The 1,153,433-nt window shown below is 34.8% G+C and overlaps 1 protein-coding gene and 1 long non-coding RNA gene across 5 annotated transcripts; one reads left to right on the top strand and one right to left on the bottom strand.

The window, feature by feature from the left end:
* The first annotated feature begins 439,345 nt into the window (after positions 1-439,345).
* SORCS1 (sortilin related VPS10 domain containing receptor 1) lies at positions 439,346-1,143,418 on the top strand. Of its 4 annotated transcripts, none has more exons than XM_031955810.1 (27): positions 439,346-440,577; positions 690,234-690,301; positions 822,540-822,639; positions 916,903-917,061; positions 945,600-945,673; positions 966,081-966,145; positions 985,488-985,606; positions 988,016-988,105; positions 995,686-995,865; positions 1,016,078-1,016,224; positions 1,023,807-1,023,909; positions 1,024,262-1,024,338; positions 1,027,386-1,027,477; positions 1,029,191-1,029,298; positions 1,030,913-1,031,030; positions 1,032,649-1,032,779; positions 1,041,110-1,041,223; positions 1,060,859-1,061,030; positions 1,093,182-1,093,368; positions 1,102,820-1,102,953; positions 1,106,944-1,107,067; positions 1,110,348-1,110,460; positions 1,112,259-1,112,390; positions 1,124,108-1,124,207; positions 1,137,501-1,137,606; positions 1,137,742-1,137,902; positions 1,139,831-1,143,418. In XM_031955810.1, exons 1-27 carry the CDS (start codon positions 439,972-439,974, stop codon positions 1,139,893-1,139,895), a joined length of 3,645 nt encoding a protein of 1,214 aa, XP_031811670.1. In that variant the 5' UTR covers positions 439,346-439,971; the 3' UTR covers positions 1,139,896-1,143,418. The 4 variants fall into 4 exon arrangements, with proteins under 4 accessions (XP_031811670.1, XP_031811673.1, XP_031811672.1 ...); XM_031955811.1 differs by lacking the exon at positions 1,139,831-1,143,418 and adding an exon at positions 1,139,568-1,139,650 and having other exon boundaries at positions 439,347-440,577; XM_031955813.1 differs by lacking the exon at positions 1,137,742-1,137,902.
* LOC116421889 lies at positions 912,191-920,128 on the bottom strand. Its single transcript, XR_004232473.1, has 2 exons — positions 920,011-920,128; positions 912,191-913,188 (listed from the first exon to the last, which is right to left on the bottom strand). It is a non-coding gene; the product is annotated as an uncharacterized LOC116421889 (long non-coding RNA).
* Positions 1,143,419-1,153,433: the final 10,015 nt, after the last annotated feature.

The following is a 1,153,433-nucleotide window of genomic DNA, read 5'->3' as shown; positions in this document are numbered from 1 at the left end:
ATTTAAGTTTTCCCTTGGGCATTGGGATATAGGCACCACAACCTTTTAGGAATGTTCCTTAGAGGAGAAGGAAAACATATTTGCAAAGGCTAAAAAATTCAGATGAGAAAATAAGCCCTTATTCACTCATGGTGAGAGTAATAAATTTAAGTTACAATGAGAAGAAGCTTAAATCAATTTCTGTGCTTTCATTGAGTTGCAAACTTTGTTATTGTTCCTTCAGCACAATAGAGATGTTATAAACCATGTCTCAGTGTGCAGAAGACAATGCTATGCATGGAGCTTTGAGAACCAGATGAGATTTTATAAGTGACTGTGTCCTACCTTTTAACTACATTTTAAGTGCATTTTTAAGCATGATTGAAAAAAATCCATTTCCTGCTCACTAGCCAAAGTGCTTTTATTTCTAAGCTAATTGAATATTTTTGAAAGTACACCCCAAATGCACTTAGTCAGATTTTTTGGATATTCAACTTTTAATTTTTAAACTTCATTTAATTGCACGGTAATTTTATAACTTTTTAGAATACCATGGCAAATGAAGTGCTTTAGAATTATCCAATACCTATTTAGCTGCATATTTTTAGATGAGCTTATGAAGAAAAAAGAGAAATGTGTAGATGCAAAGACCTCTAGGAAACTGGACAGAAGCATCAGAGTACAATAGAAAGAATCCAGAACTGAATATGGAAACCTGGATTCCAATTCTGATTTTTAAAATTAACTCATTATATAATCTTATGCCAATAATTCTCTCTCTGGGCCTCAATTTCCTCTTATAAAAGGAGAGAATTAGACTAGCTATATTTAAGGCTTGTTGTGCTTGCACTCTGTGATCAATTAAATTTAACAATACATATCCTGTATATAGAATCTTCTGCTTTCTTTCTGGGAGAGATGTATTTAGATAATTTATAACTCATGACTGCATGGAATTTAAAGTGTGGTAGAGGATATGACACTCACATAGAAATCTCTAATGGGAGACAGTACATGAAAAGTGCATTTGAGAGATGCAAAACAAGGTTCATCTAAGGTACTAAGGCTATGGTGGGAGAGATTCAACTATCTGACTTGCTACAGAGTTTCTAAAATCATTTTATCCCTGCTGAGCTTTTTCATAAAACCCTGTTCCCCAACTCTTTCAGCTAAATAACTCTAGTTATCCTTCTTTAAGAAAATGAAGGCCATTTCTCAAGGTCTCCATCTTCTTTCCTTCTCTTCTCATATCATTCATGTTGTTTGTCCTTCATTCTTGAAGAGGACCATAATACCAGAGAAATGACATGCCAGTGAGTTGAATTTAAGTGAGAGGGCTATGCAAGGTCACCTGCCTTATTTTCCCCTTCAGAGCCTTCTGGATCCAATGATAAGCTATAGATCAACTCCGACCCACTCAGACGTTTCTCTTCAGTTATCTCTTCTATCACTCCTATCTTGCACAAAGAAACAGCCTTCCTCATTGCCAAGGTTAATCCTTCTACACAAATGATTGGTCTCAACCTCTCCTATCTTTTTTTTTCAGAAGATTTTACCCACTATCATTTTCATTCTTTGTAATCTTCAATTTCTTTACTCCTTTTTTTGCTACCTGTAAGCACATTTATATCAAACCAAATTGTTAGTTCAACAGACATTTATTAACACCTACTATGTGCCAATGGCCATGATAAGTGCTAGAGATGCAAAGAGATGGTGTTAGAAAAGAACATTATACTTGGATCAAACACTAGCTATGTGACCTTCAACAACTCACTTAATCTCTGTGTAACTCAATCTGATAAATAAAACAATAGGAACACTTAGGGTTGTTGTGAAGATTCAATGAAACAATATTTGTAATGCTTGGGATTTTTTTTGGTGGAAATCTTAAATTGTTTTTATAAATGCTAGCTATTCTTACTGTTATTTAAAGACAAAAATAAAGGATGCATTAATCTCACAGTTTGGTGGGAAAGACAACATTAAAACAATTATGTATATACAAGATAAATTAAAAATGATCTCAGAAGGAAGAGACACTAGCATTAAGGGGGGATGGTAAAAGCTTATTGCAAAAGGTACGATTTTAGATAAGACATGAAGGCAGCTAGGCAGAGTCTAGGGTAGAAGCCTAGTCATGAGGAACAGCCAGTAAAAATGCCCCGAGTCTGTGATGAAATGTCCTGTTCAAAGAACAACAAGGAAGCTTATGTCATTGAATTGTAGAATACAGAGAGGGTAGCAAGATGTAAGAGGACCAACCAAGACATGAAAGATTTTTATGAACCAAATAGAGGATTTTTTTACTTGATTTGGGAGATAATTGGGATCCATAGAGTTAATGGAGGACTGTTATTGTCACATATAAGCTTTAGGAAGAATGCTTTAATAGCTGATTGGAAGAAGGATTGGACCAAGCAGAAGTCTTTGCAATAGTCCAGGCATGAGTTTTTGAGGACCAGTACTAGGGTGATGGCAGTGTGCAAAGGGGGTTTGTATGAGACATACTATGTATGTAAAATCGAGGACCTGTCAATAGTTCAGATATAAGGTATGAAGAAGAAAGAGAGAATCCTGGGAAAGAATATTATATGGACTATTAAAACATAAAATGGCTTCAGTAGGAAATGAGGGAGAAAAAAAATTATGATTTTTTTAAAGAAGAGCATGAAAAAAAGGAGCTGAATTTGAAGAAGTTTAAGAAGAATCTATTTAGTAAAGGATAGTTAGGATACATGAATAAAAGTTTGTGTTTTTAAATTTACTTTTTATTTGACATCCCTAAGATTATGATACATTGCAATTAAATTAAACAAATACTGTTTAAATGCCCTCTATGTGAATCACTGTTCTGGGTGATATTACTTGATTAATGTTTTGTTTATTGGGGAAAAGAGTACTGGACTAGTAGTCAGGGAAACAGACTCATTGTGTGATTTTGGGCATTTCCCCTCCTCTGAATTGTGTGATTTTGGGCATTTCCCCTCCTCTGAATGTGTTTTACTCATGTAAAATACTGACCCAAAAAGGCTCAGAAATCTCTTTTAGTCCTAATGTCTGTGACCCTATAAATACAGTATTCTCAATACTGAACCTGAAGTAAGATTACTTGTTCAAACCTGTATCACACACTATTCAATTCAGTTCAATAAACATTTTAAAATTGCCTATTTTGTGCAAGGGGTTGAGTTAGGCTTTCAGGTTGGTTGGTTGATTGTTGTCCTTCAAACTTGAAGAGGACCAAAATGACCTCACTATGTTAGAGTTGAATTACAGTGTGTCTGACAGTGAGACTGATTAGACCAATATGAGCTCGGAATGCTCTGCCATTGGTTGGACATAAATAGTCTCTATGAACATTTGGGGTAATTACTCTAATTTTGCACATCTCATGTTTTTAAAAATAAAGACAAAATAATCCTTGCCTTTAAGAAGCTTATACTCTATTATGGAAATACATTATGTACACAGATAATGAAATGAAAAGTAAATTGCTGAAGGCCTCAGTACTAAGAACTCAGAAAAGTGAGAACAGTTTCACATAGGAGATGATCCTAGAAAGAAGGTAGGGAATTCTAGAGATAGGAGAGTATAAGAAGTGCATTCGAGAATTCAGAGATATCAATCTGTATGAAGGCACACAAATGGAAAATTCTATATAGCATACTGAATTTGGGGAACACTAATAGATGGAACATTGAATAAATGAAGAGGAATAACAAAAAAATAAGCCTAGCAAAGTAGGTGACAGCCAGGTGGATGATTTTCATGTTTTATCCTAGAAGCAATAGAGAGCCACTTGAGCCATTTGAGGAGGAGAATGACATGGTTAAACTTGTCTTAGGATATTAGTTAGTGTTTCATTTAAACTCCTGGAGGCTCTTTATTCTCATTTGTAAAATGGGGATGATGATATTTGTACTACTTCACAATATTGTTTTTAGGAAAGTGCTTTGAAATCTTCTAAGTGCTATACAATAATAATAATAATGAAATATACTATAGCAATATAAAACAATAATATATAATAACAGTGAAAACAAACATTTATGTTATGTAGGATCTACGGGAGAACATACTAGATTATTGGACATATTCAGATGGATGTTCTGTGGTCATCATAGAACATGTAGAAAACTGAGTTCATTATATTTTCACTCTTTCTTTTTTTCCCATATATTTTGTATCACTATCATTTTTGTTTACATTGTTTCAACCATTTTTGACTCTTCACTTCCCCTCACACTCATACCCAAGTCTCTTGCCATATCTTACAGATTCTATCTTCACAATATCTATCATCTCTCCACTTTATGGCCACCATCCTAGTCCATCATCTCTTGACTTGACTGTTACCATAGTCTCTCTACCTTCAGTTTCTTCTCTCTCCCCACCATTCTCAAACTAACTTTCACAGGGATATTCCTAAAGTGCAGGTCTTACCATATCTCTCTGTTGCTCAAAAAGCTTCAAAACCTCTTTTTTTTTGTTTCTAGGTTAAGAGGTAAACTCCCTTTTCTGATATTTAAATACTTTGGTCTAGTCTGGGCCTTCTTAAACTTTTTCTACTCATCACCCCTTTTTGCCCGGGAAATTTTTACATGACCTTGGGTATATAATTATATAAAATAGATATGCAACTCAAACATTTACTCATAATAAATAATAATTCCACAATCCCCATATTCAGCTATATGACCCCATTGGGGTTGCAACACACAATCAAAAAAGTTTTAGTCTAGCCTACCTCTATGAATCCAGGCAAAAGGTTTACTTTTGAAGGTTCTTCATACACACAGAGTCTGTTCTATGCCTAGAATACATTCCCTCTTTTCTTTCTTATAGACTCTTTAACTCTGAAAACTTAGCTCAAGGTTCACTTCCTATATGAATAATTTTGTAATATCCCTAGTGGTAAGTGCCTTGCCCTCTCCTCCCTCCCCTCCCCACTATTGCTCATTTATTCTTTGTATAATTTGTATTTGCTTCTATACATATCTATTGAGAAGCTTTGAAGCAGGTAGCTGGTGCAAGGAATACAGCCTTCAGGAAGATCTGAATTCAAATGTAGCCTCAGATACTTGTTGCCTATGTGACACTAGGAAGTTTACTTAAACCACTGTCTGTTTCCTTAATTATAAAAAAAAACTTCCAGAATTATTATGAAGATCAAGTGAGATAATATTTATAGAGAGCTTAGCAGAGTGTCTAGATATATAGTGGATACTTAATAAATATATTTTTTTCTTTTTTCCTCTTATAAAGAGTGAGTGTTTATGTGTGTAATATTCTTGGGTCCTATCAGTTTCTATAGCATGAATCCTTAACAAATACTAGTTGATTGGTTAGTTACTAATAATAGGGAGTGGGTGGGTGTTATATAATTAAAAAAAACCATATATATAGGATTTAAGAAAAAAAAAGAAGTATATTCCAAAGACTGAACAAGGGTAAACTCAAGTGTGTGGAAAGAAGGAAATAAGTAATCTGATCAGAGAGCTAAGGGGATACCAGGTGGTAAAGACCTTTGAATTAACAGGAAGGAGATTTTGAACTTATTCAGTAGATAAAAGACCATCACCCCAAATTATAAACTCTTAGAAGGCATTCCCATCTAGAGTTTTTCTTTATAATACTTTGCTCTAAGTACATTCTTTCTGTCAAAGATTAAAAAAAAAACATTTTTCTGATAAACCAGTGTAGGTATTTCCATTTGCTTTCTTTAATGTTTCAGAGGGGTGTTGAAATAGGATCATGTATTATTGATTCAATTGTGTTCATCTGAAGACAGTTGGCTGCTTGCAAAATTGTTTTTCACTTTTTCTTAAAGAAGACCTAAATTTCTTGAGACCATCTTTTTTATGGAAGTAAAAACAGTGTCTAATCTGATTGCTTTTGCTCTAAACCACTCTAATAAAATAGTTATACCTGCACAGCTTCATTATGCTTCAGGAAAGGGCCAGTCTCTTCTCTGAACATCACTGATGTTATTTTTCATGGAAATCAATGAGCTCAGTAGTGTTGGGTGGGAGACTCAGTATGGTATAAAATCTCATGTAGGCAACATTGCATAGCTAGCTGAGCACTAGGAGCAGTCTGCTTAGTTGGGGAATGATTGGTGAAAAGGAAAAGTCATCCAGTTATTCAAAAACTGGGTTCAGGATGGCTTCTGGATGACTCTTTCCCCTTCTATGTCCTATTTTGTTTATTCCCTATTCCCAACCCTATAGCTTTTCAGATATATATATGTGTGTGTGTGTGTGTGTGTATAGATGATAAAATTTATATATATATATATATATAAACATATATTTAAAGAGATGTATTTATACACTTACTTATGTATGTGTGTATATATATATACCTATTCATATGTGTGTATGCATGTGTACATGCATGTATATGTGTGTTTTCTTCACACATTAGAATGTAATCTTGAGGACAGGAACTTTCTCCTCAGCTTGTAATTTTATCCCCAGTTATTAGTATAGTTTCTGACTCAAAGTATATACTTAATAAACTCCTTTCTCTGTTTCTGTCTCTGGATCTCTGTCTCTAGCTTTCTCCCTGTTCATCCATTTACATATTACATTTAGTCAATCCTCTTAATTGCATAGTTTTCAGTACTGTCACCATTCTTATAATCTTACTTTGAGAAAATTCATTCATTTTATCAGTACCTATAATATAATATTTTACCAGGACTGAAGACTGTAATTAAATGTATATATATATATATATATATATTTTTTTTTTTTTTTTTTGCCAGAGTAAAGTACAGTGGGAATTTCCCTTCCTTGTATATGATGCTATGCTTTGATCAATTTATTGTCTTATTGTCTTTTTTTTAGTTGTCATTTTTGGTAACATTTTTGAATCATATTGAATTTACCATCCACTGAAATACTGATGAATATTGCTAAATCATTCTCCTATCTTTTACTTGTGTAGTCAACTTTTTTTTAAAAAAATTCAAATACAGGACTTTATATTTATTCTTATTTCATTCCCTCTGATCAGTGTTAATTCATTTTTCTAACTGGTTGACATCTTTTCACTCCTCTCTCCCTATATATTAGTTTCTCTCCCAGATTTTTGCCATCCACAGATTTGATAAACAAGCATACATACCTTCACACAAGTCATTGATAAAATTTATTGAATACTTAAGCGTCAAGAAAAAGTCTTTGTAGTAAATCCACTTGAGACATCCCTCCAGAATGACAACTGTCTATTAATTACTATTCTTTGAGCCTGGGAATTCAACTAATTTCCAGCTTACCTCATGTTTCTATAATCTCTTCATACTGTCCACAAGAATATTGCATACAATTTTGTCAAATGTCTCACAGAAATCTGGCTATGTTATGTCTGCAACATTCCTCTCAAATATCAATCTAGTAACTCTAGTCCCCCCCCAAAAAGATGTGTGGAGATGCCATAAGCACTTAGAATTTGTTCTCAATCAATTGATGTTGACTTGTAGGGATTTTTGGTTTTATTTTTGTAAATTCTCTAAAACTGTTGCCAAAATTCTCTATTACTGTTAAAGGAACCACCATCTTCTTAGCTATCCAGATGTCATCTTCAACTTTTCATCCTTTCCTTCCACCCATCTCCAACCTATTGTTGAAATGTATTGATTTCATACTTAGAACATCTCTTACATCTTTCTTTGGACACTGCTATTACCCTGATGCAGGATCTCATCACTTCACCCCTAGACTACTGTAATAACTTTCTTGATGGCTTGTCTGTCACAAATCTCTCACCAATCTATTCAAGCCTCCTGTCAGCCTTCAGTAATCCTCCTAAAACACAGGGCATTTTATACTTCTCAACCCCTATTCAATATTTTTTGTAGTTCCCTATCATCTCCTGGATCAAATAAAAAACAATTAGTTTGGCACTGAAATCTCTTTATAACTTGATACCTCCCACCATTCCATTCTTCTTACACCTTACATCCATCTCTGTGCACTATTCAAACCAGTGGTACTGGCTTTATTGCTGTTATTCAAATTAGATACCCCATCTCCTTATTCCAGGCATTTTCCCTGCTGTCTCCCATTCTTGGAATGCTTTCCCTCTTCATTTTTGCCCACCTTCTATAGGAAATCTTTCCTTTTTTCTTTTAATTCTAATGACTTTGCTGATTATTTCCATTTTATCCTATATATAGCTTGTGTATATGTAGTTGTTTGCATATCTTCTCCCCATTAGATTGTGAGTTCCTGAAGAGAATGGCCACCATTTACCATTTTTTATCCTCAAGGATTAGCAGCCTGCCTGTCACATAATAGCACTTTATAAATGTTTACTGACAGAAAGAAAAATCAACATTGCTCTGTTTTTGCCCCTATCATCTACATTCCTTAATCTCAACAAACCCTACTCCCATTTTTACTCAATCCCTATAATCGGTACAAAGCTGCTTAATCAAGGCCAGAATTACATCCTGTACTTAAGGTAATCAGTATTAGTGGAATATTTACTTTTGACCTTAAAATAAATCTTTATAGATAGACTGGAGGAAGTATAGAAATCCTTATAGGTACATGATTTTTAAAATGAAGTTTATTGACTTTTTGGTAGAATTTAATACATTGTGAGCTTATCATAATCAACAAACATTCAGTGAGCATCCTTAATATGAAAAGTATTGTATTATATATTGAAGATATTTAATATTTCAAGACTAAATAGTTTTATTAGGGAGGATACTGTAGCTATAAATGCAAGACTCCAGGATCTTTATAATTTGGTAGAGGGTCTTTAAGAAATGTTGAGGTGAAAATAGTCATCACCTATAACCACTGGATATTAAGATATCCAAAAGAACACCAAGCCTGTCTTCAAAAACCTTATAATCTTATTAGCAGGAATTGGGCTTGGTAAGCATTAGGAGAGACCACACTTTATTGGTACGGAAAGACGTAGAGACTAGACAGACTCATTTGGGCCAAGGCAGTGAATAGGACTCAATTGTAAGCAATACAAGGAAATTCATATAAACATTTATGCTGTCACTCTCCTATTCTGTCGTCTGCTTTTCTATCATTAACAAATGATCTTTTATCTTAGATTTCTTCCATTTGCTCTCTTATTTCATCAACCAGAAACCTTGTTCCCCACAAGAGACATTTTAATCTTGGCTTTCCTCTCTAAGACTCATGTCATTTCTTATTCCCTAATCTCCCCCATCTTCAACACTAGATCTGGAGCAGAATTAAATGTATTTTGGCTCCTCCTGCCAGTTCCAGACCCTGCCTCTACCACCACCATGTAGTGACCTCTTGTCCTTTGAGGATCACTTCATCTTCCTACATCAATATAAGCAGATCCCAGTTGTAGTTATTTCTCAGACTCTACAGCAACCTTCATCCTTTATCAAAAAGTTCAATATATGAAACTCTTCCTCTCAGTATTATTTCCTGGACTTAGAGCTAAGGGATTTCATTTCCATATTGATGTTTTCTAAAATACTCTATCCTTCCAGTTCATCAACTTCACCTTCCATGATGTGTCTCTTTATTCTACTTCTATTTTACATAGGTATGATTATATTCTTGTTCTCACCATCCCCCTAAACTGTTCTACTATCTTGATCTAGAATTAAAACTCCTTTTTTGACAATAAATGCCTGTTCTTTAACCAATTTGCATTACTTCTCCTATACTAATTCTTCATTCTTCCTGTAACCTCTAATCACTCCATCCTTCTCTTCTCCTTTCATCTCACTATTCTTCCTTTCTAATAATGACTTTCTATTTCCTCAATTCAACTCTACTATTCATTTTCTTTTGAATTTCTTGTTACTTTGTTTTATTTAATAATAATAATGATAGCGAACATTTCTATAACACTTTCTATGTTCCAGGAACTGTGCTAAGTGCTTTCCAGTTATCTCATTGGCTCCTCACCCCTTCAATACTAGATTACTCCCACCATCTTCCTTCTCTACCTTTATTTCAATGATACTAAATACCATTGGAAGAAGGGAAACAATTATGCTCATTGTAAATTAATCTCAAATGAACTCTCACTGATGTATATAAATCCTTTTATTTTTTTTGCATTTGTTCTGTTGAACTCCTTACAACAACTTTATGCCTTTACATCTCTAGCATCACCCTACTCTCCCCCCCCCCCTTTTTTAAAATAACTTTTTATTGACAGAACCCATGCCAGGCTAATTTTTTACAACATTATCCCTTGCACTCATTTCTGTTCCGATTTTTCCCCTCCCTCTCTCCATCCCCTCCCCCAGATGGCAAGCTGTCCTATACATGTTAAATAGATTACAGTAGATCTTGGATACAATATATGTGTGCAGAACCGAACAGTTCTCTTGTTGTTCAGGGAGAATTGGATTCAGAAGGTATAAATAACCGTCTCCCACCCCTTAGCTAAGATCTCACTTCCTCCTTTACTGAGGAAGTAGATTCTTCTCCCTGATTCCAAAGCTGAAAAAATCCTTATTCTGAGTTCTTTTGCTTCAATTTTAGATAAAGAGATGACCATTCTTCTTTTTAAGGTCTACATATGCTATTTATAGGCCTTGGTCTTCTGATTATTCTTTCTGTAATCTTTAGTATCTTCTTGTGTACCATGTGCTCTGTTGTTGTCATATACATTCAGGTCTTCCTCAGTCTTCAGGGAAAAAAATAATATTTTAATAATAATTTTATAAATGATAATATATTGTATATATTAATTTTATATGTTATATATTATTTTAATATATACTATATTAATATATATTAGATATAACATCTATTAATATGTGTTAATATGCATTAGATATAACATATATTAATATGTATTAATATTACATATATAATGTTACATATTATATATATTAAAATAATAAAATAAACAAAACCCCAAACAATGGAACCAACTTTTACTTAACCCAATCACCCACTCAAGTCCTCTTCCCTTTTATAGTCAAATTTTGAGAGAAAAAAAAAAGGTCTGTAGTTCTTGTCTTCATTTTCTTTTCACAAACTCACTTTGCAGTCCCTTGTACTCTGACTTCTAAATTCACCACTCATCTGAAAGTGTTTTCTCTAAAAGTACAATTTCTTAATGTCTGAATCAAGTAGCCTTTCCTGTCTCCATTCTTTTTGACTTTCTTGATTATCCTTTCCTCCTTCATAGTCTTTGCTTTCTGAATTTTACATGACTATTCTCTCTCTTTTTCTCTCTCTTTCTCTATCTGGCTTTCTTTGTCTCCCCCTCCTAGAGAGAACCCATTATGCCTCCCAGTCCCCATTAACCCACTCTTTTTCCAAAGGTCCCTATTTCTGTGAATTGTATCACCAGCCCTCTGGTTTTCTAGGTTAGCAATCTTAAAATCTTTTTTTTTCAATATTTTCTGTTTCCTACTCCTATTCCAATAACTTGCCAAGTCTTGTTGAGCTAATCTCCCCAGTATAGATGCTATTATTTTCCTTTCTCTTTGCATAACTACCACCCTAATTCAAACCACTGACATCTCTCACTGGAGCATTCTAATTGACTGCTAGCATCTCTCCTCTTCAATCCATGCTCCACAGAGTTGCTAAAAAAGCTTTCTAAAACTCAAGGGAAATCATGGAATTCTTGTGCTTTGGAACTTTTAGTGGTTTTCTATTGCATTTAGGATAAAATGCTAACTTGTCTACTTAGCATTTAAAGCTCTTCATATTCTGATTCCCATTTACCTTTTTTGGTTCATTTAATATATACCCTCTTAATGCACTCTGGGTTCAAGCCATGTGGCCTACTTACTGTTCCCTAGATTTTTCATCTCATTCCTACATACAGTAAGCCATTTTCCTGTACCTGAAATGCCTTCTCTCATGTTTTTAGCCTCTTAGAATCCTTAGCTTTATTTGAGACTTAGGTCATATGCTTCTTCCTGAGGGAACCTATTCCTGAACACTCTTTATGTTAGTGTAATCTCCCTCAAATAATTATGAATATACTCATCTATTTGTATTTTTTATTCCCCTCAGAATAATGTAAACTCTGAGAAGGGGGATGGAAATTTCCAGTGTCTTTCATAGTGTTTTTGCTGCTCATAGGCACTTAATAAATGCTTACTTCATTGGAATTAGTATTAGCAAGGTCTGTGAGTGGATTTCCCGGCCATTATGTACACAGCTGCGGGGACTCTGACAGCAGGCAATAGGTAGAGCCCGTTGTTCTTTGTTATATAGATTTAGCAGAGGGCATAATGGGATGTTCTAGCAGGCAAATGGAGAAGAGCCTCAGAGGAGCCTGGCCATCAGAAAGTAGGCAAAAATTCTAGGTAGGTGGATGTTTTCAAATTTTCAAAGGTCTTTATATATCTTACCTCATTGATCCTCACAACAATTCTGTGAAGTAGATTCTGCTATCCCTATTTTGCAGATTAGCAAATTAAGACTGAGAGTTAAACAATTTGCTTTAGGTCTTACAGTTAGTAATTGTCCAGGGCAGGATTTGAATACAGTTGTTCTAACTTGAAATTCAATACTGTATCCAGTGTACTGTTTAATCTGCTTAGAAGCTCAGTTTTAGGACCATTAAGAATAGGAATTTACAATTATTATTTCACAGTTGAAAAATATAACATAGATATCAAAAGACTACTAATGATATAAGGTAATATATGACATGGGCAGCTGGGTGGTACAGTGGATAGAGCCCTGGGCCTGGAGTCAGGCAGGCTCCTTTTCTCAAGTTCAAATCTGGACTCAGACACTTATAAACTGTGGGACCTGGGCAAATCACCTAATCTTGCTTTTGCCTCAGTTTATCTAGCTATAAAATGAGCAGGAAAAGGAAATGGCAAATTACTCTTATAGCTTTGCAAAGAAAAGCCCAAATGGAGTCAAAGAAGAATAATAAATAACTGAATAACAATATATGATGCAACATGAGTGTCCTGAGTCGTACAAATACTAAATATTATGGAAATTCTGAGCAAAGAGCAGGGTTGGAGGCAGTAATGGTCAAGAAAGACTTTATGGAGGAGGGAAGAATATGAGCTACTGAGTTTTGAGAGATTTAGATGACAGGTAAATAATACACAAACAAAAAAATAGAGTTAAGAAATTGTAAGGTGTATTTGAGGAATAATGGACTCAAAATTGTCTCACCTCCAGAGTTTGTGCAAGCATGTAGAAGAAAAAGTTGGGCTAGACTATTATAGGACCATGACAAAAAACAAACAAACAAACAAAAAAAACTCTCATGAAGAGTTCTGACAACAATAAGAACAAATGTATTTAGAAATCCCAGAAATGTCTCCAAATAGACATTGCGTCATATGTCTTAATAGTTCTCTTTCTGATATAATGTACCCTAGATTCAATGGATATACATAATTAGGCATCTAGGTTATGCAATGGATATAATGCTAATCGGGAAGTCAGAACACCTGAGTTCAAATCCTGTCACAGATTCTTACTAGTTATATGACATTGAGCAAATCACTTCGCCTTACTTAACTTCAGTTTCCTATAAAATAGGATAATAACAGCACCTACTTTGAAAGATTGTGGGGAATCTAGTAAGATATTTGTAAAGTGCTTAGCACAGTCTCTAGCATATAGCGAGTACTCTTTCTATTTGTATTCCCTCTTCCCAATAGGAAATTTCTACCTTAGAGTGTCCCAAACTATCTTTCCCACCAACTTCTCATCAGATTATTTGAAGGTGCCTTTTTTCTATGATGAATTTTTCCTGCTATAGAAGTAGTCAGAAAATGAGTTAGTATAATTCTATTCTACCCTGAGATCCAGACTTATAATTTTCAGGGAAGATTGTGGCTAGTAGGGCAGAGGGCAGCTCATTAATCCTGACCACAAGTCCCTCTGGAGACCACGGCTTGACAGCATGACCATCAGGGGCAGGGCACATGGTAATGATATGGGATTCCTGCCCCAGGAGATGATTAAGTTGAACACTGTTCCTGGAGTTTCAGCAGGCCCAGGTAATTTCCCAATGCCTAATGGTATATAGGGTCATCCAACATAAGATAGCTAAAAGAGTAATCAAATATTCTTGTTTCAGAGCATAAAACAAATGCCTTGGAGGATCAGAAAGTAATCTCCTCTCTCATGGTACATTACTGTGTAATTTTCTGGTTGCCTCTTAGCTTGAAGTTGGAGATATTGTTGCTGGGGGGCAGATTTGTGGATTAGAGGAGCTAGTTTTCAGAAACCAAAAGGGTAAATTTAAGTACTAAGGAAAAAACAGGAAGACCCTCTCTCTAATTCACAACCAGCCCATAACCCCCAAACTCTTAATATGTAGAGAGCTTAATTGATTACCAACTGACATAGAGCTAAATTAAATAATTCCACAAATATCTATTAAGCATCAAAAAGGTACAAGGCCTTGTTCTAAGGGATAGAGATACAAAGATAAAAAAGCAAAGGAGTCTGTGCCCTCACAATACCTACCTTCTTCTAGGAGAACTTTGACACACATACACACACACACACATACACACATATACACAGATAGACACATGCATGCACACACAAATATACATAGCTATTAATATAATGCAAGGTAGAGAATGGTGGTATAAAGCAGACCATTAGTGTACTCTGGGAATAGTTAAGGAAACCTCATCTTTTTAGCTGGGATTTTCAAGGAAAGCTATATTTAGTCCAGGGCTTCTTAAACCTTTTCTTTTCTCTACTCCTTTTTGCCCAAGAAATTTTTACATGACTCCAAGTATATAGGTATATAAAACACATATACAAATCAAACATTTACTGATAACAAATGATAATTTCATGACTCCCACATTCAATTACAAGAGGACATAAAAGGTCAAAACCTATAGTTTAAGAAGTTGGGATCTAAGAGATGAGACTCGGGCTGACCCCTGGAGAAAGAGAGGGGTTTTGAGAAGGGAAGAGAAAGAACCTATATACTCCATGTTTGAAAACCTCTGATGGGAATACATAGAGGTTTGGGAAATAGAAGGCAACCAGGTGGCATCTGGGTAAATCATCGGGCCTTGAGTTCAGAAGACTCCAGTCTCAGACACGACTTCCGTCAGGCAAGTCACAATTTCTGTTAGCTTAATTGTTCTTAACTGTAAAATGGAGACAATAATGACACCTATTTTGCAGAGTTATTGTGAGGATGAAATGAGATATTTGTAATACATTTAGCATTATGTTGTTGTTGTTATTATTATTGATTCAATTTGGTTGGAACACTGAGTCCCTAGAAAGAAATACTATGAAATAAAGACGTACACAAATCTGATCAATAAACATTTAAGGAGCATCTACTGTTCAGGGTACAACCAAAGTCAACTATAGTAAATCATGAAGAGAGAAAGTATTTGGTCTGACCCTTTCTTCTGTCTACATCAAGATGAGGGAAATGGGAGATCAGATCTCAACAGTTGTTGAGAGAGTCAGCAACTGTACCACATTGTGATTGTATATAAAATTAGGTACAGAGATGATTCCTCTTGGGAAGCAAGAAAGATCTTTCCACTCAGATATTAGTACCTTGGGTAAAAGCCATGCTTACTAGAGACAGTTAAGTGGTACAAAGGATAGTGAGATATATCTAGAGTCAAGAAGATTTGAATCCAAATACTGCTCATGTGACTCTTGAAAGTTGCTAAATTCCACTCAGCCTCAGTTTCCACATGTGCAAAAGGAAGATTATGATAATAGCATCTACATTCCCATCTTGTTGTGAGGAAGAGGTGATAATTTATCAAGGGTTTTGCTAATCTTAAAGCACTATATACACATTACTGATCATAATGATGATGATAATAATTATATTCCTTGGCATGGAAACCAAAAACAGTTATTTTGATCTTCACCTTGATTTTAGTTTGTTTTGAAAGACGGTTCTCAAAGGACACACTGCAGCATGTTAGCATGCCATGAGTTTCAGCTAGGGAGGACATGAATTATATGGAACTCACATCTGCAGTCGTTTGTCTATGAGCTTATTTCTTATGAATTATAAGCAATTTACACTTGCAAACATATGTACCTATGAGTGTCCCAATTCTCTCATAGTGTGCCATAAATATTTAGTGCTAATATATGTGATTATACTGTGTTGTGAGTCAAAAAAGGTTTGAAAACCACTGGTCCTCTTGTGGTCAATATAGCTAGACTGTAACTGGAGTCTTGTGTTCAGTTTTGGGTGCCATTTTTCCAAAAACTGAAGATCTTCTCTGGAGGAGGAAGGAATAGAGATCATAATTGATCACAAAGTAGACAATTTTGATAATATTAAGTTAAAAAATTAGCAATAAACTGGGAAAACATTTTTACATTAAAAAGTTCTGATAAAAGCCTCATTTCTAAAATATATAGGGAACTGCCTCAAATTTATAAGAATTCAAGCCATTTTCCAATTTTAATAAATGGTCAAAGGATATGAACAAATAATTTTCATATGAAGAAATTGAAACTATTTGTAATCATATGAAAAAGTGCTCTAAATAACTATTGATCAGAGATATATAAATTAAGGCAACTCAGATACCACTACACACCTCTCAGATTAGCTAAAATGACAGGAAAAGATAATGAATGTTGGAGGGGATGTGGGAAAACTGGGACACTGATACATTGTTGGTGGAACTGTGAACAGATCCAACTATTCTGGAGAACAATTTGGAACTATGCTCAAAAAGTTATCAAACTATGCATACCCTTTGAACCAGTAGTGTTTCTACTGGACTTGTATCCCAAAGAGATTTTAAAGGAGGGAAAGGGACCCACATGTTTCTGGCAGCCCTTTTTGTAGTGGCTAAGAACTGGAAACTGAGTGGATGCTCATCAGTTGGAGAATGGCTATAATGGTATAATATGTATAATATAATATAATAATGGTATATGAATGTTATGGAATATTATTGTTTTGTAAGAAATGACCAGCAGGATGAATACAGATAGGACTGGAGAGACTTACATGAACTGATACTAAGTGAAATGAGCAGAACCAGGAGATCATTATACAAGACAACAATGAGACTTTACAATGATCAGTTCTGATGGACATGGTTCTCTTCAAGAATGAGATGATTCAAATCAGTTCCACTTGTTCAGTGATGAAGAGAGCCATCTACACCCAGAGAGAGGACTGTGGGAACTGAATGTGGTTCATAACATAGCATTTTCACTCTTTCTGTTGTTTGCTTGCATTTTGTTTTCTTTCTCAGTTTTTTTTTCTTGATCTGATTTTTCTTGTGCAGCAAGATAACTATAACTATGTGTGTGTGTGTGTATGTGTGTGTATTGCCTCCAATTTAGCATATATTGTAACATATTAAACATGTATTGAACTACCTGCCATCTAGAGGAGGGGGTGGGGGGAAGGAGAGAATATGTGGAATAGGAGATTTTGCAAGAGTTAATGTTGAAAAATTACCTGTGCATATGTTTTTATAAATAAAAAGCTTTAATAAAAAAAAAGATTAAAAAATTGAAAAAAATTGAAGATCTTCCATCAAGTTAGTAAGAGGACTGAAGCCTATCCTATAACAAATATCTAATTAACTAAATATAGAAACTGAACTGGACCATAATATCTCTCATTGGTGATTGAAGGGTTACAATATAGAAGAAAGAATTATATTTCTTCTTCTCAGTTCCAGATATTTCTAGGTAGCACAATGGATAAAATACCAAACCCAGACCTGCCTTCACTCACATCTAGTGTCAGAAAGTTACTAATTTAAGCAAATTACTTCTTCTGTTTGCCTCAATTTCCTCAACTGTAAAACTATCTCACAGGGGCTGTTGGGATGATCAATGCCTGGTACATAATAATGTACCCTTATGCTTATTCCCGCCATCCTGGAAAGCAGAACCAAGAACATTGGGTAGAAGATATAGAGAGATAAATTGCAGATTGTTGTAAAGAAAAATGTCCTAATGATTACAGTCATCCCAAACTGAAATAAGCTTCCCTTGAAAGGGTTTTTACCCTGTAAAGTCGCTCTGTGCATCTCTCCTTTCTCACATTGGGGAATTCCTTCTGGGGCCTCCAAACGGAGGCACAGCAGACCACATGGCCTCCATTCTCTGCCTATCTCTGTCCCTGGCTTCTGAATTTTGAAAACTATGCCCTATCTCATCAAGGTACCTTTATCTTCCTTCCACTCACACCTTCTCTCCCTTTTAATTCCCTTTGAGGGCTGTCTTTACCCATTAAAATGTAAACTTCTTAAGAAGTGTCTTTCTGCAATTATATATATGTATGTATGTATGTATACATATATAGAGATATAAAATTGTTCTTTTTCTTGTGTCTAACATCTATATCTATGTCTGCATCTCTCACATGTTATAATTAAAAGAAGTCTTCACGTGAATGTTATAGAGAAAACTTCTTTTCAAGTAGCAATTGTTATCAGATGCCCTCTGGAGTCCCTTCTGTCTCTGGAATTCTGTGTTTCTATATTTTTTTTAAGGTTTTTATTTTTAAAACATGCATAGCTAGTTTTCAACATTCACCCTTGCAAAACCTTGTGTTCCAAATTTTTTTCTTCCTTCTTTCCCCCCACCAGTTCCTCTAGATGGCAAGTAATTCAATATATGTTAACCATATGCAATTCTTTTGTATATATTTCTACAATTATCATGCTGCACTAGAAAAATCAATTCAAAAGGGGGGAAAATGAGAAATAAAACAAAATGCAAGCAAACAACAACAAAAAAGTGAAAATGTTATGTTGTGATCCACAATCATCCTCACAGCTCTCTCTCTGGGCTGTGACTCTCTCCATGGCAAATGACTCTCTCCATCACAACTCTATTGGAACTGACCTGAATCACCTCGCTGTTGAAAAGAGCTGTGTATCAGAATTGATCATCATATAATCTTGCTGTTCCTGTGTACAGCGTTCTTTTGATTGTACTCATTTCATCTAGCTTCAGTTCATGTAACTTTCTCCAGCCTCTCTAAAATCATCCTGCTGGTCATTTCTTATAGAACAATTATATTCCATAACATTCATATGCCATAACTTATTCAGCCATTCTCCAACTGATGAGCATCCACTCAGTTTCATGTTCCTTTACAAACATTTTTGCACATGTGGGTCCTTTTCCCTGTTTTATGATCTTTTTTGGGATACAGATCCAATAGAGACACTGCTAGATCAAAGAGTATATGAACAGTTTGATAGCCTTTGGGCATAGTTACATATTGCATTCCAAAATATTTGCATCAGTTGTGATTCTCCATTTTTCTCTAACTTCACAGGAGGGTTTGCAATTCCACTTTCTCACACAATCTTCCTGATTAACTGCTTGCTGAGGGTCTCACTAATCATATCAACAACCTATAACTAACCCTTTTATCAATAGATAATTTATTAAAAGAAATATTAAATTATATGTATATATACATATATTAATATGTATGTATATATACACACATACATATATGTACCATGGTTCAGAAATAAATATATACAAATACCCTGTATTGTATTTATATATGTTTATATATGTTTAGCTATATACATATGCATACTAATTGTTGTTCAGCTATTTTTCAGTCATGTTTGATTCTTCGTGACCCCTTTTAGGATTTTCTTGGCAAAGACACTGGAATAGTTTGCCATTTCCTTCTCCAACTCATGTTATAGATGAGAAAATTGAGGCAAATGGGTTAAGCAACTTGGCCAAGATCACATAGCTTGTAAATGTCTGAGGTCAAGTACTCCTGATTCAGGCTTTCCTGATTTCAGGGATAGTGCTCTATTATACCACCTAGTTTCCCTACACTTAACAAATACACAACGTGTATTTATCATATATGTTTTAAAGAGATTTGCTATAATTATATACACATATATTTGCATATATATGCATATACATAAATTTGTATGTGCATATATGTGTATATTTGATAGCAAATTTATTTAACTTGAAAAGGTTACAAGCCAAGAACAAAGTAAAAGAAAAGTTGGTGTGTTGTGCTACTGGGAGCCACCTAACAGTGGTTGCTGGAGATCCAACCCAGACCTGCAGAATGGATCTCCTCTTGTGAGAGGCTGATACAAGGAGTGTGAAAGGCAGTGGCAGTTCTCTGACCTCTCTCCTCTTCCCTCTGCTTCCAATTTATTTCATTCCCAGTCCACAACACCTGTGTCAGCAAAGCCTGCCCTATAACTCCTTAAGATGCTATGATCTACAGCTATGGAGGCTCTTGGAAGATTGACCTGTCCCTTAACATTGGTGCATCATTTCCACCCCACCCCCCCAGGTAATGGTACACTCAATGTAGTCTCTGAACTTGAGATAAAACAAAATATGGATCAATTCTCTGCTGCATGTGCTAATTTTGGCCTAATAATTGACATCAAGAAAACCAGGTGCTCCACTAGTCAGCTCCACACTATCTAAACAAGGAAACTTTGGTTACTTAAAACAAATGAAGAAGTTTTGAATACTGTGAATGAGTTTACTTACCTTAGCAGTATGCCTTTCAGGGATGTATACATTGCAATTTGGAATTAATTCTGTGATATAGGAGATGTTGGCAAAAGACTACCCAGACAGGTGTACCTGAATCAATTCTGTGCAATTCTGTGCTCTATGAGCAAAGCAGAATTGTGGTAGCTCAAAAGAAATGGGAGATTTTCAGATTTAGAGACATTTCCACTCCAAATGTACACAGGGACTATTGATACCGGAGCCTTTCCAGCTCATATTTGTCTGATCATCCAGTTGAATATTCTGTAACTTGTCTCCAACATAGTGATGTCATCTTGATCCTCTTCAAGAATGAAGAATGAGCAATCAATTAACCAGCCACCTAAGTAGCATGCATATATGTATATGCATCTACACATATGTGTTTACATGTACATGTATGAATATATAATTTGTGGCAGAATACAATCATAGTTATATATGCATATATACATAGCTATTCACATACAAATATGCATGTATATATACATATAATTATAGTACATCTCTAAAACATAGGATCTAGAGCATAGAAAGGGTTCAAGAAATGTTTTTGAACTGTTAAATTCATGTAGATATCAGAGATTTGAACACTTAGCAAGATTGCCTGGCATATAGGAAGTGCCTAATAAATAAGAGCTTGTTGACTTATTAATGTTTGATAGACTCAAGGATGAAAAGAGCATGAGAGAAGGCACCAAATATTATGAAATGCAACTAGTTATCCCTTTATCAAATTATCCTATTATAGATCATAAAGACATAGCTTTGTGCTATTTAACATATGAATATTACATCACTGACATCTTCTGCCTCCCTGCTAATCAAATGAATAAAGGTTTACCCTGAGAGATTGTCATGTCCCACTTTGTAATGGCATATCAGGGGGGGAACTGTCAAAGCACAGTAGGACAGAAAAGTCATGACTACTCAGGTATAGATAGATATTATAGGAGAATATATTTAGGGCTTAAGAAGACCTCAGAATATCTAGTTAATTGGTTTATTTTACAATGAAGATCCTGGCCTTCAGGGAGGTTAAGTCATTTGGGTAAGGTCACAAGTTGTCTGTAGCAGTTGAACTCATATCCTTTTACTCCAAATCTAGGGAACTTTCCATGACATCATGCTGAGTTGGAATCCCACTGCTGACAAATTTTGTTTCATTGTGAGTGTTTTTCTTTCTCATCACTAAGCAGCCTTGTCCTCAACATGGAAGTGATCTCTCAAAATCAATAATATATACAACTGGGCATTAGTCATCTGATGTAGCCACTTTTCTTAAAAATAATAGTTAGCATTTATATGGAATTTAAAAGTTTGCAAAGTGCTTGTGATCACTCATAGGAAGCAAGTCATCATTGAGAAATGGATTCCTCAATAGGAATTCTCATAAAGCTGGGTGAATAAGGGATTTCTTTTCCCACACTGTAAGCATGTTTGCCCTCTTAAATTATGTGTATTTCAGTATGGACCACTTGGGATCTGATCTTTTAAATCAGGAAGCAATATGTCATTGCTGTGTAGAGCATGGATAGCTGGTAGAGAATCTATTTTGTGTCTGTCTCTCCATAAATAGCTGTAGGAACATGGAGAGCTGACTTAAGTACCTCAGTTTAGGAAAAGAAGTTTATTGTTAAGTAGCTCTGATACCAGGTTGTTTTTCTTCTTATCCAAGACTACATTGTTCCTTTCATTGCACTCTGCTGTTCTCTAGTTTCTTGCCTAGAGCAACACAGACACCTGCACACACCTTAGACAGGACTCTAACAATAGTATAACTACTGTGGTCATTAATTTGTGAGTGTCCACACTCACATAGCCACTTCTCTATTCTTCTTCTACTCTCTACTTCTTCAGAAAAGCATCTGGAGATCAGAAGAAAGTACTTTTAAGTTGCTACTAGGACTATTTAAATGTATTGAAAAGCAGAGATGGACAAAATTAATACTTGGATATGGGGTATGGAAAATGATGCTGCTTCTTACATGAGACACAGAATAGCTTCATCAGAGGGTTTGACTTGACAGACACTAATCCAATTTAACCTCTTTCAAAACCAAAAAAAAGAGGCTACTTTAGCTGCTTATAGTCTTCAAAATATGATGGCCTTGGTATAGTTGTATATGGTTGCAATCCCTATTAACGGGAAGGTCAAGACTGATAGATAACTTGAATTAGGAAGTTGCAATGTACAAAAATTTGAGTAATTAATTAGGGTAATTAATACTTTTGTTAATCATGTTAGCATATAATTGATAAAAGGGTCTTGAATCCCAACCTCCCCCCCCCCCCTTCCATGGAACCTACTCAAGGCTTATATGCCCTTGGAAAAGTGGATGTTTGTTAGGGTAGCAATTAATTCTGGTTTGTAAGTAATGAGACAATGAATATTATAATAAGAGATGGACCCATTCTAATGAGGGCCTGGGGGACATGACTTTGAACATATCATTTACTTCCAAATCACCCCTAATCTTGAATAATCTTGACAAAATATCTATCCTCCCCCATCTGTGGAACACAATGGACTGGAATGCCCTTAGATTAAATCTTTGTAAGGTTTGCTAGTTGGGAGTAGGGAGGAGCAACAATTCATCTAGAAAAGATAATCTGGGAAGGGTAAATTTTGGGGAAAAGTCCCAGATCTCTCCAACTTGTTAATTAATAATTGTTTGTCTCAGAATTCTGAGCTGAAGTAGGGTTAAAGCTAATCAGATATTCATACTAAGTCTAGCATCAAACCCTGAGAGTAAAAGAGATGGTAGCTGGGGACACAAGGGATACCTGGAGAGGTTCAGGATAACTGACTAGTCCAACCAGAAATGGAACAGGTCAAACCCTTTATATCCATCAATAGTGGCTTTTGAGTCCATGAGAGGCTGCTGTCCTTCCAAATTGGGCAAAATAGGTAGAACAAATCTTAAAAACAAAACAAAACAAAACAAAAAAAAGATGCTCTAAAGATTTTAGTTTCTGGGTTTTACAGTGTTACTTCTCTAGTTTCCTTTAACCCTTTCAACTTTCAATTCAAGCTCCAAAAGAGATGGACTCAGTCTGAGTAAGGAAATAAAACAATCTAATTGTTCATTTGGGACTCTCAGACAAAGCCTCTTCTTCAGAATAATTCCATGGATTCTTGTATTTAAATGTGCTAATTCTGAACCTGGCCAATCAGCCTGGTGAATGATCTGGGCCATCATGGGAGAAGAGGTGACTCAGGAGTAACTGCATGGATCTGATGAGCCAACTGACTTCTTAATTCCCTGAAGCAGCAATACCTGTCTCCAGAATATCAGACATCTGTGTCCCACCGCAATGTCAAGTGTCTCTGATTTGTTCCAAAGCACTCAGCTGCCTGTAGCAATAACCCTAATCATGGTAAGGAAGCACTACCGACAATAGCAACTCTATCTGTAAATCTTGCCCCTGTAATTACGATGGCTTGTGGAGATACTGGCCTGAAGTTTAACTTTGGAATCAGCAGAAAAACAGCCGTTTTCCATTCTGGGGCAAGCACAATGAATGATTGGAATAGGTATAAAAATCACTTTCTGCTTTATGATGTGTGGATTAATGAAAGTATTAAACCATTCTAATGATAGATAAGGAAATTATTTCCACTGTAGCTGAAAGAAATAAAACTGCTCTGTCTTAAATTAAAGAGGTTTAAAACTTTGCAAGCTCATCAGAAGTGCCTGGGCAACAAAGAGGTGTAAGTTTATCACCCATTATGGAGTCCCTTAATTTCTGAACATTCATCATTTTTCTGCTTCATTACGGTGGGTGCATTCCCAAAGCTTGTGGGAAACATACATTCCTGCAGAAGAGAAGTGTAAATATGGGTCAGGCCAATATCTTTTTATAGGGAGTACTGGGATTTCCCCATTTTGTTAGCATGTTACGCTATTAATTTTATTTCATTGACATTGTTGCCTTTTGGAGCAGCTGTGTCCTGAGCTGGCAAAGCACAACTGAGTTCATTCCAATATTCATAGTATGTTGAGACTAAATGGTAGGCTTGGGGATGCATTGAATATGGCTATTTAGGTGGCTATGTGAGTGTGGGCACGCACAAATTAATGACCACCGTAGTTATACTATTGTTAGAGTCCTATCTAAGGTGTGTGCAGGTGTCTGTGTTGCTCTAGGCAAGAAACTAGAGAACAGCAGAGTGCAATGAAAGGAACAATGTTTTATATATATCAGGAGAGCTGATTTCTAATCCTATCTCTGCTGCTTATTCATTTATATGTCTTTTTATATTATTAATTTTATTTACGTTATATTATATTTTATTTATATAAGGTCTCAGTTGCCTTAGCCATCAAATGAAAGGTTTGAAATAGATCAGTGTTTCTTAAACTCTCATTGCTCAAACATGACACAATATTCTCTGCTATGAAGAATCATTCTATACCAAACCAAGTCAGAAAACTGGCACATGGTTTCCCCATAGTAAAAGCAGAGGTTTTTGTAGAGATGCTTGTAAGTATAAGGTCTAATATGATTTGAGAGTAATGGGCATATTGTAATCAGCTTTGTTTTGCTTGTTTTGCAAATACTGTTCTTTCTAGGAAAGGCAATGTACTGTGATGGATAGAAAAGTGATTTTAAAGGTAAAAAGAGATGAATTCAATTCTAGCCTTTGGCAAATACTGGTTACATGACCTAAGGTCATAAACTGCAGAAAAAGTGCTCCCTTAATCTCACCAGGGAATACCTTGCAGTCCTATCTCTATCCTACACTACCAGTTTAAATTTAAGAATAATCTAATCCAATTATTCGAATTTTAATTCTAATCCATTTCATGAGTTTTATTAGGCTGCATATTTTGGATGCTATGTTAATTCTGTTAAATCATTTGCTTTTTTTGTTGGTATTATCAGTCTGATAAATTTTTACTGAAAATGAAATTTCATTCACCTGTGTTTCATTGAATGGGAACTCCCTTCTGAGGAAAATATCTCTATTGATGTACTTCAGAGCCTTTTTTGCAATTTATAAATTTAGTGAGTTGCTAAAAGCACTGAAAAGTTATGTGTTTGTCCAGGGTCTTGGAACCAGGATATGTCTGGTGGCCCAAATCTTGGCTTTAAGGCCAGCTCTCTAGTCACTAAACTATATTGCTTTTCTTGCTTTCCATTAAAGAAGCAATGCAAAAGCTTCTCCTTTGAACTGTCTCTCCTTTACCTCTTCTCTGATCAAGAATAAATAAACAGGCAGCAATTATATAAAAAAAAATTGGTGATCATAAAACTATATTAAAAAGCAGCAATTATCAAAACCACTTGGTACTGGCTAAGAAAAAGAGTAGCTGATCAGTGAAATGGGTTAAGTTCACAAGACACAGTGGTCAATGACTATGGTAATATAGTGTTTGATAAACCCAAAGACTCCAGCTTCTGTGATAAAAACTCACTATTTGACAAAAATGCTGGAAAATTGGAAATTAGTATGCCAGAAACTAGGCATTGACACATACCTAACACCCTATACCAAAATAAGGTCAAAATGAGGTCATGATTTAGATATAAAAGTGATACTATAAACAAATTAGAAGAACAAATAATAGTTTACCTCTCAAATCTGTGGAGAAGGAAGAAATTTGTGGCCAAAGAAGTACTAGAGTACATTATGAAATTAAAAATGGATAATTTGATTATATTAAGTTAAAAAGGTTTTGTAGACAAGATTAGCAGGGAAGCAGTAAATTAGGAAATTTTTTTTCTTTTTACAAATAAGGATTCTGATAAAGGCCTGATTTCTAAAATATATATGGAATTGACTCAAATTTATAAGACTACAAGCCATTCTCCAAATGATAAGTGGTCAAAGAATATGAACAGACAATTTTCAGATGAAAAAATTAAAACCATTTCTAGTGATATGAAAAATTGCTCTAAATAACTATTGATCAGAAAAATGCAAATTAAGACAGCTCTAAGGTACCACTATACACCTCAGATTGACTAAAATGACAAGAAAAGATAATGATGAATATTGGAGGGGATGTGGGAAAACTGGGACATTAATACATTGTTGGTAGAGTTTTGAAGTGTTCCAACCATTGTGGAGAGTAATTTGGAACTCTGCCCAAAGGCTATCAAATTGTGCATACTCTTTGATCCAGCTGTGTCTCTACTAAGTCTGTATCCAAAAGAGATCATAAAAAAAGGTAAAAGGATGCAAATATGCAAAAATATTTGTAGCAGCCTTTGTAGTGGCAAAAACTGGAAACCAAGTGGGTGCCCATCAGTTGGGAAAAGGCTGGATAATTTATGGTACATGAATGCTATGGAATATAATTGTTCTATAAGAAATGATCAGCAGGATGATTTTAGAAAGGTCTGGAGAAACTTACATGAACTGAAGCTAAATGAAATGAATAAAATCAAGAGAACATTATGCACAGCAACAGCAAGATTATATGATGATCAATTCTGATGGACATGTTTCTTTTCAACAGCAAGTTGATTCAAAACAGTTCTAATAATCTTGCAATGGAGACAGCTATTTGTACTCAAGAGAGAGAACCTAGGGTTTGAATGTAGATCACCATATAGTATTTTCACTTTTTTTTGTTGTTGTTTACTTGCATTTTGTTTTCTTTTTCAAAAAATTTTTTGATATGATTTTTATTTTGCAGCATGATAATTGTGGAACTATGTCTAGAAGAAATGCACTTGTTTAGCACATATTGGATTATTTGCCACCTAGGGCAGGGGGTAGGGGGAAAAAAGGGAGAAAAAAATGTGAAACACAAGGTTTTGCAAAGGTGAATGTTGAAAATGATCAATGCATATATTTTGAAAACAAAAAACTTTAAAAAAAATAATTACCACTAAAAAAATGTGGTGGTCAGCAATAAGAAGATGACCATTTTGCCACACACTCCCTTTATTGTACCATATCTGGAATATGGTACACATGTTTTGGGAGAGATGTCCAGAGAAAAGGGACTGGAATAGCAAAGGATTGCAAATCATAGAATAGGATAAACAGCTAAATTAGCATTACCCAAAAACCCTCATCAAACCCTGCCTTCCAATAATGTGATATCAGGTATTATACATGTACAACTAAACTCACAGGCCCTATCCTCTAGAAATTTAGTACATTACATGATAATGACACTATCAGATATTCAGGATATATAAGTAAATATATATTCACATTACACATCAGTCCCTAAGTTGGGGTGTTGAGTATGTCTTTGTATGATAGGACAAGTGGGAACTAAGTGACAATGAGTAGATTATATTACCTTAGACAGCTAACTCTCTAAGTCATTCTAGCTCTTGGCACTCCTAAGAAAAATGGCAGCATACATACACACACACACACACACACACACACACACACACACACAAATGTTCCCCTTAATGATAGTACATCTTTTTGTCTTTTCTTCCTACTTACTAATTTCCTCTTTTTCTCATTTCCTGGAAATTCTACGTCCTCGTGTTTCTACATAGCTTTCCTTAGCATGTCACTTCAGGAATCTACTGAAACCTGCACTTCTCCAAAATATTTCATGGTTTAGAATTAACTCTTTTCCCTTCTCAACATCCCTTTTTGTCTGATTCTCCAACAAAACTTCTATCAATTTCAAGAAAATGATCTTAGTTATGAGTTAGAAGAAATATAACCCACTAAAACTGATTTGCTCCTAGGCCTGAAGTGATTGATGACTCATTCCTAATGTCTTTCTGGAGGAAGGGTCAATATTTACATTTTTATAATATTATCCTTTTTCTCAAATTTTCCAAAACACTTTTCCTCTTTTGCCCTGATTATACCTTAATTTACATTATATTGATCTGTGACCACATTATATGCCATGATAGAAAGAGAGTGGATTGTTGTTTTTCACTTTTATATTCTTAAAGCCTAACATTGTATCTTTTGTGTAGTAGGTGTTTAATAAATATTTTCTGAATTGAAGACCTTGTTAACCCAAATGAATTACTAATTGGTGGGATTCCAGGCAAAGTATTGAGCAGGGATGTAGATGGCTAAGGGAAAAAAAAAAACTCACATGAGAGATAGGATGCAGACAATCATAGACTAGTTTATTTTCTATACTTTAGTGACAATTTAATGAATATGTGGTTATTAGGGGTCAGAAATAGGCTTTGGATCTGAAATAGATCCAAAATAATTGAAATAAATTATAAATGCTTTCTTCACCAAAAAATTCAGATGCAGTCTAGCAAGTGCTCATGGGTAGGCCAAGCTAATATGATAAAAATGACAATTCTACATAAATTAATCTACTTATTCAGTTCTATACCAATCAAACTCCCAAGAAATTATTTTACTGAGCTAGAAAAAATAACAACAAAGTTCGTTTGGAAGAATAAAAGATCAAAAATTTCAAAGGAATTAATGAAAACAAAAAAGTGCGATTTAAGGTGGCTTAGCTATACAAGACCTAAAACTATATTATAAGCCAGCAGTCATCAAAACCATTTGGCACTGGCTAAGAAATAGAATAATTGATTAGTGGAATAGTTTAGGTTCATAAGAAAATTGCCAATGACTATAATAATCTAGTGTTTGATAAAATCAAAGACACCAGCTTTTGTGATAAGAAGTCACTATTTGACAAAAAAACTGCTGAGAAAAGTGAAAATTAGTATGGCAGAAACTAGGCATCTACCCACACCTAACACTATTCCAAGATAAGGTCAAAATGGGTTCATGATTTAGACATAAAGAGTGACACTATAAGCAAAGTAGAAGAACAATGGATAGTCTACCTCTCAAAACTATGGAGAAGGAATAATTTTATGACCAAAGAACCAGAATACCATATGAAATGCAAAATGGATTATTTTGATTATATTAATATTAAATTTGTTGTTAAATCTGTTATTCATTATATAATAATATATAATGATATATTATTATATGTAATATAATAAATATATTAACATTAAATTTGATTATATTGTTTTTATACAAACAGAATCAGTGCAGATAAGATTAGAAGAGAAGCAGTAAACTGGGAAATTTTTTATTTTTTTTTACATCCAAGGGTTCTTATGAAGGCCTCATTTGTAAAATATATATATAGAATTGACTCAAATTTATAGAACTACAAATCATTCTCCAATTGAGAAATGATCAAAGAATATGAACAATTTTCACATGAAAAAAATTAAAACCATTTCTACTCATATGAAAAATTGCTCTAAATCACTATTGATTAAAGAAATGCAAATTACAATAACTCTGAGGTACCCCTATATAACTCTCAGACTGGTAAGGTGACAGGAAAAGATAATGATGAATATTGGAGGGGATGTGGGAAAAATGGGACACTAATACATTGTTGGTGGAATTGTGAATTGATCCAACCATTCTGGAAAGCAATAGGGAACTATTCCCAAAGGCTATCAAATTATGCATACCCTTTGATCCAGTAGTATTTCTACTGAGCCTATATCCCAAAGAGATCATAGAAAAGGAAAAAAGGACCTACATGTGCAAAAATGTTTAAAGCAGCCTTTTTGTAGTGTAATTTATTTTTTAAGCTTTCTATTTTCAAAATATATGTAAAGAGAATTTTCATCGATATATATATAATATGAATGTTATGGAATACTATTGTTCTATAAGAAATAATCAGCAGGATGATCAGAAAGGCCTGGAGACTTACATGAACTGATGCTAAGTGAAGTGAGTGAACCAGGAGATCATTGTACATGGCAATAAAATTATATGACGATCAGTTCTGATGAATATGGATTTTTCAACAATGAGGTGGTTTGGGCCAGTTCCAATGGTCTTATATTGAAGAGAGTCAGCTGTACCCAGAGAGAGGACTGTGGGAACTGAATATGGATCGCTATATAGTATTTTCACTCTTTTTGTTGTTTGCATTTTGTTTTCTTTTTCAATTTTTTTCTTTTGTGATCTGATTTTTCTTGTGCAGCATGAATAATTGTGGAAATATGTATAGAAGAATTATACATTTAATATATATTGGATTACTTGCTATCTGGTGGAGCGGATGGGGAAGGGAAAGAGAAAAATATTTGGAACATAAAATTTTGCAAAGGTGAATATTGAAAATTATCTATACATATATTTTGAAAATAAAAAGCTTAAAAAATAAATTAGAGGAACAAGCAAATTTCAGAATTTAAGAATTCAGGTCAAAAGGTGGAGCTGACAGCAATCAAGGCAGAGGAATCTGAACCTGATGCTATTTAATTTCTGGGTTCCTTATACTGATTCCAGCCACTGATAGCAGAGTGTGGACAGGCCTAGACCCTACCGGAGCAATTAGTAGAGAGATGGTGGCAAATTGAGAAATGAATAATCGTTGAGTCTACTACTGTCAGGGAAAAAGAAGAAAAAAATTTGTTGACAGTGAGTATTTACCAGGGATGTTCTGGTAAATGTTTAACAACTAAAAAAAAAAAAAATGATGAAGCACATTTATTGACATTTTTTGTATTGACATTTTTTTCTCTCACTTTCTTAAGTTTACACAACCAGCATAATAATAAATCAAGCCCTGATTTATAGCATTTATGAATTTTCCATGTGTAACTGTTCATACTTGAAATTTAACCATTGGCTCTCAGGGGACCAGTTCAAACTGGCCTCTGAACCCCTCTGATTCTGACACAGGTTGATACTGAAGTAAAACATTACATTCAATGTAGAGGAAAGAGATTTGAGGTAAGAGAATCTTTCTAGTATTCCTCAACTGATGGAGATCATGGTGTCTTAGGGGAAAGAGGAGATCCAGTTTTTGGTAGCACCACTACCTACTAACTGGCTTTGTGACATTGGGCAAGTTGCTGCCCTTTCCTGAATCTTGTTTCCATATAGTAAAATGAGTAGACTAGATAATTTCTAAGAAACCTCTAAACTTAATAGTTTTTATAGGAAGCTCCTCATCAAATTGTATGTAGAAAACCCATAGGCAGCATAGCCTATTAATATCCTTAGCATGATGATAGGGAGAATATTAACAGTCAGCAAACATTTACAAAATGCTTACTATGTGCTAGAAACATTTAATTGTCTTCAACTTCATTTTACATTGTTTAACTCAGACAGGATCTGGAGGCAATAACCATGTATTTCTTGGTCCCACCTTTGGCCCCTAATGAGAATCTGCAGCCCCCTGCCTGGTGGATCATCCCATTTCCTTTGCTATTATTGGCAAAAACACATCCCTTCACAAACACTCCATTAGTTTTGATGTTCACATCAGTGCTCTGGTGTGTTTGAAGGGTTTTGCCAAGGTCTGTTGACATCTCCAAAGAGCTCTCCCTGGGCCTTCTACATTTTTCCCCAGGACTGTCATTCTTGGAAAGGTATTTAGCTCATCAATATCCTTTAATACCACATGCCTGTGTATATTTGTGTATCTGTGTATGTGTTCAAACAGCAGGGAATCATCAGAATCTCACCCAGGAGCTTTGGGAAGTCTCATGGACTTGTCCTAGTACAAGAGGCAGCCTGGGAATTTGTGTCTGATTAGTCTATCTTGGGATTGATAAGACAAAGGAAAGGAGAGAGGGGACACTCTTCAATTGGCAAAAGGACTGTGTTGCAAATCTCTCTGGCACAGGCTCTTGTTTTCAGTTTTCTGTCTCATTTCCCTGTTGAAGCACTGAATCTTAACCACTGAGTCACCGCCTAGTGACCAACCATATGGCCCCAAGAAAGATAGCACTTAGCATGTGTGCCCCAGTTAATCAGCCAGATAGGCAATCTGAACAGTCTCAATGGAGACGGTGCCAGATGCTACTTCCTGGGTCAGAATTCCATGTCAAAAGGACTACAAAATGGTATCTTGGGATTTCAGTCAATGTGAGTAGGAAAAAAATAATAAATAGAAAACAACCAGACATTTGGAATTGCCATAAAGCTGAATGGATTGCTTTTGAAGGAAGAGGGTTTCTCATTGATGGAAATTTTTTTTAAAGAGACTAAAAGACCACTTATTGGTAAGAGGAAATACTTATTCATGTATAAATTTGAGCTAGATGATCTTTGAGGTTCATTTTAATTTACATTCCATGAGACTGGTGAACTAAGTAGTCTATGGATTAAATATCATGTTAATGAGGCCTTGGACATTTTTTTTTTCATTCCTTAGTATGGGCCAAGTAATTATGAATAATTCCCCAACTCCTCACAATAGAATATGCTACATCACAAGGCAGTTAGATGACCTGATGGATAGAGTCCTGGATCTAGAGTCAGAAAAATGTGAATTCAAATTCTTTCCTTTGAGGGCAGGGTCATTATTTTGGCATTTCTTTGCTTGTATCCCTAGTACAGTTTCTGATACATGGTAAGTGCTTAATCAGTTTTTGTTGACTGAGTTACATACATTTTCATTCATCCATTCAGTAAATGAATGAGAGCCTTTGTTTTAGGAGGGGAAGATAATTCACAGACTTGCTTCTTCCTGTTAAATTATGGAACCAGCTCACTGTTTGCTGTGTTGATTCAGATATATTTACAACCATACAAATTTTAAATGCTGTCTATCCAACTACATATGACAATCTAATACAAAAATTTTTAACTCTTGTGTTTCATGGGCCCTTTTGGCAAGTCTGATGAAACATTTGAACCTTTTCTCAGATGAGTATATTGAAATACATAAAACAAAATAAAAAGGTTACTGAAAAATAAAGATGTCATTTTTTTCCCATTCAAGTTCATACACCCTCTGAAATTTATCCACAGATTCCTAATGGATTCAGGGACTTCAGATTAAGAATTCCTGGCTTACACAATGGGCATTCATTATCAATTTGATTTTTCCTACATGAATAGGTCAGACCTTTTTGAGTAATTATGAACCTTGATTAAGCAGTTACAATGATGTAATTCACAGAGGAGGAGCTGGAACATTTCACCATCTATATAAGAAAGGTTTTTGGAACTTTCTTTGTATTAGAGATCTCTTTGGCAATCTGTTGAAACTCACAGAGTCCTTCTTAGAAGACATTCTTTTGAGAAGAGATCCAAAGGCTTCATCACACTGCCCAAAAGATATATGTATATATGTGTATGTGTATATTTATGTATGTATGTATACACATATATATATATGAAATTATATACTTCATATAATATGGCATATATAATTGAATTTCCTCTTTTCCTTTACATTTCGTTTTGTGTATTTAAAAATAATATTCTAAGAAGTGCTCTGTCGATTTCAACAGATTGCCAAACAGATTTCTGATACAAAGAAAGCTCAAGAACTGAGTAAATCCTACTAGGCTGGAAAGGTCTCAAGTGTGGTTTTGGAAAAAAAGGCTATCTGTTTCCTGTGAACCAACTTAAGTAAGTACAGAGAGGATCATCACAAGTAGGCAAGCTGCTTGGTCACGTATATTTTGGCTATGGCAAACCAAGAAACAAAGATAAATTTTCAAAAATGATTCTCAGTTTTATATGACTCCATTCTGCTTCTGAAGTAATGCTAGTACTAAAAGCTAGCTATATATTTTACTTACTATGTGCCAGGAACTATGTTAAGCACTTCACAATTATCTCAATTGAGCCATCTAACAATCCTGGGAGATAAATGCTATTATTATCTTCATTTTACAACTGAGGAAACTGAGGCAAATAGTGGTTAAGTGACTTGTCCATGTTCACACAGCTAGTAAGTGTGTCTGAGATCAGATTTGAAATCATATTTTCCTGACTCTAGACCTACACAAACCATCTCAGTAATAAAAAAGAGTGTTTGCAAGGATAAAGAATCACACATTTTTTATAACATTCACTAAGACTTTGTCAACTCAAAATGTCATTGACCACTTACAGCATCATAATGAAGATAACAATCCCTTTCTCCCTACCTGGAAAGAAGATCAAATGAAAGGGCATATTTGAAAGTGCCTTATAATCCAAAACACCTTATAAATGTGAACCCTGACCTAGATCTTTGGTTCCTTCTCTTTTGTACTTTTCTTAGAAGAAGTGCTCAAAAATGTCAATTGAATCTTCATTCATGTATTAAATGAATGAATAAAAATGTGCATCTCTTAGCAAAAAATTGATTAAGCATTTACTACTACGTGTCAGAAAATGTGCTAGGGATATAAACAAACAAACAAACAAAAATACCAAGATAATGGCCCTGTCTCAAGAGGTTCACACTCAAGCTTGGAGAAAACTCATTCTCAGATTTTAAAACTACTTGTTATGTCTCCTATTGATGAAGAATTGGAAGTATCATTTTAAAGTATAAAGAATATATGAACATGGGATTGTAGAATTGGGAGGAACCTATGACTTAACCACAATGGTGTCCTGGAAGATATTTAATAACCAGGGGGAAGATGTACATAGGATGTACCTTTAAGTTTAATCTGAATTATTAACATTTTTTCGTGATTTGATTAAGTCTAAATAATTAACATAACAATAAATAATAGTCATAATGAAATCTGTAGCATTAATGATTTCCATTTCATATTGAAAATATAGCAATCTGTAGAGCTGTTTTGAGTTGGCTTTAGTACACTCTTGCATAATTCCCTCATTTTATGAGATCCAAAGGGTATAAGTGGTTTACCCAATTTTACACATGTAGGTAGTAGCCCTGATTAAATTTAGCTCTGGACTGCACTTTTACAATGCTCTTTTTGCTGTACTGGACTGTCTTCTCTGTTATCACTGTTTGATCAATTACGTAGGACTGATATAAGAACAAGTAGTTAACCCGGGTTAATCCTTGCAGCACTCAGGTCTCCTCACTCCTCATTTCATCCACCAGCTGTAGGAAGTTGATAAATTCTGAGGATATTTGTTGCTATATTTCTTCCACATTGCAGGGATTAGAAGTATGGCATTCCCAGAATCTGGAAAATTTACATAAAATTTGTTGGCCCTCCCTTTGTACCAAAGAAGAAGTCTGATTATTTTTCTTTTTATTTTATGGTGTATTGGCAACACCTTGTAAAACTTAGGTTAAATATTTTCTCACAGGCTCTGTGTCATCTTCTAGCTTTCAAATATCATGTGTAGCTTCCACAAAACTCCCCCAAATTCCCATTTGATTTTTTTACGTCATTCTGCAATATATTGAAACCATGAAAGAGAAAGTCATGATGTGGAAAGGATAACTTCAGTCTATATGTTTACCTTCATTTGATACCTCCCCAAAATAATTCCTTTCTGAGAAGCATCTCTCTTCTTGTTACAGAGATCTAAAGAAAGAAAATCTATATTACAATCAGACTATAACAGTTATTACCCCTTTTCAGGGGAAAGTTCCTACATTTAAACCCAATTCCTTGTGTTGTGTGAGTAATGGAAAAAAACAGACTTATTCTTGGCCAAAAAACCAATCAATACCATTCTTAGGAACCCTGAATTCTAGACCCTGCAGGTATCCTTTAAATAAGAAGTTGTTCCAACAGTTCAATCTTATCCTTTTGTAAATACTTCTGAAAGTGTGGTTGTTTCACTAAGAGCCTTGATTTCTCATGAAGGCCTCCAGAAACTTGGACTTATCAGGTACCTAAAGCTCTGTTGGTGGGAGAAAAATAGAGAAGCTTAACTCAGCAAACAACATGATTAGTTGTTTTGAGTTTGCAAAATGTTTTACAAAAATGTATTCTCCACATTTGTCACTTCCATTTAATATAACATTTTATTTTGTCACCTGCTCTGTTTGGAACAGTTACTGTGTATATATGATATGGTCACCATAATCTTCTGTTGAGATCCAAGGTGTGAGTTCCACTCTCAGCTATAATTGTGGCACATAGTAGTTTTTTTTTTTTTTTTCCCCAAGACTTCCAAGACTTTTAGGTTCGTGCCCAAAGGTGAAGGAGAGAAATTAGGTACAGTCTAAAATCTTCCCTTGACCTTAAAAGCTGTAGATAATTAATTAGCTAATGAAATATATGGCTGCTTCTCTGAAATGACAGAAATTAATCTTTGATGGAAGTCATATTGTATAATTACTCAATTCTTGAGTTGAATGTCTTGAGACCTTATCATCTCATTGGGTAAGAGAAAACTTTTGCTTCCCTTCATTGTGTAGCCCATTCAGCTTCAACACTTCTACTTGCTGTGTTTCTATTATCTGAGAGTGATCTCCTGTTGCTTGCTCTTATTAAAAAAAAAAAAAATCAGAAGATGATCATAGATTTACAATTGGAATGGATCAGAGGGATGATGTTTAACACCTTAATTTAACAGATTAGAATAACCGAGGCCCAGAGAGGTTCTGTTACTGTTCTGTAAAAACACAGCTTGTAAGTGTCTGAAGAGGAATTTGAATACATCAGGATATTCTTGTCTCCAAGTCGAGTAAGCTCTCTCTCCAATACAGCATCTGATGTTAACTAGTTATTGACAAATCACCTTAACTCCATAAGTCTAATTTTCCTTGTGTAATTTGGAACTCATAAGGTCAGAGATTTAGAGTTAGAAGTCATAAGAGTTCAACATCTTTATTTTGCAGGTGAATAAACCTTGAGAGGTCAAGGGCTTATCCAATTTAACAAGTATATAAGGGAGGAATCAAACCCAGAAGTTTCTGACTCAAAGACCAACACTGTATTCACAGTATCACATTGCTTTTCAGTATACTTGCATTACCTATTTCTTAGTACCATTGTGAAAGAAGTACTTTGTATGTTGTAAAGCATATTTTTAAAAAATATTTTTAAAAAAATTTTAATTATGGAATAAAACAAGCATTCCCGTGATTATTATTAATTAGTTTTTCTGAAATTGAGCTTCCTTATCTTACCTGTCCTACATAGTTCATAGGAATGTTGCAAGAAACAGAAGAAATAATGGATGGGAGGAATTTGTACTTAAGCTTTCTATCAATTCAAACTATCTGAAGATGGAATAAATTATCACTAATGTAGTATGTTCTACAGTTTTCCAAGTATAAAAGTTTATTGTTATCAATAGAAAAGATGGAAAAGGTGTTTTGATGTACCTATGATTCTAGAAAGAATTTTGTCTAATGTTTTCTCTGTGGTGGGGATATTTATTAAGTGCTTCCTATGTGCAAGGCATTGTACCAAACACTGGGGACACAAGAAAAAAATGAAACAAAATCTTACAGTTTTGTGGGAGAGATCACATATCTGTGTTAAATATAAGCAAAATACTAGTTTATATTTATGTACAAGGCCAAATAAGAAGTAATAATTCGATGATTTCTCAGTTTCCTCTGTGACAATCACTAGTTTTTACTAGTCATCTGATCCAAACCAAAACAAGATGTTATCACTAATGTCTGCTGTAGATACTCAATGGATGTCAAATTCAACTGGATTCATTAGCACATCACTGAGCTGTAAGATATGGAAAGTCAATCAGTCAATTTTAAGAAGCTCTTGGTATAAAGGAACGATTCCTCTTCCAAGCTTTGAGCTTGGTAGAACAGGAAGGGTTGGGACAGGGGACAGATTGGAAAAGAAGAAGGGTATTTTGTTGGATCAGAGTCCTTCCAGTAGTAAGAATATTTGTCCCAGTGATTAGACAAATTACAATGGCAAGATCCATAAATAAAGCAATTAGAGGTCAGGGGCTTTGGTTCTAGTCCTGGTCCTATGGGTAATTCATTGTAGGCCCTAGAAAAAAATGTTTTCACTTCTCAGAGCCTTCATTTTCCCTCCATAATAAGATGAGGTTGAACTAAATGATCTCTGAGGGATCTTCCAGCTCTAATTTCAATATCTAAAAAAATGTTTGGGAGACTACAAAGAACTATTTAAATGTCAGGCAGCAGTAAAATGAGGGAGTTTGACTAAGCAATATCTAAGATGCTTTCCAGTTTTAAAAATGTGAGTCTGTGGTTTGCTTGCATGAAACTTTCCTTTAAAGGAAATTTTAAAATTAAAAGCAAGACCCAGAGAGAGAGGACTGTAAGAACTGAGTGTGTATCACAACATAGTATTTTCACTCTTTTTGTTGTTAGCTTGCATTTTATTTTCTTTCTCATTTTTCCCCTTTTTGATCCCATTTTTCTTTTGCAGCATGATAATTGTGGAAATATATAGAAGAATTATACATGTTTAACATATATTACTTGCTGTCTAGGGGAAGGAGTGAGGGGAGGAAGGGAAAAAATTTGGAACACAAGATTTTGCAAAGGTGAATGTTGAAAATTATCCATTCATATGTTTTGAAAATAAAAAGCTTTAATTTAAAAAAAAAGAAAAGGAAAAGCTTTAATGAAAATAAATAAATAAAATTAAAAGCAAGAATTCTACTAGTCCTTTTTTGAGGTTCCTTTTGCTGAGGCCTCATTTCAACCTAATAACATAACCACAGGAGGCCTTAGGGCTCATTTAATACAACTTTTTATTTTACAAATGAGGAAACCAAGGTCCAGAAAGGGATAGGATACAGTGGGAAAAGTGTTGGTTTGGAGATCAGAAGACCTCAGTTCAAATCCTACCTCTATTAATTACCATTTATGTAACACTGAGACAGTCACCTCTCCTCTTTGGGCCTGAATTTTCTTATCTTTACCTTTGAACAAGATAATCTCTAAGGCTCTTTCTAATTAAAAAAATTAAACTAAGTTGCTTAAAGTCATTCAGTGAGAACTGCAATTGACCCAGTTCTCTGGAACCCAGTGCAGTGGTCTCTCCACTATAACAAACTACATATTTGTTTTCATATACCCTCTCTCCAAGATTATTTGGGCTCTCTTTTTCGCTAAAGCCAATTAACTTTTTTTTCATCCTTCTTGACACTTCTGGGAGATTTGACATTATTGAGCATACTCTCCTTGAATTTTCATGATTCTTATCTGTCATGGTTCTCTTCTGACCTATTCAACTAATCCTTTTCAATCTTCCTTTGCAGGTTCTTCATTCTCGCCTTTTGTATGTAGGGCCCTCTTTCCTCCCCTACTCTTTCTCTTGGTGCAGTCTTTTTCTGTCTTTTGTTAGCAAACTATGCCTAAAGGCCAAATGTGGCCTGCCTTCACTTTTGTTTGGCATAGGAGTTAAGCATGGTTTTAAAATTTTAAGATGTGATAGAACTTTAAAAATATAAAAATCATTTTTGGCTTGTGGAGTTTATAAAATATAGGCAGCATGGTGGATTTTGCCTACAGGCTATAATTTGCCAGCCCATGAGCTAAATAATCATCTCTACACAGATGACTCTCATATCATCATGAGCATCTCTCATGTCTCCCTGTTGGATATCCCCAATTGCTTGTTGATCATCACCCTTTGGATGTCTCATAAACATCTCAAATTCACCATGTCCAAAACTGAAATCATCCTTTTCTCTTCTTCCTCACTCAAGCTTTACATAAAATCAGTTGTTATAGCTTGTAGATTCTACTTCAATATTTCTTACATTCTTCCCATTTTCTCTAGTCAGGCCACTACAACCATCCTACTCCTGATTTTTATCACCTCTCTCCTGGGTGAATGAAGTCACCTCCTACTTAGCTTTTGTGAAATTCAAATGTGGTAAAAATTTCATGAAATCTTCCTTTCTCCAACATATCTTCTATATCATTGCCAGATTGGCTCTCCCATTTGACTTTAAAACCCATTATGAAACGACTCCAACTTCTCTTTCCAGACTGATTATTTCCAGACAGAATAATTATACATTATTCCATTAATGAACTCTTTTTTCTAATCAAACTTCACTATTTTCTGTTCCTTATGAATAATATTCCATTTCCTTCTCTGACTTTATACAGGTTATACAACATGCCTATATCATATTGTAGCTATTTGTCACCTCTTACATCCCCTAGTTCCTTTCAGGGCTGAAATCAAGGTGATATCTCTTTCTAGAGACTTTTCTTGATTTCCAAGCTGTTATTTCCCCTCCCTACCCTTAAATCATTATATATTATGTATATATGCTATAAATATTTATCTGTAAAATTACAATTCCCATGACAAAAAAAGAAAATTATATTTCATATTAATGGACATAGGGAGATTCTGAAGCTTCTTGAATAAGGGAATAAATATATTGCCAATCTTGTATTTAGAAATATAAATGTAGCAGTTCTGTAAAAAATGGATTAGAGACTGTAAAGACTGGATGCAGGGAGACCAATTAGGAAGTTATTGTAATGTTGCAAACAAGAGGTGATTAGGGCCTGAACTAAGGTAGTTACAACGTGAGAAGACAGAAGAGAAGGATGTGAGAGATTTTGAGGAAGTGGAATCCACACGAATTGACAACTGATGAAGTATGAGAATAAATGAGGGGAAAAAAAATAAAAAGTGAGTTCTAGACTGTGAACTTAGGCGACAAAGAATGATTGTACCCTCAATGCAAATAGTAAAAGTAGGAAGTGGAATGGGTCTAGTGGCTTATGACAATTAGATAATGAGTTCAGTTTTGGACATTTTGAATTTGAACTATTTATGGGAAAGTTAGTTGGAGATTTTCAACAGATATCTGGTCAAAGATACTAGATTTGAACTCTGGAGAGAGATGATGGCTCCATATGTAGATCTGAGAGCCATCTCCATAGTTTAATGCATGGGAATTTATGAGATCACTGTGGGAGATAATATAAAGAGGAAAAGAGGAGGCATCCCTAGATAGATCTCTGAGATACACCCATGCAAAAAGAATAAGGCATAGAGGATGATTTTACATATGATACAAACCAATACTGAAGGATTAAGAAGTGAAAGGAAGGCAAGAAAGTGGAGATGAAGAATATAGACAGCTTTTTCTAGGAGTTTGGTTATGGAATGAGAAAAAAAAGAATGAGTTTGAAGGGTTAAATCTTTTTTTTATTGGATGAGGAGAGAAAAGGTGATAATTTTGGGGTTTGAGGAGAAAATACAAGATTTAAAAGACAGCCCTTGGAAGTACTCTACAATAAGTGAGAGAAAAACAAAAGCATTGTTGTGCAACAGGGAGTAACTATTTGAGATTAGATTGTATAATGTACAATGGTTTTCAGTAGCTTTTATGTAGGAATAATGGTAGAGGTAATCTAGAATAGCTATTGTAGAAAGAAGAACAGCCCCAAGATGGGACAATAATAATCCTTTGATTATTGTCAAAAGATGCTGTAAAGCTGAATTTGTTAACCTCAAGATTTCAGAGACCTGAGGGGAGGCTGGAGCAGAGAGTAAAGGTAAGGAGATGTATAGGATGCCAATAAATTGTAGTGAGAATAAGAAACAGGCTTTAAAGACTGAACCATAAGAGAAAATGGAAATATGAGGCAATCACTGGAGGAATTTAAGAGTTTTGGATCTTGTAGATACAATACTTGTGGATGAAAATGCAAATAAGGGAATGGTCTTCTAGGTCCTCTGAGGTTAGAGGAGAGGAGGAAATTGATGACCTGAAAGAACAGCATCTTCTTTCCCCAAGTGTAAGGGTGGAGATTAGACGAGGTAGGATGTCTGTGAATCAGGCCTTGGACTCTTTGACAAAGGAAGGAGAATTCCTTGATGATTTGTTAACAACTGCTCCCAGGATCCAGATAGAATGGATGGATTGCATCTGGTTGGAAATGGATAGAATGATGAATAGACCTGAGTAGAAATCTAGATGGAGTAATACTAAAAACAAGGTAAAGGTATGGGAGGATAGAAGTAGGAATTGTCAGTGTGAAACAAGAAAAAAAAAACCTGTTTTTCCCCCAGCCCAAAATATTAGGGAGATGATGAGAGAAAGAGAAGTCAGTTCTGGAAAAGGTGACCAAGAACAAGAATCTTCGAAGAAAGTTAGGTTTCTGTGACTGAGGTAGAAATATGAAAGGTCTGAAGTAAAGGGCAATTTATTAATATACATAGAAGACTTATAACAAAGGTTTATTAATAGTGTAATTCAGAAGAAACTGAGCAAGATAGAGATTAGAGAGTATTTAATAATTTATTAAATGGGAGAGATTTACTGGGACCAAATGGATCTATGGTTTGGTCCCAGGGCTGAATGAGACTATCCTCTCAAAGAATGACAGATACAAATGAATCCAGATACAAATGAATGACAGATACAAGATTCTTTTATAGGATAAGAACAATGACGTAATGGAGGGAGGTAACCAGAGAGGCTCCTGATATTCTAATGATGTCTAAAATGGATAAAGACCTTTATCCCATCAAACATTAAGAGGGAATGATTATAAACTGAGGTAGAGTAACTGAATAGGACAATTAGGGAAACTGGGTCAGGACATTAAAAGAACTGTGGCACAACATGAATGGGTCCACAACTACAATTTTTATTAAAACCAGTTTCCCCAAATAATCATGGATTCAAAGTATTATGAACAGCACATTCCCAGCCTCCAGAGCTGGACTTCACACCTCTACTACTGTTGTTTTAATTTTTCTTCTAAGGAAACCACAGTCTCTGTCCTTTGCCTTAGTGGCAGAGATATTTCTGTTTCTGCTACATTGAATCCCTGCGGCTTCTCCAGCACTCTGAGCCTTCCCAGGGCTCAAGAAGGCATTACAATATTGAGCCCCAGTAATCTATAAATAAAAAGCCCAAACACAATGTCACATATGCTCCAACGCCCAGAACTCAAAAACAAACAGCACAGCAAGAAATATTAGCTTTTTGATTCTACGGAGCGTGAAGTAGCCAGATTCATTCCTCTCTTTCTTTTTTAAAAATCTACCAAGGGGAGAAACTGGCCATTTTCCATCCGCTCTTCTTGTAGGGAGGGATATCAAAATAAGCCAAGCAGTCTTGGAGAAACTCTTCACCTCCCTTCATTTCCCTAGCCCCTCACTTTCTCTCCTAACACACTAATTTCCTCCTCGACTGCAGCTTACAGGGATCTTTAGGGATTGGAATGGGCAAGAAAAATTCTGGGAAGAATTTGCATATGCTCTGCTGATGCATATGTTTATTTAATGCACTTTCAAACACTTTCTAGTGACCTTGAGCTCCACATTAAAAAACACAAAACACCCTTTAAACTTGCTCTCCATGAGAAGCTGGCAATTCTGAGAAGGCAGAATTATGGTAGTAATCTTTCTAAATGGTCTGTCATTGTAATGGAAATAAAGGTGGCAGTTAGTGAACCTGAGCATCAGAAGCAGCCAGACACTCATCAAGATAAGCATGTATGTATTGGGAACCCACTGTGTGTAGGCCCTGGAACTAAGCATTTGAACTGGAATCTGAAACTAATTATCTGGGCAATGGTGTACCAGACTTTCATTTCTCAGGACTCTTAATTATATCATCTGTAAAATGGAAATGTTTGAACCAGGTGATTGCTGTTTTATTTCAAATTTTAAAAATCCCATTGTTCTAGGGCTTGGTAGGGAGAATAGAAACCCAGAGCTTCTATCCTTAAGGAGTTTATAGTCTTTGATTTTAATAGTGTTTTATTTTTCCAAATATATGCAAAAATAGTTTTCATTATTTTGCCTTTGTAAAAGCCTTGTGTTCCAAAATTTTTCTCTCTTCCCCCTCTCCAAGACAGCAAGCAATTTGATATAGGTTAAACATGTACAATTCTTCTAAATGTATTTCTATATTGGTCATGTTGCATAAAAAAAAACAAATACCAGATCAAAAGGGAAAAAACCAAACAAAAATGAGAAAGAAAAAAAAACAAGCATACAAATAAACAAAAATAAAAGTTGAAAATTCTATTATTTGATCTGTATTCAATCTCCATGGTTCTCTTTATGGATGTGGATAGTACTTTCCATCACAAGTGTTTTGCAGTTGTCTTGAGTCACCTCACTGTTGAAAAGAGCCAAGTCCATCACAATTGATAATCATATAATCTTATTATGTGTATAATGTTATCTTGATTCTGCTTATCTCACCAAGTATCAGTTTATGTAAGTCCTTCCAGGCTTTTCTGAAGTCAGCTTGCTCATCATTTCTTATAGAACAATAATATTTCATTTATATTCATATACCATAACTTATTCAGCCATTACTCAACTGATGGGCATCCACTCAATTTCTAGCAAAAAAATTTATTTTTTTAAAGTGATGATCCACATATAAACAAATTAAGATTACATACTTTTTCAAGCAACAAGGATTTATAGAGTATTTATTAAACTATTTGCCTATTCTAAAAGTTACCATTTATAGAGATTGAGAAGACATGGTTTCTGTCTTTGAGGAACTCATAATCTTCCTTAAGACATAAAATTCGGAAATGACACAAATGAAGAACATTTTGGTTTTTTTGGGGGGAAAAGAGGGAGGTATGATAAAAGACTTCTTTGACAAAGGGAGGGGGCTAGAATTGAGGTCCTCAAAGGTAGCATAGAATTCATAAAGGAAAGAAAACATCGAGTTTGTGGGGATCCACATGAGCAAAGGCAATAAAATGGAAAAAAGCAATAAAAACCATATGAAGTCCATACAAATGTGGGGGAAAAAACATGATTGAAGCCCAAAAAGCTGCTAGTCTAGGAAGATTTTCAGAAGGAACCCTAATCAGGGACTAGAAGGGAAAGGATATAATTTGGCAGAAATGAGAGGGAAAAGAAGTGTGCCCCATCTAAAATTTTTGATTTCCTATCTTAATACCTTATTATACAACCTGTCTTCAGTGCCTGGAATGCTCTCCTTCACTTCTACTTAGAATCTCTAGCTCTCTTCAAAGCTTAGGTTAGATCACTGTGTATTAATATAATCTATATTTATTTTTATATAACCTATATTTCCTTACCTATGAATGTTTTTATATTCTTAGGAAAATGTAAACTACTTGAGAATAAGGTTTTGCATTTGTATTCCCAGTGTTTGATCCATAGTAGACATTTGATAAATGCTTCTTTATTGATTGTTATCCCAATTTACTCTAAATTTTTAGCAAGAGGGCTAGATTTAGCAAGAGGGCTGATCAACCAAATCTTTCCACTGCTCCACTAAAAAATGTTAGTGAGACTGCGGTCTTCTAAATCTTTTCAAGTAGAGATCTTCACTGGTTAAAATATGTAGTAGATCAAACAAAACCCATTAAGTAAGTGTACACAATTTTGCTTGAGAGAAAGAATGGTATTTGTTGGAAATTTTCATACACATGAACAAACAGGAGAAATTTATAGCTTAATGATGCCTAGACAATGAAAATAGAATTCTTAGCAATAATCTTAAATTGTAAGGCACATAGTTGGAAGGAGGATATTAATGAAAACCTCTCCAAAGTGTGGTTGAACCTATTTTGACAGAAGGCTATGTGGATTTTCAAACATGTAGAGGAGAAAGAGAGAGAGAGAGAGAGAGAGAGAGAGAGAGAGAGAGAGAGAAACAGAGAGACAGAGATCGAGAAACAGAGACAGATAGAGACAGAGACAGAGACAGAGAAGGAGAAAGACAGAGAGACAGAGAGAAGAAAGACCAAAAGATTATTGGTAGAAGGATAGTATCCAGGACTATCTCTAGTTGTCATGATCTGTAACTGCCAACTAGATGCAGATGGTTCTGGAGGAAAAAGTGAGACTATTGACCTTGCCCACTGTTCTTTCACTCAGATTCAATTCACTTGGATATCCTGGCCTCACCTCCCTGACGTCATGGTCCTCTTCAAGAACAAAGGACCACCAGCAACTACAAGAGCCTTTTGTCCATCATTGATCATTGAGATCAAGAACCACAAGGCTCCCTCTTGTTCCATCCTCTAACAGAAAAGATATGCAAGACAGAGAGTCAAAAGGCTTCTGCTCTTCTATTACCAGATAGAGAAGAGAAATCATAAAAGGAGACCCAAGTCTTTTTCTTCTTCACCTAAAGGACAGACAAAAACATCAAGTGGAAGAAAGTTCAGAAGAACCATTTCTTCAAACTCTGTCTACTACTTCTGACTAAATTAGGTCACATGCTTCTGGCAATGTTGCTTCTTGTTTGTTCCTCAGTTCCTCTCCGATGAGTATTAGAGACAATCTCTTGATTCCATATTGCTAGTATCTTCCAGATATGAAAATCAGTATGAGTGCTTTTTCTGTCCAAGAAAGGAATCAGATAACAATCCAGTGAAGGTCATACCTTTTTCGGGGCAGATAGCTGACTTCTCAATCCAGTTCATTGAAATACTAAGAACTATTCTTTCTTGAAATCCATTTTTTTTTTTCCTGATTGAAGCTGGAAGGAAAAGAAACATATGATTTCCTTCCAGTTCAAACAAATGAATGATAGGTAACTAGATATCTGATGTCCATTATAGTACAACCAAGAATGGCCAAGCGAGCAAATGCGCTGTCGTAATTATAGTGTGACGGTATCAGTCACCATTTCCACCACATTAAGGATCAATAGGAAAGTCATTACCAGATTCACCGAGGGGGCCTTGCCAAACTCATTAACTTTCATGGATACTTTTTTCCCCTTCAGAGTCATAAAGCAGACAACAGAGCAATGCATCTTCAATTTCTCTACCAATCCCTGCAAAGTTTGACTAACAAATACTGGTAAAGGACTTTGGGATCTCTGGGTGAAAGGTGCCCCCAGAACATAATATATTATTTATTATTAAACATCAAAAATGAGTGTTGTTCCACATTGTCTTATTTAGAGATATTATAGTGTGGTAGAGGCTGGGCAGAGATGCATTTTTCAATAACCAAACATCATTTATTTAACTTGCACTGGCTGTTTTATGATTTCTTTTATAGAAGTCATTTCACATGGTGCCATTTTCAAGATAGCTGCTCCCCTTTCCCTCCTTCCATTTTTCTCTGTCTCTCTGTATTTGCCTCTCCTCCCCCTGAGGAAGTAACCACTAACCTAAATTGGGCATACTACTGATTGAAATGAAATTGAGGTAGTTAACACTTTTGATGAAATGTTATAATTGGTTATATCCACTGATTGACATGCTCTCATTATCACTGTTAATTAATAATAATATAATAATACTAGCTGACATTTATATGGTACTTTATGGATTATAAAGTACACATTTCACATTATCATGTTTTATCTTCACAACAACTCTAGGAGGAAGGTGGTGCAATTTTAATTATCTCTGTTTTATAGGTTACTATCCTGAGAGGTTTATATTGTGAGACAACTTGTCCAAGGTCCCTCAGCAAGCCAGCAGCCACATTGGAACTGGAGTCTAAATCTCCTTATTTCAAGTTCATTATTCTTTCCTCTAAATTGCCATTTCTTCTTTTCATTCTTTATTCCACACCCAGATATCTATCACTGAGCTAGTTGCCTTTCCATGTTAAACTGAAGTAACCTTTTCCTCTTTAGTCTCTGATGGTCATAACTTACATTAATAAAGGTTGATGTAATGGGTGGAATAGAGGTAAATTTGAGTTTATAATGAGGACTATCTTTTATCATTCCCGACAGATCTTGAGCTCTGTGTAGGCAGTAATTAAATAAGGGCCTCAGGACTCGTAAAAACATAAATAAGATTCTTAGTAATAGCTCTTTATTACTGCTTTGCTGGGGCTGAGTTGGGGTGAACCCAGAGAGGCCCAAGTAGGGTCTTTTCCTCAAGGAACTATTCCTGAAATCAACTCAGCAATGGAGAAGTAAGATGAAGGATATTGAGTCACTTTTCATGGATAGCTCTATTCCCAAGCGTTCTCAGGGACATGGAGATCATTCACAGGGAAGCTACCATGGTGATGAAATGCTAAGAGAGTAGGACCTCTGAGAGCTAGATGAAAGCAATGGATTATTAAGGCTGGTCAAGAGAAATTCTAGGAAATGAAATATAATATGAAAGACTCAAAGTAGAAGCAAATGGTCTACTCCTGGTTTTTATAAAGGCAAGGTTGAGGAAAAAGATCTCACCATGTATTCTTATGGGATCATAAAATTTCAGAAGTGAGACAATTCTTGGAAGAGAATCCCTTCTAAAACACACCTGGCATCTGGTTTTCCAGTCTTTGCTGGAAGATCTGCATTGATAAGAAATTAATCAAAGCAGTTCCTTCTACTTTGGGATATCTCTCATTGTTAGTAGGTTTTTCTTTACATGTTTGCCTCTTTGTGGCTTCTACCTACTGCTACTAGTTGTAGCCTCTGAAAACAAAAAGAACAAATATAATACATCTTTTTGGTGATAGAATGTCAAATATTTGAAAACAGTGATCATGTTCCCTCAAAACCTCTCTTCTAAATATTCTCAAAACTTTGGCCAATCATCACTTGGCAGAAACATGAGGTCTATCAAGCTCCTGTTTGCTTTCCTTTTTTTAAGAGATTCTTTACCTTTACCTTGAGCTTCTTTTTGTTTAATTATTTTGATAACTATATTCCAATATAAATCAGTTCCTTTTTAATTTTAATTAATGTTAAATTAAAAACATTTTAGTTTATGTGTTTGAAAGTATTTTTCTAAATAGAAGTTTATAGTCTTTCTGTCAAAGGGGTTCATGATGCAGAAAATATGAAAAATCCCTTCTCTAGAGAATCTTTAGGTTATCCATACCTTTCCAAACATACGAGGTCTAAAACTCAATACAGAATTCCAAATAAGGTTTGATCAGGCAACAATATAGCAGAATATTTGCCTCCTTATTTTTAGATTCTGGCTTCTCAGGCCAGTCATAGATCACATTCAATGATTTGGCTGCCATATCCCATTGTTGATTCACATTGAAGTTTTAGTTTGCTAAAAGAAAAACAAAAAATAAAAACAACAAAAAACCCAACTATTTTTTCTGACAAGCTGCTGTCAAGTTAGATTGAAGAACTTTTGTTTAAAAAGTAAGTCAGATATTATAACTCCTCACCTCTTCCTTCAGTTTTTCTGGCCTTCTTATTCCATTAAAATCTCTAGAATCTGGAAAGGTCATCATCTACCTGACATGGAGAATATGGGTTGGAAAACAAGGACACCTAGATTTTAATCTCAGCTTACCACTTATTAGTTGTGTGACCATGATCAAGCTATTTAACCTATCCAGATCTCAATTTCCTCATCCTCATTTTGGAAAATAGGGATAATAACACTTGCTTTCCTCAAAGCAAATACAAGAGGTAAGTAGTTCACTTTGTAAATCTTATCTTGTCATATAAATGTGAGTTATTTTAAAAATTCACTGCCAAATTTCTAATAAAAATATTCTACACCCTGAGTAGATCCTGCGATGTAGGCAACTCAAAAGCTAAATTCACTACCTAATTTATATGTGTCAATATATGTATCAATGCCCCTTGGGATAAAAAGCATCTGTGGAGAATCAGAGCTGATGGGAATTTTTTGTCAGCAGGATAAGGAAATCCAGATTAGAGAGCTGTTCCTTTGGAAGGCAGAATCAAGATCAAAGATGTTTCTCTAATGAAAAGCTACACATTCATTTAGTTCATGTTCAATGCCATTCATTATCACTTGAAAACAACTCTTCTTCATCTCTTAGGGGCATACAGGATCACTCTCACAAAGTAAATATCATTAGAAGGCAGAGGGGAATAGACTTGGAAATAAGGGTACAGAACTGAAAGTTAGGAGACTTGGGTTCTAGGATTACTTTGGTCATTGGTCAGTTATATGGCAGTTTACTAATCATTTTTTGTCTTTGAATCTCAAGAAAAAAAGGAAGGAAAAAGTAACATTTAGTGTCTACTATGTATTATATACTATGCTAATTGATAAGTAAATATTTTCTCATTTTATATTCATAACAACCTTGGGAGATAGTGCTACCATTATCCCCATTTTACAGCTGAGGAAATCATCAGTGGTTAAGTAACTTGCCCAATGTCACTTTTAACTAGTAATCTGAAGTTAGATTTTGACTTGGGTTTTCCTGTTTCCAATACTCTCTATACTGCATAACCTAGCTGTCTCTCAGTTTCCTCCATTGTACAATGTAAGTGTATTTGGACCAGGGGATGTAACACTAATTCTGTCATCTCTAAGGTTCCTTGGAGCTCTGGATTTTTATTTAATTCCACATTTTTATTTAATGCTAGAAAATAATTCGACACGTTAGTCTGAGTAAAAATTATTCTGGATGAATATAGAGATAGACTATATATCCTCTTGCCTTTTGTTCAAAAAGCAGGACACAACCTGAAATTCTGAGACTGTGGCCAGACTTTCTGTCTCCCCTCTGTGACTCCTGCTTCAATACCATTTTCTTCTCTTTCTGAAATTTTGGCTTTGAGGGATGTTCGATCTTTGCCACAACAGAAAGGAAGAATGCAGCCTTATTTCTCCCTGCATTAAAGAGACTTGCCAGCTGTCATCCCCTGCCTCCCCCCCTGCCCCCAATGGCAAGGATAAATCCTGCTGTCATCTTTACAGCAGCACCTGTATGAATCTGAATATTTTATTATTTGAGCTTTTGCAATGACAAATTTCCAAAATGAGCTAATTTTATGTTCTTGCAAATCACCTTGCTTGGAGGAATGAAAGATGGGCATTCATGGCAGAGAAGAGGCCTGGAAAATGCTGAAGGGAAATTCAGTCAATCTTTATCCCCTTCTTCTCTGCCCAGTGTCTCCTTTGCTTACCCTCCTCCCTAGCCTACAGCTTTGAAACATGACTAGAGTTGGTACTTGGAGGACTCTCTAGGGAAAACTAAAGCATAAGCAAGACTCTAAAGGTCTGTGCTATCTAGTGAGGAGATTATAAGATCATAGATTGAGAATGAGAATGGAAAGTCAAGGTCATCCAGACCAATTCTCTCATTTTACAAATGAGAAAACAGTCCCAGAGGAATTGACTTATCCAGGTCACACAAATGGAAATGAACAGAGTTGGTATTTATTCCCAGATCCACTGACAGCAAACCAGAAATACTTTCTGATATACCATGGTGGATGCTATGGTTGGAAGAAGATGGAAGCCTGACATGAAAGGGTACATAAATGACCAACTGGAGTCAGCTCTCTACTTACTCCCTGGGTCACTTTGGGCAAAGTAATTTGAATTTCTCCATCTGTAAAAGTTTCCTCATCTGTAAAGTGAGGGCTTTGGTCTAGACGAACTACTCTCTAAATTTACTGTCTAAATCTGTGATCCTATGATTAGGAGAGACTCAAGAAGCAATAGACATTTCTATGAGCTATCTAAACCACAAAAATGGAAAGAACATTCAGAATGGAACTCGTGGGATTTGTGGCATGCACTGTATTTATATTTCTTTATGATCAAGTAGCATTATATTCCATGTTGTTGCAGGTAAATATTTTATGTAGCTGATTTGTGTTTATAATTCATTAGGTATCGCATTACTGTCCATTACTTATGGTTTATTTTAAAGGGCAAACAAAAGCAATTTAAAAAAATCTTTCAAAACAATAAGCAAGGAAAATAATCTTTCCTTTAGCCACTCTCTTACCACTAGTAACTAGTTTATACAGAATTTAGTTTAAATTATTTTCACTAAATCCTTGATTCTTGAATCTTTATTTTTTATTATTATGACAATTGCGTTCACACCATAAAGTTCAAGCTTAATCTTTTGCCAACGAAACTCATATGCAGATGGTCAAGTTCATGTCAGTAGGCAATGAACCATGTAAATAAGCTTTACAATTCAGACATTATTATTATCAGAGCATCTTGGTAATAAAGTGGAAGTTCTGAATAATTGCTCATTTCTCCTACTCTCTTTTATATTAAGACTTTTGGGGAGCATGAGGAACCTGCTTCATTATTCAATTGCTTCTTCATCTAAAGGGCAGTGAGCATCTAGGGGGAAAACCCCACTTGGTGGAAAATGAAGCCATATTCAGTACGGTGAAAGTGAATGGGAGTAAGGACTAAATATCGTACTTAAAAACGAGCACAATCTCTAGCTGGCTATACAAATGCAAAATAAATGAGAGAGAGAAAGAGAAAAAGATACAGAGAGACACACACACAAAGAGACAGAGTCAGAGAGACAGACACACACAGAGATAGAGAGATTGATAGAGAGACAGAGAAAGACAGAAGAAGAGAGTTAGACAGACAGAGACAGAAAGACAAAAAAAGAGAGACAGAGACACAGAGAGAGACAGACAGAGAGATGGAGAAATAGACAGATAGAGAAAAACAGAGACATAGATAGAGACAGAAAGAGAGAGGTCCAAAGGTCAATTAATCAGTTCAACCTTTTTTTCTAATAATTTCCTTTATATCTTTACTTATGTTCTCTTTTTTATATAAACAATTTGATTTCCATCTTTTATTTTTTTTCCAAATTGGATTAGTTAACTCTTGCTTTTATAATTTTTTCCAAAGAAGCTCCTACTTTCCTTTATCATTTCAATGTTCTCTTTTCAAATACATTATTTTTTTTCCCCAGAATTTCCCCTTGGGGATTTTTGATTTTTTCAAGTTTTTTAAAAACTTGTATTGAGAATTTGCTAAAATAATAATAGCATTTATAAAGAGCTTTGTGATTTGCAAAGCACTTTATAAAAATCATTTGAATTTATCCTTACAATAACTCTGCTAGGGCTTACTTTTATCTCCATTTTACAGATGAGGAAATTGCCTTAGAGTTCAAGTGAGTTGCCCATGGTCACAAAGTAAATGTTGGAGGCAAGGTATGACATTCACTTATAAAACCAAAATATAGAATTCTGAATTCTCTCTCTTGCTCCCAACCTTCCCCTACAAGTTGTAAAGGCAAGCAATATGATATTAACTATACATATAAAATAATACAAAACATATCCATCTGGGCGTTTTTTAACAAAATGATCAAATTACTCAAAAATCATGTTTCAGAATTTGTTGATCAACACATCAGATATGATTAAAGGATATATAGTTTTATGATCCTTTAGAAATGATTCTGAATTGTTCCCCAGAATGGTTGTTGGACCAGTTTGCAACTCCACCAATAGTTCATTGATGTCTTAATTTTCCATTTCCTCTCCAGAACTTGTTCTTATCCTTTTCTATCATGTTAGTCATTCTGATAGATCATCACCAGTTGTCCTGACCTATGTCTTGCCACTGGACTCTGATGGACTCTGATAACTCTGGAGGAAGTAGTGAAGCTGATTACTTTACACAACTCTACTTCACTTAAATCCAATTCACTTACAAGTCAGGACATCATTTTCCTGATGTCATTGTGCCTCTTTGACAATGAAAGACAAACAACAACAACATTCTGATAGATGTGAGTTGACGTCCCAGTGTTGTTTTAATTTGCATTTCTTCAATAAATGGCGATTTTGAGAATTTTTCATATGACTTATGACAGCTCTGATTTCTTCTTCTGAATATTACCTGTTTATATTCTTTGACCATTTAACAATAATGAATTTAATCTTAATAAATCAGTAAGTATTCATTAAGTACCAGCTATTGATACAAAGACCAAATGAAGGTTAATCAAGTCAGTCAAAGAGAATATATCATCTAGTAACTGGGAGATGCAGTATGTATATAAAATACAAACAAGACAAATATAAAGTGATTGGGGGGATGGAATCTGCTATTGGGGAACAATTACAAAATGCTTCATGAGGAAGGAAGCCCTTGAGAGAATCTTAAAAAATGAGAATTTTGAAAAATTAAGGTGAAAGGAAGAGTATTTTAGATCTGGGGAATAGGCAGTCAAAAAGCCTGAAGGTGGGAGATGGACAATTTGACTGGACTGACTAAAGAGCTCATTAAGTCAAGAAAAGTAAGTTGGGGCCAAATTGTGATGTGCTTTAAATGCCAGAAAAAGTATTTTGTACCTGAGTATGCAGATAATAGGGACCCACAGGAGTTTACTGAGGAGGGGAATGACATAGATTCATACTTTAGGAAATTCAATGTGGCAGCTGTGCAAAAGATAGATTGGAGAGGGAAGAGAGTGAAAACAGAGGAAACAATAATCTAACACAATAGTTAAAATCAGATATGATAAGGATCTAAACTAGGGTGACTCCTATGTGTAAGAAGAGAAGAGAATCAAGAGTGTTTGTAGAGAAAGAAATGGTAACATTTGGCAAATGAGTGGCTATGTAAGGTGAGTAAGAATAAGGAATAGAGGATGACACCAAGATTGTGACTATACTAAAGAATAATAGGGTCTAAGAGAGAAAAGGAAAATTCAGGAGAAAGGTCATTTTGGGGATAAAGATAACAAACCAAATTTTGGATGTGGTAAATTTAAGCTATCCAATTCAAAATGTCTGATAGGTCATTTATGAAGTAGAATTGAACTTCAGGAGAGATACTAAGTGGAAATATGCATGTGGCAGTCATCTCTGCATCCCTAAATAAACATGTGACAAAGGACCCCCTCTATTACTTATGAAGTTTTCAAATTTCCATAAAAGAATATCTCCTTTGAGGATAATTAATCATTGAAAGAAAGTTAGCTTGACTCTATTTTAGGATCACGAGTGGCACATTTTTTCCAGACAAGTCATTTTGTCCTCTCTTAGTGTGTGAAAGGGAACTTCACAATACAGAATGTACCACACCATGATGCTTCCACATAATTATTTATAATTTACATGTTATAATTATGATTGAAGAATGATGAACCTATTAAGGAGAAGCAATTATTAAATTCCCTAACCTCATTTCCCCTTCTTACCCTCTTTCTTCCTCATTTGTCTATCCCTAAATTTTTCCAGTTGCTTTAAAATTCCTCATCTTTTGACTATAAAGATAGTTTGTTTTTTATATTAAGATGGGGCTAGAAATCAGGTGGCATCCATCTCCACACTTTTAAAATTGTGCCCAAACTTAATTCTCAAGTGAATATAATAATTTCTTGTCTTCAGTTCTCTTTCTTGAATCTTTTCTAAATAACCATATTCATGATGTGACAGCTAGGTGTCCTAATGAATAGAGTGCCAGGTGTGGAGTCAAAAGGATCCTGAGTTCAACTGATCCCTTTGACAGGATCCTGTGTGACCTTAGAAAAATCACTTAATTCTGTTTCAGTTTCTTCTTCTGTAAAGTGAGCTGAAGCAGGAAATACGAAAGCACTCTACTATCTTTGCCAAAAAAAAAAAAAAAAAAGTCCAAATAGAGTCATGACTAAATAACAACATATTTTAGAAAGCTTTTAATACTTGAAAAAATTTTGTTCTCAGTGCAGCAGCACAACTTTTTAACTTTGTCTTTATTGTATAAATATAAAGTTTATAGTAAATTAATATACATACATTTATTAATATGCATACATATAAATACATGCTGTTTTTATTGTTGTTATTTGTCCTTTCTTCTCAAAGAGGACATGATGACATTGGGGAGGGGATGCCATGACATGCAAATGAGTTGGATTTATGAGGGAGGCTCGCCTCCCCCTCCAGAGCCTCTTGAATCCCGAGGCTAGATGTAGATCAGGATGACCGGAGATGACCCTGAATGCAAGGGGAGACCTTGGTCTTTCAAACTAAGGTCTTCAACAGGTTTTAGTCTGACTGAGGCTACACCCACTCAGTGATTAGGCAGCAAATGAGGCAAAAAAATCTCCTTTGTCACATAGTCCAAAAAAAATCTAAATAAATGAATTAATGAATGAATCTAGGAGGGAACATAGGAAGGGAGGGAGGGAGGGAAGAAAGGAAGAAGAGAGGGAGGGATGGAAAGAAGAAAGGAGGGAGAGGAGGGAGGAAAGAGGAAGTAGGGAAGGAAGGAGGCAAGGAAGGAAGGAGGCAGAAAAGGAGGGAGGGAGGAAAGGAGAGAGGAAAGAATGGAGGGAAGAAAGAAGGGAAAGAAGGAAAGGAGGGAAGGAGGGAAGGAAAAGGGAAAGAGGGAAGGAAGGAAAGAGTAAAGAAAGGAAGGAAGGAAGGAAGGAGTGGGGGAAGGAGGGAAGGAAGGAAGGAAAGAAGGAAGGAAGCAAAGAAGGAAGGAAAGGAAGGAAGGAAGGAAAGGAAGAAGGAGAGAGGGAAGGAAGGGAAGGAGGTGGGAAAGAAAGAGTGAGGGAAAGAAGTCTAAGCGACCAATTCCAGGCCAGCTTTACTCACAGAGGTTGTTGTTTGTCCTTCGTTCTTAAAGAGGACATGACGTCAAAGATGTGATGCTATGACATGCAACTGCATTGGATTTAAGTGAGGAAGGTCTAGAGGTGGAAGGGACTTCAGAAAACATTTTGTTTCACTTTCTTATTTTACAGATAAAGAAACCACGACCCATGGAAGCTAAGTTTTTTTTTCCAAGTTTACATGATTAGGAAAATTTTCAAATAAAATTTGATTTACTACTCTGTCATAATTTAGATGGGTTTCATGATTTAGGTAGATGGTAGGTCCTTTTCTATTTTGGGGTCTATGATTTTAATCTCTCATTTCCATTGATGAGAAGTTATTTTCCTTGACTCCTTAGTTTTATTGGGATCAAAGACCATCCTTCTTTTTGTTGCTCCTTACATGCTTACATTCTTAACCTAAAGATCATGAATTGTGTTTTTTAAATATATTTAGGTGAATATATTTCAATAAATTGATTTCTTTTGCAATCTTGTATGTTTTATTTCATGAACTTAAAAGTACACATTGTTTTGAAAGGGGTTCACCCATAGATTTCACTAGATTGTCAAAACAATCCATGACACATAAAGGTTAAAAATCCTAGGTATAGTTAGATTTATATTGACTTTGCTTATAATGTTTCTTAGATTATTATGGATATGCGGCCAATAGACTGTCACCAATGCAGTAATCCTTAACTCTTTCCTAATAGCAGGAAAAAAGCGGATAATTTTCATAGCTGATGATGCTCTAGAGGTGGAGACAAGCTATATATTTGCTGACTTTTTCTTGATGCCTGTGTGGGTTATGAAAATGAATCGTTGCTATTGCATGGTCCTAAATATTCTTATGTCTTCAAAGATGTTCATGCTTCTTCTTTCCAATGACAGTCCAGAGGGAATGCCTAGAGAACGCTTAAGAATGTGGGCTTAGTGCCAATGTGCAGAAGGGGCAGTAAGGGCTGGGTCATAGAATCCCTAGCATGGGTCAATATTGACATCTGTGAGGAATGGATAATTGGATCTCTGTGCTACAGCTTGGGAGAATGTGGGCTCTAGAGAAAAGAGAGGGAAACTTGCATAAGGGGAAATAAATATTTAATGCAAAAGTTTAAATTATCCTCACATTAATGGAATTGTCTGATTCATAATTCACAAATCAGAGCTGATCAGCTCTGCATTTTGTAATTGGATGCAAGCAAGCACAAATTGCTTATTGCCATATTCTAAGAGATTAAAACATTAGCATATTTTCTGTTTATAAGACTGTTTCTTATTTTTTCTTCCTTAAAAGTCCAGTTGGTAAATTCTTTTCTCCCACAGATTCCATATAGTACTTTGCTTTTCCTTGGTATAAGAATAAGATTAATGTGTGCTAAGTATGTGTCATATAGCCCCTTAGTAGGGGAATTTAAAATCTGGGGTCTTTGAATTTTTTAAAGCATATTTTGATAATCATATTCAATATAATTGGTTATCTTTGTAATCCCATATCTTTTATTTTATGTGTTTAAAAATGTTCTGAGAAAGGGTTAATAGGCATTACTAGACTGACAAATAAGATCCATGACTCAAGCAATGTTAAGAAGCCATGGAGACTGTAAACCTCTGGAAGGTAGAAACCCTGCCATTTATCTTTGCCTTCTCATAGTACCTAGAACAGATACAAGTGAGCAAAGAGATGTGTTGTGAGATCTTATGGAATCTTATGGTCCATTGCTGACAGGAGATTTAGGAGAGGGGCAGTAAGCCAAGGTTTCATCAATGACATATCTCTTCTACTTCTTGCTTTATGATCTTACCTGTAATCATGTAAAATTCACTTTCTTCCAAGAGCATGCATTTAATTATAGGAGAGACTTCATTTTTAGATTATAAATGCATTATTACCAATTCACTCAATTTTAAAATCTCCAAGAGGAAGATTCTATTATATGCAAAACATTGTGCTAAATTGGACATTTAAAGCCAAAGAATTGAAACATTCTGTGTCCTAAAATGATTTATATTCTATGAGGAGAAGAGGATAGTTTATGTTTTGAGAACCATGTGGACAAAGGCATGGAGGTGGAAATATATGGGGTATTTAGAATGAGTAGATTTATGTAGAAATATAGAGTAATAGAAGAATGATAAGACTGGAAATATTGAAGGGTTTAGATGGTTAAACAGGATGCTCTCTCAAAATTTCACCTGCCTATTAGAGGGTCTTGAGAGGAGTGATAGGACTAAAATTATGCATTATGATTATTAATATGGTTAGTCTAATAGAAAATGAATCATGGATTGGAGAGTGGTTAGAGAGGTTAGGTAATGGCAGGGGAAGTTAATTGTGGCAGTGAAGCCCAATAGGAAACTGTTATAATAGAATAAAATTTCCTAATCTGTCCTTTATTGCTTCCTTACTCTTTGGGATTGGGGGTAGGGGAGAACGGTATATATGAGTGTATCCACAGACGGACGCCTCCAATCTATTGCTTCATTTCTCTCTTGAAAACCAATGCTTTTGCTGTCAAGTACAGTGAAGCCTGATTGGTTGTCATTTGTGGTACAGATCAGGCTCAGAGGCAGATGCTGACCTTTTCATGGAGTCTGCCAGGGTGCTCCACATTGTTCTGAGAAAGGATTCTGGGAGCAGAAGAAAAGTTCTGTGAGTTTAGGGCAGAGCGTGCCTTCAAGAAATTCAGTCATGTGGAACAGAGCCTGCATCTGCCCTTTCTTTGCTCAGAAGTTTTCTTTTCATTTTGCATGTAGAAGCAGCTTCTTGTAATTCACCTCCTTTAAATGCCCTACACTGAAGCAGACACTATGAGCTAAAGATACAAAATTTGTCTGTCAGGGATGCTCAGCCCTGGTTTCATAAAATTCCATGATGTCTCCAATTCTTAATTTTAATTCCATTAAAGATTTCAAAAAGAAAAACATTCCATACATACATTTATAACATACATGTTCATTGCAGTACTCATGGAGATGAATATGAAAATAGAGATAGAAGTAAAGAAACAGAGAAACAACGAGGGATAGAGGTGGAGATAGAGATAGATAAACATGGAGATGCAGAGAGATAAAGATTGAGATATTCCTAGGAATTGGAACTTTTCATGCCCTTACATTGGTTGATGCTTGAAATTTTATTTTCAGCTTCTTTCCTCATTAACTGGAGGCTTTGAACCTAATGAAATGTAAAGATACTCAAGAGAGACTACATCTTAAGCTGTTATTATTTTTGTATATCTTGCTCAAGTAAAGTCAAGTGCTTTCTAAATGTCAGATACTAAGCTTTGGGTTATAAAAAACAGAAAGAAAGATAGCTTCTGCCCTCATAGAGCTTATATTATAAGAGGGAAGGCAACACATAAAAACGAGAGGAGAAATAGGAAATATCTCCATGGGAACAAGAAAAAGTCTGAAAAGAAATGAGAAAAACCTGAATGTTTTCCTTAAAATGGAGGTTCTGGAAGGAATGTGTTAACTAGAGGAAATGGACAGAAAATATTTCCAGTGTGAAAAATCAAGTGGGGAAGTGAATTTTCAGGATGAAGAAGTTTCTGTGGCAAAGCAGAATAAAGTCAGGAGTACAAACTAGAGTAGAATGATTTGTGTTTTTTTCCTTAGAATCAGGGAAGCACCTGGGCACAGGAATTGATAAAGGATGAAAATGTTCTAGTAGCTAAGAGGTTACCGTGGCTGGTCTGTTATATTTAAGGAGCTGCATGCAATGCTTCTAACAAAGAGAAGGAATGTTAGACATCACAGGAACTGACAGCCAACAAGCATGTATGAATCCCTTACTATGTGCCAAGTGCTAGGCTAAGCATGGCAATACAAAAAAGGCAAAAACAGTCCCTGTCCTAAAAAAAATGACACAATTCTGCACAGGACAGACCTCACCTATATTAATTTTCTTGCTGGTTAGTAGAGGACTTCTGTACTCCAAAGAGGTCAAGTTTGTTACTATCTCCTGTTATCCTCTCCATTTAGGAAAGGACTATTTTCAGCTCAGTATATCATTACTTTTTTAGAAATCAACTCAGGCTTTCCTCCTAAGTCCAAAAAATAATGTTATCTAAGGCAAGTCTTGTTTGTCCTTGGAATCAGGAAAGATGAAACTGTGAAGCTCTGATGTGAGCTCCTATTCACATACTTTCTTCCCTCCCTTGATTTAATCTTTCTACCATGTGGTCTTGGTATTATAGCTAAATGCTACCTATAGTCACAAAAACTAGAATGAACTCTTTAACTAATTGAGGTCAAATTAAAAAAATTAAATTAAAACCAGAGGATGCATCATGGTAGCTTCAACATGGAGAGCAGATCAGGATACTTATTAGCTCCAAATTGGCTTTCTGACAGAGTTCTCATCCCTGAGTTCCAGGTGGCCTTTTACTGAGTATTTATGAAGATTGAAGAACTTCTCTATGCCAGGAATACACATCTGTGGCAAAGTACTCCAGGACCCTAAACTTTCTCCTAGTGTTCTAAGCCTTATGTCATAGAAAGGAATAATTTCATGGCAGTCAAGACAGTCACTCTAAGTATTGTCACTAAAAACTAACAACATTGGTTTTTGCTTACTTTCCATTTTCTTTCAATTTTTTTTTTTCATCACTCGTTTAAGGTTTTAAGGTTTTCTACCATTGAGGTCCCTGTTGATTGATAAATATCCAAATATTTTACTATTACAGCTTCTTTCCTCTCCATCTTAATTTGATGGGGAGGGGGTAAAGGGACATGTGAGCAGGGCACTTCTAATCAGTTCATTCTCCCCAAGCCCACTTGACAAAATAATAAAAGATAAAGGATAGGTGAGAGCAATAATGAGGTATTATGGAAATAAAGGAAGTGCTAAAGCAGATCACTTTTTTGATGTGTAAAGGAAGTTTTCTAAGCAAAATGGTGGAATCAGAGGGCAGCTAGTCTTTGACAGTCAAAGGACTTCTCACAAGACTGCCTCATGCTAACATCTTAAAGAGAATTATTCTTGGTATGTGTGTGTGTGGGGGGGGTAGGAAGATGGGGGAGATTAATCATGTATAAGTAACTCACAAGGCTTATTGAATTACCTACTTTTTAATAGGAGGCAGGCTCATTATTTCTGGATCTGTGGATTTTGTAGAATCTTGAAATAAGAACCCCAATTCATGGTTAGATTACTGGAATTCTGAGCAATCAATAGTTTGAATTTCCTTCAGAAGAGAGTCAAACATAAAATGCTGTGTTTCTTTCTTGGACCCTCAAAATAAATTGAACCCTGGATGACTTCAGAATCTATTGTTTTTATCCTTTGTCAGAATGGGAGAAGTGATGATGAAAAGGGTTCCCCCTCATTATCTTGGGGTTTTGTTCCCTTTGTTTTGCCTTTTTCCTCCCTCTCTCCTCTTGCTCCATACTCCCAGATTTTTCCATCATTAAGGCACCTCCTGTCAATGTAGAACTCTCAGATGGACTGCAAATCAATCCCAATTAAGATCACAGCCAAGATTAAGGACTTCCCACCCAGTGAGTTTAATTAGACTCTTATTAATCGTTGAGTTGATACATTTACAAGAAGCTTTTTAACTAAGTAGAAATAGAATCAGAGAGGCTCTCAAGTCTCTAGCTCTGGGAGATGCCTGAATCTGCAGGAAAACAAAATGAATTCTTTTCTTCCACTCTTTTGCTGGGTCATTGGCATTTCCTGTTCCAGTTAGACCTTGGCTATGGCTCTGTAGGGACTTTAGCAATGGGCATGGCAGTAGAGTTCTGAGGGAAACCTTTTCTCACTCAATCTTTATTAGATTGAAATTTCATAGGACAACTAGGCAAAAAAGCAGGGCATGTATATTGTGCCTTTTCCTCATGGGATTAAAAACTTACCTTCTTTATTCATTAAATGTCCTCTTTTCTTTCAAGGACTACATTGGATGCTACTTTTTGTATGAAATTTTTCTTGCCTCTGACCTTTCAAGTCTCCTTTGTGAAAGTCACAAAATCATAGAATTCAGAATTGGAAGCCTCAAAGACTATTTTTACTAACCCAGAAGCAAAACAGCAAAGTAGAATGGAATTCATACTTCCTTTCTTCCATACACTGTTGCTCTTATAATGCAATTTAAGCTTGCATTAAACATTGTTTAGCCACTGTCACATTGTTGACTTGTGTTAAGCTTTAAGTTGATAAAAGTACCCAGATTTTTCTCACCCAAACTGTTACAGAGAAATCCTTTTTCCTCATTCTGTATTCTTACAGTTTGTGCTTGAAGTATAAGGTTTCATATGCATCCCTTTTAAAACAAATTTAATTAGATATGCTCCATTGAACATAGCATATGTTGATTTACATTTAGTCTCCATAGTTCTCTCACTGGAGGGGGGATGGAGTTTTCCATCCAAAGTTTATTGGGATTGCCTTGGATCACTGAATTGCCAAGAACTGTCTATCATAGTTGATCATTGCAAAATTTTGCTATTACTGTATTCAATGTTTTCCTGGTTCTGCTTGTTTCACTCAGCATCAGTCCATATGAATCTTTCCAGGTCTTTGTAAAATCAGTCTGTTCCTCATTTTTTATAGAACAAACATATTCCATTACTTTCATATACCATATCTTATTCATAGCCATTTTCCAGTTGATGGACTCATTTTCCAATTCTTTGCCACCACAAAAAGAGCAGCTAAAAACATTTTTGTATTTGTGGGGCCTTTTCCCTCTTTAATGACTTCTTTGGGGTACAGATCCACTAGTTGCACTGCTAGATCAAAGAGTATGCACAATTTGATAGCCATTTGGACAGAGTTCCAAATTGTTCTACAGAATGGTTGTATCATTTCATGATTCCACCAACTTGTGTATTTCTTAAATATGCCTTCTATGCCTTCAAACAAAAATCTGATAAAAATCTAAGAGTCAAGATGAGATGTTTTGCCTCTCATTTTATTTTGACCTATTAATGACTACTTTTGTGTTCTAGTCATTCAACTAGTTCTGAATTTGTAAATCTATGCTATTGTCTAGCCAGCATCTCTCCTTGTTCCCAAACAAAAAGTAAATTTCTCAAATGTCTTGTTGCAATCTTTAAATATATGAATACCTATGAAATTGGAACAAGAGGTTTGGCAATTGTTAACGCTGTAAAGTTACCCATGCATATAACCTGTAAATAAAAGGCTATTAAATAAAAAAAAATATGAATACCTATGGTATTCCTCTAACTGACCAGTCTAAAACTTTTTATTAACTGTGTGATCTTGGGCAAGTCAATTAACTTCTGTCTGCCTCAGTTTCATCATCTGTAAAACAAGGATGACAATAGAAGTTACCTCCCAGGATTGTAGAGATAAGGGCTGAAGTAGGTATTGTGGAGCACTTAGAGCTCATTCAGGCAGGCATAAAGATACCATGGTTATCCACTGCATCTCAGACCATTACCAGCAATCTTGAATTTTGTCCTGCCCCTAGACTTGATTGATTCTATAAGAAAGAGGGAGGCTGATGACTTTGCCCAACTCTGACTTACTTAAATCCAATTCATGTGCAAGTCAAAACATGATCCATGATATCATTAGGCTCTTCAAAACAAAAGATAACAACAGTGAGATTCAAAAGCAATAGGTTAGTCTGATTTGACCTGTTCTTGAAGCCACTCTAGTTCTCATAGATCATTGAATTTTTTCCCCATAAATGTTCACAAACCATTTCTTTAATAATTTTTGGAATTTCTCCAGGAAAGAAATATTTAAAGATATTGAAAATATTTACTCATATGTAAGCTTGGAATGTCTTTTTAAAATTATTGCTGACATTTACTACTGTTTTAAGGATTGTGAAGTACTTTACAAATATGATCTCATATACAATAACTCACAATAATCCCATGAGATAGGTTGGTAGGTGATACAATGAATTCAAATCCAGCTTATGCACTTGTCAACTGTGCGATCCTAGGCAAGTCACTTAACCACTGTCTGCCTCAGTTTATCATCCATTAAATGGAAATGATAATAGAACCTACTTCCCAGTTTTAGTGAGGATCAAAAGAGATACTTATAAAATTAAGTGCTATAAAAATACCATTACTACTATATTGTGATTACCACCACCACTACCCTTACCACCATCACCTATTACTATACTACTACTCAGTATTGTTGCTACTGCTATTACTAATAATAAAATTGCAGGTATTATTATCCCTATTTTACAGGTAATGGTTCTGCCCATAGTCAAAATTAGAATTTGAATTCAGCTCTTATTAATCACAAACCCAGTCTTCTGTCCAGTATCTCTTAGTGCCATCTTCCTGATGGTTTTTCAGACTCTAGTTCAATAATACAATTTGCCACCCCTTTTAATACTCTAGGTTACAGTTTGTCATAATATGGTGACTGGAATCCATTGAAGATAGGGTATGATTTCTTACAATCATTTATCTTCACTTTCAGGTCTTTGTTAATCATTTTTATTCTATTCATCTCCAGTATAAGATGATCCTCTTTGAGAGGGAAAAGTAGAAGCAAAATAAAAGCTGAATAACTCTGACTTTTCTTGGAGTCTAATGTTGTTATTGTCCCATTCAACCATGTAACAGGCTTATCCTTTCTTTGATCTTCTTCTCACTTCAATATGGCCAAAGAAACTTTTTTTCTAGGATCATCAATTTAGATCTGGAAGGGACTTTAGTAGTCAATCCAGTTCAACCCCTTATTTTAAATTAGCAGAAATTATATTAGCAGAAAATCCAAGGAAGTTGTGAACCATCTAAAGATAGTAATAAAAATGAATAAGGCACCATTTTTGCTTTCTAAGAATTTGTAGTGAAATTATACTTCATAAGTGCATATTCTATATTTTCAGAGAAATTTTGGGCTCTTGAATAGTGGAAAAATGTGCAACAGGAATCTTATATTTTCCTGTATTCTAGCACACTATTAAATAAAACAATATTTACATAAATAAATTTTGTATATTTGAAGTAAATCTACGGACTAGCTGTGTATCATTTAAAATATAAAATAATTTCATTGATGTTTTTATATTATTTAAATTTTCCAATGTATCTCTCCTCACTTCCCCTCCCTGAAAGCCATTTCTTATACCAAAAGATAAAGAAAGAACGTTTTCACAAAATTAAATAAAACAATCAAACCTGAAATTATATATAACATTCTATACCCATAGCTTCCCCATCTCTTCAAGGAAGTGAGGAAGATGCAGTCTCATTCATATACTTTTAGTCATTATTTCATTACTTATATTAAATTTAAATTGTTGTTTTTCATTCCATTTATGTTTTGTAGTAATTGGAAATTGTTTTTCTGGTTCTGCTTAATTTATTCTGCATCATATGAAAGCAAATATTTCTATGCTTCTCTCATTGTTTACATTCTCTGTATTCGTTGTTACAGTGAAATATTGAACCATTATATTCATGCACTACATCCCCAATCAAAGGGCATCTACTTTATTTCCACTTCTTTGCTTCTATAGAAATGTTGCTATTTGAGGTATATATGGAACCTATGATTTTTATCAGTCACCTCCTTATGGTCAATGATAATCTAGCAAGCTGCCATGAATATTTAAAAGCTAAAGCTCTTTGGAAAATAGCACCAGATTTAGAGTATATTCTATTACAGAAATGTGCAATTATCATAAAACTGGAAGAGATGTTAGATGTCATTTAGTCCATGCCTCTATGCAATTCATAAGTCCCTTAAACAGAAATCCCTGATGAAAAGACATTCAGCTCTGACTTATATACCTCCAGTAATGGGGAATTCCTTACCTTATGAGGCAATCCAATTTGATTATGGGCAGCTCTCATTGTTGAGGTTTTCTTCCTTTTGCTCAGCTCTATAATAAGTTTCATTGGTAATAGTTCTGGCACAGAATTTTTCATCTTTCTTCCATATGAGATTTTTGGATATTAAAAAAAATGATAGTAGAATTAACATAGCACTCAAAAACTTGCAAAATATATTTTAATTCATTTGACAATAATAATAAGTAACATTTATATAGTGTTGTACAATTACAAAGCATTCCTTATCTAATTTTATTCTCACCCCAACATTGTGAAGTTGCAGTGCAAATGTTATTTCCTTTTTATAGATGAGGAAAATGAGATTCAGGGAATTTAGGTGACTTGCCCATAGTAATAATATACTTCTTTTGTGTCTCTGGAAGGTATTAGATGTCCTGAATTTGGATCTAATTTTTTCTACTATAATCCCCTGACTCTCTAATTGCTATCAGGGCCTATTGCATTACCTTTTTCATCCATGAAGAGTCAGATCCTTTGTACTTCAAATGGTTAGCCAGCCATGATTCATACCCCTGAAATCAGCACTGAGTGAATAGGACTTTGTGACAAGGGGAGAAAGGATCATGATTAACTGTTTTTTCTTTTTGTTTGTTTGTTTTTGTTTTTTTTTTTAGTTTTTTTGGCAAAGTAGTTAGAATAATGTGACTTGCCCAAGGTCACACAACTAATGCATATTAAATATCTGAGATGGATTTGAACCCAGATCGTCCTGACTCCAGGGCCAGTACTCTATCCACTACACCATCTAGCTGTCCCAGATGATGACTAATTCTTCTCCAGGTTGGATATTCTCTTCTGTATTAGCATCTGGGGGCCAATTTACTATTTGACCAGATGGTACCAAAAGTAGATAGCATTGTTTTTGCTAAAGAATCTGAGGATATAAAAGTTTCTGGCTCCAGCCTGACTTCTTTAGGGAGAATTTAAGTGAAATAAAGACAATCCCACCTGTCTTTTATTTGGTTCCATTATTCTTCAATCTGTGTCAAAAAAAAAATTAGGGTAAGGATACTTTTGGTGCTGTCACTGTAGGACAGAAGCATATTAGTAGTAGTATTTTTTATATTCCTGTTTTCTATCCTGGCCTGTGCTCTGGTCCTGGGGCTCTTATCCATAAAGTCTATCTGACATGGATTGACAAGGGAAATCAATCTAAAGTATACAGGTTGTAATTCTGCAAAGAGCACTGAGAATTAGAGAACTGGATTTATGTATTACAATATGGGTGTATTATTCATTCAGAGGCAAAAATGTAGCTGACTGAAATTGAGGCTAGGACAAATTCAGTTGAAGGTAAGAGGACAGCTTCATCTCAGATGTAGTGCTTCTCCAGAGAATGCTGGACCTTAATCCAACAGGGATTTTGGCAGGAGGAAAAATGAATGAACCATGGGAGAAGAGAGACTTGTCAGTAGAATTCTTAGGATGGTGGCTGTGGAAGGCTATTCTCTGTCTCTAAAAGACTATGACATGAGTAGGAAAGATTCCAAAATACTTAGTTCTTGAGATCCCCTGAAGACTTGCTTATCTATTGCCTTTGAACTTTAGCTTATAGTTCATTAACTATAAAGGGAACTTGGGATAGGGGAATTGGGAAAGTTAGAAGAATTTAGAATATAAAAACAAAAGACTGCATGATATAGAAATAACATTGGAAGGTCATAAGTAGCATGAGCTTATGGCAAATCATTAATTTTTGAGTCTTAGTTTCTTCATCTGTAAAATGAGAAATTTGGGATAGATTATACTGAGCTCTAAGCCTGTATTGTTATGGCTGATGATATGGGTTTGACTCTTTAAGAGACTGGGATTTATTAGATGGATAAGCAATTTAATCTCGTGGGGTCTCAATTCCCTTATCTGTAAAATGAGCATGTTGAATTAGATGGCCTCTAAATTCCTTTTTAATTCTAAATCTCTGATTCTATGATCTCTAAGATCCTTTCCCAATCGAAATTCTACCATACTTGTGTCACTGGCCATTGAAGACTAATGGAAAATGAAGGTCAAGTATCTTTTTTTTTTTTTATTTAATAGCCTTTTATTTATAGGTTATATGTATGGGTAACTTTACAGCATCAACAATTGCCAAACCTCTTGTTCCAATTTTTCACCTCTTACCCCCCACCCCCTCCCCCAGATGGCAGGATGACCAGTAGATGTTAAATATATTAAAATATAAATTAGATACACAATAAGTATACATGACCAAAACGTTATTTTGCTGTACAAAAAGAATCAGACTCTGAAATATTGTACAATTAGCTTGTGAAGGAAATCAAAAATGCAGGTGTGCATAAATATAGGGAGTGGGAATTCAATGTAATGGTTTTTAGTCATCACCCAGAGTTCTTTCTCTGGGAATAGCTGGTTCAGTTCATTACTGCTCCATTGGAAATGATTTGGTTGATCTCATTGCTGAGGATGGCCAGGTCCATCAGAACTGGTCATCATATAGTATTGTTGTCGAAGTATATAATGATTTCCTGGTCCTGCTCATTTCACTCAGCATCAGTTCGTGTAAGTCTCTCCAGGCCTTTCTGAAATCATCCTGTTGGTCATTTCTTACAGAACAATAATATTCCATAATATTCATATACCATATAAGTCTCTCCAGGCCTTTCTGAAATCATCCTGTTGGTCATTTCTTACAGAACAATAATATTCCATAATATTCATATACCATAATTTATTCAACAGGTCCCTTTCCCTTCTTTATAATCTCTTTGGAATATAAGCCCAGTAGTAACACTGCTGGATCAAAGGGTATGCACAGTTTGATAACTTTTTGAGCATAGTTCCAAATTGTTCTCCAGAATGGTTGGATTCGTTCACAGCTCCACCAACAATGCATCAATGTCCCAGTTTTCCCACATCCCCTCCAACATTCATCATTATTTTTCCTGTCATCTTAGCCAATCTGACAGGTGTGGAGTGGTATCTTAGAGTTGTCTTAATTTGCATTTCTCTGATTAATAATGACTTGGAGCATCTTTTCATATGACTAGAAATAGTTTCAATTTCTTCATCTGAGAATTGTCTGTTCATATCCTTGATCAAGTATCTTTGAAAAGACACATTTATGCAAGGATTTTAGCAAGATTACTGAACTGTCCATTCCTGATGAAGGGTAGAAACTTGGATTATCTACAGCTTTTTAGTTCTGCCTTATTATAAAGCAAGGTTTACTTCTGTGGGTCTAGATTCCCAGAGGCTAATTCATAGATTCAATCTTTGCACAGGTATTTGATGTAGACTAAATGGATGACAAAATTTGTTCTGTTCACTAACAGCAGCTCTTTCCATATTATATAAGGTTCTGGTCTGTCCTTCTGATCTTATACAACTATAGTATTAATCCAATTCATTTATAACATAAAGGAATTGAATATCAGTGTTTCTGTGATCTGGAGAGCCCTAGTCTACTACAAGGAAGTGTTATAGAATGGAACAGACTTGGATGGGGGCAGAATGTGGAAAAAGCAAAACTAAAACCTTTTCTCTCCTTTCATTATATATAGAGAGAATGCATAAGATTTTAATCTTGTATAGGTTTTTCTTTTGATTTGGGATTTAGCATAAGAATTATTAAATGCAATCTGAAACCCTGAGAAAGAATGTGATTCTATGTTTTAGACTTATTTAAAATGAATGAGACTGCCAGTTCCCATTTCAGCAACAATATTTACCAGACTAAGCATTGAAGTTGATCCCGAGACACACTGGATTACTGGGAAGGTATTGCTTGGGTTTCCAAAGAAGCTGAGTTGTCCCTTGGGGCCAGGGTTGGGAAGGCAAGAGCAGAAGGTGAATCTCTAGTTTTCTTCTTGCTTTCTTTCTATTCCTTTTTGTTATTTTCTGATTTTTAAAATCAGGGTTTTTATTATTGCTATTTTTAATGCCTCTTTCTCTTGCATCTCAGAATATTCACTCCTATGCAAAATCTACAATATACATTTCCCATATGGAGTCCAAAATGAAAGAGGCACTGTGGCTTGAGCAACTTGAACAGATGGGAATAATTCCAAAACAGACATAAATTCACTATTCTGAAAACTATGGTTAAGCTTGGTCCCAGATATTGCTTTGGTTGACTTGAAATCAAAGTCTTGAGCCAATTCAACTCAATTAATCAATTGACATTTATTAAGCACCTAATATATAGTAGGCATTATCCAAGGTGCTAGGGATACTTTAGCTGCATCTTGTAGAAAGTGAAGCACCCTCTAAGGCAGAGTGAGGAATGGATACACTGTAAGTATGGGGGATAACCTAGCACAAACTCTAATTTGATGTTGGTTGTCTTTATTTAAAAAAAAAAAAAAACAACTGAATAGTTAAATAATACACTTCTAGCATTCATTGCTTTGTACCAAATTACTAAATCTAGGCCTAAAATCTAAATCATTGCTTCAAACAGTTATCTTACTTAGAGTTATAAATTCTTTGTTTAAATTCCTGTTTAAACTCTCATTGGTTAATCCCATTCATAGGGTGAGGGAAAAAGTTTTGCCAATTTGTAAAACTATTTCTTTTAGAGTCTTGAGTTTTTTTCAAAATCAGAAAGCCTGTGGGTCTCCCATATGAATGAAATTTACAGTCATACATGATCTGGAGTCTTGGAAACAAAATAAAACAAAAATAAAGAGGTGTTAGACTTTATCCTCAATACCATAATAATTATTGTATATAAATGGCCAGCAATAAGATTTTCAAACTTTGACTGACCTACAAGAAAAAGAGTTGATGCTCACAAAGCAATAAATAATCAAGAGAAAATGAATAGAATATGAAAAAAAACCAAAACACTCATTTTCTGGAAGTCAGATTGCAGAGGGAAGGTGCTGTTAATTTAAAGTAAGGTAGAGTTCCAAAGGTATAAAGGCTATGGAAAAAGGAACTGAGGATATTGTTCATCTTTTTAGTCCTCTGAGGCTCAGAAAATGGTAAGTCATTTAGCTTGGGTATGTATATTGGGAAAATAAAAGGCTGAAATAAATTCAGGTCTTTGTGTCAAAGGGCTGTGGGTATGAAATGAACCTCCTTTTATCTACTGGGCTTATAAATTGAATAGGGGGAGTTGAGAGAACACTTTCATGGAAAAAAAGGGACATAAAAAGAGTGTGTGAACCAAGATAACTCATGAAAGTGTGTGGAAAATATGGAAAACTGAAGAGTTCTGACTCCAGAGGTTGGTAAGAAGACATATTAGGGGGACACCAGTCATGGAATTCAAATGAAATTAAAAACTGTTTACATTTGGGCAAGTAAAGGATGTGGGAATTAATTCCTGAATCTGAAAGGTGATTAGCCACTGAGTTAGGGATAAAGCTGGAACTAGAGGAGGGTTCAATAAGAATGAGACTACTCATTTCTACTAAGGCTAGGAGGCTTGTGACAGATTCTATGCATTAGAACTACCTTAAATTTAGGTTCCTAGGCTTTATAACTTGAAAATTCTATATTCTATATGACATGAACTACTTTTCATTTTTAATTTATAGAATAAAACAAAAATTTCCATAGCATATTATAATAAAATAAGATGATTGGACATGAAACTGCAAATTTATTGTGTACAACTTACTGTCCTTTTAAATATATAATAGTTGTCTAAATGTCTTTTTTCCCTTTTTTCTCCCCCATACCCTAGAAATGTCTATCATTAGGCACAAATGTATATGTGTGTATATCTATATCTACAGTATACATATAAAATCATTCTACACATACTTTTATTTTACTTCTTTTTTTTTCTATTTTACTTCTTATACACGAAAATGTTGGTATTCTTAAAACTGTCATCATTACTAGGGTGGTTTGAAAGCAAGGTTGGGGCTTATTGTGGGATCCATGAAGTTGTGCTTATTTTTTTTTAACATTATGTTAGTTGTATTTCAATATAAATATCTTCCTTTGCAATTCTATTTTATTTTATGTATTTTAATATATTCTTCTGAGAAAAAGTCAATAGGTTAAAATTACCAAAGGAGTCTGCAACATAAAAAAATTTAACCTCTGTTATACATTTCCCTATTTTCCTGGCTTTTTTCATGCCAGGAAATCTTATCTAAATCTTATCTCATTTCCCACAAGAGGTCTTTTTCAATCTTCCTTAATCTCAGTGTTTTTTCTCTGTTGATTTTCTCCATTATATATATATATATATATATATATATATATATATATATATATGTTCTATATAGTTGTTTGATATTGTTCCCTCCATTTTATGATGTGCTTCTTGAGAGAAAGGATGGTTTTTGCCTTTCCTTTCATCCCTAGTACTCAGCATAGTATCTTGTACATAGTGGGTGCTTAATAATACTTGTTGACTTGATTCTAGTAGTTATTTAACACTGACCCTGTTAAGTATCAGAGAGAAAAACAGTTTCCATTTAGACATAAGTGGGGGAAACAAAAAGCTATCCATGCAAAGGTCAGAAAAATCTGAAGGAGCCAGGGTACACTGGAACCTAGGGCTAACTAGCAAGGATTGGAAGACACAGAATTCACTTTTATAAAAGCTTATTGTTCCATGTTGACACTTCAGGCTTTAAGTGTCTTATGTATAGGAAGATGAAATGTAACATATGCTTTCAAAGCATAGCAAAGATGCTTTCATCTTTGAAAGCTTGCTTTGCTTTCAAAGCAAAGATCCTCAAGATCTCAGGAAGCTTATAGTTTCCTTGGAGATATAACTGGTATATGCCAGGTCAACTACAAGATGGAGTGTGGTAAGAGATAAAAAGAAAAGTTTGGGCAAAGTACTCTAAGGAATGACAAAAAACAAAAAAACAAAAAACAAAATCTTGATAATTCAAGATATCATGGAAAATTTCATGAAGGTACATAGCATCCACGCTAAAACTTGGAAGAAAAGAAGACTTTTGATAAGTAAAGATGGATACAGATTTCAAAAGAATTATAAACAACAGCTAAGAAGTTCTCTATTATCAAACCCTTTCTTTTGCACTGACTTTCTGCTATCCTTCCAAGTCTTCTTAAAATTTATTCCTCTCTGTGTATTTTTTCCAGACACACTAGCTTTCTTATTGTGCTACACATACAATATTCAATCTCCCATCACCGAGCATTTGCACTGACAACTCTCCATACCTGGAAACACTTATTCCTCTCTTTTGTTTCTTGGAATCCATAACTTCTTCCAAGGCTCAATTTAAATGGTCCCTTTTAAAGTTTAAATGCATCTTGTTTTTATTCTCTGGATCAGCTGTTAGATAGATGCTTTCTTCCACACATAGTATTGGAAAATATTTTTCCTTCTGTAGAAATTCAATTTTCATAACAAAAATGCAGAAACAATAACATAGTTTTGAATTTTGAATATCTTTATTCCAAACAACATTTTTCTTTTTCCTTTTTTATGATAGTTTTTTATTTTTCAAAATATGTTCAAAGATAGTTCCCATTCACCCTTGCAAAACCTTGTATTCCAATTTTTTTCTCCTGCCCTCTTCACTTTCCCCTTGCCTAGACAGCAAGTGATCCAACATAGGTTTAATACGTGCAATTCTTTAAACATATTTTCCCATTCATCATGCATAAGAAAAATCAGATCAAAAAGGAGAAAAAACGATAAAGAAAAAACAAGCAAGCAAATAACAACAACAAAGGTGAAAATACTATGTTGTGATCCACATTCTGTCTCCATAATCCTCTCTCTGGGTGCAGATGGCTCTCTCCATCACAAGTCTACTCATTTCACATAGAATCAGTTCATGTAAGTCTCTCCAGGGCTCCTTGAAATCACCCTGTTCATCATTTCTTATAAATTAGTAATGTTCTATAACATTCATATACCATAACTTATTCAGCTATTCTCCAACTGATGAGCATCCACTCAGTTTTCAGTTCCTTACCACTACCAATGGCTGTCATAAACATTTTTTTTTTTTTTTGCACATGTGGGTTCTTTTCCTTTTTAAAGATCTCTTTGGGATACAGACCAAGTAAAGACACTGCTAGATCAAAGGGCATGTAATGCACAGTTTCATAGCCTTTGGGGCATAGTTCCAAATTGCTCCCTAGAATGATTGAATCAGTTCACAACTCCATCAACCATATGTTAGTGTCGCAATTTTCCCACATTCCCTCCAACTTTTGTCATTATCTTTTCCTGTCATTCTACCCAATAAAGAGGTATGAAGTGGTACTTCAGAGTTGCCTTAATTTGCATTTCTCTAATCAGTGGTGATTTAAAGCATTTTTTTCATATGACTAGAAATGGCTTTAATTTCTTTGTCTGAAAATTGTATATCCTTTGATCATTTATCAGTTGGAGAATGGCTTGCATTCTTATAAATTTGAGTTATTTCTCCAGATATTTTAGAAATGAAATCTTTATCCGAACCCTTAGATGTCAAAAATTTCCCCAGTTTTCTGTTTCTCTTCTAACCTTGGTTACGTTGGTATTGTTTGTACAAAAACTTTTAAATTTAATATAATCAAAATTATGCATTTTGCATTTCACAATGTTCTCTGATTCTTTGGCCACAACTTCTAATCTAAGAGAGTTAGATTATCTCTTGTTCTTTTAATTTGCTTATAGTATCATTCTTTATGTCTAAGTCATGAACCCATTTTGATGTTATATTGGTATAGGGTGTTAGGTGCTGGTCAAGGCCTAGATTCTGCCATAGTATTTAACAATTTTCCTAGCAATTTTTGTAAAATAGTGAGTTCTTATCCCAGAAGCTGGAGTCTTTGGGTTTATCAAACACTAGATTACTGCACTGACTTTTGTGTCTTGTCAACCCAGCCTATTTCACTGATCAACTACTTTATTTTTTAACCAATACCAAATGGTCTTGGTAAGTGCTGCTTTATATTATAGTTTTAGGTGTGGTACAGCTAAGCCACCTAGTATTTTTTCCCCATTAATTCCCCTGAAATTCTTGACCTTCTGTTTTTCCAGATGAATTTTGTTATTATTTTTTCTAGTTACACAAAGTATGAAATGATTCTTTTTGCAGACCTTCCTAATTCCCCTAGTTACTAGAGACTTTCCTTCTAAAGTTAGTTCCATCAACTCTGCATGGATGTGGTGTTTACCTATTTATTTATGTGTTGTCTCCTACTTTAGTAAGTAAGCTCCTTTAGGCCAGAGACCTTTCTTTGTGTTCCCAGCTCTTAGCACACTACCTGGCACATAGTATGAGTTTAATTACTACTAGACTATAATTCATCATGTTTAGTCTACATCTACTGAACACTTTTGAATAGTGGAATGACATTGTTCAGACCTGTGCTTTAAGAGAATGTTTTAACAGCCATGTAGAAGATTGATAGGCTAGGGGGGAGACTAATGACAGCACCAAAAGGGGTTTCAATACTGAAAGCTGGGGTAGAGGAACAACTAGGACAGGATAATAGGAGCTTTGTCCTGAGGCAGGCAATTTCCCCATCAAGATTTGCTTCGGGGCAAGAGATCCAAATGACTCACTCAAAAAAGATATTTATTCTATGGAAGAAAACAAGGGTAGAACCTAGTGGTGGTTATGGCCCAGAGATTAATACTGGGGAATGAAAATGGTATCCAGGAAGAAATAGTAACAGGAAATTATGAGAGGAGGAAATATACTCCAGATTAAACAGTAATTGGGTTCAAGTGTCCCCTGGCAGGACCCAAGGAGTGACCTAGATTAACAGCTGGCTCTGGTGACTTTCCTACTTAGTAAGTTTATCTTCTTACTTTCAGTAGCTGGAACCCAAACTTGAGGAAAGAAGACAGTTCAGATACTATCAATAGGCAAAAAAGAAATCACGTTCCCCTATTCATTATCTGTCTACAGAGAAGGAAAAATATAAGGAGAAATGTTGAGGAAATAATAACAAAATTTATATAACATTTACTGTGAGCCAGACACTATGCTATGTGCTTTACAATTGAAGCTAAGAGTTTTAAAAATTGACTTGTTCAGAGACTGGACACAGCTGTAGTCTCACATTGAGAGACAATTTGAACGAGTCTTTCTGACTTACAATACTACCATGCTACCTCTCTGGGCTGAGTGTTTAGGGATATTGACTCCCTCCCAAGAAAGGAGGAGATGCTTCCCCAGTACTAGATCCTCTACTGCCTTTCTTCATAGTCAAGACTGGTACTAGGGATACAAAATTTACCTGTCCTACCCACACATTGGTTGCACTTTGAATAGGTAAGGGAGGGAGATATAGCTTCCCAGAGATTTCTTTTCCATTCTTAGGAGTTTTCTTTCCCACAAAGCTTCGCCCTTCCAAATTTCATAAACTTTCTGAAGGAGCATAGGTGGGGACACTGAGCATTTGTCTGAGAAGACAGAAGGGATTCCCTCTTTGCATAGTTGGCGATCCCAAATCTTGCGACTAGCACATATTGCAGGAAGGCTTCCTTCATGGATGTTCCTGAGGGTGACAACATTTAACCGTCTGAGAGCCAGAAGAATTGGTTTCTAGTACTTTGACTAATACTAGCTATTTCCTCTTTTGTAATCTGAGGGTTGGATAAGGCCCTCTCTAAGGTCCCTTCCAGTCTTAATATCTAAGTATATGAGTCTTGGTCTCTATTTGACTCCACATAATTTTAAACTCATAATATTTTTGGAGAACAATCTGACATAATCAACAAGAAGTTACCAAAATGATCGTGCCTTTTGGATCAATAATTCCATTGTTGGGAATATATCCCCTTGGAAGTGTTATCAAAACAAACAATAAGAACTATCTGTTCAAAGATTTTTCTTAGCAGATTATTTTGCAGAAAATTGGAAATGACCTTAGAGTCTAACAATAGGGGAGTGTTCACAAAAATTACAGCACATTGGTGAAATAGAATACCAAAATATAATGGAAACTGACAAGAATGAGGAAAACAAAGAAAACTGTGAAGACTTTTATAAAATAATTCCAGGGGAAAAAATACAGTACAATACTATCCATAGCCATAGGGAAGAGAGGACGTAAATGAAAATGAATAGACAAAAATTCTAATGTTGTCTTGGAGAGGCTGGAATAGTCTTTACAATCTTCATGAACTGAAATTAGTGAATTCAACCACAAGTTGTTTTTAAATAAGTTGAGGTTTTTGAATTGATATTCAATGTCAAATATTTAATAAACTATAGGAAAATATGTATACCTTTTACTCTAAAACATTTCACCCTAAATTTTGGTAAGAATTGAAGGAGCCTGCTTCTGTAACTACAGATATTTCATGTATTCTCACTGAGAGGATTGTTTCCTTCTCTATAAAATCAAGTTGTTATACAAGATCATCTCTAAGATGATTCCTAAGATCATATCATTATACTTTGAGGTTTTGGTAGGTGCTAGGGAGGGTGATAGCAGCCCTCTTTTAGTCTCCCAAAGTTTCAATCTATTTGCTATAAATTTCAGCCCCTACCACCCAGAATCAAGCTTCTTGGGTGCCACATATAAAGAAACAATTGACCTGAGCACCTACTTATCAAGAAGTACTCAGCTCTACCAGATATATCAGTTCCCTTTTTCTGGGTATGTGTGGGGGGAAGAGTCATAGATATAGGAAAAGCCTCCTTGGCATCTGCTTTTGGTAATTTGGGATTTCTCTCACCACATAATATGATGTCCTCCTCCTAATTAAAGGTGTTTTCCGTGTTTACCCTGGTGACAGTTTTCAGTGTATTCCTAGTCATAAATCTGGATTTCAAGGACCAAGTCTAGAAAGATGAAGCTCAGTGTTTGGAGAAGGTAAAGTCTGGTATCTCCTCCTACTTTCTGTAAACTACCTTTGCTCTGACACTGTAAACATATCTTACCCCAGCTGGGGATGAGCAGAGTTTCTAGGCACTGAGATGAAGTCTGAGAAGTAAAAAATTGAGAAGTTACTCTGTTGCATTTCAAACAGCTCTAGCAGGGCCACGTTAGAGGAAGGGCTAGGGCCAAGCAACCCAAATAAAATACATTGAAATGGAGGAAAGTCAAAAATTAATAGAGCTCCTGGCTCCAGCACTTGATTACAGTTAGTCAGGTGGAATGGACATCTTATTGACATTTGGGAAACAACCATCACAAGCTCCTAGCCCTCCTTACCCAGGTTGTTGGGGACCACTTATGGAAATACCAGAAGGTTCAATGTGGCAGGTCACCTATGAATGCTGGAACTAATTATGACTGGACAATAAGATTGTGCTCTCTTCTGCTACAAATCTCCCTTCTACCTATACATAATTATTTATGTAATTAATATAAATGATTATGATGGAGGCAACACTATTAAAGCACATGTAAATGCTCTGCCTGTTATATTTGTAACTAAGATTTCATTCCTTTTTGAAGGTTACAAGCCCTTTGATACCTTTTGCCTGGTTTTGCTCACATTTTATTATAGGTAAATATGGATGTCTAAATTCATACCTGGATACATACAGGCAAGCAAAGAGAGATTGAGCTAGAAAAGGTGTCTAATCTCATTGCCCTCCCCCCAACCAATAATATCTGTCACCTTCCATGGGGCATACCCAGCTTAATCAGCATCTAGTTAATCAAAATAGTTACATTGAAAAGCTATGTCATATTTATCCTCCCTGTCACAATAGCTCTATTTATTTATTTATTTTGAAGAAAAAGGTGTTTGTATACCTTTGCCCCACTTTCTTTCCTTCAATTCTTTTTGGCACTGTGGCTTCACACCTGACCACTCGGTTGAAACACCTCTTTTCAAGGTTACAGAGAATATATTAATTGCTGAATCAATAGTTTGTTCTCAGTCCCCATCCTTTTTCATGTCTCTCCAGCTTCTGAAATTTTAACAGAGTATTCCTCCTAAATGTTCACTCCTGCTCCAGCTTCCCTGATAATGTGCTCTTCTCTTTCTCCTTCCACCTGACTGATCATTCCGCAGTTTCTTTTATTGTATCAACAGTGCCCTACTCTTAACAGTCTATATCCCCCAAAACTCTCTCCAGAGTCCTCTTCTCTTTTCTCTTGATACTCTATTTCTTTGAAATCTCTCTACTTTACCACTTCCCGCAGGTCTGCCATGTCTCCATTTTTCTCACAAAATCTTGATTTTATGAATATAGAGTCCTGTTAACTATAGTCCAATATAAGCCCTGAGTTTTGAAGTAAAACTCCTTGACATTATAAATGTCCAAGTCATACCCCAATTGATAAATGGTCAAAGGATAAGGAAAGAGTTTTCAGATGAAAAAATCAAAGCTATCTATGGTCATATGAAAAAATGCTCTATTAGCAATTTGGAATTATGTTCAAAAAGTTATCAAACTATGCATATCCTTTGATCCAGCAGTGTTCCTACTAGGATTATATCCCAAAGAGATTTTAAAGAAGGGAAAGGGAATCACATTTGCAAAAATGTTTGTGGCAGCCCTGTTTGTAGTGGCAAGAAACTAGAACTGAATGGATGACCATCAATTGGAAAACAGCTTAATAAAGTATGTATATGAATGTTATGGAATACTATTGTTCTGTAAGAAACGACCAGAAGGATTATTTCAGAGAGGATTGGAGAGACTTACATGAACTGATGCTAGGTGAAAATAGCAGGATCAAGAGATCATTATACACTACAACAACAAGACTATACCATGATCAATTCTGATACAGGTGACTTTTTTCAACAATGAGATTTAAATCAGTTCCACTTGTTCAGTGATGAAAAGAGCCAACTACACCCAGAGAGAGAACCATGGGAACAGAGGGTGGGACACAATATAGCATTCTCACTCTCTCTGTTGTTATTTGCTTATATTTGTTTTTTTCTCAGTTTTTCTTTTCCTTCCTTCTTTATCTGATTTTTCTTGTGCAGCAAGATAACTGTATAAATATGTATAGATATATTGGATTTAAAATGTATTTCAACATATTTAACATGTATTGGTCTACCTGCCAGTTAGGGGAGGGGATGGGGGGAAGAAGAGGAAATTTTGGAACAAAAGGTTTTGCAAGGGTCAATGTTGGAAAAATCACCCATGCATATGCTTTATAAATTAAATAATAAACAAATAAATAAATAAATAAATGCTCTATTGATTGATTAGAGAAATGCAAGTTAAAACAACTCTGGGGTACCACATCACAACTATCAGATTGGCTAATATGAAAGAAAAGGAAATTGAGAAATGTTGGGTTAAATGTAGGAAAATTGGAACATTGTTGATGAAACCATGATTTGGACCTAGGCCCAAAGGGTATAGAATCAAACTGCCTACCCTTTGACCAATCAATATACTGCTAGATCTGTATCCAAAAAAGATCATAAAAGGGGGGAAAGATCTACATGTACAAAAATATTTGTATCATCTCTTGTGATAAAGAATTAGAAATTGAGGGGATTCTCATCATCATCAGCTGGGGAATGGTTAAATAAGCTGTGGTATATGAATGTAATGGAATACTATTGTGCAGTAGGAAATTATGAGCAGGATGCTTTCAGAAAAACCTGGAAAGCCTTACATGAATTGATGACAAATGAAGTGAGCAGAACCAGACCACTGTCCACAGAAACAGCAACTGAGATGATCGATTATAATTGAGTTAGCTTTTGTCAGCAATACAATGAAACAAGACAATTCTAAAAGGCTCGTGATGGGAACTGCTATCCCTATCTAGAGAAAGAACTATGGAGTCTGAAGGTAGATGGAAGCATATTATTTTTACTTTCTTTTTTTCCATAGTATTTTCCTTTCATTTGATTTCTTCTTTCACAACTTGACTTATAGAAATGTTTTACATGATTGTACACATATAACGTCAAATTACTTTTAATTCTTGGAGTGGAGAGAAGAGAAAGAGGAAGAGAGAAAAACATGAAACTCAAAATCTTATAAAAATGAATATTAAAAATTGTCTGCATGTAATTGAAAAAAATAAAATACTTTTAAAATAAAAGACCCACCCCTTTAAATAACTGTCTACTTCTATTTCATCACCTTTAATTCTCTTAACTTTCTGCAGTCTGATCATCATCATTCAACTGAAACCATTCTATCCTAAGTTACTAATGAACTATTAATTACTAAATCTAATGGTGTTTTCACAATCCCCATCCTTCTTGACCTCTGCAGCCATTGATATGGTCATTAATCTCTCTTTCTTGATATTCTCTCTCTCTCTCTCTCTCTCTCTCTCTCTCTCTCTCTCTTTTTATTACAACTCTATATTATTGCTCTACTTAACTATCTAACCATTCCTTAGTTGCTCAATCCTTATTTAGGTCAAGCCCACCAAATATGGTTGTCCCACAGGACTCTGTCCTCAGTCCTCTACTCTTCTTCATGTGTACTATTTCACTTGGTTTCATGAGTTCCTAGAGATTCTATTATTATCTCTGTGCTCAAGATTCTCAAATCTACTTATCCAGCCTAATTTCTCAACTGACTTCCAGTCTTAAGTCTTTAATTTCCTATTAAATATCTCAATCTGGTTGATCCCCCAAATATCTTATATTTGACACATCCCAAACTGAACCTATTATCTTCTCCCCTCTCCTCTAAAATCTTCCCCTTTGAACAATTCCCTATTACTATTAAGGGTACCACCATCTTCCCAATTCTTTGGGATTAAAACCTAGTTAAAAGTCCTCAACTCCTCACTCTCTCTCACCTTCTGCATCCAATTTGGTTTTTTTTTTCATTCTTTTCAGTTTTCTTTTTTTATTAAAGCTTTTTTTCAAAATATATAAATGGTTAATTTTCAATATTCACCCTTACAAAATCTTGTGTTCTAAATTTTTTTCCTTCCCTTCCCCCCACCCTCTCCTTAGAAGACAAGTAATCCAATATATGTTAAACATCTACATCTAATTTGTTGTCAAGACCAATATTTTACTTTTATAAAATCTCTCACAAATGCCCCCTTCCATCTTCTGACACCCTAGAACACACTTTCCTTACCTACTATAAACTTGCACATATTAGACCCTTAATAAAAACTTGTTAGATTGGAAGATCTCCAATGATTCACGGCTTGAATTCTTCCTTGCACCTTGCTTTGTGTCAGAGGGTCTTGTTCCAGGTACAAAAATTCCTAGGTAAGGCTCTCACCCCACAAAGAGCAGCTCAATAGCTTCTGTTACTACAAAACTCTGCCGCCTCCCTGAATGTATATAAACAAAAACATTTGAGGGGCAGGAGCTAGACAAAAGGGCAAGAAAAAACCTAAACTGGTTGCTTTAAAAAAAAAAAAAAAAACTTCTCCAAATGGAATAATATTTATCAGATTACCGCCCCAGGCTGCCTGCCTATGTAGAATGCAAATCTGTGCTCAGAGCCAAAGCAAAACAGTTTTACAAGGAGGTAGATGGGTAGGAATGTGATGAATATGTATATGGAACCTAATAATACAAATAATTAGGGTGACTTGCTTCTGGACGAGGGGGTAGGATCATGTAGTTTGGTGAAATAAATTTCAATTGCCAATTTAAGGCCCTGGCAAGGTACCCTCAGAGAGCAATCTCCAGCCTATTTACCTATTTCTCTTTTCTTGCTCTGGGACAAGACAATGGAGCCATGCAAGTGAAGTCCACATTCTCCCAGCTCCCAGAAAATCCTATTTTGTTAAATTAAAATGCACTCTGGGTAAGTAAAGGTCATTTGGGCTCAGGATCTTTTTCTTCATTAGCAGCAAATCAGCATTGAGTAGTTGTTGCTTCCAGCTCTTGCACCAAATAGAGCAGCTTAGAGATGCCATCAGATGAAGCCAGTGAAGCATATAATATATTACCAGAATCGTAAATAGCTGAGGCAAGAACCTGTTATTACTTAGTTCAATATTTTTGCATAACAGCAACTGTAAATATACTTCACTGGGTTAAATATCATACTATTAACTCTAGAGATAATGATCTTTTTGGAAAGAACAATAGGACCATTCTGATGTACAATTCTGCTTACTCAGATACTTTGAGGTCTTGGAGATACAGAGATATTAACAATGCAAGAAATCAGAGAATGCTGGTGCAGAAAGGGATCTTGGGGACTCTCTAATTCACCCCCTCTCCTTCTTTATCAGATGAAGAACTAAGATTTAGGTGAATTTACTTAACAAGATATCATAGACCCAGTAAGTGACTATTCTTTTGAATGCAAATTGGGTGCTTTCATCAATACCTTACTTTAATATCATATCCAGACTTTGGGTATAAGAATGAAGATATATCATTTTATTTATTTATTTTTTATTTTTTTATTTTTTGCTAAAGCGATCGGGATTAAGTGACTTGACCAAGGTCACACAGCCAGGAAGTATTAAGTGTATGAGGTCACATTTGAACTCAGGGACCCTGATTTCAGGGCTGGTATTCTATCTACTACACCACCTAGCTTCCCCAAGACATATCATTTTAAAGAGGCAATGCCTCTTGGAAATTAGTCTCTCCCTCTTGTTTTATGGGACATTCACACTGAAACTCATGGAGTTATAGGGATTTGCACCAGAGAGTGATCAGCAAAGCCTGGATAAGAATCCAGATTTCCTCACTCTTAATTCAATATTATTTTTGCTCATTTTCACCACCTTCTTCAAAATATTTATATTTATTTGTGGCAGAAATAGGATGTAGCATATTCCACAGAATTCAAACCACCTTGACCACCTTCTCGCCTCTGACTTTGATGGAGATAGCCCAAGACCCTGACTCCCTGACCTTGACTCGGAATAGCAATGATTATAGCCTAGTGCCCTCAGCCATCATCTTTGGAAAATATAGGTATTATAATTACTGAAAGATCCTGCCACCAAAGTTCTTGGCGTTGTCAAGATATCAGAAACAGATATGATTTTTATCAGTGTAAATGATAGTAAAGAAGAGACTTTAGTGGTACCCCAAGAATCATGGGATCTTTCCATCTAGCTTGCTGCTGAAACCTTCCCCATGTGTTATATCACCTATTACAAGGCTTCTTAAACTTTTTTCACTTATTTGCAACCCTGGCTTATATAAGTATATAGAATAAGTATATAAACCAAACATTTGCTGATGATAAATCATAATTTTACAACCCCCACATTCAGTTATGTGGCTTCATATGGGGTCTTAACCCATCATTGAAGTAGCTTTACTCTATTAGAATGTGAACTCTGTGAGAATAGGGATGTCTTACCTTCTTAGTTGTATCCCCAGCATAGGGTTTTAGACACAGTAAATACCTAATGGATTTTTTTATTTATTAATTCTTTCTTTATTTTGTGTGAAGCCTCTAATGAATCCTTAATATTCATTTCATTTCAAGAACCTACTATGTGTCAAGCATTGGAGAGGCAAAAGAAGTCCCTGGCTTGATGGAGGGCCTATATTTTATTGGGAGAATATAACACTTATATAAAATTAAACAAAATAAGTTATAAGGGGAGAGAATCAGAAAAGTTCTCATAAAGAAGGTAGAAAAGATGACTTCTAGTATCCCTTCAAATTGTGAGATTCTATTCTTTTGTGATCTCTGATATCTTCTTTGGGTCTAAATCCCATAATTCTATAAATTATATGATATGAAGTAGTCTTATTATGGGGCACTTAAGTGGCAGAGCACATCTAGAGACAAGACCTGGATTCAGTTCCACTTCAGACACATACTAGTTGTGTGACCTCAATAAACTGTGTAACCTCTTTGAGCCTCAATTCCATCATATATAAAGGATTGTTCTGAGGATGAATTAAGTTATTACATGTAAAGTGCTTTGCAAACTCTTTAAAGACTATAAAAATGTTGGCTCTCATAGGATTAAAGATTATTAACCATCATTACTAAGTCTAACATTAAAATAGTGAACCTCTAAATGTGTGTGGAGGGGAGAGAAATGGTCATGGAATGGATAAAATGTCCCAAGTTTGAAACATGATAAAGCAAAACTCTGCCCTCTCCCACTTTCAGAGGTTTACCATCCTGGTGCTAGATTTGGTGAAGATAGCTAATCAACATTATCCCTAGAGTAGCTATAATTATTATTAGGTCAAAAGTTGGTTTGCACTATATAATATTAAACATAGATTTTTTAAAAAATTATTTTTATAACTTAATCCGCAAACACAAATTCAAAGAAAGAAAGCAAAGAATTGTATTAGAAATTGAACTTTTATGATGTTTTATTTATTTTTATTTTTATTAAATCTTTTTTTTTATTTTCAGAACATAGGCATGGATCATTCTTCAACATTAACCCTTACAAAGCCTTGTGTTCTAATTTTCCCCCATCCCCCTCCCCCTTAGATTGCAACTAGTCTAATATAAGTTAAGTATGGTAGAAATATAAGTTAAATCTAATACATGAAAACATGTTTATAAAATTATATGATGTCATTTTCAAAGAAATGCATGAAGGTAGTAACAAAATTGCTCTACATTTGTTATTATCATTATCTAATCCTTTTCTTGTCCTAATTCTTTTCCCTATACTTCTTTTTCCTCTCTTCTTCTCTCCTCTCCTTTCCTCTTCTCTCTCCTTTCCCCTTCCTTTCCTTTCCCTTTCCCTTTCCTTTCCCTTTCCCTTTCCCTTTCCCTTTCCCTTTCCTCCCTTCTTAAGCACAATAATGCTAAACTTAGTGAAAACAATTGATCAACTTTATTCTCTATTGTAACTCACAACTCCTCAATTCTGGGGCAGTTAGATGATCCAGTAAACAGCACCTGAAGTCAGGGGACCTGAGTTCAAATGTGACCTCAGATATTTAATACTTCCTAAATTCTACTGATTCCCCAGCCCTACCTTCCTAAAGTGGGAGGGATTATGGCCCTTCTGCACTTTTCTTTATTATGTGAAAATAAAAATGTTTTTCTTAACGTTCTTTCTTTTCATACCTATTAAGTCATCTCCCCTTATACTATATAGAAACCTTCCCTTGTTAAAAAAAAATATATATATATATATGCAAAGAAAGCAAATGAACACAATGATGATATCTAAGAAGTCTCATTTGATTCTGTTTGTCTAGTCAAAGTGATCTTAACCTGGAGTCTCTTGATTGTAGAGTGTTCCATAAACTTAAGAGGGGAAAAATTGCATGTATTTTAAAATAATTCTTTTCCTTTGTCATCTTATGTATTTTATTTTATGAATATAAAAACACTTTGCTGAGAAGAGGTATGTAGACTACCAGAATGCCAAAAAGTATAGGACACAACAAATATTAAGGATCCTGGGTCTATAGTTTCACATACTCTTCTCTAATTTATGGATATTAATTTTGTTTTAGGTTTTTTCTTTATCATTTTTTTACTGCAAAAAGTACAGCTATAAATATGAATGCTTTCTTCCCGTCTTTGATTTTCTTTGGCACTCATCTAATTGAAATATTGCTAGGTCAAAGAGTATGCACTTTCAGGGATATTGTTCCAGATAGTTTCCCAGAATCACTGAATCAAATCATAGTTTCACCAGCAGTGCATTAGTATGCTCATACACAAAACTTTTTTTAAATAAAATTTTGATTCAGTATGTGCCAAATGCAGAGATGGCAGTCTAGACTTATGGTTGTGAAAGGTGAAATCTAATTGTTAGAATCAAAGTCTCTACACACTCATGTTATTGTTTTCAAAAATAAGCTGGTATATTCAGGATGTTGCATTTTTATTTATTTTCCATAGCAATCCTTATACTGGTCTGGAGAGGCCTAATGTAGCTGTTGTCTTTCTTACTCTATGAATTTAGTCTTTCTTATTTGAAGAAAAGTAGTGGGGAGGCCTTTGGAAAAGGAAATCAGAAATTTGGGTGGTGTTAACACAAAGGAAAAGGATGGGAGAATAGGGAGGAAAAAAGAAAGTTGGAAGGATAAAATTCAATTCAACAGACATTTTTTTTCTCTCTTTTTTTTTTAATTTAATAGCCTTTTATTTACAGGATATATGCATGGGTAACTTTACAGTGTTAACAATTGCCAAACCTCTTGTTCCAATTTTTCACCTCTTACCCCCCACCCCCTCCCCCAGATGGCAGGATGACCAGTAGATGTTAAGTACATTAAAATAAATTAGATACACAATAAGTATACATGACCAAAACGTTATTTTGCTGAACAAAAAGAATCAGACTCTGAAATATTGTACAATTAGCTTGTGAAGGAAATAAAAAATGCAGGTGGGCATAAATATAGGGATTGGGAATTCAATGTAATGGTTTTTAGTCATCACCCAGAGTTCTTTCTCTGGGCATAGCTGGTTCAGTTCATTACTGCTCCATTGGAAATGATTTGGTTGATCTTGTTGCTGAGGATGGCCTGGTCCATCAGAACTGGTCATCATATAGTATTGTTGTTGAAGTATATAATGATCTCCTGGTCCTGCTCATTTCACTCAGCATCAGTTCGTGTAAGTCTCTCCAGGCCTTTCTGAAATCTTCCTGTTGGTCATTTCTTACAGAACAGTAATATTCCATAATTTTCATATACCACAATTTATTCAGCCATTCTCCAACTGATGGACATCCATTCAGTTTCCAGTTTCTAGCCACTACAAAAAGGGCTGCCACAAACATTCGTGCACATACAGGTCCCTTTCCCTTCTTTATAATCTCTTTGGGATATAAGCCCAGTAATAACACTGCTGGATCAAAGGGTATGCACAGTTTGATAACTTTTTGAGCATAGTTCCAAACTACTCTCCAAAATGTCAACAGACATTTAAACATTTTTATCTTTAGGGGGAGATTTGAGCAGGTCCTTGGGATATTGCCAAACAGGAATCTAGATGATAATAATTAGAGAAAAACGAAAGATAAAGGATGATAAGGAAAGATAGGAATGAGGAAGGAAGGAAGGAAGGAAAGGAAAGGAAAGGAAAGGAAAGGAAAGGAAGGAAAGGAAAGGAAAGGAAAGGAAAGGAAAGGAAAGGAAAGGAAAGGAAAGGAAAGGAAAGGAAAGGAAAGGAAAGGAAAGGAAAGGAAAGGAAAGGAAAGGAAAGAATAAAATGAAAAAAGAAAGAAAATATGGTACAAAGGAAAGGGAAAGAGGGAATATTGAATTTTTGTATAAGTCTCTCAGCATTTTACTAATTTGGTCTAAGGAATATAGTATATGTGCATTACTGAGTTCTTTCCTGTCTCCCCAAGTAGTCTCTGAGCTTTAATAGAAGGGTTTAACTTGCACCCACATTTACACTAAATCACTTCTATTCCTGATTTTTAGAAAATTGTTTTTATTGAGTTAAGTATAATGCAGTGCCATATAACAAATCATTACACAAAAAGATATCAAACATAAACATAAAACATCAAACTGAGAGGTAATGGGAGCTTATTGAAATTACCTTATAACGGGTTTTCCTTCTCTAAATGGATTCATCATTTATAATAAAACAGTGTATTGGAACCCAAATGCAATAAGCCATCCAATTTGTCTGTCCATGAATAAACGAGCAGGGCTGCTTGGAATTTCCCAGTTGGTGTCTCATTGCTTTTAGTGTGGGGGGCCATCAAAAATGTCCACGTGTTGGTGATATATTTTTGCATAAACGGTAGTTCAATTCTCTCTCTACAGGAAGGGGGGCATTAGATGACTTTGGCAGTAGTTAAGCATCATAGATCACCCAACTCCTCTGGAATTGGGACCAAACTGAATAGGAACAGCAGGAACAGAGAGAAGAGTGACTCTGGAATCACTTTAAAGGAAGATGGAGGAGAAGGCAAGATAAGCATAATGAAAAACCTGATTTTAAAAGCCACAATACAAATGGGAAATTATTTGAAATCTTGTGTAAGTTTTTGAATCCACAAAGAGCTATACCAGAGTTGCCAAATAAACCCAGAAACTGGGAGAGGATGACCTGCCCTGGTTGAATACAAACATCAGGGTTTCTCAAAATGATTCTCTGCACACTAAAAGACTTTCTTGGAAATGTTGGAGGCCTCAATTTATTTGTGAAATCCAGGCCCTAAAGCATTTCCTGATTTATGAGCAAGTTCAATGGATTCTGAGAAGAAATAAATGAGAAAGGAAACCAGTTTCTCCTGCAACAGCACCTGTTTATAGGGAGACTGTGTCATCCATAAACAAGTTTTTAAAATAGTGGATATTGCAATAGCAACTACAGTGGCTTTTGGTTGCTACTTTGGGATCTGGAATTAAAAGTTGTGAGATGAGGACTAACTCATGTCCCTTCACTGAGAGATGGAGAAATCACTGGTTCAATTAAGGCGGGGAATCATATTAACCTAGTCAGTGTAATATAGTTGTTAGGGTGCATGATGTGGTATCAGGAAGACCTGGCTGTTTGATCAAGTGAAATCGTGTGAAATTTAAGCTCAGATTTCTCTTCTGTAAAATGGGGATGTGTACCTGCAGCACCTCTCTCATAAGGTTGATGTAAGGTTTGAATATAATAATGCAAGTAAAGTGTTTTGCAAATTTTGGTCACTGAAAATGCTTATTATGCTAGTACATAACATAGCAGTGGTTCTCAAAGTCTGGTCCAAAGCATCCTGGGACTCTCTGAAATCCTTTCAGAGAGTCTACAAATACATAATTAGTTTTTATTTTTAATGTGATCAATATCTATAACTATAAACCACATAAACAAAAACTCTTTGGACAGGTCCTCAATCATTTTTAATAGGATAAAGATATTGAGAACAAAAATTTGAGGACCACTGACATAGGGCCTTATGCATAGTAGATTTTTAATGAATGCTAATTGAATTGAATTGGGTTTAAATAGAGTGGCTTTTGCATTTGCATAGACTGACAACAGCAGTGGCAAAATTCTTCAGGCCACATTATAGTTATCATTCCTCTGACCCTGAGAAATGTCTAAGGGGAGATTGAGCTTGGAACCAGCTGAATGGATCAGATTACAAGTCAGATATACTTGACAGGAACAGAATCTTGGCCCATCACCATACCCAAGAACCAGGTTTCTGGTGGACTGCCCAAGTTACCAACCCTTTGCTCTAGTTTAAGCACAGCTGATTCAACTCATCTTCCAAGTCCTGATCCAAAAGCTGATTGCCCAGGCAACTTTCAATGAGTCAGAAAATTGCAATCCCTTAGAAACCTCTCAGGCCCTGGTTACGTCTCCCCCGCCAGCAAAATCCCATAACTTCACACACACACACAGAGGAATCCAAATTCCTGATGTATATGTTTGCCATGGACTCTGGTGAAGTCTCCTGCATAAATGAAATATATGTTTGCCAACTCACTATAATTTTAGACAAGTACCAAAAAAGTCATTTATTTTTATCATGCTCAAAATTGGATTCTCCTCTCTACCAAACAGTCACTTTTTATGTGTTTACATATATTTGTGTGGCTTTGTTAAGTAAAAATGGTAAAGAAGAAGATGATGGTGATGGCTAATTTTTATTCAGGGATTTTAGTTTTGCAAGGCACTTTTCGTATATCACCTGATTTGATCATTACTAGATCCTGTGAAGTAAATGCCATTATTATCTCCACCTTAGAGATGAAGGAGTTGAAGTTGGCAGAGGCTTAGAGCCACAGAGTTAGCAAGTTTCTAGGATTGGATTTGAACATGGGTTTCCTTGGTCCTTTGGTTCACTACTGTATCCACTACTCCAGTTAGCTGTCGTGAGAATAAAACAGAATTCAGAGCTTGAAGGAATCTTTTTGGTTTTGTTCAGCTGTGTCAGACTCTCTGTGACACTGTGAACCATATCATACCAATACTGGCCATAGAGTTTTCTTGGCAATTTATCATTTCCTTCTTCAATGTATTTATTAGGTTCCTTGCCTGGGGTCATATTTCTAGTATGTATCTGAGGCTGGATTTGAACACAGGTCTTCCTGATTCTAGATCCAGCCCCCTATCTACTGTATTACCTAGTTGCTTGAAAGGAGCTCCAGGGTCCTTGACTAGGTTCAACAGTCTTTCTGGTTCACTTCACACCTGCTCTCAACCTTGGATTGACTGGAACCCATATTGTCATGCCTTGTAAAGTCAGTTCATTTCTCTGCTCCATACTTTTTTGTGTTATGGGGACAATTTACCTTTGGTTATATGCTCTTTGCATCTAGGAAAATACATTATAAATGTCTATTAGTTGGTTATTATAAGGGAAATGTTTTGTAAACTTTAAACCAGTATAGAAACATAAGATATTTGAATTATCAATTCATAAAGCAGAGGCATTTATCTCATACTGACCGGTGTTGTATACAATGCTTTCCTCATGAAAATCCTACTGCAAATATTATCCCCATTTTATGAGGAAATGAGGTCTCTGTGATCATAGGAATGGTAAAGTATTAGAAGTTGGAGTCCAACCTAGATTTACTAGGTACAAAGGCCCTGTGTCCAATATTGAGGAGTAGGTGGGGATAATGAAAATAATATTCTCTGCCCTCAAAGAGTTTAGAATCAAGTCATACCTACACCTACCTAAGATCACCCTATACAACCTCCCTAAGAAAGAGTCACCTGTTCTCCATCTGGAGACCTCAAATGAGCAATCTACTACCTCTTGAAACAGCACATTTTCCTTTTTTTTGACATCCTGAATTTTTAGGAATTTCTTCCTTTTCTGAAGTCAAGATCTTCCTTCTTTCAACTTCCATGTTCTTCCTTGTATCTTTTATGACTGAGCAGAACAATTCTTACTATTCCAAATAACAGCTTTTAAAATACTTAAAGAAGGTATAATGTTCCCTCTGAGTATTCTCTTCTCTTTGTTAAACATCTCCAAATCCTATCTACAATCCTTTCCATAACCATGCTTCCATTAGTTAGCATAGCGCTTGGTAAAAATTTATTCTCTTACTTTCCCCTGGTCACCCACAATAAATATGTGAAAATTCAAGAAAAAACTCAAAAGAAAGATAAGTCGTTTCACTGTTTTGTACAGATCTATAATTTGATTCCTCGTTCACTTGATAGCTTTTTCAAATGTCATCCAGGTCATAATCTCAGACCTTCCTGGAGTTTCCATGAGTTCTTACAATAATGAGTGACGTCAACCAAACACATTCATAGAACACCTACTTACAGCAAGTAGGGCTCTAAGCTAGCTGCTGTAGGCAATAGAAGAGCAAGACAGTAGGGAGACGTTCTTGCCCAAGAAAAGAGTTTTGCTTCCTGGTTTCTTAAAAATATCACCTGATTTCTTTCACTGGATAAATTCTTTTCTTTCCTAAAAAAATTGCCTTTCTGGTTCTTTTAAACAAATTTCACATTGAAAACTTTTGCTAGCAGTGATTCTTGTGTTTAAGTTTACATGCCTAGGAAGAAAAGTATATTAAATTTTTTTTCTTTCATTCAGCTAGCAGTTTGCAATTCGATAACAGGCAGGGCCTCATTGCTAGCTGGTCTCAACAATGATGCCAAATGACAGTGTTAGATGAGGAAAATAGACTATGGGGAAACTCATGCAAGATGAAAAGGACTTCAGTGATTTTTAATGAGAATGTGGAGAGAACAAAACATAGGCAATTCATCAATTAGTTAGAGCTGGTTGGGACCATCTGGTCCTCTATCTTTTTTTTTTTTTAAAAACAGACTGAAACCCAAAGATAAGTGACCTAACTGAAGATACACTTGAAAGCAGTGGCTAAACTGAGGCTAAAATCCAAATCTTAATAACTGCTTCCTCCAAAAAAATAAAATCCAAAAAGGTTGTGTGTGTAAGCACACATACACAATGTTTATGCATTTTAGAATGCACATAAATATGTATGTAGCAGATTTTCATATGCTTATTTATATGATTTCAGCTAGGTGAGGAAAGGGTCTGGATTTCACAAACTATTGACCTGTCAGGTAGCTCTTGTCATTTGGTGAGAGTTATAGACAAGGAGATCATTAGAAATGACATCTGAAGGCTGAAGAGGGAAGTCTTTTCTGCAGGTTCCTTGGTCTCACAGCCTTGCTTATAGACAGCCTCTGTGCCCTTCATCTTTCCTGCATGCTTCTCATAATTCACCTGATAAAGCATGAGAAAACAACAGATTCTCTGTGAAGATAAATGCATATCATCTTAAAGGTATAGTATTTTTCCTCCCAAGAAAGATACTCATCCCCCAAACCCTCTCAGGACATTACAGGGAAAAGAAATTTGGCTGACCACCCATGGAATTCTCCATTCTCTCTCCCTCCACTGTCTTTTAGTGCACAAGAAAAAGAGCTTATGTATTCCAATACGTGACTATGCCTATCTCAGAGCTGATGCAGTGGTACTTGAACCAAATCTATTCAGACATATTTGTGCAAGCCAGCCATGAAAGGAAGTATTCTGAGTTGAAACTGTACAGAGAAGGATGGGGGTGGAAGGTTGGCTAAGAGATATGAGTATGGTATTTGAAATTGTAATAGGAATTCTTTATTTTTTATTTCCTTTGACTAATTTTTTATTATTTGGGACTTAAATTTTGGTTAACTCTTAAGTTACCGGCCCAAACCTATCCCATGGGAGATGTGAAAAATGACTTAAGGCCCTTCAATTTCCTTAGATAAGAAGCTAGAAGAACAATTTCAGCTGTCCCTATCTACTTAGTGATGTATAAATTTTCTTCTTCTATCAGTTTATTTGTGAACTTTCTAAATATAGTTTAATCTGTTCCATGATTTAGTTTACCTATGGAATCTGTTTAACTATGCTTATGTTTGAGTTTGGGTAACTAGTAGCTAGATCACTGGCCCTGGAGCTGAAGAACCTGAGTTCAAATTTTATCTCAGATACTTACTTGTTGTGTAACCCTGGGCAAGCCACTTAATCCAGTTTGCTTCAGTTTCCTCATCTGTAAAATGAGCTAGAGAAGGAAATGGCAAATTACTCCAGTATCTTTATCAAGAAAATCTCAAATGAGTAACCAGTCAGATGTTACTGAAACATTACTGAACAACAAATATTTAAGATTATTACCGTTTCAATACATTTGTCCAACTTTTATGACTCTGGAGGAAGCAAGGGATTATGGATCCATCTTTTCTTCAATTTGTGTAGTTTAAGAGGAATATATAAGATTGTAATATTTAAAAGAATTATTTCTCTGTCACTTTGATATAATTTTTTCTATAAGTGGCTTTGTTAGAATCCTAATGATTATTTAGTTTTATTGTTTTTTTTAAGGTTTTTTTATACTTTAGCATAACATAACAAAAACTTAGGTTTTTACTCCTATACTTACTATATTATACTAAATCTATTTTGTCAGCAGTCTCCAACTCCATCAACTTATGAACTTCTTCCTAGCCAAATACTTTCCAGATCAAGCAATCAGTGAATTACTCAAGTATAGACTGAGTACCTAAAAAATGGATAGCACCTTGCGAGCCACTATAGGACAAATAAGAATTATATGAAAGATGGCATCTAATGTCAGAGAGCTTACTGTTAGCATCTGCCTAACATAGTAGGACCTTGGGTTCTGGATAAACCAGACATTACAGAACTAGGCACTGCCTCCTAGGCAGAGATTAAGAAACTTCCTTTCTGAGATTCCTCTTGTCCTTGTCACATTGAATCCATTTTGATTATTCGGACTGCTTGCCTAGGTTTGACTTGCTACTATGGGCCAACTTCCTGTTCAAAATCTAGATCACAGGTCTAGACAACTGTCTAAATCACAGGTCACTCTAGTCTGGAATTCATATATTGGAAGTCTCTTCCAGTCCTGCAACATTTAATGGGATGGCTCTTCCAAGAAGCTCCATTAGGGTATCCAGACTTTTAGGGTACCCAAACTAGGACTATCTGTTTACTACACAATAGACTTTTAACCATTCCCCCTCACTGAGTACTTTCATTTACCACCCCCATTTTTAAGCTTCTCTTTTTTGAGTTGTCTTTCCCCATTAGAATGTCAACTCCTTGAGGGCAAAGGAGTCTTTCTGCTTATGTGTATCTTTAAAGAACTTAGTACATTGCCTGGCATATAGCACTTAATAAATGTTTCTTAACTGATTTTGCATTAGATTAGACTTTCAACCTTGCAGTTACAGAGCTCAATGCCCTCACATCCTATAATTTGATGCATTTTCAGATGGTCAAGATTTGGCAACCTGTGGCTTAGATTCAGTCATGTCATGGCTCCTTTTTTGGGGGAGATAGCATGCTGGTAGGAATGGGGGGCAGTGCATCAGCACCCAAATCCAGAGGCAGCAGTTTAACTTTCCATTCTCGTATGCAGCTGTTATATAGAGGAAGGAATTTATTGTGTCTTTATGGCAAAGAATTTACCAGCTCATATATTACTCTTTGGAAATAGGCAGTATTTCTTGCTTTACTCAGCTTGCACTGACAGATGTGGACCTTAATATCTTGGGTACATTTCTCTAAAATGAAGACCTAGAAAGACTTGGTAGTTGCATGGGTTGAATGTAAAAATATAATACAGTTGGAGTTGTTTAAAAAATAAATCTCCTCCTATTAAGGTTACTTGAAATTTTCCATAATGGGTCTTTTCATTTCATTCTCTTTGAGAATGCAGAAGATGCCATCCATATGAGGTGAAATTTTGCATGGGGGTGCGGAAAATAAATTTCTTTAAAAATGTAAATAACATTTCTTTTTGTCTCTGAGAATTTGCTTTATAGATATATGGGCACCCTGGTATGTATGTAGTAAGTCAAAAATGAATTAGGTTAAAAGTTGATGGTTTTTCCTCCTTGATCTTCCTCCCTATGGATCATATACTTTTAAAAGACATGTAACTAACACTTATAAGAAATGAATCAGCAAAAGGACTTGATATAGTTAATGAGCAATCTACCTATCTCAAATGTGTTCATAGAATTAGAAGGCTCATCAGCTGGGATCTAGTTCAACAGGCTTAAGAAAAGTAGTTTTCTATTGATATTTGATAAATAACTGTGTTAATTACTCTCATTTCTCCTGTTCTTCCCTGACAATACTAGAAACTTACATTTTTCATTATCAATGACTCACTGTTACAGTATTATAAATATCACTCTCAGAGTCCTTTTGAGAAAGAACTATTATGACTGCAGAATCAAACCAATTTTAAATTAAATTCAGATGCTTTGGAATTAACAAAGAAAGCTGATATATATACCCCTTCCTTTAAGGAAATCTACTATATCATCATTTGAAAGATCATAGAATTTTAAAACTAGAAAATACCTTAGAGATCATCTAGTCTTGTCTAGTTCCTTCATTTTCTAGATGAGAAAATTGAGGCCCAGAGAAGGGAGGAAGTGACTTGACAAGATCACTGGAACAACAAAAAAATGAGTCTAGACCTGAAAGGGACCTGAGAAGCCATATGACTGCCTCTTTTTTACATGACTTTCCTATTTTACAGAAGAGATAGCTGAGGCCCAAAATGACCCAGTGAATTAGAATAATAAAATGTTAAAGTCACAAAACTTTAAAATTCTTCTGTTATAATTACTTTCAACAAATAAGGAACTTACACAGCAAATAAATTGAGATATTTTTATATTACAAAAGAATTATCTGATTTACAAAGGATAAACTCCAGGGTTTCTTTGAAAAAGATCTTGTCTAGTGTTAAGGCAGACATAATTTACAAAATTGGATTTACACCCACCTTTTCAGAAACAAATTTACTGCATAAGATGTGGTTCACAAGCATTTGAGAAGTATGCAAATTATCTTTCTACAGTTTAGTGGAGTCCCTTCACAAAAGGAAGATACTCCTTAATTAACTTTGTATTGAATGAAATAAAGCTAATATCTTAGATAGGGTTTCTAAACCTGAAATTCATAAAATTTCCATCCAAGATTGTGACAACTGTTTTCATTAATTTTATTTGCAATCTCATGGATTTTATTTGATGCCTTTAAAAATATTATAAGAAGGGGTCTGTACACCAGTCTATCAAATTGGTCTTTGACAGAAAAAATATCAAGAACTCAGTGCTCTCTTAGACATGCACTTATCAAAGTAGTCCTGGACACAGGACAGAGAATGAGGGAGTTTCTTTATGAGGAATATCTGTATCCTTTTTTTTTTTTTTTTTGAGACAGAGTTAAGTGACTTGCCCAGGATCATACAGCTAAGTTAAGAGTCAAATGTCTGAGGTCAGATTTGAACTCAGGTCCTCTTGACTCCTGGGTTGGTGCTCTACCCTAGCTGCCCCAAGTTCTGTAGCTTACTGAAATCACAAGTCTAGTTTCTATCTGATAATATTTTTGCAGGGTGTCCCAACAGTCTTAGTTCAGTTTTACGTTTTTATAACAATAATTTAGAGATAACAATTCAATAATTTAGAAACTATAAAGTTCCCCTATAAAGTTCTTAAGATTATAAGATTATTCATATATATTTTCTCATTTGTTTTTTCTAACACTTCTGGGAAGTAAAAAAAACAATGCAATTGATATTAAAAATCAGTGCATTAAAAATGGGAGGAAAAGGAAACCTTTAGTTACATAGGTAAAAAGTGTCAGAGGCAGGATTCATACCAATGTTTCCTAACAAGGCAATCACTCCATGTATTATGGCAAACTAGCAGTTAGAATTATTGGGAATTCTTTCAATAAGTTGTTTATTGAATATCTAATGTGTGCCTCAAATAACAAAATTACAGAATCTAGTACCTTCTGGTAATTCCAACATCTGTTGCAATATAGGGTAAAGAGCTCACTTTCAGGTCTCCAGCTTTCTTCTGGGAAGTCTCATCACTTCCCTGGGCATGTTATTTTAATCTGTAAAATGCCAAAATTCAACTATGTTATAAAATTTTGAGCTATAATGGGTGTTAGAGAGTACTTAATACAGTCAATCAACTTTACCGTTGAGAAATATGAATCCCAGAGAGGTTGCCCAGGATTACAGAGGTAACAATTAGCCACAGTGATACTCAAACTTATTTTGACTACAGATCCAAAGCAGATTAACCATTATGTTGAGAACATTAGAACGTGCATTTAGATAACAAATATATTGTAAATTAGATAAATATGATAGATAAATCTAAATAAAGTGGTCAGTTTCAAATGTGAAGTCATGGAAGTCTTCACAAAGGAGGTAACATCAGAACTAGTCCTTGAAAGAAAGAAAGGCTGTGAACAGATAGAGATGGGCATTGGGTAGAGGATATCAGCAGGAACAGAAGCATGGGGATGAGCATGGGATAGGTGTGTGGCAAGTAAAAAATTCAGCAGGAAAATAGTATTTGGGAAGGGGAGTTCTGGGAGATAGAGGCGAACATCTATTTCCAGATTGTGAGGTAATTTTAAAATGAGCTAAATGAGTGTTTACTTTGTTTGGCATTGGGGATTCAGGGGAGTGATAAGAATCATGGTGCATTAGGAAAGATTAGAGAGGGAGAGATTAGTTCAGAATTTATTAGTATATGTGAATGATGAAGAGGATCAGAAGTAGGGTGATGGCAGTAGGGATTTTAAAAAGTGGGGGCAGGAAAATTTCAATTCAAAACTTGAAAATTTAATTAGTCAAACATATGAAGAGTTCACTTTACACAAGATCCAATGGCAGCCACTGGAAATAATACAGATACATGCAGTCCCTCAAAGGAATTACATTTTACTAAGTTAGGAGGATACACAAATAAGAGTAAATTGTGGCAAAGGAACAAACTAGACTTTACTGTGAGGATGTTTGATGAGGCTCCTAGAAGAGTTAGCACTTGAGGTGAGCTCTAAAGCAAAAATAAGATATTAAAAGGCAGATGTTGAGAGAAATCTAAATGTAAGGGTGGTCAATGCATTGATGTTCAAGGAACATCTAATAGCCAAATTGGTATGGAATGAGTGGGGAAATTATAGGGAGAGAAATCATATGAAACTAGTCTGCAAAGGTACATTGGAATCAGAGTGCAGAGCATTTAAATGTCAATCTAAGGAACTTGTATTTTGTTTTATTCTAGAAGAGATCAAATTATGTTGCTAGAACTTTACCCCAGGAAGCTTCTTTTTGGCAGGTGTAGGAAAGGTGTATTGAAGAAGATATTGGAGGCAAGATTTCTGAGGCAACTTGAGTTCTGGAGTTGAAGGTAAGAAAAGCTAGATTCAAATTCACCATCAAGCATCTATGTGACACTGTGTAAATCATGTAACTCATGTGTTGTTATAAGGATAAAATGAGATTAGCCATGTAAAGAAAAGTATCAAATGCAAAGTATATAATTGTAACCCATAAATGTTAATTAATATCATACAATAGCATTGGAAAGTGGGAATGAGGGTCTGAAGTGGAGTGCTGATAATGTGAGTAAACTGAAGGGGATAGATGTAAAAAAATGTCATGGAACTAGAATAGGCAGGGCTTGGCAATTGATTGGATATTGAGAGTGAAGGAGAGTTAAAGATGACTGGTTTTGAATCTGAATGTCACTGGTTGTTTCAACAATAGAAATGGGCAACCTTGGAGGGTAGATTTAGGAGGTAAATAAGTTCATTATTGGCCATATTGTGTTTTAATTATAGAGATACGTTGCTCATGTGTAGCAGATCATTAGAGATATGAAATTGGAGTTTGGGAAGGATATTAGGGCAGATATGTAGATTCGGAAGAAATCTGCATAGAAGTGAGCCCTAACTAGATTTAAAGGACTTGAATCTCATCTTTCTCACTTTGTACTTATTATATCTTGGGCAAGTAAACTCCCTGAGTGTGTTTCCTCTTGATAAAATGAGAAGGATAGCTTCTTTAGCTTTGAGAAAAGGGAATTTTAAAAAGCTTATGTGGAGCAAATGAAAGAGGGTCAATCAGAAGTGAACAAGACTCCTGAAGCTTTTAGAATCCACTTGAAGTTGAACAGCTTAAATTTTTAGTGGACTTAGTTGTCATGGCTGTAACTTCCTCTAGCAAAGTTCATCAGCCTGAGATTAATTCAGAATGCAGGTTGCAGGAATGGCAGGTCAGAAATAGTGGAAATACAATGATACAGGATTACAAGACAATGTCTCATCAGAATGGTTAAGGAAGAACACTTTAGCTTAGCCTAGTCGTTCCCTCTATCCTGATCCATTCAAGCAGTTGATCCATCAGTATAGTCTCCAGATACTAGAAAGCTTGATTATGTCTGATCTAAATACTTGGGGCATTTGAGCTTGCAGGAGGAGAGGATTTGGGAAATTAGAATGAAATTGTTAAGTATTGCCAGTTTCCTTACTCCCAGCAGCAATAGCCTAAAACCGGTGCTTAAAGGAATCACTGGCAAATGGATTGTGCTTTCTGGTGGGATTTGGACTTCATATAAATAAATTTCCATAGTGAATGACAAAATTTTGTGATCTTAGTGATCTCTGAAATAAACCCAGACAACAACTAATGAGGAAGACAGCCCTCTCCTTTCCCCTAGTAAACACATAGCAGAGGTATCTTAGCCTGTTCTGGTTATGCTCTGGACCAGTCAATCAATTTAATCTTCTAACCCTTCAACAGAAGACAGGAGTTGAGAACTGGCTGGACATTCAAGTTTAAAATCTTAGGATTCTATAATTGAAAAGAACTTTACTATCTCAGGTACCTGGGGTACCTTACTACCCCCATTTTATAGGTGAGGAAACTGAAATAGAGAGTAACTTACTCAGTGATAGAAGAGCTAGTAAGTGGTAGAGCTATTTTTCAAAGCCAGCTCTGGCTCCCAATGCAATTCTCCATCTATTTGGAAACACTGCTGCCCTGAAGATAATAGATATACCCATAGGTACTCAATAACTATAGTTCCTGACAAAACTGTAAAACTGGCAGCTTTTCTCAGTGACCTCATCTCTCTTTCTCCTTTTGCAGACAAGAAGTATTTTCTGAATCTTTCTCCTCTTGCCTCCCTATCACAACTTGCCCTAAAGAAATATGTTTATCAACCATATGCACTTCTGGCATTCAATCATGTTTCAGGACCTGACTGTGACCCCATTTGGGTTTTTCTTTTTGGCCTAGATGCCATAGCAGTTTGACATTTCCCTCTACAGCTCATTATATAGATGGGGAAACTGATGCAAACAGAGTTAAGTGACTTACCCAAGGTCATATAGCTAGGAATTGTCTGAGAGCAAATTTGAACTCAGGAAAATGAATTTTCCTGATTCCAGGACTAATACTGCATCTATTATCCATATGAGCCATTTACACATGAATATAAATTTTAGATGGAAGTAAAGTAGAAGAAATGCTTTATTGGAAATCTGGAGACCCAGTTTAGGAATATGTCTATATCATGCCCATCTAGAATGATGATAAAAGGCAGATCCAGGTCTTGACTCTAAACAACCTTGTACAAGTCAGGAGTTCTCTGAGTCTTAGTTATGTTATATGTAAAATGGGGACAGTAATATTCACCCTGTCTGCCTCACTAGGGTGCTGGCAGGAACAAACAGCATGATGGGTTTGGAGGGACTTTTAAACTATAGAGTTCTTGGAATGCCCCTCCCCTTGACCAGTCTCTGCTTCCTAAGTCTAATGTTCCTTCCACTGCAGTACCCTACTTCTTTCTTCTCTGCCCTGGAACTAAGGGTAAGTTGATAAGTATTTAAGAACCTGATCTGAAGGGAAGGGGAGAGAGAATCTATAGTCAAAACAATTTTAAATTTAATTTGTATTATTAAAATTTTTTCTCTAAAATTTAGACAACAGTGAGTCAAGTCCCGATTTGTATCATTTGCTGATTTCTAAGATATAAATGCCCATACTGAAAATTTAACAATTGACTCTCTGGAACTCATTTGAGCTTCTTCTAGCATGCCCCTGACTAGAGATTTCTAGCAAGAGCACTTGATAGTCAAGCTGTTCCCCATTTTATTGGCAATACCTGGAAAGTAGAACCATGATTAGGGAAGTAGAGATAGGAGGGTTATGATTTTGTACTTGCCAAATCCCAAAACAGGGTCTGAGGGCAGTGTTGTGAATTTCTCAACGCTTATCCTTGTTGCCTTTCTCAATCTTATCTTGAAAGTTTTAGTTCCACAGGTGTCCAGGGTTCCCATATATCCCAACTGGATCTGCTTTTCTTGGATTTTTTTTTCTTTCTCCTTATCCCATTAAGACTTACTTATCACCCATATTCTTTTTCAAGTAGCAGTGGAAGATAATGGGTTTTAATCAAATAACTCAGCCATAATGTTTCACATTCTAGTCAAATGTATGCCACTGCTAGCAACTGGAAACTGAATGGATGTCCATCAGTTGGAGAATGGCTGAATAAATTGTGGTATATGAATATTATGGAATATTACTGTTCTGTAAGAAATGACCAACAGGATGATTTCAGAAAGGCCTGGAGAGACTTACACGAACTGATGCTGAGTGAAATGAGTAGGACCAGGAGATCATTATATACTTCAACAACAATACTATATGATGACCAGTTCTGATGGACCAGGCCATCCTCAGCAACAAGATCAACCAAATCATTTCCAATGGAGCAGTGATGAACTGAACCAGCTATGCCCAGAGAAAGAACTCTGGGAGATGACTAAAAACCATTACATTGAATTCCCAATCCCTATATTTATGCCCACCTGCATTTTTGATTTCCTTCACAAGCTAATTGTACAATATTTCAGAGTCTGATTCTTTTTGTACAGCAAAATAACGTTTTGGTCATGTATACTTATTGTGTATCTAATTTATATTTTAATATATTTAACATCTACTGGTCATCCTGCCATCTAGGGGAGGGGGTGGGGGGGTAAGAGGGTGAAAAATTGGAACAAGAGGTTTGGCAATTGTTAACACTGTAAAGTTACCCATGCATATAACCTGTAAATAAAAGGCTATTAAATAAATTAAAAAAAAAACAAAAACAAAAACAAATGTATGCCACTGCCTTGCCATCTTCATTGTGGCAGCTCCCTTTCTGACCCCTGGCCTGCTGAAACCCTTCTCTGGGTGACTTAATCCATTTATCTTTGGAACCATTGTCGCAAGACATAATGGCTGAGCCAACAGAGCAAATACAGATGATCCCTTATATCTAGAAAGCACTGGACACTGGATATGCTTCAAATTCTATTAGATGCTTAATCCTGATCATCTGCCATGCTAATACATATCTATTCTTTCTCTCTTTCCTACATCTTGTGCTAGGAACAGTAATCAAATCAATACTAACATTGCTTTTGCAAAGGAAAAAGATTAGACTCTTATGTGGTTCTATTCACCATCATTCTGGCTTCCAAAACTGACCATCCTTTCCTGACCATCCCAGTTTTCTATATGTTGTCTGCCTCTACTAGAATATAAGCTTTTTGCATCCTCCAGTACTCAGCATGATTTGGGACACATAGTGTTTAATAAATGTTCATCCATTCATTGTTTTGTTCATTTAAGATGTTGTCCCTACTAGATAATATAGTTTCTTAATCTAGTTAAAATACATAAATCTCTCAAAGGCCCATAAAGGTCATTGAGAGTAGTAAACTTGAGGCATTGTAGTGGACCAATGGGAAAGATAATTCTGAAAAGGTTGTTGACTTCATCTGCCAATACATTTGCTATTTGTACCATTGCCATTTGGTGAACATTAATTTTCATTTCAATGAATATTACAAAACTCCTATTTTATACAAAGTTAGTGAAATTGGGAGGGCCCATCTATTGTATGCAGTTTGTTAAACACTATGAGAAATACAAAGATAAATAAAATGATTCTAGCCTTTAAGGAATTTAAAGTTTAGTAATAATGACAAAAGTCCTCTTCTTTACACTTGAGAAGAGGATTAAAAAAAAAACAAATAAGTGTAAGATAAATTTCTATTTATATTAAGTTTTGTCTTCTCTTATAGATGAAATAGTTAGAATATGGGCTTAAAGTTAGGAAGACGAGTTCAAATGCCAATTCTGACATATACAACATATATGCCTCATATTCGTCAAGCATCTCCCAAGTACTTATTCATTAAGTCATAGATAAGCAATAAGCCACTTCAGTAAAGGAAGATTCCAACTCTTTGGAAATCGAGGATCTTTCATGTATTTACATAAATTTTCTTCCTTAGATTTAGCCTTGTAATCTAGCCTATTTAGCAATTTTGGGTTCCCAGAAATGTCATACAGTATGCTAGTGAACCTCTTTTGGTTTTTGTCATCTGCAAGTTTGAAAAGTGTATCTTTTGTGCTTTCAACCAAGTCATTGATAACAATGTTTAAAAAACACAGAGTACATTCATAAAGATTTCCCTCCATGGTTATATCAGCTCATTGATGATTGCATTTTCAGATTCTCACAGGTCAGAATCTATCTGATTGTATTATTATCTGTTTCATACTTTTCCATTCATCAATAAGGATAGCATGAAGAGACTTAATGAAATACTTTGCTGACACTCAGGTAAAATATGCCCACCAAATTCTCCTAATCTACTGTCTAGTAAACCTGTCAAATAAAGATACGTGTTTAGTCTGGCACACTCTATTCTTGATTAATTTATTCTGACTCCTGTTGATCAGAGCTTTTCCTCATAAATACTCATCAATCAAATCTTTAATAATAAATTTCAGAATTTCAATCAGAAAGAGTTCAAGTTTGCTTTTTCTACAAAAAGATGAAATATCTTTTTTGCTTCTCATTATTCTTCCTGTTCCATAGTCAGTCAGCACACTCAATTCTTTGGGATTCACTGAATCAGTATAATTTACCTGTCCAAATTTTTGACTTAGTCATATACAGTTCTCCAAGTTTTTTTCTTTCTTTTCTGAAGGAATACAGTATTCCTCTTCACCTTAACCAATATATGTATGTATGTATGTATTCATGTATATACGCATACATGGATAGATGAATTGTTGCTGTTTGATCCTATCCAATTCTTTATGACCTCAAATGAACTGGAGAAGAAAATGGAAAACCACTCCAGCTCCTTTTGCCAAAAAAAACCCTAAATAGGGTTACAAAGAGCTCACATGATTTAAAACAACTAAACATCAATGAATACATGTATGTGCCTTATGTGTCATATACACACATATGTAAGTATATATATATATATATATATATATATATATATATATGTATGTATGTATTTTTACATGTATGTATCACAAACTCTAGTTTCCCAGGTCAATCCTCCTGGGCTAAATCTTTATAGCAGCAGTTCTCAAAATGCGGTTCCTTTCTGGGCATCCATAGCATGAAAATTTGTTAAGGATACTAAGATCTTGGCAATGGGAACTCTCTCTTGCTTTTCTTTGAATCCTCCATGCTTGTCCCAATGCCTGGCACATAGTAAGCATTTACTAAATGATTATTGACTAACTGAGTGAATTGCTAAAATCCTCTTCCTCTTTCCAACTACATATCTGTGTGAGGCCAAATTTTTAACTAAAATAACATTATAACAGATTGAATGCAGAAGCAAATGTGAGAATCCAGCTGTCTTCTATTAAGTCAGACATTAAAAAGATTTGCAAAAATACATAAATCAATGCCACTTTTCTCACTATTTTTTGTTTTGGAAAAGATACTTATCTTTTAAAAATAAAAATTGATTATATGAATTGCAATGGGTATAATATTATTTAAAATTAATTAATAAACAAATATTTTAAATGTTAACAGTTTTAGTTTCTAATGCATTAAATATCAATGAATATAACCTACATTAAAAAAAAAGTCCTTTGGGGACCTTGACAATTTTTAAGAATGTAAAGGAGTTTTAAAACCAAAAAGACTGAAAACCTTTGCTTTACACAATTTCAGAGTTGAACAGAACCTCAGAAACCATGCCCTCTAACCTAAAACTCCTAAAACAGTAAAACTTAAATGTCTAAGAAGTGATCATCTAGCCTTTGATTGAAAGCATCTAATAATTGGGAGCCTACTATATCAAGATACAATACATTCCACTTAGGGAAAGTTCTATTTATGATTTTCTTCCTACCTCAGAACAAAAACCTGCCTTTTTATATCCAGTGTTTCAGATTTACTCTCTTTGGCTAAGGAAAATAATCATCCCTCCTTAAAATCATAGCCCTTCAAATACTTGAAGATACATCTATAACATTTCCTTCAGTCTTCTCTTTTCCCTGATAAGCACACCGGTTTCCTTCAAGTGGTTTATGGTTTATGTTCAAAGCATTTCATCATGTTACTTGGTATTATCTAGCCATGTTCTAGCTTATCAATGATCTTTCTAAAATTATAGTTCCCAGTACCACTCTAATGATCTTGATAGTATCTGACATATCAGAGTGCAGTGGAACTATTGCCTCCTTATGCTTAGAAGAAAAATCTCTCTTAATGAAGCATGAAATGATATTAGCTCTATTGGCTACCATGTTATGCTGCTAATATTTTATTTGCAGTCCAACCAAACTCCTATATCTTTTTCAACTGAATTTCAACTGAATAGCATCTAACAATGCTATATTGTACTAATAAAGTTGATTTTTTTGAACATTGAGTGTGAGCTTTTACTTCTATCTCTATTAAATTTCATCATATTATATTTGGCTCAAAAATAAAAACCGACAAGATAATTTTGAGTGCTATCATCTAGGATGTTAACTTTTTTTTTTTTGCAAATTTGTATCACCTGAAAACTTAATGAGTATACTAGATATATCTGTCAACAAGCATTTATTTAGCACCACCTATGTGCCAGATACTGTGTTGATAACTGAGACAAAAAAGCAAAAAACAAAACAAAACAAAACAAAACACTAATAGCAAGGTATCTAGATATCAACATAGATAGGTATTTAAATATATAGATAATATATATTTTAAAAGCTGACATTCTAGAGAGAAGATAATATATAATTAACTATGTAAAAACAACCAAAAAGGGCTTCTTTTAGAAGGTGGGATTTTAGTTAAGCATTGAAGGAAGCCAAGGAAGCCAGGAAGTAGAGATGAAAAGGGAAGGAGTTCCAAACATAAGAGAAACTGGAGAGATATAAGTTATAATGAGACTGGAAAGGTAGAAAGTGGTTAGGTTATTAAGGACTTTAAAAGCCAGACAGAGGTTTTTATATTTGATTGAGAAGATGACAGGGAGCCATTGGAATTTTTCAAGTAGGGATGGTCATACTGACACTTAAGAAGATGGCTTTGACAGCTGAATGGAGAATGGACTGTAGTGGGGAGAGATTTGTGGCAGAGAGATCAACCAGCAAGGTATTACAATAGTCCCAATATGACATGATGAGTGCTTGTAACAGAGTGGTAGCAATGTCAAGGGAGAGAAGGAAGTGTATAGAAAATATATTAAGAAGGTAGAAACATCAAGATTTGGTAACTGATTGGATATGAGAGGTAACAGTGAAAATTTCAGTGTGTATTCATCTGAGTCTTGATACTAAAGGTTAAGACAGATCTAGGGGACAATTTACTTCTTTCCAAGTAACTACTGAACAACATGTTCATGAGTTGTATTTGTGACTGGCCATGAAGCCAGTTTTATAGCCTACTTCATTCCATCTTTTCCATACACAAATGCACGTGCATATACACACAAAGAATATGTAAGACAGTATCTTTATTTTTCTATAGCCAATCATAGGAATAGCCATATCTGAGTTATCACTTATAATCATATTTCTTCCATGATTTTCAACTTAAATATTCCATTTCCCCATCTTCTTTCTTCTCTCTTTCTGTCTTATTCCTGTGCTCTTTGTCTCTACTTCAAATTCCTTTTCCCAGTCATCTAACATTTCTATTTTGGTTTTGTTTTCTTCCTCTGAAAACCTTTAATTTGTACTATTCTATGTACCCTTTCTATGTCTTTGTATACTTGACCTATATATCTGAAATTATTTCCATCCATAATTCTATCTCCAATGAGCTCTTTGAAGTTTAGTTCGGCTCCACTCACATGCCATATTTAAATGAAGCCTTCACTGATCAGTCCTGAGTCTTTGTGGTCTTTTTTTTTTTTTTTTTAAATTTATTTAATAGCCTTTTATTTACAGGATATATGCATGGGTAACTTTACAGCATTAACAATTGCCAAACCTCTTGTTCCAATTTTTCACCTCTTACCCCCCCCCCTCCCTAGATGGCAGGATGACCAGTAGATGTTAAATATATTAAAATATAAATTAGATACACAATAAGTATACATGACCAAAACGTTATTTTGCTGTATGAAAAGAATCAGACTCTGAAATATTGTACAATTAGCTTGTGAAGGAAATCAAAAATGCAGGTGGGCATAAATATAGGGATTGGGAATTCAATGTAATGGTTTTTAGCCATCTCCCAGAGTTCTTTTTCTGGGCATAGTTGGTTCAGTTCATTACTGCTCCAATGAAAATGATTTGGTTGATCTCGTTGCTGAGGATGGCCTGGTCCATCAGAACTGATCATCATATAGTATTGTTGCTGAAGTATATAATGATCTCCTGGTCCTGCTCATTTCACTCAGCATCAGTTCGTGTAAGTCTCTCCAGGCCTTTCTGAAATCATCCTATTGGTCATTTCTTACAGAACAGTAATATTCCATAATATTCATATACCACAATTTATTCAGCCATTCTCCAACTGATGGACATCCATTCAGTTTCCAGTTTCTAGCCACTACAAAAAGGGCTACCACAAACATTCGTGCACATACAGGTCCCTTTCCCTTCTTTATAATCTCTTTGGGATATAAGCCCAGTAGTAACACTGCTGGATCAAAGGGTATGCACAGTTTGATAACTTTTGGAGCATAGTTCCAAACTACTCTCCAAAATGGTTGGATTCATTCACAACTCCACCAACAATGCATCAATGTCCCAGTTTTCCCGCATCCCCTCCAACAATCATCATTATTTTTTCCTGTCATCTTAGCCAATCTGACAGGTGTGTAGTGGTATCTTAGAGTTGTCTTAATTTGCATTTCTCTGATTAATAATGACTTGGAGCATCTTTTCATATGACTAGAAATAGTTTGAATTTCTTTATCTGAGAATTGTCTGTTCATATCCTTTGACCATTTTTCAATTGGAGAATGGCTTGATTTTTATAAATTAGAGTTAATTCTCTATATATTTTGGAAATGAGGCCTTTATCAGAACCTTTGACTGTAAAAATATTTTCCCAGTTTATTGTTTCCCTTCTAATCTTGTCTGCATTAGTTTTGTTTGTACAAAAACTTTTCAGTTTGGTATAATCGAAATTTTCTATTTTGTGATTAGTAATGATCTCTAGTTCTGCTTTGGTCATAAAGACCTTCCCCTTCCACAGGTCTGAGAGGTAAACTATCCTGTGTTCCTCTAATTTATTAATAATTTCATTCTTTATGCCTAGGTCATGAACCCATTTTGACCTTATCTTGGTGTATGGCGTTAAGTATGGATCAATGCCTAGTTTCTGCCATATTAAGTTTCCAATTTTCCCAGCAATTTTTATCAAACAGTAAGTTCTTATCCCAAAAGCTGGGATCTTTGGGTTTGTCAAAGACTAGGTTGCTATATTTGTTGACTGTTTTATCCCTTGAACCTAATCTATTCCTTTGTGGTCTTTTCTTCCTCAAATTACCTTTTGTTCACTTATATTCTAAATTACTTGTCATTTATAATCTGCTTACTTATTCTATATATCAGTTGAATGTAAGCTCCTTAAAAGAAAGTATTTTGTTTCAGTTTTTGTGATGCCATTGCTTAGCCCAGTGCACTTGACTTAATTAAAAGTGGTTGTACTGAAATGCCTGTTAGTAATTTAAACACACACACACAAACACACATATTCTGCACATCCCTCCATAAATGGCAAGGACAATAATACAAAATAAAAGTTCATCATCTCCTCCATGTCTTTAAGTAGTCCCATTTATTCCAAATATTAGACTTAATCTTATTTTATCTTTGTGAAGACTGAGATTGGCTTAAAAAAAAAAAGTACTTTTGGTTGGTTTTAACATTCATCACCAGTGTTGACTCATTCTGAGCCTGAAGTCCTCTCCTACTATTTTTACAGGCACATGCCATTTTTGTATTCATCCTTTGATAAGTGCCATTGTTCCTTTCTTTTGTACTGGTCTTCCCCCCCCCCCCAAAAAAAAATCTAAGTAGTTTGATGTGTTCTTTGTGTAATCACATTGCTTTCTAGACAGTTTCAGACAGCTTCAAACCTTTTTTTTTCTGATTGGAATTTCTTGTGTGTGTCTTCAGAATTTCTTTTTAAGCTTTATATTGCTGTTGGTCTGAATTTTCTTAGAATTTTAGGCCATGGGGTAATAAAGGTTAGCCAAGTACTTTACCTTCACAACCTTGGGAGATAGGCAGTCCAAATGTTATTATCCCTATTTCACATATGAAGAAACTGAGGTTTTCTGAAATTAAATGATTAGCTCTTAATAATGCAACTAGCAGAGAGTAGTAGAAGCTAGATGACATACTAGAGAGGATCTTGGACAGTTAGGAAGTAATTCAAATCCTTTCTCAGATATTTCCTAGCTGTGTGATGTTGGGAAGCTACTTAACTTCTTTAAGCCTCAGTTTCCTCATTTATAATAGCACATGTTATATATTATTATATATCTATATATGTGTGTGTATATATAAAGCATAAATATATAATATAATATGATACAATGAAATAGAATAGAATAGAATAATAACATAACATAATATAATATAATATGATAATAGTATATAATAATGGTATCTCCCTCCCAGGTTTTTTCATGAGGATCAAATTAGATAAGATAGGTAAAAAGTTTGGCAAAACCTAAAGTCCTATATAAATGTTTCCTCCTGACAATAGAGGTAGTTATGTGAGGCAGCATTCAAGCCTATATCTCTTGATTTTAAGGTTAGGACTATACCCACTACACTTTGAATTCCCCTAAACTGAGGCACATGTTCAACCCAATTCTCTAAACATTTATTAAATATCTATTATAATCTAAGTATTTTGCCATGTGTAGAGAACACACTCAGTTTAGCATAGGCACCTCCAAATTAGGAATGGTTAGGGAAATTAAAGGAACATAATGGAAAATGTCACTAGGAATCCTGGGGACAATTGTCTTCTTGCAAGAAGAGGGAGGAATAGGAACTCTACAGCAGTCTAGGAATCATGGGTTCATAGTTTGAAACAACCAGAGTAATTCCAAGTTCAAGGCAGGTAACAGTTCAAAGGTAATGATCACTTGGGTGAAGGGGGAAAAGAAGAGGAGATATAGCTCAGGAATGTCTAATTGGATTCATACTTCTGATATCACAGGAAGGGAGATACTCATCAGGTAGGAGCCTAAAAGTTTTTAAACTGAAATGTTCTAAATATTAAAATTTCGTGAAGTTTTCAATATAGGGTTACAAGGATAGATGGACAGAAGGGAGAAGGTACCAGAATGATGTAGGGAGAGGGCTAGAAAATATAATATAAGACAAAGCCAAGGCTAGAAAAAAAGATTTATTTTTTTGTTTTTCTCTCAGATTCTAATAATAATCTTTTTCTACAATAACATCACTTTTATTGCCACTTACATTGATCCTTACCTAAATATTATTTGTACCCTACTCCTTGGCCATCTTCTCCTTCAGATCATAAACAATATGCAGGAGGCTTTAACCCTTTCACCTCTGAAATTCTTCTTTGAGGCCCCCCTCCCCCCTTATATGACTGATGATGATAGTCATACTTCACTTCACTGAACACTCTCTGGTCATCTTCTCAGTGGTTTAAACATCTTTGATGCTTTGAATACCTTCACTCTAGTTCCCAAACCATGACCAATCCATTGACTTTGGAAAGGATATGTCAACTTACTCCCAGTGGATCTTCATAATATTCAGGACCAAAGTGATTATTTGGGTCTACTCTATGCTTATGTGTGTTTTTTTCTCGAACACATAAAATCACAATGGAAGTTCCTTGAAGGCAAGAACCATATTTGCTTTTGTATCTGTATTTCCAGCAATAATCACAGGGCTTAGTACGTAGTAAGCATTAAATTTGATTCTTTCTGTCATAAAATATATTTTGTGAATGTGATTATAAACAGATACATACAAAAAGCATTTTTACTTCTTATTTTCTTTCATCTAGTCTCCTATGAATAATTAGTCCTTTTTGCTGATATCATTCACTCTGTTATCTGACATGGAAGAGAAATGTGGGCAGTTTTCTCCTCCCCACATTTTTCAGTTTAAAGTTTTCTTGATCAGATCCTCAAGATTCCAAGTAAACATTTTATCAGCCCTCATTAGGTGTACTCCATGCTTAGACAGAATTCCTTCATTTATAATATAAAGCCATTATTCCATTTTCGTATCCCATACTTCATCCAACTGTTCAAAATCAGTCTTTTTCTTCAGAAACTCATACCATTAGCAATGGCAAACACTACCTATAGCAATAAACTTTCCCATTTCTTACCCATGATTTTTCTAAAGATTCCATGTGGCAATATCAATTTCTTATGAATCACCAAGAATGAATTATAGTCCACAGTTTTGACAAGTCTCAAAAGATTGGATATCTGGGAAGATAGCAGATCCTTCAGTTAATCCTGATAGATCAAGCAATAGATATCTCATTTTTTTCTCAGCCAGTGGTTATCAAGCATCATTACATGACTGTTCTATCATTACTTAATGATCTCTCTCTTTGTGATACTTATAGGTTCACAAGATTATTGCTTTTAGAATAGTATATCATTTCAGAGTGCTGAGCTCGTCTTCTACCCAGGAGTCTCATCCTCATGAGCAAGTCTTTTCAGAGTCTCAGTTTCTTGATCAGCAAAGAAAAGATAAGCAGACTTTTTACCTATTACACCATATTGTTATGCTTTGTAAAATTTAAAGAATTTTGTAAATATGAATAATTCTTGTCATCATTGCTTTACTTCCATGTATAAAGAGTGCTGCTGGATTTAAGGAGTCAGAAAAAAACTTGAGTTCAAATTTGCCCTCAGATCTTTACTAGCTGAGCAAGGAACTGCCTGGGAAAGTCATTTAACCTATTTTTTTTTGTCTCAGATTTCTCAGCTATATAATGAAAATAATAATAACATATTGGCCATGATTGTTGTGAGAATCAAATGAAACAATATTTGCAAAGTGCTTATCTTAGTGCTAAAAATACAATTGCAGTGCTAAATAAATGCTTATTTCCCATTCTCCTTCCTTTCTCTGTATACTACATTCTTCTACCTTGTAATCAATTGACATAAAGTTGCTTTCTTTCTCCTTCACATCCTTTTTTCTTTTTTTCCTACTTGTACAAATTTTTTAAAAATTCTTTTGAGAAATGCTTAATTTTCCTTGACAGCTTGGAGAACAGAGATGAATTCCTCCTTTGACTTGCCCCTCTGGGAGGGAAACCAAGTTGCACTTTCTGTGTGAATGTCAATTCCTTGTCACTGGCAAAGACACAAACATACCACATTCTCTGCAGGTCATTGTATAATCTCCTTGGCCCTTTACCCTTCCTAGAAGCAAGATCTTTAGTTCTATATTATTCCTTTTTATCAACTTTTATCTGTCTGTGATGCATTTTAGTTGCTGGGGAATGGTTCTAGGTGAACTTTTGCTGTCTTATATAATTATTTGCTCAATGCCACATGGCTACCAAGTACTCAAGCTTGAATTCTAACCCGTGTTTGACTCTAGATCCAGGACTTTCTCTATTGTATAGCCTTCCATGAGTAAGTGAGCCTCAACACAAAGGATCCAACCCCTATTTGGTTAACTAGATGAGGGCATAAAGGGGAGCAGATTAGGAAAGACTTCTCCATACTCATCTCCAAATACTGCATTGAGGCTGCTGACTGGAAAGATTCCAAAGATGGGAAGATAATATTTGCCTCCAACATGAAGACTTTATCTTTGTTAACAAAAGTGCAGTGCTGGATAACATCTCAATAAAAATAAATGATGTTTCCACCATTGTAACCAGCGATCAGAAATAACAAATCCATTCTCCTACATTGCCAGCCTCAGTGACACTTCTATTTCCCTAAATAATCTGTCTCATTAACTGAAGCTGTCTATTTCCTTTGCATTAACTCACTTAATCCTGCCACTCAGATAAACACTAACTGCCGGAAAGATAGCTTTTTTATTTTTTTTAAATTATATTTTTATGCTCTCCAAACCATGCCCCTCTCTGACTCCTTTGGTTTTTATCGAGTGAGTTTTATAGCAGTAAAAAGGTTGCAAAGTGTCACTCATCACTTTCCAGTGGCAGTCATTTAACATCTAACAAGCTAAGCTCTGAAAGCCCCATGTAGGGCCAAGGTAGAGCCCTGGCAGATGATATGGGGCAGACTGTGGGATACAAGTGGGATCTTCTTTGGAAAGACAGCTTGGGCACATGGAAATCAGGCTGAAAAACGGCCCCTTGATGCATGCTTCAGAAACAAAGGAAAGAAATTTGACTATTCAAGCCAGTCTATTGATACTTTATAGACATACTGCTTAAGAATCTTTGAATGCTATCACATCTATTTGGATGATATTGCATCCAAATCCATTTCTCTTCCACTGGTCATTGTCCTCAATCCCAATTGTGGCTCCCTTAATTCAGTCATATATTCAGACACTTATTGAACACTTAATATGGGTGGTCCCCTATACAGGGTACAGTGGATCTGCCCAAATCAGTTTTCTCTCTCTCCAATATTTTCTCAGAACACAATTAATAAGCATTTTGGTCAATTCATAGATCATAGTGTATAGTTAATAATTCTTGTTAATCAATTCCTACTTTTATGTTCCTAGTTCTATGCATGATATTTTCTTGCTTGTAACTTTTCAATGGTAAGTCATTCACTGCTTACAGTGTAGTCTAGACTTCTTAGTCTGGAATTATAGGTGATCTATAATCTGGCATCAATCTAGCTTATTTCATATGATTCTATATATCTGTTAAAATAAACTACTTCTTTTCCCCAAAACACCCTTTCTTGCCTTTGCACTTTTGCTTGTGCTATGCCTTTGTGCTTTTGCTATGCTTAAAACATCCTCTCCTTTTCATCTGGAAATCCATTTATTCTTTGAAATCCAGAACAAATTCTATCTCCATTCTCAATGAAGCTTTCTTAGAATGTTCACTCATTTTCCCTCCTTATGTTTCTAAAAAGTATTCTTGTGCTTTTTCCTATATAATTATAACCTATTTGATATTTCCACCCAATTTTAACTCATTGAGGAGAAAATCTTTAGGATATTACAAAAGGATAGGAAAAGTAGTGGCTAGTATTATAATAAAACAAAGATAATTGAATAGACATCAGACACCAGCACTAGGTACTGGGGCAATCCATGCTTGCTTTCTAATCTCTACAAAAAATCTTCATAAAAACATGGTACACAAGAGATTCTTAACCATTTTTTGGTCACTATGAGCCATGTGGATCTGTCTTATTTTTTCCTAATATAGGAGCTAGCTGGGATAATCCAATAAATTTTACCCAGGATAGAGGAAACAGGAATAAACACAAGGACATTGAAAACAACCAGTATGAGTATGAGGGCATTGATTTTTTTTCACTGGTGGACAGATGTTTCTGCTACCTTCCTCTTTGGATCCCTGTTACTCATAAAATGACTCTCTCTTACTTAGGAAAAGGAAGAACTGAAATATTGTGATAGGTGAGATATATATAAGCATACTGAGGCTTATAGTAATCAGGAGCTCTGGAAAAATGGTATTACCCCAATGTAGAGAGAGATCTCAAGTATCCTGGTATAGAGAAGCAGGGTGGCTACTACTTGCTCTTGTCATGAACTCAGTGTCCAAATGTCTTCAACTGAATCATGACCATTTGAGAAAGGAAGAGCACAGGAAATGCACCCGGCACCAATGCTACTGCTTTTGGTCCAACTGGGAATAAGACACTGGAAAAAGACCGTTATTTGAAATATATAGAAGAAATAAGGGGAGAGGCAAAGTGACTTTAGCTGTCTCTGATGCCAAGAATAAAACTGGTACAATTCCTATTTCATTGTCCCTTTATGATGCTTTAGCTTTCACATTGAGCCTATATCCCCAGTTTTTATTTCTTTAAGAGTTGTTTCCTTTTTTATTTGGCATGTGTTTTCAAAAGAAAACTTTTTTTGCTAAGAAATCACTCAGTGTGTGTGTGTGTGTGTGTGTGTGTGTGTGTGTGTAGAGAAGAGATTAAATGCAGATGAGAGGGAAGTTATGATCAGCCAAGTATATAGGGATATAGAAAGACATAGGGACATAGTGGGAAAGAGGGTAAAATAAAGAGAAATAAGGAGGGAGAGAGACAAGAGAGAAGGTGGGAAAAGGAGCAGAGAAGAAAGAGGAGGAGGGGAGAAGAAAGAAAAAGAGAAAGAAGTTGAGAGGATAGAACAGGAGAGGAGAGAGGAGAGAAGAAGAAAGGAGAGAGAGAGAGAGAGAAAGAGAGAGAGAGAGAGAAATAGAGAGAGAGACACAGAGAGAGACAGAGACAGATATAGAGAGGGAGACAGAGATAGAGAGAGAGACAGAGAGACAGGGAGAAAAAGAGAGATGGAGACAAAGTTAGAGAGGGAGACGGATCAGGGAGACAGGGAGAGAGAGAGAGAGAGAGAGAGAGAGAGAGAGAGAGAGAGAGAGAGAGAAAGAGAAAGAGAGAGAGAAAGTGAGAGAGAAAGTGAGAGAGAAATCATTATGAGTTTTTCCTGAGTTTTTGAGTTGAACAAGAGATTATATATGTGTTTATATGTGTATATACATGTATATATATGTATATGCATATATGTACATGATTATTATAACTATTATTATTATAGATCCCCAAAAAGTAGAAGAGAAAAAAGTGAATTCAAATCTAGACACAGAATTAACCTAGCAGTTTGGCAAAGATTGAATGTGGACTTGGAGGGATGTTTCAGAGAACTTTACTCCTTTCCATTGTTTAGTTTTGGCCAAGATGATAAAAAGAAGTCTGTCCCCATTAGGGCTGGGCTCAACTTCTAATAGCAGTTTTGTATATTGAAAAGAACATTAGATTTGGAGTCATGGGTCCTGTGTCAGCCATCTCTGCTCTCTAGAATAAGTCATCACTTCTCTGTGTTTTGTTCCTCATTTGTAAAATAAAGAGATTGGACTAAATGACCTCTGAAGACATTATAGCTGTCAATGACTCTATAGTTTCTCACTTTCCCATTTCCTTATTGGAAATTTTGTTTGATTTTGGTTCTTTGATGAATATAGGTACTTCCTTCTTCATTGTAGATTGCAACCAGTCCTTGCCCTCTCCTTCTGTGCAATTCCGACCTCCATAAGAGGTCAGTCCAACATATTAGATACCTTCCTCTACTCCTCTTATCATTGCATAGATGCTGAATACTCAAAAGTCTGCTCACCATATGAGCAGCCCATCTTTTCCCCCAGTCAATACATTTCTCTAATTTAATTATGCTTCTTCTCTAATGCATGCTTCTTCTTGCTTGGTAGTATGTTACAGTATGTGTATACTGATCATTTTCCTTTGGGTTAGTTTCAACTTATTTTTCTGAGACTATTGTATTTTCATAAGTGATTTATAAACAAAAAAAAAGGACAAAGATACACATTTAAATTATCTAGAGAAATTCAATGTTCCTATGTTACAATCTTTCATAAGAATAGTTCTTGTCTAAGTATGTACTTTCTAAGAAGGCATTAACTTGTAGTCAAATGGTTTTGATTTAAGTCCTTCATCTGGCACTTAATTATAATGTGCCTATTATTACATCATTATTATATGACTAAAGTAAACATTCATTTTATCTACCTGAGCCATAGTTTATTCATCTGTAAAGTGGTAATTTTTTTTTAATATTAAGCTCACTTGGTATAATGGTTAGAAAGCCAACCTTGAAGTTATGAAGTTATCAGGTCTTGCCTCTGATACATATTAATTTTGTGACCTTAAATAAATCCTTAACTACTCAGTACCCTAGCTTCTTAAACTGTGGTTGCAACCCCATCTGGAGTCTCATAACTGAACATGGGGGTCATGAAATTGTGATTTATTCTCAGTAAATGTTTGGTTTGTATGTCTATTTTATATACCAATATACCCAGAATCATGTAAAATTTTCTTGGACGAAAAAAGGATCTTGAGTGGAAAAAAGTTTAATAAGCCCTACATATAGGTGACTCTAAGATTGTCAGTTTTGGAGAAGGTATAAACTTTAAATCATAGAAGAACTGTCTATATCTAGAATTTCTGTATAGCAATGAAATTGTAGGTCCAGTCCCTATTTATTTCCTACAAAGTATTTTTTTTCCAAAGATAATGTCTTGTCAACTGTACATATAAACGTAAAGAGTAGTAGCTAGTATAGTATAGTCTCTATTTCCTGTGCTAGTTTTGAAAAATGGGAAACATTTATAATATTTTGGATTTCTTTTTTTTTTTTTTTGAAAGAATGTTACCTTGTAACCTTATGTTGAAATATTCTGAATACATCTAGGTTTGAGAGATAGAATAGTTTAGGATTTTATATTAATAATCTTAGATTCACTAGAGGAAATAAGTGTTATAGTAGATTGGGTTTAGAGGAAGGAAGAACTAAGTTAAAAGGTGACCTCAGACACTTCCTAGCTGTGTGACTCTGTGTAAATTATTTAGCTTTTGCCTCATTTCCATCATCAGTAAAATGCAGATAATAATGGCACTTACCTCCCAGGGTTTTTATAAGGTTCAAATGTCATAATATTTATAAAATTCTTAGCCCAATCCTTGGCAGATAGTAGAATTTTAGAAATGTTTGTTCCTTCCCCCTATTTATCCTTCCCCATAGAATCTCAGAATTGGAAAGGATATTAGAAGATGACTTTATTTGTGGCAGCCTTCTTTGTAGTGGCCAGAAACTGGAAAGTGAGTGGATGCCCCTCAATTGGAGAAAGGCTGAATAAATTGTGGTATATGAATATTATGGAATATTATTGTTCTGATAGAAATGACCAGCAGGATGATTTCAGAAAGGCCTGGAGTGACTTACATGAACTGATGCTGAGTGAAATGAGCAGGACCAGGAAATCATTATATATTTCAACAATAATACTATATGATGATCAATTCTGATGGACATGGCCCTCTTCAACAATGAGATGAACCAAATCACTTCCAATAGAGCAGTAATGAACTGAACCAGTTACACCCAGGGAAAGAACTCTGGGAGATGACTATGAACCACTACATAGAATTCCCAATCCCTCTATTTTTGTCCGCCTGCATTTTTTATTTCCTTCACAGTCTAATTGTACATTATTTCAAAGTCTTATTCTTTTTGTACAGCAAAATAACTGTATGGACATGTATACATATATTGTATTTAACTTATACTTTAACGTATTTAACATGTCTTGGTCAACCTGCTATCTGGGGGAGGGGATGGAGAGGAGGAGAAAAGTTGGAACAAAAGGTTTTGCAATTGTCAATGCTGAAAAATTACTCATGCATATATCTTGTAAATAAAAAGTTATAATAATAGTAAAAAGAAATTGACAAATGTTAAAAAAACTACATAAAACTAGATCACTATTTCATATGTAATGCCTTATTTTTGTTTGTTTCTATTTATTGAAATGTTCCTGTTTAAACATGATTTTCAAGTTCAAAATAAAAAGAAAAAATCTTCTTAAAGAAATTATACCAAACTAAAAAGTTTTTGTACAAACAAAACTAATGCAGACAAGATTAGAAGGGAAGCAATAAACTGGGAAAATATTTTTACAGTCAAAGGTTCTGATAAAGGCCTCATTTCCAAAATATATAGAGAATTAACTCTAATTTATAAAAAATCAAGCCATTCTCCAATTGAAAAATGGTCAAAGGATATGAACAGACAATTCTCAGATGAAGAAATTGAAACTATTTCTAGTCATATGAAAAGATGCTCCAAGTCATTATTAATCAGAGAAATGCAAATTAAGACAACTCTAAGATACCACTACACACCTGTCAGATTGGCTAAGATGACAGGAAAAAATAATGATGATTGTTGGAGGGGATGCGGGAAAACTGGGACATTGATGCATTGTTGGTGGAGTTGTGAACGAATCCAACCATTTTGGAGAGTAGTTTGGAACTATGCTCAAAAAGTTATCAAACTGTGCATACCCTTTGATCCAGCAGTGTTACTACTGGGATTATATCCCAAAGAGATTATAAAGAAGGGAAAGGGACCTGTATGTGCACGAATGTTTGTGGCAGCCCTTTTTGTAGTGGCTAAAAACTGGAAACTGAATGGATGTCCATCAGTTGGAGAATGGCTGAATAAATTGTGGTATATGAATATTATGGAATATTACTGTTCTGTAAGAAATGACCAACAGGATGATTTCAGAAAGGCCTGGAGAGACTTACACGAACTGATGCTGAGTGAAATGAGCAGGACCAGGAGATCATTTATATACTTCAACAACAATACTATATGATGACCAGTTCTGATGGACCAGGCCATCCTCAGCAACGAGATCAACCAAATCATTTCCAATGGAGCAGTAATGAACTTAACCAGCTATGCCCAGAAAAAGAACTCTGGGAGATGACAAAAAACCATTACATTGAATTCCCAATCCCTATATTTATGCACACCTGCATTTTTGATTTCCTTCACAAGCTAATTATACAATATTTCAGAGTCTGATTCTTTTTGTACAGCAAAATAACGTTTTGGTCATGTATACTTATTGTGTATCTAATTTATATTTTAATATATTTAATATCTACTGATCATCCTGCCATCTAGGGGAGGGGGGGGGGTAAGAGGTAAAAAATTGGAACAAGAGGTTTGGCAATTGTTAATGCTGTAAAGTTACCCATGCATATATCCTGTAAATAAAAGGCTATTAAATTAAAAAAAAAAGAAATTTAATGCAGATAAATAAAACATATGTACAGATACTTGATTACAAAAAAAGATGGTATTAGACATGAACCTACCCATCAATCTGAAACAGATATATCATATACACAATCTCTGATAGATTATTAGCTTTTGCTTGAATATTTTTAGGGTAGAGAAGCTTACTTTTCCGAAATCAGCTTGCTTCATCATTGAACAGCTGTGATTATTAGAAAGTAAAAATGAAGAAAAAATTAAGTTAATGGATGCAGGAAAATTATTTATGTTAAGAAGTTCCTCCCTCAAATTCTATGCCTTCTGGAAATATATAGAACAAAGCCCATCTTCTACTTAGGCAACATTAAAGTATTTAAAAGTAGTGAATACACAAAAACCTGTGCTAAAGATTTAGGATGCAATTACAAAAAAGAAAGATAGTTGCTGTCCTCCAGGAACTTACATTTTTCTTGGGGAATTCAGTACACACATAAAGGGAAACTGGAATAGATTGGAAAGAGATTGTGCTAGGCAGCTTGGTTTGTAGGGGGTGTCCTAGAACTGAGATAGAGGCATTCTTCTATATAAGAGAAAGAGAAAACTCACCTATTAGGACCAGGGTGGTTCCTGGGATCTAGATCCTGTTTCAGTGGGAAGGAAAAAGAAGAAATGGCTAGAATTGAAGCAGCATTACTGACAAATAAAATAGCTAATTATTAGAGCAATAATAAGGGTGGAAAGACCAGCACTTTATTCTTGGGCTTTATAATTTAGAAAGCACTAACAGCTTTTGTAGTCTATCAGCCAGAGGAAACGCCTTGATTTAGGATCTAGTTAGCAACACTAATTAAAGTTATTAAATAGTATGTTTGTCCCTCCCCAAACTTTGGCCACAAGACAAATGAGTTCTTTATGATCTGGACTATTTCCAGATCTGAGCTCTCCTCTCTCTCCCATCCTCACTGAATTTGTCTTTAAAAGGTTTATTTAAGCATGCTTTTCATGCTTCTTGCTCCAAATGAATTCTTATGATGCTTGCCCTGGGTCTCATAATTGCTAGCTCCGGTTCTGGTTACTATTATTATCTGGTGGTAAGGAGTGGTGCCCTCCCTGCCCATCACTGGGGCTCTCATTTTATTTTTCTCCATCAATCAGATTCCCATCCGTCCAAGCTGGACCTTTTGAGTGGAACTTCTTTTGGCAGGGACCTTCAGGTCTGCTGTTTGTTTTTCTGTCCTGTGCCTTCTAGCCCCCTTCCTGGGCTTCTGTTAAAAGGCCTCTTCAGTTCATACTTGCCTCCTCCCACTTCTCCCCTCAACAAGCTATTCCCCATCATTGAAGTTGACCTGCTATCGGACAGGGCTCCAAATTGCTCTAAGCTGCATTTTAGCATGACCCAGAATCAATACCGTTTAGTTACACAGAGAAAATCTGCAAGGCAGATAGATACCAATACTGCACTGAGCTGCTAAAGCAAGTGATAATGTATGGCGTGTGTGTGTGTGTGTGTGTGTGTGTGCGCATCAGGGCAAGAAAACCCTGGGGTTATAATTATGGCTAAGGGTAAAGGGGATACAAACATACATAAAAATATTTAAAATAGAAATCCATTTTTCTGGCTATATTTCTAGATCTCAGGATTCTCTCATAAAGCATAAAGCACTATTCACATTTATTTATTGTCAAGTTATTTATTAGATTTCTTTAAATCACCTTTCTTCTAAATCTGGTCTCAGTAAGGACTATTGGTAATAGCATCCCTGCAGAATCAATGAGGAGCTTTGCTATTTAACAAACATTTATTAAATATCTACTATGTTCAAGGTATGAGCCTGCATATGTATGGGTGTTGGAGAATATGAGAATTAAACAAACAAGCAAACAAAAAGATACGATCCTTATTCTGTCTCTCAAGTACTGGACAGGAGCAAGAAAGTTGGATCTTGAATCAGAGAACCTATATTCAAATCCGATCTTTGCTTTTGACTGTGTGGTCTTGGCCAAGTGATTCAATTTCTCTTGGTCTCAGTTTCCTCATCTGTTAAAAGAGGATTGGACTAGGATTCTAGGTCTAGAGCAATGTATGATCCTGTAAAGCACTTTTGACTTATGAGTTGGGATGTAAGTAAGAAGTATACACAGGTTTTATACATGTATATATACATAAATGTATGCATGTACATATATAAATATACAATAACACATGTTATACAATATAATGTATATTGATAATATACACCCATACATATGCCTATATACCTCCCCACATATATGTGTACATATTATATGTGTATATATATATACATATACTCTATATACACATGTGTATGTGTATGTGTGAGTATATATACAGGGTAGCTAAGTGTAGTAGGACCCTATGCCTGCAATTAGGAAGAGCTGAGTTTAAACCTGGCTTCAGATATTTACTGTCTGTCTGACCCTAGGTAAATCACTTAACCCTGTCTGCCTCAGTTTCCTCATCTGTAAAATAAGCTGGAGAAAGAAATGGCAAACCATTCCAGTTCTTTGCCTAGAAAACCTCAATGAAGAGTTGAACACATTTAAAAAACTGAGCAACAATAGCAACACATACATACACATATACTACACATGTTCATATATGTATTTATAGCATATGTATTGCAATGTGAGATACATGTATATACATACATATGTATAGTAGCATGGGATTGAGTGCAAAGAAAGGAACCAGACAAAATATTTTAGGAAAATTTAAAAAGAGGGAGAAAATGTTTTCATCTACGGCTGTTTAGGATGAATTGATGGAGAAAGTGGCATGCGAGCCAACTTTTGAAGGAAAAAATGATAAAAGAATGCTTTGGGGCATGCCAAAAATTAATATTAAGCTGTATTATTTATAATAAGAAATATTACTCTGCAATCCATTCTTTTCTTCATTTTGTCAGACCTTACTTCTCAGTCTAGCTCACCAGGCAGTTTTTTAAGTAATAGGATCATTCCCAGCTTCCAAACCCCTCCCAAAAGGGACCCTCACTTCTGTGCTATAAACATAAAATGGGCTTGGGCTAAGCCCTCTTCAGGGGACAAGTCTCCTTGCCTTGTTTTTCCTCATCAGACTTAGGGATGTTTTGAACTGAGATGGCTTTTGTTTTTTTCCAGCCAATTTCTAGAAGTTGAGTCTCAAAAAGCATTGAACACCCCTCAAATGTCAAAAAAAAAAAAAAAAAAAAAGAGTCCAACCCACTTTTCCCAGGTGCAGAGGAATCATCTGAGAATTTCTCCCACCTCCCAAAGAGGAAGTAGTAGGGAAGAGCTGAGGTAACTTTTATCCCATATCCTCATTCAAATGTCTACCAAGTGAATTGTCTTAACCTTTGCTAGGGGCACTGAAATGACAATGTCAGGACAATCAGAAAGAAGACCCATTCAGATTTAAAAGAATCTCTCAATCCTCATTCAGGGTCTTGGGTCTTTTGGAGACATTATTCACCCAATTTCTTGGTAATTGCTAGCCTAACTAATAAATTAATCATGCTCAGATCTCTGGATCTTACTGAGGTGCCAGCACAACCATTTTACTAAAATATGCATGTCACTGTTAATAAAATGATAACTTGCTGTAGGGAAGACTTCTTCAGGGGTCTCTTTTTACTTGTTATAGGAACAAAGATTCAGAGACATAAGAAGTAGCACATCTGGAACTGGAGGTTACTAGAAGCCCACATTATTAGGAAGTAAGTGTGAGGAAAGGAGTAGTTTGACATAGAGATAGAAAAATATATTAATACACAATTGTAAAGGACGTTAAACACTAGGCTAAGTGCTTTGTATTTTATTTTAAACTTGGAGGCAAGGATAAACCATTGAAAGTTTTTGGCTTGTGAGAGAGAGATATAGTCAAACCTTTGCTATAGAGTATTGTTTTTCCAGCTATGTAGAGAAATATTGGACAGGAAGAAAGACCTGATCTATCACTGGAGATCCATTAAGAGACTATTACATTTCTTTTGCAGCATGATAAATGTGGAAATATGTTTAGAAGAATTGCACATATTTAATCTATATTGGATTACTTGCTGTGTAGGGGAGGGAGGAGGTAAGGAGAGAGGGAGGAGGTAGGGAGAGAGAGAGGAAGGGAGAAAAATTTGGAAACCAAGATTTTGCAAGGATGAATGTTGAAGACTATCTTTACATGTATTTTGAAAATTAAAATGCTATTTTTATAAAAAAGAGAGTAGTACAATAGTCTAAATGAAAGGTGATGGGATCTGAATCACAGAACTGGATGGATAGATAGGAGAGATTTCATGGAGATAAGAGCTGGCAGAATGTGACAGAGGAGAAAGACAGAAAAACAGAGAATGGAGACATGGAGGTAAAGATGGCAGATTTCTTGGAGGCTGGGAGTGTTAATTGACTCAAATAGGAAAGTTAGGAGGAAGATTAGATTTGGAGGAAGGATGTGGAAAACTAGGAAATTGAAGAAGTAAAATCTCAAATTCTAGAGTTGAAAATTTACTTGAAAATTTAAATTGGATTCTTAGATGATAATAGTAATAATAGTAGTAATAATAATAATAATAGTAATAATAGTAGTAGTAATAATAACAATATAATATAGTATAATGTAATATGACAATATAATATATAATATAATAATAATAATAACTTATAGATTCTGAAGTCTACAAAATGCATCCCCATTTTTTTTCATTTGATTTTGATAGCATATAGAAACATGCATTGAAGCTAATACCTAAAAGGAGGTAATGTCCACAAAAAAGAACAATGAAAAATCAAATAAATTATCCTTTTGTTTACACTTCAGAGCTAGCTATCACTGTAATTAAATTATAATATTCTTGTCAGAAGAATTATCCTATTAAATGTTTAAGTTTTGCTCCCCAGTGTGAGAAATGATTTGTGAAGACCAAAGAATATTTCATTTATTAATATTTATTAATAACTGATCTTAATAATTAAGGCCATTAATCAACAAATTAAAAAGAATGATAAAAATCATGTCATTGAGTTGAAAGAGATGTCATGGGTAACCTACTTTAACCTTTCATTGAAAAGTAATCCCTTCCACAACATTACCAATAAGTGGTCATTCAAATTCCATTTAAATACTTCCCAAGGGAGAAGTTATTATCTTGTTGATGGCTAAGCAGCAATATTTGTTATGAAGGTTTTCTCTGTACCAAGTCTAAGTAGTTTGATAGCTAGAATATTGGACTTATAGTCAAGAAAAAATGAATTCAAATTAAACACCAAACATGTATCAACAGTGTGATACTAAGCAAGTCACTTAATCTCTGTTTGCCTCAATTCTCTCATCTATAAAATGGAGATAATGATAGCATCACTTTTCTGTGTTGTTGAGGATAAAATGAGATAATCATTATATAGTTTTTTTGGAAAAATTTAAAGTTTAGTGTAAATGATAGCTATTTTTATTTATGTATATTTAAATCTGCCTCTCTGTACTTCCACCCTTACTACAAGTTCTTGTTTTTCCTTCATTTTCTTTTTTTTCTTCCTTCATTTTCAAAGAAGGACAAGGATATCATGGGTAATACCTAGATTCACGCATGAATTGGATTTAAATGTGACAGAGATGCACAAAGTTGTGAGTTTCATAACTCTTCTAATCATCAAAATCCAGTGCAAAGACAGATGTCGATATGACTGGTGATTGTCTGTGATGCAATGGATGGCTTTGATGTCTGTGATGTCTTTGATGTCTATGAGGTCTGTGACCAAGTTCTACTTATATGCTTTAACCATCTCATGGACATTGGATCAGATTGCTCTCATTAGTCCATTCTTCTGGTTATCCTGTCTGCCAAATGGTTTACTAGTGGGTGGCCACTGTGCATGCTACAGCTTCTTGAAGCCACAGGTTAGAGCTGAGTGCCATGATGAACACCAAAGATGGAGGAGCTCCTCTGAAAAAGGTTTCACAAGCCCTCACACTAGAGGTGCTAGTCTTCCTTGAACACTCCATATATACCTTTAAATTATACCCTCTGGGGAATACTGAAACAAGTCTAATCCTTTTCTCACACATATAGCTTCCTTTCCAATTCTTTAATGTAGCTATTAGTCTCTTTCTAAATCTTCCCTCTTCAGGACTAAATCATCTCAATCTTTCACCTGAGCTTTGTAGGGGCTTTCTAGTTCACTCATCATTCTCTTTACCCTTCTCTGGAACTGCTGTTCCTAAAATATGGCACCTCATACTAAATGTAATGAACCACTTACCTGGGCAGAAGACACCGCATCCTATCATCTATATGTGTGCTTTTAATAGTGCTAACAAAGATCACATTAATTTAAACTTTTAGAACCAAATTACAAATAGCAGGAGAATTTGTGAGTTTTTTAATTGTTTAGTTTTGCTGCTTAAGACATGATCTTTTGTATTTATGTAGACAAGATGGATAATGAGCTATTGTTATGGGGTTAATCAATTTACTAGTACTGCACAATACTTATTTGGAAGTGAACAGCAACCCTGGAAGGCAATATGATGAGATCATTTAGGTTTAAGTTGCAAGATGAATATATATATATATAGTATATATTAAATAACATATATACATACTTTTATCTTGCAACTTATATTGCAAATTATGAATTACATGAATTAAATATGATATATATTATATTATATAACATAATTTATGTAATATATAGTTTATATATTATATTTTATGATTTATATTTTACATAGTGATAAATATTGTGAATATGTATATTTGTGTGTATAATACATTATCTTTTTCTCTACCCAGATCTGTGGTTTCATTAGTGTAGAGAACTCCCATTATGGGAATTCCCTGCCCTGATACAGATTAGCATCTCATGTATAACTTGGGAGTAATAATACTTTATAGTTTCTTCACAGTGTTTTTTGTGTGTGAGAAAAACACTTTCTAAATTGCAAAGTGTCATTTAAATGTGAGTTATCATTGTTATTTTCAATAAAGTAGTATTTGGGGGCATAAGAATGTGGCCAACTCTTAATGTTGTGATGGTTCCATTGAGACACTCCTTTTTTTACTTCATTGTAGGGCTGTTCCAACTCCCGCCATGGGGTTGCCATTACAGAAGTAGTACCTATTTGTCTGTGTCCTGCTACCACTATTCAAATTGGTTTGGCCTTTATGCTGATTTTTCTTTCACAACATGACTAATATGGAAATATGTTTGAAATGATTATACATAAATAACCCAAGTAAGATTGCTTGCTATCTTTGGGATGAGTAGAGAAAAAAGGGAGGGCAAATTTTGGAACTCAAAATCTTATGGAAATGAATGTTAAAATTATATTTTACATGTAATTGGAAAAAATAAGGTTACTATTAAGTTAAAAATTAGACAAATTGATTTTGGCACAAAGAACAAATATTGGTCCTCAGCTTCCATAGTCTTTACTCTTCCAAGAATGTTCAATGAATTGTCTAATCTCTGTGCCCTTGTTCACACTGTTCTTTATTTCTGGAATGTCTTTATGTATCATTCTCTTTATTGAAATCTTACTCTGCTTTGTTGAATTGGTCTAGCCATTCTAAGAAGCAGTTAATCTAAGAAGGTAACTAAAATGTCCCAATCTTTTGATACAGAGATACTACTGTCTAGTCATATACTCAAGGAAAGCAGTAAGAAGGAAGGCCCCCAATACATTTATAGCAGTAGTAGAAAAGTAAATAAAATAAGTGCCTATCATTTAGGACTAGCAAAGCACATTATGGCACATGAATGATATGCAATATTACTGTGCTTGAGGTGTATTGATACAAAGTGAAGTCAAATCAGGAAAACACTATATATATAAAATAATTATAAAAATGAAAACAAAACAATAAAACAATTGAAATTAAATATTGTGAAATTATAGTGGCTAAGCTTGACCTCAAAACACAGACATGAGAAGTACCTCCCTCAGCTTCTTTGCAAAGAGATATAGAAAACTGAATATATGACTAATAAACATTGCATATATTATTGTACTTGGTAGTTGTGTTGATTAGTTTTGCTGGGTTTTTTTAAGTCTTTACTAGAAATCAAAGAATTCTAGAAGAGGAAAGGGTATTAATAAATTTGGGAGTATAGAAGATAAAATAACAAAAGAGAACAATAAGGTACTTAAAAGTAAAAAACAAATCCATCCTTTAAGGTCCAAGAAGCCTTTTCACTGAATGCCCAAAGTATTAAATTGATATTTCAGATCTGGTATCTAACACAAGTGTGTTATAATTATCTCTACTAAACTGTTAACTTTCCTGAATGTAGGACTCATGACCTCTTCTCCCCTAGTAGTTTGTCTGGTATATAATAAACTCTGAATAAATCCTTAATCAATTATTGAATTTGTGATTAAAAAAAGACCTTCTTTTACCAGGCTTCACAAAATGCTTTTTTTCACCTTGGTAATGCAATTAGAACCAAAGAGATATGTGTGCCTAGAAAGAAGTGCTAGTACCATATATTACCATTATCATTGATATACTACCAATGTATATTACCATTGTTCCACTCCAGGAAGGAATGAGCTTTCTCTCCCTCAGAAAAAGAAAGCCCACAATGAGATTACATATCTGCAGTTTGAGGGGCCTTTGACACCTTCAACTCTAAATGTCTCATTTTACAGATGAGGAAACTGAACCCTGGGAAAGATTAAATGACTGTCCCAAAGTCAAACAGTTGATAAACTTTCTAGGCAACATTTGAATTCAAATCCTTTGGCTCTAGAGTTAGTGCATTTTCTATTGTACCAATCATGATCTTTTAATGAAGGTCACAATTATTACTATTTGCATCCTATCAGCTTACTAGACTCAACCCCAGAAGGATAGGACATTTTAATTAAATTTTGTATATCCTCTCCAACATCTAGAACAGTGTTTGTGCATAGTAGGCCCTTGGTAAATGTTTACTGAGTTGAAAATAATTAAATTAAATAAATTAATCTACCACTTATATTCTCTCTACCTGCCAGCAACATGTGGACAGACTGAGCTTGCTTGCAGAAACTTAATTAGTAATTTTGGCACCTAGATAATCAGCACAAACAGGCTCTCATATGAATTTTGTAATTAATAATAGCAAAATAATGCAATTAATAATTAAGACATTCACTTGAGCAAGAAAAGAAATTAGTTATAATATTAGTTTCTACCTACTAAAGCAGTACAAGTGCTAAGTATCTACCCCCTTCTAAATTTTAATGCCCTAGAATCAAGCTCTTGTGTCCATCCTAATGATATCGCTCAATAGATGAAGTATGAGTAAAGTTATCTTTTAAAAGGCAATACCAGGGGAAGTCTCCCCATCAAAATGATTACCCAGATATATTATTGGATTTGGGCCACCAACCCAGAGAGAAGAAAGGAACAATAATAATCTTTCTGCTAAACCTTCTTTTTAAGAAGGCTTCCTGCACAGAAGCAGGGGTTGGTTGTCTCTAGCTCAAAGCTTTTAACTTAGCAGATGCTGAATAGGATTTAACACATATAGCCTTCTTTTTGACTTGGATTTAGTAATTGATAACCCTTCTTGGTATGAAATGTATTCCTGGCCCCCAATATGAGGATTCCATGAGTTTCTAATTACTGCTCTGGGGAAAGTGTGCAAATTGGAAATGATTCATACAATTGAAGCCATATTCCTCAGCTTTGTCACCAAGTCCTGCTCAGGGCAGAGGCAGGTGATACTAAGGACAGAAATAATATTATTGAACAGTGTCAGCCCTAGGCACTCTATAGGCAGCCAGGTCACTATTTGGCTCTTTAAGAACTCTTTAAGAAAATTATTGTTTGAATTCAAGCCAATGTTGGGGCAAATGTATTTCATTGGGTATGTGACCTAGACTTCCTAGAAACAAGACTTGAGGAGAGTTCATAGGATTTTTAAGTGGGAAATTGGAATAGAACTTAGAAACCATCAACTGGATCTCCTCATTTGTAACATGAGGAAATTGAGGTCCAAAGTCACACTATTATTAACACTTTACTTTTTTCCTACCACTTTTATGAATAGTTAAGGATAGTTGATAAGAGTACTGGAATGAGTTTGAATCCAGCTCCAGACATTTACTAGTTGTATTGTTATTAAATTAACTTTTCATCCTTATTTTCCTCAGAGTACTTACCTAATAGAATTTCAATAGCAAATGATAATGAATACAAATTGTTTGTGAACATTATTTGCCAAGGAGGAAGTTAATAATAATTATTAATTACTATGTTAAGCATTAAGTTGCAATAGGAACAACAATTTTCATTATGATGTCTTCTGCTTAAATGAATGTTTTTCCATCTTATGTCATCATATTAATGTCTTAGAAATTGAGTTTTTCAAAAGTATCTTTTTTGTTTGTTTTTAACTGCTATATTGAAGAAAAGTATAGGAACATAATTGTTAAAGAGTGGCAATGTGTTATAGAAGAAATGAAATGAACAAGCATCTATTAAGTACCTATTATATGCCAGAGTCTGTGCTAAGTACTTTATAAAGCTGTGTAAGTGTCCTGGATTTGGAGTCAGGGAACCTAGGTTTGAATCCAGTCTTTATCATTTCCTAGCTGAGACACTTTAAGTAAGTTACTTAAATAAGTTAACTTCTCTAAGCCTCAGTTTCCTCATCTATAAAATGAAGGTAGTAGAGTAGGTCTCCTTTCTGCTCTTTATCCTATGGACCTGTGAAACTGTAAATTCTTCTTATTTCAACACTATGTTGGTCAGAACAAATATTTATAATACTTTCCCTGGCAGATGGCAATCTAATTCAAGTAGATGCTCTCATTTTTCAACTAAAGAAAAAAAGGGAAACAGTTTATAAAGCACAGATTTCACCTGGGATCTTTCCTTTCCACAATGTTACGAAGCTGAAAACTGAGTAGCCTTCCTGAGGGAGAGTGATAAAATGATATGTGTCTCCTGAAACTATTGTCACCACAACAAAGCCTCAGATAGTGAAAAACTAAGCTTATTGAAGGAGTTCAATAAGATAAAACTAGAAGATATGGCTCAGTGGAAGGAGCACTGGATTTGGAATTAGGGTCTGGGTTTAAATCTCAGCTCTGCCAATATCACTACCTGGGTGATTTTGAGCAATTCAGTCAGCCAGTTAATAAATATAATCATACCAGGCATTGTATGTACACACACTGTGAATGTAAATTCAAAAAATAAGGATAGTACCTGTCATTAAGGAACTTACAATCTAATAGGGGAAGATAGCACATAGAAGGAATTAAAAAGGGGAAAGAGAATTCCCAAAGCAGGATCATGATAGAGAAATCCCAGAGAAGTTCAGCCAAGTGGGAAAAGAAGAGATTTCTGTGAGCCGCCTCCTCAAAATGAGGTTTTGTAACTCATGCCTTTGCTCTCCAATCAGAGATGCAGGAAAGTAGTAATGAGATGTTGAGTACCAAGGCTGATTCAACCCTCCAGGCTGATGAGGTCCTTTAATTTGCCTATACCTCAGTTTCTCCTTATTTAAAATAAGGATATTCAACTAAGAAATTGCCACTCTCAAAAATCACTTTACTTCTAAATCTATGGTACTATGATCCTAGAATATTGCTGCCAAAAATTACTAGTCATTTTGTCCTCCATTAACAACCTAAAGGCTTTTGCTTACATTTTTTTTTGGGGGGGGGTATAATGGGACAGGAAATAGTAAGTCAAGGGTTCCTTTTGAGCATAAGTACCTCAGTATTAATTGCAGTTGTTGTAAGTATTATTAGACATATCCTGGTTATGAGACCAGCTTTCTATCACTATTCCATGATGTATCATCATCTTCATCATCATCATCATCATCATTGTTGTTCTTTGTTCTTGTTTGGTAGAGTTCATATATTATGCTTAGAGGATAAGTTGCTATCATCCTAGTATCTTTTCATAGTTAATATTCTGCATATTATTAATAATAAAAGCTAGCATTGGGGCAAGTAGGTGGCACAGTGAATAGAGTACCAGCCCTGAAGTCAGGAGGACATGAGTTCAAATCTGGGCTCAGACAATTAACACATTCTAGCTGTGTGACCCTGGCCAAGTCACTTAACCCCCATTGTGTCATAAAAATAAACTAGCATTTATTTTATCTTTTATTTTAAAAACTAGCATTTTATGATTTACTAAGTGCTTTAGAAGAGAAAGGGAACAAAAGAAAAAAATAAACATTTATTAAGTGCCTACTATGTGCTATACCCTGTGCTAAGTATTAAAAATTTTATTTCATTTATCCTCATAACAACTCTGGGAGGGAAAGTCTGTTTTTTTCCCAAAATTTTTAAAAATGAGAAAACCCAAGGTAGGCAAAAGTGAAATGGTTTGCTCACATAGCTAGGGTGTGTCTGAAGCTGGTCTTCTTGACTTTGTCCAGTTCTTTTTTTTTTTAAATTATTTCTTGATATGTATGTGTATTAACTTTTAAAATAAGCATCTTTTTACGAATCATATTGAGAAAGAAAAATCAGAACAAAAAGGAAAAATCACAAAAGAAAAAAAAACAGAAAAAAGTGAACATAACATGTTGATTTTACATTAATCTCCATAGTTCTCTTTTTGTATGCAGATGATGTTTTCTATGCAATGTTTATTGGGATTACTTTAGATCACTGATCTACTGGTAGTCTTTCATATTGGTTCATCACACAATCTTGCTGTTACTGTGTATGCATCCCTGGTTCTGCTTGTTTTCCTCAACATCAATTCATGTAAATCTTTCCAGGCCTTTCTAAAATCAGCTTGTTCATCATTTTTAATAGAACAATAATATTTCATTACTTGAATATACCATAACTTATTCAGCCATTCCCTAATTGATGGGCATCTACTCTTTTTCCAATTCTTTGCCACTACCAAAAGAGCTGCTACAAACATTTTTCCCCCCCACATGGGGGTAATTTTCCCTCTTTTATGATTTCTTTGGTCTATAGACCAAGTAGTGGCACTTCTGGGTCAAAAGCACACTTTTATAGCACTTTGGGTATAGTTCCAAATTGCTTTCCAGAATGGTTGGTCATTTCACAACTCTACCAACAATGCATTAGTGTCCTGGCTTTCCCACATCCTCTCCAACCATTAGCTTTTCTTTTCATATTAGTCAATCTGAGATGTGTGCAAAGGTATCTCAGAATTGTTTTAATTTGCATTTCTCATCAATAGTCATTCAGAGCATTTTTTTCATGAGTATAAATGGCTTTAATTTCATTATCTGAAAAATGTCTGTTCATATTTACCATTTATCAATTGGGGAATGACCCATATTCTTATAAATTTATAAACTTGACACCATTCTGTATATATTTTTTAAATGAGGCCTTTATCAGAAACACTGGATGTAAAAATTTCTCCCCAACTTTGTACTTCCCTTTTCATCTTCTTTATGTTGGTTTTGTTTGTGCAAAACCTTTTAATTCAATGTAATCAAAGTTGTCCATTTTGCATTTCATAATGTTCTGTAGTTTTTGTTTTTTTTTTTTTGGTCATAAATTCTTTTCTCCAAAGATCTGATAGGTAACCTATTCTTTGTTCTCCTAACTAGCTTATGGTATCACCTTTTAGAGCCAAATCATGTACCCATTTTGACCTTATTTTGGTATGCGGTGTAAGAAGCAGGTCTATGCTGACATTATTTCCAAGCTTTCCCAACAATTTTTGTAAGATAGTAAGTTCTTGTCCCAGAAGTTGGAGTTTGGGGGTTTATCAAATACTGGATAACAGGAGTCATTATTATATTATGTGTATCTAACCTATTCCACTGATCCACCATTCTTTTTCTTATCCTGTACCAAATGGTTTTGATGACTGCTGCTTTATAATATAGTTTTAGGGCTGGTACTGATAGGTCATCTTCCTTTGCATTTTTTTTCATTAATTCCCTTGATATTCTTGTTCTTTTGTTCTTCCAGATGAATTTTGTTGTTATTTTTTCTAACTTTATAATTTTTTGGCAGTTTGACTGGTGTGGCACCAAAGAAGTAGACCAATTTAGGTAGAATTGTCATTTTTATTATATTATCTCAGTCCCAGGTCCATTTCTTTATACATGTCTTTATACATGCTTTTATAGCTGCCTTGCTGCTGCTAAGGATGATGATGATGATGATGATGATGATAATGATAGTATTGCCATCTGGATGCAAAATTCTAAGAGACTTTTATTAAATATGCTAATATTATATAACTATGTATAATATATTTAACATTGTATGCTACATTATATATTTAATATTTTATATACATATGAATAATTGATGTCAGGAGAATTCTACTTTTCATGCCAATTGTTTTGTGATCAGGCAGGTCAGGCAGACCAGTGAAGATTCAAAGGTAGTAAAATTTTAAAACACCATAGGGCACATTTTTTCCAACCTTGCCTAATGTACACTAGTAACAATCACAAAATAAAACCCACAAATATCTCGATCCACTTTACATGTATTATTCTACTCTAGGGCCAGACTTCTTCTAACACTGTCAAAAAAGTTAAGCTGAATCAGATCCAACACTTGCCCTCTACTTGGAAAGACAATCAAAGCTCATGTGAATAGTGAGTTAATAGTATAATATTTATGTATAGGAGGCATTCATATTGCATTATGTGCATGTTGTATATACCATTTATACAGGAGAACCTTATTAATGCTGCCTCAGAGGGAGGAAAAGCCAGTCTGAATTTGTTAGAAATCAGAATTATAGAATATGTTTACAGAAATGGAAATTGTATGACTTTCTAATACATATAACTGGAGCAAAATGTTGCCAAGTAGAATTCCTGAAGCCCCTTAGGGAATTTGCTCCAATGAATATGTCAGTAGAATTATAATTTGCATTTCAATTGCTCAAAGTGACTGAGTGCTTCCAAAATGCTTTCAGAGACTTGGAAACAGTTTGAGGTTTTTTGTTTTTTTGTTTTTTTAAAGATAGTTTAAATACTACCTCTTGCCCTCTCCATTACACTTCGTAATATGCCTAGGTAGTATATCCATTCTTTACAGAGTGTGGGAAGGTGAAGTTTGAGTCAACTTCTATCTGATGTAGCACAGATTTAGGAGGCTGTATGAGATCCATGCTTTAATTATTTTTGTTGTTGTTGTTGTTGTTGTTTTATTTGTTAACAATTCCGTTTAAAGGACTTGATAAAGGTCACATAGCTATTAATATCCGAGGTTGAATTTGAACTCAGGTCCTCCAGGGCCAATACTCCATCCATGGTGCCTCCTAACTGCCCTCAATTTTTCATTCTTAAAGGGCCTGTAATGTTTAAAGTATAGGTAGTCCCTCTATTCACCAGGAGAAATGGAAACTTAATAGTTAGTCTTCCAGAATAGCTATGGCCAAAAATTAATTTTATTGAGGCCAAGCTGACAATGAGTTTCTCTGTACTTAGTTAGCCTGGGGGTACTGGGATGATAGGCAGATAGTTCATCACTTAAAGTTATTCCAGCTATATTGCACTTACCAATATTTACATACTATTGGAATTTTGAATTCATCCTGGATTTCCCTTGTGTATACACACAAAATGTTGATTCTTTTGAAGGCAAGTAAAGAAAAGTTTCCTTGGTTTAAAAAAACCCACTTCTGTTGGATTGTACTGTAAGAAAATAAGGGCAGCTTTTATCCAGTCTCAAAAACTCTCAAGTTTCATCCAGGAATATGGGAAAGAAGAAGAATCTGGGGACACTAATGAATAAAGACATGTATCTTTTGCACAAGGTGAACAGTAGTTTCCCTTCGGGATCAGGAATAGAAAATAGCTTTCCCTATTGTGTGGGATCAAGTCAAAGCAACTCAAAAATAATTTATTTTTATATATTTTTTTCTATTATGTATAAAGACCATTATTAACATCCACTTTTTAAATAAAATTTTGACTTTCAAATTTTCTCCTTCTTTTCCTATTTCCCCACTCTCTTTCTTAAGATGGTAAAAAAAAAAACCGAGAAATGTAATTTATATGCAATCATCTAAAATATATTTCCCTATTAGTCATATTATGAAAAAGTAGTTTTCAAAGCAATCAACTTGCAAAAGGGGAAAAAAAAACATTAAAAATGAGAATAGTGTCCTTCAATCTGTATTCCAACTCCATCTCTTCTTTCTTTGGAGGTGAATAACATTTTCCATCATGTGTCTCTTGGAATTGTCTTGGATGATGATATTGAGAAGAAGAGCTAAGTCGGTCATAGTTGCTCATCTTACAATGGTGTTATTACTATGTACAATATTGTAATGCCAGAGAAAGTGAGGAAAGATAAAGATTAGAGAGTTTAATATTTTATTTGGATTTCTGAGAGGGAGAGATTTTCTGGAACCAAAGGATCCATTTTTGTCCCAGGTCTGATGTCTCAAAGCATTCTGCAGCAGCAGCTTCAGCCTGGTATCAGCAAGGAATGTGAGTTTCTAATGAAATATATGTTTCCATAGATTAGGGTGGAAAGGAGTGGAGTCCAAACTCTGGTGAGCAAGGGAATTTCCAGAAAGAAATCATCTGGTTCTGACAGGATGGGGGGTAGGACCATAAATTCTGATAAACTGGTAGTTGTTGGTTAGAGACAGAAAGTCTGGAACTTAGAGATAGAGGATACCAATTAGGTATTTGAGATAAGACATCTGAGTTTTATCTTTTGGAATGCCAGAGTGGCCAACTACAATCCTAATTATTTCAGTCCTAATGGTCAGGAAGGGGGGGGGGTTACAACCAGGGGGATTGGGACAGAACAATTCAAGGAACTAAGATAAAACAATTTAGGGAAACTGAGGCAGGACAATAAAAGGGAACAGAATCAATTCATCTATCTTTCTAGGTTTTTCTTAAAGCATACTTATCATCATTTCTTCTAGAATAATAGTATTTCATTACATACAAAAACCAGAACTTGTTCAGCAATTCCCCAATTGATGAGCATCACTTCAGTTTCCAATTCTTTGCCACCACAAAAAGAACTGTTATAAATATTTTGGATAAATATATCTTTTTCCATTTTAATAACATCTTTGGGATATACACCTAATAGTGATATTATTTAATCAAAGGATATACAGTTTTATAGCTCTTTGAGCAGAGTTCCAAATTGCTTTCAGAATGCTTGGATCAGTTCTGTATTAGTTTCCTAATTTTCCCATATCCTCTCCAACATTTATCATCTTAGCCAATCTGAAAGATATGGTGTGGTATCTCAAAGTCATTTTAATTTGCATTTTTCTAAATTAAGAGTTGTTAAGGGGCAGGTCAATTCTCCAAGAGTCTCTACAGCTGTGAATCATAATATCTGAAGGTGTTGCAGGGCAGCCTTTGCTGACACAGGGATTGGGAATGCAGATTGGGAATGAGATAAATTGGAAGCAGAGGGAAGAGGAGAGAGGTCAGACAACACAACGGCCTCTCAGTCAGAGAAGTCTGAGAACAGCAACTGCCTCTCAGTCTCCTTGTATCATCCTCTCATAAGAGGAGATCCATTCTTCAGGTCTGGGTTGTCTCAGGCAGCCACTGTCAGGTGGCTTCCATGTATTCCAACAGTTCCCATGTCTTCCAAGTAGTGATTTCGAGCATTTTAAAAATTGATATCTTTATCTAAAAACTTCCTTTTATATCTTTTGTCCATTCATCAATTGGGGAATGACTTGTATTCTTATAAATCAAACAGCCTTCTATATATCAAAAAAAATTTATTAAGTTCATACTATGTGTCAGGCACCATACAAAATGTTAAGGATAAACATAAAGTGAAAAATGCTCTCTGGCCTCAAGATGTTTATGATCTAATGGAGAAGATAAAATACAAACAACTATGTATAAGCAAGATATATAACAGGATAAATTTTAAGTAATCTCAAAAAGAAGGCATTAGCATTTAAGGGGATTAAAAAAGACATCTTGAAAAATATAAAATTTTACCTCAGACAAAGGAAATCATGGAAACTAGGAAGTAGAAATGAAAAGAAAGGGAATTCTGGGAATGAGGGATAGCCAGTGAATATACAAAGAGTTGGGAGATAGAATGTCTTGAGTGGAGTACAGCAAGGAGACCAATGTCATTGGATTGTAGAGTATGTGGGAAAAGTATAAGATGTAAGAATATTGGAAAATTATGAAGGGCTTTAAAAACTAGAATATTTCATTTCTTTAATTCTGGAAAGTGAAATGACATGAACATAGCCAGACTTATACCTTAGGAATATCATGTTTACAACTTAGTGGAAGATGGTCTGGTGTGCAAAGAGACTTGAAACAATGAGATAAATTCATTCATTTATTTATTTTAATAGTCTAGCCATAAGATCATGAAGGCCTATATCAGGGTATCAATAGATTGGATATAGGGGGTGAGAGGGAAGGAGGATTCAAGAATGATTTCTAGTATGGGAATCTATCCTCCAGTGAAATGAGTGGTTAACAAGCCACATTTGGCCTATAAGCCATAATTTGCCAAACCATGCCAAACCATTAGAAAGCATTTTGGAGTAAATGGTTTTAGTTCATCTGCTATTTTGGAGCTTATTACAATGAGAAAGTTACTCTCTGGGTTTTAGTTTCTTCATCTTAGAGATAAGGAGGTTGGACTACATGATCTCTATGGATCTTCCTACATCTCAATCCATGATTCTATATAGAAGGGGAGAGAAAGTAAGAAAATGATTTCACATAGTCTCTAGAAATGTTTAAAGAAAGATTAGTTGATCACTCTCAGAGAAGTTAAAGAAGTACTGATTGTACAGATAGGGATCATCTTAGATGACTTCTGAGGTTCCTGCCAATTCTAAGCAAATGGTAGCTCTGTAATTCCTTTATACTTTTAATAATATATGTATAGTTATATTGGCATCTATGTATACATATTACAAAAATAAAATGGAAGTTTTTGCTAATAACTAATCATAAAACCCCCTACCGTGGAAAATCATCTCCAGAATTTCTTGGTATGCTTCTAGAATGCTGAAGTGAAAGTCAGGAATTCTGAGGACCTGGGTTCTAGCTTTATCTCACCTACTATTTATCAGAATGACCATGGGTATGTCCTTTATCATTCTCTGATGCTCAGTTTGGATAAAGAGTTTGAATTAGAGAATTTCTAAAAGTCATTTTTGGTCTCAAATCCTTTGATTTTTAAGTCTCAGCATTCTACACATGGTGGAAGCATATGTGCAATGTGCAATTTATCATATCATTCCATTTAAAGTATGCTGCTTTTTGGTAGCTGGGGCATTCCAACTACCAAAATATATAATGAAGGAACAATTACTTTATCTTCCAATTTTTTTTCTCCATTTGTTCTTGGGAAAATGCATTTAAATCATATTCCATATGTCTGTGAATATATTACTTTTTAAAAGCAAACAAAAAGAGGAACAAATTTAACAAAAATGACATGCAGTCAACTATTGAAGAGGCAGGGTAAGAGTAAAAGTCCAGGAGTTAAAAGATTTGAATTCTAGTCTTAGTTCTGCCTCTAAGTGTTCAAGGTCTTGGTTCCTGGTGTCTTAAACAAATGGGCTGGAGTAAATGATAGTTCTGACATTCTAGGGTTCTATGAAATGCTTTCCTTTCCACTCCCTTATCTGGCTTTACCTATTTGACAGTCTCTGCCTTCCTGAAGAACTTTTCAAACAGCCTGTTTAGTTTCCATATGAAGCTTGTTTCTTGCAAATAGTAGCTTTTGTATTCAGCACCCTGGATAGCAGCCTTCCCAGAGAAAAGATTTTGCCATGTCTAGATCTATGTTTCAGAGCATGAAGCCAGTTTTCAGCAGAGGACTTCCTCTGCCCATAGCACACCTGTTACTTGCACCAAAGTTTTTGCTCCAGGGACTGAGTTGGACACTTTACCAATACTAAAAGCTCAGCTACAAAGCCAAATTTAAACATCTGAATTTCTTTTTCTTCTTTCACCCCTTATTCTTCTGTCCTGTCTCCTAATTCTTAGTCCTTTCCTTCATTCTTTTCTTTGCACTCTTTCTTTTTTCTCTCCAGCAATGTGGCACTGTTTGTACCTTACTCATCCTTTGTCTTATTTGCCCCTAAACACATCTTGCACCTTCCTGAGTTTTGTACTCCTTCCTATCCTTTCTGCTTACCCAAATCTCCTCAATCTTTCAAAACCCAGTATATATGCTTTCTCCTATATGAAGCCTTCTTTAACCATCCCACTTTGCATTGATCTTTATTTCCCCTGAATTCCCCTAGTACTTATTACTTATGTTGGTCATACTACCTGATGTTTATTGGTAGTTATATATGATTCAGTGTAGCTAAAATGCGAGTTTCTTAGGATCAGATATTTGGTCTCATATACTTTTGTATCCTCCATAATGCCCTGCATACCTTAGATACTCAGTAAATATTTGGGGATTGATTTCTGCTGAGAGGAAAATGATAAGTAATTTATGCTTCAAAACAAACTCCAGTTTCTATTATCCCCTTCATTCTATTTTTTCTTCTCTAATTCTTTCTTTTTCTGATCTTCCTCTTTGGTTTTTTTCCCCATGTTATCTTCCTATTTCATTAGATTTCTGTCCTCTTTTGTTATCTTTTTTTAGACTTCCCAAATCTACTCCTTCCCTCCCTCATCTGTTTTCCCATTCCCTTTCTTTCATACACCCACTTTCTCTCACATCTCTTTCATAGGATCTCACTTTCTGTGTAACTCACCCTCTCTCTAAATTTTTCTAGTTTTATTTGGAAAGTGAATAAAAATAAAAGCGCTTCAGGGCTCAGACCATGTAGGCCAAGCTTTTGCCTGGAGAAAATTTTTACAGCTGAGTGATAAATAGGGATTATTATCGAGGGGTTGACAGACTGTTAACTAAAGTGGTGCTAGGGATGTTGTCATAAGAATTGCTGAACATGGAAAAAGTTAATGTTTAGTGCTTGCAGTAAAATAAAGTTAGTAAACAATAACTGTTAGAGCCAGTGGGGTCAGCATGCAAGAGGTCCTGGAGAATGGACACGTGACTAGAATGTAGGAAAATAATACAATGCTCTTTATAGAACTGAATGTCATATATCTACTAGACAGTAAATTGATATTTCTTCAATTGATGCTATATAATTCACAGGTCTATGCATTTGCTTATATCATACTCATAATACCCTCCTCACATCATTTTCACTTGTTGAAATCCTTTCAATTCTTCAAAATCTTCAAAATGACATCTTATATAACTTTCCCTTATCACCTAAAGCAGAGAGGTATTCTTCCTGTCTAGGTGTCTCACAGTATTTGTATCTCTATGTCTCTTATTATGCTAAGATATTTTTAATATAGTTTGTGTAATCAAGGCAAGTTACTTAACTTTTCATTTTCTAACCATCCCCTTACATTGAGTTCCCCAAGATTAAGTCACATACTAACTGCTATTCATTATCAGTGAAGAGTTTCCACTCAAGGAACTTTCTAGGCCAAAGATAATATATGTGAATCAAAACTAAAACAGAAACAACATTATTTGTACACCTGTTGTTCTAATACTTTACTCAAGTTTTTTTTTCTTTGTTTGTTTGTTTGTTTTGACAAGCAATATTCATTGCTTATCCTTCCTTTCTCCCTTTCTTTCATGAGGCAATTGGGATTAAGTGACTTGCTCAGAGTCACACAGATAGTAATTTAAAGTTTAGATTTGTAAATTAGATTTAGTAAGTCTGAGGTTAGATTTGAAGCCAGGTCTTCCTAACTTCAGGTCCAGTGCTTTTTTCATTGCACCATCTACATACCTCTCCTTGCTTATCTTTCTATTTTCTTCATTGCCTAAGACAAAACTTTCATTCTGGGAGTGATTTATATCTCATCTAATATTCATTTGAATTCAACAAACAAGTAAGTACCTATTATGTGCCAGACATTGTACTAGGTACTAGATATACAAAGACAGAAGTAATTCCAACTCTTAGATATCAACTTTATTTTACATTAAATTTATTTTTGTAACTAATAAGTATAGCTGTGGAAGGCAAACTTTATCTGATAAACAGTTTCTCTTCTGACAACTGGAAAGTAGAAGAGATGGTTCTTCCAAAACCATATCTTATTTCTCCCATTGGGCCAATTTAGGGACATGATCTTCCTTTTTTGTTACTATTTTTGTGCCCTCTTCCACCTTTGTGAATGGAGGTTAGAGATGTCTGCTTTAGGTATTTACTTTTTTTAGTTCAACCTAGCTATAGAAAATACTGAGGTTATAATTTTATCTGAGGTATAATGACTCTAGTCATTAATTGCCATTACTAGGACAGGCAAATCAGAATAGTTTAAGCAACAGCAAAGGAAGAAACAGAAGCTGGTACATACCAGGTAACTTAAAGCACTGCCCCAGACCACTACTTCCCCTTTGACCCTAAGGAAAATATACTCTGAATACTAGAAATGACAGCATCTCATTCCCTTCCCACCCAAAGACCAATGATCTTTACTTGCTTTTAGCCTGATTGATTCATATCCATTATAGAAGAGGACAACCCTTACCACTTCCAACCACTAACTGAATGCTACCAATAGGCAGATGATCCCAAGAACTCCATGAATAGTTGTGGCTCTTATACTCTCCACTCTAATTCTAGCCTGACCATACAACCAATATTCAGATAAGTAGCTTTTTTGGAAATTCATTTTGGTTGGTAGCCTCTTCTGTTGGTATAGCCCTATCTCTTCAGCAGCCACAGCTGAGATCCCAGAAAAAGAAAGCTGTTGACAACAATTTCCTTGATACCATAGAAGGATTTAACATAAGAAATTCATGTGGTTTAATCAATAGAAATGACATTTAAAAAGGGACTTATTATTTGTTTTGCTGCGACATCCTAAGGACAACTGATCTTTCAAATTTTCCTAATTTTAAATATTGTCTCCCCTACTAGAATATAATCTTGAGATCAAGGGCTATCTCATTTTCCTCTTTATATCCCCTAGTATTTAGCATACTTTGCACAAAATAGCAACTTGGTAAGTGCCTATTCATTTGTTAAGAAAGTAATTTTTCCTTTAAGGAGACATGACTCCTCAAGGCTATGTAGTAAGCTCTGCTGATAACCTAACTAACTGTTGATAAAACATTTTCCAATTCTAAGCCTCAGTTTATTCATCTATAAAAGTATGGATATAAATTACATAATATCTAAGGCCTCTTTAGTTCTAAGTCTTTGATCCTATGAAATAAATTATAGTATGATTACATAAAAGATAACATTACCATATAAATGACAACAGTTGCTTAAAAGAAATTCTAGCACACATTAAAAAAAAAAAAAACCTACCTGGTAATTGGCAAACATATTATATATAATAGAAAAATAGAACAATGGAATCTAAGGAATTGTGATGAGTGGAACTGTAAGTGGTCCGTAACTTAGGAAAAAATCCCAAATTTTATTCTTGCAAACTTGCAGTATATTTTTAATTAGAAAGAATATCAATAATAATAGCAACTCATCTTTAAATGTGTCCCATAGTTTATAAAATACTGAGTTTTATGAAGATTAGATTTGGAAGAAATCACCTTTAGCTCAATACCTTTCTGTTAAAAATTAAAGGAAATATGTACATGGATCAATTAGTAAAGGTGCCTGAACTTAAAGAACATAGAATCTAGTCTTTAGGATCAGACATAAATACTAATATAGTACTTTAACCAACTTCAACCTAATACTATTTATACAATGTATTCAAATAAGTACATGAACATTTACTGAACTCTAACAATTCAACACTCGACAATAACTTATTAAGTAATATACCTTGCAGAAAGCACTGTACAATAAGAATAATTGCCATTTTCATAGTACTTTAAATATTTGAAAAACCCTTTACATACATTATTCATTTACATGCTTTTTTCCATTTACATATATTATTTCAGAACAATATATTACATATATTATTTCGGCACTAGTTAGCTGCTATTATTATTCCCATTTTATGGATAAAGAAACTGAAACTAAGAAAAGATTAAGTAACTTGTTGAGTCATGCCACTAGTAAATGTCTGAAACTGGATTTGAATTCCCATGTAAATGTCAATTATAATTATAAATGATAGAGTATTACTTTTATCTGAGCAATAATATTCTATTACATCTAGATACCATATTATTTTTCATATATGAGTGCTCACTGTATTTCTAATTTTTTTTCCCAGTTCTTACTATCTATCATGCTATCTCTCCTCAATATTTTGGCATGTTTTTGTGCTTCTGTATATATGTGAATATATGCAAATATACAAACACCTATGTGTACACACATACACATGAGTGCATGATGTGCTTGGCATATGCACACATGTGCAATATAACTTTATATGTGTACATTATATGTTTGGCATATGTGCGCTTGTACATATGCACATACACATGTGTATTGTGTGCATGTACTGATACACACATGTATATGTGTATTTATATATATATGTGTGTATATATATATATATATACACATTGTCTATATATGTATATATAATTTGGCTTTTATTTCCTTTTTTATCTTTTTGAGATCTCTATCCAAAAGTGAGAATATTAAGTTAAAGGGAATGAACAATTAAGTCTAATTTTCTTATAAAATTCCATATTGATATCCAGAATGGATGAACAAATTCACAACACCATCAGTAGATAATATACATGACAATTTTTCTATAGCCCCTCTGACATTAATAATTCCCCTAATTTTAAAAACCATTTTGTAGGATTCAAGATGAAACTTTAGAGCTTTTAAATTTTTCATTCTCTTACTATCAGTGATATAGAACACATTTTTATATAGTCATACTGCTTGGAAATTTGAAATTGCACAGTTCACATCATCATATTTGATAAAAAGAAAGCTTTAATAAGTGATTAAAAACTTAGGAGCATCCTGCCACTCAAACAAATAAATTAATATGATAGAAGAAATGTAAACCAGGCTCTAATTTATATATTTGAAATTTTTCTCTCTTCGTTTCAGCTTAACAAATGTTCAAATCCTGCCATATACAAAACTCCATGGTTCAATCCCCCCAAAATGTCAGATAGTTTCTACCTTCCAGGAGCTTCCATTCTCCAGGATTACCTCTAAAATCCCCTTTAATTCTACCTTCTAACTTCTTCTTCTTGCCCTTTCCTGGAATACCCTCCTAATATTTAAATGGAGCTTTCAAAACCAGGCTCAAGTGCTGTGACTCCTTTCAATTATTCTAGTGTGCTAGGAGTAATTTCTTACTGCATGAAGTGTCATAGTATTCCTGCCTTCATTGGACACTTTTATATCATGGCTTGTATTAGATAAATCCACTTGTCTCTTCAACCACTGTGAACTATAAGCTTCTTGAGGACAGACTTTGTGTCCTATATTTTCTTTGAATCCCAGCACAGGTCTGAAACACTATATTATTCAAGAAGGACCTGCTAGGGGATTGAATTTCTTCCTTGGTTCTCAATAGAGAGGGAAAGTTGATACATCATCCTGACTTGACTGCTTCATGCCTATTTTTTGTTCCTCAGCATTTGGAATAGATCAGTTTCCTCCATCGTTATTTTAATTATATCAGGGATTCTCAGTCTAGGGCCAAGTGAAGGAGAATGAGACTTCACCTTTTCATCAGTTCCAATAAACTTCCTCTCTCCTTTTCCAGCCCTGCAGGTTTCTGGGCCAAAAATGCTGAACAAGCCTTACTCCTGGCCAGAGATCAAGGGAAGGAACTCCATGGGGGGCAAGAGGGCCTGTGACCTTTCCTGGCAATACTGGCCACTCCTTTCAATCCCAGCATGAAGCTGTTACAGCTGCTACACCATGTATGAGTAGAATAGACTGTGAAAAATGAAGGCAGACTTTCCAGTCCTTTGCTCTCTCCACCCCAATGGAAACAGCAGGAGTTGAAAAAGCAGAGATCCAAGGCACATTAATGGTGAAGTTGTTATTATTATTACCCTCCTTGTCCTTTTATTTTCTAGAAAGTCATGTTAACCTTTTCACTTCTGAGAGGTTTTAATACTTCAAGTTTCTAAACAGGAACGTCCCCAGTCATATCAAAAAAGATCTCAGAGAATTCTATCACATTTCAAAGTAAAATAGAAGCTGTTTCCATGGCATAATATGGAGGACATTCGAATCCAAAATATTTTTCCTATTGATTTCTTTTTTCCTTCAAGGTACTAATTTAAATCACCATCATCACCACCATGACCATCATCATCATCATTCACATTTATATAATACTATGTGTCAGTCACTGTGCTAAGTACTTTGCAATTATTATCTCACATAAGGCTTTCTACAATGCTGGGAAGTATGTGCTATTAATATCCCAATTTTACAGATAAGAAAACTGAGATTTTTTTGTAGTCTACTAGCTTATTTGCTGTGCTGCCTAACTACCAAGAAAAATATCAAACTTATATTTCACTTTATATTTTTTAGAACACCTTCTTATTTTTTGCTGAAATGACTACACGTGGAAGACAAGTCTGACATGACTCCCATTTTATATGTGATGACACTTAACACTAGAAGAAAAGCAAAATGCTTCATGTTTAACCTGTATCATATTGCTTTATGTCTTGGGAAGGGAGGAGCAGGGAGGAGAGGGAGAAAAATTTGGAACATAAGGTTTTGCAAAGGTGAATGTTTAGAGCTATATTTGCATATATCTGGAAAAATAAAATATTTGCAAAAAAAAAAAAAAAAAGAAAAGCAGAATGCTTTGAATAAGGTCATACAGCTTAATAAGTGGTGAAACTGCTTTATCTTGTCACTACCTTTCTCAAAAGCTTTCAATGACTCTAGCTTTACTATAGCATAGAATAATTATCTACAAGGACCTTGGAGTTTCTATCTCTTATCCTATGCAGAAATACCTTAAAAAGCATCCCCTACAAGCACTTATTTGGAATTGCATAGAGTAGTCATTTAAATTGATCTCTTTCATTGATAGTCATTAACAGCTCACAAGGAAGCCTTTCCTTTTTGCTGGATTATTCCTTGGTAGAAAGCACTCCCTCATGGTGAGCCCCAAATTGACTATTTTCTAAACTTGTCATTTTGATATTCAAGATTTTGTGCCATCTGACCCTAGCCTATATACACAGATTTAACTGTTCTGGTTAAATTGATAGGATCTTGTCCTCTGACTATTCCTTCAGTGTATTCTGCAAGGCAAAAAGGATCTTCCCATTCATCTACATCTCTCCTTTAATTCCACCCATCCTTTAAGGCCCAAATCACATCACACCATGTCAAAAAAGTCTTTCTTGACCATCCCTGTGCATTGTGAATTCATGGCAGCCATTATTCCAAACTTCCATTGAATGGCTTATCAAGTAATATTTTATACTATTTCTTTTTTAATCTTTTTGATGTCTTTTTATGTATCTTCTCAACTATTTTGTAGACTCTTTCTCTATATGTCTTATCTACTTCGAATTCCCAATACCATGCCTTAAATAAAATATTTGCCTATCTATACCTCAACATAAAAAAGAGCTATACTTTTGATTTTATCAAAATTGAGTTTTAGCTGAAGAGACTCCCTCTACCAACATAGGCTAACACTTCTCTGAAACTTATTTTCTTATGTGTGTGTGTATATAGATATATATAAATATAAATATATATGTAGATGTGTAGATATGTATTCATCTGTATATATGTATATACATACATTTGTCTGTATATACATATGTATATGTACATGTGTATAGGTATATGTGTGTGTATCTGTGTGTACCTATGTGTATATTTATGTGTGTGTTTGGTATGTAATCGCCTGCCCAGATATGGGATCATGAATATTTGCATCCAAAGAAGCCTTGCATCCAAGTCCTCAATAAACACCTGACAGTGACAATGATGAAATGCTGAAGTAAGTATCAGAAATTGCTTCAGTAATACACACACTCAGGATGTCCATTTTCTTCAGGTAAAAACTATTGTATTTAAATTTGGTCAAATCTACCAGGGAAAGGTAGAGGGAATCACTAGAGCCTCTTCTGATAATTAGAAGTAGGATCCCAGCCATCTGTTGGTTCATTTTTTTAGATGTATTTTTTGTCTTCCCCACCCCCTGCTCTGACCCAAAGCCCCTCTTCATAATTACACACACTGGTTCCTTGCTAAACATGCTCAGTGCCTAGACGGCCTGAGTGGAATGTCATTTTCTGTGGCACTTCCCTCCCAGCCATAATTGGCCAGCTGGTAAATTTCCCCAGAGCATGCTTAAAACACATATTTCTTATCTGTAATGGAAAAGCCGTTTGTCCTATTATCCTCTCAAGCAGCAGGAGACAGAGCTCACAGCCCTACTTTAAAGATTGGTTGATGCTTCATGGAAAAATTTCAGAAACATGCTATTTAGGGTGAATTCTGCTTTTAGAATGCACGGCACTTTTCTTTCCCTCCTCACTGATGTTCCATCTCTGGAAATTCTTTAGTTTCTAGACCCCTGGGCACTAAATCAGAATTTTTTTTTAATCACTTGTAAGTTTATCTGTAATCATGGTTTATTCTGAACTCACAATGCTATTTTAAAATGCATTGCATTTCATTGATTTCCTTCAGTCCAGGATGTCATAGTTCTTTACTTGTATTAATTAATTAAGCCTTAAAATCATCCAGAGGGACAAGTTGATGTACTTGCCTCTGTTTAATAGATGAGAGCGTTGGCACAGAGAGGTTAACTCATCCAAGGTCACAAAGCAAGGACAATCTAGGAATAATAGCTTTATATTCCATCCTAGCCCACTGGAAGGAAGTGATCATCCTAGGACTCTAGAGTTCACAACAGGGTGATAGGGACATCACAAAGAAAAGCAAAGAATAGGATAAAAATAGGACTTCTCAAAAGAAAATAAAGAGACCTTGGATTTCAGGTTTGAAAAATTGTGATTAGAAATATATCAGGTCTATCCTCTTTCACATTATTGTAGAGAGTGCTCTAGATTGCTGCTTCATGATCCCATATCTGGGCAAGAAATTACATACACAAACATACACATTTTATTTCCAACTCACTGTGTCGAGCTACTTGATTTTTCTAGGTCTCTAAGCTGACTCATGAAAAAGTAAGGGATTCCCTTCCCTAGTGTTCCTATTCAGTAACAACCTCCACCTTTAGACCTTATACTACTTTGTTCTGTAATGTTCAAAGTAGTTAACCTTTCCATATTTAATAACCATACAAACATGGTGAGGGGCAGATAGGTGGCACAGTGGGTGGAATACCAGACCTGAAATTGGGAAGACTTATTCCTGAGGTCACATCTGGCTTCAAACACTTAGCAGCTGTATGACTCAAGTCAAGTTGCTCAACTCTGTTTCCCTCAGTTTCCTTATCTGTGAAATGAGCTGGATAAGGAAATGGGAAAGCACATTGTTTTTGGCCAAGAAAACCTCCAAATGGGGTTATAGGGAGTCACATATGACTGTAAAACAACTTATCTACAATGAAAAACCATAGTGAAGTAAATACTGTAGAATTTGGAGGCAGATTCCTGAGTTAGAATCTCTTCTATGTTTTCCTGTGCAATATTGTTAACCTATGTGGTGTCAGTTTTTTCATCTGAAAAAATAAAGCGATTAGATGAGAAGACCTCTAAAGTCCTTTCTAATTCTCAGTCTAAGATCCTCAGTATAACTATTTGTGTTAGAGTTCTCCTCGTCTAGTGCCTAACACAGCACTTATGCATTTCAATAATAGCTGACATACTATAATCGTAATAATAATAATAAAAGTAATTGCTTTACCAATTCTAAAGTTGGCAAAGAGCTATACATATGTGATCTCATTAAGTGCTCATAATAACCTTATAAGATTGATACTATTTTATCCTTACCTTATTTTATAGATGAGGAAATTGAGACAAAGAGGTTAAATGTCTCCAAGTCTAGTGCTCTTCTTCCCTGACATGCCACTAGCTTCCTGAAAATGTTTCTTCTTGTTTGAGATGATTTTGAAGCTCTCTTCTACCCCTGATTTTCTGTGATCTCTAATTATAAGTAGGAAGGGAAAATTCAAGACTCTTATTTCATCATGTTCCTTTCTCTGTGTCAGCCCCCAATCACAGTCCTTTATAAATAACAGAAAAGATTAAATCAAGAAAATAGGCCAAAGAGCTCCCCCAGAACTCCATGATTTATCAAGAAAATTGTCTCAGGATAGACTGGGCATCAAAATTCCCTAGTAGGACCTAGCAGCTCTTCAAGCTTTAATCATTTGCTTTTATTCCTGAAAACCAAATGCATTTCTTCCTTCCTGTGTAAAACTGACTTGTCATTTGTTACAGTGATGCAGACAGTGAGTCTGTTGAAGACAATTCAGGCTTCTCTTGATCACCCAGACTTCCTCAGCTTTCTCCCCACCAGGAACTTTTAGACTTGGGGTTGGGAGAGAGGAGTTGCCATATATGAAGGGCTAAGAGGAATTTATTCAATTAAATGAATCTGGCCCCATATCCTTTCCTGCCTTCCCTTTTGATTATCAAAGGGGCTTCTTTCGGTGGTCTCAGCAGTGATGTAGATGACTATCATTTAGATTTACTTGAAGGAAAAGAACCAATTTGCCCTAAAATATTCATTCCCTTCCAGTTTACTCGCCCTACTGTGATCTTACCATGGAGTCTTAATACCTAAGAATCACAGAATATCAGAGTCTGTATGACTCTGGACAAGTCACTTAACTCTGATTTGCTCAGTTTCCTTATCTGTAAAATGAGTTGGAGAAGGAAATGGCAAACTGTACCAGTATTTTTTGCCAAGAAAACCCCGAAATGGGTTTATAGAGAGTCACGTATGACTGGAAACAACAGGATAACTTCAGAGAAAATCAAGTCACATCTCTTGTTGTGATATATCTCATCAAGAATTCTTTCTACATCTTTTCATATGATTGCATTGATCATCTCATATTTGTGGAACTCTTTCCCTCCTCGTTTCTGATTCTTAAAATCCTTATATTCTTTTAAGATTCAATTCAGGTTCCACATCCTTTGGGAAATCTTTATTCATTCCCCTAGTTATTAGTGCTGTTTTCCTCTTCAAATTACTATGTAATATGTACTGGCCTATGTAAATATTATATCTCTACTCCTTCACAGAATATAAACATCTTGGGGACAGGAACTATTTTTCATTTGGTTTTATATCCACAGTATTTGGAAAGCATTTTACACATTAAAAAAAAAAAAAAAACAAAAACAAAACCCCTGTAACTATGATTTCATATGTAGAAGGAACTAACAATGAGATAACTCCTTTTATTAAAACATATCAGGGGTATGTAAGTGGTGTAGTGTGTAAAACACTGGCTCTGGAGTCAGGAGGACCTGAATGCAAAACCCAGCCTCAGACCCTTATTAGCTGTGTGATCCTAGGCAAGACACTGAATCCCAATTATTTCCAAAAAAATGAACCTCCTCAAAATATCAGCAATTGTCCTATAAATTATTATACTTTTACAAGTCTTCTGGGGATATTAAGAAGTTCAATGGTTTGCTAAGGGCCAATATGTGGCAGAGTTAGACACAGGCTCCAAATCTTTCTGATCCTGAGCCAAATCTCTTAATCCACTAAAGAAATGCTGGCTCTAGCCTTGTACCTATGCACTTCATGTTTGTTGAATTAAATTAAACATACATAAAAAAATAAGTGATCATCAAGACTTTAAATTCTCATACTATGCAATTTTAGATATTAATTATTACTTGAGAAACAGTGAATAGGTAAATTTGTTTCTTAGGTGGCAATTTGGAATCATGGAAGAAGAGGATTCAGATGACTGGATTTCTGCCTCTGGCTTTGTCAGTTATTGGCTGTGATCTTGTGTTATCTCTTACTAGGGTGGGGTGAGAGACTTGTCTGTTGAGAAGAGAATCACTAAGCCTGAGATGAAATCTTCCTCTTTGGCAAAGAAGGGTCAGGTACTTACCTTGAACTTAAATAAGCTAGATGAGACCATCATCTAGAGTTTCCAAAGAATGTTAATCAAAAGACTGTATTGGGAAAGGGAAATTGGGGATCAAAGTAGAAGTTTTAATTCAGGAAAATCTGCATAAAAATCAGTAGATGTGCTATTCAAAGTATCCTGGATCTTTGACAGTTCTGTTAATTCTGTCTCCTTGAATCCTTTTATTATGGTGGGGAATATTCTCTCTTATTATTGGGCTTTTATTTGGAGCCCTAAAAGTACTGACAAATGGATCAAAACCTATTTTCTAAAACTCTGGGCATAAATATCTGGAGCAAGTTATTTAATTTCTCTTAAAAACATAGGATCATAGGTACTAAAGATAGAAGGGGCTTTAGAAATCACAATCATAGACTTAGAAGTATTTAAAACAATCCCTCATTTTACAGAGGAAGAAAATGAAAACCAGATTGATTAAGTCAGTTGCTCAAATTTATACAAGCCGTGAATAATAGAGTCAGAATCAGAGATCTTCTGTACCATAATTTTTTTCTATGACATCAAGCTTCCAAAGTTCACCACAGAGAGGTCACTGACCATGTTAGAGGTCTTTTGTGATTTCTCTTAAGCTCTCAAAGGAACACTCTGGTTGTTCACATTCAAACTAATGCTCTTGCCACATATGCCATCCAGCTTCCCTTCTTGACATACAGTTATTTAATAATATCCTTTAGAATGAAAATAAAAGAAGGAAGAAGTAGAAAAAATGTAATTAATATAGTTTATGGACCCTTAGAATAGAAACAGATGAAGAGTTTAGGATATAATTTACCAGACTATTATTGAGGTTGTGATGTAGTAGAGATGTGATAGTGGACTTCGTTTATCTGTAAATATTCTGAAGATCTTTGTCCCCCCCCCCAAAAAAAGAGGTAAAAACTTCATGATTAGATGTTAAAAGGTGGGAGAACAAACAAAGAGTAAATTCTGTACTGGTCTTGATTTTCTCTGACATGAAGGTGTTGGATGGAAATGATCCTATCAATTGGGGGAACAGATGCTGATCTGAATGTATAATAGAGTAGAAAAAGAAAGCCAGGCATAAACACCCTAGATTCTGGGGAAAAATCAGATTTTAAAAGATTCAGAATAAACAAAGGTAGAAAGAATCTTGTGGACTAATGTTCTGTAGAGGAATTCAGCCCAAGATGACCAAGAATGAAATTCTGAAAACATGATAGAAAACAATCATCATAAGAAGAGAAATGAAAATTATCTGAAAAAACTGAAGCAACTCACTAATCAACAGATTTTTAAAAATCTACTCTGGAAGATTGAGGCAAGGATAGAAGTGTGAACATAAAAATGTACCATGGTACCACAATAATAATTTTGTCAGAATTTATGATAAATATCAGAATTAACTAAGTCTTGCAAGGAAAGATAAGAATATCAGAAATGGTTTGGTTTCTTTTATTAGCCATATTGGGAGAAGGAGAAGCATCAAAGAAATAGGACCATAGTTGGAGGGGGGATTCTCTGTGATCACCTATAACAGGGAGAAAGCAGAACTGCTTAAATCTTATTTTACTTGTTTTCTCTTTCAAGGTAAATAACCTTTGCTCTGGAAATGACAGCAAAAATGGCTAACAGGGAATTGATGCTTAAGACAAGTAAGTAGACAATAAGCAAGCACTTTTGTGGCCCTGAACTACATCCTCAGGTACTGAAATAATTGGTATCTGTGATTGCTGAGCTACTGTCAGTGATATTTGAAAAACCATGGACAATAAAAGTAGTGTAGCATTTGATAAGGATAGAGCAGTGGTCCTCAAAGTGTAGTCCAAAGAATTGTTGGGGTCTCTGAAACCCTTTCAGAGGGTCTACAAATTCAAAATTATTTTTTATTTCTAATATAGTAAATAGCTATAAATATAATCCATGTGAACAAAAACTCTTCAAACAGACCCTTGATAGTTTTTTTAACAACACGAAGTTACTGAGAACAAAAGTTTGAGAACCACTGGGATAGAGATTGTCCTGATTTTCAAAAGAGGATGAGGGGAAAAATATAGTTTTCTAATTAGAAATCAGTGAGTTTGATTTTGATTTCTGGGGAAATTCTTGAGGGATTCAAGAAAAGCTATAGCTGGCAAATATCTAGAAAGGAAAGCAATGTATAATTATAAAAGCTACCATGGCTACATTAAAAAGAAGTCATGACAGACTAACCTTATTTCTTCTACTTTTTTTCCTTGAGATAGGTACTAAGCTAGGAGATCAGCAGAATACTGTAGATCAATTTACTTTGATTTTAGCAAAGTGTTTGATTAAAATATGTCATATTCTTCTTGTGGAAAAGATGGAGAAATATAGAGTAAATAGTAATGCAGTGAGATGGATTAGTACCTGGATAATATATACTATTATAGGAGTAAGCTTTAGAACTGGAAAGGATATTTGAATCCAATGATTTTAACAACTTTATTTTACAAATCAGGAAACTCAGACCAAAAAAGGTTAAATAATTTGCCCCCAAGTCACACAGGTCATAACTGAGGGACTAAATATCAGAACTTCTGCTAAGTAACTAAATATGTGGGCTTAGAATTGTTCAAATGGCCAAACTGAAAGTTGTCACTAATAATAGGCCAGCTTGGCATGATGATTTCAATGGAGTGCTCCAGGCATCTGCACTTTGCCCTATGGTGCTTAATATTTTTATCAATGACTTGAATAAAGGCATAAATGGCATATTGACCAGGAGGGCCGCTTAGCACTCTCTTAAATGAGAATGGAGGCGTGTTTTTTTCCAGGAAAGGAAGTTACAATAGGAGCTGGACAGTGCTATAGAAACAAAACAAAACAAAATATTAAATTTGGGCTCAGTTCTAGTAGGCTTGCTGCTTGGAGGCAGTTCGATGAATAGCAATACACCTAGCATTATTAAAGCTAGTTCCAAACCTTGTCCTTGGTATTGAACAGTTCTATGATTTTGAAAAACTGACTTGATCTTTCTGAGCTCCAATTTTCTCATCTGTTAAATGGGAATAATCATATTTTTATATCACTTATTAGAAGCAGAGTCATTAGTGAGTTGGTCTCAGAGTTGGGAAGTGCTGATTTCACACTGCATTTCTGACACATGCTGGCTGTGTGACTGAACAAGTTACTTAATCTCAGTGCCTCAGGCAACTTTCTCAGACTGTAAATTGCAGAGCAGGGCTGTTTTGCATTAGTGGAGAGAATTTCCTATTTGGAAGTTTCTTATACTAATAAAATTATAAATTCTATGCAAAGGGAAAAAATAAAGAAAAACTACTTACATTATAGGGTTTTTGTAGTAAAGGTACATGCAAACCTTAAAATACTACAAGAATGCAAGCTATTATTATTAAAGATTGAGGGAGGTGTCATATAAGGCCTTCCTAACCCTCAAAATATTCATCTTTGTGCCTTTCACTCCATTATTACAATGGAGATCTTTTGACTCTTGATAGATTTTTAAGTGTAAATATCTTTGGGAAGTATTAATCCACTAATACCTTAATTATCAATTAGAAATTATCTCCCAAATAACAAAGTGGGTGAAAAAATAAGGAGATGAAAGGAGGGACTCTAATAGTAAAGAGTGGTTATTAATTCATTTTTTCAGTCACTCAAAAATTATTGAACACCTATGGGATATATGCAAGTCACTGTGGAAATATTTTTGCTTCCCAAGTAGGGAACTATTATCAGTGTTGGGACTACCTTCTGTGAAAACTTCCTCTATTCAGATTGGCAACTCATCTGTAACTCATTATCTTATAAAGTTGCTTGAAATAACTTAAAGACTAAATGACTAATTTAGTGTGACTAGAATCACACAACTATTGTGAGTCAGATGTAGGATTACTGCCTGAGTATAAGGTAAGCCCCCTATCCATTAAAACATGCTTATTATGGGGATACAACAATAATAAGATTTAGTTTCTGCTATCAAGGAATTAAGAATCTGGGGGGAGAAGGGGCAGGGTCAAGATGGCAGAGAGGACACGAGAGTCTTCCCTCTCCTTTTCCCCCAATCAATTTTTAATGAAATTCAGTCTCAGAATTAGTGCTTGATTGTCAGGCAGAATTTGCTCTTGTGTGGGGGAGGGAACAGGGGTAGGCCAGAGGCAGACTCAGGCAGGAAGTGAGAGCATGGGGAACAGCTCAAGGGGAGCAGACTCAAGGGGAGCAGACTCAAGGGGGGAGGGCATAGTCTCTGCTGGTAGAAAAATCTGTGAGGAGAACTCTACCACAGTGTGAGCTACTCTGCCCTGGCAGCAAGCCAGTAGATCAGCAAAGAAGATATAAACAAAAGGGGTAAAGACTATAACCCCAAAACACTAGAGTCTCTTGGGACCTGGCCACACCCACCCAACACCCAGAGTGACTTAGAGTGACCCAAGCTCAGCTGCAGTCACTTCTCCCAGTACAGATACTGTCTTCCCACTGCTGGTGATTTCAGCACAACTGTCCCAATTCAGTCCCAATACAGCCTATGGGTACTGTCCCACTGCTGCTTCACTGCCACCTCCTATTGTCTGTAGAGGCAGCTTGGAAATACCTCAGTACCCCTTAAGCAGACCTTAGCTTTTCTTTTTTTTTTTCCTTGTCTTAAAATGAGCAAAAAAGCTAAGCTGACTCTAAGTATAGATAGCTTCTATACGGAAAGAAAGCAGACTTCAAACCCTGAGGAGACTAAAAACCGTTGTCTCTAGATCCAAAGATGGATATGATCTGGTCCCCATAACACAAGGCTCTCATAAAAGAAATTAAAAAGGATCTTAAAAAGAGCTAGAAGAAGAATGAGGAAATGAAAGAAAGGCTTTGCAAGAGGGTCAGGATAAGACTCATTAAAAGATAAAGTGGAAAAAGAAATCAACACCTTGAAAAACAGAATTAGTGAATTGGAAAAGGTAAACAATTCCCAGGAAAACAGAAGTTGTGAACTTGAGAAAGAAAATAATTCTTAAAAAAAAAATGGCGAAATGGAAAAAAATTCCATAAAACAAAACAACTTATTTAAAAACTCAATTGGACAGATAAAAAAAGAAATAATAAAAGTAAATGAATGAGAATCATTCATTAAAAAATCAGACTTGAACAAATGAAAATGATTGACATGAGGAGACACCAAGAATCAGTTAAGCAAAACCAAAAAAAAAAAAAAAAAAAAAAAAAAAAAAGTTAAATAACTACTTGGGAAAACAACAGACCTGAAAAATAGATCTAGGAGAGATAATCTAAGGATTATTGGACTCCCTGAAAATCATGATGAATAAAAGAGCCTAGACACTAATTTTCAGGAAATCTTCAAAGAGAACTGCCAAGATGCTATAGAAACAGAAGGTAAAATAGACATTGAAAGAATTCATTGATCACTTACTGAAAGAGATCCCAAAATCAAAACTCCAAGAAATATTGTGGCTAAATCCCAGAACTATCAGACCAAGGAAAAAATACTAAAAGCAGCCAGAAAAAAAAAAACAATTCAAATACCAAAGAATCACAATAAGGATCACTAAGGATCTAGCAGCATCCACATTAAAGGGTCAAAGGGTCTGCAATCTGATATTCTGAAAAGCAAAAGAACTTGGCATGTAGCCAAGAATAACTTACCCAGCCAAACTGAGCATTTTCTTCCAGGGAAGAAGATGGACATTCAATGAAATAGGTGAATTCCATCTATTTCTGATGAAAAAACTGGAACTAAACAAAAAGGTTGACCTCCAAATATAGGACTCAAGAGAAACATAAAAAGGCAAATGGAAATCTTGGTAACTATATTTCTGTTATGAGTATACATAAAGAGTACATGTATAATTTGGTTTTCCTGTTATAATATAAAAAAGAATCTAGAGGTGGAAAGGAAATTGTACCAGAAAAGAGAAAAGTGGAGGTAGAACATCTCACAAAGAGGCAAAGGAAACCTATTATATCTGAGGGAAAGAAGGGAGGAGGATGAACATAGTGTGAATCTTACTTTTGTCAGAATTAGCTCAAAGAGAAAATATTAGACATATTCCATTTACAGAGAAACTTCTCCCACCTCATGGAAAAGTAGGAGGAAAAAAGCAAAAAAAGAAGGAGTAGGATAAATAGAAGGGAATACAGAAATTGTAAGGGAAAGGTTTAAAAAAAAGGGAGCGACTTTAAGGGAGGAGGTGAGGGATCCTAAAGAGGGAGGGCTACATGAAGCAAGTGGTGCTCATAAGTCTAATACTGAGGAGGGAGGTAAGGGGGAAAGGAAAGAGAAAAACATAATTTGGGGATAATAAGATTGCAGGAAATACAGACTTCATAGTTTTAACCATAAATGTGAATGGGGTAACTTCCCCCATAAAGCGGAGGTGGATAGCAGACTGGATTAAAAAAAGCAAGAATCCTACAATATGTTGTTTATAGGAAACACACTTGAAGCAGGGTGATACATACAGAATAAAGGTAAAAAGCTGGAGCAGAATCTACCATGCTTCAGGTGAAATCAAAAAATCAGGGGTAGCCATCCTTATTTCAGATCAAGCAAAAGTAAAAATTCGTCTAATTAAAAGAGATACAGAAGGAAACTATATCTTGCTAAAGGGTACCATAGAAGCAATATCAACACTAAATATATATGCACCAAGTGGTATAGCATCTACATTCCTAAAGGAGAAGTTAAGAGAGTTGCAAGAAGAAATAGACAGCAAAACTATAATAGTGGGAGATCTCAACCTTGCACTCTCAGAGCTAGATAAATAAAATCACAAAATAAATAAGAACAAAGTTAAAGAGGTAAATAGAACACTAGAAAATTAGGTATGAGAGATCTTTGGAGAAAACTGAATGGAGACAGAAAGGAGTATACTTTCTTCTTGGAAATTCATGGAACCTATATAAAAATTAACCAAATATTAGGACATAAAGACCTCAAATTCAAATGCAGAAAGGCAGAAATAGTAAATGCATCCTTTTCAAATCATAATGCAATAAAAATTTCATTCATTAAAAAGCCAGAGGAAAATAGACCAAAAAATATTTGGAAACTAAATAATCACATCCTAAAGAATGATTGGGTAAAACAGCAAATCATAGATACAATTAATAATTTCGCCCAAAAGAATGACAATAATAAGACTTCATATCAAAGTATCTGGGATGCAGCCAAGCAGTAATAAGGGGAAATTTTATATCTGTAGAGGCTTACTTGCATAAAATAGAGAAAGAGAATATCAATGAATTAGGCTTGCAACTAAAAAATCTAGAAAAAGAGCAAATTAAAAACCCCCAATCAAACACTAAACTGGAAATTCTAAAAATAAAAGGAGAGATCTATAAAATTGAAAGTAAAAAACCATTGAATTAATAAATACAACTAAGAGTTGGTTTTATAAAAAAATAGATAAACCCTTATTAAGTTTGATTAGAAAAAGGAAAGAGGAAAATCAAATTGTTAGTCTTAAAAATGAAAAGGGAGAAATTTCCACCAATGAAGAGGAAATTAGAGAAATAATTAGGAGTTTCTTTGCCCAACTTTATGCCAATAAATTTGATAACTTAAATGAAATGGAAGAATCCCTTCAAAAATATAGGTTGCCCAGATTAACAAAGGAAGAAGTAAATTGATTAAATAGTCCCATTTTAGTAAAAGAAATAGAATGAGCTATTAATCAGCTCCCTAAAAAATATCCCCAGGACCAGATGGATTTACATGTGAATTCTACCAAGCATTTAAAGAACAATTAACTCCAATGCTACATAAAGTATTTGACAAAATAGGGAATGAAAGAGTCCTACCAAATTCCTTTTATGATACAGACATGCTACTGATACCTAAACCAGGTAGGTTGAAAACAGAGAAAGGCAATTATAGACCAATCTCCCTAATGAATATTGATGCTAAAATCTTAAATAAAATATTAGCAAAAATATTACAGAAAATCATCCCCAGGATAATACACTATGATCAAATAACATTTATACCAGGAATGCAGGGCTGGTTCAATATTAGGAAAACTATTAGTATAATTGACTATATCAATCACCAAATTAACAAAAATCATATGATCATCTCAGTAGATGCAGAAAAAGCATTTGATAAAATCCAATACCCATTCCTATTAAAAACACTTGAGAGTATAGGAATAAATTGACTTTTCCTTAAAATTTTCAGTATCATCTATTTAAAACTGTCAGTAAGCATCATATGTAATGTGATAAACTGGAATCATTCCCAGTAAGATCAGGAGTGAAACAAGGTTGCCCACTATCACCATTACTATTCAATATTATATTAGAAATGCTAGACTTGGCAATAAGAGATTAAAAAGAAATTAAAGGAATTAGAGTAGGTAATGAGGAAATCAAATTATCACTCTTTACAGATGATATGATGGTATACTTAGAGAACCCCAGATATTCTACTAAAAAGCTATTAGAAATAATCCACAATTTTAGAAAAGTTGCAGGATACAAAATAAATCCACATAAATTATCAGCATTCTTATACAACACTAACAAAATTCAACAGCAAGAGATACAAAGAGACATTCCCTTTAAAATAACTGTTGATAGTATAAAATATTTGGGAATCTATCTGCCAAGCGAAAGTCAGAAATCATATGAGCAAAACTACAAAACAATTTCCACATAAATAAAGTCAAATCTAATCAATTGGAAAAATATTAAGTGCTTCTGGATAGGTCGAGGGAATATAATAAAGATGACAATACTATCTAAACTAATCTATTTATTTAGTGCTATACCAATTAGACTCTCAGGAAACTATTTTAATGACCTAGAAATAATAACAACAAAATTCATCTGGAAGAACAAAAGGTCAATAATTTCAAGGGAACTAATGAAAAAAAAACAATCAAATGAAGGTGGTCTAGCTGTACCTGATCTACAACTAAAACTATATTGTAAAGCAGAGGCCAGCAAAACCATTTGGTATTGGCTAAAAAATAGACTAGGTTAGACTCACAGGGCAAAATAGTCAATAAGTATAGCAATCTACTGTTTGACAAACCCAAAGACCCCAGCTTTTGGTATAAGAATTCATTATTTGACAAAAATTGCTAGGAAAATTGGAAATCAGCATGGCAAAAACTAGGCATTGACCCATACTTAACACCATATACCAAAATAAGATCAAAATGGGTCCATGATATAGTCATAAAGAATGAGATTATAAATAAATTAGAAGAACATAGGATAGTTTACCTCTCAGATTTGTGGAGGAGGAAAGAATTTGTGACCAAAGAAGAACTATAGGTCATTATTCATCAAAAAAATAGAAAATTTCAATTATATTAAGTTAAAAAGCTTTTGTACAAATAAAACTAATGTAGACAAGATTAGAAGGGAAGCAATAAACTGGAAAAACATTTTTACAGTTAAAGGCTCTGATAAAGGCCTCATATCCAAAACATATAGAGAATTGACTGTAATTTATAAGAAATAAAGCCATTTTCCAATTGATAAATCATCAAAGCATATGAACAGACAATTTTCAGATGAAGAAATTGAAACTATTTCTAGTCATATGATAAGGTGTTCCACATCATTATTGATCAGAGAAATGCAAATTAAAACAACTCTGAGATACCACTACATGCTTGACAGATTGGCTAAAATAACAGGAAAAGATAATGAGAACTGTTAAAGGAGATGTGGGAAAACTGGGACACTGATGCATTGTTGAAGTTGTGAACAGATCCAACCATTCTGGAGAGCAATTTGGAATTATACTCAAAAAGTTATCAAACTCTGCATATCCTTTGGCCCACCAGTGTTACTACTGGGCTTATATCCCAAAGAGATATTAAAGAAAGGAAAAGGACCCATATGTGCAAAAATGTTTGTGGCAGCCCTTTTTGTAGTGGCTAAAAACTGGAAAATGAATGGATGCCCATCAATTGGAGAATGGCTGAATAAATTGTGGTATATGAATGTTATGGAATATTATTGTTCTGTAAGAAATGACCAGCAGGATGAATACAGAGAGGCTTGGAGAGACATACATGAACTGATGTTTGCTGAGTGAAATGAGCAGAATCAAGAAATCATTATACACTTTAGCAACAATACTATATGATGATCAATTCTGATAGACATGGCTCTCTTCAACAATGAGAGGCTCCAAATCAATTCCAATTTACCTGTAATGAACAGAACCAGCTACACCCAGAGAAAGAACACTGGGAAATGAGTATGGACCACAGCATAACATTTTCACTCTTTCTGTTATTGTTTGCTTGCATTTTAATTTTTCTTCTCAGGTTATTTTTACCCTCTTTCAAAATCTGATCTTTATTGTGCAACAAGATAACTGTATGAATATGTATACATATATTTTATTAACATATACTTTAACATATTTAACATGAATGGTACTACATGCATCAAGGGGAGGGAGTGGAGGGAAGGAGGGTAAAAGTTGAAACAGAAGTTTTTCCAAGGTTTAAGGTTGAAAAAATTACACATGTATATAATTTGTATATAAAAAGCTATCAAAATAAATAAAACTATGTTTTTTTTAAAGGAATTAAGAATCTGGTGGAGGTAAAAAAATAAATAACTAGGTAACTAGATAACTACAAAAATGAAGCATAGTAAAAAAAATGAAAGTAGTAGTGTTATGGTATCATATGGTTATGGTCTGGTGGTCTGGAGGAAGCATCAAGAAATAGAACTTTAAGATGGATTTTGAAAAATGTCAGTAGGAATAGACTGATGTGAAGGAAGGATATTCCAGGTTTAAGGAATTATAAAAATGAAGTAACAAATAAGAGAGAACATGTGCTATATTCAGAGGTGACTAAGAAATCATTTTTGGCTAAAGCACAGAGCTCAAGAGGGAAGTTGAAAAATATTTCCAGTACATCCATACATTAGTCAAAATCTACAAAGAAAATCCCAATCACCTATTTTACCAGGACCTGGAACTCAGAGTAATTATATATCAAATCATACTAGTGGCTTGAGTTACATTGAAGAAAAGAAGTAGTATGCAATTCATAGGAAAAGAGAAGCCTCCAAAATGATGAATATAGTATATATAGAAGTATATATTAACACTGATGGTGGAAGTCAAGTAACCAACCATATAGATATAGGAGCTTGCAGGTCACAAATCATAAAACTGAAGCAAGTCATTTGATTTCCTATCTCTGAGTCATTTTCCCCACCTGCAGGTGTACTTCATTTACTTTGTGCAATAAATGCATTGTTGAAAAATTTTAGTGAATAAAATTCTATTTTAATTTCACAGGGAGATCTAGTTATTTAAAGATATTGCTGAGATGGAGCCAAGATGACAAGAGAGTAGAAAGAAATACAGCAAACCCTCTCTCCGCCCTCCCCCCCCCCCAATTCCTAAAGCCTTCAAAACAAATTTAGAAAAAGCACTGAATCTGGATGGGAAAATCAAAGGAAAAAAATTCATACTGGTAATTTTTTTTTCAGCTTAGTTAAGCAGAGGAAGATAGAGATAGAAAGAGAGGTCTGAAAATATTATGTGTATATCTAATCTCACCATGAAGAGCAAAACCCTAGAGCAGAGCAATGCTCTACACCAGGTAAAGAGTAGGTCCTATACCCAAACTGTGGCATGGCGACCTCATATAATATGGGGGAATAGGTACCAACTGCTTCTTTGTCACTCTTACTTCATTCCAGATGACAGATTCAGGATACTGGGGAAAGGAGCTACACCCAGAGATTATATCCTGGGATAAGTAATAGTCACAGCTTAGGCTATGTGCCTAAGAGTACATAGTGTGTGCCTAGAGAAGCAAGTTCAAAAGCAAGCAGCAAAGGTATGATTCAAACTCTAGAAGAAGAGTGGAATATTGATCTAGCTGACTCTGAAGCTTGCAGAGGAATAACCGTATTTTGTAGTTTTGTGACTAAATCAGATGATTGATAGTGCCTGAGTTTAACAAAACTTTATTATTGCTAAGATACAAACCTAGGTTAGGAACTTGCAGACCAGGTTGAACAAGGAAATTATTGGATGCTCCTTAGATTGGACAACTTTTGGAGTATTGATAGCTTTCAGTATCAACTGATACTGACCTAGTATCAACTGACTTAGATGATCAGTTAATCAACTAGTATGAACTGACCTTAAGAGAATGGAATCCCCAAACAGTTATTACCCCAAGAAAGGAACAACTGGACCAAATCATATCTTCCCTTCAGAAGCATACAGAGAATGGCCCTAACACTAAGTGTAAAGTCAAAAAGTAAGCTGGAGGAATAAGCAAACAAAAAAAAGTCCTTCCATTAAAGAAAAAAAAAATTATCATGATAGGGATATTCAAGATGCAAACCCACACAAGTGATTCTAAAATAATAAGCAAAGCCTCAAAGAAAAACACATCTTAAGGCATGAATTCTTTTTTTTTTTCATAATTGTAACTTTTTTATTGACAGAACCTATGCCTAGGTAAATTTTTTACAACACTATCCCTTGCACTCTCTTCTGTTCCGACTTTTCCCCTCTCTCTCTCCACCCCCCTCCCTTAGATGACAAGCAGTCTTATACATGTTAAATATGTCACAGTATATCCTATATACAATATATGTGTGCAGAACCAAACAGTTCTCTTGTTGCACAGGAAGAATTGGATTCAGAAGGTAAAAATAACCTGGGAAGAAAAACAAAAATGAAAACAGTTTACATTCATTTCCCAGTGTTCTTTCTTTGGGTGTAGCTGCTTCTCTCCATCCTTGATCAATTGAAACTGAGTTAGATCTCTTTGTCGAAGAAATCCACTTCCATCAGAATACATCCTCATACAGTATCGATAATGAAGTATATAATGATCTCCTGGTTTTGCTCATTTCACTTAGCATCAGTTCATGTAAGTCTCTCCAAGCTTCTCTGTATTCATCATTTCTTACAGAACAATAATATTCCATAACATTCATATACCACAATGTACCCAACCATTTTCCAATTGATGGATATCCAATTAAATCTCCAATTCATCTTCCAGTTTCTAGACACTGACCTAGAAAATAAATTCAGGAGAGAAATTTAAAAATTATTGGACTATCTTAAGGCCACAACAACAACAACAAAAAAAAAGAGCCTGGATAGAATTTTTCAAGAGATCATCAAGGAAAATTGTCCTAATATATTAGAATCAGAAAGCAAAATCATCATTGAAAAAATCTATCAATCACCTCTAGAAAGAGATAGCACAAGGAATACTCTTATTTTTGCAATAGGAACTATTATCTCAAGTTAAAAATACCGTAAGCTTCCAGAATTTATTTTTTAGGTCAGCTGTTTTCCCAATAAGGTATTTTGCATTTTCTTCCATTTCTTTTCTTCTTTTTAATTTATTTGACTGGTTCTTGGTATTTCACAGAGTCATGAGCTTCTATTTGCTCAGTTGTAGTTTTAAAGTATAGTTTTTTCTGTTAGCTTTTATAACTCCTTTTTCCTTTTGATTTATTCTACTTTTAAATATATTTTCTTCAGTGTATTTTTTTTTATTTGGCTAGTTATATTTTTTTAAGAAATTGATTTCTTCAGTGGATTTTTTTTTTTTTTGCTTTTGACCAATTATATTTCTTAAAGAATTGTTTTTCTTTTCTAAGCTGTTGACTTTCTCTTGCATACTTTTCATTCCTTTTCTCAATTTTTTTTCTACCTGTCTTATTGATTTTAAAAATCATTTATGAGCTCTTTCAACAAGGATTTTTGAGCTTGAGATGAATTCATATTCTCCTCTGAACTTTTGCAGGCCTCCATTTTGTCCTCTTCTGAATTGGTGTTTTGCTCTTCCATATCACCATAGTAACTTTCTATGGTTAAGGTTCTTTTCTGTTTCTTGCTTGTTTTCTTCTGTGACTTTTAAAGTCAAGGTCTGCTCCTGAGGAAAAGGGAACAATGTCCCAAGTTTCCTTTGCACTTTTGAGCCTTAGCTTTGAGCATAGAAGTTGCTTACAGAGTTGTGGTAGCCTGACCTAGTCTCATCTGTTGTTGCCAGGTTCACCGACCTGGTAATTTGCCTTATACTTTAATAATCTGACCCACTTGTCTGCTCTGCTACTCTTTTACTGAGCCAGGACTGAGAATCCCAGTTGCTAATCCTCTGTTACTAAATCCCTCCAATTGGATTTCCAAGACACCATATGAGCACCCCTTTTACAGCAGTGAGACTGACCTTTCTTGAAATCCTTCTAACCTATCTTCAGCTGGACAATTGTTTTCAGTCCATCTCTTTATTGGCTCTTTCATCCAGACTCTGTTCAGGGGATTGATTTCATGTGGTTTTTGAGGGAAACTGGGAGAGCTCAAGTAGCTTCTTGGCTTCATTCTGCCATCCCACCTATGTTACTAGATATATATTACTTCATATCTTTGAGCCTGAGTCTTATCATCATTATAACAGGGAGACTAATACATGGCCTATTTCATCTAATTAATATGGGGAATGCTATGGAATCCATAGAACACTTTAAGAATTTGAGTTATTTCTTATTCAAAGATATTAAACTTATAATTATAGGTGTAATGTCTGGAGTAGCTCTCTGGAGGATCTCTGGATGAGCCTGAGTCCTTGATCTTAGTGGAGGAGTGATGAAAGCAGGAGAGTCAAGAGGATGGTCAAATATGGAGTTCAGAGTCTTCTCTGTGTCTGTGGCTGAGAGTCCTCTTCTGTGTCTGTGCTTCAGAGAGTCCTCTGTGTCTGTGACTGACAGAGTCCTCTGTGTCTGTGGCTGAAATTCTCTCAGCTCCCAGAGCCGGTCCTTAAATACCCCAATACAATTACTCACTATAGCAACTGAGCATGTACAACCATTACACCACCATATATATATTTAGAGAACTATTATCTCACACTCAGTAGGTACTTAACTATAAGCACTCTGCTGTTCTTGATTCAAGTATACCTTTTCAGAGTTATGGTCCTCTACAGGTAAGTATCATAGTCACTGTGGAATTAAAAGATCACTTGTGAAGATGAAGCCCTATCTTACATGCCAAATTTTCCATCATGGGCTGGATGCCATATTTATCAGGGGGTGATATATTATTTCTTTAGGTTAACCATAACCATAATTTTCATAAGAATCTCAGGAAGATCTGAGAGTAGAAAAGGCATTGTGATAAAAGTTTTAAGTAGAATATTCCTTCATCCAGAGTTTAATAACCTAGGATTAGTAAAATAATTTAACTCTGTTATCCAGGGAAATATACTCTGTACTTCCTAAGAGTCCTGATCAACCTTAATGTTATTACCAGAACAGCCAGGACCATGGCCAGTGGTTGTAGGGAAATGGAATTATACTGCTCCATTTAGTCCTCAGGGTGGAAAATAGTTATTTAATAGTAGGTAGGGGGAGGCATGAGGATATCTAAGCAGTACAAATGACTATTTTAGTGTTGATCTCTTGGTCTCTCACAGGTAACTGTTCTGTTTAAATTAGGCTAGCCATATTTTGTATCTCTTTAGATAGTTAGACTGCCCATAGAGTAAAAGTAAGATATCAGTAAATTCGGGATTTGGACTATGCATTGTCTTGGTCTCTTTACAGAGAAAAAAAAAATGTTCCACCTATCAATGGAGCTTTGTATCTCTTTTCAGATGTACCAGTGACAGAAAAGAAAATGGAAGACAGTGTGTCTTCAACTCCAGATCTTAAAATGCCTGATCTCCTTTAAGGCTCAGCTTAAATGCTACCTTATCTATAAAGCCTTTCCTGATGCCCATTACTACTCGTGTCTTCTTTCCTCTATTATCTTATATTTCTTTTTTTTTAATCTCCCCACATAGAACCTTGGATTATTGAAGGAAGAAACTATTTCACTTTTTGTCTTTGTATCCTCAGAAAGTAGTGCAATAACTCAAAGTACAGTGTATAATTAAATGCTTGTTAATTGCTTAATTGATATCTACTCAATCTAGGAGTCTGACTTTTGATAGAAGGATAAAAGGATGCTGCAGGGTTAAAAATCAATAGCAACATGTCAGTGTAGGAGGATTGTGTGGGTATGGGAGGCAGAGAAATCAGTGCTTGATGTTCCCTGGACCTTTTTAAAAAGTGGCAGAAAATAGCTTGGAACTATCATTTGACCACTGTCAAATAAGCCTGGCCTGGTGAAAGAGAGAGTGTGAGGTAGCTCTTGAACTGAAGGATTATTCAGTCTTGATCATAGGGGCATGAATAGAGAGATATTTGATCAAGAGAATGTGAAGAGAAGTTTGATTGGGAGAGTTTGGGGGGGGGGGAAGAGAATGCACTGAGTGCTTTGAGAGTTCTATAGCAGTGTAGAAGCAGTGATTGAGGAAGTGTGAGACATTATATGGGATTATTGATTTAGTGGTTGTATGGGAAAGAGTGACTGAACGATTGTTTGGTTTGTGCCTAGACATATTTAAAACAGGGGATCCCTGCATTTTAGTCTGAAAAAAAACCTGAGTATGCATACAAGGTAGATCCCAGTCCAAGTATCATTGTAAGTACAATCAGAAAAAGAAATGATAAAAGACTATAAATCAGATTCTTCCTCATACAACATATCTGAGTCATAAGTTTCATGATATTTCAGGACAAAACAGGGAGGAAAACAAAGAGTAATTTGAGGCATGAGAAGTGACTTCAAAATAATAGGTAATCATTTTTATGATGAGGGATCAATATTCTGGGAAGGACTGTATCTATGATAAGAAAGCCTTTGAGAGACAACTTTGACTGTATTTGTGACATAGTTTTATTATAAGATTCTACCCCAATAGCCCAAGGATTTATTGGAGAACCTGGAGTTAATAACCTTGCCAACTGAGTTTAACAGCAGCTGAAATAAACACATGATTCACCTCTCAAACCAAGGCATTAAGTTGTCTATGGTGGGGCTAGACACTGAAGCCAGCTTTGCTATACTACAGCTCTGAAATGTATCATCTCATCCTTAGCCCCAGGGACCTGGGATAGTTGGTCTTTAAGGATGCTTCAGCTGGATCAGATTTGTCCTTTTGACTTCCCAGAAATGTATCCATTGAAGAAGCTTCCCAAGTCCTGGGGATACTGCATATTAGCAGTCAGAAAGGGAAATAAAACACCTCTGTAACAAAAAGGAAGAAAGACTCTTTTATTAATAGAAACCATTGATTGCATAATCATGGCTTCAGAAAGATCTATTAAGGAATAAGTAGTATCTATTACTAAAACAATTTAGGGGATGTAGTGTTAAAGGGTCTACTGTGTAAAGGCTTCAGGAATTGGAGGCAGGATTATAGAAACACACTTTTATAACCTGCTATTTTTAAATTAATTTAATGTAATTGCAATTTCTGTTCAAATACATGCCTCAAAATAGTAACACTGAGTTCCAGGAAGATAAATGGTAGAGTGAAGTGATTAGTGGAACTAAGATTAGTGGAACTGAGTCACTGCTGTTCCTTAGGGGATATTTGACAGATTCTTGCAAATATTGATGGGAGGTGTTTGCAGGTCTTCATTAACAGGAAATGAATGGCTTGGAGACTCTTTAAAGGAGCAGACTGAGCTAAAGAGAAATTATCATTTAGGGAGGAGTTAAAGCTTCAATCTATCCATCACAAAAGCAGTGATTAAACATCTCCAATGTACCCTTCATCATGCTAAGCATTGTAGTGGAAAACAGCAGCACAGGGCAGAGTTACCTGCCTGCAAAACCTTCACTCATAAAACAGAGAACAAATTGAAATTTCAAAAAGCAGTGCCCTTGTACCTAAGAATATTATATTATCCTGGGAACAAAAGAGAAACAAGAACTCTAATGTATCTTTCAGCTCTATCACTATAGAATACTATATGTGTGAGACAAAAAGAAAACAAAAGCAGAAATTCAGAGCTAGAGGGGCTCTTTTCAGTGGCCATTTCTTGTACTTTATAACTGCAAAAGGACCCCATCTACTATATACACAAGAGTATTCAACCTGTGTTTGAAGATTTCAAATGAGGTGAAACTATCTCCAGAGCAAACCTATTACATTTTGGGGAAAGATTTAAAAATCTTGCATGAAGCCCATTTGCCTACTTGAAATTTCTATCTGTTGAACCTGATTGTTCCCTGTAGGGACATGAACATGTCAAATCAAATCAAGAAATTATTTGAAAATATTTAGCCTGTTACCCTCCAGGTTAATCTTCTCCACACCAAAGATCTCCAGTTCCTTCACCTGTTCCTCATGTGACATGAATTTGGATGTCCTTCTTGTATATTGCTAAAGGTAGTTTGCTAAATGTAGTCCAAAGAATTAGAAATTGTGGAGATATCTATCAACTGTCATATGATTGTAATGGAATTCTCTTGTGTTATAAGAAATGATGAGGGAGATGATTTCCAAAAAAACTTGGTAAGACTTATATGAACTGATGCAAAGTGAAGTGAGCATAAATAGAAAAACATTATATATAGTAATAGCAGTACTGTATGATTATCTACTGTGAATTACAACTATTCTGATTGCTACAGTGATATACAACAATTCCAAAGAACTTATGATGAAAAATGCACCCAGTTCCAGAAAAAATAAAGAGTTAATGAACTCTGAGTAAGGATTGAAACATACTTTTGTCACTTATCTTATTTGCTTTTTTATTGTTTCATTTTGAATTGTGTTCATTTTTAAAACTCCTGTTCTCCCTTCTATTAGTCTTCCCCCTTTCTTTTCTCCTTTCCCCTCTTACTTCCCTATAGGGTGAGACAAGTTATTATATTAAAATACAAACGTATGATATTCCCTCTTTGAGCCAAATCAGATGAGATTAAGGTTCAAACAATGCTTATTCCCTTTCCTTCTTTCTTTCAACTGTAATAGGTCTTTTTTTCCCCTTTTTATGTGATATAATTTAGCCCATTTTACCTCTCCTTTCCTCTTCTTCCCATATAATTCATTTTCTACCCCTAGTTTCTTTTTTATTTCATCACAACAAAGTCAAATTATACTTACACCTTCTAAGTATACCTCTAACAAAGATACAGTTCTCCTGAGTTACATATGTCATATTTCCATGTAGGGATGTAAACATTTTAACCTTTAAAAAACATAGGTTTCTTTTCTTTCCTTTTTACCTTCTTATGTGTCTCTTGAGTTCTCTCTTTGAAGATGAAATTTTCTGTTCAGCTCTGGTTTCTTCATCAAAAATAATTGAAAATCCCCTATTTCATGGAATATGTACTTTTCCCCAGAATGATAGTGCATAATTTTGCTTGGTACTTGATTGTGGGTTGAAGTTCAAGTGCCTTTGCCCTCCAGAATATTATATTCTAGGCCCTTTGATCCTTTAAAGTGGAAGCTGCTAGGTCTTGGCCCGTCTTGGCTGTGGCTCCTCCATATTTTAATTGCTTCATTCTGGGTACTTGCTGTATTTTCTCCTTGATGTGATAACTCTGGAATTTAGCTATAATATTCCTTAGAATTTTCATTTTAGAGACTTTCAGAAGGTGATTCTTGGAGTCTTTTAATGGCTCTTTTACCCTCTTGTTCTAGGATATCAGGGCAGGTTTTCTTGATGCTTTCTTGAAAAATGTTTTCTAGGTTCTTTTTTTCATCATGGTTTTCAGGTAAAACAATAATTCTTAGATTTTCCTCTCCTGGACCTATTTTCCAGATCAGTTGTATACCTTCATTGAGGTATTTTACCTTTTTTCCTATTTTTTTCATTTTGTTTTGTTTGATTCTTGGTATCTCATTGAGTCATTCACTTCCATTTGTTCAATTCTAATTTTTAGTGAATTGTTTCTTCAGTTAGCTTTTTTTGTTACTTCCTTTCGCATCTGGCCAAATAAACTCTTTTAAATGATCACTGAAGCTTTTTTCCCATTTCACCAATTTTATTTTTAAAAAAATTGTTCTTTTTTTCCATTTCATCAAATCTATTTTTGAATAAATTATTTTCTTCAGTATATTTTTCCCCACTTCCCCAACTATATTTTTTAAGGAATGGTTTTCTTCAGACAATTTCTGTGTTTCTTTTTCCAAACTCTTTTTCAAAGCTCTCATTTCCTTTGCCCATTTTTCTTCTCTCTTGTAAGATCCTTTTAAAAGTTCTTCCAAGACAACTTTAAGTTGGAAATCAATTATATCTCCCTTTAAAGCTTCATCTGGAGGCATTTTTATCTTTAATGTCCTCAGGGTTTGAGATCTTTTCTTCCCTATTTCCATAATAGCTATCTATGGTCAGAGCTCATTTTGCTTATTTTATAAAACTTGAGGTTTTCTCCCTAGGGCAAAGGAGAGATTATCACAAGCTTCCATTATAAGGCAACTTTTTTTTTTTTTTTTTTTTGCTTTTTTGCTGCCCTGGAACTAGTGGTGCTGTCAACTGGGTGGGTGTGGTCAAGTTCAACTTGTTATGTTGGAGTTCAGGGGCTCACTATTTGCCTTCTGTAGTTCCATTGGAGGTCTCATAACTAGTCCAGTGATCCATTGGCTCCTGAATCAGGAAATAATAGCCAATGCTATTGTATTTTGGCTAAGAGGCTACCACTAGATTCCAGGCTCAAGATCTCTCCACCCTGGGCTTTCCTGCACTGTGCCTGGGCTGGGCTGTTACCCTTTACCTGATTGAGACAGATTTCTCCTGAAATCCTTCCAAAATGTCTTCTGCTGGATATTTATTACACTCAAAATATTTGTGGATTCTATCACTCCAAAAATCTGTTTAGAGGCATGATCTGATGTTGGTTCTGAAAGAAGCCAGAAAGAACTCAGGAAAAGTCCTTTCTGCTCTCTGACATCTTGACTTCACATCCTCCATTTAAAAACTCAAATATAAAAGCTATATTTATTATTGTTCAAGAATTTTTTGAATTCTGATTCTGCTGTTCAAGGCATAAGATTTCCTAAGAATACCTCAATGACTTTATCCAAGTCACTGAAAAATTGTTAAATAGCACAATTCTAGGAAAAGATTTATGTGACTCTTTCCTAGAGGCTTCCTTCTAAGCTAACATTAAATTATTAATGAATATTCTTTGAATTTGGCCATTCGCCTAGTTTAGGATATACTTAATTATGCATCATTCATCAGTAGCCTTTCCATTTAGAAGATCACTAAGCTTCCTGTGAGCTCTGAATCTCTGCTTTTATAGTCTTTCAGGGCTTTCCATATTTTAGTTAGTTGCTATACATTTTGTATATAGTTACTTTTTGTATGTGTGTGTATGTATATATATATATATATATATATATATATATATATATATATATATATTTGGTTGTATGTTCTCTTATCCAGTAGAATTTAAACTCCTAGAATATGACTGTCTATTGCCTCTTTTTTTTTTTTTTTTTTTTGCTCCAGCACTTAGTACAGTAACTGGAATAAAGTAGAGGTTTAATATTATTGATTGATTAATTTTCCATACAAGTAGCATTGCTTTGATAAATGCTTGGCAAACTATATCTATAAAATTCCTCTTTTTTTCCTGGTAAGTAATACTTGCAAAAATAAATAAAAATAAAGGTAGTCTGGCTTGACCTTATTCTTTATAAAATAGCCATATTGACTATTTATGATCACTGTTTCCTTATCTAGATGGTCAGAAATCATACTTTTAATAATTTATCCTAGAATTGTTCCATGCAGAAAAGAGTTAAGCTCACTGACCTATAGTTTGCATATTCCTTTAACCTACCATCTGTTAAAAATTGGGTCAAAACAAAGAAGAACTAGAGATCATTATTGATCACAAAAGCTATTAGAAATAATCCACACCTTTAGCAAAGTTGCAGGATACAAAATAAATGCACATAAGTCATTAGCATTCTTATATATCACTAACAAAATCCAACAGTTATAGTTACAAAGAGAAATTCCATTTAAAGTAACTACCGATAATGTAAAATATTTAGGAATCTATCTGCCAAGAGAAAAATCAGTTTTATGAGTAAAACTATAAAAAACTTTCCACATAAATAAAATCAGATCTAACCAATTGGAAAAATATTAAATGCTCTTGGATAGGGGAGAAAATATAATAAAGATGACAATACTATCTAATCTATTTATTTAACGCTATATCAATCAGACTCCCAAAAAGCTATTTTAATGACCTAGAAAAAATAAAACAAAGTTCATATGCAAAAACAAAAAGTCAAGAATTTCAAGGGACTTAATGAAAAAAAAATCAAATAAAGGTGGCCTAGCTATACCAGATTTAAAATTATATTATAAAGCAGCAGTTACCAAAACCATTTGATATTGGCTAAGAAATAGACTAGTTGATCAGTGGAATAGGTTAGGTTCAAAGGACAAAACAGCCAATAAATTTAATAATCTAGTGTTTGACAAACCCAAAGACCTCAGCTTTTGGGATAAGAACTCACTGACAAAAATTGCTGGGAAAATTGGAAATTAGTGTGGCAGAAACTAGGCATTGACTCACACTTAGCACTGTACACAAAATAAGGTACACAAAAGAAAACACAAAATTCATGACCTAGACATAAAGAATGAGATTATAAATAAACTAGAAGAACATAGGATAGTTTACCCCTCAGATCTGTAGAATAGGAAGGAATTTATGACCAAAGAAGAACTAGAGATCATTATTGATCACAAAATAGAAAATTTTGGTTATATCAAATTGAAAAGGTTTTGTACAAACAAAACTAATGCATACAAGATTAGAAAGAAAGCAATAAACTGGGAAAACATTTTTACAGTCAAAGGTTCTGATAAAGGCCTCATTTCCAAAATATAGCGAATTGACTCTAATTTATAAGAAATCAAGCCATTTTCCATCTGATAAATGGTCAAAGGATATGAACAGACAATTCTCAGATGAAGAAATTAAAACAATTTCTAGCCATATGAAAAATGCTCCAACTCATTATTAATCAGAGAAATGCACATTAAGACAACTCTGAGATACCACTACACACCTGTCAGATTGGCTAGAATGATAGGGAAAGATAATGCGGAATGTTGGAGGAGATGTGGGAAAACTGGGACACTGATACATTGTGGGTGGAATTGTAAATACATCCAGCCATTCTGGAGAACAATTTGGAATTATGCTCAGAAAGTAATCAAACTATGTCTACTCTTTGATCCAGCAGTGTTACTACTGGGCTTATATCCCAAAGAGATTTTAAAGAAGGGAAAGGGACCTGTATGTGCAAGAATGTTTGTGGCAGCCCTCTTTGTAGTGGCCAGAAACTGGAAACTGAGTAGTTGCCCATCAATTGGGAGAATGGCTGAATAAATTGTGGTATATAAATATTGTGGACTATTATTGTTCTGTAAGAAATGACCAGCAGGATGATTTCAGAAAGGTCTGGAGAGACTTACATGAACTGATGCTGAGTGAAATGCGAAGGACCAGGAGATCATTATATGTACTTCAACAATAATAATATATGATGATCAATTCTGATGGACGTGGCCCTCTTCAACAATGAGATGAACCAATTCAGTTCCAATAGAGCAGTAATGAATTGAACCAGCTACACCCAGTGAAAGAACTCTGGGAGATGACTATGAACCACTACATAGAATTTCCAATCCCTCTATTTTTGTCCACCTGCATTTTTGATTTCTTTCACAGGTTAATTGTACACTATTTCAAAGTCTGATTCTTTTTGTACAGCAAAATAACTGTGTGGATATGTATACATAAATTGTATTTAACTTATACTTTAACATATTTTACATGTCTTGGTCAACATGCCATCTGGGGTAGGGTAGGGGGAAGGAGGGGAAAAATTGGAACAAAAGGTTTTGCAATTGTCAATGCTGAAAAATTACCCATGCATATATCTTGTAAATAAAAAGCTTTAATAATAAAAAATTAAATTGGGTCAACATTTATTTGTCTTTCTGTAATAGTCTCCTTCTCTCTAAGAATCTCTAAGATCCTTCAAGGATCACTGATCAGTTCCTGAAGTTGTATAGTTTATCTGACTCAGGTTTTGGAACTTGTCAAGATTATATTAGGTATCAATTATGTTGGGTATCATCTTTTATGAAGTATATTTTACATGTTCTTTTTTGTTTGTTTTGTTTGCTTTTTGAAAAAGACTGAATCCTATCTTAGTCTGGCTAGAAGTACAGCAGCCACTCAGAAATGATCCCAATAGTGATTAATTTGAAAGGTTATATCATTTAACACCAGCTCTAGGAACTAAGAGTCATTGTTTACTAAGTTATTAAGGTTTTCATAATTTCCACTTGGAAACCAATTTTCTTTTTGTTGGCAAAAATTAGACATAGAACAAAATTTCCTCTTATTTGTTCCTCTCCTTTTTGAAAGATAAAATTGTGATTAACACAAATGAATACATTATTAGCTGCTCTACTTTTGTCACAAAGTATTTTCAAAAAATGTTTAGATAGTTCAAGTCCCAATTCAGTACTACTGCATGGCTGTGTACCAAGCTTATAAAATATTTCCCCAGCTCCTCATCTATTTCCTCTTTCTTTCAAATGATCTTTAGTATACTCTGACAACAATATTTCTTGTTTCTCCCTCCAATGATCTTCAACCAAATATATTAAACCATCTTCTCTCTCTCTCCCTCTGTGTCTCTTTCTCTCTCTCTCTCTCTAGCTCTCACTCTCACACTTGCTCTCTCTTCCTCTATCTCCCTGATTCCTATAATTCTTCAAATAAGTATATTCTCTTTATATGCCATATTACCTTTCCTTCTTTATACTCATGAAGCTGGAAAGGACTTTAAAAGCCAAGGAGCTTCCTTGTACTCCACACACCCCTTTACATACTTATATAAAATATGAGAAATCCAAGGGCAAACAAAGTTAAACGACTTACCCAAGATTTCACAAACAGTGGAAGAATCAGGGTTTGAACTTAGACTCTCTAAATCTAAATGCAAAGATCTTTCCTTAGTACAATACAGATACCTTTTGAATTATGAATTGAAATTGATAACTGAGGTCTCTTATAACTTCATTATTCTGTGTCTCTGTGATATCAGACTTTAGCTTTATCTCACATTACTCTTCCTTTTGTATTTATTTCAGATAAACTGAACCATTCACTGTTTCTTGTTCATTTCTTGTCCTGGTCCTGTCTTTATGTCCTTCATTACATTTGCAGTTTTTCTCCATTTTTTTTTTTTTTGTCTTTGATTAAAAAAATACTTATCGACTATCTATTGTATTGTCAAGGTCATGCAAAAATCTCAACCTATTAGAAATAAAATAGAAAGTTGTTCAATACTTTTGTTTAAAAATAAGGAATTTCTAGCCGAGGACTACTAATCTGTAGTTGCTTCTATAGAGACTGTTTTGAGTTCAGGTGTTCTGAGCTACAGCAGAGCTAAAGGTAAATGTTTATAGTAAGTTAGGCACAGATATGTCAATCCCCTGGAAGGAGAAGGTTACTGTGGACTAGAAAAAGGAAAAACGGACTCAATTTGGAAAACTAGGCAGGTTAAAACTTCTACAATACTCAGTCATTTTAAAAATTGGGTCCATGAAGGGCCAATATACTTCCAGATTGACTGGGTTAGGGAAATTTAATTTCAAAGAAAGGAGGTAGAGTAAGAAATTGAGCTTCAGAGAGCTTGTCCTATTTATTTTGTATAAAATAAAGCATACATTTTTTCACTTGAGAATGGCTGAATAACTTATGATGTATGAATGCAATGGAATACTATTATTGTATAAGAAATGAAGAGCAAGCTGATTTCAGATAAGATTGGAAAGACTTACTTGAACTGGTTCTGAGTGAAGTAAGCAGAATCAAGAGAACGTCATACACAGTAACAAGATTATGTGATAATCAACTATGATAGATTTAGTTCTTTTCAGCATTTCAGCTATCCAAGACAATTCCCATAGACTTGGGATAGTAAATGCTATCCATATTCAGAGAGAGAACTATGGAAACTGAATGGAGATTGAAGCATAGTATTTTCACATTTTTGTTTGCTTTTTTTTTTAATGCTTTTTCCCTTTTGTTCTGATTTTACTTTTACACTATGATTAATATGGAAACATATTTAAAATCATTGTATATGTATAACCTATATATCTGATTTCTTGGTGTATTTGGAGGATAGAGGTAATGGAAGAAGGGTGGAGAAAATGAAATTCAAAAATTATAAAAAAATGAATGTTGAAAACTTTCTTTGCAGGTAATTATAAACATAAAATACTGTTGAAATTTAAAAAGAAAAAAATTCTATCTACCTCCAGAGAGAGAACTAATGAACTCTGAATACAATTTGAAGTATAATTGTCTCACTTTATTTTTCTTGCTTTTTTTGTGATTTAGTTAATATGAAAATATGTTTTTTTAAAAAAGCAAAGGAAGGGAAAGAATCAAGAAATAGAAGTCAGCTCTTTTCTTACTTTTGCTATTATTATCAAAGTTGTGATTTCAGCATTGTTAAATCAGAAACTTTTTTTTCCTCTAGAGGAATTAAGTATTTCCTCGCTTATAACAAGTGCCATCCAAAAAAAAAAAAAAAGTCCTCATGCTTCACTATTGGTACATAGTAATCCTTGCCCTGGTAAGGTAAGGTAATTATGAGCAACCTTGAAACAAAAAATTGGAGTAACAAGTCATGCAGGTTTTAGTGAACTCTTAGTTATTTCAACCCTCCTGTTCCTAGATTAATCATTGATTTAGGCATTACCTAAGATATTACTTAATACTGTGAGAAAGGAGGAAGTAGATGACTGCTTCTTAGTATCTTCCATCTTCTAAAGTCAGCCTTTTCTTCCAACTCCAGCCCTAATTGATCTCCCTCTCTGAACTCCTCCACCACTTGTAATGTGTACCACATAAATTAACACTTAATTACCTCTTTTGTATCTTTCTCTGTTCTTTCTTGTTGTTGCTTCAAGGATTTGCTTCCCACTCAATTCAATTCAACCCAAAATTATTGAGATCTTTTTTTCTTTTTAATCCTTTTGTCAGACTATGTGTTCCAAGTCTTATTTCTATAAAGCATAATAATTGGTGTACCTGGCCTGAAAGGAGCTTACAGTCTTGTAGGGAAAATATGGCCCAAATAGCAAAGATGGCTAGAAAAAGACACATCAGAAAAGAGAAGAATGCCTTCTGTAATGAGAATGATGCTTTTTGAGTCACCGGGACTGGCTTGGAATCTTGGCTATCTATTTAACATCTCACAAGTTGATTTACTTTTCTTGGTTTTATTTTCCTCCTTTATAAAATAAGTTAATTGTATTTCAGGTCTAGATTACAATGATCATCCACTTTTAAACACAAACTGTTACGAGAAGACAAAGAAAGAGAATCTAGTCTATGTTTGGACAGTTCTGACTGTTACAAACTTTTCCCTTAAATTAGGCCAAAATCTGCCACTCTGCAACTTTTTGCCACTACTCCAAGTTCTGTCCCCTAGGGCCAAGCAGAACAAATCTAATCCCCTTGGACATGATGGCACTTCAAATATTAAAGACAACCATTGTGTTTCCCCAATGCAATCTTTTCTTTGTCAGGCTATTTGTTCCCAGTTTTTTCAATGTATTCCTTTTTTCTGCATAGTCTCCTCTTTGCCACTTTTTAGATAAATCATTTTCTGAGTTTCTGGTTCCTCCTTTAAATTGATGGAGTTGTACTAGTTGATTTCTAAGGTCTCTTCAAGCTCAGAACCACTACTTGCTTAGGATTCTGTTCCATTATGACATTTCTAATTGATATAAATTCTTGCTTAAACTAAATCTACCTCATTAGAATCTGTTACTCCAAGGTCCTTTTTTTCTCTATATCTATCAAGCCCAAATCCTTCTCAATATATGGAAGAATAAGAACAAAGGGTACTGGATTGGGAAAGTAGAAGAAGATTGGAGGGAGGAATTTGAGGCATGTGTTATGGTAGAATATAAAATTGAAAAAGCATAGAAGTTAGGACCAGATTATGTGGACCTCAACTGCTAGTCGATAAATGAAATTTTTACTATCATCATAAAAAAGGCCTAATCTGTAAAATAAATAGTTCACTATGGGCATTGAAGTACAAAGCTCCTCAGGTTAGCCCCTTGGCAATGTAAACAAGCCCAGCCAGATGTTCATTCAACAGAATTTTGAACCATCCAATTAGCTATGTTGATCATATTATATCAAGTTGAGCTCAAAGCAAAACTCCTCAGGATGTTTCTCTGTATAGCAGAATCAAACTCGGCCATCTCTTCACTCACCAAGAGGCTGCATTGTCAAATTAGTTTTTGGACAGTGCTTAAAACAAAACAATCACAGTCTCTTATCCATTCTGATTTTTCTCTTTACCACCAGAGAATGGCAGCAGAGAGCAAAGAGGCACACCTCTAAGATTTCCCCTTTTTCAAAATGTGTATTTACTTCCTAGTAATTGCTGAACTCCAATTCTATTCTAATAAATTTCCATTTTTCTCTAGGCATTCAGCAATTTTCAGTCTAGCAGATGACTCTTCTATAATCTTCCTTACTTCCTGCTATCTTCTCAAACTCAGTCCTTTAAAATGGTCATTCCACTCATTTCCTATGGTACTCAAAGATGCATCTGTCACTTATTAAGCTAAACTAAAAAAAATCCACCTTTTTGATAGTTATGAAATGAAATTTTCTTATTTAATCATCTCATGGTCTCCTATTATTTGCTTTACCAGTCTGTGAATTTTAACCTCTTAAATGCTAAAAATGGTCACATGCAAAGAATCAGAGATCATAATGCTTGGCAGTTCAGCCATTTTTCTAGCCTCAAAGACCTCTCAGTTATCTATTACATGTTCTTACTAATCTGCTTGCTTTCTTTTTATCTGAAAACTTTACTTTATCACACTTGAATTTTTACATCTTTTTCATAAACCAAGTTCCTTTTAATGTACCTTTTAACGGTTAAATGATGTTCAAAAGAGGATAGTGTATTAGATCTATCTCAAATTGAATTAATTCAATTTTTACCTAATTTTTCTGTTTCAAAACTTCACTTTTGCTTTTTACTAGAAACAAAAATGGATAGCTTATCATCTCTAAAGTCAGTCTGTTCTGCTGTCATTAGTCATTAAGAACTTTTGCCTTATATCTTCAGAATTTCTTATATTCTTCGTGAAACTTCTCAGCATTATTATCATTTCCCCCCTCATTTTATTTTGTCATCTGAACAAATATTTCCCTGCTTTTGACTATGAGTAAATGCTCTACCCATTTTTGATCATATCTGCCATTGCATCTTTTAAAATCTTGAGCATCAATTTATAAGAACAAAGGATAGTCTACCTCTTAGATTTGTAGAGAGGGAAGGAATTTGTGGCCAAAGAAGAACTAGAGTACATTATGAAATGCAAAATGAATAATTTTGATTATGTTAAGTTAAAAAGGTTTTGTACAAACAAAGCCAAGGCAGAGAAGATTAGCAGGGAAGCAGAAAACTGTGAAAACAATTTATATCAAAGGGTTCTGAAAAAGGCCTTATTTCTGAAATATATAGAGAACTGGCTCAAATTTATAAGAATACAAGCCATTCTTCAATTGATAAATGGTCAAAGGATATGAACAGACAATTTGCAGATGAAGAAATTAAAATTATTTCTAATTATATGAAAAAATGCTCTAAGTCACGATTGATCAGAGAAATGCAAATTAATATAGCTCTGAGGTAGCACTACACAACTCTCAGATTGGCTAAATGACAAGAAAATGTAATGACAAATGGAGGGAATGTGGGAAAAATGGGACACTAACATATTATTGGTGTAGTTGTGAACTGATCCAACCATTCTGGAGAGTAATTTGGAACTATGTTCAAAGGGCTATCAAATTGTGCATAGATCCAATAGTATCTTTAGTGGGTCTATATCCCAAAGAGATCATAAAAAAGGAAAAATGACCCACATGTGCAAAAATGTTTGTAGCAGCACTTTTTGGGAGAATGGTTGAATAAGTTATGGCATATGCATGTTATGGAAAATTATTATTCTATAAGAAAGGATCAGCAAAATTATTTCAGAAAGGCCTGGAGTGAATGTAGATCACAATATAGTATTTTCACCTTTTTTGTTGTTGACTGCTTGCTATTTGCTTTATTTCTATTTTTTCCCTTTTTGAGCCGATTTTTCCTGTATAACAGGATAATTATGGAAATATACACAAAAGAATTGTATGTTTATTCATATTTTTTTAATTTATTCATTTATTAATTTTTTAAAACACATTGTTTTATGAATCATGTTTGGACAAAAACAAAAGGGAAAAAAAACAAAAAGAACAAAAAGGAAAAACCATGGAAGAGAAAGAAAAAGAAAAAAAAAAGTGAGCGTAGCATGTATTAATTTATGTTCAGTCTCCTTAATTCTGGGTGCAGATGGTATTTTCTATCCAAAATCTGTTGAAATTGCTTTAGATCACTGAACCTCTGAGAAGAATTAAGTCTTTTATAGTTGATTATCATACATTCTTGCTGTTATTGTGTACAATGTATCCCTAGTTTTGCTTGTTTTGCTCAGCATCAATTCATGTAAATCTTTTCAGGCCTTTCTAAAATCAGCTTATTCATCATTTTTATAGAACAATAATGTACCATTACTTTTATATACCACAATTTGTTCAGTCATTCCCCAAGTGATGGGCATTTTACTCATTTTCCAATTCTTTGCTACCACATAAAGAACTGTTACAAACATTTTTACACATGTGGGTCCTTTTCCCTCCTTTATGATTTCCTTGAGATACAGACCCAGTAGTGTCATGTATATTGGATTGTTTGCTATCTAGGAGAAGTGGTAGGGGGAAGAGAGGGAAATAAAGAAGTTTGGAACATAAGGTTTTGCAGGGGTGAATGTTAAAAACTATTTTTGTATATATTTTGAAAATGCAGTGCTATTAAAAAAAATATAAGCATCTTTCTTCTTTCTTGAGTCTTCCACCTCTCTCTCTCTTTCTCTCTCTCTCTCTCACCATTTTATAAATATGTTAATGCTTCTCCAGTTAATAATTAAAAAAAAAAAAAAAAAAACTTTTGGCTTTTCTAGTCCAATTAGGTATTATTATCCTATCTCTGTCCTTCCCTTCACTGCTAAGGTTTTTTATAAAAGTTGTCTACAACTGATTCTTTTACTTTATCACTAACCACTTTGTCTTCAACTTCCTTCATTATGATTTTCCCACATATATTATGCTGTACTAAAGACAGATTTGCCATCTGTAAATCTAAAAGTTTTTTTTTTTTCAAATCCTTAATCTGTAATGGGCTGAGGTTTGAGTTGATGCACTGAGGTCCCAAGTACGTGAGGCTAAATAGTAATTGGACTACACTCTATTAATATACATGATTGGACAAAGAATGGCCCCTGTCCACTCTCTGTGCAAGTCCTGATGTGTTTGTGTGGTACAGCATTTAATAAAAAAGCTGGAGATATCTAGAAGCAAAGTGAAGTTTATTATACGTCCTTGAGAATCTGGAGTCCCACCCATCCAGCAGACAATCTAAGGGAGGAAGCATCGTAGGGGGAAGGGTCAACAATTTTTATCCCTAACGCAAATACCCCCTCCCAACACTGACCCTCATCCTTATTGGCTGAGGATCTTACATTCTAAATGCGGGAACTACCCAAGAAATTGAACTTGACCAATAAGTACATAGTTGCCCATATTTGACCTAACAGAAAGACACTGATGTCATAGGAGGATAACAAGGGGATTTAAGTATGCCCTTAGGGGATAGCAGGGAGGGAACTTAAGTATGCCCTTGACCTGATGCTTAAAGTTCTTCAGGCCTACTCAAACTTTGAAATAGATGAAGCCTTACTCGATTTTCACAACTGTCTTGAAAGATCTCACCTCATCTCATTCATGTTGTATAGGAAATGACGATTTTGGGGGATGGAGGCAGAGAGACAGGAAGAGAAGCTGGGAGAGATTGGGCCTGGGTTCCATACTCCTAGCTGTTGGTTGTGTGGCTGCTGGTCTAGCTAGCTTCTTGACTCAGCTACATGCATTGCTATTGCCCATTCTCTTCCACCTCCGATCTTTCTTCACTGAGAATAAAGACTGACGATTTTCCCCTAACCTGATTTCCTGACTCCTGCTGATTTTAAAATATGTGATCTTCACATTAATCAACTTGGTCTCTCTAAGATATGTGCTACTGTTATCATTCTTCTTCTTGTATATTCTCTGTTCTCTTAAACTCAAATATATCATATTCCCAGTTTTCTGTTGGTCTCTCTAATCACTATTTCTCCATTTTCATTTTTGGTATCCCATTTGCTTAATTCAGGTTTTCCCCAAAGATCTCAACTAGGCCTTTTCTTTTATCTCTTTACCTTAGCCTCTTTGGCAATCACATTCATTTGTACAGCTTCAACTCCATCTTCACAGCAGAGAACTTCCAAATTTATTTTGCCAGTTAACATCTCTTCTAGAGTCGGATTGACATTTCCTACAAGATATCTGTACTTGAATATTCCATTGGCATCTCAGTCTCAGAAAAACCAAAATGAAGCTTTCCAGCCTAAATCTAATCTGCATTCTGACAATTATTTCTATCTGTGGCATCACCACTGACCTCCATTTCCCTTATTCAGATCTTATATTTATATATACATCTTCCATTTTCCTCATCTCTCAGATCTAGGCAGTTATGGGGCTTTGTCAATTTTACTTCTTCAATATCTCTTACAAGCATTATTTCCTTTCTTACCTGCCATGAATCCTTAGTAGATATACTTTTTACCACCCTCCGACTTTTTAAAGCATCTTCTCTTCTGCTGTAACATTCTAATACACATATCATTAATAAGTATAAAAATAATTGTTCACAGAAATAAACTATTGAACTTTAATAGCTTAAAACTGTACTGAGATTTTGGGGACCCTCTATAAAGCACTTTAAGATTTATGAAGTCCATTGTGAATGCTGTCTAATTAAATCCCTATAATACACCCTGCAAAGATAGATGCTACAATTATTATTATCCCTCTTTTACCCAGAAAGAAACAGTTTTAGAAATAAAGTAACCTGTACTTGATTACATAACTAGTGAGCACTGGAAGCAGAATTCAAACCTAGATTTCTCCTGAGTCCAAGACCAACTTTCTTTCCATTATGTGAGGCAGGTAGGTACCACAATGAATAGAACACTGGACCTGATGTCAAGAAGAACTAAATAACTATGTGACGCTAGGCAAGTCACTTAACCTACTTCTGCTTTTAAATAGACAATAATAGCACCCATTGTCTAGGTTTATGAGGATAAAATAAGATGGTATTTATAGAGTGCTTTGCAAACCTTAAACAGCAACAGCAGCAACAGTATTGGTGGGATAGAAGTAATAGATGAAGAGTAATTAGATGGTACAGAGGATAGAGTGCCATATGAAGTTAGGAAGACTTATCTTCACAAGTTCAAATTGAGTTTCAGACATTTACTAGTATCCTGGACAAGTCATTTATCTCTGTCTGCCTCATCTATAAAATAAGCTAGAAAATGAAATGACAAACCATTATATTTTGCCAAGAAGACCCCAAATGGGGTCATGAAGATGAGACATAACTGGAAAATGACTGAACAACAACAAAATAGTAGTAGCAGCAGCAGAAGTAGCATAATATCTTATTGCTATGTTTACATTTATTTTTTTCCCCTCCCAAACTCTGAAGACTAAGAACCAGGGCTTGTCAAAACTTTTTACTTCCTCTAATACTTAGCACAATGCTTTGTACACAGTGAGTTCATAACACACATTTGTTGAATTGATATCAGCTGTCTCTTAGAGAGGGTATTTATTATCTGTAAAACAGTAGACAAGAACACAAGGTGATTACAGATCCTGTTTGATTTTCTACTGCAACATAAAATAAATCTTTTTCCTCATCTAAATGATGTAGTTTTTATATTTGTTCATAGTTTTAAAAGAGTAGCAGTGATCATTAAGAACCATCATGGATTTCTCCAAAAATATATGTTTTAACTTCAGTGATTAGACTAGTAGATCAAGGAAATGTCATAGTAGGTCAAGGCTTAAGCAAAGAATTGAGTAAGTCTCTCATGTGACATTTGAAAAGATGGAAAAATAGGCAGAACAGCAATTTAGTTTGGTTTATTTGGAACTGATAACTGGTCAGACTCAGTTAATTAATGAATCAATGGAAGCCTGGAGGGAATCTCTAGTAGAAGGCCTCAAGACTATAGTCTTGTCCTGTTCTTTTCAACAATTTTTCAATGAATTGGATGAAAACCTAGCTACAGTTCTTAATCATATTTGGCAGAATCCAACAACATGGAAAGGACAGTTATCACATATGGATATGGGGGATCCCATAATGGAATTGGGATTCAAAATGATTTTGATAGTTTTGAAGGATGTGATATCTAATAAGAAAAAATATATTAAAGATGAATATGATCACTTAATTTCATAAAATCAATTAAATATATTTCATTTTATTTGAAACCAAATTATATATCATTAAAATATAAGGCATGTAAAAAAGATCTGAAAGATTTAGTGAACAGCAAGCTGAGTATGAGCTTACACACTGACATGACTACAAGAATTGATTTAGTCTTAGGCTATATGAAAAATAGTGCTCAAAACATTAGATGTGTCATGCCCTGCCTCAAATACCACCTAGAGACTTATGCAAAGTTGTAGGTACTACTTTTTGAAATAGACACCATAGAGTTTTGGTAAATATTTAACAATTGACTATCTGGGGATAAGGGAGATGGACATGGGACAAGTTTAAGTTTAATTTGAATTATTCACATTTCTTCTCTCACTTTTCAAAATCTAGACAATGGAAAAAAACACAATAAATCAAGTCCTGATTTGTAGAACTTGCATTTTTTAAAGTGAATATTTACACTCAAACTTTAACAATCAGTTCTCAAAAATCTAGTACCAATCTGGCACAGCACACCATTGAACTGGAGTACGTCCAGAAGAGAATGACCAGAATTCTGAAGGGTCACAGAATCATATTACATCCTTATGTATTATCAGTTATTATTATTATATGTATTATCATTATTATATGTATTATCAGTTGAAGGATCTATGAATGTTTAGTCTTAAAGAGAGAAGACTTGGGAAGATAGTTTCAAATATTTTGGATGAGAGAACCCTTTTTTCTACTTAGTCTTATTGGGTAGAATTAGTACCAATGAATAAAAGTTAGAAAGAGTCAAATTTTGGTTCAGCACATGGGGAATATTAAAAAAAGAAAAGCAAAGAAAAATCTCCTAAACTAAGTAAGCCCAACTTATGTCTCAAAAGACATAGCACAGTTTTAAAGTTCAAGTTATTAAAGCTTTAAACTGTTCTAATATAGACATCTTATGTTGTTTCATATGTGCTTGGTCATTATATATAAATCCTCAAATAGATTGTCTTCCTTAAAGACAAGGATGTGTCATTTAGTACTAAGTTATCCATAAGTTATCAAGCACAAGGCACATGAGGGCTCCATGAAGACTTACCAAATTAGACTTACTTAACTGAAAACTTGGAGAGAAAGTGTAAATGTAAATAAAGTTAATCTCTCCACACTAGATGCAAGACATATTTGAGTCAAAAAGGAAGTCCTGATTGTAAACCCCTAAACCTGAGCACTAGATCATAGTTTGTCTCTAATAATTTATTTGTGAAATCCCTGAGCTTGTAAGGATAGGCCACATACAGACCTTGAAATAGAAACAAAGGATAGATAATATGTAGCTCTATATTTACTGCAGGAGAATGCAAACCACAGAAAATTGCACCAAGGAGATAAGCCTCATGTTCTCTGGCTGGGAACCTTCTGCAAGCTTCTAGTCAGGCAGAGAGACTATTTAGAAGAGAGGATGCTTTCTACTTTACCACTAATAAATAAATCACTGGTTGTTATATATTTTTAAGCATCTGAATGGCACCCGAGGGCTCAGTAAAGCCTGATTTCTTTGGTCCTATTGGCATGCCAGCAATTCCCTTAATTGTATACATAATCGTCTGTGTAAGGAGTGCCATAGATTTTGCACCCTTCTGCACAGCGGGTCCCCTAGATCTGTTTTCAGTAAAAGTGGCTGGCACGGTGCAATTAAAGAAGAAATAAATCTTGCTATCTTGATGACAGTCTGTGAAACTGAAACCTGGCGATGGAGATGGTGCCAAGAAAAAATGGAATCTTGTATTCTTTGACAGCATAATTATTATGCTCTGTCAAATTATATGGCTTTTTTCATAAAAATCACTTAAAACCTCATGTGGATATTACTTTTGCCATCAAATATCGCTCTTGGAAAAGTTAATAATTTAGGAACTTTTATATTTTAAAAAATGGCTAATTCAACAGATGCCCACATGCCATAGCCACAATAGATGATCTGTTCTTAAAAGTTTAACGTTTGCATTTTAAAGGGGAGCATCAAAGAAAAGGAGGTTACATTGAAGGGGAGAATGTTTCTAGTCTGATTGCCAGAGAAGCAAAATTTATTTATTCATTTGTTTGTTCACTCATTTAGCAATTATTAAGCAACTCCTGTGTGTGAGGCTCTTAGGATATAAAAATAAAAATGAAAAGCTATTCTTGTATACAAAGGGCTTGTCTTTTGACAAGTATACAGAGAAGTAAATCCAAATATATGTGAAATAAATTTAAAGTAATTTGGGAAGTGAGTAATAATTGGGAGGAAATGACATTGAGCTGAGTCTTGAAGGGAGTTAGGAATTTTAAAAGGCAGAGATGAGATGCAGAGCAATATAGGGATAGTATATCTTATACAAAGACAGAGAGGTGGGAAATGAGATGTTTTCTATGCAGAATAGCAATTCAAATGCAGATAGACTAGGAGAGAATGGTTGTGAAGATGTAATATGAAATCAGCCTAGACAGGTTGAAGTCATCCTGTCAAGGGCACAATATAAGTAGAGTTTATATTTTATCCTATAGATCAATAGGTAGTCACTGATTCTTTTTGGACATGAAAACAATTTAACCAGACCTGTACAGTAAGAATATCAGCTATATGGATAGTGTACTGGAGGTAGACAAATATATCAGGGAGCTATCTAATCAAGATATGATGAAAGCCAGAGCTAAAGTGGTGACCATCTGAATGAAGAGATGGAAACCAATGTGAAGATGTCATGGTGGTAAAACTGACAAATTTTGGAAACTGGTTGCTAAGTACAGGAATAAGGAAGAGAAAAGGCAGCTGAGTGGCTCAGTAGATAGAGCACTGGACTAGAATCAGGAAGATGTTAGTTCAAATCTGGCCTTACTAGCAGTGTTACTGTGGGCAAGCCACTTAATCCTGTTTCTTCAGTTTCTCATAAGTAAAATGAACTGGAAACAGAAATGGAAAATTATTTTGGTATCTCTGCCAAGAAAACCCTAAATGGGTCATGAAGAGTCAGATATGCTTGAAAACAAGGGAAATTGAAAAGCCAAAGTTGACTCTAACATTATGAACTTGGGTGAATAAATATGGTATTACTTTCTATAAAAATAGTGGAAAGGAGGTTTATGTCAGAGAAAGGACGATCAGCTCTATTTTTAACATGTTGAATTTGTTGTATCTATGGGAAGCCCAGTGGGAAATTCTGATTGCCAATTGCTAATAACTAACTTGAGGTAAAAGAGAGGTTAGTGCTATATAGGATATCCCATAAGTCTAAGTGCAGTTTTGACCTATGAAAGTTTGAAATTACACTAAGATTTAAGGGTATTCTGTATCCAGATCTGAAAGTCATCTATATCCATGGGAATTGATGAGATCACCTAGATATATCATCATTGGAACCTAAGGACAGCAGCTCTCTAGATAGGAAGACTATTGGCTTTTCAGTCATAGATACGCATTATTTATCCATGGCCCCATTGTCTTAGAAAATTCTGAGCAAAATCAAATGCATTGGTTTAGAAAGTGAACTCATATGTGTAAATGCCCCCATTACACATCACCATGGTAACACCTAATAAAATCACCACCACTCCTTTTTTCAAAATAAAACTTCTAAATCTAAGCCCTGAACATCTGACAGTGCTTGGTTTTGATGATATTTCAGGCATCAAACTTTTCACGTTTCCTCCTGTGACATTGCATTACTAATTCCCCTCTGCACACACAGCGTTTCCTGCAGTTAGAATGAGTTGTTGGGTCTCAGTAGAGAAAGTCTTGCGGGCTTCAAGATTAGATAATGAAATATATTTGGTACAAAAAAGACCTTGTCTCTATCTTGATTTATCTTTGCCTAAAGGAAATTGAAAGGGGGAAAAATTCTACATCCTGAAAAGAATTTCTGGGAGTTGAGGTGCCCCATGTGACTTTATATGCATTTAAACTTAGGGTCTTTCATTAAAAAGTTAAATCTTTATTCTAGAGTGAAGATGAAAGCACATTTTCATACTTGATTGCTTATATTAATGCCTTATCATGATCATCAGAAAATTAGTTATATCTCCTTCCAAAGCAAGAGGAGTAGTTGGTTGTATTTTTCAAGCATATTGATAAGAATGTGCTTTAGTCTCATTTTGTAGTAGAAAGCCTCAAAGCGCTTTACTCTATAAATTCAATTAACCCTTGCTTCACATTGGATAAAGGTATTAAATCAAAATCATTAAGGCCTAGCAAATGAGAAGTGAATGTTAGGTTCTGAGGTCAGAATTTTTGACCAAAAGGGATTTGTGACTTATTATAGAGACTGAACTTTTGGATGGATGGCTAGGACATAGAAAGTAGTAAACTCTGTTACCTGGCATTTTGTTATTAAAGTTTGTTATTAAAGTCATTAAATGAATTAATGAATGAATGAAAAAAAAATGAAGTGTTTACTAGATGCCAAGCACAATGCTAAACATTAGGGCTATAAACAGAGAAATCACTATAGTCCCTGCTTTCAAGGGATTCCCCTAAATAGGGAGAAAAGAAAGTTCAGACACAAGACTAAAAGAAAAACTTTCAAGACCTAAAAGGGTGAAGGGCAAGGCAGATGGCAACACCCGGTGGTCATTAGGTTCTCCTGTCCATTGGATTCTACAATATTTGAACTAGAAATGAGCATTAGTTAGACTGGCCTATCAAATGGTCTCTTTGTATAACTTCTCATCTCCTATTTCTCTTTGGTTTTGAGTAAGGGTTCCCCAATCCATGAAATTACTTCAGAATCTCCTTATTAATTAGCACTTTATTCAAGTTATTAACACTTTTTTCCTCTTGTAATGATTTTGGCAGTATTTTTGTACAAATTGTACCTGCCCAGTAGAATGTAAGCTCTTTGAAGACAAGGATTATTTAATTTCTGCCTTTTTATCCTCAGTGTCCAATGCGTTGCCTCAGTTAATATTCTTGGAATTGTTCAATTTAGCTCAATCCTCTCATTTTATAGAAGAGCAAATCAAGTTCTAGAGAGACACATTAGCTCAAGATTAATTAGTGTAAAACCTAGTTCTAAAATCCCCATTCTCTTCTTCTCAGACCTGGACTCTTTCCATTAGATCATCTAGGGTCATTTCCAGTCATCCTGATCTATAATTGGTCACTGGACCCAGATGGATCCAGAGGAGAAAGTGAAACTGGCACAGGCCTCCCTCACTCAAATCCAATTTCGCTTGCATGTCATGACATCACCTTACTCATGACCATAAGGTCATCTTCAAGAACGAAGGACAAACAACAAGAACATCCTATTGTATTAGAATTATAATAGAGACAGTATGGGAGCTTTGAACTTGGAGGTAAGAAAACTTTAGTACAAATCCTGTCCTGACATTTAATAGCTATATGATGTTGGGTATGTCATTTAACACCTGTGTTACTTGGGAGTTTCCTAGGATTTACCCACTAAATCATGGTCAGATTTCAATGTGAGTTTGTTGAAGGAATTTGCACAGGGAAAATTGCCCACAGAAAATAAATCGCAGAACTGTTGAATATTCCTGCATAATTGAGAGTATTCATATCATAATTGAGAGCCATAATGACATCCCTGGGAGTCTGTGATATCCTGAAGTACTTCCTGAGGCATCTATTCAAAATAACCTCACACAATAGATTAATCTCTGTTTTTCCATGTAAAGCATAGCTGATAACACTATTAACCAGAACATTCAATTAAGCATTCCTCAACTATGGTAAATGAGAGAACTGATGATTAATAATAACAGTAATAATAATAACCACAATTTAAACTTTGTATTATGTAATCCTTTAGGATTTTCAAAGCACTTTTGTATGTACATTTTCTCATGTGTTTCTCACAGTCTTATCAGGTAGGAAGGGGTATACAACTGGTCCAAAGTCAATTAATAATTATTAATAACACAATAGGGGGAAAGATATTTGTGCAGAGAACACATCATACTAATTCAGCCTGATTCAGATACTAAATTGTGTAGGAATTTTAAAAAAGGCAAAATTATGGTGCCCTGAGAGGGCAAGGGGATCAGAAATCTGATGAGAAAGGCCACAGGATATTTTTCACCAATTGTTCATAGGCTCTTATCAGTCTATGCCTCTTCCATTAAGTGATGACTGATTTCTATGTATAACATATCAACCACTTCAGGGCCCTTACTCTAAGACCTGAGGGAGACTGATAATACAATGAAAGTCATTTTTTAAATGTCTACTTGCAAATCCATGAGCCTCATTTGATAGTCTCTTTTTTTCTTGTATATTTTCTCTTTCCTAATCATCAGAAGATAAGCAGTGATGAAAAAATACTGGTTATAGAAGTCATGCTTAATGAGATGTAGGTTTAGAGTCTTCAGTCTTACTGTGAATGGCTTTAAAGAAATGTGTATATGTGTGTGTGTGCACACACATATGGATACAGGGAAATAAGAGGATAAAAAGGTTCATCTTAGAAAGACCCTAATTATGGTTCAACTTCTGAGAGAAATATGGACTTCCCAGAGTGCTCAAGACTCCAAGGTATGTGTGTGTATGTGTGTGTGTGTGTGTGTGTGTGTGTGTGTGTGTATATGTGTGTGGTTTGGTGAGAATTCATCAGATTCTCAATAGTGGCATTAAATGTTTTGTGATATTCTGTGATGAGCATATATATACAGTGACTGTGCTTAGTAAGTAGTAACATGTTTTTTCATTCATTTCATTCAGTCAAGCTTTCTTCCTGGCAGTCTAGAAGGAGGGGAGGTCTCTTGCCCTCATAAATAAGTCATTTCACTTAGATGACTTACATGGACCACTAACTGGAGCCAGATAAACTTTTTGATCAGAATTATAAAGTGGAAGTAACTAGCACTTCTCCCTAATCAGTGATTCTGGGCTGGATGAATATCATTCCTTATGATGGTACTTTTATAAACTGCCATCTTTCTGCTTTAAGGTTTTCTACTTGTCCTCAATGCTTACTTTAGCCCTATGTATGTTCCCATTTTCTCCTATGACCCTGGGCTGTCAACCCCAAGGATTTACTGCCATCATATACTTTTGCCCCAGGGTCCAATTTCCCCCCTGGTTCAAATGGTAGGAGTGGAGTTTTGAGGATTAGGTATCATTAACTGGTTTCTAGTAACATAGGATAGATTCCCCAGTAGATGTTCCAACTTCTCTTCCAGGAAGACTAAACCTAACTGGGGCCCCATCATAATGCAATTGGGCCTGGGTACCCTGACTGTGCCTTTCATGAAAAATGCCTAAAATTAGCAAGTATGTTAACATGTGTTAACCAACATATGCTCCTGAGGCCTTTTTAATAGTGCAGGAAAGCATTTCTAACATATTGTCTTCCCTACCATTCCACTGAATTTATTCTACACTATAGAATTCACAGTTACAATTCTGCTTTCAAGCTTGTAACTCTAGAAATCTTATTACCTAATACTATGACTACATATTTTTATAGAATTTCCAGGCAAAAAAGATGAGTTGACATAGTATTCAACGGCTGAAAGATAATCCAAAGCATTTGAGCAGGAGACACTGAGTATCTGGCATTTCATTGAGAATCAATTGGCTCACATCCAATGTCCTAGAAATAAAAGTTTCCATCCTCAGCAACGAGATCAACCAAATCATTTCCAATGGAGCAGTAATGAACTGAACCAGCTACGCCCAGAGAAAGAACTCTGGGAGATGACTAAAAACCATTACATTGAATTCCCAATCCCTATATTTATGCCCACCTGCATTTTTGATTTCCTTCACAAGCTAATTGTACAATATTTCAGAGTCTGATTCTTTTTGTTCAGCAAAATAACATTTTGGTCATGTATACTTATTGTGTATCTAATTTATATTTTAATGTACTTAACATCTGCTGGTCATCCTGCCATCTGGGGGGGGTGGGGGTAAGAGGTGAAAATTGAACAAGAGGTTTGGCAATTGTTAATGCTGTAAAGTTACCCATGCATATATCCTGTAAATAAAAGGCTATAATAAAAATTAAAAAAAAAAAAAAAGAAATAAAAGTTTCACAAGTCAAACATCAAAACTCAGGTACTGGATGTGGACTGGACCTAAACTATATGTAGACATCTCTATAATCAATATTCTAGCCTGTCCTGATCTTTTTTGTAGTCTGGCTTTTAAAAGCTTTTTTCTAGGGAAGAAATTCAAGTAGAATCTTTTTTTTTTTATTTTTTTAATAACTTTTTATTGACAGAACCCATGCCAGGGTAATTTTTTACAACATTATCCCTTGCACTCATTTCTGTTCCAATTTTTCCCCTCCCTCCCTCCACCTCTCTCCCAAGATGGCAAGCAGTCCTATACATGTTAAATAGATTACAGTAGATCTTGGATACAATATATGTGTGCAGAACCGAACAGTTTTCTTGTTGCTCAGGGAGAATTGTATTTAGAAGGTATAAATAACCCGGGAAGAAGAACAAAAATGCAAGCAGTTTACATTCATTTCCTAGTGTTCTTTCTTTGGGTGTAGCTGCTTCTGTCCATCCTTGATCAATTGAAACTAAGTTAGATCTTGTCTTTGTTGAAGAAATCCACTTCCATCAGAATACATCCTCATACAGTATCGTTGTTGAGGTATATAATGATTTCCTGGTTCTGCTCATTTCGCTCAGCATCAGTTCATGTAGGTCTTGCCAATCCTCTCTGTATTCGTCCTGCTGGTCATTTCTTACAGAACAATAATATTCCATAACATTCATATACCACAATTTACTAAACCATTCTCCAATTGATGGGCATCCTCAAGTTGAATCTTTAAGATTAAACTTAACAGTAATAAGAGTGGTCTTAAACATGGGTTCAAAAAATTGATTTCAGAAATACAAGATAGGGATGGCATGCTTAAATTGGTTGTTTGGAAAAGGTGGGTGATTTTAGTGGATTATAAATTCAATATGAATATATAATGTGATATGGAAGTCAATAAAAAAGTTATCTGTGACTAAGTAGTGTTCAGGGATGAGAATATAATAGTCCTTCCACATGCTGCCCTGGTCAGACCACATCTGCTCTGTTGCATTATATTCTGGGCAGCATACTTTAGGGAAGATATATTTTATAGGCTGAAAAAAGTCCAGGGGAAGTAAACTAGGATGGTAGAACAATTGAAAGAAACTCCCTTCTAGAAAAGAAAGAAGTCACAGGAAATGTGATAACTGCTTTTAATTATTTGAAGGTTTGTCATATGTGGGGAAAGGGAGCAGGCTATTTCTGGCTGATTTCAGAGGGTAGCACTAGGAGTTATGGGTCATAAATACTGCCACGAGAAAAATTTAGACCTATCCACAAATGGAATGGAATGGATGTACTTTGGAGAGTATGGAATGTGATAGGTTACCCATATACAAGAAGTCTTAAGCAAAGGCTATGGATGACCTTTTATTGACTTTCCTTATAAAGAAGTTCACCTTTTTCTGATAAAGGCCTTATTTCCAAAATATATATATCATTGACTCTAATTTATAAAGAAGTCTAGCCATTCTCCAATTGATAAATGGTCAAAGGATATGAATAGACAATTCTCAGATGAAGAAATTGAGACTATTTCTAGCCATATGAAAAGATGCTCCAAGTCATCATTAATCAGAGAAATGCAAATTAAGACAACTCTGAGATACCACTACACACTTGTCAGATTGGCTAGAATGACAGGGAAAGATAATGCGGAATGTTGGAGGGGATGTGAGAAAACTGGGACACTGATACATTGTTGGTGGAATTGTGAATACATCCAGTCATTCTGAAGAGCAATTTGGAACTATGCTCAAAAAGTTATCAAACTGTGCATACCCTTTGATCTAGCAGTGTTTCTACTGGGCTTATATCCCAAAGAGAGTTTAAAGAATGTTCATGGCATCCCTCTTTGTAGTGGCCAGAAACTAGAATCTGAGTGGATACCCCTCAATTGAAGAATGGCTGAATAAATTGTGGTATATGAATATCATGGAATATTATTGTTCAGTAAGAAATGACCAGCAGAATGAATACAGAGAGGCCTGGAGAGACTTACATGAACTGATGCTGAGTAAAATGAGCAGGACCAGAGATCATCGTATACTTCAAGAAACAATACTATATGATGATCAATTCTGACAGACATGGCCCTTTTTGGCGATGAGGTGAACCAAATCAATTCCAATAGAGCAGTAATGAACTGAACCAGCTACACCCAGTGAAAGAACTCTGGGAGATGACTATGAACCACTACATAGTATTCCCAATCCCTCTATTTTTGTCTCCCTGCATTTTTGATTTCCTTTACAGGTTAATTGTACACTATTTCAAAGTCTGATTCCTTTTGTACAGGAAAATAACTGTATAGACATGTATACATATATTGTATTTAACTTATGCTTTAACATGTATTAGTCAACCTGCCATCTGGGGGAGGGGGTGGGGGGAAGGAAGGGAAAAATTGGAACAAAGGGTTTCGCAATTGTGAATGCTGAAAAATTACCCATGCATATATCTTGTAAATAAAAAAGGTATAATAAAAAAAAAGTTCACCTTTCACACACAGACACATACACACACACACATATCCATATATACACATACACACACGCACACACACACATATATATATATATATATATACACACATATCTTAATATTCTGATTGAAAAATTGCATTGAAAATCTGCATTGAAAAATTGATAAATGTCCAAAGGAGAAAAAAGTTCCTTCTATAATGAGTTTTGATATATACTACATAACTCTCTATCTGAGGTGATTTTGAATCGGAAGATCACAAATTTGGAGAGGTGAAAGAGGTCTCAGAAAACAATTAAACTTTTTCAGTTTACAGGTGGTCTTATAGAAATTTTAGCTATAGAAAACTGAAAAGTTTTATTCTGATTCTGAGAAATTAAACAGCTCAAAGTATCTTAATTAATCAATGGCAGCTGGGAGTAGAAATATAAAGGAGTTCTTACTCCTGAATCAGGGCTGTTTTCACTAAGCCATTCACTTCTCCATATTGCTTTCTGCCAAGAAACAGATGGTCAGCATGAGAGAGAAGAATATTATGACCTCTTGAGTCACTTTCCAGGCCAAGCGTTCTGCTACTGAAAATTGTGATGTTTAAAACCATTCCTGAACTTTCTGTAGTAGCAAAAACTAGAATAAAAGAAAAACAATATGAACAATGACAACAATGGAAATGAAAAGAAAAATAACAAAACAATCAGAACTTAATGATCTGAAAATATGACCTAAGTTGCCTTGCAGAAGATATATGAAAATTTATCTCCCTCCCTTTTATGTAGAGGTAGGAAAATATGGATGTGGAAAACTGCATGTAATGTTGGACTTAGTTGAAATATTGATAATTTTTGCTCAACTCATTTTTTTTCTTCTGATTTCTATAAGCTTGTTCACTCAACAAGTATTTGTTAAACTTTACTATGTGCTAGGCATTATCCTCAACACTAGGAATACAAATATAATTTTTAAGGGATGGTTCTGTGAGAAAGGGAAAAGAAATCATATTGGAAAGTGTAGATCATATAAAAAACAAAGAATGTCCACTTTTTAGAAATCTAACTAAAATAAAACAATTAAAAAATTCTTGTTGAAAGTTTCTAACAGACCCTCCAGGAAAGCAGAGGCTTGTGAACCACATTGTAATCTTATCTAACGTCAAGGAGAAATATGGGACTTCTGGTTTTTACTTTAGTAACTTGACCAATCACAGATTTTTTTCTTTTAGAATTATGAGGGATTGGCTCCCAATATAACAAGAGAATTAGAAATGGTGTAGTATAATTATCAATTGAAGGAACTAACTTAAGAAAATAAAGTCATGGGAGAACAGAAGGAAAAGAAGGGAAGAAAGAGAGAGAGAGATGACAGAGAGACAGAGACAGAAAGACACAGAGAGACAGAGGGAGAAAGGAAGTAAAAGAGGAAGAAAGAGATGGATGGAGAGACAGACACAGACAGACAGAGAAATAGAGATAGAGAGAATTAATGAATTTTTGAATGACTACCTGTGCAAGAGATGTTAGACATGTTTTAATTAGACCCAGAAGGTAGATCTAGGGACAATGCTTTCCTTATTTGGATCCAACACAGACCAATCCTCTGGTAATTTAGCTCCAATTATGATATAAAACAACAACAACAAAAAGATTTACTTAGTCATAGCAAGAGAAGGATATTCAACAAGGATGGGCAATGAGAATCTCTTGAGTTGATCCAGCTGAGTAAATTTTCCAGCATGATCTACAAGTCAAGCATCTGAGAGTCTCTCCAGCTTCTCATGATTATAATGAAGTGACATTGACAACATGAATCTTTGGTACTCTGAGCCAACCAAGTCTCAAGGAATGTCTTAATAACAGCCTAGCCTGAAGTATGAGAAGAGGTTAAGATGTTGTTCCTATCCCAGATGGGAAAATTCATTATAAGGAGAAACATTTTAACTAGAGGAACTCTTCCAAAGGAGTTCAGGAGATCTGTTTCACCAGGAGATCTTGCTGAGAGGATAAATGAGTACTTCTCAAAGGTATTCTAAAGACCATTCCTATTTAATTATAGATTCAAGTGAATGATCTCTAAGGTCTCTTGCAATTCTGAGACTCTATGATTTTTTGATTAAAACTATTTGCTATTTTTAAGAAGCTGAGGTAATCCAGCCACTTTCTCTCAGTTTCTTTTTCTCTGTTTCTGTCTGTTTCTCTGTCTTTGTCTCTGTCTCTCCCCCCACATCCTCACCCTAAAGCTTCCCCCAGTGAGCCTTGCATGCCCAATTTTTTTCCTATTGTTATTTTGTTATTCCTATTTGTTATTTTGCTGTATTCCTAGCTGCTATTTCTTATACATATCTATTTAGGACCTCACAGAATTAGTCTCTCTCCCTAATCTAAATGGAATACAATATGATTTAAGAATCATTTGTATACTTGACTTACTTCATTTAGAATTAGCCTTTTCAGGACCTTAGTGATCTTTTCTTTTCTTTTCTTACCAATCAATTAGCTAACATTCATCAAATGCCTATTATGTGTCAGGCCCTATGCTAAAGGCTGGGAATACAAACATTAAAATAATACAGTTACCGAGTTAAAGAAACTGATATTCTCATACAAGAAACAATATTAACTATTTAACAAGTATTTATACAGTATTTACCAAGTGCAAGACACTGTGCTAAAAGTGGGTACACAAAGACAAAAAAGATACAGTCCCTGCCCTCAAGGAGTTTATATTCGTGTGTGTGTGTGTGTGTGTGTGTGTGTGTAATAATGATTGTATGTATAAACATGTGTATACACAATTCCATTTTATATTCAGTTATTTCAGTTGTGTCTGACTTTTAATGATCCCATTTGGGGTTTTCTTGGTAAAGATACTGGAGTGGTTTGCCATTGTCTTCTCTAGTTCATGTATAGATGAGGAAACTGGATAATCTCTAAAAACATCAAGAAGACTAATTTGTCAAGATCATATAATGCAAGAAGGAAAATGATGCAAAATTGGAATAAAATCGACAAATTGAGGATAAATTGTAAAGGGCTTTAAATGCCAAAAAATTAGTAAGGGCCGTAGATAGCCACTGAAAGTGCAGTAAAAGAAGGCATCTGTATCTCAGTAAATCTCTTTGGGAGTTGTATAGAAAACAAGTGGAAGAGGCAGCAAAATCAAATATGAGATCATTCCTAGGCAAAAGTAAGAACCTATACCATGGTGGTAGCTATGTGAAGAGAGAAAAAGTAATAGATGGGAGAGAAATTGTGAAGGCAGCAAAAACAAGATTTGGCAAGTGAGTTATGTGAGGCAAGAGGGACTTAAGAATCAAGAATGATACTTGGATTGCAAATCTGGGTGATCAGGAAGATGACAATGTCCTCCAAGAAAGTAAGAAGTTCAGAAGGTAAATTATCCACTTTTTTAAAGAATGATTGACTTGTCTGGGGAGGAGAGCAGGTTGTAATTTTCTGCATCTCAAATGTTGTTAGTTGTTTGAGTACCTAAATCTGCCTACACACTTGTCAACCCACTGTGAGTAAATGTGGTGTTTGTTTAACAGTGCATTTTATTTTGTTTCAATAATGAAGATGCTCTCTCCAATGAAAAATACAGTGAATTAGATGGGACAGCTGCTTAGGGCAGATGTGATCATGTTAATGACAGAAAATATTCAATTTTTATTTTTGTGGTAAATTGGGGAAAGAACAAGATAGGATGTCTCCTAGTTTTGACTTGCTGTGATGATACTTCCACACTACTCCAAAAAAGGTAAAGGAGGCAAGGAGAGGAAATGATGGCTCGAACTGAATTTGAACCTATGGAGAGAAACTTATTGCTAAAATAAATATCATGGGAAGCTAGAGGAAAATGTGACTGTACCATTTTGGAATTTGTCCATGGGGAAAGTGAGAAATGTGTTACTAAGTAAGGGGAAAGTAAGATTGAGTCAGATGCTTATTATACATTTGAAGAGAATGAATTTCAAAGAGTTCAGAATTAGGATTGAAGGGATCCTCGGGACTTATGGGGGAAGCTGGATCCCGAGGGATGGGATGCTTTCTAGGAGGAAATTCTAATGACAAAGACAAACAATTCCAGAAAAGAAAAGGTAGGGTTGTCTGAAGAGACTGATGCAGATACATAAAGAACTCATTGAATGTAGCTTGGGGGTGGGGAAGAACTGAATAGAAGGTGGAGACAATGGTAGATAACTGATAAGAAATACAAAAGATTGTGTCTATAAGAAAGGTGTCAGAAACAATAAAATCCAGAATGAATTGAGACTGATGATGAATAGTAAGGCCAGACAAAAAGTCCTTTCTGAACTATGTCTCAAAAGAAACTTTACAAAAGGTATAGGGCTCTAGGTGGAGGTGGATAGTATGATGACAGTGAAGGGCAGAAATATTCATATCTTATTAAGTTTTTTTTTTTTTTTTTGACAAAGAGAACTAAAATGGTTTTAAGAGGGTTGAAACACTTGCCTAATAAGCAAATATACAAGAAGAGGTCACTTAATTTCAATAACTTCAGTTCTCCAGATCTAGATGAATTACATACCTAGATAATAAAAGATTTTATAGAAGCTTACCCCGATCCCCTGAATTGCTAATACCTCCTTTTGGAAATAATTTTGCATTTTGTATTTTAGCTAATTTTGTATATTCTATCCCTCCACCCCAAATAAAATGGTTTTTGAGTGATGACATCATAGCAATACCTAGTTCAAAATAAACATGTGAAAATCTCACAATGACCATTTTCTTTGGCAAAAAGCAGGTTTATTTAGGAGAAGAGATTACAGACAAAAACAAGAGGTGAAATAGACATGTGGGATGGGTGGCAAATATGAAATAAAATTGGGAGAGCATATAGTTGCCAAGAAAAAGACAAATTCCCTAAGGGCATTCACACTTAACTAGGAGAAAGGAAATATTCCATGAAGTAGGAAGAAGCTGTTGGCTGGCAGATTAGATCCATGGAGTTTAGCAGACTAATTAGCACCATAGAATAAGGAGCCATTAAGGGGAAGTAACTATGAGGGAGAGAAAGACTACCTCATAGTGGGCTTAGTCCTGAAAAGATCTTGGCAAAGATCTTCATCATAAGCAGATCTTTTTATAGGGAAATACATCCTTGGAGTTTTCTTTGGGAATACCAGAGAAGCAAAGGCAGGAACTCAGAGGGAAGGGAAATCAAAGAGCTAGATGGAATGCACCTGGCAGACGAGGTCTCAGACCTGTTTAAAGATATGCTAATAAATATCTCAAAAGTTATTTTAAAATGCACAGAAGTTTGAGAGATAGACAAAAGAATTCCATCCTCACAATCACTCTATACAAACTGAATAGTCTGGGACCTGGTTATATCTGATAATAGACATTTGGGCTTCTTCCTGTCAGTAAAAGAGATAAAGTTCCCATCATGGTCAGGATGGTCAGGGAACCAAATGATGAGATTAGATTTAGGGAACCAAAATGAGATTAGGGTTCCTGGTGGTCAGGGAGTTAGATGATGAGATTAGTGGCAGGTTCAGGGTTCAGGGAACCAAATGAAGAGGTTTGGTTCCCCTAAATCCTCTTGGGATTCGGTGTATAGGTACGAAGTTTTGGGAACCCCCCTTCTGGCTGCATAGAGATCCTTTGCAATGGAATTTACAAACCGGAAAAACTACACTGATAAAAAGAAGTTTATTATAGGGTTATTATAGGGATTGGGAAATCAGCCTTTGCTATGCATGAATAGAAAGGCTGAATTCCTTAGTGTCAAAGTCCTAATAGAGAGATATAAAGTCTCATTAGGGAAATAGGTGAGGATGAAGAGAGGGTAATACTGGAAGAGAATATCATCCCAGTGGGCAGAGGTTTCCTTGGCATGGCCTGGCATATTAGATCCTCGGCAAGGAACTAATTTTTAAATTTTTAAATTTAAATTTAAAATTGCCATTTTTATAATTGAAGTCTTTGGCTATAAGCAAGGCCTGCTCCCCCTCCAGATGAGGCAGATAGGTGGAGTTTGAGCTGAAATTGAATAGAAAATCTTCAATTCAATAGGGCTGGAATTCTTTAACTTAGGACTCAACCAGTCCCACCTAGATAAACCACTTTATCTGATTCCCTGGAGCGGTCTCTCACACAGGCAGGGTTGAAGGAGAATCTCTCTTTCAAGGAGCTTCAAATGCTTTACCTCATGGCTCATTCTCAAAGTCAAAGAGAGAGAAAGAGAAAGAGTTTAGGGGTCCCTTCATTCTGACCCTTCCCTTCGGTGGAGTTCAAATTTAGTCTCAGATACTTATTAGCTGTGTGGTGCTGGGCAAATCAATTAGCCTCTGTTTGCCTCAGTTTCCTCAACTGTAAAATGGGGAAAAATAACAACACCTATTTCCGAGGTCATTGTGAGGGTGTAAAACGTAATATATGATGTGGGGTTTATCACTAAATTATGGCAGGCACCAAAAGTTAGATCATGTGAAGAATTCACAATGGCCATTCTCTTTGGGAAAAGGTAGATTTATTTAGGGGAATAATTTACAGACAAAAGGAAGGGATACAATGGACTCCAAAGGAAGGGTTACAATAGATCCCAGAAATGGTAAATATGAAAAAGAATGGGAGTACATATAAAATGTAAGTTCCTCAATGGAAATCACAATTACGCAATAGAAAGGGAGCTCCCCATGAAGTTAGGGCATGGCATTAGCTGGCAGGCTAAATCCTCCAAAACTCCTAGCATCCTAAAAGAGTTAGCTGTAAGGAAAAGTAGAGTTGGGAAGCATAAGATTAGATGGAGAAGATGGCCCAGAAATAGGTTTTGTAGGGAAAATTTAACCTCAGGGACATGACTGGAATTTCTACAGAGGGTGGATCTCAGGAGTTTGACAAAACTTGGATTTCAGACTAGACCACACCCCCAAAGCAGGGTGACATGGAGCTAAACTGATCTCTAGAAGAGCCTTCTGCCTCCTTGCCCAGGGATCAATTCCTCTACTAACCACACCTACCATGAAGATTTTATCACAATGAGATAATATTTGTAAAGAGCTTAACACAGAGCCTGACACCTAGCAGACAGTTTATAAATAGTTGTTCTTTCTTCCCTTCCTCTTCTCTACCAAAAGAAAGAAGAGCTAAATTTCATTATTTGTTCTACAGAGCCATAATTAGTTACTGTAATTACTCAGATAGAATTCAGCTTTATTTCAATGTTATTTTTCATTTGTTTTTATTTTCGTGTTTGTACAACTACTCATTCTATTTATTTCACTCTCTATCACATACTAAAAAGGCTCTCCTATTCCTCTTAATTCTCCATATCATGTCTTCCTGGACAGCTAAGTGGCACCATAGTGCACAGAGTGCTAGGTCTAAAGTCAAGAAGACTCATTTTCCTGAGTTCAAATCCAGCCTCAGACATTTATTAATTGTATGTTCCTGGGCGAATCACAAAACTCTGCTTCAGTTTTCTCATCTGTGAGATAAGCTGGAGAAGGGAATATCAAATCACTTCTATCAAGAAACTGCCCAAAGAGGTCACAAAGAGTTGGAGGTGATTGAAAAATAGTTAAACAACAAGAACAAGCTTTCTGTCTACTCAATAATATTCCATGAGAGTCAGCCCACCATTTGTTTAGCATCCTACAATGGGTTGGCATCTACTTTGTTTGCCATTCTTTGCTATTATATAGAAGGCTGCATGGAATATTTTGGTAAAAATTAGACTTACTGCCTTCAACTTCCTTGGGTATATTCCCAGTAGGAAGACTGCTGAGGCAAGGGGAATAAACAATTTAGTCACTTTTCTTTCCTAATTCCAAATTGTTTTCCAGAACAGTTGGATTAATTCACAGCAAGCACAATTAGGCAAAACCACCATTTAGAAGGAATGTTGCTCTTTTGTATGTTTGCTTCTGAAGTGTTTTGTGCCACCATCAGCCTTGATTCCAAGAATTTCCTAGTCATATTAGCCTGAGCAGCCGAAAAAAGAGGATGACAGCATGTCAGTTTCTATCTGCTTTAGACAATTAACCAAGTAATTCAGGCAAAAATTGTCTTTCGCCTGGATTCCCCTGATAATTGCCCCAGTCCTTTCTTTTGTGTGGGTGAGATGGGCCTGACCACAGAATGCTACTGAAAGGAAGATCAAAAGTACCATTTTCTCCCAATCTCTTTTATAAGTATCTTAAGCTTTATCTAGGAAAGGCAAAAACAGAAAACAAACTATGACCCTGAATAGCAAAAAAGATAGTAAGAGAGTGTAGTATGCTGGGAAGAGTCCTGAACCCAAAGTCAAAAATTTTGGATTCTAGGTATGGACCTCCTATGAAATTGCTATCTGCCCTCAGTCAGTACACTTCACCTCTCTGGGCCTCAGTTTCCCCATATGTAAAATGAAGAGATAATATTGCATGATCTCCTGTTATGCCATAGGATCCTAGAATTGTTCTACCTCAGTTATTCTGTCCCGATTCCCAGGCTCTTACACCATTGTTCCCTCTTAAACATCAGAATATTTGATAAGGATAAAGATCTTATATTTTAGAATATCAGGTGCCTCTCCCCATCCCAATTTATTAGAATATCAGGTGCCTTTCTCCATTCCAGTTTATCAGAATATCAGGTGCCTCTCCTCAGCTCTGGTACCTCTCCCCATTATGTCATTGTTCTTGTTACCCTATAAAGAATCTTTGTACCCCTCATTCGATACTGGATACTTGGAGACTAGAATCTGATCCAGTCAATTAATTAATTCTCCAATAAATTAGATCATTATAACTCTCTAACCTCTATCTTGCCTCAGTTTCTCTGGCATTATACTCCAAGGTTTCTTCTAGTTCTAATTCTCTTTGCAATTAAAATCACAATCATTGCAGCTTTACAAAAATTCAGCCTACATGAGTAAAAGACTATTTCTTCTCAAACAAAATAGAAGAAAGTAAAAAAAGAGAACATCAAAACTGAGAAATACTTTGGAAATAGTCACAGACTGCCAACTAAAAGGATCTGAGATTTTGAAATGGTGAGGAGAAAGAAACACAGAGAGACAGACATAGAAGGAGAGGGGGAAGGGAGAGAGAAAGAGAGAGAGAGAGAAAGAGAGAGAGTAATGCCTGAGAAACTGAGCAAGACAGAGATTAGAGAACAATTTAATAGTTTATTAAATGGAAAGATTTATTGGGATCAAATGATCCATGTTTGGTCCCAGGGCTGAACGAGACTATTGTTTCAAAGAATCCAGTCCTGAATGTCAAGCAGCAAGACTCTTTTATAGTATAACAAGAACAATGATATAATGGGGGAGGTACCTGGATGGGGATAACCTAATGGGAGGAGGCACCTAGACATAATGGAGGGAGGTATTGGAGAGGTTACTGATATTCTAATGATGTTTAAAATGGATAGACCTTTATCCTGCCAAACATTAAGAAGGAATGATTATAGCCTAAAGATATAAAACCTTTATCTCATCAAATATTAACAGGGAAAGGTTATAACCTGAGGCAGAGTAACTAGATAGGACAATTGGTAAACTTCCTGAGGACATTAAAAGGGAACTAAGGCACAAGGAGAGTGAGAGAGATTAACATTAATTTAACTTTTACAAAGTGCCATTTATTGTTAGGCACTGAGGATATAAATATAAAATTAAAAAGCCTCTGTCCTCAAGGAGCTTACACTTCAGTGACAAAGAGAGACAAGAAGAAAATGTTATCATTAAAGCAAGTCAAAGTTCCTGGTTTCTTGAAGCCTTCTTAGAGAATGAAACATTTTAAAAGAAAAAGAAAAAAAGGTTAGATAAGTAAAAAGAGTCATTGAGTTTTTGTCCTAGGGGTTCAAGAACAAAAGGCTCACTGAGATAGAAACAAATTAAAAACTCATACTTTAAAAGAGGGTGGATGATTGCCATATGAAGATTGTCCTCAAGAAGACTGCTTGGTAAAGAGGTGAATCCCTTTGGAAATTATATCTTGTGCTATCCCAGGCCTTATGGATGACATAAGATGCTTATGACTCATTGAAGAATAGAAGTCATAATTCCTGGCCACAGGATGCTTATGTTCATAGAAAGTAAAAGCAAAAGATCTCAAGTAGACAATCCATTATAATCACCTCCTTTTAATCAAGAAATTCTTGGTTAATGAGGGACAGTGACTTTATAAGGTCATACAGGTCAATGACAGAGCCAAAACTGGACTTTGGGTTTTCTTTCAGTCTAGTGACATTTCTAATGGATGAATAGGACATGCATATATTCCTGAAACATATAAGACATGAGGTAAGAAGACACAAAATATGAAAATACATGAAAAAGAAAGATACACCTAATAGTTGCTGCATGAAGGCTGTCTGTAGTTAGTGTCAGAGCTTCTAATTGGGATTGAATTCTGAGGATTTGGGAGGGATTAACTGAGGGAAAGAGTGGAGAAAAGTTTAGAAATTCATGTTGAGAAAAATGAAAAATAGACTTCTTGAGGAACTTGCCTTGAACCAATAGCTTCTTCAGAGGATTAGGGAAATCTCAGCTGTGATAGATTATTTAAATCTGAGAAACAAAAGTTACAAATCTGATTCAAGGGCTTGGGGGAAAATAAAAGCATTTTAGAAAGAAAGTGATAAACTCCCAAGTTTCCTATCTGCCTGTCTAATCATATAGAGGACCACAGACACCAGCAACTTCTGTGTATGAAGAATGAAAGAATGAAATGGTTTTTATTTTTTATTAATTTTTTTTATTTACAAAGCATATGCATAGGTAATTTTTCAACATTGACCCTTGCATAACCTTTTGTTTCAAATTTTCCCCTTCTTCCCCCAGCCCCTCCCCTAGTTGGCAAGTAGTCCACTACATGTTAAATATGTTGAAATGCATGTTAGATTCAATACATATATACATATTTATACAGTTATCTTGTTACACAAGAAAAATCAGATAGAGAAGGAAGAAAAAAAAAAGAGAAAGAAAACAAAATACAAGCAAATAACAATGAATGAGAATGCTATGTTGTGTTCCACACTCTGTTCCCATGGTTCTCTCTCTAGGTGTAGATGAATCACTTCATCACTCAAATAGTGGAAATGGTTTGAATCATCTCAGTGTTAAAGAGAGCCCTGTGTCAGAATTGATCATCATCATATAGCCTTGTTGCTGTGTATAATGATCTCCTGGTTCTGTTCATTTCACTTACCATCAGTTCATGTAGGTCTCTCCAAGCCTCTCTGAAATTATCCTGCTGTTCATTTCTTACAGAACAATAGTATTCCATAGCAGTCATATACCATAATTTATTCAGCCATTCTCCAATTGATGGGCATCCACTCAGTTTCCACTTTCTTGTCACCGTAAAGAGGGCTGCCACAAACATTTTTGCACATGTGGGTCCCTTTTCCTCCTTGAGGATCTCATTGGGATACAATCCCAGTAGAAACACTGCTGGGTCAAAGGGTATGCACAGTTTGATAACTTTTTGAACATAGTTCCAAATTGCTCTCCAGAATGGTTAGATCCATTTTCAGTTCTACCAACAATGTATCAGTGTCCCAGTTTCCTCACATCCCCTCCAACATTCACTGTTATGTTTTTCTGCCATTTTAGACAATCTGATGGGTGTGTAGTGGTATCTCAGAGTTGTCTTAATTTGCATTTCTCTGATCAATAGTGATTTGGAGCATCTTTTCATGACTACAAATGGTTTCAATTTCATCTAAAAATTGTCTGTCCATATCCTTTGACCATTTATCAATTGGAGAATGGCTTGAACTATTATAACTTTTAGTCAATTCTCTATATATTTTAGAAATTGAGGCCTTTGTCAGATCCTTTGGATGTAAAAATGTTTTTTCAGAACCAAATTATCACTCTTTGCAGATGATATGACAGTATATTTAGAGAACCCCAGAGATTCCTCTAAAAAGCTATTAGAAATAATCCACAACTTAGAAAAGGATACAAAATAAATCCACATAAATCATCAGCATTTTTATACATCACTAACAAAATCCAACAGCAAGAGATACAAAGAGAAATTCCATTTTAAATAACTATCGATAGTATAAAATATTTGGGAATCTATCTGCCAAGGGAAAGTCAGAAACTATATGAGCAAAACTACAAAACACTTTCCACACAAATAAAGTCAGATCTAAACTATTGGAAAAATATTAAGTGCTCTTGCATAGGTTGAGCAAATATAATAAAGATGACAATACTCCCTAAACTAATCTATTTAATTAGTGCTATATCAATCAGGCTCCCAAGAAACTATTTTAATGATCTAGAAAAAAATAACAAAATTCATCTGGAAGAACAAAAGGTCAAGAATTTCAAGGGAACTAATGAAAAAAAAAAATCAAATGAAGGTGGCCTAGCTGTACCTGATCTAAAATTATATTATAAAGCAGCAGTCATCAAAACCATTTGGTATTGGCTAAGAAATTGAGAAGTTGATCAGTGAAATAGGTTAGGTTCACAGGACAAAATAGTCAATAACTGTAGCAATCTAATGTTTGACAAATGCAAAGACCCTAGCTTTTGGGATAAGAATTCATTATTTGACAAAAATTGCTAGGAAAAATTGGAAATTAATGTGGCAGAAACTAGGCATTGACCCATATTTAATACTGTACACCAAAATAAGATCAAAATGGGTTCATGATTTATCTAAAATTAATCTAAAAAATTAGATTATAAATAAATCAGAAAAAGATAGGATCATTTACTTCTCAGATCTGTGGAGGAAGGAATTTGTGACCAAAGAAGAACTAGAGGTCATTATTGACCAAAAAATAGAAAATTTCGATAATATTAAGTTAAAAAAGTTTTTGTACAAATAAAATTAATGCAGATAGGATTAGAAGGGAAGCAATAAATTGGGAAAACATTTTTACAGCTAAAGCTTTTATAAAGGTCTCATCTCCAAAATATATAGATAATTGATTCTAATTTATAAGAAATCAAGCCATTCTCCGATTGATAAATGGTCAAAGGATATGAACAGACATTTCAGATAAAGAAATTGAAACTATTTCTAGTCATATGAAAAGCTGTTCCAAATCATTGTTAATCAGAGAAATGCAAATTAAGATAGCTCTGAGATACCACTACACAACTGACAGATTGGCTAAAATGACAGGAAAAGATAATGAGAACTGTTGAAAGAGATGTGGGAAAACTGGGACACTGATGCATTGTTGGTGGAGTTGTGAACAGATCCAACCATTCTGAAGAGCAATTTGGAACTATACTCAAAAAGTTATCCAATTGTGCATAACCTTTGATCCAGCAGTGTTACTACTGGGCTTATATCCCAAAGAGATATTAAAGAAGGGAAAAGGACCATATGTGCAAAAATGTTTGTGGCAACCCTTTTCATAGTGGTTAGAAACTGGAAATTGAAGGGATGCCCACCAATTGGAGAATGGCTGAATAAATTTGGTATATGAATGTTATGGAATATTATTGTTCTATAAGAAATGACCAGCAGCATGAATACAGAGAGGCTGGAGAGACATACATGAACTGATGCTAAATGAAATGAGCAGGAGCAGAGATCATTATACACTTCAACAACAATACTACATGATGATCAATTCTGGTGGACGTGGCTCCCTTCATCAATGAGAGGATTCAAATCAGTTCCAATTGATCTGTAATGAACAGAATGAGCTACACCCAGAGAAAGAAGACTGGGAAATGAGTATGAACCACAACATAACAATTTTACTCTTTCTGTTACTGTTTGCTTGCATTTTTAATTTTTTCTTCTCAGGTTATTTTTACCTTCTTTCTAAATCTGATCTTTCCTGTGCAACAACATAACTGTATAAATATGTATACATATATTGTATTTAACATATACTTTAAGATATTTAACATGTATGGAACTATCTGCCATTTAGGGAAGGGGGTGGAAGGAAGGAAGGGAAAAGTTAGAACAGAAGTTTTTGCAAGGGTCAATGTTGAAAAATTACCCATGTATATGTTTTATATATAAAAAGCTATAATAAAAAATCAAATTAAAAAATGTTTTCCCGGTTTATTACTTCCCTTCTAATCTTGTCTGCATTAGTTTTGTTTGCACAAAATCTTTTTAACTTAATATAATCAAATTTATCTATTTTATGATCAATAATGATCTCTAGTTCGTCTTTGGTCACAAATTCCTTCCTCTCCACAAATTTGAAAGGTAAACAATTCTTTGTTCTTCTAGTTTGTTTATAGTATCATTCTTTATGTCTGGATCATGAATCCATTTAGACCTTATCTTGGTATATGGTGTTAGATGTGGGTCTATGCCTATTTTCTGCCATACTAGTTTCCAATTTTCCCAGCAGTTTTTGTCAAATAGTGAATTCTTATCCCCAAAGGGGTCTTTCGGTTTGTCAAATACTAGATTATTATAGTCACTAGGTATTTTCTTCTGTGAAACTAATCTATTACACTGATCAACTTCTCTATTTCTTAGCCAGCACCAAATGGTTTTGGTGACTGCTGCTTTATATTATAGTTTTGCATCTGGTACAGCTAAGCCATCTTCATTTGCTTTTCTATTCATTAATTCCTTTGAAATTCTTGAAATTTTGTTCTTCCAGATGAATTTTGTGGTTATATTTTCTAGATTAGTAGAATAGTTTCTTGGAAGATTGATTAGTATAACACTCAATAAATAAATTACTTTAAGGAGTATTGTCATCTTTATTATATTCACTTGACTTATCCATGACCACTTGATTTTTTCCAATTGCTTAGATCTGACTTTATCTGTGTGGAAAATATTTTTGTAATTTTGCTTATATAGTTCCTGACTTTCACTTGGCAGATAAATTCCTAAATATTTTATATTATCAACAGTCATTTTAAATGAAATTTCTCTTTGTATCTCATGCTATTGGATTTAGTGATGTATAAGAATGCTGATGATTTATGGGAATTTATTTTGTATCCTTCAACTTTTGCTAAAATTGTGGATTATTTCTAATAGCTTTTTAATTGATTCTCTGGGGTTGTTTAAGTATACCATCATATTGTCTGCAAAGAATGATAATTTGGGTTCTTCATTACCTACTCTAATTCCTTTAATCTTTTTTTATTCTCTTATTGCTGAAGCTAGCATTTCTAATACAATATTGAATAGCAAAGATGATAGTGGGCAATCTTGTTTCACTTCTAATCTTATTGGGAATGGTTCTAGTTTATCCCCATTGCATATGATGCTTGCTGATGATTTTAAATAGATGCTACTGACCATTTTAAGGAAAAGTCCACTTATTCTTATACTCTTTTGTGTTTTTAATATGAATGGTGGTTGGATTTTATCAAATGCTTTTTTTGCATCTATTGAGACAATCATATGGTTTTTGTTAATTTGGTTATTGATATAGTCAATTATGCTAATAGTTTTCTAATATTGAACCAGCCCTGCATTCCTGGTATAAATCCTACTTGGTTGTGGAATATTATCCTGGGGATGATTTTCTGTAATCTCTTTGCTAATATATTATTTAAGATTTTTGCATCAATATTCATTAAAGAGATATTTTTCTGTTTTCATCCTACCTGGTTTAGGTATCAATATCATGTTTGTGTCATAAAAGGAATTTGGTAGGAGTCATTCATTCCCTATTTTTTCACATAGTTTATATAATATTGGAGTTTATTGTTCTTTAAATATTTGGTAAAATTCACATATAAATTCATCTGTTCTGGGGATTTTTTCTTAGGAGTTGATTAATAGCTTGTTCTATTTCTTTTTTTTTTTTAATGGGACTATTTAAGTAATTTATTTCCTCTTCTGTTAATCTGGGCAATCTATATTTTTGTAGGTATTCTTCCATTTTACTTAAGGTGTCAAATTTATTGGCATGAAGTTGGGCAAAATAACTCCTGATAATTGCTCTAGTTTCCTCTTCATTGGTGGATAGTTCTCCCTTTTCATTTTTGAGACTAACAATTTGATTTTCCTCTTTTTCTAATGAAATTAACTAAAGGTTTTTCTATTTTTCATAAAACCAACTCAGTTTTATTTATTAATTCAATAGTTTTTTTTTTTTTTTAGTTTCAATTTTATTGATCTTTCCTTTTATTTTTATTTTTAGAATTTCAATTTTGGTATTTGATTGGGTTTTTTAATTTGTTCTTTTTCTAGCTTTTTTAGTTGCAAACCCAATTTAGTGATCTTCTCTTTCTATATTTTATGCAAGTAAGCATCTAGAGATAAAAATTTCCCCTTATTACTGCTTTGGTTGCATCCCACAAATTTTGGCATGTTTTCTCATTATTGTCATTCTCTTAGATGAAGGTATTGATTGTGTCTATGATTTGCTGTTTCACCTATTCATTCTTTAGGATGAGATTATTTAGTTTCTAATTTCTTTTTGGTCTATTTTCCCCTGGCCCTTTACTGAATGTAATTTTCATTGCATCATGATCTGAAAAAAATGCCGAAAAAAATTCTGCCTTTCTGCATTTGATTTTGAGGTCTTTATGTCCTAATATACGGTCAGTTTTTGTATAGGTTCCATGAACTGCTGAGAAGAAAGTGCACTCCTTTCTGTCTCCATTCAATTTTCTCCAAAGATCTATCATATCTAGTTTTTCTAGTATTCTATTTACCTCTTTAACTTCTTTCTTTTTTATTTTGTGGTTTGATATCTATTTCTGAGAGAGCAAGGTTGAGATCTCCCTGAAAAGTTTTTTTTTTTTAAACAACAACTGAAGTTCATGACTGAAGCTGCTTATTCATCAGAGATAAATGGGTAACTAAGCAGTGAGATATAGAGGACAGAGCACTGGACCTAGAGTCAGGAAGATATCATATTCAGCCACAGATAATTTAGTTATCTCACCTTGAATAACTCACTTAAGCTCTATCTACTTCAGTATGTGCATCTGTAAAATGGCGATAATATTAGGACATAGATTGTCATCAGAATAAAATATGTGCAAAATGCTTTAAAAATCTTAAGATACTGTATAAATGTTAGTCATCATCATCAGCACTACCAGCAGCAGCACCAGCACCAGCATCTTCTTCTTCATCATCTTCTCCTCAGATCAGACAAAGAAGTCTTAGTCTTCCGTCTATCCTTGCTCATGTCAGCATAGTTGTCCTAACTTGACTTGCAGCTGTCTGGTTTCTCAAGTCCAGCATAGCTTCTTTTCCCACAAGGCATCTGGGATAAGATACTATTTTCAAGACATAAGATAGAGACCAGAACAGCCATTTGTGCATATGATTTTCACTATCTAAAACTTCAGTGATTGTTCATTAATTCATTCATTATTTCAGTTTTCTCTAAAAGAGACTTCTGAATGGGAAAAAGAAAAAAATATATATTATAAAGAAATTGAGGAATATATACACTTTCCTATTCATCATTTTTAAAAATGTTTCCTCTGTTCTCCACAAAGTAGATAAAATAAATAAAGCAGTCAACAATTTCTACTCTAGGATCAGATAGATTTTCTCCCCCTTCTTCCCTCCCTCCGTCTTTCCCCAATATAAGCTCTTACTAGAATTCTCTAGAGATCCTGAGGAAATGCTTTAGAAATCTGGACATTCAATGTGAAATTCTTCATAAATACAGATTAATAGAATCTAAGTGTTGTATTTCAGAGGTCATTCATTGCAACTTATGCCTTTAGAACTAAGTCATTTATAGTTGATCATATAATGTTGCTGTTACTGTATATAATATCAAAATATTTTTAAAATAAGTTCACAAATCCAATGTTAAGAACTCTTGCTTTATAATATTCTCCCAGATTGTCAGTAATTGTTCATATAAAGACTTCTAGTAACCATGAACTTATTCTACTTATGCTTTTCATGGAAGAAGCAGGATTAGGACCTAAGAGAAGAGAAAGAGAAGAAGAGGTAGTAGAAAGAGAAAAAAAAATCCAAATATGATTTGAAGGGCTTTGAAATTTTAAAGAAATCTAGAGATTGAATATGGGCAGAGAGAATTCAGGAGATTCTGAGAAAAAGTTGAAGGGAGCAAAGAAGTATTCAACCTGAAGAAAGGGAACTCAAACTGAAAGAACAGAATTTAAATGGGGGGAAGGAAATGCATCTTTTCTGTAATTTATAGTCTTTGATATGACTAAGACATTAAGAGGTCAAGTTATTTATCTAAGGTCACAGAAGCAGAATGGGTCATAGCTCAGTCTTTCTGACCAGAGGATAGCTAATTCTTTCTACTATGCCATGCTACTATACCTAGATGAGGAAAAATAAAAATTACAAAAATCAAGTTGGCAAGACAAGGAAAAATGTAAGGAAGAAAAGGGAAAGAATAGGTATGGTTGCCAAGATGCTAAAGAGATGAGAAGCAGAAAGGCAGATCAAATTTGCAATTTTCCAAATAGTTTGCTATGATCGCTATCTAGAAACATTACTAGCAAGAATAACAAAGAACTGAATAACTCACTTCCAGCAAATTTGAAGAAGAGAAAGAATTTCATATTTACCTTAAGGTAGTATGGGATTAAAAAATTTTTTTCTGCCATGACCAACAAGGGAAATTACATACAAGATCATGCAGCTAATTAAAAACAGAGCTGAGTCTAGACAGACTCCAGTTCTTTTGATTCCCAATCCTGGGCTATTTTCAAAAATTCATGCACACTGAGTTGTTAATGATTAATAACAGCTAACTCTATTACTTCTGCAGTGGCATCTAACTTGAAGTTGAAATCTCCTATCTATGTTTTTATCCCTATTAGAATGGGGACTCTGTGAAGTCAGGGATTGTCCTTATTTTTCCATTTCAAAATCTTTAAAATATAATCCATACAAACAAATGCTTTGGTGTGGAAACCAGTCTCTTTCCAGACATTTTATAGATATCTTGTGAACTAGTGTCAGAGAACTATGGAAGTACAAAATATCAAACTATGAACAGACTTTAGAATCATATACTTCTAGTCCAACCCTAAAATGAACTGCTGGTCAGCTAAGTGGAACAATGAGTAGAATACTAAGCATGGAGTCAGGAAGATTCCTCTTATTGAGTTCAAATCTAGCCTCAGACTAGTTGTGCGACCCTGGGAAAGTCATTTAACCCTGCTTGCTTAAGTTTCCTCATCTGTAAAATGTACTGGGAAAAGGAAATGGAAAACAAAGTCAATATATTTGCCAAGAAAACCCCAGATGAAGATACAAAAAGTCAAGACATGACTGGAAAATGACTGACAACAACCATATCATCTATATCCCAGAAAAGGACTGTGTTAGGCTTCTTCCTGGGGAAGAACAACCCCAACCAAGAAGAAAGAAATTCCTTATTCAAAAGTAGCAAGGTCTGAGTGGTGAGGAGAGCAGTTTAAAGACCAAGTTTGTTAGCAGCATCTCTCCAGGATACTGAGAGGCAACAGGTTGAACAGACAACAAGCCACCAATGAGAGAATTCAGAGTTGAGGGAGTTTGTAGGAGATTAAGAAGCCAAAATAGTAATATTAGTTACACGTTACTCCACCTGACTCAATATAATTCCCCACAGTTTAAATATTTTTACAATGTATCTTCTGCCAACAGCTTGTAGTGAGAGGGCATAGGAAGATAGGAATGGAGCCTGACATTAGCCTTTCTGATTGAGTCATTCCTGTTAATTCACAGGACTCTACAAAGTGAATTTCTGTCTTTGGCCTCCATGGAGAAATTCCCATGTGATACTATACATTATTGGCCAAAGGGACAGCAATATTAGGGAAAAGGACAGAGTGAAACCAATTAGAGAATTTAAGAATAGAAGAAACTAACATTTGCAAACTATATGCTCAACAAATGGATGAAGAACTTCTGCAGAAGAAGACTTTACCTTGCTTTCTCTCTTTTTTTCTGAGATGAAACTATAGGAACATGCTAGGAAATGCTAATACTTATTCTTTTCCAGATCACTAAGCCCCTGAAGGCAGGGGGAAAGCAGCATCTCTCACTTTTCTATAAAGATTAAGGCGATAATTCACCTTTAAAATGGAGAGTCTAGATAAAAAAGAGATAGGGAAGAATTTTATTTAGATTCTAATTCTGGGATGTTAATAAGGTTGTTGTTTTAACACATACATTACTACTCAACATAGTATGGAATGCCTGAGGACATATTATTTGAATTCTTGCAGTTTTTGGTGTAAAAACTGGAAATAGTCTATTTAAAAAAAAAAAATTGTTCTTCTTTAGAGGCTTTTCTCCTTGTTTGAAGTGCTCCCTTCCAATCCCTTCTCCTCCTTGAGTTATCTAGATTCCATCCTTCTTTCAAGACCCATTTCAAAACTACACTCCTCCAAACTATACTTTTTCCAGACAAATTTGAAGCACATTGGTCATTAGAAAAAAAATGACTACTTTTATATAAATTTTTTCATAGCACCTAATTTGCAAAGTTGAGCATAAATGAATTGATAAAGCATGATATAAATATAACCAGACATAATTTGGTAAACATCAATTCATCAAACAATAATGCTCACAATTTTGGGTACTGTGCTAAAAGCTGGGATTATAAAGAACAATATTTCCTGTGCTCAAGGAACTTATATTCTGTAGAGGGGAAACAATATGTACATAATTAAATATTTTTCTCTAAGCTATTGTATAGTCATGGCAGTATTAATGAAATACAGGCCCAAATAATTAGATTTACAAAAATGAAATTGCTTGCCCACCATAGATATCAGTTGGGATTTTTATATATACATACATACTTATAAGATACTTTTACATATCTACAAAAATACATACATACATATATTGATGCTAACTAAAGTTTAAGACTGTATAAAGGCTTTTGGTACACATACACATATGATAATTTTCAAGGGGAGGATACCAATAGCTTTTAAGGTCAGGATAAGCTCAGTGTTTTAAAATTATATCTTGTTTTGGTCCCTCTGAACTCTCCCACTTCTTAGAATAATAAGTTTATAAGTAGCTAGTATAAGATAACAATAGTTGGAAGTAAGATTACAAATAGGAATCTAGAAGTCATTTACAAACTGTCTCATAAATTAGGGGAGCATAGGAGCCACTGGCGATGGTCTTATAAATTAGCTGAGTATATAGCTCAGTATAAAATCCTGAGACTATGTGCTAAATTAGAGAAAGCCAGCTAGATCTTAATGTAATGTCCTCAAAGTCCTGCTAAATGCCCCTGCTCTGCAATTCTCAGATAAGCTTTAGACTTGTTTAGTAAAACTAGCAAAACACCAGTAAAATGGTTTATTAATGAACTAAGTTATTGCTGATAATTTTAAGGTGTCAATGAACTAAACCTAAAGTAGCATGGATAAGAGTTTCTTCATTCCTTACCACTCAAAACCTATAAAAACAAGATCCCTGATCCCCATCCTCCCTTAACACTTCTCCATCTTGCTACCTCAGTGCTCCTAATTTTGATCCACAATTGCATGTGATGCTGTATCTTCCTCCCATTTCCTTCCTCATCACTGTCAATTGCTTTCAACCATTTCATTGCTTAAACTTTCATTGTTTGCCTCTGTACTCTCTGTCCCTTAGTAAGGTATGTTTAAAACATTACTCCTCACTTGCTGCCATCATGGTCTTTCCTAGGGAGTAATGAAAGAACTAAGCATGCTTGCTCACCTTGACCTAAAAGACCCCTCTGTAGTACCTCTTTAGTTTTTCAATTGGGAGAATCAAGATTGAGACTATACTCTGCTTACAGTTGTCCCTATTGGAAACATACATGGAATGATAAGTTCATTTTTATAAATCAAAGTGAATAGATGAAACCCCCCTTTACAAGAAGAATTCCCTTTCCGTTAATTGGAAGACAACAAATCAATTAGGCCTATAACTTAATTAATAATTTAGTCAGTATGAAAGATATACAGATGGTTGAATAGGGAGCTATTCAGAATGAGCCTCAAGGATACCTCAAGGTGTCATTTCCCTCTGGAGAATCTAATGGCATCTATTTATTCACTGCTCTTTTGAGTGCACAGTTCCTCTGCTATAGATTTCACTTATAGATATTTGAAAAGGTACCTGGCCCAGATAACCATCAGCCTTCATTCAGGAATGGGACTTCCTCTATGGTCCAGGTAACTGAGCAGAAAGTCTTTAGGCCTTCAGAGCACGCTTTCCAGCATTATGATTCTCATGTCCTTAGACAATGTCTCCAGGGACATCAATTTACTCAGAAATGATCATATTTCTTTGCTTTCTTCCTTTCCAAATGTTAAATATTAACACAATACAGAACTTGAAGGGAATTATTAAACAGTGATGGAGCCTCACAGAGGGAAATAGAAGCTTTTAGGCTCCTTTTCAGATTATGGTTTGATTGAAAGTTCCTCTTCATCTTTTTTTTTTTTTTAAATGCATGTTTAACCCTTGCTTTATCCAAGGCATTATTCAATTCCATCCAGTTCATTTTAGCAAATATTCATGATATGAGCATTTTTTCAGTGCCTGGCATGCTATAATTATTGTCTGTGTGAATATGACCTCATTATAAAGGGACTTATGGGGATACAGATTGTACATAATATATCATCCTCATTCTTTAGGAATTTACAATCTGGTTGGGGACACAAGATTTGAAACATTAAAAGACAATAAAGGTAGAGATTATGATAAACACCAGAATGAGTAGTACTGAAATTAAGTGCCAAAAAATAATAATTTCTTCCCACTATTATACATGACATCAGTAAGAAGAATGTATTCTATAATGAAATGCTAGTTATATGTAGATTTCATGGATGGCTAAGATACAGAATTGAGGATACAAATGTTGGTCTTCTTCATTGTGCTAAGTGCTAGGGGTAGAGCAATCCTTGCTTACATCTTAATAGGGTTTATTTCTGGCTTGGTATCATGTATCCTGGGTCAGACTGGGACCGAGGTATCAAATCTTATCTCTGTTACTTTCCTCTTAGCTACTGAGCCTATGCTGCTTTCCAACTTCTCTCTTTTGGGCTTGAGCTAGAATCCTCAGATGAGTTGTTATTAAAGAAAGAGTGATTTCTGCCATCTCTTTTTAAACTGAGAAACCATAGCCTAAACTCCATTAGAAAGACTGAACTTTCAAAATGAGTAGTAATTCAAGTAAGAAAGAAAATTTCAATTGCTTTCTCTCCTTAAAAAAAAAAAAAAAAAAAAAAAAAAAAAAAATGTCAGTTTCCAGAGTCTTTTGCTCTAATACTTTGGGACTCAGATTAAGTAACCAATTACTTTTAACCTATAAGTCATTTATTCTCTTTTTGAACCTACTTCTTTCTGTTAGCAGAATCTGTACCTTTATTCCAAACCTCAATCTCATTTAGAGTTAGAAGGTGCCTTTTAACTCCTATCTGTTCCTGATTGAAAACCTGTATTGATTTTAAAAGTTTCTTCTTAAGATTGTTTGGATTTGTCAAACAGGTTTTACTTAGACCCTTATCTCTTAAAAAATTTGTTCTTACTATGCAAATGAATCTGAACAAGCAAAAAACCTACTACTACAACAAAAAATTAAGTTATTTGGACAAGGTCATAATATTGCTCTTGCTCTTGCACATTCCTGTTTTTGTTTTGCCCATTCCTACATATGGTCATGGACAAGTCTCTGAGGTTTTGAGAACAATGAGAACACTTTCTCCCTTAAGGATTCTAAGGCAATACGTTCTACCTCCTGGATCCTAAGGAATCCAGACTCTCATGATAAATTCTATATAAGCTTAGTAGCCAGGTCTTCAAGTCCCAGTTCTCTGCTAGACCAAAGACTATTGGGATTTTATTGTTTGTTTATCATTGTGATTCCTCTTCTACACATCTTATTAATTGGCTCAAAGTAAATACCCACCCCAAGATTACTGTCCTACTACCCTCTATATACACAAAAAAGTAGTGTCAATATAGTAAGGCAAATAAGGTATTTAATTGCAGAGAGGCAGAAAAGCATTAGGGACTCTTGGTTTAGAGAAAAGGAAATTCTCATAGGATATTCCCTCCTAGTAACAGCTGAAAAACAATCAAGTCACGGTTACTGAGGGTCCAATTGCTTCTTCAGCACACATAATAGAATCAGATGATGGGTCATTGTATGTTGTATAGAATTATTCTATACTTAGTGATGGATGATGTGTGATGGAAAGCTAGGAAGAACAAGCTCTTTGTGACTTCATTGTGGTATAGAATGTGTCTCTTGATGTCAGAATACTGTGACCAATGCAGAATTGGAGAAGTAAAAAATGAAGGACGATTGTCAGATATATAGGAAATTCCTCTGACTTATGCCAGATAAGTTTCCTCCAATCTTCCACCACTTGGAAAGAGTGTGAGCAAGAGCTATCATAAGTGATAATGTGAGAGGAGAGGTTAAGCTCACTTCTGTTTTTTCTTATGACATCCCTAGATTGGTCAAGCCACAGAGTGCCAGGAAGATTTTCCTCTTTTGAGAAAGAGGTGGGCATTAAAATACCCGTGTCAGTTCTCAATTTAAAGAGATAAAACTATTGATCCAGCAGTACTGGTCTCTTTAGTAATTGTTTTCTTACAACCTCTCTGTTCTTTTAAATATGTACAATATTATCATTTGCTTCCTGTTGTTACAAATAGCCAGTGTTCATTTAAACAAGTGCAAACTGAGTGAGATGTGAATTTCTAGCCTCTTTCTACAGGCAAGATTAGTGATTCTATCTAGCTCTTATGTATTTCTGTTACATTGGGCAGTACCAGAGAATATTTCCATGAATTCCACTTTGATAAAAGTCATTTCGCCATTTACCTAACTGAGGCTCTGAGCTCCGGAGTATCACAAAGTGCAGGGATCACTGAACCAATCAATACCCAATAAAGGCAAAGAGCTTGGCTTTAGTTCAGTAGTTCAGTGCCCCTTATGCAGAATGGAAATAATTTTTATCTCCCTCAACAGAATAAGGGAGTGGATGGAAGAAATAAAAAGTATAAAGGTCCAGGCTTTGTTTTTGTTCTTTTAAAGTAACTGTCTAGCGATCTAGGTATTCCTATTGTTACAAGATAGTGTTTGTGACATAGACTAATGAAAAGTCAAGAGAGCTAGATTTGTATTCTGGCTCCTATACTTAGTAGTCATGTGATTATGGACAATTCATTTTATTTTACAATGTCTCTGTTCCCTAATTTGTAAAGCGAGAACAATGACATTTGCACTATTTACTTCATAATAGATACTTGGTAGATTGTTGGGAGAAAAACACCTTACAAACCTTGAAGTAAAATAGAAATATGACTTTATTATTATTAATGTAGCTGAAAGAGTTCTGAATTTGATGTAGCTGAGAAAATTCTGGATTCAAAATAAAAAACTTGGTTTTGAATCCCAGCTCTGCTACTTATTAGCTATGGAAACTTGGACAAATCATCAATTCTCTAGCTTATAAATGTCTTCATTTATAAAATAAGAGAACTGAACTCAACAACTTCTGAGATCCTTGCCAGTCTAAGTCTACAATCTAAAATATTATCTTGTAGCTGGCATTGTATTTGAAGATGTGTAGAATATTTTATATACTTTATTTTATTTAAATTTCTCATCAACCTATGACAGTTTCCCAACAACCCCCATTTCACAGATGAGAAAACTGCCTCAGAGAGGGGAAATCATTTGCCCAGGATCACATATCCGTTAAGGTTCAGAAGTGTGATTCAACCCAAGTCTTCCTGCATTCAAATCTAGCATTTTATCCTCTATGCCCTGCTGAATCTTATTATAATAAAGCTCTCTTTTTAATTTCTTTATATTTTAAAGTATGTGTCAGTATGGTGTCATGGAGAGCACACTGGTTTGGGATTTATAGTAGCTGGCTTTGAATCCCAATTCTGCCATTTGATGTCATTATGACCTTGGATAAATCTCTTGACCTCTTTAAACTTCAGTCTACTAATTTATAAAATGAGAAGGATGGACTGCATGACTTCCAAGGTCCCATTCAATACTAAATTTAAAAAAAAATCTTATTTGTATAATGCTTTATCCTAGGAATGCTGTTGTTTTATTCCCTGAAAAAAAAATTCAGTTTCAGAGACATTAAGGTCACAATTGCTCAGGGTCACAAAGCCAGGCAGGAACAGTACTGAAATTAAGATGGAGATGGCCTTGTTCCGAGGCAAGTACTTTTTCTTCTGTATCATCATGCCTTCAGACAGCACTCCAGGCTCTAAAGCACCTTAAATGGCATGGAGAGCTGGTCACATCCAATTTTGTGGTTTCCTGTTTTCCTGAGCAAAGTAACTAGAATATGGGCCAGGATAGAGGTTCCCTTTGTAAATGCTAATGGTAAAGCTAATGTATTTCAGTAACAGATCCAAGTCAGCTTGGGCCAAGGCTCATGTTCTCTCATGAATGCTAATTCCTCTGCAATGTCACCACTCACTAGATAGAAAGGCATCCTGCTCACCCAGAAGCCTAATTACCAATGCATGGTATAGATGAGCTACTATTATCCTGACAACTTTTACTTCTGGATATCCTGACTTTGTGCTTGAGTCTCTCTATTAAATATTCCAATATTTACATAAATGAGTTTCTTGGTTATATTATACACACACACACATATATATGTATTCAGACATTATATATATATATATATGTGTGTGAAAGTATATACACACATGTATACTTATACACCCACACACTTATATAGATACATATAAATATATTTATATACACGACACTTTTATATTTAAATTAACAATAGTTTATATATATATACAAATATCCTTGTCATTCTGGTCAATTAAAAAAATAATCAGCCAGTTGATAGGCTCATAGAGAAGGTGCGTGTGTGTGTGTGTGTGTGTGTGTGTGTGTGTATGTGAGAGAGAGAGAGAGAAAGAAAGAGAGAGAGAGATGCTCACTTAAAAAGTAATTGGAAAAGATGAAGCATAGATTCCAGAGGAATTAAGGGGGCAGCAGTATAGAGACACAAAGAAAGATGCAGGAAAAATAATGATTCAAAACATATTATTTCAATTCAAAAAGCATTTAAGCATTGATTAAGCATCTATTAGGTGTAAGACAGTGTGCTAGGGATATGGAAAAATAAAGTGAAACAGCATCCTCTCTTAGAGGATAGAGCTACAAATTCTAGAAATGGATCCTTTGCTCAAAAATTGTATTACCAAAAAACTTTATTCTTCAGACTTCTCTGACATATACTCAGGGAAAAATCAGCTGTGGTGGAACTGAAGATAATCTTTGCTCTGCCTAAGAAGGAAAAGGTGTTTGCTGTCCAAATTCTAAACCCAACCGTGAAAGGCGTTTTGTTGTGGTAAAAAAAAAAGTAATAATTAAAGAATTTGAGGCCCTACTCTGCCACATTCTAGCTTTGTACCCTGGGATAAGCAACTTCCTCTCTTTAGGCTTGCTATCTCACTTGTTAAATGTTGTATATTTTCAATTATGCTTTCCATCTCTATGATCAGTTAAATTGATTTTCCTTTGTTTTTATTGATTTAATTGACCAGAATGTCACTTTATGTACAAACTAGCATTAATCAATGATAATCAATAGTCACCTACTATGTGCTCTTCAAGTATAAGTCTTTTCCCTCAAGGGCTTGTTGTCTAATTGAGAAGACAGATCCAAGAAACTCACCCTACTCCAAAAACATCTAGACAGATCCAATTCTTTAGCCACCACAGTTACTGATGACTCAAATAAGAAAGTTCTTACCTTTAAATTTCTTGGCATTATCAAAATCCACATCAAAAAGGGATATAGTTTTATTCAATGGAAATCACACCAAAAATGTATTTTCTCTGCCTAGCCATGTATCCTTAAGGACCCATGCGTTTTTCCATCTACCTAGGAACTGAACTGTATATTGACTACCTTATTAAGATGAAAGCAAGGATTGCTCTAACCCTAGCAGTTAACACAGTGCTTTGCATCTATTACCTTCTCAGTAAATGTTTCCCACCTTCCCCATGGTTTTTTTCATACAAACAAACAATACAAGAAGAACTAATTCAGAACTAATTTATAGGACATAGAATCATTGGAGTCCAAAAGTCTACAGAGATAGAACAACAGGTCTGGGATTATTGATCAGGAAGAGCTTTAAGGAGGTGAGGCTTGAGCTATATCCTGAAGAGTATTTACTATTTAGATTAAGCAAAATAAGTCATTCCAGACAGAAATTGAAAAAAGAGGGAGGCAAATATTATTCAAATTATGGTAGCAGAAATATATTATCTTTGTGAAACAAGAAGGAAATTGGCTTGATTCTAAGAGAAGGAATGTTTTAGATACTGTGTAGAACTCTCATAGAAAATGAAAACTGTTATTATTTATTAAGATTTTTAAGGTTTACCAACATTTAATTTAAGCATCATAACCTTAGGACAATAATTTAGGGTACTAAGTATATTATTTTGCTCATTTAACAAATAAAAAAACTGAAGCACAAAAAGATTAAATTATTTTACAGTTGCATAGCTTGTAAATGTCCAGAAACTTGATTCAAACACAGGTCTTCCAGCCTTCTTTCCAATATGGTGCTTTCAACTAACTTTTATCTAAATGTAATTATAGTAATAAGTTACTACTGCAAAAAGCCCATATCCATTAATAGAAGCATGAACTTTAGAATGGAAGGGGTGGGTCTTAGAGACCATCTGATTGATCTTCCTTATTTTGCAGAAAGGGAAACAGATTTAGAAAGATCAAATGATTTATTCAATATCACAAAATTTTTAAGTAGTAGATATGGGATCTGAATCCCAATCCTATGATTTTGGAGTTAGGGCTTTTTCTGTTCCCTAAATCCAATGGGACTAAGATGTACAATTAAATGAGACAGAATAGAATCTTTGTTTTGTGTAGCATTTGGAACTTTGTTTGATAGCTACATTTCATTTGACATCTCCATCTCAAATTTCTTATCAACTGAGACTACCTTGCATCAAAATATTCAACTTTAGTGTAGGTCTTTCTTATTCCATGCCTCACAATAAGATACTTATTTCCCTTCATCATGATTTCCAGAAACTCATCATCCTACAAGATTACACCAACTTTGAAACTCACACTTCCCCAGTAACCCCTGGCTCTATGTCCCTCCCTCCCTGTGATTGGAGAGATTAGGGGATGGACAATATGGGAAAGTTCTTCCCAGCTCTTCCATTCAAGGAAGGCACACAGGACAGCCATCTTAGTATTTCCTGTTAGGCTGCACTCCTATAGATTTCATCATGTCTTGGGGCTCAGTACTCTTCCCCTCACTGGCTCAGCTTCTTTTTATATGGTATCGTCTTTAAACAAATTATGAATTCCTTGAGAGAATTATTTTGCTTTTCCATAAATCCTCAGCTCTTAGTGACCAGTACATGACAGGTGCCTGACAAAAGAGAGTCTTATACTAGAGTTAGACATTAATAATTATTCTCTTTAGTCCCTTACCTTAGATTACCTGAGAAAAAGTCACATCCTTTTTCCCATCCCCTGCATAGGCTCTGACAAAGAAAAGCATTCACTCTTCTTACCTAAACTCTCTAAAGATGATGACTAATGAAGGTAGTGTTTTTTACTTATTCATATATTTATTTATTTTCTGTAATTGTTTATAGCTATTTTGTTCTTAAGCCAGGAGTCCATTTGGAAGGGTACTCTGAGAAAATAATAGGAACAAATAGCAGAGTAGGCATTTAATAAGTGTTTGTTGAATTGAAGGGCCATGGAAATCAGCCTTGGCTTTGGATCTGTTTTATTTTATTTTATTTTCATGTTTGGATTTGGCCAGCTTTCTTATCTAATGTTTGCTTTTACTTAGATTTAATTTGACCTTGCCAGTAAGTTTTTTGTGACCAGATTTGTTGTTATTGTTGTTCAGTCATGCCCAAGTCTTTATGATCACACGAAACATTCTGTCTATGAGGTTTTCTTGGCAAAGATACTGGGATGGTTTGCCATTTCCTTCTTTAGTGGATAAACTGTGGTTAAGTGGCTTGCCCAGGATCACACAGTTGCTAAGTGTCTGAGGCTACATTTGACCTCAAGCATTCCTGACTCCAAGCTTAGTGATCTAACCACTGAGCCATCTATTTGCTTCTGATATGATCAGAGACAACCTTCCCCAAAAAATATCTCAGCAGCTCCCACTCCTATGTCAATGCCTCCACCCCTCCACCCCTGTCACATACACATATAATAACAATCTTACAAATTCTCCCTTGCCAAAGAAACCAGGCAAGCAGGTATGGATGGGTCACTTCAGTGTACCCCAGATGCTAAAACTTTAGTATATTATCACTTTTAAAATGAAAGCTGTGCATAAGTTCATTTATCTTGGGAGCATACTTTCTGTGAAAGTTGATATAGATGATGGGGTTGACACATCAGAAGGTGCTATACCAATGAGCTAAACAAAATGGCAGTAGTAGCTCAAAAGAAATATGAGATGTGCAAATTTAGAGACATCTGCTCCAAATGTTCATATGGAGCAGTTGTGCCCAACTGGTGGTAGAGTCTTCCAAGCTCATATGAGTCTTGTCACCCATAGTTGGACCGACTATATCTTGAGACCAACATCATAATGTCACTTTGGTTCTCTTTAAGGACAAAGGACAACCATCAACCACTTTCAAAGTGAATTGTATATAATAATCCAATATGCCAAATAACCAAAAACTTTGGTTCCATCTCAAGTTGGAGATGGCCCAATCTCTATTCAGCAAATATCAAATGTCACTTTTGTGTTAAGAATTGTGACTTCAACTAAAAAGGTAGAAACACTTGGAATGAGGAAGCCTTAGGATGAGGGTGACAGCTAAAGAAAATCCATTTTGAATTCCTCAGCATAAAAAAAAACAGCCTACTTTGGAGATGCTGAGATGCAGCTAACTTTTTAATCTTTTTTTTTTAATTAAAGCTTTTTAATTTTCAAAACATATGCATGGATAAACCCTGTATTTCAATTTTTTCCCTGCCTTCCTCCCATCCCCTCCCCTAGATGGCATGTAATCCAATATATGGTAAAATATATGTTAAATCCAATATATGCATATCTATTTATACAATTATCTCACTGCACAAGAAAAACCAAATCAAAAAGGAAAAAAATAAGAAAAAATAAAATGCAAGCAAACAACAAAAAGAGTAAAAATGCTATGTTGTGATCCATATTCAATTCTTACAGTTCTCTTTCTGGGTATAGATAACTCTCTTCATCATAAGATCATTGGAACTGGCCTTGATCATCTCATTCTTGAAAAGAGCCAGATCCATAAGAATTGATCATCATATAATCTTGTCGTTGCCATGTACAATTATCTCCTAGTTCCTCTCATTTCACTTAGAATCAGTTCATGTAAGTCTCCAGACTTCTCTGAAATCATCCTGCTAATTGTTTCTTATAGAAGGATAATATTCTATAACATCCACATGCATAACTTTTTCAGCCATTCTCCAACTGATGGGTAGCCACTCAGTTTCCAGTTTCTTGCCACTATAAAAAGGGCAGCTGATTTTTTTGTCCAGTTATCCCTCATTATCACAAAAAAATGGACATTTTAAAGTTATTTTAGAAAGCTGACTTTTGTCAGCTTGTATTTGTCTAGTTTAAGGGGCACTGGATAGAGTGTTAGGTCTGTCGTCAAAAATATTCATCTTCCTGAATTCAAGTCTATCCATAGATATTAGCTGTGTGAACTAAGATAAATCACTTAATCCTGTTTGACTTAGTTTCCTCATCTGTAAAATGAGCTAGAGAAGGAAATGGAGAACCATCCCAATATCTTTGCCAATAAACCCCAAATGGGTTCACAAAGAGTCAGACTCAAATGAACAATAACAAATTTGACTAGTTAGCGAAGATAGGCTCTTAGAGGTGTAATAGAGCTGGAGGACACTTTAATAATAATTTGACTAAATTTCATTAATTTTACACATGAGAAAATTGAGACTCAGAGAGCAAAAGTGACTTGCTCTCTTGTATTTCTTTCTCATTGTTTGTATCCTTAGCATTTGGCACAGTTCCTGACTGTCCAAGATCACACAATGAAGAAGTAGAAGCATTAGGACTGAAACTCAAATGTTTTGACTTTTGCCCTTCCCACATTTCAAGTTATTCTTTTAGGGCTTCTCTTCTCTCTACAAAGTCAAGACTACTATGGACTTGGTGAGTTAATACTTTAAAGGGGAAATAAATAGTTTAATGAAGCTCAAATACTATGCTATCACTGAAAAACATTGGATTAGGAATCAAGAAGCCCGAGTTCTAGTCCTGGTCTTTTTTGTTTGTTTGTTATTTACTTCTTGCCAGACTTTGTAGCTTTATCTCTCTGTCTTCAGATTTTTCCCCCTAAAATTCAATATATACTCAGCTGTATTTGAATGAAGATGTAGCCACTTTGCACTAGCTGACTAAGTTTCCTTTTAACTCCACTATTCTATGAGATTTATTCTTCAGGTAATATGCAGTTACCTTCCAAGGACCCAAACTTTTTGTGTGTGTGTGTGTGTTATTCTTTAAGAAATTGCTCATCTTCTTCACCTAGGAAACAAACAAAAAATAGATAGGATCCACACAAAACTCTATTCAAACCTACACTCTTGAATATTTAAGTGGAGCTGTGATCTCATCAATATGGATGATCCCTCCAGACAATGATTCAGATCATCATCCCTCCATTCCTGACCATCAAGTGTACTTTTTGTCCATGCCCTTCCATAAATTTGCCCACTCTTAGAACACAAATTCCTTGAGAGCTTAGTCTGCTTTAATCTTGAATTTGTATCCTTACAGCTTAATCCAATGCTTTGCACATAATAAGAGCTTAATAACTACTCTTCATTCATTTTTTCATTTATTCATTTGTTTATTCATATTTACAAGTCTTCAACCTGATCAAATATGTTCACACAGAACCTGACCGGAGGAGGGCAGGGAATGGTGAATAAGAGCTTTACTGTTCAGTGAGGTGAATAAGAAGGCAAAATTGTTGTGTGAATTTCTGAAATCTCTGCATGAGTAGGAAACAGGATGTTAGAAACAAAGCCCAAGTTTATTTGCCCATAGCTATGCCAAACTTAAGCATACCTGGTATACTGTATTCCTATACCTCAGAAAATCTAAAATGAAGAATCTTTCATGCAGAAGAAAAGGCATTGCACAAGAACCCAAAAGACATTTGTTTTGTCACATGTATCTTAATGTAGATTTTGGAAAATCCAATACAAGAAAACATGGGACACATAACATATAAGGCAAATCCAGCTTTATTGGAGGAACATAATTACAATAGGAAGAGCAGTCTGAGAGGATGGTAAAAATAAGTGAGATTCCCTAGGGAACATGTGTGGAATTGTGTGGGCTCTGTTGGCATCCTGAAGGGGATGGGGTACCTCTGCGTAAAACATGGTAAATTTATAAAGGGTTCTCTTTTCTGGGGGTTTCAGGACAAGGCTTTAGGACGGAAAAGAGGAGGTTTAGGGGACTGCTGCTGAATTTATGCTAATTCAAATTTCCCACTCTCAATGGGAAAGAGACTTTGGATCATTATTGATGATATTACATTAACAGAGTAACCCTGGGGTTCTGAGTTTCTCAAAGGAATTTCTTTCTTTAGTAGAGCGGAAAGGCTTCATAGGTCACATGGGGAAGACAAGTGATAAATCTCAGCAATGCTAATGATTCCTGTGGGGGCATAGTAGATAGCCAGCCAGGCTAAAGTTAGTGAGTCTCATCTTTCATAGTTCAAATCTGGCCTCGACACTTATTAACTGTGTGACCCCGGGCAAGTCACTTAATCCTTTTGCCTCAGTTTCCTCATCTGTAAAACAAGCTAAAGAGAAAAATGGCAAAACACTCTAGTATCTTTGCCAAGAAAACCCAAAATGGGATCATGTAGACTCAGATATGAGCAGCAACTTGCTAATGACCAGCCACATGATCTAGGATAAATTATCTCATATCTCTGGGACTCAGTTTCCTTATCTATTGAATGTAGGAATAATATATGCCTTATTTACCTTTCTGAATTATTGTGAGGATCATATGAGATGAAGGATTCCAAAGCCCTTAGCCAACTAGAAAATATTAAAATATGAGTAGCATCACAGGATCCTCACAGAGCTGCTACATGGGAATAAACTAAAAGTGACCATATGAGAACAAACTGAATTCAGAATGGTTCAGTGGAAGGAGAGATAGAGTTTTGAACTGGAGGAACTAGGTTTCAATGATGTTTGTGATCATTTCTAACTGTATGAGTTTGTGTAAGTTGGTCAATATTCTTGGGCCTCAGTTTTCCTCATCTGTAAATGAAAAATCTCAATTAGTTGACCTCTTAAGGTTACATGGAGCTTGGAATCTAAAAGATCAACCTTCAACTTGAAGAAGTGAATACTGAAAACACATAATAGAAACCTACAAAATTATGCAGTGTATGTAAGTAGATAGAATTCTTTAGTAAAAGTAGTGAGGGAGTACGTCACATTTGTATTTATATGCTCAAGGCCTAACAGTGCCTGCCATATAGGAGGCATTTAATCAGCATTTATTAATTCATTTGCTAATTCCAGAATTAAGATTTGAGTGTCTCTGTTCAGAACTTGAGCAAGTTAGGTTTAAAGCAAAAATTTACATAGAGAACAACTTCAGATAAATATCTGCTTACTGAATGAATGGGTAAAAAAATCCTAAGTAATAAATATATGTGAATATACTAGGATTTCAGTCCTAGTAGAAATGCAGATAGATCAAAAGAGTGAACAAATCACAGGCTATAGAAGTTTGGATAAACTTTAAAAAGGCAAGAGTAGAAACTTCCTTGCTGATAGCAGGACTGGGCTATCTGCATATCAGGTTCTGGGATATGGGTTATTGATAGCTACTCCTAAAAGCTCTGGAAAGCTGATTATTAAAATTCTAGGTGAACACTTGCATCTCAGAAATTTGGAAAAGCTATAAATCAGAGCTTAATTGTTTGGTTGATTATCTAAAAAAGTGATTATTAAGAAAGTAATTGAGAAAATGTAAATAATTCAGATTAAAGTTTGTCATCCAAACTTTCCCTCTCCAAAGATTCAATTGTTAATTTTTTCCTAAAATAGTTCCAGAGGTTGTGATCAAGTGTGGCATCTGCAGTCTGAACTTCCAATGAGAAGTCCAGAAAGGAACTGAGACTGAAATTCTGGCTAAGCAATGGTAATAGCAATGGTGACTGATGGTGATGATGATACTAATGGGGATGGGGATGGTGGAATTGGATTTTAGGGAACATTAAATTTTTATTTGACCAAGTTCCTTAATGCCCACCCAGAATTCACCAAAGGTCCTGAGGTAAGTTTCTAATCTAACCTGCCTTTTCCCCATTTCCCTTTCTTCTCTGCCCCTATTTAAAGGAGACTTATAGGCACATAAAACCAATCCAAGTTAAAGCCCCTTTATTCCTCTCCAATAAAAACTGAACCTTTCATTTGATCCAGTAAAACTCTTAATAACCCTTTTTATTTCCTCTTTTAAAAAGTCATTTTTTACAAGTCTTAAGTAAAATAATTACTTACTACTGACAAATGTATTCCTAATCCCACAATTACTTTATTAAGTATCACTAGTTTAAAAAAAAAGCTTGAAGTCGGAAATCTGTCTAGAAAAGAAATTATTTTATTTAATATGTATTGTAATTTCCCCTCAAATAATTATTTCTGGTTGGTGGGTAAGTGGGGGAGAAAAATTAGTTGACTATGGAACGTGTTTATTTTTAGGTCTGATCTCCAACACATATATCAAGCAAAATTGATTAGGCTTGCCTATTTTATGTGGCCTATTTGTTGGGGGTGGGAGGGAAGAGGAAGATAAGGGAAGAATAATAAGGGAAGCTTTCCATCACCAGGAGATAGATGTTTTTGTCCAATAAATTCAGAATATAACCCCTGACTATAGAATTTCTCTTACCGATGTTGAAAAAGGAATGAGATTCCTTCCACAATATTTTTCCCACTGGACCTGTCATAGTACTTAAAATTCTACCATTAGAGTTACATTCATTTGAGTTTAGCATTGCCCACTTGGGTTTCTCTCTCTTTTTTTTTTTTAATGAAAATATTCCTAGGAAAGATGATAGATTAATTCTTAGTATAATGGAAAGAATATTATAGTAAGAGTTAGAGGTTCTGAGTTTTAATGCAGTTCTTCCATCAGTCAGTATTGTGACTTAAGGTAAATCATTACTTATCTTTGGGCCAGAGTTTTCCTATCTATAAAATTTTTAAAAATAAGTATATTATTTCAGATTTCTTTCACCTCCAAAATCCTCATTTAGAGGCCAGCTTAAAAACTTTGTGAGTAAAGAGAGAGTATGTGGTCTTCAGGGTAGCTCATACTGCAGGTATTGTTTATAATTATGGTGATTTTGGGGAAAGAAAAAATCACAGAATAACAGTTATTAAAGATCACCTAGTTAAACCCTCTTATTTACAGATAACAGATGGAGGCCACAGAAAGGATAAGTTTTTTTGCCCAGGAATTCAAGTAAATTAAAACTCAACTGTGGCTACCATCCAGATCTCCACACTTTTATTTTTTATTTAATTTTGTTTTTCCCATTGCTGTTTCTTAAATAATGATAAACATTTTTTCTTAGTCCCAATTAACACACACACACACACACACACACACACGGAACAAGTCAAAACTCTTTCCATTGACCTACATCAGCAATTTATATTCTTGCACATTTACCACCTAGAGGTGAAATAGCCCAGCACAAGTTGGTCCTTAATCTTCCACACCACAAACAGTAATAACACTACCTTCTACAATACAATAAGTAGAAACAGTCTGATTTGTGGAGAAAAAAAAACTTGAGGTCCAGAAAAAGGAAGTGATTTACCCAAGAAGCCATCATGGAAGGCCAACAGCTTTGAATGTGGTCCTTCTACTTTTCATTGTTTTGCTTTTTCCACAAAACTGTGTTCTCAGTAATAAGTGCTTTCCTTACAACTCTGAGTATCAGGCAGTGTAAATAACTTTAAACTCATTTTTAAAATAATGACCAAAAGCTCAGAGAAGTCTTAAGTTTACACAGGAGTAAAGCTAGGCTTTTACCCAACTTTTGATTCCAATGCTGTTACCCTCTTTATTATAACATATGTCCTGTAGATAAAAAAATCTCTTCTGCAAAAATCACAGAGATGCTTCTTCTATCCTTAGTTATCCTTTTCTCTTCCTATGAAAACAGTCCATCTTCTTTTTCAATTTGCTGAGAATTAATTTTACTCCCTGGAATACCCAAGGAACTTGCAACAAAGATGGATTCTCACAGCAAAATATTATCTTTGTTTCCCTCATGGGCTGTAAACTTTCAAGAGTCTCAGCAGAGGATCTAAGGTAACTAGTTGTCCTTCCTGGAGCTCACTGAAAAAAATTCATTTTATCAACTCCAGGTGTTATAAAAGAATTTCTTAATCACTCTTGAGTTTCTTGATTACTAGTTTGTGGCCCAAGAGTATGATACAGAAAGTGTACTGGGGGCAGGCAAAGAAGAAGAACAAATGAAGTAGAGATAAGGATACAAAGCTCTCCCTCTTGGGTCAATGATGTGATCCAGGCCTTCAGACTGAAAAATAATAGAATTCCTTTCCCAGAAGCCTGACATTTCCATTTGCCAGTGGGTGCTTGTATATTAATATGATTAAAAGAAAAATTTGCAGGAATTGTAAGGACAATTTTCCTGTGTCCCTGTTTTCCTATGACATGGGGCAAAAAAAAGGAGTCTTTCAGTATAGCTTTCAGAAAAAGTATGTTCTAAACTCCTTCAGCTCTTCTCAATTTCTGTTGCCAAAACCCCAAAAATGTTTTTCTCATGTTTTTCCCCATATTTTCTAGGCAATTATTATTTCTTCATGTCCTTCTTCCTTATCTTCTCTCCTTTTCGTTCTCTCAATTCTGCTACTTCTATCTAGATGCACCTAGCTAAATTATTTCTCTCTGAGCCTCAGTTTCCTTATCTATAAAATGAAAAATTTGGATTTGTGCAGAATTTTTAATCTGCAATTGGTGAATATCATGTATATATTAATCACTCTATTTTGCAATAAATTGTTTCTTATGAAACTATGTACGGGTATTCCAATTTTTTTGGTTTAGTTTTAAGCTTTAATAAAAAATATACTAAATTTTGGAACATCCTGTATTTTATTCTATACATTTAAAATTTTATTCTGAGAAGAATTCTCTAGGCTTCACCAGATGTCAAAGGGATTCACAATACAAAAAAGGTGAGGAATCTTAAACAAGATGAACTTTAAGGTCCTTTACAAGGACATTGCTTTTTGTTCACTTTTCAATTGATCTAGACTATTGGACTGATTGTGATGAGTCCAGACAGATTGTCTACAGATGCTTCTGGACTTTAGATCCACAGGATAACATTTGCTTTTTAGCCTGGAACAGAGATTTTAAGCTCTTTTTTTTCCCCTGCCATATTCTCTAATGTTGCCAGAACCACATTAAAAAGTAATTGGGAAATATTTAACGAAATCAAGAAAAATACAATAGAATACAGATAATACTAGTCAACATGTTGTCCAAAGGTATTGTTATGTATAGTTCAATGACCAGTTTCTCTTTGGGGTTGACAATACTGGATGAGAAGCCCTTAATAATCAATTATAAACATGGATTTACTTCTCAGCAGCATTATATTTCTTTGGGGATCTTTCCAAGTTTGTTTTTCCTTTATTTTAGCATGCTTGTCCTGATGAGAGATGAGTTCAGACTTCCATTTAGACTATTCTCTGTATTCTAGAAATCAAGCAGAAAAAATTTATTCAGAGTTGGAATCCCATGTGTTTCAGGGATGTCTTGAAAAACTATAGGGATTCAATGTGTTGTAAGAACTCCAAAGACTTCAACTAGGGAAGTTTGGTTCCTTTTTTGAAGGTAAAAGGTTAATTTCCAATCAACCCGAGGTCCTGTATTGCTTTTGGAACTTTTCTCTTAAGGAGGAGGAACAACTTTATTTTCCTCTTTTTCTTTGAATTGTAGAAATTCTTTGCAAATATCAAGGTAGGCGATGACCTATGAAAAATTTTTTTTAATCATTGTGTCCTTTCAAAAACTGTGTAACTATGCATTTGAGAGAGAGAATGCATAACATCCCTCCTTTTCCCCAAGTTCATCAGTTATGAGAGACCCAAATTCTCATAGGATTATTTATTTTTGGTAGGTTTAAAATTCTGTGGCAACAACTCTGCCTAGGGTCTTTAGTATAAGACATAGGAGAAGAAGGCATCAAGAAGACAATGTTGAAATCTCTCCAATTACTTGAGGGCTATCAAAATTTGAGACTGTCAATAAATATATGATCAAATACTCTGATTTGCTTGAGACAGAAAATATTAACTTGGAGAAAAGTATAAGAAAGTAGAATTTAATTCCCTCCTTTCTACCCCTCAGTTCAGCTCAGATGTAATTCCAGGATGTAATTAAACTGAAAAGGTGTTCATGTAATAACAAAGTATTAATATCCAGTAAGCTCTTTACAAAAAGTGAATACTTTTCTCTGATGGACAGTAGACAAGGCAAAAATTTGACAGAACTCTGGAGACATTCAAATAGGTAAGTCTGCCAGCTTTGAAAAGTAATCAGATGTGGAAGAACTCAAGGAAATGAACACTTAGAACAAGTATATAATGCAACTTTAGTACCTATACCAGAAGGTATAAAGTAAGGAAGCAGGGTGATGAGTTAAATCAGTATATTTTCTTGGACAACCATGAAGAATGAATGGGTGCATAAATGAAGGAGTAAGTGATGTAGGAGAAAGAGGGAAGTAGGTAAAAAATATCCTTTTCAGATCTGTGGGTGAACAATGAAGAAATGATAACTTCTATAGCCTGAAAGCTGGAAGAAAGGAGAGAAAGAAAAACTGAGTGACTGAAACAAGATATGGAAGTGTGAGATCTCAATCAAATAGGGGAGAGGAAGTCTCATTGAAGAATAGTTCCACTTAGGACAAGTTATGTAACTGAAATGTGACATAGGGATCTTGTGATGTGTATAATGAGGAGAACTGATGCATAGAGAGATTATCTTTTTTAGAAATGTCATTTCATCTCAGTGTACAATCTCTTACTCCAAAAGAAAAGAAATATGAGGTTCTAAGAAGCAACTGGAAGCTAGAAGGGTGGGAGACTCTAGATTGCAGCTGAGATAGTACAACAAATGGGAAGGAGAATGGACGTGGGGAGGGCAAGGCATACATCTGAACTACTCATAGAGAATTTTCCACCACGGACAATGTGTCCATCCATATTATTCTCTCTGGAATTGATATTTCTAAGATTAAGGTATAGCAAAACCAAAAAAATTATGGGGCAAAATATAAAAAAGATGATAACATAAAACTTTTAAAATCTTAGACCCAGCATTTCTGAAGTTTTAATTCCAAAAAGAAGATAAAAGAAATTAAAGAAAGAATAAATGACTAAATTGAATCATAGACTAAAATTTCAGAAGAGACAGAAAGGGAAGAAACTTAATAAAGAGAACAGAGCAAATAAATCATCCTTAGAAAAAGACGCAGTTAAAATTATAATCTATTACCTGAAAAGGAAAAAGAAATAAAAGAAAGAATTATATAATTAAATAAAAGAAATTTTTTTAAAAAATGATTTCACCAATCAGGAGGGCTATTGCAATTGTGCAGGTGAGGGCCTAAACTAGAATGTGAGCAGAGCAAGATGGATACAAAAAAAATTTGCAGAGATAGAGGGAAAAAGAAAGATTTGCCTACTGATTGGATACATGAGATGAAGGAGAATGAAAAATCAAGAACAATTTGATCAGACTTGACCATTAAAGAGAACTCCCTGAGCAGAATGTGCATAACAGATTGAATTGATGTTAAACCAGAGCTTGAGAACTGGGAAGGAGCAATAATGCTGTTTGTTGGTAGTAATGGGACTGGGTTGAAGATGATGGGCATAAAAAACATAGGAGAGTTCAAATCAGTGATACCCAGAAATTAAATGAATGTTAGATTTAAAAAAGAAAAGAGAGCATAGAATGTTTTGAGGTTTTGACTAATAATGACCAAAATGATTAGCAGAAAGAAGGGAATCAGGAAATATGTGTGAAGAGGCATTGGAGGGATGAAATATTGAGTTTGATTTTGGACATATTGAGTTAGTGGTGCCAGCAGAAATCTAGGCAAAAATGAATAGCAGGTGTTTAGTAATTGTAGAAATGGAGCTCATGAGATGGGCTGGAGCTGAATATCTAGATATTCATTTGCATGGAAATTATGGCTTATTTGTTGAATTTGAACATTCAGAACATTAAAAGACTAGAAGAGGGCAGAGCACAGAGCACAGCAGTTGCCTACAAATTCTATTTCTTGTAGTCTCCACTTAAGACTCGGATGCTTTTTATTTTCAAAAAGGTTTTTATTTTCAAAACATATGTATAGATAATTTTCAACATTCATCCTTGCAAAACCTTGTGTTCCAATTTTTTTCTCCCTCCCTTTCCCCCACTTCCTCCCTTAGATGGCAAGTAATCTAATATAGTTAAACATGTGTAATTCTTCTATACATATTGCCCCAATTATCATACTGCACAAGAAAAATCAGATCAAAAGAAAAAATGATAAAGAAAACAAAATGCAAGCAAACAACAATCAAAAATTGAAAATACTATGTTGTGTTCCACACTCAGTCCCCACAGTCCTCTCTCTGGGTGCAGATGGCTCTCTTTATCACAAGACCATTTGAACTGGACTGAATCATTTCATTGTAGAAAAGAGCCACATCCATTAGAATTGATCATTGCATAATATTGTTTTTGCTGTGTATTATGTTCTCCTGGTTCTGTTGATTTCATGTAACATCAGTTCATGTAAGTCTCTCCAGGCCTCTCGGAAATCATTCTGCTGATTGTTTCTTATAGAGCAATAATATTACATTATATTCATATACTGTAACTTATGCATCCATTTCCCAACTGATGGGCATCTACTCAGGTTCCAGTTCCTTGCCGTTACAAAAAAAAAGGTCTCCTACAAACATTTTTGCATATGTGGATCCCCTTTTCTTTTTTATGATCTCTTTGGAATATAGGCCCAGTAGAGATGTTGCTGGATCAAAGGGCATACACAATTTGATAGCTCTTTGGAGATAGTTCCAAATTGTTCTCCAGAATGATTGGATCAGTTCACAACTCTACTAACAATGTATTAGTTTCCCAGTTTTTCTATATCCCTTCCAACATTATCCTTATAGATAATCTTCATTATCTTTTCCTGTCATCAGATGCCAAATCTTATGTAGACCTTCAGAATGTGCTCAATTATTGATTTATACATACCTCCTAAATTACTTTGTATATACTTGTACTTATTTATCTTTTTATATATTATTTACCACATAGTAGAATATAAACTCCTTTGTGATCCTCGGTTTGGAATAGTTCCTTACACAAAGTTGGCACTTCATAAGGGGTTATGGAACTTAATCTAACCATGATCTGTAGATGTTCCCTATTCATGAAAAGACTGAATGGAGAGTGTGTTAGAAGAGGAAATACTAAGATTAACATCAGACCCAATTCAGTTGGGATTCTGGGTGACAAGTCCTCATTTAAAAGATTGACAAAAGCTTTCCTCTGAAATGCGTCCTGAATACATGGTCCAATTTATTTTAATAAACTGTATTCAAAGGCATTACGGTCTTCAATAAATGGCAGTTAGGAAGCAATAAGTTGAAGCCCACAGTACCCAAGACCTCAGAATTCTCAGCAGCAATATTATTGCCCTGTGGTGCTATTTTCCCTCAGCACAATGTAACAGGATATTAAAGATGTCAGGATTCAGGAAGAATAGGAGCCTATGAATTAGATAGCAATCAGTCCTGTTAACACAAATAACATTTAGATAAATGCAACCCCTTCTTTCCCATTAGAGGCAACCTTCAATTATAGAGCAACCTATAGTTAAAAGAAATAGGCTGTAAACAGTTCAGATTTGGAAGAAGAAACATTATTACATAAAGCACTGAGGGATTAAGGTAGCTCATTTTACTACATCAAAGAATTAGTAGATACAAAGAAATTGAGGCAGACCAAATTGGGTAGTTCATTCAGATAGTTCAGAAACAACTAAGGACTTAACCCTTTTGTAAAGCCCTTCAGGATTCATTGAGCAGGATTAGAACAAAAGGAGGATACTTCCCTTACTTCCCAATGAAGTAAGTTTTTATATTGTTCAGTCATGAATGACTCTTAGTGAGCAGTGGACCATCCCTGTCATGGGGTTTTTCACAAAGATACTGGAGTGATTTGTTATTAAGACAAACAGAAGGTCCTTAAGGGCCTAGTCCAAAGTCACAGAGCTATTAAGTGTCTTGGGACTAGATGAACTCCAAGCTCAGTGCTCTATCCACTGAGCCATCTAGTTGTCCCTAGCTGAAGCAAACCATATAAATATTCTCAAACTATATTAGAAGACCTAAGAATACTAGGACTTTGGACTCTCAGATCCTTTACTTCTTGAAGTATCAGAAGTCATGTAAAAGTGAATTAAAAAAAAAAATCTTCCCAAAGCAGTTGAGATATGTACAGTTCTGTTTTATAGTGTCATCACTATATAGATTCCTCTTCTTGATTTTTTTGGGGAATAGGACATGCACATCTGGGTTCTAATTTCAGAACTGCCACTAATTTGTCGTATTATCTTAAGCAAGTAAGCTTATTTCACTGATCTCAGTTAACTCATCTTTAAAATGTAGAAAGTGGACTTGATGACATCTGAAATTCTTTCCCCTTCTAGATCTATGATCTTACAAGGGAAGGAAATCATCTTTTCTGACTCTGTGACACTGGCACAGTTAGGGAGAAGGAAGACACTGAGTCAGCCAGCCAGATTATCCCAGTAAACCTTGACAATTTATGAGACAAAAGCCTCCCTTTTTTTGTTGTTGGGTAACTTTCTTAACAAATTGAGAACTATTTCAATGTATAATAAACCTTATGGTCTTGTATTTGTATAAAGTATTAAGTGCATAGTTGGGATGACCTTGAAGATCCCCTCTGGCTTGACCCATTCTATAGTTGTGAAAAGCTATATCACCATGTAAGAATCAGATGTCAATACAAAAGAACCATCCTTATGCCAAAGATGAATTATGAGTATGTGAAACACAGCTTACTTTTTAGAAGCTGAAGTATGAAGCCCCTATTGTGGGTCATGACTTTTCTTTTCAAGATTCAAAGGCGGGGGTGGGGGGGGGCAGCTAAATGATACAGTAGACATAGCACCAGCTCTGGAGTCAGGAGGATTTGAGTTCAAATCTGGCCTCAGACACTTAACACTGTTTAGCTATGTGACCCTGTGCTAGTCATTTAACCCTTATTGCCACACACAAAAAAAAAAAAAAATGATTCAAAAAGAAATCATTAATTAAACATGTATTGTTACTTTAGCATGGGTTATTTCAAATATTCCTTGAATATTAGTAGCACAAAGGATGGATTCTTATCTTATTTCACATTTATATTTGTGTGTATGTGTGTGGTTTAATTATTTTTCTTTAGCTTTGACAAAGGAATTGCTAATGAGAAGACTTAACAAGAAGAGAATATCTTCCCAACACTTTGTACATTCTTCTTTGTACTTATACATACATATATGTATGTATATCTTTATATTATCTAAGTCCACAGGGAGAGTGAGTCCAATCTTAGAGCAGTTGCTGCGAAGCATTGAGTCTCCACTCTCCATCTCACAGCCCCAAATTCACTTACCTCCTTAGCCCTCTTAGTTGTATGTGATCTACTGCTTTCCTGGGACAAGTAGTGTTCTTAGGATTTTGTTTTTTATTGAACTCAGCTATCTGCAAAATCTTCATGTACAACAACTCCCAGACCTTTGGGCAGCTTGATCTCCTGAAACCTTCACCAAAGAACAGAAAAGAGGCAAAGAAAAGAATGGCTTGTCTGTGCAAGCCATGTGTCAGCCCAGATGGGGAAAACAAACCACAGATACTAACTTTCCCTGCTTCACCTAGTTACAGTACTTTTTGCTTCCAACTACATAAAGATTAGATTTTAAGTATAATTGTCAATGCATAGTATTTGCATGGTGATTTCAGCTAGATGGCACAGTGAATAGTGTTGAACCTCTACCAGGAATCAGGAAGACCTGAGTTCAGATTTACCCGCAGACATTTACTAGTGTAAATGACTTTAGACAAGTCACTCAAAATGTATCTGCCTCAGTTTACCCAATTGCAAAAGGAGAATAATAATAGCTACTTCCCACAGTCATTATGAGAATCAAGTGAGATATTATTTGCAAAGTGCTTATATGTAAAAACATCTAGATACTTAATAAATGCTTATTCCCTTCCTTCCTCATTCCCCCACACCTCATGAAACCTGAAGTAGAGACTAGAACATCTTACCATGTATGCCACTTTGTTTTGTTTTATATTTCAAACTAAAATCATTTTAAAATTTGGCATCAGGAAGCTGACCCTGGATGATTATAGGATCAGTATAGAATCAAAGGACTGAGAACTGGAAGGAATTTTAGAACTTATTTCTCATTTTATTTTCTCTTTTAGATTCAAGTTACTTGAGACCTAAAGACATTAAGTGATTTGCCTTAAGTCTCCCAGGCAATATGTAACAGAACAAGGATTTGAATCAGTGGCTCCGTAGAGAGGCAGTCTCACACAGTAGATGAAGGCCTGTGCTGTAGTCAGTAAAACCAATATTCAAATCTTGGCACTGACACAAAATGAACAAATGACTATGGCCAAATATGTATCTCAGTGTTCCAAGCACCTCTGTAAGACTATATGTTACCAATAGGAAATTGCCATACAGAAAGTCCCCCATTCTATTACAATATGGAAAGGTCCAGACACTTCCATATGCTCTCTTCAAATAATTCTATAATCTAAAAATTGATTTAAGTTCTTTTCTTAACTTTATTGATCTTAGGCCTTCTTGCAGATAATGTTTCATAAGTTTAGCATATACTGTATAATCTAAGACTTGGTTTTGTTTGTTCTAAAAAGGACCTCTTTCAGCCTTTAGTGCTCTAGTACTTCAGAATTTAGTGATACCCTGTCTATACTTTTCATGGATTTATATACATTAATCCTATCTTAGAAGATAAGTAGTAGTTCTGACATTTAGAGCAACTACTGTGTAGGCAAGCCATCACCAATGGGGACTCATGAAATCATGTGAATTGATGATGTGAACATAATATAAAAATAACATACACTAATTTATTTAAATGAGAAGAATTAGTTACCATGGGGACTTAGAGGGTAGATTCTCAAAGTAGCAGGAAGGGATCCCAAAGGCACTTTATTCTACCCCACAAAATTTGAGAGCCATGCTTTCTTCATCAATCAAGTCTCATCAATGATTGAACCTACATGCTCTATGATAGTAGTGTTATCTTTCCCTCTCTTTGGGAAGTGTTATTGCTTCTAGAGAGATGTTATCACATGTAGAAAGAAGGCTAGGAAGGAGAAGGTGTATTGAGGAAGTAGAATGGAGTGAGTTGGGCATTTCTTTTTAGGAATAAGTGACTGATAAAGAAAAGAAATAGATTGCTGTCTATTATCTAATTTTGTTAAACAATCATCACCATAGCATTTATATTGGTAAATCATTTAAAAACTTCTATCTTATTGATCCTCATGATCACGCTGGAAGGTTAGTATCATTATCTCCATTTTATTAATGAGGAGACAATTTTACAGATAGAGGTTAGGTGATTTGCCCAGAATCATGCAGCTAGTAAATGTTTGAGGCCAAGTTTGAACTCTGGCCAATGCTCTAGCTCCCATGCCAATTAGCTGTCTCTGATTCAAAAAATCATTTTTCCTGCTCCATGACTGATGGATATTTTTTCTTACCTCCTAGTCTATTATAGAAGCATATATGTTTAATTCTTGTAGCCTCTAATTTTTTAAGCACTAAAACAAAGTCCTCATGACTCAGAACCAGCTCATGTCTATCTTATTTTTTCTCTGTTTTCATCAGAAAATTCTAATAATTATATATATTTTTTCTTTTTATCATCAACTTAACTGGTAAGCAGGACAGATATTATTTCTTTAATGTACAGAGAAAGAAACTAAGGCACAGATGATTAAGGGTTGCTGAAGATACTACTGACAACTTCCTTCTGAAGCCATACAAGCTCTCAGGTAGATGACTTTTCTTAGGTGTAGGATAAACCCATTAAAGAGAACTTTCGCAAGAATTTTGCCAGCAATGACTAAGAGAGAGACCTCCCCTGGAATTGTCATAGGACACTCTATTCCCTATACCTTTACAAAGATGGATAATAGAGGCATCCTTGAACTCCTGGGACATAACTTCTTGCCATATAATCTGGAAAATTTCAGTCAGCTTTTCTAATGAGCAATGGACTCCCCCATCTTGTAAATATCAGTTGGAATAGAATCAGCAACTGATACTTTTAGCACATAAAAGTAGCCTAATAGTTTTCAGAAATCTCTTCCTTAGTAGAAACTTTAGCTAAGGAATGATTGATTTCAACTTGAGGTAAAAGGTCAATAGCTTCAGCATTAGTCAATGATAAATAATTGATGAATAAGAACTTTATGGAAATGTTTAGCCCATCAGTGTAGTATCATGAGCACTGAACAATTGAGATGCACCATAGGGCTTTGGCCCATAAATAGTCTTAAGTGCATTATAAAAAACACTTTGGATTGTTACTATCAGTATAAAACTGAATTTCATCTACCTTTTTACTGAGCCATGAGTCCTGTATCTCTTTAAGTTTTGATTGTACTTTATTTTACATTTGATGAATGTTACCTTCTTAGAGATGGATGCTGGTACAGCCTATGGAGTTCTCATTTTTTATATAGCACCTTCTGAATTTCCCCTTGATTTTCAACAAACCAGTCTTGATGTTTTTGAGTGTTCTGATCCAGATGAGCAAATGCAATATTGTATAACAAATCCATAAAAGCTGCCCACTCCTTTTCTGCTCCATTGTTGCCAATTGTATGTTGGCTCAACTTACTCTCCAAGTTGGCAACAAACTATTCCCTCTTAGAAAAGCACTCAAATATGTTGACATTAATTTTTCTAGTAGTCTTTTTGCAATGGGGCCACCACTTTACTTGAATAAGAATATTCAAGGATGAGGATAAGTCTATGATCAATCCAACACTTTGCACCACACATTGCCTTGGTCATTCTCACATTCTGTCTCTCTCTTCTTATAATTACATAGTCTGTTAAGTGCCAATGTTTGCTGTAGAGATGCATGAAGTTTTATTTTGTTTAGGTAAATGGAATACAGCGTTGGTGATGAGAAGGTTATGAGATACACAAATCTTCAGTAGTAAATGATCAACTCCCAAGGACTTCCTTCCATGTCTGGTAGTCTGAGCCTACTCTAGTTTTAAAGTTACATAGAACTACAAGATTTTTTTTGATGATAAGGTCATCATAAATTTTTTTTTGACTTTCAATATTTGTCATAGTGGGAACATAGGCACTGATGATGGTGGTTTGGTGTTTTCCTGTGAGTGGCAATCACATTGTCATGAGCCTGTCATTCACTCTTTTTGGAAGGAAAGTAAGCTTGTTTACTAAATTAGTTTTCTTTTTTTTTTTCAAAACCTACACCAGCTTCACAGTGCTCCCTTTTACTGTGTGTGGCCACCCCAGAAAAATGTACATCCAGCTCCTATTTCTATCTTTATTTGTTAGCCTTCTTTCACTCAGGGTTACTCTTTGAATGTGATACTTATTGAGTTCTCTTGCAACAAGACTTGGTTTTTTTCAGATCTACTAGATTTTGTGTTGCCTATAAGTACATGCACATTCTATGTACCGATGGTGAGAGGAATCAGCTTTTCAAAAGCTTTTGTACATTTCTTAATGTTTTACCCACAGAGTGGGATCCCCACCTGCTGCAGTAATCAGGCCAAAGTTGGGTAAGCTGAACATTTTTAGAGCATTTTTCTAGCCTCTTCCTCACACATGGAGGTGAGCAATACAATCCTTAAAAGGCTGTTCATACACCCAGGAAGCTGCTGAATCCCACTGCTGCTTACAGTGAGAAGATGACCCTATGGCCTGGGCCGCCAGTGTGCACTTTGTGAGTAGAGGTCCCAGTGTATCCACACCTACTGCTTTTTCACTTACCTATCTCCATAGAACTTTAGAAATGGTAAAAGGATATGATGATATATTTTGATTCATACATAAATGGGATTTAAGTGAGGCAAAGTTGCATAAAGTCATCAGTATCACTCTCTCTTCTAAAGCCACCATTGTCCAGTGGCGGAACAAGAGTCAACACAACTGATGATGACTCAAGATGCAGGGGATGATCTTGGTGTCTTTGATGTCTAACCAAACTTGAAGTACTCCACAACACCTACTTTAATTTCACTTATCTTCACGGCCATTGGAACAAATTGTTCCAAGAGATCATAAAAGAGGGGAAAGGGCCCAAATGTGCAAAAATGTTTGTAGGAGTCCTTTTTGTAGTATCAAGGAAATGGAAACTAAGTGGATGCCCATCAGTTGGGGAATGGCTGATAACTTATGATCTATGAATGTAATGGGATATTACTGGTCTATAAGAAATGATAATAAGAAATAATAAGAAATGAGCAGACTGATTTCAGAAAAGCCTAGAAAGGCTAACTTGAATTGATGCTAAGTGAAGTGAGAAGAACCATGAGAACATTGTGCAAAGCAATGACAAGATTATGTGATGATCAGCTGGGATGGACTTGGCTCTTTTCAACAATGAGGCAATACAAGGCAATTCAAATATACTTGTTGTAGTAAGTTTATTTATTTTTAAAACAAATTATTTTATGAATCATGTTGGGAGAGAAAAATCAAAGCAAAAATGAAAAACCATTGAAGAGGAAAAAATAGAAATAAAAAAGAAATGAATATAGCATGTGTTAATTTACATTCACACTTCTTAGTCTTTTTCTGGATGCAGATGGCACTTTCTGTCCAAAGTCTATTGGGGATTTCTTTGGTTCACTGAACTGTAAAAACAAACAAACAAACAAAAAAACAATCCTTTCATTGTTGATCATTGCAAATTCTTACTGTTATTGTGTACAATGTATTCCGGCTTCTGCTTGTTTCCCTCAGCATTAATTCATATAAATCTTTCCAGGCCTTTCTATAATCAGCTTTTTTATCATTTTTTTAAAAGAAGAGTAATATTCCATTACTTTCATGGACCACAACTTGTTCAACCATTCCCCAATTGATGCACATCTACTCATTTTCCAATTCTTTGCTAACACAAAAGAGTGCTGCAAACATTTTTACACAATTAGGTCATTTCCCCTCCTTTACTATTTCCTTGGGATGCAAACTCATTAATGGCACTACTGGGTCAAACGGTATGCACAGTTTTATAACTCTCTGGACAGGTGGAACTATGGTTCCAAATTGCTTTCCAGAATGGTTGGATTATTTCACAACTCCACCAATAAGGAATTAGTGTCCCAGTTTTGCTACATTTCGTCCAACATTTATATCTTTTCCTATCATTTTAGCCAGTCTAAGAGGTTTGAGGTAGTATCTCAGGAGCTGTTTTAATTTTCATGTCTATAATCATTAATGATTTAGAGCATTTTTGCATATGACTATAAATGGTGTTAATTATCATATCGATTGGGGAATGATTTGTATTCTTATAAATTTGACAATTTTTTATATATTTTTGAAATGAGACCTTTATCAGAAATACTGGCTATAAAGATTTCCCCCAGCTTTTTACTTCCCCTTTAATCTTGTTTCTGTTGGTTCAAAAGCTTTTCAATTTAATGTAATCAAAGTTGTCCATTTTGCCTTTCATAAAGTTCTCTAGTTCTTTGGTCATAAATTCCTCCCTTCTCCAGAGCTGATAGGTAAATTTTCTATCCCTTGTTCTTCTAATTTGTTTATGAAATCCTTTATGTCCAATCATATATTCATTTTGATCTTATTTTGGAATGGGATGTGAGATGTAAATCTATGCTGAGTTTCTGACATATTATTTTCCAGTTTTCCCAGCAATTTTTATCAAATAGTGAGTTCATATCCCAGAAGCTGGAATTTAGGGATTTATCAAATATTAAATTGCTGCGGGCTTTGATTATTGTGTTATGTGTATTTGTATAGTTTTTTAAAAACTATATTATAGGTCTTGTTCTGCTAAGATATCATTCTTTGTATTTTTCATTAATTCCTTTAATATTCTTGACCTTTTGTTCTTCCATATGAATTTTGTTATTTTTTTGGCAGTTTGATTGGTACGGCACTGAACAAGTAGACCAATTTAGGCAGAATTGCCATTTTTCTTATATTAGCTTGGTCTAGCCATGAACAATTGATAATTTTTTCCAATTGTTTAGATCTGATTTTATTTGTATGAGAAGTGTTTTATAATTATATTCATATAGTTTTAGTGTTTTCTAGGCAGGTAGACACCACATATTTTATTTTGTCAACAGTAATTTTAAATGGGATTTTACTTTGCTGATGGGTTTTGTAAGTAATATATGGAAATACTGGTCATTTGTGTGGATTTATTTTATATCTAGCAACTTTGCTAAAGCTCTGAATTCTTTCCAGTAGATTTTTAGATGATTTTTTAGGATTCGTTAAGTATATGATCATATCTACTACAAATGGTGATAATTTCATTTCCTCATTGCCTATTCCAATTCCTTTAATTTCTTTTTCTTTTCTTATTGCTAAAGCCAACAATTATAGTACAATGTTGAATAATAGTGGTAATAATGGGAATCCTTGTTTCACCCCTGATCTTATTGGGAATACCTACAGCTTCTTTCCATTGCAAATAATGCTTGCTATAGATTTTAGATAGACATTGCCTTATTATTTTAAGGAAAGCTCCCTCTATTCCTCTGCTCTCTTGTGTTTTAATAGGATTGGGTGCGGTGTTTTGTCAAAAGCTTTTTCTGTATCTATTGAGATTATCATATGATTTCTGTTGGTTTTGTTATTGGTATGGTTGATTATAGTAATAGTTTTCCTGACATTGAACTAGCCCTGCATTCCTGGGATTCATAGTGTATTACCCTGCTGATAAGTTCCTGTAATCTCTTTGCTAATATTTTATTTAAAAATTTTTTGCATCAATATTCATTAGGGAGATTGGTCTATAATTTTCTTTCTCTGTTTTGGTTCTTCCTGGTTTAGGTATCAGTGCCATATTTGTGTCATAGAAGGAATTTGGCAGTACTCCTTTTTCTATTTTCCAAATAGTTTATATAGTATTGGAATTAATTATTCTTTAATTGTTTGGTAAAATTCACTTGCAAATCCATCTGACTCTAGAGAGTTTTTCTTAGGGAATTCATTGATGATTTGTTCAATTTTTCTAAAATGGGCCTATTTAAGTATTTTATTCCCTCTTCTATTAACCTGGGCAATTTATACTTTAGTAAATATTCATCCATTTTGATTAGATTGTCAGACTTGATGCCATAGAATTGGGCAAAATAGCTCCTAATTATTATTTTAATTTCTTTTTCATTGGTGGTAAATTCACCCCTTTCATTTTTGATGCTGATGATTTTTTTTCTTTTCTTTGATTAAATTTACCAAAGGTTTATCTATTTTCGTTAGTTTTTTTTTTCATAAAACCAACTCTTATTTTTGTTTATTAATTCAATAGTTTTCTTAATCTTTATTTTCTTAATCTTTCTTTTGAGTTTCAAAATTTCTAATTTGGTTTTACTTGGGAGGTTAATTTGTTCTTTTCCTAGATTTTTGAGTTGTATGCCTAATTCATTGATCTCTTCTTTCTATATTTTATTTACATAGCTATTTAGAGAGAGAAAATTTTCCCTAAGAACTGCTTTGACTGCAACCCATAGATTTTGGCATGTCTCATTATTGTCAATTTCTAGACGAAATTATGGATTGTTTTTCTGATTTGTTGTTTGATTTACTCATTCTTTAGAATTGAATTCTTTATTTTCCAATTGGTTTTTAGTCTATCTTTCCCTGGCCCTTCATTGAATATAATGTTTATTGCAATGTGGTCTGAAAAGAAAGCATTTACTATTTCTGCCTTTTTTGCATTTGACTTTGAGGTTTTTATGCCCTAATATATGATCAATTTTTTTGTAGATGCCATATACTGCCAAGAAAAAGTTGTATTTCTTTCTGTCCCTATTCAATTTTCTCCAGAGGTTTGTCCTATCTGGGTTTTATAAAATCCTATTATCCTCCCTAATTTCTTTCTAATTTATTTTGTGTTTAGATTTGTATGATTCTGAGAGGGGAAGGCTGAGATTCCACACTAGAATAGTTTTGCTGCCTATTTCTTGCTATAACTGGCTTAAAAATCTTCTCTAGGAATTTGTCTGCTCTAGCACTTGGTACATACATATTAATATCCTTACTACCTCATTATTTACTGTACCCTTTATCAAGATGTACTTTCCCTCCTGATCTCTTTTAATAAGCTATTTTTACTTTTGCTTTTGCTTTCTTTTACAACATTGCTAATATAAATATATATTATTGTCATGTGTATTATCTAATATCTAATCTTTTTTGCCTTTCCAAAGAGAGGAGAGAAATAGAAGGATGAGAGAGAATTTAGAACTCAAAATTTCAAAAAGTATTAAAATTGTTTATAATAACACAAATAAAACAGTGCTGTTACTACTAATAATTTAATTTTCTCTATGCTACAAGAGTTTTCCATTTATCAGAGATGAACAACAGTAATTTATGTAGAGTAAATATCCGGCAGTATTGCCTTGAAAAATACAATAAAGGATTTATTTTAGATAAAAGGACTACTGACTTTCTGATTCAATAAACTGTTAGATCTGGGAGTTTTTGATGAAATATCTCATGATAGTCTTGTGGAAAAGATGTGGGTTAAGCAATAGTCTAGTTTAATGGTGTCAGAAGTGATTGGATAGCCAAATACAAAGAATAATTGCTTATGATTCAATATTAACTTGGCATTAGGTTTCTAGTAGACCATCCCAAGAATCTATAGAAGACCAATTGTTATTTAACATTTTAAAAGTTAATTATTTTAGTTAAAGGCATAGATGGCATTCTTTGTAGTTTTTAGAAAACATAGCACGGGAAATAATAATTAACACATTGGATGATCAGTCCTGGTAAGGGGGCAACACGCATTTAGCAAACTCTTACTTTCATGGGTCAGGAATTGTGCTAAGTCTTGGGGATAATAAGAAAGGCAAAAAATGGTTTCTGCTCTCAAGGAACTTGCCATCTAATGGGAAGACTATAAGGAAACAACTATATACAAAGAAGATGTGTATATATATATATTTACACATATACAAACATGTTTATAAAATACATATATATGTGTATGTATGTATAAACATACAAGTGTATACATACATGTGTGTGTATATGTACATATATATATAATGTATAATCAGAGATAAGATAAGGCACTAGGGTTAAAGGAGATATAGAAAGATTTCACTTGGAAAGTGAGAATTTAACTAAATCTTAAAGGAAACCAAGAAAGTTATTAAGCAGAAATAAGGAGGGAGAGAATTCCAAGTATGTACTGAGGACAACCAGTGAGAATGCAAGAGTAGGAGGGGCAGTAAGATTTAAAAGACTATTACTATTGGTTTTGTAGAGTACATAAAAGGAAGTAAGGTATAAAAATTTTGGAAAGGTAGGATTGGGTCAGGTTATAAAGGGTTTTAACAGTTCAGTAGAAGGTTCTGATGTTTGGTCTTGATAGTAATAAAGAGTTACTAGAGATTTTTTTTTTTAAATAGGTGACATTGTCAGATGTAGGAATGATCCCCTTGATAGCTGAATGAAGGAGAGTCTAAAGTGAGGAGAATCCTAAATCAGAAAGACCAACTAAAAGGATGTTGCAATATTTGAAGCATGGGCTGTTAATCATCTCCATCAGGGTGGTTGGTTACAGTGTCAGAGGAGAAAAGGGAATGTAAATAAAAAATATATTATAAAGATAGAATTGACCAAACTTGATCATAGATTATGGAGTTGAGAGAATAAGGAATTGAGGATTCTGCCTAGGTCTCAAACTTTGGTGACTAAAAGAATAGTGGTGCCCTCTATAGTAACTGATAAGTTAGGCAGAAGGAAGGACTAAGGAGAAGAGAATAAATTCATTTTTGAATATGATCCGCTTAAGATATCTATGGGACAATTAGAAACCAAAAAAGATATGGATAGACTTTAATATTGGTCTAAATCTTGAAAAAAGAAAGAAATGTGAGTGGCTACTTTTTATATTAATCCATACATATACAGAGTAACATACAAACATACCCCACACAAACATATATTTTTCCTATCCCTGCTAACTCTTTCATTAAATTCTGGTCCATAACTTGGCTTACTATTATTTAACCTCCTCCATACAGGAATCCCTCCCTTGTCTTCTTACCTCACCTTTGCTTCCCCACCCATCTATCCCTTCCCCCTTGTTTATTTATAGATTTTAGATGGTGCTATACCCTTTATGTTATATATGTAGTATTGCCTATTGAACCCATTCCAGATATGAGTAGGTCTTCAGAACTACAAGCTTTCCTTGCCCCTCTAAGGCCTCCATGTCTCTTCTTTCTCTATACCTCATTTATATAACATGATTACTATTTTTATGGTTACTTTGCCAGTCTTTCTTTTGAACTTACCCTATTGTTGATGGAAATCTTAAACATAAAAGTATACATTTCCCATTTAGAAAAAAACATAAACAATGTCCATTTTTAAACAATTTGTCCATGTCTAGTTCCTTAAAATTACTCTTGATATTGGCTCTTATATATTAAGTTCTATTAAATTCAGGTCTGGTTGATGGGAAGTCCTGAAAATCTGCAAGTTTGTTAAAATCCGCTGAAAATTATAGATAATTTTGTTGGATATGATATTTTTGGCTGCAGTCCTAGTTCTTTTGCTTGTCTGTAGACATGATTCTAAGACCTGTGGTCTTTTTTTGTAACTGATGATAAGTCTTGTACGATTCCAATTGTAGCTCCAGCATATTTAAAGTTTTTTTCTTGTTTCTTGCAAAATTTTCTCTTTGATCTAAGGGTTTTGAAATTTGGCAAGAATATTGCTATGAGTCTTCCACAAAGGATCTCTTTGAGGTGATGATTGGTAGATTTTTTTCTATTTCTACTTTCCTCTCATATTCTATCACTCTAGGACAATTTTCTGGGATTATTTTCTGCATTACTGTGTCAAGATTCTCTTTTTGGTTACAACTTTCTGGAAGTCCAATTATTTATATATTGTCTTTTTTTAAAATTTGTTCTTCAGATCTCTTATGTTGTTTCACTTCTGTTCTATTTTCACATTCTTTATAATCTGTTTTGTTATTTCTTATTCTCTCATAGCTTCACTGGCTTCCCCTTGCCCATTCTAATTTTCAGAGTTACTTTCAACTTTGAAACTCTGTACCTCTTTTTCTAATTGGTTAACTTTTTTTCCTATAATCTTCTTGGGTTCTTTTGAGTGGTTTCTTTACTTTTTCCTCATTGTCTCTCATTTGATTTTTGAATTCATTTTTAGTTCTTCTATAAATTCTTTCTGGGCAGAGAGCCATTTCAAGTTACTCTTTGGAGTAGAAGCTTATTTTACTAACTCCTTCTCTCCTATTCTCCTTCTCTGAAAATGAACCCTGGGGTCTTCCCTGTTCCCATTATGTTTCAATGGTATGGGTTCTTTCTTCTTTGCTGATTCTTTTTTTTTTTAAATAAGAGTTAGTAGTGTAAGTACCTCTACTTGGGAGGTGGGAGGATGGTGCCTCAAGCTTTCCTTGAGCTCTCCAGTCCTCTGAGACCTGGAACCCCAAACAAAAAGCTCCACCCTCCTGCAAATGCCTTCAGCTAGCAGTGCCCTTGCCTACTGATTCTCACTCAACCAGGTGCTGATCCCTTCTTGCCCAGGGTCATGTCTTAGCAAGGCAGCTGGGCCTGATGTTCCCATTCAGCTGAGGTTCATTCTGTTTTACTGGACTCAAACTCAGACTTCACTAAACAGTCTGGTAGGTGAAAGTTTTTGTGACTTCTGCTGAGGCTCCAGCCACAACTAGTCAGCCCTGAAGGGTCCCCACTTGAATTTCTGCATAGCTAGTGGGGAGGTATTTGCTCTTAAGATAGGTTAATTCCTGCCCAGGATCTTTCTTCAGATGTTGTAGTAGTATTTCAGTAGGACCCCAGTTCTGCCCCCAAGTTTTCTTTGTTTTTCACCAATCTATGTTTGCCCTGAGGCACACATTTGTTCTATTTGTGGGGAAGTTGGTAGAGTTTTAAGTTTACCAACCTACTCCACCATCTTCCCAGAATCCTCCCCTAGATGGGCAAATTTAAAGCCATCTCCATTGCAAATGTTGGTCTGATGAGCCACAATTAGAAATATCATCCCTTGACCCCATAATGATGTCATTTTTCTCCTCTTTAGGAACAGAGGACAATAATAAAATTCAATAGATTGAAATTTGTTAGAGATCAATCTAAATAAGACATTACTCTTGGGCTCAAAAATAACATTTATACAAGTATAAAATGGGAGAAAGCATGGATAAACAGCAGTTAGTCCAATAAAAATATGGAAGTTATAGTTGACTGCTAAATCAGGCCAGGGTCATCAGTTTAATGTTGTTGTTCAGTCATTTCAGTTGTGTCCAATTCTTCATGACCTCCTTTGGGGTTTTCTTGGCAAAGATAATTATGTGATTTGTCATTTTCTTCTCTAGTAGATTTAAGTACTAGGTTTAGTGACCTGCCCAGGAGCACAGTAGATATCTGAGACAAGATTTGAACTCAGGTCCCTGATGCCCCTTCCAACTACTCACTCCAGGCTTGGAATTCTATCTATGCTATCACCTAGCTGCTGTTATTTAATGATTAAAGATATCTAAATAGATTTGAAAAAGAGGTGGATTCACCTTTATTGGAAAAAAAATCTAGAAATATTAGATTACCATTTGCTAGGGAGGATGACTTAAGGTTCCTTTTTTAGCCACTGGTTAGATGAAATGATTGTGGAGATGTCTTCCAACTAAAATTCTATAATTCTGCCAAAGATGTGTAACTAATATCTAACCAATTTTTATTTTCTATAATACTAGACAGAATTCTACTTGCCAGAGAAACAAAGGAGGGAGTGATGCAATTTACATATTTAGATATTTCTAACTTCCAGAGATGTCCATCATCATTAGAATGCATACAAAATGTTTATTAATGAATATTGGGTTTGGCAATTAGTCCTAAGATAAGTGTGTATTCAACTTCAATATTGCATATTAATAACTTAAGGAAGAGCAGTATGGTATCATATAGTTTCTTCTTGTTGCTGTTTTTTAGTCTTGTCCAACTCTTTGTGACCCCATTTGGGATTTTCTTGGCAGAGATACTGGAATGGTTTGCCATTTTCTTCTCCAGTTCAGTTTATAGGTGAGGAAACTGAAGCAAACAGGATTTAATGACTTGTCCAGAGTCACACAACTATTAAGTATCTGAAGCTGGATTTAAACTTGGGTCCTTCTGACTACAGGCCTGTTGCTTTATCCACTGCTCCCCTTAGTTCCTCCTATGTGAAGAGTCCTGAACTTAAAGTCAGGAGAGTCTTGAGTTCAAATCATCATAATGATAGCTGATAAGTATATAGTGACTTAGTTTGCCAAATACTTTATGTAAATTTTATATTGGGCCCAACAATCATGTAAGATTGATAAAATAGATATTATTTCCTCTAATTTATATATAAAGATACTGAGATCCTATGAATTTAACTGATTGCTCCATGTAAACAGACAACATATAGATTCACTCAATGTCGCTAATAACTGGGCACTGGAATCAGGAAGAGCTGAGTCCAAAGGCAACCTCAGATTCTTACTAGCTGTGTGATTCTGAGCAAGTCATTTGACCCATTTACCTTAATCCAATGGAGAAGGAAATGGGTAATCACTTCAATATCCTTGCCAATCAAACTTCAGATGGGGCCACACAAACTGAACATGACTGAACAACAATGTGCTGGGGACCTTTCTTTTCCCTTTGGTAATGCTGAACACAGTAGGCACTTCATTGGTTATAATTGAATTGAAATGAGGAATGCTTTCTATCTTTCTCAGAAACAGGAACTTATGCTTTACCTTTGGGAACGGAAAAGAGGTGCTCTCTGCTAACATCCAAGATTTACTGGGCAGAGGTCCAACTGTTGAACATTTCCATATAGATCATGCCTGTGTCTCTTTTGGAGGGGAAAAACAGCCCTCTTCTCTCTCCTACAAATGCCATCTGGGCTGCAAATTGTAAATAACAGCTGCAAATGCTAGAAATATGAAGGTTATCTACTTCAAAACAAAGAGCAGAAACCATTGCTTCATTAAGTAATGTACTATATGGAGAAACACTCTGGCCCAGTCCATTACTCTTCTTTGAGGCTATTGAGGAAGCATGAGCTAAGGTAGAGTTTGCTCCGGTCAGTGCCATTTGTATCAGCCCTTTGACTTGTCATCAGGAATGCTTTTTTATCTTGCCACAGCTGAACAGAGAAGTGGAACATTTGTCCTCTTCTTGTGGTTTTGACAAGGACACTAGTGGCAACATATGAATTGCTATGGTAGGTCTGATTAAGAGATTCCCCACCTGATGAATTTAGATTTTCCAGAGTGTTAGAAAACCCTATGTACAGAAATAGGAAAGACTCCAGTATGTTGTCACAGCATTACCTATGCTCATTTATGCCCAAGGCTCTAACTTAATTTGGATGCTCTCTACCTTCCATTCCCCAAACTCCTACTCTTCCCCACACAAAGAGATAAGTAAGTTCCAGTTCAGAAGACTTTCCATCAATTTTCTGATAAAACTTTTTCAATCTGATCAGGTTTTCTCAATACTGATTTTGCTTGGGGATTGGGTAGTGTCTAGGATGGACAACACAGATGTAATCCCTTCTGCACCCATGTACTCTTATAGCAAGTCCCTCAGGACTTATTATGATGGCAGTCTCAGGATCAAGTAACACTGAATTTCTTCTTCTAACTTAGAACTCCATTTCAATTCCCACTTCTTATTCCCTTTCCATTCTCTTTTACATAGAGCCTAATTCTGAGTGGATAGAATAAAGAAGTTGTATTAAGTAAAGCTATATCATAGGTGACAAAAGTGGATAGAGTGCTGGACCTGCAGCAGGAAGATTCAACTTCCTAAATTCATATCTGGCCTCAGATACTTACTAGCTGTGTGACCCTGGATATGTCACTTTAGTTGTTTACCTCAGTTTCCTCATTTATAAAATGAGCTAGAAAAAGAAAAGACAAACCACTCCAGTATCTTTGCAAAACAAACAAACAAAAGAAAACTAAATATAGTCAACAAGTCAGACATAACTGAATAGCAACTGAACAACAAAAATGTGATAGTGGAATAGTCTGTCTCAGAAATAGTGAGATCCTCATGATTTTTGTGAAAAAGACATGTCCTGTAATTTACTGTTATAGGGAACTCCCTCTATCAATGTATACTTGTACCTGCTCTGTAACTTGACCATTGCCTGGGGCACAGAGAAGCTAAAAAAAACGTTGTCTGAGGTCTACAGATTGAGAATGCCCCGGAGACAAGATTTAAAATTATATCTTTTTTTACTTTAATACCACATACCCCTCACTAGAGATCTTCTGATAAAAACTAGATGACTACTTGTCATGGTTTTTGTGCAAGGGATTCCTAGTGAGGGACAGGTTGGGCTAGATGAACTTTGAGGTCTACTCCAACTTTGAGTCATCCTTCCAACAATAATTCTGGTATACTTTCTTCATCACAGACAGATGATGACAGATCTAAGGTATCACTTCTTAACACCCTGAAATTAGCCAAGGCAAAAGGCAGATGTATGTTAGGCAGCCTCAGGTATACAACTATTTCTAATTTTTTATGATTGACATCTTTCTTAGCATCTGATACTATCTCCTCTCTAAGGCCCTTCTTCCCATATTTTTTTGTTCAAGGAAGTATGGAGAACCAATATGTTTTTTCTCTCTCTCTGGAGAAGAAGCCCACAGATCTGCTGCCAGCCTGTGTAGCTCAGATGCTGACAACTACATACGAGCTTTCTGCTAGTCTACCTTCCCTAGCTACTTTCTAGTGCTTTTACTTGTCACTCTTCTCAATGAAGATTGAATACTACAAAAGACTAGTTTAGCCTTTCCTTCTGTCATCGCTTTTTGAAGAAATATAATAATCTCCCCCTCATTTTCAGATGTAGTTTTCTCTTTCCATTCTCCTCAGAAGTGAAAGTATGTTAATCTACTGTTCCCCCTCTCCTCTCCAATCCATCCTTTGCTCAATGTCCAAAGTAGATTTTAACAATGTAGATGTGATCACATTACCTTCCTAGTCAATAAACACTAGTTCCTTATTATTAGATCAAAATATAAAATCCTCTTTTTGGCTTATAAATCCTTTCACATTTTGACTTCTTCCAGCCTTCTTTTTCTTTATTTCCCTCAATATATTTTAATTTTTTAAATTTATTTTGTTCCAAACTTTAGATATAAAACAAGCATTTCCATGACACAGTAGAATTTTAAAAAGATGATTGTACATGAAACTGCAAATATATTATGTATAATGTTCTATTCATTTTCAGTATGTAATAAAGGTTTTGTATAATTTTCTTTTTTTTCCTTTTCTTCCCTTCCCTCAACACTCACTCTCAAGATAGGTAACATTAAACACAAATTATATATGTGTGTGTATGCGTATGTGTGTATGTATCTATAAGTAGATAGATATACACATACATATATATGCAACACAAATACATATGTATGTACATATATGTGTGTATGTAATATACCATTCTATATATACTTTTCTCTAGATGATATTTCATCTCTTCATTTCATGCCTTTCCACTAGATGTTCTTTATTTTCATAATGTTCTCTTTTCTCATTTCTGCCTCCAGGATTTCTACAAAATTCAGCTCAGGATCCCACCTTTCCCCCAATCCCCAATTGTAGTGACTTCCCTCTTAAACTATCTCCCATTTGCCTTGTATGTAGATAATTACCTACAAGCCATCTCCCACCTTAGGTTGGGACCTCCTTTAGAACAGGAACTAATTTTTTCTGTCCTTTATATTCCCAGTAGTGCCTAATAAATTCTTTTTGAATGATCCATTCTTACTCCAGACTCCTTTTAAGCATTAATAGTATTTTCTTTCTGATGAACTTGGATTCAAGCTTCTGTAATAAGAAAAGCTTCTGTAATAAGAAACACTATAAGGGAGTATTGACCACCCTTCTACGTTTGGTAAGCCTGACCTGAAGGAGTGACATTTCCCAGACCAAATCATGACCCAAAATTAATAGTACCTATCCCACTGGTTCAGTGCCTCTGAAATCTGTAACAAAAAGTATGAGGTTGTGTAATTCAAGGTATAATGCCCTGGGGATTTCACATCATGGCTTGGCCCCTAATGTGTCCCTTCTCTTCTGAATTTTCACAGTTTCCCCATCCAAGTCCTAATGAAAAACCATCCTCAAAGAAAACAATCATACCCAGCTTAAATACCAAGAGCTCCATACCAGCTTTCCTTGTACCATGAGCCTTGGAGGTGCTTGTCTACCAACACAATGCAATGGAATGAGTTTTGGATTTTAAAACAAAGAGCTGGTTTAGTGTTTCTCTGCTCCTTGCTACCTATGTGGATCCTAGACAAATCAGTCTGTTGGACTAATTGGCCTCTAAGGTTCTTCCTAACTCTAAAGCTATGATTTTGTGACAATATGGGGTAGCTAGTTGGCACCATGGATAGACCACTGGACTGAGAATCAGTAATACTCATCTTTCTGAGTTCAAATACAATCTCAGACATTTACTAGCTGGGTTACTTGGTTAAGCTATTTAATTCTATTTGCCTCAATTCTTAATCTATAAAATGAAAAACAAACTACTGTAATATCTTTGCAAAGATTATTTATTTATTATTATTTAGGTCACAAAGAGTCAGATGCGACTGAAATGAGAAATGACTCAACAATATAAAAAATCACCTTCAAATGCATGGGTCTATCATATGACTGTCCATCTTGGCCCTTTCCTCTAGTCTTTTGGATCACATTTTTATCCTCTTCCTTGATGTCTACTGTCCAATCAGTTGGAGATATCCTACAAAACTATATAAGTATCAAAGGCAAGGTGCCCTACTATTTTGTCTAGGAGTTCGTTGCTCAGAATGTATCTTTAGTTTTCTCATTCTAATCCCAAATGACTCTCATGTGGCAGAATTTATTCAGATACTCTTCCTGGGGGTCTTATTCTCTATCTATTATTATTTAGTATTTATGTTGTGACAGCCTATATCACATGAAAATGCAAAAATACTTCATGTAACCCCTATTTTAAAGAACATGTGGTTCCCCATCAATGGACTATCCTCCTCCTTTGGGGTTCAAGGATGGCCCTCCCCATTTACCTGTGATATGCATTGAATTAGCTTACTTCAATAAAGCAATTATTCACTACTTAATAAGTACCATTAAGTTATCTATCATTTCAATTTGCTCTAGATTCTATCCTATTCTCTATCTAATTGTCACTCTTAGAAACCTTCAGTTTGAAACTGCCCTTTTCCCATTGATGGCTTCCTCCCTGGGATCCCTATTTTATGAAAGACCCAATACATGCACTGAATTTCTCTTCCTATCTAACTCTTTTGGGATTTCATCCCCATTTCTTTACTTGCTGCATTGTCCTCTGTTCAGGTAAATCACCCTCCTAAATTACCACCCCATATATGTGGGGTCTTCTCCCCTCAGAATGTCAGGTCCTTAAGGATAAGAATTGTCTTGATTCATTGAATTTGTAGCCCAGTTTAGAGTATAGTGTCTAGTGTATACTAAATGCTTCAGAAATTATCTTTCTCTCTACAGTAGTAGTAGGGAAGATTGTTCAACTCAGAATCAGGAAGGCATGAGTTTGAAACATTCAATCACTTAACAGCTATGTAACTCTAGGTGAGTCATTTAATCTCTGTCTCAGCTTCCTCTTCTATAGAATGGGTATAATAATGGCACCTAATAAGTGTCCATTTTGCAAACCTTAAGGTTTTGAAAAAAAACAAATGCTATTACTACTATTCTGTTTGTATGTTTGTCTTTCTTTCTTTTACATTTTAGCTTCAATGGAGAAAAAGAAAAATGAATATACTATGTCCTTCCAGGAGCCTTATTCTTCCAGTCCTCTCTGTCTTTTAAACTCTCTGTCTGAAAGAACTACAATATATGCCAGACTTCTTCTGGACAGTTAGTCGGATGTTCCATTGTGGTCTTATCTGTTCAGTCAGGCTCCTTGCTGCCTACAGTTTGGCATGTCATCTTGTTTGGGACTTATGGTCACATAAAAACAAGTTCAAGCATATTGGAGACCATCCAAGCTTGGAAATGTCACTGTTTATTCAGGCTGATGAAAGTATCAGCCCTTGGAGATATTCCACTGGATCTATACTTCCCAGACCATTTTTGCATATTTCTATGGTCAGGTTTGTTTATGAGGCTACAATGACAAAGGCCACATGATGGAGAGTCAGAAATCCAGGTTTAAGTCAGTGCAGCATCTATGTTTTCATAACTTCATTTACCTCAATATATATATAGACATGAATAAATATAAGTATAATAGATTGGGCCAGTGTTTTCACTTACATCATATATCAGCCTTACTTATTCTTCTTCTTTATTTGCTCCCACTATGATGCAAACATTCTGGAAAATGGGCAAAAATGGCCTTATAATTATGATGTTAATAAATCAAAATTGTATAATACTTTGCAATTTATAAACTATTTTATGTACACCTCATTGTCTCATTTTTACATTTATTGGATCCTTAGATCAACATTATTCTCACATGATAGATGAGAAAATGAGCTTCAGAGAAGGGAAATTACTTGGCAGAATCAATATAAATATTTTGGGGAAGAACTAGGGGCTAGAATACAGGTCTTTTCACTATACCAAGCGCTTAATCATTTTCTTCCTAGGATTTTAATTTAATTAGCTTTTCAAATATAGCCCAGGACATCTGTGAACATATTGCGTATAGTGGAAAGAACTCTGGACAGAAAAAGAAGAAAGGGTTGGTTCTAGATTCCACTACTGACAAGCAGTATTTCCCTGAGAAAGTTATGTCACTTCCTTTGCCTCAGTTTCCTACAAAAAGAAATGATTAGATTACTCAAGAGGAAGAGGAATCAATTAATTAAGGAGAATTTATTAAACATTTATGTGTCAAATGTTGTACTAATAGGTCATACAGAGATAAAAATAAAAGTCTGATCTCAAGGAGATGCCATTCTAATATATACATGTGTGTGCACATATATATTATACACACATGTATATATATACATATACATATATACATATATATACATATACACCATACAGGTTTATGTACACACATATATACACACGTATGTGCTTGTTTATCCATATCAACTCCTAGAATCTGCAGAGAGATAGATGTTAAGTCCATGTAAAGCAAAACTCCTAATAATTAAAGCTTTCTAGTGTGTAATGGGCTAACTCAGGGTAGAGTAGACTCTATTTCATTGGTGATCTTTGATAAAAGGCCAGATAACTGAAATTCAAGAATATTAAATTTTGAAGAGATCTTATAAACCATAGAACTGCCCTAATTATTAAAAAAAAAAGAAACTATTAGAGACCCAGAACTCCCATAATCACACTGCAAAATATTTTTGCTATTCTAGGTCCTTATCACATAGAATTCTTAGTCATTCAGAATTCTTTATCTCAACAGGACTTCTATCCAGACATCTCATCATCTCACTTCAGAAAATGCTGATACCCCTCTTTGGAAATGGGTACTAGAACTTGGGGAATACATACCTGATGAGCTTAAAGTCCTTGTAGAGTAGAGTGACTTCTATAAACCTGTTCACTGCCCTTCCTTCACATTGCAAACCCCTTAAAAATCTGAACCCAAAAGATTGAAAATACAATTCGGGAATATGCATCTGAATTAACTCTATCACTCAACTCAACTGTTTCTTATTCTCTGTTCAAATGTTTTCACTGAAATGGCATATCTTAAACACTGAAATATGCATTAAACATTCTTTCCAACCTGCTCTCTCATGTTTTCTGTTTCCTTCCGATTTTCCAAGCAAATCATTATATATCCATAAACAGCAATAGCTTTTTCTCCTCTTTACCTATCTTTATATTTTTAATTATCCTGTTATTTTATTGCTATTTCTAGTATTTTCAGAACTATATCAAAGAATAATGGGGCAAATGCAAATCCTCACTTTCCTCCCATATTTATTGGGAAAGATCTGTTGCATATGATGATGTTGATTTTGGTTTTAGATAAATACATATTATGATATTTTGAAAAGCCTATAATGGGGGTAAGGAGCAGGGGGGAGGCATTGAGTTTAATTCCATTGCAACATCATGGCTCAATTTATGGAGCCCATTAGCCAGAGTATAGTGGGCAGTGGATAAGGGGATGTTGAATGAATATATTAGGAATTAAATATTATTGGTCTTCTCTGCTATTATTTCATCTGACTTTCATCTCACTTGAGTTTTTAATATCCTAAACCAGGGAGATAACTAAAATGGCTTTTTCTTTGCATTTGATTCTTATTTTGGAGAGGTTAAAAGTTAGAGAAAATGTTTAGTCTTCCGTCTTTCTGGTCACATGACCCCAGAAGTCCTTTGTAACACTTTTTCAAAGAGAGATAGTATTCAAATGGCCAAAATATCCACTTTATTGATCCTTTGTTGAACCCTCTGACTTGAGATCAAGTCAGGGAAAAGAAGAATGGGTTTACAGGGTTATATTAGGAAGGTGTTTTTTAAGTCCTACTGCATTTCTAGGACAGAATTCTAATTTCTCTATCATTTTCAATTCTATTTTTTGTAAGACAGAGACCTCCGATTTTCTTTAAGAGTGGCTCAGAAACACCATTGTGACAGGGAAGGCTGTCTAAAGCCAGGATGCATGTTTTCTCTTCTATTACAACTTTCCAAGGGCTAACATTTGGTTTGTTAAGGTGTCTGCTTTTCCCCCAAGAACCTCAATAAGTCTGTGGCATATTGAACAGCGGATGGAAAGAAACCTCCTGGGAGTACTGTTAAGACACTGGAATGATGACAGGCTATCAGGGAGAGCAAACCCACCTTATAGGGAACAGAACCTGTGAGGAATTGCTGAAAGTCATTTATGTCACTGGATTACTTCACAAAGTAAGTTGCTGAGTACAGAGAGAGGCATTTGGAGCACAAATGCTTCAGGAAAGTTCTAAATATATTCATAGTCATCTCACCCTGAGGGTGTGGGTTTTGCTCCAGAGCTTGTTTCAGAGTGTTGTTTCAAATGAAAGCTTTTACTCAAATCTGTAATGCATTGTGTTATCCAGCAGGTAGAACTCATTGAGGGAAATTGCTTCCTGTGATGATATATGATTCATTCATTCACGTCTCTGAGCTATTTAGAGGAAATTATCCATGGGATTGTATCATTAGTTTAAAAGCTGCCGCAATTGTTTTTCTGTCAGGATAATTTTAAGCCATGGAAGAGCATTAGTTGGAAAAACATATTTGAAAAGGTGTCTAACTCTTTCTATATTGTCAAAATTGGGATTTCAAAGAGCATTTGCCTCTTCATTGGTTGCCAGTTGCATGATTAAGGTGTTGACTATAGCCAGATCTCTCTTAGACTTGTCAAAATCCATAAGCCTGATTCACGAGTCCTCCTCCAGATGCATCTAAGAAGCAGAGGGGGCACTGCTGCTCAGAGCTTTCCGAAACCAGGTTATAGTGAAAGAAAAATGATCCCCAGTCTCCCCGTGAGAAAGTTGGTCTGTGATTGGCCACTGAGGCAATGCAGTTACAACTCTGCATTCTATGTGGAACAAAAATTAGTCCTCTGTGCTCCATATGGAACCCAAATAATGTCTCTGAGTTCCCTATGAGACCCAAGTTATTCCTATGAGTCTCATATGGGATCAATGTTATTTTTGTTCTAGAGAACATACATGGAGAATGTTGCATTCAAAGGGGACATTACTTCATGATTCAGAGAAAAGCTGAATAAGGCAAAAATAAGTTCCCTAAGAAGGAAACAAGAAGATAAAAGAGGAGAAAATCAAAGATCATATTCATAAAAATAAGTTTCTAAAGCCCTGAGCAAGTGAAAACTTCAAGAAATCTCCTTACGAATCTCCTGCATTTTCCTCCTAGCAGAAATGAAGATACAAACTTAGCCAAAAAAGGAAATAAGGAAGAGGAAGAAAAAGAAGATGAAGAAGAAAAGAAAAACAAGAAGAAGAAAAGAAGAAAAAGAAGAGGAAAAGAAAAAAAAGGAAGATAAAAAAGAAAAAGAAGAGGAAAAGGAAGAAGATAATGAAAAGGAAGAAAAAGAGGAAGAGAAAGAAGAGGAGGAGGAGGAAGAAACTGGAAGGAATCTAGTCAGAGCTTTGAACATAGATCTAAATGGGTGAATAATCTTCTTTCACTTCCATACAAATGGAATCCTCTTTGTGCATTTTTTGTACTTCCAGCCAATTTAAGTAGTTAAAGGAAAACTGAATATTTTCTGCTTGTGTAGAAAATTTTCACTGGCAAATGATGAGCTCATTCAGATTGCAGACAGGATTGATTAAGCTCCAGACAACATGATGACTCCGGCGAAAGGTGATTGGCTTAGAAATTCACTGGAATCCCTTGTTCCACATGTGAACTCTGACTAATATAAAGGAAAAAAAACACAAAAATACAATGATGATAGAAAAGAGGATGGAGGTATTCTGAGACTTAGGTAGCTTGAAACAGTAGGAAAAACTCGGGACCTAGAGTCAACAGACCTGGGTTCCAATCATGTTCCTTTTGCTTACTATCTTTGTAACCTTTGGCAAGCAAACCTCTTTGACCCTCAGTTTCTTTCACCTATAAAATGAGATGAAGAGGAAGTGAATTATTAAGTAAGTGCCTTACAAAAATGAATCTATATAAGAGAAGCCTTTTCTTCTTTAAAAAAAAAAAAGAAGCCAAGATTTTGTTCATTATCTTTTTTCAGAATGTTTAAAAAATAAGGAGGGAAAGAGGTGACAGGGTAGAGTGAAAATAATGCTACTCTTGACATCAGAAAAATTCTGATAGAATAACATTTCTATCAATATGATTATTCAGTCTGCATTATGAATAGGGCAGTTATTATAAAGTAATAAAAAGCAGCATCTATGTCCTGGGACATCTTTTCTTTTTTATACTCTCTCACTTAATGACCCCATTAGCTCCCATAGATTCAATGATCATTTCTAGGCAGATAACTAGCAGGTCTATATATTCAGGCCTGGTTAATATTTCTCACCTAAGCTCCAGTGACACATCTCTAATTGTCTTTTGAACACCTCACACTGGATATTTTGTATGCATCCCAAATTCAACATGTCCAAACAGAACTCATTATCTTTGTCTCAAAATACAATCCTCTTCTGAATTTCTCTATTACTCTCAAAGACACCCCATCTCATTCAGATGTGCAACATCAATGGTGTCTTCCATTTTTCATTCCAATTCATGCCCCATATCCAATGAGTTGTTAAATCTTATCGTTTTTATTTTTTCCATATCTTTCATGTGTCTTTCTTCTCTTGTTTATAAGAGCAACACTCTGTTGAAGAGCTTTATGAACTCTTCCCAGACTATTGTAAGAACTTCCTAATTGGTCTTATCACAATTTCTTCCACTTCCAATCTATCTTCCTCAGAGCTGCCAAAGAGTTGGGGTTTTTGTTTTGTTTTGTTTTGTTTTGTTTTTTTACAATACATGTCTGACCATTCATTCTCCTACTCAATAAACTCTAGTGGCTCACTTAATCCTAGAAGAAAATATAAACTCCTCCCTTTTGCTGTAAAACTCTACACAACTTGTCGCCTTCCTATCTTTCCAGGATTTTTACATTTTACTCCCCTCCCCTCATAGAATTTACCCATAGTAGCTTGCTTCTCTCCTCAAGTACAGTTTCCATCTCCCATCTTCATGTTTTTATATTGGTCATCTTTAATGTATGAAATGCTCTCCTCTTTCACCTTTACCTTTTGTAATTCCTATCTTTCCTCACAATTCAACTTACAGACTGTCACCTTCTTTAGGAAGTTCTTCCTGATCCCCTTAACTATGTCCCATAATGTGATTTTTCATTCATTATGCATTTATTTAGGATTATAGATTTAGAGGTATAAGGTACCTCAGATGCCTCCAATACATCTCCTTACTTTATAGATGAGAAAACTTTGTATCAGAGATGTTTAAGGAAATCAAGGACATAGATAATACTGGCAATCTAATATCCTATCTACCACATACTTCTATGGGTACCTGATACTGTGAATAGAGCAGTAGGACTGAAGGGAGGAAGACTTGAGTTGAAACCCAACATTGGATACTTATTATCTGTGTGACTGTGCAAAAATCAGTTTCCTCAATTGTAAAATTAAGATTATTATAGTAACTACTGAACAGGATAGCTGTGAGGATCAAATGAGTTATTTTTTTTTCCTTTGTGCTTTGCATACTGCTTAGCACATAGTAAGTAGTACATAAATGTTAACTTTTGTTGCTGTTGTTGTATCCCCCATTAAAATGTAAGCTCCTTGAAACAGGGATAGTTTATTTTGTCTTTGTACTCCCAGTGTTTAGAACAATGCCTTTAACAGAGTAGACACTTAATAAAAGGTTGTTGACTGGTTGCATTCCATGCACATTATTGGCAATACACAATATCAGTGACCAATAAAAACTTTTTGTTGTTCAATCATATCCAACTTTTTGTTACCCCATTTGGGGATTCTTTTTTTTTTTTGGCATAGATACTGAAGTGATTTGCCATTTCCTTCTCCAGCTTATTTTACAGATGAGGAAACTGAGGCAAACAGATGGAATGATTTGCTCAGGGTCACACAATTAGTCAAGTGTCTGAGGTCAGATTTGGACTCAGGAAAATGAGACTTCCATATTCCTGGTCTGGTGTGACCTAGCTGTAACACCTCCAAATTGTTGGGACTTTTTATGAATAAAATGTTACTTCTGTACTGAGGACCACAAAAATACTACTGCTGTTGTTACTCCTAATACCAGTGTCATCCCAATTACTACTACCACCACTACTACTGGATATCTTATATGTATAATTTAAAATTTACAAAATATTTTACTAATAACATCTCATTTTGTCTGCACAAAAACATTGTGAGGTAGGGAGGTCCTATTGCCATCCCAATTTACTAATGAGGAAACTGAGGCAGATAAGAAACATCACAATGAGTGCCTTAGGTCATATTTGGACTCTGGAATTCCTAACTTCAAAGCCAGTGTTTGATCCAGTGTGCCAGCCAGCTGCCAATTACATGAGTTAGACATAATACCTGGCCCCAAGGCACTTAAAGTCTAATAGGGGAAATAAAGTATAGTCAGAGATAACTAAAATCTCAGATGGACTATGGTGAAAGGTACAAGCTATTGTGGAAGATCAGGGCATATCAAATGATCCTGATGAAAGGCAGTGAGTGAAATGGAAGAGGTATTGAGTGGCTCAAGATAGTATCCATAAATTTAAACTGAGCTTTGAAGGCTGATTAGAATTTCAGCAAATGAGAATGGTCATTTAAGATACCATTTCGAGCCATAGGAAAAGTATCAATGAAGCATAGAAATAGGGAACCCAGTAGGACATTTCAGGAAAGATGGCAAGTTCTATCCATGTGTCAAAGAGAGTATGAGTATATGGAGGGAACAGTGCAAAATAGGACTGAAAATCAAGCTTGTCAATAGATTCTAGAAGGCTTTAAATGCCAGGATAACAGGGTTGGGTCTTATTGGGTGGCAGTAGGCATTTGACCAGAGAAGTGAAATGATTAGGGTCATGCCTTAGTAAGATTATTTGGGCAGAATGAAGACTGGCTCTGATTGGTCGATGTTATTTCTAAAATTGTAGCATCCAGAACTAATAGGGGCAAAGAATAATCAGACTGTGGCTCCCTTCATCTGGATAATATGGCTAGCAATGAAATGATTACATTGTCAAGATCTGCCCTCTTCTCATTTCATAACCACCCCCTTCTAGACAGATACATTAACATGAGAACTCAGGAAATGGTGAGCTTTCCCCAGTCTTAGTCTTTTCATCTGTAAAATGGGAATAATGATACTTGTACTACTTATCACACAGAAGTATAGTGATGTTTTTTATACTGTAAAGAGATTACTGACATAGAATAATGGGACTTTTCAGGAACGTATTTAGGAAACTCTGGGCCTGTTCTCTTTCTTCCCCTAAGCTCAAGCTGAGTAAAATCGACTGAATAGCACTTTTCTTATTTCAAAACCAGTTATGCAAATAAAAGGACTACCCAATGTCCTTTTATATTAGCCAAAAATGAGAAAGAATATTTCTCTTTCTTTTCTGTTTGTTTAATGAAAACATCACAGATCCATTATAAAGCACTTGTGATTGGAGCCAAATATTGCAGCTGCAAGGGGGAAAATGACTTCTGGATAACCCCAGGAGGAGAGGGACATCTGGAGTAGTCAGCATTCACAGACTAAGCATGGCATGCTTGAAGACAGTCTGGGAAGTCTTTTGGGCTGGGAGTCACCTGATGGAGGCTAGAGTCTCAATTTCAGTCCTGACTTACTATGTAGTCATGGACTAGTAAAATCAAGCTAGTGTTTCATCTAAATATTAATCAAATACTTATTAAGTACCTATTATGTGTCAGATATCACTGTACTTGGAAGAAAGGAAAGAAGCATTTTTTTAAATGCCTCCTTTGTGCCTGGAACTGTGCTAAAGCCTTTAACAATATGATTTCATTTTATCCTCACAACAATTCTGGAAGGAAGGTGCTGTTAATATTCTCATTTTGCAAGAAACTGAGGCAAACAGGCATGAAGTGACTTGCCCAGGATCACACAGTGAACATTTGAATGTGGGCTCAAGCTTCCTGACTCAAGATCCAAAGTTCTATACACAGTGATGTCAGCTAACTGTCTCTAAGTTCAAGGAATATAAATTCAAAAGTAAGAATTTCTGCCTTCAAGAAGATTACTTTTTATTAGCAGGATAAAATGTATACTGGATAAAATATAGGAACAATATCCCAAAATATACTGTAATAAAGGGAGAGGAGAAGGTCTTAGACACCTAACAACTGAGGGAATTGAGAAAAGTCTCCTAAAAGAGGTGACACTTGAGTTGAGTCTCCAGGGAGCTTGGGAGTTCTAAGGAACTGAAGAGGGAAAATATAACAGGCACAAGAGCAGCCTATTTAAAGGTATAGTGACAAAAGAAGGGATTGGATGTATAGGGAGAAAAGCATAGGCCAGTTTGGATGAAAGATAAATGTATATGACAGAGAGTAATGTGAATATGTGCAGAAAGATGGACTAGAATGTGGGTGAATGCCTTTAAATGCCAAACAAAAAAGTTTGTTTTATTCCAAAAGCAATAAGGAGCTACTTATGTTTCTTGAGCTGTAGAGGGAAATAGACAAACATGAATTTTAGGAATAACAATTTGGAAGCTCTTCGGAAAATGTTTTGGAAAGGAGAGAGTGTAGGAGGCTATTTTAGTTATACACATAAGAGATTATGAAGGCTGATTGAATTAGGATAGCTGTGAAAAAAATGGAGAGGATAGAATCGGGTACTCCATTGTGGATGATAAGACATGCATTCCACTAGTGAGAGGCAACAAATTTAAGGGCAGAATGAAATACACCCACAGATCTGTGTGTGTGTGTGTGTGTGTGTGTGTGTGGTACCCCCACAGGGGAATTTGTGTGATTTGGAACATTTGTTATAAAAAAAATTCTTTTCAGTTTTTTTCAGTGGGTAGAGGGTAGAAGGATAATATAGATTTCTATTCATTTGTCTCAAAAAATAGAGAAGTTATAGAGGATACTACATGTGTGAAATGTTACATACCCCTTCAAATGAAGTCACAGTATTGATAGTTTTATTACCTGTTTTACTTTTATAATCTATGTATTTTGTAATATTAAAATAAGACACTTCAATAATACTTTATTTTTATTTTTTTTTATTTTGCTCTTAAGTTCTGAAATCTTTCCCTCCTTCTTTCTTCCTCACTGAGGAGGTAAGAAATTGATACCCGTTGTATATAAAGTTATACAAAACATTCATTAATGTTTTATTTAAAGAAGTCAAGAATGAATGAAGAGAATGGATGAAGTAGAATTTATCTAAATTGGCAAATTATCAAATTTAGAAGGTAAGAAGGAAGGGACAAGGATGACTTCTAAATTTTGAATCTTGTTATTCTTTATACCTTCTTGAAAAGGATCAGTAATACCACAATGATGACTTGACTTGTGAATTGGGTTTAAATGAGATAGAGTTGTGAAATTTCATCAGTCTATGGAAGGAAGGAAAGAAGGAAGGCAGGAAGGAGGAAAGGAAGAAGGAAGGAAATATGGAAGAAAAGAAGGAAGGAGGAAAGGAGGAAGGAAGGAAATATGGAAGAAAAGAAAGAAGGGAGGAAGAAGGAGGAAAAGGAAGGAGGAAAGAAGAAAAGAAGGAAGGAAGGAGGAAGGAAGGAAAGAAGGAAGGAAGAAAGAAGAAACAAATAAGGAAAGAAGGAAGGGAGGGAGGAGGGAAAGAAAGATTGAAGGAAGGAAGGAAGAAGGGACAAGGAAGAAAAGAAGATAAGAAGGAAGGAAGGAAAAACATGTATTAACTACTTACTATGTTCCAGGGACTATGGTAAGTACTTTTATAAATCTTATCTCATTTGGACCTCACAACCATGTGATAGAAGTATTATTATTATTATTATTTTACAGATGAAGAGAATGAAACAAACAAAGGTTATACATGACTTGCCAAGGATCATACAGATAATTTCTCAGTGCAGATTGGATCTCTGATCTTCTTGATTTCAGGCCCAGTACTTTATCCATTGAGACACCTAAATCCCTCTGAAAACAAAATAAAATCCCAGTTTTATTTATTTTCTAAACAGACAGATTTCTAATTTCATGTCAAAACCCAGTCAATCCCTACTGGATAGGGCATCTCATATCTTATGAATTGATTAATGAATATTTGTTGAATGAATATATCAGTGAATGAAAGTTGAATGAAATAAGATAACTGTGAGATATCCCAGGTAAGGGACAACCTTGTAGCTCCCTAAGCATCTCCAAGGAAAAAAGGAGTAAACTCTTGTTGAGATTTGCTTCTAACTTGCGTAGTTAATCCAGCTGCAAATACTTACTGAATACCTCTCAGCTTCTCAGTCCTGTACTGGCTGCTGCTGCTTCTGTTTGAAGTCCAAGAGATAATAATAACTCATTTTCCTGTGGTATTTTAAGGCTTGTATATAGGGGTGGATTGGTTTGTATGTGGGAGTAAACACAAAATACCTTAAAGTTTAATCTGTATTATTCAAAATTTCTTCGTCACTCTTTAAAGTTTAGACAATTAAGAAAACAGTAAACCTTGCCCTGCTTTATAGTATTTGCTGATTTCTGAGGTGTAAGTGATCACTCTAAAAATTTAATGATTAGTTCAGGTTAAGATGACTTTAGCATAGCTCTGGCTGCAAAACTTGTCCTAGAGAAGTAAATAGTATAATTAATTAGATTATTCCCACATAATAGCCAAAGAAATAAGACCATAATGGTGAAACAAACTCTTCATAGTTACATACTTGAGTGTTATAGTTGGGACTTAAATCCAGGTCTCTTAACTCTGTGTGACATCGTTTCCATTCTATTAGACTATCGTTAGCAGACACAAACTGGAAATTCAGTGTTGAGTTGGAACCATGGCCTAAAGTCAGGAAGAGTCATCTTCCTAAGTTCAAATCTGGCCTTGGACACTTACTAACCGTGTGTGTGAGACCCTGGGCGAGCCACTTATGCTTATTTACCTCAATGATCTCATTTGTAAAATGAGATGGACAAGAAAGTGGCAAATAACTCTAGTGTCTTTGCCAAGAAAACTCCAAATGGGGTCACAGAGAGTTGAATATGACTGAAAAATGACTCAAGCAGTAGAAACAACATTTAGAGTCAGACTTTGAAACCCAATTTTGCTAACTAAATTAACAGTTTTGTTTAAATTTTTTCACTTCTCTGGAACTCTGGAACTTAGTTTCTTTCTCCTTTCTAATGAATTCTAATGAATTAGACTAGATGACCATGTAGATTTTAAATCCCATGATTTTATGAACTATACATTAGCAAAACAATTGTGTGCCTATTCATACAGTACTGATAATTAGTTTAGTAAGTTTAGTAAGTTTAGACACAGCAGAGATCTGCATGGATTAGAATAACCATGGAAGTCTCATAGAAGGGTACTGGTAACAAGCTTTAAAAGCTGAATAGAATTTGGACAGCCCAGAGGAAGGGAGACTTTAAGGACTTGGAGGTTGGAATACCTATGAATGAAAGTAATTGATCTTGAAGGATTGTTGAGTCTTCATATGTCCCTAAGATAGGGAATGAGCCAGTTGTGCCAAGGACGTACAGATCTTTAATTTGCTCAGCCTTTCACTAGAACAACATGAGTTATGTCAGATAAACATAGCTCTGGAAATTAGACTCAAAGCCATGAGTCATTCTCAGGGATGACAGATCAGCCACTCCTTTCTTGGGAAACACCTCTTTGCAACCGGCATGGTAATTCTTGAACTGACAGATATCCATGAAGCTTAACAATGATTCTCAGGGTCCAGAAAACCAAGTTGAACATATTTCCATTATAGTATTGAAATAAATGGTAGTATAAAGTATAACTCTGTCAGTTCACTCAGCAAAAAGCTGAGAAGATATTGAAAAACCTCATTACCCCAACAGTGGGTAAGCTGAGCTTTCTAAGTTTGGTGACATTCTCAGGGTCTTTGTCGGTGTCTGTATTTTGATGCCTTCCTTGGCTAGGAATTAAGAGATAGTTGAAATGTTATAAATAGACCCATACATATAGCTTCAGGATCAGAAATTTAAATCTTATTTCTATATCATTTGCCTCTTGCTTCATCACTAAAAATGACTTCTTTCCTATCTTTATAGGCTTCTTGATCTTTACTTTCTCCAGTGTATTCTGGGATCCCAGGGCATTGACCTTCTTGCTATTCCTTGTATAAAACACTGTCTTCTGAATCTGTTCATTTTCATTGGTTGTTCCTCTCATCTCCACTTCTAGACTTCCTGGAAGTTTCTTAAAGTACTTTATAAAATCTCAGCTTCTACCAGAAGCTTTAGCCATGCCAGTGTCTTTCCTCTGTATCTCCAATTTATCCTTCCATAAACTTGGCTCATATAACTGTTTGCATGTTGTCTTTCCTCATAAACTATGACCATTTTTGGACTTTTTTTTCGTTGACAGCGCTTTCTTTATCACCTGGCACATAGTGGTTGCTTAATAAAGACTTATTGCCTTGATTGGGGAGGAATCTCCTAGCAGATTTAGATGATGGCCAGTCAATAAGAAGCCAAAAAATCAAGTTATAAGCATAAAAGTAAATGTTTGTGGCCTGCTACTAGATATAGGTGATAGTCTTTGAGGAAGCTGCCATGTGCTGAGCCAAAGAGGGCTCATAGCTAGTAGCCTAAATAACTCTCCACAACCGCAACTACAGGAGACAGGTTATTTAATCTAAATTTACAGTTGGCATAGTTGGCAAAGACAGAATTGCTATTTAACTCAAATATGTGCAAGTAGTAGGTGGAACTGTGATTTAATCCATGTGGATGGGGTATAGATTAGTGTATATGATTATGAATCCATCTGAAAGTGGATCTGTTTTGACAGATGGAGCTCCACACAATTTGAGGATGGGTTTTGCTACTTTGTGTATAGATTTCTTGAGATTTCAGTACAACGGGGGTAGGATCTCTGGAAAACCATCATCTGAAGGAAGAATTCTTTACCTGGGTTATATTGACTTTTTAATATAGTTTGATAACAGTATTTCAATGAAATCCTATGTTTTTGAATGTGTGTGTGTGTGTGTGTGTGTGTATAAAACATTCTGAGAAAACGTCTAATGGGATTGACCAACCATTGAAGGGATCCATGTTAAGAACTGCTCTAATTCTTTAAGTTGTAAAAGTAAAGGTAGGAAGGTGGTATAGAACTAAAGTAATTCATGAAGGCAAGTGCATGCTTTGAGCAAATGAGCTTTTTGAGTCCTAAGGTGAATTTCCACCTCAGGATTTGAATATTGAAATGCTTGTCATAAGAGTCAAATATAAGATAATTATATTTGACTACTGGAGTTCTGGGTCTCCATTAGCACAATAGTGAAGAAAAGAAAGTGGCTCGAGTTGAATTTAAGTCAGGGGATGGTAGATAGGAGAGGACACACCACACAAGAAGACTCAGAATATGATGAGTAGTCTATGCTATCTATTAGTGGAACATTAGAATTACTCTCTCTATATTGGGGCTTATACCCTCTCCCTCTTTCTCTTTGGAAATATTGGCAAGGAAAATATGGAATTTGGAAGAACAGATAAAGGGATCATAGCTATGTATTTTGGAACCTGTGGAATGGATCATATACCTGTTTTAAATTTTGTCTCAAAATATCAGAATTTGGCTTTTGTCTCAGTTCCACGATGAAAGGAAAGGAACCTTCAATTACTGTAAGACAGTAGTTTATACTACTAACAATACACTGAGAAAAAACAAACAATGAAAAGCTAAAGGAATCCTAAACCTATTATTAAAGACAAAACAACTTGTTTTCTGTCTTCAGTGGGTTTTTACCTCAGCAAATGACATGTGCAGTCAATTGGACTTATAGTTACTTGCAGAATTATAATCTGTTCTACTTCCATTAGCAGCCACCTTGTCTTTCTAAGGATAACTACTTCCTAAAGCCAATTTAATAATTGGTGAGTCCTTGTGTTGAATTACCATGGGTCCATGCTGCTCCCTTCTTCTCCAGTTTACTCTCTAGTCTGCTCTACCTCCATACCAGCTGACTTGCCTCTGCTTCAGTATGCTTCCTTCTCCTCTCTTTAGCTCCCTCCTTTATTACTGTCTTATTCCATTGGCTATAAACTCCTTGACACTAGATGCTGTCTTGCTTTCTGGTATTTGCATCCTCAGAGCATGAAACATTTTAAGTATTTAATAAATGCTCTATCATTTATCTATCTTTCTACATATCTATCTATTTGTCCATCTATCTCCTATCATATATCTATCTTTTTGTTGTAGAAACCTAGCATTGACATTCCACTATATTATTAGAAAGGGTAAGGAAATTCAGTATGTGTGATCAACTATCTTCTCTCCAAGCATCTCAGCTTTTATTTTTTCTATGTTGTCTGTTCTCTCTTCCCTTTAAAAGTTAAATCCACAGGCTTAATTTTATAGCCAAGCATTACTTGGAGTAGTGTTAAAAGAGAATGAATATCCAGGAAAGAAGAGTTTTTCCTTTATCAAAGAAAAATGATCAAAGACGTTGTTAATGTTGATAAGAACATAAACATCTCAAGGGAATCTCACAGAAGGAGAGCTTAATGAATTTTTTACAATTATAAATCACTGAAATAAAGGAGGATTGATTGATTGACTTATCTTACTGCTAGATTACATCCCTGTAATAAGGACATTGTCTTATAGAAATTACAGGTTTCCCCTAGTATGTAGAATACTTATCTGTAAAAAAGTATGCATTACATAAATGCTCACTTGAATACTCTAAGTTAAGTAATATGTCCATTTTATGCATGTGCAAACTTAGGGCAACAAAAATGAAGTTCCTTGCTCACTTGTCCAAGGTCATCTAACTTGAAAATGGCAAATTGAGGCTTCAAATCCCAATCTCATATGCCCAAGAATACTCCTCTTCCTGCTACATCATATTGCTTCTCCTATTTTTAGAAGAGCAATCTCATGACAAAATTGCATTTTCTGAAAGACAGGTGTAATGATTTATTCTTCAGGGCTGCAAGGAACTATAGAATGTGTCTACTATGTTATAAAGGAAAGAGTACTCACACTGTTGGGAGTTACAACTCCTGAGGTTCAGTCCCTTTTCTGCCACTTACTATCAATGTGACCATAGATAAGTTGCTCAAAATCTCTGAATCTCCCTTTTTTCTGTATTGAAGAAAAGAATGTCTATAGTATTCATGTGACTTATTGTTACTAATAAAATCTTATCATGCAATAATTTATATTAACACATGCAAATAAATCCATCAGTACAATTGTTTTGCATTTGCTTATAAGCAATTTATAATTGATGAAAATGATTTATAAATGATAAATATATTTTGAAAACTCAATAAGACCTTTGAATTCAAGAAGAATTCTCAGTTTTAGAGAGTCTGTTTCATTTATGTAGCTCCATTGTTCCTTGAAAGCCATCCTAGTTGCCCAGGATAAACAGCCCTATAATTTCTCCCTCTGATTGGTAAGGAAAAAAGAAAGAGCATTATTCCATGCATGGATTACTTCAGTCAGTCACATCTAGAGTATTAATAAAGTTATGTAATATCAAAGAAGGTACTGAGGATTTTTAAAATAATTGACTTCAAACCTCTCATTTCAGTGAAGTTCATTATGGGAAAATAACATCTAAGAGCACATATTTAGTAAATGACAGGACTAGAACGAGAACCCAGGATTCCTTATTCTTAATCCAATGTTCTTCCTTTTCAAAAAAAATTATTTGTAGTAAGTTTATTTATTTTAATACACATTGCTTTATGAATCATGTTGGGGGAGAAAAATCAGAGCGAAAAGAAAAAAACATGGGAAAAAATTTAAAAAAAGAAACAAAAGAACTAAATATAACGTGTTGATATACATTCAGTCTTCTTAGATCATTTTCTGGATGCAGATGGCATTTTATGTCCAAAGTCTATTGGGACTGCTTTGGATCTCTGATCCACTGAGAAGAACCAAGTCTTTCATGGTTGATCATTACACATTCTTTCTGTCATTATATACAATGTATTCCTGGTTCTCCTTTTTTCATTCAGCAGCTGTTTATGTAAATCTTTCCAAGTCTTTCTATAATCAGCTTGTTTGTCATTTTTATAAAATAATATTCCACTACCTTTATGTACCACAACTTGTTCAGCCATTCCCCAATTAATGGGCATCCATTCCTTTTTCCAATTTTTTGCTACTACAAAAAGAGTTGCTACAAATATTTTTGCACAAAAGAGTCCTTTTCTCTCCTTTGTAATTTCCCTGGGATAAAGACCCAGTAATGACATTGCTGGATCAAAGGGTATGTACTATTTTATAACCCTCTGGGCATCATTCCAGATTGCTCTCCAGAATGGTTGAATCATTTCTCCATTCAAGCAACAATGCAATAATGTCCCAGATTTTCCACATCTTTTCCAACATGTATTATCTTTTCTTGTCATCTTAGTCAATCTGAAAGGTATGAGATGGTACCTCAAAATTGTTTCAATTTGCATTTCTCTAATCGACAGTGATTTAGAGCACTTCCTCATATTACTAGAGATGGCTTTAATTTCATCATCTGAAAATTATCTGTTTAATCTTTAACCTTTTACCAATTGGGGAATGACTTGTATTCTTATACTTTTGACACCGTTCTTTATATATTTTAGAAATGAGACCTTTATCAGAAACACTGAGTATAAAGATATTTTTTTTTCCTGTGGCAATTGGGGTTAAGTGAGTTGCCTAAGATCACACAGTTAGGAAGTGTTTATCTGCAAACCGATTTGAATGCAAGTCCTCCTGACTTCAGGGCTGGTGCTCTATCCACTGCTCCACCTAACTGCCTCACTGTAAATATTTTTTCCCAGCTTACTTCCCTTTTTGTCATATTTCTGTTGGTTTTGTTTGTGCAAACCCTTTTTAATTTAAGGTAATCAAAATTGTCCATTTTGCCTTTCATAATGTTTTCTAGTTCTTCTTTGGCCATAAATTTCTCCCTTCTCCAAAGATCTGATAGGTAAATTATTCCTTGTTCTCTTAATTTGTTTATTATATCATCCTTTATGCCCAACAACATATCCATTTTGACTTTATTTTGGTACGGGATGTGAGATGTAGGTCTATGCTGAGTTTCTGACATATTATATTCCAGTTTTTCCAGCAATTTTTGTCAAATAGTAAATTTCTTATTCCAAAATCTGGAATTTGAGTGTTTAACAAACACTAGATTTTTTATAGATCTTGATTATTGTGACATATGTATGTAATCTATTCCACTAATCTACCACTATTTCTTAGCCAGCACCAAATGGTTTTGATGACTGCTATTTTATAATATAGTTTTAAGTTTGATACAGTTAAGCCAGCATCATTTGTAATTTTTTTCATTAATTCCATTAATATTTTTGATCCTTTTGTTCTTCCATATGAATTTTGTTATTACTTTTTCTAGTTCTATAAAATAATGTTTTGGCAGCTTGATTGGTATAACACAGGATAAACAGACCAATTTAGGCATAATTGTGATTTCTATTATATTAGCTTGCCTTAGTCATGAACAATTGATATTTTCCCAATTATTTAGATCTGATTTTATTTATGTGAGAAATATTTTATAATTGTCTTTATATAATTTTTGGGTTTGTCTTGGCAGGTACACCCCAAGTATTTTATTTTTTCAACAGTAATTTTAAATAGAATTTCTCATTCTATCTCTTGCAGATGGACTTTGTCAATAATATATAGAAATGTTGATGATTTATGTGGGTATATTTTATATCCTGCAACTTTGCTAAAGCTGTGAATTGTTTCCATTAGGTTTTTTGGATGACTTTCTAGGATTCTCTAAGTGTATATTATCATATATCTTCAAAGAGTGATACTTTTATTTCCTCATTGCTTATTCTAATTCCTTTAATTCCTTCTTCTTTTCTAATCATTAGAGTCAACATTTTTAGTACGACATTGAAGAATAGTGGTGATAATGGGCATCCTTGTTTCATCCCTGATCTTATTGGGAATGCATCCAGCTTCTCTCCATCACAAATAATGCTTGCTGTAGGTTTTAGATAGATACTGCTTATTATTTTAAGTAAAGCTCCCTCTATTCCTGTGCTTACTAGTGTTTTAATAGGAATGGGGACTATATTTTGTCAAAAGCTTTTTCTGCATCTATTGAGATTATCATATGATTTTGTTATTGATATGGTAGATTATGGCAATAGTTTTCCTAATATTGAACCAGCCTGGTATCCCTTGTATAAATCCCATTTGGTCATTGTGTATTATCCTGCTGATAAGTTGCTGGGATCTCTTTGCTAATATTGTATTTAAAACTTTTGCACCAAGATTCATTAAGCAATTGGTCTCTAATTTTCTTTCTCTTTTGGATCTTCCTCATTTAGGTATCAATACCATATTTGTGTCATAGGAGGAATTTGGCAGTACTTGGTTTTTGCAAAAATTTACACAGTATTGGGATTAATTGATCTTTAATTGTTTGGTAGAATTCACTTATGAATCCATCTGGCTCTGGAGATTTTTTCTAAGGGAATTCATTTATGGCTTGTTCAATTTCTTTTTTTAAAATGGGTCTATATAAGTATTTTATTTTCTCTTTTGTTAACGTGGGCAATTTATATTTTTGTAAACATCCATTCATTTTGTTTAGATTGTCAGACTTGCTTCCATATAGTTGGGTGAAATAGCTTCTAATTATTGCTTTAATTTTTTTTCATTGGTAGTAAGTTCATCACTTGCATTTTTGATTCTGGTGATTTGTTTTTTTTTTTTTCTTACCAAATCAATCAAAGGTTTATCTAATTTGTTACTTTTTTTTCCATAAAAACAACTTTCAGTTGTGTTTATTAGTTCAATAGTTTTTTAGTCTCTGTTTTATTAATCTCTCCCTTGAGTTTCAAAATTTCTAATTTGATATTTAATTGGGGTGGTTAACTTGTTCTTTTTCTAGCTTTTTTAGTTGCATGCCTAATTCATTTATTTCTTTCTCTATTTTATTTATGTAGCTAGAGCTATAAAATTTCCCCAAGAACTCCTTTAATCACATCCCATAGGTTGTGGTATGTTGTCTCATCATTGCCATTTTCTTGGATGAAATTATGGATTGTTTCTGTGATTTGATGTTTGACCCACTCATTCTTAGTATTAGGTATTTAATGTCCAAATGGTTTTTAGTCTATCTTTCCCTGGTCCTTTATTAAATATAATTTTATTATAATGTGTTCTGAAAAGGAAGCATTTACTATTTCTGCCTTTCTGCATTTGACAGTGAGGTTTTTATGCCCTAATACGTGGTCAATTTTTATATAGATGGCATGTGTTTCCTAGAAAAAGGTGTATTCCTTTCTGTCTCTATTTAATTTTCTCTAGAGGTCTATCATGTCTAGGATTTCTAGGATGCTATTAACTTCCCTAGTTTCTTTTTTGTTTATTTTGTGGTTTGATTTGTCTGATTCTAAGAAGGGAAGGCTGAGGTTCCCCAGTAGATTAGTTTTGCTGTCTATGTCTTCCTGTAAGTGGCTTAAAATCTTCTCTAGGAATTTGTCTGCTCTAACACTTGGTGCACGCACATTTAGTATCCTTACTACTTCATTATTTATTTTACCCTTTATCAAGCTGTACTTTCTTTCTTATCTCTTTTAATAAGTTGTTTTTTCTGCTTTTGCTTTATCTAAGATCAGAATTGCTACCACTGATTTTTTTTTACTTCAACTGAAGCATAATAAATTCTGTTTATTTTTTACCTTTACTCTGCATGTGTCTCTCTGTGTCAATTGTGTTTCTTGTAAACAATATATTGTAGGATTCTGTTTTTTAATCCATTCTACTATTTGTTTCTTTTTTATGGGAGAGTTCATTCTATTCACATTTTGTAATAGACACATTTTTGTGCCTCTTCTTGTGAACTAATGGTCCCATTATAACACTCTATCCTTCTTTTTCCAGTACAGATATATATTTTTTCCATCCCTTAATGTCTTGTTCTTTGATGTCATCACATCAGGGGCCATTCACACCCACAACCACAGTACATGTGATACCTCCCTCTGTCTGCCCTAGTGATGGATACAGTTCTTAAGAGTTTCAGATAGAGTTTTCCTATGTAGGGATGTAAACAATTTAACTTTTAAATATTATATATATATATATATATCTCCCTCTTTACCTTTCTATGCTCCTCTTGTATCCTGTGATTATAGATTAAATTTTTTGTTTAGTCTGGTTTTTTTAATAGAAATGATTGAAAGTTTTTTTGTTTTTTTTTTTTTTTTGTTTTGTTTTGTTTTTTGTTTTTTTTTTTTTACTTCCTTGAAGCTCCATTGCCTCCCCTGAAAGATGGTGCTGAATCTCACTGGGTAGCTAATTTTTGATTCTAACCCTAGATCCTTTGCCTTCCAGGAAAATGGTAATCCTGACTATTGTTTTTTGATATTTGACTTGTTTTTGTCTTGTACCTTGCAGTATTTTTTCATTGAGATTATAGTTTTGAAGTTTTACAACAATGTTCTTTGGGGTTTTCCTTGTGGGATCTCTTTCCAGAAGTGATCCATGGATTCTTTATATTTCTAGAATATTGGGACAGTTTTCCTTAATGACCTCTTGTAGAATGCTATCCGGGCTTTTTTTTTTTTTTTGGTCCTGGCCTTCAGGTATGCCAATAATTTAAAAATTATCTTTTTTAGATCTATTTTTCAGGTCAACTGTTTTGCCTATGAGGTATTTCAAATTTCCTTTCATTTTTTCATTCTTTTTAGTTTGACTGATTATTGCTGTCTCATAAAGTCATTGGCTTCCATTTGCTCTGTTCTAATTACGAATGTGTGATTTTCTTCTCTTTTTCCATTTGGTTTATTCTACTGTTTAAGTAGTTATTTTCTTCAGACAATTTTTTCCCTTCCTTTTACTAACTATTGATTCTCTCATGCATACCTCTCATTTCTTTTCACATTTTTTCTACCTTTCTTAATTACCTTTTGAAGTCTTTTATGATCATTTCTTTTCTTTCCTTTTCTTTTTTTGCTGAGGCAATTGGGATTTAGTGATTTGCCCAGGGTCACATAGGTAGAAAGTGTTAAGTGTCTGAGGCCTCATTTGAATTCAGGTCCTACTTACTTCAGGGCTGGTGCTCTATCTCCTGTGTTACCTAGCTGTCCCTTTTATGAGCATTTCTAAAAAGCTTCTTTGGGCTTGAAACCAATTTATCTCACTTTGAAATTTCTTTTGTGGACATTCTGTCCTCCTCTGAACTTTTGCTTTGGTCTGCCCTATCTCTATAGTAGCTTTCTATAGTCAAGTTTCTTTTTTTGTTTCTTGCTCATTTTCTTTCCTTTCCTTTTGCTATTTCCTCTTTTTTACTTTTAAGGTAGAGCTCTGCTCTTAGGGTAAAGGTGGTACTGTCCCAAGCTATCTGTGTAGCTCTGAGGCTTGGCTTTGAACACAGAGGCCCCTTGTGTTTGCAGAGAGTAGCTTTGCCTGCTCTGTTCAGGAAACATCCTGAATTCCCAGGGTTTGCCTTGTGAACTGGGACTGAAAGCCACTCCACTGATTTGTTCCTCAACTGTTTCAGGACTGAAGGTCTTAGTTGCTGATCTCCTTTGATTAAGACTCTCTCACTGGCTTTCCCAAAAGCTATCTGACCTGAACTGAACACTCTTTTCACCCCAGTGAGACTGATCTTTCTTGAAGTGTTTGCAGTCTATCTTGACCTGGAGTGTGGTTTCATTCTTTCTGACTCTGTTCAGAGGCTTGGTTTTATGTGTTTTTTTAAGGGACTGGGAAAGCTCAAGTAGCTTCCTAACTTTACTCTGCCAACTTGGCTCCACCCCTGGATATCCCAATGATCTTTCAACTAGCAAAACTTCCAAGTGTTCATTAAGAAAACAGAAGCAGTGCTTAGCGAGTTCTTCTCATAGATAAGAAAGGAAAGTTTAAGGGGGATGTTTCTATATGACTACCTAAATTTCCAAATTACTAATATGATCAGAAATTATTGACTCACTCTTCTCACATAAGATGGGCAATGAGATGTAGTTCATAGAGGGCCTGTCTTGGAGATCTAAATTCAAGTCCTGCTTTAAATACATATAGCAATTTGTGACCTTAAGCAAGCCATAACTCTCAGTATCTTTTTTTCTTTCTATTTCATCTTCTTATTTTTCTTCTTTTTTCTCCTCTTCTTCCTGCTTCTCCTCCTCTTCTTCTTCCTCTTCCTCCTCATTTTCTTTTTGCTCTTCCTCCTCCTTCTTTCTCTTCTCTCTAACACAGCACTAACTCACAGGCTTTATTCTCTTACTAATCAGTATAGGAACCAATCCATTTCATTTTTTTATCTAGAATGATTTCCCTCACATTTGATAGCCCAATGGCTCCTTTCTTTCTAGGGGATTATTAATGTTGAAATTCATTTGGTCACCCTTCTCAGATTTCCTGATCTCAAGGGATTCGCCAAGGTTAGCATCTTCTGGTAGCGTGATTTACAAGCATGTGTTACCACATCTGATAGCCTCCCAATGCCAAGACAGTTCTCTAAAATTATAATTTACAGATAATTTTCATAGGTAAAGAGAGCATCCAGCTTCCAAACAGGGAACTCCCAATATTAAAAAACAAAAACAAAAACAAAAAACTTCTTGCCTTATTTAAAAAAGAAAAATGCACCTCACAACATACTATGTTTGAAGCATCCAATCAGAGGATCTGAAATTAAATCCAAGCTTTGGAAATAACTGCTTGTTTGAACTCAAGCAAGTATCACTCTCTTGACTTTACTTGTCTCATCTATAAAATGTTAGGATTAAATTGGATGGCCCCTGCCATTTCTTTCAGGTCAGAATTGGATCTTTTAACTTCTAATATCCTCTCCAAGTCTACATGTATGATTCAATTATGATGGAAATAATGCATTTCTCTCTGTCTTTTTATTTTCATGAATCAAAGTGATTTCTTAGTAACTTTTTCACACTGAGAAACTGATAATTAAGAATTATTTCACCATTATCTTTAATTCTTTAATAAAAAACAAGTAAGGAATTGTATTATTTGGTGAATTCATACCTCAATTGAATTACTATTTTTGTTTATTTTGCTACTGCAAAAAAAGAAAAAAAAAGATTGATTGGTTGTTGTCCTTGGTTCTTGAAAAGGACGAAAATAGACATGACTGTATTAAAGATAAGTTACTGTGTCTGGTTGTGACTGATCAGACTAATATGAGCTAAGAATGCTCTGCCTCAGGTTGGACTCAAATAGTCTCTATGAACATTTGGGGTAGATCCTTTAACTGTGAATCTCATGTTTCTGCTGAGCTAATTCAATTCTGCTTTGCTCATAGAACACACCCCTCTCTGATGAAGGCACACCATTCTGAGAAGTCCTGTGCCAGTGTCACCCATGTCATAAATCGATTCTAAAGTTCTTAAGAGAGACCTTGAGAATGTTCTTGTATGGCTTTTTCTGATCTACTTGTGAGTACTTGCCCGTAAGAGTTATTCATAAAATAGTGGGGGAGGGAGGGGTTTGGCAAGAGTATATTTGGCATTTCGAGCAGGGCCAAGAGATCATTATATATTTCAACAATACCATATGATGAGCAATTCTGATGGACTTGGCCATCCTCAGCAATGAGATCAACCAAATCATTTCCAATGGAGCAGTAATGAACGGAACCAGCTATGCCTAGCGAAAGAACTCTGGAAGATGACTAAAAACCATTACATTGAATTCCCAATCCCTATATTTTTGCCCACTTGCATTTTGGATTTCCTTCACAGGCTAATTGTACAATATTTCAGAGTCCAATTCTTTTTTTACAGCAAAATAATAGTTTAGTCATATATACTTATTGTGTATCTAATTTATATTTTAACATATTTTACATCTACTGGTCATCCTGCCATCTGGGGGAGGGGGTGGGTGGAAGGAGGGGAAAAATTGGAACAAGAGGTTTGGCAATTGTCGATGCTATGAAGTTACCCATACATATAACCTGTAAATAAAAGGTATTAAATTAAAAAAAAAAGCATATTTGGCATTTGAGCAATGTGGCCATCCCAATGGAGTTGTGCTCTCAGCAGTAGAGTTGCAATGCTTGGCAGTTTAGTTTGAGCAATGACCACAGTATCTGGTATCTTAACCTGACCAGTGATCTTCAGAATCATCCTAAGACAATTCAAATAGAAGGACTTCAGTTTTCTAGCATGGCACTGTGGTATACTGTCCAGATTTTACAGGCATAGAACAATGAAGTCAGCACAAACAACTCTGTAGACCGTCAGTTTGGGAGTCAATTTAATAATTATTCCCTTTTACACTTTCCTTCAGAGTCTCACAAACACTGAGCTAGCTCTGGCAATTCATGTTTCAATCTTATTATCAATATGTACATAGCTGAAAAGTATAGTGCCAAAGTAAGTGAATTTATCCACAGCATGCAAAACTTCCCCATTTGCTATAACTGATGATTCCATAGATGGATGGTGGGGTTCTGGCTAATGGAGTACCTATATTTTCTTTGTGTTAATTATTAGACCAGTATTAACATAACCAACAGAGAACTGATTCATCCTTTATTTCATCTCAGCCTCAGAGGCAGCATTGAGTGTGCAATCATCTGCAAATAAAAAATCATGGATCAACACTCATTCCACTTTTGTCTTGGCCTGTAACCTTTTCAAGTTGAAGAATTTACCATCAGTACAATAATTGACTTTGATGCAATGTTTGTCCTCATTGAAAGCATTTGACATCATGGCTGAAAACATCATGCTAAAAAGCATGGGAGCAAGCATAAAGCATTGTTTCATTCTGTTGGTGAGACAGGGAAAGTTCAAGAGCATTGTCCAGAGCCCAAAAGAAGTATGCCATAATGAAACTGACATATTATGTTAATGAAACTTTTCTTGGCAACCAAATTTTGACATAATTTTCTATCAGCTTTCATGACTGATGATATTAAAGGCCTTGATCAGATCTACAAATGTTATATACAGACCTCTGTTCAGCTCCTAGAATTTTTTCCTGAGTTGTTGGACAGCAAACACCATATCAACTGTTCCTCAGTCCCTTCTAAAGCCACACTAGCTCTCATGTAGATGACCCTCCTGGTGTAGGATCAACCTATTAAGGAGGATTCCATCAAGAGTCAAGAATGAATAAGAGAGAGACAACACCCCCTTCCTAATTGTCAAAGGACAATCTATTTCTTTTACCTTTATAGAGATAGATAATGGAGGCATCCCTGAACTCCTGGGGTATAACCTCCATTTGTCATATAATCTGGAAAATTTCAATCAGCTTTTGTATGAACAATGGACCCACGTACACACCTTGTAAGTCTCAGCTGAAATAGAATCAGCATCAGGTGCTTTGCCACATGAATGCCACATGGCACTTAAAATCTCCTCTAGTTGGAATTTCACCTAGAGAGTGACTGATTTTAAACTGAGATAAATTGTCAATGGCTATTTATCCATTGATAATTCAGTTTATGCTGATAGTAACAATCTGAAGTGTTTTTATAATGCACTACAAGCTTTTTTGGGGTCAAACATCTATGGTGCTTCTCAACTACTCAGTGCTGATGGTGCCACACTGATTACTGATAAGGACATAGTCCTGGAAAGATGGGCTGAACACTTCCATAGTGTTCTGAAAAGACCATCAGTAACCTATGCTGAAACTATTGACTTTTTCTCTCTTCCCTTCCAGCTGACCATATGAGTTCTTGAAATCTCATCAGACTTGATACTGCTAACTAAAATCAAAATTATAGGATGTGGGAAATGCCTGAGCAGCAACTTTGAGATGGACATACTCAGGCAGTGACCTTGTAAATGTCCCATGGTCTAGCCCGCAGGGGTCCTCAAACTATGGCCCACGGGCTGCTGAGCTGAGGACATATATCCCCCTCACCCAAGGTTATGAAGTTTCTTTATTTAAAGGCCCATAAAACAAAGTTTTTGTTTTTATTATAGTCTGGCCCTCCAACATTCTGAGACTCCACTCCAGTGTCTTTGCCAAGAAAACCCTATAGACAGTATTCTAATGCTATGGTTCATGGGATCATAAAGAGTTGGACAAAACAATAGCAACAACAACAATAGGCTTTAATCTTACGAAATACAATATATTTTTAATATATCATTCTAATTGGCCTTTTACTTTGCTTCCTTTCTTCCCTTCTACTACCATTCTCATGAAATGGAAGATCAGTTGACTTTTGAGGGGTTATCATTATCATTATTATTATTTCTTTCACCATTATTATTTTCATGTTCTCTTTCATTAATTGTACTATAAACCAGGAACCTTCAAGTAAATCCTATACGTCTGTCTTAAATATTCTGTAATCTGATTTTATATTGACACCTCATTCCTACTCCTATATATAGGAGGTATTCAGTAAAAATTTGCTATTGTAGATAATGGCAATTATCATAATGATGATGCAAATAAATATATACATATATAGTATATGTATATAGATAGATTTATAAATAGTTATAAGTATACCTATATACATTTTTATTTCCATGTCTATATATCTATATCTACCTAATCTCAACAATTCTCACAATAAGAGATCCTTAAAATTTTTCTATCTTTTCCAAAAAAGATACTCTCAAGTTGTCCTACTACTTATATATCTGTCTGGAACATCTACATCTGAGAGAAGTATGAGGGAATAGAGGGAAGAATGTCAAAGTCCCTTCCTGAACCCAGACCTGCAATGCAGTCCCATTTGGCTCAAGACATGGCCCCAACTTATTCAGGCAAGACAAGGGGGCCAGAAACAGAAACCCGCAGAAGAGGTATGTGGGAGGAAAAGAGGCAAAGGATGACCCCAAGCAGACCTTGGGCTGCTCTCCTTCTCTGCCAGAAAGGAAGAGAACAGCTGCCAAGAAATAAATCAGATTTGCAAGTGTCGATTGGTCTAGGGATTGTTGGATCAGTTCCTCTGTCCTAGAATTCTATGAAAACTGCAGAAGGACACTAGACCCAGTCTCCTCCCTTGCCTAGGCAACAGTTTCTCAAATTGCAAAGTTTCAGGAAGGAACCCCGTCTTCTTCCCCCCCCACACACACACCAAAAACCACCTGTACAATAGTGTGCAGCCTTTGTTCTGGGAGGGGGGAATGGATAACAGCAATTTCTAAAATCTTATTCCTTCTTTGTTGGGCATTGCTCCTTTCTCAAGGCACTGCCATAGGATCTCTTAATATTGCTGTAATTAATATATTATGTGTAATGCCTCATTTTATTCAAAGTATACTTATTGTGCCCTGCCAAGACGCAATAAAAGAAAATTAAAAAAGCTAGGGCGGCATAATTGATGATAAAGTTTTCTGCAGCCCGGTTTTAAATAACATTCATTCACTGCAGTGTCATCTGGGGCATTTGGGGATTACACAGTGTATTATTAATAAATCGTTTGGCTTCAATGAATCGTATTGGCAAAGGCAGGGCCACTTAGATGTATCTTTCATGCAGTGTGAAAAAGTGAATGCATGTGAAAAATGTAGGTTGCAAAGCATCTGTTGGTGTATTCACCCCCAGGAAGAGCTGTGGGTGTGGAGTGAGGGAGGGAATCAGAGACTTCAGAAAATCCATAGAGATAGGGATTGAATTAGCAGATGCTTTCTGAATGTCACATTCCTCCATTACATTCATTGGGATGGGGAGAAATTGGGCTCCAAAAGCCTAAGAATTCTGTAACACAATTGGCAAACAAAGAAAATACGGAGTTAAATGACTCTTAGTTTGGCTACCAATAAATTATGTGACGTTGGGCTAGTCATTTTAGTTCTCTGTGCTGTTTTCTGTTTCTGATCATTTAAAGGAGAAGAATGATCCTTACTGTGAAATAGGTAGACTGATCCCTACCCGTCTTGTATTCAGATGTACCTGATGTATTCAGAGCATCTTCTCTCCTAGGAGTCATCATTAGGATTAGCAAATTATAATAGAAACTCTAATCTTAGGAGACTTAGTGGTTTTGTAGTTGCCTCACACACAGCTCACAGAAATATAACTCACAGGTTATATTTGTACTGTTAGCTTGATTCTATCTTTCTGTATAAATTCATTTCTGAGACATTAGTTGAAGAATGCACCATTAAACAGCATGGTGGAGAGTACAAGGAATGTAGAAAGGGAAGAGAAAAAGAATAGGGGATTGAGGGAAACATATTTACTTTCAAGGAGATCTAGAAAGAACTAGAGGATGATTGGACTGGGAAAGGCATTAGAAATATGTTATAGCAGGCAAATATTTGAACAGAGGCGATGCTGAGACTAATGGGAAGCTGACAGTGGGAATAAGCATAAAAGCAGCTGATGAGAGACAAGTAGCAGCAGGACAAGGGGAAAGTAGAGGGAAGGAAGAGGCTTGTAAGGTCAACTGAGTGAAGCCTGGGTCACTGTCAAAACAAAGGACTAGATTTTTGTTTCTGTTCTTTTATGTCTAGGTTGGGTGAGAGCTCTATGTTAAGTATAGAGAGGAGAATTTGTCATAACTTAAAGGAGGGGAGGCTTGCTATCATCAAAGAAGGTTTTATATAGAGAGAATGGAACTTAAGCTAGGCCTTTTAAGGTGGAAAAGAATTGGCTAGCTGGAGAAGAGCAAGAGCAAGGGGAGCAAGTATATGAATAAATCTGAGCAGGGATTATGAATCACTTGGTGGCATATACTATATTTCTTTGATTCAGCAAATAAAATTATAAAGAAAACTCATTAAGTGCTTCTTAGTGATTATGATTTATAAAAGAAACTAGTAAGATGAAATTGGATTGGTTGAACAGAAAGAAATACTGAAGGTATTCTTCTGAGTAATTTGGAGAGTTAATATAGAGCCTTGAGTGTGAAAATGACATAAAATTGATGAATTGGGAAGCTTCATAGAATCAGAGCTGGTAAGGACCTTGAAGAGCATCTAGTCCAAACTTCTTTTTCCCCTTTGACAGCTAAGGTAATGGACTACCTGCCAGGTTAAAAACTTATCAAAGATCACACGACTAGTGACAGAATCAGGACTAGAACCTGGGTCTGATCACTCTAGTACTATGCCTGTCATACTTGCTATTCATTTGCTTCATACTTCATACTTGCTATTCATTTGCATAATCTATATAATTCACAGTTGGGAGAGGGAAGGGAAGAGGACCATAGGATGTTAACCTAGTCAGCAACTTGTTTTTTAGGGGAAGTATTGTGATAAGGAAGGACATTTGGGCTGAGTCAAGAGACCAAAATTCTTGTCTGAGTTCAGGTGCCGACTCTGTATGACTTTTAGCAAATCATTGCCTCCTCTGGACTTTAGTTTCCTTCTCTGTGAAACAGAAGTTTGTATAAGATAAATAGTCATGTCCTTTATAACTTTACAAGTCTGTGATTTTAGTCTCTGTGACATACCACCATGAGAAACATAGATAGCAATGACCACATTTTCTTACATTCTTCTAACTCCTTTCCTTTCTCCCTGTGCTCTTTTGCACTGGGCCATTTTCAGGAGTGCAGTGGAAATTATATTTGAGCTGAGTTACTATGGTGATCTGTGCAATCAGATTCCATAGACAGGAGTATTGCCTTTTGTCCTCAGTGTTAATAATACTTGCCATTTCTGTTGCATCTTGAGTGCAAGGAGCTTTCAACCTGATGTCTGATCTTATTTTAGAATCAGAGCCTGCATGATTGAGATAACTTTCTTGCTATTCAAATGGAGGAATTGGAGGCACTGGAGTGGACGAGAGTAGGGTACTTTAATATGAGAGGCAGCATGGTGGAGTGTTAAGAGCCTTGGCATTCTAATTGGAGGAGTTGGGCTTGAATCACAACTGCACTAATTACTGTGACCATGGACAAGGCCTTCCCCCTCTGTCCTTCAGTTTCCTCATGTGTAAAATTAAGAAGTTGGATTAGTTGTTCTCTAGTGTTCTATGTAATCCTAAATCCTATAAACCCATGAACTCAGAATTATACACAATGACTTTCTCTGTAACTATCTAAATACCACTTGGCCCCTTTATGCCAAATAATTCATCAGTTAATATTTATTAAGATTAAATGAATTCATATCAACTCATGGTATCTTATCTGGTATATAATGATCTCCTCGCCACAACGTTGTAGGGTAAATAATGTAAATATTTTATCCATATTTTATATATTAACAAACTGAGAAAGGTTAAATGATTGCCCATGGTCATATAACTAATAAAATCTGATAACTGTGAAGAATCAGGCATGGTTCTTGCCTTTGAAAAGCTTATGGTCTATATGTAGGGACAAAACTAATTTAAACTAAAATGATAGAGAGATCAATTGAATGATTGTAGATATATTAGGAGTTGGGAATTTGATCTTGATGATGAAATGGTTAGGAAGAGAGGTGTGGAAGAGAGGCATATTCTATGGTAATTGATAGAATCTGTGTGGGTATGTTTAGAGCAATGAACCCCATCAAGTTGGAGTACAAGGTGAAGAGTAGGAAACGGTAAGGAATAAGCTTGGATAAAATCTTAAAATCTTGAAAAAATCTTAGAAGCCAGCTAGAGTCATTTATACCATTTTAATGAACAATAGGGAGCCTTCAATAGATTGTTCAGAAATGGATAGAATAGCTATTTTTTTTTCTAACTAGATTCATACAACTAATGATAAAATGCTATTTAAAAGTCTTGAAGGACAAAACAATTAAGGCAGAAAGAGTGGGGAATATCGAAGTGGGAAAGACTATATAACTGAAAACAATTATCACCTTTCTTGTTCCTTATTCAAAATTTCCTTACAGAGTTGGTAAAATGGACTTCTTCATTCTTTTCTTTCTCAGATATTCCTGCTTAGTCCTTCTTTCAAATATCCCAACCATTTATATTTTTCAGCTGGAAAACCTGAGGCACAATTTGAAGAAACCTAGATTATTTTTGTGGGGAATAAATACTATGAAGTAAATAAGATTCCTCTGAAACAATGAGAGCAAAGACATTTGCATTTGCTCTCCTGCTGCCTCCATGGGCCATAGACAGAACTACCTACTTTAATAACATCACTGTTTTCTTTTAAAAGTGTCTTTTTTTCTCTCTAACTGGAAATCAGAGAATTTCAGTCTTGCAACAGTTGAGTTTATTATGCTTTCTTCAAACTATCCCCAGCCAAACAAATATTTCAAAGAATAGTAAGTTAAGTGAACAGGTTGCTATTGTGTTTTCATTTTACAGATGAAAAAAATGAGGCTTTAAGATAGTTTGAGTGACTTATCCAGGAGTACATATATATCTAATGAGTGGCTCAGGAGGGAATAAAATTCAGGTGTTCCTGATTCCAGGTTTAGCTCTCTGTTCACTAGGAGCAGTTACTCTCTCTAGAGTATTCCAAAGTGGAATCGGGTATTTCAGAAATTTCTCTATCACTTAAGATTTTCAAAGAAAGCCACGGGTAATCACTTGCCAAAAGTGTTGTAGACAGGAGGCCAGTTCAGGTTGTTGTTATTGTTGTTTCGTCATTTCAGTCATGTCCGATCTCCATGTCTCCATTTGAGGTTTATCTGGCAGTAGTTTGACATTTCTTTCTCCAGTTCATTTTACAGATGAGGAAACTGAGGCAAAAGGATGAAGTGACTTATCCAGTGTCATAATTACTAAGAATATGAGACTGAATTTGAATTCAAGTCTTCTTGACTTTAGAGCTGACACTATATATTTTATGGGTCCACTTAGCTACCTCACAGTGCCCCTACTGCTTTCCAGTTCAGTTTAGGGTTGGACTAGATTCCTCTTTGTTTTTTCTGTGCTTCCATAGTTTTCTGACATTATTTATCATTTATGAAATGTTTGGAAAAAAGGACTGATTTCCAGACCAAAACACTGTTTGTGTGAATATTATTGTAAAGATCTCCAAGCAATGTTCTATGCAGTTACAGTACATAATACAGTCAGAGACGAATGAACCAAAGTTCCTAAAAGAACCATGAAGGTGAGGAGGAAGGAAAAAGTTGAGACGAGACCTACTGAATTCTGGAACAAAAAGCAGTTAGAATGAGAAAGTAATTGTTGTGCAAGGTGAGTACAAGACTATGCTTTAGAAGGACTTTTGGATTAGCCATCAGGGAATTTGGATTCTAGTTCTACCAATATTGTTCTTACGATGGGCAAGTCATTTCCTTTTTCTTTCATTGTTTCCCCAAGTCTAGAGTAAGGGGATTAGACCAGATCATCTCTAATTTCCCTTTCAGCTAAGATATAATATAACTCTATGACTTTGGGGGCTGTAAATATCTATATAAAGGAACATTCTTCATAGAGTTTCCATTTTGTCCTGGATATGGTTTCATCGGGATAAGGGACATCCGATGTAGAAACTCTATATTAATGTGGACTGAGGACTCCTACAGACCTGACAATCTTAGAAATTTACCTAGAGGTACTAAGGGGTTAAGCAATTTACCCACAGTTGCAAATTATTTAATATTTGAACCTAGCATCTTCTGATTTTAAAATTACCTCCTCTCCATAATACAATAGCACATTACTTTTATATTTCTATTTAAACATATAAATAATCTCACATTGTATTCAGAACAATCTCAGTAATATTCTGTTAAACCTTTTCACTAAGTTTCTCTTAAGTAACACAAAGTTGCCATATAATTCTACTAAATGACATATTGCATCCTAGGTATTCTGCCATCCAACAGAACTATGATGTTAATCATATTATGATGAATAACTGGAGAATTATAAATTGTGAGATTAACTGCTCATTGCCATGGAATGACAGATGTACTCTATCTCCATACACAGCAGTAGCAACATGTTGATCACTGCTTCCAGAAATAACAAACACAGTTGTGATACACAGAGGCATTGCTGATTATAATGAAACGTAGTTTCCATTGCACTTTTCAGATGCCTGACTGCCCCAGGGATGAGGCAAGGTTTGTTCTCAGCATCCTTTTGCTGGTCCATTTGGTGTCATTTACCTCTCTGAAGTATCTTCCTCACCACTATCCAAATTCATGTCCTTGTTACAATTGAGACAGAAAGAAATGTGATAGGTCCAGTGTGATTGTATTGGACAAACACAGTATAGGGACTGGAGATATACAAAGACACTATAAAAGGCTAAAATTTTGGAGACAACTAAGGCAGACAAGCAGTTAAATTATTGAAATACACAAACTTTGGGATCCTCCCACTGCACAGAAGATTGCTCTCAGGTGATGACAGTCTCTTATTTCTATAGGTTTCTTAGGCTCTCATAATTCTCCTGAAGATTTGGATTTTTTTTTAAATCTCTACTTATACTCTTCATTCTTCCTTTTGCTGATGTACCATCTTTCCAGCTTCCTCTTGGTCACTGACCAAGGCATTCCTGTGCCTTGTATTCATTGATCTCACCTTGTTGTTGAGATAGACTAACTGAATCCACACTAAGGGAGGCCAAATGTTTAATGAAATGAGAATTGGCATATCAGGTCCTCCGAGTTCTAGTTCTTCTTCTGTGTTTAGCTAACTGTGTGACCTTGGAAAAATCATTGATTCTGTCTGGGCCTTAATTGTTTCATCTGTAAAATTAGAATATTTTAGGAAATGATTTTTAAGTCAGCTTTCCATTCTACTCTATGAATTTGTTTCCTGACCTGGCTTTTTAACAATGTTTTCTTTTAGCCTCTGTAAGACATCGTCTAGAGAAATAATGACTTAATTCACAGTAAAGTATAGGTGGACTGGTAATTTAACTTGTTACCCATCATAAACATGCAGTATTTACATTTTAATAGATGAATCCAAAGAAATACATCTATGATGGCAAAATTGTTGCTGTCCATTGTATATTAATCTATGGGGAAATATTTATGAAGGATCCTTCTATGTTTCCTTTTTCTTTCATTTCTCCCTTCCACTATGAAATAGGAATTACTTTTCTTTTTTACAGGATCATAGAAGTGGAGCTGAAAGAGAACTTCAAATGTCAACAGCTTCAGTGAGAGTCTTCAAAATTCTCATTTTTCAAGTCAGGAACCTAATATTCAAAGAACCTTGCTTAAAGTCACTCAGCTAATGAGTAGCATTAGTCAGGGTTGGAACTCAGATCTCTTGACTCCCAAGCCAACATTTTATTATGTTACTGTCTTTTCTCCTTCTAGTTCTTACTTCATTGGGGTAAAATATAATGTTCTTGGAAGTCAGAATTATCACAAAATATTTTCAATTGGGGGAAAAAGTAGTTGGGATTGTTATATCCGTGGAAAGTGGGGAGAGGCACAGATTAGGAAGCAGTGACACAAATAGTATATTATATTTATTATATATTATATTATTTGTTTTATTTATATATATATTATTTATATGTTATAATATGATGATAAATTATTCAAATGTACATTCTGATAGCTATACAAGATTGAGGGAGATTGATTGCAAGGCCAAGGTAACACAGAGTTGCTGGCGTAGGTGGCAGTTCAACTCCAAGTTATGTAGTAAGTTAGTTTGTTCTTTCCCCAATTCCCAAGGGAGTAACTAGCCACTCTCTCAATATTGACATGAGTGACTGGATAGCATTGTTAGTCAAAACCAGCAGAGGAACACATGACTAGATGTGAGGATACTAGTCATGTTTAGGAAGGCCCCTAAGGAAGGGGGCATATTTTCTCTCCTTACCTTCCCCAAAGCTAATGTTCCCAGATTAAAACTCATTCATCCTTTGTTAGTTAAAGCACTGACAGCCAATGATTTAACTTACCACTTGTACCAATCACTCTATACAGTTGAAAGTGGTGGAGACATTTAGAGAAGTTAAAGTTAATTACTCAGACAAATTGGTCCAGGACATTGTGGAAAATGCATCTTGAAAATTTTTATTGACTACAAGTGGCTAGGACCTTGGCTTTATGTCTCCTCTGAATGACAGCTGCTCTCACCATGTGGGATCATTAAGATGAAACAAACAACTGTTCATACAGGGCTGGCTCAGGGTAGGGACTGTTTGAACTGAGAGAAGTGAGACACTGTCTTCTTCTATGAACAGTGACGTTCCTTCCAGGGCTTTGCCTGATCTGAGGATAGTGCTCTTCACATAAGGTATTTAAAGCAGAGGTAAATTGTATTGAAGCAGGGAGTAGGCACTCTTTTTTTTTTTTTATAACTTTTTATTGACAGAACATATGCCTGGGTAATTTTTTACAACATTATCCTTTGCACTCACTTCTGTTCTGACTTTTCCCTTCCCTCCATCCACCTCCTCCCTTAGATAGCAAGAAGTCTTATACATGTTAAATATGTCACCGTATATCCTAGATACAATATATGTGTGCTGAACGGAACAGTTCTCTTGTTGCACAGGAAGAATTGGATTCAGAAGGCAAAAATAACCTGGGAAGAAAAACAAAAATTCGAACAGTTCACACTCATTTCCCAGTGTTCCTTCTCTGGGTATAGCTGCTTCTGTCCATCACTGATCAGTTGGAACTGAATTGATCTTCTCTTTGTCGAAGATATCCACTTCCATCAGAATACATCCTCATACAGTATTGTTATTGAAGTGTATAGTGATCTCCTGGTTCTGTTCATTTCACTCAGCATCAATTCATGTAAGTCTCTCCAAGCCTCTCTGTATTTATCTTGCTGGTCATTTCTTACAGAACAATAATATTTCATAACATTCATATACCACAATTTAACCAACCATTCTCCAATTGATGGGCATCCATTCATTTTCCAGTTTCTAGCCATTACAAAAAGGGGTGCCACAAACATTTTGGCACATACAGGTCCCTTTCCTTTCTGTAGTATTTCTTTGGTATATAAGCCCAGTAGTAGCACTGCTGGATCAAAAGGTATGCACAGTTTGATAACTTTTTGGGCATAATTCCAGATTGCTCTCCAGAATGGTTGGATTCATTTACAACTCCACCAACAATGCATCAGTGTCCCAGTTTTCCCACATTTCCTGATTCATCATTATTTTTTCCTGTCATCTTAGCCAATCTGATAGCTGTGTAGTGGTATCTCAGATTTGTCTTAATTCGCATTTCTCTGATTAATTGTGATTTGGAATACTCTTTCATATGAGTAGAAATAGTTTCAATTTCATCATCTGAAAATTGTCTGTTCATATCCTTTGATCATTTATCAATTGGAGAATGGCTTGGTTTCTTATAAATTAGAGTCAATTCTCTCTATATTTTGGAAATGAGGCCTTTATCAGAATCTTTAATTATAAAAACGTTTTCCCAGTTTGTTGCTTCCCTTCTAATTTTGTTTGTATTAGTTTGTTTGTACAAAGGCTTTTTAATTTGATGTAATCAAAATTTTCTATTTTGTGATCATTAATGATCTCTAGTTCTTCTTTGGTCACAAATTCCTTCCTCCTCCACAAGTCTGAGAGGTAAACTATCCTATGTTTCTCTGGTTTATTTATGATCTCATTCTTTATGCCTAAATCATGTATCCATTTTGATGTTATCTTGGTATATGGTGTTAAATGTGGGTCTGTACCTAATTTCTGCCATACTGATTTCCAGTTTTCCCAGCAGTTTTTTTTTCAAATAATGAATTCTTATCCCAAAAGTTGGGATCTTTGGATTTGTCAAACACTATATTGCTATAGTTATTGACTATTTTGTCTTGTGAACCTAACCTATTCTACTGATCAACTAATCTATTTCTTAGCCAATACCAAATGGTTTTGGTGACTGCTCCTTTATAATATAGTTTTAGATCAAGTACAGCTAGGCCACTTTCATTTGATTTTTTTTTTTAATTCATTCCCTTGAAATTCTCAACCTTTTGTTATTCCATATGAATTTTGCTGTTATTTTTTCTAGGTCATTAAAATAGTTTTTTGGGAGTCTGATTGGTATAGCATTGGATGAATAGATTAGTTTAGGGAGTATTGTTATCTTTATTATATTTGCTTGGCCTATCCAAGAGCACTTCATATTTTTCCAATTATTTAAATCTGACTTTGTGTGGAAAGTGTTTTATAATTTTGCTCATATCATTCCTGACTTTCCTTTGTTAGACAGATTCCCAAATAGTTTATGATATCAACAGCTATTTTGAATGGAATTTCTCTTTGTATCTCTTGCTGTTGGATTTTGTTGGTGATTCATAAAAATGCTGAGGATTTGTGTGGATTTATTTTATATCCTGCAAGTTTTTTAAAGTTATGAATTATTTCTAAAAGCTTTTTAGTAGAATCTCTGGGGTTCTCTAAGTATACCATCATATCATCTTCAAAGAGTGATAGTTTGGTTTCCTCATTACCTACTCTAATTCCTTTAATCTTTCTTAGCTCTTATTGCCGAGGCTAGTGTTTCTAATACAATATTGAATAATAATGGTGGTCCTGGGGAAACTTGTTTCACTCCTGATCTTATTGGGAAAGGTTCCATTTTTTCCCCATTACATATGATGCTTACTGACGGTTTTAAATATATGCTCCTGGCTTTTTTAAGGAAAAGTCCATTTATTCCTATCCTCTCAGGTGTTTTTATTAGGAATGGATGTTGGGTTTTATCAAATGCTTTTTCTGTATCTATTGAAATAACCATATGTTTTTTGTTAATTTGGTTATTAATATGATCAATTATACTAATAGTTTTCCTAATATTGAACCAGTCCTGCATTTCTGGGATAAATCCTATTGATCATGATGTATTATCCTAGGGATGATTTTCTGTAGTCTTTTTGCTAATATCTTGTTTAAGATTTTAGCATCAATATTCATTAGGGAGATTGGTCTATAATTTTCTTTCTCTGTTTTCAACCTACCTGGTTTAGGTATCACTACCATGTCTGTGTCATGAAAGGAATTTGGTAGGACTCCTTCATTCCTTATTTTTTAAAGATAGTTTATATAGCATTGGGGCTAATTGCTCTTTAAATGTTTGGTAGAATTCACATGGAAATCCATCTGGTCCTGGAGATTTTTTCTTAGGGAGTTGGTTAATAGCTTGTTCTATTTCTTTTTCTAAAATGGGACTGTTTAGCCTATTTATTTCTTCCTCTGTTAATCTGGGCAAGCTACATTTTTGAAGGTATTCTTCCATTTCATTTAAGTTACCAAATTTATTGGCATAAAACTGGGCAAAATAATTCCTAATTATTGCTCTAATTTCTTCTTCATTAGTGGAGAGTTCTTCCTTTTCATTTTTAAGACTAACAATTTGATTTTCCTTTTCCTTTTTTAAATCAGATTTAATAAGGGTTTGTCTATTTTGTTGCTTTTTTCATAGAACCAACTCTTAGTTTTATTAAATAATTCAATAGATTTTTTTACTTTCAATTTTATTGATTTCTCCTTTTATTTTTAGAATTTCAAGTTTAGTGTTTGATTGGGGGCTTTTAATTTGTTCTTTTTCTAGCATTTTTAGTTGGAAGCCCAATTCATTGACTTTCTCTTTCTCTATTTTATGCAAGTAGGCCTCTAGAGATATGAAATTTCTCCTTATTACCACTTTGGCTGCATCCCACACATTTTGGTATGACATCTCATTATTGTCATTTTCTTGGGTGAAATTATTAATTATGTCCATGCTTTGCTGTTTTATCCAATCATTCTTTAGTATGAGATTATTTAGTTTCCAATTATTTTTCTTCTATTTTTCCCTGGCTTTTTATTGAATGTAATTTTCATTGCATCATGGTTTGAAAAGGATGCATTTACTATTTCTGCCGTATTGTATTTGAGTTTGACATTTTTATGTCCTAATATATGGTCAATTTTTGTATAGGTTCCATGAACTGCCGAGAAGAAAGTGTACTCCTTTCTGACTCTATTTAGTTTTCTCCAAAGATCTATCATATTTAACTTTTATAGTATTCTATTTACCTCTTTGACTCCTTTCTTATTTATTTTGTGGTTTGATTTATCTAATTCTGAGAGTGCAAAGTTGAGATCTCCTACTATTGTAGTTTTGTTGTCTATTTCTTCTTGCAGCTCTCTTAATTTCTCTTCTAAGAATTTGAATGCTACACCACTTGGTGCATATATGTTTAATATTGATATTGCTTCATTATCTATGCTACCCTTTAGCAGGATATAGTTTCCTTCCTTATCTCTTTTAATTAGATCAATTTTTGCTTTTGCTTAATCTGAGATGGGGATGGCTACCCCTGCTTTTTTTTTACTTCATCTGAAGCATAGTAGATTCTGCTCCAAGCTTTTACCTTTACTCTGTATATATTGCCCTGCTTCAGGTGTGTTTCCTGTAAACAACATATTGTAGGATTCTGACTTTTAATCCAGTCTGCTAACTGCTTCCTCTTTATGGGGGAGTTTATCCCATTCACATTTATGGTTAAAATTACCAATTCTGTATTACTTGCCATCTTGTTAACCCCTGTTTATGCTTTTCTCCTTTCCTTTCTCCTTACCCCCTCCCCAGTATTAAACTTGTGAGCACCACTTGCTTCACACAGCCCTCCCTTTTTAGTATCCCTCCCCCCACCTTAGAGTTTCTCCCCCATCTTACTCCTTTTCCTCAAAATTTCTGTATTCCCTTCTGCTTAGCTTACTCCTTCCCTTTTCACTTTTCCCCTCCCAACTTTTCAATGAGGTGGGAGAAGTTTCACCATAAATCAAATATGTCTAATATTTTTCTCTTTAAGCCAGTTCTGATGGCAGTAAGATATACACTATGTTCACCCCCCTCCATTCTTTCTCTCAGATATAATAGATTTCCTTTGCCTCTTTGTGAGATGTAGTACCCCCACTTTACCCTTTTCCAGGTACAACTTCCTTTCCACCTCTAGTTTCTAGAACAAAGTATACATGTGTTCTTTATATATCTTTATAGCAGAAATATAGTTGCCAAGATTTCTTTTTACTTTTTAGGTTTCTCTTGAATTCTGTATTTGTAGATCAAAGTTTTTGTTTAGTTCTGGTTTTTTCATCAGAAATAGATGAAATTCACCAGTTTCATTGAATGTCCATCTTCTTCCTGGAAAAAAATGCTCATTTTGGCTGGGTAAGTTATTCTTGGCTGCATACCAAGTTCCTTAGTCTTTCAGAATATCAGATTCCAGACCCTTTAATCCTTTAATGTGGATGCTGCTAGTTCCTAAGTAATCCTTATTGTGACTCCTCTGTATTTCAATTGATTTTTTCTAACAGCTTGTAATATTTTTCCCTTGGTCTGATAGTTCTGGAATTTGGCCACAATATTTCTTGGAGTTTTGATTTTAGGGTCCCTTTCAGTAGATGAATGATGAATTCTTTCAGTGTCTATTTTATACTCTATTTCTATAACATCTGGGCAGTTCTCTTTGATAATTTCCTGGAAAATAGTGTCCAGGCTCTTTTTTTCATCATATTTTTCAAGGAGTCCAATAATTCTCAGATTGTCTCTCCTAGATCTATTTTCCAGGTCTGCTGTTTTCCCAAGAAGGTATTTGACATTTTTTTCCATTGTTTCATTTTTTGGGGGGAGAGGTTTGCTTGACTGATTCTTGGTGTCTCCTTGAGTCATTCATTTCCATTTGTTCAATTCTGATTTTCAATGAATTATTTTCTTTTTTTTTATCTTTTTCTAATTGTCCAATTGAGTTTTTAAGTGAGTTGTTTTGTTCTATGGAATTTTTTTTCCATTTTGCCAATTTTATTTTTTAGAGAGATATTTTCTTTTTCCAACTCACTAATTCTGTTTTTCAAGGATTTGATTTCTTTATCCACTCTATCTTTAAATGAGCTGGATGACTTATCCAGACTCTCTTGCCAAGCCTCCCTTTTCTTTTTCCATTTTTCTTCTATCTCTCTTGTGAGAGCCTTTTTAATTTCTTCTATGAGAGTCTTGTGTGTTGAGGATCAGATCATATCCCCTTTTGGAGATTCATCTGGAGACAGTCTGTTTTTAGTCTTCTCAGGGTTTAAAGTCTGCTCTCTATCCATATAGAAGCTATCAAGAGTTAGAGTCCATTTAAATTTTTTGCTCATTTTGTCAGAGAAGAATCAAAGAAGACAAACTAGCAAAACAAAAGTAGCCTGCTTTTTTTTTGGGGGGGGGGTGGGGGACTGGATAGTATTACCAAACTTCCTTTACAGATTGTGGGGGAGGTGGGGAAATGCAGCAGTGAGGCACTATCAGGACAGTAATTGCTGCGCTGCATCTGCGCTCTGAGACTCTGAGATACTGAGAGCGTGCTGAGACACTCTGGGTGGGTGTGGCCAGGTCCCAAGAGATGCTAGCTTTTCAGGGTTATAGTGTTTACCCCCTGTGGTTTAGCTTCTCTGCTTGTCTACTGGCTTGCTGGCAAGGCAAAGTATGCAATCCTATAGCAAAGCTCTCCCCGCAGAGACAGCTGATATCACACCCCACCTCCCTCCTGTCTGCTAGGTTGTGAGCTGCCTGCTGTGCTTTCCTGTCGCTGCCTGCCCTCAGCCTGCACCCAATCTAAAATGGTCCCTGCCCTTGAGCAAAAACAGACCTTTTCTGGTGAATTTCAAGGATGTCTTCTGTTAGTAATTATTTTTGGAGTTTTTTTTTTTCAGTCAAGAACTAATTCCAAGGCTTGTCATGAAATAAATTCTGAGAGCAAAGACTGAGATTAAGTAGATGAGTGTGTCCTCTCTGCCATCTTGGCTGGAAACCCACTCTTTTCCTATAAGAAAACTCAAAGAAGGGGAAAATCATAATATGGCAGCAATTGAACTTTATATAGTCTTTTTCTTATAGTCTATTAAAAGCAAAAGCACCAAGCCAAAACTAGCAAATTGAATATCTGAGGCAAATGACACAAAACATACCCAAGGACCCAGCAAATCCACATCTGGGAAGACTTCCCTGGGGATATATGTGTAGGAAAGAGCCATGCTGTTCAGGAGCTCACTTAGGGTATGGCCCCCAGGTGGAGGAACTGCCATCTGGTAGATCCTATTTTAGGTAATCATTTTCCATAATGAGATGCAGTGTTCAGTTCCTGCTGAAGGATAACAAATACTGTCAGCACCTTCTAAATTTCCCCACTATAGGGCAAAGCTCATGTCACTCTGCCCTAGCTTTGCCAATTCTGTTGATGCTGATAAATGTGTGTGTATTTTTAATCAATTGTCTCTGAATTATTTATATAAGAATCAGAGCATGAGAAGGGACCTTAGATAGATCATCTAGTCCAATAGTCAGAAGAAGAAATTGGGTCCAGAGAAAAAAAGGTGTTTGCCCAAGGACATAAAGTTAGGGGCAGAGCCAAATATGGCTTCTAGAGTCATTTTTCCTGATTTAAAATCTAGGGTTCTTCCCATTTTGCAATGCTCCCTCCTAAAGAGAAATCCAGTGTTTTAGCCCTGAAGAAAGTATACATTTCAAAGACTGGTTAATTACATCAATGATTTCAGCACTTGCTAAACTGCACAGACATATATTAGAAGGCCAGGGAAAGGAGCTGAGAGATATGGGTGAATAACATATGGGGAAGCAGGAGGTAGGGCATTTGTTAAAATACTGTCTCAAAAGTATTCCAAATAATTGTCCATGGGCACAGTGAAAGCATAAAGTGATGGTATTTGTCTAGTATGGTTGAGAAACACCATGACTCCTCAGACAAAAAAAGAATAGTTTGACCTGAATGATCCAATTATTTATCTACAAAGCCTAGATACTTAAATCCTTGCTATGGGACTCACCCCTTAGTAAGTACAATAAGTGCTAAGAGCTGTGCCAAAAATAGAATATTATTATCCAAATGTACATTCTGACAGCTGTCCAAAATTAGGGGAGACCCTGATCGCATGGCCAAGGTGATGGGCCTTTCTCATAGACTTCCTTGCTCCTACTTTAGTATCTATGGCTTGAGGAAAGTGTCTACCAGGCAAAAGGCATCCTCATATTTCTCAGGGACTCCAGCGGTACCATGACTGTCCAGAAAATGACAAGAGAGAGAATTTACTGTTTTAAAGGGCTCTCAATAAGTCATTGGTTTCAGTGGAGAAGTGTTTCCCTAATTTATCGAGGAAGCAATCAATCATTAGAAAATACGTCCCACACATTAAAGTGAGTCATTGGACTTCTGCCTAACTCATCCCATTGACCTGGAGGTCTGTGTGAAGGTAACCCAGGACAGCTCTTTTGCCATTGTTTTTCAGCCTGAGGTCTCAGAAAACTACGAATGGCTCTGCAGTGGAATTAAGGGAGTATATCATCCAAAGGCTGCTGACTGCAGAGATCTCTATTCCCACCTCACAGATCAGGAAAATAAGGATCATATAACTGATTTATCTCTAAGTGATACTTAATTACAGAGCCAGGACTAGAACCCAATTCTTATGAGACATGCCAGAGCGCTTTTAACTATATCATGAAAGAGATGATAACTGTAGAGAGATAGAGCATTTCTGTGTTACAAGCATTTATTCTGTAATAAGCCCTTGAAATACAAATATGAACAAAAAGTAAGGTTTTTTAAGTAAGTCCTAATAAACTTTACATTCCAACTGGGGAAGATGACACAGAGGAGAAAATTAAAGTTGGAGGAACATATTAAGGAGAGGGAATTGAGAGGTTATTTTGAAGTCATGAGCTGAAATGAAGTGAAAATGACTGGCATGAGATGGGTGTTTCCTCAAAGAGATCTTCTAAGAATGAACTCACTAATCAAAGGAGGGAGTAGACATCCATGCAATCAATGAAACTTGTGACTTTTGTTCTTGTCTCAAAATATCCAGAAAAATTAAGCACGTGGGTATTTGGTGAGGGAGAGACAAGATGAGGTTGGATCATGTCAGAAAAGGCAAATACAGTGAGGACAATAATCATTGCCAATGAAGTAAAAACTAATTGCAAGAGATGAGTGAGAAAGAGTGGAATCAAGAAAATGGAATTAGGAGCAATGTAAGAGCAGTGAATAGGTGAGTTCATGGCTTTTAATATTACTGAACAAAGGAAAAGGTAAGAAATAAAATAAGAAGTTTGGATGGCATAGGTTGTAGAGTGCTGGACCTGGCATCAGGAATTCCTGAGTTCTAATCCTGCCTCAGACACTTACAAACTATAAATTTTAGGCAAGTCACTTAAGCTATTTGCCTCAGTTTTCTCATTTGTAAAAGTGAGGATGTGTTTTGAGAATTAAATGAGATAATAACTGCAAAGTGCTTAGCACAGAATTGGGTACTTACTAAGCACTATATAAGTTTTGTTATGAGAAAGATGGAAAGAAAAACAAAGAAATCAAGAAGGAGGAAGTTTGTTATGGTGGAAAGAGCACTGAATGTGGAGATAATCGATCTGGGTTTTATTCTAGGCTATGTCACTTTTGACCTCTGTGATGTAAGACAAATCACCTAAACTCTTCAGCTCTTAGACTTCTCATTTGTAAAACAGGGGCAGAAGAGATTAAATGACATCTAAAGTTCTATAAATTGTGTGATTTGCAAATGGTCTTGGAATAGAACGGGGTGCTGACAAGAACACTAAATTATCAAGAATGGATCTTTGGGGGATGAAGCAATTCCAGAGCTTTCCACCAATCTTCAATCTGTGAGTTAGTTACTGGTGTACAGTTTCTAGACTCTAGACTCAGTTACTGGAATTAGGTACTCCTAATTAAGGTACCTGATAAAGTGTGAGCCAAGGCTAGTCTTTATCTCCTCCTCAACCACCCTATTCCCACTCTCTCTATGAAGACCCTCTTATTCTGTTCAAATACATTTCTTTGGCTGCCTGATCTTCTGCTCTCTTTGTGTCCTGTGTCATTCTTACATTCAAGATGTTCGAGTTCTCAAAAACGTCTGTTTCTCCTCTTTGACAATTTATGATACTAAGAAAACCTCCAGTCATCATGGTGGCTGGAAAGCATTCCTGTGTCATGCTGACCCAGGTTGCCTCTGACTCCTGATATCATCAAAGACAACACCTTGGAACTCACAGGTCACATTATTGAGTCTCTCTCACTCAAAGAGAAGGCAAGTAAGATAAAAAGATTCTTTAACAATTGTAATAATAGGTCAAAGGATATGAACAGACAATTCTCAGATGAAGAAATTGAAACTATTTCTAGTCATATGAAAAGATGCTCCAAGTCATTATTAATCAGAGAAATGCAAATTAAGACAACTCTAAGATACCACTACACACCTGTCAGATTGGCTAAGATGACAGGAAAAAATAATGATGATTGTTGGAGGGGATGCGGGAAATCTGGGACATTGATGCATTGTTGGTGGAGTTGTGAACGAATCCAACCATTTTGGAGAGTAGTTTGGAACTATGCTCAAAAAGTTATCAAACTGTGCATACCCTTTGATCCAGCAGTGTTACTACTGGGATTATATCCCAAAGAGATTATGAAGAAGGGAAAGGGACCTGTATGTGCACGAATGTTTATGGCAGCCCTTTTTGTAGTGGCTAAAAACTGGAAACTGAATGGATGTCCATCAGTTGGAGAATGGTTGAATAAATTGTGGTATATGAAAATTATGGAATATTACTGTTCTGTAAGAAATGACCAACAGGATGATTTCAGAAAGGCCTGGAGAGACTTACATGAACTGATGCTGAGTGAAATGAGCAGGACCAGGAGATCATTATATACTTCAACAACAATACTATGATGACCAGTTCTGATGGACCTGGCCATCCTCAGCAATGAGATCAACCAAATCATTTCCAATGGAGCAGTAATGAACTGAACCAGCTATGCCCAGAAAAAGAACTCTGGGAGATGACTAAAAACCATTACATTGAATTCCCAATCCCTATATTTATGCACACCTGCATTTTTGATTTCCTTCACAAGCTAATTGTACAATATTTCAGAGTCTGATTCTTTTTCTACAGCAAAATAACGTTTTGGTCAGGTATACTTATTGTGTATCTAATTTATATTTTAATATATTTAACATCTACTGGTCATCCTGCCATCTAGGGGAGGGAGTGGGGGGGGGGTAAGAGGTGAAAAATTGGAACAAGAGGTTTGGCAATTGTTAATGCTGTAAAGTTACCCATGTATATATCCTGTAAATAAAAGGCTATTAAATAAAAAAAAACAATTATAATAATAGCTAACATTTATATAGCACTAAGTTTTGCAAAGAGCTTTGAGTATGTTATCTCATTTGATGCTCCCAACAACCCTAAGATGATAGGTGCCATTATAATCCCCATTTTACAGATGAGGAAACTGAGTCCCAGAAAAGGTAAGTGATTTGTCAAGTATTATAAAATTATTAAAATGACTGAGGCAGGGATTTGAATTTAAGTCTTCCTAGCTCTGGAGCCAACATCCTTGGTGTTTAATCATTTTCAATCATATCAGACTCTTTGTGATTCCATTTAAGATTTTCCTGGCAAAGATAGTGGTTTGGCATTTCCTTCTCCAGATTATTTTACTGATAAGGAACTGAAGCAAAGAGGGTTAAGTGACTTGTCCAGGATCATATAGCTGGCATATGTCTAGGGTCAGATTTGAACTCAAGTCCTCCTAACTTTTCTGTCTACACCACCTAACTACCCACAATATCCTTACCACCATATTCACTGAGTTGTTTTATTTTCTCCTATGTTTGTCTGTTTCAAAGGTGTTACTATATAGTAAGCCAAATATTGCTTTAACTCCTAGTTCTTTTATCTTTTTTCTTCCAAATATCCCCTTTCTATTCACCAAAACCAAGTCTCAGAACCTTTATTGACTATAGTGTGAACTGTTAGTAGCTCAAAGCATTTATCTCTCCAATATGAGAATGGGGGGATTAAGCTAAATGAATGTATCTTAAATGGTGGCATTTCAGATATCAGCCAGTGGCAGGTATAGGAAATTAAGGGAGTTTAGACACGGGAGCCTTCCTTGCCATGGTTTTCTATTTTCCTTATAAATATCAATATAACTTTTTCACTTCTGAGAGCATCTTTACTCTTGTTGATTTAACCACTCACCCACCAACCTTATTTTGGAATTCCTTCTTTTATTCTTTCCCCAAATTATGTCTTTCTGTTCCTCCCATGACACTCCCTTCACGAAGCCATCTTTAACAAATTTGATTTTCATATAAATCACTTCTCTGTTTGAACTTCTCTCCATGCTTAGGCATATAACATCTACTCAAATTATGTCCCTGATAATTGCTTTTCTAAGTATGTCTTTTCTTACTTTCCAAATCAGTCTGTAAGCTCAAGGGATCAAATGTGAAAATACACTGATGTCCACAGGGATTGCTTGACTGTTTTCTCCCTAGGAAGCAAATCAATTTTTTGTGACTCCCTTGTTAGAAGGAGCGATTGATTTTGTTGCACGTACCATTGGCTTAAGATATTCACTGAATAGAAAACAACCTTAAAACCTCCTTTCATAGGATTGAGACCTTTAGTGAGAAGTTTGGAGTACTCTGAATTGAGGGTTTTATTGGTTCTTCCTTTTGAATAACTCTTCCTTCTTCCACTCCTCCATCTCCACACCCCAAACATCTCTTATGGTTTGGATATTATTGGTTATGTTAAAGCCCTAACCTCTTGACCCTAAGTGCCAATGATCTCTTTAAAAAACAAAAAACCAACAACAACAACAACAAAAATTATCCTCCTTACTTCCTGACTCTTAAATGTTTCATTTTTGTTTTTGGAAATACTCAGTTTTAAAGAGATTTTTGTTAAATTTCCAACAGAAATTTTCCTCTAATTTTTGAAATAATTCATCAGCAAGGAAAAGACATATTTTACTCCTGAATGATATCATAATTTATACTCTTGGACATTTACCATACTAGAATGTGTGGTATTTTGATCTGTTCTCATGTCATATTTCTATTTCTAAATTGGAAGCTCCTTAAAGACCATGATCTTATTTCAATTTTCTTTGTAACCCCAGTTGTTTCTTAATAGGTACTTATTGAAGGAAGAAAGTGAAGTAGGTAAGAAACAGATGTAGAAGGGCTTTTTTAATAAATATGGAAGAAAATAGGAAATAAGGGAGGAAGGGAAAGAAAGAAGGAGAGAAGGAAGGGAAGGATAGAAGAAATGAAGAAAATGTTCCACCTTTCCATCACAATGGACAAACTAAATATTTTATGTTCGGTTTATTTTGTTTTGCTCCCCCTCTCCCCCCACCCTGAGTCCATCATTCTTTATCTGGATATAGATGCATTTTACTTCATGAGTCCTTTGTACTTGTCTTGGATCATTGTGCTGCTGAAAAGAGCTGAGTCACACTGCTCCTCATACTGTGGACAATATTTTCTGGTCCTGCTCATTTCACTTTGTATCAGTTCCTAAAAGTCTTTCCAGGTTTTTTGAAATCTGCTTGTTTATTTCTTATAGAACTATAGTATTCCATATTATTCATATGCCATGGCTTATTTAACCATCCCACAATTGATGGGTATCCCCTCAATTTCCAATATTTTGCTACCTTGAAACGGGAAACTATAAATATTTTCTTCTTTTTATGATCTCGTTGAGATTCTGATGTAGTGGTAGTATTGCTGGATCAAAGGGTTTGCAGTTTGGTTGCCCTTTGGACACAGTTGCAAATTTTTCCCAATTTATGTCCTTCCAGAATAGATCAGTTCACAATTCTACCAACAGTTCATTAGGAAAAAACAAGTTTCCTACATTTTCTCCAACCTTTATCATTTTCCTTTTTTGTCATATTAATCATTCTGGTAGGTATAAGATGAAGTAGTACCTCAGAATTGTTTAAATTTGCATTTCTCTAACCAAAAGTGATTTAGAGCACTTCATATGCCTATTGATAGCTTTGATGTCTTCATCTATAAAGTACCTGTTTATGTCTTTTGACCTAACTGGGGAGGGAGTTTCCTCTCCTAGGATTTCTTTACAAGAATGAAACTCAGGTACAGTTGCCTTTCCCTGAGCTACTGAATCAGAGGACATTAGAGTATAAGATCATAGTCTGAACATAGGAGGGACCTTAAGAAACCATCTAGTCTATAGCCTTTCATTTTATAGAAAATGAAACTGAGGACCAGAGAGCATAAGTGACTTGATGATCACAGTCATTCATCAAATGTCAAAGCTCTAGTTCAGGCTCTTGTTCTTCTCAATTCAAATCTTTCATTCTTTCTGCTGAACTACAGTGCTTAAAATTATTGTTTCCAGGCTTTATATTTGAGAAAACTGAAGTGTTTAATAACTTACGTTCATACAGTTAAAGAATCCTTAGATTAGTTAAACTATACTTAAAGCTACCTACTGTCAAGTCGTGATTTTATTTTATTTTTATTTATTTTCTTAAGCATTTTCTAGTTTCTTTTTAAAAATTTAATTTACATCATACTTGCAAGTATTATAGGCTAGATGTGGATGCAACTTTGACTAGTTAAATTTACTCATTTTTCAGGTCAGAGAAGAAAGGTGACTTCTTTGAAGTCATACATTAAATATAATGTAAGCAAGCAACCAGAGTTCCTGCAGTGCTTCCCACCCAAGTGTATTTCATTGCCATCCGAGGGTCAATAATAGTTGTAGGAAAAAGAAAACTAGATTTATGTGAAATAAATTAGTTGATATCAAATAGTTTATAATTGAGTTAAAGAGATAAACATGAGCATATGTTTTCTTTTTTGGGTTTCTAAAGTTACTTTTTTAATTTTATTTTTCAAGTAACAATTTTCTTTTTTTTTCTCAAATTATCCTTCCTTTCAACAAATTGTTAAAAAAAGGAAAAACAAATTCCTCCATACACATTTATATGATTGGCAAAAAATTTCCATATTAGTTATGTCGAAAAATATATGACTCTTCCTTCATTTAATTCATCACCACTCTGTCAAGAGGTCAGTCCGTCAGTCAATAAATATTTATTTATTAAGCATTTGCTATGTGCTAGACACTGTGCTAAGGGCGGGGGGGGGGCACAAACAAAGATAACAGATAGCTCCTGCTCTTGAGGAAATCATAATATGAAGGGAGAGACACTATGCAAATACCTATGTACAAACAGATTATATATACAGGATAAATTGGAAATAATCAACAGAGGGAAGGCACTGGAGTTAATAGGGATTAAGCAAGGCTTCCTGTAGAAAATTTTAACTGGGACTTTACAGAAGCCAAGAGGCAGAAATGGAAAGAAAGGGAGAACATAAAGGCATGGAGGTAATAGCACTATTAGTATAAGGCCATATTTTCTAATTCTAACCTGGTGTCCAGAGAAATAAAATAAATTGATCAAGGTCACAAAAGGAGTAAAAACCTGAGCAGAACTCAAATCTAGTTCTTATGACATGATATCCAAACCCCTTTTTTCATTAGATCATATCACAACTCCCTTCAATCCAATCATTAGTTATTAAACCATCACTTGTATCTAAGATCTTATTTTAGGACTATTGGTTTTCTCTTCTAGGCCTTGGGATATGGAGAAGAGTTATTACATTTCTACTTTTCAAGATGGAGATAGGAAAGATGGCCTCTAGCTGAGGATGAGGTTGAATTACTGAAGTCATTGTGTAGATTATTTGATTGTAGCTATAATAGCCAATTCTTCCAAACTGGCTGTTTGTCTTTGGAGCTCTGAGCTTCCTTTGCTTAATCATTTTACCCTCCTTTTCCTTTTTTTTTTTCCACTCCAAGGCACCTATTACCATCCTATCCCTCTTTCCTATCTCTCCATGCCAATATATTTCAACTCTTAAGTAAAAAACCTATGACAAATGATTACTTAAAATGAGACCATTCTCAGAGAAATTTACATTTAACAAGAATCAAAGAATTTTGCTAAACTGACAAAGTTCTAATGGTAGATTTCTTTTTTTTTTTTCTGTCTGCCCCTGACCTCTTTTTTTTTTAATAGCCTTTTATTTACAGGTTATATGTATGGGTAACTTTACAGCATTAACAATTGCCAAACCTCTTGTTCCAATTTTTCATCTCTTACTCCCCACCTTCTCCCCCAGATGGCAGGATGACCAGTAGATGTTAAATATATTAAAATATAAATTAGATACACAATAAGTATACATGACCAAACCGTTATTTTGCTGTACAAAAAGAATCGGACTCTGAAATATTGTACAATTAGCTTGCGAAGGAAATAAAAAATGCAGGTGGGCATAAATATGGGGATTGGGAATTCAATGTAATGGTTTTTAGTCATCTCCCAGAGTTCTTTCTCTGGGCGTAGCTGGTTCAGTTCATTACTGCTCCATTGGAAATGATTTGGTTGATCTCATTGCTGAAAATGGTCACGTCCATCAGAATTGGTCATCATATAGTATTGTTGTTGAAGTATATATTGATCTCCTGGTCCTGCTCATTTCACTGAGCATCAGTTCGTGTAAGTCTCTCCAGGCCTTTCTGAAATCATCCTGTTGGTCATTTCTTACAGAACAGTAATATTCCATAATATTCATATGCCACAATTTATTCAGCCATTCTCCAACTGATGGGCATCCACTCAGTTTCCAGTTTCTAGCCACTACAATGAGAGCTGCCGCAAACATTCGTGCACATACAGATTCCTTTCCCTTCTTTATGATCTCTTTGGGATATAAGCCCAGTAGTAACACTGCTGGATCAAAGGGTATGCACAGTTTGATAACTTTTTGAGCATAGTTCCAAACTACTCTCCAAAATGGTTGGATTCGTTCACAACTCCACCAACAATGCATCAATGTCCCAGTTTTCCCGCATCCCCTCCAACAATCATCATTATTTTTTCCTGTCATCTTAGCCAATCTGACAGGTGTGTAGTGGTATCTTAGAGTTGTCTTAATTTGCATTTCTCTGATTAATAATGACTTGGAGCATCTTTTCATATGACTAGAAATAGTTTCAATTTCTTCATCTGAGAATTGTCTGTTCATATCCTTTGACCATTTTTCAATTGGAGAATGGCTTAATTTTTTTATAAATTAGAGTTAATTCTCTCTATATTTTGGAAATGAGGCCTTTATCAGAACCTTTGACTGTAAAAATATTTTCCCAGTTTATTGCTTCCCTTCTAATCTTGTCTGCATTAGTTTTGTTTGTATAAAAACTTTTCAGTTTGGTATAGTCAAAATTTTCGATTTTGTGATCAGTAATGATCTCTAGTTCTTCTTTGGTCATAAAGTCCTTCCCCTTCCACAGGTCTGAGAGGTAAACTATCCTGTGTTCCTCTAATTTATTAATAATTTCATTCTTTATGCCTAGGTCATGAATCCATTTTGACCTTATCTTGGTGTACGGTGTTAAGTGTGGATCAATGCCTAGTTTCTGCCATATTAGTTTCCAATTTTCCCAGCAATTTTTGTCAAACAGTAAGTTCTTATCCCAAAAGATGGGGTCTTTGGGTTTGTCAAAGACTAGGTTGCTATAGTTGTTGACTGTTTTGTCCCTTGAACCTAACCTATTCCACTGATCAACTAATCTATTCCTTAGCCAATAACCAAATGGTTTTGGTAACTGCTGCTCTATAATATAATTTTAGATCTGGTACAGCTAAGCCATAATGGTAGATTTCTAAGTAAATGGAGTGATTGAGGGTGAAACAGCAGGACACTGGAATCTTTATGCACTACAACTAGTGTTCTATGTGGGATTGATTGAGGAGATTCAGTAGAAATGGAAGGTCTGTCCTATACTGAAATAAATAATTATCCCATTAAATTCCAACAATCCGGAAGTAGCCAACATTAGGCTCTGGATACTATAAAAATATCAATAAGGAAGTAGTTTAAAAAAAAAGTATTGTGCTCCTTAGTGAAACTGATTTGAGTTTTACAGATGAATCACTCTGGATGTTGATTGGATGTATATTCTTCTGACATGCCTGTTTTGGGAATTATGATGGAAGTTTCATGAAGGAATATAGACAAGTTGGAAAACAGGGGAGAAAAACTGAAAAGGGAGAGCTAATATGAAAATGGAAGCTGCATCTAGGTCCAAGCTAATGCTTGAGCTCCCTGAAAGAAATGGGGACTGGAGTTTTCTCTTCTTCCTCCACATCACCATCATTGTTTCTGAAATAAAGCAATAAGTTTCTCAGCAGTGCTCCAAAATTTTCATGCAGACATTAAGGCACTATTGTTCACTCTGTTGAGAAGTCTCTATCATGCCCTTCATATTCCATAGCCTGCAGTGTCAATAAGTCAGCAAAGATTAGAGATATGAGAGAGCAAATGATCTAATCAAGACACTTATGGTTACTGACCCAAAAAAATCCCATAGCCAATTAATGTATGAGTGAAACTGCCCATGGACTTCTCCCATTGTCCAAACATATCTTCCAGTCTCTGAAAGTATAGGTGAAGTGGATATATCTTTGAGAAGTAGATAGTGAGAGTGCTTGATTTAATTCCTCATTAGTTTCCTTGTAATCTGTTTTAAATAAATGTTCTTTAAGATATCTAGGTTGTGAACTGATGCTGAGTGAAATGAGCAGGACTAGGAGATCATTATATACTTCAACAGTACTATATGGTGATCAATTCTGATGGATGCGGCCATCTCCAGCAATGAGTTGAACCAAATCAGTTCCAATAGAGCAGTGATGAATTGAACCAGCTACACCCTGCAAAAGAACTCTGGGAGAGGACTAAGAACCATTACATAGAATTCCCAATCCCTATATTTTTGTCCACCTGCATTTTGGATTTCCTTCACAGGCTAATAGTACACTATTTCAAACTCCGACTCTTTTTGTACAGCAAAATAACTGTTAGGACATGTATGCTTATATTGTATTTAATTTATACTTTAACATATTTAACATGTATTGGTCAAACTGCGATCTGGGGGAGGGGATGGGGGGAAGGAGGGGAAAAATTGGAACAAAAGATTTGGCAATTGTCAATGCTGAAAAATTACCCATGCATATATCTTGTAAATAAAAAGCTGTAATTTAAAAAAATATATATATCTAGGTTGTACAGATAGAGCACTGGACTTTGTGTCAGGAAGACTTGAATTCAAATCCAGCAAGAGACATTTACTATATGACTTTCTGTAATATTTATAAAGTGCTTTGCAAACCTCAGTGCTACATAAATGCTAGTGATTGTGATTATTAAATCATTATTATTATTCAAGTCAATGTTCTCTTTAGGATTGGTTGAGGAGGTTCAGCAGAAACGAGAAGTCTTTAGTTCTATACTTCGATAAATAATTGCCTCATTAAATTATAAGAATCTGGAATCGGCCAATATTGGGCCCTGGATACCACACAAGTATTAGCAATAAAGTATAGATTAAAAAAAGCATTGAATTCTTTAAAAGTAAAATTAATAGAGCTTTGAATTGAGTCCTAAATTCTAATTTAGGACTTGCCATAAACTATGGACTTTACTTCTCTGCCACTAAGTAGTGCTACTAGCCTACTAGCTCAGTATCACTCTACCTCTCTCCAGACTCAAGATTCCTATTGTATAAAATGTGAGGGGATCCCTAAGCCCTTATAATTAAACATTCTGCGATCTATCATATGTTTTTTTGGAGGAGGGATATGATACACTGCCCATACTCTCCCACCAATAGAAAATTACCTACTTTCCCTGCCTTAGGGCCAGGAGGACAGCCTGATCAGCAATCTTCTGATTGGCATCTGCCTCTCCTTTTCCTTCCAGGGCACTCTGGCTAAATGTCCCTCTGGGAGTGATGGACAATCTAACCTAGAGCTGATCACAGAAAAATAATTGGGGTTGGGGGTGGGAGATAGCCCTGAGTGAAGGGGTAAAATTAAAAAAAAAAAAAAAAAAACAAGGGAGTGGGAAGAGTGCTACTGTTTTCCATTGAATAAAGTATATTGTTTAGAGTTCTGTGTTTTCTTTCTCAGCCTTCTAGAGCACCAATCAGAAGGTCAGCCACATGTACATGTCAGGATATTTTAGGCAATAGTGATTCCACTTTCTTGCTATTCATATCTGCTTTCTTTTATTACAGGTACCAAGTTTTGTGAACTGGTTTCCTGTGATGTCTCTTCTATCCCTGTAAGGTTGTATACTCTGCTATTCATAATCTAACTCTAGTAAATATCTTGGGGAAAACAGGAAAGAAAAGGAAGATGCTTCTGAGTCAGGTATTATTTTTATCTTTATCATGTGGAATAGGGGGTATTTCAGTGCATGTGGCACCATTTGTGAAACAATAATCAAGACTTTTAAATATACAGATATTTATATCAGACATACATATCTGATATATATGTACATATATATATATATACATACACACATATATATATATCAATTAGATTAACTGCTTCCTATGAAGTTCAAATTTCTGCATTTAAGACCACAATTCTTCCAAAGTTCACATTTTTAGCTCTTGCTTCAGCCTCTAAGGTGAAATAATTGGGGATACACACACACACACATGTTTAATTCTAAATCAGGACTTCTTAAACTTTTTCCACCTGCTATGCCTTTTTTTTTTTTTTTTTTTTTTTTTTGATGAGGCAATTGGGATCAAATGACTTGACCAGGGTCACATAGCCAGAAAGTGTTAAATGTCAGACAAGTTTGATATCCTTCTGATATCAGGGCTGGTGCTCTATCCACTGTACCACCTAGCTGCCCCTATACCTTTTCATTTGATAATTTTTTATGTGATATACAGGTATATTTTTTAAAAAGTATAGAAATCAAACATTTACTGATAGAATCATAATTTTGTGACCTCCATATGGGGTCATGACCCACAGTTTAAGAAGCTGGACTCTAAATGAAGGGACACAGGTAAAGATACCACCTCACTTCAAGTCAGTCAACTGACCGCATCTATGGTGGAAAGGTCCCATAGGGAGCTCACTATGCCATTGAAATCACAGAATCAGTTTTTATCCTTGTCTTATTAATAATAACCATGACATTGGTATACTGTTTTAAGTTGTGCAAAGTGTTCTAGGCACATTATAATATTTGACACAAATATGAAAATTCAATTTCCTAAGACGGGAAGTGTCTTATTCAAATTCACTCTTCCTAATAAATGACAAAGCTGTGACTCATAGCCAGATCTCATGGCTCCAAATGCCATATTCTTTCTTCTGCACTCTTCGTGCACCATCTGTTTGTCTATGACATAGGTATTGTGAGTGTTATTATCCCTGTTTTACAGATGAAGGACTGAGAACTCAGAAAGCTTATTAGATTTCTTTGGGAGCACAAAGCTAGTTAGTAATAGTACCAGAATAAGAACTCAAGTCTTCTGACTTTGAGTTTAGGGCTTTTCTCACTCATGATTGTTCTATGCCACAAGACAAAATAATATTACATAATCACATTACTGCTTTGAAAATTTGGGATTCATCAGTGTGTGTGTGTGTGTGTGTGTGTGTGTGTGTGTGTGTGTGCCATCTACTTATACAGTTCCTAACCTTTATATCCTTCAGCAGAATATTTAATGAGTCCACAGGCTCATAGATGGGAAAAAAAAAAAAAAAAAAAAAAAAAAAACCAACTATGGGCATTTTACCTGGGGAAGAGAAAATTTAGGAGGAAGCAGAGTAGTTGTCTTCATTATTTGAAGGGATGTAATGCAGAAAAGGTATCTGATCTATTTTGTATCACCCCTGTGGGCAGAAGTGGGGAAAATAGAAACTTCAAAAGAGTAAAGGATAGACTTGATGTCAGGCACCAATGTCCACCTATTGGAGCTATCCAAAGAGATTGGGACTATCCAGGAAGATCTTGGAGATCTTCCAGCAAAGGTTAAATGACTACATGCCAGAACTGTGGTGGAGGAGATTCTCCATTAGACTAGGAGCTAGTTGGGGATAAGGATTGTTTGTTTGTATGTTTGTTTGCCTTTCTTTGCATCACTGGCACTGAGTGCCTGACAAGTAGTTAGTGCTTATTAATTCTTTTTGACTTTCTCATTTTACTTAACTCCCTCTGAGATTCTAGGATGTAGAGTGCTTTGACCAAATTCACATAAGAAAAAAAGAACAGAAGCAAACTTAATATATTAAATCTGTCCCTGCCTCCCTTTTAGTGTGTCTCTATGTTGCCATAATTATCATCCTTATCTTCATCCTCATTATCAAAAATCACTTGGTTATCAGTTCTGTGTTGATAAGCCTGCCCGTTTAGGTAGACTTTCCCTTATGTTACATATAGCCCTGTATTGTCTTATTATAAAACAATAAGTGTCCAATAAGTATTCTCTGGATTGATTTTATTTAAATTGAATTGATCTGCATTGAATTTCAATAAAATAAATGAAAATAAATGTAACAAATTGAATTGAGGGTGGGGGGAGAAGAGAGCAGAGATACTCAAAAGACAAAATAAAATCCTGACTTTTAAGACATTATGGTCTAATAAATTTTTAAAAACTGATAATAAATGTGCTTTTGGAAGTAATAGCTGAATCAATGGGAAAAAAATAGTAAGCAAATATTGACAAGAATCAAGAATTAGGTTATTGTGTTTCTGGGCATTTTTCAACTGCAACAACTCAAGGCTCTCTCTTCCTCTTGAGGGTAGAGCAGTCTTGCAAATGATTGGGGAAACCACATTTCTAGTGACTCCAAAGAAGTTGGTCTGCCACTGATACTTGCATTTAATAAGTTCCTGCCTATTCAGTGACCTCTATCCTCCCACAAAACTGAACCATTTTGAAAAGACTCTGGTCCTATCATTAATAATAATAACATCTCACAGAGCATTCTGGAGTCTGCCTCACTTTTCCATTTTAAATTGATTGCATTTTTTTTCTTCAGGTTTCTCTCTGTGAGTTTTTCTTAGCCATTCTTTATGAATTGTTTAAAAACAAAACAAAACAAAAAATAACTTTAGCTTTTTGATTGCAGTTGGGGGTCCAAATCTGTAAATTTGTTAGAGTGTTTTGTTGTACTCTGTTTCCTTTTTTAAATATCCTCCAACTTCCCAATTAACAAATAATTTTCTTCATTTTCTGACTTTTAGTATATCTTCATCATCTCCTTTCCCCTGCCCCAAGCTTTTCCTTTATTTGCAATTATGGCTTAATGGCTTTGTTTTGCTAGATCCATGATACACTCATCACATAATAATAATAGCTAACTAACATTTACCTACTTCTTTAAGGTTTGCCCATTGTTTTATGTATATGGTCTAATTTGAACCTCACAGTTCAGTGAGGTAGATGTGAGAATTATCCCAATTTTAGATATAAAGAAATGTAGCTGAGAGAGGTTGGATTAAATAGTTTCTGAGGTCCCTTCCAATTCTGTATCTATGCTTCGATAAAATCATGTCATTTGTTTGGGACCATACAAGTACTAAGTCTCTGAAGTAGAATTTATACTCGGGTTCTTCTGACTTCCATACCAATATTCTATTCACAACAACAAAATGATTGGTCCCCAGTCTTCCTTTTCCTCATATCCTGCCTTTATTGCTTTTAATTTGTGTCTACCTTAGCCAGCATCACCTCTTCCCCCAACTATGGTAGGCATTCTTTGCTAGGCAAAAGTTCATTCTGTATTTAATGAAATTAGAGAGATGTATGCCTGTGAAACTTAGACTTTCTTACTCCTGATAAACCTCCCCTTAAGCTTTCTAAGAAGATTTAAAATCCATTTACCATATAGAATTTTAAAAATACATTTATATATTTACATAGATTTTAAGTTACACATTAATTTATTATAATTATTAATTAACTATAATTATAATTGTCATTTATCAATTCAAATGTCTTGTGATAGGACAGTAGAGGAGTTTTTCCAACAGAAACTCTTCAAATTTGAGTTTTTCCCCAGGCTGGAAAGATTTCCAGTATTAACACAGGTAATATACTGTCTATTTGTTTTCTGAACAAGGAATGATTTAGCTGAACTTCATTAACAAGGTGGCTGCAGATTGGTGAATCATTCGCAAAAGCTCTCAAAGATTGTCAAACAAGATAGTAGGGTTAAGATATGGGGTAATGGAGGAAAAGCCCATCTAAATGACACCAAAGATTTTTCAAGTTTTGAAGATTATAGGGTAACAGCAGAAAGAAGTTAGTAAAGAAATGGTTTCTCTCTTTCTCCTTCCCTTCCTCCCTATTTCCTTCCCTCTCCCCTCTTCCTTCCTCCCTCCTTCCTTCCCTTTTTTCTTCCTTCTCTCTCTCTCTCTCTCTCTCTCTCTCTCTCTCTCTCTCTCTCTCTCTCTCTTTTTGTTTCTCTATGTTTCTGATAGCATTTACTTATACATTTTTAATGCCACAGGGAAGAAAAATTATAAAATACAGAGGACGATGGGCCTCAATTAGCTAGGTGGCACAGATGATAGTTGAAGATCTGAGTTCCTGATTATATTAGTTATATGTCCCTAGGCATGTCACTTAACTTTTAGCCTTGCTTTCTTCCTCTGTAAAAACAAACAAAGCAAAACAAAAAAACTGGGACAATAAAAGTATCTACCTTACATGAAGATCAAATGAAATAATGTGTGAAAAGACCTTTGCAAACTTATATAAATACTACTCATGTGGTTCAGGAATACCCAAAGGGGTCTCTATGAAATCATTGGCAAGAGACATTACTGGTAAAATAGAATACTAGACCTGAAATCAGCAACACTTCAACTTAAGAAAATACCTATGCCTTTGAATAGTTCTGAACAATTGATTGTTCTTTGAGCAATTCATTTAACTTCCTGAGCCTCAAATTTGTCATCTATAAATGAGAGTAACTAGCATTTTCCTCACAAAGTTGTGAAAAACAAACGAGACAAGGAATATCTTAGTACTCTCTCCTTTCCCAATACCCTGCTGTGCACCTCTTAATGTTAGTGAATGGTCATCAAAATTCCCATGGTTCTAGAGAAGAGAATAACTATGATATATAATGTTTCAAACAATAAATTAACTAGAGGTTTACTAAATGCTTATTATGTACCAAGAAATTTTCTACTTTCAGGGATATAAAACAAAAGTAAAAACAGTGCTGAATCTCAAAAAACTTACTTACTAAACACACATGCACACATATATATATACACACATTTGCAAATAATATCTTTAATGATACTGTAAAGAATTTGTGTGTGTGTATATATATATGCATATATATATATAAAACTCTACTACATATATATGTAATAGAGCTTTATCTCATCATCTGTCTGTCTATCTATCTATCCATCTATCTATTGTTCTTCCCCTGTAAGGTTGCCTATTATCTAATTTGTATGACTCATACCACTCTGTTTGTCTATTTATCTATCTAGCTATCTAACTATCTATCCATCTATACAGTTATATGTACATATCCTTTCCCCCACTAACATGTAACTCTGTGAGGGCAGAGATTATTTTTGCTTTTAACCTCCATTCTTAGCATAGTGCCTGGGAATAGAGTAAATGAAGTAAAGGTGAAGAGACAATTTATTTTATTCATGGGGGATGGATGGCACAATGGCCAAGAAATAGCTAGGTCATCCAGTGGATGAAGTGTCAGTCTCAAGAAGACTTAAGTATAAATCCTTCCTCAGATTTTCATGATCTCCATGATTCCTTGAATAGTTAGTTAATACCCCTCACCTAAGTATCCTTATTTGTATAATGAGGGGGTTGGACTTCATGTCTCTAAGATCCCTTTTATCTCTAATTTTATAATCCTGTGGATTGGAACAACATATATGAGGAATAGAGAGAAAATTGACATATATGGAGAAAATAGGAAGGAGAATAATATGAGACATCTGGAAAGGTAGATAGAAGCCCAACCAAAAGGGACTAATGTGATTCATATATGAGTCCTCTCACAAATATTCCCAACAGGATCCACCCAGTATAGGGTAGCCCTTGGCTGCCACTTCAGCCCCAGATTATCTACAGATGATCAACTCACTTTTATTAACCGATCATTTATTTCCTTTATCATGTCTTTTATTTTGCTTCTCTCATATTGGTTAGTATTGGTTACTGAAAGGTCAATGAAGAGATGCATACAAGCTCAGGTAGGCTGCTATATATTTTTAATGAAAATTTTATATTTATGTTATGCTTTTATTCCTGAAACACTTAAAATGCAGAGTTCCTTGTGACATATGAAATGCAAATGCTATTGCCATTTTTACATTTATGAAAACACAAGTTGAGTTAGCAGATAGAATACAACACAGAACACTCAACTTTGAATTAGGAAGACCTGGCACCTAATCTAGCCTCAAACAGTTATCAGGTATATGATCCATGGAAAGTTATTTAACCTCCACTTTTATTTCTTCATCTGTATAATGGGAATAATGATAACATCTACTTCTCAGGACTGTCATGAAATCAAAGAATGTGTGTCAAGTGCTTTTCAAACCTTAAAGTGATATTAAATGCTAGCAATTATCATTACTGTTGTAAGTGAGGCGCCCTGAGTCTGAGATAGAGCTCATATTCCCTGACAGCTACTTTAAAGGAACTGACCATATTACCTTTAATAGTGCACTTTTCACCCCTAGATATATCTTTTTTCTTTCTGACAAAAGCAACCATTTCATAAGACTGACTACTTTGAATGGTGGATCAGGATCAGTAAGTAGATTCAGTAGAGAAGCCAGTGACTGGATTAGTCCTAAAAGTTAGAAGTCAAGAGAACAGAGATATTCCAGCATTCCCCTGGACTGTTCTCTGTACTGTGCTTTCTTTTTGTCCCCAGGGCTGCAGCAGTCCTTCACGATCATGCAACTGATTTAGAAGCATTAAGCATTGATGAGATTCTTCTTGATGCTGTTAGACTTTTCAAGTTGAATGATTCTAAAAGAAATGGTCCCATTTCCTTTGCTCTGCACTTTGGTGACCAGACTTCATTATTATTTAAAGGCCTCTCTACATGATCCAACAATTTTCATGAACACAATAAAACAATGAGACATCCCGCCTCCTGTATCTTAGATTCATATTTTCCTTGAGAGTTCACAGGTGACTCATCCCAGCTGTTCTGTGCCTTGTTTTATCACCATCTGTTCAGACATGGAAGAAGGTGGTAACATGCCAGTATTTGGGTAATAGCAAAACAGGACTTGCTAGGCAAATAGACTTCAATATTATCTAGATCAGGAGAGTTCAGGACTGGTAGTACAGTTTATCATGGCAGTCAGTCTTATACATGTTATATATGTTATAATATATCCTAGATATAATATATCTTTGCAGAACTTAATAGTTCTCTTGTTGCACAGGAAGAATTGGATTCAGAAGGTAAAAATAACCTGAGAAGAAAAACAAAAATGCAAATAGTTCACACTCATTTCCCAGTGTTCTTCTCTGGGTGTAGCTGCTTCTGTCCATCACTGATCAACTGGAACTGAATTAGATCTTTTCTTTGTCGAAGAAATCCACTTCCATCAGAATATATCCTCATATAGTATTGTTGTTGAAGTATATAAGGATTTCCTGGTTCTCCTCATTTCACTCAGCTTCAGTTCATGTAAGTCTCTCCAAGCCTCTCTGTATTCATCCTGTTGATTATTTCTTACAGAACAATAATATTCCATAACATTCATATACCACAATTTACCCAACCATTCTCCAATCGATGGGCATCCATTAATTTTCTAGTTTCTGGCCACTACAAACAGGGCTGCCACGAACATTTTGGCACATACAGGTCCCTTTCCCTTCTTTAGTATCTCTTTGGGGTATAAGCCCAGTAGTAGAAAGGGTATGCACAGTTTGATAACTTTTGGGGCATAATTCCAGATTGCTCTCCAGAATGGTTGGATTCGTTCACAACTCCAGCAACAATGCATCAGTGTCCCAGTTTTCCCACATCTCCTCCAACATTCATCGTTATTTTTTCCTGTCACCTTAACCAATATAACAAGTGTGTAGTGGTATCTCAGATTTGTCTTAATTTGCATTTCTCTGATTAATAGTGATTTGGAACACTCTTTCATATGAGTGGAAATAGTTTCAATTTCATCATCTGAAAATTGTCTGTTCATAATCTTTGACCATTTATCAATTGGAGAATGGCTTGATTTCTTATAAATTAGAGTCAATTCTCTATATATTTTGGAAATGAGGTCTTTATCAGAACCTTTAACTGTGAAAATGTTTTTCCAGTTTGTTGCTTCCCTTCTAATCTTGTTTGCATTACTTTTGTTTGTACAAAGGCTTTTTAATTTGATATAATCAAAAGTAGGAAAAAGTAGTGCTACGGATGACAATAGAAAGTGTGGATGACATAATCTGTAGGAACCCATCTGTACTTCTGGGAAAATGAAGCTCTTCTTCCAAAAGCATCAAATCCTATATTATCCTAGCAGTGGCTGAATAATTAATTATATAGCATTTTTGAATGCCTTTTAAGAAATCACTAACTTGGTTTTAGAAATATTACCTTTTGTAAAGAAAGAAAATTAGAAAATTAATGAATATTAGGGAGAATTGTTTATATGGATTCAGACCGGTTTTCTAGGTACACTTAAACAAAAGGCTTTCCCAGATTCACTGATTAGTCTTACCACATTTCTCTATGAAAATACTAAGTAATGATTTATTTTTCTACCCAGGTATGTTGAACATGCATGATGTTGATTTAACTTTTAGTTTTTTTAAGGATCCATGATTTAATATTTTTTCCATTTTACTATTATTAGACATCTTATATTATTTGTTTGTATAAGTATTTCTTACCTCTTCCTTCTTCTGTTCCCTTCTCCACTGAACATTTTTTTAACTTTAACAAAGATATGTCCAAAGATATTTAACCTTAACAAAATAAATTCCCACACTGGCCATGTCTAATATATATATATATATATATATATATATATATATATATATATATATATATAATTAAGTCAAAATCATCACTTTTGTAGCAATGGTTGGGGAAGCATGTTTCCATGATTTCTTTATTTTATTTACTCTTTTTGCCAGCATAGATGGCAGATCTTACATACCTTAGTAAATGGAAAGACTATTCAGATAGTGGCTAATTACCTGTGCTAAACCTCTCAAACTCAGCTAGGTCTTTTCAGGGACAGTAGACTGGTTCTTGAAGCTTTTCAACTTGTTTGGCCTGTTGAGAGTAGGGTACTTTTTGTTATCAACATTAAAAACTCTGGTGTAATTTCCACCTGTTCATCTAATGACTTCCAGTAGTGCTTTACTAGAGATTTTGAAAGTATATGGGGTATTTGGGGAGAATTAACACCTCTGATGAGAAGATTTGCCCTTTTCAGACCTGTTTATCCATCTTTGGTGTCCACCTGGCACACAACTCTCACCTCTTACTCCAAGAAGCTGTATCATGCTCAATGGGCACATTCTAGTAAATCTTGGCAAATAGGCTACCAAGTGGAGGATAACCAATGGGGCTTAGTTTATTGGTGAACTAGAGGGATGTCAATCCCAAGCATATAAAGATCTTTCCTGCTATAATGGGCAAACAAGAACAGTTTGTTCCAAAGGTCATGAATATAGCTGATAAAGATACTGCAAAGAGCTTGGTAAGTGATTGAGCGTACCAAGGTCATTCACCACCTCCTGGACCATCTGCAAGCAGCTTTCCTCCTGCCATTGGACTTCAATGACTATGGAAGAAAGAGTGAGGTCATTGATTATATGTAACTCTGCCTCACTTAAATCCAGTTCATGGGGAAATTAAGACATCAGCGGTTCAAAGATGAAAGATGAACAACAACTAGAGATTAAACAACTTTATAAATTTAAGATTATAACCATATATATAATATGTAAATATATATTATAATCTTTGCTTCATATATTACAAAAGACTCATGCATGAAGAAATAAGAGAGCCTTTGGACCTTATGGGAAGCTCCTAAGCCTTTTCTTTTTGGGATTCCATGAAATGACCTCTGATCAATGTTAATGACAATGTAATATGATCCCAGACTTATGAGAAAGTACTGTTTCTTACTTACATTCCCTCCCTCCCCCCCCAATATCCTACTGCCCTATGGATGGAAGCAGGTACCTGCTTCAGTTCTATTCTCTGCACAGCCCTCCATCCATATGCAGCCCCCTGCTGGTTATCCTGTGTCAGGTGTAGTAGCGATCTCCCTCACTGCTTTTGTGTTATTAAATTCAACCACTTAGTATAAAATATGAAGTTGCTCCTGAAGTTAGCTTCCCTCTGGGGCTGGCTCTATTATTTACTATTTGCTTTTGCTCAGATTATGTTGTATGCTTTCTGTTTTTGCAGCTTCTCTCTGTATGGGCATAATGAAATCAAGGAAGGCTGGAGAGTACTTCCAAGTAAGCTGGCAATCATGGGGAGACAGCCTGTCCCCAGGAAAAGCCTTCCATACATAAAGTTACCAGTTAGGCTAACTTTTCCCTATCAAACCCTCAGACTGGTATCATATAATTTCATATTAGAATGGACTTTAGAGCTATTGGTTCCACCACATGTGTTTTTATAAATGAGCAAACTGAAGTCTAAGAAGTTTTATTCAAAGTCATACTAGTAACAAGTTCTAGAATCAGTACTTACATCAAGTTTCTTCTACTCCAAACTTTTAATTCTTTCTGTTTTACTATGATTTCCCTCTATACTAACATTTTAATCCTGGGGCCTACATAATTCCTAAAAGGTACAGAGATAGAATTCAAAGTATCTATATAAAATGCATATGTAAGAGCTGATTTGAAACTACTCTACCCCCATTTGGCTTCTTGACTATGTGAGAATAGTATTTTATTGAATTAAACAATCAGAACTGAGAATGGAAGGAGGCCTCCCTGAATCCATTAAACCCTCTCTCTAAATAACATTTGCAAAAGAGAGTTCTCTCAGAACTGGGAAGAAAGAGATTCTGAGTTAAAAGGTAGAAGCAAAGAGAAAACTAAATTGTGCCAGAAAAGGAAGATATCTTGGAGAGATATCTGGTTCTACAGTTATCTCAGAAAGGAGGGCTTCTTGGCTGAAGGGCTGAGAAAAGCTCAAGAAAAGGTCAACTCTTTCTTGACTTTCATTTGTAGCCATATATAAACATATATATATATATATATATATATATACACACACACACACACATATATATGCATTTCTAAATTATGAAATTTAGCATTTACCTTCAATTAAAAATATAGGCAACTATAATATAATCAGTGCCTATGATTTATTCAACAATAAAATCACAAATATTTTCATATCACATTATGTTTGTTACATTACTACTGCCCTTCTGTCTCTGTTTTTCTGTCAGTCTGTCTAACTCTGTCTTTCTCTTTCCTATATATATCATGTATCAATCTCATATTAATTCCCCCTTTTCACTTTCTTCAAGCTTTCAATTTCTATCCCATCCTTATTTTGATTTACTTCTATAGGTGACTACTTATTACTTCAGCAAAAATATTGAAGTGATCAAACAAGTGCTTATATCCTTCTTCCAAAGGGCAAATCCCCTCCTCTGCCTTTATCTTTGCTTTTCTCCTTTTCTCCTATCTCAGAAGCAAAACAATTCTTCTGTGTTTCATTCCCATCTCTTCCCTCATCCTACAGCTTCTAAAAAGGTATTTCTCTTCCACCCAATCAGAAAGTGTGCCACAATAGGTTTGGTCAGCACAAGCACATCATAGCTTTCCACAAGCAAGTTAAAACTGACATCTGGCCATCAGTGGGACTCATAAATTTTGAGTTATTTTTCTAATAATGGGGAATGGAGTTCCATTTATCTGCTTACTGACAGATTTGAGGGAGGTGGTCTGGTGCAAGGATGGAAATGAAGCTGATGGGGACACAGATTGCATCTATGACTTTGACCTCAGGAACACAGCACAGAATAAGCAACTACAGCTAAGTTAGCATAGACAGCAAGACTGGATCTACTGGGAGATATGAAGACAGTGAGAGGCATTTAGCCCTTTTGTAGCTATCAGATCACAATTTAGACAGAGTAACTTAGGAACAGACAGTGTCGTAACTTATTTTAACAGTACTCTGAGGGACTCAGGAGAGAGAATAGTGAATAATGACTGTCAGTAGTAATGATTCCTAACTGAAATTCTCTCTTTATTCCTTTTCATTGATCTTGATTCTCCCCACCTTTTAAAGCCCAACTTAAGGTTCACCTGTCCTGGGAAGTTTACTCTGTTACTATAACCCATAGGGAGCTGAAAGGATATGGAAAAAAACAATTTTAAGAGATCAGCTTTGCAGCATTGGCTTATGTGAACATGGACAAGATAGTTAACTTCTGAGCGGCAATCCGATATGGGGGTCTCTTCACTGAACAGGAGGGTCCTAAAATTATGACTTATTAGTAAATGTTTGATTTGCACACCTATTTTATGAAAAGGGTTCATGAGTGGAAAAAATTTAACAAACCCTAGACTAGGCCTTTTATTTCCTGCTCTGTAAAATGAGATGTGTGTGTGTGTGTGTGTGTGTGTGTGTGTGTGTGTTTAGTATAAAATGGGTTAGCTGAACTCTAAAGTCAGTTTCTTTGGTGTAGTAGATAAGACCAATGTCTTAGGGAAAGAAAACTTAGGGACAGGAAACTTGGGTTCAAATCTGGCCTTGAACTCTTACTAGTGTTATGACCCTGAATAGAATTTTTAAACTTCTGGACCTGAATTTCCTTATCTATAAAATAAAAGGCTTATACTCAATAGCCTCTAAGTTCTTTTCTTATTCCATCTGTAACCATATCATCTTCTGAAATACTCTGTTTCTCTGATCCTATGAACTCCTAGTACATTTATTGCCTATACCCTTTATTTGTTCTATAGCATAGGAATCATGGAATTGCTAACTTTTTATGGGCATGTTGTTCTCACTAGACTTCATGCCTTTTGAAGGTGTGGACTACATTTTACCACAGGGACTTAAGTATACACACTAGGAGCTCATCAAATTATTGACATCAATGATGATAATGAGGATGCATCAAAGGGATTATACCCCACACAGACAATGTGGTTTATTCCACTTGAAAAGAGTTCTTGATAAAACCCTGGGAAAACTACCACATCATAGAAATAGGTCAACTGCTTCATCACCCTTGCTCACATATTTAACATGACAGTCAGTTTATTTAATTGAAGAGGTATCTTTGTGGATAAGGAAGTTGTTTTGGAGTAAAGATGAACAATGGTGCCTCTTAAATCATGAATCCATATTACAAGGGATTCTTTGGTGACATCTCATTGGATCATGGTCCCTTCCCTGACTTACTCACTACATGAGTGATTGTGTTCCTAATGAGACTGCATAATTTTACACTAGAGTTGGAGAGCACCATAATTATCATCTGATCTAATCTCATTTTACAGAGGAGGAAACTGAGAGTCAAGGACCTCAAATGATCCACTCAAAATCTAAGTGAGCTACTGTCTTTGGAACCCAAATCTCCTGATTCCAAGTCTAGTGCTTTTTATAGTATACTTCAGCACTTCTTAACTCAGTATTTTAAATGAACAAATTGTCAATTATCTCTAAACTGGCTTTTTTCTAATTCTCCACCTAAAACATTTCTACCCAACCTGAGGCTCTACCCAGCCTCATTATGAGGCCTTAATCTTAAACTCATATTCCTATAGCCTTATGGGGCTGAGAGTCAAAAGGAGAAAAGAAGCAAGGAACAGGCCAAAGAAATTCAGAGAGCCAGATAATAACTGAAAAAACCCAGACCAGTTCTCACAACGCTGGCATTTAACTCATTGCATAGCATCATAAGATTTAGAGCTAGAGACTATTCAATACACTTCTCATTTTACAAATGTGGAAACTGAGGCCCAAGGAAGCTAAATGACTTACTTAAGGTTGCAGAGAAAGTTAGTGACAGAAACAAGATTTGGACCAAGGCCAGAATCCCAAATTTAAAATTCTTTCCTATAAATCATCCAAAGAGTCTCACTTAAAATGATCAGTGATGTGACATTGATCCACTCTGTTTTCATAATACAATCATATTGTGCTCGTGTTTTGTTTTGTTTATTTTAAGGGGAGGGGGGGAGAAATGTCCAGCATTGTTGTGAATTCCATGTGATGTGCCTTGTGGTTGCTGTGATGTTCCACCAGAGGGTGCCAGCTTCCAGCAGCAATACTGGTAAATTAACAGCTTCTGGATATGGGAATATTCAGAGCCAACCATACTATGAAGTGTAAGAAAGCCTTTGTGATTTCTCCAGCTGCAGGATGCTGGTCATGAGTGGAGTAGAAAAAGGGTGCCTTTAACTCTGGGGGTTGGGGGAGCCTGGGTGGGGAAGGGCATCCTTCTGGGATGTGGTTTGAGTTGTTGAGGTCGCTGAGAAAATGGTGAGAAAGTAATGATTTGTGACATGGCCTCTTTGTTCTGGAGTTCTTATAGTGAACTTGGAGTGACAAGATATCCACGAGTGTTCTCGTGCTTGTAGAGACATATCACGTATACCCATAAAAACACAAAAGGAGAATTCACAAGACAAGACAGGACTACACGAAGGTTTTAGGAGGTAAGAAAAGGATCATGGAAGTTTGGGGTCATAAAGGAAGGCTGGATAAACAAGATAGGATTGATTCCTATTCCTTGAACTATTATTACCTTATTACCTGTGTCATTGTCTCATCTCCATATATCCTTCCTCTATGAAGGTTTTGATCCAAGTTCTGAATAGTTAAATCCTATCCATTGCTGTTCTACTCTTTCTCGGTTAAAATTCCATGAAATAAAAAATGGATTTAGAAAGGACACATCTATCATCTAGTCCAATACCCTTCCCCATATATTCCTCCTCTAATGTGATAATATTTGTAAATTGTAAATTGCTGTATAAATGTATATGATTATAATTTTAATAATGAACTTTTCTCCTGAACCTATCTGTCTTTCATATGTTTTCTTTTCCTTATACTTCCAGCTTGTTTATCCTAAAGTTCATCATCAACTCACTTAACTAAATTAAAATATTTTTTATTCTTTTTACATCCTGTCCATGATTATATATTTACCTCTTTCAGCTCTGGTAATGCTGTTAACTCTCATCTTTAAGCTGACATTCTTTCTTCACAATGCCTCTAAAATGTGCTTCTTTTCTTCTGAAATCAGTACCCTGATGCTTCTCACATTGTTCATTTGCTACAATGACAACTGCAATCATTGGCCTTTCCATGTTCCAGTTCTCTTTCCTTCAGGCTGTGAATCATATTGCCTTGTAATGATGGATGATTTATGCTCATCTATATAACATAGGGAAATCTCTTCACTCTTATAATCCTCTCATAAACTTTGATTTAAATATCACAATGAGCTCTGTGTGGCTATATGGTGAAACATTCACTATGGACCCTTTAATTCTCCCACAGCTATGTTGTGGTGGTTGTCCTTAAGTTTTATGTGAAACATTCATTAATAGCTAAGTGGCTAAAGATATGAACCCCTCTCAGTGGGGTTTAAAATTAGGCTAGTAAATATATTTCCCAAAGTCATGGATATGTGAAAAAGAAAATGGACAGAATAACATCCAGGAAAAAAATGATTATTATGAACTTCTCTTTTGTGTGCAGAGAAGGATATGTGGGCCTTCATGGATGTATATCAAAACAAAGAAGCATTAGAAATCACCTGTGACAAATTTAGGCTTTGAAAAATCTTGCTTTGACAACTTTGAAATACAGATTAAAATAAGTAAGCATTTGAGTTAATGCTTATTTATACAGAACTTAATCTTATTTTTATGCTCATTCTACTTAACCAGATGGGATACTAATGGCCCTAAACTAAAGAAACATATATTAAGTTCCCACTTGTTTAGTGCCTACTAGGCTGCATGCCGTGGAGATACAAAATTTAGATTGGACATTATCTTCCTTCACAGAGTTAATGATCTAACAAATAGTTATTTCAATTCAGGTGATGGCCATCAGATAATTCTCAGAAATAATCTTTGACTTTATTAATCTAGTTCACCCTTCTTGTTTTATAGAGAAGAAAACAGAGACTCAGAAGTGTCTTTTTCAAGATTATGCCCTTTGTAAGAGGCAGAGCTATATTATAGCTATAGACTTTTGCCAAGGCCTGAATTCAAATTCCATTTTGGTATATTTCATGGCTATGTGATTATGTGATTATATATTTTTAAATATATTAGGGAATCAGAAAATCATTCTTTGTATAGCTTCTAAAACTATCTCCCTGAAATTTGAACCCATTGGTCACTTCTTTTGGTCAATATCTGGGCTTCTAGAGCACTAGAGTATACATGTATTTCTGATATTAGATGTACTTAAAATGAGTAAGGCATTAATTGAGATGGGATAGAACACTAGATCTGGCTGGAATTAGGAAGACCTGAGTTTAAATTCTATCTCAGACTCTTACCAGCTATGTGACTCTAGGCAAATCACTTTACCTCTGGCTTATTTTCTTCAACTACCAAAGGGAATAATATAAGCACCCATCTCCTAGGGTGGTTTCAAGGATCAAATGAGATACTTGTAAAATGCTTGACAAACGTTAAGGTGATATATGAACACATTATCATTATTACTATTATTATTAATGATCATTATTAACAATAAGAGAAATGACGATAAAATGTATAGAAATTTGTCTTTAGAATTAGGAAGCTCAAGTACTGTTTCAGATATACACCTTGGACAGCTCTTGATTTTTCAGTGACTCAGTCTTCTTTCTAAGGCAGAGGTTCTAAATTTAAGGTTGATGAATTAGTTTCAAAAATATATTTTGATAAATGTATTTAAGTGAAATTGATTTCCTCTGTGATCTTATGTGTTTCATTTTATGCATTTAAAAACATTATTCTGAGAACGCATCCATAGATTTTACCAACTGCCAAGGGAGAACATGACACACAAAGGGTTAAGAAACCCTGTTAAATTTTAGAGCTAGTACTTACCTGAATGTATATATTAGGTCTGGACCATCACACCAAAAGGAGGGGGTTTTAATTAAGGCAAGTCTTGTCTGACTTTTGTTACCTATTTTTGTATGTCGTGGGAATAAAACTACATCATGATGCTTTTCAGAGCATTTCCCAAAGGTATTCATTCTTTAAGTATTTCATATTCTTGTCTTTATCCTTATAGCATCCATCTAAAGAAGATAGAGTTTGGGAACAGTGGAATTATCTCCACAACTAGGTAGGGAACAGAGAAATCAGATTTGTTTATGACTATGAAATCAGAGAATTCCTCCATGGAAATGCCTGCCTTGATCTGAACTCTCTCAGACATTCAGATACCTAAGCCTCCACTGTTCAAATATCAGCGACCACAGGAATATGAAAAAGGGTGAAAAACAATAGATACAATGCAGTGCGGTGGGGAGGACCCTATCTTTTCCTTTGTCATTAATGTTCAAATGCTTGTTAACATGAGTAGAAATGGATTTTACAATGGATTAAATACCAATTTGAAGTTAACAGCCTGAGAATTGGCCAAATCCATAGAGATTACTGAAGTCAATGTCCAGATACATTTCAACACGGAGAGTTCCAGGCATCTGGTAGGGAATTTGCTATTGATTCTGCTACATCAGGTATATTATCATTCAGTCAAAAGGGCTCCTTTTTTCCCCTGTGGTTCCTTTTTCTAAGGAATGCCTGGCTCTACCTACCTCCCCTCTTTTCTATAGATACTATCTCCTCCCCTCTTTTCACTAGCCTCTTTCTTCTCTCTTTTTCACTCATATTGATTTCTTTATGGGATGAAATTGAGCCAAAGAAAATTTATCAAGAAATTGAACCCAGGAATATTGTATCAGGAAGAATTTCCTCTAACAGTCAGACCCATTATATAGTAGAATTGGTTCCCAGAGGTAGTGATAAATGACTGAGTTATTTAAAACTCTACTGGACAAAGTCATGAAGAATATGTTGTCCAAATATCCAAGCATCAGCTAAGAGGGGATGAGAAAAAATGATCAAAGAGAACTGATTTTCTATCCATTTTCTATTTTTTCTCTACACTAAATGAATTCAGCTGGGGTCAACCAGATCTCTGCAGAGCAAGATTCACCACTTTGTCCAAATTTACTGGCAACTAAAACAAAAGAAGAGGAGACACCAGTGAAGATTTGCTTAACCTACCCATCAAAGAATAGAAGAGCCAGATGGATAAACATTTTGTGTGGGGAGAATCAGAGACCCAGGTTTTAACCCTAGATCTGCTGCTGATTATGAACCTTGGAATTTTCATCTCAGTTTCTTGTATTCAGATAAAAATATATACATTCATACATACATATGTACATAGACACACAGTCATGTACACACATACAAAACCTTATATTTTGGAAAGTGCTTTGCATATATTATCTTAATGATCTTCACACACACAAGCATGAGGTAGTTGCTATTACCATCAACCTAATTTTACAAATGAGTAGTTGTTCAAAGTTCTACAGTGGATAAGTTGAAGATGGAGGGTATGAACCTGGGTTCTTAGCACTCTAATACTAATGTCCTTTCTGTATAATATATTGCCTCTCAAATACAGTGGTTTTCCCACAATATGCTACACCAAACTAATATCCTTTTAGTGAAGTATTCTATCTCTGTGGGAAGATATGATGACCTTTATCTTAACCTCAATAGGTCAAGGGAGTCCCTTAAATACCTCTAGCTTTCTTAATAATTTTTGATGAAACTGTCTTCTAGGAATGCATCTAAGCCTCCTTAAACATCTTTGTCTTCAGCCTAAACTTTAGATTGATGAATTCTATGCTGACTTTCTTCCCATTTCTGTTTTCCTCCTTCCATATATCTAAATAAATAATTCTTAAGTGGTAAAATAATTAGAATAAAGAAATAACCAGTAATTTCTATTAGTGGGTTGAAGAGCAAACTCCCCTCAGAATCAGCTTATTCAAGAGAAATTGGTCCCCTCTAAATTTCAGTAGCCTAGGTCAAAGCCCTTGTAGTCCTGTCCAGGTTTCAACTCTGTTTATGAAAACTCCACCCCCTCCCCTAAATCTGGTAGCTAAATCTGAGCAAACCAGTCTCTACAGGAGACAAAAAGGAACATAACTAGCACAAACTAATGCACCATTAAAAGAATGAGATACACATCATTACACAACAGCCTCTTTTACTTTGTAGACTCTTCTAAAGTTTTAGATACACTTAATTTGTTCTCCAAGTCCATAACCTCTACTTCTCATTATCATCTTCTTCTTCTGTTTTTTGTTTGTTTGTTTTGCTTTTAGCTCTGACACCTGATTCTTTATTCAAAACTCTCTTTGGGGGGGGGGCGGTGAATAGAGAGAAGTGAAGATGGTGGGAGGTGTATCAGGGTTAGTACCCAGTATCTGGCACATAATAGGTGCTTAATAAATGTTTATTGATTGATCCTTTCTCTCATTCTGAATTGCCTGACAATTAATAGAGCTTTGCAAGCCCAACATTATTCTCATATTATTATTACCATACACTGTTACTGTGGCTTACCATTTATTAATGAAGATAACCATCTACACTGTAGTTCATAAACTCCCAGTCTCAGATAGCTGCTTGAGGCACCAAGAGATTAAATGCCTTTTGCCTATGGTCACACAGACACTACATATCAGTGATGGGAGGCAGTATGGTGTAGCAAAGAGTCAATATTAGATTCAGGGACTATTCTTCAATCACAAAATGAAGCATGTCAATTTTCTTGAGCTTGAAACTTTAGAGTTCAGCGGAAGATAGTCCTATAGCTTGATAGTCTTTTCATCAGTCTCATTCCATCTTTCTCACATTTCCAAACTATCTTTCTCTCTCTCCTAACCTTATTTAATTTTAGTCTCTGACTGTCATTAGAATATTACATCATAATATCTTTGGACAGACCTAGGACAGACTTTTTAGGATCACCTTTTCCAAATTCCTCAGTTTACAAAATAGGAAAGTCATAAAATGACTCTCACAGGGTCACATAGGTTGAATAACAAAGTTGGGATTCAAATTCCAGTTTTTGAGCTATAAATTCACTGCTCTTTCCAGTTCATATACTAACCAGGTAGAATTGCTGCTGATCAGTGGGGATTATATTATAGTTGTAACTTGTTTTTAATTAGATTTAATTGAAAGTACAGGGCAAACATGCATTAACAACAGCATTTTAAGCACGTGTTCTCATAATACTCCTACAGCTAACTACCTCACTTTGCTATTGTGAAATACCTCAAAAATTTGAGTTTAAATAGACAAATTTTCTCTTTCCCCCCAACAACAGCCCCAAGCAAACAAAAAATTACTGGCAAATGTGGGGAAAGTATACTCTAAGAGAAAAAATAAAGTCCAACCTATTATCCCCCTGTCTCAACAAAATTCTCAATAAGAAAGTCAGTTGTCCTTCAAGGGTGAGCTAATCTACATCCACTCTCAAGGCTCCACAGCAGGCAGGTGTCTTTCTTTGTAACCTGCCAAAGTCATTATGTGCTGGGAGCATCTGTATCCCTCATCTTCTGCTGCATAGTGTGCCCTTGTGCATGCTGTGGTCTCTTTTGGATCTTAGATCTCAGTTGACAAAGGTTTTTACTAAGAAAAAATGAGAGATACCCACATAGAGAAAGAGGAGAGAGGGTAGACAAAATAGAGAGGAGACAGAGGGGAGAGGGAAGAAGGGAGGAAGAGAAGAAGAAGAGTAAGAGGGATTATTCCCTTTTTTGCATGATATTTTTAAAAAAGCTCATTTCCTTTATTAAAAAAATGTGTTATATTGGAGGTAAGACTGCCAAGTGGGGCTACTCAGAGGCCAGCTGAATTAGCAAGGTATAAATGAATGATGATGAGGGTGACAGGTGCTACCCCTTTATGAAGGAGTATCAGGTTTCTTTAGGAATCTTCTGAGGAAGGTTAGAGGAGTATTTGTGGATGTGTTTTTGCATTGGTGCTCATATGTAAATATGAATGACAGCAGAGTATTAGAAGCTAATCCAGATAAACTATCCTCATTGAGAATGCAAGGTGAGAGTTCTCTATTGTTGTTTGAGATTGGCCATATATTTCTAGTGTGCCCCCAAAATTTGACAGAAGATTTGTATCTATAAATTGAGTAGTTTTTATGTTTCTGGTCCAATGAATTCAGGAGAGGTGTAAGGCATGATTCCATACTTAAACAATCTAGATGGGGAGTTATTCCTAACATTACAATATTTACATCAATAAGAGACCATTTGTTTTAAAATGGAGAGTTTAATGTAATTTAGAAAGATGATTCAATTTCCAAAATATAATTCAGTCCACTCTCTTCCTATTCAGTTCTAGGTTCAATTCATTTTCTTAGGTATGTGCATTCTAGATGTACTAATTCACCAGACTGATCTTTAATTTTTATAGTTTAGAAAAACACCATTTTCATCCTTTTTTTCTATATGGAATTCTAGACTAATGTCTCCTAAGTAATCATGAGTATTACTGAGAAAAAATGTTATATGCAAATAGAATTTGTAGGGATTTGTTATCTAGAGGAACACCATCTTCCATTTGGATCATGATACCCTCTGTGACAATGCAAATAACTTGAGTAAGCATTAGTCTTGTTATATGTCTCATTTGATACTGGACATTAGAGTTATTGAACTGATTTATCTCTGTGATTGTACTTATTGAAGAAATTTATATGAACTCATGCATGAGAAATTTCTTTTTGGAGGAGATACTTTAAGACTTTTGCTCTACTCACTAAAATACTCAAGGTCTTTTACTTTCTTAATCAATGATTATTTCTTTTTCATATTTCTAAACTTTTTTATAGTATAATTGAAAAGATATGGTCTATCATAGAATATTTATAAAAAGTTATTTGTTCTCTTTTCATATTTTCATTAAGGATATCCTTATTATATGTGTAGGTCATTTTCATAAAAGTTTTATAAAGATAAAGTTTAAAATGTTTTAATATTTTTATCAACTTTTTATTTAATAATATTTTCTCTGATTTTAAATTTTATTTTGATATTTTTCTCTCACTGTGATACACTTTAAATGAGTAATTTCTGAATAACACAATTTCCTGATCAGATTTCCTTGTTGTGTACAAAGTCTGGTGACTATTTCCCGACTTTGTTTTCTTAAGTTCCACTTCTACTTCTCCACATAGCATAAATGTGCTGGACTTGTTGATATAGTCATCAGATGACTAGGATGAAAATATGTGCCCTTTGACCTGAAGGTTTCTCTTGTCTATCTCTGTTTATTATAGGAAATGTATTTGCTGATTAGGAATATAATTTGAATTGCCTTCTGTGTTTTGTAATTTAGACATAAACAACTCATTTTTTGGTTTTCCAAAAGAGATTCACAATCCTTCAAAAATGGCCCAGATATTCTCACCTCCCTGTGTTCATTCTTGAAATATTTCCAATACAAAATATAAGATGTTCAAACATAATGGGAAGTATAGGGAGATATTGCAAAAAAGCTTTTAAAAATGATGTTATATTTTAGTAATTGTAAAAGCCTCAATAGATTAGCAATACTCTCTTCTCTATAAACTGAATGAGAACTTGATTCTGATTCCAAATCTACCATGTACTTTTCATGTGGTCCTAGGTGATTCACTTCAATTTCCTCATCTGTCAAAGGAAGATAATAACGTCTCATCTGCCTAACTCTTGAAGAGATGTAAGACTCAAAGAAATCATTGATATGAAAATACAGGAAGATTCTAGGAAGATGGTGGAGTAGTAGAATGGTAAATTTCAAGCATTCCAGATTTTCTCCCAAATAGAACAAATTTGCACCTCAGGGCGAACATAGACTTCTAAACAAAACAAAACAAACAAACAAACAAAAACAAGAAGACTTGGAGCAGAATAGGGGTCCTCCTGGGACAACCTAAGAAAATACAAACAAAGATTCCAGGCCAGGGATTAATCAGGGTTTCCTCCCCCTCTCCAGGGACCTGTCAAATAGTAGGTGCCCAATAAATGTTTATTGAATGAATGTGGATGAATAAACAATGCATATGAAAAGCAATTAACAAATTCTAAAAGCACTAATGTCTTTTGATTGGAGCATTTTTACCCTAAGGAGCATCACACTCCCTGTCACTAATTAAACTAGAGCAGGTTGAGGGCATTTTTTCTACAATAGCCCTCCTCTTACTGCTGGTGTTGGCTCCCATGTTGTTAGCCCCTGGTCTATCTCTCATGACATGCTCTGCTATTTACGAATGTGCTTCGTGACTAAAGTGAAAGAGAAATCAATACATTGTCCGTCCAATGCTAATGATATTTGCTGTATGGCTCCTCTGTTTCATCCCAATTTGTGGCTTCAGCTGCCTTGCTGCCCAGTCTTATTACATCACTGTTGTCCTTTCTTGGGGAGAATCAGGAAAGCAGGGATTACTGCTAATTGTCTCCCTCTAGGTTCTCAAGCACTCATGAGTATTTTTGCAAGTTCAGGGTTAGGCAGGTGGTTTAAATTTTTCATTCAACAAATATTTGCTGACTTTTGCATGAAATCTTATGCTAGGCATTGAGGAAAATAAAGTCCTGGCCCTCCTGGAGTTTCTACCATTTAATTGGAGAGAATATGCCCTTTGCTATCAGGCAGGCTACATCAAACATTCCATCATAGCTGAAAGGATTATTGGGATAATATGACCAAGACCTTGCCCAGTGCTTCCTGACTTCAGAGAGCTACAATACTGCCCATCCAGCCTTTATCATTAGTCAGGTGAATAATTCTTTGAACTCCTGACTTTTAACCTGACAATAAAACTCTTTTCAAACTGTGCATTAAAATTCATCTTCCACTCACCACTACTCCTATAACTAGCCAATTCCTACTGTCTATTTTTCGCAACATCCCTCTATTGTTATTTGTTCTTCATTTGTGAGGAGGATCACTGATACCAGGAGGTGATATCTTGACTTTTGTATAAAGCTGGAGTTAAATGAGGCAGAGTTGCACCGTCATCAGTTTCACTTTTCTTTCTAGGGTCATTAAAGTCCAGTGGGCAGACAACAGTCAGAATGGACTGAATATGGCCCTGGATTCAGTGGATGATGATGGCAGTGTTAATGTTTAACCAAACTCTAAGCTCTCCACAGCTCCTGCTTTAGTCACCTTCAGGGCGAATACAATAAATTATTCTTATCGACCCATTCTGCCACAAAAAGTCTTCACATGCCTGGTATAGATATTCCTCTATCAAACTGATGAGTTTGAGGTCCATCGGTTACCCTCAACCTTGTTTAGACCTTCTGCTGAGATAGTTTAATGGGGTGTGACTATTGTGTATGCTAGTTTCTGGGAGCCACAAGTGAGTGTTGAATGTCAGGTGGACACTGGGCAAGCCCTCAAACAATTTGACTGAAATGACTGAACAACCACTACTAGAATGAAATTCCAACAATCCTACCTGATTAGCGTAGGTTGGATAGGCTAATGGGAGAGGGGAATCTTTATATTATTTAATCATTAATTACTTTATATTATTTAATCATTAACTATTAAGTATTAAATCCCTAAATTCACCTCCATTTCTATCATACCATATTCTTTAACTCTACACCAATTATTTTTCTTCTCTAAGACTACCCATACTTTTTTGTATGAGATGCCCATGGAATGTCCAGTCAGTATAAATGGAGGCAACAAATGTAGACAGCTTTTTCTAAGATACAGGTTGAGAAAAAGTACAGAATTATATCCAGTTGCTGAAATTGCCATTCCACAGTGAACAAGTTTCCCTTCATTAAAGACTTCATCCTCTTATACTCCTATTGATTTGCTTTTAAGGAGACCTGGCTTCTCTGAGTCTACACTGTATTCTTGACCATCCTTTCCAGCATTGGCTATACTTTCACTCTCAATAACCCCATCACACTTATCTCAGAAAGAAAATTGGAATGTTCCTTGCTCCTAGTATTCTAGATTCTAATTTTGAAGTCATTACTAAGAAAAAATCTCTCTTACCCTATACAGATAATGGTAGTTGCTGTATACTATCTACCTTCTTTCTTTTTCAAATAGTCTAGCAATTAATGTCTTATTTTCCTCTTCTCCCTAACTACTACCTTATTCCAGGGGATTACGTTCATTTCAGTATTACTTAAAAATTATTAAGCTCCAAATTTCTCAGTGTCTTCAGATCCCATGACTTTTACATCCACTTTCCCTCAGCCTCACACAAGAATGGTCATACCAGATATTTCACCATTACCTGGAAGTTTTAGACTTACTCTGTTTTTATTTTATTTTATTTCTTGAAGTAAATACAAAATAAGAAAAAAGAATGTAAAAAAGGCATAAAAAGAAAATAAAAGAAAACTTTGTCATGCACCCCGCAGAACATGGAGGATTCAAAATAATCTTCCTTTTGAAGAAAGCATATATAATAATAAAAGAAGCTATATTCATATGTGTCCATCTTTTCTTTGTTTCCTTGTAGATTATTCTTTTGTTCTCTGCTGAATACTTTCTACTTTATTCTTTTCCCCTCTTTTATGCTCCCACTTTCCCCAAGCAGGCTACAGTTAAGCACATATATACATACACAAACACAGATACACACATATGTGTGTGTGTGTATACACATTCACATCTACCCACAGACTTATACACACACACACACACTCATACACACACACACATATATATATATATAACTACACATACATAGACCTAATATGCATTCATATCCACATATGCTCAGATACACACACATATAATTGTCCATTTGTAAGTATGCATCTAAAACAATAATAACATGGCTGACATAATGTAGATTTCTCCCTTGAGAAATTTCTTTCTTGTCTGAGATCAGTGATTACTAGCTCTACTTTTTTTTTCTAGTAATTTTACTTTGATCCTTGTTATGTTTCTGTATATCTCTTATCTCCCATGTCTGCTAACTCTTCTTTAATTAACCTCCTTAACTTGCCTTGCTATTATTTAACCTCCCCCCATCTGTGAATCCCTTCCTTATCTTCTTCCTTCACTCTTTTCTTCCCCCTTATCCCATTCCCATTAATCTACATATCTTATTCCATCCAGTTAATCTAAACATTCTTCTATCTTATGCTACCTTTCTGTCTCACTTGTCCCAATGCCAAAAATCTTACCTTTATTCTGGTCCTTCCTCCCATCTTTCCTCCCTTTATTTCTTTTTAGATTTTGGAGGGTGCTATATATGTACTGTTGTCTGTTTAATCCATTACTGATGTGAATAGGTTTTCAAATATATGAGTCCTCCCTTCCCCCCGAAAACCTCTATATCTATTCTTCGTCTGTACCCAATTTGTATAACATAATTACCATTTTAACCTTTTCCTAGATAATTATACTTTTTAGAGTTCATCATATTCAACCCTGCTCCAATCTTTATTTTGAGGTATCCAGTTACTGATATCAGTATTAAACATTTGGTATACTTTTCCATGTTAAAAAAACAAACATAAAACATTTTTCCATGTTCAGTTCCTTCAAAATGATTTTGAATATTGAATCTTATATGTTAAATATTCTATTAATTTGAGGTTTGGTTGAAAGTCCTGAAAATTTTCAAGTTCATTAAATGTCCATTTTAAAATTCAATATTATGGATAATTTTTCAGAAAATGATATCTTCACTGCAGGGGTATATATGATTCCAGCACCTAAAGTCTTTTATTTTGGCTTCTGCTAAATCCTGTGCAATTCTAATTGTAGTTCAAGCATATTTGAATTTTTTTCTTGTTTCTTAGAAAATTTTATTTTTGATTTGTGTTTTTGGAAATTTGGCAATAATATTTCTATATGTTTTCCATAAAGGATCTCTTTGAGGTATTGATCAAAGGATTTTTTCCTATTTCTACGTTCATACTCATATTCTCTCCAGCACAATTTTCTTGGATTATTTCCTGCATTATTGTGTCAAGGTTCTTTTTTGGTTTGCAACTTTCAGGTAGTCCAATTATTCTTATATTTTCTCTTCTTGATCTGTTCTCAAGATCTATTGTTTTTCTGATAAAATGTTTCACATTCTGTTGTATTTTTCAATTCTTTATATTTTGCTTTGTTATTTCTTGGTCTCTTATACCTTCACTGACTTCCCCTTGCCAACTTGACACTACAATGTTCTCTATTCTGGTACCTTTCTTCTTGTTCTCCAATTAGCCCATACATACAGTAAAGCTTAGTTCTGCGTTGGTACTACTGTCTGCATCCTTCCCTTTTCACATTGCTAAACAGAGCTGGAGAAGTTCACACAACCATGCTGACTAAGTAGATACAAATTTATGTAATTCAATTTCAAAGAAGCTCTTGTAAGAGGAACTTTTTATTTTTCCCTAATTGTCCCTTCCCAGTTATCTCTCTCTCCACAGAATCTATTCCACACTTTCCCTTCTTTCCTCTAGTTTCTCATGCCTCTCCTTCCCCACTCTCTCAGTTGATTCTATTTTCCTCTGCTTTTCTTCATCTCAAAGCCCAATGACCTTTCCCCCCTAATATCTAGGGGGGAAATAAATAAATATTTACTAATATAACTGTATTAGCTTAGCAAATGAATAACACAGTGATGAAAGGTAAAGACAAAGAACACTGAAAACTCTAGAATAATAAACCACATACAGAATATGGCCTGCTATCTAGGATGTTAGGATGAGTGTGGAAGACACAATAGGCTATCTAGAGCATTCAGTGTATAGCATTAAGATAATGAGAACCAGACGCTGGAGGAGTGCTAGGAAGTGAAAGGCATTCACAAAATCAAATTTCCCTTCCTCATGCACATCCCATCTTATATTTCTATTTTGCTTTTGTTCAAATTATCTCACTGAATTGTCATAACACAATGAAATAGTCAGACTCCCAGAAGAGAAATGATTTGCCCAATGTCATTCAGTTAATTTATAACAGTGTGGACTAGATTTCATACTTTTTACTCCAGCTTCTTGTTTCAAAGCATTGTTCATTTTAAAGGAAGCATATCTATTGCTTCTGATTAAAGCTTATCCTAAAGTTTCTGAGATGCTGAGAAAAGTCTAGGCTTCGGAATTCCTGGTTGCAGCAAACTACAGCCAGATTCTGAGTGTTATTTTAAGGTGTGGAGTAGGTTTTTTTGGGTGTTTTATGTTATGACATGCTTTACTGTCTGAGAATGAGGCTGGCCTGTGAGACCGAGACTTAATGTCCTAATTTATATTTTCATAGAGCAGGGGATACATTTTTCTTCGGGACAACATGTCAGTTGACTGTAAAAAAGATTTTATTTCAAGATAACGTAAGAATAATGTGAACTCTGAGGCTGAAATTCACAGATGGAAAAACTGAGGGTCCAGGGAAAAGCAAAGGATAGAGAGGTCATGAACATTCACCTCTCAAAAGAGACTCTAGAAGAATGTATTGTTCTAACTCTGAAAACAAACAAACATTGTGAGGTCTTGTTATTTCAAGGGAACAAGAAGAATAGCCATACATGTTTGCTTGTCCTCAGACTCTTGGGTTTAAGGATGCTCAGTCCCTTAGACATTTTTAGTCATTCATTCAATTCATTTATTCTTTCATTCAACTACACTTTATTGAGTACCTATGCTCTGTGAACTATTCAAAAGAACTCAGAGGAAATTAACTTGCTTTTCTCTCATTTTATAAAAGATAGTCAAGAGAGGAAATTGAGAAAAATGAAAAAGGGAATTGTTCAAGATTACATGGCTGGCCAATATTAGGCACAAGAGCAGGCATCCTAATTTGATCTTAGATTATACATTTGTGGGAATTCTTAACCATTTATATTTGATGAATCACCCTTTGATTGTATGGTGAAGCAATGGACCCCTTCTTAGATAAATGACTTTAAATGCACAAAATAAGATACATAGGGCAGATCCAAGATAATATGGAGTTGTGAGCCTTCCCTAGTTTTCCTTGGAAACAATGCTAAATTAGGCCTCTACATGGATTCTGAAGTGACAGAACCCACAAAAACATGGAATATAACAATTTTCCAATGTATGATAACCTAGAAGGACTTCAAGAAACATCTACCTCACTTGGATAAAAGGGGAATGCAGGCCAGCACAAGCAAAGTACAGGGAATGTAGTAAGAGGCTCTTAGCCATAGCACAAATTAGCAACTAAAGTCCTGGTCTAACCTTGAGGCCTTCCATCCCAGGGCAGAAGGCAAATTTCAAGTCCTAGAACAATAGACATAACTACAATGGGCTTCTCTATAACAGTCTAGAGCTGGCTAGGCAAACCACCAGCATCTCTGGCCCCAATGTGGAAAGTCACAGATGAAGCCCCTGTCCCCCAGAAAAAAGAAGTTTGAGAGAATGTTTCTTGTAGCCTAGGAGCAGAGATAAACATTAAAAATGGAAAACAAAACAAACAACAAAAAAAAGAATCCTGACCATAAAAAAGTACTATGGTCTCAGGGAAGATCAGAACACAAACCCAAAGAGGACAGCAATGATAAAATGACTACATGTGAAGCCTCAAAAGGGAATATGAACTGATCTGAAGCTTAAAAAGTTCTCTTGAAAGAGCTCAAAAAAGTATTTTAAAAATCAAGTAAGAGAAGAAGGAAAATGGGGGAAAGAAATGAGAATAATGCAGGAGATTATGAAAAAAAACTCAACAGCATGAAAAAAAGGCAGAAAAATTTAATGAAGAAACCAACTCCTTAAAAAATAGAATTAGCCAAATAGAAAAGAAAAAAAATCTACTGATGAAAACAACTCTTCTAAAAGTGGAATTAGCCAAATGGAAAAATAAATTAAAAGGCTAATTAAAAAAATAATTCATAAAAATTAGAATTGGGCAAGGGAACTAAAGACTTTGTGAGACAGCAATAATCAATCAAATAAAATCAAAAGGATGAAAAAAATAGAAGAAAATATAAAATACCTTTTTTGAAAAAAACAACTGGCATGGAAAACAGTTCCTTGAGAGAGAATTTAAGAATTACTGGACTATCTGAAAGCCATGACCAGAAAAGAGGTTGGGGGTGGGGAAGAGAGAGAGAGAGAGAGAGAGAGAGAGAGAGAGAGAGAGAGAGAACACGAACACCTAGACAACATCTTTTAAGAAAAAAATTATCATTGAAAATTAATCTAGTATCCTAGAGCCAAAGTGTAAAAAAGTCATTGAAAGAATCCACTGATTGCCTTCTAAAAGAAATCCTGAAATCAAAACTCCAAGGAATATTGTAGTTAAATTCCAGAATTATCAGGTCAAGGAGAAAATATTGCAAGCAGCCAGAAAGAAACAATTGACGAAGGGTGTAAGTATAACTTTTATGACTTTATTGTGATGACATAAAAAACAATTAAGGAGTAAAAAAAAAAGATTGTACTGGGAGAAGAGGAAAAGAGGAGGCAGAATAATACAAATTACATCTCATTAAAAGGCAAAAAAAGATCTATTACAGCAGAAGGAAAGAAGGATGGGGTGAACATTGTTTGAATTTTGCTCTTATCAGATTTGACTCAAAGAGGGAATAATACATATTTAGCCAGATATAGAAATTTATGTAACCCTATAGGAAAGTAGAAGGGAAAAGAGGAAAGCAAAAAGGGGGAAATTAATAGAAGGAAGGATAGAAGCAGGAGGGGAAAGAGGAAATAAAAGGGAGGGGATGCTAAAAGGAAGGACAGGTTGAAGGAGATAGGGATCAGAAGCAAAACAGGGATGAAGAGGACAAGGTGAATGAAAAAAATATAAATGGGGAAAAATAGGATAGAGGGGAATATACAATAATCATAACTGTGAATGTGAATGGGAGGAACTCTCCCATAAAACAGAATTGAATAGCAATGTGGATTAAAAGCCACAATACTACAGTATAATGTTAACAAGAAACACATTTGATGCAGAGATATACACGCTTAATAAATGTTACAGGCTGGAGAAAAATATATTATGCTTCAGCTGATTTTTTTTAAAGGAGTAACAATGCTGATTTCAGACAAAGCTAAAATAAAATTTAAAAAATAGATCCAATGAAAAAGAGATAAAGAAAGGAAACTACAATCCTAAAGGCTACCAGAGACAATGTTACTTCTAAACATATATCCACCAAATGGTATAGCATCCAAATTCCTAGAAGAGTTCAGTAAATTATATAGGAAGAAATAGCAAAACTATATTAGTGAGGGACCTCAACCTCCGTCTCTCAGAATTAAATAAATCTAAACACAAAATAAATGTCAGAAGTTAAGGAGATAAATAGAATTTTAGAAAACCTAGCTATGATAGATTCCTGAAGAAAACTGAATGGATTTAGAAAGTAATATACTTTGTATTCTCAATGGATATAGCACCTATGCAAAAATTGATCATATATTAGTCTATAAAAATCTTATAATCAATTGCAGAAAGGCAGAAATATTAAATGCAGTCTTTTCATATCATGATGCAATAAAATTATATAAAATAAAGGGCCATGGAAAGATAGATCAAAATTAATTGGAAATTAAATAATCTAATCTAATCTTAAAAAATGAGTGGGCCAACAAATCATAGAAACAACAAATAACTTCATCCAAGAGAATGACAATAATGAGACAACATACCAAAACTTATGGGATGCATTCAAAGCAATTCATAGGCTAAATGTTGTATCTCCAAATTACTAAAATAGAGAAAGAGAGATCAATTGGGCATACATTGAAAAAAACTAGAAAAAAAATCCTAAATTAAATAACAAATTCTGAAATTCTGAAAATCAAAGGAGAGGTTAATAAAATTGAAAGTAAACTGGTAAAACTAAAAATTACTTTTATGAAAAAAAACAATAAAATAAACAAACCTTTGGTTAATTGATTGAAAAAAGAAAGAAGAAAAGCAAATTGCTAGTATTTTTGATACTTTTGATAGACTTAGATCTTCTCAGTGATATGAGAGATTTCAAAATAACTTGTGATATAATATGTCATCCTCATTCAGAAAGAGAATTATAAAGAATGAATGGAGATCAAAGCATGCTTACTTTTTAATAAAAATGTTTTTCTTCTTTCTACTAGGTTCCCCCCCTTAACATGACTAATGTGGAAATAGGTTTAACATGATTTTATATATATAGCTTATGTTAGATTGTTTGTTATTTGGGGCAAGGTAAAATTTACTATCAATGAAGAGGAAATTACAGTAACAATTAGGAGCTTTTCTGCCCAACTGCATGCCAGTAAATCTGATTATCTAAGTGAAATTGATGAATGTTTATAATTGTCTAGATTGTAATGTAAATTGTCTAGATTAACAGAAGAGAAAATAAAATATTTAATCCTATTTTTGAATAAACCATATTAAATAAGCCAACTCCCTAAGAAATAATTCCCATGGCCAGATGGATTTACAAATGAATTCTACCAAAGATTTAATAACAGTTGATTTCAATGTTGTTTAATGTATTTGGAAAAAAAAAAAGGTAAACAAAGAGCACCTTTAAATTCAACTTGTGTCACAAATACAGTGCTGATATCTAAACTAAGAAGAGTCAAAAGATAAAAATAACATTATATACCAATTTGCCTAATGAATATTGATAAAAAATCTTAAATATTATCAGAGAGATTGTAGCAATATTTCAAAGGATAATACACTATGGGCAAATGGGATTTATCCCAGAAATTCAGGTCTGGTTCATTATTAGGAAAACTATCAGTATAATTGATCATATCAATAGCAAAAGTAACAAAAATTATATGATTATCTCAATAAATCCAGAAAAAATACTTGTCAAAATACAACATCCATTATTAATTAAATAAAAAACAGTAGAGAGCATAGGAATAAATGGAGTTTTCCTTAAAATTTTAGTTAGCATATATCTAAAACCATTAGCAAGCATTATATGTAATGGAAATAAGCTAGAAGCATTCCCAATAAGATCGGGGTAAAACAAGGATGCCCATTATCTCCACTATTATTCAATATTTTTTTTGTAAAAAATGTTAGCTTTAGCAATGAGAAGAAAAAAGTTAAAGGAATCCTAGTAAAATAACAATTACTAGAAACAATCAAAATTTCAGTACAGTAAAGATGCAGTAAATACAATAAAGCCACATAAATAATCATTTCTATATGTTACTAACAAATCCCAGCAAGAGATAAATTTAAAATCATCATAGGCGATATAAAATACCTGGGAATCTGCATGCCAAAACAAAACTTAGATTATAAAACCATTTGGTGCTGGTTAAGAATTCGTGGCCAAAGAAGAACTAGAGAACATTATGAAATGTAAAATTGATCATTTTGATTGTATCAAATTAATTTTTTGCACAGAATTGAGTCAAAATGTAAGAATATGAGTCACTACCCAATTGATAAATGGTAAAAGGATATGAATAAATATTTTCTAGTTATATTTAAAAACTATTTTAATCACTATTGATGAGAGAAATTCAAATTTAAGACAACTCTGAGGTATCACTTCAGACCTCTCATATTGGCTATAATGATAGGAAAACATATTGATAAATGTTGGAAGAGATGTGATAAAACTTGGACACTATTGCATTTTTGGTGGAGTAGTGAAATAATCATGCCATTCTGGAGAACAATTTGGAACTATGCCCAAAGCACTATAAAACAATACTTTGATTAAGCAATACCACAAGTAGTTCTATATCCCAAAGAGTAATCAAAAGGGGGAAAGAACCCACATGTGCAAAAATATTTATGGCAGCTTTTTTGTGATGGTAAAGAATTGGAAATTGAGAAGCTGTCCATCAATTGGGGAACAAATTATGGTATATGAATGTAATGGAATACTATTATTTTTAAATAAATGATGTGCATTTGGATTTCAGAAAAACTTGGCAAGTCTTACGTGAGTTGATGCTAAGTTAAATGAGCAAACCCAGAAGAATATTGTACACAGTAACATCATGGTGTGATGATCAACTATGATAGACTTAGATCTTCTCAGTGATATGAGAGATTTCAAAATAACTTGTGATATAATATGTCATCCTCATTCAGAAAGAGAATTATAAAGAATGAATGGAGATCAAAGCATGCTTACTTTTTAATAAAAATGTTTTTCTTCTTTCTACTAGGTTCCCCCCCTTAACATGACTAATGTGGAAATAGGTTTAACATGATTTTATATATATAGCTTATGTTAGATTGTTTGTTATTTGGGGCGAGGTAAAAAAGAGAGGGAGAAAAAATTAGAAATCAAAATCTTGCCAAAATCAGTGTTGAAAATTATCTTTACATGTAATTAGTTAAAATACTATTAAGTTTAAAAAAAAAGAAATTGAACTTTAAAAATGCATAGGAATACAAAGAAAATCAATTATATATACCTTTTTTTTTTTTTCTATTCCAAATTTAGGGAACTCCTGAAATCTATCCCAGCACTTAATAGATCCCCCAAGTTAAGAATTCTGGCTCTAGATTAATAAAATACCTGAGTAGGAGAGATGAAAGAGAGGGTAGGAAATGGGGAGGAGGAGAAAGAAAAGGAAGAAGAGGAGGAAGAGAAAAACTTAAAGACAAATTTGCCTGCTTCATAGTTTTGTTCCACAAAGATTATCTGAATTCAAGCACCAGGACTAACTAGGTATGTGACTTATCTCACTCGACTTACCTGAATCTCAGTTTCCTTAGATGTAAAAGTAAGTTCTTTTTATGGATGAAGCCAATAGGGGAAGAGACTTGCCCAATATTATACAGAAGATTGTTGAGATAATTTAACCCATGTCCTGATCTATCCCTTCAGTCCAATGCTCTTAGTTATGTAGCAGATTATCTCAATAAAGACAAGATTATTGAATGTATAACAGGAAAGGACCTTAGAAACTATGGAGTTCATTCCCGCCCCCCCTTATTTATAAAGATGGTAACATTGAAGCTCAGGGAAAATAATATAATATAGGTGGTTAATGTCAGAGGTGGGTTTTGAATTCACATCAATGACCCAATGTCAACTCCCTTTCCACTGTATAGTACTGACCCAAATAACTCAAGAAATGTTTGTTAATCACCTACCATATGTTAATGTGTATAGTCCTTCAGGGAGTAAGAATAATAACAACAATACTGATAGCCATTTCTGTAGCATTTTAAAGTTTGCAAGGTGATCTTGTTACAGCCTTCAATCAAACCTGTGAAATGCTTCAGAAGAAAACAAATGAAACTAAGTAAAGTTCAATGACTTATTCATGTTCATAGAACACAGAGAAGCAGGAATTGAATCCCTGTCATTCTGATTCCAGTACCCTAGATCACCCATTCATTCATTAATTTTAATAAATAAATTATTTGAATTTGTAGCATGCATCAAGCATTGTTCTAGACTGTGTAGGAAGATACATGGAAGTAAGAGAGTTAAGGGCTATCTTCAAGGATTTTATAATCTGGAAATCTGTGTGTTATCTATGCCCTAATTAATTATTTTCATGAGTATAGATAAGCTCTTAGAGAATCAAACTGATAAACATTATGGGAGTGAAGGAGAAGTGACAGAATATTTGTATGAAGATAGAAATGATCCAGGAATATAGTATATATTAGACTTCCGGTAAAAGGGTAATCTTCTTCATGAAATGTCTTAGGTTCATAAACATAGCATAGTGATACATTAATTCAATTATTCCTCATTCAGCAAGTATATATCCTTTATTTAGAACACTGTACTGGAGAAAATAAAGAGATAAAACTTGCTCAAGCTTCTGAAGACCGTTTGGAATTAATAGCAGAGATAAGACATGTGCAGAACCAAAGTTATATAAATTAAATATGAAAGGCTTGTAAGAATATAAAGTATTAGGTGATCAGATATAGGAGAGATTACTACCATTTGAGTTTCTTTAAAAGACTTCATTGAGGAAAGTGGATTTCAAAGAATGGATCAGTGGATAGAGATGGGAGGAGGTAGATATTCCAAGTATAAAGTGCAAGCTGAATAAGGGCCTTAGTGATTATGAGAGCTTACAATTTTCTTGGGGAATATTGAGTATAGTTTAACTGTAGGGGTGACTTGGAGCCAGATTGTAAGTCAATGTGGTAGGGGGCTGGGATGAGAGGGATTTCTTCTGTTTATACCAACTGAGGACCTAGATGCTAACGACAGTGGGAGGAAGCATGTTTCCTTGTACTTGAAAAGAAACTTGCTTTTGCCTTTGATCTGCTGCCATCATAATGTTCAATTCATCTTTCCCATATGTTATATTATGATGATTGCACAGTTGACACAGAGAGTGTCAGTATGTGGAAATGTTTTGCTAAACACAGCATATTTTCTTAATGTTTGCTAATAAATATGAATGTAGGAAAGTCACATGCATTGTTAGATTTGAAGTTTGGGAATTTAGCAATCTTCTTTCATGTAGATTTTATTTCTGAAATAAAAGGACTCCCTGTCATTTGGAAGTCTTCCAACTTTTTTAGCCTAATCAGGCACACGGACTGGAATGGGTCAGGCAGGAAATTATTGCTTTCTTTTCCTCTCTGCCCCCCTTTTCCCACCTCTGGGGATGTCACTTAAGAAAGAAAGGTTTTTCTTGAAGCCAGTCACTTGGTAAAGTGTTCAAATATTAATTGGTAACCATGAGCTACAGTAGGATTGATTTGCTGAGGCCTAACGAATTTTTGTTCACATTTTCAAGGCCAATCCCCTCCTGGTGACAAGAGACAGTTTGTTCTGTTCTCTTTTCAGTCAGTTGAGTGATCTGTGACAGAGAGAAGGAGAGAGAGTTTGGATCACTGAGTTTAACAGGGATTGGAAAAAAGAAATGAGAGGGAGCATATTGGTTTGGGGCTTGGAATGGGGAAAAGACTATTTTTCTGAAACTCAGATGTTTTTTCTAGTGTATGTATGCATCAACAAGAGTCAAATAAACAAATCTGAAAATAGATATTTTCTAGCTGTGCCTAGAATTCTTTGTTCATTCTCTTATTTATTCTTAGTCCAATGCCCCACTTTGCTCTCCTCTGCCTTATCCTTATTGCCACCAGATAAAGCAAAAGAGTATTTCTGTCACCATGGTCCACTGGTTACAGATGAAATTTAATTATATGTCTTTAAAGTATAACATAAACCATATTTTTAAAGGGATTCTGGCCTGATAATGAAGGCAAGAAACTCTCATTCTGATCATTACTTTCAAATTTCAATCATAAAAGAATTAGCTTTTGAATCAGACCTATGCATAAAATTAAAATACCTATCTTATATAAGGGCCAGACATTTATAAGTTTTTTAGCCCAAGGGTCATGAAACATTGGAATATGTTTCTAGGGAAGGAAATAAAATCTCTGGAAATGTTTAAATGTGGAGTAATATTTAAGGATAGAGGTGATAACTTGTCTACCTGAGGTGTCATAAGTGTCCTGAAGGCAGAAGTTTGGCTTAAATATATGTAAGCTCCTTTAAAGCAGGTGACATAAACTCTTTGAGGTAGAAATCTGTTTTCTTTTTGTCTATATCTGCAGGACCAAACATAGAATCTTGTGAATCGTAAGTTCTCATTAAATTGTTATTAAATTGAATGAACTCTGCACTCTCCAAAGCTAGTTAGATGGCTAGTTAGATTTTTAATTGCCTTCATAAACTGTCTGAAAATGTTTTTGCAACTTTTGCTGAAAGGGACAGATTTTTTGTTTCTATATAAGGCCATGTTGAAATGAATCAAACATACAAATCAACCAACCACAATCATTCCAAATAGTTCTTATGTGTGACACAGAAAGAACATTTGATCCTTGAGGTTGAAACTCTAAGCAATGATCTATATATTTGGATGAATCTTCAACTGGATCAATGTTGGCTTTACTGATATCATGTATGGCCAAAATATGAACAAATATTGAGAGTTATCAAGTGAAGTCATATTTTCAATCTTCATATTGTTGTCATTTGCTTATTTCAGTCATATCTGACTCTTCAAGTACCCATTTGGGATTTTCTTGGCAAAAATACTAAAATGGTTTGTCATTTATTTTCCAGATTATTTTACAAATGAAGAAACTGAGGCCAACAGAGTTAAGTGACTTTCCTAGGGTCACACAGCTGGAAATTGTCTTAGGTTAAAATTTGAACTCAGGTTTTCCTGATTCCCAGGCCAACATTCTATCTACTTTTTTTTTGCATTTTTATACACTTAAATATATTATATGATTAACTTTATGTACTTAAATAAATTTATGTACTTAAATATGTAAATGTTTTCTTGTCCAATATGATGTAAGCTATTTGAGAGTAGGGGATGTTGTGCTTGATCTTTGTCTTTGTGTCTGGAGTGCTTAGCACAATACCTGGCATAAAGTAAACATTTAATATGTGCTTGATTATTGATTAACTAAATTCCTTTGCTTTGAGATATCATTCTCCCTAACAGACAAAAAATAGTGGCCTGATAGGAAATCAGAATAAATGTTCTTGGTGGCCTTGGAAACATTGTCATTTGTATTCTGTAATGTGTTGTCAAAAGCAGTGACACTTCCTTGACATTAATTCAAACTACTGTCTGTATCCTGGTTACTAACAATATTTTGGGGGTGCCCCTTTCTGGGGCTTCCATTTGTAGCTTTCTATACCAAGGAGAATAATTCTGACTTAACAATCTCAGTAATATCTTTTGTTGTTATTGGAGAAAGATGGACCCAAACACAACAATCCAAATGGTCTTTTTCTGTCCCCTTTAAATGAAGTTTGGGATAGAGAGGGAACCACTGACAAATTATTCAAAAAATGGGAAGAGGCTGCCAAAGTTCCAATGCTTAAGTAGCCCAAATATCCCCAAGAGCAGAGGATATAATTCTTAGCTCCAAACACTCATAATTATAAAACTAGTTTCTAATACAACAAACAAACAAAAAAATTCTACCTATGTTTTTTTTCAATGTCTTATTGTAGAGGAAAAAAAAATAGCCAGTGTGAACACCAAGACATTTTTTTTATGACAATGTGTATGTGCATGTGTGCCTACACTTATCAGGAAAAAAAAGTCTCTCAAGATTTTTTTTCGACTGTCCTGACCATGCTTGGTGAGGGTCAGAATGTCCCAGGAGAAACAAATTTAATTAATGAAGGTTATTTAGATGGAAAGGGCATGTTGCCTCAATACTCAGGCAATTTATACATGCACAGTGGAGACCCATTTAAGTTGACTGTAACCTAAACTTACTGATCACAGAGCAATTTGCTGCACAGAATCAGCTTAAGGGGAAGAAAGAGCAAGTCTGGTCTGGGAAAATTGGGAGTGACATTGCTTAATGCTTATTTGTGGAACCATAGAATACCATAGTAGAGAAGTACCTGAGAGAACATCTTGTCCCATCCCCTCATTTTGCAGATTTAGGAATAGAGGAAGTTGCTCAAGGTCATACTGAGAGTTAAATGGCAAAGGTAAGATTGAAACCCTGGTTTCTTGCCTCTCTAATGAGTCTTCTTACCCTTATAAAAGATATTGTTTTCTGTATCTTACCTGAAGTATGGCTATTAATAGACAAAAAATGGGAAGGAAGAAAAACTGTTTAGAAGAGGAATTGGATGTGGATTCCATTCCATTGCTTATACCTATTTGCTGCAGTTGGGACTTGGGGCAGAAACAAACACCCTTGACTAACTTCTCTAAATATAGTTTTATTTTCTCTTCTCAATTAAATTTCATACTCTTAAACTAATGTAATGGATGAGGAAATTGAAACTGAGAGAGTTCAAATGACTTGACCAAGGACACACAACTAATAGATATTTGAGACAGGATTTAAATTCAAGTCTTTCTAAGTCTAATATTCTATCCACTGTGCCATGTAGTCATCTTTAAATAAAACTGAGATTGGGGATGCCACTGTTAAAACTCATTCTGAACTGCTTTCTGAATGGTTCACCAGTAGGAAAAATTTAATTACAACACTGAATTATGTCATTCACTTTACACTGTCTGTTCAAATGCTTATACCTTTGCATTTACTACAGAGTTAGAATTTTAATGGAAAAATACTTCTGAATCCTTCATAGATTTTACTTACCCAAGAAAACTTTTCCTATATTAGTTTTGTTTTTATTTCTAAAAAGTACTTTTGTAGGAAAAATAAAACCTTCTATGGTCCTTGTTATATTGAAAAGTATCTCTAGATTGTCATTTTCTTAAATAGTATTTTATTTTTTCTAATTACATATAAAAACAGTTTTTAGCATTCATCTTTAAAAATTTTTTGAGTTCCAAATTTTCTTCCATTACCTTCTCCCTCCTTAAAATGGTAACCACTTATATTTGTTCAATCATGTAAATTGCATTTCCACATTAGTAATTTTGTGAAAGAGGAAACAAAGCAAAAAACACACATAGAGACACACACAAACACATATAAATACACACAATAATGAAAATGAAATAATATGCTTTGATCTGCTTTCAAACTCTGATAGATCTTTTTCTGGAAGTGGATAACATTTTCTATCATGAATCCTTTGGAATTATTTTGGATCATTGTATTGCTGAGAAGAGTTAAGTCATGAATAGTTGCTGTTGTTACTCTGTGTGTTTGTTTTTGTTTTTAAGGCAGTTGGTATTGTGACCTTTCACATCAGTAACCAGCATCTAGATATGAGGAAGCCCTTCAAATATTGGGACCTCAGACATTCCTTTGTCTCTTAATGATGGAGATTGCTAGCATCTTTAAACACTTATGTGATTCTGAAATATGGGTTTTTTTGGTTTGTTTGGATCTTTAATTTCATTACTGTGAGGCACTCCCGGTAAAGAAACTTTGGAAGCTTCCTCCATTAATGTGGAAAGACAACTCATATAACTAATAGCCTTTGAAAATTTCCTGGGAATACTGGGGAGGGTGGGGTTTGTGCTTCACATGTCCATATCCTCATAGGATTCTGCAGAAGTAGAAAGAACTCAGTTCTTCCTTACTACAAAGTCAACCCTCTGCCCATCACTCTATTTTCACTTCAAGATGATCCCCTCAATGCTCTTCCTAAGACTCCCCTTTGTAAATGTAGCCTGGTGATAATACTAGCTCTAATATGCAACAGCTCTAAGACTTCATTAATTGTTGGCTCTCCTTCTTTTGCTCTTTTCTGCATGGATCATGCCCTCCTTATTCTGCTGTCATGGTGAAAGCATTCAAGTTTTTATCTCCTCTTCTGGATTATCCTTAGAAGAAAGATTGGATTCAGATTTCTAAGGTGGCTTCAAGCAACCCTAAGAAACATCTACTCATAGAATAATAGATTTACAATCAGAAGAGACCTCAAAGAACACCTATTTCAACATCCTTATTTTGCAAATGAAGAAACTGAGAATAAATTACTTGCCCAAAGTCAAACAATTCATACAAATGAGAAACAGGATTTGGACTCAAGTGTTCTGACTTCAGGACCAGATTTCTTTTCATTTTACCATACTGCCTCACACATTCTTAGTTTCCTTCTGTGCTTTCTATAATATCTCTCTTAGAAAATCAAAATCTGCCTTCCATATTTGCTATTTTTAAAGCTCTGGTCAGTTGTGGCATTTTTCTATTTTTGCCAAGTTCTAAGGTGAACTTTTTTTTTAAATCTTAATTAATTTTTATTAAAGCTTTTTATTTTCAAAACATGCATAACTAATTTTCAGCATTCATTCTTGCAAATCCTTGCATTCCAAAAAGTTTTTCCCTCTCTTTCCCCTAGATGACAAGCAATCCAATATATGTTAAGCATTGTGAAATTCTTCTATACATATTTCCATAATCATAATGCTGCACCAGAAAAATCAAATCAAAAAGAAAAAAATGAGAAAGGAAACAAAATGCAAGCAAACAACAATAAAAAGTGAAAATACTATATTGTGATCCATACTCAGTCTCCACAGTTTTCTCTGGGTGGAGATGGCTCTCTTCATCACATACTTTTCAATCTAGGGTCTATGACTATATTTAAAAAGACATGTACACAGATAGATACATAGATAGATAGGTAGGTAGGTAGATTTTGACATAATTTGCTTCCTTTGTATTCCTTATGTATTTAAAAATATTCTTCTGAAATAGAAATTATAGTCTTCACCAAATTGTCAATTGGTTTATGACACCTACCTAAAAGTTAAAAGGTGGTATAGAGAAAGAAATTTGGATTTACAGTTGCATTAATGATCAATTGTACAATTTTTCAATCTGCCCTTTTTGGGGAAATGGGATGTGGAGTCCTTATTCCAATCAATTGTACATATTAAAGTTCTTTTGCTTTGAGATCTCCAAAGGGAATGATGCCTGTCCTGATTGTCCCTATTAAAGGTCCACCTCAGAGCAGATAATCATCATGATTCTTGGTTTTGAGCAGCATTTCTATGGGGGAACAATCTTTCTCTGTACTGGCAAATTGCAAGAGTTGAAATTGTGGTAATAATATCTCAAAAATAATCAAATGCAATTGAAACTAAAAGGCGCCGATTCAGACTGGATTTGAGCTATTGTAATGTGTGCATTTAAATTTAATGCCCTTTATGAGTCCCTGGAAGCTTTGACAGTCTGCCCTCTGCAATCTGGTTTTGTTTTGCAATTTATCCCCTGCATTGGAGAGGGAGGGAAACCAACCAACTCACTTTAATTTGATCATATGAAAACCATACTCAGGCTAAGGTAATGAAGGAAGAGAGATTTATAATTATCTTCATATCATTCTCACTGGTTGTTGAAGATTGGATTAGTATAAATAAATGCATAAATACCCTTTCTGGGGCAATTAGGGCATGTCTCAGTTCTTTATTACTTTCCTGAGGATGGCAAAATGGATCAGGGTTACTTGCCCACTTCCAATGGTGACACTCCTGCAGCCTGAATAATTTCCAGAGAATTGGTCTGAGACCATATTTTTTTCTCTCCCACAATAAGTGGAGCAAGGCAGGACAAATGGCTTAGTACTTATTGTAAACGAGATGGCTGTAAGCACATACTGTAAATGGCTTAAATGAGAGTTGACACTCAGTCCCCATGACAATTCCTGCCAACAGACTGGGGAGTCAAAATCTCCTTTCCCTTCCTCCTCTATCTTCATTTGTTTGTGCTAGACAAACAGCAAAATCTGTCCATGCTCTCCTCTCCACTTAAAGTCCTTTGGATGGTTCCAAAACTGGAAGCTTGCTGTAGTAACCTATTTTCTAACTGACCAATTTTCTAGTCATCAAAACATATCTAGTGCCAGTGTGAGGACAACAGATTGACAACATTGCAAAGTGAAATTGTCTACTTAGTCTATTTATGCACCAAACAGCTACTTGTGCTAAGGAGGTCCTGGCTACAGCAATTAAGATCCCATACCCCTGTCTACTACCTCTCATGCTCTGATAGCACTCACTTTTCAGAACCTCTGTAGCATTGAGTATTGGCTTAAATGAGAATAGACCCACAAAACACACTTATTTTGCTTTTCAAAATCTCTTGGATCAGGTGGTCATTTTAGAGATCCAATAAGATCTGTGCTGTTTAAGGTCCAAGAAATAACAAGGAACTAAGACATTATAATTAGCATCACATTTGCAGCTTCACACTAGCAGAAACAAGAGAAGATCTATATGCTATTGTGAGGAAGTCCTCTTAATGTTGGTGAAAAGTACTTTTATTACTATTATGAAACAGAGCTGTTGATAGGGAGACCATATTAGAGTCACTAAAATTTAAAGTGCCAATTCCACCTCTAATATATATCAGTTTTGTGAAAGTAAAGACCTCTTGCCCCAAGAAACTCCCTAAATCTCCAAAAGTAGAATTTCCTCACCGGAGCTTCCTAATGCCATTGGAATCACAGGTCTAATCTTTAAAAAAAAAAAGAAGGAAAGAGAAGAAATTGCTACTGCAGGTATGTTGATATTTTTTTCTTTTATTGCAAACATATAATCATAGGGTTAAGGAAATCCTTCCCCTCAGATACCTAAAGAATCAAAGTAGAACTTGGGAAGGGGGTAAAACTTGGAACTTGAAAAGGCATGATAATTACTGAGTTCCAGATGGGCCAGTGGCCTCTATTCTGCAAATAGTTAAGAATTAGAGGCATTTCTCATTTAGGGAATAAGGACTTAGGGTACACTCCAAAAGGTGATATATATTTTAAAACAAGAAAAGACAGAACTCCTATTTGGAACAACTGAAAGGAACTGATATGAGCCATATACACTACAGTGATAGTTATGTTTGTTATCAATTTTACATGGTCATGAGCTAGACTAGATTCTGATAGAGGGCAATTGCTAAAATAAATGAAGTTTAAGGATAGAATCACCTTATTCTCACTTATAAATATTCTTTGGCAAACTGAATTAGACAGAGTGTGATGTAGTTCTTGGCTTATAGCAAGCACTTAAAAATAATTAGTTAACAGATGAAGAGAAGAGAAGATCTTCTAGATTGAGTGTCATAGACACCTTTAGAAGAGATATATGAACCTGTTAGGATTCTTACAAAGTGATAAGTCGGTTGTCTAATTTAGCATGGTACTTAACAAGTTCTCTGGTTCACTAATGTGTTTATTACTCATTGGAGTTCTACAAGATTCACAAATCCAGGAGATTCCCAAGTCACAGATCCCACAATCCCACTCTCAGAGGAGGAGTCAACCTTTGAGTTCACACCTCTAAAAGAGCATATAAAAGGACAAATCTCAACCAGGAGTCAGTTGGGGAGACTCAGAGCCAGGATTCAGAGAGAGCTGGAGGCTGAAGCTGAAGCTGGAAGAGACAATAAAGGACTGAACTTTTAACTCCTGGCTGCACTTGAGGTGATTATTGCTCAGAACTGAAAGGAAGGCTGCCTCCAGAAGCCCTCTAAGAAACCTGCTCCCAGAGAACATTATATTATAGAGAAGAGAGCACTATAGGAACCGACAACAGATAAACTTAGACAGAATTTTGTGGTATCCAAAGATGGCACTGCCTTACTCAAGAAGGATTAGGAGTCCAGGAGAAGATCTACAGGAGTCTGCTACTGAGTTGAATAGAGCTCATTCCATGGCCAAAGACAAAGCCTGGGGACTTAAGCAAGAAAAAGAAATAGTAAAGGATTGTCAAACAGAAACTTTGAGTTACACCAGATCTTGCATTGGTGGCAATAGAAAGTGCCCTTTGCAAGGAGCACAAAAAATTTGTCCATATTACAATATATTCATGGTCAAGACATAAGAAAGGCAAAGTATTCCACAAAATATCCAATCCAAGGCAATGTTACTAAACCATAGTAACCTTGGGATAAGAGAATCTCTGCTCTATAAATTCATCCATTCCTATCTATTATCAATTAACAATTTAACAAAAAATTATTTTGTTTTAAATTTGTTTCTCCCCTCTCTTTCAATTCTTAATAAAGTTTTTGGGAACAAGAGAGAGTTCAACCTACTCCAAGATAAACTAATAGAATAAAAGGTATATCTACATTCAGAAAACACACACACACCAAAAACAAACAAACAAAAAACCAAATCATTGGTATCACATTGGTCCTTGAGGCTAGTTGGTACCTAGCTTGATAGTTGAAGTCTTTCTTTAGTTCCCTGTAATGAGCTAGAAGGGTGAAATTTCAGGATATTGCCACCTACCTGGGGTTTGCCCTCAGATGAGGTTGAATATCAATGCTTTGAATAAGAATAGAAAGCTGTATACAAATTTTTCACCTTGAAAGATATCTTTATCAATGTCAAAAATAAATGCAGAAAAGCAAAAATATGAAACATCTTTTTGGATCATAATACAATAATATTATATACAATAAAGGCTGTTAAAGAAAGGTTTAAAATTAATTTGTGTAAAGTCTGGTTCAGCCCCCTTGAGACCTCACGATCAGCCAGAGTCAGGATAGGCAAAAGTCCTTGGTGTTTAGGGGGAGAAGTGAAAGAGACAGGCAAAACTGTCAGGAGTTTTACCGAAGATCTCTCCTCCATTCTAGAATCCAGAATCTCCCCTTTCTCCCCCTCATCCTGCAGCCCAGTGAATTCTAGCCTCTGTCACGACCCTCCCCCCAATCCTTGCCTACAATTATCTTTTTTTTTTAAGCCCTTTACAAATTTGGGACTAAATTTAATCTTTCAAGAATAAATTTTATTGATTTTTTTGTTTTTTGTTTTTTGAATCCTCAAAATTTCTCCTTGAATTCCTCCTCCTAATATTCAGAAAGCAGGGAAAAAAATCAGTAACACTGGTTAATATTTTAGAAAAAATATCTGAAAATATATTCAATGTTTCACATTTGTGGTATCTTAATGAATAGGAGTAAAGGTATTTTCTCATGGTTCTAATTTAGAGTTGTGACCATTATTTATAGTATTCCATATTAATAGTTTATTTTCTTGAAAGTAATTAAATTCAACAAAAATATGTACTTACTATATACAGGGCACTATGCTAGATATTATGCTGATGATAAAATTATCAAAACAGAAGAGCTCCTGCCTTCTAGCAGCTTACATTTTACTTAAAATGTTTTATAAATCAACAAGCATTTACTAAGGCTCTTCTATATTATGGGCACTTTGCTAGAGACTGAAGATATAAAGACATAAGAGAAATAGTTATTGTGGATCTTATATTCTACCAGGGAAAGATGGGCATCATATAAATGTATAGGTATAAATACAAAATAAAATAAATACTAGAAAGTTTTTGAGGAAAAACACTAATATTGCAGGTGAAGTTGGGGCAAAAGCCATCATCCAAGATTTTGCCTGTTTTTCCTGTCTTGTTTGCCTTTAAAATCTCTACTGATCTGTACTTTCAGTTGAGCTTGAGAAGGAGGATAAAGTAGCCCCTGGTGAAGAGAAAATAATAAGGTTGCTAACAACAGAGTTCAGGAGGCAAAGGAAGTTAAGGTCACCCCCATCTCTCATCACTAAAAAGCACTCCATCATACTACAGCAATTTCTCATACTTTAAAATTTATTGCATCTTGCCCAAGCCTTTATTGTTGTCATCTGTGGGCATCTAGTTCATTCTCCCTCTGTCTTAATGAGTTTAGGACCTATGTCCTTCCTCATTTAAACTTTAGCCTCTTCATACTCATCAGCCTTTCAATACTTTAGCCTCCTAAATGCTCATGATCTCAACTATGTAGGAAATTAGTCACAATTTAGACCTCAACTAAATTTCTCCTAAGTGCTAGAATTCTTAGTTATGTTCTGATATAGACCACAGATCTTTGCCAATGTTATTTTAAGGTCTAAAAATTACCTCTAAAATTAATAAATGAAAAAGCATTTACTTATTTGTTAAGTATTTGCTATGTGCCAATCACTGTATTAAAAGCACTAAAAATATAAATACAAAAATTAGTTCCTGACCTCAAAGGGACTTTCATCTGAAGGGGGATATTCAATACATATGTACATGGAAGTAATTTCCTAGGAAAGAAGTTTGGGGATTCCTAAGGATGATAAATTTATCTGTAAAAGAGAATAAGTTTAAAGTGTCCTATTATGATAGGATTGATTTGATTAAGTTGGGAGTCTGGCAGGTGTCATCCCAAGATCTATTATAGTCAATGTGAAGTATCACATAAAGGAGTAAATTAAAGTTTTTGTTGTCTTTTTTTTTTAAATCATTGTTCGTTAATCATGACTTTATGGCACCAAAATGATACCTTCAAACCTGAGTGCATTACCTTCCCCAGGGATGAGGGGATTTTTTTTCTGAGGGTCACATTTAGAGGTGTTAGTCCAAGTAAAATAAATTAGCAAATGTTGGCAGGACATGTGGCAAGATGGCAACAGTAGGTGGCCAGATGAAGTTCTAGCTAGATGGCTAGAAGTTCAATTTGTTTAAAATTTGTTTTAAAATATAGATATACATAGTATGAGAAGGTCCCTCAGCTGTTCACACATTAATGTGAATTGTTCCCCTACACTAGTTAAGGGAAGAGGAGTTTTGATTAAGTTGAATATCACTGATTGCTACCATTACTAACTAGTGGAATGAGGATTTTAGTGTTTCATAATAACGCCTTCTGCTTTCTCTCATTGTCTTTCACTTGTAGATCTTGTGCCTCAGGAACAATGAAAAGCATTTGATTTTAGAATCGTTAATAAAGTCTTTCATGGGGCTCAGTTAGTAGGAGATCACTTGGGCAGATTCTCCTATTATCCCCCTCTAAGAACTTTTAAATGAAGATTCCTTCTTTTTAGAGTGGGCTGATGTGATTTAGTACACATTTCACAGTACTATTTCTGCCATTCTTGATAATAATGAGGTCAGTTTTAGGGCTGGAACCCTTCCAGGTCCCCTAATGGTAACATTTTAAAGCCGGGAAGAGGAAGAAGTCCTTTCTTCTGCTTTTATGCTGCCAGCATTCATTTGTCCTGACAACTTTACCTCCAATAACATGGGTTTCATTGAAGATTCTAATCTAAAATGGGGGACTTTGAAGCTATCAGAATGACTTTAAATTCAAAAAACTCTTAGATACAGGGTATGGTGGTGGAGCCATCCAGAACGATGAAGATTGACAGCTTAATTTCACTAAATACTATCAGAAAACTAACCAGCCACACTGGCTCTTGGACATCTCAGGTTGACGGGAGCAGACTATGACTTACTTTAGAGAAATTGAGTCCTTTTTTTTCTTCTTAAACAAACAGACAAAATCCCATAAGATTTTACACATGGGCTACTGTGATTTGAAGTCCTTTTTCCTTTGGAGAGAGACTTTTTAATATAGGCTACAGCTCATTGGTTTTTATACTATTTTCTGAAAGGAAAGTCCAATATCACCTGTGACTTCAAGTGGTTGTCAGCCACTTCTATAGCAAATTATGATACTGAATGACTATCAAAACTGACTCCTGAGTCATGGCACATACATTTAGCCTGCTTGGATTAACTCCATCAAAAACTTTCTTATTTGAAAATCTATCAACTGCCTCTGATGGAAGAAGAGATTCAAATAAACAGGCAAAGTATTAACACACACACACACACGCACACACACACACACACACACACACACACTTTTAAGTTCCATATAAGTGAGTGGAATTTTATTCCTGAGAATTTATTTGCTTGGATATGATGGAGTTGTCAATCTAAAAAGGATAAAAACAATTGATCTGTCTATATGCACTTTATTGAATTATTTTTATAGATGTTGAGGAGAGGAATACTATTAAAGATATGAAAGATAAAGTTCATACCAACAGTAACTGGCAATATTGCTGATTTTTAGCTAACATTTCAGAACTTTAAAAATGAATTGAGAGATAGCTTTCAAAATAGAAGACTGAAATTATGTATTTACTTTATTTTTCAATGCTTTATTTATGGCTTTATCTTTATTCTTTAGAAGCACCAACTTTTCCCCTTAGTTTGAATCTCCCCATTTCACAAAGCAAAACTTATTAAGCAAAAATTTAATATAGTGACCAAATCTGATTATATAAAATATTCTGGCATAATAGTTTCTTCATACCCTCCAAAAGAGAATATATTTCATTATATATTTTCTAAGATCATCATTGGTTTTTCTATTACTTAAAATTCAGCTTCTTTTTATAGATTTTTCTCATTTACATTGGTACAGTTTTCATATGTATTGTTATCATAGCTTTGTGTATTTCTTCTGCACAAACTGATACAAACCTTCCCATGTTTGCATTCATTCTTCACCTATTAGTGACAAACTGCTGCTGGGTCTGAGTTTAGAGCATTGCACTCCCTCCCTTGTCTCTAAGAACAAACATTGCTCTGGACTCACCTTTCATGTACAAGATTGACTTTAGTTCTTCAGATGACTATTCTCTGAATGACAGGGTTAGAGAATATGGGAGAGGGTTATACTCCTTTTCCTTACATACTTTGGTTCATAAAACTCACATCCCTTGTGTTCCAAGGAAAATATTTAAAATTTTGGTCTTGAAGTACATCTAGGGTTCCCCCCCAAAGGAGAAAAAATAGAAAAGTATTCATTGAACAATATAGATCAAGTACGGGATAGGGCAAGGAAAGGGAAACATCTACTATGTGGTGGACATTGTGCTAAACAATTTATAATTATTATGTTATTCGACCCTCACAATAACCTCATGAAGTAGGGGCTATTAGAATCCACATTTCACAAATGAGAAAACTAAAGCAAACAGAGATTAGGCGAGTTTCTCAGAATTATATAGCTAGTACACTAGTTAGTTCTTCCTGAATACAGGTTTATAACTTTAGGCACTACAATATCTATGTGCCTCAATTGTATTTGCTTCCTACACAAAAAAGAAGTCACAAAATATTCACTGGTCCCACTGATTGAAAGACTTAAAACAGAATTACATAATTATTGAGAATTGTCTTTTCATCTCCAAGCACCATATCACCTTCATACTGAGTCAGGGCTATGTATTTGACTAGAAGCACAAAATTCAGGTTTGTTTTTTCTGTTTAACTCACCATTTCTTATCACACATAGTTTCCAATAGTCCTTCAATATTGACTGTTCCCACATTTTGTAATTGTTGACAATGTTCATCATGTGAGTAGAATTTTTGGGATTGTTTTCATTTGAATTGCTCTTAATATTAGTGCTTTAGAGCATATTCTCATGAAGTTATTTATAGTTTCTATTTCTTCTATTGCAAACCATTTATTAACATCCTCTAATGACATACCTAGGATAATGCAACTTGCTGTCATATTTGTGTCATTTCCCTATATATTTTAGGCATCAGGTTTTTGTTGGCTATCTTTCATGAACATGTTTTCCCTTTCTATGATTTTTCTTATCATTTCATTTTCATTATTTTTTAACTTCATTAATTTATTTGACCAAAGTATTTTAATTTTAGATATTCTAAATTGTATTTTTTCATATTTTATGATTACCTTTACCTTTGGTATAGTTAGGAACTGCCACTCTAGGAGAGCATTCTGGGAAGATGATAGAGTGATCAGAAAATTCCAGGCTCTCTAGATCTCCCCCACAAAAATGATAAAATAGTGCCTCAGGGAAAACATAGAGCTGTGAAAAACAAACAAGAGTTGGGGAAGAATAGTGATCATTCTGGGACATTAAAGTAGATATGAATAAAAATACCAGCATTAAGGTTTGGCCTACATGGACTACTCTGTAGAGTAAACAACTCTAGGCTAAGTGCACTGAAACAAAATGCCTCAAGCCTTGGGTTGGGAGGTAGCCTCAGTCTCAGTCACAGGAATTTTCACATCCCCTACAGTGTGGGGAGCTGGGGGTCTGACTTGGGGACATTGAAGGAACCTCTGGGATGCCAAACCCAGCTATGCTGCCAAGAGGATCCCTGGATGAGAAAAACCCAGTATTCTTCATGTGAGAGCAGAAGCAATGGGGTAGGGAAGCTGCTGGCTGGGGCCACTTACAAGAGAATGGAGTTCTTGGTTTTGAGTTAGCAGGCCAGAGGGGAAAGTGAAAGAGAAACTGAGTCCCCAAAAGATGCTCCAAACCTCAGGACAAGAAGTGATTATACCAACAATATGCTACAATTTTTTTTAATGGACAGGCAAAGGAGAAAGAACTCAACCATAGAACGTTATTACGAGAATAGGAAAGACCAGAGTTCATCTTCAAAGGGAGATAATTAAGCAAAATAAAAAAAAAGAAAGAAAGAAAGAAAGAAAATAAAAAAATAAATAAAAAGCCTCTCCTATCCCAAAGAGTAATATCAAATGGTCAACTGCCCCAAAATAATTCACAGGACTTAAAAATACTTTCAAAATCAAGTGAGAAAGACTGAGGAGAAACTAAAAAAAGAAAAAAAAAGAACAATTGAGAAATACAAGAAGATTATAAAAACAAATGCAACCAACTAGAAAAAAAGATCCAGAATCTTTTTTTTAAAATAATAACTTTTATTTTTTACATGTATATTAACTTTTTAAATACACATTTCCTTATGAATCATATTGGAAAAAAATCAGAACAAAATAAAAACTCAACAGTTTATTCATCAATAATATATGATTACTTTCATATACCATAACTTATCCAGCCATTCTCCAATTGATGAGCTTCTACTCATTTTCCAATTCTTTGCCACCAGAAAAAGAGTTGCTACAAACATTTTTACACAGGTAGACCCTTTACCCTCCTTTATGATTTCCTAGGGATACAGACCCAGTAATGGCACTACTGGGTCAAAGGATATGCACAGTTTTATAGCTTTTTGGGCACAGTTCCAAATTGCTCTGCCCAACTCTTGTCTTTTTTTTTTTTTAATCAAGAATGCTTGGAATTTCTCTACTTTTTTATTTCATATTTCTCATGTAGAATTATTCTCAGTTTCAAGATGAGTTATGTTTTGTTGTTGTTTTGAGAGCCTGTATTATTTACCTTTGAGGCTACTGTATTCCAAGTTCTCTGCTCCTTCAAAGAGATTGTGGCTAAATCTTCTGTGATCCTGAATGCATTTGGTACTTGAAATCTTACTTTCAACTAATTGCAGAATTTTTACTTAAATTTGGAGGTACTAAATTTTTGAATGTGATATTCCACGGGGGTCCTCAAACTATGGCCTGCAGGCCAGATGTGGTAGCTGAGGACAATTATCCCCCTCACCCAGGGCTATGAAGTTTCTTTATTTAAAGGCACAAAACAAAGTTTTTTGTTTTTACTAATAGTCTGGCCCTCCAACAGTCTGAGGGACAGTGAACTGGCTCCCTATTTAAAAAGTTTGAGGACCCCTGCCTTAGTTTTTTTGGGGGGGATTCTGTCAAGAAATGGCCAGTGAACTCTATTTTTACTATGTCTTCTATTTTTAAGAGACACAGGTGCTTTTGTTTTATGAATTCTTATGGTATTAGCCTTTCTCTTTGAATCTCTTGTCTTTCTGTTTCTCTGTCTGCCTCTGCCTCTCCATTCCTGTGTCTTTCTCTTTCTGTCTTTGTCTCTTTCCCTCTCAACATGACTTTCACCTAGTCCAATGTATCTTAAACTATCTTTCTTTGATCTTTTTTTTCCACGTCAGTTATTTCTTCATGAAATAACTTACATTTTTCTTCTTTTTTCATTAGTTTGATTTTATTTTAATATTTCTTTTTCTTTCATGAAGTAATTCACTTTTTCTCAATTATAACTTTCAGTGTATTTTTTCCTCCTTGTTCCATGCTGTTAGCTTTTTCCCCCAAATTATTCTTCATAGCTCTCAAGTCTTTACCGAGTTTTTGTCTATGACTCTCATTTTTTTTTAATTTTTGAGAGGATGGGTTAAAAAAAAACTTGAAGTTTTAATCATATTATTTGGTGCAATTTAAAAAGTTAACCTGTAATTAATTTTAATACCTTACATTTTGAATAGGTGTCAATAATTTCAGTTTTAGGTGATTTTTACTGCAACAGCAAGAAAAAATAATTATTCTTTTGAAAATCTTTTGGAGGCTGAAAATAAAAACTTTATCATTTGACATTTTGATGTTCTTTATGTAGAATCTTCATGAAATGCTTTATGTAAATTCAACCTTTCAGAGAAGACATTCCAGGTAACATGATTTCATCAACTAAGAGAATATTGGTGGCAATTATGGGGCAAGATTGAAGACACAATAATCATCCTAGATACCAGTTTCATCTGCAATAACCAATTCAATTGTCTTCAAATCAATACCAACAAGTCATTTTGATTTTGAATGTCCAGGGTTTCCTGAAAGTCAAAACTAGAATCCTGGAAAAGAACTTTGGGAATAATGAGCGCTATCTCAGCAAAACCTTGAACTTCAACATGGTATTTTCTCTTCTTCTTCTTCTTCTTCTTCTTCTTCTTCTTCTTCTTCTTCTTCTTCTTCTTCTTCTTCTTCTTCTTCTTCTTCTTCTTCTTCTTCTTCTTCTTCTTCTTCTTCTTCTTCTTCTCCTTCTCCTCCTCCTCCTCCTCCTCCTCCTCCTCCTCCTCCTCCTCCTCCTCCTCCTTCTCCTTATCCTTCTCCTTTTCTCCTTCTCCTCCTCCTCCTCCTCCTCCTCCTCCTCCTCCTTCTTCTTCTACATTGGGCTCATGTTTAATGAGAACTTCATCTTTTGCTACTCATACTTCATCAGAACCAAGAACCACACAACAATATTCAATAGCATTCTTGGTAGCACAGACCATCTCTTACTGCACACTTCCTCTATATCAGTATGCACTTATTCAGTCCTTTGATCAACCATGCAACAGTTGCCACATCACTCAGAGAAGAATTTTCTTTCTCCCAATAGAAATTCAAAGCCATCCTACCACATGCAAAAATTAATTCCTTTTTGCTCTGTGGAATATTACTATACCTTAATTTGCAAGAACATCTAAAAATATGACTCAATTTTTTTCTTGATTAATAATAAAAAGTCTTTTGCCTGGATATCACACACTTGTCTTCCTAATTCTATTATTAAATTTACTTTATCTTCAATGATTCTCTTTTGCTTTTACAACTTTCTTTTGCTCCTTCACATTTCTATTTTAAAACATCAGAATTCACTTAAAAAAATTCTAATGATGCATTATAAATGAGTCTTTTATTCTTTCCATTCTGTGTAGATTTTGAGCGCAACACCAGTTCTCTGATCAACATTGTGTGTCAGTTTTAGATTTATATTTCATCACCATGATCTCTACCATGATTACCAAGTTCTGGATTTCTAACTACCAGACTATCATTGCCTCTCAATAATCCACTTGTTTATCATTCTTTAGTGTGCAGAGATATTCTATTTGCATTGATAAGTAGTTCTCTACTTCCTTTCTTATCTTGACTTCATCTAAAACTTCAAATGTTTTTGCCATTGCATCTTCAAATCCTCCTTTTATTATTCCAGGATACAGACCTTCAGAGACATAGAAATCTACCTGTTTCTGTGGCTGTCTAATGAAGAGAATACTTGAAGTAATACCATTACCTTTAATGTCATTTGGGGTTATGACTACTTTTGCTATCAAGAAGGCTATTGGGTATAAACTTTGTATCTCATATACTATCACATTCTCTTATTTGGTAAGGTTGATGTCACTAGTATCAGAAACAACCAGCTTTTCAGTGTCCTTGAAACCTAAACTTGTCTTCAGCATATTCTGTAGTCGCCAATGTTGCTGATATTTAATGATAGCATCACTTGAGTTCTAATAACTTTGGTTTCGGGGATAAATACTTTCTTGGCCAACATAGTTGGAGAGTAGCGGAAGAAGTGGATATGAGGAAATCAGCTTGGAAACTCCTTAGCTCAGTAGCCCATTTTTTAAAATACACTTTAGCATCTTAAAAGCAAATTTCCAAGAATCCTGGTTAGACTTAATCCCAAACTTTTTTTCTTTGAGATTTTACTTGTAAATATTTTTAATCATTCTCTACTTCTGAGCCTCTATTCTAAGTAATAATTATCACCATAATAACTTTTATGGTAATTTTTTGTTTGTTTATTTGATCATTTTTCCAAACTATTTCCTGACTTCTAACTTTATTCTAGGGACAGGCACTAGATACTTACTGGGAGCATGCCTGGATTAAATTTTAGTCCGCTGTGTTCTACCGTTGCTTTCTTTTTTTTTTTTTTTTTTTGATATATCAAGTGTTGTGTTATTCCAGAATCCCTAGGCTAGCTTAGATTATGGACCTGAAAGTTTTCAGTGTGTCCAAATTCATCAACCTTTCCCAGCAAAGTTTGACTACTGCCTTCTTGGACTCACTTCTTCAAGTTCCTAACTTGAGTTTGAATTTGCCTAATAGTCTTATGAGCTTTTTTTTCTGATACGAACTTCCACTAAATTGCTGTTGGATTCAGATTTAATAACAATCTGGAATGTTTGCAAGTTTATAACATAATATTAGCCTTTTTTTGGTCTCAGATTCCTTCCCTGGTTATCCTATTACAAAAAAAAAATATCCTATTATATTGAGTTGGGATCAGAGCCACATAGCTCCTTTTTTTGTTCTAAGTTTGTTCTTGCTTAGTATACAGTCTAGAATCCATTAACATTCATCACTCTGATGCTCTGGCCCTAGATCCCCTCTTTAATTCACACTGGATCTGTGCCCTGGAAATGGCTAGTGAATAAAAGAGTTGCCAGTTGGCACCTTTTCTCACCACCTACAATAGGTAAGCATCTTTCTGTAGAGGTCAGATCTTCTTGTCATGGCAAATAACATTCATTGCTCTTCCCATCCAACCCTGGCCAGGCCTGGTCCCTACTATCCAGAGACCTATATTGATCCAGGTTGAAAAAATTTTTTCATTATGTTTTTTTTGATTTCCTGATTAGGATTTAGTCTGATATATTTCCTGAATTTTTAAGGAGGAGTTTTGTTGGGGACCTCTGATGTTTAGCTTCCTGTTAACTCTGCAATTTGGGGATTATAGGATCTTAAATGTTCATAAATAAATCAGTCTTCTGACCACAAATGCAATGTATCCTGAATATCTTAATGTATTATATTTAATAATACTTGATTTTCCCCAATCTCATGTAAAAAATATTTTTTTAACGTTCATTGCATTTTTTTAGTTTTGAATTCCAAATTCCATTCCTCCTCCCCCTCCACTGAGAAGGCAAACAATCTGATATAGATTATATATGTGAAATCATGTAAATTATTTCCATATTAGTCATTTTGTGAAAAAAAGAGAGAGAGAGAGAGAGAGAGAGAGAGAGAGAGAGAGAGAGAAGGAAAGGAGGAAGGAAAGGAAAAAAGGAGGAAGAAAGAAAGAAGGAAAGAAAAGAAAAAAATAGCATGATTAAGTCTGCATTTTGATAATTATCAGTTCTTTCTCTGAAGTCAGATAGCATTTTTCATTACGAGTTATTTTCATTATGAGTGTCTTGACCTATTATATAACTGAAAATACTTAAGTCATTAACAGTTTTTTTTTATCATATGCTATTTTTATTACTATGCACAGTGTTATGGTTCTGTTAACTTCACTGTGTATCAATTCATGTAAGTTTTTCCAGGTTTTCCGGAAATCATCCTGTTTGTCCTTTTTTTCTTAAACAATTTAATAATATTTCTTTACAATCATATACTACAGCTTGTTTAGCAATTCCCAAATTAATGGGCATTTACTCAATTTCCAATTCTTACCTACCACAAAAAGATATGCTATAAATATTTTTGTACAAATAAATTATTTTCCTTTTTTTTATCTCTTTGGGATACACATGTAGCCATGATATTGCTGGATCAAAGGATATGCACAGTTTTATAGTCCTTTGGACATACTTCCAGTACGCTCTAGAATGGTTGGAATGCATTAGCAATGCATTAATATTGCAATTTTCCCACACCCCCTCCACCATTTATTGTTTTTTTTTTCTTTTTTTTATCACATTAGCCAATGTTGTAGATGTTTGGTGGTAACCTTGAGGTATTCCTGAGAACAAAAGTGTTACCTAAAAGCTAAGATTAACACTTTTCAAAAAAAGGAGATAAGAAATGTTCTCTGATGATGATGATTATGTTTGAAGTAGAATTTTATAATGCATTTAGGAGTAGAGTGGAGCTGGAACTAGGAACTCCACAGATAAAGGAAACATCTGCCAATGCAGATTGGCATCTTTTCTTCTTCTTAAATTCAGAATTAGGACTGTGGTGTTGAACTCAAATAGAAATGGAGCCACTAATTTGTACATAAGGATCCCCATAGGCTGTATATTAATTTAATTTTTAATATAATGTTATCTATATTTTACTTAATAAAATTTTTCTCAATTACATTTTAATCTGGTTCTGGACCACTGAAAGTGTTGTAACCATCCAACCCCTGTGATCCACACATTAGCCTTGGGCACTCAAAGGTTAATCAACTTGCCCAGAATTATATGGCCAGAATTTGCAAGAGGCTAGATGGAAACCCAGGTTTTCAGGCCAGGTGACTTATTGGACTTTTCCTGAACTCACTCTAAAAAATTTCTTTAAATCTAAGAAAATGTGTCTACTCTTCAGCTTTTTCTCCCCTACTCTCCTTGTCCCCCATTTCAACTGAAGGCAAAATTCTTCTCCTATCTTTTCTCCTCCTCTGGCTCCCTAGCTGTGACCTACTCAGTTGGACTGTTGAAATGAATTAGGAAGAAGAAAAAAAGAAAAAAAACTCCTCTCAAAGAAGACATTTCCTTTAAGGTTAATCAACTTAAATTGAGTTTTTAAAACTTGCAATACAAACCTCACACTGGTGGCTCTGTCACCTAGAATTTCAGCAGAGAAAATCAATGAAAATAAGATGTATAAAGTTATAGGAGCAGGGAAAGAGAAGTAGGAATGAACCACAGTAGAAAAAATGATAAAGGTCTCCTTGCTTGCTTTGGGGAAGTTCATTGTTCTCTGTTCCCACCAACCATGTGCATAGGAAACTAGGTGCCTACAAATTGTTTGCATATCCCCCACTGATGTGCATCTGTTGCTGGTTGGGTCAAGGCTTCTTAGAGGAGGAAAAGTTGATTTTGTAAATCCCACATTTTCCTGCAGTCTGAGCCATTTCTTCCCCTCAAAGCCCTTTCCTGTAGCAAGCTGGGATTTATCTTTTGTTCCCTACTCAGTTTGGGAAGGAGAGGCCAAGGGGCCCATGGCAAGGGAGGGAAAAAAGAAAGGAGATGAAGGGCCTATTTTCCATCCTTTAAAAAACTTTAATCTTTGCTTGATGTCTGGCCAGAGATTCAAATTGGCTCTTGTTTTATCTGAATTGGTTCATTTATCCCTAACAAATAGCAGATGACTATCTCTTAGATCTTTGGGGGAATAATAAAAAATTTAAGGCTTTAAGTAATCAAATCCTTGGTCTGTTTCACTGAGATCATTTACAATAAGTTGTTTTGCTACTGTTCTTACAAGGGGCCAGATTTTCATCCTAAGGACTTCATATGTTTTGATATACAACTCCCAGGTTCAAAAAACTGTCATGTTTTTGATTTAGTTTTATTCTTTTCCTTTCCCATTTAAAAAAATCAACTTTTTCTTTGTCAATGAAAAGTTTCATATCAAAGACCATAGAGCAAAGTGCAGGGTCATCTTTCCACATGTGCAGGCAGGTGACAACTGAACTGGCATGATTTCAGACCTCTTAAAAGGACCCCAAAAGGATTTCAGCTGCTGGTTTTCTTCCACCTGAATTTTTCATCATAAGATTGGACACTTAAGCTTGAAGGAATTGTGGAATTTATCTTATTTAATGGTTCTTAAGGAATCCAAGAAGAGATCTCAAGGGTTCAGTGAATATTGATATGGAAAAAGAAATTACATCTTTATTTCCACTTCTTTCTAACTAAAATGGGTAAAGGGCTGAAACTCTGAGTAGGTGCACTGGAATCAAACAACCAAGCACTTAAGGCTAATTACCATTGGACAATACTCTATTAGCTTATACTTGGAAAATGGCCCTTCCCACTATTCTGTGCTAACTTAATCTTTTGGTATATACAGATAATTGTAGGAGGGATTAGGGGATGGAGTAAAACAAGCCAGAGTCACTTTTATGGAGGAAGAGGAAAAGGGAGGTAGTGGAGAGCTTGTGTCCATTCCCTTCACTTCTACCCCTAAAGACCAAGGACTTTTGCTTATCGTGACTCCAGCTGAATTTAAGGCATCCAGAGTGGGGGTGGGGCTGAGGATGGGGGAGAATCTTTTCCTAATAAAAATGTAACATTTCCCCCAATTAAAAACAAACATTATTGTAATAAGGGGCCCACGGATTTTTATCATTTTGCTAACGGAATCCATGTCACAGAAAAATGATAAGATAATCCTGGGTCTAATTCAAATTCATAATTTTTACAGGTAACAAAGCCTATGGCACAGAGGGATTAAGTGACTTGCTTAAGATAACATAGATAGTTAGTGGCAGAGCCACAATTCAGACTCAGGTGGGGAAACCAAAATTCAATTCTTTTCTCACTATGCCACAATGCTTCTCTCTAAATTTGCTTTAACAGAAATAAGACCATTTATTTGTTCACTTATTCATCCATTCCATTAAGTGATTTTGAATGGCCACTTTGTGCATGCCACTGGGCTAGTGAACTTCAGAGATACAGGGATAAATTAAAAAATGCTTAATTTTTGCCCTAAAGAACAGACTTAAATTATAGCCTGTTAAACCTACCTCAGAGATAAGATGGGAAAATTAGTTCAGTTAATTTACAGTGAGACAGATTGTGTCTTAATAATAAGTGACTTTTTTGGAATCTTTCTTGAGGTCAACTAATGATATAAGGTAGGAGAGAGAGTATATATACACAAGGCATCTGAATGGGATTAGAAATAGAATATCACATAAAGGGGAGAGGACATAGAAAGGGGAAATTATTGTTAAAAATAGATGATGTCCATTTCCCCAGTTAGTGTACCATGAGTTGTATTTCAGTAGCATATTGGATCATTCAGAATACTTTGGGAAAATCACCAAGAAGGAAGGTGGTATGTTCTTTAGTCAGGGCATCTTCAGGAATTATTTCTTTATGCAATGTCAGTTCATTAATTTGATATGGTCATGGATTTTGCTGCAGATGTTTGGCTTTAAAAACTTGATTTCTCAAGATTTGTTTAACTTTTTTTCCCACTAAATCCATAGTAGTGCAGGGTAAATATATCCAGGATAAGAACAGTGTACTCTCTAGCCTGTCAGTTGATTTCTTTTTTTTTTTTTTTCTTATTATAACTTTTTATTGACAAAAAATGCATGGGTAATTTTTCAACACTGGTCTTTGCAAAAACTTCCGTTCCAACTTTTCCCCTCCTTTCCTCTACTCCCTCCCCTAGATTGCAGGTAGTCCCATACATGTTAAATATGTAAATGCATATATTAAATACAATATATGTATACATATTTATACAGTTATCTTGTTGTACAAGAAAAATCAGATTTAGAAAGAAAGCAAAAAAACCTTGAAAAAAAATGCAAGCAAACAATAACAGTGTAATGTTGTAATGTATATGTATATGCTATGTAAATGCTATGCTGTGGTCCACATTCATTTCTCAGTGTTCTTTCTCTGGGTGTAGCTGGTTCTGTTCATTACTTATCAATTGAAACTGATTTGGATTCATTGTTGAAGAGAGCCACTTCCATCAGAACTGATGCTCATATAGCATTGTTGTTGAAGTGTATAATGATCTCCTGGTTCTGCCCATTTCACTCAGCATCAGTTCATGTAAATATTTCCAAGCCTCTTTGTATTCATCCTGCTGGTCATTTCTTACAGAACAATAATACTCCATAACATTCATATACCATAATTTATTCAGCCATTTTGCAATTGATGGGCATCAATTAAATTTCCAGTTTCTAGTCATTACAAAAAAAGGCTGCGACACACATTTTTGCACATATAGGTCCATTCCTCTTCTTTAATATCACTTTAGGATATAAACCCAATAGTAACATTGTTGGATCAAAGGGTATGCACAGTTTGATAACTTTTTGAGCATAGTTCCAAATTGCTCTCCAGAATGGTTGGACCCATTCACAACTCCACTAACAATGCATCGTTGTCCCAGTTTTCCCACATTCCCTCCAACATTCATCATGATCTTTTCCTGTTGTCTTAGCCAATCTGACAGGTATGTAGTGGTATCTCAGAGTTGTCGTCATTTGCATTTCTCTGATCAATAGTGATTTGGAACACCCTTTCATATGAGTAGAAATAGTTTCAATTTCATCATCTGAAAGTTATCTGTTCATATCCTTTGACCATTTATCAATTGGAGAATAGTTTGCTTTCTTATAAATTAGAGTCAATTCTCTATATATTTTGGAAATGAGGCCTTTATCAGAACCTTTAACTGTGAAAATATTTTCCCAATTTGTTGCTTCCCTTATAATCTTGTTTGCATTAGTTTTGTTTGTACAAAGGCTTTTTAATTTGATATAATCAACATTTTCTATTTTGTGATCAATAATGATCTCTAGTTCATCTTTGGTCACCAATTCCTTCCTCCTCCACATATCTGAGAGGTAAACTATCCTATTTTCCTCTAATTTATTTATGCTCTCGTTCTTTATGCCTAAATCATGAACCCATTTTGATCTTATCTTGGTGTATGGTGTTGTGTGGGTCAATGCCTAGTTTCTACATACTGATTCCCAGTTTTTTCAAATAGTGAATTCTTATCTTAAAGGTTGGGCTCTTTGGGTTTGTCAAACACTAGATTGATATACTTATTGATTATTTTGTTCTGTGAACCTAACCTCTTCCACTGATCAACTAGTCTATTCCTTAGCCAATCCCAAATGGTTTTGGTGACCACTGCTCTATAATATAGTTTTAGATCAGGTAAAACCAAGCCAACTTCATTTGATTTTTTTCCCTTAGTTCCCTTGAAATTCTTGACCTTTTGTTCTTCCAGATGAATTTTATTGTTATTTTTTCTAGGGCATTAAAATAGTTACTTGGGAGTCTAATTGGTATAGCACTAAGTTGTTGGAATCCTTACAAAGTGTTAACTCATTAGAGTTGATAGAGACAATAATTACCTAATTTAGCATGGTTTAGTATGATTGATCTGATCCTATGAGGAGATGTTATGAGCCAGAACTTGAAACAAGGTACAAAGTAGAATCAAGGAGACAATGTTTAAATCTAGTTTAGCATTGATTTAATCATACAACAAATAATGGTTTCCCAGTGATATAATGATTGGTGTGTACCTAGTGAACAGCATATAAGCAAGAAGCTCTCAGGGCCAAAGAGCACTTTGGGAGATACAGAAGCCCACAAGCCCACTCTCGGAGGAGGTTAGATTCATTCCATCTTCCACCTTTGTGCTGGCTGGAGGCTGAAGAAATCAGATGCAAAGGACAAGCATAGGAACCAAGGAGAGAGATAGGCCTCTAAGAAAGCTAACTGGGCTCAAGGGAAGAGATAAGAAATAAACGTTTGGATTTTATCAGCTGTCTGTATTTGGAGTGATTATTGATCTGAACTGAAACTAAGGCTGCCTCCAGAAAACCTCCCCAAGAAACCTGCTCCCAGAGAGAACCATTATATTTTATTTTTTTTATATGTATACATTTATGTTTATTTACATGAGTATAGAAATAGGTTTTAGTCAAACTATAATCTATATCAAAACTAGAAACTTGGCTAAACTCTTCATGTGCCCTCAAATTTTCACATAAATTTGATGAAGTTAATTCCCTTTCTTTTTTTTTCTTTTTTTTTTTATTTAATAGCCTTTTATTTACAGATTATATGCATGGGTAACTTTACAGCATTAACAATTGCCAAACCTCTTGGAGAACCATTATATTTTAAAGAAGAGAACACCACACTAAATAAATTGATTAGTTTAAGTAGTATTGTCATCTTTATTATATTCACTTGACCTATCCAAGAGCACTTAATATTTTTCCAATTGTTTAGATCTGACCTTATTTTTGTGGAAAGTGTTTTGTAGTTTTGCTCATATGATTTCTGACTTTCCCTTGGCAGATAGATTCCCAGATATTTTATATTCTTGACAGTTATTTTAAATGGAATTTCTCTTTTTTATTTTTTGCTGATGGATTTTGTTAGTGATGTATAAGACTGCTGATGATTTATGTAGATATATTTTGTATCCTGCATCTTTGCTAAAGTTGTGGATCATTTCTAATAGTTTTTTAGTAGAATTCTCTTAAGTATACGATCATATCATCTGCAAAGAGTGATAATTTGGTTGCCTCATTACCTACTTTAATTCCTTTAATCTCTTTTCTTCTCTTATTGCCAAAGCTAGCATTTCTAATACAATATTGCATAGTAATTTTAGGTGATAGTAGGCAACCTTGTTTCACTCCTGATTTTATTGGAAATGGTTACAGTTTATTACCATTACATGATGCTTACTGGTGGTTTTAAATAGATACTACTGACTATATTAAAGAAAAGTCCATTTATTCTTATAGTCTCTAGTGTTTTTAATAAAAATGGGTGTTGGATTTTATCAAATGCTTTTTCTGCATTTATTAAGATGATCATATAGTTTTTGTTAACTTGGTTATTGATATAGTCAATTATGCTAATAGTTTTTCTAATATTGAACCAGCCCTGCATTCCTGGTATAAACCCTACTTGGTTATGTTATATTATCCTAGGGATGATTTTCTGTAATCTTTTTGCTAATATTTTATTTAAGATTTTTGCATTAATGTTCATTAGGAAGATTGGCCTATAATTTTCTTTCTCTGTTTTTGTCCTACCTGTTATAGATATCAGTACCATATCTGTGTCATAAAAAGGAATTTGGTAGGACTCCTTTAATCCCTATTTTTTCAAAAAGTTTAGATAGCATTGGAGTTAATTGTTCTTTAAATGTTTGGTAGAATTCACATGTAAATCCATCTGGTCATGGGGATTTTTTCTTAGGGAGTTGATTAATGGCTTGTTCTATTAATTACCATTTTTTCTAAATGGGACTTTTTCTAAAAATGGGACTATTTAACCAATTTGCTTCTTCGAAGCTTTGTTAATCTGGGCAACTTATATTTTTGAAGGTATTCACCTATTTCATTTAAGTTATCAAATTCATTGGCATAAATTTGGGCAGAGTAACTCCTAATTATTGCTCTAATTTCCTCTTCATTAATGGCAAGTTCTCCCTTTTATTTTTAAGACTAACAATTGGATTTTCCTCTTTCCTTTTTCTAATCAAATTTACAAAAAAGTTTATCTATTTTGTTGTTTTTTTCATAGAACCAACTCTAAGTTTTATTTATTAATTCAATAGGTTTTTTTTACATTAAATTTTATTAATATCTCCTTGTACTTTTAGAATTTCAAGTTTAGTGTTTAATTGGGGGTTTAATTTGATTTTTTTCTAGCTTTTTTAGTTACAAGCCTAATTCATTGATTTCCTTTCTCTATTTTATGCAAGTAGGCCTCTAGAGATATAAAATTTCCTCTTATTACTGCTTCGGCTGAATCCCACACATTTTGGTATGATGTTTCATTATTGTCATTCTCTTGCATGAAATTATTAATTGTGTCTATGATTTTCAGTTTCACCCATTCATTCATTAGGATGAGATTATTTAGTTTCCAATTACTTTTTGGTCTATTTTGCCCTGGCTTTTTATTGAATGTAATTTTTATTGCATCATGATCTGAAAAAGATATATTTACTATTTCTGCCTTTCTGCATTTGAATTTGAGGTCTTTATGTCCTACTATATTGGCAATTTTTGTATAGGTTCCATGAATTGTTGAGAAGAAAGTGTACTCCATTCTGTCTCTATTTAATTTTATCCAAAGATCTCTCATACCTAACTTTTCTAGTGTTCTATTTGCCTCTTTAATGTCTTTCTTATTTATTTTGTGGTTTAGAGTGCAAAGTTGAAATCTCCCACTATTATAATTTTGCTTCCATTTCTTCTTGCAGCTCTCTTAACTTCCCTTTAGGAATTTAGATGCTATCACTTGGTGCATATATGTTTAATATTGATATTGCGTCATTATCTAAGCTACCCTTTGGGAAGATAGAGTGCCCTTGCACATCAATTTTTGCTTTTCCTTGATCTGAGATCAGGATGGCTACCCCCTGCTTTTTTGACTTCACCTGAAGAATAGTAGATTCTTCTCCAGCCTTTTACTTTACTCTCTACCTATCACCCTGCTTCAAGAATATTTCCTGTAAATAACATATTGTAAGATTCTGCCTTTTAATTCAGTCTGCTATGCGCCTTTGCTTTATGGGGGAGTTTACCCCATTCACATTTATGGTTAAAATACTAATTCTGTATTTACTGCCACCTTGTTAACCCCAGATTATGCTTTTTTTTTACTTTCCTTCTCCTTTACCCCCCTCCCCAGTATTAAACTTGTGAGCACCACTTGCCTCACACAGCCCTCCCTCTTTAGGACCCCCCCCCCCTTAGAGTGCTGCCCTTTTCTTAAACCTTTCCCTTGCAATTTCTGCATTCCCTTCTATTTAGCCTATTCCCTTTTTGCTTTTCAGTGAGGTGGGAAAAGTTTCTCTGTAAACTGAGTGAATATTTTTACTTTGAGCCAATTCTGATGAGAGTAAGATTCACACTATGATCACCCCCCTCCCTTCTTTCCCTCAGACATAATAGGTTTCCTTTGCCTCTTTATGAGATGTACTACCTCACTTTTCCCAATTTCCTTTCTACCACTAGATCTTTTTTACATTATAACAGTAAAACCAAATTATACATGTACTCTTTTATATATACCCAAAACAGAAATACAATTCTCAAGAGTTCTTTTTACCTTTTTATATTTCTCTTGAGTCCTGTACTTGGAGGTCAAACTTTTTGTTTAGCTCTCATTTTTTCATCAGAAATAAATGGAATTCACCTATTTTATTGAATGTCCATCTTTTCCCTGGAAGAAAATGCTCAGTTTGACAGGGTAAGTTATTCTAGCTGCATACCAAGTTCCTTTTAGTTTCAGAATATCAGATTCCAGGCTCTTTGATCCTTTAATTTGGAGACTGCTAAATCCTGAATAATCCTTATTATTGTGGCTCTTCGGTATTTGTATTTTTTTTTCTGACTGCTTGTAGTATTTTTTCCTTGGTCTGATAGTTCTGGAATTTAGCCACAATATTTTTTGGAGTTTTAATTTTGGGATCTTTTTTGGTAGGTGATCAATGAACCTTCTGTTTCTATAACATCTGGACAGTTCTCTTTTTAAATGAGTTGTTTTGTTCTATGGATTTTTTTCCATTTCATCAATTTTATTTTTTAAGGAGTCATTTTCTTTTTCCAATTCACTAATTCTTTTTTTAAGGAGTTATATTGTTTTTCCACTCTATCTTTTAATGAGTTACATGTCTTTTCCAGACCCTCTTGCAAAGCTTCCCTTTCCTTTCCCCGTTTTTCTTCTAACTCTCTTTTAAGAGCCTTTTTAATTTCTTCTATGAGAGCCTTATGTGGTGGGGATCAGATCATATGTATCTTGGGGTTTTCATCTAGAGACAAACTATTTTTAGTCTCCTCAGCTATTGAAATCTGCTCTCTTTCAGGATACAAGCTATCGATAGTTAGGGCCTGCTTTGCCCTTTTACTCATTTAACAGAAACAAACAAACAGAAAAACACTACAGTCTGCTTATGGGGTAGTAGGGTATTTCCAGACTGACTCTATAGAAAAAAGAAAGTAGCAGTGAAGAAGCAATGGAAGACAACAGCCGCACTGGGATCAGCATCTGGACCAGCAGTTTCACTGAGATAGTACTGAGTCCCTCCTAGTGCTGGGTGGGTGTAGTCAGGTGCAGAGAGACTCTAGTGTTTGGGGGTTATAAATCTTTACCCTCTGTGTTTATCACTTCTCTGCTGGATCTACTAGCTTTCTGCCAGGAAGATTAGCCAACACTGTGGTCAAGTTCTCTCCATAGACTTTCTGCTGTTGAAGACCACACCCTTCCCCTCTCTGGTCTGCTCAGCATGAGCTGTTTCCCATGCTCTCACTGACTATTTGCCTGAGTCTGCGCCTGGCCTAGCCCCATTCTGTCCTTGTGCGTGAGCAAAAATAGACCTTTTTTGGTGAATTTCGAAATTATCTTCTGTTGGTAATGTGTTGTACTCCCAATATTCATGGGTTTTGACAGTCAAGCACTAATTCTGAGTCTGAGTTTTGTAAAAAATAGTTTAAGGGAAAAGGAGAGCTCAGAAAAACATGTGTGTCCTCTCTGTCATCTTGGCTCTACCTCCCTGTTAGTTTATTTCTGATAGGGTCTAACCCTAACCTTTCTGAAATCTTCCTGTTGGTCATTTCTTACAAAACAATAATATTCCATAATATTCATATACCACAATTTATTCAGCCATTCTCCAACTGATGGGCATCCACTCATTTTCCAGTTTCTAGCCACTACAAAGAGGGCTGCCACAAATATTCGTGCACATATAAGTTGTTTTTCTTATGAGATATTTTACATTCTCCTCTATTTTTCTTATTCTTCATATTTTGTTTTATTATCTCTTCATCTTATAATTGTGATGGCTTCCCTTGCTCAATTCTAATTTTCAAAGAGTTGTTTTCTTCCTTAAGATTCTGAATCTCCTCTTTCAGGTGATTGATTTTTTTTTCACAAATTTTTGTTTTCTTGGATTGTTTCATTTAAAAAAATGTTCCCCAATCTCTTTCATTTGATTTTTAAAGTCTTTTAAAAGGTGTTTGATATATATGTATATATATATTTTTGGACAGGTGACCATTTACTCTTTTATGTGGAAGAGTTATTTCACTTCAATATCATCCTCTGATGCTGAACCCTATTCTTCTTATTCCCATGGGAGCTCTCTCCTTTGGCTGTTCCATTTACATATATACATACACACATACACACACACATCAAATTGTTGATTCAATCTCCTTTAGTCTTAGGGTTTGGGGGATGGTGCTTCTGACTGCAGGTCCTCTTTCATTTCTTGACTCTGGCCTAGAACTGAAACCAAGAACTATGCTCCTGTAAGTGCCCACAGCCAGCACCATGCTTGGCACACTATTATTGCATTCACCCAACACATACTGGTTCCTTCTCCTTTTAGGAAAGAGAAAAGTATAATTTGGGGTAAATAACATGACAGGAAATACAGAATTAATAGTTTTAACTGTAAAGGTGAATGGGGTGAATTGTCCCATAAAGTGGTAATAGATAGCACACTGGATTAAAAGCCAGAACACTATAATACATTGTTTACAAGAAACACATTTAAGGCAGAGGGATACATACAGGGTAAAGGTAAAAACCTGGAGCAGAATCTATTATACTTCAGTTGAAGTAAAAAAAAAAAAAAAAAAAAAAAAAAGCAGGGGTAGCCATCCTGCTATTTAGATCAAGCAAAAGCAGAAATTGGTTAATTAAAAGAGATAAGAAAGGTGACTATATCTTGCTAAAGGGTACCATAGCTAATGAATCAACATCAATACTAAGCATATATGCATCCAGTGGTATAGCATGGAAATTCCTAATGGAGAAGTTAAGAGAGCTGCAAGAAGAAATACACAGCAAAACTATAATAGTGGGAAATCTCAATCTTGCTGCCTCAAAACTAGATTAATTGAGGAAAATTTGGGAAAACTATTAACATAATAGACTTTATCAATAACCAAATAACAAAAAACATGTGATTATCTCAATAGATGCAGAAAAGGCATTTGATAAAATCCAACATCCATTCCTATTAAAAACACTAGACACTATAGGAATAAATGGACTCTTCCTTAAAATAATCAGTAACATCTATTTAAAACCATCAGCAAGCATCATGTGTAATGGTGATGAACTAGAACCATTCCTAGTAAGATCAGGGGTGAAACAAGTTTGCCCACTACCACCATTTACTATTCAATATTGTATTAGAAATACTAGTTTTGGCAATAAGAGAAGAAAAAGAGATTAAAGAAATTAGAGTAGGTGATGAGGAAACCAAATTATCACTCTTTGCAGATGATATGATGGTATACTTAAGAGAATTCTACTAAAAAACTATTAGAAATGATCCACAACTTTAGCAAAGATGCAGGATACAAAATAAATGCACATAAATCATCAGCATTCTTATACATCACTAACAAAATCCATCAGCAAGAAATACAAAAAGAAATTCCATTTAAAATAACTGTTGATAATATAAAATAATTTTTTTTTAATTTTATAAAAGGGAAAGTCAGGAAGTATATGAGCAAAACTATGAAACACTTTCCACATAAATAACATCAGACCTAAACAATTGGAAAAATATCAAGCACTCTTGGATAGGTCAAGTGAATATAATAAAGATGACAATACTACCTAAACTAATCTATTTATTTAGTGCTATATCAATCAGACTCCCAAGAAATTATTTTACTTAACTAGAAAAATAACAACAAAATTTATCTGGAAGAACAAAAGGTCACGAATTTCAAGGGAATTAATGAAAAAAAAAAAAAAAAAAAAAGCAAATGAAGGTGGCCTAGCTGTACCTGATCTAAAGCAATATTATAAAGCAGCAGTCATCAAAACCATTTGGTACTAGGTAAGAAATAGACTAGTTGAGCAATGGAATAGCTTAGGTTCACAGAACAAAATGGTCAATTACTGTAGCAATCAAATGTTTGACAAATCCAAAGACCCCAGTTTTTGGGATAAGGATTCACTATTTAACAAAAACTGCTGGGAAAATTGGAAACTAGTATGGCAGAAACTACGCATTGACCCACTTCTAACACCTTATACCAAGATAAGGTCGAAATGGGTTCACAATCTAGACATAAAGAATGATATTATAAACAAATTAGAAAACAGGATATTTTACCTCTCAGATCTGTGGACGAGGAAGGAATTAGTGACCACAGAAGAACTGGAGATTATTATTAATCACAAAGAAGATAATTTTGATTATATTAAGTTAAAAAGTTTCTGTATAAACAAAATTCATGCAGACAAGATTAGAAGGGAAACAATAAACTAGGAAACTTTTTTACATTCAAAGATTCTGATAAAGGCCTTATTTCCAAAATATAGAGAGAATTAACTCAAATGTATAAGAATTCATGCCATTCTCCAATTGATGAATGGTCAAAGGACATGAACAAACAATTTTCAGGTGAAGAAATTTCTAGTCATATGAAAAGGTGCTCTAAATCACTGTTGATCAGAGAAATGCAAATTGTGACAACTCTGAGCTATCATTACACAACTCTCAGATCGGCTAAGCTGACAGGAAAAGATAATGACCAATGTTGCAGGGCATGTGGGAAAACTGGGACACTGATCCATTGTTGTTGTTGGAACTGTGCATAGATCTAACCATTCTGTAGAGCAATTTGGAACTATGCTCAAAAAGTTATCAAACTATGTACAACATTTGATCCAGCAGTGCTTCTACTGGGATTATATCCCAAAGAGATCATAAAGGGACCCACATGTGCAAAAATGTTTGTGGTAGCCCTTTTTGTGGTGGCAAGAAACTGGAAACTATGTGGATGCCCATCAGTTGAAGAATGGCTGAATAAATTATGGTATATGAAAGTTATGGAATATTATTGTTGTATAAGAAACAACCAACAGGATGATTTCAGAGAGGCTTAGAGAGACTTACATGAACTGATACTAAGTGAAATCAGCAGAGCCAGGAGATCATTATACACAACAACAAGAAGCTTATATGATGATCAATTCTGATGGACATGGCTGTCTTCAACAATGAGAGGATTTCAACCAGTTCCCCTTGTTCAGTGATGAAGAGAGCCATCTACACCCAGAGAGAGGACCATGGGAACTGAGTGTGGAACACAACATAGCATTTTCACTTTTTGTTGTTACTTGCTTGCATTTTATTTTGCTTCTTTTTTTTTTTACTGTTTTAATTTGATTTTTCTTGCAAAATACAACTGTTGTATAAATAGGTATGCAAACATTAGATGTAACATATACTTCTACCATGTTTAATATATATTGGACTACTTCCTATCTAAGGGAGGGCTTGGGGGAAGGGGGAGAAAATTGGAACACAAGGTTTTGCAAGGGTTAATGTTAAAGAATTGTCCACACTTTTTTTTTTTTTTTTTTGTGGCTAGAATTTTATTAAAGGCCATTAAGTGAGCAGTACAAGTATATGTTTTGGAAAAAAAAAACTTTAATAAAAAAAGAAAGAAATCAACTCCCTGCATGTATAGGAGGTGAAAATTCCTGTGGCTGGCCCTGAGACTATTTGTCAACTTGATTAGCCCTAGTGCTCACTGCTTGCTATTTCAATGGAGCTAGCCTAGAGTTATTTATACTTCACATGGGCCAAACCTCCATCTTGGGTTGTTTCTTAGGATTTTGTCAGATTATCCTAGGAGGACCACTGTTGTGTCTCAAATATTGTTTATTTTTACCATTCTACATTTACCCTGAGGTGCTGTTTTTTTCTTGTTTGTGGGGGGAATCTAGAAAGCTTGGAATTTTCTGATTTACTCTGCTACCTTCCCAGAACTCTCTTCTCAACCAAGTTTGATCTGACAGATCTCATCATATGAAGACATTCCTCCTCAAACGTTTTACTGTCTTTTTAATTTGTATGTATAGAGATGGTAAGTGAAAGGCCAGTTTGGCAGAAAATGGAACTTTTAACACTCCTCTCATTGCTTTACTTGTGCATTGTGCCTTATTGTGAAATGTTCATGATTTTGTAAGTTAGCAAATAGAAGAAAAATGAATGAAATACAGGATTGTAAAATTCATTCTAATGACTTATTAATGTGATTGCTTCCAAAAGAGAAAGTGTCTCTCTCGCTTACTTGCAGAAGTAGAGGACTATAAGTATGAACATATAATGATGGGGTCAGGTGATGTATTGTTTAAGTTTTGCTGACCTGATTTTTAATAAAATTCTTTGTTAAAAAAGATCACTCAGGCTGAAGAAAGGAGAAATATATGTTGGGAAATGAAGGGACTAGATTAGACAACAAGAAAAAGAAAATATAACAGTAAAATATTTTTATAAAAAAAGGATATTGAGTGAATGATTCAATTTGGCCAGTTGTCTTCAGAAAGATTGTCCAGTCAGCTGTCCAATACTTCATTCTAATGTTGCATAATATATTAATTGTATATAAATAATAATTAATATGTGCAAATAGAATATATGGCAATTAGCATCACAAGTCATCCAATGTTGTTTTCATTTTTTTTTTTTATTTAATAGCCTTTTATTTACAGGATATATACATGGGTAACTTTACAGCATTAACAATTGCCAAACCTCTTGTTCCAATTTTTCACCTCTTACCCCACCTCCCTCCCTAAATGGCAGGATGACCAGTAGATGTTAAATATATTAAAATATAACTTAGATACATAATAAGTATACATGACCAAAACATTATTTTGCTGTACAAAAAGAATCAGACTCTGAATTATTGTACAATTAGCTTGTGAAGGAAATCAAAAATGCAGGTGTGCATAAATATAGGGATTGGGAATTCAATGTAATGGTTTTTAGTCATCTCTCAGAGTTCTTTTTCTGGGTATAGCAAGTTCAGTTCATTACTGCTCCATTAGAAATGATTTGGTTGATCTCGTTGCTGAGGATGGCCTGATCCATCAGAACTGGTCATCATCTAGTATTGTTGTTGAAGTATATAATGATCTCCTGGTCCTGCTCATTTCACTCAGCATCAGTTCGTGTAAGTCTCTCCAGGCCTTTCTGAAATCATCCTGTTGGTCATTTCTTACAGAACAGTAATATTCCATAATTTTCATATACCACAATTTATTCAGCCATTCTCCAACTGATGGACATCCATTCAGTTTCCAGTTTCTAGCCACTACAAAAGGGCTGCCACAAACATTCGTGCACATACAGGTCCCTTTCCCTTCTTTATAATCTCTTTGGGATATAATCCCAGTAGTAACACTGCTGGATCAAAGGGTATGCACAGTTTGATAACTTTTTGAGCATAGTTCCAAACTACTCTCCAAAATGGTTGGATTCGTTCACAACTCCACCAACAATGAATCAATGTCCCAGTTTTCCCACATCCCTCCAACAATCATCATTATTTTTCCTGTCATCTTAGCCAATCTGACAGGTGTGTAGTGGTATCTTAGAGTTGTCTTAATTTGCATTTCTCTGATTAATAATGACTTGGAGCATCTTTTCATATGACTAGAAATAGTTTCAATTTCTTCATCTGAGAATTGTCTGTTCATATCCTTTGACCATTTTTCAATTGGAGAATGGCTTGATTTTTATAAATTAGAGTTAATTCTCTCTATATTTTGGAAATGAGGCCTTTATCAGAACCTTTGACTGTAAAAATATTTTCCCAGTTTATTGCTTCCTTCTAATCTTGTCTGCATTAGTTTTGTTTGTACAAAAACTTTTCAGTTTGGTATAATCGAAATTTTCTATTTTGTGATCAGTAATGATCTCTAGTTCTGCTTTTGTCATAAAGACCTTCCCCTTCCACAGGTCTGAGAGGTAAACTATCCTATGTTCCTCTAATTTATTAATAATTTCATTCTTTATGCCTAGGTCATGAACCCATTTTGACCTTATCTTGGTGTACGGCGTTAAGTATGGATCAATGCCTAGTTTCTGCCATATTAGTTTCCAATTTTCCCAGCAATTTTTATCAAACAGTAAGTTCTTATCCCAAAAGCTGGGATCTTTGGGTTTGTCAAAGACTAGGTTGCTATATTTGTTGACTGTTTTATCCCTTGAACCCAATCTATTCCACTGATCAACTAATCTTGTTGTTTTCATTTTCATTTTTGTTTTCTTTTGGTGTCTGAGAGACAGAGCTGCTACATTCATTGTAATTCTATTAACTATTAGCTCTGTTTAGAATGTACAGGCTAGCAAGCAGAGGTGAGGATATTTTCCCAAATGAACCAGTGGATCCAGGAAACTTTGGAATACATTAGTCATGAGTGAGCCAGATGATCTCTTCTTAGGTCAGTAGGCAGGGTCCCTCCATCCCCACCTTAGATGGTAAATTACTTGAAGAAAGGAATGTTTTTGTTTTGTATCTGAATCTTCAGCATTTAGCAGTGAATTATATTTTTATAGATACTTAGTAAATGTTTCTTGAATTGAATTGAGTATAAATTTTAAGAGAAAATTAGAATTAATAATGAAATCTCTATATTATCTTACTGGAATTTTACCTAGACACTTGTAATATCAGTCCATTGGGTAGTATCATATCTCTTGCTCTTGGAGAGTGAAATAATGGTCTGTCTTAATTTTTACAAAATGGGAAATAGTTAACTCCTTATAATAGAAGAGTTATAAAGGTGATACTTTCATGAAGGTGAGCTAATTTCATAATATACGACTTTCTCTACCAGGAGATGAGGAAGAAATCTTTGAATTCTTTAGATAGAATGAGGTATCAATAGTTATGCATTTTTAGCTTTTTCTGCCCTCTACCCCCACTCCCACCTTCATACCAATGCATAAACAAGGCTGGTGACATTTAAGCAACACACTGACATTTAAGTAACATGTGGAGGCATTCTTCAGGAAAAAGCATGCACTGGTGAAATGAAGAAAAAAAGTAAGTATAGCTTTCCTGATCATTAAGTCAATAAAAAACATTAAAGATGCTTATTCTGAAAACCATGGCTATTAGATGTGCTCTCCTATTATTATGATCATTATTATAATTACTATTGCTATTATTTTTTGTAGCCAACATAGATGAAGGTTCTTGCAGTTAAAGGGATAGCAAGATGCAGAAAAGATATTGCTTTTGCCTGAATTTTATGAAGCTGATATCAATCTTTTATTTCATAAACTTCAAGTCTGTTATTATCCTAAACACACTCGTTGGAGCATAAAATGCGATACTGACAAGAATACAAATAAAAAAGAATCAAATTACACATTGGAACATAGACAAAACTAGCTCCCCTTTTCTAAGTCATAGAATGGGGTTCAAGAAAGATCATAGAATAGCAGATCAGTGGAAGTAAATTTGAGCTTATTGCTGGAGTTAATAACTTAGGTAAGACAATTATTTGGTAATTTCTTATAAAAAGGAGGACAAAGTGTTTGTGTGACAAATGTACTTCAGAAAACAAAAGACTCTAAATAAGCTAGTTGGTGTTGTATAATGTGAAAAAAAAATCCCCAAACTGTATGGTCAAAAAACCTGTGTTCTTATTCCAAATCTACCATTAGCTTGCTTTGAGACCTCAAACAAGTCATTTGGCCTAGTCAACCTTAAATTCTTCATCTTATAAAATAAAGCATATTTCTCTTTGAGTTGTGATTTGGATGAGATGACCTCTGAGTTCTCACCCAAATTAAGATTCTCTAAATTTGTTGAATGTTGAATGAAATGTTGTATACTGAATGTTGTAGGGAAGAAAAAAAAAACAAGCAAAATCAACTAGTTAAAATACATTTTATGTGGTATCAGAAATTAGGAAAAAGCAATAAGGTGCCTTTGACTTCCAACATTCTGAAATCCATACACAAGAGGCTAAGAAAGAACCAAGTCTGTTTTAAGATTCATTGAAGTAAAATCTTTGGTGAGTTATACTCTATTTCTCTGAAAGAGAGTTTGATCCAGGCTACATTTTAAAAGTACAATAGAAGGGACCCACCATAAATGTCTGGATCACTCTTGTTTGGATTAAAAGAATATGAACATTAGACTGAGTGGTATTATTTACTTATAATTTCCCCATGTATTCTAAAACACTCTTGAGGTTCCCTTTAACCCAAAGTTATATTCTTTTATTATTTGGAGGATTTTGTGGCGATGATGGTTATTTGAAGGGAAGAAGAAAAGATCATTCAGAGTCTATGAATTATGTAAGTCATGAAAATGACTTGGTAGAATTTTAGTGAATTCTTTTGGAGCAATAGATAGGTAGGTAGCTAGCTAGATATATAGATATGATCAATCATTATTCTGATAGGTAGGTAGATAAATAAATATATATATGCATATAGATTCATAGACAGATACATAGATAAATGAAGTAAACATCTAATAAGAATTTACTATATGCCAGATACTGCAAGCATGCAAAATAACCCCTGCCCTCATGGAACTTACATTCTAATGGAGATTTGAGAGACATATGTATATAAGGAAGAAGTAGATAGGGAATAAGGATACATATGCAATGGAGTTTGGAGTTGTTTGGCAAATGTCTTGGAAGCCTAGGTCCAGCAATATAACACAAAGCTGACCCATCAGAACCTACCTATGGACCAAAGGACAGAGCCATAATTATCAATGGGAAGGAGGTAGAAATGATCATCTAAGTGTAGGCAGGTATTGAATAGAATGATAACAGAAAAGGTTTGGAGGCCTGAGCATCACATCAATAAGATAGTGCAAAGACTGGCCTAGTAGAGGTGAGGAACCCAGGGTCTAAAGGTAGTAAAACAAGCAGTAGAAATTAAACAGGTTAAATTTTTCTTCTTGAATTTGTAATGAAAATAGGATGGCTTCTTATAATTCAAAAAATAGGATGAGATTAGTATGGGATCTCTTTTTCAATGTTGCCTAAGAAAATAGATATTTTAAGTTCTTTTGGCAAAATATTATCTTTTGAAATGAAGATCATATGTGATTTAAATGCTTTGGCCACTTCTGAACTAAATATCTCAAGACATGAAAAGAAACAAAGGAAAGCCTCCAGGACTGAATGGAGGATTCAAAGCAGGATGCAGTAAAGAGGTGCCAATGAGAGAACACAATGTCAAGGTTGAAAGGAACCTTAAAGGACATCTATTTCAACCCAAACCTAAATAAGAATTGCCTCTGCAGCACATCTGTCTTAAATTGAAGACTTCCGGAGAGGAAAGAGCCACTACTTACTGAAGCATCACATACCACTTTTGGAAATTTCACATTATTAAACAGTCTCTCCTTATATTTAGTTTTAGCATCTTCTCACCACTTTTAGTTCTGTTTCTGGGATAAGGTAGAACAAGTCTAACCTATTAATATACAGTGGTCTTAAAAATACTTGAAAACATCTGTTGTGTCCCCTCTAAATCTTCTCTTCTCCAAGGTAAGTATCTCCAGTTCCTTCAATCAATCCTCCAAAATTCCTGGTCTTTCTCTTCTAAAAGATGTCTCCCATTTATCAGTGTTCTTCCTAAAACAGGCTAATGATGACATTGTACAGTGAGATTATCAACTCTCTTATTTTGGACATTATGCTTCTTGTTGTAATCTAAGATTATATTAGCTTTCTTTACTACCATATGAAACTGAAGATTCAATTAATTTGTACTCTGACAAAATTCCCAGATGTTTTTCAGGGGAAAAAAAAGACAAAACTGCTGTTTAACTGTACTTTCTTCAGCTCCTACTCGTGAAGATTTTTTAGGACAAGCATGAGGCTACATTTTTCTGAATTAAATTTTGCCTTATTAGATTTAACTCAATGTTATAGCCTATCAAAATCTTATTGAATCCTGATGTCATCCAGCGTTTGATCAGTTTCTCCCAGCTTCATGTGATCTAAAAATTTGCTAAACATGGCATCTATGCCTTTATCTGACATAGGTAAAAATGTTAAAGTATATAGGGCCAGTCATAGATCCCTGAAGCACTCCTCTGGAGACTTTCTTTCAAGATATTAAGCTATTAATAACTATACTTTATGTCCACCTGTTCAATTTAATTCATTTCAAGAAACAATTAAATACTTTCTATGTGTAAAGAACTGCTCTGGGTATTAAGGTTATAAAGACAAAATAAAACAATACCTGCCCCAACTAGGTTCTATTTCACTAGTGTAATGAAACATAAAACTAAGTAAAATAACACATGTATCTATGTAGACGCAAATTAATTTTAAGTTGGAGAACAGTTTTAACAGCTAAGTGGAGAGAGAGATAAGCAAAGCTTTCTGAAAGAGATTATGTCTGAGCTATGACTTGTAGGAAGTTAGGGATTCTGTAAAGTAGAGATGAGAAAGAAGTACATTTTAGACATGAAATATCATTTTGCAAAGGCAAAAGTATAGAAGATAGACTTTATATATGGGAAACAAGCAATTAAAAATACAATATTTGGGGAGAGAGAGTAGAGGAGACACAATTTTAAATTAATATGAAAAAAAAAGTGAGAAACAGATTGAGGAAAACTTTGTTATGCTATTGAGTTTATATTTTATCCTAGAAGCATTAATGATCTATTACAGAAAAGGCCTGACTCAGGCCAGTCCCATGATAATTTAAGTTCAGTATTTAGAGAAAACATTAACACCCTTAGAACATCTAGCCGTTAACAAAAGGAGATTCACTTGGCCATAGAAGGGGAAACAAATTCATCAAGGACACCAAGTTCATTCAACTAAGCAGAATTTCCTGGTGGTGATTGTGCTACCATCCAAAGCTTTTCACTTTTTTTTTAAATCCATGGACAATGGGGGCAGCTAGGTGGTGCAGTGGATAGAGCCCCAGCCTTTAAGTCAGGAGGCCCCAAGTTCAAATCTAATCTCAGACACTTAACACTGCCTAGCTGTGTGACCCTGGGCAAGTCATTTAACCCCAATTGCTTCAGGAAAAAAATCCATGGACAACCCTGTCAGTGGCTCATATCTTGATCCCCTGAGCCAAGTAAGGCCTGAAGTTAATCTGAATATTTTTTTAAGGAAATTAATTAGTTTAGACCACTTGATTGTAGATACTATTCAATGTTTCATACACATCCCACTCCTTAGGCAACATTCTGAAGGTCTCCAAAAGGACTCCTACCATTTAAATAGATTTAAGGTTGTTATTGAACAGGGATGAAGTCTTTTGCAATCTGTTAACAGGGTTTGTAGGCCAGAAGCCTACTCTTGTGTTTCATCAGGAACATAAGCAAATGCATTTCTCCTAAAAGCTTTTGTAATCACTAAAAATATCTTATTGGATTTTTTTTTTATTTGTCCTAACAAATTTCTTCCTATATCAGGATTAGCAATAGACAGAGTAGATTTCTATTTCCTTTTGGGAAAATGAAGGATTTAGAGTTCTTTGATCTCCTAGAGAACACTTGAATTTTGTGATATACAGATTAATGAAGAGAATCTCCTGGGCTAAAATGAACTCTATAGATAGGAAACACCCCAAGTTAACTGTTTGTTTTTTGAATAGGCAAAAGAGGCCATTCTTTGACTTATTTCTTACCTAGCATTAATCACTAAATGGACATTGCCTCAATCAAAGTGAGACCTGGGAAAGACCTTGGATAAAGGGGCAGTCTTCCATTGCATTTAAAGCCATCTCCAGTCATCCTGATCTGTATCTGGCCCAGATGTTTCCAGTGGAGGTAAGGCAAGTGACTTTGCACAGCTTTCCCTCACTTTAATCCAAATCCCTTGAAAGTCATAACATTACTTTGCTGATGTCGTTCTCTTCAAGGATAAAAGGCAAACAACAAACAGAATCTGGTACTGAAGAAGTGATAGCTAGGAATCAGGAAGGTCTAAGTTTGACTCTGCTTCAACACTTACCCTGAGCAAGTGACTTTGCTTTCTTTAGCCTTGGTTTCCTTTAACACTTCATGATTTCTATTCTCATTCAGCAAAGAAATCCTCCTGTGAGGCTCATACTATTCAAAATTATCATGCAATCCAGATTCTCATGGATATATCTATCCCCAGAACATTTTCTTTTCCTCCTTAATTTCAGCAAATGATTTATAGTCTTTCTCTGCTCCAAACTTTTACCCTCATATTAAATAATCTCAGCATATAGATTAAAACTATCTCAAAAACTAACCTTCCAGTTTCTCTACCTAATTTTAACGACCAATTCCTTATCTTACTTGTATAATATACTCCATTATAATCGGATATTACATATACTATAACATTACATAATAATATATTTATTGTGTCTATAAGTATACTCTGATTTTGTAGAGTATATCATGAATAATACTGCTGGCTTGTTACTTGAATTTTTTAATCTGTGAACATTTTGATGGACAACTAGTGAATAGCGTGCCAGGTGGAGTCAAGAAGGCTCATCTTTCTAAGTTCAATTTGACAAGTCACTTTACCTTGCTTGCCTCAGTTTTGCTATTGCCAGTATTCTTTCTATATTGTAGCTGCTATCTTTTATTATCTTCTTGGTGCATGTATATAGGTATCTATGTATATGGAGTTTCCTTAATCCTATTTACATCTCATTTTGCAGTCCTTTCCATTGCATCTGGAGACTCCAGTAAAATGTATTCTTATCAACCCTTATTAGGTGCACTTCACTCCTTATCAGGAACCTATTACTCCTTTTATGTTTTTTTTGTTATGTTTTTAAAAAAGCCACAAAAGCCAAAAGCAATTTTTAGACAACACAAATCAGCACAGAAGATATATTTATGTTCTTGTTTTAGCAATATAGAGAATATTCATACTTATGGCATTATAGGCACAATAGTGTATAATTTTCAGTAGGTACTATTATATGTAAAATTTATTTGCTCTCCTTTTTATTATGGAACAGATAAGGGGAGGCAATGATGAGATTGTTTATTTCTCTTAATAACTCCTATGGTAGCTTTTTCTTTTCTAATCTATATTCATCAACATCAGAGTATGCTTTGGGACATTAGCCATAGTTCTTGGGGGTCTCTCATACTTTTCATGCTACTTATGTGAATCACTCCTTGATCTCATTCTCTATGAATGCAATCCCAATTTTTTTCTCATTTTCCTTGGGTTGATGTTTAAATTATCCAATTATTTCATGACATAACTACCATGATTCTTATTATCATCTTTACTATTCTTAGTGAACTTCTTTTGATTAATTTACGAAGTCATATTTTATAAAACTGATAAAAATGTTAGAAATAGAAGAAAGCAATATTCCTATATCTAGTCCATTTGTTTTTCTGGAGCATGAATCAGCTCCCAGAATCAAGCTGGCCAAAAGTATCCCCAAATATCTCCCAAAAAGGAGTTGGCAGAAATTGCCAACAATTTTTCCAATTGTACAAAAATTCTGTAGTGGGTCACTGTCTATTCTGTTTGGTTGACTTAAAGAAAAATTGGAGACCTTCAAGTCTGTCCTGAAAAATTCTATAGCCTAGATAATCAGAACTTATTTGCTGTTGGGTTTCATTAACAAGCAGCCATAAATTTTATTTTAAAAAGCTATGTCTTTCCTTTCTTAAGCATACTCCCTCAAATGTAGTTTTCCCATTTCATGCCAGCTAAGTGGGAGGCCTTTGAATAGGAGAACACCAACTCCGTGCCATAGCAGAAAGCCAATTGTGTAGATAGAGCATTGGGCTTGGAGTCAAGAAGTCCTGAGTGCAAATTTGGCCTCAGAAACTTATTATGTATGTGATTCTGGACAAGTAAGGTCACCTCAAATATGGATTATAATAGCATCTAACTCCTTAGGCTATTGTGAGGATCAAAATGAAATAATAATTGTGAAGCATTTAGCATAGTGCCTGGCACATAGTAAATGCTATATAAATATTATTATTATTATCATTATATTGCAACACTTTCCAAAGAAATGGAGGTTGATCCGTGGTTTGTTTGGGTTTTTTTGTATATTTCTTTTCCTCCTTTCCTCATGTTTGGTTCGGTCCTTTTTAAAATGGATTCTTCTTTCCCACCCATCAATATTACTGCCTTTTGCCTTTCGTATTTTCAAGTTTAATTAATTTAATTACATAAACTGGGTGATGAAATTAAACCAGAATATAAATATTAGCCAGTGCTTGTTATATATGCAACGAGTTGTCCCTCAACTCTTGTTAATGTAGATTGATTTAATAACAACAATAATTTGCACTAGTGCATCAATACTGTCTTATTCCCAATTTACCAGGTAACCTTCCATTAAAATAAAGAACTTGAAAATTGTATTTCACCCCATACCAAAATAAAATGGCTCAAAATGGATACATGATTTGGGCATAAAGGATTATAACATAAACAAATTAGGAAAACAAAGGATAATTTATCTATCAGATTTTTGGAGAAGGGAGGAATTTATAAACAAAGAATAACTATAGAATAATGTGAAAGGTAAAATGGACAACTTTGATTACATCAAATTGAAAAGGATTTTCACAAACAAAACTAACAGAAACAAGATTAAAAGGGGATTACAAAGCTGAGAAAACATCTTTACAGACAGTATTTCTAATAAAGTTCTCATTACTAAAATATATAAAGAACAGTATCAAATTTATAAGAATCCATTCCCAAATTGATAAATGGTCAAAAGATATGAATAGATAATTTTCAGATGATAAAATTAAAGCTATTTATAGTAATATGAAAAAATGTTCTGAATCACTATCGTTTAGAGAAATAGAAATTAAAACAATTCTGAGGTACCATCTCATACCTCTTAGAATGGCTAAGATGACAGGAAAAGATAATGATAAATGTTGGAGGGGATGTGGGAAAACTGGGACACTGATGCATTGTTGGTGGAGTTGTGAATGGATCCAACCATTCTGGAGAGCAATTTGGAATTATCCCCAAAGGGCTATAAAAATGTGCCTATCCTTTAACTGATTATAGAGTCTGTAGCCCAAGGAAATCACAAAAGGGTGAAAGAATCTATATATGCAAAAATGATTATAGCAGCTCTTTTTGTGGTAGCAAAAAACTGAAAAAAGAGTGGATGCCCATCAACTGGGGAATGACTGAACAAGCTGGGGTACATGAAGATAATGAAATATTATTGTTTTATAAAAATGATGAACAAGCTGAGTATAGAAAGGCCTGGAAAGATTTACATGAACTGATGCTGAGCAAAACAATCAGAATCAGGAATATATTATACACAATTAACAGCAAGAATGTGTGATGATCAACCATGAAAGACTTGGTTCTTTTCAGCAGTTCAGTGATCTGAAGCAATCCCAATAGATTTTGGACAGAAAATGCCATCTGCATCCAGAGAAAGATCTAAGGAGACTGAATGTAAATCAACACATGGTATGTTCACTTCTTTTTTCTGTTTTTTTTTTTTTTTATCTCTCCCATGGTTTTTCACTTTTGCTCTGATTTTTATCTCCTAACATGATTCATAAAGCAATGTGTATTAAAAAATAAATGAATTTACTACAATTAAAAAAAAAAAAGAAAAGTGTATTTCATTGTTCTCATATGGGTTTTGTCTTTGGATTTCTCCTCTAAGCCTTACCTGTTTTGCTAATTTGTAATTAAAGTACCACTATATAAAAGGTTGGATCAAGCAAAACGCTCCCACTATAGTAGAAATGCATCAGAAGGCATGCCTAATTGATAGAAAACCTGTGTCAAGAATATCACATTATCTTTGCTTAATCTAGAAATAATAAATAATGATAAGGATAGTGTTTCACAATTCTTTACTTAGATTATCTCATTTGATCTTCACAATAACTCTGGGAGTTAGGAGCTATTATTATTTTCATGAATGAACTGCTTTGAAAAGTAGTGATTCTTCATTTGAGACTTTTCAAATGTAGGTTGGGTAATTGCTTGTTGGGAATGTTTTGAGGGGATTCTTAATAAAATATAGGTTGTATTGAATGGACTTTGAAGTCTCCTACAAATAGAGAATCTATAGTTCTATAATTAATGGCATACATGGAAGAATATTTTATTGGTTCTTACTTATTAACATAAAATTCCATCTGATTTATCAGTTTCATATTCAGTCAAAGATAATTCTATCCTAACAGGCTGTCCTAGTGCACTATACATCATTCAATAAATGTAACATAAATTGATTGTCCACTTAAAATATGACTGTCATTGTGGGGGTTATCTCAAAAAACATAAAACGAGACTTACAAACAATTAGAGAGTAAAATAAAGCAACATATAAATTAAATATTAAATTGAATAGAATCAAGTACCAAAATAGATGTCATAGGTTGTAATTGTTATGGACAGTGAGAAAACTGAGAGATCAACATAGTCTGGAGTCATTATGGAGAGTATAAGATTTGAGCTATCTTTATGAATAAAAAGAATTATTATAGGCAGAGCAGTATGGGAATGTCTTTTTTTGTATGAAGGGGAAGCTAGTTTTTGTTATTTTAACTTTTAAAAAATATCAAATAACCTAATCATATAAGTAGCTATATGGTGCTATATGATCATTCAAAATGCTTATTGGAAGGCTTTTGAAAAATGCCGATATAAACTGACTTTCTGAGTGACAAATATATGGCTATCTGTTAAAATATAATATATAGAAGATTCCTGCTTTGGAAAGGTAGTTGGACTAGGTGACTTCTAAGATGCTTTCCAATGATAAGATTTTATTCAATACTATACTATTTATACTTATATACTATATAATATACTATATACTAATATACTAATATACTATTAAATACAATAATATTGAATAGCTACTAATTGAATAAAATCTTATCATTGGAAAGCATCTTAGAAGTCACCTAGCCCAACTACCTTTCCAAAGCAATGGAGAAAATAAAATACAATTGAAACAATCTTATGATTTTTCCAAAAGTTTATGATTCTGATTCCATGATTCTCAAATTCAGTCTATGATTCTGATTCTATGGTTCTCAGATTTTATAAATCGCTGGTTCCTGATTTTATACTGATATTCTATTATCCTAAGGTTCTATAATTTCATAATTTTAAAAAAGGACAATATTTTGATTCTAAGATTCTGTTTTTTCATATCCCATGGATAGAACAGAAGGACTATTGAGAAATATAATGTTGATTTACATGACTCTATTATTATGTAAGTTCTTTATTTTTTAATGTATAAATGAAACTTTTTCTTGAGAAGCTGCTCAATCAGTAAACATTTGTTAAATCCCTACTGTGTGCCAGATACTTTTTTAACAGTTAGCTATGGCACTCGGATGAACGATCAGTTTTATGGCTCCCACAAAGGTGTTAAAATGAAGTGGCCTGATTTTCAGGAGTTCAGCTGAATCTTTAATCACCAAGGGGCTTAAGATACCTCATGCATTTCCTTTCCAGCCTCCTTTTTTTAAGAGGCCATTTGTTGACCTTGCATTTCACTATCTTGTTTGTCTGTTGTAGTGTCTATCCCACTGTGCCCTCTTGGCCCTACCTTCAGGGACTTGTTGGGTGCCAATTGATGAAGTGACTCAGGTCTGTGGCTTTGTGACAATTCAGTGCAGCTGCAGGAGGCAGAGAGCCCTGCCACTGGGTTGGAGAGGGCCTCTTGCCAAATGCCATCCCCAGCCAGGGTAGGAGCAGCTGAAGGAAAGAGCTTGTGCTTGTACCTTGGGCAAACTTTGGATTTATTTCAAGGAGGGAGTGTCCATTGGCTTCAGAGAGGGGTTGTGTTAGGAAGGCAAGGAAGCATAACTTTTTGCTCCTGCCCAGGAAATATACTTTTTTTTCAAAGTTTTCCTTCATTTGCATATAGCTCAGATAATTACCTCAGCTCTAATTACAATCTAAAAATAAATACACACATCCATTTTGGACTTTCTTCTTGGTAACTTAACACGGCATCTGGCACATTGTAAAAACTTAATAAACACTTGTAGATTGACCAATACACACAATTAAGTTCTTTCTGGTATGGGCTACAACATGTGCAGGAAGTTGGGAAAACACGCTATCCATCTGACAGAGTCTGACCCCTGGCATCAACCCAGCTTTCTGATTATCACCAGGATAAGGGGCAATATGCAATCTCTGTGAATTAAGACAGCTGCCAGCCCAGATCTATTGAAAGCTCTTCCTGAGTCGTCTATCACCCACTGTGAGCTTTATACATGCCCGCTGCACTCCACAGCCTCCTCCTTTTCCACTGGGGCTCACTGCTGGCTATGGTGCTCAGATGAACAATTAAAATTACAGCCCCCACAAAGGTGTTAAGATGCAATGGCCCGATTTTCAGGAATCTGGCTGGATCCCCAACTGCCAAGGGGATTAAGACAGCTGCTACTCTCCTTTCAAGAGGTCCTCAGTTTTCACAATAAATAGGTTTCCTCTTCTGTAGCTTGTAAATAGGCTTGCTTTTGCTTCCCCATTCTGAAACGGTGTGTTATACTACTTTTCAAAGGCTAAAGTAATTTCATTCTTTTTAGGAAGTGAGATGGTGCAGTAGGAAAGTGGACATCATCTGAATAGCATATATTTCTCAGTTTCCAAAAGAACAACCTCCCAATCCTATTTTAATACCAATGTCAGAGAATTTTTAAAAAGAATGTATATTTCTGAGTATTAAAAACAAGAGAGGCAAAATTTTGCATCGCAAAGGCCTAGGGTAACACAATCTGACTTTGTCATGAAACCAAACCCATGGTACAATCAGGCATTTTTTAAAACAAGAATTTACTATCTTCCCTTAGTAAGTATATCTATAATGGAAAATAGCAGTCAAACCTCACAAACTCAGCTCTAATTTCTAATGTGACCAGAGAATTGTGAATATTATCCTAATGAATGGGAGTCTAATTACTTTTGTGATTTATTTTTCTAAGACTCTCTTTCCTTTCCATGCTGGGTTAAAAAGCAAGATTTTTATTTTTCTCCTTTAAAACATTATTCAACTGAATACTAAAATACATACCTAATAGCAGCACATTTTTAAAGCCATGAAATATTTACAATGTGATGCCTAAGGCAGACGCCACATAGTATATTTGTTCTGCAGCTCAGTAAATTATGGATATAAAGAATGAAACTGATGCTTTCAAATAATCATGTTAATGCAGACAAACTTTATTTTAAAATATCATTCTTTATCTGGATATTTTGCATTTCATTCCAAAAGATGTCATTTTCAAGACACCTATTAGATATAAATCTAGGCCTTTGCCTGAAACCAAGTTTCCTAGTCATGCTATTCTTCTCCTGATTTAAGTTTTCCAACTATTCTTTTTCTACATTTCTACCCTTTAAAAGGAAAACTACTTCATATTTATTTGCTGAGTGATGAAATGTTCACTAGTTGAATTTCACAGGATTCCAGAGTAACGATCTATTACTATTTCAGCAGCTCATCAACAGAGTTTAACTCAATCACTTCTCATTTACTGAGCAACCACTGATCATTATTAATATACAGGGCTTGTAATGGGCCAGGTCCTGAGTCTCATGTTGCCAGCAGGGCCTAAATCCAATCTGTAAACTCTTTCTAGTTACTGCTATTAATGTTTTTTTAATCCACATTTTTATATAGCTTATAGGAACCACATAAATATTTATAACAATAGTAATAATGATAACTTAAATAAAGTGGTTTGGGAATTAATAGATTTATCGCAGTTAAGTCATAGTCATGTAATATAAGTGGTACAAATGTAATCTTTATGTCCAAAGGTCCCTTTTGACACTGTATATACCTTGGGGATATCTCACTTAGATGGCTCATTACCTCCACCTAAGTGATACCTGGTTACTTCAGTGTCTGGCACTGCCCCAGGGTTAAAAACCAATGTCCTTATAAACACTCAAGCTTATTTGGCTTCAAAAAAGAGTAGTTTAATTTATGTTGAATGGATGTAGGATTTACATATAAGCCGATAAAGCATCAAAACTCATCCCCCCCCTCTTCCAGTGGACTACTCTAGGGACCTGTATTAGTCTTAGGACTAGTAATACTGCATTACCTGAGACATGGAAAAGGGGGAAACCAAAGTCAAACGTATTGTTCTTTAACTGCTCTCTTTCAATTTCTGTTCCTCATTTTTACTCTATCTTCTGACTGGGCATTTTCATTGATTTGTGCCCCATGCCAAGAACTTTCTCCCTTTTCATTTCTGCCTCCTGGCTTCCTTTAAGTCCCACCTAAAATCTCAACTACTACAAGAAATCTTTCCCAGTCCTCTTCAATGCTAGTGCTTTCTCTCTTTGGATCATCTTAACCTATATGTATTGTTTGCACATGATTGTTTACCTATTGCTTCTTCTACTAGGCTCTTAGCTACTTGAACAAAGGGATGATATTTTGTTTGTTTCTTTGTTTGTTTGCCTTTATTGGTACCCAGTGGTTAACACAGTACCTGGCACAAAACAGTGCTTCATAAATGCCTGTTAATTTCCTTACCTTACCTTTCTCATGCTGCATCTGCAAATATCTTCAAAAAAGAGACAGGTTTCAAATGAAGAAAAAGAAAAAAATAAAATTTTAAAAGGGTGAAAAGGAGAAGTATAGTCAGCTTCTAGCAGATATTCCTGTTCAAATAAACAAAATACATATTGGAGAGAATAATTTTTTCAAAGTGAGAACCATATAGAATCATTAATTTAGTACTTGAAAAGACTTAGGAGGTTATTAAATATAGCCTCCTTTTACACATGAGGAAACTGAGACCCAGAAGGGTCAGAGAAACTAGTCTGTAACATCCCCAGGTTCTTTGATGCTACATACAACACTCTGCTCACTAACTTCCTCTGCTTCTGCAGACCAGTTATTCAACCTTAATTCTCTCTTAGAGAGCTGTCTGGTGGATATATAAATACATTTTCTATAGTGCTTATCTTGTGTCAGACATTGAACTAGGTGCTGGGGACACAAATGCAAAAGTAAGATAAGTCCTGCTCTCAAAGACCTTTTAATATAACTGGGTTATAAGCTCTTTGAGGGCAAGGACCATTTTTGTCTTTTTTTTTTTTTTTGTATCCTTGGAGTTTATTGCAATGTCTGACATGTACTTTAAAATGTTTATTATGTATATAGAGGAGAATGCTTCCTAGCAAAGGGAGCTACTGGAATGATGAGTGGAGCCATAGGGAATCAATTGTTAGACACTTTTCAGAAAGTCATGATTATTGATATGAATACTGTTCGCAGAATAAGAGGTGAAAAGAGTTATACGTAAGCAATATCAGGGCAGGTAACAAGCTACCCAAGGAAGATGGCAAAGGACTGGCTGGAAATAGTGGATTAGGTAAATTTATGTTCATTCAATAGTCAGCATTTATAGACAAGGCTAAAGCTTCATAACAGAGTGACTTAAGTTTTCCAAGAAGTGGAAAGGAAACATGTTCATTGGAGGTCTGGTAGGGAAGGTGATTTTTTAGGTCAGGAGATGGATGTGGGGAGTAAAAGGGAAGTCACATGGTACCAAGCAGGATGCCTTGATGGTTGGTTGGAATATGAAGAATAGTTCTGGGGCCAATTAGATATAGTGGATTCTGTGAGATTCTACTCATTCATTTCAACCAGAGAGGACCAAATGAAATAATACAATTGCTTCAAAACTAAAATTGTTATTCTTATAATATTTAATAGTATCATTTTTATATAGAAAGGACAACACAGTTATTAAAGAATTTTAAATATGTTAGTATGTTACTAGAGAATTGAGTTTAAAATCTATGCTTTCAAACTGTCTCATTGATAAGGCTGACTTTTAAGAAGTTTATGTTTGTGCTTCATTAACCACATCCCAATTACACCTACAAGATTCTTCTTATTTTCCAGGTGAGAAATTTAAGTAACTTGCTTAGGAAAAAAAAAGTAGGAAGAGAAAAAAAATTCAAATCTAGGTCTTCTGATTTAATGGCATTCTGGCAAATGTTTAACAATCATCTCTCTGAGTAAAAATAGACCACATTTTGACATACTTTATTTATTGTTATTAAAGCTTTTTATTTACAGAACATATGCATGAGTAATTTTTCAACATTGACCCTTGCAAAACCTTCTGTTCCAAATTTTCCTTCCTTCCCTCCCTCCCTTTCCACGTACTCCCCAGATAGCAGGTAGTCCAATACATGTTAAATATATTAAAATACATGTATACATAGTTCTTGCTGCACAAGAAAAATCAGAAATCAGATTAAGAAGAAAAAAAAAAGTCTGAGAAAGAAAACCAAATGCAAGCAAACAACAACAGAAAGAGTGGAAATGCTATGTTGTGGTCCAAACTCAGTTCCCACAGTCCTCTCTCTGGGTGTAGATGGCTCTCTTCATCACTGAACAATTGGAACTGGTTTGAATCATCTGATTATTGAAGAAAGCCATGCATGACATACTTTAAGGTTTAATTTGCATTATGACTATTTCTTCATTTCTTAAGCTTAGACAATTAAAAAAAAATCAAGTCCTAATGTGTAGCATTTGCCAATTTCTGAGGTCTTATTAGCCTCTCCTAAGTAATGACAGTTAATTCAGCTGCCTCCAGCACAATGCTGACAGACTTTTCACCTTACCATGGTATCTGTTTGTTATATATCAGGGATGAGTTTTCACTGAGTCATTCTCACTCTCTAAAAGTTTCCTCTTATAACCAAAGCACACATTTGCAACATGTCTAGCTATTTGTGGGGAATAGAGAATAATGCCTTCATAAAATGTAAGAACAGAACTCACAATGTGGCCTCACTGGCAATCAGACTGAGGTAACTGACATAGAATGAAATGAGAGAAAAATAGAATGGACTTTGAGTTTTTAAAGGAAAAATGCACTTTGGATCCTGGGCATTTCACCCTTAACTTCAGTTCTTCTAATTAGTGGTATATTTTGTGATGCACTAGAAATTGGTTTGGATGTGCGGTCAAGAAGATCAATGTTTGACTTGACCTGGTTTTCTTACATATCATCTGTGTAACTTTGGCCAGATCATTTCTACTCTTTGGATATCCCTTTCTACCCCTGCAAAAGGTAGGCACTGGCCCAGAAGATTTCCAAGTTCCTTTCCAGGTATAAATCCTGGTAAACCTTGGGGTTTATCAAAGAATAGCCTGTTTATTGGTTGAACGTTTGGACAGAAAGCTATCTGATCTCAGAAAGTTAGCTGAGTGACATCAACTGGGAAAATGGTTGTCTCTTATTTGCCTCAAAAATAGGGGGTAGAATTTTTCTTTTCTGGAAGATGCTTTTTCCTTCAGCTTATGCAGAGGTTCTTTATTGCAGAGTTAATAACAAATACAAACCTGAACTTATCATCAAAGAAAAACTCTTTTGCTGAGATGTTTTATTTTTATCCTATGTGCAAATGTGAAGAAATTACTAAAGATATTCACTAATGAGTATTATTTAATCTATATATGGCTTAATATAATAATTGGCTAATCATGTGTGTATGTATGTATTGTGTGTGAGTATTTGTTGTTCAGTCATTTCAGTTGTGTCTAACTCTTTGTGACCTCATTTGGAATTTTCTTGACAGAGATATTGGAGTGATTTGTCATTTCATTCCCCAGCTCATTTTGCAAATGAGGAATTGAGGTCAAACTAGGTTAGGTGTCTTGCTTAGGGTCATCAGATAGTAAGTGTCTGAGACTTGATTTGAACTTACGACAATGAGTCTTCCTGACTCTTGGTACATTATCCACTGCTCCACCTAATGTGTGTAAGTAAATCAGCTTATTAACTATCTCTTTAGCATTATAAGGAAATGATTGTTTCTTGAAGGCAAGAATTTTCTTATACAATTTTGTAATTAAGTACATTACAAAATATCTATGGGATTTATTTTATTAATTCTTTTCTGGGTCATATTGGTCTTTAAAATTTTTCAGTGTTTTTTTTTTTAATTATTGTTGTCTTTCCATTTATTGTCCTAGTCACTATATATATTGTTTCCCAGGTTTTTCTTACTTCACTTAGCATACATTTATAATTTTTTTTTTAATTTTGTCATCTTCACCACATTTTTTAGTGTGAGCATTGTTTGGATTTGCATTTCTTTTACTATTGATGACTTGGAAATTTTTCTCATGCCTCTTACTAGTCTGTAATTTTTCTAAGTATTTGTTTATATTCTCTGAATACTATTCCATCATGGGAGGGCTTTTGGTCTCATGTATTTGTGTGTTTATGTTTGTATATTTCTATATATCATATATGTATATGTATATATAAGTATCATATATCTATCTATACAATGAACTTGTGGATTGATTGGTATAGGTAACTCTCAGGGAAGAATTTCCTCCATCATTTCAGTTTAATACTGTGCTGTGCAACTTATGGTTTTAAATGCTTAGAACACTGAAAGGTTAAGATACTTGTGGCCACAAAGGCTGTGTGAGTGAAAAACAGACATGAACCCAAATCTTTCTGATATACTGACTTAGTTTGGCTCTCACACTGACTCTTGCAAGTCTTCCAGTTTTCCTAAAAATTTTCATATTAATAACTTCTTATCTCATAATAATATTTCATCACATATATGTACCATAATTTGTTTACTCATTGTCCAACAGATGGGCACCTACTTTAGTTCTAGTTCATTGTCACCACACATAAAAAAAGTGGTATTGCAGCTATTTGAATGTTTTTGGAACCTTTATCTTTGACCACCTTGGCCACCTATGTCTAGCTGGGAAATTTTCTGGATAAAAAGGTATGTATAATTTTGCCACTTTTTAAAAGCATAATTCCAAATTGTTTTCTAAAATGACTAAACAAATTGATGTTTCCATCAGTAGTATGTTATGTCATATCCTAGAAAGTCATTGAGTCCCACTTCCTAATTGTATAAGTAACTTAACTGAGACACCTCTTGAAGCAATAAGCAACCAGTGGTCAAGTCTCATGTAAGCCAAGTCCTTTGACTCCAGATCCTGAGCCCTTTCCTGTGGTAAGAAAGAAATTTGGAAAATGGAGGATGTTGACTGATTTAAGAAAAGCAAATGAACAGATGAAAACTATGGGAACTCTTCAGCTTGGACTTCTACCTCTTACTCAATTGTCTAGAGAATGGCCTCTTTGGGTTATAGACAGTAAGGATTGTTTCTATAATATCCCTCTAGATAAGGAGGATATGTAAAGATTAGCCTTTTTCAGTGCCCAGCATTAACTTAGCTGAGCCTTATAAAAAATATGAATAGTTTTGCCACAGGGAATGAAAAACAGCCCTACTACGTGTCAAATGTATGTTGCTGCTGCTCTTACTCCAGTAAGAAAAACATTTCCAAAAGTTATTACATTACAGGGATGATATATTGGGATGCGCACCTGAGGAACAAATGTTAGAAACATGTCTATAAAAGACCATAGAAACTCTAAGGAACTACAAATTGCATATAGCTCCAGAAAAATTCAAAGACATGCTCCTTTTCAATATTTAGGATATGAAATATACCCTAAAGTGCTTATACTACAGAAATTTTCCTTAAGAACAGAGAAGCTAAACACCTTAAATGACTTTCAGAAATTGATAGGAGATATCCAATGGATGCATCCAGTATTAGGCTTGACTACCTATCGATTGCAATTTTTATATGACATTTTAAGGGGAGACAGTGATTTGAATTCACCACGCCAGCTTGCAAAAGAAGCTCAAGGCTTTGAGAGAAGTTGAACTGGCTTTATCTAATGTGGCTGAAAGAGTCACTCAGAAACCCATGGAAATAGCAGTTTTTGCTACACAAGAAACACCCACAGCAGTCCTTCATCAAGGACATAGTGTGATAGAGTGGGTGAATGTCCCAGCACAACCAGAACAAAGCCTTATCCAGTGCTTATAGCTAGAATTTTATTAAAGGCCATTAAGTGAGCAGTATAATTATCTGGGATAAGTCCTGACAAGATATACACCTTTTATACCAATGCACAAATTAATGTGTGCTGTGAAACCATTCCAGAGTGGCAAATCTTATTGGCCACAGCTCCAAATTTTACACACGGATCTCCATTAAAGATAACCCAGCTATTATATAATTGACAATGGATTCTTGAAGAAAAGATTTCTAAAGTTCCTCTTAAAGGACCAACTATCTTTACAGATGTATCCAATCATAATATTTGTGCTGTATACTCTCGTTACTTAATTATAGAGTAGTCAGAACTTCTTTTCAGTCCACTCAGCAGAATGAATTGTATGCAATCACTCTAGTTCTTACTTATTATCTAAGAGATATAAGTATAATATCTGATTCAGCCTATTCAGTAGGTGTGGTACAAAGAATTGCCACAGCCCAAATGAAATTTGTAGCCTCTAATATATATCTTTAAGGAATTTCAAGAGCAAGTGAGAAAGCATCCAGGTAAGATTTATATTTTGCATGTCCACTCTCATAGTGGACTTCCAGGTCCTATTTTTGATGGTAATTCAAAGGTAGATAGCCTTCTAACTATGTCAGCCAAAACTCCTTTATTTCAGGCAGCCTAAGAATCTCATTCTAAATACCATCAGGCTGCTCAAGCTTTACGTTTACAATTTTGAATAATAAGAGGGGAAGCTAGGAGCACAGTAAAAGCCTATACAGCTTGCCTTCCTTTCCATGCTCCTCCATTCCCTCCAGGGAAGAACTCTTATGATTTGAGACCCAATGAAATATGGCAAATGGATGTGACCCATGATAAATCTTTTGGTTGTCTGTCTTTTATCTATGTTGTGATAGACACCTTTTCAGGATTCATTTTTGCAATACCAGCAGCAAAAGAGAGAGCCCGAGTAGTCACTGAATTACTTATCCAAACATTTGCAATTATGGGTGTGCCACAAGCAATAAAAACAAAGAATGGACCTGCATATACTTCTAAACCTTTTGCACACTTTTGTGCCCAGTATAAGATTTTACACACCACTGGTATACCCTTTAATCCTCAAGAACAGGCAATAGCAGAGAGGAGAAACAGAGTCATCAAGATGCCCCTCCAAAAACAAAAGAAAGGGGGAGCCACAGGTAACCCTAGAGAACTTCTAAATCTAGCTCTTTATACTATTAACTTCTTGATTTTTGACAAAGATGCACTGGCTCTGGCAGACAGGTTTTATAACCCACTGGAAGGACAGTATCTAGTGGGAGCAGCTCTACTATCTTTAGATAATCACCAGGTGATGTGGAGAGACCCAGAAAGTGGTGAATGGAAGGGACCAGATAGCTTAACTGCTTGGGGGAGAGGGTTTGCTTGTATCTCTACAGATGGAGAAAGAATTAGATGGGTGCCAACAAGCTGTATTCGCCTTGTCCATTGGAGAGAGACAGAACAGACCCTTGAAATGAAGGAGAAGATCCAAGAAACATCAGGTGGTTCCGTTGCTGACTGTGGCCACCACTGAAAGAGCCTGGCAGTTATGGCAATTGACTCATGGACATCAAAAATTGTTGGACATCAAAATCCTCAGGAATTATTGGAATCCTTGAGACATGATAAGATTGTTGTAGGACTTCAGAATCTGCAGGAATCATTGGATTCCCTGACACGTGATGAGACTGTTGCAGGACTACACTTTCTACTGTCCTACAATCTTCTATGATCACTCCAATATTCTCTATACCCATATTTTGTCATCTTCAACACATTTCTGAATGTTAGTATTGTTTGGACTTGCATTTCTTTTTACCATTACTGATTTAGAAATTTTTTTCTCATATCTGGTATTAGTTTGTAGTTTTTCTTGGAATCTGTTCATATCCTCTGAATACTTTTCAGTCATGAAAGGGCTTTTGGCCTCATGTATTTATGTGTGCATATATATATCATATATATGGATTATATATATATATATATATATATTATATATACAAAAAATATAATATTTCATATGTATTTGATACATATGAAATGATGTTATATAGAGATATATACCTATGCCTAGCACATGTATGTGTATATACATGCATAATTTTACATATATATATATACACATTATTTCATATATATGAAATGGTCTCTATCTATACTCACATGGATAAATATATACATGCTATACTCACATGTGTATGTATATAAATATATATATATAAAGATTTTTTTATATATATAGAGAGAAATATAGATATATGTATGTATATATCAAACCAATATCAGAAATATAGGAAGTAAGATTATTTTTTCTTTGTAATCAACATTTTCTCTTTTCTTAGCTGAATTGTTTTTGTTAACATAATAACTTTTCTATTTCAAATTTATTTGTTTCAGTTTCAAAACTATCTGTCTTACATTTTGAGATTACTTCAGTCTGTTGTTTGGTTAAGAATCCTTCATTCTCCCCCCACTAGCTATAGTTGTGAAAGGTCATTGTCTCTGACATTTCAGCATATTATTTAACTTCCTTGTTACTCAACTACTGATGTCTCTTTCTTCTTGAGATTTATGATTCAATGATTTAGTTCTATTCTAATATTTTTTAATATTATGACCTTTAAAGTTCAGGTCAGACATCCAAAATATATTTTAAATTTGTTGGTTTTGCTAATAAGTGTACTTTTTAATCTTAAGGAATCCTGAAAAAGGCAAAAAAATATAATGAAATAATCTTCAAATGACAGTTTGATTTAGTTAGGGAAATTTTTTTTTCTCTCTAGAAATTCTTCTTATAATTTTTTTTTGTAATTTTTGTAATTTGTAATTTGAAGAATGTCTCCATGTGCTGCTCACTTGGTGTTTTCTTTTTAACTTAAGGGGGATAGCATGGTATAGTGTGAATTAGAAGACCTAAATTCACATCTGGGCTCTTTGGTTTGCTCGTTGTGTGACCCCAGTATGTCATTTCCCCCAACCCTGAACTTCAGTTTCCTCATCTGTCAAATGAGAACATTGAAAAAATGAGAACATCTCTGGGTTTTCTTCCATGTATAAATCTAATGATCCTTTGAGGGTTTGCATTTCAGAAAATGGAAGTGCCCTCTAAGTTAGGACTAAACTCTCTTTTCCCTTCTTTTGGACTAAGACATCTCAGCTACTTAAAAATTTCTAAGAACCTAAAAGAAAGATATGATATGTAAAAGTTGCTGAAAGTGTTCCTTCAGATTATTTAACTGTTTGTCTCTAGCTAGATTAGTCCCTAATGCTTAGCACTAATTTGAAAATAACATTTTTTGCATTCTTTTCTATTTTTTTTTCCTCTCAAATCAATACCTTTTTTGCCTTACAGGCAAATCCAATACCAGGGGCATTTCTGAGCTTTTAAGTAAATGTGGATATCAACTTCAGGCGCCTTACTCTTAAAATGAGAAGGTTTAGTGAGCAGGCCAGTCCCCAATGTGGTAATTACTCTTTCCATTTTCTCTGGGTTCAATTCCAGGAACTGCTTCCTGAACTTTGTTTGCCTGAGGGAAGGAGGTAGAGAGAAAGAACAGAATTGTCCCTTTTAGTATTGAGGGTCCATCCCTGTAGAGACAAGTCCCAGGGGATTGGGGATTCATAGCAAGAAATGGACCGCCAACTCCTATCACTGGGAAATATGATAATCCTTTGGTAAAAAAGTAGATAAGCAAGGGTGTTTCCATAAGGGAAAAGAAAAATAGAATGCAGGAAAACCAGAGGTAATATAATATTTTATACATCACAATGCTGTAAACTAAACAAACAATAATTCTAGGAAGAGAATACCTGTAAGTATGCCAAAATACTCTCTGGAACTAATTAAAAGTTTTTTGACCAACAACCAATCAAAATAATTATAAACAGTAGATCTATAATATACTGGACACGGAAATAAGGACCAGAGAGATGACCTAACTCACAAAAAGCAATGTATCTTGTCATCTCATTTTATTTTTTCTTGCTTAGGAGCTACAAAAGGGACAAATTAGATGAAAATATCGCAGTTTATTAGCTCAAAGACTTCAAAGCCATGGATGTAATAAGGATGGGAGGCTCCCAGATGCCAAAAGTCTAGGTTTGATAAGAGAACTTTATTGTGCAGGCAGACAAGAAGTCAAAAGCAAATGTAAATGAGTTAATTGAATGGCTGGAGAGTGTTTTAGCTTGGGGAAGTTCCTGGCTATGCAGAAGAAAGCAATTGCCAAGAGAAAAGAAGGCTTTGGTGTGTGTTATTAGTGCCTCATCTTTTAAATAACCAAAACAAAAATTTTGGATTGAATTTTTTTTCTCATAGGTTCGAGAATGAATCATCCTCCTTTGTTCTTTCTGGACAAAATCTCTTTCTAAATTGTATGCGATTAATAGCCAGGCTCCGTAAGCAAAGTCAAGTGGAATACTGCAGCCAATGAACCTGCTAGGGTAACTAGAATAATTCCACTAGACACTGGAAGCACACTGCCATTCAACAAGGAAGTCCTATCTCTATTTTGGCTCAGTCTTCCTTCAGAGAGACTATGGGCCAAGGCAGGCACTGCTACACTGAAGGTTTTAGCAAGTCTTTTCGTTTGTATACCATAAATAAATAATAAAACTCTTTGATATATGGCTTTCACTCCTGCTTACAGATAATAAACATCACCATTAGACTTGTGAAGCACCTGAAAAGTAACTGAAAGAATTTATTAACCATTTTTTCTTGGAGATGTTTAAAGATGAATGTTCCATTTTGGAATGACTTTAATACTCATCCTACTTGATGGCAGAGAGATGTGGATTATTGATAACTATTATTTCTTGCCAGTCTTTAGTGGAATGCTTGAATTGTTCCTCAAATTTTAATCATATTTACATAATTTTGGCATAGCTATCACTATCAATAGAACAAAATACACTACACATGTATCATTTCAAAGTTTTCTATGAGCTGAGGAAAAAAGTTCCAATATACTGAATGCTTCATTTTTTTTTATCATTGCATATATGATGGCAAGGACAGGGTCTTAAACATAGTAGCTGTCTCTTAAATGTTTGTTGACTTGAATGAGTTTTTGCATCTCTCATTTTACTTTTTTATCTTTCATCTTATGTTATGGAGGACAGATGTTCTTGTCCACATTTTGCAGAAGAGGAAACTGTAGCATGGAAAAGATAAATGATTTGCCTAAAGTACCTTGGGATATAAGTGGCAGAGACCAGAATAGACATGATAATTACTCATTACTGCTTCTTTTTAAAAATATATGTTTTTCAAATTTGTTTTCTGTTTCTTATATCACCACAGTATCTCAATCATGTACCTCTCCCCCTTCCTATTCTGAGAACTATCTCACATGACAAACAATATTTTTAGAGAGAAAAAAAAATCATCATAACTGATAAATACATTGTGAAAATCTGAAAAAGCATGTGCATTGTGTAATATCTGCAGACTTCCAACCTCTAAGAAGAGTTATGTTAAAGGTAAATATATATATATATATATATATATATATATATATATATATATATTTCCTTTTGACTTTTATAATTTTGTTACATTTATTTTTCTTTTTTGGTGTCATTGTTCTTTCCATTCACCTTGTTGCAATTACTATGTATACAATTTCTTTGGCTCTATTGATTCATTTTCATCTGATTCATCATCAGATCATATAGTTCTTTCCATGATTCTCTGTATTCATCACACATTTCATTTCTTGAAGTGCAGTAGTTTTCCTAATGGAAAACTGTACTTTTACTTTCATGTAATAAAATTGTTTATCCATTCCCCAAATGATAGGTATCTGCTCTTTAAAAAAAAATAGTTATCATAAAAAATGCTGCTGCAAATATTTTGGAGGATGAGGCTTTTTTGTTGTTGTTGTTGTTATCAGTGACCTTCTTAAGGTGTAAGTCCAGTAATGGAGTCTCTGGTTCAAATGATGTGGATATTTTAATCACCTTATTTGCATAATTACAAATTGTTTTCTAAAATGCTTGTGTCATTTCATAGCGCCACCAACAAGATATTAGTGTGCTTATCTTCCTACAATCTCCTGTGTAGCCTAGAAAAGGTTCCAGTGTATCCCCATTGCATTTAATACTTGCTTTTTGTTTCAAATAAAAACTTTTAATAATATTTAAAAAGGATCCTTTTATGCCTATATATTATAGGATTTTTAACATAAGCATTATACTTTGATAAAGTAGTTTTGAATGTTTGATTTTTAATATGATTAATTATATTAATGTTTTCCTACTGTTAAATCATCATTGTATCCCTGGTATAGATCCCAATTGAATACAATGAATGCTTTCTTAGAGAATCTTTGTAATCTGTTTTATAGGATTTTTCATTAAAGATTTTTTTCAGTATTAATGAATACTATTGGCCTATATTTTTCTTTCTGTGTTTTATATTTCCTTAGTTTAGGTATTAGAGCTATAATTGTTTAATAATAAGATTTATGAAATAAGGATACTAGCTGTTATTTAAAAGTTGGGTAAAATTCTCTTTAAATTCGTGATATAAGGGGTATTTTCTCCTTTTTTGGTAGTTCATTTACAGCTATCTCTATTTCCTTTTTGTGGAGATCAGATTATTTTAGATCTCTACTTGTTTTTCTGATTGGGTATTTTATATTTTTGAAGATATTTCTCTATCTGTTTTATGTTCTGAGCAGTGACATATAACTGCATATGTTCTGATTATTCTTTTCATTTTTTAAAATTTTTGCCATTTCATCTTGTTCATTTGTTCTTTTATTTGCTTTTTCTATTCTCTTCTTTTTAATCTGATTACTTACTAATTTCATTTGTTTTTTTTTCCAAAAATAGTTTTAGTTTTATTTATAATGTCTATTTTTTGTTTCAAGTTTATCAATTTCCCCTCTAATTTTTAAGGTCTACTTTTTGGGCTTCTTTCATATTTATTTAGTTGTTAATTCTCTAATTTCTTAAGTGCATGTTCATTTCATTAATCATCTCTTTTTAAAATTTTTCTGATAGTGATCAATGCATGTTGATAGGAATATGATTTTTCCACTGAGGACTGCTTTAACAATATTCCAGAAATTTTGATATGTAGTTTCACTATTATAATTTTCTATTATATAGTTATTAATTGTTTCTGTGATTTGATGTTTGGCTCATTCATTATTGAGGATTTCATGTCTCCATAACAGTCCATGTCAGTCTGTATCTTATATTTATAGTCTTGCAAATATTGTATTGTATGCTGTGAAGGATGTATTGATTATTTACATGTTTCATGTTCAGTTTTTTAAAGTTCTGTATGGTATATAGAAATATGTATATTCTTTTGCTTTTCCATTTAGAACATGTCTTCCATTTAGAAAATAAACCATAAAACTTTTTAGCTTTTCTAGACAATTATTGAGTTTCATGTCTTCTCTTTTATTTATCTTTCTGTTAAAATTGTCAAAAACTGAAAGTGATGTTAAATTCACCTGTCATTATTGTGCTATTATCTATGTCTTCTTGAAACTAGGATGTTTCCTTTATGAATAAAATTCTAAGTCATATGGCACATATAAATTTATTATTAATTTTAGTACACAATAAATTTGTTCCAACCCTTCAAATTTATTTCATGTATGGGTCTTTTAAATGTATTTCTTGTAGGCAATATATTGTAGAGTTTATTTTCATATCCAATTTTAACTCTTTTTAAAAATTTATTTATTCTATGAATTAATCGATTCATATTTAAAGTTAAAAGAGGTAAGTTATATTTTTGTCCACTTGCTTCTCCAATTTATTTACTATGATTTCCTCACTTTTCTGATGTAAACACAATATTTTGTTCCTTCAGTTACTTTAATTTTTTTAAAGATGACCCTCATTTCAATGTCTCTCTTCCTCTCTATTACTCTCATCTTCTCCTGTGTTATTCCTTTCCCTTTGAAGTTTTCTTTATTAATTCCTTTTTCCTGCTTTCATCTTGTTATATATTTCTACTTTCCTCTTCTTTCCCCTTTTCACTTAGTTAAGGAGATTCTTCCTTCCTTTCCTCCCATTTAGCTAATCTTATTTATTAGGAGTTTTTTTTTTATTTAATTTTTCTGCACACCTTTAAAATTTTCTTTTACTTTCATGATATGTTTTCCCTTTTTGTTTACTTAGACCCTCATTATCTGATTTATTACCCTTATAACCATATGGTCCCTCTCTTTTTTTCCTGTGTTCTTCATACAAAGCATGCAGATTATTTATTCAAGGCTGTCTTCTAGATGCTTTCTATCATTGTTTTTGGATCGTACCTCATAGAGTCCCCTTTTCCACCATTCGTTTCTTTCAGAACAATATCAATTATTGCAGCGGTCAGAGAAGATTCTGCCCCATGATAAGGCACTTCTCCTTATCCCAATTTATACCCTCTTTTGTTGACTTTTTTTTCTAGATTTGCTATATCCATGATCTCTCCAGCTGGCAGTTGTGTCCATGTTTTTCAGCTCCACTCCCATTCTAGAAAAGGTGGACTTTTCAAACAACAAAACCTATCAATCTCATCCATTGTAAAATTTTCCTCTATCTTCACTCATAGAAGCATTCATCCAGGGAACCCCTTTCCCTTCACAAAGATATATACACTATGGCATACCTCCCAGGTAATTTCTCCTTTTCCTCACCTTTTCAATCTTCCTGCCTCCTCCTTATATACCTCTTTGGATTCTCTTTGATTTTTGAGACCACAGAGATACCTTTCTCTCATTGCTAGTTCTTGATTTTACCCTGGTACCTCATTCATTTACTTTATACCCCTGCTATCCTCCTTCTCTTTCATCTACCCTCCAAAATTATAATTCTACAAAAGAAGCATTTACCTGTAACAGTGATGTCATTAGATTCTGTCCATAGCCTGTTCACCTGCTCACTGTTGTATCTCTCATAGTTCCCCATCTTTTTCTTCTGTATATATTTAATAACTTTTTATTTTCAAAATACATGCAAAAATAGTTTTCATCATTCACCCTTGCAAAAACTTGTGTTTCCTCATGGATATTTTCAAAAAACAAAAAGGTTCTTACTTATCTTTCTGTTGGCGTTCTATTACTGTTCCTGTCTGCATTTATTCACTTCTCTTGTATTTCTATTCTTTTGGATGTTTGTGATGGGAATAATCTCTGAAATTCTATTTTCTCCCCAAAATGATTCGATCTCCATATCCAGTCTTTGATATCCATAAGTCTTGCTTTCATAGTAAATGTATTATCTTTTAATATTCTTGGGTTTTTTGCTTCTTTTCATCTAAATTGTCTTTCACTTCTATATATTTGTATTCCCACTCTAGTTTTCTGTCTTGTTTCTTTGGTGAAGCTTACCATTGTAGATTCAAGTTTTTCTTTTCTGCTTATTGTACCGTTCAGGATATAAACTCTGCTCTTATAATTGTTTGTTTGTTTGTTTGTTTTCAAACCGATCACCTGTGTTGTATTGTGATTCTAGGTTCTCCTCAACTTCCATAGGGTTCTCTGTTTTATTAAATGCTAGAACATTTTTCTTTGCTTTCCAATTTTTATTTGTAGATCTCTGAACTTATTTACTAGATCTAGGAGCCATATTTCCTTCTGTTGTTAATCTTTTTCCTGCTGATATATATGTTTATATTTATGATCTTTGGGTGCTTGGATCTGCTAATACAATCTCACTAATAGTAGCATGGAAAGTGGGACAAGGATGCTGAGTGAGCTTGGGTCAGTGAGCATCAGTTCCTACATTTGATTGTTTTAATTTCTTTTCAATCCTTGGTGTCCTAACACCTCAGAACAGTTATAACTGCTTTATCTTGGGTGCCTAGTTTCTGTTTTGGAGAGGTGTTGGAAAATTGGAAGAAAAACTATTTTGTTGCTCATATGAACTGAAAGCTGAATTACTATCTAGCTATTCCTCATCCCCCCCTTCCTTCCTTCCTTCTTCCTTCCTTCCTTCCTTCCTTCCTTCCTTCCTTCCTTCCTTCCTTCCTTCCTTCCTTCCTTCCTTCCTTCCTTCCTTCCTTCTTTCTTTCCTTCCTTCCTCCTCTTTTCTTTAGTAGTTTCAGGTTCTGTTTCTCTTTCCTCCCTCTTCCCTTTCTTTTATTATTGTTGTTATTCAATCATTTTGATCATGTCCAATTTTTCATGACCTTATTTGGGGTTTTCTTGGCAGAATTACTGGAATGGTTTACCATTTTCTTCTCTAGCTTGTTTTGCAAATTAGAAAAATGAGGCAGAGTTAAGTGATTTGCCCAGGAACATGCAATTAGAAAGAATCTGAGAGCAGATTTGAATTTACGAAGATGTGTCCTCCTGACTTTAGAACTGGCATTCTATCCACTATACTATCCAACAGTTTTTATTGTAATGATCAAAATTAAAAAGAAAATAATGTTTTTTTTTCACTTTAGAACATTGAATCTAAATATATGTTTGATTTCCTTTTCAGTTGTACAAAGAATATTCTTTAAGGCAGCACTGATCATACAACTAATAATGATGAAAAACTGCAAACATCATTCACAGACCATTACATTTGTAATCTTCTTCCCTTCATCATTATTCTCTTTCCTCCATTAAGCTCCTCTGGAGTCAAGTGAAGAGCTAAAGGTGACAGTGATAGACAAGAATTTTTATTGTCTTGTCAATACAAATAACCCCCTGGCTGGTAAAATGTCAAACTAATTTTCCAGCAATGACTAAATTCCAGTCATCTCAAAAAATATGGGTAAAAATGTGCCACAAATGATTTTCATACCAATGAATATTGTGAGAAAGAAGGGTATTACTCCAGTATGTTGCAATCATTGACCATAATTTCTATGTTTATGGCTTAATCACCATTCTGTAGAAAGACAGTAGTCATATGTGGCAAATACATTCACTTTGCATTATAGAATTTTTGTCCTCCCCTAGCGTATGAAAAAATTTTCCTGGGGCAGCTAGAGGGCACAGTGAAGAGAGCAACAGCTCTGAAGTCAGGAGGACCTGAGTTCAAATCCTCAGACACTTAACATTTCCTAGATGTGTGACCCAGGGCAAGTCACTTAACCCCAATTGCCTCAGCAAAAAAAAGGTGGAAAAAGAAAGAAAGAAGGAAAGAAGAAAGGAATGAAAGAAAGAGAGGAAGGAAGGAAGGAAAGAAAAAAGAAAGAAAGGAAAGAAGAAAGGAAGAAAGGAAAGAAGAAAGGAAGAAAGGAAAGAAAGGAAAAAAACCCTAAAATTATATAATTAATAAACATTTAAGGTGGAATTTGAACCCAACTCTTCCTGATTTTAAATATATACATATTGTATCGAAGAATTGCACATGTTTAACATATATTGGATCACTTGCCATCTAGAGGAGTGGGTGAAGGGAAGGGAGGGAAAAAATTAGAGCACAAGATTTTGCAAGGGTGAATGTAGAAAATTATCCATGCATATTTTTGAAAATAAAAATTTTAACAATAAAAAATGTTTATACATATTATCCCTTCTTCTAGCTCTTAGAAAACAACAACAACACACACACACAAATAAATGAAAACAACAAACAGGAAAACCAAATTTTTACACTCTTTTGGTAATGTAACCTGGGGCCAGAACTGATTTAAAATTGTTGGGTAGAACCTTCCAGGAGCCAAGATGGTGGAGACAACACACATTTCTTTGTGACCTTCTCCTATAAAACTCAGACTAATTAGCAAATCCAGCCTCTGAATTAGCTCTGGACCAGCAGAACCCACAAATATTGGGAGTGCAACAAATTACCAGCAGATGATAATTTCAAAAATCACCAGAAAAAGTCTTTTTCAATTGTTAAGAGAAGGGAGGCAACTAAGCACAAGCAGCTGAGCACAAATGCCAGCACAGACAGTGCAATGTCCCAAGATGGTGCAGACTCCACATGGTGGAGACTCTATAGGGAGGAATCTACAGCAGCAGTGTTGGCTACTCTGCCCTGGCTGCAAGCCAGTAGATCAGCAGAGAAGTTAAAAAAACATCCAAAACAAACAAAAATGGTAAGTAGTGAACCCTGAAATACCAGAATCTTTCAAGACCTGGCCACGGCCACCCAGGATCAGGAGTGAATCATCATTGACCCAGAATAGCTGTGGCCACTTATAAAGAAAGCTGCTGCTTGTAAAGGAAGCCTGAAAAACCCTCCTTCCCTAAAAGCAGACTTTAACTTAAAAAAAAGAATAAAATAGTAAAGAGAACTCTGATGATAATCAACTTTTATGGTGAAAGAGAAAAACAGATATCAAATCCTGAGGAGACTAAAGGCAGATTGTCTCCAGATGAAACCCCAAAAGGTGATAAAATTTGGTCCCCATCACACAAGGCACTCTTAGAAGAAATTTATAAAGAGAGCTAGAAGAAAAATGTGAAAAGGGAAGGAAAACTTTTCAAGGAGGTTTGGAAAAGGCATATAACTCATTAATAGGCAGATTTGATAAAATGAAGAAAAAAAAAAAAAACTCCCAGAAAAACAGAATTTGGGAAACAGAAAAAGAAAATAACTCCTTAAAAATAGAATTTGTGAAATGGAAAAAAATCCACAGAATAAAATAACTCATTTAAAAATGACAAATACAAAAAAAGTAAATGAAGAATATAATGTACTAAAATTAGAACTGAACAAATGGAAATAAATGAATGACTCAATGAGACAACACTAATCACTCAAGCAAAACCAAAAAAAAAAAAAAAAGTGTAAACTACCTACCTGTGGAAACCACCAACATGGAAAATAGGTCTAGGAGACACAATCTAAGAATTATTGGACTCCCTGAAATCCATGATGAAAAAAAGAGCCTAGACACTATTTTTCAGGAAATTATTAAAGAGAACTGCTCAGATGTCATAGAATCAAAATTTAAAATAATGATTCAAAGAAGTCACTGAATACCTCCTGAAAGAAATCCTAAAATTAAAACACCACGGAATATTGTGGCTAAATTTCAGAACTATTGGATCAAGGAAAAAAATATTACAAGCAGCCAGGAAAACAAACAAACAAACAAACAAACAAAAAAACAATTCAAATACTGATGAGCCACATGATAGGTATTACTCAGAACCTAGCAGTTCCCACTTTAAAGGATCAAAGAGCCTGGAATCTGATATTCTGAAAGGCAAAGGAACTTGGAATACAGCCAAGAATAAATTACTCTCCTAAACTGAGCATTTTCTTTTGGGGAAGAAGATGGATATTCAACGAAACAGGTGAATTCCATTTATTTCTGATGAAAAGAGTTAAACAAAAGATTTGACTGCAATATGGAACTCAAGAGAAGCATAAAAAGGTAAAGAGGAAAAAAAAAACTCTTGAGAATTATTTCCGTTATGGGTACACATAGAGAAATCATGTATAATCTGATTTTACTGTTATAATATAAAAGATCAACTAGAGATGGAAAGGGGATTATAATAGAAAAAAAAGGGGAAAGTGGAGGTAAAATAAAGGAATTTACATTTCAGGAAGAGGCAAAGAAAACCTATTATAATTGAAGGAAATAAAGGAGGGTCCAAATATTGAGTGAATGTTACTCTCATCAGATTTGGCTCAAAAAAAGAATATTAGTTATATTTGGTTTCACAGAGAAACTTCTCTTACCTAATAGAAAGGTGGGAGGGGAAAGTCAAAAAGGGAAGGGGTAGACTAAATAGAAGGGAAAACAGAAATAGTAAGGGAAAGGTATAAGAAAGAGGGAGGGTCTCTAAAAGAGAGATGACTGCTTGAAACAAGTAGTGCCCATAAATAAAATACTATCGAGGAGGAAAAGGGGAAAAGGAAAGAGAAAAGTATAATCTGGGGTTAATAAGATGGCAGGAAATACAAAATTAATAGTTTTAACTGTAAAAGTGAATGGGTTAAACACTCCCATAAAGTGGTAGTAGATAGCATACTGGATTAAAAGACAGAACCCTACAATATGTTGTTTACAAGAAACACATTTAAAGCAGAGCAATACATACAGATGAAAATTAAAAGGCTGAAGCAGAATCTATTATGCTTCAGGTGAAGTAAAAAAAGCAGGGGGTAGCCATCCTGCTACTTATATCAAGCAAAAACAAAAATTGATCTAATTAAAAGAGATAAGAAAGGAAATTATATCTTAACTAAAGGATCCCATAGATAATGAAACAATGTCAATATTAAACATATATGTACCAAGTAATTAGACACCTTAAAAGAAAAGTTAAGAGACTTGCAGGAAGAAATGGACAGCAAAACTATAATAGAGAGAAATCTGAACCTTGCTCTCCCAGAATTAGATAAATCAAACCACAACATAAATAAGAAAGAAGTTAAAGAGGTAAATAGAATGTAGAAAAGTTAGGTATGATAGCTCTTTGGAGAAAATTGAATGGAGACAGAAAGGAGTACACTTTCTTCTCCACAGTTCATGAAACCTATATAAAAATTGACTATATATTAAGACATAAAGACCTCAAAATCAAATGCAGAAAGGCAGAAATAGTAAATTCATTCTTTTCAGATCGCAATGCAATAAAATTACATTCAATAAAAGGACAGGGGAAAACAGACCAAAAAGTATTTGGAAACTAAATAATTTCATCCTAAAGAATGAATGTGTGAAATAGCAAATCACAGACACAATCAATAATTTTCATCCAAGAGAATGACAATAATGAGACCCCATACCAAAATGTGTGGGATGCAGCCAAACTGGTAATAAGGGGAAATTTTATATCTCTAGATTCTTACTTGTATAAAATAGAGAAAGAAAATAATGATTTGGGCTTGCAACTAAAAAAGCTAGAAAAAGAAAAAATTAAAAATCCCCAATCAAATATCAAACTTGAAATTCTAAAAAATAAAAGGAGAAATCAATAAAATTGAAATTAAAAATACTATTTAATTAATAAATAAAATTAAGAGTTGGTTATATGAAAAAACCCAACAAAATAGATAAACCTTTAATTAATTTGATAAGAAAAAGGAAAGAGGAAAATCAAATTGTTAGTTTCGGTAATGAAAAGGGAGGATTATGTGAAGGGGAAATTAGAGCAATTATTAAGAGTTACTTTGCCCAACTTTATGTCAATAAATTTGACAACCTAAGTGAAATGGAGAAATACCTACAAAAATATAGATTGTCCAGATTAACAGAAAAGGAAATAAATTGCTTAAATAGTCCCATTTTAGAAAAAGAAATATAACAAGGTATTAATTTTTTCAAACATTTAAAGAACAATCAATTCCAATGCTATATAAATTATTTGAAAAAATAGGGACTGGAGTAGTCCTACCAAATTCCTTTTATGACACAGACATGATACTGATACCTAAACGAAGTAGATTAAAAATAGAGAAGGAAAATTATAGACCAATCTCCCTAATGAATATTGAGGCAACAATCTTAAATAAAATATTAGCAAAGAGATTTAGAATACACCATGACCAAGTAGGATTTATACCAGGAATGCAGGGCTGGTTCAAAACTATTAGCAGAATTGACTATATCAATAACCAAATTAATAAAAACCACATGATTATCCCAATAGATGCAGAAAAAGCATTTGATAAAATCCAACACCCATTCCTATTAAAAACACTAGAAAGTAGAGGAATAAATGGACTTTTCCTTAAAACAGTCAGTAGCATCTATTTAATACCATCAGCAAGCATCATATGAAATGGGGATAAGCTAGAACCATTCCCAATAAGATCAGGGGTGAAACAAGGTTGCCCACTAATACTTTTACTATACAATATTGTATTAGAAATGCTAGCTTTTGCAATAAGAGAAGAAAAATAGATTAAATAAATTAGAATAGGTAAGGAGGAAACTAAATTATCACTCTTTGCATATGATATGATGGTAAACTGAGAGAACACTCAAGAATCAACTAAAAAAAACTATTAGAAATAATCTACAATTTTAGCAAAGTTGCAGGATACAAAATAAATCCACATAAATCTTCAACTTTTTTATTTATCACTAACAAAATCCAACAGCAAGAGATAAAAAGAGAAATTCCATTTAAAATAACTGTTGATAGCATAAAATATTTAGGAATCTATCTGCTAAGGGAAAGTCGGGAACTATATGAGCCAAACTATAAAACACTTTTGACAAAAATAAAATCAGATCTAAGCAACTGGAAAAATATCAAGTGCTCTTGGATAGATTGAGTGAACATAATAATGATGACAATACTCCCTAAACTAATCTATTTATTTAGTGCTATACCAGTCAAACTCCCAAGAAACTATTTTACTGACTAAAAAAAATAACAACAAAATTCATCTGGAAGAACAAAAGGTCAAGAATTTCAAAGGAATTAATGAAGAGAAAAGCAAATTAAGGTGGCCTAACTGTATCAGACCTAAAACTATATCATAAAGCAGTGGTCATCAAAACCATTTGGTACTGGCTAAGAAATAGAGAAGTTGATCAGTGGAATAGATTAGGTTTATAGAACAAAATAGTCAATGACTATAGCAATCTAGTATGTGACAAACCCAAAGGCCCCAGCTTTTGGAATAAGAATTCACTATTTGACAAAAACTGCTTGGAAAATTGGAAAATAGTATGGCAGAAAGTAGGCACAGACCCACACCTAACACCATATACCAAGATAAGGTTAAAATGGGTTCATGAGTTAGACATAAAAAATTATATCATAAACAAATTAGAAGAACATAGGATAGTTTACCTCTCAGATTTGTGGACGAGGAAGGAATTTTTGACCAAAGAAGAACTAGAAGTCATTATTGATGACAAAATAGATAAATTTGATTATATTAAGTTAAAAAGTTTTTGTTCAAACAAAATTAATGCAGAAAAGATTAGAAGGGAAGCAACAAACTGGGAAAACATTTTTACATCCAAAGGATCTGATAAAGGCATCATTTCTAAAATATATAGAGAATTGACTCAAATTTATAATAGTTCAAGCCATTCCCCAACTGATAAATGATCAAAGGATATAAACAGACAATTTTCAGATGATGAAATTGAAACTACTCATATGAAAGGGTGTTCCAAATCACTATTGATCAGAGAAATGCAAATTAATAAAACTTTGAGATACCACTACATACTTGTCAGATTGATTAAGATAATAGGAAAAGATAATGACCAATGTTGGAGGGGATGTGGAAAACTGGGACACTGATACATTATTGGTAGAACTGTGAACAGATCCAACCAATCTGGAGAGCAGTTTGGAGCTATGCTCAAAAAGTTATCAAACTGTGCATACCCTTTGATCCAGCAGTGTTTCTACTGGGCTTATATCCCAAAGCAATCTTAAAGGAGGGAAAAGGACCCACATATGCAAAAATGTTTGTGACAACCCTTTTTGCAGTGGCAAGAAACTTGAAATTGATGAATGCTCACCAATTGGAAAATGGCTGAATAAATTACAGTATATGAATGCTATGGAATACTATCATTCTGTAAGAAATGACCAGCATAATGAATTTGTAGAGGGTTGTAAAGATCTACATGAACTAATGCTAAGTGAAATGAGCAGAACAGGAGATCATTACACATGGCAACATCAAGACTATACAACAATCAATTCTGATGGATGTGGCCTCTTCAACATTGAGATCATTCAAACCAGTTCCACTTGTGAAGAGAGCCATTTACATCCAGAGAGAGAGCCATAGGAACAAAGTGTGGAACACAACATAGCATTCTCACTCTCTCTGTTGTTATTTGCTTGCAATTTGTTTTCTTTCTCAGTTTTTCTTTTTCTTCCTTCTTGATCTGGTTTTTCTTGTACAGCAAGATAACTGTATAACTGTATACATATATTGGATTTAATATGCATTTCAATATATTTAACATGTAATGGACTACCTGCCAGCTAGGGAAGGGGGTGAGGGGAAGGGGAGGTGGAATTTGGAACAAAAGGTTTTGCAAGGGAAAAAAATAAAATACATTTTTATGAATCAAAAAAAAATTTGTTGGTGGAACTTAAACCTGATGCTGAAACCACATAGAGACACCTGGATAGAGTAAATGGGTGAGGAAGTAGAAAACAAAGAGTTTTCACACTTCTTTAATGCTCCATAATGAAGCTATCAATCTTAGATTTATCTAAATTTTTTCCTGAATCTAGATCAGTCTTCAGACACTGTAGCTCTGCAGGTAATAAATTATATATTTTCATACCCTGTTGTGGTTAGAGTACTATTTTCATTTATTATAACAACTCCCTCCTTAAAATTAAGTTACTGCAACCCTCCCAGGATATGTAAAGCAGTTTAACAGATTGGTTCCACCCATTTAAAGCTGCCAGGGAGAGATGCATGTATGTTTTCTGATACCTTTGAATAAATTAAGGGATTTAGGCTAGATGATCTCCAAGGCCCTGAACTCTATGGATATGCAACAGGGCTTTTTTCAGAGACCTGACTTTAAAGAATACCTGAACTGGAAGTCACAATCCAAAGGTTTTTAGTGGGCTTGAATAATTCATTTACCCTTTCTAGAACTCAGCTTTCTTTTCTGTACAGAGTTGATGTGACTAAATGTGACTATATATATATATTTATTACATAGAGATGACTAGATTAGGTTCTCAAAGTATAATCAGGGGACCAGGAGAGGAGGGAAATTTTTTTAATACTCTTTCAGGCAGTCAATGAAGTCACACTACATTTATAATAATAGTAATTCTCTTTAATTTCTAAATATCAATAAATATTGATAAATAATAAGGATAAAACCCACATAAGCAAGGTCTTTAAAAATCTTCAGTATTATGTAAGAATGTAAAGGGTCTTGAAACCAAAAATTTTGAGGCACCCTGGACTATATGATCCATGAAATTCCTTCTGGTATTGAAATTTTATATTTAAAAAATTATTTTAGGGTAAATTTATTTCAGTTTTCTTGAACACAATGGTCCTCCCAGACCCAAAGAAAGTGGAAATACACATATATTAATTAATGACTGGTGTGCACAAGCGCCTTCGGTAATACTATCTAATTGGAACTAATACTTGAGGAGCAGGAAGATGGAGCTATAGGTTGATTGAAATAATAGAAATCCTTATCTCTTAGCTCTTGGCCTTACATTGCAGCTGTAGTGTTTCTGCTGGAAACTAAAGTACAAACTTTGTACTGATTTGAGAAGGGCTAGCAAAACCTCAGCTAACTCCATTCCACAGGCTCCAGATGAACCAGAGGATTGCAGATCCTCTGGAAAGAATTCTGGAAAGAATTTAGAGATATACTCCAACTTATTATTTTTTGTTTTATTTTTTCATCCCCAGTGCCCAACAGAAATATCTTATACAGAATAACACTGAATAAATTTGTTTTGCATTGATTTGAACTGAAATCTCTTATTTTATAAAGGCTCAGAAAAAAGCAATATGACTTACCCAAGATCACCTTTATGCCAGGATAGTCAGAGAGCAGGAAATTGGTCAAAGTTTGTTGCCTTCTGCTGCCTTATTCTTGGGTTGACTTCTTCCCTTTATTTCTGAGCCACTTTTTGGGGGTCATATATTTTTATAGGATTATAGAATTTTTTATTTGGAAGGGCTCATTTTTTAAAAATTAACTCTTTTTTGAAATGCCATAGATCCCTTGAATATTATGGTGAAGTATATATATATATATATATATATATATATATATATATGTATATATATAGTATAATATTATGTACATATGAATATATATGCATATACAGATTCTCATAATTACAAAAGAAATCAATTATATTGAAATATAAGTATCAAAAGTTGTTTAGTAATAGTACTTGTTGTTTTTTTAAGTTTCCTGACCTACTTCAATCCCTACTCAGACAGAAATCTCCTTTATGATATAGCTGGTAAATGGTCATAGCCTTAAGTAAAGATCTCTACAAGTGGGGAATTACTATTTCCTGGGATACTCATTATATTTTTGCACAGATTTAGTTGTTGGGAAGAGCTATTCTTTACAACCATCTTTCCTTACATCTGCTGGTCTTTGGGGCCAAGTAGAAATGCCTCTATTAATTAGACTCTCTCTCTAGGAGAAATAGGCTGCTACTCGAAATTGTGGGTTTCTTATCACTAGAATCCAGTTCACAGAGCTGGATCAGGAAGAACATTCTAACTCTGAAGTTAAGCATCTCTTTCGAAAACCAGAGTAAAACTTTTTGCATTAGGAGATATAGACATTAAATCTTTTGGGTTCTTGATCCTTTTCTACAACTTGGGAATCAGATACCTTAGAGCAGAGGTGTCAAACAAGCAGCTACAAGCAGGCAGTCTATGATCCACATCATTTCTGAATACTATGGGAACTAGATTAATAATACATTCTTTTCTGATGTAATTTAAAAAATAAATATATAAGCATATGATTTTCTAAGTCAATAATAGGTCTTTATGTACAGTTTAGTAGTCCCCATTTCTATAGTAGTTTCTCATCCCTGCCTTAGAGATCTTCAATTTCCCCACCTCTTCCCTTTTAGTATTCCTTAAGAAACCCTCAGCAAAAAAACAAGTGACATCTATTAAGTTTCCAAATTCAAGCTATAGAACATTCTTTTCTACTTCAACATCTCATTTGAAGAGGAAAGGATAGAGATGGGATTGGAATGAAGAGAAAGATTTTACAGTTATTTTCATGACCTTAATTTTCCCTGAAACTTTCTAAGTTGTCTGGCAAGTTGGAAAAAAAAAATAGAATGATTTCAAGGCAAATAACTTCTGCTTTCTGGTCCTCTATTTCTTCATCTGTGAACTGAGGGAGTTATACCAGATGATCTCTAAGATTCCATTAATGTCTGATTCTCTCTAATTCTATGATTCTGTGGTTCAGTTTGGGTTTTTTATAACCATTTTTAGATCATGTTAAGCCTATATTTTGAAATTATGTTAATACACCCTAAGGTTTTTCTATAAAGGATATATTTTTAAAAGTCTAATAATATCATCTCTAAATAAACCTACTTAGTCATGGCACATACTTCTATTTCACATTCCAATCAGTATGACTAGTTAAACGGGAAAAAATCTTAATTGGTTCACACATTGACAATGATATTATTTCATACTTCTCTTTTGCAATTTGATTATACAAGCTATTCCTTAGTAACTAGGAAGACATTTTGCAAATGGAGAATAGTAGAGCTGGAAAAAAGGGAGAAAAGTAAGCTTGTATAAATCTCTTTATAAAAAAAAATCACTTAGTGGGGAAAGAACTGGACAGCATTGGAAATAGGGACATTTGAACTAGTTCTATTCTTAATTCTGTCCATGACTCTGTGACCTCAGATAAGTCTTGTTTTCTCTTCTATAAGATACAGGTGATACCTGCCCCCTACCTATCTCTTAGAACGGCTGCAAACATTTATTACACTTTTTCTAAATCCAGAAATGATTTGGAAGTCTCGGATTGGTGTTACACAAATACAAGGCCCTAGTATTGTTATCTCGAAGTAGTTTACCAACTGGACTTAACTTTTAGAACATCCTTATGAGTTAGGTAGATAATCTAAGGTCCATTTAAAAGATAAGAGGGCTTAAGTCCCTCTTCTAAAACCATTCAGATTTGGTGCATGAGCAGGGATACAATTACTAGGTTGAGGCCATGAGGTCAAAGCTTGTGACATTTTACAGGATAATCTCAGGAGAAAAAAAAATCTCTTTTTCCCCCAGCAGGGGACAAGAACAACCAGCATCTTTATTCTTCCTAGTTTTCCATCTATGGCTCTTTATAAAATTGCTCCAAAATGCAAGGCACCTTTTCTCAATGCTATCCAAGGGGAGCCAAGTATTTGGAGAGCTATTAAAAGAAATTGTTATAATGATGAGACATATAATGTGATTTAATGCCAGCTAAAGCCAAGGTATCCATCAGGAAAAGAGAGAGACAAGAAGGGGGGTAGGGCTGTCATGAGGAAGCAATGGGGAAAAGGCAGGATAAAACTGTCTAAAGCTAGCTCAAGAGAATAATGGGAGAGGTGGGCAGACCTTAATATTGTCCCCTTACAAATAAATAAGAAATTGTTATAGGGAAGCAGGATTTAGCTGGTATTAGAGACTACACCTACTGACCATTTTATGACTTTAAGACCCAGATATGCATCTGTTATTAAGATAATCCATTAGTTTTTGGCTCTTGTACCTCTTATCCCTCCACCACAGACTAAAACCAATCCCAGACTGGTCTTCAGCCTTATTAAAGGAACTGCACGATCTTGTCCTCCTCCTGCCTCTCAGCATCAGCTTCCAACTGACTGGGTGACTCATTCATCTTGACCTCTTTCAATGAGACCTGCTGTAGGACTATAGTGGATAAGGCATAACTCCACAGCTGAGGGCTTTCAGGCCTTTAATTAGCCCAGTTAGCTTCCCCATTTCACATTTTGCATGATTCCCTCTGGGGGTTTCAAAATTTTTGGCAAAGACAGTTGGTTTGGGGAATTGCTGGTATTTTTCCTTGGGCTTGTTGACAGAGGTCAGTGGGGAGCAGAACAATATAAATTAAAATGTAAGATCTTAATAAAGCAATATTGAAACCAATTTAATCCTTGTCTTCTGGATTAACCCTTTCTTCCAAAGTTGGACTCAGGCAGAGTTTCTTGGATGACCCTTCCAAAGGACAAGTGAAATTGTGTATTAATAATAAAGAAAAAGAAAGAAAGGAAATGACCCTTCCTCAGTAAGTTGCTACTGAAATAGATTATAGGCTTTTCATCTACAAGGGTAAAATTATACTAAAGAATATATGTTTTGGGAAATGAAATAATTTATTTTTAGTGGAGAAGAGAAGATAGGAATCTCTTTTTCACCTAATTCTTCCAGGTAAAATTACTGATAAAATCATTTTTCTGGATGAATATGATGAATACAGGGAAACATGGGAAGGCTTTCATGAACTAATCTAAAAAAAAGTAAGCGGAGCTAAGACAATAAAATACACAAAGACTATAACAGTGTCAATAGTAAACCAAAAATAACAAACAAAACCACAACAAAATAAACAAAAATGAATGCTGCAAAATCACAAAGAACAAGTTCAGCCTCAAAAAAAAAAAAAGAAAAGAAGATTACATCTCAATCCACATCTTTGCAAGAATAGAATTTTGAGTATATTGTCTGATGTGCCCCCCTCCACATGGTGAAGTTTTGCTGATTTTCCTCTTTATCTTTCAATTTTTTTATTATAAGAAATGGCTTTCTGTGATAGAGGAGAGGGAAAAATATAAAAAAATTAATTTCATGGAATATAATAACATTTATAATAACATATACATGAACTTGATACCAATGTTATGGAACAACTAAATTAAGATTTGAGATTACTCTTCCCAGAGAACAAGGTGATGTAGAAAATATGACCCCAGGTATTGAGGGGAAATGTATGTGCCTAGATTCTTGCTATATTTTTAAAGTAAATATCTTTTTTTAAAAGCTAATTGAGGTTAAATGATAAATGGAACTGAATTGTTACGCACTGTCACCTAATACTAGGGAACATAGCCTGGAGAATTTGAGCTGAGAAAAGAGAGAAATCCCATAAACCTTTCAGAGTACACAAGAACTCTGATGAGCAATGGAACTGGATTAACTCTGGGAGAATGAACCAGAGAATAAAAATTTACATAACCACATAGTAACAGTGGTAGATGGATTTTAATAGAAGTTTAGTAGAAGTTCCATTTTTCTGACAGCTATCTAACTTGTTCTGCTCCCATCACTAATGAATTAACAATATTCTAGATTTGGTTAGAGGATTTATAAAGAGGAAGTTTTGTAGGGATCATCTACTTCAAACATTCATTACAAATAAGGAATTAATGTCTGGAGAAATTAGGTAATTTGCCCAAGGATATTTGTTATATACAGTGGTCTTTCCACTAAATGATATAACCACCATGAAAGTCTTTATTGAGTCATGCAAAAAGCTGTCCAGTAGAAAAGGAAACAAATGAATAAAACAACAGAAGAATGAGAATTAACTCAGTGTAAGAAGTTGTATTAAGTACTGTGAATATAAACACTAAACAGTGAGCAAGACATTTTCTTTTCAAGGAACTGGCATTCCAGTGAAGAAGACAACCCCAAAAGGGGAGCTAAAAAGTGGGAAGAGAGGAAATTTTGGGATGACTTGTCTTGCTTTGTCATAAAAGACAGAGCCTGGATCAAGTGATAAAGCTGCAGAAAAGCACATTTGTACTCTATATATATATATATATATATATATATATATATATATATATATAACAAAACTAACAAAGCTAACCAAAAATAGAATGAACTGCCTAGAGAGAGGTAGTTTCCTGTGGATGAAAGTTTTCAGAGGTTGGTTTACAACAAAAGGAATGTTATAGAGAAGATTCCTGCTCCAGCACAGGTTAGACATATGATCACTCAGTTTTCTAGGTTTAAATGATCATAAAATCACAGACTGAAAGCTGGAAGGGACTTAATAGTTATGCAATTCAAGTCATTTTAAAGGTGTATAAAATGAGCCTCAGAACAAGGAAATGATTTGTCTAAGATTACATGAGAAGGTTCTCTGACTCCAAAGCCAATGTCCTTTCCACTGTATCATGACTTCTTAATGGTCCTGTCCAACTCAAAAATTCTTTGATTCAGGTACAAGTTTGTTTTTTTCAACTACACAGATGGCACAGTGGGTAGAGCACTGGACATGTCAAAAAGACTCAAGTTTAGATCTGGATTTAGACACTTACTAGCTGTGTGACTCTTCAGATCTGGATTTAGACACTTACTAGCTGTGTGACTCTAGTCAAGTACTTAACATCAGTTTCCCCATCTATAGAATGAGTATAATAATAGCACCTATTTCCCTGAGTTATTATAAAGACAAAACATAATATTATAAAGACAAAATATAATTTGCCAATCATAAAGTACCATGTAAATACTATTCCAATCATTACAATTACTAGTAGTGATAGAGGGAAGACTTCTTCTAATGGACATTCATTTGAGTTAATTTAAATTTGTTTTCTCTTACCCAGAAACACATTCCCTTATTCTAAACAAAGTGTGGGGATGTGTTAAGAAAATGATTCTGCAAAACACTGAAGATCTTTCAAAGAGGAGGAAGAAGAAGCAACTCTGAACTGCTGAATTATCCAGTTATTTTTGAGCCCCAACTTAGAATCTTTGGGGCTTAACAAGAAGGTCAGTGAATCCCTCATCCTATCTATAAATCACTGAAAGCTAGAACACCTCTGTTCTCTAGGAATAAGATCTCTCCAAATGACCTTAGTATAAACTCCAGTCCTCTCAGGGCATTCATCTCAAGAGAAAGGGAAAAAAGAATATTTCAAATTAAACTTGTATATTTCACTTCTCTCTGCTGTTTTTCTAATTGAGAACATTTCAGATCCTTGGTCCCATTTTTCACTCATTGGTTTCAATACAAATAATACCTTGCTCAAGAAGAATAGTCACAACCTGACCTGGGCCCTATCAGAAACAGTTTAGCTATAAAAGGAAAAAAGTGATTTGGTAAATCAGAAGGCTATCTTTAAACTAAGGCTCTAGTATTGTAGTCACCATTCTGGTCATTTCAATTATCCTGACATGGTGACAAATGTCATTCATTCATTTATTATTTCATTCCACAAGTATTTATTGAATTCCTCCTGTCATTCCAGTTTTTCATTGACTACTGTAGACCTATAAAAGAGATACAAGATTCTCAATCCTCCTGACACTTCAAGTTTAATTAAAATATTATCTCCTTAGCTTTTTAAACTTGCAAAATGTCTTTAAAGATTCATAGAGTCATAGTAGTAGATACTATTAAATTATAAATTACTAAAGGTGGGGATTTTCTCGCTTTTTTTTTCCTCTTCTATGACAGTACATAGGCATTTTGTAGAGCTTAGTAAACATTTATAGGATTGAATTAACTAGTATTAAGAGATCTAAGAGACCTTAGGTCTGTCCAAATTTATGCTTTTGTATAAGAGGAAAGTGAAATCCAGAGAGATGAAGGGACCCATTTACAGTTCTCCATTTAGTAAGAGTAACCTATCAGGTTAGTATAAAAAAAAATTGGCATTAGAATTCTGAGTTTCTAGACCCAAGAAGTTTTATGACCAACAAAATAGCTATTTGGGCTTTCAATTAATTTAAAATTTTGTTGGGAAGCCAACCTATCCTAAGGAAATATTTGAACACACTCTTAGACTTGAAGTTAGAAGACCTCCAAATTTGGATTTAATGACCACTAATGTCCCTTTCAGATACAAAATCATCTATTCCATGACTTAACCAGAGAACAATATTAAATAGATTGTGACAAATCCGTTGTGCTAAAGATAATCAAATACCAAGAACAATAGGGAATCAGTATCTTCTTTTATATTTTTATAAAATTTTCCCATCTCTCCTCGGAAGCCCTAGAACATTTTGTTTGTACCTCAATGACAGCCATTCCACCTAGTTATACTTAAATGTCTGAAGTATTCAAAGAATATCTTCTCTACTAACCTATAATTTCCTTAAGGATAAGGATTGTGCATTTTTCATCTTTGTAGGGCCTTCTATGTAGCACAACTCAGTAAATGTGTGGGGTATTGGAAGTACATAGAAATAAAGAATGCCAGGAAAGTTGGAAAGGACATTAAACTAACACATGATCCAACTAACATTCTTTTACTAAGAAGGAAACTGAGGTTCAGAAAAATGAAATGATCTCCCCAAAGTCATCCAGTTAATAAATGGCAGAGGGGGGTTTCAAGTTCAGTTCTTACCAGGTCACCCCTGCTATCCAATAGACTCTAGTGGTTCTCTATTACCTTCAAGAGCAAGCATAAAATACTTTCTTTGTCTTTTAAAGTCCTTCATAACTTGACCTTTTCCTATGTTTCCAGTTTTCTTTATTTCAATATTCTATATCAATCTATGATTCAGCCTTGCATATTTAACCACAGGGTACTCCATTTCTTGGTCATTTTCACTGCTGACCCCCAGCCCCAGTTCCCTCTCCTTTGGATATCTTCCGGATGGATGGTACCTTCCTGGTTTCTCTTCAGTATTGGCTAAAATCCAGTCTTCTTCAAGAAACCTTTCCCAGTACCCCTTAATGCCCTAAGATTGCCTTAAATTTGTCCCATATTCAAATTGTATGTCGTTATTTGCCTGTTGTCTTCCTATGTGTGTGTGCTAGGCAATCAGGGTTAAGTGACTTGCCCAGCATCTCACAGCTTTTAACTGAGGCTGGATTTGAATTCAGTCCTCTAGATTTAAGGGTGGTACTTTCTTCCAGTGTACCACCTAACTGCTCCCGGGTAAGAACTATGTTTATCTTTCTTTCCCCTCCCTTTCTTTCCTTCTCTCTCTCTCTTTTTTTTTTTTTTTTCTCCTTCCTTCAACATGTCATTACTAACACAATGACTGAAAATGCTTCTTGACTTTTGTAATTCAGCAATTTGAACTCCAAACCAAGACCATTTAGAGTAGTGGAAAAGCACCTGGATTGGCAGAGCTTAATTCTAGTTCTGAATCTGCCAGCAGTTCAGTTTTAACATCTGGACAAGTTACTTTAACTGTGGGCTTCAATTACCCTAGCTGCAAAATGGGGTAAGTAGACATCAATTAAGAGTAGTAGCACAGTGCCTGGCACACAGTAGGTATTAGATAAATGTTAATTGATTGATAAATGGATGATATGATTTCTAAGGCTCTTGAAGCTCTAATATTCTTCAATTCTTTGAAATGAGCTAAATGGTCCCTAGTACTAATCCTAATTGTTTTGCTGTGCATACCCTTTGATCCAGCAGTGTTTCTACTGGGCTTATACCCCAAGGAGATACTAAAGAAGGGAAAGGGACCAGTATGTGCCAAAATGTTTGTGGCAGCCCTGTTTGTAGTGGCTAGAAGCTGGAAACTGAGTGGATGCCCATCAATTGGAGAATGGTTGGGTAAATTGTGGTATATGAATGTTATGGAATATTATTGTTCTGTAAGAAATGACCAGCAAGATGAATACAGAGAAGCTTGGAGAGAATTACATGAACTGATGCTAAGTGAAATGAGCAGAACCAGGAGATCATTATATACTTCAACAACGATACAGTATGAAGATGTAATCTGATGGAAGTGGATTTCTTTGACAAAGAGACCTAATTCAGTTTCAATTGATCAATGATGGACAGAAGCAGCTACACCCAAAGAAAAAACACTGGGAAATGAATGTAAACTGTTTGCATTTTTGTTTTTCTTCCCTGGTTATTTCTACCTTCTGAATCCAATTCTCCCTGTGCAACAAGAAAACTGTTTGGATCTGCACACATACATTGTATCTAGGATATACTAGGACATATTCAACATATATAGGACTGCTTGCCCTCTAGGGGAGGGGGTGGAGGGTGGGAGGGAAAAATCGGAACAGAAGTGAGTGCAAGGGATAATGTTGTAAAAAAAAAATTGCATGGATTGTGTCAATAAAAAGTTACTATAATAAAATTTTTTTAAAAAATCCTAATTGTTTTGAGTCTACCTTTTAAAAAAAATAAATCATGATGGCGATAAATCACTCGTTATTATTCCTCCTAGTGGCTCTCTTCCCTGACAGGCTACAGAGCTGTGCACTGGCTCAGGTCAAGGGGCTAGTTTGCCGACAGAGGTGGGAACTACTGGCCTCGTGGCCTTTGGAAACCCCTCCGACTGGAAAAGACTAGAAGAAAACAAGTTGGGGAGAGGGGAGAACATTCACTACCTTGGGAAAGTGCAGCGAGCTTGAGGCTGGCCGCCCCCGCGGAAAGGGCAGCGCGGGCGAGTCCCTGGGGGTTCGGGGTGGAGGCTGATTAGCGAGAGGAGAGTGCTGGGAGTGGGCAGCCAGCGCTCGCGAGTGGGAGGCTCGGGCGGCGGCGGTGGCTCAGCCTGTCCGGGGCGCTCGGGTTTGCCGAAGCGCAGCACGGAGCAGCAGCTCAGCGCAGCATTGGGCAGTGCCCTGCCAGGGAGATTGGAGAGCGGCACGCGGGGCGGCCGGGAGCCCCCGGCAGCTCCCCCCACTCCGCCGACCAGCCAGTCAGTCAGCTACCCCTCTGCCTCTGACTTCAGCTCAGCTCCACCCCCGTGTAGCAGCGGCTCCCTCTGTCAAAAACTGCGCTCGGCGGCACTAACCCAGCCCGGGCAACCGGCGACACCTGCCCCGGAGCCCTCTTTGCCTCTGTCCTCCTGCCCCCCCCCCCCCCCCCCCCCCCCGACCGGCCCATGGAGTTGGGGTCCTGAGCCCCCTCAGTAGCAGTTCAGAAGCGACTCCTTTGCATCCCCTCCCGGTCCGGGACCCAAGTCTTCTCTTGTCTGCTCAGCTCCAGCGATGGGAAAAGTTGGCGGCGGCGGCGGCGGCGGCTCCCCAGCCCGGCTCGGAGCGCTTCTCGCCCGTACCGGGATCTTGCTTCTCTGCGCCCGGGGCGCCTGGGGTGGGGGCGGCTCCTGTTGCCCCCCAGCATCTCCTGGATCGGCCCAGCGCTGGACACCAGCCCGAGCCGGGACACCCCTGCCGGGGCCCCAAGAGAAGCCGGAGCCGGCGGCTGTTCCTGGGGAGCAGCGGCACTTCGGGGCTCCTGCCAAGCCGAGTAGAGCGCCCACGGCTCCCATGCCATTCCCCCGCCGCCCGGTGTTTACAGTGGCCCCCGGGGACAGGGCTCTTTCCCTCCAGAGGGGCCCAGAAGGCAAGAGTGGAGCCGGAAGACCTCGCTCCATCCGGAGGAGACGGAGTGGGGTGGAACAAGAGAAGCAAGATCGGGACAACGGCGAGGGCAGGCGCCCACGGGGACACCCGGGAGACGGAGGGCACCGGGAGCCTGGCAAAGCCACCCGGTTCCGGCTGGAGGAGCTGAGACTGACGAGTACCACGTTCGCACTGACCGGGGACTCGGCACACAACCAAGCCATGGTCCACTGGTCAGGTCACAACAGCAGTGTGAGTAGCAAAGAGGAGGTCAAGTCTCCCGGGAGTATATGGGGGTGCGGGGTGTGTGTGTGTGTGTGTGTGTGGATCCCTTTCTGAGAATTGGGGTACGTCCCTGGAACCCAGATCTGAGAAGGAAATAGTTAAAACAGGCAGAGGGCATGGGCAGAAAATGGGAGGGGGGCTTTTGAATTTATGGATGCTATTGACCATCGGTTTTTCTCTTCGCTTTTCCTCCCTATTTTATTAATACAGAAGTGATACCTCTGGTTAACCCTACCATATTCACTCCCCCCAAACAATCTAGTGAACATTTCTGAATGCCATATTTTTTAAAGCACTTGCAGTTCAGATGAACTTCCTCCCTTGCCCCAAATTTATGATGATGGACTGTGACCATGCAGATGATAGCGTTTTCCCTTAAAGTATTAGGAACATGGAAAGCAAAGGGTTAAATTTGGGGGCGCAGCTTGAGATGCCTAGTTCTTTATTTGCAATACTTAGTTAAGGGCTTAGAATAAGAGACAGAAAAGTCTCTAGGTGTAAAATGACCGTGGTGTGGAACCCTGTGCCCTCCTCATTTTCCCCATCCTCTGAAGAACTGCAATGGCAAGCTGGTGCCCTTAATGTATTCCTGTTTCTTGGGAACAAGCGGATGCATGTTTCAGGGAGAACACTCCAGCATCCCCTAACAACATCCGCGTGTGTGTTGTCAGAGTTCGGGGTTTTCCAGCATGTGAATGAATGGTTGTTCTAGTCTAGTACTTCCTGGTCCCAGGAAGATCAGACACAGCAGTTACAACAACCCCCTGTTCTTCCTTCCTTTGCATTACCCATTTTGTGGGTGCAAGGGATGAGCTGGAATGCAAATGGTTGAAGGTAGGGAGAACTGGTGGCAGGTTCCTTTTGCAACATTTTTTCTGGCTAAGAAGTGAAGATTTATTAAAAAAAAAAAAAAACAACTAATTTAATGTTTTGGGCAAACATTGCCTCTTTTGAAGTAGAGGGTGCTGGGTACTGCTCAAGTTTAAATGGAACTTGGAAATTGTAACAGAAAAAAGAATTGTGAATAGTTAAAGAAATCTAAAAAAGTAAGGGAAGTTCTATAGGCTGTCATAAAGCAGATAAAGTATTAAAACAGGCGATGGGAAGTGGGAAGGAATATTCAGTCAGAAATGTGAGATTTTATTATTCATGCTACAAACAGATTATTCAGCCTCATACCCTTCACGATATTTTTCCATTGTAATGTAATAGCTAAAAATTGTTCCAGAGATTTGTCACTTAGGCAGCTGTATTCATTTTCAGTTCCTAATAAGAGGAGTTGCTTACATCCATAAGGGTATTATTTTAAAATGTTGTTTCCTTTAGTATTAAGGTAAATCAGGGTGAAAAATTTAGTGTTGATCGAAGCTGTCATAAACATCGGCATGGTTTTCCTTGGAATTCAGGTTTTATGAAGGGGACTAATTTTATCAAGTTTTGAGAAACTTCTTCAATTACTTTATCAAAGAAATGACATCACTTCAGATTCTGCATACTTTTGCCCTATTTCTTATATCTAAACTCTTGGATTTTTCATGCCATAACTATTTAAAATGCATCTCTTCCCCCCAACTAGAGTCTTTGTAAACTGATGGAATAACTTTCCTAGTGCTTTAAGTGATTAAGAAAAGCTTCTGGCTTTAAAGGCAGGTTTTAAATACATCAAACATGTAGGTCTTGTCACACTGGGAAGCAAAAGACTTTTGACTTGAAATATTTCTGGCTTTTACTGTTATCCAAGCCATAAAATATCACTTACCAATTAAAGCCTTGCTTTACTTCATCCCTCAAAAGGTCTTGGGAAGAATGAGCTAGGTATTGCCTTAGCAAATAAGATACCCCCCATTTAAGAAGCACCCCATGATCATTTATGTCTATATAGTTGAGACCCATAGGGCTATCTTTTCTTTCCCTGTCCATGGATGCAGAGCTAGCAGGGCTTAGCTGGGCTAGTAATTTAGAAGGGTAATATACAAAACCTTCTAAAATAATTGGCACTAATGCAATATAACTGCTGAATGTTTGACCATCCACAGCTACCTACTCATTGCCATTCCTGCCCTTTAAATGTTTTGTCTCTGGAGAAATAGCCAACTTGAGAAGAAACTTGGGAAAAGAGAAAATAGAATAGTCATTAGTCATTACTTTTTAGAAGAGGAGGATTGGTGTGGAAAACAAAGAACACTGAATTTGCAGCTGAAAAGCTTGGGTTCAAATCTAGTTGTTGCCATTTGTTATCTCTGTGACCTATGGCAAGTTACTTGATTTTTCTGGGATTCATTATCGTCATGTGTAAACATGAATGGATTGGACTGAGACCTCTAAATTTTCTTCTGGCTCTGTGATCTTATCAAAGCCTCACTTAAAGAGATCATTTACATGGAAGTGGTAGGGCTTGAATGGAAAGATATGCATACATACATATATATGTTACATATATGTACATACATGTGTGTATGTAAGTGCACATAGATATACATACTACTAAGGGAAGCATTTGTATATGTATATTTGCCCACACAAATCAGCTTGTTTTGCTCAGTAGTGAAACTTTGATTTGAGATAAATTTTGATGATCATTGATAACTGTACACAAATAACAATAGCCAATATTTAGATTATCACCCAAAGAACGGTGAAGTGCTAGTTCTTACTGCAACACTTTGAGGTATGAGGTATTTATGGATGAGGAGACTGAAACTGAAAGATTAAAATTCTTACTCCAGGTCATAATGTAGCTGGTAAGTATTTGGGGCAGGATTCAAATACAGCTCTTTCTGACCCAAGCCCAGTACTCCATTCTTTACCCCATGCCTATTTCTAAATGCCTAGCTTATAAATCTGTTTCCCCATTCTTCATTGCTACATGCAACGCATACCTTTTGAAACTGCTTAACCTTTAGCTAGAAGCCTTTGCCAAGAAGGGGGGCTGATTACTGTAATGCGGGTATTAGAGGTGCAAATTTATGGTAATTATAGGCTGCCTGTCAAACTCCTCAAGGAGCCTTCTGTGGTGCTCATGCTTCCCCTCTCCCTCCTACTCTTTCCAAAGATGGGCTCTGGGCGTAGTTTGGAGCAGGTAACAGTTTCAGCTTATCTGTGGGGGTGATGTTCTCCCCTCTACACTGCAGCTGTGGTTTATGAAAGCTGTTGCTAAAGTTCGTGGAACACCTTGGAATTCTTTGGCATGAAAGGAACTATGTATGAATCACTGTCATGAGCCTGATACTGTAAGCAAGAACACATTGCTTCTGCCCTACTCATATTAGACATGCTGTGCCCTGATCTAATTTTATATAGTGATACTCAGTATGTTAATATATAATGTGTGTCTCTAACTTACATATGTATAAACATATGATCTTACTTCTGAGGCGTTCCAGGATACCTAAGCTGTGCTACCTCATTAATTGTTATAATAGTCTGGTTAGATAAGTGATGAGCATTATTATCTTTGTTTCATGTCTTTATGCTAAAGTTAATTTAAATCTTTCATTACCTTTTTTCTCACATTGGTGATATTTATTTTTATTTTGCAGGAGACTGTAATTTTTGCAAATCTTGTCCATTATTTTATTGACTTCTATTTATAGTCCATATAACATTGTTGTAGCTAAGAGTGTCTCTTCAACTAATTCTTCTGACTTTATCTATCCTTGGATTTTATGCTTAATAAAGTGAGAATATTTTTCACTAGATCTTTCACATGCATATGATCAAGTTAGTGTGGACCCAGTTACACTGTCATGCATTGGATTTTCCCACTTCCTTGCCTTTGCTTACATCATTCCCTCTGACTCCAAAGTCCTTCCCTTTTAGTTCCATCTTTCTAATTTCTAGGTATTGCTTGAAGATCAGCCTAATGCTTATTTCTATTATGTGGACTTCCTTGACCTTCTCTACTACATAAACATGAAGTAATATCTTCTTTTTTCCTTTTTCCCACAGCATTTTATATTTTGTACCTCTCACTCAATAGACAATTATTGATTTATTTCCTATGCTAAACATTGGTAATAATACAAAGATACACATAAACACACATACACATATATAACAGTCTTTTGTAGTTGAGTAACTTTGAAAAATATGTTGAAAATTGCAATATGTTAATTGCATAAAAGAAGGATAAAGTGTTATGAAAAGAGAGAGCTAAGCTAGCAAGGAGAGATGGAGAAGAATGCTGGATGTGAGGAAGACCTAGGTTTTGTATGATACTCCATACTTATCTAATGTTACACTGGCAAGTCATATTTTGTCTATTTTATATATTTAAAAGGTGATAGAATTATGTTTGCTGTCTCTCAGGGTTACTGAGAGCATCAAATAAAACAATGTATATAAAATGCTTTTGAAATCCTAAAGATCTGTGTGAATTTTAGCTACTTTTTAAAAATGAGAGATCAATTCCACATGGACAAGTCTTTTATAATTGGTATGGGTGTTTTTGCTTTACACTTTGTGTTTTTCTATTTGAATGAATTCCTATCCGGGCCTTTCCATGCTATGGAAAACAAATAAACTAAGTTCAGAGGATGGGGAGAGCAGAGTAGGTTAAGCAAGAAGGGATTAAAGAAAGTTTCATGATGGAGGTGGCATTTTTAAGCTGAGCCTTAATAATGTGCCAATTCTACCTTGTGTTGGTTTACAAAGCATTTTTTTTCCTCACAGAATTCCTTTAGATAGTTTGTAGAAACAATCTTTCATGTATTTTCACATTATACCTTGTGATATAGATATTTTGGTTGCAGGTGTTATTTCCAAAAGTTAGAAGGAGGCTAGAGATCACATCTTACTTATTGGCTCATAAAATCTTTTAGTTCTGTGACCTTAGAGGTCAACTAATAATTCTTCCTACCCCATTCCAGTTCTGAAATACTGTGTGTTAATGCCTTAAGCAAACATGTGCAATTCTTAAGTATGTCCCTGACTTGGTGGTGGGCAAGTCTTTTATAATTGGTATGTGTGTCTCTGCATTATACTTTGTATTTTTCTATTTGAATGAATTTCTGTTGGCAGAGAGCCAAGATAATCATAAAGTATTAAGGTGCATTTGGTTTAAATCTGTTTTTGTGAATTTGCAGGGAAAAAGAAAAGTTATTTGACCTGTTATTGTTCATCTCCATATAATTTGCTTAAAAAAAGTTATCTCTGGAGACAAAAATTATCTTGAGAATGAAACAAAAGTATCTCTTGGATGTTTAATAATATCAAATAGAGGTAGTTTGCTAAAACAGAGCTGTGTATTTGTAGCCAGGGGATTCAGGTTAGTGTTGGTTCCATCACTTATTAGCTGTGTGATCTTGGACAAGTAACTTGTTTTTTTTTTTTACTATTATTTTCCTCTTCTGACTCATTCTTAGGTTGTATGGTATACCAAATGAGATAACATATGTGAAAATACATTGAAAACTGTAATATATTATAAAATACAAATACATACACACACATGTAATTGGTAAGACTAGCATTTGCCAAACCCAAGTTTACTGTAACCTAGTAGAAATTAAAACTTTTCTGCCTCATATTCCTTGATTCTCTGTAGCCTTAATATAGTGGTTCTCTAGATTCAAGGAGCAGAATTTGGGAGAAAATGCATATGACAGAGCAAGAGGCTATAGGAATCCTTAACCTAGTATTTGGAAAATACTTTTGTGAAGTGAACACAACATAAAATATGGAAAACTATCCTGACTAGCATTAAAGGGCTTAAATTTAAACCCCACCTTTGGTACTATTACTCATGGGACTTTGGATAAATTATATTAAATATCATCTGAGATGATTTTCACCTCTAGACATTATTTTTGTGAAATAAAACACTGGAAGGTATTTCTCTTTAATTTTTCTAAATATATAGAGGAACATGTGAAGTTCCTCAATAAGTGGAGTTACCAAAGCTTCTGGGCTATCTTTGTTTATTCATGAAAATCAAATTCATTTTTGTTTCCCAAATCAAAGTTCTGTTTAAGACATGGGGGAATGATTCAAAGATATAGTAGGTTTATTCCTTGTCTGTAGGAAACTTACAATTTCATTGGGAAAACAAAGTACATATACAAGTAACACCTGTTCCAAACATTTTCATGTAATAGAAAACAAGTACTAGAGGTTCAAAGGGTGGGAAAATGATGTAATCATGGAAGGCTTCATGAAAGAGGAAGCATTTTTTAAGAAGACTTTCTTAATAAAAAGTACCAGTTCTGTCATGGGTTAAGAGTTTACAAAGCATGTTTTTTGATGAACTTCCTTTAGGTAGATGGTGTAAGTATATCCTCCCATTTTATAGATAAGGAAATCCAATCTTAGAGAGATGAAATGATTTATGAATGATCCTATAGCTAGTGTTTGAACTAGATTTTGAATCCATGTTTCTAATCTAGCACTTTTTTCTTCCATAATTATGTCTTTCTTAAAGCACTAAAAGATGAGATAGGGTAGGAATGGGGGGAGTATGCAAAACATTCAAGGCAGAAGAAATAGCCCAAGCAAAGATATGAAAGGTTAGAAATGATAAGCCATAACATGTAGTGTCTTTGGATTTTCTCATGTCAAATGAAGACTGCATTTGCATAAGATTTTAAACATTAAAAGATGTCAACAAATATCCACAAATATTGGAGGAAAAATACTTTCCTTCACATTTGAATAGTAGTAAAACTGAGTATGATCTAAAGTCACTGAGAAAATTAAAAAAAAAACCCTGCATTATAATTTAAAATTTGTGAACTCCAATATTTGCATTTTTAAAATTTCAGCAGGTAAAGTCATTGTCTTGTTTTATCTTGACTTCTGTCCACAGAAATGATCTGTTTTCACAAGTGGATTTTCTTCTGTTTAATAAGCATCTGGTCAGTGAGAGCATCAGAAATTCTGTTCAGGCTATGAATTATCTTCTTTCTCTCTGCTTGCTTGTTTTATGTCTTCAAACATCATATACAAAATATTTGTTCTGTCTTTGTGTGTATTTCAATTACTACTATATTTTTCTGGCTGAGAAGTACAGAAAATATACCTGTATTTGCTGACAGGAAGCGATTGCTGAACAGCTTTCCTGCAGCGACTGAGAGAGAAGAAAGAAAAGAGATTCTGTTGGCATGTGAATGAGCCAATCCCAGGGGAAGTGTAATGGTCACCCCAAGGAGATATGTGCTTCTCTGTTTAAAATGGGTGGATATTATATACAAATGATCTGAACAAAAATAAAGGAGAAATCTCTATACCTGGTTTATAAAGAAGAGTAGAACCCTCTCTGAAGGTTAGTCAAAAAATGCTCCATGGGAAAACAAAGAAACAAAGAAACAACTCTACATAAATTTAAAGTGTATAAAAAAAAGAATATCTTTGAGTTTACAGGACTCTCAAATGTTTTTCTTATATTTTATACCACTTTTAATTTTGCAAGGTTTCACCTTAGTTGTATCATCTGATTATAATCCTTCTACGTACCTCATAAAATGGTTGATTGGCTGATTGATTTTTATATACACTTGTGACAAATCAAGTTTGGGAAATTCCCTTTACAAATTCTAATCCAAAACCCATCTGGAGTTGCCTGTGGCATTGAAAGGATATGTTAACTGTCCATATATACTTGAACCCACATTTATTTAACTCCAAAAGAGGTTCTCTGTCAATTATATTGTATTACCTCACTTTGTGGTTATCTCCCTTATCTAAGGTAGAAAAGTTGGTTTTGGGACCTTCAACAGTTTACTTAGTGAAATGATGCAATGAGGTCCCAAGACTATTGACTTCCACCTAGACAGTGACCTGCTAGACAGTGAGAGACAATGATAATATGGATCATAACTAGTCATATCTGGGTTAGTAATTCACACTTTGCTACTGAGTCCATCATTGGGTGACCCTAAATAAATCTCTTAACATCTCTGACTCTCAGTTTTCTTATCTGCATAGTAATGATATTAGATTAGATGATTCCCTTTTGCTCTTTCTTTAAATCTATGGTCCATTTCAATTTAGGAAAATATATTGAGCTTCTACTATGAACATGGAATACTAGAAACTTGCTAGGTCCTGTTGATAGTGAGACATAAAATGAAAAGAAACTTTTAAGACAACATTGAAAAGAACTTAATGTTATGACTTCATTGAGTTCACATTCTCTGATGGGATAGAAAGATAAGTTTGACAGACAGTTAACTCTCATAATTCGACCTAGATTTGTATTGCTGTGCCAGTCATTTTGGAGAAAGGTTTTAGACCTGGGCCTCCAGAGGCCTTTCCTCAGCTCCTCTAATGACTTGTTCTGGGATTTTGAATAAGCAGTTTAGTCTGATAAGTCATATAGTATGAAATTTAGTAGATTGTATTCTCCATAAGGGCAGGGACCATAACTTAACCCTTTGAATCCCTACAGAGCTTGTAGACAAGGCCCTCCCATATACAGGTCTCTCAAAAAGTACTTGTCAAATAAATGAAGGGATAGATTAGTCCCTTGTAAAATGGAAACGAGTGAAGATAGGTAGCATAGAGAATAAAAATCTAGTCCTGGAGTCAAGAAAACCTGAATTCAAATCCAACCATCTGGGTGAGACTGGGCAAATCACTTAAGTTTTTTACCCTTCTTTTCTCACCTATAAAATGAGCTGGAGAAGGAAATGGCAAACACTATAGTACCTTTGCCAAGAAAACCCAAATGGCATCATGAATAGCTGGAGAAATTTGGAAAATTAAACCACAACAACAGAAAAATGGAAATGACATATCATCTATTCAAAGAAGGTTATGGGATTTTGTGAAAGCTACAAAATAATCTGACAACTTCCCAATACATTGTAAATGTTTATGAAGTTAACAGCTATTGCCCAGTACCTTACTAGTGGAGATTGTACCCATATTCCCCTTTCCCACTCAGTATTTGTATGTATATTCTGTTTAAAGGGAGTATCAAGAGCAATTTTAAGGGATGGAATATAGGGGGAAAATATCCTATAATGATGTAGCTGAGAAGAATAATTACAGAAAAATCAAAAATAATCTCTAAGATATAAAAGGATTTGGATTGGAGATGGCCTAATTTACACACTGATGCTAACTGTATTTTAACATTAGCTATGTCCTTTTCTTTCTCTCCATTCCCTTAATCCCTCCTTAAAACAAAACAAAAAAAACCAGAACTTCCTTTGGAATTAAAGGTCATAGTACAGAGATAGAAACCATAAATTCAATCAATAAGAATTTATTAAATGCATACTCTGTGCCAGTTCACACCCTGGATTTTACTGATGTAAAAACTGAGTCCTAAGGAAGAAATACTTGCCCAAGATATTCTAGTAACCAGGAAAATCCTCTCTTTTTAGAATAGACCCCAAACTTGTAGATAGGAGTTGATTGAACACGGCTTTTGGGAAGTAATGGTTCTCCCTCAGTGGAGGCTGAGGGCTGACAAGAAGGCTTTTTGGCATAAACAGAGCTGTTTCTGTCCTGTCTGTTTCCATACTCTCAGGTCACTCACCTGTTGGGTTGGCAGTTTGAGAGGCTGCCCAAGCTACAGCTCTATCAAAGCCATGACTTCTGTCCATCTTGCTGTCTAGCTAGCCTGGAGTTATTAATGCATGTCATCTCAGGCTTGTTACCGGTGGAAGATATGTGAGTTGTGGCATTTTCTTTCTTCCCTGCTGCCTAATGACCCTGGAACCATCAGCATGAACAACTTGTACACCTGTTAAAGAAAGTGCTAATAAGAATCTTGTTATCAGAAAATCAGCTAATCATCTCGTGCCCTGGAGCAAAAAGGATTGATGGCTTTAGTCATTTTAACCTAGCCAGAGCAGCATATACTATTGGAACACAAAATCACAGACCATCAAGCCTTTTGCTTCTGGCAAGGGTTGAAAGAAAAGGCTCTTACCTAACCCACCTTTGCCTCAAGCTCACTTTCTGCCATGTTTTTCATCAGAAATACACTCATTTCTACCATGGAGAAATCTTATTAGTGACCACCTCCTATAAAGGCAAATGATAGGAATAATAGTCTATTTTCTAATTGTTCTTCATTGTATATTAAGGTGGTAGTCTTAATCAAACATCAAAATATGAGCTTTAATTTCTTCCAGTAATGGGGGAAATGTTCAATGGAGTCACCCACATTCCCTGCAATGGTCCTCTCTTTTAACCAAAGACATATTTTTGCAAGGGATGAACTATGGTTCTAAGTTAAGCTCCAGTAGCAGTTATTCTATAGCACTTATTATAATACCAATCATACATTTGGCACCTGTCATGTATTGCCATGAAGTAGTTAATAGTGTCAGCCTTGGAATCAAGAAGATCTGGTTGGAATCCTGCCTCTTGTAAAAATGAAGGAATAGATGTAGATGGACTCTAGGGTCCCTGCTTGTCTGGGATTTGTAATCCTCTGGCATATTAGCTATGTCAAAATAGCAACATTGGTGAACCCTTCATTTCCCAGGCATTAGTCATCTAAAACCATAAGCTATGCTTGAGTTGCTGATCTGCCAAGATAAGTGGAATGATCACAGTGGAAGCTCATTATTTCAGTGAAATCACAGAAAAAGATGCCTCTTCTCACTAGCAATATTACTCCTATGAATGCATGGAAAAAATGTTATTTACAAATGAGGAAACTGAGGCACAGAAAGATGTAAATGACAATTCTAGTTAGTGTCAAGCTAGGACTCAAACCTAGGTCTTTTAGCTACAAACCCAGTATTCTTTCAGATAAATCTCAGTGCCTTTTTGTTACCTCTCAAGGATATATCCATACATAGTATATATACATATATGTATATATGTAGGTGTATATGTATATATATTGTATATATACATATACACCTATATATATATATATATACATATACATACACCTATATCTGCTAGGTTCTATGGAACACACACACATACATGAAAATACATGTATACATTCTTATATGAAAATGTATATACATGCATATCCTACTGTACTAAGCAGGTGTGTATGTATGTATGCATGTATATATATATATATATATATATATACGTTTATATATGTAGTATATTATTTGTATGTGGGGATAATAATATTTATTTTGGAGAGTTCATTAGATTAAAAAATTAATATTTAAATGTTGCATATTTATATATCATATATTCATATGCAAACAGGATAAATATAAATATTGAGATATAAATTGTGTAAATATTGTAGAAGTATATATGCATAAGATGTATCATATTATATGCATGTATATCATGTGTACAACACATTTAATCAATATATATGCATGTTATATACATACATTTATGATACATATACACACATCCCATTGCACCTACCAGAAAACATTGTACATGGTAGAAACTCAGTAAATGATTTGTATTTGAGTAAAGTATTTCTCAGGGCAAATCAAACTGACTGATACAGAAATTAACCTCACAACCTTAGCTTCATTAAGACTGATTTCCAATCAAATGAACTAGATCAAACAGGCAGCTTTTATTAGTCACATCTAGAACCTTCATACCCCAAGTCCAGTGTTTGCAGAAAACATTCTTGCCTTCTGGTTCCTGCCAAGCTGTTTTAATAAAGAAGAGCCTTCTGCATTTTCTTTTCCTGACATGCATCAGCTGGCTTCTTCTCTGTGCCTTTGTTGAGTAGCCATTTTGTTGATTGGAGGAAAACCAGGTTTGTAGGCAATTATGTCACCCTGACACTTCCAGAGACTGCAGGTCTTAGTAAAGGGCACATGTGCTCATATTAACTGATCAAACATTGACTCACAAACAAAATGAAGCTCTCCATCCATGAAGGTGAGGATGTCAGCTGGCTTTGTGCATTGTAGATAAGAAAGAGTTCTGCTTAAAGCAGCCCAATCAAAGATGACTGTAAGCATAAGTTCAGAGGGATAGAGAGAACATTTCATTTAACCAGAGACAGGTATGTACAGCATGGAATTTTCTTCTCTTCAGAGATCAGGAGAAACTTGCCTGCTGAGAATATACTCAAAAGAATGCTGGCGAACAAGTCAGAAGTCCTGAGTTTGATTCTTGACTTCAATGCTTTCTAGCTGTGTGATTATGGACAGGCCAGTGGATTTCCCTAAGCTTGAGATTCATCACCTGTTACGTTGGAGTCATCATATTTGAATTCTCCACAGGGTTGATGTCAGGAAAGTGCTTTCTAGATCTCAAAGCCCCTGCAGAAATGATCTACATGCAAAGCTCTCTCTTGGTATTAAGCTCAGGGTCATTAATTAAATATTTTTGTGCATCTCAGTGATCATGGAGAGTCCAGGAGGAAGCATCACAGAATCACAGGATTCTCAATTTGGAAGGCTTCCCAGAGACTACTAGTTCCACTCATATGTGAATAAAAATCTTCTCTATGACAGATAAGGAGGTCATCAGTCATTGTCTGAAGACTTCTAGTAAGGGAGAACTCTTTATCACCCAGAAGAGTTTAGTTTTTAGTTAGCTCCTTTTGTTGGAAAATCTCTCTTCATAACAACAAATTTGTCTTTTTACCCCTTTTATTTCTTTTCCCTAATTCTGGCTTCTGGGAACAGATCTCTGAATCCTTTCACACTTCACAGTTCTTTGGATACTTGAAAGCAATTATTATGTCCCCACTAACTCCTCTCTTCCTTAGGTGAAACTTCTATTGATATTTCAATTGACTCTCATATGTCATGATCTCAAGGGCCTTCACCAATCAGCTTATTGCCCTCTGGAAATTTTTCAACTTCTCTAAGTCCTTCAGACCATATAGCTTCCAAAAGTGAACACAGGACTGCTGATAAGATTTGACCAACATAGAGTACCTTGCAATACCTAGACACTATCTCTCAAAATTATATTAGTTTTTTTTTTTTTTTGGCTTCCATATCACATTTTTAAACTTAAATTGAGCTTGCCATTCACTTTAAAATTCCTTTATCTTTTTTCAATCAAAATTACTGTCCAGCCATGCATTCTCTATGTTGTACTTTTAAATTGATTTTTAAAATTCAAATGTAAGACTTTGCATTTATCCTTATTAAATGTCATTAGATTCATATGCATGAACTGCCTGTCAAAATTTTTGTAGAGGCAGTGTGGTACAGTGGAGAGGGCTGCAGATTGAGAATCAGGAAGGTGAGTTCAAATCTCACCTCAGACTTACCAGCTTCATCTAACTAGAGGTTAATTTCTTTATTTTTCTAGACTCAGATCCTTATCTTTAACACAAAGAAATGAGACAAAGATTTCTAAAGTTTCTTTTACCTCTAGTTTTATGATCCTATAATCCTGACTCTGCCACTTAAATGTTTTTGCTATCTGTCCTAAATATCTGATGTCTTAATATCTTTAACTAAGTCACTAATAAAAATCTTAAACAACACTGTGCCAAATACCAACATCTGGGGCACTGGAGACCTGTTTTCAATTTGACTCATTTCAATTTGACTTATTATTAAATGAGTTCCAAATTGTACTTGCCCAAATTGTATGAGTTCCAAATTCTAGCCTACATCTCCACATCTTTCCCACAAGACTAGCTTGAGGAATTTTGCCAAATTCTTTGATAAAGCACAGGTAAATTATACTGACAACAGGTCTTAGATGTATTAGTCCTGGGAGAATATCTAAAAAGAAATGGGATTTGGTCTAGCACCATCCTTTCTTGATGAAGCCATGCTGCCTGCAGTCACCACTTCCTTCTCCAGCTGCCTGTTCACCATTCCTCTAATACCATACTCTAGAATTTTTCCAGGAATCAAAACCAGGTCAGCTATTCTAAGACTATATAAGTGAATGAATTAATGGACAGAGGAATGAATATGTAAATGAATGAATGAAAAACATAAATTATATTTTGTTAGGATTTTTACTGTGAGCAAAACACTGTACTAAACATTGGAGACACAAATGGAAAATAAGACAATAGAAAATAAGAATCTCACAGTTTAATGGAGGAAACACCTTAGAGAATGCTTTACCTGCAAGTCAGATGTAAAGGTGCTATTGTCCACACAATATAGCAACAAAGCAGATGGCAATGTACCATCTTTAATGCCATCTCATGAATGACATTATGAGTCATGAGAGTGTCAAGGAATTTGGTGGTGAGAACTTCATTTCTGGCACATATTGGGTGCTTAATAAATGTTGATTGATTCTTTTTCTAGGACTTCTGTAACTGTGATTATAGCACATGCAGAAGTATTATTTAAGCCACATCTCCACAGGTATTGATTCCTAGAATGATGGATGCATTGTAGGTTTAGAAATAGGACTAGTGATTGAGGGAATGGAGTTCAGATATCAGTGAGGCAGTTTCATTAAAGTAGGAGGATAAAATAAACCCAAAAAATATAATTTATATTTAACAACTAATAAATCCAATAGAGTTATTAGGAGAAATGAAATCCCATTCCTAATAATCATAAAATGCACAAAATATCTCAATCCACCAAGTCATTTTCAAACATAAAAATAAAATTACAAAACTCTTAAATAATTGAATAAATGTTAATTTGTCATGATTGGATGGTACTGATAAAATAAAAATGAAAGTGTAAATTAATTTACAAATTTATTGTTATACTAATCAAAAGATTAAAAAATACATTTTTATAGATAAATAACATAATAAAATTGGTTTTGAGGGGAAAATATCTAAAATCTCAAGTTAAATAATATATAAATGAAGATATGATAATAATTTCAGATGTCACACTATATGATAGAGCAATAATTAAGCAATCTATTTGTTAATTATTTTAAAAGATGAAAAGAGGTGAGTGAAATAAATTAGATAAGTAAGATTTGGAAGACATTATTTCATTGTTTAAAAAAAGTATTAATGTGTCCAAAGACATGGCTTAAATTCTGCCTGATGATTCCTGTAAGTAGAACCTTGGGCAAATCCTTTATTTAATTTCCTTTCCTAAAGGCCTGGAGAGACTTACACGAACTGATGCTGAGTGAAATGAGTAGGAGCAGGAGATCATTATATACTTCAACAACAATACTATATGATGACCAGTTCTGATGGACCTGGCCATCCTCAGCAACGAGATCAACCGAATCATTTCCAATGGAGCAGTAATGAACTGAACCAGCTACGCCCAGAGAAAGAACTCTGGGAGATGACTAAAAACCATTACATTGAATTCCCAATCCCTATATTTATGCCCACCTGCATTTTTGATTTCCTTCACAAGCTAATTGTACAATATTTCAGAGTCTGATTCTTTTTATACAGCAAAATAATGTTTTGGTCATGTATACTTATTGTATATCTAATTTATATTTTAATGTATTTAACATCTACTGGTCATCCTGCCATCTGGGGGAGGGAGTGGGGGGTAAGAGGTGAAAAATTGGAACAAGAGGTTTGGCAATTGTTAACGCTGTAAAGTTACCCATGCATATAACCTGTAAATAAAAGGCTATTAAATAAAAAAAAAATAATTTCCTTTCTGCAAAAATCAGAGGGTTTTATTCAAGAGATTCTCTTGTCCTTTCTATATCTAAACCTGATGCTATGAAATAAAAAATAATTGCTCTTAATTATTTTTTAAATTAAACCAAAAGGGATAGTTAGATGGTATAGTGAATAGAACACTGACCCTGAAGTCAGAAAAACTTGAGTTTAAATGTGGCTTCAGAAACTTAACACTTACTAGCTGTGTGATGTTGGACAACTCACTTAACTCCAATTGCCTGGCAAAAAAATAAAATAAAATAAACCACATAGCAAACAAGCATAGAATGGTCTTAAATAGGTGCATATGAATGCATATGTGTATATCTAGGTATGATTGTAGATATTTATATATATATATATATATATATGTATTTGTATGTTTATGTGTACATCTCTGTATGTATGTGTGTGGGTGTGGGTGTGTACATACACCCACACCCACACACATACATATATATATGCACTTAATTGTCTTCTGTAGGGGGAGGAAGAGAAAGAATAATAAGGTAAAAAGTGCACAGCAGAAAACAAAAGAAATCTTACAAAGAAACAAAGAAAAGATGGATAGTTTTGAACACAATGTAAAATGTTTATTATATAGGCTTTCTTAAAATGGAAATTCATTTATTTATTTATTTTTAAATGTCTCAATAGTATTTTATTTTTCCAAATACATTTGTACATGTATATGTACAAATAAATATATTTTCCAAATACATGTAAAGATAATTTTCAACATTCATTTCTGTGAGATTTTTGTGCTTCAATATTTTTACCTCCCTTCTCATCCTTCCCTACTCTCTAAGACAGCAAGCCATTTGATATGGGTTATACATGTACAATACTTATAAATATATTTTCATATTTGGCATGCTGTGCAAGAAAAATCAGACCAAAAGTGGAAAAATATGTACTATTCGTTGATTCACATTCAGTCTCCATAGTACTCTCTCTGGATGTGGTTGGCATTTTCTGTCCCAAATCTTTGAAATTGGCTTGGATTGCCGAGAAGAATTTACTCTACCACAGTTGATTATCACATGATCTTGTTGTTACTATATACAATGTTCTCCTAGTTCTGCTCACTTCACTCAGCATTAGTTCATGTTCTTTTCAGACTTTTCTGAAATCAGCCTGCTCATAATTTCTTATAGAACAATAATATTCCATTATATTCATGTACCATTCCTCAATTGATAGGCATCCACCCAATTTCTAATTCCTTAACACTACAAAAAGAGTTGTTACAAACATTTTTTGCACATGCGGGTCCTTCCACTCTCTTATGATCTTTTTGGGGTACAGATTCAGTAGTGATAGTGCTAGATTAAGGGGTATACACACTATTATATTCCTGAGTATAGTTCCAAATTGTTCTCTAGAATGATTGAATCATTTCACAACTCAACCAAAAGTTCATTACTGTCCCAGTTTTTCCATATCCCATTCAACATTTATCATTAACTTTTCCTATCATCTTAGCCAGTCTGAGAGGCATGAAGTGGTGCATTTCTCTAAACAACAGTGATTTTAGATAATTTTTATGTAACTATAAATGGCTTTAATTTATTCATCTGAAAATTGCTCTTTCATAACCTTTGACCCATTTATCAATTGAGTGGTGACTTGTATTCTTATAAATTGGATTCAATTCTCTATAAATTTTAGAAGTGTAGCCTTTATCAGAACCACTGGCTTTAAAAATTGTTGCCCAGATTTCTATTTCCCTTCTTATCTTGGTTGCATTGGTTTTGTTTGTGCAAAACCTTTTAAATTCAACATAATCATAATTATTCATTTTGCATTTCATTATGTTCTCTAGTTCTTTTTTCACCATAAATTCTTCCCTTCTCCACTGATCTGACAGGTATACTATCCCTTGCTCCCCTAGTTTTCTTATAGTATTGACTTTTTCTTGGTCTAAATAACAAACTCATTTTGACCTTAGCTTGGTATAAGGTGTAAAGTGTTGTTCTATGCTTAATTGCTGCCAAAATGGAAATGTATTGATTTATATTTTGATATATCTTATGTTCTGCTGTGCAAATCATGATGGTCATTTTCTTTTTCTATTTTGCATTTAAGCATAAAATATATAAGTAAAATTTTTAAATAAACCATATAATATGAACTATTTGGGAAATAACTTTTTATTTAACAAAAAAAGATTGGAAAATTAGAAAGCAGGTTGGCAAAAACTAAGTTGACAACCACTTTAAACCATATGCCACAAAACTCCCAAAATTCAAATGAAATCTGACTGTAAATATAAAAAAAAGGAGAGAGGGAGATTGTGGGAAGGGGTCATGCTCAAGTTACTTTTACAACTATGGTTACAGTGAAAGTTATTAATTATACAAGGGATAGAGTGCATCCTAAAAGATAAAGTAAATGCTTCAACTACATGAAGTTGAAAAGTTCTTCTTTCCTGAAAAAAAAATAATGTTGCTAGATAAGAATGGAATCATTCTTACATAAAATCATCATGTTAAATATCTTTGCTAATGATCTGCTATCAAAAATATTTAGATATGGCAGCCAAAGAGCCATTCCACCAATGGATAAATGGCTGAAGGATATGATTATTTATGATTAGAGAATTACATATCAAAACAAATTGCAAATCAAAAACAAATTAGCAAAAGATTCAAATTTGCAAATTAGCAAGATTCAAAAGCAGAAACAATTAACACAAAAAAAAGAAAGACATATGAATACATTATTAGTGGAATTGTGAATAGTCTCACTAATTCTGGAAACTAATATGGAAATATGCTAAATGGTGAATAAAGTGTTTATATCCTTTTATTCAGAGGTTCCACTTTTAAGTATAAATCCTATAGGATGTCAACGCCTAGTATCATCTGTACTAAAATATTCACAACTTCATTGTTTTTGTGCTAGCACAGAACTGGAAACAAATAAATACCCAATAAATGTTAAAATAAATTCTGGTAATTGGATATAATGGACTATTATTGCACTGTAAGCAATGATAAACATCAAGAATTCAGAGAAGCATGAAAAGGTGTGTGAACTGATTCAAAGTGAAAGAAGCAGAACTAGAAAGACAATATACATAATGAATAAAACAATGTCAATAGAAAGAACAAAAATATGAAAATTCCCACTATGTAGTTATAATGATTAAATCTGATTCCAAAGGAGAGTTGAAAAAATATATCTCTTTCCTTTCTTTCCAGAGGTGGAATACTGTGGGTTTAGAATACAACTAGGTCTAGATTAATATGAATAATGAATTCTTCTGAAGTGGTTGCATTTAAAAAAATCTCATTGCATATTACTATGGGCTGCAACCAATTACCATAATTTACATAATTATAACCTGAAACAGTAAGAATTTAAATACATATAAACAATTCAGTGTATTCATTATTCATATTAACTAGGACCTGGATGTATCACATATACTCTTAGACATGGTTGATGTGTTAATTTTGCTGAACTGCTTCCATTTATCGCCTTTCTTTTAAAATCTTTGTTATAAGGAATGGCTCACTGAATAATCGAGGGTAAAGAGACTTATTACAAAATGATGTGACAAAAATAAAAGATATCAGTAGTATAATTTTGTTTTGAAAAAAAGGAAGATTTTTAGATAAATGTATGAAATTTAGATTGGAGAAGGGGTAAACTACACGTAGGAAAACCAAATGACAATACAGTATAGATAAAAAGTACTATTGAATTGGAATAGTTTCAGTGGGAATTGAAAGGAGGGAGTAGATCTAAGAATATATAGAGGCAAAACTAACAATATTTGTCAATGGTTATATTCATTGGTAAAGGAAATGAGGAGGCTTCTGCCTGAGTGACTCAGAGGATGGTGGTACCATTAACAGAAATAGAAAATTGGGAGTAGAACAAGTTATTGATGAGAGATAATTAGTTTTATTTTGGATATATTGAGTTTAAGTTGAAAGTGTCAGAGCAGGCAGTAGGAAATAAGTGGCTGGAACTCTGGGAAGACCATTTAAGTATTACTTATCCTGACCTTAAAAACAAACCAAAACAAAACAAAAACTTTCCCCATTTAAGAATGTATTCAATAAGGATGTGTTTAGTTGAGTCTCATGTCACCTGACATTGGGAAGGAGGAGGGGAAGCAAAAAAAAAAAAAAAAAAAAAAGATATAGAGGTATTTTATGTTTAACCCATGGTCCTGAATCCCTTAGGGATGACTCCAACAATATTTTCAAAATGTTAACATGATACTTAATGGTGTCAATGGAACCTGTAGGTGCAAACTGTTGGTGGAAGTCTGGGAATGAAAGGATTTGATGAAGCTACCTTCTATAGGCTTTATCTAGTTTTATTATTGGTAAGTTCAGTAGTTCTTTGACCTCAGTTTTCTTACCTCTGCAGAAAGGAATATGGAAACATATTCTGATTCATTTCTGAAGGGAGGTCACTGTTTGAGATACATATTAAAGATGGGAAGCTCAAGGAGCATTTATTATCTTGATTTATGCTACCCAATTCAGAGTTTCTGGAGAATTATCCCAAACTAGAACTGCAGAGAGAGAAAAAGAAGGAAGCCATAAATTTGGCCCAAATAAATCAAAGTGTGTTAGGCTCTGCTATTTTGTGACAGGAACTTGCAGAAATGTGCCTTATTACAACTTGGATATTCTTCCACCTGGGGACTAGGGGTGAAAGTGAAGGTTAACCTGCTGCAAGATGGAAGAAGCATCTCTTGCTGATCAATCAAGGATGTACATTGAAAAGTGGCCTCTAATTCAAGTCTTTTCAGGTCCAAAAGATAGCAAATCTGTTGAGATGAGGCTCCATTATAATGTAAAAAAGGATTGCATTTTTGATAATAGTCTAAACACCCGGGCAATTAAAAAAAGTTCTTTATGTGCTTCTCTGGGAGCATATTTTTGGTTGATTACTGCTTGAATTTTCCAGGTGAATATAATAAATAAAAGTCTTCAGCTATCTATCTATAAAGGATCATATCCCAGGGTGTCATATGTGAAAGGTATCCTTACATGTCATCTCATCTAATTTTTTCAGTTTACTGATATAGGGCATAGTGGGCAGCTCTCTTGCCTAAGTTCTTTGGGCCTTTAATATAAATGTATCTTTTTACTACACTGTGTTGCCTTTGCCATTCTTAAGGAAGGCATTTCCAATCATGTTAATCTGAGAGACATTTCTTTTCAGGATAGTTCCAGCCTTTTTTGTTTATTTGTTTATTTTTTGACAGGTATTTGAATGGTTGTGGATTTATGTCTCTTTTAACAAGCCATTTTCATATACGCTCAGAAGCTTCCTTGGAAGAACCATCTTCTTAGAACCTAAATATTTTGTAAGGATTTTAGAAGAGCTGTTCTGTTTTTAGTGAGAGAGACAATTTCAGCAGACAACTAGAGAGATAGCTTATAGAAATTTAAGAATACAAATGTGGTCCATAAACCTTTAATAATGTCTGACATGTAAAAGGCACCATACTAGACATTGGGGAAAAGAGAACAGTCTTTTTCCTCAGGGAGTTTGCAGTCTCCTGGGAATTCAGGATACAATAGAATACAAGTAAGTAAATAAAAGTGATTTCAAGATAGAGAATAGCTATAGTGTAAAGAAAACTAGTGATCCTATGAGATGAAAAAGAGAAAAAAGTGAATTCCAGAGTTGGAAAAATCATTTGTATAAAGACAAGAGAGGGAAAAAAAATGAAATATTTTATACAGAGACTAGCTCACAGGCTAGTTTGGCTGATATTGAAGTATGTCAGAGGAGTATTATGAAATAAAGTTAGAAAATAAAGGATAAGTTGGCAAAGTCTACAATAAAAGCAAACTCAAGCTTTTAGCACACAGACCCTTCACACATGATAAAAAAAACATATCAGATTTACCTAGACAACATCATATATGCTTACTTATGTAAATATATTTTTAAATAACAGATTTGATCATACTATAATCTTTTACTTTAAATAACAAATGTTTGAGTCAGACCACATTAGTATGAAATAAATTTGTGTCTCATTATCTTGAAGAGACAGTCTGGCACAGCAGACAGACTTCTGGACTAATAGTCAAGAAGACTTGAGTTTAGATCTCAGTGAAGCTACTTAATAATGATGTGACCCTTAACTTTCCTTGCTTTCAGTTTCTTCATCTATAAAAAGAAGATATTGATACCTGGAGCACTTACCTTAAAAGGCTTAAATGAGATAATGTATGCAAAGTGCTTTTTAAATTTAAAAATATTATGCAAATGTTACTTATTAGTATTATTATTAGAAAACAAATCCGTGCTCATTCACCCCTGTGCCTATCATAGCTGTTTAGCATTCAGGAGAAAGCAAAGGGAAGCACACCTATCTCCTCTAATCCTCCATGGCAGTGCTCAAAGGGAGCATTTGATGGGCAGAGCTAGTCTCCCATCCCCCAGCTGAATAGCCAGGCATTCACAGTTCATGGACCACGATAGAGTACTCTTGGCTCCTAGCACAAACATAGAGCCTTCTTTTGATCTATCCCATTAATAACTCCATTGACTTTTACTGTAATTGATGAGTACCATTTTCTTCTGTCTTGGCTTTAAGGTCTCATTGCTTCCCTTAGGAAATTGTCCCTTCCTGCTGGCCCCTGATGGGCTCTACCGGATTTACTTCTGACCATATTGTCTCACTTGTTGCCTATAATAGTATTGTGTCCCTCAAGACTTCAGATTGATGCTACTTGTGAGATTTGTTGTGTCTCAATCTTGATCCTGGTGAGTGCAGGGTAAATAGAATAAAACCCTAGTTGGATGATTGAGCAGAAGTTATTTCACATAGAAGAAAGAGTTAAGAAGTCATTTATAAAAAGCCACAGTGTGAACCCTAGCACTATACCCAATCAAGGGCACATAGAACTATTAAAGCTGGAAAGGACCTTGGAGTGAATTGCATTCAGGCCTTTTCATTTTCCAGATGAGGAATCTGAGACCCAAAGATATCAAACATAATTTGATATGAGGAACATTTATTAAATGTCTGTTATGTAGTGCCCAGTAGTAGGCACTGGGGATAACGATATGAAAAAGAATATTCTTTGCCTTGAAGGAGTTTATGGTATCAAAGGAGGATAACAAATATTCATGTTTTGGAATTTACTTTTAACCCCAGTTTGATGTAAGCTGCATTGAGAGTTCTTAGTGTTATAGTGGATAGGAGGAAAGGATTTCTGAATTTGAATAAAGATTACTTCTATTCCCACTAAGTATATAAGAATGGTGGAATCACTTCAATCTTTTGGGTTTCAGTTTTCCACTGTGTAAAATGGAGATAATGATAGTATCCAATATTTCTCAGAAAGTTGTGCAGAGGAATGAATTCTTATGAGAGACATTGTGATCTCAAGTATTGTTGTCCAAATCAGAATGGAACAAGAACATGGGGAAGGTCATATAAAGAGGGATGACTATTTAGGGATGGAGGGAGAAGGATCAGGGAAAGTTCATTGAAGAGTACCCTGCTCTGAACCTTAAAAGAAGAGAACAGGTCTACCTGACAGAAATACAGCTAGAGGACAATTCATTTCAGGAAATGGAAACAGCCTATGAAAGCACAGAAATGCAGAAAAGGACTGAATTGAATCAAGTAATAACTTATTTCGCTGGGCCAGAGAGAGTACAAAAGGGAGCAGTGTGAAATTGTGCTGGCAAGATAGGGCTTTGAATGCCAGAATAATTAATTTATATGTCATTCATAGGATAATAAAATTGAAAACTTGAAGGGATATTAGAGACCATCTTGTCCAATTCCCATTGTTTTACAGATGAAGAAAAGGAGACTCAATCAACCTAAATTGGCCAAAATTACATAAGTAAATGTTGTAATCAGAATTTGAATTCCCGTTCTCTGATTTAAAATCCAATGCTTTTTCCAATAATTCTGTCTAATTCTGTAGATAAGTGAGGAGCTATTGGAGGTCTTAGAACAGGGAGAATAGAATGATCAGACCATTCCTTTAGGCAAATTATTTTGCTGTATTTTAAAGGGGAAATTAAAAGTCAGGGATAGCACCAGTAGAGGGGCAATTACAATACTCAGGAGTGGTTTTGAATTACATAGGTGATTGTGTGAGTGGGAAAAAGGGGATAGATGGAGGACACTCCCTGCTGTAAAAAATGAAGTGAACAAAACATCTACTTAGCATATAGGGGAGGAAAAGTATTGGAAAGATCTAAGTCCTCTTCCAAAGGTCTAAGCCTGGTTACTTAGGAGTTTGATGATATCATCAACAGAGAAAGGGGAATTAGAAAGAAGAGTGAGTTGGGAGTGAGGAAAAGGAGGGAAGGAAGATTGAAAGAGATCATAAATTCCATTTTAATCTTATTGAGTTTGAGATGTGCAAAGGAGTATCCAAGGTCACATATCTGATTGGGGTAAAGCCAGATTAGAGCCAGAAGTCTCCAACCTTAAACTTTCTTTGTCTTCTATTTCATAGTGTCTAATTTATGGGGAAATGTGATCTGTCCTTTTAAAAATTAAAAAGAAAAAAAGCTCGGCATTTAATTTTTTTCCTTATCCAAATTTGGTGTAAGATGGATTGGATTAGAGTAGTGAGTTTTAATTCAATCAGCTAAGAAAATCCAATTCTTTTGACCTTGATTTATTATTCAAGCTACCATGTAGCCACTTGTATTTTTAAAGAGCTTTGCTCATCTTTTTTAGGGCTTGCTGCTTAGATTCTGTTTATAGCAAGTTGCTTTCAAAAATTTTAGACCTAGAAAGATGCTTTTTATGTTCAACATTTTTTTAACTCTCCCCATGAAAACATATCATAATAGACAAATTTTTAGCTAAATTATACAACTCTACAAAGGAGCACAGGAATCAGGACTAGAAAACTAGACCATTGTAGAATTTGACCTTGAACAAGTAGGTCATTTATATCAACTATATCTGTTGTATGACTCATCTACAATATCCCTGAGAAGTGGTCATCTAGCCCCTCCCTGAAAACCTTCAGTGACAGCATTCTCACTATCCTGCTGAATCAACCCAAGCCCACTTTTGAATAATTCTAATTTTTAATATTTTTTCTTATATTAAACCAAAACTTCTTCTCTGTAACTTCTATTTATTGGTCTTAGTTCTGCCTTTGAGTCCAAGCAGAAGATGTTTAACCTTCCTTCTTACATGAGATTTAAGGACTGCTATTATGTACCCCTTTATTCGCTAGGTTAAATATCCTCCTGTTCCTTGAATTACTTAACCACTCTCACATTCTATAATAAGTGACTACTGTATAAAAAGCACCATTGAAGGGGCTGAGGAAAAGAAGTTTGAACAAGGCTTGAAGATTAAAATTTAATAGATAGAGATGACTTATGGAGAGAAGGGATAAGAGAAAAAAAGGCATATATATCTCTATATAACTTTATATTTCCATATAGTACATATATAGAGAGATAGATAGATAGATAGAATGACTACTATGTTCCAGACATCATGCTAAGTTCTTTATAAATTTTATGACATTTGATCCTCACAACAACTCTTCGAGGTATATTCATTTTACAGTTGAAATGGAGCAAGTGAGTAACTATCCAATTTCAGATTTGAATTCACATCTTTCTGAATCTTCATGTCCAGAACTCTATCTAGTATACCATCTAGCTGCTTCAGCATTTGAAGATAAGCAAAATTCTATGTGAAGTCTGAGAATTTAATAATTAGAATATTTAGGAAAAACTTCAGGGAGGAAAAAAATAAACATTTGAGTGAATCTTTAAAGGATGTGTAAAAGTGTAGCAAGGGAGGAGGACAGGAGAGGGCATTTCAAAGATCCTACTCAGTGTGAATCTTCTTGGACACTTATCAGAGCATTTGAGATATCTGGTCATATCAAAGCTGCTTTAGATAGAATTGCTATACCAGTATTCATTACTCCCATTTTTATCTCATGATATCATGAGATATCATGTTCATATCAGTTAACTGTATATACTTTAAGAAACATTCCAAGAGATGATTTACCCGCCAGTGACTTGTTTTTCAAATATGGTGCAATTGCCCTCCTTCTGGATCTGCTTACAATTCCTGATATATTATCTTTACTCATGAAATCTTCCTTGTATACTTAAAAATCTTTATCTTAATGAGAATTCTGCTTTCCTAGTAGAAGTTGTTGAATATATCTTTCCCACCTTAGTTTGGCTCCTTCATCATAATCATAAGTTAAGTTCTAGGAGACACCTTCTGGACTGCTAATTACTTCATGTGTTATAGGTGGCTCCATATAGGGAGATATGGAGGTGGGAAATTTCCAGTTGGTTTTCAGGAATAGTGAGTTGCTAGTAGGCTAATATAAATGGTGGATGGAGTATATGAGAGAAACAGTATGTCTTCAGTCTGAAAGAAAGGATGGTACTACATTTATGTCTAACCTTAAATATTCATAACACACAATTGAAACTCAAGATAATTAAAGATTTTCTGAGAGTACACTTATCTGCCCTTGATGGATTTGTCATCAAGCCCAGATGTATTATATCCTTTGGTACTAAAATAATTGGCAGGTGTGATTGCTGAATCACTATCAGGGTCCTCTGCAAGATTATGTAAAATTGGAAAGATGCCACAGGATCAGAAAAGTGCAAATGTCCTGAATCTTGGTTTTTTGGTTTCTTGTTTTTAAATAAAAGAAGATAAACAATAGATTAGTGAAATTGATTTTAATTCCTGACAGAATTTTGGACTTTCTGATTAAAGGAAGTGTTTGTAAATATATAGAATTGTGTTTCCCAGTAGCCAAAATAGCTTCATTAAAACAAGTTATGTCATTTGAAAGGAGGCACATAAGCTGAATATTAAAGATCATACCATACAAAACAAAAGTTCTAAAAGAAGATGATGCCTTTCACAAAATGGATAGGAGATTAATTCTTATCAAAAAAGGGATAAAGACAATTGCAAAAGATGAAACAGCTAATTTTCATGACCTGAAATTGAAAAGCTTCTGCACAAATAATATTGAATACATTCAGGACAAGAAGTGTTTGTACCAAATATCCCTAAGGACATGGTATTTGACATACACAGACATTAGAAACATATACGACCAAAAGTTATTTGTTACTAGATAAGATGGTTAAATATTGTGAACAGTCATCAAATGAAGAATTACAAACTATTAACAATCAGATGAAATAATATGCAAATCAAAGAATCATGAGGTTTCATTTCACAAACATCAGATTATTAACTATGACCAAAAACTGGGATGAGTCAATGCTGAAGGGGTTGAGGAAGGACAGGTACAGTAATGTACTAAAAATAAAGTGAATTAGTACAACCGTTCTAGAAAGCAATTTTGAATTATGCAAATAAAGTAGCTAAAATATCCATATCTTTTTATCCAGAGATTATACTGTTAGGTATATACCCCCCAAAGAACTTGTTGACCCAATGAACAGCTAAACAGCTTCATATTGACTCTAAAATTATAACAGCATTTTATTTATTTATGGTGTGGTAGTAAAGCATTGGAAACAAAGTAGATGTCTATTGTTCAGGAATAGGTAAATAGATTATGACTCATGAATGTAATATAATATTATTGTGCTATAGGAAAGGGTGAATAAAGTGAAATACAAGAAGCCTGTAAAGACTGATAGCCTTAAAAGCTAATGTGATCTTATTTCTCATTAAGAAAACACAATCACCTAGATTAGGGAAGAGATAGTCCCAGTGTATAGACCTAGTTGAATTTCATTTGGAGAATTGTATTTAGTTTATTTAGTTCTGGATACTACATTTTAGGAAGGACATTGACAAGTGAGAGAAATCATCCAGAGGAAATTGATCAAGTTGATGAGAGGTATGAAGACTGTACCATGAGAGTATTATCAATTGAAAGTATGAAGGATGAAAGTTGTTTAGAGAAAATAAAAATTGTAAGCAGCAGAGGAAAAGATAGCTGCCTTCAAGTGTTGAAAGGATATTATGTGGAAGAGGAATTAATTATATTCTGCTTAATCCTAGAAGTATAATTATAATGGATGTAAATTCAGGCTTCATGGGAGGAAAAAAAATTGCTAACAATTGAATCCATCTCAAAATGGAATAACTTACCTTGGAGCTTGTGAGTGTCTTCTCCTGCACGCTTTTCTACCACTACCTCATTAAATGGAGGTCTTCGAGTAAAAGCTAAATAACTAGTTTTGGCAGGAGAAGCTGTATGGGAGATTTTCATTTGGCTTAAGCTTGGACTAGAAAGTCTCTTAGGCCCCTTATCTTAGATCCCTTCCTACTCTTAAATTCTATGATTCTGCCAGGCTGAGGAATTTGAACTTTCCTTGGTATTCATTACAATGCCACTGGAGAATTTTGAGCAAAAGACTGATCTAACTTGGTTTTGCTTAAGTTTGTTTATTCTAAGCTGTAGGAATATAAAGTCCAACTTCCTCCAAAACATGTACCCCAAATGTATTATCAACTTCAGCTCCTATTTGTCTTTTCAATATGGAAACAATATCATAGAATTAATATAATATAAAAATAAAAATAAAACAATAAATTTAATTTAATTTAATAATTTATCTGTCAAGAGTTAAATTCTTATCCTTTAGATCTGTTATTAAAACAAGTAACCAGATATACTGCAAGAAGTCTCAAGAGATGCTTTGGTCTGGTTCCCATATCAATACCTTCAAGTAACAAATATAATTATGCATTCACTTCCTCAAAAGATGAGGAAATTGAGATCTAAGGAATGTAAGTGTTTTAACCAAACATTAGCTGGAGATTCTCATATTCTTGCTGCCTTTGGGTAATAGTTATTGGGCAGGAACTTTTTTAAAAGAGAAAGAACAATATGAAACAAAGATCTGGATAACTTAGTGAGTGGATCATCAAGTATGATTAATTGAGATTTGGATAGGATGGAAAAGTTAGGCTCCATGGTGTCAATCATTAAAAACCTATCTTTTGAGGGAGACTTCTTTCCAGAAGACATCAACACTCAAACCAAATGTACCTTATCTATGTTAGGAGAAATTGGGGGAAAAAAAAAAACAAAACAATTGTGGCTATAGGAAGTAGGACTTGAATCACTGATCAGAAACATTTAGGAATGTTGCCAGTCTATAGGGAGCAAGGCTGATGGAATTGATTATTGCCTAAAGTAGTTTATTTTTGGATCTCTCTCTTTTTTTTCTTCTGAATTTCTCTTCAGCAAACTGAACTTATTCAATTCTACCTGAAATTTCTCTTAACTTTTACCATTGGGATACAACCAATACTTATCCCACCTCTTCCCTACTAAACAATTTGGCTTTATTCACCATTCTCCCCAGTTTCGGGGCTGCCTCCCACCCACTAGAGCCACCACTGTTGCCTGGCAACATTGTTCGTGATAGACATGTGCAGTGAAACCTGAAGATTTCAACGGCTCCCTTTTTCCATTGGAAAGGAGAGATCATCACCACCCTTTCACAGAGGATGACAGCTTAAACAGCACAATGTATCATCATGCCTTGAATTATTAAAAAAAAAAAGTCACAAGTGAAAGCTCTGTTAAATGACATCATTGTTTCTCTTCCCTTCATGAGAGGTGGAGGAGATGTTTACAACTGACCTAAAACAAATCCTGTACATTACTCAACAGGATGATTAAGAAAAATGCCAGCTTTTTCCACACCTTCCCAGGCTGCCTTCACTCACTTTGAATAGAAGCCCTTCATGAAGAGGAAAGGCAGTACTTTACAGAAGAAAAAATTTCAGCAGAGGGCACTAGTTCTAAGAATCAGTTCTAGACTGGCAGCCTGTGACTTAGCTTATCAGACACATTACTAACTGAGACCAAGCTTCTAGGTCACATCTCTGAGGGGGACAGTTAGTCTTTAGTTTGTTCTATAAGTGCAGACTCCTAAATCCCAGTCAGCTCCCTTGCAACTGTACATGCTAGGTGACCAGAGGTGCTGGGTCATACAGGGTGATTGCATCTGTATAGAACCATCATCTCCACTTAGGGATAAAGAACAATATAAAGCTTGTACCCTATTGAAGGTGGGTTAGAAGCATCCTTTTTATATACTAAAAGCAACAGGTTACTATGGGGAGTAGGAGGAAGGAAAAGCTATGTAATTAGCGGCTGAATACAAAATGAATGATACATGTTAGTTGAGCTGAATTATAAGTCTTATCAGGTGGGGGCTCTTAATTTGGGGTTCATAGATTTGTTTTTTTTTAAAATACATATATATATATATATATTCATATACATATATGAATATATATGTAACTATTTCAATCTAATGAATTTCCTTTGGAATCCTATATATTTTATTTTAAGTATTTAAAAATATTATTCTGAGAATTAGTCCATGGACTTTATTAGCTGCCAAAAGGGCCCATGGGACACACACAAATTCACACACACACACACACACACAAATTCATCAAGTCCTAGCCAAAGACCTATATCATTTAGAAAACCTTTCCCGATTCCTTTTATCCTTCTGCCCTTCCGCTATTGGTTATTTCCAATTTACTTTGTATGTATATCTTTTACATAGTTGTTTACATGTTGCCTCCCCAATTGGGCTCCCCAATTCTATTTGTTTTCTATTTTGTGTCCTCAGCACTTTAGCTCAGTGCCAAGCACATAGTAGGTGATATCCCATCAAAGTACTAATGCGTGCCAGCCCTGCTTAGCTTTGAGATGAGGCAAGACTGGATGTGTTCTGAGTCCTATGTCCTTGTTTTGTCTAATGGGAATTTTTAAAACCATATGATCAAGATTCATATTGCTATCTCTCTTGATTCGCTACTCAGCATTCAGTCCCCTACTTTGTGCTTTTGCACAGGCTGTCCCCAATGTCTGTGATGTATTCCTTTCTCATTCCTCTCTTTTAGAATATCTAGCTTCTTTTAAGGATTATGCGCTATTTTCTCACGCAGAAAATCTTTTCTGATTCTCCCTTATTAGTACCTTATTTCTTATCAAATTAATGAGTATGTGTAGATATGTATATGCATGTGTACGTAGAGGATGTCTCAAAAGCCTTAGTGCAGTTTTAAGCATTGAAAAGCATATATAATTGTGTATATATATGTATATATACATACACATATATATGTATATATGTAAACATATTGTAAATACACACTTATATCTTTATATATTGTATTTCCTCAGAAGATTGTAAACCTCTCCATGGCTGGGACCATTTTTTAGTTTGTTTTTATATTTCTTCAGTTCTTCAGGACTTTCATGTAAAAAGACATTTAATTAAAAAATATTGGTCGTTCCCCAAGTCTAACATCCTTTCTACTATACCACACTGCCTATTATTTTTGTGTTTTGGGGAGGGCAATTTAGGGGGAGAAGATCAAGGCACAATTCCTGCCCTGATGGGAAGCTTACAGCTCAATATCATTATTGTTGATGACTTTATTTTTCTGAGCAGAGCTATATATCAAAGTGTAATCACTTTGATTTGGGCCCCTAGTGACCCATTTTGAATTTATCTCATGACATATCAACTCCTCACACTTCCGTCATGACCTTGTTCCCTTACCTCTTACCCCCAAATCCTCATCTCTTGACTATCATAATTAAAAATCTTTCCTTCAGCCTCATGATTTTTTCCCACCTTTATGTTGAGAAAATGAGGTATGCTCTTTGTAATTTTTGTAGAAAAAAAAGCCCAACTTCAAAGGTATATCTTAGGAAATGAGGAAGGGTTAGGGTTACTCCTAGTACTTAGCACAGTTCCTTGTACAGAGTAGGCACTTAATAAATTAATAAATGCTTATTAAATTAAATAAAATTCTACCATATAGCTCAATGCAGCAGGAGTCATAATCAAAGGGAAGCAAACCCTTTTGCTAAATCTATTCTTTAAAATAAACCCAGTTGTACTGAGGACCCCAGGGATCCCTGTCTTCTGGTCTTAGGATTTTCTTGTTATACATGAACAATTAAAAATAGTATAATATTTCCTTTTTTATTACATAATAAAGAGTCAGTAGCTATATTGAGCAAATGGCTCAAGTACTGTCCCAGAGTAAGTCCAAGTTACATAACTACCTCTTTCAGAAAAATAGTCTAATAATTGTCATTAGGCATGTTGCATACATTTGCAGCTTGCTTTGGCTCAGGGATGGGAAGCAAATTGGCATTGAGCCCTGAGAGGAAATTTAGAAGAGTTTGTTTAAGCTTTCTTCACTACCACCCACTTAGGCACTTGGCTAGGAATATTGGAATAGATGCTATTTAAATATGACACTTTTCTGTTACTTGTGTGGGTCATGTCCATCCTTACCTGACCAGTTCAATAAGTTCTTCAGTTCCCTTATCTCTCAATTGAAGGTTCTGGACCAGATGATCTCTTATACCCTTTTCAACTTGGCCTTTCTAGTATTCTAGATCGTAAATGGCCACCTAACTTTGGAAGGGATTTGACATTTTATTTCTTCCCTTCTCTAACTTTACCTCCTTCTTATGTTTAACTGTTCAGTTATTTTAGGTGCTTTCAACTCACCATAATTTAAAAGACATTTTTGGAGGGGGATGTTCTCATGGTTTTTTTTAAGATACAATTTTCTGGGCTATGAAGATATTTATTTGAAACAATAATAACACTATACACTTTAGGTGGATTCAGGAGTCTAGATATTTTTTCCTCTGTCCCTGATAGAGCTTTAAAAAGATTCACATTTATGAATATACAAGAAAATTAAACTTGTATGTAGTGTATGCACCTTAATAAACATTGGTACAAGCTTTCAAGAGAATATACTCAGAGCTTTTACTTCAGTCTTAGAACATATTCCAAAAAATTTGAGGGTTAGTTTGTTTGAAGATTCAAAGAATTACAGGTATGTAAGGGAATGTAATGGCAAAAAATAAAACTATGCAGGAATGATTAATAATACAAAATAAGCTTGTATCAAAGTCAACTGGTGGTACAGCTAAAAGATTACTGGATCTGGATTCAAGAAGCCGTGAGTTCAAGTATGGCTTCATGCATTTACTAGCTGTGTCACTCTGGACATGTCTGTCTGCCTTAGTTTCCCCAAGTACAAAATGGGAATAATAACAGCACTGATTTGGCAGGTTTGTTGTATTAGATGAGATAATATTTATTTAAAAAATTAATAGTCAATAGCATGTAGTAGATACTATATGAATACTTATTCCCTGCCTGACTTTGTAGCAGGACAGGAAAAGTTGGAATTTTAGCAGCTTTTGTCATTGTGCACATGTATTAAAGGAAAAATAGATAATCTCCATCTTTTTCTTCTTCTCCCCACTTCTCATCGCCACCTCTTGGAAAGTTCTCATCCTTTAATGCACGGCTCCAATTCTTCCTCTTCCAGTAAGCCAGCCCTGATCCTGTCGCTTAGAAATGATCTTTCTTTTTTCAGCTCACATGACACTTTGTAGCTCTCATATTCTATTAGCACTTTCTCATTGATGTGCCTTATATATATATATTATGCTACATAGTAAGAGGGCAATAGTTTAGCTTAGGTTATCACTTAGTACCTAGTACAATGACAGGATGTATTATAAGCCTATGAATAAATGAATTTATGAATCAGTGAATCCTTGGACTTCATAACATAGGAACAATTGTGATTGCTGTGCGACACATAACTCCATAGACTTTACATTTTCAGCAAGATGTGTTAATGAGGCTTTTCACCTTAGTAAATGACATGCTGAATTATATGCAAATATACAGAAGGCATACCTGCACATTGGAACATGAACACTGATATTTCGATTTTGTTCAGCAGGCATTTGGGGATTACCTTCTATGTGCCCAGCACTGTGCTGAGGGCTGAGAGGGCTACAAGAGTGGAATCCTATTTGGTTCCTGCCTTCAAGGAACATATTAAACAGGTGTAATATATGAGCAGTTCTACAGCCAGCATTATTGTAATATGGCGTTATTGTATTTAGTTAGAAGATTCCATTATAGTAGCTTTCCATCATATTTTCAAAGTTGGACTCCAAGGCATATAATGTCTTTGCAATTATGTGGATTTATATAAAAAGTCTAGCTAATCATTTGAACTAATTTAATATAAAGTTCAAATGGTACTTATAATAATCGGTTTGTTGTATGGAATATCTAAGGGCTTGGGTGGTAGAGACTGGAGGGGAGAGACAGGTGGGAAAGTGGAGAAAGGATGTGAGGAAGCCTTCTTAGTATTGAATGAACCAATCCCCCTGATCCATCTCTGCTGCATGCTTCTGATTTTTGTGTTTTTTTTTTTTTTTCCCTTCCTGCAGCCTCTATATGCTGGTCTTGCCAGGCTTTGAAGGTCGCTTCTCTTTTTGCTTATTAGTTTCCCTGAGGCTCTTGTAGGATCAGACTGCTGAGTCACAGATCGATTGCAGGGCCAGACCATGAGGTCTAGGTGGCCGTATCCTTATTAGGTTTGGAATGGACTTAGATGCATCAAACAGTAATGGGAATGTTTTCAGACGATGCTGGTATAAAGCCTTCTCTAGGAAGTTTGCAGCTATGGGAAAAAAAAAAAATAAAAGAGGTGTGTTGGGTAGGGACTATTTGCATTTCTGTTCCTGGTTCCATTAATTTATATTTTCAATACATCCTTTCCAAAGCCAACATTTTTGAAAGCCTTCCTTCTAACTGGCACCAAAGGAATCTCTTAAAAATAAATGAAAGAAAAAAAAATCCGGATGATTCAAGGCTAATGGGGATTTGATTCATCAGATTTAATCTTATTTCCATGCTTAGATTCATAGCTTTAATCTGTAAACAAGCACATCATTAGGGAGATAGGTAATTACACAAATTAGATTGGAGAAACTTTGCCAGGGGAGATGGATTTTGTTTATCCTCTTGTGTTTGGCAGGGGAGGGGTTTCTGTCTCCAGCAGAGCCACATCTTGCAGGAAAGAAAATGGGCCCAGAGCAGCAAGATTTGAAAGAGAGTTATCCTATAAGAACATTGTTGAGTTCAAGGAGAACTTGGAGATCATCTAGCGGTGGTACCTGAGGTCAAGACAGGGGAAAAGCCTTGTCTGCAGACTCATAGGTAAGAAGGAACAGCAACCAGGCTTCAGACCCAGGTCTTCTGGTTGCGAATATAGTGCTTCTTTCTTTTACCAAGCATACTTTTACTAAGCTAACCTTGAAACAAAGCAGTCAGTGGACTTGCCTTCTTTTTTTTCCCCTGAGGCAATTAGGTTAAGTGACTTGCCCAGAGTCACACAGGTAGCAAGTGTTAAGTGACTGAGGTCAAATTTGAACTCAGGTCCTCCTGACTTCAGGTTGATGCTCTATCCACTGTACCATCTAGTTGTCTTGGACTTGCCAGTGCTATCATTACTAAAGTATAAACCAGGGTCATGAAACAAGAGGAGGGCGTGAGTGCTTTAGATGAAACTACCAAAATTTCAGTGTTCTTGCTTTATTTTGTTTTTAAATTCACTTTACATATGTGGAAGAGCATCCATTATTTATTAATTAATAAATATGTATCCAGCAAAAATTAATTCCCTTATGTTAGATGAGACAGAAGAAAGTACCTAAGGAGAACATATAGATTTGCCCCAGCCAAGAAGGATGGAGTATCCTGAATATCAGATTGCTACCATAGCACCATGCTAGGTTCAGAGAAGCAGAATACAGTGATTTAAACTTCTTTAGATACCATCCTGTGCTAAATTTCTCATTCTAAAGATAAGACAGTTAAAGCCAGTAGTATTTCATTAGAAATCTTCTCATTGACAGATACACACAGGCAAAACTAATTCTTTGGATTCTGAATACCACATTGACATCATGGGATTGTGATATGGTCAAAGAAGGAGAATACATTGATCTTAACTCCTTTAGATTCTATTCCTTGCTGAATTTCTTATTCTAAAGGCAGATAGTTAAAGCCAATCATATTTCCTTGGAAATTCTTCTCATTGATGAATACACACAGGAAAAAACTAATTCTTTGGATTCTGAAGACCAGATGGATATCATGGGACCATGATATGGCTAAAGAAGCAGAAACTATTGTGATTCTTTACCCTGGTGGTAATGTGCCATCTTAGAAATATGCTTTAAACATGTTCCAAAACCTGGGAAAATGTAGTTTCACACAATCATGGACTCTCAGATTGGAAAGAATCTCAGAAATTGAGTTGTTGTATCTGTTCTTGAGTGGGAAACTTTTTTTCTCACATTGCTAAAAAATGGTCATTCAGAATGTGCTTGGAGGTTTCCATTGACGGGAAAGCCCCTGCTTCAAGAAGCAAATCATTCAACTTTTGGACTGCTCTGATTATTAGAAAGTCTTTCCTAACACTGAGCCAAAATCTGCCACCATGCAGCTTGCTCTCTTGCACATGGAAAGCAAATGGGGGGAGTGATGAAAGAAGTAAAGCAAATCTTGCTCTTTTTGCATGTGATCTTTTTAAATACTTGAAATATCATCTTGTCCTAACAACTCATAAGTTAAGAGAGTGAGGTTTGGGGATTTTTTTTTTAATCAGGGAAAAAATTAGACAAGGAACTACAGGAGTTTACAAGATTGTGATGGCTATGGATGGTCCAAAAAGCTAAGAAATCACTAATGTTCTGGCTTAGGAAATAGCCATTGATTCCTTCTATAATAGAATATTTAGAATGGATTTTGGTTGAATGAGTAAGCCATGGTCACAAGTCCATATTGCATAGTACAGAGAATGGCACAATAATGTGAAACTATGTTATCCCCAAATAATGATGGATGAAAATTACTAGACTTCCTAGCCCAACACCTAAAGTGAAACTAAGAAGGGTTTGGGATACAGTAGTGATCAGGTATATACTAAAGTAGTCTGTTACTTTAGTAGATTTTATCCATTTTACTTTGAGAGAGATCTCAGTGTAATAGAAAGAAGAGAAGGAAGAAGGGAGAAAAAGCTACAGCTTTGGATTAGGAGAAAAGAGACTTGAGGTCTAGTTCAAGACAGGCAATTAATTAGCTAACTGTAGGACCTTGGGCTATTTGTGCCATCATCTGAGACACAATATCACTTTCCATAAAAATGAGGAGATTTGATTAAAGAATCTTCAAGATTTCTATAATTCTCAAAATCTATGATCCTGTGATTTTCTAAAGCTAAAATTATCTATGTCTGAGGCTTTGGGATGATAATAATAATAATAATGACAGCTGACAAATATATAGTGCTTTAAGATTTTTAGTTTGACACTGAAGTATATTTTGTATGCTACCTAAGCAGTTAATTATGCCCCCAAATTTGTCTGGCAAAAATCTACCATTTTGAAGATTTGAATCCAGTATAAACCTTCTGCATTTTACTTTTTAGCTGCATGCTGCGTATAACCTTAATTTGTCTTGGAAAAATAAAGATTTATTGTTCATGTTTTATTTTCATTCTTTGCTCAATTTCCAGGATTTCAAGGAGATCACTTGCATAACGATGTTAGTCTTTCCCTTGCTTTGGCGTTTAAAATACCTGTATGAAAGCTCTCCAAGGAAAAATGTTCCCCTAGATTTAAAAAAAAATTTTCTGGATAATAGGGATTGGTCTGTAGCAACTAATTCCCTTGCCAACTAGTTTACATTTCTTTCTGTTTTTTTGTCTATTTTGTTTACATTCCCCAAGAGTATGGAGTCATTGCTACTAAAAAGGTGCCAAGGTTTTCTTTCATCTTTAAAAACAAAACAATACAAAACAACAACAACTTAAAAATAAACTGGAGGTTATTTATCTGAAAATAGGATCAGGGAGAAGGGAGAGACCAGGATACCCTTCTTTGTTGCTATAACAACCATAAGCAATATCTGTATTTCTTCTCTGTTTGCTCTTATTCTCTTATCCAGTGTATCAGATTGTTTTTGATTTTAAAAATCACCTTTGTTCATCTCTTTCTGCTGCAAGCACAGGTGATTTTAATAAGACTTAAAAGATGACAACAACAACACACAAAAAAATACATGATATGGGCAGGACTGGGAAATAAAATCATTATAGATGTTTTCTGAAATTTATTGATAAAAGTTACTGATCAGATTTCTTTGTGTCTAATCTCAGTGATAAATTAGATATTCTTATAACAGAACTTTTAGGTGGCTTCCTAATGGATCTTTTATTTCACATACCTTCTGTAATGAGCTCCAACCTTGTTTGGTAAACTTGGGTTAGATAAGTCAATCTAATTACTTTACTTTCAATATTTATCCTCAGACTTCTGTTCATTTCATAAATCAAAAATCTATTTTCTCACATAGTTGTCTGGATTTCTCTCTCTCCTTTAGTGGATGGAATCCAAGTGTTGATAACTCCTTTTCATAAAGAGTGATACTTATGCAGGAAATCCTTTTCCTGCTGTGAGTGCTCAGAAAACCAGAGTTCTATAAATCTCACATTTCCAGAAGATGTCTCCCTTTACATAAATAGTGACTGCTCACATTGAAACTTTTCAAGCTTTGATCATTGAATCTCAGATCTAGAAGAGGTCACATAGTTCATTTAAGACAATTGCCTTATTTTGAACATGACATAAAATGAGATTTATGGAGGAAATGTGATTTGCTCAAGTTCACAAAGATAGTGGCAGGTCTGGGATTTGAACTCTTGATTTCCTAGTGGACAGTATAGTTCTTTTCACACAATATCATGTTCCCTGCAAATATCTTCATTTCATGAAATTGATTCATGCTACATATGGAATAGTGAGTTCTTATAGAATATGAATCTTTAGTAACTCAAGAAGGGAAGGGTTTGTCACCACAAAAAAATAAATAAAAAGGTTAAGTGTAGAACAATATTTTAGGGAAATATACTACACTTGATTAATCTTTAAATTTTCATTTTGCATTTTACACCACTCATTTTTCCATTGGATCTCCTCCTTAAAACAAAGAAAACCAATTAAGCAAAACCAATAGATAATAGTGACATTGTCTGACAGAGTATATGTGTATAATTTTACATATGTAGTTTCCCACCTCTCTATGGAGAGGAGTGAGAAATATGTTTTAATAGAATGTTTTCCAGAACAAGGATGGTTCAGTAAAATAAATTAGAATATTTTTGACTTAGGAAGGGGGAAGGTAAGCATTTATTAAGTGCCTAATGTGTGCCAGACGTTGTACTAATTACTTTACATATATTAGTGTTATTGCTCACATTATTGTAGTCATTGAATATCTCATTCTACTTTCTTCTGCATTTCTTCAAACATTTTCTCTAAATTCCTTATATTTGGCCTTTTTTGGAGTGCAGTACATTTGAAGTACTTTGTTTACACATAAAATTTCTCCTCTACCCTGCCATGTACTCACCAATTCCAAATGGGAAAATTATGTAGGCATCTGTGCCTGGGTTCCCTACCACCTCTGGCAACCTTCATCTGTCTTTTTAAGTAGTGACTCAGTGTGTATTGTATAGTAATTGGTAGCAAAGTTAATTAGAGTCTAGATCTGCTAACATTTTTCTCCTCCTTCAAGAATTCCTCTGTGTTTGTTGTGAAAGACTGTATTATATAAGACTGTCTTATAAGAGAGGAGGGAAAGGGAAGTGATTTGTGAGTGACTAAAAGATAATTTCCACTTAGGATTTCCTTCTCCTTCAATCTTTAGGTTTAAGATTTTTATTGGTTCAAGGAAAGGACAAGGCTTCAGCTTGATGTTTGTGTCTTACAATAGAGTGGTGGTTGTGTCTAAGGCAGGAACCTGCACCTCCTTCCCAGAGGAGATAGGAAGGAAGCATAATCTAGTAAAAGGGGGTTGGTGACCAACTTGTGGATCATCCTTTCCCACCACTCAAATGAATGGCAAGAAAAATATCCCTTGAGGGGTAATGGATAGAGCACTGGACTTGGAGTCAGGAGGACCTGAGTTCAAATGCAGGCTCAGGGACTTAACACTTCTGAGTTGTGTGATCTTGAGCAAGTAACTCATTGCAGATTGCCTGACAAAGCAAAACAAACCAAAAAAAAAAAAAAAACTATGCCCTGCCCCCCTCTTTTATTTAACCTTTCATCTACCTTGTTAGAGACCACTTATTTAGAGAAGGCTCTCTGATTGCTTTTTCAGAGCAGAAAAAACATATTGTTAAGTAGAATATAGAACTTAGAAGTAGAATAAACTATGATATATATTATATACATATATATATAATATATATATATATATTCATTGTAATTTTCCTCTAAAATGTATGTGAGTGGAATGAAATACAAGTAAAGTTACAAATAGTAACCAAAATTACTTATAGTAGAAGGCTTGGGAATCTTATACATTTTTTTAAACAGGTATTTGTGATGAACATATTGGTTGACTGAAAGGAATGATTGTTATAGTCAAACTTGAAAATACATTTTACTTTAAAGTATTTTAAATTCCTTAGAGACCTCACAAATAATTTCTGAATAATCAGTCTGATGAGTGGAGGGTTGTAGAATACTCTGGAATTGGAATCAGGACAAACATAGATTTGTATCTGATGTTAACTTTGTGATTTTTGCAAGCCACTTAAACTCTCTGAATGCAAGTTTCCTCATCTATAAAATGGGACAAATAATCCCTGAGGTTCCTACCTGATACAGTTGGGAGGATCAAATGAGATCATTCACAGTAAGTACTTTCAAATCCTTAAATCCCTATATAAATGTTAGTTAATATCATTAATTAAGTACCCAGTGAAGGGCTTTGTGGGTAATCACTTTTTTAATACCTATTAGTTTAAGTGATTCCAATGACATAATCACCCAGAAATAATTTGTCTAGAAACTTGTATAGTGGCAAATGCGTGCAATGCACCAATGAGAACATCAAAAAGAGTAAAAATGGAGGTTCTTGATTTCAAGGAACTTTCACTGTCATAGGGGAACCCCTCTCCCCCCAAAAGAAAACAGCTCCCCTCTCCCCAAAAAAACCCCACTAATCTATGAAAGAGATGCAAAGTATTAGGTATTGGGAATAAGTTCAGTAGCAGCCCAGAGAAGGAATTGGTGGACTTAGGTTGAATGATTGAAGAAAGGTTCATGAAGAGCAAGACTTGAATTAGACCTTGAAAGATGCATAGGATTCAAGTAAGTGGGTGCAAAGAAGTGAAGGCCCCCAGATAGAGGGGAAATGAGGGATCCTGTCTGGAGGACATAATTAAATATATGTGGCTGAAATGACATCTATGTTTTGAGGAATTGCGGAAGCTAACATAATCTTCGTACCTGTCTGTGAGCTCCCTAAGGATAAGGGATCATATCTTTCTTAAGTTTTGTATCAGAGTAGGACACCTTTGCACACAGAAAGACTTAATAATTGTTAATCTGATTTCCATTCTCTTTATCTTTCTATTCGTTCTCAGGCCATCATCCCTGAAATGGCCATATTCTCCTTGGTTCCCCATCTTGATCCTTTGATGAGCCAGTATCAAAGATGTGAATTTTCTACTATCCACTTCTTTTGAAGAGGTAAAAAGGAATGAATATAGTCCCCCCCCCCCCCCCCCCCCCCCCCCCCCCCCCCCCCCGCTTTTCCCCACCATTCAAATGAATAATAAGGAAAATCTCCCCTTGTTTTCTTACTGACATTAACCTGCCTAGTCACAAGCTTGGATTACTCCCACTATTTACTGTCTTCACTCTGACACATGTGCTGCTGAACACAGCTGGAGAAAATCATGAAACTGCAGATTGTGTCAATTACACATTTATTTTATATAATTTTAGGTGGGTCTTCACTGCAATAAGGCAATACTTTCACACCTCTCTGATTGATTTACCATTCTATTCACCACTGAGGATTTTACAAATCTTTTTAGCCTTATTCAAACCTCCTACACTTCTCCTCTAGCCATTTCAAGTGAGAACCTTGTGGTATACTTTACAGGAATTTGTAAGGCCCCTTGAAAAGAAATTCCTCTTCTTTCCTCCTCATCTCACTTCCCTCAGAAGACACTAGGATCAAATATAAAACTTATCTTTCTTTTAAATCCCTTCATAACGAGCTACACCGACCTTTCCAGGCTTTGTATATCTATATAGCATCACTGTACTCTACCATCCTGTGGCACTGGATTTCTTGATGTTCTTCAAATAGGATACTCATCTTCTGACAGGGAAGTTTCACTGGCTGTCCCTCATCCCTGGAATGTTGGTCTTCCTTGTTTTTATTTCCTTTTTAATTTGAACACTCAGCTAAAGTGTCCATAAGATTTTCCTTGTCCTTCTTAATGTTAGTGCTTTCTGACTGAGTTAATGCCCCAATTTATCCTTTACATTTATCATTTATCCCTATTTATATACTAATATTTATATCTAAATATCATCTTCTTTGTCTGTCTATATCATCATCTCTATCTGTGTCTATATCATCATCTATATCAGTCTACTTTTACATTATATATCATACATTTCATGAATGTCCATAGTTGTTTGCATGCTATCTTCCCTCATTAGATGATGAGCTTCTCAAAGACAAAAACTGTTTTTACCTTTCTTTATATTCTTAATCCTTAGAACAATGCCTGGAGCATATTAAGTGCTTGATAAATGCTGGTTGATTTTACTTGATTTATACCTTTAAATCAGACAATATAGAATGATCAGAAATTCAAAAGGAAGCAGGCACTGCATTACTGAATTGCTGCACTCTTACTTGATTTTCGGAGGAGACAGCAGACAGATCAGAAAGAGATAATATATGTGAAAGTGCTTTGTGATCTGAAAAAATCTTATCAAAGTGTGAGTGATTATAGTAATAGCATCAGCATCAACAAATTTTCTGGTAAATGGCAGTTTAGGGAGACTGACTTTTGGAATAGCTTGCATTTTTGGCTCATAATCTGTAGTGTATTTAGGAGGGGATGAGTATACAGGGAAGGGAGAACTACAGTATAAAAAGGAAAGGAGAGAAGAGAAAAAGAGAGGAAGGATTTAATCTTTCTGTGGCCCAGCTGGCTTCTCTGTAAAATGGAAGGAAAGATATTCATCAACTTGGAAGTGAAAAGGATAAAGAGTTATACGTACAAAGATCCAGAATGAGACCTCTGTCTGGTATAGACCAAACCCAACATAACTTTACTTAACACAGATAAAGATTTGTTTATTTAACAAGTCACAATATTAATATCAACTCCAAGACTAAATTTTACCTAAAAGATATAATACTGGACCACAGAACTGGACAAATCTGGGAATCCAGAATAAGGGACAGATCTGGAGAGAGTTGTCAGAGACTCACTGCCACAGCTATGTGATTGAAGACAATCTGGAAGACTAAAGTCAGGTGAAGAGTCAGATATAGAAGCATATACAATGGGCCTGCTGTTCAGTCATATTCATGACTCTATGGACCATACTGTCCATGGGGTTTTCTGAATAAAGATAGTGGAGTAGTTTACCATTTCTTTTTCAATAATCGGCATGTGTACCAAAGTCTAAAACAAGAAAAGGGTCAAAAGTCTATGCAGTAAGAAAAAGAAATTGAAGAATAAGAGGAAAGAACAAAGAGACACAGACACAGACACAGAGAGACACATGAGAGAGACAGAGAGACATGCATAAAGGGAGAGACAGAGAACAGACAGACAGAATCATAAAGAGAGAGAGAGACAGACAGAGAGAATGAGAGAGAGAGAGAGAGAGAAAGAGAGAGAGAGAGAGAGAGAGAGAGAGAGAGAGAGAGAGAGAGAGAGAGAACAGAGAACGGTGAACCACTCGAGCAGTAATTACAGCATGCCAACATTATAATCCTTTTTTTTAATTTTATTTTTTATAAAGCTTTTTATTTTTCAAAACATACACATGGATAATTCTGTGACATCCACCTTTGCAAAACCTTGTGCTCCAATTTTTCTCCTTCCCCCATTCTAGATGGCAAATAATCCAATGATAATCAAACATGATACAAATATCCAATATCACAATCTTGACAAAGCCTAAGTTCCATAGTATCCAGGAAGCTTTTTCTATGATCATTCATAGAACATATGAAGTATTTGAAGGTAAGAAGGAACAAATGTGTTAGAGAAATGTATAATATAAAAGAAAAAAATAAAATCACATTAGGAAGTTTCAGGACATGCCTTGTTCCTTCTCTCTCTTCCCCTCATTTTCTCCCCTAGTCCTTTCTTTTATAAGACATTTTAGGAGATATTATAGATCTGTATTTCTGGAGACTGCCCCCATTGTTTTCCAAGTGTAGATGTCAAACATTCTTGATCATTGCTCTAACTTTATATCCAGCCACCCAACTCTCCCTAAACCTTAGTACTTGCTGACAACTTCAGCTCTAGTGGATGGTTCAGGGTACAATTTTGAAAATGGTGAAAGTTTAATTCATGTTCAACATATGATTCATTTCTAGGAACTATCCAATTCCAATTACTACTTCAAAATATTTCTGGTGATTTCCCCCATCAATTGTTATTCAACTTATAGAAAAATCATAAGTTTTATAAGTTGTTAATTGTTTTTTGTTGGTCCATATATAGCATCATTTAGATCAAAGCTTCATAAACTGTCAGTTGCAACCACATATGGGGGGTCATGAAATTATGACTTATTATCAGTAAATATGTCATTTGTATACCTATATTATAGACCTATAGACCCAGGGTCATGTTAAAATTTCTCGGGTGAAAAGCTAGTGAAAAATATTTAAGAAGCCCTAATTTGATAGGTAATATTGTAGATTATGGACTCTCACAGTTAAAAAGTTTCCTCATCCATTATTTAATATGATCTCAAGCTAAAAAAATAAATTCCTGCACAGTATTCCCAACAAATGATCATTCATTCTTCATAGAAAGACCTTCAAGTTTGAGGGAAGCCACTATTTCCCAAGACTGCCTAGTTTATTTTTGAATTAATATTTATCTATATGTCTATCTGCCCATATATGCACATATATATTATGTATATTTAAATTGTGCCATATTTGTAGATTTTATTTTACTTCATAATCATTTCATCATAATCATTATAGTAGCATCTTTTATTTAAAATTTTTATTTCTATTTATTTAAAAAATTGAGCAAAACTCTGCTATAAACATTGACACGTTAGTGTATAAATTATTCTATATACATAATCATTCTGAAATGAGAAACAAGCATATATTATATTTATGAAAGAAATTGTTCTAAGCACCAGAGAGACAAAGAAAATCAAAACAAAGTCTCTGCTCTTGAGGACCTCACAATTTTATAGAAGAGACAAATGAAAACAACTATATACAAAGAAGATACAAACAGGATACCTTGGACATCATCAACAAAGGAAAGGCATTAATATTAACAGAAAGTGAGAAACTTTCTTGTAGAAATTGGGACTTGAAGAAAATCAAGGAAATCGGAGGGGATGTTATTCTAAAAATTAGGGATAACCATTAAAAATTCATGGAATTCAAAGGTGAGGCATTTTGTGAGAGGAACAACAAGAAATTCAATATCACCAGATTTCCAATGTGGAGGGAATTGATAAAGTGTAAGGGACTAAAAAGGTAAGGAAGACAAGCCAATATTATTATCAATTATTTATCAAATTATTATAGCATTAATTTATTGAATCAAATATTAATCATGATGATGGTGATAGATAACATTTATATAGTATCTCCCTTGTGCCAGACACTGCTAAATGCTTTTCAAATATTTCATTTTAGGGTTTTGAACAACAAACAGAGCAGTGTGTGTATGTGTGTGTGTGTGTGTGTGTGTGTGTGTGTGTGTGATAATAAAGAATTAAGAACAAAGTAATCTCTCCTTGATTGGGGAATGAATAAATAAATTGAGAGCATATGTATGTGATTGAATAATATATGCTATAATGAGTGACAAATATGAGGAAGTCAGAGAACTATGAAACTTGAATGAACTGATGTAGTGTGGAATTATCAGAAAAATGCTCCAGTAATAAATTTGAAAATAATAATAGCTAACTTTATGTAATGCTTACTATATGCCAGACATTCTGCTAAGTGTTTTGCAAATATTATCTCACTTTATTCTGATAACAACATTGGGAAAGATAAGTACTATTATTATCCTCTCTTTACAAGTTGAGAAAACTGAGGTAAACAGAGGTTAAATGAATTACCTGGGGCAAATAATTATTAATTATCTGAAGCTAGATTTGAATTCAGGTGTTCTTTACTCCTAGCTCAGTATGCCATCCACTCAGTCACTGGAGCTCCCCTCCAAAAGCTGTCTAATGATGATATAAAACTTTGTCCCCAGAGAAGACCTGAAGGAATATATCTTTTTTTTTTTTCCAGGAGAAATAAGAGTAGATTATAGGTATGGAACACTGCATATACTTTTAGAGATGGTAAGTATATTATATGTTTTTGCTTTCACTCTTCTTGCCTTCTTTGCTGTAAGAAAAGGCTTACTGGGTGAGAGGTTGAGACTAGGGAGTGAATATTTGTGATTAAAAATAAAAGCTATCCACAAAATTTTACTTAAAAATTTAGTGTTTGGAATTTAACACAATATTCTTAAGATGATTTAATTGCTACTGAGTCTAGTGGAATTAGAATGCAGAGGGAGAATGTCTATGTCCTTGATGCTATACCACTCCCTGGAGCTTTCAATTGAGTTAACATTTTTGGCTAACTGTGTGGCTTACTCTTACCTCATATTACACTTATGTCCCACCAAAATGCCCTGAAATTTATGTTTTGAATCTAAGAAAGTAGAACTTGACATTTATTTCTATTAAATGTTCTGTGTATATGTGTAGACAAATTTGTAAAATGTGGGTGACATAAAAATATACATATAATTTATTTTCTAACATTTATTTTGTTAGTTTTGCTTCATTGTGATAGACTTAGGGTCAGTAAATTATAGGAAGAGGGACGAAAACAACCTTTTGCCTATTTTTTTTTTGTATTTTATGAGTTCAGAATGAATTTTACACTTCCAAATAAAGTTTTATTGTGTTTTAATATAAATAAATAAATAAACCATTCTTAGCTCTCCAGTGGTATGAAAATTGGCAGACCATAGTTTGTCAATATTTGTTATAGACTCTCATGTTCTTTAATATCTTATTATTGAATGTATTAGGGTGTTTTTTTTTTTGCATTTACAAACTTAATAAGCTTTACTTCATCTTGCTTGCACACACATAGAACATGAATATATACAAACATATATGAAGCAATATACATGTGTATGTATTCATATCCATGTGTATATGATTTAGATGAAGACAAGGGTATATAATGTACAGATATATGTATGTAATTTCACAGGTTCAAGGGAAGACTCCTTCCAGGGGTCCTCAAACTTTTCAAATAGGGCCAGTTCACTGTCCCTCAGAATGTTGGAGGGCCAGATGATAGTAAAAACAAAAACTTTGCTTTGTGGGCCATTAAATAAAGAAACTTTATAGCCCTGGGTGAGGGGGATAATTGTCCTCAGCTGCTGTATCTGGCCCCGCAGGCCATAGTTTGAGGACCCCTGCCTTAGACACTTAGAGACTTCTATTCAAGCTATAATAAAGTCATTGCTTACTGTAAGACACTATGCAATCTAAGCTACACAAAATTTCAAATTGTCCACAAGAATAGTGCAAGATACTTATCTTAATGTTTTGCCAAAATTTAGGCAAACTATGTTGAAAACATGCCTCTGTTGTCCCAGTCTTGTAACCCTGATAGAAGGTGAACAAATTTAGCCTGACATTGCCTGTTTTGATGAAGTTATGCAGTCCCTTAGAGGTCACCACTTCCTTTTTCATATGTTTATAATCTTTCCCTTAGGCAGGTAGATGGCACAGTATATAAAGTTATTAGCTACAGCATCAAATCCTTAATTTAGACTCACTATATTTACTTTGCCTGGAAGAATTCTCAAGAGACCATAAAGTTAACATTCCTTTATGTTCCAGAAACTTTGCCATGACTTAGGACTCTTTTTGATTCTCAGGAGTCTTCAGAAAAAAAAAAAAAAAAAATTCATAGATAGCTTTCCTGTTTTTTTTTCCTTTTCAAATGATTTCTAATATGGGCCATTATACTTCCAAACTAATCCAACAATCCTTAAGAATTCCTTCTCAAGTTAATAAATCTGCGTCCGATAACTCATGCATGTGAGAGGGCTTCCAGTTTGCACCAAGCATATCACTTAAGACCTAGAGAAAAAGAACTGTAACCTTTGCTGGAACCCTTCAATAACAAGGGTATGTGTGATGGGAAAAGTAAAATCAATAAGAAAAAAAAAAAAAACTCAGTTCAAGCATCAAAGTGGTTATTAGGAGTGGTGAAGAGAGCATATTACCCAAATAGTGAAAAACCCCTAAAAGATCCCTCTTTGAAGTCGTTTGCTCAGAGAAGAGACTTGAATGAAAGGTGACAGACCTACATTCTCATTTTCAAAGTCAAGTGTAAGCTGGGAAAGCTGGGAGAGAGTGTGAAAACATAAATCATGCTCACAATGAAACATTTTCCTAATTAAAAAGTGCTAAACCATCTCAGCTGAGTTGTTCCCTAATGAACAAAGGCAATTGAGTTATTGTTCCAGCTTCCTTGGAGCCTTTGATAACAACCAAGCTATTTGTACATACTTTTTCCTCCTCCTCTTTTTGCTGGTGAGCAATCGAGACCAATCATTGTATTCCTCTTAACTTTGAAGGAACTGGCAGCTCTTGCTGGAGCCTGACTGATTTATTCCATGTTTTTTCATCGCAGGGCAACTAAATTCTAGTTAAATTTGTTTTTGAACAAAGGTAGTCAGCCTCAAAGACATTCTCTTTTAAATGAATGACACCAGACAGTTCTGAGCCAATTCATTTGCTTATATCTATTTGCTGTATCTAGACAGCTATTATCATGCATGTGGTACTTCAGAATAATCGCTCTAAGTTGGCTGTCAGTAGCAACAGGCAGATGGAGCCTGTACCAATTGGACTTGAGTACCTAGACTTTTTGGCTAAAACTTTGTATGACTGTAACACAAAAATTTGTGCTTTCAACCAGCATGTTTCTTTCTTTTTGGAATTCAGAAAAGGACTCTGTTCATTGCCTCCCCACCCACACTCTTAGTGTCAATTGTTCTCATGCTTCCATAACAGTGAGTTTTTAATTCTGCTTTATGCCAGTCTCCAGGATTTGAAAGGGATCCAGTGTAAGGGTATTTCTCCTCATTCCTACCATTAGAACTCAGGGTTAGGTCTTGGAAGGCACTAAAAGTTTCTCAAACCCTGCCTAAGATGGATTAGAGAGAGAGACAGACACAAAGACAGAGATACAGAATCTAATTTATATTTTAATATATTTAACATCTACTGGTCATCCTGCCATTTGGGGGAGGAAGGGGGAAGGAAGGGAAAAATTGGAACAAGAGGTTTGGCAATTGTCAGTGCTGTAAAGTTACCCATACATATAACCTGTAAATAAAAGGCTTTAAAAAAAGAAGACAGATACAGAGATGGAGACAGAGACAGAGAAAGGGAGACAAACAGAGATACAGAGAGACAGACAGGAAGAAACAGAGAGACAGTCAGAGACAGAGCAAAGGGGTAGTTTAAATGAACATACAAAAGTGCAATCAAACTGATGGAAATTACAGATTTTTGTTCAATACAGGAAAAACTTCCTCACAACTTAACCTATGAGGCAATGGATTAAGCTACCTCACCAAAATCTTTAAACAGAGGCTGAATGTGGAATGAGGGAGGATTCAGACTTTTGAGGTACCCTGTAATTCCAAGACCTAAGAATCATGAACTAGAAGTCACAAACTCTAGAATGCCGGAAAGCAGATAGAAGGTGACTGACTGGTCTATTGGTTAAGCTTGTAATTTCAACTTCCTTGATAGGTGTATATTCCAATATTACCTTTCTGGAATTAATATTGGTTATTGTCTTTGACACTGTCTCTTAAACATATTATGCATTAAAAATGAATGGATCATATATATTGCCTTTGAGTTCCTTGGTTCATTCATTAAATAAATATTAAATACCTATATTATTAAGTCCTAAGGAAGATACAGAAGTCAATGAAATACAGTTGCTTCCTGTAAGAAATATCAAGTAGAAATTGTTCTAAGATGGTCTATATTAAATCTTGTAACACATTTCAAGGAAGTGTAGAAGATACAGCAGGCAAAAAAGAAAAAAAGAAAAAGAGTTTTTGCCCTCTAGAAAACTGTCATTTCAAGGAAGATGAAGATCATACAAGTGAAAGAAATGCCTAAACACATAATGATACTAGCAAATATAAACAGCACTGTGGCAATTAAGTGTAGATCAGAGTGTGATTAGGTCTAGATAGAGTTAATTAGGCAAAGCTTCCCAGAGGAAGTAAGCTCAGAATAGGATTTTCAAAGAGGACAGACTTAGGCTGATGAAGAAGAGGATCAAACAGAAGAAATCCTAGAGGGTGGGAGAGCAACTAGATGAGGTGATTCACTTATTCAATTTTACAAAATACTTATGCATTTATGTAAAATACCTATGAAGGTTTACAATGGTCAAAAAAGTTAATGCATTTCTGTAAAGCTCTTAAAGCTGGTAAAATCTATAAATGTCCTTGGAAAAACATTGTATTTTTACAATTATATATCAGGATGCCACATGGTCAGAAACTAATAGGAAATAAAAGCAAGGTTGATAGCTTATTTGCCAGCTGAACCAGTGAAGTTTTAATAATGTAAAGCGCTACTGAACTTGAATCCATGACCAGTAGGAAAAGAGTCTTATTAGCCATTGCAGAAAATCATGGAGTCTTCCTGAGCTCTCTCACTATTTATGGCAAGTGGAAGGTTTACAAATATTCTCTCAATTTGTTCATTAGCTCCTAACAAATCTTTTAGTTCCTTTTTTCTGTCATGGACAGACTGTGCTTCTTCTGCTTGGAATTGATTCATTAATTCAATTACGCTGAGGTCACCAATCTTCCCTCATAACTGGGATGCAGGGAAATGCCTACAATTAGAGGAGATAAAATTCACATCCATCAAAAAAAGTGTCCTAGCCATGAACAGAATTGTTCTGTCCTCTTTCTTCGGCTCCGGATAATGAGTGCAAAGACATGGAAATCAACTCTCCATGGGCTTGCAGGAGAATTTTCAGAAGAAAGAATTCTGCCTAGAAACCCACAGACATAAAGCAGTTTAGACTAAATTACTAGAATTCTAAAGATCACAGTGAGTCTGCTTTTTAAAGGTCAACAGCAGGTCAGAGCATATTTTTTGGTTGTTTTCATTAAAATTTGATCACAGACTCATCAGACTCCAAGTACACTAACGAGGCTGGGATACCTAGCCCTTTCAGATCTTTATTATGTCAAGGTTATTCATGTGAGTCAGCCACAGCATGCATGGCACTGTATAGTACATTCAGATCGCACAAACCCTATTTTCCTGGGTCAGTCTTTTCCTGACCTTAGAGCTGAATATACTTTCTTTTCTTCTTTGAAACTTCAGCTCCTACTGGAAGTTTCCTCCATAAAAGACTAGTCCTGATTCCTCATTTGGAACAGGGTTCTTAAGATCAAACTGGTATATCTGTATTTCTAGCAGGGTCCACAAGGAAGAAAAAAGGTCAGAGGTAGAAAGTTTATCTGTCCTCTGAGAACCAGCCTACCTATGGTCAGAGATATTTAACAGCAGAAGATTTACCCCTAGATAATTCTTTATTTATTTATTTATTTTTTTTACTAAAAAAAAAAAAAAAATCATTATTAAACCCTCCACTAGGTATGTGAGGGTTTATAGTTTACTCTAGTAGAGTACCCACTCAGATGAAATTCTGGGTCTCTGGTAAATTGAAATATAGAAAGCTGATTGTAGAAATATGATTGGTTGTGACTTTAGTAGGGTAAATGAGTATCACTGTTATACCTGTGGGGACTTCTAGAAGGAGCAAGTTTGGAGATGCGTAGAAAATAAAAAAGAAATAAGTACTTGGCAGGCTACTCCAGCAAAAAGATGTTAACAAGGGAAGCTAAAGTAACTACTAGGTCAAAGAAGAGATAATAAATTCAAGTTGAGTGAAATGTGACCTTATAGGTATGTAAACCAATTGAGTCAGGTTTAATTATATGCTATAGACATTGGCCCAACATGCCAGTTTGTTGGCAGGCCACCTTAGGGGTATAGGAAAGAAGGCCATTCCAATTTGAAAGCTTTGGAAGGATGATGTTCTCTTCTGGGACCCGAAGCATTTCCCATAATGATAGTTTAATAAAATCTTGGGCAATTACCTCTTCTGTGAAAACTAGGGATTTGTGCCACATTGAAGGCAACCCTATTAGAAAATTGAAAATCCCATTAAACTTCAATTATTAGTAGCAGAGGGGAAAAAAAGAATACATGAATGATTAAATTAAGACACAAGAAGGCCAGATGTCTGTGGCAGTGAATTATTTTTTCCCTCCCATTATGTCCAGTAAACACTTGTTTAAAGTTGACAAAATTCCAATTTTCTTCCCTTCCTTATTGTCACAGAACAGCAAAGCTTGTGATCATTTAAACCTCAAGGGGAGCACTTTCATTCCCTGTATCCATTAGTAGAGAGCTTGCATTGTGACATAGAGAGATGTAACTCATGTCATAATTGCATGAGGAAATTATCTCAGTCTAAGGGTTGAGTGATTTTGAACCATTTACCTGCCCCTTTTTCAAACTCCTTTGATCAGGGCTGTGTGCATAACATGCACTCTCTGTCCTAGATTCTTAGCATGGTACACTGGAAAGAGCTCTGTCTCTACAACAGGAACTATGGGGCTTTAAATTCTATAATTTGCAGTTATACTACCAGTGTGATCTGGGGCAGCTCTTTTGACTTTTGCATTTCACTTTCCTCAATTGCAAAATAAAGAATTTGGATTTAATTGTCTCGAGTCCCTCCCATCTCTAAATCAGTAATCTAACAGTCAGATTAGGGGGGAAAAAAAGCTTGGAGATCTACATCTAAGAGTTCTGATAAAAAACTCATTTCTATAATATATAGAGAATTGACTCAAATTCATAAGAATATAAGCCATTCTCCAACTGATAGTCAAAAGATAAACAGAAATTTTTCAAATGAAGGAATTAAAATCATTTCTAGTCATATGAAAAATGCTCTAAATCACTATTGGTCAGAGAAATGCAAATTAAGACACCTCTGAGGTACTACTACACATATCTCAGATTAAATAAAATGACAGGAATGGATAATGACAAATGTTGGAGGGGATGTGGGAAAATTGGGAACTAATGCATTGTTGGTGGAATTGTGAAATGATCCAATCATTCTGGAGAGCAATCTGGAACTATGCCCCAACTATGCATACTCTTTGATCCAGCAGGGTCTCTACTGGATCTGTATCCCAAAGAGATCATTTAAAAAAAGAAAGGGAAAATAACCCACAGATACAAAAATGTTTCTGGCAGCCCTTTTTGTAGTAGCAAGGTACTGGAAACTAAGTGGATGCCCATCAGTTGGAGAATGACTGAATACATTATAGCATGATTGTTATGGAATATTATTGTTCTACAATCAGCTGGATGATTTCAGAAAGGGCTGGAGAGACTTATATGAATTGATGCTGAGTGAAGTAAATAAAGCTAAGATAACATTGTTGCTAAAGCAACAGCAAGATTGTAAGAGATGATCAGTTCTAACAGACATGGCTTTTTTCAACAATGAGATGATTCAGGTCAGTTCCAATAGACTTGTGATGAAGAGAGCCATCTATATGCAGAGAGAGGACTATGAGGACTGAATGTGAATCACAACATAGTATTTTTACTTTTTGTTGGTGTTTGCTTGCATTTTGTTTTCTTTCTCATTTTTTCCCTTTTTGATCTGTTTTTTCTTGTGCAGCATAATAATTGTAAAAATATGTGAATAATTACACATATTTATTTTGCATTGGTTTGCTTGCTGAATAGGGGAGGGAGTAGGGGAAAGGGAGGGAGAAAAAAGAATTTGGAACAAAAGATTTTGCAAAGGTGAATGTTGAAAACTATGTATATGTTTTGGGGAAAAAAAAAAACTTTGAAGATCACTCATGTAGTCCAATGATTTCATTTTACTGATGAGTTGCTGAGGCCCTTAAATAAGATTGACTGTGATTTTTTTTTGCTAAGCATCCCTCTTGTGCCGAGCCTGTAGTTCCAGATACTATTCGAAATACAAAAATAGTCTTTACTCCTAAGAAGCTACACTTGAGTCAGAGTGTGTTTATAGTGAAATAAATCCAAAGTTTATACAAAATATTTTAAGGAAATTTCAGGAAGGAGAATTCTTAACTCACTAAGAAAATCAGGAAAAGCTTTACTTAGGAGGTGGCACCTGAACATTTCTTTAAAGAAATCTGGGAATGTTAAGAGGCAGTGATAAGGAGGCATCCTGGCAGTAATGTGCTATTTCTGAAGCCTAAATGCTTTACCAGAAATTTAATAATCCACTTTCATGAGTCTGTGTGAACTGGTTCTAGCACACCAATGGACCCCAAGGATTGCCTCCTCATAGCTGAAGAGATTAGAGATTGATTTGCTGGTACAGGAATGAACTAGAAGGAGGATGTGTATAGGGGACCAAATATAAAATAAAGCTAGACAGAAGATAGAAAGAATATTTAAGAGGAATTTTAATACCAGACCAATGGTTTTGAATTTTTGTTGGTGGCTATAGAGAACTCATGAAGATTTATTTTAAGGACCGTGACATGAACAGGTCATTATTTTAGGCAAATTAATTTGGAACCTTTATGGAAGGAAGATAGAATGACCAGAAGAAAGGTCAAAAGTGGGAAGACCAACTAAAATACTGTTGAAATCGTCTGGGTGAGGAATAACAAGTCATAATTTGGTAGAGATTGTATGTGTGTGCAGTAGTGAACATGGATGCAAAAGTTAGTATGGAAATCCATCAAGACTCCACAGTTTCTCGAATATGGACTTGGAGGGAAAACAAAGGAAATGTAAAGGTAACTCACCATTTGAAAATCCATGTGTACCTGGCAAGATAGTAGCACACTTAATTAAAAAGAGGGGGCTTTCAGAGAGGTATATGTTTTTGTCCCCAACTTCTTAAGGAACAAAAACAAAATAAAATAACTTAATTGGGAGATATGTCAATTAGTTCAAAACTCACTTGAAGAAACCCTGATCTCCCTGATTCTCTATTTACTCCTCAGTAATCTGATATGTTGTACAATAATATAACTAACTCCTTCAAAATCAACATTCTGAGATTCTGTGAAGATGTATTTGATCTTTTGGAGAGAAGAAAGATAGCACTGTTAGTTCATTTATTGTATCTGCACATACAGGATGCATATATAAAATGAATTTTCATATTATATGAAGTTTTTCTCTCTCATATTATATGAAGATACTTCACTCAGCATCAATTCATATAAGTCTCTCCAGCCCTTTCTGAAATCATGTATATGTATGTATATGTACACATGTCTAATCTGGAAAAGTTTTGTGTCTAATCTGGAAAAATCAATGCCAGTTGCAGAGTTTTTGTTTGTTTGCAGGGACTTTGGACACCATTATTTGGTGATTAGCTTGTAATTGTATTAATGTTATGTTGACTAAAATCAAACCAATCTGATTTAGCAAATGCAAGTGAAAATCAATAAACAACTCACAGCCATAATAAACAAAACAAAACAAAACAAATCTATCTTGTGGATTCTTCTTTGTGGGGAGTCCAGCAGTCAAAAGCTTTCCTAGGTGTAACAGTCCATAGAATAGTACCTTTCCTGTATTTCACAGAGAAACTCAAGAAACTCTTTCTGTAAGTTGACACTTACTTCTTCAAGTATTAAAGCTGGGGTAATTTTGATGTTATTGCCCAGGGCCAAATATCATTGTAATCATTGTGCTTTTCTGCCTGAACAAATTGGAAAAGCTTCTAGATGTGTCCAGAAACAAAGAAAATTGGCATTTTGTTTTGATGGATAGAAGGAGGGAGAGAGTGATGGAGAAGGGGGAAAAAAAACTGTTTATCTGGCCAAAAAACTGATGTTTTCTTGAATCAGTTTGCAGGAATAATGTCAGAATGTTTACCAGTTTTGTTTGTTTGTGTATTTTGTTCTTAAAGAATCCTATCTCAAATTGGCAATTCCTGACACTATTGACAAGATCTTAGATATCTTATCTATCAGCCCTGAGTCTGACAGCTAGCTGATCAAACTTACCCCTCAATAAACCATGAAATTCTATCAACAGGTAAAAGGGCATAGTGATTTGACCAAATGGTAGGTTTCTCCTGATAACTTGTGTTTTGCCACATTCTCTTCCTCTGTGTCTTTAGTTTGTCTTCTTCTTTCACCAATTTAAAAGAAAAAATGAATTTCAAAACTCATATACCCTGATTCTGCTTCATATCTGCTATCTGAGATGTAGAGTTTTCCATTACATATATCTCTTAAGAGAAGACAAAGAAGAAAGTGAAAATAGGTGACCTAAGTAACTACATTTCAGAATGATTTAGCCACCTCTATAGAAAGGCCTCCTCTTTTTAAGGTTGCCCCACTCTGCTATAAAAAACAAGACCTATTTTTAAAAAACCAACTTAAATATTTAAAAGGTCATGACTTCAATATCTCCAACCTCTATCCCTATCCAAAATAGAGGCAGGTAAGAGGGAAGGAAATGAACATTTATTAAGTGCTAAGTATTTTCCATAAATATTGTTATTTTTTAAACTTGTTCTAATTTTATTCAATTTTTTATTTTGTTTTATTACTTATAGCATTTTTGCCTGTAACATATATAGGCTGTGTGACTTTAAGCAAGTCACTTAATCTCTCTCATTAGTAGATGGAATTTCTTCACCCACGATTTCTCTCTACCAAGGAAATCACAAGTCTCTCCCCAATCCTTATTTTTAATTATTATCATTGTGATAGTACTGTTTTCTATTTGGTTTCTATTTATTATATAGTTTTTATGAGAAAGATAGTTAATATTCTAAAGAACTGGCTAATTAGTGTCTTTTTGGAATATCATACATAAACTGAGGGTGTCCTGTATTCTTTTGAAATATTAACAATTATGATAGTGACAATAATATTTCCAAATATTTGTATTTCAATCTAAGTTTTATAAATGGTCTCATTTGATGCTTACAACAACACTTTGAGGTGTGTTATTTTATAGACGCAAAACTAAAATTTATAAAGATGGATAAGACCTTTTCTGTGGTCTTTGTTTCTCCCAACTCTTAAATTCATCTATTTCCCATTACAAAATTCTGTCTGTATATTAAAGACTTTCTTAGTTAATTTTCTTCTATGTCTTCTTGTGCCTTTCTGAAATTAGCAAGAAATCTTGATTATGTTCTATGGTTTTTAGAACCTAGAAAAATGTGAGATACCTCTCAAGATTGCCTAAGATGACAAGAAAAGATCATGGTGAATGTGGGAAAACTAGGACACTGATACATTGTTGGTGGAGTTGTGAACTGATTCAATCATTAGTTTGATTGAGCAATCTGGAACTATTCCCAAAGGGCTATAAAAGTTTGCATACCCTTTGACCCAGCAGTGCCATTACTGGGTTTGTATCCCATGAAAATTAAGTAGGGAAAAGGACCCATATGTGTGAAAATGTTTATAGCAGCTCTTTTTGTTGTAACAAAGAATTAGAAAATGAATAGATGCCCATCCTTGGGGAATGGCTGAATAAGCTGTGGTATACGAAGGTAATGGAATATTATTGTTCTATAGAAAATGATGTACAAGCTGATTTTAGAAAGGCCTGGAAAGATATACATGAACTGATGCTGAGCAAATCAAGCAGAACTAGGAATACATTGTTCATATTAAAGTAAGAATGAGCGACGATTAACTATGAAAGACTTGGTTTTTTGCAGTGGTTCATTGATCCAAAGCAATCCCAATAGACTTTGGACAGAAAATGCCATCTACATTCAGAACGAGAACTATGGAGATTGAATATAAATCAATATATGCTATGTTCTCTTCTTCTTTTTTTTTTCTGTGTCCTTTTTTTTTCCCATGGTTTTTCTGATTTTGTTCTAATTTTTCTCTCTCAACATGATTCAAAAGCAATGTGTATTAAGAATAAATAAATAAATTTAAAATAAAAAAGGGAGAAATACTGAACAGAAGGGCTTTATCAAAATGATTGATATTGTTTGAGTGTCTTTAAGGGGAATGTCTAAAAAAACTTCAGCCACACACAAAATTTATTTACTTATTCTGAGAGTCTTTTTCTTTTGTTCCTCTTCATGCCCAATGCTTCATTTATCTCTAGTTCCAAGTTCACATTATAAGACAAGTGCAAAATTGGTACCTCATTTTGGACCATGAACTAGGGAGATTTTTTTTTTATTCACACTTTCAGTTCCATCATAAGATTATAGATCTTTCACGATGACGTGCTTTGTGTGAAGTAGTCATAAGACTATTAAGTTGACAATATTACTGAAAAAAAATGAATTTAAAATATATATATATATATATTTCTTTAATGAAAAGGAGCCATCTTCTTTCATATGAGCTTTCCACTTAATCGTTGAACTTATCCATTGTCCTCCCTTCATTCTCCCTGGATTTATCATGAAATTTTGGTTTAAAATATTGGTCATTCCAAAGTTGCTTATAGCTAATTTAAGGAAATTATCTGCACATCGTGTCTGATTCCGTGCTCCAAAGAGCAAGGCTCTGAACAAACACAATCCCTAATATGATTTTCTCAGCAGGTCACTTTCCGAAGGAATAAAAGAGAGGAAAGGAGAAAAAAAGCTTCTGATTGTTTGAATTTGGACATAGAGAAAAAATAACTCACATATTAGGTATGGCCAAGATCAATAAAGAAAGAAGTCTTACTTTATTGTAAAGGTTGTGAACAGGGAAATGGGGATGGGGGAAAAGGAGAAGATCCATATGAGGGGGGTGGTGGTTGTGGCAGCAGCTACATAGGGTATTTTCCTTAATCATTCCTCACTTCAATGTAACAGAAGTCATTCTGAACCTTAGAATGATTTCTCCTCTCTATGTCTTCTACCTGGTATGTTCTCCATATGTATTTCTTGAATTGAAGCCTGGAGCTAAATATAAATATCCAACACTTATGGATGCTCTTAGGGCATAATTTGTGAATGTAATTTGTGAATTGTGCCAGCAATACACATCTTAAGTGAAGTATTGACAACCAAAAAATTGGTATTTGAGGAGAACAGGGATGGGTAACACTCTAACTTTAGATTTTGAACTTCAGAAAGTATATTCTCTAACTCCTAGCAGGAATTATTTCCACAATACAAATGACAGGCATTCCTATACCATATTTGAACATTTTCAGCTGTAAATCATATGAGTCAACATTAAAAATTAGGAGGGAGCATAAATATCATTCAAATTCAGTTTAAGTATCTCTTCCTTTAACTCAAAGGATATAATTTCTTCTGTCAGTTTACATTTCTTCTACTTGGTACAATATGTGTTTTGGAAATACCTATTTCTGTACATGTGGTTTTCCTAATTAGAAAATAAGCTTTTTCAGGGCAAGGACTATGTTTTTTTTTTTTTCTTTGTGTACTCTGTGCTTAAGAGATACTTGTTAAGTAACATTCTCGCTCTTTTTGTTGTTGTTTGCTTGCATTTTGTTTTCTTACTCATTTACTTTCCTTTTTTTGATCTGATTTTTTTTGTGTAGCAAGAGAATTGTATAAATATGTTTATATATATTGGATTTAACATATATTTTAACATGTTTAACACATATTGGATTGCTTGCCATCTAGGGGAGAGAGTGGGGGTAAGGAAAAGAAAATCTGAAACACAAGGCTATGCAAGGGTCAGTGTTGTAAAATTATCCATGCATGTGTTTTAAAAATAAAAAGCTTTACAAAAAAAAGAAATACTTGCTGATTTATTGATTTAAAAATTATATTTGACAGGTAGGAACTCTGATGCTGTCTTTTACAAGATAGAAAATGACTGAGGTCATATTTTTACCTAGATTCCCTAACTACAGATCAAACTGTCTTTCTACTGCTGCCTCTTTTGATGGAGGGTGGAGCATTGCCTCTTGAGGCAGTTCATCTCTTTATTGAACAGCTGTCAATCTTAAAAGATTAGGTTTTTTTTTTAATGATGAGAACAAATCTATAATCCTATAATTTCCTTCCAAGATGGTTCCAATTCTGCCTTTGTGAGTAGAAATGAGCAAGTCTTCTTCTTCCATGTAACCATCCTTCAACTCTTAGAATATCAGTCATTCCTCATTTGGATCTTTTATTTTCTAGTTTGTTTCAATTCCTTTAACTCTCATTAAGCATACTTCTAAACCATCCTAATTACCCTCTTTTGGGGGTTTTGCAACATCTCACTTTTTGTTTTTCTCTTTTAGCAATTATTTTGTGTGAAACCCAGAAATGAACACAATATTAATACTACCGTGTGATATAATTAATGCTGAATAAGTTGGGCAATTATTTCTTTTCTTCCTCCAATCAATTTTCATGGAAATTGTTTCACAATGCTTCCTGAATCAGGGTGCCTTTCTTTAGATTGATTTAATTTGTTAGTTTCCTTCAAATGATGGCTGCTCTTACTGCACATATTTAAGATGAAGACTTGTTAGGACCTAGTCTAGAATGAATTTCAGAGTATTATTCAGGAACCTTCTAGGAACTATATAGCACTTAGAGCCATGATTTGGCCATGTGTTAAATAAAACTTGCATGGAAATTGAATTCTAATAAAAGATTGTTTTGCCAGGGAGCATTGGATAATTCCCCCTCAATTACTTTTACTTTGCTATTGCCTATAGTTGCTACATTCATATGATTTCTCTGTCTTCCAAAAAGCTTTTTCACAAATCTATCACATTTTTGTTGAACTGGAGGCAAGAAATAGATGTTGTAATTTAAGGTTCCCCACCTGTGGCTTCCCCCATGAAGATTTTGTTAAAATAATGGTTGATTTCTGGATATTAAATAGTTGGTTTGAGTGTTTTTATTCTTCTCTTCACATCGTCACATAACTATTTGGTGCTAGTGATCCGTGCCTAGTTTGATCAATCATGGTTTGTCTTCTCAAGTTAGTTATCTTTAGTTTCATAGAAAGCCTGCCCATTTAGAAAAATAACAGGTGAAAGAGGTCTATTATGCCCTCTACTGCATTACACAATTGCTTACTGCTGTGAATTTGCTGGGTCCCTATTTTATCCACATTCCCAGTGACCCATGTTATAAGTTTTTGGTCTCTTATAAAATAATCGGTTGAAAATAGTTTAGTTCAAATATGCCCTTAGTGATTCAGGTTCTGCCAAGGTTATATAGACTGTCAGAACCATGGAATATACTCATAGAATCTTGTAAAATCACCTGCTCCAATCATCCTCTTTTAAAACACTTTCGCTCAATTAATATTCTCACTTGATACTAAGTGATATTTTAATGTATATCAGCGAGCTAGGAATGGTGTAGAATACAAAGTATATATATTTTTAAAATCTTTAATTCATTTTTAATTTATTTTCAAAGTTAAATTTTAAATTCAGTTATATTGCGTAAGATAAAGATGCAGAAATACCTCATAAATTGAAACTAGAAGGGCTCTTGGGGTTTGTTTAATCCAAATCCTAACTTTTGTTTGAAGATAGCCCAGTTACCTTACGTCACCTGTTCCTTCCATGTAATCCTTGACAATTAAGACATTTCTTAATTATATCTACTTAAAGTGGATGATATCATGAGATGACTTTTTGGATCTTGTATAGTCCTTGGTGGACATATGCAAACTACTTGGCAGTTTTTGTTGTTCCATTTTTCATTCATATCCAGTCTTTGTGACCTCATTTGAGGGTTTTTTGTTTGTTTGTTTGTTTGTTTTTGCAAAGGTAAGTGGCGGGATTTCCCATTTCCTTTTCCAGATCATTTTATAATTGAAGAAAATGAGGCAAACACGATTAAGTGATTCACCCAGGATCACAGAGCTAGTAAGTGTCTAAGGCTATATTGAACTCAGGAAGATGAGTCTCCCTGACTCTGGGTCCAGCCCTCTGTCCACTGTGCTCCCCAGGTGTCCCAAGTGACAATGTTACAACCCAGAAAAATCATTGTAATGGAGTAGGAGTCTGGTATTGTAAACCTGACCCTTCTATTGATCAGTTATGTTACCTTGGACAGGTTACTTCACTTGGATTGGCCTGTTTCCTCATTTGGAGAATAAGGAGATTCTTAGAATCCTTAGCTATTAAGTCTAGCTCAGGTGCCACTTCCTGACATGAAGCCTTTGAATAAATTGATAGTTAATAGATGTTTATTAAATACCTAACATTTGCACTATAATATAACATCTAATTGTTAATATCTTCTACCTCCTGAAATTACTTTATGTGTGTACATGTTATATCTTCCTGTGAAAATGTAAGCTCCATAATTATAGGAGCCATAATTTTTTAGCAGCTCATGGAATAACAGATATTAAGCTGGAAAGATACTGAGAGTACATCTCTTGAAACATCCACATTTTGCAGATGACAGCTGACATGCTAAGAAGTTAAGTGATCTTCCCAAATCAAACAAGTATTAAGTCACAGAGTCGGGATTCAAATCCAGATGCCCAATTCTAAACACAACCCACTTTCCAGTATACCACATAGTCATATTGATTTAAGGAGATTGCAACTGTTGATCATTTTCTTCCATCATTTATGTTTTGTGGTCAGGCTTACTATCATAAAAGCTGAGATCTTTTTACTTATCCACTCATTCCACAAATAATTATTGAACGCCTGCTGCTGTATATACAGAGTCCAGTCTTGGGCACTGAAATTGGCAATCAAGTTTCTAATTAGTCTTTTTGGGCAAATAATTTGAATATTTTTAATTTGTTTTTTGAAGGCTTCTTTAATTCTCCTCCCAACTTCTCAAGATGGCAGTCATTTCCCCTTGTTCATATGTGTTTCAATTCATTGCATTTTTTCTCTCTCCTTTGCACCTAACTCATCCTTCCTTTTGTTGTAGATATTTGCCTTTCCTTTCACTAAAGTCTTTAAATGTAGGTTATTGTCTTCTATTTATCCTTTTGTCCCCTATGGCCAGCATAGTTCCTTGCCCATAGATGGCATTTAATATTTTTTTGACTTGTTTCAAACCTTCACTGATAGCTCTTCTTTCTCCCCTTTGAATTATTTTTGATACCCTTAAAATCTTAGAATTATGCAGGATAATACTAGAGCTAGGAAGAACCTTGCAGATCATACACTGAAAATTCTACTTTTTTTATGAAGGAGGAATTTAAGGGTCAAGTTAGTTAATTAGTGGTAGAGCCAGGACTAGAACCAAGGCCTTCTGAAATTATGGTCAGTATCCTTGCTTCCACACTATGTGTGTCTTACTTTGAATATTTTAAAGTTTTTCTACATCTGTTTAAATTATGGTAATAGCAATTCATACTGAATTTGAACCCTCCCTCCCTCATCCCTCCAGAAATTTTTAATTGCTTTGTAGGCTCATAGCACAAGACCTCCCTCCTCATATAGTCTTTGAATATAATATATTTATGTTCTGGATCGGTGTGATTAAAACCAGATTTTAATCACTCAATATAAGTTAACGTGGCATGGCTACTAAAACAGTTAATACCATCAAAGACTGAATTAATAAAAATGAAGCATCCAAAATTATTGTCCTATGACTGTGTTAGGAGATGCTAAACACTGCAAAGTACTATAATTGAGCAAAACTCAGAAGGTAATGGAGAGGTATGTAGTGAGTATGAGTAGGCTAGAATACATAAATAAAAAACAATGAAGCAGAAGGTAAAAGTCCTCCTCACTGAAATGTATGATTGAAAAAGAACCTGTGAAAATCACAAGTCAAAAGTGGCCTAAGTATTAGATTGCAAATGTATTCCTCCGATAGCCTTGCCCTTTTTTTCCCCCTGAGGCAATTGAGGTTAAGTGACTTACCCAGGATTACACAGTCAGGAAGTGTTAAGTGTCTGAGACCAGATTTGAACTCAGGTCCTCCTAACTTCAGGGTTGGGGGCTCTATCCACCACAAGAAATCATATTTTTGTTTGATATCCTGAAAAAATAAAGTCCCTGACTTTAGAGCTATCAAATATGAAATTTGTTGGCTTGGGAATAGTAAATGCAATTCTCCATTACCAGAGATCACTAAGCAAAGACTGGATGATGATCCCTTGTTAGGGATAGTTATGGAAGGGATTTCTGCTCCAATTTAGGATAAAATTGATAACCTTTGAGTGATATCTGTTCTACCACCAGGATTCTATTATTTCATCTACTCAAGTAATTAGTTATGAATTTTTCTTCCTTCCCTTTCTTCCTCCATTCTTTCCTTCTTCTCTTTCTTCCTTTTTTCCTTCCTCCCTCCTTTCCATCCTTCATTCTTTCCTTCCTTCCCTCCTCCTTCCCTCCCTTCCAAACTTCATTCCTTCCTTTGCTCCTTCCCTCCTTCTTTCCTTCTTTTCTTCCTTCCTTCCTTCTTTCCTTCCTTCCTTCCTTTTACCTTCCTTCCTCCCTCCTTTCTTTCTCCTTCCTTCCTTTCTCCCTTCTTTCCATCTCTTCCCCCCTCCCTCCATTCCTTCCATGCTTCCTTTCATCTTTCCTTCCTTCCTTTCTTCCTTCTATCCTTCCTTCCTTCCATCCTTCCTTCATTCCTTCCTCCCCTCCCTTCCTTTCATCCTTCCTTCCTTTTTCCCCCTCCCTCCCTCCTTCCTTCCTTCCTCCCTCCTTTCTTTCTCCTTCCTTCCTTTCTCCTTTCTTTCCTTTTCTCCTTTTTCCATCTCTTCCTCCCTCCCTCCATTCCTTCCTTCCTTCCTTCTTTCCTTCCTTCCTCCCTCCCTCCTTTCTTTCTTCCTCCTTCCTTTCTTCTTTCCTTCATTCATTTCTTTTTCCCCTCCTTTTCTCCATTTCTTCCTTCCTTCCTTCCATCCTTCTTTCTTCCCTCCCTTTTTCTCTCCTTCCTCCCTTGTTTTCTTCCTTCCTTCCTTCCTTTTTTCTTCCTTCCTTCCTTCCCTTCCTCCTTCCTTTCTTCTTTCCTTCATTTGTCCTTCCTTCCTTCCCTCCTTTTCTCCATCTCTTCCTCCCTCCCTCCATTTCTTTCTTCCTTCCATTCACCCTTCCTTCCTTCCTTTTTCCTTCCTTCCATCTTTCCATCCTTCCTTCATTCCTTCCTTCCATCTTTCCTTCCTTCCATCCTTCCTTCTTCCCTCCCTCTCTCTCTTATTTCTCTCTTCCTCTTTTCTTTTCTTCCTTTTTCCTTACTTTTATCCATCCTTCCTTCCTGCTTTCCTTCCTTTCTTGCTTCCCTCCTTTTCTCCATCTCTTCCTCCCTCTCTTCATTCCTTCCTTCCATCCTTGCTTTGTTTTTCTTACTTATTTTCTTGCTTTTTTACTTTCTCTTTCTTCATACATAAATACACATATATGTATAAAACAGCATACACATTTATGCGTGTATATGCATGTATGTATGTGCCTCCACACACATATGGATTACAGACATTGCAGTGTTTCCTGTATCCACTGAGGAAGTTCCCAAAGTAACTGATGACATTGTTACCAGATAACAACTTTTCCTATATGCTCATCCTTTTCTTATCCATTTTGTTAACCTTAGTGATACTGAATAATCATCTCATTCATTCCCATCAATAATTTATATTTACCATTAAAAACTGCTGCTTTTTTATAAAGCTAGAATGGGGTTAAATGGTCCCTGCCTTATTACTTTCACTTGTGATGACCAAAGAGAGATGGAGATTTAGCATGGTTTCCTATATCTGCAAAATGTTTTGACTGCTTTGGGTGTCAAGGAGACTATAGGAATGCTGCTATTGCACATATTAACTAAGAGGATTCCCAAATAATATGACTGAATGGGGTTTGGCTTCTCTGATGGACCATTGCTGACCCTTTCCCTTCCAGAGTCTGAAAATATTGCATTTGAGAATGTGATAAACAATCTCTCCAACAACTGAGATTTTCTCTCTGTCTCTCTGTCTCTGTCTCGTTCTGTGTCTCTGTCTCTGTCTTTCTGTCTGTCTCTGTGTGTCTCTTTATCTCCGTCTCTGTCTCTCTCCCTCTCTCCCATAAATCTATACCATCTATATCATTTATATTTATACCTATGTCTCCTTTGCTGAAAACCACTTTTCCGTCTCTTCCATCATAATCATTGATTCTTCAGCTTTCTCTCTACTCCCACCCAGTCATGGTTGTTTTATTTAGATCATAAACATCTTCTTGTTTGAATTAAACCTATGTTAAGAAAACTCATTACTTTGCATATGATCTGTCTGATTCTTTGTGAAAACCTCCTAATGACTAGAACATACATTGAGAGTTGGTTTAGGAGAAAAATGATATTTTCTAGGGTCAGTGACAGTTGACTGTCCTTATGATACCTTTCAAGAGAAAGCAGTACCAATAAAGTCCTCATTTCTCCTGATATAAATAAAAGGAACACACATTTGAGCTGTTCCTGATCTCTTTGTTTCTTTATCACTCAACAACAGGCATGATCTCTATGTTCTCTCTTGCCCACACACAACAACAGGTAGCTTAGATTGCCCATATATAGTAGGGTACATTCAACAATGGAGAAGTCCAACAGCATCAATCCTAGCATCAAAATCCTTTCATTGAGTTTCTGGAACATCATTGCAGCTATGTGGTTCAGTAGATAGAATTGCTGGAACTGCTGTCTGAAGACTCAAGTTTCTGAGTTCAAATCTATCTTCAGACAGGTACTGGCTATGTGACCCTGGGCAAATCATTTAACCCCATTTATCTTAATGTATAATGAGGTAGAGAAGGAAATGGTAAAGCAGTTCATTATTTCAGTCTGGAAAATCTCAAATGGCATCATGGAAACCGAACTGAGTAACAACAATGATTATTCATGCTCTCCTCTCAGGCTGGCCCTCTGACTTCTTGGACTCTCAATTCTGTCCTATTTACTTGTGGCACTTATCTGATTCTTTCTGCTTAGTGATCTCTCTTGGCTTTGCTCTGAGATTGCCTTATACCATAGCAAGGTGTCTTAACCTTTTCTGTGTAATGAACTCCTTTGATAGTCCAATGATACCTATGGACCCCTTCTCAGAATAATATGTATAAATATATATAATAAAATACACAGAAGGACAAATTAACTTCATTAGGTTAAAATAGAATTGTCATTTTCCTCATTTTCATCCAAGTTCATAGAACCCTCCTCAATACACATACACACATATTATATATATATATATATATATATATATATATATATTCTCAAAGGAATATATGTGGAAGTCAAGAAGACATCAATTTCAGTACTTCCCTGATCCTCCATTCCCAACACTTGTGGAACTGTTTCTGGCCACCTAACTTATGATGACAGCCAGTCCCTTTTCATCTCACAAAATCAGTCAAATCCCCAGTCCTGGTTCCTCCTGACTAAATCTGTCCTGTTTCTGTCCTTACCTTGTTGAGAAAACAATACTTTTTAGTTTAAGGATAGCTCTCCTTAATCCTTACAAGAATTTTGGAGAAAAGAATTGAGCCATACAGAGAAAGAGTATCATTCTTTATAAATCCTATGTGTTAAAAAATCAAAATCTTCCAGAACCTGATTTTTCTGTCCATTAATACTGAGAAAGGAGAATTTCATTCCAACCATTGTAATATAGAAGATATAGGCTGTCATGCAGTGTGGACATAATTATCTACTTGGAACTCGAATTTACCCAGCTTTAAAATAGGGGTGGTGACATTTGCCTTAGGTGGTTGGGCAGCTTTCATCCTTCCACAGTGCCAAGGGGAGCCCATGGGAGTACTGTTATGACTAACAGATTCCTCTTTGGAATTCCCATTCTCAGCTTCCTACAGAGATGTAAGAAGAGCTCGGCACAATGCAGATGGCATATTTCATTAATACAAACAAAAGTCCAGGCAACAGATGCTTCAGGGAAAGGGAAAAAAGGAGATCTCTCTATTGCTCCAACAGCAACAACTCCGATGACAAATTTCTCCCACCAAACATATTGAATCAACAGCAGAAAACATGTAGTTCTTAAGCCTTAGGCACTATATAGTATTTAAAAGGAGGAGGATCAAGCTCAGTATTTTTGGACAAAAGATGCTTGTGCAGAAAAAAGGAATCAACATGAAATATTACTGAATGCTTTGATTTTTGGGGGTGGTGGTGATAGGAGACTGCAGATTCTCCTATCCATCTTTCTAAGACCAACATCACACACATATATTAATAAACTTTAGCTGGTACTACTACCCTCAGTGACTGCAAAAGCCAAGCCAAGCCAATTATTTGCACATCAAGGCTGGGTTAGGATGGCTCTTGCTCCTTTGTTTCCTGTATTGTTTTGTAGATAATGTAATACAGAGATGATTAATTGCATTGCAGACCCGATTCTGTCTCTGCTTGTGATCTGTTTAAATCAAAATGCCCCAGCCTAAATTACTAAACTGTGTCATGTTGCAGTGATTAAAGAATTTTTTTTTAAGAAAATACTTTCTGAACATACTTTTCTCAGCTCATTGTGACTTTGGACAAGAGCCTAGGCAGAGGAGGAGGGAAAGAAAGGAGGTGGTGGAAAAGGAGGAAAGGAAAAAATAAAGAGTAAAGATTTGAAGGAAGAAAGTTCTGCAATATGTGGGCACTATTTCACTGAGGAATGAAGATTGATAGGAAACATTAAGGAGGCAAAATTACAGCAATTTATATAGCTCCCCAGTAGGGTAGACTTAATGCTAATATAGAGTTCAGGATTTCTGTTCTGCTCATAAAAATCTAAATCTACTATATGTACCTGTAGGTAGCTTTAGCATGTGTGTTTCTTTATAGAGGTATTACTCTATGTTGAAACACTGCCACATTTCTAACAATGTTAGATTTAGAGATCAAAGAGACCTTAGAGTCCATCCACTCTAACCTAGAGTTATTTTATACATGAGGAAACTCAGCTGCCCAGAAATTATGTAACTTGCCCAGGGCAATATAAAAAGTGACAAAGAAAGAATATGAACCCAGGTCTTTTGACTTATAATAATCCTATTGTTCACACTGTATTAACAAATATCTCTTAGTTAGAATGGAACTTACTTGAAATTGAATCTACATTACAAAAATATTTTATTTATATAAAACTAAATATAAAATAAGGGGAAAAACAAAATAGAAAAAAAGACAGGAAAAGAAAATAAAAACAAAACAAAATATTATCATGTGCTCAACAGTATATCAGGGAGGATTCAAGATATGGTGCAATAAATTTCCATTTCAGGAAATCATATATAGATGAGAAGTCCATCTTTTCTTTGCTTCCTTGTAGGTTATGCTTTTGTTCTCTGCTGTCCTTTTTTTTTTTTTAACTTTATTCTTTTCCCCTATTTCATCCCCCTACCTCCCCTAAGCAGGCTATATATAAATAGGCACTCTCTCTCTCTCTCTCTCTCTCTCCCTCCATACATATATCTATCTATCCCCTTACCCACACACATTTCTATATACATACCTACAAACACCTACATGCATACATGTACATACACATATATACATATCCATTTTCACATATGTAGACATGTGTCTAAAATAATTATTAATATGGCTGACATATAATGTAGATTTCTCTCTTAATTGATTGGATCTACATTTTAGCAGAAGTCCTTTTTCTACAATTCCCAGTAAATGCTCATATATACAGCCTCTGCCTGAAGACTTCCTGCCTGAAGTGTGGGAAACTCACTAGCTGTTGAGGGACCCCTCATTTCCATTGGGCTGGCTTTTATCCAAGAACTAACAGACTTTATGAAACAGTAGATGATACAGAGGAATCTGTGATATATGAGCCAGCATTGAAATACATTATAGTGTGGGATAAAGAACACTGGCTTTGAAAACAGGAAAACTAGGTTTGAGTTTCAGGTCTACCACTTAGATGAGCGACTATTAATAAATTACCTAGATTTAGTTTCCTTATACATCAAATAGACATGGCAAAATTTTATAGTCCCAGGATTGTTGTGAAAAAAATGTTCGAAGTCTGCAAAATCTTCCCTTGAGTATGAACTATTATTTTTCTTCTGAACTGTAAATAATAATTATAATTTGCATTTGTACAATGCCTTGCAGTTTGCAAAGTATGTTTCTCACAACTAAAGTGTGAAGTTGATACCCAAGAAGTTATGATCATCATTTCAAAGAAGAGGAAACCTAAGGCTTTAACCTTAAAAGATTTCTGACTTTGGGACTATTTAGCATCTGAGGTAGGATTCAATTCAAGTCCCTCCTGTTTCTAGGTCTGATATTCTTTTAACTATGGAATTCTGCCTCCTGCAGATTTTTCCCCTTCCCTCTGTTGTCCTTTTCTACTCCAGAGTTCCTGCCCTGTATTCCCGGGAGGATTTCTTAGTATTTTTCCTCCTGAATTTAAAGTGTTCCCCAGATCTCAGAATTGACTTAGCCATGATTGGTCCAGAGATGGAAAGTCTCTCATTACTTTTATGCTCTTTAAGTGTCTCTATCATCACATCTATACTAATACACTCCCTCTCCCCCCCCCAAAAAAAAAGGAAAAGAAAATAACAGATTAACAACAAATAAAATGTATTAATAGAGAATGGACGATATATTTATAACATAAAGGCAACTGTGTAACGCCATAGACAAAGATATAGACCTGGACTCAGAGAGGCCTGAATTTAAATTTGGCTTCTGACTCTTACTACTTATTGATGTGGGGCATTTCACTTAATCTCTATTTCCTTCTTTTTTGCATTATAAAATGAGGACAACAATAGCTCAGCACTCATAGGATTGTTATGGGGATAAATGAGATATTCGCATAGCACTTAGGCATAATGCCTGGTACATAGTAGATACATTCCTTTCAGGCAAGGCTTGTGCAAAGTTATATATTGTCTAACATCTTCCAAATTATGACTGTTAAATGGCATTTAAAAGTAGATGATAGATTTGGGCATTATATTCATTATAGCTATATATTATCATTCTAATGTTTTGGCTCTTTTTTTTCTCTTGGAGATTTGTATATATGATATTTTGCAATCTTCTTTCAGAGAGAAAATTTTGAGATTATAGTAAGAAAATCACCATAATTAGTTTGTTCTTATAAAGCCAAGACGTTGTTATTGTAATATGTGGAACCTTATCAGATATCCCTGTAGGAGGGTAGAAGAAGTCTCAGAAGATTTATTTTATTTTATTATTTTTAGATTTTATTTATTTATTTATATTACACTGCTTTGTGAATTATGTTGGGAGAGAAAAATCAGAACAAAAAGGAAAAACTATAGGAGAGAGGAAAAAAAAAAAACAGAGAAAAGAAGTGAATATAGCATTTCTTGATTTACATCCAATCACATGATTGTAGTTCTTTTTCTAAATGGGGTTTTCATCCAGAGTCTATTAGGATAGACTAATATTGTCTTGGATCACGGAACAACTGAGAAGAACCAAATCTTTCTTAGTTGATCATCACATGTTATTGCTATTATTGTGTTCAATGTATTGCTGATTCTACTTCTTTCACTCAGTAACTCTTTCCATGCCTTTCTAAAATCAGCTTGTTCATCATTTTTATAGAACAATAATATTCCATTACCTTCATATACCACAACTTGTTCACTCATTCCCCAATGGATGGATGATATCTACTCATTTTCCAATTATTTGCTACACAAAAAGGGCTGCTGCAAACATTTTTGCATGTGTGGGTCTTTTTCCCTACTCTAAAATTTCCTTGAGATATACATATCCAATAATGGCACTGTTGGATCAAAGGATATGCCAATTTATAGTCCTTTGGGCATAGTTCCAAATTGCTCTCCAGAATATTTGGATCATTTCACAACTCCACCAACAATTCATTAATGTCCCAGTTTTCCCACATCCCCTCCAACATGTATCATCATCTTTTCTTATCTTCTTAGCCAATCTGAGAGGTGTGAGGTGGTACCTCAGAGTTTTTTTTTTGTTTTTTTTTGTTTTTTTTTTTTTGCATTGCTCTAATCAATAGCGATTTAGAGCATTCTTCATATAACTTTTATATGGCTTTAATTTTGTCATCTGGAAATTGTCTGTTCATATCTATCACCATTTATCAGTTTATTATCACCATTTATCAATGACTTGTATTCTTATAAATTTGATACAGTTTATATATTTTAGAAAGGATATCTTTTTCAAAAACATGGATGGGCTGTAAAGATTTTTTTCTCAATTTTTTACTAGCTTTTTCATCTTGTTTTTGTTGGTTTTGTTTGTGTAAAAAAATTTTAATTTAATGTAATCAAAATTGTCTATTTTACCTTTTATAATATTCTCTAGTTCTTCTTTACTCATAAATTCCTCCCTTCTCAAAAGATCTCAAAAGTTCTCCTAATTTGTTTATGGTTTCATCCTTTATGTCCAAATTATGTGCCCATTTTGACCTTATTTTGGTATGGGGTGTGAGAGGTAGGTGTATGCCAAGTTTCAAATATATTATTTTTTGAGTTTTCCCACCATTTTTTTGTCACATAATGAGTTCCTATTCCAGGATCTGGGGTTTGGGGCTTATCAAATATTTAACTATGATTAGTTATTGTGTTGTGTGTATCTAATCTATTCCAGTAATCCACCAATCTATTTCCTAGGCTATATCAAATGATTTTGCTTACTGCTGCTTTGCAATATAATTTTAGGTTTGGTATTGCTAAACCAGCAAACTTTGTATTTTTGTTTTTATTAAATTGATATTCTTTACCTTTTGTTCTTTTTAAACTTTTGTTCTTCCATATGAATTTTGTTATATTTTCTAGTTATGTAAAAATAATTTGTGACAATTTGATTGGTATGGAACTTAAAAAGTAGATCAATTTAGGCAGAATTGTCATTTTGTAACATTAGCTCAGTCCAGCAATGAATAATTGATATGTTTCCAATTGTTTAGATCTGATTTTATTTGTGTGAGAAGTGTTTTGTAATTGTGTTCATAAGTTCTTGGTTTTATCTTGGCAGGTAAAACCTCAAGTATTTTGTTTTGTCAACAGTAATTTTAAATGGATTTTCACTATCTTTTGCTGATGGGTTTTGTCAACAATATATAAAAATACTGATAATTTGTGTGGGTTATATTATATCATTCAACTTTGCTAAAGCTATTGTTTCCAGTAAGTTTTTGAATGATTTTCTAGGATTTTTTAAGTATATCATCATTTATGTGCAAAGAGTGATTTTATTTCCTCAATGCCCATTCTAATTCCTTTAATTTGTTTTTCTTTTCTTATTTCTAATATAGTGTTGTATAATAGTGGTGATAATGGGCATCCTTATTTTACCTCTGATCTTATTGGGAATCCATCCAGCTTCTCTCTGTTACAAATAATGCTTGCTGTTGGTTTTAGATATATACAACTTAACTGTTTTAAGGAAAGCTCCTTTTATCCCTATTCTCTCTAGTGTTTTTAATAGCAACGGGTGCTAAATTTTGTCAAAAGCTTTTTCTGCATCTGTTAAGATTATCTTGTGATTCCTGTTGGTTTTGTTATTGATATAGTTGATTATGGTAATAGTTTTCTTGATAATGAACTAGCCCTGCATTCCTGGTATAAATCCCATCTGGTGACAATGTATTATCCTACTAATAAATTGCTGTAATTTCTTTGATAATATTTTATTTAAAAATTTTGCATCAATATTCATTAGGGAGATTGGGCTATAATTTTCTTTCTCTGTTTTCTGAGAATTTCATTTTCTGAAATGGGATTATTTAAGTGATTTATTTCCTCTTCTGTTAATCTAGACAATTTATATTTTTTGTAAATATTGATCCATTTCAGTTAGATTGTCAGGCTTGCTGCCATAAATGTGGACAAAATAGCTCCTAATTATTACTTTAATTTCTTTGTCATTGGTGGCAAGTTCACGCTTTTCATTTTTGATGCTGGTGATTTAGTTTTTATCTTTCTATTTTCAAATCAAATCAACCAAAAGTTTATTTTGTTGACTGTTTTCATAAAACCAACTCTTTTATTTATTAGTTCAATAGTTTTATTTCTTTTAATTTTATTGATCTCTCCTTTGATTTTCAGAATTTCTAATTTGATATTTAATTGGGGGGTTTTAATTTGGGGGGATTTAATTTGTTTTTTTCTAGCTTTTTTAGTTTCATGCACAATTCATTGATCTCCTCTTTCTCAATTTTATTCATGTAAGTATTTAGAGGTATAAAATTTCCCCCAAGAACTGGTTTGCCTGCATCCCATAAGTTTTGGTATGTTGTGTCATTATTGTCTTTCTCTTGGATGAAATTAATGGATTGTTTCTGTGATTTGTTGTTTGACCCACTTGTTTTCTAGAATTAGATTATTTAATTTACAATTGGTTTTTAGTTTATCTTTCTCTGCTCCTTGATTGAATATAATTTTTTATTGTATTATGGTCTGAAAAAGAATCATTTACTGTTTCTTTCTGCATTTGATTGTGAGGTTTTTATGCCTTAACACATGATCAAATTTTGTGTAGGTACTATATATTGCTGAGAAAAAGTACATTCTCTTTCTGTCCCTATTCAATTTTCTCCAGAGGTCTATCATATATAGATTTTCTAGGATTCAATTAACCTTCTTAGTTACTTGTTTATTTTGTGACTAGATGTGCTTGATACTGAGAGGAGAAGAATAAGGTTCCCCACAAGTATAGTTTTGCTGTCTCAAATCTTCTCTGGGAATTTGGCTGCTTTTCCAGATGGTGCATAAACACTTAGTATCATTACTACTTCATTGTTTATGCTACCTTTTATGAAGATGTACTTTCTTTCCTTACCACTTTTAATAAGATTTATTTTTATTTTTGCTTTATCAAAGATCCAAAGTGCTACCCCTGCTTTTTTTATTTCAGCTGAAGCATAATAAATTCTGTTCTAGCCTTTTATCTTTCCTCTGTATGTGCCTTTCTGTGTCAAATGTGTTTCTTGTAAACAATATATGGTAGCATTCTCCACTTGATAAATGGTCAAAGGATATGAACAGACAATTCTCAGATGAAGAAATTGAAACTATTTCTAGCCATATGAAAAGATGCTCCAAGTCATTATAAATCAGAGAAATGTAAATTAAGACAGCTCTGAGATACCACTACACACCTGTCAGATTGTCTAGAATGACAGGGAAAGAAAGATAATGATGAATGTTGGAGGGAATGTGGGAAAACTGGGACACAGATACGTTGTTGGTGGAATGGTGAATACATCTAGCCATTCTGGAGGGCAATTTGGAACTATGCTCAAAAAGTTATCAAACTGTGACTACCCTTTGATCCAGCAGTGTTACTACTGGGTTTACATCCCAAAGAGATTTTAAAGACGGGAAAGGGACCTGTATGTGCAAGGATGTTTGTGACAGCCCTCTTTGTAGTGGCCAGAAACTGGAAACTGAATGGATGCCCATCACTTGGAGAATGTCTGAATAAATTGTGGTATATGAATATTATGGAATATTATTGTTCAGTAAGAAATGACCAACAGGATGATTTCAGAAAGACCTGGAGAGACCTACATGAATTGATGCTGAGTGAAACCAGCAGGGCCAGGAGATCATTATATACTTCAACAATAATACTATATGATGACCAATTCTGATGGACATGGCCCTCTTCAGCAATGTGATGAACCAAATCAGTTCCAAAAGAACAGTAATGAATTGAACCAGCTACACCCAGTGAAAGAACTCTGGGAGATGATATGAACCACTACATAGTATTCCTAATCCCTCTTAAATGGTTGATGAGATAAAGGTTTTATGTCTTTAGGTTATAGTCATTCCTTCCTAATGTTTAACAGGATAAAGGTTTATCCATTTTAGATATCATTAGAATATCAGTAACCTCTCCAGTACCTCTCTCCATTGTGTCATCCTAGGTGCCTCCCCCCATTAGTACCTCTCCCAGGTACCTCCCCCATTATGTCATTGTTCTTGTTATTCTATAAAAAAGCTTGCTGTCTGATACTTAGTGCTGGATTCTTTGAGTTGATAGTCTTGTCCAGCCCTGGGACCAAGATCCATTTGGTCCCAGGATATCTCTCCATTTAACAAACTATTAAATTGGTCTCTAATCTCTCTCCTGCTCAGTTTCTCTGGCATTACAATATTAGTCAGGTTCTAAAAAAGGAGGATATATTGATTTAGATTTGAAATGTGTTATATTTCAGATAATTGAATTGCCCTCTTGTTCTCACTGAACACACTTATTCAACAAAACACAGGATGGGGATTCTTTGTTGTGTAGCATTTATAGCAGTCATATATAGCTCTTTAGAGATAATATTGTCTAGGAGAAAGATTGTTGAACTTCAAAGTAAGGTTTGGATTGTATTCCAGGTGATTATTTGTGTGATCCTATATAACATCCCTGAACTTTAGTTTCTTTTTTATAGGTTGAAAAAATACTATTATTCTATAGACATATTTTGTTTAGATGGGGGGGGGGGGGGGGGAAAGCATGCAATGTCTTTGATCATTATTTCTGTTGGTCTAAAAAATACTGTTGGAATCTTTTCCTCTGAAAGTGAAATTTATGACTTATAAAGTGTGACATCATTTATTTTTAACAAAAGATGTCATTAAGAAAAACAAATATGGAAGAAAGCCAAGAATAGATTACATGCATTTTGAAGACTTTAATGCTCACATTCCCCATCCCTTAGAATTTCTCAATCTAAATTGAGCAGGATTTGAGATCGACTTTTAAGATATGAAGTGAAAGACTAAGAGGTTTATACAAAGATAGGAGAGGGAATAAATTACTTTACTGAACTAGACTCAACTCCAGGAAATAACTAACCCCAAAGGTACCTGGGAGTTAAGCGCAAATGGTTCAAGTTCTCTCAACCCTTTCTGTCACTTGCAGGATAGTCACTTCATTAATAGCAAGGCATTCTAATGAATCTGGCTGTGTATCAGTTTCCTTCAGTAACTAAGACATTTTGTTATTCTATATGTCATACAAGATAATTGGTAAACACTTTGTAGATATAGATAGATATAAGTAGTTGACAAAGTGATTGTCAGTGAAGAACTGCTGCTATCTGTAGGAATAAGTGAATCATCAGTGACAAGAAGACAGACTGCTTCCCTCACCCAATGTTCAGTTCCTGGATACTGAAGTCATTTCTGGGCATCTCATTATGGAATGAGACTCAGTGAGTTCAGAGAAGAGTCACAGAAATGATTAAGGATCCAGGATAGATTGACTTGGGAGGAAGATGAAAAGAAATACATACAAGTTGGCAAAGAAAAGACTAATGAGTAATATAACATCCTGTTGATAGCTGAAAGGTGATATCAGGAAAGAAAGAGAAGAAATTTAAGATGCTGTGGTCTGGGGTGGGGATGGTATTAATATGGATCGTTCAGGAGTCTTCCAGTAAAGGCAGGTATTAGCAAAATTAGCGACTTTATGGCTGGGTTTGTGATTGTCTTGAGCTAAGATATAGTCTCCAAAGTAAAATATGTTATGTCAGTCCAACATCCAAGTCTACAAATGTTGAGTGGACAATATACATGTGGTTCATTAGCTCATTTGATCAGTAAACAAGATCAATGTAGTCAAGGACTCAAATCCAGCTCCTTCTTTGATTTCATGGCCACAAGGTACCCCTAATTTTAGCCTATCATATTGCAAAGCCTGGAGTCTATCATTAGAATGAATGCAAGAGAGAACAAATGAATCAGTGACAATCCATTTCTCTAAACTGGACAAAAAACTCAAAGTATGTGACTTACTATGGTGGGAAGAGTATCATCTTTATGTAAAAGATTGATATATATTAGCTGGTAAGAAAAATGTTAACATACAACAGAATTGTGAATGGGGACAATGAACTGCTCAAAGACAATTGACAAATTCTAAATATTACTTAGGATTGAGGATGTATTTCAGATTAGTTTATATTTCAAGGTGATGGGAAGAAGGTTAGAGCTCACAGCTGGAGAAATTTTGTTTGTTAGTTTTTGTTTTTCCTAAGGTTGTTTCCACGGAGCTTAAAGATTCCATTGAGACTTCTCTGATCCTCGTGCTTAGAAAGGAAATACAGAGGGACTTTTATTTGTAAGGGAACATGATGGGGAGCTAAGTCTATATCAATGGGAAAAATGAATTTTATATCTCATATGTTATTGAGTAAAGTTGTAACACTTTAGCTTATGTATCTAGGATGAACAGGGGGAAAAGTTCTCATGTCTCCGAGTCTTTCCTTACAGGTGCTAAGCTTATTGTTTTCCTATCTTGAGGCTGGGTTGGAGAATAAGTTATGTCTGCTATTTACTTATATTTTTTGAAAATGATATTAAGATATTGATGATGAGGAGGAGGAGGAGGAGACAGAAGGCATTTGGAGATATTGTCCCATCATTTTAGATTCAGTACTTCAAGGTGGGTGTTTGCTTCTTAGTATTAGAAGACAACCCATTTATTATTTCTTGATTGTGTCATTCTTGTTCATATTCTCTCATGAATACTCCTTAAAAATATTTATCCAACATTATAGAGGACTTATACTTTAAGTTATTTTTCAATACTGTTGCATACTTTTTCATTTATCCATCCATTCATTTATTTTTTCATTTTTTTCTTTTTTTTTGTGAATCAAGGGAATTCATATAATATTCAGGCACATATTGTTGACCTCAAAGTCTCTCCCCTTGTTGAAGGATAATCACATGGTTGAAGATAGCCTAAATTACCACTGATGGAAGTATATGTCAAAGATATCACTGAGTTGGCCTTCAGTATGTTTTCTTAGAGATTCAGTGGTCATTTTGCTGCAGAGATCCCTCATTTATAGCAAAGAAAAGAAGGAATATTCAAGCTTTCTCTCCAGCAAGCCTCAACAGGTGATTGATGACATACTTCTTTCTTCTTAGCTTGGCATTTATTTTATTCTGTTAGACCTAGCATAGCATCCCAATTTCTCTATGTTTGTGGCATCCATAACCTTCAAATTCTTGGGCTCCCTTACCCCATTCCATTTAGCTGGCTTAAGCGATAGCTTTCTTAATCTTTCTTCATAAATCAATCCCCTTGGACTCTTAAATCATTTTTGTTGCTATTCCCAGAATCTCCTCCAATTTATAGACATCTTTTGGTTACTGAGGAGCACCAAAATGTACGAATATGCAAACTGCATTTTGAGATGAGACTGCTGGGGATTAGCTCATACATAGTTATGGGATGATCCAAAAGTGAGTTATTAGTTAGGAAACCATGAGTTAGTGAAGTTTGAGATATTTAGAGATGATAGGACTTAAAAAAAAAATCTTGTATCACTTCCCAGAAACAGAAGAGGGAAGTTAGAACATAAAGCATAACCATATGGGCGGTTTAGGCAGTAAGGGGTAGGAGCCCAGCTGTTAGAGGCAAATGTAGGTCTCTGGTGGTTGCTGTGTACTCAGCATTCAAACGCTTTTAGGCAGGCGGCTATAAAGTAAGTATTGTTGTACAGGGTGATTGAATCTCTACGCATTATTCTCCACCTGGTTCTATAATGTTAGAACAGATGAACTTCTTCGTCACTGGAATATAGAACACACTTGCATACATATATTATGTGTTTTTTTTAAAAGATAAACCATAGAATGATTCATTAATCTTAGCAAGTTTAGAGAAGATTCAGAAGGCTCAAGATGTGCACGTGCGGGGTGCATTAGGAAGAGTTATCTGTGACAAAGTAAAGATTAATACCCAATCCTAACCTCCCCTATCATTCCTACAGTTTATATGATCCCATTAAAGATGAAACAAGGGATCGTCACATTCTAGAGACTGATGCCATAAAAATGGAAAGAAAGAAAAAAAAAAAAAAAAACAGGAGACAGCAGATGCTTATCTCAGTGTTCACTTTGGTTCCCAAGGCATCAGGAATCATTCATCATTCACACCAGTATCACATAAGTAGTTGGAGGGGATTATAGGATTTATCAGTCAGGAAAGAATCAGAGAGTATCTTGCATGACTTCATTGAGAAGATGATAATTAGGGGGAGACTAATTTGTAAGCAGTTAGAAGTGACAGCTTTGTGAAAAGATGTGGTTGAAGGACTATCTTGGGTCACTTTGACTACCACTAAGATTGTCCACCAGATGGCAGATTTTCTGAGTTTGCAGTGTATACCTTAATATATCCATATTTTCTAAGTTCTGTAATATCTAAATAGCTGTCTATAGATGATATCCCCACTCTCCACATAAGTTCTTCCCATCTCTACCTCTCAAAATAATATTGCTTGACTTTTTAGAATCTATGAAGTATCCAAGTCCATTCCTTTTATTTTCCCAATTCCTTCTAAACTTTTGGCCAGACATTTCCACATATTTCTCCTTTGACAAGGATGAGGGAGGAAATCATTTATATGGTTTCAAAAGTGATGCCATTGGCCTGACCCCAAGGGATATATGATTTACCATTCATCTAATGTGAAAATGGGTTGAATCCCATTTTCTTGCAATAGCTAATTGTAGGCTTGTTTCCAGCATAACCATACCCCCCCATCATCCATTATAGCTCAATACTCCCTCACTTTGCCACTTCCCACTTCTGTATTTTCATGGTTGAATTGTTACTCACATCAGCTGCACAAGCAAAATCCCTTTGCCACTTCTTAGCATTTTCATATTCCCCTCTGCCCCCATTACTATAGGTGGGCAGGTTCTGCCTTCTGAGACAGTGGCTGGTGAATAACAAATCCTACTTTTTTGGGGGGAAGAAAAATAAGTAACCCAAGATTAGTAACTCAGAATGAGCAGACACGGATGTTTATGATATGTAGTATAAATCTTTATTATCATTATCATTCACCCTTAAACGTGATCCTCTACTTCCTTATTTCCCTTGAAAACATCACTTTCTTTTCCTTTTCTTGGATTCTCAAGCTCCTCCTTGGGCATAATGTCTCATTTGGCTCAAAACTCTCCCTTCAAACTTACTATTTATTTCTTCATTGTCTTATCTGGCATACTTTTTCACTTCATTTCTTCTTCTTTTTTAAAAAATTTACTTATTTATTTTTTTATCATAATAACTTTTTATTGACAGAACCCATGACAGGGTGATTTTTTACAACATTATCCCTTGCACTCACTTCTGTTCCGATTTTTCCCCTCCCTCTCTCCACCCCCTCCCCTAGATGGCAAGCAGTCCTATATATGTTGAATATGTCGTAGTATATCTTAGATACAATATATGTGTGCAGAACCAAAGAGTTCTCTTGTTGCACAGGGAGAATTGGATTCAGAAGGTAAAAATAACCCGGGAAGAAAAAAATGCAAACAGTTTACATTCATTTCCCAGTGTTTTTTCTTTGGGTGTAGCTGCTTCTGTCCATCATTGGTCAATTGGAGCTGAATTAGATCTTCTCTTTGTCAAAGAAATCCACTTCCATCAGAGTACATCTTCAACCAACAATGTATTAGTGTCCCAGTTTTCCCGCATCCCCTCCAACAATCATCATTATTTTTTCCTGTCATCTTAGCCAATCTGACAGGTCTGTAGTAGTATCTCAGAGTTGTCTTAATTTGCATTTCTCTAATTAATAATGATTTGGAACACTCTTTCATATGAGTGGTAATAGTTTCAATTTCATCATCTGAAAATTGTCTGTTCATATCCTTTGACCATTTGTCAATTGGAGAATGGCTTGGTTTCTTATAAATTAGAGTCAGTTCTCTATATATTTTGGAAATGAGGCCTTTATCAGAACCTTTAACTGTGAAGATGTTTTCCCAGTTTGTTGCTTCCCTTCTAATCTTGTTTGCATTAATTTTGTTTATACAGAAGCTTTTTAATTTGATGTAATCAAAATTTTCCATTTTGTGATCAATAATAGTCTCTAGTTCGTCTTTGGTCACAAATTTCTTCCTCCTCCACAACTCTGAGAGATAAACTATCCTATGTTCCTCTAATTTATTTAATCTCGTTCTTTATGCCTAAATCATGGACCTATTTTGATCTTATCTTGGTATACGGTGTTAAGTGTGGGTCCATGCCTAATTTCTGCCATACTAATTTCCAGTTATCCCAGCAGTTTTTGTCAAATAATGAATTCTTATCCCAAAAGTTAGGATCTTTGGGTTTGACTTCATTTCTTCTTGATGTGTATTTCAAGTGACTACCAACCCACCCATCTTTTTTTGGATTTTTACTGTCTCCTCCCTGGGCTGCTGAAAATGATGTAAGAATATCACATAACTCATACTCACACATATGAATAATTTGGAAACAACTTGATAGCATGTTTAAAAATCTTCTAAACGAAGAGTTCCATTGGATTTTGAACCTGTATAAAACATAAAAATACAATAATTTCCAATTAGTTTGAAAGAACAATGGAGTGATGTCAGAAAAATGGAAATTTACTCACCAAATTTCAACAATGACAACAAAAGACAAAAACATTCATGAAATGGAATTAAAAATATAGTTTGTGATTTAATAAACATAGCTGATGGCACACTTCTTCCATTTGGGTCTCTATCTTTTCAAGGTATCTTTTTTAGCTATGGCAACTACTAAAACAAGTATTAAGCAGTTATGAAGCAGACCTTCAAATCATTGTGTATAACAGGTTTTTAGAGTTAACAAAACATATTTACCCATATTACATTTACCAAAATATCATTATCAAAATAGTATTTGAGGTTTCTTCAACTTTTAATCAGAAAAGTTACTCTTTTGGCAGAGATACAGTGAGACAAAGAAGATAGTTATATTCAAAGTTAAGCTGGCTCTTTATGACCACAGGGAGATAACCTCTCTGGATCTTAGTTTTCTTACTTGTAAGAAGGAGATAATAATATCATTTCTAGCTAACTCTAAGATTGTGAGGTTTAAAAGAGAAAATGCATTTATATCACTTTGCAGAACTTTCATGTTAGTTAAATGTCAGCTAATAGTAATGGCAAAAAAAAAAAAGTAGGGGAAAGGTGGTCAGCACCTATGTTTGGTTTTTATGAGAGAAAGGAATTTATTTGACAAATTTGGGATTTCAGCAGTTAAGTGATTCAGTCTGAGAAGGCGACGCTACCCCTCAGAACAATAGAGGAAGGGGCTTTGGAGTAGATCTTAAGGAGTGTGGGGTGATAATCTGGGGCAAAACCTAGGCTACTTTCAGGAGCCATACTTGGAACTACATGGATACAGAGAGGCACTGAGATTTATCCCAGGAACATTTGCCCTCTGCATGAAGGTCAGAGTCCCAGTATTTTTTAAACTTGCCAAAAGTTAAAGATGACCACCACTCAGGAATGGGAAAATTCTCTGACCTTGAGCTTGGAGCCCAGCCAGAGGTCAGCTACCACAAATGATGACCAATTCCTAGGGAGAAGTAGATCACCCTGATGGCCTCTGAATATGAGAGTATGGAGGCCCAGGGATCTGTGAGCCCACATCCCCCAGGGGCGGGGAGTAGCTATCAGGGACAGATGAAGTGCCTTGGGTCTTGATCCAGTAATCAAAGCAGTGGACAGGTGGCAGAGCTTAGACCAGCTATTGCTATTGCCAAGAAGCTACTGCCACTCCACTAGAGCCAAGTGGCAGATAATTCATATCCTGTTGTTAAACAATGGACAAATAATACAAATGAAAACTGTTTTGGCCATAAAATTTTGGTATTTTTGGAGGGAGAAAAAAATCAAGCATTGCCCTTTTCACCATTGGGACCCTGAAATTCTGTGTGCTTTGGAAGGGGATTGTAGGCGGGGTGGGAGTTGCTTAAGTCTATGGTAATTGCAGAAATTTCTAGCCAGTGGAATCTTTGTGAAGGCAGGATGCTCATCCTACCACAAATGTTAACAAAAATGAAATTTTATTTGAGATTCTACCCTCTTTGTCCAAAAAGAACCTATTCTATCCTTGTCTGCTTTAACATGCTGGCCTATGGCTATACCTACATATCTGCTGATCCCTTTCCTTCATTTACTTTGTCAATCAATGATCCTCTGGACTTAGTTACCAGTTACCGTTCCCTCACTTGTCTTCTTGGTATAACTTGTTGAGATAGCACTGATAGGACTCTTGTTTCTTTTTAGCCATGCATTTTGTATACTGCCTCTCCTGTTTCCAGTTACCCTGCGAGTTCATGGGTACTGGAGACCACCCTTTCATATTCATGATTCTTCTTGATCAGCTACCATCAGTGATGGTGCACAAGGATTCAGTTGATGTAGTTTGATGTAGTTCAGGTGAACAAGCCAAAACAAAGACCAGAGGGATACAGTGAACTCTTATTGTAAAGCTTACTTCTTCCATAGCACTTATTATTAGTGTTGGAGAAAAGGGTTTGTTAATCTGTCTAGTGTAAAGATTAGAGGCTAATAGCTAGATTGGCTTCTCTCTGGTGAACAGCTCCAAGAAGCAGTTAAAAGTTGAAGAATGTCACCCAAATCAAAAGGCATAATCTGTCTTATATGTTGGCCATGTATAAACTGCAAGGTATCTTAAATTTCTCACTTTTTCCTCCTTGACCCATGTTTTAATATGAGCATCCATCAGAATTAGCATCAGGTTAGGTTCTTAGAATAAAGCAGTTCCAGGTGGCCATCATTTAGGCTGTGTAGTCATGGCAGAGGCATGATGACCCACTTGTCTTATTTTTTAAACACAAGACTCTATGATTTCAACAAAAAGTTGAAGGGCCAGATGATTGCTTTCTTTGATTCTTTTCTAAAAACCTTCAGACTCATTATCTCTATATCTAATAACTAAACCAAATCTTTATGATAACACAATTAGCTCATATAAGACCATCTATCTTGTTTCAAATGCACTAAAATATCCTGATAACCCTGGTAATGGATAGGGCATCTGGGGAGAGCTTGAGGTTGAATATAGTATATGTAATTTTGCTCAATATGTTTTGTTCAAGAGAGCTGGAAGGTGAACTTCCCTTAATCCCATGTAGTGATTTCATTATATGGGGACAACCAATGGTTCCTTTGTATTACTAGGAAATACACACATACATACACATAAAATAAGTGGTTTTTTATTTGAATTGAATTTGCATGGCTCTCCATTTTGATATATAGGGACTTATTTTTATTTTTATTTTTTGTTTTTTGTTGTTACCAATTGGGTCCTCATTGATCTTTCTATTTGTGATAATAGCAGTAGAGAATTTTTGGAGCCCTAACCTTCTTGAGGCAAGAACAGAGTTCATCTCAAAGGCTACAGTTGGGATCTGAAATATATAAAAGTTAGAACAGGTGGGCTAGTGGGAAGTTTTGCAAAGTGGCTGACATAGGGTATCATGGGAAGGGGATAGTACAGCAAATCCTTTGTACATGATTGTTCCCTTGGAACTTTAGTTATCCTGGCAAGTGCTAGGGCAGAAATGATCATTGAAATAGATATTACAGTCTTAGATATGAAGTAGGAACCCTACTTCTGCTGGTGATTGGGACAATATGTTTAAATTTTCACTGTTGAAGTGAAGTTGAATTCTTCATTTGAGGTTTTCTTGGCAAAGATACTGAATAGTTTGCCATTTCCTTCTTTAGACCATTTTACAGATGAGGAAACTAAGGCAAACAGAGTTAATTGACTTGCCCTGAGTTAACAGTTGTTCTTTAAACAATTAAATTTTCCACAGCTAAGAGGTAAATGTCTGAGGTAAGTGTAAGGATTGAGAAGGAGGTCAGGCCCGATGCTGAAATTTCAAATTTCAGAGTTTTAGGAGACTGTTTTCAAGCACTGTGGTCCAGTAGAAGTCCACTAAACTTAAAACAGGAAGATCTGGCTTCTAGTCTGAGTTCCACCATTAATTACTTACATGAGTTGTTCATGGGTAATATGAGAGATTAGAATATTTCTGAAGTACCCTTCAGCTTGGAATCATAGATTCTCATGATGGCAAAATGGCAGTTTGTGGGGGGAAATATCTTCCTTTTCAGAAGCTCTGCTCATCCAAACTAGCTCTGTTTTGATCTAATTTGCCTGTTTCTACACCCCTGAAAAAACTGGGTTCCCTGAACATTACTATGGGAATGGACACTCAGTAGAAACAGCATAGTAGGTTACTTTGTTTTTATACATGTCTGTTTTGTTTTTTTCTTGTACTTTTAGGTAAAATTCTAATATACTAGTGTTATTTAGGTGGAGGGGGTGAACTCAGACTAAGTAATATACTACCTATCAATTACTCATTCTGGAGTTTTTAGAACGGGATTAACTCCCTTCATGCTTGTGTTTTGGGCTACTTTGTTGGTGTTAATATCACATGAAATGGATTACGAATTCTCTCTGAATTGTTAAACCATTTAAGTGATTATATGGCTCTAGAAAGCAATGAGCCCTCTAGGTATTGTACTTATGTGAGATTAGTCTGTTGCTTCCTTAACTCTCTAATACTCCTTGCTGTGAAAGCTTTGAAAATTTGTATTTTGACAGCATCTGTGGAAATGCACTAAATCCCAAGTCACTTCCTGTCTTTGGACTTCTTTATGCCATTATATTCTTCTTTGGAACAATATAGCTGGTACATTTGTTCAATAATGGTGAGGATTCCTTGGTTTGTTTTATTGTAAAATTCGGGGCATATTGTGAATAAATTTAAGACATGGAGCTGTTTGTTGTTTATTAGGTAAGAGTCCCAACATTATAAGAAATAGATGTTGATTCTTTTAGAAAAGACTTCCATGGAGCTTTTAAAGTAATCTGTTGACATTTCTATAGAAACAGGGAGAGACTTTGAGCATCTATCTTTGTTTCTTAGAATTGATTGTATGTAACCAAACTTCCTTATTTTCCAGAACTAGGAAATACCAAGAGTGCTATAGGAAATGAGTTTTGTTTGATAAAACAGCCCCTAGCATTATGTCTTCCACATTTCCCTGTAGTGCCCTTGTAGCTTCTTTATTGTTAGATTTAATGAAGATTTTGTTAGTAAATAAATTATTCAAAACTTTAATAAAATAAAGAAGGCAAGTTGTATTACTGAGTTGTCCAAAAAGGGCATATGTTTAAAAAGAATTTTAATCAAGCCTTTAATGTTTTGAATGGTAATTTTGCACATACTTGTAATATTCACACACACACACACACACACACACACGCTACTGCAGGAGTAATGTCATCCCAACTCTGCAGGTACTGTCCTGAGACATTCTGGGTGATTATATTGGTTTATGTGTGACCAGCCTAAATTTTATGAGGTCATGAAAGGACAATTTAGGGTTTTCCCTGAATTTGATAAAGAAATAAATATAAATTTTTTTTTTAAATTAACTGTTTCCTAGGGGTCTGGAATCTTTTTTTGAGAAAAACATGAGATTGTTCTGTTTAAGAAGGCACCATATAAAATTTAATCATTGAACCTGAAAGATGAAGAGGCAAAATTCAAAAGATACTTTTGGTAGAAAACTTGTTTTTAAATCTGCAGAATGTATAAATCTAGTTACTTGATTTCAGAGTGCTTGAGCCATTAGTATCCTGCTGCTCATATGGCTAAATTGGAATCCTTATTCTAACATTTTCATGGAGAACTGAATGGATCAGCAATCCAAATAATAGCTTTGGAAGAAACAGACTTTTAGCTAAATATACATTGTCTTCCAGTAACTTGTGATGATTGGATAGCATTTACTGAATGTCTCTGATGAGCAAAAAGCTCCCCCAAAATCACAATGAAAATTGAGTGCCAGGCTATCCCTGTCAAGTAAAAGCAGTAACTACATTCATGAATTTCCTTTCTGTTTACACTTTAAATAAACAAGCTAATTACTGGGTCTGTTTAGCTAGCAGCTTGTCCCTATGTTATAGGGTATTATATGTCATTAATAAATGGAACTTGTGTTTAAATTTCCAATTAAATTCCCGAAGTTTTGTATTTCACATTAGGGGGATCAAATTTAGTCAACATTTTAATCTGCTAATACATGTGATCAAAGCATAAAGCATGGAAAATCAAGTACAGCTTTGGAAAATGAAATATAGCAAGCAAAAGATAGTTACAGGCAGTGTGGTATAGTTAATACCATGGCAGGGTTCAGGAGCCCTGGATATGAATCTTGGTGCTGACATTTATTAGGTGAGTGACAAGGACTAACTCATTTCATCCCCTGAATCTCAGTTTGCTCATCTGCAGCCATCATCACCATCTAACTCATAGAAAGAGCAGAAGGAAAGGCTACATAAATTTAAATACAAGGATTGGTGATTTTAAATTCATCTCCATGAAGACCCCAACCTCCTACAGCTTGCTAGATGAGTTTCAGGCTCTATGATCAAAAAGAAATTCATCACTTTCTGTACCAATTGTTGATGAGTCCATCCAAATGTTGGTAGTCACATCCTCAAATGGCAGGCCCCGTTCCATCCCTGTGCCCAGCTTGGCAGACTTGACAAAGCCCAGAATGACATCCTCACCACAACAAAGCCTGGAATGGAGCTTTTAGTGGAAGACAAATCCATCCTTCCTTTCTTTTTGTGTCATAATTGAAAAATCATTCTCTTTAGCCAGATAGTGAAAGAAGAAAGGAAGGGAAAAGAATAAACATGTACATATAGCTCCTACTATGGGTCAGGACCATGTTAAATGCCTTCTCACATTTTTTTTGCAAACATTATTTCATCTAATTCTCACAACAACTATAAATTAGGTGCTTTTAGTTTTTCCATTTAGCAACTGAGGAAACTGATTGGAGATTAGGTGATTTTCCCAGAGTTACATAGCTTGACACCTTGGAATTCTGTACCTCATGATTATAGGTCCAGTACTCTATTTTTTGGCTACCAGTTGCTTCAAGAGACCACTGACTGGCATGCAAGCCCTTATTCCAAGGTAGTGTGCCTGCCTTCTCACAATGCACTTTTATCTTTTGAGTCTCTGATAGCCAAATCCAATTTTTTTATGAGGCCACTTCAGGAAAAGTTTGGACACAATTTTTAGTGAGAGAAGCATTTTCTTTCTAGCTTACCTATGCCCTTACTTAACAGATATCTGAATTTTCTTCCCAGCTCACTCTTTGATCTTCCTCTCCCACAATGTCTTCCACCCTCACTTTCTGCTTTTCTTAAGTAAAGTTATCTTTTGAAGGAAAGAATGCCTCACTTCACAACCATTCTAGCCACTCTCTGGAGATGGGAGTGTGGTGTTAGGAACTTTTGAAAATGCTTCCATTCTTAGATCAGAGCGTTATAGTATGTATTATCAGTCCTTCTTGAGTTCATAAAATAAATAATGCCTCAACAACAACAAGAACAAAGTCTCTTGAAGGCAATACTTGTTCAGTGGGTGGCCTTTGGGCACTATTTTTTGTTCTGTCAAATACAAAATGCCTTGGTTTATGTAAGGTTAAGAATTTTTAAATAGAAAACAACAAAGGGATAATAAAATAATCATTATTTGAAAAGAAATTACCTGAATGTTTAGTCAAAATGACTAAACTTATAGTGTTTACAGTATTTCCCCCAGCAAATTTTAGCCCCAACAACTAGAAGCTTGCCATAGGACATTGCTTTAGGCTTATAAAATGCCTCTTTTCAACTTCTTTCTATAGTTCATAATTCCTCCTTAATAAGAGGAAAAACAACTCTAACATACCAGGGTCTTTTGGTCTTTAGTAGTGTCTGCTGTGACTGTTAGTCATTTGTGTCTCACTTACTATGCATGGAGATACTAATTCCTCTACAGCTTGGTATATAAGCTTCAGACTCTGTGGTCAAAAAAGAAAAACATCACCTTATATACAGACTGTTGATGACCCCATTCAACAGCCAATAGAAGAAGGCTTCTTCTTTTAATCAGCCCCAATTTCATCCCTGTACTTAGATTAAAAATCTAGCTTGGCAGGACCTGGCAAAGTCCAGCATGGGCCCCTCATCACAATGAAACTTGAAATGCGCCTTTTAGTGGGGTACAAAACCATCTTAAATACACTGGCCTGGGGCTCAGAGGGTCATCATAGATCTGAAGGATGTCTCCTTAAAGGCATAGAAAATTAAATGTGTAGGGAGTGTTAGATTGAACTATATTAAGTTGTGATATTTTTCTGTATACCTTCTCACAAAAATATAGCACTCCTGGCACATTTCAGTCACACATACACACACACACACACATACACACATTCACTTCCATCTCCAAATGATGATACCTCTTTGATTTTCCAAATACATACAGACTGTGTGATGAATTATTGCTGTTCTTACAGAATCCTGAAATCTAAAACTGTAAACATTTAGGGGATATTTGAATTTTTTCTTCTTAGAGCCCCAAGGGCAGGATAGGCCCTTTTTCAACAGCTGGGAAATGATGCTTCAACTACAGGAGAATCTCTGCTAAGAGAGCATTGGGAAGTACAGGTGTGATTAAAAAACAAACAAACCCTGAAATGGTAATGAAGGAAAACGGGGCAATTCCACAACAAACTGGAGCATTTAGAAAATGCACTGTGGCTTCAGAGCTGCCAAATGGGAAAGAGCTTCCTTCTCTTGGTGGAATTTCTTGTTCATTTAAAACTGTTTTCTCGGGTGACTGAGAGGTAGAAAAAAGAAATGTAGTTTTTGGCACAATTTCCTTGGTGAATGTTGAAAGCCAACAAGGATTCTTAATTACTTCTGGGCCAAGTGGAGTGTACCTAGTTTTTTGTTGGCCGGTCTTGCTCACAAGTCACTGACTGGTGTTAATAACCTTGGCCTGGAAGGCCTTAGGATCAAAATCATTCTACCATACTTCTTTTTCTTCCTTTCTTTTCCTTTCTGTGTGCCATGTACTTTAAGAGCTCCTGGGAACAAGTTACTAGAATGAAAACACGGTCCATGGAGGCTTCCTGCAATTTGTGAATGAAGCTAGCTTCAAAGGTTATAAAACGTAAAGGAAGAAGGAGGCGATGAAGACTTCTAAGCCTGAGTCTTTCAGCTGTAATAGGCAGGTTAGGTGCTCAGGAAATTGAGGCCAGTTCTGAAATGCAATGGCCTTTTACTTACGACAAGGTACAATAGCAGAGACATTACAGAATCTATACTTCATAGGCAGCATTTCTATTATATTTAGACTCAATATCAGGTCAACTCCCTCTTACTATTGCAGAAGAAGTCATTGTGAAGGAAAATGATGAATTTTTAAAGATAAATTGCTATTAGGTCAGGCTTTTTGTCCCAGGGGCTACTTGTGTCTTTGGGAAAACTGGTGGGAGGTATTTCTTTATTTAACATACTCAACAGATTAGGAGAGCAAATATAAAATCATACATTTTCTAGTTGGAAAAAGGGCACATCATTGGAACAGGCAGCAAGGAGAAACAGAAAGAGATCCTCTAGGGACCATTGGAACCTGGAGCTTAGTTCCCGGTACTTTGTTTGGAATATTAGTGAAGCCAATCTGGATTGTCATGTTTAGGAGTAATTTGGGAGAAGATTGTGAGTTGTTTTATTGTTCAAATAAATGATAGCATTTTAAAGAAAAAAGTAAAGCAGTAGTCATTAAAAATTGCCCTCTTAAAAACCACAGCAGTGGGGAATATTTTTTCTAGAAATATGAGAAATGATGTCTGCATGCAAAGCATTTGATGAAAGCACAATAAAATGTTAATGTTTTGATTACAGAATCACTGGAAGCCCTTATACTGGGAAAACTCTTTATGAAAGGATGCACCAGATGATTAGCAAGCAGGCAATTGTGTCAATAAATGTATGTTGTACCAATTACACAGAAGTTGGGTTAGGAATGGGGGGCGGAAGAGCATGAATTAGTGTTGGCTGAGGGAGCACGTGGACATCCTGTGATCTAAGGGTGAAAATTGCTTTTTAGTATGTGGAATTATGAGTGTTTAAAATCACTGTCGCCTGGCTGATACTGGGATAACTTGGGTTCAGAGAAGATGATCTCATTTTACTAGTTGCCCATATATTACAGGAGATGTCTTGGGGAGATATTTAGTAGAGGGGGATAGAGCAATAAGTTCTCTCTTGGTGATGTGAAGGCCACATGCAGCATAACAACATTACATTTTAATGTGAGCCAGTCGGATGAAGCACTGGGGGTTTTGTCATTCATTGGAAGACTTTGAGGGAACTAATATAATATATTAGTGGCAGGTTGTTCAAAACGGTTCTAAAAATGGAAAATAACCAAAATGTTTATTGCAGCAATTTTATTGCTGGGAAACATGGACTTTAATACCCGAGTGTTTGTAATATATTCACTTGCATCTCTAAGGAATTACAGACTAGCAAGAATTATTTGGATTGTGTGAATATAATTATGCTACAATTTGGGAGTTAAATCTCCCTTTGTTTTTATATATTTTTTTATTAATCCCATGGATGGTAGCGGCTCATGAGGAAGATTATGAGCCAGCAAAAGACATGAGCTGGGATCAGTCCAAGATGCTTCCATAATTGACTAGTAAATCCAGACTGTGGTATCAGCTTGGAGTCCATTTGGCACTACCATCAACTCCTGTTGTGTCACCTGTCAGGTCACCCCGAATTAAAGCTATATAAGGTCACATTTCACTTGGTCAACTTTTCTAGCCCCACTTTACTTCTTTTGAATTCCTATTTCCATTTAAAGTTTAGATCAAATTATCTGCCATTTTTGTCTTTCAAAAACACTCACTTATTTTGTTAATTCCTCAACCCCCCTCCCCCCGCAAAGAAACTAGATTTTGCATGTGCTTTGTATATAGTTTGTATTTCCCATCCCTTCTTATAAACATGATGTTTTTTCATTCCTCCTCTCTGAGTAGATGGTAAGCTCTGTGGAGAAAGGGGCTGGGTTTAATAAACAATATTCTGTGTGTGTGTGTGTATGTGTGTGTGTATACTTTCCTTAGAAGGATAAAAAGGCTATTCTTCATGATGGATTGTGGTAGTTCCTTCAGAGTTTATATATATATATTAATATGTATTAATTGCATTATCACATTTTAAACACATTTTAACACTTTTCCATTTGGAAATAAGATTCTCTGGTATTCTTAATATTCTTGAATCAGATCTATATATTAGCCATGTATAAATAAGCCATATCAAGCGAAGGCTTTGTTATCATCAATAAAAGCAGTATAATCACATATGATACTATTGTTAGTATTGCTTATAATTATAGAATCAACAATAAATTGTTTTTTTCATAACCAAAAGAATGTATGAAAATATTGCTTTTACAAGTTCATAATTTTTAAATTTTTTTTTAGACTATAAGATTTGATTGCTTTATATAAATATATGAACATGTAATTGACCTATATTTGGAAGGGACACTCATGTTTTTTTCAAATTAATTAATTAATTAATTAATTGATTCTTTTATACATATTGCTATATGAATAATGTTGGGTGAGAAAAGCCAGGACAAAGCGGAAAAACAAAGGAAAAGAAAAAAAAAAAGACAAAAAAAAGTGAATATAGTATATGTTGATTTACATTCAATCTCCCTAATTTTTTTCTGGATGCAGATGGCATTTTCTATCCAAAGTCTGTTGGGATTGCCTTATATCCCTGAACCACTGAGAAAAACCAAATCTTTCATATTTGATCATCACATATTCTTGCCATTATTGTGTACAATGTATTCCTGCTTCTATTTGTTTTACTCAGCATCAGTTCATGTAAATCTTTCCAGGCCTTTCTAAAATCAGGTTGTTTATCATTTTTATAGAACAATAATATTCCATTACCTTCATACACCACAACTTATTCAGCCATTCCCCAAATAACAGGCATCTATTCATTTTCCAATTCTCTACACCACAAAAAAGAGCCGCTACAAACATTTTTGCACAGATAGGTCACTTATCCTCATTTATGATCTCTTTGGGATACATTCCCAGTAGAAACATTGCTGGATTAAAGGGCATACAAAGTTTTATAGCTATTTGGGCATAGTTCCAAATTGCTTTTCAGAATGGTTAGATCACTTCACAACTCCACCAACAATGCATTAATGTTCCAGTTTTCCCATATCCCCTCCAACATTTATTATCTTTTCCTGTCATCTTAGCCAATCTGAGAGGTGTGAGGTGGTACCTCAGAGTTGTTTTAATTTGTATTTCTCTAATCAATAATGGCTTGGAGCATTTTTAATGACATTAGATGGTTTTAATTTCATCATTTGAAAATTGTCTCTTCATATCCTTTTACCATTTATGAATTGGGGAATGATTTATATTCTGATAACTTTGATGTAGTTCTTCAAATATTTTAGAAATGAGACCTTTATCAGAAACACTGACTGTAAAAATTTTCCCCAGCTTTGTACTTCCCTTTTAATTTTGTTTCTGTTGGTTTTGTTTGTGCAAAACTTTTAAAATTTAATGTAATCAGTTGTCTATTTTGCCTTCTTTATGTTATCTTCTTTGATCATTAATTACCCTTTTCTCCAAAGATCTGATAGGTAAATTATCCCTTGCTCTTCTAATTTACTTATGGTATCTTCCTTTATGCCCAAATTATGCACCCATTTTGACCTTATTTTGGTAGGGGGTATGAGATGTAGGTTCCTTAAAACATATATTTTCATTTATGTAATCAGCATCATCAATTAACTTATCAGTGAGGGAGTGAATTGGTATAACCAAGAAAATCTAAGTGGGAGTTGGAACACTTAGGATTAAGCTTCTGTTCAGCATTATGTGACCTTGAACAATTTATTTCTTCTCTCTGGATATCAGTTGACTCATCTGTATAATGAGGGAATTGGATTAAATCAACTCTAAGGTTGTTTTTAAAAATTTCTAAAAATTATTTTTCTAAATATTTCTATTCTAAAAATTATTGAGTTCCCCTTATAAGACTAGATGCAACTATGCGATGCAGGGGATAGAGCAGGGGCATGGAGTCATTAAGACTCTTCCTGAGTTCAAGTTTGACCTTAGACATCAATAACTTTTGTTTCTGGGCAAGTTACTTAATCTTATTTGCCTCAGTTTCCTCATTTGTAAAATGAACTGAAGGAGGAAATGATGAACCATTCCAGTGTCTTTGGCAAGAGCATCCAAATGGGTTCGCAAGAAGTTGGATATGTCTGAAACAACTGAACAGCAGCAAAATTATGAAGCTAGCCTGATGATAAGCACAGTGGAGTCTAAAGAAGTAAAATGAAATACTGTTTCTACTTAGGAAGTCAAGGTTTAAAATATTTAACAGTATATGAGCATAATGTAGGCATCTAGGTGGTGCAGCAGATAGAATGTTGGCATAAAGGAGACAAAAGTTCGGATTTTTCTCTAATTCTGGATAAGTTATTCTCCCTATCAAAACTTCAGTTTCTTCATCTTTAAAATGGGAATAATAAGAACACCCAGCCCCCAAGAACTATTGTAAAGATCAAATAAGGTAATACATATAAAGCACTTTGTAGATCCTAGAGCACTGTGTAAATGTTAACTAACTAGCCTGATTAACCCAAAGGGCACATAAGGAAGAATAGTGGAAAACAGATTTGTGAATTTCTAAACTAGACTTGTTTGCTATTTGTTTTGGTACTTACTTAATACCTCAAAGAACAATAGGAAAGTGCAAATAAGAGAAGTTTATAGGCTGATTTACTCATCATTTCTGAACCATGATTTATCCCACCTACCCACCCACCCTTGGACATTCTTTTAGAATCTATCCATATAGATTTATGTTAAATATATAATATGTTTTTATAGCTAGGTCCTGAATTAGTGTCAGTATTCAAAATTATACTACATATTTCCCTTGACCTAGAACCAATTATCATATTTTATGTAATTCTGACTTTAAATAATTCAAATTCAAATACATATTATCATGTTAAGAGATTTAGGACCTAGTTGTATTATCAGAGCAATAATAAAGAATCTTTTTTTTTTTTTTTTTTGTCCCCATTAAATAGCACAAAACACATCTTCATTTAATGAATGTAGTTTGGGAAGGGACAAGAAACAGAAGGGAATAAACCTTTCTGTAATACCTATTAGGAGGGAGAAAAAGATTCTGACTGGAGACCCTGGTACCCTACAAGCCACTTGTCAAAGCAATAAGGCCAGGTAAGCCAAACCATGGAGGAACTCACTAGTGGAGAAATGTTTTTGTTATCTAGCAGCTTCCTATTTTAAGTGTTTTTGCTAACAAGTATAGTACAAAGGGAAAAAAAAAAGATTCTTGCTACCTAGTTTCTAAATTAAATTATTTCTCTACTGCTGTCAATATTCTTTTAATTTTGACAACTGGAGACAAAGTACTGGTTTCCTCACCCTAGTTGTAATTGTGCCTATTATTTATATATTTCTTAAATTGAACTGTTGAGTTTATTGAATTCTTGGAGAAAACATTGAAATTTTCCCAAGTAGTATTAAGGCGGTATAATAATGAAACAAATCTCAGGATTGGCTTAATTCAGAATGCTATAATCTCCCTACATAGATGTAGATTTTTCTTTTTCTTTCTCCTTCCTCTCTCCCTCCCTCCCTTACTCCCTCTGTTCCTCCCTCCCTCCTTCCTTCTCTCCCTCCCTTCCTCCCTCCCTCCCTTTGTTATGCCACAGTTCTCTTTAACTGTTCTATCTCGGTTTCCCTGAACTAGTTTCCTTTGTCTGAGTTTCCTTAACTTTTCTGTCTCAAATCCCCTAAACTGTAAAACCCCACTCTGGTCCATTAAGATCGGGAACCATTTGCCCTAAGGTTATAAATTGTTAGCAAGATAAACAAGGGAGCAGATCTCCTGACTCTTCCCTGTCCTCAAGAATTTACAATATCCCTCAAGACCTCACTGATATCTTTATCTCTGTGTATTCAGACTTCCTGTCTCTGGGTTTTTAGGATTTATGATCTCTCCCCATCCTGACAGAAGTTTTCCCAGGCTTCTTGCCCCTTCTTTGTTTCTGGAGGGTATTTAGGAAATTGGGTTTCTCCTATTCAGGGCTGGAGGCTGGCTACTGGCTATGACAGCCTCCTCCAGCCCTGGGACCAACATGGTTTCCTTGGTCCCAGTATATCTTTATCTCTGTCTGACTGGATAATTTGAGACAAGAGTCCTGTCCAGTCAATTATACTCTCCAATTAATAAAATATTGAAAACTCTCTAATCTCTCTCCTGCCTCAGTTTCTCCGGCATTACACCTTCTTCCCTTCTTTCCTCCCTCCCTTCCTCCTTCCCTTCCTTCCTTCCCTCCCTCCCTCCCTCCCCAGGGTCAAACACCTGGGAGGGAGGGAGGGAAGGAGGGAGAGTGTCAAGTGTATGAGAGCAGATTTGAATTCAGCTCCTCCTGATTCCAGGGCTGGTTCTCTATCCACATGACCACCTACCCAGGCAAAGATTTTCACTAAATTCCTAAAGATTTGCTTTACTATTTTATATATTTTTGAAACAGTCATTAAATTTGGGTAACTATTCCTTAGAAAATTAGCTTCATTTCTTTACCTCCATTAATGTATTTGGGCCTTGTCCACCCTGATCTATCTTACCACATGTTTTACTTGCCTAAAAGAATGTCCTTGGGGAATCATTATTTAAGAACAGAGCTCCATTTAATTAAAACAGCAGCTTTCATTGTAATTAAAGGTAATTGAGAACTTACAGTGGAAAGAATTTTAATAGGGGCACAGCAGGGGTCAGATAAGGAGGGCACCCTGGTGGAGGCTAAGCCCATTGACCTATGGCTAACCCTGGAGCCTTCCAGGATAAAGGGTTTTTATAGTGTTCTCTTCAGATAGCACTGAGCTTATATTGCATACTTATTTCAAACCAGGTTTTGTACAGAAACAGTAAGCACCCTAGAAAATAAACAACTAGAGACTATCTCTTTACATAAAGTAGCACGTAAGAATTTATACCTTGGGCAAAACTAACTTGATGTTTTTACCTCCAGATATATGTAATCTTGCTTCTGCCAGTATTACTGGCTATGGGACCTTGAGACCTGGACCTCAGTTTCCTTATCTATGAAGTGAAGAGATTGAATCAGATAGTCAACATGGCTCCTTCCAAGTCTCTGTGTGTGTGTGTGTGTGTGTGTGTGTGTGTGTGTGTGTGCCTATTGACTTGAACATTTTCCTCTCTCTATCTCATTTGTTTCTTTATCTAAATATATCTCTGGAATGCTTTGTATTGTCCTTATATGCCCATATTCCCGACTTGTCACCTAACTCAAGTTTTGTCAAAGCTATTTTTTCTTTATTTGTTATGTATGTGGATTACATGTACTTTGTTCTCAGACTCTCTGGTTTTTGTTTTTCTCTTTGTTTATCTTAAGTATTTTAAAGGTAATCATCATAACTAATATCACTTTCATTTGTAATATTGTTTTTACAATTATAAAATCTTTTAGGCTATCCTTTCTTCTTCCAAAATTATATGAGGAATATTACTTCTATGTTTAGATAATTAAGCTGAATATTAGAGAATCTAAATTGATTGCAATAAAATAATGACTTTTGTATAGCACTTTAGGTTTTGTTAAACGCTTAACAAATATGGTTTCCTTTTATCCTTATGATGACTCTGAAAGTTAGATGCCATTATTAGCTTCATTTGGCAGAAGAAGAATTTGAGACATGTAGCAATCCAGTAACTTATCCAGAATATCCCTAAAACTAAGGCGTATCCAAGGTCATATTTTACCACCAGGACTCTATTGATAGGTCGCATACAGTGAGTGCCACAGGCATTATTTGAATTTTTGATGTCTTCTGTTATGTAGTCCAGTACTTTCTCCTACATACTACCTATGTTTCAAAGAAAATGGAAAGACTTTAGCAGCCCGAGGGTAGTATAAAATGTTTTTGTTTTCAACCAAAATCATCTGGTAGTCTGATTTATTACCCTTACCAGTGTTTGGGAATTGAGAAAATTGATTCAGAAGGTGTGGAAATATTTTCACCTACTGACTTCTTAAAACAAACGTTAAAAAAAAAAGTCAAAAAGAATCTTTTATGTTATGTTCATCTTAGATGGGATATCTGAGAATAGTGGTAAAGAAATCAAATAGTCATGTTAATAGCAATATTAAGTATATGCTGAGAATAGGCTCCAAAACATAGTTTAGCTAAGCATATTTCTTGGATCAAAGGAAGTGGACTAATACCAAAGCCCTAGTTCCCTGAAATTATATTACTTGACTAATCAATACAAAAGAAAACCCTCACATTTAGTAACTATGCTAGAAAGAAATCCTTCACTTTGTATTGCATGTTGGGATAGAAAGTAGACCTGTAGACCTGTTTTTTCTCAGGATCCTGACTTGGACAATGTCATTTGAGGGCTTTGGACATCAGTTTCTTCATCTGGAAAGTAAGGGGATTTACTTAGGTGATATCTAAAGTTCCTTCAAGCTCTAAATCTCTGTCCATGTGAATCCATGTTGCTGGAACTCCCAACATTGTGGTATCTGTGTTTTTTGGCCTCACAGCCATCCATCCAGTCCTGTACTTCAATGGTAGCAAACTCAAATAGAAACAGATCCTTGTGGGCTTCATAGTGGTTTAGAATACCACAGATTAGCATAATTTCTTTTATATATTCTATTTATTTTGTTAAGTATTTTCTCAATTATTCTTTTTATCTAATTGGGGCCATACTTAGGAATTTTACTAGCTATCAACTTGTAACCTGTTGTTGAAAGCCAACCTTTAAATGATTCCATATGGGGTCTTGTATAGAATGTGGGGATCTCAAAAATGTGATTTTTAGGAGTATATATTTTATTTGTATACCTATTGAATATACTTAATGTACATGACTTGAAGTCATTTCTGGAGGGCAAAAGGGGCCACAGGTAAAAAAAAAAAAAAAAGTTTAAGAAGACTGGGATAGAGTTTGGGCTTCCCATTCTCATATATATTGGCTCATCAACTAAAACCACACCCCCCCCCCCTTCCAGAGAAGTTGCTCATTATAATGAGAACCATGGTTTTACAATCTAAGGAATTTCTTTCTAAGATAAAAGGGATAAAAAGTAAAAGGGAGAGAGAAATAATGTGAATAGAATTTACATATTCTAACAGAAAATAATACTAACCTGGAAAAATCTAATTAAAATTATATATAATATGAATATATAATATGTAAATATATGTATGTATATTTACAATTTTTTAACTTTTAATTTGTGGAATAAAACAGGCACTTCCATAAGATAACATTATAAAAAAGATAATTGAACATGAAACTGCATATTTATTACGTGCAAATTGCTATTCCTCTTGAATATTTTTAATAATATTTTATTTTCCTTCAATCACATGAAAAAAACAATTTTTGAAAGTCGTTGGGTTTTTTGTTTGTTTTGAGTTCTAAATTTTGACCTCTTTCTTTCTTCCCTTTTCCCCGAGAGAGTAAGCAATCTGATATAGATTATATCATGATATATTATTATAATAACAACAAAGATAATATTAATAATAATAATAATAGGTAGTATTTATATAGTACTTCAAGAATTTATTATATAATATGTCATCTCATCCTCATGACAAACTTGTAAGGAAGGTGCTTATCATTATTATTATTATCCTTATTTTATAAAAAATGGCAGTAAAATAATAAGTAACTTCCTCAGAGCCATAGAGACATAGTTAATGACTCAGACAGGATTTAAACTCCTAACTCCCAGTCCAGGACCCTTAATAGAATAATTTAGAGAAGATTCAATAACTTAACTTATAGCTGCAGATCCAAGTATGTGGGAGACTCATAAGCCTCTTCAGAACAAAAAGCAATTTTTGTGACACTGTTCATGAGGCATCTCACACATTTTACCACTGCACTGGGTATTGTCTGATCCAATCCAAGTTTGAGCTTCTGTGTGGTGGCTCCCCTCTCTTATCCAAACCTTCCCATGGAGCTATTGCTGCCAAACTGCAACTACCTTGGTAGAGAAGACCTTTGTGAAGACATCCAGGCCTTTTAAATTCACCAGTGTGTCTACTAAAGAGAATAAAAGAAAAAGAATAAAGAAAAGAAAAAAATAAAATAAAGAATCAGGGCATATAGGAAAACCCAGTATTGGCTTTCTGGTTTAAAGACCCCCATGATAGATGTCACATAGTGGGATTGCTATGACAGTGTAAGAGAGAATAGACCCTATCCTTTTCCTGGTGACACCCTTTATTAGTGTCACATTTTGGAAAATTACAGCAAGGAAGAGGCTACCAGAAAACTCTCTCTATTTCAGAAGGTTACTGGAGTACTCAGCCCTTCTATCTATGTAGTCAAGAATTTTGATGATTAATCAATCATACATGGTCTCCACAATTCTTCTGAGTTTAGCCAAAATGATTTGTGCACATTCCACCTGAGTATCTTCTGAAGTAGGATGGCAGAAAGAGCACCCTTAGTCTGGAATTTTTAAGTGGCCCTGAGAGGAAATATAAATGGATTCAAAATAGTTCAGGATAAAGAACCACGAATGAAAGAGAAACCAAGAGAGATCTAGTCTTTTAGGGTGATGTCACTCTTAGTGATCAAGTCATATCTCTCTATATTTCTAGAATCTCGGGGCTGAAATTGTAGATAGTGAAATTTAAAAATTTAGTTTTATAAGATCATAGGCTTGTAATTTATATTTAATATTTAAAATATATTTATATGTAAATCTATTTAATATATAAAATTATTTGTGTATAAGTATATTTAATACATAAAATATATTTATATATAATTTATAATTATAAAGATATGATTATAGGTTTATAAGATCAAAGAGGTATTAGAAATCACTCCTCCCAACCCCCCACCCCAATTTTACCTCTTTAGTTATTCAGTGTTAGATACATAGTAGAGACTCAGTAAATATTTGTTAAATAAGTCAAATATTAGTGTAGTGATTCCTCAACTTCATTCTTCAGACCTCTTAAAATCCTCTTGTAGGAAATATGCAGTTGTATTACACACAGAGTTGTATTACTAACTTAAATTCACATAGCATTGTAACATTTAAGAAAAACTCATACTTCAACAACCAACAGTGGTATACTATTACTCCCATTTTTCTTCCATTTTTCCTTCTGTCTTCTTTTAATTAAATGATGAGGTTTCCCTAGTTTAGAGATCATAGAAGTAGAGTTGGTGAGTGCCTCAGCTTACCATTTTTACAGCTACCTCATTTTACAGATGCCCAGAGAAGTCAGTTGCCCAAAGTCATTGACCCAAAAAGCAACTGATAAAGAACATGAGCCCAGTACCTCCTCCTCCATTTCCAGCTCTCATTCTTTTGTGTCCCTCTATTTTTCAACTGAGAAAACTGAAAGATTAAAATGACTTGATTATATGATCATTTAATATGCAACTCAGGTATGAGGTTCTAAATCTAGCACTTACCTCATAAAGTAGGTATATGTACATGTGTATGCATATATTCATATATATGTTAAAAATTAAACTTAAGTAAGATTTATTTTGATTTGGAGAATTTTAGAGCAGCTGTTGGTCTTCTACCTAGCGGCTTTCCCAATTCCAGTGTTTCCTCTACTTAGCTGTCAAATTAATCTTCCAAAAACACAGTCTGACTATATCATTCCCCTATTCAATCAAACTCAGTGCCTCCTTATTGTCTCCAGATTCAAATAAAAGATACTCTCTATGGCTTTTAAAGCCTTTTATAATTTGTCCCCTCCCCTTTACTTCCCCTCTATTTTGTTTCATGCATTGACATTGGTCACATTGTTGTTTCTTGCATAGAACACTTTACCTTTTCTCTCAAGGCATTTTCACTGGCTATATCTCATGCCTAGAAGTTTTTCCTTCCTCATCTCTGTATCTTGCCTTTCCTGACCTGTTTCAAGTCTCAATTAAAGTTCTGTCTTCAACAATAAACCTTTACCATTCTTCCTTAATCTAGGTCCCTTGCTCTGAGATGATCTTCAGTCTATCCTGTATATATCTTGTTTGTATGTAATTATTTGCAAGTTGTCTTCCTGGTTGAACTAAAAACTCCCTGAGATCAACAACTATTTTGGAAAGGTCTTTCTTTGAATTTTGAGTGTAGATCTTTACTAAATGCCTATTGATTTTATTTGGTGACCTCCTAAGGGATTACACAATAAATGTTTGGAAATCATGAGTCTGGATTATATGAGTTCCTTTTCGTTAAGGAATGAGTTTTTTTCATATTCAAGAAAGAATTATGGAAGTTGTCAGAGCACACTGTAGTCTTTCTCTGGAGCAGTATTCAAAGTTGTACCCAAAGAAATAGGAACTTCACAAGTTTATTTTACTCTAGCATAGCCTTTGAGAACAGCAGATCATCTCTGGGCCATAATGAGGAACCTAAAGAGGTCTTTAGTTTAGTAGAAAAAATTGAAAATCAATGTATTAAATGTTTTTTTTTTTAATTTATTTCTGACGGTAGATAAATTAAACTTCTCGTCATATGAGCACTTATTTTGTTCCAGTCCAGGCATTCTAGAACATAAAAAAAGAGACATTTGTATTAGAAGTTTTCTTCACCTTGTTGAGTTGTTTCAGTACTGTCCAACTCTCCATTATCCTATTTTATGATTTTCTTTGTAAAGATACTGAATTGGTAGCAATTTCCTTCTCAAGCTACCTTTACAGATGAGGAGCTGAGGCAAACAGGACTAAGTGACTTAGCCAAGGTCACATAGATAGTAAGTGTTTGAAATCAGGATTTAACTCAGGTCCTCCTGACTCCAGGCCAAAATCTCTATCCATTGCATCACTTAGCTACCTAGCTTAGCATGAGGGATAGATAATGAAATCTAACGCCAGCCTTGTCTTTCAGATTAAATACTATCCATGACTATCCATTGTACTGATCTAACATAATATAATTTCATAGATAGGTATATGAGGGAATGAGATTATGAATTGGGTCTTTGTGGAACAATGGTCTTAGTGTGTATTCCAGAACAGTGCTATGAGTGAATTTCAGAATATTTTTTATTATGTTATAGTAAATTATAGTAAAAAGAACAATATTTTATAATAAACTCTCCTGCCCTCCCACTCCTCCTCTACAACAAATATCCTGGGTATATAAGTGGAGGAATGGGAAGAAGGAAATGGAGAGAGTATGTATAATTGAAGAAATTCCAAGGCCCCTAGAATCTTCTTGTAGAATCAAAAGCAAATTTTTTTTAACCAAGAATTCAGTTTGTAGCTAGAAAAGAAATTGGGGAAATAAGTAAATGTAAGACAATTCCCTGCTTCTGAGGCTTTTGTAAATCTCTCAATACTACATTCTGTAGAGGCTTTGGTCTCATAGAATCATCAATCCTATAATTGCCTTGTATAATGTCTTTTTTTTTTCCCAACAGGTCACAGTGAACTTTCTTAATATTAATATTTATTATACTTGTAAAGAATGTAGGTTAACAACTCTGTTTCAAAGATGGAGGAAAGATGGAAAACCTAAAGCAATAGGAACAGCTAATGTTCAACTTTAGAGCTGGGAGATTTAGAACTGGAAAGGGTTGAAGTACATTTTCTACTTCTTTTTAAGATGAGGAAATTTCAGTCTTTAGAGTTGAAGTGATATGCCCCCAAATCAATACAGCTAATGGTTGAGCTGAAATTAGAACCTTCTTGTCCTGTGTTTGAATCTAGTTGTTTTTTTTTTGTCCTTTCATTTTATAGAACATATGCAAGATCAGCCGTTTTTTTGGTACTCTAAATGTGATCATCCCATCCATGTTAGTGCCTATTATTCTATAACTTTATGTTTGAATGACACAGTTTTCTTTGTGGGTTTCTCTTTACACCATTAGGTGGCAGAAATATAGTATAGCAGCTAGAAAACTAGGTTCAAGTTATGCCTTTTATAACTGCTGCTTTTAAAGTTTGGGCAAATCATTTTACTCTTGTGGATCTGAGTGCTGAAGTCATTAAGATTACAGTTTATAGGGGAGGGCTTGATTTGCATTGCCTCAGGAGACTCAGCTGTTAAATTTTCAGTGTTAAAAGTTACATCACAAAAGTTGACAAATGCTAAAAATCAGGGCTTGATTTTTTCCTTCATTCACTCTCTCACCTTAAGAAAATGCTGGGGAAATGTTAACAATGTGGGATAAAATAAAAAGGATTTTATGCATATGTTTTTGTTAAATATTTGCCAACTCACCCTTATCCATAACCTTTAAATCAGGGTCCTGTCAAATTTTGAGTTCCTTATTAAAATAATTTTAAAAGGGTAAAGAGGAGAACCACCAAAATTTTTAAATGTTTAGAAAACAGTACCAAGAGTGCCCAATATAGTGTAACAGTGAGGACTAAATAGGTATTCAGCAAATAACATTTGGATATTATCCCTAATTTCCTCTTTTTCTGAGGCAGCATTAGTATTACTCAGATTCCTAGGTACTGCAGTGGGCTTTCCACTTTGGAAAGCGATTTTTTCAGAAAGGGAAGAATATAGCAACCAAGTGATATTTCCCAATTTCTGTATAGTTTACATAACATGTTTTTCATTTGGTGTGAAAACATTTCTATTGAATCTGGTGATTGCAGGCTAATGAAAACAGTCCTGATTCAAGGAGAATGTTTCTGCCTGAAGGGTTTTGTAGTTCTTGAAATTCAGAGTATGTATGTAGTCACTCTAACCCCCCTCAGCTGGTCTAGAATGAAAAATAATAACAATCTGTTGAACAGAGAAATGACAACATGAGGTACCCAAGAAACTAAGAACTTATGAATTAAGGATGCTTTTTTGTTTGAGACAATATGGGAAAATCATCCATATTGAATTGGGGAGACCTTCAGACTAAAAACAAACAAAAAACCCTTAACAATTTTTTAAAAAGCTACAATTATGTTTATGAACATGATGAATGTTTGTATGACACCAGAGAAAGTTCTTCCAAGGAATGTCTTTTTGTGATTTGGATAAGACATTGCTAAGTGGAGTGAGAACATTTTGAGAGAACAGAGGAATGAGTGCTCTATCATAGAGATCCACTGTCTCAGGGAGCATTCAAAAGTGATGTTGCCAGAATCCTGGCTAGGAACTCTGTACTGGAAAATCAGAGATGGAAAGGAATCCTTTAAAATCCTTTAATATCATCCACTCACTTTTCTAAAGTCTAAAGTCCAAAGTATATAAGTACTTTCTTCTTAATAGTATTGTGGGAAAAAAATATTATGTTACATAAGTATTATAAGTGCTATCTTTCCAATTTTTCAGATGAAAAAACTGTGGTTTTGATTGTCACCTTCTAAGGGCCAAATCGTTAATAATCATTAAAGCTGGGATTTGAATGAATGAATGAATTTTTTAAGAGCTTGCCATGTGGAAAACATTGTGCTTAAAATCAGGGACAAAAAATAGAAAAGTAAAATAGTTCCTATATTTAAAAAGTTTCCATTCTTTTGGTGGACATAATATTTATGGAAGATACAATTGAAATGGCAAATAGTCTTTTTGATACAGCAATAAAACAAATGTTAATGTTTCTTCTTTAATGCCATTTCTGCTGATAAAACCATACAGCATTTGATAATAGCAAAGATTTTGTTGGCAAGAATTTTCTTTTCTTGGTGTCTGTGGCCATAGCCCCTGAAGATACATGTATGGGCTGCATCTTCATAACGGCTGCTCCCCAGGGTGATGCCCGAGGTCAATGGATTGGAAACATTGGCTCTTGGGTTCAGATGGACTTTAATTGATGGCTCATCCTTTCTCTTGTATTTCCCTCAGAGGAACTCACTGACCATCTATACCAGCCTATCCCTGAAAAGAATACTTGCTGTATATACCTAGCACACAAATCTTTAAGCTTCTATTTAATGATCTCCAAGGGAGGGGGAGAATCCACCACTTTTTGAAAAGCCCATTCTGTTTTTGAATAGCCCTAATTATTAAGTTATTTCTGACTTCAAGCCTAAATTTTCCACTTTAATTCTTTAATACATTGCCACTGGTTCTGACCTCCAAGACCAAACAGGAGTTTTATCCTTCTTATGACAGCCCATTAAATGCTTAAATATAACTTTCATAGGATATAAATCTAAAATCTTAACACCACCTTCCTTTAATTATCCTTATATGAAATGGATCCTAGAGGATCCTGGCTAACTTCTGGTTGTCTCCAGTTTATCAGGCTTCTTAATCTATGGTGTCTGGAGCTGAACATAATACTTCAAATGACTTTCTGATGATGACAGGTCACAATGAACTATCATCTCTCCATTCCTGGAAGCTATGCCTTTTTTCATATAGTCCAATATTACATAAGGTGTTTTTAGCTGCTTTATCACATGGCTCACTTATGTTGAGCTTGCAGTCCACTAAAACCCCCAGATTATTTTCAAACTATTATCTAAAAAGCTTATTTCCCAAAAGTGTAAAGGAAATAAAATACCTTTATTTGACAGAAAGAAGTATTTACTATGTGCCTATCATTATGCTAATCTAGTAAAGTATGGGGGGAAAAGGTAAATGAAATACACTTTTCACTTCTGGACCTTCTAGTTGTGAATGGAGATGACTTGTAAATTATTGGAGAATAGAACTCTATAGCATGAAGTCAAGGGTAAAATAAAGTTGTGTCGGCAGTCAGAGAGTGGAGAAATCAGTATGGACAAAATTGACCAGAAAAGGTTTCACTCAGGAGTTGATACTTGATCAGTCTATAACAGGGGTGGGGAATTTCTGACCAGCTCACAAAATCATTTGCTGCTGAGTTGAAAACTAGATTTAACAACCTCCCACTGCTTGAGTTCTATGAATTGACAATTTTGTATGGCTTAAAAATGATGTTATAAATATCTAAATGGCCCTGGGAAGCAAAAAAGGTTCCCTATTCCTGGTTTAGAATAACAGAAAAGATTTTAAAAACTAGTTTGCTATCTTGAGGTATTCACTGCATAATTGGACAGAGCAAAGCAACGCATAACTCAGGCTAGGTAGACTGAAAGAAAAATATCTATAGTATAAGAAGTAGAAATGAATATAATGGAATAGCAATGTGATACTGGAAGAGTACTAACTGAGCTGCCAGTGGACATGTTTTCTAAATTGAGGTGTTCCATTGGATATCTCCATGATTTTAGTCAAGTTACTTCTTCTTGGGCCTCAGTTTCTTCATCTGTAAAATATGAGTTGAAAATTTCTTAGAACCTTTTCATTTCTGCTACTCTGATTCCCTAATGTAGTCATTGAAGCAGAGGCCAGAGAATCAAGGGAGAGGGTCACTTGCAAAGTGGCATCTCTGTACAAAATAGGTATCTCCTCCTGTAACAAATGTTCTTTACTCAGAAACATCTGGTTTCAGCATAGAACTATCTCCCTGTAATGTTTATGGGCCTTCAGGAGTAATTATTGGTGCCTTTTGTAGCTTAGGACCCAAGGCTGGAAAGATTTTTAGGCAGTGGATGAAGCTGCCCCTACTATGTCTCACAGGTCACTTCCTGTTTTTAACCAACAACAACAAAAAATAAATTTGCAAATGCAAGTAACTTGCACTCCTAGTGAAGAGGAATTAATAACAGCAGGCAGTCTGACTAAAAGGTTTTAAGCACTCGGTGAACGTGCTGATCTGGGAGGAAAGAGCCATTCTTTTAATGTGTTTAGACACAATGGGGTTCACAAGTGTTGATCTTCAGCTGAAAGTTTCTAAGCAGTGATGCTTTTGGTCCATCCTACCCATGCTTAATTCATTGTGAATGTTTCAAAATAAACCCAAATTCCATTATCAGCCAAGTATGTCTGTGTTGGTCTTGTACAAGAAACCAGTAGATTTTTGTTTGAAATGCAGGGTATAGATAGGAAGAAAAGGATACTTTTGTAATTTAACTTGGATTAGAGAAGCCTGCAAATGAGCATAATAACAATCTTTATATATGCCTGAGTATTTATTGAGCAGCCAATGCAGTAGTAACTTGAATATAGTGGGTGCTCTCTGAGTCTCTGTCATAGCAATGAATACATAAATGCACGCATGCACGAATGAATGAATGAATGGTGTTCAATAATAGCATCCCACATTAATATATGGCTTTATGATTTATATACATTATTTATTTGATCTTTGTTAATGACCCTGTGAGGCGGAGTGGTATTATTATTACACCTATTTTATAGGTGAAGAAAGAGGGATTTAAAAAAAAAATTAAATGGTTTTCTGAAGATCCCACAGCCAGAAATTGTAAAACTTGGGACTTACCTCCATTGTCTTTTCCTTTTGGTGAACCCAAGTTAGCTGGTCTCAGAAACAGTGGAGACAGGAGAGATCTAAGTGAAACAGTGGCATTGAAGTAGGTAGAGTAAAAAGGAGATAGGAATACTAACCCCAGTTTTTCCAAACCTTTCTTTTTGTTGTTTTTGTTGTTGTTGTTTTTATTTTTATTATAACTTTTTATTGACAGAACATATTCATGGGTAATTTTTTACATTATCCCTTGCACTTACTTCTGTTCCAACTTTTCCCTTCCGTTCCTCCACCCCCTCCCCTAGATGGCAGGAAGTCTTATACATGTTAAATATGTCATAGTATATCCTAGATAAAATATATGTGTGCAGAACTGTACACTTCTCTTGTTGCATAAGAAGAATTGGATTCAGAAGGTAAAAATAACCTGGGAAGAAAAACAAAAATGCAAGTAGTCCACATTAATTTCCCAATGTTCCTTCTCTGAGTGTAGCTGATTCTGTCCACCATTGATCAATTTATCCAAATCTTTCTTAAAGTTTCATCGATGTAGAATTTAAGCAAAAAGAAAAATAAAAAAGCCAGAATTTTCCTCTTACTGTTCAATACAGTGAAAATTTGTTTCATAATGATGACCTTAAGATAGAGGATTTCCAACCTGTTTTTTTTTTTTAACCATCAAAGAGAGATTGCATAATGTTTAGCATTTTATGTAATTTATTAATTTTAGATTGGGCTTTTGAAAATTGATAATTTGTGTGCACAAATGACATCTTTTTATAGGATATCATTAACTTTCCAACAGAAATCAAAAGGTTTTTCCTGATTTTGTTACTCTTTCATTGAAGAACCTTAGATGGTTCTCTATTTTTACCACTTAAGATAAAGTACTAAATCATCTGTTTGACATGTAAAGCTTTTTATACTCTGACTCCAGCCTTTCTTTCTAAATTATATTAACATTAAACATACTCCAGTCAAACTTAGGTACTTGCTGATCTTCATACATGAAATTTCCCCTCATCTATACTGGTCTCCTATTGATCTAAGAATTATATTGGCAGATCCCAATTAGTGTGAATGAAAAAATTTCCCCAACCAACCAAAGTGATCACATTATTTGAATCCACACTGAATAGTTCCATTGAGTTGAAATCAATGTACACTACTGCTGTTGTCTATGTAAAACTGCTATGCTTCTACTTCCCATCCCCAAAACTTCTTAAACTAAAACATATTAGACTGTAAGCTTCTCCATGGCAGGGAATGTCTTTTACCTTTATTTTTCTAGTGCCTAGCTCAGTACTAGGAATCTAATAAATGCTTAATTTTGACAGACTGAAACAGCTTCCCCTACCACCACTGCTTTCACTATAGATATCTTCTTCCCTAAGTCCTTGAGGACATGGATGTCTTAATTTTGTGATTGTCTTCCCAGAGTGTACTATAAAATAAGTACTTAATATATGTTTTAAAAATCTTTCATTCTTGATATCTTATCTGTCTGTATTTGCATATGATATTCCCCACATCTTAATGGATCTTTGCCTCTTAGAACTCTTACTTCCCTTCAAGTTTTATCACAGGATTAATTTCTCATATCTGATTTTTTTCCTGATTCTCCTAGCTGATGGTAATACCCCTTTAACCATATTACCTTGTGCTGATTTAATACATACTTTTCTGTGTATATATTGTTTTTACTCATAAAATATAAGCTTCCTGAGGATAAAACTGTTTTACTTTTCCTTTTGTATCATTGCCAGTACATGAGTGACAGAAATACTTAATAAATGCTTTTTGACTGATTTGTGTCTTTTGTGTTTCCTTGTTTGTATATATTTTATTTCCCCAAAAGAAGTTTAAGCTTCTTATGGGCAAATTCTGTTTTATTTTGGTCTTTCTGTTCCTAGTGCTGAGCATAGTGCCTAGCACAGAGTAGGCTTAATGAATTCTTGTTAAGTGAAGTTGCATCACTGGTACTATTCTTATGCATATCAGACAAAATTAGTTTTCTCACAAATGGAATAAAGGAAAAAAGAGAGTCATTTTCTTGACGTAACTGAATAGGAGATTAAAAAAAAAAAAAGAAAGAAAGAGGGGAAAAATCTTAAATAGGATGTGAGTATTAGAAAGAATGAAATTATTTAAGGTAAAATTAACTGAACTGCCAGGAAGTAAATATAGAAGAAGAAGCATAGTACATTTAAGATTCTTCTGAGGCAGGTTTTAAAGAAGAAATTTCAGGAAAAAACAGTTACTTGTCTCAGCCACCAAGCAGAAAGGTTGACCTTGGATAGCTTGACTGCTGTCATCCAAATTCTAGGTAGGATATAGTTAGGAATACTGTGAGTGCTGCCCAAAAAAAAAAAAAAATTAGGGAGTCTACCACCAGTCATACACATACACACACACACACACACACACACACACACACACACACTTGAATGCACACCATAAACAATGCAATACTTGAAGCTATGGGAAATCATAATGCTAGATAATCTTTACATCTACTTGGGGGAAAAAAAAATTAGGCAAAGAAGGTTTAAATTTTAGCCAAGCAGGTAAAAGGTAAGATGGAGAAAATCTAAGTTGAATACAATGGAACTCTGTTATATCACTGGGGTTAGGAGACATAGTTGATATCCTCAGAATAGATTTTCTGTGTTTGAGGAAGAGAGAGACCAAAATCATTATGTCCAGAAGGAGCAAGATTTTACCCTTGACTTAACCAAATCTGATTGCTGAGCCACTTTATAAGAGAATTTTGTTAGTGTTGGCAAAAACTCCCCGATAGAAGTTTGTATGAGAATTACTGAAAAGGTTACTGGCATTTTTTTTTTTTCTGGACATTTTCAAGGAGGAGATACAGGATGTACCTGGTTGCCTGGGAAAGTTTTAAGACTAGGAGTGCTTACTCTCAAGAAATGAACTAGGTGAGCTCTCAGAGGCCCCTTCAGTCTTTATAGTTCACAAATGTATGATCTTCCATTTCTCTCAGGAATCTTCCTTTGCAAAATTTGTGTTCAAAATAAAAGGGCATACATCATTCAAACACAATCCTTTCAAATCTTTACAGTGCCTGGAAGGCATGCTATTGATTCTGACTACCATAGTGATCAGTGAGTTGTTTTTGTTTTTAGTTGTCAATTCAATCCTCATAAGAAATCTGGGTTTATTTGCTGAGATTTGGTATATGATTTTGAGCTATGTCCTCGTGTCAAGTAGCACAAATGCCACCCAGGTCAAGTAGAACAAAGCATGACTCTAGTTGAGAGTGAAATTAGAATTATTGCCTTTTGGAGAGAAGACAGGGAGCCTTAGCATCCAGGGTGAGTCTACATATGAGAAATGTGTGGTATAGTGAAATTGTGGAGACTAGAAAGAGAACTTCGGACATAAAATAGAGTGGATTGATGCATAAAGCCCTGATTTTAGAATAGGGAAACTGTATTCAAATTCTGCTTCAAATATTACTGATTTCATGATTCCTTTAATCTTTATAACATTTAGTTGATTTATTTATGAAGTGGGAGAGGTGACTTCTAAATTGTCTTTTAATTTTAAATTTATATCTTGGCTATAATCCTATGAACTCTGTGGGTTCACCCCCATGATCTATGTGGTATCTTCTTATATAAGCTAATTATTGTCTTGCTAGCTGAGTTATAATATTTCTTATTTCTATATTGCTGAAAGATTTCCAGCCTTCTCTAAATCCGGCACTCTGGGGCAAGGCACCAGTTCTTCCTACTCTCATTACACCTTTAATATCCCTTCTTCCATCAGATTATCTCCTGGGCTCCATCAGCAAAAATATATATTTTTAACCAGTATAAATCCCACTAATTTAATTGGTTTTGTCTTATGGTGTTTTTCAGGGAATAGAAAACTATGGAAAATTATGTTATGTGGGCAACTGCACTTGGCTTATTTCATGGTTAAAGTGAAACTATATGGCTTCCATTTGTCACTTTTGACAAAAGAAAAGTTAGTTTGTATGTGAAATTTGTGCTTAGCTTTATAATAAAAATTGTTTCTTTTTTTGAGTTAGTTGGTTCATCTGATCATAATCAAGTCTGTGAGGGGAAAACAACAAAAAAAGAAATTTCTATCTTCAAGGTTAGAAATGATTTAGCTTAGGTTATTATTTAATTTTTTAACTCTAGATATTGGTTATCAGGAACAAACCCAGATCACTAGTCATCAGACATAATAGAAAATTGGCTTAATACTTCATAAAAATAATCTCTTTTTGCCTTAGTTTGCTCCTTTATGAAACTGGTATAATGATATTTCATCATTACATCATAGGATGAGATAATGTACATAATGTATTTTGTAAACCATGAAGTACTACACAAATGTTTGTTGTTGTTTGGTCATTTCAGCTATGTCTGATATTTCATGACCCAGTCCTGGCAGAGATACTACAGTAGTTCGCCATTTCCTTCTCCAGCACATTTTGCAGGTGAGGAAACTGAGACAGAGAGAGAGTTACATGACTTGTCCAGGATAATACATCTACTAAGTATCTGAAGCCAGACTTGAATTCAGAAGTTCCTGAATTCAGACCTGGCACTCCATCCATGCTACCATCTAGCATCTTAGCTGTTTTAAGTGTCAGCATTATGAAAAGAATATAGGCCTTCTTTATAATTCAGTTCATACTCAAAAAGTGAGATCTCTTGAAATGAACAAATATATGTAGATATATGTTGAAAAATAGCCCTGATTCATAGGCTATCTCTCAGGTCTTATAAAGACTGATTTGGGGGAGATAGTGTGGCATCTATTTGGTTTAATAGAACATCATTATAATTGTTATGAGAAACAGCAGGAGTACTTTTCGAGATATTTCACTTTCTGGGAAAAAATGCATCTGAATGATTTTTATTTCAGTTTGCCATAGTGTAACCTTGTAATAACAGCCATGCTTATTAAGCTTCTGTGAATATGCTTTGGTCAGATTGTGTTCTTAAAAATCATTGTGAACTTAGCATATTGACCAAATTCTCCATCAGCCAGTGTTTTTACAAGTTTAAAATGATGATAACTGATATTAATAATGGTAAACCAGACAAAATTAAAGAACTTCTGAATCATCAGAAATATCTGTCATTTTGACATAACTTTATTGTGAAATTAAACATGGTAACTTGTTTAACATCTCTAAAAATTGGCTAGTATTTACTTAGGAACTTTTTATCAATTAGCATGGATTATTAACCAGAGACAATGTAATAATTCAATCCCATTAAATAACAACGTTCTTTTAATAGTAAAAATCTACTTACATTGTAAAGTAGGTTTAATCTTGTCCTATAGGAAACATATTATAAGGAAATTTCATTGAATTAGGTGTTTAATAGGAAAATGTACAGAAGGGATATTGTTTTGTTTATTTTATACCAAGCCTAAGCAAACAGATTAAAAAACAAAATACAACAAAACAAACCCGTTTCTTTAAATGTAAAAGCAGTGATTGGTCCTTGATAATTGAACGTTTTTAGAAAATCAAAGACTAATTCCATAAAATATTCTAAGAAATTAAAGTTTAGCTGGACAAATTTGAGGCCTATGTTGGTTAATTTATTGGAAACCCATGTCATTTCCTCAAAGTGAGCTGAACATTTTATTTATTGTGACTGATATACCGAGAAGTATTTATATTGAGGGTGTAATTACAGTCTACTACTTTTATTTTCATAATTAAATTTGTTTTAAAAAATCTTGATGTTTGGCATTTTGGATTAACTGAATCTGAAAGAAAAACATAGACTCTAGGTATCAGAAAAAACTTGTATTTATTATATAGGCTTTTTTGAAATGAAAATTTATTATTTAATATTTTGAATACTCTCTTGCTCTGTGCACATGGCAGTTTCTTTTTTTCTATTTTGTATTTGTCATATATGTATATATAATAATCAATATATGATATAATGTAACAAACAATATATAATATTTATATTTTTTCTTTTTTTTTTAATTTATTTATTTATTTTTTATTATAGTAACTTTATTGACAGAATCCATGCCAGGGTAATTTTTTTACAACATTATTCCTTGCACTCACTTCTGTTCTGATTTTTCCCTCCCACCCTCCATCCCCTCCCCTAGATGGCAAGCAATATTTATATTTTTAAAAAGAGATTTGAGATGTCATGTAGTCCAACCTAAATCTTAGTAGAGATAGATGCTCTGAGAAATGGTTATGCAATGCCAGAGAAACTGAGCAAGATAGAAATTAGAGAACAATTTAATAATTTATTTAATGGAGAGATTTACAGGAACCAAATAGATCCATGGTTTTGTCCAAGGGCTGAATGAGACTACAGTCTCAAAGAATCCAGCAGTGAATGTCAGATACAAGATTTTTTTATATGGTAACAAGAACAATGACACAATGGGGGAGGTAACTGGATGGGGATGACCTAATGGGGGGAGGCACCTAGGATAACATAATGGGAGGTACTGGAGAGACTCCTGATATTCTAATGATGTCTAAAATGGATAAAGACTTTTATCCCATCAAACATTAAGAGGGAATGGTTATAACCTGAGGCAGAGTAACTAAATAGGACAATTAGGGAAACTGTGTCAGGATATTAAAAGAGAACTGTGGCACAACAGTTAATCAGTCTCTCTTGGAAGAGCTCCAGTAATGCGGAGCTCACTCTCTTCAGAAATAACTTATTCCACTTTGCATAACTCTTACTATTTAAAAAGTTTCTCTCAACCTTTACTCCATGTACTATTAAACTGAATTCTTTCTCCCTAAAATTTATTCCCATAGTTCCTTAGTTCTGCCATCTGGGACCAAATATATTTGTTGGTGTAGTGTTAGAGTCTACATTTATTGCTGTTATACTTCAGCTTGTTAGATTTGGCCAATTTATCCTGTCAAGATCTTTTTGGATACTGACTTGGCATCCAAGACATTTGTTAATCACCTGCTGACTCCTAAAAACCATCTTATCTTTGCAGTGTAATGTGGTCATTTGTTTCAGGAGCTATCCAGCTGTAGTTTAGTTATGGGAAGATGGAATATGAGACTGACTTCATGTGGCATGGTATTGAATAATATGATCATTTCTGCAGGAAATAGTATAAAATTTTATGGGAACTCTTTGTTCTCTGACCAATATCATGCTTGTAATTTTTTCCTGAGTCAAAATATTATAAGAATGACTCCTTTACTCCTCTCTAGGATCTATTTCTGACTCCACAAACTTCTTTTTTTCATTGTGATCCAACAACTTCTTTTCTTGAAGATCATTCAATCCTTCAGTCCTTTCTTTTTATTGGAAATTCTTCCCAGAACCTCCATTTTAAGGACAATGCCCAGCTCCACTGCTGACTCCCAGATTTCTTTCTTTACTATATCCTATGTAGGGTCCTTTACTTCTTTTTTCAGGTTCTTCTTATGTTTTGCCTTCTGAACTTTCTGATTTTTTTGGTATGTATATTTATATTTCTAGCTCTTACCACAATGCATCTGGTATGTAATAAATACTTCATAAATATTGTTGACTTAACTTTTCTTTATTTCCCAGATAGGTAGGTTCTATCTTGAGAAAGGGAAGACCTTACCCTTATCCTATCACTTCTAGATGTGAATCTATAATAATAAATTTAAAATGTAATCTGTGCCTTTAGGTAAGAACATAATAAATAAAAACAGCAAAAAATACTGAACTGACTAGAGCAGGAAAAAAACCATGATGTCACTCTCCTGATGTGATATTTCTCTAGGTTGATATCAAACCTAGCCAGTTTATTTTACTATTTGGTTCTGTCTGGTACTCAATCAGTTCTAAATACATCCAGCTACCCACATCTATGTTATCCATCAGAACATCATGAGAACATCTAATGTAAGTATTATCAGATCTGTGGTTTTCCTTTATCTACAAGTCTAGTAATCCTGTCAAAGAATAAATGAGGCTAAATTAAAATGACTTTTCTAAAGTATCTTAAGATGAGGTAATACTTTGAGTAAGGAGTGTTAGGTTTAAGTCTAACCTCAGATACCATCAGGTCATGGGCAAGTAATTTAACCTCAATACTTGAATTTCCTTATCTGCAAAATGAAAAGAATAATGCTTGTTGCACAACAAATTTCACAGGATTGTTGGGAGTATTCCCCCCCTCCCTAAAATAAAAATCACACAATGATGAAATGATGATAATGATGTGATGAGGAAAATGATGATGAAGTTGAGGAGGAAAAGAATAAACTAAAATGTGTGAGCATATGCAAGTCTTTTAACCTCTTGGTGTTTCGGGAAACTCTAGGACTAAAAGTTGCAGAACAGTTGGCCAATCTGTATTGGTAGAAGGAGTTTCCTCAATATGGGTTATCAGTATTAATGAAATCATGTCTGAATTTTTTAAAAAATAATTATTACTGAGGAACACATACTGGCTCATATAGTTTTATTGCTCCATTAAGTGAATCTAAATTATCCCCTTACATGTATCTTCTTTGTAAGAAAAAGAAAAACAATTTTAAAACACTAAGTGTTATAACTTGGCTCGAAAGGGAAAATAGTCCCCTTCCTCTCTTTTTTGCAGAAGTACAGAGACCAAAGATGCAGAACATCACATATACTTTGTTCCTATTTTTTTCTCTTTTGTTATAAGGCATGACTTTCCAGAAAGGAATAGGTATGGATAAAAGCATAAGATGCTGATGTATATCTCTATATAGTTATATTGATATCTCTCTATATACATATCATTCCATAATTTGATAGGAATTATTCAAACTCATAGGACCATAGTCTGAAGGATCACATAATCTCAGAGGTAAAGGGGCCAACCAGAAGATATTTAGTATAGCCTGGACATTTATATATAAGAAAATCCCTCCAATATAACAAAAAATTGGGCTTAATCAAGTAACAAAAAAATTAATTTTCTCAAAGCAGCCTTTGGGTTTGGGGCAAGTGCTATTCATTGGGGAAAATTTTCTCCTTAAATTCACGCTAAATCTGTCTTTCTATAGCTTCTACCCTTAGTCCCTAATTTTTCCCTCCTGAGCCAAGTAGAACAAAGGTAATGGTTTTTTGTTTTAGCTTTTTAAATTCTTGAAAACAGGCATTGTGTACATTTTAAGTCTTCTTTATTACAGAATAAATGCCCATAGTTCCCTCAAGACTTAGGTGATGTAATTTTAGAGCTCTTCACCATCTCATTTAGTTTTTCTGGTTGCGCTAAAGTTTTTCAATATCCTTCTTAAAATGGAGCACCTAGGATTTAAAATAGTACTCTGGAAGTGATCTGATGAGGGCAGAATGGAGTAAGACTTCTTTCAGCGCTTAATGCCACCAGTGTTTTTGACTGCCAAATTATAACTATTGAGTGTACATTTCACTTAAATGCCTACATCTTTATCAGACAAAATTCTGCATAGTTATAGTTATAGCTCCCTTGTCTTTTACTTGCAGTTAACTTTTTGAACCCAACTATAAAGCTTTATATTTTCTCTAATAATTGCCAACTTATTAGATTTTACTCAACATTCTAGCCTACTGATTTTTTTTTTCAATTTTGGTTCTGTGAGATGTTAGCCAAAGTATTTTGAAAATGGAAATATGTGACAATTTCTAATACTAAGCTCCTTTTATCTTCTTGTGTGTGGGTATGTATGCATATATGTGTATGTTTGTGTGTGTGTGTTTGTATGTCTAAGCTTTAGGCTTATTCTCTCAACACTTTTCCTGGCAACTTGGCTACACCTCGTTTCAGAATTCTGGGGAGTACCTTTATGGGTTTAGAGGGTTTTAAAAATATTGTTAGTTTGAGCATCATCCAGTGTTTTCATCCCAGCATCAATCATCAGTGATTATACTCCCTATAAAAGTTGACAATACCAATTGGTTTCTCTTTATTATCATGTAAGCAGCTATTTTTTCCTCAATGTTATCAATAAGCAATTATTGTCAATGGATTTTTCAAAAGAATATTTACTGAAAAGATATAACAAAATTCTGAACTCATATTCCTTTGCTTCTTTGGTCACCAGAGAGATTGCATTTGAATTTAAAGTGACTGCTACAAACATTTCTTCCCATGAAATTTACTTCTGAGGTTAATATAGCTGATGGATGAAGGGGAAGAGACAATTGGGGTAGGTGAGATAAGAATTGCATAATCCCTTGTATGATAATAGAAAAAAAACAGAAACCAAGTAATCATATCCAGGCAACAATTTATTTGGCAATGCATATAGTTGCAAAATAAGTCAAGTTCAAGACTTTTGTTCATGCAAAGACCTAGAAGCTTGGTCTCTCACAGTTAATATATAATTTGGAGGAAGTAAAACATAGAAAACAAGATGATAGAGACTGAGTATCTGGTTTCTCCATGGTGTTGAGGGTTGGGAGACACTGAGGTGAGGAGAAGGGGATAGTTTTGTGACATTCGTTAAATCAGGTGACAGTAGATATAATATAAAAACCAGGTTATTTACATGAAGTTGAAATATAACTTTTTATAAAGGCAAAATAGAGTTACTCATGCTATTTTTAATGTAATATCTATTATATTTTATTTTTTGCCTGTTCTTTCACTAGGTTGGGTGGAGGTTGGACTATGATGACTTAAATTCAGTACAAACAAGTAAAATTCTCACTTTTCCATTTCATTTATTTCAGCTTACAATTCTTCTCCAAATTTTTATTCTTTCTTACTCTAGAGAGTACTTTGTTCATTAGAAGAGAGAACAGAAACAAAAGGATTTGCATAATTATGCCTCCTGCTATATATGACCTTTTAATCTATATGCATCATGTAATTTCTAGTTCTTCTTTGTTATTCCAATACAGTGTGAGTAAGGGATTGTGTGTATGTGTGTGTGTATGTGTGTGTGTGTTTGAGAGAGAAAGAGACAGGCAGACAGACAGACAGACAGACAGAGACACAGAGAGACAGAGTGATAGAGATGGGGAGAGAGAGGGATGGGGAGAGAGAGGGAAGGAGGGAGGGAGGGGAATGGAAGAGGAAAGGAGAGAAGGAAATAAGGACAGGGGGAGAGGTGAGAAACAAAAGCTGTAATCTTTTGCTCTTTTAGGACTTTTATGCATTTCTTAAAATTATTACAGGTGCTTTTCTTTTGTATTCATCTTTGGTTCCCTGTCTTTTACTTTGTTCTTTTATGCCTCTTTTAAAATCCAAGTTATTCAGTGAATTCCCAGGGTAGCCACATTGATCTCTTTAGATTACTCTTCTTTTTGTCCCTTAAGGAAATAATTTACAATTATATTATCAGCATTTCAATGTCACACTTACTTAGGTCAACTTTTCCTATAGAATCATGAGTCACAATATTCCACCTCTCTTTTCTCTGAACTCTTTATTATGTTCCCTTCCAAACCCGAGGATACCCAGTAATCTATGTTATCCTTATATGTGACAAATATATATATATATATATATATACAGATAAAATTCAAGTGTTGAGGTTTTTATCAAGTATGAATAAATTTCTTTGGTCCCATTGATTGGAATTAGATAATGGTTGATGTATGATTTTTGGGACACAAAGACTAGAATTTGTTCAATACTACAATCATAATTCATAGTGTTGCCTGCCATGCCACAGTTTTAAGCAGTGTCTTAACTTTTATTAGTAATCTTCATCAGTATCCTGATGTATCTTTTGTTTCTGTTCATACTACCTGATCTTATGACATAAACAAACCGAAAAACAAAATTTATTATTTTTATTAAAGCTTTTAATTTACAAAGCATATGCATGGAAATTTTTTCCAACACTGACCTTGCAAAACCTTTTGTTCCAAATTTTCCCCTCCTTCCCCCCACACCCTCCCCTAGATGGCAGGTAGTCCATCACATGTTAAATATGTTGAAATACATGTTAGATCCATTATAGGTATACGTATTTATACAGTTATTTTGTTGTACAAGAAAAATTAGATCAAGAAGGAAGAAAAAGAAAAACTAAGAAAGAAAACAAAATGCAAGCAAATAACAACAGAGAGAGTGAAAATGCTATGTTGTGTTCCACACTCTGTTCCTTCATGGTTTTCTCTTTGGGGATAGATGGCTCTGTTTATCACCACACAAGTGGAACTGGTTTGAATCATCTCATTATTTTTTTTTATTTAATAGCCTTTTATTTACAGGTTATATGTATGGGTAACTTTACAGCATTAACAATTGCCAAACCTCTTGTTCCAATTTTTCACCTCTTACCCCCCACCCCCTCCCCATAGATGGCAGGATGACCAGTAGATGTTAAATATATTAAAATATAAATTAGATACACAATAAGTATACATGACCAAAACGTTATTTTGCTGTACAAAAAGAATCAGACTCTGAAATATTGTACAATTAGCTTGTGAAGGAAATCAAAAATGCAGGTGTGCATAAATATAGGGATTGGGAATTCAATGTAATGGTTTTTAGTCATCTCCCAGAGTTCTTTTTCTGGGTATAGCTAGTTCAGTTCATTACTGCTCCATTAGAAATGATTTGGTTGATCTCGTTGCTGAGGATGGCCAGGTCCATCAGAACTGGTCATCATATAGTATTGTTGTTGAAGTATATAATGATCTCCTGGTCCTGCTCATTTCACTCAGCATCAGTTCGTGTAAGTCTCTCCAGGCCTTTCTGAAATCATCCTGTTGGTCATTTCTTACAGAACAGTAATATTCCATAATTTTCATATACCACAATTTATTCAGCCATTCTCCAACTGATGGACATCCATTCAGTTTCCAGTTTCTAGCCACTACAAAAAGGGCTGCCACAAACATTCGTGCACATACAGGTCCCTTTCCCTTCTTTATAATCTCTTTGGGATATAATCCCAGTAGTAACACTGCTGGATCAAAGGGTATGCACAGTTTGATAACTTTTTGAGCATAGTTCCAAACTACTCTCCAAAATGGTTGGATTCGTTCACAACTCCACCAACAATGCATCAATGTCCCAGTTTTCCCACATCCCCTCCAACAATCATCATTATTTTTTCCTGTCATCTTAGCCAATCTGACAGGTGTGTAGTGGTATCTTAGAGTTGTCTTAATTTGCATTTCTCTGATTAATAATGACTTGGAGCATCTTTTCATATGACTAGAAATAGTTTCAATTTCTTCATCTGAGAATTGTCTGTTCATATCCTTTGACCATTTTTCAATTGGAGAATGGCTTGATTTTTTATAAATTAGAGTTAATTCTCTATATATTTTGGAAATGAGGCCTTTATCAGAACCTTTGACTGTAAAAATATTTTCCCAGTTTATTGCTTCCCTTCTAATCTTGTCTGCATTAGTTTTGTTTGTACAAAAACTTTTCAGTTTGGTATAATCGAAATTTTCTATTTTGTGATCAGTAATGATCTCTAGTTCTGCTTTGGTCATAAAGACCTTCCCCTTCCACAGGTCTGAGAGGTAAACTATCCTATGTTCCTCTAATTTATTAATAATTTCATTCTTTATGCCTAGGTCATGAACCCATTTTGACCTTATCTTGGTGTACGGCGTTAAGTATGGATCAATGCCTAGTTTCTGCCATATTAGTTTCCAATTTTCACAGCAATTTTTGTGAAACAGTAAATTCTTATCCCAAAAGCTGGGGTCTTTGGGTTTGTCAAAGACTGGGTTGTTATAGGTGTTGACTGTTTTGTCCCTTGAACCTAACCTATTCCACTGATCAACTAATCTATTCCTTAGCCAATACCAAATGGTTTTGGTAACTGCTGCTCTATAGTATAATTTTAGATCTGGTACAGCTAAGCCACCTTCATTTGTGAATCATCTCATTATTGAAGAGAGTCATGTCCATTAGAATTGATCATTGTATAGTCTTGTTGTTGCCATGTATAATGATCACCTGGTTCTGCTCATTTCACTTAGCACCAGTTCATGTAGGTCTCTCCAAGCCTCTCTGAAATCATCCTGCTGGTTGTTTCTTACAGAACAATAATATTCCATAGCATTCACATAGCTAATTTATTCAGGCATTCTCCAATTGATGGGCATCCACTGATTTTCCAGTTTCTTGCCACTAAAAAGAGGGCTGCCACAAACATTATTGCACATGTGCATCCTTTCCCTCCGTTAAGATCTCTTTGGGATATAATTCCAATAGAAACAATGCTGGACGAAAGGGTGTGCACAGTTTGAAAACTTTTTGAGGATAGTTCCAAACTGCTCTCCAGAATGGATGGATCTGTTCACAGTTCTACGACTAATGTGTCAGTATCTCAGTTTTCCCACATTCCTTCCAACATTTGTCATTCTCTTTTCCTGTCATCTTAACCAATTTGGTGGATGTGTAGTGGTATCTCAGAGTTGTCTTAATTTGCATTTCTCTGATCAATAGTGATTTGGAGCACCATTTCATGTGACTACAAATAGTTTCAATTTCTTCATCTGAAAATTGTTCATATTTTTTGACTATTTATCAATTAGAGAATGGCTTGAACTATTATAAATTTGAGTCAATTCTCTATATATTTTAGAAATGAGACCTTTATCAGATCCTTTGGATATAAAAATGTTTTCCCAGTTTGTTGCTTCCTTTCTAATCTTATCTGTATTACTTTTGTTTGCACAAAAAACTTTTTAACTTAATATAATTAAAATTATCTGTTTTGTGATCAATAATGATTTCTAGTTCCTCTTTGGTCACAAATTCCTTCCTTCTCCACAAATCTGAGAGACAAACTGCTACATTCTTCTAATTTATTTATAATATCATTCTTTATGTCTAGATCATGAACCCATTTCAACCTTATTTTGGTATATTGTATTAGGTGTGAGTCTGTGCCTACTTTCTGTCTTATTCATTTCCCATTTTCCCAGCAGTTTTTGTCAAATGATGAATTCTTACCCAAAAGCTGGGGTCTTTGGGTTTGTCAAATACTAGATTGTAATAGTTATTGACAATTTTGTTCTGTGAACCTAATCTATTCCACTGATCAATTTTTCTATTTCTTAGCCAGTACCAAATGGTTTTGATGATCACTGCTTTATAATATAGTTGTAGATTTGGTACAGCTAGGCCACCTTCTTTTGCTTTTCTCTTCATTAATTCCTTTGAAATTCTTCACCTTTTGTTCTTCCAGATGAATTTTGTTGTTATTTTTTCTAGTTCAGTAAAATAGTTTCTTCGGAGTTTGATTGGTATAGCACTCAATAAATAGATGAGTTTAGGGAGTATTGTCATCATTATTATATTCACTCAACCTATCCACAAGCACTTGATATTTTTCCAGTTGTTTAGATCTGACTTTATTTGTGTGGAAAGTGTTTTGTAGTTTTGCTTATATAGTTCCTAACTTTCCCTTGGCAGTTAGATTCCCAAATATTTTATACTATCGACAGTTATTTTAAATGGAATTTCTCTTTGTTTCTCTTGTTGTTGGATTTTGTTAGTGATGTATAAGAACGCTGATGATTTATGTGGATTTATTTTATATCCTGAAACTTTGCTAAAATTGTGGATTGCTTCTAATAGTTTTTTAGTTGAGTTTCTAAGGTTCGCTAAGTTTACCATCCTATCATCTGCAAAGAGTGATAATTTGATTTCTTCATTAGCTACTCTAATTTCTTTAATCTTTTTCTTCTCTTATTGCCAAAGCTAACATTTCTCACACATTATTGAATAGTAATGGTGATAGTAGGCAACCTTGTTTCACTCCTGATCTTATTAGGAATGGTACCAGTTTATTGCCATTACACATGATGCTTGCTGATAGTTTTAAAAAGATGCTACTGACTGTTTTAAGGAAAATTCCATTTCTTCCTATACTCTTTAGTGTTTTTAATAGTAATAGGTATTAAATTTTATCAAATGCTTTTTTCTGCATCTATTGAGATAATCATATGGCTTTTGTTAATTTGGTTATTGATATAGTCAATTATGCTAACTGAAAAACAAAATTTATTGTACAAAAATTGTCTTTATGGTGAGCTTTGCTAAAATCACCATTTCCTTTTTTTATGGCCTTTTATCCTTACCAAATACATTGTTTAATTTTTTTTCTTGTATAAGTAAATCAATAAACATTTATTAAGCATGTACTATATGCCAGGAATTGCACTAGACACTACGGTTAAAGAGATGAAGAATACAATGATCTATTCTCAAGGAATTGTAAAGAGCAGGAACTTTGGAGAAACATACTTAAGGCTCAGTATGACTGATTCAAAGAAGGTGTCTCAAGACCTACAGAAAGCTAAACCAGAACCTTACAAGAAATTTTCATTTAATGGGTGATACAACAAATACATGTATACACATGTACAGCATAAACACAAAACCAATGACTAAATGAATGAAGAAACATTTATCAAGTAATTACTATGTACTAAGATCTATACTAAGCACTGGAAGTGTAAATATAAGAGTAACACAGAACCTTACTCTAAAGGAAGCCACATTCTAATAGGGGAAGATGACACATTTAGGGAAGTGTAAACTCAGAAATTCCAGGAATATGAATGGAACAATAGGGAAGTTTTCTGATTTGCTATTTCAGAAAGTAATAGTAGTGTTTACAATTCTTAGTGCAAGATGGGGAAGTCTTGATAGACATGAATAGAGCAGCATGTATAAGGTATAATGGAAAATGACTAGAATTAAGATGAAGTTGCATGGCTTCACAGCTAAATGCTTTAGTTACTGGTGATCCTGGTGCCTGGAGTTCTGGTTGTGAGGAGTTGCAGTAATAACAGAATAGAAAATAGCTGAAGTATAAAGAAGAGGATGCATGGGTGGAAGGACTATGAAGTGATCCAAACATTTTTATTCTCATTTTACACATCAAGAAAATGAGGACTGAAGACATGATATGATTTTCCACATTCATAGAACCAGTAAATAATTGTCAATATTCAAGCTCAGATCTCTTGACTGTAGTTCTAACACTTTCTACTATTTCCACAAATCCATAAAACCAACTGCAGATTAATAGTTTGACATCTACACTGAGCCAGGTTACATTAATTTGATGCTGTGAGGTTGTTTTTTTTTTTTTTTTTTTTTTTTGTGTGTGTGTGTGTGTGTGTGTTTCATTCATCATTTGAGCATTATTCTCTGAATTTTAAATGACTAAATTGTAGCAAAGAAAGGGTAATGACTAAGTCCATGGTGACTTTGGTTATAACAAACAGGTACGCTTAAACATATAAGAAAAGTTACTCAGGTCATTGTGACAATGAAAGTAAAATAAAAAAGAAGCATAAATTTGAAAATGAATGCTGTTTGAAAACTCTCTTTTTACAGGGATGTCATGTCACTATAGTGGCTCCATGCTGTGAGTCATTTCAGTCAGTAACTCTTCACATTAATCCATTGAGGGGATTACAAAGACAGCAGACAGAAGTCCTTTGCAGGGTCCTGGACTACTTTGATTAGAATAGAAAATACTTTCTGATCACTCTTTCCCTGAAGCCCTTTTCACATTATTGTTTGTTCCACCTTCCTGCACTTGTCAGATTTATTGAATGTAATATTTTGGTGGCCAAGTTTTCTTCCTCTCTGATAAACCATAAGCTTCTAGAGAACAGTGATCATGTCCTATTTCTTTTACCACCTTATTCAGTGGTTCCTATGTATTAGGAAGAGATCATAGGCAAATCACTTAACTTTTGAATACCCTAATTTCCTTATCTGTAAATAAAAATCAAAATTGTAGTAGTACCTACTTAAAGTCTTATTGTGAGGAAATTGCTATGTAAACTTTAAAATACCTTGTAAGTGTGAATTATTATTATTATTATTATTACCATTACTATTATAGATTCATGGAATAGAGAAAATAAACTTTACTACTGAATTTTGGAGGATTGACTCTTTAGGGATTTATATGTTGAATGACTTCTACATACTGATTTCCCTCCTTTCACACACACACAAACACCCACACAAACACACACCCACTACTGTCTTTCTTTTTAAAGGAAGCAAAAAAGGAAGCAAAAACAGAAAAATTAAGAAATGTCATTTTGTTTTGTGATAATTTCGGTCCCTACTTGTAGGCTTATTCAAAGTTACTCTCCCCTCAGAGCTCTGACTCTTAAAGGTTTCTTGCCACCTCCACAGTATGTAATGGAAAGGGTGAGAGGAGCATCGGTAGAAGACCTATACTCTTAGAACAGAAGGTTCCTGAAGTTAAGACCAAGAAAAGAAAAGCACACTGGAAAGAGCCAGAAGGGAGTCCTATTTTCTGTTGTGAAACTTTCCTCACAGTGCCTTGTATCTGATTTAATTAGCTCTTTCTCTCCATAACCTCATAAAATATGGTAGTTTTCACAGCCTTCACATTATACAGGAGGAACAAGTAAGCCATAGAGAGATGAAGAGACTTGATCTTCCAGTTTTTGGTGGTGAGTTTTGAATGCTTAATACTGGAACTTCAGTTCATTTCTTTACTCATGGAACCCCACAAGTAAATCATAGCATCCAGGTCCCTTTATGGGTCCCTTTCTTATTCCTGATTACAGTTTTCACAATGGCTGACTTGATATTTATCATGTTTAAAACCTCCAGACAGCTGTGGTCATTGTTACGGAGTCAATACATGAAGCAGATTCCATGACTTCTAATATACCTTTCTGCCAAATGTCATACAACAACTGCTAGATTCTCAAATTTAAAAAGCTTTATTTCTACATGAGTGGGTCCCAGATAGGAAAGAAATTTGGGGAGTATATAACAGGGTAATCTCTCAAAGTATTCCCTAAAGTATCATTTTTAGCTTTCAGGAAAAAAAAAAAAGAAAGGAGAAACAAATTAGCTTCTGATGATCATTAAAGATAAAATTTCCTCCAAACCACTCTGTTCTGATATGACCCTACTATGCTCCCATCAGTTTGGATGCCAACATACTCAATCTCTGTTCTATTTCTGGTACAGTCACAAGACAGTTCCAGTGGCTAATTAGAAGTGTCCAGAATAATATTTTCCTAGTGTTACAATACCCTGGTGGGGCTCCATTCCAAGTGGAATTACCAAGTGGAATTTGCTGAAGAAATTGGAGGGTTTTTCTACGATGTTCATTAATTAGAGACATCTTTACTATCTATTCAGAAACTAATATACTAGAATATTTACTAATATATTCAGCAATATATACTACCTTAGCTAAAAATCTAGGATAATTTGATATTGCCAAGTATTTTATTAAAGAATATATTTACATTTAAATGGAATATATTTAATTATATTTAAGTTGTATATATGTGTATATATATAATAAATGTATATACACATACACACATATATGTTTTTAATTGAAAATATGCTTGTGTGTATGTGTGAAGATGTACTGTCCATTGAAATTTCAGTTTCTCTCTCTTTTTTTAAGAAATGACAAAAAGATTTAGACATTTATTAGGCATTTAAGGAGTATAACAATTTTGCTTAGTAGAACTGTGATAAGATTAATTTTAAGTAAGGGTATACTTGTAAATGCTTAACAGTTGGTTCTCCGGTTGTTAAAAATATATAAAACATTTTAAAGTTTAATCTGAATTGCTTATTAACATTTTCTCTATCACTTTCTTAAGTCTGGATAATTAATGAAATAATAACTTGAGTGTTCATTTGTAGCATTGGTCAATGTTCAAAGATATAAATGCTCACACTGAAAATTTTAACAATGGTCTCTTAGTAGCTTACAATGACTGACTCTAGCAAAGTATTGCTTTCTTGATTATAAAATTTGCTTGAAATGATTCTTTTTTTATTCATAAAGCATATACATGGGTAATTTTTCCAACATTGACCCTTGCATAATCTTTTGTTCCAAAATTTCCCCTCTTTTTACTCACCCCTTACCCTTGCTGGCAGGTAGTCCAATACATGTTAAATATGTTGAAATACATGTTATATCCATTAAATGTATACCTTATCTTTTTTCTAATCAAATTAACTAAACATTTATCTGTTTTGTTGGGTTTTTTTTTTATAAAACCAACTCTTTGTTTTATTTATTAATTCAATAGTTTTTTTATTTTCATTTTTATTGATCTCTCCTTTTATTTTTAGAATTTCAAGTTGTATTTGATTGGGGAGTTTTAATTTGTTTTTTTCCTAGCTTTTTTAGTTGCAATCCCAATTCATTGATCTTCTCTTTCTCTATTTTATGCAAGTAAGCATCTAGAGATATAAAATTTCCCCTTATTATCATATTGGGATACCAATATTCCCCTTATTATCATATTGGCTGCATCTCACAAATTTTGGTATGTTGTCTTATTGTCATTCTCTTAGATGTAATTATTGATTGTTTCTATGATTTGCTAGGGTGGGGAAGGTTTTCCACATGGCTGCAGCTGGGCTGGGTCAATGCTGATTTACTCCTGGTGCTGGGTAGGCGTGGTGTTTGGGGATTCGCTAATGATCTCTTGTGTTTGTGTTGGATGTTTTATAACTTTTCTGCTGATCTACTGGCATCTATAGACTGGCATCTAATAGATGCAATATTCTATGCATTGAATACTTCCAGGTTAGCCAGATACACATTTGTTCTCTGCCCTAATAGAACTTAGTCCAATATAAAATACAATGAGGCAGAAATACAGGTAATTATAATATGTAATATTATGTTGATTCAATATAAACCAAAATGGTCTATGAGCTTTCATGAGGAAGTTCATTGCCAATAGTAGAGATCATGAAGGACTTCCTGGAGAAGATAACATTTGAATTAGGATTTCAAAAATGCATTGAAATGTAAAAGCTGAAACTGAGGAGAGAGGCCAGTTTACATGGAACTAAGTGAGCCAAAACATGAAGTAAGAATAGGAAAACAACAACAATATATTTACATATCAAAGAGTTTTCCTGTTGTTGGAAGTTGTTGAAGTGGAAAGTTGTGTTTGGAGTATTGAAGGAAATAATATGAAATAACTGGAAAAATAGAATAGTAACCAACTCTTGAGCAGGACCCTTTCTATGAACTTAGGTGTAAAAATTCACATCTTTTTATTCATTAGCCTCTAAATAAAATATAGCATTTTCTTCAATTGCAGGCAACACTATGTAGGAATCCATAGACTTCAGTATTTTTGTCAGAGGAATCCCTGCTTTTATCATTCACTTATTTTCAGTTGTGCCTGAATCTTACTGACTCCTTTTGGAATTTTTATGATAAAGATACTGGAGTAGTTTACCCATTTCCTTTTATTTTTACAGATGAAGAAACTGAGGCAAACAAGGTTACACTCCTTGGCCAAGATCAGATAGCTAGAAAGTGTCTGAGTCCAGATTCAAACACAGGAAGATGAGCCTTTCTGACTACAAGGTCTGCATTTTATTTACTGGGCAAGCCAGCTGCCCTGATTCCATGTTACCAAAAGGGTAAAAGCCTTTGCTTGTAGAATGTCTTGAATTCTATTCTCAATCTATCAACATTTATTAAGTAACTAGAATGTGCCTCGTTCTATTCTAATGGCTGGGGATAAAAACAGAAGCAATTCAAAATGGTATGAATTTTATTCAGAAGTCAGTGGAATGGGATGGGGAGAGAAGAAGGATCAGTGATTTTTTTTTTAAAAAAAACAATGAACTGATATGATCAGATTTATATATGAGATTATTTCATCAGTGGAAAGTTGATTAGAAGGAAGGAATGAAACAAACATTTATTAAGCACCTACTTTATGCCAGATACCATGCTAATCACTTTACAAATATTATCTCCTTTGATCCTAACAACACCCTAGGAGGTATGTGCTATTATTATCCCCATTTAATAACTGAGTAAATTCAGATAGACAGTGTTTAAGTGGCTAGCCTGCAAACATAGGTAGTGAATGTCTGAACCTGTATTTAACCTCATTTTTTCCTAATTTCAGGACCAGAGTTCTATGTATGATATTAGCCAGCTATTTTTATTTTGATAAGAAAACTGAGCCCCAAAATTTTCAGTATGAGAGAGTAAGTGATTGGAAATACAACTGACATATGTGATAGAGTCATAAGGTTCAACAGCTTTAAGGGGAAGACATTAAGTTTAGACATGTTGAGTTTAAGGAACTGGTCAAAAATTGATATAGAGATATATTTCAGTGGGTACTCACATCTGAAGCTGAAGAGGGAGGTCTGGAATGATGATTAAATACTGGTAATGATCTTCATAAAGACAGTATTGGAAGCTGTGAAAGTGAATGAAATTACCAAGGGAGAAAGCATAGCAAACAAGGCAGAGAAGGTCAAAGACAGTCTTAAGAAATTTCTTGTTAAACATTTAACAAAAAAATGAGGAATAAGTATAAACAGGAGTGATTAGAAATGGAGAAGAAAAAGATATAGTGTCTCTAAAACCAAGGAAGTATTCAAAAAAAAAAAGGATGGTAAGAAGAAAAGAAGGAAGCAAGGAAGGAAGGAAGAAAAGAAGGAAGGAAGAGGGAGGGAGAGAGGGAGGGAAGGAGAGAGAAAAAGAAAGAAAAAGAGTGGTTAACTGTCAAATTCTGTAGGGACATTAAAAGAGATTGTAAACAACAACAAAAATCATTAATTTGGGTGATAAAGAAGTTATTGATGATCATAAGAGAGCAGTTTCAACAGAATGAGGGATATAGAAGTGAAGTTGCAATTGGTTGAGGAGAGAGTGATTTTTTTTTTTTTTGAAAAATAGAGCAATCAAAACTTTTTTTTTTTTAAGGAAATCAGGGTTAAATGATTTGCCCAGGATCACACAACTAGTAAGACCAGATTTGAATTCCTGTCTACCATCAATGGATAGTGCTCTGTCTACTGCATCACTGAACTGTTTTATAGTATTTCGAGAGACTTTGTACCATAACCCATCTTAGTGTCTTGGGAAAAGTGCTAGACATAGATTCAGGAAGATTTGTGTTTAAATACTGCCTCACTGGGCATGCCACCTGATCACTCTCAGTCTTTGGATCCTTACCTGTAAAGTGGCAGGAATAATAATACCTTTCTCCCAGAGTTGTGAAGATCAAATGAGATCATATATAGAAAGTTTCTTGAGACTCTAAAACTCTGTATAATATTAGATACTAATACTGTAGCTATTCAACTCCTTTCTTTCTTAAAAGCACCAGATAATAATAACATTTACTGTTTATTCTTTTTATGTAAACAGCTCTTTCTCATTCATCAATTCATTCCTCCAATACAGCTTTACTATGGGAATGGCTTTGTGCTGTGGAAATCATAATGAGGAATACCAACTAGACTTCACTAGACCGTGTCTCCATTGTCCAACCCTGTAGTCAAAAGGATGATGAACAAAGAGTCAGGAGAAATACAGGGTCTCATTCCAATTTTTTTAAAAATTACCTTTATGGTCATGAGCAAGCCAATTAACATCTCTAGCCCTCCCTATCTATCTATGAAACTAGTGGCTTTTTATAAATTATCTTTAAAACCTTTTCTGAGAGACAATGTGGCATGGTAGATAGAGTTTTGAAATTGGAATCAGAGATAGAAATACATGTAGTAAGTACCTTATTTACACAGTTGTTATTTGATTTAACCCATCACCAAGTATGTATTAAGTGTCAATTATGTGCCAGACACTGTGCTAAGTACTAGGAATACAAAAACAAAGAATGAAGCAATCCCAATTTTTAAAGAAATTATGTTTTAATGAAGGAGATAGCAAGTGTTTTTATATATTTATCTATATATAAATGCATATGTACATAATAATAAATGCATATATGTGTGTACTGAAGAAATATGAAGAGAATAAAAAGTATGAAGTGGTTAAATACAAGATAGTTTGAAAAGGTGTTCAGTAGCAGTTAAGGGGATTAGGAGAATTCATATAGGACTTTATGCTCCAACTGCATCTTGAAAGAAAAGAAGGATTCTATGAAACAGACAATATGTGTAAGATGTTTTGAAAACTTGTAAATGCTGTACCACTTTGAAGTATCACTAATAGTTCAAAAAGTCTATGATCCCATGCTTTTTTTCTATCTTCTGACTTTGGTTCAGGAAATTTGGAGATCAGTTCTTTCTTTGTACAAAACATAGAGGAAAAAAAAGTCAATTGTGAAGCATTTATTACGTATGCCAGATCCTTTGCTAAATGTTGAGGATTCAGGTAACTTTCCAGGAGTTCATGATCTAACAGGGGAAACAAACGTAAAAACTTTGTTCAAATAAGCTGTATTCAGATTAATGGAGATAATAAGCAAAGAAAAGATGTTAGCATTAAGGAGGAAGAGATCAGAAAAGGCTTCTTGTAGAAAAAGTTCTTAAAAATAGTAAGAAGTTGAAGGACTTTCTTCTGCAAGGAACAGAAAGGAAGTTTGTGTTTTCTGGGATGCAGATATATGTGGGAGAAAATGAAGGGAATTAATGTGTAAAGAGAATGGAACATCTCTGTGTGGGGCGGGGTGGGGGGGGGTCAGATCATGGAGTTCTTTGAACAAGCAAGATTTTATATTCAATCCTAAAGGAGCACTAAATTTTGTAGTGGGGGGGTGACATGGTCAGAACTGTATTTTAGGAAGATGAGTTTGGCAGCTGAAAGGATAAATGAGTGGGAAAGATTTGTACAGGCAGATAACCAGCAAGCTATTTGCAGTGTCCAGGTGTGAGATGATGAGGGTCTGCACCACAGTGATGGCAATGTCAGAGAGATGGGGGAGTGTATGAGAAATATTAGCAGCTGATTTGGTAAGGAGGGTGAGTGAGAAGATGGGGAAAACATGTAGATTTTGAGCCTGGGTGGTGTCTTCAACAGCAAGCTTAGGAAGAGAGGACAATCTGGAGAGAAAAATAATTAGTTAGCAATGAAGTTCCTTGTCTTGGAAGCCAGAGTTTGTCTTGGAACTGTGGGTCATTGTACTGGTCTGAGAAGGTTTTCCACCATCCAGCCTTATATTAGCAAATTCAGTCTCTTACCAAATGTCTTAACAGTTTCTAAAGATAAAACTTATTCTCTTATATTCACTACTTGAATTTGCCATTACTCACTTTGCCAATTGTATCTTTTTAGATAGGTAGGCAAGGGTTTTCTGTGGTGTAATGTAATATTATTCCCTTTGGGTTTCTTAACATTTTCTACTATTTGAGTTTCTGTAGCTCATGCTGCAGTGATTTCCAGAATAGCTCTGCAGTAATGAAGTTCAGTCATATTGAAGGCCTTGCCTGTTACCAATGTCTCTATCTTTCTTAGGAGGTATAACCTGTCTGTTTTCCTGTTTTGTTTTGTTTTGTTTTTCCTTTTCATGGTACTTCCTTATTACATATTATTCCTAAATGTTCAGACAGTTTGTAATGTTTACTATTTAAGTGTTAATTATATGGCTTTGCATTTCTCAGTTCAACAAAAGGAAGCTTAATGCCAAACAATCATGGTACCTCTTCATAAACAAGAAATGTTTAATGAGTTAGGAGAAAATAATCACACTAGACAGAGCTGGCTTAATGTCAGAATTTGGAAAAAAGGATGAATAGAATATTGCAAATTTCAAGTGATGCCAGCAATAAATATTTTTATTTTATTTATTTTTAAAAAATCTATCTAATTTCTTTTAATCAAAGTTCACTGCCTTTTATGCCCCCCCCTTTTTTTTTACCACCAATATCAAATAAGAAAATATTTATTTAAAGTGCTTTGTAAACCTTAAAGCAATGTATAAATGCCAGCTATTTTTTAAAGTATGTACTGATTTAATAATCATTATAAGAGTTAGCATTTGCATAGCACTTTACGATTTCCAAAGCACTTTACAAATATCTAATTATTTTTCCTCACAACCATTTTTGGAGTTAGATGCTATTATTATCATCCCCATCTTATAAATGGGAAATCGAGGCCAACAGACATAAAATGACTTTTTCAGTGTTATACAGCTAGTAAGTGTATGAAGCTGAATTTGAACTTAAGTTTTCTTGATGTTAGTTCCAATTGTGCCAATTAGCTGCTTATTTTATTACTGTTTTTATCATCATCATCATCATCATTGTTTTTCTAAACATTGCAACCAATGAGGGGTAGAGCAATTCATACCATGTAGCCAAATGTTGTGACTTTTAAGAATTCTAAATTAAGTATAAATCTTCTTAAATTGGAATATTGGGATACTCCACAAATGCCTCCCCTTTTTTTGAAAAATCATCTTCCTCTTTATGAAAAAAAAAAAAAAACATGCAAAACAAAATGGTGGATGAATACCATTGTTGTATAGCTTCTCTATAGCTTACCTTGAGTCAGCCTGTGACTACCAAAACACTTAACCTTTGGATTTGCAAATTCATTTACCCATGGCAAAACATGACCTGTGATTTTTGAAGAAATAATGTTTTAAAATGCTTTTGGTAATGGGAAGTAGCCCACTAAAAGCTGCTGGTATTTCACTGTAATAAATCATAAAGGTATAAAGTGAATTTTTCTGGCAGTTTGCATTTTAAAATTTAAAGGGGAACATGCATTTGGAAAGAGTAATGTGTTTCAACTGTGCCAGTAGAAAACAATTTAAGATTTAAAAAAATAGGAGCCGTAAACTAGATTGTAGAAATCCTTAAGAGGTTGATTGGCACCAATAATGATCAAGAGAGCATGCAGTATTGAGGGATGAAGGGAAGAGGATTTTTCCTAGATTGAATCTGGGAATATGTGTTATAAATCATATATATATTACAATGTATTTTTTTTTCTTTAAATGATTAAGAGAAGTGAATATCCTTCTAATGGAATATGCCTGCAAAATGATAGCCTGACACATAGTCTGTCAACAGGGCAAGTCCACTGGCTGTTACAAGTACTGTCTCTTGGTATGGCTGAGAAACAGGGTGTTTCATTTTCTGTGGCTATTGATTTCAATGCCTTTCCCTATCACTAATGTGCTAACAGGATGATTCTGAACTAGAATGTTAGACTCTCACTTTGATGATAGGGAAAAAAAAATCCCTTTTCAGAATAGAATTTGACAGGCCATTGAATGAGAAATCATCAGGATAAGTGAGAAAAGGAGAACAAATCAGCTAGAGTTTAGGAGCATGTCCAACTATGTTTGGTAATACTGGCTCTTATTCTAATGGATTTTCCACAGTTTCTGAAGCTAGAATGAAACCCAAGTCCCCATTTCCTTGTCAACTTGACTCAGTTAGCAGTACTTGGACTGCCACTGACTAGGTTTCATTGTGGTCTTCATGGCAAGCTGCTCCTGAAATCTTAGGTATGGACGTTGGTTTGAATCAGAGCCCCATCTCTCAATCTCAGGCTCTCCTTTGGCCCATAATTGGAGATTCATAATAAAGGAATTTGTGTAGGATTGGCAAGGATAACCAGAAGAGCAACTAAACTATGAGCTTACTTAATATTTTGATTAATGATCTCAAAGACTGGGGTAAAGAGTTTATGAATGGAACTTGGGGATGAGACGCAATCGTCTTTGTTTTGAAGTATGTACTAATTTAATAATTATGATAAGAGTTAGCATTTGCATAGCACTTTAGGATTTCCAAAGCACTTTACAAATATCTCATTATTTTTCCTCACAACCATTTTTGGAGTTAGATGCTATTATCATCATCCCCATCTTATTAATGGGAAATTGAGGTCAACAGACAAAATGACAAAAATCAAAACAAGAATCAAAAATGTAATAAGAGGGGGATCCATAGAAATTATAAAGATGCCAATGGAATGAAGTTTTTTTCTTGGTTTTCTATTTGAAGTAATCATTGGCTATAAAATATTCAAGAAGAAAGAGAAACCTGAAGAACAATAACAACACTGGAGATCAAAATAATATCTGGCTGGACATCCCTTTTTCTTAGGGTTCAGAACCATTTTATATCCTGTAATAGTCTCTATTTCTTGTTTGTTCATAAATTCTTCCCTTATTCATAGATCTGGAGTATTCTATATTTCCTTAATTTGTTTATGGTAAGCATTATACATCTAAAATAGGAATCAATTTTGACCTTATTGTGCTAAATAGTATGTAATATCGGTCTATTCCTATTTCTGCTGTAATTGATGTGCCTGATCCCTTTGATTTTTGTTCTAGGAAAAATGTAAGCAAAAATGGGTGTGTTTTGAGTTATTTAACCATTCCCCCTCTCCCAGGATATAAGCATAAGTGAAAGTTTAAATTTTTTTTCAAAAGAATTAGGCCTTTCTTTGCTTCTGCTTCAAGCAGTATGCATCCCTACTTAAGAGCACTTTCTCAATCACCATGAAAGAACAAACACCATGTTTTCCCAAGAAGCAGAAGTTATAATCAGAATTGGGTGCTCAAAAGTTCTCTTCATATGTTCTCTTCATATGCTCATAGTTCTCCTCTTGAGCTCCTGGACTATAAAAAGCTTTCTGCTACTTACTGAATAGATAACTTCTTCTTATTATCTTGAATATGTAGCTTCATTATTTTTTAAAATGAACTCCCAGAACATTGGAAATATCTGCACACACATGCAAGTGCAAAAACATGACAGTTCAACATAAATTTGGAATTATGGGCACTTAGCATGATACCTGGTTTACAATATATTTTTAATAAATGCTTATTGAATTGAAGAGTTGGAGCTACAAGAACTTCCTCTCTTACGATAGATGGGATTTTTGTAAAGAATGTTAGGGTTGGGATCAAAAGAGATGTGGCTCTTGAGTGTCTGATAATTACTAACCCTATGACCATTTACAAAGCAGTTAACTTCTCTGCACTTCAGCTTACTAAACCACAAAACTGGGCTAAGAATACCTATGCTGTTGTGAGGATCAACTGAAATAATAGATGTAAAATATTTTATTAACATTGATATGCCATTTAAATGCCTAGTTTTCATAGATAACTAGCTGAAAACTAACAAGGTTTCCCAAACTTGATATGTGCATTGTCCCATGAGTTTTTTAGATAAGGACTTCAAACCAGATACTTTTAAGGTTTCTACTTATTTTAAAGTTTTGAAACATCTCCCATTTGAACAATAGAGCCCTGGAAAAAGGTCAGATTTATTTTTCTGACCTTTTCCAATCTGGTGAAACGTGGCAGTTATATTCCCATGTCAGTTTTCTGAGGGAAAGTTACTCATGCAGATGGGATCAAGGTTATTGGAGGGACAACAAACAATTAAATGAAATTCCTGCTCTCTTACCATATTGTTATCCATAAGAAATCTCTGGATGTTTGAGAATTTCAGAATCACCTTCTTAAAATCATCTTATCTTCTCAAAATGAGACTTTTTATAGAAAAAGATAATGTGAAATCAACATCACACATTCCTGCTATGACTTAAAAAAAAGATTTTATTACTGTCTTTTCTTCTTTCATTATAGTAATCACCCAATATACTCCTTTTTCAATCAAACTCTTTCTTGTCACAAAGAGAAGAAATTAAACAAAAACCATCTTAAAGCCTATGTAACATTCTGCATCATAATTCTGTCCCTCTCTCTTGAGAGGAAGGAAGTGGTTATACCAGCTCATTTCTAAGACTAAAACTGGTTGTTACAATTCATCTGAATTTAAATGTCTTTAAAATAAACTGTATTATAGTAATTATATTTATTATTCTCCAAATTCTACTTCTCTCTTCATTTGTTCATAGAGGTAAATACATTTTTAATGAATTCATCATATATGCTATTTTTATGATACAATGTTTCATAACACAAATATACTTTATTGTGTTTCATAACACAAATATACTTTAATTTGTTTAGTCATTCTCCAATCCATAGACACACATTTACTTTCCATTTTTTGTTTGCATTTTTCTATCATAATGTTATCTTGTTTATAGTTTTCCTATAGGTTTTTTTTTTAATGTTGGCTAGATTTTGACTATAGTTTTTTGTATGTTGTTTCCCTCAAATGGGATGTACTGTTTTTTGCCTTTCTTTTTTATTCTTAGATCTTAGTACAATGTCGAGCAAATAGTTGGCTTTTAATAAAATTTTGTTGACTGACTGAATATTATATTATAGATGGTACCATTTTCTCTTCCTGTGCCCTATTTCAACATACTTCTCCTGAACTCTGAACAGCAATTGTGCTTCTTTTCACTATTTTTATAAATCCTAAGCTATTATGATAATGTTGATCATAGGAATTTAAAGTTGGAAACAACATTAGAAATCATCTAGTGTGATCTAAGCCCTAGAGAAAGGAAGAATGGGTTGGAGAAAGGATCTCCTGATGCCAAAATTTGTGGAGCTTTTATTTTTCTTTTGTTTCCTGCTATGTCACATTTCTTTCAGATTTCTTAATTTAATTGAATTAAAATATTAAAATGATTTTAGAAGTGCACAAGAACCTTTGTAATAAATCAATACAATTTAAGATAAGCTGAGGAACCAGTACTTTAGGATGTATCATAAGTAGGGGAACAAATTGATAAAGGAATGCAGGTGGGTAGATATAAAACAGAAAGTGAAAACTGGCATATATAGAAAAAATGAACAAGGGAGGAGAGAAGCACTATTCAGTAAGAAGAGAACTTTGTATACTTGAGGCAAGAAAGAAATGTTTTTAATGTTGGGGAAGAAGTAAAAAACAACATATACTATACCACAAATGGATCACCCACTCTCCAGGATGTGAAAAGTAATTCAAAAGCATTCTAGTGCTTTTGTATGAGTGAAGTACCTTTCCTCTTAAAAGCTCAAAGTAGTTTTTGGGGGAGCTGCATCTTTCTCTCCACCAAGGGAACGTGATTTAATCTTACAGGCTGCAGCAGGGAAGTATTCAAAAGGCAAGTTCAACATTTAAAAAAAAAACAGTCACAGATTAGAAACCTGAAAGCCTGATGGAAATTGGTGACAGGAACCGACCTATTAGGCCATCCAGTTCCTCTCCCTTGGGGCACGAAAGGAGGATTCTCCTTTTTCATAGCTGCTTTCTAGTACTTTGTCTGGCCTAGTTTTAATGACTGAGGTGCTCCAAGTCCCAATGCTTCCCTGGGGATATGTTTTCACTGTCTAATAGGCTTGACTCACAGAATTTTTCCACCATCAGCCAAAGGTTTCTTGGCTTAATTTAATTTTGCATTTGCAGGGTGAGAAGACATGAAGGAGACTATGTTTTAAAAGCCAAAGATCCCAATATTTGTGAATTGTGAACTGCAAAATTTAATCCAGTCTTTTTAACAAACAGTTTTTGACTCAGAAAAACCATTGCATTTGTAGTAGGACTGTGATTTTATATAACTATAGTTGGGCGCTAAGCAAAAGTCATCATTTCAGGATCCTGGCAAGTGAGGGGTCTCTTTTTGAGAAATAATTGGTTCTCTCAAGAACTAGAGATCTTCATTAGCACCTTCTATTGTCAAGTTAGGTCATTAGTGACTTAGAGGTAGATGTTCAGGTATGCTTATTAGGGAAATCCAACTCAGAAGAGAATGGATCTTACTGCAACTAAGCAAGAGTGTGCTATTAAATGTTTAAATTGTTGGTTCATCAGGGTCTCAGAAAATAACAATAGCAACAACACAACTATACACAATGTCCTTTTATGTATTAACATATTCACCTTTACTTTCCTAAAATGAACCAAATCCTGATTTGTAGCATTTATGATTTCTGAGGTATGTATTCAAAAGGAAAATTTAACAATCAGCTCTAACAAATCAATGGGAATTGGATCCAGTGCATCCCTGATTCTAAGCCACACCAGATATTTACTAGGATCTAATTTGTCTGTCTTTTTACTTACTATGATTTATGTTGGACTATTCTGATTGGATCTAGGCAAAGCTATTTTACTTTTGAGGGTTAAATGTATCTTAGAGTGTTTTTATGAGTTATATTGGGGTATAGGGAGGTGGCTACATTTTTTTTCTAATTTGATTTTTGCTAGAGAGGCAGATAGTGGATAGAGAGCTAGCTTTGGAACCAAGAAGACCAGGGTATAAGTCCTGACTTTGATAAATTGGCTGTCACCTTGGTCAAGTTATATAAGCTTTCAATGTTCTAGTCTATAAATAGCAGGGCTGGTGAGGACCTCCACTGATAAACAGATTTTCCTCAGTTTTAAGGTTTTTATATCATTGAAATAAGTCAAAATGCATTCAATTCAATGTATATTCACTAAATACCAGGCTGGGTTCTGAGAATAAAGCAACACAAATGAAGTAGACTTAGGCCTCATCAAAGTTCCATTCTCTACTGGAGGAAAATTGATCTATACTCAGATTTGTGTGGCACTTCTTACTTTAACTTTACTGCACTATGAAGAAAGAAATGGCAAATAATAGGGTATCTATTTGACAGGCTATAACAACTGAGAAACAGAGACAATAATTAAGGGACTTAAAGTTAAAAAATTAGTTAGAGACAGAATTAAACTTAAAGATCCTGACAAATAACCACAATTAATTTCCCTATAGTTGTACGCACATACAGATCATTTTGATAAAAGGGATTGTTGAAATGTAACACAGAGGGAAAAAATTTTATATATATATATATATATATATATATATATATGTATGTATATATCCTCAAAGTAGAATCTATATATGTACATACATATTTGGTAGATTGTTCTAGATATAGATTCTTCTATATGTACATATGTATATAGAGAGAAATTCTAATTTAGGGAAATAGTCACTGAAAAATCCAGAGTCTAATTTACAAAAGTAACATATTTTCATTGGAAATTTCAATAGTAATCTAGAATTATTTAAAATTCATTCCTATGTAAAAATGTCATCTTATCCTTGTCCCCAAATTTCATATTGGAACACATTGGCCATTTTGAAAGATCAAAGTGTTATAGATCTAGAGCAGGAAGAATCTCATAGTAATTCAATTGAATCCCCTCATTTTTTCACATAAGGAATTTGAGACCTAGAGAGAGTGTTACAATACTATTGCATTCTGATTGGTCTCCTTTCCTCCTTTACAATCCACCTTTCACACAACTGTCAAAGTTGTATAACTAACTCATCTTATCATATAGATCATTTCCCTGCTCATAAAGTTCCCCCTTTGCCTCCTCTGTTTGGGATTTAAACCCTTTCATCACTTGACTCCATTCTGCATTTCCAGATCTGTTACATTTTACTCCCCTCTATGTGCTTGGTGGATAGCTAAGTGATATGTTAGAGTGAGCCTAGAGTCAGAAAGACTCATCTTCCCTAGTTTCCTTTTCTTCCAAGAGTTCAAATGCAGCCTCAGATACTTATTAGCTATATGACTGTGAGAAAGTTACTGTGCCTCAAATCTGTAACAAATGAGTGGTAGAAGGAAATAGTGAATATCTGGTAAGAACACCCCAAATGAGATCACAAAGAGTCAGACTAGACTTAAAAGAACTAAACAGCAATAACACATACTCTATAGTATAGTGTGTTTTTTCTCAATAAGTTCTCCTTGCCTGAACTACACCACCTCCTTGTCTCTGACTTTTGAAATCGCTATCTTACTTTGAAATCAGTTTAAGTGCCACTTCTTATATGAGATCCTTTCTGATTTCTTCAGTCACCAATATCTCCCAAACACTCACAAATTCCCTTGATTTTACTTCTCATATATGACTGTCTTTATACTACACACATGTTTGTATGTACACATGTGTATATGTATATGCTCACACATACCTATGTGTATGTACACATATGATACATGTGGTTTCCCCTGATAAAATGCATGTTTCTTTAAGACAAGAAATGTTTTCTTTTTTGAAAATTTGTATTCTCAGTGCCTAGCACAGTGTATGGTCCTTAGTAGCTTTTTAATAAATGTTTATAAATTGATTAAACAAGAGGTCATACTAGAACCCATGTTTTTAAAGTCAGCTCTTTTCCTTCCCACTTCATCAAATTTGATTGTCAAAATAATAACAGAATACAAAGGAGGAAGAAGAACATTGGGATAAGCCTTCTTATTACTCTGAATTCTCTGATAGATTATTTCTGAATTAGTTTGCAATTTTTCATATAATTAGTTGCCAATAAACATGTTATTGAGCAACTGTTAACAGAACATTTAAGGAAATAATGTAAAATTTTCAATTTAGTTAGGAAGAAGGGAAGGGGAGGAAAGAGAGAAGAAAGGAAGGAAGAGAGGGAGGGAGAAAGGAAGGAATGAAAGAAAGAAGGAAGGAAGGAAGGAAGGAAGGAAGAAAGGAAGGAAGGAAAGAAGGAAGGAAGGAAGAGAGGGAGGGAGGGAGGAAAGAAGAAAGAAAGGAAGAGAGGGAGGGAGGGAGGGAAGGAAGGAAAGAAAAAAGAAGAAAGGAAGGAAGCAAGCAAGGACATCTCAACTATATACTGTGCTAAGTATTTTACAAATATTTTGCCATTTTAGGTGCTATTATTATCCTGATTTTTCATTTTAGCAAGTGAAATAGATGGAAGATAAGTGCCTTGCCCAAGATAACACAACTAGTAAATATCTGAAACTAAATTTAAACTCAGGTCTGACTGGCTTCACACCCACTACTCAATCCACTATATCATCATATTGGTTCTGGACTTACTTTCCAAAAATAGCCAACAAAACATGACATGATTAAATCCTAATTGTTTAGCAAATAATAGGATTTTGTAACGAAGAAGAAAATATTTTTTTCTAACCTGGTGCATTGGATAGATCTCTAAATGTAGAGTCAGAAGATAGGTGTCCATAGCTAGATATATCACTCACTAGTCATTAAATTATAAATTCTTTAAGCCTCAGGTATTTCATATATAAAATGTGAATGATAATAAATACATTTTCTACCTATCTCATAGAGCAAATGGGAATGTTTATGTTTTCTTGTTCTAGACTTGTCTTTCTCTTTAGTGACCTCATTTGAGGTTTTCTTGGCAAAGATAATGGAGTGGTTTGCCATTTCCTTCTCCAGCTCATTTTATAGATAAGGGGAAAAATCTTCTAAAGAGTAAATACTATTTACTGTGTTATTTATTTTGCTTATTATGTTGTTGTTATTGTTATTTTTTTCTTGTTTGATTATTGTTTTTTGTAGCAGATTATAGTCATTGAAGAGAGAGTCCACTTTTTTATACCTTTACACTTCTCATTATGTGTGGCACAGAGAAACTGGAAACATTGGCTCTAACACCTCTGTCTTCCCAGTACTGTTACCTACTGGATACTCTAAACACTATTCATTATATTATTTAGCCTTAGAACTGCTGTAATGTTAATTGGATGTCTAACTATTTTATGGAGTTATTCCCACCCAAACTATATAATATGCCTTGACATAAACTCAAGAGAACAATAAGTGGTCTCTTGCTCAGAAATTGAAAACCTTTGGCCTTTTCTGTTCCCTGAATTGAGAGTGAGAATGGATGTATTTCATGCCATGCCAGCATCCAAGGGATTAATCACAGTTCCTTTAAAACCTCACCGTCTGGGGCCAGGAACTCTTTAGCTGGTCATAGAAGTTTTTTGCCTTGTGTGCTTGCTGTAAGTGATTGGGATTCTATGAGGTGCTTCTGTACTTATTATCTGGCATAATTAAATGTGGAATATAACAGGAAGTCAATAAAAGAAAATTGCTGCTGAGGTCTTTACTGAGCTAAACATAAGCACCCAGAGAAAATTAACATGGCAAGGGCAACCCTAGAAACAAAACAAAACAAAAACATGATAATTTATTTAAAATATATGGATTTCTTAAGGCAAGTTATATTTTTCAAAGTCAGTAATCATTGTTTAATATGATAGACTCCGTGACTCCATGGCCTTTCAAAGCTGCTTAAGGATTTAAATATATCTTTAAGTGGATCTTCAGGTTCTTAAGTTCAGTTTTGTTTAAGCAGGCTTGAAGAATGGAATCTTCTCCTTGACCTTCAGAAGAAACCTGCATATTGTAATTTGTGATTGTTTTATATAATGGTTTAATCTATATTGTTGTATATTCAGCATTACAGACAATACAGGGGTGGATTGTTTGCAAACAGTTGTGACAAAAGCATAAACACCTCCATTTGGAGAAGAAAACTTATAAAATCCTTTCCCAAATTAAGTCTATGGTCTTATTATCCTATAGAATTTATACAAGGGTCAGAGAATTATGGAAGACTGCCCCCGATGTCTTATAAGATCCCAATTTTATCCTCTGGGGCATGGGGGGAAGGATATTTGCTCCAATCCCCAATACCAGTCCAGTTTCACTTACAAGGAAATCAAGCATTATAGATGTGAAATCACATCTTTTCCTTTGGATAAGACAAAAAAAGTTTTGTTGAATGTATTTTGACTTATTTTCTAAATAGCATTCTGGCCTTGTCATACAACTTCTTTCTTTTAGCTTCTTTCCCTTAAAAAAAAAAATGGGACCAATGAGCTTCAAACTGGTACTTACTCAAAGACATTGGTGGGGAAAAATACTGAGCAGTCTATGTTCGGAGAAGTTCATAGTTTCCCTGAGTTTTGCCTGGTCTGATTTCATTTCTAAAGGGTACTGAGTTCTCTCCTGTAGCTCATTCATAAAATATGGCAATATTTATTCAAGACTCCTTGACTCCTGAAACTAGGTGGGAATGCATAAAAATCATTGTCTCTTAATATTGGGAGCAGAATGTGGTATACAAATTGTATGATCCATGCCCACTCAGTATAATTTTATATGCTTTCAGTTAAACAAATTATTAAAAAAAAAACAGCACAACTCAAGTAGCTGTTCTTTTCCACTTAAAGATAATTTTACATTGCTTTTGGTTGATTTTTTTTAAAGATCAGAAAGTCAACAAACAATTACTGAGCCCTCATTGCCTTCAGAGAAATCCTTATCCTGTGAAGTAAATTCCACGAGGAAGTACACTTAAAAAAGTCAAATTACATTCAACAAAATTTTTTTGTCTTATCCAAAGGAAAAGATGTGATTTCACATCTATAATATCTTGAGGACTTCCCAGACAATTTTTTTTGACATTTTAGGGAAGGGGAAACATATTTAGATGAAGATCTTAACTCAAGTTCTATCTAGTTTGTGCCCTCTCACTAGTGATTGTGATGGGATTCTTCTCACCTAACAGAGATAGAAATGAGGAAGGCTACATGTCTAGTGACATTACCTCTCTAATAAGCTGGAGGTTCTGAAAAGTTCATCTGGTTTGGGAATCAAAATTCATCTGCAGCACTCATTATGAACCCTTCCACTCCTAGTCTTCCAGTTTCTGAGCAAGAAAATTGGTTGGTATCACATTTTCTCCCCATGGAAATCACCAACTAATTGTCATTGCAAATGAAGGAGTTGGTCCCTCTGCAGCTCTGATTATTGAATTATAAAGCACCTGCATTGAAACCTCCCTGTGAACTGGATCAATTCAACAGAAATACATTGAGACCTGAATATGAATGTTATCCTATAGTTAGCGTACTTTATAGCACTTTAGTGCCTTGATAAAGCCAGATGATACAATAGCTATATAATGAGCATTGAACCTTATTCTGCCAGGGCATCAACAGGCACAAGTACACATGTAAGGAGAAAAAGTCCCAAACTCTAGATGATGTTTGCAATCAATCACTATTACCTTTGCCTTAGCTATACAAAATCTCATTGGAACATGGAAGTGGAGCCCTCAATGATTAAATACTCTCCCAGAGAGCCACTATACAGTACATTGATTACATTTTTTTTCTAGTGTTAATGAAAAATATGGGGTGTTCAATGCATCCTTTCTGAAGCTCTTTGTGTTGCCCAGTATTTAGGGACTGGGTGTGTAAAGATCTGTTGCAAAATTTATTAGAGGAAAACACCAGGTTTCCCAAGATTGTGCTAGAGAGAATTTTTTTTCTTTTACCTTTACAAATCTTAGGGGCATTGTACTTCCTAGATTTTCTTACAAACTCTGCAAGTAGGAGATCCATCCATCTTATAAGGCATGAATATGATTCTTCTTAGCCTTAAACACCTAGGTTTATATATTAGCAATGGTACTTTCAGACTTTCTGACATCCAGAAACTTACTTTGTTTATTTGGAATCCTGTGAATCATTAAAATTTGAAGGTGGATGGGATTTTAGTAATCACCTAGTTTAGCTCTCTTATTTTACAAATGGGAACTAGAAAAGAGAATTGATTAACCAAGATCACCCATCTAGTCAGTGCCCTATAAAGCAAGTTAATGTGTCCCAGGTTAAAAACACCTTAAAAATCTTTTCCATCCCTAAATACTCTAATAGAGCTAGTGATTGATGTAAAATAAGTAGAACTAGAATATTGTACATAATAGCAGCAACATTGTACGATGATCAACTATGATAAACTTGCCTATTTTCAGCAATACAATGATCCAAGAAAATTCAAAAAAACTCATGATAAAAATATTATCCACACCCAGAGAAGGAACTATAGAGTCTAAATGCAGATTGAAGTACACTATTTCCATTTTTTTCTTTCTTGTGGTTTTTCCCTTTGGTTCTGATTTCTTCTGATTTCTTCTTCATAACATAACTCATTTGGAAATATGTTTGGTGTGATTATATACATATATATATATATGTATATATATATACATATATATATATATATATATAACCATATCAGATTACTTGCTGTCTTGGGGAAGAGGGTGAAGAGAAGGGAGAAAAATTTGGAACTCAAAGTCTTATAAAAGTGAATGTTGAAAACTGTTTACATGTAATTGGAAAAGAGTAAAATACTATTGGGGGGGGAGGAGAAATCTCTCTCAGTATGTATATTATAGCTGATTGTAAGCTCTCCACCCACTCCATCAATGAGAGAGGGAATTAACTGACTTATAATTGTATTGCATATTTTCCAAAAGCATCAGGAGTGATTAATATGTCATATTCAGGTGGCTGACTCTACTCTTGAAAACATGACTTGAATATGCTCATCAGCTCTCATATCATGAAGTTCTGCTGGTGGCAGAAATTAATATAATGTATCCTGAATGATTATCTTAAGATAAAATGGGAAGGGAGAAAATTGTGGATTTAAAAGGTATTGACCATGGCGTAGGAGAAAGAGGAAGAGGAGGAGGAGGGGGAAGAGGAGGAGGAGGAGGCCCCTAAAGTTAAAATCTCTAATCTTAGTCTAGAAAAAGATAATGGTTTGTATCCCCTAAATTGTTCATGAGACAACAGTGATACTGCTGCCATTGGGGGAAGTTCAAAATTGACTTGGGGAGACAACAAACAAACAAAAAAATTGTACAAGCAAGTTATATACATGATGAATAAGGAATAGTTAACAGAGAGAAGGTGTTAGAATTAGCAGCAGTTGAAAAAAGCTTCTTGTAGAAAATATGGGATTTATAGGAAACCAGAGAAGCCAGCAGACAAAGATAAAAAAGAGGATATTTTAGACATGGGGATAGCCAGAGAAGATCCTTGAAAGCAAAGAAAAGAAGTGTGCTGTTCTTGGCATAACAAGGAGGCCAGTACCATTGTACTGAAGAGTATATAACAGGTAGCAATTTGAAAGAAAACCAGAAAAGAGGCCAAACAAAACATTTTGTATTTGATCCTGGAGACAACAGAGAGTCACTGGAGTTTATTGAATAAGAGGATTGACATGATCAGACCTGTACTTTAGAAAAATAATTTTAGTCACTGATTGTAGGATAGATTGTAGTGGGGTGAGACTTAAGAATGGCAGATCTATCAGTAGACTATTAGAGAATAATTGAATGCACCAGTGGTGGTGACAGTGTTGGAGTAAAGCATATTTCACAGATGTTGCAGAGGCAAAGTTGACAAGTCTTGGCAACTTGATTAGATTAGAGAGCTGAAAGACAGTGAAGAATCAAGGATGCTCATAAGCCTAAGAAACTATAATAAATACAATAATAAAGTGGGATAGATAGGGAGGGGTGGGAGGAAAAACAAGATCCTGAGTTCAGTTCTGGACATGTTAAATTTAAGATGCCTACTGAATTATACATTTCAAAATGTCTGGAAGCGAGTTTGAGATGTGAGATTAGAAGTCAGCATAGAGCTTGAGACAAAATTGAAAGATTTGAAAAGTGTCAGAGTAAAGATGGTGATTAAATTAAGTGAAATAACGTAGATGGAGAAGAGTACTCAGGACTAAACATTAAGGGAAGCCTATCAATAGAGGGCATGATTTGGATAGTGAAGCAGAAAAAGACATTGGAGCATCAGATAAATAAGAAGAGAACCGGGAGATGTTCTGGAAACCTACTAAGAAGGTAGTATCTTTATTTATTTATTTATTTATTTATTTAATAGCCTTTTATTTACAGGTTATATGTATGGGTAACTTTACAGCATTGACAATTGCCAAACCTCTTGTTCCAATTTTTCACCTCTTACCCAGATGGCAGGATGACCAGTAGATGTTAAATATATTAAAATATAAATTAGATACACAATAAGTATACATGACCAAACCATTATTTTGCGGTACAAAAAGAATCAGACTCTGAAATATTGTACAATTAGCTTGTGAAGGAAATCAAAAATGCAGGTGGTCATAAATATAGTGATTGGGAGTTCAATGTAATGGTTTTTAGTCATCACCCAGAGTTCTTTCTCTGGGCATAGCTGGTTCAGTTCATTACTGCTCCATTGGAAATGATTTGGTTGATCTCCTTGCTGAGGATGGCCAGGTCCATCAGAACTGGTCATCATATAGTATTGTTGTTGAAGTATATAATGATCTCCTGGTCCTGCTCATTTCACTCAGCATCAGTTCGTGTAAGTCTCTCCAGGCCTTTCTGAAATCATCCTGTTGGTCATTTCTTACAGAGCAATAATATTCCATAATATTCATATACCACAATTTATTCAGCCATTCTCCAACTGATGGGCATCCACTCAGTTTCCAGTTTCTAGCCACTACAAAAAGGGCTGTCACAAACATTCGTGCACATACAGGTCCCTTTCCCTTCTTTATAATCTCTTTGGGATATAAGCCCAGTAGTAACACTGCTGGATCAAAGGGTATGCACAGTTTGATAACTTTTTGAGCATAGTTCCAAACTACTCTCCAAAATGGTTGGATTCGTTCAAAACTCCACCAACAATGCATCAATGTCCCAGTTTTCCCGCATCCCCTCCAACAATCATCATTATTTTTTCCTGTCATCTTAGCCAATCTGACAGGTGTGTAGTAGTATCTTAGAGTTGTCTTAATTTGCATTTCTCTGATTAATAATGACTTGGAGCATCTTTTCATATGACTAGAAATAGTTTCAATTTCTTCATCTGAGAATTATCTGTTCATATCCTTTGACCATTTTTCAATTGGAAAATGGCTTGATTTTTTATAAATTAGAGTTAATTCTCTATATATTTTGGAAATGAGGCCTTTATCAGAACCTTTGACTGTAAAAATATTTTCCCAGTTTATTGCTTCCCTTCTAATCTTGTCTGCATTAGTTTTGTTTGTACAAAAACTTTTCAGTTTGGTATAGTTGAAATTTTTTATTTTGTGATCAGTAATGATCTCTAGTTCTTCTTTGGTCATAAATTCCTTCCCCTAAAGAAGATAGTATCAAGAAGAGTGTGATTAACAGTGTTCAAGTCTGCAGAGAGGTCAAAAAAAGAATGAAGATTCTGATAAAGATATTGCATTTGGAAACTATTAGAAATCGTTGGTAACTTTGGAGAGAGTCATTTCAATGGAATAAAAAAGTTGAAAAGAGGATGAAGAAGAGAGTGAAAAGAGAGAAAGTGAAGATAGTTAATGTAGACAATTTTTTCAAGTTTAGCCACAAAGAGCAAAATGTATATAGGATGTGAGTTGGAATGGGAGGATTAACTGAATGTTTTCTAATAAGGGAAGATATATTGGCAGGTAATGAGCCAATATCCAGGAAAAGACTGGGAAAAAATATTGAATAGGGATACAGAGATGTCAGTATATTGGAAAAGATGGCAAAAAATGGAATCAGTTGAGTAGGTAGAAGAGTTCTTCTTGGTAAGGAATAAGGCCACCTCATCATGTGAGACAGATGTTAAGGAGATATCGTGGCAGATTGCATATGATTGAGGAGATGAGGGAAAGTGGAAAAGGGAATTCATGCTGAATGTCCTTAATTTGTTCTGTAAAATATGCAGCAAGGACTTTAACTATGAGAGTGGAGAGAAGGGAGATATGGGAGCTTTTTGGAGTTTCTGAAGAATGATTTGCAGAGTGGGATAGTAAGTTAATAATGCAGGTGTGGAAATATTGCCTAATAGCAGTAAGGTTCCAGTGGAAGTTGTATAATGAAAATTCCCCCCACCTTCTTTAAGCAGTACATGTAAAGGAGCAGAGGTGGCAAATAGTATGAATGATGCTAGGTTGAGAATGTAAGGATGTAATTGGTGAATTAAAAGGGAGCTAGAGATTCAAGATGGGAGGACAGTGTAGAGGTGAACTGGTTCACCAAAGGGTCAAAATTGGGGAAAAGAAAGAAAGAAAGTGTAGATGAAGTGGCCTAGGAAAGAATTAAGGGGTCAAAGAATTGGAAGTCACAGTGCAAATAAAAAGTAGTGGTTTTTTAGGGGAAGGTGGAAAGAGGGGTGAAAAGCCAATATTATGATGAATAGGAGGGGTTTGGAATTCTTTAATGTGGATATGATAACTTTTGGTGATGATGACAAGATCAAGAATATGAATATTTTTGTGTGTGGCTGAGGGAGAGGGGTTTAATGAATAACTGAGGGGAAATAAATAGGTTGAGAAACTGAGCGGTAGGGTGTTTGAGAGAGAATCAGTATAAGTGTTGAAGTCTTATTGTAGAGTTGAGCAGGAGGGAAAAATTATTGATGAGAGTAGCTAAGTCTTTTAGAATTGATCATTCTTACAATATTTTGTTGTATACACTGTTTTCCTGGTTCTGCTTATTTCACTATGCATCTATTCATTAAAGTCTTTCCAGGTTTTTTTTTCCCTCCCAAAACCATCAAGTTCACCAGCTCTTATAGTGCAATAGTATTCCAACATAGTCATATGATATGGCGAGTCTGTTTGAAGAAGAGAATATGTTTTACCTTGGGGAATGAGGTTAGGGTATGAGTATAGGTGCTTTCAAACGTAAGCAGAGGAGCATATATATTGCTATAGAGAGCCACTGTAAAGTTTTTGATCAGAGGCATAATGAGATAAGTTTGTAGAAGTTTGTAATAAGTTGTGGGATGTTCAAGGAGAACTAGCATCTCTGATGTATCAATTTATGAAGACCTTTTCAAGACTGCTCATTCACCTTTGGCGTCTACTAGGTACTCAGCTCTCATCTTAACAGATGGATTAATCCAGGTTGAGGATAACTGATAGCCCTCAAACTTATTAGTGAACCAGGGGGATATTTATACCAAGCATGTGAGGACTTCCCCTGGTAAAGTGGGCATATGAGAACCATTTGTTCCAATGGCCACAAATGTGACTGAAGCAGGATCTCTAAAATGCTAGAGCTTGTTTATAAATTAAAGGCACCAAAGTTATCCATTGTATCCTGAGATATCATGAATCCTGCCTTTTATCTTGCCACAGGAATTCAATGATTTAGGAAGAGAGAGAGAGGCTGCTGATTTTGTGTAATTTTGCCCCACAAATCTAATCCATGCACAAATCAAGGCATCACCCTGTGATGTCATTGGTCTTCTTTTAAAAACAGACACACACCTACACTGGGATGAGAGGCATTTTAGTAAAATGAACCCAGAAATGGTACATAAAATCAATTAAAATAGAAGTTTTGTTCCCCCTCCCCAAGGGAATTGGTTAAACTATTATAGGAAGCTGGGCTTGAGGTGGTAAGAGTCCAGACTAAGATGGTACTAAGATAAAAGAAAAGGAAAGATAAGAATAAAATATACTTCAAAGAAAAAAAAAGAGCATATATTCAATAAAGATTATCTGGGGAAATAAAGGGGAGAAAAGAAGATACAGAAGAGTCAAAGATGACTCCCAGTTTTTGTTCCAGAAGATTAAGAGTGGGGATATAAGATACTTGGAAAGAATGATTTTGAGGTGATAAGGTCAGTGTTGGATATTTGTTGATTTTCATTACTAGTTCTGTATAAATATGTGATAGCAATTGGACTAAAGGTTAGATAAGAGGTCAGGACTGGAGATGTATGATAATTGTTGAGGGTTACTTGTATTCTACAGGTAATAATGCAGAAACCATCACTGCTGGCATTCTTGATACTAAATAATTTAGGAAGAATCTATCTTGAGCTGTAAGAAAGAAAATAGGGTCACTCAAAGTAGTTTGTCAAATGATGTTATTATAAATCTATGAAATCTAGATATTGACTTAACTACTAAGATAGCATTGATTCTAATCAACAAGTGCAAGATTGTCAATTTGAAGAATATTATGGATCACAATTGGAAACAACATATTAAAAATGGGGAAAAAATTCTGACAAGTGCAGGATACAAGTCTGGGGTGGGGATTACTCATCAGTGAAATCAATTTGAGTAGTTTGAACATTAATGTGAGTAGGAAAAAATCTTCATTACAATTTTTTTTTATCATCTCCTCTAATCACTGCATAAAAAAAGAAATGGTTTCTTAAGAGTTTTTAATACCTTAGATGAAATATAGATAACATCTGGCTCTAGGGTTTTATCACTCATTGACTTTTTACCTCTGTCATTATTGCTGTAATCCAGAAAATAATAATCATTCTCACTCACCTAGACTTCCTGTGGTCATCCCATTGAGAGGTTTCTTTGAAAAGTTCTTGATAAAGGATAGACAAAGAGCTGTGAAGATTAGATATCAAATAATAATTAGCATTTAAGAGAGGAATAATAAGAGATGATAACTACCTCAAGGAACAGGATATGAATAAAATAGTTTACTACATCTCAGGATTGACTGAGCTCTGTTTTTCTGTTTTTTCACTGCTTCATTTATTTCTCCTTCTCTATACTGTGCATTTCTTTCTTTCTATTACTTCATTTTTTTTTCCCTTCTGAGTATTACACTGTCTCTATCATTTCTTGAGCTTTTTAATGATAAATTTGTCATTATTTGATATTAAAGGCAATCATGTTGTTTGTTACATTTATTACATGAACTTATTTTTTAATTATTTTAACTAAATTTATTTTAAGTGTGTCCTGTCTTTTTATTTTAAGTCCCTGACTGATTTCTCCTCTACGTCCCTATCACTTAGTCATTGGTTTCATACCATTAAGTTAAATGCTTATTAGTAAGTTTTGAAACATGCCCAGTGATGATTATGATGTGGATGAGGAGGAAGGAGAAGAGGAGGAGAAGGAGAAGGAATTCATATATACATAGTACTTTGGAAAGTTCATTTCTACATAAAATCTTCTGTTTGGAGTTAAAAACTTGCCATAATCTAGCCTCCTCTTATATTTCTACTGTTATTAACCATTCTTTTACCTCACCACTCTGCCAATATACTCTCTGATGCAATGATACTAAACTCTTTGATGTTCTTTGTCCATGTTGTTCCATATGCTGACTCAGTGCATTTTTCATTCTTCATCTACTCCTCTTGGTTTCCTCAGCTTCCTTCAAATGCCAGTTAAAATTCTACCTTATAAAAGAAACCTTTCTTAATACCCCAAAATGCTGGTGCCTTCCCTATGTTGATTCAACCAATCCTCTATATATCTTATATGTATAGAATTGTTTTCATGTTGTCTCCTACATTAGACTTTGAGGTCCTTGAGAGTTGTGACTGTTGTTGGTTTTCTGTGTATCAACATCACTTAACATGTTGCCTGACATATAATAGATACTTAATAAATATTGACTTGATTAGGAAGTGATAAATAAAGCAAAATGCTTAGCCTTGTGAATTCTTTTGATTTGCTCCTTATTCCATTTCTAAAAACAATAATCTGATGTACTAGGTAGAAATGCATATCTTTTTTTCTATTTATAATTTTTTTCACTTCATCCTAAGAGAAGAGACACTATTTATGCTCAAACAACTGAGAAATAGAGGCTCAGAAAAATTAAATGATTTAAGCTAAAATCATTGATCTATCTGAGTCCAAGGACTATCTTGGTAAACAGGAGTCATCTCCTTCCCAAAGCACTGTGGAACAGATCATTACTTTATTAATATATTGGATTTAAAAGGACTCAAATGGGTTTAAAGAGACTCAATGAAATGACAGTCATTTTCAGATTACAAAAACTATTCTATTGCCTGATTACTATATCAGTTGAGAAATAGTAAATGCCATAAAGGAAATTGGATCATGAGTGTACAAGGCTGGGGGTGCCTCTCTGTAAACTTTATACCTTCTCGGTAAACCATAGCTGAGTTTTTAACCCACATCTTACTCCCTTATTTTTAAGGTAAATACTTTGTCATGCTGAAAGGAAGGGAAGAATTTTGTAACTGTTGGTAATATCAAAGTTGATTCTGCTCTCTGGTGAAATGTTTTATGAAGCCAAAGACATTGAACATAGGCACAAAATTAATGGAAGTCACTATGGATCATAGATTGAAAGCTGGGTGAACTCAGATCAAATGCAATGACCAATCAGGGTTTCTGAGGACAGGTGATAAAATGCACTTTTCTGCTCTTGGTGGAGAGTTGGGGACTCCAGAAATAGAATGTTTCAAATGCTGTGAGACCTAGTCACTGTTGATTTTGCTTAACTGTTTTTTTTTTTTTTTTTTTTTTTTTGGTGATTGTTGTTGTTGTTGTTGTTGTTGTTGTTGTTCCAAGGGAGGTTTTCTTTGGAGAAGGGTATTTCAGGAAATGACAGTGGTACAACAAACAAAAAAGAATCAGTAAAACTTAAAAAAAAAAAAAAAAAAAGATTTAGAGCAGGGAGACATCTCAAAGGTCATCTAGCTCACCCCTTTCACATATAATATTGGCAAATTAGAGAAAATGTATTGCATTGCCCATTGGGCTGCATTTTCTATTTGAATCTAGAGAGCAATAACTTATTGGGAAATAGTTGCAACAGCAAATCTCCTTATGAAGTATGGAACCTATATACAGGGGATAGATCTCCATGTGGAAAACATTGAAATCATGAGAAAGAAAAGAAAAATCAAGGAGTGACCATTTAGATGAATCTGATTTACTGGTATTTAGCTTCAACTCTCTCCTGAGACCCATGGAAAAAGAGAAGATCCAGAACTGCAAAGAATAGAGAGCAAAGTCAAAAATGCCTATTGTTGTGGGATCCAGCCTGAAACTAGGGGTTCCCTACATTGCAGACTTGGCCTACTATATTGTGATTATAGACATGAAAAAGAAAGGAAGCCAGAAGTCTGACACTTATTACAGGTTCTTAAAGCATGATCAAGACTCATCATCTGAATCTTACCAGTTCCTTCCTTATAACAAGAGCATAAGTAGATAATACAAATATCATTCCTATCTATGAAATTAGGATAAAGGCACTGAGAATGGACAGGAAAAGTGAATCTCTTTGAAGATTATTCTGTGGAAAAAATAAAATACTACTAAGTCAAAATAAAATAAGCAAAGAAGATTATTCTGTCTGTGAATCTGTATTTGCAGTCTAACTTGTGATTACTTTGCCTTAGGGAGTAGAAGGCCATTTAAAGGTGACTATGTAAAGCTTGCAAGAGAAGGCATAGAGGCTCACTAGCATATCTGACATGTGATCAGTGTAAGGTCACCTCTAATTACTTGGGACTGTATGCCTGGATGCACAATCTTGTTTCTGAGGGTGTTGTTCACTCATCTAGTGCTGAATACGCCCTCCTAGGGACAATGAAGAGCTAACCAGCTCATGAAGACCTTTCAAGAACACTAAAGATTCATTAGCAAGCAGCTCCTTGCTCTCTTAGAGCCCTAGTTTGGACTGATGACTGATTCCTTTTGAAGTCTGGTGTAATTGGACTATCAAGCAGTAGAAGGGGGGGGGGGGAAGGGTGAAGAAAATTTATTTTCAAGAATAGTCAGGTCCAAATATGACCAGATCATAGAATGTTAGCACTTCAGAACTAGAAGCAACCTCAGTGAAAGCAATCTAATGCTGCTAGTTCGGAACAAACATCTTTTCTACAGAATAACTGATGAGTGATCATTCAGCCTTTATGAGGTCTTATTTAACTTATTCTCTGTAATTTCTTTCAGTTTCTTTCCTATACATATGTCTCTGGTTTTATTTGTCTCTTCTCATGAAATAAAGCCATCATACTGATGATGGTGAGGCTCGTACTGACACATGACATTGATTATTGTGAGAGGAAATGGCACTTTGAAATGAGGTACTTGCTACAGTTGTAGGCATACACATTCACCTATGTCATTGGCCTGAGAACAATCCAAGCATCTTAATTAATTATTTCAAATAATATAAATAATTGATATTATCATTAATTTAGTGGTGGTATTTATTATTGTTATTTGTCCTTGCTCATACTTTTATTATATTTTATTTCCTCTCATTTGCATTTTCTCATATAATTCTCCATACAGATCAATCAATAAACATTTATTACTTGACTACTTTGTGCCAGGATCTGTACTAATTTCTGGATCTTATCATTCTCATCACAACTTTTTCCTTTCCATCAGGTCAGGATAATATCTGCTATTTAGTTCTATTTATGAAATTCTTGTAGTAAGGAGGGGAAATGGTTTAATCTTAACTCCCTGGTTTGTTTAGTCAAGAAACCATTTTTAACCATATAAATGCATAGTTGAAATTTAAAGAGATAGCAATGATGTGGCAGAAATTATTGGAACTTGAAAGATCAAGATTGGAATCCAGATCTGGTATTTAGTAGTTATATAATTATGCCCAAATTACTTGTTAGACAAAGGCACTTGGAGGTATATCATAGCACTATGGATGTGAATGGATGGGACTAATGATGATGATGATAACCTAGGTTCTGTTTCTGATATATACTAGCTGTGTTACTCATGGCAAATCAATTCACCTCACATTGACTCAGATATCTATGTAAAAATTCCAAATTGCAGATGTATGGTATTTTGCATGAGTTAAGGGATTTTTCACACAAGAAATTTTCTACTTGGATGAAATCTCAGACTACCCCCTCACAAGTCACTTAAACTCTTTGAGCCTCAGTTTCTTCACTTGTGAAGTGAAAGTAGTACTATACCTTCTTTTTCTGAAATGCTCTAAAGATCAAGTGAAGTAATGGTTGTAAAGGTTCTATAGATATAACAGAGGAACAGGAAGGATGACTGATGATGATTATCATGGAAATCAAGTTGATGAAAGGAGAGGGAATGGTGTATTTGTAGTCTCAAATAATCTTCTAGGTGAGCACTGCCCTGTTTGTCAGAGAAGTTAAGCATATGTACCTTTTCTTGCAGTGGTGGGCAATTTACACACTCCTGTGCCCTTGTGGTTACTGCCAATAAATCAGGTTAGCTTCACTGTGCAAGTTTCTGTTGCTGTCCTTGAAGACGAGTGTCACACAGATGCTTAGGAATGAGGATAATGGTTTATGACTTCAGCACCTGAAGCCCCATCACACAGCAAGTTCCCTGGAGATGATGATCATACAAAACTAATATTGCTTAGCTGGTGATAATGTCATGCTGCCATGCTGAGTTACATGGATTGCCTGATTCCAGAGGGTGAAAAACTCTTCACTGATTAATCCCAATTCAATGTAAATGTAGTAGGTGCCAAGAAGATGGTAAATAAGAAAATGGATGGACTCATGGGACATTAGTGTAGAATGGAAAGCTACAATCAACTTCAGCTCATCCCTCTGTTAGTGGCTGACAGCATCATTATGGGAATGGGAGACAAAAGTCTATTACTCATGAGAATTCTGGCTTTTTACCAAGCCCTTCCCCTACCACTTCCTAAACCCCTTGTCCATATGCCACATTTAATATTGAATATTGTATAGTGAAGGCAATGGCACCTTGAAGTAAGAGGTTCATCATTGTGGCAGGTACACAGCCTCCTAAAACATGCCCTGGAACCACCACTTTAATAATAACAATGACTTATTTATTTGAGACAACTAAATTACAATAAATTGCTTGCTGGATGTGGAATCAGAAAAACTTTGATTCAGATCTGTTCTCTTATACTATCTGGGCACGTCACTTAACCCCTTGTAGCCTCTCCATAATCTGGCCCCTTCCTATCTTTCCAATTTTCTTACATCTTACCTTTCTCTACATAATTAGAAGCTTATGATACTGGTTTCCTTGCTGACACTCTTATCTTCTGACTCCATGCATTTTCACAGGCTCAAATTCTTCCATCATCTGTGTTTCTCAGATGTCCTCATTTTCTCCAAGTCTCAGTGAAAGCCCCACTTTCATCATGGAGCCTTTTCTGTCCTGCTCTATTGTTGGTCCATTAAATTTTGAGACCCTTGAGATTAGGGATTTCTTTATATCCTTTATATCCTCAGGTAAGCATAGAGAGTACTTAAGAGGTGCTTGGTGACTTGGTTTAAACCACTCCATGCTTCAGGAAACTCCCTAAGACTTATATGGTAGAATAAAAACTCCTTGAGGAAAGAGACCTTTTATTTTTGTCTTTGTATTTTTGAGGTCAAGAAAAATTTTTGAAAAACATAGGTTCTGTAAGCGCTTATTAACTAATTGGTCTTCACTAATGGATTGTCCAGCCCAAGCAAAGGAAATCACAAATCAAATATTTATGTAAGCTTAAAACTCCTTTATCATATGATATTCCATGTGATTCTCAAAATATCCCTATGAAGTAGCAGATGAGAAAATTTGAGTCAGTTGTGCTAAAGTGATTTTCCTTAGTTTACAAAGTTAGCAAGTGATCAAAACAGTACTGGAACTCAGATCTTCTAACTCTTATGTACAGTATTCTTTTATACACCATACTAATTTCCCTACATGCAAATGTAGGAGAAAAAAGTAACCTAACATGGTAAATTAGGACAGTGAGTATTTGCATTTCAAGACTCACTGCAGGGTTCTTTGAAATAACAAGTTCCCTGAAAGCAATTAAAATAGGAAGAAGTCAACAGGAGTATGATTACTCTAAACTTTTCAGGAACAATTATCCAATGTGTCAAATGAAATACCTAAGTGACATAATGGATAGAAGTCTGGACCTGGCATCAGAAAGCAGTGAATATACATGTGGCCTTAAATAGTAGCTGCATGTTCCTGGGCAGATTACATTGTCTACCTCAGTTTCCCCATCAATAAACTGAGGGTAACAACAGCACAAAACTTAGAGAGTTGTTGCAAATGTAAAATAACGTAATATTTGCAAGGTGTTTGTAAATTTTAAAACATTATTGTTGTTATTGAAATATAATTGTGTTTGAAATAAAAGCCAGTATAATTTGAGGGCATATAGTGCTGTCCAAAGTTCTGAAGTCTTGCAAGTTTAACTATCTCGTCTATGGAGCAGGGGAAGTTCAAGACAATTCATTGGAACTAAACAGAGAAAGTGGATTGGATGACAGCATGTCTATTTATATAATTCACATTTTTAAATCTTTTTCGTATATCCCCTAGTTCTATATGGTTGGTTTTGCTGTGAAACCAAGCAAAAAAGAGCTATTTAGTATATAGCCTTCCATGAGAATGGAAGGTGAAGATAGTTTTATTTCCTTTAAAGGTTTGGTATCATTTCTTTTTGTTCTTTGCTATGGAATGTTGCTTCTAGTATATGCCATGAGTTGGTATGTGTAGACAGTATTGCTGGCAGAACAGTTCAAAAATGAACTATTTAAATAAAAAAAAGGAAGAAATTAAATCACCACAGGAAAATTTACACTGATGTTCATATAAGAATAACTTAATTCCAATTAAAAGCAAATTAGTTAATTTATGAATCAAGCATAAATAGATACATCAAATAAAACCAAAGGAAAAAAGAAAAAATAATACAAAAAATATATTATGTATCTTATTTCCTATGTCGTGAGAACTTTTCTTTTGCTCCTCTATTTGACTATTTTTATCTATTTTAAACAGTTATCAGGGTGACAGAATGTCAGTGCTTACTAAGCCCTTCAATGCCTTGGATCTTGCTCATTTATTTCTTAATTGCTTTCCAGAAAAAACAGAGGCTAATTAGCACTGTTCTTTATTTTTGGAATAGTATCAACTCTTCCATTCTCCTGAAGTAACTCTCCTTAACCAGTTTCTCTCTGTCCTCTTCAGTACAGTGAATTTTTCCAAAGCCCTTGCAAGGAGTTCAGAACATTGCAGCCTATCTTTTTAAAGGCCTTAAACTATTTTGAAAGTAGGCCGAATATAGTTAAGCTCTTTAATAAAATGATAATTTGAACACATAGTATGAAGACATTTAATCCCTAGATTATCTAAAAGCCTGACTTTAACCTCTAATCCCAAGCTACCTTTTCATTTCATTTTTATTAAGATGAAATGTATTGACTGATTCTGAGTGTCACCTCCATCTCTCCTGGCTCTGCTGATTCTTGTGAAAAATTGGTAACAAGCAGTCAAAAAGACCAGAATGTGAAGATAGCAGGAAGGTGAAGAGGTGGCAGAAGAAAATCAATAAACTAAGTAAAGATTTGTTTGTTCCTCTAACTCAGTAGACAAGAGCTTTCCCTACCTTCTTCCTGTGGGGGAAAAAAGTAGAAAGAAGTTAATAGAGAAGGAAAGATGACCATCAAAATTTTAGCCCATTCTTTTTGATATATTGGTCTCATCCCTAAGTTTCATAAGAATCCCAACTAGATATCATGCCATTTCACATATGGGTGAGTTTTCTTGTACTCTTATGGAGATGGGAATGGGGAGAAAAGAAGGCTTTGAACTTTGCCAAATATTTATATAGTACCTCTTATAGAGAACTCTTTGTCCTAGAAAGAGGAAAGTTGAAAAGGCATCAGTCTACAAAATACTCAGATAACTACATGTCTTTATTGGATGGCCCGTCATCACCATTAGTTGAGCAATGTCCAGAATTAAATCTTCTTTTCTTCCCCTCTGTCACAACCAGCCATGTCCTACCTCCTGTTTTCCCCATTTCTGTTTGGCAATAACAGTGCTGTCTTCTGGGCAAGAATCTTCAATCTTTTTTCTTGTTCCTTCCTTCCCAATATCTGAAGCAACATTGTCTCTTCTCTTGAAATTCCTTTTCTATTCATCTCTTTCCATTATCATTGGCATTATCCTAGTAAAGCTAATTATTTTGTGCTTCTACTAGTGCACCAGCCTTCCCTGTAGTGTTCTTACCTCTATTCTTTTTTTCTCCTCACCTTGCTGGGTTCCTTTGATGGACTAATATTGGTAAAACTCTGTTGGCATTAATTCATTCAATCACTTTCAATTTCAAATACTTGAATGTTTTCTCAATGTCTATAAAATTAAGTCTAAGTTTCTCTGCCTGCCAGATCAAAAGCCTTAATTAATCAATATTGCCATATCTACCCTTCTCTTCTGCTAAATTTATCTTTACCTTGGCCCTACCAAAATGCCATGCTCATTTTTTCTACAAGTCTCAGAACAGATATTTCCATTCCCTACTTCTTTTTTCATGCCAGTCTAAATCCTACCATTCTCAAGGATTCTGTTCATATTTTTCTGACTTCTTTAACCCTTTCCTGACCACTGTGGCCTGTTTGTAGTAGTGACATTATCTATACTTATTGCACCCTGCTTCTTCCCCTGTTCTGTAAGTATGCAAAGATAACAACAAAATTTGGAGACATTATTTTAAAAGAATTTTCCCAGATTTATAATGGGGAAAATGGCTAGCAGCTCAAATTGAATTTTCCTTCCTTTATTCAACAAGTTTGTTCTACAAATATTTATTCAGTGCCAACTCTGTGCAAAGCCCTTGAGTAGATAGGAAAGAAAAGAAAGGATTCCTGTCTTTCTTAAACGTAAAATTTGATAAAGCACTTTGAAATTCTATGGCTTTTGTAGACCCTGTCAAAAAATTTGGCATTCAATTGCATATGATTAATGTTGTTATTTAAGTACTATAAATGTGTATCTCTGTGTATGCCTGTATATATTATCACTCCAATGAGAAAAATAAAATTCTTATCTCAGGGATTACAACCCATACCTCCGTCTGCCTCGTACAATGTCCTTCAAATAATAGGTACCTTTATGATTTACACAATAATAAACATAGCATCAGGAGGACCTGAATTCATACTCTGCCTATTAGGTAATAACTGTATGGCCTTGGATAAGTCACTCAACTTTTCTTTATTTGTATAGTGAGATAACTTGAAGCGTTATTATGAGACACAAGATATAAGGTATGTGAAATGTTGTATAAACTTTAAAAACATTATGAAAACATCAGTTATTATTTAGTACTTGTTTTATTTGGGTCTAGAAATGGACAAATAGGACAAGGACTCTCAATCTAATAATACTGGAAAGAGAAGGATCCTAGAAACTTTACAATATAAGTCTTAAGAAAAATAAAAAAAGAACAATAACAAACATCTCAGTGGTAAATAACAGAATAGAAATTATTACCCTGAGAAATAGGACATCCTTAGCCATTTAAGGGTGATCAGCAAATGAAAATCCTGATATCCTTATATTTCACTAACTGCTTTTTAGTTTGGACTTCACTATCATCATACCTTCATTCTTTCCCTTGAGGACCCCATTCCACCATAAGCTGATAACCAAGAAACTCATTATCATGAAGCTTGTTTCAATTTTAACATTCATAATTTTTCAGAACCTTCAGATGCCTTTGTCCCTTCACTTGGAGGCCTGAAGGGTAGAACAAAAATGTCCTCCCAAATTCTTTATAGAAAGACGTTAATCCAAACCAGTATTTCTATTTGATTATAACTCCAATATCACACTCCCTATGCCATGTTCACTCTGCCCCTCCTTTTTCAATTTCCTTTAGTGTGATTTTATCCCATAAGAGTATAAGCTTCTTGAGTGCAAGAACTGTGTTAAAAATTAAAAAAAAAACCCAGTGTCCCTGGCAGATAATATATACGTATATAGTAGGTTTATTAATGCTTATTGTATTTTGCATTCCCAAAACTTCAGTCCAGTATCAGCTAATGATTGAATCCTGGAAAGGATTAGTGATCTGTTTTTCAGAGAGGCATTGTTTGGGTCCTGTTTATAAAATAGCCTTTTGCTTCTGATTGTATGGAAGTACAAAAGACATATAAGACATTCTCAACCTTTCTAGGCTGGATCTATCCAAATACTTCATCATCTAGAATGTTTTCAACTGTTCTTCATCAAAGCTCTAAGCAAAGAAAGCATTAGCATGAGAAAAAAAAATGAAAGGGATTTCCAGGACAGCCCCAGAAGTGACAGGGTCATTCCCAGACTACTTGGGTTCTGATTCCTAGTTCTATAAGCCTTCTACTACGTGGTAGTACAGATAGAGCAATGAATCAGGAAGAGAATTGGAATTAGGAAGATCAAAATCAAAAATCTGCCTCAGTCATTCTCTAGGTATATAATTGTGGGCAAATCATTTCTCACAACTTTATATCTATAAAATGAGGGGGTTGGTCTTAATGAATTAACTGACCTCTAAAATCCTCTACAATTTTAAATTTTGGTCTTATGACCCACTGCCTTATATTGTGTTCTGTGGCAAATAAGTGAGAAGCATTAAAAAAAAAAAAAAAAAAAAAAAAAAAAAACTCTAAGATTGCGCCTGTGAAAATGGGAATAAAATGTAATGTATGTATATGATGAAAAAGCAATGGAAATTAACATATTTTCCATAGATAAATAGGTAATTGGCAGCCTCTTACTCTCCTCACTTTTATGAATATGTCAATGTTTTAATGATGATAATTTAAAGATTTTTTTAAATTCCTCTTTTAAAAATTCCACTAGATCTTATCCAAGATCCTCAAGTAAATTAAAGGAAATTATGTATAGGGTTGACATTTTTATTTTTATAGAGAAAAGAGGAAATTATATCAAACCAAAGGAGGGGAAGTAAGAGTGAGAGGTGAAGAAGAAAGAAAACTCTTATAGGACAAGTAGGTAATTAGTGGGATAGACTGGTGAACAAATTCATCCATTTATTTAATAATCACTTATTAAATACCTAGTGTATGAAGTACTAGGGGAGATACAAAAGTTTTCTGGGTGTTCTCCTCCTGTGACTCACAACCTAGAAGGTACATGTAACATACATGAATCTATAATGACTGTTTACATCTTCACTGAAACACTACTCTAATGCTAATTATGGAGGGCCCATGGATTCTCAGAGATTATGCTGGGCTAGTGAAGCCTAAACTTTTGCTGCTTCAATGATACTGAAAAAGCTCAAGTGCAAGCCTGCACATTACTTATCCTAGGACCAGAACTGCTGAATTTGTAGATGTTTGTTATCAGATTTTGGACTGCCAAGTAAGTGATGATTTTTTTTCTTGCCACAGTCACTTATGCAGACTGCCACAGAATAGAGGGAGCATATATCTGGAGCTGACCCCTCCTCAGGGGCCATCTAATCCAACATTTCCACTTTATAGGTGGAGAAACTGAGGCCCAAAGTGGTTAAGCAAGATGTCCAAGATCACATGAACTTCAGAGGTGGGATTTAAAATCAGGTTTTCTGACTCTAAAACCACTTTTTGCATCGAGGAAGAAGTTAGAGGGATTAAATAACAGAATCCTAAAATGACTTTAAAATAATTATAAAACAGGATAAAATAGACAAAGGTATTTCAGATGAGGGTGATTTTAGTCTTAATATAATCTGCCTTGGTCATACTGTATTCTATGTTTGATGTCATAGTGTGATGAACTAGAAAGAATGGTTTGGATCTGTTAGTTAATTACCTTATGACCTTAGGCATCTAGCTATTAGTTAGCAAAGTGCATAGAGCATTGGTCCTGGAGCCAGTCATACCTGAGTTCAGATCCAGATTCAGATACTAACTAGCTGCAAGACATTAATTAGCTACAACTCACCTAACCTCTGTCTGTTAAACTTTCCACAGTTAAAAATGGGGATAAAAATTAAAATAAAATAGTACTTACTTTCCAAAATTGATATGAGAATCAAATGAGATATTCATTAAATGTTTAGCTCAATGCCTAGAACACTTGTGATGTTTTTATAGCCTCCATGATTGAGTCTTTTGAGTAGAAGTCTGCTAAGAAAGGTGTGCCTATGAAAGCGAGGCTACCTAGGATAATTGCCGATGAGGTGATAGGGAGAAGTGTATAGTAGACATTTAATAAATCCATGTTTCCTCCCTTTCTTAAGAAAGTTACTCAAACTATGAGAATTTTAATTTGATGTGTGAATGTTTAATCTATAAAATGAAGTAGTTAGAATTAGATGGCAGCTGTGTTTCTCTTGAGCTCCAAATCCTAATATATAGGTTTTCTCATCTCACTATCCCTTCCTACATAACAAACTCCAATGACTCCTAGTTCAAAATACTTTAATGTTAAAAGCCCTTCATATACTAACTACCTCATGCCCCACAAAACATACCTTTCCAGTCTTCTTTCACTTTATTCTCTTTGCCCACTTGCTCTTCCATCTCTCACCTTCAGGCATTTTTTCTTCCTGTCTTCTATACCAAGATGCTCTCCTTCATTTGTATCTCCTGGAATTTCTGGCTTCCTTCAAATTTCAAATAAAATTCCATCTTTTTATGGATCATTGCCTAACCTCTCTTCATTCTAATGTCTTCCCTTTCTTAATTGTTGCCTATTTATTACAGACACACACACACACACACACATATATATATACATATATATATATATATAAAATATGTTTATGTATCTGTTTGCTTGCTGTCTCTTTCACTAGATTGTGAGCTCCTTAGAGGTAGCAACTATCTTTTGAGTCATATTTTATTCCCATCTTATCAAAATTCCTGTACATAAAAAACATAAAATAAATGCTTATTGGTTGACTAAATATATGTTTTGCATTTTAGAAACAGCTTCTGCAAGACAGATCATGTCCCAGGAAGAGGGAGTAGGATGATGGGGAATATTCACAGTCACAAAATATGCACTTCATAGAAGAAAGTGAGAAATTTAATTTTGAAAAAGAAGCTATAAAAGGACATGATTACAATCTTTATATATCTGAAGAACAGTCACATGGAAAAAGAATTAGACTTGTACTGATAAGTACCCTAGAAGTAAATCTAGAGTTGGTAGGTAAACATTTGTGAAGTAAATTGAAGTTCAGTATAAGGAAAATCTTCGTAACAGAACTGTAGAAAACTGGAATGGATATAGGTAGAGATAAAGCATTTAACATATTCTTGTTATGTGCTGTGTATAATACTGAATACTAGGAACAAGAAATAAAAGCAAACAAAGCATTATTTAATCTCAAGAAATATACATTATAACACATAATAGGTATCTGGGGTAGGGTCAATGCAACCTCCTGTTGAGGAGGCTGGTTGGCAAATAGTGAAATGGAGTAAATAGATTGTTGGATGAAATTGACCATTATAGAAAGTTTTTTCATGGAGGCTGGATGATCATATCTGGAATCTTGCACTAGATAATCTGAGGTCCCTTAATTTCCAAACTTTTTTGATCCTATTACTCTATGATTAAGTTAAGAGAGGAACAGAGTCATATGGGAAGTCCAAGGAAGGGAAAGTCCTTTCTTTTTGTGAAGAATATGAAAAACTTTTTTTATTATAATAACTTTTTAATTGACAGAACCCATGCCAGGGTAATTTTTTTACAACATTATCCCTTGCATTCACTTCTGTTCCGATTTTTTCCTCCCACCTTCCACCCCCTCCCCTAAATGGCAAGCAGTCCTATATATGTTGAATATGTCGTAGTATATCCTAGATACAATATATGTGTGCAGAACCAAACAGTTTTCTTGTTGCACAGGGAGAATTGGATTATGAAAAACCTTTTAAAGGAGGTAAAATTTTTCTAGGGCCTTGAAGAATGGATACAATTTCAATTGCTATATAGATAATAGGAGAGTTTTCTTTGTATAAGGAATAGACAAGAAAAGGAACAGAAGTAGGAAGATACTGAAAATGGTCAAGGGGATAAGAGGTTGTCCAGTTTGCCTGAAGCTTAGTATAAGTGGTATATAATTAACATGAGACAAGTTTGAAAATGAAGAGAAGAACAATATGGAACAGAACTTTATAGTTATTATAGTTACTGAATAATAATTACATTTTTTTCTATTTATAATTTGAGAAATTATAAATATAGTAAATCAAGAATCTGTTGTGAAGGTCTTTATAATTTTCACAGTCCCAAGGCAAAAACACCCAAACAAACAAAAGCCTATAAATGAAATTTGGAGGATTAAAGCTTATTTGATCATAATGATTATGAAATGTGCTTTCCAGAAAGCTTTAAAGTAATAAGATGCACTTCTAGTTACTTACATGCTAAGTAAGAAGATATTTGTTGTTGCTGTTGTTATTACTATGATTTCTCCAAAATCACATATCAGATCAGTGAAGGAGTTGGAATAAGAATGCTACTCCATTTATGTCTAGTCAAATACACGTCTTCTTGAACCAGTTAATTAAAATCCACCTCATGGATCTGACATGGACTTACACTAAGTTTCAGGCAAACTTGACAACTTTTTTTTTTCTTGTCCTATTCCTTATATCTAGAATCCTCTCCTATTATGTATATATCAATTGAAATTCTACATTCTTTAAGGCCTTGGCATGTAAGATCCTCCACAATTTTATGATACCCTACTTTCTCAGCTTTATTTCATGTTATTTATTTCTTCCTCTAGATTCCAATCAAACTGAATTCTGCATCCTAAATTTAGCTTGCATTCTTCTGTATGCTCATACTTCCCCCTATGATTGAACACTTTCTCTCTTCTGATTATCTAGTGATTTCCTACTTATTCTTTAAATGATCCACATGAAATTTCTCCTTTTCCAAGATTACTCTGGAGTCTGATTGTTAGTAATAATCTCTCCCCACTAGAGTTGTTTGCAATCTATATAATTCCTCATATCCTCTTTTGCATTATACTATATTTTTTCCATTACTTGACTGTAACCTATATGACAGCAGAGATCATGTTTTGCCTTAACTATATATCTATCCTAGTACTTACCACCAGAAGGATCATAACACTTTGGAAGCAGTGAAAACTTATAGGTCCCAGACTTAATTTTGAAAGCAATAATACATAAAAGCCTGAAGCTCAGATCATTTCTCCCCATTCTCCCTGCCCAAATGTGAGCAAAATTTAATTCTTTGATAAAATCTTAAGTCAACAAATAGGTCTGAAAAATGATCAAGCAACAAAAAAGAACCTTAACATAAAAAGCTACTGTGAAAACAGAGATATTTAAAATGCAAACTCAGAAGACCATAACTTGAAAATATCTATAAAGAAAGCTTGAAAGAAAAATTTAGATTCGATAGAGGACCAACAAGAATTACTACAAGGACTAGAGAGAATTTTTAAAAAATCAAAAAAGAATTTAAAGATCAAATAAAAGAAGTAGAGGGAAAACTGGGAAAAGGTATGAGACCAATACAAGAAAACCACAAAGGAAGAATTAATAGCATGGTAAACTATTTAAAATCAGAACTGTCCTAATGATAAAATAAGCACAAAAATACTGAATAAAATAACTCTTTAAAATAAAAATTGGTCAAAATATTTTAAAAAATGTGATCCAAAACCTCAATGAAGAAAATAACTTTTAAAAATTAGAACTGGCCAAATAGAAACTAATAACTCTATGAGACAGCAAGAAATAATAAAGTCAAAGACTAAATAAATAAAAGAAATAGTGATATGTTTCATAGGAAAAAACAACTGACCTGGTAAGTAGATTAAAGAGAAACAATTTAAGAATCAATAAGCTACCTGAAAGCCATAATAAAAAAGCAAGAGCTTTAACTTCATATTTTAAGAAATTATAAAGAAAAACTGCTCAATTATTGTAAAACTAAAAGGCAAAGAGGAAACTGAAACAGTCTACTTATTACCTCATGAAAGAAATATCAACATGGGAATTCCAGGAACATTATAGCCAGATACCAGCTCTTAGGTCAAAAAGAAAATATTGCAAGCAATCTGAAAAAAAAAAAAAAAATCCATGGATACATAGTCAGGATTACACAGGATTTAAAAGCTACCATATTAAAGGAATGGAGGAATTGGAATATTATATTCTTCAAGGCAAAGGGACAAGGATTACAAGCAAAATTAACCTACTCAGCAAAACTGAGTATAATTTTACATGAGAAAATGTATATTTCATGAAACTGAGGATTTTCAAGCATTCCTATCCAACAATAACAACAGCAAACAGAACTGAATAAAAAGTGTGACATTTTGACATAAGACTCAAAAGAAGTCTAAAAAGGCAAATATGAGTGACAAATCATAAGAGGCTTAATAAAGTTTAACATTTTACATTCCTACTGAAAATGCAGAAAACAGTAATATCTATTTAAAACCAAGAGTTATCTTTATTTATAATGGGAATGAACTAGAAACTGCAATAAGATCAGGGTGTATCTCCACTACTATTTGACATTGTATTAGAAATGCTAAGCTATACCAGATAAGAAAAATTAATTGAAGAAATAAGCACATGCAATAGGGAAATAAAACTTTTTTTTTTTTTTTTTTTTTTTTTTTGCAGATGATGTCATGGATTATTTGGGCAGCCTAGAAAGTCATCTAAAAACAAACAAACAATAACAATGACAAGTCAATGAACAACTTTAGCAAAGTTCTAAGATGTAAAATAAACCCCACACAAATCATTAGCATTTCTATTTATTACTAACAAAACTCAGCAAGAAGAGATAGTAGAGAAATTCCATTTAAAATAACTGCAAATGATATAAAATACTTAGGAATCCACTTATCAAAGCACATCAAAACTATATGAACACAATTAGAAAGCACTTCACAGAAATAAAGACAACTTTTCGAAAGAAATGGGAAAATGTTACTTAGTCATGGATAGGCCAAACCAATATAATAAGATGACAATCTACCAAAATTACTTATTTAGTACCATATCAATCAGCTGCCAAATAACTAATTTATAGAACTAGAAAAAATAACAAAATTTATATGGAAGAACAAAAGGTCAAGAATATCAATGAAAAAAAATGGACCTAGCAGTACCAAATTTCAAACTATATTATAAAATGTTAATAATCAATATGATTAAACAAGAAATAGAGTGTTGATTAAAGGAATAAAGTAGCAACACAATATATACATATAAATGAGTTTAGTAGGCTAGTATTTGATAAACACCCAAAATCCCCTATATTGAGGAACAATAAAACTTATCTGACAAAGATTCCTGAGAAAATGGGGAAATATTCTAGTAGAAACTAGGGATAAACCCACAGCTCAAACTGTACACCACATTAAGTTCAACATGGCTACGTGATTTAGCTATAAACAATGACAGTAAATTGAGGGCACATGAAACAAATGTTTTGTCAATCTATCATGAGAGGCTCACGGGAGGTAATATAATAAATTTGATTATATAAAATTAAAGATTTTCCACAAACAAAACTGATGCTGCCAAACTATTTTCTTAAAAATAAGAAACTGGCAAAAAAAGTTTTTGAGAGTGTGTGTGTGTGTGTGTGTGTGTGTGTGTAAAAAGAGAGAGATAACTAACCCCAAAACCATATCCCAACTGATAAATGGAAAGCAATATGGACAGCTTTCAAAAGAATAAACAAAGCTATCAAGTCATATGAAAATGTTCTAAAACACTAATAATTAGAGAAATGCAAATTGAAACAACTCTGAGATACTGTCTCATTTATCACATTGGCTAATAATGGAAGATGCAGTTGTGAATTAATCCTTCTATTCTGAAAAAAAATATAAAGCACCATAAACTCTGCATAAAATATATATTGCAGCTTTAACTTAGCTTTATCTTTAACTTAGCAATATCAGTACTAGATCTATATCCTAACAAAATCAAATGAAAAAGGACCCATACATACAAAAACATTTACAGCAGGTGTTTTTTTGCTTAGTGGCAAATTGATAACATTTGACATTGATATCAATTGGGGAATGGAAGAACAATTCATGGCATATGAATGTGATGGAATAATACTATGCTGTAAAAATGATGAAGAAATGATGATATCAGAAAAATCTGGGGGAAATTATACCAGCTGATGCACTGTGAACTGAATTGAAACAGGAAAATAATTTACACAGTAAGAGCAATAATGTATAGCCAATCAACGGTGAAAGACTTAGTGTCTCTGATCAATATAGTAATCCTTCACAAATTTGAAGAAATTGTGATATCCACCTCTAAACAGAGAAACTGATAGACTCAGAATGCATATTGAAGCATTTTTTCTTGGTTTTAAATGCTTGTTTTTCTTGGAATATGGCTAATATACAAAATATATTTCTTTATGACTTTATATTTATAATGGGTTTCATATTTCTATCCTTATCAATGAGTGGGTTGAGAAATGGAAACAAAGGGGGGGGATGGGAGAGAGGGAAGGAGAGAGGAGGAGGGAGGAGAGGGAAGTAGAGGGGAAAAGAGGAGAGACAAGGAGAAGGATAGGAAGAAGAGGAAGGGGAGGGGAGATACTGAAAATGAAATTTTAAAAAATGTATACTTCCTGAAATCAAGGACTGTCTTTCAACTTGTATTTGTATTCCCAAGGCTTGATACCTAATAAATACTTTAAAAAAATTTACTTGGTGGCAAAAAGGATATGAAATAAAGGGATTATGAGTATGAAATGTTTGAAAATGTATTTTGAAGTTCAGATTTCAATCAAAATATTTCTTTAAAAGAATTATGTTAAAATGTAACAAGAATAGCAATTATTTATATAAACAAATGTTCTATGGTCTTCAAAAAATGATAAACAAGAACAGATGTCTATTTTGTGAAGATTTTTGCTTTGCTAAAGACATAATTAGATGGAATAGTCTGAAATCCTCTGTCCTGACCATTCTTTCTCCTCAAGTTGTCTACTGCATTTTAAAATAGCTTTCTCCAAGTCAGCTTCCCAATTAAAACTGTGAACTATTGTCTGGCCTTTGAATTCACACACACACACACTCACACACACACACACACACACACACACACACACACACACACATTTTCACTCTAGATCACTGGAGAATGCATAGATAAAACTCTTTCTTTCTCCTTCTCTCCCTCTCTCTCTCCTCCTCCTTCTCATCTCTCTCTCTCTCTCTCTCTCTCTGTCCTTTCCCTCCCTCCCTCCTCCCCTCTTTCTCTTGCTCTTGCCCTCACTCTTGCCCTTGCCCTCGATCTTGCCCTCCTCACTCTCACTCTGTCTCTGTCTCTTTTTATAAAGAACCTATAGCACAGAGAGCCATCCATCCCCATCATGGTTAGATTTCCAAGTTCAAAAATCTCAATAAACTCCAATAGACCAAGTCATTTTGGTTTGCTTGATTATATGCCATTCCTTTTACTATAAGTAATCTAGCAAAACCCAGAACATTAGGAAAACACATATTAATGAAATCTGAATGATTAAAAGTTGATTTGATCAGCATTTCTAGTTATCATAAAAGACAGAAACATGAGTCTTTTTATGTCTCAGTTCAGTTAGTCTCCTTTGATCAAGAATGTTTTGGTAAATTTAGGTGAAAAATATTCATTTCAAATATATTTTAGCTTACTATTCACATGACTGAGAATCATTTTTTTTCTTCTATGACTTTTTAAGAACTAAAGTCTTGATGTGGAGTAATGAGATGTGGCATTCCACATCTTCAGGAAGCCTTTTATGATCATTCAATCCATGTTAGGAGGGAAGACAGTATAATTAGCTTACCATCAGATATGAGGGCAGTGGTACTTAATGTCATTGAAGAGTACATGCACCTCTCTTATATTCTGAAACTGTCATGTCTGTCATTGCATTTAAGCCATAGGAACCAGGGATTTTATTGTTAGTATATAGAAATTAACAGTCACATAATAGTTTAAGGAGGGAGGAAGGAAATAGGGCACAAGACTGGAATGGGTTTCCTTGAGAGATGGTCTCACCTGTGGTCATCATGTAAAGAGTTCACTTGAAAGTGGTGCAGAGAGGAATTTGGTCAGATATAAATTCAAATACATTTATACTCATTTTATTGTGCTTCAGATATTGCATTTCTTCCAAATTGAAGGTTTGTGGCAACTTTTGGTTGAAGAAGCTTGTGGTGCCATTTTTCCAGTCATATAAGCTCACATCATGTCTCAGTGTAATAATGTAGTAATTCTGGTGTTTTTTTAAAGATTTTCATTTTTATTTTATGTTATAGTGATCTGGGATCAATGCTCTTTGATGTTACTGCTGTAATTGTTTTTGGATTTCATGAACTGTGTTCATAAGATGACAAAATTAATTGATAAATAGTTTATATATTATGACTACTCCACCAACAAGAGGCTCCTTGTCTCTTTCCCTCTTCTTGGGACTCCCTTTTCCTGGAATGCAACAATATTGAAATTAGGCCAATTATATTCCCTAAAATGTTATTTAAGTGTTCAGGTGAAAGAATCAATCAATGTAGCACATATCTCTGCAGTCTTATTTTAAGAAATTGCCATGGCTACCCCAATATTTAGTAACCACTACCCTAATTAAATAGTAGCCATCAACACTAAGGCAAGGCCCTCCATCAGTAAAAAAAAAAAATTATGACTATATGATTATTTTATTTTTTGATAATATGATATTAATCATATTATATTTTATTATAGATTATTATCATATTATTATGATCATCATATTATAAAAAATATGTTTTTTTTCCTGAGGCAATTGGGGTTAAGTGACTTGCCCAGGGTCCCAAACCTAGGAAGTGTTAAGTGTCTGAGACCAGATTTGAACACAGGTCCTCCTGACTTCAGGGCTGGTGCTCTATCTACTGCATCACCTAGCTGTCCCAAGATTATGACATTTTGAAGGCTCAGATGGTGGTTAGCATTAGCAATAATATATATGTAATCACTTATACATATATATATAAATTTAAATTAAGATGTGTACATTGGATTTTTATGATACAATACTACTATAGACTATAGTACAGTGAAAACATAATTTTAAAATGCACTAGAACAACAAAACAAAATGTGTGACTCTTTGTTGCAGTGTTTGCAAGGATCTGAAAGTGACCTCTCAATATCAATGGGGGATGGCTATAGATGGTCTCTGAAGTCTTTTCCAAATTGGTGACTGTGTCAGAAGGCAATATAGCTGGGAAGATTAGGTCTTACTGGATCTCCTTTTATATTGGTAGCTTATGTTTCTCCTGTTCCTATCTGAGATCTTGGTAGTAAAGAAGGCTAAGGAGATTTGACCATTGCATCTTTGTCAGAGGTATTATAGAGACCTTGATCTTTATTGTACCATCTGAACCTTTTTCTCCATCTTTGATCATGTCTGCATCAGAGGGAGGTATGGAAACTTGGACAGAAAGTCAAGGCATCTTTTATTCCAGGATATGCTTTTATATTCTGTTAATTTCTCTACTAAATAGGGATAGGATTTATATCTGGGATTTTGCTGTCATACGGGAATCAATATTTATTAAGTTATTTTTATTAAGCTTCTCTCTTTTAATTCACCTAGTGATGTCATCAACTGTGATGTATTTAATGAGCATTTCTATGATGATGATTTTCCAATCTACCCTATCCTGGTCCTATCCCTGCTAACCTCCCATTTCCAATCTCCAACTGTCTTTCAGACATCTCAAACTAGATGCCCTGTAGTCATCTTAAACTCAATATATCCAAAATAGATCTTTCTCTCTTATCCTCCATCCTTTCTCATTACTATAGAGGATAACACCACCTTCTCAGACTTCAGTCTCAAAGTCATTCTGGATTCTAAACTATCTACCATCCAATCTATTGCTAGTGTCTGTCAGTTTCACCTTTGCAACATCTCCTTTTTATTCTGTTTACTGTAATGCCAAAGAAACTGAGCAAGACAGAGATTAGAGACCAATTCAATAGTTTATTAAATGGAGAGAAATACTGGGACCAATGGATCCATGTTGATCCCAGGGCTAGACAAGACTATCATCTCAAAGAGTCTATCCTCGAATCTCGGGACAGCAAGCTTTTTATAGAATAACAAGAACAATGACATAATGGAGGTACCTAGGTGGGGATAACCTAAAGGAGGGAGATTACTGATATTCTAATGACATCTAAAATGGATAGACCTTTTATCTTGCCAAACATTAAGAAGGAATGTCTATAAAACCTTTATCTCAAACATTAAGAGGGAAAGGTTATAACCTAAGGCAGAATAACTAAATAGGACAATTGGAGAAACTGGGTCATGACATTAAAAGGGAACTTTGGCATAACATTTACATCTTGCTTCATATATATTTGCTGGCAAATTGTCTCCCCTGGTAAACTGTAAACACCTTGAAGACAGGGATTATCTTGCCTCTAAGTCTTAGACCAGACACCTAATACAAAATAGGTATATAATAAATACTTATTAATTAACTGATTCTGCCATAGAGCTAGAGCTAGATATATATACATATACATACATAAATGTAAATATTATATACATATTTGTTCTCTACACACATATGTGTATATATGTCACAATTCTAACACTATGATCAGGAAAAAATCACTTCCATATTTTGAGCGTCTATTTCCCCAAGTGTAAAATGGTCATTTTAATGTTTTGATAGGTTGTATGACATAGAAAATACAGTGGTGATCTTGAAAAATTGGTCAGTCTGCCTACAAATTGGCAATATGTGTATTTGCATTCAGATATGCACAAAGAACTACACACATATGTAAATAAATACTTCACATAGTTCATTTGTTTCAGTCATGCCCTATTCTTCAACCCCCTTTAGAGTTTTCTTGGCAAAGATTCTGGAGTGGTTTGGCACTTCAATTTGAACTCTGGAAGACAAATCTTCCTGACTTCTGGCTCAGTTGTCTATCAACTGTGGTATCTAGCTGCTCCAAATAACCACATCTGTATGTAGATATACATATATATGCACATACATATAGAATATACATATGTACTAAACTCATTCTTGAAGCAGCCAACATCAGCATAAATAAAAATTTAAAAATTAAAAAAAAAATACATAAGCCATCTTCTTGCTTTAAAAAAGCAATTTAGTTAATAGAGAACGTGCCCAGTTTAATCCAGGCTCTCACTTTGCAAATTTGTAGTTCTTTCTTTAACAGTGTGACTTTGGTTGTCTAAATTGTATCCATTCTCCCTACTTTAGCATTTCAGTTTCTGGTCCTACTAGTTAGCTCCCAGATTATCTAAATTGAAATAGGTGGAAGTGGTGTGACATTTCATGGACTGTCTGCTAATAAGGCCAGCAGTTATTTAAAAATCTATCTAGTAAATACAATGTTACTCTGCTTACATAAGGAGACTAATACTTTTCTTTTATTCATTCATTTATTCACCCATTCCTTCATTCACTCATCCATTCATTCATTTCTTTATTGCAGGCCTTTTATGTCTAATCAACTTGTTACAAACAGCATATTCAGCAGCTTAAACCTATGGTCCCAGTGACTGCTAATGCATTTAGCTCATTAATGCTAAGGGGCCTAAAGGGAATTTATAGTTTCATGGGGTGGGTGGAGATATTTATTTTATTTTACAACCACTGCCCAAATTAGTTTCCAAATAGGGGTGTTTCTGCATTCTAATAAATATCCTTAAAGAGCTCTTTATTCTTCACCTCAGCCTAATTACCATGTGTAAATATGCAGACAGCCTTATTATTGATGTTAATCCCAGCCTGATAACTGCTGGTAAAGAGAGAATAGAAATGAATGGCCATATGGGGGAAAAGCTGGCCTCTTGTCCCTTGAGTCTATTCAAGGTAATCACTGATCTTCTCTTTCTGACCATGACTTCCAAATACAAAGAGCACTAATTACCTTTGACTTGGTGGCTCTCTCTTTCCCAGCAATTACTTCATGGTATTTCTGTGTCTGTCAGAAAGCTTTGCATGTCATTTACCTTAGCACTCAAGAACCTCCTTGCTGAATTTCAACCAGTACCAGATATGGATTAAATGCCATATAGGCCCCCACATCCTCCCTGTTGACTTGACTTCTTGTGTCCCTCCAAATAAACTGTGAAAGTCAAACTTGCTTAAGGATAAGAAATGAATTTAAAACCTGCTAGCTGTCCCCATGTTGCATCTGCTTGCAGACTTATAATAGAAAGACTATTAGGCTCAAAAATATACAGTCAAAACAGATCTGAATTCAAATTCTGTCTCTCTTGCTTTCTTTCTGATCTATGATCCACATTTTCAGTTTTAGTTCATCAGCTGTGAAATGGGGATCACAATACAGTTCCATACTTCCATATTTTAACTTTTCCTATTGTGGTTTTGATCTATCATGGATTAGTATAAGAAATTGGAATTTGGGGGGATTTTTGCAAAAGCTGCAAAGGCCCGCAAATGACACAGAAAAAGTTTAGAAACTCAAATGCATAAGACATATGTATTGTATTGTATAATATCTTCTCTTGTATGAAGAGAGGGCTAAAATTTTTTGCATGGATTTTTCAAATTTCAGGGGCATGGTACCTCTCACCCCCACAATATGTAAAAGGTAACAGTACTTATTCATAGTGGTATTAAGTCATAATGAACAGAGTGTGGCTGACCTTGGAATCAGGAACACTTTAGTCAGGTCCAGCTTCTGACATTTATTATCTGGGTGTTCTTGGAGAAGTGAATTGATCTCTGTTTCCCCAGACAAGCAATCTTAGACTATAAGTTACAGATGAATTATTGATCTTCTTCAAGGAAGGAAGTTCACCAGTATCAGTTCCCAATACCAATTAAAATCACTGGTTTGGACTAGGAAAAAGAAGTGTGTGTGTGGGGAGAATCTTTATTTGAATTACCCACTACTCATCTAACAAGATTGTTGTGAAGAAAGCTTTGCACAGAGCTTAAAACCATGAGAGAACTTTCTGCTGATGGTTCCTTCTTGGGAGGGGAGAGGGGAAGTGATTTGAGGTATATTTAGCATCTATGAAGCATTGATACAAATAGTTTATATTGAAAAGAATGTTTGCATCCTGACTTTGATATTTGCGTGCTATCTGACCTTGCTAATTATGTCATCAGAGGATTGTGGGCTTTAGTCTTTCTAGGTCTAAATATATGCTACTATGTAGGAATCAAACTTTGAGAAAGATATAGGAAAGAAAAAAAGCAAGATTTCTTCCTTTGCATTAGGAATGAGCACAAAGGAAAATTTATCTCTTAACTTTGGTTTAAAAGCCTATCTATACAGAAATCCAGGCAGGTGGGTATCTTTTTGAATTCCAATTATTTTAAAGAGACAGCTTGGAATAGTAGAGAGCTGACTTTGGAAGCAAGAAAGACCTAAATTCAAATTCTGCTTCTGATACATACTGACTGTGTCACCTTAGTGACAGGGGTGAACCCTGAAACTGCCCCCCTTAACTTCAGGGGGGAAGCAAGAGGAGTAAACTCTGAAATTCTCCTCTGCCAGAGACCCACCCTTTAGGGCAATTAAGTGGTCTCATTCAGTTAGAAATCTTGGTGGGGACTAGTTGCAACCTCCATTGAGTTGAAGATTAGCCCCAAACTACTCCTAGTAGCTCAAATTCAAGTGGTCTCATTCAGTTGGAGATCTCAACCTGATATTTCTATTGAGTGGCTTGAAACTCCAAGATAAATATCTTTTTTCAACTGTAAATCTATGCCTGGGGGCATTTAGTGTCTTTTCAACTGGAACCTAGCCCCAGACCACCAATAAAAAGACAGTTTTGAACTCCAAATATCTGCAGATATCTGAAGTAGGATTATTCTTTGCCAACAAAGCTCTTTTGGCAAAGCTGCCTACCAGGACTCTTGCCCACTGTGAAGACATTCTCTTCTCAGTGTTAACCTTTATTTCCCTAACAAGACCTCTTGCCACTAAGGAGTCTGTCTTCCTAGCAAAGCTGGCTTCTCAGTGCCAACAATAAAAATCCTTTTTCTTGCCACAAACAGATTTTGAGTTTTGTGAATTCTTTCACATTGGACCTTTGATGGCCAGAGGGGATTTCCCACTCCAATTCTCTACCACTAGACCTGTATCACCAATGCTCATAGCTTGAACTTTGTGTGAAACTTTAATAGGAACAGATACCTGCCAGCTTCACTTTGACTTAGAAAATCAGATTGGAAAACTATTATCTGTGTCATATTTTTATTTACTTTATTAAGCATTTCCCAATTATATTTTAATGCCTCTCCTAGGAGTTTTTATGGGTTAACTTTGGTCAGCTGGCAGCAATTTGACACTATTACCTAGGTAACTCTTTGAGAGTATAAGCTCCAGCAGAATGCTGCTTACCTACATTTGGAGAGAGAATTTCCTCTGCTGGAAGTTCCTTATACTAAAGAAATTTGTTCCCTGTGGAACCATGAACAAATCACTTAACCTCTCAGAGTCTGTAAATTATACAAGGGTTATTCATTTGTATCAAGAAAGGGAGTTCACCATACTAGTTCAAAGTCCCTAGTCTAGGGAAAGAAGAGAAAGTATATTAACCATATTTGAAAAATTATTGGTGCTTTGTCAGTCAGTCCTGTGACATGAAATCAAAAACTTCCAACCCATGAGTTCCTAGAGAATTGAATTTATTAAAGGAGATTTGTGTTGCATATAGCAGATTAGATTAGGATAATGATAGTCTAGATAGTCTAGAGAGAAGAGAATTTTAGATGCTGACACTACAGCCAAACACAGGCTTCAGGTTTCAGTTGTTTCCTGTCCCTATGGTCAAGAGAAGTGATTGCTAAAGTGTTTAAGTGAACATTAACTAGTTTCTGTATGTAGGTAAAAATAAGAATAAAACCAGTCCTTTTTTTTTTTTTTTTTTTTTTTTTTTTTTTGTATGGAAGGAAGATGGTGAGTCTGAGAGGAGAAAAAAATCTGTAAACATTTTAATTCTTGCGAAGTCTAATACTTTGTTCCAAATCCTGGGGAGTAGAAAAGAATGACTTAAGTAATGATGTCCCTGCCCTCAAAGTGCTTACAATTTAATAGTTGAAGGAGATAAGACTCTTATAAAAACAACCTTTAATCCAAAGTAGAAGTTAGAATGTAAAAGAGATGTGGACAAACAACCAACAGTCTAAAACAAGGAAACAATATTTTCTCACTGAGGTCATCAGGGAAAGTTTCCTCAGGAGAGGGGGTAGCATTTGAGTTGAGAATTGAAGGGTAGGTAAGACTTCATTGGAAAGACATGAGAGGGTGGAGGAAAGAGAGAGGACTATATAGGTATCATAATATAAAGTGGGGAATGAAGATCACAGATTTAGATCTGGGAAGTGCCTTAGAACCTTAAAGGATATCTACAAATAAATCTGGAGGAAACCTCAGAAGCCATCTAGTACCATTTATTTATCATTTTATAGATGAGGAAACCAATGACTACAGGTTGAGACATGTCCAAAGTCATGGTCTTTGGTCTTTCTTTGCCTAGAATCTTTGATCTTCTATTGCATCATTGTCTTCTAGCCTTCACTCTTGATTTTGCAGTTAAAAAGGCATGGTCATGAAGGTTAAATTAATTGCTAAGAGTCACCCAGTTAGAAAATATCTGGGCCTAATAGTGTGGCTGAAGCATTAAATGCAAATTTGGAGAGACATGGAAGATAAAGATGGAAGAGTAAAATAGGACCAATAGAAGTAATATCTAGGGGAATGAATTTGGTCTTGATGTCATCCACTGGTGACTTTTACAGATGACAACATTTTTTTTTCCTGTTGGACTTTCAGGTCTACTAGGGATCAGCAATTTTCAGCTCTGTCTACCCTGATGAAATATCTCTTATATGGAGAGATTAAACATGTAATATATCTGAAAATAACAAGAGTTAGTATCCTATAGTGCAACTCATTTGTACATTTTCTGGTAGGAAGATGAAGTGTTATTGTGTTGCTATGTCTGCTGGGGAGCCCTGTTTTGAAAGATCAAGCATGCAGAAGCTCAAATTATCTGGAGAATGTGTTCAATCTAGTGGGGAAAAAAATAATAAAACATTTGGGACAGCTCTGCCAATAGACTTTCTCATACAGTGTTCATTATCACCCTGAACTGCCTTACAAAGTTGAATAGACAGCTGACTTACTCAGAGACTTGATTTCCTCCTAAATAGGATTCTTATATTAAGCCTGACGCTCCATCAACTCTAACTCAACTTTCTTAAGGAGTGTTGATTTTCTAAATTTTGTGCCTCGTCAGCTAAGAAAAGAGCCTTTTGAAGATTGAACCCTCAGTGCATGTCATATGGAGCTGTGGATTAAACAGATCTGTAGAAGAGATTATCAGGGTACTGAACATTTACTTGTGATGGGTATTTAACTCAATGACAATTTCTTTCCAAGAATCGTTCAAAGGAAATAGAACGAATTCTCAAGTTTCTGTAGGCTAGTGATTTGGCACCACTCAGATGTCTGCTGTGTATGTGAGCTATCTAAGAGAAGATCTTATCTGCTCTGTGTTCATCTAGAAGCATCTCTAACACTTAAAATCTTATCTCATTCTCAAAGACTGACTTTAGGTCCCTTTCTCCAAAAGAATAACGTGATTTAAGAATAAGAGGTCTGATAGGAGATATTTGGTACATATGCATTTTGTGCTTTTATTTGACATTCTTAAATAGTTTATTTCTGCCCTCGAATATTCTTGTGACTTCTCTTTCATCAATATGTATTAAATATCTACCCAGACAGTTTTTATTAGTTGTGGCTACTATGTAGGCTACAGTTGGATGAAAGGTGGACACCAAAAGTAGATAAGCATCCCTGAAAAGAGCTTGATGAGTCCTCAACCAGAGATTCTGTTCCTTCAACTCCCCATACATCAAAACTGCCTTGGCAGATAGGCTAAACCAAGTTAAAGGTAACCAACAGATCTCAAACCCTTTGGTGATTTAAATAAAATGAAGGCCATCTCAAGCATATGGATACTTCCCCTGATATAATGGATTAATGGAAACAATTTATTCCAACTGACATGAAAGTGGCTGAACCATATGGAGCGTCATCAAACATCAAAGATGCCATGTAATCCACTGCATCCTGGGCCATTGCTAATCATCCTGACTTTTGTCTTGCCACTGGACTTTGATGATCCTGGAAGAGACACTGAGGCTGATGACTTTGTGTAACTCTATCTCACTTAATTCCAGTTCACACATAAAACAAGATAACAACTGTGATGTTCCTGGACCTCTGAAATGAAGGATGAACAGCATTAAAAGCATGAACTATATAACCATTTATACCCCTTCCAACTAAAATTCTGTTTCTTTAACTAAAAAAAGAAGAAGAAGAAGAAGAAGAAGATTGCAATTTTAGAACAATTCTTCAAGTTACTAAAAGATTCACTGAGGGAGTTTAATTAATTAATGAGTGCCCTTTAAATGCCCTGACTAGACAGGGCCTACAAATTTCCTGGCTGATATTAGTATATCACTAATATGTTATGAATAGTCTAGGGTAGGAGAGTGAGGATAAGATTAGACACTTTAATTGCTAACTTTAAACTGAGTTTCAAAAATTTGGAAGAGTTGCAGGTATAGGTGACTTAGTCAAGGAATAAATGCTGCTTTGTGGAGGGTCAAAAGAGTCAGAAGTCTTTAGAAGATAACTTTTTTTTTTCTTGTTCACAGATTCAAGAGGTTTAATATTGCTTGCATGCAGGTGCTAACTTTCTCTCCAAACATAGTTTTTAGAGTCTTAAAAAGGTTACTTAAATGAACCAATATATGTCATTATGATTAAAATGTTCCCACTCACACACAAAAAATTTTTTTTATGATATTTCAGGAAGGTATCTAGTCTTAAAGCACTGTTCTGATCATGTCACTCTGTGACACAATAAATAGCAGTGGCTCCTTATTGCTTCTATTTTCAGGAGTGTAGGATCAAATATTCTTCTGTTTAACATATAAGCATCTTGAAACTTAGATCCACCCTAACTTTCCAAGCTTATTATATATTATTCTCATGTTTTCTTTGGTCCACCCAAATTGACCTTCTTGCTGTTCTTCCCTGGTGCAGTCAAACCAATATTCTTTTATTTATTTATTTATTTAATGGCCTTTTATTTACAGGTTATATGCATGGGTAACTTTACAGCGTTAACAATTGCCAAACCTCTTGTTCCAATTTTTCACCTCTTATCCCCCACCCCCTCCCCTAGATGGCATGATGACCAGTAGATGTTAAATACATTAAAATATAAATTAGATACACAATAAGTATACATGACCAAAACATTATTTTGCTGTATAAAAAGAATCAGACTCTGAAATATTGTACAATTAGCTTGTGAAGGAAATCAAAAATGCAGGTGGGCACAAATATAGGGATTGGGAATTCAATGTAATGGTTTTTAGTCATCTCCCAGAGTTCTTTCTGGGTATAGCTAGTTCAGTTCATTACTGCTCCATTAGAAATGATTTGGTTGATCTCGTTGCTGAGGATGGCCAGGTCCATCAGAACTGGTCATCATATAGTATTGTTGTTGAAGTATATAATGATCTCCTGGTCCTGCTCATTTCACTCAGCATCAGTTCGTGTAAGTCTCTCCAGGCCTTTCTGAAATCATCCTGTTGGTCATTTCTTACAGAACAGTAATATTCCATAATTTTCATATACCACAATTTATTCAGCCATTCTCCAACTGATGGACATCCATTCAGTTTCCAGTTTCTAGCCACTACAAAAAGGGCTGCCACAAACATTCGTGCACATACAGGTCCCTTTCCCTTCTTTATAATCTCTTTGGGATATAATCCCAGTAGTAACACTGCTGGATCAAAGGGTATGCACAGTTTGATAACTTTTTGAGCATAGTTCCAAACTACTCTCCAAAATGGTTGGATTCGTTCACAACTCCACCAACAATGAATCAATGTCCCAGTTTTCCCACATCCCCTCCAACAATCATCATTATTTTTTCCTGTCATCTTAGCCAATCTGACAGGTGTGTAGTGGTATCTTAGAGTTGTCTTAATTTGCATTTCTCTGATTAATAATGACTTGGAGCATCTTTTCATATGACTAGAAATAGTTTCAATTTCTTCATCTGAGAATTGTCTGTTCATATCCTTTGACCATTTTTCAATTGGAGAATGGCTTGATTTTTTATAAATTAGAGTTAATTCTCTATATATTTTGGAAATGAGGCCTTTATCAGAACCTTTGACTGTAAAAATATTTTCCCAGTTTATTGCTTCCCTTCTAATCTTGTCTACATTAGTTTTGTTTGTACAAAAACTTTTCAGTTTGATATAATCGAAATTTTCTATTTTGTGATCAGTAATGATCTCTAGTTCTGCTTTGGTCATAAAGACCTTCCCCTTCCACAGGTCTGAGAGGTAAACTATCCTATGTTCCTCTAATTTATTAATAATTTCATTCTTTATGCCTAGGTCATGAACCCATTTTGACCTTATTTTGGTGTACGATGTTAAGTGTGGATCAATGCCTAGTTTCTGCCATATTAGTTTCCAATTTTCCCAGCAATTTTTATCAAACAGTAAGTTCTTATCCCAAAAGCTGGGATCTTTGGGTTTGTCAAAGACTAGGTTGCTATATTTGTTGACTGTTTTATCCCTTGAACCTAATCTATTCCACTGATCAACTAATCTATTCCTTAGCCAATACCAAATAGTTTTGGTAACTGCTGCTCTATAATATAATTTTAGATCTGGTACAGCTAAGCCACCATCATTTGATTTTTTTTTCATTAATTCCCTTGAAATTCTTGACCTTTTGTTTTTCCATATGAACTTTGTTGTTATTTTTTCCTAGGTCATTAAAATAGTTTTTTGGGAGTCTGATTGGTATAGCGCTAAATAAATAGATTAGTTTAGGTAATATTGTCATCTTTATTATATTTGCTCGCCCTATCCAAGAGCATTTAATATTTTTCCAATTGGTTAGATCAGACTTAATTTGTGTGAAAAGTGGTCTGTAATTTTGCTCATAAAGTTTCTCATTTTCCCTTGGCAGATAGATTCCTAAATATTTTATATTATCAGTAGTTACTTTAAATGGAATTTCTCTTTGTAACTCTGACTGTTGGATTTTGTTAGTGATATATAAGAATGCTGATGACTTATGTGGGTTTATTTTATAACCAGCAACTTTGCTAAAGTTGTGGATTATTTCTAACAACTTTTTAGCAGAATCTCTGGGGTTCTCTAAGTATACCATCATGTCGTCGGCAAAGAGTGATAATTTGGTTTCCTCATTGCCTATTCTTATTCCTTTAATCTCTTTCTCAGCTCTTATTGCCAAAGGTAGCGTTTCTAATACAATATTAAATAGTAACGGTGATAGTGGGCAACCTTGTTTCACTCCAGATGTTATTGGGAATGCAAACCAATCTTCTTACTCTTGAGGATATCCCATTCCATCCCCTAACAGCCTTGTACAGCTTCTTTCCTCTACCTGAAATCTCCTGCCTCCTTGAAGTATGTGAAAGTCATGGTTCACAGTTTGAAAGAATTCAGAGATTCTCCTATAGTTACAAAAGAAATTATTTTCACCATAGCTGACAGACTAGTTTCTAAAAGAGTCTAGTACAAAGAGTTTGGGAGAAGTTTTACAAACTAAAATTTTAGTACTTAGCTAGTAAGCTAGCAGCCCACACGGTTTTGAATTAGGTGGTAAATTTCAAAAGAGAGATAAGGAAGGAGCCAGGATGTCTTTTCATCCAGGTAAGGAGAGCTGATGTTTTTTGGTAAGGTATTGTCAATCAGACAGGATGGAATTTCTGCAGAGGACAAATAAGGAGCAATAGATAAGAGGTTTTATTGCTCCAAATCCCTTAGTTAGGAATGTGTTTTGAATAGAACTTTGGCCCTTTTCCTCTAAAAATTCCTAGTTTTCCTTCAAAGCTCAGCTCAACACCACTTTCCTAGTGATGACTTTCCTCAGCTCCCCAGTTGCTACTCCCCATCCTCCAAATAGCCACAAATTTATGTGCATGTATAGATAAATAGATAGATAAATATCTAGCTAGAGATATGGATATAGAGATAGAGGTAGATAGACCTAGATATCTATCTCTATCCAGATGTGTCTGTCTGTCTATCTTTCTCTCTGTCTTTCTGTCTTTAACTATATTAGGGGCAGGTGGTTTAGTGGATAGAGTGCCAGGCCTGGAGTCAAGGAGATTCATCTTCCTGAGTTCAAATATGACCCAGACACTTTGTATTTATGTGATTCTAGGCAAATCACTTAACCTTCTTTGACTCTGTTTCCTCATTTGTAAAACGAACTAGAAAAGGAAATGGCAAATCTCTCCAGTATTTCTACCAAGAAAACCCCAAATGAAATCATGTAGTCAGGCATGACTGAAAATGACAGTATATCATATTTTGAAGATACTTTTCTATATATGTTGGTTTCCCAGAAAGAAAGATTCCTTAGGTATATATACTGCTTAATTTAGAAAATAATAGATGCTTATAAAATGATTATTGGCTAATGAATTAATACAAACTTTAATTAGATTAATCTTTTCTAAGCCGACTCCATAGCCCTAAGTATTATATTGATTGAGGCATCTATATGATACAGTGGAGAGGTTTAGAATTGGAGTCAGGAAGATCTGATTTGAAATATAAGCTCAGATTTTTATTAGCTCTATGATCCTGGAAAAGTCCTCTGTCTGCCTCAGTTTACTTCTCTATAAAATGAGGATAACCATTACATTCTACTTCCCAGAGTTTTGTGAGGATCAGATGAGATATTTGTACCCTCCCCCAAATACATATAATCAGCTTCCTCACTCAGTTGTTTTCAGTATTTTTTGACTCTTTCTGATACATTTGATATTCTGAACACAAAGCCAAGTGCTATCAGTCATTGCTTGCATTCATCTATTCCTGTCAGTCATATGAGTGGGAAATCCTATGTGCCAGACAAATTGCTATAATTGTTATTGAATTGTTTTGTTGCTTCTTATTCTTCTTGACTCTAGGGTTTTCCTAGCAAAGATACTGGAATGGTTTGCTATTTTCTTCCCAAATCATTTTATAGATGAAGAAATTGAAGCAAACAGGATTAAGTGACTTGTGCAGGGTAATAAAAACAAGTATCTAAGGATGCATTTGAACTCTGGTCTTCCTGACTCTGGGGCAGGAGTTCTAGCCATTATGTAACCCAGTCACAATGGGCAAAGTACTGCTTGAGCACCGTTCTTCTTCTAGATTGAGGAGCACACCTCAAACAGTACTCACTTCAATATTTGTTGACTGAATTAACACTTAAGATTGTCATGTATATATCTTTGAGTGGTAAGAGAGCTCCAGAAATCTTGCAAATTCTTGTTATCAGGCAGGAAAGGTGTTCCTCTCTGTATTTTATAGAAAAGATCATTGGGATATTATAAAATTTTTTGGATTAATAGGACTATGGGGACTAATGTGTATTTACAACATAGTATTTTCACCTTTTTTGTTGTTGTTTACTTGCCTTTCTTTATTTCCTTTTTTTTTCTTTTTGATCTGATTTTTCTCTTGCAGCATGATAAAGGTGGAAATTTATTTAGAATAATTGCACATGTTTAACCTATATTGAATTGCTTGCTATTTGGGGAAGGAAGTGAGGGAAAAGAGGGAGAAAGTTTGGAACACAAAGTTTTGCAGGGGTGAGTGTTGAAAGCTATCTTTGCATGTATTTTGAAAATAAAAAACTATTATGAAAAATGTTAAAAAAATTTTTTTTCTGGATTCGTGTTGCCAAAGAATTAGCCTTTCCTTAAGCATGGATATCTTAGTATTTGGAGTTTATAAAGTGAGGAGGAAGATTTTCTAGTTATGAAGAAATCCAGGAATCATATAGAATAAAGGAATCAGTGCTATTACTCTAGGGTGCCTAAATAACAGCAAACTAATAAATTCTGACAGTAAATAATAATAGGGTATTTTTTTATTCTATTATTTTTCAGTACCAAGAACAGATAATCTTTACTGATTCAAAATCATTAAAGGGGGAGAAAAGTCTGAATTAGTGGGGAAGCTGAAATGAATGTAGACTATTTGAAATATTTTTTTTCAAATTTTTAAATTTATTTTGGAGTGTATGTATATATGTAAATGTGCAGATATGTATATATATATATATATATATATATATATGAACATATAAACTTATAGGTGCATATGAAAGTTGCTTTGTAGAAGTGGTGCTGGATCAGATTTTAAAAATCAGTAATTGTAAACTAATGTGAAGATATGAGCAAGGATCTACAGGGATAGGCAGACATGGATGAGTTGAAATGAACATTGGTAGATCAAGTATTCAGAATGAAATCATAGATCCATTTGAGCATTTAATTTTTAATTAATTCATTAATTGTATCTAAGTGAACATTGATGAAAGAGTAGACAGCAATTTCCTCTTCTCTTTGAGTTGATTCATATTTGTATTATTGTTTCTATCCTACTTTGTATTCTATTCTATTTTCATAGGCTAGTTTTAAATGTCAATCTAGTCCATGCCTGAATTAATGGGATCTGAGGTTCCCCTTCTCCCTCTACCTCCCATGAGAAACTGTAACCTGTTTTGAGAACACCAGGTTCTGAAAGGTGTTTGTTTGCAATCCATTGTTGCAAATTGGCAGTCTTCTGTTATTGGCACAAATGGAAATGGTTTATCTTTTAAGCCAACTCAAAGTGATTTCTCTCCTGATAGAGCACAGGCAGTAGAATAAATATTCCCTCTGAACTCGAGAAACCCATTTCTACTGTGTAATTTAAGGCTGACGACTAAGCACAGTTTCTTAAATGAGATGAATGGGGCTATAAATGTTAATAGAAACAATGCATCTTTTCTTTCTGATGTTGTTCTGATGAGGTTGTGATAATGAAATGGGACATGTCAGAGGAGTGGGCTGTAGGGAGAGAGGATCCTGCTTGAAAAATAGGTTGGTGTCCTGATCAGTGACTTAGGATATAGATAGATAGACAAACAGATATCTATGTATCTATATCTATATCTATATCAAATAGATAGATAGATAGATAGATAAATCTATATATATTTAGAAAACCATCAGAAATAAGCAAAGGAAGCAGAGGGGAGAAAACAACAATAACCTACAAAGCTCCCTTCTTTTTTCAGAAAGATATTTCTAGGAAGCCTCAATTTAGCCGAGTCAAATTTCTTTCTTTCTTTCTTTCTTTCTTTCTTTCTTTCTTTCTTTCTTTCTTTCTTTCTTTCTTTCTTTCTTTCTTTCTTTCTTTCTTTCTTTCTTTCTTTCTTTCTCTTTTTTTCTCCCTTCCTTCCTTCCTTCCTTCCTTCCTTCCTTCCTTCCTTCCTTCCTTCCTTCCTTCCTTCCTTCCTTCCTTTCTTCCTTCCTTCCTTCCTTTATTTCTCTCTCTCTCTCTTTTTCTTTTTTTTTTTTACTTTTTATGAGTTCAGGTTTCTTCCAAAGTGATCTCTTAGTGACTTTAGGACCCAAAATTCTGCAATCATACACAAGCAAAGAATGTAAAAACCTTACCATGAGATGAGTATTAATTTCAAGTTTGTTGTCTCTGCTTTCTGATTGTATTGTCAAGAATGTTAGATCTTCTAACCACAGAAATTAATTTTTAGAATATTCATCTTGAGGTAACAGAATTCTAGAAGCTCAGTTCTCAAAGAGAGTACTTATAGGGGAACTACATCTGCATTGCTTTAAAATAAGTTAATAGGGAAGGAAGCAGGGGGAGAAGATTTGGAAACATTTAGTGTTCGTAAATAATTCAATTTGATTTACTGGAGAAATGAAAGGAGATGGCACTGTGCCCTTTCCTTAATGTAAAAAAGATAATGGCCGTTTAGCTTTAAAAGTATATCTGAAAGTATCTTAATACTGTTTTAAAAAAATTCTAGGTCAAGTCATCAGCATTTAAAAGTAGCTGAAGACCTGTCATATTAAAGTGCACTTTTGAAATAAGAAGAATCTACAAAGAAATCATAGTTATTAATTACCCATACCCACTCAGATCTAAACAAAATTCATTTCTTGGTTGAAAAACAATGATGGGGTAAAGTTATGAGGTTAAAAGAGAATGATGAAAGGAGTGTCTATCAAGGGGTAGTTTAACAAAATTTGCTTTAGAAGCCAAGCTAGGTTGCATTATACCCTTATGGTGACTATAAAGATAAATGAGTTTTGATGTGAATTTTTAGGCACAGGATGAGATTTTTCAAGTTGTAGAGTCAAAGCGCTTTTTGTTTACAGATGGTAAAACTGAGGTAAAAATAGAAGCTTAGAGAAGGAAAGTGACCTGTTTAATCAGAGAACCCAGATATTTCAACACCAAGATTTTCCACTGAATGACACTTGCTTTTCCACCATGCTAATATTAAAAACTGATCCCTAAGATCTTTTTGTTCTGATGGTTTGCATAATTACAAATCACTCAAAGTAAAGGCATATATGACAGTAATAATAATTACCACAATTTATGTGTTACTTGAAATGTGCAAAAAACCAACCAAGCAAAAAATAAAAACCAAAAAACTTCACATATATTGTTTTATTTGATAGTCAAAATTAATATTTGATTTAAATATTATAGTAGCTATAATCTCCATTTTATAGATAAGGAAACCAGTTAAAAATGGTAATGCAACTATTCAAAATCACACATTTAAGGCAAGTTGAAATCTAAATCTTCCTGTTTATAGGTCAAGTAATATATTGAGGAATCCTGGGCTTTGATAGGTGAATGTCGTTTATCTCTGATGGAAAATGGATCTATTAAGAGCTTTTCCTCTACCCCTTTTGTAGATTGTTTTTATATTGAATATATATCTCTATATTATATGTGTGTGTGTGTGTTCTATATTGTTTCTCCCCCCTAAAGTAAGGACTGTCTTGTTTATTATATTATCATCCTTAGGATTTAGCATAGTTCCTGGTACCTAATAAATGCCTTTTCATTCTTTCATTCCAACTATTATCTCTGCTTTATTGCATTGCCTTTAGTAAGAATGGAAAAGTAAGTAAAACTGAGTTTTTGTACATGCTACATACACTAAATTCCTAGTCTGGAAAAAGGAAAGGAAAAAATTAAGCATTTATATAAGCACTATAGGCATTATGACAAATGCTTTACAATTATTAGCTCATTTGATCTTCCCAGCAATCCTTAGAGGCAATTGCTGTTATTATCCCCATTATAGTAGAGGAAATTCAGGAAGATACAGGTTATGTGACTTGTCAGGGTCCCATAGATACTAACTCTCTGAGGCTTGGATTTAAGCTCAGATCCAAAGCCCAACTATCCATTGCTTACTCTGATGCTTCAATTTAGTGTGAGTTTTGAGTTTTCTAAGGGTATATAATTAATGCAAGTTTTTGTCTGGTCTCACCACGTAGTAAAGTTCCAACTCAGAGAGCAGAGATAAGATGACAAAGAGTAGACAGATCTTTGCCTGAGTTCTTCTTGGCATCCCTCAGATCAACAACAGACCAAGCCTCTGAACTAGTTTTGGATTGACAGAATCCACAAATATTTGGTGTGCCACAAATTTATAGCAGAATATATTTTGGAAGAACTTTAGGAAAGGTCTGTCTCAATTGGTTGTAGGGTGAGGAATGGGGGGAGGGGACGTGGCCTAGTACAGGTACAGTGCAGTGACCCAGTACAGAATCACCTCCATATATCAGGGAAATCAACTGGGAAGCTCTTAGCCAAAATACAGCAGCATTGGCTACTCTGTCTTGGTTCAGAAGCCAGTGGATCAGCAGACTATCTGTTAGACCTCCAAACAACTACAAAAGGAAAACAGTGAGCCCTTGGACCTCCTCATAAGCCAAGGGATTGGTCACACCACCCAGCACAGGCAGGAAATCAGGGCAGCATGAAGCTGCTGTCACTTGTAAAGGAAGCTTAGAACAATCACTCTTTTGCCCTAAGAGCAGACCTCAAGTTTTAAAATGATTAAAAAGCAGGAAGATCTTCGACCATAGATAGCTTTTATTGAGATAGGAAGAACAGACCTCAAACCCTGAGGACACTAAAGGCAAAACATCTCAGGATGAAGTCTCCAGGATTTCTTGGAATAATTCAAATTTCAAAAAAGGATCTTAACAGGCAGTTAGAAGAAAAATGGGGAAAGGAAATGAGAGCTTTGCAGGAGAGTTTGGAAAAGGAAGCAAATTATCTGAGGAAAACTCCTTAAAAATATTAGTAAATGAAAAAAAGAATACAGCTTCTTAAGGAATAGATGTGAAAAAATGGAAAAAAGAAAACAACTCAAGAAAAAAAAGAATTTGTGAAATGGAAAAAAATCCAATAAACAAAACATCTTATTTAAAGGTCCAAAAGGAGATTTAAAAGCTAATTAAGAAAATAATTAACTAAATTAACTAAAATTAGCATTAAACAAATGAAAGTGAATGCTCAATGAGATATCAAGAATCAGTCAAACAAAACCAAAAGACAATGAAAAAATAGAACAAAATATAAAATATGTCATCATATAAACTGATTTGGGAAATAGATCCAGAACTACCTGAAAACCATGATGAAAAAAAAAAGAGCCTAGACAATAAGTTTCAAGAAATCATTAAGGAAAACTGCCCTGAAGTGCTAGAACCAGAGGATAAAATAGACGTTTAAAGAATCCACCAATCACCTCCTGAAAGAGATAACAAAATGAAAATTTCTAAGGAATATGGTAGCTAAATTTCAGCATTATCAGATAAAGGAGAAAATATTACAGGCAGCCAGAAATGAAATAATTCAAATATCGAAGAGCCATAATCAAGATTACCGAGGACTTAGCAGCTTCTACTTTAAAGGATCAAAGGACCTGGAATATGATACTCCAAAGGGCAAAGGAGCTTGGAATGCAATAAAAAACAACTATCCAGCAAAATTAAGCATTATTTTTCAGGATATTCAATGAAATAGTGAATTTTATATATTTTTTATGAAAAGATCAGAGCTAAACAAAATTTGGCTCTTCAAATACATAAGAGAAGCATAAAAAGGAAAGAAAAAAAAACTTTTTTTTTTAAGGTTAAAAAGTTTACATCCCTATATGAGAAGGTGATATATTTAACTCTTGAGAACTGTATCTTTATTAGGGATATACTCCTGCTTTCTTTTTTATATAGGTATAATTTGACTTCATTGTGATAATGTAAAAAAAGAAAGCAGGAGTGTAAGAGATTAGAATGGGAGAGGAAAGAGCAGGTAAAATAGATTACATTACATGGAGAAGCTAAAAAGACCTATTCAACTAAAGGAAAGAATGGAGAGGGGATAGCATTGTGGGAATCTTACTCTAATTGGATTTGGCTCAAAGAGAGAATATGAGACGCATTTAGTTTGATAGAGAAACTTGTCTCACCTTATAAGAAAGTAGGAAGGGAAAAGGGGGAAAAGGGGTGAAGCTAATAGAAGGGAAAACAGAAGTAGAAAGGGAAAGGGATAAGAAAGGGAAAAGGGACTGTAAAAGGGGAGGGCAGTTTGAGGATGGTGATGGTCAGAAGTAAAACACTGGGAAGCAGAAAAAGAGAAAAAGGAAAGAGAAAAGTATAACCTGGAGAAAATAAGATGGAAGGAAATACACAAATAGTAATTTTAATTGTGAATGTGAATGGGATGAATTGTCCCATAAAAAGGAAGTGAATAGTAGACCGTATTAAAAGTCAGAATAATTTGATATGTTGTTTACATTCAGAGCAAAGGAGCAGAATCTATTTTGCTTCAGCCAAAGTTAAAAAATGCTTGATCTATAGATCAAGCAAAAGCAAAAAAAGATCTAATTAAAAGAAATAAGGAAGGAAACTACCTTCTTAAGGATACCATAGTAGTGAAGTAACATTACTATTAAACATATATGCACCAAGTGGTATAGAATCCAAATTCCTAGAGAAGTTGAGACTGCAAGAAGAAGTAGACAGCAAAACTATACTAGTGGAGGAATCTCACCTTGTTCTCTCAGAACTAGACAAATTGAAATAAATAAGAAAGAAGTTTAGGAGGTGAATAGAATTTTAGAAAAGTTGGGTATGATAGACTTTTGGAGAAAATCGAAAGGAGACAGAAAGGAATATACGTTTTCTTGGTGTATGTGGATGGAACCTACACAAAAATTCACATGCATTAGAGAATAAAAACTTCAAAATCAAATGCAGAAAGGCAAAAATAGTAAATGCATCTTTCAGTTCATGATGCAATAAAAAATAGAGGTAATAAAGGACCAGGGAAAAATACATAAAAAATTAGTTGGAAACTAAATCATCTAATTCTAAAGAATGAGTAGAGGAAACAACAAATCATAAACACAATTGATAATTTCATCTAAGAGAATGACAATAATGGAACAACATAGAAAAATTTGTGAGATGCAAAGTGGTTTTTTTATATCTCTAGATTTTATATCTCTAGATGCTTAAATAAAATTAAGAAAGAAAATCAAGGAACTAATTGGGCATACAACTAAAAGATATAGAAAAATTAATTACTAAATACTAAATTTGAAATTCTGAAAAAAAGAGGGAGTTTAATGAAATTGAAAATAAGAAAACTATTGAACTAATAAACAAAATTAAGAATTGCTTTTATGGAAAAACCAATAAAATAGATAAACCTTTAGTTAAATTAATTAGAAAAAGGAAAGAAGAAAATTAAATTGCTAATATCAAAAATGAAACAGTCAAACATTCTACTAATGAAGAAAAAATTAGAACAATAATTAGGAGCTATTTTGCCCAATGTATGCCAATAAATCTGATAATCTAAATGAAATGGATGAATACTTTAGAAAATATAGATTGCCCAGATTAACAAATGACTTAAATAGCTGCATTTTAGAAAAAGAAATTAAAACAAATATTTGATTAAGCTATTAATTAACTCCCTAAGAAAAAAATCTTCAGGGTCAGATAAATTTATATGTGAATTCTACCAAACATTTAAAGAACAATTAATTCCAATACAATGCACACTAATTGGAAAGATAGGGAAAGAAGGAGACCTACCAAATTCCTTTTATGACACATATATGGTGCTGATACCTAAACTAGGCAGGATCAAAACAAAGAAAGAAAATTATAGACCAATTTCCCTATTAAATATTGGTGCAAAAATCTTAAATAAAATAATAGCAAAGAGATTACAGCAAGTCATCCCCAGGATAGTACACCATGACCAAGTGAGATTTATACCAATAATGCTGAACTGGCTCAATATTAGGAAAACAGTTAGCATAATTGACTATATCAATAACCAAAGTAACAAAAACCATATGATTATCTCAATAGAGTCAGAAAAAGCATTTGACAAAATCCAACAGCCATTCCTACTAAAAACACTAGAGAGGATAGGAATAAATGGAGTTTTCCTTGAAATGATCAGTAGTATCTATTTAAAAACCACTAGCAAGCATCATACATAATGGGGATAAACTGGAAACATTCCCAGTAAGAACAGGGTTGAAACAAGGTGGCAAACTATCACTATTAATATTCAGTATTGTATTAGAAATGTTAGCTTTAGTGATGAGAAGAAAAATAAATGAAAGGAATTAGAGTAAGTAATCAGGAAACCAAATTATCACTCTTTGCAGATTTTATGATGGTATACTTAGAGAATCCTTGAGAACCAATTAAAAAGCTACTAGAAACAATTCACAACTTTAGCAAAGTTGCAAGATGCAAAATAAATCCACATATATTTCTATGTGCTACCAACAAAGTTCAACAGCAAGATATACAGAGGAATTCTATTTAAAATAACCATAGATAAAATACAATATTTGGGAATCTACCTGCCAAGGCAAAGTCAGGAACTATATAAACACAATTACAAAACACTTTCTACACAAATACAATAAGATCTAATCAATTGGAAGTATCTCTCTTAACTTCTCTAGGAATTTGGAGCTATACCACTTCGTGCATATATGTTTAGTAGTAATATTACTTCACTACTATGGAGTCCTTAATGACAATTCTAAATAAACTAATCTATTTATTCAGTATCATACAGCTAGAAAAAACAATAACAAAGTTCATCTGGCAGAAAAAAAAGGTCAGGAATTTCAAGGAAATGAATGAAAACAATGCAAATGAAGGTGACTTAACTGTATCAAACCTAAAACTATATTATACAGCAGCACAAAAATAGGTAGCAAAACCATTTAGTACTGGCTAAGATAGAGAGCAGCCAATCAGTGGAGTAGGTTAGGTTCACAAGACACAATAGTCAATGACTATAGAAATCTAGTGCTTGATAAACTCAAAGATACCAGCTTCTGGGATAAGAACTCATTATTTGACAAAAAAAAAAATCCTGGAAAAATTGGAAATCAGTATCTTAGAAACTAAGCATTAACACCTAACGCCTTATATCAAGATAAAGTCAAAATAGGTTCTTGATTTAGAAATAGTGATACTATCAGTAAATTAGAAAAACAAAGGGTAGTTTGTCTTTCAGATCTGTGGAGAAGGAAGGAATTTATGGTCAAAGAATAACTAGAGTACATTATGGAATCCAAAACAGATATCTGATTATATTAAGTTTAAAAGACAAGATTAGAAGGGAAACAGTAAATTGGGAAAAAATGTTGATATCCAAGATTTTTAATAAAGGCCTCATTTCTAAAATATATAGAGAATTAACTCAACTTCATAAGTATAGAAGACATTCTCCAATTGATAAATGGTCAAAGGATATGAACAGAAAATTTTCAGATGAAAAAATTAAAATCATTCCTAGTTATATGAAAAAGTATTCTAAATTATTGTTGATCAAAGAAATACAAATTAAAACAACTCTGAGTTAGTACTACATACATCTCAGATTGGCCAAGATGACAGGAAAAGATAATGATGAATGTTGGTGGGAATGTAGGAAAACTGGGACACTAATGCATTATTGGTGGAGTTGTGAACTGATGTAACCATTCTCAAAAGCTATATGGAGCTATAAACAAAGGACTATCAAACTATGCATTCTCTTTGATTCAGAAGTATGTCTACTGGACCTATATCCCAAAGAGATTATATAAAAGATAAAGGGAGCCACATATGCAAAACTGTTTGTAGCAGTCCTTTTTGTAGTGGCAAGGAACTGGAAACTGAGTGGATGCCCATCAGTTGGAGAATGAATAAGTTATGGTTTATGAATGCTATGGAATATTATTGTTTTATAAGAAATGATCAGTGGGAGGATTTAAAAGAGGCTTGAAGAGACTTATATGAACTAATGCTGAGTGAAGTGAATAGAACCTAGAGAACATTGCACACAGCAATTACAAGACTATATGAAGATCAGTTCTGATGGATGTGGCTTTTTTCAACAGCAAGATGATTCAGGCCAGTTTCAATGAACTGCTGATGGAGAGAGCCATCTGCACCCAGAGAGAGGTCTGTGGAGATCATAAAATAATATTTTAACTTTTTTTGTTGTTGTTTGCTTGCTTTTTTTTCTTTTTCACTTGTTCCCTTTTTGATCTGATTTTTCTTGTACAGCATAATTGTGAAAATATTTATAGAAGAATTGTACATGTTTAACATATTTTGGCTTGCTTGCCGTCTATGTGGAGACAATGGGGGGAAGGAAGGGAGAAAAAAATCTGGAATACAGGCTTCATCAGGGGTGAATGTTGAAGACTATGTATATATCTTGAAAATAAAAAGGTTTGAAAAATTACCCATGCATATATCTTGTAAATAAAAAGCTATATAAAAAAAGAGAATAAAAAGGTTCACCACTCCCTCCCTTAGACAGCAAGTAATTCAATATATGGTAAACATGTTGCAGATAGTTTTAGGTAGATGCTACTTATCATTTTAAGGAAAACTCCATTTGTGGAATGAATGTGCTTTATCAAATAATTTTTTGCATCTATTGAGATAATCATATTATTTGTGTTAATTTTTTTTATTGATATGGTCAGTTATGCTGATAGTGAACCAGCCTTGCATTCCTAGTATAAATCCTACTCAGTCATAGTGTATTACTTGTTGCTAAGTTGATGCAATTTCTTCATTAATATTTTATTTAAGATTTTTTTGCATCAATATTCTTTAGGAAAATTGATCAATAATTTTCTTTCTCTGTTTTGGCCCTTCCTGGCTTAGGTAACAGCACCATATCTTTGTCATAAAAGAAATTTTGTAGAACTCCTTTTTCAACTAATTTTTCCAAATAGTTTTGTTTTTTAAATGTTTGCTAAGATTCAAATGTAAATCGATCTGGCCATGGAGATTTTTTCCTAGTGAGTTCATTGGTAATTTGTTTGATTTTTTTTTCTCAAATGGAACTATTGAAATACCTTATTTTCTCTTCCACTAATCTTGGCAATCTATATTTTTGTAAATATTCTATCCATTTCACTTAGATTATGAGATTTATGGGCATAAAATTGGACAAAATAGCTCCTAATTATTGTTTCAACTTCCTCTTCATTGATGGTACTCCCTTTTCATTTTTGATACTGATATTTTTTTCTTTCCATTTTTCTAATCAAATTAACTAAAGATTTACCTATTTTGTTAGACCAACTCTTAGTTTTATTTATTAATTCAATAGTTTTCCTTCTTTCAATTTTATTAATCTCTTTGATTTTTAGAATTTCTAATTTGGTATTTACCTAGGAGAGTTTAATTGGTCTTTTTCTAACTTTTTAAGTTGTGGGGACAATTCTTTGATCTCCTCTTTCTCTATTTTATTCATGTAAGCATTTAGAAATATATTTTTTTCCTAAGAACTGTGTTGGTTGCATCCCATAAATTTTGGTGCATTATTTCATTATTCTCATTCTCTTGGATGAAATTGTTGATTGTTTCTGTGTTTTCTTTTTTGACCCAGTCATTTTTTTTAGGATTAGATTATCTAGTTTCCAATTAATTTCTGGTCTATTTTTCCATGTATCTTTATTAAATGTAATTTTATTGCATCATGATCTGAAAAGAATGCATTTACTATTTTTGTTTTTCTGCATTTGATTATAAAAGTTTTATGCATTAGTATATGGTCAGTTTTTGTGAGGTACCATGTACCACTGAAATTAAAAGGGTATATTCCTTTCTGTCTGCACGGAAATTTCTTCAAAGATCTATAATTTCTAACTTTTCTAAAATTCTATTCACCTCCTTAACTTCTTTCTTATTTTATTTTTTTTTTTTTTTGTGGTTTGATTTATCTAGTTCTGATAGAGGAAGGTTGAGTTCTCCTATTAGCATAGTTTTGCCATCTATTTCTTCTTGCAACTCACTTAACTTTTTCTCCATGAATTTGAATGCTATACCACTTGATGCATGTATGTTTAGTATTGATGTTACTTCATAATTTATGGTACCCTTTGGCAAGTTACAGTTCTTTCTTTCCTTATATCTTTTAATTGGATCTGTTTTTGGTTTTGCTTAGTCTCAGATCAGGATCACTACCTCTGCTTTTTTTTTTTTTTTTTTTTTTTTTTTTACTTTAGCTGAAGCATAACAAATTCTGATCCAACTTTTTACCTTTACTCTGTATATATCTCTCTGCTTCAAATGTTTCTCTTGTAAATGGCATATTATAGGATTCTTGCTGTTTAATGGGAGAGTTCATCCCATTCACAATCAAGTTAAGATTACTAACTCTGTATTTCCCAGCATCCTATTTTTCCCCATTTGTACTTTACTCTCTCCTTTCACCCTTTTCCTCCTCACCAGTGTTTTACTTCTGACCCCCATCTCCCTCAATACACCTTCCTTTTTATCAGCTCTCCCTTCTTTTCCCTTACTCCCTCTATTTCTGCCCTCCCTTCTATTAGCCTTACCCTTTTTTTCCCCTTTTCCCCTCTCATTTATTTGTAAATTGAGACAAATTTCTACACAAAACTATGTATGTTATTCCTTCTTTCAGCCAAATATGATGAGAGTAAGGTTCAAACAATGTTTCTCCCCTTCCCTTGTTTCCCTCTACTGTTATAGGTCATTTGTGCCTCTTCATATGATGTAATTTATCCCATTTTATCTCCCCTTTCTTCTACTTCCAGAGCAATCCTTTTTCTCCATAATTACTTTTTAATATCATCATATTAAAGTCAAGTTATATTTATACCCTCTACATATATCCTTTTTAACTGCTCTGACAAAGACACAGTTCTCAAGAGTTACAATCCCTACAAACATAGGGATGTAGATATTGTAAACTTTAAAGACCACATTTTCCCCCCTGTTTAACTTTCTCTGCTTCTCTTGAGTCTTGTATTTGAAGATAAAATTTTCTGTTCAGCTCTGGTCTTTTCATCATAAATTATTAAAAATCCCCTATTTCATTCATATCCATCTTTTACCCTGAAAAATAATGCTTAATTTTGCTGGATAGTTGGTTCTTGGCTGCAGTCCTCCCTCTTTTGCCCTCCAGAATATCATATCCAAAGCCCTCTTGTCCTTTAATATGGAAGCTGCTAGGTCTTGGGTAATTCTGTGATTCCTCAATATTGGAATAACTTTTTTTTTTTTTTTTTTTTTTTTTGCTGCTTGCATTATTTTCTCTTTGATTGGATAATTCTGGAATTTGTCTACAAATCCCTTGGAGTTTTCATTTTGGTCTCTTTCAGGAAGTGATTGGTAGATTTTTTTTCAATGACTATTTACCCTCTAGTTTTAGGATATCATGGCAGTTTTCCTGGATAATTTCTTGAAAGATATTATCCAGGCTCTTTTTCTGATCATGGCTTTCAGGTAGTTCAATAATTCTTAAATTGTCCTTCTTGGGTTTATTTTTCAGGTCAGTGTTTTTCCAGAGAGGTGTTTTATATTTTATTCTTTTTTTTTTTAATTGTTTGATTCTTTAGGTCTCATTGAATCATTCACTTCTATTTGTCCAATTATTAGTGAATTATTTTCTTCAGTCAATTTTTTTTGCTTCCTTTTGTATTTGGCCAATTGTATTTTTAAAAGGAGTTGATTTGTTCAGTAAATTTCTGTGCTTCCTTTTCTAAGATGTTAGTTTTCCCCAAAAAAACTTTCATAATTCTCCTACATAGCTCTTATTTCTTCCCCCACCCCAATTTTTTTCTTTCTTTCTTTTAAGAGAGCTCTTCCTAGACAGCCTTCTGCACTCAGGACTAGTTCATTATCTCCCATTGAAGCTTTACATGTAGGCATTTTGTCATTACTGTATTCTTCTGGGTTTGTGTTCTCATCTTCCCTGTCACTGTAATAGCTTTCTATGGTCAGAGCTCTTTTTGCAATTTTTTTTTTTCTCATTTAATAAAGTTGAACTCTGTTCCTAGGGCAAAGAGGTCAAGCTATTTCTTTTTTCTTTTCTTTTTTTTTTTTTTTGCAAGGAGACAGGGACCTTCAGTGACTGCACTGAAGTCAGCTAGGCTGCTGGATTTCATAGTGTGCTTAGTTGGCCTGCCCTAGACCTGCCTGTTATGCTGGGGTTCAAGGATTTACAATTTGCCTTCTATGGTTGCTTTGGAGTTCTCACAGCCAGCCTGCTGATCCTCAGACCCTCTAAACCAGGACAACATAGCCAACACTGTTATACTTTGGCTAAAAGCCTCCTACAAGATGTTCTATTCCAGGGCTCCCCTGGCTGGGCTTCTCTGCACCATGCTTGTGCTGGGCTGCATTCCCCCCTACCCAATTCAAACAGATCTTTTCTGAAATCCTTTCAAGCTAACTTAAGCTGGAAAATTATTACACTCCAAATTTTTATGGGTTCTGTCACTCTAAAATCTGTTCAGAGGCTTGATCTAGTGTGAATGTGAAGCTGGGGAGAACTCAGGCAATGTCCTGTTTACTCTCTGCCATATTGGCCCCTCCACCTATGCCAGCATTCCTACTTAGTAACTGTTTGACATGAGGTATAAGTCTCTTAACACATGTGGGCCTCATTTTCCATACAAATAAAATGAAAGTGGTTGGACTAGAAGATTCTACCAATTCTAAGTCTGATTCTATCGAATCATTGTGAAAACATGTCTTTCAGAAAATCTGAGGTTTTTTTTCAGGAATTCTCTTGTGAAATTATGGTCATTCTTTCTTCCTCTAGTTATTGGGGATCATAGCCCGGTACAGCTCCTTGCCTCTCAGTGGGCCTACTTCTAATTTTGCTTAATGGATATTGTATTTAGAATCATAGAATGTTAAAACTAGAAGAAACTTTAAAGATTGTCTAACCAACTATCCCTATTTTATAATTGTGAAATAACTTATCCAAGGTGACATAGCTACTATGTGATAAGGTAAAGGACTTGAATTACAATCCAGTTCACTTCCCTAAATCATAGAGGCCCCTTTTATTCTCTTACCCTCTCTCTCTGCCTCCCTCCCTTCCTTTCTCTCTCCTTTCTTCTCTCCCTCTCTCTCTCCTTCCCTCCTTCCCTTTCTCCCTCCCTTCTTTCCTTTCTTCTTCCCTCTCTCCCTCTGTCATCTCTCTCTCTCTCTCTCTCTCTTCTCTTCTCTCCTATGAAGCAGCATGGAACTCAAATTTTATTTTTTGGGTAAAGAAACTACCCTGTATTTTAAATGCTCAGTTCAAAACTCATGCAGATTGAATTTTCATTATTCTCAAAATTTCCCTATCCCAATCATATTATGAGTTGATTGTATAATCTGGCTAGATCATCCAGTATGATCACTACATGTCTCCTAGCCATTGTATTGCCTGAATGTTTCATTTGCAAAGGGAAAGTCTACAATTCTCAAGACAATATGCAGCTGATTTCCTGGTATGAAAAAATGTGGGTGGCAAACTCATTTTATTTTATTTGTGATAGACAGTCACCATTTTGCTAACATGGTCTTTTCCATCATGCTTGAACTTCAGCATTTCTACTATCAGTGTTGAGATATGAAGTTTTCTCCATTTCCTAGGCCAGTACTTGCCAGTATGACAATGAATAAGTTACTTAAATATATAGTCAAGTCTCTTAGACTATAATTTATAAATAGTTATGCTTTAGTAAAAGGATTTTTCATATTGGTAGTTCCCTGATTTCATGAAATCATAGGTCTATAACAACAAAACTATCTGAAATATTTAACTGGACATTGTTTTATTGATAATACTGTATTTAATTTTGCCAGTTTAACACAAATAATGTTTTTCCTTTTTCCATTAGTAGAAGAAACACAACATTTGCTGTGTACCTGTAAGATATCTGTCTTCCCTTTTAGCAAGATTGCTTTTACTGAATTAATTGCCTCTACATCTCCTCTTAGTCTTCTTTCTTCAAAAGCTTGGCTTTATTTTACAGTGATATTTGTTGATTCCTTCCACCATCTCCTTCTTGAAGTTTCATATTGAAGTAATATCAAATATCATGTGTGCTGGCAAAATTTAAATTGAATCTGGATCATTATTTTTACTTCAGGGCAAAAACCACTCATCAATGATTCCTTGTGTCTAAAATAGTTTTAATCAGCTACTAAATTCAAAATCACTATTAAAATGGGCACCATTTTCTACACAAAAGTAGTTTCAGAATCATTTCAAAAGTCATCCCTTCATTTAAATATGGGTCAATAGCTACCAATGAGTCAAATGGTCACTAATCTTTATCTGGTATGATAATCTCCTTTTTTGATGATTATCCAGAATAGTTTCATTTTAGATGGATCTAGATATTGGCATATTATTTTCACCCCCAATTCATTATAATTTTTTTTATTTTTATTTAACCACTTTTTTTAAAACATTCGCCTTGTCTGCTGGAGATATTTTCATGCTGTCAGTTACTTTACAAAATCATTTTAAGGATCCAGTTTTAAAATAATAATAGCTAACATGTAGCATTTTATAGCTTACAAAATGCTTTACATATATGAATTTAAATCCCCCTTAGATACTTTACTTGCTTTGGGATTACTTAAACTTTCAAAACTTCAGTTTTATATCTGTAAAATGAGGTTAATGAATGAATGAATAAATGAAAAGCTTTATAAAGTGTTTACTGTGTGCTAAGTGTAGGAATACATTCTGAATATTCTAATATGAAAATAAATATTTTCCCTGCATAAAAGAAATAAGCTTTTTAATAGGGGGAGGATCAGCAATGGGGCATTTTGATCCTGAAAGTTATTGGGAATATGGATCATGAGGAAGATCATAAGGAAGTTGACTGGCATGCCCACTCCTAAAACAATGGCAAACATGATTTGATTGTGTTTACAGAACCAGAGAGATGTAGCTAGATGGCGCAGTGTTGGAGCACAGGGCTCAGAATCAGGAATACTCATCTTCCTGAATTTAAATCTGTCCCCATACACTAACTAGCTATGTGTCTGTGGGCAAAAGACTGAATTAATTCTATTTGCCTCAGTTTCCTCATCTGCAAAATAAGCTGGAGAAGAAAATGGCAAACCACTCAAGTATCTCTTCCAAAAAAAAAAAAAAACTATAAAATAGGGTCATGAAGAGTGAAAACCAACTGAACAACAACAACAAAACCAGAGAAAGGGAGAGAGGTTAGAAAGGAGATAGTCCTGTCAATATGTTATCAGGTTTTTGAGATATTCAAAGATTAGGGAATTACGTGAATCTAAGTATGACTGGCCCATAGTCAAGCAGTGTAATAAAATAATAATAATAATTATGCTAATTTATAGAATTATAATGAAAATACATTGCAAATTTTAAAATGTTATCTGTTGGAATTTTTATTATTGTTATTATTAACTAATTTTCTCTATATGTACTCTTTATTGTAAAGGAGAGTAGGAATTATTTTCCACTAAAAAAAGAGTTTCCTTGAGGCCAGAGAGTATTATCATTTTTTTTTCTATTCCTAGCACCAAGTACAGTTCTTCATATATTAATGGTTAATAGAAGGACCAGAATTTAAGATTATTTTGAAAGGCCAACCTGAATTGGTTGACACAGTACATTTATTTTAATCCATAAGGCAAATGAAACAGAGATAATAAGTTGAAAGTTTCAATTTCAAAGTATAATTATAATAATTAACTGTAATTACTTACAGTTAAGCTGAATTTACTGAGTCAGGAGAAATATAGTAAGATAAAAATTATTTTTGTTGTTTATTCAGTTGTGTCCAACTCTTTGTGACTCCATGGACCATAGTATATCAATACTGTCCATGGACTTTTCTTGGTAAAGATATTAGAGTGGTTTGCCATTTCCTTCCCTAAATTATTAGAAAATATTTTTAAAAAAATTATATCAAATTACAGCAGTTTTTGTCTTTTTAGGTGTTAATTAATAACTACATGTTGCATGAAACTAATTTTACTATTGAAGAAAATAAGCAACAGATAGGTCATGACTTATACACAGGCACTTAAGTAAGTAAGCAATAGAACTGAGATTTTATCCCAAGTCCTCAGTCCAGATGTTAACTAATAACTAGAGGGTTCAGAGAAGGCCTCTTGAAGGAAGTAGCACTTGAGGTGACCCTTGAAAGAAGTGACCACAGAAGAGGGCAAAAATGCATTCTTAATCTGTACAAAGATTTAGAGAAGAGATGGGAGAATTAGAAATGAAACCAATTTGATTAGAATGGAAATGGTAGTAGTATGAAGTATAGAAAGATAAGCTCAGAGCCTTAGGATTTTAGATGCCAGAGTAAAATATTTATATTTTTCTCTAGAAGCAATGGGCCGCCATTGAAATTTCTTGAGCAAGGGAGTATTAGCAATGGATTAAAAAAAGATGGCATGCTTTGAATGTTGGAACAATATCTAATATGATAGAAGGTAGAATCAAAATTTCTCTAGAGCCCAATGGGCTAAAATAATAGGATAAATCTGATAGGAAGCATAAGCCCCATGAGAATAGGGATAGTTTCCTTTTGAGGTTACAACCATAGTGTCTGATGTGGAGTCTTATATATATATAGTAAATTCTTAGTGGATATTAGCTGAATTGAATTGAATTGAATAATTGTAAATAAAGTCTTACACTTATGTCCAAAATTCAATTATGCAAGTTCTAGAAGGGATAGGCCTAAGTAAAGAGATACTTATTGAAAAAGAAAAAAAAAAAGAAATGTTTGTTAAACAACAACAAATAGAAAGACCTGGAGATAGTTTGACCACATGCTCAATAAGTCAACACTGTAACATGACTTCCTCCTCCCCCCCAAAAGCCATAACAATCATAGAAAGCATGAATAAAGATATATTGTACAAAGCAAGGGAATAATCCTACTGTCTAATGCTCTAGTTGGAATTTCATCTCAAATATTTTTTCTAGTTCTGAGCACTGCATTATAAGAAGAATATTAATCCAGTCCTGTCCCTCCTACCATAAACACTCAACCCACTACTACTAGTGTATTCTTATTCCCATTTTACAGATGATGAAACTAATATTCAGAGATGTCCACAGTCACATATGATGTCAAGAGTGGGATATCCAAGTCTCTTCCTCCATTTTTAATTAAAGCAGCAGCCCCAAATTATAGGTGAGGAAACTGATTCCAAAAGTTTAAGACAACTTGACTTAGTAATGCTGATATAGCCAGTAAGTGACAGGGTTGGAATTTCAACTTCATCTTTTAACTCCAAATTCAGAACTCTTTTGATAGTGATATAACCTCTAGTCTATTTGAGTCACAGCTTTCACAACTTGAGACTTTGGATTTAATTCTCTTCATATGCACATTTATTAAGCAACTATAATATTTATCTGATGGGATATGTTAGAAAGGATGCTTAAGCTCATTTAGTATGTTTTCTTCCTTTAAAAAAAAAAAGGAAAATTCTGAGATCCAGAGATGGACATTTAACTAGATTCGGAGAAGTGGTTAGAGATTGAGTACAGAATTAAACTCTCTTCTTTTAAAATAGAAGATGATGATGATGGTGATGGTGATGATAGTGATGGTGATAGCTAGTATTAACATAGCACTTTGAGGATATGCAACACACTTTATACAAGTTATCTCTTTTGATTCAGTTAATAACTCTGTGAGGGAATTGCTATTATTTGCAGATGAGGCAATTAAGACAGGTTAAGTGACTTGCCCAGAGTCAAACACATAATAAGAAGACTGAGACAAAATTCAAATTTAGGGCCTTCTGATTCCAATTCTCTATGGTAGCCTCAGCAGATTCAGCTGCTAAGGACTGGACCTATGATTTCAGTAGAAGAAGGAACTCTGGGGAAAGAAACCTCTTCTATCAATGCTGGTCAGTATCAAAAAAAATTACTGATAGTGAAAGATATTATTGTTATTCTTTTAACTTCAGGATATAGGGAATTCCCTGTGTGGAAATCCCTGTGCCTATTCAGGTTGATAATTCTTGTAAAATTCATATTTTTAGAAAGTTGCCTAAGGCATTTAGAGGTTAAGTGATTTCCCATGATCAAACAAGCAGTATGTTCAAATAAATCACAAGTCAGTAATTCATTTTTAAAGCATTGAATCTATTCCAGACACTGCTAAGCACTGAGGAAACATAGAAAGACAAGTACAGTCCTTGCCTCTAAGGAGCTTACATTTTAATGGGGAAGTCAAGATGCAAATGACTTTGTACATAAAAGATATATACAAGATAAGTTGATCCTAGGTCTTTTTAAATAATATATTTGAATTATTTGTTAAAACTTTTTTTTAACATTACTTTTATTTTTTAAGTTTTGAATTCTAAATTAAGAGAGGCCATGAAAGATTTCATGGAGAAGGGAAGCCAAGAAGTAGAGAGTGAGGGAGTTTCCTAGGTAAAACTAGAACCCAGATCTTCTGCCTTTAAATGTAGCCCTCCTTCTCTATATTACATTACCTTTAATAATATTGAGATAATAATGATATTGAAAAATGATATTAACATTAGTATGATATTCATTTGTTTGTCCATTGCAGTAATCTGTTATAATAATTGACTAGGGTTGAATCTGAGAAGGCCTTAAAAGCATGTTAAGGATTTTAGATGAATAATAGAATTTAGGGATGAAAACAAACAAATTGCAAATAAATATCTTAATTCATCTCTATTTTTACCCTAGAACTGACTGTTCACCACTTGCCTTTTTCTTTCCAATATGTTGCTTTTCTTTTTCTTATTGAGATACAATATTCATACTAAATCACATCATAATACACAACACTTTTATTTGCATAAAAGATTTTATCTCTGTTGAATCTGTAATTGGTAGAAGTGGAGATTAAAAAGACCCCAGAGAGTAAATGAGTCCAATAGAACTAAATTTCAGATGCAGGAATTAATGAGAATTTCACATAGACATACATATGTATTTTAAATGAAGCTACAAAAAAAGAATCTGCAGAAATGATTTTATGCAACTACTTTATCTCTTTAACTCCCCTCCCTCTCTTTTTCTTTCTCCTTATATAAAATGTGCTTCTTTTCAGAACAGAAAAAAGAGAGATTTTCCTCCCTTTGGTTCCCAGTGGTACCTAGAAACAGCAAATCTGTTATATTTCTATAGTTAATGATTTTTGATCAACACTTGGATAATTATTGATGGTGAACTAGCAAGAAGAGACCACCCCAATTTACTCTCCCTTATTTTTATTGACTATTTCACAAGACATAAATGCCTTTGTCCAGAAAGCTTGCAGAAATAACTGGAAGATTCATACAGAAAAGATCTCTTGGGAGAAAATCCATTTTCAGATTGGAATCATCCCCTATAATTAGAGCTCATAAACCTTCATCAAGCCTAGCTTGAGGATGACATTTGGGAAGGGTGTAGTGTTAGATTTATTATATTGGGATTTTTTTTAAAAAAAGATTTTCATGTCTTTGAAGAATGGAATGGCTAGGTTGAGAGTGTTGATGGCTTCTCACTATTCAGCTTGTCAAACTCAGAATTCTAAGAAGAATTACTTACTCATTTACCTCCTGCAACCTGAAAATTTGGAAACTAAAATAATTCCATCTTTCTAGGAACAGGTGCTGAATAAGCATATAAGTAAAGGAGAAAAACTCCAAGTATCCCTAAGGGGGTTATGTGTCAAATGTAAAACATAAGTCACCAAGAAAAAACATAAAATTCTATTCTATATCTACTGCTTGACAAGTAGTTGAATATAAATAGGTATAAGTCAAATTAGTCTGTTTCTGGGCATGTTAAAATGGTGGTTTATTTAAGTAATATTTAGGAGAGTTAGGGTTGTATATAAATGAAAATGAATAAGCTTTACTTTAGCCAAAATAAGAGAAATCCAGATATGTGAAAAGCATGAAATGGATGGATCATTTTTATTTTCACAAGAGAATTCTTTAATAGCTAAGACAGAGTATTTCTTAAATAGCACTTATTATGTCCTAGGCAGGATAACAAGATGGCACAGTGGATAAAGTACTAAGCCTGTAGTCAGGAAGATTTCTCTTTCTGAGTTCAAATCTAGTCTCAGAGACTGTTATGTCACCCTGATAAGTCACTTAATTGTGTTTACTTAATTCTTCCTCATCCCTAAAATGATCTGGAGAAGGACATGGCAAATCATTCTGATATCTTTGTCAAGAAAACCCCAAATGGCATCATGAAGGGACAGATATGGCTGAAAAATGACAAACAACATGGGCCACTCATTATTAGGGACTGGGGAGAAAGCAAGCTAACATTAGAGCCCCTTCCCTCAAGAAGCCTCCATTTGGTAAGACAACACTTAAAGGAAAGCAGAAAGGTAGAGATGGAGAAGGATGTGGAGATGACTCAGAAATAGTAGGATAAAGTACTGATTCTAGTCATGATTGAGAGAAAGCTCATTTATAAAAGGCAAGGGGTTACAATGTATGTAAAATGTTCATTTGAAAAAAAGTTGAAAATGATGTCCAGAAAGCACTATGGCTGTGGAGATAGCTGCAAAGTCATTTTGTTTAAAAGGATTTTCTCTAGGTGCCAATCACAGTGTTAAATTCTATCTCTATCTCCATTCTTCTCACTCCTTTTTTCTCTGTCTCAGTCTCTGTTTCTCTGTCTCTTTCTCTCTATGTCTCTGTCTCTTTTTGTCTTTTTCTGTCTATCTATCTATGTCTTCTATGTGTCTGTCTCTATTATTTTTAATTGCTTTTTTTTTTTTTTACCATTTTTGTTTGCCTGTGACTTTTCAGAAAGACACACAATTTATCTAAAATCAGTTTTACCTTTATCAAACTTGAAATATACATAAGAATATGGTAGAGTAGTGAATTTCCAATCAGCAAGCCTGGATTTTATTTTCAAAATTGAAATCCATATTTTTTTGATCATATATACCATGTAATCATTTCACTAGATGTTGGTCCACTCTTGCACTGCTGGATTTAGAAACAGAACACCTAGATTCAAATCTTGAGCACTCAACTTACTATTCATATGACTTTGAGTTCCTTAACTTCGTAGAGCCTCATTTTTCTCACATGTAAAATGAGGGAGTTGGACTAGTTGACCTCTCTTACTAGATTCTGACCTTGGACAAGTAACCTTGTTTTGGGAAGCTTTCATTTAAAAAAAATGAAAAGTGGTAAAGTTTACCACAAGTTATATATAATGTGAAATTTGGGGCATTATATTTATACACACTAGAGATGTCAAACATACAGTCTGAAGTAGTACAAGTGCAACAGAACTAGACTAAAATATAATTGGGAAATATTTAATAAAGTGAAACTACAATAAAATATTATAGTTTAATTACATTTTAATAAATATTGCATTTTAAAAGTAAATAAATATCTAACCCACACAGATCCTTATATAAAATTAGTTGCCACCCAGTTCAATCTGAGTTTGCCAATATGGCAGATTAGATCTCTGGTTCAAGTTCTGAACCCTCAACTATTGCCATTCATAATTGAAATCCAAATGATTTTTTTTAGCTTTGATCACATATTTATGCAAATTGGCTGAGATGACAAACCAAGACAAAGTCTTGAAACAGTTCAAGAAAGGAATATTGATGCCTTCTTAGTGGAGTTATGAAGTAATTGAAATATTTCTGGATTTCAATTTGGAATTATTCAATAAAAGTGACCAAACTGTATATATCCTTTGACTCAGTGGTCCCTCTATGGGACATATGTCTTCAACAAGATTTGTTCTATATCAAAATATTCATCATAACACTATGGTGCTAGAAAGAACTGAAAGCAAAATGTGAATGGAGAATAGTTGAAAAAAAAGCCCTTATAGCATATAATATAATATAATATATATTATTTAATTTAATATATATAATTTATATTTTAATTTAATATTATTCTTTAAGAAATCATGAACATGAGAAATCAAGAGAAATGGGAAACAAATTGTATGAGATGGTATGCCACAAAATAAGCAAAACCAAGAGAATATACACACACAGAGATCTACACACACGACTGGTTATAACAATATAAGTGACTAGATTACAAAAAGGAAATTGAACTCAGAATAATAGGGGGAAATCCAATGAAGATCCAAGGAAATAGATAATGAAACATTTATTCTCTCTTTTTGGTAGAGAAACTGGAACCTACTAGAACAGAATATAATATACATCATTAGATGCAGGCATGCTATGTGATGTTTTTGCTTAATTGTTTTTCTTTGTTTCAGGGGAGAGATCATTCAAGAGTGCAGATGAGATGTGTATAGAAATAACTAAAATTTAAAGATATAAGTCATCAAGTATATTTTTAGAAAGGAGGTAGGAAAAAAAGGAAAAAGGAAGGAAGAAGAATAGAAAAAAATATTACCTGTTTTTAAGGAGACCAAATTTGGTGGTTACAACTATTTAGCATTCTCCTTACCTTCCATTGTTGTTTTCATTTATGTTAGTGGTTATTATGCATTTTATTTTCCAGGTTCTACTTATTTTGCTCTGTATAAATCCATAAAGACATTCCTATGTTTTTCTGAATTCTTTATATTTATTTTTTCTTATTGTGCAAAAATATTCTATTCTATTAATATACCACAATTTGTTCAACCATTGTGTTATTGATGAGTACTAACTTTGTTTCCAGTTTTTGCAACTGCTTAAAGTATTGTTTTCAATACTTTGGAATATATAGATCCCTTCTTTCTGTCTTTGACCTCCTTAGGGAATAGGCCTAATAAGTAGATTTTTTTTTCTGGTTTAATAACTGATAGAAATGTTTTGCATGACTACAAAAGTATAATCTATATTGTATTGCTTGCTGTCTCAATGGGATAGGTAGGAAGGAAAAGAATTTGGAACTCAAAACTTTAAAACAAATGTTAAAAATTGTTTTTATACACAACTGGGGAAAAATAAAATACTAACCAAATTTTTTAAAAAGCAACCCAATACTACATAAGAAATTAAGCTAGTGTTACATTCTTTGGGGCCATTGAAAACTCACAGGAATCTTTTTTGTCTTATCAACTTTAAGATATATATTCCTCAAAGAATAACTATAATGCCATTTATTCTTATTTATTTGTTTTTAAGCTATAGAACTTATTTTCGATCATTCCCAAATCTGAATGATATCTCTAAAATTCATCCATGACAGCGCCTAGCTATTGACAAGGTGTTGTAAGCATGAGGAGAATGAAGATTTGAACACATCAGTGTTCACAGTGATCTGTAGCAGAGAACAGTTTGTTCTGAGTACCAGTTATTTTGATACCTTCTTGAATCACTTTGACAGGCTGGAATACCACCACTGAGTAAATTGGAATGGAGGAGGGGATAAACAATATGAAAATGCCTCATTGGAATGAGATATGTAAATCATCAGAAAGAATACCAGCCTGTAAAATGTTATCTGATAAAGTGAGGGGCTGGTCAAAAGAAGTTAGAATCAAACTAAGAGCAGTTGATAAAGAAATATTCTTGACAAAGAAAAGTGGGCTGGTGGGATATGTTTAAAGACTGAGAAATTCTATCACTAGTGAAGTTTAGAGAGCCTGGGGTTCTTTTATGTAGAAAGGAACAAGGGAAAATACCAGTGCTTAGATAAGGAATGAGAGAAAGAGGTAATTTTCTATACATCAAGGTCACTGCTTACTGTCAGTGAACTTGACAGAATGGGGGTATTGCCAAGGGAGACAGGCAGCCTGAAGCCAAGCTTCATGAACTGCACTTACATTATAGTAACATCATATAAATTAGAGAAGTTTAGAGAAGAAAAGCACCTTGTGGGGGTATTTAATCCTTGTCTTATCAGCACAGGTCCATGCCTCCTGGAATATTCTCTGCTTTTTTGCTCAGGATATCATAGTTTTAAGTGATGGCTGTTTCCCTTGAGAGGTTATTACAAAGTTTCAAAGATGTTTCTGTGTGAAGATTTTTTTTAAGACTCATTTTGGGGCACAATTTTATTCCTCATCTATCACCATGAACTTTTATGGTACTCTAAAAGAATTAAATATTAATGTATTTGTGTATTATTTGGGAAAACTAGTCAAATACTTTCTGAATGCTTTCCAATGTTGTTCCAGTAAAGCCTTACCTTTCTGGAAACTTATAAATAAACAAATGAAAACCTTATTTTTCAATATAGTGTTTCACTAGAATGGGGTTTCTCCTGGGATGTAGGCTGGTTTCATGGAACATGGGAAGGATGTGTTATAGGCACTTACTACTGTTCTTTGCCTTCCAGGCCACAAATATACACACATACATACCCTTAGTCTTTATAATTGGCCAAGGAGAAATATTCTTAATCCCTGTGCTGATATTGGAAATGTACAGCATTTTCCTTTACTGGCACTTAGTTTATCCAAACAAAACTGGATCAATGGATAAAATTCTTTTGTTTCCAAAGAAGAAATTCTTCTTGATGTAGGCAGGGCCTAGTTACCATTGTCAAAAACTTTGGGCGTTTATTAAAGGAAAGTATGAAAGATGAAGAGTTGTTTTTCATTCCTATCCCTTCCCCATATGGTTTAATTGGACAGATAATATTGGAAGTTCACAAAATGCAGAAGGGATTGGCAGATTGATAATTCCTCTTATTCTTTTCAAGCATGATAAAAAGAAAGTAAAATATGTTTGGAGGGAGAGAAATGCCTTTTCCCTCTGTGTGTTTGGCTGTTATGTCATGTTCATGGAATACCTTGTGTGAAACAAATCCAAAATATGAAAAAAAAATCTGTTTTTGCAAAATGGGTAAATTAGAAGATGATTTAGTTTTGCCAAATAAAATGAAACATTTTTCTTAATTATAGCGAGGTTTCCCTAGTGCATTTTAAATAGTTCAGCTTGCCAAGATTCAGTTTGCAAATAGCTTTTCCAGAAATTTATTTTTTTATTGTAGAGTGAGACATACTTCTTCAGAAGTTCAGAATTTTCAGGTGTCAGTGACATTTTGTTTATACCCCTTTACCTATCATTAAGGTCAGAACAGAGACTACGTATAATTATAAAAGTTATAAGAAAGAAGACATGCTGTGTTATAAGGAAGAGGGCGGTACAACAGAGGATGGGAACATGAAATCAATTTCTTAGTCACAGGCCTTAGCTAAAAGGTTTGAAACAAAAACATATAATATTCTCTATTGCTGACACTATAGAATCTAAATTGAGAAACATTGGTACAGTGAAAATATATCATTTACACAGATATATTCTTAGCCCACTGGGCATGTGATTCATGTTTACTAATGTTGTTATCATGTAGATGTGTCCTTGAGATTTCAGGATGACACATATGTATAAATCAAGTTCCAGAATGTGTAGCTACCATGTGTTCCTCCTTCTGTGCCTTATAAAACTCTGACATGAAACAGAAAAAAAAAAAAAAAAAAAAGCAGTGAATTTTCTTGCCTCAAATTGCCACCCAATAGCCATCTAAGGAAAATTAAATTTGTTCATCTTTGCCCAGCACCATCAGCTGGGAATTGGAGCCATATTTCTAGCCTTTGTTGGCCCTTCATTTTGGTTAGCTTATGAACCCCTACCACTGGTCATAATTTAGTTTTTCTGAAGCCTGTATGTATGTGGGGAGTGGTGTGGCAGGGGCAATCCCTAATTACTTCAAAGACAAAATTGTTGTTCTATGCTCCCGTCCGTGGATTCCCTTTGGGATTTTTACTATAATGTTTTAGTGAGACTCCCTGTTCTTTATTGTTCTCCTTTTTATAATTGATTAAAATGCTTCAGTACACTTAAATATTCAGTCCTTCATTGTGTTCCAGTTCTCTTGTCATTAAAAGAGCTTTACAAGTTAGCCATCAGCCCAAGGACTGGGTATAAGCCATTAGTTCAGACATTTATAATTCCTTAATGACTAGTGCCATTGCATTTTTCTCACATAACTGTTATTACCCTATTTAGGATAGACAAGCTAAGCAGGAGTCATTGTTGGCTACCATTTTGATTGCAGGGAATTTTCCATTTGGTATCCAAGTAGCAGCATGTCTGGCATCTTCTGGCTCATTTGGATGAGTCATTGATACTAAAGTCATACTTACATTTCTTCTGCTACTGAGCCTATTGTTTGTGTTCCTACTTCAGTATTTGGGAAGAAAACCCAAATACAAAGACCAAAAAAATAAGAAATGCTCTAAGGATTATTCTTGTTCTGGCATTTTATAGTTATAGTTCTTTACTTTTGAGCACACAAGTACCCATACATACATGCATACATGTATACACTGATATATGTATGTGTGTAATATTCGTAAGAATAACCATTGATGAAGATAACTACATTTAAAAATCATTGGACTTTTATTATTGAAGAATATTATCTGTTCAGAAGCAAAAATACTGTTAGCAAATGATCAAATCTTTCCTAAACCAGGAAAACCAGCACAGGATTGGATGGTGTAATGGAAAAAGTGCTAGGCCTAGAAAAAGGAAGATCTGAGTTCAAAGGTAGCCTCAAACAATTTTTCCTAAACCTTATGGAGGAAAATAGAAAAACTCCATGGTTCCAACTTAAGCAATTTACCATCTTAATGTTAATGGCCTGGGTTTGTATTGGAAAAAATGATAAGAATTAAAATCCCTTTATCTGAGTATGGTCTGCAAAGCTTCTATGATGGGTGACAGGTTTCCTTTTCATGGAGCTGAGCAATGGATATTGTATTTCTCAGAATTCTATTTCCTTTCCTCAAAAATCCTCTTGGTGAGAGAGAGATAGATCAGTTAACAATTACAGTTAATAAAACAGCAATAATGACAAAATAACAAGAAGAAAACCATCATTAACAACCATCTGTAACTCTTCTAGCATCCAACATTCAGTGCTTTTTAACAAAACTTGCTGTCTCTCATTTTCTTTTTTAGAGATCTCTTCTTCCTAACAACAAAAATATGTTTTCTGAAACATTGGACTCCATAGAGAATAGACCTTTAACATGTATTTTTATCTCTTACCTGAATAGTGGTATTTTGATTGGATGGAATCTCTTTAAGCTTGTTAAAGGATTCTTTGAGATTCACCACCCCAATTGTGTGAAAAAATGAAACCTTTAGTTCTTGGTGCAAGAAGCTAGCTCAATAGAGCAGAAATGAAAAGTTGTTTTTTTTTTTTTTGGGGGGGGGGGATATAAAAGTTAAAACAGACAGAGAAGGTAGATAGTCTATTAGCACTACTGATTTTCCTCCCTGAATTATTGACATGTGATATTACCACTTTACAAATTACAATCTATGAACAGTTTAGAAAATATGACCTTTGCATTACAGTTGGTCTCACGATACCTTCAGCTTATTACAAACAGCTGCCACCAGCACATTTTCCTAGAGGTTGAGGGAAGTGAGTAGATGCCCATAACTAGAGATTTTTTGACTATCTAGAGAAATCTCATCAAGGATATTTCTCTGGGAAAAGGGATACACTATGAGTGACAGGACAACTTCTCTGCCAGAGTGAAAGTGTTAGAATTTTCTTGTCATTGATTTACAGTCACAAGATAGAAAAACTAATTAGTTAAAGTTAGTTGGCTTTGTACTTTGTCTCTCTTCAGCCTTTAAAATTGCTCTGGACTAGACATTCATAAACAAGGCTAGGAAATCACTGGGTAATCTTTACTGTTCCTTTCTCTTATTATTGTTCCCCAATATGGAATTTTTGAAGAGAATCTCAATACTACATTTTTCAATACTCTATGGCCTGGAGAACCAATAACTTTTTAATCTTGTTTTTTTTTGGTCAAATGATACGAAATAGAATTACCCCTTTATATTTATAGATTATTTGGCAAATTAACCGAAGGGTTTCCAACCTGTAGGTGTTGTCAGCTTTTTTGACATGCTACAAAGCATAGTATGATGCTGATAGATATATATACACACATACAAACAATACGTATACATATAATACATTTATTTATATATATATGATAGTATGATATGATAATAATGGGGTTGCCTTATGCACACATATATAGTATTTATTTTATATACTTAATATACTTATATAATATATATATAATTTATATGTAAAATAGTTTATATGTAAAATAGTGCATATCCATATGTGTGTATCTATCTATCTATCTCACCACCACCATTATCATCAGCTATACCAACTGTGGTATGCATCTTTTATTCTCTCTGTCTCTGTCTCTGTCTCTCTGTGTCTCTCTGTGTCTTTCTCTCTTTCTCTCTCTCTCTCTCTCTCTCACACACACACACACACACAAACACTCTTTTCTTTTCCAACTAAAAAATATAGTTGCTATTCACCTTGAATACATTGTTAATAATTTTTAAAAAGATAGAAATTGAAAATATCCTTAAGGAGCCTTTATGTAATCCTAGCAAGGCATCTGTCCTTCAGCTGTGGACAAAGTTTATATCAGCCAGCAAGGGTCAGAGTGTACAGATATCTCTAGTAGGAATATCCCAGCTATCATGGGTGCTTCAATAATAATATTCAACTAAGTGATTTAATGCTCTTTCACAGGCTCAGTGGTGAAGTTGCTTCTTTTCTAGCAGAATCTGAGTAGTACTTGTTTGAAAGAAAGCTATCTAAAGCAATCAGAGAGTGCACTTTCCCTAGAAACATTCAAAATGGTTACAAGGGAAAGCTGGCTCTCAGTTCAGAAGGTACTTCACTTGTCTCAGAGATTCTAGACCAGAAAGACTTTTCCAGACTGATCATATATATTGCAGCAAATCAATGATAATATTTTTTAAAATATTCTTTAAGAAAATTATTCTTCAGATGAAATGATAGAAAAGCCCCAAGATTCATATTTTTATTTTAAAGGCTCTGCTCTTTATTTTATGGCACTGTTGGCAAAAACAGTTTTTAAATCATGAACTGAAAAAATTTATTCCCCAAAGGAATTGTTATTATTATTTATTTAATTTTCATAATTTCCTGTGGAGTTCAAATAGAAACAATCCTAGGATAGGATTCTGTAGTGTTCTTTTTTCTCAAATGTGATTGTTCTCTGGGAGCAGGTTTCTTGGGGGAGGCTTCCAGAGGCAGCCTTAGTTTCAGTTCCAAGTAATAATCACCTCAAATGCAGCCAGCTGTTAAAGTACAGTCCTTTATTGTCTCTTCCAAAATAGACTGGTTAGCTTTCTTTGGTTCCGAGAGCTCTCGTTGCTAGTCTTTTGCCTCTGCCAGCTTCAGCCTCTCCTCTTCCGAATCCTTTTTTCTCAATCTGCCAAAAGTCTCTAGTGCTTGTACTTTTATATTCTCTTTTAGAGGTGTGAATTCAAAGGTTGACTCCTCCTCTGACAGTGGGATTGTGGATTCCTGATTTGTGAATCTCCCAGACTTGTGAACTCTAAAGTGTGAGCTAAGTGAATTCTCAAAGGTGTAAACTTAAGTACATAAACATTGTTTCTATCAATTCCAGTGAGTTAACATTTTGTAAGGATTCTAACAGGATTCTACCCTACAATTATTTTATTATATTTAATAAAATTATTATTATATCATTAATCTTATTTTTCTCATTTTTTTGATAGAATTCAGATAGAAAAGGTCTGAGGAAAGTAATTCCCTTGCTATTATTCTCTTATATTTAATGATCTGCAGATTGTTGCATGAATGGAGAAAATGATGCTCTTTTTGTAACTGAATGAGTATTGGGTTGTAGATTCATCTTCAGTAGACTAACAGAAAGCTTCTTTATGACAATTCCAATAACAATGAGAAGGCTGACAGATATCTTGTCCTTTTTCTATAGTGCTTTGCTTTCTTCCACTAGGACTAAATATTTTGAAATCTTTTTATCTCTTGTGGTTTAAAAGTGAAGAGTATTTTATATGGTGATATCTATTAAAAACATTGTTCTTCAGTTTTTATGGATGAATGTTATATATGGTTAGTTACTGGGTGACAGTTCTGTCTGAAGTGATACACTATTTCCAGTACATTTTCTTTATGGAATTCTCAAGAATATGTTGCAGTTTGTATTTGTAGCATGAGGATTTGTCATTTGTTGAATTGTAAAGGATAGTCAGTTTGTTATATGTAAAAATTTCCACCTAACTATATTTCTAGGAATCTGGCAAAAATATTTTTTTTTGCAAACTGCAGAGATACATTAAACTGTTTCTACCATTTCTTCACACCTATTCCAGGAGTCATTAAGGCTATCTCTTCTGCAATTTCTAGTGGGAGTAATCTTAACCGGAATGGCCACAATAAACTTCCATTGTTTTTATATGTAAAACTGCATTATGTTGTAGCTTAGCCCTTAATTTATGCTCCTTTATGGGAATATTGCTGCTTGAATTTATGTGACCATCACACATAGAAAACCTTTTGATTCTACTTTTGGATCTTTAGTGTTCCACCAACTACATCTAGAGCTAAATTACATACATACATATAAACATAGAGATAGATAGGTAGAGTTATTCCTTACTATACTGCTTTAAAACATAATGTTCTTCTGTTCCAAAATGTTTTTGAAAAGCTTTAATCTATTTATGATGTGCTCTGAGATTATCTATCATCTTTCTTTCTTTTTATAAATAATTATTAACCTTGCCTTCTTGAGTTTATGAACCCCGTGTTTCCTTCATTTTGTGTGTTTTTATCTGGACACTTTCTAAATCTATTGTCCATTCTACATGTAGAAACTATGTGATAAGACTATTATTGTATAAGTATTACTTGCTTTAAATATGTTCTTCTGGAAAGGGACTTGTATGTGCAAAAATGTTTGTGGCAGCCCTTTTTGTAGTGGCTAGAAACTGGAAATTGAATGAATGCCCATCAAATGAAGAATGGCTGAATAAATTGTAGTATATGTATGTTATGAGATATTATTGGTCAAGAAATGACCAGCAGGAAGATTTCAGAAAGGTCTGGAGAGACTTACATGAACTGATGCTGAGTGAAATGAGCAGGACCAGGAGATCATTATATACTTCAACAACAATATTATATGATGATCAATTCTGATGAATGTGGCTCTTTTCATTAATGAGATGAACCAAATCAGTTCCATTAGTTCAATAATTAATAGAACTAGCTACACCCAGCAAAAGAACTTGATGGGAAATGAGTGTGAACCACTACATAGCATTTCTAATCCCTCTGTTTTTATCCACTTGCATTTTTTATTTCCTTCTCAGGTTAATTTTTCCTTATTTCAAAGTCTGATTCTTCTTGTGCAGCAAAATAACTATGGATATGTCTACATAAATTGTATTTAATATATACTTTTACATATTTAACATGTATTGGTCTACCTGCCATCTGGGAGGGGAAAGGAGGGAAAAAGTTGGAACAGAAGGTTTTGCAAGGAGCATTGCTGAAAAATTATCCATGCATATATCTTATAAATAAAAAATTTAACTCATAAAAATATGTTCTTCCCATTAATCTTTGACTGTAGGTTATGATTTGGTCCTTTAACATATTTTAGTTTTCTCCTTAATACCCATATGTTTGAATGTGTTTTATCTGGAGAAGATCCAGATATTTTTAACTATCAATTTTCACTGCCTTAATAAAACTTCTGAATTCATGCTCACAGCTTTTTGTTTATCCTTTTCTGTTGTAAGTCATAATTAAGAATCTTATACTCATTGACTACAGTAACATTTAAATAAGATGACAACCATTTATTTATTTATTTTTGGATGCAACCATGCAAGTTGAGATCATTGATATATATCAAGTGATTAATACAGTATTTTAATATTATTTCCTCTGATCTGAAAGCCATATAGAAGTCTATTCAGGAGTGATTTGTAATGGGTTTCCTGGTAGAGAGAACCATATATACTAAAACTATTTTCCTGAAAAATATTATGCTTTCTATAAAATATCCTTAGCATAATTGTATCAGAAATGTTTTTTAATTACTTTTTTTTTTATCTGGATATCACATACTCGGCTGTTCTTGAATCTCTGTTATCTATTTTGCAATATATGATTAAGATGTCAGTACAGGATTGTCAAAGGCTTTTCAGTAATCAATCAAGATGATATACATATTATAGTGCTTTCAGGTAGCTTGTTCAATAATACTTAAATTAATCCTGAGTTACTCTTTATATCCTTAGAACTTTTTGACAGATCTCATTTGCGTCTCAAAGATAGAATTTATAGATTTTTTTTCCCTAAGCAATGCAAAATCTGGATACTTTGTATAAAATACATAAACATGCAATTTGGATATATTTGGAAGGATCCACTATTATATTTTGTGACAAAAAAGTAACATGATTTGTTAAGATAGACTAGATCAGAGGGTAGTTGGTAAAGAGCTTTTCTAGCAAAACATGCATCCCTGAGAAGTACTTGGTAAATGAAAATTATTTTTTATCTCTTCAATGGTGTTTCCCTTTTGCTCTGATTTTTCTCTCCCAACATGATTGATAAAGCAATATGTATTTTTAAAAGGGTATATTCTTGTTTATATTCATGTGGCTACCACATGTTGCTACAGATCACTGAACTACCCAGAATAAACAAGGCTTTCATCATAGATCATTACATTTTCTTGCTGTTATTTGGTACAATATATTATTGGTTCTGCTTGTTTTGCTCAGCATCAGTTCATGTAAATCTTTCCAGGCCTTTCTATAATCATCTTGTTCATCACTTTTTATAGAACAATAATATTCCATTACCACAGTTTGTTCAGCCATTCCCCAATTAATGGGTATCCACTCTTGTCCAATTCTTTGCTACCACAAAAAGCTGCTACAAATATTTTTGCACATATGAGTCCTTTTCCCTCATTTATGATTTCCTTAGGATATAGACCCAGTAAGAATATCCCTTTAAAAGAAGAAATCTGGGAAGATGATGGGGTAGTTCAGTAAATTCAAGCTCTCTATTTCTCACCCCTCCACAAACAGAACAAATTTGTGTCTTAGGGCAAAATTGACTGGTTAAAAAAAAAAAAAAAAAAAAAAAAAAAAAAAAAAAAAAACTTGGAGAGGGATTCTCCCTCCCAATTTGAGAAGACCAGAAGAAAGACCCTTGGATGGAGTTTAACCAGTGTGAAGTGCAAACACCTCTGGGATAGCTTTGCAGAAACAACCAGCAGGAAGCCCTGAAGCTAGTTGGGTTTGACTGGATACCCAGCCCAAACCACAAGAACTTTCACCTCCAAGATAACTTGAGGAATTGGAATCTGAATCTGGGAAGACGGAGGGAACCTAGGTTGACCAAGAATGCTAAACCCAGCTGTGCTACAGAGACTGGTCCTGGGCAAGAAGAAATCAACATCCATGAGTGCAAGGCAGTAGGGCAGGGTTGCTGCTGGTTGTGGGCACTTGCAAGAGGGTGGAGCAATTGGTTTGAAATTTTTGGATAAAGGGGAGAGCTGAAGTAAACTGAGAGGCACTATCCCCCTCCACCCCAAAACTGGAGGTTTTTACATGAATGCTTCTCATTAAAAAAAAAAAAAATGAAGTGACAAACAAGAAAAAAAAAAAAAAAACATAGAAACTTACTCTGAGGATGGGAAAGCCTGACCTTTATCTTCAGAGAAGGACACTCATGTAAAAAAAAAAATGTCTCTTCTATCCCAAAGAGTAACAATAAATGGTTACCTGATGAGAAAGAATTTGTAGAAGGTCTCAAAAAAAAAAAAAAGAAGCATGCAACAAAAACAAGAAGATTATGGGAAAAAAGATAATCAACTAGAAAAAATGATACAGATTATTAAACAAGAAAATGATTCTTTGAAAATTATAATTGGACAAGCAAAAGACAGTGAAGCTATAAGAGACCAAGAAATAAGAAAACAAAATATAAAGAATGAAAAAATATAACAGAATGTGAAATACCTTATTTAAAAAAAAAACAACCTGGAGAAGAGATTAAGAAGAAAATGTTTAAAAATAATTAAGCCATCTAAAAGCTGTAACCTAAATAAATAAATAAATAAGAAAACTTGACTCAATGATGCAAAAAAATTTTCCTGGAATGATAAAATCTGAGGGGAAATAGAAATAGAAAAAAAAATTCACTGATCATCAACTAAAAGAGATCTTTTGTGGAAAACACATAGGATCAAAGAGAAAAAATTTCAAAAACAAGAAAAAAAACCATTCAAATATGCTGGGGCTGCAAATTAGAATTGTTCAGGATTTATCAGTAGCTATAATAAAAGACTACAGATCCTGAAATCATATATACCAGCAAGTAAAAGAACTAGACCTGTGGTCAAAAATATCACATCCAGCAAAATTATCCATAGTATTGAATAAAACAAAAAATGGACATTCAAATAACTTGAAGATTTTCAGGTATTTGTCTCAGTAAAACTCAAAATTAATAGAAAATTTAATGTTTAAGAGCCATTTTAATGTTTTTGTTTTAATGTTTAAGAAAAAATTAATTTCAAGGAGCTTAACATGGACAAATAATTTCTGTTTCTTACATGAAAATATATACCATATGTTTAAGGGTGACACCAGTAATTAGGTAGTTCAAAAGAAAGATTGGGTCAGAGTTGAGTATGATCTGATTCTAAAAAGCAAAACTGTCTAAGAAAAAGTAAAAATAGTAATTATGTTATACAAATGAGAGGCAGAGGAAAAATAGACACTGAGGCATTAGAGGGATTAGAGGGGGGAGAAGAGCTCTTAGTTCTAAAAAAACTGTTCACATCAGAAATGGACTAAATAGGCAACACTGCATATATACCATGAAGGGTATAAAATTCTTCAACATCTATAAAGAAAAAAAAGGGGTAGGGAATAGGATAAAGTAAGGTATAGGATTTATAGATTTATGGCAGTGAGACAAAGTGTGTAGATTAATGAGCAAAGGATTAAGGATGAGATGGGTATAGAAGAGTTTGTAAAGTTATGGTAGTGGGATAAGGTGTATAAATTAATGAGAAAGGGATAAATGGGGGGAAATGTGACAAATGATAAGATGGGGTACAGAAGGATGATTGATTTACAAGAATGGAATAAGCGTGCAGATTAATGAGGATGGAATGGAGAGGCAAGAAAAGGGTGGGGAGACAAGGGATAGGTCCATAGGTGAGAGAAGAGAATTAAAGTGGAAGTGTTAGCAGAAATAAAAGATATGTGCAAAGGCTGCAACAAGGATCAGGAATATAATTTATTTAAAAAAAAAAAAAAAGAACCACCAAAAATCATTGATCTCAGACAAATCAAATTTAAAGATTCAATCATGAGAGAAATATACATTTTATGTCAGCCACATTGATATTGTTTTAGATGTATGTTTATATATGGATAAATGTGTATGTATATATGTATAAATGTATGTGTGTATATATATATATATATATATATATATATATATATATATGAGTGTGTGTGTATGTGTGCATGTGTCTGAGTTTAGGTGGATATGTATAGACGTAGGTATACATATGAGTGTATGTAGATATATGTCTAGGTGTAGCTGGAAGTGAGTGGGATGAAAGGAGAAAAAAGAATAAAATAAAAATTGCACAGCATAGAAAAAATAATAAGCTACGAAGATGGACACATATATATATTTTGAATCCTCCCTAATGTTCTGCTGAGCACATGACAATGGTTTTTTTTTTATTATTTTCCTTTTCTGTTTTTCTTTTTTCTATTCTTATTTTTTTCTAATTTTGTATTCAGTTCAATAAAAAATAAACAAAAGAATATGCTCTCATGAAAGTGTCAAGCAAATTTGTCAAACAATCTGAGTTGTATGAATTTCTTCATAGAAACATAGAGCTTTATGATGACAGTTCAGATCATTGGCAGCAGAAATTACAGACAGTTTGTCCTTAAGGAGCATAGACTTTTTAATTAATCAGTTTATACAAAGAAATAATAGAAAGTACTACTACCATTACTACAAACTACAAACATACCTCCAAAATATCTGGAAAGACAAAAGCTAATGATAAGGATTATATTAGCCTTCAAAAAACTAATTGATAACAAAATTCCTGTTCTATAAATACAGATCTCAAAATGTATTTCAGAATTCAACAAATAAACTTGAATCAGAACATTATCAAAATCAAAAGTGTTGCTGACCATGTTGCCAACACTGATGTGGTAAAAGTTTCAAATATTTTCAAAATACCCTGCATGCCAGGTGTTTATTCATAGTTTGAAACTATGAATAAACAGAAAGAAATATGTCATCCACCTTGTCTTTTCTGCTATTGGAGTTGTTCCAAAGATGATTTTAGTACTGTATAACTACATATAAGGATATTTCAACATTTTCTTTTAACTATTAAGAATCATTTTTGTATCTTTTTGTACAAAAGCTCACCAAACATTGCACATAAATGGACTATAGTAAGATAGCAACTTTTGCCCACAGTTTCTAGTTGAGCTGCATCAAATATAAAGGCAAATGACATAATAGTTAATGGGTATAGATATAGATAAATATAATGCTTTTACATTTTGCAAAATCCTTTACATGCTATAAATACATAGGTAGATAATAAATAGATAGAGATGTTTCTTTTCTTAAAATATTTAAAGGTTTTTTTAAAAAAAAGATTTAGATTTTTTATTTTGTTTTTTCAGAGAAACTCCAATAAATGTAATAGTTGAAACTTATAAAAAGATATATTTAGATCACATTTAAAATTACCAGAGCAGAAACAAAACAAAATGGACAATTCAATATTAATCAAAATATATACAGTACAAGCTTGAGAAGCAAAGAATAGAGAAGTAAGAAATCCCCTAAAGATAGAGAATATAAAAAATTTTTATATAATAAAAGTAATCCCACATAATAAAAGTACAAATTAACCAAATATAAAAGAGAAAGTTTATCTACCATTAATTAAAAAATGATGACAGAATGGTTGTGCTAAATAGGTAACAGAAATTCTCTGAAAAAAAGTGATAACTCTGATTTGTTCTGATGTGCCTGACATATGAAAACATAAAAAGAGTTCTTTTTTTTTTCTTTTTCTTTTCCTTACTGCTTTTGGGTTAAGAAATTCTTTTCAAGTACCAAGAGAGGCAGTAACTAATGAAAATTTTGAAAAATGATGAATTTGATAAGTTGAAACATGATATATTTGCATATTTGGAAGAATTTAAATTTTCAGATGTTTCTGATCTGCTATATATACCTTTTCTAAGACTATTAATAAAAGGCATTGAGGAAAGTTGTTCAAAAGTATGATGATTTTCAAATTCATTAGAGAGCTATCCAGAATCTGGGACTGTCAATTTTGCCATAAAGCAATTGAAGTAATTTTTTTCAGAGCATTTTGACAGATTTTAACTGGGTGGGAGGGACTATAAGTGGGAATTCTATACCAATTAATCACAGAAGACAATACATTTCAATTTAACCAGTCAATTGATCAAAAATAAACTAGGTGTAAGAATGTTCTTAATTTGTAAAGATCATAAGACATTTTGAATCACTGGATAAAGAGAAAAGGTACCATAGACAAAGTATCTTCAGTTCAGTAAATAGATAATTCATGCCTCTTGGCCTTTGTATAAAAACTTATTCTGTTAATTGAATGGGGGAGGACTCCAAATTTGGGAACTGAGCATTCCAGGCTACTGGCAAGGAATTGTTCTTAGGAGTGTGTTTCTTGGAGTGAATGGGGTGGGAGAGGAGGGAGAAGAGTTCCTTTCTCTTGCTCCCTTCCTTATGGGTACTATTGCTAGAGAAACTGTCTTAGGAAAAGACAATACATCTAGCTAGGACTAGAGAAATACATGTCAAGGACAAAGAGAATGTCTCCTAATAAAAGACAACCAAATGTTCACAGAAGGAGTTGACTAAGTTATGAGCTTGGAAAGTTTATTAGACATGAAGTCTTATTGTTGTAATAGCAGTGAATACCAAATATGGCCACAGTGCCCCTAGAGCCACAGTGACTCCATAGAGAACTGAGAGAAATACCAAAGAAAAACTAGAAACACCAAAATAAGGAGGTTTTGAAATTCTACAGGTACTCACCCTCAGTATTTAGCAGAAAGCTATACTCATAAGGACTTCACAGAGTAAAGGACTTCTAATAACCAAGAGCTGAGCTATCATTTTACTAAAAGTCTAAGCTCATTCTTTCAAGAGGTCTTGAGGGAATTTGGGAAGATTGTACCTGATTCACATTACCTGCTTAGTGAATACCTTTGTTAAAAGCTGATATTCAATGGGAAATACTCTATGGGGCTTCATAGGTGATAACATTAGAAACTCTTGCCACCTAAAGGATTATTTCTAGAACCTTTGCTGAGTAAAATCATCCTTTTAAGTAGCATCCTCTGGGGACTTGACCCACCCATACATTTAAGAATTGGGGACCATGTGGAGAACAGAATTCAGAGACTGATATACTACAGGGACTAGGATATACTTTGGTTATGAGACTCTGCCTTTCTGTTTAGAGATAAGAGAAGAAAAAAATATAAGATTGGGAACTGGGCATCACCCTCCTGCCCCTGAAAAACATCAGGATGATAGAATCTCAGATTTAGAAAAACAAATAGTAAAACAAAACAAAACAAAACAAAAAAAAAAACAACTTTTATAAGACATTTAATCCCAAACTCTCACTTCATATAGGATAGCTCCCCATGCCTTGGAACACATGCACTTACTCCATTCCCAACTAATCATAAGACACAATCACTGAGACTTCACATATAAGTTTCTCATGAAATGATTCTATCTTTTCCTTAAAAAGTAACAATCAGGCTTTTTTCCCCTTATGACTAGCAAATAGAAACCCAGTTATTGGATGAATATCTCAATCTTCACTGTGCCCACTCTTCAGGCCGAGCAATGCCATTCAATAATTCTGTCAAGTGGTATCTTTTCATGGTGACAGAGTGCTAAACAGTGATTTATTGCTTGAATACACATTGCTTTCATGGAAGTGATTTGTTTAAAACAACAGTAAAACATTAAATAAATTATTCATTGCATGCTAATTCTTTCCTTTTATGTGGTGTAGTAAGCTTCAAAATAAGTAGCCTGTGGGGCGTTTTATATTTACCACATTAATCCAGGACAGAAGGCAAGAAGTTTTATTTCCCAGGAAAGGTGCTTTTTTTTTTTTTCTTTTTTTTTTAACCCCTCTTCTTTTTTCTTCTTCTTCTTCCATATATGGGCAGTGGGATAGTGTTTGAGGAATCACCCTTCTGCTGGATGAGTGATCAGTTAGGATTGAAGCTTAGAGTTTCTGGGGAAATCTTTGTACAACCCCAATGGGAGTTCTTGAAAGTTTAGTCAGCACACTTCTCTTTTCTCTGTCCATGGTTTATTGTTAAATTTCCCAGAGTCTTCTTACTAGGCTCAGAGTTTCAAAGGGATAGATTTCTGACTTTTCCCTTGAGAGAAATGTTGTATTTCTTAGGAGATTTCCCAAAATGATGTAGGTTTAATTAATTAATGGGAAATTAATAATTTCCCAGAATGATGTAGGATTAATAGGTGAGAAGATTAGAGGTATACCAATGATTTGCCCTTTAAAAATTATTATAAATCCCTTTATATTTAAACTTTCTACTACATAAAGCAAAAGTATTAATGGCTTTACTTAGATTCACATAAAAATCATTCTAGCTTCTAATTGTAAGATCCTATTAATCTTTTCTTCTTTTTTCCCTCTTATACCTTTTTTTTTTTGTATTGTGAAATCTGTCATTGACAAAAAAAAAAAGTGGATAATCTACTGTGTATATTCTCTTGGTTTTATGATTGTTATTCAGGTGTAACCTGCTGGTACTTTGTTAACCAATAGATAATGAAGGTTTATTTTTGCCTCTGTCTTCCAGGAAGTGGAAGACAATTCTTCAAATGAAGAACTTCAATCAATAAGCATTTATTAAATATTTGCTATGTGATAGGGTCTGGAAGTACAGAAAATGAAACGGTATGTTTCTTGAGGAACTTAGGTGGCACATAAAACTCATTCAGAGACTCATTTTATAATGGAGCTGGAAAGGACCATTGAGATGACTCAGAGTAATTCTTACCCTGAGATCCACAGAGAAGTGTGTTGTGCCAATTTAAATGATCTAAAGAAAACATAAATTTTCAGATGTGAACATTTACACCATGGAAATTGACAGAAGATACAAATCAGGGCATGATTTTGTTGGTTGTTCAGACTTAGGAAGTGATAGAGATAATGTTAATAATTCAGATTAAACATCTTTAAAGTTGATTTTTTTAGCAGCATATCCCTGATTTCATGGAACCCTAAGTAGCCCGTGGATTAGTTTCAGGGTGTCTGTAAATTTAGATGGGAAGAAAAGTAAATCTCATTTTATTTTCACTAATCCCTAATTAAAATTTAGTGATTCCTCTAAATAGGAATTGAAAGAAAAACATTATTCTTAGGAGTCCATAGACTATTTTCCCTGCCAAAGGAATCCATGATTCAGAGGTTGAAAACTTCTGATGTAACTGTGATTTAACTCTTTTCAACAATGAGGTGCTTCAAGACAATTCTAATAGACTTGTAATGGAAAGTGCCATCCACATTCAGAGAGAGAATTGTGAAGATTGAATGTGGATCAAACCATATTTAAACCGTTTTTTGTTTGCTTGCTTGTTTGATTTTTCTTTCTCATTTTTTTTTCACTTTTGATCTGATTTTTCTTGTGAACAAATATGGAGATATTTTTAAAAGAATTGCACATGTTTAATCTATATTGGATTGTTTGCTGTCTTGGGCAGTTGGGAGGGGAAAGAGAGAGAAAATTTTGAAACACAAGGTTTTGCAAAAGGGAATGTTGAAAATTATTTTTGCATGCATTTGGAAAGTAAAATACTAAAAAAAAAACCCTCTTATCTAGGGGGATTCTCTAAATATAAAGATAAGAAAACTGAGGCTTAGAAAGACTAAATGATATCTTTGGGGAATAATGTGAAAGAAGGGTTTTACATGATTTCTGTTACAGGCAGTGTAGTATAATGAAAAGATAGCTAGCCTTCAATTGTGGAAACCTGGATTTGAATTTAGGTTCTGACATGTTACAACTGTGTGATTTCATGAAATCAGTTAGCATTTCTGAATCCCAGTTTCCTCATCTGTAAAATGGAGGTGATAACACCTGCACTTATGTAGTATGGTTCAAGTAAAGCAAGATTAGATATGTTATCAGATATGTAATTAGTCCAAATGACAGCTAATAAGAATGATGACGAGAGCTGTTTGTCCTTTGTTGTCAAAGAGCACCATGACTTCAGGAGGTGATGCCATGACATGCAAGTGAATTGGATTTAAGTGAGGGAGGGCAGTACAAGTCACCTGCCTTATTTCCCCCTCCAGAACCACCTGGGTCCAATGGTTAAATATAGATCAGGGTGACTGGAAATGGCCCTGGATGTCTTGGAAACCTTGGCCATTTTAAACTAAGGTCTTCAGGTCTCAGTTTCACCGAGGCTACATCCATTCAATGATTAAGGTAACAATTGAGGCAAATAATCTCTTCTTTCACCTAGTTAAAAAACTCTCAGAGATTTCTTTTTTATTTTTATTTATTTTATTTGATGGTATTTAGCAAGGTGCTTTACAGCTGTTTTCTAATTTTATCCTCACAACAAACCTGAGAAAGTAGATGCTAATTTCTGTTTTACAATGGCAGTGGTAAAGTGACTTAACTAGAATCTGAGGCTGAATTTTAAGCCAGGTTTTTCTCACCCCATGTCCAGAGCTCAGGTGTAGAGTTATCTGGGTAACAGAGTGAATAGCCCTGTAACTCATGAATGTTACTCTACTACCTACAATTCTATTCTTAGAAATCTCTAGACATTAACAAATATATTTCTTATATCTAAACCAAATTAACTTCTTTATACTTTCCATTTCTTGCTCCTATTTTTGGTTTCTGTCAAGTGGAATCATACCCTTTCAATTAGAGATAAACATATTCCTCAGACTCATCTATTTTCCAAGATATAGATCTCACATTACTTCAAAGAATCAATATACATATCACATTACTTCAAGGAATCCTCATCTGAAGATCAATTAGTATGATGAGATCAAATGAGATAATGTATGCAATGTATATAAAAGGCTTTCCAAACTATACACATACTGTGTACGTATTGGCTATTATTATTTCATTCTTCTCATCTTTGTGTTTGATTGAGCTTAGAGAGAAGCAGTCCTGGGTCAAGCCTCTAATATTCACTTATGGATAATGTTTGGCAAATATAGTGTCATTAAATAATTGATTTTTGTAATGGAATGAAAATATTCAGATGTAAAGATTTATAGACTTAATGAAAGCATTGTAAAGAGGCAACCTCAATAGCAGAATGGATAATGTGAATGAATAGACTTCTTCCTATTCTAATATGATTTTAATTTCCTTTGTTAAAAATAATTTTAATATAATTTTGTATTGCCTAAATTCCTCTCCCTCTCACCTTCCTAGAGAAATATCTTTCTACTTTTAAAGAAAAAAAGAGGAAGAAGAGGGTAAAAAATCAATCAAACCAATCAGTATAACAAATTTCACAAAATATGCAATGTTCTTTAATCCTCTTCAAAGAATTAGAGGGAGATGTTTACTTATATTTATTCATTGGAGATAACTTCTTTATAATTTTCTAATTTTTGTTATTGTTTGAAGTTGTTTTTCTTTTTAATTCTTTCCTTCAAGTTCATGTAAGTCTTGTTGTTTAGTTATTTTCACTCATGTCTGACTCCTTATGACTCCTTTTTGGCAAGGATACAGGAGTTTTTGCCATTTCTTCCTCTAACTCATTTTACAAATAGGAACTGAGGTAAATAGAATTACATCAGTTGCCCAGAGTCACACAGTTTAGTGTCTGAGGTCACATTTGAATTCAAGTCCTCTTACCTGCAGGCCCAGCACCCTATCTACTGTACTAACAAGCTGCCCCTGCTTCTCTGTACTCATCATATTTTTCTTTTTTTAAAACATAACAATTATTAATGTAGCACAATTTGTTTAACCATTCTCCAAATGAAGCATATCAACTTTGTTTCCAATCCTTTGCCACTACAGATGGAACTGTTGTAATAATTTGATTTATGGAGGTTCTTTTCTCAATAGCCTTCTTGATATGTATGGTGTATGGTAAATGTATGTCAATAATGAATAGAGTAGGTTTTTTAGTTACATAATTCCAAATTGCTTCCTTACATTTTGTATTCTGACTTAGTACAGACTTCTTCAGACATACATTAGGATACCTATCTTCATATTATCCTTCCAAAATTGATTATCTGTATTTTTTTTCATCTTTGCCAATTTGCATGAGATAAACTGCCTGGTTTGTTTCAATATGCATTGCTCTCACTATTAATAATTTAAAGTATTCTTTCATATGGTTGTTAATTGTTTTCAATTCTTCATTTGAGAAATATTTGTTAATGTCCTTCTACCCCTCATCTTTTGGAGAATTCTTTTCCCCCAGATATTTCTTATTAGTTGTCAGCATATCTTGAGTACTGAACAGTTACCTGACAAAGATATTTTCTCCATTTGACTGTTTCTTTTTAAGATGCATTAATTATGTTTTTGTAAAAGTATTTCAACTTTTGCCTATCAAAATTCATTATTTTAATTTCTCCTAAAAGCCATCTAAATTTTAAAAGCTTTGCATTCCAAATACTTTGGAAGTTATTTTGACATGTTAAATTTTTTTTTAAATGTTATCCTTAAACTTTTATAAATAATGTTATATAAGGAAGAAGATGGAAACTTTTTGCCTGACTTTGTATTGATTGTAATTTCAAGGATGAGAATTTGAGGTCTCCATTGGTTATTTTATGGAGCATAGTGAGATTCTGATAATTCTAGCCACTAGGTTATATCCTGAGATTTATTAGGTAGATGCTTTTTTTTTCATCCTGCAGTAAGGGGTTGCACATTTTTTAAACTAAGATATTCTTTATTTTTAAAACATTTTAGATATTATTTATTTAGTCCTTATAAAAATTCTACAAAGTAGGTGCTATTGTCTGTATTTTACAAAGGAGGGATGTTGAGAGGTTTCAGAGATTACAGAAGACTGAGATGATGCTGAGAAGTTAAGAGATTTTTCTCAGTGTTACATAATTAGCAAGTATCTGGGGCAGTTAGGTGGCATAGTGGATAGATAGAATCAGTACGACCTGAGTTCAAATCCAACCTTAGATACTTAATAGTTTTGTGACCCTGGACGAATCCTTTTACCCTTTTTGCCTCAGTTTCCTCATCTATAAAATGAGCTAGAGAAGGAAATGTTTGACTACTGCAGTATCTTTGCCAAGAAAACCCAAAATGGGGTCACAAAGAGTTGAAAATGACTAGATGAACAAAACAACAGGAAGTATGAAGTTGGATCTGAAATCTTGCCTTGATGACTCCAAGCCCAGAACTCCATTCTTTGTACCACAAACTGCTTCAAGGTTTCATAATTTCTTACATTTCTTTATATCAGTTGCATTAATCAAAAATGTTCTGACTTTTAAGGATAACATGTCTGCAAATTTTAGTGTCTGTGACCTATTTTTGAATTGCTCTAATGATTTCCTTAATTTCTATAAACAAATTCATATGACTTAATTGATGTTTTCTTTGCCTGACTCCTTTTTAATGAATTCATATGGATGTCACCTATAGAAGGGTTTGGATCTTAGCTATTTCTGCTACTCTTCCTATTCCTTCTCCTTCTTCCCCTTTCTTGTTTTTCTTCTTGTCTTTCTCCCAAGGATGTTTAAAATTCTAGTTGTTCTTCTCTATAAAGACTCATAAAATGTGGCCCCTTGAAATAATAGGTGCCTACAGATGTGATCTGACTAAAACTGAACAAGTCATCTGTTACTGATAGTCATGGACATTGTGCTTTTTCTTATACAATCTGTTGATCATATCAGTTTTCTTGGTTACCCTCCTACTCTTATGAGATATCTTGACCATATGGTCCATCAAGACCTCAAATCTTCAGACTGACTATTATTTAGCCATACATCTCCACTTTCTACTTGGTACACTGATTAAATCAAAATGTAAATCTTGATCTTTACTCTTAAACATTTAAATCTCCTAAATGTCAATTTTAGTATAACTGAATTATTGTTCTCACCAACACAAAAGGTTTTTTTTTTTTTTTTTTTTTTTTAATACTGATTGTTGTCTAATGGGTTAGCTAGCCCTAATAGCCTAGTACTTAGTAGGTCCTTAAAGATTGCTTATTGATGTAATTTGTCCTAGTAGTTTCTACAAAAATAACAAGGTATAGCTTAGGTGGTGCAGTGGATAGAGTGTTGAATCAGGAAGACTCATCTTCCTGAATTCAAATCTAGCCTCAGTTGCTAATTATGTGACCCTGGATAAATCACTTAACCTTATTTGCCTCAATTTCCTCATTTGTAAAATGAGCTGGGGAAGAAAATTCCAAATCACTCCAATAACTCGGCCAAGAAAATCCCAAATGAGGTCATGAGGAGTCAGACCCAGCTAAAAAAAATAACCGAACAGATTAACAAAAATAACATAAGAAAGCTTGTCAAATGTTTTGCTAAAATCAAGGTAAATGGCACATATAATATTCCATTGACTTGCCAGTTTAATAACTCTGTCAAAAAAAGTAAGGTAAGATGGCTTCTGTGACTGGCTCTTGGTGAATGCATGCTGACTATAATCATTGCTTCTTTTTCTGCATATTGACTAACCATCCCATTAATAAAATTGAACAGTTGGTGCAGGGTGGTATTAGGTGAATGAATGGTGATGCTGCCAAAGCTAGATTTACTTCTAGGTCATTCCTCTGATTTCTTCAATCAGAGGACCATAGCAGGCTGTCACATAATTAATTAAGAAGCTAATTAATTGTTCAGCTATAGAATGTAGTTTGTCTTTGGATCATCACACTGCATTATTTTCATACTAGCTAATCAGCAGCTATATCAAAGTTTTTCAGTACTTGTGTGAATGCTTTTTCAATGACTATCATATCCTTCATAGTTCACAGGATACTTTACGGGCTACATAGAATTATCCTCCTCCTTCCCTTGCACCAGGTTCTAATGTATCTTTAGAGAAAGATCCTGGAACATCTTTCAGATTATCAAAGTAAGAATCCTTTTTCTTCTGCTCTGAGAACATGATCTATTTTTAGGATCTTGCCTTCTTTGTTCACTGACCATTTAAGGAATATGGAATAGATCATTTTTAATAGATGATTTCTTAATGTGTACTATGATAACTAACAAGATTATAGCATGGTGAAATAAATTGTATAGAGCTTCTCAGCAACAAAGTAGCATGAAACTATTATTAGGTATTAAATTTTATTAACCTTTACCTACTCCTATTTGTTAAAAAGGGAAAAAAAGAATAGGGGAAAGGCCTTGCCTTTCAGGGTTGCCTTGACAAATGCTCTGAGAAAAGAAGTGAGGAAGACTCAGGAGAGCTAGCCTCATCTTTAAGAGTTTATATCCAAGGGATTCATTGTAGTCTGGTCTCTCTCACTTTGATTCAAACAGATCCAGATTCCATCTATTCCCTTCTGTTTTAGGTCCTCATCCATATCATTATTTTATGTCTATGTACCTGTGTGTATGTATATAATTCGGTTCTATATAAACTTGTATTTGTATATATTTTATCTGCTGATAAAATATAAACTCCTTGAGAGTAAAAGTTATTTCTTTTTCTTTCTTTTCCTCTTCTCTTTGTCTCTCTCTGTTTCTGTCTGTTTCTGTCTCTGTCTCTCTTTGTTTCTCTCTGTCTCTCTCTCTTCTGACTGCCTTTCTGTCTCTATCTCTCTATCTCTCTGTATCTCTTTCTCTCTGTATCTCTGTCTCTCTATCTCTGTTTCTGGCTGCCTCTCTGTATCTCTATCGCTGTTGCTCTCTGTCTCTTTACTCTATGTCTCTGTCCTAGTGTCTGTCTCTCTGTCTCTATCTTTATCTTTCTGTCTCTGTCTCTGTCTGTCTCTCTGCCTTTCTCTAATTTGCCAAAATAAATGACATTTTCTCAATCCTCATTCTTTTTTGACTTTTCTGCACCCTTTGACAATGTTAATCACTCTCATCACTCTCTCATCCTTGATACTCTTTTTTAAGTCTTTGGAACACTCTTTTCTCCTAGTTCTTCTCCTACCTATCTAACTCTTCCATCTCTATCTCCTTTGATAGATCCTTCTTCAGGTCATACTATCTAGCCACAGATGTCCTTCAGGGCTCTGCTCTGGGACCTTTTGTTTTCTTTCTCTATATTACTTTACTTGGTGATTTTATCAGCACCCATGGATTTAATTATTATCTTTATGGTAATCATTGTTAAATTTACCTAACTTGTGCCTCTGCTGACCCCCATTCTTCCATATCTAGCTGGCTATCAGATATTTTCAGCTGGATTTCTAGGAAACACCTTAAACATCAGTATGACTAAAACAGAACTCATTATTTCCATCCCTTGAACTCTCTTTATCTATATCTTTCATTGTAAAGGGCAGTACTATCCTTCTAGTTCCCTCACACTCACAACCTATGAATAATTTTTGACTTCTCACTATCTTTTAAACAGCACAGCCATCTCCACTCCGAATACACATTCTCTCCAATCTATTTCCTGGCCCTATTTCATTTTTACAACATCTTTCAAATATACCCCCTGTTGCCTTCTTGCACTGTCACCCCTCTCATGCAGGTCCTAGCCCCTTGATGATTGCAATACACTTATTGGTCTATTTGCAGCAAGTTTCTCTCCCTCTCAAATCCATCTTCCATCTAGCCATTAAAGTGATTTTCCTGAAACTCAAAATAGAGCAAAGAGCTTTATAACCTAGCTTCCTCCAGTTTTCTTACACCTTACTCCTCTTATTCTTCATTTCAATGACATTGGCCTCCTGCCTGTGCTAAGAATAAGACACATCTTTCAGGTCCAGACATTTTCTTTGGCTGTCTCCCGTATTTGGAGTGTTCTGCTTTTTCAACTTTGACTACTGTCTTCCCTTGGCTTCCTTTAAGTCCTAACTAAAATCCCATCTTTTAATGAAAACTTTTCCCTTTAACTTCTCCTTAATTCCAGTGCCTTTCCTTAACCAATAGATAGATAGATAAAATAGAGATAGATAATTACATCTTTTTGTCTATATAGACTTGCACATATATAATCTTACTTTGAATATATTTACTTGCATGTTTTCACCCTCATTAAATTGTAATCTCCTTGAGCAAAGGGACTATCTTTTGTCTCTTATTGTATTCCTGGGGTTTAGCACAGTACCTGGTGCATAGCAGACACTTAATAAATATTTATTTATTAGCTAATTGTTTTTTTTTATTCTCATTATTTAGCACAATAATATTTATGAAACACATAATAGGTGTTCAGTTAACATCTTATTTTTTTTTTTTTGGTAAATGTGCAACTCCTATATATTTCCACATTTATTATGATATACAAGAAAAATAAGATCAAAAAGAAAAGTAAATGAAAAAGAAAAAAACAGCAAATAACAACAACAACAAAAGGTTAAAATACTATGTTGTGATCCACACTCAGTCCTCATAGTCCTCTTTCTGGATGCAGATGGCTTTCTCCATCATAAGTCTTATTGGAATTGGCCTGAATTACCTCATTGCTGAAAAGAGCCACGTCCATCAGAATTGATGATTATGATCTTGTCGTTGTTCACTGTTCTACTCACTTCACTTAGCAGCAGTTCATGTAAGTCTCTCCAAATCTTTTGGAAATTATTCTGCTGATTGTTTCTTATAGAACAATTATATTCTGTAACATTCATAAACCATAACTTATTCAGCCATTCCCCAACTTAGTTTCCAGGTTCTTGCCACCACAAAAAGAGCTTTAACAAATATTTTTGCACATGTTGGTCCTTTTCCCTTTTTTATGATCTTTGTGGGATACAGGCCTAGTAGAGACATTACTGGATCAAAGAGTATACACAGTTTGATAGTCCTTTGGGCATAGTTCCAAATTGCTCTCCAGAATTGGATCAGTTCAAAACTCCAGCAACAATGAATTAGTGTCCCAAATTTCCCACATCTCCTCCAATATTTATCATTATCTTTTCCTATCATCTTAGCCAATCAGGTAGTAGTACCTCAGTTGTCTTAATTTGCATTTCTCTGATAAATAGTGAATATCTTCAGATTGATTAACTGAATCTTAATTTCTATAGTTTTTATAGTTCTCTTGCTATTTCTTCCTTCCATTCCTTTATCCTACCCTGTTGGGAGAGGTTGGGGGTGACATTATGGTCTTTTCTTCTCCAATGCCTTATAAAGACCATTTTTTTCCCCAGCAAGCATTAAAAAAACACATTTGAGCAGATAGTATCAAGAAGGAATAAGCATGGAATCTTACTTTTCTTCCAACTTTTTGTGGGTCCTTATTCTATGACAAATATATGTTAGGAAAGGAGATGGTAGACCTTAGTACAAATATGTTCTGGAATATTGCCCACAATCAAATCCAATGTAACTTAACCTATATGTTTCAAATCTATTTTTTTTCCTTTAAAAAAATGAGAAAATATTTGTCCTTCTTCACATCTCCCAGGTCTTTCAGTAATAGTTTTTGTACTGATGAAGTGAATTATTCAAGAATAGGTAGGTGCTCTCTTATTTTCATCTGCTAATCCTGAGAATCAGCTCCATGTTAGCCATTTTGCTCCATTCTTTTCTGTCTAAATGAATATTCTCCTTGGCAGGAAAAAAAAAAAAAGGTGGAAGCAAAATCACAATTGAGCATTTTTTCCTTCACCAGTTCATTGGTTGTCATCATCTCCTCTACTTCAAACAATAGCCCTGTCCTTCCTTTGAGTTTTGTCTTTTTATCCAAATGGGTTTTTAAAACATCCCTTTTCTTGTTCTTAGCTTTCCTCCAGAGTCTCATGCTATCTAAACTTTTGTATGTTTGACATTGTTCTTGACCCTATACTAAGCTTTTGTATTTATCTTTCATTACTTGCCTTTTCTTCAGTCCTTTGAGCATTTTTTTTTAGTAGATTAAGAGGGTGGCAAATTCCCAGTACACCCTTATCAATCCTTTCAGTCAACTTCCTCCTTTCCTCACCATAGAGATTGTTTCTTTTTTATCTTTATTATTTTATTCTTGAAAGCTTCTGATCTTTCTTGGGCTAATTTTCTTACAGACTTTAAGGTATGGGAACTTACCTAGCTTTTATCTAAATCTTATGGAAACTGCTTTTTTTTTCCCAAATCTAGCGTGTGAGTCAGATTATGCTTGACTTTCCTTCCTTCTCTATCACAAATTCTATAATGATGTAATAACTTCCCTCACTTAGAGGTATCTAGGAGGTGTAGTAGACAGGGTCCTGGTATTGGCGACAGCAAGACCAGACTTCATATCTGGCCTCAGACTGTTTAACTGTTTGACCCTGGCCAAGTCATTTAATCTCTGCTTCAGTTTCCTCACCTGTAAAAAAAAAAAAAAAGGTGAAAATAATAACTGAGTTCTTCTCTCTAAAATGGAAGTCAGATTGTGCCAAGGAGATTCAAATTCTGGTAGCAAAAAATTAGCCAATAGCAGAAATGGTTTACAAGCTAAAACTGTGCAAAAACTTGCAAGTTTTTGTCTATTTATGTGTATGTGTATAAATCCAGGCATAATACATATACACATATGTACACATATATACCTATGCATTTCATGACATCTGTCAGTTCATCCTTTCTTCCCTTGAAATGTTCTTCCATGAACACTTTCTAAGATTTAACTGTCATGTGTAACAATCAAGCTTTTCATATTTTGAAGCTATTTTCCCACAAATTACATCCTAAAATATCTTCAAAACCATAATAATAACATTATTTATATGTATGCATATACACATACACACTGACATCCCTTTCTCAAACTAAAATACCAGACATTCAAACTCTGATACAAAGAGTGCAACTCGAATTGGATTGGCCACAATGTTCAAATGTCAAATATATTCCTGCCCAAAAGACTATTTTATGGAGAACTCACACAGGACAAGTGCTTACAAAGTAGTCAGAAAAAGCAATATGAGAACATTCTCAAGGTCTTTCCTAAGAACTTCATAATTGATTGGACAACTTGGTAGTCATTGGCACAGGATCACCTAGCATGGTGTGCCTTCATCAGAGAAGGTGCTGTGTTATTTGAGCAAAGCAGGATTGAATTAGCTCAGAAAAAAACATAAGATGTGCAAAGTTAGAGAATCCACTCTAAATGTTCTCAGGAACTATTTGTGTTCAACCTATGGCAGAGCATTCTGAGCTTGTATTGGTTTTATCAACCATAGTCAGACATACTAACTAACACATAGTGGTGTCATTTTGATCCTCTTTGGGAATGAAAGACAACTAACCAACTAACATAACTAATAGATAGATAGATAGATAAAAAGAAAGAAATGTAGGTAGGTAGATAGATGAAAAGATAGGTAGATACAATAGATAGATGAAAAGATGGAAAGATAGATAGATAGATAGAAATGTAGGTAGGTAGATGGAAAGATAGGTAGATTTAAATAGATTGATGAAAAAATAGGTTGATAGAAGAAAATATAGATAGATAGATGAAATAGAGTTGGATGGATAAATAGATAGATGGACATATAGATAGATATACATGTAAAACCTCTTGCTTCAGCTTAAGTGTTTGCTGACAATCTCATTTGATAACCTGAGAGATAAGTGCTATTTATTATTCTCATTTTTACAGATGAGAAAATAAGACTGAAAAAAAGAAGCAATTTGCCCTAATCCATTCACACAACTAGTAGATGTGGCTGAGATGTGGCTGAAACCCAGGCTATCCTGCTTCTGAGGTCTCTCAGTTATGCCTTGCATCTTCTCAGAGCAATACAGCTTGTAGAAAAGTAGTATTAAGGGAAGCTGAATAGAGATTTTCCTTTCCTTTTTGCAATCAAAAAAGAATCTGGCCTGAACTTAAGTTTGTGTTACCATGTAATGTCCCTGGTCTTTGTTATCATTGCCTTTGTTTCATTGTACCCCTTGGTAAATGGAGAAAATAAACAATAATCAGGCTGGTTTTGTTATTTTTCATTTTTTTTTGGTCTTTCGTGACAGTCCATGTCCTGACATGAAGGATAACATAACAGGCATGTCTTTATTCATTAGACTTGCCTAAACTTTTAACTGTCTTCAAAAATGGCATAAAACATAACCCAAATAACACTGAGATGTGAACCAAGATACTATAATTTCCTATAGTGAAGTAGGAAGAACTAGGTTTGTTCTACCTCATCATATTGGAGGCAGAAAAAAAAATGAGCAGAGGAAAAGAAAGCTTCTGAACATAAGGAGTCTCTCATCATTAACACATGGTTTGGTGCTCAATGGCGTGTTCACTCTGTGTGCGTGTCCTAGTTTTAAAATGCCTTAATATTTAGATAGTGTCTGTAATTCAGATAGATCTCAAAGTTCTCATTTAACTACCATCCTCCTAGTGAACACACATCAGTGCATTAAAGGGGTCCCGAGGGTTCCTCTGGACCATTCCTCCACCTCCAAGCCAGGACTGCAGAAATTCAGATTAGTATAAACTTTGAGGTTGCAAGGAAAGGAGCTGTCAGTAAAAGCTTACTTCCTAATCTCACAATGGCTCCATGAAAGGATTTTTCTTTCTCTTTTTTTCCCAACTGTTTTTTGAAATATTTAAAAATACTTTCCCCAAAATATTTCAATGAATTTTATGTCACCTGATTTTTCCTAGAAAGAACTTCTCTAGAAAGGCATTTTCTAGAAAAGATGACAGCTTATCTGTAGTAGGTGGAAATGTCTGCTGCTCTTTTAGCAATATGATATAATGGAAAATTAACCAGACTCAAATGAGGAAAGCCCAATTCTATATCTCACTCTGACCCTAATTCTGTAGAAAATCTCACATAGATTATTCTCTTCCTTAGGGTCTCTCTCAGATCACCCATTTGTAAAATGAGGCACTTGAATATGTTCAGTGCTTGGCATAATGCCTGACACATAGTGGGTGCTTAATATATATTTATTGATTTATCAGGTCTAATGTACTTCCTAGTTCCAACAATTTGCAATAATACATTACATTTTCATACTTTTTTAGAGTTCAAAGCATTTTCACACTTATTCTCTCATTTGAGAGTCTTATAACATTGGAAGATAGGCAGAATGGGTATCCGTAAGAGGCTTACTCAGTTGATGTAATCATAGAAAGTTTCGGCACTTACTTCATTCAAACAATCTCAGAAATAATCACCAACTAGTAAGGTAGTAGTTGTCAAATTGAGAGGATTATAAGGTTTACTTATACATAGAAGACAGAAGAGTGATATAGGAAATCCTTGATATTAGAAGTCCTTTTTCCTTAGTGGAAGTCTCATGAAGTTTCTGTTAGTCATAGCTTTCTGCTGGTCTCTGACAATCTCCATATGTTTTTGAACACTAAAACTGGGACTTCTTTGCATCATTAGTAGAATCATATATATTTCCTAAAGTTGCCATTTTCTTGCGTGATGACCAACCACTGATTTTGAATTGTATCTGAAACTATCAAGCAATTTTAGACTGTTTTCTACATTATGTCAGCTATTTTTCATCCACTAGACAAATTTCTATAATTCTTTCAAATTAATTTTGGATTTAATCACACATTATAAGGTTGTTAGAACATTCTTTAACACCTACTACTTTGTGATTACTTTCTGGGATTGATTGATTCAAATTAGGTGTCTCAGCTTCCTGTAATTACATTAATTGAGATAGTAAAAGTGGAACTCTTTCTTAATATCATCATCTTTATGTTACAGATAAGAACTCAAGACACAAAAGTCTTATAGTTGGTCAGTGATAGAGTCAATACTTGAACCCAGGTTTTCTAGGCTTCCTTCTTTTATACTCTTTTGTTTCTGAGACTTGGTTAGAGTAGAGCATGGTAATCAGGCACCAAATGTTTAATAACCATGTGCCAGGTACTTGTACTTTGCCAGGCACTTGTACTTTGCTTTGGAAAACAGATAGAGAAGTAACACAGGGAAGTTATATTCTACCTGGAATAGCCATAGGGCCATAGGAGACATTAGAAGAATGAATGAAACTATCAGAAATGGAAGTGAACTCTTCATTCTAGCATATTGCAATTCAAGTAAGAGATAGTCCAGTAATCAAAGTTCAAATATTCGAAGCCTGATTCGGTGGAAAGGACACTGACACTGTCAGTGGGTTATTCTCCTGTGACATCTACTATCTGGGAGACTTTGGACAAGTCACATTCATTTCTCTGTATCTCTAATTTCATCATCTGCAAAAGGTAAAAATAGGACTAGATGAATTTTGATCCCCCTTCTTGCTTTAAACCTATGAATCTTGGATCTTATGAAGGATTAGTTATTTGAAGAGAGTTAATATGTTGACCTTGACCTCTGGTTAAAGATGAAAGAGTTGTCTTTGTGACTACTGATGAAAACAGGGCACAGAATGAAGAAGGATAGAATAAAACCCAACTTTGGAAAGCAGATAACTAATTGAGGTTTTTTTGTATATTCAGGGAATTGGTTCAATTGCTTACATATATTTTATTACTATGTGAGCACACTAATGTTTTTGCCTTAAAAATTCTTAGGGGGGGATTAACTTTTTCTATTCTTTTTCATACAATAATGGATTTTTTTTTTTAGTAATAAGCACTATAGCTTTTGAAGATGAGGGTCTTTGTGGAATGATCAAAGTTCTACCTTGGTTTCTAGGCCTTACTAACCTGATTTCTTTCATGGATTTTGAATTACTTGGTAATTTTCCCCAGTAGGAGCACTGGCAATTAAGGGCCAGGACTGTCTTGATTTTTGTATTTCTATGCTCAGTACTTAGCCCAGTACTTAGCATATAGTAAGCACTAAATACATTTTAATTCATTCTTTTATTCACTGCAAATTAATTGGGTTGTTCAGGATGGGTGGTAGTGGTAATGATCAATTGAGCTTTCCAAATTTAATAGTAGAATCCTAGATTTGGAAAGGATGTTAAGTTGCTTTAGTTCAGCTTCCTCCACCAGAGTCCCATTCCTTACATCCTTGAATACTACTCATCCAGTCTTCACTTGAATATCTCCCATTAAGGAAAACAATAAAAATGTTAGCACTTATATAGCACTTTAAAGTTTGCCTTCCCCTTTTATATATGTGAACTCATTTGATTTTCACATCAATCCTGTGTGTTAGATATAATTATTATCCTCATTGTAAAGATGAGGAAAGTGAATTAAAGGTAATGATTTGCTAAGGGTCACACAATTAGTAATTAAACAATGCCAGTCTTTCTGACTCTGTTTGTCTTATCAGCCTTTGAGTGAACCTGTTCCATTATTGGACTGTTCTATTCTAATTGTATTTTTATAATGTTTCCTAAAAACCTATGTATATTTCTTCATTTTATTATATCCCTCTAAAGCCTGACAGAACTAGTTGAAAAGTTCTCAAAAGTTTCTAGCTAATACCCCATTCTCCATTTGATGCTGTGCTTCTTTTTATTTATGTAAAAATCATGCTACCCCCATCCCCACTGGGTTGCCTCAAGCAGCACTCTTTCTCTTCTGCTTTTCAATTTCCTTTTATGAGTTGTTTTCCCACAAGATTGTAAATTCCTTGAGGACATTATCTTTCTTTTGTCTTATTTGTAGCCCCATCACTTGGTACAGGACCTAGCACATAATAGGTACATAATAGATGTTTATTAAATATTGACTAGTTAGGCAGAAAACCATTTTCTGTTTTAGTCTTTCTTGGTGAAACTCTTTGTGAAATATCTCAATTCTCTTTCCTAAGTGAATGGAATGGTTGGTGAATGGAAATGAATCTTTCCATATCCACAGAGTTATCCTTGTGATCATAGAGCCTCTTTACCTTTGGGCCATATAGTAAGGATAGAATAAATGAGAGACTGTATTGAAAGTGGATTAAACCTAAAATATAATATGAGAGTTGGATTTTTGACTTATTCTTAATTATGAATCAATAGACCTATATCCTTAAATGAATGAGTTTCTCCTCTCCTTCCAATACAAGATTCTTTGAAATCCTTCACAATGAACTCATTCTGTGGTATAATGTTTGTTCCATTGTTAACTGTTTTTTTTTTTTTTAAGTCCATCTGTTGGCTCTTCCAGACAATTGCTCTGGATTTGCATGAACTACTTTACCACCAACCATGAAGTAGAAAAACTGGCCTAATAATAAAATAAGAGAGTAGAAAAAGTTACATTGCTATTTCAAGTTCTCAGTCCTCTTGTATTCTTAATACAAGTGTCCCATCCATGATATAGTCTTTTGGACAATCAGTCATCTTGAGCAGAAAGAATTATGAATCTGAAAACAGTTTAATCTGTGAAGAGAAAGGGAAGAGAATGTGCATTTATTCAACACCTGGCAAATATGTGAGGCACTTTGCTAAGCATTTTACAAACATCTCATTTGATCCTCACAAAAACACTCTTTGAAATAGGTACAGTTATTCTCCCTATTTTACAATTGAGTAAACAGAGTCAGGAAGAGTTTTAGTGACTTGACATGGGTCATACAGCTAATGTCTAAGTCTGCATTTGAAGTTACATCTTCCTGATGACAACTCTAACATTCTGTCCACTGTAACTTTCAGCTGCCTCTGTGACATCTTCCATATCTTGCAATTATAGAAGCACCTGTTCAAAGTAGCCCCAACAAAGTGTTGTTGATCTTCCCTGGGGAAGAAGGAATAATAATACAAAGAAAAAATCTTCCCAATCAAATTCACTAAGTCCTGGATCCTAGGAATTTAAAGTCATTTTTATACTATGGGCATATCTTGTGTAAGCAAGCTTTTTTCCAGCACTCTCTAACACTTTCTGATCAGCCAGTCAGGTCTCACTGTCCCTAGTGCAATCAGTATTCATTCTTAACATCTTACCCTTATTCATATGGCTCTTTTCAATTGTAATTCTCTCTTTCCTTCCTTCAGTGAGGTTAAATATGGATCATTCTTCAAGGTATTACTTAGGTCCTACTTCTATAGGGAAGCCTTCCCCCAAAACAGCAGCAACTCACATTAATTGTACATCTACTCTAAAATCCTACTATAGTTATTATTTGTAATCCTTTGGTTACAAAGTGGCTTGCACTGTGTTTCTGCTTTTTAAAATTATTTTTAACATATATATATATATATATATTTAGGCTTCTAAATAGATTGTGAGTCTTTCGAGGGATGGGGGCCATACTATATTTCTTTTACTCAGCACAGACTGGTCATATAAAGAACTAATTTCATTACCTTAAGGATCTGCGATTTTATTGTTATGAATCTTCCTCTGCTTATTTGAATCATAAGAAACCTTGAATCATCTAATTAGATTTGCTTATCAAGTTTTAATGGGCAAAAATGTTCATCAGCTAGTGACAGTTTTTGATACATTTCTCTGTACTTGGCTATGCTAGTCCTCAGATGCTACGCTGCCTTGATAACAGAATCTAAAAAAAGCTCTGTATTGATTTTGTTTTTCTTCTTCATTAACACCCCAATAATGCCGTGGGGCTGTTCTATAGCTTCTCAGTCCAGGCTAAGTGTTTTGGCCCTTGATCTCTTTAACATGTTCTAATTCTGCTGAGTAGTTAACAGGATTGTTAAACAACCAGAACTAAAAGGTAAAAATTGCAGAAACACAGCTAAAGAGCAAGGCAGTAAGGAATTCGCAGATGCAAGGGAAAAAAGAGAATTTTCAAAAAATCAATTGGAAGCATAACGAAAGGTTAGTGATTCTCCTCTCTCTCTTGTTCTCATTCTGAAAACAGAAAGATTAAATAGACTGATTCAAACAGATATGCTTTGAAATGCCATAAAAGATGCTTCTCCTTGTGCTGTATTGATAAACTGCCTGACTATATCACTACCATTATAGTTTTACTAGCCTAGGAAGGAAAGGAAGGGAATGGACTCTCTCTCCTCTTCAGCCCCACCTCCTTTGCTCTGGAAATTGCTTAAACAATTTCTCAAGGTGTGTGTGTGTGTGTGTGTGTGTGTGTGTGTGTGTGTGTGTGTGTGTGTACTTTCATACAGTTGCATGCTGGGTTAAAGAGTTTCATTACAGGTGCTCCTCTTAATTCCCACTTCAGAGGAAGGATAGTTGTGGTGAGTCAAAGGCTGAACTTCATTATTGAGTTTACTGCTACATTGTATCAGGAGTGCAACTATCCAGAAATGCTTGATGTTCACACCCCCGATTTTCTTAGTGGGGGATTTATAGGCCTATTCGGCAAAATGTACTGAGGTAGAGAGGCAACATAATTCTGTATCTTCAAACAGCCACCCTGCTGCCTCTGATAAGTGTTCCTGGGATGGTGGTGATTGAAATTTAGCACTTAGAATACCTTAATTGGCAAACCTGTCTATTAAGCATATGTCCCCATGACAGTACTACCATCTGATGTCCCAGTAGGGTGCCCAGCACCTAATACATGTTTGCATTTTGCTAAAGGAGCAACTTTAAAACAAATAAATAACAACAAAAAGTCTGCAGCCTTGCTTGGGCCAATGGAATATTCGTGGATAATAGGAAATCCCAGAACTCTGACTTTCCTTAATGTTTCCACATTTTGTTTGTTTGTTTGTTTGTTTTCCTCTAAGTGTCTTTAATTCAGGAAATCTCAATATCCTGGGAAATTTGGTAGACTGCTATTAGAGAAGCACTGACAATTGCCCTGCTTGTTCAAACAGATTCCTTTAGTAAACTGAGAAGTGGAGAGTTAGCTAGTTGGTGGAAGCTCCTAGGTGAGTCAGTAGATAAAGTACTGAGCCTGGAGTTGGGAAGACCTGAATTCAATACAGCCTCACTTACCAACTGCAGGATCTGGGCCAAATCACTTACCAAGTCATCTACTGGAGAAGGAAATGGCAAATCACTCCTGTATCTTTGCCAAGAAAACATTATGGACAGGATTGGTGTATTATAGTCCACAGTCAAAAAGAGATGGACATGACTCAATGACTGAACAACAATAGATCGTTGGAAAGTGGAAGAAATCAGAGATTTTGAATTTAGAATTGATTATAGAATTCCCTCTAACAGTCCACAGCAGATAGAACTGATCCTATGGGCTGGAGAGAAAGGCTTTTGAAAAACTATCCTAGAAACTCTCTTATTGACTTGACAAGACCAAGACTATTATAGGCTTAGGCTGACCAGTTAGTCAAGGGCTGATAAGGCTGATTGTATGCTTTATGTTTGTAATTGGAATAAAATGAGATAGTGATAGTCTATTGAAGAGTTTACAAATGACTTTTTAGTAGCCATGTCCAAGGAAAGACATTCAGAGCAGGGAATCACAGAGGACACAGGAAGGATTGTAATAAAAGTCCTTTGGCTTCTGAATTGGGGATTTTTGTACTATAAATGGTGGTGTGAATTCTGCTCTGAAAAATATAATAATGATAATTATAATAACATGTTCTGGGAACAAGGTACTGGCTTGTATGTGACAGCAATTTCTATTTCATGGTTAACAGATTAAAAACTGGTATATTCTAATCAGATTGTAAACCTCTTATGGGCAAGCACTAAAATTTATATTTCTATATTTCTATGGCAGAGTGCTAAGCCCTCAATATTTGCTTATAAAATGAATAGATGAATGACTAAAATGGCATTGTTTCAGGCATAGTGAAATTAAAAAAGGAAATGAACTAAATTGAGTTTGCTAGTATTTTTAGAGTGAGTTGTAAGGAAAGCATGGTTGGAAGGGTACTTTCTTCATTCTTATTTGAAATAGGTGAAGAAGTAAATAAATCTAAGCCCAGGAGAAAAGATTTGTAGTTGTTTCTTCAGTAGAGCAATGGCCACCATTTAAAAAAAAAAAAACTTTAATGAAATAACTCAAGATTGGCTCAGGCAGTAGGCTTACTCAACTAGCTAAAAATGCTCAGAGCCAACATTTATCATAAAAAAATTAATCAAAGTATTAGATAGCCATTTGAAGTAGGGGAGAAAATTCTGTGTAGTTTAGCTCATGTCCTAGCCAACATTTCCCATGTCAGTTTAGGCAGAAAGCCTTAACAATTCATTCAATTATGTTAAGCTCCCATTAAAGGAATCCTAAGCCTTCCCACGGGCCATTTCAGTTCTATGAGATTGTAATTGTTTGAGACTAACCATGATTTCTTCTTTTGCCTTCAGGTGATTCTAATTTTGACGAAGCTGTATGACTATAACCTAGGGAGCATCACAGAGAGCTCACTTTGGAGGTAAGTAGATAAATTGAGCTAATAATTACTGCGTTACTTAAACATGAACATTCTAGCTATATCTCTTTGATTGAATTTAATTAGATTCTCTTCCATTCCCTTTTACATTGGAGAAGTTTCACCATGAATTCCTTTTCTTTCTTTAAGATATTTCAAATTGTCATATATCATGAATAGGGGAAGTATTAGAACTTATGCGTGTTTGAAGACAGAATTGTTGCCATGCTGTATTTTCTTGATTTTACTCCGTCTCATACTTCAAAATCTTTTTCCTTTTATTTACCATGATTCTAAGCTTCCAATAGATCCTGACTTTGGTGAAACAAACATCATTAAATCACCTTTACAGAGAGGTTCACCTGCACTTTTGGGTCTACACACAAAAACTTAGATGAAAACAAAATAGATTGTTAAATTTATTTGTGAAGATTGATAAAATTTCTTTTCAACTGACTACTTAACTTCCTTTATAATCAAAGAGAATAAATATTGGTGGGGGGAAAGAATTAGAAGGGACTCTAGAGGTTCTAAATATATCTGAAGCATGGATTCTTTCAATTTGAAAGGCTAATAAATAATCATCCACTCTTTTCCCCAAAATCTCCAATGGCAGACATCAAACCACATTATCATTCAGTTTTATGTCTGGCTAGATTCCTCTTGTGCAAAGTAGCTTTCATGGAGTAAAATAAATGCCATATCTTGAGTTAAAGAATTTGGGTTTGATTTCTGCTCTGTTTCTTACTACATTGTACTACTTATTACATATGATATTTTGTATGTCACCATATCTCTCTAGGGAGAATCCCTAACTGTTATGGGTCAGAACTTGAAACAAGATGCTAAGACAGTGGAATTGTTAGAGACAATGATTATGTACTTGGTACTTATTAGAGTTCACACCTTTAAGAGAGCATATATAAGCTAGGAGCCTCAACCAGGATGCAGTTTGGGAGATTCAGAGCCAGGATTCAGTCGAGGAGATTCATAAGTCAAGGAGATTCACAAGTCATTGGACAGAAGCCCACAAGACCACTCTTGGAGGCAGAGTCAGATTCATTCCAACTTCCACCTTTGTAGTGGCTGGAGATTTGGAGGGAGATAGAGGCTAAAGAAGCAGAGGCAAAGGACTAGAGGAAAGATTTGGAAGGCCTCCAGAAAAGCTAGTCAAGCCCCAAGTGAAGGAAAGAGAAAATAAAGGATTTGGACTTTAATCCCGAGTTGCATTTAGGGTGATTACCCTGAAGTGAAACTAAGGCTGCCTCCAGAAGCCACCCCCCCAAGAAACCTCTCTCGCTCCCAGAGAACATTATATTTTAGAGAAGAACATTACACCTAACTTAATAAATGAAAAAAAAAAAGCACTAGATTTCTTCTAGTTCTAAATCCTATGATCTATGTGGGAGTTACTGGACAGAGAAAATGTGGGACTTTATGTATTCTCATTCATTTTTGCTAGAAGGTTTTGGGAATGTTGAATTTGTAGGGTCAACTTCTCCATCAAAGAAGTTGGCAAACAAAGAAGTTGTGCATGTTAATTAGTGTATATGTAGCATCTCAGTGAGGTTTTTAGAAACACTGGCAGATCAATGCAGAAATCTTTTTTAGTCCCTTTTTTGAATGGGTCTGACACTCTGTGAATAGAGTAAATAATGGGAGAACAACACTATTATTTAAATACATTGTCATAGCATTTTTTTCCTGAGCTATGTTTCCTTGATGGACACCAAACATCAAACTCCTATAAAAATGAAAAGAGAAGCCAAACTTTTTTTTTTATCCATGTTCCTGGCCACATAAAAAGAAGTCAGTGTATTGGAAAATGAAAAGATAAGCTGCTCTGTTTCAATGTGTCAGTCTCTTACAGCAGTCATTCTCTTTCTTCCTGGAGGAATGAAAAAAAAATCAGTCTGAAACCTCAAATTAAGCCTGTTATTCTCTGAAGACACACCATGACAGTTTTCCCCACTTAGCAAAGAGTGCTCATTTAAAATATGTCTAAGGCAATAAATGAAAAAATAATTTATCCCAAATGCTGATCCCAAAGTTGTTTGTTCTCTGTAGTAGGAGCCAAAATGATATTTCAAGTGTAGATTGTACTAAAGGTAAGGTATTTTATAGAGTGAATCTATAGATTCCAATCTATAGATTCCTTTTTTTAAAGGCTCTGTCAACCCACCTGTCTTCAAACAACTGCTTATCATTATGCATGATGTAAGTAGGGACAAAGCAGCATTGAATTATTAATTCTGAATGGGATCTTTGAGATTATTTAACACAAATCCTCACTTCGCACATGGGGAAAGTGAGTCACAAGTGAATTTCCTAGTGTAATATAAAAAACAAATAGTGGAAGTTGAAGTTGTGTCCAGGTTTTCAGGAGCACATTGCCTCCTTAGGTCTCATGGAAGAGTTGCTCAGGAATGAACCATTACTTTGACTATATCATAAAATATATCATAAAGGGAAGGAAGAAGAAATAAAAGAATAAGAAGTGTTATAAAAATCCAGGGAGAAAAGAATATGTAGGAGAAAGGGGGGGGTCAGTGGTATCAGATGTTGATGGAAGGTCATGTGGGACAGAAAAATATACCACTGGATTTGGAAATTGGATTTTTAGTGACCTTGGAGAGAGAATACTATGTTAAATGATGATGTAAGAAGTTAAATTGCAAAAGAATTAAATAAATGGAGTTATGAGAAAGTGGAGATTGTAAATTTAGACAACTTTTTCTAGGAGGCTGTGAAAGAGAGAAAAGATATAGGATAGCTTTGAGAGAAGAGTAGGATTGATTTTTTTTTTTCCTTTAGAAATGGATGGGCTTCTAAGCAATAAAGAAAAATCAAATGAATTAGCTTCTCTTCTCCAAATTTTCAGTTACCTAATTTCAAAGAATCAAGTTCTTGGAAAGAGTAGGAAAGTATAAAATGAAGAGAGTATTTGCGTGGTTAGCATTTGCAAAAAGATCTATATCTCTCTAGTTCTGTCATTTGACACTTTTAGTCCCACTGCTACAGCCCTTTAGCAGGCAAGGCCTTATTGATAACTGCCTTGGTTTTTCAAAAGCCTTTCTAAAAATCTTCTTAATTGTACTCTTTCCTTCCTCTAAAATCACCTTCACATTGTTACTAGATTTAATTGTTTAGTACATAGATAAATCATATCACTCCAGTATTCCTTAGGTTCTCTGTGTCTGACATTCAAAGCCCTTCACAATTTGACACAAGTCTACCTTTCTGATCTTGTCTAATGTAATTTTTCCTTTGTATATTCTATGATTCAAACTATAATGAATTACCACTCCTGAAGATTTCTTATGCTTTTCTCTTTCTCTGTTCATGTTGTTCTTGATCATTACAAATGACACTTTTGAAAATAATTTCACTTTCAATTTGCTTCATTTTCCCAGCCAGTAACTCATGGTACATTTGTCCAGCAATGTTGTTTGTAGTTGACTGAAACTCTCTCAACAGAAGGAATGCGACTTTTCTTGTTAGTTGGGGAGTGTTTAACAAATATGTATACTTAAAAATGTAATAAAGCTTATTTTGCTTTTAAGTAGTATTCTGAAAGCACTACAGCATAGTTACAAAGTAAACTAGTATGTCACATCTCAAAATTCAGAGATATTTTAAGTGAGATATTTAAGAAAATGCAGCCTATTCTAATTGGATAATATTTTAAACTATTTCACCTCTCATTAAAGAAAGTAAAAAATTGTCAATGACAAAGTGATAGCACACACACACACACACACACACACACACACACAATAGATGTACTTGTACTTTTAATGAAATTTCTCATTCTAACTCGATATAAACTCAGTCTATCCAAAATGACTTCGTTAACTTAATAAAAATGTTTTATCTGTTACTCTAAAAGTAACAAATAGATAAACTTGTTTACAAAGAGAAATGGAGCAGATTACAAATCTTTTTTTCCCCAAGATCTTGTTTCATTTCTTCATATTATATCATATAGACTGGTGTTCCATGCACTAAACCCAAGAATGAAAAGCAAAGAAGAAACAGAGGGAGGTAGAGGTTGGAAGGGTAGGAGACAGAGGAGGGACAGGCAAGACAGAGAAATGACAAAGGCAGAGAGAATCAATGGTTTTTTTTTTTTTTTTTAATTTTTTTTATTTAATAGCCTTTAATTTACAGGATATATACATGGGTAACTTTACAGCATTAACAATTGCCAAACCTCTTGTTCCAATTTTTCACCTCTTACCCCCCACCCTCCCTAAATGGCAGGATGACCAGTAGATGTTAAATATATTAAAATATAACTTAGATACACAATAAGTATACATGACCAAAACATTATTTTGCTGTACAAAAAGAATCAGACTCTGAATTATTGTACAATTAGCTTGTGAAGGAAATCAAAGATGCAGTTGTGCATAACTATAGGGACTAGGAATTCAATGTAATGGTTTTAGTCATCTCCCAGAGTTCTTTTTCTGGGTATAGCTAGTTCAGTTCATTACTGCTCCATTAGAAATGATTTGGTTGATCTCGTTGCTGAGGATGGCCTGATCCATCAGGACTGGTCATCATCTAGTATTGTTGTTGAAGTATATAATGATCGCCTGGTCCTGCTCATTTCACTTAGCATCAGTTCGTGTAAGTCTCTCCAGGCCTTTCTGAAATCATCCTGTTGGTCATTTCTTACAGAACAGTAATATTCCATAATTTTCATATACCACAATTTATTCAGCCATTCTCCAACTGATGGACATCCATTCAGTTTCAGTTTCTAAGCCACTACAAAAGGGCTGCCACAAACATTCGTGCACATACAGGTCCCTTTCCTTCTTTATAATCTCTTTGGGATATAATCCCAGTAGTAACACTGCTGGATCAAAGGGTATGCACAGTTTGATAACTTTTTGAGCATAGTTCAAACTACTCTCCAAAATGGTTGGATTCGTTCACAACTCCACCAACAATGAATCAATGTCCCAGTTTTCCCACATCCCTCAACAATCATCATTATTTTTCCTGTCATCTTAGCCAATCTGACAGGTGTGTAGTGGTATCTTAGAGTTGTCTTAATTTGCATTTCTCTGATTAATAATGACTTGGAGCATCTTTTCATATGACTAGAAATAGTTTCAATGTCTTCATCTGAGAATTGTCTGTTCATATCCTTTGACCATTTTTCAATTGGAGAATGGCTTGATTTTTTATAAATTAGAGTTAATTCTCTATATATTTTGGAAATGAGGCCTTTATCAGAACCTTTGACTATAAAAATATTTTCCCAGTTTATTGCTTCCCTTCTAATCTTGTCTGCATTAGTTTTGTTTGTACAAAAACTTTTCAGTTTGTTATAATCGAAATTTTCTATTTTGTGATCAGTAATGATCTCTAGTTCTGCTTTGGTCATAAAAACCTTCCCTTCCACAGGTCTGAGAGGTAAACTATCCTATGTTCCTCTAATTTATTAATAATTTCATTCTTTATGCCTAGGTCATGAACCCATTTTGACCTTATCTTGGTGTATGGCGTTAAGTATGGATCAATGCCTAGTTTCTGCCATATTAGTTTCCAATTTTCCCAAGCAATTTTTATCAAACAGTAAGTTCTTATCCCAAAAGCTGGGATCTTTGGGTTTGTCAAAGACTAGGTTGCTATATTTGTTGACTGTTTTATCCCTTGAACCTAATCTATTCCACTGATCAACTAATCTATTCCTTAGCCAATACCAAATAGTTTTGGTAACTGCTGCTCCATAGTATAGTTTTAGATCTGGTACAGCTAAGCCACCATCATTTGATTTTTTTTTCATTAATACCCTTGAAATTCTTGACCTTTTGTTTTCCATATAAACTTTGTTGTTATTTTTCTAGGTCATTAAAATAGTTTTTGGGAGTCTGATTGGTATAGCGCTAAATAAATAGATTAGTTTAGGTAATATTGTCATCTTTATTATATTTGCTCGCCCTATCCAAGAGCATTTAATATTTTTCAATTGGTTAGATCAGACTTAATTTGTGTGAAAAGTGGTCTGTAATTTTGCTCATAAAGTTTCTGATTTTCCCTTGGCAGATAGATTCCTAAATATTTTATATTATCAGTAGTTACTTTAAATGGAATTTCTCTTTGTAACTCTGACTGTTGGATTTTGTTAGTGATATATAAGAATGCTGATGACTTATGTGGGTTTATTTTATAACCAGCAACTTTGCTAAAGTTGTGGATTATTTCTAATAACTTTTTAGCAGAATCTCTGGGGTTCTCTAAGTATACCATCATGTCATCGGCAAAGAGTGATAATTTGGCTTCCTCATTGCCTATTCTTATTCCTTTAATCTCTTTCTCAGCTCTTATTGCTATAGCTAGCGTTTCTAATACAATATTAAATAGTAACGGTGATAGTGGGCAACCTTGTTTCCTCCAGATCTTATTAGGGAATGGTTGCAGTTTGTCTCCATTACATATGATGCTTACTGATGGTTTTAAATAGATGCTGCTGATTATTTTAAGGAAAAGTCCATTTATTCCTATACTCTCAAGTGTTTTTACTAGGAATGGATGTTGGATTTTATCAAATGCTTTTTCTGCATCTATTGAGATGATCATATGGTTTTTGTTAATTTGGTTATTGATATGGCCAATTATATTGATAGTTTTCCTAATATTGAACCAGCCCTGCATTCCTGGTATAAATCCTACTTGATCATAGTGTATTATCTTGGAGATGATTTTCTGTAGTCTTTTTGCTAATATCTTATTTAAGATTTTAGCATCAATATTCATTAGGGAGATTGGTCTATAATTTTCTTTCTCTGTTTTCAGCCTACGTGGTTTAGGTATCAGTACCATGTCTGTGTCATAGAAGGAATTTGGTAGGACTCCTTCATTCCCTATTTTATCAAATAATTTATATAGCATTGGGGCCAATTGTTCTTTAAATGTTTGGTAAAATTCACATGTAAATCCATCTGGTCCTGGGGATTTTTTCTTAGGGAGTTGTTTAATTGCCTGTTCTATTTCTTTTTCTGAAATGGGACTATTCAAGCAATTTACTTCTTCCTCTGTTAGTCTAGGAAGTCTGTATTTTTGGAGGTAGTCATCCATTTCACTTAGGTTATCAAATTTATTGGCATAAAGTTGAGCAAAATAATCCTTATTATTTCTCTAATTTCCTCTTCATTGGTGGAAAGTTCTCCTTTTCATTTTTAAGACTACTAATTTCATTTCCTCCCTCCTTTTCTAATCAGATTTACCAAAGGCTTATCTATTTTATTGGCTTTTCATAGAACCAACTCTTAGTTTTATTAATTAGTTCAATAGTTTTTTACTTTCAATATTTTTAATTTCTCCTTTTAATTTTAGAATTTCCAATTTAGTATTTGATTGGGGTTTTTAATTTGGTCTTTTTAGTTTTTTAGTTGCAAGCCCAATACATTAATCTTTTCTTTCTCTGTTTTATTCAAGTAAGCCTCTAAGGATATAAAATTCCCTCTTATTACCGCTTTGGCTGCATCCCACAAATTTTGGTATGATGTCTCATCATTGTCATTATCTTAGTGAAATTATTAATTGTATCTATAATTTGCTGCTTCACCCAATCATTCTTTAAGATGAGATTGTTTAGTTTCCAATTACTTTTGGTCTATTTCCCCTAACTTTTTGTTGAATGTAGTTTTTATTGCATCATGATCTGAAAGAAAGCATTTACTATTTCTGCTTTCTTGCATTTTAATTTTGAGGTCTTTATGTCCTAATATATGGTCAATTTTTGAATAGGTTCCATGAACTGCTGAGAAGAAAGTATATTCCCTCTATCTCCATTCAATTTTCTCCAAAGATCCAACATACCTAATTTTTCTAATATTCTATTTACTTCTTTAATTTCTTTCTTATTTGTTTTGTGGTTTGATTTGTCTAATTCTGAGAGTGCAAGGTTGAGATCTCCTACTATTACAGTTTTGTTGTCTATTTCTTCTTGCAACTCTCTTAACTTCTCCTTTAGGAAGTTGAGTGCCATACCACTTGGTGCATATATGTTTAATATTGATATTGCTTCGTTGTTTATGCTACCCTTTAGCAGGATGTAGTTACCTTCCTTATCTCTTTTAATTAGATCAATTTTTACTTTTGCTTGATCTGAGATAAGGATGGCTACCCCTGTTTTTGACTTCACCTGAAGCATAATAGATTTTGCTCCAGCCTTTTACTTTTACTCTATATGCATCCCCCTGCTTTAAATGTGTTTCTTGTAAACAACATATTGTAGGGTTCTGACTTTTGATCCAGTCTGCTATCTGCCTCCCTCTTTATGGGGAGTTCATCCCATTCACATTTCAGTTAGAATTACTAAATCTGTATTTCCTGCCATCCTAATAACCCCAGATTGTGCTTTACTTATTCTTGCCTCCCCCAACCCTCTTTCCCCCTTTTAAACTTATGTACCCCTCTTGTATCACGATACTTATCCTCTTTATAATCCCTCCCTCCCCCCCTTTGAGTCTTTCCCCCTTCCTTCCCTTATTACTCTTTCTTTTCCTTTTCCTCTCCCCGTTTTTAATGAGGCGAGAGAATTTTCTCTAAAACAAATGTCAATTATTTTTCTTTGAGCCAACTCTGATGAAGTAAGATTCACAATGTTCCTCCCTCTCTAAATTCCCTCAGATATGATAAGTTTCCTTAGCCTCTTTATGGGATGTGGTTCCCCTCTTTTATCCCTCCTTCCCACCTTATTCTGCCATCATCCCTTTTCCATATCTACTTCCCTTTTTATGTTATATCAGTACAATCAAATTATACATGTATTCTTTTGTATATCCACAACAGAAATACAATTCTCAAGAGTTATTTTACCTTTTCTGCATCTCTTGAGTTCTATTCTTGGAGATCAAATTTTTGTTTAGTTCTGGTTTTTCTTCAGAAACAAATGGAATTCATTTGTTTCATTAAATGTCCATCTTCTTCCCTGGAAGAAAATGCTCAGCTTAGCTGGGTAGTTTATTCTTGGCTGCATCTCAAGTTCTTGTGCCTTTCAGAATATCATATTCCAGGCCCTTCTTTCCTTTAAAGTAGAGGCAGCCAGATCTTGGGTGATCCTTATTTGGCACCTCGAGTATTTAAATGGTTTTTGGCTGCTTGTAAAATTTTTTCCTTAATCTTATAGTTCTGAAATTTTGCCACAATATTCCTTGGGGTTTTTATTTTAGGGTTTCTTTCAGAAGGTGTTCGATGAATTCTTTCAATGCCTATTTTACCTTCTGATTCTATTACATCTGGGCAGTTCTCTTTGATGATTTCTTGTAAGATAGTATCTAGGCTTTTTTTTTCATCATAGTTTTCAGAAAGTCCAATAATCCTCAGATTATCTCTCCTAGATCTATTTTCCCAGTCTGTCGTTTTTGCAAGTAGATAATTCGTGGTTTTTTCCAGTTTGTCATTTTTTTGTTTTTGCTTGACTGATTCTTGCTGTCTCAATGAATCATTAGTTTCAATTTGTTCAGTTCTAATTTTTAAAGAATTATTTTCTTCAATAGCTTTTTTTACTTCTTTCTGTATATGTCCAATTGAGTTTTTGAATGTATTGTTTTGGTCTGTGGAATTTTTTTCCATTTCACTAATTTTTTTTTAGTGAATTATTTTCTTTTTCCAATTCACAGATCCTACTTTCTTGCGTGTTCTTTGTCTTTTCCAATTCATGGATCCTACTTTCTTGCGAGTTCTTTGTCTTTTCCAAATCACAAATCCTACTTTGTAGTGAATTCTTTATTTTTTCCAATTCGTATTTCAGGAAGTTGTTGCTCTCTTGTAAGGGCTTCTCTTTCCTTTCCCCATTTATCTTCTAACTCTCTTTTGAGACTTTTAATGGCCTCTTCTATGAGAGCATTATGTAAAGGAGGACAGTCTGATGCATTTTGCTGTTTGAGGTCTCTTCAGGTTTGCTGACCTGCTCTTTTCTGCATAGAAGCTGTCGATTGTTCTTTTCATCTTTTTATTCATGTTTTAAAGCCTTTAGGGTGGTCTCCTAGGCAAGGGGTTACCAGCTTCCTCTGCAGAATAGGGAGAGATGTAAACCGATTTCCGGCTCCAAGGTATGGGAGTGCTCTGTGTGAGAGTTTTCCTTCCCCAACAGGAGGTGGATTCAGCACTGGCCGAGCTATCAAACTGCTTAGTAGGGCTGAGTGGATTATCGATTGCCCTAGGCTAGAGACTAAGTGGTGAAAGTGTCACCGCCAGGCCAGGAGCCTCTTGTGGGACTGTGAGTATGTAGAGCTGAGCGCAGACCTCAGAACGCAGACAGCACAAACTCTGCCCAGGGTCTCTGCCTGATGCAAATCGGCCCTGGAAAAAAAAGCTCTATGGCCCCAAGCCGAGCTCCCCACTGCGCAGATTGGAGGCTACCCCGGGCTGCGTCCTCCTGCCGTGCAGGATCACAACTGCCCCAAGGAAAAGCCCTTACTGCGGGTTGGGGCTGCGCGCTTGTGCTGAGATCTGTGCCTTCACCCTCGGTTTGAGACTCTCCTCGGAACCTAATTTCTCTCCCGTCTGTCCGATCTCCCCTGGCCCCGGAACCAACCTTTTTGGCGAGACTGCAGATTTTTCCGGCTGGTGAGTTGTTCTACTTCTTATCTTTACGAATTGTAGCAGTCAAGACTATTTTTGAGGCTTGATATATTATTGATAAAGAGGGTAAGAGAAGAGCTTAGAAAGACGCGTGTGTCTTCTCCGCCATCTTGGCTCCGCCCCGAGAGAATCAATGGTAATTAACATTTACATATCATTATAAAAGTTTCCTATCCCATATTTCTTTATTTTCACTTTGAAATTCTTTCCCTTTCTCCCTTTCTCCCTTTTACCACCCATTTAGAAGACAAGAAATATGAAATCCATTATATTGGGGTTTTAGGCCCCAATGGATTGTAAAGTTCTGGATGACACATCAAAATGTCCCCTACTCAATTAATGAGCTTCCTTCTAGTGTGGAGTCTGACATTGATTAGGCCTTAATCAGACAGCATGTTGTTGACACTGTTTTGTTTGTATTGTCATTTGGGATTCAGAACAGGAAAAATGGAGGGAGAAAATAAAGATAATCTGACATAGACCAATTAGCTGAGATTTTTTACCCCCTGTATTCAGAGATAACTTTCTCATCACAAAGTGGATTAAGCTCTGAAACTTGGTAGAAAATGGTAGTTTGACTATATTAAAGCAAGATAAGCTTAAAGGTTGAGATAAATAAAATGTCAAAATCCAAATATACTATCTCTGAGAAGAAATATATTCATCTTCCTTCTCTTCCCTCTTTCAGGGCTGTACCAGGGTAATCAGAACTGTGCTGCTACGTGCTTAGCTAGTGAGAAAGCCCTGAGCAATTCTTTAAGGGGATTGGAATTGTACTGTCTTAAAGGCATAGACACTTCCATTTCCCTCCAGCCTAAACAGATGTTTCTCAGAATTTAATGTTTTTTTTCATAACCACATAAATAAAGTCTTTATTAGGACTTGCCCAAATGCTTGTGACTTCACTCTTTCCTCTAAATCTCTAAAAGCACCCTTTGGGGAGAATGTAGCATAATATTAGAATATGGAGGCTAGAAGTCAAGATTACATTTTTTTTTTGGTCTACTCTGGGTCTTGTTAATCTTGGGAAGGGCATTTGCTCATGTTTGTGTATATCAGAATAGGAAAACAATCCAGATTTTCTCCCAAAGATTTTAACCATAAAGTGTTTTAAGATCCTATAGTAGATAGAACAATCTGTGGGTTGAGTAACATCCTCTCTGCTCCCTAGAAGCCAGATATTCATGGTGTCTCTGACAGAGAAAAGCTGTCTTCTATGTATATAACAGGACTCACACATTGGCTTGACAGTGCCATAGGTGATTCCTCTTTTTTTTTTTTTTTTTCCCCCTGCTGCAGAGAGATGCAGAGTGAGGAAAGGAGGTGGGGGAAGGGGGTTGGTGGTAGAAGATAAAGGAGAGTTTGTACATGCTTCCAAGGACACTACAATAAAAACTGAGTGCTCAGTAACTCTAAAAATAGGTATGCTTTAGACAAGAATGTTTGCCCTGGGAAAACATACCCCAAAACATGGAGTGTTTTTTTTTTTTATATATATACTGTATATATATACTGTATATATATACTTTATATATACTGTAAATAATTTTCTTTCTTTCATACTATTCCACAAGGAGTATAACCATTATGCTCATAACTTGCAAGCTTCCTGAATACAGGAACCATGTCTCTTATTCCTCATAGGAGGTCACAGAATTTCTTCTATCACCAAACAATCTTTGTTGAATTTATTTGCTACATTTTTACAGTTGAGGAAACTGAGACTAAGAAAGTTAAGTGATATGCTTATGATTATACAGCAAATGTCTGAGGCTGAATTTGAACTCAGGTATTCCTAAGTCCAGGTTCCCTACTATGTCTACTATTCTTCTTAGTACTTCTTTTATGTACATACATATATATGTGTGTATATATATATATATATGTATGCATGTTTGTATGTATATGTGTGTATGTGGAGATAGGCAAATAGGTAATATAGGATAGATAAACTTATTAAGTCTACTGGCATTTCTGGAAAGGATAATGGTAATTATAATGAATGCAAAAGCTCACAATTATATGATAGATTGCATTAATTTAGAGTTGTTCCCTAGAAAAACTTTGAAGAAGGAAGTTTCCTTATTTTTTTTTTTTTGAGTATTCTTATTTTTGAGATAAAGATTAAGATTCAGTGACTTAGGATCAATCATCCTGATTTAGAGGAAGTAGTTTTAAAAGTAATCTTTTTCAACCTCTGTTTTTTTAAATTAGGTTTTATTTTTATTCTGAACTTAAACATTAAAAAAGGATAGGCATTTACTTACATATAACAAAACAGAAAAAAAGAGGATTATACAGATTACTATTATATACAGTTTATTTTTCTTTTTATGCATTTAATAGTTTATATATAAATTGTAGTATATATATGTATATATAGAATATATTTGTAGTATATATATATATATATATTTTATATATATATGAAGCATATTTGTGTATATATATGTGGGGAATAGATAAGGTGAATAACTTACAGGAATATATGAATTCTTTTTCTGTATTTTATTTTCATTATTTCTGTGTTTCCCCTATGACCTGTATAATATGTGTAGGCTCATATCTACTTGAGCCTTGGTCAGCTAGAAACATATTTACTTAACCTGAGCTGATGACATTTATTGATATTTGACATTTATCAATATTTAGTCTATTAACTAGACCACTATCTGCTTGATTAAGCCTGAAGGCCTGACTTTCTGTTTCCTAGAAATCGGGAGATTTCAGGGAAACAGAAACCTTCCATTCCAATCTCCCCAAATAGCAACAACCAATTAGATGTCTCCCCTCCCTTTCTCAATGCTCTCTTACTTGTGATGTAATTTCTTGTATAAAAGCTATGTATCTTTACTACTTCTTTAGCCCTCCTGTCGCAAGCTTTCTCTTTCTTATCTCACGATGGGACGACTCATCCTCTGGAGGTTTTCAATAAACAACTTTTCTCCCTTCTACTGAGTGATCTCTGAGTAGTCATTTTGGGTAAGGGTCTTCTATATCCCTCACATATACATATGTGATATGTATATAGTAGTTTTCATAGTTTTTTGGCTTGTCTGGCTTTCCTTCCTATTTTTTTTCTATCACTAAAAAGAAAAGTTTCCACAGTGATTCCTCTTCTTTTTTTCCCTTCTCTTCTTTTTCCTTTCCCTACCTCTCCTTGCCTCTTTCCTCACCTTAGGGGGAAAAGAAATGAAAAACAAAACTATTATAACAAATATACAGTCCAGCAAAATTAATCCTCATATTAGTGTGAAATCTTGTTCTCGTTTTATGTCTTATGTCTTATGATTACATCACATCTTTGTCAAGAGGTCAAGCCTTTTGGAATCATAGCCAAACTCCCTAGTTTTTGTAGATGATGGATCTGAGGCTGCTCATAGACTTATGTGACGGTCTAGTTGACTTCAAAAGTCCCTTCATGCTCTAAGTCTGTGACTCTATCTGATGCGAAAATGAATAAGTAAATGAAAAAGCATTTTAACACTTACTGTGGTTCAGTTAGCAAGTGTTAGAAAAAGAATTTGAATCCAGTCCTTTGCCATGATATTCTGCTGGGTAGCTAGGCTTCAAATATTGATCTCTGAAGTCCAAATATGACATTTTCCACATGCTGCTCAATAGTAAGTCTTTTTCCAGGACTGAGAAGTCTAGGGTATCAAGTCAGAGACTCCAAGCCTATCCACAGAGACTAAGGGTAATCTTTTCCAGGACATCAGGAAAGGAATTTCTATTTTTGACAAATCATTTTTACATAGCCAATAGGACATTATTTATGAAGAACTTGCTCTTCTTCCTGCCCAAAGAGATTATATACTTTGCTGAAATTATCTGGACTAGAATTGGAGTCTGAACTAGAACTCTAAGCCATCTACACAGCTCCCTTTTTAATCACCATGGGTCTGTTGAAATAGAATAGCAAGGATAGAACTACAACAAATGAAAATGAAATCAAGTATAGGTTAATAAATAAATTATTATCTGCTGTTCTCATATCAAATGAGATCATGAAAGTGAAATATTTTGTATTGTAGAATATAAGTATAAGGTGCTTAATCACCATTATTAAGTAGCATAATAAACCTAAATCTGATTCTTTCAAGAGCTATTCAAATTTTATAATCTCCCTTTGTTAGGATGCCCAATTCTGACCTTTTCCTCTTGATACAAAAATCTAATTATTTCTACCATTGTAGAAATTGCCCTATGGATTAACCAAAATCCCCCTCCTTGGTTACTACTTCTCTAGAGAAAAAAGAAGGGAACAAACATTTATTAAGTGCTTAAAATGTGCCAAGGGCAGCTAGTTGGCTCAAAGGATAGAGTGCTGGTCCTGCAGTCTGGAGGACCTGAGTTCTAATTCCACTTCAAACACTTACTACTGTGATCCTGGGCAAGACCTTTAATCCTATTTGTTTCAGTCAAGAATCTGTAAAATAAACTGAGAAAAGGTAAACTTCTCAAGTGTCCTTGCCAAGAAAGATTTCTAAATGGAGTTATACCTGAAATGATTTAGTAATAATAACAACAGTGAGCTAAGCACTTTGCAAATAGCATTTCATTTGGTCCTTACAACAACATTGGGTGCTAAGTGTTACTATTTCTATTTATAGTAGAGGGAACTGAGAATAATGAGATTAAATGACTTTGTTCATGATGAGTTAGTAATTGTTCTGAGGTAAATTTGAACTTCTTTCCTGAGTCCAGGGTCATTACTCCATTGCTCCACTTAGCTGTCTGTATTATTTATAAGTGTCATATGTATATATGTGTCTACACACACACACACACACACACACACACACAGATATACTCATCTATATTCTTTGTCTTTCCCTATTAAAATACAAACTCAGTCTTGTATCTGTAGTGTCTAACAGACTGTGGTATATAGGAGGTACTTAGTAAATGCTTGTAAAGTAACTGATCCATAGTAGGTGTAAAAATGCTTTTTCATTCACTTACTCTTATTCCCATAAAGGACATCTATCAGATAGAAGCATAGACTTAAAACAGGAAGCAACTTTTGAACTCAACTGGTTCAGTTCTCTTAGTTTAAGGAAACTAAAGACCAAAGGGATTAAGGGATTTGCCTAAAATTACATATGATAAATGGCAAAGTCAGGTTATAAACCCATATTATTTAGCCTCAATTTCAATGCTCTTTCCACTTAATCACAGAAGGAAACCTTTCCACAAACTACTTTTCTAAGCAAAAGTTTTTTTTAATTTTAAATTAAATTAAGTATCTGCATGTTCAATTCAACAGCAAGCATCTATTAAGTGCCTACTCTGTGGCAATGTGCCAAGTTCTGGAGTACACAGACAAAACTATTAAGTCCCTGTTCTAAAAGAATCTACATTCTATTGAAGTTAAAGCCTCAGAAAGTTACACATTACACCCTGACCTGTGATCTAAATGCCAGAGAATTGGGTTAATTACCACAAGCTGAACATTTCCTATGGGAAGAGTCATGTACTAGATATGGTGGTTCAATTAACACAAATAAAAGGAATACAGCAACATAAAACACTGGGAGCATAGCTAGTGCTAATGTGCAGTGTGAAGTTGGCAGAATCTGATAGAGTTAATCAGAGTAGATTTTGTTAAGGCAGGGCTAGATGAATCCTGGGTTCCAGGTTGCTGTGGTACTTAGCAATTTTTTGTAGCTTAAATGCATTTTCTTTGCCCAACTCATGTAATTGCTCATTTCACTATTATGAGTTTTTAAAGAAATTTTAAGCACTGGACAGCATCATGGCGGGGAGATGGGGAAGGAGGGAACAGAAGTAGCCCTCCAACTTTGCTGGATTTCTCAGCTGCCACTGAGCCTGCTTCATATGTCTTGATGTCCATGCCCTGAAAGTCTAAGGAAGAGGAGAAAAAGATATGATCAGAGAGAGATGGTGATGTTTGAAAACTATATCAAACCTTCTGCTTAAGTACTTTTCTCACTTAACAATTTACTAAGTAGCCAATGAATCCTTGACACTTGTTAGTACAGTTGTGCTCAGCTTCTATTTGGAGCTTTTGCATCATATCCTTTCTATAGAGCCTTTTGTGTTTATCTTTGGTGATTGTAATTGAGGTCTAGACTAAAGTTGGGAACCAAAGTCCTCTAAAACTATCTGCCATTTCTGACCCTGTTGTATTTCTTTTCTTGGGATCTAAAAAATTTCAATAGTGTCTGTACTTTGCTACTGGGGTTCTTTTATCCAAAGTACATGTTGAGCCCAGATACTGGAGAAGTAGAAGTTATTATTTCCTTTCTATGTGGAATTAATAAATCTGAGGGTTACCTGACCTACTCACCCTCATCATCAAGAGATTTTAGACTGACTCACCTCTTTAATTTTGGGGAATACTAAATCACCTTGTTTGTTTTGCCTCCGCGAATCCCTTACTCTGGAAACTCATTTATATTAAGCTGGAAGATTTGTTCTTTAGCATGAAGGCAGAGGATTAAATGATTTTTTGGAGATGTTTTCAGTGGATGCAATTTCCTGAACAATTTTGCTTAACCACTTCTGTCTTCCTCTCTCACCCCACCCTCTTTCAAACATCCCTAATATCTTTTTTTTCATTATCTTCGTCACTCATTTTTCTAGCATAGTTTTAGGACAATCTGATTTCTCTCTAGTCAGAAACAAAATTCTCAGAATAATTTTCTCAGAAATTTATTTCAACACATGAAATTCTTTCTCCTAAGCTTAGAGATACTGAGGGGCTCTTATGGACATTGTGCAAAGAGATATGAGGTTAGAATGAGATACTGCTCATGTGATGTAAGAGAGAGTAATAGGAGAAATGGAATAAAGAGGGGCAATAAGTTTCTACTGTATTGAGCAAAATGGTGCTTCACCATAGCAGGTCAGAATACTAGTGAGCTCCAATCAAAGTGTAGGACTACTCAGATCAGTGGTGAATTTTTTCCTGACCAAGAATTTAGAAATTTATGACTTGCTTTTCTAGAGATTCTGTCTGTCTTTAACAATAAGATGTATATTTAATCCAAAGTTTTTTTTAATGTATCCTTTAAATTTGCTTATTTGCTATTTTAATTAGTATTTCAAAGTAGTTTACCCTGGCTATAAAATAATGAATAACCATTACTTCTTTTGATTTAATTATTTTATTATCTGAGAACAGGAACTGGGGAAAAGAACGGTGGACAGTCATTAGTATAGGTTTTTATATAGAGAAAGACATTTGAATTTCGTTTAAATGGTATCAAACCAACAATAAATAATCAATACTATCTTTAATACCACTTCCCCTTATACTATAATGAAAAAAGAACAGGACAATAAGCCGAAGATTTTCAGAAATAACAATATCTCCAAACAATTAGCCCTGCTTCCAGCTTTGCCACCATCCAAGGGTGCAATTCTTGTAGAGAAAGGTTAGTCTATTCTTTCCGTCTTTCAAACTGTCCATCAACTGGGCAGTCAAGCAGCTTAGATGAAGTAACATGGAATCCTGAAAGAGAGAAAGAAAATATCTATGAATAAGTCAAAGCTCCACTGTCATCTTGATTGCCACTTTTCCTCAGACCATAATGGATATATGCCAGGACCCTGATCTCAGGAACCCTGAAAATACCAGAAATCCCTCCCCTCACACCACTAGTCCTACTTTCAGCCTTCTTCATATGGTTATTATTGAGAAGAGCAAAGTCTTTGGAGAAATAGCCTGCCAGCCTTGCTACCTCCAACACCAACTGCTGACTGTCACCTATAGATTATTTCAAGAGCCAGTGAAATGATCACATCTCCCAGAACACTATTCCTTCTTCCAATCTAGCTTCCATAGCTATTGACCATGGTAGCAGCTCCTGCAGAGAAATGGACAGCCATCCCCATCAAGGGAACTTAGCTAAAGTAAATGGGCAAACTGAATAGAACTCGAGAAAAATCAAAATCAAACTACTTTGTTCCACTAAAACTGTATGCTAGATAATCTGAACCGAGCCTTCCCTGCAGTATAGAAATGCTTTAATACATCATTAAGCAACAAACCTTTACATTCATCACAGTGATTATTCCACCTTTTTGTCCCTCTTCAAACCTCTCTTAGAGTTTTCTTCCAGCACTTCACTTTCCTCCAGTACCTCACATTTGGACTATTGCAATTGTTTTCTGGTCAGTCTTCCTGCCTCAAGTCTTTATCCTTTTAAATCTAACCTCTATTTAGCTGACAAAGTGATTTCCCTAAACTCTCCCATATGAATATGCTTCCCTATTTATCTCCATGATTAAATATGACATTTGTTTGGCTTTTAAGTTATTTTTTCCCACAGCATATCCCTTCCCTTTCCAGTCTTTTGTATTTTCTTTCCCTCCACCTTCTCTATGATTCATCAACTCTGACTTTCTCACCATTCCTTTCACACGATACCCATCTTATTCTTTTTTTACTGGCTGATTTCCATGCAGGGAGCAGAAACTGTCTTTTGCTATTTCTTGTAGCTTATTTAACATCTAACATTCTTTTGGGCATATAATAGGAAATTAATAAATGCTTATTGACTCATTCTCTGCAGACATAGAATCAAGTGTGTTAACTAGGGAACAGGAACTTCTCTATGAAAGGAGAATAGCATTGTGTGGACCTTGATAGTAGTTTCCACATTCTAAGGGTAGGAATTAATGATTACATCATCCTTTAATTTGAAATTTTACAAAAGGTATACTTCCATGTCTTGAAATTCAAAATTCAGCTCAAGCCCCATTTTCTATATGAGAACATTGTAGATCTATTCAATTGTCTTTTCTTTCCCTCCCCAAAAAATTACATCCACTTTCTATACATTTTATATTTTATTTTTGAACCTATTGTTTTCCTCCAGAAGTAGAGGGTATATTATTCTAGTCCCAATACCAGGAACAGCATCTATCACAGAATAAATAAACACACACACAATATGTAAGTATATTTGTATGCATATACATATATATGTGTATATGGGGGTTTATACATGCATACTTATGGATATAGTTTTACACACACAAATACATATACATATATATATATATATATAATATAGAATTATATATAGTTGAATTGACTAAATCCTTTAAAATTCACTGTCCTTCAGAAATTTTCCCTCAGATATGTGATAATGCACTATTTCCTTATTTCATTCATGGTGTCATTTGGGCCCTCAACTTTCTCTGTTCTGTTCCTACCCCTTCCCCTTTGGACATTTAACTCAGTGTTACTCAAAAGAAAAGCAGGGATGAGATAAATGAGAGAATCAACTGTGTGCTCTTTTATTACTTATAAAGGTTTGCTGGTGTAAGGTTTGCTGAGTGAGAAAGCTGACAATGATTGGTTCTAATGAGGTCCAGGGCTATTTCTCCATTTCATTTTTCTGATGTCCCCATCTGATCTCATTAAAGGTAAATGAAGGCTAACAGAAGATAATGTGTAAAGATGGCAGTACATGGTCTAATATACTGTCATTTTACATAAAAGAAATAATAAATATTTATTCAAATCATCACATGTATATTTTCATAAAAACCATAGGCTACCAGAATTGTAAAGCATTTATAAATTATATAATCTACAACTCCCTCCCATTTTACATTTATAAGTAAGCATTGCTAAGTTGCTTTTTCTGATTTTAAGCTTCTGTAAGTGCTAGATGTGTCAAGAAGAGTATAAATGACTCCCTATCATGTTTTCCTGTTTCATCTCCTTAGTGGCTGCTCAGGGAATTGGCAAAGTGCTAATGTTATGACTGACTTGTTTGAATTCCTATTCCTTCACCTTTACTCCTCACATTGTAACAGCAGGAGGGGATAGTTTTAGTTCTGCCTAGATGGACTCAACAAACTTCTCTGAAATCAATTCTATAGGCCAAATCATTTAGCTTCTCTGAGCCTCAGTTGCTTTACCTGTAAAATGAGAAAACTGGAATAAATGGCCTTTAAGTTTCCTTCTGCCCCTAAATCTATGCTCCTTTGAATCAAAGGAAGTTAGTTATATGAAGCGGAGCAGTGAACAATGCTGTGCCTGAGTTTCATAGATTGGAATTTTCTTAACCCTCAGCATCCAAGAACAAGGCATATGAAAACGGTCCTACTGGAGAATCTTTGCAAAATCCCTCTCATCCTTTTTTTCCCCTCCCCCACTTATTTCAGGTAAAGTTTTTAAAATACCATTTGTTCATAGATTAAACTGATGTACTTTTTCTTCCACCTCCAGTTTCCAAAGGGAAATGGCAGCTGGAGAGTTATTCCTCAGCACGGCATTATTTCTTCCTCCTGCTGTGATGTATTAGCAAGGTCATCACCTGTGCTTTATTGGCTTCAAATGGTCTGTGATTGCAGAGGATTATGACTTTTTAGCTTGCAGAAACAGAAGATGCAATCAATTCATGAAACACAAATGCATTTTTTCTTTCAAAAAAAATGTATATTTATTTCTGCCAGCAGATTGGAGGCAGGACTTGAAAGAGTTGTTTGAAAAGAATTTATCTTTGAATGTTCTGTTTCATCACCTCTTTCAGCCAAGAGCATTTGAGCTTGACCAATGTGAACTTGATTCTAAGTTTCTATATTTGAAAATAATAGAATTTTGCTAAAATCCCACTCCCTCACCCCCAACCAATAAATCACCTTAGGAAACAGACAACATACAGTCTTTTAACCAACATTGTCCACATTTTTTGAACTTTTCAAGAACATAAAGCAAAATGACTTACATATTTATGATTAAATTCTATATGTTACATTTCACTAGAAGGAAAATTTGTGTCTTTGGAACCTATAGAAAATATCATGTTAGAGCTATTAAGATACCAATCAACAAGTATTAAGTACCTGCTTGCTCCAGGAACAATTCCAGTCATCATGGACACAAGTTCCAAGAAAGAAACAATCCCCTCTTCCACAGAGCTTATGTTCTAGCGGAGGAAACAAGTACATACATGTGTTTTATATGTACATATACTATATAAATTTGTTAATAAATGCAAACATATAAGCACAGATAAGTGGCACAGTGCATAGAGTGCTGGGCCTGGAGTCAGAAAGAATCATTTCTCTGAGTCCAAATCTGCCTTCACACAGTTATTACCTGTGTGACTCTAAGCCAAATCACTTTGCCTCAGTTTCCTATTCCTAAAATGAGCTGGAGAAGGAAATGGTAAACCATTTTTGTATCTCTGCCAAGAAAACACCAGATTGAGTCATAAAGAGTCATACATGACTAAAACCAATTAAACAGCAAATTATATACAAACAATGAGGTTCTAAAAGTTGGGGGAAGGAATCAGGATTTGCTTCACAAAGAAAATGTGCTTGAAATTCATTTTAGAAAAAAAAATAGAAGGAATCTTTTTTGAACCTCTGCAATAGGTTTGAAGGTAAGGAAGGAATTCTATTCTAAAAATAAGGGGTGGCCAATACAAAAGTATAAAGACAGAAGGTTAAACGTTTGTGTTTGCAAAATAGAGACTGGATTTCAGAGTGTTGAAGCACAAGTAATATGGAATAAAGCTGGAAAGGCAGGTAAAGATTAAGTTGTATAGAGCTTGCAAAGCTAAATGAGTTTTTATTTCATCCTAGAGGCAATAAGAAGCCACTGGAGCTGATTATATAAGGGAGTCATATGATCAGACATGCATTTAACAAAATTACTTTAGTAGTAATGAGTAGGATGAACTGAGAGATTTGAGACAAGTAATCTAAGCAAGAGATAGTGAGGGCTTCAACTAAGGTGTGGAAACTGCACAAGCAGAGAAAAGCAGTCAGATATAAAAAATGCTATGAAGGTAGAAATACCTGGATTTAACAACTATTTGTTGATTGATTCAATTGGACCCAATCTACCTTATATCTACTTACACTTCATGTGTGCTTGGGATCTTAGTCCTTGCAAGACAGAGATTCATTGTGAAGCAATGTATTCTCTGTATGAGGGAGTGAGGCAAAACTTTGGTTCTTGGATAAAGTCCATTGAGTATCCTAATATATCTTAATCTTTGTAACTAAATTTCTGGACAATTGAAAATGAAGAATTTTGAATTCAACAAAGGACAAGATGACAGAATTTGAAAATTGGCAAGTATTTCTGTAATCACCTAGACCAATCCATACAACAGAAGAATTTCTACAGTATACATTATAAATAATTATTTACTTCTTCTTGAAGATTTTCAAGGAAGGACAACCCCCCACCCTCTTAGGAAACTCATTCTAGTTTTGGACAACTCAAATCAATTTTTTTTTTCTGACATTGAATCTAATATCGCCTTTTTGCAGTTTCTATGCATTGCTCCTCGTTCTTTTCTCTAGCGCAAACACAACAAATCTAACATTTTCTCTATACACAACTCTTTGAATACTTGAAGACAACTATCAAGTTCTCTCTTAGAATTAATTTCTTCACGTTAAACATGTCTAGTCCCTTCAACTATGACCCTACACCATACTGCTCCTCTGTACAATACTTCAGAGGAAATTGAATGAGGACTTCATATGAGAGGACTCTCTAGAATCTCCCATTTAGAATCTATACTCCTCAATACAGTTCAAAATTATATTAGCTCTTTGGCTTTCCACATCACACTACTGATTTATGTTTAGTCTATAAGCCATTAGTAATACCTTGAGATCTCTTTTAAAGCATCTGCTGTTTAAGCATGTATCCCCCATTTTATATTTGGGAACTTTATTTTTATATCCAAGTGCAAGGCTTTACATTTATTTCTATTGAATGTCATCTTATTAGATCTAGCCTAATATTCTAACTTGTCAGAATTACTTTGGATCCTGATTCTGTCTTCCACTGTTAGCTGTCTCTCCAAGTTTTATGTCTTCTGCAAATTTGATGAGTATATAATTTCTGCCTTTATATTTAAATCATCATTAAGAATATTAACTAGTCTAGAGCTATGTACAAATCTTTGGGGTACTCTATTGGAGACCACCTGATACATTGCCCCTGAATCATTAACAACTACCTTTGATTTCAGAATTGGACTTATTGATTTCATTGATAATGTGAACTATGTGGGGAAGAAACACTCTCTACCAATTTAGGTTGATCACTCTTTACAATTTATGGACTTGGAGAATATCCCAGAGTACTTGAGAAATTAATCAATTTTCCCAGGATCACTCAACCATTTTCAGCCATAGGTACATAATGGGTACAGAATTGGCCTCAAACCTAAAAAGAACTGGGTTTAAGTCCCATGTCTGAAACTGGTTGAGTGATCCTGGGAAAAGATTTTCTTAAAGCATACTTTCCCATACATAAGATACTAAAGAGAACAAGGAAATGTAATACCTTCATCTTCTCAAGGAATTGTCTTTCAAGTGGTTCAACACTGTTCACAAGAATAGTCAGCTTCTTCCTGAAAGAAAGGATCAGTGAGATTCTTTTGTAGTCTTAAAGATATTAAAACTAAAGCTGAGGAAAATTGAATCCCAAAGACATATTGTAGTGAACAAACTATACTTCTAGGAGTTATTAAATATTGGTTGATCATAATGGTGAGTGGTAATCTGAATTCTCATTTCTTGATACTAAAACTTTTGTCCTAGAATCCTTGACTTAGAAGATTTCTTAGTGACTTCAAGATACTTGCTAAATGTTGGTACTTGCTCACCTCTGGGGCATTAGAATTTAGGGTAACGTTCTCCATCTCTCCATTTGTCATGGCTAAAATATTTTGCATTAACGAGGACATAGATTTATCATCCACATTAAAAGTGTGCTCTCCCTTGCATCTAGTCATGAAATGTAGCCGTGCCGCTCATGTAAATCATAAGCTTAGATCTTTTTTGTACTGTGAAGGAAAACATGTAAATCAGGACTATGAATATTAATGTTGACATAGATCATCAATATGCCTTAAATAACCATGGCACGAACCTTGCACTGGTTTAAAAGGATGCAATGTTGGTAATTGTTCTCTGATTTTGTTAAGGGAAAGAGAGAGAGTGACTGGAAGCTAACTTCAAACACAGCAGGTTTCTTTTTAAAAATATTATTGTTTATAAAAACAATTATGTATCATTAATATATTACATATACATGTATTTTATAGTTCAATTACCTTCTGCAAGCATTTTTACAGAGCCTATTTGTGCCAGAAATAGTCCCAGCTCTCAAGAAGTTCATAAAGTACTTTTCTCCTAGTAATTCTGTGATATAGAGTATTATCTTTTTTTTTTGTCAGTGAATAAACTGAAGCTCAAAGAAGTAAACCTAAGCTGCTATGCTTAAAACTGAAAGGAGTCTAAAAGGTAACACGCAACCCATTTTTCTCATTTTACAGAAGAGAAATCTGAAGCCTGAAAAATCTAAGTGACTTGGCTGTGGTCAAAAAAGGTGTTAAATGACAGAGACAGAATTTGAGCCAGTATCTTTTGACTCAATATTCAGGGTTCTTTCCACTGAATTGTGTTGCCTCTTAAGATGGCATAACCAATGTATTAGGACCCAGATTCCAACTCCCTATGTTTGTCTGGGAGTCCAGTGATCCCTCATATTGCCTTTTGTTCTTATTAAATAAATGCCTGTTTGCTTGATTCAGCATAACTACTCAGAACTGAGATGTGATTTTCCAGGCCAGGTGCATTGTTTTGGAAGTCTCCATCAGAAATAGTAGTCTAAAGGCAACCTGGCATGTACACCAATTATATCCCCACAGTACTAGGTTCTTGGTGATTTTCTCACCCAACACATTTTTTTGTAGAGGGCCACAACTCTGGAGAAGTATACTTGAAAAAAGGTGTTAACCAATGGAATTGATGAGATGATGGTTCTCTAGTTCACATATATACTTAGTATGGTGACGTAATGGTTCTCTAATTCACACCTATTTAGTATTCTATAATGATGTAATTGTACTAAGGTATATAAGGGCTGAGAAAGCCTGGAAATGAGACATTCTATTTTGACCATCCTCCTGGTAGCTCTCCTGCCTCCTGCACTAAGATCAAGACTGGACCCAGAATAAAGTCTCTAGACTCTATTCTTGACCATTCTTGTGGTGTCTATCCTGCTGAGACCAAGGCCCCTCCGAAGGACCTCCAGAAAGCTAGCCCAAACATTACAATGTTTATTTTGAAAGACTCTGTTCCTTTCTGGTTTAATCTCCTTATCAAATTGCTGTTTTACTTCTGGAAAAGGGGAACAAAAGATAAGTATATCATCAGGAAGTATGTGAGTCTCCTAGTTTCTTCATCAGGAATTTTCTGAGTATTTATATCATAATAAGCCATGTGCACCATGCTAGGTAGCTTCAACCCCTAGGGATGCTTGTTTTCTTATTAAGAAGACAAGATATACCACCTAAAAAAGTAAGTAATCAGACAAGGGTTAATTAACCACATAAAATGACAATCCAGGAGGTACTATAAGGCATATGTGATTACTTGTTAAATGAGGAGTACAGGAAATAAATGGTGCCATGGAGTCCATGGGGATCTGTAAGCAGTCTAATGGAAGGGTATCTTGATTCAACCCAGAAATTCCTTATTCTGGTTTTACTATACTGGTTTTACAATTATTATGCATATAAGCATAAACAATACAATACATACATATAATGTGTTCACACATACAATGCACATGTGTATTTGTATGTATGCATATGTCCATTTGAGTGCATTGCATACATAATGCATACATTTATGCACATACACCAAAAGTCCTGATTATTTTAAGGAATGTTATAACATTCTAATTTTTTAAAACTTCCAATTTAAACAATATAAAATATCCTGCAGAACATGTAACAAGGAGGTCAGGGAGTAAAGTCCCATTTGATAGGATTGTTCAATTGAGAGGAGAAAGTCATGGAAAGAACACATTTTGAAGCCTTGGGTTTTAATCTTGCTTCTCACACTTATTTCTTGTGCTGCCTTAGAAAATCTACTTTTCCTCTCTAAACTTCAGCATGGTCAATTATAAAATTTAAGTTAAAACATTACCTTATTATAGTGCAGTAAGGTTTTTAGAATACTTAACATATATTTTCTCCTTTCAACATCACAACAATCCAAAGAGATAGGCATTGTAATCTTGTAAGTCTCATTTTACAGATGGATTAAGTGAGGCTCAATTAAAGATAAATAAATTACCCTATGGTCTGTGTCCTAATTAAGTGTTAAAGGATAGGATTTGAACCCTTGGCATTCCTAGTTCCAAGTCCAGCACTCTATCCACCAAAATAATGGATATCAAGAGGTGCAGTAGACATAGCATTGGGCTTAGAGCCTGGAAGACTCTAAGTGTTTGAATGAAGACTCAGATGCTAGCTTTATAATTTATGACATTAAGCAAGACTATTTACCTCAGTTTCTTATTTTGTCAAATGGAAATAATAATAGCACCTATTTCCCAGAGTTGTTATGAGGATCAAATGAGATTATATTTGAAGAGCACTTACCTTATTGCCTGGTGTAAATATTAGCTGCAATAATAATTATTATCAATTATCAAAATTATTTTTAAGTAACTTCAGAAAGGCGGGAAGATGTCACTGTGTCTCTTTATATGGGAGACCAGGAAAAATGCCCTAAGGCAGCCTTGCCTCAATCCCAATTCCTGCAGCCAATTGAGCTCTCCAAAAACAAGCAATTTTAGGACTATTCCCATGGCTCCTGACGAATCTGTGTGGGTTTCCAGGTATTTTCCAGTTGTTATCAGCATGCAAGGCCTGGTGTCACAGAGCATTTGGCATAGCTCATTTTTCTGTTTCTCTTTCCACTCCCACCTTTGATTCCAGAAATGTTTTAAAAATAATGGATGGGAGTTAATAAACAGCATGGCAGGCTGCAAAAAATGAACAGCAGTGTACTCATTTTGATAGACTACACTGTCTGCTGATAATTTACCAGGGCATAGTGCTGACATCCACAGCCCCACAAGAAGAACTTATCCCAGCTCTTAAACCAAAATCATTCTTGAAAGTTTCCATTATTCATAAGGCACTCTCCGTGAAACCTGCAGGAGGTTGTCCTATGCTGAGTCCTCTGGGCTAGTGACTTTTACTGCTTGGCATTTAAAAAGAAACAAGCTAGATTCATGTGATTGTGCCACTTGACAACTCTGGGGTGATGGATTTGTGATAGGGTCCAGAACCAGGTGAAAGGGATCTTTGATCTCATCATTGAATGGTTTCTGTTTGAATAGAGGCTTCAGAGGCTACAGGAGTCACTAGCTATAAAGTTCAAAGCCCTAGTTCATAGCTATGTCCTATGGGAAAGATTCTAGACTCCTACCTTCTCTGAGTATAAGAAACCTTTAAATAAAAGCTCAGAATGCAACATTGTTAACCAAGAGGCCAGATCTAAGCACTATGGTATTGATCCTTTGGTTGTTATCAAGGATGGAAGCACAAAATAGAGATTTTCCCCTTCTACCCCTCCTAGTTATAGTTCAGAGAAATTGGACCCAAGATCCCTCTCAGAGTCCATCTTTCAAAGGTGTCTTTTGGGTAAATCACACAGTTCTAGAAACCTCAGCCACTATAAACATTTTGCTTGATGAAAAGGTCACAGAACCTGCATCAATCATTCCATAATCACTACTATCATCTCTGATTTTAGAAATCCTGGTCCTTTAAATACCATTGACATTGGTGCTGGGGAGTCCATTTTCTCATATCTTATCTATCTATGTTTTTTTTTAACTCTTAAGCTGGGGATGGTTTTGACAGTATATTAGGTGGAACCTGATGTTTGCATCCTGGTCTTACTTTGGTACTTTCAACACAATTTAGCAAGTAATCATTCAATGTATGCTATGTGCAAGATACTGTGTTAGATATTAGGGATACAAAGACAAATAGGTAATGAAGGAAAAGAAAAGGAAAGAAAGAGAAGGAAAGAGTAAAACAGAACAGAGAAGAGAAAAGAAGAAAAGTTCTTACTCTTTGAAGTCTTACAGTCACCTGGGAGAATGCAATTATCTTTCAAGTAAGTAAATACAAAGTACTCCAAAATAATTTCAAGATTAGGTTGTTGATCACTGAGGAAGGTCAGAAAACATTCTAATGCAACATTTGAGATAAGTGAAATAAGATTTATAAATATTTTCCCAGTGCCTGGAATATATAGGTGCTTAACAAATGCTTGTTTATTGCCTCCCTCCTTCCCCTGCAGGAAAGTGTCACCCGAACTGTACTATGAACAAAACTTATAATTCTTCCTCATGGAGGTAAGAAAGAAGTACATTTCCAGTGATGGAAATTTTACACTGAAATTTGACTGAGCAAGATCATATACCTTGAGTTAACCAAGCAAAGTGAAATCAGTATGGTGGCCCATGTTTATCCAGATGCCATTTCTGAAAGGGGAATGTTGCTGGTCCGAAAGCCAAGCCAAGCATTTAAAATATGCACAAAAGTCTCGGATGCCCAATGAGGAGTCTCTTTTCATCCTTTTCATGAACTTTGTGATTTACTAAAATCAGGGGTATGATCACAAGCACACATATGCATGCACATATGCATGTACTCTCCCTCCATACACACATATATTCTCTCCCTGAATTATTTCAACAGAACCAAAGTAAGGCAAGGCTAGCAGAGGGTACTGCAGATAATTTGTATTCAGATTTACAGCAGCCCTGACACTTACTTTGAGGCTAAGCTGATGACTGTTTACTCTAAACCATAATGACTCCGTTAGGAGTGACCTTTCCTGGTGATTTTCTAACCAATCAGTCTTAACCCTTTAATTAATTAATTTTCTTAAACACCAGGAGCCTTCCCACCCTTTTCCTCCCTTAGCCATCATTCATTCTGTACCACACTCAGAATTATTAGTTAAGGAATTTTAATGACCAGACACAATTTATTCTCATCTTGCTTGCTGACATCTCAGCAGCCCAACATTTTTACTTTGCTCACGTGGTTTCTGATATTTGTTCATCTGGGAGGAACTTGCTGAGTGCTCCAAAATTCCACCCCATATTAGAAGCCCAGGTAACAAAGTTTGATTTTTCCATACAGCCTCTGTCTTTTAAAACAATAGAGTAAAAATGATTTGCCAAGCATGAATTATTACCTTTTTCAATAGGATCCTTCTTTTCTAGGAACTGATCAGGCCTCTAATCTGCCCAAGTGGGATTTCATTATTTAAGGAAAAAAAGGGAAAGATGGAGGAGAGGAAAAAGTTATTGTTTTTTTTTCTTTTACTAAAAGGAAGAAAGAATGAATGTGTACGCAAGACTTATATCTGTGGATTTTCATTTTCTCTAATAGACCACTCTGTAACCTCTTCTGGCCTCCTAGCCTAATCCCCCATATTCTTTCTTCTCTCCTCCTCCTCTTCTCTCTTTGAGGCTTTCATTAATTGCAAATAGAAAGACACAGGTTATCCATGTGGGAGAGGAGAAAAAAAGGCTATGAGAAAGAATCTCAGATGAGGATTTTTAAGTTGATCTATCCTGAAACAGGCATTCAGCCTTTTCTGTTCCCTCAGTATAATCCTCTTTTAAGTCTTTCCTCCAATATCACTTTTTCTTTGAGCTTGAAGCACTCCACTAATGGTGAAAAAGGTTTAAAGAAATCCAGATCTGCGGAGCAAGCTGTTGATCTCTCACTTGTGAGAGTTTGCACATTCAGAGGTGGTGTTTCAAATGCTCCATTTCACTGCTTTTCTTTTATAGCTAACTTGTTCTAACTACTCCTTTGATGCTGCGAAAAACAGCATTGCTAGAACTCTCTCCCTCTTGTTTTCAGAATAGATGGGCAGTGCGGTTATAGTATATTCTCTGAAAAGATTGAAAATATGGAGACTAGAATTGTGATTTTAGTAATATAGAGAATTTGCAGATGGGGAAACTCCTTCAGAACCCTTTCTAAAATCTTAAAAAGTTGACTAGCCAACTGAGAAGTTACTTGATTTGTCCACTCCCATTCAGCCAGTATGTGCCAGAAATAAGTCTTTTACCTATATTTTCCTGGTTGCAAGACTGGCTCTCTAGCTCTTATGCCATACTTCCCATTAGGAACTTTTACTTTATAGTGTAATTTTTTATTGGCTCTTTTACATTGTAAACTCTCCTAATGTATTTACAATGGTATGTGATGAATAAAAATGTAATTTGCATATAATTGTCTTTTAATGCTTTTATCATATAACCAAAGCACACCTGATATTGCATTGTTTTTCCATCAAGAAAACCTTAGGACAAATTATTATCCTTATTGATTTAGGAAGACAGTTTACCCAGGAAATGGTATATTCCCCCCAGATCTGTTTTTTTGCTCAAGAGATTCCAAACTAAATTTGTAATAATATTTCCCTAAGAGAGAAGAATCTTCTTATATTAAAAAATGATAATGAATATGATACAATTAAATATGAAATTTATAGCATGAATAAATGTAACATAAGCTAAACATTACTTAAACTGACATTTTTATAAGGAGGGAAAATATCTTTCAGAAAATTATTGTCAGTATATAATGATCAATTCTGATGGACATGGCTCTTTTCAACAATGAGATGATTCAGGCCAGTTCCAATGATCTTGTGATGAAGAGAGCCATCTGCACCCAGAGAGAGGACTATGGGGACTGAACTTGGATTATAACATAGCATTTTCACTCTTTTTGTTGTTGTTTGCTTGCATTTTGTTTTCTTTCTCATTTTTCCCCCTTTTGATCTGATTTTTTTTGTGTGCAATATGATGATTGTGGAAATATGTATAGAAGAATTGCACATGTTTAACATATATTGGATTACTTGCTGTCTGGAGAGGGAGTGGGGGAAGGGAGAGAGAAAAAGCTTTGGAATACAAGGTTTTGCAAGGGTGAACATTGAAAACTATCTATGCATGTGCTTTGAAAAGCTTTGAAAATAAAAAAAAAGCTTTATATAAAAAAGAAAATTATTATCAAATGGCAAAAGCTTACAGAGAATTTGCATGGCCACCTAGAGTTTTTGTAACTCATAACACAAAGTCATAACACAGAGAAGGGCCTACCAGATAAATAATAGAGTTTGAGACAATTAAAAAAAATCTATTTATTAGGATGTTATTTCAAGCCAATTTCATGCTTTGCAGGAAGCTGCAACAATTTGGGCTTCTATAGACAGGCAAGTTTCATAGTGGCTGTGGCAATAGTATTGAAATATCAAAGGGTCCGCAGGGCAGAGAGATGGGAGTTCTGAGGCAGGGAAGGGGGGGTATGAATATCTGCCCACAGTCAGCAAGTGGTTCAAATTCTAGCCTTATTTCTGAGATAGTAGCAGGAAGTAAGGAGAGGCAGTGTGTCCCCTGTGATTTCCAAATGAATAGTAAGCAGCTTAGAGGTGAATTATGAAATCGGCAATGTGACAGTTATCCGATGGCGGCATGTTAAATAGGGGCCAGATGGTCGTACTCTCTGTGCCCTCGAAGTTCTAAGGTCTCTCTTCCATCTCTAAAATTCTGTGCTAGCATCACTGCTTATGGCATTGGCTGGAGGAGACTAAACCAGTGGGACTCCTTCGTGATTATATTTTCATTCTCCTAGGTAGAAGCCAGCCCTTTTGCAACATGACAGCTAAAACCTGCCCCTAAACAGAGAAGATTATGATTCAGGAGCTTAAAAACAGATATTTATTTAAGGAAGTAAGCTGTGAAATAGACTTAGTCTTTTCCTTTCATTTTTCTTTTAAAGGTTTCAATCATCTACTTGAGCAAGTCCTTCTATTTATATTAATTGGGCTAAACTGGTCCTTTTGCAAATGGACAATTTTGTAGTCTCAACGTCTGTGTTTTTTCTTGCTGGTGCTGAGTGACCAGCAATTCAAAAGTAAAAAAAAATGGTAATAGATGTGACAATTAAATATGAAATTTATGACAAATGTAGTATTATTTGTAAATCTAGAGGAGAAGCTAATTAGTTGGAATGGAATATATTCTTGGAAGGACATGAAATCCCCTTTAGAAAGTGATTGTCAGATGACCAAAGCTTATCAAAAAATTGCATGGTCACCTAGAGTTAGAAAGACTGTGGTATTGGTTGAATTGACTCACCTCAGTGGGAGAATTAACCCCAGGAAATTGATTTCTGCTCTGGGTATAGATTCAGGACTTTATGGAGGACATCATAACACACCCAAAGCCAGAGAAAATTATTCTGTAAACTCCTACCAGTATTCAGATCATTTAATAAAGTATACATGATTTTAAAGTAATAGAGTTAGACCTCTTCAGATTTGCTAAATTGTTATGACCCTATTCCTGGTTCCTCCTGCATCAGGAAACTGATGAAATCTGTGCTAACCTGAAAAGAGTCTAAATCGGTCACATAAAAGATAAGATGGTTGAGATGGGTTAGTTGCTATCAATAATAATAATGACAGTGATAATACTATATTATATATATTATATAATGACTCAAGGTTTGGAAAGGTCTTTATAAATCTTGTCTCATTTTATCCATACAAAAAGCCTAGGAAGAAGATGCTATTTTTATTCTCAATATACAGATGAGAAAACTGAGGCACATAGAGATCGTTATACTGGATCACACAGCATAGGATCTGAGGTCAAATTTGAATTCATTTCTAACTCGAAATCCAGGACTCTACTCACTTGACCATCTAGGTTCCAACAGCCTCTATCTAGAATCTTATATACTATATGGACTCCTATATAAACCTATATAGAAAACTTAGATATCTTTCACTTTTCTGCCTGCTATCCCTAGCATTTAGCACAGTGCCTTGCACATAGTAGGTTCTTAGTGTTTGTTGATTCTAATTGAATTCAAACCTCAAACTGAAGAATTCTTGTGTTTAGAGTGGGAACAGATTTCTAACCTTTTCAGTTCTTTCCAAACACCATTTTTCCTCCATGTCACACTGAGAGCAGAACAGTAGTAAAGGAGAGGTCAGTGGGAATACCAAAGCCAGAATTAGAATTTTACAAGCTGTTTATTAGAATGCAGAAAAAAATGGTAATAGATGTGACAACTAAATATGAAATTTACAACATAAATTTAGCATAATCTATAATATTAGAGGAGAAGCTAATTACATGGAATGGAATATATCAAGTGCCCAGGCAAGACAGTGAAGAATTAAGGCACAAATATTCAAACAATATCAGGAATAGGCAAATTTTTAAGCTGCTTAGGTTTCTTCCCCATACCATAATAACCCTATTCTTTTTTCCCTTTTGTTTTCAATTTTTTATTGCCCATGTACATTCATTTTTTTTCTCATGAATCATGTTGGGAGAAAAAATCAGAGCAAAAGAGAAAAATTATGATAAAAAAAAACAGAAGAAAAAGAAAAAAAAAAGAAAGTGAACATACCATATGATAATTTGCATTCGGTCTCCATAGTTCTCTCTCTGTTTGCAAATGGAATTTTCCATCCAAAGTTTATTGGGACTGCCTTGGATCACTGAACTGTTGAGAAGAACCAAGTCTGTCATAGTTAGTTATAGCACATTCTTCTTGTTATTGTGTACAGTGTTTTTCTGATTCTGCTTCTTAAGCTCACCATCAGTCTATGTAAATCTTTCCAGATTTTTCTAAAATCAGCTAGTTCATCATTTGTTATAGAACAATAATATTCTATTATTTCATATACCATAACTTGTTCAGCCATTCCTCAAGTGATGGGCATCTACTTATTTCTCAATTTTTTGATGCCACAAAAAGATCTGCTCCAAAAATTTTTGCACATGTGGGTCCTTTTTGATTTTTTTTAGGATACAAACCAAGTAGTGGCTAGTTCAAAATTTTATGGATCTTTGGACATAGTTCCAAATTGCCCTCCAGAATGGTTGGATGCCAGCCCTATTTTTATTCAGATAGGTAATGTTCAATTCTATAATTTTTACCTAATCTTCAGACAGTGGAAAAGTAAAAGCTTGGTCTAGGACAAACAGCAATAAGCACCCTTAATTATCCCAAATCACATGAAAAAGGAAGGGATACCAAAGACCAAACAGAGTATTTCACTCTTGGTTTCTAATAGTCTCCCCCCAGAAATCCACACTCCATAATAACTACCATGTTTTCTTACAACCAAAACCAATCTCCATATGTTATCAAATTACTTGGACCCCAGCAACCATCCTTCCTTCTGGCATCTCTAAATGATTCTATGGCAATTCCTTGGCTTTGACACACTTCAGCTGCCTGCTTTTCATGGTGCCAGAAGCAAAGAGAACCCTTTGCAGCATGAAGTCAGTTACTGAGGAACAAATGGGGGGAGCAAGGAGAGGGGTTACCCTAGATGAGCAGATTAGGTTAGGCACTAGCAGTCTTAGTGATAGGAACTGAGGAAAAGTCTTTCCTTGAACACAATATTCTGATATATTCCTTTCTAGTATAAAATTCTCTTTTAGGGTATAGATGGGCCTATGTCTGGGAGAGTAAGAGATAATCAAGTACTGTATTAACTTCACAACATAAAAGAAAAAAAATCGTATACCCATGAGTTTAAGATAGTCTGAAAATATGAATATGAATTTCTTGCTTTTCTGCCCAACTGAAACTAGTCATTTGTCTACTGGGGGACAATCTCACTGACCCATTATTTAATCTTGGTGACAAACTTCAGACCATTTCACCCCTTCTTTTATGACTCTTTTGATTATGAAAGCATTCATTGGCAAAGTACTCCATAATCTGGCAGGAAGTGTGACAGAGATACAGGTGCAGATAGATGTTTTGAAACACTCGGGACATAGCCAATAGAAGGACAAAAGAATAATTGCCATGATTTGAATTTAATTGACAAGGCCTTATGAATAGTCAACAAGCCATAAATTCACCTGGTGTTCTGAGGATTTTGAAATGAGCAGGAGCTATTGAAAAAACAATTACTAAGTAAGAAGTTTGCATAGGACTAGTGCCAAGTTGGCATCAGTATTGGAAATGAGCACTGCTAAAGGGAGATGGAAGAGATTTTTAGATATCAATTCAGTTTGTTTGGCTGTAGTGGAAAATCCAGGGATTAAGTACAGACAAATACTGTGGGCCTGTATAGGTAGGTGGCCTAGTGGAGTTCAAATCTAGCCTCAGATGTTTATTAAGCTGTGTAACCCTGAGCAAGTCAAGTCACTCTATTTGCCTTCATTTCCTTATCTGCAAAATGAGCAGGAAAAGGAAATGGCAAACTACTCCAATATCTTTGTCAAGAAAACCTTATTTTCATGGATCATGGAAAGTCATATATGACTGAACAATGATCACCCTGTACAAGTCACTTCTCAGTACTTGGACACTTCTTGGGCATATAGATAAATTGTGGGTTTTCATAGAAAAAAGTAGTTTCCTTACTTTGGAACTCCTTACAGTGATAAAATCTCATGTCAAAAACAAACAAACAAACAAAAAAAGCATATAGTACTTAACAGTCTATAAAGTACTTCCATACATGTTATAGGATCTTCACAATATATCTATGAGGGAAATAGGGTGGATATCACTTCCATTTTACATATTAAAGAATCCAAAATTCAGTATAACATAACTAGTAAGTAGTAGAATCAGAATTAAAATTAAAATCTTCTGATCTCAAAGAAGCTTTGTTTTCTAGTGGGGATTTAGTATCAAGGACTATTGATTCAAATTCTATCTTTGAGATGTGTTACTTACTACAGGTGTGATCCCATAAATCAAGTTCTGTGATCATTCTGAACTTCTTCAGCTTTAAAATGAGGGATTTGTCTTAGATGATTTTTGTGGTACCTTCAAGCTCTGAATCAACGATCCCAGGACTTTTAGTAGAATGAAATTTTCATTATACCAAGATGCTTTTTTCTGATGATTTGAATAACCATATTTATTAAAAAGAAAACTGCGGGCCACTATAAAACCTCTCCATAAAAGAGAAAGTCTATGTATGTGTGTATGAATATATATTTATACACACACATATATATTTACATATATATATATATATAACTATACATAGATATCTTTCAAATAGACAAACTGAACTATACAAATAGTAAATGCATTTGAATTTAGAAGGGAAGCTGCAATGGGAGTAGATTCCTTTGGAAAGACTTCTAGGAAAATTTTTAAAAATATATTTTAATAAAAAAGATACATACACTTGGCCATAAAACTATTTGAATATCTGGAAAAGGCTAAACCATAAAGTATAAGATGAATTGAATATTTGTTGGAGAAATTATGTCTAAGTTTTATTCATTCATTTATTTGCTTTATTATTTGAGATATTTTGGTATAAAGAATTTAAGGTGGAACTTGAAAACTATTTGGATACATGGAAAAGACAAAATGTGGACAGAAAAAGGGAATAAGCAAATGGTGAAGGGGACTACTTCTAATGGAGGCTGCCTCTTGGTTTTATATTCTGATCTATTCTCTGTATATCTCATAGGAGACTAAAGGTGTGGAATGATGCATGCACTGTCAGATTTGTTAGATGGATTGTGTGTGTGTGTGTGTGTGTGTGTGTGTGTGTGTACCCAAATAAAAAGAGAAACAAAAAAATTTCTCTAATAAGAGAAATATGACAGTAGCTACAAGAGGAGAAAAAAGAGCTGGCTTTCAATGATTTTTTAAAAGGCCACTTTAGGTTACAGAGAAGAGATTATGATCAATGACTTTTCATAACAGAGAGGTGGGGGACACCCAAGGCACAATGTTAGATACATTATCAAATATATTAGATATTTTTTGTTTTTTTTTAATTCATTGAGTATGGTTTAATTTTGGAGAAAGTGGAAAGAGAAGTGACTGCTAAAAAGACAAAAGGCATCAATTAACCTTTTTTTGTAAATTGAAAAGATGGGATTTTTAATTGCTGATATTTTGCTTGAGTGAGAGAAGAAAAATCTAATTTTAAAAATAACATGGAATTCTTCCTTTGTATGGATGTTGAGGTTCAAGTTGGAGATCAAATTCTCTAAAGAAGTTTAGGAAAGAAATAGAACAGATTTAGAAGGTCTTCTCTGATTTGGACTATTGTACTTCAGAGTAGACTGGAGCATGCACAAAGACTGTCATCAGTAAGTGTTCAGTCAATCAGCCACATTCTCTTGTTTTATTAAAAGCAGTCTCCCCTCAGCAGCATCTGACAACTTACTATGTCAGTGATTCCTTTGTTAAGCTGTAGGCTTTAAAATGGGTACAATGTACTTAGCACTGCCAGCATCCTAGATTCATTAATCACTCCTTGAGTGAGCCAAGGATAGAATGGATTAGTCTCACATCCATTTTTAGCATCAAAGTTGGGGAAGGCAGAACAGAAAGGGAATAGTAGATAGGTTACCTTGTGTGATTTCCTCCCTAAAAGGGACATCTCCTAAGATGTAAGAAGGTGTTCTTACATCAGCCATTTGTACTCTAAGATAATGTTGCTTCATGCAGTTAGCAATTCATCTGACACATGGCATGGGCAAAATCTTCCCTTAATTCAGTGGTTGCTGAAGCACTTAGAGTACAGGCTGTTGTATTCTCCAAAAGGGTTCAGATGGTGTTAAGAACCTTAACTAGGAATTTAGCAGCCCATTATACAGTATACCATGTTTTATCTTTATTCTAGAAATAACCATTAAGAAATGGGTCAATAAATTTGTTTAAAACCAAGCATCTTCTTGCCTGCCCCCCCACACATTGTAAATTCCAAGCATTTATATGTTGCTAGGGGAAAAAGCTTGATGTCAAAAGTGTTTTAATAGTCTTTGATTTACATTGTAAGGATTTAATAGGATGATCAATGATGGTATTTTGAAAGCAATAGCAGACTTGGGAGACACTTGGACTCATCATTATCCTCCCACCAATTTCCTAACAGTATAATTTGTTTGTTGGTTTGAAGATTTGAATATAGAGCAGAGAACCAGCCGAGTGGCAAATGCCCCACCTCCTTCCCACCATGATCATTCATGATCACCCAAAAGAAAGCTGTACATAAAAACATCTCCAGATTGAAGGGTGACTTTTCATGCATAATTTCTAATTGTTTTCCAGAATAGTTGTACCTTAGCTCCCACAGAGTATTCACATTCCTGTTTCCTTGTAACCTCTTCAACACTGACTCATAAAGTGTTTTATCACCTTTGCCCATTTGTCCTTTAGACAAAAATCCATGTTTTTTAATTTACATTCATCTCATTAGTAATCTTTGAGTCTTTGTAGCATGGCTGTCAGTTGTGTACATTTCTTCTTTTACAAACTGCTTGTCCACATTTTTTATCAAAATGACTTTTAGTTTACATTTTGGTCCATTAGTAGGAGATATGAGTGTGGAATGTTGCATAGGTTGTCAGATCCAGTTCCGTTGTCAGCTGAGTTTTGTTCAACTTCTTTTTGTTACAATGCACAGATGTTGAGCCTACTATATGCCAGCAATTGTGCTAGGTACTCAGAATTCAAATAGAAAATTAGTATCCCTACCCTGAAGGAGCTTACATTTTACTGGTGAAATACAACATGAGAAGATAAACTGGAAGAGGGTGCAGTATTTGGTTGTGATGCAAAAAGCAAAAATAAAGCTTTATTTTAAGACACATTTCTACATCTTTTCCAAAAATACCTGCCCAGTGTAAATATGATAGTATATTCTGAGAAGGCTGAGCAACCTTAACCTTGCCTTCTCAAGTTATGATCAATTATCCATATAGATTAAGCTGAAGGAGATTGTTATTTCAAATATATATATATATATATATATATATATATATATATATATATATATATATATATATATATATATATATCAACTCTGGCTTTCATACTCCATAGTCTGTCTGAAAACTAACAAGAGCTTGAAGCAGTAATTGGCTTGAGTTTCTGTTTCCATAAGCCATGATATCTACTCCCATCCCCAATAGTGTGAGCTATAAAATCCCTCTCTCCTTTTATAGCAAGAATTAAGTTGCTTTTCATCCTGTGCTCATTCCTTAAAGCCCAGTTGACCTGCATAAATGAAAAACGTGTAGGAAGGGAGCAGGTTTTTGAGATGTAAATACGGTAGTACACGGAAATCAGTGAAGTCCATTGCTAGTTCTCTATGGGGGTTTGAGTTGAAGAGCAGGATTAGTAAGGGTCATCTTAGCAATTTTTCTCTTGCTTTGTATATAAAGTTACTGTCCATTTGACTGTCTGAAGATGCTAAGAGATCCTTCAGTTCTAGCACTTATTAAGCACACATGGATGCTGACAGTCTCTTTGGCTTCAAATGGTTTAAGTTAATCAGTCCTTCTTAAAGTTAAAAAAATGGGCAAATATATGGACAAAATATTTCTGTGTGAATTCTGTCTAGAACAAGAAAAAGAAATGAATGTGTGCTTGTACTTGTAATAGCTGGTTAAAAAAAAAGTTAAAGATATCTGGCAAGGCAATTGATGAGAATTTTCATGTTGTTCTAGCTCTGCATTGATTCCATTCAATTCAGATTTTATTAAGTGTCAGCTATATATTAGATGCTGTGCTAGGGTTTGGGAATATAGAAAAAAAATGAGAAAAAGTTCCTACCCCCCCCCCAAAAAAAAAACTTCTGTTTTATTGGGGAGGACTATATTCAAGATTGATCTTAAGGATGTTTAAGTTGACAGTAGCTGGCAAGCAGGGAAGGATGATTTGACATTTCTCTGATGTATTGGGTAAGTGTCACTGCCCAGACCTGTTAAAGTCTAAAATGAACTTTCTTCCCTCCCACTTTTCCCCTCCCCCATCCCCATTTTCTTCCCTTTCTCTCTCTCCCTTCTTCTTCCCTCCCTCCCTCCTTCTTTCTTTCCTTCTTTCCCTCCTTCCTTCCCTCTCTTTGTCCTTCCTTCCTTCCTTCCTTCCTTCCTTCCTTCTTCCTTCCTTCCTTCCTTCCTTCTTTTCTTCCTTCCTTCCTTCCTTCCTTCCTTTCTTCCTTCCCTTCTTTTCTTCCTTCCTTCCTTCCTTCCTTCCTTCCTTCCTTCCTTCCTTCCTTCCTTCCTTTCTTCCTTCCCTTCTTTCTTCCTTCCTTCCTTCCTTCCTTCTTCCTTCCTTCCTTCTTCTTCCTTCCCTTTCTTCCTTCCTTCCTTCCTTCCTTCCTTCCTTCCTTCCTTCCTTCCTTCCTTCTTCCTTCTTCCTTCCTTCCTTCCTTCCTTCCTTCCCTTCCTTCCCTTCCTTCCTTCCTTCCTTCCCTCCTTTCTCTCTCCCTCCCTCCCTCCTTCCTTCCTTCCCTCCTTTCCTCTCTCCCTCCCTCCCTCCTTCCTTCCTTCTTTCCTTCCCTCCTCCCTCCCTCCTTCCTTCCTTCCTTCCTTCCCTTCCCTCTCTCTGTCCTTCTTTCCTTCCCTAACACCACCACTTCCCTAACTATTACTACACATAAAGTTTCTGTGAGGATCCAAATGAGGTCATATTTAAATGGAAGTACTTTATAAATTCTACCTTTGAAACCTCAGCCAAGTGATATAATCTATAGGGCCTTGGGTTTTCTCTTTTGTTTCATTTTTTTTTTAAGACGGGGGAGATTAAATCCTCTTTAAAGTCCCTTCCAACTTTAAACGAATAGGCAATATCAAGGGAAAATATTTGTATCTACTTCAGTTATTTGCATTAAAAAGTTTGCTGGTTAGAGAGATGTCACCTTAGGTGCTGATTAAGAAGAACATGAATCTATAGGGAAGTCCCTAAGTGGACAGAACCCTGTGGGATGTGTTGGGTTGTTATCACAGACACAGAAATGGGAAAAGTTAAACTATCATTATAGATATTTTCAGTACTTAAAAGTGAGAGAACTTCTCCCTGTGGAGACTACACCTAGAATAATAAGTTCCATCATTTTCATTGTGTTGTGCCAGTGAAAATTAGGAAAATAAATTATAGAAGAGACAGAAAGAGACAAAGAGAGACACATCCACACATAAACAGAGACAGACAGAGATACAGAGACAGATACAGACACTGACATACAGAGTGAAACAAAGACAGACACATACACAAAAGGCAGAGACAGAGAGACAGAAACAAATGCACAGAGACAGGCAGAGAAAAACACAGAGACAGAGAGGCAGAGATCTGGAGACAGAGACAGAAAGAGACAGAGAAAGAGAAAAACATACACATAGAAAGACAAGACAGAGAGACATACACAGAGAAACAGAGACAGAGAGATAAACATATAGAGACAGAAATAGACATAGAAAGACAGAGAATGACAGGAGACACACACACGCACAAACACACACCGCAGACAGACACAGAGAAAAAGAGGAGAGAGAGACAGAGACAGAGAGAGAGAGACAGAGACAGAGACAGAGAGATAGATAGGGAGAGAGAGAGAGAGAGAGAGAGAGAGAGAGAGAGAGAGAGAGACCCCATAAAGGTATGTTGTCTTGGGAATTTTAAAAATAAATAGTAATGATAATAATAATAGCTAACATTTATATAGTGATTTAATGTTTGCAGTGTGCTTTACATTTTTTATCTCCTTCCATCCTTGAAACAACATTTGAAGTATTTGTTATTATCTTCACTTTAGAGATGAGGAAACTGAAGCTGAAAAAAATTAAAGGACTTGCCTGAAGTCACATAGCCAGTAAGTGAGAGACAATTTGAATTCAGAGCTTTCTAATGCCATATCCTGATGTTCTTAAAGTATTCTACCTAGCTGAATACATGAATCATGAGTTCTGGACTTGTAGACAAGAAGAGATGGATTTGACTTTCACCTCTGATACTAATTATGTGATTACAGCCTTCACCGAGTCTCAGTTTATTCGTCTATTAAATGGGTACATTAAAAGTGCTAGTAGAACTTAACTTGAGAATTGTGATGACACCTGTCAGATTGGCTAAGATGACAGGAAAAAATAATGATGATTGTTGGAGGAGATGTGGGAAAACTGGGACATTGATGCATTGTTGGTGGAGCTGTGAACGAATCCAACCATTCTGGAGAGTAGTTTGGAACCATGCTCAAAAAGTTATCAAACTGTGCATACCCTTTGATCCCAGCAGTGTTACTACTGGGATTATATCCCAAAGAGATTATAAAGAAGGGAAAGGGACCTATATGTGCACGAATGTTTGTGGCAGCCCTGTTTGTAGTGGCTAGAAACTGGAAACTGAATGGATGCCCATCAGTTGGAGAATGGCTGAATAAATTGTGGTATATGAATATTATGGAATATTACTGCTCTGTAAGAAATGACCAACAGGATGATTTCAGAAAGGCCTGGAGAGACTTACATGAACTGATGCTGAGTGAAATGAGCAGGACCAGGAGATCATTATATATTTCAACAACAATACTATATGATGACCAGTCCTGATGGACCTGGCCATCCTCAGCAATGAGATCAACCAAATCATTTCCAGTGGAGCAGTAATGAACTGAACCAGCTACGCCCAGAGAAAGAACTCTGGGAGATGACTAAAAACCATTACATTGAACTCCCAATCCCTATATTTATGCCCACCTGCATTTTTTATTTCCTTCACAAGCTAATTGTACAATATTTCAGAGTCTGATTCTTTTTGTACAGCAAAATAACGGTTTGGTCATGTATACTTATTGTGTATCTAATTTATATTTTAATATATTTAACATCTACTGGTCATCTTGCCATATGGGGGAGAGGGTGGGGGGTAAAAGGTGAAAAATTGGAACAAGAGGTTTGGCAATTGTTAATGCTGTAAAGTTACCCATGCATATAACCTGTAAATAAAAGGCTATTAAATTAAAAAAGAGAGAGAGAATTGTGATGAGGTTCAAATAAGAGAATATCTATAAAGTGTTGTAATCCTTAAAGTGCTACAGTATTGGTTGTTATTAGGGAAGGATCAACAATTACATCAAGAGTAGACATTTTCTACATACTGCAGTTTTAAGTCTACTTATAATCAGTAAAATAAATAAATCTTTTGAGGAGAGAGGCTGGAAAATGGGAGACAGGAAGGGGAAAATTAGGGAAAAATTACTCTGGGACATGGTAGTAAAAACTAGCAAGCAGCCTGGAAATTCATGAAGACATAGCTGGCTTGGGCATCCTTTTATAAATAGCGGTTCTTGGAGGAATCAGCCAATCATAGCTAAAAGTTTGGTGGGAGTTTCCAGTATGAGAAATATGAGAAAATGAAGAGTTTTCTGAAACATGTATGATGAAAAAAGTCTAGTCAGGTTTACAGTCTGGAGAAGAAGGATGTAACTTTAATTAAGTAGTTTCCCAATGTTACATAGCTATTAGTAATAATACTAAGAATGAGATTCATTTGCTATATAGTTATATAATATTTATAATTGGTAAGTATCAGAAAAATAATTTGAACATACATGCTTTTGATTGTGAAACAGCATTCTCTTCATTATACCATGTTGCTTTTTATTTAAAAAAAAATGGGAATTTAATGTTATAGGGTTTGGGGCTCTGCAGCCCTTTCTACCCCAGCATGGCTGAAAAAGAGAATTGAATTGTATACAAGTGATTTTTATAGGCTGCTGTGTGGTTAGAGCAGTAATTAGGATTACTTCTTCTGTATGATTTAATTGGCTCTCCCTTTAAGCATTCAGCTTCAGCATAGCCAATTGTCCCCAAATTAGTTAAAAGTAAATAATTATTGTTTTCCTTAATGATATACATTTATTGAATTTTTTGTTATATGAGGGACTGAGATAGGAAATGTGTTTTCTAATATTATTGGAGAGAAAAGCCATATAAGTAGCGATACAATGATCTAAAGAATCTATAATGAATCATACATTATAGATCAATGTATTAATTAAATGACATTAAAGTATAGATTAAGGGTCCTCAATTTTTTTTGTATAATTCAACCTTTTTGGCAGTCTGGTAAAATATATAGATTACTTCTTAGAGTAACTTTTAAAAAATACAAAATAAAATACATAGGATTTCAAAAGGAAAACAAAGGTCAGTGAAAATAAGTGTCATTTTTTTCCCATTCCGAATTCACAGATCCTTCTGAAATCTAATTAAATCTCAGTTTAAGAATTCTTGTTTTAGTAAAGAAGAATCATGGAAGGAAGGAATAGTCAGAGAATGCTTCTCAGAGGAAGCAAAATGCAATTTGAGCTTTGAAGGAAATTAAAGATTTCTCTGGGGTGAAGGACTTTTGCTCCTTGTTGTCCAGTCATTTTTAAGTTGCTTTTGACACTTTATGATCACAAAGGTACTGATGTGTTTTGCTATTTCCTTCTCTTGATCATTTTACAGATAAGGAAACTGAGGTAAATAGGGTGAAGTGACTTACCTGGGATCACACAGCTAGTAAGTGTTTTGAGGTCAGATTTGAATTCAGGAAGATGAGTTCCCTGACCAGAATCAACACTCTATCCACTGCTGCCCCTTTTTGCTCTTTATTATATCACTTTTTGAATGTGGGAGCTATGACTGCTGAAGGCTGATTACCCCATATCATTGCCTCTTTCTGATTAGGATAAGTAGGGACACTTGACTCTCACTTTACTGATGCATCTATTTTTCACTTCAGTGTTGTAGGGCTCACATTTCCTATTTTGTTGGTCATTAGTACTTTAGACTCTTTTCAGAAATAAATTTATCTTATTCTTGCCTTGTAAGTTCATGTTATAAATCAGAACAACAGATCTAGGATGTCAGTTTCCTTAAAGAAGATAAAGGGCTCTGTGATGAGGGATATTAAGAATATAATGTCATTAAATCAGACTTGACTCTGATTAAGATTCTCAAGGAGCCAGAGAAATGGAAAGATGTAAGGGGGTGATTTCCAGTTTATGAGTTTGAACACTGTTAGTAAATGTACCGTTTCTGGCTTTTCCTTAGTATAGAGGATTCCCAATAAGGAATACTTTCTAATAAAATAGATTGGCACCTGCTCTGCAACTTATATTCTTAGATAGTTTGGAGTGGGTTGAGAAATTAAATGATTGCCCTGGTATTACACAGTTATGAAACCATCATATAGCAAAACTTAAAAGGACTTCAGAGAATATTTGGTTTAGGGTCTTTTATATGATAGGAAAAAAAAAAGTAAGACCCAGTGAGATCTCCATAATTTGTCAGAGGTCAAACACTGAGCTATGTGATCAGAAGCAAGAGTACAATCCATTCCTCTGGATTTTCATTTCTGTGATTTTTCCATTCTACCCTTCTTGCTCTTGGTATTTGATTGCATAGAATGGCAGGCCACACAAAGGGTGTTTTAAGATCTGCATATTATTTTAAAATTAAAATTAATTTCATTTCTGATCATTTCAAGACACCCTTTGAAAGAAGTGAACACATGGCCTGTTGCTTAATTAGAAATGGGAACCATGCACTGCTGTATCATTCATCTTGGCCAAGGTAGAGATGTTAAGAAAATATTCTAGACTTGAATTCTAAGGACCTATTTCTAATCTGAGATCTAACACTTATCATTTGACTTTGGTCAGATCTCTTTTAATTTTCTCTGCCTTAGTTTTAAGGAAATATTGGGACACCAGTTGGTTTTGTTTAGTTCTTTGCAGAAGTAGTCTTAATTTCTGATCCCTGATTTGGAGAGGGAAAAATATCACTGACAATAAGACAGTAAAGATGGAACCATTCATTCTGTGCATCCAGTGTACCATGTTAGAATTCCTTCTGTCTTCTGATATTGTCCGGCATCTTATCCTTTGTCAGCTTTGCAAAGCCTGCTCAGACTGCTACCTAAAACTGAAACCAAGAAGGAATGAACTAGAAAGATTGAGCTGACTTTCCCTTTGCTAACTAATGGGCAATCTTGTAGTAACTATAATTTCCTTCCCTGGCCCCACTGAGAATGTTGTTATTAATGTAATTTAAAGGTAATTAAAAATACATTGGATTTGGCTGTTGCTTTCACTTCACGATCTCACTTTCTTTTCTGTATGAGAAAGTCCTGCTGAGTCAGTTTGCTCTTCAAAATCAAACAACTATCATTAATTTGCAGGATTCCAAGGAAAATTGCAAAGAGATAATGTAGATGGATGTGAAAATGGAGCCAAGTTCTGCCTATGTTGGCCTGTATTTTTAAATAATATTTTGTCTAAAAGTAATTATTTTGCTATAATACAACAAGGATAACAGAAACAAGCTCTTGTTGTGGAAAGAGAAACTGACTTTAAGAGAGGAAAACCTGCCCCAGCCTTAGAGTCAGGAGGATGTCCAGTCCCAAAACTTATTAGCTGTGTGACCTTGAACAAGTCACTTAACTCTCATTTCCAGAGAGAAGGAAAAGGAGAGAAACAGACAGAAGAAGGCAGACAGAAGAAAGACAGAGACAGAAAGAGGCAGACAGACAAGTCAGAGAGAAAGAGGAAAACCTGAGTTCAAGTCCCTTTTTACACGTGTACTGGCTGTATGACTTTGGAGAATTCCTAATCTATAAATTCACTTCTTAATCTATAGGTTCACTAAGCAATTCCCTAAAATTATTGCAGAAAAGGTTCTGACCTGCATGAGTAATGGAGATTTCCTTACCTGGTACTAGCCACCCCCAAGCAATGATCTATCATAATGATTTTCATTTTTCTCATCTTAGGAAATCATTTCTATACCAGAAATTCAGAGTCTTGGCTGTCTTTAATTTCTGAACTTGTCTCTTTATGGAATTCTACCCCAAAATAAAAAGCAATCAAACGTTAAATGAATAGAAGATAACTATATTCTACAAGACAAGAAACAAGATAATTTCCAAGAATAACTTGTTTTCTACAAGTTTACAAGACTGGTATGAAAGAGGATAAAAGAGGTACTATAAGAGAGACTTTGGCTAGCTTTGGATATTTTTTTACCATAAGAAAATAAAACCAGCCAGAAGGTCAACTTTTATTCAGCAATTCTCTGAAATCAGTAAATTTACCACCAAGGGGAAGAAAATCTAATTTGTTGTGAACAATATTATCTTGCATTTTTTTCCCCAGATTCTCATTTTAAAAAGAAATAACAAATTTTGCATTTGTCATTTTATTTGAAATTTGTTCAGGTTCTTTTTTAATTTCCCTGGGAATCATGCATTTTGGGGAAGTCACCAACTGAGGTCACAGCAAGCTATTCCAGATACAAGGTCCCCAGAGCGGGGGAATAGTTGAAAAGACTTTACACAATATTTTTGATCAACATTATTCTAATATTCATTTATTGTGTTTTGCCTTTTCACTACCATTATTTTTCTATAATATTCTCTACTTTTCCCTCATTCTTTTCCAAATCCTCCAGAAATAATTTTACTTCTTCCAGAATGATTGTTGACTTTTCCAGCCTTCAACATACTTCTCTCTTATTTTGAATACCTCTAGTAACTATTTTCTCAGCTACCTGGGATCCTACAATATTAGCTTTTGAATGAGAAATGACCTTAGGGATTGTATAGGCCAGCAAACTCATTTAAACAGTGAAGCGTAGGTAGAAGATTGCTGGAGTCAAGAGAGCTAAAGTTTGAATCCTCTCCTGAATAGTTACTAGGTGTGAGATCCTGGGCTAGTCCCTTAATCTCCCTGAGACTGAGTTTTCTTATTTGCAAAATGGAGATGTTACTTATCTCAGAGAATAATTGAGGGGAACTAATGAGATGTGGTGTATATATAAAGCAATTTGCACATTTTAAAGTGCTCTATAAATTTGAGGCATTATTGGAAGGCAGCCAGGAAGCTTAGTGAAGAGAGTGCCATACTTGTAGTGAGGTAACTTGGATTTCAAAACCTTCTTTGGGCACTGGACAAAGTGCTGGGCTTTGAGTCAAGAAGATCTGTGTTCAAAGCCCACCTTAGATAGTTATTAGCTATGTAAGGTAGATTGAGATAACACTGGCTGTGAAGTCAGAGGGCTTGATTTCAAATCCCATTTATAATAATTATTCCATATGTAATCTTGCATAAGATGCTTAACTTTTTCAGGCTTCTTTTTTCCCCATCTGCAAAATGGAAGGATTGGAGTTTCTGAAGCCCTATAAAGTCCTAGATCTATGATTTTATGAATCTCACAAATTAAGTAGCTTTTTCATAATCATACAGACTGTAAGAAGGAGCATCAGGCTTCTAATTCAGACCTGTTGCTCCAAATTCAATGCTTTTTCTAGTCAATATATCCCCAGGCTCCTTAAGGTTTTCAATTAATCATCATTATGCTTCTCATTGCTTCCTATTTGCATAGATTTTGTGTTCTGAAACTAGATTGTAAATTCCTCAAGGTGAGATTACAAGCCAACACTCTCAAAGAGAATTTAAAGACATCTAAGGCTCAAAGTATATAATCTTAGCATCTTTTTTGTTTTTGACATTCATTGAAAAATCCGATTTACAAATTCTCTCTCCCCCATTGCCTCCCCTACCCACCCCAACCATTGAGAAGAAAAGCAGCATGATGCTAATTAAACATGTGAAGTCAGGCAAAACATTTCTATCTTGTCATTACCTCCCCACCCGCCTAAAAGGCAAGGAAAATAAAATAAAATAAAATTTCAATCTGCACTTAGAGTGCTTTGGTTTTCTCTCTGGAGGTAAATGGTATTTTTCATCATGAATCCTTTGGATTTGGCTTGGTAATTATTGTCTTGTTCAAAGTAGCCATTTTTTTTCAGAGTTGACCATCCTTAAATTATTGCTGTTAGTATGTACAATGTTCTCCTGGCTCTGCTCATTTCACTTTGAATCAGTTCATATAAGTCTTCCCATTTTTTTTTCTGAAACCATTACCCTTGAAAAAATTTTAATCTACCTAATTCAGGAAACCTTTTTAACAACATCCAATACAGATAGTAACTTAACTTATGTTTAGGTACTTCCAATGGCAAGATCCAGTGGCAAGTATCTTACTACCTTCTAGGCTTGTTATTGTTATTAGAAAGCTCTGGAAAGTTCTTTAGAACTGAAGTCTACCCCTTTTAATTTCTATCCATGTTTGTCATTCTGAATTTCAAAGTGTGGCAGAAAATAGGCCCAATGAGCATGTGTAACATGCCTTTTATTTCCTTGCTACTTGCTGTTTGTCCCATAATGCCTAGTTAAATTTCCATACATTTAAAAGTTGCTCAATTAAAAAGTCTGTTGATTCAAAACACTATTTTCAATTCATTTTATTTTTGTAAGATGAAGAAGTGAGAAAGATGTGTAAGGTGTATATTTTCCTTTGATTCTTTTAATTTGGACAGGTTTTATTTTTCTTCTTTGATGGAAGAGGGAGGGACCTATAATTTCATTAGTATAAAGAATTCCAAGCAAGCCTGTATCCCAAAGATATCATAAAAAAGGGAAAAGAGCCCACATGTTTATGGCAGCCCTTTTTGTAGTGGCAGGGACTAGAAACTGAGTGGATGCCCATCAATTGGAGAGTGGCTGAATAAGTTATGATTATGTGAATATTATGGAGTATTATTGTTCTCTATGAAACAATCAACAGGATGGTTTCAGTGAGGTCTGGAGAGCATTACATGAACTGATGCTGAGTGAAGTGAGTAGAACCAGGAGATCATTGTACATGTACATGCAACAGCAAGATTATATGGTGATCAATTCTGATGGACGTGATTCTTTTCAACAGTGAGGTGATTCAAGCCAGTTCCCATGGTTTTGTTATGGAGAAAGTCATCTGCACTCAGAGAGAGGATTGTGGGGACTGAGTGCGGATCATAGCATAGTTTTTTTCACTTTTTTGTTGTTGTAGCTTGCATTTTGTTTTCTTGTTGTACTACCAGGAGCTGTTGGAATACATGGGAGCCACCTGACAGTGGCTGCTGGAGATCCAACCCAGACCTGCAGAATGGATCTCCTCTTGTGAAAGGAGGATACAAGGAGATTGAAAGGCAGTTGCTGTTCTCTGAACTCTGACTGAGAGGCCGTTGCATTGTCTGACCTCTCTCCTCTTCCCTCTGCCTCCAATTTATTTCATTCCCAGTCCGCAATACCTGTGTCAGCAAAGGCTGTTTTGCAACTCCTTCAGATGTTATGATTCACAGCTGTGGAGACTCTTGTTAACATTTTCTTTCACATTTTTTTTTCCTTTTTGATCTGATTTTTCTTGTGCAGCTTGATAAATGTGGACATATGTATAGAAGAATTGCACATGTTTAATATATAATGGATTACTTGCCATCTGGGGAGAGAGTGGGGGAAGGGAGAGAGAAAAAACTTTGGAACTCAATGTTTTGCAAGAGTGACTATTGAAAATGATCCATGAATTTGTTTTAAAAAATAAAAAGCTTTAAAAAGAAAAAAAAAAGAATTCCAAGCAAGCAACTTCCTTTCCCAATTCTGATTGTCATTTTTTCAACTTTTAATTTTAGATAGTTAAATCCTAGCTATTATGTGTGACAGAAATCAAGGCTATACTTGGTAGACTGGCTAGGGCACAATCACATCTGTGCTTCCTTTCCTATACTACAAAATCTCCTCTCTGACTAGGTCTGCGTCAGGGTCAGGCACCAAAGTAAGAAGAATCAGCATGGATTAGGGAAGAGAGAGCCAATCTTGGCTAGATTCAATGCCTAGATTCAAGTCTAGGCTTTGGAAAACTTTTAGTATTCCAGGCAACTTGCTTAGTATATAAGTTAAAGAGTAAATTTGCTTTGTTAGAAGGACATTTCTCAACTTCCCCTGTATTAATAAAACCTATTTCTCTCCCCCAAGCTCTAAAGAATTGATCACTGTAAGCTATCATTGAATATTGGTAGATAGGGATGGGGTTGCAGTAGTGGAAATGGGATTTAGGTTTGGGATCCAGATGCATCAGAGAAGACAAACAAACTGGCCATATTCTACATCCCTTTCAACAATCTTTGGTTAGATTGATTCCTATTTTCTTTTTGGTACTATGGGGAATGCAGGAAAATTGTTATGTGGGCTCCTTGTCTTCCAGGGTCCAAAGTCTAGCCAGGGAAACTAAAAAAAAATATCTGAAACAATTAGACAGACATCCCTGCTAGACTAAAATTCAAGACTATATAAAATTGAGTGTGATGGTCATTGTAGTTGGCAATGTTGATTCCTTCAAATAAAGCAAAGAAAAAAAGTGAAATTAGGAAAAGTAAATTAGTCATGCAAATAGTTCTAGGTCTATTCATAGTCTTCTCCTCCCCCCATACATACCCTTTGTAGGGGGAAAAAAATACAAAACTACTTATCTCTGAGCCCAGGAAAGGACAGCCTAAGGAATTGGCTGCCAGACATCTAATTAGGTTTGGAGGATTCTTAGCATGTTCATGCTGTAGGTGGATAGAGCTTGACTTCTTTTAATACACTTTGGGAAATTGTTGGGCTGGAATAGGTAAACACTTCACAGAGCAGCAGCCAATTAAATATGAATTTAATGGAAATCCAGAGTTAAAAAACAAACAAACAAAAAAAAAAAAAAAACAAATAGAGCAGAAATAGAGGAAATGTGGGGACATTTGCAAAACTACAATATGATGAAACAATTTGGCTATGCAAGATACTTTGAGAGTGAGAGAGAACACTGGCATTACCCTAGTCAGTAGCTAGTTCTGCTGTGACCATTTTGAAGAAGATATGGAAAAGGGCCAGATGGCAGGTCAGTCATAGCCCATCATCTAATTCTGGACTTTTCTGATGTGTACAGAGGGGACCTGTCCATTTTCTTTCTTTTTAACTTTTTTGCGTGAACTTATCACTTATTAAGAAACAAAAACATTTCAATATGCAAACAAAAATAAGAAAGGAAATTATATACAATGTATTCTAGAGATGTAGGATGAAATGTATATTTTTCATACATAGCCAATGTATAGGTTTGTTTTGTTGAATTATTCATATTTTTCTGTCAGAAAAATGAGATAGGTTAATAGTTAAATATACATATGTAAATAGATATATATGGCTTAAAACTTATATATATCTACTATATATAGATAGATAGGTAGTTTTAGATATGCAAAAAGGGAGGGCATTAAAAGATCTATCCATTTCCAGTGAAACTGAGATATAGAAGTTTGGATTAAGGGCTCTGGATGTTGGCCATATTCAGCTTTATGAGCTTGGGCAAGATCCCATATGCATACAAAAGAATGTCAGAATGGGCTAGGTTAGGTTAGACTCATCCCTTTACCTTCCATAAGTAGTTTTTAAATTAGTAAAAGTCTTTGAATAATTACTTTAAGACAGAAACAGAAAAAAATGTCCACTTAAATACATTCAAGAGTATTCAGTAAGAATTAATGATGTGCTTTTTGCAATTAGCTACCATGATCATTTTCCCAAGGAAATTCTTACCTCTTCCCAAGGAAATTCTGCTTCAAATGAGTACCATTTCACAAATGACCAATTAAGACCTTTTCTTAAGCATAGCTTATCCGTGATGATCCTGGGTACTGTTTTTTTTTTAGGGAACACATATGCACCTACCCTGCCTTGAACTAGTGGCTAATATTTCTAACCCTAGGTAGAGCTCTTAAAACTCATACAGTGAAGGGTAGGTTCCTTACTTCTGAAGATCCTATGGTTCTGTCAGATCATTGTGTTACAAACACAGTCCAGATGAAGAACAAATAAAATGGAAAACCCCAAGCTCAATGAACTGAGGAGGATGAATTTTTAGGAATAATAACCAACCATGAATAAAGCCTTGCCTTTACAATGTCTCTTCTTTTTTAGTAGCCACAATTGTACTTTATGAATGGATGGCAGCTTTTTTCCATGGCCTCGAAGTGATCTGTCTGTCCCAAGCCAAGTTTTTTTCATTCTATGTAACATTTATTAGGTACTAATTGCTTATTGCATATAAGTAGTATGATAGGCAGAGAGGATATAAAAATAGGAATAGAATAATACCTGCCACCCCAAAAGCTTCTATTTCTACTGAGGGAAATAGCAACATGTACATAGAAAATAAATAAGAAATGTATATAGCATATATACAAATTAATTTGAGTTACGTGAAAGTTCTAATACTTGGGAAGAAGGGTTCTGGAAAGGAGTTATGTAGGAGGTGACACTTGATGTGGACACTGAAGAGAGTTGGGGAGTCTAAGAAATCAAGGGGAGAGGGAAGATCTATGCAAACATGAGAGGGAGGGGGCAATACATGTAAAGGCACCGAAGTGAGATTGAATGTCACTTTTAGAGAACAGCAAGTTCTCCAGAATTTGGGAATATGCCTTGTTTCATCAGATTTAAATAAGATGGTGCCTCAGGTATTGGTGTCAACACAGTTAAGGATAATATTTGCCCTCAAGGTACCTAGAATATAGCTGGAGAAATTGGTTGTACGTTTGAGAAAGAAAGAAAAATACAATGCAATGTGGGATTAAGTGTTGCATGATGCAGATATATGTGTACTGGTCCTGTTTACAAAATAGAAATGAATGGAGTCTGAAGTAATTTCAGAAGACTTACTGAAGCAGGTAGCACTTCAACTGTGTTATTATTCTAAGGATTTTAGGAAGGGTCTACCTGAAGGATTTGAGTCTTCTATCCCTATTTTTCCAGAACTAGAGCTACAGAAATCATATCAGAAAGCAAACAAATTGAAGGAAAGGTCACTGGCTGTTTTAACTTACTTTATAAAGTAGATGTGCTTCCATACAGAGTAGCCTGGACACTGTTCTTCACATAAGATATTCCATCTCTATGTCTGTCTTTGCCCTGGCTATCTCCCAAGTCTGCATTGCTCTCTTGAGTCACCCTCATCTCTCAGATCGCTTGTCTTCCTTCATGTCTCAGTTTCTTTCTTCTCTAAGATTATTTTATACTCTGTGAATATCTTTTGTATAACAATATGCCTGCTCTCTCTCTCCTCTATTGGAATGTAAATTTCTTGCAGGCAGGACTGTTTTTGCTTTTTCTTGGTATCCCCAATCCTTAGAGTAGTGCCTGGCAAGCACATAGTAAACTAAATAAATATTTGTTAATCCTGTAAATTGTTAAACCCTTCTCATAGTGGATTAGTGACTCCCTGAGTTGCCTGCTTTGTAAAATTGGATTAATTTGGATCAGGTATGATGCATTCATACAAAAATTCATATGTACGTATATATAACATGTACCTATGTACAGCTGTATGTATGTACACACATAAACATAGTAAGATCTAAGTAAATACTTGTTAATCCTGCGATGTGTTGATTTTCACAGTGGATTAGTAACTCCCTAATTTGTCTGCTTTGTAAAATTGGATTATCCTTTATAAAAGAATTTTATAAATTTACACATACATATATAGATACGTATACTCACACATACAGACACATGTATGCAAATACAATATATACATGCATATATCTGTATATCTGTACACTTATGCACATTTATTTACATGTACACAGAAAGATTATATGTGTGTGTTCATGCCTTCCTATAATGGAACATACTGACATTTGAAACTCATGGGCAGCTACTTTTCTTGTTGAAACCTGCCAGATTGACAGTTCCATGGATTCCTGAACTTCAGGGAGAAGGGATGCAAGTATATCCTCTAGAGCCTTGGTAATCCTGCCCGGGAGGGCTGAAACCTCTCTGCTGTCGGTCTTGGGGTTTGTTATGGTGGGTTCTTACCTTGAAAGAACCTGGCTTTAGACTATTGTAGCTGAGTGGATAAAATATATTCCTCCAGTCATAATTGCTTTAGATTACTGCCAACACAGATTGGAACTGGTGACCTCAAAGGACCCTCCCCCTCCATTGGCTGATCTGTTCTCATGCCCCACAACCACAGGCCAACTGCCTCCATGCTGTTGGATTTTTCCAGTTTATTGTTCATCAAGTTATATCAAATGAGGAAATAAAGGGTGTCACATGGTCATGGGTTATTAGAGAAAAATGAATTTCCCACCTGCTGCTTCATTTTTTCCCTTGCCCTCTGGAAACTAGAAAGAATTGGATTTGTGAACAATTTCCCCGAATTGTATGCTTTTCTGCAAGAGGCTCCATATGTCAGGACGAGAGCTACAGCTGTAATGATTAGTTGCAAGTCCATCTTTTTTATTAATGGAGAAGTTATATGCAAATCAGAAGCTTCATTTTATAAGATAAACTTCCTGTTTACTTGCAAACTCATGCGCTGCATCAGAGCTAATGTTCACCCATTCAGCCCCATGCTGCTGGCCCAAGAGCAGGAACATAATTACTGGCTTTTGGAGGTTGTACAGCATGGAATCACAATGTTGAATTAGCCCCTTGGGCTGTCCTTGCCTTCACCTCTCTGTCTCCCTTTTTCTCTGCTGGATGTCTCTTTGTTGTGAAGTCTCCAGTAAAAAGTAAATCTCTCTCTTCCACAGCACTCCTCAGAGCATCTGTGTATGGATGGCTATTTAGTGTAACCTAACTCACTAGATGTTAGTGCATGGCCAACACAGGGGCAATAAGAGAAGGGTAGGTTGTCCTGAATTTTTTAGACTGGAGGATATAGAATTTTTCAATTCTGGAATTTTTCAATGACTGGAAGATTCCTCTATGAGTTGGAAGGGTTAATTGGGCTTGGTCAAACTTTGTAGTCAACTGAAGATTTAATTATAAGCATCTACTCTGTGCTATGTATTGTGTTGGGTTGGGGAGGTGAAATGCCATGAAGTAGTTTATATTCTGTGGGAGTAACTTTGGGAATTATATACCATTTACATAGATAATTATTTATAAGATGCCTTAAAGAAGGAGAGAATAATAACAACGAAGGGCAACAGGAAAGATACCTTATGGGAAGTAGTACATATACTGAACTTTGAGTGAAGCTAAAGATCCTAAGAGGCAGAGAAAAATAAGAAATACATTCCAAGCATAAGGAACTGGCAATGTGTTCAAAGCCTGATGGGGAATGAAATGCCAAGTAAATTTGGTAAGCCTCAAACTAAGTTTTCATTTTCTTTCCTTAGACTTCTCCTATTTAGGCTGAACATGCTCCATTTTCTACAAGTGAGATTGTTATTTGGGTTCCTAAATTCCAGCAATATCTGGAGAGTATGGGGACAGTCCTTAAATTAGGGAGTAATATCAATTTTGAAACAAAATGAATGCTGGGGAGGGTAATGAATGTGTTCCAGGAGTCAAATCTTTTGAGACTAAACCAAGTAGAGTATAAAGGTCACAGGTTTGAAGATTTTACCTTTGGGACATGGTAGTCTAAAGATGTGTATGCTATGGAATAATTCAATTGTCATCCCTTCAATTAATACAGGAGTTTCCTAAAACTCTTGTATATTTTTAACTTGAAATAACTAAGGCTTTGGGAATGATAGGGGTATTGAAGGATTCTATGTAGACATTTCAAAATAGCTAGTTTTAGGTTTAGTTCCATTATAGTTATATTCAGTACATTCTTTATTACTAGTCCTGGGCATATATTTGTGCATGTATAACCTATATAGAATTGCTTGCCTTCTCATTGTGGGGGAAGAGAGAATTCGGAATCAAATTTTTTTTTAAATGTTGAAAGCTAATTTTTAACATGTAATTGGGGAAAATAAATAAACGGAAACTCCTCTGACATGAAAATTAACTAAAGCAGATTAGGAAAGCATGTCACTGACTTCTCAACTGTCCTCAATAACCCTAGAATTACCTAAGAAGAAGAATAGAATTTCAGTTGGGTGGTACATTTCTGCTTGGTTACTGTATAAAAGGAGAAAGGATAAACTACATTCTGTGGTCAATAGGATTGAAGCATTTATCAACTAGAGGAAAATTTTAAAAATACATGTCTTACAAAAAGGTAAGCAGCCCGTCATTTTAAGTTATTAAAATTTGAAAATTTAAAAACTGTACTAAAGACTATGAAACCCCTCTAATGTACATTCATATTCTGCCAGGCTCCATACAAAATTTGAGTATAACTCCTCTTGCCCTTTGGAGGTACCTTTGTGTTATTGAGTTGCTCTTTATATTTCCCACTCTTCTCCCTTTCACAGAGATGAGAGATATAGAAATGAGACAAGTGATACTGTGTGGAGTATGTGTGTAGGTTTGTGAGTAAACTTAGCCAGGTTCAGTTTGCAGTCTCATTTCATTTAAATTTGGATTAGAAGTAACTGACTTGGAGTGGGAATTTGTTCTAGGAGCAAAGAATAGTAGAAAGGTATCACACTGCTGAAATTCTATTCTCCTTGTTATTTAACTCTAGGGTTATTGAGGATAGTTGACATGTCAGTGACATGCTTTCCTAATCCATTTTAATTTATTTTCATATCAGAGGAGTTTTCATTTATTTTCCCCAGTTACATGTAAAAAACAGTTTTTAACTTATTTTTAAAATTTTGATTCCAAATTCTCTCTCACCCCCACATTGAGAAGGTAAGCAATTTGATATTGATTATATATGCACAATCAATGCAAAACATATTCCTATATTAGTCATATTGTAAAAGAAAACACACATACACACAAACCATATATATATATTATATATATGCTTCAATCTATATTCATATTCCATCATTTCTTTCTCTGGAGAGGGATAGCATTTTTCATCACTGTTCTTTCAGAATTGTCTTGGATGATTATATTGCTAAGAATAGCTAAGTCACTCACATTTGATCATCAAATAATATTGCTGTTATTGTGTACAATGTTGTCCTGATTCTGCTCACTTGACTTTGAATCAGTTCATTTAAGTTTTTCCAGGTTTTATCAGAGGACTTTTTAGTTTAATCTAGACAATTTTCTTCCTTAGCCCAGCACAGGGTTCACTGAGAGAAAATATGGTGATCTACTTCATCAGACAGGACATAGTTTTGGATATGCAGAGCCAAAATTCAGATATACTTGGTCCCAAATAATAGATTTGGATAGCTATGAGTAATAGCAGAAGGGTATATGTATACGGTGTCTCCTAGAGTTAAGGAAGGAATAACCCAGTCTTAATAAGGAAGTGTTTACTTTTTAAGAAAAAATAAAACATCAAAGTAGATTTCTAAAAGGAAATCAGGAACATCTTTGAAATGTGTATAACATTAATTGGAAGTGGTTTAATTGTAGCACCATTCCTGAAAGGGGGCTGAATAGTTGGAACTTCTTATTTTTTCACCCCAATCTGGAGATTTTGTCTTATTCTATGTAATAAATTATTAAGATGTCCATTTTATATAAAGAACACATCTAAAAAAAATCAGAGAACCTCAATGTTTTGCTAAAGTCTGAGGTTGCACCAAAATTCCAGTCTTTAATTCTATGCATTTTCCCTCTTCTGCTAACTTGTTTACCTTTCAGCTAAAAAGACTTAATTTTTATTTTCCCCATTGCTGTCCTCCACCATATTCTACCAGGTGCATTGCAAAAACAGCTTTCTACCCCTCCAGGCCAATCATAGTCTTGATTAATTAATCTAATCAAATACTCCAATATGACAGTTCACCCTAATTAGATGATAAAATTCTATTCATCACCCTCCCCCAACCTGGAAGATTGATATTTTCATCTTTTAATTCATGGAAGATGTCAACCTGCCCCACTATTCTGGAAAATCTGCAGACTGCTCCAATATGGGACAGGCTAAAGTTAGTATGAACTCAAAGTAGTTATAGCTATTGGCTCATTATTAATTGAATTGTATTTTTGTTATTGTTAATTTAGTGAGTTTGCATCTTTCAAGACTGAATATAAACTAATTTTTTATAAAATTTCATGTTCCAGGATATTGGCCTTATCCTGGACATTAAGTCACAATGTACTTCGATAATGTTTATTACCAAAAAGACGTTATATTGGTGTCTTGCAAGTTTCCAATCTCTATTTTTTTATCCATTGCTCTTTTATCCAGAAAATATATTCAGCTGATCATTTCATGATCAACTAGTTCAGGTACTTGGAACCGCTTGGCAATCTCACATAGGCAACTCTCTCAGTGACCAAATAGTAAAAATTTATTCAAAAATCAAAATTAGAAAAACAAAACAAAACAAAACAAAACCCAAATCTATTTGCCCCTGTGCAAAAGAACATCACACAGAGTTGTCTTCTTTTCTCATTCTCCTTAATAGTGGAGCAAAATTAGTGTCAACTTCTTATCTAATTAGCATCATTTTTTGGATTCCATTTTCTTATGATTTCTTTTAGAGAAGTTGGGGTTTTTTTTCCCCATCACAAATGTCTCTCAGGGCTGTTCTTACATACTCATTGCCAGCTATCACTTTTTAATTGCAAAGGCCTTTGTTTTGTTTTCTGTTTTTTAATAAGTCTCTGCTGAGGAAATTTTTCCCTCTCTGGGTCCAATCAGGTTGTCAGATCAATTAAGGTAATTGACAACAGGTTTATCACATCCCTTAATCAGTATTGTAGCCATTTTATTAGAAGAAAACAACCCCCAAATGGTTTAAAAGTGGAAGAAAAGAGCTGCTCTTTAAAGAAGGAGAAGGGTAAAAAACAATTTGAAACAGCAGGTTTTTCTGACAAAGATGGAGGATGGGGAGAACACATCCATTTGTTTAGAGTTCTGACTCCATTCAGGGAATATGAGCAGGTGAAATTTTTATTATCGCCACAAAGTACAGCTTAGCATCTTGCATTTTTAGGTCATGATTTCAAGATATTTGCTGAGCTTGGTAGTGAGAAGGGCCACAGTCAAGGTTATGACTTCTGCCCCCAATCAATGGGCATAAGTTGGTTGTGACAAGTCCATGCCCAGGTTTTCCTGTCCTTTCTGTGCCCTCAGTGAGCTGTTTTCCTGATCTAGAAGCACCTCTTTGTATTGGAGGTTACTCCTCATGGGAGACAATTTTCGTCCAACCTGGATTCAGAAGAGCCTGACTTTGCATCTAAGTTCTGACATTTGTAACTTGTGTAATCATGGTCAATTAACTCCCAGTCTCTAAGTCTTAGTTTGTTCATTTGCAAAATGGGGATTGAACATGTACTATCTGGCTCTCTGCCTGTTGTAAAGAAAACAAATTGTAAACTTAAAAAAAAAGACTCTTTCTCCTTCTCCCTCTTTCTCCCTCCCTCTCCCTTTCTCCCTCCCTCTTCTTCTCTCTCTCCCTCTTTTCCTCCCTCTCTCTCTCCCCTCTATCTTCCCCCCTCTCCTTCCCCTCTTTCTCCCCCTCTCCTTCCCCCTCTCCCTTCCTCTCTCCTTTTCTCCCTCCCCCTCCTTTTTTGCCTCCCTCCCCCTCCCTTTCTCCCTCCCTACCTCTTTCCCACTCCCTTTCCTTCTTCTCACTCTTACTCTCCCCCTCCCTCCCTCCTCAGTACTTTCACAGCTCTGGGAACATAATAAGTACTAAATAAATGCTTTCTGACTAACCAAGATTTTACTCTCTTGAGCTACAAGGAATATCAAGCTAACTTTCTAAGGAGTAAAAAGAGAGAATAAATGATCTCTCACCTATGACAAAGGGGCTTGGGAAATTTTTCTTCTTCGCAAATGACTATTTCTCCCACATCTATTCAGTACACTTTTTGATGTTAGCTTTTACCACTCAAAGCACTTTCATATTTAATATGAAATACAGCCCTTATGTGGAAGGCCTTATGTCTTGGTTGGGAAAATACAAATACAAATACAAATAAGACACGATCCCTGCCCTCAAGGATTATATAGTCTAGAAGGGAAGATAAGCTCTCTACAAATTAAAAGTTATTATACTGTAAAAATCATCGAATCTCAGATTTGGAACAGATCTCTGGCCATTTTCTCATCCCATAACATAATAATGATCTCCATAATTTTGCTGTAGTAATAGCCTATTACTCAGATAATCTTTGTTAGAATAACTCGACCATATAGAAATACAATAGTAATAACGATTGGTGTTCAATTGTGTCCAGGTCTCTATATGGAGTTTTCTTGGCAAAGATACTAAAGTCGTTTGCTATTTCCTTCTCCAGTGAATTAAGGGAAACAGGGTTAAGTGATTTGCTCAGAGTAACACAGCTAATGAATATCTGAGATTGGATTTGAATTCAAATCTTTTTTACTCCAGACCCAATTAGGGTGATCATAATAATTGTAAAAAAAAATTACTATGATAATATTAGGTATCATGATAGAATGAAATGAGGATAGTCTTAGATTCAGGAAACCTGGATTCTGGGCCTATCTCTGACACATATTAGTTGTATATTTAAAATTCCATTTTCTATAGGAAGCTTTTCAAAATACTTCTTAAGTCTAGTGCTTTCTTTTCCTTAATTATTTTGTTTTTGTCCTTACATAGCTTGTTCATATATATTTGTTTGGTTGCCCCCCATTTACTTTCAAATTCCTTCAGACTAAGAATTGTCTTTTTTCCTCCAGTACTCTTTTAAGTACCTGACATATTAATAAATGTTTCTTGAGTTGATTGATTGACTGTCTACAAGGCATTTAACTACTTAATGCCCAGAGACAAATCTATAAGGCTTTAAGTTATAGACTGACTGTTGATTTATATTGGTGGAAGAATTTTCTACCCTGGAAATTCCATCTTGATAAAATAACAACTGGACCATCTTCATCATCATTACAAAAATATGGTCCTTTAATTTTTTTTAGATGAACTTCACAAATATGATCTCTCCTAAGCTTTACAGCAGTCCTGTAGAATAGGTACACGATTTTATAAAGGAAAGTTGAAATTGAGACTCAGCAAAGTTAAATTATTTGCCTATGGTCATGTAGACGATTAGTGACTATAGTGAGATCTTCACTGAGTTCCTCCTGACTCTCTCTGCTATACTGTACTACAGTAGTACAGTAGGAGTGGTAGTACAGTATAGCAGAGAGAGTCAGGAGGAACTCCATTACTTCCCAAGAGAACATACAGTGTTTCACTTTTAGAAAGCTTTATTTGATAAGAAGTTTTTTTCTGTACATCGAACCTAGATCTGCTTCTATGCCTTCTATCGATTACATTTAGTTCTGTCCTCTGTGGCCAAACAGATCGATGATATTCCCTGGTGTCATATCCCTTCAGATTCTTGAAGGCATCTATCAATTCTCTCCTGTCTTCTCTTCTATATATACTAATCATCCTCAGTTATTTCAGTTGATTATCATATGGAATACTCTCGAGTCCTGTCATCATCATGTTTACTCTCCTTAATGCTATTAATGTTTTTCCTAAGATAATATTCTTGGATCTGAACATCTGAGATGTTGTCTGATAAGGACAGAGTATAGCTCTCCCTTCTTTAAATTGTGACCAAAGATTCTCTTGATCATTATTGATTTTATTCTCCACTATATAGTGCCTTGTACAATTAGGTTCCAATTAATGAATAACAGATAATGAATCCTCTAGAATTGATAGCATGTATTTGAATCAATCCTACTCAAAATTATAATTATATAAATTATGAGAACTGGCATCATCTCAATGGAAATATGTAATGTGGATTTTAATAATGCTACCATTTCTGGGGATTCATTGTTTACACTGATTAAAATCTAGCTTTATTTTTCATTGAATGCCAAAAAAAACAAAAACAAAAACAAAACCCAAAATGGTATATTCAAACAGTGCTAGAGTAATTGTTTTCTTTCACATTTAAGTAGTATCTTCTGGTTTACAGATCAGATTTTATTCATGATGTAATTTCATCCTTATAACAATCTTATTAAGGTGGTAAGACAAGATTATTCCTCTCCCTTTTACAAAACTGAAGTTCAGAGAAATAAAATAACTGCCAATTGAGTTATTGATGAAGTAAGATTAGAACCCAGGTTTCTGAATCTCAATCTTGTTTTCAATTCACCCAAGACAGCTTTTAATTCGTGTGTGCCCAGCCAACAGTCCTATATGGCTTGACACAGGTCAGGGTGATTTTAACAAACCAAATCTAACCCCAGGAAGTTGGAAGCCTGGTGTATAGTCAGTCTAGTCATATCATGTTTAACTGATTTTACTTCCCAGTCTGTAAAGGAGGGGTACTTTTGTATCATTGTGCCATTCTGCAGATACTTTGTATTAATAATAAAATCTTAAAATGATTGTATATAAAAGTCATATACTTGCCTCTAAAGCATATTCATGGACACTCTCTGAATACTTACAACATTTGGGGAGATATTTACTCATTTTATAAAAAAAGAAAATTAAGGCACTGAGAGGTTGACTTTCTTAGATTTCTTTCACTCAAGCATTTAAGTGCCTGTTTTTGTCTTTGCTTTATCTAGTCAATAAGAACACTTTCATGTACAAAAAGAGAAGGGAGAAAAGGGAGGGAGAAAAAGGACAAAAGAGGAGAGAAATAGAAGTAGAGAATCTATGAAAAAATATAACATATCTCAAGAAGACAGATAAATATTGAGGTAAGCCAAAAACATATTTTGCTTGGTTAAAATAAAAAGGTGTCTATGTCAGTGGTTCCTTTTCAAAGGCAAATGTTCCATATTTCCAACTTCAGCAGTATTATTTTATTTTTACTATCTCTCTAAGTGATATGCCATCATTATTCCTCAAATATAATTTCACTATTTTGGATTTCAGCTTTTTGCTGATTGTTCTGTTATTAAAATTAAACATTATTGATGCCTAGACATCACCATTCTTTGCACACTTTTAAGAACTATGGGAAGATAGAGAATAACAGAATATTCAAGAAAATATCCTGCATGTGTCTCTATGTTACTAATCAAAGCAACTAGATCTCAGTAATGGTATTGTTTCCATTGATTCTTAACTTCTGGGACTTTGACTAAAGATTGTGCACCTGCCTATTAGAAATGTCACTGTTACTGATACTAATACTATTACTGATACTTTGATTTACAGGCTCTCCTACATTGAGTTTATGACCATAGACTCCTATAATCTTCTATTTCCCCCCCCCAAACCCCCTATTTTTTATATGCCTGGCATATGCCCAGTTTAATATTTGTTCTGCATACCAAATAACACAGTGCAAGGCACAAACTAGGGATCCAATAAATATTTGTTGATTTACTGATTGCTACTCTGTATATTTCATTTCTTTTCTCATTTGGCTTGAGTAGTTATAATATTACACTGAAAACTCCCTCCAATGACTTTGAGACATAGAAGTGACCTGAATCTTCAAAGGATAAGTGACTGGAGCCCAATGTATGGTACATTCCTCTTATTTGGAAAAGTTTTGAGTAATAGTCAAGTGATAGCTTACCGATTTATTGTGTGAGAACCAGTCTTTCAAAGTTTGGAGAGACTTATTGATACTTTAGTTGATGGGTGTTAATTTTCAGCATCAGTAAATTTTGAATCATCTGTTCAGTTTAAATGTGTTGCGATCTATATCAGTAAGAAGGAAAAGCCATACTTACAACAATACAAATACATAGACTCATAGATTTAGAAGACACAATGCACCCAAGGGTCCTCTCATTTGCCTTTTTATTTAACAGCTGAGAAAAAAAAGAGGCCCCAGAAAAATTGTAGCTTGTTATATATGTATAATAGTGGTGTCAATTTTGGGTCTAAGGGCTGCATGAGATGCCCAGTATTCCCTACCAAGAGGTGACTACACCAGAGTAAAATATAATTGAGAGTTATTTAACAAAATAAATAAAAGAAAAGAAAATATAAATAAGGTTAATTTGTTGCTTTCTAAGTTAATATGAGTTCACCAGAAATATATTTGTATTTGAATTTGACCCCCTGTCATAAAGCACAAAAGTAGGAAGTAGAAAAATTCATATTTGAACCAAAGACCTATGACTCCAGCACTGTTTTCACTATATTAATATTGCTTATTTATAATTAGCTGCTTCATCAGGAATTGCAGCTAACACACAAAATATGTTCCAGTCTGAAAAATCCTTTCCTTTAGGGTCAAGAATTCAAAAGGAAACAAAAAAAATTATCTACATACTATTCTTTCTGACAATCTGAGATTTGCATTTTGGGTCTGCTTACAGTGAATGATGCTCTCTCTAAGACTCAGACGTCATTTAACACATTCCATTCTCTTCACATATCCAGCCTAGCAAGGCTGAGTTGCAAAGCCAAGCAAATCAATAGTAATCATAGAATGCTTGGGAAAAAAAACAGCCCCCTCTGTAATCTAGGGGCAACTCAATTAATGTCACCACTCAAACCAAGGGCTGATTGTTTGTTTTTATTTGCTATATGTTTGTTTGATTTTGGCTTCATTATTATTGTTATTATTATTATTTTGGTTGTAAGCATTTTTGAAAATACTTTTTTTTTCTGTTTCCTCTTATTATGTTGTTAATTAAGATCACTCTTGCTCAATGATTGTCTTCCTTCTTATCCTGCAGAGCCTAGGATCATCATTCTCTCAGTCAGCCCTGAGTTTCTTTACACAGGGAGCTTCATTAGTGTAGGATCATTATTCTCTCAGTCACCCCTAAGTATCTACAGACAGAGAATTCCATAAGATGCCCTCCCAAACTTCTGATTTTCAATGTCAGTCTTCCCATCTGCCTGTGCTTCTAATCAAATATTGTTGCCACATCTATTTCAGATCAGAGATCATATGCCTTTTGATAGTATAAATTTTAGACCTTAAATAATTGTGAACTGCAAAAAGAGACAAACCAGGACATGAGATGCTTTGCAATCTGAGAGTGCAGATAGAAAAAAAACTTTTGTTTTTTTTTTTTACTAAGTTTATCTAGCTACTAGCTAATTAATTTGCCCAATCTTTCAAGAGTCAAGTCCCATTCACAAAGTCTTACCTAATCAATTCAACCCTTTCCTGATTGTCCATAAGACTTAAATGTCTTGCATTTGATTTGATTTTATGAGAGTATCAATTAGATTTCATTAGAGGCTGGTAGAGTATAATCTGTCTAAGATATGTCCTGGGTACTTGCCGAGGTCCATAAAAGTTAGATGCTCAGAATCACTTTTGGAGACTGAATTTGAACCCAGGGTTTCCTGACTCCAAGCCTAGCACTCCTCACAATATTGTACATTGATATTTGATAATTTCATGTATATAATTCTTGACTCCCCAGTATTACCACAAAGTCCTTGAAGATGATCACTGTTTCTACTCATTGTATCTTCTTTGTCTAGGACATTGCTTGATGAGTGACAAGTGTTCAAATATTTATTTGATTGAATTTATTTAAATTAGGAAGATGTCTTTTCTCCTACTATTCCAGATATATTCATCAGCAAGAGATAATCTCCTAGTTTTTAAGAAACCATCATCAGAATGCTGGAAAAGACTTCCAACTGGTTTTTTTGTTTGTTTGTTTTTTTTATGGATCCCCTGACTGACAGCCATTCACTGGTGGTCCTGAACAATGTTTGTACACTAGACAAGTAGGACAAAATCTAATTTGTCTGGAGTAGACCTTACTGGGAAATGTTAGAAACTGACCTTTTCAATAGAAATTTACTTGATAGGTTTTAGACAAAGTTCTGCTTTGAGCTAAACTTGTCACAAAATATGATTAAACTCTCTCAAATGAACAAAAATTGTACATATTATTAATAAGAATTGAAATCAGTCTAAATGGTCTCCATAAATTTAAAATGGACTCCCACAGGAAAAAAAAAAGTATGTGGAAGCTGGGAGTGAAGGTTAATTTGCCTTATATGTTAACCATATATATATATTTACATATAACACACACAGATATATATATATATATATATATATATATATATATATATATATGCCAACTTTATCTGTAGCTATTGAGAGTAATGGCCAGAAGTAGTGATCCTATCAGATGTTATATAATAGGGAGCAAAAACAATATTATAAATATGTCATGTGTGTTAGAGCCTCAACCAGTGGTTGATAGCTAAACATTAATGAATTAGCACATTAATGAATCCCAGTTATGTTTATACACATATTTTGGATAGTCAGTTGTTATCTAGAGAAGAAGTATATACTTTGATTGAAAATGTAAATATGTGAAAATTTGACTAAATGTAATTCACCAGGACAAAGTTTAAGCTATAAATTTCAAATACGCTTATGCAAATTCAAATATATTTTTATATACTGATGCTGTTAGTGACATTAGTGAAGACAAAGGAGCTTAATTTCAACTAGGGCCTAGAGCTGATAATGAAAATGTAAATAGGACCCTAACTGACAGATTTGTTTTTTTTATTCTTTCCTAGAGGCATTATCCTTTTGCCCTTGTCCAGCCTCTGAGTGTAACATAGATTTAAAAGGAAAGAGTGAATGAGACTACCTTTTTTAAAAGATAGGGGAAAGCTATAGTGTGATTTTTTAAAAATGTAAATATTTTAAAACAAACAAAATGCTATAGATTTATAAAATGGCAATAATTCCAAAGCTTACAAAAGGCATCCATATGTGAATGAGTTATATATCAGCTTGACTTCAAGTGTCTCTTCTGAAATCAAATCAATTTGAAAGACATATGCTTAGTATAAAATATCAGTGACATTCCACCAAGCAATAGAGGAGTCTCAAGAGCAACTATCTCTCTTGAGCCAATTTGGAAGACTTAGGAGCTTCCTCTAATGGTCTTTTAACTCATATATGCTTATCATTTGATTGCTTCTGCCCAGGGAAATAATTCTCTGATCTATAGATAGAGTAAACAGATCAGTTTTTATTAGGCTAAAGTCTGCTTCATTGGAAGTTTTTTCAACACATACTTTTTGCTGTATTCTTGGAGTCATTGTTTTCTTTATCTCTTAGAAAGGATGATGAATGATCTTTTAGTTCTAGAACCATAGATTATACCTATAAGATATGTAGTTCAATCTGAATCTGGTAAAAAAGATTCAAAAGAGTTGTTCAGCAACCATTGTGGTATGTTGTGGCTTTACCCTAAGACTCTCTTGAGGTGATGGGAAAAATACCTAGTCAAGATAAATGGTTACCCTCTCTTGTTGTATATCTCTAGAGGATGAGATTCCAAAACCATCTTTAGTAGGTTTTCCCACAATAGAATTATCTGTTTTGTTTTAAACATTTTCTGTGGTATCCAAGTAGGGATATATTCTAAGATTTGTTATGTAAACAAAATTTCAAAATAAAATTGGTAGAAGTAGATAGAACAATCATGAACAGTCTGAACAACCTTGATGTTTTCTTATAGCATTTAGTAGTGTTATATGCAGATTTGCAATGGAAGTAAGTGATCAAGGATAACTCTTTTCACAATTGTATGTTTAGCTAGTCTATAAGTGATAGGAAGTTTTGATAAAAGGTTCATTTGAGTGCTCTTTGTGTATGTTCTTGAGGAATGGTTGGCACCCTGGCAAATATATATATATATATATATACATATATATATGTATATATAAAATATATATAATATAAATTATATATATATATATATATATATATACACACATACATATATATAAGATTAAGTAAGATTTGGTTTTTTTAAGTACCTCTTCCTGAAATCATATAACCCAAGAAAGTGAAATCAGGCAGTTTCCATAGTAGTTTCTATAAGGAATTTTCTTGGGGAAATAAAAAAGGATATAGCTCATCTTGAGAAAAAGTATAGAGTGTATGTTATAAATTCTTTCCTGAGGTAGTTAGTAACTATTTTTTCTGCCAATGCAAGAGAGGAAGAGAATTATACTGCAATAGAGCAGCAGGATCCAGTACAAGAATTATTGGATGTAGAGCCAGAAGATCCATGATCAAATCCCAGTAGCTCTACTTGCTACCACATAGAAGCTTGCTATCTATATGAAAGCAAGTAGAGATATCCATATGTGTGGGCAAGTTATTTGTCTTCTCTGGGTTTCATTTTTTTATCTATAAAAAATAGAGTATTGGAGTAGACAATCCGTAAGATTCCTTCTAGCTCTATCTCTATGAGCTTATGATTAGTCAGTGTTCTTGATGGAGATGAGAATGCTTTTCCCCTTCATGACTAGAAAGGTTTAAATTCAGAGCTTTTGGTAAATTGGGATAAGTCTTATAGGAAATGAAGCATTGGTATCCATGTTGGGGGAGCAGAAAGAGGGTTATCATTTGTTGATACCTGGAATGAAGCATATTTCAGTGAAATCTTCAAGAAGGAATAAACTGAGGTTGTGTAATCTTTTTTTTTTTTTTTCAAATTGATAGACCTGCAGTCATTATAACAAAAGAAAGCCCTTGAGAAAGAAAAGGACCATTAACAGTGGCACAACAGGTACAAGCCAGAGACTGAGTTTTTTTAGGTTCCAAGCATATGAGTCTTACTGACGCATGTATTTTTTGTAATGACAGCTTTTCCCCCCTAATTTTTAATTTATTTGTTTTTAACATTTATTTAAGAAACTTTGAGTTTCAAATTCTCTTCCTCCCTTTTCTTCCTTCCTTCTTCTTCTACCCATTGAGGACAAGTAAAATATAAATTTTACATGTAAAGTCACATAAAACATACTTCTATCTTAGCCATGATGAAAAAAAGTAAATTAATTAGTTAAAAATCAAGAAACATAAAGAAAATTGGAAGGGGGGAGTACGTTTCAGTATGCACTCAGAGCTCATTAGTTCTTTCTCTGAAAATAGCATTTTTCATCGTGTGTCCTTTGAGTATTATTGTCGTTATCAGACTAAACTAAGTCTTCCAGAGTTAATCATCATTATAGTATTGCTGTTACCATGCACAGTTTCTTCTGGTTCTGCTCACTTTACTTGGCATCAGTTCATATAAGGGCTCCCAGAATCCTTCCTGCTAATTTTTTATCTATATTTTATAATTTGTGTAACAACATGTAAACAAAAGAAATCTGAAATGTATCTGTAATCTCTTTACAAGTCCCAATAGGAATCTAAAGGATTTGAGTATATGTTTTCCAATCTCCTTCCATCTGAAGGTCATAAAAATTGGAAGAGAATGGAGGTAATGGAAAGTGAACAGCTGGTTGAATATATGATATTGAAGAACAAGGTCTGTTGTTTTGGACCGTGTATTATTATACCAGGATTAAGTGCTTCTTGAATGCATCTTACAGAAACTTGAAGGACTTTTTTTTTCAGGAGACAATTTACCTGATGAAAAAATGTGGAAGTTGAAATTTAATGGAGAAGAAAAGTGGGATTTTCTGATAAAAATGTCGGATTAGACAGTATGGAAATGTTCCATAGAAAGAAGTGTCCCCATGATGGAGAAACTTGATTCTCAGGAAACAAGAGAAAGTTAAAAAAAAAAGTTGAGACTAATGCTTTTTCATTTCATTATGCCATTGTACAGAATATGACTAAGAAAAAAAAATGAACTTCAAATTTTTACACATGGAACTGAAACCCTTCATAGGCATTACATGAGATTCATGATGAATAAAACAATGAAAGGTAAGGCTTTGTTTGAAGGAAGCAGATGAAGCAGAAGAGAACAGGGACTATGTGCTTTCAGGAATTCTACAAATCTAGGGGTGAAAACACTATGGGGAGTACTTGAGTGAAAGCAGAAGGAACTAAAAATAAAAGTGATATCACCATGGGATTAACTACAGATCATTGGTCCAGATTGAGGTTATGGACTATGATTTCCCATTGTATATAATGAAACTAATATAGAGGCAAAGATAATAGTGATGGGAGACTCCAATTCTCTGCCATCTGTTTGTAGTCTTTTTCTATTAAAAGTAAAACTTTTTAAAAAAAAACCTTCATTCTCTGAAAGTAATGAAAACAAGGTAGGAAAATGCTATTTTGGACTTAGATCTAATAAACAGGTTGGTGACATGGAGGAGTCTTTGCAAGAGAGTAAGCATGTGGCTAAGTCATTTGAGCAATATAATATTAAAATATAGAGAGACAGAAAATATTTCAAAAAGTTAAAAGAAATGATTTGGATGGTCCTATGAACTGTCTGTCAAGCATTTACTCAGAGCATACTATGTGCCAAGCCCTGGGAAAATAGTAAAAAAATGAAAATGGCTTTACCTTCAAGGGGAATTATATAACATATGAACTTTATTTGTAAATACAAAATATGCACACACAAAAATGCAAAATAATTTGGTGAGGGAAGGACTAAGCACTGGGATGGGTAGGAATCAAGTAAGAGTTCATGGATGTAGGAGTGCCGTTTAAGATAAATTTGAAGGAACTCTAGGGATTTAGGGACTCTAAGAGGTGATGTTGAAGAGTGAGAGAGTTGTAGGCATAGGGAGCAAACAAAGAGATGAGAGAGAATATTGTATATGAGGAAGAAAAATCGTTTGATGGAAACAAATAATGCATGTGGAGACATAGAATGTGTACGTGTGCATTATGCATGTATGATATTTTATTATGTATTATATGTTATACCCATATAATTAAAATGGAAATGTAGGCTATATCTATATCATTAAAGACATTATTTTTCTTTTAATTTTTAAATTAAAAAAAACTTGTATTTTTTGAGTCACATGTCAATGCTTTTTAACATTTGTTTTTTTTAAAAAACTTTGAATTCCAAAGTCTCTTCCTCCTTTCCCAGTCTCCTCACCTCATTGATAAGGCAAGCATTTGATATACTATATACATATGAAATCATATGAAACATTTCCATTTTATCCATGGTGTGAAAGAAAACATAGATAAAAAAAGAAAAACTTCAAGAAAAATAAAGTTTTTTTAAAGGATTCTTCAATCTGTATTCAGATGTCATCAATAGCATTTTTGATTGTAATTCCTCAGAGTTGTCTTGGATCATTGTGTTGCTGAGAATGGCTGTCTTTCACAGCTGATCATTTTACAATATTGCTGTTACTTTGTTCATACTACATTTCAACTACAAAGTGTTGCACCAGTTTATGTGAATCTTTCCAAGTTTTTCTGAAGGCATCCTGATGAACATTTTCTTATGGCAAAATAATATTCCATCATACTCATTTAGCAGAATTTTTCAGTCATTTTCTGGGCATCCCTTAGTGTCCAATATTTTGTTTCCAGAAAAGAGCTGCTGTAAACATTTTTGTACATACAAGTATTTCCCCTTTTTTGAAATCTCTTTTGTGATACAGATCTATTAGTGATATCATTAGCTCAAAGGGTATCATGGTTTTATACCTTTGGACATAATTCCAAATTGTTCTATGGAATGGTTAAATCAGTTCACAACTCCACCAATAATGCATTAATGTTTTGTTTTTCCCACGCTCTTTATAACATTTGTTATTTTCTTTTTCTTTCCTATTGGCCAATCTAAAAGCTATGTAGTACTACCTCAGAATTGCTTTACTTAGCATTTCTACAGTCAATAGGAAGTTAGAGCATTTTTTTATATTGCTATAAATAGCTTTGATTACTTCATCTGAAAACTATTCATATCTTTTGATCATTTATCAACTTAGAAATGACTCATATTTTTATAAACTTGACTCAGTTTTCTATATATTTGATAAATGATGCTATTATCAGAGAAACTAACTTCAAATATTTTCACAGTTACTATTGCTAACTATATTTCTTTCTACTCTATTCCCTCATTACCCACCTTTATTTTTTTCTTATCTCCTTTACCCTAGTCCTCCTCAAAAGTGTTTTGCTTTTGACTACCTTCTCCCAATCTTCCCTCTCTTCTATCACATCCCTTCTCTTACCCTCTTTCCCTCCTACTTTCTTGTAGGGGAAGATAAATTTCTACATCCAATTGAGGATGCATGTTATTTCTTCTTTGAGACAATTCTGAGGAGAGTAAAGTTTACTAACTTCTCTTTACCTTCTCCCTGATCCCCTCCACTGAGGAGGGAGGGTAGTTTCTTGCTTCTTTTATATGAGATAATTTATCCCATTCTACCTTTCCCTTTTCCATTTTCCAAAATTCCCTTAATTTTGTTTTAGATACTCTCTCTTCATATTCAGATCACACTTATGCTCTCTATCTATATATGCACTTTCTGATTGCTCTAATAATGTTAAAGTTCTTATGAGTTACAAGTATAATCTTCCCATGGAGGAATATACATAATTTAAACTTATGAAGTCCTTTATTATTTCTCTTTCCTGTTTACCTTTTTATGTTTCTCTATTTGAACATCAGCTCTGTTCTTTTCATCAGGAATGGTCAAAAATCCTCTATGTCATTGAATATACATTTTCTCTGATATACTCAATTTAACTGAATAGATGATTGTCGGTTGTAATCCTAGTTCCTTTGTCCTCCAGAATATTGTATTCCAAGCTCTCTATTATTTTTTAATGTGGAAGCTGCTAAATCTTGTGTTATCCTGGCTGTGGTTTTCTGGCTTCTTGCTATATTTTCTTCTTGATCTGGGAGCTCTGGAATTTGGCTCTAATATTCCTAGGAGCTTTCATTTTAAGATCTCTTTTAAAAGGTGATCAGTATATTCTTTCAACTGCTGTTTTACCTTCTTATTCTAGAATATCAAGGCAGTTTTCCTTAATAATTGCTTGAAAGGTGATGGCCAGGGTCTTTTTTTTTTTATCATGACTTTCAGGTAGTCCAATAATTTTAAAATGATCTCTTCTGGATCTATTTTCCAGGATAGTTGTTTTTCACTATGAGATATTTCATATTGTCTTCTATTTTTCATTCTTTTGGTTTTATTTAATTGTTTCTTGATTTCTCATAATCATTAACTTCCATTTGCCCAATTCTAATTTTTAAGGAATCATTTTCTTCAGTGAGCTTTTGTCTGTCCTCCATTTAGTCAATTCTACTTTTTAAGGAGTTTTTTATTTCCCCTTCAGTCAATTGTGCTTCTTTTCCCATTTGGCCAATTGTACTTTTTAAGGTATTCTTCTCCTCATTGGTTTTTGGGATCTCCTTTATCATTTGTTCTAGTTTGTTTTTTAAGGTGCTATTTTCTTCAGTATTTTTTTGTATTTTCTTTATCAAGCTTTTGACTTATTTTTCATGATTTTCTTGCAACACTTTCTCTTATCCTCTCAATTTTTCTACTACCTCTCTTACTTGATTTTCAAAATCCTCTTTGAGCTCTTCCATGTTTTTTTCTTGGAGGTTTTGAATGTAGGTGTTTTAACTTTGCTATCTTCTTTTGAGTGTATGTTTTGATCTTTCTTGTCACCATAATAATTTTTTATGATCAGAATTTTTTTTCTGTTGTTTGCTCACTTTTCCAGCCTATTTTTTGACTTCTAACTCTTTGTTAAAGCTGAGTTGTGTTTTAACATTGGAGGAAACACTGTCCCTGGCTTCAGAGGTGTGTGCAGCTGTTTTCATAGATACTTCTAGGGACCTATAAGTTTTCATTTCTTCCAAGGTAGTACTATCTGAAGAGAGGTCTATTACTCTCCTGGCCTGTTTTCTGGTCTTTGAGCTACCCCAAGTAGCTCATTTTTGCCCCAAAACAGTTAGGATGGTTCCTTCTCTACTGTGGCTGCATACTCTGGTTTCCTAGAGCTCTTCCTCACTAAACTGAATTCTAGGATAGCAACTGTGATTGGAATGTAATTGAAGCTATGGAGTCCCTCCCCTACTGCTAACCAGATACCTCTCTAATCTTCTTCTTACAAGTTGTTCACTTGTGGGCTTAAGTAGATGCTACTGAATCAATGGCTTTCAAGGCTTGTTCCTGATAAATGGGATCAAGCCTATTCAGGACTGAACTTCTTTCTCACCTAGGTGTGATAGACCTTTCTTATTGACCTGATAAGTTGTGTTTGGCTGGAAATTTATTTCATCTAATCCTTTTGTATATTCTCTTGCTCCAGGTACTATTTTATGGCATTTTTAAAAAGTGTTCAGAGATTTTAGGGGAGAGCTCATTTGAGTCACCACTTTTTTTCCTGCCGAATTGGCACTGCTTTCAATGAAGGATTTTAAGGGCAAAGTAGTCTTGTATATGATTCTAAAGATATTGGGGAGTCTGGAATTTATTCAAGGAGTAACATGATCATCCATGTACTTTAGGAATATTACTTTTGGCAGCTTTGTGAAGCCAGGGTTGTGGGTCCCTCTCAATAATAAAATAGGTACACTTTATGAATGAACTTCAATGCTGAGTCAGAAATGGCAGCTAAAGAAAGAGATGTAATTCACTGGGAGCTCTCCAATAAGGGAAATTTTTAAAAGATAAATTTAGTGATTGAATCAGGGATATATGACTATGACAGAATACAGAAGAATGGCATGGACCTATAGGAAAATGTCAAGAAGACTAAACTCCAAGATGAACTGAAGCTTAAAAAATCACAAAGACAATGAAAGAGCTCTTTAGAATAAATAAAGAATAGGTCTACTGCTTGCAGATGATGGTAAAATTTTAATTGGGAACAGAGAATTGAACTCTCGATCTTCTTTTTTAAGGAGAATGACTTTCTGACTAAAAAAGTCAGAGCAAAAATGTTAAGAAAATGTAAGTTTAACAGGATTTGTTTCATAATTTTAGCCCAGACTTACATATAGTTTTCAGTTTATTAAGTACTTCCTTACGAAGAGAGAAAATGCAAATATAATTATTCCCATTGCACAGACAAGGAAGTTGGAGCTCAGAAAGACTGTTATTCATAAAAACCACAACTCAAAACAGAGAATTGTAACAAGGTTCATTGATTCCAGGTATAGTACAATGAACTTTCCACTAAAACAAGATGTTTCTCAGTTTGAACATTTCATAAGAGAGTTCTTAACTCTTGTCACTTAGAGTAAAGCTTTTGGCCAATTTCATGACAGTATATGGAAATAACTTTCAAATATCCAGAGTACTAATCAATTTAGAAATATGCTCAAAAAGTTATCAAACTGCACATACCCTTTGATTCAGCAGTGTTTCTACTGGGCTTATATCCCAAAGAGATCTTAAAGGAGGGAAAGGAATGCACATGTGCAAAAATGTTTGTAGCAGCCCTTTTTGTAGTGGCAAGAAACTGAAAACTGGATGGGAATCCATCAGAATAGCTGAATAAATTATGGCATATGAATGTTATGGAATATTGTTGTTCTGTAACAAACGACCAGCAGGATGATTTCAGAGAAGCCTGAAGAGACTTATATGAACTGATGCTAAGTGAAATCAGCTGAACCCAGAGATACATGGCAACAAGAAAATTATATGATCGATTGCATTTTATTTTGATTCTCTTTTTTTTTTTTTACTGGTTTGATTTGATTTTTCTTGTGCAGCATGATAATTGTATAAATATGTATACATATATTGGACTTAATGTATATTTCTACCATGTTTAACATATATTGGATTTCTTGCCATCTAGGGGAGAACATGGGGAAAGGGGGAAAAATTGGAACACAAGGTTTTGCAAGGCCTAATGTTGAAGAATTGTCCACACATATGTTTTGAAAAATAAAAAGTTTTAATTTTTAAAAATCTCCAGAGTACTGAAGTAATTTGCAAATATCATTTCTGAAGTGATGCTTGAGATCTTTAAGGATTTGTGGAACATAGCAACAATTCTCTGAATTGAAAATGGCAAATGTGCCGATTATTTCAAAATGGTAAGAAGGTGCCTGTATAAAAAAAGCCAGAAATGGTTCATAGTTGTTGCCCAGTAGTGGCTGCATTAAACAAATATTTAAATAATGAGCAGCAAAATGTTGATCCTAATTTGTCCTCTAAACCCAGCTTGTATTCTGTATCTACAGAATGATTAGTTGAAAGGAAAAGGAAGGAGGTAGATAGGACCTTAAATTCAGTGAAGTAGTGTGGCTGCCAAGGGTATGAGATCCCCAAGGGTTTTACTTGCATTATGTGTCATGTCTCTCATCCATCCTGGGAATGTATCCAGGATTCACATTCTCTGTATGTTTCCTTAGAGGCATCTCATGTGTCTGAGTCTATATTAACAACTTGTTCTGAGGTCTGGAGATGTAAAGCTCCATTAGGAGTCAGTCTGTCATGATTTCATACCTCTGTTTTTGCAAATAGTAGACACACAATTCTACCATTAGTATTGTATTACTGATCTTGCTTGTGGGTGGGGGCTCACTAAGAGAAAGAAATTGGTGTGGAGTTTGTCAAATTTCAGCCTGTGAATGTGACTACTAAACGAACTGGTGTAATTCAGGCTTATGTTAATATCCATTACAAGCGGTCAATAGTACTGCTTTTCCATGTACTAATCAACTCACATTGGAGTACTTTTATTCTGGATATGACTGAAAAACTGGAGCACATCCAGAAGAGGATGGCCAGCTTGGTGAGGGAATTAGAAATCATGTCATTTAAGAATCTATAAGCAGATAGAGGAGAAAACTTAGGAAAACATTAAACTTCAAATATCTGAAGGAATGGAATAAAGAAAATCTATTCTTTTTTTTTCTCTCTCTCTTCAAGAGACAGAAGTAGGATCAATCAATGATCAGTACAGAAAGTAGATTTTAGCACACTAACTACACTGCAGAGTTTTTTAAGAATCAGAACTGTCCAATTATAGAATGGACATTTTTTATCTATATTGAGTGGCCTCCTTTGAAGGGTTCAGTCAGAGACTAATCATTATTTCCTGTAGAAGAAACTCATGCTTTGAGATAAAAATGGAAGAAATGACCTCTAAGATTCTTTATTTTTTATAATTCTTGGATCATTCATTTTTGTGATTTTGGAAAGCAGAATGGATTCCATCCTGGAATGGACTAAATCAAGTTTTCCTTGATGACTTTGAGCTCTACATAAACATAAGCCTAACCCATTGAAAATGTTACTAAAAGCAGATTATAAGAATTTTAGTTAGACAAAACTAATAGGATCTGAAATGCAGGCAATCCAATTTTACACTAAAAATGGAAGAAAGCACAGATGTGAATAAAATTCTTACCCCATTCCTGGTTCACAGTCATTGCAGGCTCAAGTTGGCAGCATGATATCAAGCTGTGACCAGTGGGGAAGAGACAAGTTGGCAGTGCGTGTCTGCCAGGAAGTAGCTATGCCAGGAGCCCTGCTGTGCCAATGTGGAACTTTCCTTAAAAAAAAAAAATATTGGAAGGGTTTAGGCCATGAAGGATAGGGTGTTACTCTTTGTCCAAACAACATTGTCCTGAGGGCATGATAGAGAACATAAGGTAAACTTTTTTAATAAGAATCAGTCCTTAGTAACTGGGATTGACTCAAAAGAGGAAGATGTTTTCTTCAATTTGCTTAAATTACTCTGAAACTTCTTGGAATTTTTTGATTAATAATTATAGATTTTTGGAAATAATTGGGATTTAGGGGAACTGAGTAGTTCCAATTGTGCAAGTTGTTAAACTGGACAAGTTACTTAATGAGAAACTGAGACACAGACATCTAGGTGATCTCCACAGTCTTTTTTCAAATTTAAAATTTTATAGATCGCCACCAATTTTTTTTTTACTTAAAAAACTGAACTTAAAAATAATAAATAAAATAAACATTTCATATTTATTTAGGAAAAAATTGTTCATGAAACTGCAAATCTCTATTATGTAAAGCTTGTATTTTAGAAAAACACCATAGTTTCACCTCATATTTTGGAAAGACCACTTCATATGTCCCATAATGTTCATTTAATAATTATTAAGAATTTTACAGACACTGCAATAGATTCTGAACATAGAAATACAAGCCAGCAAGATGGTATGTGCCTGCAAGTTGCTTACAGTTTAAAACACAGTTCATGAAAAGGAAGGTAAAAAGGGATGGAGTATGTGATGCAGAGGAAATTACCTAGAAATAAAGTAAAAGTAGAGTGTTTAGGAATAGCATTAAGCAAAAAAGGAAAAAAAAAAAAAAACCTCAACAACCACTACCTTTAAAAGCTGTGAATCCCATGGAGTAGAGTCCCTGGTCTCACTGAGAAGAGAATGAGGAGGATAAGCCAGCAAATGTGATTCAGTTTAATGGGTCATTTTGAATTATTGTTCTCTCCCACAGTCTTGGCAACAGCCCTTCCTTCTTCTCTGCCATCCAGCTTCCTACTATGTGTACATCACCCTGTGATAGCTAGGACATAACTTTGTAACATTCATTTTCAAAATTATTAAATGTCTATAAGGAAAAGAGCATAATTCTAGTATTATGGTAGAAAGTCCTAGGGGATAAGCAAAATGCAAGACCTGAAAGCTGTCTCTAATCCTTCATTTCTTCAGGTTATAAGAGGGGGTAAAAATATTTGATTGGGATAAGGGGTGATGCTAGTGAAAAAGCCTGCTGAGCAGTTATGGAATGAATGACATAGAACCTTATGTTTGTGGTAAAGCACTTGACTGGAATTAGCTATAAGTGCAAGTCATTTCTAATTTAAGTGGATCCCCAAGAAAGATGGCTGTACTGAACCTTAGCTAAAATACTATGCTGTAGTTTCCTTATTGGAATCATAGGTTAGGTTGGTGGTGGAACACATCTTCTCACCACAGTCTTATTATTATATATGGTATTATATACTACTTTTATTCTTACTCCAAACTCTGGGACCAATTCTTTTTTTTTTTTTTTTTTTTTTTTTTTTTGTCTTTAAACTTTATAGTTTTTTTTTTATATAAATTTTTATTTATTTATTTTTAATAGTCTTTTATTTACAGGTTATATGTATGGGTAACTTTACAGTATTGTCAATTTCCAAACCTCTTGTTCCAATTTTTCCCCTCCTTCCCCCCACCCCCTCCCCCAGATGGCAGTATGACCAGTAGATGTTAAATATATTAAAATATAAATTAGATACACAATAAGTATACATGACCAAACCGTTATTTTGCTGTACAAAAAGAATCAGACTCTGAAATATTGTACAATTAGCCTGTGAAGGAAATCCAAAATGCAGGTGGGCAAAAATATGGGGATTGGGAATTCAATGTAATGGTTTTTAGTCATCTCCCAGAGTTCTTTCTCTGGGCATAGCTGGTTCAGTTCATTACTGCTCTATTGGAACTGATTTGGTTGATCTCATTGCTGAGGATGGCCAGGTCCATCAGAATTGGTCATTATATAGTATTGTTGTTGAAGTATATAATGACCTCCTGGTCCTGCTCGTTTCACTCAGCATCAGTTCGTGTAAGTCTCTCCAGGCCTTTCTGAAATCATCCTGTTGGTCATTTCTTACAGAATAATAATATTCCATAATATTCATATACCACAATTTATTCAGCCATTCTCCAACTGATGGGCGTCCACTCAGTTTCCAGTTTCTGGCTAAATCTTTTTTTATTATTATTATTTTCAAAACACATGCATAGATATTTTTCAACATCCATCTTTGAAAAAGTTTGTGTCCCCAATTTTTTTCTCCCTCCCTTCCCCCATCTGTCCCCTAGAAAGCAATCCAATATATGTTAAACATGCACAATTCTTCTATGCATATTTCCACAATTATACTGCACAAGAAAAAATCAGATCAAAAAGGGGAAAAAGAGAAAGAAGCCAAAATGCAAGCAAAAAACAACAAAAAAGTGAAAATACCATGTTGTGATCCACATTCAGTTGTCATAGACTTCTCCCTTGATGCAGATGGCTCTCTTCAGCATAAGACCATTGTTATTGGCCTGAATCACATTGCTATTGAAAAGAGCCATGTCCATCAGAATTGATCATCATGGTGTATAATGTTCCTTGTTTCTACTCATTTCACTTAGCATCAGTTCATGCAAAATCTCTCTAGGACTCTCTGAAATCATGTAAGAAATCATTTCTTATAGAAGAATAATATTCCATAGCATTCATATATCATAACTTATACAACCATTCCCCAGCTGATAGGTATCTTCTCAGTTTCCATTTCCTTGCCACTATAACAAGGACTGCTACAAATATTTTTTGCACATATAGATCTTTTTCCCATTTTTATGATCTCTCTCTCTTTGGGATACAGACTTTGGGTCCAATTCTAAATCTTCATAGTATCAGATCTTAAGCAGAGTGGAAAGAAATATTGGAGACTAGCTAATCCGACTCTATCATGTTAAATCTGGAGAAAATGAGTTTTATGACAGTTAAGAGATTTTCCTAAAGTTACGTGGGAAAGTGTCAGAGGTAAGAATTAAATCAAGCCTTTGACCTCCAAACTATTACTTTTTCTTCTCTTCAGCCCCTCCTTCTACTTGGGGAATACATTCTGTATAGAAATAAGGCAGAAATTGCTTAGAAACTTCCATTCAGAGATATTGAAATGAGTTTGGCTTTTCTCATAACAACCTCAATAATGGTGTGTGTGTGTGTGTGTGTGTGTGTGTGTGTGTGAAAGTACTTAGGACTCAAAATAAAGAACACACACTAATGCCCCTCTACACAGTCACATTCAGCCTTCTCCTGTCCCCACCAGAGCTAATAGTTGGACCCCTACTTAACCCCAGACTGTTTTCCATGCACAGAGTCCCTCTTCCTGAATTATTCTTCCCCCTTATGCCATCCCTCCTGCTCAGACTCCTATAATGCTTCCTACATGGTCCTTTCATCTTTTTTCCAGGTCACTGTTTTCTTTCTTTCTGTCACTCACACTATAGTTCCCTATATTTTTCTTTTAATCCTCCTGAAATGCTCTCTCTTTTTAACTCTCTGGTCTTACTCATTTGCTCAGGCCAGTTTCCAGATCCACTTGCATCAGGAATACTTGTTTGGGTTTCTGAGATAGCCTAGCAAATAATTAACTATGGTGAGCTAGGCTGTTTTCCTGTAGCCTTGACAAGTGGCTGAGACCCCTTTGTCCACATTCTCTGAACCTGACAGTTCAGAATGAGATGGAAGAAAGACCAGTTTCCAAAAAGGCCGTTTAAATGGGAGAAGGGCACTACCTTTTTCCTACCTAAGTTATTTGACAGCCTAGCTTTCACTTCTTGGAGCTTTGGGAGTGAATCTATAACATCTCTGAACATCTCCCTTAGAATGCTCATGTGCTTTCTAAACTAAACAAGCATTGCAATGTCTTTGAAGGATTGAAAATCACAATTGTTTTTCATTATCATTACTGTCAATAGCATTTATTAAGTGTTTAATTACATCTTTCATTGTGATAGGTATTCTACAAATATCTTAAACACAATCCTTGAAAATCAATTGAAGGTTAGAATCAGCTGTGAATTTTGGAATGGCAATTGTTTACATAGCCACAGTGCCTTACAGTTTATAAAGCTCTTTTCTTGAAATAACATCATGTGATACATGGGGCAGATGTCATTATTCCAATTTTGCATTTGAAAAATTTGAGGGTAAGATAAACTAAATGACCTGCCTAAATTTAGTCATAGGTAGCAAGTGTTGGCTATAGGACTTGAGCCTACAGAGTCAGAGGTTCACATTTTGCCTTTACTATTTCTTTACCTGTGTGAATTTAGGCTTGCATTCACTGGGCTTCTATTTCCTCAGCTTGAGGAATTAGATTAAGTCAGCTCAAAATTTCCTTCAAATTCTTAATCCGTGATCATAGATTCACAGATTTTTTTTCATGTTACCCACATGTTATGTGTGTGTGTTTCTGTAGGATTTAGAAGAGGAAGCTGAGTAAAATAAACACATTATTGTATTTTAGAAAAGCAAGCATTAGTGTATCAGAATGAAAGATTTCCATGTTTGAGGACTTGTGACATGTGTAAGATATTATACTCTTATCTGAGTGAGGCAGTGCCTGAATCAGATGACCTCTGAATTTCAAGTCTAAAAATTCAATGATTCTTTCCTAAGAAATTCATTAAAATGGTTTGACATTTAGGAGATCCCTTCCCTCCAGACCAAAAATTCTTTTTTCTTATATCAAGAATGCAGAGAGGATAAAGTGCTATCTCTTATGACAGGTAGAAAGTACCCTTTCTATTGGAGTTTCTGCACAGTATATGAAAGAAACTCAGCTCACTCTGAGAACATTAGATCTGAGCCATGGGACAGAGGAATACCTATCCTTTGGTTTATCTCTGCTTTGACAGTCTTCCTCCTTCCTTGTCCCACTTATCATATGCTACCTTCTAGTGTATCTTAGACATATAATGAGAATCACTGAACATTTTTCTCTCTGGGAGGAATTGGTGTGATCTCCTTCCTTGCAACTCCCAAATGAGTATCAATCTTTGCCTGCATACTTTTATTTCAATTCCTATAAAAATAAATCCTCAGGCACTGCATTTGACCTAAGGTTAGATGTCAGGGGAAGAAATTACTGATTTTTATTTCCTCCACCTGTGGTCACTACAAATAGTGTAACTTATAACCTGGGAAATCTTCGAGATACATAAAGACAAATGTGTTTCTGCTTATAAAAAATGAACTCATAATTCTCACTTTGCAACTTAAGTTCAAGTACAAAAATAATCATATTAGACCAAAAATCCAATCATTTATCCTGACTAAAATGCACTTACGTATATACATACATATGTATGCATGTAGCATATGCTAATTCTTAGGGGTTTAGAAATAAGCAAATCGATAAAATAAAGCAATTCAAGTTAAGAGGAAATCTTAAGTACCAGACAATAATAATTATTATAATTATAAAAACTCATTTATATAGAATTTGGGACTAGTTTTAAAAGATTCTTAAATATTCCAATAGTCTAAATTATTCTAGACCTTCCTATTTCAGATTGCACACTTATACATTAGGTCCCCCCCCCCCCCCAAATACTATAATTATTCCCAGCTTGGATGTCACTTCTTTCATGAAACTCTTCTTAGGCTACACTCCCATTGGAAATGCATGCTCTTTGTGCCTTTTTCTTCTGTTTCTTTATCTTGCAGTTTACTGGCTATATATATATATATATATATATATATACACATACACACACACACACACACACACACACACACACACACACACATATATATATATATATATATATATATATATATAATATATATATATTTTTTCCCTTAAGGAGCATACCTTAAACCCAAACCACTCTGTTTCTCATTGATTGGCCACCAATAGGTCTCAGGCCAAGCCTCATTTATTAGTTCTTTGGGTCCTGATTGATTCAAATTGGATGTAAATAGTAATTATTTCTGCTTTGAACAGAAACCCTGAGGATCTTCATCTTCCAGATTTATTTATTTAGATTTTTTTTGAACTAGGTAATAGAGGAAATTCTTTGCTTCAGTTGCTACCTATCCTTAATCACTGAATGGGTGCAGCCTTAGTCAAACTGACAACTACTCAAGGCCTTAGCTCAAAAAGGTCAGTTTCCCATTGCATCCAAGACCATCTCCAATCAACCTAATCAATATCTGGCCCCTGGACCCAGATGGCTTTGGAAGGGAAAATGAGGCAGGTGACCTTGCACAGTCCTCCCTCACTTAAATCCAATTTACTTGTATGCAAAAATATCACATTCCTGATAATATGGTCCTCTTTGAGAATGAAGGACAAAAAACAACAAAAATATATAGTCTCATTTATATTTTTTTTGTTATTTTGAGTATATGCCTTATCTAGGGATTGAATCTTATTCACTTTATATCCTCCTCCCTACAAGTGTTTAGAACAGGGCTTTGCATGGAGAATGTGCACACAAAAAAATGTTCTCTTAATTGTTATTGAAAGGCACCAAAAAGCTTATCTCATTCTAAGTCTTGTTACAAGGAATAAATATTCATGGAAGAAAATGATTGAGTCTAACAATTGGAAAGAGGTTTCCTGAGTTCCCTTTGACCATTTCCCCATTCCTTCACACAGGGCTACAGCTACACATTCTATACCTTGCTTCTTATATTATAAAATACATATAAAGAAAGGTGTAAGTTTTGACTCAGCTGTCTATTTTATTATGGTATATAACTATCACTATCTCTTGGCTCTAAAATGCAGTGAGCTCATTGTAAATTAGTAAATATTTATTAAGCACTTTGCATTTGACAATTTATTTCACAATTATGGTGATTAGTGATTCCTTCCAACAACATTATTAAAGCAAATCCCTGACATATTGGGCCACTTGCCCAAGGTCACACAGCAGGTCATTGGCAGACTGTGGTTTGGAGATTTCAGAGCCCATTACTTTGAAAACTCCTGGCATGAAATACATTTTATAAGAGTGAACTTAAACACTTTCCTTTTAAGATAGACACAAACACTAAATGTGTAGGCAGTTAGATGCTTTGGCTTGAAAGAGTTATTGATGTGATTAAAGTTACTAAAGCCAGGGAGTGCCAATCTGGCAAGACCATGTAAAGGGAGGTACATTTGGGGGTATAGATTTAAAGTAAAAGAACACATATTTTGGGAAAAGAGGAAGGAAGATAGTGAGGGGATTGATATGGAATAATAAGTCTGAAGGAAGAAAGGAAACATAGGTGTTAAGCTATTAAACCTTAAAACAGCACCAATACTTTGGGGACAACTTATCTCTAAATATAATAACAATAGCTAATACATATATGTCACTTTAAGGTATGAAATATATAGTTCATGTGATTGTCATATAACAAATCTGTGAAGTAGGTGCAAATGAGTAAAGGGAGGTTGAAAGAGCTGAAATGATAATCATGGTCACAACCAAGAATTTGGAACATGGTTTTAAATTTCAAGCCTTTTTAACTCTATCACCAACAAAGCAAATAATAATAATAATAATAACCCACCCCAAAGCAAAACAAAACAAAACAAACACTATTTTTGTCAAGGGATCTAATTCTAGTTTCAGCTCTACCTGAAATTAACTGAATAATCTTTATAGAACAAGGATTGTGGAGTATCTTCCAGGAGGCTGTGTACAGAATTCCTCAGCCATACTTGCTTCCTTTTAGCATTAGGAGTCAACCCAATCAATACATTAGAGAGGGCAGAGGGTGAATTTTTCCTGCCAAGACCTACCCTGGCTAGTAGAAGCCACTTGGCAGAATCTAGTCTGTTCCTTTATTCATTATTACTTTGTCTCAGTCAGCTTATCCATTCTTTGAAACACATTGTAGCACTATTTGGATATTTTCCATAGCTCCTTGAAAGTCCTTTATTTTCTTCCATCTCTAATTTCATCAAATTTTGTTCATCTCTAGACTTTACTGCCCTCCCCCAGTTGTGATCTAGGCTGACCCACAGTTTTCTATAATCCTCTTGCTTCTGGCATCTGAATCTTCATCAGAAACACACACACACACACACACACACACACACACTCATTAAAGTTGGTTAGCCACTCTAAGCTATATAATTCAATTCAATTACATTATATTCATTAAACATTTTAAAAGTACCTACTCTGTCCCAAACACTCTATGAAGTATTATGATTCTTGTTCTTATAAATTTGAATCAATTTCTTACATATCTTGAATATGGAACCTCCATAAAAGAAGTTGTTTATAAAGTTGCTTTCTTCCCCTCAATTGTTTCCCTTTATATTTCAAGTATAATGGTTTTGTTGTTTGTGTCTCCATTTCCTTTCTTCACTCTGTTCTTAATTCTTTGCAGCCTGGCTTCCAGTCTTACCAAATATAACCACTCTCTTCATATTTACTAATGATCTATTAATTGTCATCTTTTTTAACATCTCTGAAGTCTTTGACATGCTCACATTTTTGTCCCAGATGCCCTTTTTTTTTCCCTGTAGGAATATTCTCTCCTCTGACAATCCACCATGCTGGAACAGCATCATTTCATGCATGGACGATTGCAATAGCATTCTGGAAAATCTTGTTGCCTCATCTTTCCCCACTTCTTCCACTCAGTCATTAAATTTATTTTCCTAAAGTGTCAGAATGATCATGTCATCTTTCCAGTATAATCCAGTGGTTTCCCATTATTCCTGAATTGAATATACCATAAAATATAAAATTAATTCATAACCTTACCCCATTCTATATACTTTAAATTCTTTAATGCCTTACTCTTCACCAAGTGCTTTATGATTCAGTTTGCCCAGGATATTCCTCTAATTTGGAGCACTTTCACTAGTCTTTTCCTCACTTCATCCCCACTAATACCTGAAATGCTTTCTCCTCCTAAGCTATGACTCCTGGTTTTCCTGATCCCTTTGAAATCTCAGTTAAATTCTCATCTTTTGTAAGAAGCCTTTTCTAATATTTCCTTAATTTTACTACCTCCCTTCTGAGGTTACTCTCAATTTATCCTTTAGATATATTATTTGTATTTAAATGTTTTCATATTGTCTCTCCATTAGACGGAGTTCTTTGAAAGCAGGAAATGATTTATTTTATTTTGAATTTCTTTATATTCCTATAAAGTGTATAACACTTTGGTATATAACAGAATGCCTGACTCATAGTAAGCACAAGATGAATGTTAGTTCATTGACAAAGAGGCTGGCCAACAGAATATTTCACTGTAACTAAGGAGGTTTTTCAGAGTTTATGTTTTCTTAGTAGTGTCACCATACAAAGGATGGACTATTACAACACTTACAATTAGGGAGAAAGATATGTTTAGGTACAGAAGGGTTTCCAAGCTAAGTAAAGCAGTGAAGAGAGCACTTGGTCTGTAATTAGGAAGACCTGAGTTCTAATCCATCTCAGTTACTTACTAGCTCTGTGAACCTACATAAGTCACTTAACTTTTTGAGCCTTTTTCCTCAACTGTAAAATGGGGATAATAATAGTACGTACTTCACAGAGTATCAAATGAAACAATATATGTAAAGAGCTTATTACATTTGCTGGTATAATAGGCAGTTAATAAATTCTTAGTAGACTGCCTATCACATATTAGGTACTTAATAAATGTTTATTCTTACCCTTCCCTTCTTCCAAATGCCTATGTGAACCTAAAGCTAGAAGGTGAAACAGTACAACTTCAAGCAATAATGATATTTACAGGGACTGTAGTAGGAAATTTTCTTATCTGGGTATTAAGTATTAGAAAATAGCTAATATAAATCGATTACTAACACTTTGCTAAGTATTGTTTTTTCACTGAGTCTTGTGTATACAGAAAAATTTAAGAGTATAAACTGCTTGTCTCCAAGGAATTTATAATAAAATAGGAGATGAACTATATCTTGTGAATGTTTGTATCCTCTTTAATCTGTCTCACAACTACCTCTCCAGACTTACTTCCTATTCAGTCTTACTTCTTTTTACTTTCTCATACTCCTCCATTCTAGTTATATTGAACTACTTGGTGTTCCCTGGGGAATGTAAAAAGTATATCTCCATCTCATGGTTAGTCTTTTCTTTCAAAAAAAATAAATTATCTGTTTCGTTAAGTATTTGCCAATTACATGTAAATTTTTAAAAAATCATTTTTATAAAGTTTAGAGTCCTATGATTTCTCATTTCCTCCCAATCTTCCCTGCTCCTTGAGAAAGCAAGGGATTTGATACTGATTATACATGTAAAATGATGCAAATTATGTTTCAATATTAACCACGTGCTTGCAAAGGCGAACACAAAGAAAATAAAACAATATAAAGTTTTAAAAAGTGTGCTCCAACATGCATTCATAATTCATCACTTCTATCTTTAGAGTTAGATAGCATTTTTTTTTTCATCATAGGTCCTATGGAACTGTCTTGGATCATAGTCTTGATGTGAGTAGCTAAATACTTCACAGTTGATTATCCTTTCAATATTTCTATTACTGTATACAATGCATTTCTGTTTATGCTCAATTCCTTTTGCTTGAATTCAAAGAAGCATTTTCAGTTTTTTTCTAACTATTCTACTTATCATTTTTTATAGTACAACGGTATCCCATCACAATCTTAATCCACAACTTTTTTAGTCATTCACTAATGAATGGGCATCCCCTTAATTTCCAATTCTTTCCCACCATAAAAAGTACTGCTATGAATATTTTTGTATAGGTAGGCCTTTTTCTCTTTTCTTTGATCTTGTTGTAATAGTGATATTTCTTGGTGAAAAGGTAAATACACTTTTATAGCCCTTTGAATGTAATTTCATATTTTTCTCCAGAAGGTTGGACTAATTCACAACTCCAACAGTGCATTAGTGCCTCAAATTTTCTACATTCCCTCCAGTACCTGTCATTTCCCTTTTCAATGTGATGAATGTGAATTATTTTCATTTATATTTCTCCAATCAGTAGAAATTTAGAGATTTTTTTCATATGATTATTGATAGCTTTGATTTCTTCTTCTGAAAACTGCCTGTTCACATTTTGACCATATATCAACCGGGAAATGTCTTTTATTTTTATAAATTTGACCCTATATACTTGAGAAATATGTCCTTTGTCAGTGAAGTTACTATATATTTCTCACGTTTTTCTGTTGTCATTTTATTTTTGATTGTATTAGTTTTGTAAATGCAAAAATCTTAATTTTATGTGATCACAATTATTTATTTTACTTCCCATAATTCTCTCTCTATTTCTCATTTGCTCATAAACTCCTTATCTATGGATCTATAGGTACATTTTTCCTATGCTCCCCTAATTTTCATGATATCACCCTTTTGTCTAAATCATTTATTGATTTTGTTTATCTTGGTATGTATGAGGAGTCAGATGTTGGTCTATGCCTAGTGTCTGCCAAACTGTATTTTTGTTTTCCCAGCAATTTTTTTGTCCCCAAATGAGTTCTTACTCTCAAAACTTAGATCTTTGGGTTTATCAAATACTAGATTACTATGGGATTTTACAAGTATGAATTGTATACCTCTCCTATTCCATTGCTCTTTATTTTAGAGAGATACTACTTATTTTTAAAAGATTCCATTGATTCCTATTTTTTCTTGTGTTTTTAATAGAAATAAATGTATTTTGTCAAAAGCTTTTTTCTGCATTCATTGTTATAATAATAATATATTTGTTGTTTTTGTTATTGACATGGTTAATTATATTGATAATTTTCCTAATATCAAACCACTCTCACATCCCATTCTTGCATAAATCTCACCTGGTCATATGATATATTGCTATAATCTCCTTGATAGTCATTTATTTTAAATATCTGCATTGATATTCTTTAAAGAAATAGGTCTATGGTTTTCTTTCTGTAATTTTTCTCCCACTGTTTTAGATAATAAAATCAAATTTATTTCACAAAAGGCATTTGGTAGTAATGAGGTTTGTATCTCCTCAATTCCCGGTGGTAATGAGGTTATTGGCAATGAGAGAGTTGTTAAAATCCCCCTTTAGGTTGGCTGTAGGTTTAAAGTGAAAGAATTCATTTATCCCAAATTAGGCAGAGATGAAAGTTTATTGTTGGATAGAAACCAGTTTGCTAAGAGACTGACTTCTATAGTGACAAAGACCTATTAGGGAAATGGAGTTTTTTGCTGAGAGAATGCTTTCTCAGCGGGCAAAGGGTCCTAGCAAGCAAGGAGTGAGTTTAAGGGAACCTGTTATATGGGTGTATTGGAAAGGGACTGGGACAGCCTGAACTGATCAGACCAGGATTTCTCAATTGAATGAGAATTTAGAATTTCAAAAAGATCAATGGGAGTTGATTTGCCCTTGAATAGTGTTGCTTCTCTCATCCTGGGAAGATGGACCCTTTCTCTAGACTCCTTGGAGCCTGGGAGATCCTGATCTCTCAGATCAAAAAAGGGACATAATTTAATTTTAAAGGAAACATAGTTTAGTGATAATCTTAAAGGGAACAGTTTCCCTCCCCCTTCATTAAGACTCTTTCTTTACTATTTTTTTTTAAGTTTATAGTTTGGGAATTAATTGTCCCTTACATATACATACACATGTGACAAATGTCACATACCTGTGAATTGGTAGAATTCACATGTGAATCCATATGAGCTTAAGGATTTTTTTCTTACTCAGTTCATTAATGGCTTCTTTGATTTTTTTCTAATATAGGGTTATTAAAATATTCTATTTCCTTTTCTGTTAATATTATTTTAATAAATATATACTATATTTATATTATTATTCATCCCATCCACTTAAGTTGTAAATTTTACTGGCATATAAATGAACAAAATTATTCCTCATGATTGTTTCAGTTTCATCTTCACTGGTGGTAAATTCATCATTTTTCATTTTTTATACTGATAATGTATTTTGCTTCTTTTCTTAAATCAAATTAACCAATGTTTTATTTATTTGTTTGTTTTTTCTTTTTTTAACAAAAGCTGCTCTTTGTGTTTATTAGTTCAATGATTTTTTGCTTCCAATTTTATTAATCTCTCCTTTGGTTTTCAAGATTTATATTATTATAATTAATTGGGGATTTTGAATGTGTTTTTTTCCTAGATTTTTTGTAGTCATATGCCTGATAATTGATTTGCTCTTTCTCTCTTACTGATATATGCATTTAGAAATAGAAATTCTCCTCTAAGTATGTTGAACCTAAAAAGACCACTGTTGATTTCTCTGAGAACCCCAACTTGGCTTTCTCATACCATAGATCAAAACGACTAGTATAATTAAAAGAATGTCCCTTCCCATTCATGTTTTTCTGCTGGTTTGTTTCATAACACCTGCAAGGTTTTTCCAAAATAAGATCAGTCATTCTTTTATTAAATTACTGACTCTGGAAAGTCTCCTTAAGTCCATTCCCACCATTGGATGTATCCTAAACCCATTCCCACCATTGTATGCATCACAAGTCCATTCCCACCATTGTGTGCATTCTGTTATTGCTTTAGGTTGTGAAAAAAAAAAACAAAAACATATTTTCTTATATAACAGCTGCCTGATGATAAACACGTTATTCATTATTGATTATTTCTGTGATTTGTCTATGATCCATTAATTCTTTAGGATTAGATTATTTAGTTTCCAAATAACTTTTAATCTATAGCCCTTTTTTTAAAGGTAAATTTTTATGGCAGTGCTAAGTGTTTTCACACAAAACATCTCCCATGCCTAGAATGTACTCCTTCTTAATCTATTTCTTTCAGTTTTTTTTTTTTTTTTTATCTTCCTTACTTCAAGGCTCATCCCAGATCCTCCTCTTAAGCAAAGCCTTTTTCAGAACCCCTCCCAACTGTTAGTATTATCATCTACTATCCCTGATTGCTTTGTCTGATGCTCTTCTGCCCACTTTTATTCCCAATACTGTATTATATCACACTGTCTCTTCAGAGTGAAATACAAGGGCTTTGAAGGTCAGGACCTCCAGCCCATACCACAATGATTTAGAAAAAAATATATGTTAATTTGAATTTCACACAGGTTTTCCAAATATATATAAATATGAAATAAATAATAAAATTATTAAGTGATAAATTGTGTAGTATAGAATTCTAACTTCTGTAGGATTTCAGAAACAGTTGTTCTAGTTCTGTTCACTTCATTCTGCATCAGTTCTTATAAGTCTTTACAATCAACATTATGATAATTAGAGAGCTCTAGTCAAAGCCTCATGAAAGATATGAATAAGAGCTTTTGTTCTCCCTATAGATTTCTATTATTGGTGTGGAGTATTCCAAGTGAGAAAATTCACTCCAATGATCAGTCTGCAAACATTTATTAAGAGCCTACTATAGACTAAACACTTATGCATACAAATTAAATCTTACTCTTACAGAGCCTACATTGTCTCAGTGCTCACAATCTTAACAAGTTGCCTAGAACACTGGTAAATTAAGTGATTTGACTGTAATCACAGTTAGTTTGAATCTGAGATGGGAATTGAATCTATATCTTCCTTATTCCAAGGCCAGCTGTCTATGCACTGTGTCAAACTGTCTCTCAGAGGTATAAAACAAATGGACTTTGAACCATTTGTAGTTCACAATGGTCCAGAATGTCATCTGAATCAGATTAAAGTATAATTGGGAAGTATTTGAATAAATAAATAAATAATAAATAAAATAAATCATATGTAATATCAATAGGCCTTTTTAAAGGCAATATCTATTTAGTGGGCTCCATTTCTATTTGAATTTGACACAATTTTTCTAGAGCATGATCTTATCTAGGGTAAAAAGGATGGGTAAAATTTAGATGGGAAGGAGAGTGGGAAAAGGAAGAACATCCTGGGCTATGAAAGTGATATAAAGATAGTTCAATGGGGTAAAGTATAAGATTTGTCTTCAGCATTATCGTAGCTATACTTTGAGAGGAGGGATGTTTCTCATTTTTTTTTTTTCTTGGTTCATATTCTCTAACCAAGAATCCTAGAAATATTTTTGGATGTTACCTCCCCGTAATGAAATCGACATTCTAATTTATAAGCAGGTAATTAATATTAAAGAAGCAAATTTTTATTAAAATAAGAAGGGAAATAAAACATAGAATCCTAAATGAGTAATCATTAATCTTAAAAATTCTCATTATAAATCCCCAGTTAGAGAGTCATAAATATGATAGCTTCTCTTAAAGACCCATCATTAATTTTGTTCCTTCTTGTCCTCTCCATTACCCTCACCCTCTTTCTACAAACTACTTGTACCATTCAAAGGGCAGCAGGAAGTATTTATTTTGTTTTCTGTCCTCCCCCATTCCAACCAAATCTTTTCTCATGATTCTTCCCAGTTTCTATAGCACAAATTCACATGGTCTCTCAAGCAAGGCTAAATTACATATCTAAGTTTCTGTATCTTTTACTACCAGCTCTTCCCTTAATACCTCCAAAATTCTCTCCCTTTTTTTTCTATTGCTAATACTAAGTGTGTTGCCTCTGTCTTTTGCTCATTTCTTCAAATCCCTTTCTCCCTTGTTTATTCCAAAACCCTTTAGTGTATTTGGACATATTGCCTTTATATATAATAGACAATATGAACTACAAAATATTCATGTAGAGTAAATTATGTAATTTTACATGCATTTCTTTCATTCACTTAGTCATTCTCCCTAGGATATAGTCAGATGAATTGTGCCAGCGGGTCCTTGTATGATTTGTGGATGAAATCTCACTCATTATCCATAACATAATATCCCTGGAGTCTCAAAACATGTCACATAATTTAAACATGTCACATAATCTATGATTCTGCCATGGTCTACTTATACTCTCAGATATTCTGACTCAATAATAGGAAATGGGCTATTTCCAGACCTACTGATCAACTGCTTAGATTCTAGATCACTGGATACCAGAGAATTGTGGGTAGTGTGTGTTGCAGAGTCTCTCATACTCATTGTTCTCACATACAATTAGACTTTCTCACATGGTTGGGTCCATTTGTGACCTCTTTTCCTGAGATATCTACTAAGATTGTACTAAGTATTAACAATGGAACATCAGAATTTGGATTTTTTCCTCTGCCCTGGAGAATTGTTTGTTATATTGGTTCAAGTGGCTTTCTATACCTGAGTATTATGTCTCAACTAAGTTTAATCTTTATTAGAATATTGACCCATTCTCATCCTTCCCCTCTGGACTCCCCTAGGACATTGCTAAATGATTGTAACATATGAATGAAGCCTTTTTCTGGGTCAAATACCTTCTGTTTCTGCGTGACCTAATTCAAGAAATACTGTTTTATAGAAAGAGAGCTTGACTCAGAGCCAGTGCAAGATACTTTTAAGGTCCTTTTAATATAGTGAAGATTTGTGACAAAAAGAATGTTTTTTATAAAGGAAGTGATTTATATTATCAAAGGATATATGGTGTCACTATTGTTAAAGATCAATAATTTGATATCTTAGATAAACAGAGAAACAATTTTAATACATACTATTACATGTATTTGAAGAAAAAAACTTTCACATAGGATTTGAATAATTTGGGGTACAAAAAGAACAGTGATGTAAATATAAACATTTGAATCTCCTGGGGAACATTGTAGAATGATGCCTCACTTGACAGTTTGACATTTTAAAGAAGCAGTGAAAGATTTTTCTTAATAAAAAACAATGGAAGATAAATGAAAATGTATAGAAATAGTGTGTAGTTCAAAAGATACCAAAGAAATATTGAATTGTGCTAAAGCTTTTAGAACTGTATAACATGGTGCTATCTCATCTCATTTGCATATTCTGATAATTTTAAATCATGTTGAATCCCTCAAACATTTGGAGAATAAGGGATGATTAAAAAAAAAACTATTAACTTGATAGGGGGAAATTTGGAAGTTGTGACTTTAAATAGATTGAGTCACTGCAAGGACTAATTTAAATCCTTGAAGTGCAGAGGAACTGGATAAAGGAACCTGACAAAACTATGTAGAAGTGAAGATAGAGCAAGAGGAAGCTGACAACTGTTCTGTTGAAACTTTGACTATTAGATGTAGTCAACCCACAAAAGGCTTCAACTGAGTAATTATTGATTGGTGGGAAAGAAAATTGCTTTCATTGACCAAGAGTGTTGGTAATACTTATTAGCCTTCAGTGTCACCTTTAGTTGTATGGGGGTAAATGGTCTCAAGAAATCCTCTTTGTTCTTGCTGCCCTCTCTGACTTTAGAAGGAAAAACATAAGGGGATCTATTGGTATGGTGGTGAATTGGCTTAGAGTAGACAACCTGAGCAGAGATGCTTTGTTCTGGTTGGATAGCACACCCAGTTGAATTTAATAAGTAGGTGGAGTGCTCTGTATATCCTGTGAATTACCAGTTAGATCAGTTTTGCAATGCTTTTAATTAAAAAAAAAAAAAACTCCTATTCCCATTAAGAATGATGTTAAATTGAAAGAGTTTATAAATGCTAGATCTGAATAGAAAGAGGATTTTCCCAGATGAAGAATGGCAAGGATCAAATGTCAAGCAGAGAACAAAAAAAAAGCAGTTTTCTGTGGTTTAGATATTTCTGAATAGACTAATAACATTGAACTGTGCTACTCAAAATTATGAGTTACCCTAAGAATATGAGTTTCTCTCCCTCATATACTTCCTTATCAGGTTTCTGTGTATGACTACTTTTTATCACAGATAGGGAGTGCATTCCTGGGAAAGTCTGACCAGAGTTTATATGTATCATAGTATATTTGCATTAACCTTAATATATTAGCATCCACTATATATTTTTTGTCATTTTGTTAAGGAACTGGTTATACTGAAGATCTAAAAGTTTGATTATTGTGATTTTCTGGAAGTTTACATATTACATACTATATGAATGCATTATTACTCTGCTACATAGACAGAAAATGAGTTGGAAAAGGGCTCATGATTTAGAGTGCTAATGGGAAGCATATTGCTCTTCACTAGTTATTCCTAGAACTCTGAGAAACAAATAGTTTGAGAGTAACCACATGATGTTGATCTGTCTTTGGGAATCTTGACCAGTTAATGTGAGAACAGGTTGGAGTGAATAAATTGCCTCAGAGAGCAGTAGCCCTAGACATGCACAAGTGAGAGATGGGAGGCCCTAGGATAGTTTGGATTTTTAACTCTATCTCATTGTAGTGATACACCACATCTTATCTTATATCAAGAAGATCTAAGTCCAAGTCTTGGCTATAAAACATAATTATATTACCTTGAGCTAATCATCTAATCACACTTATGAGTATGTCACTTAATTTCTCACTGCAAAAGTCAAATCTCTGAGATTACAAATTACAGAAAAAATATTGGCATAAGAAGTTTCCTTACCTGGAAATTCCCCATGCCAATGAAATTATAGATCTAGGCCCTATCCCTATTCCAAACAGTTCACCTATGCATAAATAATAGGGATGAATTGTCTTGGTAGGGCCCCAGTCACTTTCAAGTTCAGCTTTGCAACAACACTAAGATTGAATATATGAACATTGGGATGAATCTGACAAATTTGAACTTTCTTCTTTAAATGATATACACACACATAAATACATACATATATATGTATACACACACACACACACACCATAAGTATAAGATGGAGGGGGCACAGTTTGAAGGCTGTTTTCCTGAAAAATATCTAGTGATTTTAGTGGACTCCAAACTATATATAAACCTAGCATATGATTTGTCACCCAAAAAAGCTAATGCACTCTTGGTAGCATTAAGAGAATCATAGATTTAGGAATAAAGAAGTTATAGTCCTGCTATACTTAATCCTAGTCAGATTGTATCCACATTATTGTTTTCAGTTCTGGACACTAGTTCAGTATGGACAGCGATAATCTGGAGGAGCTAGAAGGAAAGTAGCCAGAATGAATCATATCTTAAATTTAAATAATATAAAAGGGGGAGGGGGGCAATAGTTGAAGTTGCTGAGGATAAAGAAGAAACTTATTAGAACCCATGATATTTGCCTCATCGTGAAGGAGTTGTCATGTGGTACAGGTATTCATTTTTTTTTTTAAACCCAGAGACCAAGACTGGGAGAAACAAGAGGAAGTGGAAAAACAGGAAAATTTACGTTTGAATTACAGGGGAACCTTCCTAACTGTTAAGTCTATTGAAAGGTGAAATGTTTCTTTAGGAAGTTTTCTTTTTGTTAGAGATTGGATTTATAGCTTCTGTGGCTTGTTATTACTCAGAAAATGTAAGATTCTATGAATAGCAAGAATCTGTGACTTCCCTGATGTTTCTAACAGTAAAGTGTAGCATCCTCCCAATGTTTGTTCCTCTCTTTTTTATTCTAATATCAATACTATATTTAAGTGTTTTGCTTCACTTTCTGTCTCTGTCTCTGTCTCTCTCTTTTGGTCTTGTGAAAGATTGGTCATTGGTTCTTGCTGTTTTCTGACATCTGACACATAAAGTATAGGTCAAAGTGTGTGTGTGTTGTTGTTGTTGTTTTAATTCAGGCATCAAGTATGGGATAAATTCTGTGGCACCATTCTTTGGGTGTCATTATAGTAATATATTGGAATGATCATGATGTAATAAGGACTCTGTGTCTTCTTGATATTTGTGGAGAATGGGTTACTTGGCCTGCTGAAATTTCTAAAAATGATCCCCATCCACCTGAATCTTCCTTGGGAAAGCTACTGGTTTCCACAGGAAACTCCCACTTCTCAATTGATCTGGGAATCACTTTGGTTTGGGAAACAATCACCACCTTTTATAGATTTGAAAATTAGAAGGCTAATAAAAGACAAGATTCTCTACCCAAACATTTCTTAATTCCTATCAGGACCTAGCCCACCGAATGGTTTCTCAGTGAAAATAAACCCATTTTTTGCCAAAAACCTTGCTTACAAATTGAGACTATGAATTCTTTCGCAAAAACCTGTGACACCATCTTGGGGACCCCATTGCTGTTAGGGTATCTCTCACCCCTCATCAGTCACAAGCTCACTCCTCTCACCAAGCCTCTGCTTTGGTCTGAATGGGAAAATGTTTAATCCAGCACAAGTAAAGCAACCCAGCAGGGGCTCTTCCTAGGAGTGGTTTAAGATTCCTTAATTCATGTTTTATCAAGCTGGACAATTTGCCAGCTTAAAAAAAACTTTTGTTTTTATATTACTTTCATTTCCAAATCTTTCACTTCCCTTTCCAAAGAGCTTTCTCTAGTAACAAAAAAATTTAAGTCAGAAAAAATAAAAAGAAAATAATATTGAATAAAATTAATAAACACATTTACTGATTCTGATGAGGTTCAAGGTTGTGTCCCCTTGATTCCCCTAGGATTTGGTGCAGGGCAGGGACTTGTGGGAAGCCCTTCAGTTGGTGCAAAGGTCCTTCATAAAGGAATTTATGAACCCAAAAAGTTAGAGTAGAAAAAAGAAGTTTATTATTGGCATTGGTAAGTCAGTCTTTGTAGAAAGACTGAATTCCTTAGTGGAATCCTGACAGAGGAGTAAAGCTTCTAGTGGAAGAGCCCTGGCAGAAAGAGAAAGAGATAATGTTTCTAGCAGAAAAATCCCAACAGAGAGGTAAATAAGGTCTTGTTAGGGAAATAGAGAGATAAAGATAAAGAGGGACTCATTTCAGTGAGCAGAGGGTAGCAACTTATGCCAAGGGGAGAGAGAGGTTATTGGCATGGCATGTTGGGTCCTCTGCAAAGAAATAAGCTTAAAATTGTCATTTTTATAAGGAAATCTGAGACAGAAGTTTCAACCAAGTGAAATTCCCTCAGTGCTGTAACTGCCCCCAGGCCTCAATGATACCACTTATTGAGAGTGATTTTGAGCCAATTTTCAGCTCAATAGGGGTCAATAGAAATCTAGATCTCCAGCTAAATGAAATTACTTAAATTTGAGCTAAGTAGGGAGTGATCCTAGACTCAAACTAGTCCCACCAAGATAACAGAATGAAACCATTTTATCTTGATTCTCTGAGGTAGGTCTTTCCCAGAAGCAGGGTTCAAGGAGAATCTCTCCTTCAAGGAGCTTCTCAAGTGCCTTACCTCATGTCTCACTCCCAAAGTCAGAGAGAGAGAAAGAGAAAGAGTTTTGGGGCTCCGTTTGTCAATTCCAACAATATATTCAGTGTTCTCTATCTATTTTCCCTCACTTAATGAGAAGGAAACTAATTATATATTCCTCTCTTTTTCAAGACTATCAAACAGTAAACATTTATTATGTGCCTAATATGTCAGATGCTGTGATAAGTGCTGGGAATACAAAAGAAAAAAAAGGCCAAAAGACAATCCTAAACCTAAAAGAGCTTATAATCTAATGGGGAAGACAATAAGCAAATACATATATACAAAGAAAGCTGTATACAAGATAAAAAAGGAAATAAAACAGGGAAAACATTAGAATTAGGAAGAGTTGGTAAAGCTTTGTGGTAATCAAATGTGGCAGCGTGTGTAAAATGCTTTGTAAACCTTAAGATTCTATGTAGATATTAATTATTGTTTTGCTCTCCTAGTTCTGCTTATTTAATTTTACATCTATTCATATAAAACTACTAATACTTCTCTGCATCCTTCATTTTTTCATCTCTTTTTTAGATATCACGATATTTCTTTATATTCCAAATATATAAATATATGTATATATAGTATATATATATATATATATATATATATATATATATAACAATTTGTTTCATCATTCCCTTGTTGATAGACATCTAATTTGTTCCCAGTTGTTTGTGACTAGAAATATTTTTGTGTTTGTTTGTTTGTTGTGTTTGTGTTGCTAATATTTTAGTGTATATGGGACTTTCCTTCTCCCTATCTTTGATTAATTTACCTCCCTTTCTAGCCATACACACAAATATATACACATATGTTTATATTTAGGTATACGTATATATTGATGTGTGTGTGTGTGTGTATATATATGTGTGTGTGTGTGTGTGTGTGTGTGCATGTATGTGTTATATCCTAGACAGTATTTTTATTCCACTTCTCATGTGCAAAATATTTTTGTTAATATACTTTAGATCAGTCCCACATTTCTCTATTGCCTTTTGGGTCAGCTGCAATTTTGATTTTAGAGATTGTGGTGTTACATTTCTCACAGCCATATAGAATCTCCAGAATAATATCGGTGATCAAAAGATGGGTTTTTGTTTCAGAAAAAAGTTTGGGGTCATTCAGAGCATTGTGTAATTTCTCAAATACAATTCAGCCCACTTTCTTCTTTCTAAACAATCCTAAATCCTATTTGCCATTTGTGTGTGTGTGTGTGTGTGTGTGTGTGTGTGTTTCTGTGTCTGCCATATACATGGAAATATTTCTTTCATAGCACTTTGGCTACTAGATACCGTCTGATTCTATATTAGGGTGGGTTATGAATATTGTTTAAAGTGGTCAATTCTTGCTAGAATGTTGGTCAGAATTCTGATCATTTTTCCAAAATCAAAAAGAGTTTGTGTATTTTTATGTTTCTTTTGTCTCTGTCTCTATCTGTCTCTTTCTCTCCCTATTTCTGTCTTTGTTTCTCCCTGCCCCTAATTGCCATTTGTTATATGTTACAATATTTATTATTATTACTTGTAATATTCTTCTCTAAAATATAATGTTCTCTTGTTGGGGTTTCCTTGGGGTCTTTGGAAGCAGCCTTCATTTAAGTTCAATAATCACCCCAAATGCAGCCAGGAGTTAAAGTCCAAATCCTTTATTATCTCCTTCAAAGTTTTGTCTCCTTCAATTGGCTCGACTAGCTTTCTGGAGGTCTTCTGGATCTTGATTTCAGTGTTCTCCACAGGACAGTCTGCCACCACTTCTGTGTCTTCCTTAGTTCTGTCCTACCGCCTTCTCTGACTTCTGAATCTCCTCAACTTCCAAAGGTTTGTGCTTGAGTCTCCAGGCACAACAAAGGTGGACGATGGAATGAACTGTCTCAGATAGCTTCTAATGTGCTTTTCCTTTCTGCCCTGACAACTCCTCTTTATATCCTCCATACTGAGTATACACCAATCATTCTATCATTAGGAAACCATTATTTGTTGTAGGATTAAATCAATGCTAAACTAGATTTAACCACTGTCTTCTCAATTCCACTTACTTAGCACCTTGTAAGAATCTTAACAATTACTCAAGTTGGCAATACCTACTTTTGAATATATCCAGCATCTCATATGCATTTATCTTCATGCCAATCAAGATTGATGGAATGTACTTCAAATAATTCAAAAAAAGTTTTTTTTTCTTGATCTAGTTCTTGAAAATTAAAAACTTTCATAAATATTAACTCTAAAAAATGCTAATACCTTTCTTAGAATTTATATAAGATTCTTCCTAGTTGGTGATTTTTATTTGATTTATAAGTTTCTATTTTTTTTCACTCCTACCATGGATTTAGGTAAAGAAATACCTGTCTTTGAGTGTGTGTGTGTATGTGTGTGTGTGTGTGTGTGTGTGTGTGTTCGTATAGATTCAGGTTAAGAAATACCCATCTTTGTGTGTGCATGTCTTTGTGTTTAAGATATGTCATTTCTTCTGGTTTGTCAGAAATACAGTTGAGATTGCATAAACGAATTTTGATCAGTTATTCCCATTTAACCTGGATCTCAAACATTGATTCAGAATTTTATGTTCCTTTTTGAAATACTGAAATGAAAGTCTTTCCCCTAAAGGAGTTTTTATTCTAAAAGTAGATATTATGTATCCTTGTCCACATAAATATCTACAAACTAGCTCATATGTAATATGTGTGTGCATGTGTATACACACATAGAAGAAATACAGGTTCAAGGCATTAGCAGGTTGGGAGAATAAGGAAAGAGCTTATGTAGAATCTCATGTGGGAGGTAGTATTTGAGCTGCACTTTGAAGGAAACTAGGAATTCTAAGAGGCAGGGCTAAGGACTAATTGCTTTTTGGCTAAGGGAGGTAGTCTGTACAAAGACACAATAATGTCATGTTCAAAATGATGAGGTTCAGTGCAGGGCAGAGAGTTGTGGGAACCCCCTTCTGGTCAGTGCAGGTCCTTCATAAATGAATTTACGAACCCTAAAAGTTAGACTGGCAAAAGAAGTTCATTGGCTTTGGGAAGTCAGCTTTGCAGGCTGACTTACTTAGTGGCAAGATCCTGACAGAGAAGCAAAGGTCTAGCAGAGAAGTCCTGACAGAAAGGTAAAGAGGAGTAAGGTCCTGTTAGAGAAATGTGTGAGAGAGACAAAGAGAGATTAATGCTTCAGCAGGCAGAGTCCCTTTATGGCATGGGAAGTCCTTTGGCCTAGCATGATTCTTGCTTTGGCCTCTCTGCAAGGAATTGAGCTGAAGGAAGCTTGTTATATGGGTAGCTCTTGGTGGGGGCTGGGAGCAGTTTGAGTTGAAATCAAAATAAATCAGAATCATCTTCCATTTGAATGAGTGTCCCTGGACTAATCTCCAACTCAATAGAGATTGTTATCTAAATCTCCAACTCAGGCTAAATAGGAGCGGTCCTGGACTCAACTAATCCTACCCAGATAACAGAATGAAACCACTTTATCTTGATTCCCTGGGGTGAGTCTCTCAGGGGAGAGCTTCTCCCAGGGTTCAAGGAGTTTCTCAAGCGTTTCCCCCAAAGTCAGAGAGAGAAAGAGAGAGAGAAAGAGAGAGAGACAGAGAGAGATAGAGAGATAGAGAGAGAGAGAGAGAGACAGAGAGAGAGAAAGAGAGAGACAGAGAGAGAGGGAGAGGGAGTTTCGGAGCTCCCCTCATCACAAAATAAGGGTGATTTTTTTTCATCATTAAAAATTCATGAAGAGGATTGTTCATTTGTATGGCATAATTGTAAGCATTATGCCTATTTATAATCATATTTCTGCCAGACATGTTACTTTTACTGAGTCACATATCTCTTCTCTGTAAATAGAAAACACTGTTTTCTGATGCATGGGAGAGCTTATCTATACAGTTGCTTCCTTCCTTATATTGTGCAGTAGACTTATAATTGGACACTTACCCTTCTTGTCTGCTATCATCCAATTTGGCAGTTATTAGAATATAGTTCAAGGAGTTATGCTTCCTAATATGACTTTGTTCTCTGCATTATTAAAACTTTCTCATGACAGTCTATTTCAGGACCCTATATTCCAACTTTTGAATAGACTAATGAGACTTAATGTCAGTAAAGTATCTGTCTGACAAGTTCTGCTATCACATTTCTTCTACAAAACTGTTCCCAAGACAATGAAGTTGTCATTTGTTTGTAACAAAAAGAGCTTGTTTTGATCTGTAAAAGGTATCACCAGTATGTGGAGTAGTCAATTAATTAGGTCCCCAAAGGTTGCCTATATTCTACTTAATATTTATTCAGTACCTAATCCATATAAGACATTTTGCAAGTTAGTAGAGATAAAAGGACAAAAGAAAACCAATTATATATATATATATATATATATATATATATATTCCCTCCCCTCAATAAGCTTATGTTTTACCTATGGGTATATCTTTTACAAAGCTAAGTAAATACAGCATAATTTTAAGAGGATCATTGCACTAAATAAACACTCCTCTTTTTCATAAGAGATGGTCCCACAATTTAGGCCTTTCAAAGGACAGATTTCAAAAGGATACCTAGGAATTATCTATTTAATTTTCCCTTTCCACAGAGTCCCATTTCTAAACTCATCTATCTGTGATTTCTTCCAAAATGATATCTATGAACAAAAATGATTAATTTGTAATGATAATATATTTTTTCCTACAAATTTCTGATTAGTAACCACTAACTTCTGTTTTCACATCATGATAATTCCTTGGACCAAAGCAGATCTTTTAATTTTTCTGAATCAGTAGTAAAATTCTGCTGAGATATTAGAAACCCAAAAAGTTGATTATATACTGGGCAAAAAAATGACACTTTTCATTGGATGGCCTTAGGCCATTGGCCTCCAGCCTGTTAAACAGCTTTAGTATGTAGTCTGTCTGTGCCATAGATTAACAAGTCTAAGTAGTTCTTATTGCCAACAATTTTATTCTCTCCCATAAGCCTTGGAAAAATAATGACTATCCCAGAAATCTTCTTGGTTATACATTCAGCTAAGTGGAACCTCCTGGCCAAACAAAGAAAATTGCTTTATCTTTCAATGCCATAGGAGTCTGATATTACTCTCCAGAAAGGTCTAATACCAGGAAGCATTGGTGGCCTGGCAGACTTCCTGAATATATGATGTATTATACTAATCTACCTTAATTCATATATTCGAGATTAGCTAATCCATATACATTCTAATTTCTTAGGATTTTTTTGTATCATTAAAATTGTGGTCTTCAGTCCCTGACAGTATTTTTTAATATTACTTTTCAATTACTGGAACCTTTGTACATGAGTGCAGAAGTATATGTGTATGTTTAATAATAAAACAATCAAATAAACATATAAAAGGGTGAAGAACATCTTATACGATAACCTCATCATAATAATAGGACAAAAACAAATCAGTAAACAATAAGTACACAATGAAAATTATTCTGCTCTTTGTTCTCTTATAGGCTGGTTCAAAGTTTAGTCATCTTTTTCCCTGTTTTCCTTCTTCTACTTTATCTTATTTTTCCTTTTGTTTCTCTTTTTTATTTTCTATAATTGTCAATTTTTAGACAACAATTTCACCATATCATTTCATAGTTGTTTTCCCATATTTCTTTATATTTTATAACATTATAATATCCCATTACATTAATATACCATCATTTACTAAACCATCTCTAATTTCAGAATAGAAAATTTTCTTTCTCCCTCTCTTGCTTCTTTCCTTCTGTTGTTCTTCATTTTCCTATTATAAAGTGAGAAACTATAGCTATTTTATAGAGATAGATTCCTCCCCCCCTTTTAATTATGTTTTTGGGATGATGTCCAAGTAATTAACTAAATGGATTAAAAGCTGTGATCAATATGGAATTTTCATACTATATTCCCATATTCCTCTCTGAAAGAATTGTACCAATCTGAAATTCCACCAAAAATCATAGATGTAATTTTAAGTCTGATATTGGGTTCCCTTCATATTCACAATATTCTGTTTAGGCAATTTCTTTTTAATTCTCCTCCAAAGAATTTTGTCTTGAGAATTCATTTAGTGATTCTCATGCCCATTGGTAAATTTCTTAGAGCATTCATATTTTTTTTTCTTAAACTCTGAAATTAGCTCTCCTAAAATTTAGTATGCATGTCAGATTATGCTAAACTTTCATCTCTTTCATCACCAACTCTATAATGGACCCAAGGTTCCTCTCATTTTTACATTATCAACTGCTTTCTTCTTGCAATTCAGAAATTAATGCCAAATAACGATTGCTCTTACTTTTTCTTTTATCTGTTGTGGTTTTTGAAGATGAAATTATCTTAAAGGTCAGCTGCAACTTTATTATGTTTTAATTTTTGGAAGGAGTAATGGGAGAAAGGAGGAAATGAAGAAGGGAGATAGGAAAGGAGGGAGGATAAGAAAAAATGAAAGGAAAGAGGGGTGCTCTTTCTACATGGTTCCAGCTATTTATCACTGAAGTACTGTATTTCTATCACCAGATTCATATTTTACCCCAAATTATTCATATAATTCTTCCTTCCATCTTATTGATGTGTACTAAACATCTATAATTACATCTCTTCTGCTTTTCTTTTGAACTTCCATATAATGCATTTTTTTTTTAAAAACCATGCTTAGGTTTAAATACCCTCACTAGAATACTGTGCTATTTTTGAATAATAAATATTTTTTCAAAAGAGAAGTTATAGGGTTTGGTGGATTGACAGCCAGCCTTGGAATCACAACTATGGCTAAAGCCCTGCCTATGATACATGGTAGCTGAGTGTTCATAGACAAGTCTTAATTTCTCAAAGCTTAAGGCAACTCTATATGATTATAGGATATTAATGAATTGCCAACCTTCAGCAGCAGAGATAGTTTTCATACTAGGAATTCCCTTTGGAATCCTTGGTCTATTTTACATTCATGCATACATATTTTTAAATAGACTCATATTTACAATACCAAATTCTAGTCCTGAATCCCATCCTACCACATCTCAGTAATAATTATTAGATTTAATTTACTTGTTTAAAACTCTAGTTCCGTCTTCCTTTCTTCCTTCCTTCCTTCCTTCTTTCCTTCCTTCCTTCCTTCCTTCTTCCTTTCCTTCCTTCTACCCTTCCTCCCTTCCTCTCTCCCTCCTTTTCTTCCCTCTTTTCCTCCTTTCCTTCTTTTTTCCCTCCATTCCTCCCTCCTTCCCTCCCTTCCTGTCTTCCTCCCTCTTTTCCTCCCTTCTCCTTTCCCCTCCCTTCCTTCCTCAGTCCCTTCCTTCTTCTCTATTCCTCCCTCTGTCCCTCCCTATCTTTCTTCCATCTTTCCTAACCCCCTTCTTTTCTTCCTTCCTCCTTTTTCTCCCTCCCTCCCTCCCTCCCTTCTGATAAGTTTTAATCTACCATTCCAACTTAAGAATTTTTTGGATGAGGCTTCTTTTAACTAAGATATTAGCTATGTTTCTTAGCTTTGTGTCATAGAAAATAATTGATAAGTATATCATCTATGCTTATGGGAACTATTTGTAGATGATGCATATTTTAGAAACCCTCTTTTATATTGATATCAACACATTATTCTATACAATCTGGGAAGAGAAAAGCAAAAATTGTTAAAAATAAATTTAAGTCCAAGATTAGTAGAGAGAAAATAAGAAAGCACCTAGTGTTTGTGTGAATTTCAGTCTAGAAGTTCAAAAGAGCTACAAACTAGGATAGTGAGAGAATTTATGTCTGTTTTAGTAGTACATATGCAGTGTTGTGCTAGAACCAGCATGAATCTCTAACTGTTAAATTTTCATTGAGAGCTTTTACATCTTGGAAATCAGTAAATGCTACATATCAGATTTTGATATTTTTTTGTTTGGTGAATTGTCTAAACTTAAAAAAGTGTTGAAAAAGATATAAATAATGTAGCCTGAAACTTAAATGTGTAGTTTGTACATTTTTTTTTTTTTGGTTAAATCTTTACCAGCACACATCTAAATACAAATTTCTTGAATGTAAAAACTAGCCTTTAGCACATTACATGGCAACATGATAGGTGTTTAGTAAATGTTTTATTTGTTTATTGAATTATTTCATTTGTTTTCATCTCCAGCATCTTACATGTAATAAGTGCTTAATAAATGATGACTAAGTCATTATCAGCAATCTCCGTGGAATTATGGTGAATAAGTGAGACATCTGGAACTAGAGATGGACAAAAACTATTTGGTTTTCAAAAAAAGAAAGAAAGAAAATAGTTAAAAAGCCATAGAGATTGATTTTGTTGCCTGCTAAAATTCCTGGGAGAGGTGAAGGGGAAGATGCTTTATAAAGACTTGGAAAAGAAATAAACAATTAATAAAAACTACAATGAGGTCAGTAAAAAGATTCAGATTTCTTGTTAAAGAAACAGAATTGGAATAAGATTTCATTAGTTCTACCTTCCTTGCACTGTCTATTTTCATATTCCTATGCATTTCAAGTCAGGATATTATTTTTTTCAATACACCTTCTTGCACTTAAGACAACTTTAAAAGGTGCTTTTTAATGTTTCAGTTAATACTTGATTTTAGTCTCCCTGACATTATTTTTCTAATAACATCACTTTTATATTCAAACTCAGTTACTTATCCTCACTTCTAAGCTTCTTATAAAGCTATATTATTTGGTTTAAATATCTTTCCTAGTTTTAGAATAAGAAGGGACCTTAAAAAAAATTATCTAGTCTGATCTTTCATTTTGCAAGTAAGCAATTAAAGACTCAAAAATAGTCATCTTTTGCTTCTTTTTTAGTATCAAATGCAGATGGACATAGTGGTTCATGTCCACAATCCTAGAAATGAGGACAACTGAAGCTGTTGGATCTTTTGAGTTCAGGGGGGTCTGTGTGTCAGTGGGTTAAGATGATATAGTGTTAAACTCTTCAGTTTGGCATTAATATGGTGAATTCTCAGGAGGAGGGTTCATCACTAATTGGACAAAGAGTGATGAACTTGCCCAGATCAGAGACTGGATAGGTCAAATGTTCAATGCCAGAATGGAATGGACCCTGAATAGGCCTAGAACTTTTAGCCTTGACAAGATAAGAAAACCCATATGTTAGTATAGAGTGAGACTGCCAGCAGATCCCTAGATCATGAAGTTCCTATTGACAATTGTGTTCTACTATCATCCCATATCTCTCCTCCATTTCATGTCCAAACTCCTTGGAATCATAAGTATCACAATTTATTTTCTCCTCATTTAACTCAGTGTGCCTTTCAATTTCATTCAATAAATTATTCTCTTCAAAGTTACAAATGATCTCTAATCTCCAGGTCTATATGTCTTTTCTGAATCTGCATGCATCCTTTTTGATCTTTCTGCAGGTGTTGACACTTTCATTTACTTTCTTTTTGTTGATGCTCTCATTTCTCTAGGTTTTCATGGCACAACTCTCTTGGTTCTCCTACCCATTTTGATAGCTACTTCTTCATCTTCTTTACTAGACCTTCATTTATGTCACACCCACTAAGAGTGAGGGACCCGTAAACTGTCAGAATTCCTCTTTTCTTCTCTCTATATTTTCTCACTTGGTTATCTCATTGTTCCCTTGGTTTCAGTTATCTCTATTGAGATGATTCCTAGGTTTTCTTATCCAGTACTATTCTTTTCCCCAACTTCCATTTTCATAGCTCCAATTGTTTTTTAGGCTTCTCAAACTGGATATCTCCTAGACTTCTTAAATTCAACATATGTAAAAGAGAATTCATTGTCACTTATCCCAAACCTTTCCTTCCTCCTAAATTTCTTGTTATTTTAGAGGGTACCACCATTTTTTTAGTTTTAAGTTAGGTGTTATCCTCAATTCCCTACTCTTTCTTATAGCCCAACTCCCTTCCATATTCAATCTGTGGTCATCTTATTGTTTCTGCCTCTATGGAATATCCTTTTCTTCTTTGACATTGTATAGACCCTCATCACCTCAAGAATGGGTTATTGAAATAGTCTGCTAATTTATATTCCTGACTCCAAACTTTCCCCCTTCTAATCCAACCCCCTCTTGACTGTCATATGTAGAACTGATCATGTTACCTCCCTATTCAATAAACTCAAATGGTTCTCCATTACCTCCTGGAGCAAATATAAAATCCTGTTTGGCTTTCTAAGCCCTTTACATTGTAGCCCCTTCCTCCCTTTCCATTCTTCTTTATTTTGTTTTCCTCTACATATATGTCTGTTGCCTATCACATAACAGTCCATTTCTCAAGTCTAGGAATATTCAGATTGTTTCCATGTTTGAAACTCTCTCCCTCTTCATTTCTGCTTTTACGTTTCTCAGACCTTCTTCAAGTCTTAATTAAAGTCCGACCTAATACAAGAAGTCTTTTCACATTCCTCCTTAATCTTAGTAGCTGTCCTCTGAAACCAGCCAGATTTATCCTTTGCATATCTTGTTTGTATACATTTATTTGCATCTGCTCCATAGACTATATGTACTTTTAAAAATGTCTCTTTAAAATTGGATATTCTATGCAGGGCTGGTTCAATATTAGGAAAACTATCAATATAATTGGCCATATTAACAACCAAATTAACAAAAACCATATGATCATCTCAATAGATGCAGAAAAAGAGACAAAAATCCAAATCCATTCATTAAAAACACTTGAGAGTATAGGAATAAATGCTTTTCCCAAAATAATCAGCAAATCTATTTAAAACCATCAGTAAGCATCATATTAATGAGACAAATTAACCATTCCCAATAAGATCAGGGAAACAAGGTTCCCACTATCCCTTTAAATTTAATATTTATTAGAAAGTAGCTTTGGCAATAAGAGCTGAGAAAGAGATTAAAGGAATAAGAATAGGCAAGAGGAAACCAAATTATCACCTTTGCCAACGACATGATGGTATATTTAGAGAACCACAGATTCTACTAAAAAGTTATTAGAAATAATAAACTTTAGCAAAGTTGTGGTTATAAAATAAACCCAATAAGGCATCAGATTCTTATATTCACTAAAAAATCCAACAGTCAGAGTTACAAAGAGAAATTCCATTTAAAGTAAATTTGATAATACATTTAGAAATCTATCTGCCAGGAAAATCAAAACTTTATGGAAAATTAAGACCACTTTTCACACAAATTAATTGTCAACCAATTGAAAATATTAAATGCTCTTGGATAGGGGAAAATATAATAAAAGACAATTACCTAAATAATTATTTATTTCAACCAATCAGACTCCCAAAAACTATTTTAATGACCTAGAAAAATAACAACAAAATTTATATGGAAAAAAAAAGATCAAGAATTTCAAATTAATGAAAAAAAAAAATAAAATGAAGGTGGCTTACTGTACCAGATCTAAAACTATATTATAGAGAGCAGTTACCAAAACCATTTGGTATTGCAAGAAAGATTAGGACAGTGGAATAGGTTAGGTTAAGGGATAAAACAGTCAACAAATACAAACCTAGTCTTTGACAAATCCAAAGACCCCACTTTTGGGATAAGAACTTTTTTATAAAAATTGCTGGGAAAATTGGAAACTAATATGAAATTAGATTGATCCAATTAACACCGTACACCAAGATAAGGTCAAAATGGGTTAGACGGCATAAAAGAATGAAATTATTAATAAATTAGAGGAAACAGGAAGTTTACCTTCAGACCTGGAAAAGGACTTTATGACCAAAGCAAACTAGAGATCATTGCGATCAAAAATAGAAAATTTGTTATACCAAACTGAAAGTTTTTTGACAAACAAAACTAATAGACAAGATTGAAGGAAGCAAAAACAAAATTTTTTACAGTCAAAGTTCATAAAGGCCCATTTCAAAATATATAGAAATTAACCTTAATTTAAAAAATCAAATTCTCCAATTGAAAATGGTCAAAGGTATGAACAGAAGTTCTCAGATGAAAAATTAACTTCTATTGAAAAGATGCTCCCAAATATTAATCAGAGAAATGCAAATTAAAAAACCTTAAGATACCCCCACCTGTCAGATTGGCTAAGATGACAGGAAAAATAATGATGATTTTGAGGATTGGGGAAAACTGGGACATTGATGCATTTTGGTGGAGTTGGGAACGAATCCAACATTTTGGAGAAATTTGAAATATGTCAAAAGTTTTTCCAAACTTCATACCCTTTGATCCACAGGTTACTCGGGCATATCCCAAAGGAAAAAAGAAGGAAGGGACCGTCACGAATGTTTGTGGCAGCCCTTTTCGTGTAAAAAACTGGAAACTGAATGGAGTCCATCAGTTGGAGAATGGCTGAATAAATTGTGGTTATAAATTTATGGAAAACTGTTCTTAAGAAATGAAACAGGATGATTTCGGGCCGAGAGACTTACAAACTGATGGAGGAAATGAGCAGGACCAGGAGATCATTTATAACCAACAATTATATGATGACCAGTTCTGATGGACCTCCATCCTCCAAAAGATCAACCAAACATTTCCAATGGAGCAGTAAAACTGAACCAATCGGAAGAAAGAACTTTGGGAGATGACTAAAACCATTACATTAATTCTCAATCCCTTATTTTGCCACCATTTTAATTTCCTTCCAAGCTAATTGTACAATATTTGAGTCTGATTGTTTTATACACAAAATAATGTTTTTATGTATACTTATTGTGTATCTAATTTATATTTTAATGAAACATCTACTGGTCATCCTGCCACTAGGGAGCGGGTGGGGGTAAGAGGTAAAATTGGAACAAGAGGTTTTGGCAATTGTTAATCAAAGTTACCCAACATATAACCTGTAAATAAAAGGCTATTAAAAAAAAAGATACTTAAAAAAATAAAATAAAATAAAATTGGATATTCTAGGAGGACTCAGACATTGAAAGAAGAGTCCAAAGGAGCAGAAGATACTTAACAATGTTATAAGTATTGCAAGGATTGAGTAGACTTCCAAGAGAAATGTCAATGTCATGAATAAGCTCTGTTTTTCTGTTTGTAATTCTCTGTTCCTCTCTTTCTCAAAATCTCTTATATATACACATATATAATCATTTTGCCCTTTATAGAATGTTGAACAAGAAAACATCATCATTTTGCACAAAGGGAAATGGAATCATTACAAAATTAAAGCAGCTTGTTCACACTCACATTGGTGGCAGAGTAGGACCTTAATTTTATGACTCCTACATAGTCTTGATCATTTTATAAGTATGTGTAGGTAGGTAAAGCCTTGGGGGAAAGAAAGTTGTAATGTTGTGCAAGATTATTATGCTATACTATCAAGTACTATAGAAAAAAAGATTTCTTATTGGTCCCCAAAATCATATCCAGCTAGACTAGTACACTAGATTTTACACTCATAGTTATGTGAAATGTGTGGTTTCATCTATGGTTTCTCAACATTGGAAAATGTTTTGCTGGGCATTCTCATATCTTAGACCATTGGTAGGATGTTATAACACAGGATTTATCTGAATATTAGTAAATGTTTGGAGTTTAATCAATATATATTAATCAATGGGGGAGGTAACAAAAGGAGCAAAGGGAATAAGTATTTATATAGAACTCTGTGTCATTTGGGCATCTGGGTAGCACAGTGGATAGAGTGTTGAGCCTGGAATCAGGAAGACCTGAGTTCAAATTCAGCCTCAGAAACTTACTAGTTGTATGATTTTTGGCAAGTCATTTAACCTTATTTGGTTTAATTTCCTCATGTTTATGACCTGGAGAAAGAAATGGCAAACCACTTCAGTTTCATTGCCAAGAAAATCCTAAACAGATGTACCCTAACGGGTAGGTCACAACTAAGAAGACTGAATCAAAACATTCCAGTTGGTATTTTTATAAATAAAGAATAATATTAAATTAAATAATAAATACAACATGCAAGATAAGTATTTTTTATAAATATCAGTTCAATTGATCGTCACAATAACCTTGACAGCTATCCACTATTATTATGCCCATTTTACAGTTGAGCAGCCTGAAACAAACAGAGGTCCAATGATTTGCCCAAGTCGCACAGCTAGTAAGTAACTGAGATCATATTTGTATTCAAGTCTTTATTCTAAGCCCATTTTTTTATCCATTATACCACCAATTGCCTAGAATAGAAAGTAAGCTTTTTTTACATCAGCTGTGATTTTTTTGTTTTAATATTGCCAGGTACCATAGTGCCTTCCCCCAAATAAGGTTTAACCAATTTTAATTGAGTTGAATTAAAATCAATTGAATTCACAATTGATCGCTGAATAAAATAAAATATAAAGGACTGCTTTGTAGATAAAAGGCATTCAGAAATCTTACTGACTTCATCTAAACTGCTGCAATGCAGGTAGGAAGTGTGATGGATATACTCTTAGGATGTTGTACATAAATCAAATTTTATAAATGGACCTGTATGTTGGTGTATTTTCATTTCTGAGATACTCTATCTTTATTTCTGATTTATATTTCTCTTATCTTAACATTTTAGTTTTGTCTAAGCTCAAGTAGCCAAAAATGTATAAACAAATATTAAATGAAAAAAAGGCACCTTTGTCTTTTAAAGTATTCTGTTGTAAAATGACAAGTCTTGTAATCTTCCTATCCACATCTTTGTGTATTGGGTTTTACTAAGGAAGCAAACTCTACAGACTAAAAGATATATTTTCCATAGTGGATAGAAGGCTTTGTCAGAGGTCCCAGAAGATCTATGTTCAAATTCAACCTTTGACACTTAGTGACATCTCCCTGGGTGAGTCAATTAGATTCTGTGGACCACAATTTCTACATCTGTGAGAAGATTGGCATAAAGAAATTCTAATGTGCTTCCTGTAATTATTTCCAACAGAGAACTTCAGTGTAAGACAGGATGGGGAAGACAAGATGAGAAACAAGACATGAAAATTCTAATTGGTCCAGAATAAAGAAAGAGATAGAAGAGGGAATGATTTCATGGAAAGAATTCAGGGTAAAATATCAAGTGATCAAGGTTATAGTCCCAGCCATCCACTGATTCATTTTGTAAGCTGCACCAAAGTCATTTTTACCTGTTGGATCTCAGTAACCTCATTTGTACATGAGCTATCACCTTAATATTTTTATGATTTTAATTGAACTTTGGCTTCCTAATTAATAGTAGACATTCCCAAATTAGAATCCAGATTAAAAGCACTTCTGGATAGAGAGAGAAGCGAGACCACCCCAACTGTTCCCAAAGAATCTGAAAACTAATGTTGCTTGAAGAAACCAGCAACATTAAGGCAACAGATAAATGGTATGATTCTAACAATCAGTGTTCTGATTTCCAATGTATTTTTTTGGGGGGATCTCCGTGCTGACATATTTCTTTTGCTAATTTTCCTAGAGTAATGTAAATGTACTTTCATTCTGGACAGGCTTTTTCTGTGGAAAAGGGGATAATTATCATGATGATTCCATCAGTTGCCCATTTTCAAAATCCCTTTGCCATTAGAATAAGATAAATTTAGAACTGGAAAGGATCTTCATGTTAAATTGAAACAAATGGGGTTGAAAAATAGAGAGTTAGTTTCAAACCATCTCTGGGAACAGATCTACTCTTTAAACATAGGAGTGATTATTTGATAGAAGATATAGAATCGGTGATTTTCCCCCCAAGGATCAGCTAAAAGTGTCAGACAATATGTGGAAATGACTGAGAGGTTTCTCTTTCTCTTCCCAGAATATTGTGAACAGAGAGTCACACATACCACAGGGATACTTAGCTCAGCCCTGTGAGTGTGAAAAACCAAGCAGATATGATTATTTCCAGGAAAGATGTTTTGTTGTTGATGCTGGCCAAAATTATTTTTATTTAATTTGTATATATGGATGCTAGTGGGAGGCAGAACTTACTAACATTACCTTCAAGAGATAAATATTTCATTTTTGCAGATCTCCAGGAGTGGGTAATCACACACTGCTAGTCTGGCAATCTTGAATGCCATATGAGTACTCTGCAGTGCACTCAGTCTGAAAAAGCACATGACAATAGACAGTCACCATTTCAATTTATTTCTGACAAGGCTCCTTAAGATAAGGGATATGTATATGATACAGTTATTTCAGGCCAAGGACTGAGCATGCTTACCATCTCTCACTTACCTTTGGAGGGAAAAAAATTAATCTTTCTGAATTTACTCAGGTGCTTGGTAGCCTCATTCAGCTTACATTTATATCCTTAGGCAGGTAGGCATGTACTGTAACCTTTGACACCAAGAGAATATTTGAGAAGAGTTTCAAAGAAAGGAGGTAAGGTGAATAGAAATCAGAAAATATAGGCTAAATCCATTACTCTTCTGCCAACTCAGTGACTGTGGGCAAGTCACTTTTCAAGTTTGAGCTTTAATTTTCTTATTTACAGATAAGAAAAAGACTGAAGATGAAGGAGTTGAATAGGAGGAGGGGGAAGAAAAAAAAATAACCTATGTAACAAATAAGCAGAATTAAACAAAGTAAATGACAATAATGTTCACATCTAAAAATATGCTTCATTCTGTATATTTTTTTTTCTCTTTGTCAGAAACTAGACACCTTTCTTTGTCATTAGTCATCTGTAATCTTTATTAATTCTTGTGTTGATCAGATTTCTTAAATCTTTCAAGACTCTCCATTTTTTATAATGATGATATAAATTGTTCTTTTAATTCTTCCCACTTCACTCAATATTGTTTAATAGATTTTTTCCTACTTTCTCTGAAACTCTCATTCTTCATTTCTTATAACATTTATTAATAATATATGATAACGTATTTTTTATTATTCTTTTGCCCACAACTTCAAATCTTTGGAAACTGTTATCCCATGGTAAAAAGTCACATAGCATCACAGAAAAATATTTACATTAAAAAGACTGATATTTGTCAAGGAGAAGAAATTTGTGCTCATTGAAAGTGCTATACAGTTTCTAGGACTCAAAATACCCTGGGTTTTTCCTTCTACTTTTAATTCTGAGTTAAGTTTATTATTCATCAAAGGCATTTTTTTTTATCTACTTGTCTTTTTTTTCCTTGAGAAAATAGTTAGGCAAATCTTTTTGAATGATCATGGATCTCTTATGGAAGTCTTCTGCAATATTTTAGGATTTGATACTTTAGCACAATGTTATCTGCTGAGAGGAGCATCTTGAGGCTTTATCATTTGAAGGGAATTCTTTCATTTTGAGACCTAGAATAAAAGGATTTGAGTAAATTAATAAGCATTTATTGTTTTTTGTTTTGTTTTGCTTTTGCTAAATGCTTTGTTAAGCACTTAATGGATCTCAAAGGCTCAATCTATACTGTAAATACAAATAATCATCACCACAACATACCCCAAAATTCATTGTCCACTCTCTTCTTCAAAACCTCCAAACAGAAGGGGATCGACTACCTTTGAAACTCATTGTACTTTGGTGCCGTTTGACTTAGGAAGTTTGTTTTTTTCTTAAAATTAAGTCTAACTTCCAATCGTTGTTTCTGATTCTACCCTTTAGAATCAAACAGATCACATCTAAATGCTACTCCAGATAATTCATAAAAACTATCATGACTTCTCTGATATCATGACTATTTGAGGCTAAATATTTCCTGTTCCTTCAACCATTCCCCATATTTCCTTCACCATGCTGGTTGCTATCCTTGAGACACTCTCCAGTCTAATGATTTTGTTAAGTTATGGTGCCATCAGTTCTGTGTATTATCCTTATCTACTATTTGGTAATTTTGGCCAAAAAAAAGAAAAGAAAAAAAAAAGAAAAGAAAAGAAAAGAAAGGAAAAGGAACTAAAGTTAATCTGGCATGATTAATTGTTGATAACTACATGCTGTAAATACTATTTCCTTTTCTGTAACTTCACTAACTATCTTTATTCTGAAAATTTCCCAGGAATCAAAGTCAAACTCACTGACTTATAGTTTACAGATCTTATTTTCTTTCCTTATTACAAATGTCATATTTTTGTTCCTCTCCATTATTGTGATTTTTCTCCTTCTTCCTCCCCATAACCTTTCAAATATTGCTAACAGTATTTTAGCGTTCATATTTGCAGTTTGTCTTAGGACACAAAGATGTAGTTCATTTGACTGAGGTGACTTGAATTTCTTCTTAGTCATTTTGTTTCCTTCATTTTCAAAAGTCTTTCTCCTTTGCAAATAAAACAGGAAAAAAATACAATTGAGCAATTTTGTCTTCTTTCCATTGTCAGATGCCAATGTCTTATTGACCACAAGTAATTCTATCTCTTTTTATTCTTGAATTATAATTTTTTAGAAATGTTATTCTTAGGCTTCTTATGCATTCACATTAGACTTTTCTTTTTTTGTTTGTTTTTGCTGAGGCAATTGGGGTTAAGTGACTTGCCCAGGGTCACACAGCTAGGAAGTGTTAAGTGTCTGAGGCCAAATTTGAACTCAGGTCTTCCTGACTTCAGGACTGGTGCTCTATCCACTGCACCACCTAGCTACCCCCACATTAGACTTTTCAAATGAATCCAATTTTCGATCCTCACTGGAATTTTGTCCCTTTATGCCTTCTGAATTTAATTCTTAAATATTATTTCTCTTGGACTTGCTTTTCTTTAAGTATTTTAATCCATGTGATCCTACCTGGAACTGTCAACTTTATGTCACATGCTATGATTTAAAAACCAAAATCCCATTCTTTTCCAGAATACAAGTAAATTTCCCAAATCAATTTTTCTCTTCTATATTCTTTGCCAAGCAACAATGAAGAAAATACAACCTGTGTTTCTATAGTCTTCGATTTCTTGTCCAAGATTTCTTTATTTTGGCAATACCCTTTGATCATTATGAAAGTGTCATTTATGTCCACAAAGTGGATAGTTGTTCATTTTGATAACATATTTCTATTATTTTTATAGTAGACAAATAGCTGCCTTAGTACCCATAATCAAGTGAATCAGCAATTACAATCATTGTCTTTTTGTTCTGGCCCTTCCTAAACAGGCTTACTTCATACCTTCTTTGGAACTACTCTCTATTTCTTGAAAGTACAAGTAGTTCCTTTTTGTAAAAAAACAATTCTCTTCTTTATTTTATTTTATTTTATTGTTAAGAGTCTCACATCTATTTTTTAAGCTGCAATTGGAAACAATTCTTTTCCTTTCTTCTCTGTGTAATATTCTTCTAAGCTCCATCATTGTTAGGGTTTTCTCCTCTCCTCAATTTCAGGTATCTTTTCTTCTCTGCCCACACTAAACTTGCTTCTGTTTGTTTTTAGGAATCCATCATTTTCCTTAACACTATGGAGTGTGAAAGTGTTCCTCAAAGTCTACCTTCTTTAGGAGAGAGATCAGTCTACCCTTAAAAGACAGACTAAAGTCATTCAGTAGTGGCAGAAATAAATAACAGGATTCTTCACTGCACATCCTTCAAAATAATGGCAAATACCTTTGGAAAACATCTGTTGAATGGGAACAATGCTACCCCTTACAGAGTTTTATTTTAAGTACCAAGTTAGATAATATATTTAAAGTACATTGTTAAACTTTATGTGCTATCCATATGCCAAATATTATTGGGGATTGAGGAAGGACAAAGATATATTTTTGAAAATGAAATTCATTGCAGTAAAACTCTTGTCTAAATACTTACCTTTAGTTACTAAGAAAACAAGTAAATGACAAAGTGAATAGAGTTCCAGGCCTAGTCAGAAGACCTTTGTTCAAATTCAGCCTTAGACACTAATGGATCTGACCTTGTTTTAACTTTCTCACCTGTAAAATGATGTGGAGAAGGCAATGATAAACTATTTCAATATCTTTGCCAAGAGAACTCCAAATGAAATCATGAAGAGTTGGACACAACTGAAATGACTCAAGAACAAGAAACTACTAAGTAAACATCATTAATTCTGACAATAGCTGCTTAACTAGTAATAATGGCAAAGGACAAGGGTGCAATGTGTTTTTTATGATGTGTTTTTTTATTAGAGATAAGCATGACTTGTGTAGTTTAAGCTCTACCTAAAGAAAATTCAAAAAGAATGAAATCTTGGACTGCATTAAGAAATTATTAACAAGGAAATGAGGGTACCATTGTAATCTACTATAGTCCAAATGCATCTGCATCACTCTTCAATTGTGGACCCCACACTTTAGAAAGGACATTAAGCAAACTTTGTTAATGACATCTACAATGATTTCAATTTATTCCATATATTGAAGGCAATGATGATATTCAGCCTAGAAGAAAAAATACTTGGGGAAAGGAAGAATGACAGGTTCTTTCAAGGATTTGAAAGTATCACATAGAAGAGGAATTAGACTATTTTGCTTATCTTGTGAGGGCAGAAGTGGAAACAGTAGTTTACATTAGGTAGTAATGAAATACCATGGATAGAGAAATCTCTCTACAGTCAGAAGACCTGGACTCTGATCTCACTTTTGATAGCTACATGACCTATATGACCTTAATCTCCTGGAGCCTTAGTTTTCTTATCTGTAAAATGAATAGGTTGGATTAGATGCCTTCTGAGTTCCCTTTCAGCTCTAGAATCATTATGCCTAAATTACAAAGAGATAAATATGGCCTTAATACCCCTGCCTTAAAAAAAAAAAAAAAATAGAACTATCTGAAAGTAGAAGAGACTACTCAGGAAATACAGATTTATTTATTTATTATCAGATATCTTCACATAAAAAACTGGATGACTATTTCTCAGGTATTTTATAGCAGCAATTCTTTTTCAGTTAATTGTGGGACCATCTGGTCACTGGGGTCCTTTCCAACTCTGAAATTCTAAGAGCTGATGATAATCAAATCTATAGCCTTTGGTATCCCAATGTTCTCTCTTCACAGATGCCAAACTCTCCCTATCCTAAAAGGACCTTTTCCGGATTCTTGCTCATTTTGCACATTAAACTGAACAGTGTGGGAATTCAAGAAACATCGGACGGCCCCGAAAGCAGCACAGTGCCTTAGTCACCTGTTTAAATTATACATTTAAACTGACAGGTCAGAGCATTCCAGCACAGAATCCTTAGAAAGCAGGAGACAATTTCCTTCAGCTTTGAATCATCATTTGATGTAGATTGCTTGTTATATTCCCAAGATATTGTGAGAAATGGATTTGGAGATCTTTTCTTGACAGTAGGTAGACTAATGGAATCCGGTGACTGTATTTGGAACATTTGAGGTTTGTTATAACACGGTAATAGAAATATCAATGGCTCAGACAGGTTAAAAAAGCTGTCAGTGAATGATAATGAAGTTATTTAAATGTCGACTCACTTGCAAACATTTTACAAACCCTAAATTATTCTAGCTGTTTTAACCTCATGTGTCCTAAGTTATTAAGCAGCAAAGCCAGGGATTCAGCCAATGTATCCTTGGCATCAGCAGCTATTTTTATTCTGCCAAATGAACTAGCAGCAATGAAAGTGCCGTTCTTAATGATTTTAAAAATGAAACAAAACACAAAAGTCACAGCTGCTTGATTTGGAGGTGACTGGTAGTCTGCTGCTGGAATATGTCATTGGGTTTTATTTGGGTAATATTCTAATGTGTTCCCCTTTGGGAACGGTTTTACAACTCCCCAGAGTGACCCTCTGGGCTCTGTGACCTTAACAAACTTACTTGGCTTCCTTGTAGCATGGATTATGTATCATTAAAATTCTTTCTTCTACCCTCAGGATATACTGTGAGATTGATTTAGCTCATAGGCAGAAAACCTTCACTGAGATTGCCTGAGTACCTTAGGGAGGAAAAATGGCAGCACTGCTTTCCCTTTAGAGCATGAAGATTGTTAACATGATCTCATAAGTTTGTGTGGGACAGATAAAGATATTGAGGGGTAAGACGGAGACTAGAAGCAGTTCACCAATACCAACTTGCACTCAGTGTTCAGTTGACACTGCTGAGATTACACACTATTAATAGAAGTTAAGGTGTTGGAAATCTTTACCAAGATACATAAAAAATTCTGGAAGCCTCATGGAAATAGCCCTTCAAAATGTGAGTCAGACTTGACAGTATGTGAATAGTAGTCATAGGAGAGAAGGTGCTACCTTCGTGTTTTTGACAGACACCCCCTAGACAGCTTTTGCTGAAAGGACTATAGTTTGAGAGCTTTTGCTACATTGGGCACTGCACCAAGAATATCAAAAGGAACAAGAAGAAGGGAGGAAGAGAATCTAGCTAAAGAGTGTCTAAAACAGTGTAGGGTACTGTCTACCAGGAGAGAAGAGGGAACAGTAAGTAAAATCCAAATTTCAACCATCCCTGAAAACTTCCCATATTTCAGTGATCTGTAGTTTCAGATTAGTGACCTTATATCATCTGATTATCCTCCAAATGGATGGATCTGCAGAGAAGACTAACTTGGAATAAATTGATTCTTAGTAATTTCCCAGTAATGCTATGTGATATTAATGAAGTTTTTAAGATGAGAGAAAGAATAAGATGAATAAGAGACCTTACTTCATTTACATGTTTTTGGAGACTTTTATACATACTGTCTTGTAGTAGCTTTTCATGTTAATTCTTTCCTCTTCCCAAAAAGATCATAAGTTTCAGAAGGCAGAGACCATGTCTTATATATTTGGTGCATCCCCCATAATACTTGGCCCACTAAGAAGCCCTTAGTAGGTGGCTGGTGAAAACTTGTTGAATCAATATTCCTTTATTAGATTTTAAAAGCTCCTTTTTAAAGCAATCTTATAAGAAGAGAAAGAAATAGCTTAAAGATCAAAGCAAAAACAGGTGAGCTTTGCTTTGATCACTTGAATATTTATTTGCCTGAAATGCTTATTTTTAAAGCTGTTGGCTCTTACTGGCACCTTTATAGGTGTTGACAGAAGTACCATTTTTTCCTTTTGTAGATAATTCAACCTGTAAATAAAGCTTGGAACAACAAAAAATTGCTTCAGAATGTTGAGAAATGGAACACATTTAGAATTCTAGAAGGCTTGTGCTACAGTGTGAATATATATATCATTATATATGTTTTCAATATTTTGTTCCTTCTTTTTTTCTTTATGACAGCTGGCAGCTTAGGGACCAATTCCTAAGTGCCTTTGTTTGTGAATTGTAAATGTTTATTTGACTCAGTTCAGCAATGGAGGCACAGCTAGGTACCAGTGAGAGTAGAGGATGATCAAATTGTACTATTAGGTCAATGATGATTGTTGCCATGTCACATTCATGATATTTGTATCCATTTTCCTTCCAATGACACTTTGAGATAGAGAAAGCAAACAGAACCATAAGGAAGAACATTTTTATCTAGAAAGTTTGATTTTAGTGGTGCTGTGCAAAGAATGTTCTGACCACAAGTGTGACCTTAATGGGAAAAGGCAACATTCAAGGGGTGATTTCAATGGTACTTCCCCCCCCCCCAAATAAGGAGGAGAGGAGGATACTGAAAGAGGGCTTCCTGAGAACAGGATGGGAGAAGTGACCCCTTAGGGTTTTTTTTTCTTTCTTTCTTTTCTTTTTCCTTTTCCTTTTTTTTTTTTTTTTTTTTTTTTTTGATATATATGTATACATATTTCAACAGAAACCATAAGGTATTCCTCGGAATGGCAGTCTCCTTAAGAAAGTGTCTTAGCACCTTGAGACAAAGTGTATTTTTCCCATGGTAGTTAGGCATCTGAGTACAAGTATTATCAAAGTTTTACAATACAAATATATGAGATACACTGGATAGAACACAAGGACTGGAATTAGGAAAAACTGAGTTCAAATCTGACCTTGGACACTTATTAACTATGTGACCCTGAGCAAAACATATAACCTCTGTTTGATTCAATTTCTACAGCTGTCAGGGGTCCTCAAACTATGGCCCACAGGCCAGATGCAGCAGCTGAGGACGATTATCCCCCTCACCCAGGGCTATGAAGTTTCTTTATTTAAAGGCCCACAAAAAAAAGTTTTTGTTTTTACTATAATCTGGCCCTCCAACAGTCTGAGGGAGAGTGAATTGGCCCTCTATTTAAAAAGTTTGAGGACTCCTGTGTAAAATGATGATAATAGAATCACCCCACAGGGATGTTATAAGGATCCAATGAGACAATATTTGTAAACTTCTTAGTACAGTGTCTGGTATACAATAGGCTATTTTATATAAATAATTATTCCTTTTCTTTCCTCTTTCCTTTTCCCCCAAAGACAGAAAAAACTGAAGCTCTGGGAAGTCTGATTCAATTTTCAGTGCTATTTACATATTGCCTCTCAAAGGTGACAAAGACTAGGTCCTTGACAGCAGGAAACTTAAAAATACTTGATATATTTATCTACCTAGCTCAATTCCAAGTGTGTTAGTGCTTTTACATCTTATTTGTCTGCCTTTATTCTTTGATATTTGTTTGCTTCTGAGGTAGAACCAAATGGTACCCTCAGCAGGCACAATGATTCCTCACAATTCGTGTGTTTTATTATTATTCTCAGGATGTAGGGATATCAAGACTTCAGCGATCACATAAGGGCTAATGAAAGAGACATTCTGGGGACAGGATTCATAGATGCATAATATTATAAGGAAGAGTAATAGTGTCATATGATGTTTGCACAAAGGCAGTAATGTAGATTAGACCAGCAATTTAGTTGTGCTTTTCAGGAATAGGTGGAGATTAAAAATAATAATAATAATAAAGCCTAAAATTACAGCAAAAAGAAGAGATAAAGCCTATAGAAAATAAGACATTAAAGACAAATACCTCAGGACAATAGTCCTATCTAAAATTCATCTCCCATTGCTTCACAATAATTCTGGTCCTTGTGCCAGACCAGATTGATTTCTTCACTGAGCCTGAATATGCCATGATTATTCCTACACCTATATTTGTGACATTGTTCCTTCAGTGAATGCCTATCTTTTCTCTGCTAATTTGTTTCTTTCTCAAGAGAATGCATACAGGGTGGGCTGTGTGTTTCTAATCAAACCATTCTATCGCCCTGGACCCTCTAAAATGGAAAATAAAAATAACAATATTCAGTTTTATTAGTTAGTAAAACTTCTGTTGAATATCCCTATATATCAAGCATTATCTTAAGTACTGGTGATATAAAGCAAGACAAAAAACCAACTTTTTCCTTCAAGGAGCCCACTTTATAATGTGGAATCAACATGAACTTTAAGATAAAATAGGTAGACAATTACCTCTGAAAGGAAAGAGCAACTTGAAGATGACATTTGAGCTACTTTTTTGGAGGAAACTATGGAAACTAAGAAGTGAGATGAGGAAGGAGAGCATTTAAGGAACAATAAATGGTCAATGCAAAGGCACAGAGATGGGAAATGGGATGTTGTGTGTGAGAAAGCAAGGAAGCTATGTTCATAGAGTTCATGAAAAGTTTGACTTACATGAACTGATGCTGAATGAAATGAGAAGAACCAGGAGACAGGTTTAAGTGACTTGCCAAGGGTCACATAGATAATAAGTGTCAGAAGCAAGTTTTGAATCCAGGAAAATGAGTCTTACTTATTGAAAGTTCAGTGCTCTAACCATTGAGCCACCTACCTAATTGCCCAGATTACCTGCTAGCACCTCTTAGTGAAATGTGTTGCATATACCTATGGATCTATGGAGTTTTAGATCTAGTGCTATGACTTCTGTTAGGCCTTTGTTAACTGCTTCAGTCTATGGTGATGGAATGACAAATTTTCAGAGTTGGAAGGACTTTGTCTTCTATAAATAATAATAATAAATAGCTATCCAGCCTCTGTGCGAAGATGTCTAATGTGGGGGAACTTACTAACCCCTAACATAAGCCATTCTACTTTTATAGCTCGTATTGTTAGGAAATTCTTCCCTTCATCAATCCTAAATCTCTTTTTCTTCAATTCTATCTCTTTTTCTTCCTGTTGAAAGCAATTTAGAGGCTAATCCCTCTTGGACAGGATAACTTTTGAGATAGATGAAGACTACTATCATGTTCCCCTATTAAGTCTTCCATTCTTTAGGATGAAAAAAACCTCATTCTTCTTAATTGTTCATCATATGACATGAACTTGAGACCCTTCCCACTCCTGTTTGCTTCCTCTGGACCGTCATTTAGTATTTTCCCTTAAAAATGGCTTGCAGAATTGAACATAAGTATTTTAGTATGGTCTGATAAGTTGTAACATGGCCTAGTGAAAAGAGTATTACATTTATCATCAGAGAATCTGGGTTCAAATCTCACTTCTCTCCCTGATGACTTATAGAACACTGAGCAAGTCATGTTAACTTTAGTTTTTCATTTCATCATTTGTAAAATGAGAGCTTTGAAACTAGTGACTCCCCAAGTCTCTGCTAACTCTAAATCTATATTGCCTTGATTACAATCTACTGAATCCTGCACACTCTGCCTCTGTTAATGTAACTGAAAATTTCATTGGCTTTTGGGACTTCCACATCATATTACTGTTTCATACTGAGTGAGTACATTGAGGCTTTTTAGAAAGAAAATGTAATTGATATCTCCCTCATGTTGTACTTATGAAACTGATATCTGAAGTACAAATGTTAAACATTACATTTGCTTCTTTTCCATTTAATATTATTAGGGTTTCTTCCATGAAGACTTCACCCAAGGAAATAAGAAATAGAGTCCTTAGCCTAAATAATTGGTATATTCAGCCCAATGGGTATAACTTGTTGGTTAAGACTCTCTTGGAGCTTGTTTTTGTCTTTTACAAGGTTCACTATTTTTATATACCAGGAATGTGTTGTTCCTCCTCAAATTATTGTACCTGAACTTATATGTTATATTCCCCTCCCCCATCCAATTAAAATATAAACTCTCTGAAGACAAAGACTCTTCTTTTTTTCATCCTCAATGCCTTAGTTTCTATTAACTTACTTGATTATATGATTGGATTTATCTAAGTTGATAAAAAATGTCAATAACAAAAGGATAGATCCTGATGTCTGATATCTTTCTCTAAACTGACATAAAAGGATAAATAACTACCTGTCTGTATTGAGTATAGCCATTCGGCTAGTTCCAAATTCACCTCATCATACTAGGTGTACCTCTCTTTGCTGAATTGGATCACAATTATTGTCTATATCATTTATTTAATATTTAAAACAACAAACTATAAAATGAGCTGGAGAATGATGAAATGCCAAATCACTTTAATACCTTTACCAAGGAAACCCCAAATGGGGTTATGAAAAGTGGCATAACATGACAAAAAATGAATAATTGCTCCTTGAAATAATAGCCACTGGAATTTATTAGTAGAGGGTGATAAGGTCTGCCCCAAACTTTAGAAAAATTCCTTTGGTAGTTAAGTGGCATCTGGATTAGAAAGGAAAGGGACTTGAGGCCAGAATAATCTGAAGTTAATCCAGTTATTCAAGTGAAAAGCAAGTTTATATTTGTATGTAGGTCTTCTCACTTCAAATTTCTTATTAGCATTCCATACTGCTTCTATTTATGGGTCAAGAATATCATATCTCTCACCATTAATGGAAATGGATAGTGCTGTTTGCCCTTAGAAGTTCCAAATTTAATCAAGTATTTTTCTTTGAGGAATGGATACTAGTTAGCTCAAAAATGAGAGTATGATCTTTAAGGATAAAATAGATGCTCACTAATAATTTTCCATTCTTACTTAGGACAACTTAGAGATATTCTTTAATGAGTAGTGCAAAGAAAGCTAAATTTGGAGTCATATGTAGAACTTCAAATTCTTCCTCACCGATTAGCTATGTGATCTTGAACAAATCACTGATCTCTTGGAGATTGTTTTCTCATCTGCAAAAATAGGATGAGATGATGGATAAAGGCATTTCTAGTTCAAAATTCCATTTCCTTAGAAATTTTAAAAAAATAATTAACTGATAATCTAGGGAAATACTTCCAACTATATGGATTTAAAAAATAATAGCTTTTTATTTTCAAAATACATGCAAAGGTAATTTTCAACATTCCCCCTTGCAAAACCTTGTGTTCCAAATTTTTCTCCCTCCCTTCTCCCATTCCCTCCTCTAGACAGCAATTAATTCAATATATGATAAACATATGCAATTCTTCTGTACATATTTCCATGATTGTTATGCTGCACAAGAAAATCAGATCAAAAAAGGAAAAAATATTAAAAAAAAAAAGCAAAAATCAATCAAATAACAGCATTGAAAAGGTGAAAAAATTTTGTTGTGATCTACATTCAGTCCCCATAGCCCTCTCTCTGGATACAGATGGCATTCTTTATTATAAGTCTATTGGATTTGGCCTGAATCACCTCATTATTGAAAAAGCCACATGCATCAGAATTGATCATCACATAATCTTGTTGTGCACAATGTTCTCTTGTTTCTACTTACTTCACTTAGCTTCAGTTCATGTAAGTCTCCAGGTCTCTCTGATCCTGCTGATCATTTCTTTCTTTCTTTTTTTTTTTTTTTTTTTTTTTTTTTCCTGAGGCAATTGGGGTTAAGTGACTTGCCCAGGGTTACACAGCTAAGAAGTGTTAAGTGCCTGAGGTCATATTTGAACTCGGGTCCTCTTGACTTCAGGGCCTGCTGATGGTTTCTTATAGAACAATAATATTGCACAACATCCTTGTCATAATTTATTCAGCTATTCTCCAACTGATGGGCATCTACTTAGTTTCCAGTTCCTTTCCACTACAAAAAGGACTGCCAAAAACATTTTTGCACATGTGGGTCCCTTTCCCTCCTTTAAGATCTCTTTGGGATATAAAACCCAGTAGAGACACTGCTGGATCAAAGGGTTTGCACAGTTTGATGGCCCTTTGGGCATAGTTCCAAATTGTTTTCCAGATGGTTGGATCTGTTCATAACTCCACTTACAATTTTTTAGTGTCTCAGTTTTCCCATATCCTCTCTAACATTTATCATTATCCTTTCCTGTCACATTAGCCAATCTGATAGGTATGTACTGATACTTCAGAGTTGTCTTAATTTGCATTTCTCTGATCAATAGTGATTTAGAGTATTTTTTCATATGACTAGAAATGGTTTTAATTTCTTTGAAAATTGTTCATGTCCTTTGATCATTTATCAATTGGAAAATGATTTCTATTCTTATAAATTTGAGTCAGTTTTCTATATGTTTTAGAAATGAAGCCTTTATCAGAATGCTTGGATATAAATTTTTTTTTTGCAACTTTTCTACTTCCCTTCTAATCTTGTCTGCATGGATTTGTTTGTTCAAAAACCTTTTAATTTAATATAACCAAAATTATCCATTTTGCATTTTATACTATATAATAGTTCTTCTTTGATCATAAATTCCTTCCTTCTCCACAGATCTGAGAAGTAGACTATTCTTTGTTCTCCTAATTTGCAAAAGTATCTCTCTTTATGTCTAAATCATGAACGCATTTCAACCTTATCTTGGCATAGGGTGTTAAGTGTTAGTCAATACCTAGTTTCTACAATACTATTTTCCAATTTTCCCAGCAATTTTTGTCAAATAGTGAGTTCTTATTCTGGAAGCTGGGATCCTTGGGTTTATCAAACACTAGATTACTACAGTCATTGTTCTGTCTTGTGAACCTAATCTATTCCACTGATCAACTATTTTATTTCTTAGCCAGTTATCAAATGATTTTGATAATGGCTACTTTATAATATAGTTTTAGATCTGGTACATAGATCTAGGCCATTTTGGTTTTTTTATTTATTAATTCTCTTGAAATTCTTCATTTGCATTTTTTTCATTAATTCTTTGGAAATTCATTTGCATTTTTCATTAATTCTCTTGAAATTCTTCTTCTCCCAGAACAAGAATTTTGTTCTTCCAAATGAACTTTGTTATTATTTTTTCTAGTTCTATAAAGTAGTTTCTTGCCAGTTTGATTGGTATGGCACTGAATAAGTAGATTAATTTAGATATACTTGTCATTTTTATTATATTAGCTTGGCCTAGCCATGAGCACTTGATATTTTTCCAATTGTTTAGATCTGACTCTATGTAGAAAGTGTTTTGTAATTGTGTTCATATACTTCCTGACTTTGTCTTGACAGGTAAGACTTCCAAGTACTTTATATTATCTACAATTATTTTAAATGGAATTACTTTTTGTGTCTCTTATTGTTGGATTTTGTTGGTAGCATATAGAAATGCTGATGATTTTTGTGGATTTATTTAATATCCTGGAACTTTGCTAAAAGTTGCAAAAACAAAAAACAAAAAAAACAAAAAACAAACATAAACAATTTGTCCATATTGAATTCCTTGAAATTGATCTTTGATATTGGCTGTTAAATTTTCTAGTAAGTTCAGGTTTGATTGATAAAAAGTCTTGAAAATCTGCAAGTTCATTGAACATCCATTTTTTTCTCATTCAATTTTATAGATAATTTTGATACATAAGATTGGCCCAATTCTTTTAGCTGTTAGTAGAGATGATTCAGGACCTGTGGTCTTTTATTGTGGCTGCTGAATAGTCCTGTACAATTCTAATTATAGTTTCTTGAATTGTTTTTTTTCTTCTTGTTTCTTGCAAAATGTTATCTTTTATCTGAGGTTTTCAAAATTTGTCAATAATGTGTTTTCCACAAAAGATCTCATTGAAATGGTGATTGGTAGATTTTTTTTTCTATTTCTACTTTCCCCTCATATTCTATCATTCCAGGATAATTTTCTTGGATTATTACTTGCATTATTTTGTCAAAGTCCTTATTTTGGTCATAACTTTCAGGCAGTTTAATCATTTTTATGTTTCCTATTCATTTGTTCTCCAGATCTTTTATATATATATAAACATTTGACATTCTACTGTTTTATTTTTTTTCATTTTTTATCATCTGTTTTGTTATTTCTTACTCTCACATAATTTCACTGTCTTCCCCTTGCCCAATTCTAATTTTCAAAGAGTTATTTCCCGCTCTTCCCTGTTCCCATAGTATATTTCTATGGTAGGGTCCTTTCTTTGCTGGTTCAATTTTTTTTTTTTTTTTTATAAGAGGTATTAGTCTAAGTACCTCTAATTCTGGGGGTGGGAGTAGGGGTGGGATGGTGCCTATGGCTTCACCTTAGCTCTCTTCTCTGACCAGAAACCCCAAACCAAAAGTTTCCCTCTCCTGCAAGTGCCCACTGCCAACAGCATTTCTGCCCCACTGCCTCTGGACTCACCGAGTATGTGGGTTTCTTATTTCCCAGGCCCACTTTTCTACTGCACAGTTTCTCTAATTAGTCAAGATTTCTTCAGTGTTTCCCAATTCAGTCAGGACTCCTCTACACAGTCCAAGAGGTGAAAGTTTCTATGGTTCCTGCTAAGATTCCAGTCAAATGCAGTTAGTTTCAGGGGTCCCTGATGGCTATTTGTCTGGAGTAAGCCCAGATATTTTTGCAATTCACATAGGTTCAGTCTTGGCCTGGGGTCCTTCTTCAGATCTTCTCTAGTTGTATCAGGAGAACCCCTAAAAGCCTTAAGTCAACTTGGCTTTTTATCAGTTTATGTTCGCCTTGAGGTACAACTTTGTTGTATTTGTGGGGGAAATTGGGAGAACTTGAAATTTGCCAACCTACTCTACCATTTCCCCAGAATCTTCCCTCAATTCTAATTTTTAGTGAATTATTTTCATCAGTTAGCTTTTTTATCTCCTTTTGCATTTGATCAATTCAACTTTTAAATGACATATTTTGTTCATTATATATTTTTTAATTTAACAAATTCTGTTTTCGCCATTTTGCCAAAACTATCTTTGTAAGGAATGATTTTCTTTAGATAATTTCTGTCTTTTCTTTTCCAGAGCTCTCATTTTCCTTTCCCCATTTTACTTATATCTCTTTTTAAAGTTCCTTTATGAATTCTTCCAAGAGAGCCTTGTGAAATGGAGACCAACTCATATTACCCTATGAAGTTTTATCTGGAGATATTTTGCCTTTAGTGTCCTCAGGATTTGAGGTCTATTCTTCCCTGGCTTCATAAAAGCTGTCTACGGTCAGAGCTGTTTTTGCTTTTTTGCTTATTTTTAAAGGTTGAGGTCTGCTTTTAAAGCAAATTGGAGGTTGTCCCAAGGTTTTTCTACAGGAGACAGGGGCTTCTGGCTGCCCTGGGACCAGTGTTGCTGGCCTCCTTCTTAAGTGGCCAAGTCCCACTTGTTATGCTGGGATTCAGGGGCTCACCATTTGCCCTGTGGAGTTGTGTAGGAGGTCTAACAGGTAAGCTGTTGATCTGGCTTCTGAACCAAGACAGAGTAGCAAACACTGCTTTATTTTGGCTATGGGCCACCTACTAGATTTCTCCAGCTCATTCTTCTCCCTGGGTCAACCTGCACTACACTGTCCTGGGCTACTCCCCCCACCCCTATTGAGACAGACCTTTTCCCATGTCCTTCCAAAATATCCTTTGCTGGAAATTTATTACACTACAAATGTTTATGGGTTCTGTCACTTCAAAATCAGTTCAGAGGCTTGATCTTATGTTGATCTGAGGAAAGGCAGGAAGAACTCAAAGATCTGTCTGCTCTCCATTATCTTGGCTCTTCCCTTTTCTCTCCAGCCCCCTCACTCCCCAAATACCAACTATAACAATTTTTAAAAGTGAAACAAACTAGAACAGGTTACTGAGGAAGTTTTTTGAAATCTCAGTGTCCAGCTAGACATACATCAGGGATTGGGAAGGATTCTAGTCACAATCTATGTAACCTTATGCAAGTGATTTCCTTCTGTGCTTCAGTGTCAACACCTCTAAAATTATGGGGTCAAATTAGATGATTTGCAGGAGCTCTTTGAGCTCTAAAACTACTATTCCATCTTTCAGTATAGTTGAAATGGACTGTGTGACCCTCTGTATTCTCTGTAATTCAATAGTGTTTAAACAGCTTAAGGAACATATCTTGTCGATTAACCCAAAGAACCATCTCTCAAAGGATTCTAAAGATACAGAAGAGTATACCATCTCTCTCCAACCCAGTAATCAAGCATTACATCTGATTTTTAGCAAATACAACGGACATGCTGATCTCTTTTTTCTTTTGAATTAATCACACTCTTTATGCTATATGGATACGTTAAAGAGCAGTAGAAAGATTGAGTTTTAATTTTTACCAATCCAATTTAAATGCAAATGTTAACCACTCACATGATGCTACTGTGTACATAATTAAACATCATTATATACCACATGAATCATTCAGAAACCTCTTGAGAGCCATCCTGCTATGTAAAACATGCATTACATAGACAAGCAGCCAAATGATGTGAGCTTCTGCACTCATTAATGCTCCTTTTGAATTATAGGTCAACAGATTATGGGACAACCTATGAGAAGCTGAATGATAAAGTTGGTCTGAAGTCAATTTTGAGCTATCTCTATGTCTGCCCTACCAATAAGCGCAAGGTAAGAGACTATATTTTCAAATTGTTCCTTATTTATGATATGACTCCTGTCTGGGCTGGCTAACCTTCCTAGCTTCCTAAAAATCCATTATGATGAACCTGGGAATTAGAGATGCAAAGACAATGTAAAAAATATCTGACACGGAATAATTTTTCTATCAGCAACCGAGACTTTTGGAGGACAAGGGAATGGGTGAATCATTACCATTTCAGAAAGGCGGCCATGGGGAGTGAATCTCCAGGAGTGTGGTGCTTATGTTTTTCTTCTCAGAACTTAAGCTAGTTAGTTACAACGATCATAATGAGACCTGACAAGGCTCAGTGAAGAAGATGTGAGTGCTTTTCATTAGCTGTCTCTGCATCTTCCCTAACATGGAGTTAATAGCTTAATAAGAATTTAAGTGAATGCATTATCTCAAGGCAGATTTGAGCTTTCTTATCTAAACTTTGTTCAGCTTGGACACTTACATGAGAGTACTGGAGCTCCAATGAAAAAGTGAGTTCTTTTTTATAGCATATGTATGTTTCAAAGAGAGCACATAAATACTTCTGAGCAGTTCTTGTCTCAAGGAGAGCTAGGATTTTAAATCACAGAATCTCAGAGTTAGAAGTGGAGTCAGAAGCTTTCAGGTTCAGCTCAAACATATCCAGATTGTTCCCCAAAGACTCTGCTGAGAGGAGAACCACAAACTCTTAAGTATTTTACTTTTTTTAAGGAGTTTAAATTTTTTTTCCTCATGAGTAGCCTAAATTTTTTCTTTGCAACTTTTACCTTTTTCTCTTCATTGAATTGTCTTGGTTAAATGAAACAAGTGAAATATTTCTTCCATGTCATTGCCCCTCACATCACAGAAGTCCACTGGACTAAAGGTAGAAATTGATGTTTCGAGGTATGGGATTTAGTTTTCCAGTCTTAGTATAAATTAACATTATGAAATTTGAGCCGCAGACATTTTTTTCTGTACAAATACATGTTATTAAATAAGGGGACAAGGTATAGCCTTCTGACTTGAGAGGCATAGAGATCTCTCAGGTGAGCAAACTCAGTCTATTAATGCAAATTAGCACCTTCAGCACCTTCTCTGCAACCTAGTCTTAGAGATTGACCTAATACACTAAAAGATAATTGCTTGTCCAGGGTCAGGTAGACAGTATTTATCAAAGGTGATACTTAAATACAGGTCCTTTGTATTTTGTGGCCATTTCCCTATCCATTAAGTCATTCTATCTCTCTTAAAAAAAAAAAAAAAAGAAATAGTATTAAACTGGGTCAAGTCAATGAGACTCATTGATGACATTGTTTTATGATAGTAGAAGTATTATTTTTTTAAAAATAAGAAATCAGGGGAGCTGTGTTCCATGATGATGACCTGCTAAGTTTAAGAATGTGCTTCAGAAATGCCTTTTTCTTGACAGCTAGTTAGAAATCTATATTCTATGAATTGATCATCACCCCACATTATTAATCCATCCTAAATCGTAATTTGAAGAACTCCTTTAGGTTAGCAAAGACAATTTTTATCTTTAGATACTCAACTACTGGTTTCTAGAGAAGCTAGAAACTTCTGTTTGGAATGTTCATGCATGATGAAAAGGTAAGTGTAATTTTAAAATATGTAATCTCTAATTTTGTGTTTACAAAGCTATCATAACAGTTGTATTGACTTATCATGGTAATTTTCTTTGTGGTATAGCCATTGGGTTTATGGCTTACTTGGATAGAAGATAAATGGGATAAAACTAGCAAAGGCAGCCCCACCTTATCTTACTGTGACCTGATGAGGATTTATTTTGTTTCTTAAGAAATAGTATATCTGGCTAGTTTGGATTTTACTTGGTTTAGCTACATAGCAAAATTGATCAGGTTGTTGAGTTTTCCATGATTAACTGGGGAAGGAGAAAAAAGGCATTTATCATTGACTTTTAGCTTGGCAGATTGGAACATTCAGAAAATTAGCTCCTCTGACGGAGAGGACATATTGTTGTAGGCCACTCCTTTCCCAGAAGCAGAGGTGGTCCCAGGCTATTTAAGTCATGATACATAAGATGAGCCTAAGAGGAAGAATTTCTTCCTCTGCTGATGAATGGGACTTTCAGGGTCATTTTTGAGATGCTGATAGATAGAAGAAACATTGTAGGACAATGAAGGTCTTTACAATCTTGAGGAAATCAATAAAGTTGACATATCAGTATATTTGTGTAAAATTTCTCTACTTATAGTGTGAATTTATCACCATGAAATATGTATTTTGTACCCAGAGGGACATACTCAAAACAAAGTGAAGAAGCAAGTAGGCATTCTAATTTGGAGAATATTTCTCCCAATCAATGAAGTTAAAGGGGAAAAAAAGGAAATGGAAGGTTAAAATACTATTAATTATTTAGCATGACAATTTATTAAAGTTCTTTACAGACTTTGCTATTCCCAGATCATAAACAAGATCACTTTGGTAGTCATCTTAACTCTTCAGTGTCAGTGGGTTGCTCTCAAGTGAATTAATACCATAGATTCACTAAATCAGTCAGCCCACAGTTGTGTAGAAAGAAGAATGCTACAATACTGGAGAACAGAATCAATGTCCCAAAAAGTTTCTTTATCTAACAAGATGAAATTTAACAAGAATGAATGTAAATTCCTGAGTTTAATTTAAAGATAAATGAATACCTTAAGGGCATAATGAAGGAGACATAGCCAGACTACTTGCTGTTCTTAGGGCAGTGGAAGAGTTGGGAACTTTTTAGTTGACTTTTAGTTTAGAATGAGTGAAAATTGTGATTTTGAATGCCTTTAATATTAATGAAATCTTAAATTAACTTAACAGTAATAGAATGTGCACAAAGGGAAGTGATAATCCCACTATAATTAGCCCGTTTGCCTGCTTTTGGAGTACTGCTTTCACCTCCAGTGACTATATTTTAAAAGAGATATTTTATGGAATGAACATGCTTAAAGTAGAGGGGCCAGTACAAGAAAACTTAAAGAATGATTCTTTGAATAACTCTTGTTGAAACCAGAAATATCTAGCCTAGAGAAGGGAAGACAGTTGATTAATTAATGTGATTGCTGTTTTCAGATATCTTAAGAATTTGTAATGTGGAAGAGGAATTATATTTATTTTTATTGGGCTGAGGGCAAACATAGGCTCAGTGAGTGAGCATTATACTCATTGTGACTTCAGCTAACAACAACAACAACAACAACAACAACAACAAAAGTCTAATTTACCAGTTCAACATTGTCCCAAAATATAATGGGCTGTTTATTGGACTTCTTATTGCTTGAATAATAAAAGTTAAGTAACCTTTCAGGGCAGTTGTAGAGGGAAATTCATATTTATGATCAATCATCAATTAGGATTTAAGTGTTTTAAGCACTGAGGATAAGGAAAGAAAGAAGGAAAGAGGGAGAGATGAAAGGAAGGAAGGGAGGAAGGGAGGAAGGAAGACCCTATCATCAGAGAACTCAAATTCTAAAAGAAGAAATTATAGACAAAAGATTTCGGGCCTGTGTGTGTGTACATACATGTGTATGCAGTGTAAATGGGAAGTAATACCAAAGTGAAGACATTCCTGAAGACAGGAAAAGGAGGAGGGAAGGTTAAAGCAAAAGTCTCTTCTAGAATGTTAGATTTGAATTAAGTTATTAAGGAGATCAGGGAAGCCAGGCAGCATAGATTAGGAGGGAAGACATTCTGGGCTTTGATTAAAGCTAGGGGAAAAGTATAAAATCATTAAAAATTAAAACTGTATAGTTCTTTTGTTTGTGTGTTTGTTTATTCTAGAGATATACTGAGTAAAATGTTAGCCTTGGAGACACAAAGACCTGAGTTCAAGGGCAAGTGCTAACTCTGCTACATACTGACCATAAGACAGTAAACAAGTCAACTTTTCCTTAACTCAGGTAGCTCTCTAGAATACTAAGGGACAGAGAGCTCTTAGGAAACCACAAATCTGGTCTCAGCTCCCTAACCCCCAAATTTTTAAAGTGATTCTAAATACCTCCTGAATTCCAACTCACTTTGGATATACACACACACACACACACACACACACACACACATACACATGCAAATTTGAAGAATGTCTATTATTTTTCTCCCGGAAACATAGTTCTTCTTTCCTATTTTATATTTGTATTTTAGACTCTTGCTTACCATCCTCCATTATTTTTTGGGATTTGTTTGTTTGCTTTCATAACTGGGTTTCATTCTTCCATCACAGGTTTGCTTCTTAGTTAGATTACTTGAGAACTTTAAAGACATCATTGGAATTAAGTACAAGAATAAAGCATAATAATCAAATAAGCAATAATATGATAACAAATAAAATCTCAAATATCAGAGAGTCTCCAAAAGCTCCTTATTCTCTCTCTCTCTCCCTTTCTTAAAGTTACCCAGCTCCTGGATCTGTGACAGATGAGGTGGGCCAGGAGAATCAGCATTGAATGAGTCCCACTGCCGAATTTGAGGCAGGGGTATTATTCGTCATTGAGTCTCAGAAGGCACAAATCCCCAGTGCATGATAAATCCTGAGGCTTATTGGTGTCAGGTGTGGTTTATTGATTACATATGAACAGTCTGTTACAGAGAGAAAAAGAAAAGTCTTTTTTTTTTTTTTTTTAAATAGTTGCATATAAAGAGAGGCTTGGCAAAATGGAAGTTGAAGAGGAGGGGGATTTGAAGGAATAATACAAATGTAACTTTTAAAAAAGTTGATTCTGATATTGCCATTTCACTCTTAAATCCCCAAATTTGTTCGTATTCTGCCTAAGAAAAAAAGTTCTTTATATACCTATTGTTTTTCTATCAATGATTTCTTCTCCACTGCCCCACCAGCCTCAGCTACTCTCCATTCTCTATGTAGTACACAGCATCTTGATGTAGTACACAACATCTTGTTGTAGTAAAACATTTAAAAAAAAAACCCACAACATGAATCCAGTTTTTTTTTTAAAAATTATTTGCTTATTTTTAATACACATTGCCTTATGAATCATATTAGGAGAAAAAAAATCAGAACAAAAGAGATAAACCAATAGAGAGGGGGAAAAAATAACCAGAAAAAAAGAAGTGTATATACCATGCATTGATTTACATTCAATTTTCATAATTATTTTTCTGAATGCAGATGGCATTTTCTATCCACTGCCTGTAAATTCTGGACTAGCTCTCTGGAGACCTCAGGATCAGCCAGAGTCAGGATAGGCAAAAGTCCTTGGTCTTAGTCTGGACTTTACAGAAATCTATTGGGATTGTTTAGATTGCTGAACCACTGAGAAGAACCAAGTATTTCATAGTTGATCACAGCACATTCTTGCTGTTATTATGTACAGTATATTCCTGGTTCTATTTGTTTCACTCAGCATCAGTTCATGTAAATCTTTCCAGCCTTTCTAAATCAGCTTGTTCATTATTTGTTATAGAATGATAATATTCCATTATTTTCATATTCCACAATTTATTCATCCATTCCCCAATTAATGGATATCCACTCCTTTTCCAATTTTTTGCTACTACAAAAAGAACTGCTACAAACATTTTTGCACACGTGGATCCTTTTCCTTCTTTTATGATTTCCTTGGGACACAGACTCAGTAGTGGCACTTCTGGGTCAAAGGGTACGCACAAATTTATAGCCCTTTGGGCATGATTCCAAATTGCTCTCCAAAATGCTTAGATCATTTCACAACTCCACCAACAATGCATTAAATAGTGTCCCAGTTTTCTCATATCCCCTTCAATATATATCTTTATCTTTTCCTGTCATCTTAGCCAATCTGAGACCAATTTAGGCAGAATTATTATTTTTATTATATTAGCTTAGCCTACTATGAGCAATTGATAATTTTCCAATTATTTATTTCTGACTGTGTGAAAGGGTTTTGTAATTGTGTTCATAAAGTTCCCAGGTTTGTCTGGCAGGTAGATACTCAGATATTTTATTTTGTCTACAGTTATTTCCCATATATGGAAAATAACCTTTCTATTCTTCTCTTGAGTCCTGTGTTCAGGACTCAAGAGGAAATATCTGAAAGTTTCTTATTTCATTTAAGATCCATTGCATCCTTTGAAAGATGATGCTCAGTATCACTGGGTAGTTAATTTTTGGTTGTAACTCGAAGTCTTTTTCCTTCCAGGATATGGTATTTCAGGCCCTCAGATCCTTTATTGTAGAAGCTGTCAGATCCTAGATAATCCTGATTGTTGCTCTTTGATATTTGAATTGTTTTTGCCTGGAGCTTGTAGTTTTTCTTTTTTTTTCTTTTTTTCTTGAGATTGTAGTTTTGGAGTTTTGCAACAATGTTTCTTGGGAATTTCTTTGTGGAATCTTTGAAAGTTTTTTTCAATGTCTATTTCCCACATTTGGTTCTAGAATATTGGGGTAGTTTTCCTTTATGATCTCTTGAAGAATGTTATCCAAGCTCTTTTTTTGGTCAGGAATGTCAAGTAGACCAATAATTTTTAAATTGTTTCTTCTGAATTTATTTTCCAGGTTAGCTATTTTTCCAGTGAAGTATTTTGCATTTTCTTCCATTTTTTCTTTTTTTTTCTTTTAGTCTGTTTGATTGATTCTTCATGTCTCATAGTGTCTTTAGCTTCCATTTACACTGTTCTAGTTTTTAATGTGATTTTCTTCAGTTATCATTTGTATATCCTTTTTCAATTGGTTAATTCTATTTTTGAAGATTTTGTTTTCTTCAGTGGATTTTTTATTTTTTTTTTGAATTTGGCCAATTGTACTTCTTATGAAATTGACTTCCTTTTCCAAGGTGTTGACTCTTTCTTCCTTACCTCTCTTTCTTTTCTCATTTTTTTCCCTTCTACTTCTCTCATTTGCCTTTTAACATCCTTTATAAGTACTTCCAAGAAATCTCTTTGTGCTTGAGACTTATTCATATCATTCTTTGAGATTTTGTCCATGGACATTTTGCCCTCATTTGAGTTGGTGTTTTGGTCTTCCCTATCACCATACTAGCTTTCTCTGCTTAAGGTTCTTTTCTGTTTTTTTGCTCATTTTCTTTTGTTTCCTCTTATTATTTCTTTTCCTTTCTTTTCTTTTTTCTTTTTTTTTACTTTTATAGTTGAGTTCTGCTCCTGGGGTAAAGGTGTTGTTTCCTTCCTATGCAGCTCTGAGCCTTGATGTTAAGCACAGGAGCCCCTTGTGTTTGCAGGGGGTAACTTTATCTGCTCTTTCCAGGAAACAGCCTGGTTTCCCAGAATTTGCCTTTTGAGCTAAAACTGGAGATTGTCCTACTGGTTTGCTCCATTGAGCCAGGACTGAGGATTTCAGTTGCTAATCTTCTTTGATTAAGACCCTTTCACTGGCTACTGTTTTCACTCTCAGGCTGACTTTTCTTGAAGTTTTTTCAGTCTATTTTGAATTGGAGAAAGGTTTTACTGCATCAAATTCTGTTCAGAGGCTGGGTTTCATGTGGTTTTTGAGGAAAACTGGGAGAACTTGAGCAGCTTCCTGGCTTTACTCTGCCATCTTGCCTTACCCCTGGATGCTTCAACATGCATTCAGATAAAGAAAAAGCTTAAAGCATTACCACCTCTATTATTTACTGTTGGAAGACTTAAGCAAACATTGTTCTCAGTAAGGGCACAACCTTCAAAGTGTTTGTTTTGCTCTTTCTTCTCCCCCAACACTATGCTTTCTCTTATTAATAAATAGAATTACAGTTGATAGCATTTTCCACAGCCTTCAGTCTATAAATAAAAGCCTAGATTATCAGCAGTCATTGACTATTTCTGAAGAGCTTTTGGTGCAAGCCTACATTAAGCATGGTTTGCCTTTTCTCCAGATGCTTAAATGGCAATCACTATTCTCTATGGAGTTCACTCTGGTTCATTCATCTTCATTTACTGAATGTAGTTAGTTGTTGTTCAGTCATTTTTCAGTCATGTCTCATTCAGTTGAGTTTTTCTTGGCAAAGTTAATGGAATAGTTTGCCATTTCCTTTTCCAGCTCATTTTATAGAGGAGGAAAGTGAAGTAAATAGACTAAGTGACTTGGCCACAATCACACAATTAATAAGTATGTTTATTATATGCATTCCTTTGGATATCAAAACCATGTCTTGGGCATTGTTTTTCAAGATCCAAGATTCTTGTTGTTTTCAAGGGAGAGAGATATATAGATTGCCAAGAGAAGGGCAATAATGGCTAAAAGGGAGTCAGTACAAAATTAGGAAGGCAAGATGAAAGTGTACAAGTAGAGTGAGTGGAGTTCACTGTTTTGTCATACCTAGGAGGATTATCAAACCATAGCATTCAAGAACTAAAAGGGACATATTCCCTCATTTCAGACATAAGGACAATGAATCCCAGAGAGGCTAATTCCCTAATAAATTAATGATAGGGCTACTTTCCTTATTCTCACTCAGAGGCTATGGTATAGCTTATGGAGTCATCAGAAAGAGGCTCACAATCATTTATTTTTTCCAAATATTTCTAAATAATGTACTAAAAAAAAAAAAAAGAAAAAAATTAAAAGAAAGCATGGAACAAACAAAGAAGCAAACATTCCTTGTTGATTTGAATTTCTTCTGGCATAAAAGTTGAATTTTTATATACTTCAATTCAGGAAGAGCCTAATTAATATTCAATATGCTAGGATTTTTGCATAGTCCTTACTGAAAATTATTTGAAGAAGCCAAAGGGAACTGTTTTATTGTATAATAGATCAAAGGGATATTTGAGATTTCCCTGAGCTGACATTCAAGGCTTGCTTGTTCTGCTCTAACTCTTTTATCTTTCCCTTTTGTACACAAAAGCAGCCATTTGCTTCTAATCTTTTAAAAACTATGCATGTTTCATTGATAAAGAAGTGATGCATGCTAACTTAGGGAGACCACTATTTAATTTTCTTCCTCCCTTCCTCTTTCCCTCCCTCCCTCCCTTCTTCCTTTTTTCCTTCCTTCCTTCCTTCCTTCCTTTCTTCCTTCCTTCCTTCCTTCCTCCTTTCTTTCTCTTTTTTCTTTCTTGTTGTTTTTAAGGGAGAGAGAGAGAGAGAGATAGATTGCCAAGAGACGGACAATAATGACTAAAAGATAGTCAGTACAAAATTAGGAAGGGAGATGTAAGGCAGCCTTTTCCTATGGGACCAGATAAGCTTCATCCTTGATTATTGAAAGAGAGAATTGACAGATGTGATTGCTGAGCCATTTCAGTGATCTTTGAAAGGTTATGGAGAGCACAGGCTTGGAAAAGGGCAAATGTACAATTTTTTTTAAAAAATGGGGAAGAAAATGAAATCAATGAACTTCTTGTTTCTGACTAACTTCTAAAATATATTAAAGTGATAGTTAGTGAATATCCAGGAAAGCAAAGGTTGATCACAAAAAGCCAAAATGGATTTGTTAAGAACAAATTGTACTCACTTTATTTACTCTTGGATCCAAGTTTCCATATTGGCAAATCAAGACTATGATGTCAGTACAATTTGCCCGATTTTAGTCATAACATTTTAGGGTCTTTCATGTTCTCTTAAGGTAAATTTGCAGAGATGAGTGTGAACATGGTTAGATGATTTATACTCAAGTCAGTAATCATTTGAGGTAGTGGAATGCTGTGGAAAAATCAGGTGACTTTGAGATAGAGGCCAAAAAGTACTGGAGCCAACTCCAACCAGCTCTGGAGGACTGATAACCGGAATTCAGTGTGAGAATTTCTACCTCTGAAATGAGGAGTAAAAGCAACAATTCAGGGGTTTGTTTTATATTTTGGTTGATTATCTGGACTTAAGCAAGTGATGGGGAAAGTGTGAATTATGCAAATTAAACTGAGAGATGTATGCCATACAAAGTTTGGTAATTGTTTTTCTGGGTAGTCTTTTATTAAACCTTTACTAGAATGATACTGCTAAGAAGCCTTGGGTTTGTTTTCTACCTCTGATAGTTATTATTTGTTTGACTCTGGGTGAGTTATTTAAACTCTGGACCCTGGTTTCCTCGTCTATAAAATAATTTTGTCCCAAGTGTTAGATCCACATTTGACTATGTGCTCTATGATAGTACCTTAGGAGGTCTCTAGTGGAGTGCCTCAGGCATTTATTTTTGATCTTGGACTATTTAATATTTTTACTAATCCCTAAGATAAAGGCATAAATGTGAAAGTTGTTAAATTTTCATAAGATTCAAAGTTAGGAAGGAATAAACAACAGTTATTCTATAAATGCCATAAAATACATAAAGATCCTGACAGGCCAAACTACAATTAAGAATCTGACAAGATACAGGTTTATAAGGATTTATGTAAAATTGTCTTCTTAGCTAAAGAAGAATCATTTCCCAAATGCAAAATGAGGAAACATCATCAGATCCCAGTCGATGAAGCTAAAAAAGACCTGAGGATTCTAGTGCACCATAAAATTCACTAGGAGGATAACAGAGAAGAAGCCAAAATTTCCAATATCTCTTAGGCTGAATTGAGAGATGTAGCCACCAGGTTAAGGGAGATGATATCCCCATTGGACAATGCCATGGTCAGACCCTAACTGAATTATTGTGTTTATATTTCTGTAGCCACATTTTAGAAAGGACCCTAAAAAGCTGGAGAGTAAAGGATGGAGAAAAACAGTGAGATCATGTCAGCCTAAACCCAGTTGCAGTAGATGTTTAGCCTGGAGAACTGAATGCTTAGGCAGCAACCACCAAGTAATTAAAAGGCTGCCGTTATGAATAATTATTTGACTTTGCAAGAACCCAAGAGAGTAGAGATAGAAAAAGTAAGTAAAAGATGCCAAGACACCAAAAAAGAAAAAAAGAAAAAAAAAAAAAAGCTCTGATATAAGGAAACACTTTCCAAAAAGGACCATTGAGAAGTGGAATGAGCTACATTCAAACACCCCCATATTCTTTATTAGATGTTGCAGAGGAAATTCTTGTCTAAAGTCTTTTTGGATGAGCTGGCCTCTTAGCTTCTCCTTAAGTGTGAGATTCTGTTTCTCCATGATTTTGTTAGACTATTAGTTTAGCCATAAACCTACTAGAACCAGTGCCCTCTTATATCAGATTTGATGTTGGGATAAAATGAGACACTTGCAAACGTTGAAGAAAATGATGTCCACTTCACTTTACCTTAGCACAGCAACATATACAACAAAGTTACAAGAGCACTTAGTTTCTCTAAACATTATCCCCTTCTGTTCCATTTAGAAATGCACCTGGTCAGGAATTTATCAAGGTAGAGCAACTTGTATTGTCTCAGGTACCCACCATGGCTGAGAGGCAGCAACTACATATAGTTGGAATTATTTCTAGCCCTAGAGACAAGAAAAATTGGGGCTAACCAGATTTCATAGGAGTAAGCAGCTGCATCAAGGTTAAAGCAAATGTGTCAGGATACTGCTGTCCTACCATACAACATTTCTTGGTGTTAAGTTCTAATGGTGTTTTAGAGGACCTTCCATTGTTTGATTAACTAGACAGTTCTCCATCATGAGAAGTACCAAAGGAAGGAAAACGGGAAAAAACAAAACATATATAGAGAAAGACTCCAGAAGTCCTAAGCTTTTCCTTCTCTGTTCAGAAAAACTAAGTTTCAAAGTGTCACAACTTAGTCTGTATGATGAGTGTGGTGTGTGTGTGTGTGTGTGTGTGTGTGTGTGTGTATTTGAAAGAATGGTTTTGAAAATATTTTTCTTCCTTTTTTTGTTGGGGTGGGGAACCAACAACATTGTCTCTGAGCCTTTTTTTTTGGATGGAATTGAAATTGCTAGGATGCTACTGTTAATTTGAGCAAAATACATGTTGAAATACATATTTAAGTTTTTCTTTATATTGGAGTTCATATTGAGTTTTTCATAGTTTTATTTTGAGCTAGATTTATATAATGAAAAGAGCATCTATTCAATATCCTAACTGTTCTTTATGGCTATGTATAAAATATTGTATATGGATTATTTTGTTATGTAAATGAAAGCTCTTAATGAAATTATGTTAATATTAACTATCTAATAAATATTAAGTTGGCTTGTAAATTCAATTTTATAAAAGTATGTTGGTTTATAAATTCATTTTTATGAACATTGTACTTGAAACCCAATATGAACTAATTATTTAGTATATTTTTAATTAAGTAGCTCATTGGATGCTATTTTGTTATATTTTAACTAATATATAATGAGATGCTTAAAAGTAAAATGTCCCAAATTAATTATATTATTAATACAAGTTTGTATAAAATACATAATTACCATATATCTAAATATATTATATAAATATATATATAACTATGATATACCATAATGTAGACTGTATGTGTAATTACTATATATAATTGTGTTTACATTGGTTATTTTAAAATACATATTCAGTACATTTCTCAATTTAAACTAAGGTTCAGAAAAATGTTTTAAATAATTCTACCCATTACAACAGTATAATTGTACTATAGCTATTATTGTTTGATCCATATATGGGTCAAACATATATGGGATAAGACCCAAATTAAAATAAAAGTTATTTACCTGAAGTCATATAGCATATTAAAACAGAAAACAACCACAAAAAAGTTAATATTTATATAGTGCATTAAGGTTTGCCAAGTGCTTCAAATGTATTATCTCATTTAAATTCCCACAACAACCCTATGAGTTGATTGATATTATTTATCACCTTCATTCAAAAGATGAAAAAACAAAGATAGACTTAAGGTAAAATGATTTTCTCAGGTCATTCAGCTGTAAGTATTTAAGACAGGATTTTAAATGGGTTTTCTTGATTCTAAGTCTAAGACTGGCCTATACTAGTATGTCTTAAAAAAAACTTATATTGTATGTACTGCTGAAGTGGTCTTACTTTTAGGATGCCTCTATAACTTCTCTTTTAACTTGAGGTTCATAAATACTTGCTTTTATTATTTCATATATGAGAACTTCCAGAATCACCTGGATTGGCTGCTTTACTTCCTAAAACTAGAGGAATATTGATTATGTTCCTCTTCCCATTCTGGACTGATCTGGACTTAATCTCTTTGCTTTAATAGATTCTTTCAAATTCTTTGTCTTCGTAATCCTATTTCTTTCCTAACTCTATTTCATATTTGCTGCTCCTGGTGGCTATTTTACCCCTCCATTTTGTCTGTAACCTCTTCAGCTAAATAACCCTGCCTTTTGGTAAAGAGAATGGCCATTGTGAATTTGTCACATTCACTTTGAACTAGGAATTGCTACCCTGACCTCACCATGGGCCATTGATGATCAACTTAATGGTAGATAACTATCAATTATCCTTTCATAGAGATCAGATAACTTTTATTGTTGCTGTTTTTGTTTTCCAGAGTTAGCAGTCCTATTCACTTCAAGTTATGGTTTATTTAGTATCTATGTACCTTTTCTCCAATGATGGATAGAGATAGGTGTTGGCCAATATAATACATTTACTCTATTTACTATACTGGGGATGTTTCACTCTAATGTATCAGACCCACCTCAAGCCTTCTCATGATGCTATCAGTACAACAAAGCAAATGTCAATAAATCACTTAATAGAACTACTTTTCTTCCCTAGAGAATTTTAGAAAACAATGGCAGTCTCAGAAACTGCAAATAGTATCCTTTTATACTTATGACCTTTGTCAAGATGATAGCATTCTAACTTTTGTTGTTCCTTCCATTTTCCATTTGTTCCATCAATCCTCTAGGTATTTACCTCCATATTTTCCCAGATTACCTAATCTTATTTATTTCTCATTTCATAGACCTTGGGTCAATTGTTCCTTAATTGATTTTGCTATAGAACGAATCTAATACCAAAGTTTGTGAGGATTCAGTGCATTTAAGTATTGGTGGGTTGAAATAGCATGAGTTTTGAGATATGCAACATAAAATTAAGTGAGGGAAAGAAAAATTTGTTTCTCCTTGTACCTTGGAGGGGTGTGTGTGTGTGTGTGTGTGTGTGTGTGTGTGTGTGTGTTTGGAGGCCAGAATATTTAGTCTGTTTGCAAATAACAAAACAAATTTTGTGTCCAAAACCAGCAAAGAACTTCTGTAATGCTTAGGGGGAAAGGTCTAGATGAGGGGGGAACATGGATAAATTCAGTAAAGTGGGAAGGGTAGAAAAAAGAACAAAAATTCTTATCAGAGATAAGAGGTTGATGAAGAGACAGAGATGATTAAAGATAAAGGCCTATGAGAGGTCTTGACAAAGAAAAAAATTTCAGAGACTACCAAGTGAAATTTAAATAGTCATAAGCAATGACAAGAAGCAACTATGGCAAAAAAAAATGAAAATAATAATGTATGAGAAAGAGACATAAAAAAAATCAAGAAGAGACTAGAATAGAAACAATAGAGGATGTGTATGTGTGTGTCTAAGTAAATAAAAAAGAAATTTGAGGTAACAGTGACAAGAGAAAAAAGGTTACTAGAAGCAATGTAAATTAATATGAGATTTGATGCCTCTGAGAAGTAGGTATGGTAAAGTAAATGACAGGAATATATCTTGCCAGAGAGAAAAAAACAAAATCACAAATGATCCATGGTCCGGCTGCATCAGAATTTTGGAGGCAAGGTGGTTGGATAACGGCATTGGAGGTAGGGAAGGAGACCAGAGTAAATTGGTTGTAATCAGAAAAATCTTCAGGCTTTTTGTTATATTCTTTCACTATCCAACAAATTATTCCCTAGTTATGTCCCTCCTCAAGCCTGGTACTGTCTTACTCTGGAACTGTCTCTTTTCTGAAACCCTACATCTCTTGAATGTTCCTCATCTGGAAACTACAAAGATGCTGCTTGACCCTCTGCCTATGATCTCAGAGGTTGGAAATCAAGCAGAGTCATCTGAACTACACTGATCTCTGAGCTACTATGGCCTATGCAGCTGACTAAACTGCAGAAAAATAAAGCTGATACCTAAATGTTTTTGAGTAATATTTCTGCTTCTAGCCAGATTCCCACCCCCCACCCTTAGTGGAAGTATCTTACACTCTTTTCTTGAAATGTCACTTTCTGATAGGTAGACTTACATCTTATCTTGCCAATGCAAGGTAATCAGGCTATTGCACAACTTCCAGAACATTTTTACACCATGTCACTGCTCCTACCCCTTTACAAATTGTCTTCTTCCATAAGAATGCAAGTTCTATGAGGTAAAAACTTATTTTTATTTTAATTTAATTTGGGGGCTAATGAGCTAATGAATTTAGCCCAGGAAATCATATAATAATCACTTCAGAAATGTCTCATTTACCTGTTTTTCTAAATAAAACTTCCCTACCATGGCCAGATTTGGGGGAATGTTCCTGATTGAATCTCTTTCCTGCCCTTTCCAGTCCCAATTTGGAGGGTATAGTCCTCCTATAGTTTAAGGCATACCTTTGTACTCTAGGTTAGAAGTTTTATGTCCCTGTTTTGGGGGGCAGGGTTGATGCTTTAATCTGGTAGTGTCAAAATTGTGTGAGTGGCATATTGGGCTACCTTGATATCCTTCTCTAATTTCCCATCTCTTTGGGTTTTTCCAGCTAAGCTGCCTGGCCTTCCATTTGAGTCCTTCTTTTAAACACACATAGGGAAAGAGCCCATGGCTTTCACCATTGATTAGTTCATTTAATTCTTTTAGTTTCACCAGTGGATTTTGATAATAGTGAATTGTTAGTAGCAATATCACCAAAGGGAATGAAATTTGACAAAGATCACAGAACTCACTGTTTCCTGGACAAATTCTATGGCTCTAGACAATATTCCCCTCAAGCTCTTCCAACACCAATGAAGAGAAAAAAAAAATAAAAACAAAAAAACTGTGAGAAAATCCTGAAGGATTTTTGGGAAGAAGTGCCCTTCAAATGTATAGCCAGCCTTAGGATATCTAGTATTCGTTCTCTATCTAGCTCTGAAATTGGGCCCAGGCTCTTCCCATAAAGAACAGCTGACTGCTCATACCACACACTGCTGTGTTGTGATTCAGCAAACGTGAGCTCCTTTGGGATCTCTGTACCTTTTCCAAGAGGCAAAAACCATCCAAGTTGATTTGAATAATGAAGTTGTTTTGACTCACAGAGGCTGTCCAGGAACAAAACAGAGCTTGTGACTTGAAAATAAAGGTTGTGTCTTTGGGAAGCATCATCCAGAAGATGGAGAGAATCTATTTTTAAATTTTTTTTTGGTGTGCATATTCTTCCCAAGTTCCTTATAAAGGGATTATTTAACCAAGTTCTTATTATTACTATTTTTAAATTCTCTAGTGGCTAATTCTTTCATTGTTTGATGGGATTAGGACTTTTATTCTCCCATTTTAAAGTGCATTACTGACATTTACAAACTCCCACCAGAGAACTCAGTCAATTATCACTAAAGACACCCATTGTTCCTAGTAACTGACCTTTACCCCTCATGGGCACCAATTAAAATCTATTGCTTTTTCTTAGTAATGAGAATCCTGGCTTGGGGCCAGGTGCAAACTGATGCAATGTTGCCTATTATTTTTCTTTCCAAAATAAGAAGAAAGAAATACATAGGACTGTGTACTTTGTTGAATGGGGAGAACTAGACAGACACAGCTAATGATGATTTTCAATTGCAATCTTTTGTTAAAGGCAAAATAAAAAATAAATAAATAAAATAAAGAATTCAGCAAAGCCACTGAATTTTCCACTTAGTAAGTAATTCTGCTGAAGGTAGAGAAACCCTTTGCTTGCTCTGTGGAAAAGTAACAGAGGAATTTAATTTCCATGACTCTCAAAACCATACATGGGGTCAACAATCTGTTACAATTTGAGTCTCTAATAAACTTCCAGGATTCTGTACCTTGGTGTGAATGTATAATTTTTCAGTTGTTTTCAGTCATGTCTGTCTGTGACTCCTTTTTTTTATCTTGTCAAAGATACTGAAATAGTTTGCCATTTCCTTCTCATTTTACAGATGAGGCAATTGAGGCAAATAGGGTTAAGTGACTTATCCAAGGCCCCATGGCTAGTAAGGTTCTAAGGCTAGATTTGAAGTCTGAACACTCTAACCACTCTACCACTTAGCTGCCCTAAATGCTCTAAATTACTCTTCCTATAAAAGTTCCTGAACAATAGAAATGTAGAAGTAACAACTTCTGCAGATGCAATCCTCAACATATTATTGATTATCCAGATTCCCCTTGAAAATATCCAGTAATAGAAAATGAATACTCACTCCTCCCAAAGATAGTTTATTTCACTTCCCTAATTATTAGGAATTTACTTATGTTAATGAAGAATGATCTTCTTCCTTTTAGCTTCCACAAATTGGTCTAGTTCTGTTCCTTTTCTTTCAAGGAGATTCAATCTAATTCCTTTCAAACACAATAATTTTTCTTTCTTTTTTTTTTAATTTAATAGCCTTTTATTTACAGGTTATATGCATGGGTAACTTTACAGCATTAACAATTGCCAAACCTCTTGTTCCAATTTTTCACCTCCTACCCCCCACCCCCTCCCCTAGATGGCAGGATGACCAGTAGATGTTAAATATATTAAAATATAAATTAGATACACAATAAGTATACATGACCAAAACGTTATTTTGCTGTATAAAAAGAGTCAGATTTTGAAATATTGTACAATTAGCTTGTGAAGGAAATCAAAAATGCAGGTGGGCATAAATATAGGGATTGGGAGTTCAATGTAATGGTTTTTAGTCATCTCCCAGAGTTCTTTCTCTGGGCGTAGCTGGTTCAGTTCATTACTGCTCCATTGGAAATGATTTGGTTGATCTCGTTGCTGAGGATGGCCTGGTCCATCAGAACTGGTCATCATATAGTATTGTTGTTGAAGTATATAATGATCTCCTGGTCCTGCTCATTTCACTCAGCATCAGTTCGTGTAAGTCTCTCCAGGCCTTTCTGAAATCATCCTGTTGGTCATTTCTTACAGAACAGTAATATTCCATAATATTCATATACCACAATTTATTCAGCCATTCTCCAACTGATGGACATCCATTCAGTTTCAAGTTTCTAGCCACTACAAAAAGGGCTGCCACAAACATTCATGCACATACAGATCCCTTTCCCTTCTTTATAATCTCTTTGGGATATAATCCCAGTAGTAACACTGCTGGATCAAAGGGTATGCACAGTTTGATAACTTTTTGAGCATAGTTCCAAACTACTCTCCAGAATGGTTGGATTCGTTCACAACTCCACCAACAATGCATCAATGTCCCAGTTTTCCCACATCCCCTCCAACAATCATCATTATTTTTTCCTGTCATCTTAGCCAATCTGACAGGTGCATATACAATAATTTTTCAAATATTTGAAGGCAATGGTGACTTTCTTCAAATTTTCCCTTTCCTAGGCTAAACCAGTCCCTTCAACTTTTTCCCTTGAATGGCATCATTTCTAACTCCCTGATAATCCTGGTTACTCTTCTCTGGACATTTTCTATCTTGAAAATATCATTCCTGAAATAATGCATCTAGCAGTGAACACCATATTCCCAATGTAGTCTTACCAGAATAGAGACAGTTAAGTGGATAGGGTACATGACTTGACATCAGGAAAATCTGTGATCAAATCCCATCTAGATATTTACTAGTTTTATCACTCTAAGCAAGTTATCTAATATGAACTTCAATTTCTTCATTTGTAAATGGATATAATAGTGGCGCCTACCTCTGAGTAAGGATAAAGTATAATAATATTTGTAAAACATATGTAAAACTCTTTGCAGACATCTCTATATACATGAGAGCTGCTATTTTTCTTAATAATAATAATAATAATAATACACTCCACTTTCCTCATTCTATTCTTATTTTCACCATAATATCAAATCAGGCTTATTAAACTGACCTCATCACACAGTTAACCCATGTTGACTTCGAAGTTAACTAAAATTCACCAGTCCTTTTCATCTGACAATTGTAGTACCATATATCCTATACTTGTCCTGTGGATTTTTTGACCCTAAATACAGAATTTTATATAGAAGTAGTTGACATTAGGGCACTTTGAAATAGGACTTTTGTTTTGTTTTGTGTTTTCCCTGAGATTAAAACCATACATCTTTGGGAAAAGGTTTGGATCCTTCTGGTCAAGAGCATTATAAAATTCTAGGTTCATGAAGCCGCCACAGTGTTAGAAGGTTAAGCCCAGACCTTCTGCAATGCAAGAATTGGTATTAGCTTTTTTTTTAGGGCTGAGTTTTGCCAATAATTTTCTAAGCAGAAATAGTCTTGTAGTTAACAAAGTGATATGTGAAAAGATATGTTGATTTGAAAAAAAAGAAAAAGAGAACAATATCTCTTCTTAGATTTCCTCTCTAAATCTGACTCTTCCCACTCCCAACTTCTGGTAGGCTTAGAATTACAGATCTAAATGATTTAAAGCTTGGCAGAAAACATACTCATAGATGTTTATAGAAACATCATATCTCCCACTGTATCAAGTCTATATTGTTTGTTCTACAAACAGAAAAAATGCAATTAATTTTTTGATCTTCTGAAGAAAATAGCTCCAGCAGTCATGCTTTTTTTCCCTGTCTTACACAGCATGCACAACACACACACACACACACACACACACACACACACACACGCGCGCGCCCGCGCGGGCACTCACATCCATCCTACTGAGTTTTCATAGATTTAGGAGAATCTTATTTGTAAAAAGTTTTTCAATTTCCCAGAAGGGACACTATTATATCTTAATGTTCCTTCCTTGGGGTAAGCTGTTAAGTTGGAAGTTGTTTTTCTTGCCATCAATATCAGCTTGCTGTTACCTAATAATTGAAAGAAAAGAGCTGAGCTTGTATAATAAAGGAAACAGAGAAGTTATCAAACTCGGCCATTTGGGCCACTGTTTTTCCAAACATATGGTAAAACTCATGGTTCATTGGGCTTCTTCCTGAGAGGACCAACTAGGAAGAATCACAAAGGTGTGAGAAATAGTATAACCTTACCTGGGAAAGTCGATGGAATTGAACTGTTAAATTCTTAAATATTTCTTTACTTATTCTGAAAATATTTTTGTAGCAGCAGGAAAAAAAACGATGCCATTTTATGTGGCACAGTTTTGCTTCTTAAAGATCTTCCATGTATGATCTCATCTGATCTTCAGAATCTTTTTGAGGTAAGCAGGATAGGATTACTATACCATCACTGTATAAATGAGCAGAGTAAGGGTCAAAGAAATCAAGTGATTTCCTCAAAGACCTCCAACTATGTAGAGCAATAGCATTGGAACAGCAATGTAGGTCTCCTGGTTTCTAAATCCATGCTCTTTCCATGACAAATGTTATAATTTCCAATCATCATTTGTGTTTTCATAAGTTTGGGGGAGATGTATGAAGTACTGCTGTTTTACTGCCTTTCTTAAGGTTAAATGTTTTACTTCCCTGCAGATGCATACTACCCCAATAAACCTCACCTCTTCAAGTATGATTTATATTCTGAAAGATAAAATGCAGGGCACATGGGGGAAAAAAAAAGGCAAACAGTGTCTCATTTTAAGTCTGGTTGTTATAAAGCTATTCTGACTCCTGTTTATCATTTCCTGATTAAAGCATTTTGACAGTCTTGCAGGATAAACTCTTTGTGTATCCTCTGCAGAGGACACATTACAATATTTTTGTGGATGGGGTAAATAGGAAGATATTCTTTTCTCTTTGGGATGCTTTTGATGGAGGAATTATGTAGATCAAAGGACTATTTGAATTTTTAAAATTCCTTTAAATTTGGAGGGTATCATTATCATTTTAATTTTTAAGCAGCAAATTTTATTTTTTTAATTTTTTTTAAATTTTTTTATTTTTTTATTTAGTAGCCTTTTATTTACAGGTTATATGCATGGGTAACTTTGCAGCGTTAACAATTGCCAAACCTCTTGTTCCAATTTTTCACCTCTTACACCCCACCCCCTCCCCTAGATGGCAGGATGACCAGTAGATGTTAAATACATTAAAATATAAATTAGATACACAATAAGTATACATGACCAAAACATTATTTTGCTGTATAAAAAAGAATCAGACTCTGAAATATTGTACAATTAGCTTGTGAAGGAAATCAAAAATGCAGGTGGGCATAAATATAGGGATTGGGAATTCAATGTAATGGTTTTTAGTCATCTCCCAGAGGTCTTTCTCTGGGCATAGCTGGTTCAGTTCATTACTGCTCCATTGGAAATGGTTTGGTTAATCTTGTTGCTGAGGATGGCCAGGTCCATCAGAACTGGTCATCATATAGTATTGTTGTTGAAGTATATAATGATCTCCTGGTCCTGCTCATTTCACTCAGCATCAGTTCGTGTAAGTCTCTCCAGGCCTTTCTGAAATCATCCTGTTGGTCATTTCTTACAGAACAGTAATATTCCATAATATTCATATACCACAATTTATTCAGCCATTCTCCAACTGATGGGCATCCACTCAGTTTCCAGTTTCTAGCTACTACAAAAAGGGCTGCCACAAACATTCATGCACATACAGGTCCCTTTCCCTTCTTTATAATCTCTTTGGGATATAAGCCCAGTAGTAACACTGCTGGATCAAAGGGTATGCAGAGTTTGATAACTTTTTGAGCATAGTTCCAAACTACTTTCCAAAATGGTTGGATTCGTTCACAACTCCACCAACAATGCATCAATGTCCCAGTTTTCCCACATCCCCTCCAACAATCATCATTATTTTTTCCTGTCATCTTAGCCAATCTGACAGGTGTGTAGTGGTATCTTAGAGTTGTCTTAATTTGCATTTCTCTGATTAAAAATGACTTGGAGCATCTTTTCATATGACTAGAAATAGTTTCAATTTCTTCATCTGAGAATTGTCTGCTCATATCCTTTGACCAGTTTTCAATTGGAGAATGGCTTGATTTTTTATAAATTAGAGTTAATTCTCTATATATTTTAGAAATGAGGCCTTTATCAGAACCTTTGACTGTAAAAATATTTTCCCAGTTTATTGCTTCCCTTCTAATCTTGTCTGCATTAGTTTTGTTTGTACAAAAACTTTTCAGTTTGGTATAATCGAAATTTTCTATTTTGTGATCAGTAATGATCTCTAGTTCTGCTTTGGTCATAAAGTCCTTCCCCTTCCACAGGTCTGAGAGGTAAACTATCCTGTGTTCCTCTAATTTATTAATAATTTCATTCTTTATGCCTAGGTCATGAACCCATTTTAACCTTATCTTTGTGTACAGTGTTAAGTGTGGATCAATGCCTAGTTTCTGCCATATTAGTTCCCAATTTTCCCAGCAATTTTTATCAAACAGTAAGTTCTTATCCCAAAAGCTGGGGTCTTTGGGTTTGTCAAAGACTAGGTTGCTATATTTGTTGACTGTTTTATCCCTTGAACCTAACCTATTCCACTGATCAACTAATCTATTCCTTAGCCAATACCAAATGGTTTTGGTAACTGCTGCTCTATAATATAGTTTTAGATCTGGTACATCTAAGCCACCTTCATTTGATTTTTTTTTTTCATTAATTCCCTTGAAATTCTTGACCTTTTGTTTTGCCATTTGAATTTTGTTGTTATTTTTTCTAGGTCATTAAAATAGTTTTTTGGGATTCTGATTGGTATAGCGCTAAATAAATAGATTGGTTTAGATAATATTGTCATCTTTATTATATTTGCTCGCCCTATCCAAGACCATTTAATATTTTTCCAATTGGTTAGATCAGACTTAATTTGTGTGAAAAGTGGTCTGTAATTTTGCTCATAAAGTTTCTGATTTTCCCTTGGCAGATAGTTTCCTAAATATTTGATATTATCAGTAGTTACTTTAAATGGAATTTCTCTTTGTAACTCTGACTGTTGGATTTTGTTAGTGATATATAAGAATGCTGATGACTTATGTGGGTTTATTTTATAACCAGCAACTTTGCTAAAGTTGTGGATTATTTCTAATAACTTTTTAGTAGAATCTCTGAGGTTCTCTAAATATACCATTATGTCGTCGGCAAAGAGAAGCAGCAAATTTTAAAAGTTAATCTTTTCCTCCCTCTATTTCTTTCTCCCATCAAAGAAATTAAGAAAAATAGAAAACAAAATAACCTCAATGTATAATTACAAAGTTCAGCAAAACAAATTTCCACATTAGCTATGTCCAAAAGTATGTTTATTTCTTGTTTTTAAATTCGTTACTTGTCTTTTTGGAAATGAATAGCATATTTCATCTTCATCCTTTTGGACTTTGGGTCATTGGTTTGGTTTATCATAGCCATTTCACTGATGACTTTTCTAGGTCTTTTAAAATGGTTGATCTCTCTATTATGTTGTTGTTGTTTAACCATTTTCAATTATGTCAGACTCTTTGGGACCCTATTTGGGCTTTTCTTGGCAAAAATACAGGAGTGGTTTGCCGTTTCATTCTTCAGTTCATTTTACAGATGAGGAAACTGAGGCAAACAATGTTAAGTAACTTGCTCAGGGTTTTACAGTTAGTAAGCATCAGACTATAGTTAAATTCCCATCTTCCTGACTTCAGGCTGGTATTCTACTATGCCACCTAGGTGCTGTCTGTAATTTTACCGTTTTATAAGTTGTTTTATTAATAATGCTTACTTGACTCTGTAAAAGTTTATAGATATCTTCCCTCTTTCCTCTGAAATTGTGCATTTCATCATTTCTTATGGTACAATAATATTCTATTGAATCCATACAGCAAGAGTTGTTTAGTCTTTACCCATAAGGAGGATGCCCCTTTAATTTCCAATTTTGGGTTACTGCTGAAAGAACTGCTACAGGTATTTTTGGCACTTAAAGATCTTTTGTCTATTTCTTGGGGATCTTTTGCAACCTGATTGTTCTATCATTTTATGTGGCATCCTCTATTGACATTGCTGGTCTAGGAATTTGTATACTTTTTGTTGACCCTACAGAACTACTGTTAGAGTGACATGCATTTTAAGCTATTTTTCTGATAGCAGGAATTGATTTCCCTGAACAACTCAATGTCTCTCATTCCTGAACCATTTGTTACTTATGGGTTTCTGAGATGTCCAGAAGGGATTAGGAATTTATTATGTGAATGATATCTATTTTTTTTCTCCTGAGTAATTGGATTATATGGTATGTTCAGAACAAATGGGCATTCCATTGTATTCTCCCCATCTGGAGTATCTCATTTAATTACAAGCTATCCAGAAGAGGGTGGCCAGAAGGTTTAGGGGACTTAAAATCAGGACATATGAGATAAATAGAAGGAACTAAGGATGTTTAGCTCAGATAAGAGAAGACTTATAGAACATATTGTCATTGTTGCCACCTTCTAATGATTAAAGGCTTATCATGAGGACTGATTTGACTCATTGCCTTGGTTTAAGAGGGAAGAACTACTTCTAAGAGGTGAAAATTACTAAAAAAGCAAATGAAAAGAATGTCAAGAGAATGTCATTCATTTATTAAGCATTTACTGTGTGCTAGTCACTGTGCTTAGCATGAACAGAACATGAAATAGTCCCTGTCTTCATGAACTTCCATGGGAGAGAGCATTAATAACAGTGGATATCTGGCCAAGGAGAGGAGTTTTTTTTGCTTTGGGGAATAAAGTACCAAGGATAGAGAGCTGGTCCATGAGATGGTTGATTGATCCACCTTTTCCAGAAGCAAAGGTAATGATAAGTAATGGACCCCAGCAAAATATCATGTCCCTGGTAACAATCCAATATCTAAATGAACCCCAATTAGAAACAAGTTGATCCTGTGAAGTTATTTCGTACAGATAGAACTATCCTGTACTGACACCCAAAGTTACTGTATACTAGCAAGGCTCTCTTGTATAAACAGGATGACTAAGACCACCAGTTGAATTATTAATACATACAATTAGCATAATTAGCATACTTTACTTTGGATTCTTTCCCATTAAAAAGTCCCACCTACCCCTTTGTTAATTGAGTGCTTTAGGACCTTTATGGGCTTACTCTTCTTTACAAAATGGTTTGAGCCTGTGAATTCATTCTGGACAAGTTCTCATTTCATGACTTGTTGGACCTCATCAGTAATTTTGCTTAGAATCTTGTGCTCAGATAAATAAAATGGAGTAGTGGAATAGGTAAGAGTGGAAAAGAAGGGAAAGGAAGGAAGCAATAGAGATGTTAAAGTCTAAAGAAGGACCAACTAGATTGTCCTAACTAGATGACTAGATAGTATGTGATATATGGAAAATTAGTTAAATTTTCATTCATGTTGACCATTCAAAACAGATCAGAATCAGGTCCAAGAGATTAAATGCCCTAGGAACTGAGGCAGAGTTTCTAGGGGTTTGTTCAATAGAGGAAAGAAGAAGGACAATGATAAAATGGAGGTATCCAGCAATGGAAAGGGCTGCCCTAGTAGTTAATTGGTTCCCTACTGGTGGATGTTTTCAAGTCAAGTGTCTTGTACAAGATGTTAAATAAAATTATGGTCCATGTAGGGTTAGACTAGATTACCTTAAAGATTCTGATTCTTTGTTTCTATGACCTTAAGTTATTTGATACCATGTTCTTTACAGATGTTGACCTTGTCAAGTCATTTTTCATACTGCTTATTGGGGCTAAATTTACATCCCATACTGAGACTAACTATGCCTCTTAGAAGGACATAACTAATGCTTCCTTAGACACTTCTCTGTTCTGTGAAACTTCCAGGCTATCATTTTGCAGACTCATTTCCAGTTATTAAACAAGTAGTGATGCTGCCAGAAATCTCAAAGGCCATCATTAGACCTTTAGACCTAAACCTTTACCAATTAAGTTGACACCTACAGTAACTGTATAGGCAGCTGCTGACCTCACAATTTAGAAATCAAGCTCAGGGCTCTCTGAAAATGAGACCCTCTTTCTTCCAAGTAATTTTCTCTACAGCAAGACTTGGGAGGAAAAAAAGAGATTACATTTACTCTGGGGCTGATTGAATGTGAAAGCATTGGTAAGTGACCACTTTCCTTGTAGGAACTAGAAGGAACAGCCAGTGTAGTAAAAAAGGAAGAGGAGTAAAGAGTTTGATACAAAGGAAATAAAAGTTATCTAGGAATAAAGTCAAGGGAGAATATTCTAGAGGAAAAGTGGACATTTGCACTTTAGATATGAGAAATTAGAAACATTGGTGTTGGTCCCATAACTTTCTGTTACTACTACTATTCAATACATTTTTGTTAAATACTGACTATGAGTGAGGCACTATGGCATACAGCAGTGGTTCTCAAGTATGATCTAGAGAATCCTAGAGATCTCTGAAACTCTTTTAGAAGGTCTACAAATTCAAAAATAGTTTTTATCTCCAATAGGGTAAATGTCTATAAATATAATCCAGATAAACAAAAAACGCTTTGGAGAGATCCTCAATAATTTTTAATAGGATAAAGATACTGAAAACAAAAGTTTGAGAACCACTGGAATACAGAGTCAAGAACACAGGAGTCACTGCCCTCAAGAAGTTTATTTTCTACTGAAGGGATACAAAATAGACAGATTAGTATACCTAATATCATTTGAGGAATAGGCAGAGCTTTAACAATTTAAGCCATTGGGAAAGGCTTCTTGTATTCCCCTATTGCATATGAGCTGAATTTTTGAAGGAAATAAGCAATTATAAGGGGAGCAGAGGATAAAGGAGTGCTCCAGCTTATTGGGAGGGACAGCTTATTAGAAAAATCACAAAAGTAACTATTGAATTGCCACACTTTCAGATAAACAAATCGGTCATTTTGTCTTGAAAAATGAAATATGGGAAGGCTCTAAACATGAAATAATCTTGCAAAGATAGACTGCAACCAGATAATAAGGACTTTAAAATAGCAAACATTTATAGAGTCCTTTGTAGATTCTAGTGTCATATCATGCGTATCTCCTAATTTAAAAACACTGACTGAGAGAAAAGAGGAGGCCAGTTTTTTAATCTCCATTCTCCAGGTAGAAAAGATGAGATCCAGAGATGTGCAGTGTCTGGCTTGTTTACTGATGGATTCACTAAAAAGTGATTAGTGACTTGCCATCACAGAAATTATGTAGAATGTTCTGGCGAAGAGTACACTTCCCCTGAATCCATCCCAAAGAACATATCCCATTTAATCTGGCCATATTTCCTATGGCTACCTGGGGATTAACAGTTTCTACAAGCTTAATAAAAACAAGCAACAATTCTACAATGATTATGTGAGTAAAACAATATTAACTCTTTAATTGTGTTCATACTAATGATGAGAAGCAACCTGCTTTTAGGATAATTCAGATCAGGGTAATGTACTGCTTGGCTGTATTATGAGCTTTTTCTAGCTGAAACTGTTGAAAATTCTGAAAGTCCTAAAAATTATGGAAAATGGGTCCAGCTTCCATCTGTTAGGCATCAGTGGAATGAGCATAGTTGCTCTTTGCAATAGGCTTCTGTGTCAGCATAGCTCACCTGAGACCTTATGATATACCTCTAAGTTGCTTTTCCTCCCCTAATGAAGATGATGCATTTCTGCCCAAGGTGAAATGCTCATTTTTTGTGTTTGGGCCCTTCTGCCCTCTACTGGTCTCAGGAAGACTTGATGATCTTGCTTATTTGGGAAAGAATTGGTTATCTCCCATTTTGTCTTTTGTGCCTTTGGAATGGAGACCATCATTCATCGTTCTGACATACTGTGGTTAGCTGCTGTGTGGAGATAGAATCAAAGAGATCAGAACTCTGTAGGATTTCTTTGGGGTATAAGGAAATGGGCAGTGAGATACCTCAGGACAGTAAGTTGGAAAATAGTAGAAAACACTTGAAATCTTCCCCATCTGCGAGACACACATATATCCCAATATCACCACCAGCACTAACTGAACAACACTCAAGTTGTTTCCTTTCTGGAGTTAAATAGCTTGCTTGCAATTTAGATTTGGCCTTGTGAAGGAAGACTACTACAATGTTTTCAAAGACATCTCTTTGTTAAAATCAGATAGGGGGGCTTTCATCTGGGATTTCATTTTCAGGAGTTCTACTCTATCACCACAGGGTTTTAACTCCTTTCCTTTTGCGCAGCACGTGGCTCTGACTTGATATAAAACACAGACGGCTTACGCAGACTTATTTGACACAAGCTGCTATTCAGAGGGCTATTGAGAGGGAAAAAAGAGAAGTGTTTTGAACTTATAAAAAAAAATGGGCAAAAATCCTAGGTATATGAATTGCCATCAGTGTTGGGTAGAAGGGGTGGTAATAATGGAGTGGACATGATGTTGTTTTGAATTTCATCATGAAAAGGGGCTTTATAAAGAAAACCTAAAAGGTGAGAACCAAACCACTGAACATAAGAATTGTAGAAAATGAGATAGAATGATAATTATAGTTATAATACTGAATCTAGGGATTTGAATTTAAATTCCAATGTTTACTTCTGTGTATCTTGAAGACTTCATTTTAACTCCTTGAGCCTCATTTTCCTTATCTATAAAATGGAAAAAGTTGAATTAGATGGTCTTTCAGACCCTTTCCAATTCTAAATCTTTGATCTTAGATCCTAATTCAAAAGGCATTCCTAAAATAAACATAGTTCATTTAAAAAACAACAACAAGACATTTGTATTGTACCTACCTCTGAATACAAAATATTTTCCTTACTTTGTGCCAAAATAAAAGAATAAAGGAAAGGTGTGGGGGGGAAGGAAAAACACCAAGATTTAGTAAATAGGCAGGATTGGGAAAGTAAAGGCAAATTAATTAGGATAAAGATTGTAGAGGAGAAGGTTCTCCCAAGCACAAATAGTAAACTACATGATAGTGAGTCTAAAATCCAGGCTTTTCTTTATACAGATCAGGAGCAATCTAAGAAAAGTAGAGAACTAATGATAGACATAATTAGTTTGAATACAACTGGGTATTTTCCTGCAAATCTGTATACTTACATAGTGGACTTCTTTCACTTTCCTCTTCTTCCTTTCTGCTCTTTTTTTCTCTTTCTCTACTCCTTTCCCTCTCTTCTACTTCTTCTTCCTCTTTTTACATTCCCCAGATTCTCGTTTCATTCTCCTTCCCTTTTTTTCTTTTCCTCCTTCACTCCTTTTCCTCTTCTGTCTGTCTGCCTGCTTATTTGTCTCTCTTCTTTCTGTCTCCCCTTCTCTTTCTCTATTCACTGGTCAATTATTTCAGTGGGTTCTGTGTTGACAAATCTGAAAACAAATTAGTTCACTATGTGTTAATTTAAAAAGCTTCAAGAGATATAATTTCTAGATAATTTCATTATTTTATTAATAAGACCATTATATTATCAATAAAAGGATGGTCATTTAACTATCTTTCTCTTAGACCAAAGACCATGATGGTGTTGGACACAGTGCTTATATATTCTTTTGGAAGAGGAGTGACATTCAACTCTGGTCAACACAAAAAGAGGTTGATTATTTTAAGATGAAGGGCTAAAAGTGGTATTGTTGAGGTGTGGAACCAAATGGTGAGGTCTACATTTGGGGTACCTAAATGAAATTAGGGTTTAGTTAAGGTCTAGTGGCAGGTTTGGGGTACAGGGAGTCAAACAGAGTTCCCCTGCAACCCACTTCGATTCGGCGCAAGGATATGGCGGTATATGAGGTCTAGTAACGCGCGGATTCACAATAAAAGCATTTATTGTCCCAGAGAGCTAGATTAATAAAAGAGGTTTATTACTGAGTTTAGAAGTAGGAGACAGGTGAAGGTAGAGATAAGGAGGGCACTGGACAGAGGGTCCAGTGGACAGAGGGTCTTCACATGGCAACCATGTTTGGAATCTCTGCAAAGAGGGGTTCCCAGTGTGGTCCTTTTAAGTCAGAGACTTAGCTCGAGGAGCTTTGGGGTGTAGCCCCAAAGTTGGCTCAGATCCGGGTGGGGCTGGGACAGGTCCGGACCTTCTATTGGAATTCAAAGGGACCAGGATTTGTGAGTCAAAGGGTAATTTACATTAGCTAGGGGGGTTGGGAATCAAAGATTGGAATCTTTCCCGCATCAGTATTATAATCCTTGAACAGAAAGACATCTCTACCCAGACCACTCCAACCTTGGTCAATCTCTTCAGTTAATTCTTGCCCCATCCAAACCTGAGCAGAACACAGTGGCTATATCACCAAGGTGTGGTCTTGACCAAGAAAGTTAATTCAATATCAGTATCAGCAGGACTGTCCTTCAAGAGACTGAACTTTTAAAAATCAGGACTTTAGAAGAAAGGGAGGGGGAGCTCTGTATCTCCAGAAATTTCAGTTATTAACAATCATTTCTTTCAACTGTCATTATTTGTCACTTTTCTGTCAAAATGTAATTTTGGGGTGTCATCACATTTCCCAGAAGACAACAGAATCAGAAAGAGCTTGGCAAGAGGATTCTGGTATGATTAGTTTTTGCACATTCTCTTGTGTGGATTCTGCAGACCTATATGATGTTGAGTAGGAATGGGAAAGAGTGAGCTGCTAGTCCCTAGAAGTTTCTGTAACTGACTTGTGGTAAATATCAGTCACCCCTGATTTATAGGAAGAGATAATGTAATACTTTACTATTTCTGATCCATGAGTTCATCTGCTGACTCCTGTCACTCTTCTTTTGAGTAAATGGATTTATGGGCTGTATTAAGAAGAAAAAAAAAGGCTTCATGTGAGCTACAAACTTTCATATGATATATTTTTTTCAGGATTTAGCCAAGCTGATTGTCAGGGGATCAGAGGTTTTGAGTCGATACTCCAATAGGGCATCTAGTGTTGTGCCATGATTCTCTCTAACTGTCCTGACTCGGTTTCCCTGCACGAGTTTCCCTTATCTCAGTCTCCCTAACCATCTCCTTAGTTGTAAAAACCCACTTTAGTCCATTAAGACTGGGAACCATTTACTCTAAGGTTATATATTACTAGCAAGATAAACAAGAGAGTAAAACCCCTGTCCTCAAGAATTTACAATATCCCTCTAAAATATTCCAAGATATTTCACTGACATTTTTATTTCTGGGTATTCAGACATCCTGTCTCTGAGCTTTTTGGAATTTATGGCCTACCCCATCTCGTGCCTTTTCCACCTTCTTTGTCTCTAAAGAATATTTAAACTCCTAAGAAATACCCATTGGACACTGGATAATTTGGGCCGAGAGTCCGGTCCAGTCAATTATACTCTCCAATTAATAAACTATTAAAAACTCTCTAATCTCTCTCCTGCCTCAGTTTCTCCGGCATTACACTAGTCCAATTCCCTGATTTTACAGACAAGGCAACTGAGGTTCATAGAAGTTAAATGACCTGCTTAGGGTCTCAATGAGAAAGTGGCAGAGGCAGGATTTGAAGCCCAGTTCTCCAAATCAGCCACTGGTCATTATTGCATTCTGTTATGATTTTCTGTTAGAACCTCAGGTTACCTCCAGGACACCAAGAGTCATCACATTCAGACTTTACCTTGAGGATAAAAGAATTCAACTCAAGTCTGTTGACATTGCTTAAGTGTTTATTATAAAACAGATATTGGATTAGGTGGTGGGGATACAAAAAGAAAAATGAAAATGTCCACAAAAAATAAAATAAGATTAAAATGCACAGAAAAAAGGTAAGAAAAGAAAAAAAAAAAAAAAACAGGTTGGCTGAGGGGGAAAAAACATCATACAAAAGCTACAAATAAGTTTCCATTACTTGACTTCCCTATGTCCAGCTTGTTTGCTCTATAGCTGGCAGTAAAACGGGCCACTACTTCAAGAACTTCCCAGTATTTTCCTCAACAATATTCTTTTTATTTCTTTTACTACCTTGCTTTAGCCCTGAAGTTTTGTAGGGAGAAAAGAAACTACAGAGGTGATGTATATCTGAGAAGTGGCAGAAGTAGAGAATACAATAAGGATTCACTGAATTCAGATAGTCCAGGTTCCTGTTTTAAGTAGCTATTGATTTCAGCAGTAGCTAAGTGGCACTATAGTGCATAGAGCATTAGATATGCCATCAAGAAGATGACTTCTCTCATTCAAAACCAGCCTCAGCCAGCTGTTTGATCCTGGGCAAGTCTCTGAACCAAGTTTACCTTAATCTATTGCAGAAAGAAATGACAAACTACTCCATCATCTTTGCCAAGAAAGCTCCAAATGGGGTTGCAAAGATTCAGATGTGACTGAACTGACTGAACAACAAATGGGATCAGATTTAGTCTTGCTTTTCTTCCCTAATATTCTGCAACTGCATTACCCCAGTTGTTCTGCAGAAACTTGCTATTCTATCTACTGGAAATCTCTAGAGGTTCAATGAGAAAATGTGAATGCCCAAGATATTTTTCCTTCTAGATATTAATTTAAAATTTTACTTTAAATGTTTATATCAAAATATTAGAAATCAAATGGGATATATATATATATATATATATACCTCAGTTCCTGATATATGGTAACTTTACATATAGAGAGACTTAATTTCCTCTATTTTGGTCCAAAATATACATTCTTTTACACTGGGGGAAGATAGATATTCCATGTTGCTAGGTTCCCCCAGGGCAGCCTTCATTGATTTATGGGTTTTTTCAGTATATCCAGAACTCAGAAATATGCCCTATGACCATATAAGTTTGGGAAATAATATTCTTGAGATTACTCTCTCTTTCTTTCTTTGGTTTGTTTTAAATTTAAATTTTTCTTTTTGTAGCAGCTCCTTTACTACAAGAGCTTTTAAAAGGGATATATCCAACTTTTGTCAGAAGTATGATATGATGTAGGGCCTAGGAGACAAAAAGGGGCACAGAGATTACTGTAATTCCTGTAAAACCATCAGGGAATACGCTAAGGCTGATAGCATTGTTGGATTTGAAGGATGAATAAATGTTCTGGAACTTTAATCAAAGAAACTGGGAAGGCCAAATGTAAGTTGCCATGATAGCACTGATTGTCTATTAGAGTAAAACAGAAGAGTCTGTGCTAGGAGTGAATGTTAGCCACCATTCATATGGAGTTTCAAAGTTATCTAATTTTATGTCTTCACAACAATCTTGGGAGGTGGGTACACCTTTATCAACCCCTTTGTACAGCTGACAGAATTGGAGCAGTCAGAGGTAAAGTACCTTACCAAGAGGCACACAGCTAGCATAAACATTTTATATAGGATTTAGACTCAGGTCTTCAAGGCATGGTACTCTGTCTCCTAAGGCAGCTAGCTCCCTTAGTTGGATATATATAATAGAAAGGTGAGAGAATGAACTAGTGTACTGAGGATGAATCAGGAGTTAGGGAAGTTTCAGTACATGGAAAAGACTATAGATAGATAGGAAGGGTTAATTGTTAAGTTATTATCCCACCACCTCTTACTATGTGTATCAGGAATTTGTGAGGGATGGATAATGAAAGGGCCTAGTATAGATTCTGCATAGCACTATCTATTCGAATTGTGCATTTCCCTTCTCCCCCTGGTTCTCTCTTTTGGGAAGACATTACTCAAAGGAATGAACTACTAAAATGAAAAAGAGGGCACCATAGAGTGACCTAGGGCATGTAACTAGTCACAGTCTGTTCTTAGAGAGAAAAATAAAGAAGATAGAGTGGAACATTTAAAGATAGCAAACCATAATAATTTTAATGTATAGTTTACTGTATAAATATAGAAGTATATGGATAAAAAGCCTTAAAAAAAGAGGCCTGACTTTGAGTCAGGAAGACCTGGATTCATATGTTGCCTTACACATGCTAACTATATGTCTGTAGTCCAGTAACTCAATTTCTCTGTCCCCTGAGCAACTCTCTAAAACTATAAATTAAAGAAGAATTACAAAGGGAAAAATTTAAACTTAATGTTAAAAACTAAACTTTCTAGCAATTGGAAATATTTTTTAAAAAAAAAGTGGAATGAGCTATCTTAAGAGGTAGTGGCTTTGCATTCTGTGGACATTCTCAAAGAGATCTTCAAACAAAGACAGGGATGTCAAAGGGGATTAATTTCTAAGTATAGGTTGGACTGGATAGATCTTTGAAGTCCTTGCTAATTTCAACTGCAGACTGAATGTGCACTCAGTGTTGTGTTTTTAATAAGTGTTCTTTCTTTGAATAGATTGCATAAATGGCCACTAAGTTCTTTTCTTACAGTGCAATTCTATGGTTCTTTGAACAATTTCTTTGGAGGATATTCTCTATACTAAGAAATCAGAGGTCTAGAACACAAACACACATATGCACAAATACATATACATACATATATGCATTAATCCATCTATAAACATAGATGGAGATATCTTGCTACATATATATATATGTAAATCTATTTGCAGAACTTCAATTAAAATATATTTATATATGGATATATTATCATTTAAACATTTTCAATTATGTCCAACTTTTCATTAGGCTTTCTTGGCAATGATACTAAAATGATTTGCTATTTTGTTCTCTAGCTCATTTTACAGATGAAGAAACTGAGGCACACAGGGTAAAGTGACTTGCCCAATGTCACACAACTGTCTTAAGTCAGATTTTAACTCAGGAAGATGTCTTCCTCACTCTAAGACTAGTGCTCTATTCACTGTGCCCCCTAGCTGCCCATATATGGGTAATGGGATTGGTCAAAGAGGGCCTGGTCCTTACAGGGTGGCCTGAGTAACCTACCAGCCAGAGCAACTCCAAGCATTTTCTTAATTTACCTGTTTGGCCAGTCCCCTTATTACTCAAAACATGTCAAGATTTTGCTTCGTTGATAGGTTATAAAGAGTACAACCAGTTCCTTCAATACACAGAAAAGAAGATGGGCTTCAATAGATCTGGATTTGGATTAAAGCTCTATGATAAACTTAATATCATGCCATTTTACAAGCTATTTAAATTCTCTTGGTCTCAGTATCTCTATCTGCAAAATGGGAGATAAGAATGTTTAGACTACCTACTTCAAAGGATTTTTTTGAGTTTAAGATGGATGAAAATATTGATGAAAACATTTTGACAAGCTAAATGTGCTATAATAATTAAATAATGGATGAACCGTATTACTGAGACAATGGCCCTTCCACCTGCAATCCACAATGAATAGCCATTGCATCCGTATATATGTGAAGAACAAATTGGGAAAAGGAAAAAGATGAGGTTAGGTTACCAAACAGCCTAAAGAATCTGCCAGGTAGCACAGGGAGTAGAGTACTGAAATTGGAACTAGGAAAACCTGAATTCAAATTCACTCAGACTCTTACTAGCTCTGTGACCCTAGACAAGTTATTTAAACCCTGTTTGCCTTAATTTAGTTAACTATAGAATGGGAGTAATAATAACTCTCCCTGTTGATAGAAGGATCAATTGAGATGCTATTTGTAAATCACTTAACATAGTGCCTGACACATAGACGATAATATGAAAAAGGTAGGAAAAGAGCAAAACTTGCTAAAATGCAAGTGAACTGTGGTAATCCCAGAGGAGAATGTGTGTCAGGAAGAAGTAAAATAGTGGGTTTCTTATCTACTGACCTGAATAGTCTAGCTTTGTTCAGAATAGTCCCATGAATTCATCCACTGCTGTGAGCAGAAAAAAAAAAAGTCATTAAATATTTTCTCCTGCATTTGCCCTTCTAGGACCACAGATAGTATCTTACCTTTTAAGGCACTTCATTTTTCTCATCTGTAAAATGGGAATAATAACCTATATTCAGCTTACTCACTGGAAGGAAACGAGTGATAACAAAGGGACAGTTCAGGGAGATTACTGATTCTCAAATGCCTTGAATTGGGAGCTTCTAGATATAAAGGCATCCAGTTGGAGCTGCTCAGGAGACAATTCTTAAATTTATACGGCCTCTTCCCCCAACACACACACTCTCTCTCAGTGACTTCACCCAGATAATTCAGGATTCGCTGGAGCTTTGGCAGCTGGTTTATTGCTAGTGATGAAGCCTTAGGGGAGGGAATGGGGCAACACTACTCTGGTTTAAAGTACCAAGGGAATTTCAAGAGGCAGAATGCAATTACTTGGGATGGAATTAGGCCAGGGCAATGGTGTTAATATCACTACCCTTGCAGAAAGTTCCCAGAGAGTGTTAATGACTCAGAGTGGTCAGGACCTTTGTTTTACATCTCATTGGAAAGCTTGCAAAACCACAGTCACAAAACACGGGCCAAGAGAAATGACTTTTCTTGTCTGCGTCTGCAAACTTCCAGACTAAGCTCCAAGGGGGCAGGGGATGATGGGCCTAGAATCTCATTCTAGGGAGAGTCTGGCCAAAACTCTGGTGCTTAGTTAAAACAATTATTTATTACATCAAGCCTTAAGTGTCATTTAAAGGAACTTCCATATTCTTTGGGGGCAGGGTCACATGAAAAGCTGGATGCTCAGAGTATCCTGTCTTTGAGTGGCAAGAGGAAAGAGGAGAAAGAGAGGCTCCTGCCTCTCTCTCCCTCTGCTATCACTGTAACTCCTGGGACAATCAGATTGTCACATTGGGGAACCTACTGACAGCACCATTGACCGATATTGGAACACCAGACTAAGGAGTCCCACAGGGACTCTGAAAAGAGGGGGAAGAACAAAATAAAAGAAAACTAGCCTTGTTACTCTGATTTAACCTCATTGCACCAAGCTGCTGAGAGAGAAATAGAATAGCAAATGTCTCCTCTTATGATAGTATTGAGATTCTGTTCAGGACCAGACAAATTAAAGTACAAAGGCTCCCTCTGCTTACAGGGTGATGGTAAATGAAGAGGGCAGCCAGTTGAAAGGGGCTAAGCAATTATGTATTTGTGATGGGTAATGGGGAAGGTGGAGTTATCCTCCTCCCTTGAAAAGCTTCCTTTTCCTTCAAAGACTTTCATCCTCAGGGATTGCCTTTCCCTTCTGTTTCTGCCATTTCTGAGGGTTGGTACAAAGTTCTTGTAGTCCCTGCACAGTTCTGGAAATCTAGAGTACAAAGATGTTATTAGACTTGACATATGCCTGTGAAATAGCCTATCTCACTTTCCCTCAGATCCTTGAAATATATATTTATAAGCTTCAAGAATCCAAAGAAGCTTCATGCACAGATGGTACATCAGTTAGCTCCCCATGGCATGGTGAAAGTCAGGAATTCTGAACTCCAGTTCTCTGCAGGCCGGCTCTCCTTATGTCAATCATCAGATCCATTTCCCCACCTAGACAGACCAGCATATTTTTCTTGCCTACAACTTGGACAGATTAGCTATAAAATTATTTTCTGAGTAGTGGAAGTCATATTTGATGGCATAAAAAGGATTAAAAGTGACCATTTCCTTAAAGAATGTGTCTTTGGTGTGGATATAGGTCTTTTTTATCAGCAGGGTCTTATTAATATCAACAATTGTAAATCCTTTATTTGACCTTTATTTTTAAAAGTGAGAAACAATTTTCAGCTGATCACCTCCTGCATGACTTCCTGAAGGCATTCATTCTGTAATTCCTTTTAGGAGTAAGTTAATCTTTTCCATCTCTCTAGTTCCTTCCTTATCATCTTCAGAATTGATTATCAAAGGAGTTTGATATTATCTCATGTAATTGATGTACTATTTCTAACCTCCAATCCTTGTATAATAAGATGTTTCATTTTCATCCTTTGGAATGTTGTTTGGAGCGCATCCTGTCTAGTATTTACCCATTATAATAATAATTATTATTATTTAATGAAAATGTTTCATTAGTAAATTATTTAGCAGAAAAGGAAGGAAGGACATAAAAATTTATAAATGCTTACTATGTGCCAGTCAAAATATAATTTGAAGTCTGATTAAAATTGAATTTGAAGAATTTGAAGTTTGACCCTGCAAAGGAGGTACTATTATTATCTCCATTTTACATTTAAGGAAAATGAGGCAGACTGAAGGTAAATAATTTGCCCAGGATGACAAAGCTAGTAAATGTTTGAGACTAGATTTGAACTCCAGGCCCACAGTCCTCTCCACTTCATCACCTACCTGCCTCCAGTTTTTACAGTTGCTTAGAGACCTAAACATGATTGGTGTAAGTACTTTAATATATAAACCTCTTATCTATCTTTCTCCATAAATATTTGTTCTCTTTAAAGCATCCTGATAATTTATGGATCCAGTAAGCCAATGAAGGGACTAGATAATTGCTGATGCTAAGTTCAATTAAAATGACTTTTTAAGCAAAATCTCCTTTACTTGCCATATTAATCACAATATTTCAGGGAAAAGCCAGAATGTCATGCTGGAAATGAAAGTTTTATCAGCATAGGTGATTCAAACCTATCTTCCACCTCTGTATATGTTAGAATCATAGAATCTCAAATTTAAAATGGGTCTCCCAGGAATAATGTATATTAGTCCAGCCTTCACCTGAATAAGAATATCCCTCTATAATATCTTCAGCCAAGTATTCATTAGGCCATGTCTTGAAGATTTCTTATATTTATAATTGCAAGGAAGTTTTTCCTTGTATGGAGCACAAATCTCTCTGCATTTCTAACTATTGTTCCTGGGTCTGTACTCTGGGTTAAATCAAAGTCAAGCAAATGCAACCCTTCTAGTTTTAATGGGTTTTATTTTCATTTTGATTTTCTAAATCAGTGGTTGCAGTTCAATCATTTCAGTCTGTCTGACTCTTCAGAGCCCATGTGGGTTTTTCTTGGCAGAAATACTAGAGTGCTTTGCCATATCCTTCTCCAGCTTATTTTACAGATAAAGTGCTGAAGCAGAGTCAAGGGACTTGCCCAGAGTCATACAACTAGTAAGTGTTTGAGACTTCATTTGAACTCAGGTCCTCCTAACTCCAGGGCTCTGTCCATTCCCTGTACCCCCTTTATGTGATACCATAAACCTCGGAGGTGGAGCTCAAAGAAGAAACAAAGAAGAGCAAAGAGCCTTTGGAGTTACATTGCATTTACATCAGTGGCAGCTCTCTGACTCAAAAAGGTAGGATTGTTTCAGCCAAGGAAGACCAGATCATGGAAGAAAATTAGACTGATCAGATGCAACTGAATGAGCCCAAAGCTCAGGAAGTAGAACCAAAGGAAACTTCTGAAGATCCCTTGACCATTGAAGAAAAGAACTGGAGGACCCTCCAGAGCCCAAAAAGAATCCTTAGACTTCTGATGAGCAAAAGGACAAGCTGAGTACCCTATCTTCCCTATCTAGTCCAGAGTAAGAAGAGAATATTAAAGATGTCATTTATATAGGTTACCTCAGATATAGAAGGTACTGGCACAGGACCACCCAGATGGCATGCCCTTATCAGAGAAGGTGCTGTATTCCATGAGCAAAGCAGAATTGAATTAGCTCAGAAGAAGTGTGAGATGTGCAAAGTTAGAGAATCCACTCCAAATGTTCATAAGGACTATTTGTATCTGACCTATGGCCAAGTATTCCAAGCTCATACTAGTCTGATCAGCCACAGCCAGACACACTGTAAGTTGACTCTAATATAGTAATGTCATTTTGGTCCTCTTTGAGAATGAAGGATAACAACTACCAATTAACCAAGCAACAAACCAATCTTTTAGAGATAAGATCTACTCCTCTGCTTTCCTGATGGGAAAAAGTTTCTTCTTTTTTCTCTGGAGTCCATTTGCAGGTCTATATTTAGATTATTTACATTCTCTTCCTTCTACCTGTTTCTGTTGTTATCAAGATGTCAAGAAAATGGCAGTAGATTGAAAATACATTCCTTTAAGTCTAGGAGGGTTGTTACACAATCAATTCTGGATTGTTTTAGAGTTGTTCAGACTTACTGATTAAAATAGCCTTTTGCAGTTTAAAAAATAAGTGGTGTCAAATTCAAATAGAAATGGAAATCTGCAAGTAGCATTTCCACTTAGAAGCCAAAAATTAATGTTATATATATCACATTACACTTTAATTTGTTAAACAATTCCCAGTTATATCTTAACCTGGTTCAGACTGTGCTTGGTAGTTTTATGGCCCATTTCCAGCTTGGGCTTCAAAATTGACACCTCTGTAATAAATCACCATTTTTAATCCTGAAAAAGTAATAATGGGAAACTATCTACATATTGAACCCATGTTAGCTTGTATTAACTTCCATATAATCATAGCTAATATTTATATAACACTCTGGTTTAGAAAACTGTATCTCATGCTCACAATACTGCAAGGTGGATGATCATTATTATCCCTATTTTATAGATGAGGAAATTTGAGCTGAGAATGGTTAATTGACTTGCTTAGGGTTACACAGTTATGAAGTGTCTAAGTTAGGCTTTGAGCTTTAGTCTACCTGAGTCCAAAACCAAGATATTATTAACCAGGCTACTTCATCTGCTATGAGCCTCCATACTCCTCATGGGCAAGAGAATGCCAATTCTTTATCTGTCTCTTTGGTTCCTAATACATTTCAGGATAACCTGAAGGGTTTGGTAAACTTGTGACTATGCAAATAACTCACTATACAAATTGTAAATCTTTTAATAGAAATATTTTGTTCATTTTTGTTTCCAAAAATTTCAATCCTTTATTAAGTAGGACTAACTCTGAGTCAAAAGGCCTGTGTTCAAATTCTCCCTCTGATGCATACCACTTGTGGGAACCTGGGACATATTACTTAAAATCTCTCAGTCTAAATTTCCTCATTTAAAAATTAAGGTGATAGGATAGATAGGTAGGGTATATATCTAGCATAGCCTCTCAGATCCCTTTCAGTCCCAGATCTATAAGCCTGTTTCCTTAACTTATTTGAATGCTGGATTAAACACATTATGAGTTTAACAGCTTCCTTATTGATTGATTTTATTCAAACAAGTATTAATCTTTTTTGTTGACTCATATTTCATTATGCATACCTATGATTATACTCTATATCATAATATTATTTGTCCTTGTTTTAGTGTGGGCCCCAGATTGCTTTCCTTTTCTAGTTAATATTTGGTCAGTCTCTTCATCTGTTATAGCTTTTTAATATCTTAGCTTCTTGTGGATCTCCTAATTCCCTCAGCCTAATATAATATAATATCAGGGGAACGCTCTTAAATATTTAACAAGTGATTTAAAATACAGACACACACAAACACATATAGACACAATTGTAAGTTTAATCTGAATTATTGAAATTCTCCATCATTTTCTTAGGTCAGGGGTTAGCAAACTAGTCTGGGGGCCAAATCTGGACTGCAGCCTGATTTTATACTTGTACTATCTCAGTATTTTTTTCTTCCTAAATTTTTAAATGTGATAAAACTTTATATATGTGAAAAAGATTTCTAATTCATGGGCCATGTGGAAGGTCATAGTTTGTTGACATCTATTCTAGATAGTCTACAAAACAAGTCCTGATTTATAGTTTATGGTCCTGAAAATTGAAGAATAGGTTCACTAACTGACTCCACTAAATCCCTCACTATGCTGAAGCTTGCCAGAAGAAGTCAAGTAGCCCCACTTTTTAAGGCCCTTACCTTGGCACACAGAGTTATATTGGCTTATGAGCCTGTGTGGCACTATTCCTTTCATATGGAGTAAAGTGTATTATTTAGTGCTTCGAAGCTTTTTTTCCATTTTGACAAAATGGAATTTCCACTGGATTCTGAGTGGTTGAGAATTTTGGAAGATAGATCTCTAGATAAATAGGTTATTATTTTACTTGTTGACAGATTGGAGACACAATGTTGCAAATCATTTTTCTAACATTGTCTACCTCAAGGAATCATCCCTGACCAGCTTATTATAATGTCAGACACTTTCTTTGTGGCTTTGCCTTAAACCAAAGCTTAGAATTTTTGAAGGAAAAAGGAGAAAAACAAACAAATCTAAGAAATATATAATACCATCACATCATCCCTTGTCTGGATTCATTTCCTGGAGTAAGGTTCCTGTGTATGTGTATGTCTATGTGTGTATGTCAAAGAGAGAGAGAGAGAGACACATAGAAAGACAGAGACAGAGAGACAGAAAGACAGACACAGAGACAGACAGATAGACAGAGATACAGACAAGAATGAATCCCTTAGGCAGTCTCATGAAGCCAGTGGACCCCTTCTCAGACAAAAAAAAAATATACATAGGATTACAAAGAAAACTGAAAGGTTTTTTTTTTAAAATCCATGCTACCATAATTAGGAGTCTTATCATAGACTAGAAAGGAATATGGTGGATTTGAAGTTTTCAAGAATGAATAATCTATAGTATGTCACCTTATTTTCTCTGTGACTAAGGGAAAATCATTTAACTCTTCTGAGCCACAGTGTATTCATCTATAAATTGGGGATATGACAGTATCTGCCACAAAGGTCTGATAATTTTATAACAGGGTATTTCATTCTACAAAATGCTGTGTATATAAAAGTGAGAAATTATCAGAAACAATATTGGATCATCTTTGACAGTCTTTTATGAGTATCTGTTACTGCATTCTAAAATAAGCTGGTTCAGTTTGTTTCTCAGTCTTGTTTTTTCTCATTCTCTAAGAGAACCAATGATATCAGGATGTGTGTGTGTGTGTGTGTGTGTGTGTGTGTGTGTGTGTGTATCAGTCTTGACGTGTAAATGAATTGGATTTGAGTGTCCTCCGTAGAGATTGGAGTCCACTGGTAAGGCATTAATAGAATAGAGCATGTAATGTAGCTGGTTCAGGAGAGTGGGAAGGGATGTAGCTTATGCTAGGAAGGGAAGTGACATTTTTGCCGCAGTGGTGGATGTGAGTAACCAATATATTTTAATACTTAAGAGAATGAATATTGTTTTAAGTCAAGACTTAAATTGAACTATAATTCTGTTTATTAGTCATAGGGTTCTGGGCCTACACTTAACGTCAAATTTCATTTTTGCCCTTATTCCCCCTGCGGGATTTCTTATTAGGTAAAGGCAACCAGCAGGATGTATATGTTGTATTTGCACTTATGTTAGCTTGTCCCAAAAGCTGTCCCAAAACCCTGAAAAATAAAATACTAATAGGAAACAATTCAATACTTGTGATTCAGAATTCCAGGACATATGAATTGATATTCCTGAGACAATTTGTTATCTCTCATGGTAAGAATTTAGTTGAATAGGGCTATAATTGAAGTAGTAGAAATATCTGTTTTCAAGCTATTTGAGGTCTTCTGGGTCATATGAAGAACAACATTGAGGAATAAACATTTTCTACTATCTTCCTGACCTTTCATACCTCTTCAAAATGAAAATTATGCATAATAGATAAGGCATTTTTAGCAGTTCAACAGTTCTATGGACTAGACACCAAGAACCCAAACAAAGTAAAATCTTGATGAATTAACAATAGAGAAAGTTTACCTCTAACCCTTAATCACCCAGTACTCCTTATCCTCCCACCAACCATATTCTGATCAATTGAGAAATACAAGATATCACAGAGCTTAATTCTATAGCCTTCCCCTTTCCTCTTGCTTCTCTCTAGTACTTTGGATATCCAAAGGGCAGAAATAATTTACTCAGGCTTCAATAGCATGACAATGTTCTGTACCACAACAGAACTTGATCAGAGAAAGAAGGAATAGAAGCCACAGAGTAGCATTAAACTGGGACCAATTTTATCTCCCAAAAAATTACTTAGGGCAGAGACTGAGGCTGGTGAATCTGAATTGGTTATCATAGGAGGAAATTGAGATTCTGAGATCTAGCCCCCAGGGAAACTACCACCTAAGAGTCAGAATTTGGAAAGTGAGAAATAAGGGAAAACAAGGAAGAAAGACTTAAATTAATAAAGATCTCAGGAGGAAAAAAAATCAGATTAAAAACCTTGAGCATAAACAAATAAACTAAAAGGAAAGTTAATCAAGAAAGGAAATAGGCATCTATGAAAAAGTATTTCAAAGCAATGGGAAGTGAATCAGTGCCTAATGAGCCAAAGGAACCCATGAATTCCCAAGAGACCATGGAATCATAGGGTGTTCTGAATGATTTCAAAGAGAAATGAGAATTGTGAAAGGAGAACTTATGACTATACAGCAGAAATAATTGTCAGAATAGAAACAGAACCATAAGTTGAATCCGCAGTGGCAAGTCTCACCAAAGAAGCAAACCAAACCAAACCAAACAAACAAAAGACAACTGATAGGGAATGTAAACATAGAAGTGAAAGGCAATTTGGAAAAAGAGAAGTAAAATATTTAACATTAAGTGAAAGAATGATTTCTATAGAAGGAAAACATATCAGACTTGAAAATAGGCTATGTGGAGATGACTTAAGGGCTTTCAGAAGAATATGACAAGTCAAGTCTATGTGAATTATGATGATCAAAAATTTTAGTTTATAAACCACTTTAGCAGAATATAACTTCTAATCTCACCTTCCTTATGGCATTGTCAGCATGAAGTACAGTAGACATATCTGTTCTTCTGAAGATGTTTTCCTATTTACTCACTTTGAGCTTGCAATCCACTAAAAATCTTGAATCTTTTTCTTGTAACCTGTTATTATACATACCTTTCTCATCCTAATTTGATTCAAATTTATTTGAACAAAAATATAAGACTTTACAATTATCCTTATTAACTTTCATTATTTTACAGTTGGTCCATTGTTTTCTTGGCCAGCCAGGAACCTTTTATATCCAGATTCTCTGTCTCAATTTCTTCATATATGAAATGAGGAATATAATCTCTCAAAATATCTTCTAGCACAAATGCTTTGTCCTTATTGTTTTATTTTATAAATCATTATTTTGGAGTAAAAAGCAAAAAAATATAGATGAGCAGGTAGACTCAGTTTTCTGATTCATTTATCTATTTTTCTATTCACTTCCCATAAGGAAAAGTTCTTTAAATTACTATGCTTAGTTCACAGAAATTCCTGATAAAGTAGGAATTCCATCCTCTACTTCTTATGCTACTGATGTAATAAAAAATTATAGCTCTTTTCTATCTGGGTTCTAAGGCCAAGAGAGCCTTTTATATGGCGACAACTATTGAATAAGTGACAAAGATAGGAGAGGCCTTGAATGGAAAGTACAGAGCAAATGAGGAGAAAGTTAGAAAGTTAAGTTGTCAGCTTTAGGATCCCAGATTTTGTTAGCGGTACTGGTATTGGGTATGGTTAGTGGTACTTGGCTATGAGTTATTGACATGTTGTATTGAGCATCGAGATGAACAATGTCATTGGATTATGAGTTCACCTGAATGTAAATTTGTAATTCTGGGACTCTTAAGATTCTCATTGCCTTAGCAAGGCCAGGAGATCATTATATACTTCAACAACAATACTATATGATGACCAATTCTGATGAACCTGGCCATCCTCAGCAATGAGATCAACCAAATCATTTCCAATGGAGCAGTAATGAACTGAACCAGCTACACCCAGAGAAAGAACTCTGGGAGATGACTAAAAACCATTACATTGAATTCCCAATCCCTATATTTATGCCCACCTGCATTTTTGATTTCCTTCACAAGCTAATTGTACAATATTTTAGAGTGTGATTCTTTTTGTACAGCAAAATAACGGTTTGGTCATGTATACTTATTGTGTATCTAATTTATATTTTAATATATTTAACATCTACTGGTCATCCCTGCCATCTGGGGGAGGGGGTAGGGGGAAGGAGGGGAAAAATTGGAACAAGAGATTTGGCAATTGTCAGTGCTGTAAAGTTACCCATACATATTACCTGTAAATAAAAGGCTATTAAAATTAAAAAAAAAAAAAAAGATTGTCACTGCTTTGATCCAGTATAGATACTCAAAATATGCACATAAAATGGGAAGTATTTTGCCACTTCCTTGCTCCAATCACCCATATGTTGTCAACAGAAGAAAAATTAAATGGGAGAATCTCTTTTAATCTATGAAATTTAATTTAGCAGTGATATTGCTCTCCCTGTGAGTCAATTTCTCTTTTTCTATCTTTTCTATCAAAAAGACTAAGTTTAGTTAGCTTTGCCCTGGAATATAGTAGGTGCTCGTTGCATTTGCTGACCTCTCATAATATTCCTGTTATTCAGGCATTTTTCAGTCTTACCTACTCTCTTTGACCTCATTAGGGATTTTCTTGGCAAAGATATGAAATGGCTTGTCATTTCTCTCTCAAACTAATTTTACCGCTGAGAAAACTGAGGCAAATAGGATTAAATTACTTGTCTGAGATCATATTGCTAGTATTTATCTGAGGCTGAATTTGAATAAAGATCCTCTTGACGCCAGGCCCATTTCTTCATCCATTATGCCACCTGCCCTATCATGTGCCCACCTCTGTCAAAAATTCTGGGTTCTTCAAGGAATTTAAACTATTAAAGAAAGATGTGACATATGTAGTAACCTTTGGTTCACCTCCTCTGGGTTATCCTTTTTTATATTGTCAGTATTCTTCCCTGCCACTTTAGGGTCACCTACTTAGCTTATTAGGACTTGAGACCCTTTATCTTCATCAACTAATGGTATCTCTGTACTCATGATTTAGTAAGACTGATTTGGTATTAGATCCTGCTATGACTAGTACCATGGGCTAAGTGTTGAGGAAAAATTGGGTTGCCCTGGCCTCATTTTAAATCCTATATAAGGCTCCCTGTGTGGCCAAATCTCTGGCACCATTCTGTTTCTGAGGAAAATTCAAATTGTTTCTTGTCTGAATATATGATAAGTAAAGCTGCTTTTTTATCTTCTTTACACTACCAAAATTCTTTCTGTAATTCTTTGAGATATTCTTGACCTTTGGGCACTGTATTTGGCTTATATAATTCTGGACAATAAGGATCTGAAACTTCCAGCAGCCACATTTCTCTCTCAAGAATCTTCTTAGAAAGGAAGAACTGAGAATGTGACTCCCATGACCCAAGGGGGGGAACTTTTCAATTCTCTCTTTGATGCTGTGAGCTTTTTCTAAACATCATAGCCTTTGGTTACTCAAGTCTCATAAGTAGGACGAATAGGAGTGTGCTACTTACATACATGAAATATCCACCAGACAGTGTGAGTTAGGTAGTGTAGACCATCAAATTTATATTAGTATTTCAGGTGGAGTTTCACTAATCTGCCTATGCTGTCTTCCCTCTTTCCCTTGTGACCACTAGTACACATTTGCAATATGGTTTTTAAAGCTTAGGGGTGAACTCTCTGGCACAGGCCTCTCATTAACACCATGTCCTAATCCCCTGAGCTAATGAGGCATGGTTGTGCTCTAAGCTGTCTGATAGAAAACAGATTCATTCAACAACCATCAAAGGCAGATGGAGCTTCATTGCCAAGGAAGGCATATGGTGCTTATAGCTTAAACGTGTTCTTCTTTGGCCCAAGCAGTAGGGTTCCACATCAGTTTTTCAATGCAAAGTCGGATATCAGATCAAAGGTCAGATTCTCAATGAGGACAGGGAGATAAGAAATTGCTTAGTTTGTGATTTTAGTCATGGATTTTCATTAGCTATAGCTGGGGAACTCTGGAAAAACTCTCAACAATGCTGCCTCTATTTTCTTTTTTAATTGACATTCTCCATTTTCGGCTCCATTGGATCATTTCCCACCTTGCTGTGTGAAAAGTCATGTCACATAATTAAGAACAAAGTGGATCAAAAGCTTCTGACATTTTTGGGAGTAAAGAGGATCCTATTTTGTGTCCAGGAAGTACTAGAGGAGGGCTATTGTATATCTGATTTATCCACAGGTCAATTAGATCATGGACCAAGGAAATTTCAGAAGGATTGCTCTGGGGGAGAACAAACAGAGTGGTAAAATCATTTACAATGATCACAGAGGTCCAGATCTAGAGCTAGAAAGTACTCGAGAGATTTTTTATTTTAAATATTAGAGGACACTTAGGGGAGAGAGAAGACTTGGTTTGCACATAGTCCTGAAAAGAAATGGTAATAATTGATGAGATAGTCGTGACAATATGGATGTAAGGCTTGGAATTAGAAACAGATGAGTTGAAGTCCTGAAAAAGGCACATACTGGCTATCTGATTATGGGCAAACCCTTTAACTTCTGGGTGCTCATTCTCTTCCTTTCTCTTTATCATTAGTTTTTAGAGATAGGCACTTGGCAAAATTTGAGACCTGGGAGAAACACTGTCCAAATAATTTTTGATTGCTTGAAGAAGAGGAGGTATATAGATTCCTGAATCAATTATTGGTCAAATCTGGGAGCTGGGATGAATTTTTTAAAACCATCCCTTAGTCCCTTTGTTTTGGGCTTGTAGTAGCCATGTAAAGTAGTGTATTATTTTGACATGTCTTGTAATGCCTTCCAGTTGCTAGAAATTCCAGGGCTTAGAAGAACAAGACTTTTTTTTTAAGTTAAGATTTTGTGGGGTAGGGTGACAAAAAGAAGAAAAAGAGTTACCCTAACAATTAGAGGGGGATAATTATTCTAAGGATTTAGAGGGAAATTGAGTTTCATTTTTGTGCTTCCTTAGGGTGATGGTTTCAGTTGTGGGTCTTGTATTGATTTAACCCTAATTTACCTCCTGGTTTCGGGGAAGATCCAGCTGGGATTTGTGGCAGTAAAATGACTTAGAAATTTCATTATTCAGGACTAAAGACAATTTCCTTTTTTCTTTAATTCCAACTGCTAAACAATGTTATCTTCTGGACCTCTCTATAGAAAATTATTTGAGGGATAATCATACCCAATGCATGTAAGAATATAATAAATATACTATTGCTTTAGTTTCAGACTACCATGAAGTGTGGCAACTCTCCTATAGAATCTTCTAGCAAACTATCCTTTCTGTCTTATGTAAAAGGAAAGGTTCTTTCATGTACTATTTCTAAAGGTTTCATAATTGCCACTTTCTTTCCTTGCTCTCCACTTCTTGCTCTCTTGCTTCACCTCTGATTCATGTGCCTGACTTTTGCTCTCAGTAATGCCTATAGGTTCCCCCCTTTCTTTCCCTCTCCCCCTTGCTATGTGTTCCCACAAATTGGCTCCTAGACCTTTCTCTTAATTCCACTTATTAAGATCTGCAGATTGTTAAGTAGTTACAGGTCAGTTCTTTCTACATAAGTCAGCTGTGTAATTGGTAGTCTATGTTTGGAGATTCTGAGTTTTTTTTTAAAGGCTTTTTAGAAGGAAACTATGATAGTAAACTATACAGTAATTCTCAGCAATATCAGGCAGGGAACAAAGAAGAGGACCACACTTATCTCCCTCATTGCATCTCATGGCTGTTAAGATTTAGACATTCTATTCTGGACCTCCTTTTATCAGCTGTTCATAACTTTCAGAGAATGTTCTACTCTCCCTACCTTATTCTCATCAATCAATAAACAATATACAAGTTGGAGAGAGGCCAAGATATGTCATTGAGATAACGAGGACTAAAGAGCTGATAGATGTGTATAAGGAGATAGGGAACATTACAGTCCCTGGAACAGTCTGATTTCAGACTAGCAGCCTTCAACCCACAGTGTCAGCAGGAGAGAATCTAATAGCTCAAAGTTATGAGGGATTGTGAGAGTAGAAGCAAATACCAATTCCAAGAGAAAAGATACTTTTTTGCAAGTATCTGTGTGTGTATGAATGCAGATAAAGGAAGTTAGGAGCCATTCATGAAAATATAATGATAAAAATAATCCAGGTAGTTGAAATCAGAATTGTATAATAACAGCTGGATCTATTTACCTGTAAATGACACCAGGTCTGACACTGAGAACCTGTGAGCACATCATTCTACTCTTAATCTCAGCTTCCTCATCTGTAAAATGATAATAATAAACTTGCATTACCTATCTCCCAGAGTTGTGAGACATGGTGTCCTTTGTAAAGCCTAAAGTACTGTCTAAAATGAATCATTCTTAATATTGTTTTTTTAATTAAAGCCTTTTATTTTAAAAAACATATACAGGGATAATTTTTCAACATTGACCCTTGCATAACCTTGTGTTCCAAATTTTCCCCTCCTTCCCCCCATCCTTTCCCCTAGATGTCAAGCAATCCAATATATGTTATGCGTGTTAAAATATGCTAAATACAATATATGTAAACATATTTATATAATTATCTTGTTGCAAAAAAAATCAGATCAAAAAAGAAAGAAAATGAATAAGAAAACAAAATGATAGTGAGCAACAAAAAGAGTGAGAATGTTATGTTGTGATCCACACTCAGTTCCCATAATCCTCTATCTGGATGTAGATGGCTCTCTTCTTCACAAGATTACTCAGTACTATTTTTTAGCATGGTTGTCCCTGAGCCTAAATCATGAGACTGACACTTTCTATGTGTTTGAACTTGGTCAAATATTTTTTAACTATTTTAAATATTTTCCCCTCCAATTACATATTAAAACAATTTTAAAACTTTTTTTTTTTTAAGTTTTGAGTTTCAAATTCTATTTTTTCCTGAGTCCTTCTTACCTCCTGGAGGAGGTAAAGAATCAGATATAAGTTATGCATATGCAATCATGTAAAACATTTACATATTAATTATTTTGTAGTAAAAAGACTAATAAAAGAAAAATAATAAAAGAAAGAAAGTGAAAAATAGCATACTTCGGTCTATTCAAACAATATCAGTTCTTCCTCTGGAGGTAGATAGTATTCTTTATCATTTGTCCTTTGAGATTATCTTAGATCATTGTATTTTTAAAACATTTATTTAATATTTCATTTTCCACAGTTATAAGTAAAACAATTTTTTTATATTTGCTTTTAAAACTTTGAATTCCAGATTCTCTCCCTTCTTCTTTATCTCCCCACTCCCTGCATAGTTTTGCAAAACATTTCCAAATAAATCATGTTGCAAAAGAAAGCATAGATCTTTCCCTTCCTTCAAAAAAAAGAAAAAGAAAAAGAAAGTTAAAAAAGGATACTTCAATCTTTATTCAGAAGTTCTTTCTCTGTTTATGGATATCATTTTTCATCATAAATCTTTCAGAGTCAATTCTGATGGACGTGGCCATCTTCAGCAATGAGATGAACCAAATTAGTTCCAATAGAGCAGTAGTGAATTGAACCAGCTACAACCCAGCAAAAGAACTCTGGGAGATGACTATGAATCATAACATAGAATTCCCAATCTCTCTCTTTTTGTCCACCTGGATTTTTGATTTCCTTCACAGGTTAATTGTACACTATTTCAAAATCTGATTCTTTTTGTACAGCAAAATAACTGTTTGGACATGTATACTTGTATTGTATTTAACTTATATTTTAACATATTTAACATGCATTGGTCAACCTGCCATCTGGGGGGGGAGGGGAAAAATTGGAACAAAAGGTTTGACAATTGTCAATGCTGTAAAATTACCCATACATATAACTTGTAAATAAAAAGCTATTAAAAAAAAACAACAACTCTTTCAGAGTAGTCTGTAAAGGGCTGGAACTCTGAAGAAGTATACTTGAAACAAGGTGTTAACTCAGTGATGATGAGATGATGATTCTCTAGTTCACATATATACTTAATACTTAGTATGGTGATGTAATGGTTCTCTACTTCACACATATTCAGTATGCTGTAATGATGTAATTGTACTAAGGTATATAAGGGCTGAGAAGGACTGGAAATGAGACAATCTATCTTTGATCAGCCTCCTGGTGGCTTTCCTGCCTCCTCCACTAAGATCAAGGATTCTGGCTGGTCCCGAGATCTTCCAGAAAGCTAACCCGAACATTATAATACTCTTAGATCATTGTATGCTGAGAATGGCAAAATGTTCACAGTTGATCATCCCATTATTTTGTACGCAGTATATTCTCTTTGCTTTCCAGATTTTTCTAAGAGTATCTTGTTCATCATTTTTATAGAAGAATGTTATTCCATCATAATCATATACCATAATTTATTCAGCTATACCCTAACTGAGCATCCCCTCAATTTCTAATTCCTTGCCCTGAGAAGATAGCTGCTATAAATATTTTTGTGCATATAGTCCCTTTCCTTTTTAAAAAATCTTTTTTTGGGATTCATGCTTAATAATGTTGTTAGGTCAAAGGAAATGTGTGACTTTATAGCTCTTTGGGCATAGTTCCTAATTGGATCTCGATAGTGCTGAGAATGGCTAAATCATTCACAATTCTTCATTGTACAATATTGCTGACTCCTGTTGCTATTCACTTCATTACGCATCAGTTCATCTAAGTCTTTTCGGGTTTTTCTGAAATCATCCTGCTTATCATTCCTTGAAGCATAATGATATTCTATTACAATCATAGAATACAGTTTGTTTAGCTGTTCTTCAGTTGTTAGGCATCACTTTAATATCCATTTATTAGCCACCACAAAAAAGAGTTGCTATAAATATTTTTGTATGAGTAGGTCCTTTTCCCTGCCTTTTTTATGTCTTTGGTCAAGTATTTTAAACTCAGAGAGCCTCCCTTTACTCAAACATAAAATGAGGAAATCAACTTAGATGTTCTGTGGTCCCTTCCCAGCTATTTCCTCTTCTGTTATTGCATTCTTATAGTGCTATTTTTTCATATGTTAGTTTTGTCTTCTTAACTATATAATGAAAATTCCTTGAGAATAGAAACCATATTCTATATATATTGCTATCAACCACAGTCTTTGGCATCAATATGCTCAATAAATATTTGTTAACCATGGTAGTTGAGACCTTCCTGAATTAGTGAAAATTCTAAACTGTGGAATATTTTTATTTATTTATTTTTGTTGAAATATTTTAAAAGAAGTTGTACTTTTCTTATTACTTTTAAATAAATTTCTTGGAAAGGGTCTATTTTGGGGGCTTTTTGATCCATCTACCAATCTAGCACATTTGTGAAATTGAAAGATATAGATCTACTTTAGTAAATAACTAAGTGTATTTGAATAATTAATTTGTTAGTTGGATTTTAATGATTGCTTTCTACAATGTTAAATATACTTTAAATTGATTAAGGATTTCTCTTCTAAACCTTGTTTATATCTTTAGCATATTTCATAAAGGCTGTCATTAAAAGTACATAGATTTAAATTTAGTAGGCCAGACCTGAATTAATGATCAGGGAAGCAGTGAATTTTCACTTTATTAAAGGACTCTTCAAGCGCCAGCTAAAATCTTATCATTAATAGGAAGTTTTTCCCTGACCCTCTTAATTCTAGTGCCTTCCTTCTGTTAATTATTGACTATCCTCTGTATGTTCTCTCCTCCTTTAGATTGGGGGGGACTATATTCTGCCTTTCTTTGTACTCTATGGCTTATCACAGTTGCCTATCACATTGTCATTAGTTAGTTGTTCAGTCATTTTAGTCATATCCATCTCTTTCTAACCTATTTTGGCTATTCTTAGCAAAGATATTGGAATGATTTGTCATTTCCTTTTCCAGATCGTTTTAAAGATAAGAAACATAGACAAACAGGGTTAAGTGACTTGTCCAGGGTCACATAGCTAGTAAATGTCTGAGGGTCGATTTGAACTCAGTCTTCTGGATTCCAAGGTTGGTTGGCTATTCACTGTACTACTTAGCAGCCCTCTGTCTGTCACATACTAAGTGCTTAATAATTGCTTATTGAATGACTGATTCCCTAGATCTTTCTTTGCTTAAAATTCTATATACATTTTAGTGATTTCTTCATCAGTCATCGATGCCTTAATAGGGAAAATAGAGGCAGAATTTAAAGTTTAGGTATTAGGAGATGTCGTCCCCCCCATTTTTTTATTTCATTAAATATTTCTCAATTACATGTTAAAATAGAATAATTTTTAAAACTTTGAGTTTCAAATTTTCTCACCATTTGAGAAGGTAAATAGTTTTATAAAGATTATATACATGAAGTCATGCAAAATATATTCCCATATTATTTATATTGCAAAAAAAATACAGACTCCTTTCCAAAAAAAAATAAAAAAAACAAAAAACAAAAATAAAAACAAGTTTTAGAAGTATGCTTTGATCTATGTTTAGATTCATTATTTTTTCTAATATTTTTCATTCTAAGTCCTTCAAAATTGTCTTAGATCACTGCATTGATCAAAATTGCTAAATCATTCACAGTTGATCACTGTACAAATTGCTATTAATGTGTATAATGTTCTATTGGTTCTGCTCTGTTAATTTAACATGAGTCCATATAATTCTTCCCAGGTTTTTCTGAAATAATACTGCTCATTATTTCTTACAGCACAATAGAATTCCATCTCAATCATATCAGAACTTATTTAGTCATTTTCCAATTAATGTGTATTTCCTCAATTTTCCAATTCTTTGGTACCACACAACAAAAAAAGCTGCTGTAAACATTTTTGTACATATAAACACTTTTTGTTTTTCTTTGATCTCTTTGGATTACAGAAGATAGTGTTATTGTTGGGTGAAACAGAACACACAGTTTTATAGCCCTTTGGGTGTAGTAGAACAGGTATTCTTTGTAGTTTGTTTCAAGTCATTATTTATTTATTTAGAACATTCTTTTCTTTTTCAGTTTCTAGTTACACATTCTTTCCCTCCCTCCAACTCTCTTCCACCCACTGAGGAAGCAAGCAAAACGGTATCATTTATTCATGTGAAATCATGCAAAACATTTTCATATTAGCCATATTAAAAGAACAAGAAAAATAAAATGAGAAAATTATGCTTCAATTTACATTCAGACTTTCTCTTTTGAAGATTGACATATATGAAAATAGTCATTTCCCCATTATAACGTTAGGTCAAAATCAAACCCTTACCCTCCAAAAGCAGGGATCCCTGGAATTTGTGATAATCAGCAGTCTGTCTTCATGGAATCAAAATAAGATGAAACATATCTGTGACTCTCTAAAATACTTTGGAAAAACTGATGTTTTTCATGTATTTATCCTGTATTCTCTAGAACCAGAATCCTAGGCATATGTGAAGGAAAGGGAAAAAGGATAGAGAGAAAAGTAAAAGGATAGAGAGCATTCTTTGTTTTAGGAAACAAGAAAGGGGGGATAGGGGGAAAAAAGTTGATTGGTTTTGGCTCATGTTATAGGAAGAGATCCAAAGGAAATCTAATTGTATCTAAGGTATTGCACATCGTAATAATCGACTATTCCATACTTATTTGGAAGATTGTATGAAGTGACCTCTCTAGTTGAGTATCCATTGAACTGTACTTATTCCAAATGATGTCATGAATTGTAAAGATTTCAGGTGCTGTCTCTCCATCCAGGTTGTACATGAAATTGGGGATGGGGTAAACAAATTGGCCATCTGTCTGGTATAAACACATATAACAGAATGAAGTGTGGATTAATATTGATTCAAGGTTTGTTGGGGTTTTGTTTTGTTTTGTTTTGTTTTCCAGCAGACATCTTTTAAAAAATTCATGACTGCACCTGGTTATTTTTTCTATCCTCCATTCTTCATATATTTGGTGCAGCCAGAAGTCTCCTTAGCAAAATGTGGGAAGAGCTGTGCATTGCAAGTTCAGAAAGAAGGCTGTGGAGTTTGTACTTCTCTCACTTCATGGTATCAGAGGAGGGGAAGGTTGTATGAGTGGAACTTCCCAATGGTTAGCAGCATTATACAGGATGCTTAGACTGCTATCAGCTTTTGGGCAATGCACCTGTGGACTGCTTTAGATGTTTGGAAATGGAAATTTGGGTTATTTCCAATGAATTCTGACTGACTGAGAAGTTTGGAGTATTAGCTAGTTAGGAAGAGGCCAAGGGGAGGTATTGTTAATTCTATCTTTCTCCATTCATAACATTTGGAATGAGATGTCTTGGGATAGTAGTCACTTTTACTATGTTTTTGTGCTAGTCTAGCAAGCATAACTGATTTCTATTCTTTGCAAAATGTGCTTCATATTAGCATTATATAATCCAGTTTGACTGTGAGAGAATTAGCCTGAATTCAATTTGATTTCAATGCAGTCCAGGCAAATGACCAATTAATTTCATTTTCCAGTAATTTTTTCCAGTGGTGATTTTTAAGGGGAAAAAATAATTTGTAGCCTTAAAGCTGAATTTACAAGAAAGAAGATGGAGTCAAAACTTAGTGAGAAAACAGACTTTGAAATTTCAAATTTTAAGGGGAAAGACTGCAGATTTTTTTTTCTCTTCTTGCTTTCATCTATATCCCCTCCTCCCCAAACAAAAAGAAATTGAATAATGTAAATCTACAATGAGAAATACTGAAACAAAGAAACAGTAAAACTTTTTTTAAGTAGAACATTTCTAATGGAAAATGTGGAACCTACTTTTCCCTTAATTCCATCTTCTTTGAGTATTAGAAAGACTTTTTAGGTCAGGTTCTTTGAAAAGCTTTTTATACTCATTCACCCCTTTTTTAAAGTCATAATATAGAAAAGGTATTTAAGAAGGGGACATCTAAAGCTTTTTAATCTTAAAATTCTGGCTCCCTAAACCCCAACTCAATGATAAAATTGTTGTGTTGATCTGAATTGATGCCTCTGTTCTAATACCTTTTAAATGTAATTCCATTTCTGCTTTTCTTTATTCTTCTTCTAAACCTACAAAACAGCTGGAAATATATAGCTAGGCCTACTTTCTCAATACCATGTCTTTAACTTAATTTGAGCACAGTTATTCTATAAAGCCAATACCTTATTACTACAAATATACCTTATTTTTAGCAAATCTAAGAGTAAAAAGCTAGTTTCAATTTACAAAATAAGCCTTTATAGTTACAAAAAAATCACTATAAAATGCCTTTCAAATAAAGAATTCATAGCTTAAATAAATACTCAAGGATTATGAATTGCTTAAGCAGGAAGCAGAGACCAAGCTTTCTATCTGTTCCTCTCCTGTGGATTCATCTTTGTCCTTTACAATGGAATTGACTCCCCTAACTATATTTGTTTATGTCCACTTCTCCCTCCCAGACACAGTTCAGTTGCTTCTTCTTTCCCGATGTCCTCTTTCATACCATTTTGAAATTACATTTTCCTTTCCAATTGTCTAATAATACTTTTCCTGGACCCCTCCTTTAGAGTTCATTCTTTCAATTTTCAACTCCTCCAAAAGGAGACATGCTTTTTAAAAACTTTTCTTGATATCTGCAGTGCCTTGGACATAGCAGATGCTTATTTGATATTTATCGAATTGATTTCTCATTTTATTTTTTCTGTGTAGACAGAAAATACCCAACTTTGTCCTAATAATAGAAAAACTGAAAAATGTTATAGCAACATTATTTTAATAGTTTCATTGCTTGGTGTTCCATCTCTGTAACTTCATTTTGTTTGTTGTAGAACTTGGTAGAACTTTCATAAGGCATGTGGACTACTTGTGATAATAATGACTGTTCAATATGGAGAAGCAGATGTTTGCCTCTGTTCTCATCACCTGCTAGTCTCTTATGTGTACTAGTTATCAGCCTGTTCTAATTTCAGAACCAGCTGTTTGAAAAGTTAACAATGGTCATTCCTAACATCAATAGTTTTGAATTTGGTTTGAAATAACTACATAGAGGAATTAAAAACCTGAGGGGAAATTTTTAACCATAGCCTAAGGAACCTTGGAGATTATGTGTAATTTGATTACTAAATATGGTTTTATGATTTACACATATGAGTTTCTGAACATCTGGGTTGCCCTGGGCAATGTGTGAACTACATTCCTAATCATTTCACTGGGTCACCCAAATTGGATATTTGGGGGGGGGGGAGAGGGAAGGATGAATTTTAGAAAGTATTTATTTAAATTTGTTTTTGAAGTGCTTAAAACAGGAAGCTAATTTTTTAAAAAAAGATTCTGGAAGTATTTTTATAATCAAGTGAATTACCTTGAAGATAACAATTTTATTACTCTATTACCTCACTGATTAATTTAATTCAAGTAGTGTCAGAAAAGAAATATACATAGATACTATTTTTGTAACTAAATATGTAACCCTTTTGTCAAAGATACTTTTCCCCCCAAAAGGATAAAGGCAAACTTTAGGGTTTTCCTCTTAGTCTTGACTTATAGACCCTATGCAGGATATCTGAGATAACAGATGAATGGTACTTCTCTGAGAATGGTTCTAATCTTGTATGTTTGCACTTTATAATATTACAAGATATGATGTTGATTTTACATTTAAGGTTTTGCTGATGCTTTATTTGTCAGGCTATATAGGCACTTCAAAATACTCTTAGCTCCATGGAGCTCTCCCTTAAAAATTAATGTAGTTAAACTACATCAGATGACAACAGTAACCACATCTGACAACATATGCAACAATCTATACCTGTAATCTCCCTCCTTTATAATGAGAACAAATAAGTGTATTTTATCATTTGGTCTTTGTAACCAGAATTGGTCATTGCATTTAATTTGTATGGTTTTTTGTGTTGCTTTCATTCCTATTACTGTAATAGTAATACACTTTCCCCCTGAAGCTACTTCTTCAACACTGTTTTTACAAGGTACTCTGTGAATCTCCACTTATAAAGCTATACATCATGATCCCCAAACAGTAAGCTTATCTTTAACTGTCAGTTTGTGGGAATAATAAATTCAAATTTAAGGTTAAAATTCAAATTACAGATTTAAGTTCAAATTAAAAATTTGCTAAGGTGACCTAGTAGCAGTAGTAGCTAGAAAGCATGCTCCCCTCTCTCAAATAAATTTGTACTGCGTTTTGCTTTAAATTCAGTCTTTGGGGAAAATGGCACATTGAGAGTTAGTCACACAAATAGGACACATATGGGATCAGGACAACCAACTACCTGTATCTCTCACATTGTAGGGACTCTAATGTCCTTTCTCTAGATTTCCTCACATTACTTTCACATAAATTTAGTACTACTGAGAAAGTCAGTCAGTTGTGCCACTGAGCTTGAGCTTCTCCATAACTCAGCTCTTTTTAACTATTGGGGTTCTTGATTAGATGAGTTTTTTTCTTGTAAGCATAATTAGCCCATTTGATTTGGATTTTGATGAAACAAAAATTTTAAGAGATTGTCATAAAGATGAAGTTGATTCTAGACATTGAGGATAATCTGCACCCAATTATGGAGACTAGATGGAATAATACATGTGAAAAGCAGCAAGGAGACCATTTTATTTGAAACCTAGAGGTTGTGATGGGAAGTAATATGAATAAAGATTCATTTAAAAAGATAAATATAAAATAGAATATCTTAACAACAGTAAATTCCAGACTTATATGTAAACTTCTTTGAATCATTTACCTATCTATGTCTGCTTGTAAGACATTTCACTATCAAGTCCTATATAACCTCTACATCTCAAAGAAAAGGGTTATAATTCATAGTTTCATCTCTTTCTCTCTCTCTCCTCTGTTTTTCATTTCCTGATTTCCAAGCCCTGAGTTTGCCAACATTCCTAACAATATGGTGCTTTTTTTTAAAGAGTAGTTTGACCCAGGGACAGGTAGGTGATACAGTGGATAGAGCATCAGCCCTGAAGTCAGGAGGACCTGAGTTCAAATCTGATCTCAGACACTTAACACTTCCTAGCTGTGTGACCCTGGACAAGTCACTTAATCCCAATTGCTTCAGCCAAAAAAAAAAAAAAAAAAAGAGTAGTTTGACCCATCTCCTCAGTACAAAATGGTGGCAAAAATCCTCTTCTGTCTTTTTTAGTTACTTTTGATTACTTTCTCTTTTCTTACTTTAGGTGTTTTTCATTGTCTCCCTTTTGGTTAGGGTTTTTAAATTTTTTAATTTAAAATTTTATCTTTCCTTAGCTATATGTAAAAATAATTTTTAATATTTGATTTTAAAAGTTTGAGTTCTAGATTTTCTCCTTTCCTCCCTCCTCATCTCCCCTTATTGAGAATACAAGCAGTTTGATATAGCTTGTACATCTGTAGTCATGCAAAACATTTACATAATAGTAATATTGTGAAAGAAAATGTAGACCAAAACCAAAATAAAACAAACACAAAACTTCAAGAAAAAAAAATATTTTTTAATGTATGCTTCAATCTATATTCAGACACCATTAATTCTTTATCTGGGTATGGAAAGCATTTTTCATCATAAGTTCTTCAGAGTTGTCTTGGTTTATTGTATTGATGAGAATAGTTATGTCATTCATCAAATATCAATTTTCCCCCAAAAGATGATATTCAATTTTGCTGAATAGATTATTGCTTATATTCCTAGCTCCTTTATCCTACCAGAATATCATCTGTCAATCCCTCTGATCTATTAATATAGAACCTGCTGAATGTAATGTTGTGCTATGTCTCCACAATGTATGAAATTATTTCTTTTGTACTGCTTGCACTATTTTCTCCTTAATGGGGAGTTCTGAAATTTGCTATAACATTTCTGATAGTTTTCATTTTGGGATCTCTTTTAGAAGGTTGTAATGTTCTCTGTTTCGGTTTTCCTGGGGTCTCTGGGAGCAGCCTTCCTTTCAGTTCAGTAATCACCACAAGTGCAGGCAGGGATTAAAGTCCAAATCCTTTTTTAATCTCTTTCCAAATCTCTTTTGCTGGGACCTGGTTAGCTTTCTTATAGTCCAGATCCTTTATTATATCCTTCCTGGGCTGGGCAGCTTTCTGGAGAGCCTTTCAGTATGGCCTTGGTCTTAGTGGGGGAAGTGCAGGAGTCCAGGCCAGCCACCAGGAAGATCGAAGATTGAATTGAATTTCTTCCCTTGGTTCTGAGATCTTAAACTCCTGCTTCCAGTCCTTTGCCTTCTCTCCGAATGAATCCTGGCTGAGGCTCCTAGCTTATATGCTCTACACTGAGTATAAACCAATCATTATATCACTAGGAAACCATTTTTTATTGTATGATTAAATCAATTCTAAACTAGATTTAATCATTGTCTCCTCAATTCCACTTAGTATCTTGTAAGCATTCTTTATTTCAAGTTCAGAGTTCTGGCCCATAACATTCATGAATTCTTTCAATTTAAATTTTAACTTTTGGATCTAGAATATCAGAGTAGTTTTCTTTGATAACTGCTTGAAAGATGATGTCTGTCATAGTCTGACCCAGTCTCAGTTTGCCCCAGTTTCATCTACCAGTCTCAACAGTCTGCCAGTCTCAATCAGTCTCCCTCAGAGTCTGACTTTGTCCCCAGTTTAAATACCCTATTACAGTTACATCATTACAGTTTACTGAGTATAAGCCAATCTAGAGTGATTATGTCATTATATCAAACTAAAGGGATTATATCATTATATCATACTAGATATATATGAACTAGAGTACCATTATTTCATCAATTCCACTGTGTTAACACCTTGTTTAAAGTATACTTCTCCAGAGTTTCAGCTCTCTACACTCCCTGACTTCTCAGGAAGGGAGGTAAAAACACTAAAAAAAGAGGGTGATCACACTCTCTTTTTTTGGTGTTTTCTCCAAGGTGTCTAACCTGCTGAGACAGAGGCTCTTCTGGGGGATCTCCAGAAAGCTAGCCTGAACATTACAAGAGAGGGTGTGATCACCTCCCTTTTTTTTGGTGTTTTCACCTATCCTCCTGAGAAGTCAGGGAAGGCGTGACCACCTGTATTCTAAAACAAAAGAAAGGGAGAGATGTAGAGAGCCAGAACTCTGGAGAAGTATACTTGAAACAGGGTGTTAATTCAGTGGAATTGATGAGATAATGGTTCTCTAATTCACAGATATACTTAGGACTTAGTATGGTGATGTAATGGTTCTCTAGTTCACACATATTCAGTATGCTGTAATGATATAATTATAATAGGGTATTTAAACTGGGGGCAAAGTCAAACTCAGGGGAAGACTGGTTGAGACATGTCAGATAGTTGGATGAGACTGGCTCAGATTGAGACAGACTGTCTCAGACTGAGACAGACTTGCTCAGACAGAGACTGGGTCAGACTATGAAAGAAAGCTAGCCTGAACATTACAGGGCTGATCCTGATGTTCTCCAAAAAGCTAGCATGAAATCATGAATGAATTGTAATATTCTAGTTTTGCAGACATTGTAATATATCTAGTTTCTTTTTTTGATTGTAGCTTTCAAGTAATCCAATACTTTTCAAATGATCTGTCCTGTATCTATTTTCCAGGTCAATTGTTTTTCCAATGAGGTATTTTACATTGTCTTCTATTTTTTAATTCTTTTGGTTTTGTTTTATTGCTAAAGTCTTTAGCTTTCATTTGCTCAATTCTAACTTTTATTTATTTCTTCTTTATTGTTATTCTTTTTAATCACTTCTGGTTTCTAAGAAATGTTTATTAGTATTTTTTAAAATTTTATATCACCTTTTTAATCATGTCTCCTATCAAACAATATATAGAACTGTTTCATGGAGGGAAAAGAAGTACATTTTTTTCCTCTTTTTTAGGGTCAACATTGGTCATTATAATTGTAAAAGTTTCAGATTTAATGAAATTTTCTTGTTCTTTTTATTTACATTATTGCAGACATTGTATAGTTTTCCTGATTTTACCAAAATATTTTCAAAAACTAAATGTACCTATTCCATAGAACAAAACTTACTATGGCTCACATTAAATAGTCTTTCCTTTTTTCACTTTTACCTTGTTTTTTATATAACTTCATAGAACTTGTTATAATAAATACCTTAGTTCTCCTACTGGGGTTTAAAAAAAAAAGATGATCCAAATGGAGGGGGAGGGGAGAGAAGACCAAGGATAAAACCACTAGTAACACTTAATTTAAAGAACTGGAAAAAGGAAAACCCTAAAGAAGGGAAAAGGTAAACTTAAAGAAATGGTGGGAAAAGTCTGAATTGTGAAAAGGGAAAAAAAGGAAGAGAGGGTAAGGATGGATGGAGGAGTGTAATGACATCACATATTGAAAGGAAAGGAGTAAAGGAAAATATGAAATGCCTGAGATTTTCCATGGAAAAAAGTCTATCCTTCTAAAGATTCAAAGAGGGGAAAGCAAGGAGGAAAGCTACACATAGCCCTTAAGGGGTAGTGGCCAATATGAAAGGAAGCACAGATGAAGCCTAAGTAGTTTTAGAGGGAACAAAGAAGAAACCAATGGAGCTAGAGAGATGCATAAAAGAGGAAATGGATACTCAAGTTAGGTAGAAAAGAACTGGATAAAGTATGGATGCAGAAGATTTATAACTTAAAAGAGGAAGGATATTCCTTCCTCAGAGGCTAGAAGAAAGCAGGTAATGATTCTGAGAATGTTAAAAAGGGAGTTTAGAAGAAGAAGCTCTTGTCAGAACACCACAATATTTTCAACAAACTATTATAAGTTTCAATGTGATATATGAGAAAGGGAGTGGTTAGGAACTTAACTAGAGAAGGAAAAGCCACTGTGGAAAGTTATACATGGAATTTTTTCATCATTAGGGTTTCTCTTTATTTCAATTTCTCTAAATTTCAGTGCATGCTCTGGATAAAATCTTTCTCATTCATTTGCTTTATCAATAAAAAGCTGTTCTGTAGCCTTTATGTGGAATTATGTGACATTGACTTGCATTCTCTGATGATCTTTCTCACGGTCTTTGAATTTGTAATGTTTTTCTTCACCAAGGTGAATTCTCTTATGTCAAGAAAGCTGTGAATTGTCACAAAATGTATATTCATTACAATCATAAGATTTTTCATAAGATGTTTAATAAAATCTGTGATACATGTAATAGCTTTCCCACAGTCATTACATTCAAAAAGTTTCTCTGGTATGAATTCTCCGATGATAAATAAACATTGTGAACGGACTAAAAGCATTCCTACAATTATTGCATTTGTAAGGTTTGTCTTTATTATGAATTCTCTTCTGCAGAAAAAAATTCTAAGTTTTGTTTGAAGTTTTTGCCACATTTGTGACATTTTTGAAGTTTTTCTCCATTATGAATTCTATGACATATGGTGAATAGTTCATTCTCATGAAATTATATATATATATATATAATTTCATATATATATATATATATATATATATATATATATATATATATATATATGATTCATAAAGTTTCTTTCCGGCATGAACTCTCTGGTGTCTAGTAAGTTAAGAACTTTTATGGAAAGCCTTCTCACATTTATTATATTCATAAGGTTTCTCACCAATATGAATTCTTTGATATTGAGTAAGATGTGATTTGTGTAAAGATCTTCCTACACTTATTATATTTATCAGGTTTCTTTCCAGTATGAATTCTCTTATATCAAATAAGATCTGAAATTCTGTTGCAAATCTTCTCATATTCATTACATTTATAGGTTTCTTTTCCAGTGTAACTTCTATGATAATCAGTGAATCTTGTTCCCTGTCTGAAGGCTTTCCCATATTTGTTATATTCAAAAGGTTTTTCTGCAGTGTAAATTCTCTGATCATCCATAAGTCCTGTGCTTCTTCGAAAAATCTTTCCACATGCTTTTATATATATATATATATATATATATATATATATATATATATATATATATTTGTCAAGTTTCTCTGCCATGTGAATTCTCTGATGCAATGTAAGATGTGCTATCCAAGGATAGGCTTTCCACATACATTACATTCATAAGAGTCCTCTCCAGTATGAATTCTCTGATGTTGAGTAAGTTGTGAATTCTGGGTGAAAGCCTTCTCACATCCAATTCATTCATAAGGCTTCTTTCCAATATGAATTCTTCAATGTAGAGTGAGCTCCCTCAGAAAGCCTCCCTACATTCTTTACATTCATAAAGTTTTTCTCCAGTGTGAATTCTTTGATATAGAATAAGATCTGTCATCTGAATGAAGACCTTTCTTCATCCATTACATTAATAATGTTTTTATCCAGTATGAAATTTGTGATGCAGAGTAAGGTCTATGATATGTTTGGAGGCCTTTCCACATTCATTACATTAATAAGGTTTTTCTCCAGAATGAATTTTATGATGTACAATAAACTGTGAGCTCTAGTAGAAAGTCTTCCCATGTTCAATAAATACATTTCTAAAATTTCTCTCTAGTATGAGTTCCACACAGCTGCTCTGGGGATATTTCCCTTTGGCTTCCAAGGACCTTCCTCTCTCTCCACCTGGTAGATCACATGTGGTTTAGAAATCACAAGTTCTAGGCTGGTCAGGTACCCATAGTTTTCCAGCATCACCTCCTGGTATAGCTCTTGCTGGGGGGCAGCCAGGTATTCCCACTCCCCTGGGCTAAAGGTCACAGCTACTGTATGGAAGGTCATGGAGGATGACAGGGCTTGCCCAGTGCCATCCCCCATTACTGAGGAACAGATAGCCTAGGGCAGAGAGAGTAGGAAAGCAGGGCTCCTAAGAGGCAAAGGCGCAGAGTGCACAGAGTCACCTTGCAGAGAGCGATGGGTACTGGGATGTGGCTGGCAACTTGCTCACTTGGGACTCCCAGGCCAAGACTATTCAGCAAGCAGCAAAAGCTTGGGGCAGAGCTGGGACACAAAGTTCCTTGCTTGCCCCTAGCCCTCAGCAATAACTAAGCATAAAGTAGAAATGAAGAGGCCAAAAGAGCTACTGCATTCCTGATCAGTGGAAGTGGAGTTTCCATGGAAATCATGCCTGAACCCATCGGTCAGGACTCTGCCTCAAGTTCCTCAAATATAACTTTTAAGGAATTATTTTCTTCACTGAGCTTTTGTACTTCCTTTTCTCTTTGGTCAATTCTACTTTTAAAAGAGTTGTTTTTTTCAGTGGATTATTGTATCTCTCTTTCTATATGGTCAAATTCTGTTTTTGAAGGTATTCTTTTCCTCTTTGGCTTTTTTAGTATATAATACTTTCTTCACCATTTGGTCTACTCTCTCTTTTTTTAAGGTGTTACTTTCTTTAGTAATTTTTGGTGACTTCTTTATCAAGCTGTTGACATAATTTTCATTATTTTCTTGCATCACTCCTATACTTATCCTATTTTCTCTCTATCCTCTTACTTGATTTTTAAAGTTTTTTTGAGCTCTTCCATGGCTTGAGCTCAATTCATAGTTTTCCTGGAGTGTTGAATGTAAGAGTTTTGACTTTGTTACCTGTTCAGGGTGTGTTTTGATCTTCAATAATTTTCTATGATCAGAATCTTTTTCTGTTGTTTGCTCATTTTCCCAGCCTATTACTTTACTTTTAATTCTTTGTTAAAGGAAACATTAAAGCTAGGTTTTTACTTTCAACCTAATCATCAGTTCATCTGTTAAAATGTAAGTTTCTTGAGGGCTGAAGTGTTTTTTGTTTGTTTTTTGTATTCCCAAATCTTAGTCTAGTGTTTGAATGTCCAAAGTGTTTAATAAATGTTTCTTGATTGATAAATAGTTTTTTCCAAATCAAGATGTGTATTCATATTCCTCTCCCTTTTAAATTTAACTTCAGACCACTGACTTGTTATTTGCTTCAAAAACTCTTTAATGAGTACTCATCTTAGATACTATCCATTAAGTAGGGTTTATCTTCTACTTAATACCATAAAGTTGACTAGGAATGCTTATTTTCTTTTGCCAACCTGTCTTCATTATCAATTATTATCTGTGTTGGGCTTGTCTTGGCCCCCTATTAAGCATTGTAGAATGTTGTCTCCTGTCTCATATTCATTTAGAAGTTGGATATATGCCCCAAGCACAATTGTGTGATTGCCTGTTGGAATATCTTAATTAACATTTATTAATTAAAATGCTTTATGATATTTAAATATAAATTGAATGTACATGCAAAATAGTTCTGAATAATAGCTTAACTAAGATGAATTTCTCTTGTGCAGGAAACTTAATTTTTTTCCTTACAGCTTATAGTTTTAAAGATAAATGGTTAGCAGGAAAAAAGATTCAATGAATTGATGAAAGTGAGGGGTAAAGAAGTAATATTTTTCCTCAGCTTTTAATACCAGAGAATACAACAAATTATTAAAATGTAGAATTCTTTAGAGTTTCTAATCCCTAAACTGTCTCAATGTATGAAGTATTAGAGGAACAAGTATGTGTATATAATTTATGCAGCAAAATACATTTATTTTCATTTCCAATGGATTAAGAAGATGGATAGGAAACAAATGTTAAAGTACCCATTGTAAAGTGAGGATGAAATAAGCATGTTAATTTATACAGAAACATACATATATACATATATAAATTTCCTGTGAAATATCCTAAGAAATTAAATCTAATCAATTGATTATTTGAATATCAACGCTTTGAAATTTCTCATTGTTTTAAAACCTGTAAGTCCAGCATATGATCATTATTATCTTTTCAGGCTCAGAAGTACATTATATTATTTCATCCTGGGAAGATGAGGCTTTAGATTTTGGGACAAACTCCCAGGACATAGATTTATATACTAGAATGTCATAAATAGATATCTGAATTAACTTATTGATTTGTCATAAGAGACATAGCCAGGAAGGTAATTAAAACTAGCAATTATAGATCAGAAGACTTCTTGGTGAATATAGAATTAGGTAGAGGAAAATGAAGATTATTGATTGTAAATTGAATATTGGCTACAGGGTGACAAAGAGTTCGAATGTGGCTTTATACACTAGCTGTGTGACTCTGGGCAAATCACTTAACTCTAATGATCTTGATTTCCTCATCTGTAAAATGAGTTTGAGAAGGAAATGGTAAAAACACTCTAATATCTTTACCAAGAAAATTCCAAATGAGGTCACAAAGAATCTGAACTGACGGAAATGACTGAACAATAATATTAACATTGGCTTCAAATTAATATGATTTGTTGTGCTGTTACCTACATTAGGGTAATACTTATCTAGATAAATTTCATCTGTCATTAGAACCAAAATGCTCTTCCCTGGACAATGTAAAACACTCACCAACTATTTTTTTTTTTTTTAATCCAGCCTTTCTCTTTCAGTATTCCTCACCAGTCACCCAAAGATTCTGTCATTACAACATTATCACAGGGCAGGCAAGTTTCAATTAATTAGATTGTGGCTTATCTTATGTTAGTTACATTTTAGATTGGTGTCTTCCTGATGAGATTTTAGGGAGGTACCCTTGGCTCTTTGGTGAGATTTAGAAGTCTCTCTTGTCTCATCAGCCACATTTACAAATTATCTCATAATATGGATTACTTCCTTAGCAGTTTTTCTTGAGATCATCTCATCCATTTAAGAATTCTTCCTAGGCCATCAATGAAATTTACTGAACTTGTTCCCAAGCCTTGGGGATGAATACTTTTTGGCTCTTAGAGCTCAATATATAGTTACTATATTATTGGTTTTACTAATTGAATTCAATTCAACTACTTGTTAAATAGTATACCTGAAATACAATGCTTGGGTGCTAAGGATACTTATGGACCCCCTGACTTCCACTTAGGGGGCCCCTAACTTATAGTGTAATGCCAGAGAAACTGAGGCAAAATAGAAATTAGAGAGTTTTTAATATTTTATTTGAAAAGGAGAAATTTACTGGGACCAAATGGATCCATGATTTGGTCCCAGGGCTGAATGAGACTATTGTCTCCAAGAATCTAGCAGTAAATGTCAGATACAAAGATTCTTTTATAGGGTAACAAGAGTGATGACATAATGGGGAGAGGCATCTGATATTCTAATGATGTCTAAGATACAAAACTTTATCCATCAAACATTCTAATGATTAAGAGGGAAGGGTTATAGCCTGAGGCAGAATAACTGAAGTAAGACAATTAGGGAAACTGGGTCAGGTCATTAAAAGGGAACTGTGGCACAACATATCACACCATCTGTCTTCTGATATTCAAATCATTGAATTACCTTTCTCTAGATACCTGGAAGGTCTTAGCACCATAATTTTGACCAACCCTATCTGAAGTAAATAAATACCAAAATAAATACCAAATAAAAACCAAAATAAAGCTAGAAAAATGCAAGGACTTATGTCAAAGACAAGTCTCTCCCTGAAAATCCCAGAGTTAATCAGCAATACAAGGTTCTAGCATGTGAAGTCCTCTGCAGTTCTGGAGTATCTTAGCCAGAGAATCCAGTTTGAGAGGAGAGTTCACTATGAGTTAGGTGGTTTGCAGTCATTTCTGCATTTAAATCAGCCTCTGCTTATAGAGCAGCAAGGCTTACGACAGTCATGGTGCCCATTCAGAGGGGCCACCCACTTCAGGAGAAAAGAGTGAGGCTTGGGGTAGCTCCACCTGTCCCCGCCCAGAGGGACAGGGCTGCAGAAAGGATCCAGATTTCTGATCAGAGTATGCAAAGTTCAATCAAGGCAGGCAAACCCAAACTTTTAGAGGCCTGATACCAAACTGCAAGGTTGAGAATGCTGAAATACTAATTAAAGAACTGGGGTTACAGGAGTGGAGAAACAGATCACAGAGACTGCCAGTCCCAAGACATGTGTCTGATTTATGGTTGCTTCCAAAAAATAATCCCCCAAACTGAATCTGCCAGGGCAATTCCAACAGCAAATTTAAGGTCTTCCAATTCAATCTGACCTAGTGAGATAGGGGATGGGGCAGAAGTGCCTAAGGCAAAGGGAATAGGAACTAGGGGTTCCCATTCTTTCAGGTATTTTGAGAAAAATATACCAGTTTCCTTAATTTCCTATTTCTTCCTCCCTTTTTTTTTTCTCATGGAAAGGAATTATCAAATAACCATCCCACATATAAATCCCGAGAGTAAATCAAAATTCCTATACATGGCAGACATAACAGCAATAGTTACACAGTTTTAACAATTTCTATCCCAAATTTTAAACACACAGTAATAGATGACCCAGTCAAGTTTTAACAGTCATTCATCAACTATTAAATTTCTCCATATCAGTCCAAAGTACACTAGGAGCAGGTTCTATGATCTCTCAAAAACTGCTTCCTGCTGAAGATGGGTGGAGAAGCTCAGTCCAGAGAGGGGGATGGGTGTGGTGTGGTGTGCTGACAATCAAAGCTGATCTAGGTCCCAAAAGCAAGTCAATATGTGTAATTTGACCAAATCTAGAACAAACAAAAACAAACAAACAACCCCCCCCCCACAAATCTAACAAATAAAGGTTCGATTAGACTGATATTAAATGTGAAGAGGCCAGTATGAATTGGCCAGCAGCTTAATAGGTTTTCTTCACAGGACAGCAAACAGCTGTCAGCTATAGTCCCAGTAGATAAAACAGCAGTTAGGTTTCACAGACCATTGTTAATTGTGGTCTCATTAGTTAGAAATCTTAAAAAAAAACAAAACAAAAAAAAAAAACACTTCAATATCCAGACACCAGGCCCAAGGCAGAAACCCAAAGGTCTCTAATTTCTCCTCCCATTCTCAGTTTCTAATATCTCAGTATTTGGAGTAGGACCTCCAAAATGAAATGCTGGAGAAACTGAGGCAAGATGGAGATTAGAGAGTTTTTAATATTTTATTTGAAAGGGAGAGATGTACTGGGACCAAATGGATCCATGGTTTGGTCCCAGGAATGAATGAGACTGTGTTCTCCAAGAAACCAGCAGTGAATGTTGGATACAAAGATTCTTTTATAGGATAACAAGAGTGATGGCATATTGGGGAAGGCAGCTGGGATGACATAATGGAGGAAGGTATGGAGATGGGGAGAGACTCCTGATATTCTAATGATATCTAAGATATAAGACCTTTATCCTATCAAACATTCAATGATTAAGCAGGAATGGTTATAGCCTGAGGCATAGTAAGTGAGGTAGGGAAACTGGGTTAGGACATTAAAAGGGAACTGTGGCACAGCAAGAGCCTCTTTGTAAACTTTTTTTTCCCACTTTGTAAACTATTTTGAGCCTTTTGACACACTCTTGCAATACCCTAAAGTGCAAGTAAATGTCTCTGTCAGCTGGCTATTTTTGTGCATACTAGCCCCATGTTTCCTGATTATTCCTTTGGCCTTGTTACATACCTCACTGTTGAAAGTAGACATAGACCCACATCCTCATTCCCTATGTGGACCATTTGTCAGCTTTCTTGGCTTTCCTCAAAAAAAAAAAAACCTCTTAAAAGGTCTTCCCCCTTCTTAGTTATTTTGCTAGACCTCAATCAGACCTTCCTCTAAGTCTAGCCTGCTTTTGTTTTGCATTCACAAAGATTTATGATTATGATTACAGGAGAATTTCCTTAAGTTCTTTCAAACCCTCTCTGAAACATTTGGAGGCCTTATCAGATACAGAGGGGGAAAAAAATCCTTGCTTTGGAAAGTTTGCATTCTACTGAGAGGACTGGTGAAATGCAATATATACCCAAGTAAGCAAATAAATAAAAAATATAAACAAATTTCTAGAGAAGAATTACCATCCCAGTTTATTCACATCCTTAATGTCTTGTCTATGTCATTGCAGTTGTTTCCTAATTGTGACTTTCAGTTGCAATTCTTTCCTTTCTCCATTCCATCCTTTATGTCAATGTTATTATCCTAAGCTTCAAGTATTATTCCACAAACTTAGTACCTTTAGAACAAAATAACTGTTCTGTTTGACTTTTTATTGCAACCTGATCCCAAACTTTGTTTTTTACAAACTAATCCCCAACCCCAAATAATTATTATTATCCAGAAATATTATATACCATAAGCCAGACAAGCTAGATCTCTTGCTATTTTTCACCAATGACTTTTCTTCTGCTTATGTGCACTGTCTATACTCCTTTCCTGGCCTATACCCAGCTGTCATGTGAGTCTCTTAGAAGCCTTGTTTCCTGCAAAATTTTAGGCTATGTCAGTTTCCACACATAAATATTTTCATATTGATACCTAATTCCCCACAAATAAAGTTTAAAGAAGTATATGATGTAAGCTTTTTGAAGTCAGAAGCTGTTTCACTTTTTTTCAGAAGCATTGGTCATGGTATCTGGCATATAGTAAGTGCTCAATAAATGCTTGTTACTCGATTCATTATGGGAAAGGTATGACTATGGCTTATGTGCTTCACAAAGAAGTCTATTTCATCTTAATGTAAATATATTCCTGAAAATCTTGGTTATCTGCTCTCCTGATCCATATTATAGTAAATGGAGACCTTTATTGGCAATTTTGAGGAAAAGACACAAAGACTCCAACGAAGATCTGATGTTTCTGGATTTAGCTACTTTTCAAAAGTAATCTAAGGATTGGTTTCTCTTAACATGATTTCCCATTCCAAATTGTGATAATTTTGATATTTGTAAAACAAAACAAAACAAAACAAAGAGTAATTCCAAAACCAAAACCAAAACAAAATAACAACAAAAAAGATATGCATATCCTTTGATTTCTAACAATACTATTAGACACGAATCTAAAAAGAGATTTAAAAAGAAAAAAAAAGGAACCTAAGTGTATAAAAATATTCATAGCAGGTCTTTTCTCAGGGCAAATAATTGTGATGAGATTAGATTCAGGGAACAAAAATGATGAGATTAGGGTTCCTAGTGATCAGGGTGTTAATTTATGAGGCGGGGAACCAAATGAAGAAGTTTGCCCCCTCCCCCCCAAATCCCCTTAGGATTTAGTGCAAGATTGGGAGTTGTGGATACCCCCTCCTGATGGCGCAGAGGTCCTTTATAAAGGAATTTATGAATCCAAAAAGCTAAGATGCTAAAAAGAAGTTTATTATTGGCATTGGGAGGTCAGCCTTTGCTATATATGAATAGAAAGACTGAATTTCTTAGTGTCAAGGTCTGACAGAGAAGTCAAGTTGCTAGTAAAGAAATCCCAACAGAGAGGTATAAAGTCTTAGGTGAGAGAGTTAAGAGAGGGTAACACTGAAAGAGAATATCATAAGTTTGCAGTTATGCCAGGGAGAGAGAGTTTCCTTGGAATGACATATTAGGTCCTCTGTAAGGACTGAGCCCCAAGTTGCTGTTTTTATAAGGAAATCTGAGACAGAAGTTTCAATCAAATGAGATTTGCTCAGTACTGTCACTGCCCCCAGGCCTAGATGAGACCATTTACTGAGAGTGGTTTTGAGCCAACAATAGGGGTCAATAGAAATCTAGATGTCCAGCTAAATGAGATTACTTCAACTAGTCCCATCAAGATAAACCACTTTATTTGGGTTCCTTGGGGTGGATCTCACAGAGAGTCAGGGTTCAAGGAGAATTTCTCCTTGAAGAAGTTTTTAGAGAGTTTCAAGGTCTCCCTGTAGAGGGCTGAAACTATTGAGTTGATTCACTGAGGTCGGGACTGCTGAGCGCTTGAGGCTAACTACCGATTGGACAACTCTATGGGCATATGCTTGGAAAATGGTCCTTTCCACTATCCTGTGCTGGTTCAATGACTGGTGTATAGAGGATTGTAGGAGGGACTAAGGGGTGGAGTAAGACAAGCAAGGGACACACTCTTGGTGGTAGACAAGGGGGAAGGGGGGTCGAGGAGATTCTTCTTCCATCCTGTTCAATCCTACGTCTAAGACCAAAAATAAAGACAGGCTTTTGCTTATCCTGACTCTGGCTGATTCTGGGGTGTCCTGGGTGCTAGTGTGGTCATTACATCCCCGCTTCAGTTTCAGGTTCCCTTCATCATTTACCCCTCAAGTAGTCACCCCCAAATTCATTTGGGGTAAAGGGGCGGAAGTCTCTTCTTCCATAGCTGCTTTGAGCTGGCAAGGGTCATAGAGATGTCCCTAGTTCATTTGGGGTTCATGCCAGGAGGGGAGGTGTGAGGTCTGAAAACAGCAGCAGAGCATCTAAGGGGTGTTTGATGAGATTAGATTCAGGGAACCAAAATTATGAGATTCCTGGTGGTCATGGAGTTAAATGATGAGGTTAGTGGCAGGTTCTAGGTTCAGAGAACCAAATGAAGAGATTTGGCTTTCTTAAATCTCCTTTGGGATTTGGCACATGGGTAGGGAGTTGTGGGAACCCCCTTTTGGCAGCACAGAGGTCCTTCATAAAGGAATTTATGAACCTGAAAAGCTAGACTGATAAAAAGAGGTTTATTATTGGCATTGGGAAGTAAGCCTTTGCTATGCATGAATAGAAAGACTGAATTCCTTAGTAGCAAGGTCTGACAGGGAAGTAAAGTTGCTAATGGAGAAATCCCAACAGAGAGGTATAAAGTTTCATTAGGGAAATAGGTGAGGATAAAGAGAGTGTAATGCTGAAAGAGAATATCATTCCAGTGGGCAGAGGTTGCTGCTATGCATGACATGGCATGTTAGGTCCTCTACAAGGACTGAACCCCAAGTTGGCTCTTTTTATCTACAAGTTCTTGATGAGGCTGGGTACAGCTTGAGCTGAAATGAATAGAAAAATCTTAGAATCGAATGGGTGTCTCTTCAATTCAATAGGGTTGGAATTTTCCTCTTCAGAGCTCAACCAGCCTTACCTAGATAACAGAATGAAACTGTTTGTCCTTGAGTGGGGTCTTTTCAGAGACAGGATTCAAGGAGACCTCCTCCATAGTACATAGTAATAATAAAGTTGTGGAATGATCAGTTATGAATGACTTTGCTATTCTCAGCAATGCAATAATCCAAGACTACTCTATTTATGATGAAAACTGTTATTCATACCCAGAGGAAGAACTGATTGTGTCTGAATACAGACTGTAGCATACTTTTTTTTAAATTCATTTTTTTTCCTTGAGGGTTTTTTTTTGGGGGGGTGGAGGTAAAATCTATGTTTTCTCTTGCAACATGACTTTTTAAAAAATGTTTGCACAATTTCACATGGCCATCTCAGTGGGGTGGGGAGGAAGGAGGAGAATCTGAAACTCAAAAATTTAAAAAATAAATGTAAAACATTATTTTACATGTACCTGGGAAAAATAAAATTATTTTTTAAAAAATGATATAAATTTCAAATATGCCTTCCCTGGAATGATATATTTTTTTTCCACTTATATTTCGCTATCACTTACTTTCTGACTCCTCACTATTTTATCCTATGTTCTGGATCTAAAATGTGTCAGAGAATCCTCCCAATTTAGGGAGTTCACTTTTCACCAGCCTTGGTTCTTTTCATAGGTGATTTTGGAAGGGATAAGATTAACCTGAACTGTAGCTTATTCTCATTTCCTTCTGTCCTGGTGTAGCTTTGCATTCACTTTTCCCCTCTCTCAAATCCCTCAATTTTTTTAGGTCTTCACTTGATCCTGGCCATCCCAGACACAGCAAAATCTTTCCCTCCTATTTCTCCCTTTCTTCAAATGGATGAATAGAGTTTTGATCTGCTGCTTTTTTGTCAAGCAATGGTGGGATAAAGGCAGGGCAGGGTGGGTATGAAGAAGCAGGGATGAAGGGATTCTACTGCATGAGCTAATTGGTCTACTTGTACTCCATGAATAGGCTGAGAAGATTGGTAGGGAAGGGTGGTGTTGAGTGAGTGAGTTAGAAATTGATGGTTTCTGATAATTCGCAAGACTGTTACCTTGGCAGATTTCTTGGTGTTGTGCCCTCTGGAGATAACTGCAATTGCCTCTAGTTAATAATTTTTGGGCAGTTTTTGAGACTTAACTGGTGACTGGAAAAGGTCTCATTTTTCATTTTATTGGTCATGTAGCCCATAATTCCTCCTATAATTTCTTTAAGAAAGATACTGTAGGAGAGAGCACAAAATAGTTTAGAATTTTTCCTTTCAAAATTATTTAGCACTTCAAAAAAGTTCTGATGCTTAAACCAAAAATGAGTAATTTTCATTTATCTATAAAATTTATATTGAATAGTACCCAGTCATGCAGCATGCCTGCAATATAATTTTTAACACATTCATAAGGATCCAAACCTGGATTAAAGAAGGGTCTCATCTGGGCAGAGCAGCTCCTAGATCAAGATCAGCCAACTTGTCAACTTTGTATATAATAGTATCTTTGGATTTGCAGTCAGTGTACCATCAACATTAACCTTGACAGGGAAATTTATTTGTGTTCCACAGAATAGCCCCTCTGATAATCCTCTTTCACAATGTGAACTCTTAAGAATTCCCTTGTATGCTGCTATCTTTGTTAACAGCAGGAAGATGTATAAATAAAATTAATTGAGCAAAATAAAATCCTGGATCCTTTAAGATAAGTTACAGAATATTCAAAATTGAGCTGGTTACACATATCAGCAATATGATATGTACTACTATGTATGGTATACATAACCTTCCTCTTGAAATTGAAGGCCACCAGAACATAGGGGAGTTTCTCATAAGAACCTCTATCTCACCTAAAGTAACAATATCAATAGTATCTCCTGTTAAGCATAGCTAAGATTTACAAAGTGCTTTTCACTCTACAACTATGTGAAAGGGACTACAAATATTGTTATCCATATTTTACAAAGAAAGAAGCTAAGGCTAAGTTACGTAAAATAATTGATAAGTTCACATAACATCCACTGAATTTAACAAGCATTAATATTAAGCACTTCCTAGATGGAGTAAATAAGGTACACTAGAGACCTGATTTTGGAGATAGAACACTTGGGTTCAAATCCTACTCATTTCATTACCTTAGGTGAATCATTTAATTCCAAAAGGCCTTAGTTCACTATTTCATAAAATGATTCTAGATGACCTCTGAGATCTATTGTATCTCTAGGTCTATAATCCGATGAGATACTGTATCAGTACTTCCATTTTTGGATAATTTTTAGCACTAGGATAGGTGTCTGATAGGACAATAAATGCTTCTGCATTGTTTGTTCTTTGAGCCAAATCCAATGAGATTAAGGTTCAAACAATGCTCATCTTTCTCCCTTCTTTCCCTCTACTTTCATAGGTTTTTTTCTGCCTCTTCATGTAATCTAATTCACCCTATTTTATTTCCCCTTTCCTCTTCTCCCATTACAATCCTTTTTCTACCCTTTAGTTTATTTTTATGTCATCATATTTAATTTATACTAATTCTGTCTATCAATATATACCCCTTCTAACTGTCCTAACAAAGATACAGTTCTTAAGAGTTAGAAATATCATCTTCCTATATAGGGTTATAAATAGTTTAACCTTTAAATAAAATATATGCTCATATGTACACACACATGCACACACACACATATATATACAGACATATGATATATATGTGTATATGTGGTTTTTTATGCTTGAAATATTTTCTTCTTGACCTGATAGTTCTGAAATTTAATAATAATATTCCTTGTAGTTTTCATTTTGGAGTTTCTTTTAGGAGGTCATCAGTGGATTCTTTCAATGATTATTTTACCCTCTGGTTCTAGGATATTGTCATAGTTTTCCTTGATGATTAGTTTAAAAATGTTGTCCAGTCATTAAAAAAAATTATTATGGCTTTCATGTAGTCCAATAATTTTTAAATTATTTCTCCTGGATATATTTTCCAGTTTGGTTGTTTTTCCAATAAGCCTTTCACATTTCCTATTTTTTCATTTTTTTAAAAAGTTTGATTTTTTGATGTCTCATTGAGCCATTAACTTCCATTTGTTTAATTCGAATTTTAATGAATTATTTTCTTAGCTTTTTTTTTAATCACCTTTTCCATTTGATCAATTCTATTTTTAAAAGAGTTATTTTCTTTAGTGAATTTTTTTCTCCCATTTTGCCAATTCTCTTTTAAAAGTCATTTTCATCAGTGTATTTTTCCTCCATTTTGTCAAATGTATTTTTTAAGGAATTGTTTTCTTCATTCAATTTTTGTGTTTCTTTTTATAATTTTATTTCTCTTTATTCTTGTTATTATGTTTGTTGTTATTGTTGTTGTTCCGATTTTTCCTCTTCCTCCTCTTCCTTTTTTGAGTGCCATTTTTTTCTTTTTTTTGCTGAGGCAATTGGGGTTAAGTGACTTGCTCAGAGTCATACAACTAGTAAGCATTTTGTGTCTGAGGTTAGATTTGAACTCAGGTCCTCTTAACTTCAGGGCTGGTACTCTATCCACTGTGCCATCTAGCTGCCCCTGCCATTCTTTTTTTTTTTTTTAATTATTTATTTAAAACTTAAACACAAAATGAGGAAAAACAAAATAGAAAAAGAAATACAGAAAAAGAAAAAAATATATTGTCATGTGCCCAGAAGAACATCAGAGAATTCAAAATATGTAGCAATAAATTTCCATTTCATGAAAGCATATACAGTAAGAGAAGGCATAATATTCATGACTGTCCATCTTTTCTTTGATTCCTTATAGGTTTTCTTTTGTTCTCTGCTCTGCACTTTTTTCTTTCTTTATTTTTTTCTTTTAATACTCCCCTTGTCCCCTAACCAGGCTACAATGAATCATGGATACATTTGTATGTATATGTATGTATGTGCATGTGTGTATATGCATGTGTACATATACATATATATCTATATACACATCTTTTTCTTTGCTGGCCAAAGGTGCTGACAGCTTTCCCATTGAACTGGGTTAGCCTGGTCTACTTACTCCAGCTGTGCCAGGGTTCTATGGCTCATAACTGGTCTGAAGTTGGATGCCTCACAACTGATCTGCTGAACTAATACTGAGGAGTCTCAGTTGTTGATTTGTGCTGCAGCTACAAGCCTACAGCTAGATTTCTGCATCACACTTGTGGTGGGTCATATTTACTCAAGTGTGATAGACTTTTCCTAAAGTCCTTCTTCTATGTTATCTTAACATGGAAATTGTTTCACTCCATCTTTTTGTGGCTTCTGTCACTCCAGAATATGCTAGAGGCTTGATTTAGCATTGTTTCTGAAGGAAACTAGAGAGACCTGAAGCAACTCTTTGGCTGCTCTCTACCAAAAACAAATTGCCAGTATCAAAAATGAAAAGGTTGAACTTATCACCAATGAAAAAAGAAATTAAAAGCAATAATTCCAGAGGTGGGATGGGGAAATTTGGAAGACTTAAATAAAAGGGGGAAAAAAGAAAGTAAAAAAATAGCATGCTTCAATCAGTTCTTTTTCTGGAGATGGATAGTATCCGTTTTCATTAGTCTTTTGGGATTTTCTTGGATCATTGTATTGCTAAGAATTACTAAGTCATTCATAATACTCCATCAAATAGTATGGCTGTTACTGTGTACAATGTTCTCCTGGTTCTGTTCACTTCAGTATGCATCAGTTCATGTAAATATTTCCAATTTTTTTTAACTTGTTATTTCTTATAGCACAATACTATTCTATCACAATCATATATCACAGCTTGTTTAGCCATTTTCCAGTTTATGAGCTTCTCTTTGATTTCAAATTCTTGACCACCATAAAAAGAACTGCTGAATATATATATTTTAGAAATAGGTCCTCACCCCCCCTTTTTTGATATTTCTTTGCATATAGACCTAGTAATTGTACTGCTAGATCAAAGATTATTCATAATTTTATAACTCTTTGGTCATAGTTCCAAATTGCTTTCTAGAATAGTTATATCAATTTAAACTTCACCAACAGGTTCACACATTCTTGCATGGTTTCATATAAGATTTTTTTTTCAATATTCAATCATATAGCTTCAATTGTCTATTAACTTGAAACTAAACAATAGAACTATAGCTTTAGAATTAGGAAGAATAGTCTAGTGAGACATCCTATCATTTAACAAAGAAGAAAGCTTCTGACCTTTAGAGAGAGAGATGATGGATATGCATAATAATATGCATAATTTATATTTATATGGGAAAATGTAAGATAAGATTTTAGTAGTTTTGGACATAAAAATATGGTGTTAATATGAAAACTTAAATCCTCTTGGAGTTAATGTAGAAAGATATTTTACTTGTGTGAAAACAACTTGATGTTCTAAAGGAATAAAAAAGATTTTATTTATTTAAAATTGGAGAAATAGTAGAAAGAAAACACAGTTTAGGTATACCTAAAAGAGGGATTATAACGCCCTAATTCATTTGCATATATGCGTCTTATAACTAAATATATAAAAATGTGGCAACGTAAATCTTTGATGGCTGAGATTTATTTTTCTTTTTAAAATGAGCTATTCATTTGGCAAGAGAAATTTGGGGACTTTTAAGTTATAAATGAATCATGACTTATGATCCTCTTTACTCTTTATTGAGTAATTGGACACGAGTCTAATTCAAATATTTATTTATATTGTGATAAATCTTTATATTTATATAATCACTGACATACTAGTATATAATACATTAAAATGTGATTTGACTTTCTAAAAAAATAAATACTTGTATAAAATCTTAGCATCTCTAGATACTATTATGAATAAATTGTTGTAAATACAGTGAGTAGGTATGTTAATTTATAAATGGTTGTGTGGCTAGAAAATGTATTGGATAAAAACTCAAGATCTTTGATGAAGAAGTGCATTTCACTTCATCAGGAATATCCCCTTGAGAGAGCTGTACTATAATTATGTAGTAATGATTCGTCTCTCATATACTAGACCTGTCAGGTAAGAGTAGTTTGGAATGATCCACCCATTCCAAAAAGTAGTGGGTGACCGCATGTGCCATCTGAGGAATGATAAATATATTGTAATGTGGTATATTGTAATTCCTATATCACTATTCACATCATAACAGAATATCCATTATTATGATACTATACACATTGTCATTACAGATGCTCTAATGCCTTCTCTCTCTCTCTTCTCTTCCTCTCTTCTCCCCTCTCCCTCTCTTTTTCTTCCCCCCTCTTTCATGTCCCTTCCCCTTCTCCCTTTCCTCCCTCCATCTCTTATCTACCTTCCCCTCTCTCCCTCCCATTTTCTCTTCCTCCAGTAACACACATTCATACACATACACACACATATACACAAATATGTGTATATACATACAACATAATTTTTTAAGGGAAGTAATAATATCTGGGACATAGGTGCATAGAATAACTGTCCTCAAGTATATGAAGGACTATCACATGGAATAGAGATTGACTTCATGGACAGAACTTTTACAAATGGATGGAAGTTGTAAGAGATTCAATTTAGATCTGATATAAAAAACAATAGAATGGTCTTTTGGAGGAGGCAATTGATTCCCTCTCACGACAGGTTTTTAGGCAAAAAATTAAATGACCACTATTTAGGATTTACAAGAGATTCATGTTTATTCACCACTGGTATAAGTTGGTAATGATTTGAGTGAGATGGTAGTGACTACTCAAAGCACTTTTGTACTTTCACTTTACAGTCAGCTTCTTGGTTTTTTGTTTCCAGGATGTGTAACTACTAAAGCTAAGTCTGGGGACAATATAGAATCTTCTTTAATTAAAGCAGCAGGGAAAAGAGAAGGGATAATACAGATTTTTTTTTTTTTTTTTTTTTTGCTAAGAGGAAGGGCATTTTTTCCCTAGATTTGCCTCCCTTGTCCCCACCTTCTGTCTGAAAGTTTTGCAGTGGAGCTGAGGTAATTCAGTGATTCACACTCCACTAATCTGCAAATCCTGTTTCTGGTGAAATCCCTGGTGGTCTCCACATACTTCTTAGGAAAGCTTTAATAGCCAAATACATTAGTGAGGTCTCATATTGCTGAGGCTTCATTAATCTTCCCTGATATTCTTTGGTTTATTTGCCAGTTTACTGCAAAGTATTAGCATAAGAAAAACTAAAATATATTTGTCAAGATGATGAAGAAAGTTGAGTCTCAGACACTGTATATGATTATATTCTATTTACTAATTTTCCAAATGGGTTTGTTGCCAGTGGTTCTCCTTGTCCTTAGTGCAAATTAGTGACTTTCTGCACTCTTTCAAGTAGATATTTTGCCAAAACCCTGAAATCAAATTTCTAATTTTGATTCTTTGCCAAAAACATCCTTTCCCTATTTCCAAATCCCAATATTCAAAATTAATTATAGGTAAGCATCTCTCTCTCTGTCTCTATTTCTGTCTTGGTTTCTCTCTCTGTGTCTCTGTCTCTGTTTCTCTCTCTCTCTCTCCCCCCTTTGTCTCTCATTTCCCCCTCTTCTCCTGTCTCTTGCCCTCTCAGAACCCATGGCACTTTATCATCGCTTTCATACTAAAAAGATTTCTTATCATTAAATGAACATCATCATTTTCTGTAAACTTTCCCATGAGCAAAGAAGATGAATGTCAGCTTCTCCCAGCATCATGGATCCTTTCTGATAACAACTAAGATTTTAAGACAATAATAACTTCTTGGCATTTAGAGATCTTTGGAGATTCAAGAGAGATGTGATACTAAGGTTTGTGATAACCAAAATGATGTGCTCTGATTAAGGCTGAAATGAGAAAGTACGATAACTCTGGAATTTTAAAAATGCTTGAATATTCTTGAAGTAACCAACCAGTTTCTATCTTGGCTACAGTTATGGGCATTTCCTGTTGATATGGACCTCATTCTGTATTTTGGTTTTATTTTAGTAGTTTAATTACAATTGTACAATGGTTCATTTTTTTCCCCCTCACATTTTCAGATTTCAGCTTTGAATGGTTTCATCTTCATAGATAGTTTCATCATCATTTTTGCTTTTCTCCTTTCCCATCTGTCAAGATTTGTTATTACACTAAAGAATTTTTTTGTGATCTTTGCCCAGTTTAATCTGGTAATAGCCACTTTGCAAAGATGAATTGTTGTGTTGAATGGCTGGGCTGTTAGCTTTGTTATACTGGACATACTTGATGTCGATAATATTTCTTTCTGTTAACTTAAACAACTTTGATCAGTTTTTTGTGATGCCCCCAAGGCACATAAACCTTACAGTTTTTTTTTTTGTATGAATCCTTTTTTTTAAATTAATTTTTTTGTGATTATACATCCAGAACAAAGGGAGAAAACCACAGGAGAGAAAAAAGAAACATTAAACAAATGAACATAGTATATGTTTATTAACATTCAATCTCCATAGTATTTTTCTGGATGCAGATGGTATTTTCTATCCATAGTTTGTTGGGATTGCCTTAGATCACTGAACCACTGAGAAGAGCTAAGTTTTTCATAGGTTATCATTGTACATTCTTGCTGTTATCATGTACAATGTATTCCTGGTTTTCTTTGTTTCTTTCAAGATCAGTTCATGTAAAACTTTCTAGGCCTTTTAAAATCAACTATTTCATCATTTTTTATTATTATTTTATTTATTTTTTTATGATTATTTTATTTTTCTGTCCTTAATGATTTTCTTGGGATATAAACCCAGTAGTGGCACTGTTGGGTCAAAGTGTATGCATAATTTCATAGCCCTTTGGACATGGTTCCAACTTATTCTCCAGAGTGGTTGAATCATGTCACAACTCCACCAACAATGCATTAGTATCCCAGTTCCACATCCCCTTCAACATTTATCATCTCAGCGAGTCTCAGAACTGTGAAGTGGAAACTTAGAATTGCTTTGATTTGCATTTATCTAATCAATAGCAATTTAGAGCATTTTTTTCATATGACTATAGATGGCTTTAATTTTGTCATCTGAAAATCCTATTCCTATCCTTTAACCATTTATTGATCAAATTGAGGAATGACTTGAATTCTTATAAATTTGACACAATTCTTTATTTTAAAAATTGGAAATTATCAGAAGTACTAGCTATAAAATTTTTCCCCCAGCTTTATACTTCCCTGTTAATTTTGCTTATGTTGGTTTTGTTTGTGCAAAAACTTTTGTGTTTAATATGATCACAGTTGTCCATTTGATATTTTGTAATGTTCTCTAATTCTTTTTTGGTCATAAATTCCTTCCTTCTTCAAAGGTCTGGTAGTTAAACTATTCCTTGTTCTCTTTTACCTTTATACCCAAATTATACACCCATTTTGACCTAATTTTAGAATGGGGTGTTAGATATAGATTTATGCTGACTTTCTGACATTTTCCAGTTTTCCAGTGACTTTTGTGAAATAGTGAGTTCTTATCGCAGAAGCTGAAATGAGGGGGTTAATAAAATACTAGATTACTTTAGCCACTGATTATTTTGTCGTGTTTATATAATCTACTCCTCTGATTCATCAACTCTATTTCTTAGCAAGTACCAAATGGCTTTGAGACTGCTGCTATAAAGTTTTAGGTCTGGTACTGTTAGACTGTCATTCTTTGTATTTTTTTAAATCAATTTCCTTGATATTCTTGACATTTTATTCTTCCAGATAAATTTTGTTATTGTTTTTTCTAACTCTATAAAATGAAATTTTAGCAGTTTGATTGGTATGGCACTGAACAAGTAGACCAATTTAGGTCGAATTGTCATTTTTATTATATTAGCTTAGCCTACGCATGAGCAATTAATATTTTTCCACTTCAGATCTGACTTTATTTGTGTGAGAAGTGTTTTATAATTGTGTTCATATAGTTCCTGGATTTGTCTTGGCAGGAAGATACCCAAATGTTTTATTTTGTCTAGAGTTATTTTAAGTGGAATTTCTCTTTCTATCTCTTGCTGCTGGACTTTGTCAGTATTATATAGAAATATTGATGATTTGTGTCAGTTTGTTTTATATTCTGCAACTTTGATTAAAGCTGTAAATTGTTTCAAGTAGGTTTTTGGATGATTTTCTATTATTCTTCAAGTATATCATCATATCATCTGCAAAGTGTGATCGTTTTATCTCTTCATTGCCTATTTTAATTCCGTTCATTTCTTTTTCTTTTCTTATTGCTAAAGTCAACATTTGTAGTACAATATTGAATAATACTGGTGATAAAGTTTCACCCCTGGTTTCACCCTTGCCCTTACTGGGAATGCATTCAGCTTCTCTCTATTACAAATAATGCTTTCTGTGGGTTTTAGATAAATACTGCCTATTGTTTTAAGGACAACTTCTTTTATCCCTATGCTCTCTAGTGTTTTTTAATAGGAATGGGTGCTGTAGTTTGTCAAAAGTTTTTTATGAATTTCTTGAGATTAGATTGTCAGATTTGTTGACATACAATTGGACAAAATAACTCATAATCAATGATTTAATTTCTTTTTCATTGGTGGTAAGTTCACACTTTTCATTTTTATGCTGGAATTTTTTTCTTATCAAATTAATCAAAGGTTTATCTATTTTTTTTCATAAAACCAACTCTTAGTTTTATTAGTTCTATAGTTTTCTTAATTTCAATTTTATTACTCTCTTCTTTAAGTTTCAGAATTTCTAATGTAGTATATTTTAAATCCTTGAAGAACAGGTAAAGAATACTACATTTTGATGCATTGTGAAAAATTCTTCAAAATATTGAAAAAATGATTCTTGAGAATGCAAAAAAATTGAATTAGTAAACCTCTTCTCAATAAGAAAACCACATTTAAGGTTGTTTCAGACTGAATAATAATGTTAAAAAAATCAACAATTATTGCACCTCTTTACTTTATATAGTCTTGTCATAAAGTAAATAATACTATTTCCCTGATCCATCATTCCCCAAGGCCTAGAAGTGATAAGTTGGAAGAAAGAACTGGTAGAATATTAGATATCATGACTGTATTTTCTGAATAATAAATTGGAATACTTGTTCTGATAAAAATTGCTTATGTAAAGTCTTATTAAAATAATGCTATTTTTCCTTCCTTCCTTCCTTCCTTCCTTCCTTCCTTCCTATCTTCTCTCCCTCCCTCCTTCACTCTCTCCTTCCCTCCCTCCCTCCTTCCTTCCTTCCTTCCTTCCTTCCTTTCTTCCTTCCTTCCTTCCTTACTTCATCTCTCTTCACTCCCTCTCTTTCCTCCTCCTTGTCCTCTTCTTCTTTCTCCTTCTCCTCTTCTTCCTCCTTTTCTTCCCCCTTTTCCTTCTCCTCCTCCTCCTTTTCCTCCTCTTTCTCTTGTTCTTCTTTCACTTCCCTCCCCTTCCTTTTCCTTCTCCTTTTCCTTTTCCTTCTCCATCTCCTCCTCCTTCTCATGAGCATCATGGTACATTCAGACCATAAATATTTCTGTAACCACACAGGGTATCTTGTGAATAAAGTGATAAAATAAAGATATCTCAGAAAATACCCTCCTCCCATTTTTTCTCCAAATATCTAGGCTTTGTCATCAGTCATCAGAGCATCTATTTTGAGTTGTTTCTGGATTGGGTTACACTGCACTGAATGTGCCCTTATTACAATTTGTGACAAAGAGAAATACACATTGATAAGATAGGTGGTAGGAGCTGGAGTATATATGTCATCATGGAGGTAAGCAGTTCCAAGACTTCACCAGTTACTATGCTTTTATTTTTACCAACTTCTACAATCAGAAAGTTTCAGGACTTATGAAATATATTAATTTCAAGGACTATAAATCATCCACTCTTATTCTTCAAGTGGAGCTGAGCTTCTAGTGCCTACAATCTATATCTGTGTATCCTTCAATTCTCCTTTCTTCAATTAGCACTCTGGATCAACTTAAAATTCCTAGATGGAGGATTTTTATTTTTTTGGATAACATTTTCAAGAAATTCTTGCATTAAAGAATACATACTTTTTTTTCAATGTCTGTTGTATATAACCAGTTTGCTCTGGCTCTCCTGATTTTTGAATTCTAAGTGCTTATATATGCATATATATATATATATATATATACATGCATACATATTTATATAATTATCTTGCTACACAGGAAAAATCAAATCAAACCAGAAAAAAATGAGAAAGAAAATAAAATGCAAGCAAACAACAACAAAAAGAGTGAAAATGCTATTTTGTGATCCACACTGGATTCCCACAGTCTTCTCTCTGGGTATAGATGGCTCTCTTAATCACAAGATCATTGGAACTTGTCTGAATCATCTCATTGTTGAAGAAAGCCATGTTCATCAGAATTGATTATCATATAGTCTTGTTAACGCCATGCATAATGATCTCCTGGTTCTGCTCATTTCTAGCATCAGTTCATATAAGTTTCTCCAGGTCACTTGAAATCATCCTGCTGGTCATTTCTTACAGAACAATAATATCCCTTAACATTCATATACCATAACTTATTCAGCCATTCTACAACTGATGGGCATCCATTCAGTTTCCAATTTCTTGCCCTTATAAAAAGGGCTGCTACAAATATTTTTGCATATGTGGGTCTCTTTCTCTTGTTTAAGATCTGTTTGGGATATAATCCCAATAGAAAAACAGCTAGGTCAAAGGGTATGCACAGTTTGATAGTACTTTGGGCACAGTTCTAAACTGCTCTCAGAAGACTCTGGCATGCTAACTAGTTACGCGACCCCCGAGTGGTCGGCGTCCCAACTTCTTAGAGGGACAAGTGGCGTTCAGCCACCCGAGATTGAGCAATAACAGGTCTGTGATGCCCTTAGATGTCCGGGGCTGCACGCGCGCTACACTGACTGGCTCAGCGTGTGCCTACCCTACGCCGGCAGGCGCGGGTAACCCGTTGAACCACATTTGTGATGGGGATTGGGGATTGCAATTATTACCCATGAACAAGGAATTCCCAGTAAGTGTGGGTCATAAGCTTCCTTTGATTAAATCCCTGTCCTTTGTACACACCGCCCGTTGCTACTACTGATTAGATGGTTTAGTGAGGTCCTAGTTCAGCCCCGCCAGGTTGGCCCACGGCCCTGACGGAGTGCTATCTAGAGGATAGTCTTTTTTTTTTGTAAAAGATTACAAGTAATCCTTTTTAATATTAAATTATATAGACTGTATAAAGTATATTTGGTTTCATGGGTCTTTTGCATAAGTGACTTGCCTCAAGTAAGTTATATCAGAAAAGATGTGTAAAACTAGATCCTCTGATTACATAGTCTATGTCCTTTTTGTTGTATCACATAGTGGCCCTATGTTCATTCTTCTCCAGGACTGAATCATCCTAATACAGTATATGAGGCAGTTAGGGGCACACTGGATAGAGAGCTGGACCTGGAGTCAAGAATGCTCCTCTTTTTGAAATCTAGCTTCGATACTTACTAATTGGAGATCCTTTCCTCATCTGTAAAATGAGCTGGAGAAGGAAATAGTATATTTTTGCCCAACAAAAGAAAATGAAAAACCCTAATGAGGTCAGACATGACTGAAATGACTGAATGACAACAATACACTATATCTCTCTGATTGTCTGCATTTACTGATTTCCTTTTAGTGATCATTGTGAGGCAGTTTCTAACTTTCTGTACTACTCTCCTAGAAACAGCTGCCAACTGATAAGCCCTTAGAGCACTTCTCCACCCTCTTGCCTGGGATGGAAAACATTAATGCTCAACACACTTCAGGATTAGTCAACTTCCCACCCACATTGGTCAGAAAATTACTTGCTTGCTCTGATTACATTTTGTTTAATTCATTTTAATTTTGAGGCCAAAGGTTTGCAAATAGCCACTTAAGCTGTTTATAGATGGAAAATGTTTTCTGTACTGTTTAAATGAACTGATAGATGAGGACCCAGATTGCTACTATTACTGTTTTTTTTTTTTATTTGTTTTGTTTTGTTTTCTCTCAATGCACTCTTATCATCATCCAAAGCCCTTATTATGTGCCTGTCTGCACCTGGAATGGGGTTAAGATTGCACAGAACAAATCAAACAGCTGTAGTCTGGTCTGCCCAAAGATGACAGTTTTATAGGACAGGCCACAGAGCTGCATACACAAAGGTTGAGATTATGCATCAAGTCAAAAAGAACTCTTGTGTATAAAGAAAGGAAGATGGAACTTTCTGAGTTGTAATATATGTGGGAGTAAATGCTGAGAGCCGAAAGCTTAGGCAGAGTAGCATTAATAAGGGAATGGAGACTTCTTAGAGTGATATCCTTGCAGGAGTTTCCTGAAACAGAGTAAAGATTGACCCAGAAGAAGTGGAAGCGATTTTTCAGGACAGATTCATAAAGCAGAGCCCCACTTGGCTGGAGTCATTAGAATAGTATCCCTCACCATTCATAGACTCAGATGCTGTTATTATTATCAAGTCAGACACAGGCAAGTTGTGCTTGATTTTGAAACGCATCTTGCTGTCAATTGAGCTGAAAGAACAATGCAAAAAAAAGTGAAAAGAAAGTGGGAAAAAAGGCAATGTATTGAGATCTATAAATTTTATTTCATATTCATTTATCACCTTCAGGAAAAGCAAACAAAATTTCTTCTTTCTCTCACAGTCAGTGATGAATGAATGCTTAGAGTTTGGGTGTGAAGCCTTTGTGGCCATTATTGACTTTCCATGAAAAAACAATTCATCTGAAGCTTTAGTGAGGGCAACATTTGCACACTGTGCAAGGCAAAAGTAAAGTGCTTCTAATGACTTGTGGACTGATCCAAGCAAAGAATAATGACGTTCCTTGCTTGAAGCTGCATCTTTCCCCGTGTCTGCATCCTAGCTATCTCAGAGAAAAAACTCATTCACATTGGGGCTTGAGAAATAGTTTTTTTTTTTAAATTTATATTGACACAGCACTTTATAGTTTATTAAACTATCTCCTTTCATTGTTTCCTTTGACCCTCAAAATGTTCTAATGAACACAGGTTAGTCATTGTAATTCACATTTTATAAATGGGAAAATGGAGAACCAGGGAAGTTGTAATCTCGATCTAACTTCATCAAGTTAATATACCCTTTTTCTTGTGTGCCATTTAAAGGGTGAAACAGTGTTATAAGAAAGGGAGGATCTGAATTTAGAAAAACTCAGAAATATAAAAGGACTAGAATCCCAGAGATTTTTAACCTTTTAGTCATGTCCTCTTGGATGTTATCTGGATTTGTGGTAGTTACTAAAATAATATCCAATAATTGAAATGCTCCAGATGTAAGAGAATTAATTTGATTAAAGAGTATGAATTATAAAATATTTACAATTTAAAAAAAATATTTTGAAGAAGGGCCAAAAACTCAAAATAATGTTATTTTCCATTCCATTCAGATCAAATTTCCAGAGATGGTGAATTTGTGGGGTATTCCTCTGAGCTGTCCAATGTGTGGCTGTGTTTTCTCTAGAGGATGAAGGACTCACTGTTTTGTTTAGGTTCTTCCTTTTGGACTATGGCTTATCCCAGTATTACTGAACACAAGTCAGTTGTTTAGGAACAGCTTTAAAAATGAATCACTGAATGACTCAAATTTGCTTTATACAGATTCTCCACATCCCCATTCATTTAGGCAGTCATAATCGGAAGAAAAAAGGAAGGGGAAGAGGGAAGTTCTGACTCTTTAAGGATATCTTATGTCCATAAATGTTTGGGGCTGCTAGGAAGACTTTGTAGAACTTTATGTGCCTATATAGATATCATTCAGAGAAAGCCAAAGAACTAACCTGAGTAGAATTATCTAAAACATTTTGTTTGTGCTGTGGCAAATAACTCAACCTTTTAAAAAAAATTGGTCAATAAGCCTATTCTTTTCCAACTGTACCTGGGTGTTTGACATTATATAGACATAGCTGTATTTATGAGGATATCAATAGCCTCAGATTCCTGGGATAGAAAGCAATATAATTTGAGAAATATTCTGTAGGCCCCAGGGTTTTTGATTTGCATGGACTGGTTGGCCAGCAATGGCATGATTAATATTTTACTATGAGATTTGTGGATACCAGAAGAGATAGAAACAGGGCATATTAAAAGAGAAATACAGAAACAGGGAGAAGAAAAATTCACCTTGCCTCAGTCAATAAGTGCCCTATAAAATTGAGCCTTTCCATATTATCATGGAAATTACTTTTTGGTGGTAGTGGGGAGAGGTTGTTATACATTATTGTTAATTGTGGTTTGAGAAAGAAAACAATTTGATAATTTGATTGCATATTCGTTATTCAAAATATGACAGCTTTTATATCCTAGCAAATCTGAAATCTCCTGGATGTATGCCTGCTAGTTTAGGAGACATCTAAATGGCCTTGCTTAATGTTTGTGATAGATTTTAATGAAGCAGTGAGAGTTTATACTTAGCAGATCACCTGATGTCTGTCTTTGTGACAGTCAGCCACCGAGGGGACAATGGTTGCCTAGCGAGTACAAGAGAGAGGCGTGTAACTTGGTGAGAATTTATCACTGGCAAGCATTATTGTCATTGGACTATGGGATGGAAGGTAATTAAAGTCCTCACTTCCTTGGCGTATTTTCCAACCTGCTTTCCACAGAGTTGACACCCACACTACTCTTCTGCTTTCCTGCTGCTGGAGAAGGAGGGAGTGGGAAGACACGGACAGTGCTTTAAATTCATCCTGAAAAACATAAACACAGCTCCGGCTGAGCTTGTCTTATATATGAGCCTCATGTGCCATTTGCGGTGACAGCCCAACATTTTACACTGTGACACTAACAATCCTGAGTTTTTAATACGGTTGCCTCCAAATGCTTTTGAAAGCTCTGTGTGTGCCTGGTGCGATGCTCTTTATGGCGTAGACTCCCTTCCTCCCTTGCTTTTCTTCTTCCTTTTCCTGGAATCGTCGGTGTCCTTGACTGGTAATCTTTAACCCTGCGACTGCAATGATTTCTCTTCATATAGCCACACATCAGGCCTGTTGCTCATCCTTCTCTGAAACAAACACACTGAATGTCAATTCATAAGTAGATGGGATAGAAGTCATGAGTACCCAAATAGGCTGTACATCCAGACACTTCATTGAGGATTACATTTCTACTGAGGAAAAACAGACTCATGGGGACATGATGATGCAGCAGCACATTATGAATAATTTCTAGAGGTGTAAAATTAGAGGGAAAAAGGACTGAGTGGAAGCCCCCATCCCCTCCCTCCTAATCCCTTATCTAGTATGCTTTGCATAGCTTCTGGAGAGACTGATCTAACCCAATGTGAAATATTTTGATCTAAGAAATGTTAGCATTTTCCAGTGTCTAATAGATCAAGAACAAGTTCAGGGTTTTAATTATAGTTTCTTGGAGAAACGTTTGTGCCATTTACATAAGTGAGGCTTTGGGGAATGTCAGGGGACATATTGAAAGAAGAGTAATGAATTTCACTTAGTTCACCTTGAATTTGAGGTATTAGCAAATTTCTTAGTGGTTGTTAACCTTGCTGGCACTTATTTCTTTATTTTTCAAATAAGAAGGTTTCTTCAAAAATGGTTGCAAGGACTCTCCCAATCTTAATGGTCCATAATTCTGTAGGTAGCCAGGAAGGCCTAGCTTTCCTGAATTCTGCTAAGCATGCCTTCCAATCAATCAATCAATCAGTCATTTGCTTGATCACTTCTGACTTTACCCACTCCACATTTAGCTTTTTATCATTCAAATGTAGACAAGTGGTAGCATTTTTTTTGGTTATTATTTTAATGAATGTATTAAACACAGTCTACTGAATCCCAGAGCCTTTAACACTGCTCTTAAGCCAACATGCTGTAACAGATTCACAGTGACAGACAGACACTATGCAGAATAAACAGGCCAAAAAGAAATGCCATGAAACAGCCCCTTGGAGAATCAGGGTTAGCCATTAGGAGGAAGCACTTCATCCAAAGACTATTTAAATCCTGAAACTAGCTGCTGAGTTTACTGAATTTAGTGGTGGAATGCTTTCCTCTGTATATAATTGGTTTTTATTCACGTTATTAAACAGTTAATAACCTTTTTGCAAAGTCATGGCCGGTCTTAGGAACAAGTAGAAATTAGCCAAAGCTTGCCAATAGCCTCCTTATTCAGTATTCCCTCCCTACATTCCTTGTCTCCCACCAATGAAGGGTCCCAGAGAGCAGTTCTAGCCAGTTAAGGTGCTTCAGTGAATAAAGTACTGAAGTTGACATCAAGAAAACTTGAATTCAAATCTATCCTCAACTATTTCCTATTTGATTCTGGAAAAAAAATTATTTAATCTCTGCCTCAGTTTCCCCAACTGTAAAATGGGGTTAATAATAGCACCTGTTCCAGAGTTGTGAGGATCAAATGAGATATTTTTAAGGTGCTTGAACAGATTCTGGCACATGATGTACATAATATATATATATATATATATATATATATATATATATAAAATAAATGCTTGTTCCTGTCCCTCCTTTTCTCTTGTTTTTACAGGGTTCAGCTTATTGTACTAAAGGAAAATGCTTGATGACTACTTTTCTCCTGCTTACAAGTAGGAATGAATTCTGATTCAAAGGAATATATCTTGAATCTGGAATTTTGTGTGGAGATAGAAATTGGGACCTTTTTGGGACCCCACCAAAATCACAGCACAAAAACAATCACTTTTTTCTATGCACAAGAAGGTCAGCTGCCCACCACTCTGAAAGATTAAATAGGAGATATTGAATTAATAGAAAAAATATATTTTGCTCCTGAGAAACTGATAACTCAGTTAAACAGATAAAATTAAAAAACAGAAGCAAGTACTATGCAGTAGAAGACAACATGCAATTTCCTGCTAAATTTTAATGCACACAATTCAGAAAAAGAGTTGTCTATGAGGCCTAGGGTAGTTCCCTTATTTACATACTTTCTGGGCATAGGGAAAGGACAAAATCAAAGAAATACAGCTGTGTACTCAGACTTCAGTCATGAGTTTATTGTCTTAATAATTAACATAAATAATTAATTAAGTAGCTAAATAATCCAATGATGGAAATCTAACTCTTTTCTAGGCACCCAACTCTATTGTGACATGATGCAAATTCTTAGTAAATAGCTTTAGGCTTTAACATAAATCAGATTCTCTGTAGCTTTCCCTGTTGCTACTAGACCTGCCTTTTGGGACCAAGCAAAATATATTCAATTTCTTTTCAATCAACTTTTCACATATTTTTTAAGACAATTATATCTTTAAGAGTGAACTGGATGACCATTTGATGTGTATATTATAGTGGAATGCATTCAGAGGTGTGCTGTTGAATGTTTAATAACTGGCTTTGCTGAGTGGGGGAAGAGGGAAATATATGCATAATATATTTTTAAGTTTACTCAATTATATTAGCCTTCTTTATCACATCTTCTTAAGCCTAAACAATCAACAAAACAATAAATTTGCCAATTTCCAACGTGTAAATGATAACACTGAAAACTGAAAAATTAACTTATGAACTGGTATGCTGGCTCCAGCATAATCCTGGACCTTCTGGGGGTATGGACTAGACTGGATGGTTATGATTTTGTTTTTTTCATTTTTCGTTCTCTTCATAAACATGCTTTTTGTCAAATAATTTATCTGAGGCGTATTCTTATGGCTCTTCACCAATTTTGCCATTCTCATTTGAATGTACTTCTCAATATGTCTCACTTTCTTAAACTGTCACAATCCAAACTGAACATCATCATTGATGTTTTTCCCTGACCAGAGCCAATGTACCCATAACTTACCTCATTCAGGACCCATTCCTTTATTAATCCTTCCAAGTCTAAGGCTGGATTCAAGTTTCTTTCTACTACAACTAAACATGAAGAACAATTTCTACAACTACGGCAAATAAGAAAATATACTGTCATTTCTGTAAGTTTAGGACCACACCCAGAGTACAGACTACAATGTACTTATTACTCTGTATTATAGCTGGCTATGCATGCTATTTATTACCCTTTTAGATTATAAGTTACATGAAGTCAGAGACCAAAATTTATTTAAACTTTGTATTCCTACTAGGACTGATGTATATTCTATAAATAATAGATGGCTTGGTAAATTTTTGATGAATTTTGAATTTGAGCAGAGCTTGAAATATTCCTCTCCTACCTCCCCCTATATAAATCATATCACCTTACTTCAGCAAATCTACTTATTATTCAAAGAAGGAGAAAAGACAAAATTACACAGGAAGAAAAAGAGGTGGAAAAGCCTTAAGTGATAATACAAAGCAATCTCATTGTGGTAAAAGTAATGAAAAAAAATGTGATGTTTTAATTATGAGAGTCCTGGGAGAGAGCAGATCTGGATTTTAGTTTTAACTCCACCACTAACTTGCCCTTTGACTTAAATTAATTGTTTTCTATCTGTAGACCTCAAGTTCCTCATCTATAAAATGATGTACTAGGAGTTGATGATCTCTAAGATCTCTTAATTCTGCTTTTCTTTTAAGTATTGAAAGAATGGGAAAGTCATTCTAATGTCCTGCATCTAGTCCAAATATCCTGGTGACTGATTGTGCCTTAAAAATGTAGGCGGGAACAGAAGGGGTCTTGAGTTTACTTTAGGTCAAGTATATTTTGTCTTTTTTCTTTCTCTTCAAAGTTTATTTGACCCAAACCTTTTCCTTTTCCTAAGGTAGGTTTGATTTTCTGGTTTTTGTTTCTTTTCCCACCCCTCCAGATCATGTTACTTACAGACCCGGAGATTGAAAGCAGTTTATTGATCAGTTCTGATGAAGGGGCAACCTATCAAAAGTATCGGCTGAATTTTTATATCCAAAGCCTACTTTTCCATCCCAAGCAAGAGGATTGGATCCTGGCATATAGTCAAGACCAAAAGGTGAGTGTGTTCTTTTGAGACAGCTTGGCAGAGCTCTGAAGTAAAAGACCAATATTTAATTTTCCCCAGATTCTTGTCTAATGATTTCTTTTGTAATTCACAGAGGCCTGGATGTTGTGCCAAGTGCCCTGGCAGGGAAAGATGGGGATCTGAGGAAAGGTTTTGTTGATAGGGTTTAGTTTCTGAGAGAGATTCAGTTAAATGGCCATTCAATAGAGTCTGAAATGAATTTATTTCAACAAATTGTTGAGAGGCAGAATGACATAGTAGATAGAGTTAGCCTTACAGGAAGGAAGACCTGGATCCAAGCCTCCTTTTTGATCTGGCTCTGTGACCCTGGTTAAAGCACTTAACCTTCAGTTTTCTACCAATATTCTAAAATTATAAGTTGTAGAGAAAGTGCTGATCTGCTTTGGCAGAGGAAGTTCTCCATGAGATTTTCCTATATCAGTGGAATCAAAGGTTCAGTTCTATCCTATCCCATCCCTTAAGCATTTGTTAATTGCTAGTTATTGTTAGGCACTCTGTTAGGTATTCAGATAAAAAGGCAAAACCCAAAATCGTTTCTGTCCTATAAGATTATAGTTTTGAGCTGTAATGAATGTCTAAGTCTATCTAGTCCAGTCCCCTCATTTTACAAGTGAGGGAACTGAGGCCATATAAGGTGAGTTGTCCACGATCAGACAGGGTAAGCTTCAGAGGTAATTTGAATCCAGGTCCATAGACCTTGAGCTTACATCTTATTTGAAGACACATAATTCTCTCTGTCAAAGAGTGATGCAACGGAGAAAGCTCTGGGGTTAGAGTCAGAAGACCAGCTTCAAAACTTGGCATTGCAGCTTACAATATCAGTGACTTTTGGCAAGCCATGTCATTTCTCTTGGTCATTTCTCTTTCTTCATCTGTAAAATTAGGGTTTGGACTAGATGGCCTCTGAAGTCATTTCTAGCTTCTAAATTTGTCATTTCGTAATAAATATCAAGGAATTTTAGACGTGAGGTAGAAAGAATACTAAAAACTGGTGGGAGAGGGAAGGAGGGAGGGAGAGGGAGAGGATGAAAGGGAGAGAGGGAGAGGGAGAAGAAGAAAGGGAGGGAGGAAGAGAAGGAGAGGAGAGAGTGAGGAAGAGGGTGAGAAGGAGGAAAAGGAAGAGGGAGAGGAGGAGGGACAGGAAGAGGAAGAGGAAGAAGGGGAGAGAGAAGGAGAGGAAGGAAGGGAAGGAGGGAGGAAGGAGGCAGGAAGAGGAGGAAGGACAGGGAGATGGAGAGGGGGAGAAGGAGAGGGAGAGGGAGAAGGAAAGGGAAAGAGAGAGGGAGAGGGAGGGAGAGGGAGAAGGAGAGAGGGGATAGAGGGGTGGGGGAAGAGGAGGGAGAGGGAGAGGCAAAGGGAGAAGGGAAGAGGTAGAGACAAAGACAGAGACAGACATATAGACAGAGAAAAAAACAGAGAGAGAGGGAAAGAGAGAAAGAGAGAGAGAAAGAGAGAGAGAGAGAGAGAGAGAGAGAGAGAGAGAGAGAGAGAGAGAGGAAGAAGGAAAAGGAGAGGGAGAGGAGAGACAGAGAGATGGACAAAGAAAGGCATAGACACCCAGAGGAGATGCAGACAGAGAAACAAAGACAAAGACGGGGGGAGGGGGGTGGGGAGAGAGAGAGAGAGAGAGAGAGAGAGAGAGAGAGAGAGAGAGAGAGGAGACAGGCAGAGACATACACACACAGAGTTGGGGCATGAAAGAGGAATGAGGCAGAGGACAAAATGGAAGAATCAGAGGTTGTAATTAGAGTGAGGTATGTCAGAATCTGAATTGTGGAAGTGGATTTGATCATCTTTTTGGCTGACTGCAGTAGTATAAATTTACTAATTGTGAGAGTTCAAAGAAATTTATTACTAGTAGGTCAGATATTTTGTTGTTGTTGTGGAAGTGAAAGTGGAAGTGGAAGTGATAGTAATGGCTTTTTGTTTTTGTTGTTTTGATTTTTTTTTTTGTAGTGGACATCAATTATCTAAATATTGAAATCCCTAAGTAGGGGTTTGTTTAAGGGTCAATAGAAAAGCTAGCCAGCAACCAGGAATTGCATCCAGTGAGATAAATGGATAGTGAGAACCTCAAAGATAGAAAGTTTACTGAATGATGGTAGAGAAGAAGCATCAAGAAAAGTCCTCAGGGATCCTAGAATCTGCCAACTCTGCCTTCTGGAGCAGAATGTCTACAAAGGACTAGAGAAAGAATATCTAACACTGGGGATGCCATGTTTTCTGGGGAGAACCAAGTTTCTGTGTTTGCAAGAAGATGGGAGGAAGGTGAGAGGGGATAGTCTAATATAAAAGATCACAGGATTTCAGTTAGACATGGAGCTAGAAGGGAACTAAGAGATCATTTGAGATTCAGAAAAGCTAAGTGACTTACCTAAGTTTACTTAATATTAAGTAGCAGAGGCAGGTTTTGAACCTAAATCCATTGGTATTAAATCCATCATTCTCCTCCTCCTCCTCCTCCTCCTCCTCCTTCTCCTCCTCCTCCTCCTTCTTCTTTTTCCAATTGAGGTGAACTGATTTGCCCAGGGTCACATAGCCAGGAGGTGTTAAGTGTCTGAGGACAGATTTGAACTCAAATCTGAGTTCAGAGCTGAACTCAGCTCCTCTTGACTTCAGGACTGGTACTCTATTCATTGCACCACCTCACTGCCCCCATTATTCTTAACTATACCATGGGAACCCCATTAATAGTTGTATTAGTAGTCATTAGTCTAGTAGCAGTAGCAGCTTACATTCGCCGTGCTAAGCACTTTAATATTTTTTTCATTTTATCCTCACAACAACTTTGAGAGATAGGTGCTATCATTATCATTATTTTATATAAGAAAACCATATTGAACAAGGGTTAAATGATTTGCCAAGAGTCATATAGCCAGTAAGCCATATAGCCAAATCTAAGTTTGATTTTGAACTTACAGTTAACTGACTTCACTTTCAACACTCTCCATCGGAACTCCTAGTTGTTAGTTAATAAAATACAAGTTGTTCTAGAGAGAACAAAGGGACTGGAAGAAAACATTGAGGTAAATAAGGGTTAATAAGCATTGAAAAATAGCAGAAGTGACTTTTTACCCACATGACCTGCAGATCAGCTTTGGAGAAATTTTGGAGAAGACACAGCAAAAGAAAAACTTTATTGACTTTCTTTTTTAGGATTTAGGGGCAATTTTGTTCTAGATTGATCTAAATTCTTCAGCATTGAAGCTATAGAATGATTGATTGAGGTTGGATCTGGAGAATATCAATGGAAAGAGCTTGTAAATAATGAAATAAGTGACCAAAGGAGGTTGAAAATTTCCTTTCCAGGCCATCCTTGAAAATGGAGTCGGTTCCATTCTTCTGGTTTTAATAGGAACAAAAATTCTAGGAACCAGAAGTATTGAGTTTTACTTGGATTTGATACAGCTAGTCCTGTAACCTTTAGGAAAAAAATGTTTCCTCAACCTGGGCGCTTCTGGAAAATGAAATCCAGACTGAATCATTTCTGAGATTTCTTCTAAGTCTAATATTCTGTGATGCAGCAAGCATTGAATAAGATCCTGCTGGTAGATAAGAAGTATTTTTATGGTATCTCTGAAGTGGAATTGGTTGCTGCTTTGAATTGCTCACAAGCTAATTTGGGAAACAGGATACAACAGTCTATGTAGGTTGACAATAATTCAGCTTAAGCAAAATCAGAGTATAACCTAGTAAATAATCAATTGATCGCCAAGATTATCTTCTGTTTTGCTGATTGTGCATACAGTTTATAGGTTGCTCCCCATTAGTCCATAAACTCCTTGAGAGCAGATGATGTTTCATTTTCCCTTTCTTTGTATCTACAGCACTTTTTAATGGTTCCAGACACATAGTAAGCACTCAATAAATACTTGCTTACTTGACTTGACCTATATAATGTACAGATAATAGCATATGTAAATAGGAATGGGAGCAGAAGTTACAAAGTTAAGGTGTGATAAGGATAGAATGGGAAAAATTAAAAAAGGTCTCTAGTGGAATTTGGAATTATGAACTTTACCTTGAAGAAAGTGTTGGATAAGGATTGATAGGGAGAATATGAGCATATGATTCCAAGGAAAAGAATAGATTTCATCTGCCCAGGATATTGTATTTGTTTCATATTGCCTGAAGTTAGAGAAATAGTTTAGATGATCTCTTAGGGTCTATTTTGCTGCTAGGATTCTGAGAAAAGCAAATTGAAATTCTTAGGATTTATACTGCCCTTAGTGGCAAATAAAATGCATGTCAAGTCTAAAAATAGAGAAGATTTGCAATTAGTATTTTATTCTCCAGCAGACCAATGAGCATAATGCCTGATTTTCATTCCTAGAGCAAAGCTGTGGTCCATCTGGCCCAACGTTGTGCATTCAGTGAAAAGCAGGCCCAGTGCTGCAGGAGATTGAATATTTCTCCTTCAACCTGATTCATTATATTAATCAGTCCTTGAAAGTTTCTTTCATCTAACAGTGAAGCAGAGAGGGAGAAGATTTACAAGTTCTAGTTACAATTCTATGCCTCTAATGGAGGAGACACATAAAAGTATAAACCTTCATGGTTGGTAGAATGAAAAGAGTCCGGAATTTTAGAATCCAATTTACCTTAGTGCTAATCTGAGTTCCTTTGTGACCTTGAATAAATCAATTACTTTCTCTGGAACTCAGTTTCCTCCAGTGTAAAATGAGGGAGCTGGAATATTTGACCTAACTTCTTTACCTGTTTTGAATCTATGGTCCTCTGTTTTTGTTCTCCCACTTTCTAGTGGTTCTTATATAGAGGAATTGGTCACAGACCTCAACTAAGAGTCATGAGATTTGGTGGTTCTAGTCAAGGTTCTAATTTAATCATTAATCAGTTATTAATTTAACTCACAATGTGATTTAGACCTTAGTTCCTTCCCCTGCAAAATGGGGTTATTTAATATCGTTTCAGGGTTAAAGCCATATGATTTAGATTTAGAAGGGACTCAGAAATCACTTAGTTCAACATTCTTATTTTTGATTGAAGAGTTGGAAGAGGAAGGAACTTTAAAAAACTACTAAGGCAAGGCACTTTATGGATGGGCTTACTGAAATCCTGAGAATATTAAATTACATATCCAAGATCATGTGGTTTGGGGGGAAGAATTTCAATACAGTTTCAGCACTTTATCCATGATCCTCTACTGACTTTCAGCTCTATAGAAGAGGAAACTATTGTGTAGATAAAATAACATCAAATTACCTTTTAAAAACCAGTGACACTAATGTGCAAAAGTAATTTGTTCACATTTATATAAGGCTTCATAGGTACAAAGTGCTTTTAATATATCTTTTTATTTGATCCTCATCATAACCCTGCAGCACAAATATTGCCATTTTACAGTAGAAGAAACTGAGGTGATCTCATTTCCTCAGTGTCACATAGATAATGAGTTTCTAACATATAGTGAGAACTACAATTCTAACCTCAGGTTTGTTCTTAGACTACAGTTATTTGTTATGTGTTTCATTGCTTAGACTTGTTTCAGGAACATGATCCCAAAGATGAATAAAATTCTTATCCTTTTTGACCTTTGGGAATTATTTATTTGTCATCTTCTCTCTGTTCTCCCTCCTTCCATTTCCTTTGTCTTTCCCCCATTCTTTCTATTTGGCATTTAAAACAATTCATAATTTAGCTCCAGTATACTGTCCTATGTGATCTCAACCAATGCATCCTCAGTGACAAATTACTTCCACTATCCTGTGTTTTTCAACAAGCTCTATCCCATACTTAGAATCTGTCACTTGTCACCTCTACCTCTTAAAGAATCTCTAGTTTCCTTCAATGCACAACTCATACATCACTTCTTATAGCAAGTCTATCTCTAACCTTTTAGTGTTTGTCTTAGTGCTTCCTTCTTTCTCTTCAAATGAACATGTGTGTACTTATAAATTTATGTTCCTGTTATGCTATGTTACATTTTATTCCTCAATAGAATGTGAGCTCCCTGAAGAACTCTACCTTTATATTACCTACTGCCCAGACTATTTTAAAAATATTTGTGTAGATGTTATTTCCCTGGTAAAAGGGGTTTCCCTTACGTAAAAAAAAAAAAAATATATATATATATATATATATATATCTTTTACTTATACGAATCTATAGTTGTTTTGCAATTTACTATCCCACTTAGTTGAATGTTGCTGTTAGCTTAATTACTTGACCAAATGTCACATAGCCAATATGTGTCAGAAGCAGACCTTGAACCTAGTTCTTTCTGAATGTGGTACCTGCTCTCCATCCATTCCACTCCACTACTAAATTCACATTTTCCACATAGTAAATACTTAATATAGACATGTTGAATTAGATTGTAGAGCCTCCAAAGGTTTTGGAGAAGTCCTGAAAAGTAGTGGAGGAGAAGCTGAAGACAGGAAAATAATTTTGGAAACACCTGGAACAGTCCAAGGGTAGTAAGAACTATAGTGTAAACAACAGATTACAAATGAGAGCTGAGGTAAACTGATGCTAACTGGAACCAACTTTGTTGCTGAATTCTCCTGAGGAATGAGTATATTGAAAGTTTCTGAAGGAAGTTCAGTAAAAAAAGATAGATACATTATCCATCTTGGGCCGTATTAATCAGATAGCCTAAATAAGATTGTGGATTGAGGTGTTTAAATAAGATTGCGGATTGAGGTGTTTCCTTGGGGAGGGCATACTTCTGGGGATCTGTTCCTTTTTCCAAGAGTATTTAGTCTTGGAGACCATTCTGCTGCATCCAATGGATGCAATCCTAGATTGGGGCTGTGCTGTGCCCACGCAGGTGGGTCAGTGACACAGAAACAATAGTTGTTAATCACCCATGAACAACAGGGCTATTAGCACTGATGAGATGCAGCTACCCCGCACTGGGGAAACGTCAGTGATGTCCTTGATGGGGAGGCTGACAGCTAATTGCCCAATAAAGAGTGGAAAAAACCCCATCAACTTAAACTATATGAATAAGTGTCTTCAGTTGTTCATGACAAGCACTGATACTGTTGTTTCTGCTGCAGAATCCATAGTTCAAAATCTAGTCTCAGTTTTTGGGGGATTGCTGCTGGATCAATATAACTAAGAAGGTCCAAGACTGTAGATAAGGGCTATTGTCTTTAGGCACTTCTTAGTCAAATAAAATGCTCCCCTAAAGGTTAGACCTAAATAAAATTTTCTTCCCCTCCCTCCCATCCTCCTCTCCTTGTTTCCCTTTTCTTTCTCTTCACTTTTTCTGTTTTCGTTTCTATATGCATATATGCATGTCTCTCTGTCTCTGTCTCTGACTATGTCTTTCTGTCTCTCTGACTCTTTCTCTCTCTCTCTCTCTCTCTCTCTCTCTCTCTCTCTCTCTCTCACACACACACACACACACACACACACACACACACACACATATCCATCTTTATTGTGGCACAGTGAAAAGAATACTGGATTTGCAGTTAGAAGCTGTTTAATCTTAAAAAAAAATTATATGAATTCTCTAGGCCTCAGTTTCCTCAGTGAAAAATGCTAGAATCTGACTGAATGATTTATAAGATTCCTTTCTCTGGAGCAGTCTGGTTTTCTGTGATTTTTTTTCCCTTTAACCCGTCACCCTGCTATTGCTTTCCCTCTTTTTATTACTCCTCTCTTTTTCCTTACATCCTCAAATTAGGCTGTGGTTCAAGCTGAGACTGAAAGCTGCTGATGGATAGTGGAAAGATGCATGTTCTTGATTTTTCTCAGATGCCTGGGCCTGTAGAGGAAGTTTGAAAAGTGAACTTTTTCTGTGTGACTTCACTTACTTAAGTGAATCCACTTTTTTCAGTCTCAGTTTATTTATAAAATGAATGCATTGATCTAGGTGATTTTGAATGCCCTTTCCAATTCTAGAAGCTGTCTTCCTCTGACTAGTAGAGACATACTCTATGAAATAGGGCAAACATAGCCAGTGATTGTTGTTCACACAAAAACTTAATGTCATTGTCCTTTATCTTTTTTATATCATGGAGCCCTTGGATAGTCTGGTAAAGGCCTGAAAAAACCCTTTTCAGAATAATCTTGATGTTTTAAATTCAAAACGGCAAGAAATGAGAAAATTTACTTGCAGCTTAGTGAAAATAAAGATCCTGTTTTTCGTCAGTTAAATTGAGACCCTTTGAAATCTACTCATGTAAACGAACTGATGCTGAGTGAAATAAGCAGAACTAGGAATATATTGTACACCATAACAAACATAATATGTGATGATCAGTTATGAAAGACTTGGTTCTTTTCAGTTGTTCAGTAATCCAAAGCAATCCTCAAAGACTTTGGACAGAAAATGCATCCAGAAAAAGAACTATGAAGACTGAATGTAAATCAATACCTGCCATGTTCATTTCTTTTTTCTGTTTTTTTTTTTTTTTTAATCTCTCCCATGGGTTTTCCATTTTGCTCTGATTTTTCTCTCCCAACATGATTCATAAAGCAATGTGTATTAAAATAAATATATTTTTTTAAAATAAAGAAAGACATCTACTCATGTACTTGATTCCCAGATTTGCATTGTAGCTTAATGAACCATTGGCTCCTTAGTATTGTAAAAACCAACTGTGGTGAATGCTTGTGGAGAGACTTCAGTTTGAGTCTCATCTCATACACTTGTTAGCTGTGTGACCATGTATGTATGGGAAAGCCATTTGATCTATCTGAACCATAACTTTCTGATCATTAAAATGGAGATAATAATGCCTGAAGAACCTATGACACCATTTTGTTTTGTTTTTGAGGATCAAATTTGATAATGCATATTCATTGCTTTGCATTATAAGCTCTTATTATTAAGGAGAGATAAATGTCTAAGGACAGATCCATTAAAAGCTTCTGTAGTCAGGTAGTTTCCTATTGGATAAGGGGATTTGGTGACTGTCTGAATTGGACATAAAACTTGAATCGCTATAATTACTCACCAAGGAGCTCAAAGATGTTCCTGATGATCTTTCTTTGTAGGATGGTTGATAGATGCTTATGTTTAGAGCCCATGCCCCCTTAATCCATTGTGCAAATTCTTTTTAAAATCTCTTTGCATTGCCAGGAAAAAAAGACATTATGTAAATGCCAGCAAAATTTGAGAAGGGGGGGTAAGATGAAAGATGCTGGAATAAAGGTAAACTCATCTTGCTAGACCCTTCACAAAGGAACAATGGGCCACCCAGGACTGGAAGCTATAGAATAGTTCTGAATATTTATAAAGGATGCAATGGAAGCTTTGTTTTTCCTCCCACTTTCATCTTGTGCACTTAAGCTGTAGGCAAACCAAGCATTCAGATAAAAAGCTGTTTCTTTGCCTTTGGATGCTGAGAGGGAGATAGGAGACATAATCCTTCACCTCCATTCTTTTTTTCAACTTCTTTCTTGCTACTACACAGGGAACCACCCAAAGAAGGTTTAGTGGTAGGCTATGTCTGCCAGATTACATCTTTATTTTAATTTGGTAATAAAGTAATGCACAAACTGTGTTATAAACCATTGCCTCCAAACACATCTCACTCTGTCTTAAACACCTCACTAAACAGGATGTGTGAGGAAACATTTTAAAAGAGAGAAAACAACCAAAAAAAACCCTACTGTGACCGAAGGAGAAAAGGATCCTGATATTTCAACTTGGTGAAAACACCGTGCACTTGTACTTTAGTCATTCCCAATAGGAGATTGCCTGAAGCAGGGCAGATTTGGATTCCCACTGAGGATAGTTACAAAATTCCAAGTGTCACTAGGGACCTGAAAGATAATTCCAGCCTTTGTTCAGGCAGTTAGGTGAGATTTTCTTCTAGTTGGGTCATGGAATCAAGCCTTTTCCTGCTTTTCAGGGTTCTCCATCAAAGCTTCCTAAGATCCATGTACCAAAAAACTGCCCCCTCCCATTAGTTTGGAGGCAGAAATGACTCTTCCATTACAGTATCATGCAGTTTTATTACTTATCATTTGTCTAAGTATATAAAAAATTCGATACTCGGGGAAAAAAAGAAAGTGGGAAAAAATAATTGTTTTCTACTCCTTAACATATGTACCTTTCTTTTTAATTTTCTGCTTTTCACTCTTTCCTTCCCTTATTTTGCCCCTCCCCACCTCCACTTTTACTGTTTTTAATTTATTTCCTAACTGGTGTAATGCTGGAGAAACTGAGGCAGGAGAGAGATTAGAGAGTTTTTTTAATAGTTTATTAATTGGAGAGTATAATTGACTGGACCGGACTCTCGTCTCAAATTATCCAGTGAGATAGAGATAAAGATATACTGGGACAAGGAATCCATGTTGGTCCCAGGGCTGTCATCTCAAAGAATGAAGCAGCCCCGAATAAGAGCGGCCCCCTCCTTTAAATAACCCTAGAGACAAAGAAGGTAAAAAAGGCGCAAAGGCTTCTGTCAGGTTGGGGGGAGACCACCACTCCTAAAAGCCCAGAGACACGATGTCTGAATACCTAGAGATAAAGATGTCAGTGAGGTATCTTGGAATATTTTAGAGGGATATTGTAAATTCTTGAGGACAGGGGAGGTCAGGAGTTCTGCTCTCTGGTTTATCTTGCTAGCAATATATAACCTTAGAGTAAACGGTTCCCAGTCTTAATGGACTAGAGTGGGTTTTTATGACTAAGGGAATTTGACAGAACAGCTAAGGAAACTGAGACAAAGGAAACTAGTTCAGGGAAACCAAGTCAGAACAGTCAAAGAGAACTGAGGCACAACACTGGTATAATAAATAGAATGTTGAAATCAGAACGACCTGAGTTCAGATCCTTTCTGGACAAGTCAATTAACCTTTTTGAGATTCAATTTTTTTTTAATCTGTAAAATGGGGACAATAGTACTTATCACTCATGTATTGAATGAGAATATATGTAAAACACTTTGAAAAACTTAAACTTTATATAAATGCTGATTAAGATATTAATGAAGTATCCATTATGAGGTCTCTCTTCTTTCCCTTCTTCCTTCCCTCCTTCTTTCCTTCCCTCCTTCCCTCTCTCTTTCCCTTCTTCCCTCCTTCCCTCCCTCTTTCCCTCCTTTCTTCCCTCCTTTCTCCCTTCCCTCCTTCCTCTCTTCCTTTCCTTCTTCCTTCCCTCCTTCCTTTCCTTCTTCCTTCCTTCCTTCCTTCCTTCCTTTCTTCCTTCTTTCCTTCCTTCTTTCCCTTTTTCCTTCTCTCTTTCCTTCCTTCCTTTCCTTTTTCCATTAGTATCTTCCAAGTAAGAAACATTTTCTGTCCAAAACCAAACCTGAACAATTCAGGATCCCACATTATCTTAACACACCTGGATAAATTAGTGAACATCATTATGCTAAGGCATAAAATAATTTAATACATGTGGAATCCACTTTCTTTGCAATGTAATCTTAGAAAGTTGTTCAATCTTGCCCAAATCCCCATAGCCAATGTATGCTAGAAGTGAGACTAGGATCTAGGGCTTCCTATCTCTTGTGTTGAATAACTCTTAAGCCAGTATGCCATATTCTCTTTCAAGTATGGAATACAAAGGTACAAATGAAATAATCTTTGCCATTGATGACAAAATTGATTGTTTGTTCTCTCTGTCCTATTTTTCATTTTTCCCCCTTTCTTCTCTCGTCTCCTCATCTCTCTGATTTGTACTCATAGGCATTGCTTAGTTCACTTGATGGCTCTGAGAGTTTGAGAGGTTCCTTAGAAAAGGAAAGGGATGATACAATAAGCAATTTTATATGTTGGAATTACTACTGAAGTATGAATAAGATGACCTGGGTTCTAACTGTACTATTTCTTACTTCATATTCAGTGTGGCCATTTGGGTTATACAACTTCTGGTTCTATTCCTGATTAAATTGTAGCACTATAAAAAGAGACACAGAAATTCAGAAGTAAAAAGATGGATGTGGAAACATTAGAAAAACGTTAATTTTCAAGTGAACTGGTAGCAACATTATTCTTAGAACTTATAAAATAATTACTTCATATATCCAATGCATTTAGGGAATTTATAATATAAGTACTCTTTTATCCATTTGGTTTGACATCATAATACAAGAAGGATACAGTTATTTTGGGCAGGTTTGATGCCCTTTTCTCATTCCTCATTCTTCATTGACTTCTCTCCAGCTTTTAAAATTATTTTCCACACTCTTCTGAGCATTCCTTCCTTCTTTCTATATTTTCATGTTACCATTCTCACTTGATTTTTATAATCATCTTGCAAATTGTAGCCATTGGTCATTTCTCTACTCTCTGACCCTGTGTCCAAACAGGCATAAGGTCTAGCCAATGTGGCACTAGGTCACATTAAGTCCCAGAGCTGCTCTTTTTTTTCTTCTCTATTGCTTGGCTTTGTGACTTTTGTACAAGAGCAAATTCCACCCTTGCCCATACTTGGAAAAACTCTAGAACCTAGAAAGACTACTTGTTGTTCTATAGGCCCATTTATACTGCTCTTTGGTCCTCCAGTATTATTGTGATTTTGTTTATGGAAGTGGAATTAAAACTATACCATCACCTATGCCTCATACCCTCCTACATGGGGCCTTTTTTGATCCCTTTAGTTGTTAGTTACTTCTTACTCCCTCATTCCCCCAATTTGCTTGTATCCCTTTTCTACATACTTAAGGATACATTTATCTCCCACCTTAGACATGAGTTTCTTGAGTATATATTTTTTTCTTTATTTTTTTCTACTAACCAGCACAATGCCTTACATTTAATAAGTATTTGATAACTATTTGTTTAGAATAGCATCAGTGGTATACTTTATGGTGGAATGTCTTTTGGAGTTTCTTTCCTAGATATCTCTTCAACTGACTGATTATGAATCCTTGTTTTGGGGAAGCTATACCCATGCTTCTCTAACATACTTCTTCTGACAGTAATCCTCTGCTTGTTTAATTCATGTCCTCTTATACTTCTTGTTCTGGCTCTAACATCCCTCATTTTAAATTAGGCTCTCCTGACAATGATGCTTGTGTCACCACACTATATAGCTAAGCCAACCACTGTGAGAGCAATAATGACTTTTTTTCAATGAGTGATAATTTTATAAACCAGATATTTTGTAAACAAAACAAAACAAAACAAAAACCCTCAAGTTTGTGCCTATTTCATAGTCATGATCTTGTCTTCTTTTAAATCCTTAAATAAATAATTTCCTCTCTTTGGTCCTCAGTTTCTTTATAAAATGAAAGGCTGGTCTGCGTGGTTTTATGGAGTCATAAAATCATATAGCTAGAAGAGACCTTTGGGATCTTCTATTCCAACCCTTCATTTTACATATAAGGAAACCTAGTTCCAGTTAGAGGAAGTGATTTACTTAGAGCAAAGCAGTTTGGGAGTCTCTTAAGTACACCAGAAATCAGATCTGTCTCCCAAGGCAGTGTTCTTTTTCTTACGAAATGATCCTTGCTATTTCTATAGTTCTGTGTCTCTTGCAAAGTCCTGCTAGCTCCCAGAATACCATAGTTGTCCATACTTTCTTGGTCCATCACCAAGCTATTGTGTTGATGGGAATGGATAAGACTATACTGACTTAGATTCTTTTTATTAGCAAGTGATATTGATAATAACAACAGTGAAATAACAGATATCTTCTTTCTTTTTATATTAGATGGAATATGAATGGATCCAGTAGATAGATAGATTTTTTAATTGGCCTATCAAGCCCTTAATATTGAAAGGGCAATACTGAAATAGAGCAAGAATTAGTCCTTGAAGTACAGCCCTTTGGGGATTTTCAAATAATTGCTACTCCAGCATATCCATTAGGCAATTTCTGGCTACCTAATGCAGTCACACATCCCCTTGGAGCTACGTTAAGTAAAAAGGCTCTCAGTTATTTATAAGAAATATGTTGAACATTTATATACCATGCTATACAGCTTTGGCATGATTTTCAAGTGCTTGAAATTTTCCAATGTCATAGCTGATTTCTAATCTCATGAATATTTAAATGATTTAAGTATCCAAGTACAAAACTAGCAATTAGAGTGGAAACTGGGGAGCTTGCTAAATGTCAACCCTGATGGTTGTTTATAAAACAAATTCTCAGGCCTAAATGCCATCATATGCAAACAAGGGAGCCCTGTATTCACCCTCAGATATCATGTTTACTCAGGTTGTATCATTATTTTTCACTTGCTACATGAAATGGCTCTGTCTGCCTCAAAGGGTTTTTTTAATGGGGCACTGCAGGGGAGAAGAACAGACCAGCATCAAAAACTGGCCTGGGTCTAAGGGTTATGTTAGTTTACACACAGGTTGTGGTTTTAATCTTGGGATGACTACAGAACCTTGAATTTTTAACTCTGAGACTATCTCATCAAATCTCTCCAAGGGTTCTTAAAAAATAAATAAATTACTGTGGAGTGACTTGAAAGCTACGAGAAGAGGTTCATTGTGCTCATTGTGTACTAAAGTAAGGATAAATTCTTGTGTCTTTCAGCTCCCAGCAATTAATGAGAATTTTTTTCAGATTCTGACTGCTATTTATTAATCTCTCCCAGATTTGTGTCATGTATAAATGATCTTAGTCACTGATGAAAACAATAAATAATCTAGTGCTAAGCACAGATCTCTAGATTTATCTAAGGGAAATCACCTTTCAAGTGAATATTGAATCATTAATGAGTACTCTTTAGGTAAGGTCTTTTAACCAGTTCCAAAATCACCTTAGTATAACAGAATATTTCTTCCTTTCTTTTCCAAAAGAATAGCTTGAGAACTTGGCCAAATGATTTGCTAAGATCTAAGTAAATTATATCTATAGTCTCCTCCTTATTCATCAGTGTCACTACACTGTCAGAAAAGGAAATCACTAGCAACATTTTCCCCTTTCAAATACACCCCATAACTTTTCTGATTGTACTTTTTCCTACTACTCCTGTTTAGTTAATTAATATTTTTTAGACAATTTGAAGTTTGTTTTGTTTATTTATAGCCATTAATTAAAAAACAAAAAAAAAATTCAAGGGAAGATTTTTCTTTATTTTAGCACAGAGTTCTATTTAATATAAAAGTAATCTGATATGGGAAAGAAAAATAGGCAGGACCTTTGTCTTCAGAAAAAAAAACCTGGGAGAGGAGAAAGAGAGCTGAGTTGGTTTCTATTACTATTTTGCCACAGTGGAGAGTATGGTATACTATTAAATAGAAATGCTCAGGTAACAGAATCTGTGCTCAGATTGATAATAAGGAACCTCAAAAAGCTATTTATTTCAAGCTATAACTGATCCAGAATCCCTTCTATAATATGACTAGCAAGTAGATATTCTTCCTTTTCCTGAAAATTTAAAAATTCTTTGACTTCTGAGGTCCTGTTGTATGACCTTCCCACTCCCCTACCCTCATCCTATTTCATACCTCCTTTTGAATGTCTTCTGTTTTAGATTGTAAACTCTTTTTTTAGTTAATTGTATTCCTAGTACTTAGCAGTGATTCACAGTAGGCATTTAATAAATGTTTATCGAACTTATTGGAATAAGATATAGTATGTATACAAAATAAGTAAATACAAAGTGATTTTGAACGTTGGTGTTATGTGCAATCCAGGGAACAGTAATAGTTTAGCTTCTGTGAAATATAGAATGTGAGAAGTCAGAGAAGGTGAAATTTATCTGGAAAGGAAAATTGGACACATATTATAGAGGGCATTAAATACCAGACTGGAGCTTTTGCCTTTTTTCCTAGAGGACAGAGAAAATCACTGAAGTTGAGTGAGTAGTTAGACTACTTTATGTAACTTTTCCTTTCAGGCTTAAGGATCTCTACAGCAGCATCTGAGATTCCATTCAGATAATTATGCCTTCATAAAAATCTCTTTATAAAGCATAGTACTTTAGAGTTTCTTGAGTCTTTTCATACTTTTCCCCCCAGAAAAGGGATTTGACCCACTCAAGTCTTTTGATCTTATTTCTTCAACTACATAGCAAATTCTAAGTTCAAGAACTCTGTATCTTATTTTTCCATGATGATGAGTACTTAGTGGCTATATAGTAAACACTTGTTAAATTGAGTTCCTTTGGTTCAAGATCATATATTGATTTTTCTCATAGAGATAGTTCTAGGCACAAAGTATGCTACTGCATGGAGCACTGGATAATGAAAACTACAGATTTCAGTGACATCTAGGGAATGTTAGGTGACTATTTTGAGGAATCTAACTATAGGAGAGACTGAAGGATCTAGATAAGTGACCTTGCTAACAATTCTTAGACTTTGGGAATCAAAATACATAAATTAGTCAAAATAGTTGGCTTTGATGCAATTTTCATTTAGTTACAAAGAAAGGAAAAAAATAATTTCTTTTTATTCATCCATTTATTTTCAAAATTTTTATTATATTTTATTTTTCCAAATAGATACAAAGATAGTTTTCAACCTTTGCAAAACCTTGTGTTCCAAATTTTTCTCCCTTCCCTCTTTTCCCCTTCCCCAAGGAAACAAGTAGTCAGATATAGGTCAAATATGTACAGTTCTTCTAAACATATCTCCATCTTCATCATGCTGTGCAAGAAAAATCAGATCAAAAGGGCAAATAAACTTAAGAAGGAAAAAATTGCAAATAAATAACAACAACCAAAAGATGAAAATACTACACTTTGATCTATATTCGGTCTCCATAGTTCTTTCTCTGGATTCAGATAGCACTTTCCTTATAAGTGGATTGGAATTGCCTTGTATTGCCTCATTGTTGAAAAGAGTCAATTCTATCACAGTTGATCATCATATAATCTTGTTTCTGTGTATAATATTGTCTTGATTCTGCTCATTTTGCTTAACATCAGTTCATGTAAGTCTTTATGAAATCAGCCTGCTTATCATTTCTTATAGAACAATACTAATCTATTATATTTATATATCATTACTTATTCAATCATTCCCCAGCTCTTGGGCATCCACTCAATTTCTGGTTCTTTGCTACTACAAAAGCTATCATAATAACGAGAATGTTCTAATGAGTTACAAGAATCATCCTCCCATGTAGGAATGTAAACAGATAAACCTTATTAAGTCCCATATGATATCACATTCCTGATTACCTCCTTTTGATCTCCAGTGTTCTGTATTTGAAAATCAAATTTTCCATTCAGCTCTGGTCTTTTCATCATGAATGCTTGAAAATCCACTTTTTTATTGAATAACCACCTTTTCTACTGAAAGATTATACTTAGTTTTGCTGGGAAAGTGATTCTTAGTTTCAATCCTAGCTCCCTTGCTCTCCAGAATATTATATCCTAAACCCTCTAGTCCTTTAAGGTAGAAGCAGCTAAATCTTGTGTTAATCTGACTGTGTGGCTTCATTATACTTGAATTATTTCTTTTTGGATACTTGTAATATTTCTCCTTGGCTTGGGAGTTCTGGAATTTGGCTCTAATATTACTGGGAGTTTTTATTTTGGGATCTCTTACAGGAGGTGATGGGTAGATTTTTTTTTCAATTTCTATTTTACCCTCTGATTCTAGAATATCAGAAGTTTGAATTTCTTGAAAGATGATGTCCAGGCTTTTTGTTTTATCATAACTTTCAGGTAGACCAATAATTTTAAAATTATCTCTCCTGGATCTATTTTCTAAGTCAGTAGTTTTTTCCCATGAGATATTCACATTTTTTTTCTATTTTTTGATTTTGCTTTATTGTAGCTTGATTTGTCATAAACTCATCAGCTTCCATTTGCTCAGTTCTATTTTTTAAGGAATTATTTTCCTCAGTGAACTTTTGTACCTCCTTTCCCAATTGACCAATTTTGCTTTTTAACACATTTTCCTCTTCATTAGTTTTTGTATTTCCTTTTGCACCTCTCTAAATTCTTTTCCCAGTTTTTCCTCTAACTCTTTTACTTGACTTTTACTTCTATTTTTACTTTGAAAAGGTCCCTTTTGAACTCTTCTGTGACCTGATCCCAATTCTTATCTTTCTTGGAGGCTTTGGATATAAGAGCTTTGACTTTGTTATCACCTTCTGAGTGTGATACTTCTTGTCACTACAATAAATTTAAGTGGTCAGAAATTTTGTTTTGTTTTGTTTTCTGCTCATTTTCCTAGCCTATTACTCAGCTTCTTTTTAGAGTGGAGGGTACATTATCCCAAGCTTCAAGGGTTTTGTGCAACTATTTTCAGAAATCCATCTAGGAATCTGACCACAAACACTCTTTTCTGACCTGGAGCTATTAGGAGTGTCCTGCTCCACTGTAGCTGTTAGGAGTGTCCTGCTCCACTGTAGCTGTAAGATCTAATGTGCTGGCCAGGGCTGAGGCTCTGCTGACCAAGTCTTCAATGGGACACACAAAGCAGACTCCTACCCTGTTGACATAGATCCTCTCTATTCGCCTTCTGAATCCTGGTGTTCCCATACTGAGAGTTGCCTCCAGCCTTGCTGCTGATTCAGATATTCTGCCTTGTTGATGCTGGGGTCTGGGTTGGAGCTGGGTCCAGGGCTGTGCTGGTGTCCACCCTGGTTCTATAGACCTTTTCTGCTGACCTTCCAGAACCTCTTTGATGTCTCTGGGCTGAGAGGTCTGGGAATCACCAGTATCTCTGCTGATTCAGAGGTTGGCCCAAGCAGGGTTGGGGCTGGGGCTGGGTCTGCACCATGTTCTCCCAGCTTTTGTACTGAGTTTCTAAGTTGCTTTCAGCTGGAAAATGTTCTACTCCATATTTCTGGTATTCTGATACTCTAAAATTTGTTTAGAGTCATTATTTAAAGGAATTTGGAGTGGTTTGGGGGAGAAGTTGGGCAAGTTTCCACCTTATTCCACCATCTTGGCTCCACCCATGTCATCAGTCTTAACACAGACTCTGGGGAGCCTTAAATCCAAAAGCCCAGCCTGGAAAAGGCAGCAATCTTCCTTACCTGTCACTTATTTTGCAAATGGGAAACATGAGAAGAATCTAGGTTATGACTAGTCATAGCCCTGTTATCATCAAGGAGGAGGGATCACACATTGAGAACTTTGCTCTCTATATCTATCCCCTTAGTCAAAAGATTTGAAAGTCAAGTGTGGCTGCCAGTTATCTAGTCACTACTTTGCACAATGGTAAATACTTTTTAAAAATTGATTACTTTTTACACACACACACACACACACGTTTCATAACTACTCTGTCCCTCCAGTTCTTGTCCCACCCATTAAGACATCAAGAAATACAATACAGCTGCATTTTATTGTATGATCAGAGCTAGTACATCTTTCACTTTGCTTACAAGAAGGAATGTTGAAACTTATATTTATATCTATTTGGAAAAATAATACTATTGAGGAAAAAAACTATTTCTGTATGTAGATTGTTCTGATTCTATTCACTTCATTTTGCATTGGTTTCATATAAATCTTCCTATGCTTTTATGCAATCTTCTTTATAATTTTCATAGCACAATAATATTCCATCCCTCATGTGTCCTAATGGGCAGCTAAATGGTATGGGTAGATAGAACACTAGGCTTAGAGTCAGAAAGAGCAGAGTTAAAATATGGCCTGAGACATTAGCAGTGTGGCCCTGGGCAAAGTCACTTAACATATACCTGAGTAAAACTGGAGAATGATAATAGCAGAGCATTCCAATTTCTTTGCCAAGGAAACCCTATGGACAACATTGGTCTTCTGTGACTTGCAGGTTCATGAAGAGTTGGTTGTGATGGAACAATAACATATGTGCTATCCACTTATTAGTACAATTCACATAATTCTGCTCAAAGACCTTAGGTGGCTCCCTCTCACTATTTGATTAAATAGAAATTCCCTTACCTCCCTCTCATGACTTCCCATGGTCTCATCCAATCTATCTTAAAAGTTTGTTATTATTTGTCTTTTGCTCTGGAAGGCAACCAATGACATCAGGAAGGTAATGTCATGACATGCAAGTGAATTGGATTTAAGAGGGAGATTCTAGAGGCATCTGGGTCCAATGGCAGCTATAGATCAAGACTACTGGGAATGGTTCTGTTTTTTATACATGATATCCATTCAACTGAGCTATTTATTATCTTTCCCCGGACATACTTTGCTTCCTTCTGATAAGTTCATTCATGTAGTGCACCTATGATACCTGTAATATACTCTTTTCCCTACCTATCCATTGAAATCTTTGTTGTTCTCTTCCTTAAATGCTTAATTCAATACTCTCATTCACAAAATGAGGATAATATTTCCCTCACAGGCGTGTCCTGAGGATTAAATCAGATAACAAATCTAAAGCATTTTGCAAATGTTAAACATCTCTTTCTCTGTCTCTGTCTCTGTCTCTGTCTCTGTCTCTGTCTCTGTCTCTCTCTGTCTCTCTCTCTCTCTCTCTCTCTCCCTCCCTCCCCCCCTCTCTCTTTCTCTCTTTCTCTCTCTCTCTCTCTCTCTCTCTCCCTCTCTCTCTCTCTCTCTGTAAAATACATAAAATATAGATATAGATGTTATATATTATATTATTCTTTTTCTTTATATGTATCTATATGTAGCTATAATATTATCCCTCCAATATTATATAGTAACATCTAATGTTCTTCTGTTCCTGTGACTCTGCAATATCCTGATTACTGAAAAATGATTCCATTGTAGACCCTAGAATATTCTTGCTAAAGCCATCAGATGGACTTAATCTTGTCCACAAGGGATGTTTTTTTTTTTAAATTATATGTTCACAAGACATTTTAATTAGCCAGAAAATTCAAGCATTCTGTCCTTAAAAATTTTAATATATTTAGTAGGAATGCCTCAAAGACAGAAGAAAAGGAAGAATTAGATTATAAAATAAAAGGATCATAAAGAGATAGTTCCTAAAAAGAAGTTTATAGACATTTTCTTCTAGCAACTCCCATATAATTTTTCAATTTCTTCTCTTTCTCCTCCTTTTTTCTTCTCTCTCTCTCTCTCTCTCTCTCTCTCTCTCTCTCTCTCTCTCATTTCTCTCTCTTTCTCACTGTAGAAAATTGCTAATGCTCTCTCTGATGTAACAGATTGTAATGATAGTGTTTGGTGACTTGATGTGACATTCCAAAGAAACTACAGAGCCTAAGACAGACAGGGCTGGAAATAGATCTTATTGAGGGATTGCCAGAGCACTGACTTTTAGTAAAAATCTGGTTGGTTTTCCATGAAAAAAACTTCCATTACAGGCTGAAACTGTTATTCACTGGAATGCTTTGACACCCCTCCCTCCTTTACAGAAGGAAGCCTTGCTGTCAGGTTGGATAGGTTTAATTAACACATTAACTTGAGTTGTAGTGAGATTTTCCCCTTTCCTCCTGTAACCAAAGTCTAACAATTCACTTCCTGTGGAGAAAATGTTTGAAGTAGTGGGTGAACTTGAAAAAAACTCCCTCCAGTGAGGGTTAATTTATATTCACCTCTTGCCTACAGCTACAAATCTCCTGAAAACTTCAAATGCCCCAATATATTTAATCTTTAGGAGCAGGACTCTCTTAACACATCACAGAAAACCACAGTGTCCTATAGGATACAGGCACAAACTATCTATTCCATGTGGAATGCCCAGATGACTCTAGTTCAGCCCTGATAACATTGGTACAAATTTCATCCCATGGGGAAGTGCTGCCAATTGAGTCATGACATTGCTTGGGGTTCCTTAGAAATTCTATTGTTATTAGAAAATGTTTAATGAGTACCTCCCTTACTCTCAGCACTGTCTTAGGCACTGTGAGGATGCAAAAGAAATATAAAACACAGTGTCTGCCTCAAAGTAGTTATATTGTAATCAAAGAGTTTAAAATAAGACTCATAAAATTGTATCAGACAAGAAAATACAAAAGACAATACAAAGAACATCGAAATTATAAAGTCCTGCATTTAAATTCCTTCCTCATTATTTCAATTCAATAAACAGTATTAGTAACTGGTGATAAAAATGCATATTATCCCAGCCCTTAAGAAGCACTTTCTATGAGGGTATAATATTTACATGGATAACACAAAATTTAAGGAGAGTGAGTATATTTATTGATGTAGTGATGGAGGAATTAAGGAGGGTTTCATAGAAAAGGGGGACACTAGAGCTGTGCATTGAAAGAAGAGAGTGTTCCAAGAGGGGAAAATGAGAGGAGTGGCTGTGTATTCCAGCCATGAACAATTGCTTTTTCAATGCATTGTAGTGGAATACAGAAAAGAAATGCAATTATGGAATTGCTTTCTGAATAAACCTCAGCAGCCATCTTGTTGAAGGCAACTGTGTGGCCCAGTGGATAGAGTATCACCAGGAGTCATCTTCATGAGTTCAAATCCAGTCCCAAACTCTCACTATGAGATCCCAGGCAAGTCATTTAGCCCTATTTGCCGCAGTTTTCTCATCTATAAAATGATCTAGAGAAGGAAATGCCAAATCATTCCAATATCTTTTCCAAAAAAATCCCAATGGATTCAAGAAGAGCTGGACATGACTGAAAAACAACTGAACATTCATAAACCCCATCTTGTTTAACTGATATCTCCAAAATAATCTTTTTCTGAAAGATATATGTTAAGTAGTTATTCAGCCATTTCTTGTTTACTTCAAATGACTAAGAATCTTACTACCAGCCCCTTCTTCCTCACCTCCAAAGTGACCCCGTTAATTTAAAAAAAAAATCTTGTAATCTATTCTGATGGACATGGTTCTTGTGAACAATGAGGTGATTCAGGCCAGTTCCAATGGTCTTGTGATGAAGAAAGCCATCTGCACCCAGAGAGAGGTCAGTGAGAAATGAGTGTGGATCACAACATAGTATTTTCACTTTTTTTGTTATTGTTTGCTTGCATTTTGTTTTCTTTCTCATTTTTTCCTTTTCAACATGATTTTTCTTGTACAGCATAATATTTGTAGAAATATGGATAAAAATTGCATATATTTAACATATAATTGGATCACTTGCCATCTAGGGGAAATGGTGGGGGAAAGGGAGGGAAAAAATAGAACATAAGGTTTTGTAAGGATGAATATTAAAAATTATAGATCTATATACTTTGAAAATAAAAAGTTTTAATTAAAAATATTTTGAATTGTTAGAATGTTTTAAAAATCTATATCCAGTCTGTATTTGCTTCTTTATACCCTTCACCCATTACTCCTGGTTTTGAGGTATTTGTTCCAATTTGAAAAAAAAAAAAGATCACTCTTCTACATGACAGCTTTTTATAAATGGAGAAAACTGATTATATTTTGAAAACTGCCCTCCATTGGGTAATCATATTATTATTTCAGAGCCCAAGAAAGCATTTTCCACTTTTAGGAGCTATGCTTTAATTTAAGTGACACTTAGATGATTTTTAAGTCTTGTCCATACCATCAACTACTCTTTTTCAAACTGGCAATATTGTTTAATTAAACACTGAGCAATCTGACCTGTCAACCAGAGACATCATCCAGAGACAGACATGTTATATTGATATATATTGAATTTGCATTTCACTAAGCTCCTTTTTATTATTTCAAACAAAATACTTTCTTTTTTAAAATTTATTATAATTTTTATTTACAAAACATATGCAAGGGTAATTTTTCAACATTGACCTTTGCAAAAACTTCTGTTCCAAATTTTTCCTTCCTCCCCCTCCTCAGATGGCAGGTAGTCCAATGCATCAAACAAAATATTTTCTAGCCATGTCTCCCCCACTACTTGTTTCCACAATGCTGCATTGCCACCTGTTCTAGTCCTTTGAGGCTAACTTGAATACTTTAAGTTCAGAGATGTATATAACTCAGAGGCATGAACTGTGTCTACAAGAGTGGAGTTATATGATGCTCTCAGGTACAAATACAGAATGGATAAAATCTTATACATTATGAGAGCATTTATCTCTCATTTTTCTTATGTGTTCTCAAGGAAGGAAGCCAAGAAAACATCCCCAGGAATGGTGGGGAGTAAAACAAAACCTTAAATTGAAATAGGTCTCCTTGGCTGGTTCCCAAATGTTTTTCAGTTTGGATCAATTGAGTTGTTTGCTTTAGTAGCTGGTGATTTGAGCCTCTTATTTTGTTCTGAGAAACACTGTCTCAGAAAAAAAAAAAAGATCCTTCAAGGTTCACTGAATACGCGACATGGACTGGCTTAGTTTACCTGGAGTTGCCTGCTCATCTGCAGGCTCAATATGAACTTAGCCATTGGAGAAGCCAATAGTATTGATGGTATATCTATGCTCTGTACAGTATACTCTATATTCTATATAGGCTAGCTGGCAAGAAATACTATAAAAGGGATATAGACATAGTTGAGAACATTCTCTGAACTCTGTAGAAGCTCACCTTCAAAGAGAAAAGCAGCTGGAAAAATTTGGATTGGAAAAGATTGGAAAAATCAGCACCATCAAGGTCCTGAAGGAGACAAACAACCAGACAGCTCTAGCCTAACTTTAATATGAGATTATGGTCTCTCTTGGATCTTTCTCTCAGTTTCTGACAATCTATGAGGAAAACCAAAGATCCTTTTATATCTCTTCCTTCAACCTAGAGTAGAGCTAATCTTAAGATGTTGCATCTCAGGAGAAGCTAATGGACTAGGTCTGAAGTCAGGAGCACCTGAGTTCAAATCCAACCTCAGGCACATAGCTATATGACTCTGGCAAGTCACTTAACTACAATTCCCTTAAAAGAAAAGTACATAGAAGATGTAATAGTAAAAGTAGTAGTAGCAGTAGTAATAGTAGTAGTAGTAGCAGTAGTAATAGTAGTAGTAGTAGTAGTAGAAATAGTAGTAGTAGAAGTAATAGAAATAGTAGTAGTAATAGTAGTAGTAGTAGCAGCAGCAGTAGTAGTAGTAGTAGTAGTAGTGCTGGTGGTAGTAGTAATTGTAGTAGTAGCAATAGTAGTAGTATTTGTATTTGCATTCTTCCTTCTTCTTTTCTTAGTTTCCATTCTAAACTCTCCACCTTTTCAAAACCAAAAGTAATTCCCAGACAAAAGGCACTATTGAGGATAAAGATTATAATGTCTCCATATTACATTATAAGCCAAATGCCTCAGTGAGTCAAACTTTCTTCTTGGTCCAAGAGGCATTCTCAGACCAGAGGTCTGCCAAAACTTCAGTCTATTTCCCCAAATCTACCTTTTAGGAACAAGTAATTTTACCTCTTCCACCCTAGATGAATTCTACCTTTGCTAGAATCCTTTTAACTTGTCTAGTTTGGTAGTGACTTCTTTAAAGTCAGGACTAGCTCTCTGGAGGACCTCGGGATCAGCCCAAGTCCTTGGTCTTAGTGGAGGAGTGAAGGAAGCAGCAGAGCCACATGGCTGGTCAAAGATGGAATCTGGAATCTGGCATCTTCTCTTATGCCTGTGGCTGAGAGAGAATCTTCTGTGTCTAAGACTTCCTTTAAATACTCCAGTGTGATTGTGTCACTATATAACACTGAGCATGTACAACCACACTGAGCAAGTGCAATTATATCCATTATTGCACAAGTGCTAGCTATAGTAGCATTAAATCACCACAAAACATTAAGTATATATACTTAACTAGAGTGATTACATTATTAGCTAGAGAATCATTATCTCATCAGTCATACTCAATCTTAAGCACACCTTTTCAGAGTTCTGGCCCTCTACATCTCCAGCTTTCTTTTGTTTTAAAACACAAGTGGTCAAAATGTGGGGAAATATCACTACTATTAGGTGTGTGTATTAAGAGTCTGTATCAGTAAACCTGATGCTACAACTTCTCCTGGGTGATAAGTCACAATTGTCTACCTGTATTAGTGACTGGGATATTAGCTACACATTCCCCAGTTTCCCAAATCAGTGTATGGATGAACACTGTTTTGTAAGTGCTCTCAAGAGGTGAAATAGTTAAGCCTACTGTGCCTAGAGGCAAAGAATCCATAGGTCAGACAGGGATAGATTTCACCTCACCAGAGGATAGATATCTCAGTAGTCCCAGCTGCATACAACTCTATCCTCCCCAATTGTAATCCTTTTCTCCCATTAGATTGTTTCTTGGATGATTGGTCATGTCTGAGTACAGAACTTCTAAAGACTCTTTGGGTCATAACAGCAGCTGCCATCATGCCCCAAGTGTTTTTTTTTTTTTTTTTTTTTTTTTTGCCTGGGGTTCTGGACCTGAACCCTGATTCCTGTTTCCCTGAGTCAATCTATATTCTGAGTCTCAGTTGCATTTTGGACATATGGTTTTAGATCTTGTTCTCCCACCCTGTCTTCTATGCCAACATTGAGCTTTCAGATGCCCTACTTTACCACATTGAAAGCATTGACAAGTCTCTCTAGAAGTCCCTTGCCAAGAGACACCCTGTCTTCCCATGTTCAGATTTTGAGAAGTCTGAATTATATCTTGGGTATAAAAGGTTTTTGTGTTCACTGTGGCACAGTGTCTTATGATCTCCTCTAAAGGAGCATCCTTGTGTAGCCCTAGTATAATTCTCCTACAAACCTCATTAACATTTTCCTTAGTAAGTTGTTTTATCATTATTTCTGTTGTTGCATTTTTACCAATAGTTCATATGATAGCTGTCTGCAGACATTCCACAAAATCAGCAAAGGGTTCATTTGGACTTTGGTCTATTTTTGTGAAGGCTTCCCCTCTATCTTGTCTTCCTAAGAAGGTGCCTCATGCTTTGATACCACCAGCAGCAATTTACTCATATGCTATCAAAGGGTACCTTTTCTCTAATGTCCTTCAACTTTCAGCATGTGTCTTTGATGGTACTCCAGAATCACTCCCTTAAAATGCAGGGTTAGGGGGAACTTGCAGAAAATGGTTCAGACACATGAGATGCATGTGATAGTGCTAATAAAATGCTGAAATCACTATAGATTAAACCAGGGGTCCTCAAACTTTTTAAATAGGGGGTCAGTTCACTGTACCTCAGACTGTTGGAGGGCCGGACTATAGTAAAAAACAAAAACTTTGTTTTGTGGGCCTTTAAATAAAGAAACTTCATAGCCCTGGGTGAGGGAGATAATCGTCCTCAGCTGCCACATCTGGCCCATGGGCCGTAGTTTGAGGACCCTTGGTAAACCTTTCCATTTTCTTCTAAAATCATTGAGCTGACCATTTCTTTTTTTAATTAGAATTTCCCAATAATATTTTATTTTTCCAAATAAATGTAAAGATTGTTTTCAACTTTCATTTTTGTAAGATTTCACATTTCAAATTTTTCTCCTCTCACTTATCTCCTCCCTCCCCAAGACAGCAAGCAATCTGATACAAGTTAAATATGTACAATCCTTTAAAACTTATTTCCACAATTGTCATGTTGTGCAAGAAAAATCAGAACAAAAGGGGAGAAAACACAAAAAGTAATACAAACAAATAAATGAAAAAAAATTGAAAATACTATCCTTTGATCTATATTCATTTTCCTTATTTCTCTCTCTGAATGATTGCCATTTTCCATCCCAAAATCCATTGGAATTGCCTCGAATCACAGCATTGTCGAGAAAAGCCAATTCCATCATGGTTGATCATCACATCATCTTTTTGTTACTGTGTACAATGTTTTCCTAGTTTTGCTCATTTTACTCAATATCACTTCATGTAACTCTTTCTAGGGTTCTTTGACATCAGCCTTGAGCTCATCATTTCTCATAGTATGATAGTGTCTCATAATACATAACTTATTTAGCCATTCCCTTGCAATTCCTAGCTCTTTGCCATCACAAAGAAAGCTGCTTTAAACATTTTAGAATAAACAGGCTCTTCTTTCCATAAATTAAAAATAAAATTTTAAAAAGGGATACAATTATTTATAAAAGATGGGTTTAAATAGAATATTTTCATTTTTATTTGGATACATTAAAGTCTTAGGATAAAAAATAAATAAAATTAATAAAATTTTAACAATGAGTATGCATTCTAGAGGATTCTGAGATCTGGAAATAATTTAAATAAATAAAACTATACAGGATAGGTTTCTTATAGGAGTAAACAATCTCTTCAAGATTCTTCAATCTTGTAGATTGAAGCTAATCTTAAAATGTTGCATCTCAGGAGAAGCTAATGGACTAGGTCTGAAGTCAGGAGCACCTGAGTTCAAATCCAACCTCAGGCACATAGCTATATGACTCTGGCAAGTCACTTAACTTTAATTCCCTTAAAAGAAAAGTACGTAGAAGATGTAATAGTAAAAGTAGTAGTAGCAGTAGTAATAGTAGTAGTAGTCAAGATAAGTAAGTTTTTTAGAAGCCAACATATGTACATTGTGAGAGAGAAAGATAGCTGATGAATGGCTGGTATATAGGATTTGAGAATCACATTAAGGAATGTGATGGGGAGGGTGTTATATAGAGGGGAAAAGGGGAAAATTAAATGCAAGATATGTACAAAATAATATTTGAGGAAGTATATTACCAATTGGAGGAGAGGAGATCAGGGTATGTATCCTAAGAGATAGCCCTTTTCATTGTTTTGCCTGGTAGTCTCAATTAACTGATTCCAATTGTTCTGTCCTTATTTTCCTCTACTTTCTTATGCAAACCCAAAGCTTCAGCCAAAGGAATTTCAATTGAACATTGTAATTGTTGATGGATTGAACTGATATTTCAACTTCTGTCAGCTTGCACAACTGATAGTTTACACAATTGAAAACTCTTTCTCTTCTCTCCAGTTATATAGTTCTGCGGAATTTGGGAGGAGATGGCAACTTCTCCAGGAAGGAGTCGTCCCAAACAGATTCTACTGGTAAGAATATGGAAATGTTTCATGTTATATACTGAGAAAACAGCCCAAATGGCCCTAGATGAGGCCTTCAGATTTTTGGTGCACATTTATTGCTCTAAGGGGAGCTGCTGGTTGGGGAATGTTCTGGTTTCTAAACAAGCCCAAATGATGCTTTTTTATGTGTATTCGCAATTGATTCATCCACGATTTATTTTATCATATGCTGTGTACCAAGAACTATGCTAGAATCCCTAGCTTTCTAGAAGACTCAAGTACTGGCACCTCCATGAGCAGACCCCCAAGTTAATAATGCTGTTTCCCAAATTCCTTTGTACTTATTTCATATATATATAATTTTTTTTTTTTTTTTTTACTGAGGCAATTGGGGTTAAGTGACTTGCCCAGGGTCACAAAGCTATGAAGTATTAAGTGTCTGAGGCCAGATTTGAACTCAGGTCCTCCTGACTTCAGATCTGGTGCTCTATCCACTGTGCCACCTAGCTGCCCTTATTTCCATATATTTTAAAATTTATTTATTTGACTATGTGAAATATCTTTCATCAGAAATGAGAAAACATACATAAAAGCTTTTTGCAACTTGAAAATACTATGTAAATATTCACTATTACTATTATTGCTACTTTAATTATTAGTAATAAATTAAGTTTAAACTTCTTTCAGTGGTGTGAATATGATTCAGGGGAAATGACTATGGTATTAAAGCAAAAGGAAAAAATAAAATGAAGCTCGTTGAAGACAGAGACTGATTTTCATCTTTTACATTTTTTTTGTAATTTGTAATTTTAATTTTTTTGTCTCTCTGGTATCAGAATATAAGAGTCCGTAATAAATATTTGTTTATTTGAATAAAATGTAAAGAAATCTCTAGACAGAGAGAAATGAAAAAATAATTAAGATCTGATCCCTTCTGTCTTGGAGTTCATGGTCTAGAAGGGGAATTACAAGGAAAACGTACCTGTGCAACAGTACACCACTGTAGTATGAAAGGGAATAGCATATAGGTAGGAATTTTATGCTGAGTGATTGGGACAAAAAGGGAAGGTCAGGCCATCTTTGAGCCCAACTTGTCAAACAGGAAAGTAAGGTTCCTATTAGTAGTTCTTTTCCCTTTCTCTTCCTTCCTTTTCCTTTTCCTCTGCTCCCTCCATCCTTTTCTTTATCATTTTTTTTTTGGTCAGTCTTATGGACTTGACTCCAGAAAGACATTTTTGAAGTTGGAATTCTAAGTTGGAATACAACCTTTAGTTATGAGTATAGAACCAATCTTTTGAATATCCCTTTTCTCAGAAGTCTGGGTTCATTGTCAGAAGTGGGACATTTTGGAAGAGCTGTTCACATGAGCAGATTGTGGCTGGGCCATTGAAAGGTTTCTACCTATTTTCTTAAAAACGAATGTACCAAAGCAAAGCAAACATGCTGTTCATTTTTCTACACATTCATCTCAGGATGTAAGTATGACATGGTACCTATCACTAAGGCCTACCATTTCTCTGCTGCATACACTTAGACACATCCATGAGAAATACATTTTTATCTCTTTCAGTTTCAAATGCTACACTAAAACCCCTTCGAGAATTGAAAGCTAGAGAACAGCATTAGAAAAGCCGTTAAAACTATTGATGCCTCCTGAAAAGGCAGCCCATTTGGAGGCAAGCCTGGTGAGAGATAACACAGTTGTACTTCTGCAAGCTGGCCCTTTGTTTTCATCACTAGGGAACATGAACACTAAAAAGGGGGTTTCTGTAGCTTGAAAGTTTATCCTTCTTTCCTCTGCTACTGCCTAGATCTATGTGGTACCATTTTTAAAGATCAGATCAAATGAAGTCTCTTCTATCAGGAGAGATAACTCTAACCCATATTGACCTCCTTTGCTCTCAAGCTTGTAATATATTGGTGTAAATGCATGATACTACTTTGAAGTGATATATAACTATTTAAAGTCGCTGGATGTGATTTTTTTAACCTAAATAAGTTGCTTTTTTAAATCCCTTTAGTGCCTAGAATAATGCTATGATTGACTGACTGACTTAATAGCTCACATTTTATATTAATTTAAGTTTAAGGTACATTTTCCTTTTCTTTCTTTTCTTTTTTTCTTTTTTTGATCTTTAATGTCTGGTATGATCAAAAGAACAATGACTTTTATATTTCACTTATTTATGTATTCATTCATTTGTTAGCTTGTTTTGTGGCAAACAAAGTTAAGTAATTTGCTGGATCTCATGGCTAATAAGTGTCTGAAACTGGTTTGAACTCAGGTCCTCCAGACTCCAGGACTAGTGCTTTATCACCTGTGTGACCCAACTACCCCAAGAACAATGATTCTTATTTCAGAGGACTTGGGTTTAAGTCCTACCTGTGTGATTTTGGCTGTGTGAACATGGGCAATTTTCTTAACCTTTTCACGGCATTAGTTTTTCTCATGTATAAAAATAAAGGCATTGGACTAGATGGCCTCTGAGATCTTAGATTTATAATAAGAACGTTGATACTATTTTGATATCCCTTTAACAGATGAGAAACCTAAAAGATGGAGGAGTTGTGCCTTGCCAAAAATCAAATAGCTAAGTGTTTGTGTTGATATTTGAACCCAGGTATTCCTGACTTAAAGCCTGCACTCTATTCACCATGTCAAGCTGACCAGATGTATTTAGGCATGCATTCATATGTGTGTGTGTGTGTGTGTGTGTGTGTGCATATGCATGCCTCTTTATGAAGCACTAAAATAGATTTGTAAAGTTTCTTTAGGATACATTAAAAAGTAAGCATCCTAATAGTCATATCATAGTTAATCCTTATTCAAATTCTACAACATGACAACTACTATGCTCACTCAACTTGGAAATATAGGTCTCAACTTGAAATTTGTGAAAATTAGGTGTGAAGGGTGAAAGGGAATTTTTCATGTACATGAGTGTTGAATTCAAGCATATTGAAGCTGTTTTGTAAACCTTAAAGTACTATAGAAATTCTAGTTAGTATCATCATCATCATCATTATGTAAACAGTACATTTGTAAGTAAGCAGGAGCCATATTGCTTAGAATGGTGATTATTTGAAATCTTTCACATTTAATCATGGAAGGAGGGTGACGGCCAACTAACACTAGATTTGCCTTATTCTCATTACTAAATGTACTTAAAAATAACAGTTCTTGTTTCTTTCTGAATATTCCTCAGCTCAGACTTTTGACTTTCTGGATGCACTGTTTTCCAGTTATTCTGAATTAATTAAGTCTGCCTGATCATTCTAAGGAGAGATATAGTTAAATCACTAGTTTCTAAATTAAACTGGATTTCTCCACTCACAGGGGCATGTGAAGGAGAAGAAAGCAACAGTGCATCAAAACGTCTCTTGGGGGAAGCTATCTAGCTTGACTTTGTACACACAGTAACAAAGACTACTGATTTAAATTTTCCTAATTCTCAAATTAGCTTAAATTTTTGTAAATAGCAAAACCTTTTCCTTTTTTAAAAAAAATTTTGGTTGATGAAAATCACAAGGTTTTCTCTATATCTTCGATTGTTTATTATTTATTTAAAATATTCTTGTTTGATTAAATTTTGAATTCAAATTTCTCCCTCCCCTTTCCATTGAGAAAGCAAACAATATGACATCAATTATATTTGTGAAATCATGAGAAACATATTTCCTTATTAGTCATATTGCAAAAAAAAGTGAGAAAATTTTACTTCCAATTGCACTTAGAAGTCATCAATGCTCTCTGGAATTGAATAGTTTTTTTTTTTTTTTTTTTTTCCATCATAAGTCCTGTGGAATTGTCTTGGATCATTGTATTAATCAGAGTAGCCAAGTCTTTCACAATTGATCATTGTGATAATATTGCTGTTGCTGCGCACAGTGAACTTCACTGAACTTCACAGTAAACTTTCTCACTTAAATTTGCAATAGTTTATATAGATCCTGCCATTTTTCCCCCAAAATGCACCTCCTTTACTTCTTATAGCACAATAATGTTCCATCACAATCCCTAATTGTTGGGCATATTCTTGATTTCCAAATCTTTGCTATGACAAAAAACTCATACAGATATTTTTATACATGGAGATCCTTCTTTTTTGGTAGATCTTTTTGAGATACAGACTTAGTAGTGGTATTATTGGGCTGAAGAGTATACCCAGTTTTATAGCCCTTTGGGTATAGTTCCAAATTGTTTTGCAAAATGGGTTGGATCAATTCACTATTCATTGGACAGTACATTAGTGTACCTATTTGCCTTCATTCCCTCCAGCTTTTGTAATTTTTATTAAGTCTGAGCTGGTACTTCAGAGTTGTTTCAATTTAACTCTGATAATCAATAGTAATTTAGAGCCCACTACTCTTTTTAAAATTATTCTGATGCTCAGAAATTCTTAGGTGCTGATATGAAAGATAGAGATAAATCCAAGTTATTAGTAATTTTCCAAATAAGTTCTTTCAAATTGCACAAGAGTTTTAAGTATAACTAGAATTATATGGAGACTTTACTTTCAAAACAGATTGCTTTGATGATCTTGCATAAATTCAACTACAGGTATTTAGAAAGGACTAATATAAGCAACCTTCTTAGTAAAAACACTTGTCAATTGGCCCTCAAGGAGAATACAGTCTCTTCTTTGGGAAATTAAGAATTGTAACAAAGCTGGTGCATCTCTCTCTCCTTAGTACAAAGGCGGAGCTCAAAAGACAAGATATAATCCCATTCCATCATCCCATGTCTACCATTTTCCTTGATTTTTTGGGAATCACTAATAAGATACCCTTCCAAGTTCTACAGTCTTTGGAAAGCTCTGGGAACATTAACATATGTCTTTTTTCAAATGTGCTTAGTTAGTGTTTCCCTTTATAAGTATATAGGTTCGTAGGATTTGAAATATTAATAGATTTATTTAGAAGTTAAGAGAAATACAAAAGATTTAAATCTGAGCCCACGGTGAGCAACTATATCTTCCAAAGAACAATCTTCCTTCAGAGAGTTATATAGATCTATCACTTGCAATTTTTGACCAGAGAGGACTCTTAGTTCAAGTGGTCATGATCAAGGGCTCATAAATCAGAGTTCTTCTTTATATTTTTGTTATTGTTCAGTCATGTTCAAATCCTCATGACCCCTTTGGGGTTTTCTTGGCAAAATTACTAGAGCAGTTTGACATTTCCTTTTCCAGCTCAATTTATAGATGAGAAAACTGAGGCAAGCAGGGTTAAGTGACTTGCTCAGAGTCATCCAGCATAATGTGTCTGAGGCTAGATTAGAAATTTATTCTTTCTGACTTCTGTACCAATATTTTGTTCATCGTATCATCAGGCTGCTTCCCTCCTCCTTATGTATATTTTTCTGGATGAAGTTTTGTTTCTTACAGTTCTCTGATTATTGTTTCTCACTGATGAATTTGTTCAGAACCCTTTTCTATCATAGCTCTTTTATTCTCATGAAGTATCACTACCATTGATGTATTCCATACCCCCTCCTGATGGGAATCATTCCTCTCAACTGCATTGCCACTTAGGCCTACTTTGTAGTTGCCTTAATTCAGTTCTCCTTTAGTTGAGGATGCATCTCATCCACCTCCTCAATTTTTACTGAAGGTACTCATCACCCAACCATTCACTTTGATGGGTCCTCTCCACAGTTCAGCTTTATTCCCATAGGATCAAAGATTTATAACTGGAAGAGACCTCTGAGGTGATCTAGTTCAACTCTCTCATTTTAAAGATAAGGAAAGTTTAAAGGATTAAAAGAAGTTAAATGGCTCTCCCAAGACTACATCATAAAACAGGTTTGAATTTAGGTCTTCTGACCCCCAGGGCCACTGTTTTATTTTGGTGTTTTCCCTTCCCACTATCCAATATACCTTTCAGTGCCTTTCAATTGATGAAGTTAATGCCATTCCTTAGAATGCTGACTCCGGAGCTGACTTTGCTTTTATTACCCTTCATTTTTTCAAGTCATCTTGCAATCCTGGAATTTCCTCTTGTTTCAGTCCTGTTATTGAATACTCCTGTTTTTTTCAAGGCTTAGTTCATGTTTCAGTTTGCTCCATGACAATGTTCTTGACATCCCTAGTTTATTATTGTATGTGTCCTCAAATGACCTTGCTCTTATTGATCTACTACTGTGTTCCATCTTCTGAGGAGAATGTGATGTTTATATGGGCAGAGATCATTTTGTTTTTTGAATCTTTGTATTCTCATTTTCTAGTACAGTGTTTCACATTTCACAGAGGTTTAATAAATGTGGATTAAATTGTTTTGAATGACAGTTCCTTCACATTTTTATCTATAATCTTTATTTGTTGCCATGTTTGAAAAAAAATATTCTTTGGTTACTAGCCTTTAGAGGTATGTGGTAGATATGTGGTGAAAATATTTTCTGAATCAAAAATGTGGGACAAATAATTAAACAAAGGTGATTCTTTGGGAAAATCTTATGAAAATTGTATTTATACTTTTTTTTTCAAAATTGGGACTATCCTAGAAAGTCCAGTATATATGATTACCATAGATAATCCGTGACTCATGCTTTCCTAAATGACCAGTTGTTAATTTCTTTTAATTTTGGAGTTTTTTAATAATTAAAAAAATTATGGCTTAACATAGAACAGATTTATTAAAGAATAGCAATGACAATAAAAAACCAAAGACTATCTGCTTACATTTTAGTACTATTTTGACTAATGTTAATAGCAAATGTTTATATAATACCTACTATGTACAGACATTGTGCTAAGTGCTTTACAAATATTGTATTATTCTATCATTATAACATTCCATGGAGAGATAGATCTTTTTATTATTTTCATATTACAAAAGGAAGAAACTGAGGCAGAAGTCACATGACTTGCCAGTGGTCACACAGCTAATATCTCAGGCTGGATTTGAATTCATGTCTTCCTGATTACAGGTCCACTACTCTATGTCATCTGGCTATCTGTAATAATACACTATTTAGAAAATAATGTAGCAACACAAGTATACATAGCAACAGACTTAGCACTGCTTAATATGAGTTTTTCAGTTGAAGGATTAATGTCTTCTGGACTCTTACCTACTTCTTTTAGAAAAGAGTCTACTTATTCCTTCATCTACAACTATTCCCACTTCTACTGTACTCTTGGAGAGTATTTCTCATTTGTATATAACATTGTACATTTTATACACTGACACTCTTCATAAGGAATGAGGTGGATTTGGAAGGAAGTAAATAAGTATTTATATAGTGCCTGTTATGGGCCAGACACTGTGCTAAGTGCTTTACAATATAATCTTATTTGATTCACACAACATCTCTGCCAGGCAGATGCTATTATTATTATTATTTCAGTTTTACAGTTGGGCTAACTGAAGAAAAAAAGAAGAATGAATTGCTCAGTTAATGCCACATGTGGATCTGACCTTAGGTCTTCCTGACCCCAAGTATACCATTCAATCCACTGTATCACTTACTTCTAGCTAATAGGTCACTATTACGATATAGACAAAGTCCATTTCTAGAAACCGACCTGTGGTAGAATCATTTCCCTGGGTTGGGCTGACTGGCAAAGTGGTCGGGGGCAACTTCTCCAATTCCATTTTTCTCAAGGGTATAAGACAGCTGCTCCAAAGAGCATCCATTCAGTTTGAAGGAAAATATAAACAACTATTCTCCCTTGAAGGATATTGGTACTTAAACTACCATCATTAACATAGAACAGATTTATTAAAGTATAGCAATGAGTATAAAAAGCCAGAAACTCCCTACACTCTAGTACTATTTTCAAAAGCTAATGTTTAAGTAGTACATATTCTGTACCAGACATTGTATAAAGTGCTTTACAAATATTATATTATCCAATTATTATAACATCTCTTGGAGAGATAGGTGTTATTATTATTTTCATATTACAAATGAGGAAACTGAGGCAGAAGTCACATGACTTGCCAATGGCCTCACAGCAGTGAATGCATTAGCCTCTTTCTGGCTTGTGCAAAAAAAGATTAAATTGCATAACTAAGCCTGTAAGACTCTTCAGAGCCACTGGAGTTACTGCATTTAGAAATCAGTTTAAATTAAGGACAAACAACTATAAATAAGTATATCATACAAATAGATTTTCAACAATGTGTTCTAAGTTGAACAAATAATGGCCATATTAAATTTTTTTTCTTAGAAAAATGAAACTAAGAAGGGCATACTTCAGGGGCCCACTCCAGACAGGGATTAAAAATTTTAAAAACACATAAATCAGTAGGAAAGATGGGCCTGGGTAGTTGTCAAAGATTGTGATAAACCTTACATTTGATGCTCTTCACTTTAGACATCTGAAAAGCCAGGACATTGAAACAAAGGATGTTATTACAGTACTTTAAGGGTGGAGGTCACACAATGTCCTTTAAATTTGCTTTAGAGAACATTTGGACTTAAGAGCTAAACAGAGGCCTGATTTTGACATATGAGTCATTTTTTTGTTGTTATTATGCTAAATTAAAAAGCCATATGCCTTTATTTTTTCCTATCCTATTTTGTTTCTTGTTATTCAGATATCTCTTAGTGAAGGCAGAGATGTACAACCAAGTTCCATTTCCTTTGGGTTAGAAGAGATGCAATTGGTTAAAAAAAAAAAAAAAAAAGCAAATAGTGAAAAAATGTGAGCTTCATGTAATAAAGAAAAAGACAAAGTTTAATTGCTCCCATTAGTTGATGAAGACAAAGATAGAACCATCAGGCTCAGATTGCCACAGAGAAATTTTAGGTTAATTTGTAGAGATAACTTGCTTATAGTAAGTTTAGTTCAAATAGTGCATGAAGTAGCCAGGAGGTGAGCACAGAGCCCTTACATAGGAACAATAAAGACCAAGGTTATACACCCATCTCTTAAGGGTAATGAAATGTTTCTTGTCAAGTGAAAAGCATAGAGTAGTGCCAGAGGATAATCTGGGGAGCAATTTTTTGCAATGGTTCTCTGAATTGTTCAGCTAAAGGGGTGCGAAGGGCCATATTTTCTGCAAAAGGTAGGAAAGTAATCTGGAAGAAGAGACTAGAAGAAATATTTAGATGGATAAAGAGACAGTATTTGGGGAATCACTGAATCTTAGTGTTGGAAGATACTATACAGGTCTTGTAATATCCTTCTGAAAACAAGAATCCCTACCAGATGGCCATTTATCTTCCCTTAGTTTCAATATCTGCAGTGGCTTAGTGCCTATTATTTCTCAAAATGGCCCATTTCAACATTGTTAAATTATTAGAAACTATTTTCATCTGCTGTTGAAATCTTTAGCCTCATGATTTCTATCTATTCTCCTAGTTTTGCCCTGTGGAACAATGAAAAGATAGAACATACTCCCTTCCCTAATTTTGCCCTACAAAGATGGTAGTCATATAAGTCTTATATTCTCCAAGTTAAATATTCTTGGTTTCATCATTAATTGTGCAGTTAGAGTTTGTAAAACTTCAAGGACATCTTCCATTGGGCTTGCCTCATTTTTTCAATACTTTCAAAACATGACACTGAAAGTTAAGCAAAATACTTGAAATATTTTCAGTTTCTAAAAGAATACAATTACTTCTCTGGATTCTTTCATAGCAATAGACTAGCACCCAGCTTATGCTTCATGTATGGTCAGTGATTAAGTTCCGAAGGAGACTGGCTTTTTTTTTCTCTCAATATTTTTATGAGCCTGACCTTTAAGAAGATAGACCATTTCTCATTGCAGATGCTTCTTTACACCTTTACTCTGGACTCACCCCCAGGGAAAATTTCCTAATAGTTGTCATCTTCTTTAAGAAAAGTATAATGGCAGAAAATTCAGCCAATTCTAGCTGAAGGAAGTAGGGGTTCCCAAATTCTCTAAAACATGAGAAGGCTAGAAATACCCTCTAACTATTTTTGTTTTGTTACCCATGCTCAAGGAAAATAATGAAGAAACAAAAACAAACAAACACAAGTAGAATATCCAAGGTCCCAAGTCTATGCTTAAGTACTACTGAGAAGAATGCTTTTTGTGATATATGGGCTGTCCTCTTTACCCCTTTTTAGGAAGTTCCAGTAAGAGATTTCTGGCTTCAGAAAAGAGTAAGAAGAAACAGTAGGAAAGAGTTGTTTTTCCCTTTAAAATCTTTAACTATAGCTATTCCTGACTCAGCAACCATTCCTCTTTTAAAAGGTCTCCCACCCCCAATTGCTATCATATGGACCAAGAGGCTATTATTTCATCCCAAAATGTCAAGGGTTTCAGGGCTAAGCCATTATACATGTGGTCCACCAGGGGTGGTCTAATAGAAGTAGCCTGGGGGAGCCAAGCTCAGTTTCAAAGGAGTATGCTCTAGACAGAAGGGATAGGAGTTGAGTGATTATACTCATTATATTCCATTAATATATTTTAGGAAGGTATTGAGAAGAGAAGCATGAAATCACAGAATTTCCAGTTTTGAAAGACACTCAGAAATCATCTAGTGCCTAACCTAAAATTGAAGCATGGGCTTTTGCTTCAAAAATCTTTAATGAGGATCTGAGCTCTACCTGAGCACTTCTAATAACAGGGAATAGGTAATTCCATAAATAAGTTCATATTTATATTGAACAAAAATGGACCTTATGAGGCATATTCCCCATTGGTCCTAACTGTGCTCTCTGGAATTATGCATGATTAACATGTTTAGGAGAGATGGTTAGTTTTGTAATTTAGGAGACTAAAAGAAGATATAATGCAAAGGGAAGTTGTTCTAAAGTAAGAGAAGTTCAGAAATCAAGAGAGTTGTCACAGAAAGATGGTAGCTGAGAAAAGCTTACCTTCCCTGGGAGCAAAGAGAGACAATGTGGGACTCAGATATTTAATGTTTAGAGACAAATATTAGAACCAAATGATAGAAATATGCTTCCATTTGTGATACTGTCAAAGAAAGCAGGCAAGTACAAACCAGTTACCTAGAAAAACATATTTTAATGTTAGAGGGGGTGGGGGAAGAAGAAAAAGGTGACTCAGGTAGTATTAACTCTACCCAAAGCCATTGGAATCAAAGCTGTCATTGTCTATCTTTTTGTCCATTCTGGACTTTCTGTCTCTAAAATAGGTACAGCCAGGGAAAATGAATCTGCACTAACATCTTTTATCCTTATCTCTGCTGTTGGCATTTAAAAAACCAACAACTTCAAAAACAACCATTCCATAATTTAGAAAATGCTGTCAAGGTTTGAACAGGAATGGCAAGATGTGCCCTGAGGTAGGGGACAGAACCTGCTGGAGGTTTTATGAGATTTATGGTAAGGGGTTTTAACATGAGTGCAGAGGTTTAGAGCAGATAAATCCTGGAAGACAAATACTACCAATGATTGAATTACAAAGCCATTATCATGTGCTGAACAGAGCAACATTATGACTCTATTGTGACAAGATGAAACTTGTTAGAATATTTATGCTTGTAGACAGCTTGAGGTTTTGGATCAGGGAGTACAAATTTGCTATTCCACCTTTCTCTGGTGGGAAGTTGACTTTTCACAGTAAATCAGTAGCTGAGGAGACCAAAGGCCATTTTACAGCAAGACATTCTAAAAACAAAGACTTCATTGGCTCCCATCAGAGTGATAGTTTTCTTTGGATCCATATACCTTGGGCCCACAGTATATCCATATTGAGACTTGAAATCTGCTTCCTTGGTCACTGGTAGGGCTACTCCCAACCTCTCCTTGCCCCACAAAACCCAAACCAAATCTAACCTCATTGTTGTTTCTTCTAAAAAACCAGAGAACAAAATTGGAAGCGGCAACAAGCCTCTGTGCTTTTGTAGTTAAAAAATACAAAAAATACAAAGCACTTGTTATTGGTATTAATCTATATAGTCAAATGTTAACAAATTTAACATTTGTTGTCAGAGTTTAAGCACCTTTGACATCTAATCCTGGGAATTGGCAAAGATTGTTTAGAATGAGTTAACTGAATGGGATTATTGACAATATAGTTTATCAGTCAAATTTGTCTTTGGTGCTCTTTGTTCATCACTATTAATATTGAGTTTTTCATGCAAGAATTGCCAAATTCTTGATACTTTCTCCCATCTTTTTTTCTTTATATAAAGCTTGCTTTGGTTCTTTGAGAATTCTAATAATCCCCATGAGAAAGTTTAACTTTTAATGAAGATATTAAATGGTAATTAAGGTTTTGCTGTTAACATTTTAAAGTATAGCTCTGGAGTTGGTATTTACATTTTTAGAAGGTATTTTAAGGTCTGTACTTCATCCAGGCCAATGAATTCCATCTATCCTCCAAAGATGATTTCTCCAGTTATTTCCAACCATGTCTACCAAATTAGTGGTTCATTAAGGGGTTCACAATATGCACAGGTATATTTTGGGGGGTTTCACTTGGAGGTGTCTCTTTCCCATGAGACATCAAGAAAGAGGATGTAGGTTCTATAATTGCCCAATTCAGTTTCCAGAGGAGAAATAATTGATCTTCAAGTTTCTTTTCAGCTCTAATGGTTTCTGTAGTCAATAGTAATTTCCTTCTGAGGAGAAAGTACCTTAAAGAAACAATAATAGCTCATTTGTAGTGTTTTGGAGTTTATAAAATAATATATTTCTCTCTTATCTATCTATCTATCATCTATCTATCCATATATCAAATAATTTGAATCATAGGCCTGTGAGGTAGATATTATTAACTATATTTTTATAATTGAGAAAACCAAGGCTTTGAATTCTATTATACGCTCTGCTTCTCTATCTGATATTTATAAAGCAGCAGAGTGGAGTGAATAGCTTGCTGGCCTTGGAATAAAAAAAACCATAAGTTAAATATCATCTCTGACATTAGCTTTAATATTTTGAGCAAGTTAATTTTATTTCTCTGAGCCTAAGGTAAACAAATAACATATCTACCAAGTTCCTTAATTAATTTATGAAGCATGTTAAGGTTTTCAAAATACTTTATATATATTGTTATCCTCATAGCAACACTTTAGTTACTGTTTTACAGTTGAAGAAAGATTCAGAAACATCCCTGCCAATAATTTGGTTTTGGTAATAAAAATAATAAATGCAAGTGGTAACTTTTGAATCTAGGTCTCTTCTGACTACAATTCCAATGCCTTCATCTATTATACTACATTTGAGAGAGGCACTAGAACCTCCCTTGAGCAAAGGATTTATACTGTTCATTGATAATATTTTCCGTATAAGTCAGAGATCCAAAATTCAGAGGGAAGTAAGATTTAAACAATCACAATCAATTAAAGTGTTGATGGGTTAAGAGAAAGGAATAAGAAGGGGCAACAATGGAAGTTTTATGGATGTAACACCCTAACCTTCTCCTGAGTAGCCTTTTAGAAAAGGATTTCAAAAGGCTGAGAAAGGATGTTCTTTTTCCTTTCATCCCCCTCTATCAGTTTTTGCCACTGCTATCATAACTTTTAGGGTTGAAAGGGACTTCATTGGTCTCTAGAGCTTCCTGATTTCAGATGTGGCCTAAGATACCTAACTAACTGGGTGAACATGGGCAAGTCATTCAATCATGTTTGTCTAGTTTCCTTATCTTCAAAATGCCCTACAAAAAGAAATAGCAAGCCACTCCAATAAAGTCAAGGAAAGATCAAGAAGGCCTCAGATGAGGTCACAAAAAGTCAGAAACAACTAAAAATGACTGAATTTAACTGAGCTTAATCCTTTCATTTTACAGAGGAAGAAATATGGTTAGAAAGAGGAAATGGTGCCTCTAGATCACATAGTGAGTCAGTGGTAGAGGTGGAATAAAAGTCTAGATCTCCTGCTTCTGACTTCTTTCCACAATATTGTATAATGAACCTCATTTAATCTGCAATGACAATTCTCATAGATTCTCAAATCTCTTGTTTGTTTCTAAAGTTTTTATGTTGAAGTGATAGCTTAATGAATTAGAAGAGTTGGAAGAAATTGGTTTTAGTGACTGCTGGAATAGGAACCTAAAGTGAAATTTATTTCATAGCTAGGACATGGGAAATGGAGAAATAGACCCCACTACATTATATAATGGATTAGGATGCAGGAGTCCTAAGTAATCTAGATTCTGCTACTAGCTAGCTGTGTGATATAAGTAAGTCATTTCAACATTTAGTCCTTCACATTCCCCATTTTTTATAATTTAAGCAGAAGAATTAGATGATGCTTAATGCCTTTTACAATTTCAACAGTTCATTACTCTGTTTCTGAATGACTGAAAATGTCAATCTTCTTTGCTTCTCTACTTTTAGTCTCTTAGTGATCTTTTTAACAAGAAGGCCCATTTTAAGCTGGGGGAAGCAGAGAAAGGAAGCAGGGAAGGAAAGGAGAGAGATATCTATATCTTGAACAGTTTTCCCTGTATTTTTGAGAAGAGATATTGCAATGAGTTAATGATTTAGAATAATTTAGAACATTTATATATATATATTAGAATAATATAGAATAATTTGCCTATGAAAATGATAAACCAATATAAATAGCAGAGTAACTGTGAGCAGCTAGAAGTAACTAGGATGATGTCTTCCTATGTAGCAGAGTAGTGATGGTAATGAGGTTATGGCATATCTAGATCACTCCCATAAGGCACTTGGCAGGGTTATTTTATATCAGCAAGCATCAATGTGAATCTTCTGTGCTGCCACTGCTTTCAGTGCTTTGAAGAATGACATAGGCAGTTGCCTTATTCAGCAGGGGAAGTACTTTTCATTTGTTCATTAAAGGGCCCAGGATAGATGAGGAAACAGTCTTGGATGTTGGAGAATCAAACCTGAAGTAATAGATATAGAGCTTTCAAATTGAATAAGCTCTGTTTCCAGGGCTAAGTTAGTTCAAATGATCTGGATTTATTTACTAGTAATCTAAATAGAGGAGGGGGGGGGATATAATTGGAATTGTTAATGGGACTGACCTCCACTCAAGCTTTCTACTTGTTTACTAAGATTTTTTTTTCTGTCAATTCTGACCCTAGCCATTGTATGTTGTTAAATTGTGATAAGTGGACACCTCTTCTAGCTGCCCAGATACACTCCTTTTGCTGTGAGGAATTATAGATGCCATGTTGTTTTGGGGTTTAGAGGCCTTATTTATTTTGGGAGAATCCTTGGGTTTCCTAATGATCTGTGATCTAGAGGAAGGTAGAGTTAAGAGTCTTTAGTTTAAGGGTGCCATTTTGATCAGGATATCTTAGACATGAGAACTATGGGCATGGGAACATCTTTCTTAAGAAAACAGAAATCCAGGAGCATCTAGATGGCCCAGTGAAAAGAGTATCATGCCTCAAACATACTTATGGCTATGTGATGTTGGGCAAGTCACTTCATTCCAGTTGCACAAAAAAGGAGACATCCAGATACATGGGGTTCACTGTAGACTAGAGAAGAGAGATTTTCTTCTAGGTTGTCTGGCTTAGATTCCCTGGATGGTAGTGGAGGCAGTGATTCCACCAAAGAAGAATAGATATTGTGCACTTAAATAAAACTTTCTTTGAATATATGGGTGTGAGGGATAGGCCATTAGAGTAAGGTGATGATCAGTATTATCTTTTCCAAGCCAAAGGAGGAGAAGGTTAGGTATTTTGCTTAATTTCTTTAGGATCATATGTCCTGTTTAGTAGCACAGAAAACTGCTAAGCATCGAGATCAAAAATTGCTCGTATTTGCTTGATTTATGCACAGGGTCTAAGAGAATATACCTTTTATTGGTACTAACTAGGAAAACTGGCATTCAAGGTGCTTTCATTCTGCAATCCTTCCTGCTTCCTATGAATGTCATTAACTAGGAATTCTAAATCTGAATAACCAGCCTCCACTGTCACAGTGTTTATTTTTTAATACTTGCTCTGCAGTTATCAGCATCAGGACATTTTGTGACTTCACAGCATTTATTAAGCACTATATTAAACTAGTATAAACTGAGACAAAATGCCACAAGAATGATAAACTGGTGACATTTCTGAGCCTCTCTATAGAACACATCTACAAAGGCTGCATTTGGCTGATTATATTTTAAAAATCTCAAAGTCACATAACTGACATTACCAACATAGTATTTCTGAGTGATTATTATTATTATTTTAAAAAAATCTTTGGTAAATTTTGTAAGCTTTTCTGTTAAAATCATCAATTATTTAAAAAAAAAACCTTTAACTATGAACTCCTCCCCTTATAATCTCAGAAGTTTAGACATATAGGCTATGGATAAAAAGCAACTGGGGAAATGTTTCACATTTGTCAAACAGAAGTATATCTTCTCTCTCTGAATTTCTAGTACAGATTTTTTTCCCCTTTTTCCTTGATGGGGGGATAGTAAAGGAGAGATGGTAGTTATGTGACAATGTGATACAATGGAAGAACTCTGGCTCTTAAATCAGAGAATGGGGAACCAAATTCCATTTTTGATCTGAGTTTCCTAATTTGTGTAATAAGATTATTTGGAACACAAAGACTCTTAGGGCTGCTTCAGCTCTAAACCTACAATCCTGTGATTTTGTTTTATTTTGTAGTTTTCCTAAGTATATTTTAACCTCTGTGAGGTTATGTAAGTAACCTCTATGAGAATTGGAGTTATTTAATTCTTAATTATCTCTCTGTCAGTTCCAAATAAAGTGTTCTGAACATAGGGGACACTTAAGAAATAGTTAGGGAATAAATATAATGATACCTTTATTTATTAATGAGGAAAATGACCTGTTTCTAATAATGAAACTTGATTTGACAGGTGACTCTTTTTAGTACCATAACTTTCAGTAGAATGGGCGGATTTCCAAGAGGCTGGAACATTGGATTCTTAAAGACACACAATTTCCAATAGTAGGATCATTATTTACCAAAGTTATATATATATATCTTCCTGGTCCTTTCCCTCAATGGCAGAGGAGCTGTTCTAAAGACTTGATTGGGTCAGGAAGTTAAGACCCATGTAATGCTGTAGATACAGCTAGCTAGTAGACATGGGTCATATTGGTATGGATTTCCATTCACTTAAAGGCAAGAAAAGTCCCACCTACTTGAGGTGGGATCTTTTCAGACTTATTCCATGTAAAAAGGCAGAGGAGTCATCACATCCTATCCTGATAATCAGAACAGCTTCAGGGTCTGTGCTAAATGCAATATTCTTATTTATTATCTTTTCTAAGATATGGCAAAGTAGACTTTCATTTGTTCATTGTTATTTGACTATTCACAATTAGATTTAAACTGTCTAGGGGCCAGACTGTTTTAAGCCCAGCCAATGACATCTTCTTTCACTATTCTCATGCCTCAAGCTTCCCTGCAGTTTATGACGAGGAACCCCAAACTGAGACAAGTGCTCACAGCCAGCAGCGTCCCTGTCCTGCACTCACGGGGTGCTAGTTCCTTCTCACCCAGAGATGTTCCTCAGCAGCACAGCTGGGCCTGGAGTTCCAATCAGCCAAGGTTCACTCAGTCTTCTGGACTCACATGGTGACTCCACATGAGGTGAAAGTCTCTGGGTTCCTGCTGAGGCTCCAGCTCCTCCCAGGGCTCCTCACTTGTTTCTATGGAGCTAGCTGGTTTGCACTATCCTCAGATTAATACAGGCCTGGTGTCTTCAGATCTTGTTGGATTGTATGAGAAAGTCCTGTGTTCTGTCCCCAATCTTCTTGATTTTTCACCAGTCTATGTTTGCCCTGAAGTGCAAATTTGTTCTATTTGTTGGGGGATCTGGAGAGCTTGAAATTTAACAACTTATTCCACCATCTTTCCAGAATCCTCCCGGGAATTCCTGTCATGAGAACTTCTTATACCTGTTGAGATCACAAACTGTGTATGACTTCCAGTATTGTAGAAAATTGCTTAAAACACATACATAGTTACCTGACTTTCCCAGAGTCACTCAGCCTTGTTGTTCAGTTATCCTGACTCAACATGACCCCATTTGGGGTTTTCTTGGAAAAGATCATTTCCTTTTCAGGCTCATTTTACAGATAAGGAAACTGAGGCAAACTGGGCCCAGAGTCACACGTCTACTTAAAGGAGTGTTCCTCACTCTAGATTCAATACTCTAGTAGGGGTCCTCAAACTACAGCCCGCAGGCCAGATGCGGCAGCTGAGAATGATTATCCCCCTCACCCAGGGCTATGAAGTTTCTTTATTTAAAGGCCCACAAAACAAAGTTTTTGTTTTTACTGTAGTCTGGCCCTCTAATAGTCTGAGGGACAGTGAACTGTCCCTTTTTAAAAAGTTTGAGGACCTCTCTATGCATTATATCATCTAGCTGCTTTTTTATTCAATTAGTAAGATTAAGAATGATATTTTTATCCACTAGGTCATGTTGTTTTTAATTCAAAGCATTAAATGCTCATGTGAATTAAATAAGATAATTCTTATCAAACTAGTTTGGGGAGCTAAAAGCCCAATGAAGTTAGAGTGATATGACTATTCTGACTGGAAGCATTATTCTAAATCATGCTGAATAGTTCTTATCAGCGTAATACAATGGAAAGAGAGTTTGACCCAGGTTCATATTCTTTCTCAAAGTCCTTTAGCTAAGTGATCCTTGATAAGTATATCAGTCTTATTTTCCTCATATGTAAAATAAAGTTTTTGGACTTTTGATCTCCAGCCTTTGCCACCTTAAAATCTATGATCCTATGGTAATAAAAGTAGCCAATTTTCATATATCACTTTACAAAGCAACCGTCCATAACAATCTTAGATAGTTAAAGAAAATTCTATTGCCTTATGCAGATGAGAAAATCAAGGTGCAAAAAGGTTCTGACTTATCTGCAGTTATATATCAGTTAAACGTGGGACTGGAACTTGAACCCATCCTGCCAAAATACCCCTCTAGTCAATAAGTAACATTGATCCATTATGTGCAAAGGCATTACAATATACTGTCCTGGAGACAGGGGAACAAACAAACCATACTCATGGTCTATATTCTTGAAATTTTGGGGAGAGCTGTGGTTACAGTACAGGAAGATGCTGAATCTATCATGGTTCTGTGTCCCTCCCAAGACTGTGCTGACCACCTGTGGGTAAGAAATACAAAAAGATGAAATTCAAGCATGAACTTTTTCCACATTTTTTTTCCTGATAACTAAAGACTACGCTAAGGCAGAGAGTAGTCTCTGCATGTGGGAGGCAGCACACTAATTAAGAGGCCAGAAAATATAGATTTGAAAAGTAAGCCAAGAACCCACTGCCTCCCCCTCGTAGCTCTCACATAAGAGAAGTTAACTACTGGGCTTGTCAGCATGAGAGATGTCAGGCAGGCTTCTTTTCTTCTCTGATGGTGATGGATAGCTGAGGTCTCGTCTAGAGAGATCAGCAATGGATCCAATCGATCAGCTTTTCTGAAAATGGAAAAAACACTCCATGCCTTTAACCAACAATAGCCAGAGCACTGAGATAAAGTGATAACACTTTTTCAAAAAGCCACTTTACTGTCCAGCCTGTAACCACAACAAATTCTAACGATATTAAAAAATCCCTTTTTTCCTGCGTTTTGAGGAAATCACAAACTTATTTTTTCCTATTTCTGAGGACATGTTAACCATTGAATACTTAATATTTCTTCCAGAAATAAGAAAAAAATAAATGAATGTGAGAAGGCAAACCCTGAAGAGGTTGTTTTACAAAGAAGGTAGCCTCACCATACATTTGTTTATCTGTCAAGTAAGATTGATCAAAAGTGTCTGTGTGTGTGTGTGTATGTGTGTGTGTGTGTGTGTGCGCAAGCACATTTGTATGTGAGAGCTTGTGTGTGCACCATCCTTACCAAGGACAAAGCAATAGGAAAGCGAATCAGTAAGAGATAATATAGCAATATAAAAATAAGCAAGCAAATAGTGACTGAGAGGCAGGAGACTGGAATGTTAGAAAAATGATAGATTAAACAAGTCAAGAATAGTCAGTTCGGTGATCATTGTATTAATTTTCCATTTCAAATCAATTTATCAGCTTGGTGGCACAATGTATTGAATGCCAGTCCCAGAGTCAAGAAGACCCGAGTCCAAATTCTTCCTCAGACATTTATTATCTGTGTGACTCTGGGCAAGTCACTTAATATTGTTTTCCCTGGTTACCTTATCTGTAAAATGAGTTGGAGAAAAATAAAATGGTGAAGTACTACAGCATTTTTTCTAAGAAAACCCCAAAAGGGATCATGAAGAGTCAAACATGACTGAAATGACTATACAAGAAAACTGAGCTAGAGTCAATGATTAAAAAAAAAAACAACAACAATTTGCACCAAGTATTTTATATCTTAGTAGGGTACTACATGAATATAGATAGATGAGTAAATATGAGATCGCCTGAGGAGAGAGAGCGAGCACTAAAAGCTTAGGACATTGGGGGAAAAAATATCTTCCTGCTCAAGGAAACTAAGTTAAACATTCTTAGAAGTAGATAGAAGTATGGAGAGCAAGTAGTCTAGTCATGGGACAATTTTTAATGTTTTAAGTTCATGTCTATCTATCTCCCTTTCAGGTCAGTGATGAGGTCAAACAGGGAGCCAGACCTTGTGCATCTGGAGGCCAGGACTGTGGATGGTCGTAAGTACCCCAAAACCATTATTATATTAATTGAATCACTCTTCTGGGGAAATTATTGAGGCAAAATTTTGACTTACTTGGGCATGAATTCTTTTCCCCATTTTTCCAACTCCTGGTTTTTCTTGTGATAATAGATGGACCTCTATTTAGAGATCTCTACTCCAACCCACTTTGTGAACAACTTTCTTGGGAAGTAGAAAGACAAATAAACACATGGAGTTATCTAAGTTACCTGCATGTTAGTAACTCAGGCTCACAGGCTCACATGGGGGGTTTCACTTTGATACAGAAATTTTTTATTACTAAAATAAGTTTTTCTACTGGTATTCTTAGTTCTGTAAAAAGTAGGTCCATTCAATGCCCAGTTTCCTTTGTAGGGATTCACAGATTATTTTTCTTTTCTTCTTTCCCCTTGCATTTTGCTTTTCATCTGATTCATTACTTTTAATTTTCTCCTTCTGGGGTAAACTAGGAAAGCAGCAGCAGGAGATAAAGTTCTATGGAAGAAAGGAAAGAAAGAAAAGAAGGAAAGAAGGAAGGAAGGAAGGAAGGAAGGAAGGAAGGAAGGAAGGAAGGAAGGAAGGAAGGAAGGGAGACATACAGAGATAAAGAGAGAGAGGGAGAGAGAGAGAGAGAGAGAGAGAGAGAGAGAGAGAGAGAGAGAGAGAGAGAGAGAAGTAGTATTAGTTGTAAGTAGCAGGAGGGGGGAAAAAAGGATGAGGAGGAGGAATACTGGCCATTGGAGACAGAAGACTTGGGTTTGAGTTTAGCCACTACCATTAGCCAGTTGTGTGACATAGGAGAAGTTATTTAACCCTTCTGATTCTCAGTTTTCTAATCTACAAAATGGGAATTGTAATAACATCTCTATTTCTAAACTCATGGATTTCTGAAAACTATTAGAAAACTATTTATTTCTATTTCTATCATACCACTATATGATATTTAAAATATTATGTAAACAGGGTTCTTTGTTTCATAAGATAAACTTCAAGATCCTGATTGTCAAGGGAAAGGTTATGACAGTTTTTTTTTTTTTAAATTGTTGTTGTGATTGCTAAGTTACCCAGAAAAAAGGGAAATCAGCATGTCCCTGCCCTCTAGGAGTTTACATTCTGACAAAGTACTTATGAATCATGTAGCTACATTTGTATGAGAGTGTTGGGGTTCAAGAGGGATACGTGCTCAAGTGCTTTGCAGCTCTAAATCTGTGACCTTATGGCAGAGTGTGTTTGGTAGGGGTAGGGGGGGATTGGTATGATGTTCTTATATACTTTTTACTGTCCATGCTTTTCAATACTGTACACACATGTATTGCATTTTTATAGATGAAAATTCACTTTTTCTCTCTTGAGAAGCAGGTTTGTTCTCTGGCAAATTTAGATTGGGGCAACCTGGATTCTTTATGAAATGGTCATACAGGTGAATCTCTTTATCTGGATTTAAAAAGAACACTAAGAAGAATTTCTATGGATATTTTTTTTGGAATAAGGGAAATAAATGATTTTTGAAACAGTGCCCTCTCCTGTCCTTTGTATTATTTCCTTTTTCCATTTGAAGTCTGTAGTATATGCCTGTATTATCCCCATCTTGATTCTTATATGGATTTTTGTTCCCCTGTGATGGATGCACTTAGTGTGATTCTCATATGTCATCAATAGTAGACATTTTATTATAACATCCAATCTTGTTTTGTGTGGTTTATGAAAACTCCCTAACTTTTATTGGTTTAAATGTTCTCTTCAGATTACAGAAGAAAGTTTTAAAGAATGTCTGAGTTGGAGGGATCATGTGATTTAGAATCAGAAGAAAGAAAAATGAATGTTAGATTTGAAGCCAGATCTTAATATCTGGGTCAACTTGAACAAGCCATTTAACTATTCTGAGACTTAGTATCTTCATCTATATAATGAAAACATTGAACTAGTTGTTCCTATGACCTCTCATGTCTCTTCCAACTTGAAACCTATGAACTTGTTAAGTCCACCATTTTTTATTGAAGCTTTTTTATTTTCAAAAGATATGCATAGATAATTTTTCAATATTAACCCTTGCAAAGCTTTGTGTTCCATTTTTCCCCCCTTCTTCCTACCTTTTCCCTTAGATGGCAAGTAATCCAATATATGTTAAACAAGGTAACAATGTATGTTAAATCCAATATATGCATACACATTCATACAATTATCTTGCTGCACAAGAAGAATCAGAACAAAAAAGAAAAATAATGAGAAAGAAAATAAAATGCAAGCAAACAACAACAAAAAGTGAAAATGTTATATTGTGATTCCCACTCATTTCCCACAATCTCTCTCCGGGTGTAGATGAAAGCCCACCAATTTTATTTTATTTCATTAATGTATTTTCCTTTTAATTCATATTGAACACTCTTTTCTTTCACCAGCAAGTAAGATTTTCCTTGTTAATAAGAGAAAAATACAGTTAAGTAAAGCTGGCTGATTCATGGATCTCATCTTACCATATATACAGTATTCCAGATCATTAGCACCCTCCAAACTAATGAAAAGAAAGACACATATTTCTGAAATTTTTATTATTATTCTCTCTTAGGACCAGGATTAGTCATTATCACTCTACATATTCTGATCATTCTCTTAATTTGCATGTTTTCACTGTGAATATTATTTGCTTGGGTTCTAGTTATTTCACAGTGCATCAGTTCATACAAATCTTCCTGTGTTTCTCAGAATTTCTCATATTCATCATTTATTAGAATGCTGTATTATTATATTATATTGTTTACTATTTTTCCTTAACTATAATCCATGTGATTGGAATCTACTTTGTTTCTAGTTTGTTTTTCTTCCCTTTCCCTACCATAATTTATCCTTGTTTAGATTAAAGATTTTTAAGAAACTCCAGATATTCTTCCCATCCAAAATAATCCCTTCCATATCAAAGGTCTATTATAGCTTCTTGGAATCCTTTGAAGAAAAGAAAAGTATGGTGGGCAGTGTAGAAGAAATTTGTAGTGATCACAGTTCATCACCAAAGCAATGGTTATAGTTAGAGTTCACAAAGAGAAGAGTCTTCAGAAGTGAATGGAAAATCTAAGTGGAAAGATCAGGACAATGAACAGTTACATGGATATCTCCTTCTAGCTTACACAAAAAAGTAAGAGTCCAAATTTTCTATATTACCATTGCTCAAAAATAGAGTCTATTGAATCTGGCATAGTGAATAATTTTTGGCTATATGTTTATAGTTCTTTTACTAATGTTGCATCAAAAATGTGTGCACCAATAACTTTAGTAATATTGGTCTCTAGTTCTTTTTCCCTGTTGTATCCTTCATTCATTCAAATATTAGGGCTCTATTTGTCTAATAAGATTTTTTAAAATATTTTTATTTATTCTCAATCTTTGAGAAAAAATTGTATTGTATAGTTATAAATTGTTCTTAAAACTTTTGATATAATTTATCTTCACAACCATATGTACCAAGGGCTTTTTTTCTCTTTTGCTAGTTGCTTTATGTCCCTTATATGATCATTTTATGAGATGGAGCTGATGTAGATTAGAATTTCATGTTTTGTTATTTGGGGTAATTTATATTTTTATAGATAATCATTTTTCCCTTCAAATTTACTGTCTTTCTAACATATAATTGTATTTAATGTGTCTGGAAAACTTTTTATTTCTTTTCTCGGTTTTTTGTTTTATTTTGTTAATGCCATTTTTCTTTTTTTTTTTTATCACATTAGTTAAAAGTTTATGGGTTTTAAAAAAATCTTTTCCGTGAATCATCATTTGGTTTTATTTATCAGTTCTACAGCATTTTTATTCCTATGATTTTTTATTTCTGTAACTTTCAATAGTTCCCCCTTTCTGCATATTTTTTAATATGTTGATTCTATGGCTTTACAATTGCATTTTCAGGTCATTAATTCAGTCTTTTTCAATTTTGTTAATGCATGTTTTTAGAAATATGATTTTTCCTCTGAGAGATTCTTTAGCCATCTCTCCAACATTTTGGTATATTTTCTCATTATCATTCTCTTGCATATAATTCTTTTAAAAATAAATTAGTATTGACACAATATGTTTTTAATAAAGGGATAGTTTCTCTTAGTATGCCTCCTTTTCTCTCCTTCAAAAGATCTATCCCATATATAAAAATATTTTTTTTCATGACACAAAGAAAAAAATGAGTAAGACTAATCAATGCAATGAAAAATCTAAAAATATGTACAGCATATAAGACTGATACATCTCTGGCTAAGATGACAGGAAAAAATAATGATGATTGTTGGAGGGGATGTGGGAAAACTGGGACATTGATGCATTGTTGGTGGAGTTGTGAACGAATCCAACCATTTTGGAGAGTAGTTTGGAACTATGCTCAAAAAGTTATCAAACTGTGCATACCCTTTGATCCAGCAGTGTTACTACTGGGATTATATCCCAAAGAGATTATAAAGAAGGGAAAGGGACCTGTATGTGCACGAATGTTTGTGGCCAGCCCTTTTTGTAGTGGCTAAAAACTGGAAACTGAATGGATGTCCATCAGTTGGAGAATGGCTGAATAAATTGTGGTATATGAATATTATGGAATATTACTGTTCTGTAAGAAATGACCAACAGGATAATTTCAGAAAGGCCTGGAGAGACTTACACGAACTGATGCTGAGTGAAATGAGCAGGACCAGGAGATCATTATATACTTCAACAACAATACTATATGATGACCAGTTCTGATGGACCAGGCCATCCTCAGCAACGAGATCAACCAAATCATTTCTAATGGAGCAGTAATGAACTGAACTAGCTATGCCCAGAAAAAGAACTCTGGGAGATGACTAAAAACCATTACATTGAATTCCCAATCCCTATATTTATGCACACCTGCATTTTTGATTTCCTTCACAAGCTAATTGTACAATATTTCAGAGTCTGATTCTTTTTGTACAGCAAAATAACGTTTTGGTCATGTATACTTATTGTGTATCTAATTTATATTTTAATATATTTAACATCTACTGGTCATCCTGCCATCTAGGGGAGGGGGTGGGGGGGGTAAGAGGTGAAAAATGGAACAAGAGGTTTGGCAATTGTTAATGCTGTAAAATTACCCATGTATATATCATGTAAATAAAAGGCTATTAAATTAAAAAAAAAAAGAAAAAAAAAAGACTGATACATCTCTTTTCTTTACAAAGATATGTGGGTGGGATGTCTTCTCATATATCCTTTTTGGAGCCATTCTTGTCTTACCTTTTGATGGTTTTGTGGGTGTTCTTTCCATTTATATTAATTATTATAGACTTGGTGTATATTGTTTTCCTGACTTTTTACTTCACTCTCCATCAGATAATATGGCATTTTCTATGTATCATTTCTTAGAGTACAATGACATTCCACTATATTAATGTATTCTATTTTATTTAGCTATTCTATACTTAAAGGGTTTCTACTTTGTTTCTAATTCTTTATTACCATGAAAACTGCAGCTATAAATATTTTGCTCTTTGTGTGGACAATTTTCTTATTAATGAAATCTTTGAGGTATAATCCTCACAGTAGAATCTCAGGATCAAAAATTATGTACTTTAGTCACTTTATTTCCATAATTCCAAATTGTTTTCTAAAATATGACAATTCCACCGACAATGTTTTAGAATAGTTATCTTCATATATTTCATATAACTCTAAGTTATTTGTTTTTATTAATTTTTTTTAGTTTTAAAACGTATGAATGGATGGTTTTTTAACATTCACCCTTGCAAAACCTTGTATTCCAAATTTTTTCCCTCCTAGATGGCAATCAATTCAATATATATTAATCATGTGTAATTCTCCTATACGTCTTTCCACAAATATTATGTTGCATAAGAAAAATTATATTGAAGAGGATAAAAATGGAAAAGAAAACAAAACAGAAGCAAACAACAATAAAAAGAAGTAAAATATTATGTTGTGATCCACACTCAGTCCCCATAGTCATCTCTCTAGGTGCAGGTGTCTTTATCACAAGATCATTGGAACTGGTCTGAATCATTTCATTGAAAAGAGCCATGTCTATCAGAATTGATCATTGTATAATCTTGTGTTGCTGGGTATAACGATCTCCTGGTTCTCCTCATTTCATTTAGCATCAGTTCATGTAAGTCTCTCCAGATCTCTCTGAAATCATTCTGCTGATCATTTCTTAGAGAACAATAATATTCCATAATATTCATATACCTAACTTATTCAGCCATTCTCCAACTGATGGGCATCCTCTCAATTTCCAGCTTCTTGTTACAAAAAAAAAAAAAAAAAAAAAAGACTGTCACAAACATTTTTGCAAATGTGGGTCCTTTTCTTTTGGGATGGATCCCCAGTAGAGACACTGCTGGATCAAAAAGTATGTACAGTCTGATAGTCCTCCGAGCATAGTTCCAGATTGCTCCCCAGAATGATTGAATCAGTTCACAACTCGACCAACAAAGTATTAGTGTCCTAGCTTTCCCATATACCCTCTACCATTCATCATTATCTTTTCCTATCATCTTAGTCAATCTGAGAAATGTGTAGTGGTAGCTCAGTAACTCTAACTTATTTCAATGGCTTATTCTTTGATATACTTATTTTTCAGAATTCTATTATTAATTCTTCATTTATCTATTTTTGTATTCTCAATATCACTAATTTTTGTTGTTTTATGGTCTGTAAATAATGTATTTGTTATTTCAAGTGAAGTTATCAAACATTTATTAAGTATCTACAATATTCTAGATACTGTGCTAAATTCTAGGTTTTTTTGTTAAGGTCATTTTTACATTTATTTATTGCCTCTTTGGAAGTATATATTTTGGTTTTGTAAAGGTATAATGTTATTCTGAGAAAGTTATTTTAAAATGTTTCTTCAGGTAAATTTATTACTTTTTTCTAGCTCTATAAAGTAATTTTTGACATTTATATTAAATATTTAGAGATTGTTCAAATTTAATTTTCAAATTATTTATATCTTCCTCATTTGTTCAAATAACTATTGTTTAATATTAGCATAGTAAATTTTATTTCATTTTAAAACTCTTTTTAAAAAATAATTGTACTTAACTTTTCTTGGGACTTTTTGTTGGATTTTTGAAAATAAAATTTTCTAATAACTTCTAAAAGTGATTAGTGATTAGAAAATTCTAGTGATTAGAAAAAATTAGAAATTAGAAATTCTAGTGATTAGAAAAAAAAAAACCTTTGTTTATTTTGCATAAATGCCTGAGATGTCTGAATCGCCATCATTTTCATTGGCTATCAATCTCAGATTTGATATATTGAAACTTGAACTTCATTGTTTATTAAGAATATATTATTTCCTTTATCATAACAATGGAGTAATCCTGGGTCATTCACATTGAGATTTTCTAATAAACTATTTAATTACTCTTAGGTGCTTGCAAAACTTTTTTTTATGCCATTGAAATTCTGAAATTTCAACTCTATAGACCTTTAAGTTTTAAACATGATTTTTTTTTTCTAGTGATGAGTAATAAGGTAATTCAATTAGTACTTAGTTTTCTGTATTTTACAATTGTGGGTGTTGTTTTTTTTTCCTGCAACCTTTTTAAAAAATCATGTCTTTTTTTCCTTGGAAGACCACATGGTTACCTGAATGCTACTTGTTTTCAATTTTTGTGCCTTCGACTTGTTTTAAATTTTGAGGGCCAGAGGTGGGTCGTTACTATCTCCTTTCACTCCCTCCTCCAAGTTCTCCACCAATTGCTTCTAGAGTTTCTAGAACTTCCATTCTTTGTCTTCAGATATGTAATACACAAATATGAACATTCCAAGAACACAAATCCCTCCCTTTTAATTCTTATCCCCATCATATCTTATTCTCATCTCTCACAGAGACTGATCAGGTATAAGGCATACTATTTTGTATTGTATTTCTTTCCTTTTATGCAAAGATACTATCCTCAAAAACTAAATGTGGATGGAAATTCAATAAAAAGGATTAAATTTGAAAAGTTAATCATGTTGACATAAACCTAGGACCCTCTTCTCAAATGATCTACCTATTGTAGTATGGAATCCAGTAGGTATTTAGTAAACACTTATTGAATTGAATTTAACCTAAGCACAATACCTGGTTAATATATTTTTTAAAAGAATAAATATAATTTCATTCTCATGACATATCTATTTTCTTCTCTCTAGGAAACAGATTAGCAGTTCAGTAAGTGGCTCCAGATGAAGGAAAGAGAAAAAGCAAAATAGCAGCAGGGAAGAAGAAGTAAAGATGTCAGAGAGGAAGGTGTTAGTAGATGTAGTTGGCAGAATTTGTGAGATCATTTATCAAAATCAAACTCAGGGCTGACCAGTTGCTGCTGGAATACCAATATCTTTATATTGTCTCTTCCCTTTCTAGTTACTTGATAATTTTTTTTCTTTTTTCTCCACCCAAGAAAGTCTTTAAATATTTGGAATGAGAGAAGGAAATCTCAATATATGAAGCATATTATTTCAATATGAAATCTTAATCACTATGGGTTTTATGACAAGATAATATTTTGGTTTTATACATGGACATAGTATATTGGGTTTTTTTTAGCATGTCTGCTTAATGAAAAACCAACCTTTATAGAGATGCTGCTGACAGAAAACAGAAATCAAGGACCAAGTTGAAAATCTTTTGTGTTCTATCTACTAAATCCTTTAAAAAAATCTCTGATTCTTTCTTAGGGTTTGCTTTTGAGAATTCAGCCTGGCCCGATTATATATCCCCTCATCCTTTGATTTAAACATCATGATTTATTACAGTTTATAGCGCAGCTCATACATTTTAATGGATTTGGAGAAGATCCTGCTCCATTTCCCACAACCACATTCTGGGATGAAGTGATAGTCTGTGGCCAGATAGAAGTAGTGCTGATTCCTTTGAAATTAGTGTGCCTAGCATGTTACTGTTGTATCAGAGATGCTGCTCTTACTTGTACTCTCTGTCTGCATAGGGAGGTGTGCTGAAAAAAGCAATCTCAGATATAATCCATCATGGGCAGTATTATTAGGAGATTTTGATCATAGTTATTGGAAGTGACATTTGCCATTGGACCCAGTGTTTATCCAAAGGCAAACTCACAAATGAAAACTGTAAAAATGTCCTTTTCTCTGGGTTAGAGAGAAAAATGAAACAAGAAATTTGATTTTTAAGATGTGTAAATCATAGACATATGCATATATAGGAATGTATTATACCTTTAATCATATCTATGATTATCTTGTAATATATCTTGTAATATATAGATTACAAGAATCCAAGCTATGCAGCTTGTCCTTTATCTTTTCTTCCATTGACTTTAAAAAAAATACTTTCTCTCCATTGATGAATCCAGTGGATCTGTAAGTGTTTGAATAGTGGTGCCAATTATTGCTGGGGAATCACAGGAGACAATTACTCATTTCCATGTACTTTGGCTTGAGTTGAATAATCTTCTCTAACTTTCCCCTGCTGCTAATCTTTTTCACTTGCTGAGATTCATTGGATCAACTCTTCATGGGGGAAGTTTATACCCTGTGGTTTTATTGCCACTTACATTGGAAGTCCTTATTCAGAAAACGTTGCTTGAAATAAAACCCAAACTGGAATTTACAAACCATTCCTAATGAAAGAAGTTTTTCTCTACTCATCTTCATGTATCCAATTATATAAGAAGGAGAATTTAGAAAATGTCACTTATTCTCTTCACCTATTCAACCTGGTTCCCATCTTCCATGGTATGGACATGCTCTTTCATTTGTATGGGAATCGAATAACCAAAGTGCTAAGAAGATATAAAAGTTACATCAATTGTCATAATCCTTCCATTTGTTTAGTTTGGGGTTCTCAAAAGAGTTTCTTTAACCTAGCCTTCAGGGGCCACATAATAATTTTTATTTGCTTCAGTCAGTCAGCCAATAAAAATTTATCAAGGGCTTACTGGGTGTCAAGCACTATATTAATATAAGCAAAAAGAAAGATATTCCTAGTCCTTGAAGGTGCTTACATTTTAATAGGGATGGGGGATGAAAAATGGAGGTGGACAATAACTAAAAAGAGGGGAGGGAATAAAGTACCTGAATAGGGTTATAATATTGAAGTCTAGAGAGAGAGGCAGAAGCAGATCCGGAGAGGTATGGTTGGCCTGTGGTCCTTCTTCAAAATGATATTCCAGGAATAAATCAGTGAGGAAAAGGGCACAGGGACAGAGAGATGGTCCATAGTGAGAATATCTTCAGTATTATATCAGTAAAGAATGATATTTCTTTCAAGCCATTCTCCAATTGATAAATGGTCAAAGGCTATGAACAGATAATTTTCAGATGAAGAAATTAAAAGCATTTCTAGTCATATGAAAAGGTGCTCTAAATAACTGTTGATCAGAGAAATGCAAATTAAGACAACTCTGAGATATTGCTACACACCTCTCAGATTGGCTAAAATGACAGGAAAAAGACAGTGATGAATGTTGGAGGGAATGTGGGAAAACTTGGATATTAATGCATTGTTGGTGGAGTTGTGAAGTGATCCGACCATTCTGGAGAGCAGTTTGGAACAATTCCCAAAGGCTATCAAACTGTGCATACCCTTTGACCTAAAAATCTTTCTACTAGCATTATATCCCAAAGAGATCTTAAAGGAGGGAAAGGGACCCACATGTGCTAAAATGTTTGTGGCAGCCCTCTTTGTAGTGGCCAGAAACTGGATGCCCATCAATTGGAGAATGGCTGAATAAATTGTGGCATATGAATGTTATGGAATACTATTGTTCTGTAAGAAATGACAAGTAGGATATTTCAGAGAGGTCTGTAGAGACTTACATGAAGTGATGCTGAGTGAAATGAGCAGACTCAGGAGACCATTGTACACAGCAACAGCAAGATTATATGATGATCAATTCTGATGAATGTGGCTCTTTTCAACGAGATGATGCAGACCAGTTCCAATGATCTTGTGATGAAGAGAGCCATCTACACCCAGAGAAAGGACTGCAGAAACTGAGGGTGGATCACAACATAGCATTTTCACTCTTTTTGTTGTTGTTTGTTTGCATTTTACTTTCTTTCTCATTTTTTTATTTGATTTTTCTTGTACAGAAAGATAATTGTATAATTACGTATGCATATATTGGATTTAACATTTTTTTTACCATGTTTAACTTATATAGGATTACTTGGTATCTAGGGAAGGGGATGGAGTGAAGTGAAGGATAAATTGGGACACAAGGTTTTGCAAGGGTTAATGTCGAAAAATTATCCATGCATATCTTTTGAAAATTAAAAAACCTTAATAAAATAAAAAAATTAAAAATGATATTTCTCTTTAGAGATATTCCATTTCACAATGAAAAGAACACATTCTCTCACCTTAACCTTCCCCATTCTGAAAAATTACCACAACACCATTCACAAAAATTAAATGCAGTCATTTCCATATCTGGGGGGGAGGGATTTCTTTGTAAAGATTATGATCATACCATTCATTCAATGTTTATTGAGGATTTTGGGGGAAAGGAATTAGTAGGGGAAATATAGTTGGGATGTGAGAGCTTAATACATAAAAGACTGACAGGTTCTAGAAAGAAATATGATTCTTTCATTTTACTATCATTATTTTTGCTAAGGATATATTAACTGACTTCTCTCTTGTTTCATTCACAATCCTGGTGACTTGTTTCATGGAAACATGGCACTCTAGCCACTATGCCCCTATACTTGTTGCTTCCATAGTTATAATGGAAGCTCTGTATATCTATTGCTTGATCCAGGCAATCAGTAAGTGTTAAGTATTTACTATATGCTGGGCACTGTGTTAAGCACTCTGTATAAAAGAAAGGTTTAAAAAAAGGCCTTGTTTTCAAGATTACACTCTAATTGTGATTTGAAAAAGTAGACACTTAAGTACAAAAAATATAAATATAAGATGAAGTTAAGATACTCAATAGATGGAAGACATTAGACTTATGAGGAATTGGGAATGTCTTTTTAATCAATTCAACTGCTCTATCATTCTTACTTTCTTAGACCTACACATGTCTACAGCAGGGAAAAGTATAGATCAATAACAAACATTTACTACAGTTAGTCTTTTATTAGATAGCCTTCTTATAGAAATTGGGGATTTTAACTGGGACTTAAAGGAAGACAGGAAAGTCAGGAGATGGAGATGAGGATGGAGAAAATTACAAACATAGAACCAACGAAAGGTTTATAACCAATATAACCCAATTATACTACCAATGAAAATTCTTAGAGTTACATGCATGTAAATGCTTCATAAATCTTTTCATTTCATTCATTCATTCATTTACCTCCTAATGCACCTAATCATTTAATGTTAGGGAGTTCTTTTCTGATTTGAAGCCAAAGTTTTCTACTTTGTGCCTACTATCACTTAGATTTGTATTATGCAGGGCTCCTCAAACTTTTTAAATAGGGGCCCAGTTCACTGTCCCTCAGACTGTTGGAGGGCCGGACTATAGTAAAAACAAAAACTTTGTTTTGTGGGCCTTTAAATAAAGAAACCTCATAGCCCTGAATGAGGAGGATAAACGTTCTCAGCTGCTGCATCTGGCCCACAGGCCGTAGTTTGAGGACCCCTGACTAGAGCAAAACAGGAAAATGTCTAATCTCCCTTTTCTGTGTTAGCCCTTCAAATACATGCCGATTAATACTTCCCTACTCAGTCCATCCTGCCTTTCCCATCTCCTCTATTTTCTTTTTATCCAGTGTGATCATCTTCAGGTTCTTTAATCAATTCTTGAATGATCATAGATTCCTAGAGCTGGAAGGAATAATGGATAATAGTTGAATTTCTGATCTATAAGGATTTTAAAATTTAGTGTTGTAACATGATTAATGTGGAAAGATGCTTTATACTATTGTACATATATAACTGTAAAATGAAGGAGGGGAAAAGATATATAATCGCTATGGTCCCTTCCAATTTTTATGATCATTTAATTTGTTTGAACCTTGAAGATTATATATACCATTAAGGCAAGTATGATAGCTGTACTATGTTTTATTTCTCTGTTGTTAGGCACTGGATGTGCATCACATACTTGTACAAATTACCTTGCAGAAGAAGAAATATTTATGGCATGTTGTCCCTGTCATGTCTTAATGAAAAAACAGACTCAGAAAAATTATCCTTCCCTGTCCATTTTACACACACACACACACACATATACATACATATATACATACATGCACAAATTTACATATTAAATATGCACATAAACAAATGCATATGAATATTGTCAATGTTATGTGTATAAATGGTTTTATTTATTCATTTATATTGTTTATATGTTTAAAATACTTTTAATTTACTTTGCATTATTGATGTCATGTCACTTTCTTAAATCTGAAGAATAAATGAAATAATTTAAGCCCCAATTTATAGTATTTGCCAATTTATTAGGATTTAAGGATTAAAATGAAAACAACAAATAACTTACATGAGCTAGTATTAAATGACTCTAGCAAATCACTGGGTGTGTTGTTTGAACATATGTATGTATAAAATATACATATGTGTGTATATATTTTCTGTTTCTCCATCTGTTTCTCTGGTTCTTCCTTTGCCTTTCTTTCCTCTTTTCTCTCTTTCTCCTACATGCATTTTAACAGAAAATATTTATTATAATTACTATAAATTAGGAAACAAAATTAATAAACAGAAACTAACATATAAGAGAAGTGATTCCATTTAAAAATTTTATATACAGTATTTTTGATTATTTCAAACATAGAAAATCTTACATAGATTAACTGAAACTTGCACAAATGATGTTTTCTATATTTTGATCCCTCTTTGCCTTTTCTAGATTACTTTCTTAAAACCTATTCTTTTTTCCCTCTTTCTCTCTCTATTGGCATCTTTCCATCTCCCTGTCTCTCTATCTCTGCTTCTGTCTCTCAAACTTCCTCTTTAGCCCTTTCTCTCTCTTTCTCTTGTCTCCCTCCTTCCATTCTTCTCTCCCTTTTTGCTTCTCTACTGTTTCCCAATTTTCCCTATTCTTAAACAAAACAAAATAAAAAAATACCTCCCTATATCCTACCATCCTAGCCTGCTACCATCATATATTTATTTTTCCTTTTTCAGCCAAATATGAAAATTTATGCTTTTCCTCCTTGAAAGCAAAGAATTTCCTTTTTTCCCCTTTGTTTTCCTACTAATTAGTACAATGTTTAACATATGTTAATTGATTAATAAAAACATGTTGATTAACAATACCTAACATTTCTGTGGCACATACTGTGTTCATTCTACCTTTAATGTTCTTTTATTCCATAATTCTATTCTATGAATGAATGAATGATTCTCTTATATAAATTAATAAATGTGTAAGATCCATTTCTCTTTGTGGACAACTTGTGTTTACTCACTTCCCATGAAATCACTTATTAGGTTCTAAACAGAACACCCATATTTCTCTGTTGCTGTGTCTCTATTTCTCTCTGTTTTTTTCTCTCTCTCTTTTCCTTCCTTCCTCCCTTCCTCTTCTTCATCCCAAATGTTAGACTAAATAAATTCTGGAGTGTTTTGTGTTCTTATGCATTGATCTCTATGGATATTCTTTATTTATTTGAGGTAAATGCATTTCTTCTAAGCTTTTGAATTCCTTTCTGCATTCAAAATTAGTGTGACTGAGAATAGCATTTTACTAAAATTTCTCTACAACACTAAAAACAAAAATGGCAGTTTCTATCAGTCATAGAACTTTATGTCTGGAAGAGACCTGAAGAATCATTTAAATTCAACTTTGTCATTTTATAAATGGAATCACAAAATTAATTCTTTCAAAATTGGGACTAGATATTTAGCCAGAAATTCAGATACTTGAATCATATTTAATTGAGTCTTGATCTGGAGTCTCAGGAGAATGAACAATCACTGTTCTATTAGATGCTGTGCCATTGGATACAATTTCACCAAGTAGTTTGCTAACAAATGTTTATCAACAAAGCTATTCAAATGTAGCTTTAAATTATAATGTTTGCCCATTTCCTAAATGTATATTCACTATGAATTATTTATCCTGATAATTTAACAATCAGATCTATGGAGAATTGGTTTCAGTTGATTCTTGCACATAAGCTGCATCTACTGCAGTGGTGCTGGAAGTATGCAGGCCCATAAGTAGTATGTCATAAAAATTGGATCCTGGCTCAGCAGAAGGGGCAGTCTGGATCTGAGTGAGGGAACCAGGGTGATCAAAGCTAATATGTTAATGAAATGGTATGCCAGAAAGTAAATAGATCCTGAAATCAACTACCTTTAATGTCTTTGGGCACAGTACAAGTTTTTCTGTTCTTATTATTACTTTGATTAGGACTGAAATCCAAGTTTCTGATTCTCTTGTTTAGTGTACTTCTCTGATTACACCAAACTGATGTAATCCATAGCTTTCTAGGAAATTTTAACATCTTTGAGGATGCTTCTGAAAAAAACTAGAAGCACTTCAAAATGTGTCACCCTCCCCAGCATTTAAATAAAAAGAAAGAAAAGAAAGAAAAGAAAATATGTTAGAGGAGTATTTTGAAATTCAAAATGGGATTGAGTTGGATCATTAGCTATTGAAGAAGGGGGATTGGCTTGACTTTCTTTTTTGCCCCCTTCCTAGGTATGCAGCAAAGTTTCTTTAAGAAGAACTGGTTATTACATTATTCAAAGCAGCAGCTGTTGTAGAGGGTGAGAATGCTTGAAAAGAGAAGCATAATGTCCTAATTACCTATGGCAAGGAAAACATCTGTGCAGGAAAAGTAATGAAATTAATTCTGAAGCTTAGCAGTTGCATATATTAATTGACGTTAATTAATGCCAAATTACAAGACACTTCCTATGGAATCACAGCATATATCCACAGGAATTGAATATGGAAAGAGTTCATCATACTTAATGCTATTATGATGAGCCTCAAGGGAAATAAGAGTGATTGGTCTCTCATTATGAAGTACAGCCAATTACGTTGTATTTCCATTAGGAGGAGAAGGGAACCAAATTGGGAGCATTTTACCATAGGGGCAGCTATTGAGCTATTCCCTTAGAATCGATCATTTCACTTCTAACTTCACATTGAGTAAGAACTGGATATAGGGTCAAAGCCTTGGACCTTTCTCCCAAGTGCTGCTTGAGGAAATCTTAGACCCTATAACAAGGAGCATTTCAGGAAACCACATTTTAGAAACAGGTAAATAGTTTTAACCATTCAGCTCAGTTTTATAAGTAATTATTAAGTACCTGTCAAGTACAAAGTGTTGTGCTTATTAAGAAAAAAAAAAAAAAAAAACAAGACTGAGAACTCCTCAACCTAAAATAATTTAGATTTTTAGAGAAAAGGGATAGAGAACATGGGTATAAAAAGGAAGGATAACAGTTATTAAGATTAAGAAAAGAGAAGAGAATTTGAGGAAAGAGAGAACCCTAACAACTAGGGATCCTTAAAAAGGAAATTAAAAATTCTATTAAATCTTTCATATATATATATATTTTTTTCCTCAGTTACATGTGAAAACAATTGAACAAATTAAAAAAAAGTTTTGAGTTCTAAATTCCATTTCTCTCTTCCTCTCTGCTCCCCCCTTCTCTGAGATGGTAAGGACCTACTTTAAAGCATAGACAAAGAAGGGATGCATCCCAGGCAAGAGAAAAATTAGCCATTTTGCATGGAAACCTTTACCAACTGTAGTACACCCTTTCTTACTTTCTTATCATAAATAGCTTTTCCTTGATTTTTCAGGATCATAACTATTCAAATCCTGACTCAGATATTATCTCTCTGAATAAGTCACTTTCCTGAGGCTCAGCTTCCTTATTTCTAAAATGAAAGGACTAAATTCAGCGGTTAACGTCTAAGGTCCCTATTTATGAACAACTTTTAATAATTTTTTGCATTGTAATATTATAGAAAAAGCAACATGGTGCAGAGGAAAGTGACTTTAAATCATTAGGATGATGGTTCAGTTCCCAACTGTGGCTCTAGGAAAATCACTTAATCCCCATATGCCTCAGTGTCTTCATTTGTAAATGAGAGATAATAACTCTTATCTAATCTGTATTATAAAAGTTTTGTTATTTTCTGTGATGCCTTCTAGGTCGGCTATATAAGTTTATTTTCCCTCTTTTAAGAGGCAGAATGTGCTGTTTTTTGAGTTGTCTGGTTGACTTTTTATATTTGTTCTAAATCTTTATTCCAAGTAAATCTGTCAATTGTCACTTTGGTTTTCATTTTCCCTTTATAGTTGGGTCCTTTACTCTCTTCCAATTTGCTTCTTCTAATATGTACTGGATTTAGTTACCAACTGATAATCAATTCAACAAGAACTAATCTAATATAAAATTATAGTCTGAATTGGTACTTGAAGTGTTCGTATATGATAGAGATACACGAACTTTGTAATATTTATTTCTGACTTGTTTTTTACTGAGATCTTTTTTTGCTTTCTTCCTGATTTCCAGCTGAGCACTACATATGTAAGATGTTGCTGTAAATAGTATGTATTTTCTAGGTATCTTTGAAGAGGTGAAACTGACTGTTGAAAGAGAGAAAATGGTAAAGATAATTGGCTAAGAATAATTTCCAAGATAGGCGTATTTAGGACAAGCTGACCATTAAGCCATTTTAGGTCTGTTTTTTGAAAGAACTGGACAGTTTCAGTTGAAAAGTTGATTGGCATGATTCAATTAAATTAATTTCATTTCAATTTAACTTTTTAAAATTACCTTACGTGTATATAGCCTTCTCCTCACCACTGAAGATAAAAGATAAATGAGAAAGAAGAGCTCACACCTGTATGAGGTCTGCAGCATAGAAGGGAATTTTCAGCCTGTATTATAAATTAGAATCTGATCAGTGCACAGAAGAGATATAAGGACAGTAAATTTTTAGAAGAGGGAGAAATCATTTGCCAATGAGAAGACCAGGAAAGAAGACATGGAGATAAGAATTACTTCACAGAACCCTGAAGTCTGAAATTGGGTCCTTACAGAATGAGAAAGACCTCCACAGCCAGGGTATATACTTAGAAAGCAGGATAAGACAGTCAAATGTGATTCAGTGCATAAATATTGTAGGGATCTGGGCAAAGAAAGATCATCAGGCATTGAGTGTTGAATTGGGTCCCATTTAAAAAAAGAAGCTTTTGGTAAATGGAAGAGAAATTCTGAGCCCTGATTTCAGGATAAGAACAAAAAAGAAATGATTCACTGGGACTAATTGAATAAATCAGAAGAGAATTTACCTTCAGTTTCTCACCTTGGGCTTGTGAGTAAGTGAGGAGAAAAAGGACTGATGGGGCACATAAGCATTTTGTAAAGATACAACTGCAGAAATATCCTTCAGAAGCTTCTAATTGGTTGGGTAGAATATATGGGCATGTTTCCCCCTTGTGGCTGACATCTAGAGTGCAAGGGATCCCTTCAGTGGCAATGTTCTTGGAAAAAAGTTTTGCACATGTGGAATCTGGAAAGAAAATCTACAATTAATTCTTTTGTAAAATGAAAGGTTCCCTTGGTAATGTGAATTACCACTCAATCTTTCTGTTTTGAAATTTTGGAATTTCATGTTGTTTGAAGTGGAGTATACATGTATATTATGTGATTAATATTATATGACATATCTCAGTTTGTTTAAAGCACTTTAGAAAGCAAGAGGTATATGGAGGAAAAGGAAGGATTGTGATACTGCTGCTTGTGAAGGTCTCTTGATGTCTTATTTAATGGAACTGTCAAAGTAGAAATGTCCTTATTTTGGTTGTACTTGACATTGAAGGCAGAATTCCAAGTGAGTTTAAAAATCTTAGTTTGCCCATTTTCAGAATATAGGCAGTGTACTTGAAGGTCCCTTTCCCCCTCTTCTTTCCTTTTTCTTATGGAGTGGGGAAAAGACAGTAACAACCATTGTGTAGGGGCCCCCCCTTTTTTTCCCCACATGTTCAACCAATAGTGAAATAAAGCCTGAGAAAGAAACATATTCATAGAAAAAAACCTGAAATCAGCAAAAGCTGTCCATTTCTGTGTACTCCTGTTTCTATTTCTTACTTTCCTCTGTCTTTCTATCTCCCTGCCTCTGCCTAGTTCCCCCCATCCCCACCTCACAAAGGGAATAATTATTCTGACCCAAGAACTGTGACAATCTACTAGGGTAAAAAAAAAAAAAAAAAAAAAAAAAAAAAAAAAAAAAAAAAAAAAAAAAAAAAAAAAAAAAAAAGAATATTTGAGCTATGAGTAGAATTGCTGAAGGAAAAGAAAGTAGATACATGATAAGAAAAGAACCCACAGAATGGATAGCTATTGGTCTTTGGTGCAATGTATTTTTTTTTCTTATTCTTTTTGTTCATCCCTTCTTTCCTTCCAGATTCACAGTACTTAACCTGCCGGATGCACAACTGCACTGAAAGCAACAGAAATAAACCTTTCCCTGGCTACATTGACCCCGATTCTCTGATTGTTCAGGATGATTATGTTTTTGTTCAGGTGTGTAGTATCTACTTCTATGCTTGGTTTCCAAGAATTTTTTTTTCCACTCATGTATCCCCTTTGTCATTTGTCCCTTTACTCTCTTGATACACTGAAGGATCCTTTAAAAAAAAATACAATTTTCAATGAAAGGGACAGAGTTTAGTATGTCAATTTCCAAATCACCAGAATACTAATTAGCTTCTTCTGAATGGACCTGGAGGACCTTATCACCATAAGATCATAGGGATGCTACTCATAGCATCAGGAATAGGATCTGAATCTACCATCAACTTCCTCATCCTGTATTCCATTGCCAGCTCCCTATTATCATCGAGCTGGGCAGATATGTCAGTCTCTTGCTATCAGGAGTACAGCAGACCAATCAGCCTTTTTTTCTTTAAAAAAAAAAAGTATTTTCTTAAAAATAACAGACTGAGGGAGAGACTGTGAAACAGCTAGAGGTGGTGTAAGGGGAGATAGAGATGTACAGAAAGAATGTAATCAACCATTATTGTCATGCATTGACTATTATTAGGGGAAGAAGAATTTAGATGAGATAAAATAAAGCAAGTTTCTCACCTCAAAGAACAGTTTTTGAAATTAGGGTTTCATTTGGAAGGCCAAACTTTCATTTGAAAGGACAAGAAAGGCCCCTTATCATATTTTTGCTTATTGCTGTGTGCAGCATTCATTTGGAAAAAGGATTTTTAGAAATGTTTGGGTTGTAGATTAAAAGTAATCCAGCAGCATTTCCTGTGCTTAATGACAAAGGGAGCCTTTAACTGAAAATAACAATAATAATAATAATAAAGGAGATTTCAATCAAAGGAGCAATTCCCAATCCAAAATGCACTTAAATATCTACCATGAGTAAGACAATATGCTAAATATGCAGAAAATAAAGCTGGTTTTTTAAATAAAAAAGACCTTTTAAGTTTATATTCAAGTGTTACCTAATTTTAATTTTAATAATCTTTGTCCCTAATTCTATGAAGTTCATATTTCACAACATGAGTTGAGAAAGAAGATATAATGAATGTTTACCAATGGCTTTGACACATGTCATACTCTCATTGTTTAGCCTGCATATGTTTTGTTACCCTACCTTATTATCTGATATATCTTCCAGATAACTGTAAATTCACTTCTACTCTCAAACTGGATCATGTTACTTTGAAACTCAGCTACAGATGATTAAGTATAAAAGTTCATTCCTCTAGTCTCTTGGGCACCTTAGCAACATTTTTTATTTTTTAATAACTCTTTAAAATCCCCTCACTCATTTAAATCCCCTTGCTCATTTAAATCCATTCTGCCATTTTGAATTTCTACCTTTTCACTCAAGTTGGAATGATGCAGTCAGTAACACCAACTTATTATCTCATTACAGTTGTAAATTTACTACCTGTCTTATCACCAACATACTCTAAAAAATATGATGCCTTGAAACCACTGATATTTAATGAATAGAGATGAAAAAAAAAGGTGTTTGGAAAGAGGAGAGATTGATGACATAGCAGTTTGCCAGTCAGTTGGTACTCACATAAAAGAGATAGTTTTCCCTATCCCTTTTTTTAATTTAATTGCATGCACTCTTATCATGTAGAGTTACTTTCACTATATTTTGGAGATATCTATAGCTAACATGGTTTATAATCCAACAGATTAACAAATGTTTATTGATCACTAAATGTAGGGTACTGGGCCTATGTGTTAGAGATACAAATTTAAAAAAAAAAAGACATATTACTGGTCCTTAGGGAGTTTATATTCTGTTGGGAAAATAAAACATTTAATCAGCCCATGAGAAAATACAAGATAATTTGAGGAAAAAGAGAGTACCAACTACTTACAGGATCAGGGAAAGCTTCTTTTTAGGAGGTGACACTTGTATTGAGTCTTGAATGAAAGTCTTTTTTTCAGGGAGTGGGTGGGTGAGGGTTTGATGGGTTTCTTTTCCTTCAGGATAGCTCCTATTATAAAATTATGATGAACAGAGTCCCAGAAAATAATCTAGAAGGCTTGAATGTTTGGGTCCTTATTCTATCAACACTATTTTTGAGCCCCCTTTTTAAGTAGAAATGGGAGTCTGGTCTTATGTTTATGCTTTTGGAAGTTAGACTTCTAAAGATCTGGATGACTTTAATTCAATCTATATCATAAACCCATATAGAATTTATTGAGGCTTTGCCCTTGAAAGACACGTTGAAAGTTGAAGAAACTAATTTTTGACCAGAGATACATACCCGACCCTAATAGATCCCTATATAGTACTTCTTATTTTCTACCTTAGCTTCCCAATGATTATGAATCACAGACCTTCACATTATTGTATTGGAGGCTCTTTTCTTGCCTCTACTTGTTCACTGGCCTTAAGTAGTATTTGTAAAATTTCTTATTATATTCTTTTTATTTATGTCTCAGTTGACTTCAGGAGGAAGACCACATTACTACGTATCTTACCGTAGGAATGCTTTTGCACAGATGAAGCTCCCCAAATATGCCCTGCCTAAGGTACAGTTGAATAATCTTCTGTATATAGGTTTTTCTCCCTTTCTGCTTTCAGCTTATGGATATCTCCCTTTTTCCTCTGTCTATTTCTATCTTTTAATCCTATAGAACTATATAAGGATTCAAGCTAGAAGGGGCAGAAGGAATTGTAGACTTGCAAAATAAATAGCATAGGGAGGGAGCTTATATATCATCTAGTACAACTTTTTAAAATTTTACTTATGAAGAAATTGAGGTGAAAAGAAGATAACTTACCTAAGTTGATACAACAAACTAGTGGCAGAAGTAAAACTAGAATTTGGGGCTTCTTTTTTATTAAGCCACTATTGTTTCTGCTAAACCATACAGCTTTGCTGAGCTTTAGAGATTATTTTGTTTAGTTCCTTCAAGTTATATTTGTAGTACCTTAGTAACCCTGCCTGTCAGGTCCTCAGAAAAGCTACCTCTGGTGCAAAATAATCCATGATTATATATTTGCATGAAAACCTCAGCTCATGAGCCTTCCTTAATATGCTTAGATTTAATAGTCACCCAGAGAACACAGTTCAAAGTAAAGTTATTAAATGAAATAGCATAGTAAAAATATTAGCAATGGGACATTTTCCCTTAGAACATAGGTAATACTTTCCCACAAATATAAAAACTATCATTGAAAAGACAGATAAATATGAAAATCCCATTGAGTCACAGACATAGGGAGCATATGTAGCCTGGAGACATTCATAAAAGGACAACCCATGCCAGTATTATTGCAAGTGACACTATTTTCTGAGGATGTCATTGAGCTGCTTGTTCTGGACCTTTACATTGCTATCCATTGGGTCTTTACCTGAGTAGAACCACATAAATGTTATTCCTTACAGAATATCACATTCATAATTTTTCTTGTGTATGTTCTGCTTCCCCCTTTCCTTCTTTATATTTCTTTTACTCTTGAATTCTCCTATTTTTTTCTCTCTTCCTTTCCATCTTGCTTTTTCCTCCTTCCCCTCTTGAATTCATTCCCTCTCCTATTTTTTCCTTCTCTTTTCCTCTCCATTTCTCTTTCTCTCTCCTCTTCATTTCTGTCTCTTCTGAGTTCGCAGCTCAGCTGATTTCCTCCATTACTCCCAGATACTAATTTTTGCACAAAATCTCTTCAGGGCTACTTGTTAACTACCTAAACACCACTTTCCATTCTATTAGTGTATAGTGACTAGAAAGCCTCTTCCCATAAGTTTAGTCCGACATTTTCTCAGTTGGATGTTGGTTGTTAACCAACAGATTATGTAAAATAGAAAATTTTGACTAAAATCAATGTGTTCAAGGTCCTCTCTAGTTTAGAAAATAGATGAATTTCATTTCAGAAGAAAATATAAATGAAAGAGACACCATCCACCTGATTTACATTTATATCTCTATTGTGTATATGTGATATCAGCTGAATCCCTAAGTTTAGTGACTAATAGCCAGAATAAAACATCATCTCCCTATTTAGATTAAAAAAAAAAAAAATCTAGAGAGTGATTTTGACTTGTTCATATTTATAAAATGAACAGATAGTAGAGTCAGGACAAGAACTCATGTTTTCTGATTCCTAAATTAGTCCTTATGATACTGTGAGTAGATAATGTTTCTTGAATCCATCTAGTGAGTCTTATTGCAATTAGTGGTCAGACACTAGCTATCCATCACGCTTCAAAAATCTGCTTTTCTACTCTGTTAAGGTATTTGCGCCACCTAGTGGAGGGTACACTGACCTGAGAGATCAAAGCCCTATATTTAAAACCCCCATTCTTTTAGTAATATATCCTTGACATGAAATTAATTTACTTTTATATGGGGATATAGAGTTTACAGTTGGAAGAATATGAGATATAATCTTTTCTGACAACTTATTTTTACAGATGAGAAAATTTAAGACCAGAGAGGCTAAGCAATTTCTTAAATATCACACAAATAGGGAGGAACAGAGCCAGGATTTGAACCTCTGTGCTCTCATTTAAAATCTAATGATTATAACAGGCTGCCTCTCTCTTGGCTTGCTTATTCCCCCGGAGCTGACATATCTGGACTGGGATGTGCACAGGGTATAGGAAAATAACATATATTCTTAAAGATAAATAGGAGAGATTTAAAATCTTTGGAGGAAAAGATCCAGATGCTCCCAAAAAGAAAAAAAAAGCATTCTTTGTGTTTTGATCATCAGTCTTGTTAAGGCAATGTAGCCTACTGGGTTGCGAGCAAGATTTGGAGTCAGTAAAAATTTGGGTTTGAATTCTCCCTCAGATACTGACTAAATGGAAAAGTAGCTTAAATTTTCCAAACCTCAATTTCCTTATTTGTAAAATGAAGGATAATAACACTACTTCCTGAGGTTGTTGGGAAGGTTAAAAGAGTTTGTGTGTAAAAGATAACTTTGTAAACCTTAAAGCATTATGTAAATATATACTAATTGAGGTTGTGATGTTGTTTTGTTATTTTCACAGGTCTTTTCTATGGTCAGTTTTCAACAATCAACCCAAGAATAATTTATACTTAAGAATTTAGTGTGTAGGGTAATGCTTAAAAAGAGCAATATGATCTCCTGTTCTTTCAGGAGAATAGTGAGAGGAACAATAAAACTCTTGAATAAAAGTCTTGCCTTTTCCCTTATAGCAACAAATAGAAAACTGCAAGCTATGGCTCTGAAGGGTTCAAAGTCCAAAGATTTGCTCTATCAAAAACTTGGAAAGTGGCTATGTCCACCCCGATTCTACTCCTGAAATTTTGTTAGACAATCTAACTCTTTGCTGGCCCCCTTCCTTATCTTGCCTCTCTGTGTTCTTTACCCTTGAACACATCCATCTCCTTTACTTAAGGAAATAGGAGTGCCTACTAGAAAGAGAACACAAACAGCAATCAAGATTATATTACATAAGCTGTCATATCACCTCTTTATGCTTCAATTTTGATATATTGTAAAAAACGCTCTGTTTATAGTAAGAAAGCCTAGATGCCCATTCCAGCTCTACCATTTAGTATTTCAATTTTCTCACCTGTAAATTGAGAGGAGTTACCCTAGATCAGTGGTTCTCAAACTTTTGTTTTCAGTATCTTTTATCCTATTAAAAATTATTGAGGATCTCTCCAAAGCGTTTTTGTTTATCTGGATTATATTTATAGACATTTACCATATTGGAAATAAAAACTAATTTTGAATTTGTAGACTCTCTAAAAGGGTTTCAGAGATCCCCAGGATTCTCTAGCCCATACTTTGAGAACCACTGTTGATCTTTGAAGTCCCTTTCAGTTTTTAAATTATGAAACTACAGTAGTATATATCTTATTGAATTCCTGAGATTACAGAGTGAGAAGTAAGAATATGTAGAAGCTTTGAGGGATGTTAAAAGCATCACAAAATGTCAGACATGTCTTAACTGCTATTCCAGTGTTATTTCCAATATACTAGTATGACCCTGTGGACATTTGGGGACTCTTTCATAAGAAATTCACAAACAGATAAACAAAGCCAGACGTATTCCGTAGTGTCATAGGAAATGTCCCATCTGACCTGGGTAGCATTAGAAGTATGATTTGAAATGGATTTTTGAAATCTAAAGAAACCTCTAACCCCATCACTAGGTGACTTTAGAATAGGTACTTTGCAGTTGCCCAGGTTCAGCTGTCACTCTGATCACCAGTCTTGCAGCTCCCAGTGGGTGGCAGTTGGACAATCTGGGCTGAAAAAATTGCCTTTGAACCCCCAACACTCATCTCTCCCCCTTCCTCATCTCCTACTCTGGTAACATTCTGACAGTGCCTCTTCTGAGGTCTGAGAAAAGGACATTGTGATTAATTTAAATCATTCTCAGAGAAATAGAAGTCAGAACAGCCAGCAATGTATTATTTTGACCAAGTAAGTGTGTATTATTTAAGGAGATGAGCTATTTCATTACAAGCTCATTACACTTTCAAAGTGGAATCATCCCAGGCTTGTGTCAGAAGGACCATTTGTGCATATATTTAGAGGTTCCTATCAAACTCAGGAACTGGCCTGTTTGGAAAGGAATAAACCACAACATTTATCCTTAGGTTTGTTTGTTTGTTTTGTTTTGTTCTAATCTTACCATGCCATTGGAGAAACTCATGAAAGACTGAGGATAAACTGATGAGTAACAGAGAGATTAGATGTTGAGGAAAGAGGGTAGAGAGAAAGAGAACTTTACTGTTTGCTTGGGGCTTTCCAGACAAGTGGGATAAATAATAGGGAAACACACAGATGAAAGTCAGAGTGGGGGAAGCCTTTACTCTGAAGGAGCTTCCATTCTTCCAGTGCTATATGACAAGTAAACAGATAAGTAAATACCAAATAATGTGAGGAAATGGAGAACACTTAGACCCACAGAAATCAGGAGTATCTTTCAGCAGGAGAGACCACCCAAGTGTTGAATGAAGATAAAACTCCTAAAAGGAGAGAGTAAATTTTGGATCTGGAAAATATGTATTCAGTGATGTGGAGGTAGGGAGATTGATGCCAAATTGAAAGAATAGCAAATTGGTCAGTTTGACTAGAATTTCATGTGTAAAACTGGGAGAATGTGTAAAAAGACTGGAAAATTGTGAAAATATTTAAATGCCAATTTGAAGAGTTTATGGTTAAGGAGGCAAGAATCAATGAAAGTTTTGAACTTCACTGCCTAAATAACTTATCTAAGCCCAACAACACAAGCTTTTGAAGAATAAATTTCCCCCATTAACATTCCCAATTAAACTTTTTTTTTTTGGATGAAATATTGATTTCTCATGATTTGAATTCTTTTGAATTAGGGAGACATTCCTCCCTAAGTTTAGCCTGAGAAAACTTAAACCTATTTTTCAACAACCTTACAAAACTGAGGGATGCAAAGGAGTGGAAAAATGTTGAAGAATATTTTTCATTGGAACTATATGTTTCCATTGTAGATAAAGATCATGTTATATTTTTTTTCTTTTTATTTGTCCAAATAAGAAAATAAAAACTTAATAAAAAACCTTCCGGTTGATTAGGAGGAAAGTGATTTCAGCATGGAGATGAATTTAATTTAAATATGGGGAAGAATTTCCTAGCACTCTCAAGATCATGAGGTACACTATGGAATTTATGACTGAGACAAATTTTAGTATTCCATTTTCTGATTTTTTTTTAGTTTTAAGGAAAGGTTTGAGAGTGATCCTTCTGGGTTTATTTGATAACAGTCTCACAGAGAAGAAAAGGGATAATGTGGATGAAGTCTTTGTTTTCTCTGATCCACTGGACTGTTAAAAAATATTTGCTATCATTAGACTAGGGACTACAGAGGTAATAGGAAAATGTACCCCAGGTAATCAATAAACTTAGGAGTATATGATCTTTCTTCCCCTTACCCATAGTATCCAGAACACCATTCTAGAAGGAAAAGAGTTTGAGAAAGTCACTTCCTCTTGGGAAATATTGCACCAATATTGGACTCCTCCTACTGGGCAGGCCCTATGTGAAGTATTGTGAATGAGATGGAAATGAAAATATTAGAGGTCAGAAAACAAAAATGACAAATTCTGGAAGGAATGTATAGAAAATGAGACATAATTCACTGTTGGTGGGATTGTGACCTGCTTCAACCATTCTGTAGTCCAGTTTTGAACTATGCCCAAATAGCTGTAAAATCATGTCTAATCTTTAACTGAGTAATACCACTACTAGGTATTAACCCAAATGAGATTTTTTTAAAAAGGAAAAAGACTTATATGTACAAAAATATTTATAGCTCTTTTTTCAGGACCAAGAATTGGAAATTGAGAGTATATCCATCAATTGGGGAATGGCTGAATAATGTGTGGTATATGATTATGATCAAATATTATCATGCTATAAGAAATGATGATAAGGATGCTCTCAGAAAAATGTGGAAAGACTTCCATGAGCTCACACAAAGTGAAATGTAGTAATAATATCATAAGATGATCTGTTGTAAATGACTTGGCTCTTTTCAGCAATACAATGATCCAAGATAACTCTGATGTACTTATGATGAAAAATGCTACCCATACCCAGAAAACAAACCGATTGTGTATTAATACAGATTGAAGCATACTTTTTTAAAATTTTATTTTTCTTGAGAATTTTTGTTGGGGAGAAGGGGTTGGGGAGTCAATGTTTTCTTTCACATGACTTTTATGAAAATGTTTTACATGGAAAAAAATGTTAGAGGCACTGCTTTTTTTGGAGCTTATAGTCCAGTAATACTGCTCATTCAGATTTATATTTCTATTAGTGCTTTACGTTTTATGAAAATAGTTTTCCCCAAAGTGATCTCTGATATAATTTGTATAAGTATTGTTACACTTGTTTTACAAATGAAGAAATTGATTCTGAGAAGTGAGGTGACTTTTGTATGGGTACCCAACTAGTAGATATAAGAACCAAGATTTAAACAGTCTCCATCCCTTAAAGGACTTCAAAACCCTCAGCCCTTTACAGTCTCTGCATTGTTTTACATAAAACACATGAAAAAAAAACAACTATTGTCAATGAATTTAGTAAGCATTAGTTGAGTCCTCCCTCTGTACAAGGTCCTCTATTAGGATACAAAGACAAAATAACAAAGAGTCCCTGATTTCAAGGAGATTACTTTCTAGGGGAAAGAGAGGGGGAAATTAAGAGGATAATACAAAAAGAAATATAAGAAATACTGTGAACATTCCATAATAGTTCCATTGTACCTACAAGATAACTAATAACTCTTTATGAATGACTACATCATATGAGAGTGATATGAAAAAGTTTAGAAAAAATAATTTAGTTGTCTACTGTGTTCTAGGCACTGTGCTACATAGTAAAGATTTTAAAAAGCAAACGTTAGTCCTTTGTACTCAAAGTCTAATTGGCTTAGCAAGATTTGAAAAAGATTATCTATTATGCAAATTATAGCTCTATACATCATATATGCAAGTAGATAGGTAAAGTAATAAACAGAGTTATTTCATTTAAATGTTCTTACTGTTCTTGGGAAGCAAAGAAATAAATAAACTATGATTATTAAAAATGATCAGCTAAATTAGCCCATATAGCATTGGACATCTTCATGACATACTATGATGACCAAACTCAGGGAAAATTGTAATCTGACTTGGCTTACCATAGCTGAACATTCTCTCATTTTATTTTTTCCTTTCCCACTCCTCTCAGCTTTTTCCCTCTCAACTTTACTCTACATAAGCCTTTTGAGCAAGATCCATATTTGTACTTGGCAAATAAATTATGGTGATTGATTCTCCCAAGTCCCAGTCATTCAAGAAAGCATTTTTCAAGTTATTTAATAAGATATCCAAATTACACCCAAGTTCCCTTCCTCTTTCCCCCATTACTTTTTAATGCCCATCCCCACAAACACATCAAAATAAATATTTGATTAACACTCCTTCAATTAATTAATATCTTTCATATATGCAAAAGAGAGACTATTTGCAATCATAGTGCCTATTAAAGGATTTCTTATTAGATTGCAGATTCATTTTATTTTCCAGGCCTACAGAGTAATTTGAATGAGGATTGACAGATAGTGGATCTCCTGTACTCTCATCTCTCTTCTTTGTCCTCTCTCCAGGATATGCATGTCATCAGCACAGATGAGAATCAAGTATTTGCAGCAGTCCAGGAGTGGAACCAAAATGACACCTACAACCTCTACATCTCAGACACACGTGGTGTCTACTTCACTTTAGCTTTGGAGAATGTCCAGAGTAGCCGAGGGCCTGAGGGTAACATCATGATTGACCTCTATGAGGTATGTCACGTCTGGTGGGCTGATCTCTCTCTGTCTCTTTTCTTTTCTTTTTTACTAAATGGTATTTTATTTTTCTAAATAGATATGAGGATAATTTTCAACATTCATTTCTATAAGGTTTTGTGTACCAAATTTTTTCTCCCTCTCTCCTCCACCAATCTCCTTCCTAAGACAGCCAGCAATCTAATATAGGTTAAACATGTAGAATCCTTCTAAATAAATTTCCATATTTGCCATGTTGTACAAAAAAAACACACAAAAAGGAGAAAGAAAATCCATAAGAAAGAAAAAAAGCAAACGAAAAAGTGAAAAATATTATGCTTGAATCCACATTCAGACTTCATAGTTCTCTCTCTGGTCATTCTGCATACCAAGTCTATTGGAATTTTCTTAGATCACCATATTACTGAGAAGTGCCAAGTCTATCATAGTTGATCTCAGATAATCTTATTGTTCCTATGTACAATGTTTTCCTTGTTTTGCTCACTTCATTCCACAACAGTTTATATGAGTCTTTCCAGGATTTTCTGAAATCAGCCTGCTCCGTGTTTAACATTCATTGGATTACTTGCCATCTAGGGAAGGACATGAGAGGATGGAGGGAGAAAAAAATTGGAACACCAAGTTTTGCAAGGGTGAATGTTAAAAATCACCTATGCATATGTTTTGAAAATAAAAAGCTTTATTAAAAAAGAAATTAGCCTGTTCATCATTTCTTATACATTCACATGCCATAACATATTCACCCATTCCCCAATTGATGGGCATTCACTCATTTTCCAGTTTCTTGGTGGGCTGATCTCTTAAGGTAAGACTTTATATGCCTTCTGGAAATATCATTTTGCCCCAATACCAGTTACTTCCATAGCCTCTTTATTTTAAAGTTGTAAAGGGCTGAAACTCTTAAAAGGTATGCTTGAATCAGACAACCAAGCACTTAAAGCTAATTACCTATTGGACAATGACTATTAGCATATGTTTGGGAAAATGGCCCTTCACACTGTTCTGCACTGGCTCGATGTTTTGGTGTATATAGATAATCATAGGAGGGATTAGAAGGTCGTGTGAGATGAGCCAGACTCACTTTGCAGCAGGACCAAGAGAAAGGAGGTTGGTGGAGACCTTGTGGCAGTTTTGTCCATCTCCTTCACTTTTCCTCCTAAAGACCAAGGACTTTTGCTTATCCTGACTCTGGCTGATCCTGAGGTCTCCAGGATACTAGCCCGGAATTTACATAAAGTAGTACTAGAATATTGATTGATGAGAATCAAGTGCTTGGAATCATCCAAGAGTGGCACCAAAATTATACCAACAACTTTTACATCTCAGGCACATGTGACATCTACTTTATTCTAGCTCTGGAGAATGTCCAGAGTAGCCAAGATTGACCTCAATGGAGTTTGTCACATCTGGTAGGCTGATCTCTTAAGGCCTTATATGCATATAGGAAATATCAGCTTTTAATTTTTTTCCCAATACCAGTTACTTCCATAGCCACTTTACATTAAAGTAGTACCAGAATATTGATGTTGTTGTTCAGTCAGGTGGGTCCAACTTTTCATGATCCTGTGGACTATATCACGCCAGTATTGTCCATGATGATGTTTTGTTTGTTTGTTTTTATTTTTGGCAAAGATACTAGAGTGATTTGCCATTTCCTTATCCAGTGGATTAAGGCAAATGACTTGTCCAGGGTTACACAGCTAGTGCGTGTCTGAGACTGAAATTAAATTCATTTGAATTCTTCCTGACTCTAGGCCCAATGCTCTATTTTCTGAGGCACTAGCTGCCAAGAATATTTATATATATAACATTATCTACTAATTAACAATATAAGGAATAGGCAGAAGATTTTGAAAGTGTCCAAAAAAGACAATAAAAATAAATTAATTATACTGGAGATTCCCAATAAGGGGACCCTCAAAGAAAAGCATAGGAGTATTAGGATTACTTAGCCTGAAAGAAAAAGTGAGGCAATTTAAAAAGAGTCTCAAAATCACATATAAAAAAAATTTTAAAGAACTAAGGCTATGTGTTTTAGAAAAAAAAATTTTTTTTTATTTTCTATGTTTCTGGAGAAGCAATGTAGAATGGAAGAAAGACTATTAACATCAAAGTCAGGAAGACATGAACTCACACATACTGGCCACCTTATTGTGAGCAGCTTGTTTAATCTACTGGTGTCTTATGCAGCTCTCTAAGACCAGAAATTTTAGAGAAAGTGCTAGTCAGTTAGTAAAGGGATTTTTCTACACCCAGGAGTTCCCTATAAAAATGAAATCTACAGTCTACTTCAATTTTTATGTCTTAGTTACTTGAAGACCTATTATTTGGAAGGAGTGCAGTGGTTCTCTATAGCAACAGAGGGCTAGGATTAATGGGTTGAAGTTGAAGGGAAGCAGATTTGGTTCATATTAAGAAAGAACTTTCTAAAAATTACAACTGTAAAACAGAAGAATGGCCAGCTTTATCAGGTAGTTATCAGTGAGGTGGACTATTGACACTGTCATAAACCCAGGTATCAGAATTATATAAAGACTGCCCCAGCAGAATCAAGAGATATGAAAGACAGTCTACTTAACTTGTAAAAATATAGTTGTCAACACTGGACAAAAATCCATATTCACAATTATGATTCTGTTTTCTATTTTTGGTTTTGGTTCATTGAGGTTGATGAATTGAACACCAAGAAATTTCCGATGAATTGAACACCCAAAAATTTCCTTTTCTCTCCTTTTTACTATGAAGGCAATACTCAGCTATGGCCTATGTAACTTGAAGGGAGTAAAGAATCCATCAAATCTGACAAAACGGGAAGTTGTCTTGATGGGGACTGTTTATGGGTTTGGGATGGGGAGATATATCAGAGAGCATGCTATCAGTATTGGCCAAGCAAGATTTGAAAAGGTCACCTATTATTTAAATTATGTCTCTTATAAATAAAATAAGAAAATTTTAAGCTCTAGATGTATATTTTGCAAAGCTCCTGTAAATTAGCATCACTAATTCTTATATAATTTATGCCTTTAAATTTTTTCATAGTACTGGGACTTCCTATTTGGAATCTTATTTGCTCTCAAGTGCCTACTTCCTCCCTTGTTATATTTGTAGTCCTGATTATAGTCCTGGTTATAGCCCATCACTATAAAATATTAAAGCCAAAATTATGTCTATTGAGAATATTATAGTCTTTGCAGATTATAGTGATGCATATTATATTAGAACCTATATATATATATATTTATATATATATATATATATGCTATCTAATACCTCTCTTGACCTTTCCATGCATTTATAATTGCTTACTGGACATTTCAAACCAAATATTCCATATGCATATCAAATTCTGTTCATCAAAAATACAACCCAGTATTTTTCTCCCAATCTACCACCCATCTGAATTTTTTTAAATTATTATTAAAGACACTGTCATCCTTCCAGTTATATAGATTTCCATTTTTTCCTGATTTGTTCTCCCTCACTTTTCTCATATCCAAAAAGTTGTTAATGTAGTTACTACATCTTCTATGTTCCTCAAATTCATGTCCTTACCCTCATGACTAATACCCTCATTCAGGCCTCCATCATTTCTCACTTGGACTAATTCAAGATTCCTAATTGGCTTGTCTCAAGTCTTTCTCCTTTCCAGCCTATCTTTTGTATAACTACTAAAGTGATTTTTCTAAAGCCAGAAACATGATCATATCACAGCCCTGCTCAATAACCTCCTGTGGTGCTGTATTTTTTAGGAAAAATATAAGTTCCTCTGTTTGGCCTTTCAAGCCATTTACAACCTGGCCCTACTACTTTTCCAGTTCTAATATATTTTACTTCCTTTCCCTCACTCTGTGATCTGGCCAAACAGGTCTTTTCCTCTATAATGATATATCTTTCATCTTATACAGGCTTTCTCCTAGACTTGAATATACTCCCTCTTCACCTCTGCCCCTTAGAATCATTTGTTTCCTTTAAAACTCAATTCATGTACTTTGCTCTGTTGTTTTTTCAGTCATTTTTCAGTCATGTTGAACTCTTTGTGACCAAAAAGTCATCTAAGTTTTTGTTTTTTTGGGGGGGAAGAGCAAAGATATTGTCGATATTTCCTTCTCTAGTGTAGGCTAAAAGGGGTAAGTGATTTGCCTAAAGTCACCTAGCTAGTCTGAGGCCAGGTTTATTCTCAGGAAGATGAGTCTTCCTAATTTCAGACTCATTACTCTATCCATTGCGTCATCTAGCTGCCACCCTTTCTATATGAGATCTTTTCAGATGTCCCACATAAACTGTTAATGCTTTCCTTTCTTAAAATCATTTATTTTGTACCTATGTCATAGTCACAATCTAAATATATGCATATATGGAGATAAATTTATTTATGTACATCCTGTCTCCTCTAATTGAATATAAGCTTCTTAAGGGCAAGGACTATTTAATTTTTGTCTGTGTGTAACTTTTGTCTTGTACAGTACTTGATAAATGCTCTTTGATTTATTTATTCCTGCATTGAGTGAAAGTTGGATTATATGGCTCCATATTTTCCTTCCAAACTCTGTTTCTACTATTCTAAATATTTTCAAGGATATGTGAAAGATGATAAAGTGCTAGCTAGAGAAATTCCCTTAAATTGAAGCAAAAGAGACTAAAGTTAGATGAAAAAGAACTTCCTGATTGAATAACTTCCCTGGGTAATTGTTCTTTCTGCTGGATAGGAACTTAGATGACTTAGTAAATAACTTTGCCTCCAATTTCTTCACTTTGTAAAACAGAGAAAATCTAAATGAGGGGACATCAGAGTCTGTTAGAATCCACTCTAACTTCAATTGCTCTTGGTACTTCAGAATCAAAAGCTGTCAGTATCACAGAAAGTTCACCAAAGAATTTATTCCTATTATTTCTATTAATCTCAGGCATAGCTATTTGGAAAGAAAGTTATTCGTTATTGTGTAAGTTTTAGGCAGTTTTTAGAAGGCCCACCTAGTATTCTTCAGTATTCTAAAATGAAGAATTTAAAACTTCACTCATAATTTGGTGAAACTCAATTTTCCATGTATTTCCTACCTCACTTCCCTAAATCTAATTCATTTCACAAAAGTGACTCATTGCTCAGAAAACAGCATATGTGATTAGGAAGGTAAAAGACATAAGATTTGTTTTTTTATTTGCTTGGGAATGTCCAGGGGTTTCATTGGGAACTTAGCATTAAGCATTAATATAAAGGATCAGGCCCCATAACATCATAAATTTTACCTGTTGTGGTAGTTGGACCTATTGTTGCAAATCTGCAAAATGCTGTACATTTTCCAATCTTCCTTACTTTTATTAGAAATTCATGAGAATTTCCTTTGAGAACTTACAAAAGTACAGCTAAGAATACTCTATGAAGGAACTCTTGTTGGGAGAACAGAAAGGAGCAGGGGATTTTTCTCTTCTTCCTATCTCACTTTCTAATTGACTAGGCATCTAGAAACAACTTGCTCCAAAGGAAACACCCCATTCAAAAGTTCAGGTATTCTTTAATTCAGTGTGCAAATGAAGGAACAGTCACACTCCATGTAGCCACTAAAAAAGAATGATACTCAGAGTTACCTAAGGGAGAAGTAGTTTTGAGGAATGAGATACCTTGAGTTTCCTGGCTGACAGTTGACGGAGAACACAATACCTGAGCCTCATGAAGGCTTCTCTACTCACTAAGAGTAGTGGTTATCTATCTGGGGCTATTGTGTTAAGTATGCATTGGAAAAGAATCTAATATAAGATGCTACATGGTTATTTCAGTAAAATGCATACTTCAGTAACCAACATGGAAGATTTTTTTTTTATTAAAGCTCTTTATTGTTCAAAACATATGCATGGATATTTCTTCGACATTAACCCTTGTAAAACCTTGTGTTCCAATTTCTCCCCCCCCCTTTTCCCATCCCCTCCCCTAGATGGCAAGTAGTCCAATATATGTTAAACATAGTAGAAAATATGTTAAATCCAATACATGCATACATATTTATATAGTTATCTTGCTGCACAAAAAAAAATCAAATCAAACCAGGAAAAAATAAGAAAGAAAATAAAATGCAAGGAAACAACAACAAAAAGAGTAAAAATGCTGAAGATTTTGATGAAAATTATATTAGAATCTCATAATGCATAAAATAAATTTTCACAATGTCCACCATCAACTGTTATACATTGTTTTAAGATATGATAGGATATAATTCAAAACTTTTCATTTTTTCCCCTTCTCATTCCAGATAATCTAGTATCTAAAAGAACATGTCAAGTATTTTAGAATGTGAAGGGTACAGATTCAAATTCATGTTTTCAATCTCTTATCTTAATAACATTTTTAAACTTTTACTAATACCTAACAATCCACTTATATAATTTGACTATGAATGGGGATCCCGTCATTCTGATTTTCTGTTTTGAATACATATACATACATATAAATGCATGCATACATACATACATTGCATATATATTTGCACTTTTCTTCATATTGATAATTCCATTGTTTTTTCCACTGTTTGTCAAGAATTGAGATGACAATATCTTGCCTCTAAAGTTTCTGGGATACAAAAATTAGTACTCAGCTCCCCTTTCCCTATGAGTAATAGCAATAGCTTGTGTCCCCCTGACTATTCCCCATTGATTTTTAGGCTACTTCTTTTCCTCCCTCTCTACCTCTCTTCCCCCTTATCCTAATTTCTCAGTCCAACATGGAAACATGTTTCTGATTTTTTTCTTCTTTTTTCTGACCGACACAGAATACATTTTAATTGGCCCTAAGATGAGGTGAAATTTGGCAGATTTAGACAAGATTGACTCTGATTTGTCCTATTGTTAGAAAGCTATTCAAGATGCTTACTATAAAATTCAAATGTTTGTACTGAGTACAGAATGAGGAGGGGTAAGTATCAAGGTAGCCCTTAAACTTAGTTCAAACTTTTCCTGTTCCCCTCAGGATAGGTTCCCCACATAGGTCTGCCTGGTCATTGTCTGCCTATAGATAAACTGCTGCCTCCTATTATCAGTAGTCTGAACAATGGTTTGACTGCATTATGTAAAAATGTCCCATATCCTGGGATGTAGGGGTTGGGGGTGGAAAAAGAAGGCTTTGTTTTATTTTACTGACAGTTCACAGGAGCCTGGATTGAAACTGATGTGATCAGACTAGTGGTGCCGTATCTGCTGATTACCTAGATGGAAAGAATATTGGCTGACACTGAAGCTGGCACAAATGTTCCCTTAAATCTGATTGTTCTGGCTAGAAGGGAGCTGAAAGCCATCCAGAGAGAATCTCCCAGCTGAATTGCAATGAATGATGAGTGCTTAGTGATAAATGGAAAGTAAGGCAATCCATACATGAATTAATAAGGGGCAGAGAGAATGAAGCATCAGTGGTGTGGGTTAAGGGGTAAGAGAATATAGGATATACCAATCAGATCTGGGAGAAATAAATAAAAGAAGCAATCTGGGTTTCTAGCAGGTTGCAGGAATATTGATTTGGTTAGATTTTACAGAGCCATTTCTAAGGGAAGGGAATTTTTTTTTTTTTTTGTGTGTGTGTGTGTGTGTGTGTGTGTGTGAGAGAGAGAGAGAGAGAGAGAGAGAGAGAGAGAGAGAAAGAGAGAGAGAGAGAGAGAGAAGGGGGGTGGAGGGAGGAGGAAAAGAGGGAGTAAGGGAGAAAGAGAGGGAGGGAAGGGAAGGCAAAAAAGAGGGAGGGAGAGAGAAAAATAGCATAGTGGAATAAATAAATGGAAAGACTCATTTTGACACATAATGGTTATATGACCCTGAATACATAGTTTAATTAGCAAAAGCTAATCTACAATGATAGAGGGAATTTCTTCATTGGGAACTTCCTATTACCAGTGATATTACAAGTCCAATTCAATCTTTAAGGACCATATAGACTTGTTGTTGGTTTTTTATGATTTGTGAAGAGAATAGCATGTTACTCAGTAAAACTGTATATTTTTTTTCTTTCTCAAGCAAAGTCCTCAGATCCTTCCAATATCATTTTCAGTGAATTTTATATGAATTCCAGCCAATAGTAAACACCATCTCCTGAGTATTAGTCACAGGGATTCTAAATAGAATATTTAGGAGAAAACATTCAGACACCACTTTCAAAGGCAAGATTAGAGTGAGACAACACTAGGAAATAGTACCTTTGTTAAAGTCATTGTTCATTATTTCTTTGCCTGTAGTTTATTTTTCATGCCACCATTGGTATAAAATTTTTTAAACACAGGCAGTCCAAGATTATTAAAGGACAAAATATTGAAATGACTGACAATATAGGGATCATATTTATTTAGACTACAGATAGTAGATACTAAATAACTGAGAATACTTTATTAAATTAAATTGATTCTGCTTTATTAGTGATGAATTAAGGAGAATGAGGCAAAGCCTTAGAGTTTACTTGAGAGGGAAGAAAAGTATCTGAGAATGTATCATATAGGATGAAGGAAATAATCTTGGGAATCATTCGTTGCTGCTTCTATGTGAAGCACTTATGCCCATCATAGGGGGAAATTCGAAAATTAAATCAGACATTGCTACTATCCTTATGGAGACTGTGATATAGTAGATAAGTATAAAAATCAGAATATATTAGGTGCATAAGAAGAGTATTAAGTTGCAGGAAAGCCACTGGAGAGATTCTTCTGTGTGTGTGTATGTGTGTGTGTGTGTGTGTGTGTGTGTGTGTGTATACACACACTCCTTTCTAAACTTTTCTAAACTGATACACTGAATAGGCTGAAGATAGTTATGTGATTTTAACCATTGAATTAAGAGATCTCTGGGAATAGAAGCCCTTTGACTTCTGTTTCCTGGAGCAGGAATACCAAGTGATAAGTTTCTGCTACCCATGAAAGGGATGGATATCAGAAGGGCCTGTCCAGTGGAGCCAATGCAGACAAGACTGTGATGTGTGTGCCCGTGACGCATGTCACCCGCTATGTTTGCATTGGTGTGGATGACGGATGGTGATTTGACAGACTGGAGAATATCCACCTTCCTTTGGGAAAAGAAGATTAATTAATAATGATAAAGAACACTATGAATTAATAGACAGTGACAGTTGGCCCAGCAAGGATGAAAATTATTGTGATCATGCTGAAACCACCTGCTTGATGTGCACAGGATATACAAATCCTATTCAAGGCAAGATGAGGGGAAGAATAAACATATGTAACTAGCAAATGATATATATTATGTGCATGACAGTATGAAACATATTGTTTCTGTTGTCAAAAGAAATGCAATCTTTGTATTTTGGAAAATGAAACCATGCAGAAATGATAGTATAACTCCAATTAATTTAATTCAATTAAACAGCAATTTATTAAATGCCCTTCCTGAAATCTCCTTGCTAAGAACTAGAAAATACAAAGAGAACACACCAGAGAAGCTGTCCTCTGTGTTCTTGTGGTCTTGTGAAAAGAAACATAGCACATACATGACAACATAAATAAAAAAAGTAGGACATGAGAAAGTATTTAGAAAATTTGCAAACAGAAGAGCTATTTTTTAGGAAGTCTTTTCTGAACTCCCTCTCTGTTAGTATTCTTCCTCCTCAAGTTATAATTATTAATTATCTGTGTAGGTTTTATACACATAATTAGCATGCAGACTATAAACTTCTAAAGGCAAGGAAATTAAAAAATATATATCTTTTTCTTTGAATCCTCAATGCCCCGGACAGTGTCTTGTATATAAATATAAATGCTGTATAAACATTTATTGAATTTATTGGAGTAAATTAGGAAAGAACCAAAAAGGTAGAAATTGTTTGTGTTGATTGTTTTAAAGAAAGGCTCTGAGTCACAGTCCAAGATACAACATAGAAGAGGTGGAGACAACTTTATCATCAGATACTCAGATCTGGTCTCATCATTTAAGACTTAAATCTGTTTGGCTCTCAATATCATTTTAGGATAGTAGCAGAGGGGATTTAGGTGAAACTATAAGCTCAGAGATTCTCTGAAAATAAGAGCAGCACTGGGGATCCATCCTCTTAAGTTTACCTATTTATAGTCTCTGATACCAAGTCTGTCCCTATCTATTCCCCTACTTTTTCTTTCTTTTTTTTAAAAATAATTATAACTTTTTTATTAACAGAACCCATGCCAGAGTAATTTTTTACAACATTATCCCTTGCACTCACTTCTGTTCTGATTTTTCCCCTCCCTCCCTCCACCCCCTTCCCCAGATGGCAAACAGTCCTATACATGTTAAATATGTCACAGTATATCCAAGATACAATATATGTGTGCAGAACTGAACAGTTCTCTTGTTGCACAGGGAGAATTTATTCCCCTACTTTTTCAATGAAAATAGTCCATTTCCAAATCCCCAATTAAATTACACCAGTTGAAGTATTACCTAATTTGGTATAAATCATGGGATACCCACTTTCTGCCATTTCTGGGGTCACTTCAAATGCTGACTCTTGGATTTAGTTCCAGGCAGAATTCATTGAGAAAAAGTAGTTTCTTTCATTTAGCAGAGGCAGAAGTTGGCATGGAAGTCCAACAATTCAGTGAAATCAGAAGTCAGGTTACATAGACTTGAAAGCATTTCTCCATGAGAAACTGACCCCATCTTCAGGGAGGTTAATAGTCTTAGCACCTACCTTCTAGGGTAGCATGATAAAAGAAATACTGTGCTCCTCATCCCACTTCCTTTTTTTACTCCAAACACATTAATAATGCTATTGGAAAAAAGGAATATTTCCCAATTAAACATAAATAAACATTTCAGGGCAGCTAGGCGATTCAATGAATCGAACATGGGACCTGGACTTAGGAAAATTCATCTTCCTGCATTTAAATCCAGCCTTACACTTATTAATTGTGTGACTCTTGGCAAGTCACTTCACTTGTTTACCTCAGTTTCCTCATTTGTAAAATGAGTTAGAGAAAGAAAATGGCAAACCACACCAGTATTTTTCCCAAGAAAACCCCAAATGAGACTTTAGACATAAAAACAAAAGAACAACAAGATTATTAAATTCAGCAAATAATGAAAACTCACCATTTGCCTGGCATTGTGTGAGTATAGAAGAATTAGTAACATGTGACCTCTTTCCTCAAGGAAATTATGATGTAATTACTAAGAAGTATAAATGTATAAAAATTTAAACAACAATGAAAATTAAACAACACCAGAACAAATAATTCAGGACATTCCAAAAGACAGAACTAGATAAAAATGTCAATGAGAAGCATAAAAAATAAAGAAGCAAAAAAGCAATATTTGAAGCATGAAGAGAATCCCAGAATTTAAAAATGAATATAGAAATGATTTAAGCACCTAATAATTTTAAAGCATTGTGTTAGTACTGGATATTCAAAGAGAAAAGTAAGGCAATCCCTGCCCACAAGGAGCTCACATTATGAATGGGAGACAATGTAAAAGTTGTGAAGGTTGTTCAAGGCCATTTAGTATGACATATTCCTGAAAAAGAATATTTTCTTTTTTAATTAAAGCTTTTTATTTTCAAAACATGTGCATGGATAATTTTTGAACATTAACCCTTGAAAAACCTTGTGTTCCAAATTTCCTTCCCTTCCTTCCACTCCCTCCCCTAGATGAAAAGTAATCCAATATATATTAAACATGTTAAATATATGTTAAATCCATATTTATACATTTTTTGTGCTGCACAAGAAAAATAAATCAAAAAGAAAAAAATGAGAAAGAAAATAAAATACAAGCAAACAACAACAAAAAGAGTGAGAATGTTATGTTATGATCCACAACACTCAGTTCCTACAGTCCTCTCTCTGGGTACAGATGGCTCTCTTCATCACAAGATCATTGGAACTAGCCTGAATCATCTCATTGTTGAAGAGAACCAACGTCCATCAAAAATTGATCATTATATAATCTTGTTGTTGCTGTGTACAATGTTCTCTTGTTTCTATTGACTTCACTTAGCATCAGTTCATGTAAGTACCAGGCTGCTCCAAAATCACCCTGCTGATTGTTTCTTATAGAACAATAATATTCTTTAACATTCATATACCATCATTTATTCAGCCATTCTCTACCTGATGGGCATCCATTCAGTTTCCAGTTTCTTGCCATTATAAAAAAGGGCTGTCATAAACATTTTTGCATATGTGGGTCCATTTCCCTCCTTTAAGATCTCTTTGGGATATAAGCTCAGTAGAAACACTGCTGGGTCAAAAGGTATACACAGTTTGATAGCCTTTGGGAATAGTTCCAAACTGCTCTCCAGAATGGTTGGATTACTTCACAACTCCACCACAATGTATTAGTGTTCCAGTTTTCCCACATCCCCTCCAATATTCGATATTATTTTTTCCTGTCATCTTAGCCAATCTGAGAGGTGTGTAGTGGTATATCTGAGTTGTCTTAATTTGCATTTTTCTGATCAATAGTGATTTAAAGCACCTTTTCACATGATTGGAAATGGTTTCAATATCTTCATCTGAAAATTGTTCATATCCTTTGACCATTTATCAATTGGAGAATGGTTTGAATTCTTATAAATTTGAGTCAATTCTCTACATATGTTAGAAATGGCACCTTTATTAGAACCCTTGAATATAATTTTTTCCCAGGTTATTGCTTCCCTTCTATTCTTTTCTGCATTGATTTTGTTTGTACAAAAAACTTTTTAACTTAATATAATCAAAATTATTTATTTTGTGTTCAATAATGTACTCTAGTTCTTCTTTGAGCACAAATTCCTTCCTTTTCCACAGGTCTGAGAGGTAAATTACCCTTTGTTCTTCTAATTTGCTTATAATATCACTCTTTATGTCTAAATCATGAACTTCAACTTTAACATGATATATATGTGGTGTTAGGTGTGGATCAATGCCTACTTTCTGCCATACTAATTTCCAATTTTCCCAGCAGTTTTTGGCAAATAATGAATTCTTATCCCAAAAGCTGGGCCCTTTGATTTGTCAAACACTAGATTACTATAGACATTAACTATTTTGTCCTGTGAACCTAACCTTTTCCATTCTATTTCTTAGCCAGTACCAGATGTTTTGATGACTGCTGCTTTATAATATACTTTTAGGCCTGGTATAGCTAGGCTACCTACATTGGAATTTTTTTTTTCATTATTTCCCTTGAAATTCTTGGCCTATTGTTCATCTAGATGAACTTTGTTATTTTTTTCTAGCTTTGTAAAACAATTTCTTGAGAGTTCAATTAGTATGGCATTGAATAAGTAGATTTATTTAGGTAGTATTGTAATTTTTATTATATTCGCTCAGCCTACCCATGAGCATTTGATATTTTCCCAATTGATTGGATCTGACTTTATTTGTGTGGCAAGTGTTTGGTAATTGTGTTCATATAGTTCCTGACTTTGCCTTGGTGGGTAGACTCTCAAATATTTTATATTATCTACAATTATTTTAAATGGAATACCTCTTTGCATTTCTTGCTGATGGACTTCTTTGGTAATATATAAAAATGCTGATGATTGATGTGGTATATCCTGCAATTTTGTTAAAGTTAATTGTTTCTAGTAGTTTTTTTAAGTTGATTCTCTAGGATCTCTAAGTATATCATCATATCATCTGCAAAGAGTAATAATTTGGTTTCCTCATTACCTACTCAAATTTTTTAAATCTCTTTTTCTTATCTAATGCCAAAGCTTTCATTTCTAAAACAATATTGAATAGCAGTGGTGATAATGGGCAATTTTATTTTACCCCTGATATTATTGGGAATGGTTCTAATTTGACCCCATTATATATGATGCTTGCTGGTGGTTTTAAATAGATGCCACTGATCATTTTAAGGAAAATTCCATTTATTCCTATGATCTCTATTATTTTTAATAGGAATGGGTGTTGGATTTTATCAAATACTTTTTCTGCCTTTATTGAAATAATCATATGATTTTTGTTACTTTGGTTATTAATAAAGTCAATTATGCTAAATTTTTTCCTAATATTGAACCAACCTGCATTTCTGGTATGAATGCTACTTGATCATAGTGTATTATACTGGGGATGACTTGGTGTAATCTCTTTGCTAATATTTTCTTTAAGATTTTTTGCATCAATATTCATTAGGGACATTGGTTTATAATTTTCTTTCTGTTTTTATCCTACCTGGTTTAGCTATCAGTACCATATCTGTGTCATAAAAGGAATTTGGTAGCATTCCTTCTTTCCCTATTTTTTCAAATAGTTTGTATAGTACTGGAATTAATTTAAAAAGATATATATTTGCTAGAGTTCACATGTAAATCTGTCTGGCCCTGGAGATTTTTTCTTAGTGAGTTGATTAATAGCTTGTTAAATTTCTTTTCCTAGGGACTATTTAAGTAATTTATTTCCTCTTCTGTTAATCTTGGAAATTATATTATTGTAAGTATTGCTTCATTTTACTTAGATTATCAGATTTATTGATATATAGTTGGGCAAAATGACTGCTAATTATTGCCCTAATTTCCTCTTCATTGGTGGAAAGTTCCTCCTTTTCATTTTTGATACTAACAATTTGATTTTCTTCTTTCCTTTTTCTAATCAAATTAAAGGCTTATCAATTTTGTTGGGTTTTTTTCATAAAATCAACTCTTAGTTTTGTTTATTAATGCACTAGTTCTTGCTTTCAGTTTTACTAATTTTCCCTTTTATTTTCAGAATTTCAAATTTGGTATTTAATTAGGAGTTTTTAATTTGAATTTTTATAGCTTTTTTTTTTTTTTTTTTGGTTGTAAGCCCAATTCACTGATCTTCTCTTTCTCTATTTTATGCAAGTAAGCATCTACAGACATAAAATTTCCGTAATTATCACTTTGGCTGAATCCCACAAATTTTGGTATGTTGTCTCATTATTGTCATTATCTTGGATGAAATTATTGGGTTATGTCTATGATTTGTTATTTCACCTACTCATTCTTTAGCAATAGATTATTTAGTTTCGAATTAATTTTGGTCTGTTTTCCTCTGACCTGACAAAGAATCTTTTCTATAGGACACCCAGGCATTAACTGGAATTTGAAGATTTCCAATGAGGGGGATTATAGATTAGTTGTCTCTCAAAGCAGCACATTTCATTTATTGGCAACTCAGTTTTTAAAACATTTTCTTTAATGTGAGCCCCTAATTTCAAAATGCTGCCTGTCATTCCTGGTTCTGTCTCAGGAAACCAGATAGAATAAACCTCATGACTTTTCTGCTTTTCTGAGCACAACATTATTGATGACAGTTATTATGCCTGTCCTAAGACTTCTCTTCTCCAAACTAAGTATGGAATTCAGTTTTTCCCTTAAAGTGCTTATGGGGAGGAGGCATGGCAGAACCTAGTGAGAAAGAAAAGTTATATTTTGATTAAAAAAAAACAGAAAGTCATCTTGTTCAAAGAATAACAAAGGAAAAGGGGGGTAAGGAAGAGAAAGAATGAGGAAGAGCAGGCAAAGAAGAAAAAAGAGGAGAAAGAGAAGGGATGAAAAGAAAGAAGAAAAGAAAGAAGGAAAAGATAAAAAGAAGGAAAGAAAGAAGAGAAGGAAGAAAGCAAACAAGCATTTATATAAAGAGTTACATTTCACAAAGCATTTTACACATATTATTTCCCTTGTGGTAAAGCTGGTACATTAATTAAGGCACTGATAAAGTTGTGAAATGATCCAGCATTTTTGGAGAGCAATTTGGATCTATGCCCAAAGGGTGATAAAGCTGTGCATACCCTTTGATCCAGCAATGTAACTACTGCCTTTATCTCAAAGAAATCATAAAAGAGAGAAAATGTTCAAAAATGTATATAACAGCCCTTTTTGTAGTAGACACAAACTGGAAATTGAGTGGATGCCCATGAGTTGGGAAATGGCTGAATATTATGATATACAAATGTAATGGAATATATATATATATATATATATATTCTAAAATATTCTAAATAATATATATTCTAAAATAAATAAATATATATCCTAAAATAATATATAAAAATAAATATATAAAATATATAAAAATAAATAATATATAAAAATAAATAAATATATATTCTAAAATAATTCTAAAAGAAATGATGAGCAGGCTGATTTCTGAAAAGCCTAGAAACACTTACATGAACTGATGATGAATGAAGTGAGCAGAACCAAGAGAACATTGTACACAGCACCAAGAAGATTATAAGATGATCAACTATGTTTCCATCATCTTCTCAACAACGCAGTGATTCAAGGCAATTTGATAGATTTTAGATGGAAAATGCTAATCTCATCCAGAGAGAAAATTAATGCAAAGTGAATGTTTGTTTGTTTTTTTCTTGTTTTTCCCCTTTTAGTCTGATATTTTTTTATAACATGACAAATATGGAAATGTGTTTAAAAGTATTGCACATATTTAACTTACTTCAAATTGCTTGCTGTCTTGGGGAGGGGGGAGGGAGGAAGGGAGAAAAATCTGGTACACAAAGTCTGGCAAAATTAAAGTTGAAAACTATCTTTACATGTATTTAGAAAAATAAAATAATATTGTCAAAAAACAAACAGTAAATATTTCCTTTTCGCTTACAGCAACTCTGAAAATTAAATTCTGTTATTATCATCACTATATATATGAGGAACCTGAGGTATAAAGAAAGTAAGTGGCTTCCTTAGGATCACACAGCTAGTAAGTGACTGAGATAAATTTTGCACTCAGGTCTTCCTGTCTTCATGTTTAGTGCTCTATCCACTGTGCTACCAACTGTGTCCAGAATTTAAAATAGGCTTCAAAGGTCATTCTAGGAAAAAGGAGAAACATGACAAAAGGCACAGAGGTTATAATAAGTTAGATTTTAATATCAAATATAGATTGACTATTTTGACAGAACCAAACTACAGACTATATTGAGAAAGATTATCTTCCCCCTCTATCCCCCCAAAAAAAGCAAATCAACAAACAAAAACAAAACTAAGGAACTTGGAACTTAAAAACAGTGATAAACCGAACAAGTTTTCCAAAGAAAGGATTATTAGAGCAGGTGAAAGAAAAGGAGTATATGTTGCAGGATTGCAAATCATACTCCCTTTCTGGGCTTCAATTTCCCAGTCATAAATGTAAGGAGTAAATAGAGACTTGATGAATCTAATTTCCCTTCCAGCTCAGTTATTTTATTCTTCTTTTAAACAAAATTTCTATCTTATAGGAGTAGGTGTAAAAGAACTAGTGTTGTTTTGATAATTCTAAAAAAAATGAACAGCTCCTCTCTTGCTCTGACCTATACAGTCTATTCTATATCCCCTCAGTTTGGGGGAGAGGGAGTAATTGTTTTTTTTCCTTGATACTATGATATAAACTTGAAGGCTAAACAGCTAGAACTGAATTACAAAGAGAGACTTTCTTCTCCAGCATCATTTGAAATCCAATAAAGTGTAAATGACTGCATCTTCTAAACCACATGCCCCTGATGGGGGCCAGTGAGCCATGCACATGGGTTAGAGTGGTTTTTTTCTGTTTAATGTAATAATGCTCTAAATCAACATGTCTACTTCTGCCTAGGGACCATAAACTACAATTCATAGAGACCAAGCATTCAAAAATAAGAAGATAGTAATCCTACTATTAGAGAAGAATTATTGGTCAGACAACTTTGTGTTCATTTTTGTCGGTTATGAAGGACTTTGAGAACATATTAAAGAGGGACACAGAAGGTTCAGTTGCAGAAACTAGCAGTGTTTAAGATGGAGAAGAGAAACTTTGGGGATGTGTGTGTGTGTATGTGTGTTTATAGATGATGATAATTATCTTCAAATACATGAAAGACTGTCATGAAGAAAAGAGATTAGATTTATTTTGTTTGGCCCCAGAGCTGAGAAGCAACGGATAGAAGTTATAAAAGCCTAATGACCACTTGTCAAGTATTGTTAGAGAGGAGATTGATTTTTAAGTACAGGTTGAAGTATCTAAATAGCCCTTGAGCTCCCTTCCTTTTAAATCTATGAAATCATTAATTTGAATTCTAAATAAGGAAGCATAAGGCAGTTAGGTGGCACAGCATACTGGCCCTGGCATCAGGAGAATCTGAGTTCAAATTCCATCTCAGATACTTACTAACTGTGTGACCCTGGGCAAGCCATTTAACTCAGTTTGCCTCTTTTTCCTTATCTATAAAATGAACTGAGGAAGGAAATGGCAAACTAATTCAGTATCTTTACCAAGAAAACTCCATGGACATTATTGTCAAAGGGGTCACAAAGAGCTGAACACTTCTGAAGACTGAACAGTAATAAAATAAGGAAACATAATCTGAATGACTAAAAATTATGATTTATGGAATAATTTTGAATAAAGCTGTAGAATTATAGAATTATAATTTTTAAGCAAATAAAATAATTATATTTATGATATATACATATATATATATATATATAAATTAACTTTTTCCATTTCTTCTTGTAATAAGTATCTATTAAGTAGAAACTGTGTGTTCTTAGTGCATAGCTGACAGTTCTGAAAGCCCCAGGAGGTAAAGTGGGAAGTAGATACAAAAGATAATGGGATGCTACGTTGGTCACCTTAAAAGAGAGGTGCTATGGTGATAGGATCAAAGTGTTCGTGATTCATTGACTGATAAGATGTGCCCCTTCCCTGATTTAATTAAAACAACAACAATAATGATAACAATTAGCATTTCTATAGAACTTAAAGTTCTGCAAAATTTTACCTATGTAACTCATTTTGGTACCTTGGAAATATCCAGGTAATTCTACCTTAGTAATAGTTCTGTCTCTGGAAGATTGACTTCTCAGAATTCACTTCTATTGTAGTCCATTACCCTCCCACTCCCTCAAGACCATAACTGTGACACACAGATAAACAGATCCACCAGGGAAATTCATTCTCCCAAAGGACACAAAAAATAGAATCCATTTAAAGAACTTTAAAAAAAAAAAACTTATGTGAGAAAAAAGGCTTGGCTACTAGAGAAAATAGGCTTAGTATCTCTGGAAACAAGAACTACGTGAATTAAGAGTAAGTTCTACCAGAATAGCTATTCTAACAAGCACCCAGTGACATAGGAGACTTATACAATATGATGTTTGTTCTTCTTCTTCAGTGGGTCTTTATGCTCAAGTTTTGGGCCTATTATATCTCTGGGATATCTTCTGTACCTCAGATGTTTCACTCAAATTCTGAAAGTTTTTAAAAATAGCACCAATATGCTATTTTTTACATTATTGAATCTGTACCTGTCCATTTGCTTCAGTACTGAGCTGAGGCAGCTTTTTATTTTTTTTGGGGGGGGGAGGTGAAAGGGGATGGGAAAGGATGGTGTGTGATTCCTTTGGAAATGATGTGTCAACTGAATGCACTATGGTTCCATTATTTATTGTCCAGAACAAAATAGCTATCCTTGTCTACCACTCTTTTATATGGGTTGTCCTTTCCTATTAGAATGTAAACTCTTTGAGGGCAGGGGCTATATAGCTTTGGTATTTATATTACCAGTTGTAGCACAATATCTGGCATATAGTAAAAGCTTAATAAATGTTGATTCATTTTTTTGAACACAGATGCTTATTATTATCATCATTATTTTTGCTGGGGCAATTGGGGTTAAGTGACTTGCCCAGGGTCACCCAGATAGGAAGTGTTAAATGTCTGAGGCCAGATTTGAACTCAGGTGCTCCTGATTTTAGGACTAGTGGTCTATCTACTGCACCACCTAGCTACCCTCCAGAAGTTTATTATTTTATAGGGTATGAGGGCAAAATAAAGATTTGGAGGGGGAAAACAGGAAAGACAGATGGTTGTGGTGTCAGAGCAAATTACTTTTTAACTTTTTTTAATTGGCTGTTTTCAAATGATGTTATGAAATATATACTATCATTATAGAGCTGTACTTAAATAATGATGGAATTGTGAGTTTTATCTCATTTTTCTTAGCCATATGTATGAATAATCTAATTGCTAAAACCATGAACAATGTATAAATCATGTTCACCTGGTCTTGAAGTCATAGTATATAGTCAAAGAAAACTTGGAAGATTCCACAAGGTTTCCTGGGCAAATCCACACTGATTTATCTCTTGGTATGAATGTCATGCTTCCTGCCCAGTGGAATCCACTGCTTAGTCACCCTCAAATTTTGTGAACTGCTCATGGTTCACCTAGTCATAGTCTCTGGGCTACATCTGAGAGCCTGTTGTTTTATTCTGGGGGGAAAAATCTCTTTTCAAATGGATATATTTTTCAGCCATGTCAATTTCTCCCAGGTAGCAGGGATAAAGGGAATGTTCTTGGCTAACAAGAAGATTGACAACCAAGTGAAGACTTTCATCACATACAACAAAGGTAGAGACTGGCGGTTGCTACAGGCTCCTGACACTGATCTAAGAGGGGACCCTGTACATTGCCTGCTGGTAAGTTGCTTGCTACATTTAAACAAACTTTCCCCCAGATAACTGTGAATGCACTGTGTATCAGAGAGTCAATAGGCCAGCCTACTTCATCTTTTGAAGAAGGGCTAACTTACTCAGAACAGGAGGGTAGGAGGGAAGAGAATCCCAATAGGTATTTATATCCCCAATTTCTGGCATAGTACCTGGGACATGGCAAACACTTAATGGACATGAATTCAATTGCGACAGAACGTTTCTGAGTGATATAAATGACTAAACAATGTCACATTAGTGTAGTCTCTTGAATTGTCCCATTCAGGATTTTCTCTTTGAGTCATTGAAGGGGAATTTAGGGGGAAATTTAGTACTTGTCCAACATGACAGGAACATTCTACTAACATCCCCATTTTCTTTTACTGTTCTATTATGATATGATCATCCTAGGACTTCATCTAAACATTCTCAAACTTGCATTCTGGTCTGCTCTGAACTCCTCTGGGGCTAGTGGGCACCATTTATTTATTTTTTATCCTACATGGTACAAATTAAGGGAATAACATGAAAAGAAGCCTAGATTTGCCTTCAAGAAGTTCTGAGTTCAATTTTTGCCTCTGATAATTACTTAGCTATGTTACTATGAACAAGTTATTTGGTCTCTCTGAGACTCAGACAAATCTCTTAAAACCATTTAACTTTAGGGATGTGTCTGAGTGTGCAGGGATGGAGGAAAATTCTGCACTGAGGAAATCCAAGTCCTGAATGTATAAAGGTGAACTCCGTTTAAATTGTTTAAAAAATAAATCAATCAATAAAAATTAAGTGATCAATTACTCTGCTGGGAGAGGGTGAAGAAGAGCAAGAGACACACATACACATAGAGAGAGACAGACATTGTGGTATATGAAAATTATGGAATATTACTGTTCTGTAAGAAATGACCAACAGGATGATTTCAGAAAGGCCTGGAGAGACTTACACGAACTGATGCTAAGTGAAATGAGCAGGACCAGGAGATCATTATATACTTCAACAACAATACTAGATGATGACCAGTCCTGATGGATCAGGCCATCCTCAGCAACGAGATCAACCAAATCATTTCTAATGGAGCAGTAATGAACTGAACTAGCTATACCCAGAAAAAGAACTCTGGGAGATGACTAAAAACCATTACATTGAATTCCCAGTCCCTATATTTATGTACACCTGCATCTTTGATTTCCTTCACAAGCTAATTGTACAATAATTCAGAGTCTGATTCTTTTTGTACAGCAAAATAATGTTGTGGTCATGTATACTTATTGTGTATCTAAGTTATATTTTAATATATTTAACATCTACTGGTCATCCTGCCATTTAGGGGAGGGGGGGGGGGAAGAGGTGAAAAATTGGAACAAGAGGTTTGGCAATTGTTAATGCTGTAAAGTTACCCATGTATATATATCCTGTAAATAAAAGGCTATTAAATAAAAAAAAAAAAAAAAAAAAAAAAAGAGAGAGACAGACAAAAGAGACAGAGATAGAGACAAAGGTAGAGGGAGACAGAGAGAAACAGAGAGAAGGAAGGAAAGAAAGGGAGGAAGAAAAGAGAGAGGGTGAAAAAGAGAGAGAGGGAGAAAGGGAACATAAACATACAGCAACAACTTTAAGATATTAGAAACTCCTATGGAGCTTCTAATCTGGTTGAAGAAATGAGACTTCACTGTATGAACCAACCAGAAAACAACATAAGCCAGTGCACTATTTAGGACTAAATTATGTGGGGCAGACTAAAATAATTTAAGAATTCCTGAAAAGAGAGATCCTTCAGTGTCCAAAGAGTAGATCCAAGTCTTAATATTCTAAGATTTGATGAATAAGGTCACATTTATCCTATGAATATGATTACCCAAACCAATGATTCTTAACATAGAATATATGATCATGTTTTTAAAATATTTTAAACACTTTAAAATGTTTTGATAATTAGAAAGCAATACAATTAATTTCCTTTATAATTCTATGTATTTTATTGTATACATTTAAAAATGTCATTTTGAGAAGTAGCCCATAGGATTCATGATAGTGAGGTCTGTGACATAAAGAAAGGTTGAGGATATGATCTGTACTGTTCACATCTCTACTTAACTTCATTGTTTCTAAAGAAAGTATTCTTTTTGAAAAATTCATCCCATTGTTTTTGAGTTACTTTTGCTTATTATGAGATGCTAAAAGCAATGGTCTGACTTTAATCCTTGCAGTGAATATTTTCAATGTCATTGCATCCCAAAGGAAGAAGTCTCACTCAGCCTTCATCAGAATTACTGGGATAGTGATGGTGATGAACCCTACTCATGCCTTGCTGTGAGTGTGTTGTCCCAAGGGAAGGATAGAGTTGTTGGCAGCTCTCAATGCCTTTCCTGATAGCCATTCTGTGCTAGCTCAAATTAAAAGCCAGCAAATATTTCACTGGCACACCTTGATCATCACTATGGTCTTTCATTCCCAGGATGAATTATGGAAAACAATTGCCAAAGACATATATAATTGACCACAGTGGGAACAGGGCCCTGATTAGCCATTCTGGAGTAAGACAAAACCAAAGATGGAGTCTTGGAAATCATGATTGTATTTTATTTTAGCATATAGTACAGTTGACATATTGGGGGGGTCAATACTTATTCGATGACTGATTATTATTGGAAGGAAGAAGTTTGGCTAAAGAAAAAGATCCAAATACAAAACTCTTGATCTAACCAGAGTGTGCTGAATCTGAGCTCCTGATCTTAAATTGACCTTGAAGTTCAAAAATAATTGTTAGGGTCATTAAGACTGGATAAAAGATTAATTAAACTGACTAAGATAAACAGTTCCCAGGAGCCTTTCTCCTCCTTCCTCCCATTAACCTAGCGGTTTGCCTGCCTTAAATTTGTTTCACTGCAGGCTTTGGAAAACCCAGGGAAGGAGGGGGTGGTGAGTTGGGCTGTAGACTAAAATCACTTTGCAAAAATCTGCCAAAGACAGAAAATAGGATCGGAAATCTTTGAGCTCCAGGAGATTCAGAGTGTTAACAACCTACTTTGGGCCCAGGAGCTGGTGGCTGGCAGCAAGGAGATAAAAAGCGATTTGAGATTGTGAGTACTTGGAGAGTGACAGTGTCACTGCCAGCCCAGCCGAGTGATTAGAAAAGAGATTTTCCAGCAGGGCTGCCTCAAATATGGAACAAGTTCAGAATTACAGAACCAAATGGAAAGTTCCTTGTAAAATGTATTCTATAGAAATAAGACATCCAGGATAATTTGGGACTATATTTTAAGGCTTTTTAGACTGATTACCTACAGGGCTCAGCAGGAATTCTTTCCTCCACAGACTACTTTTTGTAATTAGACAGGGGTATTACTAGGGCAGGGTTCACTACCTTCCAAAGAATTGGGAATGGGCTCCTGAGGGGCAGCATGTGGGACCAGGTGAACTTATTACAAATTCTTGGTCCCTAGGGAAAATACAGCACTTAATAAAAGGAAGCCCCATTTTTTCTGTAAATATAGTCACTAGTTCTCTGAAAGGGCTAGCACTAGAAAACTGAATGCACTAGGGCAAGCCTCCATTGAGTATCTCAATCCCTCCCCTTCCTTTCCTTCTTATCCCCCAGTACAAATTAGTGTTGAGAGGTGAATATTACTCATTTATGCCTCATTAGCTATGAGCCTCCCTCCCTATTTTACTATTGACGCTTGGATTTTGTATTTGAAGCCTTATCTGGCCCAGTTAGGGGTACATTCTGTTTTTCATAATACCTGCTGCCCTGTGATCATAAGGTTTACAAGTATGGTAACTCTAAAGCCATTCCTTACTTCAAACCCATTGTTAGCAAATAGAATACCAGCCCTAAATCCTCCTGATTGTAAGGACACATTGATACTAGGGGGATAATACCTAAAGATTATGATTCCAGGTTAGAGGTTCTTCTATATCTTTAGTGGGCAGGGTCCACATCTTCAATTTCTTTGGATCTCTGCCTGAATTAAAATAAAGTTAATTTAAAGAAAGAATTTGAGAAGGACATTTATAGATCTGAATTTCAACACTAACAATCCATACAATCTTGGAACCCCATGTGTGAACCCCAATTTCCTGATACGAATACTAAGACTAAGCAATTTTTAATTTCCTGGTCTGAATAGTAAGACTAGGTCATTTTTAAGGCTCTTCTAGATGCAACAGACTTTGGTCCTCTGTCTAGCAAAGGTCTACATGCATAGTAGACGTTCAATATTTGATTTATTAGCTACTTGGTAATGCAGAAATACCTCTTAGACATCACTGATCACAGTGATGGGGTGGGCATGAGGGGCCAGTTGTATGGGCTATTATGTAAGATTAGTAAAGTAGTTTCTTTACTAAATCAGTTTCTGAAACTATTATGTGATTAATATTTTTTATGTTCTTATAGGGAGGAGTGAAAAACATACACAAATTCTTTAATAACCATTTTGATAGGAATTGAACTTCTGTCTTCTGGAGATTTTTCTCAACAGACAAAATAACACTTGCTGCCCTGGACAAGTGTGCTATGTGTGATATAGTATAGTACTAGACTTGAATTCTGGAACAACAGGATTCAAATCCTGCCTCTAATACTTACTAACTGTATAACCATATACAAGTCCCTTAACTAATCTGACTAAGTAGCTTAAAGTTTTAATTATTGGGTTGTTATCCATGTTATTGAAGTCAGTTATCATTGGAGATTTCTACTACATCAAAATCCAGTCCTTGACCAATGTATGTATATACATTGTATGTATGTATATACACCTGAAAAGGAGGATTGACAAATCATTGAATTTTAGTTGGTCTTCCTTTTCAGATCAGCATTCAGGGCTGGAAGTTGATTTCTCACATATTTATGTAACCTCTGTACTTTGATGCTGTGGGGGAAAAAGAAAAGTCACCGAACATTCTCCTTATACCAGCTGGGGGCAATCCAGGACCACAAATGAGAGTACAGAGGAAAGAGCACCACAAAGATCATTTATGATGTTTCTGCTTGAGTTGGCGTCGGTGTCTCTCACAGTAGCAGATCCAGACAGCCAAAAGCCATGGCAACCACGTCTCGTAGCAGGCATGAGGAAGGTCTGCTTCCTTTTAATGGCATTCCTAGTTTGCACATCAGCACAATGACCTGGATCCGATTTCATAGACCTGTGGGGATTTCATGTGATTGAGCTGCATTCTGGTTCCACAGAGCAAGAATTGGCCAGGAAATTCTAATGAAAGCACCTCTTCAGTGGGAGATGTCAGTTTTTGCATTCTCAGTATGATATGTCATATATGTCCCAGCCCTCATGCAACATCAATCTATGGTTGTGCTGCATACTATTAACTTCTGGGGAGGAGTACAGAGATCTCAACTCTGTGAATAGCATTTAGATCCAAGATTGTTTGGAGTTGAAAGTCAAAGTGATAAATAAATGAATGAATGAAATAGATATAGATACAGATATAGCATATATATACATACACACATGTGTACCGTATGTATACACACATATACAAAGTAAGGTTATATATATATATGTGTGTGTGTGTGTGTGTGTGTGTGTGTGTGTGTGTGTTTATATGAGTGTGCTATTAAACATACACATACAGAGGCAAATAGATGGCTCAGAGGATAGGGTGCTTCATCTGAAATCAGGAGGACCTGAGATCAAATGTAGCCTCATACATTTTACTAGCTGTGTAAGACTGGACAAGTTACTTAACTGTTTGCCTTAATCCACTGGAGAAGGAAATGGCAACCCCCTCTAGTATTTTTGTCAAGAAATCTCCAAGCATGGGATGGTACACAGCATTATGAAGAGTTGGACATGACTAAACAACTGAACAACAACAACTCATTTGCTAGATAGATAGGTAGATAGATATGTGGATATATGTATGTGTTTGTGTGTGTGTATACACACACACACAAACACACATACACACACACACATATATAATATAGCTATATAATTGTATTTTGAAATATCTCACATTAATTCAAAAAGGTTTTATAAAATTCTTGATCCTTCTTCCCATATTTGGCAGTCTCATTAGAAGAAATGAACTGGGTAGTTTCTACCCTCCCAAAATTAAACTCTCACCAGAGGGAAAAAAAAATCTCATACATAGACATAGTAGTTAAATGAAATTCAGAGAAGAAACAGAGAGGCAAGATATCTTTGAATGTAACATGTTGAATATATTATAGATGTTTAAAAAGCCAATATATTTGTAAAAACTTAGATATATTTATGATTTCAATTGTAGTTTCCATTCCTTGTATACATATTCATGTTTGTTTCTATTTTAAATTTCATAATCATCACAATTAAAAACAGAACAGCTATAATAGTTAAATAGCAGTACAGTAACATTTTCAAGAATACCATGATAGTGACAGAAAAGAAAATTTGACCACAGTTTCATCCATAATGGTAGATGGAACATCTATCTTTCAGAATGCCCAGCCTCTACATTTATGTGTATTAGGGAGAAAGGCATTGAGAGAAGGGTACTATAGAATTAGAATCTTGCGTGGAATGCCTTGAAGAATCTTTGGCCAGGAAAATATGACACGAGGCAAGACTTAAGAAAGTAATCACTATGGAGAGAAAGCATGACCTTCTGAGGAAAAAACACCTCTACCCTATAATGTACTACTTCCCTGATGTAGCAACTTATGGGAAAGCCTTATTTATCAGCTCTTATTTAACATTCTGGCCTTTGTAATTTTGGTAGAATACAATAAATGAAAATTATTATTTTTTCTTTTTAAGTTGAATAGGAAACTTTCAGGCAGAAGGAAGCCTATAGCTGGTAGTGGCCACTACTTTAATTGAGTGCCTCATTTCACCTCCTTTGTCTTTTTATTTTTTCTTTTCCTCACATTCATTTTTATTCTGTCATTTATCCTATCCCATATAAATTTAATCATTGTATCTCTGCCGCTCTCTGAATTTTTCCTGGCTGTAACTCCAACAGAGCAGAATAAAAGTAATAATGGAGCTACAGTGGTGATTCCAAAAACCCAAGCTGATAAGATTAGAAAGTAATTATCCTGATGGAAGAAAAGGAGTGGGACTTTCAAACATAAACTTTTATTTTTGACAATTTAGTAGCAAAGCACTCCTTACATAAATCCCTATGAGATTTATTGTACTTTTTTAGAAAGCTGCTGATACTTTAATCAAGAGACATGATTAAGACTTTTTGGAAGAGATTGATAAAAGTTACTTAAAATTTCATTGAAATTGTTACTGAGAACGCCACCTGTTTATTAAGATAGCTTCTATATTGAATAATACTAGCTGTAATATGATCCCAGTACTATGTTGATTGAATTTTAAAAACTTGTTTTAATTAAATTTGAGCCTTTTAACAAGCAATTTTATGCCTTTCAGAATAATCAAAAGTTCAACATTGTCTCTCAAAGTCAACTTATCAATTAAACAGCATTGAGATGGATATTGTTATTAAGTTGGAACTTAATACAGGATTTGACCACTACTACAAATACAGACTTTCGGTGAACTCTTTAAATCCTTTTGTGTCTGTGATGCCTTTGTTCTTGTTTCTACAGCCATATTGTTCCCTGCATCTTCACTTAAAAGTCTCAGACAACCCATATACTTCTGGAAATATTGCCAGCCGTGACACAGCTCCAAGTATCATAGTGGCTTCTGGTAAGAGAATTTCTCTTGATATTCTTCCTGTTGTGAAGAATACTTTTCAAGAAAGAATGTATCTCTCTTTGGTTTTTGATTAGCAAACTGGAAAGGAGAAAAATCAGCTTGTTTAATTTTCTTTTAATTAATAATTGTCATTATTATTATTATTATTATTACCCATGGTCACACAGTTAGTGAGTGCTAAATGAGATTACTTCATTTCATTGAATACATAATCTGAATATTTCTATTTACCTATATATTTTCATTCTGAAATAATGTTAGAGATTGTAATGTTCTAATACACGAGGCTCAGGCAACTCTTTTATAAAATATCCCCTCTTCTAAGGGTGTATTCTATTTTCAGGTAACATTGGATCTGAACTGTCTGAGAATGATATCAGTATGTTTGTGTCTTCAGATGCTGGGAACACATGGAGACAGGTAAATGACTCATGGCAGATCTCTATGGTGTAAAGAGCTATGCAGCTTCCACTGAGTCCCACTTGTAGGAATTATTCTGCAACACCTATGCATGTGTGTTTAAATGTTTTCTTTTTTACACTTACTTTGCAAAAGAGAATTTATGGTCTCAAAATAACACATTAGGGTTTTAAAGATGCTATGGATTCATAAATGGGAGGATGAATTACACCAATTTTGACTGCATTTACCCTCAGCCTCTTAGTATGTGATTTTTTTCCCATAAATAACTTTCAGCAACAAGGAATGATGGGATAGACTGTTATGGACCAGAACTTGAAACAAGGTGCTAACTCACTGGAATTGATAGAAACAATGCTTATGTACTTAAGTTCACACCTTTAAGAGTTCACACATTAGTGTTAGAGATTCACACGTCAGGATCAGTAAGGAGAGTCACAAGTCCAGGAGATTCATAAGTCAGGAATCCACAATCCCACTCTCTCGGAGGAGGAGTCAACCTTTGAGTTCACACCTTTAAGAAATCATATATAAGAAGCTCTTGAAGACTCAGTCAGGAGTCAGTTGAGGAGATTAAGAAGCCAGGATTCAGAGAGAATGAGAGGCTGAAGCTGGCAGAGGCAAAAGACTAGCGGCAAGAGCTCTTGGAACTAAGGAGAGAGATAGGCTTCTAAGAAAGCTAAACAGGCTATTTTGGAAGATACAATCAAGGACTGGATTTTAACTCCTGGCTGCATTTGAGGTGATTATTACTTTGAACTGAAACTAAGGCTGCCTCCATAAAGCAGAAATCCCCCAAGAAACCTGCTCCCAGAGAATGATTATAATTTAGAAGAGAAGAACATTACTATAATGCTTATTGTTGCAAAGGCTGATCTTGGTATATCACTTGAATTTGGGAAATCTGAACTACGTTAAGGATAAAACCAATTCAGGTGTCTGAAAAGAGTCTGGCACCAATATATTGAGCTCCCAGGAGTGTAAGGCCAATAGGCCACCTAAAGGTGATTAAAATGATTCAGGTGGAAAAAAATAGAATGTGTTAAAAATTCCATATCCATCAGTCTTGAGATCAGGTCCATAGGTAGCTCCTATACTACTAGCTTGAGTACAACCAGGAAAACTCAGTTTAAAAATTTGGAATGTTTTCCATTAAAAATTAAAACAAATCCATATAAATCTGTTACCTGGTATCCAGGGATACTATTCAAAGCTTCTTAATACTGTTTTATTTTTAGTTTTGTATTCACAGTTACATAGAACAGTTCCTGGCACAAAGTAGGCACAATAAATGTTGATTCATTAATAATAGAATCTAGTAATCCTGGTCTATAGATAATAGACATGCAACAAGGCATTATCTAGCTTTTATCAGAAGCCTTCTAGGTTGGTAAACTTTGGAATAATAACCTTTGAGAATCTAGACTTCCCTTTAATTGAAAACAAGGCATCAAAGTTGAGTTTTCATAGTCTTAGAAAGCCAATAAGAAATATAATAATCCTAGTCAGTTTTATTTAGTATTCATTTGTTAACTTAGTTTGGTTTTTATTAAGACTAAAATCTGTAAGTGACAATGAAACCAAATTAAATCAGAATGAAATTTTCTCATAAAGCCAAGTCGAATATCTAATGGCTTTGTTGTTCATGGAGCCTGAAGCCTGAAGGGTCTGATTATAAGCCTTGCTCTGAGTTACTTCCATAAATTCCTTCTGCCTTGAAGATAGAACATTGTAAGAATTGCAGCATAAAGAGATAGCCATTATACAGGTGGTGTTCTGAGATGTTTAAATCTCATGTGCACAAGACAGAGTAATAACCATCAGAGTGCATATGTCAGGAAAAGTAGAAATGGAATCTCTTTAAACCAGTGTGTTTAGCTCAAATGCTTCCTGTCTGTCTGCTGCATGTAAATGAGGTATCCATTGCTTATAAAACAGCCACTTAATGAGGTTTAGCAATCATAACAAGATATGTGTCTAATGCGTGGTTGTTACACTTCAATAAATATGTTTTAATAACCCACTGACGTTTAATTATCATACAATAACTAGCATCATAAATTGAAATCTAACATGCAGGTGAGTGCACTCAGCAGTGAGAATACTTTGCATTGCATTTCCTGCTGAGGGTGACCTGTTTTAGACTTTCTCTGCTAGATTTTGCATCCACACCATTTATAGGTGCAAAACTGTGAAGGTACTTCAAAAAATAAGAAAGTGGTTAAATTTAAAGACTGATAACATAGATGTGTATAGGAATATAAGAGTGAGATTAATGAAGGGGTCTCTGAGAGTTAACTAAGTTGTGTGGCTTTGAACAAGTTAGGCAGTTAAATATATGATAGTTAAACTAACCCCTTCATTTTATGGATGAGGAACTGAGGTCCAGAGATGTGAAGTTATTTCCCCTAATTTGAAACCTTTTACATTATCTTACTCAGAACCAAGCTATCACTCCCTTTCTCAACCAGTTTCCATTCAAACCCTATACTTGTACTCTTAGTCAGTCCCTTTAGACTTTTCAACTTTAATTTTCTGATAGTTGTCTTTCCCTATTGGAATACAAGTTCTTTGAGAGCAAGGACCCTCATATTTAGACCCCTTATTAGTACCATCCTTGGCCCATATTAAGCACTTAATAAAGTTTGTTTTTTTAATTCATTTTCCAAGGTCATATAGGCAGTAAGTGGCAGAGACAAAATTTGAATTTTGTTGTCTGACTTTTAATCTAAATCTCTTCCCCATAAACTATACCTTCATCTGAATGGTATCCTGGAAAATGGTGAACTTAAATAACACATAATCCTTATAATCCTTTGCAACTTAAAAAATATCCATTCTGTGTCTTTATACATTTCCTAAAATTTGAAGGTGTAGGGGAGAATTATCTCTATAAAATCATGTTGATTCATTGATTGGAATCTTCTTTGCATTTAATCTTTGATAATTAGATAAAGTGGATATATCAGTTTCTTTGTTTTGTTCTCTCTCTCTCTTTCTCTCTCTCTCTTGCTTTGTCTCTCTCTCTCTCTCTTTCTTTTTTTTAGATCTTTGAAGAAGAGCATAGTGTTCTGTACCTGGATCAAGGTGGGGTTTTGGTTGCTATGAAACACACATCTCTGCCGATCCGACATCTCTGGTAATGGTGCTGCCTGCTGTGACACAATGCTGATCATTCTGAGTTGCAAAATCCCATCTCAGAGTCTTGCTATCAGCAGACAGATTGTGCCGGTGTTTGTAGTAAAATGCCAGAATCCATCAGAACATAATTTACACCCTCATTTTGTTAAAGTGAGACTGTTGAATGCAGTTTCACAAAAAAAAAAAAAAAAGGCTGTCCTTGAGGTAAAAAAAATGAATTATGGTTTTCAGATATGACAATTCATTTCCCACTCCCACATAATTATGGTTGAAAGGATATACAAATGAAGATCCCCAGATATGTTTTTTTTAGCAGTTTTAACTCCCTGTAGTTAACATACAGTTTTCTGAAATGAAACTAGCTAGAATTGCAACAATTCTCAGTGACTTGTCTATATGTCTTATCACCTCTTCTATACAACTTTATTACCTAACCCTAGGTTCTTAATGTCTCTATTCCTCTTATCTGATCAGTTTTGCTTTACCCCCTGGGTTATAATTTATACTTTAGGCCAAATGCAATGTCACTGAGTCTGCACATGTGTAAGGGACAGGTTTAGAGCCCCAGGATTTCTTATGTTTTTTTACCTGCTTTCACAAAAGAGAAGCTCAGCTGTTCTGCCTCTGTTCAAGTCATAATCCTGTTAGCAATACCACTATGAGTTGCCGTGGCGATGAATTATTTAAAGGTCACAAATGGAGTCTTGTGTTTTCAGTTGGGGAACAGAATGCAGAAGTAGTAGCCCCCTTGCTGAGAAAAGGCTTGGTTCTCAGGCACATGCAGCAGGAGGGAAAAAAAAAAAGGCTGCAGGAAATGTGGCCTGGTGGTTGGTGAACTACAGGCTCTGGGTAAAAGGATGTTAACAAGCCATTATTTTCTCTCCACACTCTCAGGGTATCCTTGAGATTGTAACCTTTTTATATAGTCATATCACAAATACAAAACTTCAATTACGTTAAAATGAAGATGGTCAGCATGATCATTCATTCAAAAATATGCACTAAGCACCTGTTATGTATAATATATGGTTTTATGCATTGGTGGAGGTGATTAAGACTAGAACCTCACCCTCCAAGAGTTTACAAATTAGCAGAGGTATCAAGGCAAAGAAACACACATAAAATATAATATAATAATAAAATGAGAGACACAATATAGTGGGACAATTCAAAAGAAGAGGAAGAGTGTTTGGCTTAAAGATTTCCACTTAGAAATCAGAACTTTATCATATGCACTTAATAAATGTAGCTATGATATTTAAAAGATTTGCTTTTGGTTGAAAGACATCCCTGTAAGTAATAATATTTCTGCTTCCTTAGATGAAATTTCTCTAAAATTTCCTAAGTATTTGATATGCCTTTATTTGAGTTGTAGTGGAATTGTAGAGAACATTTCACTGAGGTCTAAAATTTTATAAGAGTATGACTGCCAGAATATTTCTTTTTAAAAATGTCTTATTCCATGTCAGCCACTATTTTTTTCTACTAGAGACTGTCTAATGTACCTGGGTTTTCTTAGATAAGCTGTCTTTTTATGCCTATCTCTTTAGATGAAGTTAAGCATAATTTGTTTCTTCTGAGTATCTGTTTGCTATATCCCTTTGACTTAAAAAAATACCTTATTCATCCCCTTTGTGGGGGGGAGGGAACGAGGAGGGGCCCTTAATTAATTAACTTAATTATGCCTATCTATATATTTTTTTGCCATTAGGCTAAGTTTTGATGAAGGTAGATCATGGAGTAAATACAGTTTCACTTCCATCCCTCTTTTTGTGGATGGAGTTCTGGGTGAGCCTGGGGAAGAGACCCTGATTATGACGTAAGTATGATTCTGTAAAGAGTTACTGTATTTTTCATCCTCATCCAAGATAGTTACTTAGTTTTTGCTGGATGTCTAGAAATTTGGTTTTATGTGCAAAGTCAGTGGAAGTGATCCTATATTACATAGTGAGGAGAGCTAATGTGTCCAGATAGAAGTTAACCATTTCCACTACCATTTGTTTCTGGTAATTAAAAAAAGAACATTAAGAATGTCAGAGGGCCAACCTTTGAGCCAAGAAGCCCTAGACACAAACATTGCTTCTTGATATATATGAGCATTGTAATCACAGACAAATAATTTAATCTCTCAATGATCTAGGCAACTAAGAATTTGATTTACACATGAGATACCAACTTTCATTGGTACAAGTTCCTGTTTAAGAGGCAGCTAGATGGTATGAAGGATAAAACATTATGCTTGGAGTCAGATAGGCTTGAGTTCAAAACAGATAGTTATTGGGCAAAGTCACTTAACCTCTATCTCAGTGTACTCAAGTGTGGAATAGGGATAATAATGCCATCTAATTCAAAGTATTATTGTGAGGAAAAAATGAAACAATATTTTAAAGTAGTTTGTAAATCTTAAAGAGCTATATAAAGGTCAGCTATTATTATAAAGTGAAGTTTTTATGCTGAGGAAATCTCAGATCCAGTTCCCTCTTGGCTCACACCCCAAAATAAAGAAGACTGTTATCTAAAACCTTTTCTACCATTACCTAGATACTTATGCTTTTTAATTCAAACCATTTTAGTATCCTGCAGCTTTCAATAATTACAAATGTGTAGCCACAGCAACACATGTAAATACACTCCATTTTGAGTATGAGAAAATAAGTTCCTTTGTAAAATGTAATTTTTTTTCCTTTTGATCCTGGTAATCAACCACATATATATCTAATAACAACAGCAGTATGTTTAAAACATTCTTATGGTTTTTCTTAACCCATTAAATCACAATTAATAATTTGAGAGATATATCATTAATGACTTAGGTGAATCTGTATTTAAAAGCATATATTCAACTTTTCAAAAGATAAAAATAAAAATTGTATTATTGTAGAAATAATAGAAAATAGGAAAGGGAAACGTAGTGAAATAATAATAAAATACATTGATCTCTGCAAGGCAAAAGTTTTAACAATGAAGCTAGATTTGTTTGAATCTGTCTTAGACATTTTCATTATGATTTTATTTTACCAAAAACACAATTATTCAACACACAAATAACTTTGTTTTGTGTGGACAAGTATAGATAGTTTTTCTTTGTTTTAAACTTTGGCTTTTTCCTTTTTTTTTTTTTTTTTTGGCAAAAGCACACAAACTGAGACAGCAAATCATTCACCTTTTGATAACACATGATCAGCAATTCCTAGCCTAAATTGTAGAGTTTCTCTGATGACCTTAAAGTATGGCTATGGGGGAAGGAACCTAGTGTTTGTTAGTAACAAACAGAATAGAGAATTGAGTTTCAGCTACCTGAGAGAGATCAGTATGGGGATTATGGTAGAATAGCAACCAGGATTCTAGAGTTGATAATCACCATTGACTCAATGGGAAACAAAACATATTGATGTTCTAACATGCCTGTATTCCCCATTACTGTGCTTTGTAGAGTGTTTGGACACTTCAGTCATCGTTCTGAATGGCAGCTGGTCAAAGTAGACTACAAGTCTATATTTGATAGACGGTGTGCTGAGGAAGACTACAGACCATGGCAACTTCACAGCCAGGTAAGTGTAAAGAGGACTGTAATTAGAGCTTTACCTAAAGTTGGGGAAAGATGCATCAGTTCACCGAGTCGTCAGAGTCATATATTCTTTCTGACAGCTAGTGGTGAAGTGCCGTTGGGGTTATCAAAACCATATTTCCTGTCTGATGCTTCCATATATATGTTTTTGTGTTCCACAGGAGTGAACAAACTAAGCCTTTATAGCTTGTTGTGAAGTCATTTCTGTTTTTATTATGCTGAGATATAATGAGATAAAATTCAAATGTGCTTGGCTTAGACTTACAACTAAAAAATGAAATACCAACTCAGCACCAAGATCTGAACGTAATTTGTCTTGGTATGTCATCTGGCTATGGGAGGGGGTTTGAAGAGGGGAACTTCAGCTTTATGCAACAGTGCAAAAAAACAGGAAGAAAATGGTGATATTAAACTGGATAAATGGAACCAAGAAGCACTTTTTTATTATCCTAATTCCCTTGTATCATGTAATATCTTTCTATTCCTTCCAAGATAATTTAAGTGCAAGAAGTACAGACTTATTAATAAGGCCCTTGTCCTGTCTTTGATTTTTCATCTCATAATACATGATCCCTCCCTTCTCTGATCTCTATAGATAGATATAATTCTATGCATTTTACAAAAAGACTAAAAAGAATCCTAGTATAAAATCATTGTATTTTGGAATCAATATATAATATGTCCAGAGTACACTCTAAGTGATTTATTTACATATAACTATTATAGATTCTGATAAAGTGAGTTAGTCCAAAGAAAGCAAGTTAGAAATAGATTGTCATACTTTTCAGTGAATTTCCAGTCATTAATAATAAAGCTGGATTTGATAATATAGTTGTATTGAGTTTCAAAGATGATTGGGTCACAGTTGTGTTTAGAGACTAAAAGATGAAATCATGGTAGATTTCAATATGGTTAGTGTATCTCCCTTTGGCATATGTTGTCATTGAGTTGTTTTAGTTTTTTAGATTCTTTTTGAGAATCTCACATACTTTTTTCTCATTATAAAAGAATACATGAAATTATTAAGTGAGGACATGTAGTCCAATGGAACATGATGGGGCTTATATTTCTCTGAAGCATATCTGCATAATCCCAGTTCATTCAGTTTTGACATTATGATATTATATATATATATATATATGTATATATTTTGTTTTTACTACTTTTTAGGTATATTTTGGGATATTTTTGTTGTTCTATTATGTCACTTTGTTGAAAGTTCCCTTTAGAGATTGCATTCCTTTCACAAATATAGCAAGGTTCCTCAGCATAAATAATGAATCCCCTGAAGTGGCTGCATATATTTGAATTTCACTTTTCAAAGTTCTAATTATGCAAAATATGGTAATTGAGTCTAACCCACTGGAAATATACAATGAGAATTCAAATAATGCAAACACTTCAGGGTTATTATTATTATTTGCAGTAATTAGGACTTATCTATATTAATTGAAATTATTAATTAAAAATCAATACCGCAAACTCTAACTTAATCCTGTATTAAAGTTTTTAAATGTCCATTTAAACTAGTAAGAACTTAATTGCACTGTGATCAAAAGTAGGTAACATGATTATTTTAAAATCTTTGTTTTCCTTCCTAGGGAGAAGCATGCATTATGGGAGCTAAGAGGATATATAAAAAGCGTAAATCAGAGAAGAAATGCATGCAGGGAAAATATGCGGGAGCAATGGCTTCTGAACCATGTGTCTGTACAGAGGCTGATTTTGACTGGTGAGCTTTCCCTATCCTTTTCAGTTTCTTTGCATGTTCATTTTGTGTGCGTGAAGTAAAGATACAAGATGATATTGTCATTTTGCCACATTTGTCTGTTAGATGCACTAGCATTTTACAGTGCTTGAAGATATGTGAAATGAAGTTCATTCCCCAATATGTAACCTGTTGAGAAAAAGATGTAATGTAGAGTAAGGCAGGGTCCTGGATGCAAATATCAATTTCACCCATATAATCTCTTCAAGAAAGTAGAAGAGTTTTAGTGTTTTTATCCCTTTTTCCTTAAGATAGAATTTTGTTTTGTTTTGCTTTGTTTTGTTTCAATCATTTTTAGTCACACACAGATATATGAAAATGCATGCATAGGAACATACAATTTAAGTGAAACAATTTAAATTACTTTTTAAAATTAGTCTACTTATATCTGTATTTGCTATTCTGTAAGAAAGATTCAAGGGAATAAAAAGTTTAATTCATTTATTAGCTCTTCACCCAAACCAAACCAAAGTGAAAGTTCTAATACTTTGTTAAGAACATTTTTACCCTACAAGATGAAGATGGTGATCATTCACCTCCAGTTACCTCTTGTTCCCTTCAGCTTTTGAGAGGATTTTTTCCCTTTTATTGACTAAAGATAGTCAAAGTTTTCAGGAAGCTCTATAAAATGATTATAATTACTGTAGTCATCTCCATCTCTCTCACTTTTTGCTGCTCTTTTTTTCTCTGCCTTCCTTCTTTCTATCTTTCTACTCTTGCCTTTTCTTCCTCACTCTACTAGACTCTATTCAGAATGACAATCTGTGCACCAACTCCTAAATTCACCTGTAGCCAACCTTTCTTTTGTATTTTAGCTTAGTGAGATAAGAATGAATGGTAAATAGAGAAAATATATAGGTAGAGAAAATATATATTAATTTTCTTGATAGATAGGATTATCCTAATTGAATAATTGGAAAAAATGTTTTAGAAGTTTGGACAGAATGATTTCCTTGGGTAGCTTTTCATCTTCTGAGGCTTTGTGGTTCTGTGTTCTATTGTCATGAAATAAGAGGTCATCTCTCCCCTGGCAATTGGCATGAACTTGCTTGTTATTTGCTAGCATTTATAAAATAAATCCTTGAAAGGGACATGGGCATTTCTATAGACTGTCAGACTAGCTGAAGGGTTCTTGGAATCATTGAGTCTGTTTTCAAGTCTTTTTGCCCATGCTGTTTGGAATCTAGTACTTGCTCCAGCTGGTCTGTGCAGAATTCCAAATGTCTGGTGTCTGACATTTGCTTCTTTAGCTGAACATCTACCTCCTTCTCCCCCAAACCACATGTACCATTGCTCATAGTACTCCAGGTTGAGCAGATTTTCTGCCACATCAATGAGCCAAATTATGCTAATGTATAGTGATTGTACCTCTGCTTTTTAAGGCCAATTTGCAGGCAGCAATCTGTGTTCTAATCTCACCTTCCCAAAACCAAGAAGCATGTATGATTTTAGGTCATCCTTTCCCAGATTCTCAGAGTCAGCAGGGATACTGAAACCTCCTTGCAGAGGAATCTAGAAGAGAAAAGTACATCCATGCCCATCAATGGAATGTTTATATTAATGATTAACATAGGACATTTCTTCAAGTGAGGGCTCCAAACCTTCCTGAAGCCATTTCAGTTTTCTACTGTGACTTTGAAGCATATGGCATGAATACAGATGGCACTGACTTAGCTTAATATATGGATCCAGAAGTCTTGGGAGAGCAACCAGATATTGATAGTAATGTTTCTTTGGCCAGCCCCACATTGAAATTATTGGAGTGCAACCACACTTTCCACAGAAGACGCTCAGATGTCTGCTAGGTGATTCTATCTCTTTTATGTACTTCCTTGCAAACAAAGGCAATTTGCTCAACCTCTCTGAACCTCAGGAAAAAGAAGAAATTGTTTCCAAAAGTCCATCGCTTTGGAAATCACACACACACATACATACACACACACACACACACACACACACACACACACACAAAATTGGTCATTAACATTTAGCTCCATAGGGATTTAATCATAGGCTCTAAAGAATCCTGTTTAGGGAAGTCAATTTGGTTACTCCTAAACACAGCAGAAGTGTTCTGTGTGTAACAGAACAAACTTGACTATCACAAAAATAAGGAACTTAGCCTCTTAGTTTTAGTCTTTTGTCCAGAACAGGATTCTATCTCTGTTGGCAGCACCAAAGAATATCTAATGAGAGTTCATCGTTTTTCTTGATAACATCATCTTCAAGAAGTTAAAATCGAACTTCAAACCTTCTATTGTGACATTAAAGGTGGTCTCTGTAGCATGAGCAATTATCATTAGCAAATGTTTTGGGGAAACAGGGTGGTTTCAGAAAATTATGTCAGGGAAGGTTCTACAAATAATTAGTCAGAGATTATCCATCCTTACTCTGTTATGATATCTCTAGCATTTTCTCAAGGTAGAAATGGACATTTGTGTGTTAATTGGGATAAACATGGTAAATCTTTTTCTATCTGCTTTCCCAGGATAAGAGGCAAAACACAACAAAATAATACATACACACACAGACTTACATATGGAAGGGAAGACACCTGCTGAGTAAGATTCACTGAAGCTTACTTATCCAACTGAAACAATGTCTCCCCACCTTCTTCTCTCCTTCCTTATGTTCCCATATTCTTGAAACAAAATTATGATGGCTTGTTATTTTTAATATTATTTTATTTTTCCTTTTATTATTCATCTTTGCAAAGCCTTGCGTTCCAAAGTTTTCTTCATTTATTCCCTCTTTCCTCCTCCCCAAGAAAGCAAGCAATCCTATATAAATTAAACATGTACAGTTCTTTTAAACATATTTCTGTGTTTGTAATACTGTACAAGAAAAATCAGATCCAAAGAGGAAAAAAAACATGAGAATGGAAAAAAATATATATACAACAACAACAAAAAGGTGAGAATACTATGTTTTGATCCACATTCAGTCTCCATAGTTCACTCTCTGAATGTGGATGGCACTTTTAATCACAAGTTTTTTGGAACTGGATGCCTGGTTATAAGGTAAACAGCCATATGCAATTTTTCCTTGATTTACTGAACTATTACTTCCAATGCAGAAAAACATTTTTGTCTGTCTCTCACTTCTTAAATATCTTTTCCCTGTAGCTGCTACATTAATATTTCTAGCGTATATATTTCTCCCCAAAGACTTGCAGCGACTCCATGGAACTCTCTCCACAATTACCAATGATCTCTTAATTTCCAAATCCATTGACCTTTTCTCAATTTTCATTTATATATCTCTTACAGCTTTTGACATTGTTAATTGGGATCTTCTCCTTGATACTCTTTGCTCTGTAGATTTTTAGAACACTGCACTTTCCTGGTTCTCCTCTCATCTATTAAATCACTCTTTTTTCAGTTTTCTTTGATGTATCTTCATGCAGATCACATCTTCCAGTCATATGTATGCCACAGCATTCTGTCTTTGGCTTTCTTCTCTTTTTTTAGTTATTCTGCTTCACTTGGTAATCTCATTAAATCCACTGAGTTCAGTTACCATCTCTATGATGATGATTATGAAGGTTATCTATCTTGCCCTAACTTTTCTTCTGGCCTCTAATCTTACATCTTCAACTGCCTTTTAGATATTTCAAATTAGATGTCCAATGATCAGCTTAGCCTCAAGATTTTCAAAATGCTATCCTCCTAAACTCTAAACCCAGCCACCCACTCATTCCCCTATTACAGTCAAAGGCAATTCCATCCTCCCAATCCTCTGGGCTCATATCCTACGTGTCATCCTCAATTCCTTATTCTTTCCGAACCCCATATTCAATCTGTGGCCAAGGCCTATTGATTTCACATTTATAATATTTTTCAAGAGTGTCCCCTTCCTCTGATACTGCCATCACTCTAATCCAGGCTTTCATCATCTCATACCTGTCCTATTGCAATAAAGTAATGTAGTTTGGCAGTTCCTTATTTGTACATATTTATTTGTTTGTTGTCTCCTTTATTAGATTGTAAAATCCTTGAAGATAGGGACTGTCTTTTTTTGTGTGTTTCCCCAATGTTTTGTGGGTGCCCCCAAAGCACCACTTTGTTGGTGCTTAATAAATGTTTATTGGCTGATTGACTTAAGCTTCTGGGGGAAAAAATGCAACTTTCACTGTTTGGCATTAAAAATCCTTCACAATTTTGCTACATCCTGCTTTTCTAAACTCATTCCACATGATTGTCCATCATGCTCTATATTCTAGATAAATTGGCATATTTGTTCTTACTTGTGTAGATCCATTTGCATAGGCTTGCCCTCTCTCCAGTGTTTAGAATGTACTACTTTCTCCTACCCTCATTCTGTTTCTTAGAATCCATAGTATCTTTTAGATCTTTAAATCCAACTCCCTCAAGAGCTGTTGGATCCTCAGATTGCTAGTGCCCCCATGAAATTACATACATATGTATGTGTATATGGGTGTGTGTGTGTGTGTGTGTGTGTGTGTGTGTATAAAGAGAGAGAGAGAATTGATTTATCTATATAAATAACCTTCCTCCAATAAACTGTCACTTTCTTGAGGTCTAGAAATGTTGAATTTTTATGTTGGTATCCCCAACATAAAGCCCAGTATCTGGTAAAAAGAAATTGCTTAAGAAATGATGAAAAACTAATGCAGACAAGATTAGAATGGAAACAATAAACTGGGAAAACATTTTTACAGTCAAAGGTTCTGACAAAGGCCTCATTTCCAAAATACATAGAGAATTGACTCTAATATATAAGAAATCAAGCCATTCTCCAATTGATAAATGGTCAAAGGATATGAACAGAGAATTTTTAGATGAAGAAACTGAAACTATTTGTAGTAATATGAAAAGGTGCTTGAAATCACTATTGATCAGAGAAATGAAAATTAAGACAGCTCTGAGATACCACTACACACCTCTCAGATTGGCTAAGATGACAGGAAAAGATGATGGTGAATGTTGGAGGGCATGTGGGAAAACTGGGACACTGATACATTGTTGGTGGAATTGTGAACATATCCAGCCATTCTGGAGAGCGATTTGGAACTATGCTCAAAATGTCATCAAACTGTGCATACCTTTTGATCCAGGACTGTTACTACTGGGCTTATATCCCAAAGAAATCTTAAAGAAGGAAAAGGGACCTGTGTATTCAAAAAATGTTTGTGACAGCCCCTCTTTGTAGTGGCTAGAAACTGGAAACTGAGTGGATGCCGATCAATTGGAGAATGGCTGAATAAATTGTGGTATATGAATATTATAGAATATTATTGTTCTGTAAGAAATGACCAGCAGGATGATTTCAGAAAGGCCTGGAGAGACTTACATGAACTGATGCTGAGTGAAAAGAGCAGGACCAGGAGATCATTATATACTTCAACAACAATACTATATGATGATCAAGTCTGATGGACGTGGCCCTCTTCAACAATGAGATGAACCAAATCAGTTCCAATAGTGCAGTAATGAATAGAACCAGCTATGCCCAGCGAAAGAACTCTGGGAAATGATTGTGAACCACTACATAGCATTTCCAATCCCTCTGTTTTTGTCCACTTGCATTTTTGATTTCCTTCACTGATTAATTGTACATTATTTCAAAGTTCAATTCTTCTTGTGCAACAAAATAACTGTATGGATATGTATACATATATTGTATTTAACGTATTTAACATGTATTGATCTACCTGCCATCTGGGGGAGAGGGTGGGGGGAAGGAGGGGAAAAATTGGAACAAAAGATTTTGCAATTGTCAATGCTGAAAAATTACCCATGCATATATCTTGTAAATAAAAAGATATAGATAGATATATATGATTGTTGAAAAAATGAATTAAAGAATGAAGAGACCAGGACAGGAAATATTCTTTTCCTATTCCATTAAGCCATGTTCCCTTTCTTGTTGTGTTAACACAATGAATATTTGTCAGGCTTTCTTTAATATGTTACAGTCCTTGAACCTCTCTGAATCTCATAGGTACAATGTGAGTTGTCTTGCTTTACCCACCAATTTTTCTAATGTAAGAATTTGTTTTCCTTTTCCTAAAACCACCTGTTTGGAAATTTAATGGCTATCTCCTATTTTTGATTATATCAGTGTGAATACCTGGTCATTTTCATTTCCTTCCAGGAGACATCTATAGGACAAATAACTTAGTGGTGAGTAAACCATAGACCACAGTAATCCATAATTTATAAAAATTTTGAATAATGTATAAAATCAATATGAAGCAACAGTGCAAAATGACAGTTAAAAATATGGTCTTAAGAAACAACGAGAGACATGGCTCTCAGAATATAAGAGGTACTAGTCCTACTAGTCCAGATGCATACATCTGGAGAAGTATTTAATTAATGGTGACCACATTTCAGGAACATTGCTGAAAGTTGAAGATTATCCCGACACAAAGATATCCAAGATTAAAAGTCATGAAGACTAATAGCCTATTGAATCAATTGAATGAATTGGGGCTAGTAAGCCTGGAGAAGTAATCATTATGATCTTCAGGTATTTGAAAATTTTTTTTGTGTGTGTGCAAGTAAAATTGGACTTGTTTTCCATGGATCCAGAGGGCTGAACTAGCCACAAAGAATAGAAGTTGCACAGTGACAGTTTTAATTTCAGTGTAAGGGAAAATTTCCTAATTAGAGCTCTCCAAAAAAGGAATGGCCTGCCCCCAAAGGTACTATTTTTACCCCTCAATAATCAGTCCATCAGTAAACACTTATTAATGACTTACTATGTGTCAGTTACTGGCTTAGCACTGGATCATTAGATATCTTCAAGTCAAGGTTGAATAACTCTTTCTTGAATGACTATGAGTTGAATTTGATGGCTTCTGAGTCTACCTTCCAAATCTGGGACTTTATGTGATTCTAAGAGAGTAGAGAGTATATTATTGATTTCAGCTCAATATAAGGGAGAAAAAAACTTTCTAACAATTAGACTGACACAAAATGAAAAAAAAAAACTAATTTAAAAGATAATGAGCTTATTTCTACAAATGATGGCTATGTATATATGTGTGTGTATGTATGTGTATACAAACACAATGTTGTACCTCAGGTAAGGATTGAAATACATAACTTCTAAGGTCTCTTCTAATTGTTCCATTATCAGCTGTGCATTAAAGAGTAGTATGTAAGAAAAAAATTGAAGAATAATATCTAAGTATTTTAAAAAATGTATATACCTAGTTATTTCAATGGGATTATAAACTGGATGTCAGAGGCAATAATTTTTACTTCTTCAACCATCTACTGGGTAATTGAATCCAATATTGATTCAATTAATAATAAGCAAATATGATTCCTTAGGGTTATATTTTGCCTGCTCTAAAGAACATATCATAGTTTTCTTTGACTTTGTTCAGAACATGCATAAAATATCTCTTTAGTTCTCAACCCAACTTTCCTACTTAATCAATATGTTTCATAATCACAAAGCATTTACTAAGTACTCGAATTATGAGAGCCAAATGGATTTTGTCTATAAAGAACTTATATTCCATTATGAAAGACAAAATGTGCATATATAAATTTGTAAAAAAAAATAAAGGCAAGGTAAATATATTGATATTTTACCAATTTTCAATGCTAACACAAAGTATGGCCTCAACAATTGTCATTTGGATCACAAATCCTCCTTTCCTGCTCTATTACTATCCAAATCAAAAAGTATTTCTCCCTTACTTGAACTCCTAGAGAAGTATGTACTTCTTTTGTATAATTTATGCTTTCTACTCTTAACATTATCTTAGTATATACATAGCATATTCCTTTTCAGACAAGCTAAAATTTATTCTAAAGACAGTGATGTGGATGATAAAAGAGCTCATGCTATAGAAGAATTAGATGAAAGGACTTGGGATATTAAACCCAGAAATGGAATTCTGTCTTTAAGCATTTCTGTCATGTGGAAAATGGATTAGATCTTTTTTTCCTTTGGACCCAGAAGACCAAAAACTAGAACCACTGAGTGAAAATTACAGGGAAACAGATTTTTATCTCAACATAAAGTGAGAGGAAACTTTTGTTGGAGAGACAGAGACAAAGAGACAGAGAGAGACAGAGACAGAGACAGAGACAGAGAGAGTCAGAGACAGGTAGACAAAGATATGTATGCATATTTTTATTAATATGTGTCTCTGAAACTTAGTACCAAGCTTTCCACATAGTTATTACATTTGTTGAATGAATGAATGGCTAGAAGGTGATGAACAAACAATTAATTTTTAATTGACTTAATAAAAGAAGACCTCTTTGATTGTGCATTGAAAGTATTTCCATGTGCTCTTTCTTTCACAGTGACTACGGTTATGAGCGACACAGCAATGGTCAGTGCCTGCCAGCATTTTGGTTCAATCCTTCCTCCCTCTCCAAGGATTGCAGCCTGGGACAGAGTTACCTCAACAGTACAGGGTGAGTGGGCTAATGGAATGCCCTTGAGAAGCTGACTTTTGCTGTGTTCAGCCAGTGCCTGGAAGCTCAGCTTCTGATCAAAGGGTGTTTGAAGACTTTTTTCAGTGTAGCATAATTTTCTGACTTTGTCCCTTTTAATAATGCAGTGATGCTTTGCATTTATAGTGCAACTTTAATCTGACAATTGTCAGATCCCAGTTGCATATACAGAAGTATGATATGATCTTTGGGTAATCATAGTAATAAATAATACTTTGCTGATACCATCACTTAATCTTTTACTTCATTTTATCCTTCCTTCAGTCCTATGCAGTAGGTAGGAGAGGGGAGTTGTCCCTCTTTTCCCTGTCCTCAAATTTATAAGAGAAAGGCCTGGTGATGTTTTCAAGGTCACATAGCTAATTGCAGAAACGTGTCTCCTTGAGTCAGCTTGGAGGTTCCCTGGCACAGGCTGAAACTTTTTGAATTAAGAAAAAAAAGAATGTCATTAGTCAGCAAGACTTTTGTCACAGAGGAAACTAGAAATCTTGAGCCCATCAGAGAGAGCCAGAGTTCAATTACCTGAGTTATAAGCAAAAAGATCTCAGGTAGGAAGTAAAAATATAAAGCAGTATGAGATAATCACAGTTTTCAATGGACATGCAAATACCATGATCTGGTTCATGCAAAAATAAAGAGAAATGATAAGAGAAGTTACATTTGAGTTTTACAATGTGCATGATCCTATCTACAGCCCTACATGTTATGCACATGTTTGCCTTTCTGAGCTTCAAAGTTTAGGGTTAATCCAGCCTTCAGAGGAAAGAATGCACAGGAGAGAAAATGACTGGTTCTGAAGATAGTGGACTTCTTTTCACTACTGGTCTTCAAGCCTATTCTGGAAAAACAAGATTTACTGATTCATTGCTGGGGACAATAAGGGGGAAAAAATTACAGGCTGAACCAGATGGACTCTGAGTTCCTTTCTGAATCTGAGATGTGATGTTCAGTAAAAAACCTGTGATTGAGTTTCTAAATTGTTCCTTCCCACATAAAACTACTCAGGTTAAAGGAACTACTTTAGAAGAAAGCCAGATTAAATCAGATGTATGTTACCCTAAGGAAAAAAAAATTAGAAGGCAGTTAATTTCTTTATAAAACAATTATTTTACACAAGGTCTCAGTCAACATGTTCTTTAAGTAGAAAATTCTTTCCAAATACTTAAATAAATTTACCAAAAATGTTTACTTTTAAAAAAATATTTGTAGATTTAACTAATATCATATTTATAGCAATTTATAGCAGTTTAACATATGACTTTTTGGTAATATTCTAATGGTCAAAACATGGTACATCCATAAGCTAGTATACTAAGTGGCCCTGAATTTATACCTAAATTATAAGATATTAAGAGGCTTCTTATCAGATTCTACAATTCTTTCCCTTATATTCATTATTATAGAATATCCCTAGGCCTGACCTAGAAGGAGTTAGCCCAGTTGTTTATGGGAAGCTATTAATTTTATGCTCCTTTTCCAAGATTTTCACTTGTAGAATTGGCATTGTAGAGTACACTGGGGAATGAGGATTTATGATTAAGCTTAGCCCTTGATAAAACACCTGCCATCGACCCCAGAGTCATCATTTTAACACATAAGGGCTGTCAGACTGGAGCAAGAGTTGGAATGTCCTATTGATCAGTGATTGATTGCTTCCTGGCCAAGTACTAAGCACTTCAAATCAAGTGTTCATTAGTTAGGACAGAGACCTAAAATTATTTATTTTCAAAAAAGGCCTTACTGCTTCATTTCTCTCTGCTAATACCTGTAAGCAACTCAAGATCTATTTAAAAAAAAAAAGGAGTACAGAAGAGAAAGATTCTGCCTTTTTCAAATATCAATATATTCCTGGATCCTAGTTGTACAGGGGATCCATGCTATGCCAAGGATGCTACAAACTTGCTTTCAGTGCTTTGCATTAGTCCTGAACTCTGGTACCAGTAACATTGTACTATTAAATTTAAAATATATTATTACCTCAGACCTCCCATTGAAGGGAGGCCAGTAACTTTGTTTTCCATCAGAATAGATGTGCCTGTGACCTAAATTCATACTGACAGTGAATAAAATGGGATCATTGTTAGTTTGGTCATTGTGACATTTGTATATACTAAGATGTATAGGAATATATCTTTATTCTGCTCTTTTTCTCCATTGATCATAGTATTATAGCTTTAGAGCTGGAAAGAATCTTAGAGTCTATCTAGCCCTAACTTTTTATTTCAATAATAAGAACACTGTGGTCCAGAAAGGTTAAGTGATTTGTACAACCTTATACAGTTAATAAGCCCCAGAATGAGGATTAGAATCCAGTTCATCTCTCTTCAGATCTAACAAGCTCTTTTCTGGCACACTGAATCTTCTAAATGTCTGGACTATGTCAGTATCTATCTATCTACATATATATTTATACATATACACATTCATATATTTGTGTGTATACATGTATATACACAATACACATTTACACATAATTTTGTCCAATAAAGTATTCTTTCCTATTGCTCCTGAACCAGAAAAAAAAAATTGCACATCAGAGAAAAGCTAAAATTAAGAAATCCACTAAGGTACAATTTAAACATCGAATAATGTAAGGTTTCTTTATTTCAAACAACCCACCAGAGCCTTTTCTAGGAGGCAGCTCTTTTCCTTATATTAACTTTGTGATCATCCCAGGAGCCATCTTTAAATAAGTGTTCTATTCAGAACAGCTATTGATAGATATGCAGCTATAGATAGATATTCTTACATATATATATATATATATACATACATACATACATATATCCTCAGAACTTATGTTTGTATACATGTTTATGTGTATAAACTTTTGGGGGAAGTATTTCCATAGAGGCAACTTGCATCTCTCCACAGAAAATGCTAGGCAACCAATGAAAAGTTTATATAGCAAACTGCTCTTCAGGGTTCTTGTTTAATAAAACAGTGGAAATATTTATTGAGAAATGAATACAAATTGTGGAAATGCAGCATATCATCATCATTAATAGATCTAGAGGGAAATAGTACAAAATTAACTTCAGTATATCAATGGAACTCCATAAACTGATGAAGATAGAAAGTTATCCATACTTTCTCATCCTAAGTAATTCATCAAAAGTATTCAGTAAATTCTCCATTAAAGATCCACTAATTGCATTAGGGATTTTGCTATAAATTTCTTGACATTTGATGGTCACTAGTGGCAAGCATGGATAATTTCTTATGTCTTTTTCCCTTTTCTATTCATGAAACTTTTTTTTACAAACCTCTTTATATATTAAGCCTACTTACTATGCATATTTTCATTGACTTTTGATTGATTCACAAATTTGATTTCTTAGAATTGTGGTAATCCGTGATTTTAAAAATACAACATCATTAAAAGAATGAAAAAGAAATGGATAAGATCTGTGATTTTCTCAGTGCAGAAATACCTTATAAATATATGTTGATAGCTTTTCTGAAGTATAATTTTACTCTAAAAAGTTTCCTAGAGTTCTCACAGGTTAAGTGACATCTGGAGAACAGCAAATTTAAAAGATATATTGTAATTGGTATTTTTATTTATTTTTATTTTTTCTAGTTTACACATTGGTATTGTTTTGATGGAATTTCCACTATTTTCCAAAATCAATTTCACTTTTTTCTTTCTCTTATGAGGTTCTGAGCTTGTTCCATTACATATCCTTAGAGGCAGCATGTCCTCTAAGTCTTAGTGTAGTTTTAATTCTTTAGAGACTTCAGAAATATAAATAAAATGAAATTGAAAAGCAAAGAAAAAAGCCTGAAAGTTGAATTATTTAAATTCTTTTAATTTTTTGAATTTTGAATAATTAGTCTAAATTTTAACAAGACAGGGAGCCATGCTATTATGCATTGCATGTGTGGCAGTTTTTTGATGACATTTCTCATCTTGACAAATTGGAAGAGAAGGTTCTCTTGCTTGGCCATATTGATCATCTAATCTATCTTCATTATAATTTTTTAGAGGAGGTATCACATAAAACTTTTGTATATACATCAAAACTTATTATTTGGATAATTTGAAGTTAGAGGTACAAATGAAATTCTTTTAGTTATGGAGGAGCAGATGATTTACAAAGTTTGAAAATGTACTAGAGAACAAGATGCTAGTTATGTTCAGTTTTAATAAGAAACATCACTTTTTAAAAAATATACAAACTAATTTTTGAAAATATTGGAATTCTTGTTGTAAGTTTGTAGAATGTGTATGTATACATATATACATATATTTCTGAAGGAATTAAAATTAAAACTGGACTGTATATAGGTTACTGTATATGCTCTAATGAACTATATCAATGTTCATCCAATTGTGTTTCATAGTTTGGACAATAGGAATTCTTTATCTATTTGGATTTTTCTGTATAGATGATAATAATAATATTGATGAGGTTGAGGATAGCTGAGGTTGTTATAGTGGTGACAAAATTGACAAAGCTGACATTTAAAATGTGTATCCTATTTCAGAGTAACAAATGTAGTATAAAGTACTATAGTACCTTGATATATACTCATTTTACAGAGGAGGAAACTGAAGTGGGGAACACAGCTCCAAAAAATTAAGTCTAAAATTTGAATGTCAGTCTTCCTACATGCAAGTCTAGCATTCTGTTCATTATGCCACAGTACCTAATAGTATGGTTAAAGTATTTCAAATGAATACAGATCTCATTCACTAGATTTTATAATGTTTGGAGATTTGATGCATTTCTGAAAATGTTATCCATAAATAGGAATATCTTTAGGATATTCCAGCTCTCACAGTATCACTTCTCTCTAGACAATACATAGGATATTTTCCATAAAGTGATAAACACCTTTGGTAACTTTGTGACCATTTGTATTAGAACTTTGTTGTTATTAATATTATTATGCAATCATCTATTATATACATATATATAATATGAAATAAAACATTACCTCAACATTATATAAGTATGTAATGTTATTATATAACATTACATATTAAAAACAGAAGAATTATCAAGGAAAACTATAATAGAAATTCTCAAAGAATCTTGTATGATTCTACCTTATGTATAGGAGAGTCTTTCAGGTCTCATTTTTGTTTTACTAAGTCAAGTGCTTTTTAAATAAGTGGCAAACAATAAACATAGTAGAATTTTGTATTCTTTGCATCTTTCAGTTCATCATATGACTATAAAGATATGGTTTTCCATAAAACATCATTTACAAAAGCCTGTCAGTTCCAAGGATATCTTTGATGCATGTGTAAATTATTTTCATAAAGATTTTGTGGCAATGGAAAAATAATCATATAAATCAGTATTTATTGATATCCTCTAGATCTCCTTGTTTGTGTAGTAATAACAGCTGTGGGGATTTTTTCCTAGATGTTTGACATCTTCACAACTTTAAGATATCATAAGAATTGATCCTTTAACATGCTCAAAAGTGTGTCACTACCACCTTATTCTTTTTCCGTTTATGCTTATACCCAACAATTCTTTTCATTTATTTTTAAAGTCATTTCTGTTTTTTTATTCAGCACTTTTTAACTATAATACTTAAGCCTACATTTAATTATTCCACTGTCAGTATCAATGAAGAAAAACAATTTTATAAAATTTTTGACATCTTTTGCATCTTTTGTTCTTCCATTTCTGTGAAGAAAATCTGGCTTAAACAGGTCTTGCACAAAACTTTATAAAACCTCTTTTTCTCCTTATGGCTACTCACTAATTTGTGGCAATATTGTTCATAGATTCTCTCCATCCTTCTCTCTGCACTTTTTCACATGAGTTTATATTTTGAACTAGTATTTCTTTCATCTGCCATATCTTTACTTAGCAAGAAGGTAAAGCTCATGTTAGTTAAGATGGTTTGTAGACTCATTTGGACTCCTCAGTCTGGTGGCTATTTTAACATGTGGTGAATCTTTCTGCGAAATAATGAGAGTCCATGTCAAGTTTGACTTCTTTTTCTCTTTCCTAATTTTCTATTTTAATAGCTTGTTTTAAAAGATCAAGTTGGAAATGTCATGATCTCTGCAAAAACAGCAGGGGACCATACAGGACACACATTTTTTTTTTTTTACCATTTGATAGATTGCTATAGCCAATAAACTCAGTACCTAGTGGATACTACATTGGTAATGAGTCTTTCTGAATTTATTTAGGCTAGCTCTTCAAAAGAAAATACAATTCATTTCTGGGAATGTACTCAGAGTCTTTCCATCTAAATAAATCCTTAATAAAAATAATATTTTTTTGGAATAGCCATTGAAAACTCATGGGTTCCTGTATACTATAATGACAATTCAGAGTAAGGTTTTTGCATGTGCACTATTATAATAAGGTATTATGAACCAGTGTTTCTCTCATCTCCCATATCTCTGTTTGGCAAGGAGAGTCAATTTGGAATCTTCTAGGAAATCATAAAAGTCTGTGGTTGTGGGAGTTCAAAGAGTATTTCTTTTAGCATCAAACCCTGTTCACACAATATGCTGAACAAATGATTTTTGATTTGTGGGATGTTAACTCAGAGAAGTTAAAATTTCCCTTGCATATGAACTTCTGATCTTTCTTACTATGTCACTTTTACCTGGAGTCTATTGATAGTCACAGTGAAAAATATTTTTGCTCATATTCCTTAGTTATCTTAATCTGAACCACAATAAGGTTTGGATCCCATGAGTTCCTATTTCTTTAGTTAGTAATATAATAGGATGCATATTGACAATAGAGATAATGCATTTATTTGTCATCAAGTATATTCTTTGTGACACACAATACTAAATTTTAGGGATAAAAAGAATGTCAAAACCACAAAAACCAGATGCTTTTTTCAAGGACCTATATATATATATATATATATATGTGTGTGTGTGTGTGTGTGTGTGTGTGTGTATACATATTTATTTTTTTAATTATAGCTTTTTATTTTCAAAATATATATATAGGTAATTTTTGACATTCACCCCTACAAAACCCTAAGTTCTAATTGTTCCCTCCCTTCCTTCCGCTCCTCCAGTAAGCAAGTGATCCTATATATGTTAAACATGTGCAATTCAAGGACCTATATTCTAAAAGAGGTACATACAAAATACAGAAGGAGCAAAAAGAAGGTATCCTTAGAGTGACTGGAGAAAACAAGGCCTCTTATAGAAGGTAGAAGTGGAAATGAATCTTCTAGGAATCCAAGAATGCTAGAGGTAGAGGGGAAAAGAAAGATTGAATACACATGTTTTGTAAGTGAAAAGCTTTAATAAAAATAAAAATAAATAAATAGCTATTGCTTGAAAAAAAAAAGAAAAGAAAAGAAAGATCGCAGGCATGGGGAGATATTAGAAGCCTAGTGAAAGGAAATTATTGTTTCTGAAGGTTTAATAGCTGAGGAGCTGTTTTTATGAGTGCTAACATGAAATTTTCCTGAGAAGTAACTCTGGCAACTTTTCCTGACAAATGATTTTCAAACTTTATAACTACTCTTCTATCTCTTCTACTAACAGGTACTGGAGGAATATTAGGACTGGAGAAACTCACAGAGAATATACTTAATATATAAATGTATGATTTATGATGCCTGCTGGATGTCATCTATTTATGTAAATCTATAAATAAATTCTAAAGATTTACATAAGATGTCTGAGTAATATGTCCATAGTGATTAATTAAGGAAACTGCTATAAAGATATTTGGGGAAAATGGTTAAATTTTAAGATTAGTATCAAGGAAGAAACCTGGATGTCAAAATCAGGAAATAGAATCCTGGAATGCAGAACATGAAAACTGACTCAGTGTTCGGTTTCTGGCATTCTTATAACCTATTAAATGATCTAACAGGCTAGACAGTACCTATTCTATTAATCTAATTTAGAACTTAACAGGTACAGAAGTAATTTTATGCTTATTTAAAAGATGGGAGATAGAGGTAAGACCTGAGATTTCATTGCAACAGAAAAATCATTGACAAGGAAACTATCTACCAAGGCAAGTTGACACCTACTTTACAATTTACAATCTTTAAGAATGACTTGGTGGGACAGTTAGATGGTACAATGGATAAACTACTGACCTTAAAGTCAGGAAAATCTGAATTCAAATCTGGCTTCAGGCATTTAACACTTCCTAGTTGTGTGACCCTGGGTAAACCACTTAACTCTAATTACCTCACTGAAAAAAGGAATTAAAACAGGAATTGTTTAGCACATAGCAGGGTTAAGGGAGTTGCTCAGAGTGACAAAACTAATATATGTCAATCACAAGACTTCTACCTAGGTTGTCCTGATTCTGAAGCCAGTCTTCTGTTTGTTCGCCTGTGCTGCCTTTTATCCTTATTGATGGTAACATGGCAGAGATAACCAGATGTACAAAAACATGGAGCGTACTGGATTTGGAGTCAGAAAACCTATGTTAAATTGTAGGTCTACTAAAGAACCTGTGTGAATTTAGGGAATAATTTAACCTTCTCAGCTTTCAGTTTCTTCATCTGGGAAATGTATCTGATGGTTGCTAATTGTCCTTTCAGTTCTAAATACCTAGTTCTTCTACCATTTTTTAGTCTCACCTGGAGGCAATTTTTACATATATTTCTAAATTCAGAAGAAGCACCATGGACAAGTCACAGTTCTCTAGGCCTTAGTTCCTTCATTTAAAAAAAAAAAAAAAAAGATAGAATATTAGGGATTATTTATGTCTTTCTTGTTAAAAAACAAAACAAAACAATAAAAAAAACTCCCTAAACTGAAGATAGTTTGTGTGGTTTAATACCTCTCTTTAAATTGTAAAACAGAACCAGATAAAACTGTCACATGTTCCACAATATCCTGGCTCCATAGGCTGCTCTCTTTATAGAGCTGCTACAGCTGGCCAATTATCATTAATGATCATTCTGTCCCAAGATTATCAGATATGTTGATCTCCATTCTGGTCATCTAAATGTGTCTATATCAAAGTGGCCCAGCTAATCAGCACTGCAAGTTTCCAAGGCACAGTCAGGATAATTAGCAATCACAAATGCAGGCTGTCATTCCTATTTGTGACATCAAGACAGGGTAATCTCCTAAAGGCTAATCTGTTTGCAGGTAGCAATTTCCCCTACTTTCCATCACAACCAGATATCTCAAGAGAAATTCCACAGAGGACAGTCAGCTTTACAGCATTTAATCAAAGAACTTACAAACAGACATGAAGAAAATAACTAAAATGGGCCCCTTCCACTGCTGTTCTCTACTAAGAATGCATTTCCATCATTTGAAATGCTACCCAACCTTCAAGTCTCAGCCCCAAAGCTATCTATGCAATAAAAACTTTTGTGATTTCTCCATCTCACCAGGAAGTAAAAATAAGACTGTTCTTTCTTTTCAATTCTCTTGGCATATTTTATTTCTCTTTTGTATCTTCACTATCTATGTAAGGATTATTCATTTGTGTGTGTGTGTGTGTGTGTGTGTGTGTGAGAGAGAGAGAGAGAGAGAGAGACAGAGAGAGACAGAGAGAGAGAGACAGAGACACTCCTTTGGTGGTCTTGTGAAACCTATGGATCCTTTCTCAGAATGTTTTAATTACATAGAATACATATGATTACAAAGAAACCCATTGAATTAAAAGAGCTGTTAATTTTTTTTTTATTTTTGCATACCTCAAGCTAAGAATCTCTCTTATCTATTGTATATTACAACTTTTGTGCCCATATTTTTCTACTGAGTGGACTATATTTTCTTGGAGGGCAGGAACCATGCTATTCTCATCTTTTTAGCTTTCAAAGTACCTAGCAGTGTCTTCTTTGTGATAAATATTTAGTAAAATTTTGACATTGAAATAGGTATTATACAGTGTTTAAATACTGTGTGGTTCAGACAGCATTTAATAATAATAAAAAAAAAGCTGGAGAGATATCTAGAAGCAAAGCGAAGTTTATTATACAATCTCGAGAATCGGGCGTCCCACCCATTGAGCAGACAATCGAAGGGAGGAAGCACTGTAGGGGGCAGGGTCAACACTTTTTATCCCTAATGCAAATACTCCCTCCCACCACTGACCCTCATCCTTATTGGCTGAGGATCTTACATTCTAAACTTGGGAACTACCCAAGAAATTGAACTTCACCAATAAGTACATAGTTGCCCATATTTGACCTAAACAGAAAGACACTGATGTCATAGGAGGATAACAAGGGGACATAAGTATGCCCTTAGGGGATAGCAGGGAGGGGACCTCCCTTGACTTGATGCTTAAAGTTCTTCAGGCCTACTCCAACTCTGAAATAGATGAAACCTTACTCAATTTTCATAACTGTCTTGAAAGATCTCACCTCATCTCGTTCAATACTTTTAAGGATATGTATTTAACATGATAGTATATTTTAAGACAAATTCAATCTAACAGTGTAGGTCTTTTAAGGTGCTTAGACTCATAAATGACATACTAAACATCTCCATTTTTCTCCAGAGAAACTGGAGGACCAAACTTTAAAGTTAGGTGTATAGATTGTAGATGTCACACCAGATTTATTTTTAATCTTGAAAAAGCCTCAAAAGAAAAGAAGCAAAGCTAGAGGAAGGCAAGCTGCAAAATGGAGTCAGAGGAATGATAAAGACCAAGGAAGCATCAGAGGAATATTATCTTGAGAGAGATGTAGATAACAGCAAATAATCAGATATATTGAAGTAATAGAAACTCTTTACTGATGAGCTTTGCCTACCTTAATATCTAAGACACATTTATAGAATGTTTCCTTTTCTGCAATAGTACAAAGGCTCCCTTTAACGTTACAAAGCATTTTCCACTCTTTCCTCCCTTTTCCCAGCAGATTGAAGAATGCTTTACCAACTAAATTCATCCCAGTAATAATCAGTGCTTAAGTCTAACATGATCATAAGTTCCCTTGTTATTACTGAGGTAGCAGCTCCATTTAATGACATATTAAATGCATTATTCATTTATGTAACTCTCAAACAGGAGGTAGCTGGTGAGACAAAAATAGAATCATTCTATAACACAGAAAACAGGTATATGCTGACTAGTGTAAATGAACTCTATTTTTGAACAATTTTCTTCTAAATTTCAGGGCCAGATCTGCTCAGGTTATTGCAGTATTCTTTTTAGTCAGGAAACAATTATTTCAGAATGGTTTTTAATTGGCCTTTTTGTTTTTTTTTTTCTTCTTAAAACTGATATTCCTTCTCTATGAAGCACATAACTAGGTGGAGGTGGGGATTATATTTGCTTTGCTTTTAAGCAGAGCTTCACTTGTTTCCCATAAAATATCATAATTGTGAATTGGTTAAGATAGTGCTAGATTCAAGAAAGACAATCAGTAAATATTTGCCAATCATATACTATATGTAGAAAACAATTCTAGACACTAAGTGATAGATTATATTTATGTTGGTCATAATTCTTGCTTCAAAAGAGCTTGTGCACACAACATAAGAGTCAATGAGTATAATAATCTACTGTTTGATAACCCCCCCCAAACTACAGCTTTTGTGATAAAAACTCACTATTTGATAAAAATTGCTGGGTAAATTGAAAAATGGTATGGCAGAATTTAGGCACTGACCAACATCTAATACCCTTTACCAAGATAAGGTCAAAAAAAGTTCATGATTTAGACGTAGAAGGTAATATTATAAGCAAATTAGGAGAACAAGGGATAGTCTACTTTCAGATTTGTGGAGAAAAGAGAAATTTGTGGCCAAAGAAGAACTGGAGAACATTATGAAATGTACAATAGATAATTTTGATTACATTAAATGAAAAAAGGTTTTGCACAAACAAAACCAATGTAGGTCAGCAGAAAGCTGGGAGGGGGTTATAGACAGTGTTTCTGATAAATGCCTCATTTCTATAATGAGAACTGACTCAAATTTACAAGAATACAGTCATTTCCCAGTTGATAAATGGTCAAAGGATATGATCAGATGATTTTCAGACAAAGAAATTAAAGTCATTTCTAATCATATGAAAAAAATGATCTTAATCACTATTGATTAGAGAAATGAAAATTAAGACAACTCTAAGGTACTGCTTCATATCTCTCAGATTGGCTAAGATGACAGGAAAAGATAATGATATATTTTGGAGGAGATGTGGGAAAACTGGGTCACAAATGCATTGTAGTTGTAGTTGTGAAATGATCCAACCATTCTGGAGAGCAATTTGGAACTATGCCCAAAGGGATATCAAACTGTCTCTTTGATCCAATAGTATCTGTACTGGGTCTGCATTCCAAAGTGATCATAAAAGAAGCAAAAGGACCCATATATGCAAAAATATTTGTAGCAGCCCTTTTTATAATAGTAAGAAACTGGAAATTGAGTGGATGTCCCTCAATTAGAGAAGGATGAATAAGTTATGGCATATGAATGTAATGGAATATAATAGTTCCATAAGGATGATGAGCAGGATGATTTCAGAAAAGCCTGTAAAGACATACATGACCTTATGCTAGATGAAGTGAACAGAAAGAACCAAGAGAATCTCATACATAATAGCAATAATATACATAATAACAACAAGATTAATTGTGAGGGATTTGGATCTTTCCAACAGTGAGGTGATTCAAGGTAATTCCAATAGATTTATGCTAGAATGACATCCACCTCCAGAGAGAGAGAACTATGGAGACTAAATGTGGATCAAAGCACAGTATTTTTACCTTTTGTCGTTGTTTGTTTTCCCTTTCTAGTATTTTTTTCTCTTTTGATCTGATTTTTCTCTTTTATTGTCACAACATAATGAATATGGAAATATCTCAGAAGAATTATACATGTTTTATTAGTATTGGATTACTTGCTGTCTTGGGCAGGGGGGAGAGAGGAGAGGGAGAAATATTTGGAACACAAGATTTTGAAAAAGTAAATACTGAAAACTATCTTTGCATGTTTTTGGAAAAATAATATACTTTTAAAAGAAAAAAAAGAAGCTTGTGGTCTAATAAGAAGAGAAACAATACTTCTTCAGAAGTTCACCACATTAGAAAGCTAAATTCAATTCAACAAGCATTTATTAAATGTATACTATATGTAAGACATAGTATTACATGCAGAAGATACATATAGAACTGATTCTTACTAATGTGGAAGAACCTGATATTCCTGAGATAGAAATAATTGGAACCCTGATGGAGAGTAACCACTTCCTTTTAGAATTTGTGATAGAGGAAAGGACTATTCTTCGACTGATTTGTATTTTGTATTTTGAGAGAGCAGATTTCAAAAGGTTCAGAAAAAAGATAAATGGGATCTTATCAAGTAAATGCTACACAGGAAGTTAGTCCAGGAAAGATGGAAAATGTTTAAGAATGAAATTTGAAGCCAAAAGAGAGAACAATTGAAATGAAAATAAAAAATGGGATAGATGTGGCAATGATAATTGACAAAAGAGAAAAAGACACAGCTCTTTGACTGGTATTTTAGTCCTGTTTTCTTTGCTAAAGAGAATGGGACTGCAAATGACAGATCCAGCATAATTAAATGGGAATTGATATCCAAGATAAATAATAAAAATAAGAGGGCACCTAGTTTTTCTTTATTAATTCTTTATTAATTCAAGTTTTCTGATCCAGTTTTACTGTCACCTCAGATTCTTAAAGATAAAATAACTGAGTCACTATAAGTGATAATTTGAAAGATCATAGAAAATAAGAGAAGTACTATAAAATTAGAGATAAGCAATATTGCTCTGATTTTTAGAAGAGAACAGTCTTCAAATAATACTTTAGTAATCTTGACTTTGATTTGTGAGAAAATTCTTTTCAAATAAATTATTGAAAAGATAGTTAATAAAACTTAAGAAAGAGAAGTAGAAGTTGCAAAAATCCAGCATGACTTCATCAAGGACAAATCATACCAGATTTTAGTAGAATAGAACATTGTTATAAAATGAACATACTTTGAGTCTGTGATACATGTTGACATATTGGCTTTGGGACCCTGGATAAGCCATGTAGCCCATCAATGTGTCAGGTAACTAGAAACTATAGATAATTCACTAATTTCATTGGTTTGAGAAGTTCCTCATCTACACTCCCCTTTAATAGAAAAGATTACAGATACAGTAAAAACAAATCAAATGAATCAATGAATAAGGTACAGTTAGTAAACTTGATTGGTGCCAAGTTGTGGAGAGACAAGCAAAAGGATTGCCGTGGGAGCTTCCTCAAGAAATTACCAAAATTTCTAAATAGAGAAATGAGATGACCAGATCTATGCAAGGAAGAAAGATTATTTGGACAAAGATATGAACAAAATATTGCAGTTAGGAAGTCCTGTAGTTAGGCTATTGTCTAGATGAGTAGTTATGGACAAATCAGAGAGGGGTGACAGATATAAGAGATGAAACAGAGGGAGGAGTTATATATAGCAATGAACATGATTAGGTAGGTAAATAGTGGTTCCTTCAACAGAAATTGGGATGCTAGGAGAAGGAATACTTGAGAAGAAAATGAATGAAATTTTCTGGACATAGGGTGATAGATCATGAACTGGAAGAGACCTGCAAGATCATCTAATTCAACCTTTTTCTTTTAAATATAAGGAGATCAGTCAACAAGAATCTATCAAGGACCTACTAGGTACTAAGTGCTGCAAATTTTCATGATTCTTATTCTAGCATTCTATCCACAACTCCAGCTAGGAGCTTCAGAAAAGGAAGGAAACTAACGTTTCTTAAGTGCTTTCTATGTACTAGATACTTTGCTAAGTACTAAGACTATAACCACAAGGAAAAAGAAAAATAGTCCCTGCCCTTAGTGAGCATGCATTCTATTGAGGTAGGATAACACAAAAAAGATCTGGGAAGCAAGATGAGGATGAGATGGTTTAGAAGTCCAGGAAATCAGTAGAAGGTTCAAGAAGGGAAGGATGTCAGGCCACATGATGGCCCTCCAAAAAAAGAGAAGTTAGAGGTGGAACTCACCAATGGAAGGAGAAGGGCAGGCCTTATAGAGAAATATTCAGGGTAAAAAGACAGAAAGGACTATTTATTCTAGAACAAGGAGACCACAGGTGCTGAGGGAAGTTCTAGGATTACATGTAGTAGAGGCATTTAAAAAAATTTTTTTTCTGCTCCTTAACTTTCCTTGTTTTATTTAATCTCCCCCCTCCGTGGATCCCTCCCTTATCTGTTCTCCCTCCTTTTCTTCCCTCTTTATCCCATTCCCATTAATCTACATGCTTTATTCCACACCTATTAATTTAAACACCCTTCTATAACCTACCTTATCTTATGCTACCCCGTTCCCTTTTTCTCCCTTTTCCAGTAATATACATACTTTGTCCCACTGCCATAAATCTATACATTCTTCTATATTTTACCTGGTCTTATTCCTTCCCCCTTAGTTCTTTATAGATTTTGGAGGGTGCTACACAGTTCATGGTGTGTGTGTGTGTGTGTGTGTGTGTGTGTGTATGTGTGTGTGTGTGTGTATTTATTTATATGTATATGTGCATATATGTAGTATTTCCTATAATACCCATTCCATATGTGATTAGTTTTTCAGAACTATGAGCTCTCCTCCCCAACCAATGCTTCAATGTCAGTTCTTCCTTTGCTTCTCATTTGTATAACATAATTATTATTTTTACCTCTTCTTTTCTTTTTTTTTCTTTTTTTTCTTTTTTTTTTTTTTGTTTTTTCTTCTTCCTTTTTTTTTCTGAGGCAATTGGGGTTAAGTGACTTGCTTAGAGTCACGCAGCCAGGAAGTGTTAAATGTCTGAGGCCAGATGTGAACTCAGGTCAGCCTGACTTCAGGGCTGGTACTCTATTCACGGTACCACCTAGCTGCCCTTTGTTTTTACCTTTTCTTAGAGAGTTTTGCATTTTAAAATCATATCATACTCAAGTCTACCCCAATCTTTCTTCTGAGCTACCCAATTACTGATATCAATCTTAAACATGGTATCCATTTCCATATAAAAAAACAAACAATTGGTCCATATTGAATTACTTGAAATTAGTCTTTGGTATGTGTTAAATTTTCAATTAAGTTCAGGTTTGCTTGAAAGTCCTGAAAAATCTGCAAGTTTGTTGAATGTCCAATGTTTTTTGTTCAATGTTATTTAATAGCCTTTTATTTACAGGTTATATGTATGAGTAACTTTAAAGCATTAACAATTGCCAAACCTCTTGTTCCAATTTTTCACCTCTTACCCCCCACCCCCTCCCCCAGATGGCAGGATGACCAGTAGATGTTAAATATATTAAAATATAAATTAGATACACAATAAGTATACATGACCAAACTGTTATTTTGATGTACAAAAAGAATCAGACTCTGAAATATTGTACAATTAGCTTGTGAAGGAAATCAAAAATGCAGGTGGGCATAAATATAGGGATTGGGAATTCAATGTAATGGTTTTTAGTCATCACCCAGAGTTCTTTCTCTGGGCGTAGCTGGTTCAGTTCATTTCTGCTCCATTGGAAATTATTTGGTTGATCTCCTTGCTGAGGATGGCCAGGTCCATCAGAACTGGTCATCATATAGTATTGTTGTTGAAGTATATAATGATCTCCTGGTCCTGCTCATTTCACTCAGCATCAGTTCGTGTAAGTCTCTCCAGGCCTTTCTGAAATCATCCTGTTGGTCATTTCTTACAGAACAATAATACTCCATAATATTCATATACCACAATTTATTCGGCCATTCTTCAACTAATGGGCATCCACTCAGTTTCCAGTTTCTAGCCACTACAAAGAGGGCTGCCACAAACATTCATGCACATACAGATCCCTTTTCCTTTATGATCTCTTTGGGATATAAGCCCAGTAGTAACACTGCTGGATCAAAGGGTATGCACCAGGCCTAAATTTTTAAAATTGCAAGTCTATAATATTCCAGGATCTGTGGCCTTTTATTGTAGCTAATGATAAAGCCTGTATTATTCTAATTGTAGCTTCAACATATTTGCATTGTTTGTTTGTTTTTGTTTTTGTTTTTGTTGAGACGTTTTTAAAGTCCAAACAATTAGGAAGGAGCAGAACTGAGAGAGCAGAGATATGAAAGAGTATTTGAATGGACTGGGACAGGGAGTGATGGTGAAGGAGAAGTCTTACTTACTTACTTACTGGAATCAGTAAGAAAACATATTTCATGATAGGTGATATAGAACCTTTTGCTCACTGCTGTGATCCAATTCAATTCAGGAAATATTTATTGTTATTTACCACATTTAGAATCCTTTACTAATTGCCATAGGAAAGCACAAATGAAGAACTCTTAAATCCCTACCCTCTATGAACTGATAGTTAGAAAGCCATGCCATATACCCAAACAAATATAGTAATTAATAATAGTAGTTATAGCAAAGGATTTGGGTGTATGAGGACAGTAGGATATGAATTAGATTAGGGCCACATAGTAGTGATCCTTCAATGCTTAAAAAAAAAAGGCAACTTAGACTACCTGCAGAAAGAAGGTAATAGAGAATCATTGATACATTGTGAGGAATGAAATGTCATGATGGTAGTGGAGCTATCAGTGAATTAGTCTTGCATTACTGAGCAGTGTGCATTAGCATTTAGGGAGAAGGGTGACAAGGAGGTAAGTTAGGGAACTATAGTAATATCATAGCCAGGTAATGAGAAGGATGGTAGCCGAAAAGTAATGAAAATGAGAAACATTGATAAGAACCCAACAGGTTGGTTTTGATGACTGATTACACATAGAGAAAGGAATGGTGGAGGAAGACAGGGAAAAAATGTGAAGTAGAGATGTCAATTGGGGAATTGAAATATTCATTTATAGAGAAAATAGTCACTTAATGAATGGATAACTTTTCAGAGAGAGGAAGATCAAGAGAAGAACAAAGGGTTAAGTGCTCAACCTTGGGTGATGTTCACAGTCAGATAGGTGGAAAAGTAATATTAGTCAGTGAAGTAGAGAAGGAATTTTTAGTGAGGTAGGAGGACAACATATAAGATAATACAGTAGTTTCATAGAAGGGAAGGGGGAGGTGAGAGTGTCATAAAAAATGATTGATAGTGTTGAACATTATGCAGAGGTCAAGAAAATGCCAGGAAACTAAATAAATTCTGATAGATTTGATGATTCCAAAGTAATTGGTTTGGTTTTAATAGAATGAAAGGAATAGAAGCCAGGTTTGGGGGGCTTGTGAAGGAAATGAATTTTTTTTTAAATATTGCTTTTTCCTGCCAGTAGCCTTCATAGGACTTTGTTACCCCATAGCCAAGTTTAAGTCCATAGAGTTAATCCCCTCCCAGCATCCATCTGCTGTGATATTAATCAAAGATCTGTCCAAAGAACCAGGGAATTGTTCTTGCAGAAGCAGAGAGAATCTGAGAAAAGGTATTATTTTCTGAATATGGATATATCATAATCTTCAGTTCAATTGTTTCAACTCCTTAAATCAAACTTTAATAGTATCTATCTATTTGCCCTTTGAAACCTGCAAGATACCCCATGATTACTTTCATTTTCAAGCCTTTTTTATGCAGTTCCCTTCTCTTCCCTCTTTCTAAATAAATGTCTTCTACCCCTTAAGATCTGGCTCAAGTCCCACTATTTCCATTCTCCCATAAAGTTTTCCCTGACTGACTTCATCTCCTCATAGTTCTGACTGCTCATAGTACATATAATCTAAACAACTTATTCTAGTACTCATCTATAGCCTTTACATTTTGCAGTAATTCATTTATTCATTCATCCAGTCATCCACCCGTTCACTAATCCATCCATTCATTTGACACATTTATTAGACACCAGCTATTTGCAACGCATCATGCTGCTAGGAATATAAAACTGAAATAAGATATAGTCACTTTACTCAAGGAACTTATAGTGTAGTAGTAAATATTTGACATGAACACAGATCAGTGTATAAATCAAATAATAATTTCAAAAGAGGAGAATAATATGCAGCAAGATTGCTTTATTCCAATTAAATAATTCAACAAACATTTGCTGCATGCTTATTGTGTTCAAGGTATTATGCTGATGGAAATCAAAGTCCACTACTCCTTAAGTACCTTCCATTTTACTAGAGGATTATGGAATCAATAAGTGTAATAGCAGGTAATAATTAATAATAGTAAAGAAGAATTCCATACAAGTTTCCCTAGGAAAGAGATACTGATTTCATTATTATAGAGAAAGATGCAGAAGTTCCTTCTCCCAGAATATGTTTGCAGGTTCTATGCCATTTACAGTCTTACAGAGTTTTCTAAAGAAATGAGAGATTAAGTAAATTGTTCATGGCAAAACCAGAGACAGGAGTAGAACTCACTTTTTCCTGGCTCTTAAGCCACTTCTGTCCACCACACTCATGGTTACTCTAGAGAAGGTGAAGCAAAAAAAAAAGTCATGTCACTCTCTGAGCTTGTGCCTTCATCGATGAAATAAGGATATCAAACATAATTATTTTTAAGATTACTTCCAGCTTTAAATCCATGATTCTAGGGATAGGATCTGCTATATCTTCTCTATTTCCCACAGTGCAACATAATGTGCATGGCACACAGTAAGGTCATAATAAATGTTCAAGGAAGGAAGGAAAGAAATTGAAGACAATGCTACAGGAATTAGAAATAGACAGAGTTCTGATATCCTGAAATTTGTTTGTGACAGAGGTCTTTCTACATTTAGGTACCGAAAGGTGGTTTCCAACAACTGTACAGATGGAGTGAGGGAGCAATATACTGCCAAACCTCAGCAATGTCCTGGCAAGGCTCCCCGAGGCCTCCGTATTATCACTTCTGATGGGAAATTGACTGCAGAACAAGGACACAATGTCACTCTCATGGTACAACTGGAAGAGGTAGGACAAGAAATTCATCCCTGTCTACCATTTGGGTAACTGGATTTGGGGCTGTGCTGAGGATGGAATGAACTTAGACTATCTGGAGAATTACCTTGGTGATTGACTTTAAAAGACCCAGTCATGAAGCATGCAATCCTCTCACAGTGACATTGATGTGGAAGAACCATCTCCTCTCATCCTCTTTTTTAAAAGTGGCTCCAAGTCATTTTCACTCTTCTCCAGTCATCCAAGGATACTTTAGAAAGGACAGTCCTGAGGAGTTTCATTACTGTGCTCCTCATTATCACTTGTTCTTCACTATCAGAAGCACTGTTTTGATTTCACAGTTCCTCATTAGCACCTCAGCAATGTGTTTTCCCCAAGCATTTAAACACAACACAACACACACACACACACACACACACACACACACACACATATTCACAATCTAAAATATAGTTACATTCCATCCTTTTTGTGCAAGCCTACTTTTATGAATGCAAGTGGTTGTTATCACCATTGAGTTTAGATGTTTGAAATCCTGGATATACCCTACAAAACTCCTTTGGGGTTGCATAACTTGCTATTGGGTATTCCCATAATTTGTCATTTTTGAGGGGGCTGAATTTTACAAGATAGTTTCCATAGCTTTACTGCAGTTATCTAATCTATGCAGGAAACTCCAGTTTATCTAACATAGTATCCAGCTAGATAAAAACTTTTTTAAGTAAAAATTAGAATCCATACTGTTTTCCAAAGAATGGGGATGCAATAACATATTTCAGCATGAAGATTATGCAGAAGGATTTTCTTTTACTGACAAAGAACAGTTCAGAGGGGAAGGGAAGAGAATAAACCTTTAAAATTGCTAAGCAGGTTCAATGCTCAGCATTTTACAAATATTTCATTTGATCCTCGCAACCTTGTGGGATAGATGCTATTATAATTGCCATTTTATCAGTTAAGGAAACTGAGGTATATTAAGATCAAATGACTTGCCCAGGATCACTCAGTTTGTATGTATGCTGAATTTGAACTCAGTTCTTTTTGAAGAACTTTACCCACTGTGCTACTTAGATTGGTGTCTTTCATTGACTCAGAATCAATGTTATGAATATAGCTTTTTATGTGTGAGAATCTTAAAAATTAGATTATCTGAGTTACATACTTTAAGACAACATGATATAATAAATAGAAAGAACTAAGTCAAATATGAGGTCTTATTCTGATTTCAGCAGCTTTGTAATTATGGGTATGCTACAAATATCAGGACTCAGGAAATGCAGGAACCATATAATCCAACCCTTTTCTGAACAAGTATCCATGTACATTTTACCCACAAATCTAGACATTGCTTGTAGACCCCCAGTGAAGTGGAGCTTCCTGTCCCCTGAGGTATCTCATTTTACTTTTATATACACACACATACGCACATATAGGTGTACATGTATATATGACATGCCTTTCCATATATACATATATATATATATATATATATATATATATATATATATATATATGTGTGTGTGTTTATATAGATGCATATGCTGGATATATCCATAGCTATCTATGTTTATATATTATATATTTATACATTTATTTTATATCTGTATTAATCTAGCTATCTTTTCTGGTTCTTCCAATTTTTCATCAGGTTATGTTTTCCCATGATTCTCCATGTTTATCACATTCTTACAATATAGTGATAGCCCATTCCATTCATGTACTATAACATAGTCATTCCTCAAACAATGAGTATCTACATGTTTCCAGGTCCTTGGTGCTATAAAGTACTTCTATGAATATTTTGTTGCATATTTCTTTTCTGTTTTTTATGTCTTTGCAGTATGTGCCTAGCAATGAGATCCTTGAGTCAAAGAGTATGAGTATTTTAGATAACAATATTTTAAACTCTTTAGATCCCTAAGACTTTAAGATGCAGAAAATATACCAATCTGTATTAATTGGTGTTTCCTCATCTTGGAATTCCTATGCCAGTGATATCACAGGTCCTTATCCTATCCTATACCATCTCTGTTTAGGAATGTATAAGGAAACATAATATGAGTTATAATTGGAGAGGCAACATGATATAGTGAAGGGTATATTAATGATGCTATCACTAAACTTCAGTTCTGGATCTAATGCTAGCTATGTGACAAATACCTTTGTTTCTATAAATGTAATTTTTCTCATAAGTAAAATGAGTATAATGTTTATATTTCTTCTTTTCCAGTTATAAGGAAAGTTCATTGGAACCTTTAATGTATTTGATAATTATGGGTTATTTGTTACTTTTAGTAGAACAAGTTAGAAGAGGAGAAGCAGTCACAGGTTGAAGGTTAGATAAGTGGAAGTTTGCTATGTGTAGGGGGCATGGCAGCAGGGAGGCTGTCATTTTTCCCAAAAATGAGGGAAAAGACTTAAAAGGCAAGCTTTTAATATATTCCATTTTTAAGTTGCTCTCTTTTAAACTTAGAAAATTCTATGTATAGATTAATATCTCATACCATATATCAAGATAAGGTCAAAATGGGTACCTGATTTAGGCATTAAGAATAATATTGTAATCAAATTAGGGGAGCATGGAATAGTTTGCTTGTTGGATTTTGGATAAGGGAAACATTTATGACTAAACAAGACAAAGAGAGAATTATGAGATATAAGATAGATAATTTTGGTTACATTAAATTTAAAAGTTTTTTTTTTTTTGCACAAATAAAACCAATAGAAGGAAAGTAAAAAACTGGGGAAATTTCGTACTACAAGTTTCTCTGATAAAGACCTTATTCTTCAAATAGATAGAAAACTGACTTCATTTAAAAGAATACAAATCATCTCCTTATTCATAATACTCAAAGGATATATATATAAGCTGCTTTCAGATGAAAAAAATCTAAGTTATCTATAGTTATATAAAATGCTTTAAATCATTACTGACTAGAGTTCTGAGGTACCTAATCACACCTATCAGATTGGTTGTTATAACAGAAAAGTGAAATGACAAATGTTGGAGAGGATGTGGGAAAATTAAGACACAAATGCATTGTTGGTAAGTTGTAAACTGAGGCATCCACTCTTTTTTTTTCCAATAGTATTTTAATTTCTTTAACATATGCAAAGATAGTTTTCAATATTCATTTCTGTATGATTTTGTGTTCCAAAATTTTTCTCCCTCCCTTACCCCCTTGTTTCCCAAGACAGCAAGCAATACGGTATAGATTATACATGTTTTATATTTTTTAAAGATATTTCCATAAATTATCCTGCTGTACAAGAAAAATCAAAACAAAAGGGGAAAAACATGAGGAAGAAAAAACAAACAGACAAACAATCAAAAAAGATGAAAATATTATGCTTCAATCCATGTTCAGTCTCCATAGTTTTTTCTTTGAATATGGATGGCATTTTCCATCCCAAGTCTATTGGGATTGTCTTTGATCATTATGAGGCTGCCATTCTGGAAAACAATTTGAAACTATATCAAAAAGGATATAAAACTTTACATATGTTTGACCCAGCAATAGCACTACTAGTTCTGAATCTCAGAGAGATAAACAAGGAAAAAATACTTAAATAATAAATAAAATAAATATGTAAATATAATATATAATAAATATATAAATATAATATATAATAATTATAATAAATATAATATATAATAATTATAATAAATATAATATATAATAATTATAATAAATATAATATATAAATATAATACATAAAAAATACTTAAATAATAAATACTTAAAATATGTAAAAAATATTTATAACAGCTCTTTTTGTGGTAGCAAAGAGTTTGGATATTAATTGACAATTGTCTAAACAAGTTGTGGTATGTGATTGTAATGGGATATTATTTTGCTAAAAAGAGAGGTGATAAGCAGGGCAATTTCAGAAAAAACCCAGAAGACTTACATAAACTGATATAACGTGAAGTCGGCAGAACCAGAAGAACAGCAATATTGTATGATGATCCATGGTGAATAACTGAACTATACAATACTCAGCAATAAAATGATCTAAGACAGTCCCAAAGGACTCATGATGAAAAGTGTTAACTACCTACAGAAAAAAAAAAAATATGGAGTCTGGTTGAAGATTGAAAAATACTTTTTAAAAAATGTTCCTTGTATTTCTTGTTTGTACTTTTTATTTTTTTTTTTAGTCTGTGTTTTCTTTCACAACATGTTTGACCAATATGAAAATATGTTTTGATAATTGTACACATGTATCCTATATCAAATTTCTTGCCTTCTCAATGAAGGGGGGTAAGGAGAGAATTTGAAACCCAAAATTTAAAAAAAAAAATTATAAATTTTTTTTAATTAAAAAAAATTTAAAAGGAAACTTAGAAAATCCTGGAAGCATCTTATGTACTGGGCTTAAGAAGGCATAGGTCAGTGGATTCTGGCCAGTTATTTAAGGTCTAATGAAAACTGAAATGATTTTTTTTTAAAGCTCTCTGACAAAGTGTCATTGCATCTGAAAAATTTCTTTCCAGTTCTTTCTCAGCATTAGAAACAGTAGTTTCCTTCCAAAATGGTATCAAGCTCTTGCTTAATTATGTCTCAAAGAACAAAAGCTTTTTAAGTTGTAGGCATTTGTGCTAGGACAACATTGTTGTTCCTCCTCTGGAAAAACAAGATGTAGAGATCTGCAACACTAACTCTCTCTAGAGAATTGTTCTGACCTGGAAAAATTGATAAGGATGGTACTCCAGGGATGAGAGCCAGAACCTATTCTGTTCCACTTGACTTTTCCTGTAATGGAAAGCATCAGACATCTCAAACAGGCCTGGATGTTGTGAGCATAAGTGATGACAGTTCAGTTTTAAGTTGTGCTCCTGGGAATAAAAAGAGAAAAAAATAACAAGCCATTTCTTTCCACTTTGGGGAACCCATCTCATAGCCACAGAAGTGAAATGTGTTACTCTCTCCTAACAAGTCTACCCATCTTCTCAATGCTATAAGTCTGTCAGATTGGCATACCCCACCAAAGATCCATTTTCTCTTGGGGTAATGGGAACACTGGGGAAATCATTTTGGATAATAGAATTGAGCATCAATGACCAAAGCACTCTCTATTTCCCTATGAGGATACATTACCTTTCTCAGTTCTTTGATACTGAAGCATTTGACAGAGAAATATAGTAAAGATTTAATGATAAAGATATAGAAAGAAGACCCTTTTTTGTTCATGAAGATCCTGGGAAAACAGAAATAAGCAGAGAAAGCTTTTTTGTTTGTTTGTTTGCTTGCTTTTTGTTTTGTAGAATCATAGATTTTCCTGGGAGTAAAAGAGTCTCACCTTTCATATACATTATAATCCCTGTGCTATTGTTACTGTGCTCCTCAGAAGCCATCCAACATGTATAAGAAATATTCTGGCTTTAGGTAGATTGTACCTTTCCATGAAGCGATGAAGATCAGTATGTTCATGTTTTTAAATAATACTGAATCCACAGTAATTTAAAACTGCAGAATTTTAAAGAGAAATCTAGAATAAGCTTTCTTTAGATATCCATTTTGATAGCTTTTAATTTTTTCAAATTCATGCAAAGATAGTTTTCAACATTCACCTTGGCAAAACTTTGTGTTCCAAATTTTTCTCACTCCATCCTCCCCTTCCCCACTCCCCAGACAGCAAGCAATCCCATATAACTTAAACATGTACTATTAGAAATCCTCCTGTAAAGAGCGATGCTACAGGCCTCTTCAGGACATCTTCCTCCTTACTCAATGCTTATTCTGAACCAGACGCCATTCTTGCTGGCCCTTTTAGGAAAAAAAAAAATGGATAATGCTGATCCTTGTCCTCAGAGATGACTAATTGTAAAGTTAATATAGGTACAATACAATACAAATAAAATGCATGCCTTTATTAAGTGTGTGCTGTGTGTACGGCATGCAATTAGGTGGCACCACAATACACAGAGTGCCAGATCTGGAGTTAGGGAGGCTCATTTTTCTGAGTTCAAATCCCGTCACAGACATTTGCTAGTTGTGTGACCCTGGGTTAGGTCACCTAAACCTTATCTGTAAAATGAGCTGGAGAAGGAAATGATAAACTACTCTAGTATCTTTATCACAAAAAGTCAAAAAGGGGCCATGAAGAAATGGATATGATTGATACAACTGAACAACTGATGTGCATAATATTATGGTAGAAACTGAGGATATATAGACAGCGATGAAATAGCCCTCCATGACAAACAAAGCTATTCTCCATTTGAATGAATTCTATAAATGAATATTCAACCTCTGATTCAAGTCATCATGTGATACATGTCAAATGAATGAACCATGTGATAATAAAAGAGGCTGATAAAAACAGTTTGCTTTATATTAGAATTTTAAAGGAGGTTGCTTAAAAGAGGCTTTTGAACACTTTAAATCTTTATCTTGAAAGCTGGGGTTTGGTTGATATCTAGTATTCAATAAAAATCTTCTTTATATGAAACTAAAAAAAAGTCTCCCCTCCCATATATACATACTTTTCTTCTGTTTAATGTTTAATATCTTCCTGCACAACAATCACAAATAAGGAACTATTATAGGATAGAGTAAATGGGTGGGCATTCAGCCCAGATCAATGAGAACTAGCCCCTAGATGTGACTTTGCTTCTGCATATAGTACAGTTTATATCCCGTCAATTGAGTAAAAATGAGACATGTGTAACAATTGGGAACCTAGTCTGGCACATATGATGGAGACTGTTCAGAAACCAAAACACAGTGGACACCTTGGACATTTCCTTCTTCTATCTCCCATGTTCCCAGATATATTGGAGATGTGACTAAAAGAATACTAAAGTAGTCACAACTCCTGAAAAAATACCAGTATTAAGGAGCTGCTCTGAATATTTCAGTGCCCTATGGCATATCCCAACTAAGCACTAAGGAATGTGAATTGTTGTTGCTTATAACAGGCAAGGGGCAAGAGAAAAAGCAGCTTTGTTTCTGTCTCATACATACAGTGTTATTTCCAGTTTGGAAATATGCTTGCTAATTATTTATGTGCTTGTTCATTTATTTATTTATACATTCATTCATTTATCTATCCATTCATTCATTTGTTTGCTGCCTACCAATCCATCCATCCATCTTTCCATATATCTATCTTTCTATCGTTTTATTTATCTGTACCTCAAGAACAAAGAAAATAATTGATCTAGAAGCTCCAGGAGAGAGGAGAGGAGGAATCTGGGAACTTTATTTTCTGAGGCAGAAGCTTCTTTAACTCTGCCTGTACTCTAGGGGGTCGATCAAAGATGTTTGCTCTGGGAATGTAGCATCCAATGAGAGGCAATATCCCTCTTCATCTCAAGGCAGACACAAGATGGATATCCTTGATTCAACCAACTAACGAGCATCTAATGAGCCTATGGACTTTTACAGGAACTCAAGTCTCTAGGAGAAATCCAATGGAAGGGCCTTGAGGCATGGTGTGGATGGAGTAAGGACTAATCAGTCTTAATGACTCAGCAGGGCAGATTCTGAAGACATTCATTTAAGAGGACTACTAGGCAGAAGTAGTGTCTGCATGTTGCAGAAGATAATTAAATCTGCTTTAAACAGCTGTAAGAATAAAGAGATGCAATTCAATGCATAATTTAAGACTTTTAAATTAAATCTGAGGCAAGGGACTAAAATTAAAATTTTGATCTGTATCTCATTGTTTTAACACTTCAATTTACATACAAAGACTGGCACTTAATAAGAAAAATTCATGATTATAACTTCTATGTGAGATTTAAATCCAAAATGCAGGGCTGAGTCCTCTTCAGATGGATTTGAATGAACCCTAATTTCAAGTACACTGACATACTAAAACAGCAGCATAAAAGTAATCACAATGTAATAACACTTGGTAAAATTGTATGAGCTGCTACTGATGTCAAGGGAGAAAGGAAATGGTTCTTGGATTGGTCCTTTCAGGGCCCTCCATTTATTTTCATTCCTCTAAGGAGTCCAAATGCTTGTCTCCAGAGAACAGAACTTGGTGGGGTTTTTTTTAATCATGATAATAAGTAAGTCAGTATCACTGTTTTCCCATCCCTGTTAGAACAACTATGCCAAGGTGTCAGTTGCATTTTTTTTTCTCATAAAGATGTAGCAGAAGCTTTTCTATTAATTATTTACACTTCCTCTCATGTTTATGTTCTTTTAATTCAGCTGAAAATAACTTCTTTCTTTCCACATGGTATTGAAAAGGAAATCCCAACTATGGCTGTTCAGCTCAGGAAATCTGGCCTCTGAGATTCATAAGGAATCTTTTAAGATTTTAGGTCCCAGCTATAATCAAATGTGTTCTTGAGGTCCCTGTCCCCGTGGCCTAGAACCATGATCAACCAATTAACATGAAGTATATTCTTTGAATGAGGCATGAGTTCTACCTTGGTGTTTTCCTCTGAGTGTATGAGTCCCTCAGGCATTTGAATTTATATTTCACTACTCTCCCAAGCATGCACAACTCTTCACCTCAGCACCTCTAGCCCCTCAGCTTTGTGGAGCATAGCACCAAAACACTGTGGGAGTTCTCTGCAACATAAAGGCAGTCAGCCAAAGTAGCTAGGAGGTATGCTTTTCCAATAGCATGTAGGAATTCTCAATAATAATATTAAAAACAATAATTTAATTTAATTCAATAGAAATTTCTTAAGTGCCTGATATATATGAGGGACTGGATCATGATAATAATCCAATTTTCATTTTAGCTCTTTATACTTATCCAAACACTCTCAATAATTCATTTCATTTTTTTTCTTATTCAACTTTATGAATGCCATGGATTTCAAAAAAAAATTCCTAAAGAAAATTTTAAGAGTCCTTTCATTTTTATACTCCCACTTAATAATTCTCATCAACTTGTAATATATATATATATATATATATATATATATATATATATAGAGAGAGAGAGAGAGAGAGAGAGAGAGAGAGAGAGAGAGAGAAAGAGAGAGAATGAGAGAGAAATGGAAGTTTTAGTAATGGATATTCTATTCTTACTTCATAAAAAAGGAACCTAAGATCTAAAGATTGTGTAACTTTTGGCAAAGTCACAAAATTTACCACAGTATGAACTTTTTGAAGTCAGAGACTAGGTTTTAATTGTCATTGCATCTTCCCCATAGTGTATAACACTATATATTTCAGGAAGGAAATATTGGATAATGAATGGTCAATAACAAAAGTGAAAATAGACTTATTATTTCCACTTAAATACACATTTCAGAATGTCTAGCATATGCTAAGTACTAACCTCAAACTGAAAAATAGAGATGTGTAAATCTACTGGGATACTTTTTGGCAATACAGTACAGAGATATGAGGGCAGGGAAGAAGTCAGGAAGGGGGAAAGCTTGTTATGTAGTTGCTACTATATACTAGGCAATGTATTAAATACTTTACAACACTGACAGATAAGTAATATTCTTATCCCAATTTTATAGTTGAGAAAACTGAGGCAAAGAGAAATTACATGATTTGCCTAAAATCACATAGCTAATGCATATCAAAGGCTGTATTTGAAGTCACATCTTCCTGACTCCAGGTTTGGATGCTCTACCCACTACACATAGCTGTTTCATACAGGATTACAGGGTCAAAAATCTTGTGGGGTTCCAAACATAACATATTTGCTATGTTAATGTTATGTTATGTTATGTTAATAAACTAAGCCCAACATAACAATAAAAGAAACTGAAGCTTTGAGTTAATGGCAAGTTATTAAAGTCTATGGTCCCCTCTAATGTAGTGGAGTGGACTTCAGACCTTCCTCATGATCTGAAATGTCTTCCCTTTCTCCAGGGATCTTGATAACTTAGACAATATAGATGAAACAAAGTAAAAATGCAGAGTGTCATTGATTCATAGACTTTGCCTTTGCCTCTCCATCCAGGAGGTTTTACACAAAGTACAGAATCCCATTTATTGCTATATGGGCTAATGAGCAGACCTTAACAGACCGATTTTGATTTTTCTCAAGGTCTTGATGAGCACACCCATGGACTGATAGAAAGGCAGACTGCAGGCTGACAACCAGGGTTACTTGTTGATTGAGTGCTCATGGACATCTCCCCATGTTGAACAATAGAAGGATAACAAGGGATGGAAGGGTGAGGGGCTCTCCATGTAATTGAGTCACTTTAATTATTTCTAGTTACTATAACAAGGAAAAACAAGAGTAGATGTCCTCTAGTAAACTTCCAATGATTAAGCAAATGAACTTATAATATGTAGTTCACAATTCTGAGGCCTAATATCAGAACTTTTAATCACTACTGTAATAGAATCATACCATACTGATTAATATCGATTAAAATAAAATAGGGGTTTAATAAATAATGTATCACAATCTAAAGCTGGAAGGAAATACAGAAGCCATTTGTCAACACTCTCATTTTATAGATGGGGTCCATAATTTATACTTAAGTGACTTATCCAACTTCCCAGCTATGAGAAATGACAGAGGTGAGATATAAAAAAGTTTTCTTTAACTTCAGAGCCAGAAATAATGCTGGCATAGTGCTATTCACTCCATGGGATAGTTTACAAAGATTTTCATGTTTATATTTAGCAACAAGTAAAAGAACTTAAGTATCAGCTTTCCTGTTCTCAGGAATGACCAATATAATATAAAATAAGGAGTCAACCTTATTATATTCACTTCCAAGTAAAATGTGATATATTATATGGTAGAAGTGATGTAAAAAGGAATGCCACATATGAAGATATCTAAGTCATTTTTTTAATGACTGTAGTAAACTTTTTTATTATAAGACTATGTAGGCTAATAAAAGAGTTTATCAAGGACTGGTATGTTTGAAATAGGGATTATGAAATCTACCACTTGGCCATCTATCAGAGGGTAGGTGTAATATCTAGAAAAGTTATAATTTGTAGTGTGTTAATTATTTTGACTTTCTGAAGTTATTGATTCTTTCAGATTTTACTTCATTTGCAAAATGTAATGATAAAACTCCTCTACTACCTTCTTTTACTGACTGTATATGGTATGTTGACACACAGAGGTTTCAGCTGTTAGCACCTCTCACTGAAAGCTTGTATTTTTAGACGGAGTCAGTACTTAAGAGAACCATCTCAACACAAGATAGGAGAGTGGAGAGTAAATTTTACATTTCTGCTGTAAGCAATATGTAGTCATCTGGGTCCCCTGGGAAAATTGCCAAGATCACAGCAGTCAGTTTTGGAACAGAAAATAAACTTGAGCAAGGCTATGGTAGATGATTTAAGACTAAATATCTGGTCATCTGGGTAACTGTAAACTGTTCCAGCTGACAAAGTAAGGAACTTTCGTTGATTTTCTACAATAGGAATCCCTCTGGGAAGGAATGCCAGAGAGGGAAGAAAACTTTTCTTAATAGAAGGCCAAGGTGAGGCCATAACATTTGTCACTAATAGACTCCCACAGAGAAGATCAATCCACCATCTCCTGAAATAACATCTAATAAGATCATTTGAGCATATATAGGAGCATTGTATGCTCCTGGGGATCTTTATGTTTTGGGGTTGTTTTGACATAGGCTTAACGATAATGAATATTACACACGGCACTAGTTATTATACTATTTATTCTGAAAGAAATTTAGCATAAAGTGAATTCTATCTTGGATCTTGTCAAGCAAGAGTACTGAATGTCCAAGAATACTATTCTACAATTCAAACTTTTGGAAAACAATATAAAACTAGAGAGTATAAACTATTAGAAAATAATATAAAACTTGAGAATATATAGAGAATATATTAATTCATTTTCTGTGGATACAATGGAGTATTTGTGTAAATGAGGAATGCCATGTTTTTATAAAACAAAGCCTAGTCAAGTTATTGTCCTTTAAAAATTAATTTCATTAAGTTTTCTTATTTTTTAGAACATCCCTGTGTTTCCATTGGTATGAAAACTCTCTGCCCACCAGTGTATCTCTGTAAACTCATTTTTAACTTGTCATCTTAGACAATTTCCTGTGGCCTGAGAGTTTGACTTGCCTGGGTCTTTCTGACTTCTAGTTTAGCCTACCTTCTACTAGATCATGATGCTTCCCTAAATGAACTTATTTTGATCTGTTCAAGAAGTGTAAAGAGATTCCATGATGTGTGAACACAAATCCTTTTGTGGGGGGGGGGGGTCTATAAAGGGTCTTTATGAATTAAAAAATAAATAAACAAATATATTTGCATCAGGCACTATATTTGCATTTGTTATTCTAGGAGGATATTACTAGTATAATTGCTACTGCTGAGTCATCTTATATAATTTCATAGCAATATAGGGAGAACCAAGGTCATTTTTTTTTTCTCAGTGGCAAATATCCATTAGCAATACTAGTGATCCTTGGGAGCTGAAATGTGCATAGACTATGGTGTTATGACCACTTGACCTAATATTTGCTTCTCCTAGATTTCACCTGTATGATCACACAATTCGACTTGTTTTTTGATCTCATACTTCACCAAGCGTGATCCCATACTTGATCTTTTTTCTAATCTGTAAGATTAATAGAGAGATGAAAATTGAGAACATGGTGAGACTTGGAAACCCATTGCACTTAGAAATATTTTCTCTGTCATCTTTTTGCAATAGTGAAATCAAAATGTAGCTCCACTTTTCAACATACAAAGAAAAACACACAAAATATGTGCATATAGATTTCACAAATCTTGAGTTTATCATTTTGCTAAGTGTGCATGAGACAGGTCTTTAAGGTAACATCATTAATGCAAGGCAAGTTTGAGAATTTTGAGCATGAAATTCAGAACAGAAATATCTAGATGTAAGAAAGTATCTTAATAACATACATTCTATAGATTTTGAACTGATATGTTCTATAGGTCTTAATATGTATCTAATATTCTCTATTTGACATAGTAGGATAGACATGGAGGATGTCATTTTATTCTGTGCATAGACTAAATCACAAAGAGGTCTCTATGATATCTTCTGCTCCTTCAAAAATGTCATTGTGACTATTTTTCTTATTCCTAGGATGTCAGTGTTGAGTTCCCATGGCATCAGTTTTCCCATTTCTTGCTGCAATCTTGCTACAAGAGTTGATAGGTTCACAAACCTTTCATTTCTGAGGTTAATCTTGGTTTCATTGCTGGCTTCTGATATATTTGTTTTTCCTATTAGAAAAGTCAGTGATATCCTCAGGGATTCATGGTATGACTTTCCTTCCTTTTTCTCTGCTGTCACAGAGCCCTTCTCCACAATGAAGGCTCTCAATTCTGTGATATTAGAATATATGAAAACAGGCCATTTCGATAGAAATAAAAGGAGAAAAGATACTGAAAACAACCCTGCCTTCTTTCTCTTTTTTCCCTCTTTTCATTGCCAATAAAGATTTTTCACCTTTTTTTCTGTCCCTCTTAAAACCCAATGTTGGAACTAAAGACATAGAATTTGAGGTCATGGCTATTTGTAAACCAATATTTAGAACTGATTCATAACTTACTAACTTAAAAGAATGTGCTTTTGTTCATATATAAAACTCAATGAAGCCTTGGATTTCCAAGAATAGATTACTTTCATTTTTGGCTACCTTTTTTTCTTTTTTATGTCCACCTAAAATGGTACTACTGCTTACTAGTTCCTTTGCCATTCATTCAACAATTATTAAAGTCCTATTGTGCCAAGAGTACAATACTAGGGACTGAGAGAGACACATAGGATACAAAGATGGTACTTACCCTTAAGTAGTTTAACGAGAAGTATACAATTTCAAAAATGAAACTGAAGCCAATCTATACATGACTTTTGACAAAGATATGGTGGACAGAGTTAAAGTTAATGGATGAAATAAAGTTCTTTGCTTAATTTCAGTTTTCTGTCTACACCAATTTTTATCATGACAGATTGTTGGGATCTGTCAAGGATGCAATGGTATATGGTAGTCTAGTACCATGGATAGAGCAGAATACCAACATTTCAATGCCAGTTCTACTCCATTGTTTCCAAGTAGCTATAATTTTAGAAAGAGTAAGCACTTTTCTTTTTCCTCAAGTATATTATTTATTTAGTGAAGACAAAAATTTATGCTTGTCTTTTCTACCTTACTGAGATATTGTAACCAGAAAACAAAGTAAGTGATATATATGAAATGGTTTTGCCAAGTTATAGTAATCCAAGTTGTTATCATTACAATCATGTAATTTTAATTTCAGTAGATATGTTAGTAAAAATCCATCTGAAAACCTGTGTGATGTAATGGAAAGAACATTGGAATAATCACATGATCTGGCTTTGAGTTCCAGCTGTTCACTTCCTAATTATATGATCTTAGGTATGTCTCTAATTTCTTTGAGCCTCAATTTCTTTTTGTCTAAAATGAGGAAAGTAAATGAGATAACCTCTAAAGTAATTTCTACCTTTAATGTCTTATGGACCCAGATAATATTTAATTTATGATACTCTATAGGAACTTACCTTTTATCATTTCCTCTACCATTCTTTCCTTTCAAAAAATGTCTTAATTTTCCTCCCATTCTTTGTGATTATTGAAATCCTGATACTTTACACCCTTAAACTTTTGAGTGAAACCTTATGAAATAATCTACATCCATAAATATACCATCATCACATGTTGAACAATTTCTCCATATGGTTAAGAGCAGACCCCCACTAGTTGGGAATAAACATTGATTAATCTCTAGTCTTCCCTTAAATAGTTTTATTGTGTTGAAGTAGGTATTTAAAATCTCCGAACCTTATTTTCTTCAAAGGCAAAATGAAAGTAATAAAGTAGATATTCTTCAATATTATGAGTTAAATGAGAAGTGTATATAAAGTGTTTGCCACCCATAAAGTGTTAAGTAAAAATTTTTATAAATTTTAATTTTGGATTCATATCAGGAAACCTTTAAAGCATGAATTGCTTTAGCATATTTTAAAAAAAAATATGATTGAATTTACACCAGATAAATGTACATACAAATTTTGTTGACATTTATTTATAAACAACCAATTATAATTAAAAGTAAGTTAATTCTTCATGGATCAGTCTATAGCAGTATAGGGTGATATTTGAATTAATTCAGAATGCTTTGTCACTAGGTTTGGCTCTCATTCTCTCATGGGCCATTTCTTCTTATACTTTGATGTCCTTATAGATGTCAGCCCTCCCTTTAGTATGTCACAACTCATTGATGTTTTATCATCTTTTAAAATATTTCATCATGGTTCCATCCAAGTTACTGGAGGAATTCCTCCAAGTTCTTTTTTACATTTTGGTGAATTTAATAGAGTACTCTATCTGCTGCCTTTCATATTTGATATATGCCAATTCTCCTTACTTTCTTCTTAATATAAGTGCTTGATTACATTCACGTCACATCCCTCATGAAAGATATCACTGATCACATGCTGTACTCAGCCTACTGATTATGCTTGTCACGTGCTTATCATTATGTTTTAGGTTAGTTCAAATTTATATTCTTCCAAGAGTGTTTTATTTCACAATTAGTTCCTGCAAGAATTTTAGTGTTAACGAAATGGTCTTTTGTGGCAGTAAGCATTTTGAAATTAGTAAATATGTTGGGTAATTTCCTAAATTCAAATGAGCCCATTTGTTTCCTACTCAATTTAAAATCCATCCTTTTACCATATGTAGGCATATATATGTACATATGTGTATGTATGTTTATCTACACACATATATATATAACTTTACACAGAATTTTTGACATACTGTGATTACGTATTGTGTAGAGATACTTCCAACGATGCTACAAATGGCAAATCATTTACTCTTTTGGATAGTATGACATGTTTACATCTTTCACAGGACAACTAACTTTCTATACAGAGAAAATAAAGTTGCTGCATATAGGCAACCAGTAGAGCTCATCTATCAGTGCATATAACTAGGAAAGACACTGTACATTGATAATGAATTAGACCAAATAAATACATAAGAAAAAGAAAGTGGGCTTGGTTGCGTTTGGGAAACAAAACTTTATCCCATAACAAAGAATCACATTTTTAACACTAATGTTTTTCCTGTGGTGCTATAGCTATCACAAAATAAAGCAGTCTCAAAAGAATTAAAGTTATAAGCCTCCCAAAGGACAATGGAAAGGCGCATGATGGATGTGAATAAGCTACAATATATTACCATTGAAGAAACATTTAGGAACAGTGTAAAGAAATGCATTAGAAAGAAGCATGTTGAAAAAATAATGTGGATTGATTTGTGCTCTTTTGGTATTTATGCAAGCTACCCATCAAGAGATCTAAAGGTATTGATTAAACTGCTGAGTACTATGAAGGTACTCTGGGTACTTACCATCACTTTAGACAATAATTTAAGGCCCTATAAAATGATATTTCCATTTCTGAAATAGAGTTTTGACAAAGAAAAACTCAAATAATTTTTAGATAATAAAGAATTATTTCGATGTTGTCTTTCATGTAGGAGAAATCTGTGCATGACTGGGACAAAAATGAGCATAGTAGTTAAAATTAAAGGGCAACCCTGAGAACAATAGTAGACATTTTCTTCCAAAGACAATTTTTGGGACTATTTAGGTATATTAATTAGGATAGGTTTTAAGGTGGACTAATTCTCAAAATTATAGACTGTTTCAGCAACCTTCAGTATTAAAATTTCTAGAAGTAATCAAATTGGCAAGGAATACTCTCAGTTCTAAGAACTAAGGAATCAGCAGTCATAGGAACTAACAAGGATAAAAAAAAAAAAAATGATAGGTCTTATTGGTGTGCCAAGACGTTTCCTACCATAGAACAACCACCGTCTTAAGTGAATTGATACAACTGCTATTTGACCAAAAAAAAATATTCATTAGGTGGATGAGCATCCCATCAACAGATGAAAATATTGAGCTAAATTGATGAAAATAATGAGCTAAACTGACTTCCATTTGTCCCTTTAGGTATGGAAATATTGAATTAATGAATCTCTGGGAAAATCTGGAAAGTTATTATAGAACCCAAATGGTATAGTTTTATTTTCACATTATGTACCAGGTCTGGAAAACCATTTTCAATTGCATCTTTATTTGCATCCAGACCATGCCATAAGTTCTATAGAGGCCCTGGTTGCTCTTTGCCAACTGATCCATTGTATTTGGTCTCAAAAATAGAGATTGCTAATCTCTGATGGTGTTGACATTCAAAATTTTATTTTTGGGTATAAAAGAATGGACAATCTTACCACCATCTTACTCGTGGAAACTAGATTGTTTTGTGGCTATCATACTCCCTGTGTGAAATTTCATGAAAAAGTAGCAAGAATAATTATAGTTTTCCTTGAACTATACTAAATCTCAAATTTTGAACTGATTCTTATACAACTGGGAGAATACTAAAGAATATCACATGGCTAGTAGTAACTGGAAGAAATCATCATTTAAAGATTCATCTTGAACTGGAAGGGATCTCTGTTAATTCATCTCATCCAGTCCCTTCTATTACCAAGTATAGAAATTGAGGCCCAGGGAAGTAGAGATACTTGCTTGTGATCATACAAGTAAGTTGAGTATCACAACAATGATTTGAATCTGTGAACTCTGAATCCAAGCCCATTGTTCCTTCCAATATATCCCAGTTGATATATACAAAGTGATAGATAAATGTGGACAGGGCTCAGTCAGGACCAATTATTCCATAATGGGTTTAGTCAAGCCCCTCTCAGAAACTGTTTTTTATCAAAGTGGTAATATTTCAAGATAAGACTAGCATATTCTATTTTGGTTGTATGTTTTCATCCAACCAATGTCAAAAACCTCTCAAATTCTTTGGAAAATAAATATCTCTGTCTTATACACTGAAATAATATTAGTTGTGATCTAATAGGTAGGGCAGAAAAGATAATCTTCCCTGTTAGAGAGGATACCATGAAGGCCACATTTGCCCAGGTCATATTGAATTCCCAGGAGTGGATGGATAATCACAAATGATTTTCATTGGATTAGGAATGTAAGGTCTTTTACCCACTAGACAAAGTTTGGGAAATTCCAGGTGGTAACTGAGACCCCAAACATTGACTCATCTAAGAATTGTCTGGGTTCCAAATGTTTCGCGATTGTATGAGCTGTTAGAATCCTTACAAAGTGTTAACTCACTGGAATTGATAGAAACAATGCTTATGTACTTGAGTTTACACCTTTGAGAGATTCACACATTAGTTCACACCTTAGAGTTCACAAGTCCTGGAGATTCACAAGTCAGGAACCCACAATCCCACTCTCAGAGGAGGAGTCAACCTTTGGGTTCATACCTTTAAGAGATCACATATAAGAAGCTCTTAGAGTCTCAGTTGGAGGTAAGTCAGTTCGGGAGATTGACAGAGCCAGAATTCAGTTGGGAGAAGATTCAGAACCAGAAATTCAGAGGGAGCTGGAGGCTAAAGCTGAAGCTGGAAGAAACAAGGGACAAGCTGCAAGAGCTCTTGGAACCAAAGAGGGAGATAGGCCACTAAGAAAATTAAGCGGGCTATTTTGGAAGAGACAATAAAGGACTGTACTTTAACTCCTGGCTGCATTTGAGGTGATTATTACTTTGAACTGACCTTAAGGCTGCCTCCAGAACCTCCCCAAGAAATCTGCTACCAGAGAATGATTATATTTTAGAAAAGAAGAGAACACTACAATGAGTCACCTGCTGTTATTAGCTATATAGTCCCTGGGGCCCTCTATGAGGAAAATGACCCTCTTCTACTTCAGTGACAAACTGCCTCTTTATAGATTTTGGACAATAAAACCACAGGGCCTCCTAAAACAGAGCTGGCAATGGCAACAAACAGGGAAATCTCCATATTATTGTGGGGTAGAGGTTGGGAATAAACTAATCTTTCCTGGAATGGAGCAATTGAAACACAATAAGAAGAAAATAAATGTAACCCAAGGGTCAAGGAAAGAGCAAATATGAGTGATGTCAAACCTCAGAAATTTAAAGGGTTAAGATGAATCAGTGAATTGGTTGCCAATTAGAAAATCCTAATGCTGAAAGACTATACCAATGATTAGAAAGCCAAAAATGAAGAAATTGGAGGGAGTTAACACTTTGTCTAAATTCAAACTGCTTCCTGGAAGCTTAAGTAAGTATTTTTCCCCCAGGCTTGTGTGCCTTCATTCCATTTTGTTCCAATGCCCAGATGAGCCCTACTGCCTAGTGCTGACTCAGGCCTGAATGGATCCAGATACTCTTCCTAACTTTATCTTCTTAAGTGCAACTGTCATTTATTCTCAATATACATCAGGTGCTGAGTTATTACAATCCAAATTTGGCATTTTCAATATTATCCTCAATGAAAATAGATCACTCTTAAAACCCTAAAAGATCTATTTCAATTCATATCGGTTATCTTCCTTCTAGTTTAATCAAATATTTTCAGGCTGACCTTGTTTGTTGGATCTCATGCCAATTTTTTTTTCTATCTTACTTATTTTTAATTGGATTTTACTGGTTTGTGACTTAGTACTTCTCTATAGTCTTTACTCATCCTCCTGTATAATATTTGGCAAATGATCTTGCACTCTAAATTAGTGTTATTCTTGGCTTTCATGGTTTTTCATTTAACAAAGAACTTAAAAGTTGACTGGCCAAGTTAGTTTCTGGCTTCTTCTAGACTCATTCTTAAAATGACCAATTTGCATTGATTAACTTCTCTAGGAAACGATGATAATCAGAATCATTTTTTTTCTTTTCACCATTTTTTCATAGTCAACAAGTGGTTTAAGCAGCTCAGTTTGGAGTTGTGCAGAATGATTTCATCATGCCTTTTACTCTTTTTCCTCATTTGATGATTACTTTCAACTTTGCTCTAACTAGGTTGTCATCTGAATATAAACAGAAAATTCATTCTGAAATAACTGCTATATCAGTAATGTGACTAGTATGATATGGTTAATATATCGTCCATTTCTTTCTTTTTAAAAATTAATGATATTTTCACATCTTTGCTGCAAGAAAACTTTCCAGCTCATTTCTTAAAGAAAATATTCATTGTTGTACATGCATTAGATTACTAAGTATTTTAAAAGTTTTGGGTCTCTTCTATTTGTGGATTTCAAACTACTTTTAAAGCTTTGTTTTTACCAAGCTCCCTTGTTATCAGGTTCTCATTGAAATAGTCAAATATTAAAGTTTAGAGCAACACTTTAGAAGAATTCCTTGATCTTAAATGAGAGAACTTGGAATTCTTGTTTTGCTTACTTGTGTGATCTTAGGCAAGGCAAAACAGCATTGCCTATCAAATGGCAAAACAGGTGAAAAAGCATTCATTAAGTACCCACTATGTGTCAGTCACTGTGCTAAATGTTTAGGGATACATAGAAGTAAAAAAAAGCCAGTCCCTGATCTCAGGGTGTAATGATAGAGATAATATGCAGACAATTGTGGACAAATTATTTATATACATGATAAATTAGAGGATCTCAACAGAGGGATTCGTGAAAGGCTTCTTGTAGAAGGTAAGATTTTAACTGGAACTTGAAGGAGCTAGAAGATGGGAGATGAATAGGAAAATAATTCCAGGCATGAGGATAGCCAATGAAAATGCCTGGAGTAGTATGTAGGCAGATTCTGTTGTATGAGCAAGGAGGCTGGTACCTCTGGATTTGTTTTCACCAAGCTTTTCTTGCCCTAGTCTATAAAATGAGGCTTTCATTTCAGCTCTAAAATCACATTTCTAGAATTGTTAGATCTTGATAATTGTGTGTGATAATTGTGTGTATATGTGTGTGTGTGTGTGTGTGTGTGTGTGTGTGTGTGTAGAATTTCTTGCCTTTAAACCAGTCAAGTCAACATTACTAAATCATCAAGAAATCCTGAGGAAAAGGCAGGAGACATCCTGTGTCATGCGTATACCACAATCACAACAACCCTTGGATTTTGATGGATATAATGCAAGATTCTGAATCCACAGTACCTGGAAAGAACAAAACTTCCAAAACAATGAACCCTCCCCCCGCCTTTTCTTTTTGTCAATATTGAGTCAATATTGAGGAAACTAATTACTTTGAAGAAGGTGCCCATTTTCCTTCTCACCACCAACTAATAATTACTATCATTAATCAGATAAGTCTAAGAGCTCTAAGAGTAGCACCATTCTCTCTTTTCATTCCTCCAGAAAATCACTCTTATTTCTAGCACAGCATTCTCAGCCATCATATTGAGATGCAAGCTCTATGGAAAAGCAACTTAAATGCTGGAATCACTGCTTCTTCAACTTCTGAAAATCCAGAAAAGAAAGTTCTTGTCACAAAGGTCCTTGGAATTGACAAATGAACATGGTTATCTATAGATGTGACATTAAAGAATATGTATTATCATTTACTTTGCCACTTCACCTTAAATATAATGGGAACTTTTCATCTGACTTACTTCTAAACCTGTGCCTATTTCTCTCAGCAGAATGGGAGTTCCTTGAGAACAGATACTTTCTTCCTTTTCTGTTTATATTCCTGGAGTGGCTCGATATGAATTATTGCACTGAGGCTTACTTGATGCTTTTTCATCCATTCCTTATCTTCTGCAAAGGCATGTAAGCTTCAGAATTTGCATAGAAGTCATTTTCCTCATTTTTGTCATGAGCACCATAAAGCAAGACGATGAAGTGTCATGGAAAATTGAGGCTACCAGATGGTTCAGTAGATAGAATACTGGGCCTGTAATCAAGAAGTTCAGATATGACCCCAGACACTTAATAGCTGCTGGGCAAGTCACTTAAGCTCTGTTCTCCTTACTCCACTGGAGGAGGAAATGGCAAATCATTCTAGTACCTTTGCCAAGAAACCCCATAGACAGTATTGGCATGCTATGGTGCATGGGATAATGAAGAGTAAGAACTACTGAACAATACAACCTAGAAAATCATGTTTTCTCATGTCTTTGGGGGGAAAAACAACTCTAGTTGGGAGAACTCACAAGCCATTTCCCCCATTCGTCTGCAACTTTCTTGTCTCCCTTGTGACTTTACTGACATATTTAACTTGGGATATGGTACAGGTTCCTCAGTTTATTAAGGTTTGGAACAAGAACTCACATTATATTTTTTCCTTAGGACCAGGCTGTGATTTCATCAATATATAAATAACTATTGATAGAGAAACTTAGGCTGCCAATGAAAATCAGTACCTGTTTTGTAATTTGTAGGGTATCCTGGGGATGCTGAGAGCTTTCAGATTTGCCCAAGGTCACACAGCCACAGAGAAGTTTAAACAAGGTTCTTTTCACCTAGTTCAGGCTTCTTTATCCAATCTGCTATATTTAGATTACCTGTAGATAAATGAATAGTTAGTCCATTAGTTCAGATGTATGATATCTAAACTCATTCCTCTTTTCTGCCATCCTGACACAGCTACATATATGGGAGGGAAGAAGGTAGTGGCACAGTCTAAGAATAATTTGGTATTTTTATAATTCATGTGTTAACCATGGACAAAAAAAACAAACCAAACCAATACAACAACAAAAAACTATCTAGCAGTTATCTTGGTGATGAGCTGGAGCTCCATACTTAGGTCAATTGGTCCTTGTGCTACAAATATTTCATTTGTTTCCAGACTTGTACTTGATATAACATGCTTGGTCTGGGCTATGCAAGTTAGTGCTGTTTTAAAAATTTGATATTAAAAGAGAGAGATAGAGACAGAGGCAAATAGAGACAGATGAGAAGAGAGAAAAGAGGAGAGGAGAGGAGAGGAGAGGAGAGGAGAGGAGAAGAGAAGAGAAGAGAAGAGAAGAGAAGAGAAGAGAAGAGAAGAGAAGAGAAGAGAAGAGAAGAGAAGAGAAGAGAAGAGAAGAGAAGAGAGAAGAGAAAAGAGGGGAAGGTGAGGGGAGGGGAAAGAAAAGGAGGGGAGGGGAAAGGAGGAAAGGGAAGGGAGGACAGAAAGGGGAGGGAAAAGGAGGAGAGAGAGAGAGAGAGAGAGAGAGAGAGAGAGAGAGAGAGAGAGAGAGAGAGAGAGAAGGAAGGAAGGAGGAAGGGAGAGGAGGAAGAAAGAGGCACAGAGACCGAGAGAATACATGAGAAAAAAGAATTTTATGTGAAAATGGTGTATCTATTATAAACTATTTGCTTTTTAAAATATATATAGTAAATTCAACAGGTTGATGTTAAAGCTCTCTTTATCTCTGATTCTCTCTGGAGTTCCTTTTGTTCCCTTTTGTACATTTAAATTTTAAATAAACATAATATAATATACATATAGTTTTTCATTGCCTAATTTTCTCTCACTATCCCTGTTTTTACTTCTCTTATCTGTCTAAAGAGTTATACTATATAATAAAGAATATATTAAGCAAAAAAAGGGAAGGGAAATTGTTGAAATTAACAAATAAATTGAAATAATCTGAAAATATATACAAAAATAAAATACAAATATGTAAGAAACACTTCTGAAAGATCTGATTCTTGTTATTCACCTCTAATCTTTGCAATGAATGGGTTTGATGTTTACTTATATCTTTCTTGTAATCATTCTTATTCTTTGTAATTTTGCAATATTAAATGTTCATATTTTTGATGTGTTTTTTCCAGTTACATTGTTGGAGCCATTTGTATATTGTTTTCTTTCCTTTGTTTAATTGGTTCTATATTATTTTCATGTAAGTACAGACAGCTTGGTAGTACACTGTATAGAACCTGGAGTCAGGAAGCCGTGAGGTTAAATCCAACCTCAGATAATTGAGAGTTGTGTTACCCTGGACAGGACTGAAAATTACTAGTTTTGTGACCTTATGTAAGTCACCTCACGTTTGTTTATTTTAATCCACTGCAGAAGGAAATATCAAATTACTTCAGTATCTTTGCCAAGAAAAGCCTATAGACAGTATCAGCAAGCTATGATCTAAGGAATCATGAAAAGTCGGACATGATTGAACCTCTGAACAACAACTGAGGGGACAAGGCAGTCTGGAAATTAGGGATGATGGAAATCTTCAAATCTGTGTCAAATCTAGTTCATGAGGCAGTGTGTATGTGTGTGTGTGTAGCAAGGGTGATTGGCTTCTCCTTTTATCCAAAAATCATTGCCATTTCTGTTCATGTATTTTATCTTCCTTTAGTTTCTTGATTCTCAGGGTTTCTAGGACAGTGATTAGTGTATAATCATGAACTTATTGATTGGTTTTAGTTCAAGGTTTTGGAAACATTTAGCAATGTCAACGATTAAGTGAAATGAGGATCATCAGAATAAAATGATTATTTTCCCTTTCTATAGTCAAAGTCCTTTCACATGGAGATGTGAAATCTTTTATATGTAATTCCCAGTTGCTTTGGGATTGTTTATGCCTAGATAGATATTATGAAGTCCTAATTTTTAGAGAAGACTACTTTCATCAGGGTTGGAAACTTACATACACAATCAAAAAAATATGGGAAACAATTAAAACTGTATAGTAACACAAAATAATAAATAAATAATGGGCATAAATATCCTAGGAGATGTCTCCATTTCTAAATTTCTTGCCATTATGAGGAGAATGGCCTCAAGATACCTTTTCAATTAAAGAACAGGCCATTTTATCAAGGGACTTACAGATTTTTCTCTAGAATTCTACATATGAATGCTGATCTAGTTTCTAAATGGAATTTGGCAGTAAGATTTCTAGAGCAAAGATAAACTACTAATATATATGAGGATACTAATATAGGGGAAATGAAGCATTCAGCTATCATTATAACCTTGAGTAAATGCATGTCCAGCCATATATAGTATCTAGTGGAACAATGTCAATTTATTTATATCACAAAGGAAGGATGGTATTTATATCTAGAAAAATACTAAATAGTATTCAGATCTTTACATATATCATGAGAATGGTCAAAGTAGCCACAGACCAAGTAATATAGAATTTATAGAAGCCTTAGTTGAGTAGATACTGCTCTAGAATGATAATAAAAGCAGTTTGTCTAGACAAGAAAGAACAATATTGCCTGCAGTTGTTCTTATCCCAATTAAAATTATATTTGGTCATATATATGTAATTATTTCCTTACTGTTCACAAAGGATAGGGATTAAAACTTTATCATCTATTGCTTAGTGTGGGCATACTACTTATAGTAAATGTTAAATCGTTGTTTAAATGAATAGATGAATAAGTGAATAGTAAGGAAAAGAAAAAAGAGGCTTTTATGTGTGGAATTGAGTCAAATCATAGCAAAAGGTCTACACGATAATGGCCTCAGTTTCCTCACTTGTAATATTAAGAGGTTAGATCAGATGACCTCTAAGTTCCCTTCCAACTCTATTTTTAAGAATCTATGACTCTATAGTCATTAACTCTATGATTTAGAATAGAATAAACATTTATTAAGTGCCAACTTAATATTTCATTTGACTTGAGCAGGCGGGACTGTAGTTGGATATTGGATAAGAGAGGTGGTCTGGACTAGTTGCCTTGGAGGATCTCATTGGGTATCAAAAAGAAGTGAATCAAATCAAAATTGAATGGAATTACATTTTTGTACCATGAAACCATATATATGCATATGTGTGTATATAGGTATACATATTACATAGGTATACAATGTATAGACATATATATATGTAAATAATATATATATGCACACATACTTATATGTATCTTCTAAGAAATACTGTTAAACAGAAGTTATTCAGTGGATCTTTTTTTAATATTTTGTAACAGGTTCTTGTATGTGTGCATCTGTGTGTGTGAGTGTGTGACAGTATCTCATAAATATCATCTACTAAGGATTTTGGGTTTGGGAGCTATATCGGTGAGAAAAGTAAAACACAGAGATGAAACCATGAATCTTAAAAAAACAAAACAAAACAAAACAAACAAACAAACAAAAAAACCAACTTAGGTCCAACAATAATGACTTTCTTAAAGAATGAGAAGTAACAAAGATACTTTGCCAGGAGGAATCTGTCCCTGCTTGTGGTCCTTACTTCTTTTCACTGCAATTTGTAACATGCATGCCTCTGTTACTGTCACACTACATGCTGACATGCATCTATTATACATTTGGGCATTAAGATCAGACTTCTTTGTTGTTCAGTGTAATTGGACTAGAGAATTGGAAGTCCAGAACTGTGGTGTCTTTGATATCAGGATCTTTGGTGTGGAAAGTAATTCAGCGATGCAGATAATCAGTAAGCCATTATTAAAGATGGACTACATCCCAAATACTATGCTAGCTCCTGAAGATACAGTAGTGGGATAATATCTGTACTCAATGAGTTTATTTGTCTTTTGGGAAGAATATGTGTTTGTATCATTAAGATATATGGCAGTGGCAGATGGGTTCAACAAGGTGGAAATGGAATCCAGAAAGAATTGCTGAAGAAGTGGTCCTTTAGCTGAGCTTTGTAGGAAATTAGAAATTCTAAAGGATGAAGGGGAGAGTTTTTCAGATTCTGAAAAAAACATGGAGAAAGAAGACAGAATGTTATTTAGACCTGAGGTCTCAAACATAGCCCACAGCAATATGTAACATGTATAATAACTAACATTAATACTGTGCTTATCATATGGAAAACACTTTACTAAAGGTTCTATGACTATTATCTCATTTGACCTCCACAGTCAATCTGGGAGCTAGGGACTATTATGATTCCCATTTTACAGATGTGAAAACTGAGGCAAACATAGGTTAAGTGATTTGCCCATATCTTACAGCTGGAAAGCATCTGGGGGCAGATTAGAACTCAGATCTTCTTGATTCTAAGTATGGCACTTTATCCACTGAACCACTTAACTACCCTGTGTGCCTGAGCTAGGTGAAAATGTAATTGAGAAATATTTTACAAAACAAATAAAATATCATAAAACAAATAATATCACATTTTGAATTCTCATGTAGCCCACAAGGATGCTTATATATGGAATAACAGCCTCACTTTCCATTTGAGTTTGATGCCACTGATTTAGAGGATTCATTGGATAGTATATTGCCTGAGAGAAAGTAATATTTAATCAACCTAGAGAGTTATACTGAAGCCAGATTGTGAATGGTTTTAAACATCAAAAAATGGGGTTTGAAATTTATCCTGAAAACAAGAATTAACCATTGGAAATACTTAAGCAAGAAATTACCATTAGTAGTATCAGAATATTGGCAGCTGTGTAAAGGACAGATTCAAAAGGAGATAAAATGAATACACAAAATTCAATTGGGAGACTATTATAGAAATCATCATCTTGTTGATTTCTTAGAGAATTATCTGAGACAAAGGGATAAAGGAGGCATTAAGTGGTTTGCTTGTACACAGTACTTGAACCCAGGTCTGTAACTCCCAGGCGGTTCTCTTTCCTTTCATAGTTATCTAAACATTGAAAGGAAGAGGGTGCTAGAAAAAAATTGATCATGGACCTGACTTCCTTTCTAGCCCAGTAAAATGAAGCTAACTGAAAGAAAAATCCAAAAAGAAACTGAGCAGTTTCTCTAACTTGCCTACACTGAATCAGCAGATAGGGTCCATTGACTAGGACAGCCATTATTTTTTGGCATAGTGGGAATTCCTGTAATATAATTTGTCTCTTGCTGACATTGTACCTTCTTTTTGGTCTTTAAAGGCATTTTCATTTCTGGATCCTGTCAAGGGTTTCCTTTTCTCCAAGGGGATTCAGTTTGGGGCTGTTCTATTTCTGAAACTGACTTGTTTCCCACCCAAGTTTCCTATGTGCAAATGGAGCTGAGGATCAGGGTCGCATATCTTTATAGGGTTTACTCTGCTTTCTCCTCCCTTCTGAAGTAGATCTTTTAAATGTCAGCATTTTAAGCTTGGCCTTTTCAAAAATGTGATGCTATGTGAACCTTACTTAATGGAAAATATACTTATAGTTCAAAGGTGTGGGTTATTTTCCCCCTCTTTTTCCTCCCTTTCAAACAGGAAAGGCTAAAACACATCTTGTTATGAAGCAGATGTTTTTATCAAGGAGATAAATTTTTGCAAATTGGTACTTCAGGAATTGCTGAACTCTGAAATTCTTCATTTTATTGGGGAAATTTTTGTTTGTTTGTTTTTTCTGAAAGGTTCAAATGCTTTTAAAAGTTTTTTGTTTTTTGGTTTTTTTTTGGAGGTGGGGATGAGGATCCTGGGAAGATGGAGGAGTAGTTTGGTAAATTTCAAGGTCTCCCAATTTCCTTCTCAAAGAGAACAAATTTGCACCTTAGGGAAAATATAGACGCATGAAAAAATCAAGAAGATCCTTCGGACCCAACAGGGGTCTTCTTGATACAACTTGAGGAGATGTGGAGAAAGGCCCTGGGCTGGGGATTAACCTACCCGAAATGCTAACATCTCCAGACTAGCTCTTTAGAAACACCAAGTGGGAACTCCTGGGGATGGCTGGCTGTGGCTGAAGCCTTTGTAGGAACCATAGGATTTTTACCTTCTGGACTGTTTGAAGAGTCCAGGTTTGAGTTTGGGAAGACTGAGTGAACCTCGGTTGATTGAGAACCTTAGGCTCAACTATGCTACAGAAACGTGGCCTTGGATGAAAAGAAATTAGCACCAGGTGAGTTCAGAAGTAGCTAGGCAGGGAGGGTGTTGGCTGTGGGCACTTGCAGGAGGGTGGAGCTCTTGGACTAGGGTTCCTAGTCAGAGGGGAGAGCTGAAGGGGGAAGCTTGAGGAATCATCCCTGCATCTCAAGATTAGAGGTGCTTACACTAATACCTCTTATTTTTAAAAAAATTGAACTGGCAAAGAAGAAAAAATCCCACTATTGAAACACATTATGGGAACAAGGAAGAATTGGATTTATCTTCAGAGGAAGACACTGCAATTAAAAAAAAAAAAAAGCTTCTATCCCAAAGAGTAATGTGGAATTGCTCCCTGCCCAGAGAGAATTTATAGAATTTTAAAAAGAATTAAAAAAGCAAATGAGAGACATTGAGCAAAAACTAAAGAAAAAAATTAAAACCATCCAAGAAAAAACAAGCTTATGAAAAAAAAAAAAAGCTAACCAATGAGAAAAAGAGGTACAGAATCTCAAAGATGAAAATAATACTTTTAAAAATTAGAATTGGGCAAGGGGAAGCCAGTGAAACTATGAGAGGCCAAGAAATAACAAAACAGATTATAAAGGATGAGAAAATAGAACAGAATGTGAAACATTTTATAAGCAAAACAACAGATCTGGAGAACATATCAAGAAGAGAACAATTGTATTCCTGAAAGTTTTGACCAGAAAGAGAATCTTGACAAAATAATGCAGAAAATAATCCAAAAAAAATTGTCCTGGAGAGATAGAACATAAGGAGGATCATTACCTTCTGTGTAATGAGATGTGGAAAACACCTGGAAATATTATTACCAAATTTAGAAATCCCTAGATCAAAGAGAAAATTTTGCAAGAAACAAACAAAAAACAATTCAAATATGATGGAGCTACAATTAGAATTGCACAAAACTTATTAGCAGCTATAATAAAATCCTGGAATCATATCTACCAACAATCAAAAGAACTAGGCCTGTGGTCAAAAATATCATATCCAGCAAAATTATCTATAATCCTGAATGAGAAAAAATGAATATTCAATGACTTTGCAGAGTCTCAGGATATTCTATCAACCAAACCCAAATTTAACAGAAAATTTAACATATAAGAGCTAATATGAAAGATCAGTTTTAAGAAAGTTAACATGGACAAACTGTTTAAACATGGACAAATTATTTAATGTTTTTATATATGTGTGTGTATACACACACACACACACACATATATATGATTCATATTAACAATAAGGTAGCTCAAAAGAAGGATTGGCAGAGTTAAGGTAAATAGCAATCATTTTATACAAATGAGGTGCAGAGGAAGAATAGTCACAGAGTCATGGGGGACAAGAGGACTCATAGTACTGAAAACCTACTTGCATCGGGAATGGGCTCAATAGAAAATACTACATATATACAATGAAGAGAATAGCACCTTACAAAATCTATAAAGAAATAAGCGGGGAGGGATGGGCGGATGGGGAAGAAAAGGGTAAGGGAAGAAGACAAGGGAGGAATCCTTGGGTGGGGGGAGGTTAAGTAATAGCAAGACAAGTTATGAAGTAAAATTTAATTGAAGTAACAGCAAGTATAGGAAAGATATGTGCATGTTTGTGGGATAGGTGTGAGTATACGTATGTATCTATATACATATATATAAATATTTTTTTTTCTTAAATGTAGCTTGCTTAGGAGTGGTAGGTGGGATGAAAGGGGGGAAAAAGGATAAATTAAATAAGGTGGGCAGCAGAGAGCCAAAGGACAATTTACAAAGAAGTCAAGAAAAAAATGGTCATTCATGAAAATAATTTCTTCTATGAATATATATATATACATATACATATACATATGTGTGTATATATATATGTATGTGTATATATATATATATATATATATATATATATATACACTTTCCTGATTTGGTAATTTGTTGTTATATATTTTAAATTCTTCCTGATGTTCTGATGGGCATGTGACAATGTTCTCTTTTGTTTTGTATTTCTTTTCTGTTTTCCTTTATTTTCTTACTCTGTTTTTTCATATAAAAAGTAAAAGAGGGGACAAAAGGTTTTTTTTTTTTCAAACTTTATTTTGCTCTGAATGTTATGCTTTCATATCACCTTCACTTCTAAATAGATTCCTTCTTCAACTCTTTCTCCCTTCAAGCAAGTCATTTTTTTATAACACAGCAGTTTAAAAAAAACCCCACCAAAAAACAAGTCAGAAGAACCAATCAACACATCAATTCTTCCTAATATTACATAATATACCATATCCATAGTCCCGCCCCCCCCCTCCACACACACATACACACACCCCTTTCCAAAGAAGAAACTAAGATAATACTTGTCCATCTCCATTCTGGAGATTAACATGATCATTCTCTTTAGAGGATTCATTAGAATTCAAGACTCATAGTTCTGAGCAACTTCAACAGCAGTTTTGTTCTTTCCATTTACATTGCTGTAATCATTATATATATTGTTTTCCTGATTCTGCTTACTTTACTTTCCATCAATTCTTGTCTTCTAACCCTATTTTTTTCTATAGGCACAATAACTTCCATTATGTATATATATTATGATTTGTTTAATTGTTCCATATTCAATGAACATTTTATTTCCATGCCAAATGCATATATATTTTTCTGTGTGTATATTGCTATAAATACTTTGGAGATATAAATAGGACTTTTCAACTTCTGTGGAGCATATGCCTAGGTGTGTCAAAAGGTATGATTATTTCATTTCCTATTAGCATAATTCAAAATTGCTTTCCAGAATGAATTCACAGTTCCATCAACAGTATTTTATTTTGCTTTTATTTCTGTTACCCTTCTAACACTGATTATTACTATTTTTTATCACCTTGGTCAATTTGCAGGATGTGACATAAAACCTCAACGTTGTTTTGATTTGCATTTTTCCTAAAAAAAAATTTGGAGCAATTTTTCATATGTTTCTTAAGAGTAGAAAATGCCTATAATAACAAACCATGATACAAATACAAATAACTTATTGTCAATAATGATAAATAGCAATATGTTAGACTTAATTTTTTTATCGTACATATCCTACTTAGGACTGCCTCTCAGCCATTCTTCAGCACACATTAAAAGTATACCCAAGTTAAGGGAAAAATGTAATTTTAATAGTTATCTGAACTATAGATATCCCCTGGGTTATTAATATAGGCAGAAACAGTTTAAGCCTTTTCTTCCTCTTTCAGACCCTAGAGATCTTTTACCATTTTCTGACACCTTTTTTTTAATTCATCAAGCTTATGAATGGGGATTTTTTATTAATGGTACCATTAGATCAGCAGTGATATAATGGACAAAGTACTAGATTTGGATTTAAAGGGTCCAGATTTTTATCTTAAGTGTGCTATTTATTACTTGGTCAAACAGTATTACTTCTTTTTGTGTGAGCTTCAATTTCTTCTTCTGTAAATAGGGATGATCAATGATATTATTCCAGTGTTAAAGTTGATGTGACTGACTACATAGGAACATATAATGTGTTATATAACTATTGGCTAATAAGTATTATTACCTAATTATCTTTGTACTAAAATAAAAACTTTCAATTATCTTGTATTTTACTTGGAGTTTCAGATGGGTTTAACTTGGTTAGGTTTAGCTATAAAACCAGTTTCTGTTACCTAAATTCAAGAAAAGCCCTGTGTATGCTAATTCTTCTATTTTTTGTTTTCCTCAGGGTGACCTACAAAGGACACTCATCCAGGTGGATTTTGGTGATGGCATTGCAGTGTCTTATGTCAACCTCAGCTCCACCGAGGATGGGATCAAACATGTCTACCAGAATGTGGGCATTTTTCGAGTGACTGTGCAGGTGGACAACAGTCTGGGGTCTGACAGCGCCGTCCTGTACTTACATGTAACTTGTATGTTATTACTGTTGTTGGTTTATGAAATACCTTGAATAGAACACCTTTAGAGCCTTTAGAGAAATTTAAAATATTCTGCCAAGAAGGAACTTCTTGATATTTTATCAAAAAGACAGAGATACAGAGAGAGACTTAGAGATGGGAAGAGAGACAGAGAGAGAAGGGAAGCTTAAGGCAGAAAAGAATGGAAAAGATGGAGAGAGAGAAAGAAGAAAAAGGAGATAATTTTTAACAGAGGACTTTGGTCTCTGCTTTCTTTCTGGATGAATTATCATTCTTCTTGTTTATTTCATACTGATATAGATCCATCTCTTAGATTCCCTTGACTTATGAACCCTTGATGAAGTTATATGTTAGACATTCCAGACTCTAAGAATTTGCCTGTCTAAATGCTGAAGCTAGAAATTTGTATCAGAAATCAGAAAGGGATTTCTCATCCCTTTGGTGATTTCTCTCCCTAACTTTGTTCCTCTCTAGTGTGCCTCTTGACTGTTTTAGATCCTTGTTTTCAAAAATTTTGTAGCTAAACATTCCTATATTCTGACTGGTCTAGTATATGGCTGATGCGTGTATAGGAAAGTAAACAATATAGATGATTATTCATAGCAATTTAGAAGGAAGTAAAGAGATCCTATTGATAAATTCTTAGCCATTGAGAAGAAAAACCATAGATAGAGAAGGAGTGACCTTCCAAAGTAACATAACTGGTAGGAATATGAGCAAGAACTAGAAATGAGTCTGTCAATGTTTTTTTTCCTATTATGCAACCTTCTAAGTCAGACAACTAAAATCACCAAAAAGATTTTTTCCCACAAGTTGTCATACTTTACCTTACAGTGATCCAATTTTCAGTCAAATGAGAATTTATCAAGTCTGTACTATGTGCTAACCACCATGCTAGATACTAAGGGATACAAATAAAGAGAATAAATCAATCCCTACCCATATAGAGTTTACAGTGATGAAGGAGGCAATAAGTACATATAGAACATATAAAGCATAAATGTAAAGTTATAAGTGCATTTAAATACACACACAAAGTAACTAAATATAATTGTAGTCATTTGGAAATGATCAAGTTGGAGTAGTTGGAGGAATTAAACAAGGCTTCATGAAGAAGTTATGCCTAAGGAGACCAATGATCTGAATTTAGCTACATGAATGTAGGAAATGTACCAATCTTTTGATGTCATCTGTTAAGCAGCCTTTTCCATTGAACTGTCATTTAGTGCTTCTTCACTGAGAGGCTCCTGCTATCAACTTGCTTCTTTACTTAATCACAACTATGAAAGAAAGTCTTGGAAAAGTCACGGTTCTGCTCTGCTTGGTGTGCCCAAATCAGAGAAGATGCTCTACTTCATGAGCAAAGGAGAATCACAATAACAGAAAGGAAACATGAGCTGTGAATATACAGAGAAATCTCTGTCCCAAGTTTTCTAACCAATTACTTTTAACCACCTGTGGTTGAGTCTTCTGAGTTTATTTTGGACTGATTAACCACAGTTGAATATATACTATACACTGACCACAGTATAGATATGTTTTTGGTTCTCTTATAAAACAAAGAAGGAACAACAATAACAGTTGTTAGGTGACTTCTTCCCACAGAAAAGTATTATAGCTCTTTTGTGACCATCACATAGCTTTAGGATTGTTCCCGTTCTTTTGTCAGGAAACTATTACAAGTCCTCATCAAGACTGATTCCTCCTTTGCAATTACCTCCACCAGTCTGCTTGGTATTTGGGTTCAGGATGAGTATGGTCCTTTCAGCTCTTAGAATCTGATGCCAAGACAAATTAAAATTTCTTAGAACGTCATATAGTAATATTGGAGTGCTAAAGTGGAGTTGGTACCATTTGATTTGAATTTGTTTAGTTTCCCCAGACTGAAACTTACCTTACAAAGTGATTTCATAGAGTAATTACTAGATTCTATAAAACTGTTGACAAACTTATGTTTACCCAACTTCTAGGTATCATAGACATCAGATTATTTTAAGTGTTGGTGAATGAGAGTTGCTCTCAAATAGGAAAGGTGGCTGGCTTTTTGTTGTTGTTTTTATTGTCTTAGTTATTATTTTGTTTTGTTTTTGCAAATCCCATATGTTACTCTGAAGAATTAAGTAAAAAGGATGACAATTAATTAACAATATTTACCTGTATATAAACCCAAACAGTGATTTCTGGGTCTAGCATATCCCAGATTTATCTAGGGTGTTATCAGCAGTGCAATCAGTAAAAGGCTTATTAGGTTTCCAAAGTTAACTTGGATTCTGACTATATTATCTATGCAACAATTCATTTTTCCTTATAGTTCAGGAAAGGGGATTTCTTTTTTAGAATATTCTCTTTTAGAGAGCTCTCATTTAAATTGCTCATAATCTCCCTATATTTCCAGAGAATTGATTCTATCAGTGGAATCTAATGACTCATCTGCCTGTGGAGTTAAAAGTGAAGAGCCATTAAAAACTGTCTAATGCAACTTCCTTATATTATAGAAGGGAAAAAAAAAAAATGAAGCCCAAAGGAAGTGACTTTCTGGAGGTCACAAAGCAAAGAAATAAGACATCTCAAATTTGAATACACATTTCCTTATTTCTAGTCCAAGACTCTTTCCAAAATCTGCAAAAGACTCTAAGCTTTTTTAATTCTAGTTATAATATCTTCTGAAAGGAAAAAACAACAACAACATAACCTACAACACAGGAATTTTTAAGAGTTTTGAAGCCATTAATTATCTCTAAGAGAAATAAGTTGGATCATAATTTTCTTAAGTTATTGTTGCCTTGCAAATTTGTCCATAATTGCAATTTGTATTGTTAACTTTATATATATATATATATATATATATATATATATATATATGTGACACACACATGTATTTTGTTTTTCTATCATATTTATTTCCACACATATTCTTCCCTTCTCCTTTAACCGGTGCAGTGAACTTTCCCTTATAACAAATATATATATTTTTTAAAAGTTCAGTAAAACTAACTAATAGATAACTATGCTCAATAGTATTAAGGAATATTCTAAAATCATTAGCCCTACCTTGGCAATGAAGGGAAGGAGGTACATTTTCTTACACTATTTCTTCTCCTGGAACCAATCTTGGTTATTAGCATTAACCTACATTCAATTTCATTTTGTTGTTCTTTTCATTTCTATAATTAGAATCATTATATATATATATATATTTTTTTTTTTTTGGTTCCCCAATTCTGCTTATATCACTTTATATCCATTCCTGTAAGTCTTTTCTTCTTTATATGAGTTTTTTTCATTTATGCTTTCTTATGACACAATAATAATATTATTATTAATTAGTTAATGCATTCTTATTGCACAATAGTAATATTTATTAATTAAAATTAATTAATAATTATATTAAATTGCATACCATGTGCTGTTAACTAATTTTGAACTTGCACTCTAAAGGAAAGGCCTGATAGTGATAGCTTTTTTGCATTCTAATTTTGTATCCTAAACCTGTCATGGGTTCCATATTTTAATAACTTCAATTAAAAATCATAATAGTGATAGGTAGGTGCTATGTGGGAAGTATAACATGAAGAGTTAAGAACAATTTGGATTCAGACTTTTATTCAAATATCTTATAATGTAATGGAGAAAGAAGAATGTGTGCCCATGACTAAAGTATGAGAGGAAAAAAAAATGATCACTTCAAAGGCGGCATCTTAACAGAGTACTATGAGATATTGAAAGAGGAAAAAAGTATTTTCAAATGAGATTAGGAAAAACTTCATAGAAGCAGAGTAGAACTGTGACTTTTCCAAGACTTTCCAAGACTTCAATGGAAAAAAAATTCAATAAACAATCTATCCCTCTTACAGAAAGTAGAAGATACAAATGCATGAGAAAGATACAGAAAAGGTTGGATGGTGAGTTGGAATGGAGAATAGCTCAATTTGGCTTAGAACCAAAAGATGGAGTTTCTTTTTAATGGAACAGTAAAGAGGATGGTGTCCCTGATTCAAAAAATACATGGCAGGGAGGAGGGTGTGAAACGAATAGTAAGATAGGGGAAAATTAGGTTGTGAATGGATTTGAATGCTGAACAGGGAATTTTGTATTTAATCATGGAGGTGGTAGTTGTGGAGGGGATGATATAATCAGAGCAGTACTTTAGGAAGACCACTTTGACAGCTTAGTGGAAACTGGTCTGATAAAGGGAAAGACTTAAGGTAGGGAAATCAATCAGCAAATGTGAGGAGAAGATGTGGTCAACCACAGAGTGGTAGAAGTGTCAGAGGAGAGAAATGGGTGTGGATGATTGATACTATAAAGGTTGGATTCACCAAATTTGACAGCTGGTTAGAAATGGATGTGACAGAAAATGAGAAGTTGAAAATGAGACCTAGGATACATCCTGGGTAACTGGAAGGTTGACAATTCTTTTGATAGTAGTGGCAATATTAGGCAGAAAAGAGGGCTTAGGATGATATTGTCTTTTTTATTAGTAGTAAAGTAAGAGATAATGTCACCTGCTAAGACTAAGGAAGGAGGCTTGAGAGGCTATGGGAAGTATGATAAAGAATCAATAAGAAATGGATAAAGGGATTTGCATGCAACTTGGAGGATCCATCTGAGGTTTTTTTGATGGATTCAACCACTGTGGTTTGAGGATTTTCTCCAGCAATATCCAGCTCCTCATGAGTAGGAAATAGAGTAGGCAAATGGGAAGAGTTATCAACATTATTTACACAGCAGAAAATTAAAGGAACATGACATTTATTTGAGGCTTCAGATACCAATATTATTGTCCTCACATCTAGATAGAGAGGGAATTGTGGCCAGAATCCTTCATTAGAAGAATAGGAAGAAATTAAGAAGTCTGAAAATTGTAAAGAGGGTGAAGAAGGGGGAGAGTAGGGAGTAAGGGGGTAAAAACAGATGGACTGGAGATTATGATCACACAAAAGAATTTCAGAGATCTTAGAGATGCAGTGGGTTCTGGTAATGAAATTTAGATATGACTTTCACAGCACATAGTTCTAATTGAACCATTATCGTTAATTAATCACACCTCCTTAAGCACAAAATTAGAGTATTCCTTTATAACACCAGCCTTGAGGGACAGAACTAACACATTTCTTATAAATTTAGCTTATCACATAAGTTTCACTCTAAACAAACAACTATTATTTGTTCCCAATACATATAAAAGTTTATGAAACAAAGAGCAGTGTTTATCAGGGCTACCATAATTTCCCCCAAAGCTCTTAGATCACTTTCTTTATCGATGACCTTATTTATGATCCTCATGTCCATGAATACTATAGATCAGACCCGTCTCCCAGTGGAAGATGATGAAGTACAAAGAAGTTCAGTAGTTTATATAGCATCACATGATACATCTTAGCTGCAGTGGAACTAGAATCCAAGTCTTTGGACTCCTTATCTTGTTTTATCTGAACCATTCCATGCTTTTATGTTAGTATTAAAGTATGTCCACTGCAGGCAGTTCACTCTATTAGCTGAGCTGATGTAATGTGAGTTTTGGTTCATTTCAAAATGACACCTGGTTTTAGATTTGTTCAGTCCTAAAATTAGGCAATAATTACTCTAGGCAAGCAGTTCAAGGCTGACAGAATGGCTTCTCTTCAGATCTCATCCCCAGGTAGACTCTTTCGGACAGTCTGCTCTGTGTCAACCTCTTCCATTCTCTGCTCTCCAGTACAGAAAGGTTAGTTGAGCCAGAATCAGAGGTTATTAATAAAGGTTTGCAAAGGTCATCAGAAACAAATGGAGAAAATGTTTCAGAGGTGCTATTTCCAGTACTGGGCTGTCAGCTTCTCACTAGAGCTGCTAGGTAATCAGCTGCTCCTTGACAGGAGGGAATTCCTTGGGGAGAGTGTCCACAGTGCTCTGTGAGTTTGCAAACTAATGAAACCACAAAATGCAATGACTGTTTCCTTCCTTGGGTAGGAATGCAGATTTCAGGAAGGCAAAGCTGCCTAGCTCAGCCAGTCCTGCAGTTAGCTCATCAGGGACTGTGCAGAGTTGCAGAATAAGTTAGAAAAAAAAAAAAAAAAAAAAAAAAGATGAATAGGAGATCTCTTTCCCTTCCCTAATCACCCCCTGAAAGATAGGCCATTTGTAAATGTCTTTCCCAGTAGGGCTAGGGGATACTGCCAATTTATGAATAATTCAGATGAAGAGGAGGTAGCTTTTTTATAAGTATTCAAATGATTTTTTGATTAGTCAGCAAAATAATTGAGTATTATCACTCCATCTATCACATTATTTTTAACCAATTCTCTAGGACTTATAAGAAAAATACTAAATCTTCCTTGTCCTATAAAATAATGGTAATAGTTTTATCTTGTAGAGTGCTTTGAGATCATAAGGAAGGGTAACAAAATGAGAACTCAGACACCACAAAGGAGCATGCTTAGGTTATGGGCTGCAATATATATTGCTGGTAGGTTGGAACTTAGAGGTATACAAAATTAGCCCAGGAGAGAAGAAAGGATGGAGAGTGAGAAAACTTGCTGCCCTAGTCCTAGTTGGATCAGCCCAGTTCATTAATTGAAGGAGTATAAATATAGAATGTACAGAACCCTGTCCTTCTTCATGTCTCCTTAACTATGAGAAATAATTTCGTCTCTCTAAAATTACAACTAGACATTTGAGAGGTTGGATTTTTATGTGTTCTTATTAGAATCATAAATCAATAATTAGTAAGATTTCCTACCATAAAATAAATCCTATCTTCTCTTTTACTTCATTTCTATATCCTCTGTCTCATTTTTCTCTCTCTCCTCTCTCTCTGTCTTCTCTTCTCTTCTCTCTTTCTTCTCTCTCTCTGTCTCTTTCTCTCTCTTTCTGTTCTGTCTCTCTCTTCTCTTCTCTTTCTCTGCTCTCTTCTCTCTCTCTTCTCTCTCTCTCTCTCTCTCTTTCTCTCTTGTCTGTCTTTCTCTCTCTCTGCTCTTCTCTCTCTCTGTCTCTTCTCTCTCTCTCTCTCTCTTGTCTCTCTCTTCTCTGTCTCTCTCTTTCTTCTTTCTCTCTCTCTCTCTCTCTTCTCTCTTCTGTTCTTCTCTTCTCTCTCTTTTCTCTTCTCTCTTTTCCTCTGTTCTTCTTCTCTTCTTCTCTCTTCTTCTCTTCTCTTTCTCTGTCTCTCTGTCTCTCTCTCTCCTCTCTCTCTCTTCCTCTCTGTCTTTTCTCTCTTCTGTCTCTTCTCTCTTTCTTCTTCTCTCTCTCTCTCTTCTCTCTCCTCTTCTCTTTTTTCTCTCTCTCTTTTCTTCTCCTCTGTTCTCTTCTTTTCTCCTTCTCTTACTCTTTTTCTTCTCTCTACTTCTCTTCTCCTCTGTTCTCTCTCATGTTTTCTCTCTTCTCTCTCTCCTCTCTCGTGTTTTTTTCTCTTCTCTCTCCTCTCTCTTCCTCTCTCTTTTCTCTCTACTTCTCTCTCTTCTCTCTGTTTACTTCTTCTCTCATATTTCTTTCTTCTCTTTCTCTCTCTCTTTCTCTCTCTGTCTCTTTCTCTCTTCTCTCTCTCTCTCTCTCTCTCTCTCTCTCTCTCTGTGTGTGTGTGTGTGTCTCTGTCTCTCTCTCTCTCTCTCTCTCTCTCTCTGTCTCTCTCTCTCTCTCGTTATCAGAATTTGAAGTTAGTCAGATGGCCCCCAAGTCCAGTCCTGCAAGATATATAATACTGACATAGGCATCTGAACCTAATTTTCTTCCCACAGGCAAGGAGGGAAGCTGAACTGGGAACCCAGATACCCCGGTTCTTAGAATATCTAAACCTTATTTTCCTTACATGTTAAATGAGGGGATTAAAGTAACCTGGAATTGTAAAGATCGTTCCTTCATGCTCTAACATCACACTGATTACAAACTGACTAAATTCAGCTCTTCTCTGATTCCCTAAAATTAGTTTTTCCTGTTTGTTATAGTGTGATATGGCACCACCTACTGTCTATTCTGTACACTGCAAGTAGTATCCAATCATAGAACATATATTGTCAGCATAAGTTGGTATGCCTTTTCTCATATATCTGGTAATTCCCCCTTTACTTCTGTGTCTAGAGATATATGTGCTGTACTGAGATGAGCTTTTGAGTTAGAAGCAAATGCTCACTTAGTCACAAGAAGAAATAATTTTATCACCTTCTCAGCCAAAGATCCCATTTAAAAGGCAAAGATGCTCCATCATTGGGCTGATAGTGACAGATCATGATCACATAGACACTTAGGTAGGAATACTTAGGTATTCAACCTAACAGTTTGTTTGTTATATACATTAAGGGATCTTGGCTAGAAAAAAGTCCAAATCAGTGCTCAACTATGGTTTTATTTCATCATTGATCCCTGAGGGAAATCCTTGATTTTTCAGCAGATTTTAGTAATCTCTTTCCAATTGCTACCAGCATTAAATGGAGAATTTTGTTTTGTTTTGTTTTAAAGAAAACTTTTACTTGGAAGAAATAGTATTACTATCATGTGAAAAAAGTTTACTTATAGGTAGAAAGTTAATCAACAGGAGTGACAGGATGGGCAGGTTTGTCATTACAAGAACAGTGTGACACTTGGGGCCAGCAAATGATCCTTATTAAAATGTGTAATTGCTTCCTCTGCTCTTCTTGTTCTATCACCATGGCATATAACATGAGAGAGACAGGAAAATGAAAACACTAGACAAAAAGGGTTGTGATCTTTGAAACTAAGATCACATATGAGCAAATTTAGAGCCAGAAGGAGCTTTGGACAACCTTTGGGTGAGGAAATAGGAGCCCAGAGCAGTTAAGTGACAGCACAGTGCATAGTACATACTAGGTATCTAATAAATTCCTGATATTCCCATAAGTGTTAAGTAATGAGTCAAATCTTTCTTTCCAAAGCTACTTCTGACCATGTAACCCTCAGAGTTGTTTCATAGTAGAATTAGCATCCTGTTGTTAATCTTTTTCTATTACTATGGTATCAAGAAATCTCCAAAAGAACCTCCATTTTGAAGGAGAACTGTATTTGAAATCCGAGGAACTGAGTTCAAACCCTTTGTTATTTACTCCTTATAGGAGAGGGAGCTAGTCATCTTTGTGACTCAGTTTTTCCATCTCTCAAATGAGGCCTTTTCTCATAGCTCCCTGACAGTGCAAAGGCCTCTAATAAAGGTTCTGTTCGCCTCTTAGAGCTAAATTGACCTTAGTAGTCAGAACTGGTAGTTAGGGAATTAGGTAAATGAATCATAGGGACATTCCTTTTTTAGTCTGTTTCAACGTGAGAAAGGATCTTCCCCTCTCACTTGTGTGAATAGTACTGATCATGATGTGACTGTTAGCATGCTGTGTCCTGTTCCACTTCAAAGACCAGCTGTATTTTGCTGGGGGAGAGTAGTGCACTCCCAAGCTGGGTAAGGAAACTTGAAGAGATCTATCTACAGGATCTTCTCGTTTGGGGCTTGTTTTCCCTTTTGTCTCCATAGGTCCCTTGGAACATGTGCATTTATCACTTCCCTTTGTCACCACCAAGAACAAAGAGGTCAATGCAACAGCTGTGCTGTGGCCCAGCCAAGTGGGGACCCTGACTTACGTGTGGTGGCACGGGAACAACACAGAGGTAGGTCACCAAGAAATTGCCTCCTTTCTCTGAAGCCTTTTTCCCATTTCTGAAGTGCAAAATGTCTCCTACTGATCCACAGCCCTATGTCTCACCCACTCTCGGAATCAAATGAAAGAAAAATTTGAAAAGAAAAAAATGAAGCTTCTCAGACTCCAAATACAAGAAGGCAAATTTGTAGAATGTTAATACCCTAGGAGGACTTTTGAGACCTTACTTTCTCCTTTGAAAGTTGGCGAAACAGACCCAGATAGAGTCGATGTATTGCCCTAATTCACCCAGATTTTGTTATAGAAACTGGACTAGAAGTAATTTTGTTTAACAAATTTTAATCCCTAAAATCTGATATTTGAGATGCTAAGTAGGGAGTGGGTCTTGTGCCTTTCTCAGAGAATATTAGAACTGGATGGACTTTGTAGATTGTCTTGTTCAGCTCCCCCGTTTCTTGGTCTAGAAAGAGTGAAGCAAAATGACATGAACATAAGTCAGTGACCAGAACCAATGCAAGAATTCTGGTGTCCTGACTCAGGCCAGAGGTCGTTCTGTGACAGAAGCTAGCTTCTTCTCAGTTGTACGTCATGGTCACCAAGTCAAATATGCCTGAAACATTTAAAACAACGTTTTCTTTATAACATTCTTATTTTATTCATGAAACTATTGTAGCAGTTGTATGGATGAGGATTGAAAGGCCCAAAGAAATAAAATGACTCTCAGGATCACACAGTTTCTTTTTCTTTCTTTCTTTCTTTTTTAAATAGCTTTTTATTTACAAGATATATGCATAGGTAATTTTTCAGCATTGACAATTGCAAATCCTTTTGTTCCAACTTTTTCCCTCCTTCCCCCCTACTACCTCCCCCAGATGGCAGGTTGACCAATACATGTTAAAGTATAAGTTGAATACAATGTATGTATACATGTCCAAACAGTTATTTTGCTGTATAAAAAGAGTCAGACTTTGAAATAATGTACAATTAGCCTGGATCATGCAGTTTCTAAGACATGATTCAAAGCCAGGTTTTTTTGACTTTTTAGTCCAGTGCTCTAGTACTACCCAATGCCAAAAATGATATGGTGAAACCAGAAGGCTATGGGCTTCTTGGCTATGTAATCCATGCAGGATTTGAAACATTTTCTCTGAAACTTCCAAAGCACAGTATTTCCCTCTTGCTAACTCTAGAAATGAAATAACTTTTGTGTTAGACATCTTGATCTTTGAGGAATGTCACTTTTAATTTGGAGACATTATCCTTTGGGCTGAGTGCATCTTATGTAAATCAGGAAGCCTCTTCACTAGAGCTCAATTTCTGTTAACTGGAGAGGTGTCTTTGCATAGCCCCAGGGAGTAGAAAGACTTATCTTGTACCTACCTAGTTATGCTTCTTGCATGACTATGGTGTAGAGCCTATCCCTGGCTTCCCTCCCACTTCTGAGGCAAATAAAGCACAAAGAAGGCCTACTTCTCTCTGTTAAATTATGTGTGCAAATGTGGCCCATTACCTCTCTCTGGTGGATGAAGAATGTAGTTAGTTTGACCCTCAGAGAGAAAAGGGGATTAAAAAGTCTGAAATTTTTCCTTTGTGTCATGGCAGAGCATTTTGTAGGTTTTTCCCTTTTGGACACACACACACACACACACACACACACACATCTTTTTCCCCAAGGAGCGTTAATATTATCAGAACTTAGTTTTATGCCTGATGTTTCCCTTTCCTTTAAATAGGCTTAAATGAATTTTGATTTAAAAATTAATTAAGTGAATTCAAAGAAAGACTGAAAAGCAATGTTTGTGGGAAGTGAGTCAAGGGAGGTCATAGGCTAATAATCTTTCCCTTCTGTACTCCCATGGCCAATTCTTTGGCAAGGCACCATACCAAGTGACTTTGATTCTTCTATTTTTCCATTTAGTTTCCCCAATCCACTATCCAATTAGTACCTACTTCCTTATTCAGAAAGAAGGGCAGATTTCCCAGCAGCTACCTTGTAGAAAAGTCCCCACAGGCCTACTCAGAGGAATCCAGGGCAGGCAAAGTTCCTGATTTTCTAGTCAGTAGCCTAGTTGCCTTGGATGGTCAAAAAATCTTGCATGGGGCCAGAGTAAACCAGGGTTTCTAGACTAGTCACAATCTCTTTTCAATCCAAGGGAATCACTTGACAATGGGATATTGACAAATACATTCCATATGCCAACCAACTGTGACCATTTTATTGATCTCAGATTGTACTTTCTAGAAATGGTTTTCACAAGGACAGTTTACTCAGACCTGGATTCAGAAGTCCTGCATTTCAGTTGTTACTCAGTACCTGTGTGGCCATGCAAGTCAATTAATTTTATTTGTGCTAGTTTTATCACCTGAAAAATTAAGGGGTCTACTGAGGCATAATATAAGCTCAATTATACAAGTTCTCAGAGACTCTACATTACAGTTCTAATGTTAAAATATTTTACAAGCATTGAAAAATACCTCTCTCAATTATTTCTTTTTCATCATTTCTGATAATTATGACTCTAGTTCCTAGCCCAGACAGACACTGGCACATTTTAATTTTTTTAAAAAAAATTCTTAATAATAGCTTTTTATTTTCAAAATACATGCAAAGAGTTTTCTTTTTTTATTAAAACTTTTTATTTTCAAAAGATATGCATGGATAATTTTTTAACATTGACATTCAACCTTGTTCCAAATTTCACCCCTCTTCCCACCACCCTCTCCTTTAGATGGAAAGTAATCCAATATATGTTAAACTTGTTAAAATATATGAATCCATATATTTATATAATTATCATGCTGCACAAGAAAAATCAGATCAAAAAGGAAACAAAAATGAGAAAGAAAACAAAATGCAAGCAAACAACAATAAAAAGTGAAAATGCTATGTTGTGATCCGTGTTCAGTTCCCACAGTCCCCTCTCTGGGTGTAAATGGCCCTCTTCATCACAAGATCTTTGGCAGTGGTCTGAATCATTCATTGTTGAAAAGAGCCACGTCCATCAGAATTGATCATCATATAATCTTGTTGTTGCCATATATAATGATCTCCTAGTTCTGCTCATTTCACTTAGCATCAATTTATAAGTCTCTCCAGGCCTCTCTGAAATTATCCTCCTGGTTTTTTCTTATAGAACAATAATATTTCATAATATGCATATACCATGAATTATTCAGTCATTCTCCAACTGATGGATGTCCACTCAGTTTCCAGTTTCTTCATGCAAAGAGTTTTCAACATTCACCTTTGCAAAACCTTGTGATCCAATTTTTTTCTCCTTCCCTACTCCCCAACCCCTCCCCTACACAGCAAGTAATCCATTATAGGTTAAAATGTGCAATTCTTCTAAACACATATTTCCACATTTATCATGCTGCACAAGGAAAATCTGATCAAAAAAGGAAAAATAAAAAAAAGCAAGCAAACAGCAATAAAAATGGTGAAAATACTGTTATGATCCACATTTAGTCTCCATAGTCCTTCTCTCTCTGGATGCAGAAGGCTCTCTCCATCACAATTCTATTAGAATTGCCTTGAATCATCTCATTGTAGTAAAGAGCCAAGTATATCACAGTTATTCATTATATAATCTTGTTGCCCTGTATAATGTTCTCTTACTTCACTTAGCATCAACTCATGTAAGTCTCTCCAAGCATCTCTGAAATCATCCTGCTGATTGTTTTTTACAGAACAATAACATTCCATAACATTCATATATCATAACTTATTCAGCCAGTCCCCTATTGATGGGCATCCACTCAGTTTCTAGTTCCTTGTCGCTACAAAAAAGGCTGCTACAAACATCTTTGTACATGTGGGTCACTTTCCCTTTTTTATGATCCCTTTGGGAGATTTTACTGGCACAATTTACATGCTTAATAGAAGATTATTGATTGACTAAGTGACTGACTAAATAACAATATTGACAGGAAAGAGGGAGAGACAGAGAAAGAAACAGCCTTGTCGTTCAACTCTGTGCTTCCCTTTATGTGATTATAGCCACTGATCACCCTGGAGGGAAGCAAATCATTTAAGTTTACTTCAGAAGGAATGAACACCATAACAGTACAGGTTTCAGCTGGGAGTGCTATTCTTCAGGATACAAAAACCATTGCAGTATATGGTAAGTACATCTTTGTGAAACAGTTGCTTTCAGGTCAAAGTGAGTAGCATTGGTGTGAGTCTGGATGGGACTGGGGACAGGACTCTTAGGTGTTGCCTGGGAGAGATTAGCAAACAAATGGATATAAGAACAAGGCTTAGGACAGGATTTTAGAGGTCATTTCTTCCAACAACCTCATTTTAAAGAGAAGAAAATTGATACCTTCTCAGAATAATATTTATTACATTTATATATATATATATATATATACATATACATATACATATATGAAGGAAATGCTGTTTCATCCAGAAGTTACTAAAAATAAAGATGTAATTTAGTTTTTCCATCCACATTCATGAAATTAACTTATCCTGAAATTCACTTAGAAGTAAAACTAAATATGGTCTGAAGGTAAAAACAGCTTCAGAAACAAGGGACTGGAATAACCACATGCTTAGCACACTCTTTTCATCAAAGTAGTTACTGGGAGAGACTGGGGAGTAGTTAAACCAATACTTCCTTCCTTTTTCCCTCTCTCTTTCTCTCTTTTCTTTATCTCTCCCTTTCTCCCTTCTTTTCTCTCCCTCCCTCTGTCTTCCTTCCCTCCCCCTTTTCACTCCCTTTTCCCTCTCTTCCTTCCTTCCTTCCTTCCCTCCCTCCTTTCCTTCCTTCCTTCCTTCCTTCCTTCCCTCATTTTGTACCCTATTTTACACTAATGCACAGTAATATACCCAGTGTCTGTCAAAGATGGGATTTGTGCACATTCAAGGCTTTCTGTTTGTAGAAAGTAGTCAGTATCACTATATGATACTGTTTTTCAATGTATCATCTCCTTTTGTAATTTTATTTTTTAAAGATTTAGTAGACAGTGTCCAGACAAAGTTCAAGGAATATGAAAGAGTTGGAGAAGCTCTATAGACCCAATATTTTCTCCAGTCTGTTAAAGCTCTTTTAAGTTTAGGGTCTAGGAATATGGTGTCAATAGAATTGGGGCTTAGGGCCATTCTGGGGAGTATTCTGAGTTGTATTCAGTGGGTTTTGTATTTAGCATTTCTGACCTAGAAGCTTTCATTCTGTAATAGCTAAGGCCTTTTTTTCAGGGACCTTCTCTCTGGCCTTTTTCACAGTAAGCTCAGCTTTACTCTCCTGTTCTGTCCCCATCATCTCGTAAATAGCTTTCCCCTTTCTTTTTTGTCTTCATATCATCACCACAAAGAATGTTTCTTAGTTCCTTTGATGACTCTTGTGACTAAATAATTTGCTGGCTTCTTGTTTTGAATCTGAATATTAGAGCTTAAGATGGGACCTTAGAGATTATTTCACAAGAGGAAACTAAGCCTTGAGAACAAGAGAGAATTGCCCAATGCCAGAGTGTCAGACAAAGTCAAAATAAGAACCAAGTCTCATGCTTCAGAATTCAGAACTTTTCCTGCCATCTCTTGCTTTTCAGGTCCTTCCCTTTTCATAACTTTAAAGGAGGTAGCATGTCACAGTGTTAAGTGTGTTAGATTTAGAATCAGATGATTAATTGTCAAGCTTGGTTCTACTATTTAATAATTCTTTGAGGTCAAGTCAGTCAATAAACATTTATTAAGTTCCTACTATGTGTGTTATGCCTCAGTTCTCTTTAACTGTTCTGACTTGGTTTCCCTGCACGAGTTTCCCTTATCTCAGTCTCCCTAACCATCCCCTTAGTCGTAAAAACCCACTCTAGTCCATTAAGACTGGGAACCGTTTACTCTAAGGTTATAAATTGCTAGCAAGATAAACAAGAGAGCAGAACTCCTGTCCTCAAGAATTTACAATATCCCTCTAAAATATTCCAAGATACCTCATTGACATCTTTATCTCTGGGTATTCAGACATCCTGTCTCTGGGCTTTTAGGAGTTATGGTCTCCCCCCAACCTGACAGAAGCTTTTGCGCCTTTTTACCTTCTTTGTCTCTAGGGTTACTTAAAGGAGGGGGCCACTCTTATTCTTTGCTGCATTCTTTGAGATGACAGCCCTGGGACCAACATGGATTCCTTGGTCCCAGTATATCTTTATCTGACTGGATAATTTGAGACAAGAGTCCTGTCCAGTCAATTATACTCTCCAATTAATAAACTATTGAAAACTTTCTAATCTCTCTCCTGCCTCAGTTTCTCCGGCATTACATGTGAAGGAACCATGTATGTCAAGTACTAAGTATTTAACAATCCCTACTCACACTCTCCTTACATTCTCATGTCAGGTATGGGGAGAGTAGGGAAGAAAAAACATCTTTCTAAAGTTATATTTTTCATCTGAAAGAAGGAATGAAGGAACTGGACTCTTAAGAAAGAAAAGCTGTGTTGATTTGTTTCTTCTAAATTTGCTTCAGGGCACAGGTTTTCTTTTAAATTAAAAATGCAAATGTGCAGAATCCATCTCTGTGAGCAGCTGTAAAAAAAAAAAAAAAAAAGTAATTGGTGTTTGCCCTTTTTGTTCCTCCCACAATGCTTTCCTATTTTCAAAACAGACTTTAGTGTAATGTTTCTAATTTCCCATCCTTACACCCTGCTGTTTAATACAGAAATTAGGGTCTCTTTTTTCAACTAAATTTCCCCCTATCCCCACTCTTAAACCCTTTTCTTATCATCTGTACACTTTACCAAAGCACCTTTACTCTGCAGTTTAGTAAACACAAGTAGGAAGGGGGGGGGGGGGGGGGGGGGGGGGTCGGGGGGGGGGGTGTGAGGATAATGAGGGGAAGAAAGTAAACTGAGGTTCTGAAGGTAAAATGTGGAGTCACAGTAGGTGGCTTCTCACTCTGGCATTTACTGAGCAACTTAATTAATATTCATCTCATTATTCTTAGTCAGCACCAAGGTAGTGATATTCATGTAGGTGACCAGTGGCTCATAAAATAGGCTTTGAAAAACACATTTATGGAATTGGGTACCAACCATAAAGGCAACACGGTCTCCAAAGCATGTGTTTGATAAGTCTTTAGTATTGTTAAGAAGTGTTTAAGTACGTTTTTATGTCTCCTGCATGACTAATAAGGAACCCATATGTCTGTCAGTCCTTCTGAAACTCAAACACATTATTTTCCACCTATGGATTTTGACTTCAAACCTCTCCCTCTGCTCATTTAATAATAGCTCATTTAAGTAAGTTTTACCTTCTCAAAGTTAAACAGGGGTAAAAAACACTTCCTGAATCATTTAAGTCTCTGGGTACATGTAAAGAGTATATTCTGTTATTGTTAAATGTTGTGGTTAACAAGGGACATAGGAACTGATTGACTGAGTGCTCCTGCTATCATGTCCACAGAGGAATTCCAGTCTCTTCGCTTGTCCTTTTCTCCAAACTTGGACGACTATAATCCAGACATTCCAGAGTGGAGGCGTGATATCAGCCGGGTCATCAAAAGAGCCCTAATTGAAGTGAGTGAAGAAGATTGTTATTCCTGATGGTCCATCTACAGTGTTGGAGAGGTTCATGGTGCTGTGGTACATGTCAGAATGAACAGCTGGAAACTGGGATTACAGTCAAATAGCAACATTTTTGAACCCAACTTCAGTGTAGAACTCTGTGTTGGGCCCCATGGGAAAGGGGGATAAAATGAAACAAAATGTGAGATAACTATCCATATCATATGGCATTAGGAATTAGGACTTAGAGTTAGAAATGAAATTAGGCTTAAGAGAATTATAGGATGTTGGAGCGGAGGATGATTTGTGATAGGATCTGGTCCATATTCTTCAGTATATAGATGAGGAAAATGTATTCATTTTTTTGAGTAATCAAAACACATCCATCTGCAAACCCCTGTGAAGAGTACTTAGAATTATTTAGCAAATCAATACAAAGCAAACCCAAAGTTAAAATCAGAAAGAAAAACTGACTCAACTGTGCTGGAGGCACACAGAAAACAGTAGGGAGGGACTAGGGCTGGATCATAGGAAATTACAGAATTTAGAGTTAGAGAGTTAGGCACCATAGGCCAGTGGAAAGACAAGTCACATCCCTTTGCTTGCCCTCAGATTCCTTATCTGTAAAATAAAAAGGATTTGACTGCATGATTTCAGCTCTTAATCATAAATTCTAATTCTTCTAATTTTTCTAAATCAAATATTAGCACAAATCTAACAGTTGTTGTTTAGTCATTTCAATCATATCTGACTTTCTACAAACCTATCTGGGATTTTCTTAGCAAAGACACTGGAGTGGTTTGCCATTTCCTTCTTTAGGTCATTTTACATATGAGGAAACAGAGGCAAACAGAGTGAAGTGATTTGCCCAATGCCATTAATCATTAAGTGTCTAAGGCCAGATTTGAATTCAAGTCTTCCCGGCTCAAGGCCAGACTACCTTAGTAGCCCCAATACTAGCAGGAGTCCCATTTTTTTTTCCTGTCCTCAAGTATCTCTCATAGGTAGTTTGAAAAGGACTTTCATTTGGCTATTCTCCCCTTACACAATCCACATTCCTGAGAATAAGTGAAAAGACATGTTTGAGAGATGTTTATAGAGATTCTCTGTATTAGGTCATGAGCTGTACACCCATTTTTTATTTTATGTCATCATATTAACATCACACAGCTGCTTCTTGCCCGTTGGATAACTGAACCTTAGTTATCTCTCAAGTCGCATTGATAACTAGATTTTCTGACAGCTACCTAGAAAGCTAGAAAAGGCTTTTAATTACCATTCCTGAAATGTGGAGTTCTATATTTTTTTGAGTATAGCAATAGGTGGGTTTCATTCTCCTCAGGAGCAAAGAGTTGAGGATGGCTTCTTAGCATATCTTTTTGAAAGTCAGCTGGACTTGTCTCAATCAAAGAGCTTCTCTCATTCAGCAGACTACTTTCAAGGAGATACAACCCACCTTCTGTGAACTGCAAAGTGTTCGATATCTCACTCTAATTTTAAATTACTGGAGAATAGAAGTACATTTTGGAAGTAGTTTCTTCATTTTATCCTGTGTGAAGTCAAATGTAGTTCAATGACATTCCACAAACATGTTTTAAGCAACTATAATACATGAAGAATGGTAATAGGGGCTAGAGATGAAGAGAAAAAAATGTCATTCCTTATCTGATGGAGCTTAGATTCTACTGCTACAATTCTATATGTTATGAAGCAGAATCCATCAAAAGCTTTTCTTGTCCAAAGGACATACTAAATAGAACATATTAAAAGGCACTCTTTTGATTAGAGTCTCTGTGTCTTCCCCCACCAGGCCACAGGTGTTTCAAGCCAACACATATTGGTGGCAGTGCTTCCAGGCTTACCCACAGCTGCTGAACTCTTTGTCTTGCCTTATCAGGATGCTACAGGAGAAAACAAAAGATCATCCGAAGACCTGGAACAGGTGAGTATCTTTGGGAAAGAACTGGAGCTTCCTCTGCATTATCTCTTGTAGCATCTAATCTCTTGTCCAATCTCTTGTAGCATCTAACTTTCTATTAGCCATCTGATCAATGCAAAAGTACAGGGCTGAGAGAGGGAGATTGAAATTAAAAGCTAGGACATCAGCTGAGACAGTGCATACACTAAGACAAAAAGAAAAGTCCCTTGAGCCTCAATTTCTAAATCTAAAATGGGAATGAGAATGTATATCTTCACTTTCTCATAGTATTTATTACTGAAAAATAGCATATGTACTTTGGTGAGCAGAAAGATGAATGGCCAGTTGCAGGAACTGAAGAGTTTATCTTGGGGAAGAGAAAGACCCAGTAGGGACATGACAGCTTTCTTCTTGTATTTGAAGGATTGTCATTTGTGGGAAGGTTTCAGGTTGTTCTATTTGGATCCAAAAGACAAAATCAGGAGCAATGAGTACAAATTGCAAAGACAAATTTAAGTTTAATGTGGGGCTGTAGGAATGGGGAGGGAACTTCCTGCCAATAAGAACAGTTCAGTTAGAACTGTTCAAAATGGAATAGTTTGTCTAGAGAGGTGGAGGGGGACTTCCCCCTCCTTAATGGTCTTCAGGTAGCGTCTAGTGCACTTGTTTTGTTCTGCTCTAGTGGGCATTTCTTTGGATATGGATTGACTAGATCAACATTTTCCCTTTCAACTCACAAGTTCTGTGATGGCTCCTTGACATCATTGGTGTGATTATGCCTTCCAGTATTGCCTATAGCAAGTCCTTTCTGCCTTCTAATCCTGTGAAATAAACAAGATTGAAATGCTTTCCACATTATTTGAAAAGATAAACATCTTATAGAAATGCATTATTAATTCAGTTCAACAGAGTTAAAACCTATTATGCATAGAAACTTTGGTAGGTGATATTGAGTGAAATACTAATGACTGGATTGCCCAGTATTCTCAGCATTGGCTCCTGAGAATATTTTTAAAGGGTATTTATTATGATGAAAACTGAACTGGTTTTCATTCTTGACTTTGTTATCTCCTAGAGTATCACCTTAAATTCTTTTTCTATCACTTTATTCTCCTCAAAGTCAGAAAACTTTTAGTATCACCATGATAAGGGATTGTACTTTGTTGTTAGACAGAATAGCTAATCTGATGTCCCCATGGAAATAAAACATAAGTCAAGGTTATTGAAATCTAAGAAGGCAATGGAATAAAAAGTATATTCCTACCAACTACTATGTACACACTGGCTTCCTTCTCTACCATGACCCTCTCAATAGACTGAGAGGGATGCTTAGGGCTTAACTTTGACTAAACTTATTATCTAGCCTCATGATTTTTAGTTTTATGAAAGAATTTCAAAATATATTTAACAGTCTTCTCAGAAAAAATAAAATAAAAACCCCTTGCTCCTCAAATCCACCAAATTATTTGATGCATTTTTTTCTTGAACCCTCTCAGTCACTCCATAGACTTTTTTTTTTCCTGATTCTGCCAGTCGTTTCACTGGTGTTGGCAAGTCCTGGTGAAGAAATCCTGGTCACTAATGCAAATCAGCACCTATTCTACAAGGTATAGGTTTAGAAAAGTGCCTAGGGGCACTGAGAAGTTTAAGGTTTGGCTGGGTCATTCCTTACACAAGGGCCTTCCTGACTCTGAGGCTGGCAATGGATTCACTCACCACACACCTGGCTGATTTTCATTAATAAACTTATCATCTTTATATTTTTCTACCTAAGTAATGGCAAACCTGCTTCCTTTGTGACTCTAAAATGAAGGCACTCTGTAAATCTGCAGATTTCATCTGCTTGTGCTCCCTTCTGACCCTCAGCTTCCATTAGAGTACAAGTGATTATGTCCACCTATAATATAGTGGATTATAGGATGGTCCACTGCTTAAGCTATATGCTTGAAGGAACCAAGGGTGTTTGGGTCCATAGGACTACAACTGTTCTGCCATCTTTTTGTATACCTTACTTAAATGAAGCTACAATCTTCCAAGATGAAGTTTATGTGTAGCTATTTCCCTTCATCTGCATGCTTTCTTTTCCTGTTTTTACCTTTCCTTTTTTTTTTTTTTTTTTTTTTTTTTTTTTTTTTTTTTTTTTTGGTTCTACTAAGTTTGATTAAAATTTCTTGAAAAGCAGAGAAGAAAAAACAGATATCTATTTGTCTTTAGGGTAGTTAATGTTGTCCTTCATAGTTTCTCTGTCTCTTTGCCTATGCCATTATTCCCCTCTCCTATTTCTGCCTTCATCCTGTTCTACCCACAGCCCTATCTTTTACTCTTTGCCATCAAGATAGTTATTTGCCCTTTATTGGTAGTGTCATAAATCATCTTTGCATCATTTAAGCCAAATCTCATAAAATGTTCATTTTATTTGGAGAGTTGAGTTCAACCTGTTGGCACATGAGTCCACAGTGTTCTGTACGTTGTATATAATTCTCTCTTGTTTTTCATGCCTTCTCTTATATTTGTCCATCACATTATTCAACATAAAATAAGTTATTAATTGAAGAGATAGAAGAGATTTCAGTTCTCACAGAATTAAATGTATGTTTAGGGAGCTAGATATAGCAGTAGAATCTTAGAACAAAAGATCTTAACACCTAAGGGATAGATTTAGCCTTTATGTATAAGATTTCAGGGAGTATATAACTGTTAATGGGGCAAATTGCATTTTAATTTCAATTTTTTTGTTTTTTGTTTGAAAATATTATTTTAAGAATGGGTCCAACTAGACTCGCAAAGGTATTCATGACACAACCCCTATCTTAGACATCTGTATTTAGAATTAGACAGGCCATACAGTCTTACCTCCTTTGTTTTGTACATGAAACAATTGGTGATAAGAAAAATTAAGTGATTTATTTGCCCAATGTCAGATAGGAGTGAATGACCAAGCTAGCCTTTGAACACAAGTCCTCTCACTCTTAACTCTGCCACTATTGGAAATATCTTAGATCTAATTTAACCATGCTTTATCCAATGTAGAAATCTTATCCCTATAACATTCATGATAGGTGAGCATCCAGTGACTACTTGCACGTTTTTAATGGTGGAAAATTCATTTTTGGCAGCCTGTATCATTTTGGGCCATATCTAATTTTTAGGGAGCTCCTTAATCTATTTCCATATAATTTTACCCCATTGATCCTAGCTATTGTTCTTGTTCTTTCTTCTCAAAGGACCAAGATATCAGGGAGCCGATGCAAGTGAATTGGATTTAAATGTGGGAGGGCAGGAGGAGGTCATCTGCCTCACTTTCTCCTCCAAAGCCATCTGGATCCATTGGCCAGATAAGATTGACTGAAGATGACTCTGAAAGCAGTGGGAGATTTAGAATTTTTTAAACTAAGGCCTTTTACAGATCTCAGTTTGGCTGAGGCAACACCTAATCTATAATTAAGGCTAAGTAAGAAATGAGGCACAGACTGGATCTTAAGTACCACCTATGAAGCTCTTTTTTCAAGAGGCTTTTCTCTGTCCTCCCAGCTTCTCCCCCTCTTCTTTTCAGAGATTATTTTCCTTCTTTCCAGAATTAAAATATAAATTCCTTGAGGGAAGGAGCTTATTTTTGTTTTTCTTTGTCTCCCCCCGCCCCCAGCATTTCCTACAGTGCCAGATAACTAGTAAACACTTAATAAAAAACTTATTAACTGACTCATTTCATTTTATAAATGAGCAAAATAAGGCCCAGATTGAGGGAAACACTTGCCTGGGGTCAAATCAAGATTGAATAGAGGTCATATGCCCTCAGAGAAAGAACCTTGGTTTGGAGTTTGGAAGACCTTCTTTTAGATACTACTTCTTACTCCCTATGTGAAGATGGTCAGCTAGATGGTACAGATAGAACAGGAGTTTTAAAGATCTGAGTTCAAATGTGACCTCAAACACTTATTAACTGGGAAAATCTTTAATTTCCTTATGGATAAAATGGAAATTATATAATTTGTAGTACCTACCTCTCAAGTTTATTCTGAATTTAAATGAGATAATATGTTCAACACTTTGCAAGCCATAATATTCAATGACAATGGAGTTATTATGATTTATAGCTGAACCCAGACTAGAACAACAATCTATCTCTATTTTTATTGTCTTTTTTATTGTTCTTTTCTTTTCTTTTTTTTTTATTAAAGCTCTTTATTTTCAAAACATATGCATAGATAATTTTCAACATTCACCCTTGCAAAACCTTGTGTTCCACATTTTTTCCTTTCCTTCCCCTTGCCCTGTCCCCTAGATGACAAGTAATTTAATATATGCTAAACATGTGCAATTTTTCTATATATATTTCCACAATAATCATACTGTACAAGGAAAATAAGATCAAAAATGAGAAAAAAAATAAAATGCAAATAAAAAACAACAAAAAAGTGAAAATACTATGTTGTGATCCATACTCAGATCCCATAGTTCTCCTTCTGGGTGCAGATGGCTCTCTTTATCACAAGACCATTATCTTCTATCACTAAATAAGAGATGCTTTCCTTCTTCACTATATTCCTTAAAGGAAGGAAAAAACCTTCTTAGACATAATTTTTTTAAAAAAAAAAAAGAATTTAACATATGAACCAAGAGGGATCAAGATTTTTATAGTGGAGAACAAACATCAAGGGGAAGCCAAAAGGGAGAAACATGCATATAGGGGAAAATACCACCACACCACTAATGTCCTTCTCTAGCTTTGAAACAGGCCTTAGGCAGGCTCACTTTTACCCATCTTTCATGAATCTTGTGCCTTGCTTGTAAAGGGTTCTTAGCTGTATAGGATTCTAGCCCAGACTTTTGTTGAGGAATGTGATGGACTCTCACACAGCCAGCCCTTCTGAAAGTGATGGCTGGACTCTCAGGCCAAGGCTATATGAGCTTCTCCTGACACTGTTCCCATGGAAGCAGGGGAGTTGACTTGAATCAGAGCTATTTTATCTGTGAAATAAATTGAAAATTCCTCACAGCGAGAAACACTTGACCCTGTTACTAAGCTGAAGCACTGGGTTAATCAAATGACCTGCTGTCTGGTATGGTTCTACTAGTCTTTGTTTTGTAGATGCTGGGGCAGCCAGAAAGGATTCAATCCCTCTGGTTAGGGGTATAGAAAGTATATTCCTCTAGAGGCAGTTGCTCAGGTATACAGAAAACCTCTTTCCACTCTCACTTCTCCTCATTTCTCATTAACAGGCTTACCCTTTTTCCCTCTATTTTCATTGATAGCAAGAATCCTGAAAGGGGAAAAGGATGAGGGAATAGTAATTCTGTGGAAAAACAAAATTTGAAATACCATCCTGAAAAAGGTATTGGTCCTTAGTAAAAGGTCTTCAGTGGACTAAATAAGGAAGGAAATTTTCTCAAGACATGTGCAATCCACCAAAAATAATGAATCTCTTCATCATATAGATATTACTATCCTCATTTACATATATATATATATATATATATATATATATATATATGAAAATGTCAAGGTACAGTGAAAGAAAATGGCTCTCACATACTTCTTTACATCCTAAAGCCTTTTTAAAAATTTCACACACACACACATACACTTATATGTTGTCCCCTATAGACTGATTCATCAAAATAGAAACACTAGACCATAGCATAGACATGAAAGACAATTTTCTATGGAAGACAAATAACATGAGAAGGTGCTTCTGGGGACTGAGATGAGAGTTTAGTAAATTTTTGGAATCCATAGGAAAGCTACCTATGACCAAAAAGAGGAAATGTGGATAAGGGTAAGGGTACAAGACTGTAGTTTTTGAAAGGTAGATAAAAATAAGGACAATTGATTCTTTTTTTTTCTCCCTCAGCTCAACTTCATTGTTTAAAGTGTTTAAAGAATATGCTATATTGGAATCTTTCCTCAGGGATGCTAATAAATTTGATTTTTTTGCCCTAAGAAAAATTGATTAAGCCAGGAGAAGCCAACATCAAACTGGAAATCAGGCTAGAATTCATGTGCCTTGGGTCAGATGTAAAATCTATTTCATGGAACAAAAGTACAGTGCAAACCTTCCTTCTAGGTTTGAGTAGGGGCTTGAGTAGTATTAAAACTGCTCACCAAGTTCAGTTCAAATAAAGATTCTTTCAGTGATGGATTCCTAAGGACCTTGTTGTAGGAAGAAAGGGCTATCCTCCTAGTTATCAACTCAAAAATTTGAAACCACAAAATTCTGGAGAAGAAAAGGGCCTTAGAGGTTATTGAATGTCAATCATTCCTGAGATATGAATCCTCTTGCTACATACTTTGCAAGTGATCAGTCATGTAGCCTTGGCTTTAAGATCTTCTGAGGTAGATAGTACAGTGGGTAGAGTCTAGAGGTATGAAGTTCAGTCATTTTAGTCATTTCTAACTCTTCATAATCTCATTTTGGGGTTTGTAGGCAAAGATACTGTAATGGTTTGCTATTTCCTTCTCTAGCTCATTTTGCAGATGAGACAACTGAGGCAAACACAGTTAAATGATCTGCCCAGAGTCATACAGCCAGGAAGCATCTGAGGCCAAATTTGAATTCATTCTTCCTAAGTCCAGGTTGGGAATTCTATCCACTGTGCAATCTAGCTACTCCAGAATGAAAAGCAAAACAAAACAAAATAGCTTTTCTTCATCCTTCCTTCCTTTCCTCCCTTCCTTCCTTATTTCCTCCCTCCCTTCTTTCCTCCTTTCCTCCCTCCCTTCCTTTCTCCCTCCCTCTCCTTTACTCCCTCTCTCCCTCCCTCTCTCTCTTACTTCCTCCCTTTCTTCCTTCCTTCTTTCTTTCCTTCCTCCCTTTCCTTTCCCCCCTCTCTCTCTTCTTCCCTCTTCCATCTGCTGATTTTATTTCTGGTCTCACAATCCAAAGCTGAACAAGTCAAATATTTCTTCTCTATGATAGCTTTTTTAAAATTCTCAAATGTAGTTACCATTGCCTCTAAGGTCTAGATTTGAAGGTTGTATTTTGAACAAGAGAGAAGGGCTGCCATTGCAATGAAGCGGAAGAAATTCTAGATTTAGCAACAGGATCTTATTTCTGACCCTTATTAGCTATAGCATATGAGCCTGAGTGCCCTCATGTATAATATGATGATAATACTATTCACAATACTGGTTTTTCTTAATTGTTTTAAGGAATGTGTTTTATAAAAGCATATATAAATGAAGATAGCATAATCATCTTAATTTCTCCCAGAAACCCATGATGGCACTATCATCCAGAATTTTGTCTAAACTTTTTGGGTATCTTTGAATTGTTTCTACCTTATGGTGGATGTGACTTCTCATTCTAATATCTGATATCATTCGTATATGGAACTCCTGTATGAGAAAATGTCCTCTACAAAAGTAAATCATTATCTTCTCTATAATTTCTAATATTTAGAGACTTGCCCAGAGCCCTAAGACTAAATGATTTTCTTAAGGTTACTCGGCAAATATCTAGATATTTAGATATGTAAAAATCTGTATGTATAGAATAACCATCTTTCCATTGATGCTTACCATTTGATAGTAAATATAGAGTTATAATGACCAAATTCCCTTTTTCCCTTCAAAATGACATTTATCAAGGAAGATGAAACTGGAACTATAGGAAGCTTTGAATCTCTGTAAAAATTCTGTGAAATAGGTATTGGGACAACATTAACATGTTTCTTTCCTGGAGATTATTTAGCAATAAGGGGGGGGGGGAGGAAAGCAGACAGTATGACTGAGGAGCAAAGAAGCAATGATCAATAGGAAGGATTAATGAGCTCTGCCAAGACAACAAATTCTGCACAGTAAAGAAGAGGGAGGTTTGGAGTGGAAGAAGCAGAGCTCTACCCCCTTATGCAGGTTGAATTCAAGCTCAGCTTCTTTCCCCAGAGCCTCTGGTGATGAGGCTTCCTTCCCTTTCTACCTGACATATTGCTAAGTATTTCCATCTATGAGTTTTTAATATCACCTTTTTTTCCCCCCATGACTACTTACAGGGATCCTGAGAATCACTTTGAACCAAATAATGGTCTTTTAAGTAAGTCTCAAAACAGCTCACAAATAGAATTGTGGAATTGCTATGCATCCCCCATCCCTGTTGAGATGGGGATAACTCGGTAAGCAGTATGGACACACAGATGGCAAAGGGCTTGCAGAGAGCTGAGCAAAATGGCATTTTTCTTATCAAGTTGTTATTCAGTCCACGCTCCACCTTTCATTTGACTCTAGCTCCCTAGCTCAATCATTTCAAGGGAGTGGTTTAGTTGTGTTACCCTGGGAAGGTCTAATGGAGAAGGCCAGAGGTGAAAGGCAAATAACCCTGACTATTGAGGGGTTTTCTTGAAGATACCGTGTTGTGCTATTTCTAGAAATCCACTTAGGAATGAAGGAATTGAGGGAGTGACCTCAAAATGCCCACACTTAAGGCAAGTGGGAAGAGCAGAAACCAAACAGTTGCTCAGTGGACTAAGAAGGTCAATTGAAACCAGGAGAGAATCTTAATATGGAGAGATAGATGATTGCTAAAATGGCAACAGAAAAGCAGAAGACCAACCCATAAGCAAACAAAGCTCTGGAATGTTAGCTACAAGTTGTCATGTGATGGAGATTAGAGATCCCACTCTGGCCCCTTTGTGAGGGAGAGCTGAGATGTGGTCCCCATGCCTAATGATGCTTCCAAAAGGCAGAACCATATGGGGATTCCTGGTTCTAACACACAATAAGGAGACCTAGGTTCTAGTTCTGACTCCCCTCTTAATTAACTGGGAAATCTTAAACAATGTTTTTTTGTTTGGTTGTTTTTATTTTTTTATTTTTCTTCAATTTGATTTCTTCAAATTTAAAATTGTGTAAATGTATCTATTCCAATAGGAATGCTGGATGACCCAAAGTCCGGAAGACTTAGAGTTCCAATATGGATTCAAACACTGATTAGCTATAAGATCCTGAGAAAGTCATTTAACCATTTTTGCCTCAATTCCCTCATCTGTAAAATGAGGTAGAGAAGGAATGGCAAACTATTTTAGTATCTTTTCTAAGAACTACCCCTTTCCCCCCAAAGGGAGGGGGTTTACAAAGAGTTAGACAAAATTGAAATAGCTGAGCAATAACAAGACCAGGTCTTTGTCATCCTAGAGCTTTTGCATATTAATGGGGGCAGGGTTAAAATAACAACACACAATTGAAAGGAAGTAAGAGTTGCTACTTATAGCAACCATGGCTAAGACTGAGAAAGACCTTACAGAGAATATCAATTTCTTAAAATGGGACTCTGGAAAACCAAGTTTTGGGATTCAAAAGAAATTACTTGACTGTTCCTTAAACCCAAAACAATCAGGGGCTCATTGACTGGCCAATGACGAGCCCCAACCTAAATTACTGTTTGGGTTTTATTGCCTCAGAGTGGTTGCAAATAGCAATTGTTTTTATTCTGGCTAAAATCTTGAGGGTTTTCCTCTCTAGGGGTTGATTCATTTGTTTTTGTTTGTTTGTTTTTCCTATTTTGTTTTTATTTTTGAATAGGTAAAAGAAGCCACTTTTTGTCTCATTTCTTTCCTAACCTTAATGGATGAGTATTGCCTCAGACAAATTGAGACCTGGGAAAGACCTTAGCTTAAAAAAGCCAGGTGTCCTTACACCCAGGGCTGTCTTTAGTCATCCTGCTCTATGTCTTGCTATTGGACCCAGAGAGTTCTGGAGGAGAAAATGAAGCTTTGTATAGCTCTGACACATTTAAAATCTAGTTCACTTGCAAGTCAAGACGTCACCTTCGTGATGTCATTGGTCCTCTTCAAGAAGGAAGGACAAGACAACCAGAGTCCTTGACTGGCACAAAGGACAGGTGGCTGAAGAGCTAATCACGGTGCTATATTTGGGTAAACCACCAGATGGTGCCACAAATCCTGCGCTTTCTGTAGTAACTGGTCCACCCAGACCTGACTTGGCCCCTTTGCAGTCTTGGGTCCTTTTCACTCTGTCTGTACACTTGTGAACAGGAACTACTTGTATTTTTCTTTTAACCTCTCCCCAGGTTGTTACATAGAATAGCATTTAATTCCATCCATAATGTGCTTGTTTGATTTTGCCCCCATTTTCATATGACCTTAATCTCTTCTCCAACTACACAAAGATTGCCTACTCATCTATAGATTACAGTGGATTTGATGAATGAAATTAAAAATAAGTAACAGGAACAGTATAAAAATGCTGGCTACATGAGTCACAACTGCTTTTATTCTAGTCTGAATTTTCTCTCCACCGTTTTCCTGTATGTTTTCTGCCTTTTACTATTGTCACCAAGAAAATTCAGCCTCAGAGTGGTACATACTCTTCTAGTCATAAGAAATGGGGAAAATGCAGTAATTTTCACTACTATTTTATTTACCAACTAAACAGTAGTTGAATAGTACTCTGAGTCTGCAGGCAGAAGACCTAAATTCAAATGCAGACTTATTACCTGGCCTGAACCATTTAACTCTGTTTGTCTTAGTTTCTTCAACTATAAAATGGGGATAACAGCACCTACCTCCCAGCATTGCTAGGAAGATCAAATGAGATAATATTTTTCAACATAATGTCTGGTACAGAGTATTTGTATAAATGTTAATAGGGCACTCTGTGCCCTATAATCATCATCTATTCTAGCAATGTTTTAGTTGAATCTTATTGGTTTTAGGGCATCATTTCAAGAGATCTAAGGATATTCTGACATCCAAGATCAACTAAAAAAATATTAAGAATTCAACAAGATATAAACATCATCCCAAGGTGAATGATAGCCAAAAAGCATCTAATCAGATTTAATTAGCATTTACAAATTAAACTGACTTGACTGAAATGAATAACATGGGGAAGACAGCCTGAAATTGATGGCAAAGTGTTTTCCCTGACAGCTTTCAAGAAGTCCCTGAGAAGCAAAAACATATCTGAACCAAATTAGATTATGTTTTGTACTTAAAACCCAGCGCACATGTTTTAATTTTGCCTTTGAAAATGTGACACAAACAGTTATGTATTAAACTTGCTATATCACCTCAGCCTTGCTAGTGCATATTTTGTGACCGTGAATATTAAATTGAATGAATTAGCTATATGTGTTGGGACAAAAGAGGAGCATGGCTAATAGTAATAAAAGAGGGTGAGTGTTAGCAAATTGACTAATTAGACCTGGGTAAGCAGATCTAATGTTTGTAGTCCTGTGTTTACACTATCTATTTCAGCTATCATAATTTTTAGGCCAGATATTTTACATCACTAGTGCCTGCCAATAAAATAAAATACATTTAAATTTCATAAATATTTGTCAATTGCTTGTGCCTACATAAATCATTATTTACCCATGAGAATATCTCCAAGGTCTAAGGTCACATGAATATTAATAAATGACTTTCCTTCACAGTCAAACTTTGACCAAATGTATTAATTAGCTAACATTTATTTCTTTGAATTTGGGAAATACCCTGTAAAGTGCAGTCTTTACCTAAATATGAAATTATATGTACATATATATATATATATATATACGTAAATATATATATTTGTACATGTGATATTTGTATTATATAGGTTGTACTATTTGTGCTGTGTATATATGTGTGTGTGTACATATACAGCATAAATAGTACAAAATATGTTTTCAAAACTATTTATCTTTAATACCATTAAAAATTCTAACACATATTAATCCAATACATTGATTTCTATGACAGTATGACAATTTTAATATTAACTTTGATGCTTTCCCCCCTAGATATCAGAACTGATGATTCACAAACTGAACCAAAACTCCATCCACTTTGAGCTAAAACCTGGAATACGTGTTCTTGTTCATGCTGCCCATTTAACAGCAGGTCAGTCTCTTTGTCCTCATGTTCTGGTTGTTATATGTGTTTTGGTTTCTGTTTACATTTCCACATCAAAAAAACAAAGGATGTAGGAGGATAAAAATACTGATTTGGAGTTAAGAAATCTGGGTTTTATCTATGGATGTTCCATATCTGAGTGTAAGGGTGGGATTCTGCTCCAATTTCATTGAAATCAGTAAACCGAGTAGATAGATGTGGAGTATTCCTTTAATCTCCTCACATTAAGGATTTGTGTGTAAGCCCTTAATTATTTCGAAAGGGTCATAGGACTTTTGATCATGGATGAAAGGCAGACAAAACATCTTATATATTTGGATGAAAAGATCAGGTTATATCTCCTGAGTTACATATAAAACAATAACAACAAAAAAATTGGTAAGCAGATAATTCAATCTAACAATGAAAAGAGTAAAGAAGTCAAGAGGTAGAAGAATCCGAGTTTGAAAGTTGCACTCTTGTGAAAATGAAAGGCTCTGTGTCTTTCTCTCTGTGTCTCTCTTTCTATTTCTCTTTCCTTCTCTGCCTTTTCATCCTTCCTACCTCAAAAAGGGAGAAGCTTCTCTCTCTCTCTTTCTGTCTCTCTAATTCTGTACCTATCCCTCCCTTCTTCCCTCTCTTTCTCTTTCTCTCTTTTTTCCTCTGTCTCTGTTTCTATGCTCTCTTCTCTCCCTGTCTCTGTCTGTCTCTATCTCTCTCTCTTTGTCTTTCTATCTTTTTCCCCATCTCAGTTGACTATGTTACTAGAGAGACAAGACAAGTGGCAGATAATACATCCAGAAGATCAAAGGGGCTATAAATGGATATAGAAAGATAGTTTATTTCCAAAGGAGTAAGCTGTTTCAAGTAGTGTGATCTTCTGTTCCTGAGGAGAATGCTTAGTGATTCATGAATGGGCAGTAATTAGGAATAATGAGTTGACTTTTTAGTCATCTCTACATGTACCTCACATAAGTTTAAGTGTCCTTCTCCCTTGAATTTTGCGGGTATTTGTATAAGAACATGCCTCAGGAGAATGTTTTGTTTCAACTGTTCTTACTATACTATTTCATACATCTTTTTTTTAAAGAAAAAAAATTATTATAGCTTTTTATTAACAACATATATGCATGGGTAATTTTTCAGCATTGACAATTGTATAAAACCTTTTCTTCCAATTTTTCCCCTCCTTCCCCCATTCTCTTCCCCAGATAGCAGGTTGACCAATACATGTTAAATATGTTAAAATATATGTTGAATGCAATATATATATACATGACCATACAGTTATTTTGCTGTACAAAAAGAATAGGACTTTAAAATAGTGTACAATTAACCTGTGAAGGAAATAAAAAATGCAGGCGGACAAAAATAGAGGGATTGGGAATTCTATGTAGTGGTTCATACTCATTTCCCAGAGTTCTTTCACTGGATGTAGCTATCATACATCCTTTTGATAAAATCTAATTTAGGCTACTGGTTGATAATTAATAGGAAACTCATGAGAGAGTCCAAAAAATTTAATCTGTTACTTACTCCTAGAATAAGCAGCCAGGTCATCCTTTTAAGATCCTATGTGGATTGTGTTCTCAGTTGAGGAGTTGGTTCCAAAAGGGATCCCTAAAAGGAATCTTTGTGACCTTGGACACTTTCTATTCTCAACTGTAGATATTTATTTAAGCAGAAGTTCATGTTATCATTATGCATATAATGGTTAAAATTTGGCTGGGCCTAATAAGGACTTCCAGTTCAGGTAAAACAGTGTCTTTTAAAACTCTGCTTTGGTTGCTTGGCCAGCTGAGAAACAGGTATTGCTACAAAAATTAGATACCATGTTTGCTTCACTTTTCATGTAAAGTAGTCATGACTCCCTTTAATGAGCTCACAGCAGAGCCATATTTCCAAAGTTCCTTTCTTGCCAAGAGTTCATAAGTTTCAAGAAATTTCAAGAAGATTATCCACTATTGTTTTGAATGTGTTTCAGGGAAAGGAGAAAGTATGGTACAATGGGAAGAGCATTGAAGCAAGGCTACCCCCAGAATTGAGGGGTTAATGGCAGAGTAAATTTAAATCTGCATTAGAATTAAGAGGAAGTGCCAAGAGTCCCTGTAGACAAGGTTAAAGGACTAAGAATAATCTGGAGAAACACTAGCAGTAAGAGATTCAACATCCTGAATTGGGTAGGAAGGGTCCTATCTGCATTTCTTAGTATTATGGAACAAATTATTCTTACACAAGATCTTTTATATCATTTCTTTATGGGCACGAAGAGACAATTTACCTGAAATTCTCAGGGTAGTATCTCTGAATTTTAGAATTTAAAGTTAGTTTGATGGATGTATTAAGTAATAAATGAATGTGTGTTGATTCATGGATTGGAGAATTTTTCTTTTTTCTTTCTCTTCCATCTCATGCTACCTTCAGCTTGAGTCAAATATTCCATATCCATTTCATAAGTTTCCTCATTGACTATTTCAACTGACTTTTGAAATAAACTCCTAGAGCTTGCCTAAATTTTATTGTTGAATCAGAATTGTGTCAAATCAAATGTCACTTATCTGGGGTTTGCTATAATCCTATTTGTTGTAACAGGATTTGAACTGTATTCTTTATGGATCTTGGAGGTTTATTTCAAGGGGATTTTCAAGTATTAAAAGTTGTGATGAGGATGATTAACCCTAACAATGCAGTAGTCTGGTCTGGCAAAAAAAAAAAAAAATGCTGTCTCTATTTGTCAAAGGCTAGCTAAATTTGAAAAGCACAAGAAGGCTTACAATGATGGATATTGAAAAATTATCTGTATATGTAATTGGAAAAATATAAAAAAAGAAAAACAAGTTTAGAAATTTTAACTATTATATATAAAACTTTATTTGCTAATTAGAGAAAGGAAAAGAAGAGCAAATCTCAATGTATTTGCACATGTACTTATAGCAAATACATATTAGCGCATGGATACTACTAGGGCTAAGAAAAAGTAGTCCTGGGGCAGAGAGAAAAGGAGAAGCCAAGTTAAAATAGAGAGAAGTTGCATCCAATTCTATATCTCCCTAGTCTTCCTCCTAACTCACATCACTAGCACCACCACCACCACAAAAAAAAAGAAGGGGGCCATTGTAGCATTTCATTTCTCATAAGTAGTGTTGCTAATAACTTCCCAGGGAATATTATGGCATGCTGTTGCATCCATTAATTACACAACAGATGTTCAACAGCCTTCTTTTAAAAATGTTAGACCCAGAGTATGTGACTGGAGAGAGAGGCAGTACATGATTCTCTCTAAGGGAAAAGGGACTGACTAGCTCCTTCTAGGAATTTACTACTCTTCCCTTCAGTTTCAAATCCTGTTCTTTTTTTGAAGTTTGATGCTTTTTATGGGCTCACAAGGTAAGCATTTTTAAATTTTTGGATGCCATTAAATACTGGATTTGGGGTTGTCTTCCATTTCATATCCAAATTGAGGAAATCACTAGAACTCCTGTCTAAGCAACGCTACATTTTGGGACACGGAACACCGGGTCTTCCTAATCTCAATCATGTTCCTGTGTTGTCCCTTAAATCTGTCCCCACATTCTTCTCATAGAAGCAAAAATGAGGAAAAGATAGTAAAAAAGAAGAAAAGGGAGAAATAAATGAATTGTTTAGGGTTACACAGCTAGTAAGTGCCTGATGCTAGATTTGAACTCATGAAGAAAAGGCTTCCTGATTCTAAGCCCTGTACTGTATCTACTATGACACTGTCTTGTATGTATGACAGTGACTTACTGTCATTGGCGTAGCCTAATGACAATTTTTAGAAAGAGTCAAGGACATAAAAGATTATATAAAAAAATCCAACAAAAGTTATTGGTTTACTAGTAATGAAGTAGAGGAAAGATTAAAAGATGATTCTAAATTATTGAATTTAGAATCCCCCGAATACTTGAGGGGAAATGGTGCTTGCTACTTAGTAGAGCTAAGAAATCAGAAGAGGAGCCAGTTGAGGGGACAAGATAATACTTTGAAGTATGTTGAGTTTGAAGTGACAATAAGACCTTCAAGTGAAAAACCCACTTTAGACATTTGGCAGGTGGATAAAAAAGACTGGAACTCAGATAAGAGGATAGTTCTAAATGAGTTTGGAGACATCATTCATGTAGAAGTGAAATGACATGAAAAGATGCTCCAAGTCATTATTAATCAGAGAAATGCAAAGTAAGACAACTCTCAGATACCACTACACACCTGTCAGATTGGCTAAGATGACAGGAAAAAATAATGATGATTGTTGGAGGGGATGCGGGAAAACTGGGACATTGATGCATTGTTGGTGGAGTTGTGAACGAATCCAACCATTCTGGAGAGTAGTTTGGAACTATGCTCAAAAAGTTATCAAACTGTGCATACCCTTTGATCCAGCAGTGTTACTACTGGGCTTATATTCCAAAGAGATCATAAAGAAGTGAAAAGGGACCTGTATGTGCACGAATGTTTGTGGCAGCCCTTTTTGTAGTGGCTAGAAACTGGAAACTGAATGGATGCCCATCAGTTGGAGAATGGCTGAATAAATTGTGGTATATGAATATTATGGAATATTATTGTTCTGTAAGAAATGACCAACAGGATGATTTTAGAAAGGCCTGGAGAGACTTACACGAACTGATGCTGAGTGAAATGAGCAGGACCAGGAGATCATTATATACTTCAACAACACTACTATATGATGACCAGTTCTGATGGACCTGGCCATCCTCAGCAATGAGATCAACCAAATCATTTCCAATGGAGCAGTAATGAACTGAACCAGCTACGCCCAGAGAAAGAACTCTGGGAGATGACTAAAAACCATTACATTGAATTCCCAATCCCTATATTTATGCCCACCTGCATTTTTGATTTCCTTCATAAGCTAATTGTACAATATTTCAGAGTCTGATTCTTTTTGTACAGCAAAATAACAGTTTGGTCATGTAAAAAAAAAAAAAAAAAAGAAGTGAAATGACAAGAACAGAGACATTCCTGGGGAACTTAAGAAGAAAAGAGCAGGACAAGCCAAGACCAAGCTTTGACAGGATTGGATGTGGGAGTATTGATCTAATAACTCCCCTCTACTATTTCCCCCAGGGAAAAAAAAAAGAAAAATAAAAAAAAAAATTGGAAACTGGTGCCACTGGCTGACTGAGTTGTCAATCCAATATCAGCCCAGTTAATGATCATTTTAATTGATTGTTCTACCATGGCTGACTAATCAGCCCAACTATACCCCAGCCAGCTAGTGACAAGGGTCACAATTATATTTTAGATTGAAGGGGTTTCCTCTTCCCTCTCGTCGCCATGTATTTAACATAAGGAGGTAGTTCTACTGGTTTTCTCCTTCACTACTTTTAACTAATTAGAGTATAGGGGAGAGAAGGGAAGGTGAAATTCCTAGGAAGGGAATTGAGGATATCTCTAAAGGGAATATTTTAAAAGAGAACTGTTCATACAAATCACTATCAAATATCTGTTTTCAAACATAGAGTAAAAAGTGGCATATAAATAAAGCCATGGACTAGGAATCAGAAAAACCTAGGTTCAAACCCTCCCTCTGGTATTTATCCTTGGTAAGTTACCTCTTTGTCCCCAAGGAAATTCCTCTTAATTGTTCCTGTCCCAGATAATAAGGCAGGTATATTTGCCCAATGGATAGAACATCAGACTTGAAGTCAGGAAGACCTGAGTTTAAATCTAGCATCAAATACTTTTAAACTTTGTGACATGGGGCAAGTCATTGAACTGCTTTTTCCCTCAGTTTCTGCATCTGTAAAATGGAGATAACCATAACACCAATCTCTCAGTGCTGTTGTTGTTGTTTTCCTAACAAGTTTACTTATTTTTAATAAGCATTACTTTATGAACCATGTTGAGAAAAATCAGAATAAAAGAGAAAAACCATGGGATAGATAGGAAAAAAATAGAAAAAGAAGTGAACATAACATGTTTACATTTACATACAGTCTCCTTAGTTCTTTTTCTGAATGCAGATGGCATTTTCTGTCCAAAGTCTATTGAGATGGCTTTGAATCACTGAACCATCAAGAAGAACCAAGTCATTTATAATTGATCATGGTACATTCTTGCTGTTATCGTGTATAATATATTCCTGGTTCTGCTTTTTTTGCTCAGGATCAGTTCATGCAAATCTTTCCAGGCCTTGTGCATCATTTTTGTTGTAGAACAATAATATTCCATTATCTTCATATAGCATAACTTAGTCAACCATTCCCCAAATGATAGACATCTACTCATTGTCCAATTCTTTTCTACCACAAAAAGAGCTGCTACAAATATTTGTGCACATGTGGGTCATTTTCCCTCCTTTAAGATTTCCTTGGGATATGGACCTCTCAGTGTTGTGAGGATTAATTGGGATTATATTTATAAAGTACTTTGCAAAGCTTAAGGCTCTATATAATTACTAACTGTGATAATGATGAGATATTCTAGATGCGTGTATATACATATGCATAGGTATGTATGTATGTATACACACACACACACACACACACAGAGTAATAAATTTGGAAAAAGGGAGCTTCCTGTTTCTGCTTCTCTGTCTATCTTACAGAACATAACTATATATTCTGAGGTTTGGAGTTAAGAATAGAAGGAAAATAGCCGAGACTGATACATTTTCAGCTTTGCAAAGTATGTTATAAACATTATCTCTTTTGAAATTCACTATAACCTTGTGAGACACAAGCTACTAGTTATTGTCTCCCTTTTTGCAGAGGTGAAAATAATCTGAGAGGCTGAGTGATTTGCCAGTCGTCTTAGAGCTAGTATATTTTAGGGACATGATTTGAATTCAATTCTTTCTGGAGCTAGAACTCTGTATACAACCCCAAACTGGTCTCTTTGTTTCCAACATGGAATTTGAGAATTCTTCCAGTGCCAGACTCATCAGGTTCAAGTCCATCTGAGTGACATGGCAAAGAACACCTTTTTTTTTCCCAATAGAAAATATGATTTAGAACTTATAGCTTCAGTTGGAGCAAAAACATGAATTATATGAGAAGTATGATATGAGGTATGGGAAGAAATTAGCACTAACCATTACATCCTAATTCTCCCATGTCCTGGGAGTTAACTCAATAAGAAAGTGACCATGGGAATTAGCGGAGACAAAATGAATGTGTCACTGAGTCAGGACTATATATATCCATGATTTAAATGAATTGGCAAGACAAGCTAAGAAGCAGATGCCTGTGAACCAGTTAAAAATGATTAAACTTGCATCTTAGTAACAAATGTAATTGAGTAACTGTGAATTTTATTAAGGTTAAACAAATTATATCTTCTGTATTGCACTAATAGTATAGTGCCATATATGGAAAGTGCTTACAAGTTTATCATAAGAAACCTTCAATATGGCTTGTTCTTCTAACAATTGACATGGCAACTGGTCCAAAGTTTGACTAAAGCTGATGAGTCTTAGAGATTTGTTTCACACAGGTTTACATAGTTAATAGAATTAGAGGCAAGATACCCAGTCCATTATGTTACCCTGCCATGCTGTTTGTTTTTTAATTATATATTATAATGTTTTCATAAGTTAGCATAAGGAAACTATTTTGCAAATTGTAAGCACTATATAAATGCTACCCATGAAACTTAAGTTGAGTAGATAGATGGTACAGATTTATTATCTACAGATAGATAAAATGCCGGGTCTCTAGTCAGAAAGATTAATTTTCCTGTCTTCAAATCTGGCTTCAGACACTTACTATCTGTGTCCCCCCTGGGCAAGCCCCTTAAGTCTGCCTTCTTTGTAAAATGACTTTTCAAGGGGGAGTCATAGAATCAGACATGACTGAAAAATGACTGAGCAACAACAAAATGAAACTTTCATGATATCAGAATCAATGAACCCTTCTCAGTATTCTTTCTACTGCTTTATAAGGCAAGTATTTTTTGGCGGATTAGAGACAGTGGGAATAAAGAGGTAGCCATAGGTGCCTGGGTTGCTGACCATCTGGGTCTCAATTCTACATTAAGAAAGAGACTTTTTATTTCAAGATAGAATTACTGCCTATCAGAAATCTTTGGAAGAAGACATAATAGTATATCTGGCATCTGCTTCACTTATATATGGCTTAAGAGCTATCAATATCAACTTGTTTTGGCATTAAAACTTTTTGGGGGGGGTAGTTTATCTTTCTGAATTTTCAAAAATTGAAATGCCAGGGACAATCAAAGTAGTAGAAATCAGGAAGAGCTGGTTTCAAGTCCTGATTACATCACATGCTAACTATATGACCATAATTGGTTCATTAATTTCCCAATGCCCCTAGAGTGCTTGCTGAAATTATATATCACAGACAAGTTTTCTGTCTGTATTTGTGCACTGGTTTCCTATATTTGGAATATTACACATACTGATGTGCTCACAAGTAAATTTTGATGGAGACAGTTTTCACTCTAAGAAATTTTCCATAATTACGAACTCATCAGTAAATACTGCCCTTCTCTTTAATTTTTATTTTCATGAATTTGTCATCTTCTTTTTTTCTGATCTTTGCCTGATATTGTGCCATGTTTATAGTAAGTATTTGGAGAATGTTTTCAGTTTGTTTTGTAGCTGACTACAACTTGGAGGGAAGTGGGGATGAGGAAATGGATTTCATTTAGCACAGTGAAGGAAAGCACATCCAGAAGTAGCTCCCATAATTACCCTACTTGGACTTTTAAATAATCATACCAATTATAATAGAATTCAACTGAATGATAAAATTGTGTGTGTGTGTGTGTGTGTGTGTGTTTTCATGCAAGGCTGCCCTCCTGTCTATGCTCATAAACAAGGAGGTAGGAGGAACATTGCTACTCATCTCATAGTCATGTTTCTCTTTATCCATGAATAATGGCAAGCCAAGCACTCAGCACTTTTCCCCCAGCCTCTACCTTGTTTAGTTGCAACTGGAGAGGGACTAATTTATGCTAATTCCAAGGAACAAGCTGCAACCCATTTATCATAAGAGTTTCCATTCCTCAGCAAAACACACACAAACATACCTAAGTTTTAGGAAAACTGAACTATGCAGCTGCTGCTGGCTGGAGCAATAATAGGATTATTTCTATGAAGGACCCAGGTCTGCCTCCAAAAGCTACTGAACACAGAGGGCAGTGGTACACAAGCCTTAAGCAGAGCTAATGCTATCTGCTATTCACCATTCATTCAGAGGGCCTGGAAAGATAATGGGAATTTAGCATGCAAGATAACTGGCCCTGATTTTGCTATGAGGTTGCACCAATTGCTTTCCAGTTAGGAAGCTTAGAGTCAGAATGACTAAGGCAGATCTTCATAGGATTCTGCTACGTATGATAGGGAATTGAATTGCAGGTTTAATCCTGGGGGAGTATATTGATGTAAGGAGAGAAGTTGAGAGAGAGGCAAACGTCCATTCTATCTTGAAAGTGTGCACTGATTCTGTCTCTGGGAGTCTGCTTGCATTTGCCACTCATTTCAAATGGCAAATGCTTTTTTTAAAAGCAGGGACTATGTTTTTTGCTGTCCCTGATAGGACTGACAGGGTTGTAAGCCTATAGTGTTGAAATAATATTATAGAAAACTGGTTCACCATTCTCTGTGTGTGCCACTGGATTGCTGTAGGTGACCTTGAACAATTCACTTAGGATCAAAATATAACAGGTGTAGGAAAGGGATGGGAACAAGCACTTATTTAGTGCTTACTTTGTACCAGATATTACTATATACAGACACACGTTTACATATGGAAATTTTCAAATGAAAACTGGATGAACATGTAGCCAATGGAATGAAAGGATTATTTTTCAGGCATTGGTATATAAATATTATTTCATTTGATCCTCATCATAACCCTGGGATTTTGTTTGTTTGTTCAGACATTTCTCAATTGATGAGAATCAGTGAGTGAGTGCAGATTGATTATGTCCTTCTTTCTCTCTACAAAATCTTCCCAGTTGCCTCTGATGAAGAGCCCTGAATTCAGAACTAAGATTAAGTATTTATTTGCCCTAGGCAAAATTTGTAAATTCTGCTCCTCAGTGTTTCACCATCCACAGGAGGCTTTGAGCTTTCACTGGAATAATTTGGAACTTGAATTGTCACAAAATAAATTCTTGCATACCTGAGCAAAGCTACCTGGAATGAGAAATGAATGCATTTGTGAAGAGCAGAATTTGAAAGTTCGTTGGATTCCACGGCATGTGTGTTTGAGGCTTGTCTTTGCTTATTCCTAGTCTCAGATCTGCCTGAAGCATATCTTAACCCCTCTGGTATTGGCACTTCCTTTGCTTAGGTTAAGAAGTACCTGGTTTTACATCAATATGAGATCATTTTTGCTTTAGGCATTCCAATATCCTGAAGCTTCCCTAGTCACAAGGCTATTGGCCTGACCTCTCACATATACACACTTCCCTTCTTCACTTCACAGCCAAGTACTCCTCAAATTCCCAAAGCAATAAAAAGTGCTTTGATTTAAAAAACCTTGCAAAGCTGAACAGACTAAAATATATAAGGCTGTTCTCTTAGGAAGAATACATGACTTTTGTTTCTCATTATTCCCACTATGAGCCATTTAATGGGAGTTTGCCTTGGAGGAGATACTGCAAACTAACTGGGTTCTGATCTGGAAAAGCCAATTGCCACGGATTGTCAGTTACTCCATGGTTCAATGGTCACCTACTCTTTCAACCTTGCACCTGGGTAACTGGAGCAGAGCATCCCCCTCTTTTGCTTCAGACTGAGAAGAGCTACAGAAAATGAGACTTAAAGGTCATTCACACTTCTGAGTAACAGATTTTGCATAAATGGGTAGAAAATAAAGGTCACTGCCCTATAGTTTGGGAAGGCATGTTTGACTTTTATTTTTCTTTCTAGTTGAGGTATATAATATTTGAAAAAATACCATATTCCAAGGTTCAGGAGCTTTCCCATAAGCAGAATAATTAAAAAAAATACCAAATTAGGGAGGGAGATGATTGAAAAGTTGGAGGGAAAAACAAGAAAAATTCTTTGGAGAAAACAATATTAAGTAGTAATCCAAAACCTACAAAGTATCTGGGGAGGTACATTTTGAAAATGCATTTTGGCCAATGACTTTAATTAATTATGATCTAGACCCCTGATCTTGAGAAGATGGTGATGGGGAATGGGGGGAGGGGATTAAAGAATTCCAAGGGCTCATTTGAGTAAGAAGGTACTAATGTTTATAGAGAGCAGGATGGGCAGGCTTGGAGTTAGTCTTAAACAAATATTCATTATATTGACTTTTTTTGAATATGTGTGTGTGTGTGTGTGTGTGTCCAGGAGGAGAGATATACAAACAAATGTTTTTAATTTTCATACTTGTAATTTGGATTCCTTCTTGGGAAAATGATGACTATTAAAACACATACAGACATGTATGTATGGAAGTCTTCAAATGAAAACTGAATGACCATATAGCTAGTGGCATGTAAGAATTATTTTTCAGGTATTAGTTGAATTATAAGACTTCTGAGGTTTCTTCCAACTATAAAATTCTATTATTTTTGTGTTTTGACAAAGAGGAATATATGTATTTCATACACATATTTTGTCTTTACCTACCCAGTATACATATTGTTCCCCAACCCAGTGTTCCCCCCCAGAAAAATGCAAGTTTTTTGAGGACACTGACTTTTATTTTTATCATTGCATCTCCAATGCTGGCATATAGTATAGTAGATATTTAATACATTGTTGTTGACTTTGAGATGAATTGTTATAACTAATTATTTCTCTGAAAACATAACATAAAAGGAAATAATGCTACAGGGAACTGTTATTGCTATAGGAACTGTATTATAAATAGGTGATTGGACATGTCATTTTAGAATAGATTTGCCATTATGGTTTGATTATAATGAATTGTACTGTATAATTTGGTAAACATTTATTGGATGTCTATGTCCAAGGCATTAAACTAAGTTCCAGGCATGAAAGGGAAAAAAAAATCTAACAGTCTTTGCTTTTTTTAAAAATTTAATTTAAATTCTTTTAGTTAATTGGATGGTTGAGGTAGAAGAAGAAAAAATATGTACACAATTAAATTTATACTTGATAATTTGAAGAGAAGGAAGGAAAAATATGTAAACAATTAAATTTATACTTGATAATTTGAAGAAAAAAAAATGATGAGATAAGGAAAAGCTTTGTGAAGAAAGTGCAATTTGAGCAAAACTTTGAATGATTATAGAGATGCTCATTCCAAACAGCAGACACTTAGCTCATGCCTACTGTTTGCAAAACACTGAGTGAGATACTAGGATAAAGTGATAAAAATGAAATAATTCCCTTTCCTCATGGACTTCATGTTCTACTATGTGGAAATGAAGGAGTGAATCTCAAGCACTGGAAAAAAATATATACTAAGGCATGAAGGTGGAAGGTGAAATGTCAAGTTTAAGGATCAATTAGTGGGTAATATGTAATATAAATGAATCTGGAAAGGTAGGTAGAAGGGACATTTGGAAGGACTTTCAAATCTCAGCTAAGGAGCTAGTGTTTTATCCTAGAGGCATCAAGAATCCATTGTTTGAGAACAGGGCAATCTGGTCAGATTTATGGAGATTTAAGATTAATCCAATGAAAATAGGGAGGAGAATTAGAAAGAAGAGAGGCAGATAGCAGGGAAATCAATTTGAGTTTGTTAGCAATAATCCAATTGAAACCTAATGAGAGTTTAAAATAAAGTCTTGCCAAGTGTGAGTAAGGGAAAACTTGATGAATATGAAATATGTATTAGGAACTGACTCAGTGGCAAGTGCTTGGACATAAGATTGATGGAGAAGAAAAAGCCATGGATGATTTTGAAGCTCTGAATTTGGGAGACTGGGAGGATAATTGTGTCCTTAACAGAAGTGGAAAAAACTAGTGGAAGTTGGGTTTATGGGAAAAGATAATGAGATTTGCTTTAGTTTGATTTTGAGGTTTTGATAGATGTCTAATTGGATCTTAGAAATGGGAGGTTGAAGTTCAAGAGAGAAATTAAGGCCATATACATAAAACTGGGAATTATTTGTATCGAAATGATAATTTGGAGGAAGGATGTATTTAAAGGGTAGGATAGAGTTCCATTTTCAATATTAAAGAAAACAAAGTTTTTTTTTTTTTTTTTTTTTAATTACAAAATGAGGTTGGTAGAGGCAAAATTATACTTCTAATGACCAATTAGCTTATAGTGCTTGTTTGAGGTTACTGAATCTTCATGGAAGTTTCTACCTAACACTTTTCACCTGAAGCATCTCTCATTATTGTTTCTATTTCTTTTTCTCTTTTAGCCCCCCTCGTGGACCTCACCCCAAGTCACAGTGGATCAGCAATGCTGATGCTACTCTCTGTGGTATTTGTTGGACTGGCCGTGTTTGTTATTTACAAGTTTAAAAGGTGCGTGACTCTCCCTCTGCCCGCTTCATCCCCAGCTGCCAATTCCATCCTCCTAGTCCTAGGTTAAAAAACGTGATGTAGCAGTGACATGTATCCTGCTTGCATAGCAATTGACAGTTTTTGTTAATGTTTTAGGAAGATCCCGGGCCTTAATGTTTATGCCCAGATGCAGAATGAGAAAGAGCAAGAGCTGATCAGCCCAGTCAGTCACAATGAAAACAGGCCCAATATCACTCAGGCTGAGCTGAGGAGCCCTGACCAATTTGTAGATGAGAAGTTGGACCCACAGCCCATAGGTAAATAATTTCCAATAGCCAATAGCTGGTCAGTCTGAATAGTAATTGGCTAAATCTCTTCTACCCCTTTTCCCAGCTTAAGACCTCTGTCTTCTGCTCTGTGAATTAACATCCTTAGTAAGAACTAAGCTAAGCTATCAATTTACTTTTCCTCACTTTGTTTTTACTTTGGCAGAAAGTAAAATAATAATGTGAGGCCTTCCTGTCTCTGTCCAATAGTTTTCTCCTTAGTTGTCTCCTGTCTTTCATAAAACTACCCTGGGATCCTCACTAACACGTGTGATTTCTGACATTTATGTGAGTGAGAGAAAACTATCTCCTCTGAGAAAAAAAAAAAATCTTAGGGATACTAGGCGGTATGATGGAAGGGTTGGGTGGTATGTTTCAAGGAGAGGTAAGTATGGACTAGTAGTTAGGTGCACCAAACCAAGTGGGAACCATAACATAGAGAAAGAGCGACATTCCCTAATCATTGGCAAAAGGGGGAACCACTCCTCCTAAAGGTGTTGGGAGTGTGTGAGAATGGGATGGAGAGGACTTTCAGGTTGGTTTTCCCCAAGTAGATATTACTTAAAAAATCTAGCAGTAATCTAGAAAGGGTTGGGGGGAGGAGAGAAGGGCAGGAAGGATTCAAAGCATCCTGGAGATTTGTTATGGGAAAGAAGCAATCAAGCATTCAATACTGTTATCTTCAAGTAGTAAATTTCACTTAAAGAAAAAGGATTGGTTGGTGGAGGGAGATGTGGTTTCAGAGGGGTATTCCAAGTACCTGCTTTGTTTGCTTCTTGTCCTGCAAATAGAATCTAAGGTATACTTCAAATGTATTTAAAGGGGGCTCCCCCTTTACCTGCAGAGTTGCTGATTTCAGCTAAATTATACTTGGGAATCAGAGAACTGGAGAGAGATGTGCTGCTCATACCCATATTGTTAAATGCTCTTTGTATGGAGGCCCCTTTTGTCCCCTAGGAAGCTAAACAATAAATGGAGCCACATTTTGGATGGTAACTTTCTCCCTGTGGTTCCTCCAGTCTGTTAGCATCGGGTGTTGGAGTTATAAATGGTTTCATCTCAGCCCTGTGCTGCAGACTTTGGCTGATGCATTTTATACATCGCTGTCCACGCTTCACACTAACTTGATAATACCAAGTCGCCTGGAAGCCCCTTACATATATGACTTTCAATATGTTACTGGAAAAAATGAATAGCTAAATGAAAACATAACCCTGTCTTTAAATGGATATGGGAGAGGTCTGTAGATGTATTAAGGGAAAATTTCAACGTAATAACTCTGCCAGTATTGTAGGTAATAATAACAACTGCAGTCACATCTGGTGTCCAATTTTCTCAATGCATTTTCCTCTATTTGTGGAGACAGGGTGATAAATGTGTAATTGCTTTGGTTAAAACGAAAAAAAGCTTTTCTGTCCTCAAGTCCAGAGCAGTATTCACCCTGTGTAGTCACTTTTAAAGCTTCTAAGTGAATTTTTCTTGGGTCATTTGATTCTCAATCCTATTTCCAGGGGGTGGGAAGTCCAGTTACTATTTACCTTATTAGAGTAGCCATCCCTCCTTCTCCAGGAACATCGCTCTGCAGATTGCAAAGTCTTTGACACCTTTTCATTTGAAATGTCATTAAATGAGTAAGTGTTACACATTTTCTCTTAGGAGAGTAGCTTTACCCTCCCCTCCCTCCCCTTCTGCTCAACCTGGTGAATCATCTCTCCGATTGAAAAGAGCAAGACATACCACTCCACCTTCTACGCCAAAGCGGGGACCTTCCGGGGCACACTTTACAATTTAAAGAAAACCCCCCAAAGGCGGAGACCTGCTGCTCGGGAAAGAATTTCACTCTTGTCGAGTGCATCATCGTTTCCTGTCCACTAACTCTATTTTTTTCCCCTTTGTTGTTCTGTTTCCTATTTTGCCAGGAAGTATTTCCATAGTTGCTGAGAATCAAAGCACAAAAGAAATCCCTACCTATGTAAATGTTTGAATGGAGGACGCCAGTAAAAAAACAAAACAAAACAAAACAAAACAAACAAAAACAAACAAACAAAAACACATTAAAAACACTCACTGCATCGGGACTTTTTAATTCTTCAGACACAGACAACAAGGGTTTTTAGCTTTAAACCTGTGCATGTGGACATGATCCTGAGAACACGTTCGGAGGGGCGGTGTACAGGTGCTCTATTTTAATGGAAAAAAACGCTCCCCTCTTCCCTTCCTTCTCTCTCTCTCTCTCTCTTTTTTCCTTCTGATCCGTCGTGTTTGTAGGAGATTCATAACAAATAGAGGCCAAGGAAATCTGCATGTATTTTTTGGGAAGTATTCTTGGCTCTAGATTTAACAACAATTTTAGCACTAAAGCCTACTGGGTTGGACTAGCCGCCCGGGGCAATTTCATAAGACACAAAAGAGATGCCACACAGGTGTTTCGAAACCCTGGGCTCTTTCTCTGGTTAATTTCCCTTGTTTCTGTTTTCCTGTTTGATTTCCCTTCTGCCCCTTCATTGGACAGCAGTGGCTCTTCTTGCCCTGTGACTCCAGGGGAGAAAGGGGCAATCAGTGCAGATAATGGGGAGCATCAGGCTGGGAAGAGTGAAGTAGGGAGATAAATTAAAAATGGTCATTTCTTTCCCATCCATCTATTTTTTGTGGTTCCAATATCTATATAGAAGGGACTCACTTCCATCTTGTAGCCCCTCACAGCAGGGGTAGGATACAATATCTCATTTCATCACTAATTTGACTTTTCATCAATTATTTCCAATGCCTGAACAATCCACTTTTCCTATGTTTCCACCACCATCTTTATTTAGCCCACTTACTCCCTAGTGGACCAAGGCATCTGACTGTCTCACTTTTCTATTTTTTTTCAACCTTGCTGTTAGCTTTTCCCTCCTCCTCCTATTTTTGAATATAAACTGGATCATAGCCTTTCCTATTATCTGATGGACATTCCATTTAGAAATTACATCCCACTGAATTCCCATTTTCACTAAATTTTCTTACAAATTTTTCTGTGTGGAAGTTGCCAATGGATTGGGAGGTAGCCTGATCAATGGAAAGATCATTGAGAAGAGAGTCAAAGATCTTGAATTGACCCTTTTTTTGCCACTTACTGTAACCTTGAACAAATATTTCCTTTCTATGGGTCCTAGTTTCCTCTGTAAATTGTAAGGTCTGGATTCAATGGACTCTAAACCCCTCATTGAAGAGTCTATAAATAACCTGGCTCCTATACATGAGGGATCTAATTCTATACATTGTATCTTCCGTCCTAGAACCCCCAACCTTAAGCTACTTTTCCAATTGTCATTAGATCCCTTCCCCCCAATAAAACCAATTTATATGTGAGAAGGTGCTATTCAAGTCAGCTTGAGACTGTGTTATATACTTTGGAGAAGGAATTCAGAAGAGTGGCAATTCACTTAGAAATGTTTTATTTCTCTTACTATATGTTTGATTCACCTCTGGTTTACACACATCACCTTTACCCACACACACATATTACTTTATGTTAACAATTACTCTGAAAAAAAAAAAAACATTATCCAACTTCCCATTGTAAAGTGGAAATGTGCATGTGATTTTAATCTGACAAATTCTAAAAAGGTTGTCAGCACCATACTTAAAGAAAACCCATTTTAGAAATTACACAGTTCTAAGAGAAATAAACCAAGATTTGTTAGATAGCAAAGAGGATATTTTTGGCTATTTTGATGGTCCTGGTAGTGACACAAACACATCCACACACATACCCATGAATATTCTGTTTTCAAATAAGGGGGAAAATAAAAGATTAAAGTAGGCAGAACACAGCAAAGCAAGTCAGTAAAGAAGCATGATGGCACTCAAATTATTCCAGAATCTTCCCAGGTATGGACCAGAAAAACCATACAAGAAGGGACAAATAGAATGTTAAATAAATGAAGTATAGAAGAAAGCCCCAAAGACTTGGGAGTTGGGGAGAGTCCAGAATCCAACCTCAAAAGTAGGAGAGAACAGTCCTATCTTTCCACTCTAGAGCTTAGTCTCACCACTCACCTGGGGCCTTGAAAAAGAATGTGATGATTTCTGGTTAATAGCTATGTTAGAATGAGTTCAATGCCCATTATTGGGCCAGCCCCAATGGGGACTGTGAATGTCTCCTTTTGCCTCAGCTCTAGAATAAGAGTTCTTTAAAGCTTTCCAAATCTTTACCACAGTGTATTTCCCACTTGGGAATTTAAGTTTAAACTTAGAAATTGGATGCCTTTGATAGTTACCACTTTGGTGCTTCTGTCCTGCAAAAGACATATTTGTTGACCTATTTCATTCAAGGTTTCTATTTGAATCTGGAAAATGGAGTCATTAGAAAGCAGCAGAGCAATTGTAGTGTGTAACAACATAGGAAAGCTTTAGATATAGAGTTCCAATGTAATTAAGTGGAGAAAAAGAATCGTCTTTTTGACCTAGTACTAGAATCAGGGGTGGGCATTAAGTATTAGTCCTTATGGAGACTGGTCACTGATGACCATTTTCTGAGAACTGAGAAACCAACAGCTCATGTTATCTGAGAATGAGGCAGCAGGAGAGAAGTGGAAAGAGCTTTAAATTGTAGGAGTTGAGATCTGGGCCTAGTCCTGGCTTTGCCACTAACTAGTTATATAATCTTGGAGTTCTATTTGGGGTTCATTTTTCCCATTTTTAAAATGATGAAATTGGACTCAATGAGCTCTGTTATCCCATTTTGCTCTGATATTCTGCTCTAACAGGATCCACTTGTCACCAACACCCCACTCCTCCCAACACTCCTAGAATACTAACACCCCTAGCACCTCCCACTCTCTTGAAGATTACCCCTGAGATCCAGGCACTAGGCCTAAGTGTTATGGGAAGAATTAGTTCTTCTATCCCCTGTGGGCCCAGTTATGCCTTCCAGAAGAGGCCTCTAGGAGAAATAGGGATTGAGAGGGAATCAAGTGCCTACCCCTATTTGCCAGTAACAGAGAGGGAACTTGAGCAGGATCATGGTGGGGTTTAGGAGTGATTGATCAAAACACTGGAGGGGCCAATATAAGAAACAGGCAAGATGGAAGTCAAATGTAGAGTCAAATCTAATTTCAGGCCTTTCCTTAAGCTCTGGAGGAAAAATGTGTGAACCTCACTCTAAACAAAGGGTCAGCAGCTTCCTTGCCTTGTTGCTAATTAGACTTACCCCTCCCAAATGTAGAGGTTGGCTTTGCTTTTTTCAGGAGTTCCAAACAGCAACTTCCAGAGCAATGGGACGCTTGACAGCTGTTCTGTGTTTTCCAGAATTCCAACTGAGCATTGAAATCCCTCATTAGCCAACTTATTTTTATAGGAAGCCAATTAAAAAATGAAAGTTTTCTTATCGTATTGGAACTACTTCTAATTTTAAAATGACTTTTTTGATGTATTTTTTTGGTTAAATAAGATGTAGTGTAATGTATAATTGCTATTGTTTATTGCTTTTACAATCATATTTATTAAACAGATAATGTCTCTAACATTGCTGCCTCTGTGTTTCTGTTCCTTAATTTTAAACCCTTGTTCCTACTCCCTTTAGATGTGGGGGGTCTCTGGAGCTATCCATAGGGCGGAAACCTTTTGAATAACACAAGTTCTCCTTTTTTCTTATAAAGTCAAATCACATTCTGCATGCCAAAATTCAACCAACATCTTCAACTGAGTGTATCCTAAATTTGCTTTCCTAAATTATTCATTTTAATGCTATGCTAAAAGAAATAACAATTTTGTTGTTGTTATTAGCACACATAATGAATAGAGTAGGAGGGGAAAAAAAACTAACTTTTCCAGGAGTGTTGACAAAGTTCTACTTAAAGTAGGATGATAGCACTTACCCTCAGAGTGAATAATTTTAAAAATGCCAGCAGCATTATTCTAGGGACATGCTTATGCCTACCCTAGTAGCAGCAGTCAGGTAGGTGCTTCTTCATCTTCCCTTTCTCCCAACTATCCAATGGTGTCCTAGGAAGCTGTACCCTAGGAAAGTCTACTCTCCCACTGGTCACACGTTCATTTGTGGCTCTAAATATGAAAATGTGGTGAGGTGATTTGCCAAATGATACACAGCTACTAAAGTGGAAGAGTTGGGCTTCAAAGTCAGGAGCTCTGGCTCCAAATGTGCCATGTTGTAATACACCTACTTCATCTCTAATACTCAGTTTTGTCGTTTGTATAAGAGGAATCATATAATACTACCTCCTTATTAAATTGTGAGGATGAAATGATACTCTATTACTCAACCTAAATCATTATTATTACAAATATAGCTACTGGTACTAATAGTAGTAATATTACTGCCAATTTTTTATTACTTCAAAAAAAGAGGCAGGATGGTATCTCTAAACTTTGAAGCCAAAGACTGGTTAAAATTTTGTCAAAGTTTTTTAAATCCAAACATTCTCTCACTTTGCTTTTTCCTTTAATGATATTTACTATTAATTGTCGTTGGTATGCTATAGCTTTGTCTCTCTCTCTCTCTCTCTCTTTTTTTTAAGAGGCAATTTAATTGGCAGTATTTTCAGAACCTTGTTTAGGCACTAATTTGATTCAAGATAATTATAGATGGGGAAAAAAGATTGCAAAAACTGGGTTTTGTCTTTTATATTTTCAAGTCTGTTTTTTAAAGCTAGGTAGGACTAGACCAGCTATCACTTTGATTACTTTTATTATCTGGAACAAAACACACACACAGAAAGATAAGCACAACCATGCATATACTTCAGAGGCATGAGATAGTGCCTAACCAGGTGTGCCTATAAACACAACCTGTATAAATGAGAGTTACTATTATACACACATACATATATACAAGTATGCATATATTTTAGCATTATCTAAATGTACAATGAAAAGAGCACTGTACTTGGAATTAGAAATAAATGAATTTGAATATTGCTTAAGATACATTTCTTGTGTGATTGTAGGAAAATAGTTTGACCATCTCAGTCTCACTTTCCCCACCTGTAAAATGAGGATTATAATGGCAACTATCCCACAGGATGTTATGGGGCTCAAATGTGATAGCTATGTAAAGTGCTTTACAAACCTTAAAATGTTTGATCAATGCTAGTTTTTGTTATTATTAAGATATACATTTATATGTTAGTTTCAGCCACTTCAACTCTTCCTGTCTCAGTTTCTTCAACTATTTAATGGATTTCGTAATAGCATCTACCTCCCAGGTGTTGTGTGGATCAAATGACATGAGAGATGCTATTTGTGAAGAGCTTTGTATACAGTCAGGTTTATAATGGGCACTGTAAAAATGAGATCTACTATAATGTATAATATATGTATATATAGTTTATGCATATGTATGTATATAAATATAATTATGTATATCTATATGTATTTGTATACATTTATATATATATTTATATGCATAGGTATTCATATGTATGTATATGTATAAATATATACACAGAGAGACATATGACTATATATGCACAGATATATATAGTTGTGTATATGTATATATAAATGTATATGTACATCTACTCAGACATATGATATAAACATTATATGTGTGTGTATATATGTTATATATATATATACATATACACACATACACATAGACCCAAACACACATGCACACGAATAACCCCAAATAATTAAAAACTGTTTGAGCTAGGATGATAATTTCTCTAGGACTTTGCTGAGATTATTATCATAGATTTAGAATTAGAAAGGACCTCAGAACCAGTCTAGTACCCTTCCCTCATCTAAGAGGAGCTGAAGAAACTGAGGTCCAAGAAGATTATATGTTTTTCAAGGAGTCATAATAGTAGTGTGTTTCAGAAGTGAGATTTGACCCAAGGCATTATTAACTCAAGTCATTAGCATTCATGACTAGTTTCTTTGTACTGTACCTCACTTCCAGATGAAGAGGGTGTGTGCTTTTCACATATATACAGATATGTATAATTACCCCAAAAGACAGTGTTGTATCATTGCAAAATCAGGAGAATCTGTGTTCAAGCCTCATGCTTTACAGCTTGTAGTTTTTGTGGCCATGAATCAGTCACTTAAGGAAGCTGATAGAGAAGTTGCTTATCTGTGAAAATAAAGATAATATGCCTTTTATATCATTCTTACAGGGTTGTAGGGGATGAGATTATAAATTCAAGTATTTTGTAGACAATAGAGCACTTTGTAAATATCATTCAGAATTATGAATGAATGAAAAAAATTTTTTAACTATTTCCTTACTTTATGCATACATTGGAGAAAGAAATAGAAGTCAGATAGCCCTTGCTCTCAGGCAATACATGGCAGATTCTAATGCATCCTATTTAGTGTCATTTCCATTGCATGTCAGTTTCTGATGTTGAACCATTTTGATGGTAAGAGATTTCTTTTTTTTTAGGTTTTCAGTAGCTAATTATGTGATTATCATTATCATTATATGCATTTGTATGTGTAGAATTATACACAGAGTAATATACCCCCTTATCAATATTTTACTTCCAAGTGCTAAGCCTAGGCAAGGCCAGAGATTTTACATGCCATGGCCTTGTGATAAGGACCTCACATTGTTTATTCTGATGCTTCCCAAGGCAGGAAGCCAGAAGAGGCCACAGCTGAAATGTTCTGGCTCAGGAAGGAGCCAGAAGCATTAGGTCATTAGTGGAAAACCAGCAGTCCATGGCTAGACTACTTAGAAGCTGATGCTGATGCAGGAGGTGGTTAGTGTTGATTTTAAAAAAGTTATTACCAGGGTCACCAATGTTAAAGGAGTAAATGAACAGATGTGGGCTAGGTCAGGGAAAGGAGTTTGCTACCAGAATAATGTAAGCTGATAGCATACAGTCCACAAGAGTTGACTGTGCTCATCTGTCTGCTGCCCTCAAGTCCTTTTCCTATTATCTTCCTCATACCATCCTCAGCTTCTCCCCTAGGACTCCAGCTCCCATCCTGATGATCTGGACTTCTGATTTATAAAAAGCTTTCCATATTTCACTGGACTCAGACTAAGGAATTTGAATTCATCATGTTTATGTCTCTCAACTCCTTTACTCTATGTTTAGCTTTGAGTTCATAAATCAAATGCACAGCTGTTCCTGCAAAGTAGCTCCTCTCACCATTCCTACTCTTCACCGGTCACTGTTTTTCTGTGTATTTTCTTCCTCTATTGCAATATGAACTCCTTCTATTCCCAGTGCTTGGCACATAGTAAACTGGGAATACTCCTTATCTCACAGGGTTGTTGAAAGAACCAATAAGATAATATTTATAAAATACTTTTTGAACCTCCAAGTGTTATATAATTCTAATTATTATTATTACTTGGAAAGTTAGGTGGTAGGGTGACTAGATCACTGGACTTGGAATCAGAAAGATTCATCTTCCTGAATTCAAATTTGACATTTAGTAGTTGTGTGACTCTGGGCAAGTCATTTAAATTTGTTAAGTGTCTGTCTTAGTTTCCTCATCTATAAAATGAGCTGGAGAAGGAAATGGTGAATCATTCCAGTATCTTTGCCAAGAAAACCCTAAATGGGACCACAAAGAGAAGGATATCACTGAAAATGAGTGAACAATATAATTATTGCCATACTTGCTATACTTTTAACATCAGAGACCAAAACATTTTCCTTATCATCATTCTATATGTGCTAATTTCTCCTATTAGAATGGAAATTCTATGACAGGACACCTACATTGTCCAGGAGTTAGATTCCTAGACATGAATTCAGGATGATAGTCTCAGACACTTAACTAGGCAAAAGACTTGATCTCTGTCAACCTCACTTCCCTCATCTTTAAAATGGGCGTAATAGTGCCTGCCTTCCAGAATTGTTGTAAAGATCAAATGAGATGGTATTTGTAAAGTAATTTGCAAACTTTAGAGTATCATATAGGTGCCAGCTATTATTTTTATTATTATTAGTCATTATGCATGTAATAAATGATGTTTCATTTGAACATTGTGTGTAAGAGTATAGATGCATGTGCATTTTTTATATTTATGGTGATGGAACCATTCATGCCTTTCAACTTCCCAGAGTGAAATTTGAGCCTGGCCTGCTTCTGACACTGCCCATAACATTATACTTAGAGGCAACTGCTTTCTTTAAGTGGTACCGATGCCTTAGTGGTTAAATTTCCTTTATCCTTAACTATCTGGAACCTAGTTTTAGAACTTTAATAAAGCAGGAAGTCCTTGAACTTCCAAGAAAATGGCCATTACAAATCTCATGTGCATGGTTAGCCATGGCATGAAGTTGTTCTCATCTAGAAATAGGTGATAAGGCAGTCAATTAAAAGCCAGATAAGTCTGATAGAAGTAAGCAGTCAGATTTGGCAAACAAACAAACAAAAAACTTTAAAAGTCTCAGAATCTTAGACCATTTGAAAATGTGCTGGATTTTTAGTGAGAGGACCTGTGTTCAAATTGTGACTGTGCTACTTAAATTCTTCATGATCTTGAACAAGTAATTTAGCCTAAACCTCAGTTTTTCTCATCTTTAGAAAAGGGATAAGGATATCTTAACAAGATTGTTATGGGGAAAACTCTGCTCGGTTAACCTAAAAACCTAATAAAAAGGCAGCTCTTGTTAATGTTATGTAAGGTTGAGGCAAATAGCCTTAAATCCCAAGTTAAAACCTTGGGACATCATTTTTTATACCACAAAGCAGCAAATCATCCCCTGAATCATGATACAGGATTTTTGACAAAAGTTTAACTTAAATTGTATTTTATAAACATTAGAAGGGATCTACTTCTAAAAAGTTAATGAAAATAGAAACTTTTAAATTTTATTTAATTGCATGAGGCATCTAGTTGGCCTAGGACCCAGCTTCTTAAAATGTGCTTCACAGCCCCATTGTGGTCTCATAACTGAATGTGGGAACCTTTAAATTTTGATTTATTATCAGAAAATCTTTGATTTGTAGAAATATTTTATGTACTGATATACCTGAGGTCATGTAAAAATTTCTCAGATAAAAAGGGGTAGCAAGTAGAGAAAGTTTAAGAAGCCCTGGCTGGTTGATAAAACCCCAGACCTGGAACTAGGCTCAGAAACTTACTAGCTGTGTGACTCTTGATAAGCCCACCCCAGTTTCCTCATCTACAAAATGGGGACAATGATGACAAGCTCCCAGAGTTGTTATGAAGATCAAATGATCTAATATTTAGGAACCTCTTTGCAAAACTTGGAGCACCACATAAATGCCAGCTATTATTTTTGCATTAATGTTCATTGGGTATATTAGTCTATAGTTTTCTTTCTCTGTTATGACACACTGCTTGAGACATCAAAGCGATGTTTGTATTATAGAAAGTATTTGACAAGACTTCTTCTTTTCCTATTTCTGCCAAAAGTTTGTGTAACATTGGAACTAATTGTTCTTTGAATTAGATATAATTCACTTGGAAATCTGTCTGATCCCAGTTATTTTTCCTTCCTTCTGAGAGTTCATTTATGGCTCATTTAATCTTCAAGAATAAATGTTAAATGAAACATTATCAAAGAGGCTGCATTATATCAAAAAAAAAAGATACAATATAACCAAATTAGATTTATACTAGGAATTCAGTGTTCTTTCAATATTAGGAAAACTATCAATATTAACCAGATCATATTAACCAAAACAATAAAAGCTATATGCCATATCAAGAAAAGCTACTAAAAGATTACTAAAAGATCACTTCAATTACATGAAAAAAATAAAACATTTGGATCACTTCCTTCCTCATGATGCTATACTAAGGCATCACTGTCTACTCATGACAGAGTTTTATACAGTCCTGGTTGATTATAACTTGAATAACTCAGGTCACAGGTAAGAGGGAAATGGTTTGAAAGCAGAATATTTAAAAATTTGTGTTTAAAGCTTACTAGAGCTCCTTAATACAGGCATAAACAACCTATCCTCTCACCAGTATCCAGTTCCCATCTCTTATAATGTACTAAAAATGACCAGCACAGAGGACAAGGCTACCCGTGTCCTCTGGAGGGCAGGAGTGAAGTCCATATCAGCAGTAAGAAGGAAATTATGCATTTTGTTTCCATCATGGCTCAGTTCCTACCTTAATAAAATCTAAAAACAACACACACACGCACACCTCAAAAAACAAAAACAACAACATGTAGGAAAATGAAGATGACCCTGTATTTGATAAGGTCTTTATATCTAGATCTATTATTTACACATGAATGAGAATCAATAACGAAAATGAATTTTCATTTTCCAGTTTTGTTATTTACCTTGACTGTGCATTACTACAGAATCTTATTACCAGGTCTGAAAGTAGTGCACTGCTAATTTTCATATCATGAAAGCATGCAGCATTTTTTTTTCTTGTTTCAGAAATAAAATAGCTTAGAGAAATGCTTCATTTCATCTTAGTTACTGATTCACCCTTGTGTGAGGTGACAGATTTAAGGTCCAATACAGGGATTCTTAACCTTTTTCAGTCGTGGACCCCTCTGTGAGTCTGGTAAAACCTATAAACATCTCAAAATCATGGTTTTAAATGTGTTAGAAAAGATGGGATTACAAAGGAAATCAAAAGTTAGGGAAAATAAAAATGTATTTTTTTCCCTTGCAAATTCATGAGTCCCTTGAAATGATACCTTGGGAATGAATAGACCCTAGTTAGGAAATTTTTCTCACCCAGTATGAGCCTGGGTAATAGATCTTTGAAAAAATTGTGAAGTAATACTACAGAGTCTATAATGCTTGTTTTATAATAACTCACACTTACATATCCCTCTGAGGTTTAAACAATTCTTTACATACATTGAAATGCAGGTGTATATACATAGAGATGTATATATAGTTCATTTTCCTATTGCTCTATGAATTAGAATCTATTATGATCCCCTAGTTTACATAAAAATAAATTGAGATTCAGATAGATTAAGGGATTAAGTGCTAGAGACCAGATTCAAAACCATGTACTCCTGACTGTTCCACTACAACTCTCTTCAATAGTTTGTGAGATAGCATGATTGCAGTGTCAGACTTAAAGACAAGAAAATTGAGATGATAATACCTACCTCCCAGAGATGTTGTGAGGATCAAATGATATGACAAGGATGGAACTTTGTAAACCTTAGAGCATTATATAAATGCTAGCTAGCTAGCTAATAGTAGTAGTAATAGTGGTAGTAGTGGTAGTATTAGTAGTGATAGTGGTGGTAATAGTAATAGTAGTGGTAGTAGAAGTAGCACTAGTATTAGTGGTAGTAGTGGTAGTGATAGCAGTGGTTGTGTTGGTAGTGGTGGTAATAGTAATAGTATTGGTAGTAGTGGTAATAGTGGTAGTGGTAGTAGTAGTTAGTAATAGTGGTAGTAGTGGTAATAGTGATAGTAGAAGTACTACTAGTAGGAGTGGTAGTAGTAGTGGTGGTGGTAGTAGTAGCAGTAGTAGTGGTAGTAGTGGTAATAGTGGTAGAAGTGGTAGTGGTAGTAGTGGTGGTAATAGTAATAGTATTGGTACTAGTGGTAATAGTGGTAGTAGTAATAGTAGTAATAATGATAATAGTGGTAATAGTGATAGTAGAAGTAATACTAGTACTAGTGATAGTAGTGGTGGTAGTGTAGTAGCAATAGTAGTAGTAGTGGTATTAGTGATAATAATGGTAGTGGTAATGATAGTAGTGGAAGTGGAGGTAATAGTAATAATAGTAGTAGTGATAGTAATGGTAATAGTGGTAAGAATAGTAATAGTACTGGTAGTAGTGGTAACAGTGGTAGTAGTAGTAGTAGTAGTGGTAGTAGTGGTAATAGTGATAGTAGAAGTAGTACTAGTAGTAGAGGTAGTAGTGGTAGTGGTGGTAGTAGTAGTAGTGGTAGTAGTGGTAATAGTGGTAGTAGTGATGGTGGTAATAGTGGTAGTAGAAGTAGTGGTAGTAGGAGGAGGAGGAGGAGGAGTGGTAATAGTAGTAGTAGTAGTAGTAGTAGTAGTAGTAGTAGTAGTAGTGATAGCAGTGATAGTAGTGGTTCTAGTAGTAATGGTGATAATAGTAGTTAGATAAGCATCATAAAGTATCCAGCTTGGGAAGGAGGCCCTCAAAGCCCTCTTTCTAGAGAAGACATACAGCATTATACTTGGTAAAATACTCTTCCCAGTTTTGGCCCCACTCCCTCATCCATCCTGCTATCTCTATATACCAATGAAGATATGGGTCTGTCCATCTCTGCAATTAGAGAAATGAATAAAACCATCTCTGGAGTTTTGGGAGGGAGAAGAGAGGGCAAGAAGGGTTACAAACTGTTTAATTTCCCAAATTTTCAAGAAAGCTCCTCTTGCAGTCATTTCTGGACTTGCATTCCCAAGCTTATGTTTAATAACACTGAACCACCAGATAGCTGCTAGGCCAAGATGCTGTCTCTGCACAGCTCATTGCACAGCATTTTATGAGGCAAGCAAGAAAGGCAGATACAGTTGTCCACATTTCTTCCTTTGGCCAAGTTTCTATCTGGAAGAATGCCCAGAAAAGATATGATTCTTCCTTTTCCTACTGCAAACTACTTATGGTCCTTGGTGAAGCTGAATAGGAAGGATCTATATAGATTTAGGGAGCAAAATTTTTGGGAGGGATACATGGAGAATGGGAGAAAATAGAGATTAGTTGGTGAAACTTCTCTCTACTGCTCCCTGGTTTTTCTTTTTTAAACTAATTTCCCAACTTGGGAACTTCTAGGGAAATCATTAGCATGATTTTAGAGCTGCCCACAGAAAAGACCTGATAATGTGCCCAGTTAATCTGAAAGTGCAGGTAATTATTGATGTATTTAAATATATATATACATATATACTATATATATATATAATGCAGGTAATTATTGATGTATTTATTATTTATTATTTATATTATTTATATTTATATTATATATTATATATAATTATAATATATATTATATATAATATTATTTATATTTAAATACATCAATAATTACCTACATTATATATATATATCTGCAACATATATACACATACATATCTATACCTGCACATACATACATATATATATACATATATATGTATGTATGTGTATATATATATATATATATATATATATATATATATATATATACAAGACAGATGAAACAGGAATTTATTTGATTTTCCTGGTCTATTAAACTCTACTGGGTGATGTGCTTTTAGACAAATTATAAATATCAGTTCTCTTCCTTGATTTCATATTATGGCTAGATAGTGAAAAGAAGAAACTGGCTTTACTGTCACTTTGCTAGTTTGAGATTTTGACCAAATCATTAGTCTTTGGAGAGAGTTAAGTTCTTCATCAATAAAATGAGAGTAATAATGCCTTCCTGGCCTTTCTCCTTGGAGATAGGGTACTGGGAAGATCAAATGAGATTAGGTACTTGGGACCAAGGTGTAAAAAACCTTGCAAGTATAAAATATCAGGAAGGATTCACAGTGTTCTAGTAATAGGAAAGTCAGACTGAGTGCTATACAAAAGGCTAAAGGAGGAAAGAGTTAATCTAGTAGACATGTCTAGGCTGATAGTTCTATAT

Source organism: Sarcophilus harrisii, chromosome 2 (assembly GCF_902635505.1).
Source record: "Sarcophilus harrisii chromosome 2, mSarHar1.11, whole genome shotgun sequence".
NCBI classification, from domain to species: Eukaryota; Metazoa; Chordata; class Mammalia; order Dasyuromorphia; family Dasyuridae; genus Sarcophilus; species Sarcophilus harrisii.
This window is presented reverse-complemented; position numbering and strand designations above follow the sequence as displayed.

Bases quoted from the DNA above. Each gene is read 5' to 3' on its own strand.
- SORCS1 (XM_031955810.1), top strand. From the start codon at position 439,972: ATGGGAAAAGTTGGCGGCGGCGGCGGCGGCGGCTCCCCAGCCCGGCTC. The intron at 1,024,339-1,027,385 runs GTAAATGACTCA...TCTTTTTTTTAG, and splicing joins CTGGGAACACATGGAGACAG to ATCTTTGAAGAAGAGCATAG. The intron at 1,112,391-1,124,107 runs GTGAGTATCTTT...TTTCCCCCCTAG, and splicing joins CATCCGAAGACCTGGAACAG to ATATCAGAACTGATGATTCA.